At 39.0% G+C, this 1,153,433-nt stretch overlaps 21 protein-coding genes and 1 long non-coding RNA gene across 35 annotated transcripts; 10 read left to right on the forward strand and 12 right to left on the reverse strand.

Moving 5' to 3' along the window:
- Positions 1-2,316: 2,316 nt before the first annotated feature.
- LOC134865916 (E3 ubiquitin-protein ligase MARCHF6-like) lies at positions 2,317-16,983 on the reverse strand. 2 transcript variants are annotated; one of them, XM_063885753.1, is made up of 26 exons: positions 16,728-16,983; positions 15,424-15,523; positions 14,975-15,048; positions 14,707-14,850; positions 14,432-14,504; positions 14,031-14,211; positions 12,901-13,126; positions 12,555-12,616; positions 12,082-12,114; positions 10,762-10,813; positions 10,555-10,613; positions 10,372-10,452; positions 10,024-10,092; positions 9,799-9,873; positions 9,558-9,692; positions 9,351-9,470; positions 8,640-8,740; positions 8,321-8,458; positions 7,860-8,055; positions 7,447-7,516; positions 7,164-7,345; positions 6,661-6,795; positions 6,298-6,387; positions 5,888-6,020; positions 5,618-5,753; positions 2,317-5,083 (listed from the first exon to the last, which is right to left on the reverse strand). In XM_063885753.1, the coding sequence occupies exons 1-26, from the start codon at positions 16,744-16,746 to the stop codon at positions 4,999-5,001; spliced, it is 2,769 nt and encodes a 922-aa protein (XP_063741823.1). In that variant the 5' UTR covers positions 16,747-16,983; the 3' UTR covers positions 2,317-4,998. The 2 variants fall into 2 exon arrangements, with proteins under 2 accessions (XP_063741823.1, XP_063741822.1); XM_063885752.1 differs by having other exon boundaries at positions 10,024-10,113.
- Positions 16,984-17,493: 510 nt separating this feature from the next.
- On the reverse strand, positions 17,494-19,269 carry atpsckmt (fATP synthase c subunit lysine N-methyltransferase). The gene is made up of 4 exons (XM_063885755.1): positions 18,715-19,269; positions 18,217-18,354; positions 18,022-18,072; positions 17,494-17,853 (listed from the first exon to the last, which is right to left on the reverse strand). Exons 1-4 carry the CDS (start codon positions 18,985-18,987, stop codon positions 17,626-17,628), a joined length of 690 nt encoding a protein of 229 aa, XP_063741825.1. The 5' UTR covers positions 18,988-19,269; the 3' UTR covers positions 17,494-17,625.
- A 143-nt stretch (positions 19,270-19,412) lies between these two features.
- Positions 19,413-29,283, reverse strand: LOC134866251 (neuropilin and tolloid-like protein 1). 2 transcript variants are annotated; one of them, XM_063886325.1, is made up of 10 exons: positions 29,062-29,283; positions 28,253-28,318; positions 27,003-27,137; positions 26,668-26,916; positions 23,097-23,138; positions 22,806-22,933; positions 22,148-22,376; positions 21,295-21,408; positions 21,061-21,205; positions 19,413-20,747 (listed from the first exon to the last, which is right to left on the reverse strand). In XM_063886325.1, exons 1-10 carry the CDS (start codon positions 29,087-29,089, stop codon positions 20,207-20,209), a joined length of 1,677 nt encoding a protein of 558 aa, XP_063742395.1. In that variant the 5' UTR covers positions 29,090-29,283; the 3' UTR covers positions 19,413-20,206. The 2 variants fall into 2 exon arrangements, with proteins under 2 accessions (XP_063742395.1, XP_063742396.1); XM_063886326.1 differs by lacking the exon at positions 27,003-27,137.
- A 6,008-nt stretch (positions 29,284-35,291) lies between these two features.
- Positions 35,292-46,482, forward strand: LOC134866268 (cysteine-rich secretory protein LCCL domain-containing 1-like). Its single transcript, XM_063886348.1, has 15 exons — positions 35,292-35,521; positions 36,579-36,861; positions 40,239-40,357; positions 41,204-41,336; positions 41,807-41,922; positions 42,027-42,127; positions 42,279-42,446; positions 42,555-42,615; positions 42,757-42,823; positions 43,371-43,501; positions 43,613-43,656; positions 43,749-43,821; positions 44,160-44,229; positions 44,377-44,510; positions 45,044-46,482. Exons 2-15 carry the CDS (start codon positions 36,595-36,597, stop codon positions 45,093-45,095), a joined length of 1,536 nt encoding a protein of 511 aa, XP_063742418.1. The 5' UTR covers positions 35,292-35,521; positions 36,579-36,594; the 3' UTR covers positions 45,096-46,482.
- An 8,451-nt stretch (positions 46,483-54,933) lies between these two features.
- On the forward strand, positions 54,934-80,168 carry LOC134865884 (solute carrier family 12 member 7-like). 2 transcript variants are annotated; one of them, XM_063885688.1, is made up of 26 exons: positions 54,934-55,735; positions 61,383-61,474; positions 61,693-61,824; positions 64,125-64,271; positions 66,072-66,126; positions 66,398-66,528; positions 66,629-66,753; positions 66,933-67,037; positions 67,536-67,747; positions 67,847-68,017; positions 68,501-68,599; positions 68,815-68,872; positions 69,017-69,191; positions 70,606-70,724; positions 70,839-70,937; positions 71,055-71,174; positions 71,336-71,440; positions 71,915-72,083; positions 72,805-73,000; positions 73,669-73,838; positions 74,037-74,168; positions 74,452-74,559; positions 75,932-76,101; positions 76,677-76,691; positions 77,010-77,143; positions 77,639-80,168. In XM_063885688.1, the coding sequence occupies exons 1-26, from the start codon at positions 55,588-55,590 to the stop codon at positions 77,728-77,730; spliced, it is 3,279 nt and encodes a 1,092-aa protein (XP_063741758.1). In that variant the 5' UTR covers positions 54,934-55,587; the 3' UTR covers positions 77,731-80,168. The 2 variants fall into 2 exon arrangements, with proteins under 2 accessions (XP_063741758.1, XP_063741759.1); XM_063885689.1 differs by lacking the exon at positions 76,677-76,691.
- Positions 80,169-85,662: 5,494 nt separating this feature from the next.
- Positions 85,663-130,202, forward strand: col15a1b (collagen, type XV, alpha 1b). 5 transcript variants are annotated; one of them, XM_063886637.1, is made up of 45 exons: positions 85,663-85,822; positions 86,065-86,129; positions 106,256-106,443; positions 106,872-107,081; positions 107,409-107,561; positions 110,145-110,219; positions 110,682-110,780; positions 111,420-111,534; positions 112,270-112,310; positions 112,448-112,630; positions 112,718-112,744; positions 112,826-112,888; positions 113,445-113,522; positions 113,628-113,690; positions 113,771-113,908; positions 114,238-114,399; positions 116,135-116,188; positions 116,345-116,380; positions 116,495-116,632; positions 116,785-116,844; positions 117,021-117,056; positions 117,183-117,224; positions 117,403-117,465; positions 117,873-117,908; positions 118,002-118,085; positions 118,363-118,428; positions 118,741-118,776; positions 119,183-119,245; positions 119,361-119,450; positions 120,106-120,141; positions 120,285-120,338; positions 120,549-120,605; positions 120,831-120,890; positions 121,754-121,798; positions 122,909-122,990; positions 123,092-123,117; positions 123,602-123,700; positions 123,840-123,984; positions 124,116-124,180; positions 124,533-124,664; positions 125,377-125,475; positions 125,922-125,996; positions 126,495-126,692; positions 127,086-127,201; positions 127,533-130,202. In XM_063886637.1, the coding sequence occupies exons 1-45, from the start codon at positions 85,812-85,814 to the stop codon at positions 127,753-127,755; spliced, it is 3,987 nt and encodes a 1,328-aa protein (XP_063742707.1). In that variant the 5' UTR covers positions 85,663-85,811; the 3' UTR covers positions 127,756-130,202. The 5 variants fall into 5 exon arrangements, with proteins under 5 accessions (XP_063742707.1, XP_063742709.1, XP_063742710.1 ...); XM_063886639.1 differs by lacking the exon at positions 121,754-121,798; XM_063886640.1 differs by lacking the exon at positions 121,754-121,798 and having other exon boundaries at positions 122,912-122,990.
- Positions 130,203-131,327: 1,125 nt separating this feature from the next.
- On the reverse strand, positions 131,328-163,742 carry xrn1 (5'-3' exoribonuclease 1). Of its 2 annotated transcripts, XM_063886084.1 has the most exons (40): positions 163,530-163,742; positions 162,097-162,329; positions 161,503-161,600; positions 160,958-161,067; positions 160,223-160,333; positions 160,051-160,136; positions 159,520-159,607; positions 159,100-159,268; positions 158,479-158,546; positions 157,890-158,027; positions 157,629-157,771; positions 156,812-156,901; positions 156,086-156,242; positions 155,407-155,526; positions 155,128-155,297; positions 148,956-149,073; positions 148,646-148,741; positions 147,723-147,826; positions 147,157-147,291; positions 145,861-146,023; positions 145,399-145,512; positions 144,278-144,376; positions 144,064-144,179; positions 143,673-143,819; positions 142,704-142,793; positions 142,358-142,493; positions 142,206-142,262; positions 141,851-141,983; positions 140,489-140,558; positions 140,179-140,374; positions 139,987-140,076; positions 139,807-139,878; positions 139,572-139,652; positions 139,316-139,453; positions 138,777-138,897; positions 138,523-138,677; positions 138,147-138,257; positions 134,933-135,038; positions 134,419-134,600; positions 131,328-133,539 (listed from the first exon to the last, which is right to left on the reverse strand). In XM_063886084.1, the coding sequence occupies exons 1-40, from the start codon at positions 163,602-163,604 to the stop codon at positions 133,234-133,236; spliced, it is 4,992 nt and encodes a 1,663-aa protein (XP_063742154.1). In that variant the 5' UTR covers positions 163,605-163,742; the 3' UTR covers positions 131,328-133,233. The 2 variants fall into 2 exon arrangements, with proteins under 2 accessions (XP_063742154.1, XP_063742153.1); XM_063886083.1 differs by lacking the exons at positions 131,328-133,539; positions 134,419-134,600; positions 134,933-135,038 and adding an exon at positions 135,768-137,749.
- A 981-nt stretch (positions 163,743-164,723) lies between these two features.
- cop1 (COP1 E3 ubiquitin ligase) lies at positions 164,724-181,875 on the reverse strand. The gene is made up of 20 exons (XM_063886628.1): positions 181,127-181,875; positions 180,944-181,003; positions 180,269-180,366; positions 179,885-179,949; positions 179,648-179,767; positions 178,775-178,843; positions 178,604-178,663; positions 178,370-178,449; positions 177,633-177,696; positions 176,622-176,736; positions 176,032-176,167; positions 175,682-175,825; positions 174,652-174,760; positions 174,466-174,547; positions 174,259-174,375; positions 168,216-168,333; positions 167,189-167,313; positions 166,521-166,681; positions 166,342-166,386; positions 164,724-165,757 (listed from the first exon to the last, which is right to left on the reverse strand). Exons 1-20 carry the CDS (start codon positions 181,471-181,473, stop codon positions 165,740-165,742), a joined length of 2,133 nt encoding a protein of 710 aa, XP_063742698.1. The 5' UTR covers positions 181,474-181,875; the 3' UTR covers positions 164,724-165,739.
- A 6,305-nt stretch (positions 181,876-188,180) lies between these two features.
- pappa2 (pappalysin 2) lies at positions 188,181-254,548 on the forward strand. Its single transcript, XM_063884889.1, has 27 exons — positions 188,181-189,144; positions 193,687-193,919; positions 194,396-194,623; positions 194,753-195,351; positions 203,072-203,220; positions 205,709-205,848; positions 206,604-206,757; positions 207,327-207,519; positions 208,405-208,538; positions 210,520-210,702; positions 211,997-212,300; positions 220,541-220,669; positions 220,781-220,866; positions 227,470-227,666; positions 228,730-228,843; positions 231,351-231,486; positions 231,586-231,760; positions 232,306-232,371; positions 232,457-232,553; positions 233,013-233,190; positions 236,090-236,303; positions 238,520-238,688; positions 238,867-238,999; positions 240,256-240,377; positions 243,426-243,497; positions 249,444-249,542; positions 253,023-254,548. The coding sequence occupies exons 1-27, from the start codon at positions 188,181-188,183 to the stop codon at positions 253,170-253,172; spliced, it is 5,418 nt and encodes a 1,805-aa protein (XP_063740959.1). The 3' UTR covers positions 253,173-254,548.
- Positions 254,549-258,743: 4,195 nt separating this feature from the next.
- On the reverse strand, positions 258,744-596,074 carry astn1 (astrotactin 1). Of its 2 annotated transcripts, XM_063885658.1 has the most exons (24): positions 595,768-596,074; positions 528,426-528,607; positions 513,424-513,674; positions 512,874-513,016; positions 510,327-510,476; positions 496,372-496,521; positions 494,313-494,462; positions 488,220-488,387; positions 481,656-481,740; positions 478,611-478,685; positions 474,563-474,700; positions 467,416-467,566; positions 451,084-451,250; positions 445,889-446,083; positions 427,524-427,651; positions 393,691-393,795; positions 387,532-387,720; positions 299,029-299,306; positions 297,812-297,945; positions 296,630-296,781; positions 274,847-274,982; positions 272,354-272,454; positions 270,976-271,159; positions 258,744-261,229 (listed from the first exon to the last, which is right to left on the reverse strand). In XM_063885658.1, exons 1-24 carry the CDS (start codon positions 596,072-596,074, stop codon positions 260,992-260,994), a joined length of 3,957 nt encoding a protein of 1,318 aa, XP_063741728.1. In that variant the 3' UTR covers positions 258,744-260,991. The 2 variants fall into 2 exon arrangements, with proteins under 2 accessions (XP_063741728.1, XP_063741729.1); XM_063885659.1 differs by lacking the exon at positions 496,372-496,521.
- Positions 596,075-608,082: 12,008 nt separating this feature from the next.
- Positions 608,083-784,471, forward strand: brinp2 (bone morphogenetic protein/retinoic acid inducible neural-specific 2). The gene is made up of 10 exons (XM_063885029.1): positions 608,083-608,273; positions 626,401-627,342; positions 696,963-697,388; positions 723,082-723,272; positions 726,146-726,327; positions 733,348-733,453; positions 750,892-751,128; positions 778,135-778,357; positions 781,070-781,376; positions 781,988-784,471. Exons 3-10 carry the CDS (start codon positions 697,030-697,032, stop codon positions 782,807-782,809), a joined length of 2,427 nt encoding a protein of 808 aa, XP_063741099.1. The 5' UTR covers positions 608,083-608,273; positions 626,401-627,342; positions 696,963-697,029; the 3' UTR covers positions 782,810-784,471.
- A 138,722-nt stretch (positions 784,472-923,193) lies between these two features.
- On the reverse strand, positions 923,194-932,478 carry klhl20 (kelch-like family member 20). Of its 2 annotated transcripts, XM_063886021.1 has the most exons (15): positions 932,379-932,395; positions 930,492-930,555; positions 930,299-930,345; positions 930,088-930,249; positions 929,854-929,962; positions 928,901-929,107; positions 928,502-928,660; positions 928,264-928,358; positions 928,041-928,156; positions 927,426-927,609; positions 927,192-927,335; positions 926,800-926,933; positions 926,464-926,672; positions 926,168-926,274; positions 923,194-925,191 (listed from the first exon to the last, which is right to left on the reverse strand). In XM_063886021.1, the coding sequence occupies exons 4-15, from the start codon at positions 930,240-930,242 to the stop codon at positions 925,107-925,109; spliced, it is 1,704 nt and encodes a 567-aa protein (XP_063742091.1). In that variant the 5' UTR covers positions 930,243-930,249; positions 930,299-930,345; positions 930,492-930,555; positions 932,379-932,395; the 3' UTR covers positions 923,194-925,106. The 2 variants fall into 2 exon arrangements, with proteins under 2 accessions (XP_063742091.1, XP_063742090.1); XM_063886020.1 differs by having other exon boundaries at positions 930,088-930,345; positions 932,379-932,478.
- Positions 932,479-946,470: 13,992 nt separating this feature from the next.
- LOC134865506 (LIM/homeobox protein Lhx8-like) lies at positions 946,471-953,375 on the forward strand. 2 transcript variants are annotated; one of them, XM_063885075.1, is made up of 8 exons: positions 946,471-946,608; positions 948,001-948,159; positions 948,813-948,934; positions 949,456-949,676; positions 950,904-951,007; positions 951,310-951,405; positions 951,579-951,756; positions 952,050-953,375. In XM_063885075.1, exons 1-8 carry the CDS (start codon positions 946,582-946,584, stop codon positions 952,124-952,126), a joined length of 984 nt encoding a protein of 327 aa, XP_063741145.1. In that variant the 5' UTR covers positions 946,471-946,581; the 3' UTR covers positions 952,127-953,375. The 2 variants fall into 2 exon arrangements, with proteins under 2 accessions (XP_063741145.1, XP_063741143.1); XM_063885073.1 differs by lacking the exon at positions 946,471-946,608 and adding an exon at positions 947,238-947,796 and having other exon boundaries at positions 952,050-953,373.
- A 7,041-nt stretch (positions 953,376-960,416) lies between these two features.
- map4l (microtubule associated protein 4 like) lies at positions 960,417-1,038,529 on the forward strand. Its single transcript, XM_063886250.1, has 17 exons — positions 960,417-960,549; positions 975,109-975,308; positions 986,007-986,093; positions 986,481-986,558; positions 987,370-987,600; positions 994,852-996,192; positions 1,016,392-1,016,753; positions 1,018,029-1,018,214; positions 1,019,570-1,019,633; positions 1,021,180-1,021,248; positions 1,022,012-1,022,253; positions 1,025,115-1,025,174; positions 1,028,042-1,028,134; positions 1,029,411-1,029,492; positions 1,029,584-1,029,693; positions 1,030,011-1,030,158; positions 1,031,480-1,038,529. The coding sequence occupies exons 2-17, from the start codon at positions 975,119-975,121 to the stop codon at positions 1,031,482-1,031,484; spliced, it is 3,348 nt and encodes a 1,115-aa protein (XP_063742320.1). The 5' UTR covers positions 960,417-960,549; positions 975,109-975,118; the 3' UTR covers positions 1,031,485-1,038,529.
- Positions 1,038,530-1,041,269: 2,740 nt separating this feature from the next.
- LOC134866218 (uncharacterized) lies at positions 1,041,270-1,059,079 on the forward strand. The gene is made up of 7 exons (XR_010166027.1): positions 1,041,270-1,041,385; positions 1,041,796-1,041,863; positions 1,048,910-1,049,050; positions 1,055,901-1,055,985; positions 1,056,512-1,056,685; positions 1,056,996-1,057,144; positions 1,058,421-1,059,079. It is a non-coding gene; the product is annotated as an uncharacterized LOC134866218 (long non-coding RNA).
- On the reverse strand, positions 1,041,797-1,051,779 carry LOC134866215 (myosin-7-like). 2 transcript variants are annotated; one of them, XM_063886249.1, is made up of 31 exons: positions 1,051,726-1,051,779; positions 1,051,385-1,051,483; positions 1,051,183-1,051,286; positions 1,050,931-1,051,069; positions 1,050,346-1,050,464; positions 1,050,114-1,050,263; positions 1,049,851-1,050,021; positions 1,049,459-1,049,768; positions 1,049,240-1,049,313; positions 1,048,887-1,049,092; positions 1,048,640-1,048,763; positions 1,048,434-1,048,570; positions 1,047,744-1,047,999; positions 1,047,428-1,047,670; positions 1,047,159-1,047,335; positions 1,046,931-1,047,076; positions 1,046,754-1,046,844; positions 1,046,252-1,046,641; positions 1,046,045-1,046,171; positions 1,045,859-1,045,977; positions 1,045,585-1,045,781; positions 1,045,312-1,045,495; positions 1,045,066-1,045,231; positions 1,044,857-1,044,981; positions 1,044,458-1,044,766; positions 1,044,163-1,044,366; positions 1,043,778-1,044,074; positions 1,043,509-1,043,617; positions 1,043,332-1,043,423; positions 1,043,056-1,043,190; positions 1,041,797-1,042,851 (listed from the first exon to the last, which is right to left on the reverse strand). In XM_063886249.1, the coding sequence occupies exons 3-31, from the start codon at positions 1,051,282-1,051,284 to the stop codon at positions 1,042,831-1,042,833; spliced, it is 4,920 nt and encodes a 1,639-aa protein (XP_063742319.1). In that variant the 5' UTR covers positions 1,051,285-1,051,286; positions 1,051,385-1,051,483; positions 1,051,726-1,051,779; the 3' UTR covers positions 1,041,797-1,042,830. The 2 variants fall into 2 exon arrangements, with proteins under 2 accessions (XP_063742319.1, XP_063742318.1); XM_063886248.1 differs by having other exon boundaries at positions 1,041,800-1,042,851; positions 1,043,332-1,043,427; positions 1,043,513-1,043,617.
- On the reverse strand, positions 1,051,323-1,053,738 carry LOC134865940 (myosin-6-like). The gene is made up of 9 exons (XM_063885793.1): positions 1,053,544-1,053,738; positions 1,053,299-1,053,330; positions 1,052,896-1,053,107; positions 1,052,664-1,052,807; positions 1,052,414-1,052,570; positions 1,052,296-1,052,323; positions 1,052,106-1,052,214; positions 1,051,883-1,051,975; positions 1,051,323-1,051,451 (listed from the first exon to the last, which is right to left on the reverse strand). The coding sequence occupies exons 3-9, from the start codon at positions 1,053,094-1,053,096 to the stop codon at positions 1,051,323-1,051,325; spliced, it is 861 nt and encodes a 286-aa protein (XP_063741863.1). The 5' UTR covers positions 1,053,097-1,053,107; positions 1,053,299-1,053,330; positions 1,053,544-1,053,738.
- On the reverse strand, positions 1,058,385-1,071,158 carry LOC134866217 (myosin-7). The gene is made up of 38 exons (XM_063886251.1): positions 1,070,593-1,071,158; positions 1,070,253-1,070,465; positions 1,069,910-1,070,053; positions 1,069,618-1,069,774; positions 1,069,492-1,069,519; positions 1,068,915-1,069,020; positions 1,068,721-1,068,813; positions 1,068,581-1,068,644; positions 1,068,401-1,068,499; positions 1,068,199-1,068,302; positions 1,067,761-1,067,899; positions 1,067,529-1,067,647; positions 1,067,292-1,067,441; positions 1,066,984-1,067,154; positions 1,066,592-1,066,901; positions 1,066,381-1,066,448; positions 1,066,024-1,066,229; positions 1,065,815-1,065,938; positions 1,065,399-1,065,533; positions 1,065,034-1,065,291; positions 1,064,672-1,064,914; positions 1,064,387-1,064,563; positions 1,064,136-1,064,281; positions 1,063,958-1,064,048; positions 1,063,488-1,063,877; positions 1,063,262-1,063,388; positions 1,063,028-1,063,146; positions 1,062,745-1,062,941; positions 1,062,323-1,062,506; positions 1,061,720-1,061,885; positions 1,061,478-1,061,602; positions 1,061,087-1,061,395; positions 1,060,786-1,060,989; positions 1,060,364-1,060,660; positions 1,059,940-1,060,044; positions 1,059,690-1,059,785; positions 1,059,234-1,059,368; positions 1,058,385-1,058,509 (listed from the first exon to the last, which is right to left on the reverse strand). The coding sequence occupies exons 2-38, from the start codon at positions 1,070,451-1,070,453 to the stop codon at positions 1,058,489-1,058,491; spliced, it is 5,808 nt and encodes a 1,935-aa protein (XP_063742321.1). The 5' UTR covers positions 1,070,454-1,070,465; positions 1,070,593-1,071,158; the 3' UTR covers positions 1,058,385-1,058,488.
- A 3,543-nt stretch (positions 1,071,159-1,074,701) lies between these two features.
- On the reverse strand, positions 1,074,702-1,087,706 carry LOC134866214 (myosin-7-like). Its single transcript, XM_063886246.1, has 39 exons — positions 1,087,522-1,087,706; positions 1,087,186-1,087,234; positions 1,086,862-1,087,072; positions 1,086,227-1,086,370; positions 1,085,165-1,085,321; positions 1,085,037-1,085,064; positions 1,084,820-1,084,925; positions 1,084,366-1,084,458; positions 1,084,220-1,084,283; positions 1,083,991-1,084,089; positions 1,083,761-1,083,864; positions 1,083,372-1,083,510; positions 1,083,151-1,083,269; positions 1,082,897-1,083,046; positions 1,082,652-1,082,822; positions 1,082,260-1,082,569; positions 1,082,090-1,082,172; positions 1,081,786-1,081,991; positions 1,081,575-1,081,698; positions 1,081,343-1,081,479; positions 1,080,996-1,081,251; positions 1,080,668-1,080,910; positions 1,080,410-1,080,586; positions 1,080,176-1,080,321; positions 1,079,981-1,080,071; positions 1,079,512-1,079,901; positions 1,079,169-1,079,295; positions 1,078,967-1,079,085; positions 1,078,677-1,078,873; positions 1,077,913-1,078,096; positions 1,077,613-1,077,778; positions 1,077,396-1,077,520; positions 1,076,978-1,077,286; positions 1,076,678-1,076,881; positions 1,076,286-1,076,582; positions 1,076,095-1,076,199; positions 1,075,922-1,076,017; positions 1,075,696-1,075,830; positions 1,074,702-1,075,464 (listed from the first exon to the last, which is right to left on the reverse strand). The coding sequence occupies exons 3-39, from the start codon at positions 1,087,060-1,087,062 to the stop codon at positions 1,075,444-1,075,446; spliced, it is 5,823 nt and encodes a 1,940-aa protein (XP_063742316.1). The 5' UTR covers positions 1,087,063-1,087,072; positions 1,087,186-1,087,234; positions 1,087,522-1,087,706; the 3' UTR covers positions 1,074,702-1,075,443.
- Positions 1,087,707-1,094,971: 7,265 nt separating this feature from the next.
- Positions 1,094,972-1,098,017, forward strand: fitm1l (fat storage inducing transmembrane protein 1, like). Its single transcript, XM_063885680.1, has 2 exons — positions 1,094,972-1,096,068; positions 1,096,842-1,098,017. The coding sequence occupies exons 1-2, from the start codon at positions 1,095,890-1,095,892 to the stop codon at positions 1,097,509-1,097,511; spliced, it is 849 nt and encodes a 282-aa protein (XP_063741750.1). The 5' UTR covers positions 1,094,972-1,095,889; the 3' UTR covers positions 1,097,512-1,098,017.
- An 835-nt stretch (positions 1,098,018-1,098,852) lies between these two features.
- trnau1apb (tRNA selenocysteine 1 associated protein 1b) lies at positions 1,098,853-1,105,410 on the reverse strand. 2 transcript variants are annotated; one of them, XM_063885679.1, is made up of 9 exons: positions 1,105,212-1,105,410; positions 1,104,565-1,104,662; positions 1,104,178-1,104,277; positions 1,103,305-1,103,357; positions 1,102,595-1,102,723; positions 1,102,075-1,102,191; positions 1,100,903-1,101,188; positions 1,100,229-1,100,271; positions 1,098,853-1,099,876 (listed from the first exon to the last, which is right to left on the reverse strand). In XM_063885679.1, exons 1-9 carry the CDS (start codon positions 1,105,245-1,105,247, stop codon positions 1,099,740-1,099,742), a joined length of 999 nt encoding a protein of 332 aa, XP_063741749.1. In that variant the 5' UTR covers positions 1,105,248-1,105,410; the 3' UTR covers positions 1,098,853-1,099,739. The 2 variants fall into 2 exon arrangements, with proteins under 2 accessions (XP_063741749.1, XP_063741748.1); XM_063885678.1 differs by having other exon boundaries at positions 1,100,229-1,100,274.
- Positions 1,105,411-1,115,457: 10,047 nt separating this feature from the next.
- Positions 1,115,458-1,123,156, forward strand: LOC134866007 (sodium- and chloride-dependent GABA transporter 2-like). The gene is given in 17 exon segments (XM_063885891.1): positions 1,115,458-1,115,465; positions 1,115,591-1,115,683; positions 1,116,362-1,116,573; positions 1,116,732-1,116,866; positions 1,116,975-1,117,115; positions 1,117,411-1,117,495; positions 1,117,570-1,117,702; positions 1,117,792-1,117,821; positions 1,117,823-1,117,927; positions 1,119,722-1,119,825; positions 1,120,431-1,120,555; positions 1,121,136-1,121,248; positions 1,121,651-1,121,788; positions 1,121,896-1,121,995; positions 1,122,288-1,122,388; positions 1,122,553-1,122,723; positions 1,123,049-1,123,156. Coding segments are annotated over 17 exon segments (1,902 nt in total).
- The last annotated feature ends 30,277 nt before the right edge of the window (positions 1,123,157-1,153,433 follow it).

Consider the following 1,153,433-nt stretch of genomic DNA (forward strand, 5'->3'; position numbering starts at 1 on the left):
AAGTTTATGTTCAGCCCAATTCTATTCTATTAACATGCAATAACTGATTTTGTGGCCCCGAGGGGCAATAGAAAAAAGCCATTAATATATTTGTCTATGGCGTTTGAGGAAATGAATCTATTTCCCATGGTCATGAACTGAGCATATGACGTATCTGGTCCAACTGCCTTATGCAAGTAGGGTTTGCCACAAGGACACAATCTCAGTGTCTGAGTCCACTCTGAGCCAACATCAGGTAAAATCCTGCCTTTCCTGAAACACATCGCACCATTCTGCCCCTCACCTGAACTTTTAAGGAGGTGAATTCATGATTTCCAAGTTCTCTTTGATCAAGGTCTGCAGTAGTTGTTTGCTTTAATGACTGGTTTTACATTGGAGGATCTTTTCATGTCACAGCACTAATCTTGTCAGAGCTCCTTAAGAAGGTACAATCAAAGGCACTTAGTCCATGATTAGATCGTCATAAAGAGATTGACCTGATTGGGCTTACGAAAAATGATGCACGGTTTGGAACATGAAGCCTATTTAGCTTCAAAGTAAAATGCTGCCAATACCCCTTATCTGAATTTTGCTTTCTCAACTGTGACGACAGGAGAGTAATTGGATTTAACAGAAATAACCCAACATCCTGGTTCCTCGAGCTGCGCTTTCTAGGATTACAAATGTATCCTTTATCTAAACTGGGCTGATTTAAACTGCTTATGCTTATTACATATATGTTTTACATTTAAATGGCCTTCTGTGACACTATAGTCTAATACCTTTTGTCTAATAAATATATTTGTTATTGGTCAGTTTCTATGCTAGTTTCAATGCATAGACGTTTAATGTGATCATTGTTTAGGCTTTTGGCCATCGCCATCTTGTTTTCTTTTCAACCAGAAGTGACAGAAGAAGTTGGAGCAAAGTAAAACCAAATGTTAAACAGATTTGTAGGCACAAAGTAGCCCCGCCCTAAAGCAAACCCTGCTTACCGTGTATTTTACTCTAAACCGGACCATCCTTTACGAAATAAAGGACACGCGATTGCTTTATTGGCCCCATGAAGGCAAAGATTAATGTAGTTCCTTGCTCAGAAGTCAAACTTGTGAAGTAACGGGTGGGTGTAACCTGTATGATAGAGAAAATTGACGCACACAGAATTGACATTTTGTGAAACATTAACACAAAACCAAATTTGTCATAGACACAATATTAACACTTGAGTGAGCTATTACAACATTTTCTGACTAGACTGATTCAATAAACGTGCGACGACTACTTCTGTTATGTTCCGTGGTCTCTCTCTCTCTCTCTCTCTCTCTCTCTCTCTCTCTCTCTCTCTCTCTCTCTCTCTCTCTCTCTCTCTCTCTCTCTCTCTCTCTCTCTCTCACAGGTGCTACCAATCCCTCGTTAATGCCTCAGTAAAGGGCTGAGGAAAGCTCTTTCCATCTGTGTTTTTGGTGCGTGCAGTGTGTTGTAGTGTCTGTGTGAGACATTTCAGAAGTGTTAGTTTATTTGCCCTATTTACAAGTTTGAGTTTTTTGCCATTATATCTCATTGTACCAGTGCCATTTCCAATTTAAGAAAGTTGTCCCTAGTTAATCTTTTGAATCTGCTGGAGTAGTGACTTTACTTTCAAGTTCACCAAATACCTTGGTTAAAGGGGCCCTATTATGCTTTTTGGGCTTTTGCCTTTTCTAGAAGAGTTTTATATACGTCTTTGTGCATGTAAACGGTCTGCAAAGGCTTTAATCCTAAAGTTCACGTCAGAGGGAGTTTCCTTCCCAAAAACTCAACCCCCACGCTTTGACACATTGTACATGATAGGCTAAGGGGCGGGACATCTCTAAGCGGTTGACCAATCAGAAAAGAGCCGACCAGCTAACCAATCAGAGCAGACTGTGGTCTGGTTTCAGACAGAGGGTGAAAAGAGGTTCTGCAGAACAGGCAGTATGAGAAAGATAAATAATTTTTGAACAGTAAAGCATGTAAACATGTCTCAGTAGAGGCACAAAATACAAATGTGAGCCTGAAAGTTAGCATAAAAGGCCCCTTTAAACAACTCAATTTTCTCTTGCATTTTTCCTCTCAGTTTTTATTTTGTTACTACATTTACCCTGTTGAGTTGTGGGGAATGTAAGGGTCCATAAGTAATATTTCTTTGCAGATTCATAATTGTTTTAAACCATTTTAAAGGCCTGTGGATATTTGTCTAATTTACAAAGAGAAAAAAAGTAAGGTTATAAAAGAGTTCCAAGCCAAAAAATAAACACCCAACTTTTGTTTGAGGATATTATTGTCCTTAATGTTAGGAAGAAACTGCACACTGGGAAATCATTTCAACAATTTTTTATTGCTTCATATTACTGAACCAACATTGGATAGACCTTAAAGCACATACCTCTATGATGCAGTACATGCCATTGCGTTTTTTTGCACATATAAAAATATAAATCATTTGCTTCTAGAAATTGAAATTGAAGACCAAAATTCGAAGTGTCCAGCTCAGTTCACGAGGATACTTAAAGGTCACTTTATAGCATCATGTATCTAATTGGAGCATTCCACAAAGCAGCACTAAAGCCGTCGGCACTAAAGTTAACATCATTTACATTCCATATCAATAGAAAATCAGTTTGTTTACTAAACTCCTAATGAAACACAAATGCACTGTCAAAAAACGATCATCTTTTAAGTCAAACCCATTTTGCAAAATCAACACAGTGAAATACTGATTTATCTGTGTGTGTCAGTGGGAGGGAAATCAAACATGTTGATTGTGTGACAATGGATTCTGAAATGGTTGCAAACTGTGGTATAAAGTGCAGCAACACATTCAAACAATTGCATGAAAAAAAGCAAAAAAACTTTACTACCAGATCATCATTGTAACCCTTAAGAAACAAAATCTAGTCAGGAAGAGAGAACTCCGTTTTTACTGGCAGTTTGAAAGAAAGGCTAATGCTTGTTATTTTAATTTAAACTATATTATGTCGTAACAATCTTGACATTTTTTAAATCAATTATTCTTATTTAATTGCAACTATTTGGATTTGTATGTGATTAGAAATCTAACTTCTGACTCAAAATTCTGAAACTGTTGAGAAAACATCACCCAAGTGTCCGTCAAAACTGAAATGTTCCGAACGTCAAAAAATGATTGAACATTCTGGGAACTTTCTTTTTCTATTGTTTGCCCCCTGCTATGACATAATTCCAGCATCCAACCCCCTTGTGAAAAGTGAAATACATTATTTTTTTACAAGAAAATGCTAATTAGTGAGCTTCAGATCCAGGTTATTCTTTTTCCAATTTACAGACGCTATGCTAAGCTAAGCTAACCATCTTTGTAAATTGTGCTGAAAATCTTAAATAGCAGTATACCACTTTATATTTCATAGTAGCTTGTTTAGAAAAGTGATTCCAAAAATATATAATTTGAATTTTTATTTACTCTATGCATTTTTTGCTTCTACATCGTTCTTCAGTTGGCCTTAGCTCTCAGGGTCGTTTAAGCCACTAAGGATTTCCCATTTTATTTTTGGTTTTCCTTTTTATACATCATTTTAGACTGGTAGATATCCGAGCAGTGGACTTTAGAGGCCTTGTGAAATAAGTACCTTTTTATGAAATACAACTTTTGCCTTCAGGGGAAATGGGTAAGATTGGGATGGACCAGCTAAACCCCTTCCCTTGTTTGTGTGTAAAATCCTTCATAAGTTCTAGTATAATCATTTAAAACCCAAGTATTTTACTAAATGAGGTTGCACCAGTGAAACACAGGGAATGTCTTAGCTAGTGAAGACCAGTAATGATAAAATATTTTCTAGCGAAAAATTTGCTTCATCCAATCGAAAGCATTCGACTGTGTAAACAAGAAGTCGCCTAAACAGTTTTATGGGAAAATCTAACGTTTATATATGTTGGTAGGAGTTGTTTTAATTATATCTGCATACATGGACACTCTTTTTGAGTTAGTACTATTAATGCAGTGTCTGTAGTTCACCTTCCCTTGGTAAGGAAAGTCAGTGTTCAAACAGTTGTTGAAACAGCTAATTAGCAGCAATATTTTTCATCCATCAGAATAAATATTTCCGTAAAATCAGTGTCAGTCACAGGATGTAACACCGGCAGAAATGCTGTGAGGATGTTTTTCCAGTTAAAATGTTAGTAAAAAAACAAACGTAATGAATTTTCCTCTCCTGTGGGAACGTAGCACACATTCCAGACAGTTTTTACAATGTACGCGAGAACATTGTAAGAAAAAAAAACATGTCCTCGGCTGTTTCCAGAGTGTCAAAAAATATAATTTTCTTTCTTCACTTCTTCTGGAAATTATTTAACAGCTCACTCCAGAAATGTAACACTAAAATTAATTTAAAAAACATCTAAAAACAAACACGAATACAATCACAATGCTACATCTTCATGTCCCTCATTATCACTGACGACCTCAATTTGATGAAGAGTATCATTTGATACGAATCGACAATCGGAACGGGAACACAGAGGCATTCCCGTGCAAATATCGCCTCTGCAGCTCTGAAATGTCAAAAACGTCCCATTAAGAGACACTTCAGTGTGAGCTAGACGACATTTCACGGCACGCATTCAAAGGGGAAGAACAATCTGAAGTAAAAGCTGTGCTCAACTGACCTGACTTCAACTCAAACCTATTTTTAAAAAATGATATAATTACAGCTTAAAATGTCAGCTCAGACACAAACGGACACATTAAACAGGGCTGACAGTCAACAGCGTTTTTGATGAGCTCCAATCATGCTGGCAGAAAAACCTGGAAATTGAAATGTTCCATGAAGACTTGTTTGTCTTCATTCCTCAATGTCTCACAGCAGGAGTTGAATAAGAAGACTAGGCTGCAGGTGAAAGTTTAGAGATTGTTTGAAGTTGGCATTTGACAGAAAAGCACAGAGCAAACGGAGAAAAAAAGTTTCACCACAGGAGCTGAGGAAAAGTCAGATCCCAGCGCTGTGCATAGTGAGTCGGCTCTATCGTTTAAGGGGAGGGGCCGTAAGAGGAGATAGACGTCCTCCTGCCGTTCTTACGCTCATAATTCACCAGACGCTGACCCACCAGGTATCTGGAGAAAAAAGAAAAAGTTGTTAGCAAATCACTTTTTAAAATTACTAGTCAAATACATGCACATATTCACTGGTTGTAAAGCTGAAATGTTCTTTTACTCTTTTAGAGGGCTCTTTTATTCTCAGATTTGACTTTTAAGATCCTTTCATTTCTATTTTGCTCCTCGGCGTTAAGTTAGGTGTCGCCCACATATAGCTTAAAGTCCAACAAAACAGTGTTGCTCTGATGATCTGTTTGTTGTGTAAGCATTATGCAGGGCAACATTAGACCCATCCTATGCTCGGTCTGGGGATGGGTCTAATTGCTGGCCCAATAAATACATTATTGAAAATACATCCTACATGCTGAGACTTTTTTTAAGAGACAGTAACTGATTTTCAGTTGGCAACACTTACAATTTCAGGTCATTTTTACCATTTTAACTTTATGGTCAAGAGAAGAGAAAATACTGACTTTCCCATCATCAAGATATCTACAAATATTTAGCCATATCACACAGCGTTCTTTGCGTAAAATGTTGTTGTATACTGACTTGTCGTTCTTGATGTGTTCGTAGAGGCGTTTGAACTGTCGTATCTGGAAGAACAGGATGGCCAACAGGATGACCACCATCATTAGCAAGGGATAGATCCTCCGCTCCACCAGGATCTGCATCTCTGGTGTCACACCTAGAGAGGAAGGGAGGGAGAGAAGGACAAGATGCATCTAGGAACTGAAGTAACACATGAAACAAAAGACAAACTATTAAAGCACTTAATGCACAATGGCTCAACCCAGACCATGTACACATGCATATACTGACCCAGCAGCGGTGTGATGCCTTTAGAGATAGTGTAAGGAACACTGAGAGACAGCAGCAGGACGCAGATAACGGGTGCCGCCAGACCCCGCACGATGAAGTGGAGGTCGATGTTGCGGATACCGTTAGCGTACACCTGTAGGAAAGAGAGAGGTAAATGTGTATTGGTTCCTTTACTTAAGCAGTTAAACTACTTCTGTGCATGAAAGTGACGGCTACATTTAAATCTTAAATGTGCTTCTACCGATGGTTTTAAACATCTTCGATACAAAGTAGACACATTTGTCCAAAATGTATAATTTAAAGAAATCATTTTGCGTTTTATAAGGTTATTATATGTTTGTTATTTATTTAAAGGTCAGTGAACCAGTTTGTATCATGATTGAATAAAGCTGGAAGGACTTGAGACTGACCTGCTCGATGACAGTTTTGAGCCACCACTGGGGGCCCATCAGTGTGATGGCAGCGATGATTTTAGCATGAAGCACGCCCAGGGCCCAGTCCTGTCACAAACAGACAAACAATTAAGCAAGTACAGCATCAGGGCAGTATCACTGCGCTAAGGCCGTCTGAAATGACCCAAAATTCACAAATGTAAATACCAATAAATAGCCTTCAGAAAAAAAGGTGTCAAACTGGAATATATTATACTTCAGGAAAATGTGATCTTATAATGAGATCTGGCCTGACAATCATTCACATGTTGAAAATCTATCCTGCATACATGGTGGTTTTCATCCCTCATAATTAAACGCACACAGGCACCACAGTCGTACCTGCCAGGGGTAGAAGAGAGGTGTCTGGTCCAGCTGCACTCTGAGAGGAGCGACGATGACCAGCTCGAACAGCAGACCTAGCAGCAGAGGAATCACCCCGGCCAACAGCACGGCCACCACCAGGGTCTTCAGGATCTATTTTCACCAAGACATCACATTCAAATACCAACAATGTGCCACATTTGGCCCTGTGTCCACATAGCGTTGTTTTCTGCGGAAAGGAAAAGGATTCCTTGAAGACAATAACAGTGCGTGCCCGGCCTATCTGCTCACAAAAATCAGCAGTTTGGTCTTTGTTACAAAAGTGTAAAAGACCCGGCCAAAATCTTGTAACTTGATGTCACCAGCACTCGGAAAAATGGTGTGTAAAGCTTTTTTTGAGGCGGCTGCATGTGAGGGAATTCGCTCTCTCCCCATTAAACATGTTTGTAAAGAGACGGAGAAAAGGAAGCTTAGTGGACACAGGCCGTAATACAAGGAGAGCTTATTTTTGCCATTTTTACCATGAGGCTCCACTCGTGGACTTTGATCAGGATGATGGTGCGTCCCTGTGGCATCCAGGACAGCACCACGGTGGCGGCTCGGATGGACAGCCAGCAGATGTACAGTCCGCTGGCCGCCGTGTACAGCTCATGGACCATGGCGCTGCCCATCCAGAACGACATCAGCCAGCGGCCAGCAAACACTGGGAGGGAGGAGGGGGAAGACGTGTTAGTAATCAAGTACTGTGATTTACGACTTGGATTTAAAATAGAAAAAGGTGGAAGGCTGAGAAAGCAAACTTACCCGGCAGTGTGAGGCAGATCAGACTAGCCATCAGCAGCGTCACACACATGAAGACGACCAGCAGGATGATCTTAACAACCCAAAGGAACAAAAAAAAGTCAGCTGTGCAGATGAACAGCAGCACAGGCTTTTACAGTGCGGAAGAAAGCATGTTCCTCCAGCTTAAGGCAAGATTTTTAATTGGAATTAGGGCTAGTTATCCTCCTGTCTGGATCCTGTGATTATTAATGCGAGAGGCATCTGGTTTATTATGTATTAAAAAAAGAGAGATTATTTAGAGAATTTATAATACTAAGATTTTGTTTTTATTTGAATACAAATTAATTCCATATTTTAGATTCGGGAATTGAATTTCTTTTTAAGACCTTTTAAGGATCTGCTGGTATTTGATACGAATGAGTGCTGTGGGTCACCTTGAGGGGGAAGTCGACGGGCCGCTGGTACGCCTGAAAGCCGATAGGACCGCCCTGCTGCAGAATGGCCTGATGGGCAGCGTGAAGCCCCTCCCCCAGGCCAGGGAACCTGTTGTTATGGCGATCGGGAGGGTTGTTGTTTGGATTATCATCCTCATCGTCTTCATGGTCCCCAAGCAGGTAGGAGTGAAGGTCACTGTGGGGAGGGAAATGATTTTAGTCTTATTACTATTGGATGTTTTGATTTGCCCTGGTATATGAACACTGATTCTTTTTTCTGTAGCCAGTATGTTGTTAATAATTATGGTACACACATTTTTAAATCAGAACTAAAACTTCCAACCAATTTTTGTTTACTTCTTTTTTTGTTTATTTACTTTCTTCAATTTATAAATCAGAGAAGGGACCCATTGCATGCCCTTGTTCTGATTTAGATCCTTCGCTAAGTGTGTGTGACCTACAGCATGTATCCAGCGGTGAAGGTCCAGGCGTGGACGAGGCGTTTGAGCCACTGGCGAGTGTGGCCCTGCTCCAGCAGCGCCGGAAGCACCACCTGAAGCAGAAGCAGCTCCAACGACAGCTCGCTGACGGGGGCATCGCTGTGGAGACGACACATAAAACCAAACTCAAGTCAGTTCATCGTACACTGTCAATGTAACCAGAAACAGCAGCAGCTTATTTCCTCCAGCAGCTTCCTGTTCTTGTTAAGCCTGAAGAGACAGGAAGTAGAAACCTTTATCTTTGCAATGCTACGTGTGGAATGATAATGTAGTGTTGTACCTGTACAGCATGACATTGTAGGGCAGGAAGTTTGGGAAGAGCAGTTTAATGATTCTGATAGGAAGCCAAAGCATTAGCAGAACTATGGAGCCAAACACGACCTAGAAAATACACAGAGGAAGAAAAAAAACACATCAATGTTTGTTCACTTGGACCAGCCACGACGAACGAATCACTTCTCAGAGGCTGTTTATTGGATATCATTTAAGATATCATGCTTATTGAGGATACATCCCATCCCATCACTGAGGATACATCACATCCATGGGTTTTAATTTCTATAGTTTCTGTCTTTTGTTAACCTCAATTAACTTCATTTAACACTTTTCATTGATACTGCTGGAATGTGCTTGACTTTAGTCATTTTTAGCACTTTAAGTATTTTTCATGGCAATTCATTCAAGCCAATTCAATAAGCGTTATCGGCATGACATTTGTTTTTGATTTCAATGGGACTAAAATGCAACAATGCAGACAAAATTAAAGAAATAAAGGTGTTGAGTACTACAACTGATTATAACCAAGATACAGTATGTAAGAATACAAGATATCAAATATTGTACAAATAACATTTAACCTTTTTAAATGTAAAACATTGAGTTTTTTGAAATGTTTAAATTGACTCTATTACAGCATATTGAGCGTCAGAGTAGACATGCACGGTTAGCTTGCGTAGGTCTGAGATGGAGAGCAGGAGGATACCGGACTGACCACAGAGAGGATGAACCTGCGCAGGTGTCTGTAGATGGGCAGGTGGATCATCTCCTGGACCGGGTTAAAGTCTGGATCGTTCAGGTTCCTCAGGAACCACAGCACACCGGGCCGGAGCACCTGAAGCCACAGAGACATGTCAAAACATTTCAAAAGCGGATTTAGAGTTTACACAAGTTGCAAAACATGGCCAAGTCCTTCACTGACCTCTCTGAGCAGCAGGATGAAGGAGGCGAAGTAGAAGACGTAGACCATGCCCACCAGCCAGTGGAGGAACATGGTGGTACCGGGGGCGGAGTCGAAACTCTGCTTCCTGTCTTTCAGAGTCGCATCAAACATTTCCTGCAATGAACATGGGTTTAATTATGCTTTAAATACCAAAAGAAACATCTGGAATTTGTCATTTACCAGCACATATCACTGGGTTTGCTCTGCATGATTGGCTTACCAGCGAGCAAATGTCGAGCCACCAGCCACAAATCAGCGGGAACAAGCCTATCTCCATGACAACCAGCAGGGACACCTGCAAAATGTAACAAGAAAATGAAGCGATCATGATTTGGCCCTGTAATCATAATTTACCTAATTACGGTTTTTGCCTGAAAGCTTTCGAAGTTTGATGACAAAAAAAAAAGATGTTTGGAAACACTTTAATCTCGCATCTTTAATTTACCTTGACGACGATGTAGAACACACCCACGAGACGTCTGCACCGCTGGAACCTTACCAATGAAGCAAACGCCTGAAGAGGGCAAGTTAAGGACTAACAGCGCAATGTTAAGTTAATAACGTTTAGTTTATACATCAGGCATTAAAGTACTTCACACAAACTCAACGAGACAAAACAGACCACCGACATTAGCTTTTGGCTTCCTGTATGGCAAAACTCACATTAGGAAAGTATTAGGAAAGAAATATGCACTCAAAATAAACAGTTTACCGATTATACAGCACCTAAAGTGTCTGAGGCCTCCTTTGGGTCGTCTGATGGAAAAAGCTATGTTGTGTTTGAAGAGGATACATGGAAGAGTATGAGATTTCCAGCCAGGAGGATGTACCCCAGTATGGTGGTGACGAGGCCATCAAAGTGTGAAGCTTTGATCTGGAACCAAATATCATAATTACATGAAATGCATCACTGCATGGAAATCCTAGTTTCCATTAGGTCATTTGAATTGTATAAATATCCCCCAGATGCACTTACATAATCTTCAAAGCCCAGTCCAACCACGGAGAAATGGCCGATGTGATACGGGCAAAAAGCTAGAGGGAAATACGAAGGCTTTGTTAGGATCTGTGGTTTAGTGGAGAGAATAAAATTGTACATAGCATTACCTTTATAAATACATTTATGTCCAGTACTACATTAATATGATGAATCAGAGTCAGTATAGGTGTAACAAAGTCTCACCAAAGACGAGGATGACAAGGGTGTTGAGAGACACCACCCAGAACACATGTTCCTACAGAAGACACACACACACACACACACATCTCAGTCAATGTTAAACAATTCTATAAAGCATTGGAACCTGTGTATATCAAAATGAATTCAATTGAGGTTGATGAAAGGAAATTCCACTATATATCAGCCTACCCTTTATGTGGCTAGTGTTACTCTACTACAGTGGTCCCCAACCCCCGGTGTGCGGCCCAGTACCTGTACGTGGGTCATTTGGTACCGGGCCGCACAGAAAGATTGATTATCAATCTGAAAGATGTTTTAATTGAAAAACGACTGGATACAACCGTTTGTGCGTCTGTGTCTATCATACCATAGGTCAAGACGCTCGTCTCAGTCACGAGATACTTAACTTCACCGGTACTCATTTCAAGAAGATATTTTGATCGTGGTAATTTAGCAGCGGAGCTCATAAAATGGAGGCCGAAGCCTGATGTTGAAGGAAGACAGACAATATATATTCCAGCTGTGATTGGGTGTTTGTCGTCACTTCACAAGCGGTACGTTGCTGCTCAAAAGTTAAACTACTTAAACAAAGGACACAGCCGTAAGTGGCGTCTACATTGACAACAGTTGATTTGAGCACGCAAAAACAGCGCATGTGAAGGGTGCCTTATGGTTGCTGCGAATGTTGGTTTTCCTCAGGAAAAAAAAAAAAATCCTCTCATATTTTGAAGGCCGGTCCGTGAAAATATTGTCTTGCATTCAACCGGTCCATGGCGCAAAAAAGGTCGGGGACCGCTGCTTTACGAGTTGTACATGAATCATTTAAAGTTCTCAACCAAAGTACACATACAAAGTAGTAGTTTCGTGGAAAAGGCATCCCAACTTACAGAATGACTGTTGTTGAAGTATTCATTATAAACACTTTTTAGTATTTCATTCTATATTAATGTTTGTTGCTTTTATTTTAATATGTTTATGATGTGCAACACCATTAATCACTTTGATAGCCAATAGCTGCTTTTGAAACACGGACAAGGAGCTAAATCAAATCAGGACCGTACCCAAAAAACATTTTGGGCTAATTTTATGACTACAATACGTGTGACGAATCAACAATAAAAACCAGCATGTGTTTAAACATTTTCCCGAACCCGAAGGTGGAAATTACTATGGTAATGCTAATTTACCTAGACGTGCCAAGTTACGTGGCTGCTCCAGCGTACATTTATGGGAAATATGCAAGGCCAAAATGTACCAGAATCTGCCTTTAAGGGGCATTTTAAAAACAGTGTGTGGAAGTAGAAAGACAGGGTGAGCACTTACCAAAAAAACTAAAGAGCCATCCAGTCCCAGCATCTGGGACGCAAACAGAAAGGAGTGTCATAATGATGCTTTGTAATACATATACAGTTCATAAACCTGGTACTAGTTTAACTAATGGCTGCTATTTCTAAAAAACGTACAACTTCTACTATTGGGACAAAGATGACAGCTACAAACAGCATTCCTGGAAGTGGCAAAAATCTGAAAAAGTGCTGCTCAAAAAACAGATTTCCTGTCACAGAACATTTTCTTTTATTGCCACCCTAAAATCATTTTGAATAATACATTCCTGGGTCCGGGATAAATTACTCAGTGTGTACATTCTTAGGATTAAAATACCAAAAACATGTCTTTAAGGCTGTGGTCTCCTACATTTTTAATATCATACCAGGCATTATACTTTTTTATTTAGCTACAATAAACCACTTTTTCGAGGGTGTATGCAGACAGACGGACAAAAATTAGACCCCCACCCTTTCCCAGGTCAGCTCCTCTGCTGCGCGGTCCCACTCCAGGGCGTTCCAGTTCAAATCTTCTGCAGAACACAATCAGAATCAACTGAAACGGTAAACAACACTTCTGTTGTGCAGTTCATAATGGAACTTCATTACCGTGTAGGTTTCTTTGCCCTGGTTTAGGTCTGTTTATTAATTTATAGTGTGATAAAAACACCAGTTCAGACATAGCTATACATGTATTCAAGCTTAAAACCATTCTTTAGAGGCATGTATCTCCTTTTTTTCAGGCCATATGGCTACATAACATTTCTTAAGTTTTACTTCCTGTGGGCCCAGTCTATGGTTTTACATCCACACTGACCTTGTCCTCCATTGTTAGCATCAGCAGCGTCCTCTTCCCTGCCTTCCTCATCGTCCTCATCCTCGTCTTCTTCCCCATCATCGTCCTCATCCTCGTCGTCAAGTTCCGCCTCATCTCTGCCAGCTTCTTGGGGGTCGGCAGGAGGCAGCCCGTCTGGGGCAGGGTCTGCAGGGGGCGGGGCTTCTGCGGCAGCCTGTGCGTTGACACCAGCGTTAGCACCCGGAACCTGAAGAGTCATGAGATAACAAACAACATTTTTGCTGAGAGGCTGGGGTTGGCTTTGTCTGACGCGATCAAATAAGGTTAGTTACTAACTCCAACCGACTTAAATTTACAATTTACAATTAAATACAGATGAAGCTTTCTTTGCCTTTGCGTACATCAGTGGTAAAATACATTGGGAGGCAAATGGGCTGCTGAATATTAATCTTAAACACAATTTATGTTTATCACAAAAAAATGCTTAGAATCATTCCCGACTGGGAATGTACTTTTTTTAACAAAATTACCATTAATTAACAATTTCTGTACATTTGAAAAAGTTTTATTGCTGAATTGTTTATTTACGTCTTTTTCATGATTATGCATTTATATCTATATTTGCAGTGTATTGTGTCGATTTTGTTATTCTGAGCGCTGTATTTTAACTACACTACACATATGAAACCCATCAAAGGACAAGATGTGGCTTTGTTTCTTGTTTAGTTTATGTGTTTCTCTTTAGTTCAGAGAGGGAAGCAAGTTGGTTTAGCTTGTCTTTAAGGTGCAGTGTCTCAAATATATGTTGCGGTTGAGAAACTGAGCCAGTAACTTTATGTTGTCTTGTGGCTGTAACACTATAATCTCTGTGTAGCACATACATTTCAAGCTCTGAACTGGAGCAATGTTAAATTGCATATTCCCTATCAAATCCAAAATAAATTCTCACTTTGGAGAGCAGTCCTGAAGCTTCAAGATTCACTGAATTCAGGTGAAGAACCTTATCATAAGTCCTATTTTTGTGTTAACATTTTATAACAAAACAGTATTTTGTCCCTAAAACCAATGATTAGTAATGATACATAATAGTGAATCAACACTGAAAATAGTTGTGATAACAATTTTGGCAATTATTATGCAACTGGTCTCACCTCATTGGCTGCTGCAAGGCCGTTCTGCTGGTTAGGAACCAGAGGCGGAGGATTCTGCTCTAACCACTGAGGAGCGCCACCGTGGACTATTTGCTCTCTAAGCCACACCAGGCTGATGAAGGCGCACAGTGTGCAAGTGACCACAAAACAGCCCTGGAGGCAGTCTGCTAGCAGGTTTTGCCTGTGAGAAAGAGCGGAAAAATTATGATTTCACCAGGGATATCAAAACAGATTACTTACAGCTGCACAAAAGAAAAGATGGGGGATTGAGTATAGGGAAAATAAGGAAACGCCAATCAGATCTTAATCTTGTTGATGAGACTCCAGTATACAAAATATATGGTTACTTACCACAAACAGGACATAGTTTGAGGGAAAGCGGAAAGAAAAGGCAAACTTACGTTGAAAGCATATCTAATGGCAGCGTAAGGAGAGAGCTCACAGAGCCGGTAAATAAACACTTGTAGATGCGACCTGTTAGAAAGGCAAATATATAAAAAACAACAATCAGAAAAGTATTTGACAGTATCAGTGACATCTACTGTAAAACTACGCACCAAATTCTTGAATGTTATTGGAGTTGTCAGTTTGTTTAAATACTGAATAATACATGTTTCTACAACACAAACAAAAAAAAAGCAGTCTATTGTTTTTTAAATGGACTGGTGCGACTTACATGCTGTGAGAGGCACCACCCCTAGCCAGGCAAAGGCAACCAGTGTATAATGGAACCAGTATCTGATGGCTGTTCCAATACTGGTGACCAGTCCTGCAAAGATGTCCTGGACAGGCAAGCGGGATGGCATGTCTGGAGAGTAGACTAGAGAAAGAGAGAACAGGAGGGGTTAAAGTAAAAGAGAGATGGTGGAAGTGAGGGGAAAAAATAGTCACAAGTCACAAGAAGTTTGTAGTGTAATGATCCAATTTAACAACAAACCACTTACTTGGTGTAAATGCAAACCTGTGTTTGCATAATTCACAGTATTCTTTTCTGCTGTGTTTCAACCACTGCAGTAAGCTGTGAAAAAAAGGACAAATATTGAGTTAACTCGTTGAATCCTATAGAATGAGATCAATGCAGTAAAGTCCAACAACCTTTTCATGTTCTTATGAATTTGGATGTTAATATTGTTTTCAGGTATGTAACTACTTCTAAATTGTATTCAGGTACATTCCAGAAAGGTTACGTGTTTGTTCCCTACTATTCTCTAAATTTGACAGTTCTTATCTTCATGTTGGAATACACCTCAACAACATTTGAACAGATTGAAAGTTTGACAATGCAAACAGACAGCAACCTACCTTTAACCTTAAAAGTAATTCAAGCAGAGAAAAAGGAAGAGAAAATAAACAAACCATACACTTTAAATGTAACTTAGGTCACTAAACGTACCATTCTTGATGGATAAACTTGATGCTGCCAGTGCAGACACAGGGATGGTAGAGAGGCTTGTCCTGGCTACCCTCCGACCGACATACCCGACAGATGTCCGCTGTAGGCACACAAACATCATGACATGAGATCCCACTGCAGACATATTATTTATTTGTAATAACTTGGCATGTTGCAGTTTCATCTACTTCATCAGATCAAGACGTAAAGGTTTTTAAAGTCATATGCACATAGCTACAGCGTAGTTGTTGGCAATGATCTTAAATCGCAGGTGAACAGTGCCATATACTTCAACAAAAAGAAATAAGCAAAAAAGTGCCAGTGATACCATAGTGCAAGTAACATGCAGTAGTAATTTGCCTTAAGCTAAATTCATGACACACCCTTGCTGCCAAAAGTGGAAAATAATAGTAAAGCCATGCAATTTTTCTGCAGAACATTTCGTCTCTCAGTGGCTTTTGGAGTTGCATCTAAAACATTTGTGATAGCATTTGTAGGTCAATGACAGTAGGGCAAACGGCAATCCTTGGATTACCTGTGTCACTGGATGACCAAAATAAAATGACTATAATTAGCCCAGGGTAAAGAGCACAAGACATGTGGGGATACCCGGAGTATGTTTTGACTGTCTTATTACGCTACACTCATAGTAACTAGTGCTTATCACAATGTGTGAGCGCAGAAGCGAATTGCTGTCCAACGCAAAACTACTGCTCAGAGAAAATATGTTGTTTAAACATACCAGTAATGACAATAGCAAGATTATAACTGACTGTTTACAATGTCAATTATATTGTATGTTCACGAGTGTAAACTTGTTAAACGAGCATTGGTCAATGTGGCTGGTCATCCCAGTGTGTGAATGTTACGTAAACTAGGTTAGATATGATACTGTACATAATAACGGTTATTCTAAACTATACTAACGTGTTACTGACGTTAAATAATAAGCTATGTATTACTTTAATGCAACACTGCTGTCTTCTACGATGTCACACATTACATTTGTGGTGAAAACAACGTCAGTATAAGTGAACACAAACAGAAACCTAACGTTGCTGCCTTTTTTTACAACAGCTGATAGCTAACGGGTGTAAGTTGAAGCTAGTTAGCTCGCTAGCTAATGCTAATTGGCTAGCGGTTTCTAGAATCGTAGTGAACCTCGGTCAAAGTGAAGGGAACTGTAGAACCCAGCATTTCCACTGGCAGCAGGGAAATGGCTGCTTGCATTTTATACATACAATGTCAGTAACGTTGTTTTACTAGTTAGGCGAACAAGTTAATCAAGTTTTAACATTAGCTACCTTCCTCAGCGGTGTCCATCTTGACTGGCTAATAAGGCAGCCCTGCTCCTCAACAGTCAGCCCAGTCAGTCAGTAAAAAGAAAACGACAACCGCCTTCTATCTTCATGTAAACATTTTATGTTACTGTTCAGTTCAAGCTCCGAAGGTCTTTGACGTGACCATACGTTTCGTAATTAAATAAAGCCCTTTCTCTTCATAGTACTTCGGCTAGCGGTCAGGACATGTCCAACTCCACATCGTGTTGTGCGCTATTTGGACCACTAGGTGGCAGTCAAACGCAGTCAACCAGCTTGGTTATTAACATAGACTACTGTATATATAATAACATTACTTTATTTAATTAATACATCTGAAAATATGACACTTTACACACAAAATAATATACCATATACACAAAGTTATGTCAGACAGGTTTACTTTTATTTGCAATCCACTTTTCAATATTTTTTCTTTCTGGAAAGGATAAACAATTCCACTTTCTATAAATAATCAAAGTAATGCAATTACAAATGATAAATATAACTTGTACTTTCTCAATGATCATAGTTTATGTTATCTTTAATCCCTGGCCTGGTTTAAAATATCACATGGGTATCAAAAATTAAAAGCCTGGTTGATCATTCACCCCAAAAGTGAACATTGGAGTATAATAATCCTGTTATAACTGTATACAACTGACTTTGAGTAAGTGTTACCATCCAACAAGTAGAGTCTCAACCAGTTTATATTTCCTACTTTGCCCAATATCATACTCGGACATGTGTGTAAAGACATAACACTTTATAGCACTTTATTTTTAATCAGTCTTTCCCAGAAATTTCAAGCCAACCCCCAGAGTAGAAAAGAGATTGTCCCAGGGTAGAAGAGCATGATGACAATTTAACAACAAAATCTGAGTTACATTAATGTGTGTGAATCTGGTTTATCTTCAGGTTCTGGTGTTCTTTTCCTTGTCATGCCATTTTGCATGTCTGTTTTAAATGTCTTGGCATCATACACCCACACAGTGTCTATGCCCTCTCCAGCGGTGCATTCAGGGACCCAAGTAGGAAAGGGAAAGCGGCATGCCACCACCTTGGCTGTACTCGGTAACTCGCTTGCAAGCTTCACCTCCAGCTGGTCCATCTGCAGATACAGACAGCAACAATTAGAATATCACGTATAAGAATATCAACACTCATACTTGGATTTGGTAAAATGTATCTTCAACTCAAATGCATAGCTTATAGGCGATGGAGTTATAACTTGAAGTCTTGATAACATTAAAGTAGTGGGGAAACAAGGGGAACTTACCATTTGAGGGACTCCAAATATGACAACATTGGAATACTGAGCAAAACTGACCTAGAAAAAGAATCAGAAAGAATAATACAGTTATTTGTTATCATTTTGTTACACACCTCCTGTCTTTAACAAAAAGACACTATGCCAAAATAGATGAATTGAGGTGAGTCACTGCATACTATATTTAAATCATGTCTTACTGACCTTCCATAAGTCAGAGATGTGGAAGGAGGTTGAGTGCTGGACTCCCTCTCTCAAGGCCTTGTAGCGAGAATACCATACAAGCCAGGGGTTCAGCTCAAAGCCTGATGCCTTAAAGCCATGCTTAGCTGCTGCTATCACCTGCAAGAGGAAGTGAAATTCAATATATCAGCAACAATGTACAGCAACTGTAGAAGAAGTTTGATGTTAAGCAAGTCTGTATTTGGGTTTTGACCTGACAAGACATTTAACAACACCAACTTGGACTTCCAGAAACTGGGATGGAACTATGTTTGTAATTTATACATTTGTAGTCGTTTTCTGGCTTCTCTTAGCGGCTGTTGTTTACACTTTGAGGTCTTTTTGCATATTGTCCTGGTTGGTACTGTGAGTGAGTTATTGCTGGTGGGAACGGGGGGATATCTTCAGCACAGTCATCCATGCTGAATAAATCTCCCTTTGTCACTGGTATACCACAGGTTAAATCAACACAGCACTTACTATCCTTCCATCTCCGCTCCCTATGTCCACCAGGCGCCCTGTTCTGGCTCGCAGAACCCCGAGGACATTCTCCACCTGAGCCGTGGTCGCAGGGACGAACGGGAGGCAGACTTTCCTCAGGGCAGGGGCGACAAACGGAGCCGCAACTGCATACAGGGCGACCAGCGACCCTCCTAACAACCCAGTCACGGCGAGACCAAGGTTACTCCTGCTCCTTTTCTCCGTTAGCTTTCCTGCTGTTACTGAGTCCATAAAGAGCTCCTCTTGTGACATCTTGCTAGCTTAACGGAAACGCAGCACGTTTTAAATTCCTAACTTTAGCCGCACTTTGACTGTATGAATGACAGCTCAGACTCTGCTTTATGTTAGCTGACCATGCCAGCTACCTAATATAAATGTTATACATTACATATTTAATTCTCAAGACGCACCTGACCATTGTGTTATGTCAAAAGCGAAAAACTAATGATTATTGACCGAAGAATAAGCCAAAGATAAAGTCCTACAGTTCTTAAAAGATGACCTGTGCATCGCTCTAATGGCTCCGAAAGGAAAACAGAGATGAGCGGGCGAAGGTTCCTTTCTGCTTTCGTTCCCTGCTAAGTGCATCAATAAAAAAAATTAAAAAATGTAAATAAAGGCACACATAACACAGACATACACACGTTAAATGACAATGCCATGGTGCCATCAAATGTAAAGGAGAAACCTGATGTTTAATGAAATAAATAAATACAGACAGCCACCAATAAATCATCCAGAAATAAAACAGGATTACATTTGGAAAAACACATACACATGAATAACATTAATAAATACTCACAAACAAAAATAAATGGCTGACAAATTAATAAATATATGACATAACAATTTCCACAGCAACAGGAGCGTTTCTAGAACACTGTGTATATCATATTTGCAAAACAATGTTTTGCAACAGGGTTCTTTGAGTGTTGACTTCACAGTGATGACTAGAATGTTTCCATCAATTGCTATCCCTGATATACAGTATAGTGTTTTCCTATTTGGTTCTAAACTTGTTCTTAATTTAGCGATGTTATGCACTCCAAAAATAATCTCATATACAATGCAGTCATTAAAAAAAGAAAGAAAAGGAGCGATGCATTAGAGTGAGTTGGTGGAGGAGCATTTCTATTATATTAATAGTGTGTGTTTCACAAGCTTTAGTCCACTCTATTCATGTTGCGAACTATGTCAAACTTCTGGTAATCCCATTCAGATTATCAACACAAAATATCCAATCATAATAAATGCTATACACTATCCTTTCTAGAAAATTGTCAGTGATTGACCAATATATATTTATTTTATAATATTATATATATAATAATATTACATTAACAGAAACTCTAAAGAAGAGTAGTTAAGTTTGTTTGTTTTTTTATCAGGTTTTTGCCCATCACCAGATACAACACTTTTTGTGGGGGGCGCTCTGTATTCTCCATTTTCCTAATTTCCACGTGGCCTTTTATTAGAAGTCATTAGACAGTGTACGGTGGACAGCATGTTCCAGCCCTGAAGAGCCATGATGCATCTGATGGTGGTACATGCGTTGCTGACTGGTGGTGGGACCATCTTCCATCATCAAGTCCTCGTCTTCTTCTGCCCTGTACCCCTCTGCCGCATCCTGAGAGTAGCTATGCTTCATCACCAGGATACTCCTGTGTCCACCGGGTGTGGTATGGTGGGATAGGTGCGGTGACTGCTGGCTCACCATCCCTGGAGGCAGTGGCGGTGGCACGAGGCCCCCCCCATCAGCCGCTATGGTGGCATCCCTCATGCTCAGGTTGCTGCGACTATCGTGGACACTGCCATGCATGCTCCCCGGGAAAGAGCCACAATGGTGGTCCCGGATGCATTTGGAGGAGGAACGTCGGAGCTTGTGAAATTTCTCGTAGTCTTCGGTCATGTCGGCATCGTTCAGGTCGCCGGAGGGGGTGCGGCGCAGAGTGCAGAGCTCATAGTGAGGTGGCTCAAAACCAGGGTGAAGGAGGGCAGGGTCAAAGTCATCTCTGTTGTAATAATTAAATGAAAAAACACACACACAAATTAATAAATCAAGTTAATGATCAGAAAAGCATAAAAAAGTATTTATCAAAACAGAACAACAACAGCAACGAGATTATTAAAGCCAGGTTCAAAATGTTTGTTTGTTTTTTATCCATCCAGAAATAAGATAAAACAGCTGTAATTTTCACTGTTTATAAGAATAAAAAAATCAGGCTGTGAATTATTTATCAACAAACCCGCTGTAAAAATCTTTAGAACAGAGATACCTATAAAAAAAGAAATATTGAATTTTGAAATAAAATGTGTTAATTTAACCTGCGAATGATGTATTTCTTGCGAGGCTGTTTGACCTGGATGATGACAGAGATGATGAGCAGGATGAGAACCAGGCCACAGGTGACTCCGATGATAGCGAGATTAGTACTATCCAGTGAGTCCAGAATGCTGGCCTGCCTTTTCTCTGGTTGGGAATATAAGATAAAAATGAATACATTTCTGTTCAGCTAGAGCCAACATAGGGCTGGTATCTCAGCCTTTGTGTCAGGGTACCTTTGCAGTGATTCTCGTCCCATGGGAAAACACAGTTCTGGATACCATTGCAGACCAGCGTTTGGTTGATGCACATGTTGCTATGGCAAAAGAAAGTTTCTCCTTCACATGGAGCTGAAAAACAAAATGCCATGGCACACAGACGATTGAAACAGTCTGTTTTAATCTTAGATGATATTCAGGGGAATTTTAATCATCAGTTTTTGATTCTATGCTTGTTCACTTGGGGAAAGGTCAACAAGCTAAAAGACAACATAATTATTATAAACTTTTAAAGCTGTTTTGATAAACGTGTTACTGAACAATTGCCTTTCAATTTTCAAATACTTCAAAAACTGTGCCAAATTCATTTATCGTCAACACATTTTGGCCACTTAACAAACGAAGGTCCAAGTATGTTCAAAGCAAAACAATTAACAAAGAAAACATTGGATTGTCTTAAGTATATTTGAGATATTTTCTGTATTTAATACCACTAAAAGTAACTGAAGCCAGCTTGAAATGATTTATTAATTCATCCTATCAACACACAGTCTTTCTTGTTGGTGTTAACATTTATCTTATAAGTCAACATAGCTTGTTATGAGCATATTTGTGATTTGGACCAACACATCTTTTAAAAGTATGTTGAGAGAGGGGTTGAGCGATGGGGATGCCTCAAGTGGCTAACATTGGCATTGGATGATGGAATCGTTAATCGGCCCGCTGCCCAACCAAAATTCCAACTAATAGTGAGAAACAAAAACAAAAAACGCTGCTGGAGAAGTTCAATTTACATTTTTGTAACTTCTATTGTCAGGCATTAATGGGGCACCGTTAAAAAGATAGTTTACAAGAATATGGATTCACTTACGCTCATGGAAAGTTGTAAAGAGGATCCTGAATTTGCTCTTCCTGCTACCCTCATCTGCCCACAGCCTCACCACACCCACAGAAGACACCAGCATGACATCGTTGGCCACCGTGGAGCAGAACTTATTCTTCAGGTGCTCAACCGAACTGCTACCGTCGTAGATGGCAACGAAGTTACGCTTGCACTCGTTCGAGTTGTGCATCTCATATTCCAGGAAACGCAAGTAGATCTGTGGGTAAAGGGCTTTGATGTCAGTTACTGCTCCTGGCGTATTCCTCATATCTTGCTTTTCTATATTTCTATCAAAAGATTTGTCTTCTTATTTTAAAGAAATATAATACATTTTTACAACGGCCAATTGACCTATACTCTTTCTGTTATGTTCACCTAGTGACGCCAACATTACCCCGGTCAAATCCTTTGCTTGGCAGCTTAAGCTTACACTTAGCATTTTAGCCTCTTTTAGCCTTATCTGAAGTATTTGTGTGTTTACATACATGATTGACAGCAAATAAAACTAGCTTAAGGGCTAACACTAAATGGGAAAATGTTAAAAATGTTACAAACACATCATGGCAATAAATAAATGACATGTTCCAGCCCCACCATCGCCAGCACCATCACATAAAAAGACCAGAACAGTTAGAGAGATACAAACCCTAGCTTTTGGTGGAGCCTTGATGAACCACCTGCAGTCTACAGCCTCAGTCTGCAGTGCCCGGCTCTCCCCGGCTATCTGGGCTGATTCTACAAAGCCTTCCGGACCACTCAGATCAAACTCACAAACTGTGGATTACAAAGTTAGTAACAAAGAAATATTAGTTTTTAAGGCCTCAAAAATAAGGACTCAATCACAAAAATATATATGCATTTATATGAATGTACAGTTAGCAGTATCTATTAAAGCTCAAATGATGTTCTGACACAATAATATAAGTTAAATACTTACATGGCAGAGCTGGCAGTTCCCCAACTCCAGTGAATTCTGGATCTAAAAGCATAACATACACATCTTAGAAATAAATAAATATTTGGACCATTAATGGAAGTCTTTGAACAGTTAGGGGCCACATTTCAAAAAGGGTTGCATGGAAAAAATGTAAACAATGTCAAATGTTACATCTATACTATTCAAAATGCATTATAGTTGTTTCAAGAAGTTATAACTAACTTTGTTTTCATTTTTAAACTACATTTTGGAGACATTTTTCCACATTTCTATTACAGTTATACCTGATTGAGAAATACCATGTATATATAATCCGTCTTTTTTTTATTTCAACATTTGAAAGCCTTGTTTTTGCAATATTTGCATGTGTGCATGCAACATATTGTATCTAAGAATAGAGAAAAAAAAAATCTAGTCCAAAAAAAACCTCAATCAGAACAAAACTGATTGAACTAAAGACATATTGCAAAACAAAATAAAAACATCTGGCCAAAGTTTACATAATCTATGTACCAGTACATTCCCTCTGCCCTCATTTAAACTCCCCAATGCCCTTCTTTAAAAAGAAAAACATACACTTGGCCTCAGACAGGGAAGAGAAATTGTTTTAAACCTTTCCCTGATGAATCTACTTGCTAGGTGGATTATAAACCCTGATATACAAGCTTAGTACAGGACAGATTAGGCCCCGCCAGGTTGTGAAAAAAATGTGAACTCTCTTTCTTTTGTTTTCTAAATACTTCTGGAAGCACAGTTTGAATTTACTGCTCAAAACGATCAGTTGGTCAGTAGGTAAAATATAAGAAACAGGTTTAAGGCTCACATCAAAGAGGACTTTTATTAATCCCCAGATTATTCTCATTCATTCCTGTGTGTGTGTGTGTGTGTGTGTGTGTGTGTGTGTGTGTGTGTGTGTGTGTGTGTGTGTGTGTGTGTGTGTGTGTGTGTGTGTGTGTGTGTGTGTGCGCGTGTGTGGCAATAATGCATTCCAAGAGGATTTATACCCAATATGAGAAAAACATGTAAGATCAGATAAAGGCACGATATAGGATGGTTTGTGTAAATCCTCCCTTAATATAAATCAGCTAGAAGGTCTACCACTAACCAGAACATTGTGGCTTAAATCAACATGTATATTAACAAATGTGGAATAATATCAAATGGTGTGAAACAAAACCAGACACCAACAGATGACTAAATTACAAGCCAAAATAAATCAGCTGAAAGAAGCTAAGATGCTCCAGACTGCAGTTACATAAAATTAAAAGCGTGAGTACATTACTACAAAGAAATCTTTCACAGGCAATACTCATGTGATATCCATTGCTCGTAGCTACTTTACATACAAGGAGGAAAGAAGTCTGGATTGATTTAAACATGAAAACAGATATCAAAGGTACTCTGTTAACTTGAGAGGATGAAGCTTGCAATAACAATACACTCTCTTCTATAAGCAAAACACTGTTTGTGATTGCATTGTGTAGCTATAATTTACAGAGCCCCTGAAAGGTGATATTTTCACGTTTCTTGTGCATCAAATGCAATGCAATGCCCCTTTCAAATGACTACAGTCCTAAACGATGTCTGTAAGCATGGGTGTATATGGAGCAAATTAAATCTCTCCTGCTGGTAATGAGAAGAATAACATGGGAGATTAGCACTTGGCAATGGGGACTCATTACATTTGATGTAAACGGATAGACAGCAGGTTCTCCTGATCTGCCAATAATGAAAAAAATCTTCTTAAAGGGGTTGTTTCAAGGATGCTTTTTTGGGGGGGAAGTGTTTTCTTAAGAATCTCAGCTTCTGAAAATAGAAATGCTTATTTATGATTATTACTTTAATAAGACTGGAATGTAGGATGACCTGTAATTTGTGTGAAAAGAGTGAATAAAATGCGTCTGATATTTGAGTCCCAACATGCACAGACAAACAACATAATTTTCCAACATATCAAAAAGGAAGAGTGCATGGAAAGGAAACCCTGGCTATACTGAGAGATTCCTCGCAGAACAAAAAGGTAATGTACACAGGCTCAAGAAGAAGAAAACAAAATTTAAAAAAACAAAGAAATAAAGAAACATAGTATAGGGTATAGCAGAATGGACAGAGGGATGCAGATTAATCTTTGCCCCCCCCCCCATTCCATCAGTGTAGGTGGCCTATAAAATCTGCTGCTAATGAAACCTCTGCCTTAGATTCCCTTAAGCTGTTACTGCGGCTCAGCACTGACAAGCTGTATTCCCCTGAAGACAAGCTTTCATTAACTTGTGTGTGTGTGTGTGTGTGTGTGTGTGTGTGTGTGTGTATGTGTGTGTGTGTGTGTGTGTGTGTGTGTGTGTGTGTGTGTGTGTGTGTGTTTGAATAAATGCTCCACTCCTCTTCCCTCATCAGCTGCAGCTGGTGTGCTTGCACTACAAATGGAAATGGAGGAACATCCCCATCAGCACGCCACCAGACCACTATTTTAGTTGCAATATGGAGTTTCTTAACCCATGTCCAACAACCTTGAATGCAATTTAATGATAACAGGGTACGTCTCCAGTGTCCATCCCTGCAATGTCTGTTTTAATTGGACTGAACGGGAAGATCTGTCTCAAAGTTGCAGCCAGCAATGTCAAACTTATAGCAGGGTGGTCAATTGGGAGATCATAAGGAGCGGAAGGCTTAGAGCCTGTAGTAATACTCTAAACATGAACCATGCCAGCCAGACAGAGCACCAGCTGGCATGATATAAAAACAAGAAAAAAGCAGACAAACAAAATAGAAAATAATAATAATATAATCAATTATTTTCCACTGTGACCTGACTAGGGGGATGTCCTCCTATAAAAAATAATTCATTTGAGAAAATCCTGTTATTCTGCAAAGATCAGGCTACCACTGTTGTTCTTCGTAACCATGAAAACAAAGCTCCTTTAAGCCTAACAAAGTAATTTAACCCAAAATCTCAAAAATGTGAGGGAGGGGCCATTCGGTATGTCTTCCATGCTGAAGGAATCTATCGATTTTGACGACCCAAGCAGGTCTTGCAACAAAGCTTTTTTGGGGCTGATATTTTGCAGCCATGATCATTCATTGATACGCAACCAATGTTCATTAAACAATGAGTTTATCATTAGCTAACTTTCGTCTGAAAATATTAGCATTGAGCTTTTGCCGATAATCTTACCTTAACTAAGTCACCATGATTGTTAGGTTGGATTTACATTAAGTATCAACATTTAAGTACTCAAGTTAAACAATTAAAGGGCACAAAAGTGGCATGGATCAGAACAAGGGTTCGCTAATGCCCTAATGCTAACACATGCTAACTGCTATCAATCACAAACATGACTACATCCCTAGCATGATAGAATTATACGAAATGACTCAATTTAAAGATTGTTCAATACTTACATTTCCACTTTGTAGCCTACTCTCCACCCTCATTAATTTCAATACGACCACTAAATTGAAGTGCCACAGGTTGAAAAACCTTTGCCCCAATGGGCATCACCTGGCAACACTCTTAATTTACTTATAGCATGCGACCCTGTTAGTTATGTTCAATTTATTACCCATCACTCACCTTGTGTGAAGTTATACCGGGCAGAGAAACCCATAGCCTCCAATTCCCCATCAGCGACAAACTTGATGTACAGGTACCTCCCACTGGAGCGGACATATGAAGGGCTTTCCTGCCCACAGAAGCGACCAAGGATGGGAGAGAACAAAAATGGCCCATCGCGTACCTCGATGTGGTCGAACTTACACTCCCAGGACGGCTCAATTGAATACTTCTCGTCGAAAAACAAGTCAATGCACTGTCGTGGAGAGGCTGAAGAAATAAAAAGTTGAGAAAAGTGAGATAAAGACAGGACTGTCGGAAGTGGAGCCTTAAAAAAACAAACATGGAAGCCTCACCCTCAATAATATAGACACATTCTCTCTCAGGAGGGTATTTTTCTGGGTAGTTGGGTGAGGTGAAATACCCTCCCTCAGGCTCCTTTATCCAGGTCCCACACTGCCCAGCTGGTGTCACACCCGAGTTATTCTTCACTGGAAACACAAGTGACAGCAGGCAGAAGAAATTGTTTAGCACACCACTAGTTTGTATTTATCATATCTATCAGATCTTGAAATGCGATAGGAGTTTCGAATTGATGGCAATTAGTTTTTTTAGGTTTTGATTGTTTGTACAGTCTGGTGGCAAACCTCCCCTTTTTGCCAAAAGTAACCTGATTGTATGAAAGTCTATGAGAAATGCACCCTTTTCCCCACATGGTTGTCTAGTTTCAGGCTAATGTTTAAAGCATGATGTTAATGTTGATCACATAAAAAGTATAATACAGGTTCAAGGTTCAAGGGTTTATATTATCATGTGCACAGTCGCTACAGTGTAGTTATGGCATTGAAAATCTTAGGTCCCAAGCTCCTCCAACAGTGCAACATATTATAAAAGGACATAAGACAAAATTATAATAAAATAAAAATAATAAAATAAAACTAAAAAGCAGTGCAAAAGAAAACCTGAATAGAATATAAACACAATAAGCTCAATTATGCTTGGCATGATGAAAGTGATCAATTTTATGCAGGATTCTATGTAGCTATATGTAGTAGAATTAAATATACAATAGGTGAAGCAATGTATGCTTTAGGTCGGGATTACCTTGTGATTGTTTTGGGGGTTTTGTTTTAGAGCTTTAATCGCCTCTCAGGATATATTTTTTAGTTGTCACAAGTTTTACATTTTGAGCCAACCTCTTACTAAATGGCGTTAAGTCATGTGACTGTGTAGCTGTTTTCAGCCTAACTTTTATTTTACTTTTAGCAATTGAATTTACCTTTTCAAAAATCATAAAAGCAGTGTTAATTTGTAGAAATTACTCCGCTGAACAAGTAACATGTAATACAAAATTATGAATTAATGCGGATTACAATTTCCCACAGTTCAGAGCATGTCTACACATTATTTGTATTGATTAATTCAACTGTATTTAACTTCTCACAAATTCCATTTTAACTAATTATAATACCTATAATTAAAATCTTTATGTTCAAAAATGTACTTCATATTTCTATTCTGCACTGCTCTCTTTTAATGGGCTTTAGCAAAAAAAAATAAGCCTTTGAATGGTGAATACAGAACGATCGGTGTGTTAGGATGATACCTTGAGTTTTTGTTTTGGTAGCTGAGGCACCCGAAAGCTCACGTGAGAAGAGACTTGCTGCCAAAGCTGCGAGAAAAGAAAAGATTACAAATAAATTTGCAATGTGTCAGAAATGCACTTAAATGTCCACTTATTATAAATACAAATTTGTTATTCCACAGAGCAGTTATAACCAGCGGTGGGAAAATGTACTCAGATCTTGTAAAAGTAGAAGTACCAGTGTGTAGTACTCTGTTACAAGTGAAAGTTCTGCAATCAAAAATGTTACTCAATTAAAAGTAGAAAAGAATTGGCCTCAAGATATATTTAAAGTACTAAAAGTAAAAGTACCCACTATGCAGATTGGTCCATTTCTGAATTTGATATATTATATGCTTTGATTATAATTATTGATTTGATTATCAAAGCTGGTAAAGGAGCAGCTAGTTTTAATGACATTGTATACTGCAGGGTAGCTTTTGAATTGATTCAAGGTGTAACTGAAGTCTTATTTAAGGGTTGATTATATTTCACATCATTAATCCAAATCTGCAAAGTAACTAAAGGAAGAAAATAAATGTAGTGGGGTAAAAGTACAAGATTTACCTCTGAATTGCATGGTAGAAAATACAACGTAGCATAACATTGAAACACTCAAATAAAGTACGAGTACCTCAAAATTGTACTTAAGTAAAGTACTTGAGTAAATCTTAGTTACTTTACACAAGTCGTTATAACACTCAAAACGCAACAAATAGTGTTGAAGTATTTGAGGCACAACATATGATGTATACTAATAGGTTTTTAAACGTGTGAAGCTGTAAACTTACCGATGTGCAGCAAAAGTTTGTGCACCATTTCGGTTCCCTGAGGATGAGCAGCTCTGTTACAAATGTTTCCATTAAATAATCTTGATCAAACGTCCCTTTTATTGTGGAAAATGTCCTTCAATCCATCAACTCCTCATGACACGCGCATAATCCGAGAGCCAAGAGTTCGACCGTTCCATCTCTCTCTGTCAGTCTCCCCGAGAGCTCAAAGGATTATTCTCCCGTCCCCTCCACCACAAACCTTCATGATTTTCCCTCCACCTTTAGGATGCATTAATCTTGCTCAAAACATATACGCTCATTGACGGGCGCAGGATTACAATGTTTCGATACATTTTAAATATGGAATGTTGTAACTAAGTTTAAACACAAATCCAGTTTTAAAGTCCACCATTTAGAATAGCTGTAGGCACACTGCCTGAATTTTATTCTGGTTTTCGTTTGAGATACCTTCATTCTTTATTTTATTTTTTAACCTTTTTTTTTTTGTAAATGCAGTTAGTGGATATGTTATGTTAAATTAAAAGTCTGTGTTGGCTTGTCTTCATTCTCTCTATTGGATATTGAGGTAATCCAAAAGCAGCGGTACTTTGTTAAACTTAATTAGGATTTGTGGAGGTGTATTAAATTCAGACATCAATCAGTGTTGAAGCATAGTTTTAAACTCAGTTCTTAAACAATAAATAACTAAATACCGATTTAAATTAGTTTTGTTGCTTATTTAATATATAGAGAGACTACATTTGCATAACCTTTTCAAACTGTTCTATGTTTCGTATGGTTATTCATCATGCAGAGTCTTTTAAATGTGAAACTTAAGGTATGCAGGTGAATATCTGTTCCCCTTAGTAAAATTAGCTATTGTGTTCTCATGCAATATGAAAAAAGCTTGCCTGCAGACATAATCTTGACACAAAACATGACTAGAAGAGTATGAAAACACTGTAAATGTATCACCAAACATGGAAAAGTCAGTTTTAGCTTGTCACTCGAGAGGCACTGAATGAATAGAATAGCAGTTGTATGTAGTTACTACTTTGGTTACATTCAAATGAATTTGATTGGAATCGGTGTATTATTTTGATCACGTTGAAATGTAGGGTTTTATTTTGTATCACAAAATAGAGGTTATTCATTTTTAAACGTACATTCATTGACAAATTGTACACTGCCTGGGCAAAATGTTGACACACTCTAATATTCGTTGGACCGCCTTTAGCTTTGATTACGGCACGCATTCGCTGTGGCATCGTTTCCACAAGCTTCTGCAATGTCACAACATCTATTTCTGTCCAGAGTTGCATTAATTTTTCGCCAAGATTTTGTATTGATGACGGGGGGTTTCGGGCCACTGCATAAAGTCTTCTCCAGCACATCCCAAAGATTCTCAATCAGGTTCAGGGCTGGACTCTGTGGGGGCCAATCCATGTGTGAAAATGATGAACCACTCTTTCACAATTTGAGCCCGATGGATCCTGGCATTGGCGTCATCTTGGAACATGCCCGTGCCATCAGGGAAGAAAAAATCCATTGATGGAATAGCCTTCAGTATATTCAGGTAGTCAGCTGGCCTCATTCTTTGGGCACATAAGGAAGGTGAACCTAGACCAGACCAACTGCAGCAACCCTAGATCATAGCACTGCCCCCCACAGGCTTGTGACCTTTTTTATGGCTGGGCAGTGTATATCCTGCTGGGCTGCAGTGTATCACAGACTACAATAACCATTTCTGGATTTTAACAATTTATAATTCCAAATGACGTTGGTCGTAGCTGGAGTTGTACCACTGTACATATACATTCATGAAATTTGAAAAAATTGAGATCAAAACACAAAAGGGTTTCAAACCATACATCTAACACTTTTGAACTACATAACTGATCACCTTCTGGCACCTGTCTCATGTCTAAACATATTATCAATAGCTCATCTGGCTTCATGTTTCAACAGCACTGCAATATTTTTTGCTGTGAATTCACAATAAAGAATTGGACACGTTTTGCATGACTTTCACAGTAAGGATTAAAGCAAACTACTGTGAAATGTGCTCACAGCAATTTACTGTGATTTCACTTCTGTGATATTACAATGCATTGTTGTAAAAGCACAACTGTATACTGTAACTTCACAGCTTCAATGACAAAGTAATTACTGTGATATTACAGTACATTACTGGGGAATTACAACCTTTTGCTGTACATCATTACAACAAGACCCTGTACTTTTACAGTGCGTACTGTAAAAGTAATGCACAAGTTGACAGTAGTTTACTGTGAATTTACAATGTATACTGTGGAAGTCATGCAAAAATCGGCCAGTAATTTATTGTGCATGCAGATGAAGTTTCCATTTACTGTGAATTTACAATCATTGTACAATTAAAATCAACCAACACACAAGGTAAAGTCAATGTTAGCCCAATGGCATATTTATTTACAAATAAAGGTTTTTCAACATAAATGCCCAAAAATTCAAGAATTCAAGATATTCAACTTCCTAGTCATAAACTGTCCTTAAAATGCAGAGAAACTACCTGTGTCACAATTCAACGATTCAACTAGCTGTGTCAGTTACATGTTTTAGTTGATATACAGTTTCTTGTGCCTTGATTTTGAACACTTATTTCTCACTTTTTGTTTGATTTAAAACATAAACTGTATTGGAAAATTGACAAGTAAACTACTCTCCCCATTTTCCAAGTGCATCAGCCTTCAGATCGAAATCATCTCTTTGAGCCACTATTAAGTCATGCAGATTTTGCAAGGGGTAAAACATGACATCCAACATTTCTAGGTTGGCAACACGCTTAATCAATGTGCTTGCGTTTCTTAGCTTGCAATTTTCAAAGGCTGATTTGGCGCGGTTGTCCGATTTTTGTCTCTAGGTCACAGTTAAATTTGATATCATTCGTTGTTGGTCCACGATCTGAGAAATTAGACACATCAAGCGTCACGTTTTGGATGCGCTGACTGTGAATAGACATACTGAATGCAATGACAACTGCCACCCATGTATTGAACTTTGTGGTGTCTTCATATATTGTTGGAAATAGGTTTTTTCCCATTCTTCCATCGACTGGTAATCAAATTCTATCTGCTTGAAATACCTTGGTGAGATAAAAAGACAATCAAGTTAGAAAAGCTGACATTTATAAAGAGAAAAAGGTCATAAATTCAATTGTAAATACACATACAGTAGAGGTCATGTTTAGAGGGGAATTGGGTGAGCAACGCTAACACCTCCAAAAAACGAAACAATTACTAGTATCAATCCTAACATTTTAAAGCTAAATTAAACATAACAACAAAAGCTGTTACAGATATCAAAAGAAAAAGACAGTATGTGGATTTAAGTCATTCTAAGAGAATTCTCCCTCTATAGATAAAGGGAGCAAAATGTAATGATCAATAGCGACAATTTATTTGATAGGCCTCATGTACACATGGTGCAGTACCTACCTCTCTGTCTCCTCTTTCATCCTGGTGGGGTTGTTTGCAATGTGGGGTACCAGCCTCAGGTACCTGCCGGCCTTGTAGACATGTCGAGGGTAGTACCTCGACATGCTAATAATTTGGATATTATATTACCCAAATTTCAGAAGTAATGCGTTATATTACTGCGTTACAGCAAAAAGTAATGCATTACTGTAACTCCGCCCCTTTTGTAACGCGTTACACCCAACACTGCTGCATAGTAACATAACGGCACAACCAGTACAGTGGCTTTACCAATAGCTGATGGTTTCTTGATTGCCAAAGACCCTGCGAAGTAGTGCGGTCGACTTTCAATTAGAAGGTTGTGGGTTCATAGCTAGCACTTGCAGTCTACATGTCTTATACTTAACCCCCGAGTGTGTGTGAATGTGTCCTATGAATGTTGTTGTACACTGTTCTGTATGAATGGTTGAACAATGACTTGTGGAATGTAAAGCGCTTTGAGAGGTCATAATGACTGGATAAAACACTATAAGTACAGTCCATTTACAATTGACTATAAATTGTCTTCAGTAAATGTGTAGAATATCCTTTATTCATGTTTAAATTGGATATTGTGGATTTGTCTGTCATTTTAGAGAACCTTAATTTGAGCTGCAGTAGTGCTGCAACATGAGAGGTTTATGGTGTTATCGCCATGAATGACTTCATTTAAGAAAGCTGTCTTGGTATAAAGTTTATGAAGTTTAAAAGGTGATGGAAGCACCTGCTGGCCTGCTTGGTTCAGCTCAAACCACTGATGCATGAATAGCTGGAACTGAAGTGATACTTGATATCCACAAGGTGGCAGCAGATGCTTGTGGAAGAGTTCAAACAAATATTGAGGTGCCTTTTTCACTCATGTTGAAAATATCTTCATGCTCACTAAAAGCATATCAATGTGGAATTGAAGTGCATAGAATAATCACTTAAAAATGGGGCATTACACAATTATTAACTAAGTGTAATTCTGGTGTCTTTTGCTGAATTGCAAATTACAAAAATACTGTATAAAATCAGAATAATAATAGATAAAACTCAGCTGGCAAGACTACAGTCCGAGAGGAGCAGACAATGACCCATGTGGCCGAACAATAAGCAGTTTATTTGATTTGACAATGTGCTGACCAATTGAATTCATAACATTTTAGGAGCCAAATTGCAAAACATTCTCCTGTATCTGAAAATCACTTTGTATTATTTGGTCAGAATTTGCCTCATGACATGCTGATGTACCTTTGTACTCACTCTGTTGGTGTGCACATTCATTTGTTGTTTATTAGCAGTTATTTGCAGTGTTTTATATATTTCCTCTTGTTTGGCTTAATTTGCAAAACTCAATGACATTTTTAAAGGGGCCCTATTTCGCTTTTTGGGGTTTTCCCTTTCCTGTAGTGTGTTATAGGAGTTTGTGCATGTAAATGGTCTGCAAATGCTAAAATCCCAAACTTCCCTCTAGAGGGAGTTTCTCTCCCACACACTTCCCCCCTGCCTGAAACAGTGTCTTTGTTTACTTTTGTAACATAATGACATCACTGCATCTCTTAGTAGTTGACCAATAACAACAGAGCTGGCCAGCTAACGAATCTGAGCAGGGACAGGGCTCTGGTTTCAGAAAGAGGGTGAACAGAGGTGTGCAGCACAGGCATTATGAGAAAAATTAAAACCTTTTTAAACATTCAAGCATGGAAACATGTCACGGTAGAGGCACAAAATACAAATATGTACCAGGAATGTGCATAATAGGGGCCCCTTTAAATAATCTTTTTGCTTATAGACAGTCAGAGCAGAGTATGTTGGAGTTGAGGAAGCTTAGAGAAAGAGAGAGAGAGAGAGGAGAGAGAGAGAGAGAGAGAGAGAGAGAGAGAGAGAGAGAGAGGGAGAGAGAGAGAGAGCCCACACAAAAACACAGCCCACAAAATTTCACAAATGTTCTAGTGTATGCAAAAGCAGATGAATCAGTGCTTTGTGGTCATGTCACAGGGGAATACTGGCCACCCTGCTGGTTTGTCACACACAACAAAAGACCTGATATGATCCGAGACAAGTTCTGCCCTCAAGGAAAATTAGCACAACACTCACAGATGCTGTGATGTTTGATGCATTTGTGCAACTCATTATTACTATATAATCACTGTTGTTATGTTATTTGTGGAAGCGTATGACTGCAAACTGTGTTCCTGCAGAACACATACAGTGACAAGTATTCATAAAGTATTGGAAATGCCACACTGCAATTTTGCTTCTTAATTCTTTGGACTTCTTATTGGCTTTGTGTTCTTATCACCAGGGGGCTTTATATGACTCCATGGTTTTTACACTGTAGCCTTTTCTCTGATGCCAATAACTACTTTGGGCCATGTCTTCCTGCCAAACAAAAAAATCTGGAAAAAGCAAAATGCAATATTTATGTCAGGAGTGGGCTGTTCTCACAACATTACAAGTTTACCTTAACGTCACATCTATCAGGTGCCTCCTCAAACAGATCAACACCCAAACAGTGTGTGTGTGTGTGTGTGTGTGTGCGTGTGTGCGTGTGTGCGTGTGTGTGTGTGTGTGTGTGTGTGTGTGTGTGTGTGCGTGTGTGCGTGTGTGTGTGTGTGTGTGTGTGTGTGTGTGTGTGTGTTAGGAGAGTATTTGTGAGGTGGGGTGCCGTAAGGCGGTGGGAGCACCAGGGTTTCTGGAGGCGTGGTCCTATGCGTTGCGCGTTGCTAAGCGCAAATTTGGCATATAAACGCAAAATGTGCAGCGGTCCCATGCAGCCAGTAGCGCACTGAGCCAGCTGAGGAATTCAACAGGTACCTATAAACATTTCGGAGCTCTCTCTCCCCGCATGGATGTACAGATTGCGTGCCCTTATGTTGCTTGTTGAATGGAATTAAAGGCTCTCTTGTTTCGAAAACTGCAATTCTGCCATAATCTCAAGGAGTTTTTGCATCTGGAGTATTGCAATTGAGATACTCCGATCGATTTGACGGAATTTAAAGGTAAAATGTGTGTTTTTGTTACTCAGAAATATGTCGAGCTTATCTAATGTTTTCTCTTTTAAAAGTATTCCTATATTTCCTAATTTTTACAATATTCTCTTTTGAACTAGTTTTTGTATCAAACAATATCTCTAGATTAGTTTGCTCAAAAAGTCATAAAAATAACAATAAAGTTAAATGTCTTTCAATACCTAATTAGTTCCAATGCTGCATCATTCCTTCAGTGCATGTTGCGGTACAGTAATTTACGCATGCGCACTAATTCTCCTGCACTGTAACAACGTCTGAAAACTCAGTTTACACTGGTCCTACTGTTTGTACTGATGCAGTGACCTGCAGATGCACTCACACTGCTGGAAGCTGTATTACCCCTTACTGTTTGAAGTCTCCTATAATTACAGCATTATGTAAAGAGAGACACAGGTTGGATGTGAGGTTTGGGGCTATTTTATAAAAATGCTGTAGTGCAGAAAAGCTTGCTGAGAAGATGGAAAATGAATGTGTACACTGATGTGAATTAAGCCTTCAGTCAATATTCTCCTATGTTTTACTGAAATTCAAACTGAAGTTGTTCTACTGTAAAGAGTTTAAGAAACTTGATTATGTGCCAAATCAAAATCGACTTGGAATTGAACACTAATGCTTGCATACTATTTAGTTGGAGTTTAGTCTTGAAAATACTGCCACAAATCTATGAATTTCCCTTTATTTACTATATTGACTAATGGTATTCATTTTTTCGTTTGAGGCAAAGTGACACTTAATTCCCCAGATTGACTTCTTTTGAACCAATCTGAAAGCAAGTTGAAGGAAAGAACCATCGATGTTTAAGATAAGGTCCTGAGGGATATAAAAGATGTGCAGGTCCAAAAAGGCCTTATCTCTGTTCAAGAGGCTGTATGACCTGTGTAGGACTCGAAATGCAAATTGGTTCTTTTCAGTCTTGATTTAGGACTTGTCTTGCAACTTGAGAGACTCAAGACCTGCAAACCCATCTCCGATATTTAAATATGCCCTTTTTGTTTTGCAGAATCAAAAAGTATTCTTGATTCCACAGTGGGATTAACTCTGTCATGAAGAAGTCCATTCCTTTCCTGGCCTGGGTTAGAGCAGCAAGCTTGTTCCTGTGCTTGACTCAAACCGTCCTGGCTGTCGTGCTCACCAACTCTACAAATCTTGAGTACATCCTCGACAAGTACAGGGACAAAGATGAGGAATGGTGGAAGGTCAGGTCCAGAGGGAAGAGGGCAATCAGCGAAGGAGACATGCACCTTATCCTGGACCTTCACAACAAGCTGCGGGGTCAGGTCCACCCTCCAGCATCCAACATGGAGTATATGGTAGGTCCTCAGGAAAAAGCTGCCACTTATATACTGTAGTTTAATTTCCTCACAATAGAATACAAATAATAATTTAAAGAATCTTCCCCTGCATAGATTTCTGTTTGTACGGTATCTAAATTAAAATGGCACTATCTTGCAATGTTAAATGAAACATACTCCATGATTTGTATCCAATCCGAAATCCAATGGGTTCTTTCTTGGCCCATCAAACAAGTTTCATGAAAATCAGGCTAGTATTAATTTCCCATAATCCTGTTGACAGACAAATATACAATCACACAGACAGAGAACACAAGCTTGGTGGGGGTAATAAATAAACCCTACCAGTATTTTTTAAATAGTGAATAAAATTACTCAAGTTAAACGGATACAAATTCAGTTCATTTTGATTGACATTTTACTGAATGCCGTCCAACCATAAAGGGCCACAGCAGGCCTCTGGCACTGTAGCTGTGTCAGCATAGTAGGTTAGGCAATACGGACAGAACAAGATCTGCATCCAAAGCCCCCATCACGCTAGCTCCTGCCTCCTGCTTGCCCGCCCTTGCTGACCCTGGCCTACATCCAGCTTTCACCCCCGCAGTGTTGTCCTGCCCTCTACCTCAACCATCCTGCCCTCCCTCCTTCCGTTCCTGCCCCTCGTCTCCTTATTCTATCGCTACATTTCTGCTCCTGCTGACTTTGTCTCCCTGCCTTCTAGCCTCACATGCTTTCCCTGAGGCTTTTCTTCACCCTGCTCTGCTTTCACTCTCGCCCTTCGCCTCCTCTCTCCTCATCCGTTGCAGCTCACTCAAACCCTGGCCAAGGCCGATGTTATCTTTTGTTTGATCCTCCACGCATCTCATTTTGGTGCCACAGCGGTGAATCTATTTCAAACATGTTGAGCCTCACTGTTTGAAGTGCAGGGCATGGTAGTGTAAATGTATGTTATTTACACTTATCTAGTGTTTCTAAAGCAAGGGATACTATTACTGATTATAATGATGTGGTGAGGCAGGAGAATGATGAGGACCAAGTGTTTGGTTTTCAGATTGCAGGATTTGAAGGCCAGGAGGACTGCAGTTTATTTGCAGCTCTGACTTCTTTATTTTTGTTTTTTTAAAAAAGCCACTCAGCAATGCTTTTAAAGCACTGTTGCATCTAAAGTCTGTCCCTTCTTGCACAGCAGATTTTACCGAAAAAAATACCTCTAGGTTACTTTAACCATAAAATTAAATTACAAGCATCTATGTAAAACATTCCGTGTACCTTACATTTCCTAAGCAGGGGATGGCTCTTGTTTTATTAAGTATTCCCAATTAATCCACTGCTGTAAGACATGTTGCGCTTCCCCTTGTAGTAGAGGTGGTCCTGGCAGATGGCTGGAAACAGCTCTGTGTTTTGGGAACTTAATGCTCTTTGGAATGCAAAAGGCGATTGTTAGTTGTTACAGTGACCGTTCTCCAAAGGCCTGCGGGCAGTCCATCTCCATCTGTGCTGGTTAATTGAGGATGAAGAATAACGAGATCAAAGAAAGAATAATGAGCTGACAGTGATCATTAGTATCCGCTGTAGATTTTTTGGTATCAAATGTGATTTCAACCTGCAAGAGTAGCGACTAATGGCCTGTGCAGGGGGGTAGTATTTCCTTACACACATTCTAGGTTCTACTAAGTGCTTTAAAATGTCTAATGGCAAAAGCGTATTTGTTAAGGTGGAGTTCTGCCTATGCATTTATAACCCACATGATTCTCGTATGGTTCAATTTCTCTAGCTAGCTAGCTTTCTCTAACTGAGGAAGATGTTGTGTATCTGATTGCTTAGAGCATTTAAAGAACACGTTGTCTTCTTTTTATCCAAATTGAAGGGGTGTTCATATACATTTCCCATTGTAGAAACATTTTTTCTAATTATTGGACATGACATGAATATACTGTAGCACAAATCCCCTTATAGCGATGTTGGAAAAAGTGACACATAATTTGGGTTTCCCCCCGATATTCGGATCTGAACCACAATGTTATAAGTATTCCTTGGTCGATTTTTCACCCTTCAAAAAAATGTCTTACAAATGTAAAACATTTAATTCCATGATCCTACAGACAGACAAACCAAGTCGACAATTTAACCTACTTGGCAAAAGCTGCAAAAATTGGAATGTTTCAAATCTGACCTAACACATACAATATCATGTAATGATCTTGGAAAAATATAGTAGGCCTTCCACACGGCAACTCTGCACAAGGTTAAAGCAGAAAACACACAACAACAGTGTTAGCATCTCAGCCACAGCTGGACCGTGGCCAAGAAAGAAAAGAGCCGAAGAGTCAAAATTCTCCAATCAGGCCTGAACAGTAAGCAGCACCACTGTGAATGAGCAACAGTGTGCACAGTGTGCTAGCCGTGCCAAACATATGGAACACATTATCGTGGTCAATCACAGCAGTGGCAACTCCGCACTTGAGCATTATCCTGTTAGTTTTGATGTGTGATAGCTGTAATGCAACCAAACAGTTCAATGACAGAGCACACTGCACCTTTTCTTCTCGCTCGCAAACAAAGTCACCATTAAAATATGGTGCGTTGGAAATACTCAATCCTGTACACCCATGCTCTGCTTTCCTGCTTTGTGTGAAGTTTTTACAGTATAAATGGCATCAAGCCCCTAAAACAGACAGTGTTTGTTTTAGTAGCTTTTATTTGTCAGATTTTTCTACCTCAGTTTGTTTTATGAGACCAAAACTTACTGGAAACAAGCTATGAAACAACCGCAATGAATAGTAGCACAATACTGCAAGTTGATGTGGTGGTAGTGATACCTCTCTGTTTTCCTTCTCTCTCATGTATGTGTCTGTGTGTAGGAGAGTCAATGTGTGTGCCAAATAGGAGGGGCCTAGTTTTGACTATACTGTGTTAAATTTGCGAGAGACATGCATACAGTACAGTCACTTTACCTTAAAGTAAAGAGCAGGTTCATCTTTCAGGTTCACTTTCCTTCAAGTAAGTCTGGTTACTTTCAGATTATGTTCAATGGAATTTAAAGTAGTTTAGTTTAATCGATATCTGAAAACATGCAATGAGTAGCAATTACAGCCGCAACTATGGTAAGTGGCCACTTAGCCAACTTAAATCATGAGGGTAATCCAGAATGGAGTTCCAGGTCTGCAAACATCAATTGGAGGCAAAGCAGCCCTGACCTCAAACAAACTCATTGAGTTTAACCTGGAGCCCAGAAGAAAACTAATATTACTGAACCTAATGCTTTATGTACCAGCTGACAAAAGTATGAGCCACCTACCCTGGTGGACCTTTAGAGTTGGGTTATGTTCATCTTTCCAAAGGCAAGTAACTATTTAACCAAGGACCTTTTGTGTTTTTGTGTGTATTCTCCCCAGGTATGGGACTATGAGTTAGAGAGGAGCGCAGAGCACTGGGCACATACCTGTCGATGGGAACACGGGCCGAGCCACATGTTGACACAAATAGGCCAAAACCTTGGAGCGCATTGGGGCAGGTGTGTATGTATAAAGTGGAGGGAATTGTGAAAGTTATGTGATTTTTCATACAGAAGTATTTTAATGTTAATGACTCTTACTCAGGATACCACTTTTCCTGTTTCGTGTTTAATTAAAGAGCTAAAAAAAGACTGAATATTGGACTTACATTAGTAACGGGTCATTGAACCAAACTATGTATACATGCTAATATTGTGCCAGGTCTGCTACATACTCAATTGTTTGCTGACATCTTTGCCTTCATAGAGTAATAATGTGTAATATGTGTTTTTGTCAGCCTGATTTGTTGCCCACCAGTGGCTATACAAATATAAATACAGCTATAATCATCACGATAGACATATTTTCAGTTAAGAAAATATGGACCTTTATTTATCCCCTTTTCAAATTCAGGAGTATAAAGCAACAAAAGAGTTACTGAAAAAGTACAGGAAAGAACAGATTCACAAGAAAATAATACAATTAAAAATGCTGTTATACAAGAAACTGTTAAAACAACTATTACTGTATGAATACTTGGTACCTGGGAAATGGCCCACCCTATTTGAAAGCAACCTTCCTTTAATGTCATCAATAACCCCTGTGTATATTCTGCTATGAAGTGCTAAAATCTCTTCAGTGAAAATCTTGAAAAAGGGAAGACTTTCTCCTTGGAATTCTCCATGAGGGCATTTTATTGTGTTACAGGTGAATTGCCTTGCTAACGGAAACCTTAAACAATGCAGTGTGTCCAACACTTGAGATGAGAATGCATTCTTGGACTAGACTTGAATATAGTTATTGTCACATGTCTTTTTGATGATGTAATAAAAAGATGCAGTGTAACACTTCTTTGGGGACTTTAGGGACCGTCCACCTACCTATCATGTGCAGGCATGGTACGATGAGGTGAGGTACTACAGCTATCCCTACTCCCAGGAATGTAACCCACACTGCCCATTCAGATGTTCAGGACCTGTTTGTACCCACTACACTCAGGTAAGAGCTTTTTTACTTCCATGTATTAAAGGGTCATAGTTGCCTTTGGATTACTTTAGGCTTTTCATTTAACGAAAATTGTAATTAAGCAAAAAGTTGTTTGTTTTAACACAGGCTGAATAGAGCTCCTTTTTAACCGCTTTGTCAGCCTTTTTTCGTCACTCTCTTATCGACCTGTCATATAGCAGGACATTTCTTGCAAATTCCTTTGTCTGCTTATACAGGTTAAATGTCAATATTATTGTATATCTGTATTAATTTCCTTTTTTGGATCCATTGGATTAGCTGAAGCTCATCAATATATCATTAATTATCCTCATATGATTGTGAGACCCACAAATCTTGCTCTACCGCACATAGTAGAACACTAACACTTGATCTGCCTTTGGGAAATTCAGCTACAAGCTCCACCAAATGTGACGGCACTACTAACATTTTTACTTTGTTTCTGTGTTTATATTCATTTTCAGTTGGTGTGGGCAACTAGCAATCGTATTGGTTGTGCCATAAATGTGTGTTACAATATGAACGTGTGGGGAATGATCTGGACTAAAGCAGTCTATCTGGTTTGCAACTACTCTCCACCGTAAGTTTTTGCATATTTCAGCTTCCTCAAAATAACTAAGATCAATACTTGTTGTATCTCATTATCAGATATATATTTTTTCCCTTTTAACTACAACTTTTCAGAGGCAACTGGTGGGGTCATGCTCCGTACAAATATGGATCACCCTGTTCTGCATGTCCAGCTAGCTATGCTGGAGGCTGCAGGGACAATCTCTGCTACAAAGGTGAGTTTGGATCCTGAGTCTTATATATTATTTTGCCTTTTCTTATTTCCCTTCATACCTTTATACCTACCTTAGAAGTTAATAATAGTTTAATTAAGAAAAAGTGGGATCGAAATACAATACAGTGACAATTTTGTATCCATGTTTTCAGATGGGGGCGTTGAAAGGCGTACAGCACCCGAGCTTGAGGAGACCAATTACATTGAACCTGAAACAGAAGCAGTAAGGGACAGGGAGCCGCAGCCCAGGGCCCAGACGCCAGACCCCTCACCCAACGACAACCTGGAGAAAAACCAGGTTGTCAACACAGAGCAGATGTGTAAGTACTGCTCTGACAATACTACATCTCTCTTAATGAAGCCGTTCTGAGAGTGTATATCCTTACTGTTATTAAAATTAGGTTGTGATAGAACTTTTTTTATTGTAGGTCAACAGGTCGACTGTGAGACGAAACTGAGAGATCGGTGCAAGGGAACAACCTGTAACAGGTAAATGCTTTGGAATATAGAGACACAAATTCTGAAAAATATCATGCGATGAACGATTGAATTATTTTACTAGAATTAAAATGTAATGGGCTAAGCACCATTTCCTAGTTGTGTTCACTAAACTCTTGTTCTTTTCCCTAGATATGAGTGTCCACCTGGCTGCCTTGACAGCCCTGGAAGAGTTGTTGGGAGTGGACATTATGACATGGTAAGGGATCGCCAGAGACAACTTACATTTTCAGTACATTTTTGGACAACCGCTGTTACATTTATGTATCTACGGAAAATTCATTGGGGTTGTGTAGAAATCTAGGCATACATTATGTATTATGATACAGGGATTACGAGTCAATTAACTGTGAGATACTGTCGACACTGGATACATTGTAATTTTTTTAACAGAATTCAGAACAAACTGCTGTAGAATGAAGGAAACATTACCATGCATACTTTCTTTTTACTTTTTATGAACACTGAACAATGGAGTCTATAATTGCATAGTAACAGTACCTGTTGTACCATTTAAACATTTTTTTGCAATCAGAGCCAAGGCATAGCTCGCAGGTTTTATAAGTAAACAAATTAAGTAAATGAAAAGGAATTAAACAGACAGCGAAATAAACAGTATATGCACATATATATCATTTTCTCTTGAGTCATTACAGATCAATACAGTTATTTGAGAAATAAATGTATGCTGATTTAAAGCTATATTTAGATGTATGAAACAACCAAATCTGTGTCTTTTATTGCAGCAATCGAGTGTGTGTGGAGCTGGTTTGCATGCTGGTGTTATTGACAATGATGGAGGATGGCTGGATGTGACCAGACTTGGTAGAAAACAACAATTCAACAAGTCGTACAAGAATGGTATTCAATCCATAGGGTATGAATCAGTCTATTTATTTAGTATTTTTCAATTCTACTATTGAGTATAAATGGAATGATGGATGCAGTACAGACCATTAACTCCATGACCTTTTTCTTAAATTCGCAGGAAAAACAGAAGCGCAAACTCCTTCAAAATAGAGACGGTTCCTGGTAAGGAGCATTTTTTCTCATTAAAGAGATATAACAACATGTCATCTGCATACAGAAACACATTAATTTTACATTGCCTTTTTTTCTTTCAGTCAAGGCAGTAAGATGTGACACCACTGTTGAACTTTTCTGCCCTTACAAAAAACCTGTGCGACACTGTGCCAGGTAACATTCTGCTTTAGAATTATTCCTTTAGGTGACTGAAAAAATCTTAATGAACTTGACCACAACCGACCAAGCCAATGAGTCACAGTTCTTCTTGGTAATAGTGGTTAGCTATTTGACCCATGTGACAGTAAAGATTCAGAGTAATGTATAAACACTAGCCTTTAGCCAGAGCATGCTAATATACCATTGGCTACCCTGCTAACACTTCCGCATCATCAATGATCAATCCATAGACCTATAATTATTGGGCCCTGCATTTAAAACAGTCTGAACATACATAAAATCCTGTGAATACACTGATTTCAATTATAAGTATGCTCTGTCTTTTTCTTTAGGTTGTATTGTCCCAGGAACTGTGTGCGTGAGAGTGGAGCACGAGTCATCGGGACAAAATACTACTCAGATGTATGTTCTTGCGTCATGGTCATAAATGTAGTATTTCATTGATTTCATGTAGATATACCATAGCCAGTAAAGCAAAGCCATAGCATTTGATAATATGAATGGTGTCTCAAATGCCAAGTATCAATAGTTTGTTTATTCGCCTTTCAGAAATCCAGTATCTGCCGGGCAGCCATTCATGCTGGAGTTATCCAGAATGAGGCAGGAGGGTACCTCGATGTGATGCCTATGGAGAAAAGGAAGCAGTACACTGGCAGTTACCAGAACAGCATCTCCTCAGAGAGGTACTGCAGGGATCAAAACAAAAGTACACATACAGTAGAGGGGATACAGTGAGCCCACAATGTCTTTCAAAAGACAGTCATTGTCATTACAGTCAGATGATCCGCCAACATCTTCAGAGGGGGAACCCTAACCCAACCTTGGTCCCTTTAGCCAGATGTGTTTAGCTTACTTACCAGGTCTTTTACAAGATATCGTGGAACACAGCCTCGGACACACCACCGGGGGAGACCCCCTCAGGGGGGCAGGAGCACAGGTTTTAACCCTGCTGCACATGCTCTGTGCTTCAGCCGCTGCTCTCTTTTATCCCTTTTATTGCATTTTCTTTATTTTATTTCATTTCATTTTTTAACACAGACCAAACAGGGCTTTTATAAACTTTTATTGGTTTTTAATGCGGGAGTTTTTAGACAGGTTTTTAAACAATCATCTTACCTGAGAGCCCGTGCACCTTGCTGCACTCCCCAAAACCCTAACCCTAACCCTAACCCTCACTCTACACATCTTTGTTCACTCCTTGTTCTTCTTTTTTCAGCTTAGTTAACCCATCCGCTGGAAAAGCCTTCAGAGTGTTTGCAGTCATCTGAAGAACTGCTCTTAAAGGACCAGAGTACCATCAGACAAGGCCACTTCACATCCAGCAAGCCCACTCATTATCATCTTACAACCTGTGATTACATCAAGCCACAAGTAAATTCAGCTTTTCACCTTCGGACCCAAAATATGTAAGATAGCTTTACTCAAGGCTTTACATTAATTACATTGGGGCTGCCATATATCTTGCTGACATGATTTCATGATCTAATGTGTTTTTATCACATTGTATCAAGTTGGTGTAGCACCAGATATAGCACCCTACCAAATCCAACAATTTCACATGTGAAGGTCAAAATATAACATATTGAAAATGAAAATGACATAAAAGGACCTCAGGCATAGGTAGACAAAACTGGGGGGATTCACTCCCTGCCATCCACCATCAATTTTGCCTTCTAAAACACCAACTGTCATAACTCCTATTAACTCTGGTTTGGGCTTACATATCATATAGCAACTATTCAAGCAGTACAATACTAATTGTATATATTTGTACATAATATTGTAAATAATACTGAACACCTTTTGATTAAATATTTGCTACGGTTGCCTTTTGTTTATCAATATTTATAACATTTTGCCAGCCAGACAAAAAGCAATACCAGCATCAAGCAGTAGATGCTGAAACTGATTCTGATTCTGTATGCTTAACATATATCCGTCACTCAAGCTTTTTTTTATATATAAAGGACAAGCAATAATTCTAGTATATTCATTTTTTTTGTAAATATTGTGTATGTAACATATTGTTTTATTTTATGCTGCATTTCCCAGCCTTTGTTTATAGATTTATATGAATGGATCCTGGCCGGCCAGGAATGTGTATGGAATAATCACAATTAAAACACACACAGATCAAATTCAGATGTTTTTTGTGTAATTTCTTATTGTTATAAAATCAATAAACTATACTCTCCTACTATAAAAAAAAAAACTAAACCAAAGGCTGGAGTGTGCTCCTCCGTTTACATGTATTATATAATACTTGTTTTCATTTTTAGCGGACATATGGTTACAGACATATGGTTTGAGTGGCCACCTTTTTTTAATATCAGTTCCTTCAGCGTCCGGATAGCCTGAGGAATCTGGGCATTAACATTTCAACAACATCTCAAATTCAGCTGCGGATCAAACTTTTGAGAGAAATGTCTTTCTAGAAAGCTGTGGGTGTTTCCAGAAACTGTAGGGAACACAGAGGAAGAGAAAGCTGCTTGTTTCAGGTCCAGGAAGGAGATCTTATCTACCAGTTGGGTTTGCATGCTTTAAGTTAAGTCCAAAAATGCCAATTCAAGAAAAACCTTTGCCTGAACCAGTTCACATCCTGTCAATTCAATTTGAGAATACGTTTTTGATAATGCTGTACCCAAATTCCTAAAATATGAGTTGACGAATGTTGATTTTGGATTTAAAAAATAAAACTAGTTTTGCCTTCAAATATGCATTTTTTACCTGCTTTTTTTGTATCAACATTAGCATATGTGTGCATGTTCCTGCAGTCTTTTCTATGACTTCTCTATTTGAGTTCAATGTCAGTTAAGAGAGATGTTAAAGTGCTCAGGACCACAGGCTGTGCCAAAAGCTGCAGAGACAAAGACCAGCTTTGTGTTTCGCGGATCTCAACTTCCCAGGATGCATTTCCGTTCCCCTCATCTGGACGGGCACAGATGTGTATTCCAGCTAAAAAGACCCTGTCAGTCACCCCTTAACTCTGATGAAGAGCCACACACACACAGACATTAGACACACATTCACATAAGGCAGACACGAAAAAACATGCTCTGTTACTTTGCAAGTAAATGGGGTATGACAAGTTATGAAAAGGAGGACATACTAAAATAAACATTTCCTTTTGAAGTTATTGATATTTTACCTGCTCTTTTGTTTACATTTTGAAAGTCTTTGAGTATTTCCATTACTATAGATACAGTTTTCTGAACATGTTACAAAAAGTTGTCTTCATACACTATCTTCCAACAACAGGACCTTCCAATATCAAGAGAACACATAACTTGAAAAGGCCAATATTTGCCAATGTATATACAGTATGTCCAGTCTAACCATCACATGAGGCAAGTGAAGTTTTTCCGAAATGGACATGACCCTTTACATACCACATCAAGAAAATAGAAACCAAGAAAACATATGCTAACTGGGTTTGTGCCAAGTCGCCTGGAGAAAGAAGTCAAGAATCGCAGTGCTGTCAAAATTCACAGGATCTTGTTGCAGAGGCGGCCATTGGCACAGGACCCCTGTGAACTGCTCAAGGCAGTTGGCCAGCCTGTCAGTCCGAAATTAGACAGTCCGCCATCATGGCAGTCAATTAGAGGCTTTTTCAAGCATTAAGAGTAGGCAGGCAACATGGAATTCAATTTGTGCGTCATGTCTCAATCAGTCAGACGGACAGCAAGTATGGTCAGATGGATAGCCACCCACTAAGCCAAGCAGTCCATTACAGTGGGTCGGTAAACCAGGATGTCCTTAAGGCTCTACAGTGGTTTACAGGATACTTATTTAAAATGAGTATAGTTTTACATTTTGGGAAAAGTGCGATTGGATATCTTGCTGAAAGTTACATACCACTCTCCATATTTACCACGTTATCCGTCCTCAAATCTGTTCTCTCTCATGCTCGTTTGTTGAGAAGTGCATATGCACGTTTTGGAACTTAGATGTTAAAGGTATAGCCTTAAAGAGGGCGTTCTTGTGCATACAATGAAATACAATCCTGCCAGTCCCACTGTCTCAGAAAGTGTTAAACTATTCCTTTCAACTTCATAGTTGCAATCTAAGCAGCGTAATAGCTCCTACAGTAACTCTCTGTATAACAGAGGTCTAACTGTAAACCTTGGACTCTAGCGTCTTTGTTGTTCCATGATATTTAGCCCGCAAACATAAATAATGCCTTACAAACAAAGACTTTGCAATGAATTATGGTAAAGCGGGCGACCTGTGTTAAAAGCTATACATACAATGAAGGCAGTATCAAACAAAATATATTTTCCAAGATGTTCTGTAAAACATGGCCGAGTATGCAGTGTGTAAAAGGGGCCCAGGTGCTCTGCTAGGAATTCTGAACCCCTGGAGAAAGGAAACATGGCCCCTTGAACTTGATGTGTTGAACTCAGCAGAGTAAAACCTGGCATCTTTGAGAGGGCCCCTACCAAGTTGAAGGACGCACTCTCCCCTCCGTGGGCCACACTTCTCAGCAAGCCACTGCATACATTCAATGCTTCAGTAAATCTGCGCCAAGGCCAAAGCCTTCAAAATGTTCTCTTACAGACCAAACTAAACCTAGTCACCCATCTTTGGTCTATATTTTTAACTTAAAGTCGTAAGTGTCATCTTGTGATTCTGTAAATAGATCTAGTTACAGGCCTTGAACACTTAATCCATGACATTTAGCTGCAACGGAAAGTTTAAAAGTCTTTTCATAGCAAATACTTAAAAAGTTGTGCCTGATATTTGTGTAAGTTTAACAACACACTCCTCAGTTGCCAGTTATAGAAATTAAACCTTTTTGATTGTGTGCGTTGGTCACTAAAACACTGAAACGTCAAACAGACATGGCAATTATGAGGTTTTTTAGATATGTTTGAAATTTTGACACAGCTGGCCGTGCCTGAAACACGTGTGTATATATATATATATATATATATATATATATATATATATATTTGTGTGTCTGTATGTGTGTGTTTTAATACACTTCTGTGAATGAATGTGTAGTGCATGTGTAGAAGTGAGACACTTTCTAAATACATCTCATGCAACCACTCTCATGCTATAGCTGGCTCCTCAAGCGGTTAACTCCTGGGTGGACACACACCGTGCATGTGGGCGAACAATCACTGTGGGCAGAATGAGAAGTAACGTGTGTGTGAGTGCTGGTGTTTGAGTGTGTGGTTGGACTTCCTCCTCTCAGCCCTTTTGCCACTCATAGATTTAGACATTGTTATTATTTTAACATAGTTTGCAGCTGTGTTTTGGTGGCGAAACATGGTAATCATCTCCCCATCTCTGGCTTTTCTTTCGGTTGAGGTGTATTTATATCTGTCAACTGTTTCACTCCACTTTCTCAGCACTCTACACAGATCTGTAAGCTTTTCAAAGTCACACATTCATATTGAATTAGTCTTTGTGTCAGTTCAATTGCGCTAGAGTACACCAAAAAAACTGAAATGTGGATTTAATTAAATTAATTATCTCAATAGATTACACCTAACTTTTGTAGGTTAGTTGAAAGCAGAAAAAATATTAGGTTTAACTTAATATTAATGCTTTCAACCAACCGAATACAATTATGTGTCATTTGTTTACATAATACATTTAATTAAAGTAAATGTTTTAATCAGATGGTTTTACTCATTCTATTTGAGGGAATAGATCTATAAGGGGATTCAGAATCAACGCTTAATACAGAAAACAAAATTCAGCTTTCTACTTCTAAAACTTTATCAATATAAATATACAATCTATTGTATTCCTTGTTTTACTTCCGCAAAATGAATAACTACATGAAAGCCTAAAGTTATGTTATTTTATGTGTAGGTTTGTGTTCATGATTCACAGATGATTGATGGTATAGGATTTGTGGTATGGTTGTCATTATTTATTTTGAATTTGCTATTTTTATTTCATTGACGTAAGTGTACTGAGACATCCATTTACTTTAGTTAAATCAGTATCCAAAACACCATGAGTGTTTTCATTTTGCACCTACATGTCGTACCGCATCAGGAAACAGCGTTGCTGCCAATGCTCTGCCCACTCGGCAGGTTAGTGGGTGATGACAGGTCAGAGAAATACATACAAGTTGTATGGTTTTGAAATTCCATTAACAAAAACACTTTTATTGGACTGCATAGTAACCAGTATAGACAGGCTATCACAACAACTTAAACTTTGGCTCCCCATCTTCTGGAAATACTGCTAAAAACATCTGCCTACTTCACTTTGACCTCTTGTCTCCCTCCTTTACCAAAGTACTTTCTTTCTTTACTCAACAGGCTGTAACTCCAGTATCTTTCCACTCATTTTGAATTTCCTTCTTATGACACTCATTAATGCCCATCTAAAAGGTTTGATATGAATAATAACAAATGAAAAAGCCTTTGACACTTTCAGCTTTAATCCCCAAGATGTGTACCGTATTCTGTCATGTGTATTACATTGGTGGTTGTTTTCTTATAGAAAGAACTGGAGGCTCGAACGCATTTTAAGGATGGTGAATGTTGCCTCCACGAGAGCTCCACACCTCCTGTCCCCCAAACACATTCACACACATACACTGATCCAAAACTCAAATTATGGGCTTTGCAGTTCTCCCTCTCCTCCTGTTTTGTTGGTAACCCACATGCAGAACTCCAGTGCCAGCAGAGTGTGGCAGAGGGTCACTGTTTCCCACAGTCCCTCAAGACTTTCTCCCCCCCCCCCCCCCCCCCCCCCTCCATCCTCTGCTGTTGGTCCCCACCACCATAGAATGCCCATAGAAATTTTCCACTTGTACCAAAAATAGTTGTCTGACTGCTTGCCACGCTCCCCTGGTGCCCTCCTGTCGCTTACGGCAGACTGAGTACACACATCGACGACCAGAATTTTTAAATTTTCATAGGGAAATTCATTAATTTGTTGTGTTTACTTTTTCAATGTGACGAAACACAACCAATTTCTGTGAAACTGTTTGTGTTAAAAGGATTGAGAGTTTGAAGAGGGAGATGAAATAAATAAAAATGCTACTGGGTGTTCTGGTCATAGCTGTATGTAGAGTGGGCATGTCCCTAATGAAGAGCACAAGGTAGGCACTGTTGATCTTCAATGCTACTATACAGTATACCACTTGGCCAACATGCCAAATTTATTATTAAATGAAAGGCTAAAATTTTTGAATTATATGGTTTAAGGATTATATGCCCACAGAGGTGTCTTTATAGTGCCACTCAACGCACTGTATCCCAAACACACTCTCAAAAAAGCTCTCATGAAAATGTTTAATAACCCCAGGCTTCTGGTCCCTTAAACAAATAATCTTTTGCCAGAAATATGATTAGATTTGCATAGAGTCTTTTTTGTTACATTTTGTTAAAATCAAAAAACAATTAACCTTCTTTTGACTGATTATTGTTATTTGAAGCAACATTATGCCGAGGTGTCATATCAGAGTGAAGGAATACTCTGTTAAAAATAAAAGTCCTGCATTCAAAAGATTACTCAAGTAAAAGTACAAAAGTATAATCTTTGGAATATACGATCTACATAATATATATACACATATTGACATAATATATTATGTAATATATCTACATACATTATGTAGTCTATGTGGCCTATTTCAGATTTATATACGGCTGCGGAAAAAAATATTAATTAAATCTTTATCTCTTCATGTATGGAAGCCATTCCAGTGTCTGTTAAATTCCAACACAGAGAAAAAATGCCAGTAGTTTATAGAATACAATAAATTAAGAAAAAAGTAATTTAACTCAAAAGACAAACATATACAAAAATAAAAAGAGAAACTGATCATGCTGAAGTGGTCTCTTAATTTTTTCCGCGGCTGTAATGTAATGTGTTTATCAAAGCTGGTAAAGGTGCGGCTAGTTTGAATGACTTTGCATACTGCAGGGAAAGTAGCAATTGCTACAATTAACGTATTCAAGTGGAGTACAAGTATTTTGAAATTGTACTTAAGTACAGTAATTGAGTAAATATACTTTGTTACTTCCCACCTCTGACATTATGTTACTATATGCACTAGTGCAAGACGCGGTGCTGTGTGAGTGAAGAGTGAGACCAGGATCATCAGCGTCTAAGGATTTGTAAGTAAGATTAGCTAGCTTGCTACGTCTTGTTGAATTTGCTTGATATTTGGCTGTGTTGCGGGATGGTCGTTGAAAAGCTAGTATTTTGATCATAAGTATGTAATCATAACAAATGTTTGTGTTCCGTTGTCCATGTTTTAGAGAGCGGTGTATAAGCCCATTGCACTCTGAAATTGTAGGGGTGCTAAATTAGGACATGTGCCTACTACAGTACATATAATGTTTCTTTAGCTAGGAGGGTCACATGGCAAGACGTACGGTAGCAGGCTCATAGAAATGGCTACACAATTCTCCAAATTTTCATTAGCAATATTTTAATTCAAGGAAGTATAGCTTGGCTAACGTGAATGCTACCCAACATTAGCCATAGTGGTATGCTAGTAAAACTGAATGTTATTTGTGTTTTCCTTTCTTTTACTAATATTGCCTAAAGTATGTAACATTAGTTAAGTAAACGAAGTATTCAATGAATTTGACTGACTTCTGCTATTCTAATTGTATGACTAAAGCTAAGTCAGATGTTGGCAAAACTATCATTTAGCCTATAAACACCAACCAAAAGGGTTTAGTTAAGAGTAAGTTGCTTTAATTATTGTAAAGTAAGGAACAGAACATTTCAATGTTGCTTTATGTAGAAAAAACTACAATGAATTCACTATCTGTATTACAAATTCAAAGTTGTATTTTCATTCTCATAATTAGGAAGAAGGGATACAAAAGCCAATCCTTCAAGTGAATATAAACTACAGCAGTCATCATAAACATGAGGCCTTTTTCCCTGGTATTGCGTTTTGCGGTCTGACAGCACAGTTCAGCTAGTTGAAATGTGTACCCTGTGTGATGACACAAGAGTTCGTCCAAACCCTCCAGTATGTTTGCACAGCTACCTGGTTTTGGACTGGGGGAGTCAGTAAACAGGTAAAAATGCTACAAATAGAATCTAGCCACTTAAGAATATAGTCTTGAGGGAGGGCAGCCTGTCCCCGAGTCTGCGTCAGCACTGACCTTTTTGCTGTTTGCTAAAGGGATTTGATTTCAACTTGAGCTCTTTCGCTTTCCCTTTTTTTTTTCAACATTTACACTTAAGCCATCTGAGAAGTATAAAATGGCAGGTTTGTCCATGAGGCAAAGCTGAGGTAGTTCAGTCTTGGGCCAATTGATATCCCAGCATTGATAAGCTGATTTCAGAAAAGAAATGTTGGCATTTTTAAGTTTGGTTGATTAAGGTCTTGTCAAACACAAAATCAAGCATGCATACAATTCTTAACTCTTAGCTATGCATGTATTTCCTTTGGAGGACAGAGGTCAGGGTCAGTACAAAAGATTGATTGAGTGACTTCAACAGTGCTTACCTGTTACCTCACAAGTCCTCAAGCCACTAATGGATGTATTTGTACTCTTTACTACCTCCTGCTGTGAACTCTTACTAACACCTATTTGCAGTCATCTCCACTTGGTGGTTTACAGACAAAACACATCCATCCCTGTGAGTTGGACATTGACCAAACATCTCTCTACAACATAAATGTTTAGCCCCATGAACCTGCAGCACCCTCTGCTGGCCTTACACTGGCACTTGTTGTTGGTATGGGATAAAGATGATTTATGTGTGATTAAAAAAATTAAAACTACCCTATAAGTCAAAACAATACCTAGTACAAATTGAAGAATGGTTAAAACCAGAGTTAAAACGTAATTCTATTTTTTCTATAGCTCAGCTCTTTTCCACTAAACTGAGGAAGGAAAAACAATATGTAAAGCTCCACCATACACTTCTTCCTAAACAAAGCTGAACAAATAGCAGTTTTCCTTTGTGGGATCCAGTGTGGTTATTGTGGTTGGGATATCATCTGATATCAGGCCGGCTGTAGGACGGGTGTCTGCAGGTTCAACATGAGCTATGTTTGCTTTCACTGCTGCTCCAATCCAGTTCTGTTTATTAAGGTCTACATTTCATAGCACACTATATTTCATATTAACTATTACGTGGCTCAGCAGTTTTGAAATAAGCCTGGGGACGAACACTCAGTCTTCAAAGACAAACATCTGGTCAAACATCTGGGAAGTCGGTGTTTAAAAAAATGCATGAGACAGTGTGCTTAATTCCAGCCTTTCAAGATCACTCGGCTTGGTTGACTTTAGTTAAGTTTAGTTAGAAAAACTTGTAGAACAACTTACTAGACCATTTAAAAATGGGTACTCTGGTACATTACTCTGTCAAACAAATAAGGATATAGACAAGAAATATATATCCTATTCCCACCAAACTAAGACATTTACTGTTTTTTTAAATAGGTGATAGACACCAACACCATTGCCAGTCGACGGATATGAATTTGGGTTGATTCTTTTTTTTATATCCTGTTATGGGTGAAAATCTTACTGTGGTTAGTTCCTTTTTTAATATGTAATTAAATATATTCTATAAAAAGAAGAATTTCCAGAAATAGCTTTTTTATTTTATGAAACCAGTTAAATAGAAAAAATGATTTTAAATAAAAGTCACAATAAAAGAGCATTTTCTTTAGTAAACATCACTTCATTGTAATTCATCACCCTATTGTATTCTAAGGGAATGTCCAACAGAAATGCTAAGGAAAATATACTGTCTGATGAAGTAAACAAAAACAGTGGACTTACTTTCTACATGTCTATCATTCTTAAATAACTTTTCTGATAAACTTACATAACCTCAAGATAAAGGTCCCAACTCCTTAAGTAAAATGAGAGTGTGTGAGTCAGACTATACAATGATCATTCCCACAATCTGTAAACAATGCATGTTTACTTGTGCCAATTGTTATTTAAAGCTAAATCATTTCCCCCTGTGACTGTCCATTGTAAGCTACGCCGGAGGAAAGATAATGTCCAAGGTTTTCCAAGGTGTTTCCTTTGCTGGTACAATGTTTGTGTGCGCATGTGTTGTTCTTCTATGCTGTAAAACAGCATTTCACACCAATACCCATAATGCACTGTGGGAAAGGTAACTCCCATTTTGTGTACCTGAAGGAAAACCAGACACGGAAACTACCAGAAAAGGCAGAAGAGGAAACAGAACCACAGCAAGAAGACTAAGAAAGAAAGGAGGTTGTGTTGGGATTGTCTTTGTCTATAAGGAGCAAGTTGTTTGGTTTTCTGACAAAGTGGACTCTTGAGCTCATTTGGAGACTTTTATAGGTTCTTTTAGTATTTGTTTCTCTACCTTTCTGGGACTTCAAAGTTGAGAGTGAGAGAAGTGGGACAGTCAGAGCAATGGGAGGAGCTGCAGGGTTCACCATGTATGGAATCCAGCTCTGTTCACATGGTAAATAGAGGGTCACATGGGGCAATAGTCTTGGAGCAGTGGGGAGAAAAGGGAGGGAAAGGAACAAGGAGAGAGTGAAGAGATACTCTGCAGGACTTTGGCCTGCCTCATGTGCAAGAGGCAGCACTTTTACCCTGAGTTTAGAGGACACTAGATCCCACTACAAAGAGGAATGAAAGAAAGATGTCAGAGCCATGTTGAGGTCAAACTAAAACTTTCCCTCAACTTGGCTTGGATTTGACTTTCGTTCGATATCTTTCCACTTCCCTGTGGGGCTGAAAGTTCAACAGCTAATTCCATCCTAGTAGATGTAACTGAACACCCCTTACATACTTTATTCCATACGATTGAAGTGCCAAGATGCCCATCAACTTTACAGTAGTACCAGTGGAGGATGCAGGGGGTGACAGCAACAGTGTGGCAGCAGCTGGAAGCAGCAAACCTGTCAATTTGGGCAACATGTTTGCGAAGGAAGATGACGAAGACAACTTACAAGGACCTCACCCTGGTAAGAATATATTGTAAACATGCTTATTCAGCTACACTAAGGGAGGACAGTTTTTTTTATTATTTCTTATCCTTATTTGAGTTCATGAGTTAGCCAGAACTTATTACACCATACATTGGGTAAGCAGAGGTGTTTATATACTTGATCAACTATATGTTTAATTTTATAATGAAACACGTAGAAAAAGGATGGCTGACACAAGCTTAGGATACATGTTTTGGCAGGCACATCTTGCACACATAGCTTTTAAGTGTGACGCCATTCAACTAGCAACAACTTGCAGGGCCACATGGTTATGTTAAAAAGAGGGGGGTGTGACTGTTTCTGTTTTTTTTAAGCTACCTTCTGCTGTTCCTTCTTGTTCTTTATTGGATTTAGCCCAAGTAAATTTTTGCTTCAACTAAAGTCATGGGTCAGTTTGAAATATTTTTATATAATAAAGCCAACAACATTGTACAGATTATGACACCAACATGTCAGGCCCCCCACCTGTCATATATAAGCGTAAGATAAAAAACACAGAAGGATAGAAAAAGAAACAAGGCATTGCTTCATCTTTCTGTATTTGTTTTGCATCTCGATTTGCGTTTCCAATCAGTTTGCCTCACTCCCATGTTTTTTTATATATTGCATTGTTATTCTTTTGTGTGGTCATTTGGCATCTCTTGTATTTGTTTTATGCCTTGCTTAACCTATTGTTTTGTCACTGTTTGGTAATGCAGTCACCGATATATATATTTTTTTCATAGATTTGGGACAGTCTCATCCTTTGTTCAATAATTCACTACATATATAATAGCTTGTTTTTAAACACAGATTTAGATTTAAGTATAATTTAAGGCACAAAAAGCTCTGTGACTATTAAATATTTCTAACCAAGTACACAACTTTGTGTTAAAGTTCAAAACTATAACTTTTATTTTGAAATGTGTCTGTATCTTTTATTTTGAAATGTGTCTGTAACTGTCAAGAGGTAAACCCAGGCTCTCACAAAACCTTGATCTTGATTGTGGCCCCTGTTGAATTGCATAAAATGATTTGGTCTGCCATCTGCTTAACAACTGCTGATATCATTAGACATTCACATTTTCCAATTGTTTCTGCATGTTCACACTCAATTTACATGGACTTTATTACAGGTTTTTATGTATAACTTGTTTCAGTACTATTGTGTATCACTTTGACCCCAAAAATCAATTATGACTCACTAACTACCAAAACACAAACCATTAACAGTCAGAAAACAACAACCAAGTATTCATTTGAAAATGATGTAAAATGTTGAAGAAAAAATTCATCCTGACAGAATCTCACCAAATGTGTTTTTAACCACAACATTTAAGCGTTAACACTCAAATGCGAAGCCCCGGTTTTAAGCAAATAATTCCCTGTGCATTATTATATTATTTTTTTCGGTGTGATAAATGAAAGTCAAATACTTTATACTGTAGACCTAATAGCTTTTTACAGCCTACAGTCATGGACATTATGAGGCAAGGGGCCCCCTGACACAGACATGTAAAAGGCCTGACTTTTTCAGTCTAATATATTACTCTCTCTCTCTCTCTCTCTCTCTCTCTCTCTCTCTCTCTCTCTCTCTCTCTCTCTCTCTCTCTCTCTCTCTCTCTCTCTCTCTCTCTCTCTCTCTCTCTCTCTCACACACACAAATGTGATGCAGAGATATACTGACTAATGCACTTGAACTTATATTTCCCATAATGCAACTTATCAATGCAGTTATTTTCTAGATATAGTCAACCCCAGATGAATGACACAGCTGGTGTCACAGCCAGTGTAATACTATTCTCTACATAATGAGTAACCTGATAGGAAAAATCTGTAGGATAAACAGACACATTTTTTCCCAGAAATTCCTTAAATCACTTATCCCTTTAATGTGAGCCCTGCCCAATAATACAATCCTTTACCCGTGTGAGTACAGTGGGTACTTTCACTTTTTATGTGAAGTCAAAGAACATGCAGCGCTCAAAAGGTCACACACACCCTTGAATGCAGACACAGTGCTGATTAGACAAGATGTCATCTGTGTAAACAATAACATCTCAGAACCATCATTTTCCAAAGCAGTGTCCTATGACGGGGGTCATGATTTGTTGGGTTCAACTATCTGCCTGAAGTAGGATTCATAGGATGCAAACAGCACATTTTTTCAGTTCTTGAAGAAACCTTTTTTTATGTATTTATAGATTTTAATTGAAGTCAAAGATTTTATGTTGGGTAAAATATGCATCATACAATATTTCCTGACTTTGACAATGATAGCTGGTTTCTATAAAAATGATGGTTTATCTGCATCATCTGAGATCAAATATAGGTTTAAAAAAAAAGTGAAAACATAGCATACTGACAACTACATAGATGACAAAATGTAACAATCAAAGGTATAGTTAACAGAGAGGATTGAGTAAAAAGCAGACTGATCTCACTGGAAACATTTTCATTTTTTGTTAATATGCTTATCTGCTCTCTGCTAGAGAGTTAGATGAGCTAACAGTTCTTCAAAGAGTTACCTTCTTGATTTACTAAGCGCACTGGATTGAGGCATCACTTCATGCATGATGTTACCAAAGTCAATGGATAATTGCCTTTAGATATTTCTCATGTAAATATTGAATGAAATAGTAATGTGATCTGCCCCATGTTAAGGGCCAGTCACTGGGTATTAAACACAGGACTCTCTAGCAACTTTAGCCTACTGAAGAAAAGGATGTTGACATTAAATAGCATTGATTTTTCTTGTGTAAACCTGGTGGGGTGGGCTTCCTGCCAACAGTTGAGTGTTTCTAATAGAAGTTTATTTTTAGCAAAATCCCTTGTGACTTTTGGTTTTGTTGTTTGTGAGGGCCAATAAAATGGTATGAATTCCACTCACTTTCTTAATGTTTAGGATGTGCATGGTTAGCTTTGTGGTTTGGTATAATGTTTGACTTAATAATCAAAATATATTCAATCCTTTTTGCAGTTTTGACTCTTTGCCGCAACATAGTTTAGACACTACTGTCATAATTGAAAATGGCAGCAGTACCACACTTTTTAGGCATTCTTAGGCTCATTATGTTGACCAACCCAATCCAAAGTCTTATGTGCTTCATACAAAATGGAAAAAACAAAAGGATAGCAAAATAACTTGTATGACTCAGCTTGCCCTTGAAGGAAACACCCTCATTGAAGACTGCACTGTACTATAGATTCATCCATTTACTTCATCTTGGAAATTAGAGGTTATTCAGAAGCATCTCAATTGGGCTTAAACATTCAGTGACGACATACGCATCGACCAACTGCAATGCACTAATGTATCAACACATGGCATTCCCTTAGCAGCATCATAATTATGTAGTGTATGCATTGTGTTGTGCTTGGTTCAACTAAGCCTTTTGGACACCCTTCTTTTGGAGACAAAGAAATATGGACATCTGCTGGTTAACATAATTACTGCTTCTGAAGCTTTTCATGATGCTAGATTTTGGGTAAGCTAATGAAAAAAACTGTGTGAGTAAGAGAGAGATACTCACACCTTTATAGCTGATTGGGAATTAATGTAATTGCTGCAAACATTATTAAAGGAAGACCTCTTTCAGGAGCAAGGAAAGATTAGGATGAGACTGAAGTTAGAAGTAGATTTTGTTAGTAAAGTAAAAGATAAGTAGTTATTTTTGGAATGTAAATTCAGCGCTAGGCAATGAATGTTCAGTAAAGGTCCACAGTCCAACAGGCTGTTCAGCAATATCCTGTTACAATGAACAAGCCAAAGAACACAGTATGCACTTTACTATCGACTGAACATTTGTAACTTCATTTTGATGTGTTTGAAAGACCTTCGGGCCTAGCATAGTCAGCCTATTATTCACTGACATGCATAAGCATGTAAGCAAGCTTGTATTAATCCATCAAATTCCATATATTACAACATCTGACTTTCCTCAGGTGTTTCTTCATTGTTTGTTTTTTTATATTGTATTACCAATATCTATCTTTGACCAATATCTTTCTTTTGACTAGTGTTACTGCCACTGTGATACACTGTTATACATGAAGTATCTTGCTCTTTCTGAATAAATACATTGTTGCGTGTCACAAACAGTCTGTGACATAGATACAAAGTACAACCATTCCCTGTGCTAAGTAAGGCCTAGAAGTTGCCCTACTTCCTTTCTTCTACCAAATATATTGAACTTTAGAATGACGCCGAGCTAACATGGACTACAAAACTAACACTGACCTTAACTTCATGCACACTGGGGTTTTACATTTTGCATAAAGATCCTTTCAGTGTGTTTAAAGGACAAGGATTTTGGCTTAGAGCCAACTGAGGGACTTCCCAACTAAACATTGCATGCTAGATTTTGGTACAATGCTCACATGTCATGTGAATCCACAGTACTCTATTCTTCATATAAAATGCTCTTCATTGATCTGTTAACCACTGACAGTTGAGGCAATGAAGATGCGCTACCAACAGTGTGATGTAGTGTGATAACATACCAAACCTAATAAACTGAGACCAATGCATGTCAACCAGGGGCAAAATATACCAGAGAAGCAGTTGTCTTTACAAAAGCTGATTGTAGCAAAAGGCCTAAACTGTAGGCAGAGGCTTAATTCTTCTGTCTTGACCCTTTTAGTTCTCTAAAAATAATAACACAACTACTTACAAAACACAGATAATATAAAATGGCTGATTCAGTTTTTTAGAGACAGATGATTAATGATTCATTGGTCCCGTTCCTCATGCTGCTCTTCACAACAAAAAAAGGCATCCTTATCAGATTAAGATGGCCAGCACGGGCAAGTGAAATGGTATCTTGACAGCATCAGAAGTGATCAAAATAGAAGCCAGATTTATTTACATGGACGTTAGCAAGGTAAATGTAATACATTTGCACAGCAAACTAAAGCACTATCAACGGTTTGGATGCTTTTTCTTAAGGTGGATATTCTGGTAAAGGCAAAATTAAAAGAGGCAGTGCTGGTGTCTCCTTCAAAACATTTTTGAGAATGGGAAAATTATTTTCAAGAGATCAAAATGCTCACTGAGTATAAAGCTATCTACACAGAAGCAATTTAATCTATCTAATATACAGAACAAATCTTACTGTAGGTACTGCTAAAATGTGTTTTAAAAAGCTTTAACAAAAGTTAACTGACATAAATCTGTACATCTAATTGTTACGTTTTAGCTGGCGCCAACATTAGCCTAATATGTTGTGCTGCCTCACAGCTCTTGGTACTCGTTTGCCTTGGTTAATTGGCAAACCCCCATGGTATATAAAAGGTAAACATAGAGTTTTTTGATAATTTTGTTACAGTCCGTATTTATCTGCTGCCAGTTATATGCATTTGAAATGTTAACACTGCCTTGTTAACGGCAAACTAGCTTCACCTGTGTGAAAATGAAGAAACATTTATAGCTCATAGCAGGCTCTTTCTGAACAATGTCTTGCTTTATATTTGGTGAAATGTGCTAACCAACAACAGCAATGAGTTTCATGTTGCATGCATGTTTTACAGAGCAACCACCGCTTTTCAGATACAACACAAGAACTGGACATGATGATCCTGCTGCTTTCCTTCACTGCTCCATGTGCATCTTACAGTATTATTTTTTTCCTGTGTATCCTACTAGGAGAGGACAGACAAAAAGAGTCCACTCCCTTCCTCAGCCCAGACGATGACGGAGAACAATATTATGATGGAAAGAACATGGCCCTGTTTGAAGTAAGACAAATAAAATGTTTCTTCATAATGTATAGTCTCAGCGTTCAAAGTGTCAACACATTGGATATTGTATATTTTGCATTGCATACATTGTCCACTAAGCTGCTATTTTGAAAGCAAATGTATGTTTCATTGTATCTATGGTATAGGCACAGCATGACACCTCTCAATAAGTGCTTCAATATTTAATTCATGCATGTACCTCTGTCTCTCTGCAGGAGGAAATGGACAGTAATCCTATGGTATCATCTCTTCTCAGCAAGCTGGCCAACTACACCAACCTGACCCAGGGTGTTCGTGAGCACGAGGAGGCCGAAAATGAGGATGGGGTCAGGAGGGTCGCAGTCACGGTATGGACCTAACTTTTGTGCTGGGAAAAATACGAATATTGAAAATTACGGGTGTAACTTTTTTTAAATTCCAACTTGTCTTCCAGGATTCTAGAGAAATATGTCTGATGTAGTTTACATGAGTGTCCTTGTTCTGAGTTTTTTTAATTTTCTATTTCTATTTTCTATTGTCTTTACATTGAAATTGAATTATCTTGAATGCTTTAGTAAACATTGGGAAATATATAGTATTTAACTTTAAAATTGGCAGTGCCTTTAGGTGTTGGAAATAGAATGAGTTTCAGTCAAAATAATTCAGTTTTGCTGACTATCAAGCTTTAAAAAGAGTTTGAGTACAGTTTACTGCAGACTTTGATCCTGGGGATGATATCACGAGGAGATGAGGCAGCCCAGTAATATCTTCAAAGAATGGACTTTGTTGTGAGAAAGACGTGCAATGTCCCTTAAGTCTTTCATCTTGTAAGATTTTTAGATTTGCTGTAGGGCAAAAACACTGTGATGACGCTCATGTGCCATTACAAACTACTAAAACATTCAAGAGCTAAGCAAAGTATTTAAGGACTGTTAGGACCTCTTAAAGTTGTATTCTGAACTTTTTGATGATATCAGTAGGCTCCTGGAGGATGCCATGTTAATAGTTTATCAAATGGAACAAAAACAGAGCTAATAAGGTGTAAAACTGGGTTAAATAGCAAGATAAGGGGAGATATTTTAAGGCTGAGATATTCTGACCTTTTAAATATATCCATATTTAATCACTTGAGGTTCATGTGACACACTCAGACTCTTTCACAAAGAGAGAGTGGGTAGCACAACAAAAACAGAATATATTACTAGTTGAACCAAACATACATGAAATAAGGTGACACTTTCCTTGGGCGCCAGATCTGTAGCCTTGTTTGCTTACCACTGTTTTTTCAAACAATCTAATCTGGTTTCTTTGATGGTCCTTTGATAAATGTAGATCAACCTCTAGCGAAGTCACATGGTTAGTAACACTTCCTTTGTCCTGAGTCTGCTGTGTGGTGCAAATAGCCCGCTATTCGGAAAAAACACCCACAATCACTCAACATTTGACCAGTAATAATTATGTCAAGGTCATGACCAGGAAGGATACTTTTCTTGTACTCAAACTTGCCTCATCTCAAAGAGAGTGTGTAACAGAATCTGTCCTCACCTCTAGATTTGTAAAACCGAAGTTCAGACTGGCCAGTAAACTTACCCTTAGCTGAGAGAGTCAAGCTCCGTTTACACTTTTGTTCCCTTTAGACAAAACACCCACTAACACCCACTCACGTCCGTTTTTTTGGTCCTTTGTGGAAAATGTTAGAATCTGTAAAACTAGTTTTTACCCATTTCAAGTGCCATGCTTTGTGACTTTTGCTGTGGATATATAGTAAATAAAATGACATAAACTTGGACAATTATTATCATTTACTTTACTTATTAATTCACTGCTCCAATCCATCAGGCTTCAATGACACTAACAGTCATTTAAATTATTGATCATTGTCAAACACACTTCAATCAAACTCCACAAAAAAAAAATAGACTTATCCAAAACATCTTTGTTAGTCAGGGTTAGGGTTAGAACCTGCATATATCCACTTAGGTTTGTCTGTGGTGTGCAGACAGTTGGGACTTGGATGAGTCAAGTCACATTAAAGCATTTAGAATATGATCCAATTACAACAATTATTGCCTACTTGGCCTTCTTTCTGCCCTTGAGTGAAACACAGAAGCACCATAGCTTAGTGTGGAAAAACTGATGATGTTTTAGTGAAACCCGCCCCCTGATTAATAGCTCTGACGGAGATCTGAGACCAAAAAGAAAAAGACAGACTATGCAGAGAGGGTGAGGGGGAGAGCAACAGACACAAGAGGAAGTAACTCAAGAAAGAAGATGTGGGATATATGGAGCTCAACATCCGGCACTTCACAGTATTTAGGCAGACAGCTGAGCGCAGTGGAGAAAGCACAGGACAAAGTATTTGTATCTCGGAAAATGGTATGTACTCTTGCGATTCAAGTAGTATGCATGTGTTCGTGCAGTGTTATGCATACTTAAAATACTTAAGAATCTAGGGTTAATGATAGTTTAAACTGTAGGAGGTTAAACACAATGACTATATACTTTAAGCTGCTCTTTGGACAATATTTGTATGGATGATGTTTTATTTCTTTGGAACAGTTCTATATTTTCTTCTTATCAATTTTGACTTCTTTGTCCAGCAGATAAACTTTTTAAATGAATAGTATTTACATTTTTTATAACAGTAATCGTATGTGTCCATCCCCAGGTCCCTCAAATGGGAACCTTCATTGGAGTGTACCTGCCCTGCATGCAGAACATCCTGGGCGTGATTCTCTTTTTGCGTCTCACCTGGATCGTTGGCACAGCAGGAATTCTAGGATCCTTCGCCATAGTCTCCATGTGCTGCATCTGTGTAAGTCATTTATAAATACAATAAATAAACGTTGACTTCCTGCTGAAAGTGACACAGGAAGTTGGAAGGAATCAAACTAGCGGAAGTAATTGAAATGATATGCAATGCATCCCGACAGCTTGGTAAGTGACCATGAGCATCAATATGGCCCTCCAGGTACCACTCTCAGTCATGTATGTAACTCATGCCATGTAGACACTTATTTTTACAGAAAACCATCATCATTTCTTGCTATCGCTAACAAAAAAGAGCTGCTCGATTATTGCAAAAATCATCGCCGCACAATGAACAGTTGACCTTGAACACCCTGGTTGACAGTTGAGCCGGGAGCAAACCCCCCCCTCTTCACGGAGAACACAGCAAGCACTGAGGAGCATTAGCAGCTAAGAAGTGCTGCCACTTGCATGCGGCTCAGCAAATTGTTAAAGTCCATTATGTTTGGAAACCATAATCGGAATCAATTCAGTTTTGTTTTTTTTACAACCATTGTACTCAAGTAGATAGTCTACATTGCGTAACAAACTGACCTATTTTAACAATAACAAATATCATCTTTTCCTAAACGTCAAAAAGGAACTTTACATCGGTCATTTACGTAACTCAACGCTGACCATGTGTGAAGTCTATTTCACTACCATGCACGTTAAAATGTTAAGTTAAGGTGTGTTAATAAGTGATGCCAAAGGTTTCTGATCAACCATCCCTATATGATGGATATGAGAATATGCTTTCATTTGACTGTTTTTCCACAAAATGTGGCTAGTGGCATTACTGTGAATGAAGGAAAGACAAACATGCAGAGTCTCTATTTGCCATAATTCTAAGTGCCTGAACCGGGTAGCAATACATGTCTGAGTTTAAGTCTGAATTGACGAATGGCTGACCAACTGAAGTCCAATCAATACACCCTCCTCTGAATTTATGGTGTTGATTTATGACGGCTTTACAGTAATCTGTATGCCTTGCCTCAGAGGAGGGTCCTAATACAAGCAGGAAATGTGTGTCTTATTTACAACCAAGGTTCGTACGTCAGTAGCTCCACTGCCAAACAGAGAGCTGGCTGTTTGCAAAGTTTGAACTTCAAATGCTCAGCACTCATGTGATGTGAGCAGTCTGCACTTAACACACTCCTACAATATATATAGCCACTCTGACTGGCTCTGATGATTTAGACCAAAGACATTGACGGAGGCTATGTGATGTTGGAGCCGCTGTTAGATTTGGCTTCTTGTAAGGCTGAGTATTTAACTGCAATATTTGGATATACAAGGCCTAAATGTGTTTATTGCACTGGATTTTCAAAATCTCTAGCATTTTGTTCTTGTTCTGGAAAAAGTGTTTGCTTATCTTTTAATTTAAATTTGTAATTTTGCACTTTTTTGTAACAATGCGCAATGAAACCCTTATTTTGAATATTGACATATATAATAGTACTTTATTTAATTACTTGTATGAAACAATTCCTTCATAGACCATTGTTGTAAATAGATAACCTTTCATTTAGGAAATGTTATTTAAACAAAGGTCTCAAAACAGTAAATATATACAGTCATTTTGTAAAGTGTTTCTGTCTCTCCTCTACCTCACTCATTTCTAAAATGATTGAAGGTCACCAAACCAAAGTGGTTTGGTGATAAAAATAGACTTTAAAGTATGACAAACTAAAAATGTGACATGTAAAGCAAGTTTAAAATAACCTTTGGCAGTATAAGATAATAATATTTAATGTAACACCCAGCTTTGTAGACCCAGCTTTTGCTTCATCCATAACTGAACATCTCTCCTCTTTTTTCCACACAGACCTTGCTCACAGCTATATCAATGAGTGCCATAGCAACCAATGGAGTTGTCCCAGGTACATTTTGAATTCTTGCTATCATCTTATTTTACTATTGGCTTGCAACTGCAGATGCCATAATGCATAATTTTCCTGTCCTGTTATTTATTTGAAAATAGTAAACCCCATAAATTGCTGCATTTTCTTGCATTGCATCTCGCCCTGAGTAATGTTTGCCGCAAGCCTCTGTACGGAGCATACAGCTCAAACAACCTTTATCAGTAGGATAGGGCAACGTGTCAGTTGTAGGAATATCTTTTGTAACTAACCGGGATTTATTTCTCCAAAGCCGGTGGCTCGTACTACATGATCTCCAGATCATTGGGTCCAGAGTTTGGAGGGGCTGTGGGTCTCTGTTTCTATCTGGGAACCACCTTTGCTGGATCTATGTACATACTGGGCACCATAGAGATTCTGCTGGTATGTTTCCACACACTGACATGACTGATATGAAAGTCAGACACATTCAGTTGTATTGAAATTACATTGACACTCTCTTTCTACTGTGTTCTACTGCCAGACGTACATTGTTCCAACAGCAACAGTGTTTAAAGAGGGCGAAATTGCCGCCATGTCCAACAACATGCGTGTCTACGGCACGTGCTGCCTGCTCATCATGGCTCTGGTAGTGTTTGTCGGAGTGAAGTAAGTATTCACTAACACAAGTTACGTAGTTTTAATTTCAGTTGAAAATTCAATTCATCGAGATATAATGGCACATGATGCAGTAAGACTCTCATGTATTGTTTGTTAATTACAATGATTTATGTTCCTACAATATGGCCTTGAAACACACAACCAATAGACTTCCCTTCTATTCGCAGGTATGTGAACAAACTGGCCCTGGTGTTTCTGTCCTGTGTCGTTCTCTCAATCATGGCCACCTATGCAGGAGTCATCAAGACGCTCATCAAACCACCAGAGTTCAAGTGAGTTACTAAAAGATAAATAAAACACTCACATTAAACACTGGCATGTTTTAGTGGCTTTTAAAGAGGGCAAAGATAACGGTTAAATAGGGACTTTAACCTAAATACCAGTTATTGATTTGTTTTTAGGTTTCTATAATGCATTTCGCTGCACATTGCTTGGATTGTATGCTATAACTCCTGTCTCTTTCTGCAAAATGGAGTGTTACCGGTCACCATTTACTGTAGTTGATACAATGTATAAGTCCCAATACAACCCCCTAAAATGTCCCTTTAACTTCTATGTTGAAACACATCGATTATATCTTATAGAAGCAGGGGAGTTTTTAATTTAAGGTTTAGGATGTTTTATCGACCATTGCAAAACATACATTTTATCAACATTTCCTAACAACGAATTGGAAAATTCCCCTCATTCGTTTACCTTTCTCGATTGTTCTCTGTTTCTCAGAGAACCAGAGCTCATCTCTCTCCACTTCACTGTCCTCTCTTCTACAGCGTCTGTCTGCTGGGAAACCGATCTCTGAGGAATGAAATGTTTGAAACATGCGCCAAGACAGAGGTTATTAAAAACAACACTGTGATCACTGAGGTGTGGAACCTCTTCTGTGACAGTAAATATCCCAACGCAACCTGTGACGAATACTTCACCTTAAACAACCTGACGGAGCTACGGGCCATTCCCGGGCTCCTGAGCGGAGTTATAAAAGGTGAGGAGGTGGAGAGGAACCATCAACAAGATATCAGTTGCCCCTAAAAAATAAATCTTGATGTTCATTAGGCTGACAATGCCGTTTTATATCCATCAGACAACCTGTGGGGCGACTATGGGCCAGCTGATACATACATAGAGAAGAAAAGCCAGCCTTCGATAGAGCAAACCCAGGACACCACCCATGATATGAACCAGCCCTACGTCTTCAATGACATCACCACCTACTTCACTCTGCTGGTGGGAATATACTTCCCCTCTGTCACAGGTACTTCAAAAAACGAATATAATTATGTGTGCAATGTTTTGACTATAAGAAATGATTGTGATACAACACGTAAATAAGAAGTAATGCATGATGAGCACTTCTATGACATGCATTACATGTTTCTTTTAGTACTCAAGTACATTACAACCTTTCCTTATCTTAATTTCAACATTTATGCCTAGCAGCCATGCATACACATACATGTTTTGGTTTGGTTTTCAAACTAAACATAGATGTCATCATTTACAAAAGACACCGAATAATTTTTATCTAACTACATATTGTGATTCATTTCATATTTGTTGCTGTTGAGCCATTCACAAACATCTTCAAGTTACATTCGAAGTAGATTCTACTAAAAAAGGAATACCATTCAGTGAAGCTCTGTTTGATTGATTCCACTCCTTTTTTGCTTTTCTCTTAATGTGTATTGATACATTTAGAAAAACAAGCAACCTTAATACTTCTTCTGTGTTTTTTTAGGTATAATGGCTGGTTCTAACAGGTCTGGTGATCTCAGAGATGCCCAGAGGTCCATCCCAATCGGAACCATTATGGCTATTCTCACCACCTCTTTCATCTGTATCCTCTTTCTGCATTTGTACAGCTGATACAGTATATACACTTTGCAATATCTACTAATTTCTGACAAAACCATGTGTCGGTTGATGACAGAGAGCAGCCACACATGCATTTTTCTGTTTTATTTGTATTTATGTGTGTTATAATGTCATAGGTCAGGTTTGTTTCTGCAAAATGAAAAAAAAGCAGTATTTCCATCTTAACTTCATGCTCAGACATCTCCTGTGTGGTCTTGTTTGGAGCCTGTATTGAAGGAGTGGTGCTGAGAGACAAGTACGGGTTATGTGTTTTATTTCAATTTTTTACTCATTGTATTGAAACAAATGATGGCCAGCTTTTTTAGTTCTTTTGATTCCAACCAGTCGTCCAAAATGTGCTCTTTAAATACATTAGATTGATTGAATTTGGGCGTTTCAGGTTTGGTTACTCCGTAAAGAAGAACCCAGTGATTGGCATCCTGGCCTGGCCGTCACCGTGGGTGATTGTGATTGGCTCGTTTTTCTCCTGCTGTGGGGCGGGGCTTCAGAGCCTCACCGGCGCCCCACGCCTACTTCAGGCCATCGCTCGGGACGGCATCATCCCGTTCCTACAGGTCAGTGTTTGAAAGATCTTTGTCTTTCACATGTTGCTGTCCTGTAGGCTTTCACAATCATCACCCAGACACAAAAGACTTGGGTTTGTTTTACTATTTTTCTTCAATGACCCTTTCAGCTTCTTCACATGCCTCATTGTGTATTCTAGTTGCAGTAATGGAATGTTTTGTGATCATTTTTATGCCTTGATTCACCTTCTCCACATTAAATCAGTTTACAAACTACCAAATACAGATATAGACCATCTTTTAACCTCAATTACCTAACAAATCTTTTCCCATATTTTTCTCATTCTATGTTTGATTTGTCCTTCTGATTGTCTCTTTTGTCATTGGACACACAACATATTTTTCACATCTGGTTGTCTAGCGGGGAGATCCTTCCTCAGTTTGTATTCTTTTTTTTTTCTCTGTTAAAAGGCTTTTTGTTTGGAAAGTTTTTATATCCAAAGCGTGTGTCAGAAGGAAAGAGGGTGTTGAATGCTGGTCCCCTGAAGCGATATGTAATATTGAGCTATAACAATAAAATTGACTTGACTTTACGTGACCAGCCTCCAGTGAAAATGTAACAGTTGTCCTTAAAGTGCCCCGTTGAGTTTTCTTGTACAAAAATAACAATCAGTGTCCCACAGCAAAACACATTGGGCTTCATTCAAGAACCACTCGTACAAACAGCTGCAGTTAGCAACGTTACTCAAAATTCACTCGCTTCTTGTCATGCTGTCTTAAACCGTACTTATATGCTGGCAGTAATGCATTACACAAATGATCTGTCAAATGTAATGTTCCTCTGAATCCGCCCAAATTCTCGTAATGGAATATCAAGATTCGAGAGGAAACAAACAATCACCGTGACAGGTTTACATGCTTTAATGTTCAAAAAGTCTTTATTTTTCTGTTAAGGTCCTGCTGCAGCACCTCTTTTCACCCTCTGTCTGAAACAAGAGCCCACTCTGCTCTGATTGGTTAGCTGGTTGGCTCTGTTGTGGTTGGTCAACCGCTTAAAGATGTCATGTACAATGCCTTGCACAAAAACCTTTATAACACATTATAGGAAAGGGGAAAAAGCATGATAGGGCCTCTCACTAGCTCAATCAATCACTACTTGTGTACTCCAACATTTTGAATTATTCTAATTAAATAAAGAACAAAACAAATATTTAGGAATCATCATCAGTTCCCATGAAAAATCATCACAATGTCCTTTCAGCTCAAAGTGATCATGTCTTCAGAATGCTTGTTTTATTGATGAATGACATAATTAATCAATCACCATATACAATATAGAATAAAAGAGATTTAAGCCAAAAAACACCAAACAATCAGTATTCAGCTTAAATAATGACAGATCAAATATAAACTGCACCTGGCAGCTGTTTGACTTCTTGTTTCCCTTTCTATCTGTCTTCCTCAGGTGTTTGGTCATGGGAAGGCTAATGGAGAGCCCACCTGGGCTCTGCTACTGACAGTTGGGATCTGTGAGATAGGAATCCTCATCGCTTCTCTGGATGCTGTGGCTCCCATCCTCTCCATGTAAGTTGTTTACTAATGTGAAACACACTTTTAACTGATCCTCTTTCCATCCCTATGTTTTCAATGCATTCCTTTTACACGCCTATCTCTCTTTGTGTGTGTGTGTCTACTCAGGTTTTTCCTAATGTGCTACCTGTTTGTGAACCTGGCCTGTGCTGTTCAGACTTTGCTCCGCACCCCCAACTGGAGACCTCGCTTCAAATTCTATCACTGGTAAAAACGGCTTCCAACAAAAACTCAATCTAATATGAATCTTGGGCTTCTGATGAAAGATGTAGGCTCTCCAAAGCTTTGATTAAAAAAACATATGTTGGTCCCATTTGCGTTTAGGAGCCTGTCGTTCTTAGGGATGAGTCTGTGTCTCTCCCTCATGTTCATCTCCTCCTGGTACTACGCCCTGGTTGCCATGGTGATAGCCGGCTGTATCTATAAGTACATTGAGTACAGAGGGTGAGTTAAACTGCTTTAAAGACTCGATTAAGGCAGTCTTCAAGCAGAACTGTGTATTTGTTGTTATGTGAAATATAATATTGCTTAACATTTCGCATGCTACTGAAACTATATTATAAAAGATTTTTGGAAAGAGGTTAAACTTTCCTGTGTGGTTGCAGGGCAGTGAAGGAATGGGGAGACGGGATCAGAGGTCTGTCCTTGAATGCAGCGCGCTATGCTCTCATCCGGCTAGAGGAAGTACCACTACACACCAAAAACTGGAGGTAAGCTTGTGTGTGTTTATGCCGAGATTTGATATAATGAGGCATTAGTGGATAGTTCTGAAAAATAAAGTTCCAATAAAAATGCACCTAGGGAGAATATAGATCTAAAACAAAGATATGGTGCTACCTTTACGTTACACTGTAACGCTGTCGAACAAATCATTGAAAATTGTTGAAAGCACATTCTCAAAGATATCATTATGTTTAGTTGACGTATTCTTCTTCCTTGACAAAACCTGGCACCTACATGACACACAATGCAGCTCCATTGCTGTAAAGGCTGAGATGCAGGTGTGTTTTGCTAATAATAAATAATGTAATCACATCTGTGAGGCTCTTAAATCATCTGAGCTCGGCACACTCCTTTGATGAATCGTTTTATTCCAACTTGTTATATTATTTCAAACAACATACTTAAATTGATTTTATGTATTTCTTAATGTGTCTCTTAAATGTTTTTTTCTCTCTCTTCAGGCCTCAGCTGTTGGTGTTGTGTAAGTTGGATTCCGACCTGACGGTGAAGCACCCTCGTCTCATGTCCTTCACCACGCAGCTCAAAGCTGGGAAAGGACTGACCATCGTGTGCTCGGTGCTGGAGGGAACCTTCATGACCCGGGGGAATGATGCCAAGACTGGAGAGCAGGTCTGTCATGTTGTGAAATCCTCTGCATTGTTTAGTTCTCAGGTCTACTGAGTGTTCAGAATGGCTACAACACCCATTTAGAAATGCCATAAAAAGCCGCACCTATTCACATGTTAAACATACATGCTTGTTCAATCATTATCAATCAGGTATTTACTGTATGATCATTTAAAAACAAATAAGTTTGGTGTGCAATACTCATTAGGCAGATGCTTATGACACAACTCCTTAAATTGCTATTTCATTTTGTCTGATTTAAACTAGCTATTAGCGCAATTGTGTAGATGTATGATTTGTTTTTGTCTTCTTGTTTTTAACATAAGCTCTTAATAAGTCTTTTTTTTAATCTGCATTAATGTAATTTTTGGACACTTTGGGGGGGCAGTAGAACATGCTGTGAACACAAAGTGTATGAATATATCATCAATTTTAAAGGGTGTCAAACAAACTTGAAGTTAGGATGGTTTGTTATGTAAGTTACCACACTACAATCCAAATTAAGTATCATTGGTCATGCTTGAGTGTGTTTTTATGTTTCTCAGTTCAAGATAAGTTAATGTCTGTTATCTTTATAGAGAGTGACGTTAAAACCAGGATCAGTATTAACCTGGTAATGCTGCTTTTGCTCACCATACATTTGAGCAATGATTCCCTCTTAGTATTGCGGTAAATTCTAAATCTAAAGCCTGTTTTACAGTCTTTTCCTTCGCACCACCCACAGAAATTGAAAGCAGCGATGGCTGTCGAGAAGATGAAGGGTTTCTCCCATGTGGTGGTGTCGTCCAACCTGCGAGACGGTTTCTCCCTGCTCATCCAGTCAGCCGGGCTGGGAGGAATGAAACACAACGCTGTGCTGATGGCCTGGCCCACAGGCTGGACACAAGCCCGGGACTCCTCTGCAAGGAGGAACTTCATAGGTAAACACAGGAGTGTGTGCCAGAATAAATCAAAGCAAACAATTCTACAGTATTCAGAAAATGACACTAAGTTGATATGTACACATGTTGAATATTTCATCTCTAAGGTTCACTTACTTTTGATTGAATCTAACTATGAAACATAATTATGCACACAATGTAAAATGTTAGTATTTCAATTAAATGTATCCTCCATCTAATTTTATTACGCGAGTCAAATTTATAGAGTCACATTAAATGTTTTTCTGTCAAGTCAGTAAGAAATAAAGTGTCCATAAGGCATTTTTTGAATGTTCAGTTTATACTAAGCATATTCACTTTATGTGTTGTTTTCTTAAATACACTTTTCATTTTCCTAATGATTACGGGTGAGGGCCAATAATCATTTTTAAGGTCACATTTTTGAAATTAACTTTTTTTTCAGATATTGAAAACTTTACCAATATGGGTTATTTTAAGCAAGAGTTTAGCGGGTTAAAGACACACAAAAAGCCTTTTTGAGTAACAAGTGAAGGGACCTTTTATCCTTTCATGAGAAAAAGGAATGACTGAATAAGGGGGCATCAGAGGGAGATAAACAACTTATGCGGGTAATTCCGGCAACTGTGAAAATACAAAAATGAAAAATCTGCAATTTTCCTGCTATTTTCTTCTCTCTCTCTGTATAGAAACTGTGAGAGAGACGACAGCCGCTCATCAGGCTCTGATGGTTGCCAAAAACATCGACCATTTCCCTAGCAACCAGGAGCGTCTGAAGGAGGGAACCATTGATGTGTGGTGGATCGTTCATGACGGAGGACTGCTCATGCTGCTGCCATTTTTACTCAGTCAACACAAGGTGCCCCATCCAAACTATCTTTCTTTCGATCATTTATTGTGTTTTTATGAACTGCATTATGCACATTGACATTGACGCTTCACATCGCTGCCTAATTACTGAGTTTCCTGCTGACGTGTCCCTCCTAGATCCAAGATAGATACTCTTAAGTTGGCATTCTTATCTCCGCTGATACTGATTCATGTCCTTTCTATGCAGGTATGGAGGAAGTGTAAAATGCGTATTTTTACCGTGGCCCAGATGGACGACAACTCCATCCAGATGAAAAAAGACCTCCAGATGTTTCTCTACCATCTACGCCTAGATGCAGAAGTGGAGGTGGTGGAAATGGTGAGACTGTTTAAAATTTGGTCGATTCAAATGATCTCTATGTCCTACCTGCCCTTGAGCAGGATGCAGAAAGGCTGTTCACTTTACACTGCTTTAAATTGCAACAAAGCCTACATCAAATGACTAATAATAATTATACATTTTATTTATCAAGCGCTTTTTCAGGTGATCAAATATACTTCACAGATATAAATACAATAAGTAACATTTAAATAGAGCTGATAAAACAACTCTAAGTTTGAATGAATTTGTGTGGTTGCAACTGTTCTTTGTGTCCCACTAGCATGAGAGTGACATCTCCGCCTTCACCTATGAGAAGACGCTGGTGATGGAGCAGCGGTCTCAGATGCTAAAACAGATGCAGCTGTCCCGCACTGAGAGGGAGAGAGAGGTACTGTGACCCTTATTTTAAATGTATATTGCTTGTTTTTTTCTTACCTGCAGTCCTGTTTATTAATGTTTTGGTTTGAGTTTGTTAGAGTTATCGGCGGTAGAAACGCCCTTCTTATGTTGACCTTTGAACTCTCCCCCAACCGGGTTTTATGATTGGACAACGGCTTCAGATTCAGAGCATCACTGATGTATCACGCGGCTCCATAAAGAGGAAGAAGTCTCCAGGTGCACCTTCCCTCAACACCCTGTGCATACCTGAGGATGAGGTAGCCACAGGATCCAAACGGCCTGTAGTGACCAAACCATTACGCCATTGTTCCCACCATTCATCATCCATCCTTTCTAATATAATAATCCATTCATAAAAACGGGAATGCTTGAGACAGTGCTGTCATCAGGAGCTCAACTCTGGGATTAAATGTTCAACCTCAGCGTTTTCTCTTCTTCCTCTTTTCACTGTCCTGTAAATCCTGACTAGGTTAAGACACAAAAGCAACCACTAGAGGAAGACAAACTACCCACTGAGAGCCAGACTCGCAGTCCTTGACATGTGAAATTGACATGTTTGTCGTTTCTAGAAACTGTTTTGGTTCCTTCAGGATCCCTGTATGGTTGCACACCATTTTTGAGACACTTAAAGGGGAACTACGCCAATGTACAAAATCTTTACTTATTCCTGTGGATGAAGACTGTCCAAAATGTCTCTCTCCTTAATCCAAAATCTAAAATTAAAATTTGAACCACGTTTAATGTCTTTTTGGCACTTAGAGCACTCAGAGGATTTTTACTAGTACGTGGGAACATTTTGTAATAATTATATAAATATATTTATTTGGGGTAGATAGTTTCTAATAGCAACGTCAGGCGCAACCTGCTTTAGCACCCTTGAAAGTTGGCGACCCGGTGCCATACTCATCGCTTGACTGCAAAGACGAATCTGATCAATGACAACTGAAGGAGGTCACGTACACAGAGCAGGAGGTTTACTAAGGAAAGACAGGCAGATTGTGTTTCTGTGGTGTTTTCCTGTCATCACTATCATCCTGTCTAACACACTGCCTTTAAAGTAACTACATCTAAATAATTCATTTTTTCAACCTCTTCTGATCACATTTGAATGTCCCTAACAACTTTAAGCGATGACATATTTATTATTGCAAAGTTATGTTGCTTTGTGATTTGGCTTTGGCTTTATTTTGAATGTAGTTACATTATATTTACCTGGAGCTACGAGAGAGATGGATCATTTTTTATTCAAGCCCTTTAATAGAAAGGATTTTATTAGAAGCCAACGTTTATTAAAAGAAAGACTATTGTACCATTGCTGCAAAAAACAATTTGACTTTTTATCATCTGACATGTCTGTCTAGGCGCAGTTGATCCACGACCGCAACACAGCATCTCATACTGCAATGAACGACAAAGCTGCAGGTGCCCCCCCAGATCGTGTCCACATGACCTGGACCAAAGACAAACTGATCAACGAGAGGAACCGACAACGAGAAGGCATGGGAGTTAAGGACATGTTCAACATGAAACCGTAAGTAGATCAGGCTTTAGTGCCTAACATCTTGGAACATCTTTGCTATAGCGACCAACACATCATACATTCTGTTTGTATTCAACTCATAACTAAACAACATTTTTTTAGTTTATATGATCCACTTATTGTTTTAATATATTGTACTAGTAAATCATGAATGAATGAATTCACATTTGCTGCTAGAGACTTTCACCTAAAAGACATCAGTTTGTGTTCATAGTGAAACCAAAATCAACAATAACTTTTGAGTAACATACATCAGTAGACTTACATAACATTCTTAACTTAACCTGACAGACTTGTTTTGTCATCATTTCACACTGTGGATTGATGTCATTTGCAGGTCATTTAATGGGAAGATAACATTCGGAAAGGCTTCAACTCTTTCTTTTAGAAATGTCTGCTCTTAATCATTTTGCCTTTCGTCTCATTCAAGGTTTGCATTCAATTGTTTTGCGTGTTTGTAATGCATCAGAACGGACAAGACCTATTTGTTAATCCATATCTTAAGGTATAGCCCTTATTATGCATTGATGTTGGACATGTTTGTTTTTTTTGCACTTTTTTTCTAGAGAGTGGGAAAACCTGTAAGTCACTTCTTAAACTTTCGATTATGTTTTATAAACGTGCATGAGCTAGCTGTGTATGTGTGTCCAGTGTGATGATAAAGTGTGTGTTGGCATGCTTGTGTGTATTAGGATCAGTAGTCCACTTTGCATGAGAGACAGAGTGCATGATCACAGCAATGGAGGCAGCATGTGTCTGAGTAATGTATTTGCCTCCATGATCATCAGATTTGTAATCACTCATACTGCTGATTGAGAAAATCATACTCACTTAGCTGCGACTTAACCAAAAAATATATGATATCCAATGCTTTTATTAATAACTCTGCTCCGATGTAGCAACCAGTCAAACGTACGGAGGATGCATACAGCTGTGAAGCTGAACGGCGTGGTGCTCAAGAAATCCAAAGATTCCCAGCTGGTGTTGCTCAACATGCCGGGTCCACCGAAGAACAAGAAAGGGGACGAGAACTGTATCCTTTTGGGCAAAATCAGTACATTTTTTAATTAGCAATCCCATGATTTGGACAGTAAATCAGTCAAAGAACATTGATATTGTTAGGATATTGAATGAGTAGTTTGAGGCTAGCTGTTTATCCCTGCTTTTAGTCTTAATGCTAAGCTAACTGGCTGCTGGCTGTAGCTATTACTATACATAAGAGTGAATCAATCTTCTTGTCTAACTCTCAGCAAGAATGCAAGGAAGTGTATTACTCAAGTTAGTGAAACTGTTTAGGATTCTCATGTTGCAAGTTATCTGAAGAACATGTAGTGAAGTACATGTTTAAAGTAACATCTGCTGAAAATACTGAAGTAGATTAAAGTGCTTTAGTAAATGTACTTAATTACATTCCACCACTGACCAGAGGACTTTGCCAGACCAAGTAATGGAAATTAAAAGTGTATGAATCTAGAAATGGCAGCTTGTGTTGAGTACAGTTTGTCTTTAACCAAAATGTGACACTCAGATATGGAGTTTCTGGAGGTCCTGATGGATGGCCTAGACCGTGTCCTGTTGGTTCGTGGAGGCGGTCGGGAAGTCATTACTATCTACTCCTAGCACCGAGCTGTTCCTCATTGTTTGAAAATAGACCTTAAGGATTTGATAGACAGTAGGATCCCAGAAGGATCATTGGGAAATGGACAAAGGAAGGACAGTCCATTCCCTCTCACACAACACTGTCAGGACAAGAAAGGAGGACCATGGTCGGTGGGAAGGACAGGGGAGTGTACGTGCAGCACAGCCGGATGTCAATGAATCGTCTCGTGGCACAGGCGGCTCGCTTCTAACCCTTTTCTTGGGGCTTCAACATATTATACACTCTAAAAGTCACAACTTTGGGGCTGAATTTCTTCAGAAAAACTGTTTTGTGAATGAGCTTTCATTTCAACATGTCATATTGCTTCATCTGGCACTTGTCAGGGGGAAGCACACAAACTACAGCTTGTTTTTAGCACAACGTTTTAGCATTTCTCTGATTGTGGTAGCTGTTTATAAGGAATGATGCTAACGTAGCTAACTTAGTGTAGTGACTTATTTATTTCAGTGCTTCAAACTTTGAAGTGATACATGATATGCAGTGACTCTCAAATAATAGACTCGGATCTAACATGTTTTTAATTCATTTTTACCAAAAACAATGCTAGCCTCAAATCACTGTATCAGAAGCTTAAGCCCTTTTGATTAATTTGATCAGGACGGTTTAAGGGCAAATAGGGCGTTTTGATTGTAATCCACAGATTGTCTTGCCAACTGTTTATGTTGTCACAGAAAACGTTAGTGTGGGAAAGGATGAGATAGTACAAATGAAACAGAGCAATTAAGTCTTTTGTGATTTTAGCATTTAAGTAGATTTAAGTTGAGTTAATGTGTATGTTATTGACTTGTTTTATATTCGAGCAAACATTTTATGGTGCATATTCATGATAATATAGGATGCATTGATGAGGGAAATAGTACAACATTAACGTATGTATTAACATTTTTAAATTGTAATTCAGGAAGTCTCCTTTTGCAGCTTAGTGCAGTTTGCCATTTTTGTGTCTGATGCACTTACAGCCAGTCAGGGAATGCCTGTGAGAGAAACAATACATTATGGTAAAATATCTCAGCCCGTCAGTGCTGTTGGTGTTTTCAAACATACACCTTCAGACTGTACAAGACTATGGCATGAAATGTAGCAGAGGAAAAAAGACGTCATATGTCTATCTGTGAAAACCCTTGATAATGGACTTCAGTTACCTGCAACCCCCTGAAGACAACAATTTCTCTGTAACTGCATGAGGATCACTGATCTTTGCATTTTGAGCTGTATTTGCAATGAACGAGAAATAGCATAGCAAAAACATTACAAAGAAAGGGGGAAAGGTTGTACCAAATGCATATTATCACATTTAAATGCGTGCCAATAGCACAGGATATACATTGGCCTCGAATGTGAGTCAATGTTTCCCGTGTTCTTGTATAGGGACTATATATGATGGTGAAATGAACCATCATATATAGTCCCTATACATAGCCCCAACATGAAAAAATGCCAACAAAAAGTTGTTGATGGTTTGGACTTAAAATGCAGTTCGCTGATTTTAATGACATTTAATTTATAGTCATATTATTTTCCTTCAAGTCTCCAGATAGAAAATATCAAGTAAAGTTGGTAAACTTGTTTTATAAAGTTTTTATTTTCAAGTTTAGGCTCACCACTATGATAAGATTAGAGGTCGTTCACAGCTGAATCAAGTGCACAGTTGTCTTTGTGATTAAAGGCTGAATTAAATAATAATGTTGCTTCATTGAAGCAGGGTCACTGTTTTCTCAGATGTCAACAACTACTTTTATGGTGGGTGTTGTGGAAAGTATTTTCTCTACTGAAATTCAGCATGTGCATTTCTTAATGTAAAACTTTTAGTTTCTTCTAGTGAGTTCATTTCTGTATGTGTAGAAATACCTTGTTTTAACTCTTTGAATCACACCCCTGGTAATTTCACAAGATATGAGATTCTGTATTCTGCCATTGATTATTTTGCAATTTAACAGCATCAACAATAAACTAAGGTGTATGTATTTAAGACAGGTGTCATGTCCTCTATGGACAGATTTTTACAAACTGAGAGATTTCGTCCATAACAGCAGATTATGTTCTTGACGCAATTTGTGTCTCTAAGAAATGGCCCACATAATGAGCTGGCCCACAGTCAGAAGTGTTTGTCCAGACTTGGATGGAAACTCCCATAACCTGACATGAAACAACTATACACATACAAAAGGCAGGAAACATCAAAGCAGGAAGTCCGTATTCAAGGAAAATGAAAAAGGAAATGAAGCTGAGCGACTTGTTAGTAAGACGTTGATCGCTGTGATATCTCTGATTGCCCTCATCTCCTCTTTCAAGCAGAGGCACTTCAGCACACACTTTCTTTTGTTTGAGTGTCGGCTATTTTGCTTCCATAACACATGTTCTAGAGTAGCCGAAATAAAACATGTAAAATACTCTTCAAGGCATTTATTTTATCACACTTGTTTTATTTGTGGAAGGGATTTTTCCTAAATTCACCAAAATAATTACATATTCAATATGGCTCATTTGCATATTTGAACATTACATCACCACACTTGCTATAAAAAAATGAAAACAATTGTCTTTATGGAAGTTATCAACTGGGAGAATTTCAATTTATATTCACCCAATACATCTGTAGTGTTTCCTCTGACAGTTGTATTTTGTTCATTAACTTATCTGGCCCACGGGGTTAAATGTGTAATCAAACATCCTTGATATTCTATTGAAATATAAACCGGAAGCCGATACATTCTCTCTCAACGTCCGTCCCACATCAAAGCTGAGTCGGATTGTCGTCATTTCTTACATAACTGTCCCGGGCTCAGTATCCAAAATTCGAATTAATCCTAAAACATCATTGTCGCTTCACATATAAAAGAACAAAGGCAATTTTGGAGCGTCAGTAAGAAGCTTTTGGAAAAACTTGGCCCTGGATAAATGGCATCCTGTTTGTTCCGCTGTCCTGTTTGCAGAGTGGTTAGCTGGGTCAGCATGCACAAAACAACAACAACAACAACAATCTCGGTCAGATGCTCTGATCACTGTCTGAACTACAACTGTGATACATTCTGTGCTGTCTGTAATCCTTACTTTTCACACGTTGAACATGCTGTATTTGTAAATGATTCAGGACAGAAAAAACTTATTTTACTCTTTATTTTTTCCCCAATGAGAATCTTGTATGGTCGTATGGTGGACAATGAACACAAGTGACACTCTATAAAACTATTCAGAGAACTCTTAAAACAGAAGGGAAAATGATGGGTTCACATTTGGCACAAGCAGTTACAGTGGGGCAAAAAAGTATTTAGTCAGCCACCAATTGTGCAAGTTCTCCAATTTAAAAAGATGAGAGAGGCCTGTAATTTTATGAGAGACAGAATGAGAAAAAGAAATCCAGGAAATCACATTGTAGGATTTTTAAAGAATTAATTGGTAAATTCCTCAGTAAAATAAGTATTTGGTCACCTACAAACAAGCAAGATTTCTGGCTCTCACAGACCTGTAACTTCTTCTTTAAGAGGCTCCTCTGTCCTCCACTCGTTACCTGTATTAATGGCACCTTTTTGAAGTCGTTATCAGTATAAAAGACACCTGTCCACAACCTCAAACAGTCATACTCCAAACTCCACTATGGCCAAGACCAAAGAGCTGTCAAAGGAGACCAGAGACAAAATTGTAGACCTGCACCAGGCTGGGAAAACTGAATCTGCAATAGGTAAGCAGCTTGGTGTGAAGAAATCAACTGTGGGAGCAATTATTAGAAAATGGAAGACATACAAGACCACTACTAATCTCCCTCGATCTGGGGCTCCACGCAAGATCTCACCCCGTGGGGTCAAAATCATCACAAGAACGGTGAGCAAAAATCCCAGAACCACACGGGGGGACCTAGTGAATGACCTGCAGAGAGCTGGGACCAAAGTAACAGAGGCTACCATCAGTAACACACTACGCCGCCAGGGACTTAAATCCTGCAGTTCCAGACGTGTCCCCCTGCTTAAGCCAGTACATGTCCAGGCCCGTCTGAAGTTTGCTAGAGGGCATTTGGATGATCCAGAAGAGGATTGGGAGAATGTCATATGGTCAGATGAAACCAAAATCGAACTTTTTGGTAAAAACTCAACTCGTCGTGTTTGGAGGAGAAATAATGCAGAGTTGCATCCAAAGAACACCATACCTACTGTGAAGCATGGGGGTGGAAACATCATGCTTTGGGGCTGTTTTTCTGCAAAGGGACCAGGACGACTGATCCGTGTAAAGGAAAGAATGAATGGGGCCATGTATCGTGAGATTTTGAGTGAAAACCTCCTTCCATCATCAAGGGCACTGAAGATGAAGCGTGGCTGGGTCTTTCAGCATGACAATGATCCCAAACACACCGCCAGGGCAACGAAGGAGTGGCTTCGTAAGAAGCATTTCAAGGTCCTGGAGTGGCCTAGCCAGTCTCCAGATCTCAACCCCATAGAAAATCTTTGGAGGGAGTTGAAAGTCCGTGTTGACCAGCGACAGCCCCAAAACATCACTGCTTTAGAGTAGATCTGCATGGAGGAATGGGCCAAAATACCAGCAACAGTGTGTGAAAACCTTGTGAAGACTTACAGAAAACATTTGACCTCTGTCATTGCCAATAAAGGGTATATAACAAAGTATTGAGATTAACTTTTGTTATTGACCAAATACTTATTTTCCACAATCATTTGAAATAAATTCTTTAAAAATCCTACAATGTGATTTCCTGGATTTTTTTTTCTCATTCTGTCTCTCATAGTTGAGGTATACCTATGATAAAAATTACAGGCCTCTCTCATCTTTTTAAATGGGAGAACTTGCACAATTGGTGGCTGACTAAATACTTTTTTGCCCCACTGTATATGCAAATGTATTATGTGATAAAAGTGTTTTAAAAGAGTCAGGCCCTAAAATAAAACTTGTTCAAGTGCAAAATTCTTCCGTGCAATCATTCTCAACCCCTTGAATGAATGAGAGTGTACTAGTGTTTTCGCTCTAAAACATGTAGCATAACAAACAAATATATATTCAGTTTTTTATGGCATCTTTGAAAAATACCAAAAACCCAACATCAATGCATGCAGAGAAACAGGTTTTTAAAAAGGTTCTTTTAACACAAAATTAAGCAATTATAGCTGATCAAAACATTTGGACACAAACATTTAAACAGCCGTGTTTCAAAAGTGCAGATTCTGTGTCTGTAGCTTTAAATGCAAATGAGCTGCTGCTGGCCACGCCGTTATGCAGAGTGTTAAAAAACACAATGGTGCTCTAGAAGGAGACTCAGGTGATAAAGTGGACGGGTGTTATCTTTGGTTGGTTATTGGCTAATGGGTACACAACCCAAAAATGCATTGTGACATCACAGTGGCCGAAGTCTGATCAGCTTATTTTCAAACAGGTTTTTATAAATCGATAAAGAGAAAAAGAAAGAGAATATTTTTTCTGAAACATTTTGAATCTCTTAACTAAGAGATGCATAATAGGTGACCTTCAAATTCTTAAATGTATTTCCCCCTCGCACCCCCAGCCCAATGTATGTCTGTCTGAGAATTCTGCCTTTCCATCAGCCTGAATTCTCATCATTCATCATTCTTTTACCAAGTGTTTTGTCAGTAAATCTTTCATTTCTTCATTTATCAAAACATAATTTTCTACTCACTACTAATATGCTATTGTATTGTACTTATATTTTGTATTCTTAAATATATGCAGCTTTTATTTACTCAGAGTTTCTCCTATCTTGTTAATCCATCATCTTGCCACAGCTTCGACCAACCTTCCAGTAACATTTGGACATTTCCTCTTTTCTTCTCTTATCTGAGAGCTTAATCTGGGAGAAGAGCTAAAGAAGAAAGGCACAAATGGCTTAAGGAAGGGATGTTGTCAGTATGGACTAAAAGGGAAAGAGAATGGGCGGGGGGGAGAGATGAGGAAAGGGTGGGTACTTTTCTTTTTCTCTGAGCCATTATCATTCCAGCATCTGCTAATAGTGGGGTTTTAACATCACAACATGGATAATTTCACAGAGACACCCTCAGATCTTGACCCCTGAAGCCATGTCTCTGCTGGCTTGGGACCAGCACTAACCTGACCTGTTGTTTCATAATCCTGATGTGAAATGTGTAATGAATAATGTTTGTTTTTATTGCACCTATTTAAATATATATTAGGAAATAATGCTATCTGGTAGCGTGCTTCCTTTGGTTTCTGCTGAGTGTTGAAAAACCAGCTGACCAAATGTATAATTAAATGACAGATTGCCAAAAACAGGGACACACATTTTCATATGAGTCTTCTGGTCTTATATACACTTCTAATTTCAAATTTGTAAAACTCGTCTTTTTTTTGTTTTATTCTCGGGGAACTGGTTTAGTCCCAACACTAAACACCAGAATTAGACTAATGGGTGTTTTGCTTTGTAAAACATCAGTGTTTATGTTCAGTATGGAAGTATCAGGGTGTGACTATAATGGTATGAACAATATTTTCTTGTCTGACTGATTAAAGTGATGCAAACAGTGAGAGCATCCAGACAACAATTTCTGAGGCATTAAATATATGTTGAGCTAAAATGAGCAAATAGTCTTTGTATCCCATGACTGATTTATTTCTTGAAAATCTGTATATTCTATTTGAGTTTTCAAAACCAAACATTTACTATCAACCCAAAAGGGCTAAGGGTTGAGCTTGAATCTGATGAAAACCAAAACCAAGAACAAAATCTATGACTGTTCGATTTTGAGAGCAAACTGTTGAGAATGTTGTTCAGCTGGTAGATTGTGATTATTTAAGCCAATTATTTTGTCTACCCTTCAGGGCAGGCTGAATTCTTCATCTTTCTTTAAATAAGTATTCCCTCTTATATACGGCAGGATTCTACTGGTTTCCAGAAGAAGTCCTCATGTATAGAAGTCTATGAAAAAATGATCATATTTCAACTTGATTTATTACCTCATATCTAAACATTTTTACGAAGTTGTGTAAGTCTTCATTCATACCACATGATTTCATTTGTTACATTAAGGTACCATTAAGAGTAAAATAAAACATAAAATAGGGTATAATTAAGGGCTTTGCTAACTTGTGATATAATCTGGATGCTCTCCTTGTTTTTGTCTTGCAACTTTTACTCTTTCCAGTGTGTTTTTAATTAAGGAAAGTTAACTATTACCTCTGGTCGTCTTATTCAGCGCCCCTCTCCTTAGAGTCTCCCCTAAAGCCACTCCCCCCAAAACACATGGACCCCCCTGAAGTAACCTAGAAAGGAGCACAATTTTAGTGTTTTGGGATGGAAATATATTTGAAAAATTCATGATTCCACATTTTTATTCAAATACTACCAGAAATGAACTGACACACATATAACACCTTGGACTAGTATTACTCCACCATAGGTTGTAATAGTTGTTTTATGGATCTTGAGGCAAATAATGAAGCTACCATGTGAAATTTCCTGATTGCACCAAACCTAATGGGAATGTAAGGGTTACACACAAGGTGCATACATAATACCATACATGGGAAGTGTCAATGGTTTCAACAGCAAATCTTTGGACCAAGGCCATCTTACACTTTAATATACATCACTGTTCATTATGTCTGAATAAGTAATTGATAAACATTTGTTTTGGAATATTTTGTTCTCAGTCTGATATTAGCTATACCTACACATCAGATTTACAAACATTTTTTTAAAAAACGTATTAAAAATGGATGCAAAGATGGAAACACTTTTCTTAAATGACGTCCATCATATTGTCATTAGTGAAAATAACTTGACTAAAGCTTCAGGTTAGGAGAGAGGGTCCACTGAGTGAGTAAGGGGGGAGATTTTTTTCCTTGAAGGGAGTCAAATTTCCAACTCTGTGGGTCTGAGAGTCACTCAGCTCAGAACTGAGAGAGCCTTTGTACTGAGAGGGAGGGAGAGAGAGAGAGCAGCAGCATTAGTGTGACTTCAGGTCTGCACAGTGAGGCAGAGGGATCACAGAGTTGGACGGAATTCCATCACACACATGCACTTGGAGTTCATTTCAAAACCTGGATTTTAATTTATTTACTCGCTAAAATGTTTCAAGGGTAAGTCAATTCGAAATGACTTTACCTTTTCTGTATGTATGAAAGCATCCTGTCTTAAATTTAAGTTACACCTCAGAGTAGACCTGTGATGTAGCAACACTTCTTCTCTGGACAGCCTGTTTGCCTCTACATTCAAACACTTGTCATTCTCTACATCAGCCACTAACGTTAGGCGTTTTCAAATGTAACTCTTTTTTCCCCCTCCTGAACAAAACATTTTTGTGAATGATGTGTTTCCTCAGGTGGTCTCTTGCCTTGCATCTCCTCTTGCTGTGCTGGCTGGCCACTGCCCTGCAGGTTATAGAAGGTAATATTCATGCTGCTGCAGCTCTTTCCCAACACCGTACAGAAATACACAAATAGGATTGTATTTTTAAATGTATCTTCATTTCTTTGAAGGTAACAATGCCTTGCTTAATATGACTGCCCTTGTATCATGAGGCAGTAATATCAGTTTCCATGTACAGTTGTACGCTATAGTGTTAACTATGAATAATTATATGCAAAAGTTCTAATAAACAAGATGCTTTACTTTCTCATGCACAACGCAGTAACAGCAATTTTGGATAATTGTGATCAGATTCATGGCATCCTGTCCTTTTACTGTGTGCCCTATATTGTGTGTCACAAAGTTACGGTCACTTGGCAATTTTTCTACGGCTGTACATTTCTCTCACTTTTACCAACCAACTCATGAAGTTAATGTTAGCCATCTAGCTAGTGAATAAAATCTGCCTGCTTCAGGTGTCATTGTTTACCTCAACCAGAAATCTTGGGGACTTTTATATCACTCGTTCAATTTGAAACTGTTACCATGCTAATCTGCTTATTTGCGATTAAATACTAGCAGCAGGGGCTTTAGGTCATACCTATTTTTTCAGGGTCCTCATCGTAAGAGATTGGTAAGGACTATCTTTACAGTTCAAATAGCAGAAGAACAAAGGAGATAAAGCTTTAAAATACAGTTTGAATGGTCATGGTGTATATATCAATGTCAAGAGTCAAGTGTTGCCGGCACACTTCAGGTATTACTGTAGGTTTCAAGGAACATCAGCCGACTGGAAGTTGTACGCGGCTGATTTCAACATATTAACCACGGAATATGTTCAAACTATTTACCCTTGAAAAAAGAATTGCTGAGAACATTTGGTCTTTCAAAGGTGATGAGTCATATTAAGTGTATATTGAGCTGGGGAACTATTTGGGAAATCCCAATTTGGTCGTATTTTCAGAAAGAAAATGGTGCACGTAATGGACTTAGATGACTACATGTATCTATAAGCTGGAAGCCAACTAAAGTAATCTTGAGTTATCTACATCATTTAGGCAGTAAACAAATAATAGTGATATGGTTTAAGGAGAGACTTGTGAGGCATGGCATGAGAATGAGTGAATGAGAATGAGAATGGGCCTTGATGTAAAAAAAAAAGAGTTTGCAGTTGAACAATTAACCTAACGTACAAGTTATAAAATGAACATGTCACTAGTCATCCACTCCTCATTACAAACCCATGGGGTCAGTCCCCTTTCATTCCCATTTTCACACCTCTGTCCGCTGCTGTTGTTTCCCTATAGTTACTCCCTGCTGTGAGGCTTTTCTTATACAGCTCTGTAGGAGAGGGATAGTTTGTTTGTTTGGCAATGGGCCGGGCTTCCTCTACCCCCTTTATCCTGAAAGTGTGTGTTTGTGTGTGTACAATGAGGTAGCTGGAAGTGGCAGACGAGTCAAACGCTGCACCAGGGTGAGAAATGAACTGTTTAGTTTGTATGGTAATGGTGTGAGGGGTTTCATCTGCACTGCACTTGCTATTTGTGTGCTTGAGAACATCAGAGGGGTCGGTGTGGGTTGGTTCACACGGAGCTTTGAAAAGCAATGTTGAGAACACACTTGTCCCTGGGCCAGATTAATGTCAGCACGTTTAAGTATGTGGGTGGTTGATTTTTGACAATGGATGGATTTTTTTTTTACATTCACAGAAGTTCAGAAAGAGTCCAGGTTACAGTATTTCTGCAGGATTTAGAATCACTTGATACACAGTGAACACAGCACATCACATTGTGGACTGCCACAGGCTTGCTGGTTAGAGAGGCTGTCTTGTGATCATAAAAATATCATATGTGTTAATCCACAAACCAGTGTTCCAATCGTACAAAATGTCATCTCTATGGATATCAATTAGTCTTTCAATGCTTATGCTTGAATACTTTTCTGGGGCCAAGTTGAGAAGAGACTCTCAGACAGAATTCAGGTTGAGAAATTGAGAAACAAAAAAAAAGCGTATTTTTCCTCTTTTGGTGCGTTGCAGTGTCCACGTTAAGCTGGTGTTTCCAACAACTTTGTTTCTGCACAGACATCAATCTTTACAAAAACAGTCTGAAACACTAATGTGAGCGAGCGTCGTTTTCACACTTTGAAATAATCTTTATTTTTATTCAGTTGCTTTAGTCTGTTCGGTTTAGAGAGCATCATTGTAAGCATCTAAATTTAAAGACACAGAACTTATTTTTCTGTTTTCCACACTCCAAATTTCACCCTGTTCTCTTATTCCTGCCTCCAGGAACCTTCACCTCCCATTTAGCGTTGGTCGAGTTGCTCTGAAAGGGTTCCATGTTTAGCAAATATAAATGATTGTGAGGTGAACCCAGTGGGAGTCCGTTTTGGATAAGCCGCCCTTCTGTACTGTAAAACCAAATCACATCATTTACTCTTGAAAAGCCATACTTTGGTTGGCTTTTTTTTTTTGGTTGTTGTATGTTTTCTGTAAGTTTTCTGCTGTCAAAAACATATTTCCCCCAACTCCCACCTTTAAGTCTTTGCTTCTTCCGCTCTTGACCTTATTTGGTCTTTGCTGTTCCTGGAATAAAACTTCCAGCTAGCTCCATTTAGTGTTTTATGAGTCTGAAAACCTGGCAAGTGTGAGTGTCATAGAGCTGTATGAAAGAGCCTCTACCAAAATGTCTTCAGTATATTAGAGGACTGAACACCCTCACTGCAGCGGCGTCCTGTCTGGAATGTGCTCAATGAGGCAGAGTAACTTTAATTTGAACACAGTTGGGCACAATGGGCCAACTGTAAAAGGTGTCATTGCTGCATGTGTGTAACGGTCAGATCTATGGGATGGGGAAAATAACAGTCACTGGAAACTCGACAATAAGAATGGCTGTTTCTGTTAGGGTCTTATGACTTTCCATTGAAAATGTTCTTGTGTTTTCCATGATGCCATGCACACTGAGATGATGTAGTTCTTGATGTTGGTTCCCAGTACAGCATAGAGGAAAAGAGACTGTGCTTGGATTTGAAATAAAGACTGCAAAAGATGTGTTTTGCAGAGGACGTTAAAGTAATAAATAAAGCATTTATTTGATCAACGTGATGATTTTTAAGATAAAAAGTCTGATTTACAGCACTTACTGCAATGTGTTTTAGGAAGGAGAATGTTGCTGTTGTTTGGGTACACCGTTTCCATAGAGACTGTTGAAAAAGTTGCCATGAATCATCATCATTGTGCCGCGCTATCTGTGCTTCTGTGATAGAAACATACAATGAAGGCTTTTAACACACACACGTGTATTGCCTGCTCTAGGTGTGAACATTTCCACCTAGTACAACTTAGGATTTTTATATATTTAAATTTAGTGAGAAGTTTCATCATCAATTAATTTGCAGAATATTTGATCAATTAATCATTTTTCTTTTGTCAAAATGTTAACCCCAGAGCCCAAAGAAATGTTCTCGAATTGCCTTTTTTTATACCAAAAGGATTCAGCCTACTTTTGGATGAGACAAACAATAGCAGCATAGTTAATAATAGCTTTTTTATATTACATTTTACAGCTGTAGTTCAGTAAAGTGATGTTATTGAAGGAAGGTTGAATATTGCTCATGTTAATACCAGTCATATCAATTTATTTAGGTATTTTAACATTTTAAAGCCAGGATAATCATGTGAATTTAAAAAAGTAAAATGTGTGAGGCCTGTCACAACATCTATCTGCATGAAGAGAACACACAACGTTTTGTTTCTGGTAAAAAAAATAAAAAAAATAATAATAATAATAATCATAATAACAACAACAATAAGAATAATATAATAACAATAACAATAAGAATAAGAATATAATAACAATAATAATAATAATAAATAAAATAAAATAATAATACTTATTTTCTTTGCTTCCTTTACCCGTTTCAAAATAACTGTCAGGGTCTTTTTCCTTCTGACTCACTTCTATACATATCATCAGTGGTAAACTGCTGCTTATGCTGTTTGTTATGTAAGGCTATTTACTCCTCAACCTACAACTATTCACAGCATCTAGACTAGGTCCAAAGTAATGGTACATGACCGCGGATTCTCTGTACAGACAAGAAAGTGAGTTTAGATAGCTAATGAGATGCTATCAGACAGTAAGTAGTTGGCTGACTGACAGATCCAAACCTGACCTGCAGTTAGATTCATTTTATGTAGGGCAGATATTATACCTGTTTTGCTTTGTTTAGCTTGATTATTTGGGTCTTACTTAAATATAGTCACAACCAGAGCCATGTCCAGAATAACAATGAATATGTGACAGCCACAAACTACCACAAAGTCCACTCTATCTTTACAAGTTTGTCATGCTGGTTACTTTAGTCACAATGTAATAAGAGAACTGTACAACATCATGTTCACCTTCTTATTTCGAGTTTACTTTCAATACCTTGTTTGAAGAGAGAGGTAGGAGGAAGTACAATGTTCTTCTGTGTGTGTGTTTATGCTCAGGTATGCTTTTGCATATTTGGGTCGCTGGCTACTAAAATGATTTAGCTGTTTGCAGATGGACAGTACTACTTAAACACACAAATCCCCACTCTCTCCCTGAAGGACAAATCTGTCTGGCAAACACTAAATGACTAACATCATAATTGTCCTGTCCTCTAAAAGGAGGTTTCTGGAAGAGTATGGTAACATTCCATGCATAATCCCAATTCCTGTGTAATGTAATTGAAGAATCAATTGGAAACTGAAATCCTGCGTGAACCTGGTGTTTAGATTGGAAAGATTTCTTATTTGCCCTTGTATCAGACACGGCAGCTTAAATCCTTCTTCTTCACTTCTTTGCCCGAGGCCATGTGGATGTTCTTCTATAGTGACTGTTTCGGCTGACGGTGCTCTTAACCAGCTACAGTCAGTAGCAGCTGAACCTGTGAAAAAGATATAGGTGAAACATTGACAATACTATAATATCTCATTCCTTTTCTTATTTATTACTTTGAAGATTTCACTGGGGCTTTTTACAAAGGATTTATAATAAATAAATAGGCTAATTGCAAAACAGGCCCTTCTTTCTGTGGACTTAGTCTCCTTTCACCTTCGTGCCTTTGACGAAACATGTTTTCTTTTAATAAAACATATTCCTTTGTGCATTCAACATCATCTATGATTTCTTAGGGACTCTTCGCGGGGCAGGACAGTTCTGAAATATTTTTACTCTTATGACTAAAGGAGGACAGAATGTGCTCAGGGAACCAAAGATAAATGTACCAGTAGATAAATGTCCCAGATCCTTCTAGGGGTTGGAGGGAAAATCCAATTTCAGACCAGTTACATAAGCTTTTGAGAAATCAGCCTGCAACACATGTAAATAAATGAGGTATTTCAAGAGGGGGATGATGGGAAGCTTTTTGCCCTCTAACAGCACTTAATTTTAGTCTAGTGCTGACCTCACGTCATGTCATTTAATCTATATAAAGTCTGTACAGAGACAGGAAGACAGAAATGTATTTTATTTCCACAGCTCCAAACAATAGTGAACTTTGTGCTGCATCTTCAGTGGGTGGATGTCAATAGATGGTACTCTGCCAGGAGGGGCTGTAGAGGGAAGATGAGATAATATTTTCCTGTCACATTTCTCTAAAAGGTTGTCTTTCATTCCAGGCATTTCACATCAAAATCTGTGAAAGAATTCCCCCATTACGGTGCCTCCCATATGTTTCATTAGCATTCGTATTGGAAGAGGAGATAAGTCGATGGGAGAAGCTCTAAGAGGTTGTTTGCTCTGAGAACAACACTCGCAGCTGAGCAAACACCCGCCAACACACACAAACACACACTGAGAGTTTCACATTCAATGCACTGTGCCCCATACACGCATAATCAGGTCATAAACGGATGTAAACAGACAAACTTGTATCTATGATACCGTATATTCGTGGAAATGGCTCGGCTTGGTTCAGAGGTTTGGAGCAAATTGAAATTTGACTTAACAAATCAAACAAATAAGACTAACACACAAACACAAATGGCAAAGAGCAAAAAGGTTTAGAGAGGGGTCTGTACACCAAATGTTGCCGCCAATGTGATAGCTACCTGTCTAGCTCATGGCACTGTCCTTCTGTCTCAAGCTGCATCTCAGCTGGCAGTAGCTCTTGGAAGAAAAAAAACCCATTGTTGAGCTGCAAACTGGTAGGATGGCTGGGGGTTGGGGGGCAGGATGGGGTGAAAGCCAGGACACTGGATGTAATGGAAACGGTCCCTCTGCAGATGTCTGCCTCTGACTTCATAGCAATTCCAAACAGTGCATTCTTTATCATACAGTGTGGCATTGAGAGGACTTCTGTGTATTTGTAATGGTGTGTGAGTGTGTGTGTCCAAAGTCAGAAGTTCATCCAGATTTGAGTCAAATGGTTTTTGTGTTAATAACCTGTGGAACGGCAGGCAGCTTGTAAGCCATTAAACTAATCTGCTCCCATGTTGCAAGTCATGCTTCAATCACATGCCACCATAAGACTAACATATTATTATTATTATTATTTTTACAGAATTAAAAAATATACTATTTGCATTGCTTATGGCCACCACACCAATTTGATATTTAGAATTGACTTTATGCTGCATAAACTTGTGTTTATATATTAAGAATGGATTCACTGAATTTAATTTGAAAAGTGATGCTGCAGACACCTTCATAAAAAAGGTTTAGTGCTTTCATGTTGCAGTGTCTTACAGCTTATTTTTTGGGGTTAAATGACCCACAATTTGACTGTCTCTGCTCTAGTTTGGGTTTCCAGCAGCAGGATGCTGTTTGCAGCTAAAACACAGATATAACTTAAAAGAAAAAGTTAGCATCGAGCTAGTTGTGTCTGTTGTCTGTCGAAACTTAGCATTTAGCTAGATATTTGGCAGATATTTCTTCCCAGAAGTCAACAAGCAAATTAATATTGGACTAACATTTCTGGATGTGTAAGGCAAATCTTTGCTTATATGCTAACCATCACAACTTATTACATGCTGCTATTCCAACATACCTCTACTCCGACATTGACGTCTAATTGTCGGTGGCGGCATTTCCATTTTTTTTTTAAACGTGCCGCTACTCCGACAATTTCTTTTCCATTGTCGGAGTAGCGGCACTTTACTTTTTTTTTCAAACATTCCGCCATTCCGTCTGCATAGCCCCACTTAAGTGGAAGCATTCGGAGCGGTAGTTGACACTGTCAGACACGCAGGGCCCCCCTCCTCCCTCATGGACGCTTCTGATAGCCCTCCCCAATCCACCGTCACTGCTCCTCCAAGTCTCTCCATCGTCATCCCATCAGCTCCGGTCTACAGCTCGGCAGAATTGGGAGCAGCCTCGATGGCTTGCATAGCTTTAACTTTCTTGGAGCGACTCCCTTGCAGATCGGATGCAGGGCGATCGGACAACAACGAAATTGGGTGCCAACCAGTCAGTGCATCCATAACAACAATAGGCTATATTATGTTATACAAAATAAACTGAATATGTTAAAAAAAAAAGTATATATACTTTTTTTTTTAAAAAGACACACAAACAAAAATGAAAGAAAGACGATGCCCCGACGAGCCTGGGTAGACTGTCGGAATGGCGGTACTAAACTGTCGGAATAGAGGCATGTCGTAAAAGGGGTATGTCGGATTAGGTGCATGTCATTATAGGGGATGTCGGAATAGACGGTGCACCCCCAATTTATGACATGATGTTTTGTTAGTTTAAGCATTGCTCCAAAGTCACAAAAAATGTAACTTTTGAAAGTTGTACCAAAATCTTCCTTTAACAAATGAGACGTTACGTTACCTAAGACACCTTTGCTCCGTGCATTACATCAATGTTTTACTGCTAAAGCCTTTCTTGATAGTATACGACAAGTAAGTTATGGTAGCTAATGTTAGCAAACCTTGCTTTATAACCCACATCGCTGGCTCACTACTGACTTAAAAAATGACTCCTTCCATCATGCAATACAGTAACTTTTTTAGATTCATGATGCTATTGTAATTGTCCGCCACATGCGGCTAGTATTAATGCATTCTGATAAAAGTGTGTGCTGGAATTATACAGTACTTCCTTTTTTGCTTTGGACTTCCTCTAAATGCCACTTAAGCAGGGTTGATAGTTGACTAAGCTATTCATTTTTGAGTCATGTGTAGTCCAAGCACAGTTTATCCAATAAGTAAGATTTAGACAATCTGTTAACACCTAATGAATGTAAATAAAGTGCATTTACTTTAGACCACTTAACTGACTCGTCTATTCCACTGTGTTTCTATGTGAGACATGTGTGATGTTGGCCCCATGACTTCTCTAATGCAATTGGCTGGATGTCTGCCCTGGTTATTATCCTAAACTATCCTAATAATAGTTATCTGCCATCAGTAAGAGCAAACCTGGTTTTTAATTTGATTATTTGATAGCATCAAGCCAACACACTACAACATGATTTGTCATTCAGCACGATGCAATCTAAATTCTACTAGCTTCGTTGGTTTTAGATGGGATCTCTGACTGACAGTGGGACACACAAAAACACATTCACAAAAGTTTGGATGAGATTGGTGCACACACATTTTTATCCACAACACAAGATCCTGGTTTGAAAGAGTTTGGGTAGCTATATGATATCAAAGTTTCAGTGCACAGCATTTGTGTCTTATTTATTTGTGTGTGTGTGTGTGTGTGTGTGTGTGTGTGTGTGTGTGTGTGTGTGTGTGTGTGTGTGTGTGTGTGTGTGTGTGTGTGTGTGTGTGTGTGTGTGTGTGTGTGTGTGTGTGTGTGCAGGTCAGTTCAGGTTAATCCTATCCTGGGGTCAACCTCTACTTGCGATAACCTCTTTGACTTCTAAGTCTTTTCTTTTCTCCTCCTCTTATCTTTCCTATTTTCTTTTCTTTTCCCAAAGAAGCCCCTTTGTTTTCTTTTTTTAGTTCCTCCCTTCCTCTGCCCATCCTCCCCCTCTTTTCCCATGCCTAGGAATAATTTGTCACAAGGGTTGTCACATTGTGAGCTATAACTACCGGATTACCATCATTATATGTATTGATAAATGCTTCCTGTTAATCTTTTACTTTGTTTAGTGTGGGGTTTTTGAGTGTAGGGAGAAAAGAGGGAGCCTGTAACCAGAATTGTATACAAGCGTACAAAAGGGATAAACTGAAATTGATTAGGAGGCGCTGGATTACACTCATATTATTATCATGTGTATAATTCACTCTAGGCATAGTAAAAAGCTATGTACCAGGGCTATTACTATTTATGGTAAGCATAAAAATGACAGGGATGATAATGATGATGATAATTAATGCCCCTTTTTCTGCTACCCTCACCCCCACTGTTTCCACTGAGGACACTTATTAAGCAGACCACTGATGGGGACTGATAGACTGTAACTCACTCCCAGGCCGCCTTGCCCCTTTGCCTGCAGGTAGTCCCTTTGTCTTCACTGAAGGTTGGAGGTTGAGCTAGAGGTTCAAAGACTGTGTGAATGTGTGTGTGATTGTGTGTTCGTGTACGTCTGAAATCATCCCTGACATTCCAGACATTTTTTTTATGTCTGCCACCTGCCGTCCTGGACACAAAAGGGGATTGGATGAGAAGAACTAGTCCTGTCCTACTCATGCAATCATCACTCAACCTTAATGAGTACAAACCAACAGCTTACACTGCCTCTCAGTGATGTAGCTGTAAATTACAAGCTGAGATCACCATTCCTCAAATCATTTTTACAAACTTTTATATGACAAAAATAAACATCATATGTACTTTTGTGAACATTTTCTGTGATAGTCTAAGACAACTTAGATAAGTTATAACTAAAATACATGATATTGAGTTACAGTAATTTTCCGCATCATTTATGTCCTTACCTTAAAAATAATTTATTAAGTAAAAAAGGACATAGATGACTTTATTTTGACTAAATCTGGGTTGGCACACTTCCCACTGTAATCATGCTCGCTGTTTCTGGAAATATTTGTTTTATCTTGCTCTTTATATATATACATGTCTTTTTTTCCCCCTCTCAATCCTATTATTTATTCCTTTCAGCATCACTTTTCCTTTTCTTTTCAGCATTGGTCACAGATCCCAAACACAATGCAGTACATTCCTGAAGCAGTTCCTTTAAAGTTCCTGAAGAAGTTTGTAATTTTATAAATAAAGCAACCACCTCAAAAAACATTAGTCTGGTTTGGCTGATGTTCTGGCTTTATTTAGTGTGTTTTAATACCACTGAATAAATGAGCTACATTTGACTTAATAATAACAATGACTCACCACTCAAAAGGATGATAGTGTTTTATTTTAGTGACTTTCTTGGCCAGCCTTTACAATAGGAGCTTATAAATGTAGTCCAACATTTCCTGGCTGAACATGGCCTAGAAATATGAAATGAAAACACATCGTAGGAAAAGCGGAAGATGGGGGAGAGGAAGGGAGGTTGGGGGAGAGGAAGGGAGGTAGGGGGAGGTACAACACTGGCTTCATTGACTACTTGCCTAGTGGCTACAGTGTGCATGTGCGTGACTGTCTGAAAATGTGCATGTGTGGTATACCCTTACCTGAAAACAGGTCCTCTCTGTTGACCTGTGGAGCACGCCCACCCGCATTTCTTTCGCTTTAGGGTTGGCTAAGAGGATGTGTCATTCAAGACCTACTAGGGAATAGTTAAATATACAACACAGTCACACACACACACACACACACACACACACACACACACACACACACACACACACACACACACACACACACACACACACACACACACACACACACACAAAAGAAAAACTAAACAAAAATACCCTTGGAGTGGTCATCCGAAGATGTATGAGCTTAATTAGTCATGAAGAGTTAAACATTCGGTACCATCTGTAGTGCTCGATAAATGAGTTCTTGTGTTGTTCTGGCACAAAAACACTAGAGCCTGTGAGCCAGAACCTCTTTCGCTCTAATTGGCAGAGCTTGTACACTCAAACTCACACGTAGGACTTGTCAACACACACACAAACAGGAATGAAATCATCCTTGCACGTCAGCTTCGACCATCATGAGCATCTTTGAATTGCACAGCTATCCAGACTGCTGCAGAAATATTATGCAGGAATGTTTTAAACAAAGTGGTGGTTACCAGCTTTTTATGTGCCTCCACAGCCTTTTGATGAGTTTGAATTGGTAATTATAAAAACAACCTATCATGATATGTGATTATTTGGATATACTTGCACTATGAGTTATCCTTCTGCATCCCTTCAAAAAGGTTGCTCTGAATTTGTTGGAGGAAAGAAAAGCCGGGGTCAAAAAAACATTCTATAATAATAATATTATATAATTTTTACAATTTCACTGAGTTAAATCATTTAACCAACACCTTAAATGCTTTCCCTTCAGATGTGTTAACCTAATGAGAGACTGTATTTAATTGTATGCTTACATTGATATTGATGCATTATTATTTGTAGTGTCAGGTAAAAAAACACACAGTATACTTAAAGGAAAACAATATGCTCTCCCTTAAAGTGTTTTAAAAATACTATAAATGTGTATTATTAGGTTTCCACTTCATGACTTAAATTATTAAACAAACATCTGCCTTGGTCATAACCAAGCCCACTCTTGGTTAATTTTAGAAAAGCATGAGGTCATGGAAACTTCAGTTGTTTGGGTAAAATGTTCATTCATACTTGACTTTTAAGCTTTCTAGAAAAATGTTTGGTAGGCTCTTTAAATCCAAGCATGTGGTGTTAATGTGCTGTTCATTGGTCATTATGACGATAATGTATTAAAGAAAAGTGTCTTTATTCAGTCTATTTATATAATAAATAATATACTTCGACATTTCAACCAGATTATTATTCAACAAAAACGTTTAAAATGTAAAACATATTAGTGTGGCAAGCTTTCTAAACATGAACCTAGAAAAAGATGTGATTGGCAGCTCATCTTTTTTAACCTTCTTTTTCTTTTAACTCTAGCTTTATATATGAAGGTAACATGACCAATATGCTTTTCTTTACTCAGGTCTGCTTTTATTACTGTTTATGACCACTAGATACTGCCAGAGTGCCAGTTTTTGTGAACAAGGCTATGTAAGAGGTTCCCTTTTTTAAGTCCCCTTTATTTTTTCTGCTCTGTTGTGTTTATTGTAAAGCTCCTGAAAACAGTAAGCTGATATATAAGGATGTGTATGTGTATAGATACCTACAATCTTATAACTCCATCTAATACACATGTATGAAATCCATTTTAAGAGCTAAGATTGACCATTAAGCCTGACTGATGGACATGTTTATGATAACAATGTGACATATTACAGAGTGTTAAGTGTTCTGGTCCACGTGGTTTCTTCTCTGTTTCCTAAATACTCCTTAATATTTATCTATGTGAATAAATTCATATGATCTCCAATGCGATTGACTTTGACAGTAAACCAATTAGAGTTTATTGTTGGGAAGGTTGCTAGGTAGAGTGGGAACTGAGAGAGAGACAGGGGTGAAGCGTGATAGGGATGACTCTTCCTGGAATCCAGAGGCCCTGAACGGGGTCACCGTGTTTAGAAAAAAAGGAGAACACGCATAAGAATGGGGCAGCAGCCATTGCACATGAAAGTTGACATGTTCTTTTTGTCATTTCTTAACACCATAATGTCAAAGAGAGGCCATGTTCACCATCCTACGCCCTTTTTTATTTACATATTATTTACTTGAGGAAACTCCACTCTTCAAGATTTATTTTTACCAATGGATCAAATGTTTAATGTGACAGGGGTTCTTTGTAGTGAAGAGCCCACATTAAATTATCACCCGCTGTTTGCCAGCAGGAGTCTTTAGGTTCTTTTAGCTTATTGTTTCACTAACCTTACCTTTTACTTTACTGTCATTACTCTCAAAAAGCCTCTAGACCTTTTAACAAAAAAAGTTGTTGGACATCAGAACAATACTAAACAAGGATAAATAATGGACTCACATTCGTCAATCGGCCATCTCCCAAATGAATGCTTATGTGGATTCTGGATGTGTTAATAGGCAGCTTTGTGATGACAAGAGTGCCAAAACAACTTTATAAGGTTGCAGTATGTTGTACTTTATAATCATGGCGTGAACTGCCTCCCCCTTGTGGCCCAAAAAACACATGATACTGCTTTAAGTAGTATTTTATGAATCCAATGTGGAATTGGAACAGCCAGTATGGGGAAACTCCACTGGTTGCACAAAGAAATCACATTGTCTAGAAGTCTACGAGAAAATTGACCACAGAAAACATTTTCCTAATTAGTTAGAGGTCTCATTTGCTATTTCCTAGACTCTTTCTAACTACATCCAATATATTCAACATCATTTTGAATATAATGGACTCATATTCTCTCAAATAGTCTCTAATACTGTGCTTTATGGAGTGGCTACTTTGTGGATGACAGGTCTCTATCACAGTGGGACCTTGTCTTGGTGTCATTCTTATTTTCATCCTGATACTTCAATTGTTTCACAGTGTTTTCAGTTCATGAAAGTTAATTTAACCTTTGGGTCATTTAGACAAATCTGTTTAGATGTACTTTGCTCCACCCTCTTGGTTCGAAAAACCAATATGGTGACGGCAGGAAGCAAACTGAAGTCTTGAAATCACATGTTGAACAACTCATTTCTTATATACAGTGCATAGTTATTCTATCTAAATGTCGTTATTACACAGTGTATACTGCTGCTGGGTAAAACACTGATATGGTTTTAAAGACTTATTTCGTTGATAAAACCTGTATAATTGCCAACCATTATAGTTGGAACACCTCAGCTTAATAGGGTTAGAGTAACCCTAACCATAACCCCAGAGCAGGGTCCCCCCTTTCTTCCTGACCCCCTCTAACCCATCCTCACCCCTTCCCATTCCACAACACCTTATCCCTGGCTAATCCATGACTAATCAAGCATTTCCCCCTGGGGGGTCTCCTCCCTCACCCTCTCTTTAAATCTTAAACCTATCATTTGCTCCGTTAGAGACCGACCCTTTCCCTCCCACAACAGTTTTTATGTCAGTGTACTCTAACCTGCACGACTCCCAGAGTCTGATCAAATGTATCAACTCCTACAACCCACCACCCCAAGGTAAGGCGGTTAAGAGAGAGGACAAGGAGGATGTCACATGGATAATAATAAAAATGTTGGAGTGTAATAATTACATACATATTAAATAAAAGTACATCAATCAATGTTTCCCATCTTAAAGAGCCTAAATGTGCCGTATGCAATGTTTAAAAGCATCCTTGAATGCCAAATGGTTATTACGTCTTCACTTTCATTCTTAAGTTCACAAGTCCTGGTAATTCTTCATTAACCTGAGCAACCAGAGAAACGGATGACTGGTTGGGAAGGTCTGCTACAGTTTGTGTATGTCTTCAGTGATGTTTCCATCATATCACAAAGGTGTTTGTTTTGTGCAAAGTGAAAATATGAATACAAATTATTGGAACTCCAAATGCTACAAATGCCAGTCTACCCTTCTTTTGTGTTACATATTGCCTAGGGATGTTATGTGGATGTCACAATTTTCATATGTATCCGGCACCCATAAACCCTTGCATATTTAGGTTGTTTCCTGTTCCTTGAGCACAGGTTGCAATTTGATTTCTCCTCAAAAGTGAAGTATTAAAATATAGTCCATCACATGCCTAGTGTTAGCACGCCCCTCTTCAGCCTAAACAAACACCACCCAATGATCCTCAGAAGCACTCCATCCTTCATCCTGGACCTCACCAAACATGTAGAGAAGCACAATACGACAGAACAGGCATCTCTTTGTCATCACCAACACGGGGCCTCTCTCCCTCTCTCCTTGATCAGTGAGCTGCAACTGAGAGAAAGTCCACACTTTATAAATGCTTCCATTCAACCTTTTGTATTTATTTTTTAATTTCAGTCATGTGACTTTTGAATGTGATCTATCAAGGCCTTTTTGTTATTGCTCTGCTATTTAAAGGGGGAGGGTTAGGTATCTCAGTCTTCAATAAAACAAGACAATTCTACATTTATAGTTGAAATTGTTAGACTTCAAGAATTGTTGATAAAAAAATCTAGTGCAGGCTTATTGATATACCTGATACTTATAATTGATACCATCATTAAGAGGTGAACTTTTCTGTGGTGAATGGAGAATTGCAATAATAGCCACTCTTTACACATACAGTAGCTACCAGTAAATTATTGGAACAACCTTCCTAGTGATATTTACTACATTCAGGAACAATTTCATCTGGCACCCATTCACACATGCCATGGCAACGTCTACATTTATAGGGGAAATATATTGGGAAAGAGAGAATCCAGCAGGTAGTGTAACCCTTATCTTTACGACTATAAAACTCAACAGAATAAGAAAAGGATAGGACATGGCTCACATTTATTGTTAGTGTAAATGGCGATTATGTCCAATGCCAATCTTCTTTTAATGTGTTTAGTATTCAATTATGCAAGTTTGACAATTAACATTTCTGGTGTAGCAATTAATGTAAATGCCAAAATTGTGATTTGTTTGCGTCAGCCCTGCAATGTTACAGATTATTTTAACAACACAGCAGTTAAAAGAAAAAGGAACACTTGCATTTTCTCTGAAATATTAATATGTCTTAAGGAAGGAAAACGATTTCTCTGAATATTGGTTGCTATTCCCATTCACACGTGACCCCACAGACTGAATATGTGAAATGGAATCAAGTTGCGTTGTAAAACTGACAGAATATTAAAGCGAAGCTTAATGTATTATCTTAGAAACAGTAACAAATATAAAAGCACAAACATGCAGGAGCATAAATGAAATGTCAATAGGTAAGAATATATGTTCTAATATTTAAAACACACAGTAGTTAATTGAATATAGAGCATAGTAAGCACAGCTATTGTGTAGTAAAGTTGTTTTTTCTTAGTTTTTCAATGTTATTTCTCTCCCACACATTTTAAAATGTTACATCTAGCTAGGAAGGAATGCTTTACCTTCATGGCGTTATAAAGAAATCTCCTTGATGCTCCTGCAGTGTATTTTGGACACATTTCAGTTTTTATATGGCATTTTGTTATCTCACCACAAGCCTCAGTAGAGGCCGGTATAGCAGCATAATGAATGATATACCTCATCCCAAGTCTGTGTTCCTATGTTCATTAGAGTTGACATGCTGTACTGTACATGTGATGTGAGGGATAGGCTAAAAAAGACCCCAAGTACGACCCGGAGAACACACACACAGATGGGAAAGTAGGAGGATGAGGAGGAGGAGGGTGGACTCTCTAATCTGCCTGTCTGAGCAAAAAAAAAAAGGAGAGAAAATCAAGTCTGCTGTGTTGTGTGTGCCAGAGGAGGGGGAGTCAGTAATTACAAAGAGGGACAGAAGAGGGGAGGGAGAGGGAAAAAAGACAGAGATGTCAGGGAGTCACAAACGACCAAGACACAGAGACGGAGTGAGAAAAAAAGGACATAACGCGTGGAACTCAAAGGCTGTTCCTTGAATTTTTCTTGCAGCACTGAAGCTTTTGGATTACTGAGAGTTACTTTTACACACTCTGCAAGTGCATCCTCTATAACTGGAGACTTAGCACTGTATTGCTGTCATCCCTGTTGGCACGTGGGTTGAAGTTTATAGACGCAGTTAACAGGACCGGCTTATTACTACATTCATGTGAGACAAAGTGAGAGGATGGGAGCCCTTCGCCTCTCTTTCGCTCTGTTCTTCCTCTCATTGTCTCCCGCACAAGCCCAATGGTGGAATTTCATCTGGGCAAAACCTAAAACCACCACAATCTCTATTAATTCCTCCATTCCTCTCTACCTCACTTCTACATCCATCACCTCCCTGGGCCCTTCTGACACTCCAGGGACAACAGAATGGAGGCTAAAGGAGGACGGTGTGACAGAGAAAACACTAGAGGGTAGCACTCTGACAGAGGGGTCTGTGCTGGCCCCCACACCCACCCCTGGAGGGGCAATATTTGGCCAAAGCACTGCAGAACCTGGGACTTTACCTCCAAAGGACAATGCAGGTGCAGGCAGTAAAGCCAGGGCCATAAGCAAACCCTTGAAACATTGGAAAAGTGGTGAGTTTCACAGAGGTGTTCAAAGTGCAATAGTTTATTATAGCAAATGATCAAATCTGTGATGTAAAATATTCTATTTCAAAATAAATAGGATTTTTCATCCTCTCCCAGGTTGAACACTCATTGGATTAGATCATTCTGTTAGAATAACAATCACATAATCTAGAATAGACCAATTGAAAAAAGGATTAGAATCTCATTTAACTTGATTATCAAACGCAACAAAACATTGAAATAGCATCACCTACAGTTGCCTACATATACAGAAAACATGGAACAACAATGGTATTGATAGGGTTTTGGTTGATCTGACCAACTACTCTTCTTTTAGCTCTGTTCCGGTCTGCATCAACTGAAATATGGTGATCCTTGTCTCTAGTTTGTGAGACTGATTGCCTGTCAGTAAACCCCTATACAAAAGTGTCAGGGTTTGGGAAACAATGAGCTCAAAGATGTTAAAATTGAAGCCTGGTTCATGTTTGCTTTGTTTGTTCTGGGCTATTGTGGAAACATCTCTCATTCAGTATTTCATGCTGAGGGGTCAGTGGTTGAGTATCCTATCAAACCTTATTCCAATTTAGTAAATGTACCTTGATGTGTTTAGCATTAAAACTATTAGAATCTTTACAATCTAGAGAAAGAGTGGAGCAGGGAGCTTTTGTCTGTGCCACATCAGGGTCAAGGTGGGTTTAAAAGGTCATTTGTGGAAACGCTAGGGGGTTTGTTAATATTGGCTTTGTAAGTCTCCTCAAGCTGATCAAGCATTCATGTGGCCAACATGACGAGGATTAGGTTCATGAGGAGGGAATCGGAGTGGAAAAGTGTTACGCAAAATGAATGAGAGATCAAATGACTGGAAAGTGTTGATTTGCTGACTTGAATTATATGCATTAGCTCAATGATTGTTTGAAGTATGACTGACCACTTAACCTCTCTTTTAATAGTTTACTTGGATAATAAGTGGGGCTGAGTGTTTCCACATCAAAACATTTGTGTAAAATATATTTTACAATACATTCTAAAAAAAAGTCTATTCTCTTAAATCCATACCACATGATGTCATTAGAATGGGATTGGACCAATGGCCGTCATGTTCGTTGTTACTCACTGGTGTGTGTGTGTGTGTGTGTGTGTGTGTGTGTGTGTGTGTGTGTGTGTGTGTGTGTGTGTGTGTGTGTGTGTGTGTGTGTGTGTGTGTGTGTGTGTGTGTGTTAGTGAAGCATTGAACCTATCTACCTTTCTAGAACTTTAGTATTTCAATTGTATTCAACTTTGAAATCCACTTTTCACAGCTAAATAAATATCCTACATTTTACTTCAGTTTTCTGATCACAACGCATTTACGAGCTAGTAGGTGGTAACTCTATCTGACTTGTTTGTTCCTTGGCAGTGAAGGCCTACATTGGTTTCATCAGTTGCTTAATATGTGTTTTAACATGTAAATGTTTTCATGCCAACTAAAAAAAAGACAAGCCAGCAAAATTAATTTGTAATACGTTGTAAAAATGATTGAGTTGTAATAATTTAATTGCTAATAAGATTGGGTTGAATATAGTCGCATCTAGCCTTGGCTAATGCATCATTTACTGACTTTCTGCCCCTAGCTTTTTCCTATCATTTACTTGGCCTTTCAGTTTGTTACCTTACACGGATGGGCCGCAGCTAAATCTGTTCATAAATATCGAAAACAGTTGACGCTTATCAAACTCATACTGCGAAAAGGTAACTAGCCTAGCTCAGCAGAGTAATAGTAGCTTAGCTGCTTTATCAGCTTTAGCTTGAAGTTTAGCTACTTTATATTTTAAAGTTGAAAATGTATCTAGCTACTACAAAATCTGTATTAGATGTAAATTGTTTATTCAGTTGAGGTTTAATAAGACTAGCATATTGTTCCCAAAATGTGCTGAGAAGAAATTCACATACCAATATATGACCCCCTTTTCCACTTCTTTCTCTGCCCAGAGGGGCTGTGAGAACTCTCAACAGCAGTAACCATGTGAAATGGCTGCTATCCAAGTCATGTATCGGTAATCACCACAGGTTACTACTGCCAAGTCAGTATCAGACCAGATTCACACAGTTGTATCACGCAGTAAATTAAAATGTCAGGGGATAAAAAGTTAAACCTTTGCAGTCAGTGGCTAACGGACAGCATGCTGGTTGTAGCATGAGCTCTCTCACAGCAGATCCTCTCAGTCATTACACAGAGAAGTAATGACTTCACATCTGGACTGGAGGTGTGACGACTTTGGTGTGTTTTCATTTGCACATCTCAAATTTACTGGTAATGGTTCACAGAAGCACACACACACACACACACACACACACACACACACACACACACACACACACACACACACACACACACACACACACACACACACACACACACACACACACACACACACACACACACACACACACACACTGCTCAAAACCCTCTAATCAGGTATGCTTTCAGTCGGTCAGTTTGATGAATTAGAGACCCCAGGATGTTGACCTGTCTGGTCTATGTGGGTGTGTATGTTAACGTGGGTGAGATGTGCATTTGATGTGTGCACAATGTATGCAAAATACTTTCTATCTGTGTGTGTGTGTACATATGTGTGTGTGCATCACAGAGGTATAGGTAGCAGGGGTGATCTCGGCCGGAATGCTGAGGTGAGAGTTAGTCGCCACAGGAGACAAACTCTTAGTGGGGGGAATCAAGACAATGTGAAGCCATCTCTTCACATACACACTAAATACTCTAATTACCTGCCATTTTGGGTGCATTTCTTTTTGGGAGGATTAGGTCCATGTGAGGCAGAGCAGTGAGGCGTGGGCACTGTCTGGATCAAATCAAGTCAATTAAAGTCATGTCAAGATGATTCCGGTAGCTCTTTTTGAACTAGCAACACACAGGTTGCAGACAAAGAAGACGTGTTTTAATTGGGGTTAAGACATCTGCCAAAAAAGTGTATCTGCATGTAGGTCATAAGATCCAGTTATTGAGGATGTTGAAGTTAACTTGTGCCATGTCAAGAAAAGAAGGATGCTAGATGTTTCTCCTTTGTTTCCACGTACACATTTTCTCCTTCTGTGATAGAGCGTGGCTCAGGAGGTCATCTGGACCTGACAGAGTTAATTGGCGTGCCCCTCCCTCCCTCCGTCTCCTTTACTCCTGGCCATGAGGGATTTCCAGCCTACAACTTCGGGCCAGATGCCAACATTGGTCGGCTCACCAAGACCTTCTTGCCAGGCTCATTCTACAGAGACTTTGCCATCATTGTCACGGTAGGCTAATACTGAAGAACTGAACCCTTGTAAACCCTATTTATGCCGTCATTCTTTTTTAAGGGGTCATGAAGTGGTTAACACACACATTTTATCTTAGTATACTATAAGCAACTGTATAACATTGTAAATGCATACATTGCGTGACTTTTCTTCTGAACAATCTTGATGGTAAAGTATGGTCATGTTATGTTGCCACCTTGTGGCAGTTTGATGATAAAGCAAGAGTCCTATATTTTGTCAATGCTAAAAAGTTTCAATTATCCCCAAAGTGTTTTAATACTTTGTATCTGCCCATTTCTTCTAAATACATGTGTACTGGAACGACTGTCAATATCAGTCTTCTACATTACGTATTTATATGTTTAATGGTATGTTTATAATATTCCTATGATGTGGGAAAGATGACTATGAATCTATTACTCCAGGTGCGTCCAGCCTCTCAGAGAGGAGGCGTTCTCTTCGCCATCACGGATGCCCGTCAGAAGGTGGTGGAGCTGGGTTTGGCCCTCACTCCGGTGCGTAGGGGCCTCCAGAGCATCTTACTGTACTACACTGATGAAGAAGAAGCTTCACACAGCCACAAAGCTGCTTCCTTTAGTGTCCCTGATATGACCGAGCAGTGGACACGATTCACGGTGAGCATCATGTGCAGTCTGTGGTATGATAAATTGTAAGATCAGGGAGATGTTTTCAGTTGCTTCAAACCTTTTGTTAAACCTTTTTAACCTTGGTATACCTTCGCATCAAGATGTGCAATTAATGTATTTGTATTATTTTGCAATTTATTATCTTCTTTACAGTTAAGAATTGTTCTTTATAGATGAAAACACATTAAGGCATCACATTCACTTCAATCTTTGCATCCTCACCAATCATTTTTTCCTAAATACAACTCCCCTTTTATCAATAACCATAAACATTTCAAAGCCCTAACAATTGGTGTATTTTATATCATCCATCAGGTGGTGGTGGAGCAAGACGAGGTGCGTCTCTACATGCATTGTGGAGAGGCAGACAGGATGACTTTCCATCGCAGACCAGAACGACTCAACTTCTCGCTCAATTCAGGAGTTTTCGTAGCTAATGCCGGAGGCACAGGGCTCGAAAAGTTTGTGGTAAGTTATAAAATCCTTTAAATGTAGGAATGTCGCTGAGTGAGGATAAAAACTGCATAAAGAGCAAAGAGAAGGAGGAAGAATGATGCCTGCTTGTGTCAATATCAGGGTGCAGTTTGTCAGTGTAGGTTTCAGATTGCATTTGTTCCTGTAGGTGTGTGATTGTGTGTTCTGGCCTCTCATTACCATGAAATGTCATCTGCCTACAGTCTGTGTCATCTGAAACAATTCCAGTGTTTAAGAAAAATAGAAACAATGTTCGAAACAATTTAACTAAATGCTTGAAGAAAAGATTTGCTTTTATGATAAACATCTTGAGTCAGCAACAAGAAGGGAGAAAAACCTTGTCCCTCATAAAAAAATGATTATACCGTATAATAACAATTACTTATTGCAATATTCCTTCATAATGGACTTTTATGTGATTATATCTTATATATTTACATTATAAGCTGGTAGAAGTAGTCAACTTTTGCTTTATGTGAAGAAAAATATTTCATTTTACATTTATTAGGTATTCATGTGTTATGATAATTAACCTAATTGATCAATGCCCTTTTTTAAGTACTGTTTCATAGCATTAAAGATAATATAGATATTTTTGAGTCATCATATCTATAATTTACAGTGCTATTAACCTATTATAATGTAGACAAAAAGTGCTTACTAAATGTATTTACAGAACAGACAATCCTCTGTGAAGTTATAATTTATAATAAGCAAATGCTTACTTAGAATGTCTCAACTATGACTGTGTTTCCAAAGCTAACCCTATCCAACAGGGTCTGTCGAAGAACACAAGTCTAAACAGGGTCAACATTTCTCGACCTGCTCAAGTACAACCTCCTGAGCGGGCTCTGTTTTATATTTTATTCTATAAAACTATAAATATCAGAGAGGAAGTAAGAAAAGGAGGACGGCAAAGAGATGATAAAGAAGGAAGGGAGGGAGGGAGGGAGATGAGGATGGGAGGAAAGGATGTGGGAGTAAGTTGATGGCAGATGAGGAAGTCAGAGATGTCAACAAGGCTTGGTTGTGGTCAGATTAAGGACTTGTTCTGAGTCTGCCGCAATGTCAAGTGGGATGGAGTAGTAAGGTAACCTAAGTTAAGCTCTGCTAGTCTATAGGGATGAAAGCATAATGTACACCTAACACAAAGTAAACTCTCTTCTAACTGATATTATTACTGGAATCATCCTTGGACAATTTTCAATTTAGAAACCCAAGCAGCCAGTAACTTGTTGCCATGGTGAGGGGAAGGCTTTGTTCAGTGTGGCCTGACTTATTGAACGGGTTATCTGAAGCATGACGACAGAATATATGCATGCTCAGAATCGGTCACATCCAATCGGAAATATCTGGGTCACTGTGTGTGTGTGTGTGTGTGTGTGTGTGTGTGTGTGTGTGTGTGTGTGTGTGTGTGTGTGTGTGTGTGTGTGTGTGTGTGTGTGTCCTTGGTTTGTTGTTATGGGCTTCAAAGTGGAGCAGTCATGGCATGGCCTTTTTAATCAGCATGTGTGTGTATGTGTGACCGTGTAAATGTAGGACTCTCTCCATGATGCCATATAAACTAAATAACCAGCGCTTTTATCGCCATGCTGCCAGTACTAATGTTGTTTGGGTGCATTTTTGGGAAATCCGGTCTCTCAGGTGATGGCATTCAATGTACTTGTGTGTGCGGTGCTCCTCTGTTCATATAAAGAGAGAAAGAGAGCACTTGTTTAAGTCACCACACTAAAATGTTCATGCAACTTCAGTGCGTTGAACATTCTTTTACAAAAGTAGGGTGAGTATTATGGCAAGACTAACCTCTTAATTAACTTTTAAGAGGCCCTATTTCCCTTTTCTGTATGTCTTATATAGGTTATTTGTGCATGTAATGAGTCTGCAAAGTCTAAAATCCCAAAGTTTACACAAGAGGGAGTTTCCCTCCCAAACACTCACCCCCTGCCTGAAACGTATCATTGTACTCCTTTGTTTATTTCCGTAACACAATGACATCACTATGCAACACTTGCGCTTCTATTGGCTTGCGCTCCAACCCATTGTGCGTGATAGGCTAAAGAGGCGGGACATCTCTTAAGCGGGGCTCTGGTTTCAGACAGAGAGTGAAAAAAGGGTTCTATAGCACAGACTGTTTGAGAACAATTAAGCAAACATGCACAGTAGAGGCACACAATACAGTATGAACCTGGAAATTAGCATAATAGGGTTCTTTTACATGTAAACTAGCCAATATGTAGAACATTGGCTCCTTTTTTAGCTATTAAATAATAAAATATTATGATCAAGCTATTGGAGGTAAAGCTAGTATTAACCGTTTTAGATATTGTTGATAAGTTTTAAAAAAGTTAATCATTGCACTTTCTGCTCATTCTCGTTTTCATGTGTGTGTAATGACTGACATGATTCATACACTGAGATAAAAGTTTTAATTTTGGCTGGTTTATTTTGGGTACTGTTTTTTAAAATCTTTATTTTATGTTTCCTGAGTTAATATACATGTATAATCTAGTTAAGGTGTTAAGATGACCAATTTTGAAGGTTTTTCCTAATCCTCTCGCTCTCTGTCTCTCCTTCCAGGGATCCATTCAGCAGCTGGTGATAAAAGATGATCCTAGAGCAGCTGAGGAGCAGTGTGAAGATGATGATCCTTATGTGAGAAACGCACACATAAACACAGTGTAGATGTTTGACACACAGGAACTTATTATTCATGGGACAAAAAACTGAATTTCTGTGAGTAATAGTTTAAAATCCCCACCATGTATCAACGTTACCTCCTAGTGGTCAGAGATCTTCACTCAACAAATGACTCAATTAGCTAAATGAATGCTTATATGAGTAAACGTTTTCTGTAATAAGTCAACTATTTGATTTTTCCTGCCCTACATAATTGCAATAGGAAGCACTTTATACATTTTATAAGAGAATTTAGTATTGAAAATAAATATATTTTAAGAGAGAAGATCTTAAATGGTGTGTGCTTTTATTCTTCTGTGTCTCTTTAATAAATACATTTGTTTGTAACACTATCACTGGCAAAACGTGGGACACTGCCTTATTATTTGTAACAGAATGTTTTCCCCAAACTAACCCACCATGCGATGTTTGATAAAGGCCTCAGGATACACCAGCGGAGATGATGCATTGGATGATCGAGAGTCAGAGGAGGAAATGAGGAAGAACACACACGGGAGCAAACATGGCGCAGCACCGGTAAGTTAACTGGATTGGGTGCTGGTAGTCATACCTGAAAAAACTCTGCTACGAGTTGTTTAATATTCTATAGCTTTGGATAAATAATATTTCAATATTTTTAGATCTCCATGTGAGTAGAATAAATGTCCTGTAGATCAGAACAACAACTAACTGAGACAAACAGTTGTGGTTCCTTTAGATGCCCTCAGATGGGTCCACAGAGAAAAGGGCGAAGAGTTTTGGAAAAAGGCAGCAGGAATGGCTCTAAATGCACTATTAGCTTTTTTTTTTTTTATGCGTGTGTGTGTCTGTGTAAGATTCCCCCCCCCCCCATTCTTATCATCATTACCCTAAACAGCACTCCTCCTGTGTAAGTAGATGTGTGGGTTTCTTATTTGTTCCAGGACAAACTTTCATTCCCCTCAAACCAGGAAGTCAGTCTAACCCCAAACATCCCATAATCAACATTGACTTTGAAGCTTCAAAGACAACAGTCCTTCAGAAGCTAAATAACTGTTACCATGTATTATGGTTAATGACGTGATAGAGACCAGCATAAACAACAGTGGCACCAAAAGCACAGAATGTCATATTATTTGGAATTTCTCTCAAATGCCTCTTTTTTTAAGTATGACCTTTTGACTTAATTCCTCCTAGGAGGAAGACAGTGTTCCAGTCAGAGCTCCACCCACTGAGGCCCCAGATATGGAGCTGGATGAGTACTCCGGTCAGCAGACACCAACAGAGGCCACTGAAGAAATCCTGCTAGGAGGTCAGAACAAAACAAAGTGCATTATTATTCTTTTCTGTGTGAATTGTACGGAAGCCTCAAGAAAGCAAAAGAGGAAGTTTGCTAGTTGAAGAAAAAAGTTTTTACAGGATCTTTTTGCAAGTACCTTTTTCTTCATCTATTAAAAACAATGCTTGAAGTTAGAATTATAGAAGCTATAATTATGGGATGGTAGGATGGAGCTCTATTATAACAACAGATACATAAAATTTCACCTAGCAAAATAGTTTTCCCCCTTAATTTACAGATGTTTGATTTTTTTATAGGCTAAGAAAGATCAACCTTGTAAAAAAATAATAATTAAGATCAGACTTATGAAATGAATCACTAAATTGATAGATAGATAGATAGATAGATAGATAGATAGATAGATAGATAGATAGATAGATAGATAGATAGATAGATAGATAGATAGATAGATAGATAGATAGATAGATAGATAGATAGATAGATAGATAGATAGATAGATAGATAGATAGATAGATAGATAGATAGATAGATAGATAGATAGATAGATAGATAGATAGATAGATAGATAGATAGATAGATAGATAGAAACGTTAATTGGCTGTGTCCATTACTAAATTATTAGATATTTATAAATGTTGGTTGGGAAAATGAAATTGCGTCCCTTGTGTCAAGCTACAGTGTGGAAAGTGTTACCGTGAAAGACTCTGATTGGTCAAACCTGTTGATGATGTAATATCCTGTGTACAGGGCCACACATGACACAGGAGCCAGGAGAAGGACCCATAGATGTGAGTCTGGATGTTAACTTTTTCCCTTTTATATTATATTGTTCAAAATGATGACACATTTGACAAATATTTTTGGACAGCAGCATCTTTTCATTTTGCTCTTTACTCATGTACGTTTTATTTATTTGAATTTCTAGGGTCATGTAAGACAAGGGATGAAAGGAGAGCGTGGAGGTCCTGGACCCAGAGGCCCACCTGGCCCACCTGGACGCCCGGGCCCCACCCCTCTACCTGGGCAAGCTCAACCTGGGCCGAGAGGGACACAAGGACCACCAGGAAGCCCCGGATCCCCAGGACTGCCAGGGAAAGATGGACAGGCGGTGTGTGTGCCAACAAGATAGGAAGTGTGTGTGTGTGTGTGCCGTTTCATTAAATGAAATCCTGACCCTAAATTCTACTCTTTACAGGGACACAAGGGTGATAAAGGAGATGCAGTAAGTTGTTTATCTCTTCTGTTTTACACGTGTCAACATCGCTATGCTATATATAACGTGTCACTACTTAAATGTGTGCAGGGTCAAAGAGGAACGCAGGGATTGGCAGGTGCGGACGGAGAAGCTGGGTCTAAAGGAGAGAAGGTACGACTAAAGCACACAACTTACAACTTATTGCACCCCTTAACTCAAAAACACCTAATGTCAACAGATAAACTGTAAACATTGGTTCTTATATTGATGTAGTTTGGAATACTTAGGGTACTGTTTTTTTTTATCATTCCTAAGGTATGTCATATAGAATAATTGCAATTAAAAATAGATAAAAGTTGGATGAACCATCTTTTCATTGCAAACCTTTGGCGTTGAACAGTTGAAGTCTGAAACTGAAAACGCATTTATAAAAGTTGAAGAGGGAAAATTAATCCAATATACAAAGGTTCAATACAACAACAAAAACTGTCCTACTGTTATTGCTTAATGACAACAGTTGGATGCGATGATTTGTAGTGATGGATTCTAAAAATGTAACTTCTTTATCAGAAAGGCTGTTGTTTGGTAAATCCGACACTCATTTTACACCACTATTTAATCCTCTTTATATAGACTTTGTTTTCTACCAAAAATGTTTTGAGCTGTACATTGCAAATATTTCAAAGTAGGGAAAATCAAGTTTTCCTCCTAATCTCTTGCCTAACAGGGAGACCAAGGAGTTGGTGCACCGGGCCCTCCAGGCCTCCCTGGGCCTCCTGGACCCCCCAGATCACGCAGTGTACCGGTCAGTACCATGGTCCATGGTTTTCCCCTGTCTTTTTGTTTTTACACATAAAACAAACTCGTGGTGCTGTCGTGTGTTAAACTCTGTGTTTCATCTCTCTCACAGTATGGAGCAGATGCCCTGGGTTCTGGCTTTGAAGACCTGGACAGTGACACTGATCTCATAAGGGTAAGACAAAAGAGATACATACATATCTAATAGTTAAATTTACTTAATGGAAAATAAAATCTAAAGTATCTTTCAACTAGGGTCATCCTGGGCTACCCGGTCCTCCAGGGCCCCCCGGCCCCCCTGGACCCTTGCCATCATCTACAGCTGAGGGCTTCTCTTCAGGGTATGCTGGTCTACCTGGCAAAGACGGACTGCCCGGGAAACCTGGATTACCAGTAAGTCACATGGATAAAAAATATACTGTCATCTTGTTAAAAATAAAAAATAAGACCTCAATACATGCTGACATGCTTTGTAAGTTGTTGTTGTTGTTGTTGTTGTTGTTGTTGTTGTATTTCTGTCTGTATTATCATTGTATTGTCTTTATTCTTAATATTTCTGTGTGTCGTGGCCAATGATGGGTGTGTCTTTTATCCTCCCTCTGCCTCTGTTCCTGTCAACCCCCTGATATCATCCTCACCCTCTATTTCTTTCTCCTGTATCTCCTCACCTATATCTTGTTCCCACTTTCTGCCTCCTCTTCCTCCTCTCCTCCCTTTTCCAGATGTATGAGGATATGTTTAGTGGCTCTGGGTCTGATGTTTCAGGACTGAGCTCAGAGTTTTCCTCTGACCTTGGCTCTGGGTTCAGCTCCGGGTTCAGCTCTGAGCCTGGCTTTGCATCCGGTTCTGGGCTTGGCTTTGGGTCTGCTTGGGGTTCAGGCGAGGTATTTGTTTCTGGTTTGCTCAGCAAACGATAAAAGGCAGAACTACAGTCAAAAGCCTGAGCATTGAGGAAGGATATACGATGTGAATGTAAACTACATTCAAGGCTGAGGCAATTATGGGACTCTCAATGGCGCCAGGTTTAACGACAACTATATTTCAGTGCCTCAATGCTTAGGCTAATGATTGTACATTATGTCCAACCATGTTGTCTTTATTGCTTTCTGGCAGCTGGCTAAATGTATTTTGTTTTCACCTGGCTGAGGTAATCCTTGTGTGTTTACGTAAATATGGTGTTTGTTTGCGTGTGTGTGTGTGTGTGTGTGTGTGTGTGTGTGTGTGTGTGTGTGTGTGTGTGTGTGTGTGTGTGTGTGTGTGTGTGTGTGTGTGTGTGTGTGTGTGTGTGTGTGTGTGTGTGTGTGTGTGGGTATCACTGCTTCCTGTGCCCCTTGAAATTCCCACTGGCAGCCACCGCTTACAAACAGTTTGACCTGCTTTGGGAATTTGACAATTACCTTCTATTCATTTACTTTCAGTTCAAATAATGTCATTATCACATGGAACATTTTGGCTTTATATCACACTGAACTGAAAGGAACTGATATCAAACCTGCTGTATAACCTGAGCTTGAGCTGCCATGTTTTTCTGACAACATGGTATTGGAGCAAATCTGCCTTTTCACTGATTTGTTTTATTTCCCCTTTTGGTATATTGCTGTATATTTGCTATGTCAAAATGCAAAGCACCAAGGTACACTGATGGGCTCAGAATGTGCTCAAAAATCTAAAACTGAGTTAGTAAATGAAATAAATACCTAAAACATTGCTGTACTTTGGTCCGATGCCGCTAACTTAAAGGAATACATTGCATTTTTATCAATTAAAACTTTCCTTTAGTGATAAGAAATACAGACATCATCCTGGCTTCTAAAGCTGCTGACTCCACTGATTAATACCTTCTGTATTGTCTTTAATATGGTCAAATAGAAAGGATAATTATACATGCTGGTTTAACTTGACTGTGACTCGAGAAAGTCATCAATCTCCTCATACTGTTTATACTAAACTGTGAGCAAGGTGTATTGAAGTCAACAATGTCTCCTGAAATTATTTTCTCCATAATCAAAAGTGTTGACGTATTTCCTAACAGACTACAGAAGCAGTTTTACACGTGGTTAAAGTTGTGAATCAAAACAAAACCTTAAAATATCACAATAAAGCACTTGGTAAGGTCTAGGCAAAGATCATGTGACGATTTAAAAAAAGAAGGCTTGTTACGTTATTTAACTCACAGATGTAAGTTTTAATCATTTAACTTTGACTATTGGTTCAACACAGGACTCATAAGCAGCCTTTTTCTGTCAAATTCACACATCCTTCCACCCAAACTTTCTCTCACTTTGAATAAAATTGTATTTGTTATCCATAAAAACAAATGAAGGTTCCCTGTTTGAGAAAAACATTTTAAGGAGACACTGCTGATATTAACAATCTTGAATTGAGTCATGCAAATGTTGGCATGGATGATCTTATCACTAAAGGAAAGTTACCCTGTATTCCTTTACAGTGAGCGACTGTATTCTTTGGATTTGGCGTTGGTCCCTGTTCGAATGGCTAAAGGGTCAACAAACAGCTTGGCATTATATCCTTCTTTCTTTTTATACCACCATACTTTCTCTGACTTATCATTGCTTTTTACCTCTTCTCTGTCTGTCTGTCTGTATTTTCTATGTTCAGGGTCTAGCAGGAAAAGATGGCAGTTCAGGTCTACCAGGAGCTGTGGGAAAGAAGGTATGATTATTGATTGTGTCCTTAGGAGCTGAATGGGCTGTATCAAAGTCAAAGGATACTTTCTATCTTTTTCTGATGAATGGACAGCCTCTACTAATGCTGATATTTTATTGTCTTGAGTGACATTTCTTCATTTCTTCTTTTTTTAATCCATAGGGTGAACAAGGATTGACTGGGTCACCTGGTCCAAAGGTAATATATTAATCTGTAGAGACAAGACAAATACAGTGCAGCATGTGCTGGTGTGTATTTCTTTATAATTTACAAATTAAACACATTTGTGGCCATTTGTTTTTCTCTCTGCAGGGTGAATGTGGGTCTCTGGGGACACAAGGGTCCTCAGGGGCTCCAGGGCCTAGTGGACAACCGGGGAAGAGGGGCCCTTCCGGTCCCCCAGGACCCCCTGGCCCTCCCGGACCAGCAGGAACTAAATTCTTTGTTGAGGTGACCCTATTTCAAAGCAAAGATCTCAGCATACATATCACTGCTGTTGAAAAATCCATACAGATCCACTTTAATGAATAATTCAATGGAGAGACATCAGTTTCTGTAATATTTCCTGTAATATTTAACATCAAATCATGTTTTGTTATCAGGATATGGAGGGATCTGGGAAAAGTGACATGCTCATTGGAACCAGAGTCAGAGGCCCACAGGTCAGTGAGTGCTTGTACAGGGTTCCTGCAGATCCTCAAAAAGTCTTTGAATGCATTGCATCCATTCAATGTAAAACACGGCCATCATTTGCTCTTGAAATTATTTTTAAAAATCTTTAAAAAGTCTTTAAAATGTGAAGACATGGAAAATAGGATTTAATGAATCTTTTTTTTAGGGTCCCCCTGGTATACCTGGTCCAACAGGACCTAAGGTAATACATTCCTAAAAATGCATTTTATGAACTCATATGGTATTTAGACTTTTAACAACTAATAATACTTGCAATGTGTTTTCATGCGTGTGAGTGGAAGATGCTTTTTCATCCTTTTTTCTGTAGGGTGAGGATGGAGCCACAGGAGCACCAGGGCTCTCCGTCAAGGTAATTTGACTCATGCCGTCTTAACTAATATAATGCTTTTCTTTTTATGAGTATGATAATAGAGTGAGAAAATATAATTTCAAAGCATTTCATCTCATTAATGAAAGGAACAGGTATAGTATCTAGATTTCCAATGTCACTAGGAAGAAGTGCTGACTTGTCAGTGCTGTGATTGCAGGGTGAACCAGGGGACAAAGGAGCAGAGGGCCTTCAGGGTCCTGCTGGATTACCAGGAGCTAGAGTAAGTAGAAGGAGTTCATACAAAAAAAAATGTTTTGGGTAATATCATTTTTTTAAATGGATTTGTAATACTTGTGTTTTTTAACACAAGTATTACAAATCCGAAATAATGCTCTTCTTTTCGGAACTCTTGTAATGACACTTGTTTTGATCAGTTTCTTCCCTTAAGCCTACATGCACATTCATACTAACAGATGCCAAGACCATGTTTGGCGGTCAAAGTAAAGGTAAACAGCTAGCCTCCACCACTCAAGGAATTAACCTTTTCCAGATGGAAAATGTATATATCTGAGATAATAAGTCAAAATGATTTAGATCAAGTCTATTCTCTGTTCTACGTTAAGCATGATGTAGTTTTTGGATCATGGTTTGCAACACATGAACCATTTATTTTTACTCTACAAACAGGGAGCCAAAGGAGAAAAAGGCAATCAAGGATCCAAGGTAAAGTCGCTGAAAAAAACACAATGTCAACCTGGTCTACTGTGATTTCACTATTTCATTTCAATAAAAAACTGTCTGTTTTGTCTCATGAAGGGTGATCGAGGCGTTGATGGACTCAGTATTACAGGACCCCCTGGGCCTCCTGGACCTCCTGGACCAACCATGAATCTGCCGGATGTACGCACACACAAACGCACTGTCGTGTCATCATTTATTTTGTCTATCTGCAGGGTGTTTTTCTAAACTGTTATTTGTTAACTGTATGCTAATAAACAAAACACTGTATTGTAGGAAAATGCAAAATACTTCACATTTCCAACTTGACCTTTCAGTGGTGTAGAGTTGGTGGTACGATCCTTCATAATGAACTTATTGAATGACTTTTACAAATCTGTAAATGTTTTCAACATGCTTACATTTCTCACATTACTAAATATGTATGTTCTGTCTGCAGCTGCTGCTCAATGTGACAGATGGGATCTTCAACTTCACAGATATCAGAGGACCACCAGGGCCTGTGGTGTGTAGAACTGAGCTATTAATATCTTTAAGATGTAACCACATGATTAAAACAGAAAACAGCTGATACATTAATAGATAACCAATACGCACATTTGCAACATGAACAGAACACATTAATAAAGACAAGGAGACAGAACTTAACCGTGACATCATTGATGCAGTTTGAATTGCTTTGGCTGCTTTGGTTTTCGATGATGCTTTGTACTGAATGCGCATGTCTATAACCCAGCTCTAATGCTTGTGCTTGGCTCTGTTTTAATGTTTGTGCACGTTGCTTGTTTGTTGTTTGTGTTTGGTCTGCGTGTTGCAGGGCCCTGAAGGCTTGCCTGGCAGAGCAGGATTTCCTGTAAGACCATTTTGCAGCACTACCTTACACTGTGTACTTGTATCACCAGTTAACTGACTTCTGAGTTTTTATGATGAGTGTATTCATATTTTGCAGTTCATGAACAAAAAATGAGATAGCAATGTAATGTTTTTTTCTTCCAATTTTGCTTTTGCTGACTTTGGGCTGTACAGGGTAGGTACCCAAAGTGTTGCAAATGTTATTGCCTCTGAGGGTTTGTTTTCCTTTTCCAAAGACAATTAGGACACATATTACAAGGTTTTAGCCTTTCAATAATCCATAAAATCACGACACTTACTTTAACAACTGTACACTTCATAACCCTTCATGCCAAGGCCTTCCTTTAAAATGTTATCATCCCTGCTCAACCTCCCAACTCATTCACTACTCTTTCTTCCCTCTCCAGGGCCCCAGGGGACCAAAGGGAGACATAGGCCCTGGAGGTGTCCAGGGGCCATCAGGGCTCAAGGTGAGTACTATACAGAATTTGGATCATAACAGATATTTCAAAATGTGAAAATTGTTCAAATTTTATGGAGAGACATAATGGACTGGGTATCTTTTTTTTGTTTTTACTCTAACAGGGAGAGAAAGGGGAGCCAGGGGTGACCATTGCTGCTGATGGATCCCTCTTATCAGCACCAAGAGGTCCCCAGGGGCTTAAGGGCCTCAAGGTACCAGACAGAAGACCCCTGATCCCTATTATACAAGCATACCTTACTCAGTAACTTACAGGGGTGAAGGACATGATTTAAAGTTGTTTTTATGCTTCAGTTGCTCATGCTAACCCTACACGCTAATCCCTATAATACATATAGTATATTTGGTTGAAGTCTAACTAAACAGCACTATGCCAATCAGCACACACCTTGAAACTACTGGATAGAAGTTAATAAAAGATGCACTCCATACATTTTAAAGATTTTATGTCAATTTTATTTACTGATCAAATCTACTGACTGATGCATCAGCAGCACAGTAAGTTATTAGGACATGGTAGCGTTTGTGTGGTTGTCGTAAGTCCTTAAACTTCCAAGGCCATCGAAAATGATCAGTTATATTTTACCTGGTAATCAACACCAACTGCCTCTAATGTTCTTGTTTTTTCAAGACACTGCAATTTAACTCCTTTAGATCTTAAGACCCAATAAATACAATTGATCTTTGCTTTCTAGGGACCCTAAGGGGGTTTGGGTTGATGGGAGTAATCCTTTCACTAGACCTACATTCAACAAAATCAGTTTTCTTGGAAAATATTATTGTAAATTATGTCAAATGAATGCCAATTCCTCATGGCACATTTTGCTGTACTGCTTTGTCATTTCATAGGGTGACCGTGGTTTCCCTGGACCTGCTGGACTAATGGTGAGTTGACAATTAATCAGGTGACACATGTTAATTAAGGACAAGCTTTACACACATCTATTTCTCTTGTTATAAACTTCTGGGTAAAACTGCTTCTTGATATATTTCATTTGTGTTAACATCACTGTGTCTGTTTGTTTCAGGGCCCGATAGGACCCAATGGACAAAAAGGAGAATATGGCTTTCCTGGCCGCCCAGTAAGTACCTTTTAATTGTTGAATAAAGGTAAATGCCCATCCAATCAGAAGGGAGGATTTTCTCATAGTCTTCTATACATACATAGCCTATATAGACTTTTTACCTGGAGGATGTCATCAACTCAGGCTTTGCAGCACACATGTGCACAACATTTTATTACGTATTTATCTTTCTCAAATACTGACAAGTATTATATTCTGTTCACGTAGGGACGATCTGGTATGCCTGGGAGAAAAGGTGACAAAGGAGATGCTGTGGGTCTAGCGGTAAGAGGAATAGGAATGGATAGAACATATCAGGTTTTTCTTGTTGTTGAATCCATAATGCATTTGAACATAAGACACATATATACAGATACCTAATGTATTACTGAAATGGGGCAGTGACACAAATGTGATAATGTTCTCTCTCTCTCTCTCTCTCTCTCTCTCTCTCTCTCTCTCTCTCTCTCTCTCTCTCTCTCTCTCTCTCTCTCTCTCTCTCTCTCTCAGGGACCTCCAGGTCCTCCGGGCCCGCCTGGACTTCCAGGAAGAGTAATTGGACTGAAAGGAGTAAGTTTCCATTTTGGGATTTGTATTTCTTCCAGTTGGTTGATTGGGACAATAATGAGGCTTGTTTCACAGATACATGATAGGCATATCGCAAAGAACCTGTGTGTAGGATTTATGGGGATTTATGAAATGGAAAAAATATTTTTTGTGTTAAATATGCAGAAGATAACAACAAAGTCAAGATTTTGGAACCTTTTTGCTTTGGGTCAATAATTTACTATGTTTACATTAGTGAATAATAACCTGAAACTAAGCATTGTTATGTTTTTCCTCGCTTGGACTTTAGTAAAGAACAATCTCTTCATGAAGATGGTACGCACATAGTCTGCCATGTTGGACCTGATGTTCCTAATTTAGCCTAGATTAAACTGACCAAACGATGGCTTTAGTGAGATCCAATAGCATTTCTGCGTTACGTGAAAAGTAACCATGAGTTTATATAACACGTGTTAAGGGAGGGGTGAGCAAAAGAGTATTTTGTAGGTTTCAATCTGCAACCGCACCGCTTAATGCCACTAAATCATTCACACTGGGCCTTAGAAAGTGCAAAAATGGTAGAAATCCAGGACATTTATTTTCATAAAAACACCAGATTTGGCTTCCAAAGAACATCACCATACCGTGAATGAGTATAAGAATTAAATAAATTAGAACCTTGGTTCGCAGGAGTTTCTGTACAAGCGATGGATATCCATACAAAAGTGCTGTAATCTCCTAAACCACATAACACCACTATCATTGGGAGCCAGTTTGTGTTTGTGTTGTTTTTTTTGTTTTAATCCTGTCTATAAAGCTCATCTTGAGTACAGCATTGGACCTGACTCATTTAGTCTGTTGACGCTGCTCTTCTTTGAATTTTAAAGACAGTGTTTCCGGTGCGCCCCAGACCGCACTGCAAAATGGGACGAGTAAGTTTGAATCGGACCATCTGATTGGTCTGTTTCATTTTAAAATCAGGTGGTTCTGTTGTTGTGTGGGTGTGGCAGCATGGCAGCTCTCTGGTCTGGGCTACAAACAGCACCCCATTCCTCCCCCCTCACTTTACCTCCTTTGATGTGCTCCTCTCCTCTCCTTTCTCTAATGGTCCTTAAAAGGGTTAAATGTCTGTGGTTCTGGCCTCATTTCATCAGGTGTTAACATTCCTCTCTTAAGAACTTGAAATGTATTTCACTGTCTTACAGGACACGCATTTGTTGCTGGGTCTACATGCAACAAATGCTAAAGTCCTTTAGCACCAAAAAGTCTTTTGGTTCATTAAGATTTTTAGAGAAATCCAAAATGACAAATGTTGATGCCGGGTGTCAAAGTCCTTCTTGCCTTGTCTGTCCTTTCCGTCCTCATGATCTAACGGAAGAGGGAATTTGGTGAATGGCACCCTTTTGGAGGTTTTTGGTGTGGTGATGGTTTCCTTCATAACTGTTTGAACATTCATTTCAAAATTTTTACCTGACTGATGAGTTAATGGAGTATCAGAATCATGCTGCTACAAAGATTAAATGTAATCCAGGTCCAGATACATTTTAAATCTCAATAACATTTTAATGAATTTCAATGAACAAATCAAATCTCTCACTTCCTATCATTGTCACACTTCCTATCTAAACAGAGAAAGTAACAAAAAGTTTTCTGTAAATGAGTTAGTATTAAACTACTGTTAAAAACAGTCTCCCCTGATAAAACATGAACAGTTCACCATCATTTATAAATGCAGAACTTTGTCATAAATAAACCTGTTCCCTTTTTTGAGTCTTAACTGCCACTGCCAAGAGAGGGGAGTTTGTGCTGCTGTCTCAAGCATGCATCCCTTGATCCCTTGTGTTTTTGTCGTGTTGACAGCCAAGTTTTAACTATTGACATCAGTGTTGTGTGTGTTTTTTTTGTTGCTTTGATTAAAGCCTATGTTTTACCTCTCTTAACATGCTTTACAGATGTTAAAAAAAGTGCAAATGCTCATGCCTGTTGTCACAAACCTGCTGGTATCCATGTTATGTTAAAGGTTTGTGTTTGTGTGTGTGTAGCAGTCAGGTACAGGGGGAGACTCAGTCGGAGCTAAAGGAAACAAAGGAGATATGGGTATACCTGGAGAGCCAGGCACACCTGGTAAGACCTTAGCAACAGACATCTCATTTAAAAAAAAATATTTGAATGAGAAATGACTCCCTGAACATGTATGGCTTATGTTTTTAATCATTTCTCTCCAGTACCCGAGTTTCCTGATGGAGTTGTGGTGAGTGCTGATTCATCAAACGCTCTGGAGCTTATGCTGACAGAAATATGGCACAAGACATTAACAATGGATCAAATAAATCAGTGCCAAACCACAGATAACTAAAACCTGACGATACAATCTCCAGTAATTCTCAGCATTTCTGAGTATTTTAGCTTGTTGTTTTACTTATGGCCATCATCATAACTAATTTGGTTCACTATTGGGTCATTTTCCTCATAGATTTCTATACATCAGAGAAAAACAGTGGTGTTGCCCCCTATAGGCTATTATAAATAATGTATGTTGAAGGCACTTATAATAGGATAATAGGCAACTACTAGCTTACACATGATAACAAGCGAACATAAAGATAATGCATTGGGAAGTGTTTGCGACTGAGAAGTTGAAACCACCCTAACAGTTTTATTTGATTCTTATTCTTACATCTTTCTAACCTTGGTGAAACCAGGATTTTAATCTTACATATACCTTTGTCTCTCAGGGTGCTAGAGGTGATCAGGGATACCAAGGTCAGAAGGGAGAAAAGGGGGACAGCGGTCTGCCTGGTCCTCCTGGACTGCCTGGCAGGTCAGGACTTGTGGTGAGTTCTGATTGCAGTAAACTACATCCTGAAAATACTGTTCCATTGAGTAAATATTAAGGTTTTGGTATAGTTGGTTCTAATCAATGCGGATGATCACATGAACTTTGCTAATGTTGTGAGTTTAATGTTTCTGTAGGGTCCAAAAGGTGAGTCAATCGTGGGACCTCAAGGACCTGTTGGACCTGTAGGTCAGCCTGGAGCACCTGGGTTTGGACGACCTGGTCCCAGAGGGCCTCCTGGCGCTGCTGGACCCCCAGGACCTGCCTCTGGATATGGATCAGGTATGAGTATGTAAAGGCGTAACAAAGACTATGCCCTCGGCTTGTATCCATAAAAGTAATCAATGTCAGATATAACACGATGCTGACTGGTGTTTTTGTATCTGTTAAGCATTCTGACGTGTCATGATAAGGTGCCAGTGTCCCAGGCCCCCCCGGTCCTCCCGGCCAGACTGGATCTCCAGGAAATGCCAACGCGGTACGATACCTAAACAAGGCTTGTTTCTCCTGATCTGCTGTATTTTCACTTGGCTAGGGCTATGTTGTACACTACAATAGCACTACGGTAAAGGACATAATAAGTGGCATCTAGTAGGAAGGTTACAACATGATATTTCACTTCTGTCAATCCATTCCCTTCTATCATACAAATTGCACTCCAATCATTTCATGAAGCGTCCAACAGTTTCTGTACATTATAATTTTTGTGATATTTTGTGCCTTTTCTATAATGATGTGTCTAAATATGGACACTTGTAATGATACATGTCCTGAAGAAGGTATCTGTATTGTAAAAAATATGTTGATGTTGTGATTTTGTGAATTTCCAGATGACTGTCTATAAGACGATCCACGCTCTGAGCAGAGAGAGTCATCGCGCTGCAGAGGGAACAATGGCCTATGTGTCTGAGAAAGGAGGAGAGCTGTACATCAGAGCACGCAACGGCTGGCGCAAGATCCAGGTGTGTTATTTGTTATAAAAATCTACTATGAACTTCTTTTATTAGAATATAAAATATCTCCTGCTCATGAGACATGTGAAATATTATAAAAAAACAACACAGTCGAAGTATCACAGAAAAGTAAAAAGTGTAGTATGACAAAACTATCATTAAAATGACAGTATATAATACGTTGGAAATCTGAAGAAAAAAAAACGACATAGTACAGTATGTCGATATTATCAGGAGCAAAAAAAACATGGTTTGTTTGGTCTGAATCTTTCGAAAAACTATAGTATAGTATGTCAAAAATATCATAAAAACAACATAGTACATTAAACATAGTACTGACATATGTCAAATACACGTACACAGTTTGAACATACATATATATATATATACACAGCCTCCGCTTTTAAAAATGGTGAGCCTCATGACCAACATTTACATCTACATTACATTTGAGTGTTGAGAAGCTTAATGGATGCGGCAGGATTAGTGTTTGTAGTGGTTCGTAACAACAGAACAGATGAATAGATAAAGAACTATAATTTGACTTTTTCCATATTTTAGGATATACTACACTATTACTTTTTGTCTTTAACTGTTAAGACATGCTAAAGTATGACTTTGAGAGAACGGAATATTAGACACGTTGTTTTGGTTTAGCACTCCACAAGGAAAATCCACATGGCAGCACAGCAACTAACAGCAATGTGTGTCCCTCTTTCAGCTCGGAGAGTTGATCCAATCTGGACCCTCTTCATCAGCAACGTCTCAGTCCCTCAGCAGAGCTGCAGAGTTGAGCCGACCACACAGAATCCACAGCCAGGTAAACACACACACACACAGGAATGCATAACATAAGACCCACAGCAGGAAACAAAGACTCAAACACCAAAAAAAACCAATTCTTATTAGACCAGCTTCAGATGTGTAGAAATGCACAATCCTACAGAAAAAGAAAAGAAAACAAGAATCTGGTGATCCATTGTTTTTGTTTAAGTCACATCTTAATTGTTTTCTCTTGTGTCAAGAAAAACCCAGAATCATATTTCTATATTGTTTATCTTTGTATATTTGTGAAATATTAGTGATTTATTGAGAACAAGATGCAGGGTTTTGCATTCTTGCCTGTTATAGCGTCACATGTCATCACAACAACAACCCTTATCATAATTCACTGAAATAAATAGTGTAACTACCAAAAACAATTCATTCACCTGTTTTTAAGATTACATTAAAACATATTTGTTTTATTATGTGTTTGTTGAACAGGAGCTTCAAGACAGCAGTAGAGGATATCAGCCCAGCTATAATGTATTACCTCAGACCTTCAATGCTGTTCCGGGGGTGAGTGTAACAAACACATGTATGCACTTACACACACATAACGACATATTTCAATCAGGAGAGACTTCACTGTTTGCTTAAAGAACATTTATTGTCACATGCAAATTATGATAGAAATGCAGCCGTGAGTATTATAGGAAACCCTAGACACTGAGGATAACGTTGAAGATCTGACTTGATGAGGAGATGGGATGAAGACGAGGTGTGATGAGGCCTGGTGTAGGCGGGCCGCAGCATAAACACCTGAAATCGCAGCTGACTGCAAGAGAGAGGAGAACAATTATAAAGTTTGACAGCAGCATGATGATTGACTGCTGGAGATTTTGGTGAAATGTAATTGGTTAAAAGAGAACGCCCATGATGTGCTGATTTTATGCTTCATATACTAACATGCCTACATTAAAACCAGTTAGCTAACATCTTTCGCCCAACACCAGCCCAACTCAGGTTTGTACCAAATATAACTTCTCCTCATATCTGTGTTTTTCTCTTTTGCAGCTGCATCTGGTGGCCCTGAACGCCCCTCTGAAAGGGGACATGCGTGGGATCCGGGGGGCCGACTTTCAGTGCTACCAGCAGGCCCGCTCCATGGGGCTGACATCCACTTACAGGGCCTTCCTGTCCTCACACCTGCAGGACCTGGCCACCATTGTGAGGAAGGCGGACCGCACTAACATGCCCGTGGTTAACATCAGGGTGAGCACACATTCATCTTTGTATTGCACTGTACAATATTTAACCTTACAGTCTGTTGTTGTATATTTTATTTTATTTAAATGTGATAGACTCCTGCATATACTTTGCCACTTTCAAGTGATCATTTAGCTTATTGTATCTATTTATTTTTCTGACATGTATATAGGTAACTTCATTCTTTTTGTCTCATGTCCTATATATAATATGTTGTATTGTTGAGCTCCGGACCTTAGATTTCCATTGCCATAACTACACTGTAGCTACTGTGTAAATGATAATAGTAAAACCCTTGAATCTTGAATCTATACATTAATATTTTTGCCATCAAAGTATATATCATCATCAACATTTTCTTTTATATAAAATGGCATCCCTCCTCTCCTCTCCTCTCAGGGTGAAGTGTTGTTCAGTAGTTGGATGTCCATCTTCTCTGGTAATGGAGGCACATTTAACCCGTCCACACCCATCTACTCCTTCGACGGACGCAATGTGATGACTGACTCAGCATGGTGAGTGAGAATGTGTGTTTCTGTGTGTGAGTAAGTGAGGAAAAGTAATTGTGTGGAGGCTAAGGCAAACATAAAAAAAATAATAGAACAATCATGAGACCCTATCGGCCTGAAAACAATCCAAAAAAGAAAGACAACACTTTCTATGTGTTGCATAGTCAATGATTGCCATGATGCATTATAAAACCTAAAATACATTTGAATCTGCTTCTTGCATTAAAATATTTTTGGTTTACCAGAAGGATTGTGTACGTAGTTGAAACAGATTTGATTTTAGCACAGTGGCAGCCCATGTAACCTCCACTCATTAACCAACAATGCACCCCCCCAGGCCAGAAAAGCAGGTTTGGCACGGCTCCAACACTGTGGGCATTCGCCTCACCAGCAACTACTGCGAGGCGTGGAGGACGGGAGACATGGCGGTGACAGGTCAGGCTGCGCTGCTGCATACGGGACGCCTGTTGGGACAGCACACGCGCTCCTGCTCAAACCACTACATCGTGCTGTGCATAGAGAACACATATGTGGGGAACATGTATCAAAAGAGGACCTGAAGGGCACACACTCTCACACAAACACACATGCAGGCGTGCTGAAAGTGAAGAGTAGAACATGTGACCAAGTTCACATGCATATGAATTGGACACATGCAGGCACATACACAATGACATAGAAATGACAGAAGGAAGGCACTTTTTGTTAAGGGTGCTGATCAAATACACACATGTTGACATGCATCTAATTAAAACACATATTTGAGTTTCACTATGTATAGGTTTGTCAAAACCAATGTTTCACCCAACACGCATCCGTCCCAAGTTAGATTTTAATTAACAAACGTTTTAAAATGACAGCATCACACAGGACATTGATACTAACATGTTGTTAAAGTGAGGAATGACTCGGGACATCAGGGCACTGACACAAACTGATCTGAGCTAAACTGAATAACTGAATCATTACTGTGCAGGTTTGATCTCACTTCACCCACAAATTATGCATCTGTATATTAGTTACTTACCCTGTTAACCTAAAGTATAAATTCTTACATGCCTACATGGTGAACAAAGAATAAAAAAAGCCTTAACAAATGGAAGTAAATGGGCGCGACATTTAATTAAAATAATTCAAGGAAACAAGGGGTGAGTTATTGATAAATAAAATGGTCTGTTTGTGGTCGAAGTATGTCAGAATTGTAGATATCTTTTAATATGTTTCCTACAGTTCCCTGCGGCCATTGGTGTCATTCATTTTCTTTGTGTGTGCATTGCATTACCTAAAAACAATAACCTATTCTGATAAAATATCAAACACAGCTGGTCACTTCAGTTTTTAGCAAATGTTACGCAAACAAGAGGAACATTTTTTCCCCATTTGTTTGGGACTATTTTCAGTGGTGGATTAATACACATTTGGTTATCTACTGTCCAATCTTCTGCAGCAGGACGGTGTAAATGGAATTTAGTTAAAATAAACAACAGTTTGTGTGTCCATGGTTATATAGTCCCACTGCAAGTTCTAATTAATAAGATAAATTCATTGTTAGTTTTGGTCTTTTTCGATTATTACCAGATTTACATTATAAATATGATGAGCACAATGTGAACCGTTTGAGAATCACATGTAATGAGATATTTCTTTCATCAGACGTTTTGTGTGTTAACCTCTATTGTCTGTGTCCATGTCTTCGTGTCGTATTTGAAATGTTAATTCACTGTAATGTAAATGAGTTCCCGCTAGCAAAGTCAACCAATCACAGCATCATTTATTTTTCATCCTTTTTATTTTCAGGCCAAAAAACACTGGCTGGATTTTACCAAAAACATTTTACCACTAGGATCGTCTCTATTTGTTAAAACTGCGGGTTCATTAAATAAGAGATTAAAATGGACGCCTGATCGGCAGGTGACGAAAAAGTGTTTACTAAATTGATTTAAAAACAAGTTTTGCCAGGATGTTGAATTAAGTTATGTTTTATTTTTTTGTTCTTTAAAAACGGCTATACAAAGTTTTGTCAGGATTGTGGTTGACAGTGTTGTTGTAATACTTAATTTGGCCACTAAAGGCAGACAGATGTGCACCACTACCCAATGTTCTAAAGAAGTCTAAAGGTGTCAGATGAGGAAGAAAACGTAAATGTGTTTGTCATATTTAGAAACATGGAATAATAATGCACGTCAGCCTCTTGTGGCCAAATTAATTATACACAATTTGAAAAAAAAAATCAAATTTTAGGTCCTGAACACAGGCTACACCTTTTGGCATCTCAGGGCTTCCGTAGCATAAGTCGTACATTAAAGAAAAACAGAAGCTTGCTAAGGCCACAATGTAGGCGAGTACCCAGATAATATCAAAGACCTAATTCGTAATCGCAGTCTGGCGCCCCTTATTACAAACTTGTTGATTTACTTTGAATTGATCAGTTAGTGCATTATTTATCGTCTCATAATGCAAGTATTAAAGCTTGATTGTCTTTTACAAATTAACGTCCAAAGCAGCTATTTTTTTGTTCCTGTTTTCTGCTTAACTTTTGTCCTGCTGCTTGAAATAATTGATTTAAACTAGTGTCAACACTACCAGAGCTTAGAGTTATAATCAGAGTTAGTATTAGAGTTGAAATCATCAATGTGTGATTTTAATATTAATTTATACAGTAGCAGGACACAATGGGGAAATCGAGCGAGTTCACTTTCAGATTTGATGAAGTTGGAACATGTGTATATACAGTATATATGTTTGTGTTTGTTGTTATTGTTGTCTTAATGTTTTTTACTCTGTAGAGGTAGATTTTGTATGATGCACACTAAATGAAGTCTTTTCCCCACCAAGCTTTAGATGTAGTTTTCAGAGTTTCGCCTGTAAAGATGTAGTGTTTGAAATGTTTAGATTCTCAAGGTTTCCTGATTTATGATTACAGTGCAAACAAACCTTGAGTTTGTGAGGAAAGCGAACATGTGTACTGCCTGGTGCTCACTGAATAAATGTTTCTTTGTTTTTTTTATGTGATGACTCTTTCTCTCTCTATGTCCATCAAATCATGTAAATGTTATTTTGAAAAGTTGCCTTTATTTGCATTTTATGTTGAAATCAGTCAGGCTCTAATGGAATGACTTGAATTTCTCTTTAAATAAGGAACTAGATTTTTCTTTCTGGGATCTGAGATTTTGAATCGCAATTTCATGATTTTAACAAATGTCCAAATCAATGAAAATCAGTTGCAGAAATAAGAACAAGATGCATACGGGTCTATTTTTTCTGTGAAACATATTTGGTCGAATGTTATATCTTGCAAAACTCATCAGTCTAATTTTTCTGCCATTTAGTAAAAGTTAATCCCTCAAATGAAATTAAGAGTTAGAGCCACTCCTTCTTATAGTTGCACATAGATAAGGGATCATCAAATATATACTTTAGTGGCCACATTTCAGAACGCTAAGAGCCTGGGGAAGGACTTTTCCCTTGAGCCTTTATACTTAGGGGTAAAAGGATCCTCTCTCTGGCCTTATGATCACATTCCTTTGTTAATTTGTGTTAAATAAATATTGATATAAACTTCAGATGTAGAGCATATTTATTTTCTATGCTCCACACTACGGGAGCTAGGTTACGTTTTGCAAATGGGGGAACAAAGTTGGAAAGATAAAATGATGGGGGTAATCCCCCACTAGAAACAAGCTTTATCAAGATCATTGTTGACAGCGTTGTTGTTAAACCATTTTTCAGCCTCAAGAGGCTGAAGTGCATGACTGCTCACTGTTCTAATCAAGTCTAAAAGTGTCAAATATAGGTTATTGGTGGTAATGCACTTTAGCCTCTTGTGGTCAACTTAAATATTACAACTATAATATCTGATCCCAAAACTTTCTTAGGGTTTAAATAAAATATTTCTTAAGTCCTAAAGATATTTTGTTAATTTTATTTAAAGACATAACTAAGGCATATGCATTACCCCGGGCACTCAGCATCACACACCGAACATTGGGTAAACTGTTCCAAAGTTTGGTAGATAGACATTTTAAAACATGCACTTAAATAACATAAGTGTGAGCTTAACATTCACATTTGAAGCTGGGGTTTGACCAATGATCATTCTTCGTTTTGGTGCAAGACAGAAGCAGTCAAAATGTAACAAAAACGTAATTTATTAAATGGATATGTACAGCACATTCCTGGATCAAAAAAAGCAAATCATTAGCTCTTCATGTTGAAAATTGCGTACTTTGTTTCATTTTTTCAAACAAAAATTACATATACAACAGGTGTGCCTTCATTTCCAAATTTTTTAAAAACATCCCACTCGAGCCCTACAAAACCTGTAGAGTCCCAGCGTCGGTGTAAGGATATCAGCTTTAAAATGGCATTCACACTACAAACATACTGCATGCCTGTGTGCCTCCATACAGGACAAAGTAAAGACACTGAATTTAAGTCGCTACAGTTGCTTCCAGCACTGCATTTCCAACTCAAACATTATTGAAACAATACTTTGCTTACAAAAGATCCCAAGTTTGTTTAGGAAAAGAGTATCCATAAAATATGTATCTTGGCAAAAAATAAAAATCCAAATGAAGAGTGTTATACTTCTCAGAATTTTAAATCTTCAAACCGTTTCAGAAAAACACCATGCAACGTTTCTAAAATAAATCTTAAAGACAAATTAGTAGAGACGTTTTAAACATACACGAATTATAAACTTTGTAACTTCCCAAATTCACAAGAAAAAAATGTCAGATCTTTTTAAAAAACACACTAGTGGAAGCTTCAAATATTGTTTCCTCTTTCTTTGCACGTGTGTAAAATCAGCCACAATAATCTGCTACCATCTGGAGGTCCAACAAAACTCGACAAATCTGACATTAGTTTGCAGACCACATTAAAATTAAAAAAGGACTTCTTCACAACTTTTATAAAAATGTAATGGAGAAAAAAGAAAAAGCCTGTCATTTCCAACACTGTAGATGGAATCTGACTGGTGCGCTGGTGTGAAACACTTCTGCAGTGGCTGTGTCATCATAATGTTTTTTTATTCCAATAGTTGGTCATGTCATAATTCTGAACTCTAACTTTTTACTTTGGTGCCGTCGTTTACAAACCATACATAAAAAAGTATAAAAATGAAGCAAAGCTTCAGAAGTCTCAAGGAAATAAAAGACTTGGTGGGGGAGGATTAAAAAACAACATTAAAACACATCATCGCTGTCAGCCCGATTAACACCGCTGATCCAAACCTCACCAACAGCCTTCAAGTGATCAGTATGTACAAGCTTAGCCATGATAGAAAGCTATGTTTTATTTAATGCATAAATAATAAAAAACGTATCATAGTTTTCTAAAGACGTACATGCGAATAACTAAGTATTAGGAACCAGGAAGTAGTTGACACTTGAGTGCAAGTCTGAGGCTTCAGTGTGCAGAGATAAAGTCCCTGAGAATCCAAAACTAAGGCAAGAGCAACTCAAGTCTGTGAATCCCTCCCGCCTCTCAGCGGTCCAAAGCAAAAACCAGGGTTACACTGAAGCCAGGATCTCAGGGGTGTGGTGTGTATAAGGTAGTTTGTGCACTACATACGAGTATAAACTAACACTTTCTATGACACCAGGTCTATAATGTGATATAAACATACTTAGAATGCATTATATAGCACTGTAGAGTTACAAGGACTCATAAACATTCATAATGTTTTCTAACAATAATCACAACACATTATAAAGCATTTCATCATGACTTACGTCATATTGGCTTTTTTTAAAGGATCATAGTGTTTTTTTTGTATTATGGATATTTAAAAGTGCTTGTAACTATAATTATATAGTGCTATTAGCATATTAAATCACCACATTGACACCTTATAAGTATGTTTATACACGTAGCAAGTATTAGCGACATTATTATTGCTGTGTGAAACATCGTTCACATTGATGAGGTTTTGATCAGAGATGCTGAGTCAGGCTTTAAAACAGCTGCTTAAAAACACCTGGCACATTTCTCTCTCCTCACACACACATTCGCATACACACACATGCACCAGCTCATCACTCGGAGACTTTTGCCGCCTCAAAGTTGACGGCCAGTTTCCGGTGCTTCTTCTTGGCGGAGGAGCTTGGGGTGTGGCCTGTCGCCGGGACGTTTTGTCGAGGAGGGGTGTGTGGGGCTGCTGTCGTCATCGTGGAGACGGGGTCTGCTACTCGGCCGCCCTGGGGTTCGCCCTGAGCGAGCTGATCGCCGAAGGGCTGGTTCTGGGCTTTCTGTGATTGGTTCCTGGTCACAGTGTGGGCGGCGCTGTAAAACTCCCGAGTGTCCTGGTTCTTCTTGTTGGCGGACACTCGCTTCTTGGTCACCTGAAAATGTCAGACGGGCGGTCGAGAAGTATTAGCACGACTCTAGCATTACTTCATCTAAAGGAATACAGAAAGAATTGTCATGTATCTGTTCTCTAAGCACTAAGAAACACTACGATATAACACAATAAAGTGGTGCAGGAATGAGTCCTAAAACCTGGGAATTAGTCAGCATTTTAAAACTTTGAAGTTGACTTCTCAAATCTCAAAGTCAACTTTTCTTTTCGGTAAGATGTCTGAAATAAGGCCTGTGGTTGGCAGACACTTACGAGTCTTTACATTTTGCTCTACGACATAAAATGTTAGTAAACACCCCACTCAAAAAAGTTAGCTTCTATAAAGCTTTTATGTTTTCACAAGAAAAAGGTGCCTAAATAAACTACCCATCATGGCATCATCATGCCAACAGCCGCCTTTAATGTATGATGTAGTTTAGTTTATAGCTTCTGCGGAGCGGTGTTATTATGTAGCGATTATCCCACCAAACCAAACGTGTTAGCATCAAAATGTGGGTTTTGCCACTGATCTTATTTTCTGCAACATACCAAAAGTAAAGGGACAAATCCTATTTCTATGGAGGGATCCCTTGCAATGCTACCATCCAAGTCTTTCTGGAGCATGTGTGTGAAGACAGGGAGTATTACAGCTTTGTCTGAAACCCACCGTAAAAATATAGCGATAACGGACATTGGACTTATATGTTGAGCAACCCTAGATCAATAGGATTTAGCAGATTACAACAGGAAATAAAACCATAGCATCAAGGTACAAGTATATGACCTGATTATTACAGTGACGGTAAAGCTCATTTACACAGAATCGGCACAGGAAGTAGAAATCCAGCAACATTATTTCAACATCTCGGAATCTTGTTCTTACCTGTAGCGGGACAAACTGGTTGTGTGAGCCGATGGGCAGTGTGGCAGGGTTCTGGGGGCGGGGGGCCCCGGGAAAGGCTCCTGGTGCTCCGAAGAACTGCTGGTTCGGGTGGTGGTGAGGAGGCAGCGGCATCCCCCAGAGAGGGCCGGGGCCGAAGCCCTGGGGAGGCAGCAGCATACCGCCTGGAGGACGAGAACAACAGCCCAAGAAAGGTTCAAATTAATGTATTCTTCTTTTACATTAAAACGATTTTTAAATGACAAAGAAATACCCAAATCTGGCAAAAATATATAGTTGTAAAAAGCTGTGACATATGGTAATAACTAGGCATTCATAAAAAAATTGCAAATAAATCAAATTTCCAATGATTAGTTTATTAATCAATAGGTCGATGGGTAGAAAGATAATCAACAATGTATATTTCAATTGTTTTTGTTCAATTAATGAATTGATTTTAATGATAAAAATGCTGCTTATTTCATGCTTTTCACAGACTCAGTAACAGAAGACAGACCTTGTTGGCTGAAGACGGGGTTCATGCCTCCTAAGGGTTGGGGTCGTATCTGACCCACTCCTGGGAAGAGAGCAGGTGGGAGGGGGAAGCCCGATCCCAATGAGCTCTACAGGAGAGGACAGAGAGAGAAGCTTTAACAAGAAATCTGAACAACAATGCCAATCTATTCACATTTACACTCCTCCACAGTTTGGATAGCAAGTGATCAGTTTACCACCTGCTGTATGGACAGCTAAAACCAGTTTATTATATTGTATGGTAAATACCAAAAAAAGAAAACAGGGTTAATCATAAACAGTATAGCTCAATTTTAACTTGCATCATCGGGCTACATGACTGAAGTCTTGAACCCATAGACATCACTAGACATGCTCAATTGGATTAATGTCAGGTGATTGACTTGGCCATTGCAGAAATTCCTCTTAGGTTGCTTTTGCAGTATGCTTCAGGTCATTGTCCATCTGCACTGTGAAGTGCCGCACAATGAGTTCTGAAGCATTTTGATGAATATGAGGAGATAATATTGCCCGAAACCCTTCAGCGTTCATCCTGCTGCTTTTGTCAGGAGTCACATCATCATTAAATATAAGGGAAGCAGTTTTATTGGCAGCCAAACATGCCCGAGCCATATCACTACCACCACCATGCTTCACTGATGAGCAGTACGCTTTGGATCATGAGCAGCTCCTTCCCTTCCTTTCATTCTGGTGCAAGTTGATCTTTGTCTCATCTGTCCATAGGATGTTTTCCAGATCTGTACAGGCTCTTTTAGAGGGCTTTTAGCAAGCTCTAATCTGGCCTTCCCGTTTCTGAGGAGGATCATGTGGAGAACCCTCTGTACTTACTCTGGGGAGGTCTTCTCATCATTTTTGACTTTGACACAGATACACCCACCTCCTGGAGATTGTTGTTGATCTGGCAAACTGTGGTGTAGGGCTTTATCTTCACCAGGAGAAGAATTATTCTGTCATCCACCACATCTTATATGGTCTTCCAGGTCTTTTGCTGTTGCTGAGCTCAACAGTGCGCTCTTTCTTTTCAAGAATGTACCAAATAGTAGATTTGGCGCACCTAATGTTTTTGGTATGTCTCTGATGTTTTTTTTTTATGTTTCAGCCTAATGGCTTGCTTCACTGATAGTGACAGCTCATTCGACTTCATATTGACAGTTGACAGCAACACATTCCAAATTGAAAAAACAAACTTGAAATGAATTCAAGACCTTTTTTCTGTTCCTTGTAAATGAACTAATGAGGAAATAACACACACCAGGCCTGCAGCAGCCGAGCAGCCAATTGTCCAATTACTTTTGGTCTCTTAAAAAGGGGGTACCCTGGATAAAATGTGTTGTAATTACTACACCATTCACCTGATCTGGATGTAAATACACTCAAAATAAAGCTGAAAGTGTGCACTTTAAGTACATATGTATTGTTTCAAATCCATTGTTGTGGGGTACAGAGCCAAAATAATGAAAATTATGTCTATGTCCAAATATTGATGGACCTGACTGTGCAGTATATACATACAGTGGGGCAAAAAAGTATTTAGTCAGCCACCAATTGTGCAAGTTCTCCCATTTAAAAAGATGAGAGAGGCCTGTAATTTTTATCATAGGTATACCTCAACTATGAGAGACAGAATGAGAAATAAAAATCCAGGAAATCACATTGTAGGATTTTTAAAGAATTTATTTCAAATGATTGTGGAAAATAAGTATTTGGTCAATAACAAAAGTTCATCTCAATACTTTGTTATATACCCTTTGTTGGCAATGACAGAGGTCAAACGTTTTCTGTAAGTCTTCACAAGGTTTTCACACACTGTTGCTGGTATTTTGGCCCATTCCTCCATGCAGATCTCCTCTAAAGCAGTGATATTTTGGGGCTGTCGCTGGGCAACACAGACTTTCAACTCCCTCCAAAGATTTTCTATGGGGTTGAGATCTGGAGACTGGCTAGGCAACTCCAGGACCTTGAAATGCTTCTTAGGAAGCCACTCCTTCGTTGCCCTGGCGGTGTGTTTGGGATCATTGTCATGCTGAAAGACCCAGCCACGCTTCATCTTCAGTGCCCTTGCTGATGGAAGGAGGTTTTCACTCAAAATCTCACGATACATGGCCCCATTCATTCTTTCCTTTACACGGATCAGTCGTCCTGGTCCCTTTGCAGAAACACAGCCCCAAAGCATGATGTTTCCACCCCCATGCTTCACAGTAGGTATGGTGTTCTTTGGATGCAACTCTGCATTCTTTGTCCTCCAAACACGACGAGTTGAGTTTTTACCAAAAAGTTCTATTTTGGTTTCATCTGACCATATGACATTCTCCCAATCCTCTTCTGGATCATTCAAATGCCCTCTAGCAAACTTCAGACGGGCCTGGACATGTACTGGCTTAAGCAGGGGGACACGTCTGGAACTGCAGGATTTAAGTCCCTGGCGGCGTAGTGTGTTACTGATGGTAGCCTCTGTTACTTTGGTCCCAGCTCTCTGCAGGTCATTCACTAGGTCCCCCCGTGTGCTTCTGGGATTTTTGCTCACCGTTCTTGTGATCATTTTGACCCCACGGGGTGAGATCTTGCGTTGAGCCCGAGATCGAGGGAGATTAGCAGTGGTGTTGTATGTCTTCCATTTTCTAATAATTGCTCCCACAGTTGATTTCTTCACACCAAGCTGCTTACCTATTGCAGATTCAGTTTTCCCAGCCTGGTGCAGGTCTACAATTTTGTCTCTGGTCTCCTTTGACAGCTCTTTGGTCTTGGCCATAGTGGAGTTTGGAGTATGACTGTTTGAGGTTGTGGACAGGTGTCTTTTATACTGATAACGAGTTGAAAAAGGTGCCATTAATACAGGTAACGAGTGGAGGACAGAGGAGCCTCCTAAGAAGAAGTTACAGGTCTGTGAGAGCCAGAAATCTTGCTTGTTTGTAGGTGACCAAATACTTATTTTACCGAGGAATTTACCAATTAATTCATTAAAAATCCTACAATGTGATTTCCTGGATTTTTTTTCTCATTTTGTCTCTCATAGTTGAAGTGTACCTATGATAAAAATTACAGGCCTCTCTCATCTTTTTAAATGGGAGAACTTGCACAATTGGTGGCTGACTAAATACTTTTTTGCCCCACTGTATATATGTGTGTGTGTGTGTGTGTGTGTGTGTGTGTGTGTGTGTGTGTGTGTGTGTGTGTGTGTGTGTGTGTGTGTGTTGTACCAGTCTCTGGAGGGCAAAGAAGGCAGCTTTTTCCTTGGCATCATTTTCTGATTGGCACTGGGGACCGTGAACCATGAGCCCATTGGACAGCTTCACCTGACACACGACAGTCTGGGGAGAGAGGAGAGAGTTAGTGCAACTCAAACAGACGTCCAACGCTCCGTATTTTAACCATTTTCCTTCTCTCTATTGACCCTCCTTAGCAACAGTCATTATAGTGCTTAACTGCAGTCTGTACTACTGTCATATTGACCTCTGAAATGTCCGAATTGATCAAATCAGAGTCGAGTATTCATCTAAGCCATGTATTAAGCAGTAACACATGAGACCGAAACCCTTTCAACATTTTTCTGTGTGTTTCTAAACGCTGCATTACCTGTCTGTTGCTTATGTAGCTGAAATCGGGCGGTGCCATTCCTAACCCCACACAGATGCATGCCAGCTCCGACACCTTACTGTTCAGTACGGCGTTGGAGAGATTTGGAGGGGGTATAACAGGGCCGTCACCGTGGGGGGAGTTCATATTGGCTGCTGTAGGAGTGAAAATGGGATGAAAAGGACGAAACAAAATTCAAGTTAGAGCTAGAAATGTGCTCGCATTTGCTTGTGGTGTAGCGAACGGTTATGTACCCAGTTTCTTGTTCGACCGTCTCCTGTTCGGCTGCTGGCCACCGGCTGCCTCCTGTGGGGAGGGACTTCCTGTTCCAGCGCCGTCGATCTTTAGCATCTCCTTCAGCATCAGGGTCCCCTTCTGCAACAAGAGAGAACACACAGACCCGGTTTAATCATCCGGACCTCTCCGAGTTCAGAGGGGCTCGATTGTAATAAAAGAAAGGTACACAATAAATTCAAAAATGATTAAGGCTATTATTATTTAAAAATAATGATGGAAGAGGAAGCAAACACATGACCAGATACGTTTTTAGGGGGACTGAAAAAAGTCAGTCAACCCTGCTATAAGTCAGACAAATTAGTCTGTCGAAAGGGTAATACATGTAAATAAAGATCTCATCAAGACTGCAATTAAAATACTCAATATTTGATTTTTTTTATTATTTCATATTAACATAAATATTGAGACACAATTAGAATGACTTTAATCCACTTCATTTACTATCAACAGCGATGGAAATCCACTTAGCAAATGTTCCCTTTTAAGCAATACTCACCATGGCGAAGGACTGCGGAGACAGCGGGCCATCTGATTGGCTTGAGGGAACTTGTTGGGGAGCAGGAGGCAGAGGGGCTTGCTGGTGGCCCTTTGAGATCTGAAGGCTGGCTATCAGGTCCTCAAACTCAGTTGTAGACTAAGAGAGAGGAATATGTGAGTACCCAGAAGCCTTTGCACTTCTGACGGCTAAGAAATGCTATTCAAATAAAAAATGGGAAAAAGGAGATTAAAAGTGTGTGTGTTAGTGTGTGTACCTTATTGGCTGTGTTCTGAGGGGGGGAAAGGGAGCTGACGTCTTCATTTTTCTTCAACAGTCTGATGCCACCAACTGGGGCCTGTAAAGTCCACACACATGACTTAAACCACATATTCAAGTATAAATATGACATAAAACAAAAAGTCTGCATCTAATATCACAGCAATAACTAACAGTACACACAGATATAAATACAAACATGTTGAAACACACACTTCCACACACAGACGTACATTGTGCCAGTGAGCAGGAGGTTGTAGAGGGGGGCCGGAGTTCTGCAGAGACTGCCACACATTGTTGTACTCCTGAAGAAGTGGAGAGAAAGGCACATGTGTAAAATTACGTTGTTAAAGGGCCTTATAAGTTGAGAAAGAGCTTCACATAAACACATGTTCAGGTGATCCTGGGCTTACCTTGGCCTGCTGTTTCTGCACGGGACCTTTAGAGGGAGAGTCCCTGTTGCCCTGGGAGGCTGCTTTCACCATGCCGTGTTTACTGTTATGCTACAGGAGAGGAGAGGTGGAATACAGAGAAGAATTACAGCTTTTATTTCCTGACAAAATCCTTTATTTGGGGACTTTCTGGAATTTGGGCCCCACCCTTACCTGTGTGGGAGTGAAGGGGGACCGCGGGGAGTGGTTGAGGCCGGACACCTGGCGTTGGGAGCTGAAGTTTGCGGCTGTGGCGGGCTGAGGTTTGACGATGGCGGTGAGCTTGTGGGAGCTTTGATCCACTCTCACTCCATGGGTAAGGTTGATGAGGGCGCAGGGAGGGATGCGGTAACCACGGGGGGACTTACACCTGAGGAAACGGGATCATAAAACCGTCAGCACTCACATGTCCGCTCTTAAATCATCCTGTGCGGAGAGAGAGGCTCTACTCACTTTATATTTTATAATTGAAATCTGTGATTACCTGATGTTGAGACCCCCTGCAAACTCATCGTCAAAAAGCACCTCGTAGAGAACCTCGGCCTCACGCTCCGCTGAAAGCACAAAGACACAATATATACTTAGAGATTTGTATATCTACAGCTCCAGAATAAATTAAAAGACTACTCCAAATTGTTCTTAAATCTCAATTTATGGCAACCATTCCCGTGTCTGTTGAATTCCAACACAGAGAAGTGTTGTCAGTAGTTTATAGAATACAATCAAAATAAATCCTTTCACTCAAAGACATACCTATAAATAGTCAAACCAGAGAAACTGGTAACGCTGCAGTGGCCCGTTATTTTTTCCGGGGCTGTATATTTTCTCCTTTATATTATGGACATGCATGATGACAATAAAAAAGGTGAAATGTGTGACATATGACCAGAGTTTTAGCTTAAATAAATGAACCGCGTTATTCACAGAATGTGAAGATGTTACTGTGTTGACGTTATGTCAAAGACTTCAATGTATTGTGTTGCAGAGACACGTTTCAAAATAAATAAAACCCTGTTTAGTTTGTTGTCATGCATCTGGCCCAGACATGACACAAAAAACACCCTCTAATATATTTATAATAATAGGCATGTTTTTAAAGTCAAATGACAAATGCTAAACTTATTTACTATGCTACTACTAATGCACCCTAATTTTAGTTTAGGAAGGTTCCTAAGGGAGGGAAATGACCGGGAAGTACCCAAGAGGCAGCCATGATCAGAGCTGTTGGAATTCTCTAGATGATAGGAAAGGAGCTCTGAAACTTCCTTTATAACCTCCTTTAGCTGAGGAAACACGGGACCCACAATGCTGTCCCACAATTCCTTGCAGCTGCAACATTTACCGCTACACAAAATTCGGCATTTAACGGAAACAACCGATCGTGACGGAGAAATAAGTATTATGAAAGTTACGCTGCTTATTACCAAAAGTAAAACGTATGCCGTAACTTGCCAAAGTGCTTTCTTTTGAACCTTCAGCACTATATAATATATGAACGTTACTTTTTAACTGAAATGATTATATAAAGTCCACATTTCACAGCGTTTACTGAGCTGTGGGGGGGTTCCTTGAACAATACATGTTTTATTGGTGAAGGCCTAACAAGCTTATTATAAAAACATTTGTATTTATTTTTAAATATTTTCACACAATCATAGGTACTGGGATTCATGTGGATTAATACGTGTGCACCGGAGGGTGAGGGTGACGAGCATAAGTTTCACTTTACTTTTTTAGTTCAATTCCAACCTTGGTCATGAAGAGAATATGTTTGCCTGTTGTCCTCGTTCTTAAAGCACAACACACTAACAGGAGTAGCATGAAAGAAATGACTGTGTGTCCTCACCTCCTTGAATGCCGATGATGGTCCCTCTGAGTCCCAGGGGGACGGAGAAGCCCTCCCTGGTGTTGATGACTCGGTCAAACAGGCGATACTCTGAATCCGGGTCGGGCACCACACCCTGATGTTGCTCTAAGGGCTACACAAACACACATGTTCAATATCATACCAACTGGCATTCATATTTCCAACTATCTTTATATTTAATGTATCTTTTAGTCAATAATTTGTCAGAAACTGGCCTTTTCCAAATGTTAAAGTAAGCTAAAGGCTACATGTGTATTTTGAACAGCATGTTCTGAGGAAATAGAGCATTAAACCCACATGCCTTACTTTGAATAATGACACAAAACACACTCACCCTGAAGAGGAGATGAGGCTTGACGGTCACTCTGACTTTCTTGGTGCTCTTCTTCACCTGAGAGCAGGATGGTGAGAGACAGGAAGAGTGTGTGAGTACACAAAGAAAACTGCTGATTCAGTAACTGTATGAAGTATGTGCGTGTGAGTCACCTTGGCTTTCTCCACCGCTTCCTCGATCCTTTCCACAATGGCCGAGTCCAGCACCTGTAGGTCACATGACGACCTGCTGATGGAGCTCACTGGGTGACTTTTCAGCCATGAGGTGATTTCAGATACCTTCTCCGGCCTATGTCCATCAAAAGAGATGATCAATAAATAGACCATCAATCCAATGCATTCACAAGATTTGTTTAACTGTGAGCAGAAGTAACGCAAGAGGAAATGCTCCTGAGCCGATTCAGGCGTCAATTTCTTTGTTTTTCATCCGACAGGGCTGACAAATAGTTTTCCTCAAGAACTCTATATGTGCGTGTGTGACTTTGTGAGTGCATTTTACCCATTCACGTCCGCTCCGGGCCAGATGTCGTCTTCATAGAAAACGTCATCATGACTGTTCCTGGACACCAAGTTGAACACCTCAGGGAATCTAGAACGACACAAAAATGACAATGAACAAAAAGTCATGCTACAATTTCTGTTTTAATACATACTCCTTCGAAAGGGAACTTTGGGATATTAGCTTTTGCACAACTTTATCATCATTAGACCATCACGCATTACAGAAAAGGGAAAACCCCCCAAAAAGCGCAGGGGACCTTCAATCGCGGGGATCCAGGTTGGTATAGCAATTCCTTTGAAATCTGCCTGCCAACACATTTCCACTAGATGAAGAGACTTTCTGAGTTCTAAAGCAGCTGAAGATAATGGTTGTAACAGCAGCATAACAATAAACTATTCTGGTTTACCTGTAAAGATTATTTGTTTAGTTTTGTACAAAAGGGAGGATTTTTTTTAACAAGAATCACATCTCACTGATTCTGATGACGATGAACTGAACTTTTGTTTTCATTAACAATGTATGCTAGAGGCGGTAGGACCAGAAACGTTTTTAAGGTTCTGCTTGTCTCTTCTGAACATGAAGGAAAAGTATTTGAGTATTTATTTTACATTCTCTTATAAATATTTGTATTGAAGCCACATAGAAAAGACATTTGGTACATTGATAGGAACCACAGTTCAAAGCTACTAATGATCAGCTTTGTCTCTACTATTGTACATCAATTGACAAGCCATACATAGTTGATCTCCACTTGAAGGCATACCATATTTAAACCCCCGTAAGACTCTACAACAATTGAGTATTTTTTTTTAATTTGTCTTCTTTTTATTATTATTATAATTTTTTGCTTGTTTAGTTTTTAACAGGTTCCATAAATTGACTAATAAAACATATTGGTAGATGAATAGAGATGGGACAGTATTTATTTTCTCCCACGGGTTTTTGTTTGTTTTGATGTTTGTTTACCTGTCCAGGTATTCGGCCAGCAGTTCCTCCACAGCAGCAGAGTAGAGCCACTCCTTCTCCGTTCTCTTGGTGTAACCGGGAACCTCCTCGTTCTTCTTGTTAAACTTCAGGTTCAGGCCGACGTTTGCTTTCTGCTCGCCACAGGGACTGCAAACGAGGAAGCAGAAAGAGACAGCGGATAAAATAAAATCTCATCAATAGATCAAATACTTTTAAAGAGTGTTTTTTTTAATAGGAGTTGGGGAAGTTAAATCTTCGTTGTAGAATGGTAAGCTAGAATTTTTAGATTTCCGCAGGCCATTGGAGTTTCAATTTTAAACATTTAACTTATTTTACAGAAAGAGCATTAAACTGTCAGAATAGCAAAGCTATAGTCGATTCCACCACTTACTTCCTCTTACAGCCTCGGCCAATGAAGATGCTTCCTGAGAAGCGGGAGACAAGGTAGCTGGTGACGCCGAGCCGAGAAGCCAGGATGTACCCAGGACTGTACTTCACACAGTACTTCTGCAGGACACAGCAGGACATACGTGAGGCACATGGAAAGCTTTCCTAACACTAGTTCTCATTCCTTTAGTCTTTGCGAGAGTGAATGTGTTTCTTACGTGCTGATTCTGAATTAAGGGCTCCAGCTGTGGCTCGTGCGGCACGTTGAAGACCACTCGTACACGGCCTTCTTTGATGACATCACTAGAGTCCTGCACCTGTTGAAGCAAGTAATAAAAGAGACGCAGGATTCAGGAGAAGTCAACATGTTGCTCTACAAAAATAATTCATGTTATCAAAAGAGCAAGTTGTTAAATTAAAAGCCATATGATTGGAGGAGCTTTTAAACATCACATTGCAATCACACCATTATCAGAGAGATTATCCACAATGTCTTTCTCCATAAAAATTGCTACAGCCTTTAGATAGTGGAGCAGCAAAACTGCCTTTTATTCTGTCGCTCAGAGGCTGAAACTCATCACTTTGCGCAGTGCGGGAACAGTCTATGCTGAAGTTGTGGTTGATCGTGGCGTTAAATAAAGCAAATAATAAATGAATAATCTGCTTTGCACAGGACCAACCGGTCTTCATTCTTCGTCAGCAAGCCGGCACAACAGGTGCACCAAAAGCCTTATGCCACACTCATGTGATAATTGCAGGAAATGACCAATTGCGAGTGTTTGTGGTTTTCATAAATGAGAATAACTAAGAAAATAAACAGGGAAACTGCATTTTGGCTCCTACAGATATTGTATAAGAGGTTTGTTGATTAAAACCCCTAACTTACCGAGTACTACCAATCAGAGCTGACTTGGAACCACTTTACAATAAGACAACACATAAAGGGTTTAATAATAGTTTGTAATTCATTTATTAATTAGGTTGTGAACACTTTATAAATCACTAATAAGCTTTTATAAGACAAGAGATACATAGGGCAACTCTGCCCTCAAATTTGAGTGAGCAACGATGCTAAAAATGTGATTGGTGTGAACACAGTACGAGAGAAGAGAGGGTTAATGTGATTATTTAATGAGTTGTTAAGTGCCAGAAAGACAAAACAAAATGCCACAACTCATCATTTATGATTTGTTTACAGCATATGTAACATGAGAATACTTCATTTGATTTAAACCCAGCTTCATTTGCCTTTTACACTGTTTTCAAAGTGAATGCTGGTGAGTTCCCGTGTTTGACCGTCTACAATGATGTTTGTCTGAAGCTGAAAGTGAGAACATACCTCGCCCATGGCTCCGTAGTAAGGGTTTCCGACCATGAAGACATTTGTTGCTGGAGGGAAAAGCTCGTCTAGGCTCCTGAAGCAGCTCTGGGATGAGCAAAAGGCCTCAATGTCCTGAGGAGGAAACACAAATGAGGAATATGAGTATTCAGCATTATCAGTCATCATTATCAGTGATGACAATCTAAATACTTGTCCTATGTCCCTATAAGTAAACACACAAAATAAAATATGCTTGTGCCTTAAGTCTGTGCTAATGCTCCTCACATAATTAGCAGAGACTTTTCTTTTCATTTTGTTTATTTGAAAGTTTAATGTGCTTGTCTGCAGTCCTCTGTTCAGGCAGATCTTTCTGCAGTCTTGGGTCTCTGCTGGAAAATACACATCTCAGCTTCAAATCTGACCCTGACTGACTTTAAAATATCAGCTGTGTATTATTTTCTAGTACGTTTATGCATGTACCTTCACCACGGTCTGGAAGGCGAAAGGGAGGACCTGCTTGGCCCACTGTTTCTCAAGCTCCACCACCCCGTTGGCTTTGGGGACGTATTTCCTTCCTGCCAGCGTCTGGCCGTACAGAACCACAGACGTCTCATTCACTATGATGCCTTTCCTCTTCATGAAACTGTGACAAAGAGAAAACATTGTAAGAGAGGTGTGCAAATATGGACAATAACAGGGGAGAGGCCACCCTTTATGAAGGGGTTTTTCACCAAAAATATAGTATGAGGGTGCTAATGTCACTTCAGACCAAAATGACGGCTCTGCCCACTTTCCAGATAAAATAATGCATTACAGCAAAGCAGAATATAGTAGTTCAATCATGTCTTAAAGCTGATGAGTCATATATTGTGCCTCAAACAACACATAAATCCAGAGTTACGGTTAAAAGACAGTAAAAGAAACTAATTCAGAAATCACAGTTTCAGTGTGAGCCTGCTGCCTGCCACTCGTCCACCGGCAGACCCACCGGACATCCACCCCCTATGTATTCGGAGCTCCGAAAAAACAAAGCTGTTTATACCGTCTGAGTGTCGATTTGACACAATTTTCCTATTTTGTTTTCTGGCATGACTTTTTATTTCACGGGGAAAATCTGCATTTTGGTATGAGGGCGCACTGCAAAAGTAAGAGGGCGCAGTGCCCCTGTTACCCGGTTTAGACAAAACCCTGTTTATCATATTTTATGGATGGATAGGTCTATGATGCTGTTGGGTTTATCACTTAACAAAACTTAAAAGTATCTTAACCACCTTGGCAACGTTGAGATCCATGGTGTTTTTCTCCAAAATAACACTGCAAATCACCGTAAAGCTCTTATTCAAGTGATCAGATTGTGCGAGAGTGCCGAGACATATTCAAAGGAGCTGTATGGAGTGTTCTGGAAGCGGTTCTCGTTTCATTTTATTGTATTTTATTTGCATTATTGTATGTGTCTCTTAACCTGTTCAAATTGTATATGTTGTTGTTATGCTGCATGTATCTGAAAACATGTGATCTGAGGGGAATTTCTTTCTTTCGTTTGTTTGTGTTTTTTGTGTTTCTTTTGATGCGTGCCATTTTTTTAAAGCACTTTGCGCTTCACGTGCTGTATGAAAAGTGCTATATAAATAAAGCTTAATATCTTTATTTCATTGCATAGTCTTGCTTTAACTTCTCATGTTTATATAATAGGATAAATAAAAAGTTATGATTATGATTAAAACAGTTGCTTTTTCTCTGTTCATTCTGAAGTGTTTGGTTACTGTTCATTCTTACTGTTCAGTGATCCCCTGCACGTCCTTCACCCAGTCCTTCTGCTCCTTGTCAGACAGGCAGTTGACTTTGGTGGGAGGAGGGGTGGAAGACCTGTCGTACAGTTGTTGGACACCAGGCGGTTCCTCTAAACAAAACCTGCAGAACAGAGGGAGGGATTTCACGTGTCAGAGCTGGAGTCATGCTTCATACCGACTGAACTCTCAGCATGCTGAAGGACGGAGCGCACACACCCAGTGTTGAGAAACAGAAACTTAGCAATGTGATACTGTGGATGGCGGCTGAACTAAAACATATTTTTGCCAGATGACAAAAAGATAATAATATAATCTGTTCAAGTTGACAGTGTGCACTTAAAACAGTATTTCATTTTGGAGGTGTCTGTCTTCATGATGGCTAGAATATGTGTTGTTGCTGTCATATTCTATTATCCAAACGATTAAACTCTTTTTGAGAAAACTCACATTCATGCTACATTAGGTCATTCAGCATTTGCACTAGTCATCATGGGATGTGTCTTTTCCCATCAACATAAAAAACATCATCATTAGCCCGGGACTAAATCTTACTTGACGTCTCCATCTGACACGGCAATGATGCGTGCTTCCTCTAGATGCGGCCAGTTGACAAACACAGACTTCCCAAGAACCTTTGCAGCAACATCATCACATAGCTAAAGAGGAAAAAACAGAAAAGAATAAGTCAGTAGGTTTCAGGGGGAGGTTTATAAACCCCTCTGAGGCCGTCTTGTAATCTGTTCTAGAAAGACATATTATTTGATCTTTTTTTCCCCAGATTAAACAAAACGGCAAAGAACTATTATCTGACATCTAGAGAATTTTAGACTGCTTTTCACTGTGGGATTTGAATATATTTCTGAGTGATAACACTTTGGTCTTGTTTTTTCTTTTGTACTTACTGTCTCATTACTATTTGTACAACCATGTGATGTCCCTGTAGCCTACATATGCTGATAGCTTAGCTTGTTATGCAAAAAATGTTGCATGTTTTAATGGCATTTTTACCAAAAAAGTCCAGGAGAGCCAAACATGAAAAAAGGGCTTAGGCAGGGTTAATAGAGTACGAGCAGAAGTAACTAGCAAAAGTACTCAACATTATAACGTGCTGTTTTAGTATTTCTTAAACATGTTTTCCTTCAAAATCAGAACCCTGTTTTCATACATATTAAACCTACACGGTGCAGACACGAGTAGGTCAATATGAAAATACAAAATAACTTCTTTTACTTCTGCTTCATTGCATTCACTGCAACTCTGGCAGAAATGATGCAATACATGTGAGCTATTATTATGCTACATCTGTCCAAAATGTCCTCACTTCCTTCTTTTAAACTATTCAACATTTGTGTGAAATTTCTCATGAATGCATGCCTTATTCTGCTGATTTGAGTGTACATTTAGAACTAGAATGCTTTTGTTGATGAATAGGTCTGTATTTTCATGTGTGTCTCATAAAATGAGATACAGCTTACCGTCTCTCTTTGATCACTGTGAAGGATATCCAGTATCATGTTCTCCCCTCTGCTGCTCTGCTGGAACACGACCACTCCACTCTTCTTCTTGGAAAACTAAAAGTGAACAAGAGAGACATGCAGACAGAAGTTAGAGGGGTGAGAGAGACAAAGATATTCAACTATAAATGATAACAAGCTATAAACGCGATGCTCACATCCGGGTCAGCCAGCAACAATACGGCATTCCTTTCTTTTTTGTATTAAAAGGTGAATAGATTCTCCCAATCCACGGGTATTAAACATGAATATACTGCACACACACACCCACCTTGTGTTTGATGTGCTGCAGGGTGGGGAAGCCGCAGAAGTACAGAGCCGAGCGGTCGAGGCGTCTGCTGACATGGTCCAGCGGGACGTGCCAAGCATCCATAGGGATGTTTACTTTCCTGAAACAAACAAACACAACGCTATCAATCTTTAGGAAAATATCACAGAAATGTGTTCTCTGTGAACACTTTAAACAACATTTGCTAACCTATTTGTTTCATTTTATTGTCCTTTTACCCGTGTTTAAGTGAGGGGCAACTGTATTTATTTTTGTAAAGCACTTTGACCTGCATCTCTCGTAGAAAAGGAATTCAAAAAGAAGAGTTTGTTATTTCGTTATTCAGAACAGAATTATTTATTAAGCTTTTTGACAGTTGCAGCATACATTTCTTTTTTTTTTAAACAAGGATGTGCAATAATAAGATAACTAATGCTAGTTTATTTCTATTTTTATTTTGAGATTTGTTTACATTTTAGAATTCTTTATTTCTACTCTTAATTCCTAATTATGTGCAAGGCCTTGCTTTTTGTTGCTTGCTGCAATGAAAACATTTCGAAATTTCGAATCAATAAAATACATCTTATCTTATAAAAACAAAATTAAAATATGAATATGGATGCAAGAAAATGTTATATACAGTGGGGCAAAAAAGTATTTAGTCAGCCACCAATTGTGCAAGTTCTCCCATTTAAAAAGATGAGAGAGGCCTGTAATTTTTATCATAGGTATACCTCAACTATGAGAGACAGAATGAGGAAAAAAATCCAGAAAATCACATTGTAGGATTTTTAAAGAATTTATTTCAAATGATTGTGGAAAATAAGTATTTGGTCAATAACAAAAGTTCATCTCAATACTTTGTTATATACCCTTTGTTGGCAATGACAGAGGTCAAAGGTTTTCTGTAAGTCTGTAAGGTTTCCACACACTGTTGCTGGTATTTTGGCCCATTCCTCCCTGCAGATCTCCTCTAAAGCAGTGATGTTTTGGGGCTGTCGCTGGGCAACACGGACTTTCAACTCCCTCCAAAGATTTTCTATGGGGTTGAGATCTGGAGACTGGCTAGGCCACTCCAGGACCTTGAAATGCTTCTTACGAAGCCACTCCTTCGTTGCCCTGGCGGTGTGTTTGGGATCATTGTCATGCTGAAAGACCCAGCCACGCTTCATCTTCAGTGCCCTTGCTGATGGAAGGAGGTTTTCACTCAAAATCTCACGATACATGGCCCCATTCATTCTTTCCTTTACACGGATCAGTCGTCCTGGTCCCTTTGCAGAAAAGCAGCCCCAAAGCATGATGTTTCCACCCCCATGCTTCACAGTAGGTATGGTGTTCTTTGGATGCAACTCTGCATTCTTTCTCCTCCAAACACGACGAGTTGAGTTTTTACCAAAAAGTTCTATTTTGGTTTCATCTGACCATATGACATTCTCCCAATCCTCTTCTGGATCATACAAATGCCCTCTAGCAAACTTCAGACGGGCCTGGACATGTACTGGCTTAAGCAGGGGGACACGTCTGGAACTGCAGGATTTAAGTCCCTGGCGGCGTAGTGTGTTACTGATGGTAGCCTCTGTTACTTTGGTCCCAGCTCTCTGCAGGTCATTCACTAGGTCCCCCCGTGTGCTTCTGGGATTTTTGCTCACCGTTCTTGTGATCATTTTGACCCCACGGGGTGAGATCTTGCGTGGAGCCCCAGATCGAGGGAGATTAGCAGTGGTCTTGTATGTCTTCCATTTTCTAATAATTGCTCCCACAGTTGATTTCTTCACACCAAGCTGCTTACCTATTGCAGATTCAGTTTTCCCAGCCTGGTGCAGGTCTACAATTTTGTCTCTGGTCTCCTTTGACAGCTCTTTGGTCTTGGCCATAGTGGAGTTTGGAGTATGACTGTTTGAGGTTGTGGACAGGTGTCTTTTATACTGATAACGAGTTCAAAAAGGTGCCATTAATACAGGTAACGAGTGGAGGACAGAGGAGCCTCTTAAAGAAGAAGTTACAGGTCTGTGAGAGCCAGAAATCTTGCTTGTTTGTAGGTGACCAAATACTTATTTTACAGAGGAATTTACCAATTAATTCATTAAAAATCCTACAATGTGATTTCCTGGATTTTTTTTTCTCATTCTGTCTCTCATAGTTGAAGTGTACCTATGATAAAAATGACAGGCCTCTCTCATCTTTTTAAATGGGAGAACTTGCACAATTGGTGACTGACTAAATACTTTTTTGCCCCACTGTATATATATATCAGGGATTCTTGAGACAAGGGACAAAACGGGTTTTTAATTTCTAAAAATAAAATGTTGATTTTTCCAAAATATATCTATATATTATATTTGTCCCAGGTGCTGGCCTTTTGATGCTGTTGAAATACAATCTCCCAGGTTTAACATTTTAAACATTTTTTTCATGTTTGCTGGACAAGCCTGGGATTTTGTCAACACCGTAAGACACAAAGAAACATAGAAATATGTATTTTGAATAAATTTATTGCAGTTATTTTGACTACTGGAGGTTATTTTAATCTGTGTTATTCAATCCATGTTTTTAAACTAATACTATTACTTTAAAATATATATATTATCAAGCTGCCAATTATTATAACTGGGGAAATATACATGTTCACATTTATTTTTTAATCTCAAAAACAAACAATGTTAGTCAGCAATACAGAAATTACACATTTATTTAGGAAATGCAGTGCTTTTGTTGAGATAATGTGAGAAAATGTAATAAAATATCTTTTTAAAAACAAAAATGAACAGAAAACTCATCTTATGGAGTTGACCAGCTGTTTACGGTGTTGACGCACATCTTACGGTGTTGACGAATTAGAAGAGAACTGGAGATAACTTCATTTAACATGGCCATTGAACTTCAAAAACTCAACTTTTCAACTGTAACATTTCAGGATAAAAGGCCATTTAATATCAATCGTTATTTTTGCACTCACACCCACTTTAAAAACAGGAACTTGGCAGTAGGCATATCGGATCTCTTGAAAAGTCCATAAACTCATATCTGATCTATTGAACAGTCCATAAACTCATATTGGATCTTTTGAACAGTCCATAAACTCATATCAGATCTCTTGAACAGTCCATAAACTCATCAAATTTACAGATCATGGAGAAAAACACTAAGAATATTCATTAATTCAGCCTTTGGAAATGGAAAATTCTCTGTAAATCTTGAACTCATCTTATATCATGGCATGAATTTAAACACCTGGCAACAACCGATTGAAAAGGTCCTCATCTAGGAAGTCCATGACCTCTGAGGAGAGCTGGTAGATATCCCTTGTGCGGCTTGTGCGGACTGGTAATGATGGGTGAATTTTGACTATGATGTCAGTAGATGGAACATAGCAGACATCCTGGCACCCTTGTTTCCTTTGGAAACGACTACATGGCCCATGAGGGTGGAAAAAATCCACTTGAACATCCCCTTGTTCTTGATCTGTTTTAAGCACTTTAGCCAGCCACCAATTGTAGTCATAAACCACAGCAAGCCAATCCTCTGTGTTGATGTCACTCGGCCCCACTGCTGACATTAAGCCCTCAGGTGCTCTGATCGGCTCCTCCTCCATTGCCTCCACTAACATGGCAAGAGGACTCTGAACAGCCCGATGCTCATCTGCATGCTGTGGTGTGTGTGTGTGGTGTGGTGTGGTGTGCAACTGGATTGTGGTGGTGTGCAACTGGATTAAAACAGCGGCAGATTTGTGGCTCATTACAAAAGCATGAACTATGCCTACAGTAGATGGTATTGCCCCGAGCTACCACTTGATGAACCTTTCTTGTTCCTGAGATGGGTCGTAGGGACTTGGGGAGGACAGCATCATAAGCCAGGAAATCATCAGTGCTGACATAGTGTAGGTGGACTCCACTTAGCCTGCTGGACACAAGCTGATGAAAAGTCATGCCATTGACGATGTCCACTCCTCCAAGAACCATTCTGTCAGCACACCGCTTAACTGTTGCCCCAATACCATCCGGGGCGCCCTTTCCGTGGGATGTAGGGAAGAAGTTCCATGTTACATTGTTGAACCCCAGTCGAGGAGGGATGGTGGAGAGGAGGAGAAAGTTCTTTTTATTTTTGTATTGTTTACTTGGACCATCAGACCAAAAGTGAATTGTGTCAATGTGGGGGAATCTGGTATGAATGTCCTTCAGAACTTCATCCATGTAGGTCCATATTGCTGCTGCGTCTTGGCGCTTGGACTCGGAAATTGTGCAAAAAGCTTGTTTTTCTTGCTTGGTGTAAAACATGCCTGTATGGAGCGTTATCAGTGGGAGATTTTGGCCATAGTGGCAGGATTGTACTTCGGAGCTGTATTTGCATTTCCATGCTTCAGAGAAATCGATATGCACAATCACTGTTCTTTCATTGCAATTTTCAATCATGTTTCGGTACTCTTTGGATTGATTTTGAACAAGATGGACATGGGTGGTTGTTTCGTTTCTTAATTTGTCTTGGTAGAGATCCATCAGCTCCGACAGAGTACCCGTACGTTTCTGTAGTCTGGTATGAAAGTGAACTCCATCCTCTGTTTTCTCTTCGACCCGTTCCCACTGCTTCCAGTCCACTTTTGTTTTCCCTTGCTCTAAAGGCAGACTTGATGATTTGTGAAGGCATCTTGCACAGGTGCGCAATAGACACGATTCACTTGGTGGAGAACAACAGACAAGCTGAAAACTCTCTTTAAGCTTGCTGGTTGACACAGCCTGGAAAGATTTCAAAACATCAAGCATGAGCGTGGCGTTTTCATGGATCTGGCACTGACAAGTGTTTCGATCTGAGGTTTTGGGTGGTGTTATGTAGAAGGGACGTAGTGCACAGAAAGAGGAATAACTCAGGCGAATGCTGGGGTTTTGCTCAGTATATGACTGGTGGAGATTCTGCATTGTGTCTGTCATTACCATCCTTTGACGTTTCACTTTTTTTCTTGTGATGGTGTCTTGCTTGTCTGTCGTGATTCTTGAATTGTTTTCAAAAAATGTGTGAACCACTGAGGAGATTGTCTGGAGGTAACTGGGCTTTCTTTGGATTGGTGTGTTTTCTCTGAGTGTTTTGTAGCTAAGGCCAAATTCACGAACCTGATGCATCAGGCGATACTTTTTGAGGATTTTGCCAGACAATGTGGTGTGTGGATGCCGTGGTGTTGAATTAAATGGGCAAATGATACATTTAAATCCCATTTGTCAACACCATAAGGTAAGTGGTCAACTCCATAAGACAACATTTCTTACGGAGTTGACGTCTGATGGAATCTTACGGAGTTGACGATATCTTCAATTTTTCATCATAACATGTGATTTCTTTGCAGAAGCCATCTTGTTTATCACTAGCTGCTAGTGGCCTCAACAATAACGTTAGATTAAACTTTTATTTCTTGATAAAATCACATAAACCTTGAATTTTATCGACCATGGTGTTGACACTCTATGGTTGTGACATAGCTGGTTTTGTAAAAGAAGATAATTAAGGAAAAATATGAGAAATATTTACTTACCAGAGCAGTGGCCTCATGGCATGTCCACCAAACAGCAAGTGGAAAAGGGGTCCTTAGAGTATGAGTTGGCCAATATAATGGCTGTTTTTTTGCATTTTTAGAAAAATCTTATGGTGTTGACAGAAACTCCGGACGCGATTTCAATCACGTAAAAAGTACATAAATATATATTTTTATTTATTGTAAATTTCTATATAGTTTGAATAATTACTTAAAATACATGATCACAGTAGCTATTGTGTTTGTTTTATTTTAATTTTAACAATTATTTAAGTATTGTAAAGTCATGGAACTTGCTTTCGGACAAGGGTATTTTGGGGTTCAGGCAGCACACTAGGTGATGTAAAATAAAATATATGTGTAAAAAAGCATTAATTCACATTTTGTGGTATAAATAAGTTCTTGTTTTATTGTTTAATCAAATTATTGGACATTTTTTAAACACATTTTAAGAATTACAATGAGTTTTATCTCTCGGACATGTTTTGTCCCTCATCTCAAGAATCCCTGATATATATATATGATATTTTACTTATTATAACTTTCTCCTTGTGATATTGTAGCATACTATCAAAGATTTTTAGAGAAAGACAGCTGTATTTCATGTATGTGTGTGTGTGTGTGTGTGTGTGTGTGTGTGTGTGTGTGTGTACCCACCTGACTTTGCAGTGGACGATGTCAGGGAAGAGCTGCGGCAGGCTGGAGGTCAGGGGGAAGTCTACTTCAGAGTCGTGCGAGTAAACCGCACAGTCTGTGTGACAGTTCCTGTCCTTCTCCGCTTTCGTCATCTTGTCATTATAGGGCTCCATGGCTGCGAGCAACAACCTCTGTTCAATAAAAACACATACGAGTAAGCTTTTCTATAAAATGCATGGGTTTTTCCTCCTTGTGTGTGAATGTGTGAGTGTGTGTGAGTGTGTGTGTGTGTGTGTGTACCTCATCTATGAAGGGGATGAGAACCACAGCCTCCCACTCCTGCTGCTTGCCATTGAGGTCCGTTTTGAAGTCAACAGGGTAGTACTCAATGATGGGCGAGTTTTCACTGGACATCAGGTGCTGAAACGTCAAAAACAATCAGTTATCATTTATTTATTTAATGTTTGATCTGGTATAGATATTTTCATCCAATAGATAGGTGTTAATAATTCATTTGGAGAGTGCAGGAGTTAAAATAAGTGGTCATAAGATGTAGCATCCCCACAATGTTTGTATATTTACAGCGGGAAAAAGAGAAGGGAAGATACAAAGTAAACAGCCAATAAGAAACATAAATATTTAAAAGACAGAAAGATGGCGTGAATATACAGTTTGTAGTTTTAGGCTGGGCAATTTGCCTTACAAATAACATCAACATATTAAAATGCTATGAAGCAAAATATTATAAATACATCAGGATATATTTCTCTAATAGAACCCACATGTTTAATTTAACCTTTAAACTTTTGCTGATCACCCTGAGGTGGTGTACTGTTCTGAAGTCAGACTGGTCTTTTAAATGCTTAATAAAAAGTTTTAGTATCCTTGTACAAAGTGAAATCCAGTCAAATTAACTCACTGTACACACTAACTGCTGTGTGTGTGTGTGAGAGTGTGTGCTTGGACAGGAGTGTGTTACCCTGTAGCTCTGAGGCAGCAGCTCCATGCTGGCAGCAGGCAGGACGGCCAGCAGCTGCTGGAAGGGCATGAAGGGTCTCCCGATGTCAAAGGTCAACTTCAAATCGGCGATGTTCCTGATGTCGGACAGGAAGGGAGCGTAGTGGTAGGGGTAGTACCTGAAGGGGCAAGCACAATATATTAAAACACTGATTTAAATAAAGATAGACTAAAGAGACGAGATGTAAGGAATGTGAGTAAGTGTGTATTGTATCATATTTTTCTGGGACTGTAATGATCGGCTGTGAATAAGAAACAAAATAAAGGACAGACCATCTATTTCTATTTCTGATTTTGAGGGGCAGGTAATATAAGATTATTTTCTTCACCCTGCTCCTTTTTCAGGTATGGTGTGTTACAGAGACATGTCTTGTAAATAATTGTTATACCTTGAGTTTGTACATACCATGAACGGAACAAATACAAAGGAAATCAAATGAAATGTCGTCAACATTTGTAGACATTAGCTTTCAAGTGCTAAATGACTCATAACATTTAATTTTCTTATTTGTGTTTCGAATTAAAGGCTTGGCTCTGAAAGAATGTGGATTTCACTTTTGGTTTGGAATCATAGGAACATTTTGGGATATTATCTGATCATTCCATACATTATGGGACTTCTCCTTGGACCACTGGAAGAAAAAAAAAAAGAGAGTAGAAGTGAGATAAGAAATAAAGAAGTTCTCACCAGCTCCAGGACTGAACCCCGTGGTAGTAGTAGTGAAGAATCCACTGGATACCTTCCACATAACACTTCGCCTGTCTGGCCAGGAACTCACTGCAGATGAGAATACAAACACATTTTAGAGTTACTTAAACATTGAAAGTCGATGTAAAAGCATGAATTATGTAAAAGCAGTCAGTAAACGGGCAGACATGTTCTTATTTACTTTTTCTGACCAGCTGCGGTGGAGAAAACTAAATAAAAGTACCTCCCAAAAATGATGTTTCTAACCAATTACAAATAAATGTTACTTTAATAAATCAGGTATTGTGCCAAACGTTACAGAAAACAGAATTGATTGTTTGTCTATGCCAGCGGTTCCCAAACTGTTTTTGGTTGACGCACCCCCCAAATAAACGCAACAAAAAAGAAAACGCAACAAAGCTTTGTTTTATCGCCCTAAATAACTTTGTCATGAGACGTTCCACTTGACACTGATTTCAGCCAGTTAATCATATTTGAAAGAATGAATGAAACGAGTTGGTGCACAAATATCCTAGGCTACAGTGACAGCCGCTGTCTTCTTCTACGTTTCTATCAAAAACTAATAAATTATAGTTTTTTGATTTAAAATAAAAGGGATTACAAAGGAAATGTTTATTGTTCCTGTTTTTTATTGTAGCCTATGGAAAAATCCAACTTAAAAAACGACACTGTAATATTTTTACACCAGACCACCATTACATGTTTTAATCTCGCGCTCCCCCTGGTGGCAGCGCGCACCCCTGGGTCCCTGGTCTATGCCCTTCGTGTGCCTGCGTGCGTGCATGTGTGTACTTACTCAGACACAACATCCACGCCCATCTTGGTCATATAGTACGTGCGCTTGTACTGTCTGAACTCGGTCTCAAACATGTCATCCTCCTCTTCCTCATCATCGCCTCCTTTTCCTTCTCCGATCAGCCGTCCTGATGAGACAGAATCCTGAACAAAAAACACACGTTATTACTCACAATACATACACTGTGCATAAAAACATTAAGAAAATCTTTGGTTTGATGCCAGAGTGTGTAGATATTATAATAGAAATACACAAGCAGACCTCATTCTTGTTGCTCTCTTTGTTGGCAGCTTCCTCTTCTGCCGCCAACCCGGCCGCCTCGTTCAGATACTTGTTACCAACTTTACTCTCGAACCACTTCAAGTCCACGAAGACCTCATTGAAATGTTCTCGATCGAACTAGAGAAAGGGAAGCGAGGAAGTTAGCAACAAATTTACACTATATTGATTTGTCATATACCAAATACTTTTCTCTTTTTGCTGCATGCCTACTCTTTGTATTCAACACTATATTTCTGCACAGTTCCAGAAAAAGATGAGGCTAAACCTATATATAATATAATTATCATACGGTATGCTATTTGTAGAACTGTACTCCAGCAGTGGATGCGTAGGATTGTTTAAGACGTGTGTGAGGCGGTACATTTTAGGTTAAAAGCCCACAGTGTAGTCTAGCCAAACCATACATATAAATAACAACATTTATTTTTCCATTTTTTAGGGCGATGACATCAGATCAAAGGTCATTTTGCAAACCTTCATAGAAGTTTTAAATGTAAAAAAACAAACAATAATAACGGTTACTAGTACAACACAAGTATCATAAGTGGATCCATTTTTGTTGTCTCACCTCAGCAAGCTTCTCCAAGTATTTCTCAAAGTTTCTGAGGTTCAGGTGGCCGTTCTCATTGAGATAACCTGAGGTAGAAAGCAGGATATTTGTATGTATTATATAAGATAAGATAAACCTTTATTAATCCCTGTGGGGGAATTCAGGAGTTTAAGCAGCAACAGAGTGAGAATGAAAAACAGGACAGTATGATTTCACAATAAAATAAAATGAAAATGATGTACAGGCAAGTCAGTGTGAAATTAAAAAAGGAATTAATGAAATAAATGAACATGTATACAGCTTTGTGTCCTGATTGTGTGGGTAGTAGTGGAAGAAAAATAGAGTACAAGAAAAAGCAGAAACAATGGAGAGCTGCTAAAACAGGCTGCCACTCATGGAGGCGTCAAGTCAGCAAAATATATATTACATTCGCTAAAATATTCTATATTGTAATGACTGAAATGAACTAAGAATTTGTCCAGCACAAACACCTGAAAGTAACTACACACAAACAACTCACAAAACACATTAAGACCATGAGAAACTTCTGAGATTGCTCGGCATTTACATCCAACATCATATCTATCACAAAAAATGCATAGCCATTATTATTTGTGTGTGTGCACGTGTGTGTCTCACCCCCTATGGTGGGCAGAGCACAGATGTAAGTCCTGTACAGCAGCGGCAGAGCGTCATGACTGATGTGAAGATTTGGGAGGTGAGGGATGAAATCGTTCCCCACTAGGAAGCCCATTAGAATCCAGTCGTCTATTATTCGTTCCAGGTCATACTTAGAACCGAGGTCATGCTGTAAAAACACACAGAGACACATCATCAGCATACAGAGCGCATATCATACGACACGGTTTCAGAAAAATGTGTATTAAAACCGGCCCTGTAGTTGACATTATGTGTTTGTTTCCTGAAAGTCTGGGATTTCTCACAGTGATCTGTGTGTGTGTGTGTGTGTGTGTGTGTGTGTGTGTGTGTGTGTGTGTGTGTGTGTGTGTGTGTGTGTGTGTGTGTGTGTGTGTGTGTGTGTGTGTGTACGTGTCTCACCCTGAGCCCAGAGAACTCATAATCGATGTACTCCCTCATCAGAGACAAGTGAAGCAAATGAAAGGTTGTCTCCTCTGGAGCCGTTATCCTGAAGGAGAGGAAAAGATAAGCGATCAGAGTGTGAAGAACTGACATTCAAATAAAATGGAAGAAAAATCTGAGTATTTCTTTATTCATCCCGGGGTAAATTGGGTTTTGGTGGCAGGTGCATCATTTTAAAATTAAATAAAAAATACATTAACATAAAAATACATATATAGAATACTCATATCAAAATTTGAAGTTAAAGTCAAAATATTTTTTAAAATATATCAAATAAAGATAATTATATAAACATAGGTTAAATAAAAATGTCCAATAAAAGATAAAACAAATAAAAAATAAATAAACATATTTACTGTAAGATAAAAAGTGAAAAAATTAACACATTGGCAAATTCTATTAAAATAAATGACATGCTTATCACAATGTATAGAGGGGTGTATTAGTATAAAATAAAACAATTGTTCAAAAATGAAGAATGAAAATAACCTTTTCTGGTTTTTTTTCCCTCCAAAGCGGACCTCTTCTCTGAGCAGGGAGAAATTTGGCTCGTGGCTGGTCAGACCCAACATGATCTAAAACACAGATGAGCGGGAGAGTGTGAGCATCCAAAAAAGTTGGTAAGAAGAGGGACAATATCTTGATCTCACACAAACCATACCAGGTCGGCATCGAGGCCGTACAGGCAGTGTCGGGTGTTGGGGTCGTGATAGGGCTTTCTGTTCTCAGAGCGAATAAACTCCATGATCTTGTGCTCCCCCTCCCCTGGAGTCTGTAGGGGGGGAGAAATGCAAACATGATATTAGAATCTAAATACTTTATTTAAACAATGAAAAATTGGGTTTTGTGAGAGTTGCTTGATTTTTGAAATATATAAAACAAAAGTAAAATGTGTATCTAAACACAAGAGGTTAAAGTACGAATGCGCAATAAAACACTTAAAATAAAGAAATAATAAAGATGTGCAAATTATCATAAGAAATTAAAGTAAACACTGTCCAATAAAGGATCAAATCAAATAGAATTAAGATGTGTTTGTAAACCCAAGTTAAAGTCAAACAGTAAAAATAAAATATGTATATATAAATCAACAGTTCAAGAGAAAAAGTCCAATAAAATATCAAATAAATAGCCTAAAGTTATTAATATAACATAAGAAATTACAGTACAAATGTTGAGATTATATTACAATATATAACCTGTATGTTGCAATAAAAAAACTGGTGTATGAGTATTAATAATAAATTCAAGTTTAAGGTGGCTATGGCTGCTGATGGTTAAGCATATAGACAATAACTTATTGATGCAGTGGGCGAATCACAGTGTCTGAAACGTGTGAAAACAGCCGTTCAGAAATCTTTTATTAGAACCACAGCCGGGAAATGTACAATCGTACCTCGTGACCCGACAGGTAGACATTGACGTTCTGCCACAGCTTGTCCGTGGACAACTTGCTGTGAACAAAATACTTCAGCTGCTCCTGGAGTCTCGCCATGAAGTCAGTGCCTGGAATAAGGATGCGAGTTAAAGAGAGTGGCTCACATCTTCTAAAAACAGATACCTCTGACATGTTAGCATGGTCCAGAATATGTATGATTGACTTAGTAATCGGTTAATTGTGCCAGTGGTTGTATTAGATTTTTTCTGTTGGCCTATTATTTATTATTATTCAGCCAAAGTTTTGAAGGTGCAGAACATTTCTCCCGGGGAAGTGATCAGAAGTCGGCAGGACTCAAACATTGGATCAGGTGTGGCTCGATTGTCAGATTGACGGTGAAAAAGATTAAGAAATCCTTTCAATTGAAATAATAATGTAGAAGGATAAGAACTACCAGATCTCCCTACCCTGAAATGAAGAGGTATCTTTACTCTACATGTTCTGTTGCAGCTCAATTTAACTGTGTGACGTTTATTGAGTGTCAAACTCCAAGGCATGCCTACCAGGAGTGATACAGTTGGAGTCGAAGCGAGCCTCTGTGGGAAGCACCTCTCCTTTTTCCAGAGCTTTTTTTATCTTGTCCTCAGCTTCTTTGGCAGACCTAGACACAGACACACACAGACACACACACAGAGAAGGTCAAACTCACAGTCTGTGTCTCCCTGTAGTCTGGTTTCTTCAATGTTTACTAAGCAAATGTTGCATTTTAGTTCTGTTTGAGCTTCATTCTGCCTTATATGTTATAGTACCTCAGAAAAAGAATTATACAAGCGATTGAAAAAAACCAAAAGGAAACAAGAGAAAATGATAATGCTGTGTGGTCTCAATTTTTTCTGCAGCTGTATATATATAAAAAAGTAAGATAAATATATAAATGAATTGATGACATAATAACCCATTTTAAAATGCTAAAGTTACTGTATAACAATAGAATATATTCCCCATATCATAACCAAGCCAGGCCGACAGGTCAACTGCATTGATTTCAGGTCGTTTAGCAAGGTCACGTGACCTTCGTTGACCCATTCTGCATGTCAGCCTAAACGCCACCAGAGGAGAAAATTAGATTTTCCATGTTTCTTTTTATCCAGCTCTACCTGAATCTCCGTCCTCTCTGCTGGTTCATCTTTGCCCTTGGTGCCACGCCGTCCACAGCCATGAAGAACACCTTGCGGGGCTTGATGATCCTGAAGAGCACCTCCAGGTAATGGAAGATGTCGGCGAAAATCTTCTCCTCTGAAATGCGAAAGTGGACATCCTCGTCGTTGGGGTGCGAACACTGGTGGATAATACCATTCATATCCAGATAGAGATTGTCAAACTCTGGAATCTGAAGAGAGAAAGAAACAAAGTTAAGCATAAACTTTTGATATTATAAAAATATATTCCTATAAAGTCACCAATCTTTAAAATATTTTTGATATTTCTTGAATCCTGGAAAACATCTGTTGGCAACAAAAATATTGTATTTTGTTTGGTTTTATTTTCAGCTACATTTCATTTTGAAGAAGGGGGTTCAACTGACAAGCATAAGTATAAGGCATAACTCAAAATGTGTCGTTTCTAATGCTGTTATGTCTATATTTACAGTGTATGGGTTATTGTTTTGTTGTTCATGTGCAATACCTTTAAAAAAAAAAGAAGCCTATGCTGTAACAAAAAAGGACAATTCTGGATCAATAAAGCTCATCTGGTCGAATCAAATAAAAAAAAAGAGAACATGAATTTCATGTTTTTGAAATCATTAAGAGTGATCATTTGCAAAAAAGGAATACAACATATGTTTCGTATCCATCGTCATCCCCTATGAAGATGCTAGCACTTATTGTCCTTTATATTGTTTTAACAAACATATCAGAGCTGGCTTACGCAACGAGAGTGACACTGAGCAACGTCCAGCTGATGAAACTGCTGCTCAAGCACTGGAACACTTTCTGCCCTACGACACAGGGAACTAGGTCACTAATGTCAACTCCAGTGCCGCTAAAGTAGGCTAAATACCTTAGTATTTCACCCCTAATAGCCCTTTGTATCACCTAAAAAGTGACCATATACATTTTCGATTGTAAACACCTTCATTGACAAAGTAAAGCAACGTGTATGTATACCAAATAACTAGCTACATGTCGTTAGCATAAAGTTGGTTAGCCTATCTGACTGTGATGGGTTTATTGTTGTTCAGAATCTCAATAAAGACCTTAACAAGTCAGTGGTAACATGTTTACTAAGATTTCATTTGAAATGTTTAATGATAAAATGTGTACACGTAGAAAATATCAAAATGGTAAGCGAGTAAGTGTTGGAATTTGGTATGACGCCAACATGCCTAACAAAATGTTATGTGGTATCACATTTAAGTCATTTTTTTGGCAGTCAGAAGTGGCTAGGTAAAAACATTGGTGAGCTAACGTAAGTGGAATAAAAGTTCCACGGCCCACTGACGGTATACTTTGGTGATAGCAAACAGCTAGCCAAGCTAACGCTGCGGCTATGAGCAACAGTGGCTTGCGAAGCTAACGATGTTTCCTACCTGATGTTCCTTGACAACTTCACTGAGGCAGGGATATCGCTCTGAAATCCATCGGTAAAATTTCGGTACTCCCATCTTCTCCTTGAAAGTGTGAACCCCGTAGATGAAAACTGTTAAATCTGAAATGAGGTTTAGCTAGGATAACATGAGAACTTGCTTTAAGTGGAGTGCGGTTTTGTTTCCAACGGCCGCTAACTAGCCAGTTGTCCGTAGTGCGTCTGCCAAAGCATTCCGCCGCTACTCTGAAACAGTCGTTCCGTTTATTTGTTTTTCACCCCCCACGGTTGTTTTTATTAAAACCCATTCCCGCCAGAAAATAAACAAATTAAGATATTATCATTTAAACAAATGGTTATACACATTTAGATATTATTGGCCTACAATATTTATTTATCACTACAATAAGCAGTATTTTATTCCTGTACAATATTTTAGATTCCGATTTTAGCTAAGCTTATTCTATTTAGACAGGTATAGTTTACTTCTTAGTTCTTATGCCTTTACCTTCACATTGGTCACTTGCAACATTATTATTCTCACACTAATATTTTTGATATGTGTTCTGTTTAGTCTAGTTATGTATCACTCATATATGTATGTTGCATTGTTAAAGGAGCCTGGGACTTAAGCTACTGTGCATATGACAATACATTTTAAAATTAAACCAAAGCGCCGCCGATTCAATTCCTTTGCTCTGTTGGGTTGCCCTTGAGCAAGGCACCGAACCCCCAACAGTCCCCTGGTGCCTGACAGACTGGCAGCCTCAGGTGGTATCTTTAAAATCGATAAATAAATGAAGTGAGTTTGGTGAAAAAGTGCAAATAAGGCTATTGGACAGGTGATATTTTATGAGCATCACAGAAACATAATCTGGGAATGAGTAGCCTGCTGGTGTCGAGCAGACACACTCAAAGGATGGACAATTGTTTGAGTAATGTAATTTAATTTAGCTAAGTCTCCCTTTTGCTGTGGTACCGGTACTCTTATTCTTTTTGTTTTCATCATTAACCTTCACTTTAGAGCAGGACTTTTCCAAATTAAGAGAGCTCGAACGGAAAGCGACTGGCCATAATAGTTTTTGAGGGAGAATGAAGATGTAATGGATTATTTTTAACCACAACGTCAAAATATCCCATGAGACTCCCATCTCGAGAATGCTTGAAAGCCAAATAAAAATGACCAAACACGACAGTATTGTTTTGAAATAATTTATTCAGTTATACAAATACAAAACACCTCTCACTTAATTATCATAAAATAGGTAGGTATTGGCGGTGTTTACCAAATCCTCTCTGTGTCAATGTTGTCAACATAGATCACCGATCAACAGAAACTGACAGCAGTTTGCATTAAGAATGCAGATGTTTTAACCCTACAGTACCCAAATAGTAATTCCATTGCTACATTAAAAATAGAACAAAATCGGATACTGCGAGGTTCTCATTTTCAACAAGCAACAAACAGCTCACATACGTGGAAAATAATCCAGTTGATGTAGCAATGCAGGTCAATGCCTTAAGTTATGAGATTTACTGTGATCACAAACAGGTTGTGTCAATAGCAACATAAACAATTGGTACTTCTGTACACTACCTCACATTCTGCCCTCCAAAGTCAGAAAAGGAACTGACGATATGCTTGACAGAATGAAATTATATTTATTAAAACTGGTTTATCCCAATATGAAAAACACAAAAACTACACATAAAGGGGAAAAAAAACAGGAGGTTGACAAACAATGAAGGGGGGAGAGGGTGTAAAAGCTTCATGTGTATACATCATTCTTGCATGTCCTCTTGTCTTGTGCTTTGGCCTTTAAAAGGGAAAATGCATCACACTAGTAGCATTTGGCTAGATGTGCCCTTGAGAGCAATAGCTTGATTAAAAAGGTACATGTTTTAAATTGACCTAAAACCATAAGGAGGCATTGTATTTTAGTCGATATAACTTTACTGAAAAGAAACAAAAATGCTTTCTGAAGTCTCTTGTTTTGTTGCGTGTCTCTTGGCTGTAAAATGACAGCACATCTTCTCCTGCTATACCGACGTACCCGTCCAAAGTCTTTCTGCTGTAGCTCATTAAAATAAGACAGGTTCGGTTTATTTCAGCTCTTCTAGGCAGCCTTGGTCTGCCCTGCATCAGACTGATCCTCTGCCCACTGAAGAGAGGCTCATGGGAGTTCTATCGCACACTGAAGACATGGTGGGCCTTCAGACGAGTTCCAGCACCTGGTAGGAGAGAAGACAGACCTGTTATGTCATCCGTAGCTCATTGATACTGGAAAGAAGATGAACACAGTTATTGGTTTGATAGGTTGCAATGAATGTGCCACATGGAAGTCAAACTATGTTATCACATGTTGAAACTTTAATACATTATTTTCCACTGCATATTAGGACTATTATAGGTAAAGAATATATGTATGATAAATAGAGAACCAGTGGATGAGATGTAATATTCAGAGAAACACCAGTACTGCAATGTTAAATGTGTGAGAAAAAAACGACATTATTTAAAGTTTAACATATACTACCAAAAAAATGGTGGAAGAGAAAGACTGGAATACACTAAAAATATTAAGTCCTAATTTGAGAGAAAAAAAAGCCTGATTTTCTGGATGATTTAAGTTACAGAATAGCATGGGAAAAAAAACTGAACTGGAAAAAAACAATAAACATTTTGCAATTGTTTGTCTTCAATTCCTGTCTTAATGTTAATCTTGGATCAGGCATGATGTTTTGACTAAAATCCCCAGAGGATAAATGTGGACTGTAGTTAAAAGCATGATTTCTGTATATTTCAAAACACAAACCTTGATTGTTCCTTGACTGTTTGCAGCAATCAGTACATTTGACTCCTGAAAAAACAAAGCATCATCGTCGAAACATTATTGGACATCATTATCCTGATCTATTCAGGAAGAGCTGACAGCCATCTTTCTTCTAGTACATAATATGTAAAAGGAACAGGGGTGTCATAAGGTGAACTCACTCCATCAGGCAGAGCTCTCCAGCAGACGGCACTGACGAACTCGTTGGTGTCGTCCTCCTTCTTGTCTTTGTCCAGGACACTCTTCACAGTGTCAAACTTGAATGTTAACAGTGTCTTGGAAAGGCCTTTGTAGTACAGGTACAGGGAGTTGTTTTCACTGCCTGTACACACACAAATAAAAAGGTTACATTGTGATCATTTTTGAATTGTTTTTGTTTTGTCACAAAGTGCTAACATGACCAAGAGTGACAAATATTCAAAACTCAGTCAGATTTTGAGTAGTTGATTTCTTGCAGTAAAGCCCCTGCGTGGCTGAGCAAATACCAAGGGAATGCTGCATTACAAATTCATTTATTTTATTCATTTTTGTTGATGCCTATTTTTTATTATTTTTTAAAAGCAAATTTCTATTCATGTCCAAATTTGCAATGTCACTTTTCTTCTTGTATTTCTTGTATTTCTTATTCTATTCAAGCTTGTTTTAATTTGTATTATTTTAGATTTTTAAATGTATTTCAATGTTATTATATAATGTGTTTCTTTTGCAATCTCTCAATGTTGTATGTAAAGCAGTTACCGTTGAAATGTGCCATATAAAAACATGTGCCTTGCTTTGCCTAACAACATGCGCAGTATAGGCTTTTCATATTTTTCAATCCGATGCTTACCACAGGCAACATAGTCCCCGTTGGAGGCCAGGCCTACGAAGTTCTTCTCGTTGATGTGACCCTTGAAGGAGCGCAGGCAGTGAGGTTTGTTGACGTTCCACAGCTTCAGCTGACTGTCTGTCGAACTGTTGATTTAAGGGTGTAAGTACACAATGACTCAGCAAATGTAAGGGACTCTGTAACATGACCTGATAAACTGCTGTGGGAGGGATTACATTATCTATGATCGGACTGAAAATGTGAGCATTTATGTGAAACACAAAGACATCAATAAAAAGAGCCATGAATGTGTGTCAGCATATGTTTTATACATTCTTACATAGAGCAACAGTCCCAAAATCAGATTTCCCTTCAATTTGTCAGCTCATATTTGTAAAGTTTTAGTCTTGGTGTCGAAAGCCCTTGTTAATTTTTAGTTGTATATTTAGTCAATCTTATCCTGTTTTTGTGTGGTCAAGTTTAAGTTGACAAAGTCTAGGCCTTTCTAACTTATATAAATCAAAGTGAACAATTTGTTATAATTTCAGTCAATAGAAACTGGTCTTTTCTTTGTCATCGGTTTATTTAGAATATTTCACTCAATGAAGTCTAGCCAAATATCAACTTGTTCCTTTTTCCTAAGTCATGCTGTTGTCTATAACTAAAGCACTTATAATGCACATCAGCAGAAGAAATGACAGTCTGCTGCAGGACATTATAGACAACAGTAATATCTTATCTCATTTTTTTGTCAATGAATATAAAGACATACGTTTTTATGATCCAAGGTAAATTTGAGTCTAGACTCTTCTCGACAGTTAGGGTTTAATAACGTTGGCAAAGTCTCGTTTTTGTCTCATTTACTCAAACTTTAGAGGCTCAAATTGTTTTGCCAGTTTTCTTAACAAATCCAACACTGATAGGAACAGGTGCAGTAACTTTGCAGAAGAAACAAACATTGGAATGATAAATAAATACTAGCATTTTTATACATACACGCATATGATTTTAGCACAATACTACTACAAAATAGGCTGAAGTCACTTACGCAGAAACAATTTCCTCTCCGTTGACGAACTTAGCGTAGGACACCGCCTTCCTGTGGCCTTTGAACACCATGATTGGCTGCTTAGTGTTGCGTAGATCATAGTAGTGGACACAGTGGTCTGCCAGCAGAAAAACATAAAGGTGTGCATTCAGTCAGTATTCTCTTTTTGTCTATCTTTTACTTCTACTCCACTTCATTTTGGAATTCAAACTTTTTACTGAACTTCATTGATTTGACAGCTTTAGTGACTCTACATATTTAGATTTTAGTGACATAATTATATGTTCATTTATCCAGCAGGAATTTACAAAGGAAGTAAAATCAGATCCACCTTTACCAGCGGTGATAAACACATTAATGCCTAGGTATAATGCAGTGATTTAATACAAGTGATTTAGAAATATGCCACACACCAGAGATGGGGGACTCGAGTCTAGTGACTTGACTCGAGTCAGACTTAAGTCGCCAGATTGAGGACTTGTGACTTGCTTGATCAACAGTGAGAAAAGACTTGACTTGGACTTGCTACTCATGACTTGAGACAAGTCATTGCTGTCTTGGTTAATTGGTGAATAATAATAATAATAAAAAATATTTTCGATTGGATGTTTCCTGTTGCATGTGGGCGAACCTGGCAACCAGTAATCTCTACTAGGTGATGCGCCCGCCATCTACAGTAGAGCGGTCGGGGTTTGGAAGATGGAAGGTGCTACCAGTTCTGCTGCTACTGCAGCCAGTGTTCCCCAAATCATAACATTTCGATTTAAAGACTACTCAACTCAACAAAAAAAACGATTCGCCGTGTGCAAGGTGTGCAGCGCAAAAATATCCGACACATCCAGCACCACGTCAAATTTCATCCGCCATTTCCGACTACACAAAGAAAAGTAAGTAATGTCTCGAGCTAATTTCACATTATTTTTAATCTAACGTTAGCTGGCAGCTAACATCCCATCTCCATCAGTCAAACGTGACAAGAGCTTACTGTTTGCATCACAATAAGTTTTAATCATGTTGACTTAGTTTCACATTGATCCCGCCTATCAAATAACAGACAATTTGACTGAAATACGGCAGCCTATCTGAAATTGCCAGATTGATTCACTTGGCAGATCAGGTCTAGCTAACGCTAGTTGCTAGTCCAAAGTCTACCACATCAATGTAGCTGTTTTTTTTTTGGTTAAATCATATATATAAAGTATAACAGCCAAACAACATGCACAAACCCTATTACTGTAAATGTAGGTATAAGTATATGATATATGAGAGATGTGTGACATAAATGAGAAATGGGCCACTTTCAAGAGTAAATCGTAGTATAGAACATAGAAGTGTCTCCATTTCATTTCCGTATGGTATTTACTAATGGAATATTATGCAATAAAAACATGAGCTAAAAGTAGTTTTTTTGCACTTCTCCCCTCTGTCTAGATTTGAAGAGCACATCACTACTAAGGACACATTTGACACCACTCAGCCAATGGTATCGCAGTTTATTACTTCAAGAACTCCAAGCAATACCTACAGCTTTAATCATCCACAGCAGAGAGCCATCAGCAACTCAATCCTGTCGGATCTGATAATTGACTGCAACCTGCCACTATCCATAATTGAACACCCAAGCTTTCAGCACTTTTTGACTGTAGTGGACAGCAGGTACGCCCCTGTGAGCCGCAGGACAATAACCACGAAGCTGGATGAGGTAGTGGCTGAGCGACGGATGAAGCTAAAATAAGACCTAGAAAATACAGACAGTGTGTCGGTGACTGTAGATATATGGTCCGACAGACAGATGAGGGGGTTCTTTGGGGTAACAGTACACTGGCCGATGACTTCAGCTGATGACTCCTTCTCCTTGAAGTCGGCTTTACTGGCATGCAGCCGTTTCAAAGGATCACATACTGGTGAAAGGATTTTTGAGGAGTTTCAGCAGGTGTGTGAAGATTTCAAGCTGAGAAGGAAGTTGGACCACATTATCTGTGATAATGCGGCCAACATGAAGAAGGCCTTCACCACCTGCTTTCCAGGTCAAGAGGAAGAAGAAGACCTAGACGATGCTGATCTGTGGAATGACCTGTCACCAGAGGATCAAGAGAGGGTTGACCTCTTTATCATGGCGAAGAGTGAATGCAGAATGCAGTGTTTTGCACATACACTGCAACTGGTCGTGAGAGATGGCCTGCAAGAGACCAGAATTGTTGGTGCACCCATTGCGAAAGCCTCCAGGTTGAGCCACATTCTCCATACAAGCTGCTCATTCAAAGAAATGTTTGAGTGTGAGTTTGGTCAGCGTGGAATCCCTGCCTGTATTGCCACTCGCTGGAATTCCACTTTTAGGCAACTAAAAGCAGTGCTCAACTGTGATCAGCTTAAGCTTTCTAGACTTCTTTCTGATTCGGGCCATAAGGACACAGTATTCACAGCAAGAGAGTGGAATCAGATGAAAGAACTGGTGCACATCCTTCAGCCTTTTGCGGAAGCCACAGACCTCACGCAGGGGGGAAAAAAAGTGACCATAAGCGCTGTGGTACCTTGTATCCTTTCTCTTAACCACCACCTGGAAAATGAAAAGGGGAATATGTGCTTCATGGGGGGTTTGATCTGTAGCCTACAAACATCACTCCAAAGACGGTTCAGGGGGGTCTTTGTGAATGTCCAGATGGTACAAGAATCATGTGACATGCAGTCAGTGCCCTTTTCTGACCCTCTATACCTAAAGGCTGCTCTACTGGACCCTTTATTTGGCACCATGTGGTTGACCCATGACGTTTTGGTCCCTGAAAACAACAAGGAGTCTGTGTCAATGATGATTAAAGGTATGTAACATTTTTATAGCACATCAAATGTAAAGTTTACCCATGTTATAACTAGGATTTTGGAGGGTGGTGTCGATTCACTTCATACAGATTGTCATTACATGGTTGTTACTAATACTAAGTATTCAATAGTGTCTTTCCTGTTTTTGCCTTTACTCATCAGATTTGATTCTCCAAGAGGCTTCTAAGACCACCCCAACCCCATGTGAGCAGGAGGACCAAACCACAACAGAGGAGCCAGACCATCAATCCGGACTGTTTTCAGCGTACCGCAAGAGGCAGAAAAAGGATTCAGGTTCAAGCCCCCATATTCAGCTGAACCACTACTTGGATATTTGCGATGGACAAAATGCCCTTCAGTTTTGGGCCATGAACAGGCACACCCTCCCCTCTTTGTTCAAGGTGGCGGTAAGAGTCTTGGCAATCCCTGCATCAAGTGCACCTTTGAGCGTGTCTTCAGTCATGGTGGGATTATAATGCGACCCCATCGTTCACGGCTGAGTGACAGAGTTCTGTCAAATTTGATTTTCTGCAAATGCAATACATTGTAAATGGCTTTTCACCATTGTTAAGAAAAAGCTAGCAGTGTTCCACTTGTGATTTCTGATACATGCAAACACACTCCACTATCACACATGCGCAGTTGCGCACACAGGGGACTCTCTCCTCCAAACACCCTCTCACACACACCCACCCTCTCACAGACTCTCACACACACACACACACACACACTCTCTCTCTCTCTCACACACACACACACACACACACACACACACCCCCCCCTCTCTCTCTCTCTCTCTCTCTCTCTCCCCCTCACACACACACACACAGACACACACATACTCACAACATACAGTATGAGAGAGTGAGGCCTTTTTGAAGGAGTAGTGGACATAGAAGTTGTATTTGTTCAAGTTCATTCCTTCTTGCACTTATTTGTCCTCTGTCTTTTGCAACACATTAAAAAAAGGACTGTCTTTTGCAACATATTGAAAAAATGGTTGTAAATAAAAGGAAGTGGTTTGCTGCTGTTCCCAAGATAAACTGCTGTGTTGAGTACTGGTGTGTCTGGTAATTATTGTTTGGTGCACCAGGCCCTGTAGTCGTTCCTAGTCATTCGGATCCTGCTGGTCCTAGTGAGTATTTATAATTATTCTTTAGCCTTATATCCCCTTCCTCTATTTGTTAGCCCTTTTGTGCAAAGGAGGGCTACATAAAACTTAGGCTGCAGTCTCTTAAAGTTTTAAGACGGTTGTGTTCCAGCTTATTATATTTCTATGACTTGACTTGTGACTTGCTTGACCTAAGCTATGACTTGACTTGACTCTCACAAAAATGACTTGGGACTTGCTTGAGACTTGCATACGTGTGACTTACTCCCATCTCTGCCACACACACACACACACACACACACAGTGCTATTAGTACTTTTCTTTTGGTGCTTGAAGAATACCGAGTACTTCAATTGTAGCTGTACAACAACAACAACAGTGGGAAAATGTGATTTTCTACTGTGGGATTAAACGTAAGTCCTCTTCTTCAATAGGATTTTGAAGGCAGCACTTTACTTTAATCTCTGGCTACACGTCATTCATATCCCGTAACAACCAAGGCAGGCAGCCAATGTGAGATGAAGTTGTAAAAGACTGACAGTTTGTGTTTCATACAAGCTCTGTTCAAAACATTTAAATACTACGCCTACGGGCTTTACTCCAGGTTCAGGTTTAGGTTCTTTATTTGTACCTGTAGGTAGATTTAATTTGCAGATAAAAAGACAAGGGATCCATCCTGACACACTCTTAAAACAAACACAGACAACACACACATCTCTAATAAAAGTACACCCTGTTCCGTCAAATCTCAAAATATTTAAAAAAGAAGAGCACTATTACAAACATGGGCACCACAAAATTCATAAATAAATAAATAGGGATCTGTGTGATGCTCCTAGGATTTGTTGATTTGTGCAATAGCTGCTGGGATAAAGCTGTTTTTATACCGTTGGTTCTACTCTTTGGGACAACTAACCTCCGGCTCGTGGGAAGAAGTTTAAATTCTGAGTGCAGACGGTGGGAGTAATCATCTAATATGGAAATGGTTAACCGCTGTAAATGCCTGAGGTGCAGGGTCTCCAGGTTTAGCTTTGGCTCACCAATCAGTCTGCTGAACCACTTCATAATTTGACAGAGAGTTTCTGCTCTTTAAAGTCAGGTTACCAAACCACAACAATAATGAAAAAGACAGAATTGACACGATAAAACATGATCATCATGGTTTTGTCAATGCTAAAATAGGACAGTTTCCAGACTCCAGGCGCTAAACCAACTCCTTCAAGGTCAAGGAGGGGCTTGGGGGACTGGGACCTTCTAGACATAAGGAATGGAGTAAATAAGCCAGGGCAATCCACCGCTGGATAATATGCAGTTTCTTAGCAACTTGAAAAGGTTGTTTTAAAACGAAAGAATAGTTCAAATTCGTATTACTCCCTTGGGAGAAACAGCAGATGAAGTTTTGGACTGGACCACCTGTGTGTGTGAAACCACAAATGAAATATAATGGTGCACAGGGACGGACTGCTGGCTGTGTGAGGTGTGTGTGCCCTGTCAGAGTGCAATGATAATAATAAATCACAACAGTGTATGGGAATGTTGTTGCCTGGGATTTTGAGTATGGGTAATTCTCATCTTTTTGTTCCCCCCTTTGGACTTTTAAAGTATGAAATAAACAGATAAACCGCACTCATTGGACCAGATACTGTGACATGCTTATAAACTATGCTGTGGACTTTTAAGGGGAATACTTACGAAAACATCTGTGTGATGTATATGTGAGACAAAGATTAATCACAAGAAGAAGAAGAAGAAGAAGAAGAAGAAGAAGAAGAAGAAGAAGAACAACAACAACAAGAAGAAGAACAAGAAGAAGAACAAGAAGAACAAGAAGAACAAGAACAAGAAGAACAAGAAGAACAAGAAGAACAACAAGAACAACAAGAAGAACGAGAAGAACGAGAAGAACGAGAAGAACGAGAAGAACGAGAAGAACGAGAAGAACAAGAAGAACAAGAAGAACAAGAAACAAATTCTGAGTAATAAGACGAACAAGATCGAGAAAAACAACAAGAACAAAAAAGAAGAAAAGGAACAAAAAGAAAAACTAAAACTAAAACAAGAAGAAGGGTAAATTCTGTTCAAATCCAGTTCTGTAGAAATCTATCCTGATCTCACCTGCACAGCCGAATGCCAGATGATACCTGGAGGTCGGACTGAATTTCACACAGCAGACGTTAGCCTTGGCCTCGATGCTGGCCACAGAGTTGTCAAGATTGGTCGACCATAACTTCACTGAAAGACAGCAGCAAACAAAAAAAATTCACCATGATCTGGAAGATGATTTATGTCTGGACGACTTTCAGAAAAAGCCTTTAATGTTACCTTTAGCATCATCAGAGCCGGAAGCTAACAGCTTGGGGTCCATCAGATTAAAGTCGACACTCCAACACCTTTTTTCATGCTCCTGGAAAAAGAAGTGCAGAAGAAACCTTATAAATGTGACATGACAGATTGGAAACAGACCCCTTATCAAAAACAGAGGAATGCTTTATGATAATTGTATCATACCTGGTAGACTTTGGACCGCTGGCCTGTGAACCCGTCCCACAGGATCACAGTTCCCTCATAGTCACTGCTGGCCAGAAGGTTCTTGTGATAGCTGCTCCAGCTGATACAGCTGTAAGGAAACAAGGTCAGGATTACTTTCACTTTCAGATGTAAGCTCGCAACTTAGTGCTCCATTTAATATGCCTTTAGACTTGGGCCTTGGTTTTTCGAACAACGATGGTTTGGACATTTTAAGCTGGCTTGCATAATGTATTTATCAGTCAGTCAATGATGTAAAGCTACATTAAATGTATCATCCCTTAAAATAAAAATATGACATATTCACACTGACAAAAACAGACATTTTGAATCAGAATCAAGTTAATTGCCAGGTGCGTTTACACATAGAAGGAATTTGATTTGGTGTGGTGCGAACATAAACAATTTAACAAAATAAGTTGCAATAGGTCAAAAATATAAAGCTAATAAAAATAAGAATTTTAAAAAGAACTATTAAAGCATTAATATAGGGATATTAAAGACAAATATTTACACCAAATTCATGTATACAACTAACTTTAAAAGGTAAAAAAACTAAAAAGAAACAATGACAATATGGCAATATATGGCAGCTACAGTGAATTGTATTTGAATTGTTTTTTAAGTGTTTGTTTACATTTACCAAACAAATGATCAAATCAGTAGACCAGTATTCATAGTATTCTGCTAAAATTTAAAAATATATATATTTCTGTCAAAAAGGAAGTCTAATACCTTTGAAGAGACCATAGATAATGGTTTCAGTGGTTCTGTTGGAATAATTGAACATATTCTTTATACCAAAACTGATGTGATTTAAAAATATATATTTAACGGAAATATGGGGACTTTCTTTTTCCTTCTTAGGGTTATTTTTTTGAAATACAACTCATTGACATTGTTTCAGCCGAATAGAAACATACATTATATATTTGCAATATGCTGTTTACAACCAGTATATCTAAAACTGTCCATTGTAGGACATGAGAGTGTTGACTTTTATTTCCCCTACCTGATTTTGGAATTGCAGGTCATTTCATTAACAGGGTAGTGGATGTCCACGGCATCCTGGATCACAGTGCCGTACTCAAACACCTTGATCTTCTTAGTCACGCCGGCGATGGCGAAGTAGTCACAGTCACGGTCAAACTCAATACTGAAACACAGGATCACGGGTAATAGAGAGTTAGTGGGTTGATCAATATCAACCAAAGCAAAATGTGTTACGACAGATTAAAGAAACAGCGTAAAACTACTCAATTCTATATAAAACTAATATTACCACAAGCTGGGCCTTTAGAATTCAAGGCCACTAAGTGCATAGGACTTGTATTCGAGTTCAATTTATGTATTTTTTTGTACCTGGAGACAATACTGGAGCCGTTGTACAGGTCACTGGCGTAGGAGAGGGTGGCGAGCGGCCGCACAGAGTTGTAGCGGGTGAACTTTGACAGGCACTCCATGAAATCATCCAGCTGGTTCAGGTTCCTGCCTTCATCTGAACACAACGGACACACATGATTAAAATACTGTTCAATAAGAGCATTGGCTACATGCACTATATACTGTGTGCCATAGAAAAAAGAAGATAAATCCGATATTTAAGAGGAGATGTATGTCACGTGTGTAATACACTGAGCAAAAACAAAGTTCTTCTTTGTAATGTGTGAGTGCATTTCACTATGTTTAGTTTTTCAATACAAACTCTCACTCTGACAGCCAGCAGGCAGGTTTGTGGCAAATGTGGTCTTCAATTTAGGAAAAAGCTACTGAAGCAATAACACTGGCGTCATTGTTTAAGAACTGAGGCTTCATTTGGGTTCTTCCTTCATGCAAATATAGTCCCAGTTTGTGCAGAATCAACAAATTAGATACATTTCTAGCGATATTGCAACACTAATTGCCTTTACACTGTGAGAGAAAGATGCCCCCATCGACTGACGGAAATGTACCTGTGATGCGTGACATTTTGTTGGAGAAGTAGCACTGTTCCAGATCCTCAAAATGAGCAGTAAGCCTCTTCCTCCGTGACGCCAGGGTGCTGTTGTACCAGGTCTGTCTTTTGCCCTGGAAAAACATATTCCAAATGTTTAAGAGTATAGTTGAATCAAAGTCATTCTCACATTTATCTTTAGAAACTCATTCCAATTTGACTGAAAATGTACAGATGAGCGTATGTCAGCATTTTCCCCAGCTAAGTGTGGTAATACGTTAGCCAGTTAAAAGGAAGCCAGAGGAGATTTCTCTTCAAAGAATTAAAATATCGTGTCTTATATATTGTAGTTATGGCTGATAGAGGCAGGATCAGTAAGGAAAAAAAAAAAAAAAAAGAATTGACAAAAGAAACAGAAAAGGCTAAAAAGGGACAAAGGGCCCAAGCTCAAACAACTAGCAACCTCGTTCAGTCATTCAACAGATGGAGAGGACTGTGGGATTCAAAAGAATATTTATGATGTGACTTTGTAATCTTAAGACGTGGTTTTACATTAATATATACATTTACGTTAGTGGCTAGAACAAAGCTAGCTCAGGTCTTGGCTTAAATGTAGCTTACAATAGCTATGTTTGTCAAGAAAAACAACCACGCAAAGCTTAATATAAACGTAAACCAGGCAACATAGTATTTGGAATATAGAAGAGCGTGCAAGAGTTGTGTTTCTCTTACATTTGCTTCCAAAACAAACAAACAAACAAACCCATTGGACATGTATCAAATCATTGCTTAAGCGGCGGTGGTGCTCATGGGAAATGGAGTTTTCATTCCGGTAAAAACAGAAGCATTTTTGTCAAGGGGCCGTCAAAATCAACACGGAATAAAAATGAACCTGGTAGTCGCCTAAACAGATCGCAAGTGAGTCTAAATCCAACAAAATAATGATAATAACAGGCATAAATATCAAACAAGGGTTTCTAATGGATTTAAAAGTCACTATCCAAACAGCATGTGGGTTTCTCTCGCTTACCTGGGTTGTTCCACCAAATCCCGGAGGCTGGCTGTAGTCTGGGGGCTCAATAATACTGCTGCAGCTACTCGAGAAACAAACAAAAACATAAACAGACGTATAAGGCTCTGAAGTGTTATACGGGAATGCGTATCACCTTGACTAATACATGCATGTAGTTTCATTCAACAGTAGGAAGATATAAATGTGTATAGTATCTGTAGAGTACACAATTTAAGATATACTGTACATACTGCGTGTGTCAGTTAGAATACACTATAAAGAGACAACCAAAAAATAAAAATTGAATATTAACCAAGTGCTAAAAAATGTAAAACTGAGTCCAAACCCACAGCTTAAAAATAAATATAAAATAAACACAAGACACTAAGCAACTGATAAAAACTAGAAAATGGAAAATACTCAAATTCTAAAATATAAATAAACATAGGATACTACCTAACTGCTAAAAATAAATGAATAAATATTAACATTAGATTCTAACCAGTTGCTTGAAAGTATAAAACATGGACATTAACCAAATACTAAAAAATAATAAATAAATACTTGCCACTGGTCAAAACAATAAAGACATAGTAGTTATTATAGAGCGACAGACTTCGTCATAAGGAACCATGTGCTCTGACATTGGGTTTCTATGGTACTGAACAAAGCAGCTGAACGTGTTTGTTTGTTTGTGATGGCGAATCATTTCTTTTACTGATAGAATTTGTAAGAAAAACCAAAGCCGGCTGTACCTGGGTGCTGGTGATGGAGCCTCCACATTAGGCACTGTGCACTCCGCCTCCATCATAGGACAGTACAGGCCGCTCATTTCCTGGGAGAAGGACACAAAAAAACAGGTTTTTCTTTTTCAGCCGGTGATGCCCAGTGGCCCCCGCTTTTGTCATTTCCTAATATGATTTCATAACCATGTGTGCACCTCCTCGACCTTTCCATTTATGAATGACAGTTATAGATTCTCTGTTTACCTCCACACGTTTAATGTCCTCCTCGAGAAAGTTGAGCTCTTTCTGCAGTTGCTCAAGTTGCTGTCGACAGAGCCAGAAACACAGATAAATACATCTGCATGTGGAAAGCTTTCAGGATCATTTCTGGACAAACAGCAGTATACTATTATATGTATATTAAAACTAAAGTACCTCTCTCTTGTTTCTCCTGGCTTCTTTGAGGAACTCCATAAGGATCTGTCTCTGAGCGGCTTGGGATTCCTAGTGAAGAGACGGACAGCATGCATGATATCACATAATAAAAAAAGTGAGAGTAAGAGTAAAGCTGCAGAAAATACAGTTTATAAAAATGTTTGGTTGCCAGACCTTTGAGCACTACAGTTGGTCCCCTGACATGTTCATTGTTTTTACTTGTATAATGTTGATTTCAACTCCAACGTTTAGCTGACTAATCAATTACTTGATTGAAAAAAAATGATAGTCGAAACTGTTATCCACGTTTGTTCATTTTAATGCAAAAATGCTGTGGTCAGTCTCTCAGATATGGATATCACCTGCTCTTCTCATTCTTCCTGGTGGCTAGCTGTGCTAATAGTATGCAGCCCCACCTCTCGTATGAAATACTGTCACTTTTAGCTACAAAAACCAAGATGGTAACTAAAAAAATCCCGAACTAAAGGCTTTAAAATGGTAATCCACAAAACAATAGTCTTATATACAGTCTCTGGTTTGGTTAACCTCGAAGGCAGGAAAGAGAGAACTGACATCAATGTTTTTTAAGACTTTCACTTGCAGACACCCTGGATTCATTGTGCTTCATTCATTGACAAAATCATGTACTCCCTTCATCGTGGTCAGACTTAGCTATCATGCACTGTTAACTATTATTACTCAGTGTGGACATTGCATTTGGCAAGTCACTTTGTATCCTACTCCCTTGAAGTTATGAATCCTACTGTAGACTATGCTTATCAAAGCAGCCAAAAACAGAAGCAGAAAGCAACAAAAAGTGGGCACCAAAGAAAAATGAACAACATTTCTGATCCCTGTTTAACCTTTACTCACCGCCTCCAGCTGCTTCTTTTTCTGGACTAGGAGCTCCAGCATCAGGTTGACGTTTGCCAGGTCCAGGTTCTCCTGGTCAGGACTCAACACGTCCTGGAACACCTGCCACCTAGACCCATTCTGTGGGGCAGAGACACCGATCAGTTACAGACTTTTCTAAAAAAAACGTTTTAAAAAATAGTGAGTGAACGGGAGTTTAAGGGGATTCACAATGCGGTGTGCGTGTTTTGTACTTACGGGATGATCTAGTTTTAGTCTCTTCTCTTCCGACCTCTGTTTCTGTTTAAGAATCAGTTCATTTACTGGAAGATGTGGACATGTGGTGGAGTAGGTGGAGGGGATGGGGTAAAGGAAAAAGTTAAAATGCTAGGTACTCAATAAAAACACAGCTGTGTATATATGAATTTTGCTTTTAAATGTATTGTCACAAACACTCAACGGCAAACAAAACAATAACGACGTTTTTTTATTTTTTATTCTATAATGCATATGCTAAATGTGACGCTCTTTAACAGCTCTTGCATTACTGAATGTTTTACGGATCAGTGAATGCAGAGAAGACCCAAGCAACACCTAGTTCAGATACAAACAAACATCCACTTTCTGACTCAAAATACCTACCAAGAAAGTTTGGGTAAAGCTGATCAACGTTATCGACAATATAATTACACTTGGGACATCTATTGCTGTCCTCCAGACTCTGGCGGATACACTTGAAACTGCAGAAGGGAGAAATAACAAAATTATACAGTCTGTGGTATACCTGAAACTATATACAATAGTAGGAGTTATTAGTTATACACATTTAAGCTATACAAGTATTAAAATGCCAGTATAAAACTATGCCAAACCAACAATTTTGGCTTCTCTATTCTCATGTTGCTATGTCCATGTTTTTTTTGTAAATGCTTCCTATTGTTACACTATAATCTTTAAATACCTGATTGATTGTCTACTGCTTATTCATGTTTTGTCAGATTCTTGTTAAAAAATATTAGATCAAATAACGTTAGTGTATTATCCCAATGATGCAAAGACTGCTCTTGGTTTGTTGGAAACTATAAACCTTACTTTTTATGATGTGGGCAGTTTTTTAGGAGTTGAGTAAACTGGACAGATGACGAAGAATATAGTTGTTTTTTTTATTGTCAAAAAACACATTTGTTATTTGTCACCACTTGTTTTCTACATGTTGCTGTGCTGGGCGTTTGAACAGCTCAACGGGTGTGTCATTATTCTAGAACAAACTGGGACACCTGTATCCCACACTGTCTCATTCTACACCTGAACACTTACCAAAAACTGTGGCCACACTTTGTCATGTGTGCCTCTTCTATCATCTCGAAGCAAATAGGGCTGGAAAAAAATAGATAAAAAGTTAAGTGCAAGTCAGAGTTGAACTTATTAAACACTGACAGTGACATTCAACTGCATACAGACAATCAACACTTCCTGAAAAGAGTGGTAAACAAAACTAACCAGACAAAATCGTTGCTTTTATCTTCGTATGAATTCAAGAGGCCGTTGTAAAGGGGTGCTTGGTGGTGGGATTTCTTTCGGCTGCCTGAAGACGCAGAGGGTCTGCTCAGGGGAGCAAAGCTGGGCCGAGACGACGGTACGGTTGCCAAATTTGGCCCCGACAAGGCGCCCTCGCTGGCTCCTGGCAGGGTCCGGGAGGGCACAACATTTGCAGAATTGTTCCCATTACTTGTGATGGCGTTGCTCCCACCGCTACCGTTTGAGTTCCCCGTGCTACTGCTGCTACTCGTGCTGGGCACTGAGCTCGCCCCACCGGGGCTTTGCTGTGGCCGGTTGCTTGACATCATGAGAGGCCGACTAGAAACTCCCCCAAATTCGCTGCGTTGCTTTTCAAAGCATCCGGACAGTTCTGCTATTTGGATACCTTAGCAGGTTGGCTAGCTAGCTGGCTTGCTTATGTGCTAGCATCCTGGGAGAAAGCAACAGTGGCCAAACATCCAGCGTATTTTAAACTTGTCCGTCGGTGTGTGCCTCACTTTTCACACTGACGCCCTATTATAAACTCACTGAAATATAAAGGACAGAAGACATAGGCATTGAAACGGCGAATAAAACGACTACAACTGCGTTGCTCAGGAGATTAGTCGGCTAGCTAGTGCTAGCTACGGAGAGGAATCTCTTGAGTTTCCTCGATTATTTCCCCAGGTACCCGGTGTGTTCCCGGCTTTCAACTACCTCCCTCTGGCGACACGGAGTTGAACTGCGATAATGGAAATCCAAATAGCCTGCTGTATGAACGCCGCTGCAGTCAATGTGGGTATTTACAATGTGATTCTCAGTCACTCTTATATGGTTGTGGTGCTTTTGTACTGGCTTCTATGATATATTTGTTTTTACTTATTGATGCAACCGACCTGAATAATGAAATATTCTTCAGTGATGGACACTCTTGGTCATTCATTAACATCTGCATCCAATTCAGAGATGAGCAGATTATAGCCTACGCTAATATTGAGTAGGCCTACTCAAAAAAACATTAAGAAAGTATTATCTATAAAATAATTTAAAGTAGGGAAGCATTGACATAGACTAACAAATAGGTTTTGGATTGAAAACAAGTTTAGCTCCATGTACAGTTTCTTTGTTTTTGACTTTGCACATGCTAAATAACTTATTCTCATTAAACTGTAATACTCAGTTGAAACCCAAAATAAAAATAAAAAGGCATACAGAAACTAGAGCTGTACTTCTGTGTTTTTTTGATGAATTAGAAAAAAAACAATTAATTATTTTGCATGTTCATAAAAGGCCAATATATCAGCAAACTGAGAAGATCTACAGAAAGCACCAGCATGTTAAACTCAAGCTTTACTTGTCTGTAGCTTTATTAGAAATAAGGCCATACTTCAGAGTGATCATTTTGCAGTTACATCAAAAACAAGCAGGTAGGTCACTTCCATAAAGTGCAGCCAGCAACTGAGCCAAGAAAAACAGTGTCATGTCATCCAAGCATCCACCTGCAGCTCCGCAAATAAAACCTAAGGAGCCCTAACTTATTCACACTCACAGTTTATCCAGCCTGCTACTTGCTTTTCCAATTTTACCTCCACGTGGACAAATAAGGGGTCCTCCATGTAGGCACGCACAACATGGATTTTCCCATGTTTTTGTTTGCAGAAGGAGTTTACATGTATCATTATGAAGCTCAGTTAGGATGTGTATACGTTTTTTTAGCAAGGGGAAAATAACTGGATATATTGAAGAGTAGATTAATTTCCCTAAAAAGGGCCACCATGTACAGTAGTATAATTTTCTCTGTCTTGGTCAATCAAAACGTAGTATAAAAAGTTGATGTACTTGTATCAGGATTTTTTGTTAAATTGGATTAAATAAATTAAAAAACATTATGAACAGAGTCATATACTTAAAAAAAAAAGCTACGGCTGCAATTTGGGAAATTTGTTTTTTGTGTAGTATGTACATTTACTCAACTTGGGTATACAATTGTGAGGTACTTGCGCTTTACTTTAGATACAAAATATAAGTAACAAATTAAATTCTCAAATATTTGTATAAGTTTAAACAATACTTTATTGATCCATTGGTGGAAGCACAATCAACAAAACAATGCATTCATATTTATAGTCCAATATAATAAATATGCATAAGCTGTCATGACTCTGCACAAAGCCTCTTTTTTACTGAAGTACTTCTTGTACTTAAAATATATTTTGATGCTAATACTGTAGAACTTTTAATTAAGTATGATTTGAATGCAGGACTTAAATAGCCTAAAAGAAGAACTTTGTCCACCGTACTTTGTTTCCATATGAAGGATACCTATCCAACTTTTTAATAACCATCACACAGTGCAAATTGATAGGTGAGATTTCAAATGAAGGAAAAATTTAAAAAATATAATAAGTGTGCCTATAAAGTAAGACAGAAATATCATAGCTTATGATTTGAGCACCTTAATTACTCCATGCAACAACTGACTATGAATAAGAACCTTTGAGCCAAACACCTGCAGTACTGTATGTACATCGTGTTGCATTTGTCCCCCTCAAGCCCTCTCCCTCCCCCTTTCTATTTTATACCACTGGTGGTGAAAAGCTTGTCGTTTTTCTTCCCCCCTTTTCTTCTTTCTTCCCCTCCTCATTTGTCCTGCACATCAGCCTGGATTTTCTCTCATTGGGTCCCCCTCTTTTGCATGAGGTACCAGGTTGTGTGTGTGTGTGTGGGTGTGCGTGCTTGGGGAATGTGTGTGTGTGTGTGGCGGTGGTGTTGGATGGTCAGCAATGTGGGTGCGTTGGGAGGTTAGTGAGTGGCAGAGACGAAAAAGAGAAAGAGTGAGTGACACCGAGAAAATAATGAGGGTGTGTGGAAGAACGTGTGTGTGTGTGTGTGTGTGTGTGTGTGTGTGTGTGTGTGTGTGTGTGTGTTTGTGTGTGTGAAACAGAGAGGGGAAGACAGAGAGCGGGCCTCAGGTTCGGTGGGGTCAAGACCGACAAGCTCAGATGAAGGATAATCTGTGAAGGTCTCTTACAGCGGGGGGTGAGGCCCCGGTGGAGCACGCTCATTCAGACTCTCTTTCAGACACACATACCACGCACACGCACACACACACACACACACACACACACACACACACACACACACACACACACACACACACACACACACACACACACACACACACACACACACACACACACACACACACACACACAATGCACATCGCTCGCTTCCTCTCTTTCTCTTCTCCTTCATCCTCCTTTTCCCTCCCTTTTTTGCTGCTTTCTCTAAAACCCACCCCTCGTTTTCTCTTGTTTCGTTTTTTTTTTTCTTCCAACACAGTTGCAGCTGGATTTCAAAGGGCACTTGGCCAGCAGAAAAACCTGAATGTTTAGCAGGCAGATCCCTCTCAGTCAGGCAGGCTAGGATTGTGGAATTCCGGCCTCCCACTCTTTAGGAACCGTTTTTGCCCCTTCGGGGGCCCCTGCCATAACTGCCAGCGGCCTCCTCCTCCATCTCCATCTCCATTCTCGAGCCAGGCCTCTGTTTGCAAATTGAGCCTGACAAAAATAGTGGGGTCTGGGGGAGAAGAAGGGGCAGCATTTAAAAGGTGTGGAACAACAACAGCTGCCTATAGTGGTCACTTTCTTTCTTAATTATCTCTTAAATAAAGAGTGAGTGCATCGTGATGAAATACGTGAATGATATTTGACAAAAACTCGCAAAAGGACACTTAAAACATCTTAAAGTGGCATAAGTCTACAAACGGCCGATTGCATATTAAAGCTATACATTTTAAAGCACTTTCAAGATGAGTATGGATTTTGTATGCAGTGTCTGGAAACCTCACAGTAAGTAAGTACACCTGTCTTTTGAGTTGCGAGGGCCTGCACACATTGCCAAAAGCTATTTTTTTACCTATTTGCATGTTATTGTTCATGAGTCAAAATATTAATCCAAATGATCAGTTACACTTTTTGACTTAAAGAGAGAAAAAGTCAGACAATGACGGGATTCTGCAACTGTTTCAGTAAAATGCATGTTTTTTTACCACGTGAAAAAATGGGTAACATTGTAGAAAATGTGCTACTGAAGTTACATTTCCAGCTGTATGAAAATAGAATATTTTGTTATGTTAAATGTTTGTTTTGTTGTATCTTTGTTGTATCGTACAATAAAGTATAATCGTATCTTATTCTATCCATCCCTCTATAGTCATCCTGACATCTCCCCCTGTTTTTACCCTCCCCTCAGCCGATGCTTCCTCACCCTGTTTTTTCAGTCCACTTGAGCAGAACAGTACGGCATAAACAGGTAGCATATTTTGATGGTAAAAAAGCTTGCAAAAAAACCTTTTCATGTGTGAGACAGATGTTTTGCCTGTCCGTGTTGTACCACTGAAGGGTGCCGGAGCATGAGTGAGTGTGAGGGTTAGATCAAGAGAAGAGGGGCAGGAGAAAAAGAGAAACAGGGGTGGAAGAGGGGGAGAGGGAAGAGGGGTTACTCAAATCTCACCTCCTTTACTTTGTGGGAATGTGTGTGTGTGTGTGTGTGTGTGTGTGTGTGTGTGTGTGTGTGTGTGTGTGTGTGTGTGTGTGTGTGTGTGTGTGTGTGTGTGTGTGTGTGTGTGTGTGTGTGTGTGTGTGTGTGTGTGAGTGAGTGAGTGTATGTTGTGTATGGGAGTGTCATCCACATCCAACTTCATTCATCTGTTGCCAGGTTGACAGTAGAGCCTCCCATTAAGAAAGACATGGCACAGTGGTGGAAAGTAACTGAGTACATTTAGTCGAACACTGTTCTATGATGTTTCTTTTAGGGCAATAATTATTTACCAAATGTTTTACTTAGCTGCTTTTATTTCACAGCTATTTACTTTATACATTAATATTTTACACGTAAAACCAATAATGAACTATGAAAAGGTATTATACCAAAACAGATACACAGATACATTAAAGAACCACTGAAAAAATGCTACAAAATAAACACATTATGTGGTTGACCTTTACTTTTGTTGTGTAAATAACTTACAATGTAATGTTTATGCTTAACAATATTTTACCAATTTGAGAAGTATTCAAAGTGGGATAAAAGTGGGTATACCGCAATTTAAAAATATTCCATTACAAGTAAAAGTCCTGTAATGTAAATGACAATTAAGTAAAGGTAATCACTAACCAGAAATGCATCATATTGTTATGTGGTTTTCTATAGTAGTAGCTGGAGCTTAATTGAGCTACATTTTATTCAGTTTACTTGAATCGATAGCAATGCATATTTACAAGCTACTGTACATCGTATGTTATGCATGCAAACTCTGCATGAGGAAAGAAACAAAAGCTGTCATATGAATGACTTCAATTAAAAATACAATATTCCGACATGTAATTCCTCAAGTAAAGTACAATAACGTAAACGTTGTAGGCTTCTTGAGTACTTTGTTACAACTTGCCACTGCAATTGCTGTTAATATCATTTTAAATGAAAGTTACTTGAAGAATCTGTTGACACATCTGTTGTACTGCTACTGTTACTGAAGTAAGGAAACATTCGCTGGAGGTGGATGGATGGATGGATGGATGGATGGATGGATGGATGGATGGATGGATGGATGGATGGATGGATGGATGGATGGATGGATGAGATCAGGACAAGAATAATATACATAAAGTTTATAACCTCCTTCCTGTGTTGCCCTTTGCACCAAGGGGGATGTTCAGCATATGACTGGGCAGGGGAATGAGGAGAGGAGAGGATTTCCCTTGTAAAACATAAGCGTGAACACCCCCCCCCCCCCCCCCTCCACCCCTTCCCTTCCTCCACCACCTCCACGCACTTCCCCTACCGGTGATGTCAGGGCGGGCAGGGGCTCCCTGATAATAATAAAAAAAAAAACCTTTAGACTCGAGAGAATGAGAGAGAGAGAGAGAAGAGAGAGAGAGAGAGAGAGAGGGAAAGAGAGAGAGATGGAGGAGTGAATGGAGGAGGATATTACTACTACTGCACGGACCGATGCAGAGGAGCAGCAAGTCACTCTGTGAAGCGCACACAGACGCACAACAAAAACCAGGAGGAGCTGACGCGCAGACACCGAGCTATGATTTAATGGATTAATATTAGTGTCCCCTCTCTCAGAAATTATAGGAAAAAGCTTCTGCTCAACAAGTATGGTAGCTAGTTAAGGACTGGCACTTTGCACTGACTTTGGAGTGACTGTCTTTTTTTTTTCATTATTCCGATTCACCTTGCAGCCATATTTTGGAACAGGACGCACTGAATGATGCCGCTGTGGTCAGGTAAAAAATAGGCTTTGTGCAGAGTCAGTGTCGAGTGAAATAATCAGATTATACTTGATTTATTCCTGAAATTGAAATTTGCCCTCTTAGGTAATAAAAAAAAATCTGTTTCCGTTTATTTCAGATTTGAAATGAGACTGGTGACGTTTAAAAACTGTTATTTGGCTTACTGATACGCTGATAGAAGAAGTTTTATAAATTAGTATTTGTTTTTCTACAAGTAAACAGAAACCTAAGTGACGTAAGTGAAGTAAGGATATATTTTGCGGTATAATGTAAAGAAGGCTTCGCTGTAAAGGTCCGCGCAACGTGCAGAACTGTGCTGCAGCTGCGTGAAGAAATGATCTGGATGAACTCAGAATCAGAAAAAAATAATCACATCTGTTAAACGTCTACTTTATTCAAAATCAATACAAAACATATACCAAGAACCCTCAATATCCAATAAGTTTAAGAATGTGACAACCCTTTTAAATTGATACATTTTGAATGCACTGATTTATTTTATATTTCATTATTTTTATAATTTGTTTACCACAATAAATACATTTTCAAATTCGGTAGCCTAAACAGATGTTTCTTTACTACTGGATACATTTGCGCAAACAAATAGAATAACCACAGTTTGGCGTGAGACCTCTTGCTGCTGACCTGGAAACCAGAGACTGACTTTTAAAGAGCTAAAACCTTTTTTTCTCCCAGTTTGTCTAAATAAAACAACCTTTTCCTAACCTGACACAATGTGGTTCATCAGACTACTGGCTATATTCCTTGTTCTCATCACTAACACGTGGCTGCTCAGCCCGGTTCGCTCCGATGCACTGAGCCAGTACAAGCGCAGCATGGCCCAGCGGGCAGACAGCGAGCTCTCCAGGCTAGCAGGTGAACCCTGCACCGCGTCCGGCGTCTGGATGTCCCGGCGGCAACCCCGCTCCCTCTCCTCGTCCCAACACCGCCCTCCAGCGGCCCGTCCGAGGACACACACGAGCCGGAGAGAGCCGTACACTGTAAAGAGCGCTTCTTCGGTTTGTGCGGGAGGGTGCAGCAGGTTTGACACCGGGGTCCACCTGGTCGCTACGGCGGGGGAGGTTGTGGCGTGGAGAGCCGGGGACGGATATGATACGGTTCCCGTACGGCTCGTTGAGAACAGCGTAACAAACGACAAGCTAAAGACGAATTATGTCAGTAAAAGCACCACGCAGCAGCCAGAAGAGTCTCTGCTTAAAGACGCCGGAAAACAGGTCTCCTTGTCGGGTCAAACGAAACCGTCCCACCGCTCTCGCTCCAGGGTCACCCGCAAACTCCGCGGGGCGTCTCCGTACGAGGAAGACGGAAACTCCAGCTGGGAGAAAGTTTTCCCTGACAGCACAACAGATTCCAGGGGTCTCCAGGTCCTCTACAAGCTGCAGCAGGAAGATGGAGATCAGCAGTCCTCCACCGGTAACCTGGAGGACAGTACCGAGGACTACTCCGGGGAAGTGGAGGAGGAACAGCCCGCGAACATGCCTGTCGGGAGTTTCCTACCCTGGGGGAGTCCCTTGCCAAGGGTACCCCCTTCCTGGATGACTGCCCTGTACTTCAGTGGACGCAGGGAGCAGCTGAAGGTGAAGCCAGCTGCAGGGGTGGAGCTGCCGAGGGCCAAGTTCAGCCTGGAGCTCTGGGTGAAGCCTGAGGGAGGGCAGAGCAACCCTGCAGTCATAGCAGGTGGGTGAAAACTGAGCATGAGATGCATGATAGGCATACATTTATGTGGAATGTATAAACACACGTTACTCAAATAGACCCACTGTATTTAAATATTCTAAAATTCAAGGTACTTGTATGCTTATCTTACTTGTACAGGCATATCTCAATTGTATGCATTTGTATACTCTCCACTACACCACTATCACAGAAGCCGAATTACATTTTGTACTTCAGTATGCCTGACAGCTTTAGTTACTTTCTAGATTACAATGTGACTTACCCTTTTAGTTCAGTGAATAACAAGTATCTCTATTTGGTAGGTTTTCAGAAACTGAAGGATGTCATTTTTTACTTTGCAGTATAGTTAAAATGAGCAGAACCTTAAAGAATCTTAAACATACATGGCAACAATATTAGTCCCAATATACATTACATCCTTTTAGAAGTCACTGTGAGGAAACATTCTTCAGTTTAATTCCTTTTTCTTTCTTTTGCTACTTTGGCCCATTTGAATTATAATAAATTTGATAATACTTTTACTTAAATTTAGGTTCTAAAAGAAAGTAGGACATTTACTTTAACTGGATGTGTTCACACTCTGGTTTTACTACTTAAAATATCTGAAAACGTGTACACGTTAGTAAAACTGATATCTGGCTTCTTACTAAATTTCCCCCCTGGAAGATGTAACCAAAGTCTCATAACAGTACACTTTTTTTGGAGATAGATGACAGTAATCGGGAGGTATATTCATATAATTTTTTTCCTCCAATACTACTTTACCAATCTGAGAACTTCCTGGTCACAAATTCTATATCCGGAGTATTTCATCCTACTGTGGGTTAAAATATCTCCCTATCCAGCATTAGTTACTCTCTATGATTGTTTTATGGCTATTTGTCAACTTTTTACCCTTGTCTGCTTGTTCTTTCCCACTTTGTTTAAGTACCCTAGATTATATTCTGACAGATAATGATGCTGTATACTATATCTTGTAACCCTAATAGCATTTGGGTTTGCTGTTTTATTAGCAATCACTTGTGCTGTGTGAATGGCTTCCAAGAAAAAGTTACTTGTCCAAGGAGCATACTTTTCAACAGAAAGGTCAAACAGAGTTCAACAAGGGTTTAGTCTGTTTGGTGTTTACTGCCAACATGGTGACAGAAATAAGGGGAAAATGATTACATTATGATGGCTGAAACATGGCTTGGTTGATTGACAGAAAAAGATTAACAAATGTTGATGTTCAGTTACTTGTTTTAGTAATTTATCAAGCAAAAGAGGATTTGCTCAGTTTTATATAATTGGTTTTGTTGATGATTATAAATTCAATATGTTTGGGTTTAGGAATCTAACAGGGACAAATCAACACTTTATAGGGTCATGTTGATATCTGGGAAATAATAATCGGCTTATCGGCCAGGCTTAATATGTAAGAAAACTGGACATTCCTGTTTTTTCAACATTAAAAGTGAATTTCATGTTTGAGAAGCTGCACATTTAACAGGACAACACCTACGTCAAACAAATTGAAGAGGATCGCGTCGGTGCAGCACCACAGCTGTCCAGATAGTGAGGAAGACCCCAAACTGTTATGTCGGCTCAAATTTACCCTGATCAAAGATCCCACTCCATTACTCAACTTTTTTCCTCTTCATTGCTTTCTTATGTGAGAGCAGCATTCTGTGGCATGGGCCTTTCTCTTTGTAGTGTTCTGAAGGAATTTGACAAATACACTGGAAAACAAACTCCTATTGTTTCTGCTAGACATGTTATTGACATTAGTTTGACTTCTAAAGGTCACTTGTTGTTTCCCACACATAGACTTTACTTTACTTTTTAATCCGTCCGCGACCACGACGCCATCCGCGATCGATTAACTAGTGGACAATGATCTCTTCGCTCTATGCCGCCACCAAATCCCCCTGCCCCCCCCAATGCCCGGTCATCTGCACTCCCCCCAGGATATTTCAAATTTACTGCAGCACCTCAAACAGAGGCATCCTGCCGAATGGGAGAAATGTTGCGCCCAACGGAATGAAAAAGACGGTGGCACCACAAGCACACCCGGCAAAAGTAAGATTAAAAAAATCCCGGATTTTTTTTTTTAGGCCATATCGCCCAGCCCTAGTGGTATGTATCGATTATTGTACTTTATTTTGGCCAACATTTATACCAATGTATTTACTGATATCATTGGTAGACTGGTTAAAATAAATGTCATCATTGTGATGGGGCGACACATGCTGATAATGTAAATTAATCTTGAAAAGGATTAGATTTTCAAATGTTGATAAAGGTCAAAAAGTGTGACACCCTGCCTAAATATAGACAACCTAATACTTAAGAATTCAAATGGATTTCATGCATTAAATACAGTTATTGTTCAAATATTATATATTTTACAGAGGGATTCCTGGTGGTGACAAAACATCAGAGAATTATTGAATTATAGCTCAACAAAGTATTTGAGTGCCTTTAAGCCCATTGTTTTGGTTTTCTGGCCTTGAAATTGGCTTTCATCAAACTTGTTTCAAGAAAAGTAGAGAAATGTTAGCAAAATGCTAATAGCGAAGCAGCTATACAGCCAGAGGTTTTCAGGAGTTATTGGGAACTGAATCAGACCAAAAATAAGAGTAAATATTGGACTTGCATTGCCAGAAACATGGCGCCAAGTGAATGCTAATGTTGCTTCCAGACTGCTGAATGTGTAAATAGTCAATTGTTTGCTGACATATTTGCAATAACAGTTTTAGAAAGACATTTTATGTTAATATTGTGTTTTCTGCTATTTCCGCTACCCCTAACTGGCCCCCCGAAAATTGAAATGCAGCTTTAAAACATTAGTTCCTAATGGAGACCAGGAGAGAGACGAATTGTATCCTCAAACTAATATTTGTGGTATTGCAAATGTCTCACAACCTAAAGACCACATTTCCCCGTAACCTTGATGTTTCCTCTTGCAAACACAGTGTTGTCACTTTTTTGGCAGTTTCCCCACAACCATCTGCTGTTACATGAAACACAGGCAACTTAAAGGGATAGTCTGGCGAAAATTGACCCCAGGGTCTTTTTCTGCATGAAAGCTGATCAAGTAAGCCCTCCAGAAAGTTTTTTTAGTTCATCAACCAGTATTGAGCTTTCCCGGAAAAACCGGGAGCAACGCTAATAGCCAAAATGGCTTACAGTGCATTCGATCAGGGCAGTGCGCAGAACGCTTCCAAAACAGCATTTCTTAACCACTAACATTGCTCGAAATAGCACCAAACCTCTGCAGTAGCATGACTAAGGTCCCTACAAATAAAACGGAGCACCAACAACGTAGTTTGCATACCCGAAGTGTATTAAAAAGAACTGTTGTACAAGACTCACCAACTGCCCCCCCATTCCAGCTCCTCTCCAAGGAAAGTCCGCACAAGTCGGTTATCGAATTCACCGGAGTTCAGTTCAAGGAGGAATGTTTTGGAATGTATAATTCCAATGAAAGGAGTTGCATATAACTTACATGCAACTCCTTTCATTTCCATGTCAACACTCACTAGATATGAATTTCCATGGAATTATACATTCCATTCCTGGGGGTCAATTTTCGGGGGTCAATTTTCGCCGGACTATCCCTTCAAGCTCAATTTTGTTTCATTCAAACAACGCCCTCCTCCTAGTTTGTGCCAAACTTCAACAGATTTACAAGGAAATTAAATCGTGAGACAGGTATCACCAAGCAATGTATGTAAATGCATTTGTGATTTTTTCACCATTGGCTGATAGATAATTTATTAATGACTTAGTCTAATACATTTAACCATCAGTGATGTTCTGTGACAAAGAGGTTTTCAAATGTCTAATACAATTGAGGCAATATTTTTTCTACTCAATGTGTATCCTTATCTATTATATTGTGCTCAATGTTTCTGAGTATGTATCCATCTATTGATATAAATGTGTTTGTTTGATTAAATTTGGTATTACAATATCATCTAATAAACTTGGCCCAGCTACTGTTTAGCCTGTCAAGGGCTGCGTTCTTTAACTGAATTAATTGCTTAACCATGATACTGGTTCACTTCGGAAGGGGCATTTTGCTTTAGTTTTCCCAGTTTTCACACTCGCACACACGTAAACATATACACATGCTCATACAGTAGAGTATTAAGGAGGGTGAAGGGGTTCCCTGACCCCATGCTGTCCCAGTGAAACACATCTGGGGAGCAGATGTGGATCTGTGTGTGTGTCTGTTGCAACAGCAAATGAAAACATAAGGGCCTTGCCCTGGCTGAGAGAAATACCTCCGTCCTCCTTTCCCTCTCTGTTCTTTCTTACTATCTCTTGCTCTGTCTATTCTCTGTATGTCTCAGCCTGTCTTTCTCTGGTGTCCCAAGTCCTAAGGACTGCAAACACTTGGAAAGATTGCTTATTTGTGTGTTTATTTATGCGTTTTCCTAAAGGCTATGAGCTTATTGTGAGTTAGACGTCCTTGGACCCTGCAAGATAATAATTGCATGTTTTTCTTAACTGGTATTCTTTTAAAATAATATATCTTACTTTCCCCCTTTCCCATAGGTGTATTTGACAACTGTTCCCATTCACTAAGTGAGAAAGGCTGGTCGGTAGGTGTCCGCACTGTGGAACCTGACAGTGCCAAAGACGCAAGGTTTTACTTCACGCTTCGCACAGACCGAGCTTTAAAATCCACCACTGTCTTAAGCCACCAGCGTTACCGAGCCAACGCCTGGACTCACCTGATGGCTACTTACAATGGCCACAACATGTCCCTGTATGTTGATGGAGCTAAGGTGTGTGGTTTTACTGTTTTGGTGGTCAAACTTTGGCTCATATTTTGGTCATTTACCTCTTAATTTTCAACTCAACGATCACTAAAGTACAATGATGGCATTTTGACATCACAATCCCAGCTACTTAGCTCACTTGTGAACAGATCCATCTTCATGACAACTGAGCAAACTCAAACTCCTGAAGACATTGTTATGTGGTTAAAGCCTAGAAAGAAAGTAGAAAGCGGGCCGTAGTTAGGATGATTTTGTCAAACATTACTGAGGTCAAGATGACCTTTATTTCTTAATTGCTTATTTCTTCATCATCCAATTTATTTCATGCCAGATTCAGACAAAATGTTAGTAGGCATAGAGCAACAGCCTATATTAGTTTCTCATTTGGCCATTCTTAATTGATCAATTATTTTCATTTTTTGGTAACAAATCCTTGTTTCAGAATTTTTTGGCTGTCATTTCTCCCCTGCTTGTCCTTTCAGGTGGGAGAGAGCAGTCATCAGTCGGGGAATCTCTACAGTCCTTACATGAAGACGTGCAGAACCCTATTCCTTGGCAGTAACCAATCCGATCAGCGAAACAGCTTCAGGGGCCACATAGGGGGTGTGGTGTTGTGGGGCTATGACCGCTCTCATGAGGACCTGCTAAAGCGGCCACTTCATATTGATAAAAGCGAGCCATTGGTGGCAATGTGGGCTGACTTCACCAATGTAATCAATTATATCCTATTTTTTGGAGAAACCATTTTCATTTTAAACTAGTTCCTTGTTTAGTTGTTCCATATTAAAACTGTTTTGGATTTTGTAATAAAATGTATTTAATTTGCTTCTTACTTTGAGGTGGAACAGCTATGGACTCCTTACAAAGTTGGCCTCCATCCGACAATCATCACCACTCCTGTCCCTGAACAAGAACTTGTATCCCCGTTTCTGCCGCCACCCTGTGGCCTGACACCCTGTGACAACACAGACATAATCTCTGGCTACAACAACAACTGGCAGCTCCGTGCAAACAAGCAAATTCGCTACCAGATCGTCAACCTCTGCAATGACGATGGCGGAAATCCCACCGTGTCTGAAGCCCAGATCCAGCTCCAGCACCAAGTTCTAACTGAGGCATTCCGCCCTTACAACATCACCCTCGATCTGAGCATGCACACTGTTAGAAACTCCAGCTTCAGAGAGCGGTTTATCCTCAGCAACTGTCGGATTGGTAAGATTGGGAACCGCAAATGTGACCCTGAGTGCGACCACCCAAGGACAGGCCATGATGGAGGGGACTGCCTTAGATTGGGACCGTGCTACAACTGGAAGAGACAGGATGGAGTTTGTAACATGGAGTGCAACAGTATACACTATGACTACGATGATGGAGACTGCTGTGACCCGGAGGTCACCGATGTCCTCAAGACCTGCTTCGATCCCGAGTCCCCTGACAGGTGAGGTTCAAAATGCTCTAACGTGTTGTTTTTTTCTTTTTGGTTTCTGTTCAATTACTTTGAATGAAACTTAAAGGGATAGTCCGGCGAAAATTGACCCCAGGGTCTTTGTCTGCATGAAAACTGATCAAGTAAGCCCTCCTGAGAGTTTTTTTCGTTCATCAACCAGTATTGAGCTTACCTGGAAAACCGTGAGCAACGCTAATAGCCAAAATGGCTTACAGTGCATTCGATCAGGGCAGTGCGCAGAATGCTTCCAAAACGACATTTTTTAACCACTAACATTGCTCGAAATCGCACCAAACCTCTGCAGTAGCATGACTAGGGTCCTTACACATAAAACGGCGCACCAACAACGTAGTTTGCAAACCTGAAGTTTATTAAAAAGAACTGTTTTACAAGACTCACCAACTGCCCCCCATTCCAGCTCCTCTCCAAGGAAAGTCCGCACAAATCTATTATCGAAGGCACCGGAGTTCAGTTCAAGGAGGAATGTTTTGGAATGTATAATTCCAATGAAAGGAGTTGCATGTAAGTTACATGCAACTCCTTTCATTTCCATGTCAATACTCACTAGATATGAATTTCCATGGAATTATACATTCCAAAACATTCCTCCTTCAACCGAACTCCGGTGCATTCGATAATCGACTTGTGCGGATTTTCCTTGGAGAGGAGCTGGAATGGGGGGCAGTTTGTGAGTCTTCTAAAACAGTTCTATTTAACTGTGTGTAGGGACCCTAGTCATGCTACTGTAGAGGTTTGGTGCTATTTCGTGCAATGTTACTGTTTAAAAAATGTCGCTTCGGAAGCTTTCTGCGCACTGCCCCGATCGAATTCACTGTAAGCCATTTTGGCTATTAGCGTTGTTCCCGGTTTTTCCGGGCAAGCTCAATTTGGTTGGTGAACGAAACAAACTCTCTGGAGGGCTGGCTTACTTGATCAGTTTTCATGCAGAAAAAGACCCTGGGGTCAATTTTCACTGGACTATCCCTTTAACTCTTTCTGCAGATTGTTCACAGTGTTATATTTGTACATGAAGGGAAAAGACACATTAGTTGACAGGGTCTCTTTATGTCAAATTTGACACTCCAGTGTACGACCAGGCTCAACTGACTTTTGCTATCAGGTACTTTTTCTCAACTTCCTTTCCCAATGCAGATAGTACCCCCTTCATTTAGGCTAATTTGTGTTGCCTGGGTAAAAAAAGTTGCAGTCGTAGTTTTCATTCTCAAGTAATAGGTACTATCCACAAAGTTTGCTGATGTACAAACAAAAAAGCTAATTGTTTTCAGAAGTATGTTGTTGCATGTCACATACATTTTGTTGAGTAAATTGATCAGTCCAATCAGTGTAAAAAAAGAAAAGTGTTAAGGGCTACAATGTTTGATAGACAGATTGGTGAAAACACCAGGGGAATACATATATTAGCCAGTCAGGACAACATGTTTTTCCAGAGGCAGAATTTTCTGGGCATAAAGGGCCACTAATTTCTCCCCATGAGGTGAATATCTGCTTTAGCACGCTAAATTGTACTTCAGCAGGGATGTGCAATGAACAGCTCAACATGCTACATCTACAAATTGGTACTCTAACTTTCTCCAGTGGTTTTAAACAGGGCTCTGTGAAGTGGGGATGGAGGTTGAAGAGGCCAAAGTACACACTTATTTTTACTAAACAACTCGAGCGGGAGCCTGCTGTCTTCTATTTGGTCTGACAGACAGGCTCATGCAGAGTTCCAAATACTATGCATGAAGTCTCGCCATGAAGTCGTCGGCCCAGGTTCTTAAAGACCCCGTTCTTAATCCAAATTGTAACCACAAGCTTTACACTTGGCCACTGGGAAAAAGAACATGGGAGCTAAAGCTATTTTTTAAAACGATTTTGCGCTTGGTGTCCAAAGTTGACGAGAGTGTGGCAGCTTAACACAAGGATGTATTCATGTTTTTTAAACCAGTAGCTTTTTTACAGGATAAAAACATATTGTGTCATAATCCAAATCCTAACCTTTCAATTTAAGACAGTCATTTTTTATCTACATAAAACTTATTTAAAATGACATGAGTGTGACATATTTATTCCAGATTGCTTTAGCATTTTTATTTTTTAACAAAATATAGAAAAACCTTTGTTGTCTAGTTATTTCATCAAATTCTGACAACTGACTCTGATGGGCTATGAATAAAGGGACACACAAAACTTGATATGCTCATGCATTGCCATGGGAACATTTGATTTAAGATGAGAAAATGCCTACTGTCTTAATCACAAACAATCACTACGGTATACGAGCTGAAGGTTATTGATATTTCATGCTGTCCAATCAGAAACTGGTACCGAAAAGCAAATCCAAGTAACCATTTAAAACTTAAATCGTATATCTATGACTGTTGGGATTTACAAACATGAACTAGCGAAAACACAATTCTACAATTTTATTGGAAATCGAGGATTAGCTTCTGATTTATCTACATTGCCGGTAGCTTTAGGTATCATAGATGTCACAATTCCTGCAGTAGTCTCCATTAAGTAGTATGGTATTACAACCAAATGCTACATTCCTATGTTATTTCTCCTAGAGAAAAATAACAAGGAAACATCTAAGAGGGACCACAGTCCAAACAAATCGCTACAATCCGTTATGTCTGTTTGTACTTTTTGCTGACGTATGCATAAGCCCAAAGATTAGCTAAGCATGCTTTGGAACAGAAGATCAAAGGCTTATAACTTTAAAGTAATCTGAAGTTCATAGCTTTTACCACCATCCTTAGAAAAAATTAAAGTGCCATTGAGCAAGGCACTTAACCTTCAACTGTCCAGGCCAGCATTAGGACTGTGCAGCTTCCAGGTGTAGATTTGAGCAGCTATGTGAAACAGGCTACTCCTTGAAAATAATCTGGTGCTCTGTTGACTCTCCCTGGAGGACAAAGGCTTTGGTTAGGTAAAAGTAAAAAAATAAATAGTTAGCTTGCATCTGTGTGGTGTCTAATTTATGTCTCATCTTCTCACAAGGTTAGTGAGATAGACCCAGCAAGACAGACAGGAGAAAAATAGATTTGGTGCATGTTATGGTGAGATGTTCCCTTGGCCCAGCCCGAGCTCTGTAACCTGCAGAGAGAAGATGGACACTAATGAAAAATATTGGACGGCAGACATCACTCTACTCTGTTGTTTTGTACAAAACATCGGTCTGGTCCTTGGCCTGAATTATGTAAAAGCTCTGTGATGTATTCTAGATTTAACTTGATGGTTACTGCAAAGAATATTCAGAAAACAACAAAAACGTATCCACCACACTTACCTTTGGGTCATAACTGGAATCCGTTTTAGTTTGATATATGACAGGGAACTGGAGAGATCAATGTAATGTGTTGATTTTGATGTGAGCACACTTTTATAAATCATGGCTCTGGATTTGATCTGGTTTCATGCAGAATGTTTTTGCATGAGAGACTTCCATAAATAAGGGCTCTGCTTTTCAGATTTTCAAAAGCAAAGCTCCAAAAGTTACAGTGTGTTCACTTTTAAGCAGTGATGTTACTGCTTCAGTGAATCTTGCCAGAGTTCCTGTCTATAAGCCCCTGACCTCCCACTAAAAACAACATGAGCGGCCAATACACAGGAGACCAGGGTGTAGTAAAACTGGACTCACAGTAGTGTAGGTCTTCTGGAAAGGTCCTGACCCCAGCTTATTGAAAATCCTTATGTGTGTGAGTGCTTCGACATGCTTGCATGCATGCGTGTGTGTGGGGGTCTGGATCACAAGTTTCTCAGACAGGGAGACTATTAATGTTAGGATGAGATTTTGCTGGCATTTATGAAGCACTGGACCATTTTTATGTTCGGGATCTGGGTTTTTGATATCCCACCTCCCCCTGTTCTCTGAGCTCATGGCCAGGTATTCCGATTGTGGGATGCTGTGCAGCTGCTGCTGGCCAGTACAAGGCAACAGGTTTTTCAAGCCAGCTGCTAAACACACACTTGTTGTTTAGAGCCAGTTCTATAGCTATAGCCAGGTACACTAATAATTCTGGCATTACAAAAAGGGCCGGGAAAGAAGAGTGAACAGAAAGAAAGAGAGGCAAGGGAGGAAACTGGGTGGCGGGGGACATTACATTCATTAATGCTGAGACGCATGTCTTGTATCTGCTAACAGTTTAGGCTGGAAAGTGCATTTGTGCACAAAGAGCTCCAGACAACTCCCCTGAATTATTTTTTTTGTTCTAACAATGTTTGATGGTTCACCTGAATGTGAATCTTAAGTTTTATTGTGGTCCTGTTTTATTCACAAATAAAAACATAACTGCAATGTTTCCCAGAACATAATTCATTACAAAAAGTTAATTTGTTGGAAGTGTTTTACAGATGCTTCCTTTGTAATGGTTATCCTTGGGGAAATGCTATGCATTTCAAGCTTTCTTTTCTCGCATGACACATGTTTAGGGATAACATTTACCATCACTTTTTGATGTCAAATTTGAAAAATTTGATATCGGACAAAGGGTAGACAGAGCAGATTGGCATGATAACTGACACTAGCAGTTTTAATCAGCTGTAGCTAGCTAACTAATTAAGCTAGCATTTGTTCCATAAATTGGTTAAAAACCCCCACTAGTGTTTTGAGCTTATTACTTTTAAATAAAGAACTCTGTTAAATGTTTTAAATGTGCATTTGATGGCTATATATGAAATATGGGTTGCTAAGGTGTAAACAAATCATGACAGAGCTGTTAATTTTACTGTTTACTCTCAACCAAGTGTGACTATCATTAGCAACACAAAGGGTTGAATTCTGGAAAAGGGATACAAATTATACACTTCAAGACTTTTGGCTGGGTGTCTGATTTTCAGTATGCACTAAAGAAACCTGCACTTGTAATATATTACCTGTGAGTTCTTATTTGTTCTTCTAGCACTGCATTCATCAAGCCCTAAGGCTCTATTTCAATATGTAACTGCAGTGCACAGTATGTACTGAAGTAGAGTATATTATATATCAAAAGGTTTGACTGCTGTTTATTTTAAAGTCTGTCCTCTGATCCTTGAGGGTTGAAAGTAGTATTACAAGACAGTATTACATGGTGACAGTGCTAATGCTTACACTGCTGTTGATTTACACAGTGTTTGAATTGCCCACAAATGTTAATTTAGGTAAATCATAACTTTGGTTTTGGGTTCACTTAAATGATGTAGAGCCATTTATTTTTTGCCAGGTTAGACATCCACTGAGGCGTCCTCTGAGTCTCAGAAGTTGAAGAGTCAACTCTTTAGTGGTCAGCTTTCTGTCACTTGTAATTGCACAGCCCAAGTTGATGGATACTGCGCTCAGCCTCAGCTAACCTCAATGCTTCAGTAATGTATTGAGAGCAGGGTTTCCCTGAAGCATCTTAAATCTTAAACCTCATTTATTCAGGCAAAGTGCCTGAGAAAACACATTTCTATTTACAGTGTAAAACACATGCACTCAGGGAAGGATTACTTTAGGTGGAGAATTACACACATGCAGGACTCTGGGCTGTTAAGTAACACCTTTGGACCAATTTAAAGGCTTCACTTAATGGTACATTGAATGTAGTGTATTGGAGAATTTGGATACTTCTTCCTAATTTCATCCATCTAGATTTTTCTCAGCTGAAAACCCAGATTTTCAGTCATAAGCTCACCTGCATTTCTCTGAGGCTGTTGGAACAATATAAGCAGCACTGAGCCAAAGCTGAAGTGTTTAATGAGTAATTAATTTAATTATATTTTTGATGGAAAACAAACAAAGAAAAGAGCATGGTTAAGTAATATTATTAAATGTAGCCCTAAAGCTGAGCTTGATCAAAAGGATAAACCTTAACTTTTTTTCAGAAAATAACAATCATCAGGATCCACTTTAAGTGACTTAGGTAAACATTAAAGGATGGCTTTGTAATTTTAACAAAGTAAGCCCCACAGCTGAATTTTATCAACCAAAAAAGGTTTGAGAAATATTACATGAGAGACTAATCCATTACCTTAAAATAATTGAAAAACACTTAAAACCACAGCTTTGCCGGTGCAAGATGAAAGATTGAGAGACTTGACAAACAACATTATGTATGATTCATACATTTTACAATATGTATTAAGTATGACCTGACCCAGCGCTATACTGATGCACCACTGGACGCCTTGGCACACACATTTTATTACCCTGTACATAAAGCAGATGCCTAAATACTGAGAGCCAGATTAAAGGTTTTTGATGAAGCAGTTGTAGTGCTCCAAAAGACCATAGGAGGCTCAGCTAAAAGCCTAGTGTCTGGCATGTGTGCTTTGGGAAGCCAGTGAGACCCCACTACAAGGCTCTCAGACTCAGTAAGGCTTAATGGTGATGGGTGCAAAAGCTTTCCAGCTATGAAAGCAAAAGGAGAAAAATGACATGTGACATCACTGCAGCCAGGCAAAAACAATGTCGGCTTCACACATCAAAGTGCCTCCAGGGTAATTTATCACAGTCAGAGAAGGAAAGAGGTAGGGGCTAGGGGCAGCAGGGGGGTAGTGGTTTGAAGTACCCTGACCAATTCAAACAATTATGAGTCGGAAGGTACATAGAGGGCAGAGAGAGATGTTAATGGATTGAAGCAAACTGTAGTGTTCTAAGGTTGACAGGATTACATGTTCCTAAATTCACTCTTACAATACTATGTGAGCAGAAATAATTTTTCACTTGTATCCATGCCTAAAGAATATTTTGGGGAAATACACTCATCGTTTTGGATAGATTTTAAGTTTTTAATCTCTTAGCCTAGCATAATAGCTAACATGTTTTCCCTGCTAGATATTCAGCTTAACACAGTCTTAACTCCAAAGCTGCCAAACAAATTATAGCCTGTATATACAGTACTGTAGTCTACTTAAACGTGTGGTTCAAATTAAAGGAGCCAAATACAAACCATAAAGCATCTAAGGTTCAGCAGTTGTAACAAAACTAACATGAGAAGCTAGTCAATCACAGTCCATGATGCCTAGTGTCCTGAAAAGAGGTCTAATCAGGCAACATAAGTGAACACATGTGTGAGTAGACCATGTCTTTGTGGCTGTAATAGAAAAAAAAACCCAGTTGTCTTTGCTAGACGGAACTAACTATGCGAGACGGAAAAGACTGACCGAAAATGGCTAGCTAAGTTACCGCAACAACTGCACGCGGCACCTCAGGTGTCCTCTCTCGTTTGGACACTTTCCTAGCTAACCACGAAGAAGTAATTTAGGAATTATTAAGCACATTATGATTTGTGGACGGATTGTTTAATAGTTATAAGAAATTCTTCAGTAATGGAGCTGTTAAAAGCACTTCCTTTTTTTCACCCTTTAAGCTAGCAGCTTTTTTCGCTACCAGTACTAAGCTTTGAATACTTAAATACAAACTGTTTCAACTTCCGGTGGAATGCTGAAGTCTGTCCCACTGTCGAATAGTGTTTCCTTTCTGTTAAAATGAAAACACCTCCTTTGTGATTAGGTTAAGTTGCAGAAACGCATATCGACGGTTTAGTGTGTTTAGTAATAAGAACGCAGAACATTGTAGCATAATGTTACTTCGAGATTAAAGACTGTATGTAGTTTAATCCTGTAGATATAACAAAACACTTTACATGGGTTTTTCTTACAGCTCAATTTAAAGTGCTTTCTTGAATGCATTTGGCGTTTATCTTGTATATATTTTATTTTCATGTTGTCTCTCTTTTTGCCTCTGCAGGGCCTATATGAGTGTAAAAGAGCTAAAGGAGGCCCTACACCTGAGTGGCACTGAAAACCTCAATGTATTCTTTGCCAGCAACTCAGTGCGTGAAGAGCTGGCAGGAGCTGCGACCTGGCCATGGGCAAAAGAGTCTCTAACCCACCAAGGTGAGTAATATGACATCAAAATACTGATTAATATGTTTCATATCTTCAAATTCCTTGCTTTTGTCTTTATTACTATTTGAATTGGTCTGTTGTATTATATTTAAAACTTGATTGCCCTTTTCTCCTCTACTGGATTTGACATAGTTTCCCTCTTTCTTTTATTCAGTTTCTCTTTCCCTGCTTATTACTCTTTATATCCATCCCTCGATCTTTTCCCATGCCCTCCATTCTTTGTTGCCTGCTTTAGCGATTTCAAAAACAAAATGGGGAGAGCAATTGGAGCTGGCAGAGATTTTCCCGGCACATTGCCTTTTTCCTCCTCCAATTATTAAGGCCTTTCCACTGGAAAAGGCTAATCAACCCAAACAACAACCAAACAAACAAACGTCAGTAGGGCTGGTTAAGTTTTTTTTGGAAGTGTTTTTCCATATCCAAAGCCTGTGTCAAAAACTATAGAAGGTGTCCTATGCTGTACATAATGTAATACCCCTGAGGCACATTTGTGATATTGGCCTATAAATAAAATTGACTTGACTAGCCTTGGCTCGGTACTATTGTTGCCACCCATGCCCACTTGCCAGCTGTTTTTCATTTATTTTTGCTCTTTGTTCCCTGCCTGTGCAAGCAGAAAGTAGTGAGTTGATTTAAAAGCAAGAGACACATGGGTTAGATGTGCTTCCAGATGAAGCATTTATCACATTAAGAAAGTCTTTGACAGGAAAAAATAACATGATCCTGTAACAAACTGTGTGAAATGCTTCCACTTAAAGCATTTTCAGCACCTTATGAATCCCTGCATCCTTGAGTTCAGCCGTTTTATGACAAATTGGATACTTATTCACTGGCTGTCAAGTACAATAGTGAATTTATACGGAGTATGTGAAATGTAAGTTACAAAAATAGCATATCTTTTACTATATTATCACCAAATACAATAATACATGTTGTGTGGATTAATGGGCTTGAGATAGCTATTTAAATAGAGATACTTTGATGACATCAGCTTAGTAGTAATACAGTAGTAGAGTTGATATTATATTTTCCAAAAATGCAGTTTGAGTCACGATGCTGAATGTGTCCCACAAGACATTACTTACAGTTGCCCAGCATCTGTCCGTGTTTAAAACCGGGTTAATGGATGACAAGTCATCTCCGGAGGCCTTGTTTTTTAGTGTTTTTCATATTTAATGTCTTCATTGTTCCACGTCATAACTGAACACACTGCTCCTTATCCTCCAGAGAGCCACACAGTTTTCCAAATCCTGTGTCCACATGAACACCAAAAAATGTTTTGCCCATGGTGCATGGACTTACTTGAGCAGAACAGACAGACCAACAAAGGAAGAGGCAGAGGGATGCAACCAAGATCCAAGTCATTTTGATCTGTATACTATATGTATCCAGCTTTGCCACCAAACATTTACACTGTTTTAGTTGTGACTCATTCATAAACTCTTAACACTCCTTAAATGGTAATGAATTATGATACCAATTATACATATAAAACACCTTCACTTTAAAAATGTATCTCAAACCAACTCATGCATTCAGGTAGTTGGTAACATTGGCAACAACGTTTGTATATTCAATGTTTATAATTTTATGCACCTTTCTCCATTGTTTTACAGTGATTTTGTTTTTTACGATTTTTCCTCTAATCATCTTTAGTGGCTGTGGAATGTATTTGTATATTTTGGTGTGTTTTTCTGTTGTATTGGATTAGCTCCAAGACCATGAAACTATGTCTGTAAACTCAAGACAGTGTAGTTAGGTATCAGTTATTAGCGAAATGGGGAAAAATATTGAATACAAGGTTTCTGCACTGCAGGGTATTCTTCTACTGTATATTCAAAGCCGGCAATATTGGCCCGCATCCAGCTGTAGCCACCTTACCGTATCCTGTTCCCTGTTTTTGGTTTAGAGTAGTAAAGTTTTACTTCATTCCTAATTGGTTTTAAATGTCACAGTGCTTATTCGTTTTACTATGGAGGTCTGTTTCTCTTTTGGAAATTCCATAGCAGAGCGTAAAACATGAGTTAAATATCTTCACAACTCTAGCATTTCACAGCAATACCACATTTGTTTGCGATCAGTTGTTTTGTTGGGTGCTTCTGAAGTCTCATTAAAAACAATCCTAAACGTGTAATGGATCTGAACATGGTTTGGTGTTTTATACATACAACAGTAACCATATCAGGGGATTTTCTCCTATTTATTGTCTTGCCAAGGGGTACTGAAACGGTTCACCTGCTGAAGGACAATTTTCCAAATCATTACTACCCGTCAAAGTGGAGGAACAAGGGGTTACAGTCTTGAATGGCAATGTTAGATTATAACTTGTGAAGTCTTACATTTAAGTCACTAATGATATATTTACAGTACCATGACCCTTTTATGAGTATGACAACAAAATCGGCTTGCAAGACAAACATTTCTAGATATGATTTTATTATGACACACACTTTAAATGTAATTTCTCTGTCCTCAGGTGGGATGGTTCTGAACCCATCCTACTTTGGTACAATGGGCCACTACAATACCATGATTCATGAGATGGGCCACATATTAGGACTGTACCATGTTTTCAAGGGGGTGAGCGAGCGGGACTCCTGTGATGACCCGTGTCAGGTAGGACTGATAAACGTCTTCCTCTTGTTAATAATTCTGTATCGCACAGTATATTGCCTTAAGTTCAAGTTTATATTGGAAATCGTCCTTCTTCAGTCATTGTGGTACGATTGCACTTCAATTCATATTGAATAAATATTGGTATTTGTTTTAAATTATTTTAATGATATATATTGGTTTAATAGCTTTTTTCAGTAAATCTTTATTCTCAGAAAAACAATTAATAAATGTTAAAACAATGAATACAAAATTTAACAAATAAGTAGTGTAATAAAATCTATAATATTGATAAAGATAATTATATAAAAACACAGTAATATTAATAATAGAAACAACTAAAAACCATGACAAAATGCCATATTAATGCCACGTTTTTACCATTTTCAACTCCGCCCACCATCTAATCACCCTTTTTCGAAACCAGCTATTTTGCAATATTGGCCACTTTGGTCTCAACTTCACATTGGCAACGTTTCGTGACTTAATCTAGCTAAGTTGCAACACTATTGCAAATCTGTCCCAAGACAGACAAACAGACACCTGGCAAACTACTCCCAAAGCCTCTTGTAATGTAAGGCTGATGCACAGCCAGCAGCGTCTGTGCAAGTTCCAACTACAGAAGCTGTCTCCAGGGTTACATTAAGCAAACTAGAGTAGATTCGCCGTTCTCTTTTAGGTTTAGACTTGCCTCCCTAGATAGGGCTTTTCACCCTTCTGTGATCATCAGCTTATATTTCTGTCTAATGCACTTGCAGGAGACCACCCCATCCATGGAGACAGGAGATCTGTGTGCTGACACTGCACCGACACCCAAATCAAAAGCCTGCCAAGATCCCGGAACCGTCAATGATTCCTGCGGAGTCACCATGTACCACAACACACCGTATAGCAACTACATGAGTTACACAGGTACAGTGATAACAACATCTCTCCTACTTGTAGGCATGCTTTCAGACATGTTGAAAATAACCAATGACCCAGTAAACAAGTTGTTCACATTACATGAAGAATGTACACTGTAGTGATGATAGAGGACATGGTATAGACATCCTGTACAACATCGATTCATAATTAGAACCAGGGCTTTTTCTATTCTAGATATAAGGAGAACAAACACATGGTTATTGGTTACTATAGTCTGTCATAAGTGTTCTAATGGAAAAGTTCTATACTTTTTGACATTTGTACGACACAGCCACGCAAGCAGCAAGTCCAACTACTTTGTAAACTACATTTAGTTTTTAAATAGGTTTTGCAAAGACTCAGTTGGCTAATTGTGCTAACCCTAACCCTACTCTGAGCAACTTTGATATTCAAAGTCATGATTTTGCTGTTGATTTCACCGATGAAATCTTTACTTCAATATCTGCAATAATCTAAATATTTGAGTGATTAGAAATGCAGTTAAATGGAGGTTAGTGTTTGAAACTGATCCTTGATGATAACCTGGGCTGATTATTTTTATTGCACCACATCAGATGACAACTGCACCAACCATTTCACCCCCAACCAAGTGGCCCGAATGCACTGTTATCTTGACTTGGTCTACCAGAAGTGGCTGATAGACCAGCAGCCGGCTCCCATCCCTCTGGCCCCCCTAGTGACAGACCAGAGTGCAGATTCTGTCTCCATCTATTGGCTGCCACCTTTGAGGGGAATGCTTTACCAGAGGTATGACTGCATGGGTTCTTAAGCTAAAGGTTAAACATGTATTTATATTTATATCCATCTGGAGCCCATTTTTTTATGTTTGGCTCGCCTGTTCTTTTTTGGTAAAAATGCTATTAAAACATGACCCCTGTGCTGCGACAAAAATGTTATCACTCAGATATGTGTTCAAATCCGACAGTGAAAAATAGTCTACACGTCTCCAGGCATCAGAAAATAGTTATTTCATGTCTTGTTGACCATAAGAAAAAAAAAAAAAATCAATATGTATCTACAATATTTACAAAACAGTCTTGCAGCTTTTTGTCAAGAAGGTTAGTTATGCCATTCCTCCAGCAGTTTCTGTTATAAACAAGCCAGAGGGCCCCAGTACACTGTCTACACCTCCAGTGGGGGCACTGGCTGGCCTGCATGATCTGCGTAAAAAAAATAATAATTATGCAGCCCCTACAATAGCCTCTGATTCGACAGACCTCATGCAATGCTTCATCGGATACATAATTAGATCTATAACCTCTATCTAACTCCTAGAACATCTAAATCTACTTCCAACATGGATAAATGCTCATAAAAGACATCCATTGCTTGTTTATACGCTTCTTGAAAAAAGCATTGTTTTCCTAGAACAGATTACAAATCACCTGAAAATGGTTCAAACAAGCGGAAATGTAAGCTCGCTCCGTTGCGGAGATATTCTGCAAGAGTGCGGAAAACTTTTTTCTGGCGGCAGCGCAAGGACCAACCCCCAAGGGTTAAAAAGAAAGATAGCAAGTTGGTCCAACATTATTGTACAGTAGGTCTGTTCTTAAAAAGACACACAGTATTTGCTAAGGATAATATGTGATATTATATAATTTCGCACGCAACTTTGTTTTTCTTCTGACCTAGCTCCTCATTTCATGTTTCTGGAATCAACTGCGGAGACTGCGAAAAAGACGGCGTTTTCCACCAATATGCCTCCGAGGCTACATCACCTCGCATCTGTGACACGTCAGGCTACTGGACCCCCGAGGAAGCAGTTGGTCAGTAATAAACAAAAACTTTGTATATGTTAAAAAATGTTCCTGCGCCGGACACCCAGGTTTGAATCTAGCCTCGGACTATATGCGCATGTCATCTCCTCTGTCTCCCCTTTTCAACACTGTCATCTCCAATAAAAGCTAACCTGGCCCCCCAAAAAAGGTGAATATTTATATATTTATCCAACAAAAAAAGAATGCTGTTCAGAATAGAGATCTTTTTTTATTGCAACATCCATACAGACTGCATGTGAAGCCACAACACTGAGAGTAGAGGGTGTTTATTTGGTATTAATTTCCTCGATCATAGATTATTTTTATGATAAACCATTCTCAATCAACAATATTTTGTAGTGGCGGTTTCAGGTTTAGTTTGTGTCGTTGAGTTCCGCTTCTGTCTCTTGTTTGCACAAAGCAGATCGACCCCCTTCCCATCCAAACACCCCCCTCCACTCACACATATATATACACACACATACACACATTTCTTCCCTGTAAATTTCAGGTGCGTGCAAGGCTAATGGCTCCTGGAAGAGGAAAAAGCAGAAAATCATTAAATGATAATTGCACTCTGCTACAGACCTCTCTCTGTCTTGTTTTAGCCAAAGCGAGAACAAGGATTATTAACCAACGTCTACTCTGGGTAATGTTTGGGTGCTGTTCAGACATTAAACCTCCGTCATAAACAAAAAAGCCAAAAAAACTTGTATCGCGCAGCACTTTGAAACACTACGCTTCGTGTAAGCACATGGTCCTTGTTATTCCAATCATAATCCCTGCAGAAGCCCGGTTTGCTTTGGCATGACATGTAGGGTGAGGGGAAAAGAGACAAGAAAGAAAAAGGAGGAAGAAAACAATAAAAAAAAGAGAAAGAAATATCTCCCGAACACAATAACACTCTCTTTCTCTTCCTTGGAAACTCTACCCAAATATGTGGAAATCCTCTGCAGGAATTTATGCTTTGAAAACAAGCGGTAAGGACAAACAGGGGGGATTACGGCTCCCTCTCTTTCGCTGCAGGATCATAATGATGATAAAGAGTCAATTACAGTCTTACTCTAAACAGTGGTATGCACACAGCTGAGGAGACAGCCAGTCTGCTGGCTTCCTTTTCACTTCTTCCCACATGATGCGCGGGGGTCACTTTGTCAGCCAACAGAGATGGGTAGACAAAGTGAGGGGGGAAATTGGACAAATTCAATGCGGATATCATGGCTGACAACACAAAAACACAAGTATAATGGCAACAAACTGTTGGCTAGCATTATTGACATTGTCCTTTTACATTTCCTGAAAATGCTGCCTTTTTCACAATCTAGATTGTTTGCGTTTACAACCCGTTGAGAAGGGTTACATTAGTTTATGTGCTGAATCTAGTAGCTTATAAATCAAAATGTGATCAATAAAGTAGGTTCATCACAATTTTGACTCAACTGCAATTTGCTGGGGGTAAAGACAGGGTATGAAATGTAGGTCCACACCTGCATAGGGGTAATGAAAATCTAATAGTACATATTCAGCATACAGAATTTACAGTTCTGGTGCATTTTAAAGGCAGTTTTTAACCAAACTCGCCATGATTTGCCTGGCTGTCTTTGTCTTTCTGTCAGTTTAGCGATGTAAAAGTCTAACACCTCATTAAGATCCTGATTTTATTGGGCTCTTTGGGGCAGAGCTGAAAATAAATGTAATGTAATTTGATGCCATTGTGCTAATCACTAACACTAACAATTAACAAGTAATTCTGCCTTGCGTCATGGTGTCAGCACTGTGTTTGAAGAAAGGAAGAATTACTCTTTCTTTCTTTACTGGAAACTCTCGTTCTTGTCACTAATGAGAATAAGTGTGCTGGTAAAAACATTGCTCTGGTATTTTTTAAATCAGTCCCTACAAGGCAAGGTTATTGCATGGACCAAATGATTGACAGTTTTTTGCTGTACATGATTACCAATACGTTCGTCTTTCCAATGTCCTTAAACCCCAGGCCCGCCCGATGTGGAGCAGCCCTGTGATTTCAGCCTCCAGGCCTGGAGTCCTGAACTTAGCCTTTATGACACAAATGTGACTTCTCCGTGTCCTGACACTGAGGGCTGTACCCTCACACTACGGTTCCTCCACCCGATCGTTCCACATGCACTCACCCTTTGGGTCACCTACATCTCATCAAGTAAGTGTCATTCCGTAACTCCTAAAGCCTTTCCTTTGTGATAGAGCTTATAGTATGCTCTATCACAAAAACCTAGCCCTTAGTTTTCTTTCACCTTTTACTTCCCCAGAGTTTTCCTTTCTCTCATGTGTATGGCTGTCAGTATTGCATTTTACTTTTGGATCATGCATTTGTTGTTATTATTTTGGGCCGGCACTGGGAAGCGCGATTAACGCGCGCGTTCTGTGAACCTCGGCCCGCACCGTAGTTTGAAAAAATATCAGGAAACCATGGTAACGTTGTGTTTGACAGCAGAAACACACTACAAATGGAGAAGCAAAAGACACTTTTGAATGGCAAGTTCGGTTATAAAGCCTGCCAGGTGGTTTCCTCGACAAGGCCGAGGTAATATGTACGTACTGTCAAAATGGATTAAGTTTCCACCGGAGTACATAGAGTGTGAAATCTTACTTGCTTGCCAACCGTAGCGCTGATTCAGAGAGACCCCCCCAACCCCGCAAGCAGAGCACTCTGTCAATGGAGACAAGTGGACAACATCAGAAATAACAAACTTGCTACAGCGATAGCTAAATTGTAGCTACAGACTGTAGGCCAGTAATCACTGTGGGGGACGAGACTCTGCTAGAGATAATTTGCATCAAACGACCGCACATATGAGGGTGCCATAGAGAGCCACCACAAGACTCTGGAGAATATTTATCATTGTTGCAGATTGTTGCAACAACAATTATGTATACTGTATTGAAAAAACATAATGATTATACAATTATTATTTATAATAATGACAATAAATAATAAATAAACATTGTTTATTTATTATAAACAAACCATATTTGTCCACTCAAAAAAATGTAAAATGTCTCTTTAACGTACATTAGTATAGATAAAAAACGTAAAGAAATTAATGGCGATTAATCGCATGGACATCGATTACATATTGTAATCGATTGACAGCCCTAAATGTAATTTAATGTGTGTATGGTTCATCTGAACAGACTGTTAATCCTCCACAAACACACAAAACTTGTGTTATTGGCAAACCAAACAAAAATATATTTGGATTTGATACCTGCAGCATTGTACCTGAGACCATATTGGACATTTGTTTTTACCAGTCAGAATGTTCATTGTGTATAGATATTTAAGCTTGTGAGAAATGCCAAATATTTTTCCATTGTCTGTGAATACATATATTAGATAAAACCGCATCCCAGATGGATAATGAAGTTTAAAATGCCAGAAATAACAGCTGACATACATCTGTAGCTTATCTATCTGTATTTCCTTGTCACAGATAACCCAGCACTAGCCAACATAGAGCTGATAACAGACATGGGAAAAAGCATTAACCTCGGACCCCAGCATGTCTTTTGCGACATGCCACTCACATTGCGCCTCGACACCAACAATGCCGCCGTTGCCGCCATAAAACTCTGCACCTTCGACGAGAAGATGGAGATCGACGCTGCCATGTTGTCTTCAGGCCCCGGCAGCCCTCTGTGCTCCGGCTGCCAACCCCTGGTTTACAAGATTCAACGGCAGCCGCCCTTCACTGGCAAATCCCCCCCACCTCAGACCCAGCAGACATTCACCGACAGGTAGGTGCCAATGTTGACAGGTGTATGTCGAGGCAAAATCATTAAGTGATTTGTTTTTACTGCTGTGAAGACTACCTAAGGTCACTCACATTGTGATACCAGCTGGAGAATTATCTCAATGGTGGGAGTGATAGCAATCTGTAATCGGAATTGACAGTTGGGTTTAAATTACACTTGAACACCGAGGACTGCACCTGAGGCAAGTTCCAAAATCGTTTTTTTTTTTTCTAGATTAATATTTATAACACTGAGGCTTTGCCAAACACAAATGCTGCGTACACTATCTCTTGTAGATACACCTACACACAAACACACACTGCCTTGTCAGACATCAGCAGCCTCAGAGGAATATACCATTTTTTATGGGCAACTTGGAGTTTAAGTTTCGTAGCATACCTCTTTGACTTGGTCCTCCGATCTGCTAATCCACAGTTATCCGTCTTTCAAAAGTGTTTGGGTCTGTTTCTGTTAGAAAAGCTCAGAACACAAATGTTTCCAATGTGTGGATGTCGAGCTGTGGCTACTGATCTAAATCTGTTTCAACAAGCATATACTCAATCAAAAGCATGCTGAGGTTTCAGGACCAAGTTGAAAAGGTTTGTGGTGTCCTGTGGGTTGTTCAAATGCAACCAGAATCCAAATGTAAAGCCCCAAGCCAGGGTTTTTTCCCTTTTTTTTACCAAAGAGCTGCCAGTTTATGACAGCTGTGTCACTTGATTGCAGATCATCTGGGGTTGATTTCAAAAAGCTTCAAATGGCACTGATTTCCTAAGAAGCTCTTACTATTCTGAAGAGCAAGGCAGACATTGGAGGTGGCTGCAACCTCAACAACAGTTTATTTGTCAGGGAGCACATCTCCTGTGTTACACAAGCTGTGTCTAAGTGCAAAAAGATGTAAGAACCTGTTGGATTTGAATTATGTGGGACAGAGGAGGGCAGAGAGGGGTTGATGTAAGGATAAGAGAGAGTCTGGGAGCAATGAGTTTAGAAAACAAAGTAGCGGGAATAAGGGAGGTTGGGATGATAAAAAATAAAGTGCGGCGAGACAAATAATATTCTAGTTTATACAGAAAGTCTAAATAAAGATACAGACCAAAAACACTTCTGTATCTCTCTGACAGTGTCAGGTGATCACTTGAATGCTACGCTAATATCACAACTCAGCTGGTTCAATGCAGGATTTGAACTTCTCTCTGTAGCTGTCTTTTCATTATCCTTCTGACTCTTTGTATGTACAACAACAGTGATTGCCTTTACAGGAATGTAACTCCCAAAGTGTGTGCCATTATCGCCACTTGCAGATACATTCTTGCTCTTCTCTCTTACAACAAGCCTGCCAGCGAGAGTGGGTGTATGGTGGCTGTATAAAACAAACCCTTTTCAGACAATTAAATATTTGTTGTTATTTTAAACAACGGCTATGGAGTGTTTAATCTAATGATTATATGTTGCTGTGCAGTTTACACACATGTTTTGCCATGTGTAGATTTTATTGGACATTTCCTATGCCGTCATAAAAAAAAAAACCTTAATTGGCCAATGATTTTTGTTAATTAAGTTTAGTAGTTTAATAGGGAATTAGGCATGTAGGTAGGAAGTGCAGAGTGCAACAAGGGAAAGGGGAAAGAATTACCTAAACCTCACCGTAATTATCATAAAGAGGCCCCTGAGTGCAGCGTGGAGGAAGAAGGTTGCATATCCCATTATAGATGAACAGGGAAGGAGGGTGTTTTTCAAGTTTCTTTCTCTGATCCATAATTAATAAAGGACAATTCTTTCGAGAAACCGACCAGACCTCAGATACTGAATCATTTCTTCTTCTCCTGTTTACAATTTCGCACCAGGTTTAGGAGATCTATGCTGGAAAAAAATAGGGAAGAGGCTCTTTTTATAGACACAACACACCAAAACAGATCAATAGTCCAGACACAGCAGCCAAGGTATCGTAAAACACACGTCCTGCTGTGGGGCTTGAAGGTCATGGCATACAAGGTTACAAACTGCGAGTGCAAGAATAAGAATAAGAATAAGAATATACCCTTAATCGTCCCACAGAGGGGAAATTTACATTCTTCACTTGACCCATCCAAATGTTATGAGCAGTGGGCTGCCATTATGTACGGTGTAGGGAACGGTGCCTTGCTCAGGGATACCTCTGTAGCGATTGGTCTTCCGGGGACTTGAACCGATGACCTTCCAGTTCCCAAGTCAAGTCCCTATAGACTTCGTCACCACCGCCAATGCAACCGCAATCTATCAGATTAATCCAGAATCTATTTGTTGGAGAGGACTGGGACATACAGCCCTTGCTTCCTCTCTACATAGCACGCAGTGGGCAGTAATACATCAGATTTAGACCCTGATGCACAACATTTGCTCCAATAACCACATTAGTTCTTACTTACGTTGTTTTTGGATGAATCATTGGTATCGATCAAGCCTGTAAAGATTATGTTCTTTCGAGGACCAATAAAAACCTTGCTTCATACTCCATGAAAGAACATAACAAACTCTGGAATGCTGTTTTATAATTTTAGAGTGCCAATCTTTTTTGTACAATTTCAAGGAATCACAAAATCATTTCCCTCTCCTTTGCTTTCCTCTCTTCTCTTGATTTCCTTTCTCTTTTCTTTTCTCTTTTCTCTACCCACTTTTCTTTTCGCTTTCCTCTATTCTTTCTCTTTTCGTATCCACTCACTTTTATTCCCTATATTCCTCTCCCTCCTCTCCTCTGTTTCCGTTTCCGGTGAGTGTGAGCGGTGGTGGTGGTGGTGGACATTCGAGTGCGAGTGGTGCGAAGTTTGAATTGTTTGGTTTCTTGGTTTTCTGGATGTTAAGGTAAGTTTTATTTATTACTTTGAGTGTTGGCTCAGTGATCAGTGTTCTTCTCGGGTGGTTTTCGGGAGGAATGGCGTCCTCCGACACGCCAGCTCCGTCTATCCGGCAGGGAGTGCGGATAGTCCCGCAGGATAATAGTGTTTCTGTGGAGGAGGTTCTGCTGGCTGTCGATGAGCAGGTAGGACATGGCAATATTTATTTTGCATCACGCATGAACAAGGCTGTGGTGGTGTTCATGAAGGTTGAGCTGCATGTCCACCAGCTGATCGATAGCAGCGTGTTTATTAGGGACTTATATATCCAGGTCTCCCTGCTGTCAGTGCCATCCACGCGGATCACCGTCCCCGGTGTATACCGAACGAGCTGTTAGAGAACGAGCTCCGTAGGTTCGGTAAGTTTGCCAGCGGTTTCAAAACTGTGAATTTGAGATACATCGATCCCAAACTGAAGCACGTTCAGTCTCTGAGGCGGCAGGTCTGATAAACAACTGATAAACTGATAAACAACAGCCTTCAGTGGCTGCGAAAAAAAAGAATCATCAGTGAGGGACAGGGCCCGCTCAGCAGTCAGGTTTCAGTTGAGGGAGAGGAGATGGATTTTGATTCGTCAGACACTGTTTCCATCCCGGAAACCATGCTGGAGAGGAACACGGATTTCTACACTCTGGAAGAAATAAAATACTTTCTTGATGAAACTTACAATACATCTGTAAAGGTCAGTGATTACTTCAGTGACACTGACAAGTTCATTCGGTCTGTTTCGGTTCTAAAAAGTCTGGTGGGTTTTGACCTGCTAGACGAAAGAAAACGTTATCGTCTTAAAAAACACATTACAGCACGAAGAAAAGCAAAAACTAGAAAAATTGGGAAAAAATCACAAATGTAATCATGATCATGCAACACAAGGTGTTTTCCACTCTCTACTGTCTGCTGTTTATTACATCTGTCCTGTTTCTACTCTCTCTCTCCATGCATACCTTAGGGTCATACTAGGGTCTTTAAACATAAATGGTGGGAGAGATATACAAAAGAGGGCAATAATGAAGGAGGTGTCTGCACAAAACAAGTTAGATGTGCTTTTTCTGCAGGAAACGCATACTACCTCAAAAGATGAAGTAGATTGGAGCTTATGGTGGGAGGGTCCTCGGGTCCTCAGCCATGGCTCTAATTTCAGTGCAGGGGTAGCTGTTCTTTTCAAAACGGCAGCTAATGCTGCCATTTTGTCTTCCACTGAAGTGGTGATGGGACGGCCGCTCCTTGTCAGGGCAGAAATAGAGAGCACCGTCGTCTGTTTCATCAACATCTATGCCCCAAATGAGGGAAATGAAAGAGTGGGACTTTTCAACCTACTAAAAAATGAACTAGAGAACCACCAAAATGAGCATCTCATTATTGGTGGGGATTTTAATTGCACGGTAGATTTCACAATGGATAGGACAAGCCAGGAACCCCACCCACAGTCATCAGAAAGCCTAAACAATATCATCACACACTTGGATCTAATGGACACATGGAGGGTCAAACATCAAGACAGTACACTTGGGTGAGGGTGAGCAACAACAGGGTGAGTGCAGCACGACTCGACAGGATTTATTTATCACAATGTCTCAGCTCTAGATTGGTTGACAGTAGAATAACTCCAGTTGGCTTCACTGATCATCACTTAGTCACAATAGCTTTGATAATTACACCTAGGGAAAGGGTTCAGTCACACGGGTGTTTTAATGACAAATTGCTGATGGACAGATTTTTTTTGCCAGAGCTTTGGCTGTTTCTGGCAGCAGTGGTAGCTAAAAAAAGCTCAGTTCAGTTCCCTGAAGCTGTGGTGGGAGGTTGGCAAGGTACAAATCAGGGTGTTTTGTCAGCAGTACACCTCTAATTCCACAACAAAAATCAAAGCTGCAGTTGAGGAACTAGAAGCCTGCATTAAAAATCTGGAACAGGGCTTACAAAGAGACCCCGCTGCCGGTCATCAGCTGAGGGAAAAGAGGTCGGAGTTGAGCTCCTTCCTGCCGGAGAGATTAAAAGGGGCTCTTGTCGGTCTCACTTCCTGCAGATAAAAGAAATGGATGCCCCAAGCTCTTTCTTTTTCAACCTGGAGAGATCGATGGCTCAGAGGAAGCAGATGACCTGCCTGAAGCTGCCAGGAGGTAGAGTAACCACCAGTCCGGGCGAGATGAGGAGCCATGCTATGAGCTTCTACGTTGACCTCTTTGGGGCACAACAGTGCAGCATGGAGTGTCGTGAGGAACTACTGGAGGGACTTCCTCAGCTCAGCCCGGAGGAGAAAGCTGCTCTCTACTGCGAGCTGACAATGGAGAAGCTGACAGACACGGTCAACCAGATGGCATCAGGGCGGGCACCAAGAATCGATGGCCTCTCCAATGACTTGTTAAAGCGGTTCTGGAACATCCTTGGAGCTGACTTACATGGAGTTTTTATTGAAAGTTTCAGAACAGGTTCTCTTCCTGTGTCGTGCCAACAGGCAGTGCTTTCCTTACTCCCCAAAAAAGAAGACCTTGAGCTGCTCAAGAACTGGAGGCCTATGGCCCTTCTTTGTGCAGATTATAAGGTGCTTTCCAGAGCCTTATCAAACCGACTTAAAGGCTGTCTGGAATTATGGTTCAGCCTGACCAAACATACTGTGTCCAGCAGTGGCCCAGTCAGTCCAGCAGTGGCCCAGTCAGTAGGGGCTTGGACTGGGAATCTTAGGTTCAAGTCCCCGAACAGACTTGAAATATGGAAAGTGGACTGCTACTTGGAGAGGTCCCAGTTCACCTCCTAGGCCCTGCTGTGGTGCCCTTGAGCAAGGCACCGGACACCTCCAATCCCCCCTCCCCATTGCTCCCCGGGCGCTGCACAATAGCTGCCCACTGCTCCTAGTACTAGGATGGGTTAAATGCAGAGGACCATTTTGTGTGTGCTTTGCTGTGTGCATGTATGTGACTAATAAAGAGGGTTTCATCCTCCGATTCTATCTATCCAAGGACAATAATGGACAACGTTTTCTTCATGCGTGATGTCATGGATGTTTGTAGGTCTCACGGTGTTAATGTTGGTATTGTGTCTTTAGAACAAGAGAAAGCTTTTGACAGGGTGGATCACTCCTACTGGTTTTCTGCACTCAGGGCTTATGGTATTGGCAATGGTTTTCTGTCGTGGGTTGGCTTATTGTATAGTGGTGCACAGTGTATGGTGAAGATGAGGGCAGGGCTGAGTTGGCCTATCCCTGTACGGCGAAGGATAAGACAGGGTTGCCCCATTTCGGGACAACTATATAGCTTAGCTATTGAGCCTTTGCTGTGCAGGTTGAGGGGTCGGCTCAGGGGTCTTTCACTGCCGGGGTCCTGTGGCATTGAGCGTCCTACTCTTTCTGCTTATGCGGTAGACATTAACATCTTTGTTTCCAACCAGGGGGACGTTCAATGTCAGCAGGACACCCTGTCCCTCTATGTAAGGGCATCATCTGCATGGGTAAACTGGGCAAAGAATGATGCTTTGTTGCTGGGACAGTGGAGGGATCAGGCGGTGCCAAGCCTGCCTGGAGGACTTGAGTGGGGAAAAGAGAGACTGAGGGTTTTTGGAGTTTTTTTGGGCACAAAGGGTATTCAAAAAAAGAATTGGGAGGGAGTGAAGGAGAAAGTGTGCGCTCGGTTATTGATGGAAGTGGGTGGTACCCCAGTTGTCATATAGGTGAAGAGTTCTGGTTACCAATTACTTGGTCGCCTCGACCCTTTGGCACAGACTTATGGCCTTAACACCACCAAAAGGCCTGATGGAAGACATCCAGAGAACAATCGGGGATTTCTTCTGGTCGGGACGGCACTGGGTCCGTGTAGCGGGCAGGACAAGGATTGATCCACATCCATTCCAAAATCGCCACTTTCAGACTACGGACTGCACAGAGTCTGCTCGAAGACAGTGGCCCAAGCTGGTTGGAAATGGCTAAACTGCTGTTGAGGAGAGTTGAGAGGTTGGGCTACCACAAGCAGCCGTTCCTGTTAACACCAGAGGATGTGGATCTTTCCAGCCTGACACCATTTTACACCTCTGTACTGCAGGCATGGCAGATTTTTAAGATCTCCCTAGTCACCAATGAGATCCCTGGCATGTGGTTGTTTGAAGAACCATTGTTCTTCAATAAACTGATAAGGACTAGATCACTACAGTCTGCTAGTTTGCGAGCCAGTCTCAGAGAGGCTGGCTGTACCAAGCTAGGACATCTCATGAAGTCTAAGATGACCTCGCTGGAGATCCTGAGGAGGAAAAGCACATCACCTCTCTCAGGATCATCAACCAAGTGGTGGAGGAAGTCTGTGCTGCCCTGCCGCAGTCCCTGAGGGTCTTTGCTGAGAACACTGCCCTCTGTGATCAGTGGATCGAAGACAGTGATTACAGTTTTCCAACTCTGGTAATCACCCCCAGCTGTGAGGGACTGGCAGGAGAGAGGTGGTCAGCTGCTGTCCTTCACAACTCCACACCTGGACAAGTTTCAAGCTGCGGAGAAAAAGGCAGTCTACCATCTCTGGGTGAAGGTACTCAACCTGAGCTCTTTGGCGGGGGTAAAGGAGTCGAGGTGGACCGAGTTCTTGGGTCCAGTCTTTCCCCGAAAGGCAGCTGGCGGTGCCCGTACAAGCTGCCCGTTGAAACGCGGACAGCAGACCTCCAGTGGAGGATTGTACACGGGGCTATAGCTACAAACAGATGGAGAGCGCACCTTGATCCGCAGTTGGGGGAGGGGTGCATTTTCTGTTCACAGGCTGAAACCATGGAACATTTATTTATTGAGTGTCCTTGGCTGTCTGCTCTGTTTCATCTTTTAAAAAGGTGGTTTCAGGGGCTCGGGGAGGACTTCTCTTTTGTTTGATTTATTTTTGGCCCAAAGTACTCTGCCAAAAAGAAGTCCGTCCACACACTGCTGAACTTTTTATCCGGTGCTGCAAAGTTGGCCATTTGGCTGACGCGCAGGAACCGGGTCCAGGGTACCGGTAGTTTGGAGCCGGTGCCAGTTCTGGAGGGACTGGTGAAAGCCAGACTGAGGGTGGAATACACCTATCATCATATGATGGACAATGTGCAGACCTTCAGTCAGACTTGGGCTGTTGGGGGAGGATTATGCTCTCTGGTGGGGGATGGCGAGCTGATTGTTCATTTGTGATTGCTGTAGCTGACTGTTTGTTTTCAGGAATGCTTTTATTTTATGCTTTTTGTGTTCACTCCGCTCAAGTGATAAGGCGAGAGTGATTGATCTGTTCTTACTCCATGCAATAGTCCAATAAAGGGACTGAAAACCAAACCTGTTCTTTCTGTCCTCTCCTATTCAAAACTATCTAATCTCCTAATTTCTTTGTTTCTCTTCCTCTCTAATATTCTTGTATCTTCCTTCTATGCTCTTCTCTCTAGCTCTGTAAAACAGGGAGTCAGGTACCACTACACAATCCAAGTGGAAGCAGGAAGTCTCCTCAGCGACGCGTCCCCACCTCTCCTCTACACCCACGGGCAGTCCTACTGTGGAGATGGCCTCATCCAGGGGTTTGTGCACTTAATGTTAACAGGACCAACGACACATTGGAAATGTAGATGCCATCGGAAATTAAGGTCTTGAGGATGATAGTGATGTTAATGATGATTTTCTCATTGTAGGACAGAAGATTGTGACGACAATAATCTTCTGGATGGGGACGGCTGCTCTAAGAAATGCCACAAGGAGATTGGCTTCAACTGTAAGGGTGAGTGAATGCCATCCACTGCAGAAGGAAAAACGTCTGTTGTCCATCTTCAAACACACATACCATTTTAAACCAAAAGAGCAACAGTTTTTTAAAGTTCTCTCATCAAACCCAACAACCCACTTGGAACTATGGAACATGAACACCATATAAACTTTTAGTGTGAGAAATCTCTCATTTGTGCATGCAGCAGTAATAACAAAAATATTCAAGCCAATCAAATTTAATTTACCAGACATAAAAGCTTCTGGCCTGAATTGATTTCACAAACCATTAATGTAACATCGCCGCAGCATAAGAGGAAACAGATGAGTGGAGGGGTAAAAAGTGTTTGCTTTGCTCAGTCTTGTTTAGAAATCTGAAACATTTTGACATTAGGCTGGCAGAGAAACAACAGAAAAACACTTTTCAGCGGTAACCGTTCCTTTTCAAAACACATGTCAGGCTTGTTTCCTTTTATTAAATAAGTTCTGGCCTTGATCAGATTTCAAGCAATCAATACAAGCTTTGGAACTTGAATAAATTGTATTGATGTGATTGTATCCAAATGATGTATTTTGGATTGGACATACACACACACACGTTGTTGCCATTTTCTTTGATATTTATTAACGGCGTGTAATTGGTTATAACAGCTTGGAAAATGGGGGCCACCTTGTAGTTCTGATCGCTTGAATCAAATAGTGATTATTATTATTATTATTATTATTATTTATTAATATTTTTAATATTAATTAATTGTTTTTTTCAATTGACAAAAGCAGAACTTGATGTGTGTTTAGGACCACATCTGAGGTTCGGCCTATGCAGGCTTTTGTTGTAGTTCATGTTTTTCAATCAAATCTGTAACCAAATGCCTAATCTACAGTAGTGATAATGCCAAATAAATGATGAACCATAAAGATAGGGGAACTTATAAGTTTGCAATAGGTTGAACAGTAACTGCAATGGAAAATATATATCAAAAATGTGTCTATGGGTTCCCAACCAAAGATATATGGATGGCTGGGTCAGGAACACGTTGCGTCACTGGGTAGGCCCTGGATGTAAAACTATGGCGGTGTACTACAGTCACAGAAAACGTGTGGTTAACTGGTCCGGTTTTGTAAAGAGTGGCATCGGTTACAATAAGTATGTTTGATTTGTGGCGTAACTTTTACGTAACAAAAACAGCAGCCTTCTAGGTGACAGCCCTGTGTTTGACCAATTCATACAGAAATATCTCCATTTTACACCAACATTTGTCTCTTTAAAGTCTCTATAGCCTCCTGGAGCACTTGCTCTCAGTGTTTAATAATGCCTTGGATTGGTTTATATTGTAGTTACTTGCAAGTCCAGTCATGGAATGGATAGCTGTGACAAAGCGTTGATAAATGTCTCTCTGGAAATTAAACGTTGACTGGATTCATAGAATATATCGAGGTTTACCAGAGAAGACCTCAACCAAATGTTGTTCTGTCAACCCTTCGGCCAGGTGGTTAAAAAAGCAGTAAAAAGTACCAAAAACATGCAACCAAACATAGCAATACAATCAAAGAAGCCACAGAGAGTGCCCCCATCCTTTGTTATTCCAGGGCAACAAAACGCAATGTCTACACCATCGCGCAGTCTGAAGCATGCAACAAGACACCTCAAAACACGATATGGAGGGGAGTCCATTGTAAAAAGAAGGTTAAAGACTTCCACCTTTAACATGTGTTGCTTGACCCCGACATTCAATAAAAGTTCAATGTGGTAAAGCCAGACATGAAGCGCTCAGAACATACTGTAAACCTCATTGATGATTCCATTTTACCACATAGTAATAGCCAGCTGTTTACCCATGTTTACTTGCTTACAAACACTTTTGCACATTCACTGACACGCACTCAATTTTCCTAATTTCTTCATAAAAATCGAAGAATTGTCATGTCTATGTCCATGTGTCTCCAAGTTTCTCTGTTATTGAAAGACTACTGACACGAGAAATCTTCTCCACTGTTGTGGTTTGTTGTTGTCCTCCACAGCCAAAACTCACCCTCAGTATAATGGAATGCTCGCCACAAACGCGCCTCAATCTACAGATGCTAAATCAAACAAGTATGGCTCTTACAATAACTAACTTTTGGCAATTTCAGGAAAATTTCATAATATTGCTAAGAAGATGTGACAGGTCAGTTGATTTGCTTCCTTTGTATGTCATGTATTGTACATATATAGTGTAAGGTTAGGTGTTAGGAGAGCTTACATTTCGATCATCCACTTCATTTATTGCTCATGGTTAACCATCGTCCCCTTTCCACGACTAGCCATGCCGTGGGTGAAGCTATTACATTACTTGTTTAACAATAAAAGACATCATTACTGGAGGGAAAAATAATTGGCAAAAACAGCTTTTCACAAATTGCTACACTTAAAACCAATTAATCAGTTGTACTTCTTAGTCATAGACAAAATATTTGTTTGGGTTCCCTTGCCACATTTGCTTGGCCCATTGAACTCGTACTCTGCCTTGTCTTTCTCTGTTGTGTTTATGGAACTGACTGTAGTTCGGCAGTAACCACAACATATTATTTTATAGTCATCATGTCACAGAATAGTCATGGGCAAACTGTTCAACTGCTGGATTAAATGAGGGTTAAATTGCACAACATGATTAAAGAATGCAGATGTTAAATGAAAAGCAGATGATGTAAATAGTTAAGTCAGAGATGATCAAGTCATCTTCTCTTGCAAGGCTTGATAGATACACAGACTTGGAATAAGTAAGACTTCATAATTTCCACAGGTGTTTTTCAAAGCAGCGGTGGGGTGTTTGGAGAGTTCATTAAGTGCAGTATTTCCAAAAGAACTCAACAACAATACAACATTGAATTGTGTCAACCGCCTTATTTGCCTTTTATCAGAAACATGTTTCCGTTGACTAATTGAAGCCAATTGTGCGGCATTGACCCTCCGACACAGCTCAGTCGGTCGTACTCCTGCAGCTGTCCAGCTGTTAATGAGGCCAAACTTCTGAAGTGCATTGATGTTTTCCGCCCTGTGAATGAATAACTGCTGCATTACAAGCTGTTGTTCAGCTAATGCTTCCCACTGTTCTCTTGATGAACGCCTTCAGCGCATTATGTCAGTTCCCTTAGTATATTGCATGTATATTTATTGCTAATAGCTCAGGTGCAACTTTTTTACAGGAAGTATAAAAGCCTATTTCATTCTGCCTGCTTTAATTAAAAAGTCATCAATTACATCCTAAGCATATTTGATAAACCTTTAACAGACCTTACTGTCATGTGTTTTTGACTCTTTAAAAACTTAATTTTTCAGTCAGACTGAGATCATTGCTGCAAGATAACTTGAAATCATTCCAGGCCAAAAGAAGTATGTCATCATTAGGGCTGTAGCGATACACTAATCTCACGATACGATACACGATATTCAGCTCACAATACGATATATATGACGATATTCAGCCAACGATACGATTCGATACGATTCGATATAATTCGATACACTTACATCATTTTCTGAAAGATTTTAAAGGGACAGTGTGATTTTGGTGACATCTTTGGTGAGTGTTCCATTGACTTGGATTGAATTAATTCAACTGAAAACTGAAAGCATCAATTACACAATATATGGCTCTGACTAGACAGAGAGTCTACAGCTTGCAAATGCTGGACAAAATGAATCAAAATATGTGGTGAGAAAATTTGTTTCATTTATTGAAACAGTGCAAACTGTAGCTTACAAGCCTTTGAAACATAAGTACATAAAGTGCAGTATCACAATGGACAATGGAGAATTAAAAGGTGCAGCAGGTGGCCGCAGCTTCTTGAGTTCCTCAGTTAGCATTACCTTGTCCGGGTGGTGAAGCTGTAGGTGGGTTCGTAGGTTAGTGGTATTTCCAGAGTATTTCACGTTTGTGTGACACAGCTTGCAAACCGCAATAGTTTTATCTAAATTGTCACTTTCCTTCTTCTTTTTAAACCCGAAGTGCTCCCACACATCTGCTTTTAAGCGCGGAGGTGCTGGGTTAATGTCAGCCGCCATTCTCCTGAACCGCTTCGCACTCACCGCGAGAAGAAGACACACTAGATCTGTGTATCTAGAAATGCTCTACAGCGACACTAGCGGCTGGCTGACGTAATGGGCAGCGAGCAGAGTGCCAGGCGGAACACGGGGGATTTGAATGGGACTTAATGTATCGATACTCGCGGCTGAAATATCGATACTTTCTCGGGAAACAAAATATCGATATATATCGCAGGATCGATTAAATTGCACAGCCCTAGTCATCATATTGTACCGAAAGTTAATTCATGACTTATTGGAAAAACAACATTGACAAGAATAGAACCAAACAAATACATTTGCACATTTAGCACAATTCCAATTCTGCCCCTACACTTTAACTCATGTCACATATTGCAAGTGAGATAAGTATGTATGATCAAATACAGTCTTGTGTAGTGTAGAAAGAGGTAGACATATTCATTTAATTGTTAATTGTTGTTTTTTTCCATGGATTGTTGTTAAAACTGAATTGCTTTTAAACTTCAAAATCAAGAAGAAGGTTACAAAAGAACGTTCATACCACCAAAAGCAAGCCCTGTCATTTTTTCCCCCCATATGTTTAGACGGCCGCTTTTGATAGATGTTGACTGTCAGGGTTTGGGGAAACAGGACCCAAGGACAGTAAAATGAACGGGCGGCAGGAATGGGTCCAAACAAAAGGCGAGCTTTATTTAAATTAAAGCTGTATGTTCAACCAAGAAATAACCACACCAACACTAACCAGGGGATACAGGGACAATGGGAACAGGAGCAGACAGACGGACGGGCAGGAACAGGCAGGTAACATGTACAACATCAGGGAAGAAATGACGACGACCGAACAAGAGACAAAAGGGACACCAAGACTAAATACACAAGGCTAATCACCAAACAACACACAGCTGGAGAGGGGAGGAGAAACACAGGGGCAACAGGTGAACACAATGACACAATCAGGGAAAGGAGGGAAACTAAAGACAGGAAGTGAAACTCAACATGACACAAGAGGGGAAAACATATCAAAATAAAACACACAGCACAAAGACATGATAGACACGAAACCAGGATCATGACATTGACTGTCATCGCAACTTAAAATCAGCTGATCTTTAATGCGTGCAAGCATGACTTCTCCCCAAGAGTGCGTCCTGCTGTCTGGGAAACAGACTCTCTTATAGGGAAACATCAAAGATCCTTTACATGTCCCACGACACCATTTGGGCCAGGTGATCACAATTGATGTCATAAAAGCCCCCATGCAACTTGTTTATTCCTCCCTCTCTTTCCTGTAGTCATAAAACCCTTTATCTTAACCCCATGAAATGTTCCTCACGTACATAGCATATTTACAGTATAACGTCAGAGCATGTGTTATCTCTAAAGATTTAAAATACTTCCAGGAAACCACTTTGTTAAAAGTTATATTTCATTAGAATGACACTTTATTAAGATAAAACCATGGTTAGGAAAAGTAATGGGCGTTATATTTTAAAATGATACCCTAGATCTTAAAAGAGGGAGCCTCCTTCAACTGTTGTTGTGAACTAACAAAAGTCTGTCACGGCATTGGGAGGTTGTCAACGGGCCAAATTGGAATTGAACCTTTGACTTTTAAATTGTCAAACGCAACCCTGCATTTTGCTGACCTGTCAGCTCTAAAAAAACATGAACAACCTTAAAATGAATAGTCATTGTTGCTAAGGCATTTGAACAATCATGTATTACAGTGGAACGCTTATAAACTTGGTTTCCTAATATTATCTCTGTAGATAAATTGAGCCATACAAAAACATCCCAGGAAGAGCTTATATATCCATCAACACCCTAACAATCATCCGGCTGACAAATCGACTTAGAAGAGTCAGCCCTAGTTTTCTGTCAACTTCTTTCCTGTTTTACTGTCAACCGTCCAATAATGACAGAAATGTCATAAAAAAACCGGTGTATCATGTTGCATTAGATTAAGTGTTATTACTCCGCTGCTACTTTCCAGCCCCGTGGACAGGTATTTATTGACATTTTATTTTCCCCTTGCTGTATGCTATTACATTTTTGAGCGCTGATAAGTTGACTTTGTAAAGAAAAAAAGGAAATTTAAAGGCAGACAAAATAAAAGCAATAGAAATACCCTCTTTTCTGTATTTTTAGACATGGAAAAACTTTGATCATAGCTTTGACAGTTCTTTGTAGCACATACAGTAACGCCGCTGTTGATACTTGCTGACTTATAGATAACAATGGCCCATTGTTGGGCTTTTGGGAGTAAACTCACTGGCCAAGTCACATAATATGTTCTCTTGCTGCCTATTAACATTACATAATTATTGTGATTTTCAAAAATTAATTGTAGTCAAAGTTCATTTCTTCCCATAATTTACAGTCTGTTGACAGCACAAGGAGTCAGATATGGTTGAGTTGACGTGGTTAACATGGTAAGTGGCCAGTGAAAATACAAAAAGGATTTGCTCAGATTTGGTTCACTGACAAATAGAATTGGATCGGGTTCTCACGGTGGGGGGATGAGTGAATACCATAAATCCTCCTGGCTCATTCTCCTATCCCTTTCCCAAGGTGAGCCAAGTCATTGTTATGTTTTTGACGGTGACGGTGTGTGCGAGGAGTTTGAGAGGGGCTTGAGCGTTCAGGACTGTGGTTACTTCACACCTTTGGGCTACACCGACCAATGGGCATCTACTGCCACTGCTTCTCACCAGGACCCCAGCCAGTGTTCTGCCAATGCTGCCACCGGAGAGCCATCGCTTACCAAGGTATGACTTATGAACCACAGGGCACATAAAAGACTGCCGGATGACAATACACTCCCTGTAGAGACCAATGTGGTTGCCTCAATTCCAGGGCAACATTATTAGCAGCTGGCTGCATTTCTGAACAATTAAAGAGGTATTTGTCTCTGTCCTATTTTAGTCTGGGTAGTACAGTTGACTTGACATTTTGGCCATGGACATTTTGGCCTTAATCCAGCCATAGCTAAATCATCATAGAAGACAAATTATCCAGAACCTGAAGTAAATGGACCATTTTGAGGTTCCCTCCCCTATATTTCACTTATTTTCTAATCACACAGCACGTTTCTTACAAGACAATTGAATAATTCCTCAAGTTCATTTGGTGCTAAGAACACTGTTTATCAGACCAGAACACATTTTCAACAAGTTTTCAGTTGTGGAGAATAAACCTTGATCTGTTTGTTTCTTGATCTGGCCCGATCAGTCACTAATAATCAGTTGTTAACGCTCTCCAGAGACAGGTAACAAAGCTCTTCAGGTCACAGTGACTTGCATGACATATTTGAAATGCAAGCCAGTAAGGAAAAAAAGCCTGACAAGGAAGGATTTGCAAACAAACAAATCAAGCATAAGCTAAGCAAACTTCAGAGTAACCGTTAGTCAGCTCCTCTGGGCACATATCATGATTTAAGCCTCTTTTATCATGGGAGGATTGTTGGTGTCAGGCACACTGGTCCAAGCATCTCGGAACTGGCAAATCTCCTTGGAACTTTCAGCATAAATCCGATACATCAAATGCTTCACTACCACATAATTTGGGCTTTTCTCAACACAAAATAGTCAAATAAAATGTTTTGAATCAGCATCTGTCAGTCAGATCCATTCTGTCAGTCCATTGTTCCACCATAATCCGTAATATGTGGCAAAGACACAAATTAAACCATGTGCCAATACAACATATGGGTAAAACATGGATTTTAAAAGAAGTACACATTGAAAGGTAAGGACAGGATGGCATTGAAAACTAAAACAAGATCAGTTAAATAATGTTGATATTATTCAATTTACTTTGTTCTGAATATAGCTCTGCAGGAACCAACACCTGGAGGTGAGTGAGAGAATGCCCACGGACGCTTGGTTCCCCTGTGTAGCCCAATCCGATACAAACAATGACCTGGATCATCCATTTTGGCTAAAGGTACATATGTGTGTGTTTGTGTGTATACGATATGTACATACCGATAGTTTCCTCCCTCTGCTAAGTGACTGTGGGTGGCTACTCTATCTTTAAGCGTCCAGCACTTTCCTGCACTTTTTTGCACCGTCTGCTGGCTTTAAGCTTCACACATTCCTAACTTTCTAACAATTGCATGATTTGTACGATGCATTTTTTTTTTTACTTGAATTACTCATTTCCCAAGACAACTGTAAATTACGGGTACTAATGATCTGTAGATGATTACTGAATCATGACTAACCCTCTACTTATTCTTGTAGCGTGCATTTTGTGCTATTTTTACCCTTTGGATGCTAATCACTCAAATCGTTTAACAATGACCATTACCAGTTAACTAACAATAAAAGATCAAGTGTTATATAATTAACCCATCATTCATCATTAAATACCTTTAAAGTTTTAAAAGTTATTATAGTACTGGCATCACAACAAGACCATTATGAAGACATCATTCAATTTGTGGTTTATTTTGGCCCCAGCAAATGCAAAACAACCAAAAAGGTACCTATGATACTCCGAATTGTTTAAAAAAAAAAAAAATGTTTTAAAACATTTTTTCTAAAATTACACATCATAAAGTAATGTTTAGAAATTATGACAACATACTTTGTGAGAGGATTCCAGTGGCTGCGGCTGCTGTTTAGTTCATATGATGCCTAAAGTCCTACTTTGCAGCCCCAACATTAACATGTAGGTGTTGTACTGCCTTGTATTTGGACCTGGCTTTCCATTCTAGACCTGTGTATGATTCTTATGTATTTTTATTTTGTAAGTTAAACTTTCCACAGCCACATTAGTTCAGACTAAGCACACGCTAGCTGTTGATTTGAGTGATAGCCTCATAAACCTGTCTGCCGTGCTCTGGATGAAAGGGTCCTTTACTGTCATGAGCCTGCCTCATCCTTCCTTTGCACATTTCAATTCATTTTGATCCATCACCATTTCCACTTCTTTTCTGAATGACTCATCTTTCCGTCCCTTGCTTTCTTTATGGAGGCCCTCGATTACCTCTGTAACATCTCTGGAAGGCCACTTTCTCTCTAAAACCCTTTCACTGCCTGAAAGGCCTTCATGATAACAGCCTGTCCTTAACATTTTTCTTTCTGTCTTTGAAAGGCACCCTAATTAGAATTACAGTCTTGCTCTCTTTGAAAAGCGTTCCTCAGCCATCCTATCATATCCATGTCTGCAAGCTCTCTTTAAGGCGTCCGTACTATAAAAGAGTTGCACTTAGGAAGCCCTTACTCATTTTTCTAAAAGTGATACTCCAAAATCCATCTTTTGTGTATGAGAGACACAGTCTGTAGGCTGAACAGGTGGCTCTGAAAAGTTGAATATCCATCGTAGAGAACACAGGCTAAGGTTAATTTGGAATTACAGCAGTTACATTGATTTAAGTCAGAACGCAAATACTGTATGGTGCCTGCCATGCAGCAACATGCACATGCATTGATTACATGTAAGAGCACCTAACCCCTGCTCTTCCTGTGGTCACTTAGTGGTATCCCAGACCGACCTCTTAGTACTTATTGTGGCTTGTTTGTTTTTGTGCTATACCCTATTTTCGTCATTTTTAATGCCCAGATATTGTAATGCTCAGTTATTGTCCCTGCAATCTCCTGTGGAGGACTGCAGACTGAAAAGCTACTACCATGATTATAGACTTTCACTGTGGCTTCACCCACTGGTTTTTGGCCATTGCCATTATGGTGCCTTGGAACGTGTGGTGACACAAGAGCGTGCTGCCAAAACAACCAAATGCTGAACACAAAAATGTTAGGCCACCAAAATGTTAAACCTAACACTCCTACACTGAAAAAATGTTGGAAGTGTTACGTTTCTAAGACCTATCAATCACAAGGTGGCCATGCCGTAAAGTATGCCTTTGTTTGCTGTCTATTTTACTGTAAAGTAAATCATCATTTACAAAATGAACATAATGCTGTTTTAAAGAAGACATTAAACTAGCAATTAAGAACGTAAAATCATGTTTAAAGGAAACAAATCAAATTTCAAGTAGGTTCATCTTTTCATAAAGTTCGAAAGAATTGGAAAGCTTCCTTCTGACCACAATGCGATTTTAAGGCAATTTCACATTGGCGTCAACATTTCAGACCAGAGGTGGCCGACTGAACATGACTCATGATGATGGCGTGTCCAGTCACTTTTTATCTGCCACATGGAGACACAATAATACATGTTCCTCCCTACATTGTTCAGTGACAAGGACCAGAACCCTTAGTTTGCTAACCCTAGCCCTAACCGTAACGGTTGGAAAGCAGAACAAAGCTCGGTCAAGAATCTAACCGTTCCTGACTACCATGGTCTTCTCTATAACTGTTTATCAAAACATATCAACGAAAGCTGAATCTGTAATCAAAAGTCTTTAAATTGCAGTAACATTAATATTAATGTATACATTTTTTTCCCCCCTTTGTTTCATAAACATATTGTTTTTTTCGATCCAGGTGGGATTTGTCAATCCTGGAGTGGCAGCCTCTGTGATGGTGTACCTGGCTTCAGATGGGTCGGGGTCTGGGGAGCAGTGCCGGAGGACAGCCACCATCCTCCTGTCTGATACTACTGGCAAAAACCACTCACTAGGTACCTTTTTATTTGTATTTGGAAACCAATAATTAAACAACACAACAAACTGTTGTCACGGTGAGAAGCTAAAGGACTACTTTGAACTCTTTTTCCTAGGAACGCATGACCTCTCATGTCATCGGAACCCGTTGGTGGTGAATGTGACCCATGACCTTTCTCAACCCTTCTTCATCACAGCCTCTGTTATTCTGCTCTTCTCCTCCCCCTTTGTGGCAGTGGGAGGCGTGGCCCTGAGGACCTCCTGCCACTTTAGCACCTTCGCCCTGACCGGGTGCGCATCTGAGGGTGGGCTCTCCCACAACTACTTACTTATAACACACACACACACGCCTGTGGATCCCCCATGCAAACATACACAACATGTCTGTAGCTGTTTTTCATTCCATTGCCAAGCAAGTTTGGAGCAAGCTCTAGAAAAGTCAGAAAAACACAATAATAGGATACCCTTTCCACATGTTATCCACAAGTGAACAGAGTACAAAAACAACAGACTGTTGAACCGAAAACAGTGAGGATCGCCTTGGCCATCCAACCGTCTATTATAAATACGACTTCCCTTAAGGCAACTTAAAAAAAAAAAAAGAAGTTAAATGTATAAAATAAAAATGTACGGTCTTGGCATTTTTCAAGGCATTGGTGTGATATTTGATGATAACATAAGAGATTAATAACCAAATTGAAAGCCTCTTCAAAACTTGAAATATTTCTTATATCAAAATAGTGATAAGTGTAGGCTTTCTAGTTGCTCGTCTGTCTTTCCCTGCCTCTCATCCTTCTCCTTCTCCTTTCTCCCTCCTCCTCTATCTCCTGATATAGCTGTTTGCGGCAACCGTGTCAGTGGGAAAGCTGCAGGCCTCCCCATTTAGAGCATGCGACTGTCAGGTAGGCCCTTTGCAATGAAACACTGAACAATAAGAGAACTGAAACAACAAACAAAAGAACTCTATATATCAGTGTGTCTCTGTAGGTGTACAGGAGGAGGGGAGTCCTCTCACTGCTCTGTTCAGTGTCATCGTGGTTTCAGCATCAGTGTCCACAACAGCAGGGGAACCCTACCCCACCAGGTAAACTGAATCCAAAGTTATACATACTTTAGGTAGAAAAATGTTTATTCTGCCTGAGATAGTTGCATCTTGTTTTGATTCCAATAAGACATCCTATGGAACCAAATACATTGTATGCAAATAACACTGTATTTCAAAGGAAAATCTCATGTGTCTTATATGCAGGTGTATAACCTAAGCAATGTGTCATAGGGTTCAAATCAACCAAATCACTTCAGAATATTACAAAGGGCTGAGTCAAATGCTTAAACATTGCTGAGAAATCTACCTAATTAGATTGATAGAATTAATTTAACATTTCAATTGTTTTTCAGTTGTTTTATTATATTAGTGATTTTGTTTAACAGGACAGTTAACTACAGCAAACGCCTTCTTATTATGAACAAAAATATGCTTTCGTCTTGCCATTATGTGATGCTTCCCTTCTCTTTCTTCTTTTCTTTCTTTCTTTCTTTTCAGAAAGAGACTCATCTGGAGTGTTTCCATGGTTCATGGGATCGCGTCGTCAGCTGTCAGCCTGTAGACTGCGCCCTGCCCGATCAGTCTCATGTCTACCACGCTATATTCAGTTGCCCCTGGGGAACCACCTTTGGCAAACAATGCTCTTTCACCTGTGGGTCACCAGCTATACTACAAGGTAAGTCATTGTCTGTTCTGCTCTTTTCTACTCTATTTAATTAATTCTAGTCAAGTCTCTTCCTAAACATATGCTGTGAATCAAGTAACTTGATGGTGCACTCATAACAGTCAAAACGTTGAGTGAGGACACTTCACTCACTCAATGATCGCCATCTTGGAAACTTAACAGATTTGGTACCAGCCATAATTGCAGATGCCCTGACGAAAATAGTCCTAAGCTATACAAATCAAATTAAAACATGTGTTTCTTTTCTCACTATTTAATAAACGTGTAAAGGCACTAGAGCAGTGTGTAATTTGTGAGTGTTTACAGAGAAAAAACTAGTCGTGTACTTTTGGAACGCATCCAAAATGAGACATCTATTTTCATTGTTAAAACCAGTAGAAAAATACATGGTCATACTTCATCGCATCGGTTTCCTGCTAACCGTGCAAATAATAATTTATTTTTCATACATTCCTAAAATCGTATTGCCTACGTTAGGGTTAGACTATTCCCATTAAGACAAACCGAAACACAATAGATTAATTATCTGAGAAACCTCCTTTTATCAACATCATTTTGAGCTTCTTACAATTAAAAAACAAATGCTCTCTGCTGCTACGACCTACCTAATGACAGTTACAGCCCAATCTCGTGGGCAGACAAAACACAGCAAGATGCTTCACTAGTTACATTCCATAAAATGAAATGGACATTAAACCTTTATTTGATACAATTACAGTATACAATTGGAGGCCTGTTTTTTTTAACTGGTCCCATCCTGTTATAATTATAGACAGTGTTTAAAACAAATTAGTTTAAAAAAACAGCTAACAGAAGGGGAACTAATCTACAGTGTTGCAATAAAATCACAGTGGAAATGCCCTTTACAAAATCACAAACATGTCTTCCCTCAATGAAGATTGCTCCTCAGTCTCTCTGCTCCTTTAAAGTGTAAGTGTGGGTTGCAGTGAATCAAATTCAGGATGAACACTGATAGACAGCTATATGGCATATTCCTCTTCCCTTTACACACAACACAATTTCCCTATACTCAAATGTCTACGAAGCTTTTAAAAACACAACTAACACCCTAATGAGTCAGAACAAATATTGCCTGTGGCCACAAAAGAGAAAAACATTTCCCCTATTTAGAAAAGTTGGTTACACAATGTAGCTTCTTGAAGTGATTAGGCGGAACAAGCGTGATGTCTACACACTTCTGTCTGTGGTCGGAAAGCCACTGCTAGTGCTCGAATGTCGTAGTAGAGTCAGCAGTTAGTGTGTCCATGGTCTAAATTCAGATTTTGTAGAAATAATTTGATTTGTGGCTTTTGTGAAATATGTTTGAAGGCCATCAAGCATCAATCAGCAAGGAAATAAAGCACACTGTAGTTCAGGAGAATCTATTCCACACACAAACAGCTGTAATGGATTTTCATCATCACCACACCAGTGCAATGTTTAAATAGCTTATAAAAATGTGATGCTATGTTAAAGATTCATTACATTTTATAGACCCAATAACAATTGTGAAAGGTTTAGGGTGGTATGATTCAGCACTCACACACATGCACACCAATGCTCATGCTTCATGTGAGGCCATACAGGCATAGAACATATTAGCTTTGGGCAATGTTGAAGACATGGTCTCCTTTTCCTCATAATTGCACAAGACAGACCCATGAAACAAAAGTAGAATGTTTAGCCGGACAGAAATCAATCCATGCTGTTGACCTACTTGTGCTTTTCTCATGTACTCCTTTCTGTTTCAGTTATCTAGTGCAGAAAATATAACTCTATAAAAAAGGTGTCAGCAAGGCTATGAGGCTATACTTTTGAAAGAAGCAGTCAAACAATCTTATTTTAAATGAAGAAATTCAATAAACACTTGCTTCCAAAATGTTCACTTGGTCTGTTACAATCAGTAGCTTACTGGCTAGTTTAAGGACATGTTAACTCCATATAGATATTGCTGTGTAATTAACAATACTTAAGGTTATAAAGTAACTTAGTTATGTTTGTTTGTTAAAACCTTGAAACTTATCTACATGTGTGTCATTGCAGTTATGTTGTTTTTCACTCGCCACCTGCCCCGAGCAAGTGTGATGCTTTAATCATGTGTGAATGCTTGCATACACAATTTCTCCATGTTGTTACAGTAAGAACCTTGACCCTGCCTTGCTGTGGTGGGTTTTTTAATTTGATAGAATTGAGCCATTAAATGTCCTTAAGAAATCTATGTTTGATGTTTGAAAAGGTATAGGAATCCTGTGTATTTAGTCTGAATAAAAATCAGGTCCAATACGATCTGCACTTTGATTCAGACACTGGAAAATCTTGTAGAGGTGAAATCAAATCTGTCCAGAAGTTAAGTCACTCTATATAACAGAGTTTGCGTGGTCAGAGTTCACTTTTTCGGACTTCTAATGAACATTAAGCCCATCAAAACAATATTCTATGGAGGTCAATTCGAAGGGCAATACAAACCATCCCCAAAGAAATGTACCATACAAAACAAAGCACATTTAATTCATCAAAAAGAAGGGCACACAGAGAGTGCAGACCTCCGCCAATGCCAATTCCATAAGTGATAAATAATACCCAGTGTGTCGGATCCGCTCCAAATTGTTATGGATCTACAGTACCTTTGCTTTTGTTAAATCCTTCCACCAAGTTTCATGAAAATGGAGCAGGTAGTTTGGTAATCCTGCAGATAGACAGACAATCAAACCAATATATCAAACCTAAAACATGACCTGAGTGGCAGATGTTATCACGGTTTATTCAGGTTTTAAATAACAGAGAAAATAGCCAATTGTTTACCAAGTATATCTTTCTGCATTGCACCATTGTGTAAAACACACACACACTCCCACTGTACTCTGAATATTACTCCCTCACCTCTCCTCAGGTGACAGTGACCGGTTGGTGTGCTTGGAGGACGGTCTGTGGTCTTTCCCAGAGGCTTACTGCAAGATCGAGTGTTCAGAGGTTCCAGACATACCCAATGCCAAACTGCTTACTGCAGACTGTCTGGCCTCAGGGCACGACGTTGGCTCTGTGTGCCGTTACAAATGCAACACAGGCTTCTATGTAATGGGGAGCCTCAAAAAGAAGATACCGCGGTAAGTGTTTTGGGACTGTTTGTAGCTCAGTGCACAAAGATACAGCTGCCGGGGTTTGGAGGGCATCTTTACATATATTGAAAATGTAAGTATTTAAAATAGTGTATCACAACTTTTTCAGTTCAATTCCCAAAGTGGAAACCAGTGAGTCCCATAGCGCCATACGGCGAGCTGCCAATGTACCTAAATATAGTGAAATCAATTTAATTAACTTAAAATGTTCTCAAAAATTCACATAAACAAAACATTTCTATTTAAAATGCATAATTTCAATAACCACTTACGTTTGAATATCATCAAGTCAATCATGTAACATCATCAGGTAGAGACTGACGTCTTTCGCAACAGCTAGCTAGCCAACATTTCCCATTTTAATCAACATTTCGTTTTTATGTACAAAGACATTAAATAACTACATTTTCAACAGATCACATGTTCTGGGTTGTGCAGTGCCTTTTAATTAACATCTGTGTAGTCAGCAGACCAAAGTAAATGTATTGTTTTTATCACACATGCCTTGCCGGTAATTAAGGAAATACCTTCTTTCCCTTTACTTTTTAAGATTCCCGCTATGCACTGCTTGATATTATTAGGATACTTGATTAACATTTGTTTGCAATGGTGTAACAAAGGACTACATGAACACCCTAACCTCAATAGTAAAGTCGAGACGGGTACAATTTAAAGAGGCTTTGGTCCATCACCTGCAAAACAATGTTCTGTTTTGAAACAAGCTCAAATTAAGGTCCAATAAAATATGTACTGCAACTAACTGGGCCTTTCTGTTACTTTGCCAATTGTATCCATTGGGCAACTGCTCATTACTTAACACATTTCACATGTTGGTAATGAGTTGAGGGTTTTCTAATAGGTGGAGACACAACCGCTGAGGTTATGAGTTTATATCCTGCTTAAGATGAAGTCAGATATCTCTCTTCACACGTTTCTGTATGTAATAGCAACCATCAAGAGTCCATTTACTATAACATACAGCAGTACTATTTTTCTCGCTGTCTTTAATTGTAGTTAAAATGCATTATGTGTAAAAACCTAATAAGCTGACTTTTAGTATCATAAAGTATACCACCAATAAAATATATACGCCCTATAGTGCTGTATACATATAATTTCCACCTAATATGGTGAGAAACTATCTCCATTCGCAGCTGTGTTTCTTTATGAGTAATGGCTTTTCAAACATGCAGTATGCGTAAACATTTTAATAACCGTGATGCTTTATTAGTCCAACATGTGAATGTGAACAGCAGCAGGGAGATAGGACTTTCACTATTACCTTTGAGACATGTTCCCACATAAATGTTCACTGCTACAAAAACTGTTGCATTTAAACACTACATGCAACACACTTTTGATGAATTTACTTAGAAGATTTGTCCGTCTTCTGCACTATATATTTGGTTATCTTATACAACAAAATCACATGGATCCTTGAGTTATGGCTTGTACGGGTTTAGTGAGATCACAGTGACATTTGACCTTTTCACAAAGTAAATATTACCAGTACAGTCCTAAATTTGAGAATAATTATTTCAAAACATTTGGGGGGTCACACTGACCAACACAATGAAATAATTTCATTCTTGAGTCCAAATGGAACGTTTGTGCCAAATTTGAAGAAATTCCCTTCTTGGGTTCCTGAGATATTATGTTTACGAGAATGTAACGGATGGACAACCACAAAACCTAAAGGCCACCAAGAAGTGAACATGAACGAGCAATAAAGAATTCTCTGGAACTCTTATGAAACGAAGACGACACCAGTTTTTCTCATTTTCTTTGCAACTTCAAAAAGCTCTTTATTTTTCTCATAATGCCTGTGCTGCAGCACCTCTTTTCACCCTCTGTCTGAAACCAGAGCCAAGTTGGCTCTGTTGTGATAGGCCCATCATGTAATATGTTGAAGCGCTAGCCAATAGAACCTCTATTGTTACAAAGTGATGTCACCATGTTAATGAAGTAAACAAAGGAGTCCTATGGAGGAGTGTCAGGCAGGGGGGGCTGAGTGTGAGTGAGACACTCCCTCTGGTATTAACTGGGATAATTTCACCTTGGCAGACCATTTGCACTCACAAACACCCATATAACAAACTACAGAAGAGGGAAACCCCCCAAAAGCATAAATGGGCCTCTTTGAAAAGGTTTTTCAGAATCAAGATCACTCAAGGATGTGTCCATTTTTCGAATGTTGTCTCTAGGAAGTTTTTCAAGATGGAGTGCCTGGAGGGGGGGCAGTGGGAGACAACTAATTGTGAGCCCATATCCTGCCCAGCAATACCCGATGTGTTCCAGGGCATGTATAGCTGCACCAATGGCCTGCAATACGACACCCTCTGCACCCTGCAGTGCCCGGACGCCACAGAAAATGTCAGTAAATACTGAAACTAAGGCATTATTTATTTCATTGAGTGATAAAACAATGATAATAGTTTAAACTAAACTGACTGAATAACTGTTTCCCATACTGAGCTGTATAAAGACAGAAGTGTAGGCCAACCACAGGCCATTGAGGACCACAATGAGTTTTATCTGTGTTTGTATCCAGAGGGAAATCCGCTGCACTAAGGATGGTGAATGGACTGCAGAGTTCACCATGTGCTCCAAGCTACAGGGATCGTGCTCTCCTCCTCCCAATCTCTACTCGGTAGAGTACAGCTGTGATCACGGGATGGATGTCGGTGAGTGTAACCTTTCTGGGACTAGAATGTAATCCATCCAAAAACCAACAGTCCTGATTATATTCTGTCAACAAAAAGACATACGCAGTAACCTACATGGTCTTTGGCTTGGCAGGTTACACACCAAGCAAACAGAAAATACATTCATAGAGGTAGCGCATCTTCCTGTCTACATTGACATTCACTTATTGTAACTCATTTAATTTAATACTAACAATTCATGGTATTTATTTTTGAGCTCATAGAGGTTTACATTGCATATTACATATATTAGACACATTGAATACGGTGGACCATACTCACATGAGCAATTAAGGGGTAAAGTTTCTTGCCACCGGACACTACGGCATGTTTAGTGCCTTGGTGGTGTGTTTCCCTGGTCCCCTGATGAACAACACCACTGCGCCACAGCTGCCCTAATTTAAGTCTTTTTTTCCCCCTTATTCGAGCAATGTTATTCTCCACTACTGTTGAAAACCAGCAATCAGAGGCAGTGTTGTAATATTTAAAAAATGTAAGCTCTATAAGGGAAATTGTAGCAAAGATACCAAAAAGTGTTGCTGGTAATCAACAGTAACGGACCAATTACACCAGAGCGCAGGTCTGAAAACAGGCGCAAATACAGTGCACTTTTTATTGTCAAGATACCAAATTAGCAGAAAATTGCTGCACACATGCTCTGAGTCATCTGTAGAGACGCCTTTTCAGGTTTTTGAAGGTACTGACCCAGTGAACCTATACATAACATATATCAAATCTACTTACTAAATGTAGTTTTTTACTACTTCAGTGTTCAGCATTTTTGTGCCGAGTGTTGAATTAAATTATTACAGAGCATAAAACATAAGCACTCATGCACTTAAGCTAGTAAAACTGAAAAGTGAATCATCATATTTCAGTTTGTCAAACTACATATTAAATAGATGCTATTTTGGTTAAATGCCAGTCATGAGGACACGAACCATCAGACAGACATACTCCACACACACACACACACACACACACACACACACACACACACACACACACACACACACACACACACACACACACACACACACACACACACACACACACACACACACACACACACACACACACAAACGCTGAGACCAAAGATTACGGTGGTCTAAAGTTATGTGGTTTGTTTTTTCCTTAATGTTTGAACATGAATAAATTCAACAGATGCTAATGACGGTTAGAGGTAAGTCTGTTTGTTTTTTTTTTGTTTTTTTTCTCCTTCTTTTTACTTGCAGGTGCTGTTTGCTACCCAACATGCATTGTGGCTCTGGACATGGATCTGCGTGACCCGGTGGTTTTACCCAATGACAATACAGTTGAGTCTTTAAAGCACTGGATGTTACCAACCACAGTCAAGGTAAGAAAATCATCACTAATAAATAATAAATATATATTAATGGTAAGAAAAATATGTGGGTTTCTCTATAACCCATGCAACATTAAAGTAATGCTTTCCCCTTTCTAGTACAGTTAGACTTGGAGAACTAGAATCTACAAGTTATGACTTGTTGGTGTTAAAGACAAGTGTTGTCCTTTAACAACAGTTGTAAGAGGTTAGAGGTACGTGTTTTAGATCTCCTCCCTACAAGGCAACCACTGTTTTCTGTTGGTACTAAGGGGTTGAGGGGAGATCTCAATTTAACTACTAGTATGGGTCAAGTTCAAAAAACGCATCAGTTATGGTAGCATTGATGATTATTACTGAAGAATGTTTCAATCCCATCATTCTCCTATTGTTTTGCAGAGCATCTGTCAAGTGTGTCATTTTGAAATAAAAAACACTTTTGGGCATGACTAAATATTAAATAGATCTATCAATGGCAGCTTGAGTGCAGTCATTTTAATGCAGGTTTGCTAAGTCATTATGGAAAACACAAGCTTTTTTCACTGACTGGCTTAGTGTATAAAGTATATGCTTTAAATCAATGTCAATTTGATCCAGTTCAGTAAAACACAGAGCTTAGAAGTGCTGTGCAGACAGGCTTGCACCTGTTGCTAAGCTGCTTCAAGTTAAATAATGAGGCATGATACACGGTGAAAAACAGATTGTTTGATTGGTTAAATAACCAGTACTGAGCAAGGTGTTGTTGTAGATACTATTTGAGGACTCCTGGCAGGTTTTGTTTAACAGTTGTTGTTTTGCTCGCTTGCTGCAATGACAAACTGCTGAGATTTATTTTACACAAAACACCCATCATAATGAATAATGCATCTGAACATCTGGTGGTCGGAACAACAGCTTGGAGTGCACTGAGCTGCTGCTCCAGAGTCAGTAAAGCACAAAGCTAAAAATTGCAGATTGAGACCAAGACGGCTCATTTCGGGGTCAGTCAACCTACAAAAAAAGAGTATTTGCTGCCAATGCTTTTTTTGCAACATTATAATTCTCATCTCATCACTTACCTGTGAGATTAAGAATTAATATTTACAATACTAACCTCTAAAAACAGGGGTATTATACTTAAATCACATTATTGTTCTTATACTCTATGTCTGAGTAGACCTGTGTTCAACCTCTAACTGAAACTGATTCATGACCCCATTTTACCCATTACACTGAAAATAAATAATACCACATTCACATTTTAAAAAGAGTTTGAGGTAAAATTGATGTTTAAGATCATTTATGTGGATTTTTCCAAATAAATATGAATAATTACCCTTGTTTGGACTCTGATAATGTTGTTTAGTCACATTGTGAGTACAGACATCAGAAAATTGATCTGATTTCCAGTAATCCAAGCCAGGAGAAATTTGAAATATCTCATAAATATTGGCATTTTAAAATTAGATATTTTTTACCAACACCTAATACATTTAACATTTTTAAACCTCAAGAAGACAAAACTTTTCTTGAAATTGTGTTAAAAAAACAAAAACGAAAACAAGAACATCATTTATTTTTTTTAAACACAATAAGCTCAGATGAATCTCTCTGCCAAATGGAATTTTTCCATCCAGCTAAGTATTTGAAATGTGTTTCATAGCAGATGTTTGACTTAATCTCCGGGGAGACAGTATCTTTCAATTCCATTTTTAACTCCAATCTGTGCCAGCTAATCACATCGAAACACACAACAAAATCCACCTCATGTGTATGCGAGTTTGTGTTCTTTATAATTTAAGTGGTTTTGAATTACTGGAAATCACAGGCAGATAGCAAGAGTAAAGGTTCCTGTTGACGTCAAAGCCTTTTAGGAAGTACACATCCCTCGCACACACAGTGTATACAAGTCACCATGAACAAACTTGTAGGAATGTCAGAGCTTGGGTTGAGTTAGAGCTCTGTTGTTTTTTGCTTTAAAGGTGGGTAATGTTACCCAATATCATATCTCAGTTATCGCTTCTACGTTAATGCTGTCGCAAACACTGCTCCAGTTTCGCCTAACATTTGGGTGGTCAGTCAACCAGTCAGCCAACCAGTTAATACACCATTGCCAAGGTCAAATAGTTGGCTGGAGGTCTGGTAACTTGCGCCATATCTTTGGCACTGCCTGATGATTTTCAAGGCATTGTGTTATCTAAAGTTCAGGAATCAGGTCTCCGTTGCTGGGGAGGGAGGCTGGACACAGGGGAGCATCCATTTTCTCTGTCCATATTTGTTAGTCAATCAGCTATCTGTTAAACCACCTTGTAAATTCGGCTTCATCCAAATCTCACAATGCAAGTGTTGAGTCATCCACTTAAGAAGAAGAAGTAGAAGATGGACTTTTATGGAGTTGTATGAAACAATCTCTTTATCAAAGCAAACAATGCAAAAAGGAAGCAAAGGTGTGCAAGATAAACTTCATGAAACGGCAAGGCAGGTCAAAACAGATTATTGGTGTAATGACAACATTACAATAACTGTTAACTCTAGAACTACTTCTAAAGTAATCTTTTGCTACTTTATGCAGGTAAAAATATTGTTTTCCTCCACACAACCATCAGGCCAAAATGCCAAATATCTTAATAATAATATTATAAATAAAATAATAATATAATCTAATTGAAATATTGCCTAGAAATTTGTTTTGAAACTGTATGCCCCCATAGAATAAAATAGCTACTCTAAATTTGAGCATATCAAATGTTTGACTGAATTTGAAATCGGCATGGAGCCAGATTTGGTAAACAGGACATCACAAAGTCTGTAAGTAGCAGTCTTGCACCTTTGGTTATCTTCAAAGTTGATATTGAAAATGGTACAATGTAACCCAGCTTCCAAGTTCCATCTGATGTACAACCTACATTCAAGTATTTCAGTAAAAAAAAATAGGTTTAGCTGTCAATTCATGTACATACTTTAAGCCTTAAGATTACAAAAGTCATCATAATTATGATATTGTTTTCCATAGCATTAACACTAGTTATCCCTGTCCTGTGACTGCTTGGCTCAATCGTTCTTAATTGCTTTGTTTTCCAGAGCATAGTCTGCACAGGGATGATGAAGTGGTTCCCTGACCCTCAACACATCCATTGCATCCAGTCATGTGAGGTAAGAGCCAAATAGCCAAACAGCAAACACAGGAGTATGTTCAAATACTTTCCATCGAGATATCAGTCTAATGGAGGTTTTAGAAACTGTTAAATCAGTGTATTGTCTATTTTAGTCTGATTGATGCGGTACACTGCCAAGCGCTGGAAACTGAGTACCTGAACTTTCTCCCTGCGAAAGATCTGCTGTTTTTAGTCTGGTGAGAAGGGAAAAAGGTCAAAGTCAAAGTCAACAAAGTTGTTATGGCTGCATGTACCTTTTGTAACACACATTTGGTTGTTTCCATGATAAAAAAAGTCATTAGGTTTTGATTCTAGCTGACAGCATACATGTATCCCTTTATTTAAAGGGGATTTAGGAACTTAGTGTTTGGTAGCTCTTGCATTACCATCTTGCCCCTCGGTTTTCCCAAACAAAAGAAAGTCTAGTGTATTTCAGTTCTTGCATACCAAATCTAGTGTGTGATTATTTGTGCTTACAAAGCCTTTAAGGTCAGGTAGATCTCAGTTGGGCTTTCACCCCTTTGTTATCACATATATTATTATATTACCTTATTATTGTCGAAAAAGGTTGACTAGAATACCCTAACAATGACACAATTGTTGGGAAAAACCACATTCAATTTACTGCCTAAGCAAAACCTTCCAAGAATCAAACGTGAAGCAAAACCCTGTGTATCCCTGTTGAAAATATACCAGAGTCAGTGTGTAATGTACTTCACATTTCATGATGACAAGTCTAAGCCAGAAATGTATATTCTGACAGTTCAAACTTTACAATAATCCTTTTCAAATATGTCCAAAGGGCCTTTACAGAGAAATGAACATTGCCAAACGTTGTTGAGTCTGCCAAGACTAATGTATTATCTGATAAAGAAAAAACAAATCAATCATCGCATTTTGTTAGATTAAGATGAATTGTTTATACTGACAGCCTTTTAAATGTGTCTGCCAACTTTAAAAAAGATAACCCTAGCGAGTGCTGAAACTCTTACTGTTTAACATAAGTAGCCATGGCCGGATTCTTAAGATGAAAACTAAATCTGTCACTCTTACTGTAGTCTAACAGATGAAAGATGACAAAACACAAACATGTTGATTCCCCTACCATCTACACATTTTGAAAAGCTGTGTGACTTTAAAAAAGGTATTTGCCCAAATTATGTTCTCAAACATGTACATAAAAAAGGGCTCTGAGAGCACATTGTAATCTTGGAACAAGTCCCAGAGAGAAGTTTATTACATTTCGGTGTTGCCCTGTTTGTTGGAAGCTTGCTGCTTTAGCCTAGTAGGTCAGTTGGTCAATCCAACATTTTAGTTCAACATCCATTTACGCAACTTATTAACTTATGAAAACAGTGACAAGTTGAAAGATCTTTAAAAAAATAAAAATGCTAGTAAGTGCAAATCAACCATTTCAGTCTAAAACGGCAAGTGGTTAAGTTATAAGAACACCGTTGCTTGACAATTGTATAATCAACAATGTGAACCTCTAGAGGCGGTCAATATTTCAATTTCGAAATTCTAAGTATGGTTGATGGTGAGTTTGTGTCATAGTTGGAAGTTAACTGCAATTAAACATCCATTTCTGCTCAGATTTGAGGCTGAATCAACTACAATCCTAAAGTCAGATAGTTTTTATTTTGGCAATCATCCGTTGGGTTCAGAAAAGGCTGGAACTACCCATGGAACACATAAACTGTTGATGTCTCACGGTATTAAAATATTCTTCCTACCTGCCAGCACAACATTTTCCCCTTCCACCTTTCCGTGAATGTTGCTAGGCGAAACAGTTTCTTATAACCTGCACCTCCATGACAACATTGTAAATTACACCAGACCACATGTGCCGCATATGCCAGATCTCATCCAGATGCCATCGCTCCCAATCTTTCTCTTTCTGTGCCTCTCTTTTTATTCTTTTTTAACTGCCAGGCTCTGTAATGGTTTCATCTACTTTATAGCCTTAGAAATAAAGTGGGATAAGTAAAAAATGACTGCAGTGTTTTAATGTTGTTCTGAGAAAGTTCTTAGCGTGATCGAAATGTTTGCTGAACTAATAAGGACAAAGAATTTGATAATGTTGTGTAACAGAAAGCCAATTAAACGCATTGGCTTGTGCATCACTTAGTACGAGGCATTTAGGCAAAGAAGACAAAATCTATTTGGACCATTTGGTTGGTGGATGCTGTGTTAATCCCCTTGATCACATCACGAAAAACTGTATAGTAGCTTTCCAGTCTAAAGCAAGTAATAATAATAACTTCCACATTGATGATCAAGCAGAGTTGTGTTTACATCACAATAGTTCTGCATGAGGCTGGTTATATACTGATTTTTCTGACCCTAACCTCTGCCCAAAACTAACATAAAGAGGTCTTTACTGGCACAGAAGGCTGAATGCTTTAAAAGGGAAATCAGGTCTGAAATTAATGTAATCATAAGTGAACCCACAGTAAATGTAACAATCCATCAACAGCACTTTGTCATTAGAGTTGCAATACTTCAATACTGTAAAAGAAACATTTTCTTGTAGACATGGCTCTATTTCTTCTAATTTCTTCTGAAACACATGGTGTAGGTTTCAATCAGACAAACACAACCGAAGCAAATAAACTGAATGAGACTCGTTAAAAGTAAAAGGCAGTCAGAAGAGTAGGTATTTTTAGCTCAGACAATTGTTCGAGAGTGGAATCATTTATGGTTTTAAGGATACATTTACAATACCTGGATTACATTTGTACAAATGTAGTAAGAAACACAGGTTTTCCAAATACAGAGTTTTAGAGAGTTTTGCAGAAAAGTTTACACTGGCAGTGACTGTCATTTTGAAATGTGGGTATCAGACTTTATGTGTTTATGTGCACTTAGGTCATCGGAAACATGTTGGCTGTTAATTTACTTCTAAAACTTGTAAACAAGAAAAATGTTTATTTTTAAAAGGTTGAGGGATTAGGAGAAATACAGCTACATCTGTGAAATATGACTGCTTGGCCTTGTATATGGTTAACCACCAGATTTCTAAAGTTCTTTGGGAGCAATATACATTCCGAATAAGGAGAGCATTACTTTGACACATTGCATTAGGAGGTAAACCAAGACTCCTTGTTGTTATGAATTTGTTTTACTCTGAAACAGTTCAATAACCAAAACTTGAACCAGCTAAACATTTTTGACATTTTGACCATTCGATAATGTGGTGTCCACAGGCTATTTGTACAACAAACACAAACACATTAGTAACTCTGCTCCCAAAGTCCTGTCCTGTTATCACTTCTACAGTCCAATGCTCCAGCAATAAATATGGTTTAAGACATCTTAAAGAGGCAGATTCAGTTCAATAAACAAGTTCACCCATTTCCCGTGGTTCCTTTGGTCTATATGAACTTATAATACAAATCTGACAATTATGTTCCACAGAATTGGTAAGTCACAGAGCGACTGCATGTTAAGTGGCTTTTTTGGGGTAACCTTTCTTTGTTTACGGCACAGTTCTTATGAAAACATATACTGTATATCTTTTTTTAGTTCTGAGAATATAAAAAAATTGCCAATAATTCACCAAGTAACAGAGTTACATCACATACTGTCGGGTAAACTACAGGTGACTGGGTTTAACAATCCATATACATATACACATACTTCCTCTGAACTCCCCAAACTGTCTTTCCTATCAAAAGGGAAACACATGGAGAAGAGTAAAGAGAAAAAGGCAAACCTCAAACTCCCCCACCAACACATTTCTAATAGCTTCGGGTGAGTGGGGCAAAGCTAGCAAAGGAGGAGGAGATGAAAAAATGTCTGCTATAAAAGGAAAGATACAGGTACTTGGAAGGAAGTGATAAATTAATGTAGTGCCGTTCGACATACAGTATCTTCTTTTATAATGTTCTGACGGAGAGCTTTGCTATTGCTGATGACAGCACATTCTCCCTTTTAAAATGCCAATGTTTGGAAGTGGAATATTTCTGTTATTTATGTTTCAGTGGAGCCTTGACTACTTCCATTTTGTTAGTCTCTTTTACACTTTTTTAAGTTATTGTAACATTAATTCACTTTTCAGTTGACCTTTCGATTTCCTCTGGGGGAATAATGTGCATCTAACTCTGGCAGGTCTAATACTTTAAGGATTTGTGCATTTCTGTCAATTCCATTTGTTTTGTAAAGAGATCTACTGAAATGAGCCTCCAAACCTGGCCCTGGCTGTCCTGTCTTGTAATACCAATATTTCCTCTAGGTGATGGCATTCACTGTAGTGCCCTATCAGCCCTAAATCCAACATTGAAAGTAGAACAAAGTAAAATTGCCCTGAGAGCTTGTCAGTTCTATTGAAGCAAGAGTCTCTCTGTAAGTTTCGATAGTTTGTTTAGAGTTCTTTGAATTTCTTTATTGTCATTGTACAGCATAGGGCAAACAGTAGCCAATGCAAACCCAAGCTACAAAAGTTGGGGTACAGTTCTAACCCTCCTCTACATCAGCAAACGTTCTGTTTTATTTATGTGTTTAGAAATATGTAAGATTAAAACTGACAGCCGGCTTAGAAGGTCTGCATAATGCATGACCGCCCTATAAAGGTAATTTACGTACTAGTATTGATTTGGGTGAGGCATCTGTTGCAGTTCTGGTAAAGTATTTACTCAGAAAAAGAACGATTAAATAGATTTATTTACGCAACAGCAGTTGAGTTGGGATAGGCAAGGGGATTCGTCAAGTAAGAAGTTCTTTGAAGTGATGAGAAAACTGCAGAAATCTTCTCTGCAGATGCTCTCTCCCTTTGCACAGGTTAGGCCGAACCTTAATTCTTTGAAATGACTCCATCAGCTCATCAGAGAAAGCCAATAGTATCTTTGGCACTCAACACTTTTTTTCATATTGTTGGCACTTGTCGGAACCCTTAAAGTTTTGCCTAAAACATTAATAAGGTTTTCATCATGACATGTTTGAGATTTTATGTAACTTAAATTCCACAAATTTTGAGTGCCACTGCAGAGTTTCTCCAGAAGGACTCCCACACTGGCCAGAGCATTGAAAAAACAGTTTGAGGAATTGTCATTAACGCGTACTCAAAGTAAGGTGAAGCATACCGTAACAGTCCTCAAATAACATCTGTCTGTCTACTCTGTCTGTCATAGTTTGAATAAAAAGGTTGTCTAAATGAAATGTCAAAAAGTAAACCTCTATTGTTTGATTACTTTGATGAATTTTGATATCAGTTTATCCTTTTGTTTATCTCGAATGCCAAAAGAAACCATTTTACGTAACTTCATGGCTTCTAAAAGACTCTTAAGAGTGAAAGCAGTTTTCACTTGTGCAGTGGGTTGGGTATTTGGTCGTTTATCAGACCTTTCATTATATTCCAACTACCTGTAACATAAAGTAATAAGGACTTTCAACAAATGGTATAACACCATCTAAATGTACCACAGTAAATGTCTTGCTTGAAAGTTGTAATTGCTAAGCTGCCAAATTCACCCTTATCTACCATCAGGTTTATCAGAACAACACCTCAAATAGCTGACCAACTAATTCAAAATTAATTTCTTACCATATAAGAGCAAATAGGCCAGGAAGTACACATTGCATCTTTAAAGCTTGGCAATATAAATAAGTAAGATTAAAATGGGTGGAAGATTGACCTTCATAGTGTTCAAAAGATAGAAATGGCCCTCTCTCTAATTAAAGATGCTACCTAATCTCTGGTATCATTAAACCAACAACCTTGGATCGGACTTGGGTTATGCTGCAATAGTGTTTATTTTTGATATGTTTCATGGATTTTTGTTCAAAACAACTTTATTACATGAACATTTCTTTCACGTGGGAAAACAACACATGCTCTTTTTTCTTCTTTTCTTCCATTTTTGTGTTGGCTTTCCATGCTGTGAGGGGTCAAATGATCGTTTTGGGGAGTACATTACTACTGTTTCTTTTTGTAATTTGTGTCTAGCCTTTTGGAGGTGATGGCTGGTGTGACACCATCAACAACCGGGCCTACTGCCAGTATGATGGAGGAGACTGCTGCCCGTCTACACTCTCCACCAGAAAGGTACACAAACAGACATTTCCAATCTCTCGTATTTACATAGGAAGATTGATTGAAGATTTTATCACTTTTACACCATCTGTTTTTGTTTTATTGTATAATGGGGTTTGTTTTTCAAAAGATACAATATACCCTATATCAGTCCACTTTGTTTAAAAGTTAGCAAAGTGTTGTTTTGGCTCACTCATGGCTTGCGTCTTGCAATCAAGATTGTGCTCAGAAGCTGTAGCTGGATTCAAAGCCAGATTCTTCCTGTTTACAGTAGTAGAAATCTGTGTCTTTTGGCACCAGTGCTGTGCCACTACGCAGGAGACTTCTACTAAGCAAACAAACACAGATCCCTGCTACTTTCCCCTCTCTCCTGTTAACGACTGCGCCTATTTGGTCTCCCTCATCTGTACTTAAAACAACAGAGGAGAACTGTGCCCTCCAGCTTTTCCACTAAAATGGTAAATAAGCAGGTTTTCACCACCCCATGCTGCTGTACACTTTCTCACCTCTCATATTAAGCCATTGCTTTGCTGCAGAAGTCGGGACGTCAGAACACACTTATAGTAGTTATTGATATAATGCAACTGATATACTGTATACCCATTACCCGCTATTATTTTTAGCTGACCCCACTGTGTCCCTTTGGTAAAGTTCCCACAAAACACATACACATTTTTTATAACCCTGCTTTGTACATTTTCAAATAAACAATATTTAATGCAGGGCTAATCACTTTGACAAATATGTTGGATACCTTTGTTTATCCGTCCAAACACCATCTCCCTGGTGATAGCTTGTTCGTGCTTGCTACAAAAATGCAAATGCATCACATTACACTAATTGCTCTAAATGATTGCTGTGTATAGTGGGTGGCTAAGAGGAATGGTATGAATAATAATGAGCAAGCCCAGGTTGGGCCAGTGGTGGAAACCAGGCCACTCATTCCCTACCCTGCTTCTACATAAACACATATTTTTTCCCCCTGTTTTTTCTGTGCTTTCATGAGAACTTCACTCCCGTGTGGACGTGTGGGAAGTAGCTCCTCCCACCCCTGCCCTCACTATACCCTATTTGGCTACTGTACAGTAACATATTCATGACACTCATTCAGGGGGCCCGGCCTGTTAATTCCTATGGCCTACAGTTGGCCGAGGCTCCGCTGTCTCCTTCATGTCCACGACACGCCATGACTCACTGGCAGCTCCTTCCTAAACGGAGAACGAGTTCAGCGAGTCTGTAGCTGCCATCGTAATAAATGAGCTGCCAGACTGCCACTAACTGTTCTTTTACAGGGGAAGGGGGGAGGCAGGGGGGGGTGGGGGGAGGGTATGCGGGTGGGAGAAGCGAGGTGTCTGACGGTCTGCGGTTGGGTCGGACACCGTAAATGAACAGCTCAGCAAGCGAGGGTCGTTCCGAGGAAGTCAACTAAACTGCCGTGAGAGTCAGCATCCTGACTGCCACCGCGGCTCCAGCAGAGCGAGGCTGCACGAGGGAGGGCATTTGGGGGGGGGGGGTCATGAATGCCCATTGGATGGTAGTGGTGGAGGGTTTATTTGCAGAACACTCACTTTCTACGTGGCTGAACTTTTGCTGGTGTAGGAAATTACAGAGTTTTGGTGTGACCCACATCAAATATTTTCTCTGCTGCCAACACCAGAACATTTTTTGGAGAGTTGGTGTTTTTAACTCAAACTTGCTACACTTTCAATACACAAACACATATGACCATGGACTTGATCTTGACCGTATTCTGGAAATAACTTCACATATTGCTCCAGTATCTGCAGGAAAAGTCACCCGCATCTGAATTTCATCAGGTACATGATTGAACAAATCTATTTTTGTCTGGATCAGTCTCATCAGGCCAGCTGCATCCTTTTTATGGAGATCAGGCAGTATTGGTTTTATTTACAGGGGTTGTTGCCGTAATGACAAGGGAGTACGGATGCACGCGAGATGATTCAGGTGGGATTCATTGGCCAACAGAGAAAAACCCCAAAAGAAAAGATTTGAGCTGCCACACCATCTATGGAAACACAAATTCATCCTTTGATTTGTTAACTGGAGCGAGAAACTTTAATCCGACAAAAAGCTGCCAAAGTAGTATACACAGCAAAGAGCCAACAAAAAGGAAATGCTCAGTCACTTTGAACCCTTTTCTTGTGGATTCTACTCACAAACACGTTGTTGTTAACACCAGCAAATTCAAAAGATGTTGTTATTATTGTTATTTTGTGGATGAGGCGAAAACAAGCCCCTATCTTTCCTTCCAAAGGTTTCTAGAAGGCACCCAAAGATTAAGCTGTTAAGTGAACATTTAATGGCCGTGTGACAGACCTGAGGGACACAAATGGCTGCAGTGTCTGTCATACTGTTTACCATCCAGGCCAAAATATTCCGTCAATTTTGGGAATCTTCTTTCATTTTAGTTTGTCTTAAATGGGACCGCTCGCATTTTAAGTGAAGCTTTTGCCTTCTGGACCTCTGTGAATCTATTACCGTGCCATCAACCCCGTCTGCAATCAGCAGCAAAGGCCGACAAGCTGCTACCTCCCACTCTTCTTCTCGCCTCGCTTGCAGTCATCCTTATTTTCCTTCTCTGCCTCCCACTCTCCTTTTCCCCCCTCTCCCATTTTCTTTCTCTCAATCTTCCTCTCACTCCTTCTCTCCAGGAGCGAATGTTTACATTTCTTGCAACAGACTGCTTCGCGGGGCACTAGAGTTTATTTTGCAACCTGTGGTGATGGCTCGCTTCCTAGACAAGAGCTGGCAGCCTCTTGTTGTTGATTCTTAACATGTGTTCATCCGTTCACCTCCACGGCGGTGCTTTCCTCCCTCCTTTCCTCCCTCCCCCGAAGACCCTCAAGGTTTCTCGCGATTCAAAGGCCACGTTGAACCATTTGACATCACGCGCTTTATCGGCCTCTGGGGGGTCATTGGAGTTCTCTTTGAAAACTGTGAGGAAATTCAACAAGGCTACTAAGATCACGCTCGGGTTACTAAGCGGTGCTCACTTTTCAGCGCAAATGCACTGCAAGACGGGAGGGGGGGGGGTTTCTTCACTAGCTGCTAAGTCAGTTCAAGCAAATGTACTTTTTATTGTCTGTTTTTGCCATTCAAAGTCGAGCTATTTGCTACAGTTGAAATGTAACAACCCTATTGGGAAGCCTCCTCAACTAGTGCATTTTTCAGTGACGGTGCTTTTTCTGTCCTGATGTAATATTTCCTCTTACCCTGCTGCTTTCATCCTTCTTTTGGGGCTTTTTTTCCACCTTCTTACACTGGAATAGACCATACATGTTCACATCTTTTAACACATTTTATCAAAGAGTGTCTAAATTAGTCCTAATCGGGTTAAACGACCAAATGGACTGTACGTTTTCTTAATTTAATCATCCATTAAAAAATACCTCTGTACTAGTCTTGTGTTTTTGTTTGATTCAGACACAGATTGGAAGCTAAGCGCTGAATGTTGTGCTTGTTTATTGACAGGTCATTCAGTTTGGGGCGGACTGCAACCAGGATGAGTGCACTTGCCGTGATCCAGACGCTGAAGAGAATAAGAGCAAAGCCAAGCACTTAGAAGGAGGAGGAGGAGGAGGAGGAGGAGGAGCAGGAGCCAGAGGAAGAGGAATGCAATAAGATGTAGGGATGAAAGAGGCTGAACTTGTCAAAACCACAGACTATACACCACAACAAACCAACAAAAAGTATTACATCTTTTGAAACATTTGTAATGCAAAGAACACAGCTGAATTCAGATTTCATTAAATGAATGGCTTGTTTTTGATTGAATTTTTTTGAAGTGTTCCCGCTGTTGGAAAGCATCACATGAGTCATGTTGGTTTAAAAAATGAAATTATCCTCTAGCACATCGTGAATATATTGTTTTCTTTCTTTAAGTTAAGGGTCATATTTACTGCTGTGTATGTTATTTTTTATTGTACTAATGTAATGTCAAAACTATATTCAATGTTGAAATGAGAGCCTAACAGAAAACACTGAGGTCCAGTTCAACTAGGATTAAAATGCAGCTGTACAACATAAAAGCTCATCATAATTGGATCAAATCACTATTGTAAATGGATTCAATTGGTTTTCTGGACTTGATTAGTGACGGGACAAAGAAACCAAAAGAACTGGCTGTGCCTGAAGAATATTTCAGTACATGCACAGACCTTACAGTAAGGCCTACTGCTACTAACTGTGTTTACTGTACTGTCCAGTTAGAAAAAAACATTAGCATTCCATGCAATTAAAGAACCAAACTTCTAAATGATACTACAAACTATTCAGATGTTGCAAGTTGTCTGGACATGAGGACAGCTCAAATGAAAATGGACAAAGAAAAAAAAGTGTTCTGGTTGTTTTTAAACCAGTTTACTCAGAACAAAGAACAACCTAATCCCCATTGTCCTGATAGCAGAACAAAACAAAACCTCCCAAAAACTTAAATTACTTTCAACCTCACTACCAGATCCTTAAGGAATATAAAAGGATACACATCTGTAGAGACTAACATGTATAGACTAATATATTTTGAACACCTAACATATCTAATGGATCACATACTAGTCACACGTCAACAGTATTTATAACACAGATCCAGTAACACAAACATTATATACAGCATGTGCACAGGTCTTTCCAAATGTTTTCTGTGTTTTCAATTGTATTTACAAAAAATAATGTCCTCAATTAGGTCTACTGATTATAAACAATTACATGAAAATCTGGAAGTCAGACATTGGGTTACCAATCTAAAAAAGTCTTGGAGTTAGCAAAATGGTGGATAAACAGAAAGAAAACATAGACTTGGGAAGTCTGGGTATACATTTCGCTCAGCACAGCCTTCAAACGTCTCTGCTGCTTGCATGTTAGCCTCTGGCATCCATTAGCCAGATAAATAACCCCATATTGTATCTATAAAAGAAAATGTAATCATGTTCTTTGTGATATTTCTTGATATTTTACAGTCCTTTATACTCTATATTAAATAAATAGCAACTTATATCGACCCTAATGTCTCTGTTGATTCGCGTTACGTTGTTTTGCACAGGATGTGTCTATTGCTGGTTTTTTCTTACCATCTACAAATGACATGTTACATTAAAATGTGGCTGACTTGACAGTTGACACACACACACACACACACACACACACACGCATGTCTTTTCAGATTTCATAACAGGCTCAACTGCAAAATAACTTAACAGTGTTTACTATCTTTCCTAGTTAGAGATTTGAATGGAAAGTAACAGAATAAGTATAATGACCAAAAACTATTTGTTTTAAATGCTGTGTCACTGATTGCTTACAAAACAGTAAACCTCCCTTTCTCTGCAGGCTTTTGCCAATTCAATAAATCTGTAAGGACTTTAATACATCCTAGAATCTGCAGCAGCACCGTGCTGAACATGGTTTTAAAAGAAAGAGAGCAAATAAACAAGTTTCTCCGCTCTCAGTCTGGCTTCATATGCAGAATGCCGTCAGAGATCCGATACATGTGACTAATGGTTCCCTAGGGTGACCAGGTGTCCCGCTTTGTGTAGGACTGCACATCATTTTCATAATTTGTTGAACACATTTTGCCTATGTCCCGCATTTGATTGACAGTTGCCCATTTAAAACTTATCTTTTATCCAAAGGTGTTTAGAAGATAAGAGAGGGCTATCACCATTAGCTGTGTAAGATGTCAATCAATAAACAGAGAAATGTATTTACTTATGGCTGTAGCCATGGAGAGCGATTCCCAGCAAATTTTTTGTCAGATTCGCCAGGCGTTTACCACGCTTTGCAGGTACATTTTTAGGATTAGATAGACATTATATTTCAATCTAAACTAGCTCTTAGCAACGAGGTAACATGTCCTGCATTGTCCCGCACAATCTTACTCTTTGTCCAGCATATGGCTTGTTGGCACCTGGTCACCCTAGTTCCACCATGGACATTATCCGCTGCCTTAAAGCAACATATTAGCCGTACACTGATTTCCACATGATTCTCATTTACAAATTCCTAGTAGGCCACATTTTTATGAATGTCGTATACTACCGGTATGCACACGGTAGCAATGCCTGTAAAGCAGACATTGCTATAATGCAATTTTTACAGTAAATGGAACCATCATTAACTGAATAAACATCATGTTGTACTAAACAATACATAACACTAGGGTTTGAAACCATAAACTTGTAAGGAAAATGATTACAAAGGTAAGACATTAAGTGAGAAGTAGTATCATTTCCTAATAGACTTCTGCACAATCGATTCTTTTTTCAACCAGTGAAAAATGTATGGATGTTTACAAACTTCTGTAATGACTTTACTTTTCAAAACGGGAGGTTTCCACTTGACACCCACACATCTCAACAAACTCTGTAACTCCATGCTCAATGTCATACTCCAAAAACAGTGGCTGCCAAAGAGTGAGCAGTTATTTGTGGACCCACCGACTGACCGATAGGGCGAGATAAAAAGCTATTAGTCACAGCCATAAAAAAAAAAGCCAGCCAGTATGTTGAAAGAGGATCAGTTAATATTACCATTGTGGAATTAATTCAGTAGTTTGACACACCTGCCATTCAAAGTCTGCGTTCTTATCTCCATGTGACCCAAGCAGTACCAACAACCTGATGTATACCCTTTCCAGTTCCTCCTGCTAAAGAAACTTGACATGACGTGTCATGCAGAGGTTTTCCTCAATCTGCATCCTCTCTGCACTGTTCTGGTCAACTTGTGAAACGACCTCACTCACAGCTCAAATACTGTTCCAAGTTCAACGTCTGCATCCAGCCAAGTAGCATCAGTCCAAATGACTGGAAGTAGTCCTGCTGACTTGTTTGGTCTTCAGGTAGCCAAGTACCCCAGAATGCATTTCACGCCTGTGATATTTTGAGCCAAGTTCAAAACTGTTTTGAGAAAAAAAAAAAAAAGAAGAACCACAGTGCTCTGAAGTTCAAACAAGTAAAGAGAAGGCGCTCTTTGGTGGGGACACACACAAATTCAAAACAGAAGAAAGGTCCAAGAATTTGAACATAAAATCCCCCTCTTATTGCCAGAGGGCACTCCTTTGGCAAGCATTTGGCTATTTTATGATCAAAGTCTGCAAAGATAGACAATGCTTGTGCTTTAGGAGAAGGAGACAAGGCACATCTTGCTGCCCAATATGTACACGCATGCCACAACCTGAGGGACAGTGAATGAGACACAGACACACCTACACCCAAACACACCCACCCACACACAATCGCACACCCACACTTGTATATACAGTATATATATATATATATATATATATATATATATATATATATATATATATATATACAGTGGGGCAAAAAAGTATTTAGTCAGCCACCAATTGTGCAAGTTCTCCCATTTAAAAAGATGAGAGATGCCTGTAATTTTCATCATAGGTACACTTCAACTATGAGAGACAGAATGAGAAAAGAACATCCAGGAAATCACATTGTAGGATTTTTAATGAATTAATTGGTAAATTCCTCGGTAAAATAAGTATTTGGTCACCTACAAACAAGCAAGATTTCTGGCTCTCACAGACCTGTAACTTCTTCTTTAAGAGGCTCCTCTGTCCTCCACTCGTTACCTGTATTAATGGCACCTTTTTGAACTCGTTATCAGTATAAAAGACACCTGTCCACAACCTCAAACAGTCATACTCCAAACTCCACTATGGCCAAGACCAAAGAGCTGTCAAAGGAGACCAGAGACAAAATTGTAGACCTGCACCAGGCTGGGAAAACTGAATCTGCAATAGGTAAGCAGCTTGGTGAGAAGAAATCAACTGTGGGAGCAATTATTAGAAAATGGAAGACATACAAGACCACTGCTAATCTCCCTCGATCTGGGGCTCCACGCAAGATCTCACCCCGTGGGGTCAAAATGATCACAAGAACGGTGAGCAAAAATCCCAGAACCACACGGGGGGACCTAGTGAATGACCTGCAGAGAGCTGGGACCAAAGTAGCAGAGGCTACCATCAGTAACACACTACGCTGCCAGGGACTTAAATCCTGCAGTTCCAGACGTGTCCCCCTGCTTAAGCCAGTACATGTCCAGGCCCGTCTGAAGTTTGCTAGAGGGCATTTGGATGATCCAGAAGAGGATTGGGAGAATGTCATATGGTCAGATGAAACCAAAATAGAACTTTTTGGTAAAAACTCAAGTCGTCGTGTTTGGAGGAGAAAGAATGCAGAGTTGCATCCAAAGAACACCATACCTACTGTGAAGCATGGGGGTGGAAACATCATGCTTTGGGGCTGTTTTTCTGCAAAGGGACCAGGACGACTGATCCGTGTAAAGGAAAGAATGGGGCCATGTATCGTGAGATTTCGAGTGAAAACCTCCTTCCATCAGCAAGGGCACTGAAGATGAAGCGTGGCTGGGTCTTTCAGCATGACAATGATCCCAAACACACCGCCAGGGCAACGAAGGAGTGGCTTCGTAAGAAGCATTTCAAGGTCCTGGAGTGGCCTAGCCAGTCTCCAGATCTCAACCCCATAGAAAATCTTTGGAGGGAGTTGAAAGTCTGTGTTGCCCAGCGACAGCCCCAAAACATCACTGCTTTAGAGGAGATCTGCATGGAGGAATGGGCCAAAATACCAGCAACAGTGTGTGAAAACCTGGTGAAGACTTACAGAAAACGTTTGACCTCTGTCATTGCCAACAAAGGGTATATAACAAAGTATTGAGATGAACTTTTGTTATTGACCAAATACTTATTTTCCACAATCATTTGAAAATAAATTATTTAAAAATCAGACAATGTGATTTTCTGGATTTTCTTTTCTCATTCTGTCTCTCATAGTTGAGGTATACCTATGATACAAATGACAGGCCTCTCTCATCTTTTTAAATGGGAGAACTTGCACAATTGGTGGCTGACTAAATACTTTTTTGCCCCACTGTATATATATATATAATTAATATGTAACAATTTGAAATGTATATTAATGTTGAGTAATTATTTTGTATGTTGTTGCTTTGGCAACATTGTTTCCTTTAACCTTCGTGCCAATAGAGCCCCTTTGAATTGAGTTGAATTGAAAGTAATGCTTGTTAACAACCACAGCATCACAAACTGTCTTTTTCCACGGAATTTGAACATTTCCAAGCATATTCTTCTTTTGTGGGTTGTTTTATGATTTCTTCACACATCTGATGATTTAAGAATGTATCAATACAGCCGTGTTTCATAATATATTCTTTATTGTTCTTTGAAGTAGCAAAGATCAAGTTGAAAAAAGTTTATGATGGCCAAAGACAGAATAAAATCATGCAGATAGATTATGATTGGTTTACATTTTTCACAAAGGTCAAGTGCCTTTATATTCCACTATAAGTTTGTCATTTTCCCATTTTTCTACAACAATCTGTCATTTCGTAGTACTTTAATCAACCAATCACAGTTTATGACAAAGGTCTAATCCAATTTCAGCAAAGAAAGTAAAGCCTGTTACTTTTTACATCACAACTGCACCAAGTGGATTAATCCAATTGCTAGACTAAGCTACACAGCAGATACGACCATACAATATTGTATCTACTAAAGCACACGTAAAATGTTATACATTTATGTACAGAAGAAAAAACACTGTACTGCGTAATGTGATGCATTTATGAAATACTTTGCTGCCTATACAAAAATCTACAAGTGTCCATTTTAGTATTCACATATGAGGTTTGTTAAAAATCAGCAACTAATATACATGTGCATTGTTTGATCTCCAAAAATGCACTGCACACAAATAAAATAAGAACAGAACAAATGGAGATCAAACTAAAGTTAAAATAAACTCACAAGAAACAAACCGTTTTAGTAGAGATTACTGACAAATCTGTCTTACTTTGATGTGAAAACAATGAAAGAAAATACTGTTTGGCAGGTTTTATTGAACATGTGAAGAAAACAAGCTATTGTTTGTGCCTGTTATTTAGTAAAACTCTTTTTGAAGCGGCTTTACTTATAAATGCAAACTAGCAATACTACATTCAGAAGAATATATCACTAAAACTGTATGATAATGTTATGTACAAGGTTAGTTTTCATACTAAAATAACTTCCAACTCTCTTATCTGTCTTTTACTTTTTTCTTGTAAAATGTCTGTATCTGCTTTAATGCCACCTCCCTTTTCTTACAGAAACATGGATAACTTTCTTAAATACTGGCATTACCTTAAAAACATTGCACAGCATTTCCTTTTCAATGCATTTGAATGTTAAAGACTTGTGGGTACTAGTTCATGAAGCTGACTTAATTTAAAGCAAGTTAAAAAATAATTCTGCGAAATACAGCCGCCAATACCAAATCATAGCTCACCTACATGATGGTTCAGCTTATGAGGTGTTCACTTTCTGCGTGTGTTGCAGTTGTTCATAATAACGACAAGCATCAAAAGCTGCAAAATATTAACAATTTTCAGGATGTTCCAATGAAGCCGAAGCTACAATAGAAGCTGGATCATTTTCATGTACATTTACCAAGAAAAGGAGAATGGATCTGATCTTTAAATCAAAGATCTGACCTTATCATGTCTGACTGAAAGAAACCAAAAGCGCTTTAAAATGCTGAATACACCATTAAGATGATAGATTTATTCCAACAAAGATTGAAAAAGAACGTGCCCTCTTTATATATCATTCTTTTGAATGAGGACTGTCCAACCAACAAAGAAATACAGTTAAATAAAATGCAAGGTGTTACGTTTAGTTTATCTAAGATAAATGCATTTACTGTAGAATACTCTAGGTTTAGCTATCACCCCAACGGGATTACATTTCATTGTGACATGGAATGTTTCATGGTATTCTGTATTTAAGCTAGAAAAGGAGGAAATATAGGAAAGCTGCTTTGGTGTCTAATCCATATCAGTTCCTAGGTTCGGCCATTCCTGCCTTGCCATGTATTACACTTGAATGCCAACAAAAACCATCAAAACAATTAAAACACATATCTTTAATCTAGCAAAACATGCCATTTTTTTAGGGCTTTAAAATGTGCTTCTCAATCATCAATGTACACACACAGATGGCAGTAACCCCCATGTAATGGGTTGGCCAACCACTGGGAGCACTTTAGAGTTCAGTCTCTAAGCATCATATCACAAGGGGGCCGAACAAATAAGACCTTAATAAAAGCAATGAACAAGGGGGTCTATTGTTGTGAAGCATCTGCAGATGTGTCAAGTTTGTATTAGATTTCACTTTATCATTGCAAGGGAAGAATATAATTCAGAGAGTTGTATGGACCAAAAGAGCCACAGTTATTTAGGTGAATGTAACTATCTTGAAGCTCTGATCTGAACCTTCGCATTTCAAATTATATTCATGATTTGCTTATGACACTATAAATAAAATCTGCATTTTATTGGTTTCTTTGTTGGGTTTGACACATTTCCCATATCCCTGTACACATCCAAACTGAAATCTTTAATAGCTTCACAGCTCCTTGGGCTCGCCGTAGTCGTTATACATGACAGTGAGCGTCTGCTCGTCACAGGCCTTGTGTACGTCTTGGCCCATGTGAGACCAGTTCAGCCCAAAGGCCTTGGTGTCAGTGTAGCGGCAGGACAGGAACTTGAGTGACATCCTGCGGAGGCCGATCTTCTGCTCCTGAAGAAGACCCTTACACCAGGGGTTGAGTTCATCCAACTGGGAGAGGATGAGGCCGGCCTTCCTGTTGGAACAAAGCAAACAAATAACTCATTATGTTTGCTTTTGATGCTTGAATCAGTTAACGTTTCAGAAGAAGCAGACAAAGAGCAATTTTTGTTCAAAAACAAATATGAATGGTGAGTACAGTGCAATATAGTCAGATTTTCCATGTAAACTGTTGTTACATTGACTGTAGTGTCCATGACTGAACTTGCAGTTTATGTTGTCAACCTGGATAACATTCCACAAGAGAAACACATTTTTTGTCCACAAAAAAATCTTAAATTAAAGGTAATCTAATTACAAAATAGCAAAACTGTTAATTGCATGACGTTGAGTTGGACAAAGTAGACAAGGGAAATAAAAAGTGTTTACAGACAAATCTATTGGTGCTTATACTGTGTTGCAGAATAGTCTTCACATAACTAATATTACAAATCCTACAACATACATTGTGAAAAAACGGGTAGCTTTCAGCAAAAAAACTACTCAGTGTTACAAAAAAAAGAACATGGTTTAGGCTGTCATAACCAAATTTGTTGAATAATTTAAGTTACTGACTTAGCATTGTGAGTAAATATATTTAAATTTTAGTTACAACTGACAGAATCATCAAAAAATTCCTGTGTTTGACATACATTTTCCTTTGCTCTGAGCTTCTTATGAAGACGATAAACATCGGCGTTAAGTGAAAGCCTGGTGCATTTCCTTCAGTGATACCTACAGCCACATCCCAATTTTTGGTAATGGTGACTCTAGCCTTGAAACCATTTTGTATGTAGCATAATAGTTAGGAAAGTCGGTGAAATGCAATGAACTGTGAGAAACACTTGTTGCCAAGCATCTGAAGGAAGGTGGAATCTCAGCGTTGATGCACATCAGCCTTCAGAAACATTAGACTGTCCACAGTTCATAAATCACACAGTGGCTCCGCTGTTGTTTTAGAATGACATCACTGTGTGACAGAACCTAAAACCTACCCATCTACCACTGCTTCCCGAAGGGTAAGGTGCACTGTTACTGAGACATTCCGACTTTGACCCAAAGCACACAGTGGCTTCTGAAGCTCTGTATCGGAATTATGAAAACAGTGGAAAAACGAATAAATGAAGAAACGAATGGCTGTGGCAGGTAAAGAGCTGTAATCCTGTAGGGGAAAACAGGCTGGAATACTGCTGGGAGAGCCTATTAATGCCTTATTTTATCCTGTGGCCAAACCAGGCCAGCTGAAAAATCATCTCCCTGAGTAACATGATGCACAGAGGTCACATAAATACATCTCATAGCGCAATAAATAATCATTAAGTCTTAACGCAGCCTGTTCGGCCCTTGAAGGGAAATCCTGTCAAGTGTTTGTCTATGGCAGCAGTAGAAGATTTCATTCATTCCGCACACATTTTCTCCTCATTCTGAAGCCAGACCAGCACTTCTACAGCAGTGTCCCCATTCTGCCAAGCCACAAGTCTGCTGGACGCAGCAGAGTCACCAGAGCCACAGCACATTATCCTGATGAACTGATGACACATCAGAGCGCCCAGGCTACACATTCAATACCACCAGTTAGAGAAACTGAATTACCCTACTGATAGATTGAACAAAGAGAAAGTATCTATACTTCCAACTATAAACTGTAGAGTTAATGCTCTATACTAATATTACAACATGATTAAACTTAGAAGCGAAAGTTCATCTGCTGCCTTACTAAAACTTGAGGAAAATCAAGTATAAGAATTTGTTTTGATTGCAAAGAGTTACGTTATACACGTTGTTGAACCGGCGTAAACAAGTGTTGTATGAACATGATACTCCATGTCAAAACAGCTAACTTTAGATTATCCATGATCATTAAAATCTTCCAGCTATAGTCATACCAATTGAAAAGGATTAATGTATACATGTGTCTGCTTCTATTTATGTTTACTCCTTGTATTCTATAAATCAGTTCTATGTAATATGTGCAGGTGAGAGCACCAAAGTGACTTCCCAACATACAGTGTTCCCCAAACCATCAAGGGAACTCACCTGAAAGTCAGATCTGATGCTGGTGTGATGATGACAGAGATGATGAGGGTCATGCAAATGATGATGATGTATCAATGGAGAAAACAAATATGGCGATGGAAAGAGAGTTGATGATGGCAGGGAAAGTTTTGGGGTTGATGAAATCTCAATGGTTATTTCAAAGGGAGTGATAATAATAAAGATACATATAATGGTGGATGTAATGTCAGCCACAAGTATCTGAAATCAGCTGAGGTTTTTTTTATACCTAACCCTAAAACTATATTAACTTGTCATTGCTGTCAGCGTCTCCCAGTTAGGATTACGTAATTGTTTATCTTTCAGGAAGTTGTAACCGTGGGAGATGGATTATCCTCAGAGGTCTCCCTTCACCTAAACAAATGGACCAGGTGAGTATAAACTGGTAAAAACGCTAAATAAAGCATTTCCATAATAATAATAATAATAATAATAATAATAATCAGTGTCTCTCCGATGCGGGCCGCAAAAGTTTGCTCTGCTTGTGTCTATAATCATTTTTGATACAAAAAACAATGACTATAATCCATAATCTGGTTAAAAGAAGTTGCTTAAAAACTGGATAAATGACGCCATTATAAGCGAATGAATGAAACAGACCTTGATGAAAAATAAGACACCATTTATTTTATTTTATTGGAAACATTGGGGATGATATTATTAGTAACATATACAGCTCAACGTAATATAAAACATAGGTGTAGTGTTTTTATGAATGAATGACGGAACCCTTAATTGTCCCACAGAGGGGAATTTACATTCTGCATTGGACCCATCTTAGTGTAGGAGCAGTGGGCTGCCATACGCATGGTGCCCGGGGGGCAGTGTAGGGCCAAGACCAATGGACTTCACCACCACCGCCCTGGACTATGTTTACCTTACATCAAAGTGCTCTAAATGCTATATAAAATGGACATTAATGTAGTCAGCAGGGCAAATTTGCTCTGAATCACAACATTTCCTTTTCACTCTTTCCAAACGTGCATACATTTACTTTAAAGATAACATGTGAGTTCTATTATAAAGGTGAGATCAGAAACTGGAAATACAAACACCAATAAGTATGGCACGTGTAATGATACTAGCAATCAAACAAAAAACAAAAAGCAAATCATTATCTCCAGTTATGAATAGCAAATAGTCTGTGACCCTGGATAAAACCAACCAATAGAAGTTAGTAAGAAAATATTGTTTTATTTGATTTGTAAGTTTTGTGTTTCAGTCTCCTTGGAAAAGAAACATCCTCTTTTCAAACACTCTTTCAAATGATGACCCACACATATTTTTTCATTTGGTTAATACACTGCATTTCTTTGTGTTTTGAACCTAAAGTACAGACAAACACATTGTAATAATACAGACACTGTGTGGTCTGTGGTTCCTACAGTATTTCATCTCCCCTCTTATACTGATCCCGAATCAACTGCTGCTCCGTAAACATATAGCCCATCACCATATTTCCTGGTATGTGCTTATGTTATTTCTGGACAATGAGCATGTTCTGTATGCCATAATAGGCCACAATTCATTTCAAACAGTCAAAGAACTTTATATCCAACATATTTCTGTGTTATTGTTGGCATTCCTCTCTAATTTGCAAACCTATTTACCTATAATGATACGGGCGAAGCAACATCCTCTATAAGTACTTTCCAGATGTTATTGAATTGTTTTTGGAATTGGAGTGTATTTTCAATGTTATATGTACGTATGGATGCTAAGCAGGACGGCATATCCACAGAGCCATAACAGCAACCTCTGCGACCTCAGTAATGATTTTTGCTCTGGAAACTTCATAGAGAGAAATAACAATTCTAATGATGTCAGTCTTCACAGTCAGCCTGTCTGCAGACAAGAACGCTTGTGTTGGTACTGGTGCTGTGCTGCCATACTGCCATTCATATCATTTTTCTGAAACCTCTTTATGTTCCCAATATTTTGCCACAGATTTCAGCGGTTTGAGGAAATCGGGATGTTTATTTGCTTTGAATAAAGAAAAAAAATGTGGTTTGTTTTGCTTTCATTTTTCAGGAAAGCAGAGGAACATTTCACAGGTTCCAAATAGCAATTGTTGTCACCATAAATCTTTGTGAATGTAAAGGAGTGGAAAACGGGCTCAAAGTGAAAAGCTTAAGGCCCCTTAAGAATACCCCCCCCCCCCTCCCGCCAAAACTTAATTGGGCTTTTGACATGTTCAATATGCATAGATATATCAGTACATACATGATCAAATGGTAAGGCACGCATGCACGCATGCACCCACCCACCACATACCCACACCCACCCACACACACACACACACACACACACACACACACACACAACAACAACCGGATGGTCCGCCAGCTCTAACCACCAAGTTACACCATCTGGTGGTTGTTGTACATTTTGTCTAACACATTTTGTTTTTGTACTGGGGCCCAGTCTCTGCAAAGGCGGAAGCAGATTTGAATCCGGCCTGCGGCCCTTTCCACGGGTCATCCCCAACACTGTCATCCTCTAAATAAAAGCCAAACTGGCCCAAAAACTAAATTAAATGAAAAACACGAACAACAACAAGGTTATTTACAACGTAACCCTGCCCTTAATCATATCTGAGTTTAGGGCAGTAAAACACTTTAGTCAAGCAGACATTTAACACATTAAGTCCAATTTTAGCCCCAAATGAATTGAGCAAGACAACGTTTTTTAGGATTCATTTCTGCCAGATCTTGATGACTGAATAATAAGTCCTAAATCTGGCATATCTGGTGCGATCTCCCACATGGCTGCTATCAAAAATACCTGTTATAAACTGTGATGAGCTGTTATTGGAGTAGTTTAATTTTACATGTTGTGGCTAAATTGCAGTCTTGGCTAAAACTGTGGAGATAAAGAACTGAAGCTCAGTACACACCACACAGTCATCATCTTTCAGCCATCTGCAGCTCCATTTGATCTTTTATTTCATTTGAGTACATACTGGAATAGAATGGTTGAATAAAAACAATTCTTTCAACTCCAAGTGGCGTATAAATCATTAAAGTTAAACAATTCTATCATCATCTATAACGTTTATTTCACCTATTTAAATGCGCTTGTTGTTGATATTGAGTGTTCAAGAAAATCTTACATATGCGCAAAATGAAGAAGACCAGGGAGATTTTTTCTTCTGTTTAATTATATTTAGTGACATGGATTGACTTTTTTTTCTTGCATTTTACAATAGGAAGAGCAGAGAGCAAGTATACTTAACCGAGATATGAGAAAAACTTCCCTACATGTCATCATATCTGTACTCAAAATATCTCTTGCCGAAAGAAAATAGAACATCATTGTTGTTCATTTCATTATTAATTGCTAACAACTACTCAGTATCACAGTAACCACTAAATCTGTGCTGGATGAGGAGCTGAATGGCATTTCTACTTTGGTATTTTAAAGTTGAGGTGAGGACAATAATACACTCAGTAAAAGAGCAAAGCAAACAATCTGCTGTGATTATGAATTCCTGAAGGAAATTCCAACCATAACAATACGTATTATCACAAGAACTGATTAGAGGAACTGTCATGTAAAAATAGAGAGAAAATAAGTTCATCAAAGTCCACGGAGCCTAACCAAGAACACTGTCAGATCTGAAACTTCCATAATGGAGCATTTTCTTTCAGCCAAGCCAAAACATCTTTATAAGTTTAGGAGTCACCAGCCATGCGGCGAGCCTAAAAAGATGGGTACTCTTCATGGCGATGACAAGATCTGGCCCTCACGAGGAGAAGTGTCAAGCCTTGGAGACACAGTTTCTCGGCAAGTTTATGCTTCGAGTTAAAACATCACGCAATGTTGCATGGAAAAGGCAACAAATATGTACTCAGCAGGTTGCCAAAGTGTCTCGTCGGTGACATTTGATATGTTTCTTAAAACAGCAGATCTGAATATCTGCCGCCACACAAGAGATAAAGCCACAGTGGTTCATTCATTCATTCATTCATTCATTCAATATTGTCAGATATTGCTTACTTGGCTGATAGGAGTTTACATTGGGTCAGAGCCTGAGCTTGTTATCTGTATTTTGACTAAGTTAATGAAAATCTTATTTAGGCCCCATTGTTTGTGATAGGAAAAGAGAGGAATTCCCTTCATAAAACATTAGGCTGATTTTAGGAAGATGAAACTCTCATGTCTGTGGTCTGTTCATCTGATGTGTGTGGTGTGTGTGTGTGTGTGTGTGTGTGTGTGTGTGTGTGTGTGTGTGTGTGTGTGTCTGCTAGAGGGGAGTCTGTCTGCTCTGTTGTTTACCGTTGGCGGCAACACAGATTGTTTCGGCGATTGAGGCATATTCCTTATCAAGTCGCCAAAGAAATAGTGATTTAAGACTAAATCGCAAACAAAATTAACTTAAAAGGAACATTTTGATTATTTCAAATCGGGTTGTGTGAGGTACTTATGAATCTTATGTACATTTGGAGTCCTAGGACGGAAGTTAAGCAATGTACTTCTGTGAGCATCTATTTTTTGAAGATCACTATCATTTTTGGGAGGTGCTGCAGGGTCACGCTAAAGATGCTTTTTTTGTGATCCCCGACTGTCGGTAAAATAACCCTGTTAACAACCCTAATAATATCAACGTGAGAATTTTCATACATTATGGTGAGCAGGGTTGGTACGAGGAGTAGAAAAAACGTGTCAATGAAAGATGCTGTCAACAATCTCTTTCCACAAAATCTGACCCAAGAGATGCTAGTGGAAGAAGACGGACTCGGGATGGCTAGCCTACGAAGAATACTAAGTAACATCAAGGACTTCAGACCTGATAATAAACAACAACTAACAGAAATATTAGGAACATTTCCACTAATTCACCATGACAGCCAAGACATGAAACTAAAGCCTTTATCTATGCTCTGTTTTAAAACCCTGGAATTGTTTAACCAGCGTTAAAGAGTTTTTGTACGTTGGAATATACAATGAGCTTCCAACAGGAAAAATACAATGCCCTCTCACTCCAAAAAATCCAAACTATCAACTTATTTCAAGCGTTGTTAGCAATAAAACACAACACAACAGCATCAGCTTCAATGTTGTTTCACCTTTACATCCTCCAGCTCAAGAACACACCAAAGATGTTACCAATTTGGAAATGGAGACCTGGGGAGAATGTGAGTGCATCAATTGGAAGCGGAAGACACTCTCCTATTCTAGTTTGGTTGAGGGAGCAACTTCCATGTGCTGCAACATGAAATATAAGTTTTTTCTTTAAAAAGGAGTCTTTAAAGATTGCCAGATGCCAAGGCTTAACTAAACAACCTCATACAACCCGCACATACATTAACATTTACCAGGTTGTGATACTTAGACCAACAAACCATTGGCTCAGACACATGTTATGGATAGAATCTTTATCCGAATATGAACAAATTATTTATTCAGGCTAAGGCACAGATACAAAGAGCAACATCTAAATCAGACCCCACTGCTGGAGTCAACCTTTGTTCAACTGAATGACAATGATCAAAATGATCTTAGGTCCTATAGCAGAACGTGGCCAACATCAACACTTAATGCTTGGAGAGTCAGATACTTTGGCTGACCATTATTTTGGTTCGCTAAAAAGGATATTGGTAGTATTTTTATCCTGGCAGCTATTTATCTGCTGCATCTGTTTCCCAACGGTCGAATAACGTCAGAGAGTGAAAGTGTTTGACGCCACGGGCAAGTTGTCAGCACACTTAGATACACAGCAGTGTTGCTGTAAGACCATTAACCTCACTGCTTGCCTTCTCACTTGGTAACAATAGACAGCATCCAGCCCCACATCAGTAACTCTTTTCTCACACCAAACCAGATACATAGGAAAGTCTAATGCTCATTTGATGAGCTTGGCGAAACAAAACAAGTTTATGCTTCCTTTCCGCGGTTGCCAGGCCTCACCTTGAATGCACTTCTCTTCTGCTTTCCCAGCTCTGAGGTACCTTTTATTAACATTAATCACCCCTCCCTTTAACTAAATTGGGGGTGCTGTTAATCTAAGTGTATTTTAATGGAACACTTCAGAAGCGACTCCCTCAATTACATCAACTCTTTCCAGCATGATCCCGATTAAAAACAACCTTTTATTTAAGGCGGGGAACCCACAGACAAAGAGGGAACCAGAGAGGATTAGGGGAGGCTGGGTTAATCAGTTTCACCTGCCAAAGTGAAAGCACGTCCCACAGACTGCCGTTTATGAGTATAATTTACATCGGACACATGGCTCTGTTTATAAAACATTAAGCTACAATTTTACATTACGGGTACTTATCCATAGTTGGGGGGACGCTGAGCCCTCCCTGGTTGTGCGTTACTAAATGGCCTCGATGATGTCACAGGTTAAGCTCACTCGGCTTCCCAGTCAGATTGAATTAATTTCCCCCTGTAACTGTAATTCACACAAACAACTGCATACAATCAAAGACAGCGCTTTGGAAGCTGGGAGCAGAACATCTGCTTACCTTGGACAATAAAAACAAGAGTCGGACACAGCCAAGATTTCAATGGGCTGAACCCATGGACATTAGTCTGGGTAAGCCACTGAAGGACAGGTTTGTATGGAAATGCGGCTGTATAGAATTATGTTAGCTAGGTTTCGTTTGGAGTCATTGGGTTTTACAAAGAAGGGCTTCACATACACACACATCTCTGTAATTTAAGAGGTTAATCACAGGCAACACGTCGTTAAACAGCTCTTTTGGTATTCAGTAAAAGTCTCAGGGCAGAGCTGAGGTGCTGTTTCTGGGTCAGACTTTTATATTGTTGGGTCCTTTTAATAAGTTGGGCTTTGAAGTGAATGACCAATTTAGTAAAAGCAATGCATGTTCGAGGGCAATTCTGAAATACACAAGGACTGCAACATTTTTGACAGTAACTCAATTTCTGTCTTTGTTTCCTTTCTTGCCTCTACTGCAGTATCAAAGCAAAAGGGCTGCTTATACATTTGCTGCTGTTAAAGGTCCCCTATTATGCAAAATGCACTTTTTGCTGTCTTTTATATATAAATATGTGTCCCCGGTGTGTAAGGAGACTCACAAAGTGTCAGAAAATACAACCCTCTCTCTTTTCCTCCTTACCTACATCTCTAAAAATGGGGGTACAAACGAGCTGATCCAGATTTGATGCCGATATGACGTCATATCTGAAATGCGGGCTGGCTTTGCGTTGAACTCCTGGCAATATCCCACCCACGTGACACGTCTCAACCTACCATCCGCAATATACAGTCGGTGAGCTGAATCCCCTCTGCAGCAGCTCTGTGTCTCTGTGCAGGATGTCTGCAGGAGGGACTTAGAGTTGTTGTATATAATACATATAATGTCTCTGTTCTAGTGGTAAACACTGAGAAGTTTTACAGAAATAATGTTTCATGTGGTTTGGAACATCATATGGCGTTTAATCACGGCAGCGTTTAGCTGAGTATCCCCGTTAGAAACTTCTCTCTTCAGACAGCGAGCTGTGCTCCAAAGGGGCGTGGCCAGTTTCAGCTCATTTGCATGAAAGGGAAAGTAACAGAATCAGCAATTTCGAAAACGGGCTGAAACAGAGGGATAGCGGACATGCTAAAATGCATGATCTGTTTGGTATTTTGAGCAAAACACATCAGAGACATGTTTTTTTAATATATTTGAGACCTATAAAATAGGCCATAAAAGAGCATAATAGGACACCTTTGAGTCCATTTCCAAATTCTAAAAGATTTGCACAAGGGGTCGGTACCTGGGTCCCAGCTCATCCTCACACCTCCAGGTGAATTCCCCAAAGCTCTCGTAACGCTGGTTGTAGTGGTAGAGCACACGGTGGAGTGTGGGGGCACCCAGGTCCATTAGCGTGTTGTAGGCCGTCTGCTGCTCCTTCCCACTGGTGTAACCATTGAACAGGTTGTAGATCTTATCGGCAATTTCTGGAAGGGCAAACACAGTCATAGGTTAACAACTTTAGGAGGCCTTATTATGGTTTTGGGGTTTTTCCCTTTTCTGTCATGTGTTATAACTATATAGCTATATAACTATAACTTTTTGTGCATGTAAAAGGTCTGCAAAGGCTAAAATCCCAAAGTTCCCACCATGATGGAGAAAAAAAATACAATAGAAAATATTCAAATTATTCAGTTGTATTTATGGCATACCGAATCCCTTTACTCAAGTTAACAATGTTACATTTGTATTTTTGTTAACCTGGTTAACAGATGTTTGGACATGTAAACGCAGCTTCTGCTAGGATTGTTATGCTGTACTGCGAAAGAGCTTTTACTTCATAGAAATACTTCAATACACCAGAATTTCAACAGAACACATCTACGTAGTCTCCATTCGTGGAAATGTGATGCTCTTTAATTGTTCAACGACTGAGCCCCTTTTGCATTTTAAAATAATAAGACAGATGGAAGTCTACATTCATGTCTAGAAATTAATAACATCTAAAACAGGATGGTTGAATTGTTTCTTCCAATGGGTAATTGTTTTTCCTCAGGTAAGGAACTTATCCACCTGTCATGGTTAATAATCTGTCCTAACTAGAAGCACAGAGGCACAAAGTGGACCTATTGTATTTCACACCATTCCTTTATTTCCAGGCTTTAAAATGAACAGTGTGAGCCAGTAGTTTTACACTAAACTGGATGGAGCATTTTAAGCAATGACCGATTTTAATAAGCAGCGGTATCCACCGCGACTAATCATCTCAGGCTGGTACAGATAGTGGCGAGAGATTTCAACATTTCTTTAGAGTCAATATCCTCATGGAATTGTAGTTTACTGTGTCCATAAACAGTTCTACTCCAGAGAGGAAAACTATCTCTCTGTGACTTTATTACTCGCTTTATGATCTGATCTTTAACATCTGTTTTGTGAAGCCTCGAAATATGGCAGCAAAACGACTGTCCTTCAAGTTAGCTATACTTGATTACCAAAATATTAAGCAGCATCTCCTTTCATTTAATGTCTGACTGACTAAACCTTTAAATAAATGAAGCTGTTTCACACATTGTTTTTCACAATCACCTCAAGCATATTAAAAGTGTTGGAACATGAAAGAAATCTCAGTGAGCCACCTGTGATCACTAATAAAGATGATTCATGCCCGTGTCTTTCCTCACCTTGAGCTTTGACGTCATCCACAGTTGGACACGGAGTTTTGATGGTGACCTCACTTGGGCTGGAACGGCGGCCTGTGTTGTCTACTGCCCACAGCCGGAACCTAGACACATAAACACACGTGAAGCAGATTATATAAACTGCTAATTGTGAATGATACATCGCCTGCTGCCCAACCTAATCTAAATCTGCTGTACCAACATCATATCATCATTTCCCTGTTAATTCAGATAAAAAGGCTCGGTTTGTTTAAACTGAGATTTCCACAAGGGCCAGACTGACAATAAGCACTTCTTTACAGAGCTAATAACCTGTCACTTCACTGAATGAATATATCTCCACCTAGTGAGCTTACTACAAACTGCATCCACCTGCAGCACCACAGGCTTAAAAGAGTGGCAGAGAGGACCGTAGAAAGAAATGCATATTTTTATCTTTATCAGCCTGGATATATTTTCTCTTATATTGCATGTAAAGATAAAACAGCTGACTACAGATATGCATAGTTCACTGAAAAAGAGAGAGACTTTCCAGCCTCAAGACTCTAAACGTTTAAACATTTCCAACATGTCTTAGCGTTCTGGACTTAACTTTTTATGCAGCTGCGGAGTATGTTTTCTGTGTCATGCTTACATAATGTGAATACTTCTCCCCACACAATGCATTTTACCACCACAAGGCACAGATCCAAGGCTTTGTAAGTGCTCTGTCTGTACAGAAAACATGAGGAGTGGGCAGCAGCCTGAAGGGAGAGACGTCGCCGTGGCTTGAAAGATGAATGAGCTGCCAGACAGGATGGAGAGAGCAGGAGTCCCGCTGATGTCAGGATTAAAAGGGCATGTGTAGTGTAGCTGCTTATCCAGCCCACATACATCCAAACAGTTTTCCCTCTTGATCTTTTTTTCCTCATTCTTTTTTCTTTCTCTTCCAACCCAAACTTTCCCTCTGCTTCTCCATTTCTTTCTCTTCACCCTAATCTGCCTTTTGCCTCTCAGTGAAGTCTGCGTGGCTTCCCTCCTGGCAGGCTGTCTGTGAGATAAGTGTCAACATGTGAATGAGAGCATCTGGTGTGTGTATCTGTGTGTGTGCAACACATTGTCAAACTGCATACACACACAAAGACAGAATAAAGACCTATCTGATTATAGATACCATAGAGTAAAAATGTCTTTATTAAATAGGTTTTTATAATAACATAATTGTGTGGACTGCAAAAGTAATTAGCATATCAATAATGTTTTTAACAGCAATCTTAAACTACACAATTAAACTATGACAATTAAAATTCTACAAGCTTATCTAAATAAGCTTATATAAACCAAAAGCGTGAATTAAGGGTTCGTCAGACACGGTAACGGCATGCTATGATAATAGTTAGATTGATAGGTAGAGCTAGGGTAGATGCTAATTGCTGCACCCTCCTTATTGGAAGCTTGTAGGCCCCTTAGCGACTTGCCAATCACAAGATTGCCACGCCGTCAATAATTCACTGCTTTATCATCTATTTAGATTCCCAATTGGACAATAGCGAAGTATGTCATTTTTTCATAGACTTCTATGGATTTGCCCCTTCCTTAGCATCTAAAAGAATGAAGGTTTAGGGTTTGGATTCACTGTTCAGTCGTTTTGATAGGTTGCTATTTGTCAGTATGCAGCTAACATTTTTTAAGTAGCTTGCTTTATAAACCACAAAGTCACTGTTGCTATTTCTAAATGCATTTATTACACAAACATGAACATGTGACAATTTGGAGATGTTGTAAAATAGCTTAGATGGGTTAAAGCTAGCTACAGTATTTCCCACTGCTTAATTTGTACCAACTTGGCTAAAGCAACTTAAATGTTGCAAACTACAGCTACTATCTGCTAGTACAACTTGCTTGTGATATAATATAATTACTACTAATCTCAAAGTATACTATCTTTGCAGTAAGTATACAAAGTCAGCATGGTTAATCATTTCATTGTGACAGGAAATTATACAATTTGTTCAACATAGGATGTCAAACAAACTATGACTTTGAATGACGCTAGCAATTAAACAACACTGAGAGAAAAGCAAATATTTTTTTCCAAAGATGATTTCTTGTTTGTTCTTTCTGGAGCTGTCTCACCAGATTTGCAATTACTCTAATCTTTTCCAGCTGTGAATAGCTTCTCCATGTCCACTGTGTAATGCATTGTGGGACAATTGTTTTCAGGAGCAGCATACTCAAAAATTAAAGCTCTTCAGTCAGCATAGTGGATTTTGTGAGTACATCTAATTAAATCATATTTGAATTGTGAAAAGAATGCATATTTAAAAACGTGTTCAGAGTAGGAATATTGTTTAGAAATGAAACATCTTTTTTAAATTCAAATTTGTGCAAAATAAACAAGGCGACATTTGCTTTATCTTAAAATCTGCCAGTGGAGTGAGATCTGGTTCCCAAATCAGTTTAGTTTTCCGGTTGTTTAGTTGTTTTTTTAAGGAGGAGGAATAGAAAGTGACTTACATGTAGGTGGTGTCCGGCTCTAGGCAACGGATGATCATGCTGATGGAGGAGGACAGGAGGTCAGGGATGTCTCCTAACATCACACAAGGAGACCTGGCCCCAGACAAGATGTCATCGACGAAGCTCAAAAGGGTTTCTGCGGAAGGGAGAAAGACACATTTGTGTTGAGAAGTCATAATTCCACCAAAGACTTCACTCCCATTTGATTCATGTACAGTTTCAGATATGGCTACTTGAATTGTAATGATTACTGTATATAGTGTTTTGGCGGTATAGGTTTTGTCCAAATAACAATGTCTGATTTCTTCTTTAAAAAAGGAATAACTTGTATTTAAAAAAGTACATTAAGTCAAAACTCCTGAGTTAACTTGACAACAGTGAACCGTTTTACAGCTTCTTATAAAATCAGAAGGTTGAGCAAATGTAAACTTCGTGCATGATTTAGTGACTTTAAACCTTTTTTTTGGTACTTTGAGGTAAGATGAGGGCAGCTGCTGAACCTCCCTTGGGCTAAATAAAGTATATACGGTACAGGGATAACTCACTGCTGAGCTGTAAACAGACATCTTAACAAAATGTTGAACAGATGCTTAGCTCCACCACAACACACACTTTAAGGACAGTATGTACCTGTAGGACCTGTCTATGAAAGTGAAACGATTAGGTGCTGTTTAACAGAGCTCTGGTGCTGATTTTTATTTCTTTTTTAAGGGCAGAGGATCTGTCAAACATTAGTGGACATTACACAGTGGTCCACATGTGTGACATCAAGTTTTAAGCCTTGTATTAAGACTTGAACCATATTTGAAAAATACTCATTTTCAGGTTTCATAATATATTTTGTGTCTCTACTGTAATATGTTACATGCTTTAATGACTTTATTTTCTCATACGGCCTGTTCTGCAGCACCTATTCACCCTCGGTCTGAAACCAGAGCCCAGTCTGCTCTGAATGGGTAGCTGTCCGGCTCTGTTATGATTGATCAGACACTTAGAGATGTCCCGACCCTTAACTTATCACGTACAGTGTGTTGGAGTGTTAGCCAATAGAAATGTGAGTGTTACGGTTGTGATGCCACTATGTTATAGAAATAGACAACGGAGTCCGATCGATGCGTTTAAGGCAGGGAGAAAATGTGTGGGAAACACACTCCCTCTCGAGGGAACTTTTGGATTTGCAGACCATTTACACGCACAACAACCTACATAACACACTACAGGAAAGGTAAAACACCAAATAACCACAATAGGGCTCTCTTAATAGGTACAACCAAGGCAGATATGTGGTGAAGATACATAGTGAATTCCTTTCTCTGGCTGCAGCCAGTCATGTACAAATATTTAAGTATTTTATGGCATTTACTGCATAAACGGGATTTCTTTTCCACTGACGTTCGCCCTAAAGGCATTCCTTGCTGGCATTAGGTGTACTACCCTAGGGAGTACCAGCATCATAAAAACAACAAAAACAAATTCATCCCCTCATATTGATCAATACATAAAAGCTTGTGTTTCTCACCAATAGTACATTAACAACTTAATTTGTAAAACCAACATACTTGGCACTTTATTTACCTTTGTCAATAACAAAAACAATTACAGCCGCAAGCTAACTACAGTACAGGGAAAGACATCCTGAGATGGATATAAACAGTCTGGCATGTCTGGTAGCCAGGTCACCGCAGAGACGGTCAACACAACCCAGACCACCGTTCAACAGGTGCAATGGTTTGGTGTGTCCTCTTTCTGTTGGGCCCCCTCTCTCTGGAACAATCCTTCACAAGGACGTCAGCCTGGCGAGCTCTTTATCCCTTTTTAACGCCGCTTAAAAACAAGTACATTTTATTAATATTTTTTCAAAAGTTAAAAAAAATATATAAATATATTATTATTTGTTCTTATGATACTAGTTCTGAAAGGTAGACTCGTTGGCTCAATATTGTATGACATAACAATATATATTTGTTTACATTTACCCTTTTCCTGCATATTTTAATTTGAAGACGCTCTTTGATTAAAGATTGATTTATAATGTATTTATCACATGCATCACAAATATAATAAAATAATAAATAGTAATAATAACACACCTGTAAAATAAAATAAATGTTAGCTGTTAATTTTTTACTGTTACATTTTGAATGCATTATTTTACCAGGTAATGGTTTATATTTAATCTTGTGTTACTATACTCAAGTTCACTGGATGGATAGGTACAGTACACCTACCTACCAATAAACCCCTGAATCTGGGAAAACACCTGTATCCACCTGAGACTCTCACATGGGAAAGAAGCAACCCTCTGACCCCCGCCTTCCCCCTTCTCCATCACCTCCTCTTCAGGGCAATTTTCCCTATGTTTTCCCAGCTGGCAGGGAGTACGTCAAAAGGGCATTTGGCCACCAAAGTGTATTTAACCGTAAGGGGAAAAACCCTCTGCTTGGAAAAGCCAAGTCTGTTTGTGTGTGTGTGTAAAGGTGTGTGAAGTGATGGCTGCTCTGAGGTGGCCATCTGTGACCCTCTGCTACACAAGCAGTGCCTGTCTGTGTGTGTTTATACTCTATGTGTGTGAAGTGATGGATGCCCTCGAGGTGGTCACCTGTCCTTTTCCTCTACAAGAGCTTTCCCTCACCTTATGCCTGCAAATGTGTGTAAACACGTGTATGTGTGAGTGATGGATGCTCCGTGGTGGTCACCTATGTCTTCCCTGTGGACCCCGGCCCGTGTCACCAGCTAGTAAACAGCAGGCCAAATGCCATGGAGTCATGAAGACAGAGAGGGACGTAGAGCTTGAGGATGAAAAAAAGGGTGCGCAGCAGCTGTCAGAGCGAGGTGTTTACCCAGAGTGAGAGACTGACACACGAGTGAAAGATATAAACTGAGCCGGAGATGTAAATGAAAAGTGACATTGTGAGGCTTTGCACCACTTAGCATATTAATTGCAAAAGCCGGTTGGAATGTCTGTCTCGCGTGTAAAGAGGCGTAGAAAAAGGAAACAGTGTTTAAACCCTCACTGGAGAAAGTTGTGTGGAAACATGCTGAATAATTATCTCAATATCTAATAAGTTGAGCTATAAAAGGCAAATTGCTACTTACATGAATCTTTGCATATAGCTATGGTCCGTCTGAACAAAATAAGCTATTCAGTTTGCATATGTAAATATAACAACTGTCTCATACTAGAGGCCTAATTATGCATACTTTAACCTGTAATAAAAACAATATTTGTGTATTTTCAAAATCAATTATTTTGTGGTTGGAATTAAAGGGGAAATGGAGCTGTTTTTTTCCAATCCTTTCAGATTGCAAAAAAGGACAGAAGGGAGGATAAGTGGCCTTGTCTTTTTCATGTTTCCCTTTCCTGATGTGGTGTATACACCTTTTTGTGCATGTAAATGGTCTGCAAAGGCTCATATCCCAACATACTCCCCCCCTACCTGAAATGCCACAATTTGACTCCTTTGTTTATCACTATGTAACACTTGGGCTTCTATTAGCTAGCTAGAGCAGACTAGGCTCTGATTTCAGACAGAGGGTCAGAAGAGGTGCTGAAGCAGCAGCAGGATGACAAACATGTTAAAGCTTGCAAACGTATCACAGTAGAGGCACACAATACAATACAAATATGAGCAGACAATGAGCATAATAAGTGGTCTTTGAATAGGGCTTTAATGAGTGAAATGGCTGTGGTGTATTGCTTCCTTTATTAAACGGAACTAATCTTATACTTCACTGACATTCAAGATGACCTATCTATAAAGTACAGCGGGAGCATTTTGAACTCATACCCCTATAAAAACACATATGTCCTTCATAAATACTTTCTAGTCTGTCAGTTAAAGCATCTTTTTAACTCTACCTTATTACAATACTAGCATGCCTTATGAATGATGTTTTTTCTCGTAAGGCCATTAGAGCATATCAGGCTTTTTATGAGGGGGCTTAAAGAGGCAGGTGCTTAAGCTATGGGTGAGCACAGTAATATTTGGATGATCATGAGAAAAATAACACTTTAACATTAAAGCCAGTAAAACTTGTTCTAGTAGAAACATGATATATCCCATTTAAGTTGTATCATGTTGAACCTAACCCTAACTTTAACCCTAACACGAACCTGTAACAACTACTGACCAAGATGATATACTTTTCCCTAAATTGTTCCCAAAATCTTTAACATAGCACAGTTCAAGTAACAAAACTGGTGAAAACATCCGTCACACTTTACAGACTGGTACAACTTTGACCTAGTTGTCTTTGTATGACCGCAGGTTTTCTTTTCCTCTTTTGGACTTATAATACTTATGTGTTCAGATATTTTGCAATTAAAAATGTTGGTCCCCAAGTTGATGACAAAAGCTACCAAAAAAATAATCTAACATTTTGATACCATGGAAACCTGTTATATTGCATTATTGAATTGTTTTTCACGTTTGGCCTAACCACATTCACTGATGTTAAGGCACATGTTTTGCCATTGGCAGTCTCAAATGGACTTTGATTTAAAAGTTGTAATCCAAGTACAGATGGGTGATCCATTCACACACTCAAAACACTGGCTGCTCTCACCCCCAAACCACCTCCCTCACATGTTGTAAAGTGTGCAGGAGGAGGAAACTGGCTTAACACTGATTATTAACAAGCCTTTGCTCATAGTCATATGCTCATTAAAATACAGCAATGTTGCACATGTGGATGCTTGAAATCACCTTTGGATCCCTTTAAACTTTGGTGGGCTAAGAGACATACCGTTATTACATGTGTGCTTTAGAGCTGCCATCCACTCCTCATCTGTCCAATTCTTCCTGTAAATCAAATCCTTCCAGGCAATTACCTGTGATAACCACCTGAAGAAACAGAACAGGGGTACCCAGCTCATTGAAAAAAATGTGAGTAGCCATGCTGTCATGTTGAGGCTTGATTTATGTGGGTGGCCTGCTGGTCATAAGAACAGAATGTGCCCCTAACTGGACATAAACAAATATCTGAGGCAAAGGTAGTAAACACTGTGTGCTGCCATGGTATTTGTTGATATGACTCAACACCGGGTAGATAAAAAGACATACAGAGCAACAAATGTTTCTCTAGAGTGTTGATTGTTGACTGACAACTTAAAAAAAAATGAAATTGATTCTGGAAGGGAATAAGAGCAAATCTTCACATTGGATGGCTGCTGACTTGGCCAGCTTGTGACAGCTATGAACCTGAAGATTTATAAGATACAGTATGTGAAGAATTTTGACATTGCGAGGATTTTTGTTTTTTTTAATGATTTATTCCTGAGAGATTTTGTCATAAAAAAATTCTGCCCAGGTTGCCAACTGGTTTCTTCAGGGTTATCATGATTGCATATTCTATGTATAGATGCATAAATCCTCGAGAACGTTAACATTACCAAAGCAAAGAGGTCCTTGATTAACGATAAGCTAATCAAAGTCTTTACAGTATCAATAAATGGTAAGAAACATGAAAGAGAAATATGTCTTTTATAAAGTAAAATGGATTCTTGATTATGGCCTAACAGCAGCTAAATAACTTTAAGTCAAATATCCCAAAACATTATGCCAGGTGATTTATCCCAACTGGCTGTTCGAGTAGCTCTTTGAGTAGCACTATTTTCGAATAACATATTGAAATGTATTTTCATTTAGTTGGTGTTACAGGCAGTTCTTCACCGTCAGAGCAACAGGATCCTGCATCTAATTTTCAAACACAAAGGCCTGCCGACTGCTGTGGATTGACATTCATAGACTGTTAAAGGTTCAGTTGGTAACTGTTGTAAATCTGTCTTTTTAGTGAAATCAGTTAATCAGTTTGAGATAGAATAATCAAGCCTGATAAAGCCTGGCTAAGCAGCAAAGCCTAAATAAATAAAAATGTAATTCTCTCATGTTACTGCTATAGGAACATATCTGGAGCTGTTACCTCCGCGACCCTGACGGAAAAGCGGGAGAAGATGGATGGATGGAACATATCTATTTTTATAGATTTTTTTTCACATGCTTTTAAACCTACAAACATTTTGGAAATAAGACAATTATCCATGAAATTGCACATACATGGATATAGTCAGGTTTTGAATTTTCTTATGGATTGGATTGGCTTTGGTTGGCCTAGCTCTCCAGCAGCATTGTCCAAACATAGCTTAGCAACCGTAACTTGGTAGGTCTGCCCAGTGTCGGGTTCTTCCACACCAAAGTAGTGTACATGGGGCTCTAACAGGAGTGATACTTTGTGCATAAAGATGAGAGGACGGGATACTTTTTTACATTTACAAAGCCAAAGAAACAAGAGCACAAACGTATGAAATTGATTAAACAGTGTGTTTATGAGCTTTACCTTAAGCTAAAAAAGTTAGCATGTCCAATTCTAGCTTACAACTCTCAGTTTTTCAGGAATAACACATTCAAGCTGTTCAAGAATTCAGTTTAAAAAACACTATAAGACAACGGTGAAATTCCTTGGATTCAGCATAAATCATCAGCAAGTTAATATGCAGAAATTGTACTGTAGCTTTTATTCAGCAAATTCATGATATTTAGCATTAGCTCCTGCTGGATATTCACATTTACAATGTCATCTCAGCTGACAAAAACAATAGTTGGTCGCTGGATGACAAGTCTGTATTAATTAACTTTTGTATAAAACAGTAGACAAAAAAAAAAATTCAGGACACTTTTGAGACTTGGAATAATTTTCTTCACACACATTTTTATTTGCGCGGATTGAAAATGAATTTGCACTTACTGCTTGTTATACACGAAACAAAACCTAACAGGACCAAAGGTATCACCTATTTCATGTCTCTTTCAGATAAGATGCAATGGACAGTCGTGTTCTATTCAGTGGGGGAAAGCCACAACTCTGAGGAACTTGTCATTCAGCTGGAGTTGTTTACCCTTAGCATTCTTAAAGTATGATTTGTTGGAAAAATAAAGGATTGCCAGGAGACTGATGTGAGTTATGGGATGTCTCACATTTTGAAGTCCTGCCTGCTGTCGTCAGTTCAGTTGTGCAGGCCTGGACCCTGAATATGCATATGAATGTGTGTTTGTGTTTATGTGTGTGAGTGTGAGTGTGAGTGTGAGTGTGAGTGTGAGTGTGTGTGTGTGTGTGTGTGTGTGTGTGTGTGTGTGTGTGTGTGTGTGTGTTTAGACCCTTCAAGCCAATCCACTGCTGTTTTTCTCTTCATAATGGAACGAGCAGGTGCTTTAAGATGCTAATGTTTTACTGTGGAAAATTAAGACTAGAACACATAAATAAAAGTGTCAATGAACTCACTTTCAAAACATACTTTGATTTGTTCAACAAGTCAACAGTGTTCTTTTATCATGGCAAGAGGCTACAGCTCTTTCAAAACTGATCAAAAAAATCCTTATGATTTTGACATGCAATTGAATGACTAAATCAAATGCTATAGCACTCATGACAGCAATAGGAATTCTAAGAGATGTTAAAAATACATGTTACACATTTAGAAAAATACATTAAATCACTTTCTTTCTAATTCCAAGTCTATTTGTTAAATACAAATCCTGAGTCATGCATAATGAGTTCAGTTTAGCATTGAGCCTGAAGGACACGGCTAGCAGGTAAGCTAGAAAAGATAAGAAATACTGTCAAATTATGAGGCGATTTTGTTTGGATAAGATCAATGTGATTTGATGTACACATTACATATCAGAGATCTTTTGGACAAACTACAATTATTGTTCCCAGCTGCAGCTTGTGAAGCCAGGTTGCAGTTTTGCTTGCTTTACTGGAGCAATAGTACCAACATTTGCCTCCTGGCTGTTGTTCAACAAGATATTTTAAAGCACGGTACTCCAACACCCAAATTGACATTTGCCCAGGTAAAAGAATGATACTTAAAGGGAGTGTAGTGTGGTTAAAACACTTTGGAAACAAAGTAAAAAGATTCAAAGGCTATTTCTCTCAATCATGCTCAACTCTTCAATAACTCTTAGAACAAAAGCAAATGATACGTACCCAAATGTAAATGCAATGGGCAGTGTAATTAGTTTATACTTTTTCATATTTAACTTTACATGAGCAGTCACTAAAGCAGAAAACAGCTTTGGAGAGGCATCGTGAACCTGATGAACTCAGAGGAGGGGGCAAAACAAAAAAAGCTAAAGTGGGAGAGCTAATACGAAGTTGCGAATGCGCACACACACACGCACACACACACACACACACACACACACACACACACACACACACACACACACACACACACACACACACACACACACACACACACACACACACACACACACACACACACACACACACACACACACACACACACACACACACAGACTGCTTTTAAAGGTAAACACTTCAAGCTAAATGTTTTCCTCTCTTCGTCCTATAACAGGTTTCACCATGGGCTGCCTGGAAATTCATCCACTTCTGTTAAAGCAGACAGCTTCCTTGTAACTAGCTGTAATTGGCAGCCACACACAGAACCACACATGGAACACACACACATACACATACACACACACACACACACACACACACACACACACACACACACACACACACACACACACACACACACACACACACACACACACACACACACACACACACACACACACACACACACACACACACACACACACACACACACAGTATTGGCAGTGAAAGCTTTAACAAATAACATCTGGTCTTAGTTGTCTACCTTTCCATTGAATGAAAAGCAAAGAGACCAGCAACACAACAACATCAGGTCATGACAAACCATTCAACGTTGTTTCTTGGCACTTCAGCACTGGGCACAACCACTACCAGACCATGATGATTGGCCACACAGAGACAATTGTTTTTAACTTGAAAAACAACATCCTATTGGATATAAAAGGCATAATTGAGGAGTAACAGTAAGATGCAGATAAGAAAGATGAGGATAAAGAGGGTGGGATGCCCCAAGGTCTCTTAAAATATGGCTTTGCGTGAATGAGAAAGAAACAACCCTCCAATTTCGAGGTGCTTTCTCCCAATTTGTGATTGATGTGCGCGTTGCCAAGCTGCCATTTGCATCACGGCAGTGTAATTCATAGAACATTACATCTTTAGAGAGGCGAGAAATTGTTTTATAATTTGACAGAAGTGCATCTGAACAAATTGATAGCAGTTGCTGTGAGAGCGCTTTGCACGCCAACCGTGAATTTAGCCAAATGCGTCAATAACAGAATGAAACACCTTGTACAATTGCTGATGCAAAACCCATCAGCAGCTCTTGAGGCCGGGAAAGACAGCATATCTTATTTTACCATAAACAACTTGTCCGACAATTCTATTTATTTATTTTCTATATAGCATCAAAACCGTTACACCATACTGTATGTCTAAACCTGTAAGACCAGAAATCAATATTCGTGGTGCATATAGGAAAGGCCGAGATTTTGACATTTTAATTCCTTTCATCTCACTTCTTTTCTTCTGTTTTCTTATTGGCATTTCCCCTCATAAGTGTCCTTGATCGAGGCTCCCTTTCCTATAAGTGCTTCTGGAGGGTTCAGGCTGTCAGCCGTCTCACGCAACCAACTTCTTTCCTACGAATGTGTCAGTTCACACCGACTTGAGTGAAGCACTATCCCCATAGAGAGTTATTGAAATCAGGCCACCTTCTTTGAACTGAATCTACAACGGTCCATCCAGGCCAACAGTTTCTCATTTTCGGTTTGACTGAGGTGTCCAAAAACTAGAAAAAAATGTTTTTTGTGTATTGACATGACCAGTATGGTATTCCTCATAATAGACAGTGAAGGTCAAGCTGAAGAAAGTTCATTCAGCCACAGTCTGTTCAGCACAACAAGATATAAATGGACTTGGCATAATGGTCAGTTTGGGTCCGATGTGATTACATTTGTTACTTCTCTTACTTTTTAGAACCCATTTCTTTCTTTATTCACTCCCTATTGGGGACAACTTGAAATTCTTGGTTATGATCAATTTTGAAGCTTACTTTGTCCAGTGACTGTTTCCATTGGAAGAGGCCTCTCGGTTTGCCTTGCATTGTTTTTAATGTAGAACAACAATGGCAGATTGCATCTCGTCCCAAATTAATGTTCTATAACATTGTTTTCAGGCCTCTTTTTTCTCTGCACCACAGTGCTAGACTTACCAACCAGCATTGTCATCCCTAGACCCAGTTGCAACTTCTGTAGCTAAAAAAAAACAGCCTTTGTAGTGTGTTCTTTTTTTCCAACCATATCCCCCTATGCAACAGATATATGATTTATAATTTACATTTGTGCATGTTTTTGATTCTAAATGCCATACAATTGAGCCCTTACATTGTATACTTCTGTTTTATCTTCCTTTAATATAGCAAATGACGCATGTACAGTAGCATATCAATCTCACACACAACTAGCACATCTGGTTTATTTGAAGAACTGGCTACAGTGAGTCCATCGATTCTAACACTTTTGGACATTTCAGTCCAAAAAGTCTTGGATAGGTTGTGAGGTAAATGGTTTACGGTGACCTTGACTGGACAGAAACTAGAAAAGGGTTTGTTTGCTTGAATCAAAAAATACAGTTTCAGCTAAATTTAAATGTGAATGCAATGCAAACGCCTTCCTTCGCAAAGCATGCAAGATGTAAGAGCCTGTACACATTAAGTGCAGTGAGCCACAGGGTGAAGGTTGTGTGTGGTATTCACAAGAAGAGTAACACATCGACATGGTGAGTGATAAAGCAGAGCTGGAGGTGATGAGATAGTCCTGGAATGCTATAACAGATTTCTTTTTTCAGTAATTCAATGCCTGATTTACCGGCAGAGATTAGCCTCCGACACATTCATTAATCGTCTTTTTGACAATGCCCAAAGAGGTTCATCAGCTTTCAATTTAAGTTTCAGCAAAGGAAGCTTTGAACTGTAATCGGCAGTTCAAAGCTGTCTTAAGAAATTACCCAGCTGACTTGTAATAAAAAGAAAAACAACAGCTTATTTGTGCTACTAATTCTATGGGGTTGGTGCAAGATGTCAATGCAGTTTAAAAGTAGATTCCTTTCGTATATATTCAAGTCTTTGAGTACAGCCTTCTCCTGATTAGAATTCTCCAATCATATGACCCATGTGGTTCGGCTATTCAAGCCCAACTCAGAGGAAAGTGTATATCTGAGTAACCTCACATTGTCAGTGACCAACAGAAGAAACATATACACAAAAGAGTGTGTTCACACATGTTTCATTGTATGTATTAGGTAATTTCTTCATCCCAAAGACCAGCAGGTAACGTGAGACGTTTGCAGGAAAGCATTCTCCAGAGATGAGGTGCTTTCTATTTCCACACCCAAGCAATTAAAAGTATATAGTTAGGGGTCAATGATACAATTCTTGAATCAAACATTTCATGTATGAAAAGGTAGTATGGTCTCATAATACACAAGGCATCCTAGTCCGGCCATTATTTAAAAAAGTTAACAAATTCACTTATAAGACTTTTAATCTATGGTTTAGCAAATAAAGAGTTGCGATCCATTTAAAAAGATGACACCAAAGAAGCAAACATATGAAGATGTACAAAAATGAGAGACAATGACATCTTATTTTGTGGGGAAAGTGCATGTTCAGCTCTGACTTCATACACAGCAGTGGTTCTGGACATAAACTACGTCATAGTAACTTGTATCCAAACAAAGAAAAAAAATCTCCGGGTGGTTTGAGCCCACCCTTTTTCTAGTGTATGAGAGGATCTCCAGCATTGAATGTTGCAAAGATAAAAGCTCTGACTCCCATTTGTTAATGTTTTGACCGGAGCTCAAAGAACTCTGTGTTCCTGAAAGCCCTGGGTGGGGTCCTGGAGGGGGCTCCAACTTGAAACTTCGCAGCGAGATCCTTCATAGGGTTGGCAACAATAAAGAAACTTGGGATTAATAAAGTGGTATTTTGTTATCAAACAGCACTAATGGTGGACTCACAAACACCATGTACAATCGGGATGTAATGTTACTTCAAAAATGTACGTGGCAGCAGAGCATTAAGCCAAAGATCGATGATGAACATTGCAGTCCTAACATCAGATCTGAAACGGGTGTCTTGGACACTCAAGTAAGGAGAAATGCAGTGCTGTCTAACTGTTGACCACCTGTGGTAAATTGGATCAGATGATTGGGGAAGCTGCCAGACTTGATAAACCTCAATGTGCAGTGCAGGCAAATTGGGCCCATGTTCAGAGGACCATCAAGTTCTAAGAACGTTCCCTGAAATATAGGGTTGGCTCAGGACATTTCTGTATTTGGAAGGGTCAGCACCTCCTTGTTCAAGTTAATGGTATTCTGTGTTTGACTGCCACCTCTGGGTTGAAATGTATTAGCTGTCCCAGGGGAACGGTTTTCCAATCTTGGGGTACTGATTTGAATTATGGGGATGACCCAGGCAATATTGCTATACAGGTATTGCCCAAGATACAAGCATTCCAGGTATCTTTTCCCCCAGCAGTTGCCCCCCATAGAGACAAGGTAAGGAGTAAATATTTCCTGAGAGCTAGATCAGAATCCCTCGGCTTATGCAATAAAAAAAGCCAGCTGAGGTGGTCCAGACTTCTAATTTGAAAGCATTATGCCGACTTCCTATGGAAGTATTTTCAGGGCATCTGAGTAGGAAGGGACCCAGGGGCATGCTTAAAGGATTACATATCTCGTGTGGCATAGCCTAGAGATTCCTGAGTCGAAGCTACAATGTGGCTAGTTCTTCTTCTGCATACTGGACTCAGAAAATAAGCAAAAAAAGCTGGGTTTAGATACATCACCTATCTATGGAAATTACACTATACAATAATAAAAAAAATTAAAACAAATAATAAAAAAACCTTTTGATTGCTCAATATGAAGTGCCATGCTGCTTGACTGCAGTCAAGAGGAAGCAGGTGGTAAGGGTGAAGCAGTCGCAGCTTAGAGGAAGTGACTGGTGCTTAGAGAAGGCTCAGCCTGGTTTAGGTTTGGGTTGAGAAACACATGTTCCGGTCAGCCCCGGTGTCTGTATGTGTGATGTAGATAGGTGAGTAATGTGTTTATTGATTGGAATCCGTGTTCCACTGACCCTTCAGCAAACCTTGCCCTCGCTGGGTGATCAAAGCTTTTACATCATTGGATTGCTCACAGCTCAGGGGATGTTTGTTTTCACAGCGAGACTGGACTTAAAGCAGACTTCCTATTCATGAGGCTTCCACACATCTGCTGGGGTGCATATGCGTGTGTGTCTTTGTGCACTTACACTATGATCTCACCTTGTGTGCCTGAAGCTTGTTAAGGGAGAGATTACTGCACAAACAATCTGTTGTCAGCTCCAGATCTAGACAATTCCTGGATGCTATAATCATCAGCTGTATATATGTGGATTTATCTAACATTACATAACCACAAGTGAAATTAAAAATACACAAATGCAACCGCAAAGCCGTCAAAAAGTTTATGATCTGAGTATAAACAACACAGCTTTAGGGAGGTTTTGTAGAAATCACAGGGATATTCCTACATGTGTTTCTGATGAAGCCTTCGGAGAAAGTAAAGGGCAGATATTTTGTATTTTTTTTGTTTCTTTCACAGATGATCAGTAGTGTCCGTTCAGATGTTTTCCCGTAAATGGTTGCTCTGTTTTTTACTGTCTTTCTGGAATTCATAACGCAAACCATTTGGGGATAAACTTCTGGGAAGGAATAATACTTCAGATATTAAAGAAGAATCAAGCAGTTTCCAAGTGTGAAAAAATAATAATTTATACAGGGTTGGTGTGAACAATTGATGAAGACATTCTACTTTTATGTAATACTCTTATATATCAATTTAACTTTCCCTACTACTCACCAAACACAGCCTTTGCAGGTGGTGGAGAAGGGAGAGATACAGAGCAGTAAGATGGAAAATATACGGGGGAAAAAAACATTATAATGATTACATCTCTGGGTGTATCACTTATAGAGTATAACATTTGGACGGTATTTTAGAAAGTTGTCCTATTTTTTATGTCTTTGTTTTGTAGAAGTTTAAGTTTAACATCACATTTTAAAAACGGAACAGAAGATTTTAAACCATAACAAACCACTTTACCATAGCATATTATCTTGAAGGTCTCCTATTATGCTCTCTCAATATATAAAAAAACATGTCTCTGACGTGTTTTGTTCGAAATACCAAACAGATCATGGATTTTAGCATGTCCGCTATCCCTCTGTTTCAGCCCCGTTTTCCGAAAGTGCTGATTCTGTGACTGTTGCTTTAAATTTGAGCTGAAGCTGGCCACGCCCCTTTGGAGCGTAATGATCTCTCTGTCTGAAGAGAGAAGTTTCTAATGGTAAAACTCAGCTAACGCTGCCGTGATTAAACGCCATATTATGTTCCAAACCACATGAAGCATTATTTCTGAAACACTTCTCAGTGTTTACCACTAGAACAGAGACATTATATGTATTATATAAACAACTCTAAGTCCCTCCTGCAGACATCCTGCTGAACACACAGACACACAGAGGTGCTGCGGAGGGGATTCAGCTGGCGACTGTATGTTGGGGACGATAGGTTGGGAGCCCACATTTCGGTTATGACGTCATATCGGCAGCAAATCTGGATCAGCTCGTTTTAGAGATGTGGGAAAGGAGGAAAAGACAGGGTTGTATTTTCTGACACTTTGTGTGTCTCCTTACAAACCGGGGACACATAAAGACAGGAAAAAGTGCATTTTGCATAATAGGGGACCTTTAAAGTTTAGGATGGTTGCAAGCAGTAACTTATACACCATTAGGCCCATATATCTTCCGTAATTATATATTTCCTCAATTAAAGCACAGTGAAAACACATCCATGTGTTGTGGTTGATAGACTCCTCTTAAATATTCGATGGGGATGATTCCTTTTGAGGAATACTACCACATTACACAATTACATACAATTCTGTCAAAGGATCATTAAAATGATGCAGAGATACGGCAATAACTTTCATCATAACTCCTTATTTATTAAGCTGTAAAGAAGGATGTCGTGAATCCATGGTGCTGGGGTTTCATTGTTCCTTTGAGATAAGGAGTTGTCATAGACTTTAATGGTTAATGCTCCTCCTGAGCGCTATACAGTGTGCTTTAAACAGATATGGTTGCCTAAAAACCGGGTACATTTTTCATCACACAAATGCAGTTTGACCCATGATTACCCCTGTGTAGATGCCTTTTGGAACAAATTAAAATCTTAGATGAAAGAAAACCAGAAGAATTAGGGAAATAAAATAAAATAAAGATGACGTTTAAAAAGGGGCCAGCTGGATGAAGTAGAGAAAGAATGAGAAAGAGGTGGTCGGAAAAGGATTAACAAAGAAAGGAGATAAGAATTTGAGGAGGATAAAGGCAAAGAAGAGGAGGAGATGCGAGCTAATATGAGGGAGTGTTGAAGGAAAAGCAAAGGGAAGAGAGGCAGCCAAGGGGAGATCTGCGAAGGATTATACATCAGGTCATGTCAGCTTGATCCTCCGAGATGACAGAAGACTGACAGCTGAATTCAAAACCACGCCATACAGCTGGATTTTCAAGATCTTTCCATCTTTTCCGACCTCGCTCCTGTCTTTCTGTTCCCTTCTCTGTTTTCCTCATTCCTCTTGGTGGTCATTTTCTCCCTTTCCCTCCTCTTTTAGTAACTCAACACAACATCCAAGCCTGGCCACCTTTCGCCTGTGTGTTCACATTGGGGTGTAGTCGCCAACGTAATCAATCATCTGCATACATTGAAAGCTCCAGTCATACATTATGTGTTTTTCTATTTTCATTTAATGCAGCTCTGGATAACTTTAACTCAGTGTAATTAGAGTGCTGCAGGGCAATTTCGCACATTGGAGAGTCCAAATGGCTCCGAGGGGGAGCTGTTAAAAGTTTCAACACCCAACGATTGTGGAATGTGATCTTAGTAAACCGTGTTATCCTCTGACCTACAGTATGCGTTGTCTTCTTGGTGTCTGGCGCATGTAAAGGAGGTAGTTCAAGTATATCTGCAAGTCATGACTTTCTCTGGATGCCCTGCTCATAGCTCTTAAGGAGGACTTTTTGTTTGTTTGGATTTCAATACGTCTCTCACAGTGATGATTTGATAGCCATCAGCAAACTTTTTCTTGTATAAAGAGGGGTCAAATCTGTGTTTCCATCATCTGCCTAAATGAGGGAACTTGTTTTCTTTTGCAGCTACACTTTGGGATTCAGGCCAAACTGTATATTTAGCATGCACTTTAAGTGCTGGCATAAAATAAATAATTTCTTAAGTTTGGTACGCACTGCTTCCAGCACTTCCTTACACTTTCCGACAGAAACACAATCTTCACCTTGTCCTCTTACTTGACTTTTGGGCTGATTATTATCAAGTGCCAGCGATTGTGAAGTAAGTGTACACTATTATAATTATTTTTATTAACTAGGTGTTTTGGCCTTGATTGGAAAGATTAAGGGGTGAAGTGACAGAATAAAACCAGGGGGATAGAGAGACACAACGGCTACCAGAACCGGCAATTGGAATGAAATCCAGGATACAACGGTTAAGTGGAATATGCAATATGTAACAATATTTAAGCCTTTATCAATATCTTTAACTTAACAATGGAGCATACTGTTTTTTTGACAAATGAATACAATTCCTTAGCTGTATGGAGTGGCTTTTATCTTGTTGATTTTGTTTTGCAGCCTTCAAGTTAAATAGAATCTTGTGTCTCTCATCAGCCATGATTCCATCTGAATAGAATAGGTCTATTCAATCTCTTGTACATTATATGCCCAGAACAAAACTGCGATAGGGATGCTGCATTACAAATGTTTAGCAGTAGCTGACCATTGCCGATCATTAACTTCTCACTGATGACATTAGTGCCTTGGTTTAGGAAACGCTGTTGAAGTGCTTAACAAGCCACCCAGTTGCAACACTAACCAATGCACAAACATCTTAAACCCATCATCAACCTTCAGCTGCAGTGTACAGTATGTGCAACACAAGCATCTGAGTCCCCAGTTGACCGGAGTGGGAGGACAAGCATGCAGGAAATATACGTTTTATCTATAATTTTAGAAGTTTGTAACTCTAAAGCAGCAAATGTTTTGCAAATCCCAGAACTTTAAACCAGTTGTTTTGCAACTTTGCAAAATCATCGTTTTTTTTTCCTAAAAAGCACCTCATATAAAATGTTTTTTCCCAAAAGATGAGCTTTCATGTACTTTAACTTCAGCCAAAATGAATCTGGAACAGTTGGATTCTCCCGTACTGCAACCAACAGAACAAACAACAAATATCCTCGAATGATCCCAAAGTCAAAACAGCTGCCCTTCACTTTGAGCAGCCCTGATCCGATGTGGAGGTCTTTTGCAACACTGGGTGGACTTTATTCATTGCCAGCATCAATGTGCTGCGGCAGAAAGGTACAGGACTTTTGTCTTCATTGGACCAGATTCTAATCTCTCACGTACTGCATCTAACTTTATGAAATAAAGTATTCCAGGCATAGCCGAGTATTATAAAATAATAGGAGTGACTGTGACAAACACAGTTTTATGACATAGACACACGTATATCTTAAGGCTCAAAAGGCGCTATTTAGAGCCATTGTTTTGTTTATCCTATTTGAGCTACCGTGTAAATGGTGGTGCAACAAACAATAGATGAACTTATGAAATAACCTTTTCTCTATGTAGAAGGGCTTATTCTCAGCTCACAAAAACACAACCATTCATAGTTTCAGGTGATTACACACTAATCAAAAACAGAGTTACGAATATTATATTCTGTTACTGCCAACAAATACTACTGGTACTACTACTGGTATTCACTTGCTGCCGTTATGTTAGAAAATAAATCTTAGTAGGCAAAACAGTCAAAAGATATAGTCGTGCATATTATATATAAAAAAGGTATCTTGAAACCCCAAAACTGCCCAAGTACGATGACTGAAGTAGTTGTTAACTCAGCTACTTTTACAGATCAATGTCATGTATTGCCTTAAAAGGAGAATGTACAGAATGGGGCTGAAGGCAACAAACAAGTAGTCTGATACATTTGTCCTCTGCTTCAGCGTGATGAATTACATCTCCCTGGCAAATGGTTTGTCTGTGTGTTTGTTTTGAAGCAATTAATGAAGTGACTGGGGTCTGTTTTCCACTGAGCATGGGACATAATAACAGTGCCATTCTTTAGGGCTAGTGATTAGCTATAGAACTGGTCTTACCATTTTCAAAAATGATCCTTTGTTTGGAGCTGAGGGGATAGGACATTGTGCAAGAAAGTAACCTTCATTAGTTGAATGAGGACGCTGCATGACACCATGGAAACTCACATCTTATTGTGCAACAGAACTGGTAAACTGGAAAAGATCAGCACCACAGAAACAAACCAGTAAGTGGAATATTCCTGTGCCCTTTTTCGCTCATTTGTTGCCCAGTACCATGGCACATTTCCATGAAAACACTGCCATAACTTACATGGGAATTACAGCATCTTGAAAGATACAAGACCTTCTGCTGTAAAACTGTTTATCTGATTGGATTATTGCTCACTTTATCTGCTATATCAAACACCAACTGACAAAGAGACGTCAGCAGGTTATTTAAAAAGTAATGACTTCATATTTACTGATTGCAGTTGTGTCACAAAGAAATGAAGTCCTTTCATTATGTCTGATCATGATTAACTCTTTCCAAAAGCTGTAAACTTTGATGTGGAACCAGAGTACTTTTTATTCTGATTCCTGAAAGAGGTATTTGGTTTTCTGATAAGAACTCTTTTTAACTTTGTAAACATTATATCAAGGCACTGCAGCGCTAAAATGCTCCCTCCACCACAGACAGTCACGCCGGATCCAAGAGCCTCCACTGATTTCATTTTCTCTGTTTATCGCTCCGACAGCACAGATTAGGGGATGGGACAAACATTTGTTTTATTGGGCTAAGGAGCACATTGGTTAGGGCGAGCGAACAGAGATTATTTGTTCAAAGGGCACAGGAAGAAATTATGTTCCAAATTCCAAAACAGAAGCTAAAAGGTCAGTTTGCCATTAAAGTGATATTTCATTGTTACTTGCAGAAATCTTTCTCTGCATTAAGGTAAAAGTCGCTATAATTCCACTGATGAATGGTTCCATTTCTTTCTTGAACACAGACTGACATTAAACCATCCAAAGTGGGTATCTGCCACTGGACCTTAAATCTCGAGGCGCCTCAAAAGCCTGCCAAAAAAACTGTAAATGGACATCACTTTGGAAAAATGAAATGACCACTAAAGCTGTGTATCAGCTGACTAAGAGCCTGCAGGTTGGTCATGATGCTCTGACCTGAAGAGACTTGTTTGAAGATGTGTTTAAAGGTCAACTATTATACAAAATTTATTTTTTCATGCTATTTATACATAAATAAATGTGTCCCCTCTGTGGTAAGAGATTGGGAAAGTTTCAAGAAAAAAGATTCTCTCGCTATTTGTCCTGATCCATCTCAATAAAAACTTGTCTAAAAATTAGCTGATCAGATTTTGGCCACTTTGTGATGTCCCAAAGTGTTTTGGGGTTGTGTAACCATTAGCCAATAACCAACCAAGGTAACACCCACCCACTTTATCGCCTGAATCCCCTTCTAGAGCACAATTGTGTTTTTTTAAACCAAAAATCTCACAGAGGGGTGTGGCCAGCAGCAGCTCATTTGCATTTAAAGCTACACAATCAGAATCAGCACTTTCGAAACAGGGCTGGAACAGAGAGATATATGGCATGCACACACTTCAGAGTCACGGTTTGCATATATCTGAGAGCCAGAATATATTTTTGAAAAAGAGTCAAATAGTGGACCTTTAAACAAATAACCAATCCAAAAGGAATAGTCTACCCAACAAGTGCACAGTGAGTAATAATACAGTATAAATAGTGTCTTAATATCTAATATTAATTGCGAAATGTACTGTATGGCAGCAACTGATGCTAACACACCTTTTTTTGGTAACTCTTACATAATCATACTGTGACATACCATGGACACATTCAAAACCCTGGCTGCAGGGCAGGGGTTCTACAATCTTAAGATATGTAGCCACAGCAAAAAAAGTATTTTCACAACCACACCTTTGTGGAACCTGCTATAAATGTGTATCATTCGTGGGTACTCACTCACACATCACCATAACAATGTCATTATTTCCTTCATCAGTAAAATATTTCAACTAGATATGCATGGATGCCGAACGTACATCCCCAGAGCCGTAGTGGACTAAAGAAATATATTGAAGTTCCATCCGATCATGTTTTTAACTGTTGCATGCCTTTGAATCCCCAATATATGAAATATACTTTACTGCTTACAATGCAAAACGAGAGTGCCTCTTATTCCCTTATGTACAGAGTTAACACAGCTCCATTGAAATGAGAAGTAAATGTTTTTAACTAGTTTTTTTATACAAGTCTGAAGCTGAAACTTTAAAAAACAAGACTCTATTAAGTTATGTTATGGTACAAGTTTATTCTCTGAAGAGTATACAATCCCTTAAAGCTGAAAACGAGCATTACGGCTGAACCTATAGCTCAGTCTCACTATAATAACACTATTGAAACAAATGCTCATCTGCTTTCCACTCCCATCTGAATCTGCCACATTGATTAATGATCCTCAGTGTTCTGACTAATGCAGTTTATTCTCTCATTAAGCTACAACAAACTTTGGTACTCACAGGGAACTGTAACAGTCTGCATTATGGATTAGGTCATTAGTGCTAAAATAAACTGGCCTTGTTTTGCCAGCTTCCTCTCGTATATGTCCAGTTTAATAAGCTGTGCGCTCCGTTATGGACGACATAGCTACACACACTCATGCTGCTCCTGTGGCTGCTTATATGATTTCCTGCTTTTAGTGAAAACATGAGGGAAAACATAACTAAGCAACAGAATCCATGTATAACCCTAAAAAAAAACATGCTTTGAAATCATTAAAATCCACTGTTGTTTGGAACAAAGCAAAGTTCTTTGTACTTTTTTGTCAACATTTTTTGCACCACTAAAAGCACAAAGTACAATGAGAACAATGCCTATACACAGCTCACAGTCGATCATTTTGTCAAATCTGTTTTAGAAATCAGTCTAATCAATTCATCAAAAATATTTTTAATAAATTATTCAGTTTTCCATTAGAATCATTACTGGTGAACACCATCTAGTGGAGGCCTTCAAAACTACAACTGAATAAGGCCTTTCACAACAAATATTAAAAACTGGGCACGTCTGTAAAGTTGTATTGAATACCTGTTTAAGATGATTACTGGTAATGATGAGCTAATGTATTGCTAATTTTCAAGAAGTTTCCCAAATCACAGGGCTCGCTCACTCAGTAAAAGTTTGACTTCCAATCGTTTCCTATAACAACACCAACATAAGGGGTTGATGCAGTGAACAAACTGTGGTACTGCAAAATGACAAAATCTGTCCTTTTTCAACATTGGACAGAGTTTTCTTCCATGTGGCAGACTAGATAAAACAAATTACGCTTATGTGGCCACATGGTGCTGACAAATTGGCGGGTTTATGGTTCAAGCCAGAATAAATAACGAACACTGGCCAGCAGCTGCCCATACAAATCGAGGCCAAGCGACTTACTCATTACCCATCTCAAAGTGGTACACAACCAAAATGTCAATACTCCCACTTGCTGGTTCAGTGACAGTTGATACCAAACTGGCATCTATGGTTACCTGGCAACAATACCCTTTCCTCACAATTTTCCAACTGTTCCTTGTTTGTAATCAACAGTCAAACCCATAATGTGTGTAGTTATGTGGATGTACCTGTCTCAACTTTGGAGTGATCTGTCCTCTCCGTCACCTTCTCCTGGCTAATGAGGTAATCAACGATGCGCACGCCGATTGGTGGCTCAGTGTGGTTCCATTCCATGATGACCAATGAGCTGCTGGGCTCGTAGGTGTAAGACAGCTTCAGCCTGGCACAGGAATGAGAGAGATGCAGAACCACGCCACTGAGTGAAGGAGTCGTCAGCAAAGTGGTCTCATCACAGTAATTGGCTGCTAACATTGTGTTTTGCAAAAAAATGCAACCTAATAAAAACACTTTTGTTAACAATAACAAAAGCTATTTTACTCATTGACGTCTCACTTGGCTTACTGTACAGCGGTGATGAGAAGTATAACACTGGTGGTGTTGAAAGAAATTGAACCGCGTTGATCACAATAATAATCATGATTAATCACATGTTTAAAATACCCGAGGTTAACAAACTAAATACACAAGTGGTGATGTAATAATGAAATGTATGACAAATGGCATGAAGTCCAAAGATTTTTTTTACAATCTGCTAAAGCATGGAAAGGGCAGCTTTCACAGAGAGCCACTTTGGTTCCCCTATGTATATTGTGCACAGGGCATATTATCTCTGACGCTTTCATATTCTAAGCAGTATGTTTCTACACTGGTTTCAGATATTTCCCGCTCCTGGTAGGAGTGAGGTAGAGTTGGGAACATGTTGATGTCTAGTCGTCTCCAGTCACTTTCTTTGCTGCTCTGCAATTCACGTTAAAAATGTGAGTTGGAATTATGGGAAGATGTTGGGTACAAACCTTTTTGATCATTTATTTTTCCAGATCAAATATGGGGTTAACACATTTACAAGTACAGCCCTAATTAACACCCATGTATGCAATGGTTTACATGCTAACCATTCAATACAGCAGTTTATTTCATTGATTAGCACTTCCAATACTGACAGGTTAAAAACATCGGCCACCACTGAAATCACGAACGTTATTGCTAAATGAACCCATGGGTGAAAACATCTAACACCCCCCACCCATCCCGCATTCACTTTTCTCTCCATGGCTGTAATATTACGTTGCAAAAAAATCGGTATTCACATACATCACAATGTCACATTACTTGACACCATGAAATGGAGTTCTGCCAGTGAAATGATGGATGGATTGTGTTTGAGAAACGTTTATATTTGAGTTACTTACAAAGGCTGTGGAAGTGGGGCACAGGTGGGGAGTCCGTCTGTGCCAAAAGCGCTGGAATCACAGCGACACCAGTCATCGATGACATCACCTTTTCCCGAACACCATAGCATGCTCATCATCGCCTCCTGGAGAGACTACGAAGAGACACAAAAAGTGGAATCCGAATTAAAATCTAATTATAAATGAGACAAGTGTTTAATTAATTAACAATTACATTTTTATGTTTTAGTTGAGATCTGGGTTACAAAAATCCTTTCTTTATCCATTGCAAACATGTATTCACACCCTTTGTATATTATCACATTACGTAAGTAAAAGCCATAAGAAAGAAAACATTATTCAAAATGTTGCCTGTGCATTATGTCAATAACAGCAGTCACACACTACTAACAAACAGCCTTTTCCGATAACAGCATCTGTCACCCTTCAGGATGAAAGCCTGACCCCCCCGGGAGCATGGACAGCACCGTATCAACCTCACTTCCTGCTAGAGGAGAAGCTGTAACAACATAAGCTATCTATGGACTCAAATAAATCACAGCACAGTATGGCAGATTATGGCACAGCATGCTGCCAGCAGAGTAAGACATGATACCCAAAAAGGAAAGGACTTTCACTTTCTGTGATGTCTTCCATTATGAGGCCAGAGTTGTTTTTTTTTGGCAAACACCTGTTTTTTTATTGCAGAACTGTAGTACAATGATATTATTAGCTTCAAATGGCAAAAAGGCAGTTTACATGACAAAAAATGATGGGAAAATGTTAAATCTAGATGAATTGACTTAAACTTAAGTTTGTTTTCCCCATTTTGTAACTTAGGAAGTCAAAATTGCTTTGATTATATCTTATATTATATCTAAAATGTTTAACATATAATAAAGTGCACAGAAATAGTACATGAATAATCACAGCTATCTTGTCGGTCAACAAAATATACAGCGACCCTCTCAGTCACACCTCATACAAATGCACAGGTGTTTTGTTTTAACAATGAAGGCCTTCCATATCCATGTAACGAAACTCATCGAACCAATATCAATCAAACAATAAGAATGACACCTTTTGTTGCTCCTACACTATTCTAGTTGTCAATAAATAATTCCTTTAATATTGCACAGTTCAGGAGAAAGATGCAGCCACAGAAATGTATATATTGGATTCTATAAGACATTTTCAGGCACCAGTCTGTCCCAGATTGTTAAGGAGAAACACAGTACCTGATAGGTCTCGTTGTTGGACACCAGTTCGTAGATAGGTGCAGCCTTGGTGATCTGCAGCAGGACAGGCTCAGACTGCTGACGCCCTTGCGAAGTCCTCGGGCTCATGTGGCAGAGGTGGCAGGAACGCGGGCACTGGCCTTGGCTGTTGCAGTCCATGCGGACGCCGGCGGCCATGCGCTTTGCACCTGTGTCCAGCAGACTGGCGATGTAGGCGGGGTAGGTCAGCGTCCTCGGCTCCTTCTCCCGCTCTTCTGACTCCTCGGAAGGCGAGTTACCTGATAGACAGAAGGAAATTGTTCAAATAAGATTATAATGCTTCTGGCTCCCTTTAAAGACGGTTTCATAGATAAAACAAAAAGGGATTTATACAACTCATGTTGTATCTTACTTAAGTGTAGCAAAACCTATCAGGTATGAAATTAATTGGTAGATGCTTCAGTCCAAAATAAGACCAATTATTTCAAAGATTTTCAGTTTTTGAGCCATGACAAAGGCTAAAATATGGCTTTTAAGGCTTGTTTTCATAGCGTAGTCGATTGCTTGAAATACCTTTTAATACTGTGACAGTTGTTGATCACTTGCAAGCAGTGAAGAATCTATGACGGTATTCAACATTAAAATAAAATGCTTTTTCATATATACTCACACATGCACTATCTTCAACATATCCCCAAATGATTACACTTATAGCTGACATAAAGAAGGTATGCAAATGTATCAAGGCAATTATAACAAAATTAACCTATTAAAAACAAATCGAAAACATCATGTATACAACTATGACAACAACGATGAGGTCCATGTTCCTCATTAGGACATTAGGGCTGAAACTGAGATTTTCTTCCAGTCATTAGAATGATTGCAAACATATAAAGCATCAGAAAGAGTTCAATGTCCCCTGTAGCAAAGAAGGTGAATGGGAAGGCCTTTACTGAACAATGAAACATTTACTATGTTTTTATGGGCTATTATTGACCTTAAGGATTTTTTCCCCCCAGCTCACTTTATAGGGCTTGATTCAACCCCTCGAAAACATTACGAGTAAGATATCGTATAAAAGAGTAAGATGAAACATGATATTCCCCCGATCTTTCTTACAGTAAAGTTATTTTTATAAGAAAGGAATATTTCAGTGAATGCAGAAATGTATACTTGAACAAACCGGCTTAGGTACTATTTATATATATTTGTCATATTTTTTTCGAAAGACTGGAACAGAGACACTATGTTTGGGTCAAGCCCGTTGTCTGGTTTGTGTATTTTTTTCTCATTTAGTGTGACTTTGTTATCATTGATATGTCACCTATACAAAGCAGAATCAGGTATTTTAAACATAAAGGTGTGTCCCAGTGTGGTAAGAGATTTAGAAAGTTTCAGGGTAAAAAATGATCTCTCTATCTCCTGATCCATCTATTTAAAAAACTGTCTGAAAATGATCTAGTCGGATTCGGCCACGTTGTGTCACAACTGTTTTTTGGGTTGGGGCACTAACCAACCAAGGTAACACCTGTCCACCTTATCACCTGAATCTCCTCCTAGAGCAACATTGTGGTTTTTGTTGCCCAAACACTTGTCGGGCAGCACCTCATTTGCATCTAACGCTACATATACAGAATCAGCACTTTTGGAACAGGGCTGAAAAAGAGGAGTATATGGCATGTTACAATGCATGATCTGTTTGGTATTTCAAGCCAAACACTTCAGAGAAATGTTTTGTGTATATCTGACAGCTACAATATATTGTTTAAAAACAGTATTACCTTTAAATATGTGATACAAATGTTATTTTCTTCCAGTCAGATTGTGAGAAGTTCGAGAGCACTGAGAGAGGGAAACATGCTTAATGCAGCACTTTGATGCTATTTCTCCTTTTTAAAAGGAGGAATTTTTCCAATTACCATTTGAGGAGACTGCTTGGCTGTGAGAAAACAGAGGCAATTTAAAAGCTCAAGCACCAATTAGGGAATAGGCTTGTTGTGCGAGCTGCCTTTGATGGAATACATCTCAGGTTTATGAACCATGGGCGAGCACAGGAGCCAAGGGACCAACACGTGTGCGCGAGTATCAAGGTAATTTTTCTAAGAATAATTTAATACTTTTTGTTGCACAACACTGTCAAATTGATCTTTTGCACTTTACTTTTTCTTTTTATCCAAGGTACCCTATGTTTGATTCTGTTTATCCTTTGTGTGGTTTGAGCTTTGTAGGAATAGGAACTAACCGAATAAAGGTAATTGTATTTATGTAAATTGGGATAAACACACAAATCCTTACTTAATACTCAAAGTCAAAAAAGTCAAATACATTCCTGCATTTAAGAATTTAACAAAAACAACATTGCTGATAATGTAAATAATAAAAATAAGCAGAGAAATATGAAGGCCATGCATAGAGCATTATAATATCTCCATGGATTACCATAATGATTGCATTTAAAGGTAAACAAGTGTGTGTGTGTGTGTGTGTGTGTGTGTGTGTGTGTGTGTGTGTGTGTGTGTGTGTGTGTGTGTGTGTGTGTGTGTGTGTGTGTGTGTGTGTGTGTCTGTACTTGAGTGTATGTGACGTGCCATTAAAAGGAGATTAAGAATCAAAGTGCTGCAACAACAATTTTCAGTGTTTACTTTTGCGTGTCAGTAATTAACGCCTCGTTGATTATAGCTCATAGCACACGCATTTTTTTTTGTCGGACAGCTGTTCATTCTCACTGGTTTTCCAAAAACATCAACATTAACAATTTTCAGTTAATTTCTGCTGGTTTAAAGGTTTATGAAGTTTCTGTCTTTCTTCAGGCATTCTGATAAGATAAATGATGCAGTTTAAAATGAAAATGAAAAATGAAAAATGTAATCGACTTTGGAAACTAATCTATGAATACAACAAAAATTGTCAACTAACTACTTCATAATCAATTTTTAAAAATATGTTCACGCAAAAAAGGCAAAGGGTTATTATTAGTACCAGACACATTTATGCTCTCCGTAAAATGGTACAACGGTGTCAGTTTGAGTTTGTTTATGATTCGATATTTGAGCACACATATTGACACACTAGAACATAAGCTCTGAAGCACCAAGGTATACAACTGACACAACATAAAACAAAATAGGTACTAATTTTTCAGAAATAAATCAGCACAAACCACTGGTCCCTTTGTGATTCTGCAGATACAGACCATGATGTACCTTGGCTCTTTATTTAAATTGACTAACACAGCAAACCAATAGGAGAAGGGGGGGGGGCACATAACAACCCAAATTAACCAATAGTGCAAACAAAGACAAAAAACTCCTGACCTAGGCAGCGTTTGTCAGGTGTAATGAATAGATGTCTCCTTTAATAACATGGCAGCTTCCAGAAACAGTAACAGTGTGGATCCATTTGCAGTGTACATCTGAATCAAAATCCCACAAAATATAAATATTCCATGTTTTATAATATTGTTCATTTGTAATCCCCTCACTATTTGGGAGTCTATTTGCATGCCGCTGGTTGTTGTTTACGTCCTTGACGATGTAAGCATGCAGATCAAGGCCTTGTGATTGGGTCACTGAGACAAATCGACTGATAAGCCCTTACCGATCAGAGGAGGCTGTGGGTAAATGAGGTCTGATAGAGGGGGCGGGTCACGTAGATAGAGGGTGAACAATACAAACTGGTTCATCTCGACCCCTGGGTGGCATTGGCGTGTGCGAGCATAACATGTCTGAGTAGACGCACTCTGAAGAAGAATAGGCTTTTAAGTAAATCAATGAGAAACAGAAAACACCTAGGAAGAAAGAATGCTATCTAGAAACCCTGTGATTATGTCTGGATGCAGGATACAAAATATCTGTATTCACCGACTGCTTCTTCCGTATGTTGCCAAGGATGTCAATGTCCTTGCACTCCTGACCGGCCAGACTTTAATCTGTCAAACTGGCTCTCTTCCCACTAATCAGCTCCCATCATTCTATCTTTACTTGCCACCTCCCGGCAGATGGAAATTAAAAGTGGCAGTTACATTAGGACAGCTGGATGCCTTTCAGGGCAAAGAAGATTGTCAATGATTAGTTCAGTTTAGTTTTGGTTTAGTTCAGTGTCAGCTGGGACCGCAGGGGGATATTGAAATGGATGAGCAGCCCAGGCTAAAGACACCTAATGGCTAAATATATACAATATATTATCACAGCCTGACTTTTCCTCCAAATGTACATTTTAGGGGCTAAACAGATATATTATGTAAGTTCACAAAGCAAGACTATAAGTGTATAAAAAATAAGGGCACATTAATTAACTTACAAACCAAAAGTTAAACTCTTAAGCATGAACGCACACGCTAAGTCCAATACAATCTACTCCAAAATTAAGTTGGATATGTCTGTTGAAAGACAAGGTTTTATTACAAATATTGTGATGAACATACACCTTCTATGGTGTGATAATAAACATCACTAAGTGGATTTGCCCTCCACTTGTTTTACTACATGTAAATGCATTCTATTTGAGGAGATTAACTATACATATATTTTGTATAAAGGCTTGTGGCCATGGTGGATGCAGTTAGGCAAGCCTGCTCAAACATTTGATTTGATCCTCCTTAAATTGATGTGTTTGAAGATGACAGAGATGAGCTGGTGTCCCATGCTTAATCTTTTGTACTGTAAATCTTGGAATCTAATACATTCTGACTTTGATTTTGTTCATAGTCTTAAAGGAGGGGCTCACTGGGTTCAAAATCAACCATTCGCAACTTAAAAAAATAACACGACAGGAAAAGGAAAAAAGGCTATGAAAACACAATGACTAACAGTACCCATTAAAACCACACAAGATCTGTTTATAGATGTGCCATCAATGGACACAACTGCAGTCATTTTGCAAGACAACTCTTTTTCCTTTGAACGCAGAGGAAACCTGGCCTTGCAGAACTCTTGTTAAAGCCTCTTATAGAATAACAGACAAACTTCAGGAGTCGACTCACCCCACCAGCTCCTGTGGTGGAGAGTCGGTGGGGTATCAAACTCCTGAGCTCGAGGACTGATTTATTTATTGACAGGCCGATGGCAAGGACAAAGCTTGTCTCAGGTGGCTATATGATAAGAAGTGGCCTTTTAAGTCTTAAACTGACTCTCAAAAATCATATTGAATCCCAATGCACATGCATCTTCTGCAAAAATGGAGGTAGTGCATTCAGGGACATGATGTTGCAGGATAATACATGTTTTTGTAGATAAATGTTGCCATTCCAACTCCGTGTCTTCCCAAGGTGAATCATGGGTTATTGCTGTGAGGTAAAAATATTCTTCTCAAATACTTCTCCTGTATTTTTCTGTCACACAAAAGAAAACAACTTCTTCTTTGAACTTCACTTAACATCCTTCTCCTTGTGTGATTCTTAGCTTTCCTTTGTCTCTTTTTGCGTCTCATCTCCCTGATTCACTCACTCTCTTATCCTGTTAAAAGCACATCTTTCACAATGCAAATACATGTGTGGTAGGTGTGAGGCAGGATAGCTGTGAGATTATCATCCTTTTTTGCTTCCATTTCCTAAAAAAACAAGTAAACTATTGCTTTCATCTCACATTTCCCGACACTTTCTCTGCTTTTGCATTCTTCTAATTACTCTCCTTTACTCACTTTATCACATCCCCCTTTTTATTTCTGTCAGTTTATGGTTCTCTTGATGTCTACATGGTGAATTCACACATTTAATCATCTAAAGCATCTAAACTGCTGTCAACTTCAACCCTCGCACACAACACACTCCTGCTTTATGGGGAGCATAATGACTAGATGTGTATTGGTTTGAATTGAATAAATCACAAGGAAAAGGCACACACACAAATATGTGAAGAAACCAACTTTGTGTGTTGGTCTTCCTCTTTAAAACTGTGGAGGCTTCTGCTAATGAAGTAGAGCAGGTTGTCCACCACTAGGAAGATACTGAACCCCACATATTTACATGAAGGCACAGCTATATGTGTGGGGGTGTGTGCAAATGGTAATTACATTGCATTCTGATAGCCAATTTAGAAATTATTTCCAGTGAATAAATGTGTAGGAGAACATGTTAACATTGTTATAGCACTTTGAAGGTGTCAAAAGACTAGTGAGGCGGTTTATACAATAAATGCACACCCATTCACACCATTACTCCAGGGTGCAGTGAAGGTAAGGGTTAACATTTCAGGATATTTATCACAACATAAGGCCTGAAAACCAATCTTTCCAACAAGCTGAGCCCTAATACGCTTTTCTAAACTGTGGACGCAAGACAGATGCACCATGGGAAAGTTGCTGCAAGAGCGTGTATTAATATATGTCTTAATCATTGGGTTTGTGTGTGAGTGTGTCGGGATGAAGCTGGGATTTTGGTGCTTCTTTGACCCCTGCTGTACCAAGTGGAGTGACTCATCATCTCTGTAGCACACACCAGATGGAGCTCAAAGCGATCTAGATTCATATAATAGCTCTCCATCTACCCCTTCCTCCCACACTTCGCAATGACAGCTAACGCACGCAAGCTGACTCAAGTTGGCCCTCCTGTTTACAGAAATATACTTTCAAGTGTTTATGGGTAAGAGAGACACTTAAAGATGTTTGTGTTAAGGTGGTACAGCAGTAAGGAGTGGGAGCCTTCATTTCCTATTTCTCGCGAGCACCGCAGATCCTCTCCATTATATCGCCTTTCATCAATTTCTTTGTGAAGCGATGACTCATTTTATCACCATTCATCTTTGTGATCAAAGTGCAATGATTTAAGTCTCTGACACCATCAGCCTCCCTTTAAAACCAAAGCTCTCAAACTAAACGCCTCACTTTGTGCTCCTGAATTTCCCAGCGTAACCCCATCTCCCCATCCTGTGCAGAATACCATTTACTGTGACTCCGCTGCCTTCAGTTATTTAGAAATAATCGGATGTAGGCACTAGATGGTGCTAGTGGATCACGACAAGTATTAGGAAAGAGTTATCAGAGTACATGCTGCAGAAAAAAAACAGGCCAAATTCTACCTAACCTTTTAAATGTGCTCGGCCAAGATGAACATTATATGGTTATGAAACCCAATCATGTGCTCCTGCTGATCTGAGAATCTCTGAAATAAAAGCAGGCAGTTGTAAATGGGAACGCAGTGAGATGGAAATCGGCATTATAATATTTTGGAGATCACGCCTTCTTTATGTAGAGGAAAATGATAAACAGAATTAGAGGTAGCAAAGCGAACGATGATAAACAATCCTCTCTTTCTGTCTCTGTGATACATTCAAAACTCCAAACCTGCGCAAAGGAATACATCATCAAATCTGTGGGACAGGCCAATCTTTTAGTGTTTTTCTCTTGGTGTGAGGATTATATGTGTGTGCGTGTTTGAAGCTGCAGCATCTCTGTATAACACACAGCAGCGGAGAGATGCTATGCCTGTATCAAACCGAAACGGATTGTAAATAAAAAGTATGCATGTTTCCCTCGACTGCAAGGCCCCACTGAGATCTGCATGATTGCATCAGTGTGGAGGATATGAGAGAAAGAAGTGAGGCATTTGTTTGTCATTGTTGGTGTGTCTGCCTGTGTGTGTGAGAAGGGAGGAAGTGACATGGCAGGGGCACAGTGTGAATTTGTTTGTTTTTTTATGCAAGTGAGAAACTGATAGGTTGAGATGGGTGAGAAGTAAGTGTGGGTAGTGCTGCAGGATATGCATTACCATGTGCACGCTCTGAACTCCCATGAGAATCCATTTCAGGAGCACGATCAGCCACTTCAACAACACAGTCGGCACCAACACACAAACTCCCAGGAAGCTGAATGTATTGAACATATGTATGAACTAATCTGTGCAAGTGTGTAGAAATAACCCATTTATTACCATTTTGCAATGATTTTCCACATTGAAAGTAAACAAAAACAGCATCAAACAGAAAAAAACAGACTGGTAATGATAACAAGAATAATACAGATTAAGAGTAATAATCAAATTGAATTCAAATATAGCATTTATTGATTTAATTAATACTTTGTATTGCTTCCAGATAGGAATTACCATTTAAATGAACCTTGTGAATTAATGTTGGCCTTGGTAAATATAAGCAAATGAAATGGGCATTAGACAGGTCAACATTTAACCATAGACTTGAGTTTGACCTATGTTTCCACCTCTGTTGAAGTATACTCAACCAAGAAACCAAACGTTTGCTGCTCCCTGACCGATCCTCAACCACAAAGCGAAACATTCCCCATCATATCAATTTCCAAATCGCTAATTTACTGTTGGAGCGAATAATTAACCCGGGATTCATCACTAACCTCGCATTAAGGACTAAGCACTGGGGGAAGGCTAATGCTGAGGAAAACATATTATAGTAATCCGCCAGATAATTTACTGGTAATTACTAATCTGTTTACTGGTGAATAATGGCTACTCTGCATCACCTTGTAGTCATAATGACTCCAGAGCTCTTCAGCTATATTATTTTAAAAAAACATTTCACTTAATATGACATGTTGTCTGTGCTAGACCCTGTTGGGATCAATAAAATACTTGAGCAAAAAAGAGAATATTCAAATGTTTAGACAGCTAAAGGATTTATTCAACAACAGGGCATGCTGCACTATATTATTCCTTGTTTTGCTGTTGGGTATTTTCAATAGTTTTCAGAAAGATGTACTGCAGTTTTGTCGAGGCTTTATGTGTGAATGGTGCTCTTATGCGTCTCAGACCATCAGGAGGTCCAGTGTGTTTGCTGCAGGCCAGATATGCTAAGCGATCTTCTGAGCTCAGTGCTGTGCCTCCTGAACTGCTGGTGCAACGCTTAAAGGGAGAGATGATTCCGCTGGCACTGCTTTATTCTGCACACACAAATACAATTAACCATGAAACTTCACTTAAAAGGCCCCTGGATACATGTTTTCTCAATCGGCTCCTGACTATGTGCAGAGAGATGTTGCATGAACATGCGGTTTTTGCATTTATGCTGAAATAGAAGATTTTATCTTAATTTACAAAATGAATATCTCTATTTGAGTTTTTGTGTGGTCTCTTTGAAACTGATTTCAAAAGGCTTAGTTGGAAAAAATTGACCATGTGACTTAAGGTAAACATCTTGGGGTTGGTTGCCGTGTTGCTATGTAATCGAATGTGATAGAGCTAGTTTCTGTGTGTCTCCACCACTCCATATTAAATATTTTCTGGTCTGTATCTGCGCAGTCACTATCATAAAGGCAAAATGCGACCAAACCATACCCTACAGACCAAACGAAACAAATTTGCTGTGTTGTTTTTATGAAATATTTTTTTCAGACGGTTGCTCATTTAAATGATTAAAATGTGTGAATTTGAGAAATATTTAAGTTTAATCTTCTTTTTAAAGGATTACAAAACTAAACGTTACAGATCATTGTTTGTTCATTTGACAAAATTCGAAGGCATAACAAAAAAATATTTTCAGGGATTCATCTTGAAAAGTCCAGGATCTATTTACCTCATGGTCCCCTTACAACAATCACCACTCAACCAAAGCACACCCCAACACAACAATTAACTCCCATATAATATGCCAGAATAAAGAAATATGTTCGGCCACTTTCGGAGTCTACTTAATTTGAAGAGGCATTCCACTTCACAGGTTCCACAGGTTAGCTAGCTCTGATATAGTGATTACAAAATACCTTCTGTATTTTATTTCTTTTACTGGTCTGCAAGAATATTTCATACGGGAACCATCTGGCTATTCATGCATTGCAATGCAGAACCGGATGATACGGTTCACATGAGCTGAGAATTGCAAATAAAATGTCCTCAGGTCACCTTCAAACACTGCTGTATGAAGGTGGTAAGCTGTTGTGCAATACAAAGAAATCATAAGTATTTGTGAATGTGTTTTCAAAATCCCTTTCAGATTTGACTTCAATCATCACTGTAGGGCAAAGCAAGGAAAATATGGTGAGATATTGTGATTTGGAAGAATATCATTTTTTTATCACTGGCTGTGACATGACCCTACCCACCTGCTTTTATGACTATTTGAACTGTGTATAAAGAAACATTCATTTCAATGCCAAGAGTTCAAGAGAATCACTAATACCAAACTATTTTTTATTGGCTTTCGTCTGAAAGTTGGCATATGAGGAAAAGGAAGGTGCTATAAAAGCTGATGGAAAGGATTTCCACATTTCTACATTTTTAGACACGTTTTGGCATTTAATATCGAATGCTGTGCGAAAAAAGAAAGAAACGTTACTCAGGAATGGATGAACAGATAAAGAAGATGGAAAATATCTACTTGCATCATAGATAGGGAGCAACACAACCTAAAGTTATCTCAAAGTTCAATATGGCTTTAATGCAGCGATGCATCTGCAGCATTACCCTGCCCCCAACCCCTTTTTACCTTTGCAGGCATTCACATTCAATCCTAGCTGAGCAGGGCCCTTCAATCAGTTTTATCCTGCTTCATCAAACCCACCTCTATAACCAGCCATTGAACGGTAATCTACAGCAGCATCAGCAGACAGGGCTTGCTAAGCTATGATGGAAGCTTTATGTTGAAAGCTGTATGTGGAGCGTGGCATGCTGAGCAGACGGTGTTTGTCTAAGTGCTGATTAGGGCAGCTGACCGCGGCCCGACAGGCCCATTAGGGACGTCTCCTTCATGGGCGCTTAAGGGCCCGTAATGCTGTTCATCTGTCAGAATGTTTCATTGCATGTTCATCAGCTCAACTTCTGTTTCTTTCACTTTGTCTCCTCACCTTTTTTCATGCACGCTCTATATGTTTTCTAGCGAGCTGTACTCAACATGGATGAACCCTTCAACTGACAACAACAGCTTGTTAAGGGATTCAGAAACTACATGGGGTGTTCTGATATCAATTCATCGAGATTTAATTAGCGTTCACTGTCTTTGCAAGTGGCCTCTTATGGAAAATCATCAGCATTGGCATTAGTCTTAAGGCATTCCTAGCAGCCTGAGTGGTGAAAATGATCTTTTCAAAATGGTCAAAGCTAATCTAAATAAATAATTATCTAGAGTAACCATTTCTATCTTTGTGTTTTTGTTTTGTTTTTATTTTTGTTGATATCCTACTAATGTTCCATAGCAGGTATGTTTATCAAGGACCTACAGTGCTGAAAATGGAAACGTGTGCAGAAACTGCAGTTCCTATACTTCCACTTAAGCTTGCTCTGAAAGCGAGTTAATCCCCTTCCTGGTAAATTGTCTTATTAACAGTAACACCAGACCTGTATCAACTCTAACAATACTCCACTTATTTGCTGTTTTTGAATAAGGCGGTGTCATCCCTGCCAAAATGACAAAGGCAGAAGTCGCCCTCTTGAGCTTCCTGTATGCTCTTCTAAAAACATATACGGTAGCTGACGTCCCTATTATTAAAAAGTCTATCGTTTTTTCACAACATAAACAGGAAAAGGGAATGCATGTCAAACCAAGTCGCAAAACGTTGATTCTTAACATAATCCAATAATTGAACTACATTCAGGGAAAGCTCATAGTCTAGTTTAGACAATGACAAGTGCACTTGAGACAGCACATGTGGACTCGACTAAAATGTACCCAAAAGAAAATGTAACTGATTGCTAGGAAAGTTATCCATGAACAGCTAACAACTTATCTTAACACAAGCAACTTGGGTTTATCTCACAGGAGGTTTGACTTCAGAGTAAATAATCACCAAAACATTCCCCTTAAACCTAATAGAGCAAAAACTTTCAGTACCGTAAGCCAGTATCCACAGTGATATGTTATTTCTACCACTTGTTTCTCTGCCTTTTTCCCTATTACTTCTTTTTCAATCCGCCATATGTGCTATTCAACCAACATCACGGTGGGTTTGTTGAGAGATCTTGGCCAAGAGCGATTTATCACTTTTCCCCCTGCATGCTTCACAGTCAAACATTACACCACAGGCTCTTTTCCCTCACAGATGTGTGAATTGTTGTGGGCTATAATGCAGAGCGGTGTGAGGTCGCCTGCAGCTAGAGGCCAGAGTAATGTAGTGTAGCAAAATGTTTCTTAGCTGATGGTGGTCTCCAGTCTCTTTCTGTTGCATCCCTTTATGGAAGCAGTGCTATTGGCGTTAATGAACCTCGGATCCAGTAGAGAGACAACTGAATAAGGTTTAATGAAGTTGGAACACTTCTGGTGGTTGAGAAAAAAAAACATCAAGCCTGAGTAGAAAAAGTCAGGTTTTAGAAACAGTGCTGTTTAAGACCTTAGACGTTTGAATATAAGTCAAAAAAACACTATGATATGAATCTACAGCGGTAGTTTTTTCCACAGAGGAACAGGGATTTAAGAATTTGTTTCTATTTCCTTTTATTCTAGGGGCTATCATTGTGAACATGATAGTTGACCTGGTCATTAAACCTACATTTCTCCCTTAAAAAGTCAGATTTTTAAAAATATTTAAACACATTATCCCATTTCAGTATCACTTGTCAGTAAAGCAACACTAATGCTTAGAGGAAATAGAAAAAGTGAAGCTAACCAGATAAAAACACCCAATGTTTTTAACTGTATTAATTCAGTACCATTATATGTGTTAGACATCTTGGTATAGGTGATGTAATACTGAATAAATAAATGATATAACATACAGGGGAGACGAAAGGGAATTAATAATAGTACTTTATTGATTTCAAAACCCTCACTAAACACAAATAATTATAAAGTCAAACACATCCATAACCCATGGGAGCATTGTAGGGTTGAAAGCCATTGTTTTAACTTACAGTATAATGAGCAGAGATTTTTATTACCTCCCACTTATCGCTAACAAACTGAGCACACACAAAAGGTCACTGAGCTTCTGTGAAGATTGCTGCTGAATGGTGGTGTGAAAAGGTCACATTACATTAGAAAACTCAAATAGCTTCTAAATGAAAGTACCAATATTTATATGAATTAGAAACGGCTTCAGATATGAATATGCAGGGAAGGGGAACAAATAATATAAATACAGTATAACATCATTTCCATTTTAAAAGATAGGCCTACGCCATTTGACATATAAAATAAGGATATCAGCATCTATTGCTAATAATAATACCTCATCATGTGAATGAAAATTGGCATTACTGTAGATTGAATAACACACAGCTCTAACAAGGTACTGGTTGCAGGACGGCTTTAAAAAGAAACAAAATCAACTAGGAAATGCCCCAAGCATTCATAATGGTGAAGCATAACAGATTAATCATTCAAAAAGCCTAATTCCCATAATGACTACATTTATGACGGTCACTTAATACAGGTGGCTGATCTTTGCAGATTCTCTTAAAAAGGATGAATCCTTTCTACACGTGGATGTGGACCCATCAAGTGACAAGGAAAAGATAAGAAAAAGGCAATTAACTCGAGAGCCATGTGGAAGAGAAGATATTATCTCATACAAATTAGTAAAACTAGAGGAAGAAAGCAAAAATAATACTAAAATATGGAAGTACCAGGGTGTCACTTTAGTGATATTTTGTCTTGGAGGAAAAAGCAGGATGTTTAAGTACCCAAAGCTTGAGCAATAATTTTCCCGCCAATCATATGCAATCTACAAAAAATAGCCTACAGTAACATTTTTTGCTCTTAAGCAACAAAAAGCACATGGCAGTGACAACACCACTATGTTAATGAGAGTTTTTAAGGAGGCAGATTGGTCCAATGCAACTTAGCATGAAGTTCTGATAGGAACTTTGGTGATAAAAAAGCTCATCTCCTTCCTATCCAAGTACAACGTGAGAGCCATCACCTTGGACATGCTAACTACAGTGGCAGCGCCAGAAATGACTCTCATTCAGGAGTGTTGGTGTGTGCCTCCTACAGTTTCCACTTGCATTGGACATACACACACACACACACACACACAAAACACTCACAGGAGACAAAAATTACCAATGAACGGTGTGAACCATAAAGGTCGAAGGTGCCATGGGGGATTTCTTTTTTTTTCACACCGATAAAGATCAATTTGAGCGTCTGAGGCTGTTGGTAATAAGATATAAGATGGTTGTAGGGGGACTTGTCTGCCAAAAATCTATAGCAGGGGCCATCAATTTTACCCTGCCAACTGGGAGTTACAGTGAAGATTCGACAGCCAGCACACACTCACACACACACCCACACAATATAATAAATTGGGTTTAAACCTGGTTCTAGTTTCCCTGGGATCTGGCAGTGTGGAGCTGTGTACTGCGATATTTCTCATCTAAAACTTTTTCCTGTATTTTTTTTATCATCTAAATATTCATTCTCTAACTGTAATTCTGCTGTGGGCAGCCAAGGTGCATTTGGGGCCAGGACCTTATCTCTCCAAATGAGAATGGCAGCTGGCATTTTCTTCTCACGAAGATTACAGAGAGACCGAGGGAGGGAAAGTTTTCCTAGCAAGACTTTTATCGGACACGGCGTTGACCTTCACGGTGGGCTGTGACACCGCCCTACGAATAAAACTCATCCAAACAAGCGAAGGGAGAAATTGAAAAAGGTTCTGTGAAAGGCATCTTTATCTTATCATCCACATATTAACGCCCTTTAAAGGGCCCTACTATGCTTACTGGGGGTTTCCCTTTCCTTTCCTATGGTGTGTTAAAACATTTTTTGTGCTTGTAAATGGTCTGTCAAAGCTAAAATCCCAAAGATCCCAATCGCCTCAATTGGACTCCTTTGTTTACTCCTGTTTACTTTACATCACTATGTAACACTCGGTTTTAATGGCGAGCACCCCAACACATTGTAAGAGATAGGATAAGGGGCGGGACATCCCTAAGCCGTTGACCAATCACAGCAGAGCCGACTAGCTAACCAATCAGAGCAGACTGGGCTCTGGTTTCAGACAAAGGGGGAAAGGAGGTGCTGCAGTACAGGCAGTATCAGAAAAACATAGAACTTTTTGAACAATAAAGCATGAAAACATGTCACAGGAGAGGCACAAAATACAAATATGAACCTGGAAATGTGCATACTAGGGCCCCTTTAAGAGTCAGCATGACTGTCAGACATTTCTACACTACAACAATATATTTTATAAGTTAGATAATCATTTATCAAGATTAAAGATCCATATATATATATATATATATTATTTATACAAAATACATGACACATCGTATGGTTTAACACTTATTTCATCAAGCTCGGAAGATTATTATATATTTTAAAATATAATTTAGTATTTTGGAGCATATTGGGTTTCATTCAATTTATAAAGACTGAGCTTCAGATGGTTTGGTTTTTATTCAGCTTTTAAAATGAGTCAGGGCCGCCAACTCTCATGCATTAACACCTCTCGCAGGCTTTAACGTCCATTTTTATCTCTGGTGGAAAACTAATTTGATGAAGTTGCCTCTCGAAAAGAGGACACAGAGAGAGCAGGCACACACAAGAAAGAGCATCATTATTATCAATTGGCTTTTGCATATAAACTACAGAAAAATAACCTTTAAGATTGTATTTTAAGAGACATATGTGGCTAAACATCCTGACTCCTGAATCCTATCTCAATCGTACACCATCGACAGTCAGACTGGCTTATTTCAAGCAACAGAATGCTAAATGTTCTTACTCGTGTTTCAGCATTGATAGCTTGGAATAGTCCGCAGTGTGTGAATAGAAGCAAGACCAAAAAAAAAAAGAGTGGGAAAAAAAATATTGAATTGTCGAGTGCCTCATGTCCCGGCTTACATAGAGAGAACCTGTGTAAAGTTCACATCAGCATGAGAAGAAAAATCACTTTTATCCAGGGTGCGTTTCAATCACTTTTAATTACAGAGGCTCAGAAGCAGAGGCTTATTGAAAGCCGTTGACAAGCTATAGGGTTGAACATAAAATCTCTAGCCGTGTAGGTAGAATCAAAGCAAGATGAAAACACACTTCTCCTGGGACCAACTTTCTCCAGCAATTATCCTCCAACGGCTCATGTCACCTCGCATATTGTACAAATTTAGCATAATGGACTCACTGCCTGTCACTGTTAATTTGTGCATAACTGGTGTGCATCAAATCAAATTAATTGCTATAGTTGTATGTCGGACAAAATGTTCAGGTTTGAGTTAATGCGCCTAATTGATATCAGTTTGTACAGATTCAGTGCATGAAGAGACTATATCTTTTTTTTGTCCTAGGTTTTTATTTTCCAATATTTATTATCTCTCGAGAGGCTCCATATGAGGATGCTGTGGTTGAGTGTGTAAGAACACTGGAAAATTCAATTAAATGAGCTATTTCATACCAGTTTAGCTATTGATTCGACATGAAGCAGCATGGTGTGATTTGTCCGGCACTTTGGCTGGAAAGTCATTAAAATAGCAGGAAATTATTGAATTTCAGTGTTCTCACAAAATCCTAGTACAGATCTGCAATGAGTATGAATTGCAGCTTTTAAATATCTGAATATCTGAATACTGTTTACACATTTTGAATGGAAACATATAGATATACAGAAAAGTGTGAGAAGCAAAAACAAATAAAGGGGAATAATAATACAAAATATTGATTAGTTTCAAAATGCCTTAACATAATATATATTTTTGGAAAATGTTAAATAAATCCCCAGAAACCTTACATATACACTTTATATGGAGTTTTCCTTTCACATTTTTCCTACATTTCCATATTTCTTCATTGTTTGTCATGAAACAGCAAAAGATGTCAAGAAACAATGAAAGGAAATGAAAAAGGAAGGAAGAAAAGATTATACTGCACAGAGGTATTGATGAGAAATTGATGTGACGTTGGACGGCTTGAGAGGTTAAAAGGGGCAGTAGAGGCTAAGTTGCCATACCTCAATTTCTCTCACACACACACACACACACACACACACACACACACACACACACACACACACACACACACACACACACACACACACACACACACACACACACACACACACACACACACACACACACACACACACACACACACACACACACACACACACACACACACACACACTCTCTCTCTCTCTCTCTCTCTCTCTCTCTACCACTTCTGAGCGATTATAAATAACCCATGGAAGACGTTTCAGGGAGTGCAGCATTGCCACACGAGCTGTCCCAGCAAATAGAGTATAATAACCCCCATCCCCTTCCCCCCAAACACCACCACCACCACCAGCCTCCCCAGCTGCAGATCCAATTGGTGCAGCAGGGAATGTCAGTAATTAGGCAGATAGAAGAGTGTCCCTGCAATTACTGCCCGATATCGAGACATTCGTTAGGCTTGTTAGTGCAGAATGGTAGCTTCATTAGCAGAGGAGTGACAGCTAGCTACAGTAATAAGGTTGATTTATAACCACCATGCTGGTGACCTTTGTTGCACATCACCCGCCATCCCGTTATTCTCTGGTTTTCATCAAACGGAATTTCGTACAGAAACAATAATGAACACAATCTTCAGAGAAGAAATGTTTTTGTTAATGGGAGGATACTTATAGAGTGATAGCAAATGTCAAACTGCATTCACATGAGAGATGAAGATACATCTGTTCTAGGACATAGAGTAGTGGTGTGTCATTGTTCATAGACAGTCGTACAAATGTTTTTGAGCATTAATTCTTCAGTGAAAAGCTAACAATGATGTCATACAGTATGTGGAATAAATCCAGGGAGTTTCAGGTTCAGGATACATGCTGATTGAGAAGTTGGAGAAAATCTGGCTTTGATATGATGTATCTTCAGCCATGGAATTCGATACAAGATTTTCTTACCTCAACTTTTGACAAATCATGAGAAGGCTTTGTGAGACACCCCGCACAACTTTCAGTCCTACCACTGAGCTTACAGTATAGACACTGGATTCATGAGCAAGGGACACTTATTCCAGATAGGAAAACCAGTAGGAAATAGTAAAGGCACGTCATGTTTTAAATGGCCACTTTTTGCAAGTATTGATTAGGTCGTTGTAAGTATTTCAAATGAATGCAATTACAGATTGCACACTTAACATCTGCTAGGAAAAAGGACACACACTGCTCCTTTTTTTTACAATTCTAAAGTCTACATAAGAATACAAAATAACTATGATTAAGTGAATATCTGCAAACAAAGCCTTGCACTGAGGGTGATGATTGTAATGCCCTTTAGGCAGCAAACTTTAAAATGGTTTAAAGCCTAAGCATGTATGACTTTCGAAGCAGGTTTTTTTTAATAAAAAGTGACTTTGACATACCATTTTTTCAAATATACAGATTTCGTTTTGATTCCCTTAAGCACACACTGTTCATAACAGTGTTTATAATCCAACACCATTACATGTTGGAAGGGGATCACTTTAAAAAAGGTGAAAAAGATTCAGTCTTTTATAAAATCCAAAGACCTTCTTACGCAAGCACCTGAAGACTTATTTAAAGCGTACCTGCAGACGGCATTATCCTCCATTACATATAAAAGCAGCAGACTAGCTTAAGTGTTTACATTTAACCTTACATTTTGGAATGAATTCCTCTGGAAGACTGAACTGTTGTCATTTGTGGTTTAAGAGACAGACTGTTGTGAAATTTAGTTTTAAGAGAGCCAATTTCGCTGCAATTTTTGACACTCGGTCACTGGGAGCAGCCTGCTGATAACACTGTGTTCCAGGATTTTGTCAAACAGCATGTAAAGCGACTGCAACAAGGAGCAAACACTGTTTCCAAAGCTTAGATGACACCTCTCAAACATTATGCAAGTAAACACGGCTGCAGTCCTCTGCATACAAATGCACAAACAAAATATACGCTTTCACATCGAGCCCGTCTCTTTGCCTGCTCTCTTTTACACAAATAATTGTCAGTGATAATGTACGGAGGGGTAATATGCAGAGGCCTTGGCAGCTACAAGCAACACAACACAGCATCTGCATAGTTTTATTGTAACACAGAAGTCGAAGAAAATCAGCAGTGTTTGAAGAACGTTTGTTTAAAAATGAATATCTCAAAAATAATAATTTCCCTTTGTTCCTCCATGATATCATTTGGTATGGGTTTGTCCAAGTTATAAGACTGTTAAAGGCTATTTTTGCAAAAATAATTCATTCTTACTATTAATTACAGTGTCCTAACAAAACACCAGTGGGACCAGTGGCAGGTGCGGGAATGAGTAGAAGGCAAACTTTTATTAACCGCATGATAGACTGCAGGGGAAATGGGGAAGAGTACCCAATGTTCTGTTTAAAAGTGTTGCGTTTCGTTAAACATTTTTGTCAGTTTATTTTTTCTTTAAAGAAAAGGCGATCACGGAGCTTCAGTGTGGATGCGCGTTGATTCTTCTGACCACTCACAACAGCTGTCTTAGGGTAGCTTGGTGGGCCGCAGACTAATTGAGTTTGAGACCGAGAGTAACTCTTTAATGACTCATACTCATGTGTATTTAATTCTATAGAGAACAACTTAAATAATTAAATCAAGAATTTATCGACTTTTAGGGACGACCACCAAATTATTTATTATATAAGCGATGTGAAAAAAATGATTGTACTTATTATATCCTGCTTTATATTATATCCTGCTTTATATTTATCCTGCTTTATATTTATCCTGCTTTGTATTTATCCTGCTTTGTATTTAGTTTTTGTTAATATTTTCTGCACATTTTTGTCAAAAAATTTTATTTTATGGTATTGAACTATATTGCCTTGTTTTTATGCTGCTGCAACGTAAAGATTTCCCAAATTGGGATCAATAAGTAATTCTAAAACTTCTGTCTAGATTATCAAACAACCTTTCATTTTTGTCAGCTTTTCCTTGATGAGCTGCAGAATAGGGATATTTCAAAGAAAATATTTTGTACTGAAAAGAAAAGTCACAATGTGTAGCAACAGCTCCAGGGATTTGACTTTTTTTACTTGTTGGGATTGAGCAAATTGTTATTCATTTAACTGTTGTTTTTGTATTTTTCCGCACAAATAATACAAATCCAATAAAAGTCACACCAACCAAACACGTACGAAAAAACTTCCATATACGTAGAAACATCCTTGACAAGGTCAGTTTTTTAAATGTGATGTGTTTTTCCTCCTTTGATCAGAAGATGTTTTCACTACAACATAATACACAGCAATAATGGTTACTTTGGTCTTAATGAGGTATGCAGGATACTGGAAATTGATTTTCTGACTTCTACCACTTCTAAAATAAATGTATCTGATAGGATATCAGCGCAACCTTGGCTCATCTCACAACTTGGACTTCTTGCAAATCATAATAATTCCAAAGTATTTACGTATATCAGATCAATATGATCACTTTAATGTTTGGAATTTGAGGTTATATTTATATTAGGTGATTCATTACACGCAATATTTTGGGTTAATGCTGCCCCTAAAGTAATCGTTCTGTGAAACTTTATCCAGAACACACTCACAATATATCTATTTAGAGTTTGCACACCAAGAGTAAATGCTTTCTTCCTACAACTCAAGATATTTAAAGATCATTTTAGACTTTGCATGTCAAAAACTTAAATGTAACACCTTCTAGGACTTTTTTAAGGACCCTGCAGAAGCCTCAGTTAATGAAATATGTTTCTGCTTGGAGTTTGGCGTGTCTTATTGGACCAATTTTATAAATAGTGTGGGATGTGAAAAGTCGCAGGATGGCCACAAATAAATCACACTCGATTTGGAAGTGTCCAGTTTAATTGAGAATACTTTCAGCCTTCGTCTCTGCAGACACGTCATTAGCAGCTATCCATGTGGGTGTTAACCTCTGAGGTGTCAAATGACTGCTTTTAAAAAATGATGAAGATCCCTTTGCACAGCTTTTCACCCAAGATGATGTGCAATGAGTCCGGCACTAAAAATGTAAAAAAATACCTTCATCCTGCATACCTTGAAAAACTCAAAACTAATTTAAATGGAAATGTCAAAATGTGTTATTTAAGAATAATTATGAACTGGTTGAAATGATTCATTTAGACTGGATTTTTGGCATATCAAATAAGTACTTTTTTCAGTAAGTGGGTGGCTTAATTAACAGAGCTTATACAGAGGATACCATTAACCTTTATCCACCACAAAATGCTGCACCCAGAGTGAACTAAGCTGGTATCTTTTCGCCAAAAACACTTAAAACGTGATGTTTTTCTTTTCCATGATGTCAGTGGAACCGGTATATTTATCTGGGTAAAGATAGTAACCTCGGTAAACTGATTGTTCAGACCCAATTTATTGCAGCCATCCTTTTATAAGATTTTATTATTAAACTTCCATAGATGCAAGAACATTGCACCTTGTTTCTAAGGTTGATATTATTTGTCTTCCTTCTGGTTCACCATCCTTCCTTCTTCCTGTTTCTTAATTGTAAAAAATAATAGAAAGAGGCTGACATATTTGGATGTTATGGACGATTGGTTACAAATTATTTTGAGAAAATAAGACTCATTAATTAAATATAATTTAATAATATGTTTATCTTTTTAAGTTGAGCATATGGCCAAGTAGTTTTCCCACTTTACAAGGCAACTAAAAAACTAAGGGTAGGAGTCACTAGTAGTCACACTCATCGCTCACTGGCTTCCTACCCACTCGCTGTCAGTTATGCAAAACACAATATTTATTCAGCTTTTTCATTTCCTATTTCTGTTCTGTTTTTGGTAAATTTTGACTTGGTTAAAGATGATGCCATTCTGGTGCAGAAGACTAGAGAATAATCAGTCTAAATCGTGATTTTGGTCATCTGCCCTATTCAAATGGTTTATTCAGTGTTTGTAATGCCAAGTGATTAACTGAGCTCAGAGATTCAATTTTAGAAACCTTTCAGTTTAAACACCATAATTGAGTGACCTCTGTCAAATAATTTGAATTATGCAAAGATCATTCGTCAACTGGATTTCCAGATATTTGTATAGTCCAGAAACAAATATTTGAAGTAACCAATGCAAGCCAGAAGAGTTTTACAGCCTTCCTTACACAGTTTGACACTGTCCAAAAAAGAGCCAGTCTGACAGTCAGGCACAAATTAGACAGCCACAGATTTAGAAGCATACCCACATAACCAAACCCAGAAGAAGCATTGAGATAATGATGGAAAAGACACACACATACTCCATTTTATCTCAGGTTTTACATGTATGGAAACAAATATGAGGGCCACATTAGCGAATATTTTGTTAACATGTTGCTTTTCACACAAATATCTCGTTGGGGGCCGTGGATGGAGTTTACAGTAAACAGAGTACAAAACAGTAAGAAATAGGCATGGGCTAAGGTGTACTGCTTAAAGGTTTGTAGCTATCAGAGGAACAAGAAAAAGGCCAAAATAAAACACAATTAATTTATCCGTCTGAGAAAGAGGGTGGTGAGGTGCGATAGGCCTCTTCCCAGTGTTGATGCAGGTGTGTAATATCTCAAAGACACACATGCTTGTATCTAAATATAAAAATAAATCCATATTTTGATGGAGAATATTCTATCTGAAATATTTTTCTGTTCACATCTATTATTTTTATGCAATTTTACCTTTTTTTTTAGTAATTCATGCAAACTCCCTCAGACACATCACTGTGGGTGCATTCATCCAGATCAGTAATGCCTCCAAACACAGCAGCATTGCCTCGAGCTACCTGCCACATCACAAAAATAGAACTCATAGAATATGTAAGGAAAAGGGGAGCAGGGCAGAAATTAGCTCCTGCTAAAGAATACGTCTATTTAGTCAGGTTCCCATATGAGTGTAAAACCAGTGTGAGCTTGCTGTTTCCTCTTGGTCATATTCTGTCCTTATACACTTTTTTTCTGAACATAGTGTTTAATGCATTATTCCCTTATATCTCTGTGCTGTCAATCATTTGCTAAACAAGAATATAACCTTGGTTAGATCTGCTGCCATTCAGGCTTCAATTGAACTTTTCATGATCCTAGTTTTAGTTCCTGTTTTATTTTGAAGTGTTCTCAATCCACGTCTGTTCTTACTTCCTTTCTTTCTTTTTGTGTGTTTTCCCACCTGTTTTGATTGTCTGGCATGGCCTTATCAGTTTCACCTGTTCCCCATTAGCTTTGCAACAACCTGACCTTCCTTACACTTGTAAGGTCTTTTTAAGTCCTCTTTTTCTGTTAAATGTTACAATGACTTTCTGTGTCAGAAATACAAACAGACAACAGATCAATTGAACAAATAGGATAAAGACTCAACCACCCCCATTAAAGTGGCCTTAAGTGTAACTCTGAGGTAGTAATGGGAAGCTACCAAGTGTGAATTTGGTGAGAGGACTTTGGCATCTAAAAGAGGTTTATTGAGCATGTACACTCTGCAACACCCTACTAAACATTCACCAGAGGAGAACCTGCACCCAACACACACACAAAACTATGGAAGTTGCTGGGTTCATGGCACAAATGATTTGTTGTGGCCTCTCCAGTCACATGACATACAGTTAATCCAACTGAGTGATGAAATAGAAAAGAGGTACTTGAAGTAGAGATGCTAAACTAAACTACAGTAAAAGCCTAGCAAGCTAGCAAAACAGGATAAACTCAGTATTAGTCAGTTTATGTGGAGCCTACGTGTCTTCACATTTCATCACAATCTGTATTGTTGTTCCATATTTGCGTGGACTGGCTGTCAAACTTTTTTTTTTGCAAATTCCATATGTTTTCTCCTCTGCGATGTACTTGTTTGTCAAGGTGTATACTTTTGCAATGCGTGAAATTCCCTTGCTGTCGCTATCGGCTGTAAACCACTTTGGGCTGGGACAGGAGCAAGAGGCTCTGGGGTTATCTTGTGCACGCACACACTCAATCACACACACATGGTTGGCAGCCAGGCAAGGAAAGAGTGACTATAACTGTTATCTCAGACATATCTCCAGACAGCGGTTATCCAAATCTGTGCACTCGGCCTGGCACGACACATAACCCTGAGACATTTAGACACACTAGTCTGGACAGATGGAAAGGTTAGAGGCAGAGAGGAAGAGAGTCAGAGTTTTAGATGCATTACCACAGAGAGATGGATCGAACCAGGGCGAAGAAATTGTAATAGAGAGGGGTGAGGGAGAGCGAAAGTCAGACCATTCAGATGTGCCATGATGGCCAGAAAAAGAGAGATATGGCAAATGAAAGAATAATTCCCAGTGTGGGAGCAGGCAGAGAGGACCAGAGAGATGATGGCCTGTCTGTATTACACTACTCTATGTCAGGAAATTGGCCACCAACCCCATGCTCCCTGACAAGGCATGACACTATCCGTCAAAACCTTCACCTTAAAAGACATTTAGTCTATTGCTGAGTGGGTAGACCTCTTGATTTACTTATCACAGGTGTAAATGAGCTATTAGAGTTTAATGCTGCCATTTCTTACCACTAAATGTGGAGGTTGGGAGTCGTTGTGTTGACCTAAAGCAGATAATTACATTCCTGGGACACGCTGATAAGAAGCGGAAACAGGTGAAGTTTCTAGAAATGGGTCTCTTTTGGCACCACTAACACCCAGTACACCAATTCTTGACATGTATTAGAAAATAATTAAAGACATGGATTTAGTAGTAGAACGTTCTTAATGCAATTAGAGCAGGGAAATATCCTGATGCTATATCGACATCCTGATATGTGACTATCAACTTAGATTTTGGCATGGTTTGAAAGGCTGCATTACTGTATGAAGATTTCATCTTCTAAGTTGTATTCATTGTCTTTACCCAAGTCATTACACTTACATTTCTGATGATTGTTTATCAAACATCTCATTGTGAATATTTTTTGAAAGCCCCAATAGTAAACACATGTTATTGCAATATTGTTATTCAGGTATTTGCTCAAAAAGACTGTGAGATTTTATATAATTCATATTTCTGAGTTCAGTAGTTCTAGGAAAGTATAAGTCAATATGTTGTTCTAATAAAAACCTCTATTATTACATTGCTTTGCATAATTATAACATGCATTCACCCAATGCTACAAAAGTCTTGTCTTATAAGAAGCAAAGGTTATATAAATCTAGCGTTTGTCTTAAAAGACTCTCAAAGAATGATTTTTGTTTTATTTCTGTCTCCATGTATTCTTCATGACAGCACAGCTGATGTACCGTATATAGCACATGCAATAAACATGTTGTAGTAGCAGGTGGCTGCGGTTGTCAAACATCTATTCAGACAGCTACAAACAGCTTGCTCATATTTAACACGCTAGTCATTTGTAGCTTGCTACAAATTTGAGCTGATGTAATTAAAACTGCAGAGCAGGACGAACTTCAACCTTGCACTACCAAATATGTAATGGCCCAGAAACAAAGCCAGCACGACAGCATACACCACATTCTCCCAGGTATATGTACGAGAATGTGATGCTTGATATGTACACACTAAATAATTCATGCGTGTTCTTCTTTAATGTGCTATAGCTGCCACTGCAGATGGAGAACAAATGTGCTTCATTACAAATGGATTAACCCAAATTTAAGCCAACGGACTGACATAGTGAGTGTGGACAAGGTGTGAGACAGCATAGGACAATGAGAAGAAGCAAAGCCTGGCTTATTATTTTTCCCTGCAGACAGTTCTGCTGCTATTTGTAAATTCTGTGACGTCCTTGTCCACTTACGTATATGATTGGTTGCCTGAGGTCACCTTCTCCACATTTCAACACTTGCTTTGAATATTACCAAATGTGTAATATTATATTCTAGAATAGTTAGTTTATCCCTCACAAAATCACATAACATTTTGAGCGTACAGTCAGATTAGTTTTCTATTGTATCATTTTGCTACATCTGGAGACAATGCCATGATCGACAAAAAAAAACACTTGTCACCTCCGGAAAGAGGCTGTTCCCCTTTTACTTTAGGTAAGATTCAAACCTAGACGTTGAGAGACAAATCAAATCACCAAACATTTGTGTGTCGTAATGTGAAATTCTCAGGGTTGCAGAGACCTGGGTGTACAGTAGAGATTAAACTGTTAATTGTCTTATCTTCAGTTTTACAGCAAATAATGTTTTGAAGTACTGTAAATAAAAAATAAAAAACCCTGTTGTTACCAAAACAATGAACTGTAACAAGGAGTGGCTGACAATCACATGGGTTACATACAAATGAACTATGTACGTTATATAAGAAAAATACAGTGCTTAGATTTCGTAGGTCTAGGTACAAATGGTGAAAGTAAACAGCCTTCAACATTGTTGTGTCAATCTGTCTTCAAAACAATATAATCTTTTTGCCTCATTCAAAAGCATACCGATTCAGCCAAGTTTCTGCTTCTCTTTTAGCTCACCATCATTCCCTGATCCCTCTGTTCCCTCTTACACTTTTCTTTCTCCAGGAAAATCTTTGTTTCCCTCTCTCTCTCTCTCTCTCTTGCTCAATCACTCACACACAGACACACACACACACACACACACACACACACACACACGAAAGTCTGGAAGACAGAGATCTATAATACATCTTGAGGAGTTGGTCAGAAACTTTCCACTTTGTCAAGGCAGAACAGATGGATGCTGGCTTAGTAATGACTACAAACACCTACACACACACACACACACACACACACACACACACACACACACACACACACACACACACACACACACACACACACACACACACACACACACACACACACACACACACACACACACACACACACACACACACACACACACACACACACACACACACACACACACACACACACACATCCCATAGCAGTAATGATGCGGCTGTCATTGTGGTTCAGTGTGGCAGGATGAGAGCTATGCTGGTTGACATACACTGTTCAGAGCCCTGCTAGAGCTCTCTTTGTGTGTGTGTGTGTGTGTGTGTGTGTGTGTGTGTGTGTGTGTGTGTGTGTGTGTGTGTGTGTGTGTGTGTGTGTGTGTGTGTGTGTGTGTGTGTGTGTGTGCGTGTGTGTGCGTGTGTTGGTGCATGCATGCGTGCGTGTGTGTGTGTGTGTGAGAGAGACAGCGTGACAGGAAGAGTGAGAGGAAACAGACAAGGCATTCCTGTGCAAATGGGTACACTTGAATTCACTATATTTATGTTTATTCGTACACATACACTATTACTTCATGCCGATGACTGACACATTAAACACTTCCCTTCTCCATACTGTCTTATCCTGCCAGAACTACTCCTCCCATTGTCACAGTGGATAGAAAATGGAGATGAGCCTCACACACACACACACACACACACACACACACACACACACACACACACACACACACACACACACACACACACACACACACACACACACACACACACACACACACACACACACACACACACACACACACACACACACACAAAATGGAGAGCAGAAGGTAGTGAACATGCTTGGACTCTGAAATCCATTTTCTGTTTTCATCTGCTTTTGCTTCCCATCATCTATCTATCCTGTCTATCCTGTCACCATCACTCACCGAAACTCCACTCACTGATTTACTCCACGGTCCCCGTAAGACCGAGCATATGTGTGTGTCTATGAGTATATTTGAGGATGAGAAATGGATTTCTGGGTGTGTGTGTGTGTGTGTGTGTGTGTGTGTTGCCGACATCCTTTTGCATGCATCCATGCACTAATCATCACACTGTAGGCTGATGATTTTTTGATTACACTTTTGTGTGCGTGATGTTTAAGAATCAGACGGAAGGCGATCATCACATGCAACCAGAGCTGCACATAACAAGGTGCCGACATGGTGTCACTGTTCACGCTGTCTGACATGTTGGGTGTGGAGTGATGAATTCTGGGCACTTTAAAGTTTTCTTTCTGAGCAGAGTGAGTCACAGCACAGCGTGCCACTGATCAGAGAAGGAATGCAGACACGCACAAGTAAACCATTTATTATGTTTATTTAAACCTAAAACAAGTATGTCTAAATATATTTAAACACAATTTTATAATTGCTTTATCTACAAATGTTTAAAACCCATTTTTTATTCCCCAGTCGGAGGCACCTGGTGATCTGACATTAAGCACTTATATGATAGGAGTGCATATTATGTTTAGTTAGTTATTTTGTTTACAGATAACCTTTCAACTGCAGAAACACATCACTTTTTAGAGCAAGACATACTGAATTTTCCTTTTGCCTGCATCATATTTCTTGAAGCGATGACTGTTTTTGAATTGTTTTATGTTTCCTTGTGGTGTTCTTAGGGTTAAATATAGCCTTGTTAGCAATGATATAATAATCATTTTTTACCATTTGCTTATAGAAAAATAGCTTACATAACTTAAAAAATACAACCTCAAACGGCGTAAAAGTAATTTAAGGAGAAGTTTCCAGTGTCTTGATCTAATGTTAGATAATCGTTTAATCTTTTGAAGCACTCTTGAATCATGTAGAATAAGCCGAAAACTGAAATACATTTTTTTTTTAAAACAGTAAATGAGACTGATGTTTGATAGTTACTGGGGTTGTCAGATTTTAAAATAGCAACCGGTCATTAAATAAACCTGCAGCAGGGTGTTGATTCCAGTCTGCTATCATTTGTAGCTCTTGAATGATTAAGCTGTGTGAGAGTCTGTGCCCACAGTAATGACATCACAGTGGAAGTCTGGAACAGACAGTACCTCTGGGGCTCAGAGATAAGCCTACGGGTGTATGACAGATCATCTGCCTCAAAGGTTAACCATGAGGGTGATAAAAGCGTTATTTGGGTCACACAGGGAGAGCACCAACCACCAGAGAGCAGTCAGACAGTCAGAGAGCTGCGGCAGAAGAACTCACAGGGTGGGTTCAGAAATCCTTAACAGACAGCGGTGATTATATTGTTTGAAATATCTTCTTTAAAATTACTAGACTATTATTCCATAAAATGTGGCATGATTGCTTATTTCTTGTTTTAAAAACCAAGACTAGGATGTTATTCTCATTCTCAGCATGCTTTGTCCTTCGATCAGATAACCCACAGTGTGGCAGCATGTGGATTATTCTTACTGGTGGAAGTGTATATATACGTATATGTAAGTATATATTTTGGGGCTGTAGTGAAGTGAATGGAGTGTTATCATTGGGTGGTTTAGTCAAGAGAAATTAACACAGTACAGTGTTGTTTCCTGATGATTCAAAACCAGTACAATCTGGATCCTATTTGAATAGTGTTGCCATCCTTTTCATGGCTATATTAATATTCACCAAAAAAAAAAAAAATGCTGAGATCCAGGATGGGTTAATGTTGTAGGAATCTCTGAATGGGAAAAGAACCAAAGTACTCCGCTAATGACATTGTACGGAAACAAACAGTTCAGCCAAATTATCCGTTACAGAAAATACTTTTATGTGTTGCGCAATGTGATTTGTAATTTCAAATTGTCGATTTTTCTTAAAGAAGAAGGGGAACAAATGTACTGGTTTCAGCTTCTGGAATGGTAATACTCTTTGAATATCTTCCCCTCTTATGATAGTAAATGTACAATATTTGGGATTTGGAAGACATATTCAGATATTTCTATTGTCGGGCTTCTGTGATGTTTCTTTAAGTTAAGCTACATGTGTTTTTTTATGGGAAAAATGCTACACTGTTGGTGTTCCTTATGCCGTCGCCATGTCTTTTAGCAGTTTCTTTGTGTTCCTATACATTTCAGCCATTAACTTGATTAGAATGATTATATATTTACAGAACAGGATCCTGGTCAGAACTACATGCTGTAATGATAGTTATTACATTACACTATTATGTATGGGATCCAGTCTTGTAAGGAGGGATGAGATAAATGCAACCCATACGCTGTTAAATAACACTGTATCATTGTAAGTGTTGTCTACTGTTGGCCAGATGCTATATTTACAGAGGAACGCACTGTAAGTGTAACTGCATATATAAAATCACACATATATTTGAGTTAATATATGCAAATGGTTTTGCTTTGTGTGCTAAAGCGTGGAGGCAGATGTGAATATGTGAGATTTGATACGAGTCTTTTTTCATTAAAGGGTTTATTTAATGAAATATCAACTCCCTCTCCCTCTCCCTCTGTAACCAGTAAAGGTCACAGACATCTAACTGAACAACAGTCCCCTATTTGGTGTGTACATAACTGCATAATTAAAAGGTCCCTCATTTCAACATATTAGAATTTACTTTGGGATAGAAGGGACCATAGAAGGTTATCACACATGCCTTATTTGTAAATGCCAGATCTAACAGTTCTGACAACCTGTTCCCGGTTATTACATCAGTGGGAGCGAGTTGGTCTCATTTAACCCTGTGGTACAAGCTTTTATTACCAGACCTTTTAAAGTGTGAAAATTGACTAACGGTGTCAAAAAGAATCCCAAATTCATCCACTCATGTACTGGGCAGATTTTGAGAGGACAGGAATCTCATGGAAACACGTTACAATTTAACCTTTTCATATTCCCAGGAAAGCTTGACTGAGCAATTCATTCACACTTATTCACAGGTGGCAGCTCACGATTACAGCCCCCATCGTTTTTTATTGGATACATCCATTGGAGGGTATTTGCCTCACTCAAAGGGCCACCAGCAGTATTTCTATAGGGAAGTATTTCAACAGCTCCACAATTTCATTTTACTCTCCATTCTCAACTCAGTCATGATTAGTGGCTTCAAAGCAAAAGATTGTTGGATAGTAAACTCAAACATAAAATGTTCCCCTGGCATCCCGCCGTGTCAACGCTTAAAATGACACAGAGTACCGGTACGCAGCAAGGGAGTGCATTAGGAGATTTCGTAAAAGCTCCAGACTGAAAGCCTGATGGTCAGTCACAGTTGTCCAAACGTATTTGTACATTTAGAGCATTGTCGTTTGAAAAATAAAGTTGTTGAGTGCAGTCAAAACTGATAGGTAGACTTTAAAGCTGAGAAGGTCTTCCATCAAAAAGGGGAAAAAACATAGCAGTTTCTCTTCCTGATACCACCCACTGATCTGTTCAAACTGTATTAGCAGCTGGTAAGTGTCTTCTGACACCTGCCTGTCTTCGAGGAGGTCAGCTCATTCACTTAGATCCGTCCCTGTAAAGCAAGTTCCTAAAGGAGGGTATTATACCGGGGTTTCTGTAACATGCTGGTTACAATTTGTTGACCGTAAACTCTATACAATGTCTCGTAATGTCCATTGAAACGGATCCTTCCACAACTAGCAGCCGACATTAAGCGGAACATTTAGAAATGGTTCATTATGATCTTGTGGTGGTGCTAACCCATGATGCAAGCAATTACATTTTGAAGTTGCAAAGACCACTGATGTCATTGCTCAGCATTATCCTTTATAAAGTGTGCCTATCAAGCATAGTAAGTAAAAAACTGATTATATAGGATAATATATGTCTCCAAAGAGACACACCTTGTTAGCCATAACTCCACTACTCTAAATCAAATACACCATTAACACTTGTGTGTAGTATCTGTTAGCTATCAGATACCAACAAAGCTAAATGTAAATGCAGCAAAAATCACTGGGTTTTTCACAGCACAATTACATTTATCTCTCCTCATTCTCTTTATCCATGTTTGTCTTTTCTTGGTCAATGAATACTCCGTAATGGTTTGGATAACATCAAGTGTGTGAGTATGTGTAGCCATGTCTCTCATTCCATTCTCTTTTTTTAAATGACTAGATACATTATACTTGATCACATTAAAGTTAATGAGCCAATGCTCCAGAGAGTCATATAATGACTGCATAATAAGGTTACAGTTTAAAATCAATGAATTATCCGCAAACAAAATTAACAAGGGCAAAGGTTGTGTATAAAGTGTTGTACAATGCTCCTGTGACTACGGATCCATTATTTAAGAGACGCAGAGAAGCACAAATAAAAGCATTCAATCTTTGTTCTCAGTTTTTTATTCTATTTGTAACTCTGGTGAGTTTGAACGTACCCTTTAAAAGACCAAAGTCACGAACAAACTCTCTAATAAAAGCAGCAGTAAACCAGTAAGTCTTGTGTTCTGCGATGGAAAATTACTGTTTTTTTTTCAAAGGAGTCTGGTGACTTTGAAGAGAGCGTAGATAACAGCTTCAGTTCCCCTCAGGAAAGAGCTGCCTTACGGCAAAGTGAAAGGTAAAAATATTATAAATATAGCAAACATTAACACTGATATCGATATTTTTCAAGGTCTTAATTTGTGTGCTGCTCCAACCGCCATCTACAACAATGACTATGGATAAGTATCTCATACAACACCACTTTAAAAGAAAAGACTATGCATTAAAATCCCAATCATGCATGTTAAACTGTTTGGTTAAGGGTAAGAGACACACTAAGAGACGAGGGTTGGTCCAAAGAGACATTGGTGAATCAGGATACATTACTGCCCATTTCCAAGCTTAGTGCTATTGATTTATATGCCAGAGCAGTGCACCTTAAAAGAGAACCTTAAAGTGTTGGAGTAGACACATCAAGTAAGATCAGATAAAGCAAATGCTCCTTATTTTTCAAACTTCTAATTCCCCTTCAGTCTGGGCAACAAGGTGCATAATTCTCCGCGGGGCGATGGGAAACATGACGCCTGCCGCCTTGTTGCTGTTCATTCCTTTCAAGATGGCTGTCTCGTGTGCCTAAAGATGTCAAGGGTCATAAATCAGTGATGTGCAGATGTGGCTGTGCTTTAATGTACATTTTGCTGTCAAGGTGGGATGAAGAACTAGTCGGAAAGACCACCGGAATAACAAAGTAGGACGAAAAGTGGGAGAGAGAAAGGGAGGGGGGGGACGGTGAAACATCCCCATGAAGTAGAAATGAGAGAATTATTTGAAAAAAAGGGAGGTTATAATGGAAAGTGCGAAACAAAAGTGATGCATCGGTGGGAGGAAAGGTGAAAATGGGTATCACGGGCAGGGCTCCATACTGAAATAAAATGAGGATGAAGCCACAAGTTAATGGGGAGAAGGAGAAAAAGAGCGAGGGAGGAGAGGAAAGGAGGGAGGGGAAGCGAGTGTCTCCCGAAAGCAGGCCAGTGTGTGAGTGAGGCAGACTCAGTTACCCCGGGGCTTCCTTTACTCGCATGCCTCCCTAGAGAAGCAATTAACAAAGAAATTATGGCGGAACAATTCACCCCAAAGGCTGTGGGTGTCTCCCGTGCCGTTTAAGTGTGCTAATCACTTTTCCCATTACAGGATAGAAAGAGAAAGAGAGAGGCAGTGTGTGACAGAGAGAGGTGGACAGAATTTAACATGAAAATAGAGAACATGTACAGATTATGTAAGATCCAATGATACATTTATGGCGATGACATCAGATGTAATCTCACAGCACTTCATTGAATGTAAAGTACATTACATTTAGGCTACGTACATTGTAAGAGTAAACAACTTAGCTAAAGGACACTGTGTGTAAGGCCTATAACATAACTTACTGTACAAAAGGTTTCACTTTAAGCTACTGTAAATTGAGAGTTAAAATTAAGCATATATGCTGGCCCAGCTAGTTCTAAATGGGAATTATTCATATATACAGTATATACATCCCCGGGAAAAAAATAAGGGACCACTTGAGCATTATCAGTTTCTAGTGTTGTATTATTTATAGGTATGTTTTTGAGTTAAATTATTTTAAAAAATGTTTTATTGTATTCTACAAACTACTGACACTTTTTTTCTGTATTGGATTGCAACAGACACTGGAATGGCTGCCATACATGTAGAGATAAAGATTTAAGAACAATTTGGAGTGGTCTCTTAATTCTTTCCGGAGCTATATATATACAGTATATACATACATACAGCCCCGGAAAAAAGTGTGTATGGAAAAACTGAACGTTCTAAACTCTTCTCTAACAATAACTATTAGAATAAAAAATAAAAAAAATACCCTAAAGCTTTTAACACACCAGAAAGATTGGAATCTATTTTGTCATAATCACGACTAAAAATGTCAAACTGTAGTAATACTTATTTATTCATACATAGGAGTACACCATCCCATCTAAAATGATAAGTTATTTGAAAGCTGGGAACTTTCAACCAAAGTGAACTTGTTTTTATCAGCCAACTACAGTACAGCTCAACAGAGCTCTGAATAGATTTGGATAAATTGACTTTGTCGGCCTCTGCTTTAATAAAGGTGCCTGAGCAGCTGAGACTTGAATTTATCTTCGGCCTCTGGCAACATCTGCTGTCAGAGAGAATGAGTTTTTATACAATCTGGAAGTTGACTTCACCACACTTTTGATAAAGTCTCACATAGACAAGAAAAAGACTTACTTCGTCTCTTGAAGTGAATATTGCTCAGGAAATACACATCAGTGTACAACACAATCACACAAGTACCTTGCAAATGCCGCCGCAAATTAGGACTGCTCTGTACAACCTGATGAAGCAGATCTCATCCCACTAACCCTAAACCCGTACTCCTCTAACAAACATCCACATTCTAATTAAACCCCATCAGACCAAGCACTTCTAACGTTTACACTAAATGAAGCTCTATAAATAAAAAGGATCTCTTCTAATTTAGGCATTCAGGCATAAAAAGCTCTGCAGCAGAACCTGAACTCGTTTCCACCTTGCTGGAAGAAACAAACAAATTATCCAACTTATATTAAAGCACGCCCGCTGTGCGTGGCAGGAAACTATTTTCAGGTTGAATTTGTGTCTCTGATCTGAAGCGGGAGATGGCATCTCTCAGAGGAGTCGTGCAGATTTTATTTGACTGTAAAGAGTTTTGGGTGTATTCACATAATCCTCTGAAGAAGTTTGATTTCAAGGGAGGAAATTGGCTGTCGACTTTCTTTGGATGTTTTAGCCGGTCACAGCTTAAAATAAAGGTATTTTTGTCAAAAGGTGTGAATGTGCAACAGCAAGCAGCTAAGGGAGGCCATATAATCTCAATCCAGGTTATTAATTACAAAGAAGGGGCTTTTTATGTTGAGTCAAGATGGATTTTCCAATCAGTAAATAGGGTACTAAATGCAGGATGTACTCCAGTCTAAAAAGGAAAAAAAAAATATGGCACGGTAAAGTGTGTTTAAGATTATGGATGTTCATATTTTTTGCAAAAACGTTAGTTAAACTGAATGAACAAAGGCCAACTTAAGAAAAAAAGTGAACTTTTATTCATACTAAACTGCAACAGATTAACACTTTTGGGTATTTCTTAATTCTTACTGACTGAAACAATCACCAGTTTAAGTTGAGCAAAAACCCCAAAACTGGCTAGTTGACTTTTTTTACCACACATTTTTTAATTCAAATGTATTGGAAGTTGTGATTCAAATAGGAATGTTAAGATAATAAACTTGATTTGATTTTAGTCCCACATCCATATTAAAAAGGAGCAGCCAATCTGAGAAAAAGATAATCATTTATGTGTTTTTAACAAGACAGACAATTGATTTATTCCTTTTGTTATAAACTGATTTTCATGGGTGGGTGGGAATTTCTTCTCCTTGGATATAAAATGAGACAATGGAAATAAATGGTCTCTCTTATCTCATGGTGTGACTGACGCATCGTTTACCCAACATAATCTGTGATTGTCATGGCATTGAAGATGAACTCTCAGGTCTTGATTTGTGTGTATGCACATAACTTGTGTGGGAAGATGTGTTTTTTTCCCTTAACCCCCAGGAGACTTGAAATGGCTGAACGCATCCTGGCAGACATCACCCGTGAGACAGATATGAATATGTAAACAAGCACACAAATTGAAAAATTCTCACCCAAACATTCTATTACCTGTTTAGGTATTGAGTTGTTCCATACAAGTGGGGGCATACCTTCTAAAGAGGAATATATAATTATTTCTCCATACACCTTTGGCAGCATAATGCATGCTGCTTGCTCTGTCCTAATGGGTACAAACCACTATGGAATGGATATTACTTTAACATGTTTGCTGATATTCCCATTCAGCCTTCCATTGCTGCTTAATAAATACAATGTAATCCAATTAACGTAATTGAATGACAATAGACAGAAGCATTCGCTTAGACTGAATAAAGCTTAACTGCTTTATAGTTTCTTTAAACAAATAAACAGCAGGTACTTTACGAGTATGTTCAACAAAGAGTATTACCTGCGTCTATGTCTTTAGCTACATGTACGTTTAAGAAATTACATTAGTTTCTTTAGAAGCCTGATACTTAATCTTACTTTGTCGCTGAAACAAGGCAGTACATTTGGTTTTTCTTTAGTTCAGTTTTGTATTTATAACCCCAGAATTGGAAAACTGCTTGGCTCCCTCAAGGGCACCGCACTCAGGAAACCCTTGAACGCAATCCCATTGTAAAAGTACAACACTTTTCTCGCCTTAATTCTAGTATCGGCTAGGGATTGAACAGTTAAATCACAAGTCTCTAAACCGTGGCGTCTTTTGATTGAAACGGTCGTTTCCAAATGAGAGCGGAGACCAGTTTTCCCTTTGTCCGCCTTGTCCATCCATCCTCGTTATAAAAACCCCCTCTAGCCTCTTTGGCGACCCGTGCCTCAACACTACTCCACTCCTGAAACCAGCCGGTATTAAGACTGACTCTTCAATCCCAGACGATCGATGCCGTCACTTACCAACCGAGTCACACCGCTGATTACAGCGTCCCTCAATTTACAATGCTGTTGGTGGAAGGTGAGGGGGGTGGAGGGAGAGAGAGAGGGAAGGGAGTGGGCAAACTGCTAGATGAGCTGGACTCCATGCTGAGCAAGTTGGGGAATATTAAGACTCTACTGCCTCCAGGTGTAAATGGTTGAAAGAAAAAAACTTTATTGCCTACAGTAGCTGCTGCAAATGGTAAAAATAATAATTTTATCCTGAAATGACCTGGAAAATAACCCCCGCCAGGAGGGCTGCAAACTCTGTTACTCTCTTGGAAACCAGCTGACACCGTGTAAACTAGGGTTTTGATGCAAAGCATGATGGTTCTGGCTCGAATCTACACATAAACGTGTATTTCTGCCATGCACACTCAAGTCATAAAAAAGATACATGTTTATGTGGCATGAAAAACGAATATGGCGACGTTTTGTTCAACTAAAAATAAAAATCCCTGCATATCCTCCAGGTCCCACTTACACACATGGCTCATAACCTGCTGTCAAACTGCCATTTAAAGACAAATCAAAAACGCATTCTACTGAGGTTCAACATAGAAAGAGCAAGCTACGAATGTTTTAGAGACAAAAGGTAGCCTTTACCCGACACTTCTAATGTTGGATTACAGAGCTGAGATGGTGCCAGAATTTCTACAGAGAAAAAAACAATGCTATTCTTTCTGTGCTCTGCCTGACATGCCTCTGTGAATACATGAGTGGGAAGGCATTTAAATTGGTGTTTCATATCTGTACACACAACCCTCTGTGATTTTCCACACAAATGACAACCACATCTATCTATCTATCCATCCATCCATCCATCCATCCATCCATCCATCCATCCATCTATCTATCTATCTATCTATCTATCTATCTATCTATCTATCCATCTATCTAAATATGGTCTGATCTTAATGAGTCCCATTGGAGCTCATTTGAGGCAGCTATTAGATTAGTTTATAAATTATTTGTGTTCTCAGCAGGATGCATTCCTCAAGCTTGCCACCACTCACCGTGTGTTAGCTTCTTTTTGTAAGTTAATGAGCGTATCGTTATATTTCCTGGGGATGGAACAGAAGCAGGGTCAAAACCTGCTTTAAAGCCTTTTTCACTGCCTAGAATAGTGCTGCATGTAAATTTATGCAAGTGTGTGTGTTTCATTCGAACGTGCCTCCTCGCTTCCCGCTGACAGACACATGACATCTGGTGTCTTCTTGGTGTTGATTATATGGGAGGACCAGCGTTGTTGGATGGTGTTATTAGGGATGATCAGTACAAATTCTGTACTCCTGCTGTACAACCAATTAGCTACTTAAAATGAAGGCTCTTCGCCGCAGGCAGACACAAGAACAAGAATTTTACATCTCAGTATATCTAAAAAAAACACATCGATATAGGACACATCCACACCTCATAATGCATATCTATTGGCAACATTGAGGGCTACTGAAGGAAGTGTTGTGTAATCTACATAGTGAGCTGGAAAGTAAGTGTGTGGAGGTCAGAGTTTTCAATGGGGGCATTTTTCAGAAGAACTCAGAAAGATGAACATTCCTGCATCTTTTTTTAGTCACTTTGCACAAAATAAAAACAGCAACAGACCAAAGAGTAAAACCCACCATCTACATATTTTGTTTAACCTTAATGCCAACAATTCTGACTGAAATAACAAACAATAAACTATAGGAGCAGTGAAAACACTATACAACTTGAAGGACATCCATTCCAGGAACAATGAAAACCCATTCTCCCGATGTACGCTTAGAGGATCTCCAATAGACGTTAGATCCCAGGGCAATGCAATATAGGCTACAGAGGTAAAATATTAAATTATGCAGAGTGGTAGGTAGCATCATGGTAAGATTGGTTTCAAACCTTTGGGCCTTGTCTTAAGAAATCAAACAAGCTCACCAAAATGACCAAACGTTTCCTTTGTGAGTGTTTTCTTTATTTGCTTCTGAAAAGGGATAGCCATTATTTGCATCATATAGCCTTGAAGGATATGTAAAACTGTTTAACAATGTGCAATTCTTCACACCTTTAGTCCTAAGTAATGTTTCCTTTAAAGAGTTGTTTGCAACTGCAGCTTTAAAAAGAAGAGGAGGACAGTCAACAATGAGACAATCAGAATAAAAGCCCCAGCCCGCAAAATGTCCCATACAATGCTTATCTTCCTCATTTCAAACAAACACAAATGAATAAGAAACATAGTCACGAACAATGCAAACCTGTTTCCTTCAAAACCTATGGAAGACACACCTTCCTTTAAATCTCATCATACTAAAGAACATGAATGCAGCACTGGGACTGGGATGCTCAGGGCTGGGACCCATTTTCATTCAAACATCAAAGAAACATAAAAGAATGAGAGAATGACACATACACATACACACCCTCTCAATATCCTACTGAGTTGGTGAATCCCATCATACTTGACTCAACCTGAGGATACTTAGCATACAATGCCCTAAAATCCAACAGACATGACAATAATGCATGGTGAGCACTTCTGCCTGTTTGAAGTATTTACAAAGAGAGGATTTTAAGTGTCCACTGCAGAGTGGCCACTGACTGTTATATCAAAGGGAGTGAAAGGACTGGTATGAAGTTAGTCCAGAACTTTTGTATAAGCCTTGACACGGCAGCAGGGTGCCGTCAGGTGGACAAAAAACAATCTACTTCAAAATGAATAATAAAACAGTGTCTGCTCAGCTGCTATATAGGTAAAAAGATGAACAAGGGGGTGTCTACATGTATCTATAATGCTTTACTGACACCAAGACACTGCAGAGCAACGTACCATTTGAGTAGTATTCTTCCCCTCATAGTGCTATCATACTGTCAGATTTGCACTAAATTATTATTGCAAATCCTAATATTATTGTGATATTCATATAAACAAATGCATTAAAATTCATCTTTAATGTTGTTTATGGTCTTCTTTGTGGGTCCTTTTAGCAATGTAATTACATGGAGGAAGATCTGTGAGCACACCTGTACAAAAGCACCATTTATGAGGCTTTGGATAATTTAGAAGGTATTATCATATGTGTATTATTAACATGAAATCAATATGTAATATATTATATTTCTAATGATTAAATAATTTAGTTTTCACAGGTATTATTTCACAAGCCCCTTACACCCACACCTCAAAATAAATGCTATAATAATTGTTGTATGGTCCAACCTTTAAACTTGTTTTTTGGCCATCAGTTCATATCCAAACGTGATTGACATCACTAACTAGTGGGTAACTAGTATTTTATGACACAATATATCTGTCGCACAATACCATTTCATATCTTATTATGTGCCGTCAAACATCATGAGAACAAGTAGGCATTTTAAAGATAAATAGATGAAGTTTTAGTTTTAAATGATTTTTTTACATGCTATGTACTGTAAGCCTTAAAAGAAAATGTTGGGATAAGCTTTGTGACACTGAGTTCCTTTTAACATACCTGCAAACTCAGAAGGGCTGAAAAAGGTGACAAACTAAACCATTGTAGGGGAGTCTGGGGGTCTGTACATAACACAGCGCAATATGAATAATGTCATTTCCAACAGTGAAGCGTTATATGTGCTTACGAACACTTTAAACAAACTCTACACACGGTCGCCAGCGTTTGTAGATTTTGTTCGTAACTCCAAACTTTTCGTAGCTACTAAAAAGTTGATGAATGCGAAACCGAAATAATTGATCCGAACGGATCACGGATCAATGATGATCCGTTGCACCACTACTAGCTACTCACTAAACCACACACGGATGTGTATTTGTTCATTACATGTTCGTTTTCATCCCTCTCATATCTGACCACAATGACATAGCCGCCAGTAATATCAGGTAACAGGACGGATGCTGTGGAGATTAGCCTTCACAAACCTATTATTTTCGCATTGAACGAGGTGACGTAGAACTGATCTAGCTAGGCTAACTTTAACACAATTCACTGAGGTTAGCTAGCAACCTAACAAGCTGATAAGCTTAAGCATGTTAATACACTTTATTTGGCTCAAATAATTTTACTTCAGCAACGTTAAAATGATACAGCATACAATGTTTTTGCCAGATTAGCTGCTACTAGACCTACCTCAAAACTTGTATCTGTAACGTATCCTGAAAATTGTCCAGAAGAACCACTCGCTGAAGACTGAGCACTCCACTCCAAGAGGGACCGATGGGTAATAAAGCGCGCGCTATGGTTCATCTTGCTTATGATTGGTCGGTGGTCGTGGAACGCGAGTCATTTGAACACAGATTTTATTTATTGTGAAGATAGCAAACTTGTTTCTTGCTCATTATACAGTCGGTTATACAGTCTATGGTTGGTCGGTCAGTCGTCTGTCAGCCCCCCCCCGCCCTAAAAAAAAAAACTCTTCGGATCTACACGATTCACGTCAATGACATATTTTGAGTTGAAAACGGCGAATTTCGCCGAAAGGTGACTAGTTTGCAGGTATGTTTTAATGAAAGGGATTTTATGTATTACATGTGCATCATGGATGAACAAACGTATGTAATTAACATTTCCCTCCTGTACATCTACTTTCTACTACTCTCCTGCACACTGGAGTGGTAAAGAGGAGATCAAAGCTTTCCACTCGACATCAACTAACAATGAGTCTTTCCAAAATAGCAGGCTATCTTGCTAAAGTGCTCTGATAGAATTACATCACCATTAAGTAATATTATCAGTTAGAACTAAAAAGCTGCTTGTGTTTTATTAGATGGAGGGCTTGCTCTGAAAGTGAGTACATTCATTAAACAATTCCACTGTTGATTAGCCCAGATTCAAATCTCTTGCTTCCAAAAATCCCCAAGCATCCCCCATGGTGATAAGCATACTGTACACATCTCCATTCTCAATATTTAATACCTACTGAGACCACAGCACAGCTACCGAGGAAGTCTGTAATGTTGCCATGCATGGGGTTGAGACGGTGTGAGTATCTGTTCAGCGCGCTCTTATTTATTTACAGCAAAATTTAGTTTGTTTTTATCAGTTTGCATTAGTAGATACATACAAGAGTAAACGACGATGCTGAATGCAATATGAACTGTGGGCAGCATTCATATCAGTGGCGTCACAATAGCACAATGAGGCCTATTCTCCTGAGCCACCCAGATATCATTGTCAAGCTGTGATACCCATCATCACTAACAATGTGCTGCTAGACAGTGTATTATTTCTGAATGTATCAGCCTCTGCAATATCATTATTTGTACCATATTATGTTTATCTGCTTGGTTGTGATGAAGACATGTTTCTTTGTGTTTTTGTTCTTTGTTACCTAATGCAGAACAATTATAGCTTTGAATCATTTTGCATTAATATTGTTTGTTGTTTAGGCAAATAGCTGGAGTAAATGTGATGTTAGCAAGCATCCCCAAGCTAAAATGGTTGGGGAAAAATAAGTTGTTGTTTTATTACATGCTCATTGTTGTAATTCAATAATTAAACTGTATTTGTAAGGGGTACATCTTTTTACACTTATGAATTCTTAGTGTGGTAAGTCATCTTAAAAAACATGACTTGGAAATGATACTGATATAAATACATAAACAATGTGTACTCTTATTCCATTATACTGTATGTTACATATTATTGCCAATTTTCTTCTCTGAATCTTATATGGATATGTCATCTGTTTTTGGATGATTAGCACTGATGGATTCATGTGTATGTGCAATTATATGTTGTAGTGTACTATTTATTTGTTTGGATCCTACATTACTATCTAATCATCAATGGGTGATATTGCATATACAATGTTAATGTAAAAAGTTACTAAAAATTTGCAGTTAACAAAACGTTGGTATGGACTGAAGGTGCTTTCTTGAATTGCATTCCAAGCACAGCATGTTCTTAAACCACATTGCATTGTATGGAACATCATACTATTATTATGTGGAGAAAAAAAAACCAATACAACTAACAGCAGCTTTCATGTTGCTTTGCTCCGCATGACCCAATTACTTACAGTATATCTTGTAACAAAGACATTATTTTACAATTACTGACCATAGCGAACAAAGATATCTCCAGATATTAAACTGGAACAACCATATATTTGTTCTCCGGCTACTCAATTATCTTGCTGTTGGTGGGACAACACGTTATTAGGGAGCATGAGATACAATATCTCTTTCATTTTTAATAGCAAGCTGAACAAAAAAGTTTGGAACTTCTCTTAAAAGTTAAACCATTCTGTAACAATGATATTTTCTGGCAAAGAGTCACCAGAGGCAGCTTAGTCTGTCAGTCATCAGCTTTTTGGAACTTCCTGGCAATTTCAATATTTGACTCTACTTTACTTTCTAGTATGATCCAATATTTGTTTCATCTCCTCTGTGTTTATTTCTGAACAACAGGGACACATTGTTCTGCCAGGAAACCTTCCTAGGTTTCTTACAAAAAGTATATCCGTGAATCAGGGGTGAAGTGATAGTTGTTTTAATATTGTTTTTGGCCACACTAGGCTACAGTGGACCGCTACACCCTTTGTTTCAAACCTATTTAGGATAAAACAAGTGGACATAGTCACCATGAAGTCCGTCATTGGTATGTACACATGTGGACTAGGGTCAGAAACCTCGAGTCGGGCATGTCTGTTGTCGCCATCTTGGATTTTTGCCGTAGCAAATTTAGTTTTCGCATCCATCAGCAACACAAGGGGGTGGAGCAAAGTAAAACTAATGAACATCATGCTGTTCTGAAGACTTAACCCGAGAGATTGAGACCCCAAAGCCATGTTTACAATGTTAACTGAGGTAATAAATCAAGTAAGAAGTAGGGTCATTTTATCTCGTGGACTTCTATACAACCATACTTCTTTTTGCAATCTGTGGAGTTGACCCCTGGTAGATATAATAGAGAATCCAAGATGAGGGCAAGTTTTCTGTCTCTCACCTGATAGATATGATTTATCTCATAGTAAATATAAAAGTTAGTTACCCACAGCTGAGAGTCCAACAACAAATGTTTGATCAATGTACTGTATGCACGGTCACATACTGCAACACATGCACACTCGCAGACTCAAGGTTTCTAAATGACTTTCAAAATAAGCTGTCAAAATCATTAATCATGATGTGCTAATCAGGTCTGTTTGTGTTTGTTTGTGTCCCCCTCTGAGAATCATGCTGTTTCTAACAAATTAATCCCCCCATCAGGCATGTGTGTGTGTGTAAATAAACCAATTGGTTGATGTTTTGCAAGGTGTTGCTCTGTGTGATTTCTTCACTTTCTGTTGAGATCTGAAAATATGTCCGTGTTTTCGGTAATGACTGCTAATAGAAAGGCTTACAAACATATCTCTGTTCTTTGTGCCTCATCATTTCATCTGACGCAGACTCAAACGTGTCTCTTCGTGAGGGCATCTGTTATCCTGTCATCAGCATAACACATACTACACCTATAGCATCATATATCTGTTGTGTTTTATTTGAATGTATATGTACTGTGTTTAGGAGATGTCCTACACAGCTCTCCATCTGTTCAGAACTAGAATTAACTCCCCACCCCAAAAAAAAAGAATATAATAAATATATAAATACAATATATATATATAATAATATATATATAGAATATAGAATTATCAAACCCACAAAATACATCAAATGTATGCACTCCCAAAAACATTAAAAAAGTCCTCAAGGTTCTTTGGGTTCTGACTCTGAGAAACACCAAACAACAGTATCATTTCCACAGACATATTCTCTTTAACCAAATTGCAAACATTTATGCTATTCAGTATGGTCTTCTATAAACTAGTGTTATGTTAGAATGTGCTGTGATTCAAGTGATGATGCGAGTTTAGCAGTAATCATGGTCTAACGCAATTGAACTTCTTTTTAGATTGTCTGAAAGCCCCCCCTTAAGCCTTCATCCACGGCTTCAGAACATGCTGGTAATGATACTCAGATATCATGTAATTGGTGTAATTTAATATTTCTGTAAAATAAATCCTCTTATACAGTCTTACTGCATATCAGGCTACTCAAAAGCATCTGATCTAATTCATTTTTGGACCCAGGGGTGCGGGCAACTGTAGCAGTTATTAAAGAAAGGGTTTCAGTTGTCCTTACCTTCACATATATCTTTGATATTTCGTTATTAAGTTAATGATTATGTCAGTATTTATTTCCAGATGTATTATGGTACCATTTGGAATGGTGTTGTGATGATTATCAAAATACATTTTGTCCACAGATGTAACGCCATAAGTACAGTATGAGAAGTACTGCATGCATCTGTTCTCATGCACTTAAGATGAGTTTAGGTAGCTTCCTCCGAGCTGCGGGGCGCACAGTTGAAAGACGGACTTCCTGCAGACACTTTGCCGAATCAAGCTGAGGAGTCATAGAAGTAGTGCTTTTTAAATGAGTAATGTTTCCAAGGTCAAAAACGATAGATCTTTCCCTCAATGATGCGGAGAGCACGTCATATGGAAAAGCTAGCAAGAAAACACTCATGTTGATAGGAACAAAGTGGCTAGAATAGCCAAGGTTTTTTGGGGACATTTCACATTTTAGTATTAGTTAGACTAGACACAAGTGAAAAATACACCATTAGTATCTCATTGATTTTAATTACTGTATAAGATAACACTTAAAGTGTTTGTTTTTATGTAAACAATACATTTAAAAATAATCTTAATGACAGCAGACATTTCATTTGTCAAAAGTCAAAGGAATGTTGGTCTTCTCATCCACTACATCAACCTCTACCTCTGATTCCCATACAAACTACTGCTTGTTAAGGTCACATAACAGTATTCCTCCTTTTAACTTTATCATGAAATACTATGCATCTAAAATGACACAAGTCTGAAACATAAATCACAATGGCTCTTGTATTATACAAAGCATAAGAAAACAGATGAGGTCACAGAGGCTTCAATATGTTGTGCTTGAAAAAAGCAAGTGGTCTCGGTGCACACAGGCATGAGTGTTTGTCAAAACATCCGCCAATGAACAATGGTACAATTCATGTTTTTCTGCAAAGACATTCTGCAACTTGTGCCTTACAAAGGATATGTATCATTAGAACATCAACAATAAATATATACTAACATATGTATTGTCTGGTTATCCAAAGCCTTCACTATCTTATTCCTGTTTCATTGTTGTCCAAATACTGGAGTAATAAACACATATTGCACCCCTCTGTTGCACCTTATTTTATCTTGAGTCAACCAACATACATTGTCAAACAGATTGTATTACTTACTATCACTAACTGTTCTGCTAGAGGGCAATAAGTAAAAAAATAATGATATATACATATGGGATTGTTGTGAACAACCACTACCACAAAACAATGCTGTCATGACTGAGCATGAATCAGGTTCACATACAAGTGTATCAACACTTTATTCACAGTAAGTTAAATACAGTTATATTTGTTTCTCTATAGATCATTTTGGGGGCTTTTTTGTTCTAAATGTATAGAACAGCTATCAAGACAAATGGGTTGCCTGCCATAACATGTGATAACGTTTCACCAGACATTTTGAAATACGCCCCATCCAGGGTAGACACACAGCATTGTCCTTTTATCTGCTAATACACACTCAATGAGGCGTTCAGGTTTGCAACATTTATGGAAGGACCTTCCTTTGAGGACGACAGTAACATCTGCTCTCATGATGCGTGGGAGTTTCAGAGGTCATGGAAGTAAACTAGATATTAATGGTTCAATTCATGGGACCGCCCTTCTGAGACCGAATGCTGAGAATTGAGTTATAATTAGGTGAGATTGACAGCATATTTGAGGTAATTAAGCAGAAAAGGCTGATAACATTCCCTAAGGAGGGAAGGCATGGAGAGGTGGCAGGCAGGAAGCACTTTCAAATTAAAAATGATTATTGGGGTATGATGAGTTAGAAGATAGAGGACATACAGAGAGAAAGAGAGAGAGAGAGAGAGAGAGAGAGAGAGAGAGAGAGAGAGAGAGAGAGAGAGAGAGAGAGTGAGAGAGAGATGAACGCCTGTGTGCTTCCATGTCAGTGCGGCTCTTTCGACCTCAGAGAGCAGCACCATTCTCGTCAGCCCCTACGACTTTATGATGCTATAACAGTTAGCCATGACAATATGCATCCAATTAACAGGCTTTATGCAATTAGTCATCCTATCCATTCATCTAATGTGATTCGCCTCATTACCAGATGACTTCATAGGGAAGATGATCTGTCTGCATACACACACGCACTGACAAAAACGAGGAGTGTGTGGAGGAGATGATGAAAGCTCATTTAATCAGAGAGCCAATCCATATGATGAGGGAACTAATGTTTCCTCCTTTCAGTGATAATAATTTGAAAGGACAAAGTCATCTAGCCTGATAATTCAGGATGTAAAAAGTCCATTTTAATGTATAGAATATATGATAATGTCACTTCTTCTAGGGATGGATTGCACAGAAGCGTACAGTAGAGAATCTGGGGCAATAAAAGTCTGGATGTCATCATTTATTTTAGATTTGAGTAGCTTTTAGGATTGACAAGCTAAGTAATGCAGCTGCAGCCAAGGGATTAGAGAACTGGGATTTTGATTGGAAGAGTGCACCCCTTAACCTGTGGTGGAAAAAATGAACAACGGCACTAAAGTTGCGAGACCTGTGATACCTTGCCTACAATTTCCTCAGAGATGAATGCGTATATGTGCGAGGTAGAAAAGAGCCTGCACACTCAGTCAGCCTAGCCTTGATAAAAGGAACCGAAGGCTACCATGTAAAACAAGCTTTTTGGCTGTGAGGTAAGCTGCTACAGTACGTAGAACCAAGTCTGCCAAACATAACACTGCATGATTCCGATGATGTTAAAACATAGCATTTATTTAAGCTATGTTTGCAATGCTACTCTACAAATTTGACAGGCACTCACTTTGTCCATTACTTACAGTACGTCCTGACTGCAAATATAACACAATGTTGCAAACGAATCCTTTGCTGATGCCCTGATTTTCTACTTAGTGACATCTTTTTGTTCATCATGAAATATTTTGACAAACTGCAAAGACTTTTCGTCTGATGCCACTATGTTCACCATTTTGCTTTGAAACTAAATACATACAAAACATTCCGATGGGCTTAACATGCAAATGTTGTTTATAGAGAATCAGCCAGTAAAATCCCATACATGTTAATAGATAAATAAATGAATAGTTACTTGTTGATTTCCTATTTGATAATAATAATTATACAATGTACGACTAAAAAAGATTGCCATGAGAGGTGGGTTCAACTTTGTTGTTTTTCAAAGAGTTAACAGATATGGTTTCAACTTTTTCTCAGCCCAGAGGTGCAGGGAACTGTGAGGGAACAACACTATGGGAGATCATGACAAGTTAAACCAATTGTATTGCAAAATAACAACAAAACAATAGAAGAAATAGCAGCATTCTACTGTAGCTGAACAAATAAGGCAAACACCAGTGGCTGCTGACTGTCACGCCTAACGCAAACAACAGGCTAAGTTATGATAAATGGCTCATTTTGCACTCCGGCAGCAACATTCTTTTGATCATCCAGCCTAGGAAATACACATAATATAATCCATTGTTACGGTTCATATATACAGTATAAAAAGCAGGGAATTTCAGACCTTGAACAGAGATGGGAAACTGGTTTGTGTGCTCCTGGGCTCTTGTTCTAGCCACCATGGACAGTTGAATATTACTAATTAATGCAAGGGCACACCCAAGGGATATTACACTGGGAAAAATACAGCAAAACATCCCAGGGCAAGGTGAAAGTAATAAACACACACACATTGATAAACACTATCAGACATGCTCGGTAGTCAAGTCAGTTACAGCCTGTGTTATTTACGTAGCAGTGGGATAGTAGCAGGGCGCAGCCTTTGGATGTGTTAACAGAGCCCAGCCTTTAGCTGCTTCCCTTCACTCTTTGTCCCTCACTTTCTAGCCCGTCCTCTCATTGTCTGTCTCTAACATCCTTTCCTCTCCGCGTCTCTGTCCCCTTGTACTTCTGGAGCTCTGTCCTGCTGTTTCTGTCTCCGTCTCGTCTTTCTCGCTGTCCTTCCACACAGCCTTTGGGTGTGTCTATGTGCCAGCCATTGAAAGACTTTTTCTGATAAATATTCATTTGCCCCCACCACACCCCCACCCCCCACAGCCTACTGTGTCTGTTTGAATGCTAATCAATTTCTCTGAAATTTCCACTGGCCTACTTATGTTTTCAGAGACATTCCTCCATCCCCTGGTATTATTCCCCCCCTTCTGCTCATCTTTCCTATCCTCACCTTTCCTTTGCTTATCTTTTCACTTATCTTTTTTTCCCATTCCCTGCACTTTCCTTTCATTCCCATTCCTTTTCTTTCTTTATCTCTTCACCAATCATCTTTCCTTTCCTATACTTTCATTTACACCAGTCATTTTTCCTTTGATACCCTCTCCTTTCCTTTCCTTATCTCTCCACATATCATCCACCTTATCCCGATTTCACTTTCCTTTTTTATCTCCCCTTTCTCATCTTTCCTCTCAACACCTTACCTTTGATTAAATCTCCTTTCTATTTCGTTTCTGTTTTCTTTCATTTTTCATACCACCACCTTTCATATCCTCTTCTCTTTCCATTCCTTCACTTCTGTCTCATCTCCTCTGTTGTTTCCTCTACCCTTTTTCAGTTTCTGTTTTTCTCCAATGCTTTTTGTCCAACATATTTCCGATTCTGTTGTATTTTCTCATTTTAATTTTCTTCTGTCTGGGCGCTCCTCTTTCTCAACAAAAATCCTTTTGTGTCTCCCAATTCTTTTCTCATTTCTCCTCCCCCATTGTCTCTCTTCTGTCTCACACATTCTTTACTGAACCAGTGGGAACTCGCAGGCACACACACAGGTGAGGGAAGACATAATCCTCTACCTTTCTCACACTCTATCTCTCATGCCCGTGGCATTCAGATGTAATCGCTCAGTGGACAGGAGCTTGTGGGAGTACAGCTTGTGTGTGGAGGTTAGAGCAACTCTGAAACCTTCAATGGGAGCTTAGGTGAAATGAAGAAAGGGAGGAAGGTGAGAGGATAGAAAGATAGAAGAGTAATGCCTTTAGTGTGAATCAATGCTGTGGAATAGTTTCCCCTTCCCACTGTGAGTAGAAACTGCTGAGCGTCTCATCTCTACCAGACTCAGAATGACCCCGAGACATGGTCACCTGGGAAATGTCAGCAAATGGAGGATGGATACAAGAGGAAAGGAAGGAAGGAAGGAAGGAAGGAAGGACGGACATGACACAAAATAGAAGAAAGAGAGAGAGAGTGGTTAAACAAAAACAAAATGTAGGATACAGAGAGAAGGAAGGAAAGTACGTTGCAGTATAGATTTCTTGAAATATAAACAGTGAGACAAAAATTGCCATACAGTTTAGCATCAGGAATAAATGAGCACAGAGATTGAGTGAGTTTACACACCTGGGATATGCAAATGTGGACAGTGAAGAGAGAAAAGCAGAGAGGGAAAGGGGGAGATAGGGATGAACATGAGAAGGAAGGATACATGTTGGGGAAAAGAGAAGGAATACAAGATTAAAGCCTTGGAGGGAATAAACAGTCGCGTGGTTGTGTGTAGAGAGAAAAGACCTCTGTGGGAGCTTTACAGCTAAAAACTGATTCTTTAGGACTCTATATGGGATCAATGTGAGCAAAGTATATGCAAATGTATGGAGCTGGGTAAAGAAGGTTGAAAGGAAGGATTGATAGGATGAGGAGTGAAGCTAGGATAATGAGGTAATTCAACGCCCTGACCTGTGGAAGAGTTCCAATTTGTTCGCAACGAGGATGTGCCAACTGGTTTCTGTAATCATGGCTACCAGCAGTTTTCAGGTGAATATAGGAGATGTTTTCCATAATATGATAACATTTTATTGGAAAAGTGATTTTTTATGTGAAATTTAGATAATGAACTATGGGTAACATTGGGGAATAGACTATTTTAGCTTGCTGTCATATAATAAGCTGCTTTGTGAAAGGCTAGGATATAAATAGCTAAAGGTATTGCTAATCACTATTAGAGTAAGGACAGTAGAGAAAAGTAAAGAAAGGTGTAAAACAATGGTACATAGATTTGAAGATAATGGTAACAAATTCAATTATTGAGGCTTATGGCTTATTAGCATTAATATATCATTATATTTACTAAATAGCTTTTTCACTTTGTACAACATGGACAAATATAAAGTATATCTTAGACAGTTTAGAGTGTGTATTTGGAAAAGAGGACCGGGATGTCCTGGAATATTTATGATGCATTGAACATAAGAGAGTGTCTTTTTATGGAAATCCATCCATCATTTATCTACTGTATACCTGCAATACTTTTCCTGTGCTGGATCCCATCCAAGCTTAATTTAGGCAGCTTTTTAGTCTACCACAGCTGAGGATATTTAGAGGTGGAGGGATTATATCTCTTCGCTGGCCTGGGAGCGCCTTGGAATCCCCCAGTCAGAGCTGTTAACTCCGCGACCCCGACGGATAAGCAGGAGAAGATGGATGGATAGATGGAATCTGATGAGTCATTGTTTGCTTAAGTTGTTAGAAAAGGGTCAGTGAAATTGGATGAATCTACAACCATGCAGCACCAATGAAGTGAGGTATGGTTTTTGAGAGTTAAGTTCTTAATAAATAATGGGAAAAAAACTTGGATTGTTTTCCTAAAACTTTAACTTTGATTGTTGTTTACTTGTTCATGAATATTTTTATATAAGGAAGACATCTTTTGGAATGGCTAAAGGTAAGATGGTACAATGACATAGAAATTATTACCACTTTTTACCAATGTATTATGAAAATATGCTAGAACTTTTAATTATGGTATGCCAGCCTGCTCTGTTTTACAAGTGCTCTTTTGGCTTCACCCAAAACCAGAAAGCTGACACAAGCATGTATCTATGGCACCTTTGTGTTTTTAGTTTTCAATGAAACAAAAAAGGATCGGAAGGTTACACTGTAATTACTGACCTTGAAAAGATCCTTACATACATTATGTCATGCATCAAATGGATATAGATTAAATATTAATGCTCACACATTTACATACCTGATAGAGCGGCTTAATTATTCATCATCAAAAGGCCTCCGACTTTATCTCACAGCAGACTCTGTTGCATACAGCCTTTTCATAGGTCATTACACACCAACTCTACACTCTGTTTATTCATGCAAATTTTATCACAATGCACATAGTTTAATATCACACTGTGCCAGGCAGGAACAAAGGCAGAAGTGAAGGTTAATATGGAAGGCTGGCGTAGAATTTTAAGATATAATCCTCTGTCTTGTATGGTTTAACAAAAATAAAAATAAATTGAGTTGAAACAAAAAAAGCAATGCTCCCATTCAATTAAATGTTGGTAGTTTGTTTGTTCTGCGGAGGTCGGGACCACAGGGGATGTTGAAAATAATTAAAGAGCCTGAAAGATTAGAAAGAATTACCTTTTGGAGATACGCAACTAGACTTCATGCTGCGGTGGCCCATATTGTAACAAGCTAAGGGCCTAACAAATAAGTGTTGGCCTACACATTCACACAGTTAAACAGGACATTTGATTGGAACTCCCACACCAATATTCAACAACTGATTTGGTTTGTAAAGGATATTTATTTGGAGGAATGAAATTAAATATTCTCTAAGAACTCGAAACTATGAGTTGGGTTCTTGTTAGATTAGAATTCAGAGCTATAACGAGAGTGGGTCATCATCACGTGGTTGGGTCTTGATGGTGTCCCTTATTTGGTCAAACATCTCACAAATTAAGGTTAAAGTCAATACATTAACTTTGAATGGTTAAAGTTGGGATAGGTCATCAAGCTGCCAGTCTGTCAACATTGGACCAACAAACTAACTAATCAAAAACAAGCTTTAGGGAGGGGCAAGGAGTTGGTTGTAATCTGAACACTTACCACTAGATGTCACTTTGTTCTACACTCTGCAACTTTGACATAAATATCTGCTCAAGCACTGCATTAGGAGATCTACTAGGTTAAAATGAGGCAATCCACAATAAAGCACATATTGACAAAACACACAACCACACTTCTTATGATGCTGTTCCTGTAATGTTATTATGTTTTAATCGTTTTTCATCTAATGCTCATTCCCCTCATCAGAACAGTGGGTGGGTGTCAATGCTGGCCAGTGCTTTGCTCATTTATATTCATGTCTATCCTTCTCCCAGCATTTGTCCAATCCCTGGCCCTGTAGCTGTGTTCTGATTCAGAGGCTGGCAGAGTGGCGGGAGAAGGCGATTAATCACACTGCTTATTAGGCAAGATTTGGAGGATGAACACAAGGTGTAGGTCTCTGTATTGCACAGGCAGACTGTTTGATAATTCAAGAGTTTGATGTACCCTGTGTTGGGATGGCTTTGCATCTATGAGTCCCTTTTGCTGAATTTATTCTCAAAAGAACATTCAGTCCAGGAAAGACACATTTCTCCATTGTTTCCCTACATTTCTCAAAGATTATGCGTTTGCTCTTAACTGACATATTGCAATGAAAGGTTTAATGAAAATGAAGACGCAAAAAAGCAGCTTTGCTCCCATTTGTCTAGGGAACAGGTGTTCTCTGGAAATTTATTTTTGCAGTAATAAACAGTCACAACTTATCCTGAGCATTGAACACATCGCTAAGCTTTTCAGGCAGTTTCCCTATAAAAAGCAGCAAGGTACTTTTCATAACACGATACTGGGTGAAGGCAATGACAGCAACAAAAGCTTCAAAGTCCACACACGCGTACTACAGGTTTCTTGTCAAACACAACCTCTTTTTAATGGAACAGTCCCATAGGGTATTGCTAAAGGAATGTCCAAACAGTTTACCAAGGTAACACAGGCTGTTTTTAGGATTACACCTATATTTTTGCCCATTTAATTAAACGTCCTTCTTCAACTGCGTCTTCTAGATGGGCTCACCTTCTATCTGCGGTGATAACCATACAGAAAAAGTCTGATTCTATATATTTTGTTTAAATGTATTCACACAAACAATATTAAAAAAGACCCATGAGTTGGAAAATTTCAGAAATTATCAACAATGCGCCAAAAAGTACCGTCTTTGGACACGGTACATTTTGTAGAATATAATACTAGAAGGTCTCTCACCATTACAGCTGATGACCTCATACTATTTCATACTGCCCACAAGCATGCAGTGAACAGCTCATTCACCGGAAAATACCCATACAGTATAAAGACTATTTTTTTACTTTCACAATGAAAAAAAAGTGTAGTGGGAACAGAGCCACAGATGCACCATGAAAGTTGTAAATAAATAAATAACTTCATGAATAATAAATGTAGAGCAGGGATGTATTGTCTCCACCCCCGACGTGGTACAGCATGTATACAAACTCCACTGCCGTGTCACTGGGGGGGGGGGGGGGGGGGCAAAGGTAAAGGTCAAAGAAAACACAAGTGGGACAAAAAATTGTGGAATGACTTCAGTTTGAATAAAAAGCGAGAGACATATCAGAGGTCTACTGAAGGTCTTCTGACAGATGTCACTTCTCCACCCAATAGCTTGAGGGCTGAAAACACTCGCTGGTATAGTTGGTGCAAACCGCCTTATCTAAAAGGCATGGTTGTGTTTCTTTTCGACAGTCATTAGAACTGTTAGAAACACATAATCAAATTCAATGTGGGAAACCTTTTAAAGATCTGAAAACTAGATACTTTCTCTGTTTCACAATTTTTGGAGGTGTGTGTCCATGTTCCGAAGGCGAAATCCTCCACTATTTATATTTAGCTCTGCCACATGCTTAATCAACAGGATTGGGTAGACTGGGATTCAGATCAAGGCACTGTGAGCACTGTGAACACCAACTGGTATTGTGCTGGCTGCCACGGTCTAAAGCCTTGCAAAAATGTGACTGTCAGTTCTAGACCTTCTGCTCATTTTAAACATCCAACTCTAACATGAACATTGTCAATGGTACTCTCTTACTACGTACCATTTAATAATTATACAGCAAGGGTATGTGAAGGGAAAAAGAGGGTTGCAAAGATATAGCCACGAGGTTCAATTGACCTGAATGATAGTGTTATAAAAACTGAAGTTATTATAGTTCAGCCGCTGATTTGTTCAAATTTTCCACTGTTTACTCTAAAGCCTATTAAAACCACAAGTCAGGTCATAACTCCGAACGTATTATGTAGACTTTCCGAGGATATCAATATCTAATTGTTCTCTCTATTGCAAATACATGTAAAAGGAAAAAAATAAATATATATATACACATTATTCAGTGTGCATAGTTAAAGATGCTTTAGAACTTGCCTGGACATCTAGATGTTTTTAATAGTCATTCAGTATTTAAAGTTATCCATTGAAATATGTCTGTACATCCATGGGTACAGTGAAAAATAAAGTGTCACCAGCTATTTTGGTATGCTGTTAATAATAACCGCTAAAGTTGTGGCCCACAGCATGACTCAATAAATCCATGGCACTAGATACTTTTGTTTATATCCCTCAAAGCCTGAGAACTTTAGTTACCAAACTTTGAGAATGATTATCCTCCAAATGATAACTAAAGTTTGTGTGGAGGGAGGCTCACAGTATCAGCCTTTGAACCCCTCTGAAGTACGCCATCTGGGAGGTGCCGAATGTGATTAAGTATTGAGCAATAATGTGTGCCAATGCTGGGAGATCGAAGCGTGGCATTACTTCACACCGTAACATGAATATTGATGTTACTGGTGTGTGGGTTTTATGGAAACAAATAGGTGAAGGTGTTTTGACATGCCTCATTCTGTACACCACCTGTGCTGGTTGCTCTTCAGTGTTAATGGGTATGGAACATTGAAGTCTTTACTGCATTGCAGTTATCGGCAAATTAATTGAGAAAAGGAAATTAAGGAACAGGAAAAATCGAACAAATTAAAGTGACGTGACGAGAAAAGCTTATGAACATTTAAAGGATTCCAACATTTACTAGTCCTATATTTCAAGAGGTGAGCTCAGCTTGTGTTGCTTTTCCTGCCCTCTTCACTCCAGTGCAGTCCGTCTAACAGTTTCTCCGACTGCGTTCACATGGAGAAGTTTGATCTTTACAGTGTAACAGAACCCTGCGGACCTCATCCCAATTCAGGTGGCGGGAAGGAAAGGCATGAAATATGTATGACTCAGTTGTTGATGTTGCACAGAAACCTTCTGAAATATCAAACAGCCAGAGTCCTACTTTCAAACAAATATGTGGTGATATGGACCCATGCCTCTGGAGGCAGCTGTACTCACTGCTGCATATGTGCATTTTGAGCATTAAGTGTAGAATAGTTTACTGCTGTAACTAGCACATTTCAACATAATCCATCTTTTGTACTTATGATTTATTCCTGTATTGTTTCTAGTGCCTTAACTTTTCATGGATTAGTTACAAACTGACTTGGTTTTAATTGTTTGTCCCTTATTTGTTTATGCTGCACATGTATTTTAAACATGTATGGTGATCTAGTGGTCTGACCTTCAACAATGCTTTTGTATTGTTATTATTAAGGTTTTCTTCGTCATTATTTTCTGGTTCGGAATCCTCAGAAACTGTGTTTTATCTCAGGTTAGAAAAAGGTCTGAATATAGCTTTGTCTTTGATGTGTGATAGACAGCAATTACTCTACTAGAGTCTCGGAGAATTCCAACCGCTGTGAAGTGTTGAAAAATGCATAGGATTGTTTAAAAAGGTGCAACTTTTCAAGTATTTTTTTGTACGCAGCACTGAATACAAGAGCCTTTTTTCCATAAATGTATTATATGTATTATAAGGCCAACAGTGAACTAAAATTGTTCAAGTGTTCAGCTTAAAAATGGAATGTGTTAACATTCATTTCTTCAATGATTCTGACACCACATTAATACAGTACCAATGTCTTTCCTTCCTAAGTTAAGGAATGCCAATATAATGTATGGGGTTGTTCTTTGGCCCACGCTACATCTTTCAATCAAGTTTCATGTAAATCGGTCGAGTAGTTTTTCTGTACTTCTGCTGACTGACAAACATTCAGTTTCTTCAAAAAGAAAGTCTATTTTGGTATGTAGATAAAACAAGTTTCAGAACAATACCAAATCAATATGTAAAGTCAACGAAGAATGTGCAAGGACAAACACAATGACATAGACAAGCAGAATTAGATTTTGTCGATGCAGGTGTTTCTTTCATCTCGGTAAAACCACAGCACTATTTGTCATAGTTGGCAGCCGTTTGTCACACTGAAGGTTTGTGTTCATGAAAAACCTGTGAAGCCTCACAGAGCCATTCACAACTTAATCTGTGTCTTGATACATCATATTACCTTCTTGCACTCTTTTGGAAAGATTGCTTTTTACCTATAAGAGTTTGATTCTGACCAAATCAATGTCTAACTTTACACAGGTGCAGAAGGAGTCATTCTTTTTTCATTATGCCGATCACTGCCACAGAGTGGGAAGTGGAAGTACCATCCAACAAGTTTGAGTCAGTGACAAACTCTAAACTTAATCAAAACACATCTCACACTCACTCACTACCCGCCCATAGACCCCCCCCCCCCCACACACACACACACACACACACACACACACACACACACACACACACACACACACATCCATCTCAGACAGCATCTCTCAGCTTTAAAGTTTCAGTATTCCGTCCAAGGCCAGACAGCTTGTTGGGATTCAGTGAGGGGACTCTTATCTAAAAGAGATTGAAAGCATGCTGATAGACACCTTGGCTTAGGTAGGATACATTTTAGATTGTCATAAATCACAGAGCCAGATACACACCAGGTGTGCAACTTCTTTTTAGTGTTTACTTGACATAGTAAAAAAAAAGTACAATTTATTTGTAATCAGAGCCATGCGGAAAAAAAGTTCAAAATATAATGTTCCATCAAGATCAGGTCACATCCATAGAATATTAAACTATATATTTGTATACACAACCTATCAGGATTATTGGGTTTATGTCATTCTTTAACATTTAGTTAACAGGATTATTTGACCCAAACCACCTCAAGATGTTGCATTTCTGTCACACAATATCTACATTATACCCCATGCGGAAATAATTACCATTAGCCAAACCTTTTGACACGTATGCTTATTTACTGGGCACACATTGTGAATAAGAATTAGGCCTCTTACAGTTAAAATACCCTTTAAATATCTGAGGTACAGGCACTCTATAGTTTGGATGTGTTTACTTTGCATATCAGCTTTAGAAAGTCAAATACATAACATGTCAATGGCAGACTATGCAATGGTTATTAGTGTCTGTGATGTTTTAAGTGGACGGGGGATAAATAAAAGCTATGTTTGAGCATGTGTTTTATACCTCTCTGTTTGCTCAATGAGGAAACCATTGAATCAGATGGGCAGCTTTTTGCTCCGCAGCATGTGGTGGATAGTCATTCTGAATGGGCCGACAGTAGTTGTTAAAAAATGGTAAATTACAACATCTCCTGAGATATTTTGGATACTTATTACTAAAAAGTACTTGCTTCAGACAGTTTTTCAGACATACCACACAGAGCAAAGTGCAGTGTCAGTGATTTGTGTCTAAACAGATGACCATTTTCATGTAGAGATGGATTTACACCGGCTGTTAAAGTAATTGAAAATATAACCTTGCTGTCAGAGGATGGCCAACAGAACCACAAGACAGCTTTCCTATTGGAAAGTAGTTTTCTGTAGCCCAAGTAGCCCTAAGAGCAAAGAAAGCAAACAGAATGATTTCCAAAGGAAATTATTACATGCAATTTTCTTCCAGTACAACAAATGTAGCTTTTGCTCTGACAAAGCAACCACCCACAGATACATCGTATAAATGTATGGTTTAACCCTTTATCTGGATCAAATAAGTCTTTGTTATGTATAAAGACCTCCAAGCATCCCACACAAGTCCGACCAATACTAGGTTACTGTATTAAACTATATATATATATTGGTGTTAGTGTAAGAAATTCTGAAAAAATAAGGTATGAAAAATCATTGCACTGAAACAATTTTTCTGTCAGAACATTTCTTAGTAAAATCAAACAAATGATGTAACCCGTTTATTTAGGGTTAGGGTTGTGAAAAATAATTAATATCGACATGTTAAAGCTGTTAAATGTAAATTATTTTTTGCTATTTATTTAAGAATTACATAGCATTAATTCAATATCTATTATTATATAATATTAACTCATTTATAAATCAATTTCTCTTGGTGATCGCTTTTGAGTTGATCTAAATGGTAGTAGGATTGAACAAATCCTTATAGATTGTATTTGTCATGTATCTGCTTTGAGTATAGCCCTATCCTAAGATGCAGTGGGGTTGCACCTGCTTGGTATTTAATGTCAAGAATAGTATTCAACTCATACATACTTTGTGCAGTTAAACATTGTACTGATTAAATACAAAAGACTCTTTTAACTCAGAGTTAATTTATTGTAATGCATTCCTACTCATTTCATCATGCCCCCATTCTCTCTGGGGTGCAGCATGGAAAAAATAGATACAAGGAACATCATTTTTTAATTTTTTTTTACTGTTCTAATCAGTTTGTAGGTTGGTTTAAGAAATGTTGACACATTGTGCTAAAGTACTTTTTGTAGTCCTAAATAGTGTGTGTACGTCTCTTATTCTGAATGCAACTGTCACAACCTCTAGCAATGTCAGTGCAGGCCTACAGTACAGCCTTTGGGGAGAAACCCAGGGCATAAAGTCTGGGTAGCACTTGCAGGTGCTTGTTTAAGGGGCCCTGTGGAGTTTTGTTAGGTATATTTACATTCAGTGTTACTCAGCAAAATGCATTATGTATGTGCCTGAGCGCTAACAAATGTATTGAATTTACTTCCATCCCTATAAAACATGTGCAAGGCCTATTTCTTAAGTATTACATAGAGCAGTGTTTACATTTAGTTTTACTAACTCATAGTCTTTGTGTTTATAGTGTCTTCATTTCAGTAATCCTTTCTCTGGTCATTTAGTTAAGGATTTTTTCATGTCTTTAAAAGCAACTTTCAGCAAATAATAATTCCAGATACATGTGGTTCCTGTATGGAAAGGATACCACACATTATTTATCTGCACACAATATCTTGTTTTGGCTTGGTCTGTCTGACACTTTGTCTTTCAGACAGAAAAAAACGGAAACTTAGTGGTCCAATTGCTGTGACACTTGGTGGATTGGTTAGGGTTAGGGTTAGGGTTAGGAAGAAGCTATTCAATGTCTAAACAAATCTGAATCACTGGGCAGATACATAGACCAGACATCTTTCACATTGGTAAATAATGCGAGACAGCATATTTGGGCTGCATCTAGGGTTGAAACAGATATCAACGTTAGAAATAAAAACACATCTTTTTACGATCTATGTTGTTTTCACATTACTACTCATGAACACAGCCAAGTCGGAGAACACATTCCATTGGGTTGTGCTCTTCGAGTGCTATTCTAGGTATTCAATGACAAAAAAGGAAAATAATGTAACTCTGCCTGATCAGATTGAGAGTGTGTGCTGCATGCCCTCTTGTATAGATGAGTGCGTGCCCTCCCCTCCCTTCCTGTTGCTCATCTTCAGACATAATTAAACAAAAGAATAGGATGGAGAGTCTCAGCTCTTATTGCATTCTGCAAGGGTAATTAGATGGGAGAATAAACTAGGAGGACTGATACAGCTCAGTTAGCAAACAAAAGCAGAGAGGGAGGGAATGGGGAGGTCTCAGGCTGCTTCCATATTTAATATTCTTAATTCCATTGAAATGGATTTGGCAGAGGCCCCCCAGGCTCTGTTACATTACATTCAGTCACACTGCTGAGACTTGCTCTGTGTCTCTTACTAAAGGTGCTGTGGTGCTTTCGTCCTGTAGGGGGCAATTTAGTAGCGTGGCACCATGGTTGTACTAGAGGGGTTCACTTTATTGTGTGTATGTGTGTGTGACTATGAAAGCTTCTATGTTCAACTCAAAATCAATTCAGTTTAAGTCGATTTCCTGAACAACTCAGATACTGAGGAGCAGGAGGAGGTTGACACATCCAGGCTAACAAGACATAATTAAAGATGAATATTTGTTTCATCAATAAATTAATTGCTGATTCAATTTACATATGGAAATGAAAGTTAGTTTACTGGTGTGTTTGTGTGTGTGTGTGTGTGTGTGTGTGTGTGTGTGTGTGTGTGTGTGTGTGTGTGTGTGTGTGTGTGAGTGTGTGTGTGTGTGCCCTTTTCTGCTTTTCAATGGCACTACGTGGTGAGGATTAGCGATGGCGTCTTATTTAGTGTTTTAATTGAAAAGCCGGTGCAAAACTAAGTGCTCTATATCCTAATCACACATCCTTAACCTTGTGAAAGACTTTTCAGTGCTAAGTTTGTGACGTGTTCGCTCTGATGAAAAATAAATAAGGGTGGGTTTTACTGTACAGGCACAGCTGCAGCAACAAAGAAGCCATGATGAATGTAACTGTAGTCAAACAGATTTTATCATCATACTGGTTGTATCCCACTTGGGAGCTTTGGGCTTTTTTTTTTGCCTTCATGCTTATATTTGGGAAAATGAACTAACAGAATTACCTATAAAGCAGGGCCTGGCGGATAAGCACAAGACTGCTAAGATATGTTAATCAAGATGTTTTTCTTCCACATGCCAGCTGAATGAGCCTCCCTCCACAGAGTGCTGATAAGTGAGAGTGGAGAGAAGTGAATTTGTACTGGCTTGAGCACCCGGTTTCTCAATCAATAACTTTTGCCTGCATCTTTCCTTTCTTCCCCTTACTATTATGCAAAGCACTAAACAAACAACTGAGGTAATTTCCCACTCCAACCCAATTATTTCACCAATCTCGCGGCCCGTTTGACAAGTTATGAAATGGTGGTGATGATTAGTCACGACAAAACATCAACAAACACTGAGACAGAAGTGCAATAAATCCCAGGTTGTAGAATCCCTTTCAAACATCTCAAGCATTTCTATGAAGCTATATTCCTTTTTTATTTATTTTGATGTCAAAATGGTTGGAATCTGCAAAAATCAATAACCGGAATGTTGCGAAACTAAAATATTTTTTCATTGATGAAAAAAGAAAAAATGTCATATTTGATGTGATATATGATTACTGAATGTACCAGTAATTACTTGGAAAAGAGCCTAACAACATTTTTTTCACTACTGGAATTCTCACGTTTAGGAATAGAAAAGCCCAGTTGTGATTAGCATTAAAACATGCCCTACAGCACCTATGCTATTAAATGTTTCAGTAATCCACATCAGTTAGTAGGCATGAAATCAGATCCTTGAAATTGGCTCCCCTTATGGAATGAAGAAATCAAATATAGGAATTTTTGAACTTCTGGGAACTACATACCTACGAGGGGGTTAGCATTCGCACCAGTAATAGGAACTCTTAAGGGACGTTTGCCTGCTGGTGCTGCTCGTTGCTGTTTCTACAAACCATAAGCTTTCTTAGCTTTTTAGACAATATAAATATAAATAATTACAAAAGCAATGATTTCAAATGCAACAATTATATGAACACACAATACAAAAAAAAACATAGAGAAGTACCTTTTGCGATTTCAGTTCAGATTGGATATTGTTCTTTGGCTTAGTGGTTGTGACCATCGGGCACCACAAATATGTTTTTTTAAATTACAATAATTTATTCTGGTGTGGACACATTGAAAATATGGGTTCTTAGAGCTGTTGAAAAGTTCCTTGTGGTTGAAAAACAACTAATGTAGCTTATTCTAAATATGCTTACCTAATACAAATGTCTGCCATAAAAAGGGTCTTATGGTTTTAAATAAAATAATACTGCAGGTCAATCAAGAGGTAGATTTTGCAAGTGGTAGAAGAAGGGCTTTCTTCTTCTTAAATACTGGTGACATTACTTTTTTTACCACAACATGCCACACATTTGACACATGCCTCATAGATATTGTACAGACAATACAACTCGGTCCATAAATGTTTTAATAACTCAAATAAAACATGTTTATCAAACACAGGGGAACATAAAAAGAGAATCAGGGGACTAACTAACAACTGTGATTTTTCTGAACAAAAACAAAAAAGTGAATGTCAGATGAACTGTTGTCCTTGTAAACCAGCTAACAGACTCATATGTTTACCTGAAACGGATTTCTCCACAGCAGTTTCTGGTAAGGAAAAACAGGGCAACACATTAAAAATGACTCAGCTACACTATGAGTCATCGTATCTCTTCTTCACTTGTTTGGTAGCTTAAGACCTGTTGGTAGTATGTAATGACATTTTTTTTTAAAAACTCTCATCCATCGCATAGATGATGGCGAAAATGCCAAGGAAGATTCTGTGTTGATGAAACAAAGCGGCCATATGCTCTGCATCCTAACATATTTTACTCTTGGAAGGAATTGGCTTTGCTACTCACAAAACTTTGCCGTGATACATGGCATTGCATTATGAATACATTTGAATATATTTGTAGAACCTGCGCCTTAAACATGAAACGTGAACCTCCTCGGTTCCATCTGCTTCATAAGCACACCTGATTTTCTTAGCCATGGCTTATCTTACAACACAGCATGGGATGGGATAAAACATCCCATGAGTGTGTGTGAGCGACCATGAATGTGCATGTGATGTGAAATATGTGACATCTCAAGAGTGTCACAGCCATGCAGACACACACGTTTATGTATGTCACTTGCTCCTAGGATTCATTTCTGTGGCGCGCACACACACACACACACACACACACACACACACACACACACACACACACACACACACACACACACACACACACACACACACACACACACACACACACACACACACACACACACACACACACACACACACACACACACACACACACACACACACACACACACACACACACACACAGTCCCTATGGTAGTAAACTAATTCTTCCCTTTATTCAATAATGCAGGAGGAAGAGAGGGATTCTGCCCCTGATTTTAGGGGAAACAGGATGCTATCAACTTGCAGCAGGGACAAACAGAGAAGGAACAATTAGTCTCAAGTTTAAACAAAGGATTACACTATCTGTCCTGTCTTTGAACCGAAGCAATTTGGAAGAAAGGGGAGGGTCAATTTACTGCCTCTGTGTCACATTGGTTTCACCACTGCCACACCTCTATGGGAGACTTTGGCACCAAGGTAAACACTGGACAATTTATTTATAAGCCAGATGTTTTCAAACATTCTAACACTAATATTATACTTTCCAGAAAGACATTTCAGAAGAAAAATAAGTTAGTCTGAGCGCCAACGTCTTGTAGGATATGGCCACACAAAGCATTAATGGTAGTCAAACTGTGTGTTAAAGTTAAAGGTCTCCTATTATGCTATATTTCTACAATACCACACGGATCACGTATTGTAGCCATGCCTCATACCCCTCTATTTCAGCCCTGTTCCTGAAATGCTGATTTTGTTTAAATTTGAGCTGAGCTGAAGCTGGCCACGCCCCTTTGGAGCGCATACATGAGCTCTCTCTGAAGAGACAAGTTTCTAACGGACAAACTCAGCTAAACGATCCCGTGATTAAATATTATGTTCCAAACCACATGACGCATTATTTCTGAAACACTTCTCAGTGTTTACCACTAGAACAGAGACATTATATGTATTATATAAACAATAACTCTAAGTCCCTCCTGCAGACATCCTGCACAGAGACACACAGAGGTGCTGCAGAGGGGATTTAGCTCGCGACTGTATATTGCGGACAATAGGTTGAGACGCGTCAAGTGGGCGGGACGTTGCCAGGAGTTTAATGTAAAGCCAGCCCACAGTGCAGTTATGACGTCATAACCGAAGCAAATCTAGATCAGCTCATTTGTACGCCCGTTTTTTGGAAGTGTGGGTAAGGAGGAAAAGAGAGAGGGTTGTATTTTCTGACACTTTGTGAGTCTCCTTACACACCTGGGACACATTTACAGTGGGGCAAAAAAGTATTTAGTCAGCCACCAATTGTGCAAGTTCTCCCATTTAAAAAGATGAGAGAGGCCTGTCATTTTTATCATAGGTACACTTCAACTATGAGAGACAGAATGAGAAAAAAAAATCCAGGAAATCACATTGTAGGATTTTTAATGAATTAATTGGTAAATTCCTTGGTAAAATAAGTATTTGGTCACCTACAAACAAGCAAGATTTCTGGCTCTCACAGACCTGTAACTTCTTCTTTAAGAGGCTCCTCTATCCTCCACTTGTTACCTGTATTAATGGCACCTTTTTGAACTCGTTATCAGTATAAAAGACACCTGTCCACAACCTCAAACAGTCATACTCCAAACTCCACTATGGCCAAGACCAAAGAGCTGTCAAAGGAGACCAGAGACAAAATTGTAGACCTGCACCAGGCTGGGAAAACTGAATCTGCAATAGGTAAGCAGCTTGGTGTGAAGAAATCAACTGTGGGAGCAATTATTAGAAAATGGAAGACATACAAGACCACTGCTAATCTCCCTCGATCTGGGGCTCCACGCAAGATCTCACCCCGTGGGGTCAAAATGATCACAAGAACGGTGAGCAAAATTCCCAGAACCACACGGGGGGACCTAGTGAATGACCTGCAGAGAGCTGGGACCAAAGTAACAGAGGCTACCATCAGTAACACACTACGCCGCCAGGGACTTAAATCCTGCAGTTCCAGACGTGTCCCCCTGCTTAAGCCAGTACATGTCCAGGCCCGTCTGAAGTTTGCTAGAGGGCATTTGGATGATCCAGAAGAGGATTGGGAGAATGTCATATGGTCAGATGAAACCAAAATAGAAGTTTTTGGTAAAAACTCAAGTCGTCGTGTTTGGAGGAGAAAGAATGCAGAGTTGCATCCAAAGAACACCATACCTACTGTGAAGCATGGGGGTGGAAACATCATGCTTTGGGGCTGTTTTTCTGCAAAGGGACCAGGACGACTGATCCGTGTAAAGGAAAGAATGAATGGGGCCATGTATCGTGAGATTTTGAGTGAAAACCTCCTTCCATCAGCAAGGGCACTGAAGATGAAGCGTGGCTGGGTCTTTCAGCATGACAATGATCCCAAACACACCGCCAGGGCAACGAAGGAGTGGCTTCGTAAGAAGCATTTCAAGGTCCTGGAGTGGCCTAGCCAGTCTCCAGATCTCAACCCCATAGAAAATCTTTGGAGGGAGTTGAAAGTCCGTGTTGCCCAGCGACAGCCCCAAAACATCACTGCTTTAGAGGAGATCTGCATGGAGGAATGGGCCAAAATACCAGCAACAGTGTGTGGAAACCTTGTGAAGACTTACAGAAAACGTTTGACCTCTGTCATTGCCAACAAAGGGTATATAACAAAGTATTGAGATGAACTTTTGTTATTGACCAAATACTTATTTTCCACAATCATTTGAAAATAAATTCTTTAAAAATCCTACAATGTGATTTCCTGGATTTTCTTTTCTCATTCTGTCTCTCATAGTTGAGGTATACCTATGATGAAAATTACAGGCCTCTCTCATCTTTTTAAATGGGAGAACTTGCACAATTGGTGGCTGACTAAATACTTTTTTGCCCCACTGTATGTATAAAAGACAGAAAAAAGTGCATTTTGCATAATAGGGGACCTTTAAAATCAATTCATGTTCGCAATGACCCTAGCTAATAATTATTTTCATTGCTAGATAAGTTGGTTAAAATCACAAAAATAAGACAGGAAGAGTAAAACCATTGGTCTGGCTTGCTGTGTCACCAATTTCAACAGAGAGGAAAAGATGAAGGAGGTATTAGTAAATACAAAACTAGGGAATGGACGGATGCGCACACGCACACGCGCACACACACGCGCGCACACACACACACACACACACACACACACACACACACACACACACACACACACACACACACACACACACACACACACACACACACACACACACACACACACACACACACACACACACACACACACACACACACACACACACACACACACACACACAAACACACACACGGAAACCTCCCAAGCAGCTTTGTCATCACTCTTCATTTGCTGTGCGGATCGCCAGAACCATTTTTTTATTCTGCCACTTCACATATGCTCACACAGGCAGTTGCAGACATACACATCATCATAATCAACTATCTCATCATTTTTCCATTTGAGTCTTCCATCATATTGCATTCTATAACTTCAGCAATTTTTCATCCGTGACCATCTCAATCTTCAGCAACAAAGACCTTGCTGGACCTTGCATGAGCAGTAATTAAAATACTTAAAGAGCCTATTTGCACTTCCAAACTTACTTAACACGTGGCGGAAAGGTTTTGTTCTCGGTTTAATAAGCAAGCCTCCAAAAGCTGGAGATACACACAGTTCAACATAAGGTTTATATAGTTTTATCTGCTGTCAAGAATCTGTTAATATCAGTAAGTATAGCAGAAACTAGGATTAGGGTTTGGGTGAGCCAGAGAATAGAAAACAGAGCACTCTGCCCTTTTTTAACTTGGTGATTTCAAATAAAAATAAAGTTGAGTATGAAGTATTGACAGTGCAAAGTTGACATTAGTTGAATTCAAAAGTAGTCTCTTAATGTTTGGATGGAACATTCATGTCTTACATACATAAAAATACTAAATCATGACACAGAGTACACAAACATTGCTACACTGAACCAGGTTATGCACACCAGCATTTTATTCAATCCGTGCACCTGCAATCAACATCGGGTTTACCACAGCAACCTGTAATTTCACAATCTGCAACTGGGAGTGTCTGACTTGCAGGTTCTGTCACTGATATTCCCTGGAATCCCCTGAAATACCGTGTCTCTGCCATGCCAGCGGCTATGAGCAATGTTCTGCTTTGGAAAGGAAAACCAAACTGGTGGAGTTCAATGCTCTAAAATTGCACTATAATGTCGTAGTTGCTATTTTAACTTAGGATGATTCCATTGTAGTGTTTGATGACATGCATTGAAGACTATACAGCCGAGGATGATTGGTACCGAGCCCCGGGAAGTGACATGGTGAAAAAGAAAAAAAAAATAGCCTACTTACGTGAAATCTATCAATATTTTTGCGGGATCTCACAAAAGGCAACACCTTTTACCAATCTACTTCCGGAATCAGAAAGGTCACATCAAAGAGGTCAATGGTCAAACCAGACCGATAGAGAAATAAACAATGGAGGGACACATTACGTTTTACTTTGAGCTTGGGCTCGAGTACACTGAAATTCAGTGACGTGCGGTGAAGTTCATGGCTGGTGAGGCACTGACGTCATCACAATCAGATTTGAACTGGACTCACTAGCACCCCCTGCCATGAGGCAGGAGAACTGCGTGCCTCACCTAGTCGCTCTTCGCAGCGGTTTTGCTCAGCACAAGAGACACGTTACAGACATACAGTCAGTGCCGCCGCTCCCATAACGCGCATTACGCGCTGTGCGTAGGGCACCAAGTGTCGAGGGGGCACCACCAAAAATAGCCTAATGAAAAATCGTCATAATAATTATAAGGCCGAAATTATTTCAGTAGACTATAGAAATATGAGGCACTTTTTAGGCATACTACTCAAAGGTACCGATGGTGCCCCCCTCTCCCCTCCCCCCTCCCCTCCCCACTCACTCATCACAACTCATAATGTTTTTTTATTGGGGGGGGGGGGGGGGGAGGGCATCATGAAGGAATTATGCTTAGGGCACCAAAATGGCTAGCAGCGGCACTGCATACAGTTGACAAAAAACACTGTATATTATATACACCAGCTAAAGTATGGAAATGAGTTAATATAGCCAGGGTGTTTGAACATTTTAATAGCGACATACAGACAGACAGCAGTTACAGTCTCCCTGTATAGCATGTCAGCAGGTTGGTGCCTCACCGAGCAGCCGTTCTCAGTGTTTGAACGTGAATATGAAAATTCAGCGATTTTGGATCAAAATAATGTAAAACTGGTGAAATTAAAAGGAAAATAACTTTATAATACAAACAACTGGATAAATATGATCATTACATTTATTTCTTCATTTTACTTTTCATGATGAGGGGAGGTGAGGCACGGCCTCACCTGCCTCCCCTCACCGCACGTCACTGCTGAAATTAGGTCCGCTCTGAAAATGAAGCATAACTTAACAGTAAGTGTAAGGCATTTGAAGAGGATTCTGGCGGAAATGGGACTAAATCGCCGGAAAATATATAGAGATCTGGGGGTCCTTGTGGAGTTAATCCGAACTCAACTCCAATACTCTGGGCAGCTTCACTGCTATAGGTGGATGTACGCGAATGCAGAGTCCGGGCACTAGCTACGTGTCTGTCAGCTGATTCCTCAGCATCTTTGACAACTACCCTGCTACTAGGTAGCACTACTAGGGACAGTTAAGTTAAATTCAATGGTGTGGCGGGGGCGATTGAGATGGGTCTGACCAATGTTTCCCGGTAGTGCTAGTGCTAATTGTAAAATGACATACGGACTTGTCGGGACCAAGAGAAACACAAGTGCTATATGAAATGCGCATGTAAGATTGTGATTGAATGAAATCTCTTTGTATGAGTCTAATGAAGAGTAGTGCTAGCTAGCCAACCTACGTCTGTTCACTCTATCTAACATTGAGTAGCACTAGCTGTCTTGGCTAACATCACACTTGGAAAACACATGTGTTTAGTGGTAGTGAACTATACGTAAAAGGCACAAAAATGGGAAAATGAGAGGCTAGAACATTTTGCGAGATCTCGCAAAACATATTGACAGATTTCTCTTAGGTAGCCTACTTTTTTTTTTCTTCTTGTTTTTTCTTTTCTCTATGTCACTTCCGTGGCTCGGTAGGATTGGACAACGCTTTAAAAAAAAAAATGGAAGGACAGCGGAACAATAACACTTAGGCGATGATTTAGGAGAATTCAAAAGATGACTGCCTACCTTAGAGCCACATGTGTAGCAAGGCTAATAGAAACCGTACTTAGTTTTGAAAAAAAATGCACTGATTAAACTCTATTAGAGTGTATGTATTGTTTAAAATGAAATGAAAAAAACAGCCAATTAGGGGCTTAGGAAACATCAAAATCCTGTTCAGGTTCAGTGACCACGGAACCAGAGCTCTGATCACCTCTTGTGTTGGACTTATTGGGTACACCTCCCCTGAAACACTTGTGTATTTTTATAAACGAAGAGCTAATAACATTTCCCGTCTAAACCACAACTCTCCTTTACTCTGCACATATTAATTGCATTAAACCACTGTGTTTATTTTACCTTCTTCTTACACTTGCTCCGCCATTCTCAAAAGCACAATGTGAACATGCATCACATGTGTCCTTTGGCACAGGCACAGATATTCTCTGGAATACTGAACAGTGCTCCAAATCAGAATGAAAATATCTGATCAATAACTGAGACCTTGATTTAACCAGGTCTAATACTGTCCATGCCTCTGACTCTGAAATGTTAAAGTGCATGGTAGAGCTATGATATTTGTAGCTTCAGATGTGGTAAAAAAAAAACCAAAAAGATTAAAATGGCAGATTAGAGCTGAAGCACACGGCTGCTGGATAGCGGGTCTGCGTGTGTGCTGGTCCCTGACTTGCCAATATGTTCAACTATGACACACACCAACTATACCACTAATGGAAAGGGATGCAACAATCTAATTATAGTATGCAAAATGGATTGAAAAGCCTGTGAAATTATGTTGTAATACATTTAATGTTTCACAGTTGATAAATCAGCCTGAAGGAATTCCGCTTACACAATAGCTCAGAAGGAAATGTTTCTCTAATTGTATTAGGTTCTCTCTATAAAGCACTTTTCTATTCTTAGTAACTACTCAAAGCTCCTTGCCATACAAGCCAGCCTTTAAACCTTCACTCATTCATGCAAGGGTGGCAGAGGCTACCGTACAAGGTGCCCTCTGCTCATCATGAGCAATGTACATTCACACTCACACTCACAAACTGATGGCTGTGCCATTGGGAGCAATTTGGGGTTAAGCATCTTGCCAAGGACACTTTGACATGTAGGCTACAGGGGCCATGGATCAACAGCCGCTCGACCTGCCCAGCCACAACACTAATGCCAAAGTATTGCACTTTAATCCCAGCAAATCCTATAAAATCAATGTTGATGTATTCCACGCAATTGTGAAAGTTTAAAGAGCGATCAGTTGGCATGATAGGAGGTTGAGTTGCCTCAGAACACCAGTCACTGAGAAAAACACTGTTTCTATCCCAAACAAGAACACAGATGTATTGTTTTACTTCTATCATTTAGTACTGCCACTACTTGAATCCATAACAAGTACTTTCTTTGACCGCCTTTGCTGCCTTACTAACCAAGTTGATGAAAGGTTATTTATAAATAGCAAATTTGACATGTGTTGCTTGACATTCAAAGTAGAATGCTATGAAATTGGACTTACTAAGTTTGACTTGGCACTAACATTTGACTACCATTTTGTTCACACAGTACTGGTATTTGATGATATATTGTATACCTAGATACTTCCTAGAACCAGTCTTCTCTTGTTTATGACTAAACAGCTCCAGTGGTTTTCAGGACCTTGTTCAAACACATTTTGGGAGCCATGTTTACACAGACTCGGTCCACAGGATTAAAAGCCAGACAGAAGCAAGCATCTCCTGGCAACCTTTTCTGCCAGGCAATGGCTCTGATCATCATGCAGAATGTGAAACAAGGTCTAATTAATTCCAGTTGCCAATTTGTCTGCATTACAGTGTATATGTGAGGTCTTCTGCCTAATCACTGCCGGGTTTAAAGCATAAAGTGAGGAATGTGTTGAACAGCGGGGTCAAGTTCCTCTTTCATGCTGCCTGCTGAGAGGGAATAGAAAGGAGAATACAAAAGCATAAACTTTTAATATTTACTCAGCCTCCATTCTAAATTTGCCTGACGCTGTCGACAACAACATACACAAATGTAAGAACAAAAAGTGTTCCAACTGTTGATAATGATATTTATAATATATTTTGAAAGGTTTTACATGCTTTATGTTCTGTGGATATGCTTGTTACATTGCTCTAGGTAAGGTCTTATAATTGTTCAAGTATTTAAAAAAAAAAAAAAGCACGAGTTCAGCTTTAAACATCAAGCCGTTCTTATTTTCTCAGTATTTATTTTATTCATGGGATTTGATCTCACTTTTGACAGGGGGAAAACAAATTGATTTTGTTTGACTTGCTGCCATTAAATGTACATACTTTTATATGGTATACTTGTCACTTCAAAGTGAAAATGAAACTAACACACTTACACAGTGTTTACTGGATACCTACAGTATCTGCATGCTTTGACAAAGCCGCTCATTTACCACCTGGCTTAAAGGGTTTACAGAGCAAGGATACCAGAAGTATTACATTATTATTGCCATGCGTGTGAACATTTTTACTGTACCCTTTTATTTTATTCTTCAATAACTATTCGTCAAACTTGTTTGCTCTTGCAAAGCATGCTAAGCATTATTTTATTTTTTATTTAATAGCGTCCAAGCTGCTCAGTGGGCGTGCTGCTGTCTATCATGGGGGATGTTTTGTAAGGTAGCTTATTCAAGAAACAAAGGCATATATTTGTGTGCTTGTTTAAAGATAAGGACACATAGAGCGATGTGGAGCCAGATAACTGCAACATCATCACAGGTTTGATTCCAGGCTTGGGAACTTTGGTGCATCTCATATCTTTGTCCATTGCTAAACTGTCCTCTGTCAAAAAAGGGTAAACATGCAGCAAAAAAACAGAAAGAAGATGTGGATACATTAGCTACAAAGTAGGAGGTAATGTCTTGCTGCCACATAAGCTAGAAAGATGACTTTCCTAGAGAGCTAAGTGCAGTACATAATGTCAAGCTTAACACATTAGAAGGAAAGTCAATGTGTTGGTATGATTTTTCTTCAGGAAATTTAATTTACTGATTAAATTAATGAATAGATACACAATACTGATTTCACCCTCACTTTCAAAATCATTTTTTGTCTCCCTTACTTTTACAGCTTAAGGTTAATTAAACATTGATAAACCCTCTCTAAAAAGATGATTTTCTATTGTCCACCTGCCATATCCCAGAGGTTACAGGATGTGAGTTAATTAAAAACATTGACACCCTCATCTGTAGTTATAACATATGTACCACATGATTAAAAACATTGACACCCTCATCTGTAGTTATAACATATGTACCACATGATGAAGCAATGATCGAGTAATAACCTTAGATCAGCAGTGAGTGGTGTGATGTGAGTCCTTATGTGACTAATGTTTGCCCGTGCTTTTGCCTTTCAGTCTTCATACAGGCTGTCTTATCCATAGATGTATAAAGAGAACAGGACACATCATTTATTCCTGTGAAAGTTGCTCAGTGGCGCGTGAAACTAAAATTGCATGACTACTGAGAGCAAAAGTACCAGTATGTGGGCCGATAGGAAGAGCATGCCTGTGTTTTGCTTAAGCCCCGCCTCTGTTCTCCCACTCTTGCTTCAGTCAAATGAATGGAGAGGGATAACAACTGGATTTGGCTTTCATCACATTTTAATACTTTTAGACCCTTATGATTTACATAAGGGCTACAAAAGTGTTCGTAGTGGGTAGTTGTGTTAGTTAAACAAAAATGATCCGCAGACAGACATCTCTTTTTTCAATGGGAACTAGCACTGTTTGGCCACTAAAAAAACGTAATTCAACGTCTGGGGCAAATGGGGAAATGGTCTTATGTTGATGGTGAAAGTTGTCTTGGAAAAAAATGAATAGACACAACTCAGGGCTGAATACAGCTCTGACAAATCTTACACAGATAATTATATCCACAGTTAATACTTTCCGTTAAAGATGACAGTCAAAGACCAAAGCACGGAAGTCTTTTTGAAAGGAGGAGGTATTATTTTTATTAATAACAGGAAGCATTTTATCTTGTGGGAAAGTTACTTTCCCACAAGTCCTGCTTGAATAATCCTTCATCTTCTAAAGGAAAACAGCATGTAGCGGATGCTTTTGATAACTGTTCATTATTACAATAAGAACTAAAATAACCAGGTTCATTGTGTGCAGGTACACACAAATCTGATACAGAAGACACACACACACACACACACACACACACACACACACACACACACACACACACACACACACACACACACACACACACACACACACACACACACACACACACACACACACACACACACACACACCAAACTGAACTGCCTTGATTGCAAATTAAAATGGACTCAAGTCAAGATGCAGACTACAAAGCACACACCGGGGAAATTGATATATTTACCAGTAAGAAGTCCCAGCTGACTTTAGATAAATTTCTCCAACTGTCCCTCATATCTCATTCTCTCTACTCTCCTTCACTCTGTGCTTCTTTATATCCGTCTCTCTATGGAAGATATATTTCTGTCACATATCCTCATTAAATTACAAACCACTTAAGACTCTGTCAGTTGAGGAAATGTCTTCAAAGGGCTCACAAACACACAGTGGCGTAAATGAAGAGCATGCTACCGGCACAGTACACAGACAGGGGCTTGCCTAATCCCCAGTTAATGAAAGCAAGAGAAAGGCTGGGTCCAATAAACTCTTCTGGTTTGCCAGCCTGTATAAATCCACTGTGAAATTAGCAGTTTCTGTAGGAAATGCCAATTCTACGATAAGACTGCTTCTCATCAAAATCTATCAAACACTTCTATTTTTCATTTAATATGAAGGAGAAAAACAGCAACGACACAATTATATGGTTAAGGAATTGTGTTTTTAAATGAAAGAGGTCAATAAACAGCCATTGAAGTTGGGTTAGGGTTACGATCCATTTTCACAGTGGAGCAAGTTAAGTTGTTGTTATTATTATAAAGCAAACCACAATTTGTACGGTAAAGATACACAACTAAGCGCTGGCAGGAAAAAAACAAGAGTTTGAATATGGTGAAATAATGCTGCAGTTTGTTGGCTCGGAGACAGGTATATGGGGCATGTCGCTCAATAGAAAATGGCCTGTTTGCTCATCAGTGTCAAATCAACAGATTGTTCTAGAGGAAGCTGGTGCAAGGGAACATTGGTCTGGCTAATAGGCTGTGGTGTGGTATTGTGAGGTCTTAGCAGAGAAACAGACAAAGGATTTATTTCAGTCAAGTAAGTCCACACAGCATGGATTATGTATGTTAATATGCAGACACCACTGTATTCTACTATGAATATGTATATACCTAACTGCATACACATGTTCATAGAAGACTATTCCCTGCAGCATTATTGATATTCCATTACCTCAGTCAGCAAGAGACTTTACTCTTTATGTGGTTTGTGTCAGCACAACTCCAAATAAGCAACAACTCTGTGACACCTTTCCCAGCATCAGTGGAGAACTATTGGTCAAGGTAACGCTTTCACTGTCTGAAACTGTTTGGTCATGGACACTTCAATGACCTGGATTCAATTTGAAGTCTGAATTTTTCATTTCAACTAAGAGACATCACATACTGTTTAAGTCAGATCAAGGTTATGTAGTTTATTGGCAAGGTAAAAACACATACATCTAAAAGTACTTTTGATTCAACTACTAAAGCACGAGAGAACCAGTATCAACATTACTTGTAGCAACTAGAGTATGGAAGGACATTTAAAGCAGGAATAATTTGTTTAATCCAGCTGTTAACCAGGTCAGCAAACCTGAATTAATTTAATCTAACCTAACTAACAGTGTGTAGCAAATGAAGTACCCGTCCAAGTAAGTTCTGTGTGTTGTAAGAAAACCTGGCAAGTAAACGGGACTAGTGTTTATTTGTGGTTCTGCTTCACAGAGAAATGTTCCTGTATTATACAATACTACATAAGGCACCATCACAGGTCTTTTCACTTCTCTCTGCACTCTGTAGAAAAGTATACACTCTTTAGACATTGACCTCTGCCTCATTGACCTCTGCCTCACTCCCTTGGGATTTTATTGATGCATAAAAAGCTTGTATTTTTGCCAGTTTCTTTTACTTTACTTTAACCTGAGCGGAGGTCTATTTCATTTAATGGTATATTAGTTCCTAATAATAATAAATAATGCTGTTAAGTGCTCTTCAAATGCACAATCAATGTTGACAGAACCTGTACACGACGCTCTGCCGCATTGCAATTTAGAGTTTCTCAAAGGCCGGATAAGATAATATATAGATTTGCTCTTTACAGAGGAAAAACTCAGTTATTCTGTCTAGACTCCCGGGAATCCGTGAGAAATTGTGGCCCAGTACACAATGTCCCTAAATTACAGGAAATGTCATCACGGCATTTATACTCTAAAAGGTAGTTCAGGAGCACTTCAATTTCAAAAGAACATTCATCAAATTATTGAGATTGCATTAAATATATGACAGAAAGTTCAATCTTTCATCACCCCCCTAAAAAAGAACCAACAATGCTTAGGTTCATATGAAGAAGATGCTTTCTCCTGCTTTCTAACCTTTCCTGACAGAAAAAGAGAAGAACAGACAGAAAAAGATGACAGAACAATGCAGGAGTTTGGAGAACGCAAGGGTCAGAACATGCGACAGTTCCCGGCAGGCAGGACCTAAACCGGGAGGGAAGAAAGATTAGAAAATGAAAAAAGAAGCAAAAAGGGAATAACGAAAAACTCACCCCTGGGAAAAGAAAAGAAAGCGAATGGGTCAATATGCTTTTCAAGAAAGAGCAAAACCCAGAAAAAAAATAATGAGAGCAAGAGGGAAACTGCCAAAAGGGTGAGAGTGATGATACTCCTCACTGTGTCCCCCGCCAAGGAGAATTTAAAAGCGTGTAAATTTCATCTGTGGGACGACCTTGACTGGCTGAGAGTGGAATTACATTTCTGTGGAGAAAAGTGTATGTTCAAGTGGCTAGACTGAAACAGATCATGTGGGACATGATTAGAAAGTAGCGAACAGCACAAGGAGGCCTACAATACATAATGAATCACAACTGGCGTTCTTCAGGGAGGAGTGTATTTCAGATGCGAGGGGATGTCGGGCGGCTTCTTACTGTACAGCTTAATTTACTCAGGTTTAAGAAAAGCAGCTCTAATGCTAACAAAAGCATGATCATTTAACTGAAAAGGAGACGCTGGTGCTTCCTAAACGGTGGATTCATTTACATTTTTTGAAAAGCATTTTAATAATATGTAGAAGTAGATGTTTAAATTATTTAACTCTATCATAAAATGTTATGATAATTATCATATTTTACGAAATATTGATATTGCTATTATTTAAGTTATCATATAATACCCTTCTGTAATTATGTCCTTGATATACTATGTGGATGGAGGCACATAGTCATTATTTATTCAATTGTTAATTATGTGAAGCAACTTAAATATAGCCATACACATATTGTTTTCACATTTAAATCATTAACAAAGTCAAAATATCTGCTACATCTATGACATATGTGTAGCTCTTAAGAAATAATTTGGTGATTTTAACAAACGATTTATACATTTTATAAAATGTAATTTTATTGTGTTTAACTGCGACAATACACATTTGCTAATTGATTATCATTTATTCGTTAACAGTTAAATAACTAGGAAAAGACGTATCAATCACTATCAATTCACAATACATTACAGTTCATTAGTAAATGATATCTAAAATGTTTCTCACTGGTTACATTTTGAAGGGAAACATAATGTCTGCCAGAATAATATTCAGCAAGGCGTTTTGTTTTTTTTCCAGAGTACAAAGTGCATTTCTTTTCAACTGCAGAGAAGTCATGGTCAAGTCAATGTCTCCAATGCTTCAAGTCAATATATTTTAATATTCAACTGAGTGCACAATCATTCCTTTAACCTTGACCAAGTGCTGCGAGGGCCCAAACATAACCATAAAGAGGTGTCATAATGCTGTAACATCTTGGAGTGGATATTGTTATGCAAATACTGTGTGTAGGAAAACAAATTAAATGTCTCCAGTGAACATTTAACCGAGATATCAACATTCAGTGACCCGTCATTAAACAACATATGCACATATAATGCTCATGGAGAACATCATCTGGAAGGCATTGTATTGGTGTTATTTTAACAGCAATATTCCATCTTGGAATCTAGTAAAACATTATTAAAACATAATGTTCTTAAAGGCAGGGATACTTTACAACTACATTTGCATTCCATGTAAATTGTCACCAAGGATGACTTGTACTTGTATACATATGGTTTCAATACATAGGGTTTATTCAAGTTTATATAGATTGCGTAGATATGATTTTATGACCCTGAAATACTGCTCTCCTTTCTCTCAGAACTTCAAATGCCCCCAGATATCAAATACTAAGCTGACTCAGACTGTTCATTCCCTATGATATCTTCTAGGCTTCCACTTTTGATGAAATAAACCTGTCTTAAATGGCTGCTTTGCTGAGCAAGGTAAAATGACTCACAGCTCCCTGGTAGAAAGCAGATTTAAGGCGGCCCTTCCCTTTTCTGACTCTGGAAGTGTGTGAATGTGTGTTAGCGCACAAGCATTTGGAATAACTAGCCATGCTTGTCCGCGGAACTGTAGGTGCCTGTATGGATTTTTTACAATCTGATCGAAACATTTCATGAGGATCTGATGAAAGTTTCTGCAGCGAGTCTGACTCCCGACATTAATTTGATGGTTGGTGTACTCTCTTAAAAAGTGTAGTTTACTACCTTGGGGCAACAGAAAACACCCGAATATAAAATACCATGTTTATATGTCTGAGAAACAGATATTCTGGTCCACATAATGGGTTATTTAAGGATTCTATGAATTCTTCAAATTGACTTTTCTGTCCCTGTAGCAAACCTGTTGTTTTGAGAATCAGATAATAAAGATTAATACATGTGTTTTTCTGTAACATAACCTGTGTATGCTACGACTCTTATGCTACTTTTGCTCTGCTTCTCCACCTGTATAAGATGAGTTCACAAAATCGTAATCTTTGTTTGAACGCGGTAAATTGACTGTCCTTTATATGGCGCTTAATCAGGTCTTTTCAACCCCTCAAAGCCCTTTACATACTACTAGTCATTCCCCATTCACACCTCCTTCATGCAGAGCAATACCACTTGCTTTAGGAAAGCTAACATTCATACACTGTTGGCCATGCCATCGGAGCAACTGCACGTTAAGTATCTGTCCCAAGGATACATCGACATGTTGACTGTACGGGCTGGGATCGAACCCACAACCTTCTAGTTGAAAGACAACCGCACTCCCTCGCAGCCACAGTCATCCCTGTTGGCACCAAACAACCGACCGCCAAAAGATGGGTTTTGGTCGACTTTCAAAACGACTCTGATGCGGTTTGTTCAGGATTTTATGAAAGCTGATACATGATGTATCATAATTTATAATAATTAATAAATACGCGTCTACTGATTAAGTCGTTGCTGAACAGGAAATATGTCCTTTGTCAATTCAGGAGTGACATTGGTCCCACAGTGATAAGCCTTGGTTAATTGCTGTCTCTTCCATTTGGGTATTATTGATTGTCAGTGAACTGCTTTGATTTGTGTCCTGATGATACAAGATGACATTAGCCCAAATGTTCCAATCAACAGTACCCTTCAGATGGTGAAACTACATCTAAACTTCTTTTGATTTGAAGAGAAATCATTGACCTCACAGACTGCATATGAGCTAAGATACAAGTTCCTTCTTTCCTTTGATCCAGATTAAATCACTAAACTGAAGTGCATGTGTGAAAGCACCCTTACCTTAAGCAAAGACGCACCACCACCTCTTAATGATTCCAACGTGATTATTCACTCATCAGCCCCCTAGCATGTTTGTCTGTCCGTATTTATTTTCAGATATACCTGTAGTAATGTGATTTCTTGTGATCCTGCTGCATGAAAACCGATATGCTCTTGGCCCTGTCATTTGTAGTGAAGGCAAAATGTCTGAGAATGTGCTGACGAGGCTATATCAACTCGTTTTGTTGCAGAGCAGACGGACAATCTGTTTCTCATCTCCTACTTCAACTTTCGCTGCTGGAGCAGTTCCATGCTTCGTTAGACTTGACGAGTTGGAGGAGACCCTGTTCTCTCCGTCTGCTGCCGAATCACACACCACACACTTTATCACAATTACTGTTCACACACACACACACACACACACACACACACACACACACACACACATGCACAAACAGATTAATTTGCACTCATACTTGCAGAAAAAAGATGTTTTTTTGTGGTTAGCAGACATCCGCTCTATGTCCGTCTGTAATTGTCTGGTGAACTGCACAAGCTGAGGACATTTATCACCCCACCTACGCCTCGGAGACTCACATGACATCTCCTCCAACACCTCCACCCACACCTCCTTAGATCCTCTCTGCTGCCTCCGTATCACAGCTGCTCCCCAACATCTCTACTCTCCCTTCTCCTCCTCCTTCCTGTCGAACAAATTCTGTGCTCTTTTTTTTTGATCTGCTCCTTTTTCCTCCTTCACTGTGAACTTTTCTTTCTTTCTCTCTTTGGGAAGTCTACAATTTCTTCATACAGCTCTTCACTCCATCTTTTGTGTAACAGCTTCATTCTTTTTCCTCACCTCTTTCACCTTCTTCTCCACAGTTGTTCCCCCCCTGAGGGCCTGACTGGACTCATGCTTTACTGTCACTCCTTGACCTCATCTGTCTTTCATAACTACAGTTCAGTTTTTCAGGAGGAGAAAAAAAGAGGTCAGAAAGAAACAATACCATGCCAAGTCTCTAAAATGTTTCCTCAGACCGTACACATCCTGGAATATTAACCCTACGTGGGAGTAAAGGTGTTAGGATTGCTCATTGCTTTAGCTATCACTTTTTCTACCTTTTTATTTGTAATCTCAAGTAGCCAGACAATCCTCAAAGGTTGGGGGAAAACCTCCTCATTATTTTATGTATTTTTTTCAGTATCCCGATGCAGACATTTCAATGTGTGATTTACAAAATGGTTGCCCCCAGCTAAAGAAAACTCACTGCATCTCTGCCCTTTATAACAAGCTATTTATCCAACCAATTTACTTCAGACCTTTGTAGCAGCCGCCATTACAAACTGTTTTACCAACCAAGTTATTCAAGGATCATTTGGAGTCATTCTGCAACACAGGTTTGCCCAACAACATGTAGTTTTATATTAGTGGTGCCACACAGGAAAACACATCACACAACTAAAGAGAACAAACACTGTAATGTGTTGGTTTGTATACTTGCATTTGCCTGTTGGGTCAGTGAAACGGCCTCAGGAATCCCTGGTATTGATCTTTTTCATCACTGAAATGAATCAGGTGTTTCATAGTTTGCTAACACAAACAAATCAGCTTCTTAATAAATTATGCAACAGATGAGCCAATGTCCCCATCCCCTTCTCATCCTCTGTCCCACTTAGTACAGAGTGGACACTTCTATATAGTGGCCATCCTGTTAAACCTCTTATACCTAGTGGCTTGGACGGAAGTGTCTTAAGACTGTAACAATTTTTGACAAAGAGTTACACTGACATTGAGTCATTACAGAAGGTAATGAATGCACAGCATAGGGCTGGGACTATTGTATAATAGTTTTTTTTTAAATGTAAAATAGCTGCAAAAAATGTCCATAATAGAAGTCCAAGGTGAGGTTGAACCACATAGAAAAAAGAGAAAACCAGCACATCTGCATATTTCAGAAGGTTATAATCTGTTTTTTAAATGAAATAAATCAATAAATGATTCATCTGAAGTTAGTGTAAAAATAATGTTTACACATTACATATATATTAATACAGCCTAGTATTGAATATTACTATACATTAATTCACTGCTACTGAGTGTTTTATAAAGTCTCTAGGCAGCACACTGTCTGTATCCAAGTATAATCGGTATCAATAGCTTTGTGCTACAGAGGGTTTATTAATCATGTCATTTAGAATTCCATCATTAATGATCTGATAAAGATTCTATTAAAAACATCACAGGAAGAAATTCTCCTGCAGATGAGATATGTTTGTATTCTGTGGTTATGAAACTCATCATAGAAATGTTGTGTTTACTTTAAAGGCGTGTTTTGAACCCCTTCTTTTTATCTACAGTTTACATTCGTAATTACATTGATATCAGAATTAAAAGTTGCTAGTGTATCGGCTATAGTTGAGTAATGTGGCAGTCTGTCAGGATAAACACAATGTGATGTAAGCGTGTACAATACTGGCACTTCATAACCTCGGAAACCTAAGCAATGTCTTATTACTCTACATTCCTCCCTGCTGAAATGGTTTATAGGTGGGTTGTTGTTGGTTGGCTTTACTGTGGACAGAAAGTCTCTGTTTTTTCTTTTGTTACTTCATGGTTGCAGGCTACTTGGTTGAAAGAAAAATATCTACAGAAACATTCCATGAAAAGTGTATCTATGGCGACTGGGATCTACTTTGGAGAAAAGTGCAAGACTCCGACCGACCAACCTTTGGAGACCGAGAGCGCGTGTTGAATGTGTGAAATATTTATAGCACATTGCATAGCCTTAGGATAAGAGCATACAATATGACATTTGGTCAGAAAACATTTCAGAGTTTCTCAGTGTTATTTCTGTGTTTACATGGGAACAGTGAAAGCCCTTGAAGAGCATCCAGCAAACAGAGCATCACACTTGGAGACTGTCTAACAATATACAAAATCTGATCATATATTCTGTTTTATTATTAAGGGAAAAGCTCCCTATTATCTTTTCTTGAAATGTATCTGAAACGTAACTAGCGTTGGAAGATAAATAAATTCTTTCATGTGGTAACACTTTCTATAATTATAAATATGTTCAACATTAGACAGCAGCATGTGCAGATTTAAAGGGATACTATGTAGCATGTGAATATATAATATCATTCAATTCTATTCATTATTTAATGGTTAACATATAACAGTTTCAAAATAAATATGTAACTGAACCTACATATCTGCAAACACATAATGGAGAATAAAAAAAAACGATGTAATAATTAACATCTATAATAATATATAACAGGTGTATAGTCAGTATAAAAGGTTTATGGAACATTTAACATAAACCTTACCTACCAACTCAGTCTCATGGTATTTCATGTTATAGTCACATCATTTAATTTATTGAATCCTATTGATACCTACAGACTTACCGATATTGTACATCTCTCAAAAAAATAATAAGTGTCATTGAAGTTTTTAATGAATGTTCTTTGTTGCATGTTAGTAAACTGTCCATGGTCCATGGATTGAAATCAATGTTAGAAGTTGAGTTTATGCCCTAATCTGTTTTTCAGAAAATGGTAGGTGTGAAGAAGAACATGGGAATGTTATATCACACAGAACAACAACTCTTGAATCCCCAATGCTTCAATCAAAATTGCAAAGATTACATTTACTTTTCCTGGCTAATGAAAATGCAAAAGCAAATGAAGAATGACAGCAAGCGACGGATACGCTAGTCACTGCTGTTTGATCAATTGGTTAAAACGTCACAGCCTTTCAGTCAGATTAATGCGGTAGCCATTCTCGACTATCAACTCCTATTTGTATTCCCTCTTATACAAGGCCTTTATATAACCCAGTATTCACTTACCATTAATAATGAACACTGTTACCGTTGTTCTCCTATGTTCATTATTTATTTATTTTATTGTGTTTATTTGAACATATTTTGCACAGAAATCCCCTTTAAATAGTATCTTAACATACAATGAAATATCAGCGTGTTAGGCACGCAATATTATTCCTGTAATCATTTAAATAATCCTTACAAAGCTATAAAACATTTTTAAACGCCAAGTATTCATGTATTTAAACTTACGCTATCCTAGAGACTATAGACTACATCAATCAGCTGGATGTCTTTTTTTTGTTTAACTAATGTGTATAGCAGGTGTTGCATGATTCCCAGCTGGTAGCCAGGCAGGTGGTGCTTCTCTTAGGTGTTTGTGTTGCATTCGAGTGTAGAGGGGTTGCGGGGGTCATTACTCTCCTACCCCTCCCCCTGCTCCAATCTCCTGCCCCAGAGCGAGACTTTCTCCACTGTTTCTTTGTTAATATGACAGGCCTAATAGAATAAATAGGATGCCTATTTTTACCTGGATGCTGGCAGGGTGATCACACTTTACACACATACACGCAACACTGCGCCGGAGGTTGGGGAAGAGCTGAAACCTGACTCGGTGGGCGCCGAGGTTGAAGAAGGAGGTCACAGTGATTTAATTGAGAGAGAAAGTAAGTAGGGAAGCTGGGGAGCCAGAGACAAAGCTGTAGATATTAAAAGAACAAGACAATAGGAAGACATTAAAGTGTTGCTTTCTGTTGACTGCAGATGCAACTTTGATTGTTCTAAATATTCTCAATTTGATCTGACATTTAACAATGTAACAAGCTCCATAATGTCACCTTTGGTGCTTTTGAAGCACATTCAGAATTTAATTGGTGTTGGAGTGTTCTGAAAGGACTCCAAAGTAAGTCATTATTTGAAACAGTTTTCAAGCAAGCTGGGCTTCAACAAAACTTCCTGTGTGACGGTTCAGTAAGTGAACGGGAGATGAGGGAAGCTAAATGTGGCTAATCATATTAACATCTGTGATGTGTATTTTCTGAAGGCAGTTTGAGACACCTTTGGTATTTTGGCTGTTTTAAAGAAGTTTCAAAGCATTTCTTGAACATTTTGGGAGCAGCCGGAACCTCATGCGGCGACACAAATGAAAATATAATTGTTGAAACCTAACCTTCCAAATCTGTATGGTATCGGAATCAGTTTTTAAAGGTCACCTATTATGCAAAATGCACTATGTATTTTATACATAAATATGTGTCCCCGGTGTGTAAGGAGACTCACAAAATGTCAGAAAATACAACCCTCTCTCTTTTCCTCCTTACCCACATCTCTAAAAATGGGGGTACAAACGAGCTGATCCAGATTTGCTTCGGTTATGACGTCATAACCGAATGGTGGGTTTACATTGAACTCCTTGCAACGTCCTGCCCACATGACACGTCCCAACCTATCGTCCCCCATATACAGTCAGCAAGCTAAATCCCCTCTGCAACAAGCTTTGTCATGATATTGCCCTACAATATATTGTTCAGATATAGCATAATAGGAGACCTTAAAGGCACAGTTGGTTGTATGTGGTGCAATTAGAAAACTACAGACAAATTAGTAAAATGTAAGAAAATGCCAGCACACAGATGCTTGGTAACTTGGTAGAGACTCGAGAACCATCTCTTCTCTGCTATTTCTCCATTGATTTGTTCATGTTTCTCTCAACTTCTTTAGAACATTTAAAGCTCTTAAATATTGCTGCAGGCCACCTCGGGGCGACATTCACATAGTATCAAATTAAATTGCTTACCAGTTACCATTCACTTGAAGTCATGTCTATGAGAACATGATAAATGTATTTCCAATGTTCCACTATGTGCACGAGTAAGTTGCTAACTTTCTCTCGCTGTTTGATGCCGGGCAGATAGCCTATGGTGAGTTTATATGATGGCTTTCAAATGCTGAAAATACTGTTGGGGACACTAAAAGAGCAAGCCAAACAATGAAGCTGGAAAAACAAAGCAATGAGCCCAAGAAAGGAAGGAATATTTACACATATTGCATAATGTGGTAGCCCCTCTAAACGTTTTGGGTGTAGGGGGTCACCTACATGTGGCTGAAGGAAGTCCAGCACCACAGTATATGTTGAGTTATACTGATCAGGATTTATCCTATACATTTATTCGGTAAAAGAACCATAATGTATTAACTTAATCTCACATGTTAACTAAAGCTGGAGCCTTTAAAAGGGCCCTTAACTTTCCGATCAAATGCATTTCTTTGATGTAATAAAGCGTTGCAACATGAACGGAGCTGCAGCAGCCTTCTTGCTGTTCGTGTCTGATCTCTGCCGTGGTAATTGAGGTCATTTGTCTGACAATAGGAAACTCGTATCACAACCAAGTGCAGGGAAGAAGTGCTATTAATCACCCCGACAAGGCATCGTGGTCAAACACACACTGCACACAGACTGACCGCGGTTAATGAGCTATGGCCCCGTCTCTACTAACGTGACTGATACAGGTGATACTTGTATTCACAAAAATGATGTTTTTTTTCCCCCTTTTGTGTTTGTTTCCTAAGCGGATCACTAAGTATTGGATTTCGTCAAATAGATTTTGCTCATCATATAAACCACCTTGTAGCTGCTGCCATGAAACAAATAAGGTGACTACAACTCTTTCTCTCTTGATGCAGTGCAAAATATCCTGTGCAGTGCTGAAAAGCATACCGTTTTCATCCCTATTAACCATATACATAAATAAGCCTTTACACTGCAGGTGCAGAAAATGATCGGCCAGCCTTCACACTGAATATGGAAGGCGTCAGGTATTTGGAGCAAAGGGCAAGGACATGGATCATCAAACTCTCCTGTGAGCTCATTACTCCCTCCAAAAGGCCAGGACATTTCCAAGAAGCCAGGAAGAGATTAAGAAAGATGACTCTGATTTTGAGTTTTTGCCAATGGAATCTATTTCCTTTCCTCGAAACGAATGGTCCTGAGCCCGGCTGAAACAGTTACCAGCTTTTATTGAATCATCTCAGGCCTTCACAGGCCAATGTAATCACCTTGCTCCTTTTGTCCGTTTGTCAGGAAAATACATTCTGGACCTCAAACTAGTTCAGATTTCCAATGTTTTTATTGTGCGAGCTGATAACAACAGAAATGTTGTTTGAGGGAAAAACTGTATGACTTGCTGTTACTGTAACCTGGTCTATAGCAAAAGTAGAAACAGTTGTATATGGGAATTTAAGTAAAACAAAAATACTGGGAAATTTGCAAATAGGCCGACAATTTTTCTATATTTTCTCTCACATTATAGGAACAAATTACAATCCAAGAAAATACATGAAACTTCAGGACATTAAATGGATATTGAGTATGATGGTATAATTGTTTAAATCGGCTACACACATCCCAACAACACTCAGTGCTGTGTGTAACGTGTTACAAAAGTAACAGAGTTACAGTAATGTATTACTTTTTGCGGTAACGCAGTAATATAATGCATTACTTCTGAAATTTGGGTAATATAATACCCGTTACAATTCTCAGTAATGCAGTTACAACACATTTTAACCCGAAATGATGTGGTGTTTTGTTTCTAAGAATTCACAAACATCGCGAGACATTCCGACACCATAGAAACAATTGTGCAGGTAGAATAGTAACTCATTAAGCCTGTTTACTATCGGTTAAGATGGCTGCAGAAACAGATTCGCTGCAGGCTCGGAGAAAAGAAAAGAAAAAGACAGGAGTGCGCTGAGTCAAAGCTAAAGAAGGTAACTTTCTCTGGGTCTGCATGCCTCTTGAACCCCGAGAAGTTAAGAGACTCGTGGCGGAGTGTTGAAGATCTGCAGCCTCTGTCCTCTGTGGAATTGCTGGCTTTTAGAAAATCCCTGTTAACACACCAATGACAAGGTGAGCTAACGTTGCCATAGAGACTCGTTCATATACAGCAGGTTATTGGGCCGTGCAGAGGCTCCACTAACATGTTATTAATAACACACAGCGATGTAATGTTACCGGTATCAAATATTATTTAGCTCACTTAAACGGAGCATGAGTTTAATTTCTAGCTCTTTTCCTAATTTTCAGCATGTAGGCTACTGCCGGATAGATAGCAAGACAGACAGACAGACAGACAGACAGACAGACAGACAGACAGACAGACAGACAGACAGACAGACAGACAGACAGACAGACAGACAGACAGACAGACAGACAGACAGACAGACAGACAGACAGACAGACAGACAGACAGATAGATAGCTTTAATTATTGAGCTGCAATAAACTACATTTTAGCATTTAAAGCCATACTTTTGCGGTTATTTTGGTAACTTTAAAGTAACTCAAAGTAACGCATAACATTTCAGAGACAGTAATAATGTAATGTAACTTGTTACTTTAAAAAGACAGTAATAAGTGATATGCACTGTATTACATTTTGCCTAGGCTGTCAGAGGTGTCTCAAAATGAAGAGTAATGCACTTTCCATGAGGATGGGAAAACGTCAAAAGTCATCTAATGCCATATGTCAGCACGGAGGCAACTGGGAGCTAACAGTGGCGCGCAACATGGGTATCCTTGCACTAAGTAATGGAAGGGAAGAGAAGTGGCAGAGGCAAACAAAGAGCAAAACAGCTGACAGTTTGGAGCCATTGACGTGAAATGGCTGGGATAGAAGTACTATGTCTTACCTCTGCTGAGAAAACAAGAACAGGTAACACAAAAACTGATGTCTGACATATAGTGGCATTTTGATAAATAAGACAAAGAGCAAAGACGCTGCTTCTTTGAAAGTTCACATAAGTAGTGGTGGTTCAAGATGTTCTGGAGAGCGCTTGTGTAGTTTCTGTAATTGCTTAAGATATAACAATGGTGATTATTGTGCCAAGCACAGACTCTACAGAACTACAACCACACTCTCTTTCAGTGCGAGTATTAAACAGATGGTAGTGCCGTTGGCTGTAATGTATTTACCATGTATCTTGAAGAAAATGCCTGGATACCAGTCGATGCTAACATACAAGTATTAGTTCTGGTGGCATCCATGGTTAAATGTTGTCCAAATAGAAGCAGTTGCACATGAACCTTGAACATCCAGGTGCTTTGCATTGATACAGGTGCAATTAAAATCAGCAAAGGGTTTCATTCAAATCCGTAACTTCCTGTCAAAGCTCTGCCAAAGCAATCTACAAGAAGTATTTCCGTTTAGAATTAAGACCAAAAACCTAATGGTTGAAACCTTTGTGTGGATGGCCACACACATAGGAATGTATGAAAGACTGCCACGCTGGAAGTCAAGTAAAATCTCTCCACAACAGTATACAACCAAAAGTAAAGGGAATGTAAGAGGGGCTTTGTAAAGAAGAGGTCCCATGTGAAGATTTCTCCTGGCATGAATTCTCTCGATTATTGGAGTACGCTCAAGACCCCTGCCAATTTTTACATTTTAACATAATAATGCAGAACATCACACACCCACACACATGCATAAAATCACCATTATTTGTGTCAATGTAATTTCTGGCTCTGAATATGAAAATTGAAAGAATTGACTGTGTGCCTTATGCTCAGGGCAAAACAATTACGTTACTCTTTTTTTGTTTATAAACATAATTCCTTGTGTGTGTCCTACCTTTGCTAATATCCTGGTACTCGAGCCACAGCTGTCTCTGGACCTGTTTGTTGGGGTACCAGATGGTGCAGGACTCCTGGAAGCCGTACACTGCCTCCTGCACGTAATGGTTCCCAAACTCCCTGAGGATGGAGACAAAGTCGCTCCGCTGCGTTGCCCCGTCCAGAGAATGAATGGCCGAGCTGAAGGCTGGGAAGATGGAGGGGAAAAAATAGAAAAGAAAAAAAGGAATCCAAATGAGAAACAAACCAAAAATATAACCGAATACAAAAATATATACATTTTGTTTACTCAGCAATTTCCGGGACACTGTAAGGGTTTTATCACTAAGGTGAAGAAAGCTGTAAAGCCTCACAGGATCTTCATGGATCACAGATAAATGCAGCTGAGGCCTTAGCATGAACTATTGGTAACCCTGACTGTAACTACTCTGCACAACAGAATAGGAATTCCAGCCCTGTGTTTCCTACTGTTCATATCCAGCAATATGCCTATTCTCATCTTTAGTTTCTAATCATTTTAGTGATAGTGATTTAGTGTTAATAAAGGGTGTCAGACACATAACTTGCAGGAAATATAGGTAAAAGTAATGTATGATATGAGGGGCGAGGTAGCAATGGGATTACTTTGAGCTAGTATGACCAAACCAACTAAGGAATTTGCATCCAATCCAATTTTATTTATAAAGGACTTTAAAACCTGTAAACCAAAGTGCTGTATAGATCAATACAAAATCACGTAGTGCAGCTCACAAAATCATAATTATATCAACCATCTACTTCAAAATATAAATGTAGATACAGACATTCAAACTCTGTAAAACTCTACTTAAAAAAACATGTTTTCCTGTTTTAGTCCATGTCTGTCAAACTTTTTAAAAGGCACATGCTGCATTTGAATTAACAGCATGAGCATTGACCATTTCCGTCTGGCGTCTTAAACAGGTTTAGAGGTTATCTGAGCCCACTGCTTACTATTCATGAAACCTTTCAACCACACAGTGCGGAGATACAGTGACCAAATATAGACCGGGAGCACAGGCTTACATAAAACTAATTAGTGTGTGTAATGTAACATAGCCCAAACACTTTGAAAGTGTTATATAATGCCGGATGAAAGATCGTAATCAGAATACCTGATGAAGAAAGATGATAGCAAAATGTGTTGTGAAACCAGTTGCAAACAGAATGGGAGAACTGTTGAATCTTTGTACTGTAACTCTGTCTTTATAGTCATACCACCCTATTTTTCTTACTCTATCAGTTGTTCTTCACTTATAGAATTGTGCACGTGAAGTTTGATGTTGATCTTGAAAAAATTAACAGCTAATAATGGCCTGAGTAACCTGCGGTGCCAAAATTGGGCTTTAAGCTTTGGGGCATAACTGTGAAAATTAGCGAAACGAAAACACAAAAAGTCAGTGAACTGCAGCAACATCAGATATTTCACAGTTAGCAAACCGTTGTTATTGAATACCAGAGCAAGTAAGGTTGTATGATAAGCATCAAAACCTTTGGGTTTATAAAATAGGGCATAGTGCTTTCTTTTATACATAGTGACAAAGAAGGTTATCGCACACCATTAGACATGTGCATTCATACATATGGTTGTCGGCCAACATGCCATCCAAATCCTTTTAACCTGGGTCTGTTAGTGTTTAGAATTGTATCTTGTAGCAGTTTCCATTGAAATTCCCTGGTTGAAAGGAAACTCTAGACCCATATTGCTTAGTTATTGTTCATTGATCTCCTCTGTAGTTTCCTTGTGAAATGTTATAGTTACTTTCTGACAGCAAATACATATCACACTGTCTTCATATTTGAAATCCTTTCACAGGAGTCAAAAGGAAACAAAACACTGGCCACTGTGAGTTGTATTATGTGGATTTGTATTTGTTTTATCAATGTTTTACTTAAAAAACAAAGGAATTCTGCCTTAAATCAATGTACATGTTTTTATCTCTTTCTAAATATGGTTAAGAGTCCACTTGATCACATGCAGCCTAATCTCTGACTGGGTATGATAACCCTCGAGTCGATGTGACAATGTCATGTGAAATGTGACAATGTCACAACGCCTCAAAGGTTAAAGATTAGCGTTTTCCTCTTTCTTTAGACCAGGATAAGTGGTGGTAAAAACCTCGGGGTGAAGGATATTGTTATAGCTTATTTAGACAGCGAATATCCCTCGGGCGTTTTTATGTCCTAGCTGAGACCTAAACTGAAATGACAGTTTTTTTTACCCACAATAGTGAAATAAAGGACCTACTACAGCTACTACTGCCTCTGCATTCATATTATGCGCGGTAAAACAGCTCCCTATTAGTTAGTTTGGCGTGCAACCAATCAGATGACAGCTGTATGTGGCAGCACAAGCTAAAAGGGGACGTAACCATAGAATTGAAACTAACTAGCTAGGAGCCACAACCTCGCGTTGAGCAAACGTCAACTCACTATCAGCTAGTTTAGTGAAGTTAATGGGTACATTATTGAGACAAACAAGATGAACATCTTCTAATGTGGACTCAACTCACTATGCCGCAGAATTACAACATGAAATTTAGGAGAATGTATGTCTGATAATTCACATTTACCAAACTATAGAAAATAGGATTTTTTCTTCGTAAATATTGGAAAACAAAAGTGCAATAGCAATTTATCATTATCGTTTTCCATGCAGTATTAATATCTCAGCAATCACGCTCCGCTCGTTTTTACTTCTCCTCCAAAATTAAATTAGGAGGCCACTGAAGTGAGAGACAGAAAGCGCCGTGAGGATGAGCGATGGGGGCTTTCGCTATCGGAGTTTTTAAAAAAAAACTGTAGAATCACCCCTTTGGTGGAATTATCATGAGCTTAAGTGGTAAATGGGAGTGAAAATAAGGGTGCAGAGTTGCTTCCGAGTGAAAACAGAAAGCAGACATGGCAACCACTTTCAAACCACAGCAGCACCATTGGAAATGCATTAGAGGTGTCATGGCTGTATTTACAGTAGGGTAGCGGCACTTATCAGAATGGAAACTATTTATGATGGATTTATGAATAATGCATGCACCTGAAACATGATAAAAATCCAAATTATCGGATGACACTTCCAGCCAGGGAGAATGAATACATTTAATATTTCAACAGATTTTAACTTCACCCTTTACTTCTTACTGCCAACAGGACAATCCAAGTTATCTAGTGAGGCAAATGAAAAGAAAGTAAGGCAGATTTATTTTTATAGAATAAAACATTCAGTACTGAGAAACCCGTGGGGAATAGTCAGTATAATCCTCGATGTGTCAGCAACAAGGAGCGGCCTTCAGAAGAAGTATTGCTTGACTAAATACCTTTCCACAGTTATCTTACTCTGTGAAGTTTCCATGGCAGGCGCTGTCAGAACGCCTTGGTCTTGCCATGGATACAGAGCTTTGTGATAAATGAAAGGCTATCAGAGGGACAGGGACAAAACAAGAGGAATGAAGTGAAATGCATGTCTCTGAATCGGAACTCCTTTCCATCTATCTGCTTCAATATCTGTCATCGTACTGGCATGTAGCAGCCTCTTTTTAACACTAAATACAGCCCTATGAAATACATTACACTTTTAGATTTTATATATCAAGGAAAATATGAGGGACTAGGAATGCCGGTTGATAGGCCTCCTGTCCAAATATTGTCACAAATGAGTTGTATAATCTGTTTGAAAAGTCAGAGTGGCAGAAAAAAAATGTTTCTCACAACTCAATCAACTTCGATATAGTAAGGGCTTTTTCTACAAACAAATAGTATGAGGGACGCAAACATCACTTCTGGACAAATGTACGGCCACGCCACCTTTCCAAACGAAGCGGAAAATAATAGTTTCTTCATGTCTTAAAGCTGACTCATATATTGCACCTCAAACAACAAATACATCCAGAGTTACTGTATCTTTACTTCCTCTAAAGAAAAAAGGACCGTAAAATAAACAATCTAATTCAGAAAAGAGAGTTTCAGTGTAAGCTGAATGGATTTCCACTCAATTGCTTCTGGTGGACGAGTGGCAGGCAGCAGCCTGCCACTCGTCCACCAGAAGTCCCACCAGGCATTCATCCCCTATTTATTCAGAGCTCCTTAAAAACAAAGCTGTCTATGCCGTCTGGCGGTCTATTTGACACAATTTTCATATTTCAGGAGTAATTTACACAACGAAAGTCGAAAAGTAAGAGGGCACAGCACCCCCGGTTTAGACAAAACCCTGGAAATGTTTTTGAAAGGTCAGACTTTAAACGTCACTCTCTGACACTATCACATCCTTCCTTTCAGTGCTATACAATCTGTATATGTTTTCTATTTCACATTAATTACAGGGAACTTCTATTTATTGAGGTACTGACACAGAAGACTATGTTTTAGTTTGCTATCTGAAGCATAAACATAGCTTTTGCACCCCATTATAAGGCCCTGGGTTTAGCTGCTCCCGCAGAATGCTTAAAACCAGACACCCTTTCCTTTCGTTACTGAAAGAAAATATTTTTTATGTAGTTTATTTACATTTTCTTTGGAAAAATCCATCTTCATAAGCACCAACGGACTATGCTTCTAGATGTATTGGCTACTAAAACTATAATGAGTTATTATTCAATTAGGCAAAGAGTTTAAGCTGTAATAATAATAACAGTCAAAGGGTACTGTGTCTCACAGCACTCGGGGCCTCTTGTTTGGTTGTGCTTGTTGAGCAGCTTTCTTTTTTATTATGTGACCTTTTGAAGTGACATTTCACTTATTTGCGATTAGAGGGAACTTGACCCTGACCCATTTATTGCTTTAAAGGGTTGTTCTCTAAGTACTGCAGCCGAGCAGCACCACCACAATCCAAAAATAATTGACTGTTTCCACAAGGGTTTAATTCAATATAATGGACCCAACTCGAACCTTTTAGCACCACATTACAAAATTGCCTGCGGTGCGTCCTTTGGTGCTGGTCTTTATATGTTGGAAAACTTTATTACCATAAAACTGCAGCTAAGAAGAACAGATTCAGACACGTTTATTAATCCGCGGACAACTTTCTGCCTACAGTAACAGCTTATTTTTCAACAGTGCATGTGCAGCATCGAAAATGAATGATGAAAGTAAAAAGTACATCTGTTAAGTACTGCACTTAAGTACCATTTTAAAGTACTTTATTTGAGTATTTCCATCTATGCTACTTCACACCTCTGTACTCTGCTACATTGAAGGTCAAGCGTTATACGTTTTACTCCTCGAAATGAATTTGATACCTTTAATTAAGAGGTACTTTGCAGAATGAGATTAATAATACAAAATATTGAAAAGCATACACATTCATTATGATTTATTACTTTGGATAAAGGTGAGACCTGACCAGGCAAGGTTTATAGTAGTAAAACAATATCCCACATTCAACATCAAAGCAATGCACATATTGACATCAATATTAAAATATGATTTAATACAATATTATACATTACAATGTAATATAATATGGATTTTTGGGTAATTTACCGTTCTACATAATGACTGCTTTTACTTTTAGTTGATGTATTTACTATTTTACAATGTGTTAAGTATGATTTTGATTACAAACATGTTACTTGTTAGGTTATATTATATATTAGTATTATTAATAATACATATTAATATTATACAGTATGTATAGACAATGGCTTTACTATTTTAAACTAAGTTAAATATTTGAGTAGGAACTTTCTCAACCTTCAAAAAAGTGCTACAAAATCACGGTCAAAAAATAATACATAGCATCTGATCCTTGTGCATACATGTAGGCTACAATGCAAATGCTATGGATTTCCACTCAATTACATGTAAAGAAACTGTAAAAGTAAATTTTCTGAAAGATAAGTAAAGACGTCACTACAGTAACTTAAAGAGGGTGCTAGTCGCCAGGCAAATCAAAGATGACAGCATGCTGCTAACCACCTAGCCGATCATATAAAATCTAAACAAAGTATTCAAGCTGTTATGATGAGCGGCTAACCTTGATGTGTCACATTAATTACAATGTGATTAATAATTGATAGCCAATGGGGCTGTATTTCACCGCCTGGAACGTGAAAGTTTAAGCCACAGAGACCCGAGAGGGTCTCCTACAGCATAAATAAACAATCCGGAATAACACATGATTAATATATAATATATAATGAATTACCTTGAGAGAGGACCCACTGATTGAGTTTGACGTGGTATAGCACAGAGCGAAGACTCCAGTGCTGAACCAGGGGGTAGCCAGACACCTCGCTGTAGTTCACCATGCCTGCAATAACACACACAAAACACATGTATTAATATGGATTCAGTCCTTGGAGCTTGATAAAGCGTATGAAAAATGTACTATCAATGTGTTATTTACTCCTTATAGCGGAGGAGATTGAAGATCAAAAGGATGCTCTACATCTTATTCTTGTTTACTGTACCTGAAGATTTGTGAAGAATATTTCATAAATATTATATTAGATGACAGGAGAAGCTAGCTAAGTCTCCGGTGTTAGATCAAAGTGATGCCTGATCTACACAAAAGGCAGAAAATAATAAAATAAAATCTATTCAGAAATAGTGCTATATTAAAAAGTGCTGTGGAATTAATTTATGTTTGAATACAGCTGAGGCCAACATCTCAATTTAATATCAAACATCAATATTTTTCATATACCTCCTTTTTCTGAGAACAGTATATATTTGTTTAAGAATTTGGTCATAGTGAATCTGGTGTTGACACCCATCGCTGTTCCTTATGTTCAATAAAAACTATACAAGGAATACAAAGAAATGTATCTTTCGTTCTTATTTTTACATCAACATTTAACAGGGATCCTGAAGTGATCAAAAAGGAAAATGCTTTGAGAAGGAAAACTAGCATAATAACTTCTTAATTAAGAAGCTATTACCTCTCACAAAAAGAGCAGTGTTTTGTAATTATTCAATTTAATCACATGTATAATATGGCACTATAACAAAGAGATAATTGTGATTCATTCATTATGAATAATAATTAAGTTGTCGCAGCCTGGACTCAGAAAGAACAACAATTTATACTCAGAGAAAAACAGCCAATAAGGCTGCTTCTAAGATATTTTGACCAAGTGTAATCTTCAGGCAATTTTTGCAATGTTTACTTGATAAATGATGTTTAGTTCAGGCTGTTGTCAAACGCCGTGGGAAATCAGAATTGATTTATTGTCACATAACATTGATACTTCAGTAACTATATTTTGGTTATTTTAACCAAAAACCCAAACCTTACCAAGTAATTATTTTTTCTTGACTTAACCAAGTTTCCTGAATAGATTAAAGAGGTTGTGCTAATTTTCAGGTTCATATTTGTATTTTGTGTCTCTACCTTGACATGTTAAAATGTTTTAATGTTAAAAAATGTATGTTTGAACAAAAGGTCATGCCAATCCAGCAAACAAGACATTTCAGTAAGGACCAACATGGTCAACCTGCAGACAGACTATCCACGTGCAAGGCCATGCAAGCCCATGCTAGCCTTGATGCTGACGTACTCTATAAAGGTGCAGAAAATAAACAGGGAGTTTCTAAAATGACGTGTCGGATACACATTGATGCTGCTCACCTGTATCCATAGGCTGTGAACAATAATCAAGCACAAATATTTGTCTCTGCCTACTCAACCACAACATACGTATGTGTTAAGAGGTTTTTGCTTCAAACTACGAACCCAAATCAACTTGAAAAAACTTGGTCACCTGCTTCAGCCATCAATCCCCCACCTTAGGCAAAGCAATAAAACATGTCATACACTACACAAAGTTCTTTATATGTGTGTCATTCTAGCTGAGAAAAAGACTAATGTAGTGTTCCAACCGAGTGGAAATAAAAGCATGGATTACTTCCTAAGTCCTGCCGAGACATTAATCCTCCAATCCTTGCTATGTTAGAAAAAATGGTAGAATGCAGACCATGTAATTGATTTGACATGGCTGTTACGGTTTAAAGCTGTGTCTAAGATTAAACTAATATTCCTGACTTGTACTTTTTGTTTTTAACCCTCTTTAGCCCCTTCTGTTTGGTCTGCATTTCGCTTCAAAAGGTTACGGCGGATGCAATTATCCATTTGTTCAAATGGGACTGCATAGTTGCTTGGTGACGGGAGGTAATGTGGCTGATTGAAAGTAATCATGCAAGGTCAAAAAGTGTCTTAATTGCTGGTGGACAACGTTTACAAATCATTTCACTTTCGAAGGTAAGTTTTGGCCTTGATCGTTGTATAAGGCGAGGATTGGTCTGCGGATTTCAAGGCTTATGAAAAATTACCATATGAAAGGAGCTATTCGGCTGTAAATCTGTTGGCAAAAATGTTTTGCAAAGGAGTGTTTTAGTAAAGCATCAACACAGCAACTGTGCTGCTTAAGATTCTGAATTATGTCCTCTGGAGTTCTGCAGTCAAAAGTATTACATTTAACCAAATGCCTTTAATGTAACAGTGGATGGGAATTCATTATTTCTACATGATATTGAAATATTACCGGCTGATTTAATATCATGAATTGTGTAACTTAAGATATTGAATTCATTGGAATTCAAGGTGGAGAGAAGTTCAGATGTATTGGTTTTAAGGGGATTGATCTGCATGGCATTGTCACTAAAAAGACCATGTGCATTTTTGGTATTGTTTCTAAAGTTGTTAGAGAATACACAACGATTTGTCTTTTGTTTTCCTTAAGGTGGAATTTCTCTATATTAATTTAATGTTGTGTTGAATTGTGTTTTTCCCCATTTGAGGTTCCTATTCTGGGACCACTTATTTACAAGAGGATGAATAAACACTAGCAGCTGCAATGACAATGGTTAAACATTAAGTATGCGTTCATGCTGCTTATCATATTGTTCCTTTAAAGCTCTGAAAATTGATTTAGCCCCATTTACTTTCCCTGCTTAAATCAATAACGCCCGTCTCTACCACCTGGAGAACTCACCCATATATGAATGTGTTTCATTCTCATTCACTGCACACTCTAATCAAAGTTACACACACATCCTTTTCCAGCGACCATTAACCTGTCATGTTTTCCACGCATACAAATAGTGTGTGGCAGATGCAATTGGACACATAAGGAATAGGAAACATTCATCACACAATGAAAGGAGAGACCTTGCTGTTCTAAGACCGCTACGCATTGACGGACCAATCCGAGTCCTTTTCAACAGGTTAATTAAAGAGAAAAACAAGCAGTGATGGAGCAAGGATTGTCAATGAACATGAATTGGAAGAAATAAATAATACCTCCCCCTTCTCCTTTGGTGAGTCCTGCAAACATACATTGATTTATTTATTACATGTATCTTCACTTGTTTCAATTAGTGGCAAGACCCCCTTAATTTTTTCCATGAGAATGCGGGATCAGGCCTTCAACATTAACATCATTTATATTGGGCCCTTAGCAGAGCTGTGAAGTATAAATCATCTCGTCTCCCATAGCAACTGACAGCCCGTGTCATGCTGCAGGGGTTGGATTACAGCAATACATCATTGTGACTGTCCCCCACCCCCACCCGGTTCACAAGCACATCCAGAAGGTATCTGGGTAATGCTTGTGACTCAGACACGTTTTCGCAAACCACAGACACGGAAGAGGGAAACAAGCGGGAAAAGTGTGTGTGTGTGTGTGTGTGTGTGTGTGTGTGTGTGTGTGTGTGTGTGTGTGTGTGTGTGTGTGTGTGTGTGTGTGTGTGTGTGTGAGATATTTTGTTTTGCTTGTATGACAAAGATACATTGAGAAATAAAAGTCAGGTAATAGAAAGGTGAACGCAGCTCTGTAAACGTAGCAACACATGTTGTCTTTAATTGAACAAATCACCATAATAACACTAAAGTAAAAACACTGCTTACACTGTAGATACAGCATTAAAGCTATTTTTACTGTCAGATGTTAGTTAAATAAAATAAAAAGGAAACACAAACATTTTTTTAGTTCTTTCAGTGTATGAAAAATAATCCTTACCCTTTATTTATCATATTCACTTACGAGTGCAATGAGTATTTTTTGACTTTTTTTAATAATATATATCCAATTTGTAATGTATCCGATACAATATATTCATTGGGGAAATAAAGGTAATATTTTGAAGAAAAAACTTGAAATATGCTCATTAGAAAATAGCAAAACATTTATTTTAAAAAGATTAATCTGTGCTTGCCTATCAAAGGGTTAAGACTAAATTTAGATGGAGTCGGTTGTCGTTAACTCAAGCTGTAACAATTTGAAATAAAACAAATGACATTTAGGTAGGTCACTTAATTCAAACCTGAATTATCCAATCAAATTTCCAATTTCACAGTTACAAGTTAGGAACTAATTGTCCTTCGATGTTCAGTATGTTTATATTTTATTGTACACATGCTTTGATTGAAGTAGTTATAACATTTCCAAATCAACTTATTTTACAAATGTATTCTTACTGTGTTTATGCATCATAATACACATAAGCAAATTCCTACTTAGAAATACATTTGTGTCATGAGGACACAAATTGGATATGAGAAATGAGATGCGTGCAAGGCCAGTAACAGTTCCCTTACAAGCATGCTGAGAAAAAAGCCTGGCACCACCTATGGACTTGATGAATAAGCCTCTAAAATGTGATGTTCCTGCATTGTCCTCACCTTCAGCTACATCCATTTATCCCCTCTTATGGGAAATGGCTCCCCGGAACGATAGATATATATTCCCCGGCACAGATAGCGAGAGCACACCACTACATAACCTCCCCATCCCCATCCACCCACCCCTGCCTCTCTTAGTGAAAATGAATAACAAGCCCAAAACATATACAGTAGCGCAGCGTATTCTTCTTCTTGCTGAAAGGCCTTGTCTCCCTTTTAGCCCTGGGGTGCTCTGCTCTCATTGTCTGACAGAATGATTAATTTGACTGAACTTCACTTTGCAAACATCCCAAGTTCACATTCATTTCCTTTCCATCCAGTCGGCGCCAGAGTCTTTAAGAGAAGCAGCCTGGTCAGGGCTGCCCTATGTATTACAGCTGATTGCATTTAGGAAAAAAAAAAAAGAAAAACGGGCATAAAAATCTCTTTCAAACCAAAAATGATTTGCCTAAAAGCAGTTAATGGTGGAGCAAATAAGGCTGTCGTACAACTCTGACATGAAAATAAATGTAATGCATCGTTTTATTACAAAGAGGAACGTGTTTAGTATAGTATGTTTTCTTCTACTGCTACTATTGGTTGTATGCTTTCGATCTTATAAATGTAATTGCGGACTTCCGGTGGGGTAGAATGGAGTAGGCAGTGTCGAGTCTAGCTCCCGTTACTTTTATTAATTTACTATTTCAAATCCCCATAGTTTTGTTTTTGGCCATCGCCAAGTAGATAATTATTCCACTCTGAACGCTTTGGTGCTGGATTATGGCTTCCAAACAACTGAAATCGGGCAAAAAGGACCAGTCTGCCAAGGGCGACCTCGCGGCGGCAACTGGTGGTCACTTCAACATGGCGATCTTGGCTAGACAACTGGAGGAACACCGGAATGCTATTTCTGCGGATTTCAAGGCTACTATTTCTACGCTCGAAGCCAAATTAGACTGCATTCAAACCACAGTCTCCGACCATACCCACTCAATTAATTCGCTTGAATCCAACGCTAACGAACAATACGGACGCATACAAAGTTTGGAATCAATGTGTGCAAAGCTAACTGAGGATAATACCAGGCTACAGGCTAAGCTCACGGACCTCGAGTCTCGCAGCCGCCGTAACAATATCAGGATCGTTGGCCTACCTGAGTCCATCGAAGGACCTCAACCCTCCATCTTCTTCTCTGAGCTTCTGTCTGAGGTCCTTGGTGACGGCGTTCTTGAGTCACCACCGGAGTGCGACAGAGCACACCGTACACTCCAACAAGCCAGGACCGGGTCAGAGACCGAGACCCGTGGTCATCAGGCTCCACACATTCCAGCAGAAAGACAAGATCATCCGTGAGGCCAGAGCTAAAAGAGGCAAGCTCCAGTACCGTGGGACCCCCATTGCAACCTACGAGGATTATCCGTCTGAAATAGTGGAGCAGCGCAGGGAGTACCAAGAGGTGATGTCTGAACTCTATCAACGGTGCTTCAAGCCAGCACTGCTTTTCCCTGCGAGGCTTAACATCACACTGAACGATGGAGTAAGGAAGAGACTTTCCTCCGTTTCTGAGGCTAGGGATTTTATTGCAGCAAACTGTTCTGGTATCGGCTCTCATGCATCCTCTTCCGTCTGACTGCTGTGGTAACGTTGGCATAGTACTGTAGCTTGGTAACGTTAGCATAATACTGTAGCTTGGTAGCGTTAGCCCAGTTTACTAGCCCGCCGTGGCTACTTCAGTAACTTGTCTGACCTATTAGTTCAAATGGGTTTTTATTATGGCGTTAGCACGGAGACAGACATGTGTGTTTTTTCACGGCTAGTGGTTATGTTCTTGGCCGGTTTTCATTGACTTAATATTGAATATTTTCCTTTTTTGTTCCTTGCCATTATGAAAGCCTGTTGACAGGTCACGTGACATGTTGTCCGCGGACCACTGGTGGTCCGTGAGCGACCCCTAATGGTCCGTGAGTATTTTGGTAAAATGTCACATTTGAAATTAATATACTATAAGTTTAAAGTGTTTCTCAAACTGTCTTAAAATGACTAGTATAGAGTGTAGCATAGATGTAGCATAGCTACGTAGGTTCGTAGATACGTAGCTACGTAGGTTACGATCTTACGTCATAAATGATTTGCACGGTCAATTTGAGCTGTCAACTGACAAGATGGATCGATGGCTAAAGACAGGGTCAGTTAAAAGAAAATTAAATGACAAATCTGACGTGACAGTCAAGGTGCATCGTCCTGATGCAGGAGATCCAGCAACTACAAGTGGTTCAGCCGCAGCGACAAGTGATTTTGTGTGCCCAGGAGAGCGGTTCGCCGTCTAACCACCACCCGGCTGAAAGCTGTGAAACTCGGCTTGATCGCGGAAAGTCCAGCGCTAAAGTGAAGAGAAAATATCACAGCGACTACATAAAATTCGTATTTTTCTGGACTGGAGATGAAGAGGATCCCAATCCACACTGCGTTTTGTGCTACGAGTCGTTGGCTAACGAGGCTATGAAACCCGCCAAGCTCAAGCGTCATTTTGAGAGCAAACACAAGGATTACATCGGGAAACCTTTAGCATTGTTTGAGAGAAAACGTGATGAACTTAAAAAACACATGACGAAGGCGCCCTCACATTTTTTGGCGACGTGGGAAAATGCGAAGGCTAGAGAGGCATCATACAGGGTACCCCTTCTCATCGCAAAAACAGGGAAACCTCATTCCATAGGTGAGAATTTAGTCAAACCAGCTGCCAAGGTTATGGCTAATGTATTGTTTGGGGAGAAAGCAAGCGACGAAATTAACAGGGTCCCCCTCTCCAATGATACTGTCCAGCGGTGAATAACAGCCATGGGCGAAAATGTGAAAGATCAGCTGATCACACGTTTACGCCAAAGCCAGTTTTTCACACTGCAACTGGACGAGTCAACTGATATCGTGAATGAGGCAAATCTGCTGCGTTTTGTAAGGTACATTTATGATGGCGGTGTGCAGGATGAATTTCTGTTTTGTCGTTCCCTGCCGACCAACACCACAGGGGAAGCCATTTTTGACTCAGTCAACGATTTCATCCTGCAGAATAATATCGACTGGACACGATGTGTTGGTATTTGCACAGATGGTGCAACTGCAATGACTGGGAAACACAAGGGACTGGCAGCACGCGTATGCGCAGTTGCACCTTGCGCCACAGCAACACACTGTTGCATTCACAGAGAACAGCTGGCTGTGAAAAAAATGCCACCATGCCTCAAATCAGTACTGGACGAGTCTGTGAAAATTGTTAATACAATAAAAACCGAAGCACTGAACACACGTCTTTTTAAAGCTCTGTGTGATGAAATGGGAAGTGAACACACAAAACTGCTTTTCCATACTGAGGTCCGCTGGCTGTCGCGTGGGAAAGTTCTCACCCGTCTATTTGAACTGCGCGATGAGGTGATGTTATTCTTGCATCATACTGATGAACTGTATGACAGACTGCATGATTTCCAGTGGCTCTCAAAATTGACATACCTGGCCGATGTCTTTAGCACACTCAATGCTTTGAACTTAGCGCTGCAGGGAAAAGCCATCACCGCCTTCAATGTGCAGGACAAAATTAAAGCCGCACGCCTCCAGATGGAATTGTGGTGTGTCCGTCTGGATCGCCAGGAGTTTGACTGTTTTCCGACGCTTGTGGAATTTCTCCTCACTGCAGATGAAGAGCTGGACGGCGGCACAGTTGAAGCCTTCAAGGAACATCTGCAAGGCCTTCACTTTCAGCTGGGAAGATATTTCCCAGAACTAGATGCAGGCTATGAGTGGATCAGGAATCCATTTGGGGACAAAACGCACATCGAACACGTCAGTTCCAAGCTCCCATCAAGACAGGTTGACAGCCTTGTGGACATCGCATCTGATGGGACACTGAGGACGACTTTCAGAGAGAAAAGCTTGACGGACTTTTGGGTCCACGTCCAGCCTGAGCACCCAGAGCTGGCTGACGCTGCTCTGAAACTGTTGATGCCATTTCCAACCACCTACAACTGTGAAGTTGGTTTTTCTACACTTGTTGGTCTGAAAACAAAGCAGCGTAACAGGATCAATGTGGACTGTGATATGAGACTAAAACTCTCCAGTTTGGATCCAGACATTGTTTCACTGATGTCTCAGCACAAGCAGCACCATTCCTCCCATTAGGTAGCAACAGAGACACGCAGTGTATGAGTGAGTAAACAATGCTATTTGTAAATGTAACAGTGTAAATAATTACCTTGTGTTTATTGTTAACTTCTTGTTAAACTTGGGCCTGCAACCGTAGTTTTACTGTATTTTATTTTTGAAAATACACAGCAGAAGTTTGTGTCGTACTAAATGCGGTGCATTTTGCGTATCTCTCTGTTCGCTCGGACATAAACTCAGTAATACATGTAGTCTATGTTTCATATGATGTGTAAAATCTATCAGCATTTACCGTTTAAATCGCATGTGAACGAAATGCTTGTAGAATCCGTAGTTGTATTTGTATTGTTGATTTAATGTGTGAACGAGCAATATAGAGAAGGTCACATAAAGCTGTTATTATTAGGCTGTAATTTGTAATATACTGTTGGAGTAGTAAGCAGGCCTATTGTATTTATTCTAGTTTATATTTAGTTATATTTGGTGTATATTTAGTTATATTTCTCCTTCCTTCTTTGTATTGAACTGTTGCACCTCAATTTCCCTCAGGATTAATAAAGCTTCTTAAATCTTGAATCTTGTTTTGGGATATTGGGGGAGTTAGGTTGTCCGTGAGTATTTTTTTATTGGTTAAGTGGTCCTTGGTCTGAAAAAGTTTGAGAAACACTGCTCTAGAGGGAGCAACGGCTCCATAGATGTGGAGTTGTTGCTCTAGATTATTTTCTTGTCCACCTGTGCCTTTACCATTCAGAGACTTTATTCTGCACTTTATTTCATTTCCTATTATGTCTCATGTAGGGTATCTGAATGGATAAAATACATTGTATTTATTTGTTGAACCGGCTGTTCATGCTGATTTTGATGTGTGTTTTACTCTCTGTTCTCAATGTTTTGGCATTGGCATAGATTTATCTGCATAATATTTGACAATTTCCTTTTCTCTTACCCATCCACTTGTTCTGTATGGGATACTATGGGGGTGGTTTACTGTTTAGATAGGGAATAGGACCCCGGAAGACTAGTGTTAGTGTAATTACAAGCGTTAGTGTAATTACATAGATCTGAGCCAGAGTGCTTGATTATGTTGTGTATTTTGGGTTTAGCTCTAGGTATGGCCACATGGGTTTTTCTTTTCTTTTTTGTTATTATCATTACTATTAGCATTTTCCGTCATCCTCTCCTCTCTCTCCTGTGTATGCAAGACAGTGTTTGTCCAGGTCAACTTGTCTTCGAGGAACTTCCTAGATGGTTTCTGCCATGACAACCATAGGTAGAGGAATCCGCCTGATTTCCTGGAATACTAAGGGCATGAACAACGCTCCTAAAATTGGTAAGGTAATGACACAGCTGCAACATCTTCAAGGAGATATCATATTCCTACAGGAAACTCATCTTAAATCTTCTGATACCCGTCATATTAAGAGGGCATGGATGAGCCACTTGTTCCACTCAAAATGTTCCCACAAAGCCAGAGGGGCAGCAATTATTATTCACAAGAATGTCAGATTTGAATTGACAAATTCAATATCAGATCCTAATGGTCGTTAGGTCATAGTTTCGGGCATGCTACAGAACACACCAGTAATACTAGCTTCTATCTACGCTCCCAACTGGGATGATGACAATTTTTTTGTGAACCTCTTCGCTCGAATTCCCAACGCCGACAACCATCGTATTATTATGGCCGGGGACTGGAATTTGGTCCAGAACGTGAGTCTCGACAGGTCATCGCTCACACAATCTACTCTCTCCAAATCGGCCAAGGTAGTATTGCACTATGCATCACAATTAGGACTCTCAGACCCCTGGAGATTTATTAACCCACAAAGTAGAGCCTTTTCCTTCTTCTCGCACAGGCACCACACTTTTTCACAAATTTATTTATTTTTACTCGATAACAATTTGATTCATCTGGTCAATTCATGCGAATACCATTCTATAACCATCTCAGATCATTCTCCCACCTCAATTGACATTAATTTCCCTCTTGGTAGGTCCCCCCCTCCATTATGGAAATTCAGTTCTCCCCTGCTGTCAGACAGTGAATTTAAAGACTATGTTTCCACTCAGATTTCTTCCTACATTGAAATTAATGACACCTCCGACGTTAGTTGCGGTATTCTTTGGGAGGCTGTTAAGGCCACTGTGCGGGGACAGGTCATTTCGTACACTGCATGTAAGAGAAAGGATGAAAAGACTAGGCTTTCAGAAATCTGTGATGAGCTTCGCTTACTTGATGAAACATACTCCTCCTCTCCCTCCCCTTGTGTCTATAAAAAACGCCTCCTGCTACACTCAGAACACGATCTTCTGATGACAGGCATTGTTGAGAGACAACTGAGACAGTGTAGGCAGCGTTACTTTGAGCAGGGCGACAAGGCTGGTAAACTCCTAGCTCAATAGGCTCGTGCGGCCAGTGTGTCCAGATTGATTCCCCAAATCAGATTATCTGATGGCAATCTTACTTCTAACCCAGCTGATATTAACAGGTCTTTCTTGGAATTTTACACCAATCGCTACACTTCTGAATGTCCCCCGATCCCCGCCATGACCCCCAATCCTCTCGACTCCTTAACATACCCCAAAATCAACGAGAACGTCGCTAGCAAATTGGGCAGCCCCATCTCCACCCTTGACATACATGATGCAATAAAATCAATGCAAAGTGGGAAGTCTCCTGGGCCCGACGGCTATACAGTCAAATTTTATAAGGCATATTCTTCCAAGTTAGCCCCAATTTTGGCTAGAATGTACAATGACTCTCCAGACAGGCCAATTGCCGGAAACTTTGTCCATTGCGTCCATCTCCTTGCTTCTCAAGAAACACAAAGATCCTACTTCCTGTGGCAGTTATAGACCAATCTCACTGTTAAATGTGGACTGTAAGATACTGGCCAAAATACTGGCTATCCGCCTCCAACATGTACTGCCAGATATTATTTCCCTGGACCAAACAGGCTTCATGATGGGGAGACACTCTTTGTTTAACACAAGGAGGTTGCTCAATATAATTTTCTCTCCTTCCTCTAACACCCCCGAAGTCATAGTGACACTTGACGCAGAGAAGGCTTTCGATAGGGTTGAGTGGGGTTACTTGTTTTTTATTCTTGATAAATTTGGTTTTGATTCCTAATTTATTTCCTGGATTAAACTCCTATATGCCTCTCCATCTGCCTCTGTACACACCAATGGCATTCAATCTCCCCCTTTCTCTCTCCAACATGGTACGCGCCAGGGTTGTCCTCTTTCGCCACTGTTGTTCAACATAACCATTGAACCTCTCGCTATCTGGCTCAGAAGCCATGATAGGTTTGAGGGCATTACGCGTCACGGCATGGTTCATAAACTGTCTCTATACGCTGATGACCTTCTTCTTATGATCTCGAACCCCTTATCCTCTCTCCCCCCCATACTGTCGATTTTAGATCAATTTGGCCGTGTATCAGGTTACAAACTAAACATTCAAAAGAGCGAAGTATTTTTTGTAAATAAAATGGCAAAGGCACTTCCCCAATCCATATTCCCTTTTAAAAGGGCTGTGGAGGGATTCAAATACCTGGGGGTGTTGCAAGCTCTTTTAAAGACCTGTTCCCTAAAAACTTTCAACCACTACTAGATAAATGCAAAGCTGATATGTCCAGGTGGGCCTCCTTTCCCCTGTCTCTTGCGGGTCGCGTCAACCGTATAAAGATGGTCATCCTGCCAAAGTTTCTTTACCTTTTCCAACACATCCCAGTGTGCATTAATACATCTTTTTTCACTGATCTTGATAAGCAGTTGAATGCGTTCATCTGGAACAACAAGCCTGCGCGTATTAGAAGGTTGTGTCTCCAACTCCCTAAATCAGAAGGAGGCCTGGCACTCCCCAACTTTCGCCACTATTTCTGGGCCTCTAACATTAACAAACTCCTCTATTGGGCTAACTGTAAACTTTCAGACCCCTGCCCACCTTGGGCTATATATCGAGTTGTCAACTTCTGCTTCTTTACACTCTATAATCTGCTCTCAGCTCCCTGTAGCGACCCATACAAATTTGAGTAACCCAATTGTTACTAGCACCATAAGCATTTGGCTCCAATTCAGGAAACAGCACGGGTTACATAGAGCTTCAGTTCATGCCCCAATTTCAAACAATCACCTATTCTCTCCATCGTGTACTGACCCGGCCTTCCGTGTTTGGTCGAACAGTGGTCTTGCGACGCTTGAAGACCTTTACGAGGATGGAGTCTTTTCATCCTTTGAGTTCCTGTCAGTCAAATTCAACCTGCCCAACAGTCATCTCTTCCGTTTTCAGGCAAGTCAGGCACTTCATCCAAAAGCAATTTCCCCATTTTCCTAACCGCCCTCCCGAATCACCAATTGATACATTTCTCACACTCGACCCTGATCAAAAGCGCTTGGTTTCAGTTCTCTATGGCCAGATTGGTTCCCTGAGTCCGAATCCTATGGTACCTCTTAAGGAGCTCTGGGAGCGTGATCTAGGTAGCAACATTTCCAATGATCAATGGAGTGACGTTCTCAACCTAGTCCATACATCATCCATCTGTGCTAGACATGGCCTACTCCAGTGCAAGGTGCTCCATAGAGCTCACTTTACCAACGCTAAGCTGGCTAAAATATTCCCAGATCAGAGTGATGCCTGTAACAGATGCAATCAATCCCCAGCTGATCATCTCCACATGTTCTGGACTTGCCCAAAGCTGGACAAATTTCGGTCTGACATATTTGGAACCATTGAACAGGCCTTTAGCACAAAGATAGACCGTAATCCACCCTCCTATGACTGCACTGTTCGGCCTCCCCCCATCTGGGAATATGCCCACTACTATACGCCGTGTCATTGCCTTCACCACTCTACTAGCTAGACGCTCTATTCTCCTCAAATGGATACATGCTTCCCCACCAACACATGATCAGTGGATACGGGATGTCTTACAGTGCCTTCAGATGGAGAAGTTAAGATTCTCATTAAAAGGATCTCTGAAATCCTTCCGTACTACCTGGGACCCACTATTAGGCCTTATCAAAAAACTCCCTATCACTTCTGACGCTGAGTCGCAGGTAGCTCTCTGAAAGGGAAAAAAATAAATAAATAAAAGTGACCGTCATGTTACTGCTCTTCCACCATGGCCCTTTGTCTTTTGCCCTATACTACTCCCACTATATTTCCTTCTCCCTCTTACCGAAACCTTTTATTATTTTTTTCACCAGGACAACAATGTCTAATATTATTTTCTCTGCAAAAGGAAAATACCTTGTGTATAAAGGACAGGGTCCTTGATAAAGAAATAAGTGTATTGGGGAAAAATAAATAAACTATATATATTATTTACTCACTGAAAATGTGAATTAAGTGGTAAATATAAATAAAGAAAATTCCCTATGGGACCAGAACCACAGATACATGTATACCTGTATGACGCAATGTGATGCAATACAATATGGCTAAATGCGTTACTTTACTTGTGCGTGTGCTGACTTATTGCATTCTATGCATTATATTAAGTATTTCTGACGGTATATGCAAACATAGTATCAGATATACAGTGGGGCAAAAAAGTATTTAGTCAGCCACCAATTGTGCAAGTTCTCCCATTTAAAAAGATGAGAGAGGCCTGTAATTTTTATCATAGGTATGCCTCACTATGAGAGACAAAATGAGAAAAAAACATCCAGGAAATCACATTGTCTGATTTTTAAAGAATTAATTGGTAAATTCCTCGGTAAAATAAGTATTTGGTCACCTACAAACAAGCAAGATTTCTGGCTCTCACAGACCTGTAACTTCTTCTTTAAGAGGCTCCTCTGTCCTCCACTCGTTACCTGTATTAATGGCACCTTTTTGAACTCGTTATCAGTATAAAAGACACCTGTCCACAACCTCAAACAGTCATACTCCAAACTCCACTATGGCCAAGACCAAAGAGCTGTCAAAGGAGACCAGAGACAAAATTGTAGACCTGCACCAGGCTGGGAAAACTGAATCTGCAATAGGTAAGCAGCTTGGTGTGAAGAAATCAACTGTGGGATCAATTATTAGAAAATGGAAGACATACAAGACCACTGCTAATCTCCCTCGATCTGGGGCTCCACGCAAGATCTCACCCCGTGGGGTCAAAATGATCACAAGAACGGTGAGCAAAAATCCCAGAACCACACGGGGGGACCTAGTGAATGACCTGCAGAGAGCTGGGACCAAAGTAACAGAGGCTACCATCAGTAACACACTACGCCGCCAGGGACTTAAATCCTGCAGTTCCAGACGTGTCCCCCTGCTTAAGCCAGTACATGTCCAGGCCCGTCTGAAGTTTGCTAGAGGGCATTTGGATGATCCAGAAGAGGATTGGGAGAATGTCATATGGTCAGATGAAACCAAAATAGAACTTTTTGGTAAAAACTCAACTCGTCGTGTTTGGAGGAGAAAGAATGCAGAGTTGCATCCAAAGAACACCATACCTACTGTGAAGCATGGGGGTGGAAACATCAGGCTTTGGGGCTGTTTTTCTGCAAAGGGACCAGGACGACTGATCCGTGTAAAGGAAAGAATGAATGGGGCCATGTATCGTGAGATTTTGAGTGAAAACCTCCTTCCATCAGCAAGGGCACTGAAGATGAAGCGTGGCTGGGTCTTTCAGCATGACAATGATCCCAAACACACCGCCAGGGCAACGAAGGAGTGGCTTCGTAAGAAGCATTTCAAGGTCCTGGAGTGGCCTAGCCAGTCTCCAGATCTCAACCCCATAGAAAATCTTTGGAGGGAGTTGAAAGTCCGTGTTGCCCAGCGATAGCCCCAAAACATCACTGCTTTAGAGGAGATCTGCATGGAGGAATGGGCCAAAATACCAGCAACAGTGTGTGAAAACCTTGTGAAGACTTACAGAAAACGTTTGACCTCTGTCATTGCCAACAAAGGGTATATAACAAAGTATTGAGATGAACTTTTGTTATTGACCAAATACTTATTTTTCACAATCATTTGAAAATAAATTCTTTAAAAATCCTACAATGTGATTTTCTGGATTTTTTTTCTCATCCTGTCTCTCATAGTTGAGGTATACCTATGATAAAAATTACAGGCCTCTCTCATCTATTTAAATGGGAGAACTTGCACAATTGGTGGCTGACTAAATACTTTTTTGCCCCACTGTATCATGACATGTATACAGAGGAGCTTAATGTTCAAAGTGGGGGCAATCGAACACAATGCAAGTGAATACATATTGAATCAAAATATAAAGTGACAACAGTACATAAACATTATACACATGAGTATATTGCAGCACAGTTAAGTTTTTCGTAGCTCAGTGTGCTTTATTATCATATACATTTTATACACATATATAAAATATTTGTACCTGTTACAGTTGGGGAATGATATATTTGTGGGCTCCTGTGTTTAAAAAAAAACAACAACTCAAAAAGATAATTTGACTAAGTCCTATAATGCTAGGCTGTTTGTCTTTACGTTTTGTTAATGGTACATTTATAGTACATTTTTTTCCATTTGGCACATTTGCTTGGTGTCAACTAATGAGACTGATTTAATAAATGTAGCATTATCTAATTATTTCAGCCTTTACAGTTAATGTGTTCTGTTAGCATTCTTCTTCTTCTCCAAAGACATGTTAGGGTTTCAAATTCCTACAATAAGAATGAGTCAGAAAAGAACATTTCCTCAGCTGTGGAATCTGACAACAAATGGGCCACACTTGTCAGCTATACTAATGCAGATTAAATGCATAGTGGTGGAATCTAATAAGGCTAACTGTGTGACTAATGGCAATATTAAACGCACAACTCATGAAGGGCAAAGAACGGCATGTTATACATAGGAGCTGAAAATGAATTTCAAAAGTAGTTTTATATCCTGCGGTGACTGTATCGTCACAGAATAAAACCAGAGCTGTCTTCAAGCCTTAAACATTAAACCTGTAGAAGCGGGACAATGCTGGAACTGGGGTTGAATCAGTTACATACATCAAGGCAAAATCAGATCAATATTCCAGCTCTTTGAGGGACTGTGTGAAGTACTCTATTGGGATGTAAACTCTCAAGTACTATGAATCCCCAAACAAGGACCAGTGTTCAATCTGTAACTATCTGGAGTTTTTTTCCCAGTGATCCATCTCTGTTAGCAGCTGCTTTTTCATTGTCTAAATAGAAAGATAAAACACACAGGTTAAGCTGCATGAACGTAAGATAGTTGTATTCCCTCATTGTCTACATGCACCCAAACTTACTAATTTTCCAGCAGCTTGTCACACAGAATGACTTTGAGGACAGGTGTTCACCACAAAATCTCTTAAATGTTAAGTTTAGTTTAGCCAATTGTCCAAAATATATATGAATGTTTCTAACATAATCCCTATTTGCAGCCATATGCTATGTTCATACAAAAAACACCAAAAACTGACACCAAATATCAAGCACATAGCAAGGTGTCTTTATTTTCGTGGAAAAGTGATATTTGACGCTTTAAAGAAAACCAAGGTTTCATCATTTGGAACACGAAGCATTTGTAATAGAATTGGCAATGACACAAACCTGCTGAACAATGTGCCAGAAAACCACTTCTGGGAGTTCAGTCCGTGAAGATTAAATTGTCCACATGAAATGTCCCTGTGTTACAAACAGACACTGGCAGTGCTGACCACACAGACTGTGGGGCACTGTGACATTGGGAGCTGCTAAAGAGACCACAAATGGATAACAATTTGTGATCAAAAAATGTAAAGAGTTATATATTTACATTTTAGGAATCAGACATAGGAAGAAAATTGATGAGGAATTAATGTCTAATGTATGTCTTTAATTTAATACCTGGGTTATTTGGTCAACGTTGTGATGGATTGCTTTATCTGCATATTTTGAATGTCGTTCATTGAAACCTATAATATTTATTTTAATAAATAAAGGTTTCAGTAAAGCTGATATACAATCCTATTTTAAATATAATATCATACAAACATTGGAGTAACAATTACAACATGTTTTTCTTAAGAGTAGTATAGTAGAATAATAAAACGTCATAACTTTCTTAGGTAACAGATGTACTGAGCAAATGTTCTTAATACGATATAAACTGTATACACACACACACACAGGATGAAAAATGAATGTACTGAATTATAATTAGCATAACATTACTGGAGTTGGGCAGGGATACCAGGCAACAAGATTTTCATAGAGAAGGATACATATTATGTTTTAAAACAAAGACACAAATCTACTAATGACACTGCTGCAGTAGGTCAGTATATAAGTAGCAAAGGTAATGAGAAGTGGAATCTCAAAACACATTTGACAATTACCAAAACCGGAGTTGTTGGATGTCAACCAAAATGTCAGCCAAAAAAGGCAATATAACTTTTTATTTTCGTTGAGAGAATCAGGACGAGAAAAAGGCCTGCTGTCTATATTCCAGCTCCAATTAGGCTTCTTTGTGAATGTAAATCGAGTTCTCTTGTTAACATTTGTGACTCTGTCCCGTCGGAGGAAAAGGGCAGAGAACATCAGAGAAGAGCTCGTTGATGTTTGACACCGAGAGCACAGCGCTGATGCAAACCGCAGCCAAAACAGTCCTCCTGAAACGTTGCTTTACTGCTGAAAGTTGTTTGTTATTTTAGTCGCTTCTCTAAGGAAGATTCATAGGAATGAGCTCAGGTAAGGAAGTAATCTTATGGCTCATAGAACCCCATTAACTAGCCTGGCTAGTGCTCCATTTCACTCTCGGATAAGTCTGGGAATGAATGATTTAGCAGAAAAGAGAGGAAGAAAAGTGAGTAAGGAAAAGTGAACAATGTAAGGTTGCAATCGTAGGGGATATTCAAAAGGCCCACTTTCTTATCTAATGGGAAACTAAATGTAATACAGCAATGTCCAGATGTCTTCCCTAGACAGAGAATTCTGATAAAAAGAAAACAAAATGCTGGAACCAAATGTTTGCCCACAGAAGCAATCACCATGGGGAAACTCAGGTCAGAGTCTTGGCGAAATGCTTTCCATAATTCATGACAAAGAAAGATTACTGTGAAGAATTATCACAATCAGACCTTCACCACCAGGTACTCTCCACAAAACGCTTAGACTAAATCCAGCTATACTGTTGCTATGGTCAATTCTCAACCAGGAACCTTGATATCCTCTGAGGTAACATTTAAACCAAGCCACGTTGCTGTGAAGTCATGTAAGTGCAAAAAGGAAGATGTTTTAGCTATGTAATGTGAAACATCTTAATCCTCCAGACAGTGTAGTCACTGTGGCTTTTGTATTTGATTCCTATTCTTTACACATTTTCCTTTTAGTCCTATATGATGACGAAATGCTACTCACTAGTAAAAAGTTATGTTTGTTTGATATTTGCAGAGATCTCCAGGAAATTGTTTGCCATGTTAGCAGCATGGCTTTAGGAATAGCAATGTTGTAAGGCGGTCCGAAAACATGTGAAATTGCAGCTGTTATTTAATGGAGTGCAATGCTATATTGAAGGACAATATATAACTTTTCCACCAAACCAGTTCCTGATTAAGCTCTGGTTCTTCCTCTTTCTACTGCAGCGGGGTCTGCTCTATGCACCAAAAATGGGTTCTTAGGTGGCCCCACTTGACTGCCTGGCAATAACCAATATGTAGTGCTTACATTGAGGTGGGGCCAGGATTAACCTGATCAACAACAACAAAATGCCCCAAGTTGTGTTCAGCAAAATCAAATAATTTGAACCTACTGGTTTTCAAACACTCTTACAATACTGCCATGCATGTGTTGAGGTGTTGCAAGCTGAGTTTATATGTTGATATATTTTCATATTTTTCCAATTAATTTAGCTACTTTCAAATCTTTTAACTCAAACCCTTCGAAGATAGGCACATGCACCCCGTTTTAAGAATGACTTCCCCAGGGGATGGACCCTGCTGAGGTTAATGGGCCCCTAAAGTTACCCATAGAATCATCACCTGGTCAATTGTTTTACCTCATCTAATCAAATATCTCACAACTTCTAAATGGGTTGGCAAAAACATGGCATAGAGACTAACAATTATGTGGGTCATGTTTGGCAAAGGATACATTGAATTGTGTAGAACTCATTTGAATAAATTGTGTAGATAAGAGTTAGTATTTGGGACTTTGGTTTGATAACCAAAAACTGGCAAGGCTCAGGACATTCGATCTGTTTGAATCCGCTATTTATTTTGTTTCATGCTTATTACAGCTTAACATGTTAGCATTATAAGATGCTAAACTACGATACTAGACAAGCATTACACATGGGAGGATGTTTCTTTACTGCCATTTTGCACACATCACTGTTATGCTAACTGACCACAAAATATGACCTTTTGTTACCTGCTGACCCGACTGATCTGGCCATTTTAGGTCAATATCATGGGTCATCTTTAGTAGTAAGTAAAGAATACTATGGACTATGACAGGTGTGCATTGTACATTAAGCCATTATTTTTGACAAATACATCTAACAAACCCAACTACCACATTATAATTATACATTACACTATCAATAACCGATAGCTTGTGGTAATTAGGCTGCCTGATGTGGTTCGTGACAACTCAAGGTGACACACTTTTCAGTTCCGCAGAGCTGAAGGAAGGCTGAAGGGACCCTCGTTGCCAGCGACTCAAAATAAGATGCGAGGAAAGTTCAGCAGATACCTTTGTGCTTGCGTGGTCACAAGGCCATATGCTTAGACTTTAATTATGAGGGACTTGGGGAGAAAGGGACTCGGGGTTGAACTATGAATCACTGCCACACCGCCTGCCGCAACATCCCCGTTCTACTGGATTTTACGCTTCCCACGCATGTGTACCCCCCTCTTCAAAAATAATCCCTGGCCTTATGCGTGTGTTAAATAAACAGCTGACATACTAGTTTGCTTTAATTTACACATCTTTCCTAATTAAAATCTAAAAATATACAACGTCAACTGCTTTGAGTAAATGAAAAAGGAAATGAGTGTTGACTGAGCGCAGAAAGAAGTACTGAACCCAGACAATCCCATCTGAGCCAGAACCAATGAAGCATTATATGATTATTACTGAGAAATGCATACAATAAAGAATTTAACATGTTTAAGTTTGCAAATTTCAATGTTTTCACACATACAAATAACATAGACCTTAGTTTTATTACGGACAGACATTAAAATGATGCTATGAATTGTAACATTTATAATTACATGTTTTAATTCCTTCACTTTCTGAAATCATTATCCCAAGTTTATTGACTAAATAATCAAGGATTGTTGAACTAAAAACTAGAAACTTATTCGTATAAATGTTCCCAGCATGTACAGTATTCATGTTGAAAACAAATGCTGAAGTGGTTGAATGTCTTTTTTTATAAATGTGTATCAGAGGACACCAAAAACAACGATGACGACACAGTAGGTCTGCACTTCACACACTTCCAGTGTGTCGAGCACTTCGGTCATTGTTAGATTAGATTAGATTAGATTCAACTTATTGTCAGATTTATTGAGGAAATATTGTCTCTAAATTGATTGTGACAGCTGACCCTAACCCTAAACCTAACCCTTTGTGTTTTTTCAGTGTTGGAATTAAAAACTAATAAAATAAATGTTGTAACCAATTGTAACAAAGAGGTGCAGTATGGCGACACATTGTACAAACATGTACAGTATTTGTATGTATAGGATTCAAAAGGAACATTTTTTCAGTTGATTTCAGTTTGTGAAAATACTGAAACAACAGTATGTCTGAAAAAAAAGCAACACATATGCATGAGCCTAGTGAACACAAATAAGGATTTAAAGAAATCGAAAAAACATACAGACACAGGTACATAACTTTATGACCCAGTCGAAATTAGGCCTCTTTCCAACAGGAAGATAATTGAAGCTTCAGCCGTATGTGTGTGTGTGTGTGTGTGTGTGTGTGTGTGTGTGTGTGTGTGTGTGTGTGTGTGTGTGGGTGGTGTGAGACCAAACAGGTATAAGTGATGGGCTCCAGATGCCCTTCACCTACCTCTAAAGACAAACAGCTCATACTCTGAAGTCTTTGATAGAGAGGCTTGCTCCACAGTGCATCAGGGATCATCATTTATCCACCCAGCATTGTGCTGCTGTAGCACTTGAGTGTCCACTGCGGCCCTTTTCAAATTTTAAAAACGAGGTATGAAGAGGAACATTCTGACTGAAACCCAGAGTCTCATTACGGTCTAAAACAAGCCTCCGGCTCTCACCGGCTGCAGGTGGTTAAGAGGCACGCAGGTCTGTGTCACTGGGTCCCCCCCACCTCCCCCCTTTACTGGCACCATGCTGTGACCCCCAGCTGAATTAATTATCCCATCCAATGTTGTCAGCTAATTAACTGACGTTTAACACAGAAAATGGCTGGAGCAATTCCATGCAATTAATCAGTGCGAGGAAGAAATTAAAAACCCTTCCTAAACCTGATTACCATGGAGGGTCTGCATTCAAAATTGAATTTGAATAGAGCTTTGGATGTTAAACTTGAGTTACGGTTAAAAACAAAAATGTCTGCAGAAACAGCTCACATATTTACATTAAAAACCTATTTGTAAAACAATCCGTTGTTAATTGAAAGGCTTCAGGAAGGCCGATAAGAGCATAAAACAGAGACCAGTCAGCATTACTAAAACTGGATGAAGTTATAAAGGTCAGAAACGATAAAGACTGAACTTCGTTCACAGGATGTTAATAGCTCAATAACAATGCAGGAAATTGTTGAGAAAATGGGCCCAGAAAAGTGCCTGTTTTTCCAACTTCTTTATTGAGACAGTAAACGTGTACGAACAGAAGGACGGAAATGTCTTGTAATGTTTCTTGCACGTCAATAGTTACGTTGTCTGCTTTTGAAATTGTGTAAGAACAGCCAGATAGAGAGAGAAAATCTAGGCAAATTAGCTATTAGCATTACTGAACAAGAGAGAGGACCAGTGTGACTGAACAAGAGAAACTAAACTTAATTTGATATAAAGTTTAAAGCAGAAGTAAATGACCAAAAGCACTCAGCAGCTTGTTGAGTTTTCCACCTCGCATTCGTTCATTACCTCCATTCAAGCATCAAAGCCATTTCCCCAACCTTATCTCCCAGAAATTACCTCTATACATGACTAATTCTCATCAGTGATTACATTTTGGAAAAACAGAATGCCTCCCGGTTTATTCTTTTCATTAATTTAACAGGCAACATTTGTTAATGATACTCACACTGGGCGTAGCACAAACAACTCAATGGGAGGGATTTGTTGTTCTCCCTACAATATTGCCTTAAAACTTAAAACATTGTATGGTTCTATTAAGTCACTCAATGCACCTGGTCAAACTTAGAGAAAGATTGTAATGTTATGCAGTTGGTAATTGGTGATTTTTACACCCCTCATTTTGTTAGATTCTTGTGTACGTAATATTTTTGTCAAATACCTAAAATGATTTGTTCAGCTTTGTTTCCTTTGCTGTTTAATGTCTCTTCATTTACAGTAAAAGTACTTGTTTGTTTGCCCGATATAGTTAGTTCTGATTGAAGGTTAATATTGGAAGTTTACTCCAAAATGCAATAAAAAAAAATATAAAAAAATATGGTAAAATAACTTTTAGGTTCCAGTTAACATCCAAAAAAAACTATAGTTGCTGGACAAGTTGGTGAACAAAGCTAATTAGAGAAGCATAGCTATGTGAATATTAAATTTACCATACACACAGTACTGTTTTATTGAAATAATATCATAAGGTAGATAAACAAACTAAAAACAAATACAATACAGTAGTTTAAGACACAGCTTTTCAGTGATTCACCCATCTGTTTTTTGTATTGAAACTTGGGATATTCAGTAAATCACGCAATACTATTTTGGAACCTTGTTGCTACAGCAAACATTTTATAATAAAGTGTATCCAAGGGGAAAGTACAACTGCATATTTCCTTGTCATATATATCCTGTGTCCATTCTGCATATATTTATGAAAAAAATAACAATTTCAACACACTGAAGACAGTCAGAGAGACATAGAGAGGGGGGGGGGGGGGGGGGCGTTTGAGAGGATGGTGAAAAAGCACTTACGAAAAGAGACCCATGATGCTGACAAGCTACTAAACAAGTCCAGTAGCGAGAGTGAAGTGACTGAGAAAGTGTTGCACTGTTGCAACCCCCTTGGCGGGGGAAAGTGTGGCTAAAGTGCCTGAACATAAACGGGTCAGCGCAGCACAATCAGGGTGTGACGGCCACAGCAGTCTGAAGTGATTCCACATTTGTGCTTGTGTGAAAGACGTGTGTATGTTCATGTCTGATTATACTGTATGCATGTGAGGTCGATTGATTACACTGTAGAAACATACAAAAATGTATAGAAGCTGTAAATAAACTGTTTCTTTTTTTGGCCCCTATTGGGAAATGAAGGACTGTAGATGCCCTTCACTAACCTCTGAAGATGAACTGTCAGTACCAGGAGCATAAGATAAAGAGACTTGTTTTGCACAGGATCAGAGAGATATTTCATTGTTTATCCTCCATCTGCCCTGAATCAGTACTCAATGTGTCACTGGAGAGGACTATTTCGGTATGAATGTAATCTTAATTCAAGATCCATGACTCTAAACAGGACTTGTACACAAAAGCATACTAATGGGCCTATCGACTGCCAGGAAGAACCACATATTAGCAGAAGCAAACCATTCTGTGGCAGAAGATAAAACAGTTTGCATGTACAAGTGATATATTTAGAAAATACCAATAATACACCAATTCAGCAAACATTTAAGTTTACAGTTTGTTATTGTTACAAATTGTTGTCATTCCCAAGCCATGACATAGGGATGCTTTTTAAACACACTCTGTAGACCCATATGCATCCAAAAAAGATGCTTCACTTTGCAAAATAAATATATGGGTAACATTGTGCAAACAAAAAGTAATCACTCAAACAAAAGTACTTAGTTAGATTAAGTATTGTTGTTCTGGTTAAAGCTAGTAACTAAAATCAAAGTCAAAAACTCATCAACAAGAGATGCAAACATAAACCTTCTGGGTTAGGGTTAGGGTTAGTGCTGAGGTACCCATCCTCCCTGAGAAGACGTGATTGGTCTTCATACAACATCTCTTACATTTCTAAGTACTTAGATTAACACTCTAAGCATCTAGTATTGCTGTGGATGTGTTGACATTTACGCGTGTATAATGCCCCAGTGAAAATGTTGGCATTTGAAACCTTGGGAACAAGACCGGGCCGATTTTTAATGGTATTTCTTTTGTCCTTTTAATATAAAAACAAAGCCATCAAACGTAATTATAATGGCATGCAATAGTATTACTGCACTAAAGGGACAACTAGCCAATGTATATAAATACTGGATTCCATTGCTAGGATTTGGAGCTTATGTTGAGGGTGGAATAAATGTGTCCTAATGGCATTTTATTCTTTAAGGACACTAGAGGGGATAGTATCATCCAAACAATCATAGCAACTTATGTTACACACCATTCAACTCTTTTAAAATGGACCCAGGCTGCATTTCTCTACATGGAACTATACAAATATTTGAAACCGAAAATAAGATTTAGATGTATTGAACTTGTATGGGATAAGGCTTAAAGCAGTAATGCATCACTTGTTCTTCCAGCTTTATTAACATCAAATGCATTATTCTTGTTTAAAGCTTTCTTTTTTTTTTTACAAGAGATCTTTGAATAAAACATGCAAAGTTATCCCATACAAGTGTCTAATGGAACTGTATAAGTTGACAAAGGTTTCTTCAAAGCAGCAGTTTTGGATATATATTATTTAAATGGTATGTATGTACAAGTGTCTTATATTGTATGTTGCTCAGTCTGTTTCATGTTGGCTCTTTGCATGCTTCATCTATGGTTGCTCATTTAAAATAATTCAAGTGATTAGACCTTGAAGGATCAGCTTGTGTTCAGGTTTTTTCACATTTCTTGAAACCTTCATTTATTAATACAACATTGTGTTATGTCAATGTTACAGTTTAAATAATATGCTAGAATAAGCACATTACAGTCTAACAGTTTGTTTGCATATAAATGGCTGATTGTAGTTTATTGATTTGATTTGATTAAAGTACAAATATATCTAATTTGCAAAGAAAATAGGATGAAGTATTAGTTTAATATGAACTGATATAAAAAATGAAGGAAATAGAAAAACAAAGGAAGAGATGGATGGAAAAAATAAAGATGAGTCGGTACAAAGCATCAAAAGCAAAACAACATGATCCACTTACTATTTCACTTTCTGTTTTGAATGTTATACTTATGATATCCATCTGGTTTGGTAGTATTGTTTTCTGATGATCCTTGTCAAAATAGTTCACCAAGATGTTTTAGAATCACAAAGGAATTGAAAGGAAATGGAAAGATGTACAATAAGTGTTTCAAATAGTATATGACTTGGAAAACAACTTGGTTGTGAAGCAACAACTATAAAAGATCCTTAACACAAATAACAACAAATATGTATTTACTGATTCCCATAAAATTACTCCCGGAAAATTGCATAATTTGGAGGCCATTTGGGTATTGCATATTTATTTAAAAGTATTTAAACTGACACATGATTTCACAAATAATAACCTTTAATTCATTAAAAGCCTGCAAATATATAAAATATGTCCCAATTGGGACACCAAATCAGCCCCATGAGCCATGACTGCTGGCACACTCAAGGCCTGGCTCAAGAGTGTGTCTCGGTGCTGAATAAATCATCGCTGCTGCATGTTTTTCAAAGTAAATACATGCTGAATAAATGCTTCACTACAGCACATGATGTATCTCCATTCCCCTTTAAACAGTGATACTGCACTCACTGCCTCATTTGCCTCATTGTGTCCAATCCACATCTTGACTAGAGGGCTGTTATTTGAGGATTTTTTGTCTTGAAAACCATTGGGAGAAAGACGACGGCCCCCGAAGGCATGACCTTCCCTCACTGCCACCAATTATATCAAGGCCTTATGAAATATAGATTATGTGCCATCTCTGTGCCGACATATCTAAAGGCTGGAAGAGCGGGGAGTGTGCGGAGAGGCTGTGGGCAAAACTCCAGGGAAGGCCAGGTTGAATAAGACGAGACCGAGGGAATACAGAAACACATAAGATGACCTTGGTAAGTAAGAATATCTGGCTAAAACAAAATGACAAAAAATGATTTTATGATCAATTCAAATCCAATCAAGGCTTTAAATATTCAAATGCACTGATTGATATCTATTCATTACCCTATTCTGCAATCTAGACCAATAACCATGTTTTATTAATGGCTGGGGGCTAAGTTTAGAACAATTGGCATTTAACTTTTTGTTTTAACCTTTCAGCATAAATGTCAAGTCAAATTCTAATAGAAAAAGTTTGGATTTCATCCAACAGTGATTTCATACAATTTAACTCTAGCATGTTCCCATGTATATATATATATATATATATTTCAACCCTCAAATGTGGTGTGAAAACCAATCAGACATTAGATTTACAAACTTTCTTGGCAAGATTGCACATTTCATGGAGATGCATGAAAGCTAATCGTTAAACCTTGACAGATCTTGGCTTACACGTGCACACAGACAGAAACACATGCCGTACAAAATAATAAAAGATGTGCCAGTGGCAAGATACTCCTGTGAAGTAATTGGCAATAGTGCAAGGAGACAAATCTTCTCAGTAAGAAAAGAGCCTGATATCAAAAAAGTGGATTTTGCCTGGTGCTTTTAATCAAATCTGAGGTTCTGTTATTATTATGTTATATTGTGAGGGGTTTTTCATGCTTTGGGAGGTTGTCAGGGTTAAAGTACAAAAGGTCCCTATCATATAACATGTTGCTAACAAAATTGGATGGATACTACATAACGAAAGTATGGTACTGTATAGGGTGAGGTTAAATCTTTGCATCTAGGCTGTTTTGTTAAGTTTAAGAAATTATTATGGTTAGAGTTAATAATAAGGTCAGTGATCCCAAGTTAGTTTGAACAAAATTGGGAGATGTGGTAGTGTCAAATGTAAATGTACCTCCTGGGGTACTGGGCTGTGGAAATGGTCTGCAGATTAACACGCTAAAGGAAATGGCACAAGTCAGAATGTAGCTGTGTTGGCTCTAATAAAAACAATTAAAAAAGATGATGTGTATCTTTGTCTTTACCTTATGAAACCATTAAACAACAGACACGCCAGGGATTGTTAAAATGGAAGACTTGTTGTTTACCCATAACCAGGTATAATGTGCGTTGGTTAGTTTGTGATTAAACTGTTATCTATGACACGTTTCAGTTGTTTTGTAATTAAGTGTACTATATTACATATCACAATTGGTATTGAACACATTCTAACGTAGTCATCGTCAAAAAAGACACTGTTCCCCTTGGCAATTTCCCCTTTTCCTTATTAAGTAATCCAACCTTGGATTAAGTATCCCAACTTGAGTTAAAACACATAAAACATGTCCTCCCAAATGTACAAAGTTCCGAAAAATATCCAGAGCAGCACTCTTCAAATCTGTCCGTCTCTTTTGAAACATTTCTTCTGAGCAGCTGAACTCATTTCCCCAAACTACAAACATAAATATGCTGCTTTGATGCAGAACGACAGGGGATCGGCTGCTGAGCCGCCATGACTGTCAGCGCTGACTATTTCACCTTTGGGGTTCTGTGTTGTGTTACATTCATCTGAACACACAGCCACATGGACGTGCAGACACCCCTTTAAACGACACAGATGCGATGTGGGCACTGAAGCATTCATTATATGGCTGCTAGTGGAGGATGTGAAACGCTCAAGCCCCCTGCTGCCCTTTTAACCTTCATCAATGGATACCCTTTGGCTGGAGAGCGAAGAGACAATGGCCTGTCATTCGCTCACTTGTTGGCACCTCTTTTAAGCTCATTGTTTCCCATCCATTGTCTTTCCTTCCATCTGTCTTACACTGTACTATCTCTCTTTTTCTTTGTCCGTCTTTTCGTTTTCGCCCCGTTATCTCTCAAGCTCCATCTTAGGGGAAATCTGCTTAGCAGCCTTGAGCATACTTGCTTTCCAATTAAATCAAGATGTATTTGCCTTTCAAAAGCCTCCCTTTCCTCACACTTTCTCCCACCGGAATAATTGATGGAGGTCTCTGGCCTCGTGATGAATGGCTTCCAAGCCCGGAGATGAATAGGAAGACGAATGATTTCACCCCTGCACGGGCTGCAGAGGGCTGGAACAAGGAGTGCTGACATTGTGACAAATATACTGACCATAGCAACTGAACCTGGTTGAATCAGCAGGGGACAGAGGGGTGGCATGCGCTCATCGCGGCAAAACAGACGTTCCTCTTGCTGCAGCCGCCTCTGCACGTCAGTCTACCCCATGGACAATTACCTGAGCTTCGCAATTAACTGCAGGCTCAGCGATGATGCTGACGGTCTGCCAGCAGACGAGTGGCGGCGAGCCAGGGCAGGAGAGCACTGCGTTGGACGCTGGTGTGTGTGCACTCAGTGGAAATGTGGAGGCCAAAAGAACAGGTGCAGTGAAAGGTGAGAAGATGCCCCAGGTAACTGCATGTGGATAGTGCCACCACTTTCCCGGCCAAGATTTCTAAGCTGGAACAAGTTTTTCCTCCTCCTACACACAGCTCACTGTCATTCTGCTGAGGGGAAGCAAATGTTTATAAGAATAAATTCAATCAGCGTATGACAGGCCATCTGTTTTAAAGGGCCAATAAGTATGATTGTTACTGCCCTGTAGAACATAATGACTGCAATACATCCATGTGCGGGGTGAGAGAATTGTTGATCAGTACCAATGAGTTAATGATTCTACTGCCAGCTGGCTTTCAAAAACTTTGTAAGCTTGTAAAAGAAACTTTATAGCCTTCAATAAAGTCTGTAAAGCTGACAAGTTAAAAAGAAGATGTTAGGGTAAGGTTTATCTTCTGCCTTAAAGTAGGCAGATTCCGTGCGTTGCATTTAGTGACCCAAGTAGTTAAGGTTACTTTATTGTTTCCTATGAGAGGAAATTATGCCTGGAAAAAGGAAAATTGCGGCACCTAGACAAGACATCATAATGAAATACTGTATACAATGTTGAAACCATTATTGTAGGCAGTTCTATTTAAATAGCCGTCACTGTTGCATACTTTGTGAGAGACAGCATAACTCATTGTCTACAATACTAAATAATAAGAGATTAACCATAAAACAGAAGTCCTGCAGTCATTATGTGTGTATTCATTTATTTGAAATTGTGTTTGCTGTGTGTTTACTTGATGAATGTTTCTATTGGTTCAGCTTTGCTCCCACAAAGAAGACAAACTAATAGAAAATATACAACATTTCACCCTGTTTTTAAAGCAAAAGAAAATAAATATATAAGATGACAAAGTTATGAAGGTTTTTTTTTTTGTAAGTGTGATTTAGTGACTACAAATGAGGCAGACATACACTGCTGCTGTGTAATTGTTGCACATACTAAGAAAGGCAGTAGAATCATAAACATGTGTCAAACTTTAAAAAGACAATGCAACTGCAAAGATTATTAGTGATAAACTAACTGGAAAACAGAGGGAAGGACACAAGTGTAAGGGTATTATTGACTGCATTATATGATGAGCTGTTTGTGTTTTTTAGTTCACCCCTGTGTATAACAATGTGTATACGGCCAAAGTATGAACTCTACTATATTACACATTTGCAATGCCTAAAGCACTGCACTGAGTGAATGCTTGTCAGCTTTCATGAAGCATTTATATGATATTTGCATCATTTCTGACAAGGCGGTGGTATGCTGACAGTTTCTTGCAAAAATATTAAAAATGAAGCAGCTTGCGGCTCACACTATCCAACTTTTTAGCAATAATACTGTGTTATGAAGGTATTGTCAGAAATTGAAGAGAAGAGAAGTTGTAGACATACTGGTTCTGAGTGTATTATTTTGTTCCAACTAAGGCCTTCAACCAAAGATTTGGCATTGTGAAAAAGTCTTGCCCCATGTTTGTCCAAGAAAAATCTAATTTGAAGGGGCTTCTTTCAATACTAATAATCTAATTGAAATTGATTTTTAAGTACTATTATTCTTCTTATTTTACAGTCAAGTTATCATTCAGCATGTTTGTGCTAAAATAACAAGTGGAAGTCAAGGGAAATCCACATGTAAAAGAGTGGGTTCTGTTTAAAGTGCTAACATTACGGGGGAACATTGCTTTGTCTTATCATTTCCCTTAGCCTTATTTTAATTGTGTAGTTATTAATGATTGTTATTAATCATACATTTTAAAAACTGAAGGAAAGCTGGAGGTTCATTTATTCTTTAAGATAGCGGCTAGAAAAGAAAAGGGAGGGTGCATATAAGAGAGGAATGAATTCAATGCCTACTAGCACTGCTGCACTAGAAAAATACATGTAAGCTGTATTTAATACTAAAAGAAACAAAATCTGCAGCACTGTTCTCCAGAGTACACAGTGTGCTTCTGTGGTACCCTGCTGGATGCTTTGAAATTATATCTCAATTCATGATACTATTCTTCAATAAAAGCACAGTGCTTCTGCCGCCAAGGCCCAACACGGCCGCACGAGAGGAGAAGTGCTGCTGCGTCGGCCTCTGTTCTGGCTCCGTGGCACTCTGAGCCCAGGGGCGATGTAGGGATAAAAAGGTTTGTGCTGTGCACAGAGAAGGGGGACAGGAGCTCAGGGACGTGCCAGCAGAAGTTCCATTTAGATTAGACTGTTTTAATGTCCTTTGAAATTTCCAATAAACGGCAGTTGGAAGCACTGCCGCCCTGTTGTCATTTGATTGTCCATCACGTCGGACGTAACCTTGTATGATGTGATTTTGAATTGCTGCCCTGACTGGCCTTGTACTGTATCTACACTGTTATATCAACAACAAACGATAAACCCATCTTGCAATCTGCTACTTTCCTCCCTGTAAGTCAATTGAGAGGCAGATACACAGGTGCCTTGAATGAGCTTCGCCAGCAGGCTGTCTGAATGAAGCGTTTCAATGAAATACGCGGAAATATAATTAATTTTTCACTCTCTATTGTAGTGCTCTCTACCACACTGTAAACATGAAGCGACGGGTATTACTTTGCAAGAAGAGTAGGCGAGGATCTCTTCTCCATTACAGATGCCTTCTCTTCATAAAAGTGCTGCATGTTCGACAGCTTAAATGCCAGGACACAGAAATAATAAGGGAAATATAATGTTGAGCATCCGTCAAAATGGAGTGCTTCTGTTTTTTTGTTTCCTATCCAACCAGTTGATCAAACATTCCTGGCTATGATTGCTCTGTACAATGCCCACATTCAGAGCCCAGCATTGTAAAAAATAAGCTAAACAAAGAGAGGTCAAACTCAGTAGATAATGAGGCACCCAGATGGACGGAATACAAATCCTTGGCCCTCCAGAATTGCTTCATATTCAGCAAGCTAAGATTTTTTCTTCTTCTTCTTTTTTTCGCTGCCTGACTGTGTTAATGGCAGCTGTTTCCCGCAGGACAGCTGTATGCTGTTCAAACATCGCTGCCATGTGCTGCACTGGTAATGAAGAGAACAGAGAGATGGCTTCAGATGCCACTGACTAATGAATCACGACAGTGGTGGAACAACTCCCCCTCACCACCTCTTCTACACCACACACTCCGTAGTTAAAAATAAAACGATAATGCTAATGTTTTACCTATTCTTTCCTTGCATCCATTATTATGTTGGATGGTGAGCTGAGGAGTATGAGCTTCAAATTAAATTTAATACGAACGTAACTAGTCCATCATTCATTCATTCTGCTCTCAGCTTGATTTTCTGACAATGTCTTCTAATCCTGACACCTTACAATGAAGCACAAACTCTGCAATGTCGATGAATAACCCAAGGCTGTGAGAAAAATCTGAATCCAATCAAACTAATAAGCATGAAGTATCTACAATCTTCCATTTTGACTTGCCTGACAACACCAAAAATCTAACTCCAATGCCAGAAAAGAACAAAACGTGAAGTACACACTTATAGAAGCCACATGTTGTAAACATGTTGCTAAAAAAACATGTCCTGACTTTTAAAATAAGTTGATTGTCCAAAGGTTCTATGAATTGTGTGAACACATAAAGGCTGCACTGCTGATGGAATGTGTTCATAATCTCAGGTCCAATGACCTAAACCAAGACACCTTAATAAAATACACAAATACATATCTTAATTCTATTTCAAAATACAACTTAATCCAAAAGGGAAGTGAAGACACATATTTAATTACAGGGATTATTTAATGTCTGCAAAAATTAATTCAGCCGATGGATGGTTGGATTGTAGTAAATTATTGACTGTTGTCACCAGAGAATAACGCTGGATCCTGAGCTGTGTCTATAAAAGGTTGGAGCAACAAAAGACCCTTGGTTACATTTGGAGAGAGAGAACTAGTTGTGGTTGTATGTTGACATGTTCTCTGTTGGGCTTTAAATAACTGTTTTTCAGAACAGCCTTATCTACTGTTGTTACAGCGAGTATAATCATATATATATGGCATTGTAACAAAAAATATTGTAAGAGATAAAAAGTTGAAGTGAAGGGTACCAACATATGTTCAGAATTAACATTTTGTAGCCTGATATGTTAATTCACCACCTTTTACTGTTAAAATTGATCATTCTGGATCATGAATGAATGACTCATTGAAACTAGTTGTACAGCTTTTAGACATAATATGCAAGAAACATCGCTATGGTTGCAAGCTGAGTAGGAACTCAACAACACTGCCGGCAGCAGTCACCATTTATCAAGACGCCTTGATTCAACAAACATTGTTTTTCTGCTGTTTTGATTTGAGTTCATTTGAACACATATTGTGATCAGGAATTGTACTTTTTACTTGGATCAACAAACACTAACACTCATATGAGAGACCTGCTGCAACAAAACCTTAACAGGACCAAGAAAGAATAATTATAATCTGTACATAGACCTCATTGGATCCTGAGTCATGTCTCATTGGACGAATAGACTCATTAGTCGACCAATTATGATGTGGACGCCAGGGTTTGTATACTCTACTAACAATGACAACCTGGTTGAATATAAGAAATGACGACTAAAATGTAATAATGTATAAGAAGACAAGTTAACTACTCATCAGCATTCCACTCTCAATCCTGAGAAGTTGAATTTTTCTGAGTAATGAAGATATTTGACAGGCCTGAGATGAAGTGCTATAGCACAGCTGTGTGATAGCAAAGTGAACTATGAAATATGATTTTCTACCTCTGAGGTATTCTGGGTCGGGAATAGGGTCCGACAGCTCCTCATGGCACTGGACCTCCGTTGGCACAGATGCCACCACCATGCCATCTGGGAGCTGCTGCTCGATGCCTCGGGCAAAGTTCTTCTGCCTGGTGTGAAAAGAAAGGAGAGATTGGAAGGATCCATTTAGAGAGAAAAGCACTCAGTCATCCCACATAGGGAGAGAAGGAAAACAGATGTAAAAAAGCAAGTGTAATGGATTAAAGGACTAATGACTTAAAAAACCTGATCTGTTTGTACCAACCTCAGGCCAGATGCAAGTCAAGCATACTTCATACATAAGATGTTGAAAGTGATAATGTGAAAGTATAACTTATGTCAATGTAGACAATCAGTGACAAAAATATTCCTTTTGTTGCCTGAAGTCCAGGCCAACATTTCTTAATAATTGAGGTTTATGAAAACAGAAAAAGGTTTTTCGAAAAAGTGTTTTTTATACATATATCTTTCTTAATGTGTCAAAATGGACATATCTAGGGGCTAACAGTGGGTTTCAGGCATCTGGCACATGATTTCCAGACCAAAAAGACCTAGGGAATTTGTTCAAAGAGTTGCTAAAGTTGTGTTATAATGTTGACCTATTCGGGGAACTGTAAGAACATTTCAAATCAATCAAAAAAAGCAAACAAACTGACTCTAGATAGATAATCTAGAAATCCCTTGAATGATGGAAAAATGTCCTTCTAACAACATGACTACTATTGTAACCTTATCCTAAAAATTGCAAACAACTTTTTTATCTGTAGATAGAAACAACTTTACATTCTTTAACTTGTCTATGGCATTTTGTTTTAAGACAAAATAACATGATATTTTCTGCAGAGAACATTATTTTCCATGACAACCAGTAATGTGGCGAGAGCAAATAATAAATGAGACAGATGAAAATAAATGAAAAGGATGAATGAAGGCCTGTAAGACTGATTAGAAAAAAGGATGAATCCATGAGTGAGCTTGTCATCAGCGGCAGATTGTAAAGCAATATTTTTTGGCACAGCATTAAGGGGAAATCAATACATAGTAACAATTATGCAGACAAACTCCCACATAAAAAAATGTCACTCTTCATTATGGGCTTCTACTGCAACGTGACTCATCTTCAGCCTGAGACATAATGTCCTCATTTGTCTTTTGCAGTGACTCTTGGTTGAACTCACTCATTTGGTCCACTCCCTCATTTTCTGTTTCAATGCCAGTTAGGTTCACAACAAGGTTCCGCAACAGAATGGCTTCAATAAATCAGCAAGTTAAGTCACTCAAGTGTCTCGCGACCAAAGCTGATGACAATATATCTTCATTTTCCTCCACTAAGGATCCATAGACCTCTGCTTATTTTCACACCAGATTCATCATTTAAAATGTACTACGCAACATTGTATATTAGCAATTGCAAAAGGCAGCCAGAAGGTCATTGTTTGATTTAATACTTTAACTTAATGCTGGCTTTACTGACTCTCTAGGAACTGACAATTGTTAAGTAGTTAGCATTTAGTAACCTGTTTACCAGCTAGCGTAAATGGCAAGCCTGAGACATACATGTACATAGCATACACTATGCTTTGTAGAGGTTTTTCACTGAAAATAGTTACCTCCAAAGTAAGACAAAGTTCCAGACTGTAAAAACCCCAAATAATTAAACAAATACATAAAAAGGTCAGTGTAGAGTTGAGAGGAAGATTTGGGATAAATGGGTTTCTAATCACAAGAAGTTACTTTCACATTCACTGTTTGCTAAAGCAGTTATTAAGATGTGTTTATATATCAATATTGTCGGCATTCCCCATAATAATGGTACTACTCTGTGTTAAACATAATGAAAACAAAATAGGGTGCACATGAAATGTTGAAAAAACTGAAAGTTGGTCTGTAAACTGTTATAGATGTTTCCTTACATTTTCAACTCCAGCATTAGTTGATATGTTGATAATGTTACATTATCTTCCATGTCAGTGAAGTGAATAGAATTATCATTCATCATACCCTGATTATATTGTAACCCAGTCAGGTTACCAACATGGCTGTATTGTAAAGTCCTGTACCAAAGTACTCCAACGAGACAGGATAAAAATAACAAAGAATAAAAGTATGACACAAGTCCTCTGAGTAAATGCCGTATTTCATGCTGTTTATTTTACTCCGAAATATAAAATTATCTATTTGTGTATGCTACAAATGGATCCCACCAGTAACCACATCTGACACCAGCTATTACGTAAAGTAAATACGATTGAGAGCATCTCAATTGCCTAAATGGATTCAGAAAAGTGTATTTTTATTACAAAATCGGGGATAAAAGCCTTGTGCCTTTACATAGGAGCGGCTAATAACAGAGCATAAAAGGCCCTTGTCTCTAACACTGGTGACACTTTTCCTATTAGTATGCATAATACACTATTTGAGGCATGTTGTGTGTTCTGGGCCTGAGCTGTGTAATTAAAAAAAGGATTTACAATTATTTACAAATCACAAAATAGCGCTTTTGGGAAAGTCTCAGTTTGAGAACAACAGGTCTGGCTGGAGGACAAACAGCGTTGGAGCAGTTGTGTCAAATACCATCAATTGATGTGTGATTTGCATGGTCATGGCGTGGTCAAGGGTATCAAGTTAATAAGGAGAGAGTCACGCTTATAAAAAAAACAGTTAGCCAGTGGTGGTCCATCCATCCATCCATCTTCTCCCGCTTATCCGTCAGGGTCGCGGAGGTAACAGCTCCAGCAGAGAGCCCCAAACTTTCCTTTCCCTGGCCACATCAACCAGCTCTGACTGGGGGACTCCAAGGCGCTCCCAGGTCAGCGAAGAGATATAATCCCTCCACCTGGTCCTAGGTCTACCCCTCGGTCTCTTCCCAGTTGGACGTGCCTGGAACACCTCCCTAGAGAGGCGCCCAGGTGGCATCCTCACTAGGTGCCCGAACCACCTCAACTGGCTCCTTTCAACGCGAAGGAGCAGCGGTTCTACTCCGAGTCCCTCCCGGATAACTGAACTTCTCACCTCATCCCTAAGGGAGATGCCAGCCACCCTGCGGAGAAATCCCATTTCGGCCGCTTGTATCCGCGATTTCGTTCTTTCGGTCATGAACAGCCAGCCAGAGTTGTTAATCAAAATGTATCTGCTGATATGGGTGGGTGGTAAGGCAAGGTATTGAGACCACACTACTTTATGTATTGGAGCCTCAGGGGCCGGATGCATTAACTTTGTGTGCGTCAAATGATGGGAATGTTCTAACGCATTATTTTATCAGATTTATAAACCTACGTCTACCCCTGATTCATCTTTTTTTTCATTTAAAAAAGAGAGCACGTGCATGTGCAGTATCTATTAACAGCTGACTTACCTCTAATTCATCCATCTGTAAACAATCACAACTGTACTATCAGTCAATATTATTTCATCAGAAACACGATAACCCAAGATGTTTATAGCACACATAGTGAAACCGACTTTACAAAGTGCTCTGACATACAGGATCAAATCAAAATATCATTATAAATGAAATGTTGTGTTGGATGTAATGAGTAGAACAATGCATGGCAGACTTTATTGTTAAAAATCAAGCCTATAAATTAGTCTCCAATTTATATTGCATCCGTGTTTTTCATATACATGTTTATTCACCACAGCTATCTCTAAAAAACACTGACACCAAATATTTCCAACATGCATGTTTGTTTTTTGCATACCCTTGGTTAATACATCTGACCTTTAGATTGGAATAACGTAAAATATTGTTTAAAAAAGTTCACTGCTCTGTTCCTTCAGTTATACATCACAATGTTGTTTTGAAACACAGTTCATTTGCCTGTTGCTAGATTTGATTTGGAAAACAATGAACAAAAAAAAAGGTTTGTTGGGATTTTATTGAAACCAATTAGCGTGTTTTTATCTTGAGGTTTGCACAATCACACATGTTGGTAATGCAATTTGTTTCCTGTTGTTTTTGTTTCTGTTGTAGCTGCACGTTCTGTGTAATATGGGCTGAGTTCATTCCGCTGCAGTCACGTCGGACATTTTTCAAAATGAGTTTTGTTGGATGATGACATGTAACATTAAACAGCCATCTGGAGCTGTACAGATGTAATCATTCATTTGCTTAAAGTTCAAGGAACTTCTTATATCTCACTAAAATAAGGCAAAACACAAGGACACTATGTTGTCTTCATTCATATAACTGGATGAATTCAGAGCTTTCAAAAAGACCCAACCAACGCACCCCGCCCTCTCATACACATTTCACATTTTAATTAACTGATTCAATGAAGGTATTCCTCCTGAGGGGGGATTTCGGGGGTGTGGTACAGTAAATTGAGGTGAACCAAAAAAAGAAGCAGGAGGAAGCATAAAGTAGTTTGGGTGTTGGGGTTGTCAGGTGGGAGCATGGTCTTAATCATTGATCCCAAGCAGCCACCAGAATGAGAACAAAGGGCACTAAAATATTCATTAAAAGCTGCTCTGAGCTGCTCGTGAGAGAGAGGAATAGAGAGGAGGAGACAGTGTTAGAAGTAATGAGAGGAGGTTAGCTTTTAACATCTCATTACTGGAGTCCACTGGCTCCCACTGGGACAGGAAGATGGAAACCCTGTCACTGAGCTATGCAACATGAATCCACATCACTACGTGCCCAGTGCTCTTCAACATGTCACAGGCATAGGACCACCAACCTGGGCACAGTATGTATGTCAAGTTGCTTTGTAACCAAAAACATCTCCACCAGTCTGCTGCCAATGGCAAAGACACGACTTGATTTCGACCTAGTAAAAAGTATGGTAAACAAAAAAAGCCTTGTGTTTTTAAACTAGGAAACAACAAGTGAGGGTGTGTTTGAAGCCGGAGGGTAAGAATTGTGCAAAGAGAAGGCGGGTATTGTTTTATTTTCTGGCAAAAAAAATAAAACGTGACAGGCATTTCAGGGCTGCTGAGCTTGAAAGATGGACTCAGGGAGCCATGCTGTGTGGAGAGAATCAACCCAACTCTGTGAGTGTGTGTGTCAACGTATGCATGAGACTTGGATTAAGGGCTTTGCTGGCTAGCAGAGTTATAGACCGAACACCGACTGCGACACATTTGTGTATGTGTATTTTATTTAGGGTAATTTTTGTGTATGTGGTTGTGTGTTTCTATTGGACTGCTTATACCACTTACTGTTTCTCTCCAACAGATGATCCATCCCCCACCATACAGGTATATTTTTCGCAAATAAATTAAACATTAGGAGTCAAATATTTCACCAGGAGGGATTATTTCCAATTGCCAAAGGGTTTTGTCTGAGGTAGTGTGCAAAAGAGAACAAAGAAACCAACAAAAAAAAAACTAAGTGTATTTGTTTAGTTGAAGTCTAGATGTGTGAAGAGATGTAGATTTTCAAGAAGCAAAGAGGATGGTTTGCATTGTGAGGGAAAAAAATAAAACAAACCTCCACAGATGATTACACAATATTCAAATGTGACTTTTCCTCGCCACTGACTCATGCAAACAGATGCCTAGCGCCTCTCCAGAGCAGTGGGGTAGGGGCATTTGTAGAAGTGCCAGTGCCAACATCACATAAAGATCATGTTGTTTGTGTTTTTTTTTTCTCTCTCTCTCTCTCTCTCTCTCTCTCTCTCTCTCTTTTTTTCACTCTCACTCTCACTCTCACTCTCACTCTCACTCTGACTCAAGGGCAAATGATACATCTAAAAAAGTGTGTGGGACTTTCACTTGCATATAGTTAGCAGTGACTAAGTCAATGACTGTTGAAAGCTGCATATCACAACTTTGCAGTTTTGCAAAGTGGCTGCGAAAAATAACTCAAGTTTGAAAGTTTAAAAGCTTGTCTGACTGGAGGTCATTTTCACCGTGTCAGTTAACTGCACACCCCCTGTCTTTTGCCGGAAGTGAAAAAGGGAGTGTTAGTGATAAAGAGATCCAATCACTGACTCCAGTGTTTATGAAAGCCTGTTCAAGCCTCTGAGATTTATCAAAAGTAGAATTACTTCTTGAGACAGTAAATCTACTGTACAGCTGTTAAAATAGGGAAAGGAGATTTTTCCCTCAGGGTGTTCCTTTTTATATTTAAAGAGTTCTCCGACAATTTGGTTGATGGCTCTAGCAAAAGACAGATTTTTATTTAAAGAAAGGTCAAAGACGATGTAGAAAAAGTCCACGTCTTGACGTTTAAAGCCAAAGTAAAAAAAGATAGATCCTACATTTCCCATAATTAAGGCCATGTTTTGAAAGCTAGTGCCATTTCAGATCCAATTCCAACTATGCGAAACACGCAGATTTCCTCTTGGTGATATTCAATCTCTTATTAAACTAAATGCTGCTGCACAGCTGCTTCTACTGGTTAAATTGATGTACATGACCAGCATCAGATTACTAGCTGTAGCTAATAAACATTTACTATGTGAGAAATGTGGAAGTCTTCTAGTCTATGGGCTTCCCAAACATATTATTTATACTTGGCAAAAATTGTGAGGGAGAACTAAAACCTCTCTGGACAATGGTGATTGTTTTTGCAGTCCAACAAAACCAAAGGTAATGTTGAGTCACCCCAACTAAAATCAACGCGTTCTAGCATTGCATCAATCACGGACCAATGATTTTCAAATGGTGTACTTAAAGAGCTGCCAAAATTCAAGCCTAACCATAATGCAACCCAATAGTGCCTTTAAATGCCTTGCCTGGTAATGTTCATATACCGTATGTTGAGCTTGGAATTTTCTATTCTTTTCAAGACATATCAATAGTTGTTCCAATTAAATAATTGTCAATGCCATTGCAGGGTATTACAGGGCCCTAATCTTTCAAATAAAGCATAAATTCATACGTGGATACAGACGGACAGCACAGTTCCTGACATGCAGCATTACATTTGACATGTTTCTCCTTGTGGGCAGATTTACCAAAGTGTACCAGACATGTAGTGCCATAGGCTGAACTAAAGTTTCATTTGCATTTTAGTTTTTAAATAATTGCTAGATTGACTGCTACACTGACTTCGAAAGCCCTGACGGATTTTTCAAATTCAATTGCGAGGCTCCCTTTCCCGTATATTTGGATAATTGTACATTCAAACATTCATCTGTTCTAATTACATCTAATTTCAGCACACTGGCTCCTGGTCAGTTTCTAATTCATTTGCTGCCATCTCTTATAATTAGGCTTTGCATTAACCATGCCTCCCAATAGACTCTTCCTTCCTCTTCCACCACCTCATCTGCACAGGAAACATTTGGTGCCGTTCAGAGTCTGCATTAGACCCCGCTCTCCATTCACAGGCTCTTTTAAATGAGATCAGAGGATTTGAGATTTAGATTCCTGATGATATTAACTTTACTGCCTCGTCTGCCTATCCTTCTCTACCACCACAGCAGTGGATCCCTAAGTGGCAGAGATTCCTCCGGGCGGCAGAATCCATGCACAGCCCAAATTAAAGTCCTGGAATGCAGATGACTTTGCTGACCTTTTGACTTCCTGAGTTCAGCGGAAATGATTGCAGCATGCAGACAGTGATAATTAAGCACCTTCAAAGTGGTCTGCCATCCACATAAAATCCAAATCATAAAAGGGATACAGCAATTTCTTTGGACCTGGCAAATATTCATTAACCTCTCAAAGAGGTTGTTTATTTATTTGAGTTTTTCTCCTAAGAGAATTTGCCTTAGATCAGGGTGAATATCTTGTGTTTTGAAGACAACCCAACAGCAGGCATTACTTTCCCTCATCTTGTTTTCTTGGAAGGAATTGACATAGAATCTCCTTTCACCATAATGAAATAACGTTTAAAATATACTGATTCAATCTGATATGCTTTTAAAGCCTGCAGAGACACAACCACCTGGTTATTTACGCACTACAACTGCTTGAATTTCACCATTGTGTGCTTTGAACCGTATCAACTTGAGAGAGTGTGAAAGGCTGAGAGGCATAGCGGTTAGGACACCTACACGCTGTCAACAATAACAGTAGTGCTGTATTGGGGGTGTGGACAACACTCAATGCACCGCAACTGTCTGAATAGAAGTACATTTAAATATGAGACTGCAGGCGTCCCAGTAGAAAACATTTGACGGAATGCCTTGCACTAGCTTTTCAATGAATATAGGAGGAATACAAGTGGATCAGCAGCCGCTATTGAAAGCATTTAGGCGATTCAATCTCAGTTTACCAAACAAAGGACAGCAACGGTATTAAAACATTCTTTGCGTCTTTGTAAATAAAAAAGGGGTTTAAATGTTTTGCTAAATTTCCCAGGATTGAAAAGACTCCCTGGATTTTCGTCCTTTTTTTCAGTTATCTTTCTAATATGGTGAATCTGCCAAACTGAATCCCACTCCACCTGCCAGCTAAGGGGCGGAGACTATAAATAGCCTGCTCACCCTTTAGTTCATCCCTTGCACTCCCTGCCAGCACACCAATTTAACCCTGTGTCCTGAGTTTCCTCCACATATCATATCCTGAAGTGTGCGTCTTCAAGTTAACGTGAGTGGTCAATTCATTGTTTATTGTTTCATTTGTATGCCTTTGTGGGAGTTTTGCTGATCCCTTTGTTCTCAGACATGTGCTAGGAGCCATGTGGGAATTGTTTGTTGCTTGTTTGTTACTTTGCTGTTAAGTTGTGGATTGCGTATTCACACATGATTGTTGCTTGTTCGTTGCCTTTGCTGTTTAGTTCCGAATTGTGTATTTGCACATGATTGTTGGTTTCTCTGTTTGATTGACCACTTCGTTATTTAATTGTAGTTGTATTGTTTCTTTGTTTTCTCATGCAGCACACAAAATAATCAAGACCAAAAGGGAAAATAAATACTGGTTCTTGCATTAAACCCTGCCTTCTCCTTGCCTCATTGCATCCTTGCCCTTTGGGTCTTCTGACCGAGACCCTGTCTGCTCGCCACACTCACTCTCCCCGAACCAAATCACCCCTACAGTTCCTTCAATGGTCCTTCGAGCCGGATACTGAGTGAGTGATACCATGGCAGGCAACGGTAAGGAGTCAAGAGAGTTGACGTTGCCAGAGAAGGCCCCCCAAGCTGGAACCAGAAGTGAGGGGACGGTATCCAGACCTACACGAGAGAGACGTCCACCTGACCGCTATGGCTTCCTGGATCCTGATGGGAAACTCTCCAGCCAGCCCAAAAGCCTCCCTCGTCACAGCCAAGCAGCCGTACTGCCGCCTCCACCCCCAGGTGCTGTTGATGTCCAGGCGGATGACCATGAAAACCCTGATCAGACGCTGAGAGAGAACACAGCCGCTGAGGAACGAGGAGTGGAGGAGGAAGAGACGACAGTCGAGGAGGAAGAAGAAGAGGACTATGAAGTTACCCACGACTATGTCCAGCTTGAATCAGCAGCTCTTCAGCCCGCTCCACTGCCCGCTCCCCTGCCCGCTCCACTGCCCGCTCCACAGCCAGCTACACAGCCAGCATCTGCTCCGATCCACCTGAGAGATGTGAGACCTGGCAGATCCAGGGGCAAGAGCGACAAGCGTGAGCCACCACCAAGGTCGAAGACGGCCTTCTCTTCTAGCTCCACTTATGCTAGTGGAAGCTCCCGAAGCTCACGCAGGAGCCAACAGGTGGAGCTCACCCCACAACAGGCGGCCATGGTCGATGAGAGGAGGAAACTTGGAGAACTGCAGGAGATACAGCGTCAGATTGAGGAGGAACAAGCTATAGATGAACGGGCACAAGAACTGGATAGGCGAGCACAAGAAGCTTTGAAGGAGAGAGAGAGGATGACCCGGTCTCTTACTCTACAGCGACGACTACGGAAAGTCCGAAGAGAACTGGAAGAGGCTCGATTAATCACATCCTTCACTGGGGATGTAGGAATGACCACAGAACATCCACCCGCTCCGCCAGCTATGTCCAGTGTGAATGACCCACCTCAAGTGCTTGCTCCTTTTTCCCTGAGCTCCAGAGTCCTGGATTCAGCTGAACCTGTTGATCTGTTCTCCGAGCAGCAGGCTCCCCCTGAGGTTCCTCAGACATCGGTCTCCTATCAAGTTCCAGTGAGTGAACAATCTCTTTCGTACCACCACTTACCTCCAGCTGTGAGTCTACCTGTAGATGCTGTGAGTCAAGCAGCAACTTCTGATCCTACTGCTGAGAGTCACACATTACTTCAGACTTCCAGTCCCGAGCATGCGGCTCCATCACCTCCTTTGTTTCACCACATAGCGCTGACCGCACCTCGTCCGGCCAGGAGTCAGAGGCCTTCAGATCCGGTTCGTGAGAAACCTGCACCTCTTTCCTTGCCTAACCCCATTGAGAGGGTATCAGAGGGCGCTAGTATAATGGAGCTTTTAGTAGCGACTGCCTTTGGCATCCCGAAGCCAAGATTGCCTTATTTTGAGAGCGGAAAGGAAAGTGACTTTGTTCTGCTTACCATGGCGTTGGAGAATCTCTTAGATATCCACGCTCACCTTTCTGAACAGTACAAGTTTCAGGTCCTTATGGATCACTTGAGGCTGCCAAGTGCATACAAACTGGCAAAGTCCTATATGCACGCCTCAACTCCCTACACTTCCGCTCTTGCTGCCCTTAAGGCAAAGTATGGCCAGCCACGGCAGTTGGTCCAAAGTGAAATAACTAGCATCCTCAATTCACCACCTGTCAGACTTGGTGACAGCAACGCTTTCCAGGACTTCGCTCTTTCTGTACATTCATTGATTGGCATGCTGAGGTCAGTGGAAGGTGCAGACGGAAGGGAGTTACGGTGTGGCTCTCACGTAGACAGGCTTCTTGCCAAGCTCCCCATTCAAAACCGAGACAGTTTCATTGAGCACTGTTTGCTTCGTGGCATCTTGAAAGAGGGTTCAGAACAATCATACACCTTGGAAGATTTTTCAGCATGGCTCAAGGTTAAAGCCCGGGCCAAGAGTATTGCCCAACAAGTCTCGGGACCTGCGTCAGTGGAGAGACGAGAGCCAGTCCAGAAGAACCTGGGGAGAAGGGCGACGCCGACCACGATGTACCTGAGCAACACCGCCACTGTGGAGAGCCAGCCTGATGTTCAACCAAGCCATGGAAGGGGGATGACAATCCATGGGAAACCCAAGTTCCAACCTTTTTGTCCATACTGTAACAACAAGGAACACTTCCTGGGAACTTGCCCGAAAGTTAAAGAATTTAGCCCATCACAACTGAGAACCTGGATAGAGAGGAATGATCGTTGCTACAGATGTGCCCGCTGTCATAAGCCAGATAATTGCACCCTCAAAAAGCCTTGCAATGTCTGCAAAGAGTTGCATCTCACCATCCTGCATAACATCATACCTCAACCGTCAACATCTAAAGGCCCCCATGGCTCAGAGAAATCAGCAACGGGAAACACCCTCAATCTGCTCGTCCGTGCACCTTGTTCTGCAGACACTCTGTACATGGATCAGCCAAACAGATCTCCCCGTGTGATGTTGAAGGTAGTCCCAATTTTCTTGATCAATGGCCGGCAGAGGCTGAAGACATATGCCATACTTGACGATGGTTCAGAAAGAACGATCATCCTAACCTCTGCAGTGTCCCAGCTGCAACTAAAAGGACCAGAAGAGGTCCTGAATCTCAGAACTGTGCGTCATGAGGTGATTCCCATAAGTGGTGAGACAATCTCCTGTTCAATCTCCCCAGTGAGCCAGAAGAAAATCAAATTCCTTATAGCCAATGCCTTTACTGCTCCTGTCCTCAACTTGGCTGAGCATTCCTGTCCCGCCTCTGACCTGCAGAGGGAGTATTCCCACTTACGAGGCCTACCCTTACCGGACTTTGTCCAAGCCCGGCCGCTGATCCTGATAGGCTCAGATCATTCCCACTTGTTGGTGCCCAAAGAGCCTGTCCACATGGGACCTTATGGGGGACCCATCGCCGTCCATACTGCCTTGGGTTGGGCTGTTCAGGGCCCAGCCAATGCCTTACCTCGACTTCAGACTTCTGATGTACAAGCCTTGTTCACACTCTGCAACACTGTATCCTGCCCAGCTACTGCTGAGTTGATGGAGAATGTGGAGAGACTGTGGAGACTCGATTCCTTTCCACACCGTAAGGAGAAGGAAGTAACCCGCTCTAAGCAGGATCATTATTGCCTGGAGCTGCTCGAGACGAAAACTGCAGTGAAAGAAGCAGGTGGAGTGTCTCGATATGCTACCCCATTGCTCAGAGCACCGAACAGTCCACGGCTAACCTCTTCAACCCATAACTTGTTGCCATGGCTGCGAGGAACTGAACGCAGGTTGAAGAAGGACCCTGAGCTCATTGAGATCTGCAACCAGGAGATCCTGAAACTGGTCGAGATGGAGTATGTGAAGGAGGTGGATCCCAAAGATGATCAGCCAGGTTCAGAATCTTGGTATGTTCCACATCACATCATCAGACAAGCGAGTGGAAAACACCGGCTGGTGTTCAACTGCTCTTTCCAGCTTCATGGCCTGAATCTGAATCGCAGCCTTCTTCCTGGTCCAACTCTGCATCCCTCTCTTCTTGGCGTGCTCCTCCGTTTCCGTGAGCACAGCGTGGCCATCAGTGGTGACATAAAATCTATGTTCCACCAAGTTCATCTACTCCCTGCTGACAGGCCACTGCTAAGATTCCTCTGGCGAGCTATGGCTCAAGATACCTACCCAAAGACCTATGAGTGGCAGGTGTTACCTTTCGGTACAACTTGTAGTCCTTGTTGCGCCATTTATGCCCTGCAGCGTCAAGCCAAAGAGCACCCAGAGAGTGATGAGGGAGTGATGAACTCAGTGTTGAGGGCATTCTATGTCGACAACTGCCTGCAAAGCTTCCCTTCTTCGGCCACAGCCAAAGCACTTCTGGACAAACTTCGTTCCACACTGTCTCGCGGGGGATTCGAAATTCGCCAATGGGCGAGTAATGACTCCCGCGTTGTCGAACATCTCCCTCCAGAGGCAAGATCTGCTAGCACGGACTTGTGGCTCTCTCAAGCTGGCATTGACCCCCAGGAATCCACCTTAGGTTTGCGCTGGAGCTGCCTTCCTGATAGCCTGGGATACAAACACCGTGTGACACCCATCAAGATTCCCACACTCCGCCTAATCTATCGCACTCTGGCCAGTCAATACGACCCCTTAGGGTATATCTTACCTTATACCACCAGGGCCAAAGTGCTGGTTCAGGACTTGTGGAAGACCAAACGAGGCTGGGATGACCCCATCATTCCATCTGAACTGGTTGACCGATGGCTGAAGTGGGAACAGGAACTGGCTGACCTCTCAAGCATCAGACTGCCTCGCTGCTATGTGCCCTCTTGTGCTGACCAGTCAGGTGTACACAGAGAGCTGCATGTTTTCTGTGATGCCTCAGAAAGGGCCTATGGCACTGTGGTCTACTTACGTGTCCATGACAGCCAAGATCATGTTCATGTGGCATTCGTCATGGCCCGCTCCAGGGTGTCACCAAAGAGACAGTTGTCAATGCCTCGACTTGAACTGAGCGCGGCCTTGGTAGGGGCGCAGTTGGCCACTACCTTGAAGTCTGAACTTACCTTGTCATTGGCCCGAACCATCCTTTGGAGTGACTCCACCACAGTGCTGACCTGGTTGAAGTCAGAGTCGTGCCACTACAAGGTCTTTGTTGGCACTCGAATCGCAGAGATCCAAGAACTCACAGACTCAGATGACTGGAGGTATGTGGACAGTCCAAACAACCCAGCTGATGACCTGACCCGAGGCAAGACACTGCGTGACCTGGCGCAACCTAGCTGCTGGACGGACGGACCTGCCTTCCTTCAGCACCCTGAGACTTGCTGGCCTGTTGCTCCAGGTGTTTCCCACACCTCATCCCTCACAGACAGCACAGAACTGAGGAAGGCTGCTACGTGCCTGAATGTTTCTGCTGCCCCCAGTGTATTGCCGAATGCCTCTAAGCATCAAAGCTGGAGTGACCTCATCACCGCTACTGACCAAACATTGACTCAATCCGACAAAGTGACCGAAGGTGCAGCAGCGGAAACCTTCATTCTACAACAAGCCCAGGAGTCATGCTTCCCTGAAGAACTCAGCGCTCTCCGTAAAGGAAAGCCTCTCTCTAGGCAAAGTAGTCTACTTCAACTCTCTCCTGAGCTTGATCCAGATGTTGGGCTGATGCGGGTAGGAGGAAGACTACGCAGGTCCCAGGACCTAGACCCAGACATCATCCACCCAATCATTCTGGACCCAAAGCATCCCACTACGCAGCTCATCATTAAGCACTATGACGAGTCCCTGCTGCATCCGGGGCCAGAGAGGGTCTTTGGAGAGTTGAGACGCAAGTATTGGATCCGGGGAGGAAGACCAGCCATCCGTAAACATCAGCACAGTTGCAGAGAGTGTCAGAGGTGGAAATCCTCTCCTGAAGTGCCCAAGATGGCTGATCTGCCCCCGGCAAGGCTGCGTCTCTTCAAACCACCATTCTGGTCCACTGGTGTAGACTGTTTTGGACCCTTTATCATTCACCATGGCCGTAGAACAGAGAAGCGATGGGGAATTATCTTTAAATGCTTAACCACTCGTTGCTTACATCTGGATTTGCTTGGAAGCATGGATGTCGATGCCTTTCTCCTAGCACTCCGTCGTTTCATCTCCCGTCGTGGCAAGCCCTTTGAGATCTGGGCGGACAGGGGAACAAACTTCCGTGCTGGGGACAGGGAGTTGAATCAATGTTTCCAGGCCATGGAACCCAAGCTTCAGGAACACTTGGCCAATCAGCAGATTTCCTTCAACTTCAATCCGCCATGTTCTCCACACTTTGGAGGAGTCTGGGAGCGCGAAATCAGATCAGTCAAGAACGCCCTACGAGTGATCCTCGGGAATCAGACCACTTCTGAAGCTGTCCTTCACACTGTCCTGGTTGAGGTAGAAGGCATTATGAATTCAAAGCCTTTAGGCTATCTTTCATCTTCTGCCAGTGATCCTGATCCGGTCACTCCCAACTTGCTGCTGATGGGGCGGCGGGACGCCTCCCTGCCACAAGCCATCTTTGCCAACAGCAAGCTCCTTGGGCGAAGGAAGTGGCGTCATAGCCAGATGTTGGCGGACCATTTCTGGACACGGTTCATTCGTGACTACTTGCCTAACCTACAACCCAGAGGAAAGTGGCTGAGGGAAGTCCAGAATCTGGAAGTAGGGAAGACTGTTCTGATCCTTGACCCCCAACTGCCGCGGGCCTCTTGGCCAACAGGTCGAGTAACAGCTGTCATGGCCGGTAGAGACGGACGTGTTCGGTCCGTTGACGTCCAGGTCGGCCGTCAAACCTACACCAGACCAGTGTGTCGTCTGATGGTGCTTCCAGAGTTGGAAGAAGAGTGAGTCTTTCTTTCAGGAGGAATTGATCCCAATTCCGGGGCGGCTATGAAAAGACTCCCTGGATTTTCGTCCTTTTTTTCAGTTATCTTTCTAATATGGTGAATCTGCCAAACTGAATCCCACTCCACCTGCCAGCTAAGGGGCGGAGACTATAAATAGCCTGCTCACCCTTTAGTTCATCCCTTGCACTCCCTGCCAGCACACCAATTTAACCCTGTGTCCTGAGTTTCCTCCACATATCATATCCTGAAGTGTGCGTCTTCAAGTTAACGTGAGTGGTCAATTCATTGTTTATTGTTTCATTTGTATGCCTTTGTGGGAGTTTTGCTGATCCCTTTGTTCTCAGACATGTGCTAGGAGCCATGTGGGAATTGTTTGTTGCTTGTTTGTTACTTTGCTGTTAAGTTGTGGATTGCGTATTCACACATGATTGTTGCTTGTTCGTTGCCTTTGCTGTTTAGTTCCGAATTGTGTATTTGCACATGATTGTTGGTTTCTCTGTTTGATTGACCACTTCGTTATTTAATTGTAGTTGTATTGTTTCTTTGTTTTCTCATGCAGCACACAAAATAATCAAGACCAAAAGGGAAAATAAATACTGGTTCTTGCATTAAACCCTGCCTTCTCCTTGCCTCATTGCATCCTTGCCCTTTGGGTCTTCTGACCGAGACCCTGTCTGCTCGCCACACTCACTCTCCCCGAACCAAATCACCCCTACAGTTCCTTCAAGGATTATATCACTTGTTTGACAAGAAAGCAACCGGAGCCAAGTCAGATTGTAAAAACACCGCTGCAGATAATTAATCACCAAACACTTTTTATTGGGTTTGTTATTCGTTCACATGTCAGATTATGTCAGTATATAACTACAGTTCCCCTTCAAAGAAAAACAAAAAATGCATTATTTAGAAATATGTCTATATGGTTTTATTGAACTGGATGGTCTTTATAGTGCTGACCTGAGGTTATTACTTTGTGCAGTGGCAGTAAAGGAAAATGCGTTCCATTTCAGAGTTGTTTTTGTGGTTTGAGGCACAGCGGCATTGATGTTGGATATTTAGGTTGTCTTATAAACTAGATGTGCCACCTGCTAAATGCACCATTGCACTTTGATTCAGGGTGGGATGTCTGTGGGTATGTAATAAAGCCAGTTTTCAAATAAAATAATGTTTTGAATGATTTGGAGCTATTCAGTTTATACCTGTATGATTCTATAGCAGCTTCTTTCATGTTTTTGTTTTTTTTGTCTTCACATTATTTTTAGGGGGGTGAAATGTATTTTCATATTGTGATTATGCTACAATATTTTTTTAATACTCAAAATGTTTTTATTTTATTTTTGTACAGCACCTTGAATTGCTTTATGTGGAAAATTGCTTTACTTAATAAAATGACAAACTTGCCTTGCCTCGCTTTTCGAGGAAATGGATGTTGACTTGTATAGATAGCATATTAGATAGCCTAACATAATCTGAATACTACTTATTTAACTTAAAGTATCCTTTTTTGTTTGTGTTGAAACGTTACATCAAGTCATCAGTTCTAAGGAGTTCTAATCCTTCTTTTTTCGAGTGACATAGGCGGCTACACAAACAGAGAGTAACAACATAGACCCAACAAATTGATTACTGAATTTGTTGCCAACTTTTTGAGTAATTGATTTGTATTGATTTTATTGATTTGTTGTTCCAGCCCTAGATGTAATATTTGTAATAACAATCATACTGTACGCAAGTTTGATTGAAACCCAAAGGGAAAACATGGCCTGTAAATATTTGTCATTATAATGTTGATTTTTTGGAACATACCGTCAGTATATATATCATACCTAATCATACAGTATAATTACGTAAGTCTATACAATATGGGTCAGGGTTGGAGGCGGAAAATGGATGCATGGGAAAATAAATTCACCTAATAAATATATTAAAATACTACATTTACTAATAATGAGACATTGCGCCTCCTTCCCATGGTTATAATCTCAGCCTGCAAACAGATATAATAATACCCACTATTGCTGCAGGGAGGCAATAGCAAGGAAATTTCAAATTAAATGGTAAACTTATATTTTTTAAGGACATTACTTTTTAGGAAACACAACAATTTGACAAGTTAAGACCTTTAAATGTCCTGCTGGTGTGAATCAGAAATCATGATATCATTGTCAAATCTCAATAGGAGGATTTTTTGCTGGACTGGTGAACAATCGTGCCAGTCAAGGAAAGCAGTGTTGCTTCATAAGCTCTTTTTTATTCCTTGCCAAGGGAGATTCTTCTCTGCTTTTGGCAGTCTTGCCTGAGAAAGCAGGACGAGGAGTAGATGAACCGTCTTCTTACGGATATGGTCACAGAATGCATCTGGCCAAGGTCCAATCACAACAGAGCAAGGCAACCAGTACAATAACATATTTTCCAAAAATGCCATTGTATTGTTTTCTGTGATACACCTACAGATCACAAGTACATACCCATACAGTATAACTAGGGATGCATTGGTTCCAAAATCAACCAATATTGACTGAAATAGGCTTTGGCATACAATGAGGCCAATCTATTTAAAATAAACATATGTTTATAAACTGCAAACTAGAATTGTTATCCGATTAACCTTTCAGAAATGTCTTGCTGCAATAAAACCATTTACACCTGAGTTGTGTTCAACTTCTAAAGCCTTATGATCAAAAGTGATCCCTGTCTCTTTCACACAGTGAGGCAAAAAGTACATTAATTAAACACTTTGACCAGATAAATACTCAGTACCATAGATACCCAAAGTAAGTTATTTGCAAAAAGCTGGTGCGTCCCTACTCACAAGTGTTATTTTTAATCCATATCCCACTTTACCTTTTTTACACATGTAATATCCCTTTTCAAAGACATCTGCCACTTGAGACTGGTTTACACACTTTAAAGAATGATGACTGAAAGAGTTCCATCATCACCACTGTGGGGGCCAGAAGCCCAAACCCTGCAAGCGGGGTCCCTGCTGAGACACAAATGGCAGAGCGATGTCCCACATGCTCCGCTTCACAAACAGCTTGTGTGTTTACCTGAATGTGGCCTTGAGGATCTGTCCGGACGTGCTCTCTTTGGTGTGGTTGTCGTAACCGTAGAAAAGGTCTCCGAACACAGTCTGGTTAGCGGGGATTTCCACTGCCTCCGCGCAGTCTATTCCCTCGGTGCAGGCCTCTGACAGCGGCAGGCATGACCTCCCATCTGGACCACGTTTGTAGTCCTCGATGCACCTAGAGTAAAAAAGGTTTAGGTTGTTTGATTAGATCCTACATTTACTTCTGTACATGTACACGACAGGACAAAGCTGCTCATGCTATGCCTCCGTTTTGAACCACAGTCTTTGGTTTGGTCTAAGTGTAATGTTACGTTAGCTCAATCAGATCATTAGGGGTTATCAGTCTGATATGGAAACAGATATTGTCTGTTATACTGTCAAACTAAGCAGCATTTTGCTATTAATCTAAATGGTAAATTACACAGAGACTTTCTAAAGCCATTATTTCAATTCAATTCCAATTAGTAAATTGTGTCTGAATGGAATACTTTTAGAAATGTAATCAATTTTATGTAGAAAGGTTCAAAAGAAAGACTTGAAGACATTCTGCGGGACTTCTTCAAGAAGTAGCTGCATTTTTTGTTGATAATAATCAAGTAGAAGAAAAGGAAAATGTTTGATAATGCTTGCCTCCAACAATATCAAGCTTGATTCAGAGCATTGCGCTCTCTGGGAGGAGCTACAGGAGACTCCGCACCAGGACCAGCAGCTGTCTTGCACTTCTGGTTAGGTGCAAACTATATTTCATTGTCTTACATCTGTACTCTGTGCAATGACAACAAAGATTAATGTTAATCTAAAATCACCTAATATAAAATAATAAAAACATAAATCAGAACTTCCTCAATTTTGATGAGACGTTAAATTGTCCAGTTTCCTCAAATCCTAAGCATTACAGTTGGGTTGCAGTGATTTTTTTTTATCTTGGAAAACAACGCAAGTTCATGTTCAAGAAAAGGAACCCTGCAGGACATCAACAACATGGCTTCATTTATAAGAAATGTTATGGGTTTGTTTGTAATAACGCTGGCTTCTAACATATCACTTTTTAGTTTACCTTGTAGACACAAATATAAATTGCAACCGCAATATCAGTTACAAGACTAATGTATTTCCCTCAAAGCCTTAGCATTATCCTAACGTAATGAACATGGATAATGAGATTATACTGTACTGCAACACACAAGTGGTATGGAGAGGCACTTTTAATTGTTACTACTGTATGAACACATTTACAAGTAGACTGTCGGCAGTCATGAATACTGATTCAAACCTTGCAATTTAATATTTTCCTTTAAATATTCTGTCACATTTTCACTGGTTTCAAAACATACACCTCTCAGTCAACACTGTAGAATCAGCCAAATCAATTCTAGTCCACTGGCACAAAATCCACCTTCTGAAAAAAGGAGAGTAAAACAGAGGAGCATCTTAAGCTCTTTCATATTGATGATGTTTTGACATGTCGGTGTACAATATACTCCGTGAAATGAAGCAAACGCAGACAAAGTAGGGGGAGAGAATTGGGGATGGGGGTAAAAGAGAGAAAGATAATCATTCAGGGATTTAAACTGAGGGAAGCTCTACTGGATGCCAAATGTCTCAAAGATAATGCCAGTCTCCAGTGGGACTGGTCCAGGATTAGCCAAATCTGCACAGTGGAGAGTGACAACAGAATGCTGTTGTTACGAAGAAAATAGAACAGCAGTTTGTATGTATACTGTGTCGGCAACATTATGCGTAATGTAAAGATGACAATAGAAACAACAGCTTGTAGTGTTCAACTAGAAATTAGCTGCTTCCAGGATCGGGTGCTGCTTTTTTGCATCTTTTTAGAACTCAAATAAACTAGACCTTGCAGACTTTCACATCTAAAGTTAAACATGTTGTTTATAACACAATTTTAGCTTGTTAGCAGTAGAAAATATGAACAACTCTGACCTTGGACCACCTTTAGATTTAATCTTTACACGCCACGCGGGTATTTATTAGTGTTTGTGGCTGATTAGAACTTTGAAGTTTTTTGCAAAATCATGTAATTCATGTGAGATCAATAGACTAAGATGATCTTAGGTGCAATATCATTAGTGGTGAGGAAGAAGTTATTCATTCTGTAAACGTCCACACAGTCTTGAAAGGGGTTCTAATTAGTTTAATAAGTGAAACCCCTGATGGGCAATAGCATGGCTTTGAACTGGCTTTGCGGGTCTCCATATAACACATCCTAACATGATGCCATGTTTCCACTGCATCCTACCATCCGCTCGACTCACTTTTGATCACCATTTAATTTCTATATTTGGTGTTCCATTGCAGATAGTACCCCCTCACATCATATTTAAAAAGGACCCTCTACTAATAATTTCATCTGCAACAGAACAAATGCAAATTGTAAACAGAAGTGTTTGAGGTGTACGGCATTAAGCAGGCTTCCAGACGTAGTTAATGAAAAAATGTGATTGCTGAAAATGATAGGTTGGCCATATAAAAAAGGCAGGAATGTGCAGGTTTTGTGTTGTGCTAGCAACGGTTCTCTCCTTCCAGTCAGTGGTCTTTATTGACTTAACTCCACTTTCTGTATTGGCCCACCTCCTTTTCAACCTTAGACCAAGGGGTACTAAAAAGGATCAGGTTTTTGCAAGAACTTTTCTCCAAAACATTTCGAGTATCAAATGTTACACTCAGGAGTCAAAGCCTCTAAAGCAAAGTATTCAGAAGCAGATGCTTTTTTTTCAGATTTATTTTATTGATCTGTCTGATGAGTGCTGGTGAAGAGATGCATCATTCAGGCAGCTGAAATTCCTGTAAAATCAGATCCTAGATGATTTGTTCTACACTATAGTTGCCATGGTCAAAATTTGAACCAACAGCGGCAGAAAGCTGTTTGCTTTGTGTGTGGCAACCACAGGCCACAAGCACCTTAGGTGTGGGTAATCACAGTTACATTGGTACTGCAGCTACAGCTTACTGGATTGGACAGTCTCCAGGTGGTTGTCTGACAGGAAAGTCACTTGTTTTGGTGCCTTTGGTTTCTTTACTTTATTGGGACCAATCTACAAGAAAAGCTCCGACCTAATGTAAGTCATATTAATTTCTCTAAATAGACCCCTACTAGCCTCCATCCCAATCAGTTTTAACCAAAAACCCCATCTACAGCAACAACATTGCAGGGTTCTTTCAAACAAACAGCATTTTTTTCTTTCCTCAAACCAATGTAACCAGTGTAAGCATTTTTCTAAATTTGGTTTGACAAGCAAGATTCGGCCGGGCTTTTCATTAGCTAAACTCATTTATTTCTAAAGAATTTAGCAAGAAAATGGAGAATATACTTCAACAGAATACATTAAGAGTATATATAGATCTTTATATTGAATTACTGTTTGACGTGGGTGGAGGGAATACACAGTACTTAAAGCCCCAGATGATGGTCTTTTATAGGATTTTTTTAAGGGTCACTCGGTTTACTAGCTAGAGGTACGATTGAAAAACCTCAGTTATATGTGGCTGTGTGTAAAATAAATGATGAATTTAATCATTGATCTTCTTGATCTGTTGAATTTATAATGAAGCATATCTCGTATAGAATCTATATTGAATGCCATTAAAAGATGGAAAGCTAAAGGAAGTGACTTTTAAAGAGAAAACAAAGGGCACACACAGGGCACCAGGGTTTTGCAGAAAGGGGATGATGAGAAAGATCTGTATCAGCTACGATGGCCTACAGTCACCACATTTGTACCAAGTTGAAGTTGAACAAACTAGGTTTCTTAATTGTGTTTCATTTACATCCCCAGTGTCCAAACTTTTTTTTTTACTCAGGGTTACATACAGAAAAACGTACGAAGGGCTGGGCCCCTTACTGGACTTTAATTGATGGAATACATTTGAAAATTAAGCACAGTAACACATTAATACTGTGTAATATATTTTTATTTTTTAAGTAAAACATGGGGCAACAGGACGCATTTGGTACCCGGGGCTTAGTTTGGACACCCCTGATTGAGATGTTTGTGGTCAGCTTAATACTTTGTGTAACGAACATGTCAGCATGATAGACACACAAGATACACATGGGGGGAAACCTCACTACACACAGTGGGGCAACAGACTCATTGTCAGGGTTTGGTAGCTACAGGACCCAAAAGCAGTGAAAGCAGGCGAGGCAAGGATGGGGGTCTAACAAAAAAAAAGCTTGATTAACCGAAAGCTGCACATACAAAACATAAAAGCACTGCAAGGGCAGGCTAAGGTGAAATAAAAGTAAAAAAGCAAACAAACTGAAAACAAACCGGGACGACTTTGGAGTAACAGGAGGCAGGCAGGCAGGCAGGACAGACTGGGGATCAAACGGACTGGACTAAATTCAGGAATGACAAGCAAGGGAATGACGACAACACGACAAGGAACACAAAGGGAAGACACAGCTAGGAAGAGGAGGTGAAACAGGTGAAGACAATCAGACAGGAGGGAAACTAAAGCAAGGACGTACACCCAGACAAGACACAAAGAGGGAAAACATTTCAAAATAAAACAGAAAACTATAATCACAAAACCTGGATGATGACACTCGTGGTCAATCAATCAACATCATTGATATTACTTTAGTTATGAAAACCAAGAATTAGCTGATTAGTTGACCCACTTTCATGTCAGTTGTAATATTTTATTCCTACTTGCATTTAGCAACAAATAATATAAATATATATATATATATATATATATATATATATATATATATATATATATATATATATTTATATTATTTGATATCTTTTGCGGCACCTATGCCTTTATTGAAGTCATTGACGGTTGTTGAAAGAGGGAGACAGAGGGGGTGAGACACGCTATATGGTGCCAGGTCAGATTTGAACCTGGTTCCCCCGCCTTGGGGTAAAAGCCCCAATAAATTGTCCACCAGTCCTATGAGTGAGCTATACAGAGGTCAAACTTGCAAATTGGTTGATTTCAAAAAGGACAAATAGAAAACTGTTAAAAGTCAACATAACTAATTTTTAGTTCTATTCATAGGTAATAATATAGGAATTGATTTTGAACGAAAACATTGCAATCATTCATGACTTGATGCCATGTTAATGAGCAGACTCAACATAACAAGGTTATGAAATAAAGCAATTAAGTAATTTAGAATAAAACCAAGAATCTGCATTTCCTTACCCACAGAACATCTGGATGTTGTAGAGTGTCGGGTCATCCTCCAGAGGAGCCAGCTGCTGGAGACACAGCTGCTCACACCCACCGTTAAAACCATCTGAACAGTCAATGCCAATGTGGTGGTCGTAGCACCCGGTCCCATCCTTCATAGGACTCAGCCCTGGAGGACACTGTTGGAGGAATAAATGTTTTAAATGACTAATGATAGCAATTACATATTTTACTACATTCTTAGAGCTGCTTAAACTGTGGGAAGCTGCCACATTAACACTAATCCCAGATGGGACAGGTAAACAGACCAGATAACATCTGTGCAGCAGAATGTAAACACTCAGATTTCTGTTCCTATTAGTGCAGCCTGTATGAGCACTGAGCTTAGTCTGGAAATGTGCATATTGCAAGAAGAAACCTTTTAATTGTATCTGCCTAAATTACAACACTAGGCGGCAAAAGAAGAGGCATATATTCAGGCTTTTTATCAATGTTGAAACAAAGTGTACACTGTTTTCTCCCTGATGAATTCACTTAAAGCAAGTCAACGTTATGGGGAGATCAACAAAGTTATTCAGATGAATTCAACATAAATCTGTGTGAACTGAAAACGCACACACCACCTATCCAAAACTTTCCATGGGGCACTTTTGCCATCTCTACAGCAATAAAACCAACAAAAAAAGAAAGGAAAAGATACATTTCAGAAGCCATCAAGTTCTGCTCAATGCATTGTGATATTGCGGTGTCTCAATAAAGTATTGCTCTTCTGCTGCCCCAGCTGTTCTTGTTTCACATACAGAAAGAGTAGGTAATTTCTTGACTGCAAAATCAATACCCAGTTCTCACAAATGGAGTTTGGAAGTTGTATAAGCTATAAAGGAAATAGAATTTGCATAGCACTGCCATTTGATTATTTATTGTGGCACAGGGAATGACAAGAACAGTGATGAAATGGCAGACAACCAGTGTCATTTTCTAATGAAACCCTTTCAAAGGACGGGGATGAGGCAATACGGTGGGTTTACATTTCAATTCCCGTGCAATCCAGAGAGGAATGTCTTTGTATTTGATGAGTAAGAAGATTCAATTAATTTGCTTGGAAATGTGTAAAACAGCAATGAGTGTCGTACATACACAAAAAAAAGACTACATCCTGACGTTCTTATGGAGCCATGGATAACTTCTTAATTGAAATGCATTCAGTGATAGGGTGACTGTACAAAAGAGCTGTGAGACCTGACTTCACCCCATTTCCCTTCTTCAGTATTTCACAGGCAATTTCTTTCACGGACTTGTCAGGTCAAATTCACATTATGTTTTCTGTCAGCTATGAGTTCAAAGGAAACTTTGATGGAGTGCATTTTAACAAGCCAACGCACGCTCTGAACAGAGACTAGGCAGCTGGTTTCCCATAAGCTCTGAGGAATCGGCAACTGCTTATTTTATTATTTAGGCATAGAATTCTTCAGAGGGTTAAGGCTCATTTAGCTTGTAAAGCGTGAATGCTTGTTGTGGATTCCAATTCTGTGGTGCAGTTTACCTTTGTTTTAGCTGTTAAAAAACATTTAAAATATGTTTCCATTGGTGTTGCAACACTGACGTTCACAATTCTACTTCTTGAGATCTCAAAAAGGAACGACCCCAGTTATTATCATAAAACATTTGTACATTTCACTCTTCCAATACGTTTGGCCATTGGCTAGAGGATCAGCTATTCAACATATGCTTTATGATTACTGGCTTCATTACCATATGTTGTGTAACCACATGACTGGTAACATCCAATCATATGCATGTAAGTGTTGAATGTGGCCATGACAACTTGACGTTTATCATTATTAAAATATAAGTAGACATTTTCATCCAACAAATCTTTGTTCTGTTTCACATTCATTTCTATTCAAGCTTGTACATGTATTTTGCACAAAGTCAGGCGTGTTCCTGTTTTAGTGCTCTGATTTATTTGCAGGTCATAGCTTACATTAGTTGAACTTTTACCCATTTGATCTGCTCGGTTTGAAATGGAGAGGTAATTATTTTTTTGCGTGTCTTATTGTTACATTTAGTATATTATCAATACAATACATGACCACACACTACTGCGTTTACATATTAAAATTAATATTCATACATGACTCGCCTTAGAAACATGACTTTACATCCTTTCGCTTGGCTGAGTCCAAGGCATTTTTGTAGGACAGAAATGTGTGTCCTTAATTGTACTCTGCTGACACTGTGATGACATTTAGGGATGTAAAGCAGATAGGTATCCAACCCTTACAGTTAGAACTACTCAAAAAGTGTGAAATCTGTTAAGAGGTAGCAATTTTCCCCATACACTTATGGCGTAGCAAATTTAAATTTCCTTGCTTCCCCGTATACTTTATAGGTTAGATTAACAGAGGCTCATCAAATTATCTCCTGGAGGTCGAAAGTAAATTTGATTGTAGCCCTAAGTACTTTACATAGAAAAGGGATCGAAATTCTGGAGGGCGGAAAGATGAATACCAAGATGTTTGGTGAACTACAACAGATTGATGATAAGCTGACAAAGGTGAGAGCGAAGTATAGAATGCTTGCCCATGCTACTGTAGCTGGTGGGATACATCAGTCATGACTTTTTGCTTTTGTCCTCATTTCAAAGAAAGGAACCGAGGTCGAATTAAATATATCTTCATAGAAACTCTGGTCAACAGGATTTCCTTTGAGAACAAGACATCAGTTCTACCATGCAATATCCCAAATGGCAAGTCTAGACATGTACAAGACATGCAACAAAAAACAGTTTAGGCCACAATTGATAGATTTCAGCAGAATTGTCCACAAAGCTATTTAAAGAAGGCAAAACAGATGTCTGGCAGGAATATAGACTAGGAGAGTGAATAAGGAGGAGCTGTGTAAAATTGTTTAGCTAGTGTGTCAACAGGTGACTGAAAAAGGCGTAACACAATGAGGAAATCTAACGGGGTCTGGAAAGTTCACACAAAATGCAAGGCCAAACAAGTGAACTGCAGCGAGACAAGACAATGACTCCTTGGTTAACATCAATATTGTACAATGTCAATGGTTAAGGAGCTTAATGTGCTTTTATGTGGGTTTGTGGGATATAAAATAGCACTTTTCTTACTTATTGTTTTGTTTTGGCAGCATCTAGCCTATCAGACTGTGATAAACAGTATGCACATAGTGAACAACTGCGACTTTGCAGAATGAGTAGGGCCTATCAAATACTTTCACTGCCATTCATTCACATTGGGTCTGGGGATTAGGAATGTTATCTTTTTAAAAGTTGTTATAACTTTTAAAATGCAAGGAAAGACTCCCGTGTATTTAGCTATTTCTGTATTTAAAGAAACTACATTTAGTTACAATTAATTATACGTGCTCAGTGTCTGTCAGTCAGAAACCCAAATCTTTTAAAAGGTGGTTATTTTTTCACCATGTTCTTTTTTTTCAAGAGTAGCTAAAGTAAAAAGAGATGATTGAACTGAATTGATTTACTGTATAAAACCTCAAAGGTAAAGACCCCTGGATCATTGATATTTGTGGTGACATGAGTACAGAATGGGGACATGCGTATATTGAATAAGTGGAATATTTTTATGCTCCCTTGGTAAACTGATATTGATTTTGTCATTATTTAAGGGACCATTGTGACAAAAGATGCATTACCTCTAGTGCAAAGAGGACACAAGCTATTGAATTTCCTAAAACAGGTGCAGCACAGAGTATTTAAATCACTAGTACTCAATATACGTGTAGCTATGTGGTGCAGATGGAGAGGGATTTGTATCGACAGGTCGCTGCAGTGTATCTTGCCAACACAGATAGCTTGAGATATTGACTTCCATAATAGGCTTCCGACATGCTGGAATAGGGATAACTCTGGGCCTTCTTCCAGTTGTCCGTAGGATGATAATCATTAAGAATATGCGCCTGCCAGAGTCTTTGTCTGTGGATTGTTATCACTCGAGATTTCCACAAATCTGGTCTATAATCCTGGGTAAATCATCGATAATCTTCTGTATAAAACCACTTCCTAGTGAACAATCCTCAAATCCCTCCAAATTTCAGATGATTAAAAAACTTCTCCTTGTGGTTTTATTTAGAGTTAGTATGTGGCTTTAATGACTCAGCATGACTGACTTAATGAAGAAATAAACCTGATTGTCAGAAAAGTCAAGGTGTAGGGAGTCATACATATGGCTACTAGATAATGTATTCACTTTAAATAACAGGATATGTGTCTCTATTCTTCTTTTATATCCTGCTTCCCATCCAATACTAACTTGAATTTTACATCTAACAGAATTTAACAACATTGAAAGGTTTGCCATGGACTAAACTTTGATTCAACTCTACAGGTAAAGAAAATTTACTTTGAAATCATACCCATATTTCACACCATTATTCATCAATAAGGGTTCTAAAAGCTTTAAGAAATAGACACTTTGGATACAACATGTAAATAAAAGAAGGTTACACTCAATACTTGGCACATATCAGCATGTTTTGAAACTGACAGGCCTTTGTTAGTAGCCTGCTTCAACTGAACATGCTACTCAATTGAAAAAGCTTTAAATGATCGTTGCAGAGCCGAGTTCAGACAGAGCAGCCAAATAAGACTTTCTTGCCTCTCAGTTGTTGACTTCCAACCTTTGAATTTGAGGTCAGACATTGACATTATAAAGGCTTTTGAAACTGACAATTCTCTCAAAAGCATGACGGTAAAACAAAAGCAGCTTTCAGCAACTGAATCAGTCCAAAGGGTTAGAAAGGTGGGCTCAGGAAATCATCATTATTCATCCCTTACTTGAAAACAAATTAAAAAGAACAATAAAAAGAGTGACTGTATTGGTGTCTCTGTCCCTGTTAATCTTATCATAATCTGTAGTAAAAAGTGCTAGTGTAGCATTGACAGTATATATGCAACCAACCGGGAGGAGCATTTTTCAACAGGACACTGGATAACGACCGTCCAGACACTAGCAAAAGGGTTTTTGAAGGCAAAGTAATCACCATTTATCTTACACTATTTAATAACTGGACAGTGAGTGAGAGTACTGTCTGCTCGGCTGTAGAAGATGAAGCACTACATAGCTCTGGAAAACCCCTTGAAACACCATGCCTTTTAATCCTGTTTCTTAATGGAGATAAATTCCTGCACCGCTATTGAGGCTTAAGGGAATCAGTACAGTGCTATTGCCAACAGCAACAAATCCCTGTGGGAGCATTTGGATAAGCTATGCACTTTTTAAAATGTGTCCGATAGGCAAATCCGTGCAGAAAAGCAATGATTGAGAGCTAGTAATGCAAAGTATTGCATTGACTCTGAAAGTACGGATCGCTGTCCAATGGGTTCCGATGAAGAAATGTAAAGCTTTTTTTTGCATGCTATATAAATTCAAGCTGAATTTTGCAAACCATTCACGCTTTAAAACACAATTTAATCAATGAGTGTTTTATACATACTAAATGGCTACTTAATATGTATTATAGTACTATTATTAGGAAAATACTGATGGACAGTCTGCTGTGGCGTTATAATGGCAAGTAAAAGATTATTCAGCATAATATTTATATTTTTCACATTTAAACATTTACACCAAACCACCAGGAAGTGCTCCCTACGCTGAGAAAAATATCTGTAGTTGCCAAACGGTGGTACTACAACTCACCCGGCCTAGAAAGACTTTTCCCCATTGACTTACGTAGGGAAAGAGACTTCTGTAAATTGGTGGCTCATTTTCTTTTTCAAACTAGATAAACTACCCAGTATTAACCCTTATTTGAATCCTAAGTAGTAAAATGCGCTAAAAGCCAAATCCAAATAAAATGTTTCTCTCGAATCATTATACAGAGCTGAGAGCCGGGAGATCGGGGGTAGTGCTTAAGGGAAAACTCAACTGCTTATGCTCTCGGCATGACGAGTAATTTGTGATGAAAATTAAAAGGAGAAGTAGCATGGTGTTTTTAGGGCCTATGTGTACTTTAGGTTAACAGGCCTACAACATGATGTCCGAACCACGTCTAAAAGCATTTTAGTAAAAGATAATATACCTGCTCAATATGGCCACAGACTGTCAGTTAAACGTACTCCTGATTCTTGGCCTGTCTCCTTCAAAGTCTTTCGGAGCTCTTTTGTAGTTTTGGAATGCAGACTGGTATTCTTGGCAATAAATACATGTTGTTACATCAAAACAAGTCCCTTCCGATTGAAATGACATATTGTGTCTTTTATTTTGGAGGATACTCTATAGACATTTTATCACACATTGTTTGTTTTTTTTGCAACTGGGCAAGCTGTAACACACAAATGCTTAACTTGTGTTTAATCCACTTGTCTTTTGTGTAAATCAACATACTTTTTACAGGATGAAAGCTGTGTTTGTCTCTAGGGCACATGCAGTATTTCTCCTCTGCAGCACTTGCATAACCATGTACAGTAAATCCAGGTCCTGTATCATTTCAAGTTAAAATGAAAAAGATCCACGCATAACATTAAAATGCTTATTGACAGAAGCATCAAATACATAACTAGGGTGATATATTTGCCGGAACTTTAAAATGTTTTATCCGCACTGCAGGGACACTTATCTATTCCAAAGACGTCGGAAGAATCAGATCTTGCAGCCTAACACATTATTCCACTTTCCTTTGTGTTGCCTAATAGAGAAAGTTGTCTTTAGAGAGTTCTGCACAGGCCGGTGTGATGAGATAAGCAGTGCGTGTCAAAGGTCAGCTTATCCCAGAGTTCTCAGCTCCTCACTCTGGTCTCCTGTGGATGTTATGGTGAGCTCAGAGCAGAGAGGTTTGGACGTTAAGTAACCTTCAGAGCAAGTGCAAAAAAGCACAACTGGCAGGGTATGCGAGGTCAAATGGACATGCTGAAACTGAAGACTACTCTTAAGAAGAAAGATCATTTGACCCATGTTCTCTTCATTTACTCTAACACTGGAACTGTGTGTGTCATGTCAGAATCACAAGAACTGATAATTTCTGTTTAAAATGTGAATAGCGCTCAACTGCTACCCACAAAGTAAATCCAAAAGTTATTATTGAACTTCGTAGACTTCCAAAAATGGGAGGTTTTCCTTTCAGAGAAAGTTCACTCTGGAAATTATTGGTGAAAACGTTATTTACTTACAGATAAAAACATGATCATGATTTTAGTTTGTGTGCTAATAGTTTCTTGTTTTATTTTGAGAAGTTTTCCCTCTGTGTCTTGTCCTGTTTTACTTCTTCTCTTTTAGTTGTCTGCTGATTGTGTTCACCTGTTGCGTCCAGCTGTGTCTTGTCTTTGTGATTAGTCTTGTGTGTATATAGTCTTGTCATCCCTTGTGTTTCTTGCCAGTTTGTCGTTGTTGTTCACTCTGTCTGGTCCCCAGTCTTCTCCTCGGCTGCCCTCCCGTGTCTCCTAAGTATTTTCGGTTTGTTTGCTACTTTTCATTTATTTAAACTTGCTTACCCCTGCAGTTTGTGTGTTTTTTTAGGTAACAGCTTTTATTTTAATAAAGCTTGCTTTTTGTTCATTCTTATTCTGATATCTGTCTCGCCTGTTTTATTCTGCATTTGGGTCCTGCCTTCCTTACCCCACCGTGACAAAGACATTATAACTGTGAGCAGAGATCCTAACTCAAAAGACCACATATGACTTTTAAAGAGACAAACATTATTTATACTGTTAGAAAAAGCAAAAGTGAAGTCTGAGTTAAATGTTTTTGGAACTAATGAGATAGGGTAGCTTCTCCGTCTTTCCAGACAGTGTTTGGTCTGCAGGGAATGAGACTTGTCCTCAGGATGTCTGAGATTTCAAAGTCCATTAGAGTTCAGGGGAGGCTACATTAGACAGAAACTACCACGCTGAGAAACATGTAAGTAAAGGAATCTCACCGTTTGTTCCTGAAATATTGAGGCAACAACTGTAAATATACTACCTTTTTGATCATGTATATGTCAAAACATGCTCAAAATCATCTGTCCTTTTAGTTCCGCAATTTTTAACAGTCAGTCAAGACATTTAGCAGATTCCACTGAAGAATTTGTTGGAGTCTTTTGCTCATCTTTATAAATACATTTATCTACATAAAAAAGATCTGATCCCTTATCAGATGTTTTATCCAACATTTATGTACATTTCTAACTGCTAGGCCACGTAAACCGCTGAATTATTAATGTGCTAAGCCTACTTAAAACATGCTTTATTTCCTCTGGGACCCTGTAGTATGATTAATAATGTGATGCATTTATCACTACAGATAAGACTTTACTGCGTCATCCAAGCTTGATGTTTTGATCTAGCGTCTTTAAAGAAAAAATGTTAGTGTAAATAAAAACATATAATGAAAACGTGTGTTAATCCTTGATTTATGCCAGAACCCTCTACCTCACAGTTACCCTAATGTAGTTTCATCTTGATGGCATCTAAAAACAGATACTATATTATGTAAAACCTGCTATACAAGATAAAAACATCTTTGTGAAAAAGTATGAAAATAATTTGCACCCAACACTTTCCCAAAAACGATGTACCCTACAGTATCTGATGCTCAGCAGATGCTTCAATGAACCCTGTTGAAGGTGAACACACTAACATAAATCCGATGACCCGAGGAGAGAAAACCTCAGCAGTGACAATCTAATGTGCTACTATACCTCTTTAGGGCCGAGGTCTAGCTATATCTCTGCCAGGTATTGACTCCGCTCAACACTGCTTAGTGTCCCAAAATGTGATCCCAGTTAAGATTGTTTTTTGCTGCCTAAGGGGAAGTACACAAATACAAAGCGGTGGAAAGAAGTGCTTTAGCCTGCATCACATTCTTAATAAAAACTCATGCTGTAGTGTATGTCATGTGTACTTCATACATGTGTACTTAATATAAAGTGTTGGACTAGCATTATCTTAATGTGGGCTTTTGAAAAAGGTGACATGATCTGGTTAGGACTAGCATTGCCAAGTGTACAAAGCGGTAAAACATAAAAACCTCGGTTGATGAGTAATCCTCTTTTTGTTTCTGCAGATTTGTTTATATTGAAGAGTGCTAACAAGTACCTGTTATTTGTGGGTTTATGGCTGTCGGTACAATTGTTTGTAATAAGCAGATAACTTGCGCAAGAGTTTCACCTTTTGGAAAATGCCATTTGTAAAGCCGCTTTAAAACATTAACAAGCTGTCCTTTATAACATAACAATTATTTAGCTGGTATCAGGGCTTGGTTTGTTTTTTTAATTATGACTAATGAAAAATAATCATGAGTGAAGTGAAGACTATGACTAAGTGGGTAAAGGCAAATAATAGAACAGTTTGAACAGTCTTGTAGGTCATAAAATCACACCTCATTAAAACCAGGAAATATATACTTCATTCAGTCAGTATGACATTATTACAAATCAAAGGTGATATCCTCTACCACCATATGGATACATTACCCAGCCCTAGATGAGACTTTTAGCAAGAGCAGTGTGTGGGATCTTCTTTTCTTTAGACTAAAGTACAAGTTAAGGAACAACTGCAACTTAACAAAAATGTTAAGACCTCTCTTAGCCAATCAGTGAAGATGTTTCATCAGGTTAACAGGCAAAGTTTCATCTAATGGAGAGCACTGCCGTCTGTTATTCTCATAGAAAATATTTAAAAGACAAGGATAGACATGCAGAGAAACACTATAACAACATTGAAAATGTCCAACCATGTTCAATCCAATAGGTAGAAGTATGTAATACACCTTAAGACATACACAATGCCCAAAGTTTTAAATAAGAGACCAGTAAATCTAACATGTAGGTATACAGTGCCGTAACATCCTTAATCATGCAGCTATATAACTAGCTTTGTACACACACCTGTCGTTTCTCCACAGTATTCTGATTCTGAGTACAGTTAATTAGGAGCAAATACAATGGTAACTGCTGAAAACCACACTAAACAGCACTAATGATCAACATCGCCTGTGTACTGCACGTTTATATATCGCTGTACAAGCTGTTTGGAAGGCGCCCAGCAAATCTCGTCATTCCATCCGGGTGGCAATCTGGGTTGTTAACAACCTCCTTGTTTTCCATCATTTTACAGAGGAGAAAAGTGACAAGAAGAAGCTAATTAATCCAACAATCATCCTGTGATTATTATGCTCTCATTTCCCCACTGCCTCTCCCCAGGAGTGCAATATATCAGCGAGATGGAACAGGTCGGTCAGTGCATCAGTCGACACTCGCACCAGAAAAGATATTAAGCGCAGACAGGACAGCTACTGGCAGTGCGGACTCAGACAAGGTGTTAATTGATTAGGGTGGAAACGGAGCGCTGGGGCCCAGCCAGTTTACCACCATGATTAGACAGATGAGAGGCTCATTTATAAGCTCGACAGTCACACGATAATTACTAAAACACACAGTAATGTATGCAACTGCAGCTGGGAGCGGTGATGGACAGGCCTGGGAAGTGTGTATGTGTGGGTGCAGATCAATGATGCTAAGAACTGGTGGTTATATATAAAGTTCAATAAATAAATAAAGGTCCATCTTCTTCTGTCTTCTATCTTCTTATCAGATAAACACCAACATAATTGCGTGTCTCATTCAGAAAGATCAATACAGGAACAGTGATAAGCTACAGGACAGACATTGTAATCAGTAAATCAGCATATATTCAATAGGTATGCCCGACTTTTAAATGTTGGCTGTAGCCACTCAATCTATACCTGAATCCTTAAGACTCACCTGCTTCTCCCAATCAATGTGTCCTTATGTGTGATTGATAATTGTGTACATTCAGGGCCAGATTTACATAAATAAAATTGCAGGGTAAATTTATGCTGCCAATTTCATTCAATTTGCGGTTGCTTTCTGTGTGTAATTACAGTCTGATTTGCCAAGGCAGCAGCAGATGTGTCTCAGACTAACTTCTACAAAGAATCAGCGAATGCAGTCCAAGGCTGGGAAGAGATCACGTCCCTTAAAAAAAGATAGTAAATAGAAATACTTGTAGACAATTATTTTCAAAGCACTTACGGAGGCTTCAGCCTTGCTTTATCAGTACTTGTAAATACTCATTACATTGCAATGTAGCCTCAATGCATAGGCCTATTTATATTATTAATGGAATATGAGTCATTAACCAGAAATAGGAATGAGGAACATGAACAAGAAATGAAAAAAAGTTACTTAAGATGAAAAACAGAGAGGCAGATAGAGCTGAATTGGGACAGAGCAGCCCAGCAGTAGCTCCGAGTGCAGCAGGTGAAGAAAGGACGGCTTTGATTGATGTCTCGATAGAAAACCGAAGTAAGGGCAGCTAAATGCAAATGATGACTTATTAAAATAAAGCAATTATTAGCCTGTTCATGCAGTTTGTAAACGTGAAGTATAAGGCATAGGTCTTTCGGCCTTGGGGTGCCGTTATCTTATCTCCCTTATAGAGGGGCAGCTGGGGCGCATTGTTGATGCCAGGCTATGACCGAGCACAAGCTGACATGAGATAGTTATTGTTCAGGGACATCTAGAAGCCCTTCTCATCTGGAACGTAGGTTCCCTGGCGCACATTCTTTTCCATGGACGACAGCTCTAGTTAGATTCAAGGTCCATATTTGTCTGGTCTCGCTGATGAGGAATGTTGATTATACACTCTGAACTGGTTAAAACCTCGTATTGTTGTAGAGTTCTCCAGAATTGGTCGGGTAACCGCTCTGTCACCTCGTGGCTGCAGCAAATGTCTTGTCAACCCTCCGGCCGTAACTTCATAATAAACCTTCAGTGTTTGCCATCAAAGTTCCAGCTCTCCGGTGTCTCTCTGAGTTTTGTCTCCATTGCTTCAGAAGTTTCTATCACAAAAGTAGCTGGCCATGTTTAACTGCACACTGTATCAAAACATTTGTTTACAAACTCTCATCGAATCATGCAATATAATCAAAGTATTATGTATCTTGTGCTGAGAACTTCCGAAACAGATGTGTTTTTTTACATTAACTGTCTTTGTGCACAGTCAAAAACCTAGCCTGTGCATGCCTAAAAAGTTTTAAAATACTATGTTTTTATTGAAAATGCACAGGCTTGGGAAGTAGTAGTAGAGCTTTGACTGAATAAATGAAACTTGGATTATACTTTACGAGTATAAATGTGCGAGATTGTAAACACTTGAACGCAATCTTAACTATAATTCATTCCACATTTCTCTTTTTGTTTCTGTTAAATGCAGAGGTAAGCATGAACAACAATCATGATTTGAAGGTCACATATTATACTGTATTTCAACAATACATTATAGGTCTCAGATATATACAAAACCTGTCTCTGAAGCATTTGCTCAATAGGTCATGAATTATAGCATTTTTCCAAAAATGCTGATTCTGTGTCTGTAGCTTTAAATACAAATGAGCTGCTGCTGGCCACGCCCCTTTGCTGACGTGTTTCTGGCTCTCCGCCCCCCACCCAAGCAGCTCCATGGTAATGGTGAACACTGCAGAAGAGAAGCGTTGCACAATGTCCAACGGCGGAAACTCAGCAATGCCATAATTTTTGCAGCCTAAAACAGAACAGCGTATAGTCTTCTTCGACATCCTGCTGAAATGGGTCTACAAAAATACACAGACTCACAAAGGTGCTCTGGGAGGGGATTCAGGTAAGATCTTGGGCGGGAGCTTACTGTGGTTGGTTTGTTGCAAATGCCGTACAACCCATAAATGACTTCAAAGATGAACCAAAACATAACTCACCATACTTTTTGGGCGGCTTTCACATACTTGGAAAACATCAGGAGGGAAAAAGAGACAACCTTTTTTGTTGCCACTTTCTGAGTTTCTTAACACACATGGGAGATATTCAGCTCCGGAAAAATCAACTCCACATGTTTCTTAAATCTCAATCTCTACATGTATGGCAGCCATTCCAGTGTCTGTTGAATTTCAACACAGAAAAGTTATCAGTAGATTATAGAATACAATATAATGATAAAATAATCATTTAACTCAAAGACTATAAATAGTAAAACCGGAGAAACTGGTAATGCAGAAGTGGTCTCTTAATTTGTTCCAGAGCTGTATATATGTATTCAATATATTAAAAAAGTGCATTTTTGTATAACGTAGTAATTAAAAAAAGGTAATTTTGTGGGTGAAGTATTTTCTTTATCGTTTTAAAGAAAAGTTAAGAAAGTGCACTTATTTGTTCGATGTCCCCAGATACAATGTTTTGTGGTACACTCATTGATCCTTTCAAATATGTGTGGGATTTGGAGATGCAGGGAATATTATTCAAAACTGATTTAAAGGGTACTCAGCATAACTCACAACTCAATCAAATATTTGCAATATTGTCCCTTCTTATGTTCACATAGTACTCAGTATGACGGGAAAGCTGACTTTTCAGATAACAGGCCAATTGGCAGACTGGTGAGCCTGTTTGATAATCAAAATGCATAAGTCCAGGCTAAATAAATGTCCCAAACAAGACACAATATTCATAGTTTCTCCATTGTTTGATAAGATAAGGTTTCCTTGTTATGAAGTGGCAACAGCAGCATGCAAAACATCAGAGTAAGTGCATATTGCTCTATGATTTGTAGTGTTTATACACTGTGAATAGAATTAAATCATGGGATTATTCCAGGGATGAATTTAATTTGTGGTTAAAGTGGAGCTTAGTGGAGGTTTACACATAATGGGAAAACAGAAACATTAAAGGATAAGTACAGCAAGTAAGTGCATTTATTCACTTTGTTCTTTTATTCACAAATGTTCTCAATGTCACAGCATTCTCCAACATGCTCACAGGGATAGAAATATAACATGACGATAAATAATTAATGAAATACAAAAGAAAAGTCTTTAAGCGTTTGCAAGAAATCTCTTCCGTTTCTTTTTGGATTGTGTAAGACTCATTTCACAGAGAAGAAACTGTGCTTTTTTCCTGATGCTGGCAGGGATTTGCAACAAACTGCAAAAATAAAGAAGCAGCCCATTAAGTGCTAGTGAACAGAGTTTTTTTTTAAAGCATCCAGTAATTTATTTTGTACAACAAACATTACTAGAGGATATCTTTTTCTTGTGCTTTCCCACACAATGTAAGAACAGCGGGAAACGGTTACAGTATATGTTAACTTGATAAACCATATTCAAATGCCCATGAGTCTTCAGAGTCCTGGCTCTAAATCTCCACTCTGTCATCTCTTGGTACAGGATGGAAATTGGACCGATATTTTGGTCTCCGACAAGTGTTATGTTGTTGCAATTCTGCAGCTTTGTTTCAGACTGTGTATGAAGTAATTTTAGATAGCGGACAATATTACAAAGGTCCAATTCTACCTACAAAACAATGTGATATATGTGTGACAAGACTAGACCGTGATTGTCCGGCCGGTTTGGAAAGTAGTAATTCATTTGTTTGTGACATGAACAAGCCCACAGGAAATGAATAAGTTGTTTTCATGAGCATTTGTTTTTGGTAAAACAGCAAAAGTTCACTTGCATTAGCTAAGTACCAACATCTGATATTAAATAAGCTTATTTGTAGGAAAGCTGTTAAAAATGTAACTTGCAAATAGAAAAACTAAATTGGCAATGTTCAAAGACACAATCTGGCAGGAGCTGAACGTCACTGTTGAGAGTTATGTAGATACTGTATATCATAAACACTCAAGGGTGGCCAAAGAGATTGGTTGGATGGATTGACATGGCATTGACTACTAACACCTACTGTATGTTCAAAAGAGTATTCATGATAATGTTTTTGGGCTAAATTTAATCTAGCAACATCAAGGGGAAAATTGCAGTTCCAATACTTTGTTTGATCCCTCAAATGTATTTCATCTTTTCCATTGGCCTTAGCTAGATATGTAGAAATTTAAAAAAATAATCATATGCCTCCACGATGAATGAAAAATCCACGAAATAAATATTGATGAATACAAAATAAATATTGCTGTGTTCAACAGCAAAGGTAAATCCACATATCTGTATACCATCTGTTACATACTGTAGCTTGTGCAGTGTAATTCAAGTCTAATTTATCCAGTCATATTCTCACTACTTACCAATCCTCTATATTTTCAGTATTAATTGACAGTGGAGGCAGAGAATGAAATCAAGAATCAAAGCCAACACAGGGTGAATAACCGATATGAAAACGATAATTTTGTTGTTGAAGTATGCCTTTTAATTCTGCCTGACTCAATCATTTAAAGTGTCCATATGCAGTATGTTGTAGTGCACTCATTTTCCCTTTTTTAATATGCATGTGTTTTACAGAGGCAAATAATGTCCACGCAAAGCTGTTTATAAGTTGTGAAGTAGTCTGAAAATATAAAACAGACCCTTTTAGTGGAATTACCAAAGCATTTAATTAACTTTTTGAGTTAAGGAGAAATATTAAGTTATTTATGCTAGATTCCTTTTGCCCTCCAGTATAACATTTTACAGTCAGATGGTACTAAACCAGTGTACTTCATGCTCTTATGTTTACCACACAACCTACAAATACAATTGCTCGGAAATACATCCATATGTTCTGATCTATAAATGAAACACTTTCCCAATACAACATCTTGCCAGCTCTCCCTTGTTTCTCTCTGCTACGGGTGCATTATAATAGATAGGATGAAGCATACTGGATTGCATAAATAGCATCTCCCTAGTTCACCTGAAAAGCTCAACTCAAGTGCATCAAAGTACTTGAAAAGAAATTAAATTGTTAGGAGGGCTGGTGCATGACAGCTTATCTATAGAAAACAGGGGAATTGGGGGAAGCAAAACACTAGCAGACGGCAGTTAGATTCTGCAAATAATAAGAACGGTATTGCTGGGTCTCCCGACAGATGGAGATGAAAACAAACCTGGCTACTACTTTTCCTGGTTACTAAGCACCACCTGGAAGTAATGAATGTGTTGTCGGCCTGAGAGGCATTTGAGACAGCAGGCGAAGTCAAAACTGTCTACTCAGACACATTACAGAGTGCAGGTCTGCTGCATGTCCTTGATATGGGTCGCCTTGGCCTGCAGATATTCTCATGAATATGTATACTTAAACACTGATAGCCAAAACAGAAGAGTCCTTCAACATTAGATTATGAACCAATTCTGAAGAGGCCCTGTAAGTGGGTAGATATTAAAAAATCCATAATGCTTGGAGCTGAAGGGTGTTGAAGGTTCATTTGCTCATATAGTGTGAATCAGAACAGGATGGTGTGAAGACCTATAGAGTCCTTTGGTTTCAATTTATATAAAAATCCAACAGAAAGGCCATGTTCTTCTTATATCAATAAAGCTTCATCTTATCTTATCATACCTTATCTTCCACTGTCGCTAATGTATGACAGCTTCCAGTCAGTCTTATTTAAGAAGGATGACTCACCACACATCCGGTGGAGTCCAGTTTTCGGTCGGATATGCAGCGGAAGTTGCGGCTGCAGCCTCCGTTGTCTTTGGTGCAGTCTCTGACAGGCCCGAAAGAATCCAGGAGGACTTCCAAGGAATCGAAGGATGAACTGATCATCAATTCCTCTCTGTGAAAGCAGAAATGATTGGAGAAAAAAAAGAGGTTACTCATTTGCAGGACTGTGTTGGTGTGTTATTGCATCTAAGGACTGATTTGAGATTTCAGTATACAATGTTTCATTTATTCAAGATTTCTGGGTGGAAAGGAGTCAGCTGGCTAGAATGGTCAGAAGTGTTACATCAATAACATCCAACACAATGCCAAAGGGACTGACACACTTTGGAGTAACCTTCTACATTACTGCAGCCAAGTTAAACCATCAAATCTAAAAGACATTCCAACACTATAAGTTGAATGTAAAAAATCTAAAGTTATGTCACTTTTTAATTACTTTATAATAAAATGTAATTGTATTATTAATTGCTGTCAGAACTTCCTGTATATGGTGCAAAAGTTCTAAGCATACACAAAATGTTTTAACACTAGAAACCATAGTTAAATTTGAACTGGACTGAAACCACCTCTTCTAGGACCGAGGTTCCTCTGTTTGGTCCGGACTGTAAAATGACAATCAATCGAGTGAGTCAATTTAATCAAGCTGCAAACCAAAACAAGGTGTAATATCAACTATCATATATGTCAGGGTTGGGGAAACTGGACCCAAGTGCAGTAAATCAAGGGGAAGCAGGTAAGGGTAAACAAAAAAAGCGAGCTTTATTCAAAAGCTGTTGATGAAATCACGAATCAAGGGGAACACAGGCCATGAAAAACACTTAGCTTCAGAAATGAAGGGCGACAGGAACAGGCAGGTAACATGGACAAGATCAGGGAAGAAATGACGACGACCGAACAACAGACAAAAGGGAAACAGGGACTAAATACACATGGGTAATCCCAAGACGAGAGACAGCTGGAAGGGGGAGGAGAAACACAGGGGCAACAGGTGAACACAATGACACAATCAGGCACAGGAGGGAAACGCAGACAGGAAGTGAAGCTTAACATGACACAAGAGGGGAAAACATTTCAAAATAAAACACACAACACAAAGACATGATAGATACGAAACACGGATCATACCAATATAAGCTATGTTGTACTTTTCATTTTAAAATAACCCCACTATGCTGGAGATTAAAGTACTCCAACATGGATGGGCTAAGTTAGCTTTTGTGTATGGCTAGCACTAGCCTGTACAGTCTTATGGACTGTTCCGATATTGAACAATCCCTTTAATGTAATTCATAGAATATGGCAGTAACAGAAAAAAGCCCCCACTGCCACTAATTGAAATCTAAAACCCTGACACTACAGAAAGTGGAGGGAAGGGATGAAAGAGATAATGAGATTTCCTTGACCACAATTCCTTTATGAACAGTTCCTTAATACCACACATGGTGTAAGTTATAATGTACATTCTCTTTAAAGAAAGCTAATGATTCCCAGGGAAATTCAGAATTGAATTAGCTGTGCATCACTTTCGGCAATATGCAAAGTGCTTTCATCAAAATGTATAGGGCATTCAATTTCTTTAGATCACTTTCCATGTCTGCAGGGAAAAAAAATGAACTGACAGTACATTGCGTCAACATTCTGCTTTTAATGACATTGTGACACACTGCTCTCTTGTTCTTTTAATGAGGAAATATCCTTTTCCATGATTACAGATACCTGGGTGTTTATTTGTTGTGCAATCATCAGGAGAAAAGCTTTAACTGCTCTCAGCCAGACTGCTATGCAAAGTAACAGATTCTGAGATAAAATTAACTATGAAATCCCGTTCCAACCTTGCTCCGAGAAGCTGCTTTGTGTTTTGCTGGTTTTTGTCTTTCCCAACAACTTCTTGCAAGGTCAATAAGCCGATCACCCAACAAAAGGACTACAGTACAATTGTTTGGGATTGGTTGATATGAAAAACGAAGCAGGGAGGACCTTAGTGTTTTCCTACAGACTATAAATCAGTTATTTCTGCAGATGAATAGTGCTCCAGACGATAAAGAAGAACTTGTATAATAGCATTGCCATGAACCTTGTCTTGGTAAATAAAACGCTGACCTCCCAGGCACTCACATTTTCTTCCAACTAGCCGTACTCCCTTGCTTCCTCATGAGAAAATACAGTGAGTTTCCTCCCCTTTCATAGTCTACTTGATGTTATCTTACAAACTAATTTTTCTTTTATAATTGCCCATTGCTTTGTTGTCATTTATTCAGAGGGGACCTATTGAGCAGAGCCTCTGCAGATGATGAAACTCACAGCAAGAGTGAATGCTAAATTACTAGGGAACTGCAATTACAGTCAAGACACATCCACCGATTGTGTGCAACACAATATACCAATAAATATCACACAGAACCAAAACAGCCCATAGTTGGTGTCTTTTCTTTGAAGCTTTTACAAGACTAATTGTATCCAAAATGTAAGCCTTATTCTCCTGTTAGATGTAGATACAACTTCAGTCACCGACATCATTTGCTTTGACAGCAGAGATACGCATTTTGGCGAAGGGTTTCATGCCTTAACCAGAGGGCAATTAGTAGAGACACAACAGGATATGAGGGGCGAGAGAGATGATCATGATAAGCTGCAAAGGCCTCTGGGTTGAACCGTGAAAATTGCAGTTCAGAGTCAGTCTATTATCTTCCATCTTAGGCGTGTCACTACACTAATTGTTTATTGGACTGTGAGCTATGCAAACATTCCTTTGAGTGAACAGCAGTACTGTGATTGAAGAGATCCGGACTCGAGTCGACACCGACAGGACTAAAGATGCTACACTACTGATGGTGACAAGCTGTAGACAACATATTCATACAGATTGGTCCAGATGCCAACTGCATGGACATTTTAGAATGTAACAAGGATAAAAGGTCAGGGAGTAACCAAAACATCAGGAATCATGGACTGTACAGGCTATACCAAATGTCCAAACTGCATCAAACATATACATTTTTTAAATGTTAATATACATGTTGTGTGTAATATAGCCAAAGCATGCATTTCTCTTATTCAATGCATTTGTATACAACATTTTAAAATCTTAATGTAGTATTTCTGTTGATTGTATCTTGTCTTGGTGGACACCCATGTGCAGTACTCTGTTTTTGCCCCCCTGGTAACAACGTTTGTATCGTCACTTCTTTGAATTATGGGACATTTCCTCAGGCAAAGTCTTCAGAAATGCATATACCGTATATGAAAAGTGTGCATAAAGGGTTGAATTATCTTCTAGAGAACCCTCAACTCCTGGATGATTTGAGAGTGGGACAACTCTAAACCTTCACAGATGTGGGAATGAAACACCAAGTTCATGAATGTGGATATTGGAATCAGGCCGACAAACAACCAAAATGGTGATATGCGCCAAACCTGATTTAACAAAATTTGAATCTAAATTTAATGACAGCCAGTTTTTTGTTAAACCGCTGTAGATGTAATCTGATCAAACCACATTCACAGCGTCATGACCACGCTGATAAGATGAGTTTCAAGCTTTAAATTATCATTATAAACTATTAATTGGGTGTGCAGTACATCCATGTGAAGTTATCTACTTAGTGACAAATAATAAGTTTCTCAATCAGTATATCTGACCTGACTCGTGCTTTACTCAGTATTAGTATCAGCAGAAGTAGCTTAGTAGTTTTATTGTTTTAAAGGTAAAATGCCCTTATGGAAGTGTCAGATTTGTTTCTTCATTGTGGAATATTTACTCTTAATTATACTGCCTTGAAATAGGAAAAACGCTTCTTCTGTTGCAAACACATTTGAATAAATTAAACTTTGAAAAACTATTCATGGACACACTTAAAATGAATTGGTATTGTCATTACTGGCAATATATATAACATATGTTTCTGAGAGCTGGAGGAGGTAATAGGCTTAAATGATGAGCACCATAAACATAGGAAACAATGACGGGCTATAAGTGCATGTAGTTTTTTTTTTTTTAAAGAGCCTAAAGAACCATTCATTCGACCCATCTGCCATTGAAATGAACCACCAAAGAATTAAGTGCCTTGTTTACCCTGCAATTTACTTGCATCACTTCAGAGAGACAAGTAACAATGACCATCAATAAGAGCATTCGAAACACATCCTTCAAAGTAAAGGTATTTATAATGATAAGTGCTTTGAATGGTTTTGATAATCAAATTATAGGAGATGTGAAGGTTTTCCCACTCAGTTTGCAGGCAGAAGCAGTGGTCAAAAGTTATATTATGTTTCCGATAACTGCATATTATCCAACAACTTCAAACTCAGGAAAAGATAACAACCACTCAGTCAGTTGTCAATATACAACCCCAAGGTGATACTACAAAAGCCTAATAAACACGCTGAGAAAACAAACACTAAAGCTGTTTTTTTTATTCAGTTCCAACTGCCGTTAAGTCAGCTAATCAAGTGGAGGAAGATCAGGGCTCATTGCTATTTATCCATCCGCTGCGGAGCAAGACAAAGTGACAAATGATCATCAAACACAGGGTAACGCAGCTCATAAGCTGAGCAAATCAGCAGATATGAGATGCGTTTGCTGTGTTTCCTCTTGGCCCCTGGGGGAAGCTGAAGAGAGCGTTCATCAGATCCTAGATCAGAGGGAAATGAGTTATTTACACAGCATCTTGAAGAAAGCTGCCAAATGAAAATAAAATGTTGCAAAATAAGGGGTAATTGAAATGTGTAGACACGGACTGGGGGGATAGAAAATTGTAAAACAGAATTAATTTACATTAAATATGATGCAGCGGTGCATGTGTACTACGTATGGTTTTAGAAATAACAAAACAGAAACAAATATTATTATTCTGTTCTGTTGCTCTATATTATTCACTTTCATTTAATACTTACCGTTAGATAATCCCAATATTGGATTTTTGAAAGCAATTAAAACACTATTGAGTGGTCTTAGAAAAACAGCTCATGTGTTTGTCCATGGTAAATCCATCCCTTTAGAAGTTATGCGCCCACACAATTGAACAACATGCCAAATCACAGCCACCTAAGGAGAACTTAGGAACTATGGCTGCCAAAGGGTGGGGATCAGTGACCACAATCATAACTATAAGATGTATAATGACTAAAAAAACAAGTGAATCATCTCTTAAAAAGTCTGCTCTAACCAAAATCACAAACACATTTTCATGACTGGCTTGGAAAACAACTACAAAAGAAGTAAAAGTTATTCCGGTTCTTTTTATAAGTTTTATTTTATTTTATTCTTATTGTAGGACTACTTATTGGATCAGTCATCCAAAAGGGTTTTGAATTAACTCCTTCAGTGCCTACATGCTAATGAGAAAAAAACGATGGGGATATTCATTTGAGCAAGAGTAACTTCACCTGACATTATTTTCACAGGGCAAATAACCAGCGGTAAATTAGGGCAGGATCTGACACGGTTGCGCACACTAACTTGTTGACAGGGCATGTTCCAGCACTCACCAAAAGACAAATCCCACAACCAGTTACATTACCGTACCACTTCCCCCAAACTAATTGTGTTCACACAGACTTTATGCAACGGCATAATGCTGTCAGTCCAGATGCAGTCACGTTTACTATTTGGTGATTCGTAATGCTGATGAAAAAGTAAAGTTGGATCATACTGTATAGCTTTGTCTTCCGCAAAGTTATGAGAAGAAAGTAATATACCCTATAACAGTGGAGAAAAACAGTGATAACAAATTGGACCATGAATGACATCATGCCTAAGACATCACCAGGGAAAATATAATTTAAAAACAATGTTAGAACAAGCGGATGTCACCCATGTGTATGTGAACTGCTGTTACCAAGCCTCAAAATAAAAATTTGCATAGACTTCCCCTTGGTTTTTTGGAGCAAGAAGTGACCACGTTTGGATGGAAATGTGAAGCCTCGGTGGATACTTTGCCCTGTTTTATTGTGTTTTAAAAAAAAAAAAAATGGTGTGAAATTAACAGAATAAACATTGTGCTGAATTCAAAAGGACTTAAACTTACACAGGACAATGGTTATTAAGGCCAAAATGCCATTAATAAAATGTTAACTGAGGTAAAAAAATCAAGTGAGAAGTATGTTCATATTATCATAGACGTCTATACAATCTCCCAGATAGATTGAAAAAGGAGATATCATTGTCCATATTTAACGTTGTTGTGTACCTGAATCACGGTGTCGGCCTCTTGGTAGCATTAAAGATGAACGGTTAAGGAGATCTTAAACAAAGGAAGGCTTACTCTGCAGGAATATCTAGAGAATATTTAACAGACATGTACAGAGCTTTACATTTTCCAGACCTTCATCCCTAGTTTTTAACATATCTATCTTGATATTGAGAGGTCTTGTTCTGGACCAAAGTTCTGGAGTGCTAAAAAAGCTTAATGACTAAATGATTATGTTGCTTCTCTGCCTTCAGCTGATAGCAGTTCAATACTGCAGCACTGTTTTGGCTTGCTTACGGCTCTCTCTGCAGCCCAGACAATAACACAGTAATTCCACACTGAACAGATTTTCATTGGAGGAGTTATGAACCATTTAACAACCAAAATGCTCTTCTTGGCTTTGAAATGCAGAGCAATTCTTTCTTCTCATTCTTGTTTTTTCCACTCTGGATTTTCTGCGTCTTTATAATTGATTTTGTGTTGAGTTTTATTAGCCTGAATCATGACTGCTAACACCTCGGCATCAACCTCACATGGCTGCTTAACACTCACTGCAACAATTGTAAATCAACACCAAACGATGATTAAGTGAGAATACAAATCAGTGAGACGGTAAGAGAGTATCAGATAGATTCCGGGGAAGATGGATGGAAAAGATGATCATGAGGAATATTTATCGAAAAAACGATTTGTACTTTCTTTGTTTTGTGAGGCTTCATCAAAAACAAAGTGGGCAGAGATTCCTTTCTGTGCAGCTTCAGTACATCTCAGTTTAATGCAACGCTCAGCAAAGATCTGCGCTGCTTCACAGCCTGATGAAAATGTTTATTTCTTTAGTGGGAGGGCTTCTATCATCATGTCTCAGGAAGGACATCACCAGAAAGTAAGAGTGTAAGTGGTACCAGTAAATGTCATCTCACCTTACGTCCACCGCGTCCTCCATGACTGTCATGTCCGTCTTGCACTTGGCTGATGGGTTGATGGCGAGCTCGGCGGGGGGAATGACGAAGCTTTTACTCAACGGCAACCACATCCCTTCTCCTAAGGTGTATGTGAATCTGCAGAGGACAAACAAGGTGGATTAGACAGGTATGGTCACATGTCTTGGCTCTTGTTTGAAATAATACAAGAAACTGGTGCAAGAGGGTATAATACAGTTTAAAAAAAACAGAGAAAACAAAAAAACTAAAACTGTAGAAATCACTGGGAGACTTTTTTGATGAACACCCATATCAAATTTGTTGTAATGTTTTTAATGAAGATTTGACCTCGAGGGACCCTACTATGCTCTTTGGGGTTTTCCCTTTCCTGTAGTGTTTCAGTTGGTCTGCAAATGTTTAAATCCTAAAGTTTATGCCAGAGCGGGTTAATCTCCCACACTGTCCCCCACCTGCCCGAAACGCCACAACTTGAACACTTTGTTTACTTCCATCATTTTCAAAACATTGAATGTGATGGGCAAAAGAGCGGGATATCTCTAAGCGATCGGCCAATCACAACTGAGCTGGCCAGTTAACTAACCAGAGCAGACAGTGGTGACAGAACAATGTATGACAGAAAGCTTCTGTTGCTCATATCTGTTGCTAAACATGTCGATGCTTCCTTGGGCAAGATACTTAATCCCATTGCTCAAAAATGTGTGTGAATGTAAGATTCCCTGATCAGGTGGCCTCTTTTATGGCAGCCTCTGCCTAAGTGTGAATAGGTGAGCGCTTGTCGCATATGTCAAAACGCATTGAGGGGTGGCAAAGACGGGAAATGTGCTATTTAAATTAAGTCTACTTAACATTTACAGACAGACCAAACCAAGCCCAATACTTAACCTCGCTGGCATAGCTAAAACACTCCGACAAAGAAACTCATGATGATCTTAATGTGTAAAAATGGATGCAGTCCCTCTTTAAGGAATCACTATAAAGGAGTGATTTCCCCGCTGTGCCAAAACAACCGTGTGACGTCATATTATCTACTTGTCAAAGATAAATGTGTTTGCTGCCTCAATGCTTTAGAATAATGGCGTAGAGTTGCTTAGAGGGTATGTATATTACCTTTGAGCAAAGTTATCCTTTTTGCATAACTCTTTCTTGAGCAGAAGGACACTGTGTGCTAATGGACGCAATGCATACTAAATGAGAAACCCTGACAAAAAAGGGCCAATAAGAGCTTCCCCTGAGACAAAACAGGCCCATAAATCTGTAAACAACAGATGTCTGGAACAAAAAGCTTTAAAACAATTCTTTAGTTGTGAGACAATGAATATCATCAATCTTTAAACACTTTGCAGATGAAAAGTAATACTTCCGACTTTAAGCCAAACAGAGCCCGCTGATTAACATGGAATGCATTATTACTGCTGATAAATTATTCATGAATACTTGTAGCACAAAAGAGTGGAACTTGTTGATTAAATGGTTAACAACTCTTTTTTCTTTTATGCAGACTAAACACATTTCTTCTTTCACAATTGTTGAATTTGCATTAAATGAATTGCCAACTTAGCATTAGGAAAGGGCAGTGGATTCTGGGGACTGCATCTATTACCAATCACTTTAAGAACAGACAGATGAAACCATTGTGGAAATACAACACTTAATTACATCCACCCAATTACCCCTCCTCTGTTTCAAAGTCAAGTGTCCTGTGGATTAGATTGCTGCCTTTCTTCCATTTATAATAAAACTGTGGGTTCCAGCAAGTTACAGACAGTCTAAACAAATGTTATATTTCCATATTATATATAAAAGGTGTCTCCACTTCGCACATGAGTCACTTCACGAGGTCTTATGGTACTGTGTACAGAAGGAGAAATGAAAATCCCAGTGAAGCAGTATGACGTATATGGGTGACCACAGGACTAATTAGCGGACATTAAACAAGCACCACTTCATAATGGACATCTAGGGACAGGTGTGCTGCTTTATGACACAATTGGTGCACCTGGAGAGAAACTGGAGGAGGATAACAGTAAGAGTTCCTGAGAGGAAACTGTTGTTGGCTGGAAAACATGTTTGCTGTCCTTAGAGGAATTCTCCGTGGTTAATATCGTGCGAATGGCTTCTTACACGTGAGCCTGTTGCATGTATCCTTGTTTTTATTTACACTCTATACCACTGTGATTGTGATTGCCTAATTTAATGCTGTTATTTTATGATAATACGTTCTTTGGCAGACAACATTATGGCTGCATGGCTCTCAGACTGCTTGCTGATATTCAAGGTCTCTTTCCGGCGCCTGGAGTCGACAGGGTTGCATGGCGAAGTTCAAAGCTAGAGGCTGAACGATTTGAATTAGGATGGATGGCTTGGCGAGAGCAGTCTGAGGACAAAGACATTTTAAACTGCACGCCTCGACAGAGTGAGAAGCAAAAGCCCTCGTGCAAAAAACATCAGAGCGGGAGGGCAATGTATCAAGGTACTTCTCGGAGATATTAGCAGGATGGCAGCCTCCTCTGTCTGTTCCTTACATAAATACAATGCTAAAAGCTGCCAAATAAACTACATGGGTTTCCTTTTTACTCTAAGCAGTTGCAACAACTGTTATTGTTGCTGCATGGAAAGACTTGTGATGAAGGCAGTAGCACATTTTTGTTAGATCTGCTCCGGTCTCAAGCCAGGGAACAAATCCTTTTGGGAGAAAATACAGTTATATACATTGTTAGGAACCTCTTTCACAGACAAGTGCTCTAATGTATGTTTCTTTGTGAAATGGCAATCAGTGAACATGGCAAAGGCTTCCTGCCAACTACATTTGCTCTTCTAAAGGCATATGTACTAACCCTAACCCTTTCCAATGTCATGTAACCGTATAACTGAGTTAAAACATTACATTAAATATTGAAACTAATATTTAGTTCTCTTTCTTAAAACAGATTGTTTGCCACTTGATGGCAGGGGAACGAGGCATAGAACAACAATGACATTATCACTTTAAAAAGATTGACATTGGAAAGATTTTAGCCAACAGTTGGCTATTTACTCAGCAATCACACATCAATGTTTGCATTGTTTAAGAATGTATTTCTTGCTACCTGATGAGGATTACATTTCATCTCTTTTTTGATCTGCTTTGGGTCTCAACTGCAAATAAACCGCCTTTAAAAAAAGTTTACCTGGAATGAATCACAAAACACGTAACTAATACAGGAGTCGGACACAATAGTTGCACTTTAATGCACTTTGATCCGTGCATAACCTGGATTTAACAGAGATCTTTGTCTGGCAGTGTCATATTTCACATTTGAAATCAAAATTGGTGGTGCTTTCCATAAGGTATGCAGATATCTTGTCTCGCCTCAGTGTCCACCAACTCCAGTGAATGGAACCTGGTAGCTAAGTTTTCCACTCTCTTTACCAGTTAGTCCCTTAACTGTGACTGTCTGCCATTTGGTGCTGGGCACAAAGTGTACAAGAATTCTGTCTTGCACTTTTCTGTGCATCTTTGGCTGTTGTACTATTTAAACCTTGTTTTTTTCTTCTTTGGCCTTATAGCCACAGACCTAAAAAATACTGGATGACGCTGTTGTTTGCCTCTGTACCTGTGTCATACTGCTGAGGACATTGAGACTCACACTTGTGAAAACACTTCAAAACAATTATTATAGCCCAATAATTAATTGATGTATTCCAATTGAATTGGCCTTTCTAATCACTTCTCAAACATGCTGCTCGAAAATTAATCAGAAAATAACGATTATTTGACCTGAGAGGAAATAGAATGGGTTGTTTGTTTTTTTTCTTCCTATTTTGGCATCTGATCTCCCAACTCTATTACACCTCTAAAACACAACAGAGTTACAGAAAGCGTTCCACAGCCAGAGCTCACCATTCTCTCTTAACCGCGAGGGAGAGAGAAATCAAAGCTGGCATAACCGGGAATATAAAAAGAAGTTTGACTATGCAATCTTTTGTGCGGCACCATGGAAAAATGTAGTCGGAGAAAAAAACAAAGTTCTGTGAAGTTCAACCTTACCTGAAAATGCGATCAGAGGGCTGTTCTCCCATCACAAGATCAAAACCGCGCTGGAAGATGGTGTAAGGCCAGGGACTGACATTGATAAAAGAAGAGATCAGAGGAAGAGACAAAAACAGAGGAGAGAGAATAAAACTGTGTGTTAAAATCAAAGAGAGAGAAGCGTTGAATTTTTTAGTTCACCGATCCTCCTAATCTAAACCCACTAAAATCACAGGCCGTGTTTCGTTGTCTCACTTCGAGTCATTCCCGCCTTCCAGAGCCCGCAAAAAATCACAAGCAGCATTACGATGTGTGCTCTGTGTAAACATGCTGATTGAAAAATGTGTTCTGCAGCAGCTGACATGCAATGTGACTTTGGCTCATATCTGTTTACCAGGGGAGGGGATAAGAGAGGATGACAGGATGAGACAGAATGGGAGAAGGGACACAGAGCGGGGGGGGGGGGGGGTGGAAGAGGGAGAAAAACAGAGTGTCAGAGAGGAACATGGAGGAGAGGAGGCTGATACCAAGAGGCAGAAGTGATAGAGGGAGAATGATGGAGATTAATGGGGAGTGGCAGCTAGGGGACTAAACAGTCTGCAAAGTGAGAGTGTGAGGAGGAGAAGTGACAGGGGCCCGATGTCATTCTGAGCAAACTCCTACACTACAGTAAGCCAAAAGAACATTGGGGAAGAGGGAGAGACACTTCCAAGCCACAGGCCGTGGTCATTAAACATTTAGGTCACCCCAGGGTGCCCACTCTGTCACACAGAGACAGGGACACAGGGGGAGTGCCACGGAAATGAGACACAAAGGGGGCACATTAGGGTGGGCTAACGGAAAAATTCAGATGTCTACAATGATGATGACCAGAAGAATTCCTAGGCCGGAATCGGTTACAAATGTGGTGATATTTAAAATGATATGCTCTAGTGCTGTTATAGATGACTATTTGTTGTTCCATATCAGAGTTTAACTGTTTCAATAATTTTTACTGGATGATTAAGTGTTTTGAGGTTGACAACTCATTTGCTGGTAAGTCAGGCAGTTTTACAGGTAATGCAAAAAATAAATATCTAAATAAATCATGTTACGGGGTCAGTTTTCAAGTTTCCATCCAAACACAGTAAATAAAACCACATACAGATACTTTAATGAAATAAATAAGGCACTGTTGTGTTGCTAACTGGAAGACTAAATTATAATTGTACAGGGATGAAATAATGAAGACATTAAAAATACATAAACTGTTATTCAAAATTGATTCATTATGCATTTAAACTATTCATAACTAACATGTTAATGAACACTTTTATGTTACTTTCTGGTACTCCATTAAATTATGTTTCCGTCTGTCATCTGGCCGAATCACAACACTTTCTTTCCTCATTTGTCCCTGCCATTATCTTTTCAGCAAGTGATCACTAAGGTTAAAAGCTTATATCATGGAACATTTGCACATTTTTTGATGAAACATTTATATGAACAATTAAAAATGGTTCACAATATATTATTTGTCAGGGATATTTGTTTTCTGCAATTAAATACTTGACAAATAACAATGCTTCAGCAAAATAAATAGAAATCAGATAAAATCACAATGATATCCCGGTATCAATAATATGGCACAACCTCTGACAGTTAATACATTTGCAACGGTAATGTCGAATTCTGGTAAAAAAAAACAGCTAGAAATAAACAAATTCCATCATAATCACATTCTACTCCCAGGGTGTGTGGGATAAAAGTGGGAATTCCCTGTCTTATCGATATGAGCAGAACTCTCTGTAACAGTCGCGCTCTGAGAGGGGACCAAGTGTCAGGCACTGTGGCTGTGGTGTTAGCCAAATGTCAAGGACTTTTTAACAAGCAGATGTAAACCCAATTAAGAGTTTATATGAATTCCTGGGATGGGGTCTGAAACAGCGTTTTTGTAATGCCAAAAGGTATCAAGTAATCAGTTGAAATCATTTTTGTAATATAAAGGAAGTGACCTTGCACCCAAAGACAGGAGCAGCCCCAAAAGCTTGATCAAGTTCCAACAACTTTACTGACTCCCATCAACCTAAACATGATTACATGCCGGTGCTAAAATATATACAACTGTCTTTTGAGGACTATGTTGTAAAATGGTTTGATAGGCACTCCAACAGTTTAAAACATAAAGATGGAATTACACTTCAATCGTGCAGTACTTTTCAGACAATGAAAATAAGCTTTGGATCTGACAGAGCTTGTCAGCATTAAACTACGGCCAATGATGTCACAGTTATGTTAGCTGGGTTAAGTCCCATTTGGCTTGGACAACACAAGTTTACAACAAAACGTTGTATAAAAAATAAGTCCGGAATTTGGGTAGAGATTGACTCGGATGAAATGTTGGTGGAGCCATTGGAATCTTAGGATTTAAGATTTGTAGAGCTACATATGTCCTCATTGCTAGATTATCTTTGACTGTGCAGCTTCAAATTTGACCTTTTTTTTTTTATACAAAAAATAAAAATAGGTTTTGATTCCCAAAACCATTCGTTAAATTGCTGGATTACCATAGTTTACTAACAGAAAAACAAAGTGCAGCAGTGATGTTGTCAGCCATGTATTAAGATGTAGTGAGTATGCTACTTTGAGAGCTTTAAACATTAAGTCAGTTCAAATTAAGCTTAATTTGTTTGTGAAGAATATTTATTAAATGTGTTGAACACAATTCCTTTATGGAGATCTTTGACCGTGACAGAACATAATTAAACCAATGCTACAGTGATAACCTAACCTCAATCAATAAATAAGTACATACCCAAGTAAGTGTTACAGTTCTAAAAGTCTGTTTATCAATACAACATGTATTCAGTTGTTTATGAATCTGTACTTACTGCAGTTTGTCTGATACAGACAATTAATTGGCATTGGCAACATCACAGCTCCTTTTGATTAATCTGTTGAACCAAATGGATGGCCTTGTTTGATGTGTAGGAGGATTCCCTTGTTGTTAATGAATTTTCCACCATTCCTTCGGCTTGATAATGAGCAATCATAAACCATCATGAGGTGATTATTATAACTTACCCCTGATTGGGCCCCCACTCACTGCGGATGCAGAGGTGCTTATGGACCGGGTCCTTCATGTAGCCGTCAAGGCAAAGGCATTCTCCTGCAGACAGAAAAGCACTGATTCAATCATGTGTTCATTAAAGTCAAGCCTTTTTAATTCATGGGAGAATCCCCTTTGCGCCTCTCCTTTAATTTAACTCCATGAGAGATATCCCAAAGAATATCTTCCTCAGGCAGTTAGAACACTCTTAATCATCTCTTATTTTTAATGATGTATTTGTCGTTTTTACAGCTATTTGCCATATTTTTTTGTCCAAATTTATTTCATAGACGCTCACAAAGTTTTCCAGAATGAGTGCTTTAAAAGGCGCTGTTCTAAAAATGTAAATTAATGGCCAATTGCAGCAAATGAAAGCAATGGTGCTCCCGCTGTTCATCATGCCAATTAATTGTTTTCTGACAGGTTTGATAAGGACACAATGTGTGTAACTCTGCCACACTACCAAGCTGGTAGCATGACAACCTTACTGAAAGACTGCAGTCATTCAATGGAGCTCATTCTGCATGAAAAGTTTCCTGACCCTTTAGCAAAAAGAGTCTGAAAGTATCTTACTTGCTTAGTAATGTCTGATCGTTTCTAGCATCAATGCAAGCCAAAGAGCTCCTTTTCTAAATAATGATACTAGAAATGTATTACTTATAGTTTACTACTATCACAACATTTAACAATGTCTTTAAATTAATGCAGTCAACTCAGGATGTGGTTTAATCCAAAGTACTGGTTCATTAGCTTTGATTAAGTTGCAATATCTTTATAATTTAAAGAAAGAAATTCATTTAATATTCCTCATTCAGTCCACAATAGATATTTGAATTGATAATGTGATTTACATTTTCAGTGTCAGGGTTACCGCATTTACGACTAACTAGCTTAGTTGTTGAATGTCAGTAAGCAAGTCTTATAAGATGTTGAACTATTGAGGCTGATTACCACTGGCATTTTCACGGCTGGCTATCATAATACTGGTTAGTTCATCAACTAGTTTAAAAAAAAACAAAAAAAAAAACAGTTTATTAAGCTGTGTAAACAAACCAATCAACTTTTAGTTCTTCATCATTTCCTATTTATTCAGCTTGATTGTCTTTGTCACTATAACTTCCTGGAGTTTAATTGCACAATTAAAAAGACTTCCAGATATCCCAATAGACTTGAATCTTTACTCCAAAAGTCTAAATTTAACAGATTCCGTTTGTCAGTTATCTGGCTAGTCCTGTTGGATAAATGCCTCCACTTCCTAAATGGGAATTAATTAAGTTGATGAATAGTCTAACAAACAGACCATTTGGCACTGCCCATATTTACAAAAGTAAAGCTTGTTTGGGACTGTGGACTCCCAAAAATCCACTCGCACCATGTTGGAGAGATTGCTAATAGGATCACATGCAACACTACCCAACTGTGGCTGGCTACAAAGAGAGCCACTGTGATGATCTGAAATTGTTTGTACAACCCAGGTTGATGACCTCTCGTGGGATTGTTTGGTATTAAGACTCAATATTTTTAATCTACTAACATCTCGCTGATATGTCAATAGAAAATGTCTACCTCACCAATGGGACTAGGATAACTGACTGGTGGAGGGGTGTGGATGCTCCATGTTGGCATCTTCTTGATGACTGCATCCTTTTAGCAAAGAACACTAAAGCATCACCTTTTTGTTCTGCTGTCAGCACCCAGGAGAATTGCCAGCCTCGACTTCGCTCAGTACAAGTGATGGGGCCTCACCTTTGGTTTAGAGGGTTACTCAGGGGTAACATGTACAACATGTTCTGCTCATGCTCAATAGGAGGCATGTGAAGGGCACAGGCCCTGGGCTTATACAGCCACCGCTAATGGAAAAGGTCAACTGTCAGTAAAGGCCAACGGAAATCCTTTTCACTGATTCTCCTGCTCATTTTATTTGAATAAAATAAATGAATGAAAAGCAGCATCAGAGTTTTTTACGTGTTTTGTATTTTATAACACTCACAATCTTTGTGTGATCTACACTTGAGATTGTGTGAAGGGTTAAGTTCAAGAAATGAAGGGGTTTTGAATGAGAAACTACAAGAACAAAAACAAAACAGGAGGAGAAAGTGAATACTTAAGTGTCTTTTCAAATGAGTATTGATGCTCAAGCAGTGTACATCAACTGAATGGGTGTTCTTGACTTAACAAAGCAGAGTAATGAAGAGTTTTATTAAAGGTTTTATTTTCGTATTGAAAAGATCAGTAGATCAGTCAATGTAGAACCATTGAGTGGAAACTGAAGAGTATTAATATCTGTGTTTGTTTGTGCATAGATGTTGTTTTATTTTCAAATAAAGTTTGGCTAATTTGTTAAAAACGTGTCTGAATGTCGGCAGATATATTGTTATTGTACTATTTAGCAATTAATATGGACATTTAATAATGGTCTCGCTGGAGTCCTTTTTCTTAGTGAATAGGACGAGCTCAAAGGGCTTGGTTACATTAGTGAAATGTCTGCTATGCCCTTTCAACTTTATAGAAATAATATATGTAAAGAGCATAATGTTTTTTTCTTTTTTAATCACCTTAATGATATGGTGCAGGAACTGAAAAACTCCTCCTCACAGTTCTAAACATAATTGCTACTTTGCCGCTTTGTTAAATGTGCAGTGAAAGAGCTCGAATGTGTGACACTAGCAAGTCAATTTGACAAGTTGAAAAAAAAATAAATGCCAGAGCAGCACTGAGTTGACAGGAGCTCTAGCATTTCAATTTGATTTGTGGCACAGCTGCAGAAGAATGCTAAGCTCAACATCTTGCTTTAATTGCTGCTTCATTGCACTAAGGTCACGGCACTCAGTTCCAACTTGTTTTACACTGGCAAGGTGTTACATTCCCTAATTGCCAAATATGCAGGCGCTGAGCCAGTTTCTAAGCTTCACAGTTTATTTTTGATCATGTCACAACACAGCTATTTGTCACCTTTTCAAACTCATAGAACATAAGTGTAGGTAAAATGAGCAACATATACATTGCCCTAAAATAGCCTGTAACTCTTGATCTGTTGTGTGGGCAGCAGTGGCTGTACAGCTTCTATTTATGCACTGATGTGTGCAAAATTATTGAGCTCATCAGGAAAAAATGCACACAACCATTCATTATGCTGTCACATTAATCAAGCCAGTACGTTAAGCAGTGGAAATATGCATCTCCAAAGGGATTAAGTGTCCATTCGTGTTTCCTATAGTCCCACACACATTCTATTTAGGTGGAAAAAGGTGGTGCCCGTAAACATCAGCACTCAAAGCGCCCTGGTTTAACGCCCTACAGGAAGGTAAGAACAACGCGTTAAAACATCCAGCGCCTCGTTTAAAGTCTTGCAGGAGCAGTACCGGTATAGTTGCAGCACATTTCCGTTTTCATCAGCATCTCCTCCAGCAGCAATGAGGATGGGGTTTAAGCTATCTATAGCACCTTTGCAATCTCCCTGCAGCCCACACACACTTTCACTCACTGTCACTGTCACACACAAGCACACGTATGCTGAACGGTTTCATTACGAATGCATCATATGAAAAATACAATACAATCACCAAAGCCTTCGCTGTTAGTCCTGATGGTCCATACATCATTTTAGAGGTGTGGGCACAGTGTTGGTTTGGGTGTGTGGGTGAGATGCGGAAATTATTCTAAGAAAGGAAGGCATGAGACACACTGGCTCAGCTTTTTGATTCATTTAAAAGGTCTCAGAACTCACTCTTGCCCAGGGGAGGGTTGGGCTGCTGAATAATGGATGGGAAAACAAGCAAGACACTTCCCCACCTTGTCTAAATGTGAGATGTTTTCCTGCACTTAAAGTTTGAGAGACAAACTGGCAGAGAAATTACAAGAAACAGGTAGAACCAAAATGTCTAATTCCAGACACTGTTTGCCTTGTCTCAATTTGGGTTAAGTAAAAAGATATGGATAGATCATGCTGATATGAGAAACTGATATTTGAGTCCTAACAATTGCTTGAAAATCATTAAAACGACTATCCTTTTAATTTCAATGCCTCTACGGATACAAAGAACGTGTCATCTTTAGCGTCTTACTTTGAAAATGTTTTGTGATCAAAACGTTAAAACGCTAAGAGCTTATGTATGACAGTGTATCACCAAAGTGACGGTGTTAATATGTTCTTGAATGATAAGAAATGTGAATACCCTTGATCAATATTAAAAAGAGTATGTGAGACACCATACATATATGCTGTTAAGCATTGGTGACATCCATGGAGTGAGATCTTCTTGCAGGCAAAAGGACTATTAAAGGACTTGTGAAAACAACGATATGTATTATATTATTCTGTTTTACAGGCTCTGACTTTCTTCATAGTGAATGGGGAGAGAGAGAAGATCAAAATGTATCCTTCTGGTGGGGAGAGTGATAAAGAGCTTGTTAAACAACACAATGTTCTACAATTCTGTTTTATCAGAGCGGAGTCATCATTTGGAGATGTGTGTGAAGCTTGAATAAAACATTATGTACAGTAGCTGCAACTGGACCTTATTCCATGTGTGTATACGTATTTCATATAATGTATGACAACATTTTGGTATTTTTTTGATATCTTAAATATGTTATCTCTGTCAGGGATCAGACTTTGGGGATCATGTGTTTGATTTTGTGTGCATATCTGTTTCACACTGTCTTTCTGTCTTTTGTCCTGTATCGACTTTATGCTGAACATATTTTATTGGTCGTGGTTATTCATACTTTCTTAAAATGTGTTTAATGTCATGGACTACTAACCTCATCCAACCAGCCACAAGGGGTTAGGTGATTAACAAATGCTTCAGTTGGATTTACTTTTTTTGCTAGGTATTAGTATTGTTCCTGTGAAGATTTGTAGGTTAGACACTACTGATTTGTTTGCTATAAGAAACAAATATTACAACAATGGTAATTTGCCCGAATGCCACCCAAGCACCATGGCTTTGGTGTGAAGGAATTTAGCAACATCTTTTTTGCAGTTTTTTGGCATTAGCCATATTGGTTTAGTTTTTGCAATTACTTTACTCATTCTGATGCCTTTGCCAGATGCTTATTGTTAGTATAATATCAGGCATATTGTTGCTTTAAGAAAACATAACACCAGCTACATTTTACATGTGCTCTCTCAGTTAGCCATTCAGCTGACAGTCTCTCCATGAGAGCAAAGATATTAATTGATAGCATCTGTGAGCCACGACATCACCCAGTAAAAAATAAATGTAAGAGTGCAACACTATTGCACTGAGCTAGATTTGCTTTTCAATCTGCACTTTTTCTCAACTTCACTTTTAGGTCACACAGAACAATGTATATAATGCAGCATCAATCAAACGTTATTGACAAGCTGCTTTACGTCAACACGCCTCAAGCATAATCCATCAGTCATTTCTGTCAAGCCATCAAGATTACAGTAGATCGACCTCTCCCTCCAACCCATTACTCATTCCTCTGTAGTATAATGCTACTTATAAGCAGAGTGAAATAGGTTATTGATACATATCTGCAGATGTTCTGATAATCATTGTCTCTGTACGTCGATAAGGGCCAATAATAATACAATAAAAATAAAAACAACTGCAAGTTTTCAAAGAGGAGGAAACATTAAAGCTTGCAAAAATCTGAAGAAAACTGTGAGTGTAAATATGAATGTTTGGCCCTTTATATCACGTTGTTAAATTATGTCCCAAGTCATTTGATTGGTCCGCTGAATCAATTCCTTTGATGAGCCACTTTTATTTTGACTGGTCTATACATGGAGTCATTTCATCAGACTATCAGTTTGAGTCATCGGACTGGCTGATCGGATGGGTTATTTGATTGGCTAATTGTATTGAGTGAATTGATTGATCAAATGACTATGGGAAAGTCAGACGGAGTGCTCCAGGCAATCTATTTTCCATTTCAGGCCTGCAGTCTTATGGACCCTAGTCATGGCCACACCAGTACACAATGAAAGAGGCTCCTTCAAATAGCCACAATGAGTGATAAAACACAATGAGTGATAAACACGGCAAATTCTGGAGGCCTTCTGCAGGACTGGAACTCGGTAAGACATTACCTTTAACCCTTGTGTCTCCTATTACCGGAAGTTGGCAAGTCATAAACAATTTGTGAATAAGCCTCAAAACTGTGTAACATAATGTTATCAACAAGACGCCTTTGCACAGAAAACTGCTTTCTTTAAGTATCTAAAGAGCCTTTTCATGTCTTTCATTGAATATTAAATCAGATTTACAGGTCGGTTATACATTAAACAACATTTTAGCAGAATTATAATAAAGTCCCCCAATTTGTTAAAAAAGTTAGACTGCAGAAGCTGCAGTTATTGTTGCTTGTTTTTTGTAGAAGTAATAGGTTTTGGATGCTACTTCATTTGTTGGTTTATTTGCATACACAACTTTTTCTACATGACTGATCACAGTAGCCAGAGAAGCAGGATTTTTTTTTAATTTCAACTAAAAATACATGTAATGTGGTAAATGTCCCGGTACAATACTGAGCTGATCCTCTTTTAAGTTGTGTTCTCAGCTCACCTGTCTCCGGGTCACATTGGTGCTCACAGGGGTCCAGGAGGCGGCGTCCACACAGCTCATTGAGCCAGGGACCACTGGCGTTCTGTTGGTAATACAGCAAGATCTGGGCCGGGTTCAACCAGTCTGATGCGTCCATCTGGCTCCCCTGCAGCAAAATAAACCTCGATCCTAAAGGGGGACAGAGGGAAAAGGGAAAAAGGGTGGAGGAGTCAGTGGGAGGTAATGACAGAGATGTTTATAGGATTGAACAGAAAGAAGAATTGAAAAAGAAAAGGTAAAGTGGATGGTTAATAAATGAATGACAGGTGGAGGGATGGTAGGAAAGCAGTCGAGAATAAGAAAATATCCTATAACTTGTTTGTATAACAGTATTTGTAATATCACGACAAAGCCACAGAATATTTGGGACCTTGCAGCTAAATGATCTTAAATGATTCAATACAGCAAATGGGGAAATAAGGAATGAAAACCATCAGTGTTAGTACGCCAAATATAAATATTTGATAAAGGAATAAAAGCTAAGGAGATTAACCTGGCCTTTAACACATTGAATTTCTCAACAACTGTAATCTTTTAAATGTAATTTGTATCATTCATTATCATTAAAGCAGGAGCTGAGATCCAGCCAAGATAGCAAACCTTGACAGCTGCAAAATTAAAATATGAAATATATTCAGACTGCGAAAAACATTCTAATAAAATGATGCCTGTTGTAGAAAGTCTAACACTTGTTTTGGTTATTATCAGTAACCACAGGCAGCCACTTTGCAACAGTAGGAAGGCAACAGTGAAGAAAATAGAAGTTTGACTTGTATGTACACACTTCCCGTGGTGTTTGGATAAATATTTACAAGAATTAAAATGGTCTGAATGGTCCAGACAGTGTCATCTTTTAAATAAATCACATGTAAGCAATCGGAGGATGAAACCCTCTTTATTAGTCACATACATGCACACAGCAGAGCACACACAGTGACATTTGTCTTCTGCATTTAACCCATCCTAGTACTAGGAGCAGTGGGCAGCTATTGTGCAGCGCCCGGGGAGCAATGGGGAGGGGGGATTGGAGGTGTCCGGTGCCTTGCTCAAGGGCACCACAGCAGGGCCTAGGAGGTGAACTGGGACCTCTCCAAATAGCAGTCCACTTTTCATATTTTTTTCAAGTCTGTTCGGCGACTTGAACCGGCGACCCTACGATTCCCAGTCCAAGCCCCTACTTTTTTAAAATTTTTTATTTATAAAAATTGCATATTTACATTTTTACTGTTTTTTAATTTTTTTTTAATTGTTTTTCCATGTGTCCGTTATTGTACATACCAATTATGTACCACCATTTCATCACACAACAAGCATTCTCCCTCCACCAAAACCAAAACTGTCATCAAAATAAAAAAATAAACAAAAGATAATCAAGAAAAAAACCAACACAGTAACGCATAACATTCCTCACAAAAAAAAACAATGTCTTTTCTTTTGTTTGAACTGAGTCCTCTTTCTCTTTTTTTCTTTCAACACAATCCATATTCATTTGAAAAGTTGAAAGTCAGCACGTCTTCTTCAACGGATAACAAGGAGCTTCCCACTACAAAGTCTTCCTTAAAGCATTCTTTATCCATGCTATTATAGAGCATTTGTATGTCCCGTTTTGTGGTCCTTAAGAAAAGGCTCCAGACGTTTTTCAACCTTCCCTCATAATGGGCACTGTTCCTCCTTAGTTTTAAGGCATATCTTGCGTGGCTCAGAACATAATTCAGCAGAGACACATTGCATTCATCCTTCTTCACATTCGCACCAAACAACCACAACTCCTTCCATTCCATTTCTCTTACATACCATTCATTCCAACATCTGCTAACTAACTCTTTCATCCTTCCAAAATACTCAACAAGCTCTCTGCATTCAACAAACTCATGCATACAGGTTTCAACCTGGTCCTTACATACATGACATTCTCTCTTAACCGAGGGATCAAAATGACTAATGACCAGGTTATTAAACACCCTATTGTGTCTTAACATAAAGTCAAAGTGATCACATTCAATACTATTCCACTTCACACTCACATTCCTCCACATCCTCCTGCCAGTCAAACCATTCACTACTCTCGTCCACACACTCTCTGATGCAGGCCTTCTAATCTCATCCCCTCTTAAACATTTATACACATACTTTGTTTTTAAATCGACCAACTTCACATTCACATCTCCCTTCCCCACAAACAATTCCACCTCACTTTCATCCTCTATGTTACATTCACTCTCAATCATTTTTAACCATTCACTCGGCATTCCCACTTTTATTTTTTCAAGCATACTTTCAGCTGTCCCTAAACCCATTCTCTGATCCAAGCCCCTACTGACTGAGCCACTGCTGGACAATTTACATAGTGAGTGTTAAATTTAGCTATGTTTAAGGTGATTGTATACTGAAATTCAATTGGCCACATGCCCTGGTGACTATCACTGCATAGTAACTTGGTTAAAGTTGAGCGTCTGTAAGAAAATGCACCCCTCAAACTGTTCAGGCTACACTGTGGTGTTGTGTAATAAATGTAGAATTTCACTATCAACTAATTAACAGTTTCTGAGCTGTTTTCCTCCAGAACTCCCCAGGAATCCACTCACAAATTGCACTCCTACGCTGTGATCTTTTCATGTGTATTATAAGTGGCACTTGTGACATAAATAAAGCAGTGCGATGGAATTAGGGCTGCATTCCCATGTCAGGTCAACACAACCACAGCCTGAAAGGATCCAGCTTTTTATGAGTAAAACATGTTTTTATTTTATTTTAGCTGCTCGTTGTTTGCTAGCCACCTTTTTTCGGGCACAGTAAAGGGTACGTTTGAGAAAATATGACAATAAATTGAAAAATGTACCATGCAGAAAAGTTACATGTTTTAATATACATCATGCATTCTGGGGATTTGACCAGTTGAGGTAAACAACAGATTGTTATGTTGCATTGTATTTTATTTACCCACACTTTTAAGTTACTTTCATCATCGTGGACATGCCTTACTTTATTACTTTAATAAGGAAATAAAAGGACTGAATATGTTTGTCCGATTTATCTGACATCTTTCCTGATTTAAAGGTTGATTGTTATGGTTACATTGATTACACTAGGAGCTATCACAAGTTTTACAATTGCATTGCATTGTTTATTTTTTTAAATAACTTGAAGTAAAAGCCAAAAAAGCCGTGAGTCTGTCGCTGGGAGACAGGTGCCCCAGGACATCTGACACGGCAGGTGTCACTAGAATAGCGTATCTCCTCTGTGTGATCTTTGCAAACTAGCATTAAAACTCACTGACCAAAGCCCTGTCTGTTTGAAAACATTTTTTAACCCAAGCATATTTAATGACTTCGAGGCAGGCTATGTGTGCCCTAGTTAGTGCCATCCCCTGGGATGATCAGTTTAAAAATAGAGCACACACTGCAGACGGCCAGACAAATCTCGTTTGTCCAATTGTGGAGAGCCATATAATTGCTGATAACAATGTTCAAACTATATACACCAATCATGTTTTCCTTGTTTTTTATGGCACATTTGACATCCTGTTTGATGTCTCCTGCAATCGTGGGTATGCAATATTTGTGTTTTTGCAACATGAAAAGGATTTCAGATATTAGAAATGAATGCTTTGTGGATGGATCCAAAAAGGACTGATATTTGTCATTATGAAAATAAGACTTAAAATATGATACCAACTCAATTCAGAAATTCATCACTATCTCAAGTATACAACTCACAGGAGGCCAAGTATCTCTGAATGGACTTCCAGGACTAGAATAAGTGGAGTGGGCTTAATAACTGATTTAAGCACCACTGTAAAGCACTTCAGTCTGAATAGAGTTGGTATTCAAGACAATATTTCATAAAAGAACAGTGAAATAATGGGCCAAAAAAAAAAACCTTGACAGAGAAAATACAAAATACAAATAGTGAGAGACTGTATTGTCGAAAAATGGTCCTTAATTGCCATCTCATGGAACCTTGACATTTCCCTTTTACGAAATTCCGGAAGAATGTTGAAAACAGAAATGTACTAGATAATAGGCATTCCTTGTAGAACATGACTCAGTCTTACCAAGGCAGGCTTCTTCCATTTCAGTGAATACAAAATGTAAATAAAATAAAAGATGGATCTAAATGTATTATTGACCATAAATGGGTCTAGTATTCTTCTCATTAGTAATGCATAACTTAAAAAACACCTTTCTTGGTCATTGTTAAACATGTTTTTTAGCAACTCTAGTGACGGGGCTCCATGATAATGTTTGCAGGATGGTTAGTCTCTGCTTTGTTCCAGTCAAACTATTGGATGGATATGTTGTGTTTGTATAGTCATGGTTCCAAGAAGATAAATAATAAACCATTGTCAGTCACCTGAATTTTTGTCTAGCACCACCCTCATGTTAACATGTGTGGTTTTAAGTGAAATGTCCTAACAATTATACTTGATGGATTGCCTTGACCTCTGGCACGTACAGTATATTCCTCTGATGTGGAATAGTGATGCCTTTAGGGACGTTTGGCCATCATCAGGTCAACATTTCCTTACGGGTTTATGAACAAATATCGAAAAATTAAAAACACACCAAAAGTAAAAATGCTAAAGCGCTGAACTAACATGGTAAATATAAAAGTGGCACTGTAAGCATTGGAGCATGCTTATGTAAGCATTTAGCCCAATTTAACACTGTGCCTAATTGAGGCCTGATAAAGCCGGCATAGTGGCTGTAGGTTTTTGGCTCAGTTAGTGTTTTGAATGGAATGAAAGTATGTATTTCCCTCTTATAAGTTGCTTATAATGTATTTATAACAGTCTTCATATTGAATGAGGGATTGAAGAACTGACATTCAGTGGTTATCACTGGTGGGGGTTGGTATGAAGGTCCTTGACCAGAGATAGGGATGACATTAAACGGAAATCCACCCTCCCTACTTACAGGTCGATGTTATGTACATTAGACTATTGAGCTACCCTGCAAACGGGACTTCAACAGTCATAGTTTAAATGTAGATTTCACACGTCTTAGACAAGACACAGATAGGAAACCTATTTCCAAAAAATACAATTTCAGATGATAAACCTTTCCAACATTTCTATTTCAGAATCCGAGTTAGTCGTGTTAGGTATTTTGAATATATTGTTATCCTGCGTGAACAGACAAACATCCCCTGATTGACTACTTTGTCTGATGTGAAAGGCAAGGAGAAAGGTGTGACGCTACGTTCCGTGCTTTTTTCTCCACAGAATTCGAAGGCAGACACACACACAGCTGTTTGCATTAGTAGCTTATTTCCCCAGTGGTAGAATCCAGATTCATCTGAGTCATCTGATTCACCATGACATCAAATCAAAGTGTGATGAGATTGTGGAGACATGTATGGAAACATTCTAAATCGATCCCAGTTTTTGTAATTCAACAGGCGAATTTGCCATCTTTCATCTCCCCTTTCAAAGTTACCTCTTGGACACCTCCCTGGAATTTTAATATCTCCCTGGCAGGCCAATGTATACCATCGGAAAGCAGCAGTGCTCTGAATCAAATCAGACCTCGGTATGATAGATGAGCGAGCCTAGTCACAGTCTATAATATATCTGGACTGCCAGCTCACTCCTGTGACAGCTGAAAAATGCCAAAGAGCCAGCAGGAGCCAGTGCTCGGCCCCCGCAGTGCTTTTTTTCTTCTTCAGGTGCTACATTGAAATTCATTAGCACAGTGGTTCAACATATCAGAAAGTACAAGGGGAAGAGTGATGGAGGGTTTGCTGCGGGTGGTCACTGCAACCTGGCCTCAATGTGCTCTGATGCTTTGAGGGCACATCTGTTGTGTGGCCACACATGGGAAACACAGGGAGGGGGTGGGCGACCTGGCATTTTACTTTTGTCTTTGAGAGAGCGCAAGGCAAATCGGCCAGCTAGACCTCAAAACACAGGCACTCTGTTTGAGAGAAATGGCGAGGTGGACTCCTTGGAGAGTGGCAGAAAAATGCCAGCTCAGTCGCATGGGGTATTGAGCACCCACAGAATTGTAAGAAGAAAGAGTCCAGCTACAGTGTGAAACAAGAGATAAGACTTACCGTCAGCGATGAGGTGCTCTGGAACATGTAGAATCACCCGCACTGAGAGGCTGCAGGACATGTGAGAGGAGTAAACCAGGCCGATCACGCAGCTGATGACACTGATCAAAGTCAGAGTGGTCTTATTGATGGGACTCCGCGGGGAACCTGCTGCTGGGAATAAATGCACAGGCAGGGAGTGGGGAGAGGTTGGAACAACAAACGATAGAGATACGTGAAGCAGTGACCATTTTTTAATCCCCCACAACACCCCCATAGCCTGAAACATGCACAAAACCACACACATATATACACACACGATTACACATGGAAGTATTTTACAAACAAGCCAAAAAAAGAGGCTTAGCGTCCATGAAAAGGACATTTGGATCAAAAACCTCAGGCCTTTGGGAGGTTTGGACCAGGCATAGCTCGCTGGCCCAGGAATATGGTTTACCTTTCAAAGGTTTTAACATCCATGCAGGGATGTGACGGGAAAAAAGACACATAAATAGAAATGGTCCAGAGGTTGTTTTGCAACCTTTCCTCTTTCCTTTGCTCTCTCTCTCCTCCAGAGCGAGGTTGAATTTCTTATCTCTTTTCTCCAGAGCGCGACACGGAAAGTGTTAAACATGACCCACAGGGGCAAGCACAAACACACCAACACACACAATACAGTAAATTTAACCTTGAATAAAGCCACCTACACTTTGTTATAAAAGGTTATTTTTTCCTAGCAGAATAAGTCTAGATTACATTGTCAATTTTACTCTAGCATAACTTCCTTACTCAGAAGCTCCCTGAGGGGATATGTAACTGCCTTACATTTTCAGTTCATTTTCTTACAGCTCTACATCGAAAATTTCAGTTCCAACCTGTAAAGGTGTAGCATTATTAGAGGCGGAAGAAATCTGCGGTATAGCATTTGCCACGTAATAATTAATTGGCATACTTGACAGTCTAAAACAGGAGAATTGCGTTACAGGAAAAAGCTCTCAAGCTAAGTGGATGGAAATTACTCCAGGATGCAGTTTTGAGAATCTAGCCACTCTTAGGAGTAGGCAGCCTTCTAGGTATGATTATTTCATTACAGGATCTACAGGATCCTTTAAACAAAGTGGAAATCTTACCTATCATATCATGTTCAAAGCTAGTTTACTCAATCAAGATGCCTATTCAATAACTGTACGCAGGAAATAATTTATCCTTTTTAAATGAATTTCCCTTGAATACACATTTAGCTGTTACATAAAACAACATGAAATCTTTCAATATTCTCACACTCGCCACTCATCATCCCTAGGACTTAAGGAAATATTTATGTCACGCCTCATGAATCATTCCTTTCCTCTGGATGTAAACAACATTGTTGGGGCTCTGTTGTAACCAATTTATTATTTTCTTAGGCTTTGCTCTAATTAAAGGTTTAGCTAAACTTCTGGAGGAATCACTGTGTTTGTGACACCTGTGCACATGACAGTAGAGTAATTGGCTTCGAGGTGTTGTGAACGCTTGTAACGCCTTGTGACAGCAGCTATTATTTTGAAGGAATTGTCTCGTTATTTTTATTTTTTTTAACCCTCTCCGTGTCTGTCTCGCACACCCCCTTACTGTACAACACAACTGCAAGGACAAAGGCATGCTGACAGATGAAGCGTGCCAAAACACTTCTCTTAGACACATTGGCACAGTATTCTCCATAGAAATAATATGTGTGTGCAATATTATTTCAAGATACAGTGTTTTTCATGTCGTGAGATGCAATCCATATCTAAATAGTTGCCAGCAAAACCTCTGATCTGGTTGTCTTGTTTCATTTCAGTCAACAAGATGGTATGCAGATGCAGTGAGATCAGTGGTACATGCTCACAAACCACTTTTAAGAAACACACCTACACACACAGCATACTGTATACACAAACTCCACACATTTCCTTGGAGTCAAAATCACAACACACACAACCCTGGAGCCTTTCCATCTGCTCTATGCATTGTAAAGGTTACTTGTCATGCCACATGGCGATGGTAGTACCATCTGACGGCGGGATAAACTGACGGTAGGTGAATGAGTCCTTCTTACCCCCTGAGCCCCACGCGCTGTTGGCGTTACCGTTTCTCATACCTCGACTCCGGCGTCGACTGCGGTTTGGGTCGGTGTAAAAGGCCAGCTGAGGCTCGCTGTCTGCCTCCGTTCCAGAGTCCCCGTCGGGGTTCAAGAAAGTTGAACCCCCTGTTGGATTCACACATAAAAAGTTCAACAAAATACACCTACAATGAGGACAGTAGTTTTGGACCACTGGCAGGGAGATTTGTCCTCAAGCTGGCCTCATTGAGAAGGCAGAGGGGAAAGGGCAGCCAGAACCAAAAAGGAAAGGGCTGTGGGATTCAGTGTGGAAACAGATCTTTTTTTTTTATTAAATCAATTATTGAAATGTAGGCTACTGGAGATTGAAGCCAAGCAGAAAGTTATCCGTATCAAACATAAAAACTAAATCTTAAAGACAGCTTTTTTCCTTGCTTCAGCATTCTGCTTTATCTGTCGCTTTTGGTGTGGTTTTTGTGTTCAGTTCACCAAAGAGCTAGTGTTACTTAAGATCCTCTAATGGACTAAAAGAAGTACTGCCAAACAGATGTAGATACAGAAAGACGCAATGCAGCTTCTTGACTTTGATTTGTGCTTTATAACAAAATGGCTTTTTGGTGAAGTCCAATTTCAGTGAATCCTCTTACCTTGAGCTTCTAATAAAACAACAGCACACTTTGCCGAGCGAAGCTTTTCTGTGCATCTTTATATTATTACAATGGAGAAGATTCAAGATTCAAAGGTTTATTGTAATATAATAAATGAAAAACTCTGGTCACATGTTCCTCAAAAATACAATTAAAAGACATAAAACACATTTAGAAAATATCAACGACAAAAATTGTGCAAGCCCAGGCATTAAGTGGTTTTATGGCCTGTGGGATAAAAATGTCTCTGAGATATAATCATGTTAAAAAAAGTTGTGGTTAAAAGCCCTTTCTCAAAATGAATTAGTCATCTACAATGAGTGCTCACAGACAGATGCATATAAGAATTAGTAATGGCCACAGCTACTTGAAGTACAAATAAGGACTTCATTTCAGCAACACAACACAAGGGATTGTGAAAATGTCAATGCACAAAATGAGAGTGTTCATCTCATTAGCTCAGCGTTATTTTTAGACACTGCTGTGCTGTGGTGAATCTTTTTAAAACGTTAAGATGGAAAACAATAGATGACTTACATACAGTTTGCAAGATGAACATTTTTCGGTGGATAAAAATGCTAAACAAATATGTGCCTGTGTTCATTTGCTGGACATACCAACATGATACTTATTTCAGCTTGGTTTGTCTGTCCGTCTATCTGTAATCATGCTGACAGGCAAATGGACAAACTACTTGATGGATTGTATTGGAATTGGTGGACGGGTTATCCATAAACCAAAAAACATTTTGGAGTGTATCCAAATCAAGAAGAAGAAATGTGTCTTTCATTTACATTGCAAGATAGGGCATCCTTTATTCATGTGGTATAGACAATAGGATCTGACTGGGAAATAATGAGTTAAAGCTCATGAATATACAAAAGAAAATCAAGCAACTTTGGAACTTTGGTATGGCACCACCCAAGGAGTATGTTAACATACCATTAGCTAAGCTATGTTTGCGCTTGATCATGTTGCTATTTATGGAAAAAGCCAATTGACAAGTATTCATTAACTAGTACATCCAAGAAATAAACAGAGGTTACAGAATGGTGTCGGAAAAAAGGCTGGGTAGTTAATCCTACTCATACCAATTAATCATTCTCCATTTTGGAGTGGGTGAGACAGTGAATGTGCCTTCCTTTTTTGACTGTTATAGCATTTCAAGCTACAATATGATATTGAGGATGATGTAGACACAACTCCTTTATAATACAATGTCCCTTATAAGTCTATAATGCATTTCAGAGTGTGCTTTAGCAGAGGCATTAGCTATATTTAGAGGGCATGTATTGAAGCTTGCCTTACAAGTGTTAGGGGATTGTGAATCACAAAGTGAGGGGGAAAATCCATCAAAGCAGCAAAGATTTGCTGCCTCAGCATGATATGTGTGAACTGAAACAAAATTCATGCTAACGTTGCTCAGTGACAAGAGCTTTTAAAATCCCCAACCAGGCATTTGATTAAACTAGAGAAGATCCCTAAGAAGAAAAAAAAAATGGGGGGAAGGAATAACACTGTTGGCAGCAATGTCAATGCGAGAAGGGATATTCATGACAGCAGCTTTATCAGCTTTTCATATTGTTGGTTTTAGAACAATATGCACTGAAGCTATGAATGCACAGTGTAAATATTATTGGCAGCCATGACTATCTGACGGCACAGATGCTGCCGTTGCTACACTTCAGAAGTGGGAAGGCCTTTTTGATGACACCATTGTTTCAGCAGCATTTCACATGACTGATTTAATAATAAAGTATTATTTGCTGGACAATTTCTTCACAGAAATGTTTGCTGGCAGGAAACGAAGTCCTATGGAACATTATTAAGTGTGCTATCAAAATGCTGCAGTGAAATAAAGTCCAATAAAACTTCATATATAATATGTTCCAATAACTACAAAATAAGGAAAACATAAATACATGTCAAGGTAAATATCCATCATGCAGGGGAATATTGATGATATGCAAGACAAAAACATTCAGTTTTAAAAAAGGTGCCTTACTTTTTTACTTCCCCCATTTGGAAAACAGGTGTATTTCCATTGAAATCGTTTTGATTAAGTTTTGTCATCTTTGAGTTTGCTTGTTGCTTCCTTTGTCTGGAGTTTCGAAAAAAGGATCAAAGGCTTTCAACAGTAGCTCTGCCTTGCCAGAAAAGAAAAACCCCACTGAGAACATGTTGGTCTTTCTCTGAGAAGCAGAGGAATATGAACTAGGTATGGTACATTTGTTATATGCCAATGACAACACTATTGCCATGTGAAGATTCAAGGGTTATTCACTTAAAGAATGCAGCATAGGAAGATGTAGCCTTCAAAGGAATGAAAGCAAGTGGGCTAAGGCTGATGCTCTTTTGTAAATGAGGCACTCTGCCTTTACAGATAATGAGGTTCTGTTCTGAACAAGCAGAAACAATAAAAGTTTCAAGTTTTCCACCATCAATTTATCCTCAAATGGCAAACAAAAAGGGGAATATAACAGAAAGATCGATCAAGCTTAATGGTGTCCGTTTAAAATACAAGTTGACTATTTATCAACAAAATGTAAATCATTTGGTAAATAGGATTTGGTTCTATTTCCAAACATCCCTTATTGTGGGGTCTAGTTATGTCTAAGGGCCCAGTTGTTGGCTCCATTTTAAAGAGACTTTGGAATCTGACATTCTGCTTGAATATTTAGAATTTTCCAATGACAAAAAAGATTCATCACTTTAAAGTATGTGGCCCTGATTTGGGACACAGGTCATGTGAGAGTGTCCCCCCTAGACAAATGGGTTCAGTGAGTGTATGCACTCAATTGAAGAAATGAAAGAAGTTGCAACAGCTTTGGAAAAATTAAACCTGTCACAGTGCGGTGGCAAAACACGTAAATGGCCCTCAGTGGGCCATTCGAATCAAATGGGTTTCAAGGTTTCAAGGTTTCAAGGTTTTATTTGTCATATGCACAGCAGATACAGCGTATATGTTGGCAATGAAAATCTTATGTCGCGTGCTCCTCCAACAACTCAACATACATGGTGCTAAAGATAAATAAAATAGTGAAAAAGAGAGAAGAATATTTACAATATCAACAATACAGATTTGAGGATGTGAAATATATACATATGTGGAATACATTGAAAGTATTTAAATACTTTACACTGTTGAATGAGGAGGTATGGACAGATGCATATATTACGTATGTGGAGTTGGTGAGGAGCTCGAGACACGGCAGCCATCCTCGGCGCCATCTTGCATCTTGGGGGTCAATCAAATGGGCTTTTCAACCTTCATTGTACCAACACATTTAAGATACAAGGACTACAGACTGACCCAACAACAATATCCTACTGTAAGGAACAACCATTATATTCAAGTGTGTATTTCTTCTCAAAACACAGTTTTATATGTTTTTAATCTGAAAGTTAAATGAACGATTCAGCGTGTGAAACCTTCAAGTGAGACACATGGCAACACTTAATCTATTTTTTCTGCAATTGGGTGTTTTTCCCCCAGGACCTTAATACTTAGCAGTTTTTATAAAGCACTAATATAACAGAAACATAAAATAATTATAAATCACTGGGAACAAATTGATTGACAATGTCGAGAAGGATTGGACCGATAGACAGAAATCATGCAGGGGCCCCAGTCGGTGGCATGACGGTTGAGTAACACCACTGTATATGCCTTCAGTAATCAGCACAATACTTGATGGTGTGTGTATGCAGCCTTAAGCTGACAATATGCTTATTCAGAACTGCAAGTCAGATGGTTTACCAGCTTTTTCTCAGGACTGTTCCTAACACTTTGCATGTTACCAACTGAACGAAACGCATGATACCGCACCTTGCCACAAATGGGGCGAAGCCTGCGAGCTAGTTCAGGCAGTCAACTCCAGCACCAATGATACATTTGCACATAACGCCCCTCGTCACACTACAACTACCACTGCTAATATGTTCACCTCACTACTGCTGCTGCTGTTGCGTTCACTTTGGCGATGCTCGCCTGCCCCACCACCACCCCAAGTTCCTCCAGCTTCCATCTGTAGGCTCGGGGAATAGTTATCTAATCATCACTCAATGTTCTATGTTAATATTTGGAGTGATGAGGCCCGAGCCTTGACGCCAAACGTAAACTATATACTGCTTCTAATAAATATATTAATGAAAAGAGTTATGGCTGAACTACTTATGTTTGAATTAATCCGATCCTCAGCCTTGATGCTTGATAAATAATCAGAATACTTGTTACGTATTCATTTTATTGTTATTTCATTTTAGCCTAATTTAAAAGTTACCGTAGAGAGACTATCCTAAAATGCTGACAATACATTGATATCACTGAATTGCCCATCCCTACCCCAACATAAGAGCCATTATGTAAAGAAATAAAATAGGAGACCTTGTTGTATTTTCACATTCTTCATTTTAAGAGAATAAAAAAGTCTATGAGAATAATAGGAAATCTACCAATGGTGGCTTGGAGTGAGGAAAATTTAGCAATTTCCTCTCTAATGAGATCAACTCAACTAAAGCCCCTCTTTGTTGAGGGATATTTTATTCAAGTTTTCCAGTTCCAAACTTCAGGAAATTAGGCTCTTAAAGTGACTCTCTAAACACCTGAATAGAGCAGAGCTGTCAAGGACAGCTTTGAGGCTGCATGAAAGAAAAATAAATAACTGTTGGCTACACCACTTGAATAATTTCAAGTGGTTCACAGCGAAAACGCCAGTATTATATGCATGATGTACAAGAGAGAAAGTGTTTTTGGTAACAAAAAGAGAAGTTGCAAAATAGCTTCTGAGATGAGTGCAATCTAATTTAATCAGATCAGAAACAGGAATCTACTGAAATAACCAAAAAATGAACTAAAAAAAAACAAAAGTAAAGAAGTAATTAAACATAAATACAAAGTGATTAAGATTTCACGATATAGACTTGTTGTTATTAATGGTATTTAAATGCTTACCAAAGTAGGAATATTTACTTTTCCTTCAACATGTCTACCAGAATGGCACTTGAAATATAGTGCTGTGTCTCTGCCTGGCTTCCAAAGGAGAATAAAAAGTGCCTCCTGAGGAATTAAGACTAAATAAATCTCACACAGCAGGCATTCGTCTTCCTGCAGTATTAAAGTGGAGGCAAAAAGGTCCTGCGCTCAATGCTTCTATTAAAAAAAGACAGGCCCCTTTAAGTATTCACTGCATGATGTTCACCAGCAACTCAGGATGCACAGCAGGCAAAAGTACCACTTATAAACTCTTATAAAGAAGTTATTATGTCCATGGCTCCACATTTCTATACATTTGGAAGGGTTCTAGAGCAGAATGAGAGAGAGGGTAAAGACATAATGACTATCAATCCTGTCAGGAAGTGGACGCGTAAACAATTCATCTGCATAAGGATGTCCCACCAAATCAAAAGTAAAAGCACTGAAATAATAATAGCAATAAAATAAGACATTTGTAACAGAAATACAACTATTTTTAGCATTATAAATGAATGCAGCATGTATTTTAAATTAAACCAATCAAAGCAGAAGCAAGAAGTTTGCACAGTAACTAAATACCATTTTCTTAAGATTGCTGCAAATGCTATACCTTAAGTGTGACTCAAGTAAAAAAAACTTTAATTTAAAGGTCCCCTATTATGCAAAATGCACTTTTTGCTGTCTTTTATACATAAATATGTGTCACCGGTGTGTAAGGAGACTTACAAAGTGTCAGAAAATACAACCCTCCTTCATTTCCTCCTTACCCACATCTCTAAAAATGGGGGTACAAACGAGCTGACCCAGATTTGCTGCCAATGTGACGTCATGTCAGAAATGTGGGCTGGCTTTACAATGAACTCCTGGCAACGTCCCACCACCGTGACACGTTTCAAGGTATCGTCTGTAATATACAGTCGCAAGCTGAATCCCCTCCACAGCACCTCTGTGTGTCTGTGTATTCAGCAGGATGTCTGCAGGAGGGACTTAGAGTTGTTTATATAATACATATAATGTCTCTGTTCTAGTGGTAAACACTGAGAAGTGTTTCAGAAATAATGCTTCATGTGGTTTGGAACATAATATGGCGTTTAATCACGGCAGCGTTAGCTGAGTTTCTCCGTTAGAAACTTCTCTCTTCAGAGATCATGCCCTCCAAAGGGGCGTGGCCAGTTTCAGCTCAGCTCAAATTTAAAGCGACAGTCACAGAATCAGCACTTTCGAAAACAGGGCTGAAATACAGGGATAGCGGACAGGCTAAAATCAATGATCTGTTTGGTATTTTGAGCAAAACACGTCAGAGACATGTTTTTTTTAATATATTTGGAACCTATAATATAGGCCATAAAAGAACATTTTTAAAGTTCAATATGATAATGGAATCAAAGCTATAAATGATGTTCATAACTAAAAATGAATATTTGCTTTACAAGTCAAACTTATACACATATAAACAATGTATAATGGAGAAACAATCACTTGTGTAGATAATGCTCATATAAACAATGGAATAAAATGTGCTCTTAAATTGAAAAAAGAGGCTCAAATGACAATGTGTTATGACAAAATGCAATAAATCTAACAGACTAAATTATTGTGTAAATAATGAGTGGGCATTTTATATGTCATTAAAATGTGTTTGTAATGGTATTATAAGAAATACAAATGACATCATCATCTTACTAATTCAAACTGTCGTAACATTGACGTAACAGAAAATGACTTTGGTTGAATGTGTTTGAGTCAAGGCTTTTGAATGTTTATAATCTAAGGTTAAAGGTGCTCAATAAGGGAGCGGTGAGCAAAATAGAGCTTGGGTAATGATTTGGTAGTGAAAAGAAAAGATTGCAGTACAATATCTGACAACATTGTCTTTCTTACTAGGCAACAAACAACTGTGTTAAAACAAGACACTATAAACAAGGACAACAATGGTTTGTTTACACCAGTCTAAATAATGTTCTATTATCTGTAACTTACTAGGACCTGTAGTTATTATTGACACGTTCTGATTTTCCCAGATTTCTCCTTCACAATATGTGTGATAATGTATGTTTTTGTACAATATTTGCTAAACATCTGCAAAATAAAGCGTTGTTGAGATAAGTTTTGTCTTAGCTCTACAAGCTAAAGAGGTGAAAATATGTTGGGAGAAAACTTCTCTACTTAACAGCTGGGACTGTGACACAAATATTTAACCCGAGATAATAGTTGCCCTTGTGAAACATGTGAACCTGAGAAGAAGAGACTTGTATGCTGAATATCAAACAACAACACAAAGTTCTGAAGAATAGAAAAGAGGGGGTAATGGAAAAGATCACCTACACAAATGGAAAGAGTACTAGATGAAAGATGAGTTTTAATGTTTTTCTCAATCACCAACAGATGTTACTTCTTGCCTTAATCGCAAGACAAAAGGTAAATTATCCTCCTGATAATGTGTCAGTGTGACAACATAACTATTAAATTGACTTTGATAACACAAAGTATAGAACAAAAAGTCAGCTTGAGTTGGAGTTGTACTTTTACGGATTAATGAAACTAAAATATAACCAATAGAAAACAAAACCTATTTGTTATGTTAAGATCAACTGAAATATCATTTTTCAATTTGATCCCCATTTTCAAGCAACACATAGTACGTTTTTTAGTTGCCTTATTGCATGCTTTTATCTAAATCCAGACATTTGAATTATTCAGGATTATAAAAACAACAATTCAGAAAAACAATAATTGTTACTCATTACATTGAAGGCATTCCAAGCTGGGACCTCTGCGCAAAAGCTACCATCAAACAACACTTCCTATTAAGGTAGACAAAATGTAATTCCAACTTTATGTTAGAACGCAGAGCTTCTTTGCTAGCTCCCTCCTGTTCCACCTATTTTGCTGATCCCACGCAAAAGATAGAAAATAATTGCAATACTTGACCTTGAAAAAAATGACATCTTTATCCTCTGCTCAGCAGCCCTTTATGCTGATAAGTGTGAGCTTTGTAGCCCAATTTGCTTCTATTATGGTAGCGATGGACAAGCACATGTACAGCATTAGTACAAGCTGAATAGGCTATTTTCTGACATGATTAACACCTGAGGGAGATTGTGGGCAATTAAACTTAGTGTTGTTGACACAAGAAACCTCAGTAAATGGATTTTAAGACAGCAAAACCCACAAAGGAAAGTCAAAAGTCTCTACAAGGGGGCACAAATGAGTAGCAGTGGTTGTGCTGAAGTAGAGAAATCAGGCAAAGATACTGTTACTGGGAGGTACATTTGATTCAAATCTTCTTGATTAACAGTCAAAAGTTGTCATGAAGAGTGAACCTGGAATACCAAAACCCAGGAGACCGCAGGCAACATGAACTTAGAGAAATAACTTTATATCAAGGTTCACTGCAAGTAAGGCAAAACTGAACATCGCAGAGCAAAATGTAGGATCCAGCAAAGTCTGAACTGATCCGAGGAGAGAATCAAGTGCAGGTGGAGGGGAAAATGATAATTACACAGGAGAAATACACTGGGAATGGAAAATATGCCGATTGGCTGAAAGACCTAACAAGGCTGCTACAGAGCAGGTGTGTAGATTGACAGAATTCTGGGGGGGAGGCACTGATTGGCTAGGAGGAACTAACAAGCATGATAGAGAGCAGGTGTGTAGATGGGCAAAGGAGGGACAGTACTAGAGTACAAAAAAACATGTTAGTCCAGTCAACAACGTCTGAGGGCATCATGGACACAGGGCCAGACTGTGAACAATGATATCAGGACAGAATCATTTGATGAGCTTTTATGGTGCATTGCTCTTCATGGCTTTCATTTATTTTGTCCTCATATTGTTTCCCAAATAGGCCTATATGTTGGTGTCAGAATGCTAACATCCATCATACATGGGTGAAAATATTGAATATGCAATTAAAGAAGGCAGCAGCTTTTCATGTGTTAAGAACTCAACTAAAATATGGACAGGATCAGTGAGTTCATAGAAAAATGGTTGTAATTGCAGCTGTCAGTATCACTGGGGTAAGGGTGAATTATTACCCACATGTTAAAATCAATGACCACCATAGAAATAGTTAAAAACACCCTACCTTGGCCCGAGAAATAAATGATTTCCCTATGGAGCTTAAAGTAACCTTGGTCATGTATGCAGAAGGACAATAACTCAAACAATACATTAACTTCACCTACAAATCTAGAGATCATTATCATCAAGATGTTTTATGGTCCACATCTAATTAGAAATAAATGTTGCACCTGCTCAGAAATAATAATGCAATGTAATGCTGACTGTGCCTGCATGCTTGAGGCCTATATCTTCACTCCTTTTGCCATTGCTTTCTGCCATTTGGCAACTTTGGTACATTGTGTTGCTTTAGAAGTTACGCTAGAGTCCATTAAATGTGCTCACATATAGAGTGAAGAGAGGCACTTGGGCATCTTCAGCAAAAAAGGAAAGAGTCATTATCTTATTTGCCTCCTCTTCGGAAGTTGTCCGCTGAGGAACACAATAGCTCTGCCTGTGCATATTTTATGACAAAGATGAAAATTGTTGACTGGAAACACCAACAACAGCTACTCAAAACTGCATAGAGCAGATCTAATTGCATGCTTAGGCAGCCTCATTCTCATTCTTATGCAGCTGGCTTCGGAGAATACTAACCTGTACCTGGAAGCACTGACATTTTACAAGTGGTGAGTGCATCCAAGTGTGTTCATTAGGAAGAATTTGTTTTACTTTCATATACCAAGCTCATAGGAGAGATACAACAACTATAACAATAATTATAGATAAATTGTAGGGATTTTTGTTTCTCTTGTATTACTGTCTAGTCGTCAAAATAAATAATTGAAGTATTGGGTTTGCTAGCTTAGAAAGAATACAGCAGACCAAGGGTGTGTCTGAACTCTCCCAGATGCAGTCAATGGAAGAGACAGATTTAAAAACAAGACTCTGACATGTTCATATTGCAAAAGTAAGACAAGTCATGGAAGACAACAAGAACCTGGAGCCTCTGGCTCATTTACAACTTACTGGGGTGCTGTAAAAGACAGGATATTTGGCATTTCAACATACTTCCTACAAAGATCATTGAATACCTATACCAAATGTGACCAGAACCCTTGATTACTACTTTCAAGGCCCAGTATTCAAACTGTACCACAATAATTGTATTCTAATCCGTTAACAGTCCAAAAAAGCTTGCGTGAGTCATTCACAATAATGAATAAAGCTGCGCTAACAAATTTGCTAGCTAGCCTGACTTTGCTGGCATGATATTGGTCATCAAGACACATCAATGTGTTGGCATTGGTGCTAAAAGTGAACGCTTACATGGCCCATACAAGCAAATATGGTGCCCTTTAAATGCTGGGTAGCAACTATGCCTTAAATGTAGTTTTAATTTATATCCAGTGGTGACCCGCCAACATTTGCAGGACTTTAGATAACACTTTGGAAAAACAATGCTTAAACAAAGGGGTTCCATCTGAGTGGGTATTCTGCTTTATAACTATGACAACTCTACACTTTGTCTGCATTTTTCCAAGAGACAACAGTTATTACATGCAGGTCCAAAAGAGTTCAGGAGATTTTACATGAGAGGATATTCATGTTTGAAAACATGTGTTTGAGTAAATCACAGTCTGACTCCAATAATACTTTGAGGGAAACGTGAAGGAATTGAAATGTATAGCAGGGTGCCCAGTAAAATAACACCGTTCACATTTCAAAGGAACTACTTGGACAGAGTTATTAGGAGTATTTGATTTGCCAAAGCTGCACATTGCAAAAAGACCTTGCAAGGCTATTTTTTATGATAACCCCTGCTTTTCCAATACAGCTACCATGTTGAATTGAACAAGGAGGGTTTTTTGTTTGGATTCCGACAAACTTTGAAGTTTGAGAATTTCATCACTTTGGGTCTGAGGACTACAGACTACTTGGCAAGGTTAGCATCACTGTGTTTTTCGCATTTCACTAAAAACCTTGTTAAGGTTTTCTGAGCAGTGAAGTTTTTGCTTTAAATTCCAACAACTCTTGGAGCAGTCTGTGGTGCCTAGTCCCCCTTTTCTGTTAGGTGTTTTGGGCATCCACTCTGTGTTTTCACTCTCTATTATTGAAAAAATGGCTTGCTTGAATGTTTTTTTTTCTCCTCTCTGTTTCTATGATTTCACAGCCTCAAAAGTCATTGTGGATGTAGGTGAGCAATAAAACAGTCAAGGTTAGAAAGTAGACAGAATAAATGTGTTTCCTCTATATAAAGAAACCAGAATGTCATAGAGTCATGTTGGGTTTCCCACAGTCATCAGTGAAATGTAATTAAAATGGATGTTTCATCAAACAAATTCATGTAGTGAGCTATGACACACAGATGAACCCCTAACTCATGCACCTGTGTTGCAGCTTCACTTCCTGACAGTCTGAATTACTGTGCACAAGGTACTTTTAGTTGTGAAAGATAACATTTATTTCTGGAGATTCTCGTCAGTAACTAACGCCGCAGATTTCTTTTTTTAAATTGGGCTGAGAATAAAGTGTCTGTGCTGCCAAGTGGGAGGAAAATGAATTATGGTCCGAGGTCAACTGAACATTTGAAAAAATGCCATTTTGAAAATGTCGCTCCCTTTTTCTCTTGTTTATCATAAAGGGATATTGTATCTCCGCTTCACAAACTGAACAAGCTTCTCTATTTTGTTCCTTGTATATCTTTAATGCTCTGATTTATAGAACAACTCCTACACTATCACAGCTTGGTGAGGGAGAGATGAACATGAGGAGAGATGGAACTTTGTAATGATGGCAGTTGTGAGTATGAATAAATCAAAAACAACAATAACTTCAGATTGATATCAGTCTTTATGGTATGGATAATGGAAATAAATATGGTTTGATTTATGTGAGCAAAAAGACACAGATGCATATGTAGATGAATCACATTCACACCACAATCACACTTTACATTTCTATTCAAATCAATGTTCAACGGGGATTTGTCATTCAGGATAACATGGATTATACCACTACGTTTATCCTTGGTGTCCTGCAAAGATGTGTCATGAAATAATTGTATTGTATATCTGTATAATAAATAACTTTGTCCAATAAGTTATAAATGTCTCATGGTCCTTGGGAGTTTTCCAAAGGGCAATCATGGTGTTGTCAATGATTAAACCTGCACGGTGGCATTCAGTGACTCTCCATGATTTCTCTCCTGCTATGGAGCTGTGACAGATAAACATTTGTAGATAAAACATATGTGCAACTGGGCATCGATCACAACGCTGCTGAGGTTGAACATCTAATACGTTCACTTCATGCCTCATTTTTGTTGAAATATTTTCACACTGGCAAAAAATCCTGTGCCACATTTTTTATAGATTTTCATTGATTCTATGCCTATAAAAAAAATATAACTGTGAATTAAACATCTCAGTATCCTCCTGTTCTCCTTCTGTGTTGCTGTGCACTAAAAAGAATGATTTATATATTTTCAATTAAAAACAGATTAATGGTCGGTTTTGAATTCTTGTTCCAATTTGTTACCAAATCCTTAGTCTCTGTGAATTCAGTACTCTTGTCTGTACACTGTGGAATTGTGTGTTGTCCCGTCATTTAAATAATGTAGTAAAGTACTGAGTATGCAGGACTAACAGTTGATTTAGTTTTAAGAACCTCATCAAATGTTGCAATCAGTACATATGGACCAATGAAATAACATCTACTGTACCTGCCAATTAACAACAATGTAAACTCTAAGATATAATGTAGAACAACATCTACGGGCAGCTTCTACTGTCTCAGATCAGAAACAGTTATATGTTTTTTTGAAAAATATTACTATTGCAAATGTTCTCAGTTTAAAGGTTAGGAGAAGTCTGAGTTACATTTGCATTAAAGGGCCAGTGTGTAGTACATGAAGGGATCAATCATAACTATGTTTTCATTAGTGTATAATCACCTTTATTAAAGAATTGTGATTCACTGAGTTAGTCCTTCATATTTACACGAGGAGCAGGTCCCGCCGTTTTTCTACAGTGGTTCAGAAATCGAACGCTCTCTCCCTTTAAAAACTTAATTTTTTATCTAAGTTTGCATTGTTATTTTTCTCATAGAATAAAGCGGTTTGAAAAGGATTATTAAATACAATAATTTGAGCTTAAAGTTACTGTGCCTAGGCTTTCACCAGACAGCCACAGCCTCTACAGTACACCAGATCTAAAAATGCAATGCCTTCTGTGCTGTTGGTACTGGGAAGACTCATTTGGAGAAATGTTGATATTTTTGGTTTTATTTTCTGTGAAAGGATAGATCTATTAGAGAGAGTGACTCACCACGGGTGTTGCTGGAGAGACGCTTGCGTTGGCTGGTGGAGGTGTTGTGCGGGAGCAGCGTGTTCTGCTGGTGATTGCTGTCGATGGGACTCGTGGCAATGATGTTGTCCTTGTATTTGTTCATTAGGGCCAGCTTGGTGTTGTCGCTCACTGTGGAGAAGTGGGATATTATTGCAAACAAGGTAGAGCCACAAACTGAAAGCTTTCTCGCTGAAGGTTGGCACATGGAAATAACATTTTCTTCTTGGGTGGATGACAAAGTATTTAAACCTTAGCAAAGCGAGAACTGATGATAGTAAGAAAACATATTAAACATGTTGTTTACTGGGGGAAAAGTCAAACAGCAAAACTAAAGAGTGACAAAAGCTTGCATGAAATAAATAGTCATACAGAGAATATACACATTTAAGTCTTAAAGGATAAAATAATCTATTTTGTCGAATGTGAAGATGGTAGATCTTGGTAAACCTAAAACAAATATGTATATATTACATTATACTTTGGTTGTCTAAAATATCTGTTCCACTTTTATGTTTATTTATGGAATTGTCGTCATAGGATGACCGGATGTTTTAAGAATAAAAATCAAAATAACCCAACTTTAAAATACCCAGAACATAATAAACTTCATCTATATTGATTGAATAAGTGTTGATGTATTTTCCTTAGCATGAATGCATAGTTCTGTAAAAAAACTAAAGACAAACTTTTATACATTTAAACTACAAATGTATCCTATACGTTGAAGGAATACATATTTTGAAAGTGCCAACAGGCATGACACATGAGTGATGAGACTATATAAATACTTAGTTTATTTAGTTTATGTATTTAGAAGACAAAAGGTCAAGACAGCCAAAAAATATGTACAGAAATATTTGTTATCTTAATCCATATTCTGGGGATATTTATTCTCTTCAATATTCCATGCCTTGCCTGCGGTCTGTATTTTCAATTTCTCTGGTTCATTACCCTAACCATCCTAAATGCATAATGCACAGGATTCCTCCATCATCTCTGGGGTTGAGCTGTTCAGATTTTATAAGAACACTGTGTGGGAGCGCCGTCACCACAACAGATCTCTTGATGAATTTGAACGTGCTGCAAATTGAAATTCAGCAGGTTTCATCAAACCTGCTTTTTCCTTCATCCAGCAATTCTCATGGGAATGGTGCTCAACTCCAAAATATTCTAGAATTATTTCTTGGCATGCATGTAAGCCTTTTGATTATTTCAAGTGGAAGAAATAAACTCTTTTGAAAGAATGCTTGCAGTTTCATATTTACATCTGGAGTAATGCTACATATGTCACACTACTAATGTTCCAAAACTGATCACAAACAAGTGCTTCATTTCCATCTGCTGACACTTTTAAAAACAAAAAAGGATTTTACCTTACCGTATGATGACTTTATGTTTGTGAAACTCAAATTTCACTCTATGAGTTTGCCTGCATTTACTGAGATGATTGCAAGTGAGAAAATAACCTATTATGGCCTTTAATTAAACATCCAATTACATTTTTGTCCAACACTTATTATCTGCATTTTGCAACTGTGTTCAAGTACTTATATTGTTACCGGTTAGAAAACCAATTTAAAAAATCACATGTTATCTTTGAAAATGTAAACATTTTGGCAAGTGTAAGCTTTTCCTGCATAACCTTGGAAGTATTACATAAATGAATATAGTGATGTATTAGTTAATGAAAAAACACCTTGTATCCCAACCTAATACATGACAGTACATCATTCAGCAACATTTCTGTCTACATAACTCAGACAAACAAAATATGAGAAAATAAACCTCTGCATGTTCAGTGAGGAACTTGTTAGTAGAGCACACACGAGTTGTGTGTACACGATTGCCATATCCTCTTAACCTACTTTTAATATAACATATTGGCATGATGACATTATATGAGACACTATAAGAAAAGGGAAAAAATGTTTTGAAAATCAAATCTTAAGTCTATAAAAAAAAAGAAATCTGACCAGAAAGCAGGTGTAACAGTAAAAAGGGAAAAATAAATAAATAAATAAAACATATATATAAAAGACTTAACCACCTAAAAGTTAAAGAGGACATATTATGCTAATTTTGATATGTGTATTTTGTACACTGCCTGTGCTGCAGCACCTATTTTCACCCTGTCTGAAACCAGAGCCAATTCTGCTCTGATTGGTTAGGTGGTCAGCGCTGTTGTCAACCGCTTAAAGATGTCCCACCCCTGAGCCTAACACATACAATTTGTTGGAGCAATAGCTGATAGAAGGATGAGTGCTACATAATAATGTCCCTATGTTAAAGAAGTAACAAAAATGATTCCAATCGAGGCGTTTCAGGCAGGCCATTTGACAGTGGGTTGATTGTAGTGAGTTTTTTTATTAAAAACAGCTGCTTCTGTGAGTGTGTCCCTACAAGTGACCCCTTCCAAAGAACGTCTAGCCTACTTGATGTATTGCTAATAAGAAAGGTGATGATAAGTGGTGCTTTAAATGAGTTTGTTGTTTTTAAACCTGTCTGTTATTGCTTCAGTTAACCTACCAGGTGTGAGGTCCATATTATTCTTGTCATTACAGCCTTGGAGGGAGTCCAGGGTACGGGTGACTTGGCTGGCATACTCCTCGCCGCCATTCATACACTCCCGCTGCAGATGGTGACGCAGGTCGGTAATGTCATATTCATACCTGGGGATGAGGAAGAGAAATCACGCTATAGTATGTCGACTCAACTAAATAAGACTTCACAAGCGACTAACAGCTTGATGAAGCAATACAAATTTCAAGGAGTGACATGATGTTCTGATAATAGGTATTTATATAATCTGAAGCCTCTAAACTCAATGCAAACTACTGCAATTAACAGTGAGCTGGTTAAATTATATCAGCTGGCCTTAAGTAGTGAATTTAAAACAGTTCCAAACTCTTGTTACCAGTCTAATATGCGGAATGAAAAACCTATCCACAACACATTCAAACATTATCAATTTTACTAACACAATCTGTTTATTTACAACTACTGCAGAAGCATATTTTTGGAGTGTAACCATTTCAGAATGCGTCCAACGCCCCCCCTTCACCATCCCTGCTTGTACCCATCCAAAATCGGTGTCTCCCGGATACTGAGGGTACCGCTGGAGTTCGGCCCCTGACCCCGGGAGTTCCTCAAGCTCTCGCGGGCCTGGCCTCCCATCAGCACTGAGGGGATGTAGTGGATCTCATTAGCCGCCTCAGCACTGGCACTCTTCTGGGGCTGAGGGATGCGGCGACGCTTGCACCAGCGCCGGCGGGTGTAGAGGATCAGAACGAGGCACAGGATGGACAGCAGAAGGGCGATCATCCCGCCCTAAAGGGAGGAGGGTAGCATTTAGAGCAGAGACAGACACAAAAGGGAAAAAAAGAGGGAAAAGAGCAGAGAAAGAAAAGGAAGTCAAAGGGGAGAACAGATCCAGAGAATCTTGCCAAGTCGAATATGGATCAAAGTCAAAGCTGTAATGCCAACGGCACATTTTTAAAAAAAGGTTAGGGATGCAATTTAGTGAATTAAACCTTCAGTGTTTTTGAATGACAGCAGCTGCTGAAGGGTCCTTTCACCTTGAAACTAAGTACAGTTAAGTTCAGAACACTGATCTAGACTGATTCTTAATAATTTAATTTCCATGTGGAATAAGGGCAAGGGTCGGCCGTTATAACCATATCCCTATTGAAAGTACTTAGGTCAATGGAGCAGTTTGTAACATTGTTATTAATGTCTTTACTTTCTTGCCAAATGTAAGACAACAAGGTCAACACCACCCTCAAGTCTGTGGGACAAATAATGTGTGTAGCTAAAGCCAGCAACTAATTAGCTTAGCTTAGCAACAAAGTAGTAAACAGGGTTATGAACTGCACTATTTCTTAAACAGTTGCAGTAACTTTCAGAAATCTCCACTGGTTGTCGACAGGAAATGGCAAGGAGGGATCAAAGAGAGCTCAGCCTGTGAGTCTGTCTACACTCACAATTTTGTTGTTTTGGCTATCACTACAGTTTACGATAAAATTGTACTTATCAATGTAAATGTTGCTAACTTCAAACACAGATTGATACAATGACACAAGCAGTCATGAAGGTTGAAAACGGTTAACTTTTAAACATAAAACTGAATAAATGTGTCTTTAATCTCTGATTGATGATTAAAGTGGTAATTTTAATGTTAAACTTTGTTGTTGTTCCAAAATAAGTTCAAAAAGACCTTGACGTTAGACCGTTGTCTTTCTGTCCTAAGAAAAAAGTCGGAGGGAAAACAGATATGCTCACAGCCTGTGAAAATATGTGAAAAGTCTCTTGTGACTTTGAATATCAGCTCATACGCAGGGAGCACTGATACCAGATGACTGGGTCAGGTCACATGACCACGTTGATTTCCCTCATTTTAACTCTGATTTAAATGACTTATGAGCCTGTTTCCGGAGAGGAGTGATGCTGCAGCATCAACACTAGAACCTGCGGGTGTTAAGACGGGCGTGGGAACAAGATGGACAGATGAAGGGCGTCGAGCCTGCCCTGAGGACAGGTTAGCAGCGGGGACAGAGACAGAATCATACAGAAACCGGAGAGGAAATGAGACAGCGAGAAGGGAGAGTCAAAGGGGGAGCGGGAAAGGCGAGAACAGTGTCAGGGAATGTTGCCAAGAAGCAGGATATGGATCAAAGTCAAGGCAAGTTTAAAGCACACAGCCTGTGGAAGACAGCAATTGTCAGTTTGAATATCAGACCATATCTCTCCTTTGAAATAAAGAAACAGAGAGCAGTTTATTGGGCAGTTTTACTCTACTTTTTATTTTTATCTTACCCCATTATTTGCATTTTTAAGGTAACTCAAAGTAATATTTTAGAGAAAGTGACAGCAAAGATAAGATAACAAGTGGACATGAATGTAACTTGGACTCGTAATGTTACAAGTACAGTATGCACAATTTACTACCTCGCCGTGCTTAATCTGATGCTACCCAGCTGGGAACTCAAAATCAGATACGCTGGGCAATTTGGAAAATGTCAAAAAGAGTTATGAAAATGTCACAGTGACAGCACAAAGCGAGAGAGCACATCAGCAATTTGCCACCGGAGAAGGATTTTAAAAGAAACAGTGAGTGGCTCTCAGTCCGAAAATCACACTGTCATTTAAAGACAGAAATATAAATGTATAAGTGTTTATGTCTTTCCTGCCTCTAATACAAAGTATTAACCCTTTTTATGTGATTTGAAAGGAACAGGGCAAAATGATTATGGGGAAAAAAGAAGTTGCCAATTGATTTTAAGCAATGGTATACGCAAAACAACAGTATAATAACCAATGATAGTGGAAACTGATTTAAACACAAGTTAAACACTTACAATTACAATGGGCAGTTATGGGCAGATAGTCACAAATGAAAATTGATTTTAATCAGTCATTTACAGAAATATAAAATCACTTTTCAAAGATATTAGGAATTCTGAGGCTGAGTAGAAAAAACTGGGTTGCTCATATTAATTTAAATTGGCAAAAGTGGAGGCTTATTAGCATAAATTGTTTGCTCAATCTGCATAGTCAAGGACATTAACCAATGACACCATTTTGCGGACCTACTTCTGCACTAAATCTGCATGCACAGTGGTCAAAAAGGAGAGCAGAGTAATTTGGTTTGTAGTGATTAGATTTTCAGCACTTTGAAAGTCACTGATGAATTTCCCCATGCAAATGAAATAGTGACTGTACACTACTACAAAAGTATGCTATCTACAGGACTTTGGGCTCTATCTATTATCAATTGGTCTTCAATCATCAACAATGAAGGTTAGCTTAATCAAGGATGTGTTAAGTTAATACCTAAAGATGCACCTAACTATTTGTTTGTATTAGCAATAGATCACATGTACGAGCTCGTAGTCACACTGTTCACCTGACCTCAATCTCATTTCTATTTGATACATACAGCTATGTCTTCTGCAAAAATAAATAAAACTGATATCTTGCTGTAGACTTACTCCAAATGGAAGATAGCAAAAGTGAGCTAGCTTGTGATCGAAAAAATAACTAGACGGAAGTGAAAGTACTCGAGAATTTTGTCCTAGGTTAGTAGGGACTTAAACAAAGTTGAACAGAGGGGAAATATTGATTGATTGTCAGAAAAAGGATGGATACAAACATATCAAGCAGAAACTGAACAAAATTAGGTAGCAATTGATACTTTGATAACTCGTGAGGGACATAAACTTAAGAAGCAAAGAAAAAGAAAAAATCTATCTTGAACCTTTTACTAGATATGATGATCAAGAGAGGCTGCTAAAATATGTTTTTGCACAATCACTTTATTATCATTTCAAAGTTAATTATGAGACCAAGTTAACTTTTTACCCCAAAGTCATTTTGACAAAGACAACATCCTCCCGTTTGTTGTATATTTCATTCTTTGACACCGCCACAAACAATGGAAATCCAGGTATTAATGTCACTGGCTGTCACCTAAGATGTATTGTCGTATATTTGACTCCCATTTACTGTCGATTAAAGAGGGATTCAAAGCATGCATCCACACTTGCAGGGTTGCAGTTACTTGTGAGTGAAACATAATGCTCCCTGTGTAGTCATCTGTATTGATTAAAAGTGAGACAAAGAAAGGGAAGTGTGTCTGAAAAGCATCCGTCGTCGACAGCCAAGGGGAAAGAGAGAGGGATGCTGAAGCACTAATCTGTCTGGCGGGGTGGGAGTGGCAATGGATGTGGATGTAGGGGTATCACAGAGGTGGATGGATCTCTTGACTTTAATACAGTTTAGTTTGTAAAATCAGGCGTTAAATTGCTTTTATGTTCCACTTACACAACAAGGTGTTCTTATCTACTTACTTTAGCTTTTTCTTATGACACATTTTTTAAATATTTGTTGTATATATTATACACAGTATGTTTGTGTCAGAGTGTAGGTAGAAATGGTTGTCTCGTAACATAAATAAAATAGTTATAATGCATGTTTCTACCAAAGAGAGAGACCCTATTATACTTTTTTGGGTTTCCCTTTTCTGAAGTGTGTTATGTAGGTTTTTGTGCATGTAAATGGTTTGCTTAGGCTAAAAACCCAAAAGCTCTCCAAACACTCCTAACCCTAACCCTGCATTGGACTACTTTGATTACTTCCTGAACATAATGACATCACTATGTAAATATCAAGCTTCTATTGGCTAGTGCCCCCCCAACACTATTACATGTTAGCTTAAGGAACGGTACATCTCTAGCAGTTGACCAGTCACAACGAAGCTGGCCAGCTAAGCAATCACAGAGGACTAGGGTGAAAACAGGTGCTGTAATACAGGCAGTATGAGAAAAATAAAGCACTTTTTTTAACATTAAAGCATGTAACACATCACAGTAGAGGCACAAAACACAAATATGAACCTGAAAATTAGCATAATATGGCCCCTTATATATAAAATGCCTTTGTTGTGTATTTTTTTGGATACTAATCTTGTAAAATGTACTGCATACTTAAGGAATATTCAAATGTAATAACTAAGCACAACTATTAAAGTGTATATTTAATTTTAAGCAGCACCATTGTTTCATTCATTCCTACCTTGACTAGAACAAGATGTCAAATGTCAAGTACTTCAAATGGTTCTCAATCAAATCTTCCTCAGTGACAAATGTAATTCAAACCCATCAACCTGCATTAGCGGTGATGCGTGGAGGGGGCTAATAGAGAGCAAATGGAAAAAACTGTTTAATGTCAGGCATTACTTGGAATCAAAGTGAGGACTAAGTGGACTTTGTCCTCTTATAGAGCCAATAAAACCAAACCACACATCGGAGCATGCCAGCGCTCCAGACCCATAATCCACTTACTAACGGATGAGGATGATGTTATAATGGCACTGGTGCTTCTTATGACTAACACTCCTGTCATGTAAGTCCTGAATGGAAGAGAGAAGACATGGCCTTTCTCAGTGGGACAGATCAGGCATGGTATCAGAGCTGAGCTATCAATCTGTCACTTAGTCTCAGGATGTGAGGCATTTGGAGGCAGCGAGGCAGAAAGATTGGGACTATCTGACAGCTACAAAATAGCAAAAGGAAGTTTCTGGATTCGAGTATAATCATGTTTATCATAGCCTAAGGGTCGATGATTAGATTTGATAGGAAGTTAAAATTGTAATGATAGTAATTGACAGTTTTGATGTATGGAATTTCCTCATGCATTTCTTATCGCGTTAACATCGGAAGCCAGGGTCAATGCTGTCTAAGACCTATATTAAATACTTGCAAGGAAATAAAAGGAATCTTCACGATTATTAGCGATATACTTTATGATGTAGATCAGATTTTGACATTGGACAGATGTGAAAGTCACAACCCCATTTCCCAAACGTCACACAAGGGTTTCTTCACCGGAAAATTAGTATTAATGACGGAACAGGTTTGAATCATTTGATTCAATTTGGTTTGTTTCATAAAAGCTAATAAGGCATGAAGCCATGAAAGTGCTTGATCCTGTGTGGTGAGAATACATTAATTTAAAACCATGTAAACACTTATTCTCCTGAAAATGTAAATGCTGTTTGGTGTTTTAAAAAGCTGAAAACACATTAGCTCTTTACAAGTCTTTCTTAATGTAGTTCATCCATACAGGGTTATGCTGCCTTTCAAGCTCTATGTAGAATTTTTCTATGAGATTATCGTTTAGCAGCTCTTATATTATTCTGATGGCATATAGTGTTGCAATAAAACAGCCCAGGAGGCAGACTATGTGAAGTCATTTACCCGCAGAGCTGGAACAAACTTCTACTTCGGCACTTATGCAAGGATGCATGGGTGAAGTTCAGGGACGTTCATATCCTAGAGGGATGGTAATGACGGTTGGTTTTCTTAACCATAACGATCTTTTTCGCAGACAAGACCTTTGAATATACTGCACTGTATGTTCCGAGAAGTATATTTTTTGCATCAGCATACCATTGTTGGTTCTGTGGTGAGTGGACAGTAATGATGTGTGTAATTGTGCTATCGTCTTTTGTGATACTTTCTCTGGGGGACACCACAGTTTAAAGCGTTCCATCTACGCACTATATATATATATATATATATATATATTATTTCTGCTTTCGTTAACGTTCGATAGGATCAGTTTTAACCCATCGTAGTCTGTAGTTTCTAAGGCTGTATCAATTTGTAATTTTGGTCGCATCCAGAAAACACACTATTGAGATTGAGTCTGCATGACCTTTCTATGGTTAAAACCAACAAATGTTAAGCTAGCCAGCACAAATAAAATTAGCGCTAGCTCCAAATTATGACATGTAACAAACAGTTGATGAAACAAACCAGAAATGTTGTGTACCATTGCAACCCTAACAGTAAGACAAAACCACAGTCCTAATAAAATGCAGCTGTAATGCCACATAACATTAGATATATCTTAGTTTTAACACGTAGTTCATCCGTCTGCCATGTGAAGCACTGGCAACATTTAAATGCATTGAGTCACCCAGCTATTGGCCATACTGATATAAAGGTCTTAAAAGAGATTGAGTGTCCCAGGTGTAATGAATAGACCAGTGAACAAAATATCCCTGGTAACTTGTGATAGTCTGTTCACAACTTGACAGAAAAATGTCTGAAAAGCTTGGTCCCTGGGTGATTTCTCATTCTAACACTGACCATAAGAAGGGTACTTCTACAGGGAAGGAAATAATGATCCTATAGTTGTATTAGTGGGAATCGTGTTGCTGCCATGTTTTTGCTGACATCAAATGTACCTGAAATACTGAAGGCGTGTTGAAGATCAAACGCAGGGAGATCTTACCAGGTCTGAATTATTTAAGCAGGCTTTGCATCTCAGCCAGGTTATCGATGATAACTATATTATTATTATAGTTCTAAAAATCTGAAACCGCAAATTGCCATGAAAAATAGCAAAAGGATAGAAAGGTGAAAACCTGTAAGTCTAAAAAGGGTCAGAAGACAGATGGCTTGTCAATTAATAAATGTCAAAGCCATAAATACATTACAATATATCATAATTTCCAACATTGCATTTCAAATAGAATTTTGATTTACAACGCCACTAATCGCACTGAATGATAGAAGAAAATAAGGACAGTAAATCGGGGCCACTTAACACAATTCCTTCAGGGATTAAGTAAACAACATTTCCTTAGGGAATAAGACAATAGTAGTGTGCTGACGTGTGCTGTGTTTATTTTATGTTTGTGTAATGCGGGTGTGTGTTTGTGTGCAGTCTGGAGGGAAGTCTATAGGTCGTAAGGACAGCAGAAATCTTCCCTTGTTGTTCGGAGTTTGATTCTCTATGTTTAATGCACTTATTGGAAGTCACTTTGAATAAAAGTGTATGCTAAATGAAATGTAATGTAATGTAATATAAAAAAGGTGAGGTGGCGGAAAGAAAAAAACAGACGAAACAAGGGATAATACAAATACACAACATACAATGGAGGCAAAGCAAGTGTCTATGGTCACATGGCATTATCTTTGAAAATTCTGACCTTTGAAATTACAGGTTTGTTACAAGGCTGATTACTAAAGGCAACAGTGCAAATAGTGCAAACGTATATAATTGATATCCCCTTAAACGTTTCTAGTGATACAGGGAATATTTAACAAATATTTTTAGAGGGATTTGCAGAAGAAGTATATATTTAAATCAATACTGGACAACTGAAACGAGTACAATAGGTCCTGATGCTGAACCCCGGCCCCATGTGGCTTACATATATTTGTGTAATTTCAAGAATTTCTTTCTGTTGAAATACCCACGTCTCACAGCCCTTGTAACCCGCGGCATCTGTTGCTTTTGTTCATCGTGAACAGCACTCAAGGTTTTCAAATGGTTTCTAATAATATTTGTATTGTGTCCTGCCTGTATCGATTTGTTACAGCAGGAAGGATCTCGGACTAAAACAGCCTATGGAGCAATAAAAATACTAATGTACACAGCGGCAAACAGTCTGCTTTTGTCATGACCGAAGTCTCTCTGCTGCCAAAATGTTTTATTCCTCAAATGTTAAAAAGACATACAGCCTGAAATAATTACAAGTTTCATGTTTGCTAAACAGTTTCATATGTGTTGATTATTTATTGATTTCAGCCTTCACAAGTGATTTGCATTAATTATTAACACCAATTCTCCTTTTTATTGTATAATATACCCTATATGTCCATAAATGTTACTTTATTGTACAGTTAGCCTGTTTCTGCATGTGTATGTGTATTTGTTCATCATATATTGAATATCATCGGGCTGAATGTTCAACCAGTAATAGCGACTATTGTTCCCAAAGTATCAGCGGCACAAATCCAAAACTCATTTATAAGCTTGTTCAGGTGAGACTAATCTATTTGGTGGCAGGGAATGGGAAGTAGCTATTCACGTCCCTACAAATTCTCAGAAAATTAGAAATATGCAGAAGAATGCAAAGGAAATAATAGCTTGGAAGTTCAGTGTGAAACCCAATGATATTCAATTGCTGCTAGTGGAAGGAATTGTGACAATTATTGAGTCTTTGGGATAAGATGTTCCGTTTCATCTGGACACGAGGAACAGAAGGGCATGTACATTTGAAAGGAGCTGGAATTATATGACAGGTGTAGGATCATTGAACAGGGACTGCTAATTATTCTGTTTATCATCTGTTAATCATGTTAACACGCAGTTAGGAAGGGCAGAAGTGAGGCAGACTTTGTGTCATAAGGTGACAGAAAAAAGAATATGACTTTTTTTATTCTGTATTGATTATCAGGCACCTATTGTAGCAGCTAGAAATGTAAAAAAATAAACATGACAGGAGAAACATTTGCACTGGCATAGCCTACGCTGCCTCTGCTTGAAGCCTTTCAAAGTGATTTGTTTTTCTTTAATATAAAGCCAGTGCAATGTCCTGTACATTTTTAAAGGAAAAATAAAACATCCACACAGCACATTAACATTTCTGCTACCGTGAAAGTCAGATTTTCTGAAAGCACGCCATTTGCTTTAAAAGACAACGACCCTCGCTTAAATCCCAACACAGAGGAAATGATTTGATGCTGACGCAATAATAAGTCGTGCTGACTTTCCCCACGGGCTCACTGAGACACAGCGTGATGTGCAACACAGACACAAGAGCTGAAGAAACACAGTCATAGAAAAATGTTCTGGTGCATCGTTGACATCATGGCTTGTTAGTTTGGTCCAACTGTTATTTTCAGTAGACTCTGACGGCCCATTAGAGCTCCATACTGTAGTGTACATGTGGAAATACATGAAAGATTGGACTGTGGTGGCACAGGGAAGCAATTTAGTTAGCTTGGCTGAAAAAAAAGCTTAGTGAAGGTTTAAAGCTGCATTACTATACAACCCTGCAGGCTGTGAAAAAAACAGTAGGCACACAGCATTCAAAGTATCACTTATCAACTTTTAAAGCTATTTTTTACTCCAAAGAAAAATGTCTTGCACTATAGCTGAAAAAACAGTCCAGGTTGAGAAGACAAGACATGGCCCTGCTAAGCATGTTGAGTAAAGAGTGTAGCAACATTTCCTATACAGTAAGTAGGAAGGATACAAGATGGTGACCTCTTCCAACACAGCTAGCAACTTAGCTACATCTGTGAGTAATATTGATATGAAACTGGTCACCAAATAAAAAGGAAAAAATGTGAAGTGCTCCTAGAAACTGCTAATGCTTTAATTAAATTAAATGCTGACTACTCTGATAGACTTTAAATCAATCATGTATTAAGGAACACACAATTACGATTGATGGAATTTGCTTTCCGTACAGCAGAGTAGTGTCCGTCCATTTAAATGCAGACAAATACCATCTTCACAAAAGACACCTAACTTACACAACAGAAATAATTCACATATTGCCAAATTGAGTAATATTTAAACTATTGATGCCAAGGTTTTAAGAAACCCATCATTTGATTCATGTTAATAAAGACAAGAGGATCTGTGTAGATTTAATTGAATTTGCTCTGCTTAAGGCCAGGTGCTGTGTTGTCTCTGTCAGAGATTCAGCAGGACAACAACAGGGCCATACACTGGTGTGTGGGCCTCCCTCACAGCCCATGGGGAAGCTATGGATTGGTGTGTCTCGGTCGGGAGGCTTTTGAGAAAACACACCATGTTGTGATGCTCAGAGAGCGGCTCTGGAGGCCGGGATTCTGCCAGGGCTGCTGCTTTACAAGTGGTCAGGGCCGCATTGATTTAAGGTTTATACGATCAATACTATCAACACGGGTTTTAGGAGGGTCACGACATGAATATCAATATCCCACGAGCCATGCTGGGTCACAATGATCATCTTCCCATAAACTGAATGGTGTTTGTTATTGGTTTGTTTGTGTGACGCCCTTTCCCGTTATTAATTCGGATTTGTTTTTAAAGATCACCGAAAAATGATCACACTTGTGAACTGTCCATCAGTGGCTCAGGGGCTTGGACTGGGAATCTTAGGTTCAAGTCCCCGAACAGACTTGAAATATGGAAAGTGGACTGCTACTTGGAGAGGTCCCAGTTCACCTCCTATGTCCTACTGTGGTACCCTTGAGCAAGGCACCGGACACCTCCAATCCCCCCTCCCCATTGCTCCCCGGGCGCTGCACAATAGCTGCCCACTGCTCCTAGTACTAGGATGGGTTAAATGCAGAGGACCAATTTCACTGTGTGTGCTCTGCTGTGTGCATGTATGTGACAAATAAAGAGGGTTTCATCCTCCGATTCTAACTGAACTGAGGTAAAACTCTAAGTGCTATAAACTGTAAACAGTGAAACTGAATGTAATGCATTTTTATTCACATTCAGTCTCAGTAACATAATGTTAAACAGAGATATTAGAAAGGAAAGGCATCCTTGTGTTAAGATGGCCGATTAAGCAAGTCATGAAATAAAGCATGTTCCTATCATGTTAAACTGTACATCTGATTTGAATTTCTTCCAACATCAGTCATCATAGCTTTAAAGAACTTGTTTTATAGTCCTTCTCTTTGGCACTGCTAAGATGTAGGAAGTGAGTTTTCTGTTTGGCTTGGGTTATAGCTGTTTGACGAAAGCTGGAAACTTCTTGACATTGTCCCAGATCCATATGATTATCATTTACTTTATTTGTCTTCTTCACCAGTGCCAAGGAACTGACAGCTCTGTAGCTACCAGCCCTTACTCTGTCATGCATGTATTGTAATTTTAACCAGTGTGATGCTTATTTTGTAATCAAAACATTTATTGCATGTCTATCTGTTTGGGGGGGGGGGATAACTTCCATTGCCCTTCCTTAGGGTTTTCAAAATGTTGTCCATGTTCAAGGGAACTTTAGGAAGTTCTTTCCTAACCCAAGAGAACGATTAAGGAGAGGAATGTGTATGCTGAGCAGATTTTAAAGCCCCCTTGAGGCACATGTTTGATTTGTGATATTGGGCTGAATGAATATATCTGACTTGGATTTGCTTTAAAGCAAACGAGTAAATGCAAGCAGTAAAAGTGACCTCAGATTATTTTGAATTTAGAATTACTGAAAATGTTTTGAAAAAAACTTCTGTTGTGATAAACACTATGACATGGGACTATGATCGACATATTGTGTAATTAAATGTGTGTAAAAGCAATTTACTAGCAATTTAAGTGTTTCTGTCTAACCTGGCAGTACTTCTGCTGCCGTTCATATTTCAGGGAACAAAAAAAATACTTAAACAAAAGAGCTGCCGGACATCAATTTAAGAAATGATATGGCTCTGATGGATTAACTGCTCACCATTTGGGTTGAGTTGCTACAGTGAGGGGCTCGCTTCACACTGCGGAGCTACAGCAAACTAGTTCCCAAATTTGGCATAATAGCCCTATCTGATCACTAACCAGGAAAAGGGACTGTGTGTAGTTGTGTGGGCCAGACCTGCAGTATTTAAAATGTAATCCAACCTCAAGATCCATTGAGGCCCGGTGGCAAATCATCATCAAAATATATAGTTTTTTTTTTAAATTGTGCATAGGAATGATAAACTAGAGCTGAAGAGTCTCAATGGACACACAAATCAAACGTTGGTGAATATTTTCTGGGATTTTCAATATATAGAGGCTTTATTTATTTTTATTTGGACCGAGTTTTGGGATTCACTTTGTAGCAGTCTCTGCCTGTAGGGTTCATGCTGAAGTTGAGGACATGGGTTTGAACTGCCAGTGCCTCATCTGGTGTAGGTACAGACAAACACAAGGTTAGTCATCTATTATGGATGACCATCCGCGGTCAGTGGAGGACAATATGGTCTCCTTGTTGGATACGAATGCTCAGGCAGAAGCTTTGAACCCTGCATGAGGAAAACTCCAACTTCAAAAAAATAAACTTACAAAATACAGGAGTGTTAGTGTTGAATAAATTGCTCGAGTCTTCATTCAAATTTACTTTAAGAGGTTCTTTTTAAAAATCAAAGAAAATTGAAGAGTGTTTAATGCTTAGGATAGATTATCACCTGGCTGGAGGTCTAGGTGCTTTTCTGGCATGAGACCTTAACTTTGGTGCGGTTCATTGAACCTGATTCCCCTTTAGGATTAGGCCCATAATAAGTCTGGCTTGTCTTCAAGCCTAAAAATGCTGGAGTCGCAAGTCATCCATAAGGCATAAACAGTCTCGTGGTGGGCACGGCGGCCAGGCAATGAACTGTGGTAAATCAGACGTTTTACTTACCGGCTGAGTAAACCTGGCTGGGATATGCAGACCTAAGGCCATTTCATGTGTCTCTATTTTCAAGAACATTTAGAATTTTACATGATAACTCTAGTATTCATCACGAAACCTGACATACAAAATTTGATATTATGCAGTCTGACATGCAACCACGTTTTTAGAAGACTAATTGTGTACAGTTTGCCGAGTTTATGCTCTGATTATCGGGTATTGCCATATGTAAGCATTTACTTTGTTTTGTACAATGGTACAACAAAACTTGAAGACACTTTTAGTTAGAAACCAAATTGAACCATTAGTTTGGAAACACAATTTGAAAAACACTAAAACTAATTAAGATTATGAGATACATGATTCACGATATTAAAAGTTCTGATCATTTTTTATATATTGTTTTACATATTTTTAAAATGATTATGGTGTGAGAATCTGTAGCAAACAAATGTGTTTTGTCAGAAATCTGTTGAATATGACTTGGAGGTCGTGATATTTCTGCAACTCCGCAATACTACATTCAATATGGTATTTCAACACGTACATTAAGCACAAATATTAATATTTAAATATTGTATCAGTCCATATGGCAAATGTGATAACATTTGAGTAGTGCAGCCCTAACCCTGAGTTGCATTCTGTTTCTACCCTCTGCTTGTTGCATTAACATATACTAGAGAGGTTTAGAGATATTTTGTTGAGAACTCAAGCAATTGAGACATTGCCAGCTTTATCCAGGACATCGAGAAAACACACAATGGAACAAAGTCCATTGACAGGTGTGTGCTTAGGCCCCAAAGCAGCCATCACAGGATCCTTTTGTATCCTCATGGAGCAGAACAAGTGACACGGCTTTGGATTTATGGGTCGGGGCCTCCAGCAGGGTGGCAAGCTGCAGCGGGGCCTGGGCAGCGCAGCGGCAACACTGCCTCCATCTGTTGTCACGGTCTGCTCATATCTGCATGCTAATCCTTCTCTACCCACACCTTCATGAAAACACCCTTGTGGCAGCGATACCGCCGCAGCTCTTTCAGGATGAGGAATTAACAAAGCAGGGAGCACAAAACACACAGAGCGGAGGTTTATGGGATGTGCAATGCAGATAGAGTGGAGGGCACAAACGTGAATTTAGAGGTAAATCAAAGAGTTAGAAAGCACAACCTCAGCAGTAGTTATCTCTTTAACACATACACATTTTGTCACAACTCAAGGCTGAGAGCTGAGAAGATCGGCTTGATGTTCTGCTTATACATACAAAATATGAAGAGGGTAGGCAAGGACACTTCTTTCAAGGTCTCAAGGTCGGTGACATTCAGCGGGTGTCGAAAGCGCGCCTCCCTGCCTCCGTTTAGCAGATGTAGCTGCTGGCAAGAGTCTTCTCGAGCTGACTAATCATTTGTGTATGCAGCTGTAATATGCTTTCAATGTCTGAAAATACATATCATCCATCAAAGCACTGTTGTAATGTCTTTGGGCTTGAAAAGGGCACTGGGAGTAGGTGTGGCATATCTAAGATCTAATAAATATACATTTCCTCAGGCAAGAGAGGAAGGCTGCAAGATCTAAGGATTCATTTCCTACTCTGCCGACATAGCAGATAAGGGGTGAAACAGTGCAGGCGTGCAGAAATCTACATTCTGCAACCAAAATGTAGAACTTTATAAATGCATGTTTCACACATAAATACTGAGTTTGTGTCTGCCTGTATATTTTAAAATGCCTGGGAAATACAGAGGTTAAGGTAAATTATATACAGGTTGTTATGTCTTATTAATTAAGAAGCCTACTGCTTCAATACTGGAGTCCACATTGACTTACCTCATGTCCTCAAACTTGAAACATACCCATATATGTGCAAAACATTACCATGCCATGTGGGAAGCTGCATATCATGAAGCAGATATGGATTTATTCTAAAATAATCTGACATTGGAGTGAAAGTTTTTTTTTTCATTGATGAACATTCGGAGAGTGTTTATGAGAAGAATGTAAGACACCAAGATATTTTGGAGGTTAAGCATTTTTGCAGCCAATGTACCATGACAAACATCAGCAAGAATTATCTGCTTCCCAAAACCAGAAAAAGTGTTCATTCAGCTGTTCCTTTGGAATACACAGGGGGAAACCAAACAAAAGGCAGAGATATGTCATCATGCAATCTCCGAGATGATGTATCCCTAACAATGTTTAACAAGAGAAAATCATTTTTAATGTTAAAAATCCATATCTATCTTACTGAAAGCGAAAGGGAGAAAAACGATTTGCTTTATCAGTCTTATTTCGCAAATGAAAAGATTCAGCCAATTAAAAAGTTATTTTGGCAGCATGTCAAAATGTAAGAAATTGGAATATTAGACTTCAAAACTGTATCCATTTTTAGCTGCTTTGTGAATAGTCAGCCCAAAAGCAGGGAGTCTTACCATGACAGAGATGTGCAGGATGCGGAGCTCTTCCTTTGCAGAATTGCTGGCCGGGTCTTCGGTGGGCTCGGGGAGGTTCAGGCTGCCGTCCTGGTGGTGGATGTGGAAGAGCAGAGTGCCGTTCTCCAGCCATTGTTGCCTCCATCGCACCAGAGGGATGTCCTCTGAATTCCCAGAGATCTCTGCCAGAGACAATGGAAAGAAAGAAAATAAAATTAGAGGCAAAATGCTGTTGCAGCGTAAATTACAACTTCACGGAGATCCACTGGAATTTGCGACCAAAAAAGAAGGACATCTTGTGGTGTTGTCTCCATGTGTATTAATATGATTAAATATTGACTTTATCGATGTTACGATTTTTAAAACTAAGTAACTTTGGGCAGGACTCAAACTCAATAACAGTTGATTGACAGAAGTTTTAGGTTTAAGGTGTTTAATGAAATAATTGAACACAATTGAATGAATTGCTGTGACATTTGGTACGGACCTAGCAGATTAATCAGAGCTCAGGACTGGAAAAAAATATTTTGCATATCCCAACCTCCAAACTCTCAAAAGTCGTTGCTAAGCAGTTGTGAGCCCCTAAGGAAGTCAAGCTAGAGCCATATTCATCTTTTTGGCTTTGACAATCACCTAACTTTAAAATGAGTGCCAACTGCACATAAAGGTTTCAACTTATCCAGAATAATATGTCAACATTTACTGCACAAATTGGCATGAATGTTGTACAGATATTCATTGTTCCTAGAATGTGTATCATAAAGATGTTGGTCCTTCTCTGACTTAAAAACTAGCATTACCTTCACCAACTGGGATACGCTATAGGGGAAAGCTGTACCTAAATGTGTTAGCAGCATTTGCTTATAAATACTAAACACTGGTTGACATATTAGGTTTTCACTGCAATACATACATAGAAAGAATTGCAATGACATTTGGTACTGCTAACAATAGAATTCACAAACATAGACCTAGCGGATGAATTGGAGCATATGTTGTACATACATTCATGGTTCCCAGATGTTGTATCATAATGGCTTTTATGTGATCCATCAACTTTTAAAACAAGCCTCATCATCACGTAATGTTAGCAGGTCATCTGTACTTGAGTCTTACAGCAATTGAATTGTATAGCCCACTGAACAAGCTAAAACTATGGGCATAAAACACCTGCCCTCTATTTTGGACAGCTTCTGCGACAAAACTCTCAGGTTCCGACGTTGAGTTAATGAATGACTGGTTTTCAATTGTATTTGTATTCAGTGACAGCCACCACCCCATCTATCCCTAAACTCCCTCTGTTAACTTCAAGAGTTTATATCCACGTTAGGAGGAAGAAATATCCCAGAAAATAATGAAACCCAAAAAGATAAAGATGAGTAAACACTGAATTTGGGGAAGCAGTGAGCATAAAAAAACATTGTGCTTTGTGTCATAGCTCAGTTCCTCAGACACTGCATATCTCGCCATTTGACATATTAGTGATGTACGCCAAAACACACAGTGCCGGGATGGAAAACATTATAAATGCATGACAGAGCTTTATGGGTTATTCTCTATTATGTAAGTGTAAAGATTAGCAAAGATGTATCAGGCTCTAAAGTCATGAGAGGTAAAAGTGCTGACTGGAAGACACGATAAATGGAGACCGAGATCACAGAAAGTGCATCTCCATGCTGAATCCAGTCTCCTTTCTCTACAAACAGGCATACTCCAATCGGCTGATGCTGAAATGGAATATACGTTATTAGACTGTGTTGGTTTAGAGGACCTAGGTAATTGTGTAGTTATTTGCCAGTCTAACAATATCTATGAAACTAGATAAACAGGGCCAAATGTGGGTACATACAACATTTTCTCCTAGACCTTTACAGAATATATAATTAATGTGTAGAAGGTCTTCATTGTACAGTAAAATGTAGTAACTGAGACAATGTGAAAAACAATGGTTATACTGTATGAAGCATAGCAAAAACATTTTGAACCAAATCCAATCAACACATCGACACTATAACTAATTGCTATAACATAAAAAAATACTATTCAATTTAAAATATTGCCGATATTTTCTCTATTTGGCATACAAAACAGATGATGGACACTCAGAGGGTATTACTTGTTGCAGTCACTCGCAGTGAGTCTTTAGTCACTCCTACTGAGTCCTTCAGAGGGCACAAAAACAGGACTTTTCACTTCCTCTGCATTTTATAATAACCTTTTGTTTTAACTTAACCCAATACTAAATGTCACTGAATAAGGTCTTAAACGCATCACAATTTAACTGCCGTACATTTACGGATAGCTATGTTACTAGGCAAAGCAGGACCAGCTCCTAACAGCTAATATTACAAGCTCTCCTTCTTAGGATTTCAACACGGATTTGTTGATCACAATGTAAACGTCACTTTATATGGATTGTAAGAGCTCGCACTCAACACTGCACTTCCCTGGGTCCTCAGCAGTACAGCTGCCAAGTGTGACGTCAATTGGAAGAACAGTTGTTGAGAAAATCAAAGGACAGACATAGAGAAAATCTGATTTGAATTGGTTATTTTGTTTATTTGCATTGTTTATTTACAGGTTTATGGTTTTCATTATTGGTAGCAGAGTCTTTCAATCCCTTTCAAGATTCTAATTAAGAAATTGCAGAACAGATCAAGTTCAAGAACAGATCCCCTTTATTGCACATCCGTATACTATTTATGGATCACTTTGGACTCTGTTCCATGAAATAGACTTCTACACTAATTGCTGGTATGACCTAATGCTGAACACAATCCATTACCTAAATACATTGTGCCAGCTCCACTAGAATACAAGCTTTCAAATAATTTGAAGCTCATTTCACACATAGATGTCATAATGAACTGAACAGAGAAGCTGTGCAAGCACAATGCAAAGCAAAAAGGGATGATGGGGGTGCATTGAAGGGACACAGTCCTTTAGCGAATAGTCCATAATTGATCAAAGTCCATACTATGTTGCTAGTTTATTCGTTATGTGGTGCAGCGATGGTTGCAGGGAGAAATCGTGGCATGTAAATAATAATGAGGATTAGGCTTGATCAAAGGGAAAAACCCAGAACTGAGTGACTCCAGCAGTAAGTTAACGCACTTGTGTCAGCATGGTAGATGAGAATTAGAATGGGAACAACAAGGACTGGAAAGCAGCGTGAAGGCGACAAAGCAGTGAAGAGGTGAAGCCTAAAATGTTCAAGACGTCAGCTCTGACTACACACAACCTACTTATCACTGCAAGGCGTTGGGTAGAGATCTATATATAAACACAAGCTAACCCCATGCAGAACAAGACCATTACACTGATTACTGCCTGAGATGTAGTTGCAAGCAAGATTTTTACTGCTGATCACAGGCTTTTACACAGTGTGCAAAACTTCAGAGATATGTATCCAGTTACACCTGCACAATGTGGGTCTCAATTGATTTGGGGCTTTAGACTTGTATTCTGACTGGGTAAAAACAAAATGCATTATGAGAGATCATGACCTCTGAGAATGATACTTGTTTTTTCTCGTTTGAGCAAATTCCTTAAATGTGGAAACACAAGATCCCTGGAGTAGCCTTTTTTTATATTAGGCCAAATCATCACACATTGGATAACATCATCATAGCGAAAGATCTCTTAATAATTACAACACATATTTTAATGCCACATTACATTATGGCTACAGAAAAATTGTATATAGAAAATATTACTTTACTCTATCAAAAAATATTATTCCACATGATACATGGGTATAAACTTCTGAAGGTTTGCCAAAAAACATTAAGAAAAACAAGTGTGTTGCATACTAATTTGCAGCTGAAGCCAAGCTCGAACTATGGTCGTTCCAATCAAAGACCTTTACCGTTATGAAAGTTTTTTGATACAATTTCTCACAGATGTGTGGTTTCTAGAAGAATAATATTTTCTAATGCACTTTATTCTAGTACCACCGTGTGTTTTACAGTTTGGGCTCAGAGGGAAATGTTTCAGTTAGAGGAATTGCTAAACAATTAGATATAAACAAATCAAACTGTAACACTTTTTCCCCCCTAAAAATCTAATTGTGTCCAATACTTTGGTTCATAAGAGAGCACCTGTAAAAGGATTGACTTTCCAGATTTCTCCTCAGATGGTATTATAGTGTTTAGCACTAACTCGATTCACACTCACACATTAAACTCAGATGATAAGAAATATTCCTGCTGAACGTCAAGGATTCAAAGGATTCACTGTCATTATGAAAGCATTCTTGCACTAATTTCTACTTCAAAGCCATCGAGACCGATGGTGTGACCTACTGCAGCTGTCGACTTTTAGACTTGTTATTCTGCTCAAATAGATTTTTCTCATCTCCAAGACTTAAATTAGCTAATGTGTCTAATGTAAATTTGCAATTCACTTAATATGCACCCTATGTAAGCACTTACCTAACTTAATCTATTCATGGTAAGAGCATGCTTCATTAATACTTGGTGCACACATTGTACATACATGAGATAACAATGCAGTTGGGGCCAGCACTACACTTCCCGCCGTGTGAGTGCACACCACTTTGTTTGTCAGACAGCCCATTACACTGATTACTGGCAAAGGAAACACTTGCATGCTGGATAATAGCCATAACCCTTACAGGGTATAACCTGTTTACAAAGCAAAACTATGTGTTTCCTGTGACACAGCAGTGTGTGTGTGTGTGTGTGTGTGTGTGTGTGTGTGTGTGTGTGTGTGTGTGTGTGTGTGTGTGTGTGTGTGTGTGTGTGTGTGTGTGTGTGTTTTGTAATTGTGAGAGTATAATAGGATTTGGCCTGACAATAATTGATGCCCTCATGCCGCAGTGAAGAGGGAGTTCCCTCTGCCCACGGATAAGATTTAAGAGAGTCCTGAATAGTTTTAACCTAAATGCAAATTATGTGCCACAGTGTGACAGGGCACTGTTTTTAAAAAGTGAGCTCCCTCTTCATCTGGGGACTAGTTTGCCATGAGATTGGTATTAATGAGACCGCCTCCTTGGTGCATGGAACTATGTGCAGCACCACCCAGCAGGGAGGAAGAAAGATTGAGAAAGAAAAGGAGCGGAAAAAAAGGTAGGGAGGGAGACAGATTAAAATGCAAAGGCGATGAAGGAAGTGTTGGAAAGGGAGGGATAAAAAAAAGAAAGAGGCCACCCACGAGCATTAAAATTGATCAAAGTAATCTGATTAAGCTGCATTATTAGTGTAGCTCCTCTGAATGTAGATTCGCTGGAGCATTCAGTTCAAAAGGAGTTTCAATTCTTTTGGAATTAAATTGACACAGCATCTTTCTTAGCATTCATAGCATTTTGAAAGTCTCGTCTTTAATCCCAGCATTAAACCATTGGGCAGTTCCTGCAGAGAGGCTCCCACCACAAAGCATGTTTTTCACTCGCTAATTGATTGACAGAACATTTGGACTTAGAGAATGTGATAGATTATGGGGTTGTGTGCCTGTCAGAAGTTTGCTTACATGGTTAAAGATTGACTTTGTATTACAATGACACACAAAAACCAAGTCTAGAGATAACCTCTGTTGTATTAAAGCACAACTGACAACTTACTGCTTGCAGTTTTAGTGACAAGCCGGGGAACAGTTTTGGAAAGATTTCACAGTGTGAGGCTGTCAGATTTCAGCACCCAGCAGGGAGGTTTTGTTCCGTTCCAGGCAATAACATAAGAGTGGAGAGTCAGAGGTGGAATACAATCATTCAACTTATTGGAGTGTGCATTCCAGATAAGATGGAGGGGGACTCAATGTAAAACTGGAGCTGCTATGGACTCCTACAGACTATTTGGGATTTAAAGCAGGCAGTTTGGTGCTAACAATGTCATGGGGTTCATTTTGGTTGCTGTTCCTATAATGATATGTCATCTAGTCAGTTCATCCATATAGCGTGGACGGATGAGGGCTTTTTGTAGGCCAACCAAAAAGTACCTTTAGCAAACAGACATTTATAATAAAAACATTAGGTTAGAAACTACAAACCTTTGTTATGGATTTAACCTGCTGACTTCAATACAAAGGGAGCCAGAAGTTGCAAAAAGCTTATAAACTTCCCTGTTTTAGGACTCCTTCCTGCACCACTCATTTAAAATAAAAAAAGAAGACAATTAACTCCTAGGGGTAACTGTCCATGCAGAGATTTCTGCTGACACATCAGATGTGCATTGAGTGGAGAGGCCAAGGTCTCCTGACGGTACCTTTGGGCTCGCCGCTGTTCTACTATCTGCTGCAACCCATTGCAATCTCTCAGCACGTTTTTTTTAATTGGTCTCTCTGATAGCGTGAAGCCTGTTCCTAAGGGTTAACTATCTTCATTTTTAGATACATGAGTAGCCGGCTGGAATTGGCCACAACTGTAGTTTTATCAAGTAACACAACAATTAATTTATTAGCATTCAAAGGAACTACAGCTCCTATGAAATATTTACAGAGAGGGTGGAATAATTTACATTAATGCATCAGGAAAGACAGGAATGATTTACTAAGTGTACATCTGCATGCAGACTATACATTTGGTTCTCAAATGTCTGGAACAGAACCGAGAAGTATCAGATTCACTTTGGCTCTTCATGAATTTTCTTTTTTTTTTATCCTGGCATTGACAGTTATATTAAAAAAAATAAAAAGCAACGTCTCTTAACAGAATAATTTGGGTTGTGACTCTGAATAACCCTGAAACCTAATCCGCTCTGGGTTTTTCCTTTGGTATGGAAATGTTCCACAAGTTAAAATAAATCAAGTAATACATTAATAATAATGATACTATAAATACAAAAAAGTATGATAAAAACATAAACTTAATTCCCAAACTTTACCACAAAGTGCAGCTTTTGTCTGAGTGACTTTGCTCTCACAGAGGTTTTAATGCCACGAGTGTATTCTCTCTCACTACACTCTGTTCCACAGACAGAATGATAACAATCATCACATTCTGCGGTCACCAGAATGTGAAAAGCAGAAATTACTTTGAAATTGTTGATGCTGAATTCCCCAAACTTAGTAGTAATAAACAACAACTCCCCGGCTGATAACAGCTAATTTCCAGATCATTATTCCAATGTGAAAACACGAAGGTCGTCCTTCAACCGCCGTCCTCTAACCATACCAAAATGACACTCTTTTCTGAGGGGGCTGTGAAGTATCCATTTCACACAGTAAACAGCGCTTTAGCTGTGATGGAGGGTTAGAAAAGGATTTTCATGTAGTAAGAACTTTTTGTTTAATCTGTAGTGGATACAAGATGATATGAATATGTTATCTGGGCTTATTTGCACTATGTGAGTCATCGGAAAGATTTCTCAATGTGGCCAAGGCTTTGCTTGAAAAACACTGTCTATGTGAATCACAGTCCTGCATATTCATGTGTGCATGTGGCATTGACAGAGGAATCTTAACATCACCATGGAAACAAAGCTTGAATTGATCATAAAAGCCATCACTCAAAAAGGTAGCCCATCATAGAGCACACATTATAAAAAATCAGCTTTTATTTGAGATTCTTCCGAACCGGATATGAGATTATTAGGATGTGATCATTTACCTAAATATACCGAATATATGAAAGGAATATTGTTCAGCAGGAACACTGCAGCTTTGTGCTTCACAATACCACAAACAAAATAAATATGGTTTTACTGAGTTTTTGGTTTTTAATGTTTTTCCTATTTTACTGCTAAATGTCCGGGCACTGCTAAGCTGTCATTATTAGATTTATCCAACAATATACAAATCCTTTTTCATAGTATTAATTTTGAATCACATTTGTTTCAGATCACAAACAAACATGTTACAAATATTTTCTTAAGTTAACTATGTATCTATTATTTGCCAGTAAAAGGGTGTAGACCACAAATATTTGCCATAATATAAAGACTTTTGTCTGTGTATTATTTATATCTAAAATGAGATACAACATGCTAGCTAGCCTATAGCTAGTTGTATTTCCCAATATGGTAAGCTAAAATAGAACATGTTAGCTAGCTGTTAGCTAATTGTATACTTGGATGTATAATAAGTATAACTGGATACAGAGGTACTATTGGCCGCTTGTCGTCACATGGAGTTCTCCAGACTCTTCTATAGGCTGACGTCTTCGGGAGCGGGTCCTCCTATTACGTCACCGTCGCCTTCTTCTTAGCGGACTCTTGAAGCTCTCACCTACGATATTTCATTATGCAATCCTTCTGAGGTTTATCATTAAACACGCAATAGTATTACTGCAGCATCAATGAGTGAGAGGTAGAGGCGGTGTGTTTAGTATGTAACTCCATGCGTCCTTCTCCCTCTACTCATATATACAATACAATATTAGCTACATGCTATCTGAGGCTAAAAACAACATCCGGTAGTACTACCGGAATTGGACAAATATGGTCCGTCCAGAAACAGTGAATTATCTTTTAATGTTCCGTTTCAATATATTGATTATTTCTTACACTAGCTAGCGGTTAGTTACTTGTACTTCCAATTTTGCCAGGCTACGTAAAAACTGAAAGAATAATGAGGTCCTAGAAGTGTGTGCCTGTTTTATTACAAACCAACTTGATGATAAAAATGTGCAAAGAAGTAATATGTGGCTTGGAATCTGGGCGCATATTAGTCGTGTGCTTTTTGCCAAAGTGGATTTTAACAGTTTGCATCCAACCCGGAAAATACTTCAGCATATGTGCTGATTCTCAGCTAACACAGAGGGCAGACACGTGATTTATACGGCTCAGGGTGTTTTATCTTATGCTGAGTCATTACTCAACCCAGCATAGAAACCAGTTTCCCCGAGTCTGACAACATGCTGGTAGAAGCTATGATGCACTATGCTGTGAATTTTAATTTGGCTCCATCTGTAATCAGCATGCAGTCGGTTATGCTGCTTTTAAAAAGATAAACAAATAAAGCTAACAAAAAAAGTTAAAGAGCTTGAAAGGGCCTAGAGTAAATACTGACGCCTTGATATTGATTTTCACAGCCGACTTCACAATACACAGCTAAAATACAAGTGAACTCCAGAACAGCTGAAGACAGCAGAATGAAAAGCACTGGTTATCCCTTGGTTCTGCTTTTCTTTTATTCTTGTGAAGCACTCCTCTTATACTTCACCTATGCTGAAAATATCAATATGTGCATTGTTCTGTACAGTACATAACACATTTAATTCCCCTACTTCACAATGTGGAATCTTTAGTTCAATCATTTCAGAAAGTAAGCAGTTTTGCTGAAGTTGAAAATGACAAAACACCTTTTTTACCATCTCCAATTTTTTTCAAACAAGTCTGCTGGAAACACAATTAGGAAAAAAAACATGTACTAGTTGTGTCACTGTAGCAGTTAAGGGATTACAAACACATCATGAATACATATATGTGCTGCCTTAGAGTATTTACACAGCACCTTAACCTGCCTATGAGAAAAATGTAATCTTATATTTTACTTATTTACATAGTTATCTACTGCAGTTAGGCAGATGGAAAACAATTATTGATATTCAAAGTCTATTTTAGTTAATGTACCTGTGAATCTTTTCTTTTTAATTTCCTCTCATTCCATAGAGAAAGTAATCACTCCTCCAACAAATATGAAGTTGAAGTCATTAGCAATAAAAAAGTATTTTAATCAGGCGTGTTTGCCGCATTACCTTATATGTTCTGGTATGGCCATACGTTTATGGTTGGTGATTCTTGTAATGTTACCAACGTTTCTATTGCTTGTAAGACATTACAGAGGAGTGCACTGGATTTAGGGCTATTCCATATTTGGGCAAATGTTTCACAATACTTTGGAAGTTATTCTATGTGTAACACATACACATAAAACAGGTGTTAGTAGCTAACACTCTCTTTTTTTGCTTTTGACTTGAGCTTTTCATCACTAGCTCTAACCATGTGAAACCGTTCTGCCTTGTCAAGTCAATAAACAAAACACTTACTTTTATCAAGCTAAGCTTTGAACAACTCTATACCAGAGGTGAAGAAGAGAGGCTAAAGGTATGTTTATTGTTGAGTCTGGCTTTCTCAGCAGGGCTCACTCACTGCTATTTTCACTCCTAGATCTATATTTGCAACATACTGTTTTGGGACAAGTGAATCTACCCAGCCAAAAGGAGTTCAGGCATCTCAGGAAAATCTATAAAATGTCTGACTTGTACCTAATAGCATGCCCTTCACTAGTCCATCCCACTTTGTGATTGTGTTTGGTAAGACACGATGTAACATCTTGTTAAAACAGTATTCAACACAAAGTGACAACAAAAACAAGAGGTGAAAACTATAGGGTACGCATCTGATTTAAATTATAGCATGTGCAAAGGGCTAAAAGTTTAATGTGATGGTATCGACAGACACTTTCAGTAGTAATGACACATGCCAACAGATTTGTTTAATGGAGATCAGCAGCTAAACAACGGTCTCAAGGAAATGCTGTTTTCCGAGGCATGTTTGCCCAGTGGGAGAGGGAGAAGGGGGAGGAGACCATATGGCCGTGGAGCTATGTGCTTGTACTGGGATTTACCAGCAGCAGAGAGAAGGGTAAATGTGCATGTGGTGGTAAGAAGGGTTGAAGCTATTCTGCTCACATCCTCATGCAGTGTCAGGGAAAGCGGCCCTCTTTCACCTTTCCTATCTCAGTTATAGCTTCTAGTTAGAGCGAGGATGGAAGGAAAAGATAGTAAAGAGGGTCGGGGGGGCATTCAAATTGAAGCTGGTGTAATGGGATTAGTAGGCGCGGAGAACGCTGGAGTACAAGGTGGATGGGATGAAGAGGCATAGAGAAAGAGAAACATGAGAAAGATACTGAGTTGGGTTTTTTGATTGGAGGTCAAATCTAAATTCAAACTTCAGGGTACAAACCATCTACTGTTGCTACAAGTTCCCGGCCCCCGGCCAACACACAAACACAAGTTTCCAAATCTGTGAACCACACACGCATGTATACGCAGCCCAAAACCTGTCTAGAATTCTTATCGAGGACCTCCCAAACCACAGCGAAAAAGAAACCCTGCCAGTGCAAGTCGAAAAACTTTTCTAGCAACTTCTTCAGCATGAGGACTCTGGCGACATGAAACCGCACGATTAGAGAGAAACCTTGATGTCATAGCAACAGTGATCCAGACGTTCATCAATAAAACACCCAAGCTGGTAAAACAAAAGAACCCTGTAGAAATATTTTTGAAAGAGTAAACAGGTGCTCTTTCTATTTAGCTGGTACCGACAAAGCAGGTTAGCTGCATCTTCTTTTACAAAATCGGAGCACCTCTGCACCATATGTAAGAAATGAAAAAGTTCAAGACAAAAGGTTTGTGTCAAACAAAAGCTGTAGAAGCAATTCACATTATGCACTTAAACACAACTCACTTATCCCTGTGGAATAAATCTAGGCTCATTTTATAAAGGTGCCAATTATCTACATGAATGAGAGTAGGAAACAGTGCAATCAATCAAAGTCGCTCCCATTCCTAACAAGCTACCAAGCATGGGACTCCTCATATTAACCGAGACAAAGCAAATGGTAATTTGGGGTAGCTTGAGAGGTTCTTCTTTTCAAATTTCATGTCTGACGATTATGTATGGGACACTGGAATGGTCCACTTCAAGGTGAGCATGGGATCACAGGAGGTTCTGCCAGCAGCTCCTGTAAAATACATGGGGTGCTCAGTTTGATGAGATTCAACAAAGTCTGACCCCACTTGGCTTTGATTAGAAATTCCAGTCGAGCAAAGTCACAAATCCTGCAGAGTTTCTGCAAATGTGATCACACAGATGAATCCCATTTGAGAGCGTGGCAGATGGATTGTAGTGTTGCCAAGATTGGAAGTTTCAAAAAGGGTTTGGACAGGTTGCTAAGCTGTTTAAATGGAAGGCACTGAAGCGTAATATGTGTGGAGGCAAACAAAATAGAGCTAGGGCCAGTAACTGCAGCTATAGATTATTTTAATTCTTACAAGCTTAACAGACAGAGTGGAAAAAGTCTTTACCTACCAGTACACAGACCCATAACAAACTGATACACAAGGTCTACACAATGCTTTTCATATGATGCTTTCGTTCTGTGAACACTAATGGATATACACATTGTGGGGAAAAAACATTTGAGTCAAACCAAATGAAACACATTTTCCCAGTAGGAAAAGTCAGCTACATTATAAAGACATAAATGAGCCTCCAAATGAAATAATAAACACCCCCCAAACAGTAAACCCATCATGAGCTCTTTTTCCATCTTCAAATAATCATTGTGTCCACCTGTAGCATGAACTCAAGCATGTACAAGGAGATTTACGAAGCAGCCATTCTAACAGGACCGCCCCTCGCCTGTGATGCAGTCAACTCAATGTTGACTTAATTCAAAAGGCACGTGCGAAGCAACCAGCCAAACTATCACCAAAGCTATTTGCTATCCTGGGATGAATAGCAATTAAGATGTATTTTACGTCTCATTGGTTAACCTATTTGTTTCTTCTGCCAAGCCACGCATATGGAAAACAGTTTAATCTCCATGTCGAAGAGATGTAGAAAACGTGTGTTGGTTGTGGAAACGATCTTAATCCCCATTGCACTCACATCCTCTTTGATCATCCTTTATATTTTGTTCATACGTCATGCAGGGCCGGCCCTGGGCATAGGCAGTATAGGCGAATGCTAAGGGCGCATCCATCCATGGGGGGCGCCGTAAATAGCGGGGAAGAAAAAAAATGTAAGAAGTTATTTTTTTAAACTATTTATGATGTCTGAAACTACGCTTACATTGCATACAGCACCCACAAACTATGGCGCGCCGCCGCCCCCCGCCCCACAAGGCACACAAGCTAAAATCTTGAATAGGGCAGCGCATTGGTCAGGGCCGGGCCTGACATCATGCATTGTGTTGACCTGTCATTCTTTTATATTTCACTGGCTTGTTTGAAAATATCATATGGCAACCACACATATCTGGTACCAAGTCCTAGCTCCTAGTATTTCCATTGAGCATTTGCAGGATTTTTGCCAATACTTTGCTGCAATAACAAACCACTTAAGCTTACCTTGCCATTTTACCTGTCTTACTTGAGAAGAAAAGGGTAATGGCTGTGAGGAAACAGTTAAGGTGACCCTGCTATTTAAGTCACATCGACTATGTAAGTCTGGTTCATTTGGGATCGCTTAATGCTCCCAAAAGGCAGTTAAGCATGCCTGCCAAATAGCACTGCCTTAATAACTAGTTTTACTTTTTTTCACAGATTTGCGCAGCACTTTTTTAGACAATAATTTAAGTTAAAGGTCCTCAATTATGCAAAATGCACTTTTTGATGTCTTTTATACATAAATATGTGTCCCTGTTGTGTAAGTAGACTCACAAAGTGTCAGAAAATGCAACCCTCTCTCTTTTCCTCCTTACACACATCTCTAAAAACGGGGGTACAAACGAGCTGATCCAGATTTGCTGTCGTAATAAGGGAAATGTGGGCAGGTTTTACATTGAACTCACGGCAACGTCCCAACTACGTCACACTTTCCAACCTATCGTCCCCCATATACAGTTGGCGAGCTGAATCCACTCTCGCAGCAGTGTGTCTGTGTGTGTTCAGCAGGATGTCTGCAGGAGGGACTTAGAGTTGTTGTACATATAATGGCATTGTTCTAGTGGTAAACACTGAAGAAAGAACATGTCAAGCTATTTGCTGCACGTGTTGTGACGTGTTAAGAAGTAATATGGTCTGTGTTTACATTAGCAAGCATGAAGCTGCAAAGGGGCGTGGCCAGTAGCAGCTAGTTCCATTTAAAGCTACACACTTTTGGAACAGGGCTGAAATAGAGGGGTATAAAGCATGGCTACAATATATAGAACATTTTGTATAGATATGGCCCTACAATATATTGTTAAAATATAGTATAATTGGGAACCTTTAAGGAAAGAAATTGTCTTCATAAAATGTATGTGTCTTAACTTACAAATTCATAGTAGTATGGTATGGAACTGGAATGTCTTGTGAGACTGCAGCCTTTAAAAGCCAATACCATCATGCAATGCATAGATGGCAATTTACCCCATCATTGTTCCAGTGATTTTACAGTTTAAACAATGTTCAGCTTGGTCTTCGAGATCCAGCACTTCTTGTTTACTCTTCTGATAGTGCAGTAAGTTTGTCTCCACCTCTTTACCCTCATAACATTTCATTTTAGCTTCCTGAAATTGCTACATTACACACAGCACATGATGAATTCAGTTACAGGATGACAGTCAAGACAAATTGCCTCACTCAAAGGTGTCCTGTGGCGATTTCCATGAAGTGATGGGACACAAAAGGGAAAGATTTAAAAAAAAAAGATCAGCTCTGTTTGCAGTCTCCAAGCCCAATCTACATTATCAGACTTGACAAAGCTCCTCCAGAGGTACATAAATAAATATATAACTGTTTTTTCAGGCAGTGTAGTCATTCTAATGACATTAAACTTATATAGTTGTAGAAAATGGTTGCACTCCCCTTTAAATATATTACTGCCATGGTGTGATATAGTAATACTGTTGCTTCCCTGAATACTAATCGAGGCCCACCTACACTCAGGATTCTAGTTAGAATTTGAGGATTTGGAAGATAAGTCTTATATTTCCTGGCTTGTTAGAAAAAATCACTTACACATCTTGAAAAGAAACGTTGTCTTTTTCTGACTTCCAGCTGTGCAGAAATAGAGTCGCAGTAATATCTAAAGCACCTGCTGAGGCTAAAGATCCAACACTGACTAAACACCTAGACATAAATCTCACGTTTACACTAGAGCTGAGCAATAAAGTTGAAAACACATCACACACATATAAAACCCACACTTTTATTTATCTTTCAAGAAGTTTGCCCTGAATCTGTTTATTTTCTGTTTTTGAATTGCCATTGCTGATGGTTTTGCTGCTGGAGGCACACCTTGTGAGGCAGAAACAAACTATTATCCAACTAAAGCAGAGCCTTTACAGGAAGTGGCTAATCAGAATGTATCAATTCTTGCCACATCATGGGGGGACTTAAGAGTTTAGAGATGTATTTGTATTTCTTTACAATTTATTAGTTTGTTGCTGCTTATGTTGAGTTGATGGGGAAAATATTTACACTGTACAAAAAGTTACGTTTTGTATTTTACAGTAGTTGATTGTACAAATGTCTCAAGAATGGTCTGATAATCCATTACAAATGTTCATGCTTGTGTTTAGTTTGTAAGGTTAGATTGTGTCTTTGTGTTTAGCCTGTTCTGTCTATTTTACTTGTATATGGGCCGGGAACTTAATTACCTATTTTATAAATTGGTCACTTAGGTTTTGGGTAAATAGAACCTTTTTCTTTAATTATCATTTTCATGCCAAATTGTTCCTTAACAAATTAAATTACTTATTGGACGCATCAGTGTGTTGAATCATTTACCTGAAAGTAACAAGCTTTAACAAAGGACATTCCCTATTAAAAAAAAAAAACATACATGTGTCACCTGTTCATGTGCAGTTGGACCCATGTACCCACAATGACTAAACAGACATCTCTAACCCTTGTACATTGTTCTATCCATCCTGTGTTATCCCACTTCAGTAAAAAGCTATGAGAGAAGCATAGCGATTTGTATAATCCTTGACCCGGGAGTCACTTGAGCTCCCTCGCTGCAGTTACACATGGCCATCCACTGGAAGGCTGGCTTCAGACAAAACATCAATGCTGTATGGCTCAAATAACAATGTGTCCTGTTGGGTGTGGCGGGCTACCCACTCAAAAAACAAGGTCTGGTATTTCTAAGATCATGAATATCACATTAACACATTGATTGCATTATATAAAATAAGGTAATGCATTCAATGTCTAAGATGGAATATTTTTCAAAGAAGTTGCAAATTGATATGTTCTTAAATGTATTCATTCTGGAAGAGTAGATGTTGTGCCATGCTCCTCTTCAGTTAAATACAGTATCACATTCACTAAGTACCTATTCTGTGAAGGGCTTGTTGAAGGGATCTTTGGAGATTTTGTAAAGCATTTCCACAAAGTTAGAAGACTTGCAAGAGTGTGAACATCAAATCTGACAAAATCAAAATCACACATCTTGACTTTTGAAACCATTAGACTGTTGTTATTTGATCTACTAAAGACAATCTGCAGGTAGATAACTTATCTGGATACAGAAACATATACATTTAGATAATTGTAGTATCAAAAAGTGACTTAATGGATGACTAACCATGTATGGCAATTGTGTCTTTGACCAGTAAAAAGAGAAATTATATTTGACTCCCGGCACTGCAAAAACAATGTTTGGATGACATAGTATTTCAATGCAATTCCAAGAATATTTTTTAATACATGGTCGAACTGCTAAGATCCATAGAACAAATGTCATTATCCCAATGGATAAGTTAGCCAAACGATTAAAGGAGATAACCTTTGACAGAAACAAATAAATTCAATAATCGTAATCCATACAGGAAGTGTCCTGCTTCCAGTGTCTTTGTGCATCGAGAAGAACAAATAGAACTGGAAGTGAAAACATTACTCCATGGTGCTACAGGTGGTCAAAAACTCCAAGAGAATGCCTTAATACCAAGCGTAAATGGGGCCAAATTCCCTTATATTGATCAAGCCCAAACATTAGGGATCCTAAATGTCATTAATTCCAACCCCTTACATTTGAATTAAATATCAAAAGGAAATCACCCAGATGAGATCTTAAGAGTTATTTTTCACAGACAGCAGAAAAATTCTGCTTGAGCTTCATCAACAGCTGTTTTTGGAGCAGGTAAAGGATTTGTCATTGGCTGCCTCTCTGCTGATCGTCCCTACACCAAAGGGAATTAGCTGTTTTCTGGATAGCCTATATAAAATTGTTTTTAGGTCTTTTTTAAACACAAGCCGGATTTTATATTGGTGTATAAATAAAGTGTGCTGTCAAACGTCTTTGGAGAATCTGAGCAGCATGTGTTAAATGTGGCAAATGTGTTTTCTTGTGTAATCGGGCTGGTAAATTAGCACTAAACACCCTGAGAGGTGGGGACGACAATCTGTCAGAAAGCTGCAGTCCGACCAGCCGTAACCGGTTTACACTGGGGCCGCCGCTACTGTTGGGGTTGCCGCTGCGGCAAACTCCTGACGTGCTGGGGCTTATCTTGGGCACGCAGGAGGCACAACAATGAACTTATCACCATACAGCCACTTGGCAGGATGTAGCTGCAACCCCGCTGCGCTGCTCTGACCGCGAGCCGGCTCCGGTTCATTGATCATACACACCAGCAGAACCTAATCTAGGGACAGCGAGCCTTTCACACCGCAGGCTCCGACATTGGACATAGAAAGGGAGGGGCGGAAAAAAAAAAGAGTTGTTTCGCCAGGTAATATAAAATAGCTGCCGGTGAGGGAGAAAAAAAAAGAAAGAAGTTCAATAACTTTGCAGGGACCTCCACACCCTGCATGTCAACTAGCTTCCACAATTTTGATTGAAGCTCTGCACACGCCCGCAGCAGGGCCTTTCTATTTTTTCTTTTTGTTGGAGACTCGGTTATAGTGTCACAAGAATACATAAAAGTTTTAGTAGGAGGGTTCCATCGAGAGTCCCAAAAAAATATATGTTTGGGACCAATCCAAACAAAGAAGGCTCTCTGTGAATTTGGTGGCTGTGAAAGAAGCCGCAACAAAGATGAGGTGTCAGACTGAAAATGAAGAAGCACCATCCCATAGAGGCAATTTTTAAAGCGTGCAATGCGATTTTATGTGCAGAATAACAAAACGCTGGGTTACCTTAATATCCAGACAGATGCAATACACTCTGACACAGTTACTGGCAGTGATAAAAGATATTTCACGGCCACTGCAGACAGCACAGAGAAAGTGTTGAGGCTGAATATGATAAACATCAGAGCCTTTTAAACCTGATCTGATTTTTCTGCACAATATTTTCATCCTCCACATTCCTGCAATCAATTAAGCCGTGGGAGCGGTCAGAGTTTTATGCATGGCATATTCACCTGCATTCATAAACCTCCAGTCATGTTCTATTTTCAAAGGTAGCCCTTTTATCTCAGCCTTTTGTACTTTTCACACTGACTGATTCTGCAGATTTCTCCCCCCCCCCCCACCCCCCCATTGTGCCCGACTTCCTCCATCCTGTCTAGAGGAAGCAATCGCCACATCAAACGGAACACGCCGACTTGCACCTCGCAATCTCGATATCTGGAGCAAATTGAAGGTGATTTTCAATAACTGCGCTGACGAGCGCCAATAGGTGGATCATAGTAATTCTCTCCGTCTGACAGGCCGTAATAAGAGACACCATCTGACGTTCTCTGTGTTTCAAGTGGATCATAGCTTGGTTTACGCTGCCTGCTTGAAGGGACATTTAACATGCCTGGACGTGATGGATATGGTGCTGCATGTGTGAAATGTATTCTGATAGCAGTCTTATGATAGCAGCGCCATTTGCATATAAAGTCAGATGGAATGTGAACCTTGTAAAATTGGACTTCTGGAGGAGTAATGTTTTACTTTTAGCCTTTGTAAACTCAAGAGTTTAAGATATTTATCAAATTCCTTCTGATTTAAAAACAATTGACTTTCAAAGTAACATCGGCCGTGAAAAACAATACATTGTCTGAAGCAATATTCATAATTCTGCATTGCTTATCTCTAGATGCACTTGTGATTGGATGTTACGCCACATTGTTGCATTCCTCCGAGAACATGACAAGAATACAGCTTTGATATGATTAGCATTTGCTTTGAATGCATTCTTTTTTGTCAATGGTACAAATTCCTTCCTGGTTTATCTTTTTGATTCCAATTTTGAATGGTGTCTTATGATTGTTTCCCTTTTTATATGGTAGGATGTCACCTGATGTTGTCTATTTGTCCAATAGCAATGCTGTCACAAAGGAATTGCCGGGTTTTGTAAATATTTTAAACAGTTGAAAAAGGCTTTGTTCATTGGGGAGCTACTAAAGAATACTAGTTTTACAAATTGGAGAACAAATTTCTCTCAAAATTACATGGAAAATAACCTGTATTTCGAAACAGATATGTCACATGGCAACAGTGTGGGTTAATAACGTTTTTTTGATTGCATTTTTTTTAGATAACAATGGAGTTGTATGGCAGAAAGAAATAAAATAACTTATTGTTTTACAAGCACACACAAAACATGAATTGTGATCAGTAAATTCACTTCTGGGGCGGCAGTGGCTCAGTCAGTAGGGACTTGGTCTTGGGACCGAAGGGTCGCTGGTTCACGTCCCGATCGGACCAAAAAAAAAATATGGAGTGAGCTGGTAGCTGCCGAGGTGCCAGTTCTCCTCCTAGGCCACTGCCGAGGTGCCCTTGGGCAAGGCACCTAACCTCTATCTGCTCCCTTGGCGCCGGGTACCTGGCTGCCTCTCTGCTCTGCCACCTCTCCTCTGCATTGTGTGTGCATGTATTTCCTCTGTGTTTGTGCATGTATACACCGATTCGGCGAAGTGACCGGAAGTAGAGCGGCCGCCATTGATGCGGTGTGCGTGCGGTGTGTATTTCGCGGTATTTCCATAGACAGTAAAAGGGATATTTCGCTGGATTTGTGAACGAGATTTGTGAAAAGCAATAATTATGCCCAGACAGTCTGGAAGGGCGTGTGCCGTCATCGGCTGCTTCAATAACAGCCAAAAGCTGTTATTGAAGCAGCCGATGTGATGTGTTTTTGATGTGATTTTCAAACTCTGACCAGGCCCTTCACATGGACCCTGTAGGTTTTCTATTGAGTCAGGTAAGACATTTTGCAAGGTAGACTTATTCCATGCACAGATCTGGTCTGTACAAGACATTCCAGTCAAACCATGTTTGACTGCCTCCTTGACTTTATACAGTAGTGCTGCGTGGCTGCAGCAGCTTCCTCTGCCAGCCATGCAGTCACACTTCACATTCTCAACATGCCCCCCATCTCTCACTGTAACTTCCACAGTGTGGTGGCTGTGGATGGCCTGGGAAAACCTCACCGATCCTTTCAGTATGACATGGTCGTCCAAAAAGCAATGTAGTATTTGCCCGACCCATCCAGAGCTCAGGTAGTTTTGACCTTCTATCAGTGACCTGTAGTTTTTGTTTTGTTGGTCATCACTGGCCAGCCGAAGAATAAAATACTCCTGAATATCTAAAACGAAGCAAAAAAGTGTTTTTGTTTTTGATCACGTCGCAGCCATATCATGTTAATGAAATGTCATGTAAGCTTGCGTTAGCATGTTAGCTACAACAAACGTCAACACATAGCGATGTGTGTTGACAGTCTATTTTCTTGCTGTATCCTATTTTAATATGTCATACTTATTGCTGAAACAAGTATTTAATTCCAACATTAATAATTACATTATTTTTTAATCACGTGGGCTGTCCTTAAAGATTAAATGCTAGTTAGCATGCTAAGGTCAGTAAGTCAATTCAACGGAAGCTAGCTGTGTTTACATCTCCTTCTACTTTCCGTTTACTAATATTTAATTATATTAATTCATGAATTAATATCAGTAATTTCAGATACCTTCATCAGTAACTGGAGGCCACTGTCTGACATCGTCCAACCAAGTAACTTTATTCATTTGGGGTTATGGTTATCTTGCTATTATTGATAGCATCAATGACTGTTGAATGGATAATGAGTGTAATGATTGAGCACGCACACCGCAGCAATGGCCCCGTCGCTAGATGGCGACATACACAAATCGCTCACCGAATCGGTGTATATCCTCTGTGTGTTTAATGTGTGTCAACACAACAGAGTAGAGAAAGCAATTTCCCTGTAAGGGATTAATAAAAGTATGTCTTCTTCTTCTTCAGATATTGTGTGGTTATACTAAGAAGAGGAATTTTATAATACTACCTCTCAATCATTACATTCTGATGAACACATTGCTTGCTCTGTCATGTACACAATGACATTATTCATTCCTATTTTAAACTTGGATTGTCTTTTTTTACATCCAGTTTAAAAAACTCCTATGAGCCCCCAGTGTGAATGAAACCTTTTCAGACTCACAAATTTATTTTTCTCCTGGAAAAAAGTGTGTTTCACATTCCCTTGCAGACTGTCCCAGAGGGAAAAAATGCTTTATGGCAGGCTGAGAAGATTATGTACTCCCAAATCTCCTAAAATGACATCAGGGCTAAACAATATTGGCTCTGAAACAATCTTGGCTTGATCAGAAATGGGGGGTTTGGGGAACATTCTGGCTCCAACATCATCATCGTCATCACATTCATCATCCGACTCCTCTAGCCTGTGTTATTCTTCCTCTGCCTGGGTTTAATCTAAATTAAAACATAGTGCAGAACTAATCACCGGTCCTCATAATAATGTCTACCTCGGCTCACGTTCAGTGTGGACTCACCATGTCTAAACATATTAAGAAAACAACTAAATCACACGCAAAGCTCCATCCCCACGACAAATTGCCAACAAGCGCGTATTTGCCATTTGCCTTCTGTTTTGCTCAATTGAAGTTGGCCAGGAGCATGGCGGTAACAAAGGCTGCATGGCAGGATATCGCTACGGTAATACCTTTCAAACAGATACCCCCCACTGTGTGAAAGTCACACACTTAACACGCTTAGTTGTGATTAGAATGCAACGAAAAAGGGTACGACTTTGCATTGCATTGTGCTTTAGTTTTAAATAACATTTTAATATTGTATTTATTGTACTGAGTGGGAAATCATAAAGAATTGTTCTAGGATATTTTGATTTTAAATTGGACCTTATTATAGTTTTTTCTTTCTTTTTACTTTTTAGATAACATAGCACGTTAACCCTTAGGAGTCAACGATCACGCAGGCGTGATCAGATCACGTGAAATGTTCATGCCGGCACTGCATAAAAACAACAGTCCGAACAACATTTCCGGCTGCTTCTGTCGAAGTACTGGCTTGAGACTCTATGCCAGTCTTTTTTTCATCCAAATAGACCCAGTAAAAAGGTAGATACGATGGTTTAACGTTTATAAAACAATATTTTTTCAAGCACTCAAAAGTTGGAAAAATGGAAACGCATATTTTCATATCTTCGCAGTATTTTATCATTTTAAGGAGCGGACAAATACGCTGGAAACTTAAGATCCTGCTCAACAGGATGCATTTACCAAAGAGGGGGAGGGGTATTTAGGTAAACGGACATATATGAAGCAAGACGAAGTGAGACAAAGAGACGCGGCGGGAGATCGAGAGAGAGAGAGTTGAAGATAGATCAAGAGAGATGGCGGGGGATCGATAGAGACTAAGATAGAAGAGAGACGGCGGGAGACGAAGAGAAACAAGCGATTGAAGAAATGTGACAGACAAATATTGAGAATTATAGATATAGTTAGATAGATTTACAGTTTTGAAGAGACAATACTTTACAGTAGCTCTGTGTCATGGTTGACAGAACTTTGACTAATGAGCGAAAAACGCCTATGGATGCACCTGCTATTTGTTCATAAAATGTGTATATAGGATGATGATACCTCAATCAAACTTTGACATTACCATGGTGACATCCCCTGCACATATTTCCAGCTTTCAAAATGTTTAATTGTGCATGTTTGTGTTACATGTTTGTGTTTGTTTTGGGTCCAAAATGTTCATTATGTCAAAATGAAATAAATAACTATCAGGTTATATAGGTGAGGTTGTCTTAAAAAAAAAAGATACCAAACATTGACAAGCTAAACATTTCTTAATGGGATTTAGTAAGACAACGGGAAAAAAAAAAGCCAAAAAAAAAAAAGTTTGAAAACGGCCAAATTAGCCCCAAGACTCCAAAGGGTTAAAGATCCTAGGGTACTACAAGATGTACACAGGCTGTACAAGTCCTTGTAAATAATGCTTACATTTACATTACATATGATCTGCTGCCTATATGAGATTTCACTCTTAGACATTGTTTGCCAAAGCTGGTTTTACTATGCAAATGCACTCTCTTTCCCACTTACAGGTAGACTCATTTACTTGTACCCAATGATTACCTTAATCCATCTACAAAACAAGCTGCTGATGAATTATGCAAATACTACATCTGTTACCGCACAAATAAATCTCTGTGGAAAATTGCACTGTCGCCCAAATGTAAGATCCATTCTCATTTGTCAACACTGAAACAAACTGTGAGTCATTTGATGAGATTTCATAGCATGGTAGAGAGTCATAACCTCAAACTATCACTAATTATACGAGACTATACAACTGTAATGTATCACAGATCCAATGTTGGGAGACAAATAAATGCATTAAAAACATTAAAATTAGTTGTGTTATTTGTTTATAGAACAAATATATTTAGAATTTAAAACAATTTAAGGGAAATCAAATTTCAACGGCAATCAGTCAAAAGTTCCTTAAAAAGTGATTACAGGATTTCATTTTTTAATATTGATTTAACCATTCACTTGTTTGTTATTAACTTGCTTATTAATGCTTCTCCACACCAACTGTATTCCTGTAAATACTGCAAATACTAAATATACCCTACTGTAATTGCTCTATTTCATATATCTGATTCTGAGTTCTTCATTTTATTATGTAGGATTGAATTGGTGCTCCTTATACGAACAGGACAAATAAAGATTAAGGCAGCCATGGTGCTTAGCTTTTAGTAAATGGTGTTTGGCTGTGTTTACCTCTAATATCTATAATACTCCTAGTCATAAACATTCCCTCATGGAGTATTGCTAAGATATCTTTGCATGATCACATCTATTAACCTTTCAGAAAAAAGGTTCCCCTCGGGGAAATGTCATGTGTCACCTTTTCATCCTCAGTGAGTTTTCCAATCAGCGACGTGCATGCTGACATCTATTTGCTGCACTGACCCTGTGCTTCATACAACCCTGACATTAATATTCCTTTGAACTAAATGTCAGGTTCATCTGTACGAGACCTGGCCCCTACTGAGGGGCCAAGGTGAATGTTAATTATTATGGCAGCAAATTGACTTTCAAGTTCAGAGGTTGTATTAATTATGGATAAGAAAGTTGACGTTGCATAAACTGCCCGAAGCACCACCCTTTCGCTTCAACTCACTTAGTGAGAGCACAATGCTTGATCTGAATGTTACACGACTGGAACATGGGTGTGGACAGAAATTGAAGAAAAATCCTTCCCTTTGATATGTCTAATCTAGGCGGATCGTATGGTTTAAACAAGGATTAAAGGTCTAGACCTTGAGTGTTAACGCAACAGTCGGCATTGAACTCGGAAAAAGAGGTATCAAAGAGAATTCTCACTGCTCAGAAACTCATTTCATGTTAAATGTGTTTGTTGCGTAGCTCTAGGGAAGGCAATACTGTTGGTCTGGGATATTTAAATGTATGTTTTATGTTTGCTATTTTATCTCTTTACCTTTTTCCTTTTATTTTTTTTTAACAGCCATCCATTTTAAAATCTGTCCATCTGTTCCAGGTTTTTTTCTAGAAAAATATAGTATGAGGGTGCTAATGTCAAAATTATGGCCCCGCCCACTTTTCTGAGAAAATAATGCATTAGAGCGAAGCGGAACATAAAAGTTTCTTCATGTCTAAACGCTGCTGAGTCATATAATCCACCCATTTTTGACGAACAGAAATATTGTTTTCTGGCATCGCTCTAACATTTTTGGTTGAAAATCAGAATCTTGGTATGAGTGCGCACGACCAAAGTAAGACTCTGAAATCTTCTCTCTCAACAAGAAAGCTAATAAAACTATATTTCACAAAATGTCAAACATCATTATTCTATATTCCTATATTATATGTGTTGTACTGTAACATTTCTCAAAATGTACTTTCTAAATTCAATTTGTTGTGTGTCTCAAAAATAAGTAAAATATATATCAACATCCTTGTTCTGAGATATTTTGGGAATCATCCATGAATAAACTTGGATGCTGATGTGGTAGTTAGGGTTTGAAGATGGAGCTGTGTTCACTCACAGTTGAGGGAACATTTCCATGCAACCTGTCCCCTGCATCATGACAGTAAATTCTCCCAGAACCAAAACCTGATTCCCCGCCAGCATGCTGACACTTCTGCTGTGGGAGAGTCATCAAACGGGGTGAATAATAACGGGGGAAACACTAAAGGAGCTTGCTGCAACAGCACTGCTATAGATACAGGTTGCATTCACTCAGGGGACACACAAACAAAAATACATGCACACAAAACTGTCCAACTTAGTTCGAGAAGCAAGTCTACCAATTATGATATCCTATCCGAATCATGGCTCACTGTACTGGCTATAATCCAACATTGATAGGATTTAATAAAAAAAAGTCCAGCAGAGATTGGATGTTTAATTAAATCACTCATTCTGCCCATAATTCTGCCTCAAAGCATTTCCAATAATTTCAGAGCGTTGTTAAGTCCAAAAGTCAACATTTATTGAAAGAAAACAGATAACAAAGTATTCTTTTTCAATCCATATTTGTTGGCGTTTAGCCTTGGAAAACAACATTTTAAATGCGATCAAAATACTGTATACTTCTCTATGTGCCCCACACAAAGTGAGGTAAGCATCTATAGGAATGGTCTAGCAGCGAGCTTAGGAAATGGAAAGTTGTATTAATTAAAGAAACATAATTTGATAAAATAGACAAACTATTTCAATCTGATTCAATACAACGGTCTTTTGAGGTGATCCTATGAAAGACATTTCATATATCTTTGGCCATGCAGAGTTGAAAGGGGGAGATAGCAGGGATGACAATGCCTGAAATGTTATCCGGGAGTTGAACTTGCTTACTTGGCAGCAGACACCACTCTAACAACTGGCGGCCTTATGTCAGACATTTAAGCCTAATTTAAAAAACGAACAACAGACAAAAGAAATTCCAAGCACTCCACTCGTAACATGCCCTGTGTAAACCATGGTATGTAGGTAATCACTCAAATGAATCCTCAAAGACAAACCTTCATCTTGTCTCTAATCGATTCAAACACTTCAAACCTAAAATCAATGCAATTCACTGCTTTATTGCTTTTTGGACGGCAGCAGTCAGAAGCACGCCACTCTCTAACAACATCCCAGAAATAATATAAAAGACACAATTTGAATAAAGGGAATATAACTAGTGGATTATTGTCTAATTTACTTGGGCTTTGAAAGAAACACGTTGGACATTAGGTTCTCATTTAGAACCCGTTGTTTGGATAACATACTGTAGGTAAAGTACCACAAACTATGCTGCTTTAATTCTTCAAACAAAATGTGTGTCATTTTCTGAGTGTTGTAAGCTGCAAAATATCTCAACGGTAATTTTATGCTTGTAGCACTTTGATGTGTGAGCACACGTTCAATCATTTCACATTTGCAAATGCTAATTGTAGAATGGTTAACGGTGCTCATCAGCAGAGTCATTATGATAAGCAAATCAGCAGATGAGTGAGATACTAATAAGGGGGACTTTCAGCCTGAAAAAAATAAAGTTTAATGAGGCAACGGTGAAAGTGAAAATCAAGTTTATTTACTCAGGATACAGTATGTTTTAGCTACTTTCTTACTTTTATAGCAACAAATTGATATGTAACTCTTAAGTTTACTCTCACTAAATTACACAGTACATCCACAATATTAAATGATTGGAATTTGCGAGCCTTACTGCAGGCTGCTTTAAAGTTATGCTTCCCCTGAATGTGAATGTTCCACATTTAATCTAATTCTGTGATTAAATACATTTTTCATGTTGCAAGTTAAAGTGGGTAATGATCTAAAGCTTGTCATAAGGTTTCATAATAGTGTTTGGTTTCAACCGTATAGTCACAAAACGACAATATATTTGACACAAATGTATTGTGATTCATTGAAAGAAAATGTTTCATTCGACTTTTGACAGACATTCTGTCTTCTTTTTTTGGACATGTACATTTCCCGATTGCAGGACAAATAAAGGATTTCTGATTCTGATTTCAGAAGCCTTGTAAATGCTGTATAGCCTTGCAGTTGAATAGGAGAAACTGTCTTGAAAGAAAAGAGAGAGGAGCCGAAATGAGTAAAGGATAGAATACTCATCTTATGTGCAACTATCATCATTATTGTCTCGGTACAATATACCCTAAAATATTACTCACACTACAACCTATAAACAGACAGAAAAACATTGACATTATCTCACAAAACAACCTGCTTGTCACTTTGAAACTTAAAATATCTTTATTATTTCTATTATTATTCAGAGTTCTGTTATGCATTATTTAAAATGTGGTGCTTATCTGGAAAATCAGGCACTTATCCAAATCAGCTGTTGTTGTTTTTCGTAACATTCACATGTCCCTTTCACCTAACACATTGTCCTTGTTTTCTAGTTTCCAGACGGGGGTCAAGATTCACCCTGGAGACTTCTGTTGTGTGGCTCAACAGATTGTCTATAGTTATAAATCGTGAAGGCATCTGACTATTAATTAAGTGTCCGGGATTTACCCATGTGTTGTTTTGGCAACTAAAGACATCAATTATTGAAATAAATTGCAGTTTAAGTTTTGAACTTCTCATTGATTCAAGGCCAGCAGGGAAACATTCAGGCCACAACAGGCAACTCGACAAAAATGTGTAAAATCTTCAATCATTATGTGACTGATTCCCTCGATATCAAAGCACAGAACCCCTAATTACTTTTCTGTTTTCAGCTGTGCGAATCAGACGAAATAATAGCCTTCAGGGTGACGAAATGTCAAAACCAATTATATTTCTGACAAAGAAGCAATGAGTCATCTACTATAAACAATTTCAACAAATTTCAAGCAATGAGTACTGCATCCTTTTCCTTTTAAATGATGTTCCTCACTGATAGAATATACGTATACGATTTTTATTAAAAGCATTTGAAAAAAAAAACACATTTAAAGGTCAAAGGATAGATTTTTGAGCTTCCTGTAGAACGATATTCCGTACAAAGCCTTCAGTTGTTGGCTTTAATAAGAGCTTTGGCGTCAAGATTTCTAAATGACAGGTTTAAGAGTTATGAAGCAGATTTTAGGGAGATTGGTAAATGCCTTATTAAAAATGGTCTGTACTTGGAGGGGGATAAACAAGAGCCTGCCAGACATACACTTACATTTACCGACTATTTTACAAATCTGTGTACTGTTTACAAAGACATATTGTTTTGTTTTTTTAAAGTTACTCTGGCAATGAGCCTTGTTACATATCTGCGATGTTCCCATGATGGCCTCGGCCTGATTAAAGTGCATTCACTGCCAATATTGACTCAAATTGATTGTTTGCAAATGTTTTCATCTTAACTTCTTTTCAGTTGTTATAGTCTGTAGGAGAGCAGGGCAACATGAGGTAAAATAACTGTCAGAATTACAATGTCTTCGCCTATTCCCTTTTCACCTCTGTATCACCAATAAAGGCATTCTCTGGCCCAAAAATATATATGTTTATATGTTATATGTTATGTAGTTTTGGTGTACACTTTCCCTATTAAAAAAAAAAAACTACAAAAAAACAACATGTCCTATTGGTATTTAAAGATGCGAATTAGCATTTAGTGCAGTTGTTCATTTAAATGAAATATCTAGTTTAAGATAAACACTGCAATATGGCTTGTCAAGTGTAATTAAGTCATATTACTAAACTGTGTTGGGAGCTTCTTGTCTCCCCAGTGTATCCCTGAGTAGTTTATTTTTTTTGGTTTCTCACCAGCTTTCGTCTCCTCCCCTCCACTGAGCGACAGGAAGCAAAGCTCGACTCCCCTCAGCAACATAACCCAGTCTCCCCTTGCCATGTTGAATGAAAGGAAAGCTGATCTTAATTGATGCTAATGAAAGTCAATGACGACCATGAGGAACAAGTGCTAATGTGCTTGAGCAATTAACCTAATATTTACTGGCTGCGCCGCGACTCTCGAGAGGTGCTAGCTTACGTCTGTCTGAGCGCTCCCTCTGCTCTGACATGATGTGAAACGTCTGTCACCGAGACAGAGACGAACGGAGAGCATTTAGAATCAGTGATGTAGCTCAAAGTGATTTGAAGAGAGAGGTGAAATACATGAACATATCCATTAACACTAAACAGGCAAAGTGATGCAGACAGTACATTTGCAAAAAAACCTTAAAAAAAAACCCAACTAGAAATGAATGCTAATCAATAGTGAAAGCTACATTTTAAATGAGTATTTATAAAGTACCATTCACACATCAACTGAATGTCAAAACTGAAACATCTAGCAGCCATATGTTCACCTTATAGAGCAGCAGCCAATGAACTAGGGCTCAGTAGATTCCAACCTGAGGAGCATTTGGGTCTTTTTACCCCTTTCAAAACCTGTCTATTGAATAATGGCATGTTGGTTACTGCCAACATGCCATTCTGTGTTTTCTTTTAAAAATATAACTATTGCATTAGGCTCCAATATTGTACATTTTCAAACATATCTTTTACATATTCAGTAAATCACTATTTCAAGTTTTGCTTTCTGTCCTCACTCCCTGAAAAACTTCACAGCTCCTCAGTTGAGAGGGATCACACAACTCTGATCAATGAGGACACAATGTGCCCATTCACTGAGCTTCTAATTATCATCAATGGATGCAACCGTGGTTTTCACATCTGACAACACAAACTGATTGCAGACTCAGAAAAGTCAATAGCAGCAGTGCTGTGGTTAAAAATGAATAACACACAAAAGCAAGAGAGAAAGCAGCAATAGCAAGAAGAAGTTTCAACCTCGCTGTCACTGAATAATTAAAAAATAAAAATAAGTAGATAGAGCTACAACATAATAGACCAAACCTCAGTAAAGCAAGACAGAAGAAGAAAAGTCGAGCTAAGACTGAGGCTAAAAAAATCATGCGAGCACAGAAAACGATTACAATGAAACTGTAACTACTTGGTATCATTCCAGTTGGCAAATCTTAACATTTTAGAAGCTGATATTAAAATAAATACACTTAACACAAAAAGTAGGGAAATTTGTTTGTTGTATCAACGCTTCTTGGCAATACATCTTCTACTGTTGGAAAGCCTGTTTTCTTACCTTTCAAATGGTGCCACATTTGTGAGGAACATGCAGTTGTGGGAGGCTCAGCAGAGCTGCTGAGTATGTAGGTTGCGCCCATGAAAAATTTGACAAATCTCCTCTGCCAATGCCAAACAGCAGCCAATCTCCGGTCTCGTATGGCTGTCAGGAGGCCTGCCTAGACTGTGCTTACTGTCAGGCCCACTTTCACTGGAACCTCAACATGTGGAGGAACATTATGTTCATCGATGAGTCCAGATTCTACGGCACTTAGATCACAGTGTGGAGAAGACGCGGAGAACGCTTTGCTGATTGCTGCACCGATAGAGTAGGAGTGGAGAGGATGGAATGGCCTGCAGTCCTGACCTCAACCCCATTGAACACTTGTGGGATAAGCTTGCGCTTTCTGTCCATGCCAGAGTGACCAACACAACCACGTTGGCTGACTTGGGACAAACGCTGGTCGAATAATGGGATGCCATTCCACAGCAGTGTGTGACCAAGCTGGTGACCAGCATGAGGGGGAGAGGCTGTTGTGGCTGTGTATGGTTCTTCCACACGCTACCCAATCACAAATTCCCTCACTTTATGTGTTAAGTTTATATACATATGTACACCAAAAATTACAACAACAATTATCTTATATGTTGCCAATAAATGTTCTTTTACTCAGTAATTTATTTAAAAGTATAGTGGAGTAGAAATATAGGGGCATAGTAGACCATAACCTTAGAACAGTACTTAAGTAAATGTACTTCGTTAATTTCCACCAGACTAAGGGTTAGCAATACCTGCTGAGATTAGCATCATATGCTTTGTCACCAGGACTTTTGGTTGGTCAAAATAAACAAACAATTCCTTATGAATTGGTTTTGTTTTTTCAGCTGAATGGAACTCACGTCAAACTTTGACTCCTATACCGGGGGAACGACAAGTTCATGACTTCTGTGTACCATTACACACTTAGTCCCATTCATGTTAGACAGCTAAAATGAACTGTATGAAATGGTAGAATTCTAAAGGCAACACAGGTAGAAATCTTCCTTAAAAAAAAGATCTTGGTGGAAAATGTTTTCCCTCACTTGAGAGAACAGAGGGTTCCAGTTAATTGCATGAGTAAGAAAAAGAATAACATACACTGGTGGAGATTTGCACCAAATCAAACAACACATCTGCAGGATAAGTGTCACCTGTGAATAAATGAAACACTTTCATTACACGCATGACGAAATTATGATACTGTTAAAATTTCATTTGAATGAGATACCTCTTAAGAGATAGAATACCAATAGTGATTTCCTCCAGGACACAGATGCTGTATAAATTGTAATCTGACAGTAACATCCATTTGTCAAACAGTAGGTTTTCATATTTCCATTTTAGGTACGTCAAGAAATAATGTAATTTCTACGGTAAACGCTTATTTGTCAGACTTTTTTTATCAAGGCCCAAAGTTAGGGAAATGTTGTCTTTTAAACGATTATTTTGCAGCCAGTGAAAACAACAGTGTGATTACTGAAATGTGATCTATGCATTGGAGAGATGTTAATCTGCCTAATTGATATAGATGCTAATGACTTGAGCTAATTTACACCCATATTTTCTTGGAACACTAGATTGAATTTTAATTAACTCACCCTTTATCAAATATTTAAATATAATTCTACCATTTCTCATATCAGTAGTAGTTGTGTATTTATTTCAAAAGTTAATTATGCAAACAAGTGTACTTTCTGCATTTTATGACAACAAGGGCACATAATTAGTATCGCTAAAAGCCTATTTTAATATTAAATGGTTTCTTATTAAACCATTAAACATTCGCCCTGATGCAGCACTACAGTGTAACAATAGATCAGTTACATTTATTAAGTTATAATAAACTCCTATAGTTTAGGAATTCCTGTTAAACTTATGAGAAATGTCCATCCATCCATCCATCTTCTCCCGCTTTTCCGTCAGGGTCGCGGAGGTAACAGCTCCAGCAGAGAGCCCCAAACTTTCCTTTCCCTGGCCACATCAACCAGCTCTGACTGGGGGATTCCAAGACGCTCCCAGGCCAGCGAAGAGATATAATCCCTCCACCTGGTCCTAGGTCTACCCCTCGGTCTCTTCCCAGCTGGACGTGCCTGGAACACCTCCCTAGAGAGGCGCCCAGGTGGCATCCTCACTAGGTGCCCGAACCACCTCAACTGGCTCCTTTCAACGCGAAGGAGCAGCGGTTCTACTCCGAGTCCCTCCCGGATGACTGAACTTGCTACCTTATACCTAAGGGAGATGCCAGCCACCCTGCGGCGAACTCCCATTTCGGCCGCTTGTATCCGCGATCTCGTTCTTTCGGTCATGACCCATCCTTCATGACCATAGGTGAGGGTAGGAACGAAGATGGCCCGGTAGACAGAGAGCTTTGCCTTCTGGCTCAGCTCTCTTTTCGTCACAACGGTGCGGTAAAGCGACTGCAGTACCGCTCCCGCTGCTCCGATTCTCCGGCCCATCTCACGCTCCATTGTTCCTTCACTCGAGAACGAAGACCCCGAGATACTTGAACTCCTTCACTTGGGGTAAGGCTTCATTCCCTACCTGGAGTGGACAGTCCATCGGTTTCCTGCTGAGAACCATGGCCTCAGATTTGGAGGTGCTGATCCTCATCCCAGCCGCTTCACACTCGGCCGCAAACCGATCCAGTGAGTGCTGAAGGTCACAGACCGATGAAGCCATTAGGACCACATCCTCTGCAAAAAGCAGTGGTACAATCCTTAGCCCACCAAACTGCAGACCCCCTCCCCCACGACTACGCCTCGAAATCCTGTCCATGAATATCACAAACAGGATTGGTGACAAAGCGCAGCCCTGGCGGAGGCCAACCCTCACCGGAAATCGGTCCGACGTGCTGCCGAGGACCCGGACACAGCTCTCGCTTTGAGAGTACAGAGATTGGATGGCCCTGAGCAGAGACCCCCTCACCCCATACTCCCGCAGCACCTCCCACAGTATCTCCATGGGAACCTGGTCATACGCCTTCTCCAAATCCACAAAGCACATGTAGAGCGGATGAGCGTACTCCCAGGCCCCCTCCAGGATCCTTGCGAGAGTGAAAAGCTGATCCGTCGTTCCACGACCAGGACGAAAACTGCATTGTTCCTCTTCAATCTGAGGTTCGACAATCGGCCGGACCCTCCTTTCCAGCACTTTAGAGTAAACTTTCCCGGGGAGGCTGAGTAATGTGATGCCTCTGTAATTGGCACACACCCTCTGATCCCCCTTTTTAAAAAGAGGAACCACCACCCCGGTCTGCCACTCCTTCGGTACTGTTTCTGACTTCCACGCAATGTTGATGAGACGTGTCAACCATGACAGTCCCTCAACACCCAGAGCCTTCAGCATTTCCTGGCGGATCTCATCCACCCCCGGGGCTTTGCCACTGTGGAGCTGTTTAACTACCTCAGTGACTTCCCCCTGTGAGATTGGAATTGATCCCCCTTCATACTCCAGCTCCGCCTCTAACATAGAGTGCAGAGTTGTCGGATTCAGGAGTTCCTCCAAGTGTTCCTTCCACCGCCCTATCAGTTGAGGTCAACAGTGTCCCATCCTTACTGTACACAGCTTGGATGGTTCCCTGCTTCCCCCTCCTGAGGTGTCGGACGGTTTTCCAGAACAACTTTGGTGCCGACCGAAAGTCCTTCTCCATGGCTTCTCCGAACTTCTCCCACACCCGCTGCTTTGCCTCGGCCATGGCTGAGGCTGCTGCCCTTCGGGCCTGTCGATACCTTGCAACTGCGTCAGGAGTACCCAGGGATAACATATCCCAGAAGGCCTCCTTCTTCAGTCGGACGGCTTCCTTGGTGCATAAGCACACACAACAGTCAGAGTTTTCCCCCCCATGAACCGCAGGCGTAGGGAGGCGACCCTCTCGTCCACTGGGGTAAACTCCAACAAACCTGCTCGGCGCCTCACACCTTGGGCAACTCCGGAGAAGAATAGAGTCCAACCCCCATCCAGAAGTAAGGTTCCAGAGCTGACGCTGTGCGTAGAGGTGAGCCCCACCAGATCCAACTGGTAACGCTCCACCTCCCGCACAAGCTCCGGCTCTTCCCCCCCAGAGAGGTGACATTCCACGTCCCCAAAGCCAGCTTCTGTCGCCTGAGTATGGTCCGTCGAGACCCTCTGCTTTCACTGCCACCCTTCTGGCAGCGCACCCGACCCCATCGTTGTTTCCCGTAGGTGGTGGGCCCGCGGGACGGAGAAGCGGAGGTGTTGCCCACGTTGCTTTTTCGGGCTGTGCCCGGCCGGGCTCCGTGGCAAGCCCGGCCACCAGAAGCTCGCTGACGAGTCCTCCTTCTGGGCCTGGCTCAAGAAGGGGACCCCGGGCTTCCTCCGGGCCGGGTATCCTCGCTTCCAAGTGTGTTATTCATGGCGTCTTTTTGAACCAATCTTAGTCTGGCCCCTTACCTGAGACCAATTTGCCATGGGAGACCCTACCAGGAACACAAGGTTCCAGACAACACAGCCCCCAGGTTCATCGGGGCACACAAACCTCTCCACCACGATAAGGTGCTGGTTCTCGGAAAGCTTATGAGAAATGTGATTAATTCAATTCTGTTATATAAGTTTTTCTTTTTTAAATGTGCAAGTCATCTGTACACATGTGTGTCGTGATAGCAAGTGTAGACACTGCACCGCGTTAGCATTGGATGATGGAAAAAATATATTCTCTGTCATAAAAAACAAGCAAAACAAGAAAATATAACAAACTGGTTTAATAAAATACAAACCATTTTCAGTTGTAGTACATTGTGTCTTCGCTTGGTTATGAAATGTATATACATTTTTATTTGATTATCATTACATAACATTTTTGTATAACCATAACAATAAACACAAATTGAAGCAAATCTTTTTTACTTCCAAATGAGGCTTTGGCTATTAGCTGGTGTATCTCGAGAGGGGTTATGGATGGTCTGCGCTGTACGCTCTTTTATTCTACTTAATGCAAGGTTAAAGGACTAAACATTCTTTGCAGTACTGCATTTATCTGACAGCTTTAGTTTCAATTTACTTTGCAGTGTAAGATTTCCTCTTAAAAAGCACATTTCTAGCATATTAAATATCCTGCTTTGTTGTTCATTTAACCGTGCATCAGAATGCACTGCAATTATCTAAGTAGTACAAAATAGCTTTACTGTTTCAAGCTTGAACTTTAAAAAATCAACACAGCAATAACAAAATAGGAAATGTTGTAGAACACATGAGGTTTTTTGCAAGAACTTTACTTTTACATTTAGGATGTGAATATTTCCTCTTCCCTTGAAGTCAATAAAAATAACAACTTTTTTTATTAGCTTTTGTCTGACTCACTTTCAGGGTTCTCCCGCAATAACTCCCCATCACTCTTCGCTGCACTGTTTGCGATTGCATTGATTTCTGCTCAGACTCAGCCTTGAACCAGCATAGCTCACTGACCTTAATATTTCACTGACCTCATCAGGGAAGCTGTTCTTCCCATAGTGAGGTCCTGCAAGCAAGACAGTCATTATTTCAGGCAATTAGAGTTGTTCATAGGATCAGTATGACTAATATGTTGCTAAATAATCTGAATTGAGACCGGCTGCTGGCATCGTCTTTGCTCATTAGGGAGGAATGCCACAGACAAGAGATCAGCTGCTTTATTCCAAAGAAGATGCTTGCATTTAAAATAAAAATACCTCCTTATTAATCAGGTTTATTAAAGTGGCCTTGTGGAAAACATTTGCACATGAAAAACAATGTGTGCACACCGTATAATGATGACATTTCAATGTGAAAAACCCAAACTGTGCACTTTTCTTATTTGCCTTTTATCTGCACTGTCCCCTTTGCTAATGATGTAAATTCCCTCGCTGCTGGGGACAAACAAAGGATTTCTGATTCTGTTTGTTAATTTTTAAGACTCAATCCTATAAAACTGTCAATTCCTGAGGGACAGCAAATATTTTCAAATGACCTCATCCTGCATTAGAAAATTGAACTATTCTTCCCCCGTTAGCTCTGACCATAAAATGAGCAAGTGTCAGCAGAAAATATGTGGTGCTGGTGAATGGTAGACATTGCCGTCAAGCTACAATGGCATGCAAGCTAATTAGTTACATACTAGAACTAGCCAGGCCATAATAACCTGCCAGACAAGTTTGATATATTTTCATTAGGAAGCTAGCTAGCCTGATTGCTAATGGACAGTATTATACCCTGTGTCACAGCTAGCCATTTCATGTTTTAAATTACATTACATTTCATTTGGCTGATGCTTTTATCCAAAGCGACTTACATAAATAAATAAATGTGGTCCATTGACCAGTTATAATGTAGCAGAATGTAAATGTATGTCATGATCCTTGTTTTGTGTCTGTTTCCTGTTTTTATTTTGATATGTTTTCCCCTCTTGTGTCATGTTAAGTTTCACTCCCTGTCTTTAGTTTCCCTCCTTTCCCTGATTGTGTCATTGTGTTCACCTGTTGCCCCTGTGTTTCTCCTCCCCTCTCCAGCTGTGTGTGGTCTTCTGACTAGCCTTGTGTATTTAGTCTTGGTTCCCCTTTTGTCTCTTGTTCGGTCGTCGTCGTTTGCTACCTGATGTTGTACATGTTACCTGCCTGTTCCTGCCTGTCCGTCTGTCTGCTCCTGTTCCCATTGTCCTTGTATCCCCTGGTTAGTGTTGGTGTGGTTATTTCTTGGTTGAAAGTACAGCTTTAATTTAAATAAAGCTCGCCCTTTGTTTGGACCCATACCTGCCTCCCGTTTGTTTTACTGCACTTGGGTCCTGTTTCCCCAACCCCCTGACAATGTAAGACTAGTTTTAATGACTTTACAAACTGCTTGTTGGCTCGTGAATTTACTCAGGATCGATACAGTGTGTTACTAACCTATAATAATACATCATCATTAATTCCTTGGTTACATTTAATTCATTATATTAGGAATCTGCAAGATAACCAAAAACTGAAGTTAGGAGACAAATGTAGTTGCCAAGATGGATTGAAATTAGTCAATGGTCAATGTCAAACTTGACAAAAGTGGAACTATACGGAACTGCTGATTGCTGCGATTCTTTTGAAAGGAAGTGATTTTGTTCCGATATTCTGTTGCTTGTACAGTAGAAAACTCTCTGGCAGCAGGACGGAGTGTGGATGTTAACAGTCTACTGTTGGCCTTCCCTCAGTAAGTGGTCAGAAGAGAACGGCAGACGGCAATACTTAGTAATACTTTTTGTATAACCATGGTGATAAATTGAATGCCATGGAATACAGGAAATGAATCGGTAGCCTTTAAATGCATGTTATGTGGTCCATTAATTGAGATGTTTCCTTTTCTGACATATGGGTACAAAATGTACCAGTGCCATAATAAGCATAGACGGTTACTGCGATTCTGAAATGGCAGTCATTATAGAGCCATACATACACATTTGATGACTAACAATTACTGTTTTCACCAAGCTTAGAGACAACAATGGCACAGTGCCTTTAGCAATCAGTCTGCTTTTCAATTGTTGTTGTTTTTTATTCCTAACAATGCAATGCCATCGGCTAGCTTACTAAGAAAAAAAAATGTATATCTGCATTTTTCTATTTTTATTCGCGTCTTGGCGCACCAGGTTATGACTGCCCTCATAAAGAAACTAAAAACGACTGTTTAGTTTGCTTATTTAGACACACATCATTTATCCGCTTGTAGAAAATAGGGCCAAAGCATGACTCCCATCCAAAATGATGATTAGAATGCTCCACATTTGCTGTTTCCTGTGTGGGAATGCATGTGTTACTTTGACAGCCCAAGCCAAACTAAGTCCCCATCTGTCTTAATCACGTCTGCTATTTGTCACATTTCACGTATACATTCTCATTTGTCTAAGGCATCGGCTGTCCTAATGGCCACATAGGAATGTTCCAAAGCGCTACATGATAGGAATCACATCAGGTGATGCTTCATCGTTAGTTGTGATGTGTTACATTTCCAGCAACAAAAGGAGAAACAAATGCATTGATTCTCTCAGTAGTGCAGATAATATTTCTCAAGATCCTATTGTTGTCATGATTTATTAGGGAAAATAAAGCTTATGATATTAGACCTAAAGATACAGATGCAAATGAAGTAACATATCTTCAGTTTCCTTGAACAGTGCCTCTAAGCTTTAATCAAATGTCATATACAAATGCACTTTGCCTTGTTGCTCCCTTGCTTTTTGTTTCCCAGATGATTTCTAATTTTAATACAGTCCTGTTGGATTACCTTCATCCACTTAATGGCTTCCTGATTGCGTGTCGAGTTCTTCTGTTAGCTTTATTAAAATTTCATTTCTGCAGTAATTAAGCAAAGCGGCACTTCTTTTCTTGAGGGTTGCTTGGGCTGCTGAATTGTAGGCACATTAATTAAACGCGATGGTCTTGTAAATAAAGCAGGCTGTGGTTTAATTGCAATGTTGGCATATTGTCCGGAAAGAAAGCTGGGAGATTGTGGCATATTAATAGAGCTCCACAGGGACTGAGAGGAGGGCTTTCGTTGATAATTTGATCCATACAAATAATTCTGTCGTTGCTGCCTGGAGCGGTATTCAAGTTGACAATGTGTGTCAAGCTATGCTTTCTGTGTACTTCAGAAAATGAAGGCGTATCTCTTCAGTTAAGACCTTCATCCAACAGTCGGCTTACCTAAAAAAAAAAAACTAAAGAACTGAAATGCCTCTTCTCTCCCTTAAAACAAGCCTCCTGACAGTGAGCGAGAGTAAGCTTGTTACTTTCCAGGCAGCTGGAGTGAGAAGTGTGGCACAGAATGCAAATGGGAGTGTTGTTCCGCCGCAACAACCAAGAAAAATAAAAAAAACAACAACACACAATTTCTCAGCTTCAGTCGTGAAGACAGGTCGTCTGTCTTCCTCCTCCGGGCCACAACGATAACATCTGTTAGCACATATGGCACATCAGAAAATAGAAGGTTTGTAAATCTAACAGAAACAATGACAACAAGGACAAAAAAAATCATACGCAGATCAAAGCGTATACATCTTGTGCTCTGTCATTGTATGTGTGCATATGGATGTAGATATATCTACCCGACTGCTGTCTGGCCATGGTTTGAACATACTGTGTGTGCATCTCAGAAAGCACCCTTTTTAGATATCAGATGATAAGTCCTATTGAATTAAAGATGTCTTCTGTTTGATGTGGCATGTAGGTTTGTGAATCTATCCAGGGTAAAGAGAGATTAAAATCAGCAGGAAGACTCCCAGGGACGCTAAAAACCAATCTATGTCAGGACTGCTCTTTCCACCCCTTTTATTAATTCTGCGGTTGTGTTATGAGGTCCTGTTAGATAAATAGCAATGGCCTCCACCCTCTCCTGCACTGGTATTCAAAAAGCCCTAATGGCCATATGTTTGGTTCAGCAGATGCTCAGTTAACCTTCTAGCAATGAGCCACACATCCACTACAAATACCATCACGGACAGAAGCCTCATGTCAGGGACATGCTTTAAACTCACCAAACCGTCTCTGATAAAACAAGAGTGGTGCAACAGAAGAAATATTTAGAGCATGTAATACAGCCCTTCTTATGTTAGGAGCTTTATTATTGGAACCACATCCACGGAAACACAGCAGGACATTTTTGTTGATTTATTTATTTTATAACAGTCTAAAGCTATTGTACAACTATTGGGCTTCCCATTGTCTGAAACAGATAGCTTTCAGCACAGGCTGGTGCGCTCAATACTGTAATTTATCACTGTCAATAAAATGTTTATATTTATCCTAGCTAATTATATTCTAAAAGAAAATGGGAAGTAGACCGAGTCTATTTATCATTAAAGTCCTACACACATTTGACATCTCAAAAAAAAAACCTATGCATCCCCAGAATATTGTGTGCCCTAAAATAATATAAGGCATCCACATTCCGATAAGTCAGTCCAATATTGTTCCGTTACAAGCATACTGTTAGATAAGGAAGCTTTTTTTCATCAATAGAATTCTGATCATCAGGCATCCCCATGTCTCCATTAAATGCATTGTAGTGTTTTTTGATATATTAATCATGATAGGACTATAATCTGCCATAGTACTATTCCGCAGGTTGAGTTTAGAGTCAGCTGCGGTTTATAAAGTGTGAGAGAGATGTTGTGAGAAAGTGCATGTATGAAACAAAATGTATTTCTTTACAGAACACTTTTTTCTAAATGTAAGCTTGATGCAGTTTTGAATTTTAAAACTGTAATTCAAGCGTTCAAGTTGGCATAGGTCAAGATACAATTGTATCATATAGACTTTGCAAAAAAGCTGAATGAATTGTTTATAAGATTTTTTGATGATATTGACTTGATTTAGTCAGTAGTATGATAACGTCATAAAGAATGCATAATAATTTATGTGGGATTTTATGTTATCTTCTTTTATTGTTTTACTGTGGTATCAAATAGGCTAACAGCAATTGCTTAATTTCAATAATTGATTGACTACTAAATCACTGGAATTGTGACATACCTACGTGCAAGTAGCCTACAATCAATTTTCTACAGAAAATACACTATCTCTACAGTGTTCATTTCCTCAACGAAAACTATGACGAAAAATGTTGGTCAACAACCTTTTTTACGTGACTAAGACGAGACGATGACGAGCTTAACATAGATGTTTGATAATAAACACTATGACGAAATGTATATTTTATTTTCGTTGACGGGACGAGACGGGACTAAAGTGTTAACGGTGGACTGTCGGACATCAAAATGCAGGATATTTTATTTTCCTCTTCCGGCTTCAGGTTCAATAACCCACTTTGTCCAAATAAGGTAAAAAGGCAAGCTCTTGCCGTTGTATTCATTAAAACCGGTTACACATACAGTAAGCTATTGTTGTTACTGTTCCGTTCACTTCTCCAGAGACATCATGCTCGCTCACGCTCGCTCGCTCTACCATGCACACACATACATGCAGCGCCACGCCCCTCTCTCTCTCTCTTAAAGGGATAGGTTCTCTGCCTCTGCATGACCCTCATAGCATAACGCCACATATTACACAAAGTGTTAAGAGAGTGAAATGTTGCTTTACGAATTTTAACACTTGATACTGTCACCTTGATTCCAATTTCAGATACCTGTATTTGCCCAACTGAATTAGTTTATAGAGAAAAAAACATTTTGACTAAAAGTTGACTAAAATGTAATAATTTTTCTTCGACAAAAATTGGACTAAAACTAGACTAAAACTATGAAGGATAAAAAGAACTAAAATGTGACTAAAACTAATAACCATTTTTGTCTAAAGACTAAGACTAGGACTGAATCTAAAATAGCTGCCAAAATTAACACTGTATCTATACTTTGTGAAAAAACACTTGGATTGACACCTTTTTCCGGTCATATCAAAAGGTTAAAAGCATGACATTTGTATCAGATCTGTGACTGATTGACAAGAATGGAATCGTGTGAAATGAAATGTCTTATTCTGAGTTCGAAGTTGCCATCTGACCAGGGCACTTTGTTTTACTGCCGTTATGAAAGCTCAGGACATCAGTTAAAATCTGCTGACAGTTAGCTTCCTGGCTTAAGGTCTGCTGCATTGTTTGCCTGCTACAAATAACAATACAGACAGCCATTTTACATAATGTTGACTCCAGCGCTATTTAGAAATGATACATCAGATTATATGTAATGTTCTCGGGATACTAAATCTTTTTTTTTGTCCTCATGAGCATCCTTTTAAATATTGAACCTCCTTGAACTTTCTTAAGATACTCCTACATTCCTTTTAACACTTGCAAATTAGTAACTGCTGTTAAGTTAGTAAATTAAATGTTCATTCACTTCATTACACTTTGTATCGATCATGATCCCATTTTATAGGGTTGGCATGGCACAAAAAGATATTTTTAATCTTTTCCAAAGAACATTTACTCTCCACCTGTCTCAGCAGTAAAAAAAAAGCTTTAAAATCAATACATTTTTGCCAAATCATAGAAATAAGATAATATATACTTTGTATATACTTAGAGCAAGAGTGTGTTAAAAAGTCTAATTGGGAAAAATCTCAACTGTTACTCCTTTAGTGTGAAAAACATGGCTATTGTTATCTTTCTTTACAATTAACTAAATGAACATTTAAACACGTTTGTATTGCTCCTGTGTGCGTAAAATTATGATACGAGTTGATGAATATTTTACAAAAGATAATGGAGGACATTTCGTTTTTTCTGGCTTTACCAATTGTGCTTAATAGTAAATATCCTATCATGTCCATGTAACTTAAAGTACGTGTGCAAATATATGTAAAATGTGAAAAATGAACAGCTGCAGAGTGAAATATGACATACACGGCTCATTGGATAGCATATTCTTCTCTTTTACATAGTATACCCTGAGCTGAAACCCATCACAGGGCTCCATCAGTTGTACGGCACATGTGTGACACACACTCTGCATCAGGTTCTCTGTTGAAGTGTAGATGGCAGAACTAAAAAAATTGCGTTCACATCTAAAGAAGAGGAAAGAGACAATCACAAGACATTCGTTTTGTAAAGGCCCAGTTCACTCAGAACTCCACAGTTTTTTTTAACTACTTTCTACAAAATAACTAAACATATATTTCTTTAACTTCTTCCATTGCAAATAGATGGTTTTGAAACTTGAGCTTGTTTATACATCCTTTTCCACCTTGTTTCTCCACTATCTATTTTTCCAGGATTATATATTTGGATGGTTCCATGAGGGAGATGATTCATATTTAAATTGTGTTTTTCACGCACGGAGAGGAGGTGGTAAAAAATTAAAAGTCAAAATGACCGTACTCTGCCAACGTACACCAGCACTTGGCGGCTGTGGTGCAAACTTCCCATAGCGAAGGGATGGATGCCCACTCCTGGTTAGCCAGTTAAGGCCCGGGGAGAACTAAGAAAGGGACACTCAGGAGGTGTCCAGAAAGCATAAGAAAAGCAGGCGGATCTGCTGAGAATGAAAATAGTGTAAAAAGCCTCAAAATATTCCAGCCTACAGAAATGAAACTCTCCTTTCACTTTTCTTACAAACAAATTTACCACATGACGAGTTATTCTTTGGCTTTCTGGGCTCCGTGAACAGAGGATACAGCAATATACTTTGAAGGGCAGCACATTCTTGTGATACAATGTAGTGTGTAGCTAAAACGTTGTTGGAATACTTCAGTCAAATGGCCAATTACACAAGTCCCGATTGTACACATTTCACCTTCACACAGCTGTGATTTGGTGCTCCTGCTCATGGACGCGGCGGTGGCAGTAAATAAGAAATGTTTCATTTGGATATTCCAAATGAGAATCTTAATGCTAATTACATTACCGTGGAGCAAACAAAGCCAAGCTTCATCAGCATCAGCTCCTAGGCCCGGACAATTACTGCCACTTATCTAATAGATGGACTGGCTCATCTCTCACTCCGTCTGTTTGTCTTTCAGTCTTCAGCCCCCTACGCAAATGTTTCCTCCCTCCCTAGCTTGTTGGCCTCCCTCGCATTGACCTTGTCTGTCTTTTCCCGTCTCCTCATCCTCCTTCTCTGTCACCTTTTCTTCTTTCTCTCACGTCAGCTGTCTGTTTCTACCTCGCTCGCTTGTCTCTTGCTTCCCTCACCTGTCACCCTCGAGGGGTTTAATCATCAGCTTAATGTCACACCCTATATAAGGAAAGCCTGAAAACACACACACACACACACACACACACACACACACACACACACACACACACACACACACACACACACACACACACACACACACACACACACACACACACACACACACACACACACCTCCAGCTGCTTTAGCTTTTTTTCTGCAAGTAGTAAGCAAGTTGAAAAGCATGCTCGACAAGACGGAGGCCTCCCACGCTCAGACTGCCTGATTTGTTTGCATATGTTAGATCCTTGATATGGTGTGTGATAAATATGTCTTTGAGTAAAGAGCCATTTGAGGCAAGATGGGAAAAGCTATAGCTTAACTTGCATTGAAAAACAACAGAGGTAGGGATCTCTGGCAATGATTAGGACAGGAAGGGATAGGCAGTAGGAATGGGATAAGGGGTGTAGTCATACAATCATTGCTTAGAGGCAGAGCTGCCTTTAAAGAAGAAACATGTTTTTAAACGTGATAAAACCAAATTGAACAAAGTATCCTAATTGCACACTAAGATGACATTTGTCTAAATACAACATGTTATAATAATGAATAATAATAATTGTATTCTTGCATTTGTATTCATGGCCTGTTTGGAGATCAGTCAGCCAGCTGCCGCTTATCCACTGATGATTCTTTTCATTATTGATTTATCTCATAGTCATTTTCTGGACAATTAAGATCATCATCGATTAAGTTAATGAAATGTAAAATAAAAGAGTGAAATGCAATTAAGAGTTTCCTCAACTTGCTTGTTTTATTTGATCAAGTCAAAGACCAAAATTCAGCAAATATTTAAATTTGAGAAACTGAAATGAGTGAATATTTGGCATTTTTGTTTTCCTGTAAAAACTACTTAATAAGCGAAACAGTTGGCAATTATTGTTTTGTAATTAAACATATAGATAAATTACAAATTATTGCAGCTCTCATTCGTAAGTACCTACGTGCAGTTAAAACTCTTTAACAACTGCTTCATAGGGGAGTATCACTGTTTGTTGATACTGGTATCAATCTCTTGCTAATATGCAACACAATGGTTTTAGTCGTGTTTTTTCAGGTAGTCATTCTGTTAGACAATATATGGGGAATAATTACAAACCTGAGGCCAATCATCTATTGAACTCCTTTACCACGCTGGGGATTTAAGTTCTTTGAATACAATAGAATGTAAATCATTTAAGTTCCCCTGAAAGACATTGCAAATGTGTTTTTACAATTGGTAATCCTAGAGAGAAACACTCCATTATAACTGCTTCCTGTTCTTTGCAAAGTTACTGTGGGACGCAAAGTTTGGTAGTATGTGGTCTTTGCGAAAGGTTACTAGCAGTAAATAATCTGGGCTCCCTATTCTTGAAGTCAACAGTTTTATGAATGGGTTTTGGGTTAAATGCCTAAAACAAGGTCTGTGGTTATTACGATTTTCTACGACTTGAAATATGTCAGTAAATACCCTACTGATGACTGTTTGAAGATTTGACGTTGTAGCTAACAAGTGACTCAATAAAAGTACTAAACCTTATCACACCGGAGACGACCCTAACCCTCTAGCTTAGCGGTGTTGACGTAAAGCCATGCGACTGTGATATAGTTTGTTTATTTCATTACATTAGCTTTTTACTTTTGGCTATTGCATTTACGAATGAAAAAAAAGTTATCAAAGTGCTGTAAATACTGCATGTGGAATCATCCAGCTGAACAAATCATGCAAGTATCAACAAAAAAAAATAACTCAGATAACAAAATATTACATTTTGCAATATTCAAAGATCCAATGGAGAATCCCATTGCAGTTTGTCAGGGGAGTCCTTGAAATGCTAAATTCTGAGTTGGCCTAAAAAAATATGTCATCACTACAACACATTGTCGCCACAGTGGGATGTGATGATCATTTTTGTCTCAATGACTTTGACAGAAGTGCCTTCATGTGTATTTAAAATGTAGCTCATGGCAGTGCTTCAACAAGGCTTGTTAAACTTTTGTCTCTCTTTACCCCCAAACCCCTGTATCATTGTCCATTTTATAATAAATGGGGTCTTTTTTTTATCACCTGCATGTTTTATAGGAGATAGTCTCCCCAAGGGAGCAATAGCTGACAAATGGAAAATTCATGACCATGTAAATATTTCACTAACATGGCACGGCTGGCATGCACACCACATTCAAAGCCGTTGTGCCAGCCTCGGGCCAGTCTTGACATTGTGGGAAAAATAATTTTCCCATTAATCCACATGATTTAAATTTCCAGATGCTACATCCTTATTTGACACGGTCGACCGAGGGACTTCATGTGAAATCTCACTGGAAATGTAACTATGCTGAAATCAACAGAGAGAAAATAGGTGAGGAAGAAATGTGAGACATTCCCATACTTCACATTTCTTTTGTTCGATCCTCGGCAGTAGCTAAATGGATAGAAATGGTGAGAATGTGACTTCCTGTTAAAAATATAGAGCACTTTCTGTTTAATAACTAGCACTGTATCACAGTGGGAGGAATGGTGAAGTAAGAATGCTATCACCTTTTTTGTTTTTGCCTCATTCACTCAAAAAATAAATATTCCAATAATTGTTTACAATTCTGTTGCCAACTTTTCATCATTTAAAAGGCAATACATTCAGTTTACTCACACAATAAGGGCGTAATGACGATGATAATCTCTTAACTGCAAGCCAATTTAAAATGGATACAATTCTATGACAGCAAAGTGGCAATTAAGTCTGCAAATATTGGGTTATAAAGAACAACATGCAGCATATTTTTTACTGTTCCAACAATCAGCTGTTGATCAACAGTGAGTTTATAATCTTATTATCTGGGAGCAGAAGGAAGACGGCTCCTTTATCAGAACATTACTCATGCATGGCTGATAATGTGGTAATTCATTAAAGCTGAATGTGTTTGATAATGTGATGCCCGTCATAATCTGCGTCGTTTAGTTGACAATTAGGCAGCGGTCCCGATCAATGTTGCTCTGAGGGATGATAAAGTACAGTAGATCATTTTCTCAAAAGGCTTGCCACAAGGCTCAATCTAAAACTGTCCAATATAAAAAGTATCTTTTTGGAGAATAGTTTTGCTTTAATATGCAAATTGTTGTAACTAGTTTTATGTTTGTTAGGAAAGACACAAACTAATGCACTATTTTGTAAAACTGCAAATACACAATGCCCTGCTTAAAACGATTTCGGATAAATCAGACATCTCAGTTCAAATTCAGTCAGTCAGAGATTATGCCAGACTTGACATATCAAGGCCAGAGTGAAAATAAAAGGATACGGTTTGTCTTTCACCCCTCACCCTGAATCCAATAAGCATATGTTTTTCCTTTTTTTTTTTTTTTTACTCTGTTGAGAGCCAACAGGAGAAAGTCTGTGCCCTATTTTGAGTTCTGACTGATTGATCTCAAGCAACCAGATTTCCCGGGGTTCAGACTGAGATACTGACATAACAAGGTCAGGAGATGCCAAGGGGAGACTGAGATGTGCCAGTAGGTAGCTACAAATATCAAGCAAGTAAACTACACACAAAAAGACTTGAAAATGTCAGTTCTCGCTGAGCCTGTAATGAATAACTGAGATGATCAGCAGTGTTACTTGCAGAGTCTGATATACTAGACTGTACACAGTACAGGTTTTGGGATTCATTATGTGCCCTAACATTTGAAATCTTAAACAATATTTGTATGATGGGCAGCTTCTTCAACATTAGTCTGCATGTCTATTACTGCACCCTCTCACTTTTGACGTGCGCCCTGATACCAAAATGCTGATTTTTCCCTGTAACATTTTAAAGTGATGCCAGAAAACAATAGGCCGTCAGACGGCGTATAGAACTTTGTTTTTACGGAGCTCCGAATAAGTAGGGGTGGACGATTGGACGAGTGGCAGGCAGCAGGCTTACACTGAAAATGTGAATTCTGAATTAGATCGTTTCTTTCACTGTCCTTTTTTCTGTTGAGGGAGTAAACATATCGTAACTCTGCATTTATTTGTTGTTTGGAGGTGCAATACGTGACTCAGCAGATTTAAGACACGAAAAAACTATTATTTTTACGATTTGCTCAAACGCATTATATTTGGCGCGGCCGTAATTTTGACAGGAAGTTTTAGCGCCCTCACACTATATTTTTCTAGAAAAAACTGAATATTTGTTTTAATATTAATGTATTATCGTTGAATTGTATACAAAAATGAATGAATGTTGTTGAAAAGTCTCAAACTCTTAATGTAAAGGCCATATTATGCTAACTTTATTCATACTTGTATTTTGTGCCTCTACTGTGACATGTTTATATGCTTTAATGTTCAAAAAGGTCTTTATTTTTGCAGCACCTCTTTTCACCCTCTGTCTCAGATAAATCACTTTATTCATATTGAGGATTCTGTTGGATTTATTTTTTTAAGATGATGACATTAATAAAATTTGACAACCGACATTTGAAACTTCATACAAGAGCCTAGAAACTTCAACTGCAAAAAAAAAGGTAATTTGATCAAAGAGAGCTCTTTTTCAAGCCACTTGTGTGTCATAAAAGCAGGAGCCTGTGGGCTTAAAAGGACTTCAGGTAATTGGTTTTCATCCATGTTTACCAAATTCTCTAGACTTTTCAAAATTAAGGAAATATCTGGGATAATGACAGTATAAACCTCAAGAAAATATAGAACAAAAGGTCTATTTGTAGAGATTATAATTCTCAAATGTTCACATTGTACTAAAGATTTAACTTTTGCTGTAAGGACTTCAATCAAACCTGAAAGTAACAGGCACTCGAAAAAAAATGGATGTCGTGTTGCCTTTGAACCGATGTCCTTCTTGTGTGTACCACCTCTCCCTGAGGTTGAGAAGCTGACAGATCGAGGCCAGCCTGTGATGACAGTAGCAAATTAAGATGTATTGCTTCTACCAGGGTGATGAAATCAGGACATCAGAAGGGGAAACCGAGAAAACTATTCCGCTGCTCTCACCACAAGATCTTCCCGGCGTGTTTCCTTTAACCAAAGCTAATCCGGGAAGCTCTAGGGAATCTGTTTTCCATTATTTTTATGTTGCGGAAGTTGCCCCTTCTTGTGCGTGCACATAATAACAAGATTCCTCAATCTTTCATTTTATTTGTTCTAAGAGCTCTCAAAGGCTGCCTGTTCATGGGTCGCCATAAATTACTACACCCTAATCTTAAAACAAGGATGAGAAATATTTCTAGGCAGAGCCGGCGTGTTTGTCCAGCTCCCAACCCTCTCCCGCCGGACGCTGTGAGCCTGCATACAGATTACAGTTTCTTTCTGCCTTGATCTCGCTCAGCCAGCATCCTAATAAAACACATCTGGGCAGCAGTTCCATTTTATGAAAACTATATCAACCAGCTGCAAGAGAGCTGGTGAAAATAGATATATGTATTTAAATGTGACTTTTTGCTGTTTCCGTCTGCAGATTCATCCTTTAGCTTGGGTTTTTTCCCCTAAAACATTCAGAATTTCTTGCAAAGGAGATTACTGTTCGACATTTTTACAGTTTAACATAGCGAGGTAAGAGTTTGAAGAATTTTGTAATATTAATTTGTACTATTTTCTACTTAAAAAGTTGTTGATACATACTAAGTAGGGCTAACCTGAATGCTTTGAAGATTTGACCATTGCCTTGCGAATCCACTCCTATACTGCTTAATGCAAAAAACGAGTACAAGTACAAACAGGAGGGAAACTTAACTACACAGAACTCCAATTAGGAAGATACAAAAGTACTGACAGCTGAACACACAGGGACAAAAAATGCCTTGGTAACCGCTCCGGAGATGGTTAAAAACGCATACCAGTGCGAAAGGGTTTGACTCAGTTGAGCTAAAAATGTGTGTGTGTGCGTAAAGCTGCGTTTATGAAGCAAAGGGGGAGAATAGGAGAGAAGACCGACAGTAAAAGATGCAGTAAAAGCTCTTATATGTACTTAATTGAAATGAAACCAGTGCACATAAAATAAGTAAACATTGCATTGAGTGCCTTTCTCTTTCAAATGGCAGATAAAAGAAAAAGTCATAGCAATCCCACATTATTTATTGTACATCTTCAACATTATTTACTTTTGAGTCATTCTTAGAGGGAAACCATGCTTGTTGAGGTGCGTCTGAGAGCAGCAACCTTCATTCAAAGCTTTTCAAGCCTTTGAATAATTTTCAATGAAGCCCAAAAAATAGCATCCAGGAAGGCTCAAGTCTGAAATATGTTCATTCATCGAGAACTGACATCTGTCCATTTACATAGAGTTTTTGTTAGTTTCAGACTTGTTTTGAGTTATTGTTAAACTGCTTGAATTTAGACTTTTTAAATTTCAAAGGTCTGGCTTTATGGTAGTTGGACTGTGGGGTTGAAGTAAGTGTTTTGTGTATCAGTACTTTACCACCGTCGAGTAGCGTTACCCAACACATTTGAAATAATGCCCAGCCGAGTTTGGGTGCTTATTCACTTGCACATATGACCAATAGCATAGGTTCCAATAGCATACCCAAGTTTGAATACTATTATCTAGTGTTGGGTTCCAATAGCCCCATTCATTTTGGATCAAGTGCCCACATTGGCTAAGCTCCATCACTAACAAGTCTCTTATTAACATTTTAGCACGCCTGCTTTTTCTGGGTTTATTTGTAGCAAAGAGCAATTTGGAAGATATTTGAGGGGCTGGCGTCTCATTTTTAGATGGTGCTGACCCTTGCTTTTTCTGGCTGAATTACCACTATTGGCAAATCGGCTGTATCTTGTCGGTTGTCGTCTCATTAATATGCTTTCTGCAAATGTTTTGTGGTCAGCTAAAGAGCATCTGTGAGGGAAGACCCCACTTTGCAGCCCCACTCTACAACCAAGAGCTAAACACTAACAATCAACCACATCCTCTCACATATATTTTAGAAGTGAGCAAGTAGTAATGTCAAGCAAACTATATGTTCTGTTTACAATTGTGTAAAATTAAGTAGACACCACCTGGTATTTAAATGTGTGACACATTTAATCTACGTTTCATGCCTTGTGTTGTTCAACATGATTTCCAGGTTGTAGCAACACATTGTAAACATTAATTAGAATGCCACTCAGAACTGTTTGTGCCTTTCCAACTGCCAGAGGATGACCAAAAAGCTTTGGGTTTTATTGACTGCTAACTTGCAGCACAGGCAAATGTTGAAGGCAAAATATAATGAGAAAACCTAATTCACTCAGGGATTCAGAAGGATTTAGATTAATACGAGGGAATTTCATGCTAGATTTCATAAAATGCCTTCGAAAATCAGCCCTATAATTACAAAAATGGTAATGTAAAAATATATCTTTTAAATGTATAACTTGATAGAAAAAGTCAGATTTTCTTGGAATTACAAGAAAAAAAAAACCGTACAAACAAAACCTCAGAAATCTGCATTTTTTGCCTTTTTTTGTTGTTGGTACATTTCGGTCAGTAAAAGTAAAAATGATATCATAATCCCAATGGAACTAAAATTTGTGAAAGAAAAACCAACACTGACATTGTTTGAGCAAATAATAATGTTCTTTATTTTACAAATGTGTTCAACAGCAGAATGGCTTTCTTTTTCCCTCTCATTTCCTTTTTGCAAATTGTCAACCTTATATTCGGGAGAGAAACTACAGAAAGGAACAAGGGTGAAATCTGTAGCTGAGAATAATTTGTCCCTGAGCTGAACAATATCATACCTGAATGTTCTTTTTATAATAATCACTTCCAGATAGAAGCTGTACACCAAGTTTTAAAGTGTCTTCTCCCGCTGCAGCAATAAAGAATGTCCCCTTCCTTTAAAAAACCTGTGGAAGAAACCGGTCATGTTGCCATGGAAACCATTCACAAGCAGTTATATGACTTACAGTCTCTTTCGCTCTGTCCCACTCTCTATATCTAAATCTCTCTTACTCTCCTTTCGCGTAATTCCTGCTGCTGTGCACGCACACCAACACAAGCCTTGATCTCTGCTTGATGTTAAAGATGATTTAGTCCCAACAAAGGTGGAGCAGGTAAAGGAAGGGAGAATTCTGCCGTGGTCAGTTAAGGCTCATAGTGTCGCAGCATTTTGGACAAGTGAAGTGCTTTGGTGAAGCAGAAAGATGACAGGAACATGAGGAAAAATTGAAAAGGACCTCTGCTCTGGATTTCCACTCCTTTAGGGAGTATTCTGAGATGTAGTCTTGAAGCAAGCTGTTCGATGAACTACTTAAAACAGGGCTGTATTTCCAGATACATGTGCAGCCAGAGACGTATATTACTTTAAGGTTATCATAAACAGAATAACACAGATGACTCTAGACTTGAGGGAGTTCCTTGATGTGAAGTTAGAAGAAAAAGTCAGAATGTTGTGAAGGTTTTTCATTGGGTTGTGTACCACCTCCCTCATGTATCCATAGGAAGTTGCTGTTTGTATTTATATGCCTGTGGTGAATTACAAACTTGGAAACTGGGTGGAATAGTGTTAAAACATTTCTGCCAAGAAGTTCTTATTTTGTGTGAGAAAATACTGTACACTGACATTGGAGACAAAATATATATATATACAAGTCGAAAGATTTACTCAGGTTTTCAACTGTGTGGAAGAACACAATGACCAGCAAGATAGAAAGCGTTACGTTCTTAGAAAATCAGTTAATGAAATTAGACCCTGACCACCTCCTTCTGAAGTCTCATATTGTATCGTTGTAGATGTATATGTCCACCAGTACAGGACATGTAACTCATTATTCATTTATCACAACAGAAAAGTGTTTGTGTAGAGTACGGAAGTGAGACACGGTTAATTCGACAAGTGGATGACATATGATAGTAACAATCTCTGCACACTTTCACATTATTGTCACATAAAAGTCGTATTTTTGATGTGCATATAAAAGTGTCTGCTGCTTCAGGTATGTATGCTAAAATTAAAGAGGCAATACAAACAAACATAAAGGTTTATGTGTAGATTCAGGGTGGAACTGAGTCTTTAAATATTCCAAAAGTGACTGAACTGTCCCAAACAGACCGGTAACATGGTTTCATATTAGGGATGGGCATGATTAACCCTTTGTTGACGGCCCATGTAAATTTGGTTCGATATCGAACCATGACGTCTTCGCCGTGTTTGAATCACGCATTTAACCTCACCGATTAAAAAAACTATGTAGATATGTTGTCAACACCTAGCCAATCACTGTCAAGTAGTTGAGTTCGTTTTGATAGCCTATTGGCTGAGTTATGTCATTTTACATCTTGTGATCGTCCCGCCCTAAAAAGGTTCGCGTGAATCGCCAGGTGAATCGCGTTTGGCTCATTTCGCGGCTGCACACTGAATGAACATGTCAGATCGTAGGCATCCTCAAGTGCGTTTTTCAGCTGCTGAGGTGGCAGAAATGTGTTGTCAACACACAAATGATGACAATAGCGGTGAAGACAGTGAAATAGGAGGTATATCCAGTGGAGAAGAGTACGAGTTGGACCGTGAACTGAATGAAGACTTTCATGACGACGACGACAACGACGATACGTGAGTAAACAAATAAAGTTCTTGAAACTCAAGATTGTATTTTAGACTACTTACAGCTTCATAAAACATTATAGTTTCGAGGGATAATACTCAGAGTAGACTGTGCCTTTTGTATAATGTGTTTTTTTGTCTGTCACAACAAAAAAAATCGTGCCTGGTGATTGTTTATTTTTGATCGCGCTTTATAGTGATGCGCGGGCTGGCCCAAAACCCGTGGGTCCCGCGGGCTAGCCCGTGGGTCGGGCGGGCCGGGTTGTTTTTTCCGTGGAAAATGCGGGTAGCGGGCGGGTCGGGTAAAAATCGCAATTATTCCAGCTATTATAGTTATATGTATCCGTTCATATGCTTGTCTTTTGTGTAAGGATAAAATGGGGTTTTCTCCCTCTCTTCCCGCTCCGTCTCATGCACCGCACACAGGCAGCACGTCAGAAGGCAGCAGCAAGCTGCGAGCTATGCCTCCTGTCAATCATTTGTTTAGCGAAAATAATAGCCTGCCGTGCATCTCCTCATAATTGTGAGCAAAACCCCTCGTTAATAGGCCTACCGTTTGGCAAATCACGACGTAAACTCATTGGTATCTTTTTTTTTTTTTTTCTCCCATTTTCGCGGGTTGGGTCGGGTTGGGTTAAAAAATCAGAGCGTAATTTTGCGGGTCGGGCGGTGCGGATTGGCTGTCACGATGGGTTGGGTTGGTGCGGGGGTTAAAAATCCTTAACCCGCGCATCACTAGCGCTTTATCTCTCGCGGGTAAATTAGCCCTTTGCCAACATTGTAGCGTTGTTAGCATATGCCATGGGCATGTCTGGATGAAGAGCTGAATATAGGATTGAATAAATAAATAAATATCAGTGTTACTCGTTCTGTTTAGTTCCAGAAATGTCTATTTTTGCTCCCTATAAGAAAGTAATGGCATATAAGAAAGTAATGGGATGCCTAGTAAGTAGCAACCTTCTCTGACTGAAAGTAGCCTTGAGCTAGGTTTTGAACAACTTGTATTTTTGTTCTCAACTTCTAGACAGAAAGTAGCCTAATGACATTTAGTAAGTAAGCAACCTTTCTGCTACAACTTTTCTGACTGAACTTAGCTTTGACCTAGGTTGTGAACAATTTGTATTGTTTTTTTTATCTCAACTTCTAGAAAGAAAATAATGACATGTAGACAGTGGCAACTTTTCTGCTACCACCTTTTCTGACTGGAATTAGCCTTGACCTAGGTTGTGAACAACTTGTATTGTTTTTTTTATATCTCAACTTTTAGAACTCAACTTTCTCCTGGTTCTGCCACCGACTCAGAGGAGGATGAGCCTGAGCCTGAGCCTGAAAGGGAGGCACCAGAAGAAATGCCAGAGCGACCGCGCGCAGGGAGAGGACGAGGGAGAGGACGAGGGAGAGCTGCACATCGAGTGAATCAACCTGTTGTCCAGACATCTAGCTATGATGATCCAGACATGCCCAACCAGTTGCCATCTTTCCGTCCTGTACGCCAGCCTGGTGTTCACCTAGATGTACCAGTAACACGAGGTACCATGACCAAAGCCATAGATTTTTTTCAACTTTTTTTTACTGATGCCCTCCTGCTACAAATCTGCACCTACACAAATGCTTATGCCTGGGAGGAAATACTCAGAAAGCCCTATTATGGTGGCACAGATGGTACATGGAAAGAAACCAGTCCAGATGAATTGGCACGACTGATGGCCCTTGTAATGTTTTGTGGCCTTGTCCCAGTTAGTTCTTTTTACAGATACTGGAGCACCAAAACCCTGTACCATGGCCTGTGGGCACGCAGCATAATGTCAAGAGACCGGTTCAAAGCATTGATGGCAATGCTCCATGTTGTAGATCATGGTGCTGAAGATGAGCGTGATAAACTACGTAAAATCACTGGCCTGTTAGAGACTTTCAAGGTGACGTGTAAAGCACTTTACCAACCATTCCAGCATGTTGCTGTGGATGAAAGAATGGTGAAATCTAAACATAGGTCTGGTATTCGCCAGTATATAAAGAACAAACCCACAAAGTGGGGAATTAAGCTCTGGGTGTTAGCTGACAGTTTGAATGGTTATACTTATGACTTTGACGTTTACACTGGCCGAAATGTTAATGCTGCACCTAGTGAGAATGGTTTGGGGTATGATGTAGTGATGAGACTCTGTAGCTCTCTTGCACACCAGGGGTATCATGTGTACTTTGACAACTTTTACACATCCCCAAAACTAGTAAAGGACTTGTTTCAGCTCCAGATGCCTTCTTGTGGGACTGCAGCTGAAAACAGAAAAGGTTTCCCTGACTCAGTAAAGAAAGGGAAGCAGTGGGTGAAAGGGAAAGATAGGGGAGCTATGAGGTGGGTCCGCGATAACTGTTGTTTGGCATTGCAGTGGAAGGACAATAGGCCTGTGACCCTTCTGTCATCTATCCACTCAGCAAATGAGTTCCTGCATGTGCAAAGGAGAGAAAAATTCGCACACAGGTGGCATTGTATTAGAGTGAAACAACCCAAGGCTATACATGACTACAATTTTTTCATGAATGGGGTTGACCGGTCTGACCAGCTTATTGGGCAGAGCACAGCCTTGAGAAAGTGCATGCGATGGTGGAAGACTCTCTTCTTTCATATGATGGATATTGCTGTCGTAAACAGCTTCATATTGTTCCAGATTCACCGGGCTGCAAACCCTGATGTAGCTGCGCTCAAGCGACCACAAAAGTATTCTGTGACCGAATTCAGAGAGGAGCTTGTCCGGCAGCTGGCTGGCCTTGAGGAGTATGGAGAGCCCCCAGTTTATGCTTCTGTACAAAACCCTGGGGAATTTGTCTCTGATCACATTCCTTCTGTCTCTGATACAAAGAGAAATTGTAGAGTCTGCTATGACACCAGCAAACAAGCACTCAAGGTTGTTACAAAATGTGATGCCCCTCAATGCCAGGTCTACTTGCACATAACTCAAGACAAGAATTGTTTTAAAGTATGGCATACAAAGAATTATGAACATAGAAAGAGCAATAAAAACAAAAATGAATTGTGAACACAGAAATTGATTAGTTTTGTTCCTTGATTTTTGTTGATTTATCTTGTCATAATTGTTCATTGACTGCACTTTACATGATTGTTCATCATCAATTAGAAACACTGTCTTAGTTGATTGTTGATTGACCGTTGCTGTTGATTGATTTTGTATTGTTTGTTAAATATAAATAAGAAGAACGTTTTGGTACTGTTTATAGTGATTGACAAGAAAATATTGTTTATTGCACATGAAAACAGGAGGCACTTCCCATTACCATTGATCTGACATTGAGTGTTCATTTACTATTGATTGTTTATTGGAAATGCACTTACTAATGAATTTACATTTATTATTAGATTTTATTGATTGACTGACATGCCTTTTCATCCTAAATAAGAAGCACTTTTTTAGTTGATGGTTGACTTTTTGTCCATTGCTGCTTATGTTTATTGATTGTTATTTTTCGTGATTGATAATTGCACTTCTTTATTGAGTTACCACATCTAAAAAAAAATGACTTAAGCAATATGTTTTGTAATAACTTATGTTTGCAAATAAATCAACTAAATACCATCAAAATTGATGTTGGGTGTTTTGGTGGTTTACAAAAAAAAAGTTAAAATGTACATATTTGGGTTTTTTAGGTGTAAATTTTCAGCGTTCACTAAAAGGTTAACACTTTCTTTTCCAGAAGGATTTGTATTACCTGTCCTAAAGTATAATGAAACATACCATATATAGCTCTGTCTCATTGATATATGGCCAAAATAACTTATTTTGACCATTCTGTCTGGATTTTGAGGTCAAATGTCAAATTGGGCAGTGAAGACATTCTACTCTGTAAAGATTCTATAATTTTCTGCAAACGTACAGGGCATAATGAATTGACCATAACTTTTGAGCAGAAAATGATAAATTGATTCTGTTTTTTTTCATTGAGTAGGGGACAACTTTGCTAGTCTGTCATATACTCTATGTTTTTCCCTATCTACAACAGAAAATAGGGAAAAAATAACATTTCTGTTGAAATCTGTAATTTTTATGATTTTTTCGGATTAATTTTGAGCATATTTATAAAAATAATTATGCTACCTTTACACATAATTATTTATGTTTTATACCATTTTAAAGTGCTCTTTCTTCTGATTACAATGGTGTGTATATTTCATCTCTGCCATGTAGTATGGCCACACAGTAAGGTTATTTGTGCCATGAGGTCATCAAGTGTGGAAAAAATGGAATGTTCGGGGCAGTCAACAAAGGGTTAATGGACGATCGATAATTGATCGTTAAGAATTTTGTCGATCACATTAATTTTGTATCGATAAAACTAATGCAGGTTATGTTGCGTAGTGTGAGTCTTGAAGCAATGCAATGAATTTCACAGTGTGGCAGCAATTAAACATTTTACCAACCGGGGGCAATGTCTGACTAAAACGCCATACTCAGTTACCTGAAAGTTTCCGTTGATTTCAAAAGTATCATGAAGAGGTCACGGCGAAGTGTGGTGCGGGACCATTTTGATTTTAAAATGACTTAGTTCACTGGCAACACTGTGAAGCCGTGTATAAGTACAACACGTCCACGACTCAAATGATGTACCAACGTGCATCTGACCCTGGTTAATGTCGGTGTCGATGCAGCCTGCTCTCAGTCTCAACCTAGCATCGACTCGGTGTTAGCACGGACACGGAAGAGCTGCGATGCACAACGAGCAGAGAAAATTACCCAAGGGATCTGCAAGTTCATTGAGATGGATATGCTGCCCTTAAGTATTGTTGAGGGCAAAGGTTTTCGAGAACTGATACATTTACTTGAACCAGCATATCACATTCCGTCAAGACGTACCATCACCAGACTAGTAGAAACTCGCTACGAAGAACGGAAGCAAGAGCTGTTAAAAAAATGGAGCACAGGTGAGAGAGTTGCTCTAACCAGACTGCAAGACAGCTTTAACAGCTGAGAGCTACATCACCATCACCTGCCACTACATCAGTGATGACTGGCAAATGAACTCAGCAGTCCTGATCAAAGAAAGCCTGCCAGGCCGGCATACAGCTGACAACCTCGCTGAGAAAATGAATGAAGCTGTAGAGCAGTGGGGACTTCAAGACCGAGTTATTGCATGCGTTCATGACAACGCAGCCAATATTGTTGCCACCAACACTCCCACCAGAGTGAACTGGATTTCCGTTGCCTGCTTTGCACACGCGGAAGAGGGTGCAAACACTGGAGTCGCGGCCCCCAAGTCCCAGGTCTCTGCTATGGCACAACTCCTTGGGGAGCACTTCCACCCCCGGATTGCACCCCTACAGACTGGTGGAAAATGAATGGAATAAGGTTCCCGAAGTCAGCGCGGAGGTACCTGTGCATCCCGGCAACGTCAGTCCCCTCAGAGCGGGTGTTTTCAGCAGCTGGACTGACGGTCACCAGGCTGCGGTCGTGGTTGACCCCAGAGCATGTTAACATGCTTATCTTTACCAACAAGAATCAGTAGACTGGTGCTGAAGTTGTACGTGAGTTTCTAGTTATTTTTTATGAGTCTTTGTTAAGTAGCCTAATTAATTGTTAGGTAGGCTAATCTCTCTCTCACCCTCTTTCTCGTCTCGGTGCCTTTTGGATAGTTTTGAGATACATTTAGACAAAACCTGTCAGACCTAAGTATTATTATGTTTTTGGTTAAGTTTTATTATTATTTTGGAACAAACGAGGGTCAATTGTGTTTAAGAGCGCCGGCTCGCAGATGCAGGCTCCGCTGCTTTACAGCACCGCAGTGCATATCTTTGAACGTCCAGTTTAACTGCCACAAAAGTTGTTCTTCTTGTAATAAAGATCTCATCGAGGAAAAACACGCTGTATTTTTGTATTTTCATTGCATTTTTAATGTATAAAAAGTTAAATAAATAATGAATTTTAATATAAAAATATTGATGATTAATCGAAAATGTATCGTTAATTCTCCCGACGATCGATTAAGAAAATGTAATCGAATGCCCACCCCTACTTCATATACCTTTAAATGTCAATAAATAAAATATTTTTAATACGGTCAAATACAACTAAAAGCATATTTAAAGAAATAACGCCTGTGTATTCTCTGGTTCAATTATCTTAGTCCCAGAGAGTAGGATAAAGGTATGGAAACGCCTGAAGAGGCAGTTTATTCATGAGCAACCTAATTAGCACTTTTAATGACCAGTCTAAAAGTCACTGGCTTTCAACTACCAACTGTTAACACCCAGAACGTGCATCCCTTAATGATAGAACATTACAGAATGTGCTGACCTGTCAGTGATATGCAACTCTTGAGCTGTGTTGTCATGCAAAAAAAGCAGAAAAGTTCGGGAAAGTTTAATGAATGTAGATGAAGTGAAAAAACAGTGAAACATCAATCTAAGCATTCAATACCTGTCTTGGAATTATAACGGGAGTTTAAATTGGAATTCAAAAGATGGATAAACTTGAAAAAGATCTCTGACAACAAATGAAAAACACTGACTTAATAATCTGTCTTCATTCGCTGTCAACACGGACAAAAGCTGCATTCGGCAGAAACATAACAAAAGTGCAAATCTGCAATCTCTGCAACCCCACAGTCAATCTGCCAGTTAATACATTCACACACACACACACACACACACACACACACACACACACACACACACACACACACACACACACACACACACACACACACCTGACCTGCATGCCAAATTTCAACCTACTAGGATGAAAACTGCCATCCAAAGTTTGGGGAAAAGTTAGAACTATCAACAGAGCAAGCTACAAAGCTACAAAGAGTTCAAAACTAAACTTAAACTATTATACAAATTCATAATTTTTCACTTTATGAGGAATGAAAAAGTTACCGTCAAGAAATCCACTGCCAAACAGCACAGATCAGTGGAAAAGCCTGACATTGTTGAACATAATTTTAGGTAGACTAAGCATTTATATATTCTGGATCCCATACTCATCTCAAGACCATTCAGATTTTACCTGTGTGGGTCTGATTCGCTATGGAAACCACTGCTCGCCAATAAAATCTATAATAAGGTTGCAATTGGTTCCACATCGGAGTATTGTAATGCTGTATGCTGTGGAGCTGTCGGATTTAGTCCAAATATTTAAACGTGGGAAAATCAATCAATATTCAAACTGTAATGAGCTGTTTATATTCAAATGTTCTATATGCGAATAAGAGCGTTGCAGTAGGTTGTCTTGTGGTTTTAATATTCACTATCAGCCTGACCTATGGCATGTCCTATTGACCCATAAGTAAACACAGCTAATCAATAATAATGGATCAGGACACCTTGCTGATTGGATAGTCATAACAAGTAGCAGTACGACATTGTCTGCTGCCTACTGTTCGCACCACTCATCTTTAGGACAGCTGCCAGAAGCTTGTAGAAATTGCGGGAGAACTAGAACCACAAAATATATATTAAATATACTGTACTTATATTGCGCTGCATCAGGTTTTTACGACCCCTCAAAGCGTTTTACATACTACAAGTCATTCGCCAATTCACACCACATTCATGAAGAACAGTACCGCTGTAGGGAAGCTAACATTCATACACCGTTGGCCATGACCATTTAAAGACTCCACTAAAATTCGATTGAATTTGAAGCAGTAGTTTTGCTAAGAATCAATTTCAATGTTTTGGACATCACATTCAATGTTACCGAATTACTACGATGCATTCTTCAAACCTTTCAAAACTGTAAAAAAAAACCTGGCTCATGCATACATCCACTTCAATTGCATTGGTCGATGTGTCATGGCCATGGCTGTATTGAGTTTTCCGGAAACCCCTTTCCTGTGTGTCTTCTGTACTCACTGTCAGCATGTCTGCCTGCCTGCCTGCTAAGCGCAGGACTGTTTTCATTCAGCCGAATCCATGCCATTCACATTCCTCCAGCTTAACATTGCAATTAACCCCTTACACTAAATCCCTCTTGTCTGAGTCCTTGCTTGGGTCATACCTCACTGATCGTAACACAATGTTCAGAATGGTTGACGGTAGAGGGAATTTAATTAAATCCACATGCAGGTGCAAGGCTATTGGAAAAAGCAAGCCAAAGGAAATACAAGGTTTCAGTGACTTATGCTAAAGACTTCTTATTCTGTATTTTTTTTTAGCAATTTGGCCCAATAAAAGTGTTCAAAACTACTATTGGCGGTTCCTTGTAGCACTGGATGTATGATTTAGAGACTATTATTACTAGAATTCTTTAACACTTAGGAAACGTTTAAAACATGAGGATTTTCAGAAAAGTTACAGAGTTGTAAGGAGCTTCTTCTTGGGTATGTTTTCTATCCTTGTCCTTTTTTTTTACCATTACTGGTTATAATAAATACATTTCTGAGGGTCTCAACCAATCACTGACTGAGGTATCAATGCAACCACAACCCAATATCTACAAGAACCTTGATGAGTAATATACAATTATTAGCAAGAGGGAACTGCTTAAAACTGAGTACCGTGTGGCATATCAAAAACTTTGCTCATAGGCTGGCATGATGTAACTCACCTACAGTGATAAAAAGCTTTAAGGCAGAAATCCAATTAACAAATGAGTTATGTGCTCACTAAGCTTAGCAAAGTGTCTCTGACATCCTACGTGTACAGTAATTAGCTTTCTCTGTAACATATCATAATGACAGGAGTATATTGAGGCCGTTTTAATTGCTCAATGGAATGCAGATTCAGTCCATTGTGTAATCCTCTCTCGGAGAAAGAAGCACCACTGTATTATTAATAACTATATTAAATGATAGAGTGTGGACTGTTCCAGGAACTCCAAAGCATGGTGGTTAGTTTCACAATATGAACAGACAACTTATGTAATTTCCCATTTGCATCAAGAGTAGTTGACAACACTTTTGCAATTCGAGGATCATTTACATAACAGGATTGGCCAAAGAAATTTTCCCCAGCATAACATCAATGACAACAAAGAGAAATAACATAAAGCTTCTCGATCTCCTTCATTTAAAAAAAATGTGTAATCTTGTTTTAACGAAAATCCTACTGCACCTTTGACAACAATGTAACCGTTCTATGGAAATGATCCAAATTGTGCAAGCTCAGTTATGTAGTCATGCTGGAATGAGTCCTAAACTCCAAAATGTTTTAGTATTTCAGCCCTTCCCGAGGCCCTTTTCTCAATGTCGATGTTTTTTTCGGAATGAGTTGGAGTTAGATGCCCATAATAAGGTCTGCTGTTTATAATGTTTTGTAATATGTGTAGATTATTCTGTTGAACAAAACTAGGTATACAAATTGCGTCCAAAATCAAATGTAAAAATCCTGTTGCTTTTTGTAGTGGGACACCTTGCGATGCCAACTTCCAGGTCGACCTACAAAAAATATCACTGCAGCACTCTATTGTCCCAGTGAGCTGATTTGAGTAGGAGGCAGTTAGAGGCTGTCACCTTCCAAACCTCCTGCCCAGCTGTGCAAATCAGTAGCACAGCAAATACAGCTCCAGTCTGTCCCGGAGGGCGACTTTATTACCTCACCTACTGCACAATTTATGGCGGAACACCAATAGGGTAAATTTCTAATAACGTGGCAGGGATTCTCTGACACTAATGAGTGGCTTGCAGTCCTGCAGCTAAAGTGTACTGTCAGTCACAGAATTGCTCCTTTTCAAATTGCTTCTTGGATGCTTCACAGCAAAGCAATTTGGCGAGAAAAAAGCGAGCCACTGTAAAAGTTGAAAAAAAAAATGTGGAATTTAAATTGCACCCAACCCACAAAGCACACACGCATTTAAAGGCAGATACCTTTTTAAGTGATGTTACTTCAAAGAGGTGGATTGGCTCAGGAAAATAAAACAATCTCAGCATACCTCATAACAAGATTCATTTTCTTCCTCTTCCGAAAGTGAGGCAGGCAGCTTTATAATTCCGCCTCTAACGAGAACTTTGAAACCATGACTCTAAAAAAGTAGGGGTTAGCTGAGGATGATGTGTCCTGATGAGATAGGGGCGAGGGGGGGGATCACTGCTGCTGTTAAGCGGGGTACTGTGTAATAAGTTAGTCAGTGCTCTATAATAAACTGATTGAAGTGTTCAGGTCTTAATGCTGAATTTCTGTCAGTTACAGAATAAAAAAGATTCAAATGTTCACAGAAACTTCTGAAGCCATTCTTCAAGCATAATACACTTTACTTTCCAAACAAGTATTTGACTTTTGTTCTATACAATTACACTACTTAAACAGAAAGTAGTAAAAATGATACTTACATAGGGATTAATTAATACAAACCTATGCTCAGCAATGCTATGGACAATGAAGCAATTACAGAAAATAAATAAAAATAAAATATGTTTGATAATAATAAGTTCTGGTCCAACATTATTTCATGCCCATGAAGCAACATCAAAAGTTAAAAAACAAGTCGAGCACATTATGGTTCTTTTGTGTTTTTTATGGACTGTCGGTTTTATAGAATCAAGAGCAACAAAACACACCATTGGAAGAGAGCACTTTGTTCCTTAAGATACATTAATATGAACAATATTATGCTTTATTGACAGTTATCCCAGACTAAAGCATAAACCATTGTTTAGAAGTTAAAATCCTCTGAAAATATATCAACAATTCAAGGGGCTAAATTATGCGTTTAATCTTTGTCCAAAGCCTTATTTGTGTAAAATGGTGTCCTCCTCCCAGCATCCAGTGTTTAGATCTACCAATGATCATGACTGTGAAGACCACACTTATGGAAGCTTGCATTCCATTACCACCTACTAAGTCTTGTTAAGTAATTTCAGCAAAATGTATTCAAATTGGTATCCTGTCCCCAGTGTGCCAGCAGAGAGAGGAGAATAAAATATCAAACCACATGAAATGATAATGTCACTTTTTATAAAGCCTTCCTATCAGTTGTTTTTCAGCTCAATGATATACACACACATTATATTTGACTGGAATTCCTTCCATTTGTCCTGGACATTGAAATGTTCCCTGACACAATGATCAGCACCACATTTTCGACTAAAATGCTGCTGTAAGGTGTTCCAATATCATATCCTCTGCATTACTCAGAAGGGAATAGTGCTGCTATGATATTCGGTCATTATTACTGCTCATTTATCCTACACCACACCCGGCATTATGTCGTACACAACATGTATGATTGTGAAGGCTCATGTCTGGAACAACTTACAACATTAATCATAACGATGCTATGCTAATGTGGACTCGAACAGCCACAGGCTAGTGTGAGGCGACAACAACTGCATGCTTAACTAAAAAGACTTTAAAGCTTACACAAACAGCCATCAGCAAGCATCTTATCATAGTGCTGCTAAAACACTGTTTTAAATGTAATTACCGGTTGTTATCAATACAGCTGCACAATGTTAACGTGATTGATTTTTATTTTGCTTCTTGTCAAGATATGTATTCAACAAGTAAAAGGTCTGGTTTGCATTCAAAGCTGCCATTATTCCACAAAATAAGTTTTGTTAGACAGCAAAGGAAATCAAGCATCAAACAAAAGAAAAAATAAACACACTAATTAACTAAAGGCCGCAGCTGCCCCAGTGTTTATACTTAGGTAGCAGCAATGCTACTCTCAAAACAAATGTGGAATTGTGTCGGGCTTCCCAGTGTGAAGTTTCATTCAAAGTTTTCCGTCCTGGTGTAGAATGTTAGGAATGAAATGTCAGATACAAACTCACACTTGATCCTATGCAACAGCAGTCCTGAGAGATATGTTGTGCTGTTTATTTGCCTGAGCTTATTTCCCTCTACCCCATAATGAATTAACTGCTGTCTAAAGTAGGACTTTGGATTACGTAGTTAAACATTTTAAAGTGTCTCCAAGGTCTCACTGCCTAAACACTCAATAAGACTAAAAAACTTCAGTAGGGACCATCATAGCACTAGTTCAAAATCCATGTGTGTAAATTAAAACAGACATTTTATTATATAATACTGTATGTGTTTTTTCTGCAAGTAGATGAGCCAAATTGTTTTCCACACATACAATGCTGCCAGCGCCACAAGAGGATCAACCCCAATTGACGACTCACTATAAGCCAAATCAGATATGATGACAGTGGAAAAACAGTTATGCAGAACATGTAAAAAGTGATACTTCTAACTTTTCTACTTCTGGATTTCCTCCCAAATTAAGTCAGTCGGTTTACTGTACGGTATACTGTATAAGTTAAACACATTTGGAGAACCCAGGTAAAGTTATGGGTCACATCAAGTTTTATTTTGAGAGTAATCATTTGAAAAAGTAATATGTAAAACACCTTGCTGGTTAAGGCATTTGCTGCCTTCCCTGCTTTCCATCATTGGCATAGATATCTAAAAACCTCATCTTGGGGGCATAGAAATTATGCTACTCCTAAATGTTAACAATTACAATCAGAGTAATTCGATTAATTCCAAAAAGAACATTGCAAAATCATTTGATAATACAAAATAATCAAAAATGGCCCGAGTCAATCCTAAAGTTATCCAGCTGACCCAGGCATTAATTCATTAATCTGTTCGTGAACAGTCTGCCAGCGTTGCAACTCAGTGCGATTATTTCCTTGCATATGAAATTGAAAATTAGGGTGTGAAGAAAAAATGTGGCCATATTACTGAGTTCAGACACTCAGGCAAAAGGATTGGCTAAACTCAGATGCTGCCAAATCTGGTTTTAAATATATGTTCCTAGATCAGCAAAGACCAGTGTCGTTAAAGTGACCCCAAGTGTAACCCAAAACTAAGTAACACATCCAAGAATGTGCTTTTATATTGGTTATAACTCAGATGTCATAATACATTCTAAAAACTTTAAAATGAAACCCTGCTGTAAGGGAATGCTTCATAAAATATTCCTGTACATAACACTTTAGATGGCCTGCTCATTTGTAAACAACTAGCTGCTCTGACAACCCATTATAATGTATCCTTGCTGAGTGTCCATTTGAAAATGAATGTAGAAGTAACACTGTAGTTTGCATCATTGCATGTGCCCTTACATCACTGGATATAGTTGATGTTAAGCTCAGAGTAGAAAATGAATTCAGATTCCTCAGTGGAATATCAGTATTAAACCCTTAATACTTTATGCCTGTATGCTGGAAAGTCAAAGTGATTGTCATGGTGCACTAGAGGATTAGGATGTTGTGCATGTAATCAGTTCATCCCCCCTTTGACCCCCTTTTAAACAGAAAATGACAGTGCCCATGTAAAATACATGTACGAAAGGGAAAACAAACAGTAGGCTGCTTTGAAAAGTGCTAACAAAGAGACAGATGAAACAGTTCAGTAATAGCAACACACACTTTCATATACATGAGGTTATCATTTAACTGATGTTGAATACTGACATGGGCCAATAAATTAGGTCTAAGGTCACCAGCAACAACTCACAAACGTCAACAGAGACAGTTGAAAACAACTGTGTGTATATTACAATGAAACCCACACAAAAAGTCCAACAGTGCCCACAGCAGCAGCGGCAGTGGCGATTCAGCACCATGGACAGCGGCCAGCTAACTTCCACAATGCAAACTTTCGCTGCCTTTGCCAACCTCAGTTATTATTACACAGCTTGGGCCACTTACAGTGGACTTGGTTTGGTATAAACTTTGATAAAGTTGCCTTTATAAAGACTGAAATCCAACAAAAAAGTAGCGTTTTAAATAATTACAACCCATCCATGACACTGGCAGCACAAAGTGACCACACGACAACAGAAAAAGCTAAGCATTAGAGTTGTATTATAGTGAGAGTAGTTTAGCTGCTTACTTGCTAGTTTGTTAGCAAGTAGTTTCCTACCCACGTACAGTAGCTAACCGAGCACGTGTGTACAATACAAGAAAAGGGACGCTCCTCTTACAAATGCATATATTGCTAGATACATTTAATACAAATAAAATATTGCTAGCTAAACGATGCTATGCGGCCTAATATTGCCAAAATAAGTGCTAAACGTTGATTTAGCCCACCTGTGTTATCAATAACAGGTGCTTAAGTAATTAACCACATTTGACCGACTATTTATGACATACAAACGCGATTAATGGTGTTGGTTGTTCATTCGGGTTGTTAGATTGTATATAGCGTTTTTCAAAGAAGAGGAGACAGGGATTGGAACCAGGGCTAAGCTAATAGACAGATGCTCCAGTGTAATAATAAACAGTGGAATGGTTTTAATCTGCTAATTGGCGGCTAATTAACCGCGGAGACTCTGTTTCCAAAAACTCACCTAAAACGAAAAACGGGAGCTCGGTGTTTTCCAGGTCGTCCACCACCACGACATCTCCGGGGAAATCGTTTCGAACGGAAAACAGCAGCTTGGGCTCGGAGGCCGACGGACTGTGCATGATGCTCAGGTCGTTTTCCCTCAAAAACGGCAGTGCAGACACGGTGACGCTCTTCATCTTGCACTCGGAGTCCTGGTTCTGGTCCTCGTCGCCGTTTAGACATCGGACATTAGACGTTAAGATGGCCATAAGGAGCCACGCGAGCCCCAGCAGCAGCATCGGTCTCGGCCCCATGTTGATGCTCGCCATCTCCGCTTCCTCTCTTTCCTGCTCGCTGTTTCTCTCACAGGCTGCAGCTTAGCCTCTCAGCCCGTTAGATGAGAGAGCGGCACAGTGAGCGAGGGGGAGTGTGATACACCGACGGGCTCTCCCACTGTGGAAAACAAACGCTCCTTGTTTCCCTTGTATGATCAATCACATGTTTTTTTTGTTTGTTTTTTTGTTGCATATACCACACTGAACATTCACTGTGTGATTGTATTGCATTTTTAATGCTGGTGACCTCTTTTCTGTATTGATTGATAAACTGTCCAAATGGCTCTGTAATGGCAAAGCATGGATTACAAGCAGGACATGCACCAAGAATGCCCTGTGGGTCCCATCACCAAATGCATCATTGTTTCTGATTTAATTGTGCATGTGCTCCTTCATACACATATGCATATCTTCTCCAAGTGAATCCAATAAGCATCTTTAGTAGTTTGCCTGACCTCTGTGACTGGGTGGACACTCCACTGCCTGAATGCATAATTGCATAATTGATGGGATATATGCACAACCTGTATGTAAAATCTCACCGTGAGAGTCTGCAGTGACACCAGCAGAAAGGACGGCCAGACGATTTAAAATTGAAAAGAGAACTTGAGGGGAAGAAAAAGCAATCAAAAAACTATATCTGACATGAAGTTTCCATCACTAGTCTGTAGAAGATTGTTCGGCTTTTAACTTTTAACCTAGTGTAACTCCAACCTATAATCTGCTCAGGGAAGCAAAGGCTGAGCTAGACAGACCGTGATTTCAAAGAATCCACCAACAAAAAGATCAATATCACAGATTGAGCATATGATCCAAATAACAAAGAGAAAAACATCATATTCCACTGCAGTTCACTAACTATACAAAACACAAATAAAGTAACACCGAAAAGGTTCTGGTAAATATTAGAAGTCACCTCATTCTGTGTAAGAGCACACTCTAACAAAATTAACATAGTGTTTGCTCACTTCAATTATTCCGAGTCTGTGAAGGAGCAAACATTTTTGACTTCCAAGAAAAAACAAAAAGTGTGTCTCAACCTGCACCAGAGATGACTCATTTGTGTTCAAAGAAATATTTGGCCATCCTCCAGGATAATACTGTAGATGGTGTGAAATGGAATAAGAGCAAAATCAGGAGAGACAAGTATGAAAAGAAGATAATTGTAGTAATAGTAAACCACATCTGATGTGTGGTTATAAACTCTTTATCATTTCGGCTTTTAGACTCTGCAACAACATTGGTAATCAATGGGAGTCTGCCCTGCGCAGCAAAAACTTAAATCCACCCGTGGAGTCCATACACTGGTAATGGTGATTCATTCTGCTAAAACCTGGTCTACTGATATTGTGTGCTCTGCAAAGGATGGGTGGTGATAGAAGGATCGAAGATTGCATGTAATGGCAGCATGAGCAATTTAAAAGTAGGCAGACAGATATTTTTTTTTTAAATAGACAGCAGCAAGATGACAGGTAGGATGGCAGCCCGGACAATGGCAGCAAGGAAATTAATAAGGGAGAAGAAATAAATAATAAAGATATATGAAAAATAAACCAGAGGCCTAAATAACAGTGTTGCTTGCTAAAATTACACAGAAATAAATTCTTTAAATAAGCAGATGCAAAACGTATATTTACTTTTTTGTATGGAAGAACCCTGGATTTTATCTTCGTCTGATCTAAATATCGGCATCATATGCATGCTTCTTCATGGTAACAATTACTAAATTAAACCATCATGCATCTACACTGTCAGATTGTTGTTTTGCAGTCAGGAGTGATGGTGGCTGTATGAAACATGCAATCATCTACACTATTAAAATAAGATGAATGGGATTTCTGTGGAAAAGGTCAAGTCACATACAGATAATGCTGGATATAAAGATGTGCTTTGTAGCATTGTTTACTGCCCAACATACAATACAGCCTCCAGGTGTCCCTGTTATGACTCATGTTGGTTGAGCTTTTTATAAACCCGGTAGTAACACCCGCAGCGCAAGTCATGCAATGTTCACATGATGTTATTATTGGATGTTATTCCCTTTGGGTTTTGCGTCCTCCTTTCCATTACAACGAGAATATAAATATATAAATACAAATATAATTTGGTGCAGCTTTAAGAATTAAAGTAAAACTGAATCTTCCAGGTAGCATAACACAACTACACTTGAACGTCAGCTGATTTTAACAGTGATTTTTTTAAATTGTATTTTTTTATAAAGTCAATAAAAAAATGGAAAACAAACAAATACAGAGAAGAATGCCAATGAAATGGCACACAGACTAAAATTTGCTCAAGGCTTTCAGACTCTAAATCCTTTGACTTTTTTGTTAGGCTGACAATTGCCATTTGGATTTGGATGCAAAGCCGTAGGAAAAGAAGATTGTGTTTTCTGTTTCAATACTGTCCACCCATTTATTATTAAAACAGCTCTGTGGTCTTCTTTTAACCACAATTTCTCTCTCTTTCTGTCCTCATCAGAATGCATTTTAAAGTAAAAAATAGGGCATTGTTTGGTATCAAAGCTCAAAAAAACAGAGCAAGCAGAGAAGTCGATTGGCCTTGGCCACACACAGTGAAATATTAAAAAAGTTAACATCGATTCAAGAGAATAAGTGGAGCAAACAGTGTCAAGACTATCTCCCATTCATTATTGATGATGGACTGGTTACATTGGTGAAGGAAAACTCATCAGTATTCAAATAAGATCAAGTGTTCGTATAAAGTTTTTGCTTCTGGATGCGTGTGCCCTTTTTTCACTCTGAGGCTCTCTGCTTCTGTACTGTCCTGAAGAAATAAGTGGCAGCACAGATAAGGACAGAGTGAAACTTTTTGGGTACATTGCCTTAAAGGCCAGAGAAAGTTTTAAATGATAATTTGGAAGATCTTCACGTACTGTGTCAGCATCAACTGAAATGTTATTTCTCTCTACAGTTTAGACGATAGGACTTGCGATATCTATATTTTTCAACATGTCGACACAATTCCACAAGAAGAAAATCACTAAAATGAATTGATACTTCATAGCCCCTGTATTCAAAGCTTGATATCTTATTCCTATATGCCATAGAGCTCAATTGCTGTCTAAAATCTATAAAAGAAAAACTTATTTTGACGCACACTGTTGCAATGGAGGACATTTTCCTCAAAGGGGCCTGAAAATGCTTATTTTTCATATTTGTATTTTATGCCTCTACTGTGGCATGATCACATGCTTTGATGTTCAAAAAGTGCTTCATTTTTCTCTTACTGGCTGTGCCTCAGCACCTCTTTACACCCACTGTCTGAAACCTGAGCCCAGTCTGCTCTGATTGGTTAGCTGGCTGGCTCTGTTGTGATTGGTCAACTGCTTCTCGTTGTCCCTCCCCTAAGCCCTCATGTACAATGTGTTGGAGCACTAGCCAAAGAGGTGCGGCTGTTAAATATTGATGCCACTATGTTACAAAAGTAAACAAACGAGTTCAAACAAGGTGTTTCAGTCAGGGGGGGTGGTGTCTGGTACCACTGGTCAGCATATATCACTGATTGTTATCTTAGAAAACATAGCTCTTAGCATAAATTAGCCTGGGAGAAGGGGGGCTAAGTTTTTTTCTTAAATGTAAAACTATTTATATTGTACATAATACATAACCATTATGTAACCATTGGCTTGATTTTCTCTGACCTTATATGTAGTAGCCATTAGAAGACCATGTGCCTGCTATTAAATAAAAATGAACGTTGTTTTGGGTTTTGCAGACTGTGATATTATCATTCTTGTCTTGTCATAGTTTTCAGTCAGGTGATCCATTCAGAGTGTCAGCTAGCATGGGAGCTCAATAGGGCTTCTGCACAAGGCTGAGTGGATGTTTCTGCCAATGAAATCTGGAAGCTTTATGAGATTTGTACTTGCTAGGGATGGCGGCACGTCTAATTGCACAAATCCACAAAGTCCTCTACTCTGGGTTGTTGTTCTGAGAAGGGATTCTCTAGAAACACAGCCAGACTTGTTTCCTATTCAGTTTGTGCCTTCAATTGAACAACAATTATCTTGGATTGGAGTTCTCAGGCAGTGGAAGCTTACTTTGTTTTGCCCTCCAGGTGGGAGTGATCCGGGGCAGTGATGTTGGGTCACACCGCTTTCTGCTGTCTAAAGGAAACATCAAAAAAGGGGGAATACATTACTGGTTTGGTGAGTTTTTGACACAAAGAGGTTAGCGTTATCCTTTAATTTATTTCTAACAGGCAGTAAGGTGGCTTTCTCTTTGGGAGAAACTGTCCTTCAACCACAGAGTAAAGTTGCCTTGTCGCCAAGCATCCACCATTTTTGCTGTGTCCTTAATCTGTTCCTGCATCTTTGATATTTCTGTCTTCTGTTTTTCTAAAATAAAATACTCCTTCTCTAATTACTGTACAGCTATTCAGCAGGTATTATGTCAACAATCTGCATTTAACATTGCACCTGAAAACTCCTTTATTCAGTGAGAACAATGTAATGTTAATTATTGCTGAGGGATTAGAAAAAGTGTCTCTTCAATGTATTATACAGTGCTAAACAGAAGGAAAAAAACAAGTGAGCAGCTTGACTCTAGTCTGGATTATGCAGAGTTCCAGTGTCTATGATTAAACAGAAAAGGGAAAGACTTGAAGAGAGAATGACAAAACAGGTTTTTGCAAATCTGTGTGTGTGTGTGTGTGTGTGTGTGTGTGTGTGTGTGTGTGTGTGTGTGTGTGTGTGTGTGTGTGTGTGTGTGTGTGTGTGTGTGTGTGTGTGTGTGTGTGTGTGTGTGTGTGTAAATAGATGAAGGGATGAATGTATCCCAACAGAGATTGTGAGACAGTGTGCACATGTTAAAGTGATTGCAAGCAAGGCAGAGATGAAATTTCGATACTTTTGCTCGCATGAGTTCTGGGTCGCTGCCGATAATCAAAAGCGGGGAAACGGGGGGAGGAGGGAAAAGGAGGACTGGGGTAAAAGAAAGACAGTCAGTGAAAGTTGAGACACAAAGAGAGAGAGAGAGAGAGAGAGAGAGAGAGAGAGAGAGAGAGAGGGAGGGGAAGAAGAGAGCTCATACATCAGAGGTTGTCTAACAGGTGCAGCGATGGTGGGGAGGGCAGACCGAGGCCCTGATCAAGAGAAAGATCTCACTGTTTAATCTTGAGACTCTTCCCTGTTGCCAAGCTAGCAAGGCTATGGTCCGCTCGTTCTGTGATCAGAAGCAAACAGATTCATCTTTTTCTGCTCGCTCGCCCCTCTGCCTCTGCGTGGGCTGCAAAGTTGATTAGAGCCTAGAAAAAGGCCTTTGTCATCATGCGTTCGGAGCTCCAATAACTGCTTCAAATCATCCTGCAGCGGTTTCAGTCGCAGCCTCTTCAAATGCTCGGAGCGTGATATAAACACGCCACTTCAGACAAACCGAGTGAGATTATGCAGAGCCTTTTAACCCACTGCTGGGGGATTGCAAGGGCCTGAAATTGCTGGTTACGTGATCCTGTGCATGCATGTGTATGTGCTTACCCATGTTTGTGAGTGTTTGTGCATGTGAGGGTAGAGGATACAATGATTGGATGAAAGCAATGGGATCTTTGAACTATGTCCTGGACTGTTTACTATGATATTGATGCTTTAAAAAAGATGAACACTAGTTTACTGCAGTTTCTCCAATGCAGCCATGTCTGCTGAGAGTATACTATAATTATGGACAATTTCTCAAGGTTGTCTTATCATAAAAACTGTTATTTAAAGTGTTGCAAATGTTGGAACATATGGCAAATTTTTCCACCCTCACCGAGACGAACTGTAATTGTTTTCTTAAGAATGGAAAATAACATGGTTTTGTGTCCAGTATGATTATACCTTTGTATATCATGGGAACTTTACATCCTCTAAAGCAATTTTTTTGTTTATCATTCAAATGATTTTTAATTGTTTGTAAATAATATTTGCATATGCATGGTATGGATGTGAATCAATGTTTGTCATATGCTTTCTTCAGTAAAAACATATGGACTATGACTGTATAATTGATCACAGTTTTAGTTATATAATGATGAAGGATATTTAACTTTACATTAAATGCAACTTTTCTGTTGTTGTAGGTTTCCTTATAAAAGGGCAGAGGAAGTATACATTTTTGGAGTCTGTATTTTTTAATTATACTGCTCCTTTACAAGTTGAAGAAGCCATTGTATGATTTTAAGTGTTCTCCCTGTCCTGCATTGTGTTATGTAGGTTTTTGTGCATGTAAATGGTCTTCAAATGAGTTTCTCTCCTGGACACTACAGAGGGTGAAAAGAGGTGCTGCAGCAACGGCATTAAGACAAAAATGAAGACCTTTTATAAAATTAAAGCCTGTGCAAATGTCACAGTGTAGGCAGAAACACGAATAAGAACCTGAAAATTAGCATAATATCTCTTCTTTAATGTAAAATCATATTGAGATATGACTGTCAGTATCTTGTCATTATAAATTAGGACAACATGATTATGTCACAGGACATCTCAATATAGGATAACATGCTGATAATATTCCATTAAAGGCCAATCAATTATCATATTGCATTATTGAACGGGTGAATCCTGAATTGTGTTGTAAAGCGCTTTGAGAGGTCTCTAAGACTAGAAAAGCCCCGTATAAATGCAGACAATTTACTAATAGATGTTTTATTATTAAGAATCTGCAAGATTAACTCAATTCATTAAAGACATGTAATAGAGTAGAAGTTCAAAGTAGCAGAAAATGGAAATATTAAAGTAAGGTTAAATATCTCACCTATTTTACTTAAGTACAGAACTTGAAAAGGAGATAGCAATACATACACACATATATATATATACACACACACAGCTCCGGAAACAATTAAGAGACCACTCCAATTTGTTCTTAAATCTTTATTTCTACATGTATGGCAGCCATTCCAGTGTCTGTAAAATCTCAACACAATGAAAAATTGTCAGTAGTTTATAGAATACAATAATACAATAAAAATAAAACTCAAAGACTTTTATTTATTGAACTCAAAGACATACCTATAAATAATAAACTTATAGAAAATGATAATGCTGAAGTGGTCTCTTCATTTTTTTCCGGGGCGGTATATATCTACAGTATATGAAGGCACTGAATAAAGCAAGAGTCAGAAAATAACGCTGCACATCAAGAAATAGACAAAAATAAAATTGCTAGCTTTTCCTTTTTTTAAACGGAACCAGAGCTTTGTGATGTAGGAATTAGCCTTTAGTCAGCAGATCTTTCAAAATTAAGTTTGCATGTGACACTGCAGATGAGAAAATTATTGCTGTGCTCTGCAGTTTCTGTAAAAAGCACTGAATCAGTGGAGCTGCTCTGACAGGAGACAGAGACAGGCCTGGATCTGCTAAACAGTAAGGCTGTTTGTCTTTGACTAAATGGACGGCTCTGATCTACAGCACTAACAAGGACAAGTCCGCTATTGTGTGCATCTCTACACCATTCACACATTAGCTTAATGCCACCATAGATGTTAGCAATTACATCTTTCTCTGTGCTCTTGGTTTAACAGATTGTTGTCTACATAGAGACGTGTGTAAGTCATATGCAGTGTAAGCTGGTCACTGTCACCTCAACTTCTCAAACCATCCCGCAGAGTGAGCGATTGCCATGGTAACTGGGGACTGGTTGACTAGAGACATTACCATAAGAAACAGATACTGTGTAAACCTCTGGCTAGGGGAAATATTTGCAGAGCTTTCCTTCACAATGAGATACTTGAAGTATTCATGCAGAAAAGCACTTGCAACCTCAGCATCACCGCTGCTGTCAATCCTGTTAGTGCCATCGTGAAGCTTCTCCCATCCTGAATCTGTCTCTTTAACAGCATCGCTTTGCTGTGAATGAGTCTATTGTGAAAGCAGATCTACTAGTGCCAGCAGGAAATGTTTTTTTCCTTTAAAGGTATATCTTGGTTAGCCATACTAGGCCTTTACTGCTGTGTCAAAGGATTCAACAAAGTGATGACAGTAAACTGGCTGATCTGACTTACTGGATGGTGGTTGCATGTGCATGAAAGCCATAAAATGTCCTGTAATTTCCATATGTTTACGAATAAAACAGACATAGATTACTTCTTTTAGGGTAAATGGTCTTTAGTCTAAACATAACATATGAAATCTACAGTATATGATTTGGGTAGAGTGGTTGTCACTTCTATTCCCGTGTATGCAATAATAGCTTTCTGTTAGGTCCCTGAATTTGTATACTTTATAAAAAAAGATTTGTTTAAGGTATTTTTAACAACAGAAACTGTTTTGTAGTAGCCTTATTTTTTTTAAATCTTAACTAAGTTAACTTTATATTTATAATATTATCAATATACCCAATTGTTGTCATGAGCAGATTTTTACTTGATACTACCATAGTGCCGTATCTGAGTCTAAACAACATTTTGGTACAACAATACACAGATTAAAGAGTGGTATTCTTAGTGAAACTGTGTCAGTTAAGCTACAGATGACAGCATAAGTTGTGTAGTACTAATTTTCAACATGACTGATCAGGAACAGTCTCACACCACAAAAGAACAATGTATTCACCAGAGCTTTAGCAACAGAAAATGCTCTCTGCAGAAAACATCTGGCTGAGAAAAGGAAAAGGTCACTTAGCTCATTTCCCACTTGAAAGGAGAAAATGTCTTACATGCAAAGATTTTATCGTTAAGGAGACAAAACTCCCTAATGATGTCTGCAAATATAATCCAAAGCACTTTGTGTAAAAATCAGCAAATTTCCTCACGGTTCTGCTCAAAGTTCGCTGAAAAGAAATTGGGTATTCGTACATCTCTAGCTCTGGCTCTGTGAATGGGAAACAAGCAGAGTTGCTTTGACAGCACCACCCAACACTTTTCTAGCCAGGACGAGGGTAAGGTCATAGATAAATAAATACAAAAGGAGTGTCTTTCTTTAGGCTTTTAAAAGTTAATAATATCCAGAATCGCACTTGGGAAAAATAAGAAAGAAACCCTGAGCACAGTGGATAAAAACAGGAGGTGGAAGGCTCTTGTTTGTCAGAGGCTTTACAATTCAGCGTTGAACAAGGACATCACTTCATGCTCTGACCAAACTCTCGGTATCTAGACCTGGAGTAAACAAGAACCTGTTCAAGACGTCTGCCAGGGTCGGGTTTCCTCTATATTTAATAAGACCTACAGCTTTTCTGTCTAGCACCGTAAATCTTCCCTGGGGACTTCCTCCCAACAGACTTTCATGAAAATATGAGCAAGGGCCATTTATTTCTTGAACAGTATTTTATACCTGCCAGAAATAATATACCAAATTGCGGACAATAACACAAAGTAAAACCCTAGAAAGTTATTTGGTTTCGTCACAAATGATTAATAGAAGTTAAACGGATAGCAGAAATTATAATTCACATCATACATCAAGCCAGCAGGATAAAATACACGTCCCCAAACTTTGGGGACAAAGTGTACAGAGATCAATTGATAAAATGTCATTCTCTGACACTGATTGATTTGAGCTGTAGTTTAGGACAACATCTAGGGTACAGACTGAACACTTCGTACAAAGAGACAATATGATCACTGACGGACCAAATTATTGTCACAAGGTGAGATCATCTGGACGTTTAATGTCCTTTACTTAGGTCAGATAACATTAACAAGTTATTATGACTTTGCAATGAGACTTTATTTTGTCCCTGTCTTCATCTAAAAGGATATGTGAAACATGCTTGCAGTAAGACATTACATTATGTAACCTGTATAATTACTAAATAAGTGCACATTTGGTACCAAACGGCAACCTCAGAGATGTAAATAAAACTGCAGTTCCTGTCATGTCCACTGTAGGCTTGCTCCAAAACTGAGTCCATTCCCAGAGACCCCATGTTAAAATGCCAAACTTTACAACAGAAACATAGCCTGGTACAAAACAGTTTTGGTATCTATAGCTTATTTTCCCCATTTTGCATTCAAGTAAAACAGTACTTGGTGAATGTTATAAACACATCCATTAAGAGTGAAACTAGGGTGGCGTAACTTTGGCCGCTAGCTGTCACCTCAGCCAATTAGAGTCACTGTTCATGACCTTGTGGCGTGCTTGTAGTTTTTGTGTATTTTTGGAAATTTTGTATCTAAATATTGGACTGGGTGTAGCATCAACTCACTGACGTCAATTTCTGTTTAGCCTCTAATCCCCTAACTGCTGTACTTCAATGCAATCTCTCATTCAACATTTATGCCATCTGTCTTTCTGAAAAAGAAAGTGTGTTTGTGGGGTTTATTTTATTTATTGTCTACTTCTACTTCTGTTTTCTACAGCTTTTACTGTCTTTATCTGTATTGTAAGCTCCTGTGCAAGCATTTGGGGTCAAATGTAAGTGGACAGTGCAGCACAGCTCAACGATAAAAAAGCCTTCATCCACTCATTGGTTCTCTTGTCAAAGGTTTGCCCCATCAAAACAGCTTGACAGTGCTTAACCAATTGAGTCTGTGAAAAAAAAGATTTTCATAATTACTTTGATGTCACTTATGGGTAAGAGGTTATAGTGTAGTGAGAATGTTAGTGGTGGTACATTCAACCAAATACAGTACAATCATAGAGCAACTAGGCTCATACTGTCAGTTTAGCAAAAGAAAACTGTAAAACCATGCTAACACTATGGTTGGTGTATGCATGGGATGTGTCGTTTCAGGTACAATGAAAGATATGATAGGCTTCACAAATATAACCGTAGCAGTATATTAGAATGAACATAGTGTTTTCTGACTCAAGCAGTTGCTTCAATTATAAAACAACAAATCGATTGTGTTGTCCGTTCCCAGCTGTGCTTCTTCTCCAGTTTGGGTAGACATAATACAGTAATAACATTCTGTTTAGAATGCTTGTTTGACCTTTTGCATTTGTGTACGTTTTTGAATTATATTTAACTTGAATATCTCTGCTGATTGTTGTTGCTGTAGTAACAAGAAACTGTACCCTCTCTACATACCCCGCAATAAAATGCTTACATTTTCAAAAAGATTGAGTATTTTCAAAAAACAAATTGAGGTTCAAAGCACATTGTAGACTGACGTGACAATCATGCTGTAAATCAATGACAGACAGAAGACTCTCCAACCTGCAGTCTCCCATATGAAGATATGTATTACCGTGAGCAGCCTTTTCATGATTAAAAGATTGACAGAATAACAATTAAAGATAACAAACTGATAATACCCTCCTGTGCAAAAAAGGTGTAAGTAAGCTCATAAACTCATAAAGCAGATGAAATTTAAGTGAAAGAGAGACCACATGTCATAGCTTTCTCCAATACTACCTTAAATAAGTAGCACATAGCTCTTAGACACAGCACAGGGACATCAACTTTCATTTCTAATCTTGCTAGTAATGGGATTGTTCTTTAAAGCTATTATTTACTTAAGCATGAGCTTTAGCATTACATTTAGCATTTGCTTTAGCATTAGCTTCAAGATTAGCTTAATCATTAGCTTTCTTATTAGTTGTATGGTAAACTGGCATTAGATAACAGAACATCTGTAAAAAAGTAATCACACACATTTATAAGAAATGCCCTCAATAAAAACACAGTTTTAACTCAAAAGTCCTTTTTTGCTATATTTCAATTTACCAGGTGTTATGTCTGTTTATCCATCTGTTGCTTTGTTCATGCAGACTTTCCTGGTCTCACTGTCAACAAGCTGGTATTGGGAGAATCCAATGGCACAAGTAGAGATGGGGGGCATAGAATGTACCATATGTAAACAGTAGAGAGGGGTCTCTCTGCCAAAAGTGCAGCATAACTGCTTTTGTAGAGGTTCAACATATTTAGGTACGCATAATGAGTTGTGTCAAAACACAATGAATAATGTTAAATGTACCCCAAAAGGTTTTTATAAATAATACTGCATATGTTTGTTGATTGATTTCCATTAACTGTGGTATGTCTTGTGGGAGGGGCTTCCACTATAAAGCCAGAGGTAGAGCAGCTCTACTCGAGCCTCTTTAAATCAGTGCAGCGCTGGCCTTGTAAGTAAATGCAAGAGCCCTATAGTAAGGTGGCTTTTGTTGGTTAATTATTTTTTTCTTAAGTTGTTTTGAAAAGTATTTCTTTGTTATGTTTGGAAAAAGAAAGACAGCACAGCCATGAATACGGACTTGAGCAGCGTCTATTATGTCTTTGCAGAGTGCAAAGCCCTTAAGAAGAACTTTCACTAGGTGAGTACAAGTTGCTTTTTGTTAATGAAGCGGATCAGGGATGTAATTCAGCCTATTTCTTCGTTTAATTTGTTGGAAAATGTGGGACTTCTTTAATCTGTGTCTGTGATAACATTCGGCCACAATGCCATTGATAATGAATTCCATAAATGCAAAGGTGTGAAAGATGACTGCAGTAATGCATAGGCCTACTGTGTAATGTTAGGCCTTTTATGAGTTGCTGTGGTTTTTCTGAATGGTTGTTCTGTGGTGCTGATCTGATACTGGTGTGTACCACATGAGGATATGTGGATGTGCATTTTAAAATGGGGCTTAATAAGTTAACAGTTATTTGAAATAATCTGGATGGCCTTTGACTTAATATTAAACATATTCTAAATGCATAGGGCAACCATTGCAGAGATGATGAGTATATGAAAGGAGCAGCTAGATGTAAATAATAATCTTGCTGCTGAGTTCTGAATGATTAGAGTTGACCACGTGGTAGTTTTACTAGGCGTGATAATATAAAAGCATGTGTTTTTTCAGTTCTATTAAAATTGAGCATGTGTCTTATCTTGGAGATGTTTTTCAGTTGATAAAACATGCTTGAGTGCTAGTTCTGGTATGCTGCTCAAGGATAAGTGGTTATCAAAGTAAACCCGAGGTCCTTTGCCATGGACTTAACATTGGCAGTAAGTGAACCAAAGAAGGATATTAACTGAATAAATCATAAGCATGGTTCGACTGCATAATCTCCGAAGAGTCAGAGTGTCTTTGTTTATCTACTAGGGCAACCAAGATTGGATAGGCATAGTTTGTGAACAGCATTTCCGTGCTGACTTGTATCTGAATAGTATGTCGGATTGTCTGTGGCACTATTAAATGGCTGTTCCCGCTGTGTGCTTATTTTATAACATGTTCCTGTAATTTTTCTAAAATGCAATGTTATTTGAAATGGAAATATGATCAGACACTTCTGATGGAAATGTTATTAACATTTAGCCCTAGGGTTAACACTTGGGCCAGGATTGAGATGTGGGCACTTAGGATATTAAATCAGGTTGTATGATATAGTAGTATTTATAAATTGCTTTTTTGAGGTGGTATTTTCAAGTAATATTATCTTCAGATAAACAATTCAAACAACCAATTAAAACCTTTCACTAAGTTAGAAAACATAAATTAAACAACAAGGATTTAAAAAGTGCACCATGAATTTCAGGTTTGTACTGAATTACATGTTTCAAAGAAGCCACTGTGAGTCCACAATGACTCATGCACCATAGTAGTTGAATTTCTCTTGACTTAATGATTATTAATCCAACAAGCCTTTCAGCTTTGCAAGCCTAACTTGTTTTATTTTTGTATTTGTCATTCTCCAAACAAAATGTATGACTCCCACTGTTCCACTTACTAAAGCGGATTTAAATATTTAAAGAGAACAATTTTCATCAAGATAATTTGAAAAGAGAGATGAAAAGGAGTGCTCGTTGGACAGCGGACTTTCTATGCAGTGCTAATTTGAATTTCAACCCCAAAACCACCGACAAATATATAATCTTGCTCCCTTGTAAGTAGTGTTTGAAAGAACGCTTTGATCTGACAGGACAATTAAATGTGTTTTGTATTCTTTATATAAATACATTGCTCAGTACAGTAGGTGAAGATTATCCCCCATTGTTCACCCATCAACAAGTATGCCTTGGCAACACTTTATTGGAATCACTTTGACACTTTGTTGCGCACAAATGATATAATGAGCTGCAATGATTCAGATGTGAGAATGTGCTTGATGCATTTTAAAACTATTTCTAGGGATGGATCATTTGTTAAGTGCATTGATTATTTATAGACACCTGTATAATGAGCCTTCCTCGCTAGGAATAATATGATATCACCATGGTGCATGATTTGTGTGTGGGGGAAGGTAGTTTGGTAACTGAGTATACCTTAGGGCCAAGTGGTTTCTCAGTCACCAACAACTTGCAATCATGCAACTCAATATGCGATTGCCTTGAATAAATCGCATAGTCCAAAGCAAACTGTGAGGAAAGGAAATTAGGCATCTTGAGACTCTATTTCCTGTGTGTTGGTGGTGATTTCTGCTGAAATTAGATTGTAATTGGCTCTTGACAAAACTGATTTGCAGGATCAAGATCGTGTTTAGCGATTCAGAATTTTGCTCTTAAATGCAGCAGAGTATTTATATCACCACATAAGGAATTGCTTATTGTCATAGTTCACTTGTAATGTAAAAAAGAAAGACTATCATGTCCAATATTTTTCCCAAATTACTTCAACTTAAAGGCAACAAATCTGACCTCCATTTGGGGCTGGGCAGTAAATCAAATTCAATTAATTTATTTGAATCAGCTTCGAGTTGTGACAGAGTTCAATTATGCCTTATGGCATTTTCCTTCCCTGTGGTATGTTTATATAGGTTTTATTGCATGTAAATGGTTTGCAAAGGCTATATTCCCATGTTAACAAAGGAGTTTCTCTCCCACGTACCCCCCTCCCCCACCACCACCTGCCTGAAACGTACATGTAGAGCCAGCTAGCTAACCAATCAGAGCAGCCTGGGCTCTGGTTTCAGACAGAGGGGGACAAGAGGTGCTGCAGCACAGGCAGCATGAGAGACATATAGAGCTTTTTGAAAAGCATTATATGTCCTTTTTAGTTTTTTTTTGCTTTAGACATTATAATGAGTAACTTAAAATGCACCTTTTTTCTTTTCTTATTTTTGGACTTGACCGTGTTTGGCAACCCCCACACATCTTTCTGCTCCTTTTGCACTGTTTTGCCCTCTGTGAAAACTTGCTTACTCCCAGAAGAAACATTTTCCCATCTAATGGAGGTAGGAAGAACAAATAGCTAGGTTGAACTAATTACTGTAGGAATGCAGCCAAAACATCTCGCTCTCTGTCTCTCCTCTTGCCTTCTCCCTCTATGTGTAGTACAAACACAAACTCCGCACCAACACTTCTTTCCTTGCATGTACTCCCTGTTTCTCTCCTGAGATGCGACCACAGGGAGTGTTTCTATATGTCAGCTTCGCAAGACGGATGGTCGACATCTGCCACAGAGACTCGCTGGACATATTACCTGAGACACCAAATAATAACCTCTACACACACACACACACACACACACACACACACACACACACACACACACATATATAGGAAAACACACTGAAGCAGAGCCCTCCCTGGCCTTAAACGGCCTGCCAAGACCTGACCTTCTAGTTACGACCGTGATCACCCCCATGGGCACGGGTGGCATCTGGCTAGGTATTATACGTGTGTGTGAGTGTGTGTTCTGCATCATGCATTCTTGTGTCTCTGCTTCCCTGCATGCTAGTGCTGGCTTGCTCATTTGCGTGTCTTTATCTGTGTGTCCCTTTGCCTATGTGTGTTTGTTTGTGTATTGTTGGCACGAAGAGCAATACCGCAAGGAGCCCAGGCAGCATCAGAAGGGCCGGTGTGCCCCGAGAGTTTGACCATCTGTGCGTTATTGGTTGTCATTAAGGTTTCTAATTTGGAGGTGTCTTGGGGAATAGCCAAACGAGGGCAGAAAATGTCATTACGCTGTTCCTCCTGCTGAGCTGCCGTGACCATATTTACATATTTATACACCTTAATTGTCTTTGCCTTACTGCGTGACATTGAGGCAGTTTAGTGCGAGGAGGGGGGGAGAGGGAAAGTGAGGAGGACACAGTTTATTTCACATTGAATTAATTCAAATTTTGCTCCAAAAGGGACATAAATGGACAATTTCCACAGAGCAGATAAGAGAAGATTAACAAGAGGCAGAAAGATGCAACAAGCTCGGAAATAAAAGAAGAATGAAGATTTCCAAATGTTCAACGTCATACATGTTTTCATTGCTGCATTAAAAAAGATACACCGACTACCTACAAGAGCACAAATATGGTAATTTGATCATAACGAATAAGAATTATAAATGGATTGATGGATGGCTGACTTATGCTATGCTTCCGCCCACTCAGCAGTTTGGAGGCCAAACAAACTCTGACATATTTGACTGCCTTTGAATAACTATAATTAAAAATAAATGTTAACACATTTGAATCACCTTGGAACGATTGTGGAACTGCAAACATGGATGTTGTTGTACTATATAATCTTATACTATGAAAAACATTTATTTTAAAGGAATTTTATGCCGATTCCTTTTTCCATGGGCCCTTTGGTTTTTAATGATCTTCTGCCTTCAAAGGGAAGTGAAAACAGAGAGTAAAGCAGGTGTGTCATCATGTTTAACAATGAAATCTACAGCCTTGGTGTCATCTGTCATCAAACCTTCGAGTATAAAAACAACATGTTTATCACTTGAAAAAACAACCTTCTTCCATCTTCAAAACAGTGCCAGTCTCTGCCTTTCCCTCTCTTTCTCACCTTTTTGTATTTCTCATGTATGCCTTCATCGCTCAATGATTCGACTTCTTTCAGAACGTTCTGTACGTGACATCCCGCAGTATCCCACTCCACCATTTATAATTCATCCAAAACTTGGTTGCAGAACTGCTCACAAACTCTCACACTAGATATTTCAGCACCCCAAACCCTTCTAAACCTCCACTGGCTTCCCATTCAACAAAGACTCCAGTTTAGAATGCTCCTCATTGCCTTCTAAGCCCTTCAAAAGCTATAGCCCTTTCCTTTCTAAAATATGGATTTGGTCAACATGATGTCACACATTGGTATGTTAAAGACCAGTTTGAAGCTTTGAGTTTCCAACCTTTTTACCATCTTCATTTTCGTCTTTTCTCATGTTTTTTTCTGACTTCTTTTTGCAACCGTTAAATAACATCCTGCCAGTAAGAATGCAAGTTTAGGGCACTTCCACTTTGGCTTCACTTTTCAGACCTCAGACTGCCCCATGCCTCTTACCAGGTCCAAATACTGGAACTGGGGAGACAGTATTTACAATTTCTGACCCTTCCTATCAAACTCTCATCCTGACCTCTGACTTGTATTTAAATATGCTTATAGTTTATCCCTCTGTCATTCATTGTATAAATGGTTTATATACTGTAATTCTTAACATTCTGTAATTGCTTTAACTGTTTTTGTCCCATTTTGGATTTACTATTACTATGAATATTGCCTTTGAGTACTTTTCTAAAGCGCAATACAATACAATGAATTATGTGCTCTTTTTTGTGTCATTATATAATAAATGGCTTGAGTGCCTGTCGAATCACAGTTATAGTATACACTCAGAAAAGGAACCCAGAAAGGTGGCTGTAAAAATGAGGGATTACAGACTCTCAGCAGTTTAACACTTTCATTACTCTGTGCTGGTGATTATGTGTTAACTGCCTGTTTCTCAAGGGGGAAGCATTATTTCTTCCTGATAACAATTGTTTATCTTTGATTAAATAGATGGTACCAATAACTTCTGCTGTTCATCCAGCCTGGAGCTAATATCTGCTCCTATGTTTGTTTTTGCCGCCAGTGTCCTGTATCCTCTCCGATTAGTATGTGATGTTAAACCATTTAGTCGGCAACACTAATCCAAATTAATGGGACACTATCCTGTAGTTACGCCTCCCAATCAGTATAAATTAAAATTTGAAATAACGGTAAATGGGCTGCCTTTATTTAGTGCTTTCTAGTGTTAGCACTTTACAACAAAGGCCAGTATTCACCCATTCACACACACACACTGGTTTCAGTAAGTTGGTCCATCCAATCAGAGGAAATGTAGTTCTCCCCTAATTACAGGGAATTGAACACTAGCATTTTGTTTTTCAGCAAATAGAGATGGTGAAACACTGCATTTATAGTGAGCTGCTAGCTTTATGACATTTATGGAAAAACTGACACATTTTCTTGGATGTACTATATATACACTGATCTGCCATGGGGCGAAGCCCGCAAGCTAGTTGAGGCAGTCAACTCAAGCAGCAATGATACATTCGTACATAACGCCCCTCGTCACACTTGCAACCAACCAAACATAGTCTCCTATTCTGGCGCTCTATTTAAGGTTTTGGATCCGCCTACCTCTACCTCGCTAATGCTGCTGCTGCTACTACTGTTGTTTCCACGCTGCTAATGTGTTCACCTCGCTGCTGCTGCATTCAAGTTGGCAATGCTCGCCTGCCCTACCACCACCCCCCCAGCTTCCTCCCCAGCTTCCATCTGTAGGCTCGAGGGTTAGTTATCTAATCATCACTCAATGTTGTATGTTAATATGTGGAGTGATGAGGCCCGAGCCTAGACGCCAAACTCAAACTACATACTGTTTCTAATAAACATATTAATGAAAGACGTGAGTTGTCTGACTGAATTAACATTATGACCACCTGCCTAATCAGAATCAGAAATCCTTTTTCCGTCCCACAGCAGGGAAATTTACATAAAATCGTGTAGGTCCCCCTTTTGTGGCTTTAACAGCCCTGACCAGTCAAGGAAGGTGTGCTGTAGTATCTGGCGTTAGCAGCAGATCCTTAAAGTCCTGTAAGTTGCGAGGCGGGGCCTCCACGGATCGGACTTGTTGATCCAGCATATCCCACAGGTGCTTGGTTGGATTGAGATCTGGGGAATTTCGAGGCCAAGTCAACACCTTGAACTTGTTGTCGAGTTCCTCAAACCATTCTTGAACCACTTTTGCAGTATGGCAGGACACATTATCCTGCTGTAAGAGGCCACTGCCATTAGGTAATACCGTTTCCATGATGGGGTTATCATGAGCACCCTGACTGGTCTGCACCTACAAAGCCCCATACGCAACAAACTGCAAGGATCTGTGTGTTCTGGTAATAATTACTGTAAACTTTGATTGAACTCAATCTTTTACACACTTGTGATCCTGCAGATCTGCCCTTGGAATGCTCAGAACCACTTCACTCTTCTAGCAACAATTGCAGTCAACAGGCACACACATGGACAAACGGGAAGGAACGTGCACAGAATCAGCAATCAAACACCAATTGTTGCTTTTGAGCCATTGTTTTATCATGTGAATAATTGTGGGACCTTGTTTGGTGTTCATAGACTGTGATGATGAAGCAAACGTATTCAGTGTCAGCTATCAGTGGAGCTAGAAGACAGAAATTGACTGCAACAAAGTTTTAACAATTGAGTGAACATTTTTCATAGCCCACAGGCTCAGACTGCAGAGGTGACTTCATGGGTCTTTGCAATCAGAGCCCGGGGGTGAAAGGATGATTTGCCTGCGGCTCAAAGATTCACAGACTCCCTTTTTTTTATAATTCATAGAGGTTGACTTTTTGTGACTGTGGGCAAATATAAGCAATGATTGTGTTTAACTTCTTTGTTTTTACCCCTTTGTTCATCTCTTTGGATGTCTGTGTGTGGTTGTAGCTTGTTAATGTCAAATATCTCATTTATTTTGTTTGGCAGAGGGTTACCAACTCCAAAGAGTATTATTTGTTGAGCTACAAAAACTGATTTCATCATTTTAAAAAAAGCTTCCTTTTTTCATTCAATTCAATACTATGTTCACTTCTTCTGGACGTGTTTGGGTTGGAGAACATTTGGTGCTGAAAGTTCAAAAAAGGTAGAAAAGGACTAGTTTATAAAGGGCCATGTAGGCAAAGAGGAGAACTTTATATGTATTATAATTTGTTGAGGTTTGTGTTGGTTTTGCTGTAAATAATGCTGGTAAAATAGTGGTCATTTCATTTCTGGTTCCCAAAAAAATGAAATGGTGACCACCAAATACCAAGATGAAGACAGAATTGAGGCTTTGTCCATTTATTTGTTCAACAGTCAATACAAGACAACATATTGTAAGTAAAATGCAACAAAAAAATTGCTCCAAAAAAGAATTTGTTAAAAAAAAAAGAGGAAGAATCCAATGTACAACCTACATTGGTGGAGCCAGGTACCACTGAGTATTAACCAACCTTTTGAGGAACTAAAGAACCAATCAAGTTTGTTATACAGTGGCTCTATGAAGCTGTTGCAGGATAGTATTTTTCAAAAGGTTAAGGAACTTTTGGATCGTTGATTCTCATCATATTTGGTAGGGGCTGATTGTCTCTGATTGATCAGATACTTCTGCTTCAGCTTCTGTTTTGTTTAATTCAAAGGAAGTATTCCTGTATCGATATACGAACAAGGGGTCTGACATTTGTTGTTGGTTATCAACATTAAACAAAAGCAAAGCTTTGTTGTCTACTTCCTGACATTTAAAAGAAGAAAATGAGAGAAAGAACGAGACAGAAAGCGAGCAAGCTGACAACACAAGTGAGTTAGAGTGAATGAAAGTGAGGAGAGCTGTGATGAGACATCAAATTGAGTGAAGTAAGGAAATAAAACTTTATTTGCTGTAAGATTCTTGGCGGTTAAATTCTAAAGCAGAGAATAATTTACCATCAGATTGTATAACTATAAAGATGGGCGCTATAGAGTTTTCATCCCCCTTTCTTCTTTTTATGTCCTACTCTTTTATTCTTTAATTCATAACTTCTTACTCAGTAAGGCATCAGTAAATATACAGTGGGGCAAAAAAGTATTTAGTCAGCCACCAATTGTGCAAGTTCTCCCATTTAAAAAGATGAGAGAGGCCTGTAATTTTCATCATAGGTACACTTCAACTATGAGAGACAGAATGGGGGAAGCGATCCAGAAAATCACATTGTAGGATTTTTAATGAATTAATTGGTAAATTCCTCGGTAAAATAAGTATTTGGTCACCTACAAACAAGCAAGATTTCTGGCTCTCACAGACCTGTAACTTCTTCTTTAAGAGGCTCCTCTGTCCTCCACTCGTTACCTGTATTAATGGCACCTTTTTGAACTCGTTGACAGTATAAAAGACACCTGTCCACAACCTCAAACAGTCATACTCCAAACTCCACTATGGCCAAGACCAAAGAGCTGTCAAAGGAGACCAGAGACAAAATTGTAGACCTGCACCAGGCTGGGAAAACTGAATCTGCAATAGGTAGGCAGCTTGGTGTGAAGAAATCAACTGTGGGAGCAATTATTAGAAAATGGAAGACATGCAAGACCACTGCTAATCTCCCTCGATCTGGGGCTCCATGCAAGATCTCACCCCGTGGGGTCAAAATGATCACAAGAACGGTGAGCAAAAATCCCAGAACCACACGGGGGGACCTAGTGAATGACCTGCAGAGAGCTGGGACCAAAGTAACAGAGGCTACCATCAGTAACACACTACGCCGCCAGGGACTTAAATCCTGCAGTTCCAGACGTGTCCCCCTGCTTAAGCCAGTACATGTCCAGGCCCGTCTGAAGTTTGCTAGAGGGCATTTGGATGATCCAGAAGAGGATTGGGAGAATGTCATATGGTCAGATGAAACCAAAATAGAACTTTTTGGTAAAAACTCAACTCGTCGTGTTTGGAGGAGAAAGAATGCAGAGTTGCATCCAAAGAACACCATACCTACTGTGAAGCATGGGGGTGGAAACATCATGCTTTGGGGCTGTTTTTCTGCAAAGGGACCAGGACGACTGATCCGTGTAAAGGAAAGAATGAATGAGGCCATGTATCGTGAGATTTTGTGTGAAAACCTCCTTCCATCAGCAAGGGCACTGAAGATGACGTGTGGCTGGGTCTTTCAGCATGACAATGATCCCAAACACACCGCCAGGGCAACGAAGGAGTGGCTTCGTAAGAAGCATTTCAAGGTCCTGGAGTGGCCTAGCCAGTCTCCAGATCTCAACCCCATAGAAAATCTTTGGAGGGAGTTGAAAGTCCGTGTTGCCCAGCGACAGCCCCAAAACATCACTGCTTTAGAGGAGATCTGCATGGAGGAATGGGCCAAAATACCAGCAACAGTGTGTGAAAACCTTGTGAAGACTTACAGAAAACGTTTGACCTCTGTCATTGCCAACAAAGGGTAAATAACAAAGTATTGAGATGAACTTTTGTTATTGACCAAATACTTATTTTCCACAATAGTTTGAAAATAAATTCTTTAAAAATCCTACAATGTGATTTTCTGGATTTTTTTCCCCTCATGTTGTCTCTCATAGTTGAGGTATACCTATGATAAAAATTACAGGCCTCTCTCATCTTTTTAAATGGGAGAACTTGCACAATTGGTGGCTGACTAAATACTTTTTTGCCCCCACTGTATAAGGATGACCAGTACTCTTTCCAATGTGTAAAAATCAGATTTCAAAGGCTGCTGAATTTCTATCTTCACAGTTCTTCAGATGAGTTGTGAAGAAAAAACAAGAAGGGACTTTTTAGTGTAGTGCCTGAAATTTGGGTCCATAGTTCATCGAACCATTTAGTTAAAAATGGGCCACACAGACCCATGCTCTTACAGCCCATCAGATGGTGGATAAGTACATTATAGCTTTTTTCAGTAGTTAATTACATCTATAGCGAAGTAATCAACTACTAAGCATATTAATCCCAACACTCATATACAGCTAGCGTTATAACTCACCATCTGGTTTAAGTTGCATGGTGACTGATCAAGGAAGTTGAATATAGTAATATACACAATTTACTCTTTGACGCTGTGTTCAATTCAGTTTATTTCCTCTGTTGAAGACACAGTTATGCTTCCAACCTTCCTTCCTTCATGTACTTGTGAATTTATCATGATGTTTTAACAAGCATGAACTTGCCGTTATGTCCATAGAATAAAAAGTAGATTTTAGAGCTTGTTTGGGGTTTGAATTTTACTTGAATTCTTTGCAACTACACCTCTGTCAGTCTAGAAATGTTGACGTTCTCAATGTGTAACCTTTTCTTTGGCTTCAAACACTGTACAACAATCGAGACACAAGTAAGCAAAAGTTAAAATATAAGGAGAGCTGAGCAGTTCAGTAGGACTATAACAAAAGTAAAGTTCCTCAAACATGCAAATAAAGCAAGGGGGCTTGGGTAAGGGTTTGGCCCTTAATGATTACCTATATATTTAATTGTGCTTTAGACACATTATTTCCTTTAGACATTTGGTGACCAGTATCAGTCTAAAGCACTTTCCTAAAGGAAGCAATTCAAATTCAACATGCATTGGATGGAGACCTTTTTAGATTGTCCCATTAACACATCAAAAACGGCACTTATCCGTCCATGTATATCAATTTGAATTGCATTTGGAACAAAGGAGCATCTGTTTTCATTACCATCTCAGATAACGGCCATCGGAGATACCTGTTAGACACATGAACATCTTTTAGCTGAGATTAATATTTAATGCATTACAAACGTCCCTGCTGCCCAATATTTAACATCACCAAAAAATGGCAAATATAAAAAGAAAGATCAAGCTGAGCCTCTGAGTGGGTGTTGTACTTTCTAAGCCCTGAGACAAAAGAAATACATTTCCTGTGGATTTCAGTGAGCTGCTGTCATCCTCTTGCTCTTCTCCCATCCCAGTTCTTGTGTTCTCGAGCGTCTGCTTTAATCCCTTATTTGTTTTGAGAAGGTATGACAAGAGCAAGAGTGAGCGATCCCACACCGCATATCCAGATGACGACACATAAAAAGCAGACTTGGCTTTTGCATTGATATAAAATGCAAATGGTTTAACCCGACATGTCTTGCCAATAAAATGTTCTCTTATATCTGTCAACCGATGAGGGCTTGGCTCCGGTGTATGAACATAAACTGAGGTGAGGGATGAGCTTTAAAAATTCAGTTTGTACAGGCAAATCTATATTTAAAGTGCTTTTAATGAACAGATCCATCCCCAATGTATCAAGAAGAAAAAAAAGCACATGAACAAGCGTGTTTTTTTGCAAACATTGCCTAGAGGTTGTGTACCTGCAAACAGACATTACAAACAACATCCAGATTGTTCCTCTTTTTGAGCCATGAATGTTTTGACAGTAACCAAATTTAAATCTATATTTCTTTCTCTGCTCATCTGATCCCGTTCAAGCTGGAGACTCTATCCAATATCCTCGTCCCTCTGAAGCTGCAAGCTCTTTGGCAGTGTTGTAGACCGGTCTCGTGCGGTGCGGTGCGGTGCGCGATGTTGCTCTTTGATCCTGCATTAAGTGCATCGTCCGGGGGGGGGGGGGCGATGTTGCTCCCGGGCCCAGAATAGCGCAGGACCGGCCCTAGTTGGCCAGGAGGAATGAAACGGGAGAGAAATTAGCGTTAGAGGGCGAGGCGACAGACAAATGACTCCTGGATTGAATAACATTAGAACTAAAGAGCTAAAATACGCTATTATTTGTGTTCTACCGAGCCCTCGAAGTGTTTTTTTTCTCTTAAATTTAGAGTACAACCTGCATTTACTGGTGGTTTAAATTATATCTATAGGAAATGTGTTTCTTTTGTAAATTATGTAGCTAAGCTATGCAACGGATGCCATTGATGGAGCTGACGAGCTAGCTAACGTTAATGTAATGTTAGCTGAGCTAGGCACAACACAGTTTAGCAACACAGAAAACTTTTCAATTGGGAACAAAGATCAAACGTTTTCAATGTGCACAACCACAATGCATCTTGACGAACTTGCAGTAAGGACATGTATTGGGGTCCTTTGCTAGTTATTATTTGCATTGAAGCGAAGTAACATTACGACAGGAGGTTTTTTCCCCCCCACAGTTAACGTTACAGTTACTAGGTCATGGTACTTTGCTGAGCTGAAAATGGCACGAGCTATATATTTCTTCACATAACTCAGCAACTAGGCCTGCATGTCTCATGATAATGATTCTCAAATTTGTCTTATTAAAAAACCTACCCTGTACATTCATGTAGGCCGCAACAGTATTTTTCTTGCCAATTTCCTATTTAGACCCATGGTCTGGAAAATTGACTTGTTTTTGTAGGTCTCTGTCTCGACTCGGTCTCGTCCCTCCAAAGACTCGGTCTTGACTCAGTCTTGACCACCCCAAAATCCCAAAGTCTTGGTCTTGACTCAGACTCGACACTTTATGGTCTTGGTCTTGACTCGGACTCGATATAGGTGGTCTCATCCCCACTACTGCTCTTTGGGTCCATGCTGCAGGCATTCATTTATTTATTGCTCTGCCAAACCGACACTGGACTGCTCCTGTGATGTCAGTTCATATATAACTAACTTCACTTCTGCTAGTTGCATGCTGGAGAAGCAAGTTATATTCATAAGTGTGCAAAGTTAGGGGAAAAACTTTCAGACACTTCCATGCTAAATAACAATGACATGATTTCCTGTTTGGAGAGGGAATGTGGCATGAAATTTGCAAAAAAAAGCATTTTTTGGAAGGTGATGGATTGTTTTTTAGGAACTGTCTGTACTGTGTATTATTTGACTGCATTTCAGCATAATGAAAATCTTAAATGTACCAGTGTAGTGTTGTTTAAATGCCAATCTTTGCCTTGAGTTGCCTGAAAGAGTAGGACCGTGGGTTCATCATCGAGTTACTTCATGTAGCTGAATCATTATGGTTAACTATAGTGGTAAGAACAAAAAATAAACATTTTAGCAGGAAGAGATGGGTCTATTGATGGTAGCTTAACAGCAACAAAAAAAAGCTAAAAAAGGAAAAGATTTGAAAAATATAAAAGTATCTCCCTAAAATATGATCAAATATCAAACAGAGAAAATACATTTCCGTCTCCAAAATTAGTCTGTTAAAAATAAATGCCAGTTTTTTTCTGCAGTTGACACAATAAAGTGGTTGGCAATTCAATAGATCAAGGTGTCCTCTTGCTCTCTTGTTGTGGTTATGAACTAGATGCGTAGAAAACTACGTGACAGTTATTGACAAGCTGTCCACAGTTCCCCCAACAACAGCACCATCTGTTCCATAAAGAAAAGTTGATGTCAGAACACTATCAGTATATTACTGATGAGTGAAATAAATAATTGATGCTCGGCAAATTGGTGCTTGGATGATTGCTGTAGTTTGCTGCTGTTTTGTGAGTTTCACTTCATGAGTTGTACACAGCAAATCATCAGCAGACAGGTGAAGGATATTCATCTGTGTAGAATTGCCATGCCTGAATTGTAACTTTTGTTATTTTCAAAACTCTTGCAAGATGGTTTGGGGTAGGCACTGTCCTTGAATTGCTAATGGCATAAGTCTTCGTCAGCAAGTCTTTTGAGAGTTTTTGACAGATTTCACAAATCTAGACCATGTCGACCACGGGTGTCCAAACCTTTTTTCACTGAGGGTCACACACAGCAAAACATACAACGGGCTGGGTCACTCACTAAAAGTATATTGCCTCATAAATGAAGTTATAAGTTAGCAAAAATCAATCAAATGTAGGTAAATTATGTTTGATACTTGAATATACTTTAAGAAAAAAAAAAAAACAGCCTACATCGCAGCTCTCCATAGTGTTTCTTTTATTTAGTTGGCAGCTCATTCCTTTAAACAAAAGCTTCGGATTGCTCATCATGAGGGAACTGGGAAGGGTATATTTCAAGCTTGTTATTCAAGTAAGTAATTTGGCTTTTTTTTAATCAATTAAAATTTGTTATAAAATGTTTATAACTTTAACTTTTAATTCACTATAATTTAAAAGAAAGTTGGCTTATTAACACATGAATACTACTGTGTAATATATATATATATATATATATATATATATATATATAATTAAGAAGTACACTATAAGAATAGCACATGTTTCATGTGTGGGCCATATTCCATAATACTTTTAGAATTTGCTGCCAGCCAATTCAAAATAGACCACAGGCTATATTTGGACACCCCTGATCTAGACACTTTCCATTTGTAAAAAGAGGCCATCATTGTATTCTTCTAAAGCTGTAATAATTCAAGGTAAACAATGAAGATGTGCAGTATGATTTGTGAGTGATGGCCTCAGTGTTTTCTTCAATAAACCCTTTACACACCAGTCTTTTTGACTCGTCACATCTAGAAAAGCACAGGTGTAATTAATGTCATTAACAGCAGCTGAGTCCATTTCATTGTCCCGGTTCCAGGGTTCTTTTATTGCGCATGCTGACTCACTGACACAGCTTACTTTGGCACTTATATCGAGGCACCATTGATTACAGCTGTGCTTTTTCTCTGAGTCAAAATCAATGCAATGAAAACACGTCTATTTCTTTAATCTAATTGGTGGGAAATTAATTAATTTAAACATTCCTAGCTTATGTGGGAATCAAGATATTTGTTACTGAACAGAGCTAGCTGTGCAAATAGTGTAATCACATGCACCTCAGTTGGCAAGTTGTGATTCTGATTTTGTGGTGTTTATGAGCTTCAACTTGTAGCCTGGAAACAGCATCGATGCAACGAAAAAAATTAGGTGCAATTTATATATGAGAAGCATTTAAAAATATGTGGATAGCTGTTCGAAGTTGTTGTTGAGACTTGTTTACTTGAATTTACCCACTCGTTTTTGATCTCAGTGTTAATCAAAGTGGAACATTATCTGTGCCCCATGATATGGAAACCGGTCCAAAATAGAATGAGTTCAGTTTCGTCACATGATACACAAGCGCCAAGGAAGAGTGCTAGCCATTGAAGCAAATGTAATACTGGCCAAACAGTGGTACTACACTAAAGACTTGGGCCGATAAATACTTTTTCTGCTTTAACTTACATTGGATCTGTAAATTAGCTTTTCTTAAATTTATTTTGTAGCTATATAAACATTTCAGTACGAACTATTAGCCCTTTTCTTAAATCACTAGGGTAGTCAAATGCCCTAAACCAGTGGCGGCTCCTGACAAATTTCTCAGGGGGGGCAAAAGTTGTGATGATGGCTAAGATGACCCATTCAATGGGTAAAATAATAATAAATAAAAGTCAGATAGCCAGCTTTACAGTGTCACATCTCATTGTTTAATTTGGTTTTCAACCACTAGATGCAACCCCAGACATAAAATATACAATACATTTGGTTCCACAATAAAACACACATTAACAGATAGTTTGTCATCTAATAGTTTGCCCTTGAAATCACTTTTAGCACAGTCTACAATTTATAGCCATCATGGATGCCATAGCAATAATCAAATCAAATTATACTATAATCAAAACTGTAATTAATCAAAATTTTCCAGAACATATTCCATTTACCACTATACAGTTTACAGGTTTAGTAAAGGTATAGAAAACCAACAGACCCAACAGGCATGACGTGCATGCTGCTGATTCTGTGAAACTGAATCATTTACTGAAAGGGGCGTGTTCAAAAAAATAGCAGTGCCAGGTTCAACTATTGAGGTCATTGATTATGTGAAAAAAAATAGGTGTTAAACAGATGGCCCCTATTCAAGGATCAAGGCAACTGATGCTGCATATGCTGGCTGTGCATTTGTCCTTGAAAAACAGAGTAAAACGGGTTGTTTAAGACACTGTTAAGAAGAAGAGCATTCTTTGATTAAGAAATTAATAAAAGAGGGGAAAACCTATAAAGCTCTTCGCGCCGCCGAATCATCCGCCGATCGACCGGCGGTCTCCGCCAGACGCGCGCGCTGTACGTCCGAGCACGCATCAGTGCGTAACTGCGTATGACGAAATCACGTTAGGGCAAGCCCCCCCGGAGCCCATAGAAATGCATTGTATCGTTCGATTTTTGAAAAAACGAGTCTCAACATGTAAGTCTATGAGAGCGCCTGGGGCGATTTTCAATCTGACTGATATCGCCCCAAGGGGGCGGGGCTACTGGTTGGACAGTGACATCCAGGCTGCTGATTGTCGCAGCGATATTCAGGCTGCTGTTTGGACTATACTATTAAGACTTAGACCGGCAAAATAAACTCTTTTCTCTCTTTTTTTTTTTTTTTCTTTTTTTCGTTTGGCTTAAGGAGGGCGGTGCACTATCGCCCCCTATGGGCCAGCCGCCCCTGCCCTAAACGCTGAATTCAGAGTTGATTTCTCTCCCCGTTCATTTGACTGTTCCGAGGGTGGGAGATCGGAGGCGTGGCCTAAGGAAAACTCAAGTGCGCATGCTCTATGGACCACGCTACTGGTACTTTTTAAATGTAAAGTTGCTCCTTTTTGGGCTTCATGCTCTACTGAGCAACTTTCACAGGAATGAACGGGCCCCCTGCCTCCGACGCTGTATCCAGTTCTATTTATACATACACGATGCTTCACCATTTGATAGTTTCATGAGAAATTGGGTAGGCCTATGTCGTTTTTTTCTGTAACAGATCTATATCCCACCCTCTTATTGTGGGGTACCTAGTTACATGGGAAATTGATGTAAAGGTGAAATGTGCTGCTAATATAATCATTTTAATGTTTTTTTCAAAAGCAAGTTAAGATCAATTTGTTGTTTATTGCAAAATTAACAATGTGTCTCCTGTTGCAATGTGAAAAAACAGCTACCAACTTTACACCCTTGACGAGCAACTAGCTGCAGTCAAGTCAGGTCGCTTGGTTTTAGGGGTTTGTTGGAGATTTGTTGACGTGAGCCTTAAAATAGCTGCAAATAGGTAGCTGCTGCGCTTGTGAGGATGCTCCCGCAGGTGTAATTCTAAATAAAAAGCTGCCTAGCTTGCGGTGAGCATCTAGCTCCTGCATGGCAGCAAATGATGAATGCTTCATGTGGCTCCGAGTTAACCAAGTTCATATTGAAACACTCCCTGAAGCGTCCCCATCAATCAAAGCCTAGCTCTCCCAGGAGCTGTCGAGCGATTTTTGTCTCCCATCTCCCGCTAACATGTGCAGTTGCACCACAACAATCGCAATATCCGGCCCACCTCATTTGCTCCCATTTCCAAAAGGCTCTGCCTGTTACTTATTTCCCTACTGACGCCCCTGGGCTGCATATTCAACATGCACTCCACTCTCCAGCCTCCCTTCAACCACTTACTTATTCATCATAGACTCACTAAAGAAGCTGCCTAACTGACAGACACCAGATTTCATAAAGAGGAAGTAGATGGACAGACGGAAGCGTATGACTCGGCTCAGTAATTGGGGACATTGTCAGTATGAATTCAGTTTCGCCGGGAGTCAAAGCAGATTTGCAGCGGACAAAATGTGGCTAAAGCGCTGTGAGTGAATGAGAGGGATAAAAAAAAAGGAGGGAAGCATTTTTACTTTCATTAGCCAGCCTGTCCCTTTGGGCTTGAACACATAGAGCTCAGTGCATGAACACCCCCCCCCCCCCCCACACACACACACCTTCTTAAACAGGCATCCTCATACACACCCTTCGTTTTTTTCTTCCTCTTCCATCCTCCTTCCCTGACACACTCTCCCTGTTTTTTTCACTTCTCTCCCTCTAGATTTATCCTCCTCTTTCCTCTCTCTCATCCTCTCATTTCCCCTCTCTCTCCTGAGCGCATCATCGCAGCACTCACCTCCTTCCCTCTCCTCCTTCTCTGCGGTTTTTGGCCAATCGCTGCCGAGGGAGGTGTGGTTTCCCAATAGGAGGATAGACAGAGCTTGTTGAGGAGAGAGAAAGCGAGGGAGAGGGGAGAAGAGAGCTGAGCGTGCTGGTGAAAAGAGACGGTTCCCTGAGCTTCTTGGAGAACCAACGTCAGGCTTGACACTGAGTGATGACCGTGGAGAGACGGGAATAAGAACGCGGAATAAAACACACACCGAGAGGTGGAGGAGGGGGAAGAGCTCGTGGATACCTGCGCGTCTCCGATCCCGTCGCAGGTGCGCTACAATCCCTCGGAAGGGAGAGTTGTTGTGTCCGGAGAAGGAAGTGAGATAAGAAGAAATCTCACAGGGATTATGTCTCCGGTCTCATCGGTTTTTCAGTCACTCTGAAAGCAAACTTTCTCAGTTTTTTCCACACGTCTGCAGCCACATTTTAACTGATGGACACATCACATAGACTGTTTCTAAAGGCGGATTACACTGGACAGCATTAGAAAAGAGAATTCCTCCAAACTTCTTTCTTGTTTGGCGAAACAGAGTCTTTTCATCCTATCCGTGTTTCTTTGTAATGCTGATTAGGACAATGCCTGGATTATTAACACCGCTGCCTTTCCTTCCCCAGAGAAGAGGTGAAGAGTAAAGGGAGAAGAGAAAATAAGAGAAGAACAAGAAAAAGAAGAACAAGAACAAGAAGAAGAAGGAAGGAAGGAAGTCGGTGGCGTTTGGCTCCCGTCCACTACTTCGTTTGCGCCTTTGCCGCTCGTTTTCTCCCACTCTTTTTACTGGATACACGGACTCACACCAAAAGACGCACGCGAGGACCTGCGATCACAACCTGGGTGAGTTTTTGTTTCCACGGGGAGGGGGGGGGTATCAAAGTTCAATGCTGTGCGTTTTTGTGCCTGCCTGGTTTATTTTTTTCATTTTTACGCGCAGCCCCCTATAGGGTTGTTGCGCAAAAGACAATTATGGAGGTTCGGATGATCAGTTGCAGTTTGCCAGTGTTCAAGTCGTGACGCATGATCGATCAGCAGAGGGTGAGGAAGTAGAGCTGATCATTTAAATTAAAATAAAAGCAGATTAGGACCGTGTCTGATCGTTTTTTCAACAAGCACACCATTTTGGACATGGCATTAATTATCAAGCTAAAATAAAAGAATGTTGTGTAAAGAGGGTGCACCTGCAAATACATACCAGAGGTCACACGTGGTTCTTGGGACGTCAGGCTTTCATACAGTTTTTGTGCACCTTATTTGTGTAAATCTGTCTTTATTAGATTCTCGTATCTGTGTAGATGCTCTAGTGCAGCCCTAACCACACTGTTGAAATGTGTACTTGGCTGTGTGCAACATTTTTGTGTTTTTGCCTGCTGTAACTTTGCAGCGCGTTGCCTTTTTTACTTAGCGTGTCAGTGTGTGAACAACTGTCCGATCATTTTTCATTAAAACTGTTTAGAGTTGTCTTTTAACCACTGCTTTGCTTCATCTCACCATCTGTGTGTGTGCGTGTGTGCTCCTGCGGTCTCTCCTCACCAATGAATACCTTCCTGCCTCTGCTCTCAGTGCTTCTCTCTCTGCCTGTGAGTGTGTGATATTGTTGCTCCATCAGTCACACAGAATGCCTGCTACGCACTGCACAATTTCTCACATATTCTCTGAACCGTGTAAGCACAACATTTACCTGTCAGCTACTTTGACGAGACTACTGCATGTGGCCTAAGAAATCCTCAGAGAGGAGGAGCTGCTGCCTGAGATTTACACTTAACACCCACTGCCAGAGACTCCAGGGTGGGCAAGAGATCTTGTCAAACAAATCATTGAGGAAGAGGAAGTAAAAAAAAAAAAAAAAAAAACTCAAATCATGACATACACCAACATGCACCTGGAGAGAACGTTTCAATGCTCGTGTGTCCATCCTCATCGTAAACATTTAATGAGTGCTGACTTTGACATTTGTGTGATATATTGTAGCACAGAGAGCTTATACTTAAAAAGGCTGAGTGCATGACACACACATGGCTCCAATGATCCAATTAATTGTTAATGGCGGTGTGAGTGTACGTCCCTGCTGACATCATCACAGGAGAAAGGGAATATTTAACGACTGAGCTGCTGAGTGTTTGGTGTTGATGAGTGTAGGAGTGTCCATTATAATATGTGCCCAGGTGGGAGTGATGAATATTGACAAGGCAAGTTGGAAAATGCCTAATGCATACATTTGCAGCTGTTGATGTTTTTAACTTAGTTTTGTTTTTGACTAATGCGTTTGTCTTGCGTTAGCAACAAGCAGAGGTATCCGCCTACCAAAGTCTGGGGATTTCTAAATGAAAAGTTTTTCATCGAGCGGCAACTGCTTACAAACTTAAGGCCCTTACATCCTTGATTTGGACAGGCCAATCAGAACTACATTCGTTGTGACAAGTATTCGTTCAACGTGGGGATAACGCACCGATGTTAGTCGACTCCCATTCCGTAAACTAGAGACAGACACTCAGGAGAAATATAACCTGCAAGTCCATCTTAGAACCCCTAAGTGTTGAGAGGAGAGTGTGAAGATTTTTGGTAAACTTTGAACAGCAGTAGTGTGTGAACAGTCTGTGCTTGTCTGTAAGCAAATTAGCGGATGTAGCAACAAAAGTTGGTACAACATTGTTTACAATCAGCTTAGCATGTCACTACTTCAAAATAAAAGGCCCCCTAAAGACTTTGGTCTTGTTCTGCTACGCATTTATTTTTAGCTCTGTAATTGCTTTAGCAAACAACCAAGCAAGATTGTGTTCAGTCTCCTGGGCCTGGCAATACAGCTGAAATCAATATCATGATATTGAAAGGCTACTCTATGTATTTAGTATTACACCTTCATAATAAGGGGACTTGAGGTAAATAGCTAATATATCAATAAAAAACATTGTTAAAATTGATGCATAACACAAAAAAAAATCATGCCTTTTTCTTCCAAACTCCAAACATGCAGGATGGTATATTTCCCCAATTGACCAATAGCTTCTTTGTGTTTAATGTTCTGACAAGCCTGTCTTTTAAACAGTGTGTCCCCAATGAGTAACACAGGCTTTCTGTTGAAAAAAGACACAGTTGTCCAAACCAGACCTCAGTGGTGTTGCTTGATTCAATTTCCCAGACAAAATCTGTATTGAACCCAAGTCATGCCCTTTTTTAGTTAGGCAAACTTTAGTTAGGACAATCTTAAATTTCCACTTCACAATTAAGAGACAAATATTTGCAGTAAATCTTTATTACTTGTTTTACATTAGCAAAGCTGGGACCCAACTTCGTCTTCATTGGGCAAATGGCTAACATAACAAAGGATTACCCCAGACTACAACGTTGCAAGCAAGTTCACAAACGAATCGTAGAAATACAAACATAACATGGTTAACAATGAAATGAAAATAAGGTTTGCAATATTCTCCCATGAAAATGACTAAATCATTCCAAGTATTGTGTGTGTTCATCTGATGTATCATATTTCTCTGTCACAGAAACACTTCAGTAATACACACCAAGTAAATTGTTCACTGTAACCTATTTTGACCCAATGACACACATGCTGCACCAAATGTTCAGTAGATCATCCAATATCAGTCCATAACAAAAACAAAGTCTTTAACAAATGTTTGATTTCTTCCTGTTTGAGTCATGTTTGCTTAAAATCTTCAATTCCCAATGGCAAGACTTATAGAAACAGACATTTCCGTAGCTCTACAGCAATAGCTCATTCAAAAGTTATGTTTCAGATGATTTTGAAAGGACATACATTTTGAAAGTTTTACACTCATAAATTCGTCCCCTTTCTGCCTCTTTACTCTCTCAATACAAATGTATCTCTCGCATTATGCTTGGCATGTTTATTAAGTTACTGCCGTTCCCTATGTGAGAACTCAGACAGCATTAGTCAATACTGAGTAGGAGGGAGTTCACTGAGATGTGTTCTAATGCAGCTTTTGTTTTCTGTTGTCTCGGCTCAGAATCATAAAGATGACAGTATGTGGAATTGTAACCTATAATTTGCCACCCATTCTAATGTATTCTCTCAACTCGGTAAAATCTCAGCAAAGCGAGGGAAAAAAAGAGCAGAATTAAACCACTTCTCATGTTGCTTCAGCCCCTATGGAATCTAATTACATGCCCGGGGTGGTCCCCATTTTGCACTTTTGGAACTGGTAGACGTGCAAAAAGTATGTCTGTATGGAAATGGGTTTATATGCCTAGTACCCCGCAGCTGAAATAGATGGGCCTCAACAGAGACATTTCATAGCTAACAACTCCAGATAGGACCTCTTAAAGATGTCAGTTTGATTATTCTCTGTGATTGAGTATAATTCTGCAGATATTTCTGGCTTTCTCACATATAAAAATGTTTCCTTCTGTCTTTTGTTGGGAGATCTTTTGTCCCACGAGAAACGCTTCAGGTTTAATGAGTTTCTCAGAACTGGAAAGAAAAAAGGGCAGCATTTCTCATAATTTACCGAAATTAACCTTGGTTTATGAAATGTTTTCACTTGGGTACAATCAAATGACAAAGTTCCAGTGAAAGCACATTCAGTGACCGAACATAGAACGTCCCTGCTTCAGTATTGTCCTCCTCTAAAAAAACAACAACATTTGCCCTTTCTTATTGGCTCTTATTTCTCCTACTTATTTCTCCTCACATTGTCTCTTGCAGTATTATCCAAGGTCGCATATTTCAGGATGCTCTCTGTTCTTGACCTTCGCTCTGCTCCACAAGCAATCTAAAAACCGGAGGTTATCCACTGTTGCTCTTATTGAGTCACTTTGCAGAAAAGTGCACCAGCTAAATGCGTGTATATAAATGCAAATGTGTGTACTCTGCATGAATGCTCTTCAGAGATTGACTAATGCATACGATGTGACTCTGCCCTTCAAACTGCAAGGACATGAGGAGATATTGAACATGTAGCCTTTTCAACGATTGATACATAATAGCGGGCTTTCAATTTTGCCTGAGATCTCATCACTCAACGTTTTGCGCAGTCATCTTCATGGAAAAATGGAATACAGGATTTTAACGGTCAAGTCAGGCTGTGTATCATAAACTATTTACAAATATACAAAGACTTTGTAGGTGGCTGTGCAAGCATTTGTCAGGGTTTTTATTTTCCAGGGTGGGTTGAGAGAAATCCATCTTATCAGTAACTGCTGGACCAGTGCCTTGAACATTGCGTGTTTGGGATTTGTCATAGTTGCTCTAAAACAATTAAGCAATCAACCCAAAAAAGTCAAATTACTCACAACTCATTGTTAATGTTTCTAATTGGTTGAAGAAATTGCTCATCATTTTGGAAATGCGCTTAATTCTTGCAAGCGCAAGATAAGCATTATGGAAGCCATTAGATGGATTTTTTGACAGATCCAGGCTAGATGTTGGAAACTGTTTAGTTTTTTTTGTGGAGAGCTATTTGGCTGTACTCTTTTATATATATATACACTCATTTAAAGTTACATTTTTGGATAAAAGTCATGAAATCAAAGTCTCATGTAGAAAAAGGTCATAATCTGTTATTATAAAAACAGTGAATGATAATTCCACTTTCAAATTTATTATGAGTTAGATTTCTATAAAGCATTTATTTAGGATTGTAAAAGAAGACATGCTTTGTGAAATACTAAAAAATAATACCATGTTATACAGTCTAGATAATGTATTTTTCATTTCAACTCAAGAATAAAAGAAAATTGGGTCCTTAAAAATAAGGTGTCTTCCAACCTCCACTATATGTATTCACTTCAAAGTTATTGAATTTTTCTTTTGTGAACCACGTAGGAATGCTCGCCAGCCAACCTACATGTATTGATTGGCCCACGTGATGTTTTTATGTACAGTATGTATGTGTTGGTTAAAAATCTTTAAGCAATGTTCTCTAGCTGTATCAGGAAGGCCATCCTGTGCAATGCGGTCTTGCAGTAACTGATTATTGATTGGCGAAGGAACAATATATATGTTGTATCTTTGTGTACCATTATGGTTTGTTGAGGCTGTCGATGACTGAAATGATGTGAGCCAACACTCCTGTGAGATATAGACAGTAGGCGGTATCGTTTCTTTTGCTTTGTTGTGACTGAACCTGCGGCAGGTTCTGAAGCACCCTGTGCACCCACACCGACTGTTTTGCTGTACAAAAGCTTGGCAGATTATAGGTTTTAACCATAAGCAAAGTAAAACAAATATGTGAAATAAACATTTTTATTTGCCCATTTCAATTTTTGAGTCTTCAAACTTGACATTGTCATGAACTGGCTCACGGTTTAGAAAAAAAAAGAAGCAAATAAAAATGATGGTTTGTTAAATAAAAAAAAGAAATTAGTTATTAAATAACAGTATTTATAAAATGAATTACTGAAATATGATCCAACTGTTACTTCAGCAATATTTACGAAGGCCAGGGTAAGTGGAAAATATTGTATGAGGATGTTGCATGCTAATAAAACGGCGAAAAGTTAACTAAACAAAGACACGTTGTTGGAGCTGAGAGAGGGTGAGGCCAACTGAACTAGCCAGCCTTGTTGTCTGTCCGCACTGTAATGCAAATCCATTTTAAATGTAATTTATCCAAACATTGGCAGCCAAGAACTAATGTGTCTGGGCCATTACACACATTTTACAAAAAGCATCACTCACAGGGAACAGACATAACTTTCATAGTTCAGGAAATGACTGAACATATTGGCCTTATTTTGTCCATATCGGAATCTACATTTCCTTAAAGGTATGGATCAACACACCTGCATTTGTTGCCTGCCTGCCTTTCAATCCACATCTATATAAAACACATTATATTATTTCTAGAATTTCTAAAAACTCTCAAATCACATAAGGTTCATAGTGTGATAAAGGTGAATAATATCAACCGTCAGCATTCAGCTTAGCATAGCAGTCTCCTGCTTCACAGGTAGGGCTTTTATTCTGCACAATGTGCGTCACAAACCCTGTAAGGTGCTGATCCTGATCCCCCATGATGAGCAAGATGTCTGACTGCCCGTCAGTCATGCTGATCTGCATGCTGTATTGGGAGGGGAAGTGGTCTTAACGAGAGACATGAATGGAGAAGTTCCTCTTTTTGTCCTGGTCTCCTCTGTGTTGATGTGAGACCTTTGGTCAGTAACATGTTTTAGGTGTACTGTCAATTCCGATAAGAAACGCTGACATAGCTGCGTTTATTGCACATTATTATTGCCTCTTGAGATGAATGCGCCACATTTTATTTTTTCCCAGGTAAATTTCCTGGTCAACTGCATCATGCAACTTTTTTTGGCATTTTAGATATCCAATTTCTTACAACTGAGGAATGTTGCCGACATCATGCAGACCTGACCATGTGCTATTTTTAAATACATTTTAAATGAGAAGGGCTTGATTTATACTTTATACTTCTCATGAATCCCATACATGTTTTTTTTTTTTTTAGATCTTAGGGTAAGGTGTTGCATTTGCATTTTCAGGGAGGGTTAACAGAAACACAAATAAGGATAGGGAGTCTTGATTTTTTCTTTTGTGTATAAGGAAAAGATTAAGACCCCTCCCAACCCAAAACATTTCCTTGGCATCCCTAACATCTCCCATTGTTATTATTTCAGGCTTTCCACCTTATTGAAACCAGGCTTCAGAGATGTTTTCCCTCATAGCCGCAAGAGTATTAGTGTGATCTAACATACTGTATATGGTATTATCTATCTATTGTTTGTCTGAAACACACACAGACTAACACTGAAGTTAATTATGCTTCCAGATTGCACACACTCAGGTTCAAAACACTGGAACCAGAAAAAGTTTATCTTACTTGCTCGATAAATTACTTTTAATTGACTGAATCAACCCAAATTGTTGTCAATTATCTGTAAATGAACATATTCAAAACCTAATCCTTTCAGCAGCACACTATTCCTGTTTTTGAAAGAAAGATAGACATTAACTCCAATCATAGGTGGCATTATTTGTAAATGCACATGTTTTTTTTTTGTGGCTGTGACCTAGAAATTAACACCGCCATCGGCTTAGCTAGCTCTCTGAACCTCTTATCCGAAAGATTGGCACAAAAACAGCAAAGATAAAAAAAATCTCACTCATTAGAAGAAAAAACCTCTAGGGAAAGAAGAAAAACAAGGATGAAACAATAGCCCTAACCACCGAGACCACCACCGCCACTCCAATACCCATCGCTGACAAAACTTTGCTGCCAAACCTTGAAGATGAGCCTGGTTTCAATGGCTTGTTTAAGGCAAAAGTGTTGGCAGGGAGGGACATGAAAGGCAGTTAAACTCTTTTTTTCTCCATCCTCTCTGCCCCTTGTCTTTGTACATCAAAGGGGGTGCCTCTTCTGAAGAAGCCGTTGCATGCCTCCCACCGCAGCTGTAGTAGGAGGGGATGAAGAGAATCGGCTTGAGTGAGCGGTGTGAACGCTCCATTGTTTCCCATATGTACGTTAATCCTGAGCCGGGCTCCAACATGGACTATATATACCGAAAGCCTTCCTGACTTTTCAATCTTCACAGGGGGTGGACGAGAGTGACGGGCCGTGTGGGTATGTGTGTGTGTGGATAGGGTGTGTTTAATACCCTTTTTACTACTGCATCGAAAAACAACAATTTATTTTTTATTTAATCCCCTGTGGATTTTTTAAAAGCCGCTTCTGAATATTCTTAAGCTGTTGAGATGCATAAAAAAATGTCTCTCATTAATGAGTTTTTCAATAGAAAATCAGTTGAGCTTTGGGTCCATTTTCCACAGGAGGCCAGTAGAAATGGTTTGGCGTACACTTTGTTTCAGAGATGTCACATAAATCGTCTACAATCTAAAGAAGCTTAATGTAAACAAAGCTGAAACAACAAAATGCCTGGAGGAAAGTCGGATTTGCAGAACATACTTACCGTGGATTTGAGGAGAATCGCTAAAGGTTTTACCATCTGGAAAAATAAATGCTCACCTATTTTGCATTACTGTGTACCTCTATCCCTCAGTGATGCAAATGTAGTGCATTGTTATTTTTAATTCATGTTTAAGTGATGTTGAGTCTAAAACATGTCACCCAGGTCCCTGTCAGACGCTGTAAGAAAGAACATTAAGGAACACAAAAGTCTCTCTGCGCTTCAGCAGTACATTATTCATGACTTATGCTGCACTACAACGTCTCATGATTGCATGTGAATCTCTTTCTTTCACCTGCTGCTCATGCCGCTTCTCTTCTGCCTCTCCTCCACTTCCCGACAATGATTGGGAAAGACATTTAGTGGCGAGAAATACGATGATTATCAGTCGCGGCATCGATCGGCGTATTGAGCTAAATCATCCAGAGTCATTGGCTCTGACATCCAAACTCTTCCCATTGATTTTTACTGTTAACGTTCAAGGAGATTTAACCACGAGCGGCCATTCTGTCTCATACACACCACCTGCCCTAAGAGAAACGGGTAATGCTGCAAAGATATAACAATTGTACTTTCCTGACCCACTTTAAACCACATTCATTTGTTTAGTGCTTGCACAAGCAATCAGGGAGAGTTTGATGAGAGGAGAAAAAGGCTGAAGAGAGGTGGGGGGAGTGAAAGTATGGTCACATATACATTGCTTTTATATTCAGAGAGGGGCAGAGAATTAGTCAACCATGTGAAGGAAAAGTCAAAAAGCCCTGCTTTACCTTGTCTTTCAAATCAGTGCCCGTGGAATACATTTCACAGCAACACATCGGCTCCATCCTGTTTAGAACGAGTGGGTTGCTTCAAAGTGGAATGAAGTGGAACGTCTGGATGCAATTATTAAAAACCTATCAAGCTGCTGCATCAGTCCAACAGACGCAAAGGGGACATCTGCGAGGACCTGCCTGTTTAGACACGTCAACGCAGCCCCCCATAAAAAAAGAACATGTCTTGCGGTTGCATATGTAAGAAGAGTTGGGATGTTGAAGTAGACAAAGTTGGATGGCAACATATAAGAAAACATATCTCATACTTTGATTGGTCGCTTGAAGTGGGCGTAGAGTGACTTAAAACATTACTCCAACCGAATGGCAAGCTGCGATGTGTTAGAAGACCTTCTTTTGCTATCAAATTGGCCATATTTTAATCCTGTGATAGAAAGCAGAAGAAGTGGAGTTAGCTGCTGATCCACCAGCTCAGAGATTATGTGTCCACAAATATAATTTTTTCCATTGTACTTTAAAAGCATCTATTCGGCTTTATGTGAACCCAAACGATGAAGAATATGTGAACAAACAGGACATTTAAGTGCCAGGTGTGTTTGTGCATAACACAGCAGAGTTTGTGTCGATTATAATCTCTGTTAAAAAAGGGGATATCAGCAATATTTATCCTCCTTTTTTTGTTGTTAGGGAGAAATGTGATGCTTAATCAACTGAACTGTCGTCCAAGTGAAAGGAAGCAAATAAGTTCCAAATAATGGTGCCTTTAATAATGTTAATTCATTCGTTAAAAAGGCATTTTCCTTGTTTTATTGGCTTGGTTTCAGCTAAGTTAAAACTCCAAATTTGTCTGGCTCAGTTTGCATGCTTGATTACATATTTAATTCATGAGAAGACATTGAAAAATGGGCTAATAACCCTCCCTCTCCCGTCTGCCTCCCGCGTTTTGGCTGACTAAACCAACGTGCGCCTTTGAACTTACTCATCCGAGCGGTTTTGGGAAAGTGCTCATGCAAAGCTGATTTCACATTTGACAACACCAAAGGCGAACACATGGATTTTCATTCCGGGGCATGAATTTTGTGAAATCAGATTGTGTGTGTTGTATGTGTGTGTGTGTGTGTGTGTGTGTGTGTGTGTGTGTTCGTGTTCTTTAAAGGATGTTATAAGCAGGAGGCTTTTGATCTCAATCAATATTTATAAATAATCATGCACTTATGGGAAAAAAATACAGGCTGAAAGTTGAGATCAGTGCAGATGTAAAGCAGCTTCAGAACAAGAGAACTGAGCAAGGCTAAAGGCCATGATTGTAATATTAACTCTCTGGAGTCTAAGGGTATTTTCTCGATTTTGAGGTCTCCTTAAATCTCATTTAAAACATACAACATGGCACCCATGTGTTGCATATCAAAATGTTCAGGACAATCTCTGGTACTGCTAGAAATGCAAATCACATTAGAGCACTGTGTGATGACATAATTAGCTCTAAGGCTGAAATTTGAAACCCAGTTTTTGGAAATCTTGAAAAATCTTGTGAAAACACAAATTTACTAATGTCATCAAATTATTTTGGTATTTTATATTTGGTTTACCAAAGTGTAAGGTTCACAAAAGTAGTGAAATATATTAAATATGCTGTATATAAATGTGTTATTCAGTCTAAAATGACATTTTGTAAATTCAAATTTTGAGTAAAATAGTTATCTATCACTCTTCTTTACCCCCAGCAGGGACTGAGATACATAGCAAGGTTCATGTGATCTGTACAAATAGAAATTGAGCATTAAAAGTTTTGTTTTCAACCAACAATTTATTTTAAATATGTTTTTTCAACCAACTATTTATATAACTATAAGAAACTGGAAAATCTCACTATTTACAATATCAGAACTTTTTCAACCAAATATTCATTATAAATGTAAAGACAGGGGGAGCAGTGTCAGGGTCTTTGTCTATCTTCCTAGACAGTGGGGCTGGCTGCTGTGTACGTGGGTTACGTGTGCTATACAAGACTTCTGTGCTGGCTGGGTCGAGGGTGAAGGCTGTGGCGGAGGCCTTTGTGCCTTGTGGCAGGCACAGATGGAGGTGGAGGCAGCTGTAGTGATGCTTGTCCGCTGGTCCTTGGTGGTGATGGTTGTGGTGAAGGCCCTTGAGCCACGGTAGATCTCAACCTGCTGGCAGGCACAGCTGGAGGTTGTGGTTGCTGGATAAATGCCGCCTGTGGGCCCAGGCAGCTGTGAAACCTTTCCATAAAACAAATTAAAATGTAGGACAATAATCACTACTAAGTCTAGAGTATCTCACTCTCACTCTCACTCTCACTCACACACACACACAGAGATACATCTGACTGTAACAAAGTCTCATCTGTACAGAACAGTATGGTAAAATACATGTCTATGGCCATTGTAAATGTCTCCATTGTGGGACGAATAAAGGATTATTTTATTCATCTACACATGTAACCTCACTTTTCACACAAATTAACGTTCACACATAAAAAAACTTCTACTTGGAGTAAACGTTTACTAATGGAGAGTCCATTTTGTCCCCAAAAAAAGTTCATGATTATCGATAAAAAAAATAAAACTCTTGATCATTTTCGCAACATTCCCCACAGTGCAGGTGCACTATTACTGTAATATTTACACTTACCCATCTTCAAATGGATCCTTGTTGTTGTCCCAGTACTCTTCTTCTTCAGAAGAGTCGAAGCCTTCACTTCCTGATGCTCCATCGTCACTAAAATAATCTCTAGCACGTTGGCAACTGTAAAGCTTTTTTTTTTTAGCCATTTTCCCTGTCTCTCTCTAACTTCCACACAGACGTAAAATGATGGGGGACACGTGGTATATGTTATTTTTCTTGGTGGGTAGGTCCTTAGTGAGTGTCCATTGGTCATTTCAGACCATGTGGATTTGTGCACCCTGTAACCAATCCTACACAGTGTATCGCAAAGTCAGGATGATTTGAGCGGCCCTATTGGCTGCTGGGAGTAGGGTAAAGTCTCACATGAGGTACCGCTGGAAAGCTACAGTTCCAGCGATTCCGCAGTTATCTGTATCATCTACTTCTTGCAATCGAAAAGATATGATTAAATACGTAAAATATGTGCACTTCGACGCCCCGGCGCGTGCGTAGACTCCAGAGGGTTAAAATGAAAACATGTATCTTTTATCAAGTTCAATGTTGTAAATTGCAAGAGTATTGTCGTCAGCACTTAACATAAACAAAGCAAAATGTGCTTTGTTTAGCCTCTAAGGCTGCTATGCTTACACCAAACGTTTGTCCTTAATTCTAGTAATGAATATAATTGTTTTGATCAAAGTGAAATAAAAGGTTTGTCCTTTTTTTTTATCAATACAATTAAATCCTGTTAAGGGTTAATACTGTAATTATTCACTTCTCAAATGAAAGAAATACATTTGAATTGCTCAAGAAGTTCCTGCTTCTCTAGTGTAAGAATTTGCATATGTTATCTTCTTTTCTTTTGTTAAAAACAGAATTTCAGGTGTTTTTACAATTGGTCAGACCAAGTTATCAATGATGGATCACAACATGGGCACACTTCAAACCCTGGCTCCTTTTATCAAAATAGATAAAAGGGTGATCATAGTAAAAAGTCAATCTAATCCCAAAATGTTAACATATTACTGGAGAGTTGATTGCTTTTAATTTAATCACAGAATAATGGGGTCAGGAAAAAAAATCCTAGTCAAATGCAGGATAATCACATTATGCTCTGTATGCTATTACTGCATTTAAGACATCATGATGGGACCTCATACTAGAGAACCTTTGTTTGCCTACCTTCTTCCAAATATCAGAAGTCGGTCCAAGTTTGAGAATCACTTTTCAACTTGGCGGCTCCACTGATCCTGCAGTCAACCGTGATGTGCCAGCTCCACTGAATAGCTTTAACAGGATTGGACCCTCGCCTCGACAGTGCCACACTAAGCCAGTCAAGGTCACTAACAGCATCACATAAAAGAAGACATCAGCCCCTTAATGAAGTCATACATCACATTTAGCATATGGTTCAATTAGAGGCTTCATAGAGATTATTGAGATTATATTATCCCAGTGCATTCATTAGCTAAGCCCCAATAGTCGCCCATCTGATTAAAATCTGTGAGGGGATTTGCTGCTATTGACTCGGAGAGATCCAAGCATGGAGGGAGAAGCAGGGGCTGGTATTGTGGCGTACATGTTCGGGTGTGTGTTTAATCATGTAAATTAGTTTTTATGTAAATGCACTTGTAGAAGCCCCTGTGTTTACATCTTTAAGCACCAGTGGCGGCAAATGTAGCTTGTGAATGCTCGTGTGTGCCTAGTGGCTAAATAAAACCCTTTAATGCTGCTGTTTCCATGCTGTGAGTGTGTCTTGGTGTGTGTGGTAAATTCAGTTTGATGGATAGAGAGGTCATGGATCCTCTGTTGATGAGTTGTGTTGTGCATTTGTCGTGATGTGGGTCCTCAGTGCTCTGAAGTGATGGAGCTTGTGTCTCGGTTGTCACACAATGTGCTTTTCCATCAGAGTGTCTTCATAATGGAAGATATATTTCACTGTTGTCGGTTGTGGGGTCTATTTTCCAGTTTATACGCTTTGATTGATTTTTCTCTGCGTAAATTGTGCTCTTTTACTCCAAGGATATAAAGTTTGGATGATATTTTTGGAAAAGTTCCCAAATAGGGATCAATAAATATATCCGCAACAATAAGTATTTATCTAAAATATTTTCTCCCCACCATATAACATGCGTTGGAAAGGAGTGCCTCATATCTTACAATTGTTGAATCAGGAACGCAGCCAGTCCTGTTTCATCTTCTTCCTCCTCGATCCTCTGAGCAACCCGCCTTGAAGAACAGGAGGAACAGGGCGTTGCCTGGGCCAGCTGCTCTCTCTATTGGATCTAAAGACACCTTACTGTACTGGATACTTACGGTCGCATTGTTCGACATATTGCAAGGTTAATGTAGAATTTCCCCCAAATCCGTAAAATGACAACTAATCTTAGTGGCACAGGTGTGGCTGGATGTGTTTCCCTCTGTGTGATTGCTCTGTGCACTGGGTCTCTATCTCATTCACACACACACACACACACACACAAACACACACACACGTCTACAATAAATCACAACCGGTTCTGCTCACCATGCGGCCCGGCCTATCCCGGGATCATCTCAAAATCACCATTTAATGTTTAACGGCAAAGCTGGCTTTGATATCAGAGGCAGATAAAGTGGAATTTCTTGATTTCCTCGGTCAAAGAGGCCCCGCTCGCTGAGAAATGATTTATTTGACACGGGGAAGTCGGTGGAGATCAAAGGAGAGGGACGACTCACACCATGGGCTGGGAAAAGGCTGGGGCTCGTCCAATCACTCGCATCAGAGGGGCCCTGTCACCGCTGTCACTGGTTTTTAATTGGCGAGAGAGAAAGAGGTGAGAGGAGGCGGGAAAAAAAAGGGCTGAACGGCCCCTTTGGTCACCAGGGAGCTCAGGCTGGACCCCATTACTCAGGGAGGACATTAGGGGCTGTTAGGGTCAGCTTGGGTGGAGAGGGGTGGAACCCTGATTACACTGCAGAGAAAGAGTTTCCATTAAAGTGCATGGAGATTACTCACTGCCCTGCCTTCTGAATCTGAAAGAGGGCAACAGGACGGAGAAGTGGAACAGAATTGGTTGCGGCAGAAAGAAGGCAAGAGACTTAAAAATGTGGGAAAAAAAGCATGTTATTGACTTTTCATAAGAGAGAAGATTTGCTCCATATATTGAGAGCAATATCATATTAAACCCTATTGCTGGTACAAAATTGGAAAATCTTGCCCGTTAATCAAACCCCTTTTCATGTTTTTTTTTTTATAATTTCCAAAAGACTGCAGCACCGGGAGAATTACAGCTTGTGAGATAACTGGAAAAACATCAGCATTTATTCTCGAAGTGTTGTCCAGGTTTTGTAACAAAGACGAATGGGGTTTGAAGTCAAAGCTGACCTTTGAATCATCCTAACAAACTCTGTATTCAATAAATGTTTGATGCATTTATCCAGGAGCCGTAAATGAATATATAGCACACCAATTTGAAAATGCTTATGATACATGGTATAAAGGTCTTTCGCGGTCTAAAATGTTTAAACAAATATATACATGGAGTTATAAAAGGTTCAGCTGTAGAATTGTTCCCATTGGACACTTTTTGCGAGTATGCAACTTTTTTGGTAGTACGTTTTTCGAGTCATCAAGATATCTGATGTTACTCCGGCCAGAATATTTGCATTAACTTGTGCAATAGGTTGTCGGATTTACTAACCAATAACAATGTCAATAGAATCTTTGGGGATTTTTCGAATCGGAGGCAAAAGGGCACTGAAATATTGGATTAATTACTGAAGCAAGTTTGTTAGAATTTTCTCCCAAATAGGACATTTTCAAGTATTCATTTTTATCACGAGTCTAAAACCATGTTAGCAACTCTATGACATGAATCATCTATATTTTGAGCTAAAGCTCACCTCACTTGCTAACTCTCTCACAATGACAATGCTAACGTATTGGTTTACACTTGCTTGCAAGAATCTAAGCATTAGAAAAGTAATATCCCTCTGGAATAATTATTACTATATATTTACCAGACTAACATTTACTAAAAGCACATGTTAGTCTTCCGCTGTGGCTGATGGGAATGTCATTAGTTTTGCACCTACCAACACTGCGAACCAGCCAGTAAATCAGCCAGCATACAGCCAGGTGCAAGTAAGGCTACATTTGGCAGAAGGCAAACTTAAATGATGTTCATGTACCGGTCACACTTTGCAAAATTATTATTCTATCATTTTTGTCTCATTACAGGAAAGGAAAGGAAAACTTATGAAAACCACTATTGTGCAGGCATTTGCCACTCAGAATGATGTAGGATATTTACTGCAGTTAAACCACACCACCCATAAGAATATTAACATGATGTGTGAACTGAAATTAATGCACCAAAAGATTTTGTTTGCATACCCTCTGAATGCTGGGTTTTATGCAGCGCACGGACTGAGCTCGCAGAGTGTTCAGTGGGACAGCAGAGAAATGGAAAAATGGAGATTAATGGCTTATGCTTAATTAAAATCTCCGGAAACTAATGGTGGGAAAATTGAAATGTTCCTTATAGATTACATTTCCCACAACTGGACGGTTTCATACGACAGTGAAGCAGAGCGTGACCATCTCATGATCTCTTCTATGTATTATAGAGTTTCCTGCATGTAATTGGAAAGGGGGCACTGTCAAAACATTGTCAGCTGTGACTTGTTGAGAGCCTGAGTTATCCGGGTTTTGATGCAGTGTTTTATGTTCTACTGCACCCATTCCAAAAATAAAGTAACTAAAGTAATAGTCAGTCTGCTTTCTTTTTAAACATTTGCATGTTTATACACCAAAGCGTGGTAATTGAAGTCAGCTCTTATTGGTATGGACACCAAAGCACTATTTAAATCGACACTAATCCAAGAAAACAATATACATGATAACTTTGGACTCAAAATGACATGATGTAAGAAAGAAATATAACATAAGCACAGCTGATCTTGTTGTCCGATGAGGTAATAAGGATTGAAGCAGAAGCATAGAACACCACATCACAACATTTCATTTAACCAGATGGTTTTCTGTTGCCTTACTCGCCCCCTTCATCTCAAGATGGATGTTTATCATTATCTGCCCTCCCCTGGCGTTCAGCTGGGCTCCAGTGACCTTTTTTTAGGGCCATCGCCATCATGGATTACCTATCGATGAAACGCTTCAGCTCACTGAATTTGTTGACAGCGTGTGGATGTGTGTTCACTAGTAAGTGTGCGTCCTCTAAAGATTAACAACCAAGTGAGGGTGTGAAAGTGATCAGATACAGGCATGTGGTGAAGATGTTTGTACATCTCCTTGACCGAAGAAATGAGCGTATCAAGAGTGTGTGCATGTGAGTGTGTGAGTCTCCTTGACCAGGGTGATGGGAGTATCAAGCCACAGAAGGTATTAAAGTTGATGAGGTGATTTAAAGTGAGCCATGTGATCAATGAACTGAACAATGGGACTCTGAGGACACGAATGCGGGAATACACACACAGGCACAGTGGCACACAGGCATACACACACAAATAGTTAGGTTTTAATTGAGGACACCAAACTTTGATTTAATAGGAAATAAAGGTCCCGTCCCTGATACATATACCCTGAGGCCGTTACTCATTTCTTTATATTGAGCTTCAATTTAATCTCTGTGAGGTCAATCGCAGAATCACAGACATTGCTCCCCCGCCGGATTGCTCCAAGAACTCAATATAGTGAATGATGAATGATGAGTTCGGCAGCTATTTGTCAAGGTGTGAAGCATCGTTGCTGAAAGTGTACGGGAGAAGGGCTTCTACAATGACTCCCATTGACACACACACATTCCCTCCGAAACCCCTTCTGAAGAAATATGGCGTTATATACTTCCCATATCAATTCTTAATATGGTGTCATCAGTGTCTTACGGAGATCTTGTTTGGCCCAGCATGTGTACATGCTTTTTTTACAGTTCCACCTGCCTGAACGTCTCTCTATTGCCTATTGATAAAGGACAATAATAATTCAGCATCCAGCTCATGAACGATTCTTAACACTTGGTTAACATTGCTGCAGAGCAGGTGATGCATTCAATGGTTGAAGCAGCAGCCACAGCAGTGTGTGTCGAATCAATTGTAGAAAAAAAAGGGAAATGTTTTCTATTAACAAATATTTCCATAATGATAATAACTTACAGTTAATAAAGTTACTTACAGTAATGTTGTTTCCATCCCTTTATCAACCCTGTGATATGTACATATGTATTGATATCATTTGACATATTTCCTGTTCAATTCCATTTTGGCCTGTCTCATTGCAGGGGAAGGGTAAGGGGTTAGGGTTTGTTAGAATTATGTTCCGTTCTTTCATCTCTGTGATAGACTGGGGATTGAAGTAAGCAGAAAAATGAGTTTTGATAAAATGAGGAAGATGGCTGATATTTTCTCCAACACCATTGTGAAAACACAAGCAGCACAAGTCTACCAATTACTGTTCTTACCGCCTTAATGAAGTAGCTCTAAGAAGATGTGTACTTTACAAAAATGCTTTTTGTGGTTGTTAACTTAGACTGGCTTTTGCCCCCATGTAATGCTGTTGATGCTGCCGTTGGCATTTTCCATAATACCACTGCAGGTTTTGCAGATTGCAAATATTTTTCGACTTGTATTTCGTAATAATGGATTTTTGACTATTGCATCGGTTTTTTCCAAAGCAAACCATTGTATACATGTAGACAGAAAGACTATATATTTAAATAACACACACAGGATCAACACAAAGAAAAATAAATATAATATAATAATATAAGCTACTTCTTCACTGTTTATTTACAAAAGCTGAATTGAGTCACAATAAACTACATATCCAAATGTTCTGAAACCCTAAAAACATGCATGGTAAATTTGTTCTTTATGTCACAATAAAGGCTTTTGTGAACAATTCATCATGAAACATGAGCATTTTACTGATATAATTTAAGGTTTTCAAGTCATATTCAAGTGTAAAATCATAAAGCAAAATATTTTATTTTGTTAGTCACTAAGATTGTAATGGATTTGCCCTTCATGTCATCACAGATTTTTGCATTGCTTTAGTCTCTGAGGCTAGTTTCATACATCCCACTATTGTTAGCGCTAAAGGCTCACCAAGTTTAACTGACTTCAAATACTATCAATGTAATAATCCCATTTGCTTGGAAAACTGTACTATTTAAAAGAAGCCGAGGAGTTACCTTTGCCTTTTTCTTGAAAATGTACTTTAGGAGTAGCTGTTTACGACTTTGCATAGCCGTATTTATCTATTGTGCTGTTCACAGCTATCATCTCTTTGTTGGATCTGACTTTGCATATTTTTTTTGCTTTCCTAAGCAAGAACCAAATTCATTACTCATTGATACATTTAATCTTGAACAGTCTTTGACAATGTCTTTGTCAGGTGAGGGTGGATCGGAAGGATTTGTCTCCACTTACCTCAATTCCATCATTTCTCTTGTGTGGTTTTTTCCCCCCGTTTTTCAGTACTGAGTTGCTGTTACTCGCAGAAGATTAATACACCATAATTGGCTGTTGGCACCAATACAGCATGTCTTTATCCTGTGCACACTTTTGTTTTCAGAGAGCTTTGATCTGGTGTTTGAGAAACAGACAATAAATTATAGCCACTGACTCCGACCAACCTGTAGCTTAGCTATAGCGAAATTGGACAAAATGTCTGTGTATTGTCAGATCTATTGTGAGAGAAGAATTACAAGTTATTTCAACAACTCATTGTATGACAAAATAAGACCAACACATACTCCACTGAAAGTTTGTTGCAGATTCGGGTTCACACACCCAACAAAAGTTTTACAGGATAAAAAAAAAAAGTTTTGATGACTGCAAACTCTAATACCTACCGAGATACTGTACTTATTCCCTGAGGTAAAGTGAAATGATGCATAAGGCACAGTAATGCTTTGAAACACCAGTTGTATTTTTTTCAGTTCAATTCAGCATGTCCAAACTCTAAAAAAGCTTGTCGGGCATTAGATATCATCAGGGATGTCATTGAAGAAACACTGTTTATGTTTTATTGGGCAAATGTGTCATCGCTCTCATGCTTTTAACAAAATGGTATACATTACAGGTTCCACAACATGAGATCTGCGATGATAAATAGCCCACTGAGTGTGTCCTTCGGTGTAAAGACCTTGACATGTGTACAACATTTATGTTAGTACCATAACTTGTAAATATTCATCTACCATCTATATCAATTTGTGTAATGGTTCTCAAGCTGTACAAATACAAACAAAAATGCTTAGTATGCTCAAGTTAAATGTCATACGTCAAATTTGACAGTGTCGTACTTTAATTTTCAAAACATGTTGGTTAGGAGATTATATAGCTACAGAATTATTGGTACTTAAAGGACTTGGTTGCACTACATTGAGTCTGTCAGACAGCACTTAATTTGAAGGCTATGCGCTTTTACATCAGACTCATAAAACGTCTTAGACAGAGCTCTCTACAAAACGGCAAAACAAAAAATCAAAGAATGGAGACTGAGACAGAATTAATAGAAGAAGTTAGTTATGTTTCAACTTTAACTGCAATCAATTTAAATGAATACATTATTAGTTAAATCAGACACCTACATTGCGCTTACATTTGAAAGTCTTGACAAAATATAATGGTGTCTTGGCTTGGTCACAACAGCACATTTCAGGTGAATCAATGTGATTAATAGATTTGCTTATTCTTCTTTAACTGTGACCAGAAAATAACATGACATGTATTCATCATTATTCCTCTAGAGCAGGGGTGCCCAACCAGTCGATCGCGGTCTACCAGTCCATCGCGGGCTGAGTTCCAGTCGATCGCGAGAAAATGTTGTGTGTGTAGGCTATCCTCCTACTGTTGTGTAAAATAGGCCTACATTAAAACTTCCAACTTAAAACATCTTAAATAGGCACAATGAACTGCTGAGCTGAGTGTGTAGATTTGTACAGCTATAGTAAGGTAGATCAGACATAATCAAAGAAAAAATCTCACGCGCTTCTTTCTATCTGCGCACGCATGGTATGGTTGCTAGGTTCTAACTAGGGACTCGGAAGGGCGCAAGAAGCTTGACTAGAGCGAGTGGATACTACCATGGCGGCAGAAGCTAAAAAATTTAAAACTTATCATTTTCATTCAGAGTGGGAGGAGGATTATTGTTTCGTGTATTCGAATGCCAAGTCCATCTGTCTTATCTGCAATGCAAATGTGGCTTTACCAAAGAAAGGAAATTTGGAGCGGCATTTCAAGACAGTCCACAAGAGATACGATACAAACTTCCCAGCTAAATCACCACTGCGCGCCCGAAAAGTCAAGGAATTGAAGTCAGCCAGCAGCACAACAGTCCATTTTTACCAGGCCCAATACCAAGAGTAATGCTGCAACCATAGCTTTTTATCGTGCCTGTCGTGTTCTTGCAAAAGGAAAGAAATCTTTCAAGGAGGGTGAGATTGTGAAAGAAGCGTTCATGGAAGCCGCAGATGCGCTTTTTGCCGATTTTAAAAATCGAAAGGAGATTGTGTCTGCTATTCAGGATGTGCAGCTATCAAGAAATTCTGTTACACGGCGATGCGAGGGAATGGCGGAGGATGTTGAACAGCAATTGAGGAATGATATTGACACATGTGAGTGTTTTTCTCTGCAAGTCGATGAATCCACTGATGCTGTGGATGTGGCTCAGCTATGTGTGTTCATTAGAATGGTTTTCGACAATATGGGAATTCTGGAATCTAATGCAGAAAGAGAAGTACCTCAACCTCAGACAAACTGCAAAGAAGTTGGATCAACATATTTGTGCGAGTCTGCCTTTTCACATATGAAAATCATTAAGTCAAAATACAGATCCACCATGACTGATGACCACCTTGGGGCTTGCTTACGGTTGGCACTGAGCTCCTACTGTCCGGACTATGAGAGACTAGCTTCCTCCCCTCAGTGCCAGAAGTCCCACTAGGGTAGAGAACCACTTTTCCAACTTAAATTAGGCATTGTATTAATTGGGTTGTATGTTGTTGTATTGTTATGGGCCAGTCCTAGGCCTACGTGTGCTTATTCTTTGCACGACGTACATTTCCTTCAATAAATGTATTATTATTATTATTATTATTAATAATAATAAAACTTGATCTTTGTGTCAGAAAATTGAGTTATTATATAGGTCCACAATTAATTGTGGCTACGCTATGGCTTTCGATGTGGCTTGGTAGATCTCGACACACTATCAACTTTAAAAGTAGATCTTGGTTCAAAAAAGGTTGGGCACCCCTGCTCTAGAGGAAAACAAAATCACAAAAGGCAAGACTTTATTAAACAGTTTGTCAAAATATGTGATTGATTTTTCCTGTAATTGTTAGAAGGTAGCTAGTGACTTGCATTTTCCTAGCTAACTATCTGGTTAGCGGCTAGCTGGGAGGTTACAAAAGTTAAAAAAAATAAGGATATGGAGTCCCTTACCCATCAAGTTATGTAATTCTTGTTAAAAAAAAAGAGTCACCTGACAACCCTTATCTATTTTAACACATGAAGAGAACTGTAATAATTTCTTGATCAAACTCATGCCACATACTATTTTGTGATTGGTCCTCAGCCCTGCATCCGTTTTATTTTCTTTCTCTCTAGAAGGAAATAGAGTTGAGGCACCACATCTTTACCCTCTGCCACTTCACCTTCCCATTTGTGGGCACTCTCTTTTAGCAATGTCACCTTTCTCCCTCCGCCTCCCTCTGTCTCTTCTCATGGGATGTGTCTCACATTCATGGGTCTGTTTTGACGGCATTGCATTTTGCAAGTGAAATGTCAACTTTAACTTTCCCCCCTGTCTATCACTGCCAGCCGCAGCACCTATGCATTAAATATCAGGTTTTTCGGAAGGGCATAAGAAGAATACGAGGCTGGAAGTAGTTTGAGTTCACTTGGCAGTTCTGAAGGAAATCTCTCCCCGACTGATGATTAAGCCCAGTCCTCAGTCTTCGTAAGCTGGAACAGTTGGTGAACCACGGCGAAGTGGTTATGGAGGAGCTTTTAATATTTCCCTGATGTAAAAGCACCATGGGAGTGTTTGAATATTGTATGAAAGCACACCGACTTTGGTACACTCATACACAGCAGGCATATTCCTCCTTCTGTACGTGTATGCGCACACACACACACAAACAAATGCTCTTCCACTCAGGAACATGCACAAACCTGAACACATTTTCTCATACTCACCCAGAAGGTAATGAGATTAGCATTCTGATGTTCTTGGAAAATGGATGGTTGAGCGAGTAGAGGAAAAATTATTTATAAAAACACAGACTCCCATTGGAACTGAGCTGATGTAGCAGTGATAACACACAAACTTCTTTTAATCAATTTCAATTTTTTTCCAAAGCGAACAAAATAGGTGAAAAGTTGGGGCTTCCTTTTCTTGAGAAGTTGCCATAAAAGTACAGCTTTTCATTTTTATTACTCCGTTTTCACTTCGAATTACGCTTACGGAAAGGCAGCTGTGAGCACGTCTTGATAATTGAGCCGTCAAGCTGCAATTCGATGTATATACATAGCCTACAGGCTTACACAGGCAGCATTACTGTTGACAACTCTGTAAATATTTTCCCTCTACAAAATCACCAATAAATATTTAAAGTACCCAGCTGATTCCTGAGCGCTACACAAATCAGTCAGTTTGTGAGCCATTTACAGAAAGACTCATTCAGTGACGTTCAGTGACAGTGAAATCAAGTTTGTCTTAGTTATGAAATAATACCATGGGTTCAATTTTACAAGACATGACAGTGTTTTCACATTATTTGAACATATGTCCTCTAACAGATGTAGCAACTGCATTAGCCCGTGTTTTCTTACTTTATTTGTTACTGCTGTTACGCTTTAAAACATAAATGTATCATCACTTTTGATGATCATGAGTTGCCTGAGAGTTAATGGAGATACAAAAGTTTACTGGAGGGCTTTACTTCTTACCTTTTCGAGATTGCGGAAAGATAGAACTGCTGCAGCACAAGTGAAAGATGGATTCTGAATTGATGCAGCGTGATGCTTACCACCACACATTAATATTCCCATCCGAACCCCCTTTTTCATCATTGTGACATAAGCCATTCCGTCCTAATTAAAAAATGAGTTGTGATGTATGTGGTTACGTGATATTGTTAAGGAATCATAAATAACTTATGAGAGTTGATGGATGCGTCATATTAGTCATGTTGCAGAAAGTATAGGGGCAGAGGGCTGGATATAGTTTCTCAGTGAGAGAGGAGCTTTAATGTTGGCCAAAATATGTTTGGTCTGTCATATGCTGTCTTCAGTAGTTTCTTAATCAGTGTTATGAATGCAAAACACATCAGAAAAGAGTGACAAATGCATCACGCAATAACATTAATATCTTTACTTGGCTGATTTACATCCCAGAACCCAGAAACCTTTAGTTAACTATCATATAAGATTAAGAACCAGCAAATATTCATGTCTCTGAAGTAGAATTTAGTCAGTTTAAATCATGATTTGCCATTAATGACTCATGCAAATAATTTATTATTCATATTCAATATTTTAAATCATTTTCTGTTGATGTACTACACACAGAGTTTACATCAAGTATGGGTGTCTATGGGAGTACTTAAGCTTCTACAGTAATAATATATATATATATATATTACTAATATATTAGTAATATATATATATATATATATATATTTATTACTAATATATATATATATATATATGTCACACTAGTGACATTGTAGTGCAGGCGGGAAAGTCCGCATTCTACAGTTAAAATAAGACTTCAAAGTGATACAAATCCAAAGAACTTCAAAACAAATCCATTTATACAATTATCATCATGGAAATAAACATAGTATCAATCACGAGAGCTCCTAAACCAATACTGCCAAGTGGTACACACACGCACACACACACACGCACACACACACACACACGCACACACACACGCACACACACTCCCTGAAGGGGTTTAAAGTGCCATGCATTGGTGAAGTGCAACGTGCCGTGCTAGCTTTATTGAGCAGTGCAATAGCTGCAGGTACAAAAGCGTCCGGGAGCCATAAACTGATTCTCTGGGTAAGGGATGGGATGACGCCTGTTCATAATTTTAAAATACAACACAATCAGTGGCTTATTAGTCTATCTGCCCCACTCATCTTCAAGTTATTGCAAACTACAAAACCACTCTCGCATAATTATAATTGGCGTACAATTAACTATATTTTATAGTGTATTTTAGTTAATTTGAATTATAAACAGTAAAGCAATTTCATTTGTAAAAATCATTTGAACAGATTTCCAAAAACTAAAATCAAATTCAGTAGAACAAAGCTGTCCATATTAAAAATCTATAAACAAAAAAAACCCGATTTGGTTTAAATAATCAACCGCATACTGTATATGAGTTGCTCGTTATAAGAGGTTTCGTATAAGAGGCTTGATTTTTATCATATTAAACAAAGTCTGTATAATTTAACAAATTCATAGGTGATCCAGATCACAGCAGGATAGATAAAAGAAACAAAAAAACCTTCAGAGCCTGATTTCTATTATCTCTCTACCAGGGTGTCGTGTTCACTTTTGAGACTGCCTGCTCAGAAAGATCAAGAGCATGTCAGGCGGTTCAAGCAGTTCAAATATTTGACACTTTAGTCAAACATTTTATTCAGGTCTGTCACAGAGATGTCGCTCTAGAGAGATTTGTCATTCCTTGTCCTTGTCAACACAGGCAGACTGCTGTGACTGGGGCTGCACTCACAGGTTGATGGGTGGAGGAGATTTGAGCACTGTCGCTACAACATAGGCAACCACTGAATTGTGTATTCTATATCATTTTACGGTCCCCCTTGGAAAACAATCGTATTATAATTCCTGCTTATCTACGATGCTCTTGTAATTGGAAACTAAAATGGTCTCACGTAGTATGAAATTGTATTGGGGCATAAGTTTATTATGATGACATGCTTGGCAGAGTTATTAAAATGTAATAGAAAAATCAGCTTACTGCAATGGCTGTTCTTCAAGCAATTAATGTGGGCATTGTTTTCTTTGTCATTACTCCCCATTGTAATAGAAGTTGTGCATAGTTTTAATCCTACAGCAATGGTTTGTTATCTTCTTTGAATTAGGTATGGCCGCTGAACGATAATTGGTTGAATTGGCTTACAAAAAACAACACAAACATACCATTGACTAAAAACAGATATAGAAATAGCATGGCATTGTTTTAGTACTGCATGTCCTCATATATGAGGGCAGCAAAATGTCCAACTTTGTTGGTATAAAACTTGTATGTCAACAGAGATTTCAGAGTTAGTCAGCACTTTTACAATTGCTGCTATCTTTGTATAGTTTTTAAACTGCACTAAGCAATATTTATTTTGTATACACAATGGATCAAGAGGGATTCTATTAGTAATAGTATCACATCTAGACAACCTCTGACCGACATGAATGAATTATCCCTCAGCAGTTCCCCTCAGTACTATAGAGCAATTCTGCTGACTGCATTCACAGCATATAAATTGTCTCTCATCTACTTTGTTTTTAGTTTCAGCACACCTGCCCAGCACCCAGTGACTCAAAGATAGAGTTAGCAATTGGCTGGTTTACACATCATCAAACAGCTAATGAACCAGGTATTTTCCTAAGCAGTTGGTGAAAACCCAACACTGCATAAAAAGAAATGTTAAACAGTTAGAAAACACAAATCCAAACGATGGTCTGTATTGGATATGTAATATGTAATTTTTGGGAAAACTTCCTTTTATATGTTGTGTCATCCCCCTAAAAATGGAAAGGAAAAACAGCTTTTAAGGCTACACAATGGCCATCGTGCAATATTGCATCATTACCTAGGGCATTGTAGTAATTAATGCTAATGTGTATCCCTGTCTGCTGGATCTTTAAATGGGGAACAATTTGGCAGATTTCCCGTAAACAGCTTTATATAATGTTGTGTTCTCACTTTGAAATTGGACAAAAGACCTAACACCCTTGACAATTTTTGAATAATATACTTTAAGTCAACTACTTTTTTATCAAACTGTCCAACGTTAAAGTCGTATGCATTTCAAAACAGTTGCCTTGACAATGGAGATACAATCAAACAATATTGATGTTTATTATGACAATTACACAAGTGTAGACACTGAAAGAACATTTAAGACTGCAGTCCCTGTAGCTACTTATTTTCCCTTCTTTTTCTTGTATCTCCCTCCCTATCAACTTTTCTCCAAACCTCCCCCCTTTATATCTCCCTTTATTTCAGTAAGGCTTTGCTGTGGCCCTCAGGCCCTAAATTACTTTGTCGTTGGCCACTCATTTCAACCTGGTGCCACTCTGGGATTAGCATTATCTCCATCTCTGTCACTTGCTTATCAATTTTCTAGACTCTTGAAATAAAGCTCCACCAGTCTTGTGATGTACTTCAGATTACCAGAGGCAGCAGGAGGGTATGGAAATCCTCAGCGGATTAAACTAGATGCCCTTCCTCAGTCTGAGAGGGATGTGCAGACTGTTGGCGAGCATCTTAGAGATGCACTGATACACTATAAATCCCAGGTCCAAGAAGGGGAGGGGAGCTGTGTCCTTCTGCCATTTTAAAAAAAATAAACTGCAGGTATGCCAAATTGGCTATACGGTTTCATAGGGACTTCTGTAAAATGTATGTCAACAAAATATGAAGCCACAACTGTCTGTTTTCCTTTTATGGTATGAGTTATGATGACAATGTGACATTAACAAATACAACTGCAACAACATAAACCAATGCTAATTGTTTCTGTCACTGTTTGAATCTGTGTATCCATGTGCCTTCAGGCTTTTTATTAAGAGTGGACTAAATTGTACACAGGAATTGATAAAATCCAAACAATACACAACCTTATTGACACCTTTTGACAAAAAAAAAAATCTTTCTAAGAATATTGATTCCATGTGAGTATTTGCACAATTTACACAACAATCAAAGTTTACTATGACTACAACTTTAATTCTGGAAATAGTTTAATAACAAAGGCTTTCAACACTTTTTAAAGACTGGGTCAATTATCATGTGATCTTGGTTTTGTGTAAGCACTGATAATGAAGAAAATAAAAAGTACATCCAAAATCAAGATGTGGTACAACATGCTGATGGAATTGTTTTGTCTCTTGTATTCTCTCTGGCTTGCCATGCTTTCTTTATAAAGGAATTACAAATTTATAGCATTGTTACATAAATGTTCCCGATTGTTCAATTAGAGCAGCCTATTTTCCATGTAAGTGTCACACATTTATTTCAGTGTTTTTTAAGAACCCTGAGGTATCTGCCTCAAAGTGAATAAAACCTTATTTAAACATACTGTATAGTACATGTTACTACTAATGTACTATTAATGCTACTTTTAAATGAGGCAGAGGGCCTTCGGGTAACTAGCAATTCAGATCAGTGTTGGTTCATTACTACAATATTCATTTGATTCATAGGAAATTATGAAAATACTAACGTTTCGAATTTTACTCTTAATGGGTATTGATTATCTATGTGAGCTAATGTGTTATACATATGTTATTTATGTATATGTGAATCAGTTAAAATCAGAAATTAGTGGATTTTCCAGATCCAATCCAACTTTGTTTCTATAGCACATAGTTAACCAAAGTGCTGTACATATATAAGTATATATATAAACTAATCAAAATAAACGGATAGGACATAAAACAAATGTAAAACACAGGGCAATAAAACCATACTTAAAGCCACAGATAGAATGACGTGTGCCTGCTTTAATAGGAATTGGGCTGTTGTATTATGTCACTTATTGTGCCCCATCACACATCTGCAATGTTGAAAACATTGATTTCATGATGCAGGGGAAATTGCGGGTATAAAAGGACTAACTTAGCTAATATCTGTTTGAATACAGTTTTCTATGCAGATTTGTCCTTTAACTTAATGTTTTAGTCAACAACATGCTAATTTATTTACAAGACCTACTGGTGGTTATTAATACCAACAGCTTATTGACAGTGACAGTGACACACCCACACTGCTCTATCTGCTTCACTGCATTTACTAGGAGGCTGGATGAGCACCACTGAGCCATAGTTACAGCAATCACTTTAAGTCCATATAGCAAACACTCTGGGAGCCTGTTTACTGTAGTCCCATGTCAGGAATTGTCCTATTACAGAATGAAAGGACATAGTGTTTAGCCATATTTATATGGAGCAGTCGCTTTATGCTTTTTACATATGCATTTACTGGCCTGTAACGCTATCTTCAGTATGCTTTTCAACCAAATGATTAATGATCTAATGGAAATAATTAGTATTTGCAAACTCTGGGCTCTATTTATTGGCCTGACTTGAGATATGTGGCTTTATTTAAATATATGGTGCGGTATGTGTATTGATTTTACCCGTCCTTTGGACCTGAGGACCAAAACAACATTAATTAAGTGCGTAAAAGTGTGCGATGTGCTAGGTTATTGTTTTTTCACAATTAAGAGTTTCTAATCCTACATGCATACACAAAAAGTATGCATGACCTTTGTACCTAAGTGAATTTTGCTCGGGTAAATAAGCTGCTGTAATATAGAAATATTGATAAGTACATCTTAAAGTAAGGTTAATTAGATTTTCAAACGAAGCATTGTCCAAATGTTATAAACCAAAATAAAATAAATGTTTATACACTTCTGTTGAATCGGTAAAATAGTCTGAACATACTTACAATTTCTGTGTGAATACTGTGTGAAAACCTTTAGTTAAATAAATCCTGCGCCCCTTGTGAAGGCAGAAGGATACAAGTGTGATTAATCTAGTAAGTAGTTCCTGGGATAATATGTGTCAATATGGACAACAGTAGCACAAAGCAGGAGCACAATGGTTTCATGACAGACGGTTTGCTGTAGCTGTTTGGAACATTTGCACTCCATCAAAATGTGACATGTCATGTCACAAGTGTTTACAGGTGTTCTGTCTCTCCCGCTGTTACTTCCTCTCTTGTCCATCATGCAAATGTATTGCTGGATGTGTTGCGTCTCCTAAAAGCCTGCGTCGCAATTTATGCTACCCCGTTTTATGTCGTCGATGATAGCAAGTGAAGGCAGACAACACAAATAATCATAAAGAGAAAAAGACAGAAAAGATGAGAAAGAGAAAGACAGAGGGTGTGAGAGAGAGAGAGAGAGAGAAGTGACAGAGGGGTTCAGTGTCTAAATTTAGTGCCCACCGTAAAAAAACAACCACTCGTGTAATCGTTGTGTGGCGCACATCTTTCTCGCGACAACCTGCAATATGAGAGAGACGTTTTACGTGGAAATGGACTCATCCTCTTGGCACCTGATTTATAGTTTTTTATCCTCAGGAGGATATTTGTCTTCCTTTTTCCCCCCAGATTTCTCTTGTGGCTGGATGACTCATCATCTCACTGTCCTGCTTCACCTACAGGATCATATCTGCGGGGCTAGGATTAGGCAGAACGGAAGCTCGATTAAATGGCTTTGGCAACTGTCTTCTCCTACATCTTAATAGAATTCAAAAGTCGCTTCCCTCTCTCTGTTTAGGGCAAAATCCGGCTCCAGTCTGGGTTTGTTTTGTTTTTTCTTTCATTTATCTGAAGTGAGGGGCCTCTTTGAGTCGAAAACTGGCTTACTGAGCTCATGGGCAGGGAAGAGCAGATTAGTCAATTAAATGAAGCCATGGAGGAAAAGGGGCTCAGTTTATGCACATCCTTAAGCCTCTATTCTGTTGCTCTAAAGAAGAAGCTGAGGGAAATCAACTGGCCAGTTTGTCGGGAAAAGTGAAGTAGACAAATTCAGAGGGAAGACAAGCCTGAAAAAACTCTCTGTAATGCCCTAACATTAAAGGAAAGGACAATTTTGTATACTAAAGAAAGAAGGACAACAGGGGCTTTGGTACTTTTATCCTGACTTGTGTATCTTTACAGATTAGGATTTCCACAAAACACATAACCAACAAAGGTAATACAATGCATTTTCTAAAGATCAAACCAATACCCCTTACCAAAAAGCAGCTGATCTCTTAAAGAAATGTATATGATATTGCACCTAAAAACTAGATAAAAATTAGGATTACATTTCAAAAATTACAAACAAATTTGTGTCCCATTCAACAAGGTCTGTAAAGCCCCCGAAATGTAGCAGTCTCTACCCATATGTCGGGTTTGGGTAACCACTGGACCTAAATACAAAACTTAATTGAAATACTTAAAAAACAACAACATGTGGACTACACTGTATGTACACACTGACCAACTTCCTGCTTGGGAGATTACATTCTTTTCATTCTTGCTGAGAGATATGAGATATATACCGCAGTCGTATCCTTACTTTAAAAATTAAGTTACCGTTGTGCAAGCAGTCAGCTTAGTTAAGCATAAGAACTGCATTTTGATGTTTTGTACAGATTTTTACAAACAAGATCCAACAAACAATAAACATTTTATCATGTCACTGTTAAAGATAAAACTCTCCTCAACCTCTCGCCTTTGAGCATCATCCTTTGATGCTGAGGAAAAATGCAGTGCTTTAGTAACTGAAATTGTATTTAAACCATAATTATTCATCAGCAAAGATCTTAATATGGATTGTTTACAAATAGGCATGATTTCTGAATCACAATCAGCAGAAAATGAATATTTGAATACCAACTTTTCACAAGCAGTGAATAGGGAGAAGAAGAGAATTGGTAATAATAGAGGAGATAATTACAGCCCTTTTTGTTGTCTGCTGGCAGGATAAAGCAGCATTGTTGCGCTAAAGATCCTTAACTAGCTGCATGTCTGCACGCCAGACTTGCTTAAAGGTCAGGCCATTGTGTGAAATTAGCAAAGACAGAAAGGTCATTGAGATTGTTTCCGGCTAATAGTTAAGCTCTGAGGCCTTAATCGGTTCATGTATTCCCTTTCTATCGAAGGAGGATAATGCCCACAAGCTGACCCTTTTTCTCTCTTATGGGCCTCCATACACACATACAGAGAAACACTTACTTACCGATACACCACAAAAGAAAAACAACATAGCGTGTAAACCGGCCGATGAAGTTCTAAGTCTGAGGTTGAGTAGGTTAATGAATAAGAGATGAAATATAAATTATTGTACAATGGTTTGCGCCTTAGCTTTTACCGCTGTCGTCTATGTATCTCTGATTACAATTTCAAGTCTTTAAGCACGGAAAGATAAAGGGGCTGTGTTCAGGAAGCTGTGCTTAGTCCTGAAGCAGCCAGGGTGCACGTAAGCCTAATAAATCATATTTTTTGTAACCTCACAAAGGAACACAAAGCAAATGCTAATACATTGTGAATTCAAGACTGAAAATGAAAAGGGGACTTGCTGATTACTAAGGAATTGTAGGGCTTTTCACCAATTGGCAATAGAAAACACTTTTGTACACTTGTCTGTTCCTTAGACAAACACCACAAAACTTTGTATTACATTATTTTCCGTTTCTTTTGGATATACTAGTCTCTTGCATGTTGTGATTACCTATGGAGAGGTTATCTTTCTGGTGTGTCAGCAGGGTAAAGGAAAAACTCTTTACAGGGCTCAACACTAACTTTTAAAAGTGGTTTCCAGGCTGGCAACCAGGCATCAGTTTTTGGTCGCCAAAACTGAAAATACGGTTGCCATTTTCAGTCGTCTTATATTTTAAATAATTAAGATACTATACAGTTATACATCAACTTAATAATGGAAATGTGACACAAAATAATGTTCTAATGCTTTATTACAATAAGAAATTAACACAATTATTTGAAACTCAAGTGGTATCAGTAAACTTGTCATCCCTCAATTGCTGGTGCACAAAATACCACGACTGCTTTTACCGTCATACTTTAAGTACGTCTTGATGCGAATACTTTTTCCCTTTAGTAACATTTTGAATGCAGGACTTTTACTTTTAACAGAGTATTCCTACATTCTGGCACTTAGTACTTCTCTCACCTCTGAAGCCAACTCCCTTTCCTTTCTCACTGTTTTTCTCATACTACTTTCCTTTCACTCTTCTGGTGACGTTTTTTTATTTGAAACTCGTTTTGTTCCCGGCATTTGGCCCGTTACCGGCGGTTTGCGGGAGCGCACAGGAGCCTGCTCGTGGTGCGCTCTGCTGCGGAGAAGACAGCGTCTACAGCGTCATCAACTATCAAATCTGCCTCAAGAAACGCTACGTTTTTGCGGTAATTAACGAAACGTGCATCGCTCTCTGGCTCCGTAATCACACTAATGCATGTGCTACTTAAGAATCAGGTTCCGACTGGTCACAACAATAATTAAGTCACTCTTAATATAACAAATAATTAACATTGATCTATTTTGGGGTGCACATTTTGCTGTTTGCTGTCCTTAGTTCTATATGTTCAAAACTGGTTGCCAATAATGTCAACCAAAGGCCAAGAAATGGTTGACATTTTTTCTGAATGGTTGCCAATGGCAACTTGGCAACCATTACTCTTGAGCCCTGCTTTATATTGTGGAGTGGATCAGAATCACGGGGCGATACACAAATTATGTTATGTAAAGGACATTTGTGCTGCATCAATGTGGTGTTTGAAAGTGTTCCCCGCAGGGAAAAACATCTTTGTAACACACATGTTGTTTCCACATTACAACTTAGAGCCTTAACATTTAATTTGTAATAGAAATGTTCCCACCATTTAAGGATCTGGTAAATAACCATTTGTCTTTAGTAGGATATTTCAAAAGACAGATGAGCAGACAACTTGCTAGCACCTAGCACATAAGTTCAGTATTGATATGAAGACTGAACCTAGATAGCCAACAGCTTACTGTAGCTTATCTAAAATATAAAACAGCATTTCTTGACCTAATTTGCTAAGAATTCGAGAGAAGCTAGACTCTGCTGGTCAACTGGCGACACACATATTTATTTAACAATCATTTCAAGCTGTATAATTGCATATAATTGTGGAGTTTTTGACAAATAGATGCTCTTAGGAGTAGTGTTTTCACGAGGGGGACCTTTTTCTAATTGTATGCACTGGAATGCTATTGCTTGCACACATGCACTTGTGTTATGTTATGCACAGTTGTGTTGCTTGTGTTATTCCAACGGACAGCAGGGGTTGAAAATATGCTAAAATGTCTACAATGGCAGAAAATAAGAAAACTGCTAGCAAGTAAACATGGATGAAAACAATGTGGGATTTGAAATCTCCAGGAATTCACCTTATTGCAAAAAAGTGATGAACATCTTTTAGATATTTTTGAAGTCAATGAAAAGCTTAATGCATTTTGGTGAGAAACTGTGAATTCAAGCAGTAGAGCAGTAAAAGTGTGTGTGTGTGTGTGTGTGTGTGTGTGTGTGTGTTTACCACTTTAAACATTGAAGGTGAACAAATGTTTCTATTGTGATGCATGAGTCAGGTGAAATATTATTCAGTTGTCATTTATAATGAAATACAGTAATCTCCTCGGTGTAGGGGCCAGACAAAATAACATTTATTTTTACCTTTGCGTGATTCATGGGGCCAGGGAGAAAAGAATGCTCACAATAAAAGTTGTATTCTTTAATGTAGAGGGAATAAGCCTGTAATAGAGAGGAAAAACTTTAAAAACAATACAGTTTGGAAAATGGACCCATAGCAGAATTCAGAGGGTGACTTTCAATAGATTGTTTGGAAAGAACAAAACCATTTTTTACACAGGAAATACCTGTCATGATATCAGAAGTATGGCTTTTTCACTGGTGCAGCAAACAAAGTTTCTTTGCTGTAAAACGTGGCTGCAAGTTCCCTCAGTGCTTGATACAGAGTGCATGTACCTGAGCTCAGAATAGATTCCAAATGATCTTTTCTACAGTGGTAAGCCAGGGTAATACATATAAATGCTTCTACTGGGAAGTGATTATAAAACAGCTGCCAGCTCAAATCTGATTATGAATTTAAATGCCATCCCCGTAATATTCTGACCACCTCAATTTCAGGTACATTCAAACTACTCATGTAAACAAGCATTAACCGTAATCTATAAAAAAAATAGATTTTGTTCTCATGTAGAGTTAGTCAATGGACCACATTATGTGTGGTATTTAACAGCTTAGGTGTGATTTAAGTATTTGAATTATCTTCTTCCACAAGTTCAGAAGAGACACAGCCTGTAGATGACGTCAGCTAGACACAAATCCTGTAGCTGCTCCAACCGACAGTGATTAATGCAACAACTCTGGGGAACCAATTACAACAACTGTCCTGGTTTTGACTGGGTTAATGCGATAATTTCCGACTCACAGCTCGAAACTTTACATTTAGATGCAACTCATTTGCAGGAAGATTACTGTTACACCTTCTTTGGGTGGAGAGACTCAACAGGCAAAAGTATTATTTTTGTTAAGTTAAGATTCTAAGAGATGTAAGAGGCTGTAATTTAATCTGAGACACAGTTCGTGTAAATATCCCTTTCTTTGCTGATGGCCAATATTATATTTTACTTATCTGACACTATCTAAAGCGACTTACATATACACTTCAAACACATTTGGGGTATCTTACCCAAGGACGCTTTGATATGTGAACTGCATCAATTAAGATAATTCAATAGTTTAAATTAATGAGCATACAGTGTAAACAGGTTAAAAATGGGAGCCAATATATGACAAGTATAATTAATAATCTTTAACTCTAACATCACATCTGTTCATTTTAGGGCTTGGCTCATTATGCCTCCAGTGCCCCAGCTTCAATGTTTTTAATAGGCAATAGAGAGCAGCTGAGCAGCTCCTCAGGGTGCCTTCGCCCTCTGCTTTCCACGGAAGACTCACAGCAGGGCGGCTCCAGAAACTTCCTGGAAAATAAGTAGTTTGACTGTGGAGTATTCTATGATGCCTGGGTTGAAATGGAGACACACATGCACTCAGAAACACACACTCACAACTTTGTTTTTAAGTTCAGTATACGCAATAATGCCAATGAAATTTCAAAGATTGCGAGAAGAATAAAGATGAGGGTAGTTATTGCATTATTCACATTGCTTCAGCTAGCCTAGCTTTCTTGTTCTTTCAAAAGAAAAGTTTGATAGTGAATCACAAGCAATCATTAATAGATCATTCCAATTTAAAGATTATTAAGATAGTCCTCGACATTATTGATACCTAATCATTTTCGGTATTCTGTTTATACAGGTAATGCTGTTTGTGTCAAGTTCTTTACGTTGGTTCTGTTTAAGATTGATATAAGAGCAAAACCGGCTGTGATGATAAGGTGGCGCTGATCATGATGGAGGTGGAAGTGATTGGAACTATGTATCCTGGCCAGGCTTGGTTGGGGTCAGTCTTTTTCTGGGCGGCATTTGTCCCCATCAAAGTCTTTCAAGCAGAATATCGGTGCATGTTGCCACATTTCCATGTTGTTTAGGTTCAGACACACATGATAAGATGCATGAAAAGTTTGACCCAAGCTCTATTTACCTATGACTTTTGGAGAGTGTTTGGTAGTAGTCTGGGAAAACAATCCGTTTGCAATGACAAAGGGGCTGAACCCACAATCTTATCATAGTCATAATCTTGACAATAATAGTTACCATTGTGCTATCTTTTCTCACCAAATAATGCTTTATTGAACATTTGGTTCACCTTCTCCACTACTTTAGCTCTGTTTTGGGCTGCAGCAGGCAGCTCTTTTTAGAGAAAAATGCTGCCAAAAGAAAGTTTAAAGTGCCTTAATGACCCATGTTCTTCAAAAGAAGATCAGTAGGGGCTCGTGGTGCTCTGATATAGGCATGCTGTAAAAGTGAAACATACTCAGTACATGCTCCTTAATAAAATAAATAATAGTAAACACACACCAAGCTTCCCTTCATCAGTCGCTCGCTTTCTCTGCATGTGCACTGTCAGTGCTCTGGAAGCTGCTCTTCAGCTCTTTTAGTTTCCTTAATTAAACTGACCATCGCTCCACCAATTTCGACCCATTAAGGAGCTGTAAATCTAGCAAGCAGCCCCGACTAACAGCAATTTACCCACACAATGATGCAATCGGCTTATATTGGCCTTGCAGCCTAATAAACCCCCATGAATAAATCAGAGGGTATCGAAGCAAGAGGGAGGAAGAGATGTTTAAGCATTCAGGTTGTGCATGTTGGAATTTCCGTGATATTGACTTCTTTGGTTTGTTCCTAAGGATGCTTTTTTAGTAAGAAATATACATTTAAGTTACTGCTGTGCACTGCCAACTAAATATAGTAAATAATTACTTGATTTTAGACATATAGACTACAAACAAGTACATGTACATGCCAGTAGATTAATAACACTGTAGACCTCCTTTAAAAAGAAATATCTTTGGAAATTCCTCTTCAAATAAGTTTGTAAAACACTCACTCTAAGCACTGTATTAGCCAACATATACCCAAACTAGCTTGTCAATTTTTCTCTAACTATATTCTTTTTTAGTTTAATAATAAATAATAAAGTCAAATATTTCTTAATTACAAGAATCATCATTAGCCATTCTGTCTTAAACAGAGAAAAAGCATTTAAACTAAACTAAATCACACACTTCACATTGGGAGGCAGCTCAGGCACTGAACAGATGGACGGAGAAGGAGTGCGAACCAAAAGTGTCAAACATGGGAGAACTTATTGTTCTGCTCATTTTTTTTTCTGCAATTTTTTTTGCGGAATCTGTCAGTTTTGGCCCGCAGCAAACTCTTCCATGTGTATTGCACAAGACAGCCTGTTTATCGAATGCCGGACAGAATGGATGAGAATGTGTTTCTGGAGGGGGGACAGACAGCCATGAATAAACTCACTGTGCTCAAGATGCACAAAGCTCTACTGTGCAGAAATCTCATATGTTCCGTGCTCCTGTTTTTGCTGTTGTGATCTGTCGACATTTCTCCCTTTTTTGTGACATATTTCTTTCATCACTGACAACAATACACAATAACTTTGATTTTCAAACCTGAGAAAATTGTGATCATATATAAAAATGAAATAAATAAAAATGCACCTGTGACTATGAGTGCACTTCAAAACCAAAACCCTGTTACTTTGATTCAGAGACCTTCATTTGGGATGCTTGTTGGATATTGGAGAGTCCTTAAGTACCTAATAAGACATTGCAAACTGTGATGGTTATAGTGAGTTCTTGAAAATATGTCTATTTGCAAGAACAGAAAATACCTAAAATACCTTCTTTCTGTTCAGACGATGCTTTCGAATTTCACCTCATAATCATACCATAGGGTAACGTTGGCTGTATTTTCCTCATGTAACATTTCGACTGTTGGGCCTCATCAAGTTTCATGAAGGAAAACCATTCATCATCATATTTTTTGTGCCCTTCCTGGGCAAAAACCAGAAATGCGTGGCCGGTGTCATTGCAGTCATCTATCACATTTCCTGTCATGCATTGCGGTTTCTGCCATCTATCATATTGCCCATGATGAACTCTGAGTTTCCAGATATTCTGATATGTCATAGTTTATGTACATCCTGTTAGGTATAAGATGTGTATATGTGCTGTGTTTTAAATTTAGATTATATATTTTTTTCACACTGACCAGAAACCTAGGTCCCCACTTGGCAGAGTCGTAGTCCTCTTCTGTGTGTGTGTGTGTGTGTGTGTGTGTGTGTGTGTGTGTGTGTGTGTGTGTGTGTGTGTGTGTGTGTGTGTGTGTGTGTGTGTGTGTGTGTGTGTGTGTGTGCGTGTGCGTGTGCGTGTGCGTGTGCGTGTGCACGTGCATGCATCTGCCTTTAAAATGAGACACACAGAGATGCAAGATAACACCTGGAGGCTAAATGTAAAAAGCACCTTTCAGAAGTGCATTTATGATAAGGAAAGAGATGAGACAGCTTTATAATGCACCCACACACACCCACACTTCTGAAATCTGCCGCTGTGTGTATTCTGCATATCACTGCATTATATGTGGAAAAGAAATACTGCCTGGAACCTTGTGAGCAAAGATGAGAGAAGAGATAGTTTGATATCTTCCCTAACACATTCTGCAGTTGCTTAGTGGTACTGTAAGGCTCAAACACACTTTGATTTTATCTTTTATTAAAACAATACGTGTCTTGCTATGTTGAAGCCAATTTATTGTTCTTGGCAAATAAAAAACCAGAGCAGAAAATGTACTGCAAAAAAGTGAGGTAGAGCATAAGAAATATGTGGTTATCGGACTCCTTTAAGATTCATTGTGGCACACATTGGTCACCTCGGACAGTATATAATAAGAACACTGGTAATAAACGTTCCTTTTGCAATAAACCAGCTAACGTAACTCAAAGTATGAAGGTGAACCTTTTAATCTATAGCTGGATCTATCTGGAGCAATTTCAAGTCTCTTAAGAGATATAGTAGCACCATTAAAATTAAATAACCATCTTGCTGTAGAGGGAGTGAAAAATCACTTTAATAATCACTTGATATATTTCATGCTAAAGAAAAAAAGCATGCAGTGAAGACAGCAATACCTTATCAGGGACATATTCCTCTCCTGGACATATTACACATTGACACAAGTTAAGAGACAACACTGTCTCAAAGAAATTTGGTTTCAATAAACTAACTTGTTTTACCATCATTGCTGGGATAGGAAACATAACATCTGCGATAAATCAGTCCACAGTTTTGTCAAGTAAATGAGGTCCAACATGTTTGAGCCACAGTATGGAGAATATTAAGAAAGATCAAGATGTCAGTCAATTTGAGACATTGATTTAGGGTTAGGGATTAGAGTTAGGGTCGCTTGTTTTAAGCAGTGCACTTGTTTTTTTTTAGGCAACCAATGGCAAAAAGCTCCACCTTAAGCTAAGTCATTTGATTATAACAAATAATCATCACACTGTTTCTCTTTGTAGCTTGTAGAGGACTAAATCACTTGGCACAGTGCACAGCAAGCACTTTAGGGATGATATATAAACCAAAGCCACAGGCCTGCTGTTTTTTTCTCCAGCATGATCAATAAGTGTAATGTTACCTAGCTTCAACCTCAAAGCTTTCCCCTGCACCTCCCTTCACTACTGTATATTCTCATGGCGAAGCAGGATTGTAAAAAAAGCACAAAACAATCAATGGATTAAATTGCCATCCTGAGAGTGAGTGTCTTGAGGATATGTTAGTCTCATGTTTCTGATTATGTATTTTCCCTGTTAGGGTAATTCTCTATTGAATTGGCCTCGTTTACAGGCAATAAGCGGACTCTATCTTTGTTTCAGGTTTGATTTGGTTAACCAATAAATACTTTTAAAAATTCCAAAAAATAAAACAGCAGGAAGGGTGGTCTTGTTTATACATAGCCTTATCACAACAAGTACACGCCTTCAAAATGCAAAGACAGTCAGCATGTTTCTTCAACCTGGTGATGATTTGGATTACTTTGAAATTAATACCAAATATGTGTCATTCCCATGTACAAGTTCCAAAAGATTACAAAAACATCTTTTTACACTAGTAGTTGTCGAGCCTCACACACCTCATGACTGTAGAAATCAAAATGTCAAAATCGTGTTTCCTGAAGCAAAAGGCGTCCTAATACCTGAGGTTACTGTCACAGAAGACTTCTGGGGAGGATAGACTGCAGTTTCTGCTGATTCTGTATCATGAAGGATGAATGGATAACAAGTGACCTATCACATTTAGACTTTTGAGCAGCAGTCTGAGTACATGTAGCAGGCTGAACAAACACTCTAGGGATTTGTCTTTTGTGTGTTTATTTCACTATGACATCTCATCGCCGGCTAAATGTTACTGCTGGTTCTCGTCTGCCGCAAAATTGGAACTTGAAGCAAAAGACAGCGGCTGGTATTACAAGCATAAATCTCTCCCTGTCGATTCCTATATTTAATAATACTTTTCCCAGCCATGACAGCCACGCTGGTATTGTTTTTCACCTTGTGAGTCTCAAGATTTGCAACCTTCATATCATAAATATGGAACAGATGATTTAATATTCAGGAAAAATACATCTGCCAATATATCATATCATATATCAAACAGGATTGGATTAGAATACAACGCACATTTAATCTCCTATCTCCCAAAACTGGCACAGACTTTTAACAAGATATGACAGCAGTGACACACTCAACTTAACGCTAAACACCATGACAAATTAACAGAGATTCGACAAACTGTTATGGAAAATGTCGTATACGCTGTGAGTGAATACAGCGGTCTGGCTCTTTTTCTGTACATATTCCGCATTTATTCTCAGAAATATATCAGTGCAACATAAATCAGTAGTCATACAAACTTACTAGACTTATTTGAGATAAGTGCACATTTACATGGTCCACACTCCTTCAGCTACGTATGGTTGAACCCTATCCCTGCAGCATCTGTTGGTGCCTCGCTAAGTTAAGCTAGCAGGTAAAAAAGTAGAGTACACATTGTCTTTCATCTGGGAAGATTAAAGTGCTGTCCAATAGAAGCAAAATAACGACACAGCTGAAAACATTAGGCATGTAGCATGTCAGTGGTCGTGTAGTTCATGCACTGGCCAGAGTATCTGGGTTTGAATGTTTTTATTTTTATTTGTAAAGGTGACATGTTGAGGCTGGATAGCTGTGTTACTGGAGAGCTACTCCCTAGAAGTGTTTGTCCGAAATTGCTATGTCTGTCAAAGGTACTGTTAGCAACCTGAAATATCCTACAGAAGTAAAAAATAAATTGATATGCCATGGAAGGAACCACTTTGGAAATAAAAAGTAAAAAATGTAAGTCAAGTCAAATGTGCTACATACAATGTCTCATCAGGCTGTGCATGCATAGCTTTCTGACATCGGAGAGAGGAAGTCACCCCGTATCATTCTTAAATGATCTCTGTTCTCATCCGGTCTGAATTACAAGTCATGGGCTATTTCTAGAGGAAGTTTTGTCAGCAGTTCTGCACTGAAAACCTGATGAGCCACGTACTGCTGATGCTCATCATCATCAATGTCCAATTCAATAATTATAATTCTACTGCTTTGCTAAGGGCTACCTAAAATATTTAACATCGTTCTTCAAAACATATTTTCCTATCAGATTAGGATGCATGGACATATAATGGAAGCATTCACCAATAGAACATTCGCAAATGAGCAGCTGGTCCCTGACAGGGCGCATGCACAGATGTATTATTGGAGCCGTCACTAGTGTTCCAAGATGGACCATAAACTATGAATGCAATTTGGGATGCATAACTTATGTACAGTCAAGTCAGCGTATGAATTAAACATTGTATGTTATTTTGGTTTCTGGCCTTTCAATGTATATCGGCCCTAATGGCTGAAATTGTGATGATATTTTAGAATAAGTTAGGGATTTTTGTGCTGCTGAAAGCAAATCTGGAATAATGATAATTATATGCTTTTCCTCATAGAGTTGATGAAGTAAATAACTGATAAAAAGAAAAGTGAGGTTCCCTTTATATCATTTAGCATGCATTGTTTTCCTACATTTTCTACAGCAATCACTGTCATCAGCCTTAGTCAGGCCACCTGTGACTAGTTAGGTTCAGCGTGGAGCTATCAATTAGTGGATTTACTTCTCAAGTTAATCAATAAGATGAAATTAAAAAAACTTGTTGTGCTTGTCTGTTCAATGTGTAAAAACCTTGGTTATGTTTGCTAATGAGCTTCCATATTTATTACATGTGTATTTGTCGTTATTGGCAATATGGGTGAAGGAGGAATTGGGGGATGGTTTCCTTATCCTTACCAGACACTTTGCTAGTAGTTTGGGTGAGCACAAAGTGATGCTGCTTTCGTTTCTTTCATACTTTAAAAATCAAGATATTGTAAAACAGTAAATACAAAGACAGTAGGCATCACTACTTCAAATTGGATTAAATAAGGTGAACAATTGAAACTAATTATCCTTCATGTGACAGGCTTATCAACAGATAAAGATGCTGCATATTCTTACCTACTCAATGTGACAACAATTCTGAAGAGACTCATCCATGATCTAACAGATGGTCAAGAAACACAGCTCTGTGCCGTGCCTTTGGTTCTTTTTGGTTTGCGAGAACACCTGTTACAGAATAAGACACTCTGATTTTTGGATTCTAAATTGTTTTTCTGATGAACTGGTCCCCCCCCCCCCCCCCCCCCCCCGGAGCCAGTTCACCATCAATCAAAGCTGTGCACCTGCAGCCAGATGTCCCAGATTTACTGTTTGATTTGTGGACATTTTTTCTTCTAACTTGAAAGTCTGTTAACTAATTATTCTTATTTATGGCGTATTATATCCTAATCTTTCATTAGGGTTAATGTCTCATGACTTGTCATTATCCTGACTATGCCCTTTAGCAGTATGTTAATCATGCTGATTTTTATACGATTACTCTTTCTATTTTAATCCAAGATGTATATTTAAAATGCCTGTGTAATTTAGGTTCACTTGCTTTTATTTGGCAGAACAAATAAAGATAACATCAAACATTGATTAAATGTGATAAAATAGGTTATTAGAAAGCCAAAAACCAACATCACATACCAATTACACTCTAAACTAATGTCACAGTCCTTTTAAAATCATATACACTCTACTACTGTTTCTGTTTATTGGACAACATTGTAAGAATTAGACTTGTTGTGATGATGGCAGTTGTCGGTTGTGACATGTTCCTTTCATTGGTCTGATCCCCACTGATTAAATTAATGGATTTTGTCTTTATTTTTGTCACAACGAAAGTAAAATGTTCAATTATTGTGAACACTTTTGTCCCAGACAGTCACAATGCAGCTTATTCAGAGGCCTTGGGCAACATAATAAAATAGAATGGCTAAAATACATCCAATTTGGTATCTGTTTGGAGGCAATGTTGGCCTATATTTATTCTTTGTGCTAGAAACTGAAGAAGAAAAGATTGCATTCTTCGTACAAAAGCTAAAGCAAATATTGCTTTTATAGTGGTATCATTGTGTCAGATTATAATAATGTCTACTGGGTATTGACTGTAGAAAGAAACGCATGCTTTTACAAATACTCTTATTTTATGTTGAATTCATTGTAACAATGAACTCTCAGCTGTGAAACAATTACGGTACTGAACGTATAGTGTTGATAATTGTTATTTTCTTCACAATGTTCAGTAAAAAAAACATCAATATTGATTGTTTGGTTCGTTTTAGTTGTGAAACCTTAAACATGTATTTTTTAGGTAATGAACATTTCTACTTCTTGTAGGGTTCTCAGACAACCCTTGAAAACAAAATAGAATGTCCCCTTTTTTCCAAATTGAAAGTGACTTTATTGAGCTTTTACTCAACTGATCTGAAATAATTGATTCTGGGAATAATTTAATCAAAGCTGCTATTCAATATCCATTGCACATTAATGACAACCATGTAGAAGCAGTATCATTTGCACTACAACACTGGCTATTATACATTCTTTGTGTAGATCATCATAGCTGTCAAAAAGCATTACTGTTAGACTATGATGATGGAAGAGACAGTCTATGCCTTTTAGCTGTACTGAAATGGATAACCCTTTTAAACCCTCACAGGTTTCTGCAGAGCCTTTAGGCTGCACCTCAAGTCAGCTCATTGCAGCTGATCTGAAACTACAATTTTAACCTCAAATGTTTTTTTGGGCAAAACTAAACACACATATATGGAAAGGTTAAGACATCATCATGACATTAAGCTACATAAAAACCTGAGTCGTACACTGTTGTTCTCCCCATTTGAACATGTAGGCGGCATATTAAATGTCCTCAGCAGAGCTTTTTCCCTTCCTTTTACATTTTTTTTCCGTCATGGTGATAGCGAGGAAGGCAGATGAAGCCAGGAGGTTGAATAGGAGCCTGAAAATGATGTTGCCCCTCCATTGCTGTGAAGCTCAAAGAAGATTCCGAAAAATGCCTGTGGATATAAATTCAGAATCGAGAGGGAAGCGAGTTATGTGAGAGAGGGAATGAGAGAGATGGCCGGAGCCAGAGAGAATACAGAGATGAAGAGGAAAAGAGGAAGAATACAAAGAATGTAAGTGAGAGCGAGGCCACTGACGGAAAAAGACGGGATGCAGCCGCTGCCTTCATTATCTTCTGATACATTTTTTATAAACTTCGGGAATTTAGGAAATTAATTTCAAACTTTTACCCTGTGGGGCCACGCTAAACGGTGTCTTAGCGGCAGAAAGTGGAGCGAGGCAATTCCTCTTTTCTTAACATCCATGTCTAACTGTGGAGAAAAGCAATCACTGTCTCTGTACTGTGGAGCAGTGCTGCAGAGTAACAGCTTTCATTAAAGGGCAGTTCAGTAATCACTGCAGCCATTAATGCTCAGTTAGCTAACTATTGTGAAGTAAAGGTTTCTAACTTATTCGATGGGGCAAGTCATTCAGTTAGTTTTGTATAGCATCAGCCAAATGAGATGAATTGTATACAGCTTGATAGCGAATGGATAAAAGGGGTTGTGTTACAGTTCTGTGGCAGAATTAAAGCTTTTTTTTCTATAGTAAAGCTTTATTGAAAAACCTTTGATAAAAAACACTGTTATATAATGAATTTGATAATACTGGAGATATGAATATATACAAAGAGAATGTAAGTCGAACGCCACATTATTGCACATTACTCTAGTTTAACATGTTAACATTCTTTAATGTTTAAAAAGCTCTACATTTTTCTCATACTGTCTGCTCTGATTGGTTAGCTGGCCCGCTCTGTTTTGATTGGACATCCGCCTGGAGATGTCGTGCCTCTCGCACCTATGCAAATCCTGCACAATGTGTTGGAGTGCTAGCCAATAGAAGCATGAGTGTTAGGTAGTGATGTCACTATGTTATCGAAGAAAACAAAGACATCCAATAGAGGTATTTTAGGCAGGGGGGAGTGTGTTGGAGAGATACTCTCTCTGGGGAGAGCTTTGGGATTTTAGCCTTTGACGATAATTGTCCTGCACAAAAAGCTATACCACGCTACAAGGAAAGGGAAACCCCAAAAGAGAGGAAGTAACAAGCAAATACAAAGAAAGACAAATGAGAATAAGGTACATCTAACAACTAAAGTGGGCTAGCTGCATCCATGCCCTATTGCTTTCCAGAGGCAGCAGCCAGCAAATTAAGCTTTCTATTCCTGTTTGCTCTCTCTTTACCCCGCTGCCTTTATCTCAGCCATTTCTTTTCTCTCCTTCACACTGTGACCCTCTCTCTGTTTGTGACCAACTCTCATTGAGCATCAAGAACAGAGAGGTGTTTGTTTCTCGTTAGCTGTTGGCTTCATCCTCCCGGGGGACTCAGCTGTTTTGTAGCGAAGCAGGACACATGATTGGAGTTGGCATGGCAGCGTTACCAGGGGCACTGTGCCTCCAGCATCACAGACCCGTCCCTACACTAAGGGAAGTCACGGTGGCCAAAAAAGCTCAATGTTTTCACCTTAAAGTTCTCCTGGCATTCATTTAATAATCAACTCTTCTCATGTCCATCTGACATGCTATTCTCTCTTTATGTATTGTGTAAACACCACACTAGAGGGCTGACCTGTACTCTTAGCTTGTGTCCTCTCTGTATTGCCGCTTTTCTCCTCTCTTACCCCAGGGGCAAGTTGTTGGCATGACAGTGCTTTTCTGCAAGGTTCAGCACCCAACCCACCTGCTCATAATTATTTAACACCACAGTTTGACAAAGCTGGAAATAGCGCACGCCATAGCTCCAGAAACATCTAAAATGCATTTGCGCTTATACTAAGTCCAAAGTAAGTTATAAATGGACACTGTTTTATGTAACATCAATAAACAGGAACTACTTTCCTCTGCTTTTCTTTCCCCTCTCTGTTCTTTGTATAAACGGGGTAAAAGTCCCATGGAGATTGCATTATTTCTCAAGAGAGAAGGTCGCATTAAAACTCAACATTGTTAAGACAATAACAACATTGTAAATGAAAGTTCTCTTGTGTGAAATTCAATATTTAAAACATGTAGAAGATAAACAGTGCATATAGATACTGAAGAGACTGTGCAGAATATAAAGAAGGAGAACGGTCAAAACAGTTTAGGCTACAGTACTCTATTTTTGAACAAGAATTACCTTGTTTTTTAGATTCAATGCAACTGCTGCTTGTTTGAAAAATGAGGATTTGAAGCGCTTGCGACCTTCATGCACAACAGACTACACACCATATTGGGATGATATCACATCAGTTGTCACTCCAAATTGGGCCTAGGGCTTTCACTTGCTGGTCAATGGCCTGTCCCTTCTTTATACCTCACCACCTCTGGAGCCCTTGCTAGGATCACCACCATCTTTGACCTGAGCCTTAGATTTGACCTCACATAAAGACCTGCAGAGTTTTGGGAGACAAATTGCTTTTGCGACTCTTAAAAGTTAAGTTTAGTTATATTGAGTGCATATTTCTCCTTCCTTCTTTGTATTGAACTGTTGCACCTCAATTTCCCTCGGGATAAATAAAGCTTCTTGAATCTTGAATCTAAAAGCTATAAGAAGTGGTTTTCTGAAGGGACTCTATGAAGAATTATTTGCTGTTCACTTAGAAAACAGCCCTATTCAAATAAACTTGTTTTTCTTTTATGTCATTAAGTGCTTTATGAATAACAAAACAAATGAATAACCTTGCAAGATTAACATCTTCTGAAAAAGGAGGAATTTATTGCTGCTCTTCAAGTGTCATCCTTCTCTGTTCACATCACAAATGACTTTGAACTCAACTCTCAAGAGGTCAAGCACCGTGTGCTGAACAAGTTTTATTTCCCTGGAGTGTGTGATGTTTTCAACATAAAAACTACATTTAGAGGCAACTTCTCCTGTCAATCTCTCTACACTTAGTGGTGAAAGTTTTGGTTATCTTGAAGTAGTTGAAGCAGCCCCTCACTGACATTTAAAGTGTTCAGTACCCTTGTCACAACCATACTTTCTCTCCTTTTTGGGTCAAAGTGCCAGCAATCTCTCTCTATTGGTCTGTCTACCTAAATATATTTTAATGGTCTCTAATCTTTTGCCAAAGAGCTGCATTTAAGGTTTGAGGCTGTTAGAAGAAGGTGTCTGCATCCAGCTGTCAATTGTGTTATTAGTAAAGGGCAGGATAGACCAGGTTAGAGTTCAAGGGAGATTTTCAGTTTAGTAAAAAACAAAAGAAAAATTGAGAGGATGAAACAAATGGGAAATGTTGAAAGTAGCGCAGTCCCCAGCTCCTAAAGTTCACTAGAAACAATTACCCATTTTGAGCGGGGATGTGAAGATGCTATTTTGGTATTTTGCTTCTGGAAAAGGATATCTTTGTACTTGTCCTAACTCCTTGAAGCGAAACACAATTTAGAGGCAAACACACAAATACAGCTTACTCATTCACTAAAGGTTCTTACCGGGAAAGAAGGTTGTCAGAGTCAAACAAAGATGGACAAATCACGCAGGCGTTCTTTCTTCTTCATTTCTTCGAGTCTGTTTGTTCAGTGAAATAAAAGGGTGTACTTTGTTGTTACCACAGTGTCATGGGAAAAACAAAGATGAAATGGAGCTTTGATGTCACTTTTGAGGCAGCATTTGTGCATCCCACCCACCAAGCTATATTCTCAAAAGGAAATAACAGTCATGGCCTTTTGATAAGGAGCACTGTTGAATCACTTTGTCATGATAATCCACCAACTTTGAGAATAACCATTTTTGTATCTTGTCTGTAAGCGAGCCTGTCTATTAGAATAATGATTCAATTAACAAATGCACATCTACTCATGACCAGGTATTCATCCATTTGAAACAGAACAAACAAAGACTGAGCAGTAGAAAGGGTTTATTCAATATGAGCTCTTGTACAATCAAGCAGAACTTACAACATATAAGAGAAGAGGTTTCAACGTAAGAATATAATTCCTTCTTTTTTTTCATGAGGCCATTTGCTTCTGCTGGTTTTTTAAAACCCCAAAACATACCTCTTAGCAAATCAGCATGTACAGCAGTTTGGTATCTGTGTTCCATGCACAAGATCTGAGATGTTTGACAAATTGACGTGTGTGTAGTAGATACAGCTACCAGATCAACAATTAAGCTTGAGCGTTTATTTTCTTCAGCCATTAAAGTGTGACTGACTCGATTTTACTTAGTCATGCCCATTGCATCCATTTATCTGCGAGACCATATCCAAGCTCAATGTGGCCCAATCTATTTTCTCATCTCGGCTCAGTTCAGTTCAGCTCGGTGTTATTAGAGTGGAATGAAAGCCCATGTACACAGCCACTTTACAACCGTAAGACTGGGAGAAAATTGCTCGTCAAATGGCTTTAGCAATTCTATAGATCCTGGAGAGAAGTCCCGATGTTTTCATAGTGGGAAATAAGCAGCTATGACAAAAAAAACTCTCCAAGCTGCTTACATTTGGGGCCTGGGAATAGTTAAGGTGATCAATTTCCAGCTTCTTCATGTCTACAGAAAAACAGCCTTTCACCGATTACGGATAAGGCCCCATGAGCAGCCATGTACTAGTTTTCTTCCTCAAAGGTGCCGAGAGGAAAAGTCATTTTCAAAACTTTCTGGTGCACTTAGAGACCAAAGAGCAAATGGTGTGAAGTCTCCACACCTCCAAACACTGCAAAGGCTCAAGCAGACCTGACAAAGCGTTCAACTTTTACAGACATAAATGACTTCCCTAAAGAAACATTTGCGGCCTTGGATCTTCACTGTAGTCATGCGCGGTAGCCTGTGTGTAATGAATTCAGAACCATGCAGAAGTATTGTTATATCGATCAACATGTGCAACCCCTGAAGAAAAGCCAATAGACATGTTATTGATTCTAAAGTAGCTCTAAGACTCTTTAAGCTTTGTACATTTTGTTCAAACATAAGAGGCAGTCGGAGTAGAAAAATACTCTTTTTAATTTCTGAGTCAATCTATTAAGGCTGTATAGGTGCCAATATTTTCAGTGTTTTTATTGGTTTAATGCAATGTATTGCTGGTTCATTATCTTTGTCTGTATCCTACTTTTAGTTCCTGTTTAAGATCTTTCCAGTACCTGCTGCCTTTTCATCTTTTTGCTGATCTTTCTCTGAGATAACAATGTATGAGGTGTATTAGAATTAATTTGAGACTCAGCTGTAGATCTTTGACAAGCTAAGACTGAATTAAAATGACCTTATTAAAATTAACTTAATAAAACTTGCGATTTCATGAATTCTAAAATATTTCCATGTATTAACCAATTGCGGATCTCCATGTAGCTGCTAGTGTAATCAGAACAGGGTGTATGAGTTCTTATTTCTGCAAACATCAATTGCATAGCTAATGTTTAAGGCAAACATGCTACCAGCAGAGCATTATAGACACGCAGGCCTCTAAGGAAGACATTGTCAGTCAGTCGGTCAGTCCACAGCTGAAGTCCAGATTACAAATTGTGGAGGATTTGCCAAGGCATGTTACTGAAACATTCATGGTGGCAAGACATATAGTCCATTAAAAATATAGCTCAAGGTTGCCATATTGAGTTTTTTATCGAGCATTCAACCACGTGTCATGGGTTAAAAACACAGGGTGTGGTTGATAAAAACTAAAATGTTTCTAGAAAAAAAGAGTAGAAAGTGTACACAAGATACTTTTTACCATCATTTATCAAGGCACAATGTTGCTGTAACAAAATATATTATTCTATAAAAAACATTTTGGTGTGAAATCTGACGTTATTTTGGTCCAATGTGACCCTTGGCCTTACTGGAGATGCCGCTATGTGTTACTTGCTAACCGCACAATTTTTCTTCAAATGAGTAGTTAGATTTGTGGTACAGCACATATTCACCGTCAATGTCGGTATATGTGTGTGATGTGAGGAAGACTTATTCCAGATCCAATATGCACATGTAAGAGGACACAGTGTGACAGATTTAATGTTGCCTCTAATATAAAAGCCAAGCTTCCGACCCACATAGAAACTTTATCTTCCTCTAAGCTAAAAATGGACTGAGGCTAAATTAAAGCAATTTGCTAATGTAAACCATTAAAGACATGTGCACATTTCCAAGTCAGAATTTTTCTCTGTGTCCCTGGAGGAATATAATCAGCAACAGAGCAGTATTGTGTTTGACAAATGGGCTTCATTATCAAGGCTAATCCATAATAAAGAGATACAAATGTATTGTGGTGTAAATGTGCACGACACACATTTGGCTTGACCAGTAATGTTCTTTTGCTTTAAAAAGGTGTAGAGGTTTAAACCTCAGTTCATAATATAGAAACAATATTAACAAAGGTTACAAAAGCCAAAAACAAATTGCAATAACAATTCTGCCATTTGCCACAATATTACGGAGAAAAATATACATTCATGTGTGAAATAGTAAAGTCCAAAACTATAAGCTGATGAAGAAAAAAGGAAGAAGAGAAGAAGAGGGCATCATAGAAGGACAAGACTGAGAAAAAGTGAGAGACAGATATAATGGAAGTAGATGATAACTGGGCCCTAACATTTCCGAGACATTTACAGTGGAGATTTAATCTACACCACAACAATCAATTCTTGAACCGCCCTGAGAATATCAAACATTTTTGATGGACCTGCGCTATCCTTTGGTGTGTGGAGGATTACAAAGGCTGCAGATATAGCCGAGCACTTTCAATAAAGTGGCTGTCTGACATGCAATGTTGTTTTGATTTAAATCACACTTGACATTACAAGATAAGAGAACCCTAATGTCAGCTATTTTAGAGTCATGGTTTGGTTTGGGTTCTTGATACTATATCCTGTGAAAGCAATTACACTTTCTAAAATAATCTGTGTGATGTTTGGTACTGTTTATCTGAGCCTTTTTGTTGCCTGCATTTGTTGTTAACCAGGTTGACAAGAGTTGTGAGCGTGAACAAAAGAAAGAGTGACGATTCAGGCCAAAAAATAAATAAAAATAAAGAGCTAAAATAACCTAAAGTGCTGCTCTCCTGGAGCTAAGGCGAGATGTCAAATTGTGTGTTAAATAAAATGGAGAAAATTAGCTTCTCTATTTATTCAGTATTAAGGTGTTCTTGAAAATGGGTTTTGTTTTAAATCTACTTTGCTTCCAACATTAATTTTCCCAGAGTTATGCCAACAATACAGTTGATTTAGAAAAAGACAGAGAGACAGATGGGTAAAGAAGAAAACAGGCCTTGGAAACATCTGCAGCAGGATTGAGTGGATGCACCTCGTAACCTGAGGGGGATTAAGGAACGAGGAATAAGCCCGTAACAATAGCGTGTACACACACCTCATGTGAACCCACACCTCATAGAAGTACAGCACAGAAGCGAGGCAGTCATGCTGAATGGATAAATAAACTTGCTTGCATGTCAGTTTCTAAAGTGCTTGTAGGTATAAGAGCACACGTCTGAGCGGCAAGATTAAAGGAAAATATAAATGTCCATTTTTCTGCTCTCTTTTTTAGTGTTAGCTTTGAGATCGGAGTGTGAACTTCCAAACTCCACCGGTGTTGCTTGTGAAACGTGACATGAATTCAGTGGTTTCGCTCTTGCAGTAAACTCTTATTTCTAGTCTCAAAAAGAAAATGTTAGATAAGAGGCATTTTCACAGATGCCTTCTGCTGACAGTATCTTATGTTGCTTTGGGGTAATCTCTTTTTACAGGAAAAGTGCTGAACATTCACACAGAGAAACATTTGCCGTGTGCATTTTTGAGCAAAATACCATTGGTGTTCGACATCCTTTTATGTCGTAATAACAAAAGGAAAATAGTATAAAAAAACATGCCCATAGGTCAATACGTTTAATATAGATTAATACTATATTGTATTTACATTTGAACCTAGATGCTATGAAACCTGGCTTTTAATGCTGTAATGACTTTATTCATAATTGGCTCCTCTTAAAATGCCTCCTTCTCTTTCTGTCTTCCTGTTAGTAAGATGTTCTCTTGACTATCTTTTGATTTTGTGGATTTTTTTTTGTGAATCTTTCAACCCTTCACAGTGGCTGCCTTGGATTTGTTAACCGGATTCATGTTCTCACCCTTTTAAATGACCTAAATCAATCTAATGAGGTCGTTTTCTTGCATTATATAGTACAACGGTGGTTAGTTGGCATCAAGCATTGCCATTGTGATTTGTGTGGGAATTCAGCAATTTCAGTTTTGCTGATTAAATTGCATTTAAGTGATTTCATTATATTCCTAAAACGTTTCATATTGGAGAAATTTACTGAATATTTAAGAGATCAACATTTTGGCAAATGTGACTTTTTGCTTTCTTTCCGACATCAGACTGGAGTAAGCCTAGACTGGAAACGAGGGAAAACTGTAAGAATGATTCAATCCAAACTAAATAATGTCTACGACAAAATGAGATGAAAATAAATTACACATTTGTGATTAAAAAAAACTATCATCCATTAAAAGGAAAGAACTTCTGTATTTGGTCAAAAATTATTTAAGAGGTGAGTTACGAGGAAAAATTGGAAGCTTGAAGGAGCTAAAGCTGTAATGTACCAAATATTTTTACTTATGAAATACAATTTTTTAAAAAGTAAGGAAAACAGATTCTTCTTTTAATAAAGTTGAAAATGAAATGAAGTCATTTCAAAAACTATAATATATAAACATATCCCTCTTCTAAATGCCAAAGCTCCAATGCAGCACACAACCTCTAATAGAGTATTTTGTTTAACCAGGGTGGACCTGGCTCTGACTAATCTAAAGTGGCATGCCCGTATGAGTGGTCGCACTGACACTTTAGGTCTGAATAACATCAATGTATTGACTTTGGTAACCTAGAAAATCCAGCAACGCTCCATTAAACTAACTGTTTCAGAAGTGGTAAGGGTACTCTCAAAGGACAGGCTGCACCAATTACAAATGCATACTCCCAAACACATATACAGTCACCTACATACAAGTAGAAAGTCAATGAAGGCTGACCTTTGAGTGCTCTCTGAGTGATTTTTTAAATAGTGGTTGGAGTCGTTTAGAGATATGTCGGCCGATGCATTGCTATTGATCTCTTCAGTTAACCTTTACCCCTCACCCACCCATCATCCCACTTTGCTCAATCTAAATCTCATTCATCAGAGTTGTAAAGAGAGGGCAAAAGAGTGCACTTATACATTATGGGTGGATGAATGTAAATGTGTAACTGTATAAGGCTGATGAGTTCAGAAACACATTTTAATGTCCATAACTGTCTGATATCCTGCTCTGAAAAGGCAGATGGTGCATGAGTAAAACATTGCATTAACCATTCACTAGCCTAAACAAAACATCTTGGGTGTCAACATGTCCTTCAGGTGTCATCACATTAAAAGTTCCAGAAGATAATCCTGAGCAATGACAGTCGGGTGCCCATGAATGGTGAAATAATGAAAAGTTGTGGCATGGACAGGCAAGGTTGGGTTGCTATAGAGCAATTTAACCTTCATGCAACACTGCTTTGTTAGAAATTGAAGACTTGATTGGATTTTAATGGGAAAGACACAAACTAAATGTCTTAACTAGAAACTGCACTGCATTATTAACAACCAATGTGTAGGGTTTCTTTGGTGCCTCTTACTTCCTTGCTTCCTGTTGGAAAGTGATCAGCTTTAATTCACAGTTCAATCTGACTGACATTGAAATGCTCCAATCGGTTATAAACAGGAGGAGGGATGGACCAATTGTAAAACATTGTTTGAATTACTGGCTACAGTCGACAGAGGTTAACATTAACATGTTTGGTAAAATGCTGGTGATTTATGTGCAGCAAGTATCTGCTTGTATCAATGTAAATGCCCCCGCTGCGGGACTAATACATGATTTTGGATTTCTGGTATTCTATCTCTTACAAAAAAATAAGCTATGATGTATTCTGTTTGTTACTCTAATATTTTCATTTTTTATAGCAGTCTAAATACACACAACGAGCCATTGAATAACTGCCATTTTAGACTCGAGGATGTTCTATACTTGTCATAATGAGCACTTCGGTGCTGCCTCTGCTTATACCACTTACCACAGGAACCATAACTAACCACTCTCCTGGGTACTACCACATTAATTTTCTCCATATTGTGAAATAAAAAGAAAATGCAACCTAGAAAAAAACATTAGAAATTAAATTATGATTAATATATTTTCTCCCATCAATAAATGTAAAGCTGGAATAGAACATAGACTTGTACAATATATGCTTAGCATTATGCATTTACATCCTTACGTAAAAATACTGTTATCACGCTGTGATCCTCTGCTTTTACTATTTAAAGTCTTACGTTTAACCTTAATTAAGTAAACGTTTGGAATTAAAATCTTCAAAAAAGAGTGAATGTTTTTCAGCTTCCTGATGCATTTTTGAGCTGGTTCAAGAAGCTTTAAATCAAGTTTATCTAGGTTAAGAACTTTGAAATCACAGAAAGCCAAACTGAAAAAGGACCTGTAGCTCAGCAGAATTGACAGTTCCCTTGAGACATCATTTTAGAATTCAGGAGAATTTGCTGCATGTTTTAATAAACTGGAAAATATGTTCATGTACTGTATAGCGGGGCATCACAGTTGAATTATTAGTGTCTACAAAAAACCTAAGGATTTTTATCTCCACTGTGCAAGTTTTAGGTGATTCTTGATCAATAGAACAAATCTTTTCTGATCACGCTGCTATCAGAGTTGCAATCTGCATTTTGCCATTATCTATTTGATGGTAGTTTATCCTCTTATCAATCACGCAATATATACATGGACTGTTAGCTTGGTGCTCATTCCTAGTGCTTAATGTTTCTCATCCTATAATAATTGGGGGCTCATTTGTGGTGTGTTGTTACTAGGGTTTCTCAATAAGAGCCAAAAATACCTCAGTCTTAATCTAACCATTCTTGAAGAAAAGAATGCTGCTGCTAAATGGTTTACTCTAGATTTTCCTCAAGGTTAAGATCAGAAAGATAATGGTCTGAAAGTGGTGCTTGTTAAATGTGTGGCAAATCGAGCTTCTTCAGGATCGCTAGGCCAGAGTGAGCGGTGGAATTACATGTGTCTGTCACGACTGACATGTTAATAATTGCCCAACTCATGTACTTATCATTTTTTTCTTGATTGCCAGGGAAACACTTGACTGACAGCTCCGAATTTCGATTGTTACCAATTAAGAATGACGAGATATGAGAGCTGAAAGGTTGAAACTACCACCGTTATTCCAGCGGAGATTAAATACAGCACAGATGCATGATGGGCCATTTTTATGCTGCTACTTCTGTGGTTTCTCCTCAGCCAAATGAAGCGTTACCGCTGTGGCCTGGTGAAGCAATTACAAGACCTCTTGTGGCTTTATTGAGGAGCAGTGCTGCTAACTAAATGGTTTTCTATAGGAATCCCAGGGGAAGAGATCATTAAGAAATAGGTCTCAATCTATCTGTGATGCAGTGGGAGATCAACTTTGTGTGTGTGCGTGCGTGCTTGCGTGTGTGTGTGTGTGTGTGTGTGTGAGGTATACATACCCACTAAGACCCAGGAGACTGGAGTACATCTGTTACAGATGAGGGGACTTCTTAAACACATTTCAATGAACTGACTATAAGCTGCTAATGCACTCCTGTAATGAAGGCAGGTTCCTGCTGATGATGTTAAAAGGGGAAATAAGCCTTCAATCATGCCTCCTCTTTCACTTTGGCCAAGAATGTCTGACTCTTTTGGAAAACACGAACGAGAGAAGTGGGGACTATTCCCTCCCAAAGGGCAACTCTGATGAATCTTATACTGATTAGGCCACCCTGTAAAAAGGCCTTGAATTGCTTCTTTTATTGATTCACCCACAATGCTAATCTCAGAAATTTGAATTCCAGAGCTTGTGGCTGACTAGATTCAATTTGCACGCTTCTAATAAGGTTCAAATGGAAACACATGCTCCCCTGAGAAATCGGTGCAGATAATTTTCTATGAAACGGTCCAAGGTTGTAATTTTTGAATGAATCTCGGTTCATCGTGCAAACACCAGCTGACTGCATTACGGCTGGGGCGCTGGGTATAAAGCATGAGTGACACATGTGACATGTGCTGCTTGCCAGAGATGAGACGATGGCCTTGCAATTGGCCTTGATTACACATCACCACCAGAAGCAATAGAGTAACAATGAGGAACATATTTCTGTGATGACAGGGTCACGTTCCCTCCCTGTCACACTCATTCCCCATGGTGATGGAGCAATGGCACGTTGCATGGCTGCCCACACAGAATTCAAACAAACAGAACACAATACCCACACATGCAATTGATAGTACCCTTTTCTTACACTATGTGTTGTAACATACAATATTTTACAGTTTTACCTTTGCTGGGGTTCCCACATGATAGTTGAATGAATAATGAGGCTCCAGAAGACCCAAGGGACAGGATTACAGTTTTCATTTCAGTCCAGGAATCAAGAATTACAACTTCTGAAATATGCAGCAGATGCTCCACTGTTTATCAAAAAACATTCAGATATAGAGGTCATTTGAGAGGGTTAAATGTTCCTAACCAAAAGATGTATTGAGATTACACAACATCCTGATGATAAAAGAACTTAAAGGAGTTAATGTTATGTACTGTAGCGTGTATGAATACAAGGAGAAAATAAGCTTTTTGACTGGCCACATGAAAACAGAACACAGCAAATGTGAAATATCTTCACAAAGATCTGAACAATGCAATGAAATTAGAATGTGACATTTGATAAAGGTGACTGTTATGGTCCGACACGCTTAGTGAAAGTACGACAGCACTATGTGGGCACTAAAAAATATCTTCCTTAGAAGACATTGATCATAGTCAAAAGCAGGATTTATCTTAGTCTTTTTGCTTAAAACCAATGATGGATAAAGACTTTAGGAAAGATGCCATCTGTAGACCAATGCAGTCACATCTATGGTATCATGTTGACACTTGCTTGGATATAGACACTGCTAGGTATGCTGGCCTAGGCAGGATATGTTTTTATTAGACAAATAGGCAGGACACACAATTTTCAATTGCAATACCAAAGTTTGCATTCTCAAAGGTTGTTGTCAGTTGTGGAAAGTAACTACTGTATGCATACTGCAAGATATCTGAAAGTAAAGTTCATTTACTCAATTGTTTTTCTGAAGTATGTTTTTGACACATTTCGACTTTACTTTAGTATGCCAATGTAATGCTTCTTTATACTTTTTACTCCACTAAATTGATTTTAACACAGTTCCTTTGTAAACATAAAAACACACAACTTGATGATATGGTATAATGTAGTACTGTGTTCCCTATTTATGCTATATTTATGGTATCCAAATTTGGTCTGTGAAAAGATAAGATAAGATGGAACTTTATATTTATCCCTGTTGGGAAATTCAGGGTTTCAGAATTTCAGATCCATTTTACATTAAGAGTATTTTTATTTTTGATAATACAAGTACATTTTGATGCTAATCATTTTTAACTGCTACTGAACATTGAAATAAGGACATTGACTTGTAATGGATTATTTTAAAACCAAATTATTTTAACTTTTACTCAAGAAAAGGATCTGAGTACTTCTTCCAACTGCCGTTCACTCTGTTAAACATTAACTGAGGTATTGAGTCACCTAACTCTAAAGAGTTAAATGAGAACATTTGAACCACTCTCTTTTCTGTACAGTCGATATACTGTAAAGGCGTTGTTTAGTTTAGCCTATTATAGTAAATATGTGGGAAAACATCTCTTCTAAAGTGCACATTCATTTGTTTAATCTGTGCAAAGACAAAGATATGTGAATACAGTTTTGACATCTTCCATTCTCACTCTGCAGTGCTCTTCACTTTTACATGATTGAGAAGACAATTAAGTTTATATATTGTAATGAAAAGACACAGCACAGCTAACTGTGTGGCTACCTTCTCTGTAACCGAGATTATTTTGAAGGTCAAACAAAGGAACTGTAAGATTAAATTTAGCAGCTGTGTGGGCGAGTGCCTTTTGAGCATAAATATGACAGTTTTAGAACAAACTCACATTCAGGTTTAGGATGCCAGGCGGCCCTTGGCTCTCCACCTGCCTGCTCACCACTTACTGAAGATGAATGACTTTTTCATGGCCATTACTTACCTTGTAAAATGAACTTAAAAGGGAAGGCATAACCTTTGTCAGCGCAATTGTGACCAAACACCATAACGTAAGGTTCATTTAAAAACCGATGCACTGTAAGAAACGTCAGCTTGTAACACACAGTATACGGTAAATGAGGTTAACATTACGCTGTTTAAAAAGTATATATTTCATAAAGCACTTAACTTAGTTGGAGCATCGAAAGTAAATTATTCTTTGATGTTCTAAGCTGCTTGCAAAACATTGCTTTTTCTATTTTAGTTGTCCTTTATACTTTTTAATACAAACAAAGTCTTCCTATACATAAAATTGTTGTAGCAGACAGTTTGGATGAACAAGTGTCGTACCAACATAGTCCTCCTAAGACCCACAACACTAGCATCACAAAAATAAATACTATATATCTGCACTGAAAAAACTGAAGCATTGACTTTAATCAAGTGTATTAAGTCATACATTTCACATAACTGCATTTACATAAAGTCAATGTTTCTGTTTTTTCAGTGTGATATGTCGTGCACCAGTTGAATACATTTGCCAAAACCTGTACCGTGGTACAATATTTGAGAAAATACACGTATCATTTTGAACTTCTGTGTATGACTGTAAGATGGATCTTTGTAAAGCCCATCTGTCTCTTTAAAAACAGAAATGCATTTCAGCCCAACTTACTCAGAGAAAGTCACGTTCAATTGGACCCTGCAAATCTCACCCTTTTAATTCACTGCTTATTCTTATTCACATCGAGTATTGGCTGCAGGCAGCCAGGTCCTGGTCACAACAGCCTACATGTACTGTTTTCCATACACATTTGGTTAAGATTATGGAGCACTGATACAGTATGTGCTGCTTGAATTAGAATTAGTCCACCTGTGTTTCCAGGTTTGACTATGTGAATCAGAGCAACTTGGCAAGTGGAGCATTGCACCCCTTCATCACTGGACTCATGGTAACACCATGGTTGGCCTATTAGCCCACATATGGCCTGCCTGGCTAAGCTCTGATAGGCCATTAGTGGTTAAGCCAGGTCAATTAACAGCCAACTGTTCCTTTAGATTGTCCTTGGACCTGAACAGAGATACCCAGTCAGTAGAGCTAACTGTTCTGTTCGTCCCATTTGTTGTAACAATGGTACAATACTGATTGTATCAATAGCGTAATGGATTCGTTGACGAACAGTGCTTTGGCAGCCTTTTGTTTGAACTGGCCTGAAAATAATGACCACAAAAAGCACAGTGTTTGTATGCAAGCATCATCATTTATTGGGTAAACAACTGATAGACTTTTTCCTATTTTCATGGAATGAATAAAAGTATGTGTGTAACAAAGCATGAAACACTTGTTGAAAAGTACACTATCCATCACACTGACCTCTGTTTGTGGGTTTGGCTTGTCCTTCATGTCTGTCAGATTATCTGGAAGCTTTTGATGGCTGTAAGTGACGCAATCCAGCGGCAAATATCCAGCTGTTTGTTTGTTGATGGATTTCCTTTAAGGGCTGATGGCCCTTCAGCCACGGCTAATTCTTCTCATTATTGGTAGTTAGTGTCAACTTAGTAGTATTGGTAGATGGCAGAAGTGACATGGCTGATTAATGAATGCTGCCGGTTAACGCCACTGATGGTTGCAGTGATTGCAGTTCATACCTGTGGTGAGACTATTTCTGAGACTTTCAAACAAAGGAAACGGTAATTTGAGGTAGGTAAAAAATCAATCAACCCGAAATCAACCTTCAAATGCACAGAAATATGCCACTATATCAGTACAGCGATAACAAAAGGGAGTAATTGCACAAAATTAATCAGCAAATCCATCTAGAAATTCCAATATCATCCAAATTTCATACTACAATGGCTGCCTAGTGAGAAGGTTTTCCTTTAATTTCATGAAGAAGTGCCTCTGTACAGCTAGAATGTGTATATTACTCACTGAAACAGCTGTGTCCACTAAAGCTGCCATAAGCTCATTAATGAATGTGTCTGTTTAGCAATGTGGTTTCTATTTGCGGCACTGAATGTGTGTCAGTCCAGCCAATATCACAATGACAATGTGGTTAGTTAGTGTTTGCAGTCAAAGCCTTTTTGTCTGTGTAATTGTAGAAATAATCATTGCAGCTACATTTGGACCAGTACTAATTGCATGGCTGCACTATTCACCTACAGGGCCAGACTGGTAGGCATCTGATGGCTACACAAGAAGCTTGATATTTGCGCATTCATTTGCCATTTGTTTTTTTTTACAGATTTTTCTGCAAAGAGCCTGGCAATTGTCTGTGAGCTCTTTGTCTGTTTTTTATTTTTTGTACACAGGCAGCACTCAATATATATTTAGCATCAGTAATTAACAGCTACAATACTGCTATGTATGTCATGACAACTGACTTTTGCTTCATTATTTTTCTACTGTTTTTCAAGGTTTCAAGGTTTCAAGGTTTTATTTGTCATATGCACAGCAGATACAGCGTATATGTTGGCAATGAAAATCTTATGTCGCGTGCTCCTCCAACAACTCAACATACATGGTGCAAAAGATAAATAAAATAGTGAAAAAGAGAGAAGAATATTTACAATATTAACAATACAGATTTGAGGATGTGAAATATATACATATGTGGAATACATTGAAAGTATTTAAATACTTTACACTGTTGAATGAGGAGGTATGGACAGATGCATATATTATGTATAGCAGATGTATATGATATGTATAATATATAGATATGTGTACTATAAACAGATATGTATGGCAGATGTGTATAATATATATATATATATATATATATGTATGTGTGTACTATAAAAAGATGTGAGTAGACATTCACACAGCTCAGGAGTTCAGTAGTCTTATAGCCTGTGGTATAAAACTGTCTCTGAGTCTGGTGGTCTTGGTCCGGATGCTGCGGTACCGTCTGCCAGACGGCAGCAGACAGAACAGATTGTTGCTGGGGTGATGGGGGTCCTTTAATATCCTACCGGCCTTCTTCCTACACCGCTGGGTGTAGAGGTCCTCCATGGATGGCAGCTCCGTCCTGGTGATGTGCTGAGCAGTTTTCACCACCCTCTGTAGAGTCTTACGGTTGAGGGCGGTGCAACTGCCATACCAGGCGGTGATGCAGCCAGTCAGGATACTCTCGATGGTGCACCTGTAGAAGTTGCAGAGTATCCTGGAGTCCATGTTGAACTTTTGTACTGGAACAGGAGTTTTGTTCCTACTGGAGAGGTTGCTTTTTTCTTGCAGTTATGTTGTTGGGGTACCTCATTGAGCTACTTCAAGAAAGCGAAAACGGCAGCAATAAATCATTGTTATATATTTTATATACATTTTTGGAGCAATACAATTCACAATAAATGCTAAAGATGTTACCTTTTAATAAATGTAAAACAAAGCGCCCAAAAGATGATGAATAAAAAATATTTGTAGGGTGATTTTTAGCTTTATTTCCAAATAACTAATGTATTTGCCAGCTTTCATTTCCATTTTGCTACTTTCTTTCTATGTTTGTCCTCTATTAAAGTTGTTTCTAGGGTTAGTAATTTGTCATAAGAGACCACTCAGTATTACCATCGTAAAAAGTGGATTGTTCAAGCAAACAGATATATTGGCATGAGTCAATTTCATGTACTGTATATTATGAACAAGCCTCAGGTGGGCTTAAAGTATATTGCCTCATGGTATGGTGTAATTTGAATTTCTCATCCCCCCAGCCCTTTATGCTGCTGCCGGCAGAATATCAACTGAAGCCCAGATAACTGCGAGTGGACCTCTTTGGAAGATATTAAACTAGATAGCAGCTAATAAAGGATATGTTGCAGTATGCATACAGTATACGGTAGGGACTGTATGGGGCTGCTTGACTAAGTAGTCAGCAGCTTGTGTAATTTTCAGAACAATAGATGGAGAAAAATCTAAAAGAAGACAGGGGGGGGGGGTACAAGGGGGAGTTGGTTAGAGAAAGCAGGAGAAGAAAGCCAGCAAAGCAGGACTGTAACCATACAATTATCTCGATTTGGCATCTGCAATTACACTAAAAAAAAAAACTGGCAATTTAATTCCCCTGTGGTAACACTCTCACCAACAATGAAATCATTAAAATGTTTTTTGCCCATCCTTGGAATTCATTAGTTACTGCAGGTTTGATTTAAGATTTAAATTAAAGTTTCTCAATCCTTATAAATCAACTTATCCTTCACCTAACCGATGGATTTCAGATCGTTTCCCTGATTCAGTTTAACACAGGTAATCAGGAACTTTAAACTGATTGCACTTTTAAGTTCCTAGCCGCCTTGTTTTCCATTAATTATTCAAGCTTTACTTCAGTGAATGTCAACAAAGTTACAGAGGATAACCTGCAATCCACTGAGACACTTCTATTTTGGGTAATGTTATTCTAGGTTTTTACTGTACCTCTGTTTCGGTCTCTTGTAACCTGCATGTGTGCAAAACAGGGACATTATACATTAATTTAATGTTTACAGTCTAAAAGAAATATGTGCAGTGTGACCAGTGCCTTGTTTTATAGTTGGGTTTACTGGAGTAACAGCATTGCTGCCTATTGTGATGAACACGATTAACCAATTGGTCACAAAGTCTGTTTCTGAATGTTGAGCCTGATTCATTACAAAAGCTTGTATGGCTAGAGAACAAATCAAACCATACCATTGAAGGGTAAGGACTGCGCAGTGTATTTAGTAGCTGAAAAAGTGTGTTGGCATTTTATAAGTGGATCTTTGTACTTATAATGTCCGTTGACTGATTGGCTAGTCTGGCTCCTAAGTGACACTAATGTATTAATGGGCTGTGTAAATACGTGCCAATGATTTTGTAGTGTGTATATCTTTGTATGTCACTATCCCATGAAAAATTAAGAGTCCACTTTGTATTAAATAAGAAGATAGCATTAGTTTAAGCTTTGTTAGAATGCACATTTTTAAACAAAGCTAAACAACAGCCATATCTTACAAACATAAAGAGATTAAGTTATGTTAAAATGCTGAAAAAGACAAATTAGGCTTTTTTTCCGTATTGGAAGTGAATTAAAGTACACTTGAAACTAGCCATTGAGACCACAGACTCATTAGAAAAATGTGTATTAAGGTAATTTATCAAGTGAGAAGCAAGGCATTTTTTCAATTCACTTATTCTTCTTAAGCAATGTTTTGTTATTATTACGACCATAATGACATAAGCGTAACATCAAACTTATGCATACACAATGACAATTATTGTTATAACACTCAAGATCAAACTGTATATTCCGACTTTCTAACACTCATCAGCGGTTGGGCCTCATGAGGTGGTATCATGTGACTCTCCGCAGTGTGCTGCTGACAGGCTGTGGTTTTCCTAATTATCAGCTTGTAAAGATGTTAACAGAGGTATTGATGGGCCTTAATTGACCATATGGCGGTTTGTGTGTCTAGCTGGAGATTGACCAGGGAGCTTGCTGATAACAGTAACACACATGGCTGCAACAAATGATATGCACAGCCTAACATTTCTCAGTTTTCCAGTTCCCCAACCATAGCCCATCAGACTGTCCCTACTGACATTATCAGCATTACCCTGACATTATTGCCAGCTCTGCTGCTTCCCAATCCAGACTTGCTGTTGAGAACATGTATTTGTGTGTTTGTTTGTGGGACTGGTGGGTTTCCCTGTGTAAAAACAGGCTGTCGGCACTATGAGTCTGAGCAAAAGCCAATTACACGTGGCTCTTCTTCTTTTTTATCAGATGCCCTTTCTTAGCCCTTTCTTTTGTCCTCATATGATTAATCCAGTCACACTTTTTAATTGCAGTACACTTTCTTTATCCTTAATCAGTATTCTTTCCCTGGATTGCCTACACATTTTACTTTGCTATTTTAGTGGGCAGAGCTTTAGGTGTGCTGACAGCTTATTGTAGGAGCTATGACGGATAGAGTAATCCACCTTTCCCTGCTTTATTCATTGCATTTTTCTCCTTTATATTAACAAGTCACTTTTTCAGCCCTTCAAAAAACAACAATAATGCAATGCAGACATATTGCAGAAGTCTGTAAAGAGACCCTTATTGCTGTGACAATGTGCCGAACGTGTTTGTGTTTGCTTTCATTGAGTAGGAAGAATTCCATCCAAACTTGTCAAAATGATACCCTCACACTGACAGATGATGATACTGGTTTAGCTATTTATTATTATGAGGCTTGTTTACACAAGTCATATTAGCGTTTCAAAATGGAAATGTATTGAACTCGCTCGGCAGAACAACTTGGGAAATATCATTTTCTGCAAATATAATTACATTGCTCTACTTCAAATCTGAAAGTATTAAAAAAGCAAAGTTGAGGCGAAGCTGTCAGACGTTAATAGCCATAAACAGCAGTGCCTATTCAAGGAGCCACATGCACACACAGGTCTATCTGGTTTATCTAAACTGTGCTGCAATTAAAATAGTTGATTAGTCTGCTGAATATTTTCTTAGTTTATTGATTAATTGTTTGATTTATTTAATTGAAAATTAAATTGCAATGTCTTAAAGCCCAAGGTTTTGCCTTCAATTATCTAAAGAAATTCAGTTGTTATTGTTGCTTGGAAAGTAACTGAAACCATCTGTCAATTAACAAACAAAATACAATTATGTTGACCCACTAATAAAGGGATGGAATTATTGTTACACATTGATCCTTAAGTGTATCCATTACAGAATAAACATGTAGTGTATACCCTACACATAGGAAAAAGGTGACCTTTACAGTTTAAACACTACATGAGCAACATGTGCCGTAGGAGGTTCATTATATGTGCAACTCTCGCATGCAATTGTTTTCCCCTTCTAAAATTGACTCTCCTTTGGCTATGACTCAAATATATAGGATGTAATTAAAAAAAATTGAAATTAAATAAACACGACAACTGAATTTTAATAGGAAAATAAATTGGCTCACAAGCTACGGGTCTTGTCAATCCTGATGTGCTTTTCACCAAATCAAACCTCTAAATCAGATAAATCTTGCATCCACTTGACACTATGCCCTCCAGCAAGTGTTTGCTCTCCCTCCAATGGAGCCAACATCAAAATGTAGATGTGACCTGTCTCTGTCATTTTATTCCACCCTCTTTTGTCTCTGCCTCTGGATTCATCTGTCTTTCCATTTGTCGCTCTCTCTTAACCTCCCTGTGTGTGTCTCTCTGACTGTCATCCCGTTCCGTTAGCATCACTCCTCCTCCGCGATCTTTCGTCCAGCTCTCGCTTTTTCTCTCTGTCACTCTCTGTTTTCCATTTCCTCCCTGCCTCCCCCTTTTGGCCTCAGTGTGCGGTGATCCTGAATTACAGGGGGGTAGAGCAGGTGTGCTGCTGGCTGGCTACTGCTGCTGACTCGCATAAATGCTGAGAGGTGAGTAGTGAGCTGCTGGGGTTGAGGAATACAGCTGGCCTCTAATGCTGATGGACCTCCCTCAGGTCTTATATTTGCCAAGGGCTCGGCCAGGTGCTCAGCAGCATATGCAGGCCTGCACAAAATCTGCACAGATATCCGCAGTTACAAACAGATTTGAAACACATGTGTGTGTGTCAAATGTAATAAGAACTCCTGGCAGTAACAGTGCTACTCAGATTGTGGGCTGACCGATGTTGTCATTTTGCCTGACTCGTAGAAGCTAAAAGCCAGAAATCTCTCCAAATTATTTTCTGAACTCTGAACCATAGCAGAATTATTTTTACGAGTATGGAAGCCAAACCCCTTTTACCTTGGTCACTGATGTTTTAGTGGGAAAGAAAGAGCTGCATTCTTTTCAAGAGCCCGTTTTCCAGTTTAACATTCCCGTCACCGCTTTCCCCAGCTTTTCTGAGCTTTCCCCATGTTTTCTCATTTTCCCCCATCTCCCTTTTTGTGCAAACATGGTAGAACAGCTCACTTCTTACTCGCAAAGCCTGGTGAAAGCTATGGAAACAAAATCTAATAAACATAAGTCGTGGCTCCCCCTCGACTCTCGTAGATGTTATTTAAGCGCGACACGTGGTCGATTTTTCCATTCCACCTTGATGCCCTGACACCTTTCCTCCCCCCCTCTCCTTCAATATGGATTTAAGATGTTCGTGCCTTTTTTACCTTACCTCCTCCTACGTTTCCCTTAGGTTGATAGAAAGAGAAGGGTAAATACGCAAAGGGTGTGTGAATAATGCAAGGCGAACATTAAATGTCAAGGCTAAAAATTCACAATTTTCCCCCATTGTCTCTCTGGCATCCGCACAATGTTTTATGCATTTTATAATTAGCGGGGAGTCTCAGAGGAGAGGGAGGCCTGGCAGTTCCTTGGATCGCTTATTTCTGAAGGAAGTTACAGAACATCATTTGAAAGGCAAATCTCACAAATCCGTAGATGAGGGAAACCAATGCAGGAACTCTTGTCTGAATCAATATCGCTTCCTACATGTGTTAGCTGCCTCACATTTACAGTATAATCTATATTCATCAAAAGGAAGGAAGGAAAATCCTACGAAAAGCGAAAAGATTATTCCGGGATTGAATGGTTTTTTTAATGTGATTGATCAGAGAAAGAATGAACAAATGACAGTTAGAATGAGAAAAAAAAGTGATATTGAGTCGGGAAAATGTCAGAAAGGTTAGAAAGGGGACATACCTAAGAGAAAGTAAATATAGTGTAGAGAAAAGCAAGGTCTGGTACAAAAAGAGCTAGAGAGGAGAAAAATACCAAAGGTGTTTGTACTGTATAGGCACACACTCAAGGTCTTTGCTCCAAACATTTACCATTCACTGTCATTGTTCCATCCTGCCATTATTTTACTCTCTATACCTCTTATTCTTTTTCTTTTATTTGCTTTCTTTCATTCCTTTCAATGTTAATATCACATCCATTGTTTTCATCAAAAGCTCTTCTAATGCTATTTTGTGTTCGGTCTTCCTTTAAGGTTTCACTCAGTGTAACACGGAACAATACGTTATTTTACAGGAATAACTCTAACGCTTTCATGCTCTCTGAGGTCGAATTCCAATCTGTGAAATGGTATGTATTATGCTTAGGTATGATCAGACGGCAAACATATGTTTGTGAGACACCACGTCAAGGACTGACATTACACGTTGGCTGTTGGGTTGCAACGCCCTCCAAAAGGGAAAACAGCTCTTTCGAAAAAAGTAGCTGTAGAAAAAGTATACATATATGAACAGATGTTGTTTATGTGTTTTTCATCACAGATCTATGCTTGCTTTTTGTATTTGATACAGAAATAATTAACTAACTAACTATTCCTTACCCTAAACTTCACATATATAAATTAAAAGAATCAACACTTTTTTATTGTTCTTTTGCACTACAAACAACATACCAGAAAAAATAGGTATCCACTAGGCAACGCATTTTTAATCAGCAGCAGCTCTACCTCTGGGCCAAACAGTAGAAGGAAACGGCATCAACATACCATCATACCAACCCATTCATCATGTTCTCATTCTGCTCTTGGTTATATAAATGCATTCATTTGACAGATGACTTTACTAATTGCCTTTTCAAACTGCAGTAATCTCTCGATGCAGTAAGCGAAAATTAAAAATGCAGTGCCCTGAGTATTGTATTTCAAGTCTGAGCCTGCATTTATCCACCTGAAATTAATTCTCTAATTTGTTTGGAAGATAAACAGGGAATACTTGAGATCCCAATCCACTTTAAGCATCCTATCCACTATTTTGCATATCCGTTCTGAAATGCCGATTTGTCCCTGAAGACCCCGCCCAGAAATCCTTCTTCTCATTAACAGTAAAATGAGGAGCAAGCCTCTGCTCATCGGAAGGGCTCTGTCAAAGTGTTACCTTGAAGAAAGTGTTAATACAGTGTGTGTTCCTCTGCATCAACTGAATGCATGACATAGGACGTTTGGTGTTAAAATCTGAGGGTTCACACTTGAGCTGCAGTGTGATTTGTGCTGATGTGTTTGATGTGTGCTGCTAACACTCCTGATCATATGGAGGCGGGCGATGACATCCCTGTCCAAACACACAAAGCATCAAGAACGTGAAAGCAGTCAGAGCTCTCACTGTGATGCAAATCCAACCCTCACTGGTGAATACACGAAAAATGCAATTGCTGACGGTACCATTAATTGTGCATCATTTGCAACCGCTATCTGCTCTGGTCTGATTCCCGAAAGATATGGCGCTAATAGTAAGGGATGTCACAATTCCAGAAATGAAGTAGTTAATACACGTTAAAATCCATGATTCCATCATACTTTTTCCAGATTTTTTTTACCAACAAGTGAAGTGATAACACCAATGGGAGAAAAAAACAAAGTGCATGCAACTGCTGACAGTGAACTTGGCAGACATTAATAAGAGACAGTTTGTTATGACAACGATATAGTGTTCATGTGTTTGACTTGAGATTTTACTGACCTACTTATTTATCATGTATTACAGTCTCAGCAATGTGGATTTAGGTCATGCTTATTGTCTTGAGGTTGTTTAAAAGCGTTGTGGGAATTCTAGGAGGTCATTTAAGTAGTTTAGGCAGTGAATTTAGTATTTTAAGTACATTATCACACATACCTTCACTGAAAATCTTACTTTTTATAAATATCATGTGGCTAGGTGAACACGATAGTCAGTGAACTCCAGTCTGGATTTTGTCCAGATATGAAACACTTTAAACAAAGGTTTCGTTCACACCAGCCTTCTTTAGTACGGCTGAATCGACCTTTGGAGCTTTTAACCCCTTGGTGCGGTTTCGTTTGGGTTGGTGTGAACGCAGTCCGAGACCTGTCGGTGGTTAATCATACTCCTTACCGCAGAATGTCTCTCATTATGTGTTATAATGTTTCTAAAGCACGTTGTCTGATTATATAATCATATGCACCATCCGTTACAGTCTGTTGATATGCTCTCCAGATTACCAGAGAAGCGGACTATTTGGCAGGAATGTGACCTTAAATAGCTTGTTTGATCACACCAAACGACAAAATACATTTTTGAGAGGAATGAAAGCAATGCCCTTGTTATTTGTGCATTTGTGCATCGTTGCTTAACGATACCTTTAATGTGCACATTTAGAGCAGACATGAATCACACTGCTATGATTGTTGTAAACGCGATATAGTAAATAACACTTTGAGGGTGTGCTGCCTTCATAATTCACAATGTATCGATGGAAACATCCGGAACATAGAAACTGTGAATTTAAAGATGTTTCTTACAATGAATTTAAAACCAAACATTTCTGTCTTGTTTTTTCAGGCCAGTGGGAGGTGATTGTCAGAAGAAATGCCGGTCTCAGGTGCCCTAGTACATCACCACCTGGACCATGGCAACTCCTTGGCTGATGAGAAAAGAGAGGTGCTCCCATGGCTCTGCCTGCCTTGCTAAATGGTCGGCTTCCTCCTTGATGCTCCTATGGTTGCCCTGGGTGTTGCTATGGACACCGTGGACCACCCGAGCTGAACAAGTGGGTGCCACGTTACACGGTGGGAAGGGGTCACACAGTTCCTCATCATCGTCCTCGTCCCCGTCCAGCTCCTCGGCGTTGGGCTTCAACACGAGGCAGAGTGGGGGACAGCTGGACTGGCTGCTGTCAGAGAAAGGACCTTTCCACAGATGTCCAGAATACACGGAGTTCAGAGAGAGGTTCCAGCAGGGATTTTCTACCAGATACAAGATTTACAGGTGAGCAGGGTCAGCACTCTGTGTTTGTGTGTGTGAGCGTGTGTGTGAGCGTGTGTTTTGAGTTTGCGTGTGATTAAAGTGGCCATTTGTATACTTGTATCACAGACACATATTTTTATAACTATAACATTTAAGTTAAGTATCCATTTTTGACAGAAATAAAGAACTTATGTAAGGCATAATGTGCAGCGAGGCGGTCATTATTGGAAAAAGAACACCCGACAGGGTGATAACGGAGGCCGACGAAAAGTGGAGGGATCTGAATCATCCTGAAGGGTGATGTTTTCCCCATAATGACCAACTCGCTCCACATTATCCCGCTTACAACACGGCCTAATACTAAACAAACTAAACACTTGATTCCCAATATTATTTTAATTATTTAATTGACTTATGGACACTAACAAGTCCATAAACAATACAGAGCACATACCGTGTTTCTGTTAGTGTTTACTTCCTGTCGGTCTGCTTCTGGTGACTTACTGTATCTGACGTCCAGCGCTCCGTCATTTAACCTCTCTCCTTTCTCTCTCTTGATCTTCCTTAGTAACGGTCATTATAGTGCTTAACTGCAGTCTGTACTGCTGTCATATTAACCTCTGAAATGTCCGAATTGACCAATCAGAGTCAAACATTCAGCTAAGTCTTTTAATAATGGCAGCTATCAAACATTTGTTAAAAGAATGGCTAAGGCCAGTTGTACTGTTGTATTAAATGGTTAGGTATACAGTCACATCTGTTTTTATAAATGTAGTATCATAGTGATGCTTTGAGTTGTATACTGGACTTTGATCAGGCTTTTTTCCCACATTGATGCTCTATAACTGCATCTTTGTTTTAGGATCCCTATTTGTCAAACACATCAAGAACAAAGTTAGCAAGCAAACATGACACTACAAATATTTTAATACCACTATTTGATGTGGAGCAAGCAAACATCACTGACGGAAATATATGAAAAATATAACCATGTCGTACTCAAATGAAATGAAATAAAAGGGATATCAGTAATATCAAGATGATAAACAAGCACAGGAACAAACACTAGAGGTCAATATGAGGATATTTATCTTTTCAGCTTTGCTTCTGCATAGATCTGTTGTTTTCTCTCTGCATTTTTCAATAATGCACTAGAAATCTGTCAAGCTCTGTCTGTGTAAGGGAGCGTGTAATGAAAAGATGTATGACTTTAACTCAAAATATGCATTATTGTCAAACACAGCCTGTCTATATTAACATTTACTGGATGGGTAGAAACTCATTTCAAGCAGCAGCGTTATGATTTTCGCAACACTGCAGGAAGGACAAAAACACGTCTCCTTTTCTTTTATTAAAGATGTTTTTTGGTTTACAATTCTCATTGAGAAAGAGAAGGATAAGTAAAACACTTTGGTTTGGAAGTTTTGCAATCTAATCAACTAGATATGGATAGGTTTGTTTCTATTTAAGTTTTCATTCACAAAGTCCTTGTTACTTTTACTAAATACAATTAGTTAAACATTGGATGGTTTAAAGAGTGCAGTCACAAAACAAAAGGAATGGTATATGAGAGATTAAAGCCAGAGCTTAAAATAATGTCAGTGTTAACTGTGAATTAATAATAGAGCATCATTGTTCATAATAAGCGTCAGACCCAGAATAGAGTTATGAAACTAAAATATGTTGTTTGATTTGGTTATATTTTTTATTCCCACAGACTTTTTTTCTGATTCTTTCTGTTCTCTCTTGTGAGCTCAGAAGTATCTGTTGAAATAGCAGTTTATGAGGAAGTATTCCAACTTGTAATATAAAACAATATATAGTACATATATTAAAGTCAGAGAAAAGACAACTTTTTATACATTCAGCTTCACGTATCTCAATTTGAGATCGATGTCTGACAGCTCATAACTGGAAACTCATAAATCAGACAAACATCTTTTCATTTTTCAAACTTCACACACATGTCAGCTTCTCTCCAACTGCATCATTCAAAGGCTGGAACCTAGGTTGCAATACTGCAACATATTTCACATCTTGAAATATGAATGAATCATGAATGAAGCCATGAATCAGGAAAGACTTCAGTCCCAGTGTGAAGCTCACATTTGCCTGACAGCTGAATTACAGCAGGTGAACTTAATATCATGGTTTGGCTATCTTTAATATTACCCTGACAGTGATGCAAATGGATGCACATTATAGTAGGTTTGTAAGATTAATTGTTACACTAATGATAACACATTACTAGAGATGATACTAATTATCAAAAGTCAGTGATTAACAAACATCTAATTTAATTAATACTGGAACAGTAGATTGTGTGTGTGTGTGTGTGTGTGTGTGTGTGTGTGTGTGTGTGTGTGTGTGTGTGTGTGTGTGTGTGTGTGTGTGTGTGTGTGTGTGTGTGTGGGTGTGGGTGTGGGTGTGGGTGTGTAGCACACACACACACACACACACAAGTGCAACTGATTGCCTTTTTTTTGTCCTATTTTGGTCTAAAAATAACAAAAACAGTGCATCACAGACAACAACAACATCTGGTCAGCATTGTGATGGGTGTTCTTCTGACTTTCGTCAGTCTCAGTTGGCTAAACATCCTTTTTGTCCTTTCCTGCTCACTGTGATCACATATATTATGCCAAACTGAAAATTATGTTACACATTTTCTTTGCGTTTCCAGAGTGTAGGCATTTGATCATTTGGTATTGCACATTAACCTACCAAACAATACATACTTATACTATATAAGTATATGCAATGCATAATAATGCAATGCAATGCAATAATAATAATAATAATAATAATATTCAAAATAATTGTATTTTTTTACTAAAGGTTCTATGCCTCCCTCCAGTTGTATAATCCACAAGGCTAGAACATCTGCTCTGCCGAACTGATTTAAAAAAGCTTGGTCTCCAGCTAAGTGCAGATAGGAAGCAGACATGGAAAGAACAGGATGCATTTTCAAATGTATCCTGCTGATCCTCCTTGGAGAACATGCTTTAGTCTAAAAAGAGAAAGCAAAGCTCGCCTTGTTTTTGGTGTGACATAATCTAAAGCAGGAAAGTCATAATAACCTGGATTTATTCATTCATCTTTTTGTGATCAATGACAGTACATTTGTTTGGCAAAATAACAATAACTTATATAACTGTTAAGGTTTTGAGGAAAGTGTCTTAAATGTCTAGAAGCTGTTAGCTGTGCAGTCTATACATAATGCAATGCAGTATTTCGCCAGGTCCAGAGTTCATGTCGGTCACCATTATCCAAACTGAATACCAAATGTGATATTAGCTGCATCCGCTGAGGCTGCAATTTGAGTTTCCATTTCCTATACTTGGAATATATTTTACATTTACCGATATTTCACTTTCCTGCCTCCATGAGCTCTTTAAAAAATAGATTTTTCTGAAAGTTGTCCTTTCCATTTGCACTATCAGAAATATAGACCTCACTGGAAAACTACGGATATGATCTACTTATCTGTAGCATTTATGCTTTGTTCTCTGACCGCTGCAGGATTTGACTGTGTTTCAAAAGACTTATTTCTCCTCCTTGCTACCTCTTTCTAACTTATTTTCAGGAACAAGTCAGCTGAGCATGTAAGGACATGTGACGCCCTGTTCACAGTTAAACAGGCAATTATACTCTCAGCTGGTGCCTGTCTCTGCCACTCCTCTCTTGTCACTTTTTGGCAGGAGGTTAGGAATATCTCATTTGGAAGCACTTGCGTATGGATGTAGTCAATATTTGACCAACTCCCTTTAAGTGTAGTCTCTTGACTTTCTAGTGCCTTGAGGTGTTTTTTTTCACAAATATAATCTGCTGTCTCTCATTCCTTCCCATCTCCCCCAGCTTCAACATCAAATGGAAATTAAAGCATCACTTATAGAGGAGGGGGAAGTGTAGTGTGAAGTGACAGGTTTGGAGACATAAGTGGGACAGATTGTCATATGACTCTAATTTGTGATCAATCTGAAGGTAACAGCCCCCCAAAAAAAACGTTTTCCTGTACCCTCAGTACTTTTCATAGTAATTTCATCATTTTTGGCTAAATGTATACATAACGAGCCATTACCAATTGTGTTTGCTCCAGCATTATATTCTGCTTTCTCCATAAAGGCGGCATGTGAGTCGTCTGATTCAGCACGTCTCCTTCCCTTTGCTGGTATTTCGTTTTTATCCTAATGCTCAATTAATGCAACCTCCACCTGATCGATACAGTTTATGAATTGTTGTCATGCCAGCAACTAAATTAAAGACATTCAGCATGGGATCATATGAGGGTGGTTTATTTATACCTCTGAATCTGAAGCCTGAAATTAAATCCTGGATTTATGAATTGTTGTATTTTGTATAAGATTGCATAGGATAAACTTGATTGAACCCATGCAGGCGTAACCACCTTGAAAAGTGAGAATAAGAAAAGCTGTAACCCAAAAAAGATATATATATATATACAGTACATATCAAATATACTTCAACAGTTATTTACAGCATAAATCCTGTATAAATAATGGCTTTTATATCTAGTCTCTTCACTGTAAAGAGATTATTTGTTTATAAAATCAATACATAGGAGACAATTTTAGATCCTAAGGAACCTGTTATTCTGAACTGAATTTTGCTCATGTTTTTTGCATTTAGTTCTGCAACTCTTACTAAAAAGGATTTAAATTGGGAGGGGGCGGTTAAAAATATATGGTTTCACTAGCATTATGAAATCTCCTTGAAATAAAGAGAAAAACACAATGCTGTGCCTCACATTTCAAATCAATAAAAAAGTTGTAAGATGGTAAAATGCGTTTTACTAAAATACTTAAAGCAATAAGGATTGATCAAATAATACTTTCACATAAATACCAATCAAGCATTTCGGTGAATTTGGCAATTGAAAAGTATCGCAAAAACAACAATGTGTTTACCAACTATTTCTGTTGCTATATTTTAATTGATGCAGACTTCCATTTGCTTGAGGAGCTGTTTACTCTTTGGTTTGACAGTGTACTTAGTTTCCTAGAAACGAGTACAACAGAATCACGTCAGTTGGCCTGCCGAATGAAGCTCTAAAAGTGAAGTGCCACATTTGAGATTTAATCTAGTCATGACTCAGCTATATGCAACAGAAATGACTGGAGCCTATCATCTCCGCCCCAGCTATCACTGATTCATGGCCACTCTCTTTATGTATGGGCTTGTAAATTCATTCCTAAATTTCTGGGATTGTTTTTGCTTTTGAGTTGATTGCTGCATCCCCCGCTACCCACAACAACAAAGCACTTTCACATTTCGGCTGACACGTCCAACTACATTTCTCAAGAAAACTGGCACACTTCCTCCCAATTTGTATGAAAACAATGACAGTGACAGTGAAACAAGGCCAACAGCGACCCAAAATGGGCTACAAGGACACACTGCCAAGCCGGGATGAAATGACTACTTCTTCACAAGACAACAACAAAAAACAATGTTATCTAAAGCTCTAGTTACAGAGGGTCATAATACATTTATATTTTTCCTTTTTTTTGTTTTTTATTAAGAAAAGAACACTGCTTGTGTCTTACAATTAGAAATATTAAACATTTTCTGTTCAATATTGGAAATTCTAATCGGCGTAATTCTGTAATGAGGAACATCATTTCATTTTGCAAAATCTGATCAGTGATGGTAGAAACAGGGCATGAATGCATAAACAAATGGAGAGACAGGTGGTCCTGATCAAACTCATAATGTTGCAATTATACAATAATGACATATAATTAAATTAAACATTTTATAATTAAGGAATTGTATAATTACACTTACTTTGCATTACTCTTGAAAAAAGATAACCCTGTGCTAAGAGCCAGATATGATGAGGTCGCACGGTCACTGTGGAGAAAACAATGACTCCACCACATTAAAAGCACCGCTCTTGTGTTTCTCATTTTTCTCCTGTGAGCTTCCTGGAGCTATTATCTGATTATCATTAACACAAATAAGTGCTGGCAGTCTTTTCTCTGCCTTTACTTTCCCTGGAACAAAAACAAAATTGGCTGCTCTCATTAGCTTTTAATAAGAGGTAATGGAGGTGGGAATACATGTTAGTCACATTTTGCTGGGCTGACGCTAATCCGGTAAATTCTTTAATCAAATCAGATGCTACAGCCTGGAAAACGATCAATGGATGAGTTATGAAGACTACCCTTCCATCTTACCTCTTATAGTTGTTGGGTTTGGAGGAATCCTGATCTAACTCCACATGAGAGACGGTGTTTGGTGGCAGCCCATTTGCGGCACTGACATGCAGATGATCAGTTATCATTCTTTGTATTTTTGCACTCACACTTTTAGCGAATCACCTGCCCTTATCTATAGTATTTACTGAGTAAAGAATTTTTTTTAAATGTGTTTAGCCGATTTCAACTTCCCAAAATATTTGAAAGCATATTCGCCATAGTGTTCCTTAATAATAAAGTTACATGTTCAATCACCAACAATGCTAACTCACCAAATTGAATTATATTATAATGTGTGTCAATGCATACCTTCTGCAAAATTGCCCTCTAGACCAAATGTCCATTAACTCATACTCTTAATATTAATTTGTTATCCATTCAAACACGACATCACCTCAAACGCCTACATAGAAGAGTGAATGGTCTCATCTGGGTGGATTTGGATGTGGCAGAACACAGCGCAGCAGGAATAATCACACTCTTTTCAGTTTTCATATGTCTAAAATGACCGAGAAGAGAAAACGGAGACAGGGGCTCTGCCTAATTGTCACTTCTACTTCTTTTGGACTTGAAAAAGATTGGCAGCTGATGAGACACAGGATGGGGGTGGAGCGTGGTTGGGGGCTGTCGGGGCTTAGACTGCAGGCTTCTTCTGTGGTCCAAAACATCTGAGACACAGAATGCTTAGCGTGAACAAATCAGTGGGGCAGAAACAGGCCTGTGGTTCTGTGATGGGAACAGTCAGGAAGCAACATTCTACGTGGCAGGAAACACTTTGCCTGTTGTGAACACTGTGTGTGTGTGTGTGTGTGTGTGTGTGTGTGTGTGTGTGTGTGTGTGTGTGTGTGTGTGTGTGTGTGTGTGTGTGTGTGTGTGTGTGTGTGTGTGTGTGTGTGTGTGTGTGTGTGTGTGTGTGTGTGTGTGTGTGTGTGTGTGTGTGTGTGTGTCCTTGTGTCCTTGTGTCCTTGTGTCCTTGTGTCCTTGTTTACTGGTTACGGTGGCCGACAAACAGACACACACACGTGCACACAGGGCCTTTACTGTTCGACATGTTAACCTCTCTATTTCATAAAAACATGCACCAACTGCTGCACACATTCCCAGTTGGCTAAACCACCAACTGGGTTCAATCACACAAAGAGAGGCGGAGAGGAAGATATTAAGAGTGCGCAGAGAGAAATCACAATGAGAGGCGGACATAGGCTTACATGTAATGTAACCAGACAAAAGGGCAAACAGTATCTCCAATGTACAATATACAAAGTATGTGTGTTCATTGCACAATAACAATGATTGTACCACATGTAATGTCACTCAGGGCGTAGCAAATAAACAGCAATTCACTCTTACAACATTTGTGGCTGCTGGGTAAACCACCGCTAAAGGAGCAATAGGTCTAAAATGGTCACGGTCAATGCTCATCATTCCCCCTCTTCTCCTCTTCTCTTTGATCTTGAAGTATAAGTCATTAAGTTAAAGTCTCCACTTCTCAGATACACAGATAATTACTACTATCCAGTCGGTTTAAGGCCAATGAAAGATACTTGCAAAAACACAGTTGGATTTTTCTGTGCATCTTTAGATTGTACATTAAAACATAGACATCTGTAAATCCCCTGGACAACATAGTACCGTTAGCTCGTTAAAGTTGTAAAAGTTGCAAAGAATTTGAACAAAATCAGGGCTCTTGAATGAATTAACATATAAAAAGGGAGGAAGCCATAATGAGTGATGTATTACCTTTTTTAAATGAATCCAGCAGGGATTGCGTGATAAAATAAAATAAAAATGTCTGTAAAGCATCAGGTGAATACAAAACAGACCTTGTCCTTAGAACGTGAATACAAATTGATGTAAAGCTTGCTGAGAGAGAGATTTCCCATTAACCTTTAATATAAGCGTTTGCCATCAAATCTATTCAACATAACGATTATTTTATTGGCTGACAACATTTGAAACAGACGACCTGTCCGGTTTTGCAGATAATACACCTATACTGGTTTTAGGGCGGACATAAAACAACAACAGTAGTGGATATTTAATGTGTACATTGTGTACAATTACTAAAGTACTGTACACTTCTAAGGTACCTGTACTTTTCTTTAGTACATCCATTATATTTTACTTTACACTACTCAAATATATATCTCAGAGGAAAATATTGTACTTAGTTTTGGAATCATAATGGATAAAATGCACAATCCACAGCTGCTGAATTATGAACAATAATAAGCAGTTCTTTCCATGAATTGTGGCACACAACTCATAATGACAACTTCATAGCGTCTTAGTGAAGGAGTTCAACAGTAGTCTGAAAAGGACATTAGCATACTGAATCATTCCCACAAACTTTAAAATGTACACTATTTCTTCCTGAAACACATTTTTTTGTTTTACTTTTAGTGGCTCCTTTTTGTTGGTTGTGAGCCAAAACAGCAAATTGGAACAATCATGTACTCACATTAAATTGCATACTGACTAACCTGATGGTGCACAAATAATGTATGAATGAAGATTGAAAGTGAGTGAGGGAAAGTGTTGAAGGAAACTACATTTCCTACTTCTAATGTATAGATTCTCAGTTCAACTGTGAAATATGTTTGTTCTTTTACCAAGTCCCTTTGAGGACAATCAGGGCGCACACACACACACACACACACACACACACACACACACACACACACACACACACACACACACACACACACACACACACACACCCTCAGCCTCCTGCTGTGTTTGTGTGCCTTAGAGATAGAGAAAAAGGGAAAGGTTTACAGAAAGGAATTTGGAGCTACACAGACAATAAAACATCAAAAAGAGCTTTCCGTCAAAGAAGATTACGTTAGATACAACACTGATGGGATGGAAATCCAGGCAATATTTTTCTCTTTTTTCATCATCAAAAGATTAGGTTTTCTGAATAAAACACTACCACATCACCCATCTACACTCACACACACCAACTCAGAAAACCACAGAAGTACACACTATCTTTTTTTTCTTTCTCTTTGGCCTCTCCTCCCACATCTTTCTATAACAGACTAGAGTTGGAAAACTGATGAGTTCAAAGTGTCAGTCAATTTGATCAGTAGAGTTTGGAGGAATTTGATGTGGGAGTATTTCATAGTTCTGACGATTCAGGCTTTCTATTGATGTGAACAGGATTTGAGTTTACTTCAATGTACCGCATGAACATATCAAGACATTTGAGGACAAACAAGCTCTGAATTCTTTTGGTATTTTAAAGTTTTTTACCTATTGGATTAGGACAATTTCAGGAGATGTATGGTCACAATATGTTTATGTTCTTATTGTGGATTTCCCATAATAATGTGTATAGTCAAATATGTTTTGATGTGCCTGATTTCAAACAGCTGAGGGAAATTACCTTTTATTTTATTTGTGATGCTCTTGTAATGTGGAATCCAGAACTTCTGGAATGAACTCTTATCTGCTATTTTGAGTTGAATAACATATAAACCATAGATGTGTACTCTTAGGTCCAAACAGCCTTAGGCCTCTTGAATATGTGTGATTTTAAAACTCATCACATAGCAAGGTGGTGAAATGTTGGCAGCATAGAAGCATCAGGCAGCATCAGGCAGCTGCAGCCAACTGACTTAATAAACAGCCTGCTGATTAGTGATTGGCACCATGCAGTGGGTGGGAGAGTTTGGGAAAGTAGTTTGAACCAGAGGGGAGATCCCTCATGAATGTTAAATTGAAGGAAGCAAGAAAACATATAGATAGGTGGAAGCCAAGAGGCAGAGCTGCGCTGAAGTAATGAAGCGCCATGATTTAACTTGAGCTAAGATCCATTCATCTGATTTATAAATTTCAAACTCTTGCCACTGGACAGAAAGGCTATATTCCCTCAGTTATTTATAAGACTTACATGTCGTCTGGTGTGTTAATCTCCAACACGGAGTAAGGCTGTAATAAATGGCTTTGGTATCACTGTCCACATTAGCTTGATAAACATCTTGATGATGATCAATCATTACATTTCTCTCGCAGTACGTCATGGTTTCCCTTTGCAGAGTGAAGAAGCTTATCAAATGTATTTGATTAAAGCGCACACACTACGCTCGTGGATGGTATTTCCAAAATCTGAAAAATTCAAACCTAGGGTACTGAAAATAAAGGGTTCTACCATTAGCTGCCCACAGCTAGCTGTTTCTTTCATTGGGATAATATAATAAATGCAGGCAGAAACTCTAGAGACTATATCATTTTGTGACACCAAATAGGCATAATGTTTGAATACCCAACGGCCCCTGTCCCAATTCATAACCCCTTATTCCAATGCTCAAACAATGTACTCAAACCTCAATTTGATCTGAACTACACACACGGTATGTTCTGACTGTGTCCTGAATTGTTGTGATGCTATCACAGTGACAGATTATTTTGAAACCTCCTTCGTGATGGTTCCCTCTACAGTATGTGTCTACAGGAGCACATATTTCCATGAAGACACAGACAGAATCATAAGGGGAAAACAATAGCAGCTTTGTTGTTAGTCAAAACCAAAACACTTCATGAACGAGGGTTATCTTTTATTGTCTATCATTGTCTCAACAAATGAGTTTCTCGCCACTCATCACTGAACAGAACCCACACAGAAAAGGGCTTTGGAGCTGTCCATTTGAGAAAGCCAATAGTCTAGTCTTGTTCCATGAAGTCAAAACTGACCATATGTCTTTTGTGGAGAGTATTAGGAGGCGGAGGATCAGTACATGTTGAGTCTGTACACATCATTAACCATTTTAGTCATATTTTAGGATGTTCATTCACCAGTTTCAATTCACCTGTCTCTCGACCATTCTCTTCTTTTTGGGTCTCAAATACAGCAACATTTTCCTCTTTTTCTTCACTCACAAATGTTAAATATGCTAAATTACTTTTGAAAGAATAATGAGTCCGCCTTTACCTACAACAAATACACCGTGGCACTTTTTGATTGCAGAATTAGGATTTATCTCTCTTCTCGCTCAAGAGTTCGTTGCAGTCTTAGCCAGTTTAGTAACGTGGCACTGCGATGAACATAACCACTGGCAACCATAATCCTGACAAACCCTGGCTATACTGGTTCACTGGCATCTTCTTTTATATCGTTATACAAACAGGTTGATCTGTGCTGTATCTTGGGGCAGAATAACTTATGAACTGACAAAGTCTGCAAAATATATCAAGAAAATAGTCAAGACAAGATTCCACTTGCATCAGGTGTCACATCCTGTCTTTGTGTTGTAATGTTTAGTAATTGTGCCAAAGAAAAAAGCAATTATGTTAATGCTTTCTGTACAATTCATCGGGAACACAACCCATCAGTGGGTGAAAGGCTAATCTATTCTACAATATTTGTCCTTATTCTCAAGTTACCCTTGAACCGTAAGGGTCTTCTTTCAATGTCCAGAAAAAACCCCATTTCTCCCCATTCCCTTTCATGTACCTCCTTATTACGGACGTCATGATTTTGCTAAATGATGTTTGCTTTGTTCACGCTTATCCGTTGCTCCGATGATCCACAGACAAATCTCTGGGTGGAATAAACACTCTGGTTTGGATAGAAGAAGACGAACCGGTTTACTTAACAAACAACTGTAAAGAAGCAGACAAAAGAGTTTCCAAACAGCAAAATATGTAGGACAATGAAAGGCTGAATGTGCATTGTAATATTACCTTGGTTGGAAAGAGAGCGAAAAGAAGGATCGGGATGCAAGACAGACATTTGAAAAAAAAGATAAAAGACAGCAAGATATGGAAAAGTGTGTGTGTGTGTGTGTGTGTGTGTGTGTGTGTGTGTGTGTGTGTGTGTGTGTGTGTGTGTGTGTGTGTGTGTGTGTGTGTGTGTGTGTGTGTGTGTGTGTGTGTGTGTGTGTGTGTGTGTGTGTGTGTGTGTGTGTGTGTGTGTGTGTGTGTGTGTGTGTGTGTGTGTGTGTGTGTGTGTCTCTTCAGTGTGAAAGCAGAAGACAAATTGACCATATGGATAACAGCAGACGGTGGCCAGGTTCTGCTAAGAACCAGTTAGTTCTACCACATTGTGTTGTTTGGCAGGAAGCCTAATGTTTAGCACACTGGGAACTGGCAAACTAATGGAAGCAAGCAAACTGCCACAGCTCCGACTTTTTAAGGCTTCTAGGACGCCGCAAGGTGCATTTTCTGGCACAGATAAGTCATCTAGAACTGCAGAGCAATGGCTGCATGCAAATACAATATGATAATGTAATTAGATAAAAATGCTATGTAGAGATGCCAAAGCAAATATAGATGCTTTTGAAATGTGGTCAGTGTTGATTTGTGGTGATACAATGGGCTTTATTTGAGTTCAACACATTTAAATGTAACCCAAAAAAGAGAAACATTAAATCCAGGTGTTAAAATACATACAAAATATGTAAACTTTAACCCTAAGAATGTTAACAATATCTATTAAGATTTTTTATTTTTTAAATAACATAGTATTGAGTAATTGAGCTTTAATCAGCTTTATAACTTTGATATCATATCATTTGTTTATTTTTCTGTAAGTATAACCAAAACCAGACTGATCTTGCTCTAAACTTGGTTGGTTGTTGTACACAATGTATTACAGTAAGTGTCATATTGGAAGTAATATGAGAGCGGTTGCCTTCTAATAGAACAGCATTGTGTTCATCAGCCCCTCCATCTCCTGCTTTTAATAGCTATCATATACAGAGTCCTTTGGAGGTTCAGGAGCAGCTGAGAATCTTCACCCCATACTATTGCACTGGAATTGGATTGTAATTGGTCCTCATTCCCACATGCGTGCACAAGAGTGTGTGCACGCATGTGAATGTGCTAGTGAATTGGTATCACTCCAGGACATAGTAAACAGCTCAAAGCAATAGTAAGTGCCACTGGATCTGTGTATTAACAGATACTGATTCAATTATTTCATCCCAGCTGGAACTAAAAATACACACATAAACTAATTTCTTTTGATTCCTCAGATTTACTGCGGGGAAAAACCTCCCGGCCAATTACAGTAGGAAATGTGAAAACTCACATTTGTACGCCTACTGGTGCACCCTCTCTTTTCATTTAGCAGAAGTCAATTTCAATTATATTTCTGGGGTTTAGTCTCAATTCACTAAGTGGACGGTGGGTCAGATTTAGGGGGCCGGACGATTCATGGTGTCTCTAGCAATGCCAGATCTCACTGTGTAATTGTCCCTATTACAAAATAAGAGAACCAGACATCTCTGTGTGGCTTTTTTAGGCAATGTAAGCCAAAAAAACTAATATGGCTTTCTTTTGTTGATATTTTTCAAAATGTTTAAAAATATACAATTCAGTTTTGATAGCTTTGCATTATTCTGGGTGGAGTCATTTAGCGCTTATTGGGAATTTTTTTTTTAACCCACCCCCTGTCAACAAGGATATTGGCTTCTTAAAAGAGCAACTACAATTCCATCTAACAATACATAGTGAGGCGGAGGACCCACTGCCAAGATAGTCTTTGTTCAGGCATTATTTTTCTCATTTGGTGGGGGGGCTAGATGTTTTTTTTTTTTCTTTTACTACGACCCTTCTAACGGATTTTACAACCATTTATAAACATAGATTACAAAACAGTATAGAGGAATTCTTACAAAATCTGTCATAGGCCTTTTCCACTTTCCACTACTTTGCTCTAAATATAGGATTTTAAAATAAGAAAATACAGATAGACAGATTTAGTGACACCCCTACTTAAGAAACATAGACAGGGAGGAAGAAGCTGAGAGCTGCTTCCCAAATTTACCCCATTGAGTATGTAACCAGTCCATTGTTTAAGCTATTGCTAAACCAAAGATATATGGCATATTGAAACTAGGGCTAATTAACCATGTGTTTTCTCTACATTGTTTCAAAATAGATTTCCATGTGCACATGGATCTGCCTTCAATGTACCGTTTATAACCAAGAAGTAGTGCATTCATTCAATCTCCATAAAAAGTTTGAAAACTTTCTTGCCTTGTGATTTGGGACACCTATGCACATCAATAAGTAATCTACCCTTGCAGTAGGGGATATGAATAATGCAACCATACATATAGCTGTGCCTATTTCAGAAATATGTCACTGAAAAGGCGCAGAATTACCACACAGTGACAGACAGAGCGGATCTTAACAAATTAATACTGGCAGGTAGCTTTTTATATCAAAAACACCCAAGATATTTAATCTCAGTTTCTTTCAGAACAATTATTCAGCCTGAGAAACAATCTAGTTTTTGCCTTCTCATTAAAAATAAATTCATTTTGATGCAGACAGGGGCTCATATCTCTTTTGGGGGCTGGAAGAGCCGATACAAATATCAATACCTCCTACTTTGTTAATTTTTGAATGGACATAGGACACATCAGCCTCCCGTCACACACACAACCACACACATACAGGGAGATTAGCTGCAGCACGCCTCCCAAAATAGCTAAGATAAATTTAACAGGGAAAGTGAAGCGTTCAGCTCCTTGATTTCTCGAGCATGATACTAATACAGGCAGGCAGATCGGTTGCAGATTCAGAGCACGTCACGCATCCTCTGGGTTAACTTGTTTTTTTAGTCCCCCCTCTGCAAAACGTGTTCAGAAAGCCTCTCCTGAAGAAACATTGAAATAAGCTTGGCACAATTTATTCAATGCAATGCCAAGCTTACTGTATTGTTTCAATTCAAATCCACAAATGAAGCCAGTGTACAACACTACATTGCTGCACTCTTTCTATGAAATTCTTTAGAAAAACACAATCAAGAAAAACCTGGTTTAAGTGTATCAAGGTTATTTCTTTGAACAAAACCATCATTCCTGCAAACAATCTACATTTTTCTAAAAAGAGAAAAACAATAGACATTGTTTTGGGCAGGCAGGCAGGATGGATGGATGGAAACAAACAATATAAACCTTAAAACATCCATTTGCCTTGCTTTAGTTCTGTGTTCATATGCTTAACCTAAAAAATATTCCATAAGAATGTAGATATTTGACCAGGATCAATTTAAAGTGTTATAAAGTGAATGAAAATATGTTTCCTAGATATAACTTGCAAATTGAAAAACAGAGACAATCATTTTCGAGACAGATTTGAGTTAATTGTTTGTGTTAAGATTAGACCCAGTATCACAAGCTGCAATTTAACATTTAGCCACTTGAGGCTGCAGTACGTAGACAATCTTCTTAGACCCCATGTGTTTTCACCTATTAAAAAAATGGTACAGTTATATACATCACATTAACAGCCAGGAACAAAAAAATGCTGCTCCAATTTGCTGCAATAATGTCAAATCTCAGCAGTGTCATCAACATATATCGTATCAAGTGTGCCTTATTGGGCCAACAACATTCAGCTGAAGCATGACAAATTTTAAAAATAGCTGACAGAGACGCTCAACCTAGATATGCCAGCCTTGTAAGCTGGCAGGTGATACCTTCTACAGATTCAGGACACACCGTGCAAATTTAACATTACCACACATTAAAATTGGTTTAACATCCCCTCCGTGAAATAAACTCAAAACCTGCATACTTGAAACTTACTAGCAAAACTTTACTGCTTACCTTAAAATACTATTGAATCAGTCAAAAAGTCAAATAATCTGTAGCTTTCCATTTACCAGCTTCCATTAGGAGTCATAATGGGATCAGCGTTTGGGGTCCCTTGCAGTCAGCTTCCAGTTTAATTCCTTTCAGGAGATGTATAATGATTCTGGTGGGAGCTGCTCAGACATCATTAAAAAATCATGCAGTGGCTTTCACCCTCCATGCTGGGTTGAGGGTCTATTTCTAGTGGGCACCAAAAAGACAGGATTGAGTTTTAATGAACTCCCTGGACAAGCGGTTTGACTTCGGCTCTCTGGCTGAAAAGTGAAACATTGCAGAACTCTTTAACTTATTTGATTTAGAGTATTTTGGGAGTAATGGTATAAGTGTTTGACATCTTAAAGTCTGACATATTTTTATAAAGCCATGGAGCTCCTAAAAAGGCATCCTCTTAAAAGGCTTTTTCCATGATTGCTTTGGTCTTGTTTTTGATGTGATGAGATGTCAAGTATATACAAATAGGTCTTATACTGTAGCTGTTTGTCAAAGGGAAGAATGATGAAGGCATCAACAAACAGGATTGTGATGGCAGTAACAATATATGAATTTGACCAAGCTCAGCCTAACCTCTTTCAAGTCCCAGAAGGGGGTCCCTGCAAACTTCCTCAGACTCAACCCAGCTATTGCTATTGCTTTGGCTATCTCATGCCATAATGACTTTCCATTTTGTTTGCAACTTTTAGAGCCCTATTACTACTATACAAATGGTGTGTTAATTATACTTGCATACTGTATGTTTTAGTATGCATTTAATTTATTTTCCAAGCTGCCATTGGTTTGTTGTTATTTTCACACGGTGCTCAAATTAATTAAAAGAAAACTGGAACTTTCTTAAGTTCCACAATCTATCATATCAACAGCGATCCGCACTGATTTTTCACTAAAATTAGATGAAAAGGTGTCAACAGACGTGTTGTCACATACTAATTGCATTAGTTTCCTCTCTGCTGCAGTAACCAGGTTCCTATGAGCTTAACAAAAACACTTCCCATGGAGGATTGGTTGTAAGCATTATAGCACTGTTTCATTGAAGGAAGTTAAAGGTTGTGTACTCCACACACCTCCAAGAAACAGACAGAAACAGTGTGTGGGCAATTTCGTATTAACAGGTTAGACTGTACCGCTGGTATTCAGGTGAAACTGCTCATTATAAAGTTTCAGCTATGTTCACTTTTAACACCCTATCCATTATGACTTAAGGCTTAGAACAAATAGGATTCTCACAAACTGTGGGGTAGAGTGTAAAAGAAATATAGTGAACAAAAGTTGCAATTTTCTTTCTTCTCTTATCCTCCTCTCTGTCTACTACCAGTTTTATGGAACTGTCAACCCTTATTTTTCTATCCACAATGAAATGTTGATATGTTAAATGGAAAAGTTCAGATAGGAAGACAATTGCTAGGAGAAGTATCTTGACTAGGATTACTTCTTTGTTCAAATGGATGGATGATTAAGCAGCAGGATGACTGGCCTAGAGAAACAGTGCCCACATCTAGGTAGGCAGTGTTGCACCACAGGCTTTTTTGCTGCTGAATCGCCACCTACACATACAGTACAAGTGTGGAGGCAAAAGCACACTCAAGTGATTTAAATTACCTAAAAGGCACCTGTCATTTGTTTGGCATTGTGGAAAAATCAGTGGAACATTTGAATGATTTAAAGAAAGAGAAAATAGAAAGATGTTGATTAAAAAAAAAATGAGGATATGGGTTAGAAAAAGACTATTAGAACATTTTATATACAGTAAAGTACTCTCAACATGTTTTGCATTTGCTATTTCTAAGAATAATGATAATGGTAGTACAAGTGATAATAATAATAATAATAATAATAATAATAATAATAATAACAACAACAACAATTATAAATATTAATATAAATAATATTATTTCTTAAAAAGTGTTTTATAAGATGCACGTGTCTCTGTAGTCCTCAGATCAACAATGTATAACCAAGAACATGCCACAACAAATATGTGATAGTGAGTTTACAGGCAACAAGTACATTACAGTTTATACTGTAGCTTTAAAGATTTGAAACATTAGAAAACATCAAAGAATCAAACAAAAATGTTCTGCTGCAATGTAAACAAAAGTTGCATGTGCAAATAAATAAAGCAAGATTGAACTGTAATGACATAAGGTAACATAAAGCTCTCTGCTTCCATAGATACAGTTACAGCTTTTATTCTTCTCCGCTGATGGCAGAGAAAACCCTTTTTTGGAGGATTCCCTCTCCTCCCAGCTGCTCTGATGTGTGTTTGATATATTTATTCACCCTGTGAGCCGTCCATTGCTCTCTCTGAGTCTGACAGCTAATAACATCCAGGTGTTATTTTCCAACACGCTGCCAGAAGAGACATCCTATAGAAATTTCTGCATAGGCAGAGTTTTCTTTGTCTTTTTTGAAAAATACAAAAAATCCCTCTGCTTCAGCGAAACCAAGCTGCAGGTGCAATCAGCGCAGTGCTAAAACCTTTTAATTAACTCCATCTATCATCATTAGCCAGATAATCAGCAGTCCAACAGTCTCACCGTTAACTCTTTGTGAGCAAAGCGAGGAGAAAAGTAAATGATGCACTGCTCTTCTTTGCGTTTCGGCCCCTCGCCGACAGCTTCCCTTCCACGTGCTACGTCAGTGTGGAGCAGCTCAGAAAACACATCAGTCTAAATCAGCTCCACTTAATCAGTGTGCAACCACTGGCCTCCATCCTGTGACTCGCTTGGACTAAATACTAAGCAAAAACTAAAGCCTGCTGATGCATGTGATAGCATGCAGACTAATTGTTAAAGTTTGCCGCATTCAAATGAGATTGACCTTTTGGTGGGGATATTTGTCATGTAACTGCTGCTTGAATTCAAACAGCTATATTTGTTCCAGGCATTGAACATTAAATGACTTTCCCCATTTACTTTAATTTAAAGTTATAAAAGCCGTTAAATGTCATTCAGAACACATCGACTTTGACTTTTTTGGGGTTGTTTATCATTCTTCTTTCTGGCTTTGTACAGACCAGAAATATGACACACATAGTATTGAAGGAGGGAATTTGCAACACTGACAAGTTGGAGGGATAAGTTAAGCTGAGAAATTGAGTCACAATAATGAAATGTCTAACTTTTATAATCATTTTAGACTCCGCTTAATGTTATCCACCCAGCAAGTAAGCCACACCAGTGCTTATCAATCTTATACATGTACAACAAAAGAAGCCTGCTACACAAATTAGTAGGTTGTATCATTGAACACAGTTGATCAAATAAAGAGTGAATACGAGGTCACCTGCATTGACCTTACTAATTATGACACAAACACAGAGGTCAGGTTACGTGGAATGAATAACATGGGACTTTTTAAACCCACAAATGAGTGGTATTATTTTGTTTACATTAAAAATGTTTGCTTTAGTTTCACTCCACTTTTACAAGGCAATAGGTGTAGTTTGGCCCATCTGACATCATATAATTGTAGCTTACTTTATAATGACACCTATTGAAAAGGTTGCTAACAATCAAAACGGGTATAGATGTAGAGGATGGGAATTATGTACAGTGGGGCAAAAAAGTATTTAGTCAGCCACCAATTGTGCAAGTTCTCCCATTTAAAAAGATGAGAGAGGCCTGTAATTTTTATCATAGGTATACCTCAACTATGAGAGACAGAATGAGAAAAAAAATCCAGGAAATCACATTGTAGGATTTTTAATGAATTAATTGGTAAATTCCTCGGTAAAATAAGTATTTGGTCACCTACAAACAAGCAAGATTTCTGGCTCTCACAGACCTGTAACTTCTTCTTTAAGAGGCTCCTCTGTCCTCCACTCGTTACCTGTATTAATGGCACCTTTTTGAACTCGCTATCAGTATAAAAGACACCTGTCCACAACCTCAAACAGTCATACTCCAAACTCCACTATGGCCAAGACCAAAGAGCTGTCAAAGGAGACCAGAGATAAAATTGTAGACCTGCTCCAGGCTGGGAAAACTGAATCTGCAATAGGTAAGCAGCTTGGTGTGAAGAAATCAACTGTGGGAGCAATTATTAGAAAATGGAAGACATACAAGACCACTGCTAATCTCCCTCCATCTGGGGCTCCACGCAAGATCTCACCCCGTGGGGTCAAAATGATCACAAGAACGGTGAGCAAAAATCCCAGAATCACACGGGGGGACATAGTGAATGACCTGCAGAGAGCTGGGACCAAAGTAACAGAGGCTACCATCAGTAATACACTACGCCGCCAGGGACTTAAATCCTGCAGTTCCAGACGTGTCCCCCTGCTTAAGCCAGTACATGTCCAGGCCCGTCTGAAGTTTGCTAGAGGGCATTTGGATGATCCAGAAGAGGATTGGGAGAATGTCATATGGTCAGATGAAACCAAAATAGAACTTTTTGGTAAAAACTCAACTCGTCGTGTTTGGAGGAGAAAGAATGCAGAGTTGCATCCAAAGAACACCATACCTACTGTGAAGCATGGGGGTGGAAACATCATGCTTTGGGGCTGTTTTTCTGCAAAGGGACCAGGACGACTGATCCGTGTAAAGGAAAGAATGAATGGGGCCATGTATCGTGAGATTTTGAGTGAAAACCTCCTTCCATCAGCAAGGGCACTGAAGATGAAGCGTGGCTGGGTCTTTCAGCATGACAATGATCCCAAACACACCGCCAGGGCAACGAAGGAGTGGCTTCGTAAGAAGCATTTCAAGGTCCTGGAGTGGCCTAGCCAGTCTCCAGATCTCAACCCCATAGAAAATCTTTGGAGGGAGTTGAAAGTCCGTGTTGCCCAGCGACAGCCCCAAAACATCACTGCTTTAGAGGAGATCTGCATGGAGGAATGGGCCAAAATACCAGCAACAGTGTGTGAAAACCTTGTGAAGACTTACAGAAAACGTTGGACCTCTGTCATTGCCAACAAAGGGTATATAACAAAGTATTGAGATGAACTTTTGTTATTGACCAAATACTTATTTTCCACAATCATTTGAAAATAAATTCTTTAAAAATCCTACAATGTGATTTTATGGATTTTTTTTCTCATTCTGTCTCTCATAGTTGAGGTATACCTATGATAAAAATTACAGGCCTCTCTCATCTTTTTAAATGGGAGAACTTGCACAATTGGTGGCTGACTAAATACTTTTTTGCCCCACTGTATGTTGTGCTTCCCATTTTTCTAAATTAGCACACAAATTAAATGATATTGTGCAGTTTCATAACCAGTGTTAATTTCCATTTGCATGGTTCTTGTCAACCTTGGGTTAATGACACTGCTCCTACAAATGGTAAAAGCAGTGCCTTTGAAATCAGTAGCTTTCCAACATTGAGTATTAAAGGAATACCATTCTGATTTTACTAAACCCATTGACTTTCTGGTAATACTATTAAATGGTTATATAATGTTTTTAATGTTGTACAATATTTTGTCATGTACTTTTACTAAATAAACAGTGACAGAAATATAATATTTGAATGTGTTTATCTGAAATTGTATCGTTTTTGAGTAGAAAATTGAATCTTTTATTTTATGATTTCCATATGTTTACATTATAGTGATGCAAAATATTCCCAAATATCTTCCTGGTCGGTGCTTGTGAAAACAATGGTTTGCAGGTAAGGACAAAAAATCTGGTCTCGACAAAAAAAAAGAACCCAATAAACTTTAGCAAGGTGTTATTTCTTCTAGTGCAGTGGAATTGGCTATAATACATTTTATATAGTAATACTTTTACTGCTACTGTCACCAAACTTTTGTAATGTGAAGGCAGGCTGTTTGAAAAACAAGCAGGTAGCAATCATCCTGAATTAGGGTCGGTGTGAAGGATAAAGCATCAAGAGCAAAAATTATAGAGCATTGCTTTGCTCATGCACTGAAAACTGCAAGATGTTTAAAGCTATCTGTTTGGATAGCGTACTTGGATTGGCTGTAATAAAAGGGTATATTGTAGGAAAAGTAAAAGAAAATGCATGGGTCGGTAGATGGAGTAGGTGCCCCTGAAACACATCTCAGTTATTACTCATATGACATGAGTGGGTGTTTAGAGGGTATTCATAAGATGTTCAATTTCCTTAGCCTTCAATATGACTGACTCATTTTAAGGTAAAATAAAGACCAACTAAAATTAACTAGAAAGGGAATATTTAACTGTTTCGTCCTAAGATAATGTGAATATTTGATAAGTGTAATGTAATTATATGCAAGGGTTGACTCCAGTGTTAAAAATGGGTCCAATTGTTTAGAAGTCTAGCCAACCCAATTTTTACTATTTCTTTTACTTAGGTAGACATTTTCTTAGTAATGTTCATGGTCTCAATTGCCATCTTCAGTACAGCATGATGTTCACTGTAAATTATAGTTAGAGTAAAATAGACAGCATAATAGGCATTTTTTATGGCGTGGTTACCTTGTGATTTTAAGGTCACTTTGACAGTGTTTTCCAGTCTGTGTGTTCTTTGTTTTGTTGCGTTAGGTTACATTTTACACTAAGGTGGCCGACAAATGCCTATACAACATTTGGATGTACCACTCCCTCTTCTGAATCAAAACAAATCAGTTTGCAAAAGCCAGAAGGCCAAAGTCAAAGCTTTAAAGTGGTCTTCAGATCAATGAGTGATGTAATGTTGATTACTCTCTTATTTTGTACACTCTATGGGTACAATTTTGTATTATAAGACAAAAGGCAAATCAATAAGGCACACATCTTTCTTATGTGTTTACCACTGTGGGAATTACTTTTATTGTTACTGTGCATCCAGTAAAATACTGTCTTTTGGGTGCTGGCGTGGGGATTTTGTTTCAGGTACATGTGAGATTATGAAAAATGATCCAGGGAATTCAGTTTGAGTAACAGATCCCTGTGTTTGAAGGGTCATCAAACAACAAACAGTAACACTGCAGTTTTTAATACTATGATACAGGGTTTTATCACAAAGTGAATCATTTTATCCTTCGTCACAGTGATTGCAAGGTAAACAGTTGAATAAGCCGTTTATGTTACAAAGTCATCCATGAAAGTGCATTCTCAGTATCTTCTTTGTATGTGTGTGGGGGGGGGTACACTTTGCACTGCATCTGTGTCCAGGCTACTGACATAAATTGGTGCATTATGTAAGGATAAACCTCCTAATGAAGCACAAGTTGACTGTATGCTCCTGGGGCCATTCCTACAGAGGAAAGCTTTGTCATGGTTTGTGCTAAATGGTTACAAATCTGAGCTCTCCTTTGAAGACTAATATGCAACGTAGCAGCTACAAACTAATTACATTGCTGTCTTTGCAGGGGTGCAGTCTGAATGACCATATGCATATTAATAAGGGACTAGGCCGATTGTATGCATGCAAGTGTTTTCATATCAGGATATCAACAACATAACACAGTATAGTTTTGCTGGTAATAGTAAACTATTGACCTCAAAAAAGTCACTGAAAGTGCAGCCAGTAAAAAATAAGACAGTGATACAATATATGTACCTCCCTCTGTGTGTTTGTGTGTGTGAAAGGGAGAGTACTCATGGGGAAAACACTGTCACTGCTGATATTTTGTTCAGAGGGAATGCATACATAATGTGCTAATGTTTAACGCTGCTTGTTTTTGCCAGCAAATGAATGCGGATCTGTACTTTTCTCCTGGTATTTGCATAATGTTCATATACCTTGGGGTTCCGCTGTGGCAGGAGAGAACTGATAAAATGATTATCAGCTACTTAAAATGGATGAATTTTCAGGACTCATCTTTCTCTCTTGTTGCTGTGCTGTTGACCATTTGAATTTAAATTATTTCTTTGCTTTTGCACAATATCTGCTTCACAATATTTTATTATACATAGCAGTTTCCTGAGGCTTTTATGGCATTTTTTTTAGCAATATCATTGTAAGTGCAGGTGTATAAGTTAAACTCCTAAGTGTTTGTTGGGGGGGATTATTCGCCAAGTTATAAGCAAAACAGGAGGGTCTTCAGTTTGCAACAGAAGATGTGTTGACTCTCCGCTGTCCTGATATCAACGGGAAGCTCGATCCGCCATTTGGGAGTCAGGATAGGAAAAAGGCGTGTCTTTGTTGAAGTGTACCTGGTTCCACTTCGCAGTGAGGGAGAAGCAAGCTGATGCAGAGCATGTGCTGGAGTCTATAGTTTGACCATGTCTTGGAGCAGATCCTTTTACAGCAGGATAGGCCAGTGTCTTGAAGCATATTCTGGCAGCCAGTTAGCGAAGGAGAGGTGTAGTGTGGGAGAACTTGGGGAGGTTGAAGATCAGTCTGGCTGCAGCATTTTTAATTAGCTGTAGAGGTCGGATAGCATTTCAAGGTAGACCAGCCAAGAGGGAGTTAAAGTAGTCAAGATAGCACAATATCACATACTGTGACCAGGAACAGTCAAATAGTTCTTACAGATAATGCTGGTGATGGTTTGTATATTGGTTATTGTCAATACATGCTGTAAAAACACCCAACATCAACATAACATTTAGAGTGAATCAAAGCATGACATATCCCATTCCTCTGTTAAATAGAGCTGCATGGGAGTGCCACAATGACTTTTTACAACTAAACTACGACAAATCTGATATGATCCTCATTGGTCCAAATTCCCTCACCCAAACAGCTCAAGATTTCCACCTCACTGTCAACAACTCCACACTGTCCCCCTCCCCCCTCTGCCGCAACCTTGGTATCATCTTCGACAATAACCTCAGCTTCAACCATCACATCAAACAAGTCACCAAAACAGCCTTCTTTCACCTCAAAAACATCTCCCGCCTCCGCCCGTCACTATCTTTCACTGCCGCCGAAACCCTGATCCACGCCTTCATTACATCCCGCCTCGACTACTGCAACAGCATTTTCTATGGTACAACCTCCAAACTCCTCCATAAACTCCAATACATTCAAAACTCCGCCGCCCGTCTTCTCACTCACACCCGTTCACGCGATCATATCACCCCTGTCCTCCAGAACCTCCACTGGCTCCCCGTCCCTCAGCGTATTCAATTCAAACTCCTCCTTCTCACCCACAAAGCCCTCCACAACCAGGCCCCCTCCTACCTCACTGACCTGCTTCACCACTACACCCCTCCCCGTCACCTCCGCTCCTCTGATGCCAACCTCCTCACTGTCCCTAAAACCAAGCACAGAACCTGGGGAGACAGAGCCTTCTCCGTTGCTGCCCCTACCCTCTGGAATTCCCTCCCCAACCACATCCGTGACTGCAATGACCTCACACTTTTCAAATCACTACTCAAAACACACCTGTTCCACTCTGCCTATAATTCTTAACCACCACTTTTCCTAATTCTGTTTTTGTTCTGTCTGACTGTTGTATTGTGCTGTTCTATTTACAATGTATCTACTTTTCTGCGTTTTCTTGTGTTTCTGTGTTTTTAAATGTATTTTAATTACTTATTTTTCATCTGTAAAGTGTCTTTGAGGGATTGAAAAGCGCTTACAAATAAAATGTATTATTATTATTATTATTATTATTATTATTATTAAATGCTCCTTCATTGCCATGAAGATGTAGATTGTTTTCTGAAGTATTTTGAGGCAAAAACACATATACCGTGACGCCACCTCATTACAGCACCATGTCTCCCTAATAAATACAATGTTTACTTTTGTTTGAGTGTAAAACTACAGTGCCTAAATGTTCTTGTTAAAGATAACTGAGCCTTAATTAAAGGTATACATAGATATTAGGTTAATTTGGTCATACTTAATTATAATTAATTCTACAGTGATGTGAATGTTGCTTTAAACTTCTGTTATTCTGGCCCGCTTCAGTCCCTTTCAAGCCTCTTGTGTATGAATGTGTCCGTATGTGCTGTTAAGCTCTCCTGTTTTAAAAGCAATTTGGACTGTGTGTGTATTCACCTTTTCCTGTATTCATATTTTCAGGGAGTTCAGCCACTGGAAGGTGAACAGCCTGGCAACAGAGAAAAGAGATTTCCTCAAAGCCCCATTGCCCTTAGCACCAGAGTTCCTGCGAAACCTGCGGTTACTGGGGCGACGGCCAACCCTGCAGCAAATCAACGAAAACCTCATCAAGAAGTACGGGACCCATTTCCTCGTCTCTGCTACCCTGGGAGGTAAGGAAGTGACACACTCGCCTTTATTCTCGGGTTATGAAATGTCGGGACACACCAAAAATAGAGCTACTCATTTTGGTTCTCAGAGGAGTTATAGCTATGCAAGTCGAGTGCTGCAGGAGAGTAGAATCTATGCCTGCTGATATTTTTTTCAGGTAAAAATGTCAAGTGACCTGCAGAATTCATCAGAGGTTGTTTCCCACAGTTGTTTCCTTCTCCTCTTTCCCTCTGATGATCATTGCATGCTGCTACAAGGGCCTTACAAAGCAGATGAGGGATTACATTGACCCGTTTCTCAGCATATGTCTCTTTTTTTATTGGATTTCTTTTTACAACCGATCTCAGAGGAGAGAAGTAACTCACAAAACAGAATCGCAAGGGCTATCGATTGTGTGCGTCCGACAAAATAGGGCTGAGACCTGTGTGACGACCTCATGATGTTGATACACTGCTGATCCTTGTCACCTCATAGCAGCTTAGATATACAAGTACGGTTTTACAGTTTGTTTTTTCTTGTTGAAAATTGATAGTGAGTATAAAAGACTTCAGCATCCAATCATTACTACCATCAGAGTAAAAGGACATTTAAAAGCCCAGGCACTTGCATTAGTTAAAACCTTAATTGTAAGATGATACTTACTACATATTACAGATAATGGACTTCAGATTAGTGCCATACATGTAATGTTTAACATGTATTTATTACTAGATATAACATTTCTTTACAGGCAGAAGAACTGAAGAAAAGCTAAAACACATACCTTGTGTGTCCTGAAAAAGAAAGAATTTAAAATATTTATATGTACGTGATCAAATAAATACAATTTTAAAACATTTATAAAGTAGCAATAAGAAAAACATGGGTAATAAAAGTGAAAAAACTCCCAGCAGACCTTCGGATGTTTTTTGTTGATGTGTAATATTTGAATCCCTCACCACCTAACTTAGGCTCCTCTTATCACTGGGCTGCATGGTGGCATCAGCTTGGGAGACAGAGACAGACATGAATTCAGAAGCAGACTGATAGTTAGACTCTATATGTAATTAACAGCCTCGACTAAATAGTCTGAGCCAGTCTGCATACTGATGAGGGCTGAGCGAATGCGCACATACCCAATCTCATTTTCTCTATCTTTTGTTCTACTGTTTTCATCTCTTTCTTGCTTGTTATGGCTGACTCCCAAGCCATGGTTACATTGAGCTGTAAGTAAACTTTGTGGTTTTGAAATAAATAAATTGATGTCATGACTGACAAAAACAAAAAACAGTCAATGATAACTATTGTGAAAGCAATGAAACATGTTTGTTAGTTATTGTAGACACAGCATCAATTGAAAGTCTGGCCATCCATGGAGACGGATCCCGCCTTATTGTTGTTCAAAAGATTATTTCATTTTTCCCAGTTAATTGGGTATTTCTCTTTTTCTTTCCCTTATCCTTAAATGGCTATTTTAGGGAGTGCCTTGAAATCAATCTCAGCCTCCACTCCCTTTTACATACACACAGTAGTGTCACTAAATTCTGATAAAAAAATTCAACATGCCTTTGACTGTAATTGACACATTTATACTTACATAAGACTTAAGTTCAATGGAATGGGGTAAATATAGTGCAGATTATAGTGAATAAGAAATGATTACATACTCAACCCCAACTAAGATTATAAATGCAGTCTACTTGTGAGTCTTGGAATGATGAAAACCAAATCAAAAGTATCCTTACCGAAAAAGGGGTGGGCTAAAGTATTAGCCTATTACTGCAATTACCAATACAATCAAACACGACTCTGTAATATAATAATCTAAATTCCCACCAAACTTAGGTAAGGTTGTGCCCCATCATGGAAGCTAGGAGTGATGGCCAAAGTTAGCATAACTAATATTCAACGTTGTGTATCAGGCAGACCTGTTAGCTCGCCTGGCTGTCGCCTCTCAGTTGTCGATATCTACAGCTGAGCTATCCAATGAAAAATGCGTGTATAAAATAACCCCCCCAAAGATAAATAAAAAATAGAGCCCCACTGTCATTTTTGAGAATGTGGCGCAAGCTAACAATTGTTATATTTCATTAGCATTAGCCAGCTACTGCGAATGCATGTGATGCTAGCTAAATGCCAAATTGCTATATTAAACAATTATCTTTGAACTCTTTATCAGACTTTCGGTGTGTAATTCTCAATTTTCAAATGCTGCTTTCAAATCTTAAATTGAGAGTGCCTGTTGGATAATTCAGGAAGTGGGCGTTAGGATTAATGCCAGTAAATATACAGAGCCCTGCCAGCTCTGACTTTCTAGAATGATTCAAATGTAAGTAGATATTTAAGTGACAGGAGTGACTGGCATTGCTCAGCAAGACTTGGACGCACTTGATTATTGGTCATTGTTTAGACATAACATTACCCTTGACATCAGTATCCTGTTTTTTTGCTACATTATTTTATGAGGAACATGCATATTTGTACTCATAATGTGTAAAAAATAAATATAAAGAAAAACTAAACGCATGCATGTTATTAAATCAAAGGACAAGGTAAACCTACTCTGGTGTGGCGTTGTTAATAGATTTATAATTGACTGATGAAAGTGAACAAAACAAAATAAAAATGATATATTTTCTGCAAAATGTTAAGCAGAATGTCACTTATTTTCTGGTAAGGATAATATCAGCCTGCCGCACTGGCACAGTGAACCACTATAATTGAAGTGACCCTTCAGCAATTTCCCCTAGGTAAGCAGAATAAAAAGAGAATTCAATACTTTCTTGGGTTAGATTACAAAAGAAATTAGTAGTTTTTTCCATAAGATAATGATAGAAAACAGAGTTGAGGGGACTTAATAAGTTACTCAATTTAACAAATGTTTATTTATCCACAGGAGAGGAGTCGTTGACCATTTTCCTGGACAAGCAAAAGCTGAATAAAAAGTCTGAGGGTAACAGCAACAGCTCAGTGGTGTCTCTGGAGCTGCTCCATCAGCTGGCTGCTTCTTACTTCACAGATCGAGAGAGTACCCTAAGGCGACTGCATCACCTCCAGATTGCCACCTCTGCTATAAAGGTACTGTACACATGCGCACAGTGAGAGACTAAACATACACACAGCACACACACAGATACATTTTCAAGCAGAGCCAAAAATGTATATATGTCACTGTATAGCACCTGTGCAAATACCCTGTTTATTTCCTTTATGTAGACTCAGTTTGCAGTTCTCCAGGTCCACAAACAACCACTCATCAAGGTAGACACGAAAACATTAACGCTCCTGTAAAACTGTCCCTTTTGGATGTATTACTCCACGCTGTGCCTCTAACAAATAGCTGTGCTTGGTCTCAATATATGCACACAAACAGTCTTTTTTAAAGATTATCTTCAAGGTGCATCATTGCTCAAAAGCTAGGGGAGGGACGAGGAAAGCATGCGAGGACATAAAAAAAAAAAAAAAACTGGCAGCCTGGAATAAACGCACAGTGTATGCACTGCAACCCACAGAGGCACTAAAGCGAGGCAAATGTCAAGTTTCTTGAGAGTCCCAGTGGGAAAGTGTGTTTATGCATACTGTACTCTACTGTACGCCACCTGGAATGGGTTACAGGCTGCTGTGTTCTCTCCTGTAAGTACTGGTGCACTTGTATGCATGAGGGTTATAACACCTGGTACTTATCGTTAGTTCTGTTAAAAGCTGTTGGACTTTTGACACTAGAATTATAAGTGGTTTAACACGTTTTGAGCATGTATTGGCATGTATAACTCAGTCAATTCACTTTACTCTCCCCTCAATAAGTTATAATTTACCCGAAATCCATCACCAGGTTTTTCAGTCATTAATTGCATTAGGAGCATCCACTCAAAGAACACTGACAAATAAATCCTATTATCTCCTGTGCCTGGTTTTGCCTTGTTTAAATCGGTTTATTTCCTCCTGACGGAAGCAAAGCATTATTGTGAGATACATTTGTCATATTGGAACAGATTTTCTGGCTGTTACGCAATGACAGCAGGTGTGTGGGTGGGTGTACTCTGCTTTCATGCTTCAACTTCAATAGCAAATAAGATTGAAATGAGTTATAGCTAGGTGGCTACTTTGTGTGTACCTTTACAAGTGCTGTTCTTGATGACGCTGTAGGTGACAAGTTGCCACTATGCAGAGGTGAGATTGACCATTTATGTTTCCAACAGTCAGTTTAAAAAAAGACACTAAAGCAAAAAAAGTTACCTAAACTCTTGGCAAATTACAACATGTTATTGAAATATAATGATGGGAAAAAATGTGTTTAATGAAGAAGATATTAGGTACATATTAGTGAAAGGGAATCTGTGGGAAATAGCATAACATACTTGGCTACAGTGAAGAACATAGTGGAAGAAGAATAGACCTTTGCATACTTGGAGCAATACAGTTTTTATTTATTCGCAACAAACCAACACTTTATATGCAAGCAACAATAGCATTCAAGAATTTAGAGTATTAATGCTGAATCTCATTAAAACTTCAGCAGAGAAACACATTGTCTGCTAAGCCTGATTTAATAAGGAGCTGAAATCTTTGCTCAATTTGATACATTTGTGTCTGTGGGGGGAAGCTAATGAGTAGCTGCTGCACTAAAACAATCCCTTATCTTTTGCAAATAAGTCAACAGTTGTAAATAAGTAAATGGCACCACTAAGATCTGTTTTCCCGTGTCAGTTAGTCTGGTTTCAATCCATCCAGTATGTATTTGTGAAATGCATTTTTTACAAATCCTGTTTCTCCAGCCTATTAAACAGCCCTGCCTTCAGTCAGTTTGACAGTGTGTCAGATGCTGCAGTTTGGTCTGAGTGGAGCCTCCTTAAATATACAATTATGTATAATATCACATAATGTCTGATATTATTGACATGAAAGAAGCATTCAAAAACATTTGGTATGATAAGTCATATTTAAGTCAGTAGTAAATAGGGCGATCCTCAGGAGCATATGATGTAATGAATCTAGTATTGTTAGAAATGAGTAACTACCATTAAATACTGCGTCACTACCCCAGGGCAAATTCCTACTTTTACTGCTCTGTATGTCAAACTGTTTTAATAGATGCACATTCTCCCAGAAATGTGCAATTAAGAAAAAGAAAGAAAGATACATGTGGTTTTCAGTTTAAAAGGTTAACATTTCTAATTTGTTGGTACTTGATGTAATTTTACCTAAATCCCTTTAGTCACAGTTGATTCGACAGTCATTTAGATCACCTGTTGCGCAGGGTTTTGGGATAGGCTCATTATTAATAATTGGATGCAGCTTGGGGCAGTAACTATCTTGGCCAATCAGGGCGTGTCTTTAGAGTTAAGTGAGGTTGGGAACTTCACACTCTGGTAATTCTGATCCTTCCTTTACTTAATCTATATACATAATTCCAGCATATAATGTCCGCAAGAAACTCAGGTCTTTTAGTCCTTTTGAAAATAATTTCCTTTTCTCACTTTTGTGAGTAGCTGTGATTTATATGATTATTAAAACCTAGCTGGAGTAATTTTACACCTTTACACAGGGTTACCTGTACAGAGGAAGATTTTAGTGATATTCATGCAACAGTTCATGCCCACAGGCTTTATTAACTTGGTTTATTTGAATACACATTTCCCTTTAAAGAACAAATATTCTCTTTTTATACAGCGTCCTTCACAATTGAAAGGCTTCTACAAAAACACACACAGTTCCCACTATGGTTTGAAAAGAGACTGCTATGTTTGAGTTGTTGTCAAAGCAACGTGGTGTAATTTATCAAAATGAATCCACCGTTAAACCTTGTTTTTTCACACCACAGTTCTCTCTCATGACAAAATAATATAATTAGGATGTGGAATATGTACCTGAATACATTTGCATATTAATCATGAAATGCAACAAAACTAATTTCCTTGAAACAATTCAAATTCTTAATAACCTCAGACCAACCATGTGCATATAGAAATATGCAATGTATGCATTATTTGAATTTAAATGTATTCATTCTTATCAGAAACTTTCATGGAACATCTGTTCGAAAATAATATTAAATGGATTAAAAACTGCACATAGAGTATGAACCAGATTACCTGTAAATCATGACGTAAATAATGCAGCTTTCCTTCTGGAAGAAAGACAGGCAGGTAAATAGTGTAGGTGTTGTTCAGCTTTTGCAAACATCCAGTGTTTTCTCCTGCCTGCCCATATACACACACACACACACACACACACACACACACACACACACACACACACACACACACACACACACACACACACACACACACACACACACACACACACACACACACACACACACACACACACACACACACACACACACACGCGCACAAGCACAAACTCACAAGCACAAACTCACAAGTGCACACTCAACACAAACAAAACCAATCCCACCCGGAGAGGAGCATCCTTTACATGTGTCTGCTAAATGAGTATCTCCGGTATGCAAGCCACCTGCCGGGCCGTGTTCTGCCAGATCAACTCATCACCCCAAGAGGAAGTGACACTGAGTGGGAAGTACTTGACCTGTGTCCATGTACGCCTCTGGGCTCTGTCGCTGCAGCAGTGTGTGGGAGGGGGGAGTGAAATACATTATCTTTATCTCTGGCAATAAAGTGGAGGAACCTCAATCACACATTTAGTGCAGACTTCCGTTCTTTGAGAGAAAACTAAATCCTCTGTAACACCTGTGTGAAATGTTCTGTTTGTAATGGGAGGAACTGGCTGTGTATGATGCAAAGGAAGGCCGTGTTTCATTTTACCACAGCCCTGCCATTTTCAAGATCCTGAATCCGCAGGGAACTGTAGCCAGCTCCTCTATAAAACCTCATCATGTTGTAGTAAAAAATATTTTGTGCAAATTAACATTTTTTATTGACCACTATAGTATATAGCCATATAAAAAGGAAAAGTAAAGCTTTTTACTCCTGAAAAGTAATTTTAGAAATACATCTCCACAACTTTAGCTGTCACTTAAATATGCAATAATACTTTATGGTGTTTACATTTAATTGATGTTGTCATATAACAAAATAAATAACTTCTTAGTAGTAAATCTAGCAGTTTGTTTTTGGGATGCAATGGAACCAGGTCATAAATTGGTCCTTGGTCATCACATTTGCTAAAAGATAACGCATAATTCCATATGTTTTTTTCTTTATCAGCTGTTTGTCTTTGTCACAGGGATCATCCTAAGTAGCACTCCTGGAACCGGGGCTTGTCTTATTCTATATCTATATCCGTATTCTAGTTAAAACGTGAAGGGAGGAAAAGACCATCAGTGCCATCTTTTGATACAATGCACATCAATGAAGAGGTTACATAAGCATAACAAAGTAAATAGAATGATGTCTTGTTTGACAATTGTTTATATTATCATGTGGCTGTTGATACAGGAACAGTTAGGGAATGTAAAACAAAGTGTTTGGGGTCATGAGAAAAACACACAGATCCTGCCATGTTTGAATAAACATTAAAAACAAAAATGGGCAAGGTTGAATTATCCACTCAGTGAAGAGCTCTTGGGAGTTTTCAACAAATGCACAGACGGGGGTGGCAGCTCTCAGGTGGGTTATCATTGAAGTTCCTCACATGAGTTACAAACAAGCCCAGCATGTATTTGGTGTAACACAGTTTAAAGATAGCGTTCTGCTTTCATATTTTCTGCAAAGAAAAGCAAGTAAAGTGTAGACCAAGGGAATAAACCATGCTAAAGGAAAATAAACATTTAACATGAGAAAAAAAGAAAAGGACTCATGGAGTTCTTGCATTAAAGTGATACTTTATACAAGTATGCACCTGTTAGCATCGACTTTATTAGGAACAGGCTGCCTCAGAAATTCCCCCTTAGTTCAGTCTGATCAGAATTTAAGAGGCTAACTTTTATTTTAATACTAATATTTACTAACTAATATTTTTTGTCAATAAAACAACAAATTTGAGATGCAACAGTGGTGTCTTTTTTTAATTATCAAAGCAAAGATTATCTTCATTCATCTTAAACAACGCCCCAACACAGCATCTCTCCCCTCCACTAATCCCTCTTTGCTTCTCGCCTTTATGTTCCTCTAATCTTTAACCACATCTCATTGACTTCTCTCTTTCTTTGAGATATTTGAAAGATGTTTGAGATATGTATCTTTTTGTAGCGCCTTGAAGGCTAACTTCCATGTCCTTTGATAATAGATGCAGTCTCAATGCAAGAAACAGTGTGTAGAATTGAGGAAAAACATTAAGGATGGCAAGTGCGCACAGATTGCTTCATTTGCCAAATAGCGTGATTTAGCTGGGAAATGGCTTTGCCAGAGGCTATATCCGTCTTATAAAGCTAATTGTACTACCTTAAAGCACTCACTCTGGATATAAACTATTTTTTGTACCCTTGCTCATTCATACTTTAAGTTATTTCTCTTTCTTTCCTCTTCCTGTCTTTAGTCTTTAATCCTCATGTTCTGTTTTTTCTCAAGCGTGCTCTTTGAATATATCATTTGCGCCCACATTCCTACCCTTTGACTCTTCATATACTTGGCTTTTATATCTCATCCGCTGCTCTCTCTCATTATTGTGTCTGATTTTTTTTTTTTGCAGCCCTATAGCTTTTCACAACATTTCAAAAAGGATGTTTTTTTGTTGTTATACTAATGAGGTTTGCGGTGAAATGTTTCATCTGTAATTAATATTTAATTGATGTGACAGCAGATATGTGGATTACATCTCTTCTGGTCAGTAAGTTGGTTTAATTCATTTGTGAAATGAAAATACCCAATTTAGAAACATATCTGTATCTGTCTACAGAAAGATAGAATGCTAATGTAAGGGCAGATGAGAATTGGTTATAAAAACACATACATATACCGTACATATTTTTTTCAGGTTTTCTTTTCAAGGATATCAAGCAGCAGGAGTCATTTTTAAAATGATATAACATTTTCATCCACCTCTCTGTTCGTTGCTCATCTTGCTGTTGTCCTAAACGTAATTTAAGTCATGTTTTAAAACAGCGGAATAAAGTTCAAGATTCAACATTCAAGAAGCTTTATTTATCCCGAGGGAAATTGCTGTGTAATAGTTGCAGGACAAAGTGGGAAAGTAATACAAAGTGAGAGGTAAAATCAAACTAACATAAAATAAACTAAGTAAATACTAAGTAAAAGCAATACAATTACAGTTAATACATAGGTATATACAATATACAACAATACACACTGTGCAATTTAGCAGCATATATAAAAATAAAACAAGTATAAACTAAATAAAGTGATACATGGAATAGGATGAAGTGACATTTTGGCCTCAGGACGCAGTGTCTCCACTGTTCCTCTGACCTGAGGTAGATAAGTTAAACAGTCTGATGGCCACAGGAAGGAAGGACTTCCTTTGGCGTTCTGTCTTACACCAGGGGGGAATGATTCTGTTGCTGAAGGTGCTTCTGTATGAGGTTAGCACCTGGTGGAGAGGGTGAGCGTTGTTGTGCAGGTTACTATGCAGTTTACTCAGCATCCTTCTCTCAGACACCACCAACAAAGAGTCCAGTTGGACCCCCAGGACGGAGCCAGCATTCCTGATGATCCTGCTGATCTTGTTGGCGTCTGCTGCCCTCAGCCTACTGCCCCTGCCTGTGGTGTGGCCACCCAGAATCCAAAATCATAAGACCTGCTCCAACATCTTTAAAATCTTACCTTTTGAATACTAATCTGGTTGCGTTCAAACACACACTTGCACCAATTCTTTATTAAACCAGAACAAGGCCTCAGACCTAATGCAACCTTCCCTTTGTATCTCTTTAAAGTTAACATGTTCCTTTTCAAACACCTGTGCTTGCTTTCTTACTCCTTTCCACGGTTCTCCACGAGACAGCCACCACATTGCAGGCAGCTCTGGCTGCAGGTATGGGAGGGAAGCAAAATTTGGCGATACTTTTCCCTGCTGTCGGGGGCTCTGCCACATCCAGTCCTCTGCCTGCCTTCACACACCCTGCCTGCCACAAGCTGTGTACTTTACTGCCAGAAATGGGAAAAAACACCAGTGCTAAACAACAACATATATATTAAAATATATATTTCCTCTGTTTCCTAGGTAACTGAAACAAGGACGGGCCCTCTCGGCTGCAGTAACTACGACAGCTTGGATTCAGTTAGCTCGGTGTTGGTGCACAGCCCGGAAAATAAGATCCACCTAAAGGGTAAGGCTCTATATCACACACACATACAACCTCTCATGTATGCTCAGCCTACATTTGTGCAGACGCATGCACACACACACACACACACACACACACACACACACACACACACACACACACACACACACACACACACACACACACACACACACACACACACACACACACACAGACACACACAATCACAGCACATTGACAAAAAGAAAAAGGTCCACCGAGGGATTTCACGCACACGCACACACTTGAACACACACTCTGTCACCACCTCCATCCACCACCCTGCCAAGACTCTCACCTCCTGTGTGTAGTAGTTGGCCGGGATGACCCTTTACTTTACGCTGCAGTAGTTTATATGTCTGTTCTGCCTGACTGAATCTCGGTTTCATGGGGAATGGGTTATCTTACCATGCTGTAGATGGCCCATATCTGGCAACACTGACCCCAACCTGACCCCTCTGACAACTACACCAGAAAAAGGAAAGCTGAAGTGGTAATCAAAACACATAACCTAAGCAATCTGATGATGGTCATTGGTGGAATAAGAAACCTCTCTTTGACATTCAATCACACCGGTTAAAATAATTCTGGGTAATGTTCTTAGCCTTTATACCCTTATTAATTTTGGAACACTTGGTGTGCAGTGAGTTTTGCAGCAATTTGCCCAGTGATATAGTCCTACCTACTGTATAGTTTTGTATACACTTTGTGGCAAACAAGAAAAGGTTTCAGTGTCAGCACTTGTTGACAACTGATTACATTCAGAATGGTCCATCTTAAATCTATGTGAACCTTGAAAGTTTGATCTTTTTGTAATACATGGCTGTCAGACAATCAGTTGTTGTTACTAAGGTTTGTTGTATAGCGCACTGTGCTTGTATGATTGTGACTGATAAAGCTACTCGAGTATCTGTTTGGCAGGGCTCGTGTGTTAATACAATAATTATGGTATTTGTAAGTATTATTAAGTAAATGATCACCACTCAATGGGATACATCTTAATTAGATATTTGGAGGGGAAAGCTGGTGGTAAGTCAAACATTAGGATAAACTATAATTTAAGTGTGTATTGACGTACACAGTATTTTACAGTAAGTAGCAGCCATAAACATGGGATGTTCAAAATGTCTAATGTTGGTGATCCGGGAAATAAAATGTATGAACTAAAAGCATCTGATGCATGCTACAATATTAGCAGGCCTGCTTCCTAGTTAATATTGATATTTGGAAAGACCCAATCACCTCACAGGTTTCTCAGGCTCCTATCTGCATCCAAATGTTGATTTTAGTTGTTAATAGTCAAAGATAAAACTCAGATTATTTTTGAGTATAGCATAAAAAAGGTAACGCTATTGAACATGTGGTTCCACTGATGATATGATTAAAATTCCCTTTGAGGACGGCTTGTGAGCCATGCACACAGCTGCTGATGGTTTACACATATGCCGCGACGGAGCAGGAGGTGGTCAGTGAACACTCCAGTGAATATCGGCATCAGCATAACACTCTATATAAATGGGAAAAAATTTGCTTATTTGCCACATTACCATATTTAATATGGACAAGAGATCCCCATTCTTCACAGCGATTACACTACTGTGCCTTAAAATAAATGTAAGGTGCATGTTTTTCGCTTCGCTGTAATGCTGAGTATGCACCTTGTTTATTAGAAGGGAGAGCCTTACTGCCACTTCTAGCAAATACTAACCTTTATCAACAAAAAGACAAACAATTGCCGTTTAAAATGTGGTTTTAAGTTGAAATGGTATCTTTATAATCTTGAGTTTTATTCACACAAATCTACCTCTTTTACCATACAGTATACAGACTAGCTCCCTCTAACTGTCCTTGATGTTGACACATTGCATACCATAGTTGTGGCAAAAACGCAGCCGAACAAAAGATTGGGTTACTTTTCAGGAAGAATTTTAATATTAAGGCTACAGTATTTTCACTTCATTGTTTGTTTACTATACTGTCTAGAATGTTGTGTGTAGAGAGGCTACTGAGGGTAGGAAAGGGCTTGCCTTGAGTCTCTGCTGTGTTGCATATTAATTGATACTGGATTATTGCATAATAAACAGTTATATATATAAAAAAATTATTCAATGCAGATTATTTTTAGATGTCTTAATCCATGCCATAACATGATATTTTAAATAAGCTCTGATATTACCATAGTTTTTTGTACACCCTAATATTCAACGGGAACTTGCAAATCACAATTGACTCACAGGGTAATTTCCGTTGGATTTTTAAGGGAGTCAGCATTTTCATCGTGGGGTGGCTAACTACCTTGGTCCCATTGTTCTTTTAGACCATGGAGAAAACTCATCATACTTTTGAAGCAATCTCCTATAGACTGTATTACTGCAGGTGTTAATAATTCAATTGAATTGATGATTGCAACTATTTTGCAAATCTTTTTGGCACAATCTCTAACAGGGCAAGCTTTTGGGCACACTGTCTAGTATAAAAAAAATATTTAAAGAACATAAAGAAAAGGAGAGAATGTCAAAATACTAATACACTCCCTGGCCAGCCATCTATTCCCTTTCCTTTTAGGATAATTATCAGTAGCACTGATCTGTAATCTTTTCTAAAAGGAAGTCAAAGGGAGGGCAGACTTTCTTGTCATTTGTGTGTGTCCTTGCGACTGTACCTAATCCCAAATTTGAGGTATCACACATTGTATTGATCCACTGCTTCACAGTGAGCACTTTAGCTATTGTAAAGCCAAAGGCAATAGTGTTGTTGAAAGGAATATGCTATGTCCTGCTCTTCTAATAAGAGATGAGTATTATCAGCAGGGGATCTAAATTATGTGGCATCCAACAAAGTGCGAAAAACAGGTTGGTTTGAGAGCAGCAGCTCTATTACGAGATGAATTTGGACTAATGTCATACACTCATACTGTATGTCTTATTTGATATTGTTATCTTATCAAACTTGTTTCTAGCAGCAGGCAGTAGCTTTCAGACAGAAAGCTCTAATAAACCAACTGCAATGTACTGTATGTTACATGCCCACTAAATTACAGACATAAAATGGACCAATTCAAAGACATGTTTCTATTTCTATCTTAAAACTCTGATTGTACAAGTGTTCTAAGTTCGATTAACCTTTTTTCTTTTTGTAATTTATTTTTTATTGACATTCAGCATCAAACGAACAATTCAATACAGTTCAGATACAGTATCCCATATATCCATGTTTGCCACAAATGTCAGAACAGTTTTGTATAAAAGATACACACATTTAAAAAGAAAAAACTAAACAAAAAGGATAACAAACTATGAACAGGTAGGGAGTGATCTTGTCTTCCTAACATAGGCCTAATCAGTGGTTTGAAAAAATAAAATCAGGTCTATGGGGCGTTATGTTGTTAATCCATTTTTCCCAATGTGAAGCAAGTTGTTCCAATTTATGATTAACAGCTGTTATCTTCTCCATTTTGTAAATGTCCATTGTAATTCCTTTTTTTCTTTTTTATGCACAAATGTGCCGTTAAAGACTAGTTTCAGCCTGATGAATACTAGTTATCCGTAAAAAGGTCATATTCCATTAGCATCTTTACCGACCCCTTAACTGCAATGATAAAATACATCTCAAAAGCCAGATGACACTAAATAATTACAAAGGTTAATACTAAAGCTGTTGACGATGTGTTTTACCTAGTTTGATGCCATAAAACATTTAACTATAATCATTTCAAGAGTAATATGAGAGAGAAAGGTGTGTCATAACCACAGAGATATTAGATGGGATAATATTGTAGCCTAGGTGATAACACTGTAGATGTAACAGTAAATTGATTCTCGATATGGGACTGCGTAAATATTTATAACTGATCTCTTCAAGGTGTGCATACCTGTTATTTTTGTACACTATGTACCTGAAAGACATACCAGAAAATGCCACAAATGATTGTACATACCACTAAAAATGCATGTGTCTCATTATTGCACAAGACCCAATGTGAGCAATTAAATGTTGAACATTTAGCTAAAAGAACAGATGTTTGTTGGTGGAGACCAAACTAAAGATACAAGTATACAAATAACATACCTACATTGGTCAGGTGACCAGAAATCCCCCTCCCAGCAAATGCTATTGTGGCTTTGTGTCTGTTGATAAAAAAAATAGCTAAGTGACTTTTAAACTCATGCCTATCATTATTTTAAAAAGGTTTGATTGATGCGTTGTTATACATGGCTTATCATTGGGAGGAAAAGGAAAAAAAAAACAAACATACAAATTACAAGTATTTACTCAAATAAAAAGGCTAGTTAAGAGAAATTAATCAACGTTTCATAAATGATGTTTGGATTTTTTCAGGAAAAGTATTTAAGACATCTACTCATCTTTCAAGTGTTAGTTATGGATACATTACATGAAACTGACTGCCACTCTATGAATCCCATATATTGTCTTATATATAAGTTTTGTGATTTTCCCCTACACTGGATGCCTAAGCTCTCATTCTAATTACTAATAGTGTAATGTACGTTGATTTTGTAATAGGATTGGAGAACCAAAGTAATGTCCAAGGGTAAACTCATCTTCTAATTCCAACCAATTATCCTGATCGGTTTCATTTAACCAGATTTGAGGACTGTTTTACTGGCAGTCCAATCAATAACAATTAGATATTGCAAGTTGTTTCTGGCTTTAGCACTATATTAAAATTGTATTTATGTGCTTATTGAGTCATTAGTTATGGAATGACTATCTACAGGGAAGCTTATTTAAGACAGAAAGCTCTGTCGGAGGATACATTCAAATATAACTGTTGGAAATGATTAGCTTTTCCCAGTAATTCTTTCAATTCCTACATGTAAACCTCTTCTCAGAAAAGGATGAACCACTACAGAACCTCTTTGCATTTGAGGCTCTTAACTGCTGATAACTCACAAAAGCAAAGAAGAAACCATATCAGTTAGAAGGCAGGAAAGGGTTACATCATTTCGTGGTGATAGGGTAGACACTCTAAAGCTCAGTCCTGTACATTTTCTTGCTTTGTATTTTCTATTCCCGGATGCTTCAAGACTCCACTGTTCTTATACTCTCTGATCTCTGATTGCATGGCTGTGTCTGTGTTGTGTACCTTTGGGCTTTTGCCTGGGTGTATGTGTGTCACTGCGTTGGTGCCAACAGTGGCTACCCTTAATGATTGTCAGAGACTGCCTGATTTTAGCCTTGACTCGGAGCCACGCTTTAAAGTGTATTATTTAAATGTTTTTGCCATTCCTTTTGCTTGCCAAATCAATCCTCTTTAGCTGTGCAGCTGTAGCGTGCATGTTAATGTGGTTGTTAGTGTGGGTGGTGTAATGAATATGAGTCCATCAACAACACTCAAGTGTCTAGGGACAGTAAGTTTGGTAACAACGCACTGGAGAGTGTGGGGAGAAATGTGGTATTCATAATACATAAACCACTGCATTATATAGAATAAGCAGCCATTGAACATCAAACTAAAGAAAGCAACCCGTCTCTCATTACAATGCCCCATGTGGTCATCGGGTTATAGGGGAAAAACTCAAGGCAAAGGCAAGTGGACTCAAAGAAATACAGAATATAGTATGTGTACCCTACATAACATTCATCCCCGAATCTCTGATGAACATGTTGACAGATCCTGACAGAAGGTTTACTGGGACCTGCAGTGATGTTTATTTTCTGTATGTGTTGGAATGAAGAAAACCAACTCCCTCTGTGCCCTGAATGATTCTTTACAGTGTTTCCTTTTTCTTTTTTGACTCGATGCCTGAATGATAATTTATTTTCCTTCTTTAAAACAATAATACATCTTTGAACAATTAATTTTAAACAGATGTAAAGTTTTTCTACCCACTGAAATGATTTCATTATTGAGCCATTCCATGCTTAATATTACCCAAATTGTATTATTTAGCCATAGCCATAGCGATAACCTGTAAAATGCTTTCACCAACTGCCCTACACTGTATGGATGTGACAGCCACCATGAACGTTTGGTTGAAAGAAAAAACCATCAGGATAAATTATACAAAACAATGCTATCCATATGACAAGAATTGTGTTTTTGACCTATTATGTCGAGACTGGAATATTTTAATTTAAAGTCGTCCAACCAGTTTTCTCATTAGTCAGTCCTCAGCATCCACAGCTTTCATAGCAGTTTTTGTGCAGTGTTGTCCATAGTGTGTGATTGCTGCTGATTCAGCTCCCTTGGCAACCCCTTTAAAACTTGATTTTCTGACTGCTCATGTTTCTTGTTGCAATGCATATATTTTATGTATGCAAATGTGTTTATTGGAGTTTAAGGTAAGGTGAAAGAGGTTCAGAAACTGAGGAATGAGAAGGGTTGAGGGGTGAGATGAATTTGGTTGAGAGCCAGGTGAGGATAGGGATTGATGATAGGCATAGGCCAGGAAATGTAGTGGTGGGAAAATCTAAGGAGTGTGATTCTGGGTTGGTACAACTTCTCAATTTGGTCTCATGCTTCATCGACCTCCTGCGGTTCCTGTAATAAGATAGAATGTGGTAAGGGAGCAGAAAGGTTATTTTGGAAGGGGGAAACTAACTGAGAGAAATGGGAGAGAAAGTGTCCTACTCTAGATAGCACATACAAGTGGATCAGTTAAAGCTTTGTTCTTGATATTCAGTTCATAACCTATTACCTTCCCTCACAAAATAGCTGTTCACTGCCCTTACAGTACCAACCCTTATAACCTCATTGTCAAGCAATGCTACATAGTTTGTAGCATTGAAATGCTAAGTAGTCTTTACATATGGTTAGTGTAATTGAACCTTGATTGGTATATTATTTATTCTACAAGCCTTATTATGGTCTTGTTAGGTCAACATCATTTAACATTCAATAATCCCAGCAATGACCTGGTTGAGTGAAACATCTTGACTGAATAGAGATTTGTTTGAATAGGATTTGGCTAAGGGCTAAGGTTGGGATTAGTGTTTAAGGCATGGATAAGGCTGGGAAACTAAAAACGTAGGTTAGGTAAGGTTAGGAAAACACTGTGAAAGTGTCCAATATAGACATTATCCCTAGGTTTATAGCCTGATAAAGAGCCCAACTGCAGATATCAAGTTAAAATAATATGTGTTTCGCCCCACTGTGCTAAAACCCACTTTGTACATCCATTATTACTTGATCTCCCTCTGTATTGGTAGCTATAAAACGTTTTAATTCTCCATTGAGAGCATTTTGAGTACTCTCAGGTCTCCAACACAGCCCAATGATGCTTGAGAGTAGCAACAGTCACTTTATTTGTAGCAGCAGGGATTCTACCCTCAAAGGACTTTAGCAACAACCTCAACTGTTTGATACTCAGGCTGTAACCTTGTCCCCTATTCCCTCCCTATCATATGTCCACATTCTCCTGGAAAGTGCTTTCATAGCACCTGTGCTCTCGTTTAGACACTAACTTTATAGGTTCGAATCCTTGAATCATTCCATTTCCCAAAAACTCTTTCAGTATATTATATTTCCAAAAGTGAATCTGTGTCGAGAAGGCCCTTTCATACAGACTTGTTCAAGGCTTCACATAGTCCTTGTACATCGTACTTATCATAATATCCTCAGTGTATGTTTGACACCAACTCACAGTCAAGGAAAGGTTATCTCTGTGACATGACATAATTAGATGGTATGTTTATGCATATTAGGAGATGAAATGAATTATATTATGCAAAGGGAATTGTTGCAGTTTTGGTGTATTGCAAATGTATTCATTGTAGGCCAATATTCACTGGCCTATGAGTTATCTACTACCTTATTTTAAGTTATTTATTTCATCAACTGCGACTATGAGATTACGTTTAATAGATTTTGAATAGAGGCCAATTTTAACTGGTCTCTATTGTTGTTCATTCCTCCTAAAAATGTCATTTTGATTTATTGATTTATAAATTTGATCTTGCGTTGCAAGACATTACCATGAATGTATTTAACACAAAGTTTATTATCTAAAATGTTAGGGAGCTACCGTGCTGCTCGTTTAGGTGAGTGAGTATGCACATAGATAGCAATCTATGGGCAGTGAGGTGTGGGGTTGTGTGTGTGATGGTGTGTGTGGTTGAAGTTGTGTTGCTGGTATGTTTTGGTTCAGCTCTCAATTTGAAAAGAAGTGAAAAAGAAAAAACATTTAAATTGCCATCTTAATGTCAAATAAGTTACCAAATAAAGGGTTTAAATTGGCTCATATCAATATTTGTAGCCCAAGAAATAAAGTGTCTGAGATAGAGGAAATATTATCACGTGGTATTCATTTGTTAGCAATATCAGAAACTCACTTAGATGACACCTTTAATGACGCTGCAGTGGACATTCAGGGATATAGTATATTTAGAAAAGACAGGAATGCATATGGAGGTGGGGTGGCAGTATACATTCAAAAGGAAATACCAGCTAAAGTCAGATATGATTTGATGTCTGCTGATATTGAAGTACTTTGGTTGCAAATTCATTTACCTCATTTGAAACCTTTGTTAGTGGGATTTTGTTACAGACCTCCTAATTCAAACCTAAATTATTTAGAAAAAGTATGTCAAATGTTAGATAAAGTTTGTGATCTTGATAGAGAGATTTATTTTATCGGTGATTTAAACGTTGACTGGAATATGTCCCACTGTGCCTTAAAAAATAAGTTGCAGACAATAGCTAATACAAGTAACTTGGTACAAATGGTGACTAAACCTACTAGGATATGCATAAAGAAAGGTGGAGCAACACGTGCAACTTGTATTGATCATATATTTACAAATGTTAGCCATTAATGTTCACAGGCAATATCAATTCCAGTAGGGTGTACTGATCATAATTTAATAATTATCGTGAGAAAGACAAAGGTGCCAAAAGCAGGACCGAAAGTAATTGTGAGGAGATCAATGAAATGTTTTTGTGAAGAGTCATTTATAAAGGATGTTCAAAAGATATGTTGGAAAAATATTTTTGAAAAACTAAATCCAGATGATGCTCTTGCAGTATTTAATTTATTATTCATGCAAGTGATTGATAAACATGCACCACTTAGAAAACTAACAGTAAGGAACTTTAGAGCACCCTGGTTAGATGATGAATTAAGAGATCTAATGAAACAAAGAGATGATGCCAAAATTGTAGCTTTCTCATCAAGTTATGAGTCAGATGGGCAAATTTATAGAAGGTTAAGAAATTATGTTACAGCATTAAATAAAAAGAAAAAACAATTGTATTACGGAAATAAAATTAAAGATATTAAGGATGATAAGAAACAGCTGTGGAGTTTAGTAAATGGCATGATGGGCCGTAAGCCGAAATCCACCTCAACATATCTTGAGGTGGAAGGGAAATTCTTGACTAAACCAGTACAAATTGCTAATTATTTGAATGAATATTTTCTTGCTAAAGTGAATGATCTCAGGAGAAATATGAAGCAACCTATAAATAGGAACTCCACTTTTCTAATAAATGATTTAATTATGGAACATAAGAATTGTAAATTTAAAATAGTGAAAGTGACAATTGCAGATGTTGAATGTCTACTAGGTAAATGTAATGATAAACCGCCAGGTGTGGATAATTTAGATGGTACATTTCTTAGATATGTTGCTAATTTGGTTGCAGAGCCTATCTGCTATATCATCAATTTGAGTATTGAAAAATGTATTTGCCCACAGGCATGGAAAATAGCAAAGATTATTCCACTTGCAAAAAATCCAGCTGGACCATTTTCTGGTACAAATAGCCGCCCAATAAGTTTGTTACCAGCATTAGGAAAGATAATGGAGAGAATAATTTTTAACCAAATACAAAAATACTTTGAAGGTAACAATCTTAACAGTGATTATCAACATGCTTACCAGCCGGCCGGGCCATTCAACATGTACTGCTTTAACACAAATGACCGATGACTGGAAGGTGGAAGTAGATGATAGGAAGTTAGTGGGTACAGTACTACTTGATTTTAGTTCTGCCTTTGATGTCATTGATCATCCATTGTTGTTGCACAAGCTAAAACAATATGGTTTTAATCTGAATGCGCTGAGGTGGGTAGAAAGTTACTTGACCAATCGATGTCAAACTGTTTTTTTTAATGGAAGTTTGTCAAAGATTAAGTCAGTCACTTGTGGAGTTCCTCAGGGTAGTTGTTTGGGGCCACTTTTATTTTCTAATTTTACAAATTATCTACCATTAATGCTACAAGAATCCAAAATTGTAATGTATGCAGATGACTCGACAATATATGGAGCAGCTTCATCTACAAGTGAGCTGAGTCACTGTATGAACAAGGATCTAGAACAGATCTCAGAGTGGGTCATAAATAATAAGTTAGTACTTAATGCTGGAAAAACTAAATCTTTAATGATAGGATCAAATCATCAGTTAAAAGGTGAACCTAAATTGCTATTACATTTAAACCATATTGAAATTGAACAGGTCAAGCAAACGAAATTGTTAGGTATAACTCTGGATCAAAAATTATCTTGGTCTAAACAAATTGATAATGTTGTATGTAAAATGGGAAGGGGTGTGTCACTTGTTAAAAGAATTGTAAAATCTAGATGCTTTGGTTCTGTCACAGCTTGATTACTGTTTTGTTATTTGGTTTAGTGCTGCAGAAAAAGATCTAGACAAACTACAAGTAGCTCAAAATAAGGCAGCACGATGTGCACTGCAGTGCTCCTACAGAACCAGAGTGACTGAAATGTTGGAGACCCTTAAATGGTTGTGTGTCAGACAGAGGTCCACTTATACTTTGTTAAATTTTGTTAGGAATATTACAGTGACACACTTACCACATATATTATCACAAAGGTTTATATCGCAGTACACTCAACATAACTATCAAACAAGACATGCAATAGAAAGAAGGTTCGTATTACCCACATCTAAATCAAATATCAGACAGAAAACAGTCATGTACAGAGCCATGGTCAGCTGGAACTCTTTACCAGTCCACATAATTCAGGAAAATTCTCAAGTACATTTTAAAAGGTTGCTAAAACATTATATGAGCATTACAGAGTAAAATGTAACTGTGCCTGTGGTTTGGCCTTGTGATGATGGCTAAAATGTGATGACCATTTTTTTCACTTCATATACCATTGTTCATATGATGAAATGAGTTGTTCTATTTTGCTTTTAGTTTTGTTTAATGTTTGTTCTGTGTGTGTGTGTGAGGACCCCAGGAAGAATAGCCAACGCTTATGCTAGTGCTAATGGGGATTCTAATGAAGAATAAGAATAAGAATCCTGCGTAAGGACAACTCACAATATTGGCCATAACAGAATCGCCTGAATGCAAAAGCCTTTCCCACTAAACTCAACCTTCTCCAGCCTCAAAACCTATTAGAAAGTAGTGTAGCATTCGCGGCTCCGCTGCACGGCTGGCTAGCTTTTTGAATAAGGAGGACACGGAGGATCCAGTTGAACCAGAGAACCGGGTTTTATTACCCTCACCACAGACTTAACCCCGGGGTTGGAAGACTGCCCAAAGCAACAAAAACAGGCTAGACTATCTAGGAGGCGGACGTTCTTCTCCCCAATTGTCTTTCTCTCTTCTTCTTCGCTCTCCTCCATCTCCGCAGCTCCACACTCTTCTTCTACTCTCTTAATTCCCACCCCGTCTTTCTACCCACCCTGTCCAGTTAACTAGGGCAACATCCTCCCCCCATAAATCCCCCCCCCTTTTGAGTCTCTCCCTCGTCAGCGCTGTAGGGTTGCTACATTATGTAAACATACAGTTTGTACATAGTCATTTTTATTCCAATAAGCAAAATTCCCCTTGAATTATGTGCCCGTCTGTTGACAGTCCCATTGAAGGGATAGTTCATCAAAAGATGTGTCTGGAAGTCAATAGTGACTTGCCTCTAATATATTACACAGTCAAGGCTGTGTCTTAGTATATAGGAAGGATTTGAAATGTCCTTAAAGAATGTTCAGGCCGCACTTTTAAGAGAGAAAGCACACCACCTGACAGCTGCTTGGTGGCCTTTTCAGAGGGACTCCAGGAACACCTCTAACAGACCATCCCCTACAGCACCACAAACACACCTTCAGAACTCTTTTGGAATTCCATCAATAGCGATAGCAGGGCCTGGGGATAGATGCTGTACAACTCTTGAGAGCTCCTGCAGGGTGAGAGGTCTGTCAAATGCTTCTCTCTGAGGCCAAACTCTAGGTAGTCAGAGAAACACATTTTCACACCACAAATTTTCACATCATTCGCTATCCAAATTCCTTATCGGTGCATTTTCTCACATCAAAGCACTAAGGTGTGGTCTCAAATGTAGAGGTTGTTTAAAGAAATGTATACTTGCAGAGACGAAATGGAGAGAGATGTAACTTTATCATTTAAAGAATTATGTTGGGCTATGGGGGCATTTTACCCTATAACCTATTTGCCTACTTGACTCAAATGTATGAAGGCATTATCTATTCCAAACCTTACTAGCCTGCATTGTACATATGTCCCTCATGTAGCTGAATATCTTGAAAGAACATACCACTATTGCAAGAGAGCCTGGCAACCTTTCTGAAGAAAATTCTTATTTAATTCCCTTAGATAATTCTGCAGATTATTCAATTTAAAGCCAGATAAAAAAAATAAGACGGAGGAAAGCAAAGAGATATGTATAAAGACACACAAAGCGAGTGTGTGATGCAGCTTCATCTGTGCCAGCCCCTTTACTGTACCGTGTGTTGAAGCATAGTTACCAAAGCCTGAGGTTCTGAGAGCAGTGGTTTACAAAGAGTTGGAAAACCATCTCCTCTACTGCAGAGAGTGCATTCAACTGAAGCAAAGCAGATACACAAACTCGGACATACACTGATATGGACTTGGTGGTGATTATGAGCAAGGCTTAAGAGCTTCAAATTGCCCAAAATGGTAAGTGTGGGCTCTGCTGCAGATTTTGAAATAGAAAGAGAGGATACTTTGTGTCTGTTATTGTTGGTCCTGTGGGTCTGTTATTTTTGGTCTACTGGTGTGATCAAAATCTGTGGCTGGATGGAAGAGAGCCTTATGGGTAATGACCCGAAAGCCCCCATCAGAAAATACACAGACAGTTCCTAAAATTCATGGTAAGGACGAAAAAAAAGATGCCTGACTCGAAAAAATATCGATTGTTTGCCAAAAACTTAAATTAAGTTCAGACATGGCTTATCATCTATAATTTTTTACACCTTTATATCACCAGAGATCAAACTGAGCACAGTAATTCAGCCCGAGTGTGACAAAAGTCTCTATATTATCTCCTGATCCCCTTACCTACCAGCATACCTATTCCCCATTCCCTGATCATTTCCCCTACATCTTTGCCAGCACTCTTTCCCTGAGTCATTTCAATTGTAAATAGTAGATTAAATGGTCTTCATCAGATCATTTTGCTACCATTCTAATGTGTTGGATGGGCCAAAATGCAATTAGTATGTTGTAACACATTGTGATGAAACACAAACAAACAACTCATTGAGGTTTAGGCAATAGACCTTAAACGTCTATGTACTGTATAGGCAACAAAAGTAATTGTCAAATATTTATCCAAATGCAAAAGATTTGCTAATTTCAGGATAGCTACGGTCACTCATGACTGGTGTTATCTTCTTGTAACCCTAACCCTGAACCTACCCTAATGTACTATGCAACCCTTGCATACCAGCTTAGTTCCCTTTTCTTTGCCCATCTGATCCTGACCACAGCCTATTCTCGGTTTCACCTGCCTGGCCCTTGACTGCTTACTTTGCCCTCTTTGACAGATTACCTGTCACAGAACTGCGCTTTGAGCGCAAAGTTAACGATTGATTGCTTTCAAGGACTTTACGTCTGAGTACCTCTTGCGAATCCACATCTCTGTGCTTGGAACCATTACAGTATGGCGGATTGATGAGTGATGGATTCAATGAGTGATTATAGGGTTGTCTTAATACTCCCTCCACAGAGCAGTACATAATTAATAAAGTGACACCAATGTAAGATGAATTATTATTCAAGTTAAGATAGGCCATAAATCATACTGAAATACAAAGGAAATAACATTTATTCAGTTAAGCAGAATACTTTCCCAATCACCATGCCCTTCTATGTGCAACATATCTGCTGATGTTCAGGATTGATGTTTACGAGCATTGGCTCAACTTTACATGATACTGTGATTGTCATGCCATAGATATTAAACTTTCTGAATCATATAGAAAATGCAAGCAGTTCTGACACTGAAAGGTAGTTTTTGATGCTGTAAGATAGTTGATTTATACACGTTGCATTGTTTGCATAATGAAAACAAATCACATGCGGTGATTTATCCATTGCAATTTGTTTTAAATGTATAACCAGCTGTTTCTCCATTCTTACAACAACTGCTGCCCCTGCCTGCAGCAAAAAAAGAGATACGTCTTTACAAACTCAGAGCAGTCGGGGTTTAAAATTACTGCTTTTACTGTCCAAATGTGAATGATTGTAACAACAAGAAGAAGAAAAAAAGTATAGAGACAAATCAACAAACGGTTACATCGAAGAGAGTTGGTAAAGGGAAGAATGCTATTTAGTTGTTTCCCAAACTGAAGAAAGCCCTGCCAAATGTATAACTTCACACACACACACACACACACACACACACACACTCACACACTCACACACTCACACACTCACACACACACACACACATACACACACTTGTACAGCTCCAACACCATCATCAAGTTTGCTGACGACACGACCGTCATCGGCCTGATCACAGAAGGCGACGAGACATCATACAGAGAGGAGGTCAGAGACATCTTGTTGCCAGGACAACAACCTCCATCTCCACGTCAGCAAAACAAAGGAGCTGATTGTGGATTACAGGAAGAGGCAGAGAGAAGCACACACACCCATCACCATCGACGGGACTCCTGTGGAGAGAGTCAGCAGCTTCAGGTTCCTCGGGGTTAACATCAGTGAGGACCTGACATGGACACATCACACCAGGGTCATATCCAAGACGGCTCGGCAGCGGCTCTTCTTCCTCCGCAGGCTGCGGAAGTTCAACATGGACTCCAAGATACTCTGCAACTTCTACAGGTGCACCATTGAGAGTATCCTGACTGGCTGCATCACCGCCTGGTATGGCAGTTGCACCGCCCTCAACCGTAACACTCTACAGAGGGTGGTGAAAACTGCTCAGCACATCACCAGGACGGAGCTGCCATCCATGGAGGACCTCTACACCCAGCGGTGTAGGAAGAAGGCCGGTAGGATATTAAAGGACCCCCATCAACCCAGCAACAATCTGTTCTGTCTGCTGCCGTCTGGCAGACGGTACCGCAGCATCCGAACCAAGACCACCAGACTCAGGGACAGTTTTACCACAGGCTATAAGACTGCTGAACTCCTGACCTCTGTGAATGTCTACTCACATCTGTTTATAGTACACACATACATATATATATATATATATATATATATCTATATATTATACATATCTGCCATAAATATCTGTTTATACGTAATATATGCATCTGTCTATACCTCCTCATACAACAGTTTAAAGTATTTAAATTACTATACAGTATATTTAAATAATTTCAATTTATTCTACATATGTATATATTTGACATCTTTACATCTCTATTGTTGTTATTGTATATAGTTTACATCTTTATTGTTGTTATTGTATATATTTTACATCTTTATTGTTGTTATTGTATATATTGTATATATTTTATTCTCTAATTTTTGCACTATTTTATTTATCTTATTTGCACTGTGTATGTTGAGTTGTTGGAGGAGCCTGGGATATAAGATTTTCATTGCCAACATATACGCTGTATCTGCTGTGCATATGACAAATAAAACCTTTGAACCTTTGAAAAACCTCAAAGCACCTGCCAAGGCATGGAGTTGAGAAAAAATGACTAATTACATCTCTTTCCGAACCATTTAAAGGATAAATACCAAGGAAGAGCCATGCATATTCATACCAGCAGGATTGACTTGGCTGTTGAAATTCTTCCAGACTAAGATTGTGAAGTGAGGAGAGAGGAAGGTTTTGACACAACAAATTGAGAACTATTAGACAGAGAGGCACACATGCACCATCAGATTAATTCTGAAGGCCGTCTGCTGGTTTCAAATACATGACGATGTTCTTTTACGATCAAACAACAGCTTTTGATTTGGTTTAATCGACTGTGTAGTCAGGAAACGTTGACAACATGATTAGCATGTTTCTGTATTTTTTATATATTATTCGAGCAACAACATTTAAAGTGTGATTCAACCCTGCTGAGAAGAAAAATAGTGTTGGGATAGCTTGGGAATTACACATCTTAAGCTATGCATTAGCAAAATCAATGTTAATTTTTAATGTGAGGAATACTACGTTTTAAACAGTACTTCATTGGGAAAAACTGAAGTGCCTTACAGGCAGAGCAGAAAAGACAGTGTTCAGTATTTCTCTCTTGCAATTTACCTCAGATTAATGAAGTAAATTGCCTAACCCTAAATAAAAGGCTTTAAAGCCATAATCTCCTTAATTATTACAATACTTTTGCACTGATACAAAAGAAGATGGACAAAGATGCCACCAATGCATATAATAAAACTAAGAAAACATTATCTGATGAGGATTTTAGCTCTTCCAAGCTTCCGACGAGGAAATAAAGAAATTCAGCAGATAGAAAACAAGCTGAACACAGTGAGTAGAAACAGCATGTTGTTTATGATGACTGCAGACTAGGTGACAGTTTCTGCTGAAAGCTTCGAAACTACTCAAATATACCCCTGGGCAGGATTCTAAACCTATTGCATAAACACCCACAGCACCTGCTGCTAAAGCTGCCACTGAAAATGATACGAGCCGAGAAAACAACTTATTTTCTTGTTCCTGTGATAATACCACCACACATTCAGAGTTGAAGTCTCTTTGCCAATCAGTCAGGGAACAGAGACCCTTTTGAAATTTGGATAAGTGAGCACACCCGACAATAAACACAGCCAAATTATAAGCCGTTGTCTTTGCACATGTCAATAAGACATATTATTAGTGTCAGTATCTCTGGGCAAATGAACATTTTAATAGCTTGATTTCTGGTGTAATATTGAAACTGAAATTAGAGCTGTCATTATAGTGCCACAGACTAGTACATGCCATATTTCACAATCAATTTATATGGTCAATAGCAATAAAACAAGATTTCCATCAAGAAGCAATTAAGGCTACAGTAAGTGTTGCTTTTAAAGAAATATAAGATATATTTGTGTTTCCAATCATTTATGTAGCTTAGTACAATAAAATGCAAATATTTTTCTTTCAAATATGTTTTGATTCAGTAAAAATCCATTTATTTTATGTACAAACACTATCCATATGTTTCACATTCATTTCCAAATTACAAAAACAACTTATGGAAGCATTGTAGAACATTTATTCTGAAAATGAAGTAATACCTTACCATGTGTTTCTTCTTTCTTTATCAGGCTTGCAAGATGTCCTGCCAGAGTTCCTGCGTGGGCGTTTTGTGGAGGCAGCCCTCAGCTATGTGGCGTGCAATTCAGAGGGCGAGTTGCTCTGCCGCAACAACGACTGCTGGTGCCGCTGCTCTCCCCGCTTCCCAGAGTGCAACTGTCCCTTCGCTGACATCAAGGTCATGGAGGAGAACCTGGAGAAGAGCAAAGAGGCCTGGCGGGGCTTAAACCAAGATTTCATGGATTCAGGTATGGGCTGGTATACTCTGAAACTAGTAGGGATGGCAATGAGGTGGACACTGCCTATAATAAGGTGTATGTATGTATGTGGTGTGTGAGTTTTCTTGGGTGAAAACAACAATGGCAAAGACTGGCATAAACCTTTAATCAAATCAATCAAATTCTAGGAAGAGTCCTCCAGACTATCCCAAAAACAAAAAAATCCATGAAGTTTCACAGAAAAAATCTCTGTCTACCCTGAAATAAAGATAGCTCTCACTCTCAGTAGTGTTTGAGTATGAATTTGTAAAGGCATGTAGACAATTATAGTTATCCAAGTATGGTTAAAGTAGGAATAGTAATAATAAATACTAATACTTGTTCTAAACTCTTAGTTTACAGAATTGTGTTTGAAATGTTTTAATACTGTCTACAGCTGTGTCTGCTGCATATGAAGCCTTGCTAGATGAAAGTTTAAACAGTTGTGAACCAAAGTCTAGGGACACTTTATCACTTTCACTGCTTTACATGTCAGTAGAAACAAAATATGCTTTCTGTAATGCAAGCTGTACTGAACTGCATAGAAATGAAAACAAGAAGTTTGGTTGTTACTACAGTATGAATTTTGAATGTCTGTCGGTTGTATTATGGATAAAGAAAGCTGAAAGCTCAGAATATTTCAGCGTGAAAAGTGTATGTACAGTAAGGGAGTAGGAAAAAAAGAGAAAAGCTGTAAACAATCTGACAGAGCTGTGTCAGTGGTCGTTACTGAAGGGGTGGTCTAGTGGGAGTAAGAAAGCAGTGTTCAAGCTTAAAGGATATGTTCTGTTGCTCTTCAAAATAATTCTGATGATATTCTGGAGAAAAAAAATTCTTCATAGTGAAAGTAGGTATAGGGTGTGCTGCTTTTTAAGATATAAGACGGACCTAAATTAATACCCGTAGGTAAATCGTCGTAGCAGCAACAGATTAAGACAGAAACACTGATATTTCACATGGGATAATGAACATGCAATAATAAAACATATGACAAAAGAAAATAGAAGAAATAAAAATAAGAAAAATGACATGAGTTAAACTCTGAAATAGAGCACGTGATTCTACATATAAATACAGTACATGTTCAAGGTTTTTTATTGTCAGATGCACAGCAGCTACAGTTTAGTTATGGCATTGAAAATCGTAGGTCCCAAGCTCCTCAAACAATGCAGCATATTATGAAAGGACATGAGACAATAATAACATAAGGATATAAAATACAAAAAATGGTGCAAAATGAAACAGAGTAGTTTAAATTAGAATAAAATAGTGCAGCTTTTATGTTAGACCAATCTATAAGTACTGCAGAGGAAGTATATACACTGTATACTATACTATACTATTCAAAAATAAATAAACACAATAAGCTTAAATATGCATTTGTATGTAAACAGAGTTAGATATACAATAACAGAATGTCCGATTAAAGATTAAACATTGTATAGTTAAATATAACTTTACAGAGGGCAGGCGTTTAGCAGTCTTATTGCCTATGGAATGAAACTGTCCCTGAGTCTGGCGGTTGTAATTCTACCGCTGCGGTGCCGCCTGCCAGACGTCAGTAGACAGAACAGTTTGTTGCTGGGGTGATGGGGGTCTTTTTGTGCAGGTAGAATCTTGTGTACATACAGTGCAAATATGGTTAATGTTCAGTGGAGGTTAGTTTAATGGGTTGCATGGTTAACCCTTGGTTGTGCATTCTGATGGTTACCGGTGGTTCGGAATATCAGCAGTAATCAAACAAGAGTAAAGAAGTATGAATACGTCCTGGCTGTTCAGATCAAATGTTCTGATAACTAAGTCTGGTACAGTCCAATACTTCCCAATTACTAAACCATAAAATTACAAAAATCCAGGTCAACCTTGTGAAAACCCAACACACTGCCATTCATTTCAAGTAATTTTGAATGCAGTTTATTCTCAGTAACACAGTTTGTACAGTGTGTATACTCTATAATAACTTTCAGGTTTTGATTTTTAGCACATAACAAAATGACAAAGTAGCACTTTTAGAACAATCTAAGATCCTCTGTTGAATATTCTTGCATGGCAAAACACACAATATCACTTAATTCTGTTGTCCCCGCTTTACACTGATAGCAGTTGCCTTAGCAGGATCAGAAGGGAAAGTAGTAGAGATAGTTGTCATGTTTTTACTAGTAGAAAAAGGATAAGGCTGAATAACAAGTTTTAGTATTTTTTTTATGAAAGGCAAGCTATACATAGGAAACAGTTTTTTATGCAGAAAACTGTGGAGGCTTTTTCCCCCTGTGTGAAATTAATAGGATAACTTCACAGTGGTGCGAATCATTGCTTCATTGAGCTGTCTTGAAATCTTACATCAACTTCCTTTAAAAAACACAAAACTTATGACCTAAATTGTGAATTGGAGTCTGTTTCAGCTTACTTTTTGAAACTACTGCATTATTAAACGTATTATATTGCTGTGTGAATAAGTTTTAGCCGGAAGAGTCCTCCTCAGGTGGACAGTCACCCTCTTTTATAATTTATATTTCACCAATCCCGCCTGCTTTATCGGATCTATTCATTACAACGAGTGAGACACAGGTGTGTGATGTAATGCTGCCAATGATGCAGAACATTCATGTGTCACTTCCTAAATTGGCTGAAGTGTCTTTCCTTTTTTTTTTTTGCTACATTTCCAGCTCACTTCTTAATGACTTGGAAGGTGTAAGCCGCCTGTAATTGGAGACAGGTTTTTGGCAGCTTCTCTTAAATTTTGAGGGTGAGTTGTAATTCCCTGCAGAATTCAGGGGGGTTGTGCATGTGATGCCATTTATTCTGAAATTGCTTTGTGAGTGACATTACGGAGGTAAACAGCTTTCTGTGCATTCACTTAGCCCCATTTTGACAGCACCTGATTTTGCAGAGTTGCTTTCTTTTGCCGCATATTAAATCTTTATAAAGATGCAATGACAGAGTTTTGAAAAGTGAGGAGGAAGACGAGTAATTGCGAGGCTTTTCGTGCACCGCTGACGTTACGGTTTTTGTCAGGAGCTTGACTTTGTGCTGTTTGTCATTAAAAATGAGGCCTTTAGTAATTTCCGAAGCTTGTATGCTTTGAATTAAAAATATCATGAAAGGCTCCTCCGTTTTAGTCTCACACAAGAACAGGCAGTGCAGACAGGCGTATACTCTAGACCCACAGGCATGTATCCAGGGCATCATCAAAGTTTTATCTAATTTTAATGAAGGATACACATTCTTACACTTAGCCAAACTCACACACGGCAAAGGGAGACTAAGGTACTCTACATAGCAAATATTGTTTGACTTTCAGAGCTTCCCCCTTCTCTGTCTTACTATCTATGTTCCATTTCTGCATGTTTTATTTTTTCACACATGCACTCAGTTTCAAAGAGTTGTGTTTTTTTTTGCTTCTGGGGGAGCCTGGTAAGTTTTTCTGAATGTCGTCTGCTGGGATGGACTGATAAATGTATTGTGGTGAGGGGAAAACAACTGCGAGGATAGTATGTGTACGAGAGAGATTGTTCATGTGTTTTGCAGGGACAGAAGGAGGACAAAAAAAGTCTTAATGTGTAAATAAGTCAAGAACAATTTTACAGTTAGTGCTTTAACAGACAGAACATATTATACTATTTGTAAGACATTTTGGACCTTTAAGCTTTATACTGAGTGGTCAAATGTGACGTATTTCAACGTACTATACATACCATGAAATAATTTTCAAATACAGGTTACACGAAAAACAATAACCGACAAAGTCTGTCCTTCAGCGCTCTCTTATGTCCAAGGCCATTCAATTCTACTGTGACAAACATTTGAGAAAGGTTCAAAGGGTTAAGTGTTTTGAAATGTTGGACTTACTTAACCAGAAGCAAATGTGAACTTCAGGTCCATGCTATTGCAGTAAAGCAATGAAAAACATTTGATAAATAACATTTCCTATTTTAAATAAGGTAAGTAAAAAGTGAAATAAATCAAATAAATTCAAAAATGATGAATGCATGGATACTTTCAATCAGCAGGATTAATTGGTCTATTACTTTAAAGGTGCCATAGAATGGAAAGTTGCATTTACCTTGGCATAGTTCAATAAGGAGAGTTTGGTACATTGAACTGACATACCATGAACCTCAAACACCATTGTTTCCTCCAGTGCAAATCATGAATACGCATATCACAGTGGTAAAACTGGCGAACTACAATGTGCGTTCTCGGCCAACATACATGTTCCAGAGGGTGAGGAGAGGGTGTAAGTTACTAATGAGGTCACTCATACATGAAAAATAAGATGGAGCTTCTTGGTAATTGAGATTCAATTCCCTGCTCCAAGGGTGGGTATGAGGCAGTTTTAACTCCCCACTGAGAGAAAGACAGTCAAAGGAGGGAGAGATGTGTCATTAAACGTTAAGCATTAGCTATCAGAAACCATTTTTATCACCCATGTGCATCAAGTCCTACCATAGATGCTTTGCTCTAGTGGGAACAAGGGGATTTTCAATGGTTTTCGACTGTACATTGTCTATTTCAATTATTATTGGCCTTAGAGTGAAATATTTCAATTGCTTTTTGAGTGTTAATTTGCACGTTAACACAATATAGTATTGTCACTTTGAGCATGTAAGTATGGCAGCACCACTTACCAAACATTATTGTGTTGTCCCATCAAAAGGCACATCAAAATTGTTTGCAACAGTACACTTGAGTTTGAATGTAACTAGGTGTTCAGCGTCCTTTGCTTGTGTTTCCCTTTGCAAGGGGTTTATCTATAGCTGTAAAGGACCGCACTGTTTATCCTTGTTACAACTTGAAGCTGTATGCTATGGATGAATCCATAAATCCTGATCATAAATGTTTACATATGTCGCTCTCGTAGTACAGATTTTCTAACAGTTTCTAGACCTTCTCTGTTCTGCATCGCATGGCTCCTCTTTTAGTTAAGCGATGCAGTACAAATTGTCTAATTGTCTCTCTTCCTCCATTATGTTAATTAAAAAGCATCTCTGCAAGCTACAATGAATCCGTTTGATACTTGGTATCACATACAAATAGTCCTGGCATGCATTCCACTCAACACTATCACTACCCCACTGCTTTGAATCTCTGCCCATTTCCGTCTTCATTGCCGCCATAAAGCATGCCGTCTCAGGGTGTAGATGTAGAACAAACACTTCCTGGATTTGTCAAAACAACAAAAGAAGGGGGGATTATTTTATTCCCAGAGATGAGTTTTGCCTCAGCTCAAGTTTTGGCAACACTTCTTCCTCTACCTAGTCATTGCATTTCCCTCATTTATTCTACTGTGTTTGGCACAGGCTGTCTTCCTTGTCTTCCTTTTTTTCCTTTTGTCTTTTTTTCCTCTCTTCAATTCTGTTCATCCTTATTTTTTAGTGGGAATCCCAAACCAAATCCTTCATCTGGCACATGTTTGTTACAGCTGTTGTTGACATTGTCTGAAAGTACCTTTTGAATGAAAGCAAAGTTAAGCACCATGTTCTTAGACTCTGAATACAATTGTTTTATTACAGACAGTGTGTTCATCTTGCCAGGCACTGTACAATGAGACCCTTTAAAAGATGGCTTGTTAAATGGGACTCGCCCAAAATAAAATATTTAGGAATAAACCTTACTAAAGATATGTCAAAACTTTTTGAAAACAACTACAGCCCCATTAATAAAGAGATCACATCTGATATATCTAGATGGACCCTCCTCCCACTGGATATGAGTAATAGAGTAGAAATCATTAAAATGAATGTGTTGCCACGGCTTCTTTATCTCTTCCAGTCTTTGCCTTTAGAGGTACCCCAGAAACAATTTGATGAGTGGAATGCCTGGATCTCAAGGTTCATTTGGAACAGTAGACGACCTAGGGTTCATTTCAAGACTCTGCAGCTGAAAAAAGAGAAGGGAGGAAGAGCTCTACCATGTTTACAGGATTATTATTATGCTGCACAATTGAAACCCTTAGTATACTGGTGCTCTCCAAATTATGAATCTAAATGGAAGTGCCTAGAAACTACTCAGTTAAAAATTCCAATACAATCTATAATAGGAAACATACATTATAACAGCTTGAATCAATGGACTGTATTCACTCTTAAGCTATGGTTTAAGGTTTTGAGGAAGTTAAAAATAGAGAAACAGGTTAGAGTCTTGAATTGGATAGCATATGATCCAGAATTTGAACCTGCTAGATTGGACGGGGGTTTTAAACAGTGGGTTAGAAGAGGTATCACTTCTTTTTGTTCCCTAATCTCAAACGGTACATTTCAGGGTTATGAGTTAATTTCAGCCACATTTGGACTGGAGAAGCAGAACTTCCATAGATACCTGCAGGTCAGAGACTATTATAATAAAAAATTACAAATCAAGGAGGAGAATTAATTTCTATATTTCATGAGGCATATAAAAAGAAAGATAATAAAAGGTTGGTCTCAAGAATATAGGAAAGTATACAAGCCTCTAAAAATCACTCTACATTATACATTAAACAAAAATGGGAGAAGGAATCAGAAACACAAATATCAGAAGAGACCTGGATAGAAATATGAGAGACACAGGCGACCACTGCAAATTCAAGATCTTTAAGAGAGTTCGGCTGGAAGAATGTGGTGAGATTTTTCATAACTCCTAAATTAACAGCACTACAAACAGGCACGCAGAGCCGAGGCTTCTGCTGGAGACACTGTGGTACCCCTATGGCTAACCACTTTCATGTTTTTTGGGCCTGTCCAAAATCCAGTCATTTTGGAGGGAGGTGTCAACCGAGATAAATAAAATAATAGGGGTAGATTTAGATTTTTCTTTTGTTGTTTTATATCTCGGTAAAATCCCGGAAACAGTCCTACGTAAGGACAGGTACCTGTTGAAGATTCTTCTGGCAAGTGGTAGGAAAGCCATAACCAGAAGGTGGTTGCAACCAGATCCTCCAACATTGAACCAGTGGCATGGGATCATTCAAGAAATGTACTGTATGGAGAGACTTACCTTTGTTTTAAAACTTCAGTTGGAGAATTGTATGGAACGCTGGGAAAAATGGATCGTGTATGCACCTTGAATAGTGTGACATTTGGCTATGATGTAGGTGTATATATGTATGACTGTGTAAAAGAATATTTTGATTTTAACTGTATCACCCATGATGTCCCTCATGTCCCTTGTACACGTAAATAAATTAAAAGTAAAAAAAAAAAAAAGATGGCTTGTTTAGAAACCAATTGCCGAAGAATCAAATTAGATTTTACATCAGAGATACAGTATCTATCCAAGAGAGATGTTTCCCCCCAGATTATCCATTGAATGATTAGTACCAAGCATTACTAATTCCACATTTTCCAAAAGCTTATCACTGTCTCCTCTCCTGAATGAAAACACTTTTTTTAATGTATTTCTCTTTCCAATTTCTTTTACTTTCTTAAAGCATGGCGAAAAGAATATTGGAATGAACTTGAATTTTGTTGAGAGCTTTTTTTGCCGATGAAACTGACGGACAAGGAATGATTAATGATTCACTTGATAATTCAATCGGCAGAAAACGCTGCACTTCAACTTGACATCTCTTTATCAAACAGTCATTTACAGTATGATGACCATACGCTTCCATTAACTGCCGCTCTTAAAGATAATGAGATTTCGGTATCAATGTTATGACACTAAAAGGACAGCAAAGTGAGAAAAATGGTTTTCACCAATCTGATATATACTTTAAATATAGAAATACAGCAGGGGAAATTAAGAATTATGTAAGTAAGAAAATCGAATAGAATTATAAATTGCTTTACAGGATTAGAACACAAATACAGAGCCAAATATACCGCTTGCCAGACCAAGCATATAAACAGTGGGTGAATTGGTCAAACCAAATCGGGAATAAACACAAAAATGAGTTTTCCCAGTGGAACAGTAATCAGAATCTAAAGGCTTCAGAATGGGGACATCTATGTAAATTAAATCTCCCTAGTCCAAAAATGAGAGGAAAGCTATTTTCTACATTCTGTTGTGTTTACAGAACCATGGCTTGGGCTGCCTTTAACAGTTACTAAAATATGTTTTTCGTGTGACACTTTTGAAATGATATCTATTGGCAGTGTGAGTTGGAATGGATGTACTTTTATATGCACGACATACTAATTTAAAGTTACAAGGATGTTTTGACATGTATTAAAGGAGAGATGCAATTTGTTATATGGACACAATTAGCAATATGCTGTGGTATATATTAGTTTCATCAACATAAATATGTATTCCAAATAATGCAAACAACAACAACATGTGCTGATGTTCAAGACAAAATTAAAAGAGTGCCTTTGGCTGTTCTGGCATTTTTGACAGGCTGGACCATTTGCAACACTAAAAACTGTAAGCAATATAGTGTTTAAGCTCACTGCTATATCCATGTGTATACAGAGGAACCACCTGAGGCAATTTTCTAAAGATGGGCACTATGCAGAAAGTGTTTGAAGGAATAAATGCATTCAGTAAATAATATATAATGTATGATTGTAGTATACATACATGGAACATAAGAAAAAAGGATCAAAGTTATCCTCCCCCATTGAAATCTTGACATCTTTGGCCCTCAAGGCCTTGTGTTTTCTATCACAGAAAGGCTAAAGAGCGAACAGACCCAAGGAGCTAGCTGCTCAGCTATAATTGCTATTTTCAGGAAGAGTCCTTGTGCATCATTCTCAAACAAAAGGCCAGTTGCAACAAAACGTCTGTTGGAAGCTGAACAGATAACCCTAATGACCTAAGGCTAAACATCCACTAGACGTAGTCCTTGGTTTAAAGGCGGAAGTTATTATTATTTTTTCATAGAATTGATTTTCTACTGGAATATTATTTCAATACGATTTTTTTAATATTGATTAAATAATCTGACTCAGCAGTTTAGCATTTGGTACTAAAACCCCTTAATCTTGAACATTGCATTGGGTCTTCAATGTGTCTCACCTTTGCTCATGTTGATTCTACTTTAAGTCAGGAAAAACCTGAACTTTTGAATATTTTAGTTAAAAAACTTTAAAAACTTATCTGAGAATTGGATTAAGACTAATACATTTGAAAAGAGTTTGTGTATTACTGTGGGATGTATCAAGCAGAGTAGCCTATTTCTGGAGGTCGTTCCTCTCTGTACATTTACTTGACTTTAGTTTATTCAGTCATCATTAAAGCTATCGTAAACATTATTCTAAAAACATCATACTGGTCTCGGCCAAGCTATACTACAGATCACTTCCCTCAAATGCGTCAGTACACACATACAGGAACAACCACACACACATATTTCAACATTAATTTACCTCTAATGGACTTCATGAAGCCATCGGTGAAGGTCGCCCTCACCGCATCATGTTTTTATTCAGCTACTGAGTGGGTAGCGTCCTAAAAGATTAGAAGTCTGCCATTGCCAGGCTTTAAGTTGCCGGAGGTTCGTCTCAAGAAAACTGGCTGGATTACTGAAAGGGAAAAATAGAGATTAGTTAAAAGCTTTTTTTTACAAGTATATATTGAATGTTAACATAACTTAATTTAAAGGGGTTTTGGCAGTATAATGAAGACAGGCTTAATTATAAAAATGCCGTTTGTAAATCATCACCATCAAGGCAAAATGTAATGTTAGACACTTTTCCAAAAATTAAATCTCATTACCATTTTCTGTGTACCATTATTCTCTCTTGAAGATGAGCCCTTTCCATTTGTGTAAAAAAGCCACTCTCATGCAGTTGCTTCGCCATCTCTTTAAGCCTCTAAAATCCAGATGCTCTACCAGTTATGTGCCACAGCTAATGAGGCCGCAGCTAATTAGGCAAGTTTAAAAGTAGCATATTTGAGGGTCATAGAGGATGTAATTGCAGTATGTTTGTTCTTTTTATTTTATACCGTGTTGGTGTGCACATACACCTAATGAGATCTATTATTTGAAATTGCCATCAGTTCTTCTTTTAATTTGAGTGGGATCTTAGTCTGAAACTTAGCTAATGTGTAAAGTATAGCTTCTTGTTTCCTGTGACGATTTCCTGCTCACTTGTTTCGACACCTGTTGTTTCCTTTAACAATCCTTCAAACAGTGAGACATACTGGTCACTGCTGGCCAGTATTTTCTTTTGCCTAAGGGTGTTTACTTTACCATTATTTTCTTGTTGTGTATTTTAATCTCTTTTCATCTCTCTTATTTGATGTGTTTTCCTTGTATCTGACTCTTCGGGCCAGGGCTTGTATTGATCTGTATTTGATCCCTTGCATCTTCAGCTTTCTCAACTGCCAGCTAATAAAAAGTCAGTATTGCAACAACACAAATAAAGGCATTGAGGGAGAAAGTCTGAAGAGAAGAAGTACAGAAAGAGTGGGCAGCCATTTCATCTGTGTGTTGTGGTAGAAAAAGGATTATCTCCCAGATGACTTGACCACTGGCATTGGCTAACCAGCACAGATGTCTGTGGAGGAGGATTTGTTGGGAGGGGATGGAGAGAATGGAGAATTATATAAAAAGACACCTGCACACATTTATTATGGAATGACAAACAAAGATATGCTGTACTATTTATATTCAACAGAAACAAAACAACCTGAGGCCAAATGTAGGGGACACGAGCAAGAAAAGCCCCTATGAAATACAGCAGCTCATCATTTGTGCTCAATATTATCTTTCCCTTCCTAACTTATTCCACATTCAGGCATATAGAGCCACAAAATGATAAATAGGCAGTCGGCGGCAGTTCATCTCAGGACGTGACATCTTTGTCTGCAGGGCATAACCTGGTAGCCATTAATCCTTCAGCAAATGTTGGAGACAAAAAAGATGAGATGAAATGAGGGAGAAGAGTAAATCAAGGAAAAGAGAAAGAGATAGCATGAAAGTGGAGGAGAGGATATGAAAGCAGAATGTCCCAGATAAGATAGGGAAAGAGGCAGCTAAGGGGAGGGTTGGAATGGGAAGCAGTAGGGTAAATCAGAAAAGAATAGGGGAGAGGATGGTAGTGTAAATGATAAGACATTGGAGGATTTCCAATAAAATATAAATTTATATCAGCTTTAGGAAAGTGTGAGACAGAAGATGTTCAGATAGGAAGCTACAAGAGTCAAGTCCTGTCACAGAGCTATACTTTAAGGATTTATTTCAAAGTAAATGAAGCACCACGTTTTAAAAGCAGTCTGTAAGAGTTTCTTTTAACAGCAGGGGATAAAAGGAGATTCTGTGCTGTACTGTAGGACACACACTCACAGACACATGGATACACACACACACACACACACACACACACACACACACACACATGACACACACACACACACACACACACACACACACACACACACACACAGCTGCTATGTTTTTACTCTTCATCCCTAACCTCTACTCCTCTCCATGTCTTGAGGAAAAACTCCCCCTTTTCCATGAGATAGAGATAAGAGGAAACCAAGGAGGTGCAATCCTTTCCTCTGGGGGGTCTGTTTGGTGTAATGAACACTCTCTTATCGCTTCCCCCACCTCACTTCCTGGAGACGACCTACGTAAAGCATAACTAAGGCAGTGTTGTAGAGGTGCAATGGGGATGGATCCTTAACCAGGCAAGTCTCTCACTACACCTGAAAGCATGTACGGCTCACCCAGGCAGTCAGACAGAGATTTGAGCCTGTGAGAGTTTAGCATGCGGTGGGTAATTGGTACACTTTCACTTAGAAGGGCAAGACAGTAAACAGAGGTGACAAGGGATTCTAAGCTCCATTATTAATTTGTTGAAACAATATTTATCTAAAAGGATTATGAATAATATTTAACTGTTATATTTACTATATATTTAGTCTTAATTAATAAGCCATCTAAACCCATAAGTGAAGATTCAATAATGTGTGCCTTAAGCTTCACTAAATATTTATTTTAACAATTCATCAAACGTGTCTTATTCATTTTTAGCCCATTTTTAATTGTTTTCTGTCATAAAGCAAGCTGCCTAGCACCAAGCAACAGAAAAAGAAAGTTAGCCACTACTTAATTATCAAGCTATATTACCTGATACATTTTTGCAGGAGTTCGGTTAGTTTCGGGGTTGGGGTGGGGTTTGAGGTTCCGGGTTAGGAATAATTTGCACTGGTCTACCAATTTGTGTGTGTGTGTGTGTGTGTGTGTGTGTGTGTGTGTGTGTGTGTGTGTGTGTGTGTGTGTGTGTGTGTGTGTGTGTGTGTGTGTGTGTGTGTATGTGTATGTGTATGTGTATGTGTATGTGTATGTGTATGTGTATGTGTATGTGTATGTGTGTGTGTGTGTGTGTGTGTGTGTGTGTGTGTGCGTTGCACGAGTTCCACGAGTTCCTGAATATGTGATGGTGGTATTCCAACTGAGAGGATCCTCTGAATGTTGGCAAGTGTTTGGTTATGGTGTTGTTGATGGTGTGAGGGTCTGTTGAAGTGAGATGTTCATAAAAGGAAAAATAGACATCTGCATTGGGGAAGGTGGTGCGTGATTGCTTAGACACTGATGCAAATTGTTGCGTTTGGGGTTCTGGTTTTCTTTTCTGAGGCCAATTGAAAATATGACAAGGGTGATAGGATGGGGAGTCCTAGCTGATTTTGAGGATGTTTTTGAGTCTGGCTTCTGGGTAGCCGTGTAGTTGGAGGAAGGGGATGTTGTTGGCTAGGATGGGATTGATGTTGTCGTCGCTGATGATGGGGAAGGTCTTACATTACTACATTAGTATCGAGCTATATTACCGGATTAGGTTTAGGGTTTAGGTCAGGGCGATATGTATGTGTTACAACAAAACTGTGTATTGGAACAGGATCAATCATAAAAAACACAACTAGGCACATTAAGCGATATCCGAGAAAAACATAGAACTGGGTCTGTGTAAGTTGTCCAGGTCAGACACCATATGGTATTAAGTTTTCGAGACTGACTCTTGATTTAAAGTGGATAGACTTTGCATTCGAAATAGCTCAACTTTGAAAGATTTGTTTTAAATAATCAACATAGACAGGTCAATTTACTAAGATGAAACTCTGGCTGGCTGGGTTGCTGAATTTGTTTAAAAAAAAAACATTGTGTGTGTTGAACCTCTCCTTGTTGCTGTCATGTTTCTGTTTCTGTCTGCTAGCTTTTTCTGGCTGGACCGAGGCTTTTCTGGGTGCCAACCCAAACCTCTGGAGACTAAATTAGACCACACATACACAGCCAATCAAATGTCATTCCAGCTTGTGTGCATGTGTGTCTAACTTAGTGTAGCTGTTTTTTGCATCTCTGTATGTGTGTGTTTGTGTCTGCCAGTGTGTTAGTGTGGGTCGAAGCTGCAAAGGACCATGCAGACGGGCCTCAAAGTTAATGATAAGCTCATTAAAGAGCCTCTACGGCCAAAGATAGGGCCTTGTCTCTAGTCTACAGTCTACAGGATAATGTAATATTTTGCTCCCCGGTTGAATCAGCTAAAGGATCCGTGTTTCTTTTTAAAATGACTTGAAATGTGTTGCAAAAATTCTCCTCAAGAGAGCACTGTGTCGATACAAATACTGGCAAAAAATGACTGTTGCAAGGATCATTTTTCTACTCCACGGCTTTAACCACAGCACATTCTGCCTGTTGTTAATCTTTATAACAAATATTAGATGTATTGATAGTAAAGTAGAATATATTGGCGATCTTGCCGTTTGTAGTAAGAAATCTACATTCATTGTCTGTTCCATAATGAACCCGACCTATTATTATGACAGTGCCTCAGTCCCTCTGTGAGCTTTGATTTAATTAACGAAGCAGAAGATTAATCTATCTGTTTACATCAGACACTAACTCAGGCGGGTTAGTCAGTAGACAGGAGTCATGATGATGGGATGATCAGCCTTCATTTTCTGACTAGATAACATCAGGTATTTATAACCCCACATTACTTACCTCAGCAGTGACAGCTTATTGGTGAGAGATAATTGGGACCAAATTTGCTATTCATAAATTCACAATGGGGTCTTCATTGGGATTTTTAATTATTTCCCTCTCTGTAAAAAGTTTAGTGTAGAAGGAGGAAGGAAAGTCTATTTTAATTTTTCAGCACAAGTTTGCCAACCCTTGCCAAACCCCTTACAGGGATCTATTAATCAGCCAATCTCTCAAATCGCTCTCTCCTCCTCCCAACCCTCCAGTCCCCTCAGTGAACAAAGTAATTCCCTTTGCTTCGGTACAGAGTGCTCCGTGCAGTCTAAGCTTCTAGCAAACATCTCCCTCCTTTACTTTGCCCTGGGCCCTAAACATCTCAGAAGTCTTGCAGAAAAAGCTATAACACTACTCTACTGCTGCTCCTCCGAGAGAACAAAGATTAATAGCATACTGCGTGCTCTTCATTGAGGAGAAACGTTCTCATCTGTAATTGCTGAGACAATAGCCATAGGATACCCTCAGCATTAGTAATTTGATCAATAAATACAGGCTAAATGTAGCATCTGGGGATTTTATGTGCAAATCCAGGGTATCGAAACTCCCAATGCTGTATAAATGACCATTAAGGATAAAGAGGATTTATGTTACCAGGAGGATGATATCTACGTGTTCTTGCATGTTGTGTAAGTAGCCATAAAAGTATTTTAATCAGGCAAAATGTGAGTCTGCAATGATGTTTTTTATTACTTCGATGTCTTTGAATGTGGAAGGCTTGCTGGGTTTTAGAGAGAGAAAGGTTAATAAAAAAAATATCAAATACAAACTACAAAGTTAAAACGACAGACATTTTACCTTGTTCCTTTCAATATTGGAGTCATTTAAAAGCACAGCTTGTAAGAATCACAAGGTCAATGCTCCCAAGAATTGTTAAACAAAATGGCTTTTCTCAGGCTGAAAGAGGAAAAAAATCATATTATTCAGCTTGTTGAGTCAGTTCAGAAAGAAGGTACTTCAGTGATCCTTCAAACACAAATGGGAGAAAAAGAAACATCCTGTATGACTAACTACCTAAAGAACTTGACGCTGATAACAAAACAGCAACACTTAGAACACAATGTACAACTTTAAGTTGGTTTTAGTCTTTTGGTCCAGAAGTTGCACAAAGTAACAATTAAACTGCCGACATCTGAAAATAATGACACAAAGGCAGCATACGTTATTGTCAAAGGAGCTGCCTTAAGGTTGTATGTGAAGTGGAAAACAGGATTTGAGTCCTCAGACAAGCTAGCAGTTATGTGGGGTTAAACTATACACAAGAGAGATTTGAGCTGAATTCAGATTTTTATTTAGAACGTTCAAAGGGCTTCACATGGTGTGTGTGTGTGTGTGTGTGTGTGTGTGTGTGTGTGTGTGTGTGTGTGTGTGTGTGTGTGTGTGTGTGTGTGTGGGTGTGGGTGTGGGTGTGTGTGTGTGTGTGTGTGATCCCTACAGTATGAGTGTCTGCCATCAGTGTACGAGTGTTAAAGTCAACATGTAGTGTAAAAGCAATTAGTTGGATGACTAGAAATGCACTGTATTAAAGCAAGTTCATCCAAGTCCATTAGGAAATTACCATAGTAAAAAACACTAATGGCTTGTTTTAACCTGATGATGGCACTGAATTAAAGCCAGAGTTTGTGTGGTTCGCCATTGGGAAACATGAATATAAAATGGTATGGCAATCCAATTGTTGAGATGTTTCACTGAACCAAAAACATGAACCTTATGTTGGTGCTAGATGAATAATCAGGGGATTCATCAACTTGGGAGCCTGAATGTCCATTAAAAAAAAAGTGTGCCATTTAAGAAGTATAATGGGACCTGGCAAATTGACACTGCAGTCCCTAAAATCCTATCACCTTGTTGATTAAGATATCATTTACAAAGAAGAAAATCTAGAAAACATGTTTGTGTTTGTTGCTGTAGAAACACGAGACCAGCAATATACGTTGAATAATGTATGTTTACCTGAGCCGCATCCCTGTGACATTTCGGACACTACTCCAATGATTTTTCTGTTGCTTAAAAATATGGCATGTGGTAAATTGCTGTTTAAATCTAAGTATTTAACATGTGAAGTGGTTCAAACCTGAACAATCTCCATAATTGCTGGTCATTCTGCTTTACAAATAGCTTACTTATCCATTTGATGTCATAACCTTCAAACGTAAAAGAACTCAGCGGTAATTTAAAGGTGTAAAAAAATAAACAGAGTGCTCACTGCTATAACTTGGAATCGTTTGCAGCTTGAGCGGATGCACCATTAAAACCCATCTGTCTGCAGGCAAATGCAGCGTTGGCCCATCTGGGTTCCCTTTGCTATCTGAGACCTTGGGAGTATTCAAGGTTAATGCCCCCTTATTAGCCACAGCCATCAGACCCCGGAATGGCTTCTCCTTAATGTGTGAGGTCGGCATGTTAAGGAATGCCTTACATTGGTTAAGTAGGGGTTAGACATCATGTTTCTGTCCTCCATTTATCTTTTAATAATAATACTGTGGAGGCGGCTGCATGCTTTCCCACAGGCTGATGACATGAACCAAGGAAGAAATCCAGTTTACAGCTGAAGAGCAAGTTAGGACTGAATTCCTTTGGGTGAACAGAGCAAAGCATAATTGCAATTCACTGATGCACAATGCATGCTGTACAACATGGAAATTGATGACAACAGTTGTATGCCTGATTGAATACGGTTCATTGTTTGCTAAGGTGGGCAGATTGAAAACAGAAGTTAACCGTAAAGCCTATTAAATAGCAAACATCAACAAGCGACAGGCAAGTAAAATAGAAAATGAATTGATTAATACCAAGTACCATATATTCTCTCTGTGTAGTCATAAAATATAAGGTACACAGCTCAGGTAAAGAGAGTTAAATACCTGATTAAAGAAAGGCAGCCTCTGTTTAAAGCATACCAGGGCTGTGATTTATTGTTTGGCCAGTGTTGGTCAGACACTCAGTTGATAACTTGCCTTGGTTACGAGTAATGTAAGACAGGCGTTATAAGAGGAACAACAGTGCTTTGTCCATACAAACCATGAACAAATAAATTGCTCTTTTGTTTTTACCCAGGAAACAGATTGCGTTGTGTCGCTACTTTTAGAGTTTGCTTCAAAGATGTCAAACTAAAATGACATCTCTTACAAATGCCAGTGTTGTCTGCAATAACGCTGTGGCATTTAAGTAGCTTCAAAGATAAATGAAAACACATATGCAACATTTCAGATCCCTTCTTCCTGTGACACGCACACACACACACACACACATACACACACAAATCAGGGCGGCCTAACAGTCATTCCCCGTATCCTTCTCCCAAGTACCCTCAAATGTATTCACCACAGCAACACCCTATAGTTTGCAGGTAATAATACGCAGCAATTTCATATCTTCAGACAATACCTCAATCAAGGTTGACTGAAGTGAAGCAATGATGTATTTCCGTTCTTTTAGCAGCTGCTGTTAAAAATGTCCTTGAGCAACCTCCAGCTGCTCCACTGAAGCAGCTCCGCAACCCGACAGCTCCCAAATGTGTGTAACCATGCAAGTGTGAAGAAGAACATTGCTGAAAAAAGCATATGTGTTCTGTCAGCTCTCCTCAGATAAATAAAATAGAATAAATGAGTAAGAAGATTTTCCCTAAGGTGAAAGCCCCCTTCAGTGTTAGCCTACATCCATTATCCCTTTCTGATCTCTTGGCTGGAGTCAAGGAGGTAGCTCATCTTTAAACAGCTATGAACAGTGGCCTCCTAAGGTGTTTGTTTCAGATAGGGTCTGTTGAATTTGACCTAAAGGATAATACAGTTCGACTGTGAGGAGGAAGAGTAGTGATTTTATTCATGCAGAGAAGAAGAAGGCTACGGAGGTCCTGAGGCTTACTGTGTTGGGTTCCATTGAAAGGTAGTTTAGTTAAAGGAGTGGGCTGGCATTACTATAAATTGTGTTTGGTTTATTGTGTATTTTTATTGATAGAATGAATGTTTTCATATTTAGTTTGAGCCCTGGTGAACTAAGGTTGTATTCACTTTTAGTGTGACTTGATTATAAAAAAGCCCTTTGCATCTGGGAGGCTGCCAGGGTCTTACTGAACTCACAAACAAAAAAAACGTTACTCGACTTTAACTTCTAGCACAGTGCATTAAGTCTCTTAAAAAACTATAACTACATTCATTTACAGTATGTGATTTCAATTGTATTGCGTTAGTGTCCCTGCTATTTTTTAAAGTTCTCTATAGTCCTTTTTTCATTTCCAGCAGGGAAAGAAGCTGCATGGTTCACATATGTGGAACATGCATTCATGGTATAGGAGCTTAGTAAAAAAACAACAAGTTTTTGTACTACTCAATAAGTGGAATCCAAAAGGTCCCTGGTAAATTTGGAGTACAATAATCCTGAACTGTTCTTAACCTTACTATACACATTCGTATTAACTTTCTTATGCACTAGAAATATTTGAATAGCAGGATTTCGATTGTGGAAATAGCCTCACCGTCGATGTAGAAATGATTTATGTATTGTATATACAGGCTGTGTTTATATTGGTGTTCCTATTGAGCTTAATATTCAGTGTTATAGCCGTAGTGACATTTCACAGGGACAAGAATAAGAACACCTCTTAGTTCTGTTAGTCCTTGGAATAGTGTGTGTGTGTGTGTGTGTGTGTGTGTGTGTGTGTGTGTGTGTGTGTGTGTGTGTGTGTGTGTGTGTGTGTGTGTGTGTGTGTGTGTGTGTGTGTGTGTGTGTGTGTGTGTGTGTGTGTGTGTGTGTGTGTGTGTGTGTGTGTGTGTGAATGGTGATTTTGAATAACAGAAAATAGGCAACTTGCAATGTGTATAGTAATGGAATTCCTTTAACAAAGAGGAGACATACCCAGCCTGTTGGGGTATTCTGAAACCACAAAGACTTCACGCTGGCTGTTGTTAGCCCGTGTTTAACTTGTAAACGTCCTCTCCTAAACTATATTTATATTTCTCAGCGTCTCTGCCTTATACGTCAATACACTGCTCTGTATGCCCCCTCACCGACCTTAAACGAGAAAGCTAATGGTGCTTCTGGTTTAGATTGATCTTCTTCATGACTTGGTGGAGGCTGAAGGCACAACACTGAACCTTTTCTCTATGTTTCAATCACCCACAAGAGTCCAATAAGAGCACAACCTGATATTATCAATCTTTCCATTTGTTGTGTCTGTGCACATTTTGGCTTCCACGACAGAAATGATTCCCATTTCTCACTTAGGCAATGGGTTTGAGGAGGAACGCCAGGGGAAGTGTTTGAGTTGTTGAATTCAATACTGTCACATATGTTTGGATTTGTGAGTGTGATCACATGTCAGGCTCGCTGAGGCATGCTTCAGCTGGTGCCATGACAGTGCAAAGTAGGTTGTCTTTTGTGGGTTTGAGTTGCACAAAGTTACAATTTCCCAGCTTGGAAAGCCAGACCTCCCCTGCAGCAATGCCTGACATAGAGAGAATTGGGCTGTCATTTGGTCCATTTGTATTTCGCTGAAAGCTGGAGCTGGTGATTCGGGGAAAGAATCTGAATGAGAGCTGTTCATACATGGTGTCCTGTCAGCTTATCAATGGGTTTAAGGACAGCCACCAGCAAATATAGACCACTTTCACTACTCAGGTAGAGGAAGTGTTTCTTTAGTAAATGTAGTCCTAACATTTTTTTTTTCTGTAGCTTCTGTATGTTGCAATAACTTAATAAACCTGTAAAATAATTAAAACTTTGAAAATGTAATACTCAAACAACAGCCAGATATGGTTGTTTATCAGCAGGATAATGGAAAACCGAATGGTCCAATTATTATTCTACTTGTTGGAAGGGTGAGGCATAGTCCATGGAAGCACCCATTACATTTTGGAGTTGATTTGAAACAAATGACAAATTATTTTTCACTTGTATAAACATTGCGATATAGGGCATGGCCTTAGCAAAGTCTGTTGCTCCCAAAGTACCCTTCCAGTTTTATATGTACTCAGGTTTATGAAGTTACCTAGAAATGGGAAAAAAATGGATTCTCCATGCACATTCCAACAATATGGAGCAGATCCAGAACAGCAAACATCAAAGGGAGAACAGTCAGGAGCACACTGTAATTGGAAGCCTTAAATAGAGTGATGTTACGTTATATCCAGATTAAGCATACATGAATATACTGTATGCCTTTGTCCATTTAGACCGTTATTAAAATGTCCTACCATACTGTTTTTATTGCGCACAATAAAATAAACCAAATACCTAAAAAGGGATATGCAATGTATTACATTCATAAATACAACTATGAACATAAGTTAGTTTGTTATCTTTACTGCATATGTTGTTCGATGGAAATCCTGAACCTTTCCTCCCTCTGCTTTTCCTCCAACAACCTCTTTAAATGTTCTCAAGTAAATGCACTGACCACATTTTGCATTTGGAGCATGGCGTTCTAAAAATACAAGACTCAAATTGAGGTCAGCACTTGATCTATGACTGAATAAGAGTCAGTTAGGTCATATTCTGAGGCAAAACTTATGTAGAGGCTACAAAGTTTCTACTGCTAAAAATGAAATCCCAAACATGTTTTCCATGCATCAAAACCAAGTATAGCCATACGTGAAATTAGGGAACACAATTTATTTATTTTTTTTCACAATTGTATCATTCTCACATAATTTATTTCCTGTGTTTTTTGATTGCCACTGCACAGTATTTAAGAAACACTTTATGATGGCAGATGTATCTAATCTTTCACTATATATGAGTATATATGTCCTTTTTTTTTATTGCACATGATATTACACAGCTGTCTTCAAAAGCCTGCATGGATGCAGGTATTAATGCAACTTTAATTGTCCTGCAAATAATACAGTGTTCAGTGTTTCGCTGCTATGAATTCATAAGTTCAGCTTCAAGGACTCCTATTATGCTCTTTTATGGCATATATTATAGGTCTCAAATATATACAAAAAACATGTCTCTGATGTTTTTGGCGCAAAATACCAAACAGATCATTTATTTTAGCGTGTCTGCTATCCTTCTGTTTCAGCCCCATTTTCGAAAGTGCTGATTCTGTGACGGTCACTTTAAATTTGAGCTGAGCTGAAGCTGGCCACGCCCCTTTGGAGCGCTCGAGAAACTCCGCTAAACGCTGCCGTGATTAAACGCCATATTATGTTCCAAACCAACATCCAGCATTATTTCTGAAACACTTCTCAGTGTTTACCACTAGAACAAAGACATTATATGTATTATATACAACAACTCTAAGTCCCTCCTGCAGACATCCTGCACAGAGACACAGAGCTGCTGCAGAGGGGATTCAGCTCGCACCTCTATATTGCGGACGATAGGTTGAGACGTGTCACGTGGGCGGGACGTTGCCAGGAGTCCAGTGTAAAGCCAGCCCACATTTCCGATATGACGTCATATTGGCAGCAAATCTGGAACAGCTCGTTTGTTCCCCCGTTTTTAGAGATGTGGGTAAGGAGGAAAAGAGAGAGGGTTGTATTTTCTGACACTTTGTGAGTCTCCTTACACACCGGGGACACATATTTATATATAAAAGACAGCAAAAAGTGCATTTTGCATAATAGGGGACCTTTAGGTAGAGAACAAGCAAGGATCTTGTCCTCTGGAAGGATTTTCAAGTAATTATAGAAGATGTGTCTGTAGGGGATCATGGGCTAATCTGAAAACAAAAAGCGTACTTTATCAGAAAGCAAATGTAATTACACTGTATCATAATAGCCCACTTCTACCACATAGTTTTTGACAGGATTTATAGGGGCAAATGTTTAAAAATTCACCCACTGAGCATTTAGGCACTTTGCATAATATTAACACTTTTCAGCATGTACTGTATGTCTCTATAGGGTTCACAAGTACTCACACCCAAGCATTTCCTAACTTTTTTAACATTTAACTGATGACTTCTGCTGTCTCCAATTAGTGTTTTGATGCTAAATGTTTATTATCTTACATATATAGAATCTAAATTCTCACATTTGCACACAGGATTTATGTTCTATGTGTTTTTTCTAGCTGTTCTGTATTCTATGACATCAATCAATCCACTGAGCAATGACTGACTTCAAAAAGTACTTCTAGTCTAGTTTTTAATACAGCAGCTCCATAGAGATTTCCAAACATAATATCCTCCCTGCTAACTATTGTGTGAGCAGTGTCAGCGATTTATGATGGATGGTGCGTTTAATGTGCTACCGACACTTTGAAGTGATGAAGATAGCAGCTTACTCGACAGCTCTGGAACCTCTGTTTTCCGCTCCGTCTCTCCCAGCTGGTGCCACTGTAGAATAAAAGAGGCATAGCTCCGTTGTACTTGCCTGAAGACATCCCAACTCCAACCTTATTGTCTGTCATGTTTGCAGCTGAATTAAAGGCACAAAGGAAGAAAGATTATTATTGAAGTTGTTGTTGCAAAGATTCATGTGGGATTTAAAGAGATGATCTTCACTAAGATGTAACTGACAGACAGGGGCACTGCACAGAGGAAAAGGACTCTTGAAAGAAAGGACGCGTTTCAGGTAGCAGTGCTTATCACTACATATGACAGGCACTTGTAAACCCATCAATTTTAATTCTAGTTTTGACAGAAATACCAACAACCAGTGTATGCAAGGGTTAGAACTGATGTATGTACATGTTTAAAATGGAGTATTTTAATTATACACAGCAAAAACTAAACGTCAATACAAAAATGAAGCTGCAAAATGTAATTGTGTTAGAGTTATATGACGTCCATCCCTATAGTGCATTTTGAGGGGATTGATAGTTCATTAATGCATTTCTAATGATTCATGATCACACATGATGAGGATGCATTACATGAACAACCATAAACATTATAGATGTGACTCAGAATGAACTAATGTGTCTTATAATTATATTGACCACAAATAAGTACCAACACTTCATATTGAACTAAACTCAATATTTAATTCTTAGTATGACTGGTGCACAACAATATTCAGTCTACCCTTAATCAATTGTGAATTGCCCTCATAATGCATTATACATGTGCTTTTCATAGAAAGTTTTACCTTTAATTCAAACACATACACTATGCTTGCTGAATATATGAATGGATGATGATGCTGCAATATAATATGATTCGGTAATAAGAGACATAGGGTGTCGCTGTGGTGAATACATATAAGTATACAATAAGCAAGTATGTTCACTTAAAGATTAATATCATCCCTGCTAAGGAAGGAAAATGTAATTACAGAGAGACTATCTACCGAGAATTCTCTTCAGATGCCACATCTAATGCTATTTGAACGAGTCTCTATGGCAACGTTAGCTCATCTTGTCATTAGTGTGTTACCGGGGATTTTGCTGACAAGGGTTCTAAAAGCCGCCGACTCCACATAGGACAGAGGTTGCATATCTTCAAAACTCTGCCACGAGTCTCTCAACTTCTCCGGGTTCAAGCAGCAGAGCAGACCAACAGAAAGTTACCTTCTGTTGCTTCGGCCTGCGCGCATTCGTGTCTTTTTCTTTTCTTTTCTGCAGCTCTCAATCGCAATCTGTTCTGCAGCCCTCTTAACCAATAGTTAAGAGGCTCACTGAGTTACTATTCTACCCGCGCAAAGGTTTCTCTGGTGTCGGAATGCCTCGCGTAATGTAACAAGCAGTGACGTAATGTTACCGGTATCAAATATTATTTAGCCCTGTTGAACGGAGCTTGAGTTGAAAATCTAGCATGAGTTTAATTTCTAGCTCTTTTCCTAATTTTCAGCATGAACTGCCAGGTAGATAGATAGCTTTAATTAATGAGCTGCAATAAACTACATTTTAGCATGTAAAGCCATACTTTTGCGGTTATGTTGGTGAAAGTAACTCAAAGTAACGCAAAAGTAGTGTAACGCATTACAGTTCAGAGACAGTAATAATGTAATGTAACTTATTACTTTAAAAAGACAGTAATAAGGAATATGTACTGTATTACATTTTTGAAGTAACTTGACCAACACTGCAAGCATTTGCTTAAATACAAGACTTTTATTCTGAAAAGTATTCACTAATGTGTTTTTGAACATGTGAATGCTGGCTTATGTTGTAAGTGCTTTTAGTGGTTGCTAAGACTGTTCACAGCACTACATAAATGCAGTTAAAACACAACCAGTAGATGAGTAGGACCGACTGGCCCGACATTGTTATCTCCAGCTTGGTTCAAACCAAAATCAGTTTAGTTTTTTTGACTCCCCTCTCTACTTCACTGTAGCCCACTTAATGTTACTCAGACGTTTTAATATGTCCTTGTAGTGTGTTAAATGAACAGGCCTCAGCCAGCCAGTAACTTAGCTGTCGCCTCTGCCTCATGATGTCATGAATCACTAAGTCAGCCCGAAGATGGAGATTTCAGGGTTGTGCGGCCACCCATTATAAAAAAAACCCAGAACAAAACTGCCTCTTTATGTGATAGATTTTGAGAGAGCCAAATTGTCCATAAATTTGGCTCACGCAGTCATAAATGTCAGGAAAGGGAGGAAAACAGACAGACAAATTTCTCCAGCGTAATGGCAGTGCTAATGATTATTTCTGAGAGTGTGTGCGAGGAGAGAAAGCAGGAAATAATGCTCAGGGAGTGTTAAAGGCAGATAGAGAGCGCAATTTAAAAATGGAATAAGAAATAGGGGGAAGGTGGTAAGTGGATGTACATGAATGTGTATGCACCAGTGCCACTGCCTGTGAGTAAATTATTGATAGAGGGAGATCAAGACAGACGCGGGTCAGAGGGAAGGAGAGTTAGTTGAGGCATGTGGAGGCATTGATCTCAGCGGCTAATGGTCACAGTAAGACTAACTGCATGTCTCTGTACAGAAGGAAAAAGACGACCCTCCACACGGAAATCACATGGGATATTCTAATGAGCCAACCCTATTAATGCGAGCGTTTCCCAATAGGTTACCTTGAATCTTGACAGCCATATTTGAACAAAGTAGCTATGCTAGCAGGATGTGTCTATATTTACACAAATGATCAGTAATGGCTACAATCTGTTTTTTGACAGCTGATTACTTTGAACGGATTGAGCAACTTTTTAATGGCATTTCCTACAAACGTTTGAATCCCATTACATCACATAATATTCACCGTAGTGCAGCCGTTGATGTTTTTTGAAGATCAGTAGTGGTGAAACTAAACAAACACTAAAATAAAGAGCAATAAAGTTAAAGTTGCTACAGTAATTTATCCTCATGTGCGTATAGAGGGGCTACCCAAAGAGATAAGGGAGTAAGAGACGTAGAAACAGACAACTCCAGAGACAACGAGACAACCCGGACTCCCTAGTCCAGAAGACAAAGATCACAGTACGAAAAAGAGGCAGACAAACACAAAAAGAAGGATAGAGAGGGAGAGCATTGTGTCATTTGGGATAACTGAGAACTGTAATGGGCTTGAATCTCATCAGTTGAGCTCAGCTCAGGTCGGCTTGGCTGCAGATTTCCTTGCTGTCTCCCTGCCAACGACAGCACATGGGAATAAGATTCTCCAGCAGACCCAGAACAAGCCTAGAAGGTCTCACTTAGCTGGCTTTGGGAGAAAAGGAAATAATAGGTTCAGGTTTCCCAGAGGCTTCATACTGGCATAATATTTACCAGTGGTTCATAATGGAACTCCAATGATCGTAACACCGGAACACTCTTGGCAAACCCGGCACAGGGTACAAGCTGTGTCTTCTGCGCCAGTGTAATTCTCAGTGTAATTTACTCAAATGGTTCCCAATCCTTTTATGCTGGAGACTCTACACACTGACTTGTGAAATAGGAACCGTTGGATTTCATTGAACCCCTTTTTATCTGCTCATGCCCATGTGTTTAGTACAACAAAGTAGATTCTGTCAGGCTAAAGTAACCATCAGGGGGGAACTTGGCTGTTTCTAAAGTTTTAGAAGAGAACAATTTCGGAGCAGTATGAGGCCAGTGAAGCCAGCCACATTTTCCTAAATTACAGGTCTGGGCTATTTTATGTAAAACCCAGGGAATTTCATTTGTGATAAAAGCTTAAGCTTACATATGTGATATAAAAACTCTGGAATACACTGGATTTGAATACCAAAAAAATAACAATTGTCTTATTTGTTTTGTGTTTTTTTATCAAATACTTCTCTTTTTTTCTTGGAAAACTATGACATACAATATTTTCTCAGAATGGGTATAAAAATTAAACATTTATAACATCAAACAAACTCAGGGCAGGGGATACGAACAGACACTTACCACGCAGGTCTGATGATAGTGTGTACATTTTTAACATATTCTTTCACCAAAAAATGATGTGTTTTAACCTGTTGAGACCTGTCATTTCTAAAGCTCTGTGTTACATTTTGACCTTCACATTCTACTCAATATATTGCATTTTATGTTGATGTTATTGCCAGTATAACAACAACCAATTCAGATGCTTCAATGGTTTTGACAGACGGAAATGGCAGAATGGAGATAGTGAATTAGGTTTGTGGGGAATGGCAACTGAAATCATTTATTTGCATTAAACCTTGCTTTTTGTCTTGTTTGGTTTTGACACAAATTGCTGGGACAGCTGCAGAATTTGCTTTGAATTGCATCCATAACTGTTTTTCGGGCATTTGCACCACACAAAGAACCTCTCTCTATTTAACCACACGCTCTTATGGGTCTATTCAGCTTGGATTTTGTCTTTACTTGTTTGGGCTTTAGAAGAAAAAAATATGACTTTAATCATAATGCCCATCTGTACGTGACACCATACTGTCAATCGTCTCAATAAGTACCGTTTCAAAATGACAAGGATGCAAATAATGCCACTGTGAATACTTTGAGCCTCTAATGTTGAGGTGAATGTGTTTAACCGACGATTGTGGCACAGGTGTTTACTTCATATTGGCAATTCATTAGAACATAACAGCTTTTTTCGTATTGTAATGACACATGAAACTCCCTCTGCTACTCAACTATTATCTCTGCATGCCACTAGGGGTAAAGTAGACAGGGATGAATAGGTTTTCAGTGCTCAAAAGGGGTATTGTTAACATATAAATGGGTATAATGTTTAATTTTGTCCTATTTTCTCTTTCTCTTCCTTCCTTTTCTCCGATCCTGTCCCGCCTGCAGATGAATTCAAAGCCCTCCTGAAGCGCCTGCCCACTGACCGGTTTTTGAATGTGTCCATGATTGCCAAGTTCTGGGCGGCTGACTTGTCTCTGCAGAAGCGCTACGCCCAGCTGGAGTCCAGCTCTGCCCTGGTTCTGACTAAAGCCCAGAAGGTCGTCAGGAAGCTGTTCACCCTGAGCAAACGCTGCCCAAAACATCCCCGCATCAGTCTGCCCAGAGAAAGGTAACCCACAACAGAAAACCAACCAGATGAAGATTTTTTTTATAATTTGCTGCTTTGTGCTGATTCATTACAGCTGTAGGCTCTCTACCAGCCCACCTCAAGTGGAGCACACTGTGAAAATCAAGAGCAGTCTGTCTGGAAAGTGCTTAATGTAGCAAAAAACAAAAGGTTCTGCATACAGGAAGGTTGGAAACGTGCCAGCAGGGCAAACAATTGGTTATTTTAAGCTGATTCCCATCCACAACATCTATTTGTAGAATGCTGGCATTGGGATTTCAGATAAGGGCTGTCTCTGCTGTCAACAGATTGTACATTAGTAAATGTGTTCAACTGTTCAAAAATGTTGGGCACTGTGACAGAGTAGTAGCAACATCATGTAGATAGCTGTAGTCTGAATGCATCAACCTGAATGGTTCATCTGTTACTAACAACCCACAAAACTCCCTGATGGTAAGGCCCAGAAGCAACTCAATACTAAAGAAATTATAAACATTTTATACTCTATAGATACTGTTCTAGCAATAAGTGTAAATGTAGCCCAGTAAATAGGGGCTACATTTACAAAAAAAATCATAATCATGTCCTGCTCAAATCATATTCAGAAATCCAGTTAAGTTCCCATACCTTAGAGTGTCATTTTACCCAGAACCATGATGTTTTTCTACTAACCAAGTTTCTTTTGTGCCCTAACCTGACTAAACCTTAACTACAACACTGTCAAATGTATACAAGTTATATGTTTTCATCTGAATTTTGTAATAGTTGTAGAAGGTACAGACAGAATAGGTTGTTCTTCTGGAAGGGGCTTAAACAGAACACAATGCTATGTGCCATTGAAGGAAGCATGGACAAAACTTGCATACTACTTCCTACATTGGCTCTGAATGTATGTTGTCAAGTACATAATCATACAATATAGAAGTAATTACAAAGGATACTGGGCAATGTGTTTTATTGTTTCATTTGTGCAGGTGTTTGGAGATATACCTCACTGCATCTTGAACAGACAGAAAACAGAGCACCACTGTTGTTAAAACCATCTCCTAGCAATTTGACAGGCTAACTGACAACCTTTCCTGAGCAAACTCTGTAGCCATGGTTCACTTCTGAGCAAAATACCCATATAAGCTTCACTCTGCTGTCATTACATGGCTGTTATGTTGCCATACCAAAGGGAAAAATAAAGACAAGCTTGTGAAAAGCCAGTGTTAAGAGAGGTAAGGGAGGCTGGGTAAGATGGATGTGAATAGCCAGAGAGTGAAATAAAGGGATGGTGGAAGTAAAGAAAGGAAGGGGGTACCGGAAATGGAAGATAGACGTGATGGCAGGATTAAGACTTGTGTGGGAGAGATGAAGGGTATAGTTAACCTTGGCGAATGCCTTGATATGGTAAGGTCTGTAGTATTGTGGAATAGTGTAATCAAGTCCTCTATCAGACAGACAGCTCAGCACTTGTTTACAGAGGACTTTAACTTACCTGACAGTCCTTTGCTGCTACCCATCACACCATCCCCCTATCCTCGCCCTCTGCCTCACTTTCTGTCTGCAGTCACCTCTGTGTTGCCTTGCTCTGTCTCTCTGCCTCACCCCTGTCACTCAGAGTCTCAACTTAGTACCTACCAGCAACAACAAGTTATCAGAGGTCGCTCAGCTGCAAAAGCTCTTCTGCACAAATCCATTTGTTTTATCATCATTCATTTATGTCTATTTGCCTAGGCCTGAAGGAGAGGAATAGCTGGAGCATTTGGGCAATGTTGTGTGTGATTTCCTGAACTCAGCCTGGGGATAGAATCTCTGCAGAGCCAATTTTCAGTCTGAACTTGTTGCTGCTCTTACCGCACCAAAGTGGATGGTAATTTATGTATGCCTGCATTCTCATCTCTACTGGAGTTATACCGAACACCTACTCTTCTATAAAAAAAAGTGTCAAATTGCCACCATCCAATTTTCAAATAATATGGAACAAAGTGTGATATAACTTGTCATCTATAAATAGGATGGGTGTGGGGTAAACAGCAGTGTGGTATAGGGGAAATGCTCACTTGAGGGTCTCATTCGAAATCTTTCATAAAAAGTGCCCTTTTAAACGTTTTAAACATTTTACTATATATTCTCTATATGAGAATAGAGGAAGCACATGGAATGGGGCCAACTTTCACTTACAATTACACAGTTATAGTGGGGTATTTGCAATTAAAGCAACACATTTAGCACATGTTGGTTTATATGTTGCGAAAATATATAGATAGAAGACTTGCTTAATTTGGCCCCTGGGTCCGATGGTCGCCCTTATCAACTTGTACATCCCCATTCTCATTCCTGCCTATAAAGCTCTCATTAGTGGTTTGTCTGACTCACTGGATGCAGATATAGGAGATAATTCCAAAGCAATGCACCAAATGTAGAGATATTCCCACACCTGCATGAGTCACACAAATAACAAGCTCTGTTTTGTTTGTTCATCTTTCATTTGGCGTGTCTACTACCAAAACTATCTCTATCCAATCTCTGAAACCTTCACAATGAAGTTACATTTTCTGTAAAAAAAAATCAATAATGAGTAAAAGGTCATCTTAAACTTCACACTTACTTTTTGTATTCACCACCCACAGAGGCTGGCTGTCGCCAGAGTGAAACAGATAGCTACTTATTGTTGGATGTTGCGTCTTTACACACAATGCGTTATTGTGTGCTTTTTCTCTCCCTCTGCAGGCCTGTTGGGTTTTGGTTGAACAAGGCTCAGTCCCTGCTCTACTGTAATGAGCATGGCATTCTGGGATCATTCTCTGAGGAAGTGAAGAGTTGCATATGCCCTGGGGAGCAGCCGACCTGCCAGGGAGTCGTTCCCTGTGTTGTGGGCACTTCCTCCACCTCCTGCTCCTCCTGTGCCACTGACAACACAACCCGTTGTGGAGCCTGTCACCACGGCAACCTCCTCCATCTTGGTTCTTGCCGGCCGAGCATCGCTGCATCCCTGGACCACTATCTGAACTTTGACCTGGACATGCCTGATGCTGAGGTTCTCAAAGCTTCCAATTCATGTTCCATTGATTCTTATAGTACTATTGTACCTCTCATTACCCATGACATAAATGATAAAGACACATTACTACTGGTTTCTTTGTGTAAAGAGACATGCCTACAATGATAATAATTATGAAAGCAGAAAATGGAAACTAAATGTTGGTATAGTTTCAAATGGATGCTTCAGTCTTCAAAAATGCAACAATATTGACAGCATAATTTGCACTGTAACTTGTCCATATATAATTATCCCTCTCGTTAATTCTCCCTGTCTCAGACTAAGAAACACACAAGCCTATAATAAAAGCAATGGGTGTCTAAAGTGTCTGTGGGAAAATTAGTTCAAGCGAGCAGTTTCAAATAAAAATCTGACTCCATCTGAATCCATTTCACTGAGTCTTCAGAATAATAATTCAAATCTTAATATTTCACCTTTACTCGTTTCATAATAAAATACAACTATAATCTACTATCTGGTATTGATTGAAATTGTAAAGATGTTGTTAATCAACGCAAGGTGATGGGCAGAAAATCAGGATCATTGGGGTATTATCTATCACCTTGTAGAACTGATTTTATTCTCACAGTTTTTTTATTCTCTCTCAGGCAAAGTACCTACTTCAGCGACTGGACAGCAGAATTGAAGTCCACGCCATTTATATCAGCAACGACGTTCGCCTGGGAAGTTGGTTCAATCCTGCCTGGAGGAAGAGAATGTTGCTGACACTAAAGAGTAACAAAAATAAGTCCAATCTTATACACATGCTGATGGGCATTTCATTCCAGATATGTTTGACTAAGAATTCAACACTGGAGCCCGTGCCTGCAATTTATGTCAATCCTTTTGGAGGAAGTCACTCAGAGAGCTGGTTCATGCCAGTAAACCAGCCTGACTTCCCTGACTGGGAGAGAACTCGATTGGATGCCGTCGCCACGGCACAGTGTTACAACTGGACGCTTTCTCTTGGCAACAAATGGAAATCCTTCTTTGAAACAGTGCACATCTACCTGCGAAGCCGCATACTCACAGATGATCCAACAGTGAATGAAACTCTCTTCTATGAGCCGTTGGACCTGGATGACCAAACGTCCAACATGGGGTATATGAAGATCAACACTCTGAAAGTGTTTGGATACAGCATGCACTTTGACCCAGAAGGCATCAAGGATCTGATTCTCCAGCTGGACTACCCCTACACTCAGGGTACACAAGATGCTGCCTTTCAGATGTTGTTGGAGATGAGAGACCGGATTAACCGGCTTTCTCCACCAGCACCGCAGCCACTGGACCTGTTTTCTTGTCTGTTGCGCCATCGGCTAAAGCTGTCAGTTGGCGAGGTGGCACGCATAAAGGACTCTCTGCAGATGTTCAACTCCAAGCTCCCCAATGCTTCACCTGAACCTGAACTGGCCCAACTCTGCAGCTAGCTAGTTTAGCACAAGTCAGGTTCAGGAGTGATGCTACCCATACCAAGTGGAGTTGCTGCTTGACTGAACGAGGGTGGTCGTTCTAAATTAGCCTCTTGGACCCCACACCTCTGGATTAACAGTACTGCTGGGCTTTTCTTTGGTTTCTCTTGGCTGATTTTCTGTTCTGTCATATTTTTATCAGAATTGCCATCAGAGCCCTTTGGTGAACAGTAGTGATGTTGTGAACTTTTGGGAAAACAGCTGATACCTGGACTCTCTTTTTGGGAGCACTGAAGTAGGAGCCTGGAGGCTTACTTTTGCTATTACTGCCATGCTTTTGGCTAACTGTACAACTGTATGAAGTAAAGAGACTGTCTAACACAGACAGGCTGTGTGATTCGGAACTTCAGAAAGCTGATGTCATTAAGCATACCTAAGACATCTGCCTTGCATAGATAAAGGCGGTTTTGATATGTAAAGAGGAACTCTTTGGGGGCCTTCAGAAATGAGTAAATGGAAGAAAAGATATCCCCTTTTCTAACCCTATTTTCTTTGGCTATAGAACAATCTTATGGGAAGGGAAAATGGGAATATATTATATATGTGGTAAATGAGTTGTTATGTTATGCTTAACAGTTTAAAATTTGATAATCCTGAACCCTGTTACTGTCTTTGAATATTTTTTTTTAATCCCTGCCTCCATTTTATCTGGCATTTGAAAACTTGTAAGTACAGTATCTATGCTTAACATCCGAGTGAAAAGCCTGTTAGTGATTTTCTGTCCTTGGTGGTGTGTCTATACCAAAAGAAGGTGAACACATTGGCAAACTGAATGGCAAATTTCTTAAATGTTGAGTTATTTTTTTTGAGCTGAAGTTCATGAAAAAGTCTTCTGATGTGCTAACAAAGAGGTCTGAGGATATAGCGCTGTAAATAACGCTCCATCTAACCCAAGGTGTGGACAAGTGCACATTGCTTTTTAGATAACTGAGTGCAAAGACCAAAAAAATGTTTATTACAAAACAAACTCATGCCTTATATGGAGAGTCAATGTTAAGATAAGAAGCACATTTAGTTTTTGTGTTTGATTTCCCAGCAAAGATGTATTGCTTTTTATATTTCAATATTTCTACCAAGACAGAACAACAGACACATTCTCCAGAATAGGTGGTAATGTATCTTTTCCATGTAAATGCCAGTCACACTTTCTGCAGTTATTTGTTTTGATTTGGTGTTGTGAAGCTTTGAGTCACTATTCACAGTGCACACCAGTAATGTCATACTGTAATTGTTCTGCAAAATCCTTCTATCTCTAATTAGACAAACTCTCAATAAGTGATTGAACCTGGTGGATTTCATCATGGTTTTTAAAAGCTTTTCAATTCTTTGGTTTAGTCTCAGGTCAATGAAGCATTTCCTTTTCTTTTAATGTGGGTCCAATGTGAGCTGCCAGTTACCAAGGAGAGTGGAGTTACAAGGTTTCTGCAGGGCAGTGACATTGCGCTTGAGAACTGAACAACTTACCAGGATGATACTTGACATGATTCTACATTTACTTCACTAACTGCTCACTGAAAATCAGTAAACCTTGTATGTCATTTTCAGCAGTTCTTCTGTGCTCAGCTTGCTTAAGTAAAAACAAAGTGGTTTATCTATTCGGCATCCTTTTTTCCTTATTTGCTCTAGTTTACTGTCATAATATGTGTAGTAAGTAAAAAGTATATTAATATGTTAAGAACAGTTTGTCTTCAGTGTTTTGACAACACATATTCATATTTCTTTACCAATTTCTTCGCCATGAGAGAAAACATTTTAGATTTAAGATTAACTAACAACATAGTGCATTCCCAATATGTGCAGGTTGAGGAAGAACATGGTGTGGAGAAAACCGGTGATTCAAGAGAATATTAATGTATTATCCATTAAAGAATATTAATGGAAATGCAGGAATAAATAACTATTTGGAAAGTTTCATCGAAAGAAAGAAGTGTTTTGACCATGTGGATTCTTTATAGTTTGTTAAACATCAAATATAAAATCAAGTTTTTTGAACACAAAAACTATTTCCTATTAGTTTGCTCTTAAAACGTAATCAGTTTGCATTGATGATAATTAATGCATGAGTTTGAATTTCATTGCCTGTATTTGAATTAGCTTATTTCTAAAAACATTTTTTATATTAGCCTAACTTATAGCATGTATATAGATGAGTTACTAAATTTGCCAGTTTATTGTACCTAGCTTAAATACATGAAGGCATTCCACAGGCTGTAGTTTGTGGTGTATCAAATTGAATTACATCAATTAGACTATGGTGCACTGCATCAGATTTAGTTTGTTGTAATTAATAAACTGGCAACTGTGTATTCCGCAATTTACTCTTGCTATGAAAAAAACAACTGCATGAAGCAGGGACATAGACAGAAATGTATAGGGTCGATTAGGGGTAGGGTTAGGGTAAGGGTTTTCTTTAAAGGTCACCTATTAAACGAAATGCACATTTTGATGTCTTTTATACATATATATATGTCCCCGTTGTGTAAGGACACTCACAAAGTGTCAGAAAGTACCATCATCTCTCTTTTCCTTCCTATACCCACATCTCTAAAATCGGGGGTGCAACGGAGCTGATCAAGATTTCCTGCGGACTTGACGTCATATTGGAAAGGTGGACTGGCTTTACGTTGAACAGCTGGCAAAGTCCCGCCCACATCCCAACCTATCGTTCCCCATATACAGTTGAATTTGCAGCTGTGTGTCTGTGTATTCAGCAGGATGTCAGCAGGAGGGACTTAGAGTAAAGTTGTTAAACAGAATAAATAATACATACAATGGCACTGTTCTAGTGGTAAACACTGAAGAAAGAACATCTCAAGCTATGTGCTGTATCAGAAACAATGTGCAACGTGTTTTGGAAGTAATATGGTCTGTGTTTACATTAGCAAGCATCGCTAACACTCAAATCTACGCTGTACTGCTGGAAGAAAAATATGTGTAAAGCTGGATATAAAATGTACTGTCCTTCCGGTAAACCTGCGAGGGAGAAACGTTTGAGCTCCATACTGTTTCAGAAATAATGCTCAGGGTGCGATTTGTAGGGGGGGATGGTGAGGATTTCCCCCCCTCTGGTTTTCCTATCCCTACTTCTGCTAAATTATTTTTATCTCCGGTGGGGACAAGGATTTCCCCCCCTTGATAGCGATGAATGCAACTTAACTGCTAGCCTACTTAAACTCTTGAAATCTAACGATCTTCAGTGTCTTTACATCAGAGTAGGCTATTCAGCAGCCTTCTGGCAGACGGTGCATATTTCTGAACGTCATCGAACACAAAAACATTGTAACATTTTTGTGCGGGAACTTCGCAGGAAAAACAGCGCTGAACCAAACATGAAACGCGTTCAGAGCAGCATATCATCTTACTTTACAGGACCCATTTGCAGAATTGTGGATAGAAGAGGGCCGAAATGCTGCAGACAATGCCCCGATAGGAAAAACGAAAAAGCCACCACAAATTTGTCACCAGAGCCGACTGTTTACTTTGTCTAGTTTTCCAGACCTGTCCCTGAGTGTTGACAGCACGTTGTGCTATTTAGTGAATTATTTTGAGTGTTTGATTTAAGTTAATTGGAGGGTCTTTTCATGGAGAGCATTGATGCTGTTCTATGGTGCTTTCTGCCTGTTAGTGCGTACGCATGTTTTTGTGACGTTGAATAGAAATCCATGTATGGGTTATTAAAAGTTTTGCCATGTTGTGATGGGGACTAATCCACGGACCCGAAAAAAGGGCCTGTCTACTTTTTGCGTTTTTTTCTCCCTAGTTATGCAAGTTAAAAGTCCAATGTTCTTGTCTATGAATAAATTAAAAAAAACATCCCCCCCTCTGTTTTTTTGTCAAATCGCACCCTGATAATGCTTGATGTGGTTTGGAAGATAATATGGCGTTTAATCACAGCAGCGTTTAGCTGAGTTTCTGACATAATACGGTAGCTCACCGCTACCATGGGGATGCTCCAAAGGGGTGTGGCCAGCAGCAGCTCATTTTCATTTAAAACTACAGATCCAGAATCAGCACTTCAGGAACAGGGCTGAAATAGAGGGGTATGCGGCATGCTAAAATGGGTGATCTGTTTGGTATTTTGAGCAAAAACACTTCAGAGACATGTTTTGTATAGATGTGGCCATATAATATATTGTTCAAAAATAGTATAATAGGAGACCTTTAAGGGTGCCTAACTTTGTCTCCATGTCTACTCCTGGTGTTGACAAACACTCTGGGTTTTTGGAAAAATAATGGAGGATTATGGACCAAACATATAAAAAAATAATAACTTAATGCACCATATTAATATATGATTACGACCTACTGAGTCAGTCTGGAGTCATAATTAGTGCATACCACCTATAATCTATGACCCTGATTGCCTGATAACTTGCTCGTTGTGTAAGGACCATCCCAGTAGTTTTGCTCAGATTTCTAAGACAGAAATTAACATGCAAAACTGATGTTCATAAATCCAATACAAAACATTAAGAAAGCCCTCTGTTCACAAATTCTTTTTTCCTGAGATCATTTGCACAATCCTCCCTGAAATGCATTTACAATGAGAATGGTGCATTTGCAAGTACCTTTGTTTAGTGTGTCTGGGACAGAATGCGTCCCATCTGTGGCTTAGAAAAATGACGTTAAAGTCTTAGTAGAACTAGCAATAAAATGGATGTATAACCTTCCAATTACCTCCGGCCCCTCATAATAAGATGAATGTTCTCTAATATACGGAGTGCAGTGTTTTTTGTAAGATGAAAAGCCAATTTCCCGGGTTGTCAGAGAGCAAACAAGAACCAAACGCACACTGTCACATTACATCAGACTGCTGGTTTATCTGCTGGAGAACGCAAGAGTGGGAATGGAGAGAGGGACAGGAAGAGTGACAGAGACCGGAAGACAAGGAGAGAAGGAGAGAGACGGCTAACATTGGCCAACTTGAGCAGCCTGTATTTCTTTTTTCCGACTCCATAATGAGGTGTTGAAGGAGTCACTCTGCATTGGGTTAATAAACAGTTATTCATCTTCAGCTTGACACCCAGGAAACAGGAGTGGGTTTGCCCTTGGGCTAATCTTCAGGCCTGTGGAAGACAGCTAATCCATCAGAGCACTATTTAGACTGCATACTACAAACTTTCTGGACCTCCCAAATAAGCGGGGGGAAGAGAGAGAAAATGAGAGAGTGATTGAAAAGGGAATAGATGACATAGAGGGAGAGATGGAGCCAAGATAAGGTTGAGAGAAAGTAGGAGGGAGAGAAAAGGTGAGAGAGGTCGGGCGGCTAGTCTTGCAGTGATTTATGATGTTTAGGAAGTCAGACCGTGTGAATTAATGAGGTAGAATTGGAAAAATCAACTGGCACGTGCATGTTCCTGTACCTGTAAGTCATTTGACATAGTCATCAATAACGGACGAGATTTGAGGCTTTGAAATTACTTTCAAATAACATTATTACAAAATAATCTATAGAAATGATCCATCTTCAGAGACAGTTTGAGAGGAACACGGACATAAAAAATGGAAAGTAAGGGCTTGTTTGACCTTCTCTGAATGAGGCAGAGGCAAACTGAGTTGTTCCAATGTGCGGTGGTTTATTAAAACTGTATCAACAGCAGCAACATTGCTGCCCAAAATTAAATTCAGGTTCCATACAGCTCTTCAGTTTCACTCAACAGTTCAAAAGAAATCTTAAAGTCATTTATTCCTCATATTGCTTTCAAAGAATCACTTGGCAAACTCATTCATTACCTCTGTCCAACAATAGACAAGGTATATATTTATATTTAGCAATATGTTCAACTCTGTTGCATACAACCTTCAACAAAGTATGTAGTATGTAGTGGTCATCGTACAAACACAATGAAGAAAGTATCGGAAGGAGTTATAATATATAGCCGTAGTAAAATAAGAGCATTGATGAGTGTTTTAAGGTTTTGTTTGTCATCGTGTTTCATTAAGAATGTTCTTTGGGAAATGGGTTTTATTTGCAATCAAAACCAGTGGACAGATGGCACCCATGACAAAAGCATTCAGCCAAGCCCCTCTCTTCATTTTTTTCCCCCTTCCAACCGCTTTCTTACTACTAACCACAAAAAAAGTAAGTAAGTGCCATACTCAGCCCCTGCAGTATTTACCGCAATCCTTTTGTTTTCCTCTCAACAACAGTGTTCACATTTCAGAGTTGTAGATGATGGTGGATTCAGTTAATTCATGTTACCTGGAAAGAACCAAGCTAGAAATGAGGATTTGTCTCCTTCCTCCAAAAATGACGATGTTTTGGAATTTCAAAGAAACCTTTTTCATTGAAATGATAATGAAGTGGCGTTTCTGCAGTTTTTTGGTATGATATCACACATAAACTGAGTTCTAGAAACAAATATGAACATACAGTATATGCCTTTTTAGCTCAAACTTGATGTAGTATCCTTACGAAATTAGCAAGCATAAGGTATTGTGTATGCTACTAAAGGAAGGGTAAAACGTTTACAGTCTCTGAAGTGGGATATAAACACTATGCTTGCAAACGCAAACAACCAATGACCCTGGGGGCTTCATTGCACATTGACCCTTGTAACCATTGACCTTGAGCAGTACATGCTGCATGTTCTGTGGTTTTAGAACATAATCTCTTCTGCTTATTAAATTGCACTGAATCCTTTCTCTTCAAGCCTTACTCTGGAATATAAAACTTTCCTTAACAAATATACAACAATGGCTCCTGTGTTCCTGCATAAATAAATCACTCCAGTGATTAAACAGCAACTCACATTCACTGAGCAAACCTTTGTTCAAGGATTTTACATTCAAAACCATCATGTTGACATGTTTACTTGCAGTTTTCATTAGCTAGACACCCGCTGGCTCAAAGTTTGTTTGTTTCCTTTTCAGAAGAACTCTCTTCAATCGTAGTGTTTGATTCCATATAGGAGAGCTTGGATGGTGACAGATTTCTAACAAAAAGTTAACATAGTTTTCTTGTTTCATGGTATGTAAATGTTAACATCAAGGGGTTTGAATTTTTTCACAAGTTGAGCAGAAAAAGCAATAGGGAATTGTAATGATGTCAGCAATGGCACAATATAATTGTTAATATTTCATTCAGTTTTATTGGCCTATATAGGTAGATAACTTGTCAAGCGTATATGGTAGAGGCATTGTGTGTATTTCAAAGCAGAGATAAAGGGTTTTATGTTCTCTCTGTATTTGCTGCAGACTATTGATACAAGTGCTTACAGGTCTTTAGGAGATTGAGAGAGCTTTAACTGCAAAATCAAAGTATTGCAGTAAGCGCCTGGACCTGTGCAATACATTCACCAACCTGCCTGTAAGGATTAAGTTTAATTAATGCGATAGAGGGTTAAGAACTCAATGCAAAAAACAGCGCCAAGCTAGGACAACAAATAAGGGGATCAGTACAGGAGGGCTAGACAGGATCTATATCTTATTATTTCCAGTTCTAAGATCGAAAGCAGTTGTATGCCTCTATCGTGCTGGTTTTAAAGACCATGGCATCTTATTCATTACCCTAACAGTTAAATGTAACTCTCTTTGGCTTTTAGGTATTAAGCTATTAAAAGTTCACTTTGAGCATCTGAGGGAGGAAGAAACTCCTTAGGAATTAGAAAGGTAAAAACTCCCATATGGGTGCCTGCAGCTTATTTCTGATTTAGGATGAAAAAAAAACATTTAGTGTAGTTTGTGTGCCCGAACACTTACACTCTTTTTTTCAGGACAGACAGACATTGTGCTGATCTATACACCTGGAAACTTTTTTTCTGTAAAGCTACCAAGTTCTCTTCATCCCCTAAGGACCAAAAACACAGACCTAGCAGAAATCATGCATTTATTTGAGTTTGATGTTAAATGTAAAAAAAGTTCAGTAAGCACTGTTTTGAGCAGCTGTTACAGGATTGGTTTGCAGCTGGTGTAGATCTGTCTTGCAGAAGGTCAACACAGTGTAAGGGGCAGAGGGGGTAATCATAGGTATTGACAATCCTGCCAGCCGGCTCCGCCCACTCCCAATTAAGACTATTCGAGCAGGTGTGGGGGAGCCCCACACCTGGATCTGATCTCCAGAATGGAGAAAAAGGCTTACTGAGCAGTTCATTTTGGTGTGGCATTAGCTGAGATCACAAGGCTGCTAGTTTTGTAAGTCCGTTAATGGCCCGGTTAGCGTATACTTTGTTTTGGTCAATTATTTTTGACTGATACGTTGACAGGTTCTTGCCTGCTCCCTTCATGTTTTCAAGGACATGACCCATACCAAGGACAAAGTATGGATGTCTAAGCTGTCTTAGATGTCTTTTGTCAATGCTGAAATGCCATGGAAGTACACATTTAAAGATCTGAAGACCCATATTGTCCTGATTTGAATAGACCAATCTAAATAGAACCAAGCCGAACAGGAAGGGTGCTGGACTGTTCAACTCAGGCAATAGAAAAACATGAAAAATACCAACCCCCCCGCCCCCCACCTTTTTCTTTAACAGATTTTGTGATTTTCAAGGTAGTGTGACCACATAGTGCTGACCCTTTCATATTTATACCATTTCAAGCTGTTGTAGAGTCTCACACCAGACATTTACCAGGTAAGTCAGTTTAATCCCTTTGGGTTCAGGATTTAGCGCTACAATACATTGGTATGGGGCCAAACAGTCTTGCAGCAACACTAAACCAGTCTGAACAAATACAAAGTATTTGTGTTTCAGCCTGTGTAGGACAGTGGTCAAAAGCAGTCTAGAGCTGCCAGCAGGAGAGATGCTGCGTTATACCGCTTCATTCATAATACAGAGGCTTGACGGCTCCCAGCAGCAGAAGCGGCAGAAGTTTCATGAACTGCAATGTTCCCTGCAAAAACACCCTAAATAACATAGAGTACTAGAACTGTGCAGTGTTGTTGGTTTGGCAGGTAATTTGGAAGCTCTACCAGCATAGAGGATTGAGCAGCCTGTGAAGCCAACCTACACAGCCACAGTTAAGATTACCGTAAGTGTGTATTCTTACATGAAAACCGATGGACTCTTTGCTTTCCTTCCTTAACTTTTTCATGCAGGTGGTCTGTTTGGTTCTTCCCTGCAGATCCATTGTATTTCATCAACCATACAGTGAGAGAATAAGTGACAGAAGAATAATTGGTGAGTAAAATAACAGAGGCAATGAGAGAACAAGAAAATAAGACAATGAAAGGATGACAAATTGAGACAGGGAAAGAGGCAGACAATGTTGGCTGACATGCAAATGTTCCCCAGTGGAAGTAGCTGTCCCTTGTGATAGTGATCCTGTCATTTGAGCACGAGCCTGAACAGAAGTAGACGCCGCACAAGAGAACAGGACAGTTCATCCTGTTGGGCCGAGCAGGGAGTTGAGGGAAACACACCCAGACACAGAGATGGAGAAAAAAACATTGACTTCTGTTTGCTCATAGCTCCTGTCTTTCCAATTATCACTTTGGGGAAAAAAATAACATTATTAAATATTTTATATGTAATAAAACATATTATATTATCAATTTGTTTCCCTGATAAGATGGTAAATTGAGTTTTTTTGGGCTTGTAATAATAAAAAAAGCCGATTTGAAAGAATAATACTGATTGAATTATGTGAGGAAAAACTCTCAACACACCAAAACATTTCAACACTGATGGGTGCTTTAACTTATTCCGTTACCCTTTTATCTTTTATTTTGATTTAGTCTCCTTTATCCATAATAATACACAAAAAAGTTCATTTTGTAAAGTCTACCCTCCTAACACTGCCAAAATAAGGACAGTTCTCACATCTTCTGGGCCCCATTTCTTTACTTGGGGAGCCTAATTCATGATTCTATAATAGTCCAGCTTCTTCTCACATAACTGTATTAGATTAGTTAAATGTTTTATTTAAACTTAATACCTAACGTAATACAGTTAGTTGAAATCTGTTGTCATAATACATTTATTTGAGTGTAGATAAGGACAAGAGGATAGATTGCATGTTTGGCTGAAATGGCTGAAAACCTACACTATGAAGTGTAAGAGGGAAAGGCTGAATCAAAGAACGGTTTTGAGCCATTGAACTCAGAAGAAAATGTGTCAAGAGGGAGGAAAACAACATAAACAAACTGACAAATGTACACTCTTCAATCACAGAAATGCACAATAATCTGTTGACTCTTTTGTTTCCTTCCTGTTGCCACAGCACTCAGCTGAAAATTGTACTGTCACCTGCTGCTGTTCATACAGCATATCAAAAGCTGTGTTTTGGGGTCAGAGTTTAAGCACTATACCCTGTTCATGTTGTACTTTCACACATGATCTATTCAGTGTGCCGGGGCTGACTGACCTGTGTTTTGAACATCTCTTTGACTGAAACTGGATCTCAGAATCAGAATCAGAATCAGAATCCCTTTATTCGTCCCACAGAGGGGAAATTCAAATTTACTACAGCAGCAACAGAGCCTTTACAGCTTTACAAAACAAAATATGCATCTGTGTTCAACGTTGCATTTTTCCTTTTACATAATGCATCTGGTGGAAAGATGATTTCCTAAAGAGAAAACATATGATAAACTAGCTCATAGAAAGAAATGGGAACCAGAAAATAAACACAAACACAACTGTTATTATTAATATTATAGGATTGTTTTTACTTTAGTTTCATAAAAAAAACATGAAGCATTTTATAAAAATCATTGGCCATGTCCAGATAACGACATGCATACATCTTATTCATCCTATTATTTACTTTGGATAGACCAATATGTTTCACATTAACCATTCATTTTGCATATTGTGCAGATTCATTTTCTGTCTTTCATGCAATGTGGAGATCTTTCGGAAAAACTTATTTGCTCGTCTATTTAATCTTAAGCACACTGCTATTGCATTATAAAAATAAATTGATCTTAAACTGATTTTACTAAAATAAGAACATTTTAGATACAATTTAAGTAAAGTTTTAATAGAACACATGAATCTTATGTATGAATCAGGCTCAGAACTGCATGGATTAGGCAACGGTCATATATTGCACTGTGAAAAAAAAACACCCTCTTCGTTTTCAGGGCATTGCAAAAACCTAGGGATGTCATGCCATATCACTTGTAATGCAACCAAATAAGTGTAAAATATGTGCAGAGTTATGATAGATTTACCTCACAATCATTGAGGTGTGCAAAGTAATTTGTCACTGTGACAACTTCCAGGAGTTCCAAATTGCACCTTGTACCTAAAGCAACTTACTCCTACCTAAGTATTTGAGCCCTTCTGGTAGTCACTTTCACAGCTGAATGAGGCACCCTTGTTAAAGGTCAAGGGTTTACAGCAGCAAATTCAGGAAGGATTTCCGTCTTTGTGGTAGAAAAATAAACTGTTGTAACTTTTCGTATTCCTGAATTCGTATTAAAATCTCTTGAAAGACTAACTTAATTCCTAACTCATTTTTCTCTGGCATTTATTTTCTTCAACATCTTGTAATTTCTATCTCTAATGTTAACAGACTGTTTGGTTTAAACATAAATATATTTTAAATAAACAACACAATCATCAAATGAAGACATGTTTTGGAGCGTGTTCCACTTGCTGAAATGATGCATATTGTGTTTCAGCACCATCAGTGACGAAGTAAAACAGTAGTCACATATTAAGCGCCTGGTTTGGGCAAAGTCAAATCCTCCCCTATAGAAAATGGCAAAATCAGTGTCATGGTGAAAATGAACAACATCAGTCTGAATATCAGGCTGTGTTTTCCCTGAGCATTGAGAAGATCATTCTGTGTATCTGCAGAACCAAACTAGCCACCTTTATCAGTCTTTCTAAACGCCTCTGGCAGACCACTTTTTACCCTAGTCTAAAAGAGCAATACTTCTTGTCACAGTGAAATAAAGTTTTAGAATGGATTATTTACCCCCCATGCCAAAACTACTTAGAGCCAAAGAACAAGTCAGAGAAGGAATGGTCTGAGGGGAAAGAAAGTGTGTGAGAAATACAGAGAGAAATTGGCATGCAAGCATTTGTCCATGGTCGGGCGAAGATAGGTGAATCAATAGGCTGATGGAAGGCTGACAGAATGACAGCTCCATGCCGATCACTGAAGGACATCTCGGAAAAGAGGGAGAGTTGGAAGACAGGAGGTAGTAAAGAAACAGAGTGTTAGCAAAGGGAGAAGAGAGGGGGGCTGACAGCAAGCGGTAATGAATGATAATTGTTCATCAAGTGGACGGGCTCAGTGTATTGAGGGAACATTCAAGCCAGTCATTTCTTCAGCCTTCTATACATCAGCATCATGCCTGTCAGAATACCAACACACATGCACGCACGCATGCACGCACACACACACACACACACACACACACACACACACACACACGCTCACATTCAAGTACATAAATTGGCATAGGATTGCACAAATATAGACTTCTCAAATTCTAAACCAAGAAAATAAATATATTTTCCATTGTTCACAAAAAATGGTAATAGGGTAAAAGTCAACCAAAATTAAAAAGGTCAAAGGTGACGCCAAACCTCCAGTATTACGCCTCGCAGGCCGCTGCTCTGACAAAACATCATGGGAAATCGTTTGGCTCTATGTATGGCACAGACAGAAGACATCACGACCAAAGTCCCAAAAATAAATCTTCTCTTAAAAACTGCTGCTCGCCCACTGATGAAGACAAGAGAAACAAGGACTTGTCACTCAGTCAAATATGTAAATAAAACCTGGTCAAAGGCAAGAATAGAGAAAAACCATTAGTCTAGAGCACATACTGTACACAAATAAAGCAAAACAGTCGAATAATCACCTTAAGACAAAGGAGACGGATAGAGAACATTCAGACGAAGGAGGAAAAAATGAGACAGTTAGATCACTGAGGTTCGCCTGAAACAGAAGAGAACGATTTAGATAGGGAACTAAGTTGTCAGGTAGTAGAAGAGTTGCAGAAAGAACTCAATTCAGATTAAAAAGAAGAATGAGACTTTGGATTCCAAGACTGCAAACAGAAACACTGAAAGCCTCTACTGTCAGAAGCAAGGGAGTAAGGAGAAAATGGGAATGCCCAGGGAATTGACTCACCATCACAATATCCTGAAGCCACAGAGTAGAGCGGAGCCTTGCATTGCAATAGCTGTCTTGAAACAAGGAAATAGAAAGCAGAGGAGTGTGAGCTGACCTTACTTGATCTCTGCAATCTGCTTCAGGCTTTTGCACACGGAGTGAAGAGGACCGGCAGCTACACTTCTGTTAATGGGTACCACTCATTTTGAAGCTCTGAACAAAAGATCCTGAAATCTTTGAGGTGTCTCCGAGGAAATGTATGGATGAAGGAGATGTAAAAGTTTGTACTCTCACAGGATGTTTGCCCAGTGTTTGATGGTGCAAGGTTGGTGGATAGAAGTCCTTAATCAAAGCCTGGCAATGGGATGTAACACAAAACGCACACAAATTTTCACACAATAACTTCTATCGTTATGCACTTGCATAACACATTTTACATTTCTTTATCGACTACAGTTTGAGGATTTGTAGCATCTGGAGTTTAAATATATTGCCAAATAAACTTCTTAATGGAGCATTTATTAATCGAGTATTCCATTAACAGTAATTGGCCACCATATGGAATTCCGGGAACATGGTTGCATAATGCATGAAGCTCAACTTGTACTTGTGTTAAGAGTGACATTGTATATGACTAAAGACTTAATTCCTTTAAAGTGGAATCTTTTGCAATCCCTGCTTTAAGCAGTGTCCTTAAATGCAACAGCTATATAGTTGGAGGCAAGGAAGACATACAGGTTAGTTTAGCTAAATACCCTTTGGTTTGCAAGGGGGCGTGCACACTCTAGAAAACAAAGATAAGGACTTTACTGTATTTTTATTGTTTGATATTTTATTTAAATATCATTACATGGTCTGATCAAATAAATCAACTGATATGTTATTATTGTGACATGGCACTTTGTTTGCAACATTCAAAAACACGTGTAATTCAACTTGGACTTTGTCGCCAATGACTCAGCAATCTGACTTTCGGCTTGTATTGACTTGATATGCTCCCCAAACTGAATGATTAAAAATGATGTTCTATAAAAGTTAAACGAATCAACTTTCTTTTTGCTGACTATGGATATACTTTGATCAATCTGGCACCACACAATTAAATAGCAAGCAGGAGGGAAAGGTGAGTTTGGCAGTGCAGACCAGCAGAGGAATAATTGGATTATCACAGCGGGGGTAAAGGGACTCTGCTGTGATCAATTTTCTCAGAAATCACAAGTGATTGTAATCGTCTCACAACACAGAAGACGTCATTTACCACACTTACTGCAATTTGAAAATGCACATGGCATTACATATGGAGACTATTGCAAAAAGAAACATTACGTAAAGTTCAGATCATGGACTTGACTTCATATCTGTTGTTCCTGACTTGAGAACAACAAATATATCTAGTGGTATCAGCATTATTAATATCCATAATCCTGAGCTCATTGTTTAATCTATGCCTCAACCTGAGTAATTACATATCTAGCTCTTGTTGCTACTCCTTAGTTTGTTGCAGGTCTGTGGGTTAGGACTGCAATTTCAAAGGCACAGACATGCAATAAATCTGCACATGTTTATTGTTCTGCTCCACAACAACAATCTGTTGTTGATATGTGGCCTGTAAAAATATTGTATCGGGGGAAAGCTGGACGTCATGTTGGGGTAATCATCACCAAGTTTTATGCACTGATCTTACATTATCATTCGTAAAATTACAGGAATTCAAATTCATTCAAAAATCTGACATTTTAGATGATTTTAAAAGAAAGAAAACCTACCTTGGAGACCTTATAAATAGACAACCCAGTAAACTACACATCGGCTGCATGCTGAAGGTTACCAGCAGGGAATTGGCTGGCATATGGCAAGTTGGTCCACATTAGACAGTTTTGGTCAGCGATCAGCAGTTTCTCCAAAGATCTTCAAGTTTCAAAAGAGCTGTGTGTGTTTGTATGTGTGTGTGTGTGTGTGTGTGTGTGTGTGTGTGTGTGTGTGTGTGTGTGTGTGTGTGTATGTGTGTGTGTGTGTGTGTGTGTGTGTGTGTGTGTGTGTGTGTGTGTGTGTGTGTGTGTGTGTGTGTGTGTGTGTGTGTGTGTGTGTGTGTGTGTGTGTGAGTTGGTGGAAAACTATTTGTTTTTTTTATATTTGGAGGAGGATTACGACAATTTCACATCCTAATGTTTTGATATTTTTGACTTGCAGACCACATGGCAGCCATGAACTGAATATCAATCCATCCATCCAGGGAAATAATTAAGGTTCAGCCATGCACTACGAGAACATGAGTACATAAAAGATGAGATTTTCACTCAGATATTCCTGTCCTTGCTGAACTTGTCCTCTAGAACAGGAGAAAACCAGATGACACACGATTGATAATGGGACAGGTCTGAATGTTTAGCCCCTAAATGCTAATCACAGACATTCCAAACCAACACACGCTATATTAAAAACCCAATAAGATCATTTATCTCAGAAAGCAGAAACCTAAGCCATAAACACAAAATACTTTGAATGAACCTCTAATATTTTTAATGAAGTTAAGTTGGATTTACTTTTCACTTCATGAGAAAATAAAAGACATCATCACGGAAGACCAAGTGAAAAAGAATGGCTGTGTATTCGGCTCGAGCTACCACTGTAATTTAAGTGTTTTGGAGTGAGTTACCTAATGTTGTGTGGGAAATATTTATGAAAGTTGATAACCTGATGTGCTTGAAATTAAATTGCTCACTCTGTTTAATCATCAGGTGGTTATGATAATACTTAAAGCTAAAGTATCCCATTCAATTAAGTGGAAAAAAGCAATCAAAACTTTATGAAATGAGCTGCATGGTTTTAAAGCACTTTTATTTTACTTGTTGAACATGTCTACTCTTTCAAAGACCTAACTTTTATTCAAAGTACATTTCTTTCTTGTCTACTCTAATCCAAGCTACCTTGCTTTAAATCTGATCTATGCCCCTAACAGTCAAGAAATGCATAGAAGGTAAGACTGGTGAGTGAAAGACCTGAAAAAAGAAGCAGAAGAACTGTGACAGAGCTTAGATTGAAGAGAATCACTGATGTGTAAAAGGATATTCCACAATCAGGACTGTGCTTTGTGAGTCACAGAGTGAGAGACAGCAGAGGGGAGAAGAAAAGAGCAGAAGGTGTGAATGATTTTCCAGAGGAGAGAATGCATCTGAGAGCTCCTCCAAGGTCAGAAATTCAGCCCGAGTCAGTGTGGAAGTCACCACATGATGTTTCATAGGGCTCTTTGTTCTGCCACTTGCCTTCTGACAAGAATAAGCATGCCTCCGTGTGTGTGTGTGTGTGTGTGTGTGTGTGTGTGTGTGTGTGTGTGTGTGTGTGTGTGTGTGTGTGTGTGTGTGTGCGTGCGTGTGCAGTGAAGTGGCCTTTATGTGCAAAACATATACAAATACAATAATATCAATTATTCAGTTGCATACAATGGGTCTTACAGTTATAATAATATCGCCAAATACCGGCTTCAAACACTTGGGTCTTGCCAAGACAAGAAGTGGAATTCATAATAATGCATCATATGAGAAATTGCACTGCAAAACAAAGCTTAAGTTCATTGGCATTAACCATGTGAAAAGAGTAAAGCATACAAGTGCAAAGCCCATGCAGAAGTCTCAGTGAAATCATACAAGGTCAACATCATCCAAAATGTCAGTTTTTAAATCAAATCATCTTCATGCAAGGATAATGGTTATGCCATTAAGCTTTCTCTTGATGGTTAGGTTTAAAAGCTATGGTCAGAGAAGAAAAGGTTAAGGGAAAAAGAGAAAAGGAGATCGCTGAAAGAAAAAAATAAATTACATTACTTTTGACACGTTGACAACTTGGAGATCCTAGGTAGGAATATGGTCCTTGGTATGACCTTTTTGTGCATATTTCACCCTTGCACCCCGCTCAGCGTGCCTGACACAGTTCACTGCTTTTTTACAGACTTCAAAGGTCTCACATCTCACAGCTGCTTGTCAAGCTGTTGCTTGTCAAACTCTTCACTATGACCTGCCTCTTCTTTATCTCGCTGATCCTGTTTTTATCTTAACATTGATCCTTTCACATTAGCCTTTGTGATGTCATACTGTCCATTTTATCAATTCAGATATTAAGTAGCCTTCACTTATTTTCTATTTTCTTATGTTTTTGCTCCTTTATAGAGCTTTGGCACTACTTGAATTCAGATAACTTGTTTAAAAATGATAAGAAGTAGTGCAAAAAAACACAAGGTGTTATAAAATGGATGTATTGACTGCGCCTTTCCCCACTGATAGTGTAAAAGTTCTAAGATCCTAACAAAACAATTCCCAAATCACAAAAGGCCTTAGATACGTTTTTGGTTTTTTTGCACTACCCTTACCTACTCCCGCAGATGGGAGAACATCTCACTCTGATGTGTAAAAATCTGTTAACATACACAGACATGGTTTTTTTCAGTTGGAAACACGAAGATAGCTGGCTACATCAGTCATCATCATTCCTGCTGCATATGGGCTGCAGTTGAGTAGACTGTTGCGACTCCAAGAGTCTCCTGACTTATAGTTTTTTCTTATACTCTTACTCGTAGTTACATCTACAGATGAACATAGCCTGTGCTACCAAGTCTTTATCAGTGTTGAGCTGTAGACCTTATGACTGGTGAAGCTCTCTGGCAAGCATGCTGAAGAGCCTTTAAACAGTGACGCCTTTAAGAACACAAGGTGTGTGTGTGTGTGTGTGTGTGTGTGTGTGTGTGTGTGTGTGTGTGTGTGTGTGTGTGTGTGTGTGTGTGTGTGTGTGTGTGTGTGAGTTGGTGGAAAACTTTTTTTTTTTTTTATATTTGGAGGGACTTCCTTGTGTCTTGAGTGGGTTTCTGATAAAGATGGCTTCTTAGTGAGTTTAATATACCCAATCAGATTTTGATATTTTTGATCCAGAGAGATTTTGATTCCCAGGTGTTGACAGCTGTCCTGAAAAAAACTGTCGTAAACTCCTAAAAGGATTGAAATGAAACAATCCTAGTATAAATAACAACAGTAAGGATTACAGTTTTCAGTCTTTTTGAACAGTTTTAACTGTCAAAAAAGACTTTCATTGATGATATTAAAAGACTCATTCCTAGTTTTGCCGCAGCTTGGGAAAAGAAATGAAATGGCTTTCATTTTCTTCTGAAAGACTTCCTCTACTTCCGTGTAGATTTGCACTGGCACTAAAAACAAATGCTGGCAGGGACTACTGTCAATATTCTGCAGAAGCTAAAATGTTGCCATAGAAAAAAATCCTTGGACGTCCTCAAAAAAAGTCTTAGTCACAAACTCTCTGTCTGAAAAAACTTCACCGTTTGATGCTTGCTTCAAAAACCATTGCCTCTGAAGGCATTCAAAGCTTGTTTACCCAAATACCTACAGCACACATATTCACATATCAGCATTTCCCAAACAAAGACTGGTGACAGGAAGAGGAAAATACAACTGTCAAAAAAATAAAAGGTCAAAAAAAGAGAAAGGGGAAAGATAGAGACATAAAACTATACAGTTCACTAAGTCTGTCAGTTTTTTCCCAAGGGTATGATACAGTGGGTTTTTAGCTCGCAATCCCACACACAGAATCACTGTTTCCTGGCGATGTTATAACAAGAAGGAGCAAGAGTATATAAGTATACACCTAGTTCTATTTCTGGTCACTGAAGAAAAGGTTGACTGTTTCTGTTTTTTATTCTTATTCTCAAGCAGGATATAGGAACATTTCCCTCTTTTAAATGATTAACAATGCAGTATTGTTAAAAAATAAAGTTAGGGGACAAAGTACAGATATTTTTGGATACTCAAAAAACTTTTGCCTTCTTCTTGGTGAAGTGATCGCCTTGTGGCAGGGAGGGAGGTGGGTATATATAGGACTTGCTAACAAGCTTATCTTTGACTTATACGGTCTGATAAAGCAGTACATTAATTAAAGAGTTCTGGGAGTGTAGGCAACTGCTTGAAAATGCAGAAGTACTATTTTTCATTCATCTTTGTTTTTATGTCCCCTTCTAGTTATTCCATTCTTCCATATGTCCTTTTTCATCGTGTTTATTGGATTATTGCAACCTGATCTCTTACCCTAGGAGTCTACAGGGCTAAAATGAATAACTTCTGACAGATCTGAACCAGGATAAACAGCAGGATGGGTAGCTTGTGATGGATATATGGAGGTTTACCAGAAGATGATCTGCTTTTGGTGCTAAAAAAGATCTCAGATTTTAATATATGCAGATGTTGTTTTTGTCATTCGCACCTTATTTGGACTATATCGTCCAGATAAATGGAGAGGTGGACAAGAAAGGAGGAGGTTATGAATTGAAAAAAGATTCCCTGATGTAGTTGATCTGGTGATGCTGAGGTCATTTTGCATGTCCTGCATTCTACTGTGCAACATTTGACGTTGTAAGTGAAGAAATGTCTTCTACTTAAGTATTCAATTTCATGAATTGTAATGATTTAATAAAACTGACAGGTTCTTAAGTTTTACCATTGTGAGATTGTCCCAGAGTTGTGGACTCGAGTCACATGCCCTGGACTCTAGTCAGACTCGAGTCATGAATTTGATGACTTGAGACTTGACAAAATCTAAAAAGACTTGCACTTTGACTTGGACTTTAACATCAGTGACTCGCATTTGGACTTGGACTTGCCCCTTTTGACTCGAAAAGACCTGCTACTTTCCCCAAACCCAAAGATTAAAAAGTATGTTGACATGGACAGCGCTATCTCTCTTTGCACCTGTGTGCATCTGTGTGAGTAACGTGTGTGTGGCATGACATCCAATCAAATTAGATCCACGTTGTTTTGATCTGACAGCATCCAACCAATCAAAGTACTGGACAACCAATGAGGCGGAACAAACTATAAGGCGCCAAGTAGCCAACAATGATAGCACGGGTAGTTTCGTTTGGATTTAAACACTTTGAGATGGTCAACAAAAGAAGAACTGCAGTCTGTAAAACATGCGGGACGAAGATAACAGACGGAGACGCGACAACTTCCAACTTCGTTCGACATTTGAAGTTGCACAAAGAACGGTAAGTTTTGAATGAAAGCCAACACTAGCTTATCGGCTAATTGCTAGTAAGCTACATATCAATGAGACTGTAAACGTCACCTTGGCTTACGAACACGCTAAACGATATCTCCCGTGGGTTCATTAATGGATAAGTTCACTATTTTGCACTTTGAGCCCCCTTTCTGGGTCGTCTTGGATGAAATCGAAATGTTGACGATTGGTCCAGTCTCCAGCTTTTGGCTAATTTGGAATCAGCCCCTGCTTCAGAAAGGTTGGCTACAGGCATTCATAACATTGTCCTTAAAACAACCCTAAACATTCGTGTTCAAAGATGAGCAACTCACCGAGTGGTAAGTGGTGTTTGTAGTTGTTTTAAAAAAATATATCGGTGAAATATTTGGTTTCCATCCGTGTTATTTGCTATTGTGGAACTAGCTATGTTTTCAGATACCTCACTGAGGCTATTAACTTCCGCTTGATATTTGGAATACAAAATGGCAAATTACACAACTTCGCTGACACTCGTTTTGGAGCATCGCCACTAAACAGTGACCACTCAGGTGAGTTGCACATCTTTGAAAACGATCGTTTAAGGTTGATTTAAGGACCGCTTTATGAATGGCCTTGACATGAAGCATGGGGGACCAATCGTTAACATTTCGGTGTCAAACACACTATTTCATCCTAGACAAACCAGAAATGGGGCTCAAAGTGCAAAATAGTGAACTTATCCATACTGATTGTAAAAGATAGTTTAGGAAGTTTGTTTTGAAGCGAGATTGTATGTATTTAGCAGCTAGTCAGTGGATCATACACAGTAGACTGCTGCCAGCAGCAAAACTAAAGCAAGCCTAATCAAATCAAGGTCAGTTTAATGTACTTTATATTATAAATATGTCTACCATTTGAGCTTGCTGCCAGACGATTTTTTCCGATAGGAAAACTAAGTATATCTCACTCTCTCCAGCACACCAGAATCCATTGACAAAAATGGCTATCTGGCTTTGCAGCACAAAGGAGTTGCTAGTCTACTGCTGCCTCATTGAAATCGTTTGTGTAATTTAGTTTAATCACAACAAAGCTGAACTATCAACGAAGACATAGAATAGCACAATTAAACGTAATCATTGAGCCAGCAGTAGAACAGTAACTTCTGTGTGATGCAGGTAAAATTGCTGTTTTTGCCAATGGAATCAGGTGTGCTGGAGAGAGTGAACTAACAAGCATACTTCAGTTTCCTGTCGGAAAGGGCTGCTTGATGGCAAGGTAATGCAGGAAAAATATAAATTAATATAGTAAGTGTACACTGAAAATGGAAATGTATTTTATCAATGTAATGTTAAAACAAACACAATCTTACAGTATACAATGCAATTCATAATAATACAGAAATAAATATTAACACAATGTTAGCATTGATATATGAGGAGATAGTTTCAAATGCAATTTATATGTGGCTATAAGGGACTTTCTGACATCTGTTTTATATGCTTACCTGTTACAGATTTGAAGAATACCAGATGAGTAGAAGCATCATAGATGAACCACAACAGCCTTCAATCTCACAATTCTTGGACAGTCGTGAAGCGCATTACAGCATGAGTCATCCACAGCAGAAGGCTATCAGTAACGCAATGCTGTCCGACTTGATTATTGATTGCAACCTTCCCCTGTCTATTGTGGAACACAAGAGTTTTCGTCACTTTCTGAAAGTAATTGACAGTAAGTACAGCCCAGTGTGTCGCAGAACTCGCTGGGGAGGGACGTTCAAGATTAAAAACTCAATTGAGCAACACTGAGCATGTTTCAGTCACTATGGACATGTGGTCTGACCAAACGATGAGGGGATTCTTTGGTGTCACTGTCCATTGGATAGAGAAAGAGACAGCTAAAGAGAGGATACAGCTAAATACAAATCTCTTGGCCTGCAATCGCTTCAAAGGCTCACACACAGCTGAACGAATCTGTGACCAATTTGAGTCAATATGCAATGAATACAACATCAAAGATAAATTGGACTACATTATTAGTGACAATGCTGCTAACATGCGAAAGGCATTCATTGCGTGCTTCCCCAGTGAACAAGAGGATGATGACGGAGATCATCTTGATGACCCTGATCTCTGGTGTGACTTAACCCTGGAAGAACAGCAAACGGTAGATGCTGCTATGGCAATGAAACAGCGCCTGCAGTGTATTGCGCATACTCTTCAGCTGGTGGTGGGAGACTGTTTGAAAGAAACAAAAGTGGCATGTCCTTCTCTTTCCAAGTTATCAAAACTTAGCTCATTGCTGCACACAAGCACAACATTCAAAGATGTGTTTGATAGTGAATTTGGGGAACAGAAAGGCGTCCCTGCTGCAGTCAACACAAGATGGAACTCAACACTGAGGCAAGTAAAGGCAGTTCTCCAGTGTGATCATCTAAAGCTCTGTGCCATTCTAGAAAAGGCTGGGCATAAGGAGTTGTCATTCACACCACGAGAGTGGAATCTGCTGAAGGAGTTGGTGGACATCTTGAAGCCGTTTGGATAAAAAACTGATTTGACACAGGGAGAGAAGGTCGTCACAATCAGTGCAGTTGTTCCATCCGTTTTGTCCCTCAATCATCACCTTGAGAAACTGAAGCCTCAAGTTCGTTTCCTGAGCGGCCTGGTCGGAAGTCTCCAGGCATCCCTGAACAAAAGATTTCTTGGGATCTTCATTAATGAGAAATGGCTGGGACTCAAGATGGGATCACTGCCCCCTTTTCAGACCCAGTCTACCTCAAAGCAGCCGCCTTGGATCCAGCCTTTTCTCTGCTGTGGGCGGAGCACCGTGTATTGGTCAATCGTGACATCAAGGCAGAGGTGGCACAACAAGTTAAAGGTAAATATTATTGACTTCAATGCAACTTTTTTCTCGTAGTCTGATCTTATTGACAGCATCAATAATTGCATTCTTCAGTCTAACACTGTATCACCAACACCTATGGTAATAAGGGCTCTTTTCTGTTAAATGTTTTTCCAGAATTGATCCTGCAAGATGCTGCAGAGACTGAGCAACTTGTGCCTCTGGTTGACGAAGAAGAGCAAGAGGACTTTGGACAAGGAGAAGGGCTGTTTGCTGCATACCATAAGAGGCAGAAGAAGGCTGTTGGGAGCACTCCAGCACTACAGCTCCAAGTCACTACCTAGACACAGCCGAAGGACAGAACGCCCTTTTGTTCTGGGCACTGAACATGAAGTCTCTTCCTTCACTCTTCCAAGTGGCCACCAGAGTCTTGGCAGTGCCTGCCTCTAGTGCTCCAGTGGAGCGAGTTTTCAGCCATGGTGGCATAATACTATGTCCCCATCGTGCACAAATGACTGTCAGACTTTTGGCCAATTTGATCTTTTGCAAATGCAATGCAGCATAGGGCCCTGACATAGAAAAGCACAACTCTGTTCAGTGTCATGTTCATGACACTTCACATCTAGTCCCCTTCCAGACACACACATGCACACACTTTTTTGGGAGTGAGGATATCTTGTATAAAGTGTTGACATGTTTGAAAAGGTTAAGGTTACACTTTGAGTTTTTTTTTTTACTTTTGAGGTTTTGAAATGAGTTAAAAAGACTGAAAATGTTTTTTATAAAGTGGTAACACATTTGGAGAAGTTGCATTCAACTGTTTTTGTGATCCTGTTTGAGGGTGAAGACATGTTTTTTAGTTCAAGGCTAGATTTAAGTTTTAAGGTGAAGAGTGTTTTGCAAAAATGAGGATCCTTCGAGACAGTTATAGTACAATAAGCAATAGAAATACAATGTCAGCACTTTTCTATGGAAATTACATTTGCCTTTGTTTATTTCAAATGTGTTTGAACAATGTTCTTGGTTTGATAAATATATACAGATCTTAAAAGCATACATGATTTGTGTAAATATTATTTCTCTGTTCAGGACTTGAAACTCAAACGGTAGGACTTGGGACTTGACTTGAGACTTGTCGGTCTTGACTTGGGACTTGACTCGGGACTTGCTTGTCTTGACTCGGGACTTGACTCGGGACTTGAAAGCAAAGACTTGAGACTAACTTGTGACTTGCAAAACAATGACTTGGTCCCACCTCTGGATTGTCCTGCTCACCCAGGGGGAATAACAGAAGTAGATTAAGGATGTTTGTAAATAAGGATTTAATCACAGGTAACGGACAAACCAGGGGCAACATACAAAAGTCCAAAAAGAAACAAAATCCAAAATAGGGCTCACCAGGTAGGGCTTCTCAGGGGCTGGCGCCCCCCTCCAGAACCCAGCATACTGCAAGAGACCAGAACCAGCTTACCAGCATGAAGCGACTTATTACCTGATTCTGATCAGCCGTCAGGTCTCCGGCTGAGCCACTCCCATCACTCCAGCAGCCGGGGCTTTAAACACATCCCGCTGCCACAGCTTCGTTTTAACAACAGTCATCAAGATGGAAATGAAAATAAAACAAAGACTACCAATGCATCAGTCCTGAGGTTTGTCACTGTAGGTGGTATTACACGCTATACAAGGACTGAGGTTATTTTCCCTGACGAAATAATTATCAACTCAGGAGCCTATTCAGTAACAGTGTATATATAATATTTGATTTCAAACAAGAATTATAATTCCAGTTGCAAATTGTTGTGGCAACAAGTCTCCTGTAGTTTCAGACAGCTTGAAATGTGAGCGCTGCATTCTGTGTTCCAAAACTACAAAAACTGACAGTCACCTTTTGTGTCCATGAACATTTTCTGAGAACTTTTCTTTGCTAAAAATTATGTTTCGGTGTCTTCACAAAAAAATAAAAAGGAAAAAAAGGCTAAATAAATAATATTATGTTAAACAAGAGGGTCACAATTGTCGCTGAGAAGCAGAACAAAGACAGAGAACAAGTCAGCGGGAGAGAACAGAGAACAGGAGACAGAAATGAAGATGCAACAAATAATATAACTTAATCAGACAGACAGCTGGGGAGTGATATGAAAAACAAATAGAAATTGAGATGACATATATCACATCACTGGATTGTGTCATCCTGATGAGGCTTCTACTCTCTACAGTAACAACATGATCCCTCACTGGATGACCACCCACGAACACTGCCACTTGTGAAAGTAGTGCTACTGGGTAACGGTGGAAATTGGTCTCTGTAGTGAAAGGAGATTTGACTTCTGTTCTGAAACCCTCTGCTGAGTTCTTCCATGAAATGTGACAAAAATCCACTCCTGCAAAGAAATTATTTTGTGACAGTTTCAAAATAAAGGAATGACTGAGAAAACATCATTATCAGTGATACCAACCATGACAGAAGACAGACAGACAGAAAATGAAGAAAACATCACCACAAACTGAAACTGACACCACAAAATAGATACATACAATTGAAGGTGCTAGAATTAAATCATTGCTTGTTGATAGGGCATTGAATTTAATTCAAAATGTCTGCGTGACAGGCGTTCTGTGTAACATTTATCTTGTCTAGGCGGACTGTAATCATGGTAAATGACACCCACTGCATAACAGTGAGTACATTTGTTTCAACAAATCATCTGCTTGCCATCCATTTACGTTTTGCCATGCATAATCTTTGAACTAGTAAATATATTATTCCACACATCATTTCATCATTTTACCTGGGATGTCATCCTTTGCTGTGGATGTTGACTATAGCTTTTCTGTAAAAATGTATAAGGCATCCTATAATTAACATGTTGAGACAGGAGAATGGCAGCCAAGCTATCCTCCCTGCTGGACAATGTGTCCCAACCCCCTCCAGGACACCCTGTCAGCACTGTTCAGCTCCTTCAGTGACAGGCTGCTTCACCCTCGGTGTCTCACAGAGTGATATTGCAGGTCCTTCCTTCCTGCAGCGGTACCATTTCACAACCAGCATGACCCCTGGTAGACCCCCACACTCACACTCTCACAACTTCAGACTACGACACAGCTGTTGTGTAATTACACCAACGTGCAATAATATACCAAACAAGACTATGACACCCCTGTTGTGTTATAACACTTACGTGCTATTTATATATTAGTAGAATCTACTTCAAATGTGACTTGTAGATTTGAAAAACTAGATTTGTATTTGATATTTTTTGTACATGCCTTTTATCTAATAGTGTTTTAATTTACTTCCTTTTTTGTCTCTCTTCACTTTTGCTGTAACAATGTTAATGTCTCTACTCTGGGATGAATAAAGGGATTCTGATTCTGATTAATTACATTAAACTTTCACTGTGTTAGGACACCTATATGACACACAAAACTACAACTGTCTTTCTTTTGGCCTTCTATAATGTAGATGTGTGAACTATAATGTTGTATTTATAGTATGTGTGTGTGCACCTAGCCCAGCATGTGTATTTGTTCAGCTGTAAATAGGCTGAAGATACAAATGAAAGTACTTCAATAAAAACCTCCTATCGTTAATGTCCAATACTTAAAATGGACATTGAACAAAGTCACAGCAGGTAAGGACTTTTAATGTAATCTCCTGTGGATAACCACTATTTGATATTCTAAAATCCTCTCTGCCTTCAATTTCAAGGTGAGAGCTCAGCGTGAGACAAAAGTTCATTCCTTTAATGTGCTTTAGCTCTGGCATAACAAAGAGGATTTAGTCCCTGTTTACAGTCATTACCTGGGGAATTTAAGAACAGAAAACAGAAATCTACTTGCTCACATCCTTAGTAATACATAAACACTTCATCCATTAGGCTGTGTAGAACACACACTGCATTGTACATGAAGCATAATGCCATCCTTGTCTGATCTAGCTCAATTGCTGTGCAAGTGGACAACTATATTCTACATTTTAAAACTTAAAAAACTAAGCTCTGTCTCAAAGTTCATTCCCATATTACATTTCCAGCAAAGCAGTTCCCGGGTTTGTTTACTGGTGCAGATACAAACACACTTTTGGATCTAGTTTCTGTCTTTGGGAAAGGCTTTTGTCTACTTGCAGATATTGATTAAGCTGAAGAAAATCGTACGAGCCATATGGATCTATTGTTTTGGCAGGAAACTCAGGATTTATAATCCCCCAGATCTCAGTCAGTTGAGAGGAGAACAGGAAGAGCCCCGACAGTGTTGAAAGGAAACAAGCAGCGAACTGATCTGAAGGGCTGTACGGATTTCCTTTTTTTTTTTAAATGTGGTTTCTATTTGAGCTTTACCATGGATGTTTAAATAGAAAGGCAGAATTGTAATAAGAGGGACACTACATCAAGGTAGATGTGTCTGTCTGTTAACATATCAACAAGCTTTTTCATAAACTTTAATCACAATCTAAAATATTTTTTCCGACCTATTGGTGGTGCTTAATGAAAAGTTAGGCATCACCAACATTGTTCAAACTATGCTGAGGGGAACACTTATTATTATATCAAATTTGATGCCACTTCATCCAATGGTTACAGATATGTAACTCCAAACCACAAGGAGGCAAATGTGTGTTTTTTCAGACAACAAAACTACCTCACAAGGCAAAAGGTTGTGTTGGTTAGTGTGTTAATAATTATTTAATGCTACACTTTAACGTAGCTGAAACCTAATTGGAAAACGCAGAGATTGTAATCGCAAGAACATGTTATTACTTGTCGATGGATATACAATTACAGTGTGTACAGATTTCATTGATCATGGGAAACATGAATACAAATGTCTCACATTTTAGATTGTTACTGTTTTTTTTTTTACTATTTTCAAAATGATCTGTAAATAAATCCCATAAAACAATAAGACATTTTGAAGAACATGAAAGGAACAGTGTGAACTTGGTTCAGGCTGCATCAAACTGTTCAAGGCACTCACGAGAACTTGTAGACACTACAATACATGTGTATGTATTATAGGAGAACTCTTTCAGCAAGCCACTGTTGGTATAGTTAAAATAATCCTTGCATTACTTCACTCTCAAGACTTCACTGTGCTCCCAGTAAATTAGCCTTCAACTGAGTCCAGCAGAAGCTCCACATCGCTAGTTTGCCACCCACTCAAGGCTTTTTGTTACAGTAATCAGACGGGAACAAAATGTCTTTCTAAAACATGCTTTGAGGTAAAAAGAAAAGATGTTTCCTTCCTGGGAGCAGAAGTTAAATGAATTTTATTGAAAGATGGATTGCAATACTTGAAGCAGCCAACTAAGGTGCTGTAATAGACAGACACTGGGATTGAGTGGAGCTTGCTATTTTTGAGGTATGGCCTCCTGAAGGGAGAGTGCTGTCAGCTGGAGCAAGTTGCCCTCACTAATGTTTTGTCTGATGGTCGGTCTTTTCAGGGCATTGAGGCTGCTCCGTGCTTCCCGACATGCATTTTGCTGCAGGGAACATTTGGGGCTGTTTGGATGAAGATTGTGAAAAATCAATGTTCAAGTTTGCTGATGCTCCTGGGCAGAAGTGACGAGATAATGGACACTGTCTCTTTATTGTTATTAAGAGCATTATCTTATTTTTGTGATGCCTATATACACATTTTCTCTTGTTTGATTGTGACTCATGCCTACAATTATATGATTCATATAAGGTATATACAATCAGAATATTTTTACTTTGCGTAAAGATATACTTTATTTGGATATTTACTAACGTGTGATTTGCCAATTTACAAAACAGTAAAATATCATAAGATACATCACACTTGATTTCATTAAAACTATACTGTTATTCTGAAGCAAAAAGCTAGAGAAACATTGTTTATATGATAGCAATCAAACTTTGACAACAGAAACAAAACGCACGTTGTTTAAACGACATATATGGCTCCTTTAAGAATGAAGTAACTGGATCTCTTATTGGATTGACCTTGGCTTTGTGTTCCCTCTTAAGCAACAAGGCAACCATGGAGGAAAAAAGTAGTCACCAAGACATTAAGCAGGAAATACGTGATACCTTATATCCTAAGGATTGATATCTCAGGCGCTTGTGGCCATATATTAACAGATCAATATCAGCAAAAATAAACGTGATCAAATGCCGATCATCCTCAGCCTGCAAGTACTGCATAGCTTCTTATGCAAATGCAAATACATCCACACAGGAACAGCTGAGTAGACGTCTATTTAGCCGGCAGCAATGAATGTATCCGTCTGAAATGGTAAGGCTTTCTTTTTTCCTTGAAGATCTCTAAGGCTTTATTTGACAAGTCGAATAGTTATTTTGAAGTATGTGGAGGCAGTTTCAAATGCAGCAAATGCAGACAACCTTCATCATCACCAATTGAAGGAAACCCTGCATTAATGCAGGTGATGAATGTCAGCACAGGATTGAGATGAGCTGAAGACAGATACCTAAATAAAAATATATCAGGATTACTTTGAGCAGTGATGTAACACATAGAAGAAAGGATCTACAATTTGAAATGGCTTTTCACACACAGACATGGGCAGCATCAGGTTTTCCAAATACACTAATTGTCTTAGTGGCAAATATGGTCATATGGTCTATGATCTTCTTACTAATGTAGTTTCCTCTATAGTTTAATAAGTGTTTATATTTTTGGATATCGTGAAATAAAGACTGGAAACAGGAGCATACAAATTGGACATGTTTTAATACAAAACTGAATATACTTTAATACAATCAGTTATACAGTCACATATTTCTGGTTAGGGACTCTGATTCTGTTCATTTTTTTCCTTATTTCCCAGAAATTAAATGATGATGAATGATATATAATCGCACTATTTTGTTATCTGCAGCTGGTGTTTTACATAATGTTTTTGGTTCCAAATTACACAATGAGGTGATTAATAGAGAGGTCACTTCATGCAGACTGATATATACGTGTTTACTCAATATAACTTGATATAAGATACATACATAATCAATTCTAATTAGCATTAGGAAAAATGTTCTCATATTTCAAATCACATCTTTGAATGATTGGTGTGAAAAGCCTTTCTTAATAGGAGGGAGATCAGTGGAACTTGTGTCTTCATCCAGACCCTCCTTTACTCTTATGCAGTGTAGAGACAGTCCTGACATTTTGTGGGATTTTGAGTGACCCATGTGAGGCACCCTCCACTCCACTAGGGGACTCTGTGTCCTGTTCTCATTGGCTCTTTGTTTGTCCAGGTCGGGTCAGGTCAGGAGCCACACCTGAGCAGTACAGGATATAAAGCTCAGCACCTTTCCACAATTTCCTTTCCCTTCATTTGGTCACAACTGCTGTTGGCTGCACATTTTCACATACCATTAACCTTAACCTTAGCTGTTACCTGATGATTCATTTTTATTTCATGTCTATTGAGTATTTCAGCTCATTCTGTTGGTTTTCAACTTTGCTGATTAGATCACTCTAACCAGGCAGCTATTTTCAGTGAAACATGATATGCTAAATTACTGTTGGCCCAACTAATCATTGGCCAAAATATTTATCATGCACATATCTTTTTGCGTTATAATTCAATCTACGAACTCACATGGAAAATGTTATGATTTCAATAAAGACATGGTTGATTTTTGGCTTCGAAGCTATGATCCTGTCACTCCTAACAGGTAAAACCAGGCACAGCACAGCACTAAAACAGGCATGATTAAAATAACTTCCCCCATAGGCGCTGAGAATCACAGCCTGCAGGTGGATGTGAAGTTCCAGAAATCCTGAGTAAATAGCATTAGGTGGCAGCACAGCTTTAAGATGAGGGGTGTGGCATGCAGCAAAAGAAGTGAGCTAAACAGAAGGATTATTATTACGAATTGTTGGATGTAAACTGCAGTGAGACGTATGCCATGTCAAGCAAAGCACTGTGTTGTAGACTTTGTGTAGTTGACCATTAGGATGAAGAATCCTAAGAAGAATGCAACTTTCTATTTTAATGCCAATGTTTTTTACTAGTTGGCTACTTGATCCTTTCATGTATTAATGCAGTACAGAAAAACTTCAGCCCAACCAATCTTCATTTTTATTGAACCTTACCCACTTAATCAGTATGCAAAAGGTTTGGAGTGCAGGCATCTTACAGCAGGCAACAACATAAAAACTTTGTTTTTGAAAATAACTTTTGCACATGTCTTTTAATGGCTCTAAATTAAACCTAATGAAGAGGCAATCCAACCCGTTTTGTCAATACAAACATAAAGCATCTATCCTATAAAGTCTAGATTTTATAGAGAAAATAATGAAAAGACAGTAAGTTTGAAGTCCGCCCACACAATACCATAAAACGAGGTTGAGAGATTTTTATTAGAGATGTAGATTTTTTTTATGCAAAAGAACAGTACTGTCTTCTGCTTTATGAACACCCTGAGTTCATATTTGATGAAGCTAAAGTTACAATTGTATAACATAACCACGAAAGCCAGTTACAAATGGCCCACAGTACTAATGAATGAAAAAGCCTGCGCTTATCAGCCCCCATAACCCTTTTTCATTTTGATAAATGTCCCTTTCATTGTAGTTAAATGTCCCGGTTGACTCCTGTTACTAATGCATAAGCTGCCTGTGTGAGTATTATTATCCCTGTGAGGTCTTTTTCTTTGGTTTCCACATTTTCAGATTCATAACTGGTGTCATTTGCAGCCCTTTGTTCAGCATTGCATGTAATATACTATGCTGTTTATGGCTGCACAGTAAAATAGAAAATGAAAGAATCGCCTGTTGGATTATTGCTGGCCCAGAACAGAAAACAGATATTGTTCCACTAACGCTGAGTCTAAGAACATGATATTGTCATTTTTATGACTTCTCTCTGTCTCTCTACAATAAACAAAAGAAATATGAACTTCCCTGGCAATATCAGCTTCAATTTCCCCCCGAGAGATTGTGTTGTGAAGGAACGATAGTATGAATATTTCCTGCTGGAGTGGGTTGTTAAACTGACTGTGAAATGGGTTTCTGAACAAGGCAGCGTCCAGCGGATTCTGTGTGGAAAGCAGAAGTGGGCAGCGCATCTAACAGCCACCTACGATCTTAACACCAAGTTAAGGGTCCTCAGCTCTGCCGCAATCTAGTTGTCAATCCAGCAGCAGTTTATGCCAAGTGTGTTGCACCTTGCGTTTCGCCTTGCTTTTTCTACCTCCTAAGTGCTGTAATGACTTTCCATATCAAAACAAATGTGTTATCTTAATATGTCAACCTTTTTATCATCACCACCTACATTGGAGCTTGTATTCTGGAGAGATTCTGCAGTGAAATTGGGGCACTACTTCACCGAACACAGGAATCTTTAGCGGATTTCAGAGTCAGACATGCTGAAGAAAAAGCAAAGCATCGACCACCAGGCGGGAGCAAATTACCTACAGGGGCTCTGCCTTGCACTGCATGGGGTCATGTGAACTAAGCTGTAGGAAACAGCAGCAGATAACAGTCAGGAAATTACTACTGGGCAAGGAAAAGGTGGACAAATGAGGCAGAGAGACGGAGAAAAGAAAGAGGAGAGGGAGGGATCAATAAAGTAATCTTTAGTCATAGGCAGAGCACTGGCCCAATGCTCAGGATAACTCAGTATTGGGCCATTACATGGTGAGTCCAGCAAAGCAATTATACATCTTGGGAGGAATTGACAACGAGATCCCTATGGAGAGAAATGATAATGGCTAAAAAGATGGGAGACAGTGTGTGTTAGTGTGTGTGAGAGAAGGAATATCAAATAATCATTACTTTACCATCACATCCCTTCACCCGGTGCAATAAACCCCATCTGCTTCAGCTTCCTACTGCTTTATTCACGCTGCCTCTTCATATGATGTAACATGGAAACCAGAAAGAAAGCATTCCACCTAGTGTTCACACTGAGAATAGAGGCACTTCAGAAAGCAACTACTGTGACACTGCCGCTCCACTGCAGGGAGGACTTCATAAATACATTTAAAAGCACTCGCTGGAATCTTGATTCTTGATTCTGTTACTCGACAGTTGTTAAGAAAAACTCCATTCATTGCAGGACCTACACAAACCTTTGAAACACATCAAAAAGGTATGTTAGATTAACGTAAACATTTATAAATGCACATTGATTCCACATGTTGGAACCATGTTAACTAAGAATTGCATATTTACATAATGGCAAAACTTTGGCAAAATTTGGCAGAAATAGATTTTTTTGCAAGTCATATAGACACTACACATCAATATAACAGTCTTCCCAGAATACTGATCTAAAAAAGATGTAGTTTTACCAGTTCAGGATTCTATTTTTCTTGCCAGGGGACATATGCCACAGGAATTGTAAGGGTATCAGAGATAAGAAAAAAAGAGACAGAAAGAGTTGGTCAGAAAGAGCCAGCTAAGAGGTTGATGAACTATACAGTCCTATCTCTTCTTCACCTCTTTGTAACCTCCAAAGAGACGAGCAGTAAAATAGGGCAAGGGGGTTGAGGAAGACAGAATGGTAGAGTTTGAAATGCAGGTTTGGGAGTAGTCGAAGTCCAAGGTTCAGATGAAATAGCAGGGTCTTCTTCAGAGACTGACTGGGAAGTTAGTTGACGTGAAGAATCACACTCATACACAGCAGGGGAAGCTTGTAAGGAAAATACATGTTCTGTAAAGGCTTGTATCATTTTACTCACATCTTTTTTATATTCACCAGACTATTCAGTAAGCCCTGGTGTAACTAAGCATCAGCCTTTGTTATTTTTCTGCCGTCTTTTATTCAGGGTTTTTCCTTAAATTGTCCCCAATCTGTAGTTATTTTTCATCTCAAAAGATAAATGTTTTTCCACAGCCTACCCTATTATAAAATAATAACATAACAGATATGAAAATGTAACAAATCTTTATTTTCACCCAAGTCAAACCTCTTTTAAAAACAAACATAAGTCTAAATGAAGTTACAGCATTGGTTGGTTGATTAGTTAGTTGGTTAGTTACTGTAGTTAGTTAGCTAGTTAGTTATGTTCATTATAGTTCACATCCCTTTATTCAAATATTAACTGGTGTTTTTTTTCTCAGATTGGTAATGTCCAATTCCCGTTGCAGCACATTTATTATCACAATTGCAGCACATACTAGACATGGCTGGACTGGCTGACTTGTTAATGTGCCGTATGGAGTAAGCTTCATGCAGAAAAATAACTTTTTATAAGGGTTCATGCTTAATCTAGTCAGGTAGAACACAACCTTAAATTTGTTTTTAAGTAATTGCAATTTACACAATATCTCCAACCATCACTCAAGTATAGTACTAGTGGCATACAGTACTGCCATGTTTTGTAAATGAAGCTGTTTACAATTATAACTTTGACAAATCAAATTCTGTTTACAAATCTTACATAGCAGTACTGAATAAAGCCTTTTTTTGGTTTCCAAGGGAGTTGTGTGCAATCTGATAAAGTAGTATCTCTTGGTTCCAAAGGTTACAATTAAAAAAGATGAAACGGAATGAAAAAGAATTGCTGTGTAGATGCCAGGTTTTGAGAGCATTGGGAATGCATGTAAGATGAAAGACAGACATTATCTGTTTCTCCTGCATTGATTCATATTCATATATTTCTTCTGATCCAACAGGTGGTGCTGTAGAATTTTGACAACCACGTAGCTCACCTAAAAACACTTGGCTTGCACTATTTTAGTCAGGAGATTGTGTTGTCCACTTCCTTTTTTCCAGGAGTGTCCTACTTCCCTTTCATGTATGCTGATTGTAAGCATGTTCAAGTAAGCTTTGGGTGTTCATAGCTAGCTATCGGAGTGTGATGGAAGCATGTTTGATGTGATCTTTGGGAATACTCTCAGATTTAATATGGGGATGCACAGAGCGCGTGTCAGTTTGAGGTCATGTTGTGAAGTCACCATGGGACGCAGATCGCCGGAGCACCATGGATCTATACTCACACACAGGGGAGACGTGAACAGGCGCACAGTCACTAGTGCTATATATCAATGGTTAACTTACTTACTTAAGGTGGCCTACATCATGCATGCAGCTCACAAACACACAGGACAGTGTTGCTCCTTTAGCGCTGTATGTGGAAAATATGCTGTGGGTTTACACATTTGGATAATTGCATCCTCCTTCTGTTGCCTGCTCCCTGCAGTGAAGACTGATAGTAATACAAAGTAGCTTTTAAAAATATGGGCAACGCTTCAAGAAGCATCAAAAACATGTGCCACTCCGCGGGTTGTTCAAGCTAAATTGAAGATTTTTTTTTCTATCCTAGATTTAAAGTATCTTTTAAATGCATAAATGCCCAATTTGGATTGAAAAAAGGAGGATATGGTTTGAATGCTAAAGAGTTGAGTAAGAGCCCTCAGCCTTTTGAGTTGGTCATATTACCCTAACATCCCAAATGATTTGATGGGCCTGAATGATGTGCCACATCCTATTAAAGTTCTTTTTAATCATATCCTTTCATCTCATTAAATATATTTGATAGGAATCCCAGAGGACAAATCATTTTCCGTACTTTTTCGAAGCAGGACATAAACTTATTTCACCTCCCTGTAGATTTTTCTTTTTGATGTCATTCATTTCTGCATCTAAGGGCTTAAAAAACATCTAACGAATCATCAGTTGTTGGTGTAAAACAAAAAAACATGTACACATACAACCATTCCCATGCCACCTATTTCATTAAGTAATTTAAACCACTCCTAAATTGCTTATTTTGACCAAGGGATTAATTCTAAACAAAATCATTTGTAATACCTCAATTACAGCGACATCCATCCCCCAGTGGACAGACACAGTGCCTGAGCAGCACACAACTACTTTAATTACCCACTCAGCTTGACTTGGTAGGGGGTATATGGGTCACAACTGAGCCTCAGGCATGCTATTATGTATGTGCACGGCTGTTTTTCAAAGCATGGGTCAGGACCCAACGGTGGGCTGCAGGAAGATTAAAAGAAGGCATCAAATTATTCTGAAGATATTGGTTTCAGAAGCTACAATATTAAGTGGTTGAAAGCGTCCCCCAAGTCCTTGTATTAAGAGAAAATCTGGGCGACAGACCAGTTAAATCCTCAATGCTTGATGAATAAAAACATGAGAAGTATTTCTTATCTGACAAGTGAGGAGTCTACATTTCCGGTAAGTGAAGATGAAGCAAGTTTCCCCAGTGGAGATATTTGAGTTAATTTGGAGGTGCTTTATCACTGCTGGCAGGAATATATAAGGAATATAAGGAATAAATAATCATCAGGTATAATACACTTGTATACACGTCATATTAGACAACAAAAAATAATGTAAAAAGAAGATGTTGAAAAGTCGCTGCAATGCAGTAATGCAAGCTGCGTCTCTTAGCCTTACAACGTGGAGTGCAATATGTAAGAAACGAAAGGTTAAGAGCCCATATATTGATTTCTCTATTAAAGCAATAAATGGTAAGAACTGGTGTGGAAGAACTTTGATTGATAGAGCTGTAGGGATGAACTGATCCGAATTGACTGAAATATTTGATAAACATGAACGCTAATATCAGCCTATAGCTAGGATAAGCAAGACAAAAACTGATGCGTATGATCCATTGGTTTACATTCCTTCTCGTCACTCTTCAACACATTAATACATTAAAAAATAACATGAATAATCAACAGCTTTAAACATAGTTGGATAATTGATTAAGACATTTAGTTTATAGATATATCTATGAAAATACTTATACTGGATCAGGATGTTCTTGGAGAGAATTGAATGTTCCAGGAACAGTGACAGTCATGATTTAAGAAATATTGGGGTTATGAGTTTTAAATAGCCCAGTGTAGCTCCACTGCTATGACATATTCTAAAACAGGAAGCAATGTAAACCTGTGGAATTTAATTTAACGCTTTTTTAATTAGTTTGACATTTGGATGTAGGCTTTCTACTGTATCTAAATGCACAGCAAGCATACACTGAAGAAATACTAAACATAAATACTGAAATACACTACACTATATGAATAGACATTTTAATTGCCTGTAATTCCATTTATATCCCTGTTGACTATAACCATGTAAATATGAAACTTTGCATTAGAAGACAACAAATACATGTTCAAACATCTTTTATTCCACATAGTCCCCACCATAGGTATATTATGCTTGATTGTTTAAGTTACAAAAAACACACACAATAAAAGCATACTTTGTATTTGTTTCAAAACACGATATATTATATGCACACAGGAGAGAACATAACATAAAGAAAGAACAAAAAGATACAGGGAAGGTTTGAATGCATTTTGTTTTTTGTTCTATATTCCATTGCTTTATTTCTATAGTCCATAATGACGATGGTTGCTATGTCCCATTTTAATTAATCCTTTAAGGACTGACGTTGAACTTGTGCCAGGCTCTGCTGCATCTCTGAAACTGTTTGATGTTTGTCTCTCATGTATTCTCTGTTTTGAACTTGGCTACTATAGTCTGGTAAACCAGCCACTCAGTCACACTACAATTGAAACTCTGCGTAAAATCTCATGAAGGAAAAGAAAGAAAACAGACGTGGCTGCGTAATGCAGAGCAGCTTCACAGCCCTTCCCATCTCAAATTGCATTGGAGAAGAAAGCCCAGGCTGACATAAAACCAAGGCCTGACACAGGGGAGCAATCCCAGATGTACTTGTGCTCTTTGGAAACTTTTTAGTTTCTTGGAGGGGAGAACATTTGCTTTAGCGCTGACAGAGGTGACAACCTTTGCTGCTGCACAATCTGAGACTGCTGGAAGACCCTCACAGAGGCGACTCCTGTGTTGAATGTGAATTCTAACAACTTTCTAGGCTAATGAAAAAAATATCCCAACACACAATCCATGACCGCACCTGCTGATAGTTTGCTCCCCACTGGGTACTCATTTCAGTCTGGTGGGACATTTTGCCAGACTTCAGCTGAAATAAATGTAACAAAACAAGGTCAAAGAAAGCTCTGCCCTCTGTAGCTATATTGAGATCATTTCCATTTTAGTTTTTTAACTATACAACTTTTCATAAGAGTTTATGTACACAATTAGCCAGAGAGCTGAAATGCAATCCCAGGGGCTCCTGTGGTGCAAATATATAAAATCTAAGATTAGGATAGAAAACCAAACAATATGTCCAACAACTCACAACTTTCAACAATCATCTCAATATCTCTGTAGTTTCCTCCTCTCTGTCCCTCACCTCCCTTACTTTTCTCTTCTCTGCTTCTATACTCAGTTGGTACAATGCACCTTTTAAAGTGTGCATGTGAAGCAGTCATGGCACAAAATGACAAAGATATTAAAATAAATGCGGCTCCTTACTCCAGCTTGCATACATTTCCGCAGACATTTATACAACTGTTTCGATTAATTTCATATTTCAAATAAAACACACATTGCCTTTCCATCAAGCAGTTTCTACAGATGTTGAAGGCAATGCTCAATGCAATGAAATGCCCGTCTTGCTTCAGATGGTATCTGTCTGTCATCACAACACTCAGTCAGTGTGTGGACTGCAAATCACTGAGCAGAGTGGAACAAAATTGTCAGGGTAGGAAGGTAAATTCAGAACAAAAGAGGAATACAGAAGGTGTGAATGTATTGGAATTAAATAGAGATCTATATGTCCGTTACATAACAGAAACATGCAGCTGGTGCTTTTATTTAATAATTTGCCTTATTAATTCAGCAGGGAAAATTATACAGCGTTAAGACAGTGAATTACAAGCTATATACATTCACACTTAAATGCACAGTCAAAGTGAATAGCAACAAGCAGAGAGGGCAGATCCTATAATCAAATCTCTCTAAATAAAGATCTGGTTAGGGGTTTTGAGGATTCGTTTCTGTGGCACATTAACAGTTTATAATAGGGTAGACAGCTTGATTGGGTGTTTCGAGACATAAAGAATAATTAAATGTCAGTTTTAAGTGTTTGTGTTTGCAGGGTCAAAAGTATTCTTCACATATTAACACACATGTGGTCTGATTATATGATATAAATATGGAAATGGGGTTGGAGAAGGGTGCACTGATGCTATTATTCATTCGGATCTGAAGAGGCTTCACTCGTCCCACTGTGGAAGACAACTCATTTGCATTAATGGTTCATTTACCTACACACACACACACAGACACACAGACACACATTCACACACAAAAATCCCTCTTACTAGCTACCTCAAGAGGCCAGAGCCTTGGGCAGAACACTTCATGTCTCCTCCTCAGACAATTGCCACATCTTAATCCATGCATATGGAGGAGCTGCATATTTCTCTTTAATATCTCTCTTTAACCCTCCTTTTTTAATCTTGCCTTGTGGCAAGACAAAATGCTTACATTTCAATGGAGTATTTTATTAGTAGTTTATACAGTATGGAACTCAGTATGGAACTCTTACATATAAAGAAATATTCAATCCATACTGGTAGTTGTTGGAAATTGTAAAGGCGGCTTGAATTTTTTGCTATAGCAATCTAGTGTAAATGAAAGCTGCTCAATATAGCACAATATTTTAACCATGAACCTCAATTTATGAAGAAAAAAAAGAATAGCCTATCATTAAAAAAAAAAAAAAAAGTGAAGTATCTGTTATATCATTGTATGTATACACTGATCAGCTATAACACTACGACCACCTGCCTAATATTGTGTAGGTCCCCCTTTTGCAGCAAAAACAGCCGCCCTAGTTTAGGCATGGACTCCACTAGACCTCTTAAGGTGTGTTGTGGTATCTGGCACCAAGACGTTAGCAGCAGATCCTTTAAGTCCTGTGAGTTACGAGGTGGGGCCTCGATGGATTCAACTTGTTTATCCAGCACATCCCACAGATGCTCTGATGGATTGAGATCTGTTGAATTTGAAGGCCAAGTCAACAACTTGAACTTGTTGTCTTGTTCCTCAAATCATTCCTGAACTATTTCTGCAGTGTGGAAGGGCGTGTCATCCTGCTGAAAGAGGCCACTGCCACGGGCCAGCCTTCGCTCCCCAAACGCATCAAGGATCCTTGGCCGCCCATGTAACTATCGCCAGTTCACCGGCTATCTTTCCATGGACCACTTTTGGTAGGTTCAGACCAGTGCAGTCTAGGAACACCCAAGAAGAGCTGCACTGACAGGTGCGATTGTAAAATATAATCAATGTTATTCACTTGACCTGCCAATTGTCATAATGTTATGTCTGATCGGTTTAATTTGTGTCTTTTCTTACAACTTTGCTGGTGATTTTGGCATATCGTGGTGTTCAGAGTGCATGTAGTAATATTCATTGACATGCCTTAGGAATATGTCCTTGCTCCATATGTCTCCTTGTGATGCACAACACACATTCAAATGACAAGGATCTATGGAAAACCTCATTTTTATTTCCACCCTGTTCCATTTTCTCCCCGTTTCCCTGTATTTTCCCTTCACTTCTCTCCCAGACTCTCTCAATCTTTCAAGGCTTTTTCTTCATCTGCTAAGTCTATCACCAGAGAGAAAGAGACCATAGTGCTCCGCTCTATTGAGTGCCAAATGCTGACTGATTGAAGAACGAAGAGCTGGCGGCAGGTATGCAGCTGACAAATGTATAAGGCCTGAGAGATTGGAGTTAAACCTGGTGCTAACAGATAGCCTGATAGCAGGGCTGAATGGACACACCTGCTGCCAAGACACTCACCTAACTGACAATTTCAAGATTTGCAGTTAATCCACTTTTTCTGTTCATGTACATTGTGCGAGCATGTCAATTGCATTTCCACTTTGAATTGAAAATTGAAAAGGCACATTTGTTAACCCATTTATTATGCATTTTCTGGCAACCCTGTTTTTTACATGCTATACATTTTTTATTTGTGAAATTTGCATTTAATAAATCACAGGGATATCAACCTTGTATTCTCTATGGACAATATTGATGTTGATGTCTAATTATGATGTGAGAGTTCAATCTACAGTATACCTCATTACATTACATATAAAAATTTGAATATAATTTTAATCAGATTTATTTGCTTAATATGCCTCACACTGCTTCCAAACACTCAGAACAGGTTCCAGTACCTGTAGCTGGAATACATACTCAACCCCAACAGTTATTTTTCCAATGGTTAGAGTAACTATGAGGAATAGATTACTATTAGCTTCTGACACTTTGCAGTCTTTTCTCTCATGGCATAATGTATTAATACAGATTGTAAAGCTGACCAACTAAACATCAATAAATTGTTGATACTGACAGATTATCTCCACAGATACTATACAAAAGTGAATAGGGCATAAACATTATCAGCTTTTTGATTTAGTGTAGTAAAGATTTGAACTATTCCACACTCAGTCAGAAAGGGAAGAACTGCAATATGGTCAATAAGATAAAATTATCTTGAATAAGATATATTCAAAAGTCTTGCTTAAGAACACTGGACCCAGTTACCAGACTACCAACAATTAGATGTACTGTATCTATGAATGGCCTGTGACTACACAATATAGATGGTAATGGAAAGTCAGTAAAATCTCCTCAAACCCGAATATGTTAACAGGTTCAAACACAGTAAACAACACTTTCCAATAGCACTTAACCTGGACTGCTGCTCTTGCGGATAAAACATGTTCAGGGTCGTGCTGTTGACCGATCTGCTATTGGTTTCCAATATTCCTCCCTCTGCAGGATGAATATCTTGCACCATAACACATGTCAGATACCAACACTTTCATTTCTCAAGGATGTTCAGAAAGGTTTATTTACTGTCTCTTTGTCATCCACACACTCACAACTAAACACCAACTTCTGTTGCTAGGAATTTTCATTGGCAACGTGCTCCCAATCCTAAATCAGTGTGCATTGTGATAACCACTGAGAAAATCAATGACCATGTATGCATGTTGGTCTTAATGTTCATTTATGTCTGAACGGCCTAATTGGTTAACTAGGTGGCCAAAGCTTGGTTTTCGGTGCACCCGTTAACCAGTTGTACTATTTGATGTGAACCCTTATGTAAAATGATACATTAGCTTGTGTTTAGCATCTTTTAGATTCTTTTGATTTTACGGCCTGTAGATGTATTATTTTGGTTCAGTCTCAGTGCTCTCACTTATGTTCTCAGCAGAATAAGTTAAATGTATGCAGCAGAAAAACTTTGATAAAAATACAGTATGCTATCTGTCAAGAGCCAAATGTGATCGACTGGCCAGTGAACATAAACAGCATTTAGCTGCTAGCGAGCGGTTCAATTGGTTAGTCTGACCAGAGCTTAGTGAGAACGGATTACTGGAATGGTGGTCAGAGAATTGATTGCAAATTAGTGCATATTGCTTGCTGGATTTAAAGACAGTCAATCGTTTGCTAGCATATTCTACCTAATATCATTATGAAGGGGATCTCCTCTCTAATAGGTTGAATTGCATTTACAGGCTCTTGGCAAGAAAATAAATAAATAACATATTTATACAAATGCATGTCCCAGTAATTAAACAATCAGGTTAAGGTGAGCATAAGAATGTGATCAAAGTTTAATGAAATATAACTTTACTCACAGAGGACAATTTTGCATGACATGGAAGACTGTGAAGGTTTATTTTTTCCTGATTTCATTGAATTTTCCTTCATATCTGTGGTGGTTTGAAGAGAGCAGCGCTTACTTCAGTCATGCCGACAGATGAAGGGTTTCATCGGGGGAGTTGAAGGGTAGGAACATGTCAGGAACAGAGCTTGAAAACAGCTTAGATGCCTTTTCAGCATCACCTCAACATGCAAACACGAACACCCCTGCAGAGCCTCTCTCTCTGATTTCCACCATTCAAGTCCGAAGGTGTATTTTAGTCATATTTGTCTTTCAGGTGAAAATATTTTTAATCCTGACAAAGTGTGAGAAGAAATTTCATCTGTATAAACATGATAATAAGAAGAAGGAATGTGTTCTGAACCTTATTAGGAGTTGAAATTAATCTCCATGAAGACTGAGGGAGAAAGAGAAAAGGAGAGCAGTTTTTCCTCCTCACATACTGTAGGTCTCTCCACACAGCACACTTTTCCATCATCCGTAGAGGGACCGGTAACTTTCCAAATGTTTTGGTTCAGCCTGTCCCTCCACTTGTAATAGTCTTTCTACAAGGCATGAAATGTGAGGTCAGTCGGTCCTGAAAATGATAAAAGGTATTTGGAAGTTATTCTTTCGGATTTTCTTATTTATTTGGAAGTGCAGAACAAAAACCTTCCATAATTAAATAATTCCATTGCCAAACTATTGTGCTTTCACAAAGCTCAGAAGTGGTGCTAATACTTTAGCTTTATATCAAATCCTTATAGACTTTTCTTCTATAACACCTTCCATATCAAACGATTCAGAACAGACATATGAATAGAGTCAACCTAGTTTAAAAAGTTTATTCAACCTATTACAAACACATATTTGTAGAATAATCTCTAGTGGTATCTTGCACCATGTAGGATGCTTTACATTTTATGCAGTTTTGAGATGTGCAAATTCCAATTCCACCTCAATAATTTGTCATGTTATCATATCAACACTTAAATCCAACGCCACTACATTAGACATTTCTTCTTAAACTCTATCTTTAAATTGACTGTTCTACTGTCCTTGTTTTCTTCCCAAGGTCTGGACTTCCCTTTGTTCTCCTTAGACTCATAATAGGATATTCCCTTCTTTCTGGACACCCTCCAATCTAGTCTCTCCTTGTACCTGACCTAGGATTGAAAAAAACGTTATATTCTCTGCATTTTTTCCCCCATCCCTGCTACTGTTTCATTATTTTGAGGGAACAGATATTCAATTTATTTTATCCTGTCTCCAGTAAAGTTGAGCTGATGAGCCTGAGGTCCCTCATATTGATCTTTAAATGGATGATGAAAAAGGCCACAGCATGTTGGTCAATTGGCCAGCCTTGGCTATATTGGCAGTGTCCTCTCTGATTACTGTCCAGTATCTGGAAATGTAATCCACTTCTGGTGCCACTTGTCAGCAGGAGCAGTGAAGGTAGGGTTGGGATTGAATTGAGCCTTGTCCTTTTCAAAGCATCTACAGAATATTACACTTGTGTTCCTGCACAAGGAAGATCTTTTTTAATCTTAGATATTTCTAATTAAAGTAGTGTGTTTTAAACCTGAACTTCAAGAGTCTTTGAATGACAATTGTGTTATTGTGGATTTGGTCTTGTTTTATGATTGTAGTTTAATTATCACAGTAAAACTCGTTCATCTCCTTGTATGTATTCTTACCTGAGCTACATCTGGTATTAACATGCAATTTCAACTTGGTACACATTTGAATTCCTGCATTTATTGAGTATTTTAATAATTGTATTAATGACCTATTGTAAATTGATTTCCATATGAGAATGAACTATGAAGAGCAATAAGACTCGGCATCAATTTATCAAAGTATAATTATTTTTAATATATTATATATATTTTGTTAAGTTATTGCACATTGTTGTGGTTGACTACTACCATACACTGGGCATCATGTTGTGTGCATGTGATAAGTAAAACCCATGTATGCTTGTTGTGCATTGACATTGAAAGTTTGAAATTGTTGAAACAGTTGTTTTCTGAAACTCTCATTGACAAACGGATTATATCTTATATTATATGTTTGATGCAGCACGAAAAAACAACACAATACAATGATGATAACTTTGCTTGTTTTCAGAGTTCCTAATTACCTGCTCCAAAGTTGGAGCACACTATAGCAGTAACCACAATGTACTGTGTTCAATATCAAATTATATGTTTAGTGCTGAGCATTTAACCTGACAGTACATAATGTGCTCTGCTACATTACGCTTAGTTGCCTCTTGGGAAGACAGATGATTTTTGCAGCACTCAGTAATTGCACTGACATAAACAAGGGTTAAAAGTGCAATTGTTCAAGTTGATGTTGCCATGTGGTTGTTAGCGGTTACAATGAGATGGCTCAGGCCCAAACAAAATCCCTCTTGTTCTGTTAGAGAAAATATTTAACATGTCAGCTTGAGTGCACTGAAAAAGCTGACTGGTTCTGGAAACTGGAGTCTCCCCAATCGCAACCAGAGCTTTCATTCTCAGTTCTCCCCTACTCTGTTTCACAATCAACTTCCAACTGTGCACATCACAATAAGAGAATATAAATAATGAATGTGTGTGTTTTGCCTAGTGAAATTGTACAAGTCTCCTTGTACCTTAGGGGACATGCACTATTCAGATGGCACTACACTTAAGGCTTCATGAAAAAGGGCTGCATACTGTACACCCGTCAAGCAGCAGACAGGTAAAACAACAAGCAGAAGGTACCAATCTAGCCTACGTTGTTACACTCAAAGGCACATCATTGCTTTCATCAATGCCAGCTTCTGCAGAAATGTGTTTAGTTTCCCTAGTTTGGACACACCGCAAAGCCAATGCACCTTTGCAAATGGTTTTAAAAAGGGGGACATTATCTTCTTATGCCATACATGTGTTCTAGTGTTGTCTTTCACAACACATTTTGTTGCATGGTTTCAATATGATGAAATAATGACATTCTTAGATTAGGACAAAAACAACCCTATCCAAACAGATGATGCCGGATTTGAAAAACGTTGAGACCTGAGTCTGGATAAAGTTGGAGGCTCATGCCAATTGTCTTCATTTCTGGAACAAGAGAGCTAGACAGCAATTGATTTTTTTGTGACCTGTGATGTGAGAGGTTTGGATAATGAACTGGTGCTGGGACAACTCCAGGATGAGCCTCTGCATAAACTGCATTTTGTCTAGACATTATGAATAACTGAGGAGAGAGGAATAAGTTCATGAAATGTATACTTTTTGGGTTAAGACTGGGCAGAGTGATTTTGATTTTAAAAAATCTAATATTTAAGGGCTACATTTTCAAAAGGTTCAAAGGTTAAAATGTCTAATCAGAGCTACAGTGTAGTTGTGTAATGAAAAACCTGGGTCACAGGTTCCTCAAACAATGCAATATAAATATATACTGTACACGACATTTTGGATTGGAAGGACTCTGAAGGCTCTGGTGACTCTTTTTTTAATATATATTTCCTAGTAAACAGGCCAATTGGATTGATTCTGAATGTTGAATAAGGCGGAAAGGAAGATGAGCCAAACATAAATACTTTTTTTATCGTTATCAAGGAGTTCGTCAACTTAGACTAAATTGATCGGCCTTCATTGTTACACTCAAAGGCACATCATTGCACTTCGAATTGTGGAATGTGAGGAATCTGGAGGAAACAAACCTTGCATGAAGAAGCTAGAGTGAGGTTGGGGTTTAAAAGAAACCATTGCAATGGTGGTGGTGGCAAAGTAAGTGGGAACTTGGTTTGGGAACAGGAGGGTCACTGGTTCAAGTCCCCGGAAGACCATGTGATACCGAGGTGTCCCTGAGCAACGCACTGTTATTTTATGTCTCCCTGTCAAATATTTTCATCAGCAACATCTCTGAAGTGATTATCTAAATGGTCTAGTCCACTGAAAAAAACGGAAACATTAACTTTAATTAAATGTATTATGTCAACATATCTTACATAACTGTATTTGGTTAGTTTAAAGCAAACAAGTTTAAATAAAAAATAGGTTCAACTTAATATATATCAGTTGTTCAGTGTAGGGACAAATGGACATGACAACTTTAAATCTGCTCCATGTACATCGCTACGTACTGATTCATTCTGTCTGTCCTTTGATCCTGTGTGTCATAGCAAGTGAGTGTCAGCCATACAACTTCTTACTTCACTCCCGAAACACACACACACACACACCTGCTGTGACATCAAAGGGCGTCTTCACAATTGATAAACACACTTTATCAAAGCACAATGTGGCTGTGTCGCCCTTAGGTCCCCATGCTGCAGAGATGTCTTGGCCTGTGGATCTGCTCCTAAAAAAATCTATATTCCAAAACACTGTGACACCTGTGGCACACAGTTTTTCTCCTCCAAGGTAAACAAAGATGAATGGCTGTACTTTCAAACTTTCACAATAAAGGAAAAGGAAAAGGTCATGAAATGTGACATCATACAAAATTATTTTTGCAAGAAAGATTGTTTGATTTTGTCTTTCTTCAACAGCCAGAACCAACAGATCAGGTGCAAAATGCCATACCAGTTTTATTTTTATTTTACATTAGTAAGCTCATAGTTTCCTAGGGATTTTTATGAATGTTGAATTGAAAATAACTGACTGACTGACTGACTGACTGACTGACTGACTGACTGACTGACTGACTGATAAGATTGATCAACCACAAAAATGTAAGTTAAAATACGGTTCAGATAAGGCACCTTATATATTTGGTTAGTGTAAAGGAAGTGATGAGAGTAAGGTTGTTTTGGTAATGCACCATTGCGCCCCATTTCCAGCTTCTAGTAATTCCTAAATATAATACAGGTCGTCATTATATGCATAACACATAAATATTTGAGTGCTGAAGCAAGTTAGTAATACTGTGTTTAGAATCACGTTTTAGGAGGGGCAGTTGGGTAAATAATGAATAATACATCAAACAGTCCACAGAAACTCATATTCATGTCAAGAACCCAAATGGATTTCACAAGACGCAAACAATACCAACAGAATCCTACAACCATGTCCACTGAATTGCAAATCCCTGCTGGGACCACAGACAGACAAGAGAAGTGTGAAGTGTGAAAACTGACAGGCAGGATTTTGTCTGAATGGGACTCCACAGCTATCATGCATGATATTGACCTATTGCTCCACTCATGAGAAGGCCCCAGGCATTTTACACATTTGTCTACCTCAATCTGTATAGATGCATGAGCTCCAGGAAATACTCATATTATATGGTATAGATACAGTATATGTGTGTGTCCAAATTTGGTTCCCGTTTGTGTATGTGCAGATGTATGTTCTTGAAACTCCCTAAGCACTTCACATCTCCTGAATAACTTGAATTGTCATGAATATTTTCAAATGTGTCAGCATGGGACCCAATGCATTTTCTTTTTGTGAGAACACACACATGCACATGTACACACTGCGATCTTTGATGTGTTGTCTGAATGTACCAGGCTGTTCCCCATGGATAAACATGGATTGGTCTCTCGGAGCAGAAAGTGTGTTCCTCAGCCCTTGTCAAGGCATCACATTTATGTTCTGGGTCTTTTTGTTCAGTTCCTTGGAGTCAGTGGCACCTTCCTTTTCCTACATGAAAACTTTTTGAATTTTAAATGTGACACAGAAGTTTACTCTTTGTGGCGTTACGGAAAAACCCTCAACTCACTCAACATTTCTTTCGTTTTAGTTTTTCCATAAGTGCATGGGGACACAAAGAGTTAAAAATAAGGCTGACATACTGTAAGTCAAAATAAATATGCAAAACCCAAACAGTAAGACACACTGTAACAACAGATTTATAACCTGAATGTCACAGATTTGTATTGTTAATTTGCTTGTTTTCTTTAATGAAATCACATTAAATGACCGATGTGAGAAGCAAAAGGAACCTACCCAAAGTTCTTCCAACTTTAAGGCTTCTTAAGGACTTTTAAAAGAAGGGTTTTAAACATTTGCAATGGCTTCTCAGGTCTACCAACCTTTATGACCACACAAGAAAAATCATTATAATTTCTAGGAAGGAGTTAAATGATGTAACAAATCTCTTGTACTCTTCAACATTTTGCTTTTTGTGACAAACAATCAAATTACCGATTTTTGCTTTTATAAATTCTGCTTATTTTGTCTATAAAATTGAGGGGGTTTGGCTTAAAAATCTTAATTATAGAGCCTTCCTGAGCTTATTCAGAATGATACTGTATACGGTGAAGTGACCACTGGCAAATTGTATATTAAATGCAAATTCTTAGCTAATAGTAGCTACCACTTTCCTGATCTGTGAATGTTAGATAAATAGATGGACTAGGTCTTGCAGTTGACCACTTTTTCAAATATTCTGTGTAAGTTCATGCAGGATTGTTGAACTGACTTAAAGGAAATAACTGATCTGATCTTTTTCTTCTAAAACCTGCAGGTATTACAGTGGATCAGCATTTTATTAAAAGTGAGTGCCCTCTTCGATTGTGAACAATACTAAATAACAAAACAACATCCAAAAGCAAATAAAAAAAGATAGAAAATCATTTCTGTATTTCAAAGAATGCCCACTGGTACTTCTTCAGGCCTACAGCTTGAAAGGTCACTGTCACATATTCAACTGCAAAGACCTCAGATATACTAGAAACAATGTCAAAATAACAAATACTCCCCTGGAAATACACCAGACTGTATTATAATGGAGTGTATATTAGTGATTGATGTACTGTGTGCTGCTTAGTCGCCGGCCTAAGAGGTTGAATGAAAGCAAGCATTTAATAGTATAATACCTTTTCAGAATGCAGGATATGAATTACTTCTTTCCATCAAATGGTGACAGTACATCGGATTGAATTTGCAGCTGGTGCACTTTATTACATTGCCTAAAAAAGGAAACGGGGGGAGATGAGTCTACCTGGAGCCAACAACGTCTAGTCACTTCCACCTACTTCTAATGTTCCTCTCTGAATCTTGTTATTTTTAATATCTTGGGGTCACCGTGCTCATTGGATGTCAGCAAAAAGGGAAAACTCTCTTATTTTCTTGCAGTCTGGGTCTTATTGTCATAGTTTCAGTCAATATATTCTCCACAGCTCTGTTCTGCTTCTGTGCTCAGACACCCATAAACCACAGTCAATTATTCTGGTGTAAATTTCCTCTGAGACGTGCAGAGGGGGGAAGTAAATTGATATTTGCTGACAATTGGTATTTTTCTCATTTGTGGAGTCTTGAGAAACAGTTGAGTGAGCTGAGTGCTAGCGATACGAGAACAGACAGACAAAGGTCGGGTTGAAGCAAAACAATACCAGATGCTGGGGCCCTCTGGGTTAACTAGCTTCTCACCGAGAGGCTACTGCTTCTTGCGCACCCATCAAAGCTCTTGTCTCCAAACTGAGCTCATCCAGAGGAGCAAATAGCCTAAGCAATCTGGGAGCAAAGTAAATAGTAACAATTTATACGCACTGCTGGTAAGGACAGTTGAGAGAGAGTGGATGGACAGGAGGGATGGGAACAGAGAGAAAATGGATGCAGTTTGAAAAAGGTTAGTGAAGAAAACTGAACGGATGAGGCCACCACCCCAATACCATGGAGGCCCTTCCAATTTCTTGTGTTGTGCGCACAGCAACTTTGATTATCTGGTAGGGAATGAATGGCACTTGGCTGGCACATGTATTGAAAGGCCTAAGGGGGAATGGGACACAGAGGAGCAGGTAAGGTCAGGTGACTACAGGACTGACAAGGGCAGTGGAGAGTAGATAGGTGGGGCAGTAAGGTGATCTGGACCGAAGGGAAAGTCCAAAGGGTGGTAGATGGGTGGAGAATAGAAAATAATTAATCTGTGTAATTCAATTTCGTATGTTTTGGGTTTCTTAGGAAAAATCTCAAACCTTAGCCATAAAATACAAAATAAAGATAATTAGATAGTATAAATACCAGTAATGTTTATATCAACTCAACATAACATTTGATAAAATAATTGTTTTCTCACAAACGGAAAGATGTTTTAGTTAATGACTCACCTTTCGTCAATTGCTTTTGGAGAAAGGATCAATTCCGGTGATAATTCTGCTCCTGCTGATGCATCGTTTTTTTAAATTTGAATTCTTCTTTTTTTAATCCATTTTAAAAAATAAAGGGAAATATATATGAATCCATACAGAGATCATCCATTATCAAACACAGTGAAGCTATTGAGAGCAAACTGAAGAGAACAGAAAAGTCAGAAAGAATGTATTCAAAATGCTTTGTTTACATTTTGGTGGTGAGGAGGGTTGCTCTTGATAAAAGCTTGCAAGTACGGAGAGGCTAATCAAAACAAACAGTGAGGGGTGATTAAACCCATGAAGGTCACTCTCAGTTTTACATAGACTACAGTAATGTGTGGGCTGCGCCATGTGTGCCTGAGAGAAAGATAAGGAAATAAAAGCTTTATTTAGCTTCTTTTTTTAACACAAGGTGAAAAGCCATACAACAGAGAGAAGAGAGGCCACCAACAAGTCCTTCATTGAGCACATTTCTACTCAAACACATTAATAAAAGTGTATTCTAAAGTTATTTACATTCATGGGTGCAATGTATCAACCCTTCCATTCAGTACATGTAATCCCTCCACCTTGAAAAGTATGTCCTTTTCACACGTCATACGCCCTAATGGACCTCAATGGATTGTTTACTGACATATCTTAACACATGTCTAACTGTTGCCATGCTCTAGAGAACACTGCAGTTAAAAACATATCTAGATGTATATCTTAACTAGCCCTTTGACCATGTGTGGTATGTTTGAAGTACTCAAAAGACAGCCTCTGTGACACGATGCCAGAAAATATTCTACATTAAAAAGACAGATAAGCCTAAACTGTCCAATCATTTTTCATACCAAAACCTAAGCAACTGGAGCATTTTTAATAAGCGTACCGCATACAGTTAGGCCCAACCTTGAACATCTACCACTTACCTCTTTCAAATATATCTCACATTTGGAGGTGTACTGCTTTAATGCCCTTTTTTCTGCCCACCTGTTTCCTTCCTCCACTGCCCTCTGGTTTTCTTTTGCTTCGATTAAAATATATTGGAGTTGGATCTTTTGTATGGCAAATACCCAACACTGTTAAAGGCTATGTCCAGCCCCAAAGGGCATTTAAATACCCAGAAATGACCAAGTTGATTTCTTCACAGTCTCACTGGCAATTACAATGTTATCTGTGCGAAACCATGCATGAGTTGGCCTTTACAGCTTTGTGAAATTAAAATGCTGGTCCTGGGATATCTTTCCCTTACATAACCCTGAAGGATACAGCAACAAGTGCTCTCTAAAAAATGTTTAATTTTAATAGCAAGCTTCAAGGGTCAATACCAACCATGGTAAAACATAATAATATAGCATTTTCGATTGCTGCCAGGCAGTATTACTTACCCCACATACAAAGAGAACCAAGTCGGTATTGGAAACTTGGCTAACATCGGGCCCTTCATAGTACAACGGAGTGCTGCGTAGGATATTACTGAGATTTTCTTTGTAATCATGCTAGCTACATGGCTCTGGAAGGCCATGTCTTTCTGTCAATCGGACAGTTGGTCCCCCCTTTTGCCGGTGACTAAAATATTTAATCAACAATCTGATAGATTACCATGTTATGTGTTTTAAACATTTATGATCTCCAGAGAATAACCCTAAAATAATTTTGACGATTTCTTCACTTTTCTTCGAGGACCAACATCGGATGAAAAATGTAGGGTTATATATAATTGAATGGATTAACACATTTGCTAGAAAAAATTGACCTCCATCATGATGTAGTGCCATTATTAGTTTAAAATCGTTGATGAAAAATGTTGGTTTGTACCTGCAAAACTGGTGACGTTTCCCTTTCCCAAAAGCTGAACTCTTTAAAGTATAGAAGAACTCTACAGTCATTGGTAAAAAATAAAAATAAAAAGTTTCAGTGAAGAGTGCACAATAATTCCTCTAACAAGCTTGGATTAAGGAGGCATGTATCCAAACAAAGCTATTCTTCAGACTACATATCAAAGACAGAAGGTTATTCTATGGTTAGACCCAATGGAATCGTATCATTGAATATCAGATCAACACACTATAGCCTGACAACCTCTGAGTTAGTTTCTTCCCGGGGTAGCATGACATTGTCTCTGAGCAAACACTGTCCTGTATAGAGCTACCTTGATATTTGCGCAGTTAACTGATACTGTTCACCAAGTATCATAGTGGGTGAAGCGCTATAAGTACTTTTAAAAGTACTTATTGAACCGCTAAAAAGGCTTTTAACAAAGAGCAAAATCACTTCGTAGCCCTTTAGTGAGGAATACCACATTAGTAAGCGAGTGGGCCATTGGTTATTCAACCCCCACATTCAACATTGTAGTCTTTATTTGCTGGACAATCATTTCATCTGCTGAGTTTACAACAGTTAATTTTGTATCAGCATCCTGCAGTGATGTACTGTCAGGTCAAAGATTATGTGTATATGTAAACTGTTAAACAAGCTATTAGTGGTTGGAGTCTATTTAACAATGGCTAAATTAAAACATTAATGAAATCCTGACCGACTTTTTCATAAAAGATTGTAACAAAATCCACCACCTTATTTTTTTACAATCCCTCTCCCCTTTTTACCAATCGGAGCAGAAAATGGGTTTGAAAACCAACATTTAATAAATAACTGTGCAAGCATCTTTTACAGCAGCACAGAGGAATGTGTCTTCCAAATAATTGAAGATAAATGCATCAAGCAATACAAAAATGTGTGTTTGCTCTCCATCTTCCTGTGTATGATGAGAGCGTTGAGCTGTCGGTAAGGGGGTTTAGGAAGGATGGGGATAAAGAAATACTAAGCTTATTAAGACACGAAGGTGTTGAATAGCCAGATTATAAGAACTCCTCCCTAATTTCACAAGAAAAAGCAGAAACACTGCTGTCAGTGTAGACCAGATACGCAGCAAGCGGGGTTTAAGCTTCTATCATCATCCAGCAGGCCACTTTACATTTGCATTATCTTTGACACACTTTCTTTGCCTTCTTTGACTTAGTTTGGTCCATTTTGTCTCTCTTTTTCACATCCTCAACGCTTGTCTCCTTTTTGTCACCGACGTCTCAGTATGCAAGGAGCACTTGGTTCTTGATTTAGCTCCATCCATAACTGGAGGCAGAGATGAGAGCAGCCGCTACGACAGGGACAAATAATTGCTGCAAACTTTTCTTTCAATTTCTTTGGTGAAGACAGTAGAGCTAAAGCTTTAGGGCTCCCACTGTACCATCCATCATGGCTACAATGTGCCCATTACATTAAACCCTTTGTGTGCTGCCAAGTGTTCGGACTCAAAACTTTTAAAGATAATGATGAACTTTGATTTCATTGTACAGGGTCATACCAGAAAATGATTGAATATGTGAAGGGATTTCAAAATGTCTTGTTATTGTCATGTCATATGATGCCTGGGCCTTTGCATGTTGTTCCAGTATATGTATGTTTTTCGATTCTACCATTCCATTACTGATTATTACTTTTGAATTTGGTTAGGTTCCAGTGTCCCCAGCAAATGGCATGGGTACAATCACAGGTTTGTTAATATGATATAGTAAGAGATATAAATAAGATTTTCATTTAAGGAAAAAAACATTCAAAAAGAACAGATATACATCTTTATTAGTTTAACCTCCTGACATCTATACTGCCAGATTAAAGACGGAAGATGGGCTTATTGTATTGCACATTAAAATGCTTGCAAAATTCACAAAGGTAATGTTTGAGTTTATATTGTATGGGAAAAGTTAATAACAGTAGTAACAGTAATTAATAAAAACCCTACTGTTCAAAATAATGCACATCCGCTGAGTTTTTTATTATGAAAAACTAATCCCGTAGAAATCCCTGCATTGAGTCCACCTTACTAACACGTATTAATGGGCAAATATTGCATATGTTGTGTTATAGGAATATATTGTCATACAAAATAAAGGCTGCTGCTCTGGTTGACAAATTCATTTATTGCAATGAACAGTGGAGTTAAATCTTCTCAGCTGTCAAACTTTTTAGACCAACCAGATCTTAAAATGCTACCATAAAGTTGCTGTAAAATAAAGTAGCCCTGCTCATTTAAAATAAATAAACACGTGTCACGCCAGGCAACCATTGGTAAAACTGGGAGTCGACCCAGCTCTTGATGGTTGTACCACCACCTTAAGCAAGATTGAATTATCTCAAAAACAAATTGACTTACAATTGATAAACAAATACTCATGGTCCCATGGATAAGTGCCTTTGACAGGTCATTGACAGGTCAAAGTTTCAACTTATAGTTTCCACTTATCTTTCAAAATATATAAATATCTAATTGATAATTTGACACAAATTCTGGTATGGACATTCAATGTTCCCAAACAATGTATCTCAATAATTTGCTGGTCAAATGATTTTTGCTTTGGCATCAACAGGTTGACATATTTGGTTTCAGAAAAATAAAATCTGTTCATGACTACTGATTTGCCACTAAGTGTCTATGAGTACATTTTAGAATGCTAACACTAAGCTTAAATGATGGGTATGGCAAATGATACATCTGTCTTAAAGCACCATGTTAGTATTGTAAGTGTTATCATTTTGCATTGCTGTTGATCTCTATTTTAACTCAATTGAGAATGGCTAGTTGTGATGCACTGCTGGTCTAATACTGCTAATTCTTATTTGGACTCGTGGACAGAAATGTGCCTCTGTGACATATGGTGTCACCAGCTGCCCTTTTGAACCCAGACATCTGTTGTGGTGGGTTAGTGCCATTTCCCCTGTCACAGTATGAGCACACAGTTTGGCACACTGTAAGCACGTTTCATATTGTATGTCAGTAACAGCTCTTTAAATAGCTCCTAAAACCTTTGTTACTCTGAAAGTTTGTTTATGAAACCACTGGAATCAAGGGTGGTAAATTATGCTGAGATTATGTTGATATAAATGAAGCCCAAGAGCAGATGTGTTTGTGTATGCAATCTTGTATTGCATGTGCTTCTCTGTGTGTGTGTGTGTGTGTGTGTGTGTGTGTGTGTGTGTGTGTGTGTGTGTGTGTGTGTGTGTGTGTGTGTGTGTGTGTGTGTGTGTGTGTGTGTGTGTGTGTGTGTGTGTGTGTGTGTGTGTGTGTGTGTGTGTGTGTGTGTGTGTGTGTGTGTGTGTGTGTGTGCATGTGTGTGTGTGTGTGTGTGTGTGTGTGTGTGTGTGTGTGTGTGTGTGTGTGTGTGTGTGTGTGAGTGTGTGTGTGTGTGCCTGAGTGTGTTTCTTTGTTTGTTATAAACCATCTGTTACTTGTGCAACTGCAACTGCACTTGTGTGTCTGGTTGTGAGTATTCTTTTGTAGGTGCAGCATTTTTCCCAGATGTTTCTTTTTTTACATGGGAAGAAACCAATCAGCCCCCATCGGCATTTGATGTTTACAGCTTACAGAAAGCATCCTACAGAAAGCTACACATTGTAGCTTTCATTTTCAAAAATGAACCTGCGGTTGGTTCCTCCTGGGGACCACTGGGTAGGTTCTGTATGTCTAGAACAACATATTTTTTCAAATATGTATATACAATTTAACTTGAATGGACAGCCCTCATTATAATTAACATTTCCATTATGACCAATCGCTTTACAGGTTTGCTATCAACTCTGCCATTCAAAACGTGATAAAACCACAAAAAAGTGTGCCACTCATCCAGATATAGCAACTACTTATGGCCGTTCCTCCTTGGTCTGAACTCAACAGGGGTATGGCCGACTCCTCATAGTCCCCATTAGTCCCTTTGCTAGAAGAAATCCCCCACTGATGATGGAGTGAATGCATATCCCACTTGTAATCCCCTTTAGTGTGTTATATGGAAACCAGCTACATTTAAAAATACGGTAGTTTTACAGCGATTAGTAACTGTAAATGTAGTTATTAAATTCAAACTGCAATACCTTACACAAGTGTTACCTTACTGTTATATGTTATATGACAATGAAAGTCCTCTAACCCTAAAAAAGAACGTATCTAACGGCATCTTAACATTCACTCATAGAAATATCAATGTGTCAGCATTGACCTTTTCAACATTAAAACGGAATCTGCTTTTTGCGTTGGGCACAGTCTTACTACACACAATTGCTATTTTGTTTGACTTGATTTCTATATGGATCTTGTATGGATGGTTCCAATAAAAATGTCAATGAAAATACATAGAGAGTAAGGTCTCTGGACATAATTTCGGTAAGAACATACCTTTCCGACTGCACTGTGAGCCTTGTCTTTTCTAAAGAACTTCTCAAATTCAGCAAGAGGTTGAAAATGCTTATTCGTGAAGTTTTTGCAGTTTTTCTTTTGTGGATATATACACTTTAAAGATCCCAGTTCCATCTCATGTGAAAATAAAAACTCTAGGCTCATGACCGAAAGTTTTTTTTGGGTGGTAGAGAGTATAAAATAGTAATTCAGAAGTCATCCAAGTTTAAAAAGTTTTTACTGGGGGTAAAAATATGTGAAACCCTTATTTCTTATAATACTGGATAGCACTGTAAGCATATTTAATGAAACTGGTTTTACTCCCTGTAGTTGGATCCAACACAGTAGGTCGACACAAAAGATATGTTTACTGAGAGTTTTTGGTCAAACCAAGGTCTCACTGAAACATCAAATGTTAGCAAGCTTGAGGGCACAAGAGAAGTGATAAAAAAAAATGCAGGTATGTGATGCATGACCACGTGTTGGTCTCTTTCCACTCATTCTGTCTTATTGTCTTTACATCTTATGCTTCCTCTCCTCCTTCACGGCCGCTCAGCCTACTGTTGTGGCAGCACAGCTTGAATCTTCCTCTTCCCCTCCTTTTCTTTCTTCCTCAAAGCCTGGGAAAGATCGATAAGCCAGCACACACAGCTTGATGAGCCACCCTAAGAACTGTCTTTCAAGAAACTGGGTAGCTGGCTCACTGCCGTGTACCTGCCATCCTATAATTCCTGGAGCCGGCAGGAAATGAAGGAGACATGGTGGGGATAAGGTACGGTCATATTTAAAATCATTCAACCAAGGAGTTTCTTTGAAATTCAAATCTATTTTAGATGGAGGAGCTAGTGAAGCCAGTTAAAAGGTAAATGAGCCTAATTAATCATTACCTGAGGAATTAGAGCAGTTACATCCACCAAACCATGTGCTGTGACACCCTGCCAAACACAGAGAATCCCCACTGGGTCAGTAATGAAAATGCATTTTTTAACAGCTGGTCCACAGGCAATTTGTATTTATGTCTTGCTTTATCATTCCTGTGATGAAATTGATGTTTTTGTACTCACGTTACACTTGGTTGATATTGTTACATATCTCCCTCTTTAATTTACTTTGTGAAGTTTAGTAAAATTAGACTGATGTTGAGTAAACCACATGCTTTACCCAAAGGAAATAGTTGATGTTTGGTTTAACCTGTCTGTATAAAAATCTATATGTAAAATAATTAACACACTGTTGTTATAGGTGACAGAACCATACAATCTGTGTTAGAGTGTGCTGCAGTTAGCCTTTTCTTTATTCTGGTATACAGAAGTTACATTATTTCATATTCTGGTGTATTTTTGGTTACAAGCTTAAACATTTTGTTTATTTTATTTGTCTCTCAGTTCTGGCATTTTCAATTTGATAAATTTCCAGGACTTTTCGAAAGGAACAACAATAGAAAAATGCAGGCTGACGTGTTCCCATCCTCTTTCTTACATGTAAAAGAAATCTTTCCTACATGTGATGGCTGAACTTGATGGGAATATCCAGCCATCAAAATGAATGTGCTTGCTGGATCAATATCCACAATTCCAATCAGGGTTAGGGTTAACATATTTGTATTCACAAGACATACATTCACATTGCATATTTGTCTCTCCACACCGTGATCTCTTTTGGACACAGTTTGGACTTAGCAAACCAGTTGCAGTGTGTGTGTGTGTGTGTGTGTGTGTGTGTGTGTGTGTGTGTGTGTGTGTGTGTGTGTGTGTGTGTGTGTGTGTGTGTGTGTGTGTGTGTGTGTGTGTGTGTGTGTGTGTGTGTGTGCTTGTGAACAGCTGGGGGTCTAGCTAGTGGAACAGAATAAAGTGCTGGTCAGCAAGCATTTCCTAGCAGGGTTTTTTTCTGTGGCTCGCTCGTTTTGGTTTCACAAAAATGTCTCTCTGGTAACTGTAGTTCCCCAATACTGTGTTAACGGATACAAGTTGTTGGCAGGAAATCCTTATGCTGCCAGTGTAACATAATCTGTTACAGCAGCAGCAATATTTACAACTGCATACAATGCCAATATATATTTTTTGATATGGTATGAATACACTGTAAACTGTTTACTGTATTTAAAAGGGGTACAGATGTTACAATAATCTGAAAATGACACGCTACCTGTTTATCTACAGTTCACCAAGTACCCGGAGACTTGACACCAATGGCATCTCTATGTCAGGAGGAGTGAAGCAGGTACGACCCAAATGCAGGAAGGCCTTGGGGTTTAACTGAAAATACCTTTATTTCAAGGCCAAAACAAACAGAACTCTCTCCCTGAGAAACACATCCAAATACGACGAGGATCTAACAAAAACTGAAAGACAAACAGAACTTAAATACTAGAGGAATGATCACAAAGACAAGACAAAGGAGGGGAGGGAGGGAAAACACAGGAGTACCAGGTAAACATAATCAGGTAAACAAACAGGAGGGGAACACAGAGACAGGAAGAAGAAGAAGCAGACATAAGTGCACACTTTTCAAAATAAAACCCAGACAAACAGACAAATTGTGACACTCTCTCTGTTTTGAAATCAGTAGGAGAGCTAGTAATGTAAGCTTTTTGCTGTAAGGAGCTGGTGGGCAGAACAGTCCTTTCTAGCTAAATGTTGGAGCTAACAGCTAAAATTAACAAATTGAGGTTTCAGGATACAGTGGGGCAAAAAAGTATTTAGTCAGCCACCAATTGTGCAAGTTCTCCCATTTAAAAAGATGAGAGAGGCCTGTAATTTTCATCATAGGTATACCTCAACTATGAGAGACAAAATGAGAAAAGAAAATCCAGGAAATCACATTGTAGGATTTTTAATGAATTAATTATAAATTCCTCTGTAAAATAAGTATTTGGTCACCTACAAACAAGCAAGATTTCTGGCTCTCACAGACCTGTAACTTCTTCTTTAAGAGGCTCCTCTGTCCTCCACTCGTTACCTGTATTAATGGCACCTTTTTGAACTCGTTATCAGTATAAAAGACACCTGTCCACAACCTCAAACAGTCATACTCCAAACTCCACTATGGCCAAGACCAAAGAGCTGTCAAAGGAGACCAGAGACAAAATTGTAGACCTGCACCAGGCTGGGAAAACTGAATCTGCAATAGGTAAGCAGCTTGGTGTGAAGAAATCAACTGTGGGAGCAATTATTAGAAAATGGAAGACATACAAGACCACTGCTAATCTCCCTCCATCTGGGGCTCCACGCAAGATCTCACCCCGTGGGGTCAAAATGATCACAAGAACGGTGAGCAAAAATCCCAGAACCACACGGGGGGACCTAGTGAATGACCTGCAGAGAGCTGGGACCAAAGTAACAGAGGCTACCATCAGTAACACACTACGCCGCCAGGGACATAAATCCTGCAGTTCCAGACGTGTCCCCCTGCTTAAGCCAGTACATGTCCAGGCCCGTCTGAAGTTTGCTAGAGGGCATTTGGATGATCCAGAAGAGGATTGGGAGAATGTCATATGGTCAGATGAAACCAAAATAGAACTTTTTGGTAAAAACTCAACTCGTTGTGTTTGGAGGAGAAAGAATGCAGAGTTGCCTCCAAAGAACACCATACCTACTGTGAAGCATGGGGGTGGAAACATCATGCTTTGGGGCTATTTTCTGCAAAGGGACCAGGACGACTGATCCGTGTAAAGGAAAGAATGAATGGGGCCATGTATCGTGAGATTTTGAGTGAAAACCTCCTTCCATCAGCAAGGGCACTGAAGATGAAGCGTGGCTGGGTCTTTCAGCATGACAATGATCCCAAACACACCGCCAGGGCAACGAAGGAGTGGCTTCGTAAGAAGCATTTCAAGGTCCTGGAGTGGCCTAGCCAGTCTCCAGATCTCAACCCCATAGAAAATCTTTGGAGGGAGTTGAAAGTCCGTGTTGCCCAGCGACAGCCCCAAAACATCACTGCTTTAGAGGAGAACTGCATGGAGGAATGGGCCAAAATACCAGCAACAGTGTGTGGAAACCTTGTGAAGACTTACAGAAAACGTTTGACCTCTGTCATTGCCAACAAAGGGTATATAACAAAGTATTGAAATGAACTTTTGTTATTGACCAAATACTTATTTTCCACAATCATTTGAAAATAAATTCATAAAAAATCCTACAATGTGACTTTCTGGATTTTCTTTTCTCATTCTGTCTCTCATAGTTGAGGTATACCTATGATAACAAATTACAGGCCTCTCTCATCTTTTTAAATGGGAGAACTTGCACAATTGGTGGCTGACTAAATACTTTTTTGCCCCACTGTATATACTGGGACTTCATCTAGCCCAAAGGGTCAGAGGCCATAGACTGCAGATTGACTAAAATGTTGCTCTTAATTCTTAGTGCTTACCTAGAGAATAAAACATTAAGAGGGTAAGACAATGTCTTATTGACCACAGGACAAGTGAAAACATGTTTATGCCGTTTGTAGCACCGCTATATCGTATTAACCAGACATTATTACTTATAACTGAACTATGAGGTAAATTGAGAATCCAAATCAGAAGTAACCCATCAGTCTTATTTCAAGTTAGAAGTTGGAGTGATGTATGGATCATTTAGTTGTCATATGAATGGTTTTCCCAATATTGCGGGTGTGGCTTAATGTAGCCCAGTGACACGATTGTGACCATACAGGATCATAACACTAAAATCTTGCACAACCACATTTAGATTAAACGTGCCCCCATTTTTGATCTGCCTTAGAACATTTAATGGATCATTTATTGACATTCATATAGAGTCAGCACAGATTTCAATCTGAATCATTTAATTCTGGAAAAGCATTATCTCCGTTTTTTTATGAAATTGGGAGAGCCTTATTCAATACAGTTGCATCTGTTTCTCTACACAAGTAATACCCAAAATGATAAAAACAGATTTCTGCCAATGTCTTTTTATCATTACTTCACAGCACATAAATAAGACACTCTCGACTGGACTGGAGTAGTCAGCCTAATTTAGCAGAACTCTCAGAAAAGCTAAGTGTCTGTTTAATTGCCACTTGGCTTGCACAGAAAGAGAAAACAGAGGCATTTTCAACACTAAGAAAGTATTTAAAAAGAAATAGCTCAACGTTACTTGAGTGATGAGAATAACAATTTGGAAAATGTATTGCATGTTTTAAAAAATGTGCTTTGTGAGGAAGGTTTCATGTGAATTTCTTTTTGATATTAAAGGATAACCTTGGAATTTTTCTAACATGGACACTTTTTTTCACGTATTTGACTATATTTTGAAATTGTTCCAGTAATAAGGAGCACTGCAGCAACAGAACAAGTAATATATGTTCTCTATTGAAGCACGGATGCTGGGCATTTGGGCAGTATGGTTAAATGAGAATGGTCCTTATGGTGACATATTTGCATATATAGTGTTTACTCGGGTCCAGCAGCCTCTCTTGGTTCTGGCACTGCCTTATTTAGAAATGAAGCACTGTTACCATTGTTTAAATATGGAAACACACAAGAACTGAATACCTATGTTGATATTTTTTAATCCTCTGGAAAGTAAATGGTTTCTAAAAATGTAAATCACAGAAATATAAAGTGTGTTTGTCACTGTTTGATTTTAAGACTTTTTGTCCTGCTTTTTTTTAACACATATTTGTCCCATTCAAAGTTTTGGTGACAATCAGAAAGATAATATGTTTTACATGGACACACTTTTGATCCACACATTCTGCACAGATATTTTGGTCTCACCGCCCCATAGTATGGTAATACAGTGCAAAAAAAACAAATCAGTAATAGGATTTACTGCATTCAAATTGTTAAAGGAGCAACTTGAGTGTTTCCCAGAAGGATAAGTTGGTAGGAGTAAAATTTTCATGTAACGAGTGTCTCTTCCCTGGTTTGTCTCAGTTGCTCGATCCACTCGGAGCCCTTCAGGGATTTACTGCTTCAAGCACCAACACTCAGGGAATGCAGCGCTAGTGGGCTTTTCTCTGTTTGGTCCAGTCACAGCTGAGATATATATATTGTTATTTTGTTTGAGTGCCTTAGACTTTTTTGTCGGCCTGCAGTCATGAAAAGTCCAAGGATGTTTTAGGATATTGCAGTTTGTTATATATCAGTGGTAAGCTTTTTTTTATTGACTTCAAAAACTGAATTGATATTGAAGTACTTACTTATTCTTAGCTCTTAAACTCATGAAAAATCTTTGTCTTTACCGCTCAACTTACACAATATGTTGTTTTGCTGTGCTTGAGAATATAAACAACATGATTAAGAAGTGTTTACGCATTCAAGCTCCTCTCTTTTTATTGTCGTCTGTGTCACAGTGATTAACCTAATCCGTGTCTCAAACTATGTCATGTTGTTTCCTTGAATTTGAGGAAAATTGGTCATGAAAGTCATTGGAAAGACCTTGATTTTGATTCTTAAGAAAGTGTGGGAATCCTGAAAAATAAAGGGCCGGAGGATGGGCAAACATTGTCCAGTAGCAAATACCACCCAAATTGCAACAATACAAGGACAGTTTAAAAGCAATGAATGTCTTTTCAAACTATTTACCACACTATTGTCATGCATATCTGATGGGTTGGAAACATGTACGCTGCCAGGGGGGGGAAATGGTACATTTCCTTTTTTTTGTTGTTGTTTGGAAATAAAGAGTCATTGTCTGAGCCTCTGACAGCACACAATGAGATGGGTTATTTTGAAGAAAATATAGTGTTTTTCACTCCACAGCAACCTATACTATTACACGGGTTCAACAATATATTGACCTAAAAATAAATGATACAATATGTGTTAATTTGCATGATGATTTAATAATTTATTATTCGCATGTATGCGTGATTTTGACATCCCCTATAACAAAACTCTGAATGAACACCAGTCTCGCTGGTATAGAAGGTTGTGCACCGGTTTTTAATTTTAAAGACTTAACCTATAGACGCTGATGAAAACCGTGTGAGGACATGTGCTAAAAATGAGTGATGACAGTAGCTGAGCAGCAGAGGTAAAGCTTGCAGCCAGAGCGATGATTGAGCTGTGATCAGTGGACGGTCGGTGGGACATTCATTCAGCTCTGTAATCCAGGTCCCTTCTCTCATTACCGGATCAAAAATGAAACCACATTCTGAAATGATTCTCCCGCGTGACCTTGAGCCGCACATCGTCTCCCACCACAATTTGTTTTTAGCAGCAATTGCGCCTAATCCGTCATGCAGTTACTTCGTGCTACATCAAAATGGCATGTAGGGGCCCAACACCTCATTTTTATCAATGTGGAGTACAGAGGGGAAGAAGGTGAAACAGAAAGGATGAAATGGACTGGATGAAAGTGAGCAGGGTGGGAGATGAACTGGCGTAGTATGAATATTGAATGTGTAATGCAATTTCCTTCATCTTTGCATGTGTGTCCTCACAGTGAAAGGGATATCTGTGCCAGAAAAGATACATAAGAGACCCAGATGATCCCACTACTCCAGCGTTACACCTGCACCACATCCTGTTGTGAATAATTACGACTGATTGTACTCTCTTAACCTTTCTTTTCCATTTGAGATTGCATCTTTAATTCATGCACCGTTCACTTGAACATTTCCTCAAGGATTTCCTATCAGGTCTCCTGTGTAATCAAGTGAAAACAGTATTTTTGTATGTAGGCAGAGGACTATAAGAAAATGTCATGTCAGGGTTATACTGACCAGAATAATTGAGATTCATGCTTTTATAATGATAATCATCAACATGTGTTCAACTCTTGAAATTGCACAAAATCTAATAGAATTGCTTTACATTTTGTTAAAAATCACATATATTGCATCACACAGGTATCACACAAATCACACAAATATCATAAGGTCTCCCTGCATAAAAAGGTTACATAATAGCAACATTTTGTGAGTTTGTTGTATGTGTTAAATTGAATTGGTGAACATTGTGAAGACCATATGAGCTAATATCATTTAATGCAGCACACCGCTACGATTAAGTGTGGCCTCAAAGGGTTGCTTGCGTGCAGACGTTTGAATATTCCTGTCACTGATTTGTCTTTTCTTTAAGTGCTCTTGCTGTGACTGGTCCACAAATATGCATTCATTGAAATTACTTTAAGCAGGGGAATATCATTTTTATTAATGATATTCTTATGCAACTCCCTAGTCATTTATTTGAAATGTAATTAAACTCACCTCTGACACAACCCAACAAAATTGATAAACTATACTCACTTTCATTATTTAACTTTTTCCTCCACACGATATAAATCAATGGTAACCTTTTCAACATTTGTCTATGCCTTCATTGATCTGCCTTAAGGTCAACACTAGGATATAATGATGTAACAGCAAACACATAGCTGCCATTGAAGCCATCAGTCTTCATTAAAGAATATTTTTTATTTAAAAGAAATGTTAGAGAGCATATGTCAAAGTAACTTGTAAAAACATGATCCAAGATGAATTACTTCTAGAAGCAAGCTTGCAAAAGTTTTACACACACACACACACACACACACACACACACACACACACACACACACACACACACACACACACACACACACACACCCCTCTGAAGCCTCAGATGTTGGACGCCATAGGGTTTGTGTGGGTATTTCTGGCCCGAGAGGTGATATTTACAATTAACACTCTGCATGCTGCTGCAGAGATGCACAGACCAGTAGGAGGTGGGATAGCAAACAAAAAACAAGCTGAAATAACCACAGGAAGTCCTGGGAGAGACAGAAATGCATTAAAAAGTTATTCAAAAGTAACATAAGCCATCGTTATCTGTAAGAAAAAACAATGTGATGGAGAAAGAACATGCCACTCTTTATTTCTATTTAAGCATCCTGAGGTGTGGTGCGATTTGATGTCTGAACTGAAAGGAGCAAGGTGGTTTGTTGCAATGGATTTATTAAAAATCATTGTCTGCTGCCCAATAGTAAACCAGGAGAGGTTTCAATCATTTGATCCTTTAATAGTTACATTAGCTCTAAGTTAACCTCAAGACTTGCTCGATGTTTCGTGCTGTTAGGGCCAAGCTATCTATGCTATCTTTTACTGTCACAAACTCTAACAATGGGTTACTTGTTAAACCAGTCCCTTGTGTGGAATACAGATGATGTGAGTTTAAACATTTTGGATTTGGTTATATGCTTCAATGTTCAAAGAGGTCTTTATTTTTGTCATACTGCCTTTGCTGTAGCACCTCTTTTCACCCTCTGTCTAAAAGAAGAGCCCATTCTGCTCTGATTGATCGGCTGGCTGGCTCTGTCTTGATTGGTCAACCGCTTAGAGATGTCCTGCCACTTCAGCTGATCAAGGCCAGCAGAAGCGTGAGTGTTACGAATTGATGACACAATGTCGCAGAAGTGAACAAAGGAGTCTAATAGAGGTATGTCAGGAAGGGGGGAGAAAAACTCCCTCTGGAGGGACCTTTGGGATTTTAACCTTTTCAGACCAATTACAAGCACAAAAACCTATACACCAAAGGAAAAGTAAAAGCCCAAAAAGCATAATTGGTCCCATTAAAAGCATCTATCTATCTGATCAAGCTGAGCTGTGTAACAAAGAATAAACCCACATAAATGATGTCCCTTAAGGCCAACCCACAAATATAGAAATGTTTGTCCAGTGGAACGCTTTGCTGTAGTTTAAAAACGTATAAGCAGAAAAGAAAATGACTCAGAGAATGAACTTTGCTACTTTTGCCATTTGAACCTTTACAAAAAGAAAATGTTCCTCATCTGTCACTTGCACAGTCAAACGCCCAAATGCACAAACCCACACTCTTACAGACTACAGGTCAGCTCATGTAGCCACAACTGTCACTTTGCTTTCACAAGTCATCGGTTACTGATGGGCAACAGACCCTGCTCCTCCACACTGCACTGACTGCTTCTACAGCCGTTATATGCGAATCACACCATGTTTGCATTTATTACAGTCAGGTTGTACCAGGTCAAGTATTACTTGTTAATGTCAGGCGTTAAAATCCACCGTGAAAAGGGAAACTCCCCATTAGTTCTCTGCTATTGATACATGTAATTAGATTCTCAGCTCCTCTCGTCGGTGCTGGATGTCGATACCAATAAAGCTAATTGCAAACAGGGCAGTGTGTTTGCTTATAATACATTAACATCAACAGTTTTACAATACACAAGCTGGCACGGTTTCCAAGTTGTTCAGTGAGTGCAAATGAGCATTAGCTTATTACAACAAAATGTTTGTCCATCTCTTTTTCTTTTATATTCCCATATCCTTCCTGTTCAAGTCAACCTTCTTCTTTTAAACATCTAGCAACAAGAGCACATGTCACCCACCCATAGTTCACTTATTAAAGAATAGAAATTCTACTTCAAATCGCCCACTTGTCGAAGATACATATGTTTAGTCAGGATCCATTGGCATCAATTGAAAACGCACTGGGTAGCCATGTGTGCCAAATGATGGAGATTGCCACTTGCTTTAATGGTAAATGGACTGTATGTATGTAGCTCTTTAGGACCCCTCAAAGCACTCAACAATCTACAAGTCATCATTCACCCATTCACACATCATTCATACAGAATGAATACATGTACTCAAGTAAGCTAACATTTACATTCACACACCGTTGGCCATGCCATCGGGAGCAACTAAGGTTGAGTATCTTGCCCAAGGATACATCGACATGTTGACGGTAAGGGCTGGGATTGAGCCCACAACCTCATGGTCGAAAGACGACTGAACTACCTCACAGCCACTACAACAATGTTGTGAAGGTAGCCTTTGCAACAAATTGTAAAAGTCATGTTTCTTTAAACCATCTGTCCACCAAACAGCCTCCTTACAAGTAAAACTAAGAAAAGATGGTTGAAAATGTTGCTAACAAACCACTGACAATTGTCAATTATAAAGTTATTTGTTTTGTCAATAAACACTACCCATATCTTAGTTATTCCCTTTATTACTAAGAGACTAAATGAAAAAGATAAATAAATGGCCTCTAGCCATTTTGACTTGGCGTTTAAGTATTCCACTGTTGAAATTACAACAATATATTATTGTAAATAAAATAATAATAAAGCATAGTTTGCAGTAGCTCTTGGTCCACCATCTAAGACAAAATACCATTGCTAGATGTTATATCTGTGTTTCCTGTTGGGTTGTTTATCCCAATCATATTCAGCAAAGAGAACTTAACAAATTAATGATGTAAACAACTCAATAAAAGCATTGAAACAAGGGATTTTCAGTTGTTCTAAACTGAAAACTGAATTCCTCTTGTTTATATGTTTTGCCTGTTTTATTTTGAAAGACGTCGCTCCTGGTGTCATGCATGCTTTTCATTCACTGCTTTTAGGTCTTCCCTCCCATTTTAATTGTCTGCCTGGTTTAATCAGTTTCACCTGTCCCTTATTAGATCTGCAGCCAACTTCCGTGCTGTCCACCTGTACTTCCTCACTTCATCTGAGTAGTTTGTATTCAATTGAAGTGTTGTGCTGTTAAAGGTCCTGAAGTCACCTGCAATTGTGTCTAACGGCTCCACTTTTCCTGACAATGCTCCCCTAATGCTAACTAGGCCTATTGGGTTTAGCATATCTACTTGCAACACATGACTCACATTTACGAGGATTACTAGCAGAGAGAGGCAACTGAAGCAAGAGCTGCTCTCTGGATAGCCTTAACACACACCTGCCTTCATGTACAGATATACACACAACCGGACGTTAAATAATTTGGTTATCAGTCACGAAAATGCCCTCATCTAATTCTTACTCACTTTAATAAAACGCACCTTGAAACTTTATTTTGCAATATTAAATTGTAAAAAAGTACTTCCGTAACAAATGGCTTGAACATAAATTAATATATGTACAAAACAGCAGACAGAGCACCAGGGAAAGGTATATTCTTTCACTCACATTACTTGCGAATACAGCATACTATTCTTCCCCCTCTTTTTGAGGCCAGAGCTCTTCACGGGAAATTAAAAAATAATGTTTTACTGATAATGAATAGGACTTTTATTCAATTTCAAACTCTTGACATTTTTTTCATTACTTATTGAATTCCAACCCTCTCAACAGATATCCTCTTTAAAAAGTAATATGGAAAATCAAACATGCCAAGAAGAAGATTGTGTTCTCGGGTGATGTCGCCTTCTGGCTAACTTTCATATTGAAATATCTCCTCACTTGTCTCTAACTTGCCTAATATTCGAAGGTACATTAAATGACTGAAATATTCTCTTCTTAAAGTTTTGATCTACTACTCTGCTGCTGCTGCTTTAGGCTTCAATTTAGATGTTTAATGAAGAAAATGGGAAACAGCGAAAGAAAAGATAGGGATAGAATTCATAAATTATTTTAACGCAGTGAGTTACTAGTTGTTACAAGTAAAAATACACACCAACACACACATACACACACAAATATACAGGCTCACAACCAGTGATGTCGGTAATCTGAGCACTTTTTTCAATAACAAGTAATCTAATGCGTTAGCTACTATTTGCAAACCAGTAATCAGATTAAAGTTACTTATCCAAGTCACTGTGCGTTATTATTTTTGTCATTTTCCTTAGTAAAAAGATATATGTTTGCTTTCTTCTTGCATCTCGGCGAGTGACGGCTATGCGACAATTAAGTCACGTTTTCAGCATGAAGACCACTCACGTGTAATACCACGCAGCGACACAAACGTAAACAACAATGGAGGGGGGCGAGACATGCGCGTTTTCTAGCTGGAAATACAGTCACTATTTTGAGTTTTTTGAGTCAGCTAAAGACGACAATATTAAGGTTCGTTGTACACTGTGCTGGAGACAAAGTGCTATCTAGCTTCAAAACCACTACGTTAAATATTAAGAAACATTCGGGAGTCGCAGCACCGCACAGTCAAACTTACAGAGCAGGTCCCACCAGGTGGTGCGAAGCAGAGAGCTGCGACTAAAGCAGGAGGTCTCCCACCACCCAAACAACAAAAGCTGGACTTCAGTGCAAAACCAGTAAGTGGGGGAAAGTTGAAGAAGTTGGTCGGGCAGTATTTTTTTGGACAGAGGCAGTGGGTGTTGTCGACTGCTACTGAACGAAGTAAGTTGTAATCTAACTTAGTTACTTTTAAAATCAAGTAGCCTACTCAGTAAAGTAACTAAGCTACTTTTTAAAGGAGTAATCAGATTTCTTTTTCAAATTAACTGTGGCAACACTGCTCACAACAAATCACATCTGGGAGCTGATAAAGGTGTTGCAGCGGTGTAGGAAGAAGGCGGTAGGATATTAAAGGACCCCCATCACCCCAGCAACATCTGTTCTGTCTGCTGCCGTCTGGCAGACGGTACCGCAGCATCCGACCAAGACCACCAGACTCAGAGACAGTTTTATACCACAGGCTATAAGACTACTGAACTCCTGAGCTGTGTGAATGTCTACTCACATCTGTTTATAGTACACACATACATATATATATTTATATATTATACACATCTGCCATACATATCTGTTTATAGTACAACATATCTATATATTATACATATCTGTTTATAGTACACATATCTATATATTGTACATATCTGCCATATACATCTGTTATACATAATATATGCCATCTGTCCATACCTCCTCATTCCACAGAGTAAAGTATTTAAATACTTTCAATGTACTCCACATATGTATATATTTCACATCCTCAAATCTGTATTGCTGATATTGTAAATATTCTTCTCTCTTTTTCACTATTTTATTTATCTTTTATGGGAGTTTATAGGAACAAGTGATATTCACAACTTATTCAAACCCATTGCAGAACTTCATAAATATGAAGTGTCAAACACATTGCTTTTTTCAATGTTAATAAAAGATCCTTGAGGATGAGGTCCCAAAGAAAAACTTGTATTCAATGTTACAATATTTCAATGTTACATAACATAACATAACATAGCATACTTCCACTGCCTCATGCTGTTATATGGGGAGCTCTTTCTATGAATTGTAATAATCTCACTCCCATTTTTGAGATTTCAACTGTTTCTAACAAGTTGCCTGTTTTAATGTCTAGTTTTGTGAACACAGCACAGTCGCCCTTGGCTTTAACATAATTTGAAGTTGGTTCCCAACTCTCAGTGAAATGTGATCGTTGATGTCAAAGTAGCTCTCATGATGTTGAAGACAGTTTAATATAGAGCAACTCCACATTAACAACTATCGTCCATCATAGTCAGCTTCATTTAATAGCTTACAGTGGAGACTATATTGTTTTATTGCAGAGTACTCAGTCAAACTAGGAAGAACAAGTTGTAAGATGTAGGCTAGTGGAGGTTGTGGTGAATGTCATGTAAAGCCTTTATGATTAAAAACCAGGGCATACAATAGAAGAGCATCATACATATAAAGTCTTAACTGATCGGTCTGCAAAAAGCTTTCAGTTATTTTTTTTATAGTAACATTACATGCTCACAACATACTCGAGAATAATGCACGATAATATACAGTAATATGCAAATCACTGGCAGTGGTTGAAACATTTCCACTACAGTAAGATGAAGTGCCAAGTTTTATGGGTTTCTCATTCAAAGAGTATTATGATTAGAACCTGCACTCCCACACACACATTTAAATTCCTATTTATAATGGATTATAGGGTACTCAATGTAAATCCCAGTAATCTCCAGCTTCCTCTTGTTCCAAGTATGTTCATGGGGGTACGGCTGTGCCTTGTAACACTTATCATGCAAAGAAATTACAGCCATTTTGATTTGTCATATCCTGAAGACAGAAAAGCACAGCAGGAAAGTGATCATTAGCACTACTAATGATGGCTCCTCTTTGAAGAGTCAGCATGTAATAAGGCCTTGGCAAATCCTGTTCTCAATTTCGTTCATTATTTAAAAATATTGATTTGTTTATAATCCCTGTGTATTTTGTTTTGCCACTGAAACTGACGTTTTGCACATAACAACTGCTTTTTGAATAGGACTCTGTCATTGCTGTGAAAACAAAAAATCACCATCTCAAATGTTCTTCCCACACTAGTTTTATAGACAAAATGGACTTAATAAATACGAAACTTCGCCAAAAAACTCCAAAATTATGTTATGCGTAAAGGCATATTTTTCTTGTTTACTTGGGGATAAGAAGACCTTAAAGTTGTATTTTAATAATTAGACGGCACATTTTTATACTGATAGGAGGAGGGGGATGCTTTCGTTTGGCTATCTTTTTGGCTAGCACTCCTTTCGATAAGATCTGCTGAACTCAATATGCTGGCAATGGGTAAATATCCACAATAAACAATGCAGTTGTTTAATGTCATGGCTACATACATTCTATTCAATACAAAAAACTGCAGCTAATGTGTTTATATTAAAAGAAATACAATAAACCGTTTCATCATTGATATTGCAGAAGATCAGCAATTAAATCTTAATAAGCTAATAAAATGCAGACATATCATGGAAACTGCGGAAAGCACATTCCTAAATCAATTATTTATTTATCTGACAAACACCGTTCCAAATAAATATTTAACACACACAAAAAAAAGGTCCAAGGACACAAATGTGATCAGAAATGGTCAAGCATAAAAAAGACACCTAGCAGGTTGAGTTATGTTCAAAGTATTTGGAGTTGAATGTTTTTGTGTGTATGGGGTGGATGTGGGTGCTGTAGTAGCTTTGGGAAAATGTTATCCAAAAGTTTATAAAGTTCAAGAGCAATAGTGAGAAAGTCTCCTAAAAAAAAACACAAACAGGCAGGAAAGCTGAATTCATGTTGAATGAATTCTGAATGTAGTAAAAGTTTAATGGCCCACCAAAATAAGCCATTAATTTTACACTAGATGGTAGTGCTCTTCACCTCACCTAAGCTGAACTACATTGCTATTCAGATAGTGTTTTGTGTTTGTCCTAGCCATTAGCAGCGGTACAGGGGAATAAGTCAGGGTTACGTTGTTGTACCTTCACAGTTCTGCATAGAACAAGCAAAGCCTCTTGAGCATTTATAAAAAATAACATAAAACTTGTCTCCCATTCTGACCATGAGCTGGCCAGGACGTTACCCAGGCAACGTGTCATGTTATCTAGGATATTTGACTTCTTTTCCCAGTAAAGTCGCCCCCGACTGGCCATTAGCAAGAATGCAGGTTTAAGTCAAGCAGTGTTTTCTTCACGTTTCAGAACCCTAGGTGGCCATTGGACTATCACTTTGTTGCCTGAAAAATAAAGATTAGTTTCAAGAGTTCTGCCACCCAACAGTATCAGGTCGTGTCAGGTTCAGTTTAGTTATGTTCACATGGTACAGGTACATTTACAATGCCCAGTTGGAAGAGAGACAGTGTTTAAGCAATGAATTGGACTAACATGATGATCTAACATTCATTATAGCCTGTCTTATAACAATAGCCTCAATAGAGATAATAGAGTAGTGTATTATTTACATGCTACATGCTTTGCCCAAGAATCCATTGGCTCAAGGGCTCACATGGCAGTGGGTAGCTGCAAAGACAAAGCCAAAACACAACCATCCTCAGACTGGGCTGGTTAATCATTAGCAACTCCAACTATCAACATTGTTTCTGCCAGAGAAAACATCTTGTTCACCGACAATGCTGTTACCAATCCACATCGCTACCATAGGAAATCTGCCTTTCTCTTAGCTAAAATCAATGGAGACCATCATGTTTATGTGATCTACCCAAAACATTCATCAACAATGATCTGCACCAGGCTCTAACAAGACATGAACCATTTTAAGGCTCCAACATATTGGAGTATTTAAGGAGTCCTCACTGTGTCTACAAGATAAGCAGTGCCATAGTGGCTCTCCCTCAGAGGCCTCTATAATTCAATCGGTTAAACCTTCAGAGAGTGTGAGTCTGATACACTCTCTTCTGTGGAAATCAGTAGGGGTAATTGCCTTTAGCAAGTGTTTGAACTCCCAGACACTGGAGACAAGGCTTTGTTCTTGTTGCTGTTCACCACACTGAAGGCCTACTTTTAGCATTTTGACCCTAGACGATGGGATGAAATGCCTTTGGCGTGTGTGTGTGTGTGTGTGTGTGTGTGTGTGTGTGTGTGTGTGTGTGTGTGTGTGTGTGTGTGTGTGTGTGTGTGTGTGTGTGTGTGTGTGTGTGTGTGTGTGTGTGTGTGTGTGTGTGTGTGTGTGTGTGTGTGTGTGTGTGTGTGTGTGTGTTTGTACTTGCCAGAAGGTGAGGACCAGAACATGTTTTTAACCAACAGAGTGAGGCCACATTCGGAGAGTGTAGACATTTTGACTTGTCCTTATTTGTTCAATGGCTGTTTGAGGTTTGGACTACTTTGTGCAGTTTTATGTCCTACAATGTCCTCATGACTAACATACGCAAACAAGTTCCTCTTCTCAATCTGTCTCTGACCTTTTTATATTTCAATCTCTTTCACACCAAAAAAAGTCCTCTGAAGGGCTGCAGGACAAGAAGTGAGCTTTGACGTATAACTACCTCACATGTTAGAGAAAAAACAGCAATACAAAGGGTTCAAGCACCATCAACCACAAGCCTGTGTGTTGATGTATGTGTGTATTTTTCCCCTGATTAACTGTGTGTTTACAGAGCCTCATCCATCTGTGTGAGAGTCTGCATCAATGTTTAGCTAGGGGAAAGACATTTGAATTTTTACAAAGGAGCAAGTCCCAAATGCTCATTTAAATTCCCTAAGTGCTCTCTGTGTACTCACGTTCCCATCTGGCATTTGTTATGAGCGGGATCCTAGTCCTCCAACGACATTCCTTTACATCACGGATTGAAAAGAAGGAAGGGAAAATGGAGACAACATTTGATCACTAGCTGTAGCTCTGAATAATGAAAAGGATAATGCAAAATTGTAATACTTTAAATCAATGTCAACAAATTTAAAAACAAAAGAAGTGCTGTCTGTGTGCTTGTGTACCATAAACTACCACTACACTGTTTTGTGCAATGACTAGATATGAACCATGAACTCGTCAATCTGTCATACAAAGCAATGTTAACAAGGACCTAGCCCCTAGCAACAAGAAGTTGACCTAGAATTAAAATAATAACTTATTCCAAACTAATGAACGCGGGTAGTGTTGATTATTTAAGAGTTATCCAATGAATCGTAATTACTATTTAACAACTCCAGTGGGGTTTGTAAAAAGAGCAGTGGCTGTGCCAGTGAAGAAGGTGGAATCAGAATAATTTTATTCGTCCCACAGAGGGGAAATTTGCATTTGTTACAGCAAAAAGAGCCAATGATTTATTAACCAAGATAATGAATATAAAAAGATAAATATTACACAATTTACAAAATACACATCCTATAACTGTTTTAGGAGCTCTAAAGTAATCCTAAAATAATACATCATGGGTCCAATGCAAACCGGAACTGGTAATCGCTAATTCACTTCTTCCACTTGTTTTCAATTATCCCCTAGGGGGAGCACTGCAGACAAAAGGGAATATGAAGATATGCAACTTTTGTGTCTTTAAACAGTCAGATTGCTTCTGTGCTTAGTTATTAAAGGAGGGAATGTAGGTTTTGCATCAAAATAAGTGTCACAGCTGAAAAACTGGGTGATGAAGCTCATGCAATATGTGTTTATAACCATTTCTATTTAGAGACAAACATATGGGCGAATGTAATGGAAATGTGTGCAGGACAGTAGCAAGAAAGATTTCTGTTTAGGGTCACAAAAAACTGCACTGTTGCAGTAAATATCACCCAGATGCTATATAAGATCAATAATGAAGTTTACTTATGTAATCATCAACAATTATCAAGCTTTAGGTGTATCAACAATAAATGTACTTTAAAGAGACAGATTTAAGAATGATTCAAATCCTTCAATATCCTGCCTTTAAGTCTCTACAAAGAGAAATATTCCAAAATGCAATTTTGGAATATTATTATAACTCATTAGAGTCTCTATGCTGTTAACAGCCCACATTCAAACTCCAGCTTGTTTACTTTCTCTAAGGTTTGTTTGAGAAAAATACATATTTTGCTTACCCTTTGAAGAAGGAATTTTAATAAACTTGTCAAACTGCATCCGTCACGAAGAGAGTAACAGAGTTAACTCCCACAGTTTGTGTGTACACTGGCCCTAACTGATCCCCTGCGGTGTCAAGAGGGAGAGGCGGAGAGAGACAGATGGAGAGAGAGCAAAGGGAAAGGGGGGAGAGAAGAAAAGGTTTCAAAAGGAAGAAACATTCAGGTGTTTAGAGACCGGCAGCTGAGAGTCACTTACAGCTACCATTGAGTTTCTAATCATGAATAAGGTTTCTTGTGTTCTGTCCATCAATCAGCATGACATAACTGTTACATAAAACGGGAGTTTCTGACATTTTTGAAGGTTCGGTTTCCAACTGTTTCACTTGGGTCAGAAAGTAATAATCTATCCCTACTGTGTCTGGTTTTTTACAACAAATGGACACTGATACATACTGACATTATAAAATGCTGTTGGCTTTTAGATAACAATTACCTTTTGCCTATTTATAAAGTTCATTGAAGTTGTGTCTGAGGAAAGCAAGTCCATCATTTGCTCTTTTTTGGTATCCTTCAATCTATTGCATTACCTACAACCATCTGAGAAGCCGTCATTGAAAACTATTACAAACAATCAGGCACTTGGCAAAAACTTGGCAGGTGATTAAAAGCATCACCTGTCAGTCAAACCAAATCCAGTTCCTAAAAGAGTGAAAACAATTGGAAAAAGTCTTCAGTTATGATTCCAGTTTTTATGTAGAATCTATGCTAACCTCTCTAGGAGCTGTCACCTAACCAAAACAAGCTGTTGCTGCCAGAAGCTCCTCACTGGACGTTGGGAAAGGTCTGAACGCGGAAAGGTCTGGATGCTGGCAGTCTGGAAAGAAGCCATTACTTGACGCATAAGAAGATACATTTTTTGTAATGTTGTGATCCCACGATTCTCACCTGATCCATTGATATTTCTGGGATATACCTGTCACGAAAGGTGAGGTTTCCACCAACTCTTCAGAAAGAAATCTGGTAATTGCTTACTAGCTAACTATCTAAACCTAAACAGTCTGTCTGTGCTTGGCAGCTTAATAGGCAGTTTACAGTGGGTTAATCGCAGTTCTACAAAATACTCCCTGCATACTGCAGGTAGATAGGTGGCTGACTAGAGTGATGAAGCTAATTCAAACAGTGAAAATGCCATGAAAAGCAAACAGAGAGCTAATGTGTTTTTGGTTGATAAAGAAAACCTTTTTACATTGCGAATAGTAATTGATTTCATAATTTAAATCAAAGACTACACAATAAAGTCTTGTCAAATGGCAACGTCATAGTTAAAGAAAACTCACTGTTGATTTCTAGCTCTAAACTAGCCAGAGGACAAAAACATATTTTCCCTCTATTTAATTACCCAAACAGAGATGCTGACCCATTTAAGAAAAGTAAACCAAAAATGGACAGGACAATTGAGCATTGTGGATAAGAGAACTGCGCTGTTCTCTTCAGTTATTGGAACTGTCATGTTTATGTTCCCTGCACTTCAATCTGGTCGAAAATGTGTTGCTTGATTGCCAAGTCTTTGATTCTCAGATCCTGAGACTCTGCTAAAGTGTTTGCCCAGCGGAATAGAAAGGTAAACTATTCCCATTAATTCCCATATGTCTTCTTTCTGGTGTACTGATCATCAGGTGTGAAGCCTGGGGACTGCATCGGCCCTTGAAAGACAGATTTTATCCTTAAAATGGGGTACTAATGTTTGACTTAATCTGCGTCATTTCTACATAATATTTAGCTGCATCATGTCAACTCGTAATAAAGTATTTAATTGACAGAAGAAAATAAACCATAATAGATCTCAAGCTGGGAGAAAACATTTATTTATTCATTAGTTATTCATGTCTTCATAACAGCTCACAAATCTCCATTTGCCAAATCACATTAGCTAGTAGCATCCAGCAGGTGGCCTAAGCTCCCAAGAGAAGCAAATTATACAGCAAGCATCCAAATATGTTTCATTATATTTATTTTTAACATAAGAATATATATGATATTAATTGACTCTCTGGAGATGTTTTCAAAACATTCCAACTTCCAAAGTTTCAAAGAAAGACTGAACAAATTGTTGTAAATGCTAGGATCTTCTCCCAGGTGAGTCATTGTGTGCAACAATCATACTTCAAAAGTTCTATGTTATTGTAATGTTAAAATTATGCGGTTCAACATTTGGATTATTTAATTTCCTCTTGATTCTAAAATTTAAAAACACTACAGTTAGATTTAGAGCAACATTGTGTGCTATTGATTGTAGAATTACAAGCTCATTAGCATATACAACAGTTTACCTATTTGGAGGCTGAGACAGTATTTAAGAAGTAATAAATACAAATATATATCACATGTTCTGTTTAAAAAGATATATTAGCCCAATTCATGTCATAAAGTATACATTTAAGCTAATACACAGTGTTTGCTTTTTTAAGACATACAGTGTGGTATCGAAAATCCAATATTGATAATCAAATATTTCCAAAAATAACAGTGTGCATTAATTAAATTGCTAAATTGATCAATACACCTTCGTCTTTGCATCTCCTAACTAAGCACCCAGGAAGTGTGCCGGATGTTGATGCAAATCGTTGTAGTGGCCAAACGGTGGTATTACAACTTATTTGTCGGTCCGTGACGTAATTTTACAAAATCTCCGACCTACACAGTATGAAATCATTAGTCTTGTAAAGTATGCTGAAAGCAAACATAAAGTTATTTTTTCTCACCATTCCTTAAAACGAGACAAAGCGGGAGATCACAAAGTGAAGGCTGTTAGAAATAATCAATATATTGGAGCAGAACTTTAAAAGATAATTCACTGTTTCTGGACGGATCATATTTGTCCACTTCCGGTAGTATTACCGGATGTTGTTTTTAGCCTCAGATAGCATAAAGCTAATATTGTATTGTATATATGAGTAGAGGGAGAAGGACCAGTGGAGTTACATACTAAACACACCGCCTCTACCTCTCACTCATTGATGCTGCAATGATACTGTTGCCTGTTTAATAACTGATAAACCTCAGAAGAATTGCATAATAGAATATTGTAGTTGAGAGCTCCAGGATTTCGCTAATAAAATGGTGACGGTGACGTCATAAGAAGACCCGCCCCCGACGACGTCAGCCTATAGAAGAGTCCGGAGAACCCCATGTGACAAGCGGCCAACAGGATCCAGCCCCGCGCTACCAACCAATGAGAGGACGAGAGCGGAGCGCGTCTTATTTTGTAGTTGTTTATTGTATGGTCGGAAAGGGGTGGTTCTATAAAACATGTTTGTATTCAGAGGCGGCTGGCCCATAGGGGGCGCTGGGGCTCTGCCCCACCAGCTGTTGAGGGGAAAAAATATTTTTTGCATATTTTGTTTAAATCAATGTCAGTTTTACTTAATAGTGTGTGTGCCTACATGCAATTTAAATCATTTAAACAACATTTCCACCAACTAACACTCATTAAACAGTGAATTTCCACTGACAGACAGTGTATCATTCTCTCATGGGGCGATCGGCAAAGTGCCCCTGACCGGCAGCTAAACAGCCAATCCGGTTATGGTTGCTAGGGGGAAATTATGAATAATTGGCCTATCAACGTCGCCAAATTTAACGCCGGTGGGGCGCTGGAAATTTAGCCCCAACTGCTACGTAAAATGCGTGAAGGTTTAGGATTGCTGTAGCTACATAAGGAGCCAGCGATATTTTTTTTTCGTAGTGCGACTCCCAGACTCTGTCCTACCCTACGTGGGGAAAAAATACGCGCGACGACGAAGAGAGATGATGGCGATGTAATATGTAATAATATTATAGTATGTAATTGTAATATAGTTGTGGAGAATGCTTTGTTGTTTCTCTCAGGCTGTGACATGCAATGACAACTGTATGGCACTGATTCTGTTTTCTCCAAGTAAATGCATTTTTCCTTGAGAGAGGGTATTAAAATAATCTGTTTATGTAAAAAATTTTGAAAATAACTTGGTTCTAAATTCTTTGTATATGTTACATTTTAATAGGAAAGTTCTGTTTCATTCTCTCTTCTCAACCCACACTCACTCATTCACTCACTCACTGTTGATTTGTATAGATTCAGCTGAAATCATACCCTTGTTGTTAATTTATCCCTTGATTGTATTGTATAGTATTTGATAGCATAAAGTCTAATATAGCTGTAAATTGTTACTTTTTCTGTGAAGCTGGAAACTGTGAAATTAAATTATGATTGTGGAACTGTAGTCATTTTCCGACTGTTCATTTGAATGCTTATGCTAGATTAGGCAGGGAAATCTGTTGGCACACTAGCCCCACCAAGATTTTTTTTCACCAGCCGCCACTGTTTGTATTGTAGAACCGAGCTCTCTTTTGTTCCAAACCGCCAGACACTAACTACTGATGAGCTCCACTCAGTCAGTGGCCTGTGGACGCGTGTCCCGGGCTATTGAGCCACAGCTGTGAAACTTTTGTAAAACCTACTGCTGCATCCATTATTAAACACTCCTTTTATAACTTTTAAGGGAGGTTTGCTTTCTTTCTTTTAAACCGACTCCTAGGCTTCGAATAAACGAACATTTCTTACAAGGCTTAAGGAAAACTCTATTGAAAGAATGGGGTCCCGCCTCCAATACTGTATCCAGTTCTCTTTATACATCAATGCTCCTAACTGATGTTTCAAAGAATGTGCCCATAGCAAAAAAAGATCTCAACTTAACCAAAGCTAGTAGGATAGGTTTTCTCAATAAGTTACTAAAACTAGAACAAAATGAGATACACATCATAGATACATAAAAAAAAAAAAAGGTTTTAAAGAAATCTTGACTTCAGTCAAGTAAAGATAAAGAACTTCTGCTACCCTAAAGCAAACCTTCACTTTGACATATAAGATAGGGACTGAGTCAAAGACGTCAGAGAAATCAAAAATTATGTACAAACAGGTACTACAATTATTTTTGCGTTGATATCAAGGATGACTTGTGACATTTGAGCTGTCACGTTAAAAACATAAAAAAGGGATCTAATATTAGTTTTAGGTTTCAAGACTTAGCCCTACTCATAACATATTGTTAGATTTTGACAGGACAAATTACTTAGCTCATTTATATCTCCTTGATCCTTTTAATTTATTTGATTTGTTCTAAGCATTATATTATGTCTCGTCAAATTTGTTAGTCATGTTTATATTATGTCATGTCTTGTTTAGTTTCAGGTGTTGGTCCTGTACGTTTTAGTTTAGTCAAGTCACTCATGTCCAGTCCTGTTATGCACTTCCTGTTTTATTTTGAAATGTTTTCCCTCTGTTGTGTCATGTGTTTTACTTTCTGTCTTTGTGTTATGTCTCGTCAAATCTGTTAGTTATGTTTATTTATTATGTCTGTCATTTCATGTTTAAGCAACTATTTATGTCATACCAAGTGAGGTGTTCACGTATTCCCGTCATGTCATGTCTAGTCAAGCCCCTGTGCTTCATGTTGTGTCTCGTTTTCCATTTCCTGTTTTATTTTGTACTTACCTTGTTTCTCATTGCAGGCCCTGTTACTTTCTGTCTTTGTGTGTTTTCCCGCCATTGTCAGCGTCTGCCCCGCCCCACCCCTGATTGTTGTCACCTGTTGCCCTCATGTTTCTGCCTCCCCTCCCCAGCTGTGGCTTGTGTTGTGATTAGTGTCTCAGTATTTAGTCCTGCTTTCCCTTGTGTTCTCTGTCAGTTCGTTTTCGTCTTACATGTGTTCAAGTCAAGTGTTTTTCATGTCCTGGATTATCGTCTTTCATGTGTTCAAGTCAAGTGTTTTTCATGTCCTGGATTATCGTCATCATGTGTTCAAGTCAAGTGTTTTTCATGCCCTGGACTTTACCTAACTTTGGATTTTTGTAAAACAGCTTTGGAATAAAGCTCGCCTTTTGTTTGTACCCATACCTGCCTCCCTTGTTGCTGCACTTGGGTCCTATTTCCCCAAACCCTGACAGAAAGAACTGACCAAAGATGGACCCAGCAGCTGAGCTACATGAGGTGAAATACAGATTAATTTGCCTAAAGAATTGGTCTCGATATGCCTCAAGTAAAGAGGAGAGCCAGTGTATCTTGGCCATGGCGCACCAAGAAGTGACATCAAGGCCCTGGTTAAGGGGCTCATTTCCGGATTGGGAAAAAGACTTTATAGGTGATTATGCGAACGTACCTGATTCCCGGCCTGCTAGCTCCAGGCATGCTAGCCCTCAGGCCGTTCCCAACGAAGCTCCTCTTGTGAACCCCTTTTTGGGATCCCGCCTGGCCTTTGGTGGCCCGCGGAGCATTCAACAGGCTCAAAAGGGACGCAAGGCCAGGCTTGCAGCTAAGCCTCCACTAGCCAAGGCCCCTGCAGCCAAGTCTCTTGCAGCCAAGCCCCTGCAGCCAAGCCCCCTGCAGCCAAGCCCCCTGCAGCCACACTTCCGGCTCAAGTTTTGGCCCTAGCAGCCGCGTTCCCGGCTGCAGTTCCGGCCCTAGCAGCCATGTTTCCAGGCCAAGCCCTGGCCGCTATGCTCCCAGCTGCAGTCCGGCCCACTCCAACTACTCCTGTTCTGTCGGCGGCCCGGCCGACTCCAGCCTCGCCTTTCCTGTCCACCCCAGCCCCTGCTGTCCTGTCGGCGGACCGGCCGACTCCACCCCTTGCTGTGCTGTCAGCGGCCCGGCCGACACCTGCCTTGCCTTTCCTGTCGGCGGCCCGGCCAACTCCAGCCCCTGTTGTCCTGTCGGCTGCGGCCTCTCGGGCCATGCCGACACCAGTCTCGCCTTTCCTCTTGACTCCGGTCTCACCTGTCCAGTCGACTTCGGCCTCGACTCCAGCCTTGCATGTCCAGTCGACCTCAGCCTCGCCTGTCCTGGTGACTCCCGCCTCGCCTGTCCAGTCAACCCAAGCTTCTCCTATCCAGTCGACTCCAGCATCGCCTCTATCCTCACCTGTCGAGTCGCCTCCAGCCTCGCCTGTCCAGTCGACCCCAGCGTCGCCTGTCCAGTTGGGGGTCCCACTGACACCTGTTCCGTCAGGGGTCCCGCCGACATCTGTTCTTGTTCTGTTGGGGGACCTGCCGTCACCTGTTCCGATGGGGGTCCCACCAACACCTGCTCCTGCTGCGTTGGGGGTCCCGCCGTCACCTCTTCTGCCGGGGGTCCCGCCAACTCCTCATCCCGTCAAGTCGCTGGTCCCCCCGACACCTGTTCCGTTGGTGGTCCCACCGATCCATGTCCCTTTCTAGTCGGGGGCCCGGCCGAACCATGTCCCTGTCCAGTCGGGGGCCCGGCTGACCCATGTCCCTGTCCTGTCGGGGGTCCCACCGCCATGGCTCTAATTTCAGTGCAGGGGTAGCTGTTCTTTTCAAAACGGCAGCTAATGCTGCCATTTTGTCTTCCACTGAAGTGGTGAAGGGATGGCTGCTCTTTTGTAAGGGCAGCAATAGAGAGGAACGTCATCAACATCTATGCCCCAAATGAGGGAAATGAAAGAGTAGGACTTTTCAACCTGCTAAAAAATGAACTGAAAAAAGGATTCAGTCACACGGGTGTTTTAATGACAAATTGCTGATGGACAGATTTTTTTGCCAGAACTTTGGCTGTTTCTGGCAGCATTGGGAGCTAAAAAAAAGCTCAGTTCAGTTCCCTGAAGCTGTGGTGGGAGGTTGGCAGGGTGTTTTGTCAGCAGTACACCTCTAATTCCACAACAAACATCAAAGCAGCAGTTGAGGAACTAGAAGCTGGCATAAAAAATCTGGAACAGGGCTTACAAAGAAACCCCGCTACCGGTCATCAGCTGAGGGAAAAGAGGTCGGAGTTGAGCTCCTTCTTGCAGGAGATATTAAAAGGGCCTGCACCTCCTGCAGATAAAAGAAATGGATGCCCGAGCTCTTTCTTTTTCAACCTGGAGAGATCGGTGGCTCAGAGGAAGCAGATGACCTACCTGAAGCTGCCAGGAGGTAGAGTAACCACCAGTCCGGGCGAGATGAGGAGCCATGCTATGAGCTTCTACGCTGACCTCTTTGGGGCACAACAGTGCAGCATGGAGTGTCGTGAGGAGCTACTGGAGGGACTTCCTCAGCTCAGCCCGGAGGAGAAAGCTGCTCTCTACTGCGAGCTGACAATGGAGGAGCTGACAGACACGGTCAACCAGATGGCATCAGGGCGGGCACCAGGGATCGATGGCCTCTCCAACGACTTGTTAAAGCGGTTCTGGAACATCCGTGGAGCCGACTTACATGGAGTTTTTATTGAAAGTTTCAGAACAGGTTCTCTCCCTGTGTCGTGCCAATGGGCAGTGCTTTCCTTACTGCCCAAAAAAGGAAACCTTGCGCTGCTCAATAACTGGAGGCCTATGGCCCTTCTTTGTGCAGATTATAAGGTGCTTTCCAGAGCCTTATCAAACCGACTTAAAGGCAGTCTGGAAATTATGGTTCAGCCTGACCAAACATACTGTGTACCAGACAGGGCAATAATGGACAACGTTTTCTTCATGCGTGATGTCATGGATGTTTGTAGGTCTCACGGTGTTAATGTTGGTATTGTGTCTTTAGACCAAGAGAAAGCTTTTGACAGGGTGGATCACTCCTACTTGTTTTCTGCATTCAGGGCTTTTGGTATTGGCAATGGTTTTCTGTCGTGGGTTGGCTTATTGTATAGTGGTGCACATTGTATGGTGAAGATGGGGGCCGGGCTGAGTCGGCTAATCCCTGTGCAGCAAGGGATAAGACAGGGTTGCCCTGTTTCGGGACAACTATATAGCCTAGCTATTGAGCCTTTGCTGTGCAGGTTGAGGGGTCGGCTCAGTGGTCTTTCACTGCTGGGCTCCTGTGGCATTGAGCGTCCTACACTTTCTGCTTATGCGGTAGACATTAACATCTTTGTTTCCAACCAGGGGGACGTTCAATGTCTGCAGGACACCCTGTCCCTGTATGACAGGGCATCATCTGTACGGGTAAAATGGGCAAAGAGTGATGCTTTGTTGCTGGGACAGTGGAGGGATCAGACGGTGCCAAGCCTGCCTGGAGGACTTGAGTGGAGAAAAGAGGGACTGAGGGTTTTTGGAGTTTTTTTGGGCACAGAGGGTTTTCAAAAAAAGTATTGGGAGGGAGTGAAGGAGAAAGTGTGCGCTCGGTTGCCTAGATGGAAATGGGTGCTACCCCAGTTGTCATATAGGGGAAGAGTTCTGGTTACCAATAACTTGGTCGACTCGACCCTTTGGCACAGACTTATGGCCTTAACACCACCAAAAGGCCTGATGGAAGACATCCAGAGAACAATCGTGGACTTCTTCTGGTCTGGACGGCACTGGGTCCGTGCAGCGGCTCTCTACCTGCCTGTGGCTGAGGGAGGACAAGGATTGATCCACATCCAGTCCAAAATCGCCACTTTCAGACTACGGACCGCACAGAGTCTGCTCTATGACAGTGGCCCGAGCTGGTTGGAAATGGCTAAACTGCTGCTGAGGAGAGTTGGGAGGTTGGGCTACCACAAGCAGCAGTTCCTGTTAACACCAGAGGATGAGGATCTTTCCATCCTGACACAATTTTACACCTCTGTACTGCAGGCATGGCAGATTTTTAAGATCTCCCGTGTCACCAATGAGATCCCTGGCATGTGGTTGTTTGAGGAACCATTGTTCTTCAATAAACTGAGAAGGACTAGACCACTACAGTCTGCTAGTCTGCGAGCCAGTCTCAGAGAGGCTGGCTGTACCAAGCTAGGACATCTCATGAAGTCTAAGATGTCCTCGCTGGAGATCCTGAGGAGGAAAAGCACATCACCTCTATCAGGATCATCAACCAAGTGGTGGAGGAAGTCTGTGCTGCCCTGCCGCAGTCCCTGGGGGTCTTTGCTAAGAACACTGCCCTCTGTGATCAGTGAATCAAAGACAGTGATTACAGTTTTCCAACTCTGGTAATCACCCCAGCTGTGGGGGACTGGCAAGAGGGAGGTGGTCAGCTGCTGTCCTTCACAACTCCAGACCTGGACAAGTTTCAAGCTGCCGAGAAAAAGGCAGTCTATCATCTCTGCGTGAAGGTACTCAACCTGAGCTCTTTGGCGGGGGTAAAGGAGTCGAGGTTCGACCGAGTTCTTGGGTCCAGTCTTTTCCCCGAAAGGCAGCTGGCGGTGCCTGTACAAGCTGCCCGTTGAAAAGCGGAGAGCAGACCTCCAGTGGAGGATTGTACACAGGGCTATAGCTACAAACAGATAGAGAGCGCACCTTGATCCGGAGCTGGGGAAGGGGTGCATTTTCTGTTTGCAGGCTGAGACCATGGAACATTTATTTGTTGAGTGTCCTCGGCTGTCGGCTCTGTTCCATCTTTTAAAAAGGTGGTTTCAGCGGCAATTTATGTTCCAGCTCTTGTGAAAGGCTAGGAAATAAAAGGGCCTGGTTTTTGGTTGAAGGAAAAACCTTGTTGTGTTTTTTCACCTGCACCTCACCTTGCAACAACTCTAATATTTCAAAATAAAAGCATGAGAGAAAAAGAGTGCATAAAAACACACACTGAATCCATGTAATAGAAATAAACCATATCAAAATATTGCACTATGTGCCCAGTCACTGCAACAATTCAACCCTATGGTTGGCCAAGAATAGTTTTGTTGCTCCCAATTTACACAATCTTTTTAAAAACTGTTGTTAGCTAAACTGGGTTTCATAAACACTCCAGGGCTGGACTAATATTACTGTTATACTGCTAAAATAATTCCTAGTGCAAAACTGAGCTGGCGTGTTCGTTAGTTAGTTTGCTTGTTTAAAAATACATAATTCGCCCAGGGGGTTGTACGATAAATACATAAATCGTGATTTTGTACAAAGTAAAAAAAAGGTGTGTTGTAGAACACACATTTCTCCCAGTCTTTGCATAATTTCACCAGTTTTTTTTTCTGAACTGAAAGGCAACCTTGCACCAGGTTTGTAAATTACCACCAACTAATATTGTACATATCAGAACACTGACATAATGAAAGCTATTTAAACTATAATTTTTACTAATGTTTATAATGTGTTTTATTAGGCCAATTTACCATTTTCTATTATATTAGCAAAACAGATATGGAAAAGGGTATACGAGGACAAAAGCAGTTGCCCTGTATGTCCGATGGGTGTTTCAATCTTGGTAAATGCAACACTTCAAAGATTTAACACATTAACTTGTTACAAACTGTAATTCTGGGATTGAAAAGATGTAGACATTTATTCTGCAGGAAGGGTCTAACCAAACAGGCTTCTGAGTTTCATTATGGGAAATCTAGGATCCAGTATGTTTGAAGCATGACCCTATACCAGGGACTGAGACAACGTCTGACTGAAATATGTATAGGTGCAATACTAAATGGCTTTTTATTATGGGTAGGTTCACCTTACACTTTTATTTCAAATATGCATAAACAAATTGTGGTCAATGTGGAAATCCTCTTTAAAACATTTAAACTCTTCAACCAGATATTCTTCAACTAATTAAATAAGTCTTTAGCGTTCACAACCTCCTCAAGTTTTAGCAGGTACTTTATCATTTTGTGCGTGTGTGAGTGCTTGCACGCGTGGGTGCCCTAAGAATGACTGACAAAACAGTAATTAAAAAAGGTGCTGAATATTTTTTGTTCATGAATAAATGCTTGTGTGTTATCAGCTTGTTCTAAAAAACATTACATCTTGATACTTCTGCCAAACAGAGGGTCTGTTTGAGAAATGTAATCCTATTTAGGGACTCAAACGTACATCTTTTTTTACCAGCAGCACCAGATCTCGGAGTATCTGCCAGACTTACAGTAAGTCCTACACATTGTTTCTACAATTACAATCATACTCAACGCTGGGCTTACACAGGGAAAACAACCAAGCAACTCAAAAAGTCCTCTTAAATAAATATCATTATCCCATTGTGCCTTTTTATCCTCATTCATACTGTGGAAGCCTGTAAGTCTGGAATACGGTGTGACACCCTACATGTAGACAACATGCCATGTGTGGAATGAAGCCTGGAACATAGTTTCACCAACATGCCATGCTGGGGATGGTTGTCATTTGAATGCCAGAGGTTAAGAAATTATGGTGCATGAAGATCAGATAGAAAGATATGAGAAAAGTTAAATGTTTGAAGAGAGTGGAAAATCCTTTCCATGATGTGTTTTATTGGGAGAAAGGAAGATAAATACCAAACAAGAGAGGGCTTACTAATATACAAACATAACAGATACAAAAGTGTATACAGTGCAGAATGAGGCAGAAAACCCACTTGGCTATTGAAGCCTGAACCAAAATAATGGTAACATTTACAATTGTATAGAAAACCCAAGATAAATGTACAAACAATAATATGAATTTCATTTTAACAGCAAACTTTAAAAACAACATTTAATAATACATATTAAAAATGACATTGTGTATGAGTATAAAAAAGTGTGAAAATGGGGATGAAGATTGCAGTGTAAGCAGAAAGTATTCTGTTTAGTTGTCTCTAGTCATTGGCAGAAAAAACATCTCGTCATTGTTGGTAGAACAGGTTTGGTGGGAAGGAAACACATTCCAGTGACTATCCACTGTGACTACAAATGCCACAACATTCAAGAATAGAGTTCGACCGACAAATACTGACAATAGCAAAAAAGGTAAACTTTTAAACTTCAAATATATAAAGTACTTTTTCCCTGTTAAATTGTGTAGTTTAGAGGTTCAGATGTACGATAACTCTATAGCATTGAGGTTATTCTTTAATGACATTTTAAGACATTCATGGGCAATAAGAACAGACTGCTTCATTTTCATTATTCATACTTACTTCTAATGAATGTTTTCTTAATTTTAAAGCAGACATAGGACCACATGGAATGGACTACAAATGTTGATACCACAGTTAAGTGTCTTTGAAAGTTTCTTTGGGTTACATGAAGTTCAACACCTTGGTAATCAACTGCATTTTCCATGGAATCCATGTGAATCCCGAAAAAAACTCCAAAGGATCGACTGAATTAAAGTACTAAACTGACTATGTGACGAAGCAACAGATTTTCTTGGAATGAAAGTCGATGTTAAACACATAAGGAAGCATGGATTTTACAACATGAGTTTTTGGGGCAAAACATGAAAGATGATGTTCACCACAGCATCTACCGGTAATGAAGACCACTTCAGCTGACATGAAATAAAACAACTGGATTGAATGTTCAAGATGTAAAACTCAATATCCCTGGTAAGTTGAATTACTTAATGTGCAGTTGATTGGTTTGATTTCATAAGAGGTATATTTTCATTACATTAATTAAGAGACACTTACATTACATAATGGATTGCAAATGACTATACAGTTTGATTTGGTGAAAAGGCTCTGCTTTTTTAAAGAAGCTTTGAAAGTGTTCAGGAGCAAGAGGGATTATGTTGAGAACACATCATAGTTCAGAATCAGAAAATGGCTGTAAAGATGCATTAAAAGAGCTAAGCAAGAACTGACAGCGTATTGGTATCCCTTGTTTGATAACTGTCAATACAGTCTATCAATGCTATGAATGATTCCGATGAGCTTCAGTTATAAGATAAGATCAGATATACTTTATTCATCCCTAATTGGGAAAAATCGTATATGCCTGAACTAAAGCTTAAACCTAAATATATTGACAAACCTTCAGGCTGGTGTGTTGTTTTCATTTCAATGAACTCAATGGAAATGGAAACCGATGGAATTTGCCTCACATTGTTTCAATGAAACTAAAACAACAGTTCTGCGCCGCAAGAGCAATAGTTGGTTGACGTAGATTAAAGAAGCGGGAAGAGAAGGAAGAATTAAAGTTTCGAGGGAGAACAATGGTTGGCTGTTGGATGAACCTCAGAATGTGACCCATATAGCCTATCAGAGGCTGGTGACTTCAGAATACCTGACATGCGCAGTATTGATCATTGAATGCCGTTGGATTTTTAGGAATAGCATTACTATAATGGTAACATCTTTTTATCTCATTGTTTCAATTGTCTATTATAGTCTATGCCTATTGTTACTGACACCATATCAGTGAATTCAACAGATTTTTTGTCTAGCATTAAAGGGTTACCAATGTCAGTCTGATTTCAAAGTGGATGCGGCGACATTTTAAGCTTATCAAAATCACTAGCATGTTAGCATAGCCTGTTGGTATAGTTGTTTTATTGTTCGACGATGATAAAGTATATAAGCCATTATTTTTATTACAGCTGGTCATTCTAGTTTGGCTAGAATCCATAGGAGTATCGTTTGTGCTTGATTGGGAATGGCTACGCAATGTTTTGTTGTTTTTGTTTTCGTTTGCGTAAATGTGATTTTCGACGGGCCTACATATTATGTCATCAAACAAAATCACTGGCAGTAGATTTTACATAGGCTGACTTCCTACCCCAAAGTGTTTTTCTTCTAACCTTTAAACTTTAGATTTTTCTAATGACATTTTCTTTGTTATTGAGTCATTAAACACATTCACTCATTTATACATCAGTCAGAGTATAAGTTAAGTTTCATTTTTATGTCAAACAAAAACCTTGTATTTGCTATGTTAAATATCATTGTCTTGCTTTTTCACATTCAGTCTCGAATCTCTCAACCAGCACCGTCGTCTCCTCCTGTAAGTATTTCACGTTTTCAGCCTGTTGTTTAGTCACTCTGTATTGTTTCAGTTTCTTGCAAACACACACAAACAGATGATAAGGTTCATGACACCACAGACATAACATTAACTTCTAAAATTCTGATTACTTTAAATGAAGACAAATCAATGTATTATCCTGCTCTCTCATTATTATACGTACCTTCCTAGGTCCAGCGTGAGACCAACAGAACTGGTTCGAATGGACTTGTGGTGTATGGGGGTCGGATTTATGCTGTGAGTACATACACTTTAAATGAACACTGATTGTACCTGCCGTTATGTTTGGCAAGAGCATTGAACCAACCTTTTGGACTTGTCATCCCTAAAAACACTTCTAAAAGGTCAGAGTCAAGTAAAATGGAAAGTAAATGGTGGGTCCGTTTAAATATGATCTGAGTAATTCTTACTAAATTCAATTTTAAATTTTGTTCCCCCCATGAAATATTAACAATCAACATGTCAGACTGACGATGCGTCCTATAGGCTGCACTTTGCAGCCTGTGTACAGAACCCATCATCAATTCAAACTACACAGAAGCCTTTTAGTGTATAGCTTTAAAAGAATCAACCAGAAGGAAACAAAATTCAGACAATTTAACAAAAGTTGAAAACATATATTCGAATTTAACATAAAAGTTTATATTTTAGTAACAAACCATACATTAGTATTTTGTATGTTAAATGTGTATGTCCCGTTATTTCTCATTCAGGGTGGACACACCAGACAAGAAGAGTTGCCCCTCTCTGTAAGTATAATTGTTTGGTTTGTTCTGACTTTCTTAAAGCATTACTTCAGTTTCTTACACACACACACACACACACACACACACACACACACACACACACACACACACACACACACACACACACACACACACACACACACACACACACACACACACACACACACAAACACACATACACACACACACACACAGATTATAACCGTCATTGACAGTCAACAATCCACAGTTTTAACATTTACCTCTAAATGTTTGTTATAAATGAATGGTATTATCCTGCTCTCTGATTATTATAATTACCTTACTAGGTCCAATGTGAGACCAACAGAACTGGTTCGAATGGAGTTGTGTTGTATGGGGATCTGACTTTTGCTGTGAGTACATACACATTAAATGAACACTGATTGTATCTTCCGTTTTGTATGTTAAATGTCTATGTCCCATTATTTCTCATTCAGGGTGGACTCACCAGACCACAAGAGTTGCCCCTCTCAGTAAGTATAATTGTGTGCTTTGTTCTGGCCCTCTCACAGATTATAACCCTCATTGACAGTCAATAATCTGCAGTTTTAACATTTACCTCTTAATGTTTGTTATAAATGAATGGTATTATCCTGCTGTCTGATTATTATACTTACCTTACTAGGTCCAGTGTGAGACCAACAGAACTGGTTCGAATGGATTTGTGGTGTATGGGGATTGGACTTATGCTGTGAGTACATACACTTTAAATCAACACTGATTCTACCTGCCGTTATGTGTTTGACAAGAGCTTTGAACCAACCTTTGGGACTTGTCATCCCTAAAAGGAAGAAATATCTTCTTCTGAACACTTCTAAAAGGTCAGAGTCAAGTAAAATGGAAAGTAAATGGTGGGTCCGTTTAAATATGATCTGAGTAATTCTTACTAAATTCAATTTTTAATTTTGTTCCCCCCATGAAATATTAACAAACAACATGTCAGACTGACGATGCGTCCTATAGGCTGCACTTTGCAGCCTGTGTACAGAACCCATCATCAATTCAAACTACACAGAAGCCTTTTAGTGTATCACTTTAAAAGAATCAACCAGAAGGAAACACAATTCAGACAATTTAACAAAAGTTGAAAACATATATTCGAATTTAACATAAAAGCTTGAAATTTAGTAACAAACCATACATTAGGATTTTGTATGTTAAATGTGTGTGTCCCGTTATTTCTCATTCAGGGTGGACACACCAGACAAGAAGAGTTGCCCCTCTCTGTAAGTATAATTGTTTGGTTTGTTCTGACTTTCTTAATGCATTACTTCAGTTTCTTGCAAACACACACACACACCTACACACACACACACACACACACACACACGCACACACACACACACACACACACACACACACACACACACACACACACACACACACACACACACACACACACACACACACACACACACACACACAGATTATAACCGTCATTGACAGTCAACAATCCGCAGTTTTAACATTTACCTCTAAATGTTTGTTATAAATGAATGCATTATCCTGCTCTCTGATTATTATAATTACCTTACTAGGTCGAATGTGAGGACAACAGAACTGGTTCGAATGGAGTTGTGGGGTATGGGGATCTGACTTTTGCTGTGAGTACATACACATTAAATGAACACTGATTGTATCTGCCGTTTCGTATGTTAAATGTCTATGTCTCTCATTCAGGGTGGACTCACCAGACCAGAAGAGTTGCCCCTCTCAGTAAGTAAAATTGTTTGGTTTGTTCTGACCCTCACACAGATTATAACCCTCATTAACAGACCAATTATCCATGGAATATTTGTTATTTTGTATTCAATTTGTATTTGACTGCTCGCTGTTTAACTGCATTTCTTTTCCAGGTCCAGTGTCCAGCCTTTCCTGATTTGAATGGAACTGGCAGAAACTGAACTGAGCTTTCAACATTTGTCTGTCATCTTTCAAGATTTAGGCCGTCAAACGTTTCTGTCCTTTGATGGAGCAGGTTTTATTAAGTGGTTGATATCAATGTTTAGTACCGTTCTGCAAATAAGCCCAACTTTCAAATTTAAAAGAACACAACATTTGAAGTTGCTAATAATAGTTTAAAAAGGATTTTGACAAAAGACAATCTCCATCTCCGTTCTCATGTGTTTTCATACATTGATGTAAGCTTGGTTTGTCGATTGATGCTATTAAATAGGAAATTAGGAATTCAAATAAAGTTAATGAGCATTAAACAATATTTCAAATCGTCATAAAACCAATATTTGAATTGCTTCACAATCTCTAATACTTTTCAAACCCTTAACTGTTGAACGGTGCATTAACCTTTTAAAATTACATTTAACCGGTTAAACCCAAACAAAGATATCAACACTGTTTCTACCTGGTCCGTCATGGTACACTTTAATTTATCACTTGTTCAACATTTCTTTCATTGTACTTCATAAACATTTTCTATTTAAAGAACATGATCCTGTGACTTGTGTTTTTGTGAAATATCTGGTTATTGTACTGTGTCAGAACTCAGCTGCTTCTTTAAATGATGAGCATACATGGCTAATCAGTAATCATGGCTATCCATTGGATATTAATGGCTAATAATGGCTATACATTTTTCATTAATAATGGGAGGAGCTCCAAGGTATTACATTATGTTACTTAATATAAGACCACATGTTTCACTTTTTGTACCAACTGATGCCAGTACTTCTTGGGTATGGAAGTGAGCCTATCCAATGTTCTTACCATAGCATATGGCGACTGGTAACATTTTAAAACCACGTAGGAAGGTTGTAATTTCAGTTTATTATAAATCAAAAAAGGGTCCAAAGATTTTTGTCACTGGGCAGAGCAATGTTTCTTTTTAAAAGTCAATCAAAGGTTCAGTCCCCATCAAAGACATTTTCATTCAGTACCTAAGAAATTATTTTTCACTATGAATCCTTATTTATTACTAATCAAATAGTTCCCAAGCACATTTTAACATTCATTCCTGTTCACAATAAAAGTGTCAGCAGGGTGAGAAGATGGTTTGAAATAAAATATTGAGTGTCAAGGCTCATTTTAAAAACAAGAGTTCGTTCAAGCTGGGATTTCATGCTAGAGGAAATCATTGGCTTTGTTCTGGACAACGTGTCATTAGTTGAGTCCTTGGGGTTATAATTACAAATCATTAGAGCTTCACTCATGACATGAATCCTGTCCAGAGAGGACAGGAGGAGCAGAGGCTGGCAGACCGGAAAGAGCACTTAACACTGAGATAGTTGAAAGAGGCAGCACCACAAAAACTATTGGCCTCTTCCCTGAAGGTAGGTGAGCATTGGTTTGGAGTGCTGTTCAAGGAGAATAAACCCAAAAATCTGAAAAAGAAAGGATTTCCCGTACAAATGTTTATAGTGACATTTCTTTGCTATCTCAAGCGCATATACACAGGTATAGCTAATTTGAACACAGATCCAAATAAACTTAGCATGGTTGAATATGTTTTAGGTTTAGGGTTAGGATTAATTTAAAAGTGTCTAAACAAGGTACACCCATATTAGCCAGCATTTATACATACAACAAGTATAAGTATGTATTTTAATAATTTACACTGTGCTCACACGATCTAATGCCCATTACTTGAATGCATATACTGATTGTTGTTAAAGCAGCTCCAGGAATAACCAATGTGCTAATTGCCTTTGTGAGGACACAGTTTCTGCAACAACAGTGAACACCCACATTTTAAATTACTCCAATTTAGAAAATGAATTTATTGTTTATTCACTCAATAGACATTTAAGAAAATCGATATAGAAAGAGTTTTAATCTTGAAACCGAGCCAATCAGCATTGAGATACATTGTGAGCAGAACACTTTTTTTTAAATTGGAGAACATTATTTGAAAGTTAAGAAAAAGGGAAAGAAAAAAATTGGTGTACAAAATTACAAGAGTGAAAGAACTGCTCATCTCATAAACCATTTCCAATGAAAATGTTGGCCTCGGGAAACTGCTCAAAGAGACGGAATTAGGAATGCATAGCTTATAACCTGCCTCAAATGTATCAACAAACATATTTTGGTCAAACCTGTTTTTCCTACTTTAAGAGAACATTTCTAAACAAGCTGCTTTTTTTTCAAACAAGGTTGATTCATGGACTTTTACGGAAGCAAATATTCCATCATCGTAAGTGTTTTCTTTGGTAGTTAAAATCACATGTCGTTCCTTGATTCAAAATATTGAGAGGTGTTTTTTTTTCTCCTGGAACTCCATGTGGAGGTTTATTCAACCAGCAAACACAAGACAGCCTTGATTCCTTGGCAAGAATCAACCTTACGATCTGGTGCAACATGTCAACAGAAAAACAACCTACATGGAATTCTTAGCTCAGTACCCAATGCTTTAAAGCTGCTGCACTCAATACACTGCCTTCACGCTGTTCACCTAGAGTACTTTAATAACCCGAGCTTGATTCTATAAATTCTTCCCTACGCTCTTTTGGCAGGGTAGGAGAACATTTTCTCTCTTTTTTTGTGGGCGGTGAAGATGCACACTAGCTCCTCTTTTTCACACCAGCTGAAAATGATTCACTTCTCCAACATGACTTTTCTTTTGTCAAAGGTAAAAACGTGTTAAAAGCAGAGGATGGACATTTTGGTTGAACCCACTGCTACATGTTTCTATTGCTGCCCAGGTTGTATTAAGTATGCATTGTAGAATATTTAAGGTAAAACTTAAAACATTTGAGGAAATTTTACATTGAAAAATCACATTTTCTAAGGTCATATTTCCATAAAGGCATATGAATTTAAATGGTGGCTGTACTGTATCAGCAATCATTAAACAGTCCATTCACTAATGTGATTAAATTATTCATCAAAAGACCTTCAGGTGTACAAGTGTGGAGATGGAGAAGGCAGGAACAGATGCTGGATCAGAGTACAATAGATAACGGTAGAGTGGTTTAGGGCAGGATTAGCTTTTCCTACAAATACACTGAATAACCTTGAAGGGAATGTACATTTCTCTTCCCTTTTTTTAAATGTATTTCTAATTATTCACTTGTTTTTTCAAAAGAACACATTGCCATTGATTTATGACATTGTCCACAAAAATCCACCTCAATCAATTATGCGTAATACTGCTGAAGTGTGGTCCATTATAATTAATATATAATGAGAAACTTAACATGGAAAACATTGCACCTGAACTACACAAACTAAAAGCTTTTTCTCCCTGAAATTAATGCAAAATAACGTCTATACCAGCATTGTGCCAGCACTAGCACCACCTACGTTTTGAGACGAGATTAGCCATCGATAAACCACAGTCTGCCACCCTCAGCCCCCACAGTGGCTTTGTGAAAACTGCACCATAATAACAACTAAGAGAACAATGATAATCGTAGGAGGGCTGTCCACTACAGCTGTAATCTGAAAAGACTGTATTTCCAGTTAATCAGCAGAATAAAGAGCTGTGACTGAAGGGGCGGGATGTGGGAGCAGCTCAAGTAAAACACAAACCGATTTCACAGATTATTTCCTTCCAGAGTCTGTGGGAGGAAAAACACACAGTTGAGCTGGATTAAATGACTGATACTAAAAAAGACAGAATACATGGTATTTTTAATGACATATTCAAATGACATATTTTTATGAGCAGTGTTTCCTTTTATGAGCGAGATGAGAAGATCAAAATCAATCTTGAGTGTTAACGACTTTGAGATAGGTACCTTATTAGCATGCGGTGGAAAACAGTTTGCCCTATTCTCTCTAAATTGTGTTGTAAATACATTCATTTTATAACAATTACCATATGCAGGTGTTTAACTCAGTGCCTGCATGCATAGTACCAATCCTCAGTAAATGTCAAAAAGCCCTATTCTGCTTTTTGTGGTTTTCCCTCTTCTGTAGTGTGTTATACTGGTTTTTGTGCATGAAAATGGTCTGCAAAGGCTATAATCCAAAAATTCCATCCAGAGGGATTTTAGTCTCTGCCTGAAACGCCTCCATTGGACTCTTATGTCTTTTCCTGTAACATAGTGACATCACTATCACTATGTAACTATTGGCCAGCGCTCAAACACATTGTGGGTAATAGGCTAAGGGGCGGGACATCTCTAAGCAGTTGACCAATCACAACAGAGTCGGCCAGCTAACCAATCAGAACAGACTGGGCTCTGGTTTCAGGCAGAAGGTAAAAAGAGGTTCACACATAATACCAATGAGGTTTGGACACCGGATAAGAAATGGCGTCTAATAACACATAAGGTGCAATGAGAAACCATTTTTTGGACAATCTGTTTTTTAAATCATAAATACAGTAGAACAATTATGTCATGGGAAATATCTGAGAGCTCAGCATTGGTGCTTGACCAGTAACCTACACAACTAAACAGCAACATGGAGAAGGGTTGAAGGAGGAGACATGAGGGAGAGCCATTCTTTTGCTGAAATACTGGATCATTTAATTCAGTGTAAATGCTATGATTGAAAAACTAATTTGAAAATAATTGATTTACTATACCATTACAAGCACTGGAACAACTACATTGATACAAGCATAAGAAGAGCAACAGCCTTCAGTTAAGTGATGGATTGATGCATCTGACAAAATAAAAACCCTTGCAGCCAACTACTTTGTTTATTCCTTTTTACAGCACATCCAACTTTTTAAACAGTAAAAAGGTTTTTTTTTTTTTAGCATTCTCCATCCGTCCAGATTTATGAAACAGTGCAGCAGCAGATATGGGCTGTGGGCACTCAACTCAATAATCAAAGAAAGACAGAGAGAGAGAAAATGTCAAAAAACAAACAAAAGGAAAACATAAAAAGAAGCATGCAAAGAACCAGTGATTGTTGTACCGCCATCAGGATACATATTTTCTGGAGAACATTTTTCTTTCTTGAATGCTTATTATTAAACAGTCATTGAAAAAAACACATATAATTATAGTAATTATAGTAATTACACAGACAGTGGTCAAGCAGATGTACACACACAGTTTAGGACTACAGCCTTATATATACATTGAATTGCTTGCTAAACTTAAACAGAATCCCTTTATTCGTCCCAGAGGGGAAATTTACATTGTCAAAGCAAAAGGGAAGATAGACAAAAAAAAAACACTATTAGATAAAAATGCACGGCACAAAATATAAAACAGTTTTTTTAGAAAGAAGTTATATTCGAGGTAGATTCTACTAAACTACAAATTGCACATTGGTGTTATTGCACAACAGTGCTGTGATAGTCTCGTTTGGTATATAATTGCACTTCAGTGTACAACAGTGGTGATATGACAGCAGTAAGGTGTTGTATTGGGGAAGTAAAAGTAGCAATGTTAGCTTCATTATAATGTGCTATCAACCAACACAAATGTTCCTATGCATTTATAAAGAAGAAGAAAATCTAATACTAAAGGCAGATATCATTTAAAGGTTACATATTTGCCACAGTTTCGAACATGGGTGATCAAAGTGAAGATATACTGTATTTATTTTTTATTTTCTTGAACAATATTTCTCATGGTGTAAGATGACTGGATATGCTCCTTGCCTCCATCTTTAATGCCACCCCCCTTGTTGGCAAAATTATAAAAAGGATGTCCCTTGTTAACCTGCAGTCCCCCTTCTAAATCCCCTTATAGCACATTCAGAGGGTTTGTTAAGCAATTGATGTTAGTCTTTTCTGAGGTTCGTGCATGTTAGAATCTATGGACCTGACTGTAGCTCTGAAATATATGTGGTCTAACTGTGTATATTCATGAATCCCTAGCACTGCCCATGGTGCTGAAGCAGTAGACAGATTCATAATTGCTTCTCCTCAGAGTCCAGCCATAATCTTTAGTTTTTTTAATCTATAATGTTCTCTAAACCAACTATTCTCAAAGCATGGGTACTACTAAATGGTAAGATTAAATTAAAACATGACAAGTGATGTGCTAAGGAAATCTCTTGAAAAAATAACAACAATAAATTAAGTGCGTAACTTCAATGACCATTTGAATGTCACCATACTAATCAAGATATAACATTGGCTAGAGACAAACTTGTTTGACAACTGTTAGCTAGCTGACGCTCCATCTGAAACATAATTTATCAGTTTTTTTGTTGTTGTCGTAACTAGATTTAAATGACATATAGCCGACACCCATGTGTAGCATTTGGTAATGTGCTTTAAATGTTCACATATTGCCTGAGGGTATTTTTTTGTAAACGTCCAAATATTCAAGACCTATGCATTCAGACTTAAAATAAGTAATACAAAAAAGTTGCCATAAAACCATAATTGTTATTTCATGTTGTGACAGTGGAGCTGTATTGAGAGCGAAGCCTGCACCAGCAGCATCTCCAGAGAGGGCCCCTGCAGCAAGAGCTCCCTCATATGTCCCTTTATAGAGGGGGAAATATCCGTCATTAAGAGAATTAATATAGGAAAATCAATGCTTTAACTTTTTAAGTCAGGGATAGAAGGGCTAAATCGCCTAATAAAAACTAGGATTAAAAGTTTAGAAAGTACTGTGTAGCTGCACAATCATTGTGACAGTAAAAATAAACAGTGCTGACAGAGCAAAAATCGAACAATGTTCATTAAAGGGGGCTTTCTCAATTTGGCAGAGTTGTGTTATTGCTGCCAAATTTGGCACCCCCCTCCCTATAACTTTGGCCAGTCATAACCTCACCAAAATCACACTGGTGTTAATAAAAAAATAAGAAAAGACATCACAAATAGATAATGGAGAATAACACATTGAATGATGAAGTTCTGGTAAAGCCTGTTTTTCTTTTAGTGACATTACCCATATGTTAAACAACCTAAGAAGTAGCTACAGGGCATACATCAAACTGTCTGCCAGCTTGTTAAAAATAAACTCAAAGCATTTAAACCCAACAATATTTAGTCAAAGATGGAATTAAGTGCCACATCATTAGATTTCTCACATCAGAAGCATTTGTTCCTCACTCACTAAGCATCACTTCAATCAGTGTCTGAAGCCATGGCATATTTTTGCAGAAGTGACCTTTTCTGATCATGAAATTAAACTTTTTCCTGTGATATTACCCATCTGCTTTTTAATGGAAAGTGATAGCACTTCATTTAAGGGGTGAAATCTGTGAAACTAAAAGCTTCTTTCTCCTAATAAATTGATACATGATATTTATAGAGGAGTGAGGAATAATGTGTAAGTAGACAGAGCGATTAAAAACATATCTTAGAGTCAAACCCTTGCAGAGTCACTTCAAATAGTTAGTTAACAAAACATATCTTCTGACATACTGTTGGTGGTTTGTAGCAAATGTGTTTTTTACTTTTTTGAGTTGGGCAACCACTAGCCACTAACCAAGGTAACACCTGCCCAACTTTATCACCTGAATCTCCTCCTAGAGCACCTTAGAGCTTTTTTTAAATCAAACATTTCACAGAGGGTGTGGTCAGCAGCAAATCATTAGCATTAAAGCTACAGACACAGTATTAGCACTTTTAGAACAGGGTTAAAACCGAGGGGTGTATTGCCTCGAAGATCTCTGCCCAAAATATTGCACAGATTTGCTTTTTGTCATTACATATGATAATCCTCAAAACACATTCAACTTAATACAGTCAGGTCAGGTCACTTCCTGGGGCCGTTGGGGCACTTCAAACATTACCACCCGTCTAAACATATCCCGATCTCCACCACCTCCATCCCCGTGCCCTTATGTTGTCAGCCATTCTCACCTTGGCCTTCCTGCACCTCTATGTCCCCCAACTGTACAGCATGATTGTGTTTGCTAGAGACCCATTGGCTCTTGTGATATGTCCAAACCAGTGTAACTTTTTCTGTCTAGCTCTTTTGGTCAGTGGTTCGAGAAACTGATCCAGTGCCTGTATCTCTGGTTTCACTGAGGTGTTTGTATGGTGTGTTTTCCACAACCAGAAACTTAATCACATTCAGATGTTCCCTTATTAGTTGTGAAGCAACACTGAAATCCACGATATACATTGTTTTTTATTGTATTTATTAAACACTATAAAATTGGTTGTAAAGCTATTTTTCTTGTTAGCAGTGTGAGTGTGGAGAATGGCCTAGCATAGGTGTTGATTTTCCAGATAAACAAAATGTATTCAGACAGGAAAATATCTGAAAAGAACACCTGTTCTCTGGAATTGGGGCCCTTTAACCCAGGTGGCATCTATCTCCACTAATTTCCAGCCAATCTTTAGTGAATTTTCAATTTACTAGTTCAACATAGTTTGATCTCTCTGAAAGCAATGTCAACAGCCACAAGTTACATTATGTTCAGACAAGATATCCACACAGGGAAAGGACAGAAAGGGTGGCAGAAGAGAGGAGAGAACCAGAATGAGGTATTCTTAATTAGCTACTGATTAACTGAGAGACAACCAGCCCATAAGAAATTGAGGGCGAGGTTAGAACAAAAAGTATCCTAAAAAGAAGGGTTTATCTGCTCGGCTCAGAAGTGCCCGTGTGAATGGAGAAATGAGACTCAGACAAGGAAGGTGTGCTCCTTATCTTTGACAGAGGTCAGCTCTCGAAAGGAAAAATGCAGCAGGGACGAGACAGAGAGGGATTAACTCCAATCCTAATTATGGGACTCCTGGAAATGATGTCCCAGCCAATCAATGTGGGAGGTCACAGTAATTCCCGTTTGTGTCACAGCAGGACATAAAATGGAAATTTGTCACACAGATACTCAGGGGGGCGAGGAAGAGCATGTTTTAATCATCTGCTTTGGAGTGACTCTAATGTAATTCAGAGGACTGACTACGCGCACAGAATATATTCACATACAGGATGTCTGTGCAGTTGATTTAATGTAATTCAAGGGAATGCCAAAATTGACCAATGGTGAGCTCCATATACGTATAAGTACAGCTTACTTTAGTAAACATAAATCAGACTGATGACAGATGGGATTAGTCCGTTGTATTCCTCAACAAACAAACAATAGTGTCTAAGTGGCCGTAACGTCGATGAATTTCAATCAGAAATGTTCACCAAAATAAGTCAGAAGTAACATTTATGCAAACTTTGCCACGACAGCTTTCTAGTAGAAAGTCTGTGAGATGTCTAATTGTGTCTCTGTGTAAATAATAGGGTTGGTTATTTTCTGGAGAAATCAAAGCAAGCCTTTTGATGCTTTGACAACATTTCTATCAAGTCACTGTAGCAAAGAACGAAGAAATACAAACATCAGGGTGAATGAGATGGGTTATTTAAGAAAAGTTCTTCTGGGGACAAAACCTAGACAAATTCAAGACAAGACAAGAGATTTGTCGTCAACTAAATTGGGAACCAGTAACGTGCAGCTGTGTTTTTTGTGTTATGTACTCCTCATGTCCAGGTGCTACTCTTCACCTTCACAAAAATGAGTAAATCCAGGAAGTGAAAACACTTCTCACACAAACAATTACCTGTTCTGTGTTTTGTGTGAAAGGGAAAATCGAGAAAACGACTGGAATCTTTAAAGAAATCGTGCTGAACTAGATGGAGGAAATAGGAATAAATACTCATTACCTGCTAATAGTGTCACCGAGTTACTGCAGGCTCGAGAGTCTCACACAATCCCCCAGTGCTGCATAATCATATTACTAGTGTTGATATTGCTCTTCAAAATGAGTTAATATAAAAGTGATTGAATTCCAAGTAAGTAATTAAAGCAAGTCATTTCAGGAAGTAATTGAACATTATATTGGAGCCCACTAGTCATGGTATGCAGAAACGTGTTAATTGATGTACGGGGAAGGCAAGATTCATCATCACACTGAACCTTTTGCTTTAATAAGGAAATGGCCGCAGCGGTTTCACTGGGGGAGAAGCGAGAGAGTTGTTAAGGGCTGGATTTACATTTTTTGCTTTTAATGATTGGCTCATTAGCTGCTATCGGTTTGTTACGTAACTACTCTTCCTTACAGCTGATTCATGAGACTAAGCATCCTGTTTTCTTATTATGCTGTTTTAAGGCTATTTAGGGTGTGAATACTAATGTGGCTATTACACCCAGGGTGCAAATAGCATGGTTCACTATAGTCACCCGTGTGTAAATAGCATATGCCTTATTTTAGTTGATATATTTATTAGGGTTTATTTACCATCACATTATACGAATATGCCTTAATGTGTTATTTATACACTCACAATATACTGAGAGAGTATATACCTAACTGATGTCACTGGGGTTTAGACCATTTTTACCATAATTTGTTGGTTGTTGTAGTGTTCAGTTCCCCTACAGATATCAATTCATGGCAAGGTCAGATATATCTAGATCTCCCTGTAGATATTCACATGAACATGCGTAGATGCTGGAAGGGACACAATACTGTTAAGGAGATATTGTCAATACGAGAGGGTCAGACAATACTAAAGTGCTTGTTTATATGCCTGCTGTGTAAACATATTTAAGTAAAAAAAGCATTTTCCCAAAGGCTTATTTCATTATAAATTAATTAGTAGTGATGATAACCAACTGCAATAAAACATACAGTACCAATTAACAAACATGAGCAAAAAAACACAAGACCGCAAAAATCCAGTTAATGAAAAATAAGAAATGTGACAGGAATGGTCATGAATACACATCTTCAAATATTGTGTATATCTATATGTGTCGCTATCATCACTGTGTGCATACAGCATGTTATAAAGGAGGCGCTGTGTTAAAAGGAGAAGTATTCAATGCATCTTAATCATGAAAAATGAATTTCCAAAAGAGTGAGGGCATCTCCTGATTACAATTAATTGAATGCTTCTCCTTATTACAGTAACTCTTTCATAACATGCTATGGTTGTTTGCACATTACAACCATAACGCTTCATGCAAATACAGAGAGCCTGAAGATCTGCTTCTACAGCGGAATCGCTCCACATTTTTATCTAGTCGCGCTACAGGTTGAACAAAAATGTCATAGAAGATATATTTCGTTTTTTGAGTTGAGTTTTTTTTGAGAAAGTCATCTAAAGTCAACATCGAACTGTAGTAAAATCCTTGCTTAGTGCAAATGTATTTTGGAAGTGTGTACATAATTCCCTTGGTTCCATATCATTCTGTTTGCTTTGTCCAACAGTACACAGATACGTAGATACAGCGACTACAAATATCAGGCCATCTTCTTCACAGGTAACTTGGTGTTGTAGAAATGATCAAACTTTTTTACACTTTGGAAATTAAGTCTGTGTAGACCTCAGTTGGAGTATCACACTATTTATCCAAACTCTATTGGCAGAACGGAATGATGCTTGCCAGGGAGTGTTGTTTTTCATCTCTGCCAGATTAATCAGTGCTGTGGTACCCTGCCATCACGAACGTTTTGTCTGTTTGCAGTGGATGAAGCAGCTCATGGAGAAAATGACTATGTCTGCTGAGCCAACCTCTCTCCTACAGAGTGAAGTACAGGTGCTGAGTGTATGTTACCCTGCCAGCCCTTCAGTCGGGCACCGTCCCCTGGGCCATCGTTGAAATCCCATCCAGAGCCTGGTACCACCCAAACACACAGAGTGGAAAAAATATCTACAGACAGGGAACACCTGCTTCTACAAAAAACAAGCAGTCTGCGTAATTTTCCGACTTGATACTGACATTAGTCCATGTTATTACGGATACAAGCTCCTCTGCTTAGTTATCTGATTCAAATGTTTTTTGTCAGTGCAGGGAAAAAAGCACAAGCAAATATTTTCTACAGATTCTATTTTGGAGTACAGCATATAAAAGGTCTATGCTGCTCAGTACTGTCTCCAGGAAATAGCTCCAGCCCTGCAGTCAGAGTCCAACATTGACAACGGCTCACACCATCTGTTGCTTACTCAGCTTTTCTGTATTACCAGACAGCCAGCAAGGAAAATAGAACAACCAGTTTGTAAAAACACTTAAGAACATTTCACAGTATTCTGTTATTCACTTTGATAACCTGAATGCTGGAACGCTAGACAATGCATGAAAATGAATCAAAGTAAGTATTGAGCGGCCAGTGAGGGAATGGAGGTGAGGAGACAGAAAGAAGCGAAATGCAGACTGGCGGCAGGAGAGTAAGTCGGTCCAACAGAAATAATTTACATGACTAGAGGCTGACTGGAGGTGTAACGGCAGTGAACGAAGTAAAACAATCAATACTCACTGGCTTAATGTAGCCTACAGCAAGAGATTTTAGATAATAAAGCATAGTTCGCACTGAATGCCAGTATCATTTCTCTAAAAGTGAATATTGCTGCTGCGTACTAAAACGAGAAAAAAACCTACTTGTTGTTCTCTTAATTCAAGAAAAAGTTTGATTCAAAAATATGTGCTTGTTAGCATGATTGCTACTAAAGAATTCAGAAAAGGTCACATTGCTAACTTTGCAATTTTGTACAAAACGTGTATTTTGTGGCACCTGCCAAGGATCTCCAATTTTTTATTACTGAGGAAACTCAATCATCTCCATTCTGAAATCCATGATTTCTTTATAGAAATTACAATAAGCATATCATTAATTACAGAAGTTGACAATCACTCAACGATAAGGGCCAACTGCTTACAGCCTACCTCTCAGTGTGTCTCCATGTCCCGACACAACAGGTCGTCATGCTTCCTTTTTTCCCCATTGTTCCATCTTTCCGCACTCCATGCTCTGTGTCAAGCCAATGCCCTGATATCTGTTACAAATAGCATCACTGTGGGAAAGGAGCAATCAGGTCATGAGGCATGTCCATGTTGAAGTTGAGGAGTCAGTATAAAGACAGAAATAGCAGATGCATATATGGTGGACATACAGTACTAACTAAATGGATATATTTCTAGTGAAGCTCATGTCTTCGAACAAAGTCAAGACATCCATCTCTGTGCTGCTGGCATGGGGCTGTGTCACATGAATACTTTATAGCTTCAACATTAATTTTGTCCATTAACGTTATCTATTCACCCTATGTAATCATTTAATTGAGTTGAGTTTGACCTCAAATGTTTAGGAAAGGTTTAGGAAACTGCCAAAAAAAATACTTTACTGCATATCGGCACATTTTCTGAAGCATGGACCTCTGCTTTTGATATTGATGATTGAATACTGATTCAAGTCAGAAGCAATCATGTATTTGAAATATTGTGTCTTCGGTATGAAAATCTAAATTTGGTTGCCATTGTCATTAAAGATAACTAAAAAAAAATGCATCCATGTTAAAAAAAAGAATTTAGAAGGAGAAGTTATGTTGTTGTATGGAAATGTTGACCTATTACAAAAAAAAACTAAACACATTATTACAAATATTATTTATCCTGAAAGTGATTTTATTTAGCCCAAGTTGCTCAGTATATATTGTTAAAACACATACACAGGATTGACTGCTCTGTAGTATGGCTCAGCTGAATCAATTTAAAAGTATAACTCTCATCACCATTTTATTTATAGTATAAAGTAAGTCCCTTAAGAAATAGCCCTGCAGGGTTGTGGCAGTTTGTCACTTAAGGTGCTCCTGTGTTCATTTACCATTGCTGTCAGTCTGACCATTGCTCTCAGCAGACCATGAGCAACAGCATGATGCGATCATTGGCCACCGCCGCAACACAACACTGCAGAAAAACAGCAGGGGCTTCCTTAGGAAGCACAAGCTTCTGAGTCCTGCTTTTTTAGCTTGATTAGCATGTAGCTTGGAGTTTATCCAGCACAGCTTTCAAAGCCACTGATGATGTGATCTTTCATTTAAATCAAAACACTTAAGATTATTCTAAGGTGTCCACATGACAAGAGCAATATGTATCTTTCAGTCAATCCCCGTCCTCTTCCCTTGCACTCAAAGTGACTTTAGGTGAGTAATGTAAGGCAGTGGACGTCTGGAGAGTGATAGAAAAGACCTTTATCTGACCTTCACAGTTGATGAATGCTGCCTGGATTTCAAAACGTACCATTTCTGGTTGGTCTATTCACTGAAATCAATGATGGTTTTATCAGTGTGTGTGTGTGTGTATGTGTGTGTGTGTGTGTGTGTGTGTGTGTGTGTGTGTGTGTGTGTGTGTGTGTGTGTGTGTGTGTGTGTGTGTGTGTGTGTGTGTGTGTGTGTGTGTGTGTGTGTTACTCACCTGCCAGCAGACACATAGAGTTGTTTGGTTCAAAGGGACTTGGCGTTTCAAGTAATCCACAGGTAGCAAGCAGCAACCAACTGGAATGCAACTCAATTCAAGAACATCGGGAACATGTGTGTCTGACAAAGAGGCTGTGTGTGTGTTCCCTGCTATCACATTCACTGCTGCCCACTTGTAGTGCATCTTAGTTTGTCAAATGGAAAATATGTCACTTTCCGGCTGCTTTCTAAATTAGCAACCTTGGCAATGTCATCCAGTTTAAGAAGAGTTAAGCATTTTCCCTACAAAAGTGTCCTTGAGCAAGACACTTAAGGCTTCTATTATGTATTTGACCCTGCCTGTGAGTGGAGATAGGAATGAAGAAGACTTGTAATTAAACGGATATTAGAAAATCTGCTTCAGTCTCATCACATATAACTTCTCAGTTGTGTCTTGTTTTTATAATCCTTAGTGGTAGATATGCATATAAACCATGATAAACCTGGAATTAGGATTATTTATTGAGATTGAGATTAGATAAATATGGTACTTAAAAAAAACAAGGAATCATTTATAGATTATACAATATGACCACTAAAGTAGCAAAAGCAAGCAGCATGGTAACAAACACTATCATTAATCAAGATTATCATTATGGAAGATGAAATAAACCAAAATGATAGTATAGTCTTTATCATTGTCGAAATGCTATGAGCATGAATGGTATGTAAGGGAAAGAACAACAGCAACAATGGACGGACTACTGAGAAACATACCGCCTGCAATGATTGGTGGAAGTACGATGTTTCTGTTTCTTCTGTTTCTGAAAATGATGTTCCCATTGCCATTTCAATGATGGATTACTATGTGTGCAATCATGCTGTTTCAGACTGAATACTTCCTCATTTAAGACGATAAGAACAATAACAAAAAAAACATCAAACTGGAGCAAGGTTAATAAAATGTCCTGTATAACAACTGGGTTTATTCTTGCTTTACACTGATGTTTTTTTGTTGTTGTTTTTCATCAAAATAGATGTGGGGAAAAATGTGAAAACAGAAATGCAGTTTCACCACTCTTGTTCTTTCCAGGTGGGCCACCTATATTATCACAAATATATACAGTGGGGCAAAAAAGTATTTAGTCAGCCACCAATTGTGCAAGTTCTCCCATTTAAAAAGATGAGAGATGCCTGTAATTTTTATCATAGGTATACCTCAACTATGAGAGACAAAATGAGAAAAAAAATCCAGGAAATCACATTGTAGGATTTTTAATGAATTAATTGGTAAATTCCTCGGTAAAATAAGTATTTGGTCACCTACAAACAAACAAGATTTCTGGCTCTCACAGACCTGTAACTTCTTCTTTAAGAGGCTCCTCTGTCCTCCACTCGTTACCTGTATTAATGGCACCTTTTTGAACTCGTTATCAGTATAAAAGACACCTGTCCACAACCTCAAACAGTCATACTCCAAACTCCACTATGGCCAATTCCAAAGAGCTGTCAAAGGACACCAGAGACAAAATTGTAGACCTGCACCAGGCTGGGAAAACTGAATCTGCAATAGGTAAGCAGCTTGGTGTGAAGAAATCAACTGTGGGAGCAATTATTAGAAAATGGAAGACATACAAGACCACTGCTAATCTCCCTCGATCTGGGGCTCCACGCAAGATCTCACCCCGTGGGGTCAAAATGATCACAAGAACGGTGAGCAAAAATCCCAGAACCACACGGGGGGACCTAGTGAATGACCTGCAGAGAGCTGGGACCAAAGTAACAGAGGCTACCATCAGTAACACACTACGCCGCCAGGGACCTAAATCCTGCAGTTCCAGACGTGTCCCCCTGCTTAAGCCAGTACATGTCCAGGCCCGTCTGAAGTTTGCTAGAGGGCATTTGGATGATCCAGAAGAGGATTGGGAGAATGTCATATGGTCAGATGAAACCAAAATAGAACTTTTTGGTAAAAACTCAACTTGTCGCGTTTGGAGGAGAAAGAATGCAGAGTTGCATCCAAAGAACACCATACCTACTGTGAAGCATGGGGGTGGAAACATCATGCTTTGGGGCTGTTTTTCTGCAAAGGGACCAGGACGACTGATCCGTGTAAAGGAAAGAATGAATGGGGCCATGTATCGTGAGATTTTGTGTGAAAACCTCCTTCCATCAGCAAGGGCACTGAAGATGAAGCGTGGCTGGGTCTTTCAGCATGACAATGATCCCAAACACACCGCCAGGGCAACGAAGGAGTGGCTTCCTAAGAAGCATTTCAAGGTCCTGGAGTGGCCTAGCCAATCTCCAGATCTCAACCCCATAGAAAATCTTTGGAGGGAGTTGAAAGTCCGTGTTGCCCAGCGACAGCCCCAAAACATCACTGCTTTAGAGGAGATCTGCATGGAGGAATGGGCCAAAATACCAGCAACAGTGTGTGGAAACATTGTGAAGACTTACAGAAAACGTTTGACCTCTGTCATTGCCAACAAAGGGTATATAACAAAGTATTGAGATGAACTTTTGTTATTGACCAAATACTTATTTTCCACAATAATTTGAAAATAAATTCTTTAAAAATCAGACAATGTGATTTTCTGGATTTTCTTTTCTCATTCTGTCTCTCATAGTTGAGGTATACCTATGATGAAAATTACAGGCCTCTCTCATCTTTTTAAATGGGAGAACTTGCACAATTGGTGGCTGACTAAATACTTTTTTGCCCCACTGTAGTCAAGGAAGCATGCCATTCTTTTTCTTCTTTTTTACACTAGCCTTATGTAGCAAATGCTACAGCCGAAGAAAAACAAAGACCAAACCGTGTTCAAACTAAAATGGTCATTATGGTAGTTCCACACGCTATGCTCTATCTTACACTGGAGTACCAATTTAAGTGCCGCAAAGATTGTTATTTTCTTTCAATATTTTTCTCACGTTTTTGTCTTTCACATCCAGATTAAATTAGCTAGTTTCCCAATGCTACAGTAGTCAATATACTGTATGCTTGGCAGACTACATTGCACTAATGATGGTTGCAGAAGTATAGATGTTCTGTTTGCACTTATGAGACAAATGACCATGTTCATCTATGATGCAAGACTTTCTCTGCCCATGACACATACGGTATAATTAGGAGGAAGTTATATATCAACTAAATAACATACTGTAAATATTTTATTTTGAACCTTGTAACTTGAGGATCATTGTGCATCAGATTTAATTTCCTCTGAAAATGTACTTACCAAGATACACAGTATTATAAATGATCTTCGTGATTAATGATGCACCAGTGTCAACCTTGTGACGACTAATTGCAGAATTGTGTCTTCTTCCACAAAGCTAGTTTCTATTTTCACCTCACTCCGCCTAATCAGAGTTATGCTGTACCTCATTACTTTCTACACAAAAAGTGAATTTACCCAAAGCATTCAGCTGTTTCGAGCCAGTGAGCACAGCTACTGGTTGCAGAATTATGGATATGTGTTTCTCTCGGTGAGAGGTGCCCCAGCGGACTCTCATCTATACAAAGAAACCTTCCGTGACGGCCCAGTATATACTCCAAGCATCGAAGGGGGGATTTTCCTCTTCACACTTCCCTTACTTTTGCTCAGCTTCTTAACGTCAACTGCATACTGAATGAATCAGCCACACAAATCCAACCCAACAAAACAACTTTTTTAGATTCTGTTTTCCAACCTAACATTTGTTGGTCGGAACGACGGCTATCCCCACTGAAATATAAGGGCTTTAACGACTTTTATTGCAATCTTTTTTAGCTATTGTAATCTAATATGGTGCAACAACATCTAATTTCCCCTTGGGCTTTATAAAGTTCTGATTCATTGATTCATTAAGGCCCCTTCGCACACGACAATCACTCAAACAAACCAGTCTCCTGAAAAACCTCTAATCAGTATGGAAAGCAGTTGTTTTTTTTTGTGCTTGCCTCCAGCCGGCGGTTCGGCCTGTCTAATTGACAAACCCTTTAAATCAAGACTTGGCCATCCAACTTGTGGTAATAATGCACTGTGGCACCTAAAGAAAACGTACTAGTATTTAAAACATCGAGCAAAACATCACTCAGGTTCACAAAGTCAATGTTTTGAGGCTAAGAAAAAAATCAGGAAGTGAAAGAATGAAGAAAGAAATCTAGGTGCAAACTACACCTACTAGTAATTGCTTGTTCAATATATTTTTGTAACCCACACCATGAAATGGTGAAATAAGCTCAATGCTCGAAAACCCAGTGGACCTAGAGATAAGCAAAGACAGAGTGAGGAAGATAATAGCTATAAAAACGGTTATAATGTTTAGATCTCAGGAAACAAGATAACAATGCAGTTTGATGATAAACATGAAGTAATGATCTTTTTATTTAAATTTAGGAACATCTTCTAAGAACAATCTTACGCTCTTAGTGTATTTCTGGTTCTGTCTGTTCTATCAAGCAATAAGGAAGACAACAAAAAGCACTCCATGATACTTTAAGTGCATGCTGCAGGCAGTAACCTATTACTACTCCACTTTCTGGGATGCATCAGTGAACAGTCTTTTCATACACTCTACTTACTGACGCTGTGTAGCATCTTTGGCATATGGCCTCAGACCAGCAACTCCTCTAACAGCGTCTACTGAGACATGGATAATAAAAGGAAGCGTAAATTGAACGAAGGTGCCCCCCATCGCTGGTTTCCTGAGACGCCCCATGTCTCCTCATCGACAATAAATCCAACCCTTGCAACAAAGAATACATGAAATATTGCCTGTAGCCAATACTTTAAGCTCTGCAAGATAGTTCCCTAAGCTCGAAGGGGAAAACTTTTCACACATCACTCTGAAGCAAGTATAGCTGAGGGCCAAAGCTGTTGCAACAGTATGTATAAAGCTTGGTGCTGCTTTACCTGTCCAATGAGTTTTTAACCAAGTCAGCTGCAGGGCTGTAGGATTTGCCATGACATTTGATATCTAAGCAAATAAGTGATGGGTTGCCTTCACACTTTGTACAGACATACATGTTCTCTTGTGGATAAATCCTAATGACTTTGGTGATCTGACTTTTCATCTAGTGAATAACCCCAAATGTATTACTGTGAGAAAATCAAGAACTTCAGGAGCTGTAACTTAACACAGTGCCGTAACATCTCTAAAAAGGCATGCTGGTGACATTTGTGGTTTCACTGATTACGAAGGACTCGGTGCTTCTCAATTGCTCAGTTGCTTTTCGACAAATTTATATTTTTTGCTCAGAATGAAAAAATAATAGCTGGATGTATTGCTTCTGTATAAAAATTGTACACATGCTATTTTGTTCCACACAGAGTTAAATATAACTTGATATCCTTATACAAAACCAGTTTGGCCTCTGCAAATGTTGGTTTTTAAAATATTTTGGTTTATGTCATAGACTGTATGGTTTGTATCCACATACCTGCAAAATGAATGACTTTTCCATCAACTTCCATGCTTTGCGTTATGCAAATTTTCACATTTAAGCTAGCACGCTAAATTAAAATGGTGGCAATGGTAATCATCACCTGCTTAAAAAAGAAGTAATATAACATGTTAGGAGGCTAACATGATCTTAACACTCACTGCTGCTACAGTTATTGATCTGTGGCCTATGCTGAAAATGCTATATTTTGAATACAAAACTCTATACTCAGAAAGCAGGTAGAGATGCAACACATAATCAGGTGGATGTGTAAGCTACTTTGTACATTACACTTTTCTTTTGTGTTTTTCTGTTTGATGGACATACAGTATATACTGCACACCAACAGGCATCATCCCATGTCCCTCCAGTTGGGAAGGAGTCTCACTAACCTCTTCAATAGCAGCCATTGTATCATAAAAATGCCTTCATTTTTGCAAAATGCCTCAGCTCATCAACTGTGCCATTACATTGAGTGCAAATACTTAAAACCTCCCTGTCTGACTGGACCAGAGAGTTGGGAAAAAGAGATGAGCAATGTGTTTTCCACATTTACGGCCTGTAGCACTGCAGCAGTTGACACTGAGAATAGGGCGGTGGTAAATGTAGTGACTTTTATTCCTTAACCAATCATCTCAAATGGACAGCCATTGATGTAGAAGAGCCATAACCCTGGAATGCCTACATCTTTAACTTTTGGAGAACAGACATAAAAGAGATAAAGGATGTAAAGAAGAGTATCCCAGTGCCGATTAAATATTAACGACTGTATCAATCAACGTGCCACAGCAGTAATTGCTATTGATCAAAGTTCCCACAGTGCAGCTTCCATTTAACAAACGCAGATTCAGAGACAACAATTACCATGTATTGATGTAAGCATTTATTCCTCCACATTACAGAGTCAACTGTTATTGTACCAAACAATGTTATGAAAGGAAAACAACATTTTAAATTGCATTCTTGAATGTTGAGGAATAATTTGGTGATCATGAGTGGAATAATACAGTCTTTGCAGCTGCTTCCATCAATATATTTCTATTAATATTAGATCAAATGACTATTACTTATGTGAAAGGGGTTTTCATTAGTGATGAGCCTTAAGAATTTATTACAAAGCCATAAAAAATATTTGTAACCTGTTTCATGTCATCAACCCACCTCCCTCTGTTTTCCCCAAAGGATTATTTATTCTCATTCTGCACAACCGAATGTTGTTGCAGTCCATTGATGCCAAACAACAAAAACAAGACATAACAAAACAGAAGCATCAAATTGCTCCAGGAGGAATATATAAACTATTAACTAGAAACTAATGGGGAATTCCCTGGGCACATAATATGACTGGATTCTTGACCAAAATTCATTTATATTTAGGAAATATTGTCCATCTATCTCTGTATTCTGGCACGTTGACCTCTGAGTCCACCCGCCAGGTGCAATAGCTTTATCCAAAACATGTGGGCCACAACAGAACCGAATGTGATGTTGTTGGATAATCCTCAGATCTTAATTCAACAGTTTTATGCCCGTTCAACTTGAAACCAGTCAGGAGCATGTTGGGTAGTGCAGCCTTTGTTCCTAGCGGGGTTAGCTTAGCTCCCCGACCTTCGCTCCCTTGGTGGTCACCCTACCCTCCATGACGCTTGTTATGGCCTAGGTTGGATGTTAACTTTGGCAGTAATCATCTAAAAATACAATGCCTGGAATCCAATCTATGTTCTTCCTTCTCTGGTGTTAATGGGTGTCTCTGTCACAGGACAAAAGCTGAGTGCTCCAGTGTTTAACCAAGGATTTTGTCACTGTGGTTCAGGATAACGTAACCCCTTTTAAACCCACAGAGTGTAAACACATAGTGAGAGATTCCCACTGATCTTTTGTTAATCCAAAATTAATTGCCTGATGCCCTTTCAAATATGAAAATAGATTGCATTTTGGAGCGATGCTGTGTGAGCACAGCAGAATGCAGTCAATGCCATGAATAATTGTGCTTTATTTTATGGAAAACAAAGAAGCCAGAAACATGCAGAAAAGACAGAAAAGGGAGGCTTTTCAAACAGCATCTGGAGTGTGAGTGGAAGATTCGGCTTCTGAGTATCCAATGTTCCTACAGTCTGATAGTTCATTATGGCAAGAATCCACACACAAACATTCCCATCCAGAGGATTTTTATTGCATCAGACTTTTTCCTTTTAATTACTTTTGAATCCTGAATATAAGAAAAACTCAATACAGGCTGAATGGGGTTAAGTCTGCTGTTAAAGAGCCTCTGGTGTCAGCTATTGATTACAGTAAACACTGCAAACAATAAATGAACCATGCTTCTCATGAAATAATGAATGTGAAAAGGATTAAAGTGTTATGGAACACAATTGATCATTTATCCAAATGTAACTCTTTGCAAATCATTTAGAAAACACACAAAATCAAACCTTAATTCCTCAAAGGGGATACATTGATCTGTAATGTACTCATTAATTACATCACTATGTGAAAGAGCAACACAACACCATGTTAGTCTCAGATGAATGAATGTTTGGGAGTGCTCACATACATATAAAGTATTATCTCTAGCCTTTGCTGGCATCCTGAATGTTAACATATTGGAAATACTGCTATCAATAGCTAAAGTGAAACTTTCAGATTATGTTCAAGAATTGAGAAAACGTTCTTGTTTTGCATGACTCATAAAATAATGCTTTCCGGCTCCAGGAGCTGTTGCTGAAAGGACCTACAAATCTAGTGCTAAGAAAAAAAGTTGTGTTTATTTTATTTGTATATTGTATTTTCGATTATAGAACTCTCAAGAAGGATCATCAAGGATTTATTGCAGACTTAGTAATATAGTTGAACTAATATTATGAACAAACTTCATGGTGTCAAAATGAAAACAATATTCAGTGGACTCCTAACTGATGTTCAATTCAAAAATCAAAGAAATCTGAAAAATGTGACATCGATTTTTCCCATTGCCTCTTTCAGGAATCAAGCTAACTCACCTTATGTTTCACATAACTGTGTATATTCACATATAGTGAATGTGAAATGGGGGTGAGACGTTGTGACATTCGGAAGAAGGTGTTAGTTTGGGCTTAACATAGCTTGATGTGTGAAACTTTGAATGAGTTCAGAAGTTTGTTAGATGCATTGGATTTTTGAGGCTGACACATTTTTTTCTCTCCCAGCATGAATTGTGTAACAATTTCTGATGTCAGAAGTATCAGGGACATTCGGAAGTCAAAGGCAAACACTGCAGCAGGAGTAAATGCTGGGTTTTACTCTCTTTGCTTTTCAATGAAATGCCATTATAATGTGTTTCCGCTGCACTATTTCTTAATGCTCTTAATGTCTTCCATTTTCGTAAAGCACTTTGAATTGCCTTGTGTTGCAAGGTGCTAAATAAATAAAATTTCCTTGCCTTGCATTGGATAAAATAACTGAATTGTATTACATTGAACTTAAGAACAAGATTTACTCTTTGGTATTGAATACACTATGCAGATATGTACTATAACAAGTATGGAAGAGAATATATCACTAGATACAGAAGGCATAAAGGTGAGTCCAGGCAAGAGGCATTATCAGTTTTAGCATCTGTACGGAGATGTAAACAAAAGTAATGAGACAGTTTAATCAATAAACCATAGAATTGCATGTCTTGCAGCAGAAGCTTTTTACCTTATTTAATTTCAATATTTTCTGATGTTGTGTTTATTATCTGTAAGATTTTGATTAGCAACTGTAATGTAACATATTTCTCCTAAATAACACGGCGAAAGCAATTACATTCATTTATTTTCATTATATAGCTACCTTACATGTCATTAGTTAATACCGAGTTTGTTCACTAGTATGGTTGATACAGTGGTACCCACGCAGCACCACACCATTTGTAAACCAGTTTTAAAAGTTAAATGTAGTTGTTCAAATATCCAAGTTGTTTGAAATTACAATTCCACAGAGCTGTAACTTTCATTAGGATGCAAATGCAGTATCAATTCATGTTTAATTACCAGGCTGACACCACTAAAACCAACACTATTTATAAAATAAAAACAATGAAAAAATATTATCATTGAATTTGTACTTTTTAAAGATTTAAAAGTTATAACTTGCTAAATTGGAGAATCCTGATTAAGTGTTTTGTTCAAGAGTATACAAGCTTTTACTACACCTCCATTTAGCTACTTCATCAACATAAAAGCAATCAGATATATCTGGGACTTCCCAATTTTGGGATGGTCCATTGTCGAAAACATGAATAGTTTGAAAAATATATAGATTGAAAAGCCTATAAAGTCTGTTATGATGAAAACAAAACACCCACTATCCGTGCAAAGACCATAAGAGCATGGCTATTTAAATTCAGAATGACATCATCGGAACCAACTGGTGTATGCATGACCTCCATACTCTGCCTCAGATTGGCTGGTAGTCATTGTGCTCTGAATTTAAGTAGTTTGTGTTTGAACTATCTCAAACAGTGAATATTGCTACACTTTTAAACTCCAAGCTTGGAGAATGAATACCATTTCACTCATCACCAAAATGGTTTAAAATGTATAATTATAGCAGAAGTTGCATCCAGTTTCTACCTCCTCAAACTCAAGCAAGTTTTATTTTTGCTGGTGTAGTCAATATAGTGACAGTAATAATGAATGGCAAATTTGTTTAAATTTGTCAAGAGAGACAGAACACATTACGGTGTGGGTATTTTGGTGACTAAGGCCATTCTCGTATATACACCTGTTTGTGTCACTACCCGTGTCCTGGCCTGCATCACACACATACTGTTGTACGAGCTAATGAAATACCGACACGCTAGACAGAAAACAAATCATGTCAACCCAGAAACTCAGTGATAGACACGCAGCTGTCACACTCTAATGACTTTTAAAAAAAATAGACTCTGAAAATTGTTTGTCTGGCTTGGGTATTGATGAGACTTCATGTGGCAATTTCCTCTGAGAAGAAGTCATTTTTTTTTTCTCCACACAACATAAATGAGGTCTTTGCTCTGCTGCTAGGAGAATGGAGTCTGATAATGGTAATGGCGATGCTGATGATGATAAAGAAAACTTCCATAGCAGTCAGTAATGAATAAACAACTGAGAGTGTATTAGTATTGAATTGGGCACCACATATCCTCCTACTATTTTCTTGTTCTTACCATGCCGTTGTTAGCCCTCACTCGGATTAATGAATGTCGACTGAACATATTCAGTCCAGGAGTGATTGCGGACCAAAGCCTCAGCTAGATCTGTAGAATATCAATGCAAAAAAAATTGGTGACATGAGTTTTACATGCACTCTTTCTATTTACAATTTCCATAGTTGTGTGTAGTTTGACTGTTGTATTATATAACTGAAACCTGAAGTATGTATGAAGACCAGCCAACCTCCTCCAAGTTAAGTCTCAGATGTTGAACAACTTACTTAATGCAATGAAAGAAATTGTTGCAAACGATTAGGCACAATATCAAAAGATTTTACTGAAAGTCACTCAAACGAACCTTCATTGGGCATTGGATGATGTTGAGAGGTCATTTTGTGTTATTGTGTGAAATGGTAGGCCTATTGAGGGATTTATGTCTTTTATTCTGTTTGATATAAAAATATACAGTAGATATGGAGCGAAGCTTGTTCAGGCAGTCAACTCGAGCACCAAGATACACAAACACGTGACATGCCTTACCCCGCCATACATCCAACAAAACACATGCTCCGTAATCTGGCGCTCTATTTAAACTGCAAGATTTGCTATATCTCCCTCGCCAGGCTGTTGCTCTCCCCCAGCAGTAGCTGTAGCCTCTGGGGGATACTTTTCTAATCATCAATCCTCAACATTCTACGTAAAAAAAAAAAAAAAAGGGAGAGAGTGATGACTAGAAAAGTATGGTGGGTTTTATAAACATATTAAACGTGAGTTGTCTCTTTATAGGAATTTATAACTGTTGTAAATCCACTCTGAATATAACTGCTGTGCTCTGCAGAGAACAAGCTATTACTATTCTTAATCCCCTTTATCTATTGTATCAGGTGTGTGTGTGTGTGTGTGTGTGTGTGTGTGTGTGTGTGTGTGTGTGTGTGTGTGTGTGTGTGTGTGTGTGTGTGTGTGTGTGTGTGTGTGTGTGTGTGTGTGTGTGTGTGTGTGTGTGTGTGTGTGTGTGTGTGTGTGTGTGTGTGTGTATCCACTCAAAAGAAAATGAGTATTGCATTACAAGCCAGCACAAACACTTTCTTGTAGATGGGACAGCCTTCAACAAACAGGCAGCATCTCTTAAGCACTACCTCGTTCTCTGTGTGTCTCTCTCCACAGCAACGATCGTGCGCCAAGACAGTTGTGGGTTGTTGTGAACAAGTCTCAGCACATCAGCCAACTTAAGGCTTAAATCTAGCCTCAACAGACAACACAACTGAGGCGGGATCGGGAAAGATGTGGAGTAAACAGTTAAAGTAAGAGGTTTTTATAAAGAATAAATGTCAACATGAAGAGAAATATATGAGACAAATATGCACAATTATATAAGATAACATTAGATAAGATAATATGTATCTTTATTAATCCCCATGGGGAAGTTCTAAGGTTTATGCAGCAATAGAAGAAAAACAGTACAGATTCACATAAGGATTTGAAATCAAAATATTTATACAGGTAAGTAACAGATTTAAAACAAACTGTTAGAACCAAAAATAATTAGAAATTAAATGGGCATATATACATTTCATATTGTTGAATACAGTGGAAGAAATAAGTAGTTGATCCCCTGCCAATTTAGTTAGTTTACCCACTTACAGTTAGGTCCATATGTATTTGGACACTGACACAAGTTTTGTTTTTTTACCTGTTTACTGAAATGTATTCAAATGATAGTTATATAATGGACATGGACATAAAGTGCAGACTCAGCTTTCATTTGAGGGTATCCACATTCAAATTGAATGAAAGGTTTAGGAGTTTCAGCTGCTTAACGTGTGCCACCCTCTTTTAAAAGGGACCAAAAGTAATTGGACAATTGACTCAAAGGCTATTTCATGGGCAGGTGTGGGCCATTCCTTCGTTATGTCATTATCAATTAAGCAGATAAAAGACCTGGAGTTGATCGATGTGTGGTGCTTGCATTTCGAAGATTTTGCTGTGAATACAACAGCTCTCCATGCAGGTGAAACAAGCCATCCTTAAGCTGCGAAAACAGAAAAAATCCATCTGAGAAATTGCTACAATATTAGAAATGGCAAAATCGACAGTTTGGTACATCCTGAGAAAGAAAGAAAGCACTGGTGAACTCAGCAACGCAAAAAACCCTGGACGTCCACAGAAGACAACAGGGGTGGAGAAACCCCTTCACAACAGCCAACCAGGTGAAAGACACTCTCCAGGAGGTAGGCGTATCAATGTCCAAGTCTACCATAAAGAGAAGACCGCATGAAAGTAAATACAGAGGGTTCACTGCTCGGTGCAAGCCACTCATAAGCCTTAAGAATAGAAAGGCTAGATTGGACTTTGCTAACAAACATCTAAAAAAGCCAGCACAGTTCTGGAAGAACATTGTTTGGACAGATGAAACCAAAACCATCCACTACCAGAATGATGGCAAGAAAAAAGTATGGAGCAGGCGGGGTACAGCTCATGATCCAAAGCATACCACATCTTCTGTAAAACACGGCGGAGGCAGTGAGATGGCTTGGGCTTGCATGGCTGCCAGTGGCACTGGGTCACTAGTGTTTATTGATGATGTGACACCGGACAGAAGCAGCCGGATGAATTCTGAGGTGTTCAGAGACATACTGTTTGCTCAAATCCAGCCAAATTGATTGGGCAGCGTTTCATAGTAGAGATGGACAATGACCCAAAACATACAGCCAAAGCAACCCAGGAGTTTATTAAAGCAAAGAAGTGGAATATTCTTGAACGGCCAAGTCAGTCACCTGATCTCAACCCAATTGAGCATGCATTCACTTGTAAGACTAAACTTCAGACAGAAAGGCCCACAAACAAACAGCAACTGAAAACCGCTGGTTTCAGTTATTTAATTTGTCCAATTACTTTTGAGCCCCTGAAATGAAGGGATTGTGTTTAAAAAATGCTTTAGTTCCTCACATTTTTATGCAATCTTTTTGTTCAACCCAGTGAATTAAAGCTGAAAGTCTGCACCTCAACTGCATCTGAAATGTTTCATTTAAAATTCATGTGGTAATGTACAGAACCAAAATCTGAAAAACTTTGTCTCTGTCCAAATATTTATGGACCTAACTGTACAAAGTAATGAACAGTCTGTAATTGTTATGGTAGGTTTATTTTAACAGTGAGAGACAGAATATAAAAATATGTGTTTAATTGGGGAAAATAAGTATTTGATCCCCTTGCAACCAACAAGGATTCTGGCTCCCAAGGATCGGTTGAATAGGTCCTCTTGCTTTAAGAAAGTTCTCCTGATGTCAACTCGTTACCTGGATAAAATACACCTGTCCACAGTCAATAAATCAGATTACAACCTCCCCACCGAGGGCAACACCAGAGACAGGTCTTGTGATCATGGTGGAACTAATGTGTAAGCACATCAGGGACAAGATTGTAGACCGGCACAAGGCTGGAATAAGACCATCACCAAGCAGCTTGGGGAGAAAGAGACAACTGGTTTGATTATTAGAAAATGGAAGAAGCACAAAATGACCATCAATTGCCCCTTCGGTCTGGGGCTCCACGATCAATGATCATGAGAAAGGGTATGGGTCAGCCAAGAACTACACAGGAGGGACCTGTTAATGATCTGAAGGCAGCTGGGACCACAGTCACCAAGAAAACTATTGGTAACACACTGCGCCGTAATGGATTAAAATCCAGCAGCGCTTGCAAGGGTCACCTGCTCAAGAAAGCATTTGTACAGGCCGTCTAAAGTCTGCCAGTGAACCTCTGTATGATTCAGAGAAGGCTTATGAGAAGGCGATGAGGTCAGATGAGACCGAAATCAAGATCTTTAGCATCAACTCGACATGTCGTGTTTGGAGGAAGAGAAATGCTGACTACTACCCCAAGAACACCATCCCCAGCATCAAGCATGGAGGTGGAAAAATTGTGCTTTTGGGGGGTTTCTCTGCTAAGGGGACAGGGCGATTCATCGCATCGAGGGGAGGATGGAGGGGGCCATGTAACATAAAATATTGGCTGATAACCTCCTTTCCTCATCCAGGACACTGAAAATGGGACATGGATAGGTCTTCCAGCACGACAATGACCCAAAACATACGGCCAAGGCAACTAAGGAGTGGCTACAGAATAAGCCCATTAATGTGATGGAGGGGCCTAGCCAGTCTCCGGACCTTCATCCCATAGAAAATCTGTGGAGGGAGCTGAAGCTTCCAGTTGCCAAGCATATGCAGAGAGGAGAGGACCAAAATCCCTCCTGAGATGTGAGCAAACCTGGTGAACAACTACAAGAAATATCAGACCTCTGTGCTGTCCAACAAGGCTTTCTCCACCAAGTGGCATGTTTTGCAAGAGCATCAAATACTTGTTTCCCCCAATTAAATGCAAATTAATTTATATATTTTTTCTGGATGATATTCTGTCTCTCACTGTTAAAATAAACCTACCATAGTTACGACAGAATGTTCATGTCTTTGTAAGTGGGTAAACTAACTAAATTGGCAGGGGATCAAATACTTATTTCCTCCCTTATATTCACATGTATTTGTGCAGAAAAAAGTGCAGGTCAAGTCATTGTTCAAGTGGTGCAGGCTTGGTGGAGCTGTTTGCCTCCTCAACATTGGCATACAGCAGGTCCAGTGTTTTATGTTACCTAGTGCCATATACACCCAACACAAGAATGTCAAACATACAAGAAAAATCTTACAGCGCATAATGAGACTTTACATGAACATCTCCCAATCAACACCTCCCTGATGCTTCGCTAAGATAGTATTCACAGCTTGTCTTTGGTTGTCACAGGCCCTGATCATATTGTGTCCTCTGCCCTTTGTGGCGCTCTGCATTTCACACTTAATTTGAACTCTCCCTCCATTTGAGCCCTGGCTAAATGTGCCATTGTCTTCTCCATCACCTTTTCATGTTTTCAAAGTAATTTCCTGTGGAGAAATTCATCCCCTGCCGGCACCTGTGAGGGATTCTGAATTTTATCAAATAACCAGCGACCCCAGGACACGGGAGCAGGGAGGGGGCAGCTCTTGAAATGTGCAAATGAAGGGAACTGTGCCTGCAGTAAGCAGCAGGACTCGGATTTCAATTGCACACACACATACACACACAAACACACACACACACACACACACACACACAGAGATCCCGATGCTCACATACTGCCTCCCACTCAGAGTAGAGATAGAAAAGCAGAGCGTGGCCTTATTCTCTATCACGATTCACCACCAGCATGTGTGGGTTGTCTCCCTTTCTAGTCTTCTCTTCTCTCACGTTGTCTTCTGTCTCATGTTGCAACCTCTCTATCTGTAACTTCTCATTTAATTGTCTTTGTCTCTGTCTCTGTCTCTGTTTTGGTTATCTCTCCTCCCAAACTCCTATCATTTGACTGTACAATCAGACAGTATAGTTCCTCTCCAACTGAGCAGTGGGACTTTTGGCAAAGGAATTCCAAAAACATGCATTTGTGAGTGTGAGACAATTGTGTCTCTGTCATCAAGGTTGTCTCACAATCTTCCTAACAGCATTATCTAGTCAATAGGCCACACCTTAGGCCAACATAAAAACGTTATGCTTTACCTAAAGGGAGTATCTCCTTTAAATAAGGACCAGACAAAATGTTAAAGTAATTTGGACACTGACACAAAATTGGGAGATTTTGGAAAGAAGAAAACACTATGCTGTTTTAGAATAACTGAAATGGGAATTTCAAGGCTCGATATAGCAAGTCAGTGCTAAGACACAAACAAATGTTTTTATCAATGTATTGTGAATTCTGTTAGAGAACTTCTACAGCCAGGTCACATTTTTTATCACAATCGCAGCGAGCTGGCATACTGTACAGGCAACACTCTAAAAAAGTACAGTTTTTAAAAGAGTTTAGCTTGTTAATAGCTAACTAGGATACAGGCAAGACAGATTGTGACCCTGTTCTTTTCAACAACCTAACCCTAATGGGGACAAGCACATTGCTAAACAAATTCAACATCTGGGCAGTTTTAACCAGGTTAAGGTTTAATGTTTCAAAAACTTTAAAATGTTCTTTAATCTTCTAAAGTCTAGGGTAGTTTTATTTTCATTTCTCTGATATCCAGTCCCAGCACCTTGTCATTTTATCTTTTTATACGTACAATAAGCTCATACATACTGAATCTCTGGTTGTAAGCGATGAGGGATGACTGACAGGATGTGATATTGGGTCAGCATGATACATTATTAGACCAACCTTTTCATTTTAAAGGGGGCGTCAGTGTCACATTCTCTCATGATATTACTTTTCCATATGGCTTCTAACGACATCTCTGTCACTTTTCTCCTGCCTTTGCTCTTCCAATTACAGCTATCAGAAGTTCGGGTTCAAATTTCAGCTTGCTAAGGGTAAAGTAAGCGCACATATCTCACCCTACCCAATTGACACCCATGGTTTTATAACAGAAGAAAGGTTGGTTACTCCTGCTGTCAGGGGGCTTCTTTTCCTGTTCCCTAATGACAACATCTGAGGGAACGACAGACAGAAGGAGAGGGGACGAAAGAGAGAGCATCAGTGCATGCTTGTAGGCCCAACAGCTGGTATCACTAAGCATGGCAGCTCAGTTAGTCTAGTAGCAGCCCTGATTCTGCCTTGGTAACGAGACTACAATAACAAGTTGTTGCACCCCCAACATCCAAATGTGAAAGCTAACGCTCTGTACGATGCACCTGGAAAAATATTTTTAAAATCTCACTGCAGTCGTCTTGAATTCTCTATATTCTCAATATTTATGTAATTTTTATCTTAAAAGATGAAAGTGAATTGCTCTGTCACAGAAAGTTGTTTTTTAATTTGTACATTAGGATTTATAAGCTAGACATAGGGCCTTTTAGGTTTCAAAAAAGTCCAAAATAACAGTTATATGGCTTTTTTTGCTACATGTCTTTTTAGACAGAATGTAGGTGCTATGGTGATGCACATTTCAATCCATTGCTATCATATAGACAGAAATAAGATAACTTTAAGATATCGTCATTAACTTGAATATGATCGTTGGATGGTCTGTGTTTAAGAGCCCCAATCTGTGAATGTACCAATCTTAATGACGATAGCTGTAAGCTAATGCAGCACCGGTCGCATTAACCTTGTATGGAAGTGTGCAGGTGTTTTCAGGACAGTGTTCAACTTATCAGAAACTTCTGCCTGTTATTTTACTTCTCTCTGCTCTTTTCTCTTGTCTTTGAATGTTGCCCCAGGGTAATCTCAAATCACGTTAAAAAATCTTCAACTGCATTATTTCCGTTTGTGTCACTCATGCAAATGTACATCAAAAGTTTGTATAAAACTGGCTAGATGGACACAATTTCAAAGAAAAAGGTTGCATGATTGGAAACCAGTGAGGGGCCCTTGTTTACTGTGCAAAAGTTCAGTTAAAGATTAAGTGTGTTGTGTTGATGTGGTTATTGTGTGTAATGTGTGTGTTTACAGTTTGTGTGTGGACCTCAGTGAGAATATTCAATGCTCATGTTAATATACACTGCCCGGCAAAAAAAAGGACACACACTCTAATATTCGTTGGAACGCCTTTAGCTTTGATTACAGCACACATTCGCTGTGGCATGGTTTCCACTAGCTTCTGCAATGTCACAACATTTATTTCTGTCTTGCATTAATTTTTCGCCAAGATCTTGTATTGATGACGGGAGATTCAAACCACTGCGCAAAGTCTTCTCCAGCACATCCCAAAGATTCTCAATATGGGTTCCGGTCTGGACTCGGTGGGGGCCAATCCATGTGTGAAAATGATGTCTCATGCACCCTGGCCCACTCTTTCACAATTTGAGCCCGATGGATCCTGGCATTGTAATCTTGGAACATGCCCGTGCCATCAGGGAAGAAAAAATCCTTTGATGGAATAACCTGGTCATTCAGTATATTCAGGTAGTCAGCTGACCTCTTTATTTGGGCATATAACGTTGCTGAACCTAGACCAGACCAACTGCAGCAACCCCAGATCATAGCACTGCCCCCCACAGGCTTGTGACCTTTTTTTTGGCCGGGCACTGTATATTCGGATCCTAATAAAGACAAGACAAAATGCAAACAGGTTTGTATTTAAGTCCTTGTTTTCAGTTAAGTCTCTGTATTTTCTGAGGTTCAGATTTGCCCTGCCTTCACCAGCTCTTGGTTCTAATTGTTTCTGCAAATTCCTATTTTGTGCATTCTCCTGCTTTTGGGTCCACCTGCTCCACTTTTCATAACAATGGTGCTTTCTGAGTGGCTCAAAAAAACAAGATGCTTGTATCCTAAAGCATGACTCACAGGCAGACCTGGTTAAGATAAAACATAATGTTTACTGGAAACAGAATACAGGCAAGGGTCAAAAGCTGTTTACGACAACTGAAAAATCTGCACTTTTTCTGCTCTCTGAGACCAATATACAGCCACAGTAGTTATGTATGGGACAAATATTTGTAGCTTATAGAAATGATAATTATATTATTATTAAATCTGTTCAATCAGCTGTGAGCGACAAATGACAAACAAAAGCTGAAACATTTTCTTTGTAGACCTGCTGTCAGGCAAATTAGACGTATGATGGAATTAATACTGGTGGGAAACAAAATAATAAGCAATTTTCACACACGAACAAACACAGTTGCTGTGGTGCGACTCTGGTTTGTACTAGAAAGTAATAAATCAATGCAAAAAAGACAGGTGGAAAAGTTTAGTCAATAATCAGCAAAATAAATGTTTTTAACCCTTTCTTTGTTCACTCATCAAAGTTCCCTTTTTTTTATTACTTCTATTTTTAGTCAGGAACCCTGCTGTGTCAAAGCACAGACTCACGTTTAAGATTTGGCAAAAAGCAGTGGTGGGACTAACTAAGTACATTTACTCAAGTACTGTACCTGAGTACAATTGTGAGATAGTTGTACTTTACTTGAATATTTCCATTTTATGCTACTTTGTACTTCTACTCCACTACAAGTCAGGGGCAAATGGTGTACCACTACATTTATGAAATACCTTTAGTTACTTTAAATATTTGGATTAATGATGTGAAATATAATAACCACCTGGAGTAAATCCACAAGCTACCCTGCAGTATACAAAGTCATTAAAACTAGCTGCACTTTACCAGCTTTGATATTAATGCATAGATAATTATGACCAAAACAGATCATATATATTATTCTGAAAGGGACCAATCTGCTTAATGAGTACTTTTACTTTTGGTACTTTAGGTATATTTTGATGCTAATACTTTTGTACAATGGCTGCTTTTTGCCCCATTATTCCTGATAATCATATGACCTGTATTTGTCTCTGCAACAATCAAAAGATGTTATTCCGGTCATGAGTGATTATTGATGCGGGCCTCTAGCAGGAACTAAATGTCTACTCCAGAGTTCCTCAAATGGTTCTTGGGGTAAGTTACTTCTTTTTAGGAGCATACGACTTTTAATGGAATGTCTGCCACACTGTCTTGGCAATGGTCCAATTCATTGCAGCAACAGCCACATCATCAAAAATATCTTGTCAATTTTGGGTCAGAATTGCAATGTTACAGTTTGTAAACACTCTTATCTGACTTACTTAGACCAAATATGCAGAGACAAACTTAAAATAAAACTGAAGTTTTGATTTCATATGGACTCAACATCATTGATTTTGTTCTATTGTTTAAAATGTATAACACTAAGACTGTGGATTGTGACAGAAATGTTTTGCCTTCTCAATCCGGTAATACTTTTTGAGCTGCAGTTCAACATTTTCCATCCTAGATTAAACTCGTGGGAGAGATTCCCCAATGACTTAGGGCATCAATGTTTTATACTCACTGATGAAATATGACTGACCCAAGCCTGCTTCATTTGACAGCCAGACTCATTCACACAGATCTGCAGACTGAGATCGCAAGCATTTAATGTCTCTTTTAAACTAGCTGTGTAGAGAAAGTTGAGGAGGTTTTCAAACACTGCAGTAAACATGGAAGATTGTTCAAGCGGCAAACACTAGAGGAAGAATCATCAGAAATGAACAGTCACGCTGTGCTTTTAAGCCTTCAAACTCTTTAATCCTCCCCTCAAATCATTCCACATCACTGGTAATATCATTACAGAAGAGTCTGAGCCAGGTGATTATCATACAGCCCTAAAGCTGAATTGCAGCAGTCCAGCCATAATGGGAGATCTGTGAGCTGCAGGTTGCAGCTTCTTGTGTTAGGGTTTTACCGTATGCTGAGGGATTGTGTGGAGCACCCTTGAGAAAAGTGTTTAACCTTTAACTGCTTCCCTTAATGTCACCCTGTCCCTAATACAGGCCACAGCAAAACAAAGTGGGGAGGGTAGCTGTGGAGCTATGCTGCCCCCATATGCTGATACTGAGAACGACACTGCCTAAAATGTTTTGATTGGTCCTCATTATGATGCTTTGCTTAGTTAGAGGCACTACAAAAAACAAGGTAAAATCCCTGCAATTAAAGTGCTGCATAGTTTCAGTGGAATGTAATAACCTGGAGAAAGATAAAGGCACTCTTTCTTTCAAAATTATCCAAAGTATGTTTTCTTATTTGTATTTTTTCTTGTTGGAGGTCAATTATACCCTTTTACTGAAGCTCTATCCTCATGCCTGCCAGCTCCCCTTACTTTACAAACAATACTCATTGAACTAGTAAAAGTAAATGCTTGTTGTACAATTGTCTGCGCCTTTATTAAACTATGTCTCTTGAAGTAGATGCAAGAGGTTAAATTTCTCACAACGTCAGGTCCCCTGTTTAAGGTGTTTAAATGGCAGCAGTAGAGCACAGACTGTAGAAGCTTGCTTGTGTGAAATCACACATTCATAGCTTCTTTAGGCTGAAATTACAAGTATGATTAGTGTGAATTGGTTTTGTATAAACACATCTTTATTTATACACGATGTTATATGAAACTGTCATCCTTGAACCTGTCTTTTCACCCACGTTTTACATTCAATTGCTCTTGGCAGAGTTCAGGTGTTAATAGAAGTCAATGATAACAAGTGAGAACAGATCGTTTCTCAAATCAATCTTATTATAGGATATGTGCATACATGTGCAATATCACCAAGGTTAACTTTACGGCAGGGAGTTCTGCTCTGGACTGAACACCTATTGCAGCTTCTAATGGCTGCACTATTAGTATCACAGCCCTTTCAACAGAGGGGGCTGAGGAATTTAAGCTTGGGTTCAAAATGATGTAAAGATGCCAGGCATAGTGTCAGACCAAGATAGTTACAAAACCTGGCCAAACTTGTTTCTCAGAGGGCACAAGATTTCAAACAATTTGAGTATACTCTCTCTCTTTCTCTGCTTATCGTATTCAAATAATAAAATTCATTATAAATTTTTTTTTTTTTTATTAAAACAATGTTTTACTGAGACGTAGATGCTTAGATTAATACCATTCTCGTGTCTCTACTGCATATTTAAAAAGCAACACAGATCTGCTACCGACACCTCAAAGATGACATCATATTTTGTCTGTTTAATTCATTATATGTACTCAAGCGCATTTAAACAAGGATGCAATTATTAGCTTGGGAATTGTGAAAACACTATATATTTATTGACTATGAATCTTTGAAGTGAGATAACTGTATGAAACTATTCTGAACGGAAAAGTGATTTTCTATAGAGCAACTGATGTATTTGTTGAACCTTAGTCAGACGTGGCTAATGCTACACTATGATGGGCCAGTCTCTTTCCCGGGGTGACAAATACTTTATTTAAATGACTAGAAGCGGGCAATCCTGGGTATCGGCATCTTCCATGACTTTGACAGGTTGCAACAAAATCATTCATTAAATATGGATAAACATAACTTTATCACTAAAAAGAGCTCAACACTAATGAATATACAAATAGTCGAAGGATGATGATAAAATAAACCCCAACATGCACCAGCATCACAACCGAATCAAGTTGAGGTGTAATGCTATGTAGACAGACCAACAACTATATTAGTTGGTGCAGCAAGATAGACATATCTTAAGGAACAGCAGGGTCTAGTGTGGCAGGGTTAAGTCAGCAGTATACAAGAGTGTGTTGGACAAGAAAGCAAAGGATGTAAACATTTACAAGCTGTCTTGTTATTTTCTATTCGATCTGACATGTGCAAAAAAAGATGATAGAATGAGAGAAATTCGAGAATTTAACACATTCATGAAGATGACAACCAGACATGGAAGGCTACTGTGACACAACACTGATGTTTTTGATGACATGATGTTAAAATAGTCTGTTTCTGCTTGTTTGGCTGACAGCGTGTCTGTAATCTTTGGTAAACAAAAGTAGGAGTGTTTCATTCAGAGTCAATGTAAAGTCATGTAAGCCCCAAATACCTTCAATACAGTGTAAAGGCCTAGGTTAAACAACTATCCACTAAAGTGTGTGTTCAATGTTTGATCAATATGTGGGTTCAATGCAGAAGGTTCTGAGCTTCTTACCTGAAGATAGATCTATGTACTATCCATATACCTTCTGAGATATGACATGTCAAAACCAAATGTATTTATTCAAAAGCATGTGCATTATTTGTGTGTGTGTGTGTGTGTGTGTGTGTGTGTGTGTGTGTGTGTGTGTGTGTGTGTGTGTGTGTGTGTGTGTGTGTGTGTGTGTGTGTGTGTGTGTGTGTGTGTGTGTGTGTGTGTGTGTGTGTGTGTGTGTTTTATATCAAGCAGCAAGGAGCACCAGGTCTGAGAAGTAAAGTCAAGGTGGCGAACCTGTCTTTTAATGACCAATAGGTTGTGATGTTAAGTAAGCTTGTATCGAAGTCAATGAGAAAATGACAGTACTTCTCATTTGATTTATTACCCCAGTAAACTTTTTCCTAATGGGTTGGCTGTATGTTTATAATTACTAGTTGTATGTCTTCTTCAGTAAATGATGGTTTCATTACATTAAAGGGTGAAAATGAAATTATGAGACAGTGTTTTCCTCTTTGGACTTTAACCCTTTTCATTTTAACATATTTTTTGCTTCAATATGTCTTGTTAAGTGTTCAGTTGTACTTTCCCCGACCAGTTGTTTCACTTCTTGTTCCAAATACCAAGAAAATACAGCCAAAAACATAGACAGTGACAGTGAAATGCCAAACTTAGGTCTACAAAATTGAAGTACACAAACCTTTATCGTCAATGGTTGTCCTACTATGTGTATAGTCAACATGGCTCAAAGATTATGTTTACAATAATGACACTTGTCAACACCCGCCAACGTTGTGGTAAGATTAAAGTCATGCCATAATTACCACAGCCAACAGAGGGCTTTGCCACATTAACATTTGGCGGATTCCACTGATTTTGTCTCTCTTCTTTGAAAGACAGGCTGGGAGGAGTCCATCTCAGATGAACCTTTGAGAGCCTGTGTGTCTCCATTTGAAGCACAGGGCCAAGTGATCACAGCTGCCTCTGCCTTATTTCAGTGATGATGTTCTTTTGCTTTGCCTGCATAATTCCAAGGATGTAATCTTGTTAGACCAGAACATGCTACATAGCCTTCTAAGACACCCATTGTGTAATGCCTCAATCCTTTACATATCAGCTTTGATTTCCCACCAGCAATTCAGAAGGGTATATTAATGAACGGGCAAATCATAGGGCAGAGTGCAGCCTCGAGATGCAAAAGCTCACGGTTAGCCTTCCAGCACATGGTGGTAATTGAAGGTGAAGCAGATTAGCATGTATACACCTGTATCATTATAATCATGGCAGCTGGATATTGATAATGGCAGATGTTTCGGGCAAGTAGTTCCTCTTCTACCAATGCTATGCTAACAACACCAAGCTACTGTATATCTCTGATTGGATGCCAAGACACCCCACAAAGCTTAACCTGGACAAGACTGGGCTTGTGTTCTTTCAGTTGAAAGGATGTCCACCCTCTGCTCTCCAGGGAACCATCATGCTTCTCTGCCTCTGGGCAACTGGCAGCTAGGTCACTTCAAAGGCCCTGTATTTAAATCAGCTCATCTCAGCCGAAGTTCTCTGTTCAGGATCCACAGTGGAGGGATGAGCAGTGCACTGAAATCAGTACAGCAGATTTCTTTTTTTAACATTACAGGCTGAGATGAGACTCACCCAACATATAGACACCCTACGCCAGCTTCCAACCACTACTTTTATTTGCAATACTCAAATGTTATCATCTGTTTAAAGCAAAGCAGCAGATTCTCAAAACATATTAAAAATCCACTGTTGTTAAAAATTGTACCTCTTACCTCTGTATGGTGTTTGTATTCTGAATCTAATTCCTGTTATCTGGCATTTATCATCTTTCTAAGTGTAATATTACTGAACATCACACAAACACATACACATCATTTTAAGGTAATTGCTAAGCTTTTTAGGCAGTGATATTTGGAAGCCTCAAGCACCTAAAGAGGCATGCTGCTATAGATGTAGGAGTACACCCCCCCACCCCCCCTCGCCCCCACCCCCCCACACAGTTCATTATCCACCAATGTAATGGCTAGGTATAGGAACACATAATGGGATTATCGGCATGGTGGAAGCCAAACCACTCTCCTTTTTTTGTCATGGTTGTAATTATTCAAATGTCAAGGCATATGCTGTTGTATTAATATGTATGTGTTTAACATGTAATTTGGCATTTATAGTCCTGTCTGTCAGTATTAGAGGCAGCTTAAAAAACAGAGTTCTGATTACAGAATCAGGCCTCACTCCTCCCCCGATATTTGTTCTCACGTTAAGTCTCTTCATCTCTCAGTTTGTTTACTGACAGATATGTGGGAGGACAAGTGCTGTACAAAAAAACAGGGATGCAGCCTGCAATGGATCACCGCAAAAGAGATTGAACACACAGGAATCAAAAACCCACCAATGTTACATAAATTTTAATCGTTACATATTATTCAGTAAGCTCTTGACTTTTCCTACAATATCTAAAGTAAATGTCACTTTTAATTTGGGTTAGAAACGGGTTTGGTATGTCTGTATTTCAGTAAATATGTAGGTTAATTTACGTAGCCTTTGTAACTTGAGAATGTACTTACTTAACTCCCAAACCATGATTGAACTATGTTTGCCAAGTTTTCAAAATGTTGTCCTGTGGGTGTTATGGAGTAAACAAACATTATATGAGTTGTAGTACTTGATGGAGAAATCATACATTCATTTTTAATTACTGCCTGTTTTGGTTTACCCTTAATTCTTGGTACATCAACACATTCTTATAACTATATAGGGAAAACATTTTGTGATTACATAAGTCTATGGCAGAATAATGACTGTAACTATGGAAACAAGCAATGGGAATGTGTCTTTCAGTTGCGTGAAAATAAAGCTGAGATATGTAACATGACCTGTCTTTTCAGTAAGAGGGGGACTGAAAAACTCTTCTGATGCACATGAGCTGACCACATAACCATAAATCACACAAGTTTCCTACAGAGCTTTATGATGAGGGACAACATACCCTGAATAGAAGCAGAATTACATTTGTCATAAAAAATACATCTATGCATGCATACAAATTAACTTGATAATACACATCTGCACCAATATATGTATTTCATTACATTTCACACATTTTTACATATGGAACTATTTATACATTTAAAAACAAATGCCATAAAACAGTAACATTTACAGCACTTAAAAGAGAGAAACAAACAAATAAAACCAACCCCAGAAATTTCAGGTACCTCATTTTTAATAGAATCCTGATCGTTTGTTTACCAGGGCCAAGGTCTATGATTGCACACTAATAGTGAACGGGCTCCCATATCCTCACTCATAATGGAAAATAAGTGGTAGAGAATGCAGAATCAATTCCAAAAAGTAAAGACTTGATTAAAGTTTGTTCTGGGAATCTGATTGTGCTGAGATGCTTTTATATGAACAGCGCAGGCAAAACATTTATCTGCAAGCAGAAATTAAAGTGGACCCAAAACTAAAGGGTGTCTTGTTTATTTTGCTGAGTTTTTTAAATAGCACAGCTCTAAAGTTAGTTGCCCAATGACTCAGAAATCACACATTTGATTCAAAGAGAGCAGTATCACAGAAGTACTTCAGAATACTCAGCAGCTTTTTAGATTCAATCAAAGTTTTGTGTTCATTTAGAGCAATGTTAGATGGAAAAAACTGTACAAAGCTTGTGATTAACTAATTTTTTTACAATGTATAAGGGACTGATGGTATTTAATGAAAAGAATATCCCCTAATACCAGTTTGTTATAACATATACATAACTGGACATATAACACAATATTGTTGAAATGCCTTAATGTTTAATTGGCTCTTGGTACTGTATCTTCCTAGGTGGTAATAGATAAAATATATACCTTTGCTTATTACATCTCTAAAACAGATGGAGCATCCTTATTTATTTTCGGAGTCCTGTTTGTGTCCATCTGCATGAAATTTGTGAGTGGAATACTTGCTGGGCACAAATATATCAAGGTCTTTAGCTGCTAAATGCTTCACTATGTTCACCAGCTTGTCTGTCGTTTGCTGCTGAGCAAGTTTCGGCCTATCAGCCGTAGACAGCTGTCTTTATAAGAACTGAGGTTGGTGAAATGAAGCTCAGCGTAAATTCAAGCAGGGAGACTGGCAGTACACTCACTCACTCCGCAGCTGCATATAATCAGCTCACCATAGGCGTTATCTTCTAACCAATTACATTTCAATAACATCACCAGCACCCAATCTTCGTGCTGCAGTCAAACTTTAAAATTGATCTTCTGCAGTCAGCTGTCATTTTAGGTGTTTATGCTGCGGCCTGCCTCCAACGCATCTACTTCCTGTCATCATATCCAGTGCCCAGGAGAGCTAATCTAAAGACCGCACCGCATCACACCTGCTATTCATCCAACTTCCTCATCAAATCCAGATCTTCATCCCATCGCCTCAACAAATCCAGATCTCCAACATCACCACCAGTGTTTAGACCCCAGTGGGGGGTTTTCATATTATACTCATGGCTGCATTTCCCCCTTAAGATATACGATATCAGGATTGGGGTCTAATCTACAAAGACTATTAATACTTATATCATGGTGCATATGTCAATAAATGTTCTTTAAGCAAAAAATAAAGTCTCTCCTGATTTAAACTGAACCAGTACAGATTTCAGCCATTAGGTTTTCGTCAACATTTCCCAGAATTGATCCAGCAAACATGTAGCATTTGGTTACAAAGAATTCCGCAAACAACATTCAAACGTTGTACGCACTTGCAAGTCTTTGTGAGAAACTCATCAAGTCGGCACATTGTTCAATTTGCAAATAAATAATGAATTCTCTATTATGACAATGTTTTGACCTGTAAGATGTTTTGCCGGGAAATGAAAAAGAATAGAAGTGGCATTTCTTGTAGAGAATGCAATCAGTTAAATCTTCACAAAGTGTTGGTCAGAGAACAGCAGGGAAATAATGTTATTACCACAAAATAGCAATCAAATCACTCTGATAGCTAGAAAAACACCAGGGCATCCAGAAAATGTTCATACTGGATCTTTAAAATATTAAGGTGAATACTCATGGTGCGTTAAAGATAAAATGAACTGATTGCTACAGTGCACCTTAAGCATTGACTGTTCATTAACCTCAAGATTTCTAAATGGCTTTTACAACCTACATTCAGCATTTGTTTCTCTCACATCTGTGCCAGCTTTATTTCTGCCAGTTAATTCAGACTAGATACCATTTCAGCGTAGACAGTTCCTCAAGATGACAGCACTTGCAAAGTGCCTCAAGGTAAAGTGTTGCATATTGTAGATCGCAGTCCTATAAAAGTTTGAATGAACATCTGAAGGGATGAGTCATGTTCCTGTCAAACTGTTCCTCATCTTGAGGATGTTTCTTTCTTTTTTTTAATACAAGGACGTTTTTGCACTGACAACTTCCAGCAGTGATCACCATTACAGACAAAAAGACAGTATTCTGAAACAGCAGCTATAAAAATCAACATAATAGCAGAGTTTCATTCTTTCTTCACATCCATATTGACCGAGACCAATTTGCAGCAGACAGTGTGTGAACCCTGAAGAGAACCTACTCTGTAATCAGCATCTCATCAGCACAATCAACCTTCATCACTCGGTGACCTTCATGGTGTTCCTCAGGAGGAGGAGGAGGAGGAGGGGCGGAGAGCAAATCACAGCATAGTCTGTCACAACTTGGTCCTCAATTTAAAAAAAGGTAAATTCAAAACCTGATTCGACATATTTTTGATAATGTTTCTGTAACATTGTCTTATAATTCCTTTTATCTACGCTAAGCTTATCTTTTAAAGAAGATGACGAATTTAAGTATTGACTGGCGTGAACTTAAGAAATCCAAATACCTTGCATTGTTTCATTCAAAGTGTTAATTTGAAAGTTTGATTAATTCGTTGGCGGCCCACTACCGACTTGTAACTTTTGCATTTAAATAAATGAATACAAATAAAACCAACAGGCCTGCGGACGTGTGCAATCAAAAGACATCCCCTTACAGATTTCCTGCTGTGTCACACTGGCGGTGTCATTTATACTCGAGACTGCGCACTCAAGACGGTCAATAAACAAAAAAAAATGTAACAAATACGGTATTATTATAACTTGTAGTAATTCAGTTCATTAAAGTAAAAAAAAAAAGAATATGCAATTGGCTTACCAAAACATAAATAATATGCCTAAATGGCTCTTATAAAACAGCAGTGATGCTAATAAAAAAATAAGACAGAAAATACAGTATATAAATATAAAGGATTATGTAAACAGAAGTGCAAGACGTAGCCGCACTAATTAATATTTTTATATGTTTCCCTCTGCACAGGCGGAGAGCAGACATGGAGCAGATACTGAGAAAAGGCGTGATAAATCTCACTTCCTCCTGATTTGTTGGTCTATAAATATAAGATTATATTGCCAGGTTGTTGCTCATGAAAAACGGTCCAATATCAAATTTTGTGGGAATCAGGCATCTGTACTGATTCATTACCTCGCCATTTGGTGAACTAATCTGGTTGAATCTTATTTTAATACCATCTGGATACGAGAGGTATTTTAATGGAAGATGTAAAAGAGGTTTATAAATGTGCATATTGAATTTTATTCAGATGTAACACTTGTGTGATTTTCACCAAGTGGGAGATATCTTGGCTGTTACATTTTCCCTATTTTTGGCTGCTGGCATTAACAGTTTTTCCTCCTTGGCTGATCATAATAACTCTCTAAACGGTATAGCATGAGCCAAGCATAACAGAAATGGAGTTTGGACTGAGCTCATTGAATGAGCATTCAAACAAACATCAGGGAATAGTTCACTTCTAACAGTGAGATAGAACAAAATAACTTTTCAGCATTAGAATCTTACCCGATGTGTTGCGGTTAGGGTTAGGGTCGGAGATCAGTCTGCCAGCTCTGTCAATCAAACCCAAACATTGAAACGCTCCATTTCAAAGGCAGAACTGTTTCTAAAAAAGGAACACGATCTTATATCTTTTTTTTATACATTACTCACATCTTACACAAAAAAATATATGTCATCCATATTGCAAAGTTAAATTCACTTGGCAGTTCCTATTTAAAAAGCTTTCACTTTGGCAAAGATATCAATCAAAGTGAGAAAAGGCTAGTAATCCTACATCTTACCCTTGTTATGTCAATGTAAATTTGGACTGTATAACCATAACCCTTGGCCTTTCAAGATCACATCATCTGCCCCATGTATTCTCTGAGGAGGAGCTGGTCATGCTGGGCAGTGAGTTGTATTTCTGGCTCAGTGTTAAGGTTACACAATAAAAGCCCCAGTGATATGCACATATATGAAGTCAACATACAGGAGCAAAGGCCAGCTCCACTGGCGCTATACAGCAATATAAGTGAATTGAAATTGTTTCTTGCCCAGAGCAAAGTTTGGTTTAGTGTATATTTTAGAGCAAGGGTGTATCTTCTGGGACAGACACTATGAGCAAGAGATTGTTCAGTAAAGAAAATGCCCGCGGCCATTGGCACAGTGCTCATTCAAGAGACATAAAAGTAAAACGAGATGAGAAAGAGAGAAAAAGTGGTACTGAAACAGAAGGAGATGTGTATGTGCTGTCAGGTTCTCATGATTGTGTGTTTGTAGGTGTGTTGGGTGTTTGTCCACCCTTAGGTGCCTTGAGGGAAACAGCAGAGCAAATATAGAGCCTATCGGCAATTCACAGTTCACTGCTTCCACTCCTACCAAGCACGACACCAGCATGCAACAGTAAAACAAACGTTTCCATAATATTAAATAGCTCAAGCTGTTTTCTAAACCTCCTTTTAAACAGTTGGGTTCAGTTATTGACCACAGGTGATAGTGATAATCAGAGTGCATGTAACTCAAACAAGAATGCTTTTTAAGAGATTCTGTGTGATCCTGCAAATGTCCTTAATCATTGAACACAGGGTTATAGAAAGGAATGAGTCCTAAAACCGGGGAAAACTGTTAGCATTTCAGCACTTCTGGCTCCTTCGTCAAAGGTTGACAGGTTTTTGAAGCCTAAAATAAGTCTTATGTTTAACTGAAGAGATTTTAACATTTTGTCCTACGACAACAAATAAGTCCATAAATCACCCAACAATGATTGCGAACAAGTGGCTAAATGAGACGACAAATTGTATATTGCCCATTTATAGCTTTTTATATCTGGCGTTTGCATTGACGCATCAACATTCATAACATTGACATTTATATGTGGAGGTTGTCTCAAGAACAAACCCTGTAAAAACTATAAGAGTTGTACACTTGTTTTCTGTAAACATTCAAAAACCCATGGCAAAATACTGTATAATTGAAGGGAACATTTTTCAATGTGAACCTACAAAAACATGTTATTCCTGCAACACTGTTATGCCAAGATCGCAATAGTCAAAACAAATTGGCCCACTGTTCCAAAGACCAATTCTCAAAAAAGCACACACTCTCCCTTCAGCAAACAGAAGCAAAAAAAAAAACACAACTAATGCAGTGTAATCAGAGTGCCACCTGTTGATGTGTGTTTGTGGTTTAAATGGGTTCTGAGTGCCTTAGAAATGAATACAATTCTGGATTAATGCATGACATAATAAAATATATTTTGTTCCTGCTGTTGTTTCTACAACTTAATGTTAGCAGCTGATAGAATATTGTAAGACATTTTATTAACGCTAAATGTCTTTTAAAAAGACGCTGTGAATGAAAGCCACTACTAAGATTATACCTCTCAATCAGCGCTTTGTTCCCACCTGAGATTTATTTTGCCATGGTGATGCTTAGTGCTAAGCGACTCCTGGCTCAGAGTAAGAGACTTTTGGCTTTAATCGCCGTATGTGGAGCAGCTCCAGGAATCCTCTCTGAAATCATCACTACAGGCAGAGTCTCTGCTGAGCAGTTTAAAACAGAGCCTCACTATATCACAGACATTACATAGGAATTCAACTTTATGGTGAATTGCCTCTTAAACCGACAGGATAAACTGCGCTAAGCCTGCGTGAGTATCATGAAGCTTGTAGGTTAAATACTATACATTATCTTTTTATTGCTGTAGTTCTTAACTTTTGCTCTTCATGAGCTTATAAACTAGTGTTGGAACATGTGTCTGAGATTGTACCACTTGAAAAAATGAAAAAAGAGATTTACACGGTACAATTAATGTGTCAGTTAAAATGAGTCACACACTGGTTTTTGGGGGGGTTTTTTTCCCCAGGAAAGAAGTTTAATTGTTGTCGTAGTGAACATGGTGAGTTTGAAGCTGCTGTAGTGATGACCACAGCGTTGAGATGGCTGTTTGACACATGAGAACAAACAACAATGAGCACAACCATGTTTGGGTCACGTGTTGGACAAATTACACAGAGAGTCAAGAAGAAAACTGACTGAACTGGCTGACTTCTGTTCATCACAATCACATAGCATCATTAGTAGCTTACATGGTTAACAGGAAACTCACCTCAGTTTGGGAAACAACATCCATTACAAATCAATACTTGAACAGAGTTAAAGATGTGAAAAACAAGAGAGGAGAATAAGGTTTTTGTGCCAAATAAACACTGCGCTAACATCGAAGGCTCAAATGTGTTTCTGTCCAATGAAAATCAACGAATCTCTAAATATTAAACGGAGTGTAAACTACATAAATAATTTAAACCTCATTGGATAAGCTGAGAAGAACATCACTGCAAAGCTGATGACATGGTGTTTTATTCGTCCTTGAAAAACCTTTAGAAAAAAACCTTTAACAGGTTGTTTGGTACCGAAGCAATAACATGTATGTAGTCTCAAACCGAGTGGGGGTTCCTTGCAATTCTGTGGCAGTGAAAATAGCAAAAATATTCTTGGAAGAGTTTTCAAGAAGCAGGCATACACAGTTGGCTGAACTACATCAACGTTTCAATTTCAGTGAAACTATCAGCACACACCACAATCAATATGGAGGGTGTGTTTTGGAGCCAAGTCAAACTCTACATTTCAGGAGGAAATCTACATTTTAGACTTCTAAATATCCCAAAACATTCAACAAAATGCCATCATCAGCCAAACTTTGATCCTGCGACTTCAAATCTCCCCCTAGCACAGAAAAACTAAATGCAGCAACATGTTGGGTTGCCATAATATTAAATATTAACAGCAATATTTAGGTTAGGAAATTAGGTTATAATAATGCATAAAACCAGCCTTGTAACATTGCATTTGCTACACACACACACAATGCCATATATGTAACACAGAACAAGTCAAACCATGTTGTGTTGAATATATGAAATAAATCCTTAGTGTGATGCCTGAAATGTCTTATTCCCATCTGAATTTTTCTTCCCACCACCCCCCCCCCCCCCCCCCCCCCACACCCTGGCCACATTGGAACACCCATACAAACTATAGTTAAGGAAAGAAATCTGAAATACATTTCAAATCACAGTGCAAACTAATCTGATATTCATTCAAACTAATTTCACCATCTATTCAAACTATCTCCACTTTAGTTCACATTGATCTAAGACCACTTAGGGACCACTTCAAGCTACTTCACTGGTGCAGAAACATTACAATGTCTAGTAAAATCACAAGAGTTTTGCTAGTTTTTACACACTCCTGTGATCTTGATCATTTTCATGTTAATCCAAGCTGTTTTTAGTCAGTCTTTTATTATATTAACCACCACTTCTGTGCAAACAGGGAGACAACGCAATAGTGTAGGTCCTGTTGACTGTTTGGAAAATAAGGAGAAACGGGTGTAACAGTGAATAGCGAGCATTTCCACCAGGGGCAGGATGGGAAATGATCTCAAACATAATCTAGTTGTAGTATTTTAAATAATAACCTTGCAAAATCTCCATTCACTGCAACAGTCTGTGTCTAAAGGCTCTTTCATGTCATCGCTGAACTACAACTCTCCTCCAGCAGGTGGTGCCATTACACTGTGCTGCATGTAGTGACATACAAAATGTTGAAGTGAGAATAAAGAACGTGTTTCTAAAGACTATGATTGTGTAAAGAAAACACAATACTTTCAAATCACTGACTTTTCAATGCATATACAATAAAAAATCCTATTAATGTGGTGCACACTGGGAACACTACTGCATTTGTCATAGATAACAGTCATGACATATTTCTCCAACATTTTTTTGTGGTTTCAGAGGTGAAACTTTGATCTTATGAGTTTTAAACCTGTAACAGACTCAGGGATATAATAAATTGACCAAAAAAAAGGACATACCCAGGCTTTATATACTCCTGAAATGGCTGAACTTTAAAACATCTCTTGGCTAGAAAATGCTTTTCTATGCATTACAATAATAAATGAGAGATTGCTTTAGTCTTAATATTTCTGAACAGAGTTGGGCCTCGCTTCTGCCTAGATCGTACAAAATAAGATTATTCTTTTTACACAATTCTTCTGTAACAAACAGCCGCAGTTCAGGAGAGGCAGAGGCAACACCAAATATTGAGGTGACTTCCTCATACAAAAATAATAAGGGCTGCTACCCATCATTCCTGGTGAAATAAGTTATGTTTTTCCTCACAGGGTATCCAGCTTTAACACATAGACGCCTTCATAAGTTAGACTGCCTGACAGCTCTCCACTGTTTGATGCTACAAGTGAGGCCCAGAGACGTGACGCGCTGGGATGTATGCACCGGAGTCGAAAGCATGGTTAAAAAAAAAAGTGGAGATTTTAAAATGTACCTCTGAGGGTCAGTATGTGATGTTGCGTGTCTGGAAAAATATGAATACACCTTAAACTGAAATTTTTTCGGTACTCATTGAGGGTGGTGATCGGAAACATTCGTTTTGGGGGCTGGCAAATGACAACAAGGGAAGGTGATAAATGCTTTCACAGTTGGACAGACTGAAAAAAATCCTTCTTCCCATGACCTGGTGCTCGAACCTAAGATGTGTCATGTTCCATATGTCCCACACGGAGAGGCTTGGATGGGGAAAACTGGGGAAATGTCCAAATTGGAAGCTTAATGTTTCTTGGTGGACTTCCACTCTTAGTGCACTTCATGGTGGTCAATCAGTGAAGACAAGCAGGGTATTCCACTCCCTCAGAGTGGGGATGAGTTCAAAGTTTGTCCCTCTTTCCCCTGTCTCACCCTCCCCCCCACAAACCACGTTTTTTTTCTCAAATCTCGCATGAATTGCAGCGTCTCTATTGGAGGCACAGGAGTCGTTGAGAAGAGGCACCCCTTGCAGCGTGATGAGAAGTGTGTAACTTTGTATGTGTGGGGGAGGGGGGGCTGAGGGTCGGTGTTACCATATGTGGGATTCACAGTGAGTCATTTTTATGACGCCCACCCCCCCACCTAGCCGGCGGTAGTTCATTCCTCCGTACAACCTGGGAAGAGAAGCAAATGATGAGGGAGGAGAAGTTCAAATGTTCTTTCGTGCAGTGGGAAGTATGTGTTCTGGTTCCTATTGGGTCTTTCTACTTTTTAGGTATTTTTATGCAATTTAAAACTTTACAGGAAGTGTGATATTACATGGCTAAAAGATTTCCTTCCAAAGATCTCGTCTAAACCGGGAACAGGGGCGCTGCGCCGTCTTACTTTTGGTGTGCGCCCTCATACCAAAATGCAGATTTACCCCGTAACATTTTAAAGTGATGCCAGAAAACAATATTTCTGCTCGTCAAAACTTAATATTTACTCCAAAAATATTCAAAGCGTGTCAAATACACCGTCTGACGGCATAGACAGCTTTGTTTTTAAGTTGTTCCGAATAAAATGGGGATGGATGTCTGGTCGGTGGACGAGGAGCAGGTGGCAGGTTTAGACTTAAACTGTGATTTCTGAATTAGATGTTTCCTTTACTGTACTTTGAGGAAGTAAAGAAACCGTAACTCTTGATTTATTTGTTGTTTGAAGTGCAATTTATGCCTCAGAAGCTTTAAGACATGAAGTAACCATTATTTTCAGCTTGGATGCATTATTTTTGCCGGAAAGTGCATATTATGAAACAGGACATTCATTACTTTAAATTAGATTCTATGATAATGCAATAAATGTTTTTACAGCTAAATATCCAATATCTGTTCAACGCATATGTGACACGTATGAAAACTGTTGAAAGCCTGACAGAAGTTATCGGAGGATTGTGAACAATGTTTCTGGAAACACATGTTGCTGTGCAACACATTAACAAATAGGCACATTTACAATTTCTTAAAAGATGACCTAAAACCAAAGGCTACTTAATTTTATTTGAACAGCCTTGCGACTACAACATAAAGTGCGATATGCTAATGAAAAGCTAATAACCTGTATGTAGTAACTGTATTTATCAAAGCTATTATTTCACATGGTGCATCTTACCTCCATGTGTTTGCGTCCGGGTCATAGACTTCTATAGTTTTGAGATATGTCGTCCCATCGAAGCCTCCCACTGCCATCAGCTGACCGTTTACCACAGCCAAGCCCACCTACACACACAATTACAATACTTCAGCCTATATACAGATACAAGGAATTGAGTTTCTTTCATATCAAGTGCGGTGACTTAACTGAAAGAAACAAAAAGTAAGTAGTAAATGAGGGTTTTATAGCTATTTCCATAAGCCTGTGAAAGGAGTAACTTATTTTTAAATTGCATGAAGTCCCAGCACACTCACCCCGCTCCGTCTGGACGTCATGGCCACGACAGGAGACCACTGGTTGGTGCGGGGGTTGTATCTCTCTGCACTGCTCAGCTCTGTTGTGTCGTCTCTCCCTCCCACAGAGTAAATCATGTCCTGGTACACTGCGCAGCCTAGGTGTTTCCTCCTGGTTCCCATCGGAGACACCGTGTGCCAGCGGTTCTCCTGAGGGTTGTAGCGCTCCACTAAGGAGAAGAGAAGCACCCAAAGATAAAGGAGGGATTAACTGTCACATTTTCTGCCAAATACTTCCAAATACAAACTGCCTCCCCGAGATTTAAGAGTTTACTTTTCACATTACTCAGTACCTACCTGTGTTTAATGGTGACGTCCCATCAGACCCTCCGACAGCGTACAGGAAGCCCCCCAGCACCGCGACGGCTACACCCAGCCTCCTGGTGCTCATGGAGGCCACACGAGTCCATTTGTTCTCCTTAGGATCATACCTTAAGCATAAGAAAGATGCCATTTAATCTCTAGAATTGGGACTTTATTACTTTTCAGTAATGTTTCTAACTTTGATTGGTGTGTCAATATGGCCGTGGACAACAGTGGGCGGGGCTGGGGCCATCAAGGTATACAAAATAGGATGCTAAAAGGGCCATCATATCAAAGAAGCTAGTGCTAGAAAGCCTTAAGTAATTAAAGGACGACTCAAATACATACATGGATGGTTTGTTACAGATGGAAAATCTCACAAATACCTTTCTACTATGTTGAGACAGGAAACCCCATCCTGCCCTCCTACAGCATACAGATAGCCGCCGAGGACAGCTACCCCCACGCTGGTACGACAAGTGCTAGTAGGGGCCACGTCACTGCTCCACTGATTGGTCTTAGGATCGTATCTGGACAGCAGAGACAGAATAAAGATATTAAATAACAATATTGGGTCAACATCTTAATTTCCAAACAAATCCTGAGCGATCGTGCCACACCTCTCCACAGAGTTGAGGTACGACGAGCCATCGTGACCTCCCACCGCATACAGCAGGTCGTCCAGAACGCTGACACCCACTCCGCACCGCCGTTTACTCATTGACGCCACCATCCGCCACTCGTTGGTCTGGGGATCATAGCGCTCAACGCTTGAGATGGCATCACCGCTGCACCAACCACCGACTACAAGACAAGGAGACAAAGAAAAGAGTACACAGTTTTAAGTTATTTCCTTCACCAAGGTAGTAGAATCCTCCAAACAGGCAGTGGTGTAAACATAACACAACACACATTTTCATATTTGATCCAACGGAAACTTGTTTAAGTTATTGTCTAAAACACGTTATTTTTATTATTAAATCATTTTATGATTGCCGCTGCACGTGTCCTGGAAGATTTGAATGTCCTGGAAAAATAACACCGATTCTGGTCAAATATTACCTGGCAAACCATGCTCTATGCAACCCTTGTTGGAAAGATGTCCTCTTACCCTATTCTAACACAATAACATTTTGATATTTTCTCCAGACTGGAGAGATTTAAATATATATACATTTTCACATGAAAAAAACATCACTACCATACAACAAAACCTTTGTCCAAAAAATACTGACCTGCAAAGAGGACTTCTCCACAGCGAATAGGTTTCCTCGGCCGTGTTCTGGGACCCTGCATCAGTGGCCTCTCCTGCGGTAGCAGTAGGTAATTCTTAGCCTCGTCAACCAGGTCTCTGAAAAGTACAATTTAAAATAGAGGTAAGAAATAATCAATGTAAGAAGTTTTTCCTCTTACATTTTCTCACCAATGACATTGAAACGGTTGACAAACAGCACTCACCTGCACTCTTCGTCACTTTTAATGAGAGGGTCTGACCCAACGGTGCCCACCAGGAACTTGGGGCTGAGCAGCGGCAGACGGACATGCTGCAGGACCTACATGACACAAGAAATCAGTACCAGAGTTATTTTCTGCTACAACACAAGTCTGACATAATTCGAGGCATACAATGACTTTAATGTACACCAAAAACCACACAGGCTACATAACCAGTAGTGATCATTCTTCGTCCACAAACCTGGGGTAGTTGTGGTCTGCGTTCCTGGATGCTGTACTTCACCCAGGCCATGACAGCGTTGAAAACCTGCTCCTCGCTACGCACATTTAGCTCATCGCTGGAAATTATGTCGATCAACTGATTGGCCGGCAGCAGCATGAACTCCTCACTTTCCATTACCTGAGTCAAGAGAGAAGAACAGTGTGTCAGCAGCTGTTTCACAAAGAGAGAAAAGAACAGTAGAAAAATCAATTTCTTGATCAGTAAATCTATTTCCACAACAACGCCATCACTGCGGTGCTCGCTCTCTGGCTCATTCTTGGAGCTTTGAATCTTCAAACTGTATCGTACGGATTTAAGACCGCAAATGACAAGGGACAGTGGACATAGTCATTCTTATCCATGGTTCAATGTGCTTACCTCTTGAAAATTGTGCTGGGTGAACTTGTCTGCAATGCGGAGCAGCTCTCGGCAGGAGTGTGTGTCTGCGAAGGCCCTGATGCCCAGACAGTTGGAGGGATCCAGCTGCCTCTTGAGGAACTCGCAGCAGGCCTCCTGGATCTCAGCCAGCTGCAGAAGGCAGGCCGCGGGGAGCAGCGTCTGCACGTTTCCCTCCTCTACTGTCACCTAGGAGCAGGGAGGAAGAGACATCAGACACTCTTCACATATAATTGTTATGACGAAGCAGCGACAAGTGAGGCATGGGAGTCATTTCCATCCTAACTGCAGATGTGTTCAGCTCCTTCTAGCACTGACTTTGAGCGACATTATCGAGTCAAATTTGCATTATTCTTTGGGTTACTGATGACAGACCTTACTGTATTGTGAGGGTAATACAGCGTCTTGGAAATGCTGTATTTATATCCTGATTCTTATTTTTCAATTACCTTGTGGATTTTTATGTAATGTTGTTTGTTCGTGTTAAAATAACAATACTTACACCCACTGTAATTCAATGTTTTGTTCAGACTTACAGCATTGTAGGAGCACAGGTAGCTCTCATTTGAACATATTTAACTGCCATCACTGTTACTCGACAAGACAACTTTTGTAGTTAAACAACAACTCCTTTATTGACACTAGCAATAGTTCACTCCAAGCTCCAAGGGCAACAACCAACAACTAACTTTGTTTATTTCAAAATAAGAGCCCCTACTTCCTTCTACTATGTCAACTCTTATACAGGCATTTATATGTAGTTACGTGAACATAATTAAAACTGTATGTAATTATAAACAATCACCACTATTTTTTGTCGTGTTATTCACATTTTTGTGGTTGATTTGCAAGAAACTGTCTGAAACTTGTGCATTTTGATTTACTACAAAGGATACACCGCCAAATATAAACACTTTCACTGCCACTGCTGTTACCTGTGATGTGTAGGCAAAGTCAATGAGCAGCTCCATGGCTCTCTCATCGATGTCACGGATCACCACTTCAGTCTGCCTGCTCTCCGCCAGCTCTCCAGTGAACATCGCCCTTAAGAGATAATACTGTCACAGCCAGCACTCAATGTATTCCACCTGAACTTTTATGTGACCTCAGTGGATTATTTCCAGATTTATTTCCTTCCCCAGATCTGAGTGGAATTCAGTGTTTGGTACCTGAAGTACGGGCTGCAGGCAGACAGGATGACACGGTGAGCGTAGATCTTCTTGGCTCCCACCACCAGCACCACGTCACAGAGCTCACGGTGTTTTCTCAGCAAGTTGATCACCTCCAGGGTTTGTCGCGGGTGTTTGTCCGAAACATAGGGCATGCGTGCAGGCTGGGGGACCCCTTCAGGCAGCTTGTTGGGGTCCCCCAGAGTACAGCGGCTGGTGATGTCCATTCCAGTGGCGTCTTGACGTGCGCTGGTGGCCCTTAAAAAAAAGAGTTGGATGGGCATTAATAAGGTATGTAAATTTACCCAATGACATTTATTCTAATCTCTGATAAAAAAACATTCTTGTTTAAATAAAAAAAAGGTTTTTTCAATCTGCAAAAAATACCTTCATAGAGCACCTACCTGCGCATTGGCTTTGCGTCCATGCACTGAAGAAAAACGTTGGGTCCCACAGCTTGGGGTTTACCTAAAACACAGCAAAACGAATCAAACTTTGTCTGTAGTCAGTCTGTCCTCATTTGAATTGTAAGATGCTTTTTATTTATTTTTACCTGCTATGCCACTTTTGCAGTAACAAGCTGTGGGTCTAATACAAGATATTCTGATTCTGAAGTAAAGAAATTGAAAGTTAATCGTAGCACTGTTTGCCACGGATCCCTTTCACATTACCCCTGTTTTACAATTTAGTTTGCCATCTAGTTTTCTTTTATATTTCCTTTTCGAAAATGTGCTAGCACTGAACTCTAATGACTTTTTCTTTGCTTCATTGTGACCTGTACCACACACCTTTCCAAATTTGATCTGTAGCTGTATCACTGACCAAAGACAGGAATCAGACTGATTGGTTTCTAACACAGAGTCACAGGTTATTGAGACACACCTGTACAATCCATCAAGTTCAAAAGACGGTGCAGTTCAATGAACCCTGCTTCTGTAAGACTAACAATGGTTTTGTTGACACTTTGTTAAACAGGTGTTTCAATAATGATGTAGTCATGTGGACAATATAACTATGTGGTGACCTTTTTATGCATTTGTTATCCAAACATACAGGTTAATGGGGATTGGAAGAATACTTAGAATGTACTACAGTCCTCTAAAAGACCAATATTAACTAGAGCCATAAAAAGGAACATAGATTTTAATCCACACTTTTCTGGCACAGCGTACAAATCTACATCTATGTCTCTGTGTGCTAGTTACACTTCTGAAATGTTTTAGTGTTGCGACACCTGTTATTGTATAGAACATTCAGGAGTACAGTATGCCCTGATCTGTTGTTGTATCCTGTGGGGTTTGGAGAATGAAAGGAATACAAAGACTAGCTACATTGCTAATTGGTTAATCAAAGTCCTCCTTCCCTGTTTTATTAAAACACACATTGACATCTTCATTTGTTGGTAGACTACAACAGTTGGGTTGGTAGACAGCTTTGACAAAAGGAAGCAGCTAGATGGATAACAGTTTTTAAATGACATTGCACTAACTGTATTAACCTTATCCGGATTAATAGGGGAAACCAAGAAGGCAAAACTATTCGTGTTTTACGGGATCAGCAAGACAGCAGCTCAGCTGTTGATTGACTATACACATTAGCTTCAAGTCTAACTAACCCCAATGGCAGTGCTATCACGTCATTTGAAGTTAATACAGTTAATCAGATCACTCCCTGTGAGTGACTTATTTTGAGCTGCATTCTTTGCTTGATTAACAAGTAGTTAAGATAAGCTAACTGTTTGTTGTTAGCAGTTTCAGCAGATAGATAGATCCGGATGCGACAGACAGTACACTTAAATAGCTAGCAAACGTTAACAACCATTTACAATGTTATGCTACGAATGTGGCTTCATTAAGGTTAATCAAAAGTTACAGAGACACATTACATATATACAAAAAAAAAGGAAATGCCTGGTCCTGAGTTAAATTGCATTTGCACTTAATATAAAAAGATACTTCCCGAGGATGTCGGTTGATGCTATGTGCTATTGCTAGCTTAACAGTATGGAATCCACTGGCGACCCCTAACTAAGTACACACGAAGCAGTCAAGTTAATAGTTGCAAGCAAACAAAACAAAATGTAGCACACATGAAGACGTTCCTTAGTTGGCTGACATGTTTAGGGTGTCTGCGGCCGCTTGAGTCTACGTAGACATCAGTCAGAAAGCACGGATGTACTAAACTGTAATGCTAACCTTAAATAAGTTAACGCTTCCAAAACGAAATGTTCTGACATTGTTAGACAGATACAGCCATCTAAAAGAGTGGAGCTGATGAAGACGGGTATTTACCTTATATGTTCATCATAACGATAGGAAGAAGTTGACCGGGGTGCTAATGTTTACAATTGTATGCCGTCGGCTGAACACTGGTGTTTTTCTTCCTCTATTTTATGCGCATGCCAAATTCCAAGCGCCACTTCCGGACATTGTGCTTTTCAAAATAAAAGAGTGGGATTGCGTCATTGCACTGGGCCTACATTTCACGCAAATTAGGAAATATAATAGCAGTTGCACATATCTGCAACTAACGGAAAATGTGTTTCAATGTCACAGGAATTTGTACAGTTTAATGTTACAAAGAGCACATAACCTACGTGTGAAAATGCCTCTGCTCTTTGAATTGCCTGACATACTAAACCCTTTTGCGCGTGGCATCCACCAGAGAGCAATGCAAGCTGTTTTTTGGCTTGCATTGCCAAACATGCAAGCCAAAATGTGTCAAGAAGAAAAAGAAGTGTAGAACGGGCTGATTGCAATTGATTATTTGTGGAAATCCTTAACTATAAAAAAAAACCAAAAACATTACAACATTTTACAAAAGTAGCTTGCAGATAAAAATTACTTAAGAACTCTAGACTTGCTTTACACTTTTGGAAGGCTAGGCCTATATGTCAGAGATGAAGTTATTTAAGTGGAGTCTCTAAACATAACACATTAGCTGGTGTATTTAACCTCTGATTTAATTGTTTGTTGGTAAGAATAGAGATCCTTTATCTTGGAAGTAGCTACCTGAGTCAGACCTGGGAAAAACAGTAGGATCAGCACCATGGTGCATGGATAGCACTAGTGACACAGCGAACAAATAAGGCCATGATTGTGTCTCACTGGCTCTGACGGATGACATGAACCAGTGTTTAGAGTGACAGGAAGTATACTCACAGAATAAACCTCTTAAAAACATTTAGACGCTCCATGTCAGGGGTGACTCCCCACTACAGGCTAGCATATTCTAGTCAGATTCTGCTTATCCAGAAAACGAGATCTGTAAATAGGTTTTTAGCAGTGCTAAACACGAGAAACTGGTTTTGGACTTGCCCTGCAGAGGTTTGCTGTTCGACCTATGCTGCTAATGATGTAGTGTGCAACAAAATGGCAGCGTCAAGAGGGCGGCGCTAAACCCTAGAGCTGTCATGGGAGCGATACTTTTCGGCATCTGCAATTTCAAAGGTGTGTTTTCTTAACCTTTACATTCTTCGAGATTCATCTATACATGTATGACATAAATTATGAGTTTGTTATCCACCTTACTTGGCAGCTAGCCGGCCTGTCGGAATGGCATTCAGTTTGTTTATGGTGTTTGCTATCTTATTACTCGCATTGGCTAAGACAGCGTTCTAGTTGTAAAACCTGTTAGTTGTCAAAAATGTGACAATGCTAATGCAAATTGCTTTAGGCCAATTTGGACATATGAAAACAAACCAGGGACAAACTTTCACAAATAATAAAAATCAGTAAAGACAATGTAGGCTAAAACATTTCAGGGGAAAACATGCTGTGAAAGCTTTCTTCCTGTAAACCTCAAAATATAAATGCAGTCTTAAAAGCATTTCTCATAGCATGTAATGAGCAAGAAACATAGGAAAAAACGTCTTGTATCTGACAAGGGATTTAACGATATAGCTTGGTCCTTGCCCATATGCAACTTGTATGTCAGGAGGACCTTAATGTCAGGAGGACCTTAAAATCAATCCTAAAGTAAACAGGAAGCCAGTGTTTAAAAGCACCTTTATGATTGAAATATGTGATAAATGATCTGCATGTGAATGAAAATAAGTATTTGTATTGTTTGTTTGTTTTATATCTACTATGTTGTTGCATACACGTGTGCCCATCGAATAGCAAACAACATCTGTGTAATGCTACTTGTTAGTTTATTTAAGTTGACACTAGCAAAGTCATGACATTAGCAATGACCATAATTGAATTACTTTGTTCCATGTTGTTGCACATCAGTGTACTGATATTTAAATCAGTTTATCTATCCAACATCACTAAATAAATCGAATCAGTAACATTTCACATTCACATGTTTTGTAAAAGTAACTCATATGAAAGATATAACTAATCCTTACCAAGTCAATTTATTGAATACTTGCATGTACATCTTGTTTTTCTTTGTTTTTACCATCCAGACCCGCAACATTAACAGTTCCCTATCATGGAAAAACTAATCAATGGAAGAAGCCCCAGGATGGATCCCTCCTTCCTCTGATGGGGTGTTGGAAAGGAGCCACAGGTGGGAAAATAGTACTAAAAGTATTGCTCAACATACACAATTCATTGTTGGAGGGCGGTGGGGTTTTGTTTGATTGGTTATAAATCTTTGACAGTGGTGTTTACTTATTATCTGTGTTATTTTGGGATGCCTGTGAAGTTGCAGTTCACACACATTGTTATGACAAACATGAGTTTTTCAAACCGTTGCAGTTCTGTACAATAAATACATATTTTAGCAGAGCTTGTTGCATTGCACATTGTTTGATTTTGACTGTCTAACAAATATGGAGAGATTAAATAGCAACTGTAATGATTGACTCAAAGTTGGCCTCACACAGACTTGATGCATGGTAATGTAAGTAGTTGGTTTGTGTTGGCAAACAATGTGAATAAATTACGGAGTCTAGAGAATCGTCTTCCACTCTACCAGACATCGAGGGCCCCTCATACTTCCTCTTTCTCTTTTTGTGTGTGTGTGTGTGTGTGTGTGTGTGTGTGTGTGTGTGTGTGTGTGTGTGTGTGTGTGTGTGTGTGTGTGTGTGTGTGTGTGTGTGTGTGTGTGTGTGTGTGTGTGTGTGTGTGTGTGTGTGTGTGTGTGTGTGTGTGTCCCACTTGAGCTAACGCGTCCAGACAGAGACAGGATATCGATGTCAGTTTCATTTTTAAGGGTTTGGTTGACGGTATCAATTGTAACTCTGTTTGTCTTTGTGGTTATGTTTTATGATGTTTCATAGGGTAATTCTGGAAAGTAAGACTGAACAACTAAAAGAAGGATCTAAATGAATTAAGGACATTCTAATGTATTTTATTTTAACTCTTACAGTGAAATGTATCTGGCTGTGGGGCTTTGCCATTTGGGATATATCAAATATAAGTTAGACAATATATATGTAAATATGTTTCACCAATAACCTTGATATTGACTGTTTGGGTAGATTAGTGTTCTCATAAAATATTAACACAATTCGATTTTTGATAAATAATCATTAGTGATGTGGAAATAATTACTTGTGGGTAAAGAAAATACAGATGTGTGTAGATCTCTGAAAAGGATCAACACACACAAGGCTCCTGGACCTGATGGCATCCTTGGCTGTGCTCTCAAGGTGTGTGCAGTTCAGCTGGCAGATGTGTTCACAGACATTTTCAATAGGTCACTGCTCCAGTCGGTAGTCCCCACATGTTTTAAAGAGTCCATCATTGTCCCTGTCCCCAAATAGACAAAACCCATCTGCCTCAATGACTACCGCCCAGTTGCACTCACCTCCATCATCATGAAGTGCTTTGAGTGGTTAGTCAAAACTTTAATCACCTCCTCCCTCCCTGACTCACTGGACCCCCTGCAGTTTGCCTACAGGGCAAACAGGTCCACGGATGATGCCATCTCCCTCACCCTCCACACTGCCCTCTCCCACCTGGACCAGAGGAACACTTATGTGAGAATGCTGTTCATTGACTACAGTTCAGCATTCAACACCATTGTGCCCTCCAAACTCAGGGACCTTGGGCTCAACAGCGCCCTCTGTGACTGGATCCTGAGCTTCCTAACGGGCAGATCCCAGGCAGTGCGGATGGGGAACATCACATCCTCCACCTTGACCCTCAACACCGGAGCCCCTCAGGGTTGTGTGCTTAGCCCTCTCCTCTACTCCCTGTTCACGCACGACTGCGTGGCCACACACAGCTCCAACACCATCACCAAGTTTGCTGACGACACGACCTTCATCGGCCTGATCACAGACGGCGACGAGACGGCGTACAGAGAGGAGGTCAGAGCCCTGACATCTTGGTGCCAGGACAACAACCTCCATCTCAACGTCAGCCACACAAAGGAGCTGATTGTGGACTACAGGAAGAGGCAGAGAGAGGCACACACACCCATCACTATCGACAGGACTCCTGACGAGAGTCAGCTGCTTCAGGTTCCTCGGAGTAAACATCAGTGAGGACCTGACATGGACACATCACACCAGGGTCATATCCAAGACGGCTCGACAGTGGCTCTTCTTCCTCTGCAGGCTGCGGAAGTTCAACATGGACTCCAAGATACTCTGCAACTTCTACAGGTGCACCATCGAGAGTATCCTGACTGGCTGCATCACCGACTCTACAGAGACTCTGGTGAAAACTGCTCAGCACATCACCAGGACGGAGCTGTCATCCATGGAGGACCTCTACACCCAGCGGTGTAGGAAGAAGGCCGGTAGGGTATTAAAGGACCCCCATCAACCCAGCAACAATCTGTTCTGTCTGCTGCCGTCTGTCCATACCTCCTCATTCAACAGTGTAAAGTATTTAAATACTTTCAATGTATTCCACATATGTACAGTATATACAGTATCTCACATCCTTAAATCTTTATTGTTGTTATTGTAAATATTCTTCTCTCTTTTTGCACTATTTTATTTATCTTATTTGCACCATGTATGTTGAGTTGTTGGAGGAGCATGGGATATAAGATTTTCATTGCCAACATATACGTTGTATCTGCTGTGCATATGACCAATAAAACCTTGAAACCTTGAAACCTGTTTGTTTTTCAACCTCTGAGGCTTTGGTTCCTTAGGATATGTGTGCATACACCTTGTTGGCGTGCAGAGCAATGAGACTCGCCATTGAATGCAGAGTTTATTTTTCGTCTGTTACTCTTGTTGTGCAGGGACCCAAACTGCTGCCTTGCTATATTGTACTCCTGTATTTATTCTACCTTTTAGTTGTGTTGTGTTAACGTACTCTGCTTTAGTTTCAGCTTTGTTTAATTTGGATACGTTCCTTAAATCTGGCTTAAGTTGCATATTTATTTTTAACTTGTTTGGCCCTTATCTGATTTTCTTTTGCTTTGGTTATGCTTATTTATTTTCAGTTTGTTGTTTGGTTGGCACATGTATTTGTGTTGTGAGAACAGGTTGTGGTGAAGTGGTGGAAACATTTTCTGTATATTCTTGTGTGTCCCGTCTCCTAGTTTGCTGATTTGCTTTAAGTTTTGTTTCTTGTTCATTATGCGTTTGCAGTGTGTACAGAGTTTGAAGCCTGCTTGCAACTCAATAACCTCTGATACAACTATGGCGTTTCCCAATTCATTTTACATTTCAAGATATTTTAATTTTCTGAAACTTGTAAAAAAACATGTCAAACAAATAAATATGGTTATAATAATTTAGTTATCCTCCTGTATTTTTTATAGGGTCTTATATCTGGGCGTTCCTCAAGGATTGCTGTTAGAACCCCTGATTATTTAGCCTACAGCAATACAGATCTTCCAAAAAAGTGTCACAAGATCGTCTTACAAATGCATGCCTCGGAAAAGATCACACAGTGGCTTAATTTTTGCATGGCAAGACAAGGTGTGTTTAACGGCAAATATGTTTTAAGCCATAAAGTTACCATTAAGAACATGGTAACTCATTTTGTATATCTTTGCGTAATGCAGGTTTTAAGTCTTTATTTTAATAAACAATTCAACATTTTGAATCATGTAGCTGGAGTCAGAACAAAACAAGCCATCCATAGTTTAGGTGTGAACACACGGTTAGGTACTTGAAGATAGACATAATAATAAGGCAAGCTTCATTTGTCTGGGTGAGCAGGCAGCAGTTCTGTGTCGCTGCTCAGAACCTCCTAGCCTATTGTTTGTGTACCAGGATGCCTACTGACCGGACGTTTACCTCCATTACCTCGCTATGTTTTCCTCCACTGGCAACCCAGAATAAACTGTCACTCAGCAGTCACTATTCACCCATTTCCTCCAATAGCGTGAGTCTGCCGTACAAGTAGGCGGGAACTGAATTAAAACAGGATAGAATTAGGAAAACAAGATGTGACAGAGAGAAGGGTTTCACAAAGGACAGGAAACACAGAGACATGTCAAAGAGAATAGGACGGAGAGATTAAGTGAAGTAAAGTGAAGTGGTAAATGGGGTATGGGGAGAAAGAGAGGGAGAATAGAAGACAGGAGGAAGGAAAGAGACAAGGTATACAGATGGTGTGGACTAATAAAGAAGGTTAGGAGAACAAATAACAGAAAAACGTATGAAGACAGCCAAAAATATTCTTACTTCAGCTTTGAAGTCCACTTTTAGATACAATGTTGTGATTCTGATATCATTTGATAAACAGTGGTGGCTTCCTGTGGGTGCCACAGCAGATGAAGTGATGAAAGTTTTCTAATAACAGAAGTGATTCAAAGCTTTAGGTTTTTAACAGAGTTAGTCAGCAGACTGACAGACACAGCTTTGATCTCTTACTTTGATTAGCAGGACAAAATGAAAAACTCACAATCATTGAAAAACAAGCTGTAATTGAATACAATTATAATTGATACAAACATAGTTATTAAGACCTGAAGTATACAAAAGATCAGAATAAAAAAGCATTTAAGTATGGAAACCGAGAACGGCCATGGACTTTTCTCTTTTTTTATGCACTGTTATCTCATGATAACGACTCGTTATCTCGATATAACAAAGATTGTTTCCTGAATTAATTTATTTCGTTATCTCGAACATAACAAAGATCATTTTGTTTACATTACATTGCTAAGTTAACGTTAGCATACATTTGCATTACCTTAGCTGAAGCAACCGGATAGATGAGAGTTTGTCAGCCTCTCATCTGCTAACCGGTAGCCCCTAAACAAACCCAGTCAAGTAAACAAACTAACATAAAGTGTAACTTACCGGTGGCCTGTGCCTACGGAAGCCGTTCGTGGCAGCTCTTTTAGGTTGAAAATCAGGTTGAAATGGTTGAAATGAAGTCGAACATATTATAAATTAATTCTTTATCACGAGAAAACGATCCTTGTTATATCGAGATAGTATGTTGTTATCACGACATAACAGTGCATAACATTTTTTTTTAAATCCATGGCCGTTCTCAGCTTGCGTTCTATGTGAACATGCTATATTTATGATATGGTTGATGATACAGCTGCAAAATAAAAATGAAGACTACACACAAGCAAAATAACTTTATCTGAGCCCCTTCAGGTAAACTGCTGAAGATTTAATATTTAATCTAGACTTGGGCTACTTGTGATGTTGCAATAAAAAAAAAAAAACTGGTCAATTCAGGGAAGCAGTGAAGAGGAGGTTTTAAAAAACAAGGGATGCCGGTTGTCCTGCGCAATAACCTCTTATACGTGTAGGCCATTGCACAATACTAGCCCTTCACCACATACGCCACTATAGACAGCTAAACAGCCAGGTGTCAAAAACCTGATGGTGGAAGGACTACAGTTTACCCTATAGTCAGTGCATAGTCATACAAATGTTTGGGGACAGCCAAGGCTCAAACTTATAATTAAAAAGGCATGTCTATAGTATAGACACCAAAATACAAGAAATGTTTTCAGATTGCTAAACTTCCATATATTTTTTCATGGTTGCCTATAGGAAATTATTCTCTCGAAGTAAATGTGCTTCAGATGACACGCATTTCCGACTCTCAGAAGAGGTGAGTATATGTGCTCAGGCAATAGCAATCTAAAGCCAAGAGGGAATGCTTTCCAAATAATGTAATGGTCTTTATGACTTTGAATACTCGGGAAGTATTTTCCATTGGGTGTTTGAAGTTCACCATATATTTTGCAACACAGGCTTGACAGAGATAGGAAGTGTCTTGATGGACATTAAACATGTTGGCCAACATACACAGACATTCAATGGATTTTTGCCTTAGCGCTCAGATTTATTGTGACATCTTTGCGTGAGCTAAAGGAGGAATAGAGCAATGGGATGAAAGTGGTCCGTCAACACCAACAAGCAGCTTACAATGACTTTGCAGTCAGATTTTTAGCTGTGTTAGCCAACCAACTGACAGACAGAGCTTTGAAGCTGTGGCTGCAGCACTCAGCACCCCAGTAAGGCCTCAAAACCCATTTGGAAAAAGAGTTTTTGCTTGCAGTTTTAGTTGAACAAAAGAATGTTCAATATAATATGTTGAAAGCTAGGTTAGATAATGACTCGTATGTTTAAACCTATTTTGTTGTCATGTATTATTAGCATCTACATGCGAGTCAATGATGGGAAAATTAAGTTACATATCAAATTATTGACAAATCCTAAGGCAAAATCTATCAACACAAGGTTCATGGACAATGGAGGGTTGTGATAGAACAGATTGTTTTCAAATACAAACGCTCTTAAATGCAACAGACTGCTTCTTTGTTGGCTGTATTAACAGAACATTCAGTCCAGGTAAGGAGTCTTGTCAGAGTACTGCCCCAGGTCTGAAGATTTAATGCTTGTCTTGGCTTACATAAAATCACTGGGTGCTGGCACTTTGAGAATTGGTGGTGTTGGTGTGAGTCACTCTGCAACTGCATTCATCTGTGGAGGGTCAAAATCAGCAGTAGCAATTACTTGTTAGCCATTTTTTCCATTTGAACATAATTAAACAGGTCATGGCTCGGAGAACAGCACCCCGCCACTGTGCTCACAATGGCAACAGTGGTGACAAAGCAGCTGCTAATGGGTGTTAGCAAAAAATAATCCCCATATGAACGATGCTAGCCAGTAACCCATGAACATGAATAGAGAGGAAGGTAAAAACAACATTGCACATTACCGTGTGGAATGTATACTACCATGAGTTCTAACCTCGAAAATCTTTAGCTAGCAGGTCCAATTATGAGGGATGTTGTAAAAACAGTAAAATCTCAGGCTCTACGCTTCACCAGACAAATGACATCGCCATCCATTATTCATGATGTGAATATTTGAGTTCCTATATCAAAGAGACTGGCCACTTGTGCTGAAATAAAACCACTGAATCCAGAGGCTTTCACTGACCACAGTAATCTCAGCAGAGCACTAGCACGCTAGCTAGCCTCTGAGGTGAAAACAGTGTTTCCTTTGGAGCAGTGAGGGAGCTTTGGATCTCTGTTTCAGTCAGTGTATTTCCAGTCAGTTTGACTTCAGATGATGAGTTCAGAAAATGCAGGAAACATATTGAATTATATTTCTAAATGGTGGTTATTATGAGTGTAAGATCACAAACACATATATTTAACAGGGAAGAAGACATTGGTTACCTTGTAAATATGAATACAGCTCATGCTCCCTCATCTTCTTCCTCAGTCTTTAATTGGATAATTTCCACTTTGTCATAATGACTTTAGAAGCGCAAATGCCTCCTTTTATCTTAGTGTTTTTCTCTTCTTTCATCACTCTTTCCATCCATTACTTCAAATTGTACTAGTGATCAGCAGAGCAGCAGGCAGTATAAGATGTCAAAAGAGATTTGTAGATGAGAAAAAATAATTAAGATTAAAAATATTTTCACTTTCATTTAATTTCAACTTTCAATATTTTACATCTTCTTCTCTTGTCTGATTAAAAGTTAAGATGGAATTTCAAACATGTTTAATCCAAACTGATTACAAAATTCCATAATACTTGTAAAAATAAAAAAAAATAGAGCAAGAAGTCTAAAATACAAAAGGGAATATATTGACCAACATGCCATATAGCTATTACAACTTCAACATCAAAAAACAGGAGAACACACACTTACAGATAAACTTCAGCTTTTATGGCCTCACAAAAATAGTTTAGAACCACAGGACGACCAACAATTCCCTATCAGTTTATGGCAATCCTAATAAAACTCAACTAAACAAATCCCTCCAGGTCCAGAAATGGCTCCCTACGGCCCGGGTAACATCAGCTTTTCTTGATGATGTAATTCCCCCCTCTGTCAGAGGTGACCCCCATCCAGCTTTACGTTGTGTCGCCAGACAGAATGCAAGTCGTTTGTCACTGGCCTGTGATGCTAATCAAACCCAGATGTGGAACTCCTCTGGTTCCGTCCAGCCCCGCCTCCTTATCCTTTGTTGTCACAGCAATACAGAACCCAGACTCCTACTGTTCATTTTGGTTGTCCAGGCAATAGTATATTGTTGCGTAAGATGAGAGAGGAGCTGGAGATGATGGGGAGATGAGAACACATACACTCATTAGCTTATTAATAACAGTCCAGTCAGATGTTGGGTCAATTTGTTTTAATTGCAAAAGTAAATGGAATATTTTTTATGATTCTCTAAAATTCATATGAGAATGACCAAAACTCAAATTGTGTGGCAATGTGTTTAAGGTCAAGTGTAGACCATAGGTCCACTCCATTTTACTGAAGAAGGGACAAATCATGTAAACTTCTGATCGCAAATTGACCCTGTTTCTTTTTCTTTGCATCATGTTGACTCTGATTAAACTTTGACGTGTAAAATACCGAGGCTCTCTGATATCCAGTCAGTGTGACAGGGGGGTTGATATTGACCTCTTTCTCAGAAAGTGATTTTAAATATATATTTAAACTGCATAGTGATATAGATATACAGTAGTATACCAGTAAAGAAGAGAAAGTGGGAACATGCAAGGACAAGAAAAAAAAGATAGAGACAATAAGTGTGACATTATTCTGATGATTTACAACCTCTGAAACACTTAAAAATATAATAAGGAACGTTAGCTGTGTAGAGTTTGTTGATATTATGTGCTGATTGATTTATAAATATACTGTAGAGACATGGTGTATGTATAGTTTTTTAATTCCAAAGTTCAATATCTAAAACAATGTCAGGCCATGTGACATCCTTCAATGCCGGAAAATGTAATGTATTTGTCAAGACACATACACACACAGAAACACAAACACACACTTTCGGATTTCCAGTATTGGAGCATATCACATGGTACATTAATTTAAGATACTTGACCTATGGTCCTATCACATATATCCCCCCTTTTTGTAACCATCTGTATATTTCCCAATGTGCTGAGTGAGAGGACCAGCATCATCTTTCCGTTGTGTCTTTCCATTCAGTCCTGTCACAACTAGGGTTTTGTAATCAGTGGCAACTGGCGAGGAAAAATATCCAGGCCTCACTCTCTTTTTCTCTCACACACAAACACACACCTTGTACAGACACTATACACAAAGTCAAATCCAATTGTTTCACCTTAGACTCTTCCCGACATAAAGCTTAGTAACCTCGGATGCACTTGCTCAAAAACACACAAACATTCATTTTTTGTGACACACCCATACCGTGACACTTCCAAACAGCGAGATAAACACGGCATGTCATGGGTTAACCAGAAGCAACTTCTACTTTAAAGCGAAAAACAACAGTGTGTTTTTATAAGCCGCTGGGATGTTTTTGGATGAAGAGGGAAACCAAGCCCACTGACAAACAAAGCCAAGCTCACGAACCCTGTCTCCATGATGATAAACTGATAAAATGGGATCTCATTTTGAGAGCATTGCCCTATGCTTTTTGGGGTTTTCAATTTCCTGTAGTGTGTCTATATAGGTTTTTGTGCATGTAAATGGTCGGCAAGGGCGAAAATTTCCTCAAAACTAAAAAGATCCATAAATCCCTGCAAACCTAAAGTTTTGTGTTTGAACTGATACTTGTTAAGAAATTAATCCTCCTTGTGGCTGATTGACTTTTGCTTGCACTTAGGGGTTTGACAGCTAAATTACCCACCCACTTTCTTTAAGGAGCAGGTGTCTGCACTGTGTTTTATCCAGAGCTCTCAGACCTTCTCAACTCATCAATGTTTTAAAAGCAGCCAATGCAACATACTTAATCTTGAGTAATTGCACCCGCTAGTGCATTGTAGTTGTCATTTTAACCATCGCGCAGATTCATGAATTAAGCAGGAGTTTTCGCTACCTGTCAATCAGCACTGACAGGTTTAGAAACCACAGAAAGTTATTAACTGAGGGAAAAAATCACTGGTCAAAGGCCAAACAATCTTTACATGGAGACGTGAGGGCAAAGGACCCCACCCCCAACAACCCCCCGCTCCTCTCTTTTAATAAATCAGCAGATGCTGTCTGCAGAAGTGTTGTCCTAAATCCTCCTTCTGTGAGCCGGGCTGGATTAGTAGCAGTGGAGTGGAAGGGTTTGCCACAATGGGGATAGATTGTATTTCCTGTCTAAATTAAAACTGATTGTTTCCGTGTGATACATTCACTAAAAAAGGTATACTGTCAATGTGCATGGCTTTATAAAAGCCTTACAGCAAACATCCATTGTACCTTTTTGAAAAATGTACTCAAAAGCTACACTTCAAACTTTTTTTGTCAAACTGAAACAATGTCATGCTGAGTTTTTCCTGGTTTTATTAAGAGTAACTGATGACAGAAAGTAAAATGTATTCGTTCATTTGCTTTTATTTGTAAACTCTTGGAGAGTTTCAAAGATTTGACAAACGATGAATATGCTTAATTTTAAAATATAAATTACTTCATAATAACAAAAATCCCCCAAAAGAATCAGATCAATTGTGTGGTATATAATATTTTGTGTGGGCTTTTATAAATGGGACCATAAGTGTGCTGATGATTCTTTCAGTTTTCACATACGTTTTTAGAAGTCTGCTTTTCTGACTTCTGTTAGAGGTTAGTCTTTCCTGGCTGGGAGGCTGATGTATTGGGTTGCAGACGTATACGCACAGCGCAGACAAGACCCAAAGGGATTCTTGACCACTCTGGCCTCGCCATTCACAAAATGCCCTCTGAAAATGTTTTCATTCATGCCTTTTTGACCCCAGTCTTTGGTTAGCCATCACCTTCACTTAAAGTCTGCCGAGGTACTCATGAAGGAGAAGGGATGCTATAGAATCAAGAGGGGGAGACCACTTGGCACTTAAAGACCCCCCCCCCCCCCCCCCACCAACCTTTATAAAAGCTGAGATTGAAATAGCAAATTCTTAATAGATTTAAAGGCCTTATTTGCATATGCACAATAGCTACAGTGTGTTGTTGGCAGTAAAAATCTCAAATCCAAGGTTCCTTTTAACAAGTGACACAATATATTTAAGAAATGAAAGAAAAAGACATATAATTGTGCAATAACATAATGGGGCGAATAAAATACCTAAAGTATGTCATTTCTATTACAACTTAACTGTTTTGTCTTTCTTTTTTTTTAAAGGTCTCATGTTAAGACAACAAATATCAATAGTTTGAAAATAAATTCTAGATTAACTACATAAGCCCTTTTGGGTTTCTTACCTCTATTGTCATGTTTTTCATTTGGCTTTAATCTATTTTAGTGCTAATAATTTAAAGGAAGCATCCATAAATATGGTTGGTTATGGAAATTACACAAAAATATGACAGGCTAGTACAATCTATGTATTTATTTATTAGTTATGGAGGTACAGATTGAGTACTTCAGTGTGTTATGTCAAAAAGCAGAATGTCTCCCTGCAGTCATTTAAATCATGAAACAGTTTTTTCCTGACCTACTTTGACCAGGTTAGAGGTATGAGGGGAAAGTTATGCCATGTTGCTGAGCTGCCCTGAGAGTACTGCAGACAGTGTGGATGTCTGAATAAACACAATTCAGTCCCCAAACTCGAACAGTGCTGTGTTCACGATATCCCTGTTGGCGAAAAGGGAAATGATGAGAAATACTGATAATGTCGGACCGGACTAAGTGAATCTAAATACCTCAGAGGAAAATATTTGGTTTTCTTTAAGTGCTGCAGTCTCACTGGCCTGGGGACCATTATTATTATACACAAAAATCATTTTTAGTCCTTTCTTTCTGATGTCTAATGTATGGGCCTGGATTGAAGTCCCTTGATGACAATGAAAAAAGTAAGTTATTTTTTTCTACTGCATTTAGCAAATTCAGCTACCTCCATGTTTTTGCATTCTACACAAAAAGAGAATTAGAAAAGAATAATGGCAAAAGATGGAAAATACTTCATCTTAACATCTACATAAACATCACCAACTCTTCATTGATGCTGCATCGGGCGGGTCCGAGCACAGTGGGAGGTGCACTGGGCTGCCTAAATTTACATGAAAGAAGCATGTATCTCAAACGGTTATGTGAAAAAAGTCCTCAGAAGAGCAAGAAGCGAAGCTGAAGGCGTGGGGTGACAAGCGGGAGTACAGTGGACTAACACCGGGGTCAGACTCCCAACATCTGTCTGAACAGGGATGCACCGGGGGAACCGGCAGACGCTCCGTGGATATGTTTAACTGCGCCTCCAACAGCGTGGTAAGATATTTTAAACACAGAACAAGTTTATATTTACAAAACTACGACTTCACAAATCTATGATTTTTACGTTTATTTCCACAAGCTAAACAAAAGAATGCAATAAGAGCTTTTTGTTAGGCTATAGACCCATTTTTACTGATTGTGTACATTAAGGATGTCTCCGAGCTGCATTTTGATACAGTGAACTAAATTATTTTTCAGGAAATAAAAAAAGCTAGACATTTGATACGAAACACGAAAAATAATACGTATAGTGATACGTGGGCCTAAAAGTAACATAACACAACATAACTATTTACATTTACTTAAAGGACATAATGTAAATGCCAAAACAAAAGTGTTATCAGGAATGCAGTGCCAATCTTTCCAGGCTTCATTGTTATACTCGCTATATTAATGTTTTAATTGAATGTGAAGGGTATCAGCATAAAGTTGTGGTTTTATATTAGTGTTTTTTATGTTATTATTCCGATATGTGAGTGCTCTGCCTTCACACACAAAAAACAATTATTATTTATATATTTATTTGAATTGAATGTGAAGGGTATCAACATAAAGTTACGCTATGTATTATTATTATTATTTTTTTATATATATATCATTATTATTATGAACCATATTTGGAAAGGTCAGTCTTTGCTGATATTTGACCACTAACAGGTGAAATACATTTCGTTGTAAAGAAAAAGTCTAAAGGTTAATACTGTATGTGAAAACACACCGCATCGTCACTTTTAAACTCAGGGGTTAAACTCACCTGCGCACCGCTAATTACTACTTACCATGTGCACGTGCGCGGCTCAGCATAATTAGTCAGATCTCGTGCAGCTGTGAGCGTGGCCGGCGGTAGGATTTGCTAATTGTAGGCTATCATACACATGTAAGCATTCACATTGTCAAGTAAATATGTGGACCTCCATTATTTCCATAGGTATATGACAGCATATAAGTAAAATTAAGGGACACAAATGCTTGAAAAAGTGTTTTGTTTTGGGGTCCCCTTTTTATTTATTCGTGCGTTCGTTTATGATGGTTGTGAAGGAAATATGAAGGGGGCATTAGCCTTCTGTGTCATTGTGTTTCTCGCATCACTCTGGAATCGTTGACAGCATGTCGGAGGAAGAAAGGAGACACGCGGAGGCTGTTTTCACTCAGCTACAACACGGACAAATGTATGGCGACACAGTAGGTTTAAACAATATCTAACCAATGACTAGTTTTTAATGCGTTGTGAAAAGTGAAGAGGAAATTCAGAGCTCACGTGACTGTATTCCCACTTCAAAGTGTATACATTTTGCGACAACGACTATGCTAGCGAACATTCATGTTTGACAGCAGTTTAGTTAGGAAAGTTTTACACATTGTTACATTGTCAGATGCTCCTTGCAGGGTTCCTCTGGGCCTGATGATTTTTTTGAGGAGGACTCCTACTCTCCAACCTCCCTCTCTTCGTCCTCCTCTGCCTCATTCCCAACTGTGACCTCCCTGCAGGGGAAGATCCTGTGCACCTCCTGCGGCCTAGAGATAGTGGACAGATACCTCCTCAAGGTAATAATAATAATAATAAAGGCTGATAATTCTACAGATGGTTGACAACACTAAACAATATAGATGTTTGACAGCATTAAACAATATAGAACTAGTAGGACAGAACAACTCCAAAAAGAGCCATTATAAAGCCTGTCGATGTTACAGCATCCGATGACTTGAGGGTATTTCAGTGCCATTTATCTTTAAACTATTTGTGTGGTTTTTTTATGGACAAACTTCTTTTCTCTTAGGGTCATTGTACCAAACTTAGAAATGTGTTTCTTCTTAAACTAATGACATGCACAATGTTGATGGGATTTGGCTCGTGTTAATGCAAACTCTTTTATTTATTTATTTTAAAGCCAGTTTCATTTAAATAAAAATATATTTTAAACATTTTTAACTTAAGTTACTGTCTGTATCAATGCCATTATTAACTGCATGCATACAAATGCATACTCAAATGTGTATTTCAATTATTATTGGTTATGAGTCCCAGCATATAAAAAAATAATTGTAATTCACACTAAGTGTCCTTATATTTGCACAAACTTGTTTCTTTTCTTGAGAACATTATATAGGTTGAGTAGCACATAAGAACTCTGGGCTCATTTAAAATGTTACTAAATTCAGTTAAAGTGATGCATTGTCCCCCCCCCCCCCCATCTCAGGTGAACAACTTGTGCTGGCATGTGCGCTGCCTCTCCTGCAGTGTATGTAACACGTCTCTGGGGCGACACGTGAGCTGCTTCATCAAAGATGAACAAGTTTATTGCAAACTTGATTACTTCAGGTAAGTCATAACTACAGTAGCACAACGTTACCTCCAGTGACCTCCTTTTTATTAATAAGGAAATAAAAATAAAATACAATATGGAATTCAATGAACAATTAATGGGACACGTCAAGTTCATGGGAAACTGAGAGCGACACATTCAGAGCATCTCCTCAAAGACTTGACCATATATTATGTTTTAAAGTTGTTCTAAATGTCAACAACTTTCAGAAAATAAAAAAATCATTTTTCCTATATTCATTTATGTCTTTAGAATGTTAACACTTTAAATGTCAGATGGTTAACATAGTGCCACTGTGATATGAAAAAAAAACATTTATAAGAAATTGTGGGAACACAGTTTATTATAGACTTTTTATCTGAGCTAATATTTAATTTAACAAAAAAAAAAATGTGTCAACAGCAAAAATGATCACAAATTAAAAATACACATTGCTTTATATATCACAAAACAACCTATTAAGTTAAAGGGTTAAATAACTGTTCCGCCTCTTTCCCTGTCCCACATCTGTCTCCAGGAGGTACGGGACCCGCTGTGCTCGCTGTGGCCGTAACATCCACTCCAGTGACTGGGTGCGTCGGGCGCGAGGCAGCACCTTCCACCTGGCCTGCTTCTCCTGCACCTCCTGCAAGCGCCAGCTCTCCACTGGGGAGGAGTGTGGACTGATGGAGAACAGGGTCTTCTGCCGGCCACACTACGACATCATGATGGCGAACATCCAACGTGCTAAGGAAAATGGTAAGTCTATGTGATGAATTACAGAGAAAATCTTTCTTTCTGAGTGATGGGCCGGCAAAAGGAATTTGAGTTTTAGTTTTCCTGCAGTCTTTGCTACCCACCTAATGGGAGGCTTTTGAAGAGTCTATGCATGCCAGTTATAGACGATGCCCCTCCATATAAGTTATGTTTGAGCTAACAGTGAAGTATACTTACCTTAGATCAAGTATTCCAGCCTTGATACAATATTTCATGTTTTCTTAAAATGTTTTGGTTCAGGAGGAGGATGTTTTAGGATATCTGCCTGGGTCTCTACTTCTACTTTAGTACAATGGAGTGGCAGCAAGTGTTTCCAGAAACTATGCCCACTATAGTTTCATAATAATTCAGACTTTATCAACCCACTTTATTATAGGCTACTGTGGATACTTTTGTAGATTTTGTTTCCAAATACAAGACATATTACTGCCCCCTTCCGCTGCAACATAAAAATGAGTCCAAAAAAATACTGCCCGACCAACTTCTTCAACTCTCCCCCTCTTACTGGTTTTGCACTGAAGTCCAGCTTTTGTTGTTTGGGTGGTGGGAGACCTCCTGCTTTAGTCGCAGCTCTCTGCTTTGCACCACCTGGTGGGACCTGCTCTGTAAGTTTGACTGTGCCGTGCTGCGACTCCCGAATGTTTCTAATATTTAAAGTAGTGGTTTTGAAGCTAGATAGCACTTTGTCTCCAGCACAGTGTACAACGAACCTTAATCTCGTCATCTTTAGCTGACTCAAAAAACTCAAAATAGTGACTGTATTTGCAGCTAGAAAACGCGCATGTCTCTCCTCCCTCCATTGTTGTTTACGTTTGTGTCGCTGCGTGGTATTACACGTGAGTGGTCTTCATGCTGAAAACGTGACTTAATTGTCGCATAGCCGTCACTCGCCGAGACGCAAGAAGAAAGCAAACGTATATGTTTTTACTAAGGAAAATGACAAAAATAGTAACGCACAGTGACTTGGATAAGTAACTTTAATCTGATTACTGGTTATTGAAAAAAGTGCTCAGATTAGAGTAACGCGTTACCGACATCGCTGCTTATCAGACACTTTTACCCAAAGCGACTTGCGCACACTCGATACTGTGGAAAATCCCCACAGGATTAATTCCTGGGAAATGCTACAGCAGAGTCCACGTTTGAAACAGAACTGTATTTCAGAATGTCAAATGATCTGTTTACATGCTCTGTCTTAATGTTTTAAAGAGCAACCCCAGGTGGATGAAGAGCTGTCAGAGAAAGACGAGTCCAGCGCCATGCCCAGAACGGCTAAGAGGGCCCGGACCAGCTTCACCGTGGACCAGTTACAGGTAGGCCTACCTGTCTGTCTGTTGCCGGGATTACTGTCCATGTGTCTTTCTTAGTCTGGTCAATTTGTTTAGCTCCCCACATGTTATGGAAAGTGTGAGACCACCTGCATGCTTTTTATTAGCAAACGCTCTGCACTACTTTTGCTTATAGAGTTTTCATAAAGAAGCAATGATTTGATCATATAATGGTTATAGACAAAGGCTAGTTAGCCAAGCCCTGATGTGTTTTGCCCTCTATTGTACATTGTATTTGAACACATGTATTTGTATTGTTTCTCTTATCATTTTATTTATTCCTGTAGGTAATGCAAACTCAGTTTGCTAAAGATAACAACCCAGATGCCCAGACTCTCCAGATAATGGCAGAAAGGACTGGTCTTAAGCGCAGGGTTATTCAGGTAAGGCAACTGTTACTAATATTTAAACGCTAATATTTCTTTCAAAACCTTGACTGAGAAATTCACTCCAGCAATTGTGATAAAAATCTCACAATAAAAAAAGAATAATATCTTAGCTTTGGGACTCAAAGTGATGGCTCGAGTCCGTTAACGACTCGTATATCCTCATTCAGGTTTGGTTTCAGAACTGTCGAGCTCGTCAAAAGAAATACATCAGCCCACATTCCTCCTCCACCTTGATGGCGTCCTTTGCTCCTCATCAGCTGACGCCAGCTTTGATGGACGATCTGCAATACACAGCCTATATTTCCCAGGATGCACCCCTCCTCACTTCACTGACCTATATGGATGGTAAGTAACATGTACACACATCACCATTACTGACAGATTTGATTTTTTTTTGTATTACAGTTAGTAGACAGCCAGTGATAAAAATATAAATCCTCAATAGAAAAGCTGTGTATACTATGGCTGTCAGGGAAAACCAATACTCAGCCCTAACCAGGAATCCGTTTTTATAATAATCATACTTATAAAGTTTGAATCTGAGATTTATTTGAACATCTGTGATTTAGTATTTGTTTCAGATATAATGTATATCCTCTTGATTCATAAATCATTTTCATTCTTTCTACCTTCCCTAGTTCAAAATCCAGACCCACTTCTGCTCCAGCCTCTCATATGTCATTCGCTGACACAGCTGCCAGTCAGCCATGCCTGAGCTACAGCCCGCCTCTCAGAAACTGGAGAAGAACTGATTGGCTGATGGGAAAATGAAGAGCAAATTGTTACTTTCATAAAAAAAAGTAGGATTGAAAGACTTTGTTTCACAAACTGTCCAAAGAAACATTTATTAAGTTAATCAATTTAAGTTTCACTGCCGTATGTGTGAGCAAAAATAACCGGTTATGTCAATGAATTAATTTAATTTAATCACACAGAAATTCCCAGAAGAGCTTTGACCATTGAAGATGTTAATTAAAATATGGTAATAAGTGAGATGAAACCTTTGTTAATATGTATATGCTGTTTGTTTCCTTGTATTTAATTTATTTGCGAAAAATTGTAAGATAAGGCACTTTGTTGTAAGAAGATATAAATCTAAGTAAATATTTGGTTTTCAGTTAGATGGTTATTTAAGGATGTGTTTGATGATAATAAGATTATTTGTTGGCCACGTACAAGAGTGAGCGGGTGTTCCTTAAGACTTTAGAAAAGCTCTCTGCGCTCTACTTGGAGTTGTCAAACTGTTATTCTCAAAACATCCACATGTTTTATTTTGGATAAACAACTTTTCTTAAGATGATTGTCAGTAGAACATGTGGTAAGCACAGCTAACAGAAGAATACAATGTGTAAATATTTCCTTAGATTGGGAATGTTAGACAGAAGCCATGCAGGAACTGCACACTGGGAATAGATGCTTTCACATTTGATGTTTAAGATGCTCTAAATTAAAGGTCATGGCTGCAACAAAAGGCTTTGTTCATTTGTTGTTCATATTTTATTTACTTTCTTGAATGAATTGTCATTTCTCATCATTGTCAAGTTCAAGAGTTAAGGTACAGTAACTGCTGCACATGTTGCATCTCATTGTCTGTCAATGAACAATTCAGTGTACTGCTTGGGTAGGTATAGATGGATAGACTTCAGTCTGGTGTAAGGGGCCTGACATGGTTCATGACATACAGAAGTGGTATATCTTGTTTAAGGTGTTTTCAGATGTTTGGGAGAATAACCTTCATTAAAAAGATCATTATTGTTCTCTCATGTTAAAAGTGCACGCTGTTAAACTAATTCATGTTCACTGGGGACATTTCATCTTGTGTTCCAAGGTTTGTCCCAACAACCCTACAGGATAGCAGATACTCCTGCTATCAGGTTTTCAACAACCAATCATATCCCGGGTTCAGAGGAGAGGGAGAGCAGAGGGGTAAGGAGAGACCTGTGGGCCCTCTGCGTGTTTATATAATCGCGCTAGGATATCCTGCTACATGATGAAATCATTTTAGACATCGTGTGTTGAGTGATGATGCCAAGGGTCGGAACACTTTGGATCAAACTTATTTAAATGAAGTAAGCTGCACTCAGATTCTGATGACAAAATAAAGTTGTTCATTTTGATCATGAAGCAATCACCATTTTTTTTCCTTTTTGCTAAATGTATTGGCTGAAGCTAACTAGCACCATCAGATGTGTTTAAAAACTATGAAATCATTTGACTTTATATCATTCATTTTTTAACGTTATCATTATTAAATAACTTTATTAATAAATGCATATTTATATAAACTAGTACTGCAAAAGTATAATTGATAGATTCTAAACTTACGATTGTTAAAATAAAATGTAATATTTATTTTCTATTTTTCCCAAGGTATTAAGTACTTGTATTATACAAGTGTTCCTTTAATCTTCACTGTTTAACAATTTCCGTTGAAACAAGTAAATACAGCCGCCTGTAAAACTCAGGAAATGGCATGAGTTCCTGTGGCTGCACTTTAGGAATAGATCTTGCACATAAACCAGATCCAGCACAGATCAACTTTCAGCAAGTGCGTGTTTGCGTATGAAAACGAAAGATGGATCACATTTGCATAATTTGCAGTTAAAAATAAGATGGTCAATCCAAATGTAAGTGTTACTGCTATACTCAGCATATAGCAAAGTGTTCACAATAGGATTGTTTTGTGACTTAAATAATGTAATAAAAAATGATCCATACAGAATGTTTAGGGCACTTATAATCTGATATTTTGTCTAAGTGTTTGCCACAAGCACACTAACTAAAAACACACTAAACCAAAGCATAGTTTCCTGTGTCTGTGTTTTCCTTACATTTAGCCTGAGAGCCTTTGAAGTCAGTGTTAATGTTCTCTATCTCTGTTGTCGGTCAAACAATGACAGGCACACTCGTGCTTTTTCTTTTCCCATCCAGGAGGAAGTTTTAAATTCGTCACACTCATGACTGTCTGTCTGTGTACGTGTTTGTGTGAGTGTCCTTTGGGTACGTTTGCTATCTACTTACACAGAGTAAGAGTAGAGAGGTGCTGAAAAGCAAAGAGCAACAACAATGAAGCATGCATCACCCAGAGGCTTATTCATACAAATATGGAAGTGGGAGAGGAAACCAGAATGAATGGGACGATGAAAGAACGAGAGAGTAGGAGGCTGTGTGAAGGAATGTGTGAGTTACTAAGCCCTATGTTAGGGGTGTTCAAACTATGGCACCTGGTCCAACTGCGGCCTGTGGTCCATTTTGAATCGGCCCGCAGCTAATTCCCAAAGTATAATGGAATATAGCCGACACATGAAACTTATGCTTGTCTTATATTGTACTTCTCACATACAGTATATGTACAATATATTACACAGTTTAAATGTGTTAATGAGTTCACTTTTCAAATAAATGCAGTCAATTAAAGTTGAAAACATTTTCAAGCAAATCATACTTGATACTTGGTTGATTGAAAAAACAAAAAAAACAATTTGCATAACAAGTTTGAAATATGCCCTTTCTATTTCCTTTCTATTTCCACTTACTAAAATATTGGACAGTTGCAGCGTTTGAAACATTTTTCCGTCATTCCTTTTTTTATTTGAACAGCTTTTAATGCTCATTTGCATTGTCTATGTTAATTGTGTTGTGAACTACAGTATTCCTTGTTTGCATGACTTGTCAGATTTAAGTAAAAAGCATTTTGAAAACAAGATAAAGCAGTGGTTAGAGCATTCTCATTATTGTGCAGCCATGCTTTAGGAATACTGAATAAGCAGTTTCATAATAAATCATTGAAAACTTTTACCTGCAAGTGGTGATGGAGATAACTGATGGATTTGCTCAAATACAATCATAAGAAGATTGGACTTTTCATTGTACTGCTTTGTTATGCTTTTCTGATTTTGAATTCCAGCTGGACTTTGTTGGATAAAACGTGTGACCCTTTGGAGACACCCTACCGTTAATTTGTGAAATGTAAATGTAGAAATACAATAATTGAAAGTTTAGCTCCACCACGAGATACAACAGTGAAACAAACCAAACCCTGATTACCTTTTGGGGTTACTTCTCACCTGGCAAAAATTGGCAAAACACATCATCCACCTGTCAGATTATAAAAGAGGCCAAAGGTAACCTTCACTTTTTCATGTACTGACTGTATCCTAACGGTGCTGCTCATATTGATTGTTGATAGAAAGTTGTAACCCCATCTAGCCACCAGGTGGGGCTGTCTGTCCATACGGTCATTAGAAGCAGCATGAACCAGATATACAGTTCGGTTTATGCTGCCACAGAACTAGTGGGATACTCAGACACATTTTTTCCATTAAATGGAATTGTTTGCCATAAAGTTGCTAAATGTACACACAATTAGTTAACATCATTGAAACTGTGAATATAACATGTAAAATGGTTTTAAAATGCTTTGTTACCAGTCAAAATAAGCGGCATTAACAGCACAACAATTAACTTTGAGTGACTCAAATCCAACATAAAGAATATTAGCTGCACATGAAATATCCCCCCCTTTTTTCCCTTTTTTATCAACAAAACTAAGCAATAACATGGACAGATAACATGAAATGAAAATATTAAAATACAAATAAAGGCAAGTCACTAGTTATGAAGCCCTCTCTTCTTCATATAGGGAAGAGTTGTAAAGAGCATCCAAAGCAGGCACGACCTTTTGTTCTCTCACAGGATAGGCACACACACATGACCAGCTTAGAGGTCGTGCTGTGCTTTTGCTGCATGCCTTGCAGTGCAGGGTTGTGGGTCAGAAACAGTTCAACTGTGCTGGAGCCTTATATTTTATGTTAAAGGGCTGTCAACATTATTGCTTTTTCTCAACCCTCAATCACCTTAGCATCCTTCCCACTGCCTGCCACACCCTTCCTTACCCATGCATTGCTATCTTCATTTCCCCCAACCCCCATCCCCTCTCACCCAGACACCCCCTGTGCAGCACCGGCCCAAATCCCCCTCCAGCTTTAAAACTCTCTCTTCCAATCTCCCTTCTCCCAGCGGTCTCCCTCCCACTGCCACAAAATAACTCAACATCCACTATTAACTTTAGATGTTCTAATGGCTTAATCACAGTTAACATTGAATTAGAAAAAACCTGTTTTCCTAATTTCTAAAAAATTATTTTGATAAGCGATTGATATAGATTTTTAATTATGTGCTTGTTGCTTTTGGCTTAATATTCCCATTGTGAGTGATGTGCGCTTTACTGTGTGTGTATGGGTTGTGTACCAGTGTTAACATGAAGTGTATCAGTGTGTCAATCCCTCAGCTAAGCCTCAGCTCTGCAGGGGTTCACTCCTTATTTAGGTCATCAGATGGTAAGAAGTGTTAAACTGCTCTTGATTGGTCCTGACTAAAAAAAGAATGATTTTGACTCCAACAACTGGCCTAAATCATGTAGGACACTCACTCACATACAGAGTTAGTGCCCATTATAACCACAATGTTTAAGTAAATGCAGTTCTCGTGGAACCATATGAATAAATATCTAACATATTTATGAATGTTTATATCACGTATTTATGTCAAGAGCCCTTAGATTTAACTTCTGCAACTTCTGCAACCCTTTGTGTATTTCTCATTTTTATTTTTAAATATTTGTTATTCGTTTTGCTTCTTTTTGTATTTCACTGATGCAACAAACATTTTTTCCCAGTTAGGGTATAAATCAAGTATTTCTGATTCTGATTCTGATTCTGATTAGAAATGTGTAAAATGTATGTAATTCCAAAAGGATTCACATTTATGATTGCAGAAGATTTCAGCCTGAGTGGCGTCCTTGCATCACAAAGTTCTGATTTGTGATCCTTTTTAAGTAAAAATGTGCAAATGTACCCCTTCACTGTGTATTTGGTTTTCTGCTGTTGACTCCAACAATCCCAAAAGCATATGCTCCCATGGACCCATGCAGTGCAGGATGTAAACACTTCCCCCTCTTGATTGAACCTCACATAAAGATGACTTGTATTGCATTACGCAATGAATTATAATGATGGTGTTTTCAATCATTTTTACCATTTATTCTTTAGATGTTAATGTAAACAGAATAACATATGACAAAACGCTGATTTTAAAGTGTGGACTCAGTTATTCCAACTGTGCTGAAATGTGATATTATAGGTACAATATTTGATGAGAGTTTCCATTAGTATCCATGAATCACATATATGATCCAATATTGGATGTGTTTCCATTAACAGGGTGAAGAGGCCATCAGGCGTTATGAGAGATTGTTTTAATGCATGTACTATATATGGAGCAGAGAGGATGAGTCAAGGACAAACATACTGTATAAAGAAGGCCACCAAACATTGTTCGAATCTGCAATCTTATAACCACTGTTCAACCTGTTGTAATTACTTTAAAAATGAAAACAATGAAATATGGAAACAATTAAAATGTTTAAAAGACAACCACAATTTTAAATGACTTTACTATGTTGTGTGAATGGCAGACTGATGGTCCACCACTTTGATCCAGACTGGTATACCTCTACCAACTACATGTTGAATGATAATGAAATGTGCATAAACATTCCTGGTCACCAGAATATGTATCCTACATACATGCCTGACCTTTCCTTCATACATTTTTGTTTTGGAATGAAGTGTACCAACTTTTATTTCTTGATTTCCCTCTTAGAAAATCTATCTTATTTAAAGAAAGTGTCAACATTTGGGCAGAACCTGGTCATCATCATTTGTTTTGACATGTTCTTCTTGTTAGGCAAATCTTGACACTTGCATTAACCACAATGCAACTTAATGCTAACACTTTGGTCACACAGTCTGTTTAGGAGTGGCTGTAGCCTAGATAGAGCAAGCCTGCAGCAGACTTTTCTTCTGCCCACAACAGAGGCTGACTTCACTTGTCACATCACTTGAGGATATTTATCCGATTTGTTTTATTTGTTATGGCAGTGTGGAAGTGAATAGGGTAATTACTAGCTGTAAAGTGTCAGTGTAGGAAGACTGATTGATTGAATTCTCTACTTCTTCTTTCACTTTAAAGAAGAAGTCAAAGGGAGCATCTCTGGAAAGCCTTGGAGTGATAAGAACAAGAAACAGGGATGAAACAGCATGAGAGGAGTGATAAAGAGGAGAGAGGATAGATGCTGTGAAAGATTGAGTTTGCAAACGACAGGTAACAAGGGTGCTGATGATAGAAAGAAAAGAGAGAGAGGGAAGGGGAGATGATGCAGGCAGGCAGAATATTAAATAACACTCTGTCAGACCAGGAGAGAAGAAGGAAGGGTGGATTGGATGATAAATGGAGGAGAGGACAGGCAGTGACGCAGGCTGTGAATGAAGAGAAGACACTCTGACTCCTCCTCTGCTTGAACCTGATAAAGATGACAGACTCAATGCCACGCCCTCCAGTTTGAGTCATCCAGAGCTGCTGCAGCTGCTGCAGGCTTGTAGTAAAAAGAACTCCGACACCTCCACTTCAAGGAAAAACTGATGTGCATAAAAGTGCAGTTTTCAACAGGCCTAGGTTTGCTGACAGATCATAGTGCAGATGTTTGACCTCAGTTAATGATGATTCTTTCATTTATATGCATCAGCTGATATGCATAAATCCGTCATTAGGGGTTTGAGAATGTTTACTCCTTTGGTCAATTTAAAGAACAATCAATACTTTAAAACAAGACATTTTTGTGAAAACACACTCAAACAATGTCTGATCAACGATCCATCCAAAAAGATAAACAAAATGTACTGCATTAGTATTTTAAAGTCAATAACGGACAAAGTTAGTCTTGATTATCACTACGATGGTGATTGATACAGTAACAGTTATTACACTGCATGTGATTTTGTGCCTTCTGTACTGTTGACTGTATGCAATATTTGAGAGATTATAAACATAACCACCAAATCAAATGGGAGCCATAATCCTAGATAATCCTATGGAAACCTCTGCCATACCAACAGCCAGTCAGTCATCTGGCTAGCTAGCTTCATCAGCCTGCAACTGACGGTCATTGAGTTTGGTTCAATAATACGCTAAGCAACCAACTGACCTCGGAAAGAGATACAACTGTTTGCAAATATGAGTGGTAATAACAAATGCATCCACAGAACATCTTAACTTTAGTGTCTTATGCTGTTCTGTCTGTTTTTCTTTTTTGTAGCTGAGTTAATTTAGTTTAAGGGATTGGCATTGCAAAATTGGTATAGCTCTAGTTTGTAAGATTGGGTCATGCTATAGGCCCTATACAAATAGACAATACAAAAAGATGTATCCTTAATGGCAATTGACCACTCAAGTATAATAGATCTTAAGGGGATATTAAAGGATGCATGTTGTTCAAATTTAAACTGACTTTTGATTCATTTTGAGGAGGTATGATTTGGTTTTGTCCTTGTTGTAAACAACATATTGATGAACATGTCTCATTTTTTGTTCTCAACATAACACCACCTAACCTCAGGACTAATCACTTCATGTAGCTTCAGTAGTCCACTGCAAGGACGCTGTTGCTTTAGTTTTGGTATCATTTTTAGTTTTATTATAATATGGAAATGGGACACTTGAACCAGCCTTATTATCATTTCCTGAATTAGTTTCCAGAACACTGCTAAGAGATAACCATGATCCATACTCCCTATAGTAATATGAAATATCAAGTTGACATAAATAAACTGCTTTGAGATAAGTAATGTCTTATCTATGAGGACAATTATTATTATTACTAATTGATATATTTTTTTGCATATTGTTTGTGTTAGTTATGGCACTTTATTGCTTAAAAAAATATTTTTTCAATTTGTTTATATATTTGTCTGTCTTAATCTTCATGTCTGAAATTACGCGTTATTCTTTTGATTTACTGTAAATTGTTTTGCAAAACCATGAACAAATCCAACTAAACTTTCACATTTACCGCAGCACGTGAAGGCAGCAGCATCAGATTCAGATGAAAAGACCCTTTAGCTGTTCCCGGGCTATTGATTGGCTGAGCCGCTGGGAATAGGCGGGACTTAATATCTGAGACCTGGCACCAGTCTGCTCTGCAAGCAGGGAAAGGTGGGGAGAGATTTTCACCTTCACACACTCTTGACTGTCACACACTCACACACACGCTCTGTGACAGAAACGGAACACATCAAAACGGTGAGTAGCTGATTTTTACAATTTGTTTATATGATGTGTCATCGTGCGATTAACGTTGTTTGCTTAGTAGCCTACTGTGTCCCTGCGCTGCGCCATCCTCCCTTGCATATCTGGATGAATGATAAAATGTCATATGTATAGCGTTATTTAGCTCTCGCGATGCAGTGGCATGGATATGGGCCTATATTTAGCTTTTTATATGGCGGACACGAAATTCGACATTGTGGTGCACGGTGTTTCCCATCACAATGGCTGAGGATAGTGGGCGTGTGAGGGGGATCTCTGCCTCTCATGCAGACTCCGTGGATTCTTGTCTCTTTGTTATGGTGGTGCCGCAGTCGGGATGCACCCCTCATGCTGAAAAATCACCAGACTATAGCTAGCACTTCATAAATATTCGTGTATTGTCGCGACACGAGCTCATAGTACTCCTCAGTAATCATTAATGAGTGTATAGTATCCTCAATTCAGCCAATGCTATTGTAGAATGTGAAAGATTGCCTCTAAAATAGTCCCATGTGGGCTTATTGCATCCTATAAACCATGCTTTTGGTGATATCTACCTCTATAACATTTATTACTGGAGTATAGTTTTCTCAAAGGCAGCAGGTGCAGCTCCAGATCAGCCAAGGCCTTGTTATATAATGCCTTTTTTGTGATGTTACGGAGCCTAAAAAAAAAGAGTTCTCATTAAAAATCTGATGTTCTACAGTGCCTAAGCCTATCGTACAATAATGGGCCTACCCATCCTCCCCACTCTACACATACATGGATACAGATTCACACACTGCATCCTCTGTCTCTGAGTGGATTAGTACACATTGTTCCATCCATGCAAAGGTCTTTCTTTCTCTGGCTGTTTCTGTTTTTGGTAGCCTATTCAGTCTATATTGTCAAATTTGAAATGTAATTTGTTGTGTTTGAAGAAAATAAATGAATGCATCGTAGAGTCATGCATATTTGAGCTACCACAGCACAGACTAGGTGTAGCAATACGATTTCAGTAGGAACATCCTGATTCCTTCTTTTAAAATTGTTCTGAAATAGTGTTTTAGCTCCCCTACAGTTTACAGTTAAATTGCTGCCGTCTTAAAATAGAAAGATGTAGTGTTTAACATGCATTTGTTACGATAACTCTGACTTAGTAATGATCTGAAACTAGCAAGTCGACAACTTTGATAGAGCAACACAGCCACCAAAAATAAAGCAGGGGCAACAACTAAGACATTGCAAGCTAGCTAATATTACTCAGATGCTTTCCCTTCCTGCTAGCATTCCCCTGGCTTAAAAATGTCCTCCTCCCAGCAGTCCAAAGCTCCTGTGCTAGTGTTGAAAACAACAACACTCCCAATCATGACAGCAACACTCCCAATCATGACAGCATGACTGACTGAGGTAACAGCCAATTTGTTGGAAGCAAACATTAGCAGTAGTTAGCGGTTTGAATTTCTAAAGCAAGTAGTAAAGCTTTCTGACCCTAAATGAAACTTCGTAAACCACTGTGACAAGGCAGAGCAGACAGAGGAAATAGGGTGAAAAACCAGAAAAGTTTCTCCATAAAGTATGACCATATGTTATGGATCGACTGTAACTTGTAAGGTTGAGCGTCATCCTAAAACAGAGTGTCGTTTAGCCCCTGCAGTAAACATGTCAAAGTGTCCTGTTTAAGGTAATAAAAAGTAACCTAATGTTGTTTAAATAGAAGTGGCTCTGAAGTTTCTGAACACTTCATAGTGCCTTTTTTGTAACTGCTCATTGCTAAATTTCACACAAGCCACATGGCCGCACCATTACAATAAATTGACATTATGTTACCGTCCCCGACATGTTTGGTATCTGTAGCAACTTTGGGGTTAGGAGAGGAATTTGGAAAAAATGGCAATGGGCCAAGGTACAAGGCTTTGTGCTGATAGATCTATTTGGGGTTGACACGTTTTGCCTCTTCAGCTTTGCCTAACCATCGCCTTGTAAATTCATGTGTCTGCTTCTGTCATACTGTAAGAGTGAGGGTGTGTTCAGACAGAACGTGAAGTAAATGTTGAGTCAAGGTGTAGTGAATGAATGTCAATTTACTCTTAACTGCTTTTTAGCTAGGAAACGTGTTAAACTTCAGTACACATTGCATTCATCTTGTGGCCTCATTACTCCTCACTAAAAAGATAACTGCTTTGTGAAAAATAAGAGAGATTAATGTTATGTTTTGAGACCAACTCAGAACATACAGCTTATCAACTTGGGTTTTGTTGAGTTGATCTTGGTAAACTGAGTCTCATATGATGTTAAGTGGCCAATATGCTGTGGGAAGGCTTTACTGGAACATCCATAACCCCTGGCTAATCATGACTGATAAATTAATGGGTTTGGGATATTGGATGAAGTCCTGTTTACAGTGAAATGAAGACTTTGGGGAACTCAGTCACCTATGGATCCTGCATCCGGTATACTTGAGTTCAGAGAAAAGACTAAATGTGCCAAAGTCTACAAGCAGGAAGCTAGATGGATTACCAGAGATGATCTAATGCATCGCTGTTGTGATTTCTGCTTCAGAGATTGATGGGATTACATGCAATCCCTCCCAGATTACCAGCCAAACAGGCAGAAAGTCAGGCTAGTGGTCATGCTACCAGGTATACCCTATATCTTCAGTCCATTTGCAAGTTTGTAATTAAACAGACAGTCAACCTAACTGGTCAAACATTCACTGTAATTTTACAACATAGCATTGTCAGTAGGGATGCACCGATTTGAAAAAATGTCGGCCGATGCCGATGTTTAGAATAACAATTTTGCTGATACCAATGGCCAATGTTTTACTATGTAAACTGTAATAGTAGCATAATGCAGACTAAGGCAGCCTATCCGAGAGGATACGCCCCCCTCCGAAAGACTTTAAAGTTACGGCAGACCCACAGTCACTGTTCTACTACTTCAAAATGATGCAGATTTAAAAATGACACTAACGCGACTTCTCACGGTCACAGAGCAAAACATAAACATCAGCGACTGCCATCGGTGATGCAACCTTATGTACCGATTTGCCGATGGTTGTAAATAGGGCTAACAGTGGCCGATGCCGATGTCTCACCGATGTATCGCTGCATCCCTATTTGTCAGTTATAATCATATAATTTAGCTCCGTCACTTGCTCAGCGACTCTACGACTCCCAGAACAAGTCCCCGAACAGACTTGAAGTATGGAAGGTGGACTGCTACTTGGAGAGGTCCCAGTTCACCTCCTGGGCCCTACCGTGGTGCACTTGAGCAAGGCAATGGACACCCCCAACCCCCCCGACCCCCATTGCTTCCCGGGCACTGTACAATAGCTGCCCACTGCTCCTAGTATCAGGATGGGTTAAATGCAGAGGACACATTTCACTGTGTGTGCTCTGCTGTGTGCATGTGTGTGACCAATAAAGAGGGTTTCAACTAGGAATGTGCATACTCTCCAGTCATACAGCAGAGTCACTGCAGTGATCTAATGGTGGTGTAGTCCCCCAGGCAATTTCTAAGTCATAATAGTGGCCTGTAAAGTGAAAGATTACGTAACACCTTGGGGTCAAACATGAAGATATCTCCCAGTGTTTCTGCCCAATACCAAGCCAGGCTATATGAAAGAGCCCAGTGACGCGGATAGCACCCTCGGACAATACAAATATATTCCTGCTAGTCCTGAATGACCTTTGTGAAAATGAAAGGCCTACCCAACAGTTCATTCATCTTGCTTGGTGAGACAGACCTTAGCGTGACCAGGAGCCTCTTCCCTCATTCAATTCAAACTACAAAACTGCTCTCGAGACCATACAACAGAAATTTAGGATTTCCCAAATGGTCCCGTTAAATCAAAAAACTACGTAATGTTAAGTATTTTATTATTATATTTCACTGGTTGCCTGACCCAATCAAAGACAAAAAAGTCCTTCAGTTGGTATTCTTAATGGTATTTTAATGTAATTTCCAGGAAAATACCAGCACATTATGAATGACTCATCCTGCACTCAGGGATCTAAATGAGTCTGAGTCCATGAAATGCTTCAAATATAAACACAAACCAACCCTGCATCTTTCCTACACTGAGCTTCAACTTTCACTTTGGTGGCTTTTTCGTGGAATCTTATATAAATGCACATTCCCAGGAGTACAGACTTGAGTCTTTAATGTTGGATTGGCCAGATACTCATCCCAAGTAAAAGGTAATTAATGTGTGCCACTATGACTTGCTAAAAATATGCAAGAAAGTGGTTTAGAATACACTTATGATATTTGCTCGTCTCAGCTTTTAAATTTGTCTGGGCGTTATGAATCAAATAAAATATATTTGTACAAGCAAGTAAAGACATGCCTTACATTTCTGTCATCATAACCAGGCTACCAGCTCTTCCACAGAATACTCAATGTAATGAGTCTGATTGAGCTTGTCCGTCTTAGGATTTTGGGCCTTATACGAACAGTCGGGTGCAATCTTTTTGACTGGTGACATATTAAAAGAAGGAGAAGTTGCTAGAGAGAGATTGTATATATCCACAAGTGTACCTACTATACATTACGTTATCAGAACTGATTCTTAATCATCAATCAACTTTTAGTTGTTGACTATTTGTATTGTTACAAACTTAAATATGATTTGTAATTCACAGATTTTTTTCTTTCTTTCTGGAACAAAAGGTTCTGGTTTCGCATTAGTTCCTATATCCCTCGCATGAAACTTATTAAACCAATAACTACCATAATGTCTTTTAAAGGAGCTTGTTGAATGACATGACTTGTACGTAAGAGACGCAGTAAACAGATCAAACAGAGAGTTCAGAGGAAACAACAAAGGTCATTCTCTCCTGCAGAGGAAAGAGGGGGAGATTCTGATCGGATCTGACATCATATGGTACTTCTGAGCTGGGGAGGATGGGACGGCTATGTGTCTTGTGTTATTAACCTCTTCCAGCAAGCTTCCATCAGTGTGTGTTTGTGATTTGGAACTAGAAAAGGTCTTTTCTGTCCTGCTGATAGCAGAGGCTTAGATTCAGATCAGATCAGATCTGACATTAGAAAGTACAGTACAATGAGGATATGTACAAAATGTCCCCTTTAATCGACTGTCTGTAATGCATTGCAACATGTCGGTTTGTATATTTCCAGGCACCATATACTGACACTTAACAAAAGGATTCTGTGAACTGAAAAGATCAACATTTTCAATCAACTGGAAAGAATAGATTCAGTTAAAAAGGTTTAACATTGAGAAAACATCCTAGAACTGCCCTTAGTTACCACCAGTGACAAAATTGCTGTTTTACCTTTCAAATTGAAGCTCTTGCCCTCAGAAGCTCTGAGCAAAGGACGTTGACTTTCCATTTTATTTCAGAAGGACACATACAGCCCTTAGCTGCTTCCATCTGCTTGTTTTTGCTTTCGTTCCTGTGTCCTATGTTCATGCTTTCTCTCCTCCCACACCCTCCTTTACATAAATAAACCAAACAAGTGATTTTACTTCAAGACTGGTGCAGTCTGGGGTACTGGGATAGACAAGGTTTTTTTTTCCAGTTATAAATATGTAAACGAACATATGGATGTACCTTTATGTACAGTGTCTAAATTTGGTACTGTACTTGTCGTTCAGCTCCGGAACAAATTGAAACAAAGCGAACAAAATGGTAGTATCCATCCATTTCTGTGCTAAAAAGACAGGAAGTAAAGTGTGGGTATTTTAGAAATTGATAATGAAGGGTGCAACTACTTCCTGTGTGTTCCCAATATGTTGTTGCATTGGTAGAGCCTTTACGGTAAAATTGGAAGTGGTAATCATTGACTTAAATAAGAATACTTTTATTGATACTTTTCCTAGAAGTATATTTCTTGTTCTTATTGGGCGTTGTTTTGAAATGTTGCACAGTTGATAAAGGCAAACTGTGGATGGCAGATATACCAGAAAACCATTGAGTGTTTATACAAAGTGTAAAAACAGTCAGAGGAAGACAGAAGATGAAAAGATGCAGTATCATTTACTACAGATCAGGTACTGTTCTCATTTTACTCCCATTGTTTGGTCTCTCTTAGACTTTTTTTTCCATCTTCTCTCCTTTTCTTGATCACTTTGAAAACAGAGCACAGAGCCACATTTGACAGATTTGCACAGTAAGTCATCATTTGAATAAGCTGACTTTCTGCACCTCATGTACTGATGCCATGTGTGAGTATGTGTGTGTGCATGTATGTTTGTGCGGATAGGTCGACACAGTGTGTTGTCAGCAGTAATCTAAACTGCTGCTCATCAGAGACGTGTGTGTGTGTGTGTGTGTGTGTGTGTGTGTGTGTCTGTGTCTGTGTGTGCGCGTGTGCTCATCAAGAAGCAGACAGCGAAGAGCTGCTGAGTCACCATGGCGACTGGCTAGGCAGCCATGACAGAATTTTGTTAACACATAAGATGCCGCGAGTGAGTTACAGCCTTGGTTGTGCACTTCCTTATAACTCCCTTCTGTCCTAAATGTTTCGTCACAGAAAATGATTATTTTCTCGTCCATAAAATATACTTGTGTATACTTACTTCCTCCTGCTATCATTATCATGTTCTAGTTAAAGGAGAAAAGAAAGGGAATTTCTCCAGCATGTCTCTAGCTAGGATTAAAACCAATTCGACTGACATAACTGTCTCTTTAAGAGTTGACTGTTGTGCATGCTAATGGACTCTCAGACACATTTCAGCAGTCTAGATTCTAAGCTCCCAACTAAATTAGGCTACTCAATTATCCTTTCGTCTGCTGGCCTTGTCATAGTAAACATCACATTGACAAACAGGAAAAGTTACCAAATTCTTAAACAATTCCATAAAAAAACACATTAGACAACTTTGCAAAAGACTTATTTATTTTAAATCATATAAAGCAAGGCCATTAAACATTAGATTAAGATGTTCATTTCATTTAGTGGGGTTATGTGATAATGGTTGTAAGATGTTCACGCATTACCATTCATTTGGAGTCATGGTTCTGTCCATTGAACAAATGTAATGGTTTGGGTATCCTTTTTTGGAACTATTTCCCGATTGTTCTCCAACAACAATCAGAAATTGTAGAGTTTTTCGTAGTTCTGAATGGTTCTGAAAAGGTTGAATGAAAAGCCTGCTGTCATGAAGCGAGGGGATTGTGATTTACTGCACTGGTTTTTGTTGTTGATTAGATGAAAAAAAGAGCGCAGAAAGGGAAGATTAAACCCCTTTTTCTGTACTCCCCAAGGCTGATCAATCATGGCATGACATGGGATGGAAATGTGTATAAATAGCTGCACACAGAGGACGAGCAGTGACAATGTACCGAAACAATTAGCTGAAAGGTGCTAAAATGTTCTGAAGTGCCGACTCGGCCGATAATTCATAGCTGGTTTATCATTGGACCTTACACTAAGTAATTGGCTGAAATATTGAAAATAACTTTAACATTCTTCCACTAAGAATAATAACAAATATGTAAAATGAGAACTTAATAATCCTTAGTTGGCTCCATTATCCTCAACAGCACCAAATGCGTATTATATAATCCCCTTTTTATTACAATATGCATTAATTATTACATCTGAGTAGATTTCGTGTGTTTTTCATCAACTTTGTCATCGATTATGCCCCTTTTACATTGCACCCACATAATAGTACCTCCATCTGGTATGTCCAGTTTCATCAGTTTTACTGCTGGACTGAATTCTTCAAAGCTCACTCTTTAAAGTTGCACTGCATCAGATTTTAGAGGTGAATGGCTAACTTTCCACATATAATCTTACAGCTTTAGTGGTACAATGATATACATTTAATTTTAGCCAATAAGATAGAGCTGAAGCTCACAATGAACTATCAGGTTGTGCATAAAACGTGACCTTTTTAAGAGATACTGCTCTGTGTTTACTTTTAAGCGATAATTGAGAGGACATAAAAATACTTTAAAATGATGTTATGTCAAGTGTTAGTGATATATTTGTGTTTTTTAATCCCCTCTATTGTTGAAAAAAGTATTTTGTTCTCTCTGTCTGTATACACAAACTGAAAGATTGACAATAAAGTTGACTTTGACAGTCACTAATTTAAAAAAGTCCAACAATCTTTTAGCTTCTTAGTCACATATCTGTCTATCTGATGTGCAGCTATCTATCTGAAGAGGCAGGCTCTATTATACAGAGTAAAATGTGACATCTGGTAAAGATTCAGTTGGTTTAGAGCCTTATGAATATTCCTGGTTACAGTGTGACTACACTTTTATTTTTGACTGTTGCTGGTGATCCAAACCAAATTCCCGAATCAAACGTGGAGCGATCCTCTTCCTATTGATGACATATTTTTGGATGACATGACCACAAACCCACCCTATTTTTCTCTGCCACCCACTCTCTCTCTCTGTCTGTTCTCCTGTCTTGATGCCTCTTTATCACTTTGACTGTTTGTGAATCCTCCAGTAGACTGAACAACAACACTGAAAGCTGCAGTGTTGGCCACTTGCTGATTCAGTGAACTCAGAGCTGCTGAGACACTCAAAGTGGTGCAAAAGCAGTGGTGAGCTTAACTGTAGGCCAAGGGCTCTTTTGCACATACATTACTTATAATTACATTAAGCGGGAAAAAGTCACTGCTACTTTACATTATGCAAAAAGCAAACTAACAATTAACAAAGATTCTATGTTGAGTAAAAGAAAAATATACATGATTGGGCAAACTAGCTAAAAATCTAAATGTATGTTGCGTCAAACATGTTCTCAAACCATAGATTGGATTTTGGGGTTTATTCTGCCCCAACTGACCTCTCCAATCACTGTTACATCATTGGCACAGACTTACATATTGTATTGTGACTCATCACTGAGCTCAACTGACCCATGGATCAGCTTAAAAGCCAACTTGTATAATGCTGAGAGCAGAACAGCCTGACCCCTGATGTATACTTTTACATACTTTCTTTGGTAATTCATACATGATTATCTTGAGGCACATCCATCATTGACAATGGAGGCCTATTGACTTGCTAAATAGCTACTTAAAAAAAAGTAGGTAGTGCTGTTGACTGGCACTGTATGATTATAGGGAAAATATATATTTATCGCAATTTCCCATTTATAAAATAAAAAAAGCAAACACTGCTTTAACGTCCATTTTGTGCTGCATTTGTTCTTCTGTACAAGGTGTGTCACAAGAATCGATACTTTGGTACCAAGTCAAACCTTAAAACCTTGTTTTTTATACCAGGGAGCTAAAGACTCATGGTTTCCTGTCAATGTGTTGAGATCCGAAAGCACGCGCAACCGATCAGATAACCACTGTATGCAGCGTCGCAAGCTAGCAGAAGACGTAACCATAGAAACAAATCATAACCGGCTGTTTTTGCGGCAAGGCTCTACGTTCAACCTCGCTGTGAGCTAAGCGCGAATTGCAGATCATATGAATGCCGTTTAAGGGTGGAAATGATATAGTTATCAGGATGTGTTCACATGTAATCTTGTTTTTGGGATGAAAGTTGAATACAGGTTTTGAAAGGAGATTTTTCCACCAAAACTTAAACTAGGATCTACCATGGAATCTAATATGGTATCAAGATATCCTGGAATGTCACTATATGATTTCAACCGCAGAATATAATGTATTGGGAAATACTGTTCCGTAATTTTGCTATGGCCCAGTATGTTTTCTTCTCTTTAATGCTACTGTAGCGGCCAAATTCATATCAAAATAAAACAGATAATTAACTTTAAGTAAAAATGCCACTGAGGCACCAGTTAGCGAATCTTACGCAGGGCAATGATCCAAGTCCAGACAAGAATCTCCGTTTGTGCTTTTATTTCCATGATCCAAAATACAATGAACAAAGTTTCCCATTGATTCGTTTTTTTAAGCCTTTCCTGTGGCTTTCCTTTCTGGCCGGAATCACCCTGGTAAAAAAACATATACCTACTGGTGCTCTACTCACACCTCAACCTGTCTCTAATATATCCAATTACACCAGGTGCCCTAATCACCCAGTGCCCAAACATGCCTTCAAAATAAAAGCATCTAAACAACTAAAATAAATGTTTAACTATTCTATAATATAGATCAAAATATAGCTCCAACAGCCACCGGTAGCTGCTAAGAGGGGAGGGGATGAGACGTTTCCATGAGGATGAAGCAGAGCAAGATTATTATGTTTTTGTAAATAAATTCAGCCAGTTTTGGATGAAGTAATCACATAACGTTCCCGCTAGTGCTTCTCTCTGTGCAACACAGTGACAGGGAGATGATGGCATTTCATTTAGGTCATGGTTCACACACACACACACACACACACACACACACACACACACACACACACACACACACACACACACACACACACACACACACACACACACACACACACACACACACACACACACAAAAATATCATCCACCAAATCTCTCTTGTGTTGTCATGGTACAGTTATGTGTTTGATTCATGCCAAACTGGGGCTGTTGCGTGAGAGCTGTCAGTGTTTGGGAGGATGAGATGATTATGTAGCAGAAGGCTAGCTGGTTCAGAGAGGGATAGGTGGTAGATGCTGGAGCAGGGGATTGTGGGTGCAGAGATTGTATTAATCCCTCAGAGTGCAACAGCTGTCTCACCCAACATCTCTCTTTCACAAACATACACACATACTATCACCACCCTCGCTTTATAACGAAGATATGAAGTTGACTAAAATTGCTTTTCAGGTAAGAATATGCAACAATCTAAAAATCCAAAGCTTAAAGCGATGACTATAAAAGGATTCCTTTTCATCTGAAATATTTATTTATATATAGCCTTACTTATAGGATTTGAAGCTGCATTAATGAAAACACCAAAAACACAACAGTGACATATTATCATATAAAGTTAGTTATATTTTATTGCCACACCAGCAGACGCAGCAAAAACATTAGCATTAATTTGGAGATATGTTTCTGGTGACATGGCAAATATTCCATCACCTTTAAGCTTTGTTGTTGGTCTCCACCTACTCCTGATATAAATGCTCCATTTTATTAGTTAGTATCTAACTGTGTATATGTAATTTTTAAGCATCAGTTTTAAATAAAAGATGTACTTACAGCTTGTCAATACACAGTAAAGCATAGTAAGGTTGTTTTTTAAGAACTTTGTCATTGCATACCTGTCTGTGTGTTGAAAGTCTACCAAATTGAATGTGAACAAAATATTCTGTTGAATACTGACGAGTGCAGCTTCAAACTGAATGCGTAGACATTCAAAACAAGATAGAAAAAGACGTGCAGCATTTGAATGTTGATATCCCACATGCTTGCGTTGTTCTTTGTTTTTTCATGTAGGAACGGGGGTAATTAAGCTGTCTGTAAGCACTAGAAGGAACATAAAATAAACCTAAGTTCAAGGTCAAACACAAGTTCGACATCTGTTAAAAAGTAATTAAAAAATATCCATCGATAATTAAAACTTTAAAAAATATCCTTTAGAGTAATGAGAGGCAGAATGGGTTAAAGAAAACAAAGAGCACCAGCTCCAGGCCACTGAATATTTTGGCTTATGAAACCTCTCCAATGGAGCGATAAATATTGCAGAATAATACGCTAAGAGGGTAGTAGAGGTTGGGAAGCCTCTTTTTGGGAGTGCTTCTCTCTGTGCTGGAGTGATGGAATTATTTAGTGCATCGTGAGTCAGTGTGTGAGAGAAATTGTTGTGTGATTTATAAGACAAAATGTGTGTGGGGAAGAATTTTATATACCGTAATGTGAAGGGAAATGTATTTGAGAGGAGACTCCAAGGCAATGACATGGATTTAGACAGTCATTCATTAGTCCAAAAGAGCAATAGAGAGTACCAACTAGGAAAACAGAAAACTAAATGTTTAAAGTGGTAAGAATGCAAAGTTAATGTGTGTGTGCAATGAGGTGTACTGCCCCCCCCCAAACAATGGCCTACAGTTCCATTCAAGGCCTGCTTTAACTCTAGTGTGTGTGTGTGTGTGTGTGTGTGTGTGTGTGTGTGTGTGTGTGTGTGTGTGTGTGTGTGTGTGTGTGTGTGTGTGTGTGTGTGTGTGTGTGTGTGTGTGTGTGTGTGTGTGTGTGTGTGTGTGTGTGTGTGTGTTACCGTTGCATGATAAGACAATGATAGCTTGTTTGCTGGGAGCGTGGATGGAGGGACAAACAGAAACAGGGACAGAGAGAAAGAGGAGTTTGTCCAGGGGTCATGCTGTCTAAGTGTTAGGACAGTTTTATGCATCTCACATTAAGCAGGTCAAGTGAGTCCAAGCAATCCTCTTTGAAGTTTATTTTTAACTTAAGTCATTGTTACGTTTTTCTCGATGTCTCTGTTTTTGAGTTCTGTAAAGATTTTGTGTTTATGTTCATTTGGCTTCGGAGTTCTTCTTCCTTTTTCTTTTACCCTTGGAAGCACTAAACACATCACTACTAGAATTGAATACAACGTTTGCAGGTTGACTCATTAGTGTTGCAGCAGTCAGTGACAGAGGTTAAAATAATTGAAATTTGAAGCATTACAAACTCAAAGGGGCGCTGTTGTGCTAATTCTTAAGTTCATAATTTCATGTATTTTGTGCCTCTACTGTGACATGTTTACATGCTTAATGTTAAAAAAGCTCTTTATTTTTCTCATACTGCCTGTGCTGCAGCACCTCTGTTCACCCTCTGTCTGAAACCAGAGCCATGTCTGCTCTGATTGGTTAGATGACTGGCTCCGTTATGATTCGTCAGCCACTTAAGAATATCCGGCCCCTTACCTATAATGTGCAATGTGTTTGAGCGCTAGCCAATAGAAGCACAAGTGTTACATAGTGATATCATTATGTCCCGGAAGTAAACAAAGGAGTCAAATGCAGGTGTTTCAGGCAGGGGGGGGGAGTGTGTGGGAGAGATGTTAGCATTTGCAGACCATTTACATGGACACTAACCTATGTAACACACGACAGGAAAGGGACAATTCCGAAAACATAATAGGGCAACTTTAAACAAAATGCAGTCCAATTACTGAGCAAAACGGTTTCAAATTAGCTGGATATCTTTGGGCTTGTTTCAATAAGCTGATTCAAGTTGACCTGGGGTCGATCACCATGTAGCCTAAAGAAATGTCAGTTAACCAAAAAGAAGGTTTGAACCCTGACGTGATTGTCCACTATCGTTCTGACTGAAATTATGCTAAGAACTTCATATGTATTGCACTGAATGTCATTACAGACAAGATACATGACAGTGTTTACCACAACATTAACAACTTCCACACTCTTATTCTAGGGTTTCTGCCAATGTACTGCAATTCCCCGCCCGGCCTAAGCATCAGGGAATAAAAAAAAGGAAAGAATTTTAAGTTGTTTTTGAATCCAAAAACGGATACCAGTAGCATACTTCTATGAAGAGTTAACGTTAACATGTTATACAGTGTGCAGAAGTGTGACGTCAAATAGGAAATGTGTAGTAAGGTTATGCTGTGAACGTGGCAGTGGAGAGTGTTGAAGGTTTATGTAGATGAAAAATGCTAAGCTAAGTCCCTGTGTTTTGCTTGCCACCTGATGATTAAATTGAAGCCTGGAAGATAGCAACCACTTTAGCTCAGGCTTACTTAAGGTAGGCTGACCTTTATAGGTAATTTCAGTGACAAGCTGCTCTGAATTTCTATAAAATTAGTTATATTTCCCCACCAGTTTATTAGCAGAAACAGTCGTACTGGCAACCGCTGGCAGCACAGCCTTGCAGTGTATGACGCACATCAAAACACTGGCACCCATTGTTTCCTGTGTTGCTCCACACAATGGTAGCATCTTGAGGCCTGACAGCAGCAAGTCAATGCGCGAGAATCCATTACCATATTGTTGCCAAGCACTAACACTCCAGAATCCAGGCTGAAAAACAAGGTTAATGGGAAAAAAACATGCAGCGACTCTGAATAGACAATGGATTTATGTTTGCTTATGCATTACTTATTTAGGGGCTATTGTTTATTCATCTTTGTATTGACCACTTCATCAGTAGAAGAGCGTCATTGATATTAAACAGCTGCTATACACTCTCTGGCCACTTTATTAGGTACACCTTGCTAGTACTGGGTTGGACCCCCCTTTTGCCTTCAGAACTGTAGAATTCTTCGTGGCATTGACTCAACAAGGTGCTGGAAACATTCCTTAGAGATGTTGGTACATATTGACATGCAGATTTGTCGGCTGCACATCCATTATGCAATCTCTTCTTCCACTAAATCCCTTTGACTCTAATTTCTAACTCTAACAAGCATGTCCCCCAAACCTCTATGGAGAGAGCACTGTAAGCGGGAAGAGCAAAAGCAGGGCAAAGAAACATTATCACACACTTCAGTTTCTGTTATCATCCTGCATCTGCAATCTGTCCAGAAAATAGTGTGCACTGGGCAGTCACACCACTTCTCACCTGAATCGACAAGCTTGCAAAAGGTGTGAAGAGGTCGGTGACATATGAATGATGATCATTGAACGGAAGAAGCTGCAGTTTTATTTATGACAAACAGGAAATACCACAGCAAAAGAAGGCAGTCGTAAACAAATAATACATGTAATCACACCTCTCCTTTTTCTCTCCAGTAACAGGACTATGGACCTGAGCCTGCGAGATGCTCTGGGTGGGGGTGGAGGTGGGGTCCCAGGTGGGGCACCTGCTGAGGCCCTAGTGAAGAGGGACTTTGTGGCTTCACTGGAGAAAGAGAGCTATGATGACAAGGTGGGGGAGACGGTCTCCAAGAGCGACTACCGACCCTTACTGGATGGAAAGGACACCAAGAGTGGTGAGTCGCTGTGAGCGTTTTAGCACAAGATGTGAAGAGGAAGTGATGCTTCTCATGGATGTGATGTTGATCCCTGTAGGGACGTCCTCTTTTCAGGAGGGAGTGAGAGTTGAGTTGGCTTGTGGGCATTTAAAAGAGTCACTGGTTTTGAATTTAAGTCGCCTGGGTAAAATATGCAACCAGTTTTACATTCTTTAACTGTATGAAAGAGGCAATTTTTATTGCACTGTTTGTGTCCTTAGCTCTCTTAAAGGATAAGATCAGGTGTTTTGAATTCCAAAGCCCGATAACAGGTCTCTATTTCAACCCTTTATAATGTAACTGCTTCTCCCAGGACATACTGCCATATTCTAGCTTTTGACAAATTTTGTCAACTTATTGAAATTAGAGCAGCAGAGATCAATACTAACTTTGGTCCATAGAAATGATCAAGTTCCAAACCAAATTAAAGCACAATAACAACATTCTTTCATTGCAAGCCGGCTGAAAAATAGATATTGAAGTCTCAAGGCTAAGCTAAGATAACCCTGATAACAACAACTCATATTGCTTATTTTCTCAGACTGAAGACAGTTTATCTCGAGCCATTAGAAGATTTAAAAGTGTTTTATTAATTCATATTGCTCGTGATGAGTCAACAGACCTTAATGTTTGAAATTGGCGTGACTTTTTTAAAGGAATAAAGTAGTATTTGATATGTTTTTTAAATTTTGTTTTACAAGGGTGTTACTCATCAAGTTTCTGTCAGCAGCTAAGGGAAATATGTGTCAGGAGACTGGTAGATCTCAGTGGTGAGCTGACATTTTTTGTGATGAGGTTCGTGATGTCAGTAGCTAAGAGAGCCCACCCAGCTCTCATAATGAGCCCTACCTCTTCCATGTACTCTGAACCTCAACTCAAGACCCAAGCACATAACTTGTCTGGATTATTTTCAGTCATTTTTTCTTTTTTTTAAAAGAAATTTCTGGGCAAACAGTGCCTTTTTAATTGATTGATAGATATGAAAGGGGGAGACGAAGGGGATGACAGGCTGGATTCGAACATGTTGTAATTTTATAAAATAAGCTATGTTTAACATTCTGACTTTTACAGATGAAGTGAGCAAGAGATGGATGACAGGCAGAAATAAAGGGTAGAGCTGGGAGATTAGGAAATAAGCAGTAAAGATAAGAGACTACTGGAGGATTTGAGGAGAGGAGAGCAGTCCATAGCTGGGGAGTTAAATAGAGCAGACACAAAAGCCCTGTAGAGACACAGAGACATGGATTAATATATAGAGCGGGGTTTGTTTAAACCTCAAGGGAGGGGGGTCATTTGTGCCAACAAGGAACAACACCAGTTTTTTTTCTATTGAGAGAATGACAAAATGTTGTTGCTTTCTTTCTTCTGTGGGCTGGTACTGTTGAATAAAGCCCAGCTTTATTCAATAAATGGCCACGTTTATCAAATATTAAAACATAAAAGCATTCTGGATATAATAATAGTATTTCTGCAAATAAATGCTGTGAATTACAGTATTTTTATTTGGAATTTGGGAGAAATGTTGTCAGTAGTTTATAGAATAAAACAAAAATATTTCCACTTTACTCACACACACCTATAGATAGTAAGACCAGAGAAACTGATCATGTTTCAGTGGTCACTCAATTTTTTCCAGAGCTGTATTAGTGTTTTTTTGTCACATCTGAAAATGCAACAAACTCTAAAATTGTAATACGCAAACTTTCTTAGCTGTGTGGGGTCACGTTAGCTCAAAATAGCTATCAAACAGATGGTCGGAATGGACTACCCTTTAGTACCAACCCCCTTCAATCATAGAGACATTGGTTGTACAGAAATATGACAAGACTAAATATCAGGATAACTAGCTAAAATAATCAAATCATCTAGATTATCTTGTTTTCATAATGTTTGGATGCCAAAATTACACGTGAAATAGAAATTCCATGTATTGCCCAGCCCTACTTTGACCGAAGGAGAGTTCAACATTTTTAACAATTGCACTAATGCAGTTATCATCTATCGATTCTGAGTTTAACACGCACTGCATCACAATGTCTTTCTCCTTAGATGTTATACTATAGAAACAACACATGTTAATATTTAATGTTGTTTTCAACAACGTAGGGTACTGCATATTACATATTTTTTGTAAAATGTTCAAATGAGTAGATCATGTGATTTTAATACAAGCTATCAAAAGCAGTCTGATAATGATAGACTTTCCCCCCTTTTGTTATTATCACTGCACAAAATACAGACACTAAGCTCCTTAGACTACTCTATGTATCAGGGCCATCAGAGATTCTCGTGTGTGTGTGTGTGTGTGTGTGTGTGTGTGTGTGCGTGTGCGTGTGTGTGTGTGTGCTCTTCGAAGATAAAGTGTAATTGCCTTGTCACTTTGGCCAACCCTGTCTAGACTTAAATTAACTGAGTGTCTCACTACGTCGTTATTTCTCAAGCTCTCTTTATTTTTCCTATCTTTTTTTTTCTTGTGTTTTTCTGGCCTTATCTTGACTCATTATGTCTTTATTGTTTTTCACTTATTGCTTTTTATTTTGGTGCTTAGCTTATCCTCTGGTCTCACTTCCTTTCGCTTATTTGGTCTTTCTATCTTTCTGTCATTGTTGCACTGTGTCAGCCTGGAGACAGTGCTGTATAAGCATCATTACCATCGACACACACAAACACACACAATCAGCTCCCAGCCAGTGGCACAGTCTGGTACAATGAGTTTAATGTGAGCCTGTAAAGCTGTCAGCTTTTAAATAACAACAGAGCTGTAGGGGACAAGAGTTTGATGGCACTTGTAGATGGCTATGTTAATATTTGTGGAATTACCTGGGAAGATACCCTGACTTGAAGTCCTTAGTATGGATCAAGATCCAAAAACACTGGAACATGTATCTTTACACTTAAGTAAACTCCAAAACTCCAAAGCTACATCCGACATTACATGACATATGTTACAGGGTAGTTACGAGTAGTACTCCTCGAGAAGAGGGAACTCAACGGATGATTATAAACTCTGATAAGCAATTTTAAAAGCAATTATTACATTGTTACTTTCCAGTATTTGACCACAAGAATATGTCATTTATATATTTCATGTTGCTTATCAGATTACATGTGTACACTACCAATTCCAGGTTAATCATGCTAATAAGTTGGCAATACTGGTTGCTGATTAGTTTAATATATTGCTGCTGAAATGAGTTGGAACATCGCCAAGAAGTGCATGCATTATTTCTGAATCCATTATGATTAACCACCAGCCTGTCGTATCCTCTCACATGGGATATGTGTCATACCCATGCCCAGCTGGTATGATGAGGATCACCATAAGCAGGCACACATCCTGTGGCTGTCTTGTGTGCGTGTGTTTTTGTGACTATCTAAAATACTGCTAACTATATAGGTCTTTAGGCTGCAATCTGTATGTGCCATATGGGCACTGTGTGTAGACAACAGTTGTCCTACCAAAGGGCTTCACAAATGTTTTCATATCATAGACCATCAATCAAATTCCCAATGCCTCATGACTCACATGTGATAAGATATTAACCTTGATGAGGGACCCCTCAAGGATCAACACTGAGCCCGTTGGGTTTCTGTTAATAGATTGTCTCTGAGGTCCTTGATCTTTTTCAACTTTCTACTGATTGATATCCTTTGACTCTTTACTATCGGTTGCTTCAAAAAGTTTCTGGTATCTAGTTTACCACTGTACTGTTCACGGCAGCTGTCATGTGATGTCATACTCAACTTGACTTTTCGTCAGGGTGTATCAGCAGTGCGTCACAGATCCAAAGGTGGTGAATTGATTGTGGTTTGCTGGAAGTCCGGCCACATAACAAGAGTCCCTCTGGGGTGCTCTTGATGATCTTTGTTAATTTAGCCATGTCTGCCCTTGTCATGATCTCTTAAAGTGATGTCACTTGAATCAGCTTTGAATAACGCTGAAGATTACAGGTTAGAGAAATGTGGAAAGGAGGTGCATTAATAGTAGTTAACTCAACAGACTTCTGTAGCTGCTCCTCAAACATATTCTCTACGTAGATGGGTGACATATTTTTGGCAGTATGTAGGGGTGGACCGAGTTACAATAATGGTTTATGAGTGCCAGGAGAAAATGTTATCTGTTTAATATAAAACATTTTTGACATAATAACTTGATAGATTGACACATTGGCATATCCAGTCTGATGGTCAGGGTACATGTCAGAACCACTAACAATCATTGAGATCTATGGTCTGAGACAAGGAGTACAACCTATTCTCCGTCACCCGTTGTTAAACAGCTAAACCTCTGCTTTACTTTTTCATATATCCCTCGCACTCATTTATTTTTTCATCATCTTTCTTTTCATTTTGTGTTTGTTTTCTTATACTCATTCCTGTCCATCTCCAACTGTCTCTTTATATTTTCCATACCTCTTTCGTCTTGAACCTTGTATATCTCTTTAATTCTGTAGTGTGAAATGTTGTGCTTTCCCTTTCATGTTATTTCATTTCTAATAATATGGAAGTGTCAAAGTAATTTAAGCCCTCATCTATGAAAAATGACTGTAATAAAGCTGACTTCTGCCATGTGAACTGAATGGAAAACCAACAGCTCATCTGTCCTCAATGTCAGTTAGGGCAAACCTTTAGTGTTTTTAGCTCATTTTGCATAGCACCTGCATTTTTTGATCTACGACAAAATCAAGCAGTCTTTTTTCTGTTAATACACCGGTTGAGTATATTTATAAATGGAACATAGGGATCTGTTAATCCCGAGTTATATGATAGAGAATAGTAACACAACTGGCATCATTGTGACTAAAATGTTGAAGTGCAATAGTTAATCTTCTTCTGGATTGATTGACTTGTTAAACATGACAAGTGACTTATTTAGTCACATATATCACTAAAGGACCACGTTATTGATTCATTTAAGAAAATACTTTCTGGAGGTATAGATTTGAAAGGAGGAGAGAAGAAATGACATGCTTAAACGGTAAGCTCTACCAAGTGAGCTAAGCAGCGACCCTACACTTTTTTTATAGAAATAATGAATAAAACAAACAATGTATAATGGAAGCAGTAAGAAACATAGGTTTAGTGCTAAATAATATTATTTGTGGCAAAGAACAAAAATAACATTGACTTTTTTGTATTTCTGAATCATTTTTAAAGCAAAATTTCATAATTTTTTAGGCTACTTTTAACGAGTGCAAAGGAACTGTAATTACTTTCAGGTTCCTTGTTTTTTTGATACTTTCCATTGACACAGTTTTCATGGGAGGATTTATTGTTATCGAGCGGCAATCAGGATATTACATTTATAACATTTGATTTATTTTTCATTTTTTGTAACTTTACTGACCTTGAATGTGAGATCACCCAGATTTAACTGTAGTCAGGGGAAAGCAGCAGAATAAAGTTATACCGCAGTCTGCTAGTCTTTCACTCAGGCTGAGAAGGAACTGTGTTTGCTGAGGCATGAGAACACATCTCTGCAGTGTGTGTACTTTCCCTGTACGTGTGTTTGAGCGAGGCAGAGGGGAGAGAGAGGGAAGAGGAGAGAGGGACCACTGCATTAATAAGTTGTGTGTGTGTGTGTGTGTCTGGGGCATTGTTTTTTTTTGCATTCTTGAGTGCATTTGTATCTCTGTGTGTGCATGTGTGTGTGTGTGTTATGTTAAAAGACACTGCAGTCACATGTGACTGCAGCACAGTGGAACATCAATACCAGCAGCTTCACACACAAACTGTTCTGGTGAGGTCATAACACACACACACACCTTGGCTGTCACTGCCAATATTTTGGATGTGTGTGCTGAGTTCAGCAGATATGTTGAAGTGAATATGATGTAACTGAAGCTTTTACAGCACTTTTGGAACACTGACAGCATCTGTGTTGTGTAGCGCCTAAATGGTTTTAGCTTTAATGTATGAGTTGTAGTCTCGTATGTAATGCGACAGTTTGAGATTAAGAAATGAAAAGACTGCTTATTAAGACATATTCATTTTTGCAATGTTGGCCCTGATTTCGTTCAGTTATGATAACATTGTAGTCACAAACCGTAACATTAAACTTCCCGTTGAATCCTTTTGTTGCGTCTTTCCGTTGCATCCTTACGTTGCGTCCTTGCGTTGCGTCCTTACGTTGTGTCCTTTCATTGCGTCCTTACGTGGCGTCCTTACGTTGTGTTCTTATGTTGCATCTTTACATAATGTTCGGTGCTTCTGTTGCCTGCTTCCGACAAGCTATGTTCTAACTTGATATGGAATATTACATTGTCATTGCAACTGCTAGGAAAAATGGCAAAAACTACAAAACTCAGACCAAAGTCATAACTTTTCTGCTTCCTGTTGACTTTTAAATTATTTTGAGAGGGTTGGTTTTGAATAGAATTTAAAATGTATGTATGTTTGTTAGACATGGCAGCGTTCGTGGTTTGTCTAAAACTAAAACAAAGTGTCAAAACTCTGTACCTGTTAAAGTTGATCAAGATCAAAAATTTGATGAAAACCTGGCTGGTTTGATACGGTTGAGGAGAGTAACCCCAGAGGTACCACCAGTTCCACGGTCTGTCTGTCACAGTAACAGGATTTGCATCATGTTTTCAAAGGCCATGGGATTGCACCACTATTGCACCACATCTGGAGTGTGTTGTTTTGCTGTTAATGGCTGTCAAGACCACAGCAGAATTTTCATCCAGAGGAGACAATAATATTCCTGTTCCTCTTCAACTCTCTGTTTCCGTGTATTTTATTTCCCCTTCAGTAAGTCATGCTCTGATGTCATGCATCTCTCTTATTTTCTCTTTTAGATCGTTAATTTGTTCCCCGTCATTCACTTTATTTCTGTTAAAGGTTGCTCCATTTTTGTGTATCCCACCAGCCATCATAAACAAAAATACAACCAAATTATCTCCAATCCTCCTTCCCTTTTTTATACCTGTATGATTTATTTCATTAAGTTTTATTCACCCTTAAAAATATTGTTTCCATGTTATGTGTTCAAACATTTGGTACACTGGCCTGGTGAAACATCCAAACCTGTTAATGAAGTCCCGGTCCCACCAGAAAGGGACACCACGTAGTGCCCGCTGCCTTCCTCCTCCCTCCTCCCTCCTCACTCCTCTCCCCCTCTGTACCTCCCTCTAAGTGCTTGTCTCTCACAGAGATGGTGACAGCTGTGAGTGAGGATGTGATGCTGCAGTTTGACTTTCACCTACACCTGTCCTTGGCTTGGAGAGCAAGACTTAAGCATTAGCAACATACACATGCCAATATTAGCTGCATGTAACGGGGCAGGGAGCAGAGATAGGCCTGCGCATCAGGAGATTAAGATGGATAAGGATGGGATTTCAGCATGGATTTACATTTTGGGGATACATGTCTCACAGAGATAGGTTTTCTGTTTTTTAAGAATTACCTACAAACATGATCTTCAACTGTTGACAAATGAGCCGCCTCTATGGTCTGTAACAACTCCTTTGAGTATTGATTTCCTCATAGTAGACATAATTTATCAGATTATGGAAAATCTCTGACCTGCCTTGCATTTTCAGCAGGCCTATTACACAAATTAGCCAAAGGATTTCTCTGCAATTACATCAAAGATCAAAATGGCTGCATCATTCATGGAGGGTAATGAGTTTACAGTTGCCCGGTGAACTGGAATAACCATCTCGTGAGTGTATGCCTCAGCAAACAATTAATTTGAATCTGTGTCTTTCTGAAATGTCATTTTTACCACTTGACCTTCTACCCCAAAAATGTTGTCAGTTCAGCCTTGAGTTTTTTTGGAATTTAAAGACATTTCCTCAAAGCGTTCCTGAGTTATCACTTTACTGACCTTTGATCGTTTAAACTTTTGACTCATAACTTTAAATCATTAAATCCTTGATTCCAAGTGTACGTTTGGGCCTTGACTTTTGACACCCAAAATGTAATCAGCTCTGATACCCATCCTGCAAAAGTCCAAGATAATCCTCTCCCTCTCATGTTAACCTGTTGTTCACCTCAGTCCATCTCAACAAATGCCCATGCTGGCAGCCCATAATCCCTGCGCTTTAGTTCACTTCCTGCAATTCTGTCGGATTTTCTTCTCATTGTGATTAAACTACACCATGGTTCACTTGGAAACAAGCCATCTTGAACCTTTTTACACAGAGGTTACTGTGCCCAAAAAAAAATGTGTTTAAAGTTAAACCGAAGAAGGGTTTCATTTAAATGCACCACGTTAGCTTGTAAACCCACAAGAATAAGAAATTAGCTCAACATTTAAAGTAGGCTTAATGAAAATGATTAAAAATGACCAGGTTGACCATCTGTAACTGACCCACAGAATCTGTTTCCAAATGTACTGCAATAGGTTTGCCTTTAGGCTGACTGCCTCCATCTAGAAAGCTGTTCTCTTGCTGGGAGTTAGAGAGCAGCTGGGTTCAGCCTTGGTTCCCCCACAGTGTGGTGCGTCATCGCAAAGTGCACTTCAGCAAGCCCAAAACCACTTCAGAGTCACAGCACAGCACACAGCAGTGCACTCTGACCTCTGAGAAGAAAAGTTGGAAGCTATGTCTGCATCCTTAAAGGGTCAATCTAATAATTTAGTATCCTACTTCCATAAATGTCAATCAGTGAAACATTGGGGCTAATTCAAGTGTTTTTAATTAGCTTTCATATGTGAATATTCATCAGCCCAAGCATGTGTGGATCAGTTTGAGATGTCTCCTTAACATCCTTAACAGTATTCAGATTAAATGTGCAGTCTCGTCAGGTTTTCCCTCCTGCTGAGTGTGTGTGAGAAAGCTCCCACAGGCAGTTGTAAATGAAACAAATGAAGTGAGAAATGTGAATGGAGAGCAGGCACAAGGAAATAGCTAAGAAATGACATAATCACTGAGGTCAGACACATTACTATCGCAACACATGTTTCATTGTTAAATATGGTGTTTTGAGCTGAGTAGTACAAAAAAAGCATCCCTTTTATACAAATAGTTTTGCACTGACATGCCTTGTGTTGTGAGCACAACATTTTCTTATTCACATAAGTCTTTTATGTCTACCATGTGTAAAGCACACAGCATGTCTCAAGGCCGTTAATTCATTTTCCTTTCCTTCCCTATACAGTACATTGAACAGGACTTTCACAAGATCAAGGTCCAAGTTGCACATTACCAAAACACTGTACAGTAGTGTTGTATGCACTGAGCGATGACATAAAAGTAAAACCAGTCAGTGTCATGCACAGCACTGAGCTCATCAAACTGTATTTTTCATAAACCATGCAATACAAGCTATTTGGTGGTTGGTCCCCACTTGTGTTTATACGGACGTTTTTTTTTTTTACTGGCAGTGCATTTCAAAGAGTGACCAGTCCAGTGATGAAGAAATAAAACAAATATAATGTTGGAAAAAAGTGGACCTTTAGGTGTAAGATTACATTACAAAAACTAGGTCAGAATGATTTCAGAAACATCTCCGGTTACATTTGTGAGGCACTTCATTCGAGTCAACTTTTCTCCTTTATTGGTTATCAACAAAGCACTTAACAAGAAAAAGTGTGTACTCGATCCAGTGAGCCTTAAGTTAAAGTAAATGCAGCTTTGTTAATTATTCATGAAATCCACCATTACACTGATATTGGGCCCAGCGCCCAAAATATGGGTCCTCAATCCTCCTGAAAACATTTGATGGAAAACTGATTTTGAGCTTGAGCGTGAACCCCTGCAGTTCTCAATCACAGTGACAGATTAAACACTCACTGTCTCAGCAGGAGGTTGTATACCTGATAAGCCTCACTCAGTTTTTTTTAAGGGCTTACTATCTATCTTTCACCCTATCTTTCAGTTTAGTCGATGCTTCTTCCACCACTGTAGATACAGAGCACCCAGAACTGAATAGCATTTTGATTATAAAGCACATTGGTAAAGCCTGTTGTTGAAAAGTGTTTACTGAAGTCTTTTTTTTGTTGTTTATATGGAGTGGAGATCATAGATGACAATTTGATCAGTTGTTACTTTTATAGATTTTGATAATATCAATGTTATGTCTGTGTTGCTCAATGGGAGCCTACTGTGCAAATCTTTACATATGTCAAAGGATTACATCATCCTTTTTCCTCTATCATACAGCAGCACTAAATCCCCCTCCTCCTACTACCTCCCCTGACTGAACCAGTACGATTAAACATTCAACGACGGTGTATGTGTGTGGGAGTGTTTGTCTGTGCCTCAGTGGGTGGCACATATGCATCGATCCTTTAAGAAACGTCCACTGACAGCGGGGCGTTGCCTAGGGAGACCCAGATGCTGTCGTCCTCTCCTTGTGTAACCATGGTGATGGTGCCTTCAGTGATGGATTGTGTCTGTTTGCCTCACTGTCAAAATGTTTGTGCGCACAGACACACACTAGAAGAGGGTGTTTTTGTGAAGTGGGACCTGTGTGATGGTTAAACAGCTGATGTGGCAGAGTGACAGATTCAGGTGCAGCTTTCAGTCTGATTCACTGAGCGGACTATGTTAAAAGGAAAGCCTGCAGTGTCTGTTGTCAGAAACATGTAGGTCATATTATTTCCAGGTCTGGGTTTACAATTTTGACAGACAAAGTTGTACCTGGGAATTTAAGTACTTACTTCATTTTGGCTCTGAAAAACGTGACAGAATAATGAGCTTGTCCGATATTATGCTTTTTATCTCCTTTTAGGTCCAGGGATGATGTCATCAATGATGTCATCGGGAGGACGCCAAGACCCGCAAGGACAGCCTGCCTTCAGCTCAGACTACCTGTCTGGTGAGCGGGAAGGGAGGGAGTGCTAATCATTTATCACACAGTTGTTCCACTTTAGTGTAGACAACATGTGCAGAGTCTGTACAGAGCCCCATGGGATCTGTAGTTCCCCCTGTGGATCAGTTTGACAAAAAACATTGCCAATTCCAACACTTCTGGGCACAGCTTCACACACTTGAATATTTAAAAAAATCCAACATTTGTTTTTGTGTTTCCTTCACTGAGTTCATGTCATTCCCATTCTGCTCCTTTTTCTCTTTTTTTTAACATCCTCCTCCCTCATCTTGTCTGTCTGGCTCTCTGACCCCACTGTACTTTCTAATCCTTCTTTTACTCTTTTTCTCTCTGTCTTTCTTCTTTCTCTCCTCTTCTCTGTCTCTGTCTTTGCAGGTCCTATGATGGGTGGGCGGACGGATCAATGGAGCATGAACAAGACAAAGGACAACAGCATGCCTGACTCTTTTCTAGGTCCACTTACTTTTTTGAACCTCTGTGTCATTTTAACCTCTGAATACAAACTTAAGGGTGTCATATTATCCCTCCTCTGAGTTTGTATCCAACAATACTGAATATAAAACACTTTAAATTCATTTGGCTAAAATTGGTGGTTGAAATTTGATCATTTATTATTTAAAACTAGAGTTATAGAGTGTTTTAAACTATGCTGATGGCATTCATGGTGACAAACTGGACTTTCAAAGAGAAATATGGTGAACTTGTATGGCAGAAATGTTCAAATTCTAACTGTTAATAATGTTGTTAGTAATACTCTTTGTAAATTAGCAGGCCAGTTAATTCTTAATAAAGATAAATTGTCTATGAAGTTTGCTTTAACCTGCACTGACCACTATTAATACAGCTTCCTTACAGCAGAGATTCTTAACGTGGTGTTAATGGCACTCCAGTGGAAAGTTTGAATGTTTTATTTAAAACAGAAGCTCCATACAGTAGTTAAAAAGTATATATTTTCATTTTTAAATCCATATGGTTCATATATACTACCTCCCAATCCAACAAATCCATTACTATTACATTCTTTAAATATCTTTAATATATGTTTTTCTATAATACCAATAAAAAGACTACTCATTTTTTTTCAAGGGAATGAGGGGTAACTAATTTAGAGGTCCTTGTCTGTAAAAACATTGAGAATTGTTGCATTACAGTGTTCTTTAAACAGAAGCAGCAACCAGTTTATATACTGTATAGTGTATGTAGCTGCAGTACCCACACCTATTATCTGTTGGTGACATGTCTCTCTGCTCTGTCTGTCCATCAGGTTTCTCTCAGTCTGGGATGGGGGGGACCATGGGGTCCAGCCAGCCACCTTTCCAGACCGGTATGGGCTCAGGTCTCGGCCAGACCGGGATGGGTTCTGCTATGGACAGCCAGAAGAATTCGGGCCTGTTTGGTGTGGAAAACAAAAGCACCAGTGGAAGCAGTCCCTTTAAAACCAGTGATCCGTTTTCCGTCGGTGGCCAGGGAATTCACTCTATGGATCACTCTGCAGGTATCACAAAGAGGGTTGGTTGCATGTGTTCCTATTTGCAGAAGGGGAGGGTGGAGACAGGAGAATGAGGAGAGAGGAGAGAGGAGGAACAGTTTGAGGTAATCTCAGCTCAAGAAGTTTTCCTGACACTCCCAGTGCCAAAATATTGAGCAGGTGTTTGTGTGTAGTTGTTAGGGAGGGCTGGTTGTTCTTCACACAGTTCCAAACAAACTGAAGCCCTGCTGGAATAAAAAAAGGTAAATCCTTGTCAAATCTTAAATAAGCTTGACTTAATTCTCATACGTCATGCACATTATTATTGGAAGTTGCCCTGTAGCATGGCAGCAGGGACGAGTGGTGGTAGGAGAGTAAGAGCCTGATGACACAGGGCACGTTTGAGCAGCAGAGGGCAGCCTCTCTTGGTCATCACCACTGGTTTCATCGCTTTATCCTCTCTGCACTTTACTATTCTTTATTCTACTGACAAATTAAATCAAATGAGACTTATGCAGCAGCCATAAAAAACCACAGCACACATCACTTTATGAAAATAACGATCCTATATGCAACCATGAGAACTCAAGTTGCCTTTTATCATTCATTTTTAATGTTTACTACGCTTTAGGGAATAACAGCTGTGCCTTAACTGAATGTATGGTTGCCTAGCAACAAAAGCACAAATCCCAGGAGAGGATTTAAAGACAAAGACATCATGCCTTATGCAGACTCTCTCTGTAATTTTGCCCAAATTCAAGCCTCTTTTCTAAAGACATGCTTGCAGTGCTGCACATAGTTATGTTCTACCATTAACATAATTTTACTCTCTATATCCATTCAGCATTAAAGCTTTCACAAGTGAAAACATAAAGATTTAAAACACAGGAGCCTTAACTAAACTCAAAACTGACTCAGCATCTGAGTATTGCAGCATGTATTAATCATTCAGCTCGCTCTTCAGGGTTCAGGGTTTTATTTTGTTTCTCTTCTCCCTTCTGTTTGTTTGGTGGGCTAAAGATAGACCAGCTAATGGTACACGCTGGTTATGTAACAGTTACTATCCTAGTTCATTGCAGGAAATTGAAAAAAGACATCTCCTAGAAACCAGGGATGAACTGAGGAGAGATTGTCTGTTACCCAACATCAGTTGTTTGTATTGACTGACACACAATTAGTTTTTAGAATGAAAACCCATTAAATTTTCAGGGAAGTGATGTAACCAGATGCTGCTTTTATAAAATAGATATCCTTAGCCTACCGCTCTATTAAACAAAACACCTGCAGACATTCTGTAAATGTGCCAATCCTGTTATATCATTTAGATGACAGCTATTAAGAATAAAAACTAAGCTTTGGATTTACTGAACTAATCCATGATCTTACTGTTATAGATTGTTTTAAAATAAAATATGCAACCTTTGAGCACAGAAATGTGTCTAAAAATCCAGTTCAGAGTATATGAGCTGATGAACATGGACATTTGTTTTTGTGTCTTAAACTGCACTAATCACAAAAGTAATGAGGGATAAATCCAGCTCAACACACCAAGAAGGATACGCTCTGTTAGCTCAGAGGGCAGTGTTACTGTAGCCATTAGCTCCAGCTATCTGTCACAGACCACGATTATGTAAAGTACAAATGACTGCGGTGATTCCTTTGAAGATGTTGTTACTAAATATTTGGTAACACTTTACTTGAATGGGTGTTCATAAGACTGACATAACATTGTCATAACCATGAAATGACACCTGTCATAAACATTAATGAATACTTATGACAGTTGTCGTTAAGTATCATTCGGTAAGTTGTGTCACTTTTGATGCAAAGGTGACCTTGTTTGAGATGTCGTTGTTATGACAACTTGACATAAACCAAGACAACAAAACCTGTCATAAACGTGTCATAGCAGACCTAACTGTCAAAGGTAAGAAAAACGTTTAGCTTGATATCTTAGGGCAACATTAAACCGTCATATATGAGTGTCTGCTATGACATGTTTATGATGTCTTGGTTTATGTCAAGTTGTCATAACAAGGACATCTGAAACAATGTCACCTTTGCATCAAAAGTGACATAACTTACTGAATGACACTTAACGACAACAGTCATAAGTATTCATTAATGTTTAAGACAGGTGTCATGTCATGGTTATGACCAGAGGTGGGACCAAGTCACTGTTTGGCAAGTCCCAAGTAAGTCCCAAGTCTCAGCAGTCAAGTCCAAGTCAAGTCCCAAGTAAAGACAGAGAAGGGCAAGTCGAGTCCAAGTCCAAGTAACACCAAAGCCAAGTCGAGTCCAAGTCCAAGTCCCAAGCTTCTTCGAGTCCTGAACAAGTCATCATGTACTCTTCACTTAATAATGCCATTATCAGACTAACGATCACACAATTTCAACATATCAACCTAATCTTCAGTATTTTTTTATACATACAGATTAAACAATGCATATATTTTATATATCTGTATATACCCATGCGCCCAAAGACCTTCAAAGTATTGTGTGTGAATGGTGGGTTAGAAATGTATGAGCACGGAAGGCACCACTGTCATCCTAAAGTTGGTAAAGCGCCTTGACTAGTGAGGCATGGACTGTGTGGATGCATGTAACTGGCATTGATGCTTCAGTGGATGCCAGTTACAGTAGGTCAACATTTTGCTTAAATCACAAAGAAACCTAATATTTCAATAAAACAATGTTTAATCTGCATAACAATTAAGCAGCATGACTACACACAATGAAAGGTGCTGGGGGTAGGCGCTTGAGAGACAGACAGACAGAGAGAGAGACAGAGTACACCTCCCTAATCTTAGTTATTTGTGTACTGTATGTGAGTGTGTTCGTGTATTTATGTACTGTGTGTGTGTGTGTGTGTGTGTGTGTGTGTGTGTGTGTGTGTGTGTGTGTGTGTGTGTGTGTGTGTGTGTGTGTGTGTGTGTGTGTGTGTGTGTGTGTGTGTGTGTGTGTGTGTGTGTGTGTGTGTGTGTGTGTGTGTGTGTGTGTGTGTGTGTGAAAATAAGAAGATGTCTGATGAACTTAAGATGAATAGCATTTGTAAAGTCAACTTTGACAACAGTGTGTTCAACATCTGTGCAGAACTACAACATCTGTGCAACAGAAATCAGTACAGTTGAGAGAAAAATACGGGTAGAGAGAGAGAGAGAGAGAGAGAGAGAGAGAGAGAGAGAGAGAGAGAGAGAGAGAGAGAGAGAGAGAGAGAGAGAGAGAGAGAGAGAGAGAGAGAGAGAGAGAGAGAGAGAGAGAGAGAGAGAGAGAGAGAGAGAGAGAGAGAGAGAGAGAGAGAGAGAGAGAGAGAGAGAGAGAGAGAGAGAGAGAGAGAGAGAGAGAGAGAGAGAGAGAGAGAGAGAGAGAGAGAGAGAGAGAGAGAGAGAGAGAGAGAGAGAGAGAGAGAGACCAGACGGACAGCTCTCGATTAGGCTTCCCTTCCGTGGCACAATTGCATCTTTTCCGTAGATGAAATCCGGGGAAATCGTGAATATTAATGAGGGGAAACCCGGGGATTATCCAATCACGCTGGTTAGGTCCCTGATCCAATCCAAAAAGGCCAAAATCCACCACATGATTGCATTGCTCGCACTTGCCTGCCGGCTCTCTCACTTTGCGGTCTTTGGGGCTTCGCAGGTTCGCATTGCAGGGAAGGATGTCCATGATCAGGAAATTTAGCTTTTGACTCGAGGCATGTCAAGTCATTACAAGTAAAAGAGGCAAAGTCCGAGTCAAGTCTCGAGTTAATAGTATTCAAGTCCAAGTCGAGTCGTAAGTCATGCCGAATTTGATCAAGTCAAGTCTGAAGTCATTAAAATCATGACTCGAGTCTGACTCGAGTCCAAGTCATGTGACTCGAGTCCACATGTCTGGTTATGACAATGTTATGTCAGTCTTATGAACACCCATTCAAGTATTCAAGTGTTACCAAAATATTGATATTTCAGCTATATGGAGGAAACATTAACAATGACTCACTGTCTATTTAACTGCGACAGTTAGCAGTGGCAAGAATCAAACATGCAAAAAAAAGACCCTAATGTCTGTTGAAGTCATTTGTCATTAACACATATGAGCAATTTAAAGTGTATTCTTCTGAAACCTACATTAAAGATGAGGTGTTGTCAAATGAAATGGTGTGTTTGAAAGATATATAGAAAGGGATTAACAAGACATTTAAAGCTTTAGTTTTTGAGTATGAGTAGATTCTTCTAGTTGCCAGGCAGAAAAAAATATCATGTCTTCTGCTTCTTCCTGTCTTACATCATTGGATACTGTATATAATACAGCAAAAACCATGAAACCTTTTTAAAAAAAATAATATTACAGAGGGAGCTTGTCAATAGTCCAGTTGCCTCAATAAGTGCTTCTGTTTAGCCAAATGATTCCACAAGAACTACATTATTTTGGCTGTAAATGGGATTGTAAGTCAAATCAGGTACTGTTCTTCAACAGCAGGAATATGAAATAATGTACATTATGAGATGTGCTGGATAAATCTTAGTAAATAATAATAATAACAATAATAATAACTTTATTCATACAGCACTTTTCAAAATAAAGTCACAAAGTGCTTACATGGATTAAGAACAGGCGGCAACAAAGCATGCGGTCAAAATTCCCCAAACTCACCCGATAAAATATACAGTACAGCGTTTCATCAATAGCAAAATGTAATGTTGATGTAGTAAATCTCACAAATAACTCAATTGTGTTAGCCTTTCTAATTCACAAGTTTTTCTGACCCTTAGATTCTAAGGTATTTTGGAACTACAAAGCTTGATGCTATATTTACCAACCAGCATCCCGCTCTTCTTGGAGTGTGTATCTGTGGCTGAAACTTAAAGTCCTCTACACACCTGCTTCTCTGTCTGTGCAGGGGCCAGTTGGACTTGCTGACATGAACCCCTTCACATGCAGCACTTTTACGTAGGCTATTAGCTGGAAGCAGGTAGTGCTCCAACATGACTGTTTCTGTTGGCATTGTGCCAGTCTCCAGATTAGGATGTACTCCCTTTTAATAAATTATCACATTAAATATACATGATAATGCTCCAGTTTCATCTTAACCTTGAGCTGTTTATAGCTTTACAAGCATTCGCGGCCAAAGGGAGAAGAGAGCAACAATTCAATAAGTCAATCATTTCAGAAATACAGGAGATTTTAAAGGGGAATGCACCTTTTTCTGCATTCACATTAATATCCAGTGACGTAAAACAGAGGGGAGGATGAACACTATGATAGAGCAATTTTACTTTAAACAGGAAGAAGACATGATGATGAGAAATGAGAGGGGTTTATAGGTTAGAGGTTTATTTCTACAGTCCTCTCAATCCGTCTGTTTTTATCTGTCTGTTCATCTTTTCCTCCCTCATTCTCTCTGAGGTAATGAAGTGCTTGTCAGACATAATTGAAAAAATATTGCTTTTGAGGAAATAACATACACAACGATGATGAATTCCTCAGCAAACAGGAATAAGATAAGATAAGATAGTGGGAACAGAGAGATGAAGGGATCAATTCAGTGCAAGCTTTATTCTTTTGTGATTAAGTAAAAGCTTGCATGTGCACATTTTGTCATTTTGTTGTGATTCTGTAACTCATTCCACATGTGCATTGTGCCATTTTGGATCATAATTTGTGTTTCTGCATGTGGGACAATGATCCTTATTCTAACAGGGATCTTCAGAAATGCATGCATTTTTCTTTAAAATCATGCATGCTGGATCCTATTTGAAATGTGCTTGATGCATTTGTTAAGTTGCTTCAGAGCTGTATTGCTTCCAGTGTGTGTGTGCGTGTGTTTTGCTTTGCTGCGTGTGCCTGCTCCCTACAAGATCAGTTTTGCCCTCTGGGTCATGATCATGTTAAACAGAGGTGAATCAAATACATTTTCCACAAGGAGAGAATCACACAATAAATCCATTGTTTGACTGAAAAGTGCCAATGTAAAACTCAGTCCATTCCAGACTCCATTCAGAATAAAAAAAAATGTACACATTAAGATTAAATCGGCCCAATGGATCTTCAATCAATCGTATTATTTGGGACTAATATAGATATATGTATAGCCTCCAGTCCTACAACCTTACTATAACAATTTGGCACATTTGAAGAACTGAGACACAACCAAGTAGATAAGTAAAAACACATTTTTCCGACCCAACCCTCAGTGCTGAACCTCTATATGTCCTATATTCAATTTAGTAACAAACATAGAATGTCTGTTACAGGTAAGTTTATAACAGGTTGATTGTATTTATAAAAGCAGGCAACCATCACGTACAGCATATTTTATGAAAACGTTTGAAGGGTTATGCCAAAAGGAGCTTCAAAGCAGTCAGATTATGGTTACAATGGCTGGAAACAACCAGGGGAGACACTTTGTAACTTTTCTTTCTCATTTATTAATCCTCAGAAATCAGTAATAACCTGCAGCAATCAAGTAGTTACCACATTTTTAGATTTTGTTTGTATTTAGAACAGAGCTTACTGTATCTTGGCATTATGGTACTCGTGGTGGAATAAAGAGTGGCCCAGGGTCAGACAAACTCATAGAAGCCTGTCTTAAAGCAACACAAAGATACATAGATTGGGATGTTGGGACTAACAGAACTTTTGCTACAAAACCTTAAAACTACATCGTGTTTATATGTGGGAAGGAGTTAATCCTCTCCGTAAACATTCTATAAATACTGACACATTCCCAGGTAGTGGCCTAGTCCAAAGTAACCCGATCTTCAAACCCACTGCTTTTTGGTCTGACAATGATAAAGTTTTGGGGCCAACGGCAAATATTTCAGGTGTTCCGGTGCAACCACACCAATCATTTATTTTCCAGGCACTCTTATTGTTTAGAGTCTGAGTAGCAATTTCAGGTGCCAGAATAGAGACAAAGTATTTGACCAGATTGTCTCACAAGATGTCAGTTTACAACGTAATAGAAATCTAAAGTGATGATAACCAAACGGTTATCATCGGTCATTGCATTGCAGCCAATGCATTTTGCCCGCTCTGTTCTCCAGATGCACTCCTTAAGTTCGATCAAAGCATACTCAAACATGATTGGTTAATTCTACTCTGAAGACAAATAGAACCAAATTATTGTCCCAATGCCTAAAGATCCTGGATTTACAAGCAGATATCCATTGAATAATTGTTTTAACAATTTAGGTAGTTTAAACCAACTATGATAACCACAATCTGAAGGCTTTTTGGCTCTGACACAGTATGTGATTGGTTCCTCCTCTTATAAAACCCTCCCCCCCTCAGCAGCTCCCGTACTCTCTCCAAGCGGCTCAATGGACGACAGCAGTCCCACTTCCTCCGCCTCCGAACCCCTCAGCCCTGAGAGAGTGGGGCCAGGGGGCGAGGCTGACAAGCAGAGGCGCCGGAAGAAGAAGAGGAAGGGCAGTGACCAGGTCTACGACTTCTTGGATAGCCAAGAGAATAACATTGGCCAATCTCACAAGCCTGGGATGCAGGATAAGGGAGGAATGGAGGCAGAGGAGGATGACGATGATGAGGAAAACTGGGAGTGGGAGATAAGAGAGAGTGGAGGAGGGGGTAGAGTGAAAGGCAAGAAAACTAAGAGTCGGGCAAAACTTCCCGAACAGTGGGGAGCGCCCCAGCAGCCCATCTCTCCGACACCGGCTACAGTCGCTCCTACCTGGGCTACTGTTGACTCTGGTCATTCTGACTCCAACCCCAGCCCTGTTTTGCCCTCTTCCCCTTCACCATTACCCACAAGTTTCACTAATCGTTCCAATGCTAGCCTTGGACCAGATTCATCTCCTCGCTCTTATGAGCCAATGTGTGGAGACGATTTCCCTTTGTCTCCTAAAGATGGCAAAAAGGCAAATGAAGAGAAAGTATCGAGCAGCAAACCTGAGCCTACCATTAGTGCAGCGACTAGCGTTCCTGGCAAGAATAGTTCAGCTGTGGATGTTAGTGATAGTCTAGCATTGATGACAGGGGACAATCTAAGCCCAGTCTCCCAGACCTTCTCTTTCCTGGATTCAGTTCTCCAGACCCCTCCAGGCTCCACTCCTGACTCACAGACCACCACCCCTATCACTAACACTCCCTCCCTTGCTACAGCCCCCATGGCAAAGTCAGAAATGTGCATCCCTGCTTCACAAGCCACTTCTGTTCTTAACCCTTCAAAGGTTACTACAGACCTTCCTCCTGCTTCTGTTCTGTCAACCATCCCCTCACCGTTTGCTGCCACTGACACACACCCTCCGACAACCGCAGTGAAATCGGCCCTCAACGTCGATGCCAAGCCTTTCGTCCCCTCAGCCACGCTCATGTCTTCTAGCATGACTTCAGCATATCCAGCTTTTAGCACAACAGCAGCAGCAGCTTTCACAGGAAGCCCACCTACTGCACCCACTACCACGCCAGCCATGACCCTTAGTTCCTCACCTTCTCCCTTTAAGAATGAAGCCACTCCCGCACCATCATCAGACACTTCCCCCAAAAGTGTAGCCACGCCCTTTAGCCCAGCAGCAGCCACTCCCCCTCCTCCCATCACCCCTGCAGCCCCTCCTTCTCTCCCTGCACACTCAGAGCACCAGGAGTCCTCGTCGCCACAGCTCCCCCCAATGGAAGGTTGGTGAACTACAGGGAAGATTATGAATAACATGGAGAAAAATTTGAACAAAATCATTGTAGGCTAGGAAAGCAGGAAATAGTTACTGTTTGTCTTCCTGTATGCATGGCTCTGTCTGTGGATTAAGTACCAGGCCTCCATGGTGCTTGATCCTTTTCCTCTATGTATTTGTAATAAATGGGGCTTGACACATTAATAAGAGCAGCTCAACTTCAATACCTTTTTTAGATATTCATACACACAAATCGGCTCCTTACGACCATTCATAACACCTAAGAAATATGGTTGTATCTCAAAAATATACCAGAGAAACATTTGCATCCAGATATATCACTCTTCCCATCTGATATGGGACACAAATGTACTGTGCTGGTCGGGCCCTATATTGACAAAGCTGCGAGGGTAAACTGATAAGTTGTCTGATTTGATTTTCCCTCTGCCTGCCTCTGTGTATCTGTTACCATGATCATAACAACTGAATCACCTGACCTGCTGCTTCTGATAGCTATGCCGGCTTTGCTTGCTCCGCTTTCTCCTGTTTCATATGATTGTCCGCTGCCTGTGTAACCTCCAACATTATCTCCTCTCTGTACAAAGACACACATAGCCTGGGTTGTTGCATGACAAACTATTTTGCTCATGCCTTTTAGCTTTATAAAGTCAATGTTATAGTTTATCAACTGCATTGAGAAACATGTTTGTAGTCGTTACTGGTGCAACTAATTTAAATTGGTGTATTGTAACATGGTTGTGGTTGTTAAATGCCCAACCTGAGATTATCCAATTATCTTGATGACTCTCTGGTTTATCGTCTATATATTTTGTGTTTATATTACTACTGTTTGTAATTTGTGTGGCCACATTTAGAGTCTCACATTTGTAGATGTTTCTTGGCAAAGCAAAATGCTTATTGTAGGACATTCTGATTTAGGCAGCAAATCTGACTCATGCCACCCACTAAAGAGCAGATAGGAGTAAGACAATACTTAGAGTTTGACTTTAAGGGACCTCATCAACCTCCAAAATGATTGACTAAACCATACACAGAATTTAAGGGCAGACTATGTGTTTCTGGAAGACTTTTCATAAGTTGGCTTTGAGTTAATATTTCTTTGCCATTTTATGATGTACACCTGTAATGTCTGCAATTCAATACTACCGCTCAGTTTTTGGTGAGCTTGACAGTAATATTTAAATTCAACTAAATAAGTAATACTTGGATTATCTTGGTACAGAATGAAATCTCTATGATTATAATGCATTCCACTACAACATCATCATTGTACCTAATACAGTGACCACTATCTGATAAGATACAATATTCAAATTATATTCATTCATTTCCAATCACTTATGACCTTTATCATCTACTGCAAAGATCCAGAATAGTTTGTAGGTTAGAAAACATAACAAAAGCGGTTTCTTTGACCCTAGTTAAAATGTAGCCTGGTTTAAAAGGTGCTTGTTATCCTTAATTTAAACCAAACCACCTTCAAATTACAGGGTTTCCCCCAGTTCTTATAACTGCAGACATGACAAGTTGGAAAAATGTAATGTGTATGACTTGACTTTGATATATATAAAGCTAATGAGTGTAACAACCAGCAGTGTAATGTGGGCCTGCTTGACCTCTTATACACTGGGGTAAACCCTGAGATGACCTCGGTCTAATGCTTCCTCCTCCTAATAATGCCGGGTTTCAGTCTTGAGGATTGTCTCTGGCAACATCCTAAAGTGCTAAATGAAGCTTTATTCTCCAGTGTGATTCTCTCTATGCTTCCCCCAGCCTTTTCTCAGTACTAAAACATCGCCAATTACACGCATAATAGGCCTTTATCCAAACATTGTAAAAATGCCCTTTAGTCTCTAAAGCATCCTTAAACCTTGTGAAATATTAACTGGAGTCTGGAAGCATCTTCACAATTTTATTTTGTACCAGAACTTCTAACCCCGAGGTATTGTTAGATTCGATGCTGCTGATTTTTTTACATTGAAGCTGATTCTGAACTGGCTGAACATTGTCTTTTTCTCTCCCCCTTCCTTTTCTCTCTTTCATAATGCCACTAACCATGCGACCTTGAACAACAGGTAAGACAAGTTTCTCTTTTTGCTTTTGGTTTATTTTATGTTTAAATCCTTATTCAATTTAGAGGTCTGTTGGAGACTTTGGACAACTTTGACCCACAGTGACTCCTGCTGTGATTGTTGGGTTAAAGTTATTTAAACATTCCTGTGTGGTTTTAATAAAGGTGGCAGTGAAGGTTTAACATATAAAGAATGGTGTAAAATGAACTAAAACAGTCTTATTTCAGAAGTACAAGTTAAAACTAACTGTTGGCGCCGTCTTATGAGGCTTCAATGTTGACACACCCTCTTAATATACCTTCTTTAGTTGACATTTTGACTAGCCGAATAAGCACAGTTGGAAATCATTTATACAGCTTTTATTGATTTTTAAAAATAAACTTTATTTGGCCAGGGCAAGTTTCGCTATAATGCTGCAACAACTGTTAAAACATTGTATAAACAGAAATGGGCATAGCCTTTACATTTAGATTCAGCTATTTAATGAATCACAGTTCCTTTTTATGATTGATATGAGTCAGCATTCCCAACTTAATCAGTTACTTTTAAGGGATTACCACCCTACACCCAATGAATGCTGCAAAGGAATACAATTATGAAAGTCCTTTCCATTCTGTTACCGAGCTGTTTTGAAGATCTCATGCCATGAAGTGTCTACCAGACTGTCTTGGAAAATAATTATGTTATACTTAACACCATACTGTGTCACACCATAGTGTGAAGTAAACCATAATTATTGCTGTTAGACTAGTGTGCGACGTGCGTCATAGTATTCTTGAGCAATGAGCACTATTTCAAAGACAAATTAATCTTCAACTTTAAGCCTCTATGCCATCTGACATAATAGGCAAAAATCATTTAGTGAAACTGTAGCTTTTTTTTATCAACCTTTAGCTTCTATTCTGTGAGTCTTTGTGTTGGTTGAAATGTTGTTGCTGCTGCAGAGTAACACACCACCCAGGCTTTCTAATGTGTGTATTCAGTCAGCACTAAGTTATCCCAAGGTGAATTTGTTGCTCTACAGCCAGCCCTCCCTCTGCATAGGATTTTGCAGATGCTGTTGCTACAGTACGGTCACACAGACTTCATGGGATTTGAAAAATGGACCTTATAACTGTGCTGTTTGTCAAACAGAGATGCTGGTGCAGTACAAATTGAGCTTTTAATATTCATAAGCTCATAAAGTTGGAATCGGTGCGTTTGTGGACCTTTATGACACTAATAACCTCTTAAACTGGGCACTCAGTGCTGCAGTGTTAGAGTACTGGCGAAAGATTTCAACAATTTATTTAACATTGTTGAATAAGTTTATACCACTGAATAATTATTATGTCAATGTTAACAGGATGCATTAGCCCTTACCCTAAAAATTCAAATCTTCAGCAGATGTTACACCACTTTAAAAAACAGTTTTACATCACTTAGGGTTAGGGTTATCTACACTAGATATATGACAGAGTCTGATCTAATCATTCAATAACAACATCGTAATTATAACTCATCATACCAATTAGGATGAGATAACGCATCATAATATTTTGTCACTTTTTAGCATGTACATTTGAGGTCAGTTGTGATATGTGGCTCAAACAGTGCAGGTAGAGTGCTCTTGTTTCCCAGTGAGACTGGGAATCAGTGGACAGACTTTAATGTAGTTATTGACAGCTGACTGCTTTTGTGGTTCAATGTTATGAAGGTATCTGCTCGCCCCCCCCCCCCCCCCCCCCTTTCTTTCTCCCGACTGTGTGTGTCTATTTATAAACCTGCGTACTGACTTCACATCTCTCTATCTTCTCTCTTTCATATAATATTGATGTCTGGGGCTATTTTACCCTTATGTAAGGCAAGGACACCCTCACTTTTTATCATGCAGGAATGAATGCTGGCTTTCATCCCTGTGTGTATGTATATGAAGTTCTGCATGTGTGTGTGATCTGCTGTGTGGTCATCATTCAGCAAGATACTGTATACATGTGTGTCAGAGAAACAGAGATAGCATTTTTGTAAGCAAAGCAAAGAAGTAACCATCTTTTCCTGTGCTGGAAGTGCTGTGACACACACATGCAGTACCAACTCACACACACACACACACACACACACACACACACACACACACACACACACACACACAAACACAAACAATGAGAGGCGATGACCTGGTTTTGTCCTTGAGAGCAGACCGAGAGATTGAATCAAAGTGGATGCTTTCATCACTGGGGAATTTTTTTTATTGTGGTTGGCTGTCTAACAGTGCAGATATAATGGTGTTGCAGTGTGTGTTGGTTGTAAAACATTTGTGGCTGGTTGAGTCTCAGCACTGCTCGCTGGCTCTATCTGGTGTCTGCTTGGAGGAGTGCAGCTCTGACAACGATCTAAGGCTAAGAACGTTTACTGAAGAACATTAGTATTTAGTAATGTAATGTATTCCATGTAAAGAGGAAAAACCAAAAAGATGAAGGTCAGACCTTGACTCTGAGCATTATTCATAATTTGATAGACCAATCGTCATTAAACAATTATCAAGAGTCATCATCAATAAACACATTATAACTTGTTGGTTGCATCACTGCTGTTGAACTGCCAAAAGCATGCAGTCCATTAGAGGTAGACTGATAAATGCAGAGATGCCTAACTATGTTTAAGGTATAAAAATAGTGTTGCATGTGTCAAACCTTATGGATAGGTTTTGAGACCCAAGTAATATATCATCATTGTGTATTCTCGAGCAAAAATGTAGACAATTTCAAACCCAGAAAGACAAACAATCAGCAAACAATGTCATTAAAAAGTGTCAAAATGTTTTTAATGGTGTTCTTGTGGTGAATTTGAAAGGAAAATAGTTAAATAAATAGTGCATCACTTTAGATTATTTGTACTTGAAAGGTGCGTGATATGTGGGACTTGGAAAATTTCTTCCAGACTTATGATTTATTCCTCTTAACAATAGCAGGATAATTGGAAAAGCCCACGTGAGGGCTCATTTAATTTTCCTGCATGTGCTGGATCTTCAGGGTACCTGCCTGCATGAGGCCAATGCATGCTGGGTAAATGCAATCATCCTGTTTTATGTTCTTAAAGTGGGATTTCTCTCACAAGGAAGCGCTTCAAACTGCAAGATCTCATAAAGGCAACTTTATGAATTGGTGGAAGGTTGACACCTGTATCCGTATATATTTTAAATTCTCTATCCCTTCTTTAGCACTATTTCCATCCTGTACTTTGTATTTATGGTGAATTTTATGTCTTTCGCTTTTATTTTTAACTACTGTTGCCAGAAAGCAGGAAAGTAAATGTTTCTTCTTCCTGCTTTTCAGTCATTTCTGACTCATTAACACCTAACATAAATTACAAAGTAGATGCCAGAAGATGCTGCCAATCTACTTTTATGGTTGGTCCTGATTTTAGCAACATTAGGTTAGCACCTTTATCTCTGATTCTAACTCCTCTAATTTGATACTATATTTGAGCCTTTTACACTCATTTAAGACCACAAACAATAAGATTAAAGTGACAAAATAACAATTATGCGAGGGGAAAGTTATTTAGAAAATCCTCCTTTTCACCTCCCTTTAACCCCATCTCTATTTTAATCTCAACTCAACCCTCCCTACTTTCTTCTCTTCGTTCATTTCATCACAACCTCCCCTTAACACTTCCGTTATTCCTCCCTCAATGCTACCATCATCTGTTGCTCCTTATCATATTTCATCTGTATCTATTCCCGGATTCCTCTGTCTCCCTCCCCCTGTCCACCCTCCTCCATCTTCCTGCTTTTACCCCTAAATCTTTGCTCTTTCCTTTCTCTCCATCCACCTCTTTCCTACATCCTCCATCTCTTTGCCTTTTCCGTCTCCTTTATCCATGTCACGTCTTCCCCTCTCCTTCCCAGACTCCCTGTGTCGCTGCGGCACCGTAATAATCACTGCATTGGAGACTGGGGGGGGGCTCGCGTTGTCAGGGAGACATGGGAGGCGGTTACCTTGGAAACAAAGAGACTCCGCAAATGAGGGATGGAGAGATAGAGAAGGGGTGGACTGGGTGTGACAGTCAGCGAGGTCGAAGAGTAAAAATAGAAACGCTCTGACAAGATCCTCCACCCTCCTTCTCTTCCTCCCCTCCCCCTCCCTTCTCTCTCCCTCTTTCTGCCCAGCGCCATGGGCAACCAGCTGTAGCCTCCTATCTCTCTTTTCCTCCATCTACAGCTGGTGTTCAACAATCTGTGACCTTCAAAAGGAGAACCAACAGTGACCTCTGCGATTTAATCCTGAGACGAAAGCCACAAGAGTATCAGATTTAATTTGACCTATCGACTGCTTTTTCTAAATATATGACTTGTTATTGTGCTCTCCTGCTATTTAACTTTAGTTGTCCTTCTTTGTTTGTGTCCCACAGTGTCTCTGTAGTCTAGCTTGTTAGTAGCAGGGTTGCAACAGTTTTAGAGATTTATATATTTTTCTCTGGAAATCACATTTAACTACTTCACATTTATAATCATTAATCTTTCCAGATATGATTTGGGAAGCTATAGCGGCCCTTTCATTGGAATAATAGAGCCATCTAGCATTAGCATACTAATGATAAGAAAATGGATAGAAAAATAAGCTGGAGCAAGAGAACCAAGTATGGGCTGCCATTTGCACTGGGGTTTTTGATGCCAGTGTTGGAAACATTTTGTAATCTAAAATCGATTTTGACATCCTACATAATATGAAAACATAGCTCAAATATACACATTAATATCAGGCAGACAGTGATCAAAACATTGTGATAGAACTCTACTTAAAACAAGTGACAACATTTATGTCAGAGCAAAACATTTTAAAAAGGGGGATTTTATTTGACAGTGGAGCAATGGACAAATAAACTATGGCACAGAGGAAAAAGATATATCAAGCTTTGGTGAACTCACATAACTTGATAATTTGGTCCTGCACATGGGATTTGATGGTAGTACAATAATGGTAAGTTATGTGATACAATCGATAAATGGTGAAAGAACACCATAGAAGAGGTAGAAAGAAAATGCAAGATTAGTTTCAAATAGAGCAGCAGCTGCTGCCAGCTTATGTGGTGTCAGTGTTCTCATTAAAACCATGTTTTTAGCCTTACAGTTTATACAGAGAAGATGAGTGCTAAGAATACACTCACAAGCACTAAAGTTTGTTTTACTGGGGGAATTGGTTTTACTAATTACTTAGAATAGTTTTGTGTTTTCACAATTGAAATCCCCTGAGTGTTTTTAAAGTCAGTTGATGGCTTTTTGTAAGTCAATCATTTTCAACCAGTGAGGGAACTGGGACAAAGCATTAACAAATACAGCCTCAAGTACAGGCCTCGAGTTGTTACCGACAGTTAACTCAGAGGACGATCATCCACCAAATAGAAGTAAGACAATACTTGTATTTGCAAAACAAAAGGGTTGCATCAATGTTGAGAGAAAATGCCTGATGAATCAATCTTTGCTAATTGGTAAGGGCAACATAACCCTTCTCTTGCAAACACAACTAAACTAGGAGGTTCAATGCTACACCACTCAGTGAGGCCTAAACAGTAATACTTCATCGTCAACAGGATAAAACCCAATCAAAGGCCGGGGCGATTTAACGCGCAAACCCTAAATCAAACCAATCTATGGTTGCACTGTACATTGAAATGATTTTCTGAAACACCCAGAGGACAGTGAGGAATCAGTATCAGCTAAAGCTCATTTCCCGGCTTTCAGACATTACAGTTTAACAAAGACACTGTGCACACTAAACCTTCCTATCACCACCAGCTAGCTTCTTTCTATCAGTCTTGATCATTATCATGAAAGTATTCACATTTTGTGAAGGAGCAAAGTGAATACTGGGGGGGGGGTTCAGTTTCAGGAATCTCTTGTCTCTCTGAAATGCCTGAACCTCAGCTGTCGTATCTACACATTTCTCTGCTTTAACCTGTAACCCACCTGACTGTTAGCACAACCCTGAGCTTAACCCAAGCGTTAACAGAAGCATGGCCTCGATATCTTGCGTAACTCCCCTTACTTCCAAATTTATTGAAACCGAACAACCGTCTAATATCTTCCTCTTCCTCTCCCTGGCGATTCCTCCATCTGTGGTTACAGTAGACAAATTGTTTATGGAGGATTATGTAATAATACTCATTCATTTTCAGTCAAGCTTGACAAACTGCTCTTGTTATTTTGGCACAGGCCCTGGGGTGTGATGGGGGTGAATTGGGGTTGGTGAGAGACAGTTGGCTGTTATGTGAAGTGAAGATGCTTCAGATAGATGTGAGATTTTATATCAGGCATTTGTTTAAAACAGTGTTTCAAAGACGGGGTCAAGACTCTGGAGACATTTAACACCGTCTTCACATGAACTGACTGTCTCTCTACCTCTGTTTGGCTTCTTTTGTCTACTGAGAGCACTGAATATGTTCTGACTGATCCTCACTTTTAACATTGTGAAGGCTCTGAAATCTTCCTTCAAAAGTAATAAAAGCACACTGACACTATACCATACATGTTTCTGTAAGAATGTGTTGCACCTTTTGACGTATTGCATTAGAAAAGTGGCAAAATTGGTAAAAATTACCTCTTTTGGGAAAAAAGTTTGAGGAAGAAATCATGAGCTAAATTGGATTATGGAAACACCTCTGCTGAAAAGTTCTGACATAGTGAACATCAAAGTAAAGAGGCAATATTATGCTTTTTGGGTTTTTTTTGTATTTCCTGTATTTTAGGTTTTTGTGTATGTACAGTAAAGGGTCTGCAAAGGCTAAATCCCAAAGTTCCCTTCACACGCTCGCCACAAGAATGAAAATGAACATGAGTATAATAAGCCCCCTTTTAAATGGCCTAGGCAATTTGTTCTCAGTTAATACAGGAAATAACACTGTACAAAAACATATGTTTTTTATTCCTAATGTTTCGTAAGGGTAAAATAATCAAATAGTTTAAGGTCTAATCAGTAGAGAAAATGTAAATGTTGAATTTTCCTCTGTAAGTTGAACTGTTGGTTGCGATTTGGCTTTAAGTCTCAAAACAATTATTCCTGTCTTTCCAACAATGTATCTAAAATACAGAATATATTGTTTGCAAATATAATACAACCCTTTATTTTACTACATAAAAATTGCACATGGTACATATTTTACATGTATTTTAAACTGGATGCTCAATGCTTTAAGCATCCTGAATAATTTTCAGTTCAAGAAGAAATTATATGACTAGAGACTGCTGTATTCCAGATGGTTGCACTCCTTGAAGCCAATTTATGCTCTCTGCTGAGCATGGCGATGATGATTTGACTGCAGAACATTATAAGGTCACCCTGGAAAACAGCATCTGTTAAATGCCTAGAATGTAGATATAAATAGTATCTTGTATTGCTTAAGCCTGCTATTTCAGATCGATGTAGAGTAATATTGAAAGTTAGTTGCTACACTTTCAGTTTTCAGCCGAGTCCAGAAAGTAAGTGCTAGGCAAAAACCTGGAGATAGGAGAGGCTGGGCTGACTAGAGACTCTTTGCCGTCAGAAAGAAGTTTAATCCTCCTTGCAAAGCTGCAGTGCCAATCCGGATAGGAGAGGAGAGGAGAGGATAGGAGAGGGATATTGCAGCATTCTTGAAGGATCCACTTTTGAAGATTTAGTAGAAATATACACTCGGCTCACCCTAGCTTTATATAGTCCTGTTCTATATATTGCATCAGGTGGCCTAGAGAAGCGTTTTAGAATTGTATAAGCGGTGTGTTATAGGGGCAAAATTAACATAGGCGCACCGTAGGAATTGCCTAATGCCTTGACCATTATGCAGTTTGGCAGTGCAATCAAACCCAATGAATGGCAACAGATGACTACTGTATATGTACTGACTCTGCAGACCATTTGTAGAAGCTGGCAGTGCACACAGTAAGGCCAGAGGATATAGGAAAGAGAGATAATGTTGGCAATGTGGACACTATTTATATATTGTACAGCTAAAGGGTCCAGCTTCAATGCATTCCTCTGCCCCAGCATTAGAATGGTGTGCTCTTTTTCAAGGCTGTACCTCCAGTTGTTCAGCGGTAAAAACACGCAGGTGTCATTTTGGGATGACCCAGTTCATTTTCATTCTAGTAGCCATGCCACTCAACACTACATCCATGCTTTTCCATCTATGACATGTCAACATGTTCTTGCTTCTAAGCTTCAATTTCTTTGTGTGTTATCTATGTTTTCTTACATGAAACAAAGCAGAATTAGAAATAACAACAATATATCAAATGACCATAGATGCCCCCAAAAAAAACCAAGAAAACCAAGCTTCAAGTTTTTTAGCAATAGATGAACACATCACCAATGCAAGATGCTTAGCTTAAACATTAGCCGTCTGTTCCTTCTTCCATTCTCAACTTACTCTCATAAAGAACAAAAAATATAGCAACTGAACATATTGCAATGACGTCAGTCAAGTCACAATCACTGCCAAGAAAAGTTTAGTCCAATGCAATATACCTTTATTTAATCAAATGAATTATTGTCAACTCAACCAGTGAATGTTATTATACTGTAGTAAGCGGGTGAAAAAATGGCACGCACATAATAATTTCAGTGAAGGCGCAAATTAATCAAGACGACTGCGCACTGTTCAGGGCATGCAGTACCATCTCATGACATCAATGGGAGAAAATTATAGGCTTTAAAAATAATATTATCTTTTAATCATTTATTTTTTGTACTTCTGTGGCCAATCATTGGCTAAAGCAGGGAGTCCAATCAGACTCAGGATGATTACAGTCTTCAGTGATTTTTCACTATTCTCTCTTGTGTATCTCACTCTGTATCAACATGTGAACAGTGGCGGTCATATGGCAGCTGAGAAACTGTGACAACCATTGATCTATCTCTGTGCATGTTCGCCACTATGCGTGTGTTTGTATGTGTGTGATCATGTGTTTTCATGTGTGTGTGTGCACGTTTGTCGCTAGGGGCTGGATGCTTAAATGTTGCTCCAGCGAATGAGGGAATATTCCGGGCTGTCATGTGACGGTGTGATGTCAGAGAGAGAGAGAAAGAAAACTGAGATACAGAGAGGGAGAGAGAGAGGGAGAGAGAGAGCAAGGTACAATTTAGCCCCACAGCTGATCCGTGCAGTGCTCAGAGAGAAGCCGAGACAACCAGACACACACACTCTCACTCTCGCACGCAATCTTTTGCCTTGCCTGTAAACACATGCACATCACACACATCAGCACAGTGGAACCCTCAGAGAACTCCGAGGCATCACCTTAAAGGAAAAAAGAGAGGATGCATTGCTTACTGTACTTTCCAAGCTCATAACACTTTGGATACTAGGACATTTCTGCATCCTGGAAGAGTAAAAGGACACTGACTGGAGATAGAAACAAGCAGGAGACAGCAGAAAACCTGAAGACTGATAAAGAAGAAGCAACAATTACAAACAAAGACAACGACGAAAGAACTGGAAAGAAACTGACCTAGGTAGAAAAAGGGCAAGACAACAGAGGGAGAATGTCCTTTCTGTCTGGCTCACCTTGGCAGCAGCCTGGCATTATTAGTGGAAGCAGCGGGTACGGACAACCTTCCAGTGGGCATCCTCAGCAGCACAAACCTCCTACCACCCTCTCTGGTGCCAACATCCCTGTGGTCCCGGCCTCCACTCCGCTGCCCACCTCCAGCCTGGCCTCTGACCGGAGCAGTGACTGGCACTACCAAGGCCAGATGGCTGCGGGGGGGCAGGCTGCTGCGGCATCACAGGGGGGATCAGAAATAACTTTATCAGAAGATGAGGCAAAATTAGGGCGGGGCAGGGCCGAGGGGACGTTGCATGGGATGCCAGCTGAAGCACCAGGAACGCAGAGCTTAACGATGCCAACGCTGAAGATAGAGGGTGATGGGACCGGAGGTGGCAGGCCAAGAGAAGATGGACATAGGCTGGGAGGGGCAGGGGGGTCATTAGGGAGTACAGGACAAAGCCCCAGCAGCCCCTTGTCTTCTCACTCTTCCCCTGCCTCTTCAATACATTCCCCTTCTATCTCACCAGGGAGAACTTTCCTGGATTCTGCGCTAGACCATAAACCCACATCAGACTCGAACTTTGGACAAAATTATTCAGGCAACAAGGATGGATTTTACATCCAAGGATCTCACGTGTCTACACAGTGCTTGCTTCCCCCTCTCAAACAGGCCTCACAGCTGGGTGAAAGGAACACATTGAATCTTAGTTTCACTGGAAGTACAAGATCAAGCCCTGGAAATAAAGAGGATGAGAACAAATCTGATACGTCCTCTACATCTGAAGGGCTACTTGGAAATTTGAAAGAAGGTTCTGTTAGAGCTCCAATTAATCAAACGCTCAAGCCATGTTTAGGAAAGCAGAATAACGTTGATATACAGCTTACTGGCACTGCTCCTTCAGCCTTCGACCTAACAGGAAGTAGGGATCGTATCACAGCAGGCCTACCTCCACCCTCACCCAACATTGGTGTTGTGGATGCTTGTGTAGAAGGGAAGAGAATGGAAAAAGAAAATTCAAGCCATACAGAAAAAGGAGTCGCAACAGGCATGTCAGCACAGGATGTAAGTTGTGTTGAGGAAAAGAGAATGGGATCATGTGCTGCTTTGAACAGAGAAACAAAAAGCAGCCAAAGCAGTGAACTGCCACAGCGGACTGCAGTGAGACGGGCTATGTCTGACTGTTCACACCTGTCTGTTCCCATGATGATGGCTGGAGCGTACCCCACAGGTATGGGAGGCTTTCCAGGAATGATACCAAACATGCCGAATTTTGACCCAATGGGAACAGCGTGCCCACCCAGGTCGCCCTTCCAACATGTGGCTGTCCGACGCTCGCTCACGGTCACCGATGGCACAGAAGCTGCAGCTGAAATGGCAACAATGTTGTCAGCCCCGTTAATGAGGTCAGGCGTTCTGCCATCATCCCCACCTCCTAAGAGGCATCAAGGGAGCTGTGAGACCAATCTATTACTTTCTGTACCACTCCCTACCGGAACACCCATTAACAGCACCCAAGATTGTAGTCTAAACATAAAGGGTAAGAGTTTCTTCAAGTGTTTGTTTGTTTCTGTTGGAATGGTCATGAGAAAGCAAACAGAGTAGATTATATTAGGTAAAGTTACGGGGTAGATTGACCAGGTAAAGTTTACCTAACTTGGTTCCAGACCTCTGAATCACAGTGCAGATATTTGATTTGTTCAGCAATACATTAAGGTCTGGTAAGTTGAATTTGCAGAAATAACAACGCTGAAATGTTATTTGATTTTTTTTTTGGAAAAGCCTGGTAGCTCACTTCAATGTTGTCATGAATAGTTGTCATAATTCCTGTAATACAGATAACTGATCATGAGAATCAGAGGGTTTTTAGCTAATACAATATTGCCAGGATCAGATGTTTGCTGCTGAAAAGAAAAGGATTTTCCTTTTTTTTTCAAAAAATAAAAAGCAATTTTGCCAAAGCTAACTAGACACAGTTATTTTAAATATTACAAGCGGTGTCTCTACAGCACACCTAGCCCAAATGTGTTTTTTTTATTTTTTATTGTTCATTACTCAGTGTAGCCAAGCAATGTTAATTGGCTCTGCTAAGCCTCATTACCTGCAACTGTATATCAAGCTTTTAATTTTAGCCACTTGTCTACAACCTTACCTCTTTATATCCCTGCTTTTACTTGTATTTTTCTGAATTAAAGAGTTACGATAACACTGATATGTTACTGCTCCAACAGAGTAGACCATGAGCACTGTTCCATCTTTCATGTTTCTGTGTCTTCATGTGTGAAAGGGGGTGTGCATCATGTGAAAGTCATGATTATATGGCTATGCTTAAGAGTGCTAGAAATCCTTTTTTTTTTTTTTATCCTTGCTGCCGCGTCACCTGAGCACAACCATGGCTACAGCTCATTGCATTTGGCTCAATAGTATATGTTAATCTGTGTCTTATTTTCAGCTATGTATGAAAAGTGGTTTATTTTTAAATATCAAAAGGAGGCTGCCACCCTGCTGTTTGCCACTTTGCTTTAAAGCACATGCACTTTACATGCAACATGCTGTTTTAGTTAGTGGCTCCGAACATTCTTTATGTTCATCCTTTCAGTCTTGATTTTGCCGCTCCTACTGATGCACTATACCATTATCCACCTGTGGATTTCCATTATGCCTCTTTGGGCTCCTCTTTGTCAGAGTTGCATTGATTATCACTACTTTCCCCTTTTACAAGCTTTATATTTCACTTACAAGGAAAGCCTTGCTGCCAAAATAAAATCTATTTATAGTTAGATATCCATTTATGATTTCTACCCAGTGTGTAGTCTTTCAGCCAAAGTGGAGTAGCAACTTAACTGGTTGGTATATTCATTTAAGACGGTGTTGTACATGTCAGCAAGTGTGGTATATTAAAGAAGGTATTTGAGGTTTATCTTGGAGGTCACACATGCCATCTGGAGCACTTTGAATTTGATTGAATGACCCCCTTCTAGGTCAAATGCAAGGAGACTTTCACAAATTAAGGTTAATAGTGATGATAAACTAAAGGGAAAGTGTGTGCAGGGAGCTGGCAGAGGATTATGGAAGGACCAGCCCAGGGATTAGAACATAAAATGATCGCTGTTTGGGATTATTATCGTTGTATATTCTATGGCTTCATACAACAAAGGTAATGAGTATACACTGTATATTTCTCTGCCAATGTGATATACTCATTCATCAAGCGACTGTATGTTCTGTTTTTTATACTGCAGCAGGCACAGAACAGCTAGGACATTGATTAGACATTGACTGGGACTGTAGTCATTCAAATATAGAGCAGCTATTTCTAGCCTTTTGCGTGCGTGTGTGAGCATACCAGCATGTGTGTAGGTGAATAGCTTCCACTGACGTGACTCTTGCAGATTTGAAAGTCACACAACCCCACAGACATGCTGACAGTAGACAGCATGTTGATTTGGCATAAAAAGATAGAAATAGATCAACACTGAATCATAAACACAATACAGCTGTAACGGTGTAGGAAACTTGTGTGGGGAAAAGTGTAAAGTGTGAAACAGGGAACTCAAACAGTGACAAAACAACCAATTCATTAAACAGACAGGCTCAGGTAGCTGCAGTCATGTTGGAATCTGTTAACACTCACTTTCCATTTCAATAAGCTAACTGTTTTGTGACAGTAAATCCAGAGGGAACAATTACCAACTTCGCTTGACTTCAAAACTTTAACTTTCACATTGTAGCTCTTGGTTGAGAAGAAAGACAAACAGGTGTGCACCACCTGCGTGTTATATTCAATTCAAGCTAAGCATGCCATTTCTGATGCTAAATTTGATTTGATGACCAAGTGAAGAATGTTGCCAGTCGTGTTATTTTCAACTAAAACTTAAATCAACATCACTAAAGACCCAAATGTGTTTGCACTATTGTCAAAAACCCAGCAGCAAATACTAAATGAGTACTGAAGAACAATTTGATATGCAACTAACATAGCACTTTGAGGGCAGATACTGTACCTCTGCCAAGGCCAATGGTGCGTCGCATGGTAAATGTTTATGAGCCTTAAGAGTTGATATCTGTTTCGGCGTTGTTCGAACTTGCTAGATCAACAGGATTTCTAAGCTCACAAAGTCAAAGTAAGACCATTTCTGTGTCTGCCCGGTTTTGGAACTGCTCCAAAGTGTAATGTGTTTGTCCTTGACAAATGTTACACCCTTTCACATGATTTCATGAAAATTCAGTGTAAACACACAGAAAAAAATGGAGCCAAAATATAACGTCCTTGTTTGAAGTAATAATACACACATTCCTTTTGTTGCCAGGGCTTAACAGAAGACTAGGCTTGTTTCTCTATGCAGTAGTGATGACACTGAGCATAACTCATGTGTACTGTATGTCAATATAATGTCATGTGGATCATTGATGTCTGTCAGCATGTCTATTGATTGCCCTGTTTGTCACTGTGCTAGCTTGATAGCTATCATGCTAGAGAGCAGGAGCTAAAGCTGTCAATATGCAAACTGGGAGTGTGTGTGTGTGTGTGTGTGTGTGTGTGTGTGTGTGTGTGTGTGTGTGTGTGTGTGTGTGTGTGTGTGTGTGTGTGTGTGTGTGTGTGTGTGTGTGTGTGTGTGTGTGTGTGTGTGTGTGTGTGTGTGTGTGTGTGTGTGTGTGTGTGTGTGTGTGTGTGTGTGTGTGTGTGTGTGTGTGTGTGTGTGTGTAGGCCGCCTGCAGTAAAATATCCTTGCGCCAGCTCCATGTCTGTGTAGGTTAGTCATGCTCTGATTTACATGGCAGTTAACTCTCTCTCTCGCTCTCTATTTGTCTTTCTTCACAAACGCAATAATACACACACACCCACACACACACAGCTGGTGGCCGGCAGCTGTGTATTGTGGCGTGATATTAGATAGATCCTCTGTGTTCACAGCCAGCAGGTCCTGTTGGATGAGTCATATAGCCTGTGTCGCAGGGTGCAGTGATACAGTGATGTAAACTACTGTAGCATGAGCCTAAAGATAGATAAAGTCTATAAGAATAATAAAGCCCCTACTGCTTTCAGCCATTGACTCTTAATTTTCCCTTGTGAGATTGATGTTGTTGTTGAACACTACTGTTCGGTCAGTTTTTTGAATTCCCCAGATGGACAGAAATATACCAATTTACCATCTTTCCATACTCGATATGCAATTCAAATACCTGCTAAGTTAAAGTGTGATTTTGAGATGATCACTGTTTCTATTGATTATGACAATATATGACATCCCTAACCCATTTCCAGAGATTCCAGTCTAGTGAAACCAGATATTGTCAGGGTTAAACACTTGTCAACAGCCCTGCAATGTTACAGATGCCTCAAAGTTATGTGTAGGACATGATAGTTTGGGTAATAATGTCACTGTCCATTGTCTCCACAAAATATATTAGTCTTTTCTAGGGGCTTCCATCCTGTCTGATTGTCTGACTACAGTTGTTTCTTGCCCAAGCAGAGTTTTTTTTACTGCAATCCCAACATCTTGAGAGCACTTTCAAACTTCTTCAGCAGATCTGATGATAAAGACAATGACTTGATTGTGGACTTTGTCTTGCTATATCTCTTTACGACAAAATAATGGTTCTGCTGCATCCATTTTGATCTGTTTTTTTAAAAGGATCTATAATGAGTCCAACGTTATAGAAGATCAATCCTTAATCAGTGGAGCCCTTTAAAGTCTGGATTTGTATGTTGTGGCTGGAAGAATAAAACAGAATTTGCCACACCACACAGAGTAGATAAAGGAAATAATTTAGTTTTCAATGAAAGGGCAGAGAACTACAGTTGTATGAAAGATAAACACATCTTTTCAGTTGCTTTACTGGAAATGAAATGGATAATAATGATGCAAAGTTTCTCTGCCGGATACCAAAATCAGACAGGACCAAAACACTGCGAGGAAATATTTGAATCGACCGCATAGAATTTGGTGTCACTGAGAGGCTTTTTGAAGCAACTGGAGCAAGTGATGAGTTTGCAATAAATCAGCGAGGAATTGCAAAGCAAAAAACTGACTTCATCCCAGCTTGATTGAAGCACAACAAATCAGAGATGCAGCAGGAAAAACTCCAAATGAGAGTGACTCTGAACATACTTTAGCTTTTACAGTTGGCATCATGACCACACATAAGCCGCTCTTTTGAGAATACTCCATGCTCATAATTACAGTCTCATCCTGATTCAGGCTCCGGACTGAGCTAATTTGCAATCACGATTTAAAGTAACATAACAAAATGTATCTTGTTTGATGGTAGTCATCATTCTAAAGGGACACGCTCTATGTATCCTGCTTGATTGCTAGGGAAAACACACTGGCAACAAATTGGCTTCGTTTAAGAGGAGATAGAGCAGTTCTAGCACAGCAAACGTCAGCCCAGGGGGTAATGAGGGAACATTAGGGCAAAGCATAGGCCGGTCCAGTGTCACTTTTATGTAAGCGGTGTCTTGGTGGCAACAAAGAGCCCCTCTCTCTTTCTGTCCCCCATCCCTCTGCCCCGTCGGCTGTCTGTCCTTAACCTCGTCAACCTCCTCGAACTCCTTCTGTCTCCCTCTGCGCACGTTTCCCTATCACACTTCCCCCTAGCTTTCAATTATAATCTCTCTTTCTCTCTCATTCTGTGCTCACACCATGAATCAGCTGTTGGCAACATTGGTTCTGCAACACAGTTGACCTTGTACTTCCTCTAAGGAGATAAGAGGTCCCAGCATGGTGTTTACATAATCCTGGCAAACACATGAAGAATACTGAACCAAGGACATACACTTTTCAACCTTTCAGTTAATTAATAAATGTCAAATATACAATAACTATGTCTAAATACACTTCACTATTTTGTCTTTACTGTAGTTTGTGGCCCAGTCAAACTGCTCTGGTTGGTTACTGGCCGCCAACTGCATGAACTTGTTGCTCTACTCCCGTATAAAAATATCAAAAATGATAGTTAGTTTAAATAATATAATATAAAAATACATCACTATAATGGCATTTTACTATACACATTTTAGGAATACAGTAAATTACACAAAATTGAACTGCACATACTTTTCTCATAAAATTGGGTAAGTGATCATGAGGAGAAGACTGAGCCTTTGGAAACATGTTGTATAATGCACTCTGTGACTCAGGAAGAGCTTTATATCATTGGGGTTATCCTGGATTAGTCTTGACGTGTACAGATTTGTGAAAGAGAGCCTGTGTGTAAACTGAAGATATGAGGATTGTAAGACTGCGACATGAAAAAAGGGTCTTAAGTAAGATGCCACTGAGATGCATTCAGGTTAAAATCAGCATCTGGATCCATGCTAAGGACTGAAAGTCCAGAAATCAGCAAAACCCAGTTTGTCCATTGTTATCTCTCTCCACCAACATTTAGGTAATTAAATCCTTTGAATTTCCCTTTTTAAGGATTTAGAAATAGGTGTGTCATCTTTATGTGTCAGAGAAAAAGTGTGACAACTGAGAAACTACCACATAAACGATAAAAAGAGTACAGTGGCAATGACAATGCTTTGCAGTTTTCCTACTTTGTGTATAATTGTATTTGTTGATGTGAAAAACATCAAAGAAATTGTAAGGACTGCTGCTTCTGTGTTCACTGAAAATGACCACTGTCTTCCCAAACCACAAAGTGTTTGTGCCCAAAACCAACAATTACTAGCTAAATATTACTGTTGCAGATTAGAAGTCAAACGCATCATTAATCCAAAAGTGTTCCTCAAGTAATTTTTGTCATAGCACTTTGGAACTCCTAAAAAGAAAGATATGTATATTAACAGAAATAGCAAACCTGATGAAGCTAACTAAAATATTTCTGCATCCATCTGCCTTTTTCTCATTATACAACAGCCTCTTGTCCATCCAAAAATCATGATGTTAACAAGTTGTACTTTTAAACGTCTGTAGAATTGTGTTTATACAGTCAAACATGTTGTTGCATAGTGATTGCAAAGTGATCTAGTGTTGTAGTACTCAAGACCACTTTTACGTGGTCTTGGTCTTGGTCTCGGCCTCGACACTCTTTGGTCTCGGTCTTGGAATCGGTCTCGGACTCGGACATAACGGTATCGGTCTCGGACATAACGGTCTCAAAGGGATTTTTACATCCTGTCCAGAGCGGGTTTATAAATTAATGAAAAAGTCCGGTTTTCACTGTTTTACATGGGACCATTAAGCGTGTACTTAAGTTGACTGGCGCTTTGCACAGAATTCTACGGTACTTTGTTGTATGATGTAATTCCCGAGAGGCTACATTGTGGGCTGCTCTGTGACGCACACACACAGAGGGAGCAGAGCAGACAGCTGAGCAGCATTGAACCGAAGCGAAAGTGCAGCTTCACAGATGAATCGCAAAAAAATGGAGCTAGCACCCCCCGTCCCCCGTCTGTCTGTCTTGGCCTGGTCTCGGTCTCGGTCTCGGTCTGTCTTGGCCTTGGTCTCGATACTCCCCGTTCTTGGTAGTGTCTTGGTCTCGGTTAAGGCGGTCTCGACTACATCACTATTGACATCTCTTGAGACATTTATTGAAATCAAATGATGTTTTCTTTTATCGAAATTAATTAATGTGATGCTGACAATGACATTTTCTCTCTCACAGTGAAACCTGACAACAAGGACAAACAGGAGAAGACAGACATGATGTCAAGCAAGGCAGTCAAGTTGGACACCTTTGACAAGAAAGAGAAAGAAGAGCAGCAGAAGAAGGACACGGTCCCAGAAAAGAACCAAAAGTCTGAGAAGATCCTCAAGGAAGATGATAAGATCGAGAAGATGAACGCTGAGAAAAACAAGGAAAAGGCGGAGAAGGGGGACAAGCCGGAGAAGACCAACAAGGATGAAAAGAAGGAAGATGAGAAAAAGCCGGCTGAGAAGAAAGATGATAAGGGAGCTAAAGGGACAGCCAAGTCTCCAACAGGCCCCGGCAGCAAGACCCTGCCAAGCCCTGACAGCAAGAACAAGGTGGGTCACACACACACAGCTGTTGTCCACACACATTTCCTGCATACAGATTCACACACTTGAAAGGGGGAGAGGGTGCAGTTGTTACAGAAACAGCCCTGTCACCCAAAGGTCACAGCATTGACCTCTGCCACAGCCGGTGTGTCTCACAACAGCATGTGAAAGTGTCCTTGATAAAGACACACTATTACCTGCCTGTGCGCACACACACACACACACACACACACACCAGGGCTCAGGCTGATAGAAGAAATTACCCAGACATCTTCCACTTCAATCAGTGCACTGTTTGCACCTGAGGCCACTGTCATAGCTTAGTAGATGTGTTGCACCATCCATCTTTTAAGGGCTGCAAATATTTATTATTTTCACCATTGAACCATCTGCAGATTATATTTTCAGAAAGAAACATTACAAAACAGCAAACATTGTTTCTTTGAGCCAAATGTTATATCATTGGAATGCCTGTTTTGTTAAGACCATCAACAAAAATAGCTGGAATGTTGAATGTGGTTAGTTTTCTATTGATTGAGTTTTTAATTCATTGAGTCGCTTTCACTCAGTCAGAAAATAAACTACATAAGACGCATGATAGAAAGATATGAGACTGGAGTAGGATGGCACAAATATGTAAGCTTGGGAGAGACTTGTCAATATCGCTACATTAAAAAGCATGATGTAGAATCCTTAAAACAACATTCACGAGGGAGTAAGGGCTGTTGTGACTCACTCGAGCTAGCATTTACCCAGCTGGTTAGCATGTAGGAAATTAGCATGCCAGCTACAGTACTTCACCATCTAGCCCTATGAGTTGTCATTACTCACCAAGTTTCAAAACAGCACCTGTTTAGTGAAGGTACATTTAGTGTAGAACTCTCTGTGCTTTGAGTATGTGTAAGAAGTGCTAAATGTACATCATTTAGATTATCTGGGTGTGGATTGAGTGTTTGCTGAGTATCCTATATCTGAGACCTCAGTTTGGTATCATATGCTGCTCTTTGACTGTTGTTCATTTCATCAGATTTAAGGCTTCTAATTTTATAATTTACCACTCATTAACCCTTTAAAATAGGCTGTCAATTGCTTATTTTAGATTTTATTTTATGATTGTCATATGGTTGCTGGCTGTCTGCCATACCATGCTGTCATTGCAATCGGAGATTACATCTCTGCTTTTTTTTCTCTACCTCTATCTGTCCTCCTGTTTCTTTCTTTTCCACCCTCCTATGATTTTTTTTACTGTATTGTGGCTTCTTGTAATTCCATTATCATTAGTCTGACGTGGGTTCAACTAAACCAAACTCAGCCAAATCCCGCCCATCCACCCTCACCACCAATGGTGAGGCCGCCGGGGCCAAACGCCCCTCCCCAACCTCAGCCAATAAAAAAAGCCCTGTACCCAAGGCAACCACACCCACTGCTGCGAAGCGGCCACCAACTGGCTCCGCCAAGGCTGCTAAGGTGAGTAAAATCCCCATTGGTAGATTTTGTCTTTAAATGAAGAGTGGCCTTTTTCAGCTCTCTGTACTTATGTTTCTTTTGATGTTTTGAAGTGTAAACAATATTCAAAGTCAGATTTAGCTCAATATTAATTCCCCCTAAGTGTTGTCATTTATTTTTATTCATTCAATCAACAATTTCCCAGCATGCATTATTCTGGTTTGAAGAGAAGTACAGGACATACTGAAGAATGTGTTTTTATTTACATCTTAGTCCCCCAAAAAATATTTTACTTTCAATTATGTTTTTGTTTTATCAAAATAAGTTCCATTCAAGCTGGAGAGTTTACATCAGCCCTGGAGAAGAACAGGAAGTCAAAGAAAAAATGGCATCCTGTTAGATTATCCAAGATTTAATCAAATGTTAGGATACCAATCTGTTCAGCTTTTACTCATTAATAATTGTTGACTTAATGATGTTGTTCTGTTTGACATGGTAGCCTATTAAACTGTTATCTTTGCTCATCATACCCTTCATATTTCTCAATTATTTAATTTGTTAATTAAGATGGACTAGAATTGTCATATAAGACAGCCATCATATACGTTTGCCGCAGTACATACATTAGCCTGATTGCTGTTCCTAACAAACTTAGTCTAGTCGTGTCACATGATACTTTCAGAATTAAAGCATTTAATATTATTACTGTATACCTAAACAGTGTGTGCATCTGTGCGGAATGTCAATAATATAAGCTGAATGTATTCAGACTCTCTGATTAATCACTATCGTCAACACATCATATGTAAAATTAAAAATCCTCATATTGCAAAATTACACTAATTTGGCTGCTAGAAGCCTTGAGTTTGCTATTTTGACTACGCCATCTTGGTTTTTGGCTGCCACTGTCTTGGTATTTTGAAGTGACCATGATGATGCTACTAAGTACCTGTATAACCAAACAGTGAAAAATAGATTTGTAAGCAAATTACATTTCATGATTTGAATCAACACTGTGAAACAAAAAAACAGGGACAACACTGAAACCAGACAACACTGTTATAGTGATCAGTCAGTGACCTGTTAGCCCTGCCATAGCCTGTCATTTCTTATACTTCAAATAGAACATCATGCTTTTTTGAAACAGACCTAAAACTAGAGATTAATTCAATCAACACATTTTCACCATGCTTAATGAGGTAAAAAAATCCAGTTAGAGAAAGTGTAATTTTCTCATAGACTTCTATACAGTCTGACTTCACTTGGCAAAGACCAGTGTGAGGTATTTCCTCATAGGCTTCACTCGTTGAAAACCCGTACTTCCAAACCCCAAAACGCTCACAGCTCATCTGTCTCGTTTGTTTTGTGATTTCCAGACTCCAGAAAATGAAAAACGGACACCTGTGCCAAAGGCCACGCCCACACCCCGTGCGGCTGCCAGTAAGAACGGCTCCCCTGCTGGTAAGTGCACACACACTCACAGCAGTTACATGATTTATTGTATATCTCCAGTGTTTGCCTGCCCTCTGTATCTGATTGTTTGATACAACAGTGTTATAGCAGGCAGTATCTCCTCTCTGCTTTGGCAAGTTCATGGTGTTAAAAGTACAAATATGACCTCTACAACATGACCTGATCTCTCTACAGTAGCTAGAAAGTGACTCACAATGTAAACTGGCTGCACTCCAGGCAACAGGCGAACTGAATTGCTACCATATGTTAAACTGTATCACATTCAAAAGCTGGCTTTTGAAGACACCCTGCTGGTATTTTTATCCTCGCATCACAAACAGCATCTCACCTCTCTGAGAAAGCTATGACTCAGTTAGAGATCTGTGAGTCCAACAGGCTTTCTGCCTTTTGTGCGCTTCAGCTCAGCACCCTCAGAGAATATCATTCATTCAGCCGATTCACAGTGATGTAGTTACTGTATGTACTGCAAGGTGCTTATTTCATTTTAGTCGCATGAGTGAGCTCCATTAATTTTGTTGCTCTTGCCCTGATGACAGCAGTTTAGAGTCATTTTGCAATGCTTCTTCAACGTTTTGGCAGCATTACATTACAGCACAACTTCATCAACATGATGGACATACTGTAACACCTTTAGAAACTGTGAAATGACTCAGTTCTGCTCAGCTTGCGAGCAACAAAATCTCCAAGTCACCCAAACGTCCTTGTTTAGTTGATCAATCAAGAACATTGTATGCGAGCAGCCAACCGCAGAATTTTGTTGGAAATGAAATTTTGACTGGCAAGTCTTTGGATTGTCAGTCATCGACAGCATATCACACGCTTCTTACCCTTCTGATGGGGTTTTGGCAATAGAAAAATAGACCACTTTGAGCTTTTCATAGCTCTCAAGTTTTCTAAAGCATTTATTTGAAAAATCGAATCAGAGTGTCTGGGGACTTGTTGCAAGCAGTAATAATATTTGTTTCCTTTTAAAATTGTTATGGCTAATGTGTTAAATATTTGGCTCTTTCGCTGCTTACTCTGTTCCTTCATCAGTTAATCTGTAGCTTTGTCTGTTTGCTGATAAGTGCTAGGCAGGCCAGGTACACTCAGCAAGTTTTTTATGCAGCTTAGAGCTGCAACCTTGATGTGAGCGCTTAAAATAAACCGTAAATGTGGGATAAACCAAATTAAGGGCTAAAAGACCTCAAAAGCATAAAAAACATCATTTATTGGTAAAAGAATAAAAAAAGTGATCATTGGAGGTTTAATGTGTTCAGTAAAACTGCTACTGAAGTCTACAAAAGCTATTCCAGAGCTGCTTGTGCTATAGATTGAATTGAGAAACTGCTGTATATTTGTCCATAAATGTGGAACAATAGTATTTTACCACTGTATTTCAGACCAAATGGTCACCCCAGCTATTTGTCCAAACACCACCAGTGTAGCTACGTCACTTTGAATCCTGATTTATAGGCAAACAAGCTACAGTGAGATTTGAGGTATTGAGGCTAACAGTGTTTCCTGCTCACAGCGAACAAGACTGACAAGACTGACAAGACTGAGAACAAGACCGGAGAGGCCAAGAAACCCAAGACTACAGGTAACAAGCTAAGAGAAAAAAGAAAAGAATATTTAATGCAATATAGTTGTAATAGTATTTTAAATGCCACTGGAATAAAAATAAGGTTGTTGGATAAATGTTTTGAGGTTGGACTGTAAAGCTCATTGATTGGCTGCGATGTTAAAAAGGTAAAGAAGAGAAAAATGCAGCGTCACTTACCTTGTGCAACACACAAAGTTTATACCAGATCTTTAAACAGAAGACAATTTAGGACACCTGATCATTGAACTGCAGACAGCAGTGACAGCCAGATTCTGAATTGCTCAGACGATTAATTAGCCGTTGTGACCCCCCTCAATCTGCACATCAAATGAGAAATGATCTGACAGAAATTTGGCTTGATTCTTAAATTACCCAGATGCAACCAATTTGGAGTTTAATGGAGCCTTATCTCTAAACGTCTGCCCTGCTTCACTGAACAATGTGGCATTGTACTGCCCTATTATAGGAAGTTACCACATCATTGGTGATTCATGTGTTATTTTACATTATTGCATGATTGTTTAAAGTAATATCAGTGCCTCAGTTACAAAGACCACAAGCTACTGTTTTTTCATCTTTCCTAGACATAGTTTATTTCCTTTTTTATGGCTGGTGAAAAATCATGGTTCTTCATTAAATCTCTGTGAAATAGTATGTACACATTTCATTGATGTTAATACTAACTTCACATGGAAATTCTTTAAACTTTTCAGCCTTGAATTCAATTTCAAAATATTTGTGTTTCTGTCTTGTGCTATAGCCCGTCCTCGCCCGGCCTCCACCACTACTCCCGCTGCATCCACCAATGGTGAAGCCAGTCACCGCCGTCGCGTCCTCACCAAACCCCCGGTGCCCAAGCAGACCCCAATGGAGAAGAAGCCACCGGTGCCCCGTGCTCCTCGAACCCCCCGCCCCATCAACGCTCCGACACCTGACCTGAAGAACATCCGCTCCAAGATCGGATCCATCGACAACATCAAGTACCAGCCCGGAGGAGGAAAGGTAGGACACTACGACTAATGTTTTTGAATAATTCAGGACATTGATATACCTGTCAAGATTCTTGAAATGCTTCGCAATTATTTCCTTATATAATCAAATGACTTGGCACTGGTTTGTTTGTAAAAAGCCAAAATGAACAAAACGTAATGAAAGCATGATTGGCTACAGCATAAACACATAAATTAATGATCGGAAAAAGGGTTAGAGCTGTGTCACAAACACATCTGAGCAGGCCTTCTAAGAATTACCTGCGTTGTCTTGAAACTTGAATGAATGATTAGAATGATTTGTTTTTATTGCCGCATGGCTTTTCCTTTCCTTATTAAAATCAAATCATAACAGAGAAAACAAGGTGAAGGGGTTATTGTATAGCAGTGTTGTGCAGCAGAGAGCAGCATGCATGCAAAGCATTTAATCAGTTAAGTCATTTTCCTTCTATCACATGTTCTTTCATCTATTTTTGACACAGTAAATGCAAACATAAAAAGGAAATACATATAAGAATGGGCACTGTATTTAACTAATCCTTCACACTTTGCACCATAATTTCACAAAAGCCTCATTTGTAACGTTTGCACTAAAATAAGAGGCTGATATTTTTTTCAGAGGAACTTCTTGTTGGTGCTTCATTGAAATGTTGAACGGACACTGGAGAATACAAAGCACTATTTTGTTTCAGGCAAATCTGTGAGAATAAAATTACTTTTAATTCTGGAGAAATTAATTGTTAGTGTTGATGCAGGGCTAATGTGCTTTTTAGATTTCACAAAGCTTTGGGTATGTCCTTACTGGATATACTCGTAAAGATCTTACAGCGACTAAAACCAACTGAGATCCCTGCATGCTTTACAGTCTACTGAATACACTGGATCCAGTCCGATGCAACTCTCTCATTATCACCTCTGTGCTGGTTGATCTTCCTCTAACATGTTGCCACTTCTTTAATCTTTGTCTTGTTTTTTTTTTGTCTTTTCTTGCCATATATTTCCTGGTGTTTGTACGTCTCCATCTCCAAGATATTCAGAGTTAATCAATCTTTCTTCTTTAATGTGTACATGATAACATTTCTTAAGAGACAGAGGTAAAATATAGCTTTTTTGAGCTGTTTCATATTCATTTATATTCCTTTTCCCATCTCCCGCAAGCTTTAGCAGTACATATAGCAGTAGACAGACTTTGCAACCGTCTATGCAAAGATGCCACCCACCATTCCCTATTTATCCAGGAAACAGCATGCATGCTCCTTTTTTAGCAACACCCTGTTTTACATTCACAGTGATGCCTCAACCTGTATCATTTAGCCATGATCACATGGTCGAATTAAAGTTAGATCAGTGAAGAGAAGGAGATGCTGCCTCTCCAAATGGCTCTGCGCAATTGGCTCACCTCATTTTTTCCTGCACGCATCAGGAGCAGTTGACAGGGAAATGTTTCACAGTCTGTGTTGTCACCGTTGAACTGTTATCTTCGGGCACCATTCACTCTTTCAGGCCGATGTTTTTGTCCCAATCTGTCAGACTGAAACCACTTTACACACAGACACATCTCCTCCCTGCATCACAGTAAGGGACACTAAACCTCCACTGATATTAAAATGGGTCTGTCTAATATGTATTCTAAAATTTCCCATTCAACAGTTTTATCAGCATTTCCATCATCAGTATTTTTTGAATGGCTTGTGTTGTTTGTAGCAGTAATGTTACATGTAATGTATGTATTGCCCATTGTGTAATTATTGTTTTCTGTGCTGACATTTGATCAACCCTGGTCATTAACTGACATTTACATTTCTATGTTTCAGCAATCCATCTGATACAGTACATCTGATTGGCAGACATAGTACACATATTTGTTTTATTATCTGATCAGGATGATTTTTTTGTTATTTAATATGGAAATTAGAGTCAACTTGGTCGAAAGCATATTATATCTCTTAAACGTAATTGCCTGTGTTTGCATTTTGGATTGATTTCACTCTCTTTTGGGCAGCCCATTATTAATTATAACAGTTAATTGGTGCTACAGCTGGATTAAAGAGCTTAAGAGTGAGCTTCCCAAAGTGAATATCCCATTCATATTTCAAAGTAAAGATGTTGGTTATGAGCCAAAGTGTCATAACCATTCAATGTAGACTTATTTGATGGTATAAACTTTTGTAAAGGCTCAGTTTGTTTAATCTAAACCTCAGTCTTACCGACGTGCGATAGAAAAATAAACACACCCCACAATAGTGAGCTTCAGAAAGGTCTCGCAGAGCTTGTTGTTACCATAGACATTTTTTACCACACCCATGAACAGCTACTGAGCGCTCCATGGCGTCCACACTGACTGCTCTCTGGTTCGCTCCCAGATTTAAAACCCAACCATCATGGCAGCTTGTTTGGAATTTTGTTGTATTATGAAAATGGGATGGATAGTTCCTTCAGTCCTAAAATGGTTATGAATACAGCATTGTATTTTTGCTTTTCTTTCTGTTTATCTTTGTCTTTCCCTGAATCAAATAATTAGTTGTTAGCGATTCATCTCATATTTGATTGGCTTGGTTCCAAACTCTTGATGTACCAATTTTCCGAGACTTCTACTGAATAAATGAGTGGGAAATTCACACTTTGAACTGGAGCCAATCAAAACAGAGGCAGTCACTGTTAAGCTGCATAACTTTGGTACAGACTGCTACTTTCGAACCAAGCTGCAATTTTTAATACAGTCTGATGCTTCCCTCTTGATTGGCTGTAATGACCGATTAACTCATATGATTGGTCCAGCTGCTAACCCACCATGACCCCTTCATCTTTCCTGTTGTGTTGCGACTTGTGTTGTATTGGAGATTTTACTAACCAATGGGGTGGTTGTCTCCCCAGGGCTCTTCTACCCCGAACAACAAGGCATCAGACCCCTCCAACACTGCCCCCAAGGCCAAAGTGAGTCCCTACCATCGACACCGTCACACACCTCACACACAAATACATCGTCCCATCTTATCTTTGTATTCACCACATACACCACCCATTCTACATCCACCTTGCTGTTTATACCTCTTAACACCTCATGAAGAACTTAGTTAATATCAGTCCACCCTCATAATGAATATTATTATCAAACAACAGTATTTTTAAAAGCAGACTGCATCACTTCTTATATAATATGACAAATATTTTTACACAAGTAGTCATAGCGATTATTGGCATTTCAATTCAACTACATTCCCCAAGATTACCGAGAGTAAGTCACTTTAGTTGCATCATAGACAGCTATTTAGAAGAGATACACTGTTTATTATATATATATATATATATTATTGGTCTTGCATTACTAAAATCAAAGTTTGACATTTTCAATATCAGGAAAAGTCTTATTAAAGTTGATGTGCATGTAGAAGCATACCAGAAAGATAGAAACACTCTTTTGCCATATGTTGCCTGTGCAACCTGATCTAACAAAAATAGTGAGATCAGGTTGCAACCTGTCTTGACATATTTTCAAGGTAATGAATGGATGCCATCTTAGAGTCTGGTATTTAGATCATAACATATTAATATAAATAAGCAAGAAATCATAAGCATGTCCTGTAGCAAGTTAGTTGTGTTGACTATACATGTTTTAAATATGTTACATGTTGGGTAAGAGTTACTGAAATGGGTCAGTAATGTCAGCTAAATAGCTAATTAGCTAGCTGCTAGCTACTTGAACTACACTCAGTTAACATGAACCATATGTTGGTGTCTTTTATTCATTTGTAAAAGTAAGAAACTATTGCAAGGTGCTTCTTTGTTACTCAGAAAACTCTTATTATACTATTTCGGAAACAATTAATGTGAAAATAACACATAACAACAAATAACACTTAAGCAGCTGTTTCATGGGGCACCGCTAAGTGTTTCTGGTAGCTTCTATTAGCTTGCTGCTTGCACTGCAAAATGTGGGAACCACAGAAAAAGCCTACTCACCGTGACTATTGCTGTAATTAGGACACCATGGGACAAATATATTTCCGTCCCAAAAATGTTTTTGCTTCTATCATCTCAAACTTTGGTGGGTTTTCCTCTTGTATTAGTAATGTGCCTTGTTTCTTCCAATACCATCAATATTTAACACCCTAATATATCTCAAGGGCACACCAGTGTGTAATATTTTACAAGACGTTACTACTTGTACAAAATAAAATGGAGGAATAGGCATCTATGATAGATCTTTATTTAGCCCAAGGGACATTTCTGTACAGCAGTTGCTTTACAACAAGGAAAGATAATATTTATATAAAACATTAATATCAAAGCATTAAGGTGCAAATGCAATAAATATAACCATTACTGGTTGTGTTTACTTCTCACTGCACCCACCATACGAGACATTGCTAGACTCACAAACTCAGACAAAAAAACGCTTCCTGAAAATGATTGTAATATCCATGTATTTAGTCTTGTATCACTTCCGTCGCCTTACCCTGCTTACACTTCACTATTTAATACGAGGACACATTTTCAGCATCATGCAGTGTCCTTTTTTGTCAACATCCCTGCCATTAATTGAGGAGACATGATTAAGCATAGCCTAGCAGCTACTCCAGGTGTAGGGAAATAGAAGGAGGAGGAAAACTTCTGCTCTGTGTTCGTACGTGCATGTGTGTGCGTGCTAACTGCTCAGTGAGTCATCCTTTGCTGGTGCCACCTGCGTCATCATGCCGCTCTCATCCGAATAAGACTTAAGGCAGAGACAGAGAGAATGGAGCAAGGCGTCTGAAGTCTGCTGCAGCACTTCTTTACAAAACAACCACAAGGCAATGAAACTGATATGACAATATTCCCGATGGAGAGTGTGTGTGTGTTGCGGGTCCCTTGGATACCAGAAAACAAACAACTTCTGGATCGAAGCAATACATTGAATTTCTAAGAAAAGGTGCAGGAATACAGCCATTAGGGGATTAGAGGAAAATATTAAATGCATCCACATGCTGTATGCTGGCTTTTCTTTGTGCATTATTTTGTGTGGCAACCAGCATCATCTCTGTGAGATTAATGAATACTCGTAAATGGAGCTTTTTTTTCCCAATGTTCCTGAAAATGGTTAAAACTTTTTTATTGGTGATGAAACCTTAAACAATCTTATTTTTAGACTCCAATCCGGCAGTATTGGATTTAAGATACCCTCAAAACCCCTAGAATTTTCCAAATCTTGTGGACTTTCTTTCATTATTTAGTTTTAACCATATAGGTTTTATGTGTAGTGTTTCACTAACCATCTTCCACTGTATCAGTCGCTTGCAGTTGCTTCTCTGCTTAGAACAAGCATGCGTTAACACCAAACCACTGACTGTCCTGTGTAATACTCTGTTGCATGTGCTCTGTCCACCCTTCCAGTGTTTGTTCTGTGCTTGATCAGTTTTGGTTAAGGCCGTTTATGGAAGCGCTCTAATGTTATTCAGTCAGTATCCTTACCTTTTGATACTCAAGCATTGAATTTTGTAAGAATTCACAAACATTTAGTTTCAGAGTCTTGACAGTTAGCTGCACCATTTTCAAACTTCAATAATTTAGTGGCATGACACTTAAAAATGATCCATACAGATAATCCCATATGTAGGAGGAATTATTGGATTTGAATGACAGAACCTCTTCCATACATACAGAGCAAGGCTACTCTGTTTTCTGTTAACTTAAGCTGCCAGCTGATCTGCTCTTCTCTGCCGCTCTTGTCTGTCTGCCTCTGTCATGCTCTTCTTTCTTTCCTTCTTTTCCCTTCTATCTCCTCACTTTCCTGCTTGTCTGTGTGTCTGCCTGCTTGTCTTTAGGTTCAGATAGTGCACAAAAAGCTGGACTTCAGCCATATCACGTCTCGCTGTGGCTCCAAGGACAATATGAAACATGTCCCTGGAGGTGGCAAAGTAAGTACTGCTGGAGCTGACGGGAGACTCTGCATAGGGTGGATGCATATCACATTTTTTGCTATTTTAGCTTCCCAGTCAAATTTCTGATTAATCACCCTTTTGTCCTGGTAACAAAAAGATCTGATCAGAATTTGTTTTGTTATTTTATATGTAAATTGGAGTCACCCTGGCCAAAAGCACATTATATCTCCTAAATCGCCTGTGTTTGCATTTTGGATTGATTTCACTCAAAGTGAACTGGCCTTAAGTCCTACTGCCCACCCTTCCAGATGTTGCTCCCATCTGCTCCAAACACCTGCTGCACTATCATAATCCATCTCTGGGCTGCCCTCACTATCACCACTTTGCTGTCTCAGATCAATTAACAAAATGCAAGAGTATTATGGTATTCTGAAAAAAGGATCGTGTCCAAGAAGTGACTAATCAAATAAAGCTTATAATCAATATTAGTAACTGTTCTGCTTTAATACTCAAGAAAAATGTCATATGACAAACTACACACAAGGCATTCATACAGGTTTCATATAAAATAAGCAAACGCGAACTGATGCAATCCTACAAGGTAAAATTACCACAATAAAAAAGTCTTACGGATCTAACTACATAATGAATATTTAAGTTAGTTCTTAGGAAGTCAAACGTTTGTGTTTGTATTATAAAAACCAGTTAATTAATATTTTAACCTGTCTTGTAAGCCTCTCATAACGGGGCGGTCTAATGTCAATCAGAACCCATCATAGTTGGTTTGCAAATAAAACGTTAACATCACTGAGGGTCAAAGCCGACTGACTGTTTGTCCTCCTCTCTGTCATCAAATATGTAAAAATGATTGTTCCTATCACACACTGTAAGGCAAGTCACTCAGTGCCAGCTGCCATCAGATTAGTGCATGTGATACTGAACACACACTCTCATGATGTGACGCAGTCTAATAGCTGCCTGATCCTGTCCTCCTATTAAAGCCTGTACTCATTTATATGCATAAATGGATCATCAGTTAGCAGCCAAACAAAACAGAAGGCACCTCATAACAATGAAAAAGGTCAAAGAAGAGTGTAAAGCATTGGTAGGTAGTGCTTTGTTGTATCCATTCCCCTTCAATTCGACATGTGTTGTGCACAACCTCACCCTCTCTATATGCGGACCAGGTGCATGATAATGGATGACAGTGATTTTGGATTCTGATCAGAGTGGATTTCTGATTACGGCTGTATTGTGCTGTCCTTGTGAGTTATTGTAAAGAGGCTACGTTATGATCTCTCCTTATCCACAGGTGCAGATCCTGAATAGGAAGGTTGATTTGAGCAAGGTGACTTCCAAATGTGGCTCAAAGGACAACATCAAATATAAGCCAGGTCGGACTTACAGTTGCGCTTTTTTATTTTTTCATTACTGATCTATATTCTATTTTTGCTGGTCTCACACCAACGTTTTGTTTTACTTCAGGTGGAGGGGATGTGAAGATTGAGTCCCATAAGCAAAACATTAAAGCTAAGTCTAAGATCGGATCCATGGACAACATGGGGCCAGGCAATGATCAGACCAACGGGCACAAGGTCAAACTTTCTCAGTTAAAAGACATTTAACTTCTCTGTTCTGCTGAGTCATTGTGCTTTTACTGGCTGACACCACACGATGGTGTGGTAGCATGCGATACAGTAAAACAGGTGTTCATAGTGTGTGTGTGTGTGTGTGTGTGTGTGTGTGTGTGTGTGTGTGTGTGTGTGTGTGTGTGTGTGTGTGTGTGTGTGTGTGTGTGTGTGTGTGTGTGTGTGTGTGTGTGTGTGTGTGTGTGTGTGTGTGTGTGTGTGTGTGTGTGTGTGTGTGTGTGTGTGTGTGTGTGCCCTTGTGCATCTATATTTGGCTGCAGGAGGAGAAGACAACCCCCCCTCCAAATAGCGCTCCGACAACAGGACCAGCAGTTGTTGCTAAGGAGAATGGGGTGAAGGAGCCCACACCGACTCCTTTTGGTGGAGACGGCCTGAGGGAGCATAGCATAGACAAACGCATCACTGAGACAAGTGGGTGTAAACACACTTTAAATAAAAGCATGAAGTTCTTGTCTATAATTGAAGCCTTAGGACTCATTCTAAACTGCACCTCACTTAGTCACTGTTCTATTTTTCAATTGTATATAGGCATTATTAGCCACTCAAAATTCTCAGTAATTCTAAACAATAGGTCTTTGATTTTTGAAAGAAGTAAACAAGAGCATGCTTCTTATTTGTTGCGGACAATGGTAGATTTTATTTGGCTGAAATAACAAGTGCCTTTGGCAGAGCCAGTGTTTGTAGCTAGTGTAAGTTTATGCTTTTTCCAAAATATATTTTTTTAGATGACCGGACAAAGGTCAGCCTCCTCAACAGCTAATGCTCCATGGAGATTAAAAAAGCAGCATTTTTTAAGTATTAAAGTATAGCATTAGAAATAATAAAAAACAAAAATGAAATTGTTATTTTGTTCTAACATAATCTTTTGATATGTTGATACACACACAGAGGTAAGATGTCTACTTAAATAATTTTAATAATTAAAAGAGGAGAAAGAGGCATTGATTTTTGGAATTTAATTTAAAGCACTCTAATGTGGACTTAGCTTGACTGTAAACTAACTATAGGGCATGAAAAAAAAGCATACCTTGTGATTCTCTGTAATGATACAGTTTGCTAATGTGGCTATAACACATACTGTATGTTGTAATACATAGTTAAATCCATTTTAATATGCTTTAGTTTCTTTAGGTTTGTCCTTGTTGAAATCCACAACTTGACACAACTGACATGTAGTTATGGTTGCTTTGTTATGATAAAAAAATCCCTTATCGCGGGTTTAGCAAACGGTCAATCACAAAGACAATTGACAGTAAAAATCTATGCATGAATGTATGTGGGAGTATACCGGTGCTACGTGTCTAATGGAGTGGCGTGTTAAAAACACCAGACACTTTGCTGCTAAATGAAATTATGAAGAGACCTACAGACTAAAAATGAGCCAGTCTGCGTGGATTAATTCATCCCTGGCACAGCAGCTAGCCTCCAGACTCCCTGAGTTCAGAGGCACAACAGACCTCTGCCACCTGATGTGGTTGCCAAACTCTGTCTACTTGATGGATGGCTGTAGTGCTAATATAATACAAAAAGGGAAAGGTTTATAATCTGGCACATAATTCGTATATACCTGCCCCACAGTGACAGCCTGTAAACTGGAAAAGAAACACACCATCTGATTGGTAAAATGTAACATCTGGAAATGTTTCCTCTGTCTCAGTATAACTTTTCTCACCCTCTTTTTCTCTCTTTGGTTACTTCCTAGTTTCTTGATCTAGTTTCTTCTAATCAACAGATTGAGTCCCAGTGACCTTTAGATTTTGGTGGGACACGCATGGCGCTCGCCAACCTGCCAATCAACCGACCGACCAACCTACCACGGCGCAGTCACTTCCCTTTGGCCCCGCCCTTCATCTCGACCACCGCTGCACCAAACTGACGGATCGCCTCTCAGTGTTTCTCCGGGGTCCGCCTGCCAGCTTGTTGCTACCAACCCTGACCTTTAACCTCTGACCCTGCCTACCACAGAGAAGAGCACTTGCTTTTTGTTTGTGTTTCTGTGTGTTGGGTTCCACCGGCTTCTTGCCTGATAAGATCCGCTTGTAGGCACTGATTTAGAGGACCTCAACCGCCTACCCTAGATTGAATTACACCAATGCAAATGACCCACTATTGTAGTCAATGCTGTTTGAGAGAATACTGAGCATAGGCAGTTTAAGAATATTTCCACCTAACAGTTTTATACAGTTTAAACACAAGTACTTATAGCGAAAACACCCTTCCTCAGAACTTAGTTTCTAAGTCCCTCCTATAAGCCTTCACAAAACAAATCCTCATTTATCTTTCAAACGTGTAAGCAGATCTAGGCTAACGCTACTATTTGCCCCACTTTCATTCCAAGTCCATGTCCTCTTAGCTCCAAAGCGCACTCACCAGCTGATGGCCTGCTACCAGTCAGCAGCAGGGCAGACACTGGCAAGTCTGCTTCAAGTCCAATGAACAGAAATGATTTCCAAATCTACAGTATTTACAAGACTGCACACTGTCCCATTATAGCTGACTCATTGAACATTATCTCCAATTACTTCTATTGGTATCATTGCACATGTTTATATTTCCCTAATTTATTACAATTCTATACCTCTGGACAATAAATATAATGATGCTAACCATTAGCTGTGGCTCAGAGGACAGGGGCTTATGTAGATTACAGGTGATACAATTTCAGACAAAGTTCAAAATCTGTTCAGAAACGAAGTGCAGAGGCATTCAGGGTGATCAAATCCTTTGTCATAATTCAATAAATGATGCATTAATTGACAGTACACTACAGAAATGAAGAGGCTATAACAAAGCAGACGAGAATTACTTCAGACTTCAGTTGTTAACTGATGTGATTGGTGCATGAAAATCATCGAGAAAGATACAGTAGACGTCAAGTGCTGGCGGAGCTCTGTGTCTTCTCTGGGTAGCCATGGCTAAAAAAAGGATTTGGCACTGAACACAGGTATTTGATCTCTAAGCCAAATAAGTTGCGGTCACAGTATTTAACCTCAAAGTGATTAATAATTCAAACTGAATGACTGACATTGAGCAAGTGTTAAACCTAGAAGTTACACTGCACTATTTAGTCAACAAACATAAAGGGTCAATGCACAGTATACAGCATGTAGCATTTCTCTTATTGCGGGCACAGTGTCAACCACCATGTCACAGGTTCCTGGGTAAAGACCCGGTCATGCCGGAATTTGAAAGGCCGAAATATCAGGCTCAAATCTGGGTTTTATAATGCAATCCGCATCACCAGTGATTTGCCAACGTGGTGAAAGAAAACATTTGAAAAATGTTCACATCAAGTCAAGTTTGTGAACTAAGGCACATTAATTTGCTGGAGGGTAGAGCTGCTAAAACCACATGATTTAGGAAAGCATGTGGTTTCCACCATACCACTTTTTGGTGTGGCTGGGTCTTAATTCTATCTCGCGCAATATTTCTTTATTCTAATCCCTATTTACTTCAACAAACTATAGGTATTAACTCAACAGGGTACGCACTGACCTCTGGAGGATAATACTAAAACTGTTCACATCCTGGGCCTGAAGCGGAACACTTTGACTTAGATCCGTCCTGGTCAAGTGCTTGTAGGACAAACTACTGGTGATGTTTAAGGACTGCAGCCCGGTTTGGTTTTGTTTGTTGATTTAAAAAAGTTACAAAAAAAACAATACCTTAAGCAACCTTAACTTTATCTTAAAATGTAGCTCACATCCAACCCTTCGCATGGCATAGAGTCTGGGGGCACTGAAGTCTTAATCTTCTCTATAGGTGTGTTCCTGTCACAGCACATGCAACCCTGTTATCCTGCGCTATAACTCTTAGGTTTCCACTTATCGCAAAGCTCCCATGTATCCTCAGTCCTAGTCATACAGCTATAGACCGCAGCAGTTATGCTCGGCTATATTTAGCTTTTTAACTTCACATGTGGCTATTAGAGACAGACAGACAGACGCCTTCATTCTCTTGCGCATGTGGTACTTCCTGTTCACGTTTTTCAACCCGGTTTAAGTTTTCCTACTGGCTGATGCGTCTTAGAATCCTCTCTGTGAAACTTGCTAACTTTCCAGATACACATAAGCACAGATATGTATACACTGGAAGCACACACACACACACACACACACACACACACACACACACACACACACACACACACACACACACACACACACAAACACAAACACAAAGAAATCATCATACAAACAATATAATACACACAGATGAACACCCTGAAATAAAAACGGTTTGCTGTTCATATAAGCATTTTTCTGTTTATGATACCAACTCTTATTATATTATAGTATTTTGGTGGTCTATGCTGATATTGTTAAAACAATGATAAGCTGTGTCGGTTTGTTGTTCCTATCTTAGTCATTGTCGGACATTTTCATTATAGGCTCACCTCAACCTGTCCCCTTTTCGTGTATTTCCTGTCATTCACTCCAACTCTCGGACAGCAGTACAGTGATATTAGTCAGGAACATTCCCTGTTGCGTGCACATAGACAGAGATCGACCACAGAAGTTGACAGGCAGTTAAAGGAGTTAGCGTTGAGTAAGATATGTCAACTAAAGGGAATAATGTTACATCCATGGCAATTCTGAAGTTGCTGGTGTTTTTTTGCAACTCTTGATTGATTATCTAGTAAATTAAGCATACTAAGAGCTACTTATGATCATGTTTTTAGTTACCACTTTAGCATGTATGTTTCTCAACATCTGTAGTGTAAATAGAAGGAAGTAAATAGCTTTTTAAATGCATTTTTTTTTCTTTTTTGTTAAACTTCGAGTTGTTCTTTGTCATGTATAGGATACCACTGGATATACAAATTCTTAAAGGGTAATAAAAAGGTGATAATATTATTAGAAATTATCTTACTTTGCTCTTAAATGCCATGAATGCACCAGTATTTCAGTCAGACCCAAGAACATCCTGCAAATACTGTAGATGGGGCCATCCAGTGGTGACAAATTGAACTGATCTGTTCTTGTGAAATAGATCCACATATTTATTAGTGTTTTCATGAAAAAATGTGGTTATGCACTAAAGAAAATTTTAGTTATGTATTATGTTATAACCTTAATTCAGTGCAATGCATTTTTGATTCTATGAAAACAACACTGTGGTGTGACTTTGATTTACAGAACAAAAGCGTTGTTGTGTGTCACACAAAAAAAAAGAATAGTAGAAGCAGCTATCTAAATGTTGAAAGCCTTGTCTACTCCCTGTAATTCTATGCATTGTGCATTAAAGGCTGCGATGGTCTCCGCTAAAACTAGGAAGGATTAGTGACGTGTTTGTTTGTTGCCGTAGTTGTCAGATGTGTGAAGTGTTACTACTGCATCCATCCTGTAGAGAGCGCTGCTTGGCCTCTAGAACACTGATAGTCTGGCGCTGAGACTTAACAAAGGCTGACTGAGAAACCTTACATCACCGCTAGTGAAGCTTCGGTCAAGCTACATGCTGTTCGCATTAAAGATAATTTTGATGGTCACACTATATGTTATTGTATCTGGAACAATAAAAACTATCGGAATTATATTAATTATGTACAGCTCCTCTTCCAACTCAAAAGTCTTGTGTACACTTTGAACACAGTCTTGTTATCATGATGCACTGAAGTGAAGTTGCTTTACTGTATATTGGTAAAACATTGTCAGCTGTGTACTGTACATGTGTGCTTTTGGCAGCAAAACAGTCTTGCTAGTTAGATAAAGTTACGATAATCAGAGAACAAGTGATCAAATAGTCGTCAATAAAACTAAAAAGCACCGTTGAAGCATAGTTAATATTGTACTGTTCCCTCCAAATCATTCCCATGAGTTGCCTAAAAGTAAAACATGACATATGTGCGGATCATATGTGAACACGATAATGTGAATCTTTCTTCGGGAATAGGAGAGCAAAGGAATGAAAGCACTTTGATAGTTGTAGATATTGGTTTGTGCATATAACAGAGGAACACGTCTTAGTCTTAATGTGTGTTGGACGCTCAGTGTGAGAGCATGATACCGGGATGAACTGATGTGGTGTATCTTGAATGACACATCGGGACCCCTTTCTCTTGGTCAGCTTAGTGGATTTTAGTGGAACTTTGGTCATCGGTGTTGTGCTATTGGCTATGATAGTTTTACACTCTACTCTCCAGTCTGCCCTTATGTTGTTTCTGTCAACATTCACTGGTTATTACTTTCTGACCAAGCTACAAAAGCACATCTCCCAAGTGGGAAGGTTTCAGTTTATAGACCATACTGAGCTTTGAGGAGCTTAATTTGATGTATTTTGACTACTATCAGAGCTACCTCTGGCAAAACATTTAATGATAATGGAGTTTTGAATAATTGTAGTTGTATCCTAAACAAGAAAAAATGAGAACTTGCAGCGTTGAATTATTTTCCAAGAGAAGTATTCAAACTATCTTAAGACCTAGGAAATACAAGGTTTGTTCAATGGCAAACATTCAGAAAATAAATGCTTGCTTGTTCTGTTTGCACACGATTGACATTAGCCAGTAAGCTACTAACGCTAGTAGATAATTACAAAGATGTAATTCTGTTTTGCAATTTATTAATCTATGGGCGAAAAAGTCAAATAAGAATCCAGTTATGTTGAGGGACACATTTTGTAAATTTTAGTAATTTTGTGGTAGTAAAGAAAGTTCATCATGTAGTTACAAAAAAAAACAGTTTGGTTACAAGAAAGAAATTTGGACACTTCCATATATCAATTCCTCAAAAAGTAGAATTCTGATATGGTGTTGTACTTTTTCCATGGAAGGGCATTTGGGCCTTTATAGACACAAAAAACAGAGCTGACAGAAAATGAAATAATGATGACATGTAACAAAAGTCCCTGGGCTTCATCTTAAAGCGCTAACCAGGGCGACACATAGAGAACAGTAAATCTTCAGATGTTGTGTAAGAACATTTATTTTATTACTTTACATTAGAATCAGGTCGATTTCGAACAGTATAAGCTTAAAGCAAGTCTGTCATTTGGTATCAGTGTATTTGTTGGCTGATTAGTAGTGACACATAGCTGTGTATGAAGGAAAATTATGTATTTGAGGTCGCTTGGAAGCAGTGACGGCATTGCAGAGTTTATTTGCCAGAAATGTATATTTAAACTCTAATACGTTCTGCTCAGAGCAAATCTTCCTCACAACAAAATTGTGAAAAAAAAGTGTGGCTCCAGTCTTATTACATTTGTGAACCTTATTAATTCAAATTAAGGTTGAATATTATCATAGAACATATGATTAGTTTGAGAACCAGTAAAGTAATCAGTATTGTTATTCGTGGAATACAGTTGACATTTTTTAAGCTTGGACAAAATGTAATAACCAGATTCACTCTGATGTCCGATGACAACAGTTTGATTCCTCAGTATAGCGCTTGAACACCACCTTTCCACTAGTATCTCACACTGTCCCTTGTATATAGTTACCACCATGTTTTTATCACTCCAGAAGTAACTCAAAAAAACGTTAAAAAAAAAAAAAAAAAGTAAAAATAATCGTACTGCTTCTTAACAGGGTGTTGTGGATGTTGACAGATGAGCTCTCGCGTTCATAAACCTGTTAAGGTTAATAATGTTATTATTATAAGATCGAAAGCATAAGAAAGGAAAAGTGTACTTTTTCTTTTTTCAGTGTCTGCCTTTTTTTTCCGCCAAGAAAAGGGCTGCTGAAGTTTCAAGAATGTTTTTAAAATGTATTAAAGATGCAAGATTATGAATACATGTATAAGGTTTGTCTCTGTTCTGTTTTGGAAGATAGATCACATTGGAAACACTATTTACCAGATTCAAATGGTCGTGAAGGAAGGGAGGCAGTGTGTGTTGTGTTTGGGTAGAATCTGAGATATGTATACATACAGAGAACCTAAAATCACAGATAACTAAATCACAGAATTGGTGAATGATCATTCATTAAAACAGAAACAGACAATTTAATAATGGATTGACATGCACTACTGTAGTACTTGACACACACTGGTCAGCCCTTTCTCTCGCCTACCACCACCCCCCTCCCGTTAGACTAACCAGACTTGGTCTTTTGGCATGTGGTAGAATGTAATGTTCTGTATTAGACAGCTCCTATTAAGACACCTCAACATACCTACCAACACGGGACAGAGTTAAGGGATGTCAAGGACCAAATTTAGGACCATTTTTTGACAAATTTGCACAATAAGTAAGGGAGATGCCTGATTGCCGGAGATGTAACTGCGGAAAAGTTATCAAGAGTAAAAGGGAGTGTTGGTAGATATGAACCTGGAGGCATAGCTGTGTCTTCCACTTGCAGAGGCTTGTAGCGTCACAGCACTGAAAAGTAGCTTTTCTACTTGTGTCCTTTACCACATATACAGCATGGTAACAGTTTGTTTTATCAAGGAGAGCTCAACACTAAAACTTGACTAGCAATAAATATTTGGATTGATTTAATTTATTAGACAGACTTTAAATACAAACATGTTTGTGTCTTACATACTGTACTAATTAGCTTCATTTTTTAACATACCATTACAAATTGAAAGGAAAACAACAGGCAAAATAATCTACTTTTCAGTGCTGAATTATTCTGTAGGGCACACCACCATATAGCAAGAGCATGCAGAAGACAACAAACAAACTGCTGGTTGTTAGAGGAATCTGTCCTATTAGATAGAGCTCATCTCCCCTTTCAATTCTGAATATTTGGTATGAAAGAGATGTTCATTGTGATTCATTGTTAACCAGTGATGTGAATATTAACCATGAAATAAAAAGATGAGCAAATGTCACGAAAGTGTCAGAGTTGTGTAATTTCTACAACAATTATTTACACAAGGTAGTGTTTTTACACTATTGTAGACCCCTGCACGATGTCACAAACTTAATGTATGTTACAGGTATTAGCTGTGTGTTTTTACACTCAGTGTTGCATAAGCATGTAACTGACTGTTAGGCTGAAAATGCATAAATCAATCATCATGTTTATCATAATAATGTTGCTTTGTGCTGGGTAAATCAGTGAGTGTTCAGCTTTTTGCAACTCTAAAAACATTATAGTGGTGGTAGACATACTTTGACCAAATCTGTTGTTTTAAGTTAAGGTGTTTACTTAAAATAACAACAGAAGTATTGCTATAATGTAGGCCCAGACAGAACGCGGAATGGTGGATTGTAGATAACACATTTATTAATTGAATAATATCATGCACATTATGATGATAGCAGAGCACTGTAGCTGCTAGCTAACTAGCTCTCAGGTTGGTAGGCTACTATACTGACAAGCACCTCAAAGTTGTTCTCAGCGGGGGGTAAAGTCACTGTTACTTGAATCAGAATATTTATCCCAAACTGGGAATTTTTTTCTTTGCAGCAGCGAAATACAAAAGAGCATAACAAATAACAAATAACTAGAACTAAAGTCCAGTTTTCAGAGAGGCTATGGAGTAGTGAGTTGTCTGCCAGCCAGAGGGGAACTATTGTACAGTGTTATTGCAGTAGGCAGGAATGTTCTCCTGTATCTGTCCTTGTGACAGCGGAGCTGGAGCAGTCTGTTGGAGAAGGAGCTCCGCTGTCAGTCCAGCTGCAGTATGAGAGGGTGGTTGGGTGTGGGTGGGGTTATCCATGATGGACAACAGTTTGAATAAATGTGCTTAGTTACCATTGTTGTTGAAGTGTAATGCGAACTTAAAATCAACATACCATGTGAAAAGCTGATTGTTAGCTAACGTTAGCTAGCTAGCAGAATTATCGTAGGTTGGATACGAGACTCTGATTTGTGGATGTCAACGTTAGGTTGTTCAACTTTGTACACCTTGCCTTCACAGTGTATGTACCGAGGCCTTTAGCTGAGCTGCAATTTTACAAAACAGTGAAGAGTCAGGACCCTAAACAACTATTTCGGCATCATTTTGCTTATTTACTCTACTATATGAGATGCATAAAGTAGTGATATAAATTATATGTGTGTTTTCAGGATGTCCCTTCGCGTTTAAAAAGGATTTGTCACCTTGTTTCTACCCTTGCTTTCTGGCAGACATTGTATCCTTGAGCACAAAGATAGCCTGTGAAATTCCTGCTGGCTGCCTTCAAGCCTCTCATGCTATGGTAGACAACTTTTGGACTGTGTGTGACGCACGAGGAGCAACAGGTGATGAAGCAATAGCCAGTCAATTATTTACTATATGTAAGGGGAACAGTATCAACGGTTTACACTATTGTAAATCAAGAATAAAGAGCCTTAGGAATATGAATATAATGAGTTGTAAAACATCCTTTAGAGGCAATGAATCTTCCATGAACAATTTTCTATGTAAACTAATTCTTATTGGCATCATGTTAATGATATTATAATAAGCACAATCTGTTGTAATTCACATCTTTAATGAGTACATCCCAATTTTAAGATATGACATTTTTTTTGTCCACAGTAGGCTCAAAGACTGTATTTAGTTTTGTATCTGTGATTTCCTTGCAGCGAATTAGGAGTGAACAGGGAGGAAGGTTAGTTCCAAGGACAGTGACCTATCCCACATGACTCATTTTCATCACTAAATTACAGTTTAACCTTATATATTCTTAAACCAAGCCGACCAGCTAAGAACTGAAAATTGTAGGTACAATGTCTTTTGAAAGAAAATGTATTCCTATCCCATACGGTATGCTTCCAACCTCCAACATGTGAATTATCCTTATAATACATCATATTATTAATTATTATTCCCCAATATTCAGAAGTTAACACTTAATTGTACAATACCTTTCTGATACGACTCATATTAAACAATGGCAATCAAATTAATTTACTCTGCTATTAAAGCAGTACATCTCAATGAGTAATTTGTCTGAACTTCATTCAGGATTCTTCGGCAATTTCATTGTTTGCTGTGTGCACAGTAATGCCTTAGAATATTAGCATAAGCATTAAGGCCACTCCAAAGTAGGACAGGCTCTGTTTGATGTGTTAGCAAGCTGAAATTAAAAAAGTAGATCAGATACTTCGTACAGATTTGGAATAAATAGCTATATAAATAAAAATGAATTGACCTGAAAGTTATACCAATATTTACTATAGCATAATTTTTAAATAGGTAACTTTATAACTGGAATTAGCATATTATCCATTCAATATACTTTCCGAAGGTTGTCGTACACTAAGCGGGCCTTATAACCCAGTAACGTGCAATGACTTAAGTTATATGGATCGCCTTTCATTCAGTGGTGGTACACTTTTCTTCATATCATAATTCTGAGCTTCTTTACTTAGCTCTTATCTATTCCAGGCCTTAGTGGAGCAATCAATTCTTTGTCAAAGGTCCCATTCCCAGCTGTCCATAGTGCTTGTATCTCAGGCTAATGCAATCACATGAATACACAAGGGAAGGTGTGAGGCACCTTGACTCTTTAAGTTTGAAGTCTGGGCCAACTGTGGTTTCAGAGGATGTTGCTATTGTTAGAATGCTTTTTTATTTACTGAAGGTCACTTGAGGAGGTGTTGGGTATTAGACCCTGCCTCCATGTGTCCTTTTCCTGTCTTACCCTTGTCCACTCACTCAGATATTGAAGTTAGTCATTGGTGCATTTTCGCTCCGATGTTGAAGACTTTTGTTGATGAAGACTGAGCATTACACATAACAGGGATAATGTCAAAAAGGTAGGTTTTCATTTACTTTATGTTTTAATTAATTAAGCTAATAACTGTATTACATGAAATGTTATGTCTAATAAGCATTTATGCAAATGAAATGCTGAAGTGATCATGACATCTGGATCATTACGGTGAATGATTAGGTTGTGAAAGTTTTGGAGGATATACTCAAAGGCTTTGTTTCAATCATGAACCTTGTTTTGACTAGAAGTGGTGATATTGCATTAAGTAATAACTTCTAATGTAAGTCTGCTATGGTGCCAAATCTAGAACTTATATTTTATTGAATTAAAAAAATAGTAAGCATACCTGAACATAGTCTTACATGTTTATTGCGATGCATTTACATGATAGAGTGCAAAAGCTCTTTGGACACACGTGTTTAACATTTGATCCTTTTTTATTGCATATTATAGGCTTTTATTTTATCACAAAACCAATTTGGGAATAAGACACCTTCTGCAAGACTACCTCAGTATCACAGGTAAGAAAATACGCTAATATATGTTATATATTATATTTCAAAAAAGGATCTTTAATGATGTTGACAATGATACGGTATGTAATTTCTGTCTATACGATTGAAGTGTCAGATCACAGATTTTCCTGTTTAATGAAAATAACAAATATTATAACAAACTATAACTTGTTATAACAAATTGATTGAAACTCTTCTCATTCGTGTGATAGGCCTATCAACAGCTCAGCTTCAAATCATACCTTATAAACATAACTCAAGGAGAATAAGATTGTATTTCCCCTAATCAGTGTTGCTAGGTATGGTCAGAAGAACACAATATTAAAATAGTGATACACAAGATATCCATAACTAATCACTACATCATTAGTGTACATCAATAACTATTGATTCAAAGACATATTTCTGATATACTATAATGTTTGTTTCTTTTTTGGACAAAAAACTGATCATAAAATGTATACAACTAATGAAAATACAGACATTAATTAAAGATTCAACCAGGTCCTTCTGCACAGGTTGTTATGTAAACCAAAAACATATTGATCTACCTGAATATGATACTACATATATTACAACTTAAATTGATTTACCATACTCATAAGGTTTCCGATTTTAGATGTTGTTCAGTGATGGGTTTTAAGCTACAATTTTACTGTATATTATACATAGGGGTTATAATTCTGCATGTGATATAATTTATAAATGGAAATGCTTTTCAATGCTGTAATAGATTTGACAATATCAGTCATGACTAAGTACTAATGAACATGTTCTACACATAACATGTGCTAATAAGTGTCACCAATATCTTAATATTTTGTTCCAAAGTAGTAACACATGGATAGGTAACAAAAAAAGCCAAAGCACAGTTTGAGATGCAGATTCATTTTATTCTACTGAAAAACCAGCATGCTTAGGGAGACACCTTTAGACATGAGGTGCCTCAGAATAAGAATTCATTCCATGAGCTTCACTCCTCATCGTGTCCTTTCTGAAATAAGAGAGGAACATTCAACAATGAGTGTGATTCACAAGGTCAATGTGAATCAAGAGTTTAATTTTTTAATCAATTGCGATTGTGCAATGCTCAGAGATGTTGTAGTAACAGATATTTTAAGAACTGTGACACGCAAGTTAATTACCACATTGTGTGTGCCCAATATAAAAAAGGGTCCAATGAATGACAATGACTGACCTTTGAACCCACATCACGACTCTTAGCACGTAGCTTGTTGACCTGGGACTCAGCGATGTCGGCTCTCTCTTCAGCTTCATCAAGCTCATGTTGAAGCTTACGAAACTTGCCAAGATTAGTGTTGGACTGCTCCTCCTGAAGGGCAACCACAATATCATCATCATGGCCTGATATCATTTTGTGACACATTTCAACGCTCTATTGAGATGAAAATGACCTATGTTAAATATGAACACCACACTCTTGCCTTTGGGCATGGACAGGTTTTATACTTACAGATTCCTCTGAAGATCTCTTGTATGATTTGACCTTTAGTTGCAGCTTGTCTACCAGATCTTGCAGACGCGCAATATTCTTACGATCCTCTTCTGTCTGTAAACAAAAGAACAAAAGGCTTGTCATTTTGAAAAGATGCAATTCAAGATTTCCAAAATCTTGTAACAATATAAAAACTTGCCTGATACGTCAATTCTTTGATTCGTCTCTCATATTTTCGTAATCCCTTGAAAGAATCACTGGACTTTTTCTGCTCAGCCTCCAACTCACATTCCAGTTCTTTGATCTGTAGAGCAACATTTTTTTACATTTAATAATTTTTGTGTAACCATTTTTTTATTCTGAATAAGCTTTGTAGTTATATTAAGCTTAGCATTGTAAAAGCGTTTATGATTTTGAGATTGTATTTTGTATTAGATTTTTAATTTTAAATAAATGTCACCCACCCTGGCCTCGAGCTTCTGGATCTGCTTCTTGCCTCCCTTCATGGCGATCTGTTCAGCTTCATCCAGACGGTGCTGCAGGTCTTTGATGGTTTGCTCCATGTTCTTCTTCATGCGCTCAAGGTGAGAGCTGGTGTCCTGCTCTTTCTTCAGCTCCTCTGCCATCATGGCAGCATCAGTGATGGCTTTCTTAGCCTTTTCCTCTGCGTTTCTGCACTCCTGCACGGCCTCCTCCACTTCGGTCTGAAGCTGGGATGTATCAGCCTCCAGCTTCTTCTTGTGATTTAACAGGCTGGTGTTCTAGTTGTACACAATCAAAGCAATTTTGTTAAACAATATACCGTAGAGCAACATATTATCAAAGGAAAAACATTAACTTCTGCCATACCTGCGAGTGCAGTAGCTGCACCCGTTCACTAACATCCAGCAACTCTTGCTCAGCAAGTTTGCGGCCTCTTTCAGTTTGCTCCAGAGCAGACCTGAGCTCTTCTACTTCGGCCTGAAGCAGGTTGTTGCGTCTCTCAACCACGGCATTGTTTTCCTTAAGATCTTCATTGGCTCGAAGAGAGTCGTCAAGCTGGAGCTGGGCATCCTGGAGGAGTGTGATATTTATAGTAGAACAAGTTAAATCAGGTGATATCGCAATATCCATGTGTGCTTTATTTTTCAAGTAAAAGCTATACCTTCAGATGGGAATGAACAGCCTTAAGCTGTTTTTGAGCCTCAGCCGCCTGCCTGTTGGCCTGGCTCAGCTGGATCTCCATCTCATTAAGGTCTCCTTCCATCTTTTTCTTCAAACGGAGAGCCTCATTCCTACTGCGAGTCTCGGCATCAAGAGAGTTCTGAAGAGTATCCACTAGACGCTGCTGATTTCTCTTTGCTTGCTCCATTTCTTCATCTTTCTCAGCTAGCTTGCGCTCAATATCAGCCTTAATCTGATTGAACTCAAGCTGTGCTCTCAGAATCTTCCCTTCCTCATGCTCAAGAGATGCCTATCATAAATGAAATAATTTGAATCAAATATTTAACTACTCATTAAGGATTACTAAAACATGGTCATAAATCCATCTACATCCACATACCTCTGCTTCCTCCAATGCGGTTTGTATCTCAGACTTCTCTTGCTCCAACTGTTTTCGAATCTTCTCAAGTTCATGAATATTCTTTCCATTCTCACCAATTTGCTCAGTGAGGTCAGATATTTCCTCTAAGAAACAGAATGTCACATTTGTATAGGTTTGATCGATACCACCAATTTTACAAGAGATTTGAAAGCTGGTGTTTCCCTTACCCTGCAGATTCTTGTTCTCTCTCTTCATGGTCTCCACATGTTCAAGAGACTCTTCATATGAATTCTTCAATTTGAAAAGCTCAGTGCTTAGAGACCTGGCCTCTTTCTGTGAGCCCTCCAGCTCACACTGAGACTCTTCAAACTTCTGTTTCCATTCTGCCAAGACCTGAAATATGTGTGTTTCAAGGTAAATTATAGTCTAAATCTTAAACTAAAATAACAGAAATACTATTTATTATAGTTAACCTTGTCAAAGTTTCTTTGCTTCTTGTCCAGAGCAGCAGCAGCAGCATTAGACCTCTCCACATCCACCATGAGATCTTCAATCTCATTCTGCAGCCTGTGTTTGGTCTTCTCCAGAGACGAACACTTAGCATTCGTTGCTTCAACAGCCTCCTCAGCATCCTGCAGACGCTGAGCCAGCTTCTTTCTGTATTTTGTTGCAATTTAATCCAGGGGTTATTTGCTTTGAAACGCTGCAAAGATTTTTGAATGAAAAGGGTTAGAGATTTGACTCACTTTGCCTCCTCCAGTTCCTCGGTTCTCTGGATGGCATCAGTTTCGTACTTAGTTCTCCACTGAGCCACCTCAGAGTTAGCCTTGGACATGCCGTGCTGCAATTCAGACTTAGCCTCCTGCTCCTCCTCATACTGCTCCCTGAGCAGGTCACAGTCATGACGAGCAGACTGCACTGCATGAGCTAAAGCATTCTTGGCCTGAAATAAAATTATATTTTTGTATCGTTTTGTGTACTACCATTCTTTACAAATTCTTACTGGCATATAGTTCCTACCTTGACTTCCTCCTCAAGTTGTCTTTTAAGGTCTTCAATTTGTTGAGAGTGGGATTGTTTTCCTCTGGTCATTTGAGACACCAGGGAATCCCTTTCCTCAAGCCTCCTTGAAAGTTCACCTAATAAACAAAAAACAATCAGTAATTGAAAACATCCCAAAAATAAGTGTTCGAATTAAATGCATACCAGTCTCAGTTTGAAGTTTTGTTTTCTGCATGTTGATGTCATTGATGGTACGCTGTCCCTCTTCTGCCTTTGTTTTGTATTCATTCATCTGATCTTCCAGGGTCCTGCACATTTTCTCCAAATTATTCTGAAAATAAACATTACTTTATAGCACATATCTATCAACACAAAAGGTTAATAAACAAATGAAAAGAAAAAAGTATTTACCTTTGCCTTCACAATATGTTCCATATTGGAGACCACATCATCCAGCTCCAGTCTGAGCTCACTCTTCTCCTTCTCCAGTTTCTGCTTGACTCTCTGCAGGTTTTCTATCTGCTCTCCCAGATCAGCCACACTGTCAGCTTGTTTCTTCCTGAGTGTGGCAGCAGTGGCTTCATGGTGCAGAGTGGCCTCTTCAAGGTCTCTGCGGAGTTTCTGTAACTCGCCCTCCCGCTTCTTGTTCATCTCAATCTGGGCAGATGTTGCTCCACCAGCTTCCTCCAGCCTCTCACTGATCTCCTCCAGCTCCCTGGCCAAGTCAGATCTCTGCTTTTCCACCTTAGCTCGAGCAGCTCGCTCTGCCTCAAGCTCTTCTTCAAGCTCCTCAATGCGAGCCTAGACCATAATGAGAGCATATTCTGATTCCTCTAATTACTAATTGTTTTGTTAAAATGTGATATTGATGCACCTGCTAACTCAAAGGTCTTTATCTTATTTTAATTATTACCTGTAACTCCTTCAATTTTTTCTGGAGCTGGGAACTCAACAATTGTTCATCTTCAATTTTGCCATTCAGTTGATTGATTTCAAAATCTTTCCTGTAAACATTTTGTGGGAATTAAATCATAACAGAATACACAGCTTTCATTTATTTGTGGTTGTACCAGGGCAGTTATCATGTTACTTTTTCAGCCTCTCTTCGAGTTGCTGCTTGTCATTTTCCAGGTCCATGACACTTTCTTGGGCTAACTTTAGGTCTCCCTCAATCTTCCTCTTTGATCTCTCAAGGTCCATACGCACTTTTTTCTCTTGCTCTAGGGACCCCTCAAGCTGAAAAAAATAAATAAAACAACTTTATTCAGTAGTCATTTTACATGTCACAAATAGTCAACCCGATCTTTTAAATGCTTACATCATCCACTTGCTGCTCCAGCTTAGACTTGGCCTTCGTCAGAGTGTTGACTTTGTCTTCCTCACTCTGAAGATCATCAAGTGATTGCTGAAGAGCTTCCTGTAGGGCTTTCTTTTCTTTGGTCAACTTAGCAATGATTTCATCCTGACCAGCCATCTCTTCTACCAGGTTTTTAACCTATGGCGACATGATTGTTTTTTTAGGACTTGAACATGAATACTACATTGGAACCACTAGAGTACTTTCACAGTAATAACTGTTTGGGTTACCTTGTTCTCTGTGGCATGTTTCTCCTTCTCCACCTTAGCCAGAGTTAACTCTAAGTCATCAATGTCTTTCTTCAGCTCAGAGCACTCATCCTCCAGCTTCCTCTTCTTAGCAGTCAGTTCAGCATTCATCTCTTCCTCATCCTCCAGCCTTTCCGTGAGCTCTTTGGATTTTGCCTCAAGGTGGATCTTGCTCTTGATCAGCCCCTCACATCTTTCTTCAGCATCACAGAGATTATCTTGCTCCTGTTATTGTTTAAAAGATACAGCATTAGTTTAATTATATTCTTATAATTTAGTATAATTTGTTTAAACTTACCGATTGAACTTGGAGCTGCAGGTCGTTCTTCTCTTGGAGAAGAGAGACCATTTTCTCCTCAAGCTCCTTCTTGCGGGCCTCTGATTTTGCATAAGCCTCTTTAAGTTTGGCAAACTCTTCCTTCATGTTGGCCATCTCCTTCTCAGTCTCTGCTGATTTCAATAGAGGTTTAATCTTGAAGTACAACTTCATCCAGGGCCAATTCTTGACGACCATAAAGGCACGGATGTTCCACTGGATCACTAATAGTGAATCCCTGTAGATAGCAGATTTCTTTTTAATACACCCACAAAAGAATGTCTACAAAGAGATGTGAAATGCCCCAAAAAGGAGTCTTTAAAGTGTTTTTTTGCCACAGAACATTGTTTCTTATATTGCTGTCCCAGCATGAACAAATACTTCATAAATTGTGTTACCTGCTTGCAAAAATCACCCCTGTTACTACAAACTAAATCCATTCCTCCCTCTCACAAACGTATCCTTTTGAGGTACTTCTTATCAGTAAATAACATGATTTCTTTCATTCTGGTAGGTTGATGCTTCCAATTCTGTAGGTTGCTGGATTTTCATTGAGTTTTTCGTTTTAGGTCTTAATATAGAGGATATTGAATACTGTACAGATTTTCTGTACAGTCCCTTGAGTCAAATGTGTGATCTGTGGTATAGAAGTTTTGCCAGTTGAGCAGTCACCTGCGTTCGACAATCTTCTGGAATTCAATTCTTGCCAGAAGGCCTCTAGACCGTGCTTGGATGCCAGTGATGATTAGTGCAAGCCGGTCATCTCGCATCTCCTCTAGCAGACCCAGCAGTCCCGCTTTGAAGAACACCTTTTTTATATGGGGAAGATTATACAGTCAGTAACAACATACAGCATATTTAAGGCTAATAATACTAACCTTGGTGTGTCCCAGTTTGTACTGGCTGTGGTCAATATCCAGAGAACCCAACAGTTTCTCGGCAGCTTTCTTGTTGTCGATAAACTGTCCCTCGGGAATGGCAGCAGGGTTTAAAATACGGTACCTTTTAACACAAAACCAACAGATAAAATGTTTTGCACATTTTTAATATATTCTATAAAAGGCTGCTACATTCTGTCAAGACAGTGATTTATTCTAAGTGTTGCTTTGTGTATCACATGCAAACCTCTGTTTGAAATCTCCATATAGGACCCTGTTGGGAAAGCCCTTCCTGCAGATCCTGATGCCTTCCAGCACACCGTTACAGCGCAGCTGGTGCATCACCAGAGGGTTCTCCATGGCCCCAGGAGTCTTGGTCTCATTGGGGATGAGGCAGCGTACAAAGTGAGGGTGAGTAGACCTCAAGTTGGTCATCAGCTTATGCAGGTTCTCCTGTGGAGATATATTTCAAATCTGTGCTTAGCAGCCAATTTGATGATTATTGTGACGAATAGTTTTCAGCTATCAATATAGAAGTACGTCTCAGTCATCAGTTTGCACATGATGTAGCCATTCATACATAGATGTGTTTTGACTAACCCTGTGCAAAGCAGACACGGTTTGGAAGGATGAACCTTTCTTCTTGCTTCCTCCTCCTTTGCCGCCCTTCGCTTCTGCTTATACAGTGTACAACTCATTAATATAAACTAACAGACACTGGCATACATTCATAAATCTTTCAGTTCCCATTATGAAAAATGTTGGAAAGTCTTTAAATTCCCATTAGAGTGAAATGCAGTTCCTTTAGTTTATTCCTACCTGACTCTGCTCCAGCGTAATTCATAAACAGGATAGATAACAGCTTGAGATTGGACTTCTGGTAGAGTCCAACAACAGTCTCATTCAGAGGATCTTTGTTCTTCACCAGCCAGTTGTTGATATTATATTCAACAGTTCCAGCATAGTGCATCAGGCCAAAGTGGGCCTCTGGTCTCCCTTTGATAACTCTGGGCTTCTGGAAGTTACCAGACTTCCCCAGATGGTTGTCATAGAGCTTAGCTTTGAAGGTGGAATCAGAGGCTTTGGGGAACATGCACTCCTCTTCAAGGATGGACATGATACCCATGGGCTGAAGGGACAAAAATGCAAATTGTTTAAATCGACCATTATAAAAATAATATTCATGAGCATGTACAGGTCCAAACTCTTACCTTTTCAATCAGGTCAATACAGGCTTGCAAATCCATGCCAAAATCGATGAAAGTCCATTCAATGCCCTCTTTCTTGTACTCTTCTTGCTCCAGCACAAACATGTGGTGGTTGAAAAACTGTTGCAGTTTTTCATTGGTGAAGTTGATGCACAGCTGCTCAAAGGTGTTGAACTGTAATGCCATAATGACCAGAAATGAACTCCGGCATGAACATTTTAAGAACAGATGTTACTAATGTGCTTCCAATTCTGTTACAAGCTCACATCAAAGATCTCAAATCCAGCAATGTCCAGTACACCAATGAAGTACTGGCGAGGCTGCTTGGTGTCCAGGGATTGATTAATTCTCACTACCATCCACAAAAACATCTTCTCATACACTGATTTAGACAGTGCACTTACAGCATAGTACACCTTGGGGAAAACAAAAGAGTTACATTTTTAAACGTTACTATGTATTATATTAAACCATCCTAAAAAGTTTCTGTTACATTACCTGGGCGACATTTTGTCCCTTGGTGACCCACTCATTTCCGACTTTGACTCTCGGGTGAAGGAGACCTTTGATCAGGTCGGCAGAGTTCAGGCCCATCAGATATGCAATTTTGTCAGCAACTGAAAAAGAGAAAATAACCCTCGTTTACGGAAGTCTCAGAAAGGTCAAATTAATTGTGAACATCACAAGTTTAAGTGGTCAGGCTCGAAATTAACTTTGGATTACTTTGTATTAAAATGATTAAATTCTATGATGTTGATCATCCAAATGCATCAATAAGGCTCAACTAAACAGCAGAAACTTATTTTCAGAGTATTGCAACAAAACTCAAGTATAAAAGGAACATGAAATGTAATCAACCCCTCTCTAAATCAGGTTCAACCAACAGTTAACATTCAAATCTTAGTAGGATTTGTCACAAGACTTGTTTATTAGACTTTGTTAGTTTTAGCTAAGTTTATTTAAATGTTTAATTTCATCCATGTAACATTATGGGTTTAAAACAGTTAAGAACATTGAGCTTGCAATATCTAAGGATAACTGAATGTAATAATACCCATCTATATATATATTATTCTCTCTCACCTTCAGTGCCATCAGCCTCTGCCTGTTCTTCTCGCTGCTTCTGCTTAAACTTCATGTTCCCATAGTGCATGATAGCACCAGTCAGCTTGTAAATGCTGTTCTTCTCTTCTTGAGTGAAGCCCAGCACATCAAAGGCATCCTGAATGAATGAAAACATTTTGTAATCTGCTCCTCCTCCTTTTTTTTTTTTTTTTTTACCATATTGATGTTTGAATAAAGCAATGCTTGTTATGAAGCAAAGACTCAGCTCACATCAGTGGCCATCAGCTCTTCAGAATCATTGATAGAGGCTACTGTCGTTTCTCCTTGGGAGATGAAGGCGTAGTCGTAGGGGTTGTTGGTGATAAGCAACATTTCTAAAAAATATATATATTCACAAAAAAAGAAAACATTTATTTCATGATAGAATTCATGAACCAGTATAACCATAAATCATCCGATGTTGCAGACTTACCCAGAAGTTCAGGCTTTGCCTGAGACAAGATCTGGTAGAAAATGTGATAGTCCCTCTCAGCTTTGAGCTGATAGGTCACACGAGATTTTTCCAGAAGATCTGTCAGGTATATTATGTTATATTGTGCTCCATTGTAAAATGATTTGCTATTGCAGAAGGTTTAGCTGTATTTAAATGCTATCATTCATTGGTGCAACCATTCTGAGTATTTGACACAATTTAATAAAACATTGTACATGGGTACGTTGGATAGAGGTTACAGCAATAACCATCTGGGTTTAGGACTTGCTACCTTTTTAAAAAATGGATGTATTGTATAGTTGAATTTATTTACAACTTACAAGTCTCAATGTCAGCAGAGGCCAGCTTTCCTCGGTTGTCAAAATGAATTCTGATAATTTACCCTGAGGAGCAGAATTTTTTTATATTATTTCCTACACGAAGAAATAAGTCAATCAATGGTAACCAAGTCATCACTGCACTCACAAAGATACTTACAAATCTAGAGGAGTTGTCATTCCTGATGGTCTTTGCATTTCCAAAGGCCTCCAAAGCAGGGTTAGCCTGAATGATTTGATCTTCCAGGGTACCCTTATTCATTAATGAAATAAAATGTCTTATTTACTGGCAATTTGAAAAGCTTTGACAAAGAAAAGTTGTCCAACTGACTTACCAATGATCATTTTATTGTCATATTAAACAATGTGTATGTAATTCAAACCTTCTTTTCCGCAGCTTGATCTCTCTTCCCACTGGGGGCAGCAGCTATGCTGGCAAAGTACTGAATGACACGCTTGGTGTTGACAGTCTTTCCAGCACCGGATTCTCCACTGAAGAGAGATGGAACGTTTTAGTCCCAAACCAATGAGCCTTAACGGCCTTCAGAGATGTATTTTGTCTCGGTGACTTACGTGATAAGGATTGACTGGTTTTCTCTGTCTGTCAGGAAGGAAACATTTCAAATTATTTTTAAACTCCTGAGTTAAACATTTAAAGAAAATGAAGGCTCTATTCAATTGGATTATTTACCTGACAGCATGTACTGGTAGGCATTGTCAGAGATGGAGAAGATATGAGGAGGAGCTTCACTCCTCTTCTTTCCTCTATAAGCAACAACCACCTCTTGGTTGTAGACCGGCAGCGCCTTGTACGGGTTGACCGTCACACAGAAGAGCCCAGAGTAGGTCTGTTGTATTAGGGGAAGGATAAAACATAGTTATTTCAGATGCTGCGACGTCTTAATAAAGAAGGTAATGAACAGTTTAGGCATTTGTCTTACGTAAATCATCCATGCTGCATAACGCTCTTTGAGGTTAAACAGCACAGCGGGCTCATGGAGGAAGGTGAACATCGCCATGTCTTCAATCTTATCAAACTTTGGCGGGTTCTGAGGGTGTACATCGCACTCCTTCACAGTGACAGTCTGCAGAAAGACATAATAAAGTAAGACAAAGGACAAGGCTTGCATAAGTGTACATTTAAATTGATCTGTATTCATATAATTTACATACCTTCCCAAATTCAGTGTGAACAGTGACTTTATCACCATCACGACTAGTTACTGATGCCTTGACGAACTCAACATCAGGGTCAGGAACGAAGCACTCCTTTTTCATGTCAAATAGACGAGTTTGGGCTTCTAGACGCTCCTTATCTGATTTCCTCAGAAAAGAAGCAGCGGGCCCAAACTCTGCCATGGCGGCATCACCCATTGTTCAACTTTCTAAGAAAAAATAATAAAAGCCCATTTAAAAACGACATATACATCATTGTGGTATAAAAATAACACTATTTATTTTTTAAACTATTTTTGTTTACCTTATTTTTATTTTATTTTAAAACCTCCACAAATAAATAACCTTATGGATGCACTTCTAAATAAAACAATTAATGCTGCATGGCTGTGAATTGTACCTGAGTCGTTTTACTCCACAGGATATTTGGATCTGTAGTGTTTATGTTTACAAGACAGAAGAAATACAAATGTTATATTACTTAACATTTAAAACGAGAAGTTTAATTGAAAAAAAATCCTAATAAATATTCCTAATTTAAATGAATAACTAGCTTCCAATAATAGGATTATTTATATTTTGCTGCTAGTATTTTTAACACATTTAACCATAGCAGTCTCACAATTGAGTGGGTGTTTTTCTTACCTTTGAACGTCAACCTTTGTCAAGTAAACTGATGGATCAAGTGGCAGACCCCACGCTGGCCTCTCCATTAATAAAGGTTGTTCGTCAACCAAATATGGGGGTGAAAATCAGAGAAATGGCATCCAGGTTGCCTATCCCAAAATGCATTCTCCAAATTGGGAAGAGCCCAGGGCTGCTATTTGTTGCTCTCACCGTGTGATCAACAAACTAATATGCTGTTCTGGACATGACAAAGAGAGAGGCAAGAGGTGGGGGAGCACAATGACATGCTGCATTATGACATGTCATTCTCTTTTGTTCCATTAAGTTATGTGAAGTTGTGTTAAAATAATGAATCAGAAAAAAACAGTACCATTACAGGTAATGGTAGACATTGAATTATTTTAAGTTACGATGTTTTCCATGTTGTTAACATACATCAATTCTGACAAACGTTTAAGGGCACGATTGTTGTAATGGGTGTAAAAAATCCCTTTCTATCAATAACCCTCTATGATAATCATGAATTTATCTTGATTAAATTGATTCTTCATCTGTATCAGGACTTGATTAAGACATATTACTATAACCTAACAGCCTCAATAATTGTCATTTGCTTAAAAGATCGATCCATTGTTTGTCAATGTCATTAATGGCACACATTTTTATCATAGACTGTTCTTCGAAACTCAAACTAAAAAAAGAAGGGGTAACATGATTCATGTGACATCAAACATCTAGGGATATAAAGTTCAGCAATAGTCTGTCAAGTGCGAAATACATTTCTGGTGGGGGTAATAAAGAACTACAGCTGTTGTCTGCTGGTAACAAAGACAAGGCCAAGGTCACAGCTGTGATATCCTTTTTTTTATCACTCATCACAGTTCAAAGATATACACCTCCGGAAAAAATTAAGAGACCACTGCAGCATATCAGTTTCCGAGGTTTTACTATTTATAGGTATGACTTTGAGTTAACAGATTGATCTTAGATTTGATTGTATTCTATAAACTACTGACAACATTTCTCTGTGTTGGAATTCAACAGACACTGGAATGGCTGCCACATGTGTAGAGATAAAGATTTAAGAACAATTTTGAGTGGTCTCTTGAGTTTTTACGGAGCTGTATGTCTTATCTCTGCTAGGATGCCAATACAGGAGCCACAGTCTCCTCATTTTGGGCACTAATATAAGCAACTATCTTAGATTGGAGTACCGTTACTCTACCAATATTACCAGTGTTTTCTATGAAGTATTTAGCATTGTAGTTTGGGTCTTTGCATTGCATGTAATAAGCAAACAGTGGCCTTTGTATAGTATGTGATATACAATTGATGCAGGTGTCATGTGTATTTAACATGACATGCTATGCCATTTATACTACAGTTCACCTGGTTTATGTAATATATAAAGATAAAGTTGTACCATCACTGGCATAGGAATGATTTCTGGTAATTATTAGAACAAATCAATATGAAACTACAGTAAACCCTGGTTGCGTCATTGCACCAGAGAGTTTCGCTTAGCTGCCACGTTTTTAATTACCTATTTAAAGATTTTTGTACATTCGAAAAATTAAATCAAATAAAATCATTTCATACTGATGAATAACCATAATTGTTTTTGACCTGTACTCAAAGCTTCTATCCAAAGGTTAACTGTTGCGATTGCCCTTTCCTTGCCTCTGTTGACATGGCATTGTTTTCTTACCCTTTGTTTGTCCCTGAGCACAAAGATAACTTGTGAAATTCCTCCTGGCTGCCTTCTGGGGTTAGTTGGTTCAAAGGACAGCATGGGGAAAGCTTGTGACTCAGCTAGTCAGGAAAGGTTTTTATTTTTTGATCAGCAGCAACAGATGATAAGCCCATAAGAAACCAATTATGAACTCTATGTATTTTATGTAATGTAGTGTTGAATCTAAATTGTTAAATTGTTTGTATACCAATTAGTCTGTAATTAAACGAAATTCTAGCAGGAAAACATAGAACATACTTATACTAAAATGACACTTATTAATGTGAAACTAATGGAAGCCAGGAGCTTTCTGATACATCCAATATATATTTTTTGATCATGAAACTATCTGGTACAAATGAAATCGTATAAACCATGCCGGCCAGTAACGCAACCAAAACCTCCCATCATTTCTTGCCAGGTCTTTCCCTGCTTGCCTCTGAACCACAAGTCTCCTTAAAGAGCTGTTCATTAAGGCTCCCATTCCTAGCTTTCCACATTCCTTGTGTCTTTACTATTACATAATAAGAGGAAGCTTCCTTCCCTTATTTTTGAAATTGGAGCTAGCAGGTCACCTCTAAGGGGGTGTTGAGCTTGGTGAAGGGAAGGAGTTGGGTAATCTCTTGCCTTGTCTTCTTTGCAGTTATTCAGACAGCGGACCTCTGTGCGGACTCAACTCCTGATTGCATGACAGGGGAATGACCAGCACAGTGCAAAAGACTGAAAAGGTACTGTTGGTCGTTTTATTCAATTATCACTTTTGTGAATGCAGAAACTCTATATGTTGGAATCTGCTTATTTAGAAAACTAACAAGTTAATCTTGCCACAATAGTAAAAATGTTCTTGTCCGATAGATAAAGGGATGTAACTGGAATTCATAGGTCTCTGGGGGACTCTACTCTTTAATATACAGTCTTATTCATCCTATTTGCAGATCACGTTTTTAATCTTTTGAATGTCAAATATTTATAAAGCAATATGATACGGCCTGTAGCTAAAAGCCACCCATCCTTCTTTAACAAAGAATGATTATCTGTCAAATTGACAAAAAGGACCACATTTTGCAGAATATATTTGTATGTGGACATGAAGATCCTGGTTGTATAATGAACGTTTTTGACAACCAGAACTTAAAACATGGCATGGTTTAAAGCAATCTGTGTATATACATGTTTATATTTGAAGACACAAATCATTCTTCCTTTCCTCCAGGCATCGGTTAATTCACTGTGCCTTTTCTATTTCGCAATCAGAGGTGTGAATAAAAAGCCAGAAGAATGGCCTAATACTGTGGATCTGGCATGTTAGGATTCCTATCGAGAAAGATAAAGTTGCTCTGCTCTTCTAAGACAAGTGCCGCAGCTGTTGTAGAGTGAGAGCTACGTTCAGGCACTTTAAACGATCACTCATCACAGGTCTCCAGCTAGGTACACACCCTTTTTCTCTATATGTTTCATCATGGAATGGTTCTCTTTCCTTTGGCCTTGAAAGAACAAATGTTGTAACTTTGAAATGGTGTTGTCGCTGTTGTCTGCTAATTCATCTTAAAGTATTTCTAAACCCCATAGCTTACATGTTAATCAGTGGACACAGAGGAATCTATTGCACAATTCAAGTCAGCATTCAACAGAAAATAACTAAAGCCATTGCTTATTTAATTAGTTTAGTGTTAGCATGTGGATCACAAAGAATAACACTATGCAACTTATGTGTTTAACCTTGTAATCTCTCTGTAAGTATCGAAAACATTGGAAGGACGGGTCATGTGAGATCAAGGTCAGCATTGAAGACACGTGTCGAGATGATTTCTACCCTTCCCTGGGATCCCTCTGACAGTGAAAGCTGAGCATCAGTTCCTCCTTTGTGCTGCTGCAGGATGAAGTACGGTAAGTAAGTCATAGATCCTGTTTAAAAAAGGATTTATTTTTATTGATTGCATGCTAGCCTAATCAAAAGTCAACACATGTTATATGATGCATGTCATTGTAACATATAAATATATTTTTTGATAATATATGTAATAGAATTCAGGTGTGAATCAATTAACTATGTGTCATAGTTATGCATTACATAAAACTAGACTCATAATATCAAAGTTAGGTAAAGCTTGCTCTTAAACATTCATTTTTTAATGTGTTTAATTCATGGCCGTGGTACAGTTAAATGAGAAGATCATAGGTATGATATAATAGTTTCTGCATTCGCGTCCAAATCTCTCGAGAACTAAAGGACTTTTCATTATGAGAAAATGACTTTTCCTGCCACTATTTCAATATGCATGCAGCACCAGCCCCAAACAGTCAGCTAGAACACACAGGTTACCGATTTAAGATGAAAAAGGTTGTGGAATGGAATGTTTGTTAAGACTTTTAGGTACATTTTGCAAAAGCAACTCTGTAGCATGTAATACCACATCATAAAGGAAATAATTGTTTTGTTCTTTGTCAAATGTGATGATGGGGTAAAGTCCTTTTCAAGCTGGGTTTAATCGGGTTCTTAGTCCTCAATCCATTTGTCTTAAAACTGTATTGGAACTGCCTAAGATATACAATGACAATATATGTTTACCTTGAGTATTAATGTACAGTATTCAAAAAGCTGATATTGCTCTCATATATTGTCAGTCTGATGTATCAATCTGAGTCCATGCTATTTTAGTCACAACGCTGGAGAAAAGCAACAAAATACTTTAAAATGACGATGATCTGCCTAACAAGTAACAGAGCTATTAGGTTTTATTGGTGTCTGTAAAAACTAAATGTATAAGTTTGTTAAAAGATTGACAGATACATCTTTGCATCAATATAACCGAGAGCAGTTCATAGTGACAGCACAAGGTGGCAGGAGAGAGCTGCTTATCATAAGTAACCCCTCATTACTTGTAACCCTCCACAGGAAGTGAACTAATGATTGTATAAGATACTGATTGGCTGCACTCATACTTTATCTAATAAAATAAATGTCTGTTTTCATCTACTCACATCCATATAACAGCAATGTGTTTCCATTGTGATGTGGTGATAGCTGGCCACATATATATTAAACTGCATGTACGTCTCCTCACTGCTCCTGACCTTAAGGTTAATGTACAATGTTCATCTGATTGAAATAAACAAGGACTCGTAGTTTGTTCATTTGATTGCACTTTCCTTTATTCTACAGGTACTTTAAAGACAAAGGGGACCACTTCAGAGGAGATCCCAAAGGTCTTAGGTGGCCATCGGCGAGTTTCACTCCTCCTCCAGCCCTTTCTGTGATGAAGAATGATAAGAGAGTAGACAAAGAGAGACGGATTAGTGACAGAGGACAAAGAAGACTCAACAACAATTGTTACTGAAGGTAACTTGTCTAAAGACAGTGGTGACGTAAGTGTGAAGTAAGTGGTTCTGACAGTTACTCCACATGAAATGGTTTATTGACCTTTACTGTAGTATGTTGGCTTGGACACAAATCATTTGAAAAGCTTGAACATTAATGTTACATTTGTGGCAATGAATCAAACTGGATGTATTTCAACACTGTTTCGAATTTTAAGAATATATGCCTTCAAAATAGATTGACAACAAACAAAGTTGGTAAGTACACAAACATGGCCACAACATTGGCATGTTTTACACAGCATAAGGGCCTTTTTTTTTACTCTATAAAACTATAACTTTATATATGTTATGGTCAACTCACTAATATAAATTAACAGAACATTTTAGACGTTTTGATCCTTTCCAGCTGTAGTTAGCATTAATGTTGCCCTTCATTTTGTGGAACAAAAATGACACGAACACTAACCAAATAAATGTAAAAATACTAAACACATAAAAATAAAATGGATTTTTGAAAGTCTGGTCTGATTTGTTTGCTACCATTGAAAATGATTTACATTTCTATAAATTCAGATTTTGTTTACGTCTTGAATGGGTAACATAGAAATGAAAAATAGTGTGCTATATTTTAAGGAAGTGAAGAGAAGCTTCTCACCTTGGAGCCCACATCGCGGCTCTTGGCACGCAGCTTGTTGACCTGAGACTCAGCAATGTCGGCTCTCTCCTCAGCCTCATCCAGCTCGTGCTGCAGTTTACGGAATTTGCCCAGATGAGTGTTGGCCACCTCCTCCTACAGGATTCAACAAAACACAGGGCCCAGTGTTACTACCAGAGGCATTAAACCTGGGGACATTTGCTGAAGGCTGTTACCTTTGTGTGGTTTATTGGTTTGTAGATTTCTATATTGGTCCAAGTCAGGTAACAATTGAGACTGAGACATTTCATGACCTTAACATGAACATGTTTTATGAACTGTCACTATGTCCCATGACGCCTTTAAAAGTATGTTTTAAGCCCCAATTTATATTTTGCCAAAGGAAGTACATTTCAATAAAGAACCGACGTGTAGATCGTGAGCACACAGATTTGAGACCAGTTTTCCCACACTTACAGCCTCCTCTGAAGCTCTCTTGTAGGCTTTGACCTTCAGCTGCAGTTTGTCAACCAGATCCTGCAGACGCGCCATATTCTTGCGGTCTTCTTCAGTCTGTAAAAAACAAGGGAATAACAAAGAAATGTTGACGATTAATAGTGAAACATGGAAAATGTTCAGAATGTTGTATTAATTTGAAGCAATGAAAGTACACAATCATACTTGATTTTTGTATAGGTAATGGTAATATGCGCATAAAAAAAATCACCTGGTATGTGAGCTCTTTGATGCGTCTCTCATATTTACGGACCCCCTTCACTGCTTCAGTGCTCTTCTTCTGCTCTGACTCCACCTCACCCTCCAGCTCCCTCACCTGAAAACACCAGGAACTTTTTATTTGAAATTCCATTGGATGCACAAGCAGCAAAGATCAAAGTCACACTAATCAATTCAGTTCAACATTGAATTCCAAGAGAATTGTATTTTGCAATTTTTAGCGAATTTTAATTTGATTAAAGCCCTGATGAACTCACTGTACACAGTCTTCCCCAAATCAAACAGAAGATAAAGTTAGCAAGTACCTGATGGAGGGATTTGATCATTATTGTTTAAAAAATGATACTACAGGTTTACAAATATACAATTAATGTTCATCCTACAAAGGTATTTGTATACTGGCAAATTTCTCTTACCCTGGCCTCGAGCTTCTGCACCTGCTTCTTGCCTCCCTTCATGGCGATCTGTTCAGCTTCATCTAGACGGTGCTGGAGGTCTTTGATGGTTTGCTCCATGTTCTTCTTCATGCGCTCCAGGTGAGAGCTGGTGTCCTGCTCTTTCTTCAGCTCCTCTGCCATCATGGCAGCATCAGTGATGGCTTTCTTAGCCTTTTCCTCTGCATTTCTGCACTCCTGCACGGCTTCCTCCACCTCAGTCTGAAGCTGGGAGGCGTCAACCTCAAGTTTTTTCTTCTGGTTTATCAGGCCAGTGTTCTGTAAATTTTAGAGGATGTTAGATGTTACAACATATTTCTAACTGTACTTAATAAAAGTAAAGCTTTATGTTTTTCCAACCAAAAATCTTACTGAAGATGTTACAATAAAACATTAGCACTCACCTGCGAGTGCAGTAGCTGCACCCGTTCACTAACATCCAGCAGCTCTTGCTCAGCAAGTTTGCGGCCTCTTTCAGTTTGCTCCAGAGCAGACCTGAGTTCCTCAAGTTCAGCCTGAAGCAGGTTGTTGCGTCTCTCAATAATGGCATTGTTCTCTTTGAGATCTTCATTTGATCGAAGTGAGTCATCAAGCTGAATTTGGGCGTCCTTAATGGGATGATACCAACCACATCAACGTTCAGTATACAGTTGAATTGAATGGAAATCATCTTGAGAAAGTGAGCCTTTCCTTTTTCTAGTTTACCTTCAGATGTGCATGAACAGATTTAAGCTGTTTCTGAGCCTCAGCTGACTGCCTGTTAGCTTGACTCAGCTGGATCTCCATCTCATTGAGATCTCCCTCCATCTTCTTCTTCAAACGGAGAGCTTCATTCCTGCTGCGACACTCAGCTTCAAGAGAGCTCTGCAGGGTGTCAATGGTCCTCTGCAGGTTCCTCTTGCACTGCTCCATCTCCTCATCTTTCTCAGCTAATTTGCGTTCTATTTCAGCTTTAATTTGATTGAACTCTAGCTGGGCTCTTAGAATCTTTCCCTCTTCATGCTCCAGGGAGGCCTTAGAGACGGAAGATTACAGAGTTTTAATACATAACAGCAGAGGGTTTTGCTTTAAAATGTTTCATTTTGAGGGCCTGTACCTCAGCTTCCTCAAGAGCAGACTGGATCTCCATTTTCTCCTGTTCCAGTTGTTTCCTTAATTTCTCCAGTTCATGAATGTTCTTTCCGCTCTCGCCAAGTTGCTCGGTTATGTCTGAAATCTCCTCTGTGGAATGTCAAGCAGTGTCATTAAAATAGCTTTTCAATTTAATTTATGAAAAAAAGTTTATGAAAGGTTAAAATCCATATTAACTTGGTCACAAGTCCTGGCAGTCGACCTTACCCTGTAAGTTCTTATTCTCTCTCTTCATGGTCTCCAGATGATCCAGAGACTCTTCATAGGAGTTCTTCAGTTTGAAGAGTTCGGTGCTCAAAGACCTGGCCTCTTTCTGAGAGCTCTCCAGCTCACACTGAGACTCTTCATACTTCTGCTTCCACTCAGACAGGACCTACAGTGGATGAAAAGGCCAGAAATAAATGTATATGTGACAGATGATTGGAGAAAGGAAAGATTTAGGGAAACAGCAATCCACGGTTGACAATATATATACGGTATATACCTCACAATACCCTAACAAATGTGCTAAATGGCTGTTAAATAGACATATTTTGACTGAAGAGACATTTTCCACCCTTAATGACATGAATTTAGAATGCTAGTTGAAATACCAAGATACTTTTTCTAATCGTATTCTCAACTGTTAGGGTTCTTTGGAGCAATGGACTCAACCCCTAGCTGATTTGATAAGTTGTTCTGTAGTGTGCTTTAGTTTAACTAAGATGCAACTGTTGTAAGCATGAAGCTGGAAAATACAATAGAAAGCAGGTTTAAAAATCAATTTTAACATAATTATTTGGGTGCTCACAAATACTTGGTAGTTTGTACCTTGTCAAAGTTTCTTTGCTTCTTGTCCAGAGCAGCAGCAGCAGCATTCGACCTCTCCACATCCACCATGAGATCTTCAATCTCATTCTGCAGCCTGTGTTTGGTCTTCTCCAGAGATGAGCACTTGGCATTTACTGCTTCCACAGCCTCCTCAGCATCCTGCAGACGCTGAGCCAGCTTTTTCCTTTAGAAATTAATCATTCAAATTATTTAACAATCCTGGACTTGTAACTTTTTTGATAAAGTTTAAGGAGTACAACTAATATGACTGGCTGCTGGGTCATCTTACAAACAAACTTTTTGTTCGTCTTACATTTTAGTAGGAACATAACACAAACAAAAAGCTGATCTGCTAGACGAAACAAAACGTCTCTTTAGCTACTATATATGAAATAATGAATTTTGATCTCAGAATTTCTTACTTAGCCTCCTCCAGTTCCTCGGTTCTCTGGATGGCATCAGTTTCGTACTTGGTTCTCCACTGAGCCACCTCAGAGTTAGCCTTGGACATGCCGCGCTGCAATTCAGCCTTGGCCTCCTGCTCCTCCTCATACTGCTCCCTGAGCAGGTCACAGTCATGTCGAGAAGACTGCACTGCATGGGCTAAAGCGTTCTTTGCCTGTTGAAAAAATTACGAATGAGTAACACTGGTGAATGTGCTTCCTTTGAAACTTACTGTAACCATGGCCTGAAACTTAGTTTCACCTTGGTCTCTTCTTCTAGCTGTCTCTTGAGGTCATCAACCTGCTGGGTGTAGGACAATTTTCCTCTTGTCAGTTGTGATACCAGAGAGTCCTTCTCTTCCAGCTGCCTTGTGAGCTCACCTTGAATTGGCAAATGCATGGTTATTATTGTCTTCTTTTTTTTTTTACTATTGACTTTTAAACACGTTTCATTATTTATCAAATACAGCAGTTAGTTATAAAGCAAACAATATACCATTTTCTGTTTGAAGTTTTGCTTTTTGCATGTTGAAATCATTAATGCAGCGATGAGCCTCTTCATATTTGGTCTTGTATTCATTCATCTGATCTTCCACTGTCCGACATGTCTTCTCCAGATTTGACTAGATTCAAAATATACATTTGAAATGAACAATTATACCCAAAATGTCCTCATATCTGTATGTCAACAGTATCTAAAGTTGTGTAGCAGTTAAGCAAACCTTTGTCTTCACAATATGTTCCATATTGGAGACCACATCATCCAGCTCCAGTCTGAGCTCACTCTTCTCCTTCTCCAGTTTCTGCTTGACTCTCTGCAGGTTGTCTATCTGCTCTCCCAGATCAGCTACACTGTCAGCTTGTTTCTTCCTGAGTGTGGCAGCAGTGGCTTCATGGTGCAGAGTGGCCTCTTCAAGGTCTCTGCGGAGTTTCTGGAACTCAGCCTCTCTCTTTTTGTTCATCTCAATCTGGACAGACGTTGCTCCACCAGCTTCCTCCAGCCTCTCACTGATCTCCTCCAGCTCTCTGGCCAAGTCAGATCTCTGCTTTTCCACCTTAGCTCGAGCAGCTCGCTCTGCTTCAAGCTCTTCTTCAAGTTCTTCAATGCGAGCCTGTAAATGCAGAAGTATTAGGTTGCTGGTCACTTTTGAATTGTACCAAACTATTAAAAACAAACGTATTCATCCATTACCTGGAGCTCCTTCAGTTTCTTTTGAAGCTGAATTGTCACGGCCTGCTCATCTTCTATTTTACTGCTGAGCTGACTGATTTCAAAATCTTTCCTGTGGTGAAAAGCAGCAGTAATAATTGGAAAAGTTAGTCATCTTTTCTGCAGACATGGTGTAAATACATTAGAATAATGTGTTTACTTTTTCAAATGCTCTTCAAGTTGCTGCTTGTCATTTTCCAGATCCATTAGGCTTTCCTGGGTTAATTTCAAGTCTCCCTCTAGTTTCCTCTTAGCTCTCTCAAGATCCATCCGTATCTTCTTCTCTTGTTCCAAAGAACCTTCAAGCTGGACAATACAATTATAGAAAGTCAAACAGTTATCCCCAATATGCAACGTGCAATAATCTTATGAAAACTAAAAGTTTGCATGAATACAAAGCAGAATTCTTACATCATCAACTTGCTGCTCCAGCTTAGACTTGGCCTTTGTCAGAGAGTTGACTTTGTCTTCCTCACTCTGAAGATCATCCAGTGTTTGCTGATGAGCTTCCTGTAGGGCTTTCTTTTCTTTGGTCAACTTAGCGATGATATCATCCAGAGCAGCCATCTCTTCAACTAGGTTCTTTACCTGGAAAATAAGTGACAAGTATTGAAAAAAGTGTACAGGTTACAGATATGCTTCTTGTTTGTGCATTTCATTTGAAGAAAAAGAGAAATAGCTGAGCCATTGTCATACCTTGTTCTCTGTGGCATGCTTCTCCTTCTCCACCTTAGCCAGAGTTAACTCTAAGTCATCAATGTCTTTCTTCAGCTCAGAGCACTCGTCCTCCAGCTTCCTCTTCTTAGCAGTCAGTTCAGCATTCATCTCCTCCTCATCCTCCAGCCTTTCCGTGAGCTCTTTGGCTTTTGCCTCCATCTGAATTTTGTTTTTGATCAGCCCTTCACATCTTTCTTCTGCATCCGCAAGATTATCTTGCTCCTAAATTGTAGAAATGTTTGTCAGAATATCATAGGTTGCTATATACATGATTTTTTATTATATATGGTTATATTAACATTTTTGCATTGACATGTTAAGAATGCTCTCATTAGACTTACAGCCTGGACATGGAGCTGCAGGTCATTCTTCTCTTGAAGAAGTGAAACCATTTTCTCCTCAAGTTCCTTTCTACGAGCTTCAGATTTCGCAAAGGCCTCTTTCAGCTTCAGGAATTCTTCTTTCATGTTGGCCATCTCCTTTTCTGATTCAGCTGATCTCAACAGAGGTTTAATCTTAAAGAACAACTTCATCCAGGGCCAATTCTTGACCCCCATGAAGGCACGGATGTTCCACTGGATCACCAATAGTGCATCTCTGTCAAAGATAAACCAACGTTATTTCATCCACTGATACTCAAAAAATAATGGTCGATAATTGTTATCATTCATTTGATTGCAGTTCTAAATTCCCTATTGCTCTGACCTCTTTCAACAATTTTCTGGAATTCCACTCTTGCCAGCAAGCCTCTTGCTCTTGCCTGGATGCCAGTGATGATGAGTGACAAACGGTCATCCCTCATCTCCTCCAGTTGACCAAGAAGACCAGCTTTGAAGAACACCTTAAGGAACATGTAGTGTGTTACTGGATAACTTGATAACTTTCATACTCTTATAAATAGAAAGTTGAACTTAAATAAATCCTTGCTTAATGTAACGCGCAGGCCTATTTGATCCGGTCTAATGAGTACCGTTTGGTAGCAAATATAAAAGATAAGATTGCTGAATTGTTTTCATTCAGTTTTCTTTTTTAACATTTTTACTCTACTCATTGTTCTTGTTCTTGTGCTATTTCCATTTACAAATAGTTGTTACCATATATGCTTTCTCTTTAATTAGCTACCTTTGTGTGTCCAAACTTGTACTGATTGTGGTCAATATCTAGAGACCCAAGAAGTTTCTCAGCTCCCTTCTTGCTGTCGATGAACTGACCATCAGGGATGGCAGCAGGATTCAGGATGCGATATCTAGAAAATAAATGAAATTTTAGAGAATAATATTTACATTTTCTTTTGAAAGTATATAACAAACATTAACCATAATAGATTATACCTCTGTTTGAAATCTCCATAGAGGACCCTGTTGGGAAAACCCTTCCTGCAGATCCTGATGCCTTCCAGCACACCGTTACAGCGCAGCTGGTGCATCACCAGAGGGTTCTCCATGGCCCCAGGAGTCTTGGTCTCATTGGGGATGAGGCAGCGTACAAAGTGAGGGTGAGTAGACCTCAAGTTGGTCATCAGCTTATGCAGATTCTCCTGTGGAGATATATTTCAAATCTGTGTTTAGCAGCCAATTTGATGATTATTGTGACAAATAGTTTTCAGCTATCAATATAGAAGTAGCTACGTCTCAGTCATCAGTCTGCACATGATGTAGCCATTCATACATAGATGTGTTTTGACTAACCCTGTGCAAAGCAGACACGGTTTGGAAGGATGAACCCTTCTTCTTTCCACCTTTGCCGCCCTTCCCTTCTGCTTATAAAACAATGTACAACTCATTAGATTGAATTCACAGACACTGGCATAAATTGTTCAATATTGAAGTTCCCAATATGGGAAATGTGAGAGTTAAATTCCCATTAGAGAGAAATGCAGTTTCTTTGGTTTATTCCTACCTGAGTCTGATCCAGCATAATTTGCAAAGAGCAAAGATAGCAGTTTAAGATTGGACTTCTGGTAGAGTCCAACAACAGTCTCATTCAGAGGATCTTTGTTCTTCACCAGCCAGTTGTTGATATTATAGTCAACAGTTCCAGCATAGTGCATCAGGGCAAAGTGGGCTTCTGGTCTCCCTTTGACAACTCTGGGCTTCTGGAAGTTACCAGACTTCCCCAGATGGTTGTCATAGAGCTTAGCTTTGAAGGTGGCATCAGAGGCTTTGGGGAACATGCACTCCTCTTCAAGGATGGACATGATACCCATGGGCTGAAGGGACAAAAATGCAAATTGTTTAAATCGACCATTATAAAAATAATATTCATGAGCATGTACAGGTCCAAACTCTTACCTTTTCAATCAGGTCAATACAGGCTTGCAAATCCATGCCAAAATCGATAAAAGTCCATTCAATGCCCTCTTTCTTGTACTCTTCTTGCTCCAGCACAAACATGTGGTGGTTGAAAAACTGTTGCAGTTTTTCATTGGTGAAGTTGATGCACAGCTGCTCAAAGGTGTTGAACTGTAATGCCATAACATATAGTCATTTTCCATACACATACCCTTGATGCCTACATTAAATACATGAAAAGATGGAGTTGAATATATGTCGTTGCCTATACAATGTAAATGATATAAACGTAAACAGGAGAAGCTCACATCAAAGATCTCAAATCCAGCAATGTCGAGCACTCCAATGAAGTACTGGCGAGGCTGTCTGGTGTCCAGGGATTGATTTATCCTCACTACCATCCACAAAAACATCTTCTCATACACCGATTTAGACAGTGCACCAATAGAATAGTTCACCTAAAGAAAATCCAACAATGAAAAGTTATAGTTAATTGTCCTTATTGTCCACACATTGATAGTTTTACTCTTAACTGTCTTTTTTACCTGCTGGCAACTTTGTCCCTTGGTGACCCACTCATTTCCGACTTTGACTCTCGGGTGACAGAGACCTTTGATGAGGTCGGCAGAGTTCAGGCCCATCAGATATGAAACTTTGTCAGCATCTGAAAAAATACAATGATGGATCCCTCAATAAGCGTCGCCTAATCACCTATAAACACATCAAATGCTGACATGTGTCATATCCCGTTTCTTGGCTGCAGAAAGATTCTCTCACCTTCAGTGCCATCAGCCTCTGCCTGTTCTTCTCGCTGCTTGTTCTTAAATTTCATATTTCCATGATGCATGATGGCACCAGTCAGCTTGTAAATGCCGTTCTTCTCTTCTTGATTGAATCCCAGCACATCAAAGGCTTCCTGAATGGGAAGATGGGTATCACTTTTTATATATAATTTACCTTTTGAATTGTACCGGAGTATTTAGAAGTGTGACCGAAGAGTAAATGTAGCACAATGGTTTAGTAATATTAACAGAAAATAGCTTCAGACATTTAGTCCAGTTTCAATAACGCTTGTAATGATGCCAATACCAATAATGAAAGTTAATATTTCAGTACACTCTTTGAGCTTGTGAATAGCAAAATGTATACAATGGAACTGTTCTTTGTCATGCTATTGACTGTTCCATAAATACATTTAGATGAATCTCTACTTACATCAGTTGCCATCAGTTCGTCAGCATCATTGATAGAGGCTACTGTCGTCTCTCCCTGGGAGATGAAACCGTAGTCATAGGGGTTGTTGGTGATGAGCAACATCTCTAAAAAGCAAAACAGAGATGTTCGTTTTTGTATGTTAGGGATATAACAACGTTGGAACTTCTCGTTGGTACTGGTCCTAAGATTTGTTTTTATTTACCAAGCAGCTCCGGCTTTTTCTGAGACAGAATCTGATAGAAGATGTGGTAATCCCTCTCAGCCTTGAGCTGATAGGTGACCCGGGACTTTTCCAGCAGATCTGCAGTAGTATGAAGTGGTTAGGAGATTGTTGGGAACATAGAAACGGACATGATGAAAGTCTAGAGAAAACACTGCTTACATGTCTCAATGTCAGCTGAGGCCAGCTTTCCACTGGCTGCAAAGTGAATTCTGATGAATTTACCCTAAAGTGTATCACAAAATCAAAATGTTACAATGTTATAGACACAAAGATGTGTTGAATTACAGACAGAAACTTACAAATCTGGAGGAGTTGTCATTCCTGATGGTCTTTGCGTTACCAAAGGCCTCTAAAGCTGGGTTAGCCTGGATGATTTGATCCTCCAGAGTACCCTAGAAGAATACAGGTGTGCAAATTGTATTAGGATAGATTAACAACACACAAAAAATATGCAACTAAACAATCTTATGTTGTGATAGCTTAGCATTGTCACCTTTTTGTCAGTGCCTGCATCCTTCTTCCCGCCTGCAGCTGCAATGCTGGCAAAGTACTGGATGACTCTCTTGGTGTTGACAGTTTTCCCAGCACCAGATTCTCCACTGAAGTCACAAATTATCAAGTTTTTAGAAATGGACAAATGGGAAACACACTGAATCCAGTCAGTTTTTTTAAATCTATGAATAAACATTAGTTGCAATCAGTAAATCCTTTTCAACATTTATCAGTGTTTTCTGTTAGCACACTGCTGCTAACAAAACAGTGGCAATTGATTGAAGTAATGACAGCATTAATGTTTCCTTCTGACTGAATAACACATTTACACACAATTAATACTTAGTGTTATTAAGTTATTAATTTTCTTGCCATTAAATCCATTATTCAGTCTTCATTTATTTTATATTCAGTTATTCTTCCAGACTGCATTAACATGCACAATGTTCTTTACCACTTAACACATGGTGGACACTTGGTAATAGACTCACAAAACCAACATTTCTTGGAAGGCTGATGAATGCCTCCTGCTATAATTCTCAATTGCAGCATAACAAAGAAATTAAAAGATAACTTACGTGATGAGAATTGACTGATTTTCCCTGTCTGGAAAAGAGAAGAAAGGATCACTTAAAGAATATTAGGATTACTAAGCGTTTTTATGCTTCGCTTTTATTAATATATGATAACTGAAAGTGAATTACCAGTTAGCATGTACTGGTAGGCATTGTCAGAGATGGAGAAGATATGAGGAGGAGCTTCACTCCTCTTCTTTCCTCTATAGGCAACAACCACCTCTTGGTTGTAGACTGGCAGCGCCTTGTAGGGGTTGACCGTCACACAGAAGAGTCCAGAGTAGGTCTAGAATGGAAAAAGAAGAAACAAACTGTGTGTAAGAGACAGTCATATTCACCTTCTATGTATTAAAGAAGTGTGTAGGAATATTTGATGGGTACAAGCTTTGCCTCCTAATGGGTTTTAAACCTTATAACTCACATAGATCATCCATGCTGCATAACGCTCTTTGAGGTTAAACAGCACAGCAGGCTCGTGGAGGAAGGTGAACATCGCCATGTCTTCAATTTTATCAAACTTTGGCGGGTTCTGAGGGTGTACATCGCACTCCTTCACAGTGACAGTCTGAAATGGAGATTGTCAATATTAATACATTGTTATAAATCATTCTAGAGCTTTTGTGTATACAGGAAGGGAAGAAATCAAGTCACTGTGCATCAGAGAGTCTGATTTCCACTGCTTCTCTGCCATGTGTGACTAAAGGAAAAATATCCTTATAAATACTTGTTTTAGTTAGGAAACCAGTGCCTGCCAGTTCACTGACCTTCCCTTTTGCAGTCTCAGCAGTGACTTTGTCCCCATCACGGCTTATGACGGAAGCCTTCACATATTCCTCATCAGGATCAGTAACAAAGCACTCCTTCTTCATGTCGAAGGCACGGGTCTGGGCCTCCAGGCGCTCTCGATCTGACTTCCTCAGGAACGGCGCGGCTGGCCCAAACTCTGCCATGGCAGCGTCACCCATTGTTCACCTTGTCTATATAAAAAAAAAAAATCATATGCTTATAAAGAGTCCGATTTGAATTTGTTAATTACTCATACATTGGTGTTGTACCATCATTAAATTCAAATCAAACACATTTGAATCTTTCAGATGCTCTTACCTTAACAAGCCCTATCGATGAGACTGAGGTGGAATAGTCCTGAGGAAATGAACAGTGGAAACTGGTGAGACAAGTCTGCAGTCCACACTAACACAGGTAGTGCTTTAGAGTCAATGTGTAGTGAGTGCTTTCAGAACGCTTGTCTCTACACCTTACCTTGAGATAGAATGGTGACCTATTGGGCGTTGTACCATGGGCTCTTTATAAACAAAGCCTCTCTTCCAAATATGGAGGAGCGTTGAGGGTGCAGGAATGTTATTGTGTCTGCGTGGGTTTGGGGGTTCTTAGAGGGAGGGGGTTAATGAGTTCCCATGTGCAATATAGAAATCAGCAGGTCCGAGTCTTATCAGTGATGGGGTCTGCTGACAAAGCCATATTAGGAGCTCCATGCACTCAAGTGATTAATCATAGGTACCCTCAAGCAGCCAGGGACACCAACTCAATCTTTAAATAGACACAGGGAGGAATTATTTTCCCGTCATCTCTTAAATGTGCTTCTGTTAAAGGCACATTACATGTTGTACTGAGCAGAAGCATCCCCCCCCTCAGACCAGCATGACTGAAAATGTAACATTTGTGTAAATATGATTTAATAGATTTATATAGATTGAGATATAATACAATTTCATATACATGGTGAGGTGTTCATCTTAAGGATGTCCAATAATGTACATTTGAGTTTTACTTTCAGTATTTATTGGCACTGCCTTTTTCTGTATAAGAAATTAACAATGTGGACAAACGACTATCAGATAACGATATTACAGTTTACACAAATGCTAGCAAACACAGAAAAATATTGATCAAATTCAAATCAAAGCAGGTTAAGGACAACAATAAATAAATGATGAAAAACTTGAAAATGTTTGAGTTTAATTAGGTATATATTATTTGTCATCGCCATGTCTTCAATTTGATCAAACTTGAACGAGATGCACACCACCCTCATTCACTGTGTCTAAAATGGACATATTAATACATTGTTATAAATCATACATGGTTTATATTAAAATCAAGCAGGTTAAGGAGAACAACAAAGAAATCCTTAAAAACGGTGAAATTAGTGAATTCAAATAGTTTAAGGTACATGTTATATGTCTATTTTGTTTTCCATATTTGTGATAAGAATATGGAAATCCTTACATTTGTATTCTATAAAGGTTTTCATTGGAAAAGATAAACTCTTAAATGTTTAATTATTTAGAAATTGAGAAATAATGAATTAGACTTTATTCAAGCATATTCTTTGCTTTATATGCTGTAATTCAGAGTATTCCTTCAATGTAGTCTGCTGGTTTTGTTGTGTAAACACAAAGGAAGACACAGAAAATCTCTGAGGAGATATTCTAGAGAAGTATGTCAAGTATGGGTCTCCATTACCCAGCAGGCTTAAGTGGAGTCGCAGGGAGGCATTGGTAGCATATCGTGTTTATTTATCATAGAATGGATTCTGCAGTAGATAAATCAGATACCGAATGGGTGGGTCTAAATAAAGAACATGAGTCTGCGGGATTATTCAGGCGGCAAGTGCTGGCCGACGCAGATAAGGCTCTGCCACAGGTGACATTCTTGAGAATTACTGAAAGGCAGAAATGATGACACACAATAGAGAGCTATGTCAGCATTACATGCCCCGATGAGACACCAAGGACACCGTGGAAGCCTTTTCTCATTATCAGACAGCAGCTAACCAAAGCTGGTCCCTCAGTGACAGACCCGTTGACATGGCATTGTGTCTTTAAGGACAAAGATAGCTGCGTGAAATTCCTGTGTAGCGCAGGTCACTGATCGAGGAAAACAGCTTTGAGTTGTAGCAGATGATAGCCCCACGCTGGGGTTTGTCACACAAATGTAATGGGGGTGACAGCTTTATCCCACAGCCCATAACTTTGAATGTTCCTTTTAAATGCCATTCCTATAAAGAGTCCGACTTTAGGATTCAGTTTAACAGCAGCAAACTAACTTCTGGCACTCTGAGATTCCCTTGGAATGAAGAGTGCATTACAAATTAAATATATTATTATTATTATTATTTAACTTTAAGACGTTATACTATTATCTACTAAAAACGTGCTTCTCCAAAAGTAGATATAAACCTTCAAACGGCCCACCATTAGCTGTGGTTCAACATTCTACTGACTCTTAACGTATCTTAATGTACACTTTTCCACTAATCCAGAAGAAAAAATACCTTTTAATAATTTAAAAACTTCTAAAACAAACATTCAATGTAATTATTGTTGTTATGTATAGCAGTTACATTGCACAGCCCGTCACCAGCACCAGTAATCACAGTCCCTTCAGAGGTTAAGAGATAAAAGGAGGGTCAACAACTGGTGACAAGTGCTGAGATTATTTCCATTCGATAGCTGTTTCTGACAGCTGGCGTCAGGGTGCCAATTGGAAGTGAGAGATTCCATGGCCCTGCTAAAGACCAAGTGAAGATAACACTGACCGCAGAGGTCAAACTTCTATTAATTAAAGGGAATATGATTCAAATGCTTTGTTTATGTCACAACCAATTAAAGGTTGTCACCACATTTTTTCATTAAATACAAAGGGAAAGACATAAAGAGTGCATCAAGCCACATGTCTCTTCCTTCTGTTGTCCGGAAGCAAAGTATTTTTTAAAACATAATTTAACCAGAAATCTTCTTCAAATTTTCTTTGTGACTTAATTTCAATTTTATTGTTTATTAGTTATTGTATCTCTTTTTAACTGTAAGGCACTAGTGAAAAGTCGTGTATAAATAAAGTGTGTAACTATCATTATTGTTTTAGTCACTATATTGTTTTGATTTGGTTTTGGATCCCAATTAAAGTAGCACTTAGTTACTATTTATGTTTGCATAAGATATGAACTCAAGATCACATAACACTCCTTACATTTTCTGTTGTTCAAACTTTCTGTTAATGACCAATTTTTGCTTTTCTGAACAACCTCTGATGCTTCTGCTGGAGAAGCAAACTAATCTCTGTAAAACAGAGGGATTTCCCCTGGAGGGACCTGGGTCAGACCTGTGTGTAAAATATTTTATGAACTGGCTATAAACTCACTTTCGGGTTAGAAATGGTCAGTGTTACATGCCTTCCACATCTGAGATAGGACTATTAACATCATTAAGCATGCGAAGAGATGGTCTAATTATAGAGGCAATACACTTTTTCCATCTTTGGCCAGTCCACTGGTTCATGTGAGCATGGTCTCAGATGTCCTGTTAATCATGCCGATAATCCTCAACACACTGTGCTGCATACGGCGAAACCTCTTAAAGCATACGTGTGAATACACTTCATGAGCTGCTGGATACCTGCTTGTTCACTCAGGGAGTTGAGGACATGACATGTAATAAGAGAAGAGACAGGACTCCTTGATTTTCACACAACGGGTGTCTGGGGCCTGCCTCTCCTCCCTCCTCCTGCCCAAATCATTATTTAGCCTCCAACCTCAGCAGCAATGAAGGAGACCTGCAGCAGCACCGAGGCAAAGCTCTAAACAGACAGGTAACCTCTTAGTACAGGGGGAAAATTCATTATAGTCTGTTGTAATTTTCTCTTTTCTGTTTAGTTTTATTTCATCACTTGATCTTTATAATTTTATCGTAGGTTGTTTGAAATCCCCTCTAGCCCTTTGGATGAATGGGCAGGGTTGGATAGGTATTTGCTGAGCAGCTGCAAGTAATTATTCATAGTATTATGGAAGGTCTGAGTATGAGCATTGGTTTATTGTGGACCTTGAGGCCCAGGCTCCTGGGCTTTCTTTAACTCTATTTTAAGAGAAGGATTTGTTTTATCTCTCTCTCTTTTAGCAATCACCACAACTCAACGTCCCTGGTTTTAGGACATCTGCCACCACACTTTTGGTCCCAAGAGTTGTCCTGCTTAGGGCGAATTCTGCTCTTCCTGATTCCTGATTCTTTTCCTGATGCCTTTCAGTATCTTTGTAAATGTAGTAGATGAATGTATTTCATCCCATACTGCCAAATCTATTATTCTTTTTTTTTTCTTCATTTCTGACCAGTCAATTTGATTTAAGTTTCATTACACACAGTATTCCTCATATATTGTGTCATGAACAAACTCTTTCTTAATAAGGGAAGAACACAAAGTTGTTAATATTTTGATGAGATTTTATTAAGCATTAAAGGCTGTGAATAGTGACAGCAAAGGGAATCTATACAATGAAGTATTTAGGCCTCTTTTGTGAAGAAAAATATCTGAGATTTCTAATATTAAGTCATAATGTTTTGAAAATAAAGTCTGAATAAAATAGGTTGCTTTGAATCATAGTTTGCTTTTATTTCATGTTCAATTACATGTGCATACTTTCATTTGTTTTAACAGTCCAAAGGCCAATGTAGCTTACACTTATTAACGGTACCTTCCCTGTGTTACCTCTGCTCAGTTTGGGGCTATCTTCCTACTCACGATGCTTTCCATTGAAATCCTAAGGGAAGTGTCTGTATAGCTGCACTTTATCAGAGGTGGTGAAAATGAATGTGATTTCAAACCCTTTTGGTTTTAACCTCCAGGGAAATGCAGCCATCTCCCTAAACTTTTGACTTCTGTTTACTATGACAGGGGTCAAAATATCCAGATTTCTTTCAAATAAAATTACAACTACATGCGTGTCGTACTTTATTACAACTTCCTTGCAATATAATGACTTTATCCTAATTAAAAAACAAATTGTTTCCTTGAAATATAATGACTTTATCCTTTATTTGACTTGCAATAAAATGTATTTTTAAAAACAGCTTTATTGATATCATAGTATTTCCTCCCATGTTGGCCTTAAACTCTGTACTACAGCACACAGCGGGCTAAGGGATTTCAGCAGGCTCCAAAGCTTCACTCTTCCTCAAACCCTTTCTGTTGCAGCCCAGGAATTTGGAAAGAAAGAAAAAGAGAAAGCTGTTAGGACTTCAGATTAGCATTGCTTTGATGCCATAAAGTAATGTATTAATTAACACCCTAATGTAAACTAAATCAGATTTGTACTAATGCTCAAAAAGCAGATCAACATGTTAAATGCAGCCAGCAGAGGGCAGCATGTGTCAGGGTCAGATGCTGAGCACCTGCTGCAGAGTGCATGCTTCAAACCTTTGAGCCCACATCACGGGTCTTGGCACGCAGCTTGTTGACCTGAGACTCAGCAATGTCAGCTCTCTCTTCAGCCTCGTCCAGCTCGTGCTGCTGCTTCCGGAACTTACCGAGATGAGCATTAGCCTGTTCCTCCTATCGAAGGATGGGCAAAAAGAAAAATAGTTACCCATTGACAGTGAGAAAGGCTAAATGAAAACCACACTTCACATATTGCCAAACTTACAGCCTCTTCAGTAGCTCGCTTGTAAGATTTAACCTTCAACTGCAGCTTATCTACCAGGTCTTGGAGTCTGGCAATATTCTTGCGATCTTCCTCACTCTGGAAATACAAGTGCATTTCCTTGAAAATAATCTGAACCACACAGGAATATTATTAAAGCTAGTTATGCTACAAACCTGATAGGTAAGTTCCTTCATACGGCGTTCGTATTTACGGACACCTTTCACAGCTTCGGTGCTTTTCTTCTGCTCCTGTTCCACCTCATTTTCAAGCTCCTTCACCTGCTCATGGACAGTGTTTTTTTCAACAAATGTTCTCGATCTTTAACATCACTATTTAACAATGACTATTCAAAAGAAGTGCTAACCCTGGCCTCGAGCTTCTGGATCTGCTTCTTGCCTCCCTTCATGGCGATCTGTTCAGCTTCATCCAGACGGTGCTGCAGGTCTTTGATGGTTTGCTCCATGTTCTTCTTCATCCGCTCCAGGTGAGAGCTGGTGTCCTGCTCTTTCTTCAGCTCCTCTGCCATCATGGCAGCATCAGTGATGGCTTTCTTAGCCTTTTCCTCTGCGTTTCTGCACTCCTGCACGGCTTCCTCCACCTCAGTCTGAAGCTGGGATGTATCAGCCTCCAGCTTCTTCTTGTGATTTATCAGGCTAGTGTTCTAGTTGTACACAATCAAAGCAATTTTGTTAAACAATATACCATAAACCAACATTTTTAAAATGAAAGAAATTCATTGCCTGACTTCTGCCATACCTGCGAGTGCAGTAGCTGCACCCGTTCACTAACATCCAGCAGCTCTTGCTCAGCAAGTTTGCGGCCTCTTTCAGTTTGCTCCAGAGCAGACCTGAGTTCCTCAAGTTCAGCCTGAAGCAGGTTGTTGCGTCTCTCAACAATGGCATTGTTCTCCTTGAGATCTTCATTTGATCGAAGAGAGTCATCAAGTTGAATTTGGGCGTCCTTAATGGATGATACCAACCACATCAACGTTCAGTATACAGTTGAATTGAATGGAAATCATCTTGAGAAAGTGAGCCTTTCCTTTTTCTAGTTTACCTTCAGATGTGCATGAACAGATTTAAGCTGTTTCTGAGCCTCAGCCGCCTGCCTGTTAGCTTGACTCAGCTGGATCTCCATCTCATTGAGATCTCCCTCCATCTTCTTCTTCAAACGGAGAGCTTCATTCCTGCTGCGAGTCTCCGTGTCCAGAGAGCTCTGCAGGGTGTCAATCATCCTCTGCAGGTTCCTCTTGGACTGCTCCGATTCCTCATCTTTCTCAGCTAGTTTACGCTCCATGTCTGCCTTAATCTGGTTAAACTCAAGTTGGGCTCTTAGAATCTTTCCCTCCTCATGCTCAAGAGACCCCTTAGATAGAAAACAGCAATTTGTAAAACTATATACTGTATATGTTTTCAATGTTGAATCTAAAGATGTAAATATGTCAGAAATTAAAAGCTTTGAGGTTAAGTGTTACCTCTGCTTCCTCGAGGGCTGACTGAATCTCGCTCTTTTCTTGCTCCAGCTGCTTGCGGACTTTCTCCAACTCATGAATGCTTTTTGCTCCCTCGCCTATTTGCTCAGTGAGGTCACAAATCTCCTCTGTGTATGAGAGTAATGGTGCGTAATTAAATTGTTTGGCTCCTGAAGTATGTATAATCTGGCTTTTTAGACACCTTTTACAGAAATATTACCTTGAAGATTCTTATTCTCTCTCTTCATGGTATCCAGATGATCCAGAGACTCCTCATATGAGTTCTTCAGTTTGAATAGCTCGGTGCTCAAGGACCTGGCTTCCTTCTGAGAGCTCTCCAGCTCACACTGAGACTCTTCATACTTCTGCTTCCACTCAGACAAGACCTAGACATTGAAATACAAGTTGTACCATTTCACATTTTAATCCCCTCTTTTGGATCTCAAAAGCAAAATGTGCATTGTTTGAGTAGACAATTTTGACTGTGAAAACCAGGTTTTTTTAAGCAATGCTGACATACTTTGTCAAAGATTCTTTGCTTCTTGTCCAGAGCAGCAGCAGCAGCATTAGACCTCTCCACATCCACCATGAGATCTTCAATCTCATTCTGCAGCCTGTGTTTGGTCTTCTCCAGAGACGAACACTTAGCATTCACTGCTTCCACAGCCTCCTCAGCATCCTGCAAACGCTGAGCCAGCTTTTTCCTGAAACACAAAACAAGTCTTATCCAATGATTGCTTAAGCGTTTTCTTTGTTTTCGGGACATGTTATGGCTTTGATAGAGCATTAAATAAAGGCAGGAGCGATTTTAAACAACATTGCACACAGGCGCCGGCTTTTCGATATTGCAGTTCAAATATATAACACAACATACACTTCAGCTGCGGAAAAAAATTAAGAGATGACTCCAATTTTTTCTTAAATCTTTATCTCTACATGTATGGCAGCCATTCCAGTGTGTGTTGAATTCCAAAACAGAGAAATTGCCAGTAGATTATAGAATACAAGAAAAAACAAGAAAAAAACATTAAATCAAAAGACATGTCTATAAAAAATAAAACAAGAGAAACTGGTAATGCTATGATAAGTGGTCTCTTGGTTTTTTTCCAGGGCTGTATATTATGGCAAGCTGACTCTGCTTACTGTAGCTTTCCAAACTAACAAGACTTGTGCATTCATTCATTCAGTTGCTCATCTAACTGTAATTGCTAGCTTCAATTTGAATCAACTTGTGGAAATTTATTGATATTACTTTTAGTGACGCGAGTGTTTCTTGTAACTCACTTTGCCTCCTCCAGTTCCTCGGTTTTTTGAATGGCATCAGTTTCGTACTTAGTTCTCCACTGAGCCACCTCAGAGTTAGCCTTGGACATGCCGCGCTGCAATTCAGACTTGGCCTCCTGCTCCTCCTCATACTGCTCCCTGAGCAAGTCACAGTCATGTCGAGAAGACTGCACTGCATGGGCTAAAGCGTTCTTTGCCTGAATAAATGATGATAATGTTGGTATTCCTCTTCAACATGGAAAAATATTTGAAATACACAGATAAATAAATAAATGTTGCCAGTTTCATACTTTTATCTCCTCCTCTAGTTGTCTTTTTAGGTCTTCAAGTTGTTGATTGTAGCAATTTTTACCTCTGGTCAGCTGAGATACCAGAGATTCCTTCTCCTCCAACTGTCTTGAAAACTCACCTAGAGAGGCAAGAGTTATTTTAGAATTAAATTGTTTTACATTAAAGAATTTATTATTTTTAATTTAAATAAGTAACACTGACCATTCTCAGCTTGAAGCTTGGCTCTCTGAGTGGTGAAGTCATTAATAGATCTCTGAGATTCATCATACTTGCTCCTGAATTCATTCATTTGATCTTCCAAAGTTCTGCAGGTCTTCTCCAAGGTAACCTTCAAAGTAAATTGTTCACAAGCAATGTTGATTAGTTATCAGAATGAAACAATCTCTAGACATTTATTCATTTCATGAATAGATACTAGATACTATGTGTTCCTTTAACTGATGTTGCATCTCCCTAAGGGATTGAATTGTTATCATTCCTTACCAGTTGTCATTTAGTTCCATTCGTGTGGAGATTTACCTTGAACATCTTCATGCGCACATACCTTTGTCTTCACAATATGTTCCATATTGGAGACCACATCATCCAGCTCCAGTCTGAGCTCACTCTTCTCCTTCTCCAGTTTCTGCTTGACTCGCTGCAGGTTGTCTATCTGCTCTCCCAGATCAGCCACACTGTCAGCTTGTTTCTTCCTGAGTGTGGCAGCAGTGGCTTCATGGTGCAGAGTGGCCTCTTCAAGGTCTCTGCGGAGTTTCTGTAACTCAGCCTCTCTCTTTTTGTTCATCTCAATCTGGGCAGATGTTGCTCCACCAGCTTCCTCCAGCCTCTCACTGATCTCCTCCAGCTCTCTGGCCAAGTCAGATCTCTGCTTTTCCACCTTAGCTCGAGCAGCTCGCTCTGCTTCAAGCTCTTCTTCAAGCTCCTCTACACGAGCCTAGTGTCAGAACAACATGTTTTAATGTGAGTTATAACGGGGATTTCATAACTTTTAATCATGTAGGACACTTTTGTACCTGCAGCTCTTTCAGCTTTTTCTGGAGCTGACTGATCAATGCTTGTTCGTCTTCAATTTTGCCATTCAGCTGGCTGATCTCAAAGTCTTTCCTGCAACATTTTATTAATTTATTTCCAGATTATCTGAAAATGTACAATTGGTAAACAGTATTAAATGAACATGATGAATGAACAATGTCAGGCTGAATTTGTACTTTTTTAGGTGCTCCTCCAGTTGTTGCTTGTCGTTTTCTAAATCCATTACAGTCTCCAGGGTCAACTTTAAGTCTCCCTCCAGCTTTCTCTTAGCTCTCTCAAGATCCATTCGAACCTTCTTCTCTTGCTCAAGCGATCCCTCAAGCTTAATACAAATATGTTTATTTACAACAGTCGTGAATTAATTATTTATTAATACTTATGTCATATTCACTTTTCAGGGTAATGCTTACATCATCCACTTGCTGCTCGAGCTTAGACTTGGCCTTTGTCAGAGTGTTGACTTTGTCTTCCTCACTCTGAAGATCATCCAGTGTTTGCTGATGAGATTCCTGTAGGGCTTTCTTTTCTTTGGTCAACTTGGCGATGATATCATCCTGACCAGCCATCTCTTCTACCAGGTTCTTTACCTGTTAATCATGAAAACACAAGTTACTAGATGCCTAATTAAGTTACAGATCCAAAACAAATGTTTAAGTTAAGTTTCATACCTTGTTCTCTGTGGCATGCTTCTCCTTCTCCACCTTAGCCAGAGTTAACTCTAAGTCATCAATGTCTTTCTTCAGCTCAGAGCACTCGTCCTCCAGCTTCCTCTTCTTAGCAGTCAGTTCAGCATTCATCTCCTCCTCATCCTCCAGCCTTTCCGTGAGCTCTTTGGCTTTTGCCTCCATCTGAATTTTGTTTTTGATCAGCCCCTCGCATCTTTCTTCTGCGTCACAGAGATTATCTTGCTCCTACCAAACATATCACTTCATTAGCGCAGACATTAATGTCATGAAATTTAAAAACAATACATATATTTTTAGATAGCATTCTCACTGCTTGAACTTGGAGCTGCAGGTCGTTCTGTTCTTGAATCAGAGAAACCATTTTCTCCTCCAGTTCCTTCCTACGAGCTTCAGATTTTGCAAAGGCCTCTTTCAGCTTCAGGAATTCTTCCTTCATGTTGGCCATCTCCTTTTCTGATTCAGCTGATCTCAACAGGGGTTTGATCTTGAAGAACAGCTTCATCCAGGGCCAATTCTTGACCCCCATGAATGAACGGACATTCCATTGGATCACCAATAGTGCTTCTCTAAAATATGTGTTGAATAAAAGTAAAGGCTATTAATCAACTAATATCCTTTGAATCTGTACCAATGTCATCAGCTGTAAACATAAGATACCTGCGTTCCACCATCTTCTGATACTCAATACGAGACAAGAGGCCACGGGATCTGGCTTGAATAGCAGTGATGATTTTGGAGAGACGCTCGTCTCTCATCTCCTCAAGCAGACCCAGCAAACCAGCCTTAAAGAACACCTAACAACAACAATGTGGATTTTATTTTTGTGCTACCTTCTTTCCCTCCTGCCAATTGTTTTTCTTGTTCATATCAGAACAACTTCAGATGATACCTTTGTGTGTCCAAACTTGTACTGATTGTGGTCAATATCCAGAGACCCAAGAAGTTTCTCAGCTCCCTTCCTGCTGTCGATGAACTGGCCGTCAGGGATGGCAGCGGCATTCAGGATGCGATATCTGAAAAAATACATATATTTTATCTGATAATAATATTCTGGACCTCTGTTTGTAATTGTAAAGTAACAAGCTTAAGTCTAATAATACCTCTGTTTGAAATCCCCATACAGGATCCTGTTGGGAAAGCCCTTCCTGCAGATCCTGATGCCTTCCAGCACACCGTTACAGCGCAGCTGGTGCATCACCAGAGGGTTCTCCATGGCCCCAGGAGTCTTGGTCTCATTGGGGATGATGCAGCGTACAAAGTGAGGGTGAGTAGACCTCAAGTTGGTCATCAGCTTGTTCAGGTTTTCCTTTTAATATGATGAATCACATATTTATAATAGCTGTTAAGCTACTCAGAACCATACAAAATATCGTACCCTGGGATAAAAACAGCCAAAGACTATACCCTATGAAGTGCGGACACAGTCTGAAACGATGCACCCTTCTTCTTTCTCTTCTCTTTTTTGCCTTCTTGCTCTTCACCTGCAACTGTTAAGAAAAAATAACTATAAAATGTAACCTTTTAGATAGACAAAAACTGTGTAATTTCCAAACAAGATATTCATGCCAGGGTACCTAGATCAGCTCCGGCATAATTCATAAACAGGACAGATAACAGCTTGAGATTGGACTTCTGGTAGAGTCCAACAACAGTCTCATTCAGAGGATCTTTGTTCTTCACCAGCCAGTTGATGATATTATAGTCAACAGTTCCAGCATAGTGCATCAGGGCAAAGTGGGCCTCTGGTTTTCCTTTGATACCTCTGGGCTTCTGGAAGTTACCAGACTTTCCCAGATGGTTGTCATAGAGCTTAGCTTTGAAGGTGGAATCAGAGGCTTTGGGGAACATGCACTCCTCTTCAAGGATGGACATGATACCCATGGGCTGAAGGGACAAAAATGCAAATTGTTTAAATCGACCATTATAAAAATAATATTCATGAGCATGTACAGGTCCAAACTCTTACCTTTTCAATCAGGTCAATACAGGCTTGCAAATCCATGCCAAAATCGATGAAAGTCCATTCAATGCCCTCTTTCTTGTACTCTTCTTGCTCCAGCACAAACATGTGGTGGTTGAAAAACTGTTGCAGTTTTTCATTGGTGAAGTTGATGCACAGCTGCTCAAAGGTGTTCAACTGTAGAGAGAAAACAGGTCAGATTTTCTATCCAATTTATGTTAGTAGAGAGCAGGTCCAATAAGATAACTCACATCAAAGATCTCAAATCCAGCAATGTCCAGTACACCAATGAAGTACTGGCGAGGCTGTCTGGTCTCCAGTGACTGGTTGATTCTTATCACCATCCACAGGAACATCCTTTCATAAATAGCCTTGGATAGAGCTCCAACAGCGTAGGTCACCTAGGATATAGGCATCATACATTTGGAATTTAGCATGCAACCTTTTATTCCTTGCAGAAGTGGACAGAGTTTTGTACAACAAAATTTAAATAGCATTTTCTTACTTGAGCAACACTTTGTCCTTTGGTGACCCACTCATTTCCAACTTTGACTCTCGGGTGACAGAGACTTTTGATGAGGTCAGCAGAGTTCAGGCCCATCAGATATGCGACTTTGTCAGCATCTGAAGAAGGAAAGTGAAGGCTATAAAACCGAGGCCTACTACAAAAGACAGTGTCTGTCTTAGTTCGCTCCGAGCCAACATGAGTAGCAGAGCTTCTCTCACCTTCAGTGCCATCAGCCTCTGCCTGCTCCTCTCGCTGCTTGGTCTTGAACTTCATATTTCCATGATGCATGATGGCACCAGTCAGCTTGTACACAGAGTTCTTTTCCTCTTGAGTAAAGCCCAACACATCAAAGGCACTCTGTGGAGCAGTACACAAATATGTTCTTCAGCTTTGATTCAAGTTATAATTCTTAAATAAAATAAAATACTGTTGTGATAACTTCCTAAAGTTGTAAAATCCGGTCTGAATATTTTAAATTATGCAAGGTTTTGGTGTCGGAGAAGACTGTAAACACATCGATCTGGTCATCCAACTGGACTTCCTAGTTTGTTATTTATTGCATCAACGGTATCATTATGGTTTGAGTTTGATTGATTATTAGCCTCACATCTGTAGCCTCCAGTTCATCTGCATCAACAATAGAGGCCACTGTGGTTTCCCCCTGAGAGATGAATGCGTAGTCATAGGGATTATTCGTAATCAACAGCATCTCTGGAGGACAAAGAGATAGGGTGAGTCAAGGTCAAACAGATTCGATCATACCAATTTCATTAATTCTGTCTTGTTTTGGTAGTCAACCACCACTGAGAGACGAAGGAACCCCAGCCTTGCACTAACCCAGGAGTTCTGGCTTCTTGTTGGACAGAATCTGGTAGAAGATGTGGTAATCTCTCTCAGCCTTGAGCTGGAAGACCACACGAGATTTCTCCAGAAGGTCTGACAAGTGACAAATACAGGAGAGAAAATATGGCTATGTGTGTAAAATCAACCTTATTACTTTTATAAAACATAAATAAGAAAGTATTTTCTGTATTAGTGTTTAACATATAAGGGTATTTGTCCTTACATGTTTCAATATCAGCAGACGCTAACTTGCCCCTGGTATCAAAATGAATTCGAATGAATTTACCCTGAAAGAAAAAAGTGAATCATCTTGACAACATGATTGTGTATCATGCAAACGGAATAAAAAATATTCAATTAGATACTTACAAATCTGGAAGAATTGTCATTCCTGATGGTCTTTGCATTACCAAAGGCCTCCAGTGCAGGGTTAGCCTGGATGATTTGATCCTCCAGAGAACCCTGTCAGAGAGGAGCTCAGTCTTTAATCAATGTTTAAAGCTACAAAACAACTAATGTATCACAGCAGCTGTGTAAAGTGGAAATCATGACAGGATTGGTAATGAATTTGTCTTTTTTAAGTTTAATTTTACCCCAGAGCACCGGGGAAGATTACTTGTCAGCATTACTGTAAACCAGTAATTTAATCAAGGTAGGAAAATCTATTCAATGTCAGTTTAGGTGAGTACATTATGGGAGTTCAACTTATCTTAAAACTGATTTAATGTGTAGTTTCAACCAGTGTAAGACTCATCAGAACCTCTCTGGAAATCCACACATTTGACAGAGCTTATTATTATTATTGTTATTTATTATTATTGACCTTGTCTTTAGCAGTGGGGTCTTTCTTCGCGCCACTAGATGCGATGCTTGCAAAGTACTGGATGACTCTCTTTGTGTTGACAGTCTTTCCTGCACCAGATTCTCCACTGAAATTGAAAAATCAATGATTAATACCTACAATGGCTTAATGTAGAATACGATTTTATTGCATAGCAAATAATGTCATTTTTTATAATCAAGTACAACACAATACGTACGTGATCAGAATAGACTGGTTTTCCCGGTCTACAAAAACAAGTGTGTAAAGAGTGCATTATTGTAAGTATCAAGATTCAGCATAATAACATCTGACAAAAATTACCCGATCATTATTTGTCGTTTTTACCTGACAGCATGTACTGGTAGCCATTGTCAGAGATGGAGAAGATATGAGGAGGAGCTTCAGCCCTCTTCTTTCCTCTATAGGCAACAACCACCTCTTGGTTGTAGACTGGCAGCCACTTGTAGGGGTTGACAGTCACACAAAAGAGCCCAGAGTAGGTCTGTGAGATACAGAAACGTTATTATTGTTTTTACAAGTACTATTTGTAAAATGAACTTTTTTATGTTTATGATGTATTGAAGATTTCAAGTTTTGGACATGCTGTCACCTCGGCATTCATATAATACAACTAATTTATGTTGAAATCCTAATAGAGAACTAATGCTATTAAATCATGTTTATTTAAAGGTGTATTAGATAACATGGATAACTTTCAGCCACTAGATGGCACACTCCATCTCACCCTAACATTTTGTTCACTATCAAAGCATTTTGGCTGCTATTTTGATCTAAAGTCAGCATATGTAATAATGAACAGTGAAGATTACCATTCTGGTATCTAAGAGAACTTTATTCAGCTTATTAGTCAAGAGAAATAGTGACAGCATCTGATAGAATTGTTAGCCTTTAAATCTACTTCAGCTGAGTCCAAAGAGCAAAAGCAATATTCACCCTGGTCTTCCTCCTTTTTGAACTGAGCATTTTGGATTGGAACAGAAGTAAAGCCTGGCCGATACTGTTGAATTATACTTTTTTAAAATATATATATATTGTTCCGACTAAAAGGCAACTTCCAAGATAACAGAGATAGCATCTGCATTCTAAGCAAAGGCATTTAATTCAACATCTCCGAAATATATTTGGAACGTATTAATATTGACTGGTTCCAAATATATTTCGGATATATATATATATATATATATATATAAGGAAATCAATACTTGTGTTCTGTACCTTTTCAAAAGCTGATTAGATATATGTTTTTATTTGTCTACATCAAACTGTTCTCAATACAATTTTTTAAATGAATGCAAATGATCCTGAAGGCTTGTTTTTATGAGGGTCAACTCAGTGCATGGTACGGTTCATTGACAAATCGTATTCATTGTATTGTAGGCTACTCACGTAGATCATCCATGCTGCGTAACGCTCTTTGAGGTTAAACAGCACAGCTGGTTCGTGGAGGAAGGTCAGCATGGCCATGTCCTCGATCTTGTCAAACTTTGGAGGATTCTGTTGCATGATGTCGACATCTTTGACCACGACAGTCTGAGAAAAAATGAGTTTGTGATCAATAACATTATAACATTTTCTGGTGTTATATTTCCCCTGGAATTCGTTTTAAGCCACATATTGAGACAATTTATTTTTGTTTATGCTGCCTGCTAAATTCGTTAACCTCCATGTGCTGCCCTATCATTGTCAACATTGCATGTGAACATGTCAGAGCATGCCGCGCATTATTACTGCCAGATGGCAGCAATACATCGTCTCATCATCACACCCTTCACTGGAAACACAAATCAGACACATTTTAGTCTCCACTGATATACACATTTTGTCCACATGCTGCCTTCTGGTCAATTCATTAAAATTAAATATATCAAATACTGTATTACAGCAATCACTCACACTTATGTTACACATGTTGACTTATAAAGGTTAGACTTATAGGTTAATAGTTATTTCATCCTTGCATCTAGGATAAGAAAACCATACTACAACCAACTAAATGTCTGAATTGTTTTCTAAACACTGACCTTCCCATTCACCGTCTCTACAGTGACCTTGCTCCCATCTCTGCTGCTGATGGTTCCCTTCACAAACTCTTCCACTGCATCCGGGACGAAGCATTCCCTCTTTATGTCGAAGGCACGCGTGGAAGCCTCCATACGCTCCTTGTCCGACTTCCTTAGGAACGAGGCAGCCGCCCCAAACACAGCCATCTGAGCATCGGCCATGGCTGCTTTGCTTTAAAAACATGTAGAGAGGATAAAAGGTTTGATCTGACTGTCTCGCATATTTCAGTTTCTATTAATCATTATCATGCATTGCCAAGTTATCATTGGGAAAGGAGAATTTACCGGTGACTTTAACTCAGATGACAGATGAGCTCAAGACTGGTATAGATATCTGAAATAGTGAGAGTGAATGGGACATTTTTAAGAATATGTAAAAGAAAAGGAATTAAAGTAGCTTAGCATCAGTATTTGTAGAACTATCAGGTCTCTTGTTTTTTCTCATCATTAGAATAACATAAATTCAAAAGATCAAAGATTCAAAAGCATGTAAAAGTCAAAAGAGGGTTCCTATCACCTCTTTTTTGAGAAATGAGACCATGTCTAAAACAATTTACATTTCGTTTAAACTTCAGAAAAACACAGCATGAATACAAAATGCAATCTGTGATGCAGACTCACCAGAGCCAGATGCTGAGGAAGCCTCTTCTAGACCCGTGGGGAAGGCAGGGATGAAATTTATAACCCCAGATAATCCTGCCTTATGAGGCCAAGGGCATCATCCTGACCTATTACCATACTACCAAACCAAGCACATATCTCAACAGGTTAGCTTCCAAACACACCCCTTTACCCGCTCACACACACTTTGTTGTAATCACAATCACTTTCATCACTTACGACAGTGCTCTCTAATGGCTCTCTGGATGTCTGGTTGCCCTTTCTACTCACATCCAAAAAATGTGATTTTTCGGGACTACTGCCAGGGACTTTATCCTGCATAACTTGTCTGGGGCTCACCCAAGCATAGCCTCACTATCTATTATTCTACCACACTTTCCTTCAGTCATCCCTTGTCCTAAATTCTTTTTACAAGGACTGGTCATGAACCAGACTCTATTTATTGCTTGCTAAATAAAATAACAAAAATCTCTAAGTAATTTATTTAAAATTCACAGGTACATATCCATTTATATACTAATATGTTGCTGCACACTTAAAGCTGCAATATGTGCTTTGATAGCAACCATGAGCAACTTCTGTGACTACTGGAGTCAGGGGTGGAGAAAAGGAGATGACTGACACCTCAAGTGATGAACAGAAGAAAAGATTACCAAAAAAAGGATATATAAAAAAAATCATGTTATATATGTGTGGCTACATGTTTTATATGCCAAATGTATTAGCAACTGAAGGTCTTTGTCTGAGCAATGTTTTTAGTCTTTTTTTTTTTTCATCATCCACAATTGTATACAAAGCAACCTCTCTTTATATCTCTCTTTCTCAACTTCTTAACAGAACAGAATCTGAACAGTCTCAACGTGGACCTGTAAAGATAAAAAGGGTCCTACATTGACTGGATTGTCTCACCAAAACCTGTTCAAAGCTTTCATTGTAGTCAGAAGACATCTTAAAACCTGTGGAGGACAAAACAAGCCTTTATGGCTTGGCTTTAACCAGCCTGTGCTATGGGCAGCACCTTACCAACAGATGGGATTGCAAAATGAACTTCCCCATCCAAACCTTCAACTGGTTTGGTCATGGTCTGTTTGTAAGCACTCTCGAGTAACCTTCTTTGTAATTCTTGCTGTAATTGTCAATGTCTTATGTATTACTGTGATACTTTGCCAGCTACAACAGCAAAACCACACCAAGCCTGTCAATAGAGGAAGTGGCTATTACTTGCCCTTAATAATAGCTGTGGTAAATAACTGGACGATACCTTTACATCATCACTTCGTATCATAAGATGCTTATCACTGCTACGTATTAGGTCTATTGTTTAAACTCAAGGGAGGTCAAGCTGTGGTCGGCATCCTGTCAGCAGCCACTACAGACGCTCAAGAGACAGCTCTGCCATGACATCTTGCATGCTTTGGCCAATGAAATACAGATGGACTTGCTTCAGAGAAAACAATACCCACTATAGCGATGAAAACAAAAACGAGTCTGCAACTAGATTCAAGAGCAAATGTTCCAAACATTAAAACTCAGCTGCCTTTTTTCTTAGCTACAAGTACCTCTTAATTTATCACAACTTAACGATTGAATAAATGAATAAACAAATGGAGTCTTTGTCCTGAGTATTTACAATAAATGAATGTGTATCATGTGTGGAAACGTCTGTGCTCCCTGAGAAGAGCGGTCAGTAGATGATATGTTGTTTTACCTGCTTCTTTTTAAGTAAACATTGCTGCATTTATTGTCAAGTTCAGTTCAAATAAAAGGTCCCATTCCACTTCTAAACAGAGAGTTATGTTTCCATTGTTCTCTTATGATTATGGTATTAAGCTGTGTGCAGTTTATTAATAACTGTGGCAGGGATGGATATAATAAAATGCTTTTGTTTGATAGATGCCTGACCCCATTCTCTTCTCTGCATGACTGACCACACAAACAGAGTTGGAGCCAGTTTACCAGCCACACCATCAGTGGTATTTTCAGCCTGATAGCAGCAGGGGAGATAAGGCTTCACTTTAACTAGCGTTGAGATTAACCATGTACAGAAGACACAGTCATGGGGAATAAATAACCACTCCGACGAGACAAAGACCTTAAACAGAAGTGTTGTTCCTGTTTATTCTCTCAGTCATACTTTGGCTGCTATATTTCAGACACTTGAGTTTTAACAATTGTGTTGTGATACTGAAAATGTTTATTACAGCTTTGATCTACAGGTGTCCTCATGAAACACAGGCTGGTTTCAACAATCCTTCGAGTAAATGTCATTCATATTGCCGTTCGTAAGCTGTGATGGATGTGATTTTTCCCATCCTGTACATACATCTCTCACTGCGATTATTAATGAATTTGTCTTTTTTGTTGGAATGAATGCGCAGCCTTCCATGTGTCCATCTATGTCCTTCCGTTTTGGCGCCCCGTTTTGGAACATTTTCAGCAGCAGGGCGGGGGAGAGCAGAACAACAGGCAGCTGTTTGTATTTTCAGTCAGTGGAGGATCAGAGGTGTGATCCTCCAGCTTACAGACCCTGTCGATTCCTGGACGCCACACAGACACCAGGCCCATTAATGGATTGGCACTGGGAGGAGGTGCACAGGGAGTATGTGGTAATATATCCTCCTTGATTTAACTTATACCACACAAACAACTACGAGTGCCAAAAAATAAACAATAGTTGAAGGATCCAATTTAAACAGTTGTCTACAAGAGTTGCATGCAGGAAAGGGGTAAGTAGCCCGACATGTTAAAAAAATAAATATATTTATTTTTTTTGCATCTATGACTGGTACAATGTGAAAATACATGATGATGATGTTGATATGTAATGTTCTTTAATAGTATGACAATGTGTTTTTGTTTCCTATTCAAACATCTTAAATATAAATCTGCTCCCTCTTCCTTATTGCAAAATGTATGGAAGTGCAAATGTTGTTCATGTCAGAGGCCTGACCGCCACTATAGTCTGCCTTTTGAATTGTTCTTTTTTTCCATGAAACTGACTTTTTTTTTTACATACTCTGCTATATAAAATTAATATACACTGCCTGGCCAAAAGAAAGGTCACAAGCCTGTGGGGGGCAGTGCTATGATCTGGTGTTGCTGCAGTTGGTCTGGTCTAGGTTCAGCAAGGTTATGTGCCCAAAGAATGAGGTCAGCTGACTACCCGAATGTACTGAATGACCAGGTTATTCCATCAAAGGATTTTTTCTTCCCTGATGGCACGGGCATGTTCCAAGATGACGATGCCAGGATCCATCGGGCTCAAATTGTGAAAGAGTGGGCCAGGGAGCATGAGACATCTTTTTCACACATGGATTGGCCACAGAGTCCAGACCTGAACCCGATTGAGAATCTTTGGGATGTGCCGGAGAAGACTTTGCGCAGTGGTCCGAATCTCCCGTCATCAATACAAGATATTGGCGAAAAATTAATGCAAGACTGAAATAAATGTTGTGACATTGCAGAAGCTGGTGGCAACCATGCCACAGCGAATGCGTGCCGTAATCAAAGCTAAAGGCGGTCCAACCTTTTTTGGGCCGGGCAGTGTGTATCGAAATATATATCAAATATGTATGTCGATATTTCCGACATAGACTTTACTATGTCGTTTTTCTGATAATTACACATACTATTTCTATGTTGCTTTTCCTGACATTTGTAGACATTAAGCACATTTGAACAAGGCAATTTTAAGTGCTTTACAAAAAATGAAAAACACAAGGACTTTATTGAACAGCAGGTGTTCATAAATAAGTCATACATTCCAAGAAGAGCAACAAAAAAAAGACAGTATAGTATATTTATGTCACTGACTCGCAAGACACTCTGAGATAGGGCACACTACATACCGTTTTCACTCTGTTCACTTTTATTAATACTTCAAAGAAGCATTCACAATCTGTACACAGGATTTGTACTCAAATGAAATAGTCAGGCTGTGAGAAATGATCCATTATGGTATACGTTGTCATGTCACAGTTGGTCCACATGGGAGCAGTATATGTTCAGGATAAAGGATTCAGGAAAAAGAAACACATTGTAATATGCTGATATATTCCTGCGGTTAATCAATTAAAAAAGTTCTATTTTGTGTTATCATACAGCAAATATCTGCTAGGGAATATTTTGCTTAGGTGTTTAACCTCTGATGAACCCTAGTTCATCATTTTCTCCTTCCTCTGTCTCTGGCATAGTTCTTTGGCCTTCGGGTTGCTGTAATCTCCCTTAAAGAGGGGCAGCTTGGGCGCTTTGTTGATGCCAGTCTGTGACCGAGCACAAGCTGACCTGTGATAATTTATTGTTTAGGGACATCTAGAAGCCCTTCTTATCTTGAATGTAGGTTTCCTGATGTACATTATTTTCTCATGTGCGACAGCTTTAGGTAGATTCAGGGTCCATACTTGTTTAGTCTTGCTAATGTAGAATGATGATCATACACTCTGAACTGGTTAAAACCTCGGACTATGGAAGAGATCTTCAGAATTGGTCAGGCAACTGCTGTGTCAACTCTAGGCTGCAGCAAATGTCTTGTCAATTCTCTGGCCGTTAACTTCATAATAAACCTTCAGTGTTTGCCATCAAAGTTTCAGCTCTCCCGTATCTCTTTGAATTTCGTCTCCATTGCTGCAGAAGTGTCCATCACAATATTGTATCCACTATTTGTGCCACTTTTATTCTTTGCAGCCAACATTGAACCTTTCTGAAATGACTGTACAGCAGCAACACAAATATAATTGTGGTAGGTGGCGACCGTGGCACCAAAGTTAATAACTTTAAAATGACTCTTCGAGGTGCTGTGGAGCTATATATTTATTAGTACAGAACCATATTTCTGTGTTTAGTCCTATCCTACAGTGTGATTTACAGTAATATTGTGTTGGTCTCAGAAGGGAAACAGGGAGCTGCTTTAGGAAACTGAATTAGGGTGGATCCCTTCATGGAACTGATGTGAGGGTCCACCTCACTAAGTCGTCTTGTATCCTTACAAACATTGTATAGTCCCAAATAAACCTGCAGCAAATGTTATAAATGGTCAATAGTGTCATGGGACCCAGCTCCAGAGCTTGGACCCATGGTGGGAAAGTATGTGTGTTATCATCACTTGTATTATAGTGAAAACCCCTTTGTGTTTAGCACTTTTCGGATGACATTTCCAAGAACCCATTTTAAAAGATTTCACTTGTTCAGTGTTTTGTTTTATCACGCTTTTTGTTAATAAATAAAGTAGGCTACTGCAGCCTATTGTGTCAGGATCATGACACACTTTCACCAGTAACACAACAGTGAACAATACAATATGGATTTTAATAAAATGGTAACTAACAAAACTAGTTTAACTTAATTTAATGCAGCAAGTCAAAAGGGGAAAAAAGTGATATTAAAATAATGTAGTTGTTTTCTTATCAGCCCGTTTTTCAGCCTGTGACAAAAATTGCCCAGCCTGCGAACGTGAATAGATATGACTAGGATCTGTTGCAGAGCTAATGTATAAGGTTACATTGCCTTGCCGAAGTGTTTCTATTTGTCTGGTCATGTGTGAACACTGTTATTTATAGCTTTTCTTTATGTGAACTCTAGCTGAGTGAGTCAGTGGAGACAAATAACATGGACAGACAATGTTAACATCGGAGCAGTACAAGAGTACAAGATCATGAGAAGTCCAACACAAGTAAGAAGTGCCTCGGTAATGTCTTAATCATAATCCCTGCAAACCTGTTTGGATTGGCAAAAACGACAATCTAATCTTGGTGTCCTCAAGCATTGAGAAACATTGTTTTTCGAATACTTCCAGCTGGAAAAAGAGAAGGGAAACATTTTAAACTTATAAAATAAAAGAATAAAACAATTGTATCTGTGAATTCCTGGCATTTATTTACCTCAGATGTGATGTAACAAATGTAGGGGTAGTGGATCAAATGCTGTCTGTAACTTAATTAGAAGGTTTAACCATGGCATGCAGTTGGAAAAAGAGAAGGGAAACATTTTAAACGTATCAGGTCAACCTGTATTTCTGGACTAAGGACAGAGAGGTGTTGAACAGAACAGATGGACAGGACGGTTGAGCTCAGACATTTCAGAAGTACAAAGTACAGCAGGGGACAGAAGAAGTGTAAAGTAACGGGAAAAGAAAAAAAGGGGTAGCGCATCAAATTAACTCGCTAATGTAATTGACATTTTTTAATCAATGTTGTCTCAAGGTAAATGTGTAACCACTTTTGAGCATGATCATCTCTCTTGAAAAATATAGACATGCTATGATAATTTTTCAGTGGAAATATCAACCAATGACAAGTGTTCCACCAAGTTCAGACTTGACACTGTGCACCTCTTCAGATATTGAGCACTAAGCATGCAAGAAAATCTCGTAGTTTTTTCGAGAAAACCATATAAAATCCAATAACAACAACTAAAACATCTGGCTTTAGTCTTCAGAGGGAAATGTTTAAAATCCCAGGACAAATTACTGCAGTACTGCAGGCATCGTGTTAATGGGCTCCAGCTGTGATTGGCAGTGATGGAAATATTACACTCATTGGAAATGTTCATTTTCACCTGGTGCAATGCTGTTAATTTCTGCAGGGATTTGGACAATTCAAAGTTATTTACATGCTAAACATAAAAGTAAAAGAAACACCAGATTACATAATACTTGACATAAAACTTCTTAATTGGTTAGTTATTTTACTCTCTATAATACAGTTTTGAGTTTTTAAAGACAGAAATAGTAACATATGAAACAACATCGAACACCATTTTCCCATCTTTGAAAAACGTGCATATATGCGTTAATTCTGGTGGAACCAGGATGGTTGGTGACTTGTTTTCTGTAGGAGCTTTTAGGATACCATGTGACTTTGTGGTTGTTGATCAAATTGGGTCATATCAAGACACTTGATTAAAGTGGGTGATATCTGAGAGAATGGATAATCAGGATTAAAAAAATGTGGTGTGTGTGTGTGTGTGTGTGTGTGTGTGTGTGTGTGTGTGTGTGTGTGTGTGTGTGTGTGTGTGTGTGTGTGTGTGTGTGTGTGTGTGTGTGTGTGTGTGTGTGTGTGTGTGTGTGTGTGTGTGTGTGTTAGCATTTACTGATTGACAGAGACAGACTGCTACAACAGCTGAGTCTCAGTTAAGATACAGTACAAAGGTTAGTGCTATTAATACAAGCACACACACACACACACACACACACACACACACACACACACACACACACACACACACACACACACACACACACACACACACACACACAAACATACACACCTAAAAACAGACACACAATTTGACTCATTACATCATGTTTCACATCATATTTGACAATTCAAAACTTTGCTGTTACGATGGCTCTCATGATACTGCTCAAACTAAGCAGTGCCACGACACCCTCACATTCTGTTGGCAATCGATACTAAAACCTAAGGAACCCATGTCATTGGTTCAACCTCTCCGTCCCCTTCAAGCAACTCAGCAGGAGCAATGTGACACCTTTAAGGCATATGACGAGGCGAGAATAAGGGGGGGGTGAGTGACGGAGAAGAGCAGAGACACAACGGTTACTGAGATAGTTCATACAAGGGAAGTATTCTCAAATCAAACCAATGGAAGTCTTATGGTAACACCACGGTTGCCATTGCTGAGTGAAACACGGCGGCGGACATTGCATTCCTGCAGAATCTAGTGGGAGAAGAGAAGAAAAGGAATAAAAAACATGGGAAACCTGCTTTAAAGATCAGATAAGACTGAAACTCAAACCAGGAAAAACCTGCAAAGCAACTGTCATGTGGTTTGGTTGCATTGTTTAGCTGCAGCTGTATCTGTAGCACTGAAAGTATTTGCAGATATATTCGACTGTACTGAGTCCGGAGAAGAATCTCCTACTGGATTAAAGAATTTCGTGGTTGGTTTTCACAGTGAGCACATATTTGCAGTCTGTGGAATGCTAGGGTCCAGCTGTCCCTTCATTCATTGTATGCAGTAAGGTCTGTGCTTGGATGCCAAACACTAGCAGCTAACACCAATGGACTTAAACTATTTTAACTACACAGCAGCATCTTTGGATTTCTCAAACTGGATTAGTGTTCGATTAATGGACTGATGAACTTTGACAAATCTGGTTTGTTTTGATTAATTCCTAAAATACTTTTGAACTAAATGCTGAATTGTTGTGTTATGCAACAGAGGTGATCCACAGCATCAACCTGTGTGTTAACAGCCTTCTAAAGAGGATTATCACATTAAGCAGTGCATGCTATTTAGTCCAAAGTGCATCATCTACACCAACACATTCAGAGCCAGCAGCAGTGTCATTTTTCATATAGAAATATTGAGTGAGCTTTAGATCTGGTCAGAGGTTTTGTTCTGGGTCCAGATGTTCTTAAACACGGTGCTCGTGGTCCTGACAGACCTGGTGGCCCGGTCCCTAGGTAGCGCTATTTTCCGGAAGCACTTCCATCTGGTGCTGTCGGTTGTGGTGATGTTCGGCCCCGCACTGAGCTTCTGGGTCTCCCAGCACAGCGTCTTTGCCAAGAAAACACACTTCCTCTACAGGTGAGGCTGCTTCCTGTTTACTTCCTTATCACTTGTCTTCTTTGACCAGTGGACCTATTTTGACCAGTGAGTTACCTGCAATGCCAATATTTTCTGAGTGTTATAGTATAAAGAAAATATTTTTTCTATTTTGAAGACATATTACTGTTTTCATGTTTTGATTATTTAAAAGCTGATGTACTAGATATCTCGAAATGATGATGAAGAGTCTGAAGACCCCTTTCAGATCAAACCCTGTTGACTTCTTGATTAAATAAAAAAAGGGATGAGGAAAAATCTAACAATGACATATAATAGTAATGCATAGAATAAAATATAGTTGGTTAAGTCGATCTATTGAGAAAATCTAACACTAAATTTTAGACGTTTTATTATATTTAAGCCTGAATCATCCTGTAAATAAAGAGTGTTGAATCATAAAAAAGGGAGAAACATAAGAAAGAGCAACATAAAATCAAGAAATGGACAACCTGAATGAAAAAAAAAAACAGGTAAATAGCTAAATAGCACTTCTGTGTACCATGTACCATTTGATCAACTGCTTACCTGGCAATGTGTGAACTTTTGCTGAATAGGGGATGGGACAACGAGTCTTCTTAATGGTTGCCTTCATATAATCTTAATTTCTCACTGTATGCGGTATATATCCCCTGATGTCTAGTGTAGTAAATACTGCATTTTTAACATGATAAAATCTAATTTCCTCCCATTACTTTTATTTCTATAGTCTCTCACTTACCTTCCCATCCTCAATACATCTCCTCTCTTTCCAGAATATTCTTGCGCTCTGGTTGGGGCTGGACCTGCATCTTTGTCGGCTCCTTCGTCTTCCTCCTCTCTTTCTCCATCCGTCGCTCCATCTCTCTGTCCATCCGTCACCTCTCTCGGCTTGGGGTGGCTGGTGGACTGTGGGCCGGTTTCTGTAAACTTCTTGACCTTCTGGAGAACACCACTGGAAGCTGCTACGAACATCTACTCAACAGCCCGGAGGTCACCAATGGGCAGCCTCTGTTGGTGCTGCGAGAGGGGGCAAGTAAGTCAGAGTGCCTCAGAGCTGGGATGCTGTGGAGGGGGTATGAAGTTTCACAAGATGTCTTCCTCCTCTGCCTCTGTTGCCTGCTGTTGGCCGAGGAAATAGCTGTGTTTGGTCCTTATCTGAGCCTGGGTGGCTTCTCAGGTGGACCTCTGAGGATCCTCTTCCTTTTCTGTGTTCTCCTGCTCTGGCTCTGGATCTTTCTGCTGCTCTGTCTCTTAGCTTACTTCCCTCAGTTCCCCACGCAGTTGCTAGGGGGCGCTCTGGGGTGTCTGAGTTGGAGGGGACTGTACCAGGGCTGGTATCGCCTGGGGCCCACCTGGTATTGCCCTGGGAGGCCTGGACAGGGACTGCTCAATACCAAGACCAACGGTGCTGCAGCAGAACACAAACTGAACCATTATCACTGATATTAATTCAAGAAATTAAACATACAGGTTTTACCACTGACCCAATGCAATGAATCAGGAGCTCAACGTGGTTGTTTGGAGACAACCGTGACATTTGTGTTTGTTTCCGTTTCTTAAAAGTAAGACAAGAAATCCTGTTGGAGTTGGGAACAAACAGATGAAGTGGGCTTTCAAAAAGTTATTTGTTTTTCTCTATATGTATCACACGTGCTTTCCTACTGTAGTTATTAAAGGATTCTGATTCTGTGTGAACTGGGTGTCCTGTTACTGATACTCCCAGGAATATCCACGAGAAGAATTCAGGGGACAGTAGCCATTTCGATTCAGGCTAAATATATTTGAGACACCCAGACTTTGATGATATACAGCTTGTTTACAATGTTTAAGAAAAAAAAGGACTTACTGAAAGTTTTTGATGGATATTTATGGTGCTAATTAAATCAATTTGACACTTGATATTTCAATAAATGTGTAACTTGTGAAATAATAAACTAAAATTCTGTAAACCCTGTTGAGAATATCGACTTTTAGCAGGTGGATAGATTCTATAAAACATTCATGAGTTCTCTGCAGCTGTCAGTTATTAATTTAGCAGCAGTTTGATAAAAAAATCGAATTAATTTTGTGCCATTGTCTGAACAGAGAGGTGAACATTGGATAAGTTTGGTTGCACCTTTTCCCCATTAAGATACATCGCATTCATTTGTGTTCAATAACTGCTAATGCGAAGATTAAAATGTAGGCAAAGCAAGTCACAGAAGAATCATACGAATAAAAGAAAAGGAAAGCATTGCGATCTTCAAAAAAGAATAAGCAAATATGACAAAGAATATGACATGTACAAATTAGATTGAAATACATATAAGACTACATAACGTCCAATAAAAACAAATGAAATGCAGTTACAGAACTGTAAATGTTGGAAGATGCAGCCGAGAAACCAAAGGGCAATAGAGAAACCAATCAATCAAATGCACAGTAAAACAGGGGTCTTCAGATACAAAAGAGGCTAGGAATGGATATACAAAAATCTGAATGCATGCCATCAGCTCTTATCTGCTGTACTTAAAACAGCAGCGCTATGAGTTTCATGCTTACGTGCTCATAATTAAAATGCTACCATGTTTAAGGGTAACGGGTTAACTTTAATAGAGCCCCCTTTAATGTTTAGCATGTTCAACATCATTTTTTTTTTTTACTTGTTAGCCAATATGCTAATTAGCACATCACAAAGTTTAGCTGAGGATAACGGGCGGACACTACTTTTTAAAAAATCCTCAGAAATATTAACGTTACAGTACGTATCAACAGCAGGAAAAACACTTCTCTGTAAAGACAGAATACTTTATTCCTCCTCAGTTTTATTGATAAAACATCTCCACAAAGAAAATATATACAAAACATCAGCTATCAAACAGCAGAAATGAACGCTGCCTTGACATCTGATCAGTTCAGCGGTCAACCTCAAAGCGTTAAGAGTTTTACAGCACTCAAAAGTATTCCGAGGTTGCACCCTTCAACTATTATACAGGAAGACATTGAGTTTATTGTCTGGAAAACAGTGATAAATTACATGTGTGATTGAGTGACTCAATGTCATCGTCAGCCAAAACTTGGAAGTCTTTTACTTCACCTACAAAGAACAAATTGGAAAAAAGGGGGAGCAAAGTCCTTCATTTAAAAATGAACAAGACCAGAAAAAACTGATATCCTGTTTACACAAAATCATTTTTAATGACCATCATAGACAAAGAGGAAGTACATGGCAAATGAAAATTAAGGCATAGCTTGAATTTTTCTTGTGGAAAATAATCTCTTTTAAAAAAGTCAAGGCCCTATCCAATGAACAAATTGAAGGAGCAATTGCTGGTGTCACCATTTCAATTCAGTTCCAAATGCTACAGCCAATAAACCAACACTGTGGTTTACTGAAGTGTTCGTAACAATAGTATTTACTACAATTATGTCATTGACTATTGAACACCTTTCTGAAAATTACCAACATGGTAAACATTAAAATCAAGAGAATATTTGTGTGTAGTTCTTGAGTGCATGTGCATGTACTTGCAGCCTTCAGGCAGGCTTAGGTAACCAGTGTGACTGACAGACAGTGAACTGAAGTTGGCCTTTTCAAATATTATTGTGATCATAGCAGATTATGGGAAGTAAAAGATCTTAAAACTGAAATATTTGAAACATTTAGGGAGGGATTAGAATAAGTTGATTTATCAGGAAAGGGTAGGGATTTGGGAGGAAATAGAGTCCAGGGGTTCCCAGTGAGAGTTCATCATGGCGTCATAGAGCTCCTCGCTGCGTTGCATAAAATCTGTGTTCCACTTCTCCACGTCACACTCTGGGATGGGCTCTGTAAACACCAAGCAAAAACGTGTACACATTCAAATTATAAGGTCACAAGAGTATGCAAATAATTCAAAGTCAAATATTCTTGACACCATCAGCAAATAGGATAGGCACCAGAAAACCCTGGAGTTGTAGATTTCACAAGTTGCATCTGTGAGACTTACTGTGACTACTCCTAAGGAAAACACTTAAATCAACTGCTTAACCAGTTAAAGTAAATATGGAAATGTTGGATTTAAGATGCACTAAGCATCTTAGTAAGCAACACCAGAATGCATATATCAACAAGCCTAGTTTATCTTGTATGACAACAAAGAAAGAAAAAAGAGCTTTTCCATGGCAAAAACAAGTCTTACCTTCTGAATTATCCTCGTCTATCTCCCCCCCCTCCTCGTGGCTCTGCTGAAAAAACATCAAATATTGGGAAATTATTTCTGAAACGTTAACAAATTAATATATTTCTGAAATACAACAAAATAATATCTGTTTTTAGAATTCATATGTATTTAGCCTAGCACAAAGTCTGATTGGGTTGTTTCTGTTTTGTTTTTTGACAAAGATGTAATGCTCGAGTTAGCAAGCTTAGCACACAGAATGGAAACAGGAAGGAATGCTCAGTCTAAATGTCAAAAATAATAATAATATTTCTGTAAAAGCTCACAAGTGAACATGTTATTATTGGTTTGTTTGTATAACAATATTTGGCTTTCAAATAATTCCATACAGAATTTCACCCCAAAAATACACATTTTTATTGCTGGCTAGATTATTGCATTTGGACAGAGGAAAGTCAAAGAAAGTCAAAAATAAGACAAAGATCAGCTGACTGTATCAGTGACAACTTAATCGACCACAAGGCGAAAGGGTGTTTTGGAAGTGCTGCTAGCTGGATTTTATCTTCATTGGTGGGGGCTACCTGCTTTAGCGTACTCAAACGCTTTGTGCTCCCCAGGGTAACGTCATGAATCATACCTACTCACTGCATAGTAACCAAGCATCTCAAACACGGGAGTGAACGTGTTCCCCTCACCTCTACAGCTCCTGACATGTCCGTGGGCGCGGGTGGGAACCCTGTGGGAGGTGGTGGCATCATGTGGCCTGGTGGGGGGTATCCATAGGGCCCGTAGTTATAGCCACTGTTGTAGCCGCTGTTGTAACCACTATTGTAGCCGCTGTACTGGTCGTAGCCTCCCCACTGAGGGTAGTAACCCCCCTGACCCCCGCTGCCTTGGCTGCCGTAGTAACTGGACTGGGACTGGTTGTAGTTGCTATGGAAATTTTGTCCCTGGCCCCCATGGTAGTTGCTCATCTTTTGGCTGAAACACAAGAAATACAACGTGATTATTTAACAGAAATGTTGTATTGATTTGGATCCATCAACTATTTCACAGATCAGAAGGTTTAACTAAGAAAAAATAACATGCCTCAAATAAGTTAAACATTTAAAAAGGTCATTATTGTTAGGGAAGTTTTGGCTTAGGTAGTTAAACTTTGACACAGTTGATAATTTTTTTCCTTCCTCTGTCTATTCCCATGGCATACGTCTTCAATTTTGGGGGTGCTGTAATCTCCCTTGCGGAGAGGCAGCTTGGGCGCTTTGTTGATGCCAGTCTATGAGCGAGCACAAGCTACCTTGAGATAGTTATTGTTCAGGGACATCTAGAAGCCCTTCTTATCTGGAGCGTAGGTGAGATTCAGGGTCCATATTTGTTTAGTCTCGCTGATGAGGAATGTTGATCATCCACTCTGAACTGGTTAAAACCTCCTATTGTAGTAGAGTTCTTGTCAATCCTCCAGCCGTTAAGTTCAATAAACCTTCAGTGTTTGCCATCAAAGTTCCAGCTCTCCTGTGTCTCTCTGAGTTTTGTCTCCATTACTCCAGAAGTTTCCATCACAATTATAATGGAATGTGACTGTATAATGGGGTTTGCATATTAAAGCACAAAAAGGTTTTTAAATTTCGATGATAATAAATAGATAAAAGGCTAATTTGCTTCAGCGGTTCAACCCCCAAAAACCTTGAAGGTTCTATTTAAGTCATTTTAACCAACAACATAGCAACATGGGGGGGAAAAAGGGGGAATTCCCATGCAAATTTGTCCTCGAAAACAGATAAAAGTACAAGACTCAATAAGCCCAACACCCATAAACACGCCAAGGAGCATTGTCAATTTACATTATATAATCTTTGGCATTTTTTACCTCTTTGCCACAGCAATGCTGAGTCTGAGTGGTTTGCCCCCGAGCATCGTACCCTGGCACTCCTCGATCGCTTTCTTCTGCTCGCCCTCCTCCCCAAACTTGACGAAGCCGTAGCCTCTGCAGGTGAAACAACCGTTAAACCTCCTCTCCACTCCGACACATACTCCATACTTGGCATTTAATAGCCACTTATGAAAAACAGAATAAAATGGGTATTATTATGGTAGAACTGAAACTTGTTGTTTTACTTTTAACATGAGGTAGCATCACTTGAATTGTGAGTTGCTCTTGCTTAGCCTATATGGGGAAAACAATAGTTTTAGCAAGATGGCACGGAAACATTTCTTCAGCCTTTGTTCGAAAAAAGATGAAGATGTACTGGTGGTTTTTCAATTATTACAACACAGAAACCAGGAAACATTGTTGTTTTATTGTATATTTCTTACAATGATGAACCATTGACAAGTTGAATACTAAACATATCTGACGCTGTCTGGTCCACCTCTATGAGCCGACGTACCTGGAGTATCCATACTGATCAGTAACTACTTTGGCTCCCTTGCAAGAAAGGTACTTCTTGAAAACCTGGTGCAGTTGGAAGTCGTCCACCTCGGAGGCCAAGTCGCCCACAAACACTGAGAACTCCGGCCTGCGAGGAGTAATAATGTTGACTTAGATATTCATACTCTTTATGAAGGGATAGCACTGTGAAACATTAAAATGGGCAGTGCCTTTTTCGGAGTGTCACTTCTTTTATGTTTATCTGAAAGCCTGAAAAAAAGTAATGAGTGCCTTTCCTATATTTGAGATATAACTGTTTATTAAGAGTAGGCTTTGGCGTTAATTCGAAAAGATAATTTATCATCCGCCATCGGATATTGAGATTAAAATCATTCATCAATCAAAACACAAATAAGTATTCTTATTGATAATAACAAGCAGAAATTAATTGACCTACAAACAGATAGAGGATTGTGACTAAGCTCTATATATATATATAGCCTAATGTTAAAAACAAAGTAAAGCTGTAACGGTAATTAATCTCAACAACGCTTTCATTAAGGGTTATGTTAGTTTTACTTTGTACACATTTTTTCAATCTCAGGTTATAGGTAATAGGTTAACTAAGGCTTAAATAATAGTCACATGTTATACTTTTTTCAGCATTCTTTGAATTTAACTCTTACAGTTACATGCAACATTTTGTGAATAATGTGAAAAATGACTAACCCTGCCTCTGGCCTTTTTCCGTAGGTGGCATAGTTTAGCTTAAATTTCCGGGGCTGCAAAAGGGAGAGAGAGAACACACACACTAAGCCAACGTGAAACACCAAAGACTTGTAGTATAGCACTGAAATTGCTGAAAATAGAGATCAGAGTTATATGGTTGTTGTTATTTGGGTTTACATACCTCCACCACCCAGACCAGCCTTTAGCCCATTCCTCAGTTAGTTCCTACCAGAGACTCTATTCACCAGCTTCAAACAAAGTACATTCATGTACAAGCAGCCTCTCAGCCACCTTCAGCAGTAGGACAGGGGAGCCCAGTAGCTTGGCCAGCTCACAGGGGCCAACAGCATTTCAATTCAGTAGCAAGCAGCTAAAGCTCACAACTTTACACACCACTTTGGATCATTTCTATGCTAGCAGGACATTTTTCATATCACCAGAACCTTAATGAGGCTTGCTTTTAATGCAGCTAATATAGAATATAATTTAATAAAATATGTTACTTGCATTCAATGTTGCTGATTTGTAAACACTTACATTTAAAATGCACAGGGAAGGCAAAATAGTGGTATTTATATACAGAATCTGGTCTGTTATGGAGCCAAATTACAGCCTCATATGTTGACTTATCAACAGTCAAATGTAAGGAGTAAATGTAGTGTAAACAGAGGACCAAGTCTAGTTGAGCTCCACTATCTACAGTCAAATCAACGATAAAATACTACTTGAAAACACGGACTAATACTGGGAAAAAAAGGAAGGCAGTATTAAATTTGTAATTATATATGAATATTTGTGGAGAAACAATATTGCATTAGGGTTTGCATGAAAGATATAAGGGTAAGTATTTTGAAATTAAACCATGGAACTGACCGGGTTTGATCCAGGAACCAGTTTTCCGTTTAGTCTTTGGACACAGCGGTCGACACTTGCTTCGTCTGCCAGCTCGACAAAGCAGTATCCGGCTGAACCACTGTACACAAGGACAGAGATAAAGACAGAGAAACATTTCTATTAAAGCAGAAACATAAGACAACCTGATTTAGCCCTCAACCAAAGGGTAGGCTATAGGTTAGCCTTGACTCTTGAATGGCTACCTGTAGCTTTGTGGAAGAGGGCTAACACTAAAGCCATAGCCATCAACCTCTGCTCAACATGTCTGATGAGGAAACCTACCAGCACATCTAATATTGTAAAAGTTGTCCTCAAAGCTTGAAAAGAAGGACAGGTGTATGGCAAGATGTGCTCTGTATATCTTACCCCGTTATCCTGTGAGTGATAATCTTTACTCCAAATGGTGATTCTCCCATAGCGCTAAATGCCTGCTTGATGAAGTTCTCATCCATGTATGGGTCCAACTAAACACAGGAAAGTAAAGTGGAGAATCCTTAGATAGCTTTTTAGACATGTTTATAATAGTACAGACGTATGTAAATATCGTTACTTTGTTAAGACTGCAAGAAATAAGTATATTAAAACAAATCCAGCCGGGTCTATACTTACGCCTGATGATACTACACAAATAACAATGATGTGGAAAATGAATTGGGACATGTGTCATTATTTACTTTATTGACCTCTCTCTGTTCTATCCTATAAAGCCTTACAAGCTCGTAATAAGTCACTTGTTAGCTAACGTTAACGCTTGTTTCAAGGTGGTGCGTTTAGTGTGCGATGATTGTGTGGAGGTTAAACATGTTTTGGTGATGCTTATTTCACACAATGTTTGTTACTGTTGGCGGTCAAAGTGCTACTAAAGAGGTATATGATAAGATATATCGGTTTAACCATTGTTTTACCTAAAGGGGGGGATACAAATTCGGGGCTAAATTAAGATATCCGAGCTAGCAACCAGCAAGCGTAGCTAAGCTAACCACACTGAAAGATATGTGTTTATTGATACATACATCACCCATCCACAGGCTCGTCTGTCTGTTAAACATCTTGGAATTTTAACGGAGGTGAAAATGTAGAAGGGTTCGTTGGTGATGGATGGGGACGCAAGAAAAGGGAAAAGTGTACAACGTTAAGAGTTGTTCCCACGTACAAGCTAAGCACATCGGTAGTTCCGTTTACGCTTCCAGCTCGTTCTTTAGTTTGTATTGGCGGTTGACAACGAGCTCAGAGGTGCATTACCGCCACCTTTGGTGGCAAGTAATTAAGTGCATTTACTTCAGTGTTGTACTTAATAATCATACAAATAAACCGCTGTATAAGTTACAAGTAATTGATATATCACGCTGTAACGTGCTCAAGGCCAGCCACTTACCTTAAATGATTACTGTCAACAATTTTCAATATGGGATGAAGTGTATTGCTCAAGGTTACAATGGCATGCCTGCAGTAGATGTGCCAGTTCGAGTCCACCTTGACATATATTGACAGTTCAGAACTGGTTCTCCACTGGTCGACAGCCACCCCTCGACAATTACTTTTGCTTTTTTTTTTTTACACTTAAATGTACCTTTATTATAGTAATTTGTGCTAGTTTATACTTTAAGTGAGTATTTCCATTTAATGATATGTTATACTTCTACTCCACTAGATTTCAGAGGAAAATATTGTACTTCTACATTTATTTTAACACACACAGTTACCAGATTGAGCGGCTGTGTTCAATAAGGGCCCTTTTTGTAAAATGTAATTTATAATGTTGTTGTTTTTTTTGCACTTCTTCAACCCACTTCACCAAGGGTTAACAACACAGAAGTTTTAAGCCAATCGTTACACAGATTTTTCAACACAGGTGAATCAGATTAACTGCATACATTCATGCAGGGGCATAGATACATTTTCAAGTTTGGGTGGGTTTAGCCCAGAGGTGAGGTGGAGTGAGTGTGCGTGGTAATGCAAGCACTAAAGCATTTTTGGGGCCTCTTTTTTTAAGGTGGGGGTGAGTTACACATCCCCATGTAGTACATCCCCATAGTGTTTCATGTTAATCAGCTCGATGTTACCTGGCCTTAGTCATTTTGACATGTCTTAGGAGTAGGATGAACTTCACCTCTAGGGGGGTCTGGGGACATGCTCCCCCTGGCAGAATTAGTTTAACATTTTAAAGTGAATTGCATGCATCTGGGGCACTTTGAGAGCAAAATTAAGATACTAGATCTAATAAAACGTTGTGGTCTTGGTAAGGGGCACAACTCTAAACACTAATATGAAAAATGTATCAATCAATCAAATTATTAAAAATACCATAACCAATGACAATTAAGTGAAATATTTTCATTTTGAAAACTTTGCTCTTCGAAAAGGAGCATGAGACGTGAATCCCCTTTTTTTTATCTATGCCACTGGGCTCACGTATGTTTTTTTTTAGACTCTTTTTTTCAAACAATAAGCAACTATAACACTTTTGTATAGATGCATCTTCAGACTGTATACATTTAAAGCTGTCATGGGTACGTATACTGTTTGTGCTTTAAAAGAAATAAGTAGCCATTTGAGTCTAAGACTTAGACAGTTAGTCAGCACATGCAGACATGATTGATATATAGTTAAGGCGTGTTCAAGTTAGATAAGACAAGATAAGATAAGATAAGACAAGATAAGATGTATCTTTATTAATCCCTGTGGGGAAATTCAGTGGTTTAATTTAGTTTAATTAAATACTATTGTACAATGCATTAGAGGCATACAAGAGTCATTTCTAATTCAGCTTTAAATGATACAATTGTCTAGACAAGGCAAGTATTAAACTAAATATAAACCCTGTTATTCAGTAATTAAATATGTGAGTTGACTATTTATCTATCTAAAAAGGAATAAAAAAACAACTATGAACAATATTGTTTGAATGTAAAAGAGCTCACATTAATTCTGCACTGAAATCGGGGGACCAGTAATGTTTCTGCAGCTCAACTTGTTCTATTGTTTATATGTGTAATGTCTATCTGTTTAGTAAAATCACTCGATCAGACATCTGACTTCTGTGTATTTTGTGTAAATCCAACAAATACAAACCAGTATGAACAATATTCTTATTAAAAAAAGAAGGTTTATACAAAAAAAGTAGGGACAATATTGTTAAAAGAAAAAACAAATAAGAAGGTATACAAAAATAAGTTGCAACATAATAACAAAAAGGTCAGCCCTTGTTGATGCCTGAATGACCGCCACCACACTATAGCAACTGGTTTTCTGAGCCAAGAGCCGGCCAGCCAGCCCGCTGCGGTTGAAACAGGAAGAAGCAGTGCTTGATTGGGAACTAGCTTTGAACTGGCCCTGGAACTGCTTTGGTTGGAAAGTGGCAATGGTGACTGTGTAGAGAGAGACCTGCTGCTGAACGGCAAAAATATAATTCAGATAAAACCGTAAAAACTCGATAAAATGTTAACAAATTAAAACTGTAACACTTTGCACTTCGGCAAAAGTGGAATTTGGAGGAGAGAGATAGGCCTACAGTGCATCTTTGTCAGCAGTACAGAGCTCTTGCTAGAGCGTTAGCTAAAAGTTGAGATAGTTATCATGTGAGGAGAATTTACTGAATTACACTTAATTTCTTAGCATTTGTTTTTAAATAACTGTCATGAATCAATGTTTGAACCAAACTTTGTCATGGGTTTGTTTCAATTCCAAACATTTCACAAAAAATAGTCATTTAAGGCATTCAAACGTTCCCTTTAATGCATTCGAGCCACATCATCTCCAACATCCTCTGCACGGAATGTCTGAACTGATTAAAACCTCGGACTGCAGATGAGATCTTCAGAATTGGTCGGGCAACCGCTGTGTCCACTCGTGGCAGCAGTATCAGCATATGTTGGCTACAGGGATGTCACATGGATGTAGAAATAGTAATGACACCATTATTACAAAAGAAAAAGCCAGACGAAAATGTTATCACTCAGAAATGTATTCAAATCCCAAAGTGAAAAGTAGTCTACGCATCAGAAAATAGTTATTTTAAGTCTTGGTGACCTTGGGGAAAAACGAAAACATTTCAAAGCACCAAAATCAATATGTATCTACAATATTTACAAAAAAAGTCATATAGTCAAGAAGGTTAGTTGTGCCATTCCTCAAAACAGTTTCTGTCAGAAACAAGCCAGATGGGCCCAGTATACTTTCTACACCTGGGGTCACTGGCTGGCCTGCATGAAAATAAAAGAATATTTGTATGCATCCCCAACAATAGCCTCTGATTCGTCTATTCACAAAAGTTCAGGTTAAGGCATAACTAGTTTATAATAAACACATTTGTATTTATTTTAAAATATGTTCATATAATCGTACGTATTGGGATTCGTGTGGATTAATATGTGTGGACCGGAGTGTGAGGGGGACAAAAATAAGTAAATTTCCCTTTCCTTTTTTATTTCAATTCCAACCTTGGCCCTGAAGAATATATCTCTCACTGTTGTCCTCGTTCATAAAGCACAAAACAACACCATCAGAGAGCACAGTGATAAATAATTAATAACGTCCGCTGGTGCATCATAAACACGTGGACTATAAATGCAGTCGGATTCTCAAAGCACCGCAGTCTCTTTTCCTAAGTCCTTTTGAATTCTCCTATCCACTACTCCTTAACCCCGTGACGTTTCACGCAAATGTCAAGGAATAGTAGATAGGAATAGACGATAGGAGCTGATTTTTTGACAATTCGTAGGCCTACCCCTAGCCTCAAAACATTTTGAGCCGACATAACTGAAGGCTTTCTTGTCCAGGGGCCTCATTTATAAACGTGGTGTACGCCCAAATGATGGCGTACGGCAATTTAAGCAATCTTTGCGATTTATAAAAAAAACAAACTTGAGGGGAAATGTGCGCTCCTCCACGGACACTCCGACCCATGCGTACACAAAAACGGGAGAGATGAGAAACTGCGACACTGTTGGCAGAAGGAAGAATGGAGGGAAACATGTGAAATAATACCATAAATCGAAATATGTATCATATATGAAGAATTAATTTGCGAAAATGGACAGACGCTTATTTGAGGCTCCTGAGTGGCGTGCGCACACAAACATAACTTTGAGAAATAAATAAATACGGATATGTTATTGACCCCCCCCCCCCTCGAATATCGAATATGTTATCTTGTTATGAAATGTATTCTCATAAATGATGCAGTAAACAGAAAGACAGAATTACGTTTAAACTGACCCCGTTTATGTTAGCCTACGAGCAGTGGCGGCTGGTGGAGTTGTCTCCAGGGGGGGCTATAACTCCAAAATGTATAACAAAAATTTAAAAAGCATGCATACATGTACTAAGGTATCAAACGAGTGTATTTACATAAATGAAAACAACAAAAACAACATTATAGATAGATAGATAGAAGTGCAAAGAGAAACAAGTGCGATATATAGAGTAGTATGTACAGTATATGCAGTTAAGAGTGATTATATAAAGATAAGGGCAGTATAAAGAGGTGGGAATAATTGGCATAGTATAAACAGATGTAGTATGAACAAATATACAGATGTGCTATATTACATATATAATAAATATCTATCTATCTATCTCTATATCTATCTCTCTATCTATCTCTAGATATATCTCTATATCTATATATTTAAATAATATATATCATATATAACATGGACAATACACATACTTTATGACAGAAGGCTGTGACGTCAGCCCCACCGCCAAATCCAGCTGCATTCAGCTCGGGGCGCAGGAGAGGTGCGCCCCAACATCGTCCTATCTCTTGTATTGAAGAGGAGCTACTGCGCATGTACAACTTTTAACGAGAGTCTATGGGCAAAGATTCCTGCGCCCCAGGGCGGAAATACGTCACCAATCAGACAATGTCAACGAACGAAACAACTTTACTCATCATTAACTATGAAATATTTATCTTGCACATCTAAAAAATATATATATATACATTTTGAAATATTTTATTTTATTATTTCATTTTTTTTAATGTCTTATTCAAGGAAATGTGGTGAGAGGTGAGTGGTGGGGTGGCGCCCTAGCGCCCTCTATTGGCCAGCCGCCACTGCCTACGAGTGTGTAACAGGGTCGAATACGATGGACACGTAAACACTCCCGCTGAGTTTGTTTTCGACTGTTCTGGTTGAAATACTTCTAGTTAAATTCAGTGTGGCTAAAAGGAAAAGCTTTGTTATCTGCTACGGCTATGGCTAGAGTCTGACGAGTCTGCAGGAAGTGTGTCTGATCCGATTCCCCCGAGCCAAACGATGACTTGTGGTGGCAAGCGGATCCAAGTCCTTATCTATGATAAACTATGGACCGTCTGTTCTGGTAGCTAGGCCTACTTGCTAAAGGCTAGGCAGATGGACGGGGATATGTTGTAATGTGGTTTTACATGTTATAGAGAGCGTATAGTGAATGACGCAATTTATAGTTTTAATTTGTAGGTCACCAGGTGTAGGACTAAAAGGATTCGGGATAATGGAGAGGGGAGACTCGTGACTACCGGGTCATTATTAGGACCCGGGTTAATGATCTGGATGAATCAGGACTCGTCCATCTCTAACACAGTCACAGTCATATGCCCGTATAGCCAGTTCATGGCGAGTATATATATATACAGTAGCCTATATTCTTTGCCACAATTTGCTAATTGACTTCATCCAGTGATCAATTTCAATGTCATTGTTACTGTTTTTCCCAATTGTTGGGAACAGCTACAAGCAAATAGTCAATAACAAATATTCACCTGGTTCTTTCAACGTCTGAACAGTAGCTCAGGCCATTAGCGGTAAGGCAGTGGATTAATACCTTTTGAAAGCAGGACTGGGTTCGTATCTCACAGCGGCTATTTTCATAGCGTTTGATATGCAGGGGCGGATCTAGCCATTTTGGGGCCCTAGGCAAAATATAGACATGGGGCCCTCATTCTTGAAACACACACATCAACCAAATAACCATTCCAATACCCTTGCTTTAAATTGAGATTAAAGAATCGCAATAAACCAATAGTGCACTGTCACTAACAATGGTCTTAACTCTCCACAGTAAAATCAGTTTCAGATTGCTCCAGCAATTGCCAAAATTATATGTTTATTATTCAGAGAGACAGGCAAAGCAGTGGTTGAGTGTGTGAGTGAATGGGTGGGTGAGTGAGTGAGTAACAGGAAAAACAATGGGAGAGAGAGAGAGAGTTTAGGTTTGCAGGTAGTTAAGTCATCTTCAAATGTCCATTTTCCATGTTGCCTTCACCATTTCATGTGAGTGAGTGAGTGAGTGAGTGGCAAAACAGTGTGTGTGTGTGTGTGTGTGTGTGTGTGTGTGTGTGTGTGTGTGTGTGTGTGTGTGTGTGTGTGTGTGTGAGAGAGAGTGAGAGAGAGAGAGAGAATGTGAGTGAGTGAATGAGTAAGCTGTGTGTGTGTGTGTGTGTGTGTGTGTGTGTGTGTGTGTGTGTGTGTGTGTGTGTGTGTGTGTGTGTGTGTGTGTGTGTGTGTGTGTGTAAAGGAGTGTGTGAGTGAGACAGAAAGCATTTGTAAAGTCCTACTGTTGTCGTCTTCTCAAAAGTCTTCATATCATAGAAAAGTGGTGAGCAGCTGTATGGAACCCAACCTGAAAAACAGACAAACACAGCATTAGAACAAAAACACTCACTACACTGTGTTTCATTTGGCAAGGATCCTTATACAACAGGAATGTACTTTGTCAAATCAAATACCTTGTTCAGCCAGGGCTCAAAGCCGTATAGCTCAAAAACACCCTCCATGTGTGAAAATCTCTCCCTGACTGTGACCGGGGTTGTGTCCACCATATGCAGGAAAAACTCTCTTCTGAAATGCTCTTCTGCAGTACACACTGTCTCCTCTCTCCCCTCATACTCAAACTGCCTTTTCTTCTTTCTCTGGCGCATCTCTGGCCAGGCCATCTCCAAATCAATCTTCTCTGCTATCTCCCTGGCATCTGTTTTAGCAGAGTTGAATCCATCCTCTCGATAATCTTTCAGAAATCCTATCACTGCAAGGACCTCTCTCCTCATGACCTCCACTGACACCTTGGGGCTCTACAATAGCTTGCTGACTTTGTTTATGTGAAATAGGACATTGTACCATACAACTGTACTCACCAGAAAAGGCCATTTCTTCATCTCTTTGTGAATGCTGTTGGCATTGGAGGCACATTCAGAGTCCTGCTTCCCCTCAGCATACTCCCTCAGAGCGGTTAGGGCATCTAAAATTTCAGGCAGCTGGTATCGGACAGCTTTCACGGACTCCACCCTATCCTCCCATCTTGTTGCACTGAGTGATTTAATGGTAAAATCCGTCACGTGTTTTTCACAGAGTGCTTTGTTGTTAAGCTCCAGGATTCTGCTCTGGACCCCCTGTTTCTTCCCCTGCATGTTACTGCCGTTGTCGTAGGATTGCCCACGACAATCAGCAAGATCAACACAGGATGATCAAATCTTATATATTTGATATTAGATGCCCATGTTATGTCTTACAGTATTGGGTTGATATTAATTGATGCTTAAGTAAAGAACTAGTGAATGGAAACCAGACAGACTTTTTCCTACCCAGGGATCAGTGTTATATAATTGTATTATGATTATTAAATACGCTGAAGCTGAAAAGGCCATTGCAGTACATGTAGTAAATAAATTGTGTGGTAACAATTGCTTTGTGTCTCCATCCTCACAGAAACTGATTGGGTATTTAATCCCTTATTACCTGATAAATGCATCACCAAAGAAGAGTCTACAGCCAGTTACAAACTCAATGCAGGAGATCTTTACCTCCTTTGTGTCAGAATGTTCTTGTTTTAAAAGGTCCAACTCTTGACTTTAAAATAAAGGAACTTTGTGGACAGCCATGTAAAAAATTGTGAAAACACCTTATCATTATTTTATGAACATACAGTGCCTTGCAAAAGTATTCACTCCCCTTTGCTTTTTATGTATTTTGTTACATTACAACCTGTAATTTAAATGTTTTTTAATCTGAATTGTATGTAATGGATCTGCACAAAATAGTCTAAGTTGGTGAAGTGAAATGAGAAAAAAAAAAATATTTAAAAAAGTTTTTAAAATAAAAAACTGAACATTGGCATGTGCATATGTATTCACCCCTTTTGCTATGAAGCCCCTAAAAAGTTCTGCAACCAATTACCTTCAGAAGCCACATAATTAGAAATGACGTCCACCAGTGTGCAATCTAAGTGTCACATGATCTGTCAGTATAAACACACCTTTTCTGAAAGGCCCCATAGGCTGCAACACCACTAAGCGAGAGGCATCACACCATGAAGACCAAGGAGCTCTCCAAACAAGTCAGGGACAAAGTTATTGAGGAATACAAGTCAGGGTTGGGTTATAAAAACATATCCATATCTTTGATGATCTCCCGGAGCACCATCAAATCCATAATCTTCACAATCCACAACAAACCTGCCAAGAAAGGGCCGCCGACCAAAACTCACAGACCGGGCAAGGAGGGCATTAATCAGAGAGGCAACAGAGAGACCAAAGGTAACCCTGAAGGAGCGCAGAGCTCCACAGCAGAGACTGGAGTGTGCATAGGACCACAATAAGCCATACAGTGGCACAGTGGCCAGAAAACCATTACTTAGTGTTAAAAATAAGAAGTCACATTTTGAGTTTGCCAAAAGGCACGTGGCCGACTCCCTAAATGTATGGCGGAAGGTGCTCTGGCCAGATGAGAATAAAATTGAACTTTTCGGCCACCAAGGGAAACGCTATGTCTGGCGGAAACCCAACACATCCCATCACCCCAAGATGTTTTTCAGCAGCAGGGACCGGGAAACTTGTCCGAGTCGAGGGATGGTGCTAAATACAGGGATATTCTAGAGCAAAACCTGTTTCAGTCTGCCTGTGGTGTGAGACTGGGACGGAGGTTCACCTTCCAGCAGGACAATGACCCGAAGCATACTGCTAAAGCAACACTCGAATGGTTTAACCGGAGGCATTTAAATGTGTTGGAATGGCCTAGTCAAAGCCCAGACCTCAATCCAATTGAGAATCTCTGGTTTGACTTGAAGACTGCTGTTCACAAGCAGAAACCATCCAACATCAATGAGCTGGAGAAGTTTTGCCTGGAGGAATGGACAAAAATCCCAGTGGCAACATGTGGCAAGCTCATAGAGACTTATCAAAAATGACTTGCAGCTGTAATTTCCACAAAAGGTGGCTCTACAAAGTGCTGAAATTAGGGGGGTGAATAGTTATGCACGCTGAAGTTTTCTGTTATTTTGTCCTTTTGTTGTTTGCAAAAACACATCTTCAAAGTTTTAGGCATGTGCTGTAAATGAAATGATGCAAACCCTCAAGCAATCCATTTTACTTTCAGGTTGTGAGGCAACAACACTTGAAAAATGCCAAGGGGGGTGAACACTTTTGCAAGCCACTAACTATTTGTGGTGGATATTTTTACTTGAATTGTACATTTAAAACCACACGGTCTTGGTTGTGTAAATAGTTGACTCTTGATTGAAACTCCATCGTAACTTTTCCATCGACTTCTATGTAATAAATAACCCAGGTTTATACTGTACCCATGATGTTTTTTTCCCCAAAGTGTTACTCAAAATGATTGTACACTTCATTTATTAAAGTGTCAAACAAAGGAAAGACAATATTATGCAGTAAACAATTTAATCACAAACTCCTTTGGTGTATGAATGATCATAATTCATCATAAAGTTTCACACCTACAGAGCGTGCTTACCAAGGTGTATCCGTGTTGAAAGACGGTCAGGTGGTTTGAGGACACCGCCTCACAGTGCTGCCCCTGGACAATTTGGGGTTATACTCAAAATTTTGTCATGAGGGCAAGACAAAATAAAAAATAAAATACAAATAGTGCAAGAAGAAGTCTAAGTATAATACTTCACATACTGCTTGATAGTAATGAATCCTACAGTATTTGATTCATTGATCAAATGTTAATATTGGTTGATAAAATGCTGATATTCTAAAAGTAACTAGTGATGTTTTTCAAGGCAAATGCTTGAGAGTCATGTTAAGTTTAATCATGTTTTACTTACAAATTATGTGGTATAATGTGTTTTGGGGCCATACAATTAAATTACATCAGGATTGTACAGTTATGAACGTATAATAAGTTAATTATGATGTAGTAAAAACAATATTGGATGATGGTCATTATTTTTGAGTGTTTTGGTTAGTTAAATCATGGGTCGAAATTGACCTGCGAACAACATGAACGGAAACAGCTTTTGAACACAACACAAAGGATGACCGAGTAAATATTGTAAACCAGACTTGTGAAATGTGTGCTTGCTTCAGGAGGAGGTGTCAATTCTGCTCTCTACATTACCATTTACAACCCTCATCTTAACCTGGGCTTTAGACATGTCATGTGTCCAGACACCTGAAAGCATGTGTCCAGGCACCTGAAAAGACACCTGAAAGCTTTCTGTTCCAGAGCCAGTGGATATTTGCTGTCATTCATTTAGTTCTGTGAGTATTCTGACATCAGCGTCATTGTTACACATTTCCTGCTTACCTGGTACAATAACTGGTACCATTTGTATGTACTGGAATTCAAGCTAAAGCTATATACTTTCTGTAGAATATACTAAGATGAATACATATGTATATAGCCTACTGCTAATAATCATAAGTAATCCACAGCTATAGGTTACTTTAAACTAGGCTACATAATTTAAGAAATGTTTTTTGACATCTTGAGGCTCAAGATAGGGATGGCTATTATTTGACCAATCATACGTTTTAAAAAACCCAAAACATTTTGTCATGTTTATATTAGCAATTATATGCAAGTGCTGACCCAATAACGCACAGCACAGGAGCGACAAGGGACTGGATATTTTATTGCAGGAGCTAAGGCATTTTGACGCAAATAACAGCAATAGTAGTATTATATAATAGCTTACTGGTATAAAGAAAGATGAGATCCTACATTGCCAAGCTTAATATGCAAACTTTTACACATTAAAATAAGGTGTGCAAACAAGGAACTACAATCTAAATCGTAGTCACCACAGAAAGTATCTGTGGATTTAACAGAACACACATGGCCAATACAATATACGTTGACCCTGCAGCACTAACTGACAGTGTTGATGCGGCTCATGACACAAAGACAAGTTTCTGATCTTTTCACTTACATTACAGATGTGTCCGGATGGAGCCAGAAGGTTACCGAGAGACTCTTAAGAATAAAGTCAGGATGAAAGATGAAAACAATCAAAATCATGCTCCATCTTACAGTGCAAAGAGAGGCCAGTGGGCCACCAAGAGGGAGTTCATTTTATCAGTTGCCGGACAAGTCATTGGTCTGGGCAATGTTTGGAGATTTCCATATCTGTGCTTCAAAAATGGAGGCGGTAAGAACATTTAAAGCATCTTATTGTATTTCACAGGAGTAAGTTAAAAAGCTGGAAAATGTATATTAAATCATTAACCTTTATTCTTTGTATTTTTCTATAGTCAGACTAGACTATAGTGACTATAGTGTATTACTTGGCATCATTATTTCCTTTAGGAGCTTTCCTGATCCCTTATGTGGTGTTCCTGTTCACGTGTGGAATCCCCATCTTTTTTCTGGAGGTATCTCTGGGGCAGTTAACTGGTCAGGGTGGGATCACATGTTGGAGGAAAATATGTCCCATATTGGAAGGTACTTAGCTACATGTTCCAAAGAGTGCCAAAGTATTTGAAATATGTGTCAGTTGTACCATTATAGATGCGTATCTCAGGTAAAAATGTAGTTCCGTTTGTTTCAAAGGTTTAGGCTACGGCAGTCAACTTGCACTGCTATACAGTGTGATGTATTACATTGTCATCCTGGCTTGGACCTTCTTCTACCTGTTTTCCTCCTTCCACAATGTACTCCCCTGGGCCAGCTGCAACAACACCTGGAACACAGGTACACGTCGGACGATGTTGTACTATGAACTTAGATAAAATAACTGATTACAGTCAGTGATACGTTTTGACCAGCATCATTTTCACACCTACTATCAGTTTTCCCATCACGTCAACACTGCAGCTTTGTCAGCATCATTTCTGTTGTTTACACTGATCATCTTGTTAGCACCGTTTGTGGAGGCAATCACTCAATCACTGACTTCTGAAATCTGTACAGAGAACTTTTAATATCAATGTCTCAAATTAAAAAAAAATCAAACATAATTTGTTTCTTTTTACTCTCTTGCTTCAAGAAAACTGCATTGATTGTGGACAGAATGATTCAATATATCACCACCTCAAAGAAAATGCAACATCATCAGTGAACGAATTCTGGCAGTAAGTACTTACATTAGCAAAGCTGTTTTTAGAGTCATTAAAATGTCTCTACATCACTTTCTTCTTGCACTCAGGAGGAGAGTCTTGGGTTTGTCTGGAGGACTTGAAGAGATGGGCAGTATCCGCTGGGACCTGGCTGGATGTCTTCTGCTAAGCTGGATCATCTGTTACTTCTGTATCTGGAAGGGAGTCAAGACGACAGGAAAGGTGAGATGTATAAGCTTATTATTAATTGGGTGCTAACAGAACTGGGTTTTCATTCAAACCTAGAAATATGTGCTTATTTTCTGTCACAGGTTGTGTACCTAACGGCCACTTTCCCCGTTTGGGATGTTAATTGTGTTGCTGATCCGTGGGCTGACATTGCCAGGAGCTGTAGATGGAATTCGATATTACCTTTATCCTGATCTGACCCGTCTCACTGATCCTCAGGTGAGGTTAATATGTGAATGATGACTGATCTATAACTGAAACACTGCACAGAACACTACTTGGCTAAAAACTCAAATTGATGGACTTTAACTCAGACCAAAACCAAATATTGATTGATCATGTGAGCAAAAGTTACCACTGTAGCCAAAGCCTACAGGGAACATTTCCAGTCTTATCTTTCAATCAGAGACAGCAATTTGCTTCTCAATTGATCAGAAAGGGAAAGCCGTCAAACAAATATGCAAGTCTTTGCAAATGCAGGACACTAACCACATCAAAGGATGTAATACATCATAAAATAATTATTTACGCTTTTGACGTTTTGCTTTACATAGGAAAACCATGTACATGGGTCAGCAATCTATCTGATAACCAGCTCTGGCAATGTTTTCTAGCTACTCCATCAATTGGTCTAATACGAAATTCTGCATTTATCATTTTAACAGGGATAACGATGTTGGGAATCTGCCCTAAAACCACACAACTTAATCCATAAAATACCTTGGAATCAATGTATTAACCAAAAACAATTACTACAAAACATCAAGAAATACCTGGAAAGATGGAACAAACCACCACTCTCCTTAATTTGCCATATCTCAATCCTGAAAATGAAAATTCTCTATTTGGGAGGTTCTTATTCCTTGGAAAAACGATGTGCCTTCATTTTACTCTGGTATTTTTCTAGACCCATACCTTTTACCCAGTTTATCATATTCTACTCCCCTCGACCTTGGAGAAAGTAGTTTTGTCTCCTTATTCCTGCCTGATATTGGTGTTATAGTGATTTGTTTGTTGTGTCTTGTCATGCAGAATGTTGATTATTCTCTTAGAACTATCTCAATACATGGGACTGGGTCAGAATATATTAGGCAGGAGCTGTGTCACTTCATGGCTGCAGCAAACGTTTTTGTCAATTCTCCGGCCGCAACTTTCAATAAATATTTCAGTGTCTGACTTTAAGTTCGAGCTCTCCCGTGTTCTCATTGTGGTTCGAGCCTTAGCTCCAGAACTTTCCATTACAGGGACCAATTTTATTCTGTTCATGCTTGTACAAATATTTTTAAACGTTTCTTTTTTATTTAACTATGCAAATCTGTACCTGCCCCTTAGGTCAACGGAACACTAAGGTCAGAGTGTGACTTCCCTTGTAATATCAATATCTGGAGGGCAAACGTTTTCCTCAGCTGAACTCCAGCATATCCCTAAACAATTTCTGCCATTGGCATTGGTTTATATCAAGCCTTTGGCAAAGAGACTTGGCGCCTTGTTGGACAGTGAATGTGTCACAATCTGTCCGTGTTCAAACCTTGAATAAAGGTGTGTTTCTGTTAAACCTTTGTCGATCCTGCACAACCTGCTTGTTCGTGACAGAAGGACCAGATCACACCATGGACCCAGCAGACAGTAACTTTGAAGATGTGCTTTATGATTTATGCTACTCTCTGGCTTGCTGGTATGGGAAGTAGAATAGAGCACAAAATACAGAACATAGACGGGCGGCTCTGAATTTACAAGCCAGGAAGCCAACACAACGCCCTGGCTCATAAACTACTTACCTGTGACCCGGCTCTGGCTCCAGCTTTGGCCCACCTGACCAGTCTGAAGCTCGGCTGACTCCTGCATGTATTTAGGTTCCGATTTTCTTTTGGTGTTTGTAGGATCCTTGATTTTCATCCATGGGAGAATTCTGTTCTGTTTGTTGTACATCTGGAGAGTTCCGTTCTGGTTTCACATGTCCTGCCCGTAATATTTTAAGATATTCAACAATAACAGTTCCTTGACTGTTTTAAGGTTTGGATGGATGCTGGGAGCCAGATATTATACTCCTATGGTGTCTGTTTTGGATGTTTGCAAGCATTGGGAAGCTACAACAAATACAACAACAACTGCTACAAGTAAGTAAATAAAATATTATTCTATTTCTGTACAATATCAGATAAGGAATTGGATATCAAAATCTATACATGCTGAGGTTGGCAGGCCTGAAATGATCTCTGACTAATCAGACCTAATAATTGACCTATCAGAAGCTATTGAGTCTATGCAAGTTTAGCTGCTGGAGAATCAGGTTCAATTAACTGACGTTTTAAGGCAGACGACTTACTAAATCCATTTTTAGAGAGCCCGTAGGTTACTTTATGTTGACCCAGTCCAAATGGGTGGGATGGTTTCGTTTAAAGAAACGGGGAGTGACTGAACTCATCCAGACTCACTTCAGTCATAACAAAACTAAAGCTGACAGTAATTTCCCATCCAGTCAGCAGCCTCCTGCTTGCAGCCTGTTGAGTAAGGGTGTCTTCCCTCTGCTGAATAGTGATACCTATAGTGATTAAACATAAAATACCTTTAAACTCTTTCATGTCAGTTTACCAAACAGTTTTAGTTATATTTAGCATATAAGTATAGAGCTACAGGAGCAACAGCTTTATATTTGATTACATTAACCTTTGTTTTAATTATTTAACCTCCAAACGTATTACAATTATGTTTTTTTTTTCAGAGACACCTTAGCCTTGTGCACACTTAACAGTTTAACCAGCTTTGTTGCTGGCTTTGCAGTATTCTCTGTTCTGGGCTTCATGTCGCATGAATTGGGTGTTGACATCTCAACAGTAGCAGAATCAGGTATGAGATGGTTTGCAGACAAACAGCTTTGTATTATCTTTGCTGTGTTTCTCCCCCCCCCAACTTGAACTGTTAAAACAGCAATTAGATTTTGGTCCCAAGATATCATGTGGGTCCTCACATAGCTGTTTGCTTGCTCAGTCCATGAAATTAAGATTTGCAAGGACACATTAGGATCTTTGTATCTATACAGTTGTTAAGAGGACTATTTACAAACTAAAATGTTTTTATTCCTAAAACCTGATCCAAAATACAATGAATACAAATCTCATTTCAAGCTGGAGAAAAGGGTTTAAACCAGAAACCAGAAACAAGCGGTACAACAACAATGAAATAGTATCACCTTTTTAAATGATCAGTGTGTAGGATTTAGTGTACTCTAGTGGTGAGGTTGTAGATTGCAACCAACTAAATACCAGCAGGATCTGGTAAACATGTGCCTAGAATTTACAATTAAAGTTTAACAACTCATCATCACAGGACACTAGCTGATGCAGTTCTAATGTTTGCCTTTAAATCAGTCGTTATATATAGATTATAAGTGTGATAATTGTTAACCTAATTTGCTCTCTACTTGCAGGTCCTGGCCTGGCATTCATTGCCTACCCTCGTGCAGTATCCATGATGCCTTTACCTCAACTCTGGGCTACCTTCTTCTTTATTATGCTACTCTTCCTTGGACTGGACAGTGAGGTAAAGTGTGACCATTCATCTGCATTTAAAATATGCATCAGAATTTTAAAAAATCGAACATTAAAATAACGCCAATCTACGTCTCCATGTGCTTTTCCTGTAAAGGTTTTATCCCTTCAAAGCAGATAAATGGTCTATAACAAATTGTCAATGCTTTTGTTGTGTGAGTTTCTTTTAACAATTTAACTCATTACATGAGAGATAATAAGAAACCAAATATAAAAAAGACATTAAAAAAGGCTTAATTTGCATAAGCGCTTAGACAGGATGTTCAGTTTGTTCTTGGTTGAGGGTAATACAAAAATAACAAACTCTAAAGGTCTCATAAATTAAACCGGACTTAATTGTATGATTGAGTATCAGAGTAGAAAATGTAAATGTGACATTTATCCTTACCCACAGTTTGTTTATCTGGAAGGCCTGATGACATCCATATCAGACTTGTTTCCATCCTTCTTTCTCACTGGTCATCGACGTAAACTACTTCTGCTGATCATCTCTGCTGTTTCCTTTGTTTTTGGCCTTTTGATGGTGACTGAGGTGAGAGGTCTTTAACCTGTGACAATAAGATTAAAAGACTGCGTCGGTAAATGTTTCTGTGCCAAATATGTTTTGCATTAAACATTCTCCTCTGTGATGTGATGTAGGGAGGACTTTATGTATTCCTGCTGTTTGATTATGCTTGCTCTGGAATACCAATCATGATTGTTGCCATTTTGGAGTGCATCTGTGTGGGATGGATATATGGTAAGCAACAATATCATTTTAAGCAAGGAAAGTCAGAAGAACAGTTGAGATATTAATGTGAATTTTAAAGTATGGGATTTTAAACAAGCCTACTCTAACACTGTATGTACCTTTAAAGTAGCAGTACCCCTTTAAACTATGCTATAATAAATAACAGTGATATAATAGAGGTTGTTTTCAACAGTATCCTTAAAGGTGCAATGTGTAATATGGTCAGAATTTTGATTGAATACCCAGTGTTTGCTCGTATTCTTTAATTGTTGATGTTGTTTCTATGACTGGTATCTACTAGGTGCTGATCGTTATTATGACAATATAAAGGAAATGATTGGTTACTACCCTTCGTCATTTATGAAATATTGTTGGAAGTTCATCACACCATGTTTCTGTGTTGTAAGTAAATGTATGGAGCATTGTTGTGTCTGTTAGTCCTGAAGCTCAGGGGACACATTCAAGACATTCACCTGAAAAAAAGTACAATAAGATTAATATATTTTTTATATTTGTTGGTGAAAATGTAAGCTGATGTTCCCTTCATTTCACTTGTTTTCTGATAGGGAACACTGATATTCTCTCTGGTAAACTTTGCCCCGCTGAAATACAACAACACCTACGAGTACCCCGGGTGGGCTTCTGCCATTGGGATAGTTTTTGCTTTATCTTCAGTTCTCCTGACTCCTCTGTGGATTATCTATCGTATGGCTGTAACCCCGGGAACACTGAGACAGGTAAGTGTGTCCACCGAGCTTTAATAAAGGAAATTGGCATTTTATTATTTAAGTTTAATAAGTGTAACAATTTGCTGAATATATAGATAAAATAAAGATAAATCTCAAAGCTACTACTGTGGTATGTACAGTATATCTATATCCAAAACCTTCCATTAAACAAAACTTTATTTTCATTTTTGTTTATTTCTATACTGTGTAGATACATTGTAGTTACATATGTTCTATGTGAAGGGACTGACATAATTTGAACCATTACAAAGTCCACTCAGACTTTGATATATTTTACCAATGCAACAATTTTGCATGTTTATTCTTTTTATAGAGACTCAAAATGTTATGCACTCCAGCGTTCGATCTGCATTCTTCACCAAAGAACACTCTTTACCCAGAAACCACTCCTCCTGAAACAGAGCTTCATGCTTTGACTTAAAAACCAGAACATGGTTGTGCTGAAGGTGAGCCACCTGCAGAGAGATCAGAGATGTGATGTTCTCAGAATAAACAGCTAAAAACTAAATCAAGGAAATCTCGAACTCAATTTTTGAAATAATTAGTCAAATGTTCTGGCTAAATGTATCTTTGTTCTTATTTATATGTGTTTGCTAGTTTAAACATTGACATCCTTTTTTTGCTTCTATATTGGCAAAGCAGTATTACTTTGGTGTTCACGGTGACAACATAACTGACAGCCTGGCTCGGTTCTCAAGTGTCCAGCAGAGGGGGATAGATGTTAGATATTAAACCACAAAGCCACTGTCCCATCCAGTCTCTGTAGTGTGGAGAACTTATGTCTTACTGTGAACATTATCATCACAGATCTCTCTTCCATTGGTTTATTTTGAATAAGGATGCATGCTAACCAAACATGTTGCCGGTGTCTTTATTGTCACTGTAAAAGAGGCAGACTTTAGAAAAACCAACACAGATCTTGCGCTTTGCAGTATTTTGATGTAGCACAGAATGCATGATACAACAAGGATAATGTCACAGCATCATTTACAGTTCCCAGGAGATTGGGCTCATGTTGCTATGTACAAAATAATTATAATATATATATATATATATCTGCATCGACTGCATATCGCCGTCACCTGGCACTGATCTGTAATACAATACTAAAAACTATATCATTATTATTATAATTCTTTTTTTAAACAACTGATGCACCTCAACTTAATTTCCCGTATTTCACAAACAAATATGTATTGATCATGGGGAATAAAAGTGAAAACATTGCTTTATAGTTTAAAAAATTAACATCTTAATCTGCTATGTGAAAAAAATGTTTCACTTAATTTTAAGGTAAATACACAAAGTTGAGCCTTCTATATTTATTATACATTGAATTTCCTTCTTTTTCCACTCCACTCTATCTGGTTGTTGACATTGACATCATAGTTTTAAATATCACTGAGCATCTATAAAACCATCGTCCACTAAATTCTGGGCTAAAATGTCACAGCAACTGAAAAACTGAATCCCATTTTGTTAGATCCAACTGATAAAAACAAAACTGAAGTAAACAGTACAAACTCAAACAGATTGCACTTGTATCTGTCAGGCCTACAAATTATCAAGGGACACTTTCTAATAACGTACTTTTCTTTGCAAATGTGACATGGACCAACTGCTGGGAGAAAAATGGGACAAGGTGTGCAAGCTGAAAGCTTTAAGACTGTGTGACAACCGTGATAAATGCAGCAGGCACTGACACGGTTACGGAAAAAGACAAAAGATACCTTTGTCTTGTCACAATAATCCTAATCTGTTTGAAGATGTGGGCCACATTACCAGAGAGAAAGTAAGAAAAAAAAAAACATACAGGAATGGAAGCAGATTTGTGTTCAGCAGTGATAAATGTTGCTACATCAGAAACTGCGCTCTGTATGATGTTTCTTTCTAATGGCCTGATTGCTCAATTAATTTTGCGGCCCGTTCTTTGCCAGCCCCCTTTAATGTGGAAACAGCTATATTTTTTCCCAGATTAGTATAGATACAGGCTGACAGTCTGCACTGCTCAAGGTATTTGGGAGGTATAATTCATTCATAATGCCACAATGCGCCCCATCTATCATCTCAGCTTTTCCATCCGCTAACTTGCCGGCTTGCTCCCTTCTCTCATTCCAAGCTCCTGGCTCTTCTGGGGCAGCAAGAGGGGTTGGGGTGGGGTTGTGGAGGATGTGTGTGTTTGTATGTGTGCATGAATATATGCGATTTAGCAATGTGAGGTTGAAATGTGAGAGGTGTTAAGACATGAATTGTGTGTGCATGTTTGGGGCGTGTGGGGGCAGTGGGGCATGCAAGGTTGTGAGGTCGGCAGCTTCTCTTCTCTTGATGAATTAGCTGGCATATGCAAGCGATGAATTACCAGGCAACCGGAGTCAATTATCCTGAGAAAAAAAAAACGAAACATGGACCCTTTGCTTGTGGCCCCAGGGTCCTTTTTCCAATTCAGAGAGTGATTTCCCCCAAAATGTAGAAGGGAAGCAGACTTGAAAGACCCAGGGTTAGATGATGAGGAGTTGGGGGGAAAAAAGGAAAGAATGAATGAAACTGCAGTATATGTGTCCCCTGCCATCCTACACCTTTCCCCCCCATCTTTCTCTCGCTCTCCGATCAAATCCAGAAGGCAAAGCGCAGTGTGAAAATGCAAAAGGCTATTATCAGGGCCTTCAGAGTGCGCAAATGCCACTTATGATGGATGAGTGTGGGATTTAGAGAGGCCTCCTGTCAAACACCAACCATTTACCCTCCTTAACCCACCCTCTCTTTTTCCTCACTTGTCTCTTGTATCAAAACCATATCAGGCCCCTGGTTGAAATAGGCCTAAGTGGAAGACATTTGTAATATATTGAAGAGGGTATACACACATACGCCCTATGGCCCCTGCTTTTTTTTGCCATTAACTTCCCACCTTTGGGAATTATGGAGTGTTTATAACATTTGTGAGAACAAGCGGAAAGGTGTCACATCATATGCTGTCCATGTGACACTGGTCCAGAATGACACAAGGGAAAGGAGGAATAAGGAGGAACCTTAAAGGGTTTTTAATGTTTGTGAATGTGTTTTATTAATCAAATTTCCCATATCAGGAAAGATAGCACTAACAGGCAACAAGACTGAGAAAAGGAAGCCCTACTCTAGGAATCAAGAGATTAAAAATAACTTTTCTATTTCATTATGCAGAAGAAGACATTTACTCTTGGAAGGTACTGTATTATATCCGCTGACATCAGTCCAAATCATTGGATGAACCTGGCCAAGAGTTGCTTTCGATAGACCAATTTATCCCAGTGGTTGGCCTCGCAGTGTAACCAAACTGCTTTAAGATGTTTAAGAGAAAAGAGGATAATATAAGCTCATAGTGGGCAGACTCAGCCAAACCTCATTAACAGTTTTGAATCCCAAACCTCATGACTGCCAAAGGAAAACACAATACAATTAACAAAAGATTCTTAAGTTATAAGAATGAGTAGAGTGAACAGATGGAGATGGAAAAGAGGGCTATACGCATAAAACAAAAGACAATTATGTTCTAAAGTTTAGCTGGCACCACAAATGGCCTCCACCGCATTATGAAGGAAATACTTTCAATGAACCCTTGAAATAAGTCAAGAAATGGAAGGATCGCAAATACGTTCAGCAATAAAAAAGAATCTATGAAACAAATGAATGCATAGAACATCTTTTATATAAAGTGGGAGGCTTCACTAACTTGAAAACACACTAGCCCCAATTCTGTATAAAATAATAAATAGTATATTATATTTCACAATAACCATTAAACTATGGCTAACTCACAGCACAAACTATCTCTCCCATTCTACGAGTCAGTTAAACAGCATATACTGTATGTCAAAAAAATGTGCAGTATAGTCCAAATAAATAGCTAAAAAAAGATTACTATTCAGTGGAAATGTCCACATTCTTCCCAAGATGAAGAAACTTCACCAAACCCACTTAAAATAAAAAGTAAAAAATACCCAGCTTAAACTCAATCCAATGTAACCCATGAATGGTAGTGTTGGTGGAAGGTTACCTGAACTACATCAGACACAAGTTGGTGGCTGTTGGTAAAAAATATATATATATATTAAAAGTATATCTAAAATTATTTATGACAATAACCTGCAGACTTGAATAAAAATGGGAATAAAGTCATGGTGTGCCACAGGCAGCACATCTGAAGCTAATTGCACTAACGAGCTGTTTCGTATGGCAGCAGGTACAGTTATTGGGCACCTGAATGGAATGCAGCCCTAATTAGTGTCACGACTTACACCTGTTCCTGCTACTCTTTAAAGTGTCTGCTAAGAAAAAGCAAACTGATATACAAGTTACGAGGGAAAGTGGGGGGAAAAAGTTCACTTGTGAATCTGTTCTGAGGCTGTATTCAGTATAGCATTGTTACAAATGTCAATAGGATTCTGAATTATGTTTTCAAACTTCTGCAGGAAAACTTGGATGGTATAATTATGGCTCAATAAGAGGGAAAACAAGAAAAATCCATGAAATTGGAAAAAAGAATACTGTGGATGCCCAAATCATGTCTAGGCATTGTTTCAGGGCATTCTGGAGATAAAAAAAATATGAGGTGTCTTTCTGTAATTAAACATTAATTACATGGGCTCTATTTGATATTCTTTAGAGTCACTATCTTAAAATGAGGAGAAATGAGTTTGAGTTTGGCACAATATGTGTTCTGTCTGTCCTGACTTTATGTTGAGATAATTGTCTCTACGCCTTACTGATTCCAGTACAGCTTTCCAGACTGGTGGTGCGTCTCTGCTACTCTCTACCGTCACAGTTTCCCTCTGGGACAACCAGCCCCTTCACATCCTCTATTACCCCCTCACACACCCTTACATCCTCCTACACACACCCACACACACATACGCATCACCTCCCTCCCACCCCGCGGCGACATGCGCTCCACAATGGAGAACAGAGTGGTTTGGGAAATGATGGCCATTTATAACTGCCTGACGCTGTATCCCACTGCCCCACACTATCACACACACACACACACACACACACACACACACACACACACACACACACACACACACACACACACACACACACACACACACACACACACACACACACTCGTGCTGGGGTAGCAACAGAGATGGGAGACAAAAGGAGAACGCACCTTTCTCCTAATGTTTCAAACAAACGTGAAACATCACATTCAAACACTGCTGTTCTTAGATGAGTTTGGGATGTGTGTGTGTGTGTGTGTGTGTGTGTGTGTGTGTGTGTGTGTGTGTGTGTGTGTGTGTGTGTGTGTGTGTGTGTGTGTGTGTGTGTGTGTGTGTGTGTGGGTGTGGGTGTGGGTGTGTAAGAATGCAGAAGAAGATGAGGGAGTGATTCATTTTGATAACAGAATACAAATATCATATCAGTTTTTTAAGCTGCTCAGCAGTGACAGGTGGATCAGCTGCACTGTAGGTAGAAGAGCTCGGTCTGAACATTATCCCTAACAATGTCATTTGGGTGGTTTTACTCAACATTAAATCTGGCTTATGGTTAACACCAAAGTTAGTTCATCTTCCAAAGATTTAAAAGCACCGTTTTAAGTAACACATTGCTTAGTGTTAAGGGCCTAGGCAAAAAATACCTATATTTGGCCGGAAGTGGTGAGAAAGCTTTATTTTGAAATGTTTTCCTTTGAGCACAACTTTGCTTCTGATCGGATAACAGAATAAATACATTTCTCGATCCTAAAGAGTTTTATTCCTTCACAAATTCTGATTATTTCAAACAAGCTGCAATTAACTATGGCAGAATGGCACATTCAATTAGAATATCAACATGTTTTTATAAGAAGTTTCTTGAGGTGTTTCCCCATCAAAAGACCTATGTGAGCAGTGCCTCCATTTTTATTGTACAGTGCATTGTGAGTAAATCAGTATAAGACTTGAAATGGGTAAAAGATGCAATCATTATGTTGTGAGGGAAATAAATACTGCATATATATGTATATGTATTTTTTTTTCAAATGCATTTGTGTGTGTGTGTGTGTGTGTGTGTGTGTGTGTGTGTGTGTGTGTGTGTGTGTGTGTGTGTGTGTGTGTGTGTGTGTGTGTGTGTGTGTGTGTGTGTGTGTGTGTGTGTGTGTGTGTGAGGCCTCAGCCTGTCACTGTGCTGGATAGGCTGTCACTTTCTTAATTGCCTGAACCTGACCCCGCCCTGCTCTGCTCACCTGGCTAATTACTGAGTCTTTCCAGCCAAGAGATTGAAATGAATATGACTGCATTCAAGCTTCATTGGCATAAAAGTGAGGTTACTGACATTGTCATAATACAGTACAGTGGGTTTGTCACTGTAGTGGTATTTTACAACGAGAGCTTCGTCGCTTTCCTGCTGACAATGAAAGATATACTATGTTAAACCGATAAACGATCGGATGGTATAATTCACATTTCACCATGTGTTTTTCTTTTAACAAAGTTGTCAAGTAGAAGTTGTGTGTAGTGTGTGGGAAACTGGTATTTTCATGAAACTTTGGGACTTGAGAGAATGGTAGCAGTCATTACCTCTGAAATATTTGAAATTTCAAAAATGCTAATATTTTGAAACATTATTTAAATATCAAAATCCACAATACAAGGAGGAACACATTTTACTCAAAACCGAGGAGGAAAAAAAGGGTTTGAAAAACAGAGCAGATTGAATTGAATCTGATTGGAGGCCATGCTAATGAAATGCTAATGTGTGATAATGAGCAGAGGGAGGGGGTGCCAGGTAGGAGGTAAAGTTTGGTTAGAGAGCGAGCTGGCGAGACAGCAGGCAAATGGGCAACGCTCGGGTGAGCAGTGAGCAGACTACCCAGGATGCCTCCATGAGAGAGGGCACAGTAAGCGATAGAAAGACAGAGAGATGGAAAGAGAGAATTGGAGGTAAGGTCCCATTAGCTAATGAATGCTGACTAATTCGTAAATTACATTTCATAACTTTATTGTTTTTTGTCCTCTGGTGCACATTCTCCATCAAAAAACATTGTTTTGTCAGTTAAATCAGTCATATTGTTTTCTGATTAAACTTAGTGCCACCTGAATCAGAGTAAATCCTCTCCTTCCACACTACTGTTCCTCATGTTAAACATTTGGACTTATGGAAACTAGGTGCAGACTGGATTAATAATGAGACAGAGTGGGCAACTATAAAATGATAAATATTCAATTTATTTGTCAAACTAGCTTAATTGTATGAATGAGAGCCTATCTGTACGTATACATGTATTTCTTAAGGATTATTTTAGGCTCCATCAATTATCTACCGCTCATTCTGAAAGCTGTCACATCGTGCGCCCCGCTGCACTGGTCAACATACTATTCATCCTCTCTACTGTTGAGTCTATCAATGCTTTTCAATCCTGCAAATGTAGGAGAATCTTTTTTAAATATATATTTCATAATACTGCTAGATATATAGATGTTTCTGGTGAAGGATCTCCATTTCTTTCTTTTTCATTATTCTTTAACAGGTTGGTAAAAAACAGCTTACACAGCCCTGTTACATTTAAATACAGAAACCATTGACTAAAAGAAAAATACAATTAAGCAGTGGTAGTCAGTATGTATTCAGTGCAACAATTTAAGGAGGATTTACCAAAAGCCATACATAAACTGTTTAAATCTAAATTATAGTGTACTATAAACCATTTATTAATTGTTTATGTAGTTTATGTGCTCAAGTGGGATGTTTAAAATGAAGTGTCAGGCATAATCTTAATCAAGCACAAGATTAATAGATAGGGAAGTATTTTGAATTTCAATTTTGTTTAGGAGTGGAGGTTTTTCCTTATTTGAAGACTTCAATTAGGAGACATCTCATCTCTGAAATTAACCAGAATCACTGCTGCTTAACACATACTGCACAATATCCCAAAGCAAATACAATAAAATGGACCATGCTTTGCGTTATAGGCTATGGTGACACATTTATGTTTCCTATAAAACAGATGTTTTCATTTTCAGGATTCAAATCTCATTATATTTGTCAGTGTATTGCATTTCATTCACATAAATAAGAAGCCTGCCTTGTTCACCAATACCCTGACTAAATAAACTTGTCTGGAACAGTTATTCTCTTTATACTTCAGTCAGTCTATCAGCGGGACTGGGCCCGCGCTCTGTTAATGGTGCCACTCCGTCTTTCCTGACACCAAACACCCACCGCTGCTTCATCTGCTCCTGTCAGTGTCTCCAAGTTAAAGACCTTTTGAAAAGACAAAGGGCAAATATCTTTTTGTATGCCTGTCGGGTTTCCCCCGGCTTTTACAAGCCAAACACATACACATGCACACATATGCATTCATCAGAGATGGGGGGGGAGAGGGGTGCAGTAGCAGGGAAAAATGTGATCATCTGCATCCCCCTGATGTAGTGGAGGTGAGAAAGAGCATCTCAGTAGCAGACGAGCACAGCGATGGAAAATGACAATATTTAAAATAGGAGACGCAACTCCATTTCTTTTTGAACAAAATATTAATGATCTTTCATTTGGATCTCATCACAGATGCGGCCGGGGGAAAATTGCATTCTGTGTGGCAGAAGTCTGTGGAAGACATGAGACAGGATAATAGCCAATAGGTGTTTGGAGAGAGGGAGTCAGAATGAATGAGAAGGAAAGACAGAGAGAAACAGAATTGACAAATTCCCATGATGGGTATGCCACGAGAGAAGGGGAGTAGGGAGGTTGAAGAACAGGGGGGGAAAAAAGGGCAGAAAGATTGGAAATTGAAATTTATGACATTGGAAATGACTATGACGAAGACAGAGCCAGGTCCCGCTTTGCTCTCCCCTCTTTGGTAGCAGTCAACCTTGCAATGAGGGCAGATCAAACAAAAATAGGCTGTTAGGGGGGTGTGGGGGGCACTGCAGATGGGATATGAGAGGGGGAATGAAAGAAGGAAAACAGCGGAGAGGGTGGAGGGATAGAGGGATGGGAGGGAGGTAAAGACAGAAGTGAAGGAGGACATTAAAGGAGGAAATGATGATGTTGTCAGTGAGCGATGTAAATCGCGGCGGCTACATAGTCAACAGATACAGTCGGCTGGCTGTGCAGGGCAGGCCCTGTCTCAGCTGCAGTGGCACTGACAAATGGAATATTTTCAGAGGACTTAATCAGAGGAAAATGGGCTTTCATCTGCTCGCCTACCCGCTCTGCCGCTCGCACAGAGAAATGATTGCCTGTCGCTCTTCTCTCCCTGTCTCTTTCTCTCTCACAGTCATTGAACGTGGCCACTGAACCCTGCAGAGGTTACAAAAAGGGAATTTATCAGTCATGTTTTACAAAAGGATATGGGGACATTGAGACACACGCAATCACACTCCCTCCGTAATGGACTTTGATTTGAGAATGCTGGTTTTGTTTTGCTTAAATACATGCACAAACGGAAAGAACATATCTCAAAGGCAGTGGACACAGATTAAAACATGTGCAGACTAAAACTTTTATCAGGTTGAGGTTTCAGTGCCGCAAGTGACTGGATAAACATTAATACATCTTCCTGTTCAACCTCAGTAATCAGTCGTCCATCAGCCCTTTCAGAGGACAAAGCAGAAGTTTATAAGTTCTTTGAGAAAGTACAATGCGGGCAACACTGAGAGTCTTGATATATTTCAAAAACACTCATCGTGTACTTGATAAAACCTATTACTTGTCATGAAGGCCTCATTTCCTACAGTTGGGTTTGATGTAGTGCCTGGGCCGTCTCGTCCGTAGGCCCACAGCAGATAGGCCTCCGCAGAACAGACAACAGTGACATGATCTATTTCTCCCCTGATGAATGTACCAATCTGCTGCCCTGTTGCCCTGACTGCCTAATTTGTTATGATATGACAGCTAGCAGACTCTTTTCTATGATGATGAACCTGCTGCTAGTGTGTACCAGCAGGTAAGTGGGATGAAAATGTCAGGATGCTCTATGAAGCACTTAAAACCACACAACTGTGATTTAACCTGTTCTCAGTTTTCTCATCTGCCGTTATACATGCTCAAGCAGGTTCTTGGGTACAGAAGGGGGACCCCCCTTGAGGCCTTCTCTGCCCTTTAGGATACTTGTATTTTTGGGAATGAATCCAAATTCAGCTAAATATCTCAGTCTGCTTTGGATCATTTTCGTCAAGTTTTTTTTTACTTTTGCATCTTTGCTTGCAACTTTTTTCATTCCATGTATTACCAACTGATTTTTAGGACAATGAGGTATTTGCTTCTTAATTTTGTCAGGTCATGTTGGTATTTTTACAACCCTTAGGGGAATTTATGTAATACAATTCTCTCATGATTGAATTCTTTATTCTCTAAAATCCTGGAAATGGCTCTTCTTTTTCTGCTAGAACCTTATGATTTATCATAAGGAGCCCAAACAAATCAGGAAGCCAAGAGAGTATCATAATTTATATGATTTGAAATGTATTTGATCAACTAAAACATAAAAAATAAATGATATTTTAAAGTCACTTTTCACATCAATGCTTTTATTGCAAATATTAAAAATGAATAAGGGGCTTGTGGCTTATCACCAAAGACTGAATATGGCTTTCTGTCATTAATTCTGATGAGAGTCTGATTGCAAGGAAAATGGTACCTTGATTTCAGTTGATGCGTTTTGGGAGATTTTACTTCAGTCTCCTACACAGTATGCCATGTGTTGTTTGTTTGAGAGCCAAAGGAAGAAGCATTTCATTATTCTGAAATCAATAAGTGTTGAAAATGTGCACAAAAGGGAGAAAAGAATCTGACTTTGGGTATTTTAAATACTCCTGTCTGAATCAAACCTCTGTGCAGCTCATAGCAACAAGTGTCCATCTGCACGGTGGTGAAGTCAGTGGAGCGGGCCATGACAGATCACAGATCAGCTGGTAGAGCAACAGCAGTATTTGTCACCTTCTGCTGCAGCAGATCAATGATAATTACCCGGGTGACATGAGTACAGTTATAACTTTACAGGATCAAGAACAGGGGGAGACGGAGATGAAGAAGGAAGGGATGAAGGGCTGAGGGCCACACTTAGCTCTGAGCTGGTCGATACTGTGTGAGATATGGCTTTGACGGGCCCTTAGGCCAGGCCTTATAGCAGCTCAACAAGCCATTACTGCCCTCCTTCACAGGCCAGCACAGATCCAGGTTGTGTGTGTCTTAACAAAGCCAAGAGGAAATCGTTCTGGCTTGGCAGCTCACACATCAGTATCCACTTGGTATAATGCCATCACAACAAATCATACCCTATAGTAGAGTGTTTAAATTCGAAATCATTTAAAGTCTGGATTTATGTGGCAACACCTGTGGTTATTGTAAACATCAGGTAAGGTAAGATAGCAGGGACACCCAAAGTAACAATAGAAATAACAGGTTCATTAAGCACATGGGATGGAAAATGCTTTGGGAGGCTACATTATCATAAATGAAAGAACAGCAACTTGTGTATCAATATATCACAGACCACAATCCCTATCACCTATGGATCATCTTACAAAAAGAAGAAGCAGTATTATTTTTAAAATGCCGGGAAGAAGGACTACACCAATAACAAATACATCTATATATGGCCTATAAATGAGAGGACATCCTGAACATGCCATTATACAACTCTTGATGTATGACGAGTAAACAGATCAGGGAATTCTAACTTAAAAATATATGTACCTGAAATCATGATATTGAATATACATTCAATATTTTTTCAGAGTTGCATTGACAGCTAATTGACAACATAGTGCCTCCACACCTCAATATTTCTGCAGTTTTGGAAGATTTCCCAGCTGTATGATAAGTTCTTCATTCACAAAACTGACTGTTGGAATTGGGGAGGAATGCTACGAAAATGTCATTGAAAACGTGTTTTATTTTTAAGACCCTTTGACCAAGCATCTTGTTTTGTTCACATTAGGTCCCATTTAAAGTGGAGGAGATTTGAAATAAAAGAAAGAAGGAAACAGTTGAATGTGTGGTCAGTGACAGCCCAGGGCAGATCATCTTCATCTCTAAACGTATCCTCTGGGATCTCACATTTACACATACACACACACGTGGTTCATAGGTTGGCAGATGATGAGGTCTCTCCTTTTAGGGACTCCCGGCCAGGATTTGTATTGTTCAATCTGAATGTGAATCCAGGGGTTTTAGAGTCTATGGATAGCTGCTGCTAGAAGCCTTTATTCTGTGAGGGAGGGGTGATGATGACCTACTTAAGCTTTCTGAAAAGTGACATAAGTACACATATTAAACTGATTTTCAAGAAGTATTGTTAGATACACTGGAACTGTGGTAGTGATTTAAACACAAACATTTTCTATATGACATAACCACCAACATCCTCGGACGATTTTCAACAGAACGTTTGAAATATTCTAAAGTTGAGGCCTCTTCTAATCAAGTGCAGAAGTGTATTTATGATCTCAAAGTCTATATTCACATAGATACAGTATCAAATTTGTATGTATTTGATAACAAATACCTGGACAATTGAAGTACAGCAAAGTACCAACCCATGAGCTGAATTGCATGAACCCGAAATAATATACTGTTCATTAAACTAGATTAAAAACATTTTAGGTATTCCTTTTAGTTTTGATCAATTGTGATTAACAAACATTTTCTGCTTACAGCTTTCTTCTCATTTTTAAATTGAACAACAAAAGAGAGTTTTTAAGAGTTAATTTACAAGGATATTCGAAAGCTTGCATTTGTTTAGGATGAATTAAACATACATTTGTTGGCAGGGGTTTAAAGGAAGATATTTGAAGCGATCCTGTCTGGAATATTCTGGGCTGGACTAAGGATGACAGCCTTCTAAAAAGGCAAAACTTCACCTTTAATCATAGATGACTTTCCATCCTAAACCCTCACTTTAACTACTGATGATTTTCAATAGCCTGATTTGGCCAAACATCACACAAATACACAAACACACATACACACCCAGCGGCCCCTCCATCCACTAATCTATAGCAGACAAATGAGTCCTGGCTAACAGAGTGGGGCAGAGAGAGAAAAGATTGACTCAGAGGGAGAGGCCTAATTATCAGAGACTCATTAGGAGTCTTTAAGAGGCTGTGATTAGGGATGTTTGTTCACACAGCATGCTGCTGCTGCCGGGCTTAATGACTGGGACTGATCACTAGCTAGTTTAGCCTACAGCGTGGGGGGTATGAGGAGGAGGAGGAGGAGGAGGGTTGAAGCATGAAAGAAGTGTCTGGCTGTGATCCAGCGAGTCATTTGTCTATAGTTAACTGACATTAAACACAGGCAAAAGAGCATCCATAGGTTTTCCTTACATCATACACCTGGGTGCTAAAATCATGAATCCCAATTATAAGGATGGGTTCCAGCACAAGGTCAAATAATTGTATTTGTAATAATTGATTCTGAATGATTTTAGGGACATTTGGTGAAGGTTGTTACTCAGGGTTTGTGTATTAAAAGCGATGTTTGTTTTTGCATGGTTTGGAATAAACATACAGGAATCAGCGTGATAATAACTGAGCCTTGGAAGTAATAGTTGAAAGATTCTGTTACCTATTGGCCGAGCAGGGAGCTGTCCTTTGTACTTGCAGTATGTGCACTAGGCTAAGCTAGCCAACTGAGGGTTGTAGCCTTATATTTGGAAGAAAATGCTTAAAAGTTACGGGAACAGGCATACTCACAAAGTAAACTGGGGAAAGTCTGGGACGCAGAGAAAAAGTTGCAATTACATTCAAATCTGTTACTTCACCTCCAATGACAGAGCCATTCAATTAAACCAATCCCACTGACTAGGATTAGCTAAATACAGAGTCATAGTTTCACTGTGTGTGTGGTGCTGTGATCATGTACAGGTGTGATGATTAAAGAGGAGTTCATTATAATCCTCCATTTTCATCTTTGCATTTAGCAATACACATCACAGGAAAGGCTTTGATATTTCAGGTGCATGGTCAGATTTATGATCAAGCGGGAAAGACTTAACATATTCCCAAAAAAAGTACTCTGCCCCTGTAATCTCTCTGCTACTAGGTGGTGGAGAAAAGGGGAAGCAGGTTAACTAGGGACATGCATTTTGAGATTTTTCTTACAAAGCGGATTGCATCCCACCTGAAACCGCCTTCTGAAAGTAGCTTACCATCTTACAAACAGGTGGATACAGTAAGCCTCACGGCTAAGGTTTACGTTTTTGTTTGTGTCTACATAAAAAACAAAAAAGATACTTCGAGTGAGCTTTGAAGATGTGTTTTCTTGTTTTTAACTTCAGACAGAACATGGCTAGTTGTTTCCGTGTACTAACAGTAGCACCCCCCGCCCTTCATTTGAGGCTTGGTTTGAAGTAGATAAAGTTATGTTGGAGGGACTTCCCTCTCTGCCAGTAACTACAGTGGGAATTATAATGACCTTCCCTTACTGTCATTAATAGAGTCTGCATATGGCAAAGCAGTTTGTAGCTTGTTTCATCATGGTTAAGAGCTAATCAGGGTACTGCAGTAGCGATGCATGATGTGCATCTATGTTTTTCGCTCTTTCTTTCTTAAGGCTTAAAACCATTTCAATAATCAGTGCATCCCCCCACCAATCGGAAAGTTTACCACTGAGCCAGAGCTCTTGGCTTTATAAACCCCAAACCCCTTCACTTAAATCTGATAAGAGTCCCAGGACTATTGTGATACGATTTTCCCCGCAGAAGTCCGTCCATGATCCCGCATTTCCCTGAGTCCCTCTCGTTCCACTTCCTGAACTGGGGTAGATTGTCTGGAATAAACTCCAATCCTCCTTAAAAGAAGAGAGCAGGGAAGGGGAGAGGGGTGGGGGGGTAGTAAAAGCCGAGAGGATCAAGGATGTGAGGGCCAAAGTCGAGGATCCGACAGAGCAGAAAGTAGAGTTAGCAACTCCGTCTCCTGTCCTCAAATTCCTCCAACTGCTGTCTGTGATTATTTCCAACACCCTCTCACTTATCAATCTATCCATCCATCACTTTATGTTCATATCTCCCTGCACTTCTGCCCCCGGCCTCTGGGCAATGCTGCAACAATGCGCCTCTGTGGTGTCTGCGGTGGCACATTTGGTTGCAGCAAGCGGCGGGCCTGATCCATTTGTTTGTTTTCTGAATCCAGGATTTGCGGGGATGGATTAGACAACAAAAGCATATGGAAAAGATAAAGAACACTTAGGTAATGGATTTTGGTGGCCTCTCACACACATCAGAGAACTCATCCTCTTTCAATCTTTCATCTCTTCTGCTATAAATATGTTTTTTATTCCTTTTCTTACACTTTCTGAGAAGAGAAGACATTAGCTTGGAGGTTAAAAAACAACAAAGGAGATGTGCACCAACCAGACTGTGGCCTTTGGTTTCATGTAATCTCCAACTAAAAATATGGAAGTAGATGGATATGCAGGACAAAGTACAAGAAAATAGGTTTGTTTTCAATCTCTCAAAAGACACATGCAATAAAATGCCTCAGTTGAATAACCGACAAATATGGCGAAGATTATAAGAAGAAATGAATATAATACTGTACTGCTATTTCTTTCAAAAACAGGACATTTCTTTCTTAATTTATTCCACACGCACATTTATTTTATATATGCTCAGCTCTCAATAAACACGAACAAACATTGATGTGCTTGCAAGAAAAAACAGAGCTGTTTTAGAGTACAGAGTGTTAAGTGCGTATCAGAAGTATGTGTAATATTATATATTGAGTCTTTCAAACCATCCAGAGTGTGTGACATTAAGTAATGTAAATATCGTCTAAATGCATTTAGAAACCAGGGCTGTAGTAAGAAGTGATGATTATTGGAGTTCTGTCATAGGCATCACATTTTGGGTTAGGGCTAGTCATGTGACTGTTGCTTTTTTCCAAACAACACTAAACACCAGTAGGGCAAATAAATACCCATACTGACATTTATCCACAATAAATTACAACTAAACACTGTCCTGCAACCATTTCTATGTCAGTTTTTCAGCAAATGATTGATGATATTCTGATCTAAATGTTTGTTTTTATTTTATAAGAGCTAATTTTCATGAAAGGAAGAAAAAGTATTTACTTCACGTGTGAAGAACTTTCATTTAAACCACTCATACAATCGTTTTAATAATGAAGTCTGCAAAACAATTCCCAAACACCTCGTGTTTCATTACATTAATGAAAGAACATTAGCTCCGGTGCCTGTTTAATGTGATTGAATTTAGAGTTTAAACAATACTTGGAAAATGATCATCACTAATAGATCCAACAACCTTCATTATTCTATGAGGGATTGACTGCAAAGAACACACACACATACAGGCACTATGGGTGTACTGTATACACACACACACACACACACACACACACACACACACACACACACACACACAAACATACAACGTGGGTCTTTTAAATAACAAGTAGCAAACAGCTTCAGTAACCCAACTCCTCTGAATTATCACCTCCTTGCTTGTGGCTGTTTATGAATACAAATTGAATTTCCGCTGCAACCTTGTGGCAGACATGGCTCATTTGATTTATTCCTTAATGAATATTTCCCCTTTCAACTCAGGAGATGGGAAAACATTTCCACACTAAATGAGACCCTGGCTTTTATTGTAGCCCATTCTCTTCTACATCTAGAAGAACATTACACTTAGGGTTGTGTTGCTGCTTCGGATTGAACACGGTTGTTCCATTAAGTCAGGCACAACAAAGGAAACTGTGTCAAAGAGTGGGTTTTACCTGCAGTTTATACCAGCATGGTGTCTCTGTTTTCCTCTTTTATAGCTGTAGTCTGAGGGTTTTTTCTTCCAAACAGACACCAGCATTTCTCTGTCTTACATTGAATTAGGAAAATGTCATAGAAGTAAGAGACAGATAAGGAGATCTGCTCATTGGATTCAGAGACTAAACCCACCATATTGACCGTCCAGTGTGACAAAGATGCTAGAAGCCACATCGCTCTATGACCGCTAATAGACAGATTCCACATGAACGTCATTTACCTGTTAATGTTGTGTAGATAATGTGCAATTGACCGCACAACTCTTTAATAATGCAGTGGCTTGTTTGGGGCCATAAGGAGAATTTAAATAGTATTGATGGGCTAAGCTGCCATGGTGTAGGATGTATGCAGTCAGAAAGCCCCACTCTGTATTGATCAAGAGCGGGCTTAGAGCAGAATAGCTCTTGAAGAAATGAGGAGAAAAAAAACAAGGACACAAAAGAAAGCAGTGTGGAGTCATGGAGGCAGAGCTGTGGAGAAGGAGAAGCTGGCTGTTAGTGCACAGGAGGTGGAGGAAGAGGAATGATGCTGTGAGAGACGGAGTGAGAGTTAGACAAGGAGACGTCGGGGCCGTCTATCCATCCAGCGCAGCGCCGGGGGCAACCAGAGGAGTAAAGTTGTTAACGACTGTGTGGACAGTGGTGTCAGGCGGAGCGGAGCTCCATCAGGGAAATGAGACGCCTTGGTTCTATTATGGCCCCAGGTGCATTATGGGAGGACAAAAGGAAACTTTTGGTGGAAATAGATTATAGGCAATGAAAAGAGGGCGAGACTTCTTCTGATTTGCTTATTCTATTCTGAGACGATGGATTGTATTTACTGATAATTTGTTAAAAAGATCTTAAATTGGAGATCTCTTCTGTCTTTTTATAGATACAGAACTTTCTTGATCATGTTAATTCCTCCCTTTAAGTGGATAGTCTTCTGAACATTTTAATTAACTTTGTCTCATGAAAGATACCGAAATCTTTATTTAATATCCAATTAATACAGATTATGTAGTATGAGATTAAAACCTCACATATTGTCGCTCCTCTATTTACCACAGCCTGATAAGCCTTATTCATGTTTATTAAGTATTATCCGTGATCTGATCACATTCATTGGAGTTATACGCTGCTGGTGGTGTTATTCAATTTCCTCAATTTTGTATCATCGTTTTAATAGGTTTTACTTCCGTAGCTAAGCATATTTAACCAGATTTGAAAATCAAATCAGAAAAAAAGATCTCTTAGCTGTACAAGTACAGACTGCAAGAAAAAGAAGCAGAATACACAAAATAAATGATGTGCCTACTGTTTGCAGAATCACATGATCACACACTACATACATATAATTAATAAAGCCCACCAGATAGAGTTCAGACCATCAGTTCCTCTCAATGTGAAAGTGTAGCACTTTTTACAAAGTTGTTTATCAATTGAAATTGTTAAACCGCAGCAGTATCACAAGGAACAAAATAGGTAGCCCAAACACTAACATGGGGTCCTCTTTAACTTCATTTGGTAGAAGGTGGTTCGGTTGATCGCAAGCTACCAATACAGCACCATACTAGTGGTTCTCTTTTTTAGTTAGTCCATAAAAAAAAGAAATATATCACATGGTCTATATGGTCGGGGGGATCTCTTTCGAGTTATAGTTTTATAGAGGCTAAACCTGAAAATTGGAAGTCTCCCAAGACATCAAATCAGCTTGAAAACAAAATATTATGAGGAACATGATGTGTTTTTCTATTAATGTCATATGTTTGCACTAAAACCTAAAGCAGTCATTTGGCACTAAACCCACTTTGTGCCTGATCTCATACAAATATTTGTAGTGGTGAAAAAGTACAAGAACAACAAAGTAGTATCTCATGACTGAGGCATATATTTTTCTTAACTAACAAACATCTTTTAGGTTGTGATGTTCTGGAAGCTGTCAGGAATTAACAGCACTTAGAGTTGGATGCGTGACAAGTCTGCAAAAAAACAACCAACTTATCAAAGATACGCATCATGCATCCTTCACTTATTATGAAGAAACCTCGCCTTTAATCTGTTATTATCGGTATCAATAAAAAAGAAAAACATGTTGCTCTGACCATTAGTGCTCTGTTAGTGTGTGTACAGTGCAGCTTCAGAGCAGAGGCCCCGGTCTTCGTGCTTAGTGAGGATTGTAAAGGGACAGCTTTAAAGGGGGATTAATGCAGTTTGGCCGAATGACAAAAACACACTGTAGAAACAAACACATGCAGTAATTGTTGGCCAAATATACTGTAAAGTGTCAGAAATACATATTATATATGAAATACTGACTTTTTAGTTGTTAGTTGTCGTCATTTAAATAATTGTGGAATCTTTCACCTGGAAAATGTTATTTTATACGGTCACTGTTATCTTTAGTGTTGGTCTTTAAAGTGCTCCTCCTTTCATCTTCAAGTATGTCAAAGGATCACAAGTTCACATTTAATTTCCAAGATTCTAATAAATTCTAATATCTATTCTATTAGCTCAGCCTATTTTAGCCACCTCCCCTCTTAGCCTCTGATGTTCCCTCTTTGCATGATAAACAGCTTTTCAGCCCTCAGAATATGTATGTGTCCCATATTTATTCATATGTGCGGTATATGAGAGCTGACAATTCTGCTCTGGGTGTGGAAATATAAAAATAAGAAAGTAAATAAACACTCAAAATAAACAGCCGGGGTAATAAGGTTAACTGTTTAGAGTTTTTCTTATATTGACATTTGCAGGAAGACCTACAGGAGAGGGCAAAATTAATGACAGCAGACATAATGCCATTGGGATACTTTGGAGTGTGTCCAATACTTTAAGTAATAGCGTTAATGGCGAATTTAAAGGAATTTAATTTTTGACATCAAACAGCGGCGCCTCTGGAAAGCCAGCACCCTCTCGCCTCTGAGAGCTTCTGAACTCGCTTCCTCTCGGATGGAGGAAGATGAGAAAATCATCTCTGCGGTGGCGGGCATGCAGGGAGGCAGGTGGCTAAAAACTTCCAAGCAGAACAGCCTCTCGAGTCTCAGGGCAACGCTTGTTAGGCTCAGGCCCAGAGGAGGAGCATGGCCAGTAAGTAAGGTTATTGGGAAATAATTAGCCTAGCCCGGGAATCAGCGGGGATAGCAAAGTCCTCTGGGGTAGAAACGCCAGTGCCCCTGGCCTCGTTTCCACAGCTAATTAACTTTGAAAAGAGCCTATTAATAAGGTTGTCTTCATAGAGAAAGCCTTAAACTATATGCAGAAGCAACTTTTTAGCATGGAGGAGGCAGGAATTCAATTTATAGATGCAACACAACAAAACACACAAGACTGAAAGTAATTGAAAATGAGTTGGTCTTTGTGGGCATTTCAGCAGGAACTTCCCTACTATACAAGTCATACACACTATTCTAAAACCTTATCAACCTCCCCCTCAGCGGCAGATTGTCATGAAAATGTGCCCCAGATCATTTGCTTCCCACTTCCACCGGCTCAGTGGACGTCATCCCCAAGTGGCCACATGTCCCCCTACCTGTCATCCCTGAAACAGCGAGTGTTGCTACTGCTCAGGTCCTGGTCTAAAATAAAAAAATTAAAAATCCAGCCTTATAGCCTCTGGCTGTGAGAGAGCGACGCAGGCCTCAGCGCCTAATCACCCCCTCCCACGACAGCACTCATCAAGACAGCAGCTCCAACAAATCAATCTCCCTCTGACAGTTCATTTAGACTGAATTAATTTGGAATTAGGGGCCATTACTGCAATTGGCAGGCGTGGATATTCCCCTAACGCGGGCTGTTATCCTGCTTTGGGGATAAAGAAAAGGAGCCAGCTTTTCTTTTTTTCCCCCTCCTTTCTTTTTCTGTAGGATCGACTGGATAAGGTGTTTTTCTGTGCTGATCGCAGGGCTGAGGGAGGGAGGCATTGGATTTTCAGTTTAACTAAATCATCATTGTTCTCAATCAAAAGTCAGACTCTGCTGATTGTTTTTTTTTCTGTTTACCTAATGGGAGAGAAATAGGTGTTTAATGAGGGTTGAGGCTCTATCGACTGTCAAGTTGTTGCCAGGGGTCAATTAAAAGTCTGATAGTCGGCTAAAGAAAAATATGAATGGGTAGAAACGGGACTGAAAAAGTACTTTTAAACCTTTTCTGATAAAGGTAATGCTAATAAACAATTTTAATAAAATAATAATGTCGTAATATTGCCTCTTTTGTGGCATAAACTGGATTTCTATATGTTTCTAAAACCTTGAAACATACTGCAATAAAATTATTCTCCATGGGTATAATGTCAATGTTTTTCTAGTTTTCCCTTCTGTGGCGCTCTCCTTATGTTCAGTGCAGCATTAGAGTTGTTCTGCGGCTGATCTGCCGACTGGGCCGCTCTCTCCTGCTGGGAGGCAGCAGCTTGAAGTTTACCCAGGGTTCAAGACCCTGTGACCCAGAGGTTTCACAGAGTCAACTCAGCTCCATGGAGACGCCGCTTTGAAAAGATAAACACCCTAACATCACACATACTACCACACCAAAAAGCACACAGGCACATGAAGGAATGGCTAGATTAAAGAGATGGTGTACGTTTCTTTCAGCTTTTCTTATTTCTTATAAGGTCAATAAAAGGGTCTGTGCTGTAGTCTAAAATGAATAGGCTAATTTCTGAAGTTGCAATTTTGTACACATTTTCATACAGAAGAGTACTTTGTTCTCAGAATTAGGGCAGGGATCGATAACCATAACCAGCTACCTAAAGAATCTCGCAATATACTGGTTTTACAATATGATGTGTATCATTTGTTGATCAAATATTTACAATTATACTTGACGTTGTTTTTTAGTTGATTTTTTTTTTTTTTACCATTTACAATGTGCACTCCATTATTTTGTGAGGTCAGACAACTGCTATCAATTTCAATCAAACTCAGCTATGATCTTTGGTGAAACAAAACAATAAAGAGCTGGCCGACAAAGGTTGAGCTCGAGCGTCCAGCCATGAGATCAGAGTAAATATTAACACTGACACGCGGCTGTGGAAATACCTCAGTGACTTGCGGGGGCTACCAGGAGCAGGGCAGGAGGATGAGTGGGAGGAGAAAAAAGACGGGGGGACGCAGACATTTAGGTGAGCCAAAAGGTAAACGGCAGGGCAACGCACCCACATAAACCTGAATACACACACTAATACTCTCATAGCCCTCCCCAATTGACACTCCAAACCCCAAACAGCTTTATCCCTCTGATGACATGTTCCCTCAACACCTACGCTGAGCTCGAAGAGGAGCATAGATCCGAGTCCTCAGCTGACACACACACACACACACACACACACACACACACACACACACACACACACACACACACACACACACACACACACACACACACACACACACACACACACACACGACATTACTTACTTTCTTTGTCCTGAGCTCATACAAAAGTACAATTTATATGCATACATAAATTCTAATTGGCCCTTGGTAACTTGCAAACCACTCTTAGTAAGATGGCTATCAGAGATTTTTTTTCTTTAATCTGTCTTTATTGTGTCTTTCTTCTTCTTTAAAGCTGTGGCGATGGATGTTGTGATCTAAGCGTTGTGGGTTTGAGAATGATCACATTACGAATACATGCTAAAGCCTGAGAGCAGACAGCGCGGCCGTCTATTTATTATGTTTTCAGACCTAGGCAGAATGTTCCATCAGCACGAGAAAAATTACAGTGATTTCACCAACACACTCTCAGGTTTCAATGCAGGTAGGTGGCGATGTGTGTGTGGTGGACATGCGTGAGTCTATAGGACCGCCAGAATGATCATGTGTATATAGTGAAAGAAGAAGGAGAGGGAGGTAAAAAAGGAAAGAGATTAAAGAGAAGAAGAAAGAGATGTGGTGAAAGGAAGTTCATGTTACGTATTTGCAGTTGGGGTGTAACATTTCAGCACCGGACTGATAATAGAGTCAACACACTCTGCACAGGTTTAGAGGCAGAAGGATGTATATGAGGAATGCAAGGGTGTCACATAAAAGCTCTTCAGCACAAACTCACCAAACTACACTTACCCAATCAGATTACAGAGCCAACCACAAATGAGTGGATCTAAAATATGTATGAAATCTTTAAACAGCCACAATGGTTTTACAATAAACACGCAGTGTTGAATTACAAGTTTGACATCTGCTTTTTTTTTTGGCATTAGCTGGATAAAAAGATTGACACAATGTATGTAAATATGAATCTAGCAGCTGGCTGTTGTTAAACTATAGGCTGTTATGGGGCACTATGTTAGTTTGGACTATAAAAAGCTTGCTGTTCCCTTCTGTTCTTAGCCATTATGCTAAGCTAATGTAAACATTTCCTGGCTTGCATGTAAATTTCAAAATGATTGCACAATTTTCCAAATGGTCTGCAGAGGCTAAAATCCTGAAGTTCTCTCCCATATTCTCTCCCTGTCAACATCAGCAAGTAGAAAGTCACTTTTAGGGGGGCGAATAATAATAAAGTACTGATTTATTTAATAGGTTTAAAATTAAAAAACTACAGAACAGGCAAAGAAAAAAACATATAAAACCTATTAGTGCATCTTCGTATGGGATTTTCATTGCATCATGTTGCTGCAGCACAAACAAGATTTAGAGATTATGAGCAGCAGAGATGCAGACTAATCGTTGGATTTGTTGTGGGAAATGCCTGAAAATCCTGATATTTTCCTCTGTGGTTTAGTTAAAATCCCCTCTTAGACACACACAGCAGTTTCACTACGATGACCTTGAGTCATTAGAGGTTCTGGTTAGCATGTGGCAAAACCATTATTGAAATATTTAAATGTAGTTTTTCTTTTTTTAAAACAGACAGAGATCTGTTGGTATAACCATAGCAAAAAACTACAAATGACCAATTTAAGAAATCAATTAATAGATTTTCACAGAAATATTTCTCCGACTGAATAATAAGTTAGGAGTGATCTAATATCAGGCAGTTATTAGTACATTTAGTTGTTTGTAGGTTGCTATTCCTCTCACAGGAATAGCAGAGGAAACCTTTTATGTGCTCCTTTTATTTTACACTGTAATTCCGATTATATGCATTATACAATACATTTCATCCCAAGGCACTGAGGGCTCTGTAAAGCTGTTCAAATGAACTTTTGGTCTCAAGGTTCAGACTGCCTCCCAGGGTGCTCTGCTAACTGCTTTTGAATGGTGACCCTTGGGAGCAAGAGAGAGGGACATCAGGGTTGAACAGAAGTGGGGACATGGTGGAGGGAAAGGGGAGGTACAGCAAGATGTTAGATGAAAGAGATAGATGGAGGAAAGGCGGCAAAGAAAAAGGAGGGAAGGAGGGTAGAAGGGGGTTCAACGTGGTTCTCAGCAGAGGGAGTGCACTCTCTGGTAGCGTGGAACCACCAAGGGCCTTTTAATAGTTTAATCATATCAATTAACCATGGGACATGAGGGGATTAGGGGTTAATCTCTCCCTTGAGAGTGAGAGAGAAAAAGTAAATTACAAAGGAAAGAAAGGGGAGAAAGAGACAAGATCATAAACAGCCATGTTGAATGGGAGATAGCTGACATGATGATTTACGGAGCCAGAGAAAGCATGTGCCAGATAAATAAAGAAATTGCCTGAAGGGTGACTTTTGTTCACTAATGTTACCAACAATAATGTGGTAAATTACTATACAGCAAATGAGCAGTCTGGGGATACATTTGCATTTCCCTATGAGCAGCGAGGGGACCAGAAGTGGCATTTAGGGATTAAAAACAACACAAAACAGGAGATAATCCCACAGCTCGGCCACACCCGCCTGGGAACTGATTAACGCAATTTTCAATTTGGAAGAGGGTGAGGAAGAAGTAAAGTAGTATGAATAATTTACCCCCTCAATCTAAAGTCTCATTGCCCCGACTAAAATTTCCCCCCTCAGATTTAGAAACATCCTCATTTGATTGAAAATGAAATATACAATACGAGATGGTATATGTGGCGGAGGTTTTGGGGATCTATATTTGGGGGGGATATGAGGACTGAGCTTTGGGGGTTTTAGAAAGGGGAGAGGAGCCCCTCTTTCTTTGGTGTATATGCAAAAATGGCTGAAGTAGGTAATGGAGCCGTGAGGTAAGAGGATTAAGATCAGCATTGGGTCAGGACTGATAGTGAGGAATGGGGTGATGGAGGGACAAAGGGATGAGTAGAACAGAAAGGGGGGAAAAAGAGGAGAGAAAGAGGGAAAATTAGACAGAGATAGGTAATTTGGGGTGAAAAGATATGAAACGGAACCTGGAGAAGCTGTCCTTCTCATCCTCTCTCTTTCAGGGCCCCAAAGACTTTGCTTCAGACTCATGAGTGATAGCAAGGATCTGTGCGTCCCCCTGATAGGGAGCGGGGGGATAATGCTTAACCTGATACTTGGATTGTCCCTGCAGACAACGGGGAGTCCACGGCCTATCCGCAGCCAAGGGAAGCACTTTAAGGCTGCAGGAAGGTATATGCTGAGTGTTCAGGAAGCTAGAAATCTGAAGGATCGAGCATTCCTCTGGTTAATAACGGACACAAAATTTGGATCCATCTGCTTTTTGAAGGAATTCTAAGACAGCCAGGAGATGTTGTTTAAAGCCTTGCTCTGCGTAAAGAAAAAGAAAGGAAAAAGAAAATGTGTACAGCCCATTAATTAACATATCACATAAAAAACAGGGAATCCAGAAAGTCAAAACATCACATAATCTTCTGTAAAATCACAACTACTCATTTTTATCACAGAAAGAAGAAATATATCTTATTGAGCTTGAGTGGCAGGTAAGTGGATTTTGTTACCTTTTTAAAAAGGCTAGTCTAGCCGTTTCCCCTGCTAAGCCTTGGCGTCTCCTGGCTCCAGCTTCATATTTCACTGATATGTATGAGATCTGAATTTGATTTTCCGAGAGACTGAAAACTGCATCTAAATTAGACTGGGAAAAAAGGCTAAAGATGTCGGAAGTTTACAAACTTCTTCCTCATAAGTATCTGCCTTAGTGCACCAAGTTGTAGCCCACAAACCAGTCTGCAGGAGCTGAGGAGCCTCATCTAAATGTTCCACGGACCTATACGTCTTAGCTTTAGCCAATTAGCTTCCATCACAGGATCAGACTCAACTCTTATTTGCCAGCCAAAGAGGCTCAGCTGCTCGACCCCAGCAGTAGCCTCATGGAGCAACGTCGCCTGCCTCACCCCACCCCAAGTCTTAATTCAGACACTTTGAAGTATCTTGGTCTGTGGTGAGGAGCCACTCAATCAATTACGAATGAAATAATCTCCTTACGATATTTTGAGGTTTCCTCAAGTAGAGGAGGGGGGAAAGCAAGAAGAGATTATGGAAGCCAAATCAGTCTCTCAGCTGAGTCTAAAGTGACGGGGGGGGAATCAGCTGAGAGGATGGTGGGAAATTAAATAAGGAAAAAAAAAAAAGATTATGTTTAAGTGTGTCACCTCCGAACACTGCTGGGAAATCTCCAACCTGATCCATGAGGAGGAGGTGGTGGTTGAGTGGAGGAGTGAGAATGGATTATTGCAAGCCGCGTTTAAAAGAAAAAGACCCATGGTTGCATAAAATGCTTGTGCTTACCACAAAGAGAGGATGCACACATATCAAACAAACATCAATGTAATGTTTCTTTGTGTGACTTTCAAAAACAAGCAAAGACAGGTAACGTGTCATCTTGCTTGGAGTTTGACTTATCTGCTTAAAAAACTCGGCATAGTACCAGTTTCAAACGTGAACAAAACAGAGAAGAAGAAAGACGGGCAGACATGGACATTTGTATATGTGATAGTGAAGTGTTGTTTTCTGTGAATTGGTTACAAGTTTTAATGTAGAAAATAAGAGCATGATGCTAAAGGATTTTGTTTGGTCGGTTTGTGCTTTTCAAAAATGGGAAATCTGAGTAACGCTTGAAGGGGTAAAAAGAAGGAGACGTTACTGAAAAAGAATATTGTGATTGTGTTTTTGTAAAAGTTGGGATATCTCTTAGAAGATCCTGAGAGAAACAGGTGTGCTACCTTCTTTTATTCTGATGTGTCTGATGAGTCTCTACATACGTATTTGACACTTAAACAAAATGTAATGATGTTGTCATCAAAATCAACAAGTGCAGTTTATTCTTGCATCAACCAGAAAACGCATACTGAGCAACATGGAGCAGAACACGCTGCAGATACATTTGGTGATTCAGGCTATACTAACCAAACCAAACAGATGCCCAGATATAAAGCAAACAATTCGACTTCAGCAAGAGTCAAAGTCAGTCTTTTCCCATTTGTTTACCTGTATCCAACATGACAAAAGCCCACGCAGGCAGCCCATAATCCCTGATTTGGTTCACTTCCTGCAATAGAGTCGGATTACATTCTTACTGCAATGAAACCGCTCTAGGGTTGGCTCGGATACGGTCCGAGACCATCTATAGTATGTGACCTTGGTCTGGTTGTTTCGGTACGCACTAGAGTATGATAACTGCGTTTAAAATAAAGGATTTAAAATGTAGGATTTAAACTGATATTGGCTTTTTAACACATCCTAAATGTCATCTTCAAGGCTTGTTCTTCTTACCCGACTCATACAGTGGTTTATGTTTGACAGAAGCTGTGTGATTTCAATTGTATGTAGCAATTTGTATGCTGTGTTCAAACTGCAGTACTAATTTTTGTTTCTATTAAGATACCAAAGTAATAATACCCTGTCAAAAGATAACAAACCAGGCCTCCCTACAGTTTCCCTACATCTCCCCATCAGTGTTTCTCCCACAGCTTGCCCCAAGCCCTTTGATTTTCTCCATGGCTGACTGTTGTTTCTGCTGCTGCAAGCTCAGCCATCAGCGCGCATTGATCGCTCCCCTTCATCCTCGGCGTCCCCTCCGTTATACCTGACTATGGCGACTAATTCTCCGGTTCTCACCCTTTTTCATCCCAGATTGAGAGGGTCGGAGGAAAAAAATCAATAACGGTGCCAAGTGGGGCGGGGTCAGGGGTCAACGAGGTCCTTGACAAGTGTGTCAGGGGATGGAAGGAAGTGAGAGAAGGGGAAAAAGTGGTTTTGTGTGTGTGCATGTGCGTGTGTGTGTAAGTGGTCAAGAGAAAGAAAGTGACCAAAGGCCTCGTGGGTGCAGGTGTCAGACTTGTCAAGGATCAAATTTATCACCATTGATCGGAGCTGTGTGTGTGTGTGTGTGTGTGTGTGTGTGTGTGTGTGTGTGTGTGTGTGTGTGTGTGTGTGTGTGTGTGTGTGTGTGTGTGTGTGTGTGTGTGTGTGTGTGTGTGGATCATGGTGGAATCTGACAGGGGTGAGGAGTCATCATATAAATCCCATTATTGCCAAACAAGCCAATGAAGCAAATGAATCCCCTGAGATATCGTAGCAAAGACCCTGCCATTCATGTATCCTTACGTCTGTCCATTTGTCTATCTGTCGATTTTCAATTATAGATTTATCAGAGCTCAGAACTAAAAGGTATTCAAGAATAAGTTAAACATTTGAGTAGTGCTTGGTTTTACTTCTCATACTTACAGGACATTTATGGAATTAGACTTATCTTCACCGTGTGTGTGCATGATAAGTGTGGACCCATTAGCCTCACATTTTTTGGTCAAGCCCCTAAGTTGGTTGAAGTGCGTCACAGTTTATTAAATCTAATTTAACTGACTGCATTCCACCTAAACTGTCTTCTGATTCCTCTGTCCTCTTCACTGGCTGTTTGTGATCAATCACTGCTAAAGTAGCAAAAGGCATTTTTGTCAATCAGCTAAAATTGAGTCACATTTTGTTGTGGATCAAAAACATTGAAAAGTTTTATTTTAAACGGAGCATCTGCAGATTAAGTCAATACCCCATATGTTATCATCCACTAAAGATAGGCATGATACCAGTTGAATAAATCCCCGAATTTGTTTATCTTTGCCGCCATCTTGACTGTAAGGGACTATTATCTGTGAATCAACATTTACTTGTTTTGAAAAAGTGGAGGGAGACAACACGGGCGGAGATCTGGAGTGAGTGAGCTTTTGTTGTTTATGTATGAGAAGATCAAAACTAATGTCATAGATATGGGAGTACTATCAATTGTATCATCTAACTCTTGGCAGATAAGTGATGCTTGCTTCCCAAAATATCAATCTATTCATTTAAAATACTCAAAATAAAAGTAAATTCACCAGTTAAAATAAGTAAATATTTCACTTTTTTTTTAAAGTGTTCAAACATCCAGACGTTGTGCTTAAATGTGTTAAAAATGCAGCTCTGCAACCCAAAAGACTTCTCCAGAAGCTCATCTGTGATAATGTTGATCTCCTGCTGCTGCTCAATTTAGCTGTTCATTCCCCACTGTTTAAATTTTACATCAGTAATCTTCCCGGCAACACATAATCACAGGCTTTTACTTCCCAGGAATTAGCTCACACATCTCCCAGGGGAGTGTGTGTGCAAGTGTGTGTGTTTGTGAGTTGGTGACAGCCATTTAATGACTGATGCGTACTTCATGACGAAGGTGATTAATCCTAAGGTTCTCTATGTAATAGGAAAAATAAGGAAGAAAAAGACATGTAACATGAAACGGGCTTTCCCTATTGTCTGCTCACAAACACACTTATGTGGGCGAGGTCGTTAAGTTGCGTTATGCAGTGTTAAAGCTTCGGAGGTATCCATAGACAATCACCTCTACTGTACATCTACACACACACTCACACAGTAGAGATGCAGAAAGGAAGATGAAGCCTTGAAGAAATCCATTTGCAATTTAAATGGAAATGTAATGAGCCCATGGTGGCAGTGAATTAGCCTGCTGATCAATTGATCATGTCAAGGACAAATAGGTAAACAAACATATCCATTAGCCTGCTGCTTCACCTCCTCCCTCTGCTCCCTGCTGTGGAAGAGTGCTGGAGGATCACTGAGAGGTGACAACAACATGTATGTGTGTTTGTGTGTAAGAGGTGAGAAAAAGGGGGGACAGCAAATACGACCTAAAGTATGTTTGCATGTGGAGACTCCCTACAAAAAAAAAACACTAAGTGATCACTGCAAACAGAGAGATGTAAACACACTGACACACACACACAATCGCATACCCCACTGTGACCGCCCTGCCCAGCTCGTTACACAGACAGTTGGGCCCAGCAAGGCTCCTTTCAGAGGCGATGGAGAGAGGAGGAGGAGGAGGGTCTCTGACACTGGAGATGGAATGAAGAGAGGACAGTGGGCTGGAACCAGACCTGCTGCCTGGCCTCACCCCAATCAGTGTGTTTGTGTGTGTATGTGCGTGTGTGCGTGTGTGCGTGTGTGCATGTGTGCCATGTGTGTGTGTGTGTGTGTGTGTGTGTGTGTGTGTGTGTGTGTGTGTGTGTGTGTGTGTGTGTGTGTGTGTGTGTGTGTGTGTGTGTGTGTGTAAGAGGGAAGAACAAATCATGCCCATGCTGAGTGTTTCATCATTGATGTAACTGTTAATTACTGCTAACTTGGCGACTAAAAGCAAGTTTGTACCGTAATGCTGTTCAGTCTTAAAGAGCATAGTCATCAAACTTTATTTCTCTATTTCTATTAAACAGCAAGAGGCTTGACTTTAGAGCAGGCCAAGTTATTGATTTTCCATTAATCATTTCAGTCGGTCACAGTTGCTTGTTCCACTGATCTATCAGAAGTCTCAATCAGCACAGCAGCTAACACATCTTAATAAGAAAGCTTCTTTTGTTGAAATGCCTCTCAAAGTAACTCGATTACTACCTAATAGCCGAAGTGAGCAGAAAGACCTGTTTCATGGAGAATCATTACGGCTAGCTGTCTAAAAGAAGATAGCATAGTGGTCTAAAACACTTATCACATACCTGCCTTCAGTTAAATTCTGGCTACAACTCTCTTTCTCATGTTAACCCCCACCAACTATGAAATAACCACTCTACACCAATGCTTTGAATTAAACACAAGCATCAGCACATACACAAATGCTACAAAATAAC

This window comes from Eleginops maclovinus, chromosome 6, assembly GCF_036324505.1.
Source record: "Eleginops maclovinus isolate JMC-PN-2008 ecotype Puerto Natales chromosome 6, JC_Emac_rtc_rv5, whole genome shotgun sequence".
NCBI classification, from domain to species: domain Eukaryota; kingdom Metazoa; phylum Chordata; class Actinopteri; order Perciformes; family Eleginopidae; genus Eleginops; species Eleginops maclovinus.

Excerpts from the sequence above, each read along its gene's own strand:
- LOC134865506 (XM_063885073.1), top strand. The coding sequence starts at position 947,722 with ATGTCGGAGGAAGAAAGGAGACACGCGGAGGCTGTTTTCACTCAGCTA. Across the intron at positions 949,677-950,903 it reads CCAACGTGCTAAGGAAAATG|AGCAACCCCAGGTGGATGAA; the intron begins GTAAGTCTATGT and ends AATGTTTTAAAG. Across the intron at positions 951,757-952,049 it reads TTCACTGACCTATATGGATG|TTCAAAATCCAGACCCACTT; the intron begins GTAAGTAACATG and ends TACCTTCCCTAG.
- cop1 (XM_063886628.1), bottom strand. The coding sequence starts at position 181,473 with ATGATGTCAAGCAACCGGCCACAGCAAAGCCCCGGTGGGGCGAGCTCA. Across the intron at positions 178,450-178,603 it reads AGGACATTAAACGTGTGGAG|GAAATGAGCGGCCTGTACTG; the intron begins GTAAACAGAGAA and ends TCCTTCTCCCAG. Across the intron at positions 174,548-174,651 it reads AGCGGTCCAAAGTCTACCAG|GAGCATGAAAAAAGGTGTTG; the intron begins GTATGATACAAT and ends TTCTTTTTCCAG.
- astn1 (XM_063885658.1), bottom strand. The coding sequence starts at position 596,074 with ATGGCGAGCATCAACATGGGGCCGAGACCGATGCTGCTGCTGGGGCTC. Across the intron at positions 494,463-496,371 it reads CAGCGCGTGGGGCTCAGGGG|CAGGTTCCCCGCGGAGTCCC; the intron begins GTAAGAAGGACT and ends TATTCCCAGCAG. Across the intron at positions 296,782-297,811 it reads GCCCCACTTCCACAGCCTTT|GCTGAAGCTGTCTTACACCT; the intron begins GTAAGTAACTCA and ends TTCCTGTGCCAG.
- LOC134866215 (XM_063886249.1), bottom strand. The coding sequence starts at position 1,051,284 with ATGTTGCTTATCACCAACAACCCCTACGACTACGCCTTCATCTCCCAA. Across the intron at positions 1,050,022-1,050,113 it reads CTGGATTTGAGATCTTTGAT|TTCAACACCTTTGAGCAGCT; the intron begins GTGAGCTTGTAA and ends ATGGCATTACAG. Across the intron at positions 1,049,769-1,049,850 it reads GTATTGACCTGATTGAAAAG|CCCATGGGTATCATGTCCAT; the intron begins GTAAGAGTTTGG and ends TTGTCCCTTCAG.
- trnau1apb (XM_063885678.1), bottom strand. The coding sequence starts at position 1,105,247 with ATGTTTAACAGACAGACGAGCCTGTGGATGGGTGAT. Across the intron at positions 1,104,663-1,105,211 it reads CGAGCCTGTGGATGGGTGAT|TTGGACCCATACATGGATGA; the intron begins GTATGTATCAAT and ends TCCTGTGTTTAG. Across the intron at positions 1,103,358-1,104,177 it reads TGGTTCCTGGATCAAACCCG|CCCCGGAAATTTAAGCTAAA; the intron begins GTCAGTTCCATG and ends TCCCTTTTGCAG.
- LOC134865884 (XM_063885688.1), top strand. The coding sequence starts at position 55,588 with ATGCCCATCAACTTTACAGTAGTACCAGTGGAGGATGCAGGGGGTGAC. Across the intron at positions 67,038-67,535 it reads ATCAAACCACCAGAGTTCAA|CGTCTGTCTGCTGGGAAACC; the intron begins GTGAGTTACTAA and ends TCTCTTCTACAG. Across the intron at positions 68,018-68,500 it reads ATACTTCCCCTCTGTCACAG|GTATAATGGCTGGTTCTAAC; the intron begins GTACTTCAAAAA and ends GTGTTTTTTTAG.
- LOC134865940 (XM_063885793.1), bottom strand. The coding sequence starts at position 1,053,096 with ATGGGTGATGCCGCCATGGCAGAGTTTGGGCCCGCTGCTTCTTTTCTG. Across the intron at positions 1,052,324-1,052,413 it reads CTACCAGTACATGCTGTCAG|ACAGAGAAAACCAGTCAATC; the intron begins GTAAATAATCCA and ends CCTTCCTGACAG. Across the intron at positions 1,051,452-1,051,882 it reads ATGACAACTCCTCTAGATTT|CTCAAAGCTGAGAGGGACTA; the intron begins GTAAGTATCTTT and ends GTGACCTATCAG.
- xrn1 (XM_063886083.1), bottom strand. The coding sequence starts at position 163,604 with ATGGGAGTACCGAAATTTTACCGATGGATTTCAGAGCGATATCCCTGC. Across the intron at positions 155,527-156,085 it reads TGCTGCCTCAGAGCTACAGG|CACCTGATGTCCAGTGAAAA; the intron begins GTAACACACTCC and ends TTGACGTTTCAG. Across the intron at positions 144,377-145,398 it reads ACTACGGAGCCATGGGCGAG|GTGCAGGACTCTAGTGATGT; the intron begins GTATGTTCTCAC and ends TTGCTTCAACAG.
- map4l (XM_063886250.1), top strand. The coding sequence starts at position 975,119 with ATGGACCTGAGCCTGCGAGATGCTCTGGGTGGGGGTGGAGGTGGGGTC. Across the intron at positions 986,559-987,369 it reads CATGCCTGACTCTTTTCTAG|GTTTCTCTCAGTCTGGGATG; the intron begins GTCCACTTACTT and ends TCTGTCCATCAG. Across the intron at positions 1,029,694-1,030,010 it reads ATCAGACCAACGGGCACAAG|GAGAAGACAACCCCCCCTCC; the intron begins GTCAAACTTTCT and ends TGGCTGCAGGAG.
- LOC134866268 (XM_063886348.1), top strand. The coding sequence starts at position 36,595 with ATGAAGAAGTCCATTCCTTTCCTGGCCTGGGTTAGAGCAGCAAGCTTG. Across the intron at positions 41,337-41,806 it reads TTTGTACCCACTACACTCAG|TTGGTGTGGGCAACTAGCAA; the intron begins GTAAGAGCTTTT and ends ATTCATTTTCAG. Across the intron at positions 42,824-43,370 it reads GGAGTGGACATTATGACATG|CAATCGAGTGTGTGTGGAGC; the intron begins GTAAGGGATCGC and ends CTTTTATTGCAG.
- LOC134865916 (XM_063885752.1), bottom strand. Across the intron at positions 13,127-14,030 it reads GCCTTGCAGCAGCCAATGAG|GTTCCGGGTGCTAACGCTGG; the intron begins GTGAGACCAGTT and ends ATGACTCTTCAG. Across the intron at positions 10,453-10,554 it reads GACTGGGCTTTGAAGATTAT|ATCAAAGCTTCACACTTTGA; the intron begins GTAAGTGCATCT and ends ATTTGGTTCCAG.
- fitm1l (XM_063885680.1), top strand. The coding sequence starts at position 1,095,890 with ATGTTCTTAAACACGGTGCTCGTGGTCCTGACAGACCTGGTGGCCCGG. Across the intron at positions 1,096,069-1,096,841 it reads AAAACACACTTCCTCTACAG|AATATTCTTGCGCTCTGGTT; the intron begins GTGAGGCTGCTT and ends CTCTCTTTCCAG.
- col15a1b (XM_063886637.1), top strand. Across the intron at positions 112,311-112,447 it reads CAGGAGAAGGACCCATAGAT|GGTCATGTAAGACAAGGGAT; the intron begins GTGAGTCTGGAT and ends TTGAATTTCTAG. Across the intron at positions 120,606-120,830 it reads GAGATGCTGTGGGTCTAGCG|GGACCTCCAGGTCCTCCGGG; the intron begins GTAAGAGGAATA and ends TCTCTCTCTCAG.
- LOC134866251 (XM_063886325.1), bottom strand. The coding sequence starts at position 29,089 with ATGGTGCACAAACTTTTGCTGCACATCG. Across the intron at positions 22,934-23,096 it reads GGAACTGCCAGCTCTGCCAT|TTTGTGAGTTTGATCTGAGT; the intron begins GTAAGTATTTAA and ends TGTAATCCACAG. Across the intron at positions 21,409-22,147 it reads CTTTACAACTTTCCATGAGC|CTCCATGTGAAGGAGAAACT; the intron begins GTAAGTGAATCC and ends TTTGTTTTTCAG.
- atpsckmt (XM_063885755.1), bottom strand. The coding sequence starts at position 18,987 with ATGTCACAAGAGGAGCTCTTTATGGACTCAGTAACAGCAGGAAAGCTA. Across the intron at positions 18,073-18,216 it reads ACATCTCTGACTTATGGAAG|GTCAGTTTTGCTCAGTATTC; the intron begins GTCAGTAAGACA and ends TTCTTTTTCTAG. Across the intron at positions 17,854-18,021 it reads TATTTGGAGTCCCTCAAATG|ATGGACCAGCTGGAGGTGAA; the intron begins GTAAGTTCCCCT and ends CTGTATCTGCAG.
- pappa2 (XM_063884889.1), top strand. The coding sequence starts at position 188,181 with ATGTGGTTCATCAGACTACTGGCTATATTCCTTGTTCTCATCACTAAC. Across the intron at positions 193,920-194,395 it reads TGTATGTTGATGGAGCTAAG|GTGGGAGAGAGCAGTCATCA; the intron begins GTGTGTGGTTTT and ends TTGTCCTTTCAG. Across the intron at positions 203,221-205,708 it reads AGAGTCTCTAACCCACCAAG|GTGGGATGGTTCTGAACCCA; the intron begins GTGAGTAATATG and ends CTCTGTCCTCAG.
- brinp2 (XM_063885029.1), top strand. The coding sequence starts at position 697,030 with ATGGCAACTCCTTGGCTGATGAGAAAAGAGAGGTGCTCCCATGGCTCT. Across the intron at positions 723,273-726,145 it reads CGTCTCTGCTACCCTGGGAG|GAGAGGAGTCGTTGACCATT; the intron begins GTAAGGAAGTGA and ends ATTTATCCACAG. Across the intron at positions 751,129-778,134 it reads CCAAGATTTCATGGATTCAG|ATGAATTCAAAGCCCTCCTG; the intron begins GTATGGGCTGGT and ends TCCCGCCTGCAG.
- LOC134866214 (XM_063886246.1), bottom strand. The coding sequence starts at position 1,087,062 with ATGGCCGATGCTCAGATGGCTGTGTTTGGGGCGGCTGCCTCGTTCCTA. Across the intron at positions 1,077,779-1,077,912 it reads AGCAAAGAATCTTTGACAAA|GTCTTGTCTGAGTGGAAGCA; the intron begins GTATGTCAGCAT and ends TTCAATGTCTAG. Across the intron at positions 1,077,287-1,077,395 it reads CAGCCCTCGAGGAAGCAGAG|GGGTCTCTTGAGCATGAGGA; the intron begins GTAACACTTAAC and ends TTTCTATCTAAG.
- LOC134866217 (XM_063886251.1), bottom strand. The coding sequence starts at position 1,070,453 with ATGGGTGACGCTGCCATGGCAGAGTTTGGGCCAGCCGCGCCGTTCCTG. Across the intron at positions 1,067,442-1,067,528 it reads AGGGACAAAGTTGCCAGCAG|GTGAACTATTCTATTGGTGC; the intron begins GTAAAAAAGACA and ends GATTTTCTTTAG. Across the intron at positions 1,064,564-1,064,671 it reads AGCATGCCACAGAGAACAAG|GTAAAGAACCTAGTTGAAGA; the intron begins GTATGACAATGG and ends CTTATTTTCCAG.
- klhl20 (XM_063886020.1), bottom strand. The coding sequence starts at position 930,514 with ATGGACGCAAAGCCAATGCGCAG. Across the intron at positions 927,336-927,425 it reads TACCTCAACTCTGTGGAGAG|ATACGATCCTAAGACCAATC; the intron begins GTGTGGCACGAT and ends TCTGCTGTCCAG. Across the intron at positions 926,934-927,191 it reads TGTCTCAACATAGTAGAAAG|GTATGATCCTAAGGAGAACA; the intron begins GTATTTGTGAGA and ends CTTATGCTTAAG.